This window comes from Camponotus vicinus, unplaced genomic scaffold, assembly GCF_025532165.1.
Source record: "Camponotus vicinus isolate PSW18456_S1 unplaced genomic scaffold, iyCamVici1.0 SCAF_4, whole genome shotgun sequence".
Lineage (NCBI taxonomy): Eukaryota > Metazoa > Arthropoda > Insecta > Hymenoptera > Formicidae > Camponotus > Camponotus vicinus.
This window is the reverse complement of record NW_028141976.1, coordinates 13,024,950-14,003,482: the sequence shown is the minus strand read 5'-3', so window position 1 is coordinate 14,003,482 and position 978,533 is coordinate 13,024,950. Positions and strand designations below refer to the sequence as shown.

Sequence of the window (978,533 nt, the reverse complement as noted above, 5' to 3'; positions counted from 1 at the left end):
CTTACCTCGAGAGCTTTCCAAAACACTATAATAAAGTATTTCTTCATTCAGTACTTTTCGAGTTATGAGGCTTGAAATAATTTCTTAATTTTACATAAACCATATAATATCTAGTAAAATATTTATTTTTCGATTATCTTACCTTAATACTTTTATGTACAAAATAATGAGAAGAATCAATTGGTGTAAAGAAAAAACATAGTTGTTTAAAAAAAAATATGTGAATTGCAAATTACATATTTTTTCTTCGAAACAACTATGTTTTTTCTTTACACCAATTGATTCCAATCATTATTTTGTACATAAAAGTATTAAGGTAAGATAATCGAAAAATGAATATTTTACTATTTTATGGTTATTTTATAGTTTATGTAAAATTAAGAAATTATTTCAAGCCTCGAACTCGAAAAGTGCTGAATGAAGAAATACTTTATTATAGTGTTTTGGGAAGCTCTCGAGATAAGCTACAAGAATATGCAATAAAAAATAGGGGATTCCGTTTAAGAAATTGACGGTGACCTTCACGTGACCTTCAAATGACTCTCCAAGGTCAAATCATTGCCACCATCTGATGGCCCCTTTCAAGCCATACAATTTTTGTTTGAAACTTTTTATTTAACACACCGTTTCGGAGATATTTGAGCGTATTATTTAAAATGGGATACCCTGTATATTTGAATTATTGCTGTTTATATTAGGAGGATATGTGATAGTTTTTTGGTTCTTTCGAGCAGACATCTTACGTGCACTGCCACGCACTATTACGAAGTAGCGCTTTATCGAATTGGTTATAACCGACACGCCCGACATAGAAAATTTTTTTTTACCAAACACTCGTTATACCAATTGCTATGTCAGCTTGAAGTAAACATGTAATCGTAATTTTCATAATGTTTTGTATTTTTGTTACAGGAAATACAAATTTGGAAAAATTGTCTGCCAATACCCTTAGAAAATTAGGATTGTGTGAAGATCATTTCTTTATTACATCATTTACAAACGCAACAAAAGGACGATTAAGAAAGGATGCTGTACCAATTGCGTATGAAAACGCTGGCTCAAATTCTGCAAACGAAAATGTTGAAGTAGGTGAAATGCAAAGAGATATTACAGAAGCACTTTCACCCAACGATGAAAATCTAATAATGAAGGAAAAACAAATATCTGAAGAATGCGCTCTACGGACATACAGGCCTGCAGCTTTAAATTTCGAAATATCTGCGGAAGAGGAAAACGTAATGGAATGGGTACATTTGGAGCCACTACATCAAGATATTGAATGTAAAAGCAGTGAAAGAAATGTTGAATGCGAAGATGATAGCATTCCAAGAAATAATAAAGAAAAAAGTGATCTAAAAGCAAAAAACAAAGCATTGAAAATTGAGAATTTGAATTTGCGGCAAAAAATTAAGCGCTTAGAATTTCGAATTCAAAGGATGACACAAACATGTAAATGTAAAAATTCAAAAAAGGAAGAAAAGAAAAAAGTGCTAAAAAATTTAATAAATGCACAAGAACTGCATCCTGTAGCAAAGACCATGATACATTTACAACTGCATACACCACGTACACAATATACTGAGGAAGAGAAAATACTTTCAAAACAATTATATTATTATTCAGCGTCAGCATTTTGCCGTTTAAAGAAAGCAGGTTGCAATTTCCCTGGACAAAGAACAATTAGAAGATGGGTAGAAGAATATAATATAAAACCAGGATTTTGTGATATTATATTTCAAAAATTGAAAGAAAAAATTGCACAAATTCCTGAGGAAGAAAGAGTGTGTGCCTTGAAATGGGACGAGATGTCTATTAAAAGCTATGAAGAATATTCCTCAAAATTAGACGAAATAGAAGGTCTTGTTGATCTAGGACCTTTGGGCAGACAAACAGAAAGAACGAAGTGCATTTTTGTCTTTTGCCTTGATAGCTTAAATGCACGTCATCCATGGCGACAACCATTGGCATATTTTCTTCCAGGTAAATGTATGAAATCACATGAAATAATTCACTTAGTTGAGATGTGTCTAGATAAATTGAATGACACGGGTGCGAATGTGAAACTTTTGACATGTGATCAAGGTACAAATAATCAAGCCACTTATAATCAACTAGGCGTTGATGTAGAAAATCCATATTTTATATATAATAATAAAAAATATTATACTTTATACGATTTTCCGCATTTAGTAAAAAGATTAGCGAGTTTTCTTAGAACACATGGCAATATATATTGCAAAGGAGAAATAATTGCATCATATTCTGATTTTGTGAAAACCTGGAGCATTGATAATGCGACAAAAGGAGGCTCTAATTTATTGTCCCATATTTCAAGGGCACACATTCATCCAAATTGTTTTGAAGCAATGAATGTAAAAAGAGCGTTTCAATTATTTAGCCATACATTCGCATGTGCAATTAAAATAGCCGGTGACTCAAAAGAATTAATTCAAATACATGGGAAGCGACAGCTGATTTTGCAGAGCATATGAACAGCGTAATTGATGCTTGCAACTCCTACAGTTTTAATGTCACATTCGGCGGAAAACGATCATTATCAAGGAAAAATCCAGATATTGAAGATCTATTGTCAAACTTTGTGCAGTGGTGTTCAGGATGGTCAAAATTTTCGGACAGAATATATCAAGTTCCTTGTTTCAAAGGTTTTATCATTACGACACAAGCAATTCTTGCTCTGTATAAAGAACTTGCAAGTAAAAATGAAGAATTTGAACTTGCAACAGGTTTATGCAACCAGGATTCAGTGGAACATTTATTTTCAAAACTTCGGCAACGAGGAGGATTTAATCCAAATCCAACTGCAAGAATGGTCCGACTATCAATTAGACATATATTATCCACTGGTTACATTCAGACAAGCGATAAAGGCAATGTGCAATGCTCTGAAAGTGAAGCTCTCATTAATAAACCGAATCAAGTTATTAAGACGGTTGAAAATTGTATGAGTGCAAATAATGTTGTTGTTGTTGATGATGTTGAAGACGATGTTGATGATGCCGATTTAGTAACAGAATTACTTGATAAACATTCAGACATTCTCGAGGAATATGATGTGGACATAAATAATGTAAGTATACTTAATAATTATGATGATATAACATATTTTGCAGGGTATGTCGCACGACGATGTATTGAGAAAAATAATTGTGAGAATTGTCGTACAACAATGTTAAAAACGCCAATGGAGGACCCAACGCCAAATGAAAGATACATTGAATACCGTGAATATCCCAACGCAGACGAGGATGCTCCAACAGTTACAAAATTAACTCGACCAACAACCCTCTTTATAAATATAATTAAAACACAGTTGATGAGCTTCAACCGTACGTGGCAACATCATTGGGCATCCACACAGATTCTTGAGAAGATTGCGAATGAAGGTATGTATGCAACGAATAAAATGCATGCCGGATGGTTTGATATAAATGATAAGTGTTACAATCACCGCATGCAAGCGTTAAAATTTTTAATGACAGTTAAAATATATTCCCGTACGCGATACAATAATCACGCTGCAAAGGCAGTGAATACATTTAAAAGAAAAATAAAAAACTTGTCAAATAAGTAAAGTTTTATAAAAAGATTAAAATATTATAAAATAAAGAAAATAAGTAACATAGAACGTACTTTAAATTTATATTGTAACTTACATAAAAGTACGAAAATTCCTTCATTTTTTATATTATTAGTATCTTAAAAATCGTTACATATATCTTAAAGATTGTTGTACTAATTAATTTAAAACTGATTTTTAATTTACTGACATTTTCTGTTCAATAACGGGAAAAAGAAATATGCAATTCCCAATGTCATGGAAGATCGCAATCACAGTTAAAATTATTGCATAAATGTCTGAGACTAGCAAATCTATCACGAAAAGACAAAAAAATAAAACAAAAAGTTATAATGCGAGCATGCCATGAAATTGGGAAATCATATTAAATGTCTTACTATTAATGATATCCTAAGATACGAATAATATAAATATTTTAAGGAAATGCATTTATGTTTGTCTCATTACTCGTTGGCACACGGTATTCATACATGAATATTCATATATAATTAAAGGGAAAGATGTAAATGAATATCGTGCAGATATAACAAATATGTAACAAATCACATAAAAATATATAACAGTGATTTTGAACAAATCACAATCAAAAGAGACGTCTATAAAAATACAATTAGTATAAACATATAATTACAGAAAAAGAGACGTAATATACACACTCATACAAGGAAATCTACATATAGATTTCCCCGTGATAAGATTTGCTAGTCTTTCATTTATGCAATTTTTTTAACTGTGAGTGCAATCTTAACGTCATGCTTAATAATGTCAACGAGAAAAAAATTTTTTTTTCTAAACTTTGAATTTAAATACACGTTCTATGTTACATACAATAAGAAATATGGATAAAATTATTAAATAATCATGGAGACTAAAATTAGTACACAGAAGAGACAGCTTACTATAAGAGATTAGAATCTCAAACTTAGAGTGATATTGCAAAAAAAGTCACTTACATGTGTTATGTACATATATGTTTAATTAAAAATTAAAATTTTTATGTATAAAAGTCTAAATAAAAAACGTTATACATGTTATTTGAAATGAAACTACTACCTGGTTTCGCGAATAACATCTATATGTATACTTCTATTTATTTGTCAATTTGTTTTTCATTTGGGTCGAATTATATTAATATATAATTACTTATTGGCGAAGCCAGATATTAGTATTATTTATTTACAACCTAATCTGTCCTTATTCCAAATATTTGTTCTATATTTTCCTTATTCCCATAATATTTTATCTTAATCGACACATATATTAAATTACCACAAATCTTTTCTCAGTTTAAACATCATATATCTTTTCTCAGTTTAAACATCATATATGACACATTAATATTTTTAACATGGATGTATCACATATATGACTGTCTTCGTATCTCAATCAGATAATTATAATATATTAAAATATTTGTGAAACATTAGTTTTCGTTAAACAATATAATTTATGTTCTAAAAGTAATAGAAAAATTAAAAAATTTATTAAATAAAGAAAAAGAAAAAATTAACACACTCTTTATATAATAACGTAGACTGTTGTTAAAAAAACGAGATATACTACATGCTCCTTACATTTAATATACATATAATACATTTATAACTGTGCACACAAATATGAGTTGGAAGACTGTCTCACTCGTTGCAAGACTCACGCAAGATGTAAGTAGAATTGTTTCTTTTTATATACTAAAATCTTGTATACTTAAAATATATATATATATTAAAATATAAAATATATATATATCTAATGGGCCACCCTATATATATATATATATATATATATATATATATATATATATATACATATATATACACAGGGTGGCCCATTTTAATCCATCCAGTCGAATATCTCGAAAACCAAGCCCGGGAGAGAAAAATGTTTCAGACAAAAGTTGTTTGGTTTCAAGGGGGCCTTAAGATGGTACCATTGGTTTGACCTTGCAGAGTCATTTGAAGGTCACGTGAAAGTCACCTCAATTTTTTTAAATAGCACCCCCTATTTTTTATTACATATTCTTGTAGCTGACCTCGAGAGCTTTCCAAAACACTATAATTAAGTACCTTTTCGTTAAGTACTTTTTGAGTTATGAGGCTTGAAATAATTTCTTAATTTTACATAAACCGTAAAATATCTTGTAAAATATTCATTTTTCGATTATCTTACCTTAATACTTTTACGTACAAAATAATGAGAGGAATCAATTGGTGTAAAGAAAACACATAGTTGTTTCGAAGAAAAAATATGTAATTTGCAATTAACAATTCCATATTTTTTCTTAAAAACAACTATGTGTTTTCTTTACACCAATTGATTCCTCTCATTATTTTGTACATAAAAGTATTAAGGTAAGATAATCGAAAAATGAATATTTTACAAAATATTTTACGGTTCATGTAAAATTAAGAAATTATTTCAAGCCTCATAACTCAAAAAGTACTTAACGAAAAGGTACTTAATTATAGTGTTTTGGAAAGCTCTCGAAATAAGCTACAAGAATGTGCAAAAATATATAGGGTGTTCCATTTAAAAAAATTGAAATGACTTTCACGTGACCTTCAAATGACTCTTCAAGGTCAAACCATTGGTACCATATTATGGCCCCCTCGAAACCATACAACCTTTGTCTGAAACATTTTTCTCTAAAATGCTTTGTTTCCGAAATAATTGCGTGCGTTAATTAAAATGGCTCACCCTGTATATACAGGGTGTCCTAGACCACCCGTACACCCCTTTTCTTTCAAAAACTAAGCATTTTAGAGAAAAAGAGCCCTCCTTTTTAGAGAATAAGCTACAAGAATATATATATATATATATATATATATATATATATATATATATATGTATATACATATAAAGTATGTAATCTTTGACCATAGAGAGGCAAGCGTTTGGCATTATACTTACACACCATTATATGAGCACTATATACAGGGTGACCCATTTTAACTTAGGCAGCCAAATAACTCGAAAAATAAGCAAGATAGAGAAAAATGTTTTAGACAAAAGTTGTATGGTTTCGAGGGGGCCATAAGATGGTATCATTGGTTTGACCTTGAAGAGTCATTTGAAGGTCACGTGAAGGTCACTTTAATTTTTTTAAATGGAACATCCTATATATTTTTGTACATTCTTGTAGCTCATCTCTAGAGCTTTCCAAAACACTATAATTAAGTACATTTTCGTTAAGTACTTTTTGAGTTATGAGGCTTGAAATAATTTCTTAATTTTACATAAACCGTAAAATATCTTGTAAAATATTCATTTTTCGATTACCTTACCTTAATAGTTTTATGTACAAAATAATGAGAGGAATCAATTGGTGTAAAGAAAACACATAGTTGTTTCGAAGAAAAAATATGTAATTTGCAATTAACAATTCCATATTTTTTCTTAAAAACAACTATGTGTTTTCTTTACACCAATTGATTCCTCTCATTATTTTGTACATAAAAGTATTAAGGTAAGATAATCGAAAAATGAATATTTTACAAGATATTTTACGGTTTATGTAAAATTAAGAAATTATTTCAAGCATCATAACTCAAAAAGTACTTAACGGAAAGGTACTTAATTATAGTGTTTTGGAAAGCTCTCGAAATAAGCTACAAGAATGTACAAAAATATATAGGGTATTCCATTTAAAAAAATTGAAGTGACCTTCACGTGACCTTCAAATGACTCTTCAAGGTCAAACCAATGATACCATCTTATGGCCCCCTCGAAACCATACAACTTTTGTCTAAAACATTTTTCTCTATCTTGCTTATTTTTCGAGTTATTTGGCTGCCTAAGTTAAAATGGGTCACCCTGTATAAAGTAAATAAATATGCACTATATATATTTTACTTTCATTACTATAATAATCGACACGTTCTAACGCGTTGTAACTTGTAACGGTCGTCACGGTCGACTGTTCTTACGCTGTTTTCTTGTTACGTATACATACATAAGCACCGGCAGCGCGACAGCTAGTATCTGTTCGCGCAACAAATATATAATAAAATAATTTTAAATATTACTCGATTTATGTCGTATTTAGTGTCATTTTAATCACAAAAATCTCATTAATTAATTAAAATTACATTAAAAATACAAATACGACATAAATTGGATAATTTTTAATAAAATATGTTGTCAAAAATTTGATTATTTATTTAATTAAAATTGACCGATTTATGTCGTGTTTGGTGTCATTTTAATCGTAAAAATTTCATTAATTCATTGCAATTATTTTCAAATCGAAAAAGTGCGAAATAAAAATTTTAATTTTTACGATATTTAAATCCCTAACAGTTGTTATAGATAAGGAAAGGTATCCGATCGAAGCGAGAAGGAGTAAGGAGCAAGCGAGATAACGAGACATGAAAGAGTTCCGAAGTCAGGCTCACTTTTTCTTATCTTCATATGTATACATTAGGGTGTCCTTTATTTCTACATGATAAAAAAAATTGATTTTTTTCGGTCTCACCCTCTAAAAAGTTTACAATTGGTATAAGAATCACACACAAAAAATTTCAGCCTTCTAGATTAATTACTTTCCGTGCCGACAAAGGCTTTAAGTCTGATAAAAAAAAACGTAATTAAAAAAAACATTAAAATTGAATTTTTTAATTTCTGTAGGCAAATAATGTTTTACAACCCCAAATAATTATTATATAATATATAATATACATATAATATATATATTTATAATATATAGAATAGATATTTAATAGAATAATAAGGCAAAAGAATTTGAGCTCTGTTTTAAAAAACAAAAATGCCAAAATAGCTAATAAATTTATATAACAGGTAGTAGGGTTATAAATTAATGATAAATAATTATCTAAATAGCAAAAAATATTTTTTAATAAACCAGAAACATAAATATAACTTTTAAAATTAGTAAGGTTCTTTTAAAGTATCCTTGTTTCAATTAAATTTGGATATAAACGTCTGTATTGTTGTACACAACGCAGAAGAAATTCCTGTTGCTCTGCATCTCTTACAACACGTCCATTATAATCTTGAATTAATTTCACTGCCCTTTCAGCGATATCATTTATTACTTTTAAGGATTTTATAACTTCTTTTCCATTTAGATAACTAACATTTGTGTTCCATGTAATTGGATCTTGGTTCAAAAAATCTGTATTGATTTTGAATTGTGAAAACAATTTTAAACTATTATGTGAAATGAACACATCTATAGTTTTCTCTAAAAGATAAAATAAAATTATTAGCTAAACATAAATTATATTTTAAATAGTTAGATTAGTTAGTTATTGGTGAGAATTTAATGTGACAATAAATTCAAAACCGAAACTGAAACATACCTGTAGAATTATGGTCAATATCTTTGGCAGGATTATGAAACGTTTTGTAGGATTAATAGTACCTTCATTTTGAAGCGATTTTACCATAAGTTTTTTGGTTTCAATTGATATATTATAGTATCATCAAAAAACGCTAAAGCTGCTGTTTCTTCGGATAAGTACTAAAGGTGACCGCATAATTTTTTTATTGCTGCCTTTGAAGTGTCTGGGTCGATTTTTTCATAGAATTTTAAGTTTTTTATAAAATTTAAATCTTGACATGGAGCTTTTTGTGGTAATGGGCAATGAAACCATGCTTGCACATAAAATCGGGTGATGAAAATACAAATATCACGCAGCAAATTTCTTTCGGCAGAAGAAATCGTATACTCTTTACGAAATAAATAAATTTTTAAACAATAAATTGCTCGACTCATCCATCGAGCTTGATGCATTGCACCAGGAGGATGAATTTTTAAATTGCTTTCTGAATCGCCATTAAGAAATATAATTACCAATTCAAGTAATTCATTATAATCATGTCTAAAATGTTTATTTTGCAACTTGCACTGAGTAAAATTGAGAATTCCTTCTTTTACATCTTTCAAAGCAGTATAACACTCACCGTCTTCTATGCCTGACACATAGTTAGTCTTATTAATCTTATTCCAGTTTTTCTGAAATTTCTTGAATAGTGGAATATCAGGGCTTGATGTTACCTGTGGAAGTTTACATTCGAAAACACTTCGGAGAATAAGTTCATAAATATGATGTCGACAAGGTAGATAAAGTAGATCTTTCTTAAATTTCTGTTCTATCAAAATCATTGCTCCATTTAATCGTCCTGTGTTAGAAGCTGTAGTGTCACAACATAAAGCTTCGAGAGTGTCTGAAAAGTCCCAATCTTCCAAAACATTACACACGGCCGTCGCTATTTCTTCACCTGTGGATCTTTCTAATTTTGGTACACCAAAGAGTTGTTCCATATTTTGACTACTTACAACTATTGGCAAACAGGCGAGTCTCTAACATTTAATGATGATAAAAGCTTTCCATCCCAATGAGCAACAACATAATTAGGTGATATTTCTTAAAATCTAGATTTAATGATTTCAGCACGCTCAGCTCTTAAAATCTGTCGACATCGATGGATTGAAGATCGATTTATTATTAAATCATCTGAATTATGCCCTAAAGCCTCCGCCACTGCATGCAGGACATACACCGAATCTCTCACACTTAATCGATATCTGTCTAAACTTCCAACGAGCTTAGGCGTAATAAAATTGATGCGACCTCTCTTTTTTTTAACTGCAGGTGGTGATAAAGATTCTGACTGTTCTGCATTGTTCAAATCTTGTTCGAAAACATTTGATTCTGACTGCTCTGCACTATTCGAATCTTGTTCGGAAATATTTGATTCTGTATCAAACTTATCAGATAATGACATTGACGCTGTTGTTGACTGAAGTGCTATCTGTTTTTCATACTGAATTTTTCTTTCTATTTCCTTGTTCTTACGTTCTTGTGATCTTTTTTCTACCATTGTTACTTTTTTATCAATCGATCCAAGACAGCCTATCCTTTCTCGCTGTCTTTGATTTATTAAAAATTGTTTATCTTCTTCAATTTTAATAATATTTAAAGCATCTAAATGTGCAATGTCAAATAAGTTATCCAAATTTTCCGTAAATTCTATTTCCTTTTGCCTATAAATTTCTCCATTTTTTTTGAATTTTTTTGTAAAGAACGCTATTTTTCATACAAGTTTATTAATTTAGACACGCAGTGTTGAAGAGCCCTGATAGGAATTCTTGCTTTTTCCCAAAAACTGACACATTCACGAACAGCTAAGTTTGCACTTTTACGTACATTTAATTTTACGCATCTTATATTATAAAATAATACTGAAAGCACTTGTCTATTTGATGGTAGTTTTGAACTAAGAATTTGAGTATTTATACTACCAACTAAAAATATGTTAGTATCACGTCGAAGAATTACAGCCATATTAATAAATTTAGTAAAAAATTTAACTTTGTTTATATGCACAACGTCCGTCAAGGAGTTGAACTTGTGCTTGACTGATTTAACACAAGTTTCAACATGTCAGCGCACGATCAACAAAAACACATCAAAAACAAAAAACTTGCGAAACAGTGCCTTCATCCAAATAAATTTTCATAACTATCACGACGTCAGAGACAAATTAATGATGAAAACTTTACAATTCTTTTTATGAAGTACATACATTTATGAAGTAAATACACTAACGTGGTGTGTTTATTGTGTATTGAATTAATTATTAAATTTACATCATACAACAATATAGAACGTCATACAATAATGTTGTTGTATTGATGCGGCAACAAATTCACTAAAAGTTACATTTCGATTTTCATATTATACTTGCCATTTGACATATTGTTTGGCGTAAATTGTGATTATTTTTTTTCACATTTTTTGTCATTCTAAATATGAGAAATATAAATTAAGTCTGATCAATCATTAGAAATTCAACGTTGATAAATTTCGTGAATTAATAATGTTTACGTACCTATAAAGTTTACGTACAGGTCTATACTATATATCACACTATTAGATCATATATATATATATATATATATATATATATATATACAGGGTGTTCAAAAAGTCCCGGACCGGTTGAATATTTCATAAACTATGCACTTTAGAAAGAAATGTTTCAGACAAAAGTTGTATGGCTTGAAGGGGGCCATAAGATGGCGTCATTGGTTTGACCTTGAAAAGTCATTTGAAGGTCACGTGAAGGTCACCTTCAATTTCTTAAATGGAACCCCCTATTTTTTGTTACTTATTCTTGTAGCTTATCTCGAGAGCTTTCCAAAACACTATAATAAAGTATTTCTTCATTGAGTACTTTTCGAGTTATGAGGCTTGAAATAATTTCTTAATTTTACATAAACCATAAAATATCTAGTAAAATATTCATTTTTCGATTATCTTACCTTAATACTTTTATGTACAAAATAATGAGAGGAATCAATTGGTGTAAAGAAAAAACATAGTTGTTTTTAAGAAAAAATATGGAATTGTTAATTACCAATTACATATTTTTTCTTTAAAACAACTATGTTTTTTCTTTACACCAAATGATTCCTCTCATTATTTTGTACATAAAAGTATTAAGGTGAGATAATCGAAAAATGAATATTTTACAAGATATTTTACGGTTTATGTAAAATTAAGAAATTATTTCAAGCCTCATAACTCAAAAAGTACTTAACGAAAAGGTACTTAATTATAGTGTTTTGGAAAGATCTCGAGATAAGCTACAAGAGTGTGCAAAAATATATAGGGTGTTCCATTTAAAAAAATTGAAGTGACCTTCACGTGACCTTCAAATGACTCTTCAGTGTCAAACCAATGATACCATCTTATGGCCCCCTCGAAACCATAAAACTTTTGTCTGAAACATTTTTCTCTAAAATGCTTTGTTTCCGAAATAATTGCGTGCGTTAATTAAAATGGCTCACCCTGTATATACATTTTAAACAGAGGGAGAGAGAAAGAGATACAATTTTATATATAGTTTTATGTACATGAGTGAATTATAGGAAAAAAATAAAAAGATTCTCGATAAGGAATACAAAATACTTTCATATTGATTTCATCAAGTGAAAAAGTTGTTAATTCGGACCATTCATTTCCAACAAAAATATTAAATAATTTAGACTCTACTGGATAATGAGGAAGATTACTTGGATTTATTAATATTCTTCCTTGCATAAAGGATTTTTCATTACATTTATAAATATTTGTAATCTGAAAAATATCATTATTTTTTAAGCAACAAAAACTATCGACCTCTTTTTTTAATGAAAGTTTGAATGTTTTATAAAAAATAGAATCATATACTAATTTCTTTTTATCTGACTTCATAGAATTATACTGAGCAAGTTGAGGTTTTGAAAAGTTATGTTGATCAAAGGATTTTTTATATTTAGCACGTTCCACTATTCTGTTATGTAACTGTTCCAGAGGCTTTTCTTCTTTTTTTAATTGTCTCTTAATTTGATATAAAAAGCTTTCAAAAGAGAAACTACTAAATGAATCTAAATGTCCGAATTTAACAACATCATCAGCTAAATGAATTAAATTGTGAACATTTGAAACACAAAAACTTTTCCATATAATATTTTTGAAGTTGAAACAAAATAAATTAACAAATTCTTAGCATATTCATTGTTGGTAATACAATCATTTTCATGACACAATATTCTAATAGCGCAATGTAAAGAATTGAAATGTAATACATAATTTTCCGGTATATAATTTTGAAGAATAACTGGTCCTACATATATATAATAGAAATAATCTTAGTTCCGTTGCTTTCCAACGTTCCAGTTCTTCTAAACTACGTGTCTTTCGTGCAAAGTCACTTGGTACCCATGCAGATATATTACATAAAACTTCTGAAATTTCAATAATATCTGTAGAACTAAATTTAATTGCTTTATTATTTCCATGCATAAAATAATGAAACATTCTTTTAACAACTCCCAGGCAAACTAAATGCATATAATCTAATGGAAATTGACTTACCATTCTTACATTTGCTCTTTCAAAAATTGATCTTCCTATATGATGTTCTTCATTTTCTTGATTAACAAAATTCTCATCTGTCCTCAGATTTGCAGATGCCATTTCCAGAAAAAGCATTCGATGATTAATATAATCACCTTCTTGCATACACTTTGAACAACCAAAATATGCATTGAATCTTTTAGTACACTTTACAAATGATCGAGCTGGAGAATCACAAATCACACATCGAATTGTCACTGTAAAATGTTTTTCATTAAACTTAAGTCCTTTTTCGTGTAAAGAAATGTACTCTTCAATCAAATCTTTTAGAAATTCATTAGGACAATCAGGTTTACTGTAGATACGTTCCAATAACAAATGGTTGAGCAATTCTAGGATATATTTCTCCTAACATTGGATAAAATTGGCTTTTTGAACTTTTTGTTAAAGGTAAACCATCTATGTTTATATTTATTTCTATATCCTTAGGTACTGTATTTAAGTGTACAGTTTTTAAAATATCTATTAAAGCATTTTCTAAGCCGTAATGAAAATATTTCCCAGGAGAAACTTCACGAGTAACAGTGTGCTTAGGCGTACTGAGCAATGTCCTGGGATCAAGTGGAAGATTTTCTAATTCATTTACGTCTTTAATATTTTTCAATAACTTCAATAATGCTTCAGTAGCTCGATGAGTAATATTATAATCGCATATCCATTGCTTTAATTGTTCTTTAAAATTAAAATCACTTCTATTTATTACATTCATACTATTGTTATCTATTATATCATTTATTATTAACTCATCATCATTTTCAATACAATAGTTTTCTTCATCACTGCTAATGTCACTATTACTGAAATCAATATTTTCATCAACATTTTCATTATTAGGAACTATATGCACTATTTCACTTAAACACATCACTTTATTATCATCTTCTTCCACATTATTATCACTTATTTGTCTATTATGCAAACATTTATAAGCTTTAAGAAGCCTTCTATTTTTCTGACTCACGGATAAATTTTTAAAATTTTTGCGTAATGACATTTTTTTATTATATATTATTAAAATATTAAAAAAATATTAATACTTCAAAAATATAAAAATTTATTAAAAAATAATATTAAAATCAAAAATGAGATTATATATACATATACCTCTATAATTTTTCAAATGTATAATGTTATTATATTTAATATTTGAAAAAATTTTTAAACTATTTAATACTTAACTTTACCCCTCTCTTCTATTTTTGTCAATTTCTTGACTCACACAAATCTCTTTTCTCCACAATATAATAAATAATCTCTCTGGTCCATTCACATGCGGTAGATTGATTATAGGTTATGTGGTTTTTGAGAAACATCTTGCGAAATGATTATTTACTGATAACATTTTCAAGAGAAATTAATGAGATATTTGAAGACCTCTTAAAGAGCTCTTCCTTCTAAGACTCTAGAGCCATCTATAAATAGATATAAAGAGCTTTTAAAAGACAGTTTGCAAATAGATACATTTATTGATATCATTTCCAAGAGAAATAAATGAGATTTTGAAAAATTCCTCTTAAAGACGTCTTTTCAAAGATATCTTGCAAAAAAGATAACTTATTGATATCATTTTCGAGAGAAATTAATGAAGTCTTCAGAAAGTCCTCTTAAAGACTTCTTCCTCTCAATAATGCTCACTGGGATGAAAGTTAAAAAAATAAATAATATTTATACGATTTTAATAGAAGTCGTATAAAATTATACATAATTATATATAACTTCTACATAATTGTATATATTTCTACATAATTTTATATTGTTATACAATATGATATTATACATAATAAATTATTTACCGGGTCATTAATCATAGTGGCTCTATTAATGTGAAATCACTTTACACAGAAAACATGACTGGTTGTTGTGTGTTGGGATGCAACAACAGTAGCGAAAAAGGCTTTTCGCTAAGACGATTTCCATCGGATGCAGAACGAAGGACATTATGGACAATAAAAATAGACCGGAAGAATTGGAAACCTTCTCCATACTCACACATTTGTGAAGTAACTATAAAATGTCAATTCATAAATTAAATGATAGATATTTATACAATTAATGTTATACGATGTTCTCTTTAGGTTCATTTTGCAGAAGATATGTGGGAAAAACCACGAATTGATGGGAAGAGGAAGTTAAAATATAATGCTGTGCCAACTATTTTTCCCACTATTCAAAAAGAAAAGTGCAAGATAAACTTTTATACAGTACGTTTACTTATTCTTTAAATTATATTGAATATAGAATGTATAAAAAAAATTGTTTTGTAATAGGTGAATCATTCCCAAGAACTTCACAAGACATCTATTGTGTCCAATACAGAAAGTTCAACAATACAGAGGTACAATGTGGAGGATACTCAAGAAATTGAAATTGGTATTCAAAATAATCCTAATGAATTAGGAGTGATGAATGATTCAAATTCTAATGTTACTGCAATAACATCCGAAATTAGTACAGATAAATCAATATCGGAGTCTGCTGTATTGCAAATAGAAGATTTAAAGAAAAAACTGAAAGCAGCAAATGAAAAACTTCAAATCGCAAACGTGGTCATTCGCAAAGTTGAAAAAACAAAGAAAAATTTACTGCAACAAGTAAGAAAATTAAAAAGCCAACGGAGACTATGTATTGAAAAGAATTTAGTAAAATCATCTGAAATACTACATAAAGTTTTTAATCATGATCAAATCGAATGGCTTCAAAAAGATTCTTCCACACGGAAAGTGTATAAATGGTCTGAAGACACTATTAAAAAAGCACAGAGACTTAAATTTAGTTGTACTAATAACGGTTACAAAGAACTTATAAAACAAAACATTCCTCTGCCCTCAACACGTACACTCAGAAGAAGCATTGAAACACTTAATTTTCAACCGGGGATATTTGATGACATATTTGTAGCTTTAAAAGATAAAGTATCACAATTTCAGGATGAAAGAGAAAAGGATTGCATGTTAGCCCTTGATGAAATCAGTCTTACTCCTGGTGAACAAATCGATACATCAACAAATTTTCCTATTGGATATGCTACCATTCCTAATAGTCGTGGTAAATCTATAACTGCATTTAGCGGACTCAATAGTTAATTATTATCTGTCATTGGAATATGCCATTAAATAGATAAGAGATCTAATAGAATAGCCCAATGGCAATAAGTACTTAACTATTGAGTCCACTGAATGCGGCCTATGTTTATGTGCATGAAATTTAATTTTTCTTTTTCTTAACTTAGGGTCAGTGTCACGTATATTGCCGTAGCGTCTTACGTCGTCTTACGTCATTTTACGTGAGAATAATGTTACGCGATACGTAAGCCACTATTACGGTAACGCAGAAAGAAAAACGTAACGAAACATAAGAATAGCACTTTCTTATATTTCGTTACGTTACATTTTTCTTTCTGCGTTGCCGTAATAGTAGCTTACATATCACGTAAAGACGCTACGGCAATGTACGTGTGCTGGCCCTTATCTTTAATACGACTTTTGCTTATTTCTTGCCTATTGTTTGCCTTTATTTCTTATTATAGGAGAAAAACCTTTAGCTATGCATGGTTTGGTGTTCATGCTTGGAGGTATTTTTACTCGATGGAAGCAAATAGTAGCTTTTCATTATACTCCTGATGGTTTTAATGGTGCATCTTTAAAACCTATTACCCAGACAGCACAGGACATCCTATGGACATTCATTTTATGTCCATTTTACGTCCGCACGTCCATGAACATGAAATGAACGTCCATCGTACATCCGATTTGAGACATCCGTTAACGGCCAATATTTGGACGTCCACAAGATATCCGGTCTTGGAGGTCAAAGTTTCGCGTGAGCACGCAAGGATGTGTTAGTTCATTCGTTTACCGCTACGCGATGTGCGATGCGCTATCTTTCTCGTATTTAAGTTTTAGTTATGAGAATTATATAAAGTTTGCAAAAGGTAACAAATAAGATTAAAAATATACTGTTCAATTTAATTTCTGATCTAAATGCACGAGTTTCAGATATTAAATTGATTTTATAAGTCGGACAAGTAAATGTCCGGCGAATAAACGAAAATAATCCGTTCATTATCTATTTAAGATGTAAAGTGCAATATGCAAGTATGTTATAAATAAAATTTTTATATGAAATTTTTATATAAAATTTTATATATACAGGGTGTTGAAAAAAAGGGTCACATATTTTGATAGCAGGTAGTATTGATCAAAACAAGAAGAAAATGTCTAATTAACATGGGTCCTAAGACTAATATCTTCAAAGATACAAGCTATTTTGTTATTTGAGCTCTTTGTCATTTTCTTATTAGTTTTCTCATTTTCTTATTCTAATGCTGAGTCAGCATTAAAATTTTTTGTTTGTAAAAAAAGAGATTTTATTTTGTTATCATACATTCAGTTTCTTTACTTCAGTTTTTTTATGGAAGATAAATGATTACATTTCATATTAAAATAAAAATTGTTTCTTTATCTCTCTTTGTTTATTTTTTATTTTTTAAGGCACCTAGAAAAATGACATCCCCATTGTACCCCACTCTCCCCTACTCCTTTGTTCATTACATTCTAAAGATGACACGACTAATAAGAAAATGACAAAGAGCTCAAATAACAAAATAGCTTGTATCTTTGAAGATATTAGTCTTAGGACCCATGTTAATTAGACCTTTTCTTCTTGTTTTGATCAATACTACCTGCTATCAAAAAATGTGACCCTTTTTTTTCAACACCCTGTATATGCAATCAAAATGTTTCGCAAAACATTACAGAGACGTTTGCAAAATCTCTAGGAAATGTTTAAGCAACCTTTCATAAACGTATTTGTGACAAAATAGCGGACATTTACACGTATCTAAGACGTATATGAGACATTTTTGAGATCTTTTTTGTAACACTTTGCGAAGGTCTCTGAAAGGTATTTGTTGAATTTTGTGCTGTGTGGGTCTGTATCAAATATAAAACAGTTGAACAAAGCATCTGTATAAATTATTAAATAAAAATATTTATTTATGTTATTTACGATTATAGTTAGTTTTATTTATAATAAATAACATTACAAAATGCATTCGTACAAAAATATAAATTTTGAATTTGCCGCGTAGTCGTGGAGCGAAAATGGTAGAATTTTGTTACTAATTGCGGCACAGACTTTTATATAATATACTAGACTGCGAGCTCCTTATATACTAAGGTCCGAATTCATAGTCGTTTCTCAAATTTTAAGACTAGAGAATTTCTTAAATCTATCCTAATGCGACCATTTCATTGGTTGAATAGGATAGCTCAACGTAACGGACATAAATGTACCCAATTTTTATGTACAAAACTAGCGCATGCGCCAAATAAGCTGACATGGAATGTGGTTTTCTACTAGCATGACGTAATTTATGACGTCATAAGGTTTACTACAGCATCTCGTAGCGCTAAGTGAACCAACCGTAATGCTGTTACAAATGCTCTGCAGTACTTGTAGTGCTTACTGAACCGCAGCCTGTATATAAAGCCCCTTGCACAATGCTAGGCAACAGGCAATAGAAATAAGGAATAGAAACTATTCACCAATAAATACGCGGAACAGAAAATATTTGCCAATAGGAGCAAAGAATAGATACTATTTCTGTTCTTATTGCCTGTTGCCTAGCATTGTGCAAGAGGCTTAATATTCTTCATCAGCTTATTTGACGCATGCGCAGTATAGTACTTTTAGTACATACTTTTTCGGGACACGAATATAAGGCTAGTATATAAAGAGCTCGCAGTCTAGTATATTATATAGAAGTGTGAATTGCGGCCGTACTTTGGCCGTATTCCGAAATTGCTGCCAGTTTACTGCCAGCACTGAAAATATATAATATACGTAACGTACACTATAGAATTTGCAGTACTGGTAGTAATTTCGGAACACAGCCTTTGTATATCTAGTGACTTTAGATGTGACGGCGCTAGTGCGCTACCTAGTGTGACGTCGCACAAAGCGATTGGCTGCATGGTTTTGGCGCGATCCGAGGTGAGCGACAACGACCATCGGCAAGCAAGCAGTCACCATTCTTCCGTCGTGTTGTTAATGTAAGTACCTCGCAAGCTGTTCACGGTTATATACACGTGGTGGCTTATTTCGCATTGAGTCCTGTACCTTATGGTTGTGACTGTTTTCGTCGGGCGGTATTGTAATTATCTGCTACGAGTTTGACTTGAGGCTAGCGGTTTGATCTCGCGTGTCCGGCATTTGTTCCGGTGTTGCTGTGTACTTGAACAATATACGGTTCTCGTCTTGGTATTTTCTGAATCATTTATTTGTAAACCTGATATCTCGATTCCCAGGCATTCCGCTCCCGGCTTGTCCATTTCTTGACGGCGTGCATTTTAATTTGATCTTTAAGAGAGGATAGCATAAGAGCGTTTCGATTTGCTCTGAGAGAAAAATAAGAAGAAAAAGCATAAAAATTTCTCAACTGGTCAATTTCAAAAATTACGACGACACAAAATCGCGTTACTATCATGTCGATGTCATCGAAAAAGTTCTGTTCCCCGGAAGATGTAAAGAAGAGAAATTCAACTATTAACAAAGAGGAGTAAGTTTGACAGTCTTGCTTTTCCTTCCTTTTCATATAAATTGCTAGTTGATAGCGATGTCAAAATAATCGCATTTGATAAGAAGATAGATGAAAACGAGAAACTTGCGATAACATAAAATCATCGACTTATAGGCCGGTATTTATAGTCCGGTCTTATATTTAAGATCGTCTTTAGTTCATCTTCAGATAATCCATAGCCAATGAAATGATACATACAATATCTAAAGATGAACTTAGACGATCTTAAATATAAGAACGGACTATGAATACCGGCCATAAAATGGACTGAGTATTGCGATAGACAGATGAGTGCTAGCTATAGAGAGAGAGGTACTACATAGGAGGCCTATGTCTGTCTCTTTTGCTAGCATCTCATTGGTAATTTTCATCGATATATCGAAAAATCTACCAACGAGATGCTAGCAAGAGAGACAAAATAGGCCTCCTATATGGTAGTACCTCTCTCTTTATAGCTGGCGCTCACCTGTCTATCGCAATGCTCAGTCCATTTTATATGTCGATGCGTAAAATACAACTAATACAAATCAAAGTGAATGAGTGACACCCGATTGACCACGTCGCCAATTGACCAATTCAAAGTAGGACACTCTGATTGGTCAATCGTTACCCTAGGCACAGGTCGATATAATTTGCTGTGGTCAATCGCAACGTGGTCAAACGAGACGCTCCCGAATGAGTAGGTATAACTAAACTGAAAGTGATCAACTATTTGTAGCGAGATGCAGGAATATGAGAAGAGAATCTTGCAATGCGTTCTAACAGAGAAGATAACTCCAATCGACCTTAAAAATTGGCTGCATTTCCATTTGTTAAAGCCGGAATTTATTTCAAAAATTCACATGGTTATAGTATATAGTAAGATTTATCATTTTTTTTTCTTCCATATTGTTTTTTATTTGCTATGGTCCATATTCTGAATCCTTTTTTATTGATAAAAGTGCTTCTAAAAGTGGCTGATAAGTCTTCTGATTGGCTGTAAGCCACTTTTAGAGACACTTTTATCGATAAAAGAGGATTCAGAATATGGACCTATGTAATATTGTTACTTACACCATGGCATTTTGAAATAGGTGTCGATGAGGCTATAATTGTGATGAAGAACAAGAATGTCTATAGCTTTGGTTATTCAGATTCTGCTGCCGTACATACTGCAATTTACCCCAAAAAAATAAAAGAATTATGTGGGAAAAACATAAAAACCTTTGCTCACGGCGATTTTTTCATCCTGGCACTTACAGAAGAGGGAGAGGTATATCAAAAAGTTTAGATTCCTTGAATGTGCCTTGATAATATACATCTGAGTTTCTGGAAACACAAATTTTAACTTGCTTGAATGATAAGATTTAGGCCCTGCGCACAATAGGAAAAAAATTAAATATTAAATATTAAACATTAAATGTATAGAAAGAGAAAAACAGAAGAGAAGATTTCCTTTCTCTTTCTCTCGTTCTATAAATTTAATATTTAATATTTAATATTTTTCCTATTGTGCGTAGGGCCTTATATTAGGAAGTTTTATATCCTTCCTAAATCATGAATATTTCTTAGGGGATAATGGAAATTTTTACATATATGAAAGTATAGTTTCATGATATTTTAAAAGCATGTAAAAATCAAGCATAAAATAACATCAGACTTCATCATTAATCTCTTGTTAAATCTTTAGATGCTTTTATGTAACATTCTAAATATAAAGTAAGATTAAAAAAAATGAGATCAAAAATGTATTATAGCTATACTATCTTTGAAAGGTTTATTACTGGGAGTTCAGGAAACGTAATTTGGACGCTGGGAAACCGCACATACATATCATGTCGCCTACTCGAGTCGCTGGTTTAAGCAAGAAACGTGTCGTGGACATCGCATGTGGCAAAGGTCATTCTCTCGCTCTGACTAGCGATGGAAAGGTAAGCAAAAGATTATATAAACTGTGACAATGATAACGATGATGATCATTCTTATAGACTAAACGATTGTAATTTAGATATATGCTTGGGGAGAAAATAATTATGGGCAAGTTGGTAATGAAAACACAGCAATTTTTATTAGTGTGCCGTGGCAGGTCAAACATGAATTGGAGAATAAGAATGTTGTCCATATTGCGTGTGGTGCAACATTCAACATAGTTATAACTGACGAAAACAAAATATATGGTTGGGGCAATAAGGATAAAGACCAGATTTCAACCGTTCAGACACAAAAATATTACGTATATCCACGCGAAATTACCAATATCCCGAATAAAATAGGTGATTTCTTTTTGTCTGAAATTTTATTTCTAAGAATGTTGTATTATCGAACATTCTCATGGTTGAGATGGAAATCGATTTCAGTTAAGGTGACCTGTGGATATCATCATACGTTGGCACTCACCAATAAAGGAGAGATCTATGCCTGGGGCAATAACAACAGAGGACAAATCGGCGTTAGTACATGGCTAATTTATGGGACATACAATTTGTCTGATCCGATTATGGTAACTCATATGGATTATTGATGAAAAACTCTTAAATAATTGCCATGATGAGTAGGACGAGAAACAAATCAATAAGGAAAAACATGATCGACAGGTGAACGTGCCCGAGATGGGAAAGGTTTTGGATATCGCTGCTTTTGATAAGACGAGCGTTGCCGTCGGCTATGATGGAACAATCTATGTATGGGGTAAATATTTTTATGCGCACTATTCTTACACCCCGCTTTCCATGAAGTTTTCGAGGATTCATGACTTGTTTGCGTACAATGGCTTGAGAATCACGCACAAACCATTGACTGTGTTTACGAATAATTACAAATATGTTGAAGAAATATTGAATATATTGGAATCTGTAGGAGCAGCATTTGATGATCCGGTATGTTTTCTATTATTGCACTTTTTTACATTATAGAGCATAAAACTAAATATAAATAATACATATTTTCTTATATTAGTTTGATTGGTATAAAAGAATATATATATATATATATATATATATATATATATATATATATATCCAGTAAGTAAAATGTTAGCAGGTTGGCAGCAGATTGGCAGCAAATTCGATCAGAATCCCACACCAGAACCGTAGCCATCTGTGTCCGCATTAAGCTTTTGTTTTGGCGACAGAGTCTGTAAAACATAACCTGTCAACAAACTGTCGGCAGAAACCGAGCAGGATCTGCGCGATGCAATTTGATGTTAGATTGCCAGCAGAAACCGAGCAGAATCTGCGCATGCAACCTGATGGCAAATTGACAGCAGAAACTGCACAAGATTTGCGCTTACTTTTATTAATATTATATAAATGCAACAAAATTGATTATTACAAGTGCTAAATAAGAATATTATCGGCAAGTTAATTACAATTTTCTTCTAAAATGACATATATGTCATATGTTATATCGTAATATATGTTAATGTAATATATGTTATATCGTAGTTATCTCATATAGCGAAGGACTAATTTAATTTAATTAAATTAATAATAAAGTAAATGATAAAAGTAAATGTAACTTGTAAAACTGGAGATGTAATTTATTTAGAATTAAATTCTTGCTTTATGCCTCAAATAGGCAGTACATGAATAATTTTCCATTTATCATATTGATTCCAATCAGTTTAATATTCTGAATCTCATCTGCTTGTATCAGATATCAGAAATTAAAGTGATAGAAATAGTTACTATATTTTTGATCTTTTATTAATAATCGCGACTTTATATATATTTCCGACAGAAATTAGATTACGAGAAAGTACAGCTCACGTAGCGGTAAGTGAAGGAACTATCGAATCGTGCAAACTCTGTTCCGTTTCTGCCGTCAATCTGCTATCAGAGATTGTGTGCGCAGATCCTGCTCGGTTTCTGCCGACAATCTGTTGTCAAATTGCGTCGCACAGATCCTGTTCAATTTCTGCCATCAATCTGCCGTCAGTTATATCAGCAGGCTCTACTCGATTTCTGCCGATAATTTGACATCAAATTTCATTGCGCAGATCCTGCTCGGTTTCTGCAACCAATCTGATATCAAACTGCGTTGCGCAGATCTTGCTCTATTTCTGCCACCAATCTGCTATGATAATTTTAAACAAATCCTGTTCAGTTTCTGCTATCAAATTATGTCAGCAGGTTTTGTAACATTTCTGCTGACATTCTGTTATCATTATTTGATATAACAAATTTTTTATACAATCTGCAATCTTACTGTCGACAAAAATTTGTAGCAGAAATTGACAAAATCTGTTTGAACAGACTTTGTTGACTGGGATATATATGAGATTTGTAGATTTTTGTAGAAAAAGATTTGAAAATTTTTTTCTAGAAAAAATGTATTGCAATCGTTACTGATGGTTTTGGTTGAGACTTGCACTCACTCCAATCATATATTGAATTATAACATTAAGAGTGAAAAAATACGTAATTTCTATGATAATTTTTATATTAATCTGATATTATTAAATTATTTAATAATTCTTGTTCTTCAGTTGACAAGCGATTTTACCATACAAATCGAAGGACAACCTATTTACGTTCACAAGGCTATTCTTAAAATTCGTTGCGAATATTTCAAAAAGATGTTTCAACATGATTGGGCTGAAAATATTCAAAGGTAAATTTAGAAAAGAAAACTGGTACTTTTATAGAGAATTTCTCACAAGTTTAGTTATTTCATAATGTCGACGCATTATTATTCTGACAGTACATCGGATTCATCATCAGTGTTCACCGTATCGGATGAATTTTCTTACATCGTTTATAAAGCCTTTTTAAAATACTTATATACAGGCACAATCGATTTACCTTCGGAGAACGCATTAGGTAATTGAAGCTGCAAACGTAAACGTAACCTATCATGAACTTACAATTCAAACACTGCAATGACATTTTTTACAGAACTTATGGAATTGGCCGACATGTACTGGGAAACCAATCTTATAAATGATTTTATAAAAGATCGCAGTCAAATAATAAAAAAAGCCATCACTGTGTCAAATGTATCATTCTTCTACAATAAAGCGATCAAATACAATGCTGAGGTACGTATTACAGTTCAAGGTTAATCATTATTAATGTTGAAATTCATTAATCGCAATTTATTTTATACGTATATCATGTGAATTTTAGGAACTCGAGGAGTTCTGCTTCCAGTTTGCTTTGTGTCATATGACAGCTGACACATTATTGGAAGATATTAAGTTAGACATGAATATGCAGGCTAAGTTTATCCACAAAGCAGCGACACAAAGTCGCGATACTATCATGTCGATGTCGTCGAAAAAGTTCTGTTCTCCGGAAGATGTAGAGAAGAGAAACTCAACAATTAATAAAGAAGAGTAAGTTCGGCAGTTTTTTTTCCTTTTTATACATAAATAGCTACTGAATGATAGTGAGATCGAATCGCATATGCCGGTAAAAAAATAGGTGAAAACAAGAAGCTTGCACTGACATAAAATACAACTAATACTAATACTAGTAAATCACAGTGTATGAGTAGGTAACTAAACTGAAAGTGATCAACTATTTGCAGCGAGATGCAGAAATATAAGAAAAGAACCTTGCAGTGCTTTCTAGCAGAGAGAATAATTTCAATGGATCTTAAATATTGGCCGTTTTTCCAAATGCTAAAGCCGGAATTTATCCTACAGATTCACATGGTTATGATATTTGGTAAGATTTATCTTTTTTTTTCTCATATTGACTTTTTTGCTAAGTGATATTGCTACTTATATTATGACGTTTTGAAACAGATCAGCAGGGTGGCAATGCTATAATTGTGACAAAGGATAAGAATGTCTACAGTTTGGATTATTATTCAAAGATTGAAGGCAGACGTGCTATCTATCCCAAAAAAATAAAAGAATTATGTGAAAAAAACATAAAAACCTTTGTTCCCTTTGTTGAAAGGTACTTGAATTCTTCCATCCTGGCACTTACAGAAGAGGGAGAGGTATATCAAAAATATTATATTCCTTGAATGTGCCTTGATGGCATATCTGAATTTCTGGAAATAAATTTTAACTTGCTTTGAAAGATGAGATTGATGTTAGGAGGTTTTATATCCTCCTTAAATCGTAAACTTTTCTTCCTTCTTAGGCAACAAGTGGAAATGAAAATGTTTATATACATGTGTGGGAAATCATAATAAAATATGAGTAGATTAATTAATTAAGAATATATATTAAATAAATAAATTGTTTTGATTAATAGAAGTACAGATATTTGACCATAATATTTATTTCAACATGCAAATATTTTTAAAATTAAGACTATAGGATGTGAAAGATTGCAATGAGGTAATTTTTATTTTCTTAATTAGAGAAACAAAAGGAAAAAAACTTGAAAATATCCCTGATAAACAAGGAAAAACAGAGATTGCATCATTTTTAATTCTTTATATATTCAATATGGTATATTTGTAAAAATTAAAGCAATATACACACACATACTTATAGTTTCATAATATTTTAAAAATGTGAGAAAACGTTCATTTTTTTACTTCTATCAATATGGACAGTGGGTTTATATAATTTTATCCAATTGAAAAGCACTTAGGGTGGAATAGTATCAAACTTCATCATTAATCTTTTAAGTTTTTTCTACTAGTGCTTTCATAAACATGCTTTTTTAAACATTCTAAATTAGATTCTAAAAATCAAGTGAAAAATGTATTACTACTATGTTACTTTTGAAAGGTATATTACTGCGATTTCGGAGATGAAGAGATTATACCTGAAAAATCCACAATTACTCAAGTTGCCGGTTTAAGCGAGAAACGTGTCGTCGACATCGCGCGTGGATATTGTCATTGTCTTGCTTTGACTAGCGATGGAAAGGTAAAGCAAAATATTATTATAAACTGTCACAATGATAACGATAATGATTCTTATGAATTAAACGATTGTAATTTAGGTATATGCTTGGGGAGAGAATGATTTGGGGCAAGTTGGTATCAAAAACACAGCAATTTTTCTTAGTGTGCCGCGGCAGGTGAAACATGAATTGGAGAATAAGAATGTTGTCCATATTGCGTGTGGTTTATATTTTAACATAGTTATAACTGACGAAAACAAAATATATGGTTGGGGCGACAACGATAGGGGCCAGATTTCAACAGTTCGGTCGCAAAAGTATTATGCATATCCGCAAGAAATTACATTATCAGATGAAATAGGTAACTTTTTTTGTCTAAGATTTGATTTCTAAGAATGTCGCATTATCGAACATCCTTATAGTTGAGATGGAAATCGATGTTTCAGTTAAGGTGACCTGCGGATATTTTCATACGTTGGTGCTCACGAATAAAGGTGAGATCTATGCCTGGGGCAATAACATAGACGGACAAATCGGCGTTAATAAAGATTATAGCGAATTGCAACGTCCTGGTCCGATTATGGTAACTCATGGATTATTGATGAAATCTTTTTAATAATTACCATGATGAGTGGGACAAGAAACAAAATAATAAGGAAAGATATGATCAACAGGTAAACGTGCCCGAGATGGGAAAGGTTTTGGATATCGCAGCTTTTGGTAATTTGAGCGTTGCTGTCGGGTATGATAGGATTATCTATATATGGGGTAACTTTTACGATCATACTTGCGGAATTAAGAACCCGTTTCCCACGAAGTTTTCGACAATTCAGGAAGTATTTGCGTACAGTTACTTGAAAGTCACGCACAAGCCATTGATTATGTTTATGAATATTGAAGAAGTATTGAATATATTGGAATCTGTAGGAGCAGCATTTGATAATCCGGTATGTTTCCTGTTATCGTTCTGCATATGTACTTTTTTGCATTATACAGAGTACGTAATAAATACCGGTAAAATATCGCGAAAACGAAACATTTTAGAAAAAAATGTTTCATACAACAGTTGTTGGGTTTTAATAAATGCATTAAATAGCAAAACTTATTTGACCTTGAGCGTAACCATGGAGGAACTCTCAAGGTCAACCTTAAAATTTTTAATGGAAACCTCCAATTTTTATTCAATATTCTTATAGCTTATCTCGAAAGCTTTCCAAAATACTATAATTAAGTTATTTTTCATTGAATACTTTTCGAGTTATGCGGCTTGAAGTAATTTCTTAATTTTACATAAATCATAAAATATCTAGTAAAATATTCATTTTTCAATTAGTTTACCTTAATACTTTTATGCACAAAATAATGTGAGGAATCAATTGGTGTAAAGAAAAAACAATTGTTTTGATGAAAAAATATGTAATTGTTAATTACAAATTACATATTTTTTCTTAGAAACAATTGTGTTTTCTTTACGCCAATTAATTCCTCACATTATTTTGTGTATAAAAGTATTAAGGTAAAATAATCGAAAAATGAATATTTTACTAGATATTTTATGATTTATGTAAAATTAAGAAATTATTTCAAGCTTTATAATTCGAAAAGTACTCAATGAAAATAACTTAATTATTGTGTTTTGGAAAGCTCTCGCAATAAGTTACAAAAATATTGAATAAAAATTGGAAGTTTCCACTTAAAATTTTAAAGTTGACCTTGAGAGCTCCTCCATGGTTACGCTCAAGGTCAAATAAGTTTTGCTATTTGATGCATTTGAAATGCTTCAAATAGCAAAACTTATTTGACCTTATTATTTGATGCTATTTGATGCCTTTGAAACCCAACAATTCTTGTATGAAACTTTTTCTCTAAAATGTCTTGTTTTCGAGATATTTTGCAGGTGCAGTATTTTTTGAGTACCCTGTATAACATAAAACTAAATATATATAATACATATTTTCTCATATTAGTTTGGTTGGTATAAAAGAATATAAAAATTTATATTGAGATTTGTAGATTTTGTAAAAAAATGTTGAAAAGAGAAAAATTACGTATTTTTTATGATAATTTTTAATATTAGTCTGATATTATTAAATTATTTAATAATTTTTGTTCTTCAGTTGACGAGCGACTTTACCATACAAGTCGAAGGACGACCTATTTACGTTCACAAGGCTATTCTTAAAATTCGTTGCGAATATTTCAAAAAGATGTTTCAACATGATAGGGCTGAAAATATTCAAAGGTAAATTTAGAAAAGAAAACTGGTACTTTTATAGAGAATTTCTCACAAGTTTAGTTATTACATAATGTCGACGCATTATTATTCTGACAGTACATCGGATTCATCATCAGTGTTCACCGTATCGGATGAATTTTCTTACATCGTTTATAAAGCCTTTTTAAAATACTTATATACAGGCACAATCGATTTACCTTCGGAGAACGCATTAGGTAATTGAAGCTGTAAACGTAAACGTAACTTATCATGTTCTTACAATTCAAAAACTGCAATGACATTTTTTACAGAACTTATGGAATTGGCCGACATGTATTGTGAAACCAATCTTATAAAAGATTGCAGTCAAATAATAAAGAAAGCCATCATTGTGTCAAATGTACTTTTCTTCTACATTAAAGCGATCGAATGCAATGCTAAGGTAAGCTCGAGATTAATCGCTGTTAATATTGCAATTCATAAATCACAATGTATTTATTTACGTGTGTACAATATATCATCGAATATCATGTGAATTTTAGGAACTTGAGGAGTTTTGTTTCCAGTTTGCTTTGCGTCACATGACAGATGTAGTACTATCGGAAGATTATATTAAATTAGATATAAATACAAAGGATAATTTTATGCGCAGAGCAGCTAAAGAAAATGCTTTCAGAATGTAATGCTTTTAAGAGCGCAAATCTTTCGACATAAGATTTGAACCAAATCATCGATTGTTTCTTTATTTTTTTACGGGCACCAACACCATACGCATTCAATAATAAAGTAAACCATTTGTTCCAGTTACCATTTCATAGTGTAATATTATGTATAAGAATCTCTTGTCTGGTTCCGCGCGCCTCGCTGTTGTCTCTTGATTCGGTTGCTTTGGTATATAGCCGACGATTATATCTAAAATAATTGCTACAACGTGGATGTAAAATATTAAGTAATTTTTAATATATGCTCATCAACAATTATCTCACCATATGTGATATCATAAACAAGACATGACTGACTTCAATGTTTGAGATATAATATAAAGGAATATAATAAATTCTTGATTACAATACTTTTTGCTGTTAGATAAAAATACATAAAGTAACGTAAAAAATAACACTCGTATTTTAAGATAAATTATATAAAAGAATAGTAATTTAAAACAAGAATCAATACTCTGTATAAAACCATAAGATTAATAACGTGTGATGCTATATCCTCTAACAAATCAAAAGAATATCAGAATTGAGATCTATTATTACTAAAAATATTGACATTAATAAAATAAGATCACAAATATAAAGTAGTCATAATGCACAGAGTAAATAAGTAAAAAACGAGTTTCGTTATATACTAAAGAACGTAAAATAAAGTAGGAACTATCGTTCTTTGTACTTGTAAATTATCAGTCATATAATAATCTATAGTATCTGCTTATTGCACTAAAATCTTAATCTTTGGTAACTAAAAAATGCTGCAAGTTATTAATTAGAATTAAGCTAGAGTGAGTCTTCCGACTCTTTCTTCCCATTCCACTGAAGAGGCGGGGGGAAGATTCGTCACACCAAATGGCGTCGGATGTGAGAGAACTCGGACGTTACTCACGCAGATAATAATGAGAGAATCGAACTGGGATTCTGTTACCTCGTTGTTGAAATGCGGATGAGTCGAACTGGGACTCGTACACCTCGCCCCACAACGGGGGTCGTCGGCAAGGCTCAGTGAGAGAGAGAGTCGAGCGAGGACTCTGTCACCTTACGGCAGGGCTCAGTGAGAGAGAGAGAGTCGAGCGAAGACTCTGTCACCTTACGGCATGGCTCACTGAGAGAGAGAGAGAGAGTCGAGCGAGGACTCTGTCACCTTACGGCATGGGTGGGCGAGAGAAAACCTTACGAGAATCGACAAGATTCTCTATCACCTTTCGGCTTGCCCTTCGGAGGTGTCTGACTAGAGACGGTAATCTCCGAGCTTTTGTCCCCAATTGGACGAAGGTCGACCTTCCCGATTCGGCGTAGCACAATAATTATACAATGTTAGAGCGCAGTATCTACGGACGCGAAACGGACAAAGCGCACAGGCACACGCCGTCCCCTCCATCTCGAACAAAGGGGCACGCGCCACGCACGCCCTCCGACCTCTTAGGAAAAAAAAGGAAAGTAAAAGCGCTGTTTTATCACGAGTAGCGCGTACGTCCCATACGGGCCTCTCGCGGCCTTCAGATCCCTCTAACTGGGACTCATATCGGTAACACAGTTTCCTTAACATTTCCGCCCGCCTTCGACAGGAGTTCTGTCGAACGAACAGCTTCAGGATCTGTGGGCAAAATACATAACTTGGTTATGGGTCGTTTATAAGTAGATGTGGCCGTCTTCACGGTAACAACTCTTGTCAACCCGTCAGGTCCTGGATGGAGATGCGTTACTCGAGCGAGGGGCCATTTTCCTGGCGGATAGCGTTCATCGGTGATGAGGACCATAGTTCCTTCCTTGATATCGTTTGAAGGATGATGCCACTTTGACACTGCTTGGTAGCGCTGTAGACACTCCGAGGACCATCTTGTCCAAAAATGGTCTACCTTTTGTCTAAGCAACTGCCATCTTGAAAGTCTTGAAGTTTTCTCATCTGATAGAGCAGGTTCTGGAATCGCAGTGGGCGCTTCCCCAATTAGAAAATGCCCAGGAGTCAGAGCGCTATAGTCAGATGCGTCGTCTGATAGTGGGCATAATGGTCTGGAGTTTAAGACCGCTTCTATCTGAACTGTGATGGTCGTCATTTCCTCGTATGTCAATACGGTCTCCTTAAGCACTCGTTGCAAGTGATATTTGGTGGACTTTACGGCCGCCTCCCACTTTCCTCCGAAGTGAGGGGCCGAGGGAGGATTGAATCTCCATGTGGTGTGGTCGTTAGCGAGCAGGGAAGCAAGATGTCGTAGCTCCTTGGAGGATGTTTGAAATTGTCGTCTTAACTCCGCATCAGCTCCCACAAAATTCGTTCCACAGTCACTTTGCAATGAGGCGCATATTCCTCTTCTGCCCGTGAATCTTTTGTAGGCGGCAATGAAGGCATCAGTCGTGTAGTCCGTGACTACTTCTATGTGAACGGCTGATGTAGCGAGGCATACGAATATAGCCAGATAGCCTTTGTATGTTCGTGCCGCCCGCCCTTTCCAAGTCTTCAAGGTGACTGGACCTGCATAATCAAGGCCTGAGTTGTAAAAGGGCCGAGCCGGGGCCACTCGCGCTGTTGGTAGCTGGCCCATTAACTGTTGCGCTCGGATCCCTCGATAGCGAGCACACCGCCCGCATTTCAGAATCTGAGATCTCACCGGCGCCCTTCCGCCGACGATCCAGAACGAACTTCGTATGAAGGCTAAAGTGACTTGTGTACCCCCATGGAGCATTCTCCTGTGAGCATCATCTATAACCAGCTTGCTGAGGGGCGATCTTCTTGGCAAGATATACGGATGCTTGGCCTCCGAATCGATTCGGGCATTATGAAGACGCCCTCCGACTCGAAGCAGTCCTTCTCGATCCAGGAATGGGGTGAGTCGTACTATAGGGTTTGATTTCGGTAGCTGCTCTCCCTTAGAGATGATTCCGATCTCATAGCCAAACCAAGCTCGTTGTACTATTTGTATCCAGAAATTGCGACTTTGCTCGAGCTCCTTTGGTGTTAGTGGATGTTCGATTGGCGATGAATGCGGCACTCTACGTAGGCACGAGATGAACCTGCGGCAGAGTGTAGTGACTCGTATCAGCTTCGTGAGAGTGGAATACTTGTCCAGCAATTCCCAGTAGGCACTTGGTCGAATGACAGCAACGAAGACATTTCCTGGTCGTTGTTCCAAATTAAAGTCTTGAGCCAGTGCAGGTTCAGACCTGAGTGAAGGCCAGGATGATTTTGAGTGTGACAGCCAGCTAGGTCCGTTCCACCACAATTCATGTTGAGCTAAGTTTTCTGGCGTTAATCCTCGAGAGGCGCAGTCCGCCGGATTCTCTTTCCCAGGTACGTAGCGCCATGTCGCATTTGGCAGAAGGTCGTGTACTGCAGAAACGCGGTTATGGACAAAGTCTTTCCAGCGAGCTGGATGGGCGGTAAGCCAAGTGAGAGTGACAGAGGAGTCCGTCCAACAAGTCACCGGCGCCTCTGCTAGATCAAGAGCTTTAAGAGTCTTTGTTAGTAAACGTGCCAACAGAAGAGCGGCAGTAAGTTCAAGACGGGGGATGGAGAGTCGCTTGATTGGCGCAATCTTTGTCTTAGAACATATTAGTCGCGTTGAAAACTTGCCGTAGTCGTCAGGAACTCTCACGTAAGTCACCGCTGCCATCGCCAGTTGTGATGCGTCCGAAAATCCGTGTATCTCAATCGGAATATTGGTACGAACGCTGCCGAGCCACCGTGGTATTGATACTTGGTTGAGCTGCTGCAACTGCTGTCGAAAGTTCGTCCATCGTAGTTGTATCTCTGGTGGTAGAGGATCGTCCCAACCCGTTTTAGTCAACCAGAGTTCCTGCAAAATCATCTTTGCTCGTATTAGAATCGGCGCAATTAATCCTAGCGGATCAAACAATCTCGCTATCTCAGACGATACTACCCTTTTCGATAGCACAAGGGCGTTGGATGAAGGTGTGGCTAAAAAGTGAAAGGTATCGGTTTCTGGTTTCCAAACTAGACCTAAGATCTTACATAGAGTAGGCTCGATTTCGACAGTGGATAGCGATGTTTCACCATTCTTAGGCAAAACTTCTAAACAATTACTGTTCCATTTTTGTAACGGAAACCTGCCTGCTTCACAGAGTAGTATGAGCTGTTGAACAATTTCCTTCGCCTCTGGAATCGTTTCTGCTCCGCCGAAAATGTCGTCGACATATCTTCCTTTGGTCAAGGGAACTATGGCCTTTGGAAAACGGCGACCCTCGTCTGTTACCAATTGTTGAACCGTGCGTAACGCGAGAAATGGAGCGCAGTTGAGACCATAGGTTACAGTCGTAAGTCGATAGGCAGAAGGGTGGCCATCTTGTCCCCACCACAATATCCTTTGCAAATCCCAGTCTTGTTGGTGAACTGCAATCTGTCGAAACATTTTTTCTATGTCGGTTGAAAAGAGAATCCGGTGTGTCCTTGTCCACAGGAGAATCTCTGATATATCCGTCTGAAGCTTAGCGCCTGCGTGCAGAATGTCGTTGAGAGATACACCATTACTAGTGCGACTGGATGCATTAAAGACTACTCTCAGCTTGGTGGTGCGGCTGCTTTCCCGAAGCACTCCAAGATGAGGCAGATAGTATACGGGAGATGTTTGGTGATCGAATGTATCAGCTGCTACCATGTGACCCAGGTTTTTGTATTCCTCAATGAAATCACTGTATAGTTGCTGTAATCTATTGTTGGATTTGAATTTTTGTAACAATCTGTTGAGGCTGTTGAGTGCTCTCGCTCTAGAATCCCCCAAGAGCGCAGGCTCTGACTTCAGCGGAAGGCGAACTACGTATCTTCCCGTCGTATCTCTCGAATATGTAGACAAAAAATGTCGCTCGCATTCTTCTTCTTCTTTGTTCAGTTTAGAAGTTTTGGCAGCTGGAAGCTCCTCTTGTGTCCAGAATCTGGCAATGAGCTCTTGTAGCTCATGATCCAGTATGCAATGATGGGCTGGAGCTGGTGAAACTATTTCGTCCGTTGAGATCGTTCCGGAGAGGACCCATCCGAAGATGGTTTGTTGCGCGATAGGTGTTAATGCCTCACCACGTATTAAACCTGGCAGAATCACCGAGCCGTAGTTGTCTGATCCAATAATAATATGGATGAGTCCGGAGCAGGCAAAGTCGGGGTCGGCAAGTTGCAGTCCTGTTATGTGAGGCCATGTATGAGATACAGTGTCATAAGGCGGCAACTTCGTCGTCAGTCGCGGTAATACGTATGCATCAATAATGCAGCTAGTAGTTGTATCGTGTATGGAGTGTAAATGAATCGAGACAATTCCTCTCGTACGGCCTGAGTATGTGCCACCAATGCCGAGAAGCGGTATGGTTGCTGCGGTTCGCTTGAGCTGTGCACGTTGCACTAGTTCTTCCGATATGAAGGATAGTTCCGACCCTTGGTCAATTAATAGACGCACCGCATGGAGCTCACCGTTCCTTTTCTGTAATAAAGCTCTACTTGTTGCAAGCAATGTGAGCCCTCGAGATGGAAATACTTGCCCGGTCTGATGCGCACATACTCCTGGTAGTCACTTTGAGGAAGGTTGCAATTGTTCAGCTGATTGTGCAGCTTCATTCGTCGTTTGTGCATTTGTGGAATGTTTTGAGGATGTTTTGTTAGCGTCGTGTATCGAAGTATGATGCTTCTTCCCGCACTTTAAGCATCGTTTGGTGGAGATGCATTTACTGGCCGCATGAAAACCGAGACAGTTGAAACATCGTCGTTGCTTTAAGATGATGTCTCTCCGTTGCTGAACGGATTTAGTCTGATAGCGCTCGCATTTTGCAAGGTGATGCGAGGATCCACACAGCGGGCACGTTGGAGTGCTTGAAATAGAGGAGGAGGTAGCGACGTGAGCAGCTATCTTAGAACGCAGCTTACCTGAGGAGCTGGCTGAATAATCTTTATTCGACCCAGAGGTTGAGGCATGTAAATTAAGGTTTTCCATTGCCCTTGTTCTTGCAACAAGAAACTCCTCGAATTGGGCGTACGTCGGATAAATCGTGGATGATCCGAGTTTTACTTCCCATGCCTCTCGAGTATCGGGATCAAGCAATCTCACCAGCAAATGCAGCAGTAGCGGGTCCCAATGGTGTACGGCGCATCCTAGGGCACGGATCGCGCCCATGGCCTCCGATATCGTCGTCAGAAGTGCTCTTAATCCTTGTGCAGACTTTGTTTTGAGCGGTTTCAGATTAGTGAGTCTGTCTAGCTGGGCGGATACCAGAAATCGCTTATTCTCATACCTCGACAGCAATAAGGTCCACGCGATTTCGAAGTTATCACCTGAAACAGGCAAATTGCAAACTAGACGTGCTGCCTCTCCAGTAATGCACGTCTTCAAATAGTGCATTTTTTCCACAGCTGACAGATCCGTGTTGTCTCGTATCAGGGCTGTGAATAAATCGTGGAACGACCTCCAAGATTGGTAGTCTCCAGTGAAATTCGGAAGTTTGATCCGAGGTAAGGCACTGCGAGGCATCAACGATGTGGACGCTCCGTGCTCTGACAGTGTGGGTCTTGAATGCCGATCTAGAGTGTCGAACTCGTCTCGTTGAGTGAGGAGCTTGGCGCGAGAGTAGACATAAAAGGCATGACATCGCTCGTAAACTCGTTCTCTGAGGTACGGCCGTTCGCTCAAGGCATCGCTCTCCGAGAGACAAATGTTTTCATGCTCTTCTTGAAACTTTGCCCAGTTTTGTTCGAGCATATCTAATCGTGTGATAATCAACTGGCGAGTCACGCGTGAGACATCGGTATCATCGGACTCAGCTGACTCTTGAATAAGGGTGAATCGGCTCCGTTGCAGAGCGATCCTTGCGTCTAAGCTAGACATCTTTAATGGCGCGCAAATCCGGCTCGAAGGACCAAAAATAATGTATAAGAATCTCTTGTCTGGTTCCGCGCGCCTCGCTGTTGTCTCTTGATTCGGTTGCTTTGGTATATAGCCGACGATTATATCTAAAATAATTGCTACAACGTGGATGTAAAATATTAAGTAATTTTTAATATATGCTCATCAACAATTATCTCACCATATGTGATATCATAAACAAGACATGACTGACTTCAATGTTTGAGATATAATATAAAGGAATATAATAAATTCTTGATTACAATACTTTTTGCTGTTAGATAAAAATACATAAAGTAACGTAAAAAATAACACTCGTATTTTAAGATAAATTATATAAAAGAATAGTAATTTAAAACAAGAATCAATACTCTGTATAAAACCATAAGATTAATAACGTGTGATGCTATATCCTCTAACAAATCAAAAGAATATCAGAATTGAGATCTATTATTACTAAAAATATTGACATTAATAAAATAAGATCACAAATATAAAGTAGTCATAATGCACAGAGTAAATAAGTAAAAAACGAGTTTCGTTATATACTAAAGAACGTAAAATAAAGTAGGAACTATCGTTCTTTGTACTTGTAAATTATCAGTCATATAATAATCTATAGTATCTGCTTATTGCACTAAAATCTTAATCTTTGGTAACTAAAAAATGCTGCAAGTTATTAATTAGAATTAAGCTAGAGTGAGTCTTCCGACTCTTTCTTCCCATTCCACTGAAGAGGCGGGGGGAAGATTCGTCACACCAAATGGCGTCGGATGTGAGAGAACTCGGACGTTACTCACGCAGATAATAATGAGAGAATCGAACTGGGATTCTGTTACCTCGTTGTTGAAATGCGGATGAGTCGAACTGGGACTCGTACACCTCGCCCCACAACGGGGGTCGTCGGCAAGGCTCAGTGAGAGAGAGAGTCGAGCGAGGACTCTGTCACCTTACGGCAGGGCTCAGTGAGAGAGAGAGAGTCGAGCGAAGACTCTGTCACCTTACGGCATGGCTCACTGAGAGAGAGAGAGAGAGTCGAGCGAGGACTCTGTCACCTTACGGCATGGGTGGGCGAGAGAAAACCTTACGAGAATCGACAAGATTCTCTATCACCTTTCGGCTTGCCCTTCGGAGGTGTCTGACTAGAGACGGTAATCTCCGAGCTTTTGTCCCCAATTGGACGAAGGTCGACCTTCCCGATTCGGCGTAGCACAATAATTATACAATGTTAGAGCGCAGTATCTACGGACGCGAAACGGACAAAGCGCACAGGCACACGCCGTCCCCTCCATCTCGAACAAAGGGGCACGCGCCACGCACGCCCTCCGACCTCTTAGGAAAAAAAAGGAAAGTAAAAGCGCTGTTTTATCACGAGTAGCGCGTACGTCCCATACGGGCCTCTCGCGGCCTTCAGATCCCTCTAACTGGGACTCATATCGGTAACACAGTTTCCTTAACATATTACATAATTTAAATATGCAATATGTAATTTTATGTAATAAATTTATTTAATTTTATTTACCCTGGCGAAAATAATTATCGGAGCGTAAGTCGAATGTAAGGAAAGAGTAACAGAAGTGTAAACGAAGCTTCTAGGAGGCGTAAGTTGAAACAACGAAACATAAATGAAGCGTTAACACTTCGTTGTTTCAATTTACGCCTCCTAGAAGCTTCGTTTACACTTCCCAATAAGCAAAATGTAAGCAGTATGTCGACAGACTGGCAACAGATTTGATCAAACCATGTTAGCAGAATGACATCTACTGCGTCCTCATCCAGCTTATATTCTGCTGACAGAGCCTGCTCACAGAATCTGACAGCAGATTGATAGCAGAAATCCAGCAGGATCTGTTAACATGACTTGACGCTCGATTGGCGGCAAAAACCGAGCAGAATCTGTAAACATAATCTGATAACAGATTGTCGGCAGAAATCGAGCAGGATCTGCGCACGCAATCTGATGGCAAATTGACAGCAGAAACCGAACAAGATTTGGGCTTACTTATATTAATGTTGTATAAATGCAGTAAAATTGATTATTACAGGTGCTAAATAAAAGTATTTTCGGTGAGTTATCGGTTAATTACAATTTTTTCTGATATGACATAATGTATAATAATATATGTTATATCGTAATTATTCTCACATAACGAAGGACTAGTTCAATTTAATTAAATTAATAATAAAGTAAAAGTAATTTAATTTATAAAACGAAATATAATTTATTTAGAATTAAATTCTTGCTTTATGCTTCAAATAGGCAGTAAATGAATAATTTACCATTTATCCTATTGATTCCAATCAGTTAATATTCTAAATCTCATCTGCTTGTATCAGATGTCAGAAATTAAAGTGATAGAAATAGTTACTATATTTTTGATCTTTTATTAATAATCGCGACTTTATACATATATACTTTTGACAGAGATTTGATTGCGAGAAAGTATATCACATAGCGGTAAACGAAGGAACTATCGAATCATGCAAACTCTGTTCTGCTTCTGCCGTCAATCTGCTATCAGATATTGTGTGCGCAAATCCTGCTCGGTTTCTACAGGTAATCTGACATCAAATTTCGCCGCACAGATCCTGTTCAATTTCTGCCATCAATGTGCCGTCAATTATATCAACAAGTTCTGCTAGTTTTCTGTTGATAATCTGTTGTCCAGTTATGTGAACAGATTTTGTTATATTTCTGTTGACATTCTGCCGACATTATATGATATATCAGAACCTGCATCAATTCTGTAATCTTTCTGTCGAAACAAAAATTTGTAACAGATTACCTGACAAGATCTGCTTTAGCAGACTTGGCTATTGGGGTAACCTTGAAAATTGCACATACGATAATAAAATGTTAACACGCATCAGGATACATATTACAAATAATACAGTTTATATGTAATTATGAATATTCACCTGGATTATTTTTCTTCAATAATACAAAGCAATTATATAACAACCCACACAGAAAATAATATCTATTAGATATCTATTAGATATTCTCAATGGGCATTAGGGATATCCACGAATATATAGGAAACATTTATTAGACGTGCTTTAGATATCCAGATGTCCGCCATTCGAGATCTCATAAATATTTATAGGATATCTACATAAATATGCACTAGATATTCATACAATATTTAGTGGATATTTCTGTAGATATCCATTGCATGTATATTGGATATTCATCAGATTTCTGCGTGGATATTTATTCAATGTTCCATAAATATCTACAGGATATGTAAACCAATATCCTGTAAATATCTATACAATATTCAGTGGATATTTATTATATATAGATATATTTATTACGTATATATTGATATTTATTTTTGAATGGATATTGATTTAATGTTCTGTATATAGATACCATATATAACGGAATTTAAAAAAAATTAACCGTCTGAGGGTTAATTATATGGAGCTCTGGAGCTCCTCGCAAAAGCTAGAGAACATGCGGCTATAATAGTCTGCGCTCTTTGACCGATAAGCCGTGACTCGTGGGACCTGTGCTGCGGCCTTATATACTGTCTTAGATGGATCCCACTTTCGGGTTAGGCGTTTTTCTTTTCGCCACCTAGCGGCGAGGCGTGAAGCTCGTGGAAGTATATGAATATCCATTGGTTATCTTTGGTAGATTTTCAGTAGATATGGATATGTGGATTTTATATGGATGTCCAATGGATATCCTTGATCGATTTTCAGTGGACATGGATATGTAGACATTATATGGATGTCTAATGGATATCCTTGGTAGATGTTCAGTGGACATGGATATGTGGACAATATATGGATGTTCAATGGATATCTTTGGTAGATTTTCAGTAGATATAGATATGTGGATTTTATATGGATGTCCAGTGGATATCTTTGATAGATTTTCAGTAGATATGGATATAGGGATTTTATATGGATATTCAATGGATATCATCATTGGTTATTCAGGAGATATAAACATTTTAGACATCTTTTAGATATCTATTGGTTATCCATAGTGGATATGGACATTAAATGGATATGTAGATATCCAGTAGATATCCATTAGATATTTTCTTCTGTGTGGGAATATAAAAAGAAATGACCACAATAATTGTGTTACGTCCGGCGGACTCCACGATTCTTTTCTTTCCTCGAAATTATACGATAAACATTGGTCAATTCTTACTCGTAGATATCTGAGATAGAGAATAATAAATGGAATCTGACATTAAGCGGATGACCAGTCGCTGTCAACTCAAATTTTTTACTATAAAATCAAATAGTCGTATATGGTTATAGTTGGTACGTCCGGTGAAATGTAAAACCACTTGCGCTCAAACGATCCTTATCAAGTACCACGTCAACAATAGGCATATGATACTTGTCTCTTAGAGTAAGAAACAATAAATAAAAGTAATACTAAGGGTAACCAGTAGCTATAACCTAAGATTTTTTAAAACAAAATTGTAGTTACAGCTGTCACGTAAAAATCCAAGTGCTTCGCATGTTTATAATGGTCCATATGAAACTTTTCTATTTGACAATTTAGACAAAAAGCATACTGGATCTTGGAAAAATTATCAAAAAGAAAACTAAACAATCTTTGAGACGACACATACATATGTTTGACTCACGAGCAAATTCTCATGAACAGTAAATTAGTCATCCTACTCCCATTCTACTAGATAAATCTAAGTCTCGAGCCAAAGAGCTCAACCAATTAAAAATCTCAAGAAACCCCTCTCCTTCCAAAAACTTCCTTGTCCCTAAGAAGGGAGTAATTGAAATTGTCTCATTCGTTCAAAAAGATCCCTACTATCCAGTAAGGAGGAGGAGCAATGATTTTAAAATACGCGAGCACAAGTTGCAGCGGGGGGATTCATTCATTCATTCATTAGCACTCTTTTTCTTAGTCACAGTCGAGATTCAGTTATAGTTAAATATAGAATTTTGAGAATTCAGTCTTAATCTGATTCAAATTATATAGCCTCGGGGATCCTTTCTTGTGTCACGCAATTGAATTATTAATCCGCTTTATGTCTTAGCGAAAATGTCTTATTAAGATTTAATTGTGCATTATGTGTAAGTGGATATTTATTAAAAATCTTCTGGTGGACATCTCCATTAGCCAGCTCTTCATGCTATAATGGCGAAGACTTCAGCCATTGCAATTTTATCAAAGCATTCACTCATGTGATGTCAACGAGTAGTGAGTAAAATTGAGTAATTTTTATTTCCTCTCTTTCACATATCTTATTATTTCACCATTTAAATTGAAACATTTCATCTTTTATTTATTAACTTCTTGTTTTTCTCTCTGAAAGATGGTTCTCGATTAACTCCTTGATTCTTATTTCCCTTTAATTGTTCTTTATGATTTATTCAGCGCGAATTAGTATCGTTTTCTAACTTTATACCTCGTTTCAGCCTTTCCTTGTATATATTTAACTCTCCCTATTTCTATTTTTCCCATTCACTTTTCTTTAATTTCTCATCTCCTTTATATTATTATTGTTATTATTATTATTATTATTATTTTCTTTACGTTATTTTTCTTTATATTATCATTACTTTTTGAAGAAACCGTTAAAGTAGATGAATGATTTTTGAGCTCAGACTTGGCGAATCTCTTATCTTAATTTTATTACTGTATTTTAATTTAGACCTGTGTTTCAGCGAATTTAGAAAATTTTAATTCTAATTACAACACATATGCGCAAGCGACGAATACTATACTTCCTTTAATGAGTAAGCGTTATTCATATTCTTATTACACATTCGGTTTTTATTTTTGTTTTATTTCTTATATTATATTAAATATATATATATTGTAATAACCAGTCAGAACTTGATTCTTAACGTAAATTCCTCCCTGTATATTCTGACTGATGACCTCCGAACGATTGTAACACCCGCTGGAATATATACATACACACAGATACCCACACACACCTAGTTATAAGCGCTACCATGTATTTTTCATTCTTTCTTTATCTTTTTAAATATTATATTGTATTTTTAATTTAATATATAATTTAATTATTTAACCCGTTCTCTTCCCTAAATCCTGAGATCGCACTAGGTCCCATCCCGCGTAACATGGATTAAATTCCTTTACCGAAAAGGGACCACCGAACGAATAGGCTTAAAAACGCAGCGTTATAGAGACCTTCGGTCGCTGACCTGTGTCAGGCCCTTCACATTACGGCCCATCCATTCCAGGGTCTGGACGTAACAATTGGATAATCACTATAATACACACGTGAATAAATAAAGAGCAGCACTCATACATATATACTCTCTATATAAGTGGCGCTGAAATAAAAACATATGAATTATAAACACAAAGCATATAGCGCGCATATTTAATTTGAAATTTTGTTATTAATCAATTTTCCTTAAAAAACGACTTATTAGTAATGTTTTAAAATAATTAAAATTATTAAAAATAAAATAAAAGTAATGAATAAAATAATTAGTAAAAGAAAAAAGTTATATTTTATATATATATATATATATTATTATGTTTTATATATATTATTTTATATATTTATATATATTATAGTATATTAAATTGCGAATAAGAGAAATAAAAAATATAGTAATAAAAGTTAGTATAATATTAAAAAAAAGAATAATTAAAATTGTCATTTATTAAAAAAATGAAATTAAACAATTTATATAACTAATTTTTATTATGTATTATACAGGGTGAGCCATTTTAATTAACGCACGCAATTATTTCGGAAACAAAGCATTTTAGAGAAAAATGTTTCAGACAAAAGTTTTATGGTTTCGAGGGGGCCATAAGATGGTATCATTGGTTTGACACTGAAGAGTCATTTGAAGGTCACGTGAAGGTCACTTCAATTTTTTTAAATGGAACACCCTATATATTTTTGCACACTCTTGTAGCTTATCTCGAGAGCTTTCCAAAAGAATTGGAAATTGCAAATTACATATTTTTTCTTCAAAACAACTATGTGTTTTCTTTACACCAGTTGATTCCTCTCATTATTTTGTACGTAAAAGTATTAAGGTAAGATAATCGAAAAATGAATATTTTACAAGATATTTTACGGTTTATGTAAAATTAAGAAATTATTTCAAGCCTCATAACTCAAAAAGTACTTAACGAAAAGGTACTTAATTATAGTGTTTTGGAAAGCTCTCGAGATAAGCTACAAGAGTGTGCAAAAATATATAGGGTGTTCCATTTAAAAAAATTGAAGTGACCTTCACGTGACCTTCAAATGACTCTTCAGTGTCAAACCAATGATACCATCTTATGGCCCCCTCGAAACCATAAAACTTTTGTCTGAAACATTTTTCTCTAAAATGCTTTGTTTCCGAAATAATTGCGTGCGTTAATTAAAATGGCTTACCCTGTATATACATTTTAAACAGAGGGAGAGAGAAAGAGATACAATTTTATATATAGTTTTATGTACATGAGTGAATTATAGGAAAAAAATAAAAAGATTCTCGATAAGGAATACAAAATACTTTCATATTGATTTCATCAAGTGAAAAAGTTGTTAATTCGGACCATTCATTTCCAACAAAAATATTAAATAATTTAGACTCTACTGGATAATGAGGAAGATTACTTGGATTTATTAATATTCTTCCTTGCATAAAGGATTTTTCATTACATTTATAAATATTTGTAATCTGAAAAATATCATTATTTTTTAAGCAACAAAAACTATCGACCTCTTTTTTTGATGAAAGTTTGAATGTTTTATAAAAAATAGAATCATATACTAATTTCTTTTTATCTGACTTCATAGAATTATACTGAGCAAGTTGAGGTTTTGAAAAGTTATGTTGATCAAACGATTTTTTATATTTAGCACGTTCCACTATTCTGTTATGTAACTGTTCCAGAGGCTTTTCTCCTTTTTTTAATTGTCTCTTAATTTGATATAAAAAGCTTTCAAAAGAGAAACTACTAAATGAATCTAAATGTCCGAATTTAACAACATCATCAGCTAAATGAATTAAATTGTGAACATTTGAAACACAAAAATCTTTTCCATATAATATTTTTGAAGTTGAAACAAAATAAATTAACAAATTCTTAGCATATTCATTGTTGGTAATACAATCATTTTCATGACACAATATTCTAATAGCGCAATGTAAAGAATTGAAATGTAATACATAATTTTCCGGTATATAATTTTGAAGAATAACTGGTCCTACATATATATAATAGAAATAATCTTAGTTCCGTTGCTTTCCAACGTTCCAGTTCTTCTAAACTACGTGTCTTTCGTGCAAAGTCACTTGGTACCCATGCAGATATATTACATAAAACTTCTGAAATTTCAATAATATCTGTAGAACTAAATTTAATTGCTTTATTATTTCCATGCATAAAATAATGAAACATTCTTTTAACAACTCCCAGGCAAACTAAATGCATATAATCTAATGGAAATTGACTTACCATTCTTACATTTGCTCTTTCAAAAATTGATCTTCCTATATGATGTTCTTCATTTTCTTGATTAACAAAATTCTCATCTGTCCTCAGATTTGCAGATGCCATTTCCAGAAAAAGCATTCGATGATTAATATAATCACCTTCTTGCATACACTTTGAACAACCAAAATATGCATTGAATCCTTTAGTACACTTTACAAATGATCGAGCTGGAGAATCACAAATCACACATCGAATTGTCACTGTAAAATGTTTTTCATTAAACTTAAGTCCTTTTTCGTGTAAAGAAATGTACTCTTCAATCAAATCTTTTAGAAATTCATTAGGACAATCAGGTTTACTGTAGATACGTTCCAATAACAAATGGTTGAGCAATTCTAGGATATATTTCTCCTAATATTGGATAAAATTGGCTTTTTGAACTTTTTGTTAAAGGTAAACCATCTATGTTTATATTTATTTCTATATCCTTAGGTACTGTATTTAAGTGTACAGTTTTTAAAATATCTATTAAAGCATTTTCTAAGCCGTAATGAAAATATTTCCCAGGAGAAACTTCACGAGTAACAGTCCCAGACAGCACAAAAAGGCCAAAAGATGTCTTAAAGACGTCTAGAGGACTTTAAGACATCTTTAAGTTGTCTTTTAGATGTCTTTTGGACATGTGTGCTGTCTGGGGTGTGCTTAGGCGTACTGAGCAATGTCCTGGGATCAAGTGGAAGATCTTCTAATTCATTTACGTCTTTAATATTTTTAATAACTTCAATAATGCTTCAGTAGCTCGATGAGTAATATTATAATCGCATATCCATTGCTTTAGCCTCGATCACTAACTTATGTGAAATTGTGGAAAGCAACAGAATATCGAGAACTGCTTTTATATACAGGACCTGTAGTTTTTAAAAATTTTCTTCGTAGAGATATATATGATCATTTTGTAACTTTACATGTAGCTATTAGAGTATTATGTTCCAATAAATTACAGGATTTATTTAATTATTGTCAAGAATTATTAGAACATTTCGTTACAGCATTTGCATTAATTTATGGTACACATAACGTTTCTTACAATGTACATGGTCTTATTCATCTTGTAAAGGATGTAAAAAAATTTGGTCCACTAGATAATTTTAGTGCGTTTAAATATGAAAATTATTTACAAACGTTAAAGAAACTATTAAAAAAATATGATAAACCTTTACAACAAATTGTAAGAAGATATTTTGAACATGAAAAAAATAAAGTAGCAGAAAAACTTATGACAAAAGAAACTAATCATTTTACAGTAGATTTGAAATCTATTCATACATTTGGTCCATTAATACATGGCTGTTGCAATCCACAATATAAAATAATAAGAAAAGAAAATATGACTTTACGTATAGATGTACAAGCTGATAGTTGTTGCGCATTAACTGATGGAACTATTGTGTTAATAGAAAACATAGCACATAATAAAGATCTAAATGTAGATGTAATTATAGGTCGAAAATTTTTATACAAGGAAGATTTTTACAACATTCCATGTTCCTCATCGTTATTACAAATATTTAGTGTACATAGTTTAGGTCAATTACAAATGTGGCCAATAAAAAATATTGATACAAAATATGTTAAATTACCACTATTAGAAAATAAATATGTAGTACTTCCATTGTTACATTAATAAATTGAATTAAAAAAAAAAATATATATATATATATATATATATATATATATATATATATATATAGATTTTAGTTATTGTAATTAGATAATGTATATTTAATATTTTAATATACTAATTTAACACTTATATATATTTTGTATGTTTAAACGGTATATTGTATATTAAATATATTTCTAAAATATATTTAATATATCTATTACTGCTAGTTTGGAGCTATGGAACAGTATGCCATAGTAGAGTTCATCGATGGACTGCAAATGATACCCTCTTCTTGGATAACCAAAAATAATAAATATGCATATTGGCCTACTTTTACATCAAACGAAAAATTTAGAAAAGCTGTGCAAAAATGTATTTCAAAGATGGACGATTGGCCGCAACATGAAATAAAAAGGATTTTAGCAACTGCAAGTAAGTACATACAAAAAGTAAATTAAATAATTATATTAATATACATAAATAATACGTTAATATAGATAATTAATTGTATTCTTATTTTGTTGCTCATTCAATATTCTTCAATATTAAAATAGTATTAAATATAGTATATGTTTGTAGCATAACTTATAGACAATTTTTCAAAAAATATTTTTACAAACTTATAATACTTACACTTTAGAGTATAATTGTTAAAGTAAAATATATAATTAACAAGCATTTTTTTTATTTAAAAATATAAAAATTTTTAATTTTATATTTACTATTTGTTATATATAATTTTATTTTTTTAAGGTACATATGAAAAAGGAATTAAAAAATTAAAAAAAGCAGAATTTATATCAGATTTAAATTCTGAAAGTGAAGATAATGATACTTTAAAAAGGAGTAGAAAATATAGAGCCAAGACTGTTATAAGTAGTGAAGAAAGTTTGAGTGAAGAGGAAAAACGTGTTCGTGTACCATCGTATCCAAAGGTTCCACACAAAAAAAATCTTGATAAACAGTCGTATGAAAATTCAACAATTAAAATGCCATTGAAAAGTTAGTAAAAAGATTTATAGCGTATATTAATATAGTAAAAATATTTATAATATATATACATTACAATAATAATTTTACTTATCATTTATATAGATAAAAATGTATCAAAACTGACCGAATATGAAGATAACAATTCAAATATTAACCTAAACAAAACAAATGTAGAAACATTTTCTTCAATAAATAAAAATACAGGTAATCGATAAAAATATGTATAATAATTTTTACAACAATAATTTTTATAATAATTTTATTTTTAGTATCGCGCTTTCAGTAATTTTATATTTTTAGTATATTCAGTAAATTATTATATTTCAGTATTATTAAAATAGTTATAAACTAATTTCATTTTAATATTTCACATTTTTTGTTTTTTTATTCTTATAGGACGTGATTTTAATCAGAATTATGTCAAAGAAAAAGAGTTCAGCTCTGAAACTTATGAAACTGATTCTACAATTTGTAAGTATTAATTTGTATTATTTTGTAATGTAAATTTCCATGTATTCTATATCACATTTGTATGTATTATATATATTTTGTTTTAAAACATATTTTTTATTATTTTATAATATATTATATACTATTTACAGCAACAACAGATTTTCAACGATATGTTGTACGAAAATTATTGGATATAGACTTCAAAATATCAACAGTACATGAGGAAGAGAAAAATATAAACACTAAATTAGATAGTATACAAAATCAAATCCAAACTTTTGTATTAGATGATGGAGTGAAAAACAAAGATGTTGAAGTAGATTACATGGAATTCTTTCCGTTACAAACATTAGAAGAGCTAGAAAAATTTGAACAACAATTAGTTGAGAATAAAATAAATCGTAAAGCATTGGTATGCGTATTTTGAAAAATAATCTTTAAAAATAATTGAATCGAAAAAATTACTTATTTATATTTTTAATTTCATTTATAATTATAATTATTTTATTTATTTATAAAAAAATTTATTATTTATTTCATTTTTAGATTACACAAGTGGCACGAATAGGTGGAACGGATGTTAAATCACTTACATTTAACATCTTACGTAGACTTCTGAGTGATTCAGTTGGAAGTTTATATAGCTACATTGGCGGAAAGAAAAAACGTTCATTTTTCGATTTATATTTACGAAAAATTATATTTGGTAAATACAATTTCTATTTATTATTTATAATATTTAAACTACTAAAATAAGTACTTGAGATATTTTTCTGCACATAAAAAATATTGTTAACAAATTCAATTATTTTTTAAAGATTATTTAATTACATCAAATTGGATTTTTCAAAATTATTAAATATTTATTTATATACATATTTATGTATTACTGTATTTATTAATGTTTTATCATGTTTTTTACTCATTCTTATAATCTTACTTTGCTTTTTCAGTTTAGAGAATATTTTATTTTTTGTTAATATCTATTTTTAAATATTTTACTAAATATTTTTTAATACTATTACCTTTTAACATATATTATAGGTGCTGTACGAATCTATTTTCCTGAGACTACCGAACAGAAGATATCAGAACCAATTAAATCCTGGTTAAGGCATGCAAGTGAGCGTAGCATGAAGAAAAAAAAGTATGCATGATATTTTTTATTTATTTTATTGAATAATAAAATAATATTATATATTATTTAAAGTTTTAAATTTGCTAAAAAGTTTTGCTTAAAAATTCTAGCATGGATAAGAGAGCAGATACAGTTTCTACACAAGAAGATGAGGACCAAGCAGAAGAGATGACTTTAAATGAATTAACTGGTCCAAATATCTAAGAATAACGTCTATGGTCCAGATATTTGAGTCGTTGAAGAAACGATTGCTGGCTTTGAAAAAATTTGATATTTAATACACGAAGGCTTGATGACCGAGGTTATGTCCAACATTTCGTCCATCGATGGTGTCGATTATATCTTGACAAAAAAGCAAAAAGCAGTAGCTAAACTCGCGCTAGTAGTAAGCTTACTAGGCAGTAAACTTGGGCTGCGATCCGAAATGCGCTCACAGTGCTGAAAGCATCGCTCTGTCCTCGTTTGATATTCGTTATGAAACAAAGACAGATGATGCTTACAGCGCTGTGAGTGCATTTTGGACCGCAGCCTTGGTGGTAGTAAATTTATTAACCAACGCAAGTTCTGCTTATCTGCTTTCTGCGTTTCTGCCAAAATGTGAATTCATCTTTATTCTTTTATATTCTATAAGAATATAAAAAACTAATGTAAAATGAGATTTCCTATTACTTTAAAATGCAAGTATTTTTATTTTATTTTATAGATATAGGTTCAGTTATTTTATAATAGCTATCGATTCAGTTATTTTATAATAGATATAGGTTCAGTTATTTTTCAATATTTTCTCAAATTAAAATAATATCTAATGCGAACAAATTTATAAGTTTTACATAATGCTTCATTATCAGTGCAAATGTTTGTTAGTTACTCAAAATTATTATATTTTGAAATATTATATTTTGTTATATTTAACATTCATTATATATTCTATATATATTAATATGTTATAATATATATAACATATCTTATATAAATTATATTTATAGTGTATCAAAATTTAATTTTAATTATTCATTAAATTGCAGAATGTTTATTTCATTAAAAAGAATTTTGTTTTTATATGTTTCAACAAATTATATATGTGCATACGGAAAATATGCTCTTATATATACGTATATATGTGCGAAAATAAAATTAAAATTAGTTAAACAGAATTCATGTATGTGTAAGTCTAAATTTATCCTTAAATTATCCTATAAAGTACCTCAATAACATATTCAGGATGTATTATGGACGTTTAAAAAATTACAACGTCTTATGGATATCTTATGGACATTCTTAGGACTTTGAAGTAGGATGTCCTGAGGATATTTTTAGGCATAGCATGAGGCGCTCATTTGCTATTCCTCAGGACATCCTGAAAAAGTATGAGGAATATAACAGGATATCCTCTGCACATCCCGCAAAGAAAAGAGGATGTCCTTAGGATATCCAGAAGATATCCATGTGCTGTCTGGGTATTTATTTATCATAAAATTTTGCGAGCCATCTTTATATATATATGTGTGTCGTCACGCACATATAAAGACGTCTCGCAAAATTTTATGATAAACATTTTCAGTGTGAAATAATTTTTTTTCTCATATGATCAATTATTCGAATTCATAACCTCAATATAGTTAGCAGACAAATTCAATATTTCGCATTTTCTATTATTGCATTCGTTTGGGAATCATTTGGGCAAGTTTAGGAAAGCATTTTCATAGTTTGGGAAATAATAGTTTATTTATAATTAATAAAAATAAGTTCGGCGTATAGTTAGCAGAAATAATTTAAAAAAAATTTTTTTTTTTTTTAATCAACGTAGAATTATTTGGGAAACACTTCTGTAACGGTCCCATAGTTTGGGAAATAATAATTTCAATGTAATGAATAAATAAAAATTTCACGATCATATAGTTAGCAGTCAAATTTGATATTATCTATTATCTATTAAACCAATCGCTTGGGAATCGTTTGGGCACATTTAGGAATAGATTCTCATAGTTTAGGAAATAATAGTTTATTTATAATTAATTAAAATAAATTGAGTGTATAGTTAGCAGACATAAATATTTAAAAAAAAATTTTTTTTTTAATTAACACGAAATTATTTGGGAAATATGTCTGTAATGTTTTTAACGTTTGGGAAATAATTATTTCATCTGAAAATCGGTAAATATGTCGATAAAAGGAGCCCGCCTCGACCTCCGGGAACATAGCCGGGCAACTTCGACTTTTTTAATTTTTTTTTTTTTTAATTGTTTGTTGGTTAATTTCTTACAAGCATGGAGCTGACACACACACACACACACACACACACACGGCCGGGGGGTGCAAGGGAGGCCTTCGGCCCCCCTCCCGCACCCACCCGTCCCCCTCGCTTCCTGTGAAAAGTTGCAAAATGGAACCTCGCTTCGCGTGGAAAGTTGCATCCTACCGTAGGCACCCCTACCGGCGGGGTGGGTGCAGGAGGGTGCAACTTTCCACGCGAGGCAAGGTTTCACTTTGCAACTTTCCACGCGAAGCGAGGTTCCACTTTGCAACTTTTCACGCGAAGCGAGAGGGACGGGGTGGGCGCGGGAAGGGGGCCGAAAGCCCCCCTTGCACCCCCCCCGTGTGTATGTGTGTGTGTCAGCTCCATGCTTGTAAGAAATTAACCAACAAACAATTAAAAAAAAAAAAATTAAAAAAGTCGAAGTTGCCCGGCTATGTTCCCGGAGCCCTGGCGAAAATAAGAAACTTTATAAAGCGTTAACAACCGTTGAGTGAGGGTTTTCTGAGAGTTTATATGCTTTTCAAACTTTGTGAGAGCACTTACATAACGCTGTTGGGTTTTGAATGCTTATCAAACGCTGCAGTGTTGCAATTTTTGTTCTACAAACTCTTTATATAATGTTACATGAAAGTTTTGCAATGCTGAGGTAACATTTTTCAGAGTACGTTCAGTAAACGTTGATACATCTTCGTGTACAGAGTTTACTCAGACTTTTCAAACGTTTACGTTTACGCTATAACGTACAAACGTCTTTTAAACGCTGCAGTGTTGCAATTTTTGTTCTACAAACTCTTTACTAATCGTTTTTAAACTCTCGACGAACTTCCACAAACGTTCATGTAAACGCCAAACAAACGTCTCATTTTTGCCAGGGAGATCGAGGCGGGCTCCTTTCATCGACATATTTACCGATTTTCAGATGAAATAATTATTTCCCAAACGTTAAAAACATTACAGACATATTTCTCAAATAATTTCACGTTAATTAAAAAAAAATTTTTTTTTTTAATATTTATGTCTGCTAATTATAGTTAGCAGAAATAAATATTTAAAAAAATTTTTTTTTTATGTCTTATATTATATTTATGTCTGTATTATATTTATGTCTGCTAACTATAGTTAGCAGTTAATTTAAAAAAAAAATTTTTTTTTAATTATCGTGAAATTATTTGAGAAATATGTCTGTAATTTTTTAACGTTTGGGAAATAATTATTTCATCTGAAAATCGGTAAATATGTCGATGAAAGGAGCCCGCCTCGACCTCCCTGGCAAAAATGAGACGTTTGTTTGGCGTTTACATGAACGTTTGTGGAAGTTCGTCGAGAGTTTAAAAACGATTAGTAAAGAGTTTGTAGAACAAAAATTGCAACACTGCAGCGTTTAAAAGACGTTTGTACGTTATAGCATAAACGTAAACGTTTGAAAAGTCTGAGTAAACTCTGTACACGAAGATGTATCAACGTTTACTGAACGTACTCTGAAAAATGTTACCTCAGCATCGCAAAACTTTCATGTAACGTTATATAAAGAGTTTGTAGAACAAAAATTGCAACACTGCAGCGTTTGATAAGCATTCAAAACCCAACAGCGTTATGTAAGTGCTCTCACAAAGTTTGAAAAGCATATAAACTCTCAGAAAACCCTCACTCAACGGTTGTTAACGCTTTATAAAGTTTCTTATTTTCGCCAGGGCTACACCAGATGATATATTTATAGAATTTATTAAAGCACATTGCAGCTTAACAATATTCCAGAACATGAAAAAAATTTAAGAAGGAAAATGATCATGGATGCTATATCTACATCATTACCAAAAATGTAATTTTTAGGGTTCAAGTACAATGAAAAATATAAGGAATAGGAACAGGGAATAACCTAAGAAAGAAAGAGAAAAAGAAATATCTTTTTCTCTCTTTCTTTTCTACATTATTCCCTGTTCCTATTCCTTATATTTTTCATTGTGCTTAATCCCTTACAAATTTTATTATTTGTTAAATGTTCTAATGTCGTACTAATTGTGTAATAAATATTCTCATATCAATTATATCAAATGCGTGTTCAATATATCTTTCCATACTTCTAATTATATATTTTTTTTAAATAACCTGTAAACATTTCAATATTTCAGATTGGCAGGCATTATTGCAGGATATCCTGGACATTTTGTGGCGTATTGTAAACGATTTTCTGGATTATGGGAACAACACACTTAAAGTCAGTACACATGAGAAATTTTAGTATTTACCATAAGCAAATCGACCAATCACAGGACGGCGTCCATTTTATATAGCTACCGGCTAACTTCACAATATAAAAAATTTAATTAAATTCGTTTAATTTTAATTTAAAAAATTTAATTAAAATTAAACGAATGACTCACAAACCTTTTTAATTATACTTCAAAACTCTTCATACGAAATACAAACGATTCATAAGGAGAATTTTTAATATTTAGTTATGTTGGCTAACTACATACTGTAAAAATGATTAATTTTTTATAATTATTCTAATTACTCACAAACGTTTTTAATCACACTTCAAACATCTTCATACGAAATACAAACGATTCCATAAGGAGATTTTTGGTTGGCTGAAAAATTTCCGGCTAACTTAATACGAATGTATGTAAGACCGTGGTATAGACTTATTTTGAGGTTATATTTGCTGCACATCGAGTTCGTGCATGTGATCAGTTGCTAACAGAAGTTTAACTAAGGTTTAATTAATCTATCCTCATTGTACAATGGAAAAACGAATAGTATATAAAACTAAGTTTAAGGATCAAGAAACGTTTCATTAAACTTTAATAAAACTATGTTTACGGATCAAGGATCGTTTTATTAAACTTTAGTTTAAGCTGTTATTGAAAAACCGGCCCTTATTAGTCTTCTTAAAATTTCATTGTAGACGCCGCATAACTGACTATATGGGCGGAACCTTAGGCCAGGTCTACAATAGGCAATTTAAGCCTTAAGAGATTGACCAATCACAGTCAAGTATGAAGAGAATACTCGACTGTGATTGGTCAATTTCTTAAGGCTTAAATTACCCGTTATAGATTGGGACTTAGCATTTAACGGAGGCTTTTAATGTATATTAAATTCATAATTCTCTGCACCATCTTTGATAAAATTATTTTTTTTTACTTTTATATATTATTATATCTTTAAAAAAATTTATTTGAAAGCTAGGCAACTCAATGAAAAGCTGTAAACTGCACTCTCATTTGACCTCATCAGTACAGCACATTTCATTGGTCGTCTAATATATATTATTACAATGATTATACATATATATAAGGTGCTTTCCATTTACATCAAAACTCAGATAAATCTCACTTCTGTCTTTCTTTAACATGAATGTTGAAGAAAGACAAAAGTGAGATTTATCTGAGTTTTGATGTAAATGGAAAGCACCTATTATTTACAACGATTTATTTTGTTTTAATGCCGCAGCAATTACTTCTTATGAGACCTTATTTTCAATTTTTTAGCAAAATATTTTATTATTAATAAAAATATACAAAGACCTCTTTATTTTATCAACTAACTGTAATGAAATATAACTGAGAAATTACAAGAAAAAAATAAAAACTTATTTGTTTACACGTGACACTGTCAGAGAAGAATGCGATAATACTTATTTGTTACTTATTAAACACAAACAAAGCCAATGCACGATATCATTTGACAACAGTAGCGGTATTAGCTTTAGTAGCCTCTGTAGAAGTACTTTCGAGAAATTTTGCTTCATTTACATCAGTAGTGTTCACTAAGTATCGCATAGTCACATTTGACTTTATTTTAAAACACAAACCAACATAAATTTTTGTTTTAACATGTTTATACTCCTCCTTGTCAAAAACCTTGAAATACTGTTTATCAATAATTTGTTTAAGAGCATCTTGTGATCTTTCTGTTTCATTTTCTTTGCAATATTTCCATTCAAATATGGCTCCAACTGTTCTAAGAATTATAAGCATGTCAAATTCATGTTTTCTTCCTCGCTTTTCCTTGGAGATCTTTTGACAGACTGCTCTGTTAGCTTGTGCACTGAAAATTGTACTATTATATGCCAAATAAAAAAGAATATGATGTAACTCTGACTCATTATATGGAATTGTCGCACCGTCTGAAAAGAGGGCTGAAACTGCATTAACGAGTTCACGAAATGGTCTTTCTTTACTTTTCTCAGTTTCCTCTTCATCATTTGCCATTAATAGCAAATTCCCCAGTGCTTGTATGTATTTTTCTATATTTTTAGGCTCGAGTTTATACTTTGTACTAAACATCGATTCACTGTAACATTTACGTTCGATTACGCTCTTTATCTCCCAATTTGGTATCTTCAGACTTACAATGTGCGCATTCTTTTCAACTGCATTCAACAAACCATTATCCCACAGAAGCTGTAAGAAGTAATTCACTTGCGAGGTTTCTAATTCATTCTGTGAATCACAGATTGTCTTTTTCAGTTCCAAAATATTATCAACTGTTGGCTCAGCTAGTTCTATTTGAATGTTCTCATCTTCAAGAAGTTTCTCGATTGGCTTTTGTATCTGAGATTTCACAAACAAGTTTCCTAAAATATCCACAAAGCCTGACCTGGCCCAATAGCTATCAAACATTTTTCTTTTTTCTCTAACACTATTTTGCAAATAATTTATGACAGACCAGCTATTGTAAATTCTTGTTTCTTCACTATTTAATATTTGGTATCCATCGTACCACTTTTCGACACCATCAGAATCCTTCACTGCTTGAAATTCACTTTTCTCAAATAGACTATCTACTTCCTGTACTGTAAATCCATATACTCCAGAAAAATCATCTTCTTGCAAGAATAGAACATTACCATGATTGCGTAATTCCCAGGAAAATGCTCCAGATAAACGAACAGAGGAATTAAGTAATGCATGCGCCACAATTGTTTGATCCTTTAAGCTTGCTGACATCAGATGGCTAATAGAATTTAACAGGTATCGCAGGAGTTTATCATCCATGTTCTCTGTAACAGCTTTCATAATGGGCGCGTCGGTCTCGTCTATGAGAATAACAACTTTTTTGTTGAAGTGAGAATACAATATTTCAGACAAGAATCGCAATCCGTATTGTACATTAGTTTGGGACAGTTCTTTCAGTCTATTATGGTTATAATAGTTCAGAAATATTTCGATATCTTCTATTTTCTTATCTTTAAAACTGCAAGAACCATCAGCAGCTTTTTCAAGAAGGTAAGAATGCTGCTGGAATGCTTGACAAAGAGCTTCCTTCAGTGATTCTAAAATGTCTCCCTTTGTTTCACCTCCTACATCTTTAAGACTCATAAATATCACGGGGTACTGACCACAATGTTCCTTAACGAACTCTGGATGCTCAAAACCTAGCTGCAAATTCATAAACAGCTTGTAATTATCACCATCTTCTGGATTTGAAATTGGCTTTGCATCTTCATTTACTGTTATCTTCAAAAAGTTCTCGAGCATATTCATAAATGTAGTTTTTCCGAAACGGCTCGGGGCTGTTATCCGAATCACAGATGCTCCATATTCAAAGAAACTTTTTATATACTTGCTCTTATCCACAAATGTAAGTTTTGTTTTGACGATCTTAAAATCCGTTGTAGAGAGATCAGCTATATCTGATTCCTTTGGTATCTGTAAACAAAATCAGATAGGCCCCATTAATTTTGCTAATCACACTCAAGATATGCATGAAATATATACCAGCAGTAAAGAGAAGAAGGTCGCAATACCAACAGAACGTGCGAAAGCGCAAGCGAGTACAGATGCAGCCATAGCAGAAAACATGCAAAGAAGGCGAAAAAGAAATTACTTTAGCATATGTCGATCAATAAATTTAACTAATTCTTACCTTGTGGAAGTTGCCTGGCTTATTCTTTGTTCCGTATTTTGTATGATCGACATCACAATTGATAGAGAATTCAGGTACAGTAACACTTCCAATTTTAGCATCGTTAGTTTTAGGTTTGTCATCATCCCTGTTGACAGATCCATCCTCCGTATTCATTCTTCGTCTTTGTCTTTTTTTGTCTGGTTCACCCATAAATTGTCTATAACAGAGATATTACCAATGAATAAATAAATTAATAAACATTAATGGCATTATAGCGAATTTTATTGAATTAATACATATAATAAGTATATTGTAAGGGGATGAAAGATAGCTGCGGTTTCCGAGATAGAAACCACGCCGTCAGGTAATGGGCGAGCCGGGAGGGGAATGCCTGATGATAGAGATTTCGGGATAAATAAATACAATAAATGACCCGGAGAATACCGAGATAGAGAACGCTCGGCCAGTTTACCGATGGCTACAGGCCAAACTCGCGACGAGAACAACAATACTGTCCGAGGAACGACCACAATCATAAGGCTTAGATCGGGAAAAATGCGCAATAGCCACCACGTGCAAAGTAACGGCCTCGTGCTCACTGTACGACGGCCGGAAAAAGACTCTCGCCGGTAGTCGTGGTCGCTCATCTCGGGTCGCGCCAAAAACTCTCACAGCCAATCGTCTTGCGCCACGTCAATCACCGTGGCGCACTAGCGCCATCGCAACCGCACGTCAGGGCATCGATCATGTAATTTTGAGCGAAATTTTTCACTTTTCACTTTTTACTCAATGATTTCACGTGAATTTTTCACGAATCACTTTCGATTATATAGCTAAATGAAAAGTGAAATAGCGTATATATACGCTCAATTTATTAATTAATTATAAATAAACTATTATTTCCTAAACTATGAGAATCTATTCCTAAATGTGCCCAAACGATTCCCAAGCGATTGGTTTAATAGATAATAGGGAATATCAAATTTGTCTGCTAACTATGTATGATCGTTTCAGAGAGAGCATCTTTTTTTTTACATAACCAATTTTTCTTCAACTAATTTAAAGTGTCATATATAAGTGCAATTATGGATTGCGAATAAAAAAATGTTCATTATACGGAAACGGAACGGACGCTCCTTGCTCAATTAATTTCAGAAGAAAAAGTAATTGAAAATAAAAAAACAGGAGCAGCAGATTTGAAACAATATTTACATACATATATTTACATATTTACACTAGTAATATTAGTAATTTTGTAATCTATAGGTTTTAGTCTCCCCCTTTGGTAATTTCACTTTTCATTTAGCTATATAATCGCAAAGTGATTCGTGAAAAATTCACGTGAAATCATTGAGTAAAAAGTGAAAAGTGAAAAATTTCGCTCAAAATTACATGATCGATGCCCTGACGTGCGGTTGCGATGGCGCTAGTGCGCCACGGTCAGTGACGTGGCGCAAGACGATTGGCTGTGAGAGTTTTTGGCGCGACCCGAGATGAGCGACCACGACTACCGGCGAGAGTCTTTTTCCGGCCGTCGTACAGTGAGCACGAGGCCGTTACTTTGCACGTGGTGGCTATTGCGCATTTTTCCCGATCTAAGCCTTATGATTGTGGTCGTTCCTCGGACAGTATTGTTGTTCTCGTCGCGAGTTTGGCCTGTAGCCATCGGTAAACTGGCCGAGCGTTCTCTATCTCGGTATTCTCCGGGTCATTTATTGTATTTATTTATCCCGAAATCTCTATCATCAGGCATTCCCCTCCTGGCTCGCCCATTACCTAACGGCGTGGTTTCTATCTCGGAAACCGCAGCTATCTTTCATCCCCTTACAATATACTTATTATATGTATTAATTCAATAAAATTCGCTATAATGCCATTAATGTTTATTAATTTATTTATTCATTGGTAATATCTCTGTTATAGACAATTTATGGATGAACCAGACAAAAAAAGACAAAGACGAAGAATGAATACGGAGGATGGATCTGTCAACAGGGATGATGACAAACCTAAAACTAACGATGCTAAAATTGGAAGTGTTACTGTACCTGAATTCTCTATCAATTGTGATGTCGATCATACGGAAACAAAATACGGAACAAAGAATAAGCCAGGCAACTTCCACAAGGTAAGAATTAGTTAAATTTATTGATCGACATATGCTAAAGTAATTTCTTTTTCGCCTTCTTTGCATGTTTTCTGCTATGGCTGCATCTGTACTCGCTTGCGCTTTCGCACGTTCTGTTGGTATTGCGACCTTCTTCTCTTTACTGCTGGTATATATTTCATGCATATCTTGAGTGTGATTAGCAAAATTAATGGGGCCTATCTGATTTTGTTTACAGATACCAAAGGAATCAGATATAGCTGATCTCTCTACAACGGATTTTAAGATCGTCAAAACAAAACTTACATTTGTGGATAAGAGCAAGTATATAAAAAGTTTCTTTGAATATGGAGCATCTGTGATTCGGATAACAGCCCCGAGCCGTTTCGGAAAAACTACATTTATGAATATGCTCGAGAACTTTTTGAAGATAACAGTAAATGAAGATGCAAAGCCAATTTCAAATCCAGAAGATGGTGATAATTACAAGCTGTTTATGAATTTGCAGCTAGGTTTTGAGCATCCAGAGTTCGTTAAGGAACATTGTGGTCAGTACCCCGTGATATTTATGAGTCTTAAAGATGTAGGAGGTGAAACAAAGGGAGACATTTTAGAATCGCTGAAGATAGCTCTTTGTCGGGCATTCCAGCGGCATTCTTACCTTCTTGATATAGTTGCTGATGGTTCTTGCAGTTTTAAAGATAAGAAAATACAAGATATCGAAATATTTCTGAACTATTATAACCGTAATAGGCTGAAAGAACTATCCCAATCTGATGTAGAGGACGGATTGCGATTCTTGTCTGAAATCTTGTATTCTCACTTCAACAAAAAAGTTGTTATTCTCATAGACGAGACCGACGCGCCCATTATGACAGCTATTAGGGAGAACATGGATGATAAACTCCTGCGATACCTGATAAATTGTATTAGCAATCTGATGTCGGCAAGCTTAAAGGATCAAAAAATTGTGGCGCGTGCATTACTTAATTCCTGTGTTCGTTTATCTGGAGTATTTTCCTGGAAATTACGCAATCATTGTAATGTTCTATTCTTGCAAAAACATAATTTTTCTGGATTATATGGATTTACAGCACAGGAAGTAGATAGTCTATTTGAGAAAAGTGAATTTCAAGCAGTGAAGGATTCTGATGGTGTCGAAAAGTGGTACGATGGATACCAAATATTAAATAGTGAAGAAACAAGAATTTACAATAGCTGGTCTGTCATAAATTATTTGCAAAATAGTGTTACAGAAAAGAGAAAAATGTTCGATAGCTATTGGGTCAGGAAAGGCTTTGTGGATATTTTGGGAAACTTGTTTGTGAAATCTGAGATACAAAAGCCAATCGAGAAACTTCTTGAAGATGAGAACATTCAAATAGAACTAGCTGAGCCAACAGTTGATAATATTTTGGAACTGAAAAAGACAATCTCTGATTCACCGAATAAATTAGATACCTCGCAAGTGAATTTCTTCTTACAGCTTTTGTGGGATGATGGTTTGTTGAATGCAGTTGAAAAGAATGCGAACATTGTAAGTCTGAAGATACCAAATTGGGAGATAAAGAGCGTAATCGAACGTAAATGTTACAGTCAAAGGATGTTTTGTAAGAAGTATAAACTCGAGCCTGAAAATATAGAAAAATACATACAATCACTGAGGAATTTGCTATTAATGGCAAATGATGAAGAGGAAACTGAAAAAAGTAAAGAAAAACCATTTCGTAAACTCGTTAATGCAGTTTCAGGCCTCTTTTCAGACAGTGCGGCAATTCCATGTAATGAGTCAGAGTTACATCGCATTCTTTTTTATTTGGCATATAATAGTACAATTTTCAGTGCACAAGCTAACAGAGCGGTCTGTCAAAAAATCTCCAAGGAAAAGCGAGGAAGAAAACACGAATTTGACATGCTTGTAATTCTTAAAACAGTTGGAGCCATATTTGAATGGAAATATTGCAAAGAAAATGAAACAGAAAGATCACAAGATGCTCTTAAACAAATTATTGATAAACAGTATTTCAAGGTTTTTGACAAGGAGGAGTATAAACATGTTAAAACAAAAATTTATGTTGGTTTGTGTTTTAAGATAAAGTCAAATGTGACTATGCGATACTTAGTGAACACTACTGATGTAAATGAAGCAAAATTTCTCGAAAGTACTTCTACAGAGGCTACTAAAGCTAATACCGCTACTGTTGTCAAATGATATCGTGCATTGGCTTTGTTTGTGTTTAATAAGTAACAAATAAGTATTGTCGCATTCTTCTCTGACAGAGTCACGTGTAAACAAATAAGTTTTTATTTTTTTCTTGTAATTTCTTAGTTATATTTCATTACAGTTAGTTGATAAAATAAAGAGGACTTTGTATATTTTTATTGATAATAAAATATTTTGCTAGAAAATTGAAAATAAGGTCTCATAAGAAGTAATTGCTGCGGCATTAAAAGAAAATAAATCGTTGTAAGTAATACATATGTACAATCGTTGTAATAATATATATTAGACAACCAATGAAATGTGCTGATGAGGTCAAATGAGGGTGCAGTTTACAGCTTTTAATTGAGTTGCCTAGCTTTCAAATAAATTTTTTCAAAGTTATATAATAATATATAAAAGTAAAAAAAAATAATCTGTGGTTAAATCAAATCTACATATCTTTAACCTACACGTGTCAAATAATATCTATATGCTTAATCATTTTTACGAAGACTTAAAATTACGAAGACATTAAAAAAAAAGGTTTTTATTATCTTTATAAATAATATTTTTTATGTAAAATAAATCGAAACATGAATTTTGATGATTTTTCTTATGTATAACTAAAAATAAATATTAGTTTCTTTTATAATAATCACTAACAAGGGAACCTCGCGAACCCGAAAATTCTGATCATAATGAAACTTTTCACATATGTAGAGGGGGTAAACAGATGAATTTAGAAATTTTCAGTTGGGGCCCAAAAACGATTCTAAGGGGTGAAACCACCCCTCAGATAGAGCGGTTTATCGGTTTTTTCTATATATCACGAAAATTACTGGAGATATCAAAAAATGTTTAATACAAAAGTTTTATGGCAAAAATGGCTCTATTCAATGACATTAATAAAATTTAAAAAAAAAATTTTTTTTCTAAAATTTTATTAATCTAGTTAAATAGAGGTGTTTTTACTATAAAACTTTTGTATTAAACATTTTTTGATATCTCCGAAGGCCCCCCTTGCACCCCCCTGTGAGTGAGTGTGTGTGTGTGTGTGTGTGTGTGTGTGTGTGTGTGTGTGTCAGCTCCATGCTTGTCGTAAGAAATTAACCAATCATATTCGATTACTATTTCACATTCAACTGTGATTGATCAATTCCTTAAGGCTTATTCCTATTGTAGATTCGGCCTTAATGTAAAAGTTTATTTTTCGTTTTTTAAGCAAATAATGAACCAACAAACGTTATAATTAGGCCAACAATCATCTCCAAACGATTCCGCATCGATTGAACCGCTTTTTAAACGAAAATGAGATTTCGCCGGCTAACTTCACGTTGATTTTTATTTTTTTGTTTAAAAAAAAATATAAACCAACAAACGTTGAAATTAGGCCAACAATCACCGACAAACGACCAACAAAGGATAAAAAAAAAAAATTAAAAAAGTCGAAGTTGCCCGGCTAAGTTCCCGGAGGTGGTCTATGCGTATATTATAGGTCTGTTCTTTATAGCTGAACTGGCTGCATTAGACTGCACTAGTTCAGAGGTTATCTTTTTCCTCCCAATGTGATTGAAAAAGGATAATTTCTGAACTAGTGCAGCCCAGTGCAGCCAGTTCAGCTATAAAGAACAGACCATGGACCTAAGAAGATATGGATGCCCACACAACATTATGTCGTCTTAAAGAAGTCTTAAAGACGTCATGAAATTTCTAAAGACGTCTTAAGAAGTTATCAGAATTACATCTTTATGACGTCTTTAAGACGTCTTATGTCCCGATTTAAGATATCTGTCGGGCATTGTTTTAAGACGTCTCACTCAAGACGTCCCAATCAAGACATAATTAAATGTCTCACTCAGGATGTTATAAAGACGTCTCAGACATTTCAATTAAGACGACTTTTAGACGTGCGTAATTCGGTCGGTAAAATAGCTGCATTGATTTATTGATTTATTCTATAATAAATAATAAAACTCATCTTAAGTTCATTTCTTTATTATATTTTGAATATTTATACATATTTTTATGAACACTATATGCTCCTAATAAATAATTTACGATTACTTTTTAAATTATATCTTATATGATATAGAGAGAGGAGAATATTACAAGAGAATTATGTATTAAATAAAATACGAATTTAAATGAAGTAATAAAGAATAGAATATGAATGTAAATATATCATAATAAAGAAATACATAAAAATATACTTTAATTTCTAATAGAAATAAACTACTTTAATATTTTTCAAAATGTTTGTGATAAATAAAAAATGATTTTTACTCTATTCATTTATGTGTATAGCATATATATGCTGTGTATATACATACATACTATAATACAAGATTGAAATCTTATGATCTGTACAATCTAAATCATATTATTTTAGTCATTTTTATCAAGGACCTATAGCTTACTATTCTGCTGAATTTACTTCCAAAATTGAATAATTGCTAGCTTAAATCTAATTAAGTTAAACTCTAGTCTAGCTAAAATGATTTAGCTTAAAAGAAAATGGATAGAATTTTTTCTTACAGGATTTCTCTGAGAGCAAAAATTGCAGATCCATAATTTTGCACGATAGTCTACTTGATATAATGGATTTAAAATAGCTCTGCATGTTAAGCCGACGGCACACGGTACGATTTTTCGTACTGGATTTGATAAGATTTAGTAAAATACTAAAAATGCACCAATCAGAATGCAGCATTTCTAATATTTTACTAAATCTTATCAAATCCAGTACGAAAAATTGTACCGTGTGCCGTAGGCTTAAATCTTGTACATAAAACTGGATCATATTGAATTGGCGGAAGATCTACTCGTTCCTTAATTGGTTGATACAAAGTTTTCAATGGTACAACTAGTCTAGTAGCATCAATACGCGATGATGACCATCAAGCATTCCATTGCGCACATCGTCACAATCTTCATTTTGTTGAATAAAATCTTCATATGTCATAGTGCTGTAAAAAAATATACAAAAGATAATTGAAATAGATAAGTGAAATATGATTTAAGATATACATTTACATATATTAAAAAACATATTAATTTCAATGTTTTCTCATTTTCAACACTAAAAATGTTATGCAGCAACATTATACAGCCCTATTGTTTTTTAAATAATATCGTATGGAATTTTCAATAATTTACCAACCTTTTTCTTCTTGTTTCTTAAATAGTTGAGGCGATCTCCCGCATGTCGTAACCATTCTTGGATGGTCTTTTTAATATCGTGCATATTACTTTTTTCGTCGTCCGAAACGTATGCTGAAAAACGATTTGTTACATAATTATTAAAATATTTTGTGCTTTAATTCCAATAGTTAGAATAGGGTAGTCATGAAGTAAAGTATAGCTATAAACGTTTGCAACTTTTGGAAAGAATATAAAAATTTTGATCCGTAAAAAATTGGAAAGAGTATAAAGTGTAGAAGAATATTTGAACGAAATTTGAAGTAAGATCTTATTAATAATTCTGAAGAAAAATTTAAAGTTAAAAGTGCACGTTACATCTAAGCATATATTAGATACTATCTCGAATACTGATGTTCGAATACATTAAAGGTGCAACTATTTTTAAACAATATTACATAAAAAGGAGAAATAAAAATATATCTTAAAGAAATAATAATTACCCATAATAACTGTGACAAAACTTGTGTCCTTAATTGCCGTTGATCCTTTTTGGCCTGTCCATGATAATTTGCGGCACAATTCATCCGATAATGTGTATTTTATAATATTCCTTGTCTTGTGAACGAAAGTGTTTCCTCCAATTTTTGCAATTTTCCTTTTCTATAACAGAATGTTACAAAAATGTTTAATAATATTTTCAATTTAAGCCGCTTGAAGAAAAAGGAAACATGAATTTAATATATTTTAAGAGCTTCTTTCAAAATTACTAAGCGACAAAAGGCAGCAAAAATTGTAATAAAATTTAAAAGAATGTTATATATTACGCTTTAAGTAAATTTAAGTAAATATTTTATACTATATATCTAAATTTGCGCACTAATAACCGCGTGTCTTTTGATATTTATTTGCCTTTTTACCCCTTAGTAATTTATTATTATGTTGAGCCTATTATTTTCATTATTTTATTTTTCAAAATTGTTTTTATTATATGATTAAATAAATAAATAAATAAATAAATAAATAAATATATATATATATATATATATATATATATATATATACGGGGTGTGTCAGACCACCCGTATCAGCCGAATATCTCGAAAACCGAGAACGGCAGACAAAAATGTTTCCTATAAAAGTTATAGGGTTTCAAATAATGCACAGTAATATTAGCACGACCTTGAATAGCGTTGTCAAAATCATGTGAAGGTCACCTTCAATTTCTTAAATGGAACCATTTATTTTTCATTGCGTTATTATTCTTGTAGCTTATCTCGAGAGCTTTCCAAAACACTATAATTAAGTACCTTTTCGTTAAGTACTTTTTGAGTTATGAGGCTTGAAATAATTTCTTAATTTTACATAAACCGTAAAATATCTTGTAAAATATTCATTTTTCGATTATCTTACCTTAATACTTTTACGTACAAAATAATGAGAGGAATCAACTGGTGTAAAAAAAGACACATAGTTGTTTTTAAGAAAAAATATGGAATTGTTAATTGCAAATTACATATTTTTTCTTCAAAACAACTATGTGTCTTTTTTTACACCAGTTGATTCCTCTCATTATTTTGTACGTAAAAGTATTAAGGTAAGATAATCGAAAAATGAATATTTTACAAGATATTTTACGGTTTATGTAAAATTAAGAAATTATTTCAAGCCTCATAACTCAAAAAGTACTTAACGAAAAGGTACTTAATTATAGTGTTTTGGAAAGCTCTCGAGATAAGCTACAAGAATAATAACGCAATGAAAAATAAATGGTTCCATTTAAGAAATTGAAGGTGACCTTCACATGATTTTGACAACGCTATTCAAGGTCGTGCTAATATTACTGTGCATTATTTGAAACCCTATAACTTTTATAGGAAACATTTTTGTCTGCCGTTCTCGGTTTTCGAGATATTCGGCTGATACGGGTGGTCTGACACACCCCGTATATATATATATATATATATATATATATATATATATATTTATTTATTTATTTATTTATTTATTTATTTAATCATATAATAAAAACAATTTTGAAAAATAAAATAATGAAAATAATAGGCTCAACATAATAATAAATTACTAAGGGGTAAAAAGGCAAATAAATATCAAAAGACACGCGGTTATTAGTGCGCAAATTTAGATATATAGTATAAAATATTTACTTAAATTTACTTAAAGCGTAATATATAACATTCTTTTAAATTTTATTACAATTTTTGCTGCCTTTTGTCGCTTAGTAATTTTGAAAGAAGCTCTTAAAATATATTAAATTCATGTTTCCTTTTTCTTCAAGCGGCTTAAATTGAAAATATTATTAAACATTTTTGTAACATTCTGTTATAGAAAAGGAAAATTGCAAAAATTGGAGGAAACACTTTCGTTCACAAGACAAGGAATATTATAAAATACACATTATCGGATGAATTGTGCCGCAAATTATCATGGACAGGCCAAAAAGGATCAACGGCAATTAAGGACACAAGTTTTGTCACAGTTATTATGGGTAATTATTATTTCTTTAAGATATATTTTTATTTCTCCTTTTTATGTAATATTGTTTAAAAATAGTTGCACCTTTAATGTATTCGAACATCAGTATTCGAGATAGTATCTAATATATGCTTAGATGTAACGTGCACTTTTAACTTTAAATTTTTCTTCAGAATTATTAATAAGATCTTACTTCAAATTTCGTTCAAATATTCTTCTACACTTTATACTCTTTCCAATTTTTTACGGATCAAAATTTTTATATTCTTTCCAAAAGTTGCAAACGTTTATAGCTATACTTTACTTCATGACTACCCTATTCTAACTATTGGAATTAAAGCACAAAATATTTTAATAATTATGTAACAAATCGTTTTTCAGCATACGTTTCGGACGACGAAAAAAGTAATATGCACGATATTAAAAAGACCATCCAAGAATGGTTACGACATGCGGGAGATCGCCTCAACTATTTAAGAAACAAGAAGAAAAAGGTTGGTAAATTATTGAAAATTCCATACGATATTATTTAAAAAACAATAGGGCTGTATAATGTTGCTGCATAACATTTTTAGTGTTGAAAATGAGAAAACATTGAAATTAATATGTTTTTTAATATATGTAAATGTATATCTTAAATCATATTTCACTTATCTATTTCAATTATCTTTTGTATATTTTTTTACAGCACTATGACATATGAAGATTTTATTCAACAAAATGAAGATTGTGACGATGTGCGCAATGGAATGCTTGGTCATCATCGCGTATTGATGCTACTAGACTAGTTGTACCATTGAAAACTTTGTATCAACCAATTAAGGAACGAGTAGATCTTCCGCCAATTCAATATGATCCAGTTTTATGTACAAGATTTAAGCCTACGGCACACGGTACAATTTTTCGTACTGGATTTGATAAGATTTAGTAAAATATTAGAAATGCTGCATTCTGATTGGTGCATTTTTAGTATTTTACTAAATCTTATCAAATCCAGTACGAAAAATCGTACCGTGTGCCGTCGGCTTAACATGCAGAGCTATTTTAAATCCATTATATCAAGTAGACTATCGTGCAAAATTATGGATCTGCAATTTTTGCTCTCAGAGAAATCCTGTAAGAAAAAATTCTATCCATTTTCTTTTAAGCTAAATCATTTTAGCTAGACTAGAGTTTAACTTAATTAGATTTAAGCTAGCAATTATTCAATTTTGGAAGTAAATTCAGCAGAATAGTAAGCTATAGGTCCTTGATAAAAATGACTAAAATAATATGATTTAGATTGTACAGATCATAAGATTTCAATCTTGTATTATAGTATGTATGTATATACACAGCATATATATGCTATACACATAAATGAATAGAGTAAAAATCATTTTTTATTTATCACAAACATTTTGAAAAATATTAAAGTAGTTTATTTCTATTAGAAATTAAAGTATATTTTTATGTATTTCTTTATTATGATATATTTACATTCATATTCTATTCTTTATTACTTCATTTAAATTCGTATTTTATTTAATACATAATTCTCTTGTAATATTCTCCTCTCTCTATATCATATAAGATATAATTTAAAAAGTAATCGTAAATTATTTATTAGGAGCATATAGTGTTCATAAAAATATGTATAAATATTCAAAATATAATAAAGAAATGAACTTAAGATGAGTTTTATTATTTATTATAGAATAAATCAATAAATCAATGCAGCTATTTTACCGACCGAATTACGCACGTCTAAAAGTCGTCTTAATTGAAATGTCTGAGACGTCTTTATAACATCCTGAGTGAGACATTTAATTATGTCTTGATTGGGACGTCTTGAGTGAGACGTCTTAAAACAATGCCCGACAGATATCTTAAATCGGGACATAAGACGTCTTAAAGACGTCATAAAGATGTAATTCTGATAACTTCTTAAGACGTCTTTAGAAATTTCATGACGTCTTTAAGACTTCTTTAAGACGACATAATGTTGTGTGGGATGATATTATTAATAATTCTCTGTCGAAATATTTTATGTATTACTACATATACACGTAGAATTTTAAATTATAGAGGGATCACCTAAAAGCGGGCCACCTCTCAGTCTTTTCTCTGTAGCTACCCACACAACATTATGTCGTCTTAAAGATGTCTTAAAGACGTCATGAAATTTCTAAAGACGTCTTAAGAAGTTATCAGAATTACATCTTTATGACGTCTTTAAGACGTCTTATGTCCCGATTTAAGATATCTATCGGGCATTGTTTTAAGACGTCTCACTCAAGACGTCCCAATCAAGATATAATTAAATGTCTCACTCAGGATGTTATAAAGACGTCTCAGACATTTCAATTAAGACGACTTTTAGACGTGTGTAATTCGGTCGGTAAAATAGCTGCATTGATTTATTGATTTATTCTATAATAAATAACAAAACTCATCTTAAGTTCATTTCTTTATTATATTTTGAATATTTATACATATTTTTATGAACACTATATGCTCCTAATAAATAATTTACGATTACTTTTTAAATTATATCTTATATGATATAGAGAGGAGAATATTACAAGAGAATTATGTATTAAATAAAATACGAATTTAAATGAAGTAATAAAGAATAGAATATGAATGTAAATATATCATAATAAAGAAATACATAAAAATATACTTTAATTTCTAATAGAAATAAACTACTTTAATATTTTTCAAAATGTTTGTGATAAATAAAAAATGATTTTTACTCTATTCATTTATGTGTATAGCATATATATGCTGTGTATATACATACATACTATAATACAAGATTGAAATCTTATGATCTGTACAATCTAAATCATATTATTTTAGTCATTTTTATCAAGGACCTATAGCTTACTATTCTGCTGAATTTACTTCCAAAATTGAACAATTGCTAGCTTAAATCTAATTAAGTTAAACTCTAGTCTAGCTAAAATGATTTAGTTTAAAAGAAAATGGATAGAATTTTTTCTTACAGGATTTCTCTGAGAGCAAAAATTGCAGATCCATAATTTTGCACGATAGTCTACTTGATATAATGGATTTAAAATAGCTCTGCATGTAAATCTTGTACATAAAACTGGATCATATTGAATTGGCGGAAGATCTACTCGTTCCTTAATTGGTTGATACAAAGTTTTCAATGGTACAACTAGTCTAGTAGCATCAATACGCGATGATGACCAAGCATTCCATTGCGCACATCGTCACAATCTTCATTTTGTTGAATAAAATCTTCATATGTCATAGTGCTGTAAAAAAATATACAAAAGATAATTAATATTTTTTTTTACAATATAGAATTTAATTTTTTACACACACACACACACACAAAATTAAATATATAAGTGAAATATGATTTAAGATATACATTTACATATATTAAAAAACATATATTAATTTCAATGTTTTCTCATTTTCAACACTAAAAATGTTATGCAGCAACATTATACAGCCCTATTGTTTTTTAAATAATATCGTATGGAATTTTCAATAATTTACCAACCTTTTTCTTCTTGTTTCTTAAATAGTTGAGGCGATCTCCCGCATGTCGTAACCATTCTTGGATGGTATTTTTAATATCGTGCATATTACTTTTTTCGTCGTCCGAAACGTATGCTGAAAAACGATTTGTTACATAATTATTAAAATATTTTGTGCTTTAATTCCAATAGTTAGAATAGGGTAGTCATGAAGTAAAGTATAGCTATAAACGTTTGCAACTTTTGGAAAGAATATAAAAATTTTGATCCGTAAAAAATTGGAAAGAGTATAAAGTGTAGAAGAATATTTGAACGAAATTTGAAGTAAGATCTTATTAATAATTCTGAAGAAAAATTTAAAGTTAAAAGTGCACGTTACATCTAAGCATATGTTAGATACTATCTCGAATAATACTGATGTTCGAATACATTAAAGGTGCAACTATTTTTAAACAATATTACATAAAAAGGAGAAATAAAAATATATCTTAAAGAAATAATAATTACCCATAATAACTGTGACAAAACTTGTGTCCTTAATTGCCGTTGATCCTTTTTGGCCTGTCCATGATAATTTGCGGCACAATTCATCCGATAATGTGTATTTTATAATATTCCTTGTCTTGTGAACGAAAGTGTTTCCTCCAATTTTTGCAATTTTCCTTTTCTATAACAGAATGTTACAAAAATGTTTAATAATATTTTCAATTTAAGCCGCTTGAAGAAAAAGGAAACATGAATTTAATATATTTTAAGAGCTTCTTTCAAAATTACTAAGCGACAAAAGGCAGCAAAAATTGTAATAAAATTTAAAAGAATGTTATATATTACGCTTTAAGTAAATTTAAGTAAATATTTTATACTATATATCTAAATTTGCGCACTAATAACCGCGTGTCTTTTGATTTTTATTTGCCTTTTTACCCCTTAGTAATTTATTATTATGTTGAGCCTATTATTTTCATTATTTTATTTTTCACAATTGTTTTTATTATATGAATAAATAAATAAAAAAATAAATAAATAAATAAATATATATATATATATATATATATATATATATACGGGGTGTGTCAGACCACCCGTATCAGCCGAATATCTCGAAAACCGAGAACGGCAGACAAAAATGTTTCCTATAAAAGTTATAGGGTTTCAAATAATGCACAGTAATATTAGTACGACCTTGAATAGTGTTGTCAAGATCATGTGAAGGTTGTCCTTCAATTTCTTAAATGGAACCATTTATTTTTCATTGCGTTATTATTCTTGTAGCTTATCTCGAGAGCTTTCCAAAACACTATAATTAAGTTAGTTTTCATTAAGTACTTGTAGAGTTATGAGGCTTAAAACCGTTTCTTAATTTTATATAAACCGTAAAATATCTTATTTTGTACATAAAAGTATTAAGGTGAGGTAATCGTAAAATATTCATTTTTCGATTACCTCACCTTAATACTTTTATGTACAAAATAATGAGAGGAATTAATTAGTGTGACACCCAGTATATTCAATATCTAGATTTTGTCTTCTACTTTTATCTCTACAAAAGAATTTTTGTTGTTGATTGAATTATAGAAATATACATTTATTTCACATTTAAAAATAGAGAGAAGAAGAAAAAAGAAATGGACGCAAAAACAGAAAAGTACTCACTAATTGTTTCCGAATCTCTCTGTCCTTTTGGAGATCCGTGTCAAATTTGAAAAATTTGTCAACTGTTGATAGCGGAAATTCCGGCAATAATTGGACTTCGTCATTATTATATATTGTATTAGCTGGTCCTGCGTTATTTATTAAATTTATTATTATCTCCAACTGTCTCGTATTCTTTTGTATGAGATTTTTAATAATTTTTTGTTCGATACGACACGCATCTGTATAAGATAAAAAAGAAAAATATTTATTTCTCTTTATAAGTATCATTAAAATTATCTGTTTAGTTATTTTACACAAGTACATACATACGAAATTAAGTACATATAACATATTGCTATTATAAGTACAATATAACGATATAATTAAGAAGGAAGAATAAAGAATAAAGTTTAATACATACCATAGCATTTTTCCAACTGATTGCCGTTGGCATTGAAAGTTGTCATGTCATCACCGTCAAGCACATTATCGGGGCTAATCATATTGTCACCAATATCATCATCATTATTATTATCATCAGGCACATTGTCATTATTAAGCCTATTACCATCATCACGCACATTAGCATTACCGCAAGACACGTAATCACCTACTAAACTTTCGTTCAACCATTCCTCATCAGTAATGTCAACATCTGTAAATATAAAGTCTGTGAGTTCATTTTGTTAGTTATACTGTTCATCACAGTGTTATTAAATTTCATTCATTGTAAACTATTTTATATAATTTTCACTTAACGCACAACCACAATCACAATCGCACTCGATGAAAGATGAGAAGAAAGGAGCATCTCAGATAAAGTTTTCATTTATCTTATGATAGCAGTCATTTGTCATAAGTTGCTAGTGTATTCGCTAGCTGTAATACACTAGCAACTTATGACAAATGACTGCTATCATAAGATAAATGAAAACTTTATCTGAGATGCTCCTTTCTTCTTTCAGTTAAAAAGAATGTCAAAAAATATATATTGATATATGAAATATGAGACCTAAAAGTATCAATAAGTTTTAAATATATCATGTGTTTTATACAAATAACAACTTACCTATAAAAACTAGTTTTATTTGGGGTATTATTGAATACTTGAAGAATTGTGATCTGCGTAAATGATACATAAATTGTGGACACAAGGAAAAATTTTCTGCCAATCTAAAGCTAGTTGGATCATCTTTTGCATATTCTCCGAATTTTTGATACTGCAATAATAAGATTTTACACCTCAAAATAGATAAAATATATATTTATGTGTAAATCTATATGTATAAATATATTAAGTTTAAGCTTTATATTAAGTGTAATTGGGCACAATTTTAATGATAGAAACTACTAACAAGTCTAATCAGAATATGATCAACCCATCTTCAAACATTTGGACCATCATCACTTTCTGCTCGAAATACAGTTAAACGTGACATAAAAACAGCTGTTGCTTCCTCAAATTCTATGCTTACATGATGCAAAGATGATGATTCATCTGCCCAACTAATAATTAAAGATATCCCTATAACATCATAAATATTTATGATATATTATTATTTATGATATTATAAATATTTATGATATACATATAATGTATAATAAAAAATATATTTACTTTCTTGCAATAGTAGTAACTCTAATTCGCCTTTGTCCATTACTATGTTAATATTGGATAATGAATTGAATACAGCCTCTTCCACTTTGCGGAATTGGGGCTGTATGTTAATTTGCAACTTCAAAGAATAATGCTGTTGTTGTAGATGGTGTCAATGAACAAAATTTCCACTGACAAGTAAGCCTACTTCTTGTAGTACTCCAACACTTGATCCTTTCTCCCACTGACATACAAAAGATCCAATTGCTCCAGGAACTTTAATTTTCTGAGATGTTTTTTCTTCTAAGATTGCATTGAATGCTATTTTCAAATCACCCTTGGCATCTGTAGCAAATATTCGTTGAAAAGTTTGTTTGAATAATGAAGAATTAAATGAATCCCCCATCATCATATGACCACCAGTAGAGTTGCAATATTGTCGCCTTTCTAATAAACCAGTTTGGTGTCAAGAGCACAAAAATAAATATCTATTATAAATATCTATTATGGCCATTAGTTGCAGCACGTGATGCAAGGGTATCATAATGCTTAATTGCCTTTTTATGCTTAGCATTATCTTTTTGAATATTATGATGTGATCTGATTGGTTGTCATAAATCATCAGTTACAACTTGGCCAGGTCCTTGAGAACATGGTCCGCCAACAAATAGCATAATCCTTAAATACATTGATAGCATTATATGTAGGATTACAATGAAAAACATAACATATATACATCATATTACAACATATAAATACCTAGCATCAGTATTTGCATAACTAGCTTCTAAGAGATCCGTGGCGACTGCTAATGCCACAATTGTAGATCGCAATGAACGTTTCTCTGGCCCAACAGACCATGGATCACGTTGCAGTTCTCCTAAAAGATCTGTCGAACTGTCTCATATCACACTTATGTACTGGTTACAAAAAGCGATTAGCAGCTGGCAATAGTTACGCACCAGGTCCTCTTGGTTGATTTGGATTTTGTCCAGGAATTAGTCTACCTATACCTATCAAAATGTAATGTGAATAAAATGCAATAAAGTAATCATGAAGAACAATGACTAATATAGTAAATATAACTTGGGACTTATTCTATTCGTACCTAACATATCTTGAACTTGTTTTGGTTGAAGATCCTTTGTGCTTCTAATTCATGAACTTGAATCATTTTGCCAAATGTGATAAGACCAATAAGAGCATTGAGTGAAAGCAGAGACAATGACATTTGTAATGAATCTTTAAGTGCCTCTAATTCTTCATCATCCAGACATATGTATCCGCAAAAAGTAAAAATATTGATGGCAAACATTGGGCACGCTAAATAATACATATAAATACATACAATTGGACTGAGATACAATAATATTTAAAGTAATATATAAGTAACATATATGTATATATATATATATATATATATATATATATATATCATAAATTTATATATAATAAAAACTATAATAAATCATGTAATGTCAATAAATGATAATAAAAAAAATGTTCGAAAAGAATCAAATCTTAAAAAAAGTAAAATCAAAAATATTTGTTTCATAATATAACTATTCAACATATATAACACATATATAACACTATTATTCAAATAAATGCATACATTTTGATCATTTAAATATATTTCCTTTTTGTTTCTTATTTCGAAGAATTTCCTCATAAATTCTTTTTGCAAAGTTTTTTTCTCATAATTATTAATATAACTCACAATATGTGTATTATAATGTAACTTAAAAAAAATAATATATAATGATAACACAAATTTAGAATTTATTGAAATATAAAAATATCTTTACAATATTTTTATGAATACTATATGCTCCTAATAAATAATTTGATTTTTTAAATTATCTTATATGATATAGACAGAAAATTACAAGAGAATTATGCATTAAATAAAATACGAATTTAAATGAAGTATAAAGAATAATAAAGAATATGAATGTAAATACATCGTAATAAAGAAACACATTAAAATATATTTTAATTTCTAATAGAAATAAACTACTTTAATATTTTTCAAAATGTTTCTTGTGATAAATAAAAAATGATTTTTGTTCTATTCATTTATAATACCTTATTACTTACCACGATAGTCTATTTGATATAATGGATTTAAAATAGCTCTGCATGTAGATCTTGTACATAAAACTGGATCATATTGAATTGGCGGAAGATCTACTTGTTCCTTAATTGGTTGATACAAAGTTTTCAATAGTACAACTAGTCTAGTAGTATCAATACGCGATGATGGCCAAGCATTCCATTTATGGAACGCACACCGTCACAATCTTGTTGAATAAAATTTTGTTGAATAAAATCTTCATATGTTGTCATAATGCTGCAAAAAAAATATACAAAAGATAATTAATATATTTTTTTACAATATAGAGTTTAATTTTTTTACACATACATACATATACATATATATATATAACGTAGCATAAAGTTGTAAGCGAAATGAACCAAATCCATTTCCTACTATGGCCATGTTCCAAAATTCACTGCCAGCGCTGAAAATATATAATATACGTAACGTGAACTAAAGATTTTCAGCGCTGGCAGTGAATTTTGGAACACGCCCTAAGCCCATTCTACAATGGCAATAACAAGGCTGTAGGAGTAAAGAATAAACTGTTTCTAATGAAGTAAAGACAAGAAGTAACGAAATAGAAATTCTCATTAGTACTCTAAGGTAATAGTAGTACAAAATGAGAATTGTCTATTTCATTACTTCTTCTTCTTTACTTCACTAAAAACGATTTAATCTCTACTCCTACAGTCTTGTTACTGCCATTGTAGAATGAGCTCTATGTATGTTCTACGGCGGACGCGCAATAAGAATTAAGAACGCAGAATTCTTCCGTGACTGCGTATGCGAGACCACCGTAGAACGCACGAAATCCATAGGAAATGGATTTGGTTATTTCGCTTACATCTTACAACCTTATGCTATGGCCATTGCAGACCCGGCTTTAAATATCATTAATTCTTACCTGTGCAAAGCACTGCTCAACTTTGGTAAATGGAATAATTTATTTTCCAACTCGACCCCGTCTAATGCCTGGCTGGCCTGGCACCGCGGCCATCTTAAAAATGGCGTCTTAAAGTAAATGTTCTTAAAAACATCAGAAAGACGTCTATTGGTCAGGTCTTAAAGACGTCATAAGAAAGGCATGTTTAAGACGTTTAAAAAAATACGTCTTAAATTGAATGTCTTACAGACGTTAGAAAGACGTCTATTGGTCAGGTCTTAAAGGCGTCATAAGAAAGGCATGTTTAAGACGTTTAAAAAAATACGTCTTAAATTGAATGTCTTAAAAACATCAGAAAGACGTCAATTGGTCAAGTCTTAAAGGCGTCATAAGAAAGGCATCTTTAAGACGTTTAAAAAAATACGTCTTAAATTGAATGTCTTAAAAACATCAGAAAGACGTCAATTGGACAAGTCTTAAAGGCGTCATAAGAAAGACATGTTTAAGACGTCTTCAAGACATGCATGTTGTGTGGGTATACTCCTTCTACAACTTATATCTTTATTATTCTCTTTTATATCTTTATTATTCTTATCTTTTTAGAGAAAGCTTGAATACTCATTTTTTGTATTCAATTCATCATACTGATTGAGTTTTATCGAATAAAATTTTAAAAGCTTTAGAAATAGCCAATTAATACATTTGACAAATTGTACGGCATGTGAAATATTTATGTACAATTACTTCATTTTTCTCTGTAAATATACTTTGCAAGAACTCTAATATTCCTTCTTTCCTTCATTAATATGATTATTCACAAGACAATTTTTCAAATAATTCTATATTTATCAAATTATGTTAAATTAATGAAGATTAACTATATTCAAAAATAGGGAAAAATAGAATAAAATGTGCATACATAATAGAATTATTGGTTCAAACACTTTTCATTTTATTTTTCTTACATTTATCATACATAAGATTCGGGAAATTCGAATGTGATATCCCGTCCAGTCAATTGCTTGTACACTGAAGCAAAAGTATCAACCTGTGAAAAGACATTGAAATATAGTTAACCGTTGTACAATAGAATGATATCATATAAATACAGTCGTGTACAAAAAGGAGAATAAATAAACCTTGTGTTCGATGTTTGTCTGCTCATTTTTATCAAGATGAACTTTAATAAGCTGCGATCCATCAAGTTTCACTCTGATACGCTTGCCAACGATTTCTACAGGATACACTAAATCCTCCAATATTGCATCATAGACAGAAGTCAAAGTGCGGCTAAACAAAGATTATATAATGTTAATGCACACATATATAGAAATTTATAGACAATTTTTTATGACATGTTAATTGTTCTCTTTTATTCTCTTACCTTCTGGGACGTTTCTGCTTATTCTTGGTGCGAGTTTTCCTTGTTGGTTTGGGCAAGATTTTACGTTCGCCAATAAACATTACATGTTTTCCAGAAAACTTTTTCTCCAATTCACGTACTAGCCTTGTTTGAATTTTCTGGAATGCTTTTAACTTTGGCATTGGCACATATATAATGATTGACTGTAAAAAAACAAAATTGTTATGGCTTTCTTGAGAAATATATTTATAGCAAGATATGTATATCCAAATATACAAAAAATCACTTTAAGCAAAATACTGAAACTATGTTTGCAAAGTAAAAAAAATTTTTTCTTACATATCTTTGTATACTTGAGCATGAAAAGATCAAGTTTGCAGTTTTGATAGAAAAATAAAAGCATATTGAAAGAGATATTGTATATAATATACAAGCTACATGAATTAATAAAAATTTACCTTCTTGTTGTTCGTTTCAATTTCTTTTGCTTTAGTGATGTAGAGTTCCCTCAATTGCGACTTGAGATCGCTATTCATTTCCAATTCGAGAAGAGCTTGAGAAACGCTAATCTCGAACTGGTCGGGCTCAGCCCCACCGCTTTTAATTATCTTTGCATTCGTTGTTAACATCTGAAAAGATTTTGGGGTTAAGACATTATTGTAACATCTAAAAATCTTGAAGCTTAACAGAGTCTATAATCACAATATGCGATTTAAATTACTATATATTTATATATTACAGTATTTTACACTCAAATATTATATTTTATTCATATTTATGAAAAAACGCGCATACCTTGCTCGTCTCTTCCTCTTTACGGATTTTCGTCTCTACACGTCTTTAGAACCACGAGGTTCAATCTTACTAGGATCAATATTACCAGAGATATTACCATCGGAGAGAAGCATGAGTCCCTGAAAGTGATATGCCCTCTGACATTAAACACGTGGACATGAACTACAAAACCAAAGTCCACGAATATTCTCAGAGAGTAACATATAATGTGTTTCTGGTTCTGTTCTGTGCTATGTGCACGAAATGCCATAAATTTTTATCTCTAAGAGAGAGATTTTTATCTCTGAGAGAGAGAGAGAGAGAGAGAGGTCACAAAATTTATTTATATTAAAAATTTAATTAAATTAAACTAAAAATTTATGGCATTTCGTGCACATAGCACGGAACACAACCAGAAATTGTGCACATTATATGTTACCCACTGAAAACATTCATGGATATTGGCTTCCTAGTTCATGTTCACGTTTTTATGTTTACAGAGATCGTGTCGTCTTCAGAGATCATTTAAATGCGTGCTGTGAGTCTGTCACTTTTTTCCTCTGTTCATATCTGACTCATCAGTTTTTTGACAATACAATCGATATGTCAATTGGTTGACGTATTGGACAAAAATATATCAATTCTATAGACAATTGTTTTTGTTTGCACATTTGTGTATTACAATAGTATGCTGTGTATGACCGTTTATTTCGTAACAAAATTTCCATTATACATCACTGATACAAGATTTGTTGCCAAGCTATTAAAATTTACAAGAGTAATAAATTCATCTTTGTCTTGCAATATTTATGAGTCTCTTGTTCGACCTCTTTCATGCGCATATCTATTATGCAAAGAAACCCATAGATAACTATCTACTAACCCATAGATAATTTTGTGAGTTTTTGGTATTCCAGGTAATAAAAAAAAAAGATTTGATTATAGCATATAAATTATTGCATTATTTGTAGCTTGAAGAGTTTATAAATATTATTTATAATATTATTCTTCGTGTAAGAAGAGCTGAGTTAAGTTTTGCATAATATATGTTTGTATGCTTTAAGAGATATTTTTTTTAACTTTGAAAGATGGTATTTGCTATTTGTAATTTTGTCCGCAGGAGATATCTCAAATTTGCATTAATGTCGACAATGTCTGCATCAACGTCTATGGACGAGCGTATGTTAAAGGGAATAAGAAAAGTGATACCGAACCTGATCAATACCAAGTACAAAGGTCAAGATGGTAGAATTGGAATTTTTGGCGGAAGTACCGAATATACAGGAGCACCATACTTTGCAGCTATGAGTGCGTTGAGAACTGGCGCTGATCTTGTTCACATATTCTGTGCAAAGGATGCCAGCATTCCTATTAAATCATTTAGTCCAGAGCCGATAGTTCATCCTGTGTTGGATCAGTATGATGCAATAAAGCATATAAAACCTTGGCTCGATCGGCTACATGTTGTCCTGATTGGACCTGGGCTTGGCAGAGATGAAAAAATATTCAAAATGATTGTTGAATTGGTATCAATTTGCCGAGAAATGAGAAAACCATTGATTATCGATGCAGATGGGCTGTTTTTAGTTAGTCAAAAGCCAGAAATCATAAAGGATTATCCAGGAGTTATTCTGACACCCAATGCGATGGAGTTTAGTCGTTTAGTTAAAGCAGTACTGGACAGATCCATTCCGCCTACTCCTCTAGTCAAAGTTTCTGATGTCAAGCATGTGGCAGAAGCTCTTGGAAAGAATGTAATAATTCTGCATAAGGGAGCAAAAGATGTGATTGTAGATGGTCATAAAGGTACAGAAACTGTGTCATGTGGATTGGCTGGTTCTGGAAGAAGATGTGGTGGACAGGGAGACCTCTTGGCTGGTTCTTTGACCGTCTTCTGGTGGTGGGCTATCTCTGCAGGAACCAGCGAATGCGCTTTGTCACCCTCGATCGTAGCATGTTATGCTGCATCAAGATTAGTTCGAGAATGCAATGCATCAGCCTTTAAATTACGCCAAAGAGGAATGTTGACATCAGATATGTTGGAACAGATACAGCCAGTTTTTAACAAAATCTTTGAAACTCATTGCAACAAGTAAATTATATTATATTAAATTATATTATTATCTTCTCTTTTAATTATATTGTTTATATAAAATACTGTTTTTGTTGGATAAAGTAATATTTATTTTACATTAAATAAAACAAAGAGATAATTCTGTATGTAAATATATTAATGATTATTGGTGCTACTATAATGGATTTTAGAACTTATTCATTTAATGGAAGAGGTCGAACTCGAAGCACTGATTCCTGAAGCATATATTTTTGTAACACTATGTATATAAGCTTTAAAAAAACTTTGATTATATATTACAAATTGGAATATATACATTTAAAGTACTGGTTTCCCAGAGCGAAATAGATTCAAATATATATGTTAATATGCTATATATGCATTTTTATGTAATTTTGTAATTTGATACTTTTTGAAGGCTTATATAAATAAATATTTTTATCAAATAAAAAATATAGTTTATTAATATTATCAAACGATTTTCTTTAGACGAAATATGTTTACATTATTTCCTAATTACATTGAATCATGATTATAATAATTAATATTTCCTGAAAGAAAGATCTATAAAAGATGTATAGCAAAATAATTGTAAAGATAACAGATAGAATAGAGTGAATAATATGTTTTAATATATCTATTTTAAAATTGTGTTGCATTGTTTTAGTTATATAATATATACTTAAAATGCTTAAATTACGTATCTTGTTATGTTAATGTATTATAAATATACATTTTTGTCTTTTCTATATGATGTAAATAATTAATTTAAAGGGTTATATTTACATATAAAAGCAAAATAATTACAAATAAATAATTAGAGACACGTATCTCTTTACATAAATCCTGAAAAAAAAGAAAGTCTTTGTTATATTTTATCAATAATTTTTCGCTTGTCCATCATAATTTCACATGAGATTGCAGTGAAGAAATTGTGAAAATTTAATTCTCACTTATCAGAATTTCTATACAAATATAGCATTTCCTAACATGACAATGCGATATGCAGGGTAATTTTTATTTTTTTATATTCTCTGCAAATATTTCCTACTTCCTTAAAAAAGAATTATAGGAACATTATTAATTTATTCTTGTTTACGTATATTCAATATTTCTTTTTGCCAAAAATCTTCGATTGATTATCACTATAATGTTTATATCATCTATTTTAAGTTACGATCTCAAATACGGTCTTATTCAAAAATTTTCATTCTCATTTTGTTCAGTCGCTATAATGATATATACAGGGTGTTTCTTAATAAATGCGAAAAGTTTTAGGAGATGATTCTCTGTCGAAAATTAAGGAGGGTTTTTCATATAAACATATACTCCTACATCCCTCCCTGGAGTTACTTCTTCAAAAATAGAGGTAAAAATTAGGTTTTTATTTTTTTCTCAAATTTGGAACAAGTTAAAGAAATGAAATTAGGTGGATAACTCTTTAACTTGTTCCAAATTGGAGAAAAAATAAAAACCTAATTTTTACCCCCATTTTTGGAGGAGTTTAACTCCACAGGGAGGGATGTAGGAGTATATATTTATATAAAAAATCCCCCTTAATTTTCGACAAAAAGAATCATCTCTTAAAATTTTTCGCACTTGTTAAGAAACACCCTGTATATTATAGTGATATACTATATGCTAAGTTGAATAATTAAGAAGCGAAACAGTCGAGAGACATTGTCCTACAGGTACCAGAATCATCTTATTATACTACACTTATATACATATAACAAGAGGATCTTTTTAATTCTAACTTACAAATCGACAGGATGAGATATCATAACGTTGACGTGAAGTACAAGTATAAAAACAAAGACATGTTGAGGTATTGGCATACCTACACGATCTTTTGGCAATAAATATCCCACATGTGTATATATATATATATATATATATATATATATATATATATATATGTATACACATACACACTATGCGTCTCCGAATTGAAAAAAGATCTTTGTAATGGAGACAAATTTTTCCTGGCGTGTCAACAATTTGACGCAAATCACATTAGTTGATTATAGCTAGATTACAATCGATAGACTACGAGTAGAATGTTAATACGGATGTATGATTTCCGCGGACTAAAATCGTCGGTGGCATATCTCTCGTAAGCGTTTCCAACCAGGCCATATATAACGGCGCCGAAACTGCGCCTTTTCTTGGCATTGGTAAAGACCTACCGAGCATAAAGATATTTTTAGAAAATTATCAATAGCGATGTAAAAAGGAATAATAATGCAATAGCTGCACGTAACATGCACATATGAGTTATATGTTTTATAAGCAATCCATTTGTAGCAGAATGTGATCTAAAATATCTGACAGGTAGCTTCAAGAATTTGTATTTAATTTATATATTTTTTCTTAAATATTATTCTTAAATATTATTTTCATATTAATTAAAATTAATTTTTATATAAATAAAATTTACGAAATCACAAAAGTTATTGCGTACAAATATGTACATGTAATTTTGTAGCAAAGATAAAGCTTGATATTTTATTATACTCACATGACTATCAAGGTGGACTCATTCGAGTTCTCCAACAATAATTCTCGCAATCTCAATTGTCGATACGTTTTATCCCGTAGATTCTGAAGCTCGAAATCGGTAACGTAACATTCTGGAAATAATAATAATTAGCAGTTCATCGAACGTTAAAAGTAATTGATTTCATTAAAGCAAAAACTGTGACGATAACTTACCTGAATTGTCAGAAGTATCATTCTTTCGGAAGTCGGATATTAGTTTGTCGAAGAAAGACAAAGTTTCCTGTTTTGGTTCGACGCTAATATCATCTACCATCTTTAAACTGCTGTATTTTATTCGAGCCTTGCACATTATTTCGTCCATTCTACGCAATAATTTCAATAATATAAGTAATAATATATTAATCAGTATAAATAAATACAATCTTAGAATAAGATTTATTTATTTTTTATATCTATTTATTTTTATTTATTTTTTAATTTTTAACTTTTGTCTGTGTGACATTATTTATTCAATTATTATTTCTTCGATAAATTGTTAAAGAAGTTTATACACTTTATTATGGAATATTTTATGTTTTTATTCTTTACTTACTCTTTTTCTTGCGCATTGATATCCTGTTTGTGATTGGCAAGAGCGAATATTCTTATCTTGCAGGTCTCCCAATTAGAGCGAGTACTAATTATGTACGGCAGAAGAATCGTTAGACCTATTAAATGATCATTTCATCATTTATAGATAAATTGAAAATTTCAACGCGAGATCTATATATGAATGATTTTGACACATTTAATTATCATGGACACATATTACAACCGTCTGTTGAAATTTAATTTTTATAAATTACCTCCATCATCGTACAACCACCATACATCAATCGTTCCTTTCTTATGTTTCTTCTGGAAAATTGTTACATTTTCTGGTATAGAAGCCATGCCGTTGCGTTTCTCACTAAAATGATAATAAGTAATTAATTGTATATTAATAGCAAACAAAGACGATCTAATTTTCGATAATTTTGATATTATAAATTTTGTTTTCAGAATACAAGTTTTTGATTGGCAAAAAAATATTTTTTAATTTTGAAAATTAAAGAATTGCGACAAAAATTAAATTTTAACCATATAAATGAACAAATAAATTTTATTTTCTAGTTAATTTTAAGTCATATTATTAGAAACTTGATTTACTGAAAAATTTAATAATGAAAAAATGGGTTTTAATAACGATTTCATCAAATTTTTGTTAGGAAAAATTGATTTTAAATTTGACAAGAAAAGCTTTCACCAACAATTAATGTGATAAAGACCACGTTATACACTGCTATACTTACAATAATTTATCGGTAGCATATTTTTTCTTCAGTTTTAAGTTTTCTCGAATGCAATGTATTGGTGAATCTCTGATCATATGTATTACGTCGGTATGTGAGACAAATGGAGTGCCTGTGGAACAACATTAGTTAAAAAATACACGCTTATCGCAAAATATTGAAAAAATCGTTCGTAAAATCTTTTTAATTACAATTTTGTGATTATGATACATTTTTATCGAATTGAACTAATCTGAGTAGATTTTCACAGGATAAAATGATTATCTGTGTCGATAATAAAATGACGAGATTTTGATTGTAATTAACGATAGATTATAAATATCGAGATCGATGCAATTTTCTTCTGCTTAATATGGTATCGATTTTTACCTATTGTAGGCACGCTCTGTACCCTGGGAATCTGCGTGCTCATCGAGAGATCGCTGTCGGCGTGCATCAGTGTGTTCCCTGCTAAATCGTAGCTACTCTGTGCAAGAACTCCGTGTTCATCGTGTTCACCATTCCCATTCGTCATAGTAGAGCAGTCCAGACCTTCGGCGATTCTCAAAATTGCCACAGCCAATTTGTGATCGAAAGCGTTGCTAGAAAAGGGGAAAAACGTGCGTCAAATTTTCAAACATCAGCAGCTCATTTTCGGCCCGCAATTTTGGAATAATTTTAAAGTAAGCAATATAACACAGTCTTACTGAAGAATGTTGAAGTATTCCTGCAGATCTTTGTAATTGCATGTCGACCAATGAGTCTTGTAACCCATGAGGACCACGTTGGGGGCTAATTTGCCGACCCCAGTGGCCTGCATCAACGCAGCCGCGCCTCGTTCCAGACTTAAATCCTCCACCACATGATAGAACGATTTTATACGTTGTTGATGAAGCCAAGAATAACCGCTCCTTAAACGCGCCGAGCGTAACCGATACGAAAGTCGTGTCTAAAATCACGAATTTCGAAACTTTAGCACATAAGCGACGACAGAAATAATAAGCATAAAATTGTATTGTAACTACCGAATAGACTTCGCCGGAAATTAGCAGAGAATGATTCTTCGTGATGAGATTCGCTAGTTGTAATAATGCGGGTCTCGCACCAGGAGGACCGGTAAGCGCCAGGATCTGAGGAGCGTAATTCTTCACGTGCTCGTCGATGGAGTTCAATCTAGAAATTATCATAAATCATAGAGAAAAGTATCGCTTTAAGTTTCCCAATAAATAAAAAAAAAAAACGATGATAGTAGAGCAAAAAATATTCATAATTCTTATCCGATTAATCTACTAGTTTATTATGATGAGAAATCTGATTCATCTCAAACGGAAAATGTTATGCTTTTTTTCAATGATACCTGTAAACGATGGAAAGTGCAGTTTTATAAGTTTGCGCTTGTGTGCTGCTACCCCAATTCACATCCGGCTTACGATAAACTACTATCAGATACAGCGCAAAGATGACGACAAAAGTAATGAGTGAAGTCACCCAGTCGATAAGGAACATGATTGCCACGCAAAGAATGAATCCGCACAAAGATAACCAGGTATTGTAGTACTGTAAAAAAAGAGATTAATAAAATTGCATATATATACACATACAAATTTCTATCTTATGCCTAATAAATGATTTCTTAATATCTTTTCAAATTTATTTCTAGCAAATATTAATTAATAATAATATATAAAAATTAAAGTTTATGTGAATAGAATATGATGTAAAATTTCTTTTTTCTAATTTAAATGCACATCATACAAGAATATCCAAATATTAATGGTATTAGAATTAAATATCTGGATACTTTTTTATATTGTTTGATTAAGTCAGTTCGATTAAGTTCGATTTCATACTTACTTTAAAAGTAGGTCGCCATCCGAGTGGACGGACTAGTGCTGCGTGAAAAGTGCAGAAATTGATTAAAGCGTAAGATGCTAAGTAAAAGTTCGAGATCAGCGGTGCGACTACGTTGAGATTGGCTGAAAGGAAAAAAATAATTGAAAATTCTTAGGATATAAAATTAACAGCAATAAAAATTTGCGATAACTCTTTCTAATTAAGTTCTTGATGTATATCGAAATAGATTACAAAATACATTACCAATTAAGAGAAAAACAGCCGCGACAACAAATGTGAGAACGTATCCTCGATATGGTTCCCTAGATTTCCCGTATCCTTTACTGAAATAGAACAACCAGGGATAAATTCGATCTTGACCTAGAGCTTGAATGAGTCTTGGCACCGACAATAAATTCGTTAGCGCCGTCGACAGAGTTGCTGCAAAGCATCCTGCATAAATCAGCGGACCCCAAATAGACATTAATTGCATGACCTGAAAAAATACACATGACAAAAACGTGAAAGAATAATAACAGATTTGTTCAATAAAACATTATATATCTAACAGTTATATTAGTATCTTGCAACCTCCTGGCAAAAATTTCAGAATTATTCTCTTTTGTAATAATTTTATAAATAATAAACATTACAAATCTGCCTCGTTTGCAGTTGCAAAATTAAATAATTTTGTTTGATATTAAATTATATATTTTCATAACAATTAAAAAGTATACTAATCAAAGAATGCAGGTCACAAATTATCTGTATTCTTTAAATTAATTTACAAAAAGATTATTAATTTTAATATAATATCCAAACTTTAAAATACATCTAACATTTAATTTTGGATCTCTTAAAACAAGAATTATCAAATTAAATTATTAAATTTGATTTTGGAAAAAAAGAGAGAAAGAGAGTTTTTGCGGTATTTTCTGGTAAAAAAATCTATTAAAGAAAGAGACTATAATAGTTTTGACATACACTATTACTTTTATAAAATCTTACCGAGTAACTATTATGCAATCCATAAGTGCAGTTGTACCCGGCAACGCATTCCACGGTAGTATTGTTAACGAAACCACCTGCATCTCTAGCAGCCGCCGCACCGGCAAAGAAGACGAAAGTTACATAACTAAACATGGAGATCAACAGGGCAAGAAGAGTTCCACTGGGTATACTGCTCGCTGGATCCTTCAGATCGCCGGAAATATTGGCACCCGCTTGAATGCCGGTGACTGATGGAAAGAAAATAGCAAATACCGAAAAGAAGGTATGATTGCTGTTCTCAGAGTATCGATAGTCCGACCACAAATTGTCCATAAATACTTCCGCTAAACATCATATATTCTTTATTATAGATAAATCCGTTTCATCACATAACGTATTATTATTATTGCTTTATCTCTCAATTATATTTGGCTTTATACCTACCTGAAAACCCCATGAAACCTTTCGCTTTTTGCTTTTCATCTTGCGGTCCCATAATGGTTCCAATCAAAAAATCAAAGATCGCACTCAAAATGACAGCTATCAGGAAATTTTGGGCCTAAACGAAAGCGCAAAATCACTTATTAAAACAAGTGTTGTTCTTTATATTCGAATCTTTTACATTTTTGTTTTTTTTTTAATTTTATAAAATTTTAAAAATTCATGATTTATTTTTATATTTTTCAAAAATTTTAATGTAATACCTTTGACTCCCATTCCATGCCGACTGCACAGATAAGAATCATGACAATAAGCGCTATTATACCGACGATTCTAATGTCATTGACGCTGTTATCTATGATTTTCAAATCGTATGACTTCAGTAAATCGTTTAGGGAATCGCAGAAACCGATCGTGTTCATCGAAGCTGCTACAGAATTCGCGCATGCAAATACGATACCAACCGATGCACCAAACTCCGGTCCAAGAGAACGAGATATGATAAAATATATTCCACCTATAAATAAATTGATTTTATTCTTAAAATACACACTTAAACAACGAACATTAAAATTTTTTTTTATAAAAGTATGGAATATTTTTAAAAATTATTTAACCTCTATATATTTTGCATTATATAATTTTCATATATAAAAAGTTTATTATAACATCATCTTATAGGCTACGAATTAAATTTTTTTTAAAGTGGCAAGCATTTGAAATTAATTGAAAACAGGGAATTTTACCAAGATTGTTAGTGTGTTTAAAATAAATAATAATTATTCGTCTAAATATAGAATTTTTTATCTCTGATTTTTTATCTTTTCTATCTGCATTATTCTTCTGTCATATAAAATGAGATTTAACAGTCAAGAAATACAACAAGATTAACATACGAAAGTATAATTATATCTTGTTTATTCAAGACAAAATGCGGGTTAATTTGGAGATAAATAATTCTAAGAACTTCACTTTAAAAGAGAATTTGAAAAAGAAAAGATGTTTAAGGAGGATCAGTTATATCAAAAGTTAATAAATCTAATACAAAATTAATCTGGATTAAAATAAAAAGATATATCCTCTGTAAAATATAATTTAATTTCAAAATCATAAAATATATCAAACAAACCTTTTTATAGTGATGCGAGTTTTAACTGTACGACACAAAAAAATCGGGAAAATAAAAATTTTAATTCTACAGGGCAAATCTTTAACTCACAAATTAATTATTAATTTTATACATTTTAAAATGCTAAAAGTACTTTGCGCAATGAATCTCGAAAATATGGTTATTAGATTTATTAACTTTTAATGACATGATTCGTTGAGTTTCTCCTGAGACCCGTATATAAATCGCGGTGATGTGCGCGATGCCACTCCTAAAAAAGAATTACAGAATACGTTACTGTAACACACCTCCTTTTACTTCCCCATTAGTGCTAATTGCGCTGAGGCTAAGCGTCGTAATGACGCAGACGATCGCCGATATCCCGATAATAACGATGCTATATAGAATACCGGCCTGGGCGACTACCCAGGAAAGTCGCAGAAACAGCATTACGCCCCATATGTTCAGCAGGCACGGTATGAGGACGCCTTGGATCCATCCTAATTTTATTCCGACATGACCCTGCTGACCGGCGACGCTCCCGACCTGCCCGGTCTCGACGGCATTGGCGTCCTGAAAGCGATATTTATTTAGAAACACGATCTGCATCGTGCAATTCGAGTTGCGTAGAAGATCGAATTACACATACAAAATTGTATTAAATAAATTAAACATGATTTATTGTCAGTATTATTCATATGTATGCAACAACATTTCGAAAAGTAATCCAATTAATTTGGATTGTATGTGCTTTAAAGTAATCAGACCTTCCCTCTCTTTTGGGATTACAATGCGTTGATATATTCGAAAAAATATAGCATAGTATATAGACGTATATAGTTATACATGACTGGAAAATGTTAAAAAGAATGTTTTTCGTTCCACTTACGAAATCAACATCCGTATCGGAAAGATAATGCTTTATTACACAAGTTTTTCTTTTCCTTCTTTATTCCACATTTTTTATCTATTATATTATGCTACAATTAGGTTTGCAATTTTGCCGCCGTTCTTCAGTATGCAACAAAATGTGCCATCAAATTTTTAATATTTTTTCTTTATTTTTTTCAGGTCCTTTATCTTTGCACAATAATATTATCAGTAGCATAGTAAATATTATTAGTAGCAATTTCGAGAGAGTTGTGATGAAAAATTTTAATGGATATAAAATGAGGCGATTACATATTTCTATTTTTTCAAATCTCAGATCTGTCGATATCAAGTTATTATTGAGCTATTTATTTTTTTTATTGACAACATGTAAAAAAATTTTATCTCAGATTTGCTGATCTCAAGTAGTATATATTATTTGGCTATCTACTTTTATATCGATAATATGTGGGAAAATTTTATATACAACATAATTGTGTATAAAATACGTAGAAGAAAGGAATGCATGCTTCTTTTAATAAGCTATCATTGAAAAAATTTCATTGAAAAGGATTATAACAATGTACAAAATTGATTAATCTTTCAAATCCTTAGATGCGTATAAGAAACTCTACATCTTCGTGATACTTTTTCTAATCCCCCCTAGACGGATGTTTACTGCTGTGTAAACTTAATAAACTTGTTTCGTCTTGGTTTTGTTATCTCTACGACTTCGATCGTCTTCGAAATGGAGCAGAGAAATTAGAACACGCAACTCTTATCAGCCATGAAAACTTGTGTAATATATTATTAATTCTACGTATAAGTTTTTTAAAAATTATCGTGTGTTATAAATAACTTTACTAAAACTTTGCCTTAATATTTTTATTATATTTTAACATTTCTTCAATAAAACAAAAGTTTTACTTGAAAATTCGATTGTAAATATGATATGAAGTCAAGAAATGTGATATCAATTTTGACGCATACTTTTTTTTTAGATTTAGAAGATAAACAATTTGTAATTTGTACATAATATTGCACATATGATTTAATAATGACGCAACAAAAAAATAAACATTCTAAGTGAATAGCGAAATATATTTTTTAAACCGAGAAAATCGATAAATATTCAAATCTACTTGACTGATAAGTCTTAGCAATGTCGTTTAAATTATGATAGGAGTTTAAAGCTACCTTGAAAAAGTTAATGTAAAAGTTTTCCATTGAAAACTTCTATATTCGTGTTAGAGTATTTTAAATATATGTAAGTTCTCTCACTTTTATGAGGTTTCCTTCATGCAGAGTGCTCAGAGATGGTCTTTTCGCGCGACGACTTAATCTGTAAAAAAGATTGTTGATATATATTTTGACGTATTAAAATTGCATCAATTCAATTTATTCAAAATTGAATAAATCCTTTTTAGATAAATGTATGAAAAACATAAACGTTATTTATTTCTTAATATGCAGAATAGGGATGTACAAAAAGTTAATGGTTTCCCAATATTTCGTTTAAAATAAATAAAATGCTGGAAATCATTACGTTCTCGTGCCAAAACGAATAAACTGAAATTTCCCTAGAGCAAATTAATTAAACATTAAAAGCTTTTCTCTTTCCTTCAATTAAATTTACGTAGCAATAATTAAGAAATATATGTATAGAATATAAACATCATAATAAAGAATTATCGTTTAATTATTATAAAGAATACAACGTTTAATTTTCAAGCTATTGGTTTCGATGTGTACGATCATAATTTAATGATTCAATTTCGAAACTGCTAATTTTTTTATATTAATTTACAAACATAAATTTTAATTTAATTAATTCATACCTATAATGATCCAATCGTGGAACCACGTCCCACAATCCGCTCATGTTTAACGTCATTGTAGATCTCTTATTATTTTGCAATTGTCCAATCATATCCTCTTCCGGTGCCTTGCCCTGAAAGTGGCCTTCCATTTCGCCGTATCTGAAAAGAGCATTTGACAAGCTTGTTTATTTCCCAGTTATTCTCTCTATGTAAGTTATTATCCTCTTGTATGGATAGTTAAAACTAAGAAGGTAATACACAATCCTAATGCAACTGCAAAGTAACGAAGCTTGCAAAGAAAACTGCTACATAGAAATAATTTATTTCGTTTGTGCGAGAGACTTTATGTACACGTAAATATATAAACTGTTCAAAGTATAATTATAATGCTTATATGCATGACGCGTAATTCTGAAAATTAATATTGGACAATATTCAAAGAGCGACGTGTGATTCAATATCGGCTCTCTTGTCGAGCGATAACTGAAATCGGAGACAATTAAGGTCATATATGGAAGTCTTTTTCGCAGAAAATATTAAGAATATTTGCAATCAATCAATCAATCAGATGGCGATCAGATACTCGTGATACATATATGGCTGTTACATTTTAATTAATTAATTTATATTGTTATATTATTCATACTATTGATCGATCATACAACTCATCTTTCACATGACACAACGTTCCCTGAGTTTTACGCAGAATCTATTGAAACAAAACAGGTCATTGTCAGAAAGAAGTTATAATAAATTAATGTTTTAAAGACTGTGACATGTTTATGCAGCGGATGCACAAAGGACACTATTATCATTATTTTCTTACGCTTTTCGTATAAGTTTATAAATGACAGATAATTGTATTTTGCGACATGCAAATTTTCGAGCAAATATTTGGCCACATTCCCAAACTTCAATAAATACGGTTCAACATTTTGTAAGTCCAATGATTTGGAATGTCGCGATATATGCATACTATGCGATTTTCTACGATGACGCACTTGAAAAAGTTATAGCAATGTCTAACAGAATGATTAACATAATATGATAATATATTAGTTCAAAATACTCATTTAAAAATATTAATTTTTTATATCTGAAATTAATATAATATATGGAATAAATTATTATTTAGAATAAAAACTCTAACGCGAGCAATTATGTTTCTAATCTTAGTGCAAATGTACCAAGATTTTTCTAGTAATTAGTACGCAATCAATAAATTACGCATTAGTAAAACAGAACGCAATCAATAAATTACGCGTTTGTCATGTTCTCGATTGCATTGCGATCGATACTTTTTACAAGGTCGAGCACTGGACCGAGTAATTTAATAAAGGGAGGTTTCTAAAAGAATCTATCGAAGAGACGCACCTCATTGTTTGTTGACGTCAAGCACTCGTCTACACGATAAATGTGAAATAATGTAATAGGCTAATCTGGGAAAATATGTCATTCAGAGAAAAAAACTTCACTTTTTGATGAAATTGTTGTAGAAATTGTTTTAGAAATAATTGTTTCAAAAATAATTTACAAAAAAATAGAATTCTATATTTTTGTAAGTTTTTCAAAATTCGATGTCATACTTTAGAGAATTGATAATTTTTTAAAAAATAGCAGAATATACATACATATATATATATATTCTATGAAAAAAACCATGTTATCCTACAAAAAATGTCTTTATAGATTTTAATAAAATTAAAATCGATTTTATCTTAAGGAATTTTTATTTCACATAGTTATATAGAATTTAAAAAAGAAAGAAGAAAATTTGATAGGTTTAAACCATCTTTATGTCATTTACCGGGTTCTTTTTACGAGAAAAAGGGATAAAAGGATATTGTATAAAGAGATGAAAGGAAAAGGCCTAAAAAAGATGGAAAAGCGAATTTCTCTGTAACGGGATAAAACGAATGTAACTATTCTAAAAAAGAATTCGTACAATTTTTGTCCTGTGCGTCGTTTTCGCGATTCGATTGCCAATGTGCATAATTATAAATCGATGAAATGGAAAACATGGTCAACGTGCACCGTAACTCGAAATCGATGAGGAGTGCCTGCGGCGAAGCACGGTTGATTTGCATCGGATTTACCATCGCTTCCGGTCTGTAAAATGCATCAATGTGCGATGCCAAAACAAATAAATCCGCGAAAATCTCGGCTCTTGATGCTGCGCTGCCTAAAACTGCTTCTCTCGCCTTTTCAATCTATTCGCGATTTGATTTTTCACTCATCGATCTATCTCGACAATATTGGGGTGACCGTGAACGTGCCCCTTGACAGTTCTTCCCCTTATCACTCGATTCCAGAAGATAAGACAGCCATCGATTTATCTCATTTGCGCGACAAGCTAGCAGACAATCGATCAAAATGATACGTCAGTCTTGCATCCTTTCTTCACATGATTAGATCAATTCATCGAGAAATAAAGCTGCGATAATACGTTTTCACGTGTACGAGTATGTGTTGATTTTGACATATTTTTTCGGTAATAAATTTTTTGGGATATTATTTCTTTAAATATAGAAAATATTTATATGCTTTGTTCCATTTTTTCTTGGCAAATGACATAAGAAAATGCATCATATTTTATTCAATCTTAGTTTTTTGTTGTTATTAAATTGTTGATTATGTTTGAAAAAATAAAATTATGTTAAAAAAAAATAAATATGTAATAAATAATAAAAATGTATTAAAAATGTGATTTAAAAATTTATAAGTTTAAAGAGATTACATTTGTATTTTACAAAATAATTGTGTGTGCATATGTTTTAAAACATATCGTATCTATAAAATTGTGTCTTACGTAATTATTATAATATGCATTGCATTCGAAAACTTGATATTATTTACGAATCACATATATGTTCATACAATACGTATATGTTCTTTTAATTAATTCAATTATTTTTTAAATATATTCAAAAATCTCTCTCTAGTAAAAAAAGTTATTATTTTATTTCTTCAGAGCTTTCTCTCTTTCTCTCTCTCATTAATCCTTCAGATATGATAAAAATGTATTTATTCAAATAAAATTTGTGCGTGCAACGATTAATGATAAAAGTCAACTTTAAACACATATATACTATAATTACTTATTCTAATAGATAGAATTGTACTTTATATAAGAAAAATATATTGTAAGAAAATCACAATTCATGTTTAAAAATGAATATATAGTCATTGAAAAATTATATAAATTTCAAGCGAATTACAATAAAATATAAATTATTTTTGAACTGTTTGTTCCGATATACATGGCAAATAATCCAAATTTGTATATAAATTATATATATAGTTTAATTAAGCTTAAATTAACGTATACAATGTCATTTAATATCACATGTACAGTATTTAAATAATCATTTAAAATTTGATTACTAAAATCGATTTAAAATTTGATAAAATTTTTTTATTACGATAAATAAAATTGTTGATTCAATAAATTTGTCTCCGAATACGTCCGAGTGGAATAAATGATTTTATCTTTTGCGTGTCAAAAATTTATCTCTATAATTTATAATGAAAAATTTATCAACTTTATCAATCAAAAATTTATATCTCAATTTATATCTATAATTTATTAAATTTCTAATTTACTAAACTTTCTTCTCAATATAAGTATTAAATAATCTATATTTCGTTTTAAAGAAATTCAAATAAAATCTCTCATTAAGAATACTCTGATTTACATGATCTGTTACATCTGGAATAAGATAACATCGAAAGTATACAATTAAGTTTAAACTAACAATGAGTTTACTTTGAAACAAATGATAATAGTGCCGCAAATTATGAACAAGACATATCTCATACTTAAGTCATTAAATAATAAGCAGAAGAAGAGAAAAGAAAAGAGAAGGAGAGTAAAATAGTAGTTATCAAAGTTTAATCAATAAATAAAATTAGATATTAGACCAAAGTCTATTTTTTAAATATTTCTATAGCAATACAAATAATTTGGCTTTTATTTAGATTTACCTATTTAGATAAATAAATCTAAATAGATGAATTTAAATAAAAACTAAATTATTTGTATTGCTATAGAAATATTTAAAAATTAAGGCAAATACAAAAATTGTATAAATAAATTTAATATACTAATATGTTTTGTTTGTGTGACGTATAGATTATTTTAAAATATTATTTTTAAAACGTACATTTTTGAAGTAGAAATAGGTTTAATATTTAACAAAAATCGAAAGCTTATAACTTTCTAAATAATGTATAAATATCTTAATAAAATACATGTAAATTAACTTACAATTACTTAAGAATAAATATAATTCGTAATTTAATAAAATTAATAAGCTCAAGAATTATCTATTAATTAATTGTGTGCTTTCGACGAAAACAAATTGAATAAAGGTATAAATTCCTAAGTAAATGGGCTCGAGAGATCAGCAGAAAATCTACACGATCCACTTGTTGATCACATTTCACGAGACGCCATAATCGAACGATTACGAAATAACTATTGATATAAGGACGAAATAAAAAGTTGATGATGAAATCACAGGAGAAAATTTTTTATCAAAACTCACGACGCAAGATCCGGTTGGAAGATCATGAGATAGAAATTCAGTGATCACACACACGCGATCCGAGATGCGCGAAACGATCCACGAGGATCTAATACGAAGCACTGAGCGTCGCGAAAACTTGAACCCCTCGTGGATCAAAATCCCTCGAGTATAGACATTAAAAGGAAGGAAGCATGCGTCGAATTTCCCTTTCCACGGCCGTTCACGCGCACCCACATACTCGCTCACGCATACACACGCGCAATTCCATACGCGAGTGAATTATGCGATATAATTCCTCTCTAAAAAAGGCGTACAAAGTCGAATCTTGAATATATTGCAGTCATTGTTGTCTCTTTTCCATGATTAATCGTTTCGATTTTTGTTATATTTGGAGCATTGAGAGACTGTCATCGCGAGTCGCAAAGATTAATAGTTTGACAGTTGTTGAGAGGAACGAAAAATTATAATTAAAATTATAATTAAAAATTATAAGTAATTATATATATATACATATGAATATAAATAAATAAAATATAAATAAAAATATAATAAAAATATATAAAAAAATATAAATATAAAATATAAATAAATAAAATAAAAGGCGCGTTTGTAGTGTCTCATGTTTCAAAAGAGAATTGAATTTATATTGAACTCTTGATTATTAAATTTTACCTGGTACAGCTTACTCTTGCCTATTTGTTGATATAACAAGACTGACAGCACGCTCGAAACACTGTGTAGTGTTGCTTCGTGAAGAGTCGAATGTGATTTGACTTGCTTTTGCAAATTTGTGGAAGTTTATTTTTAAAAAAAGGAGGAATTTTTCCCACTCCACACGAAAGTAGTTTTGTAATTATTAGAAAGTTTTGGAAAAGGGAGTTCTATGTTTCATGGCAAAGAAAGACGTTTGATAAATGATCAAACATATGGGTCAAAAAAAGGAGGAATTTGGAAATTTTTGGAAAATCTCATTGAAATATTTATAAAATTTATGGCTCGAAAGTAATAGAATTATATTATTCAAGGAATTGAAGAAAAAGGAGATATTTCCAAAACGAACTTTGTTTTGTCTTCTTTTATCTTTTTGTGAATTAGGTCCATTATTCTAAGTCATAAAAAGAATTATAGAAATATATGGATGTTTATTTTCACGGACAACAATGTCTACAAACTGTCTTTTTGTCAAGGTAGTTCATTAATCTTTAACGTTAAATCTTTTAAGACAAATATATGTAATTAAGTTTTGATGTAAAATTCCATTAAATTAAATGCAAAGTTAAATAAAGGATAATTATTTGTTGACTATTTTCACATAAATAAATAAGAAAATTTATTAATATTTTTATCGATATTTCGAATAAAAATCCTACTCTCGGATTTAAAGAACAAATCAGTCTTAAGATTCAGTTTTAAGATCAGTCCTAAATCAGTCTTCAGAATTTTTCAACATGTCAATATCAAATGAGCCATGTGAGAATTCTTTATTAAAGCTATATGATTTCATGATGTTTGAAGGGTTAATCGTTACGAAGTCGTACGCGCGTTCGCAAGCACGCGAAAACGTGCGGGCGTTTCGGCTTGCGTGGGCGGCTGCGTGCGCGTTTCGTAAACTTCAACCCTCGACGATAGAGAACGAAGAAAGAAGGGGGAAAAAAGAGGGAATAAAAAGAAAAGAATGCGCTTTCGAGAGAAACGAGCGATTTTCATCGCGCTTCGTGGAATGCCGCGAACGGAGTATCCACACGAAATGAAAGACGAGAAAATCATCGCGGTGATTCACTCCACATTTCGAAATCTTTTGCGCGGAGAGAAGCACTTTACGTGCGTACACATGCGCGGATACGCGTATTTATGAAAGACGCGAAGAGGGAAAGAGAGGCAGAAAGCTTGCGAGCACAATGAGACTTAAAAAAAAATTTCGTGGAAGCGATAGGTCGAGAGATCTCTTATACACGCGTTTAATTAAAAAGACGCATCTGCGAGCGTACGAGAGGAAGGATACGTTAAAAATCGGATCGACTCACCTCGGCATGTCACCGTTTTAAATTCACTTAAGAATCACACAAGGAGAGTTTCGATATCAATGACAAGTCACTTGAAATCTTTCCACACTCCAGAGACTTAGCTAATTCTCTCTAATTTCAGAAAAAAGGAAAAAGAAGAAAAACACCAAATTTTATTTTACAGAAAAGTCATTCCCGACGAAGCGAAATCGCGACGAGATCTAGAACTGTCATCGCGCGAGTCGCCGAAAGGATGGCCGTATGATCGAATTCCGCGAGCGACTACCACCTTTTTCAGTGGTTCCGGCATTTATATAGACGGCGCGGAACTGTCAACGTGCGCCGAGTATGACTTCACATTTTACGTTGACGAGCAAGATACGCGTATGCACTTGACTCGAAAATGTCACTACCGGTAGGAAGCACAGATCCGTTGAGAGATTATCCGATCGAGTTATTGTTTGCCATTGTCATTACTAATGAGCGACGCTGCTGGTCGCGGTGATGCGCTCTTTTTTTTTCACGTGTGTAAAATAACAACTCGGTTTTACCGTTGCCACTCTACTGGCGAAGAATTTCAACTAACTTGTTTAAAACCGTAAGCATAGACAGAAAAAACGCATATCACGGATGTAGTGGGGGAACTATATCTAATTCTTTAGAAATTTCTTTATTCACATTTAATGTCTTGACTACTTATCTCGTATTGAGATAACATTCTTATTCATATCGTTTTTATCATCTCGTTATGACAACGTAAATAATTTCTGTTTGCTACACATACGAAGTGTTGTTTATTTTATATACATTTATATTTCTCTAAAATTGCTTTTCGATATTAAATGTAACTTTAGCGGTAAATAACGGATTATTGTATTAAAAAAATTGGATGTGAACTCACATTCATCTTCTAAATTGGCTTTTTGCTTAATTAATTATTGGCTCTCGTCTAATTAATTGACTTAACTAAACTAATTTCAAAATAAAAGATATGTGTGTGTGTGTGTCGCGTGCATGTGTTGCATATGCGTAATGTGTACGCGCGCGCGCGTGTATAAATTTGCATTTGCAATATCTAAAAAAGAATGCATTATGATTCTTAAATTTAGATTTCCAAGATATAAAAAAAAGAATTTATAGTAAATTCTCTTAGTTTCTTTTAAGTAAAGGAGAGTTGTTAGAAGCAATTTATACTCTCATTGTCAGTCGATTTGTGAATATCATTATTTAACGTGCCGCATCACTATAAAAAAGAATGGAATTTATCGGTATACACGTCGTATTCTCTTATCTGGAATTAACATTCATTTTTCTGTTCAACAAGTGGTTAATCGATTAAGAAATGATAAGTAGTTAAATCAATAATCGTCTCGCGGTTTTGCTCTATGGACGATCTTAGATACTTTTAATATATCTACTCTGATTCATGTTTCATTCGTTCAAATTTATTAGTGAAAAAAATGTATAAATTTGTTTATTTACAATATAATTTAAACAATAAATGTAATATCGAGTGCTAGAAAATAAACTTGATTTTGTGCATACGAGCCACACATATCTAATACACTTATCTCTCTCTCTTTTCAAAACCAATAACGGATATACATCTTATTTCAAGAACAAAAAGATGTGATTAAGAAAACAGATGCAGAACATATGCATCACTAATAATGTTGAGTAACACTATTGTTATCCAAAGTAAAATAAATCGCCTATAATAATAAAAAGATGTAGGATTTTTCCAGTTAATCCATTCAACTAACGACTATGTTTAACTTGGTAGTATTTTTAGTCTAAAACACACATGCATATACATTGCTCTTTTTTCATCTCTATAAAATCTCTGTTAAAATAAACTGGTATATAATTATTTTAATAGCAAGCGTGCGAAAACTTATGAGACCCAACACTGAGGAGTTTATTAAAATAGACGAACACATTTGTGTATCCATGTGTATATCTATGCATGACGTGAAAAGTATCAAATAAAACAATGCAAATGGTGTCATGGTACTTGCAGTATTCTGTTACGTTAACGACAAGTTTACTGTAAGGTGTGTGCGACTGATAATCAGATCCACGGCCGTGCGCGATGACGAAATGATATAAACTATAGATGCGCTTTGTTTTAACGTCCTTTTAACGAGTTTAACGTTATAGCGCGAATGCTGCGGAAGTGCTGATTTCTTTAATAGGAACAGGTGAGCTTAGCACGCTAGCTTTTACGTAAATCATTTGCTGTTCGATATGACTTGCGTCATAAAGGAAAAGCAAATTACGAAATGAAAAACTTTTACATCTTTTGCTTCTCTCAAAGAACTTGAGACAATTGTACGGTGAGATTTAAAAGTAATTAAATTGAAAATAATTTAAAGACTTGTTATTTTTTATTTAATTATAATGCATATATATTTATGCATATATATCACACACATATATCGAATATAAATATATCATTTTCCGATAAATTACTTAGAAATTATATTACTTAGAAATAGACAAAAATATATTTGTTAAATTTGCATAAAAAGCATGCAATTTAATTTCCAAATGCTTAGGTTTAATAATGATTTTGTATTCTAAAGTGAGTTAGGAATTTTCGAACAATTTTTTTCGTGTAAATAGAAACAAATTGATTGCGCTCGTCAGCTGTCGGAAGAAGATATTACGTGGATACATGACATAAATCTGTCATGCAAATAATGAAGAGTACAATGGCTGTCGGCATGCAATTGATTCATGCTACTTAATTATTTATGTAATTAATGAATGGAGTTTGTGAAGTGTGTTGCTCAAAATTAAAAATATGATAATGATAAATATAATCAGAAATAATTGGACGAGATTCTGTGATAAGTTCAGCAAAAACAATATATAATGTACACATGATGTTGAAAAAAAGGCAACAAATATTTATTGTTTATATCTTATATATTTATAAGAATATATATTATATATTTATAATATATTTATAAAATTTTGCGTTTTTTAATTAAGTAAGATTGCAATTTAATTAGCAACATTTACTCTCGATTATACAAGTAATGTCAACATTGGAGAAGTCAATTTAAAAATTTTATTATAAAACCGACAATATACGCTTTTGTGCAAATTTTCCTTATCTTAAAAGAAGTATATTTTAATTTTAAAGTTAAACTAATATATGATGCAAGCCATTAGAGTCATTCGTTAGTTACCAGGTAAAAAATGGAAAAATTTAACGGTAGCACAATATTCCTTTATGTAAATATATACATATATATATGCATACACACACACACACATGTGTATGTGTATATATATATGTATATATTTAATAAATATTTATTAAATTTTAAAAAATTACTTAATCGCAAAATTATCTAATCGTGATTTTAATTAATCTTTTTATATTAATCTGTCTTTGTTAATAACACATTTTATCGTAAAAATAAATAAATTATTAAATAAATATGCATATTTAAAATTCTTATGGAAGCTAACACACACGTTAGTGCAAGTTTCATTAGATATCAGAAGAATTTGAAGAATCATAACACGATGTTATTGTTTGTCGATGATAATTCAATCTAAAGTTTTGCCGTGATAGATCAGGGCCAAGGAAAACATGCCGCAGATTTTCTCCTTCTAACAAGAGATTAAATTCGTCATATCTTATGTATATCAACAAAGTTGGCAGAAATTTTTATCCAATAAACAAGAGCATTATTTACCGATGTTTCGCAAAAGTGCGAATTTATCGAAAAAAGAAATAAAAATAAAAATTCTCTCTCTCTAATAAAGATGAAAGATCTAGACATATCAGACTTTTATAAAAGCTAGCAACGAGCATGCAAATTTAATACAAATTATTTTGATAACGAAATTATTTTAAACTTTTCGCATGCTGCTTTTTCGTAAAATTAATTTTTAATACTTTATCCATATATCATTCTCAGATCCTCGCTTTTCTTATTTCTGTATTCCAAATATCGATATCTGTAATCACCTCCGCTAATTGAATTACATTTTGCTTAACTGCGCTTATATGTTCATGCATATAATTACATCGTAGAATTTCGATGCTTATATCGATTGTGTGCCGTTTAATTATCGTATTTATCATCTTACAGTGTTGTCAGATACGATGACGTATGCTCAAATACTTTACCGGATTGAACTGATTCGATAAAATGTTACTGGCTAAAACCATGTCGATTCTGGTCGGGTAAATCCCTTACTGCTGCCTCGACTGATCTTAATTCTATTCATGTATTTTCAGATATTAATCTTAATGCACTAGCCGGCACGACGGTCAATTTCATCATCATACGGTTTCTAATAATTTAATTTAATTGCGCGTAAATGACGCCTAGTGCAATTGTGAGTATATTATACATGTAATTTCCGCGTATTGTAAGAACGCATCAAGTATTATTGTCGTCTTATTATTTTTGTAAGAAAGAAAAAAATATATAAAATACGACGTAGTAAAATAATTGTCCTGCAAGGCTAGCAAAGCTTATTAAAAAAATGCAATTAAATACGCACTTTAAAACTTTTCTATAAGTGCTGGAAAATTGTTGATAATATCGTATAAAAAAAACGAAAAAATGACTATGGAAATATTACACTGGCGAAATAATATGCATAATGAAGATAATATTTAGAACTTAAGAAACGCGCAGAAAGAGAGAGAGAGACACAAGACAGGGGGTGTGCAAGGCATCTTAAAAATATCTCAAATTGGATATGAGATCAGCGTCTTTTCAAGAACAGTTGTAATTACTTGGAAGACCAGTTAATGGAGTTTGAGGAGCATTTCATTTCGCATATTTCATGCGGGTAATGTAATTCCGAAAATACAATTACACGTGTACGGAGGGGTTGAGCTGTGTCAAAGGGAATGAGAAGAATCTGACAAATGGCCAATACTTAAAATTCCAGTACGCAGCTGGCGCGATACAAATATTGGCTGGCGAATAGATGGAAGCTATACATCTCGAAGATATATGATTCATCACGACGTTCCAAAATACAAATGCTTCAAAACCGCGGTCGCGTGGCGAGAATTTGACTTACGTTCGCCGAAAGATACCACGATGATTCACGAGATGTCCATCGAATCTCGGGAGCATTCGGTAAATTCTGTCACTCAAGGATCTTGTTATGAAATATAGATTTTCTGAAGCTTGGATTTATTTTAAACTTATATACATCACGGATGATATATATTTATACCGGGCCTGCCTAATCTTGTTGCCATCAATCGCGACGTGATTCTTAGCTTAAGAATGTGCAGTGAAGTGTTTCACTCCTGTTTTGTATAATTTGTATGAAGCGGTCTTTTGTTATTTAAACAAGGCTAAAACTTTTCAATGCTGCAGCAACAGACAAATATGTGAAAGATTCAATGAGACTAACTCTTATGCATTATTCATTCAATTTTCAACTTTTAACGAATAAGGTGCAAGCGCAGCCATTATATTAATTGGAAAAGAATGTGAAAACATTTTTATAAATTTTAAGAAAATAAATTGTACGGTGCAATATCAGTACTTTGTTTCCGCTGTAATAAGTTCCCGGTTTTTGAACTTGTAAAAGAAAAGGGAAAAAGAAAAAGGGAATGCAGTGGTCGATCGATGTATCGATCTGTCGATCGTAAAAGTCGATCACACTTTAATAAAGGTTGGGCAGGCTTGACTGATACGAAAAGATTTTGGAACTTGAAATATAAGTCGAGAATGATGCAACTAATTCATCTATCATCATCCGTTGAAATTCTTCGCGTCAAAAATGTTGCGAAGCAAACTTTGTAGAAAAGAAATATTATCGCTATTTTCTCCCTCTCTCTTAACTAATTCATCAACCGATTATATCTCTAGCTTTAATAGAATCTTCTAATTCTTCAGTGAAATTTGATCCAAAATTAAAGCATTAAAACATTCTCTGGCTATGTTTTGAGTGACTACACAAATTTCGTGTTAAACTATAAATCCAAAATTTTTCTAAATTTCTGTGTAATTTGTCGTTCATCGCGCAATTGCGGGGGAAAATCGCATAAGATGCTGCTCAAAATCATTTGAGAATTTAAAGTACAAGCGTGCTCTGAGTAGACACGTGATCTACCGGGAAGGCCAGTTATAGCTCGCGTGGCATCGGAAATGCGCGGAAATCCGAATTAACGACACAGTTGCGAAATCGCGTCACACTCCGTTTGTTTCCGTGTGTGTATGTGTATTGAGATCAAAGATTTTTCACCGTGATTAATTGCGCAATAACTATAATTTATATGATAAAATATTACAAGAGTATCAGTTTAACAAGTCATCATCTTATGAGAAAAAATATAAATACAAAAGTGGTTGTAAGATATAAATCAAATGTTAAAAATCAATAGGCAGAAAAAAACCACAGCGCAAAGGTAACAGTACGCAAAAAGCAAAAAATAATGACAACTAATAATGTCACAATCAAAATTATATTAAAGGAAGAACAAACGTTTCGATCCGATTCTGGACCATTTTCAATGTCTCGCAAATTACAATAAAATAAGTATCAAACAAAAAAATCGCACAAAAGGTGATGTCAAAATCAAGAAAGAGCAGATGATCATATCAATGTGTTACAAAAAAGCGGGAAACGCAGAAATCGCAAAAAGAGTGGTAACATTATAAACCGCACGCAATATTATAAATTTACAAATAAAATTCGAAAATAAATCTCGTAATAACGACGGAATGACAAGCCGCTCACCTATGTTATAGAAGCGCAGAGAACGTGGTTGCAAAAAAGGTAAGCAGGCAATCACGTGAAGGAAGCGTGTCCAATGAATCTCCTGCGTGATGTAGAGGAAAGGCCCAAATATGTGGCTCCAAATGTTAAATGGTAAAATCGAAAGTCCAGAAAAGAATAGCAATAATAAATACCCTATGTTATAGAAGCGCAGAGAACATGGTTGCAAAAAAAGGTAAGCAGGCAATCATGTGAAGGAAGCGTGTGGAGTTAACATAGACATGTCGTCGAAGTCAGTTCGCTCTTTTCGAGCTCCTGTATCTTTGCATTTTTCCGACTTTCCTATATATTATTTTCTACCGTTTAGGGTATTTATTATTGCTATTCTTTTCTGGACTTTCGATTTTACCATTTAACATTTGGAGCCACATATTTGGGCCTTTCCTCTACATCATCGCAGGAGGTTCATTGCACACGCTTCCTTCACGTGATTGCCTGCTTTTGGCACCTTTTTTTGCAATCACGTTTTCTGCGCTTCTATAACATAGGTAAGCGGCATGTCATTCCGTCGTTATTGCGAGATTTATTTTCGAATTTTATTTGTAAATTTATATTATTGCGTGCGGTTTATACCGTTACCACTCTTTTTGCGATTTCTGCGTTTCCCGCTTTTTTGTAACACATTGATATGATCTGTTCTTTTTTGATTTTGACATCATCTTTTGTGCGATTTTTTTGTTTGATACTTATTTTATTGTAATTTGCGAGACATTGAAAATGATCCAGAACCGGATCAGAAACGTTTGTCCTTCCTTTAATATAATTTTGATTGTGACATTATTAGTTGTCATTATTTTTTGCTTTTTGCGTACTGTTACCTTTGCGCTGTGGTTTTTTCTGCCTATTGATTTTTATCATCATCTTATGTAGGAAAAATTTCTTAATTTTTAAAGAACAGAATGACTCTATTAACAGATTTACTTCCACTTGCAAAACGTTTGTTAATTATGCTAATTATGTTAAAATTGCTAATATTTGTGTACGTATATTAGTAAAATTCACAAATAGTTTCCATGTCTGTGTAAAATCAAATATGATGAAAAAAATACGAGAATGTTGCATCAATTATATAAAATTTGAAATAATTATGGCATTGTGGCAATTATTAATTCTTTTACACGTACAATTCTGTTAAAAAATATGAGTGTTAAAATATTAGCAAAATTTCTGATTACATCTCAAGGAAAAACACATAATTGAACAAAATTTGTTCACATATCGATCCTACCTCGTGCACTATATTGCCATAATTACGTCGCCTTAATCCAAGCTAAATTGCCTACCCCGCAATTACTAAGTCGATAAGCTGCAAAGCCAACGGGAGAATAAATGAAAATGTAATTAATAATAAAACATTTAAACTATCTGAAGCGATTGAAAAGTTTCGCGGCCAATATGACGATTCAATTATTGCAACAGTATTTTATCGATAATTAGCAAAAAATTATACGTAAAGTATCGCGTTGCACAAGATTGCATGCATATTAAAAATCTGTATTTATAGAAAACATTTCCTATGTATTGTGATTTGCGAGCAGGAAGTCGATGATATAATGAATTCTTGCCTTATCTTTTGTATCGTTGTCACAGCAAGCATGCAGCTCATTCGCTTTACATTACATCACATCTGTAACAATTAACAGCGTTACGTCGTTTCCATGCAATTTGAATTTACCCTTATTTGTGTTGAAGATTATTTTCTTGCGATAATGAAATCATAATCCATTACTATAACAAACGCGATTCTGTGAATAAAAAGTTGATTATTTTACGTAAATTTTAATTACTTCCCGTTCACACAATTTTTCTTAAACATTACTAGCTTTTGTCGCAACGAAAACACGAAACAATAGAAATAATTCTGACGTGTATTCTAAAAAAGTCAAAATTTTACTTTCAGTCTCTCATCTTAATATTGTGAGAAATAATATTTCACAAGATTGTATAGAAGCTATTGTGCAATTATCTTTTTTTTGCATCTTTTTGTACACTTTGATATATCAATCGTGATATGAAAATTTGCAATTATAATTAATGATACATTAAATTAGGGAAATCCCTATCGAAAGGTTAAAAAATTATTATTAAAATTATATTGTTGCATTGCATTAAAAGAATTTGCTTTCAAAAAAGCGAATCTCGTTTATACAGTGTGTATAATTTATACAAAAACTAAAAATATTTATATTTCCTTGAAAACGTCACATATGCACGCATACACATTAACTTTCAATTTGTAAAAGCATAAAGTATTGCTATATGACATGATTGCAATTGGACAGGAAGTGCGAGTAAACGTTCACGAATCTCTTCAAGTTTGTGGCGTACATATGGCCGAGATATACTTATATTTTATACGTTCTCGAGGGGATTCTAAATAAAGCAGGCGGAATTCATCAGGTCAGTTCCTTCGTTCACGGTCTACCAGATAGTAACGTTCCTCATTTACAATAATGTATGAATACTTATGCCCATATAACATACATTCTCTTAAATAACAAGTATTGTACGAAACAAATAAGGCATTTTCTACAATGTAGACTTAGCTAGACATATAATAAAAAAAGAGAAAAACATGGACATTTACGGGCAGTATTTTAATTCTCGCTTGGTAGAAGAAATGCATTTGACATTTAACGCTATTGTTCGTTATATGTTGAAATAAACCTAACATTTTATGTGGGTGTGTATGTGTGTGTGTGTGTATGGGTGTGTCTGCATGATATATATGCGACAATTTTATACATTTTTCAAGAAATTCTAAATAAATAAATATAATATGTAAACAACATTTATCGAATTTTTATAAAATAATATAATACAATAATTAATATACATTAATTAATTAGGAAAAATTATTAATTAATATACATTAAGAGGATTAATTAATATGCTTTATAATTATAGTATTGAGAGGTAGCTCTCTCTCTCAATATTATAATTATAGCTCTGGTACACACTAGTATTATTTTTCAATATTATCCTGGAAATTAAAACACCATTTATAGAGTATAATTTCTAAATGTAAGACTGCTAATCAATATATTTAATTGAAGGCATATGAAGGAGATGAGTAGCAACCGTAAAATAAAATTCAATTAAACGTATAAGTATTAATTAATTCCGGTCGAATAACGAATCGATTATATATGTATCTGGTTTAATCATATTCAATGACTGGTTCAATACTGTTTGACGAAATAATGAATTATATAATGACATTCTCTCTTGCTATATACATACATATATCTCTCTTCATTAGTTTTTGTGTTGATTTGCCTCGTTTCTCGAGGGTAATTATTTATCGCTCATGCAATCGACATGTCATGTATTATTCCAAATGGCGTGCCTGATATTTCTCTGAATGTAACGCGTCTCTCGAGGTTGCAACTCATTAACTAAAATGCGTAGATAATGCGTAGATAAACGAAGATAATGCAGCCTATTAGCACTCAATTTGTCATGCTGCTAATATTAGCAATTTTGCTACTATACATATAGTCTAATTCCAATGACGTAGAACATATTAGGAAAGAATCGTTCGTCTTTTTTTTTTGAAATCTTGTGTCTTTTTTTATTTTTATATTCCGTCGAAAATAAATGTGTGTGATAATAAAATAAAAAATAAATAAAAGTGTCAGAATTTATTCATGCACATATGTTAATATCATATTTTTCTTTAAGAAAAAATGTAGAACACAACTAAAATTTTTTCTCTCTGGTCTCTGTTTACCAGAAATATATGTACTCTGCAATAGCACATGACGAACATTCTTTCAAACTGATAAGTCAAAGCTCTCTGTGTCAATCCCTCGACTTTTATTACGCTAATAGATGTTTTCTTGATTTCGGCAAATGACTTTATTATCCCACTACAATACTATTGACGATGGTTTAACTTAAATGTCGTCAGCTTCGTCGTTACCGGCTTTAATACTCGGATTTGTTTCTTTGTCGCAAATATCGATTGTTATCTCACGAATGTCGAGTCCATTCCTTACCTTTATGGGGAACCATCATGGAAAATAACATACGAAATCTGGCTTTATCTTAATTTGCTTTAAAAGCTCATTTATAAAATAAATAAAATGATATATAGAGATATTAATCTCTAGATTTAGGATTTGTTTCTTTGTCGCAAATATCGATTGTTATCTCACGAATACCGAGTCCATTCCTTACCTTTATGGGGAACCATCATGGAAAATAACATACGAAATCTGGCTTTATCTTAATTTGCTTCAAAAGCTCATTTATAAAATAAATAAAATGATATATAGAGATATTAATCTCTAGATTTAAAGTCCCTACAACGATTTGACAACACTTTGCGTGATCCACGTGTGAACAACTTGCCTGCGATTTCGTCTTAAATGAAATCATAACTATACAATCCACCTAGACATTATCCTGAATTCGCGTATGATTGAGCGGAAATTGGATCCACTGCGTTCTCTAAAGCGCTTATCATCGTTGACCTCGAGCACGTGTATTAATCTAAATTATTATATCTCGAGGAAAATCCGTAATAAACCGTGAGAAGGTAGCAAGACAGTTCCGAGGAGGAGGTACACGTGCTCGAGGTACGGACTCGTGTGAAAAATCGATTGACACACCTACGGTTAAATAACAAAAGGGGTAATCTTTTCAATGAGGCCAAGTGCCATTCCGCCCCTTGCTTAGCTCTTCACCATGGTTGGTGGATGGATATTGCGATCGATTCCACGAACTTCTGTAATTGATGTCCCCAATAGGCAATAAATATTCGTGCTTTTATCGTTGCTGTCTGAAATTCTGTGAAACGATAACGCGACGTTAATTTACTATAGGCTCTTCTTTTTCTCGAAGGACCATATTGACTCTCATATGGACGTGAAATATGCCTAATTAAAATTTTATACAACTGCAATTCATATTCTCAGATAGAAAGGTCGCAATCGCAACATCTCATCTATTTTTTTATTATATTATCTTTATCGATTGTAAATATTTTTACGCTTCACAAAATATGAGAATCCTATACTTATCTATTATATCTAATATATACTTTTTTCTTATCGAAAGATAATATTCTACTTCAGAAAATTCGAAGAAAAAATACGAGAAGAAGCCAATTTAACTCAAACAAAATAAGTAAAAGAATGCTCGTAATTCATTCGAAACTGTCATACCAGACAATGCAGAGGAAAAAAAATAATTTGTCAAAGAGCTGCTACAACTACGGACGCATAGTCATCGGTCAGGTGATCGATTTTGTATTCTGGTTCCGAGAAATTTTCATATGCGACTGGAAAAATCGAGCCTTGACACATAAGTCTTCGTTTCTTATTTTCTGTAAACAATGCTGACATAGGCGCGAACAAGCCCGGACATCTCGAGATACAACAGCCACGATCCAGTTAAAGCCAGTCGGATCCAGCCGATCTGGTAGACCACCTGGAATGTCACACGGTTTCGAATTCTAAAGCATCTCATCCTCGCTTATACGAAATACCAAGGATAACGGACTAAATACGCTTGAAATAAAGAAATAAAGAAAAATTTTAATCTCGAAAAACAATATAAAGAAAAATGCAAACCTTTCCACATCCATGAGAATAATAATAAGAATTATGTTAAATATGTATAATGAATAATATTTTACATATTTTAATTTATAATCAGCCATTTTTCTTTAATCATCTTTTTCGGTCCAATATTTTTGATCGGTTATATTCTAAACATTTCTTTAGTCTTTCCCTTTTAATTATTAAAATAATTATGTATATAATATTTTTGTTATATAGAAATGAAATATTATGAAATAATGTCTAAAAGACTAAAATTAAGATCATCATTCTCACATTTTTTATAATTCATTAAAAAATATTCTTAGAAGATATCTAATAAGATATATAATATTCCTAATAAAAAGATCAATTAAAGACTATAATATAAATGCGGAAACAAAATTTTTAATTAATTTAATTCACACACATTTAATGTAAATGTCCTGATACAATCAATGCTTCGATATTGATCTATTTCAATTTACTTCGAGTGCTTCATGGGATATTCTTTTCGTATCTCTTGCATGCGTCATATCCTTGATTTCTTTTACACACTTTAAGAAAAGAGGCGTGGAAGGTTTTCAACGTCACAAGAAGTACACCGAATGGGGCCAAACTCTGCTACGAAGAAAGAATTATAGCCGATCGATAGCAACACGTGGTTCAGGCGTGTGTAGTAATGTTTACCATAGGAATAAAAAAGACGAAACCTAATCCCGTATAAGACTTTGGCAATTGTCAGAAATACTGCTTGCAAACATTTGCGCATTGCGCCACGTTATGTTACACGTGTAAAAATTATATTATTACTCTATATGTATAATGTTATAATTCGATATTTTTCTCCGCAACTTTTTACGCTCTAAAATATTTCATTCGGAATTAAGAGAGAGAGTCTTAACAATAATCGTAACAAATGATTCAAAATTTATGATTAAAAAATTTTAAAAATTTGTAATATGTTATACATATTTATTGTTTCTTGTCATAGAATCTTAATTGATTTAATATCAATTTATAATTTGGTGTCTGAAGACCGAATATTATTTTAGCTTTTCGAAAAATATAAATTACATTATTCGCGAAAAACTGAGATATATATTTTAACAATGAAAAGGAGTTATTTTGCCACTTTAACAAAGTTAAATAATGCTACACTAATTTCATCTCTCGCATTAGCGATTCTATATATAAACGCCGAATGTACACCACGTATTATCATCTTCTTCTACGTTTTTATGCCCTTTCTCGTATCTGCAATAAATGCCAACTCGTATTTAGAATGTATATTATCGCAGTTAAAAATAATATGTTAACTGCACACGTTTTATTGACAAACATTAAAGTACGGAAGTATATATACGTTAGATTCTCTCTCTTTCTCTCTCGCTCTCTCTCCTTCCAGATATATAACAGTCAATTCTACAATATATAAAAAATAAGAAAAATAAGATAATATTTTGATAAACATATGATAAATTGATATACTTTTTATGCAACACATATACATATAAGAATATAAATACACACACACACACAATAAAAAAATATTGATAGATGAACTGGAATAATAAAGTGGATGAAAAAAATACCGATATTAATAAAAATATATTGATCAAAACATATACCGTAAACAAAACATGTTTACATATTATATGTTCTTTGAGGAAATACATTCTGAAATAAAAATAATCTTTCAATAAGAAGAGTGCCAAAAAATAGCTCGCATGTTCATATTTGCGATATTTATTTTTTCCAATATGTACAATGATTGAATTGCATTTTCTAATCTAGTAATTATAAACTTTATATTAAACTGTTTATCTTATTTCATTTTGATATATTAATTATATATATATATGATATAATTTAAATATATATGTTGCATAAATTAAAATACTTATCTAAAAGCTACGCAGAGTTATTAAAAAATATACTATAAAAAAATATAAATTTAATATAATTATAAATTTTTGGTTAATAGCATAATTGCAAATGTTTCTGCGATTTATATGTGAAAATAAATCGTAGAAATATTGAAGAAATACTTTTCTTGCTTTTTCTCATGCATTTCAATATTTTTTATCCAAACATAATATTTCAATAATAGTTTTCTTCTCTAGAAAGAAGAAATAATGAGACTTTCATGTTTGAAAAATCTTTTCGACATTTTTCTTTTCAAATATAATCAATGAGCTGTAACGTAATCTTCATTATCTGCAACATATGCAATTTTTTATCAAATCATATAAAAACTTCATAGTTATTAATAGTAAAATATTAATCCATAGTTAAAGTAATCTTTCAATATCAAATTTAATAGTAAAAAATGATTGTCAAGGAACCATCTTTGTTTAATAATCTGACATTCTGATTTAATAAATAAGATACATTTTATCTAAATATTATCATTATATATAATAATATGCAATAAATTGCACAAGCACATATTAATATTCCAGATTATAAATGAAATTATTTATTATACATGGCTATTACGGATTGATATTATTTACAAAAATTAAAAATTTATAGTACTCTTTAGGATAATTCACAAGAATTTTGATTAAAAAAAATAGAAATGTAGAATCTTTCCTCTTATTATAAATTAATATAGATGATTTAATTCTCGATTAGATAACCTTTGTATAAAATAATTTATTCGTGTTACCTCAAGTCTGACGTATTCGATATATTATATCCAATGTATACATGATGAAATCATAATAAATGCTTATAATTTGAATCTACTACTTGATTACTTAATGTTTGTAACTTTCGTAAAGTTTGTATTAAATCTAAATGAAAAATCATAATAATAATAATATTTTCTTATACATTTTCACTGTTAAATCACAATCATACAACAGATTAAATTTATTCACTTAAAAAGTTGTCGCTTTCATCAAAAAACTCTTTTATAAACTTCATAAAATGATCTGTATAATATTTTTCAGAAGTTTGCATTATATACGTACGTGAAAATCTCAAGACTTTATATATTCATGTATTTTTATATATATATGTATATGTGTGTACGCGTGTGTATACATGTATAAAATAAAACGTTTCCTAGTTAGACATTTTATTATTAAGATGTAAGAATTAAACCAACATATATAACAAATTTATCGATTGATTATATTTTGTATATATTCGAAGACATAAGCTTATATAGCTTCCAAAGTTTTTGACTTAGCTTGGTAAATATTTCTCTTATACACAAAATTGATATAATTCTGACATTTTTTCTACATAATATTATATTTATTATTATATATATTTTATGTATATATAATCGTGGTCCAAGATATGTATATTCTCAAAGATCGGCTATAAGATAATAAATATTACTTTTAAGATCCTTTTGTAATATGTCCTTTGATTTTAGATATAACATGATGTTAGCTATAATTTTTTTTTCATATTTCTATAATTCTAAAAACCCATCAATGTTATATTGGAACTATTTACTATTTTCTACTTTGACATCGTTAAAATTGCAGTTGCATATAACATCATAGATACAGCCGTCATAAACATAATTAACAATAATAGCTATTATTATTCCGCTATAATTATCATTATATTATTCATACATAATTCGTCATTTAATGTAAAAGACATAAAATACACCTCTGTAAATTTGACATTCGACATTCCATCATGCTAGACATTATCTGTGATGTGTGTTCTTATAATATTAAAAAATTGTATCATCGTGTTCCTTTTGAAGACATACACAGTGATTGATCATGATTGATCAGTGATTGAAAAAACGTACGATATGGATACGTATAGACCTAAATACGCTATCCATAAAAGATATCCATAAAGGATACCCATCTAATAAATCAAATATTTGTATAATAAAATTATAACTGTCTTTATAAAGAATTTTCAGCATCTTTTACGTAAAATTAATATAAATAAATCTAATTAATAGAACAAATCGATAAATAAAATTCATAGATCATCAAAATTCGTTGCTTAATAATTTACTTATATTCAGAAAACACATCAAAATCGATTCTACTGTTTACTTCAATTACTACGAAGGATCATAATCCAAGTAAAGGACTTCTCTTATAAAGATATAGTGACTAATGTATAATTATGTACTAACTACTTTAAATACACACTTGGTACATTGCACTTGTGGACGGACATTTGTTTCCAGTCCGTACAATTAGGCTTACAAAAAAACACTGGTATTTCTTGGCCTAAAAATTAATGTGATTAACGATTATTTATATGTATAAATAAAATCTCTCAAGTAGATCAATTAACACAATTGTCGAAATAATCGTTGACACTCTACATATTTACAATTATAGAGAGCAACATATACATACATACAAATCACGAATTGAAACATACTCTGTACATTAACAACAATAATAACAATAATAACAAAACATATCTATTCGTATAACGAAAATCAAAATCAAATCAGCGCTTGCGATGTCTGAATATTATTATGGTAAGAAATAATTGTTGTGTTATCGAGAATGATTATTATATAAGCAATCATGTCATATATATACGCGCACGATTTTTCGCGCTTGTATTATTTTAAAATATTTCCAAATTTTCTATCAATATGTTTGATCGTAACTATTATTAGAAAATAAGAAAAATAATTAATCTCAATATTAAAGTTTCAATCAAACTTATTTTTCCTTTAGTTTTTGGTTTTCAATATTCCACAAACATTGTGAATCACATACAATTTTAATATTAACATAAAACTTTATCATCGTCTTAGGAATATCCAAAAAATATAGCCATTACTTAAGAAACCTGAAAAAGGTTTCTCTTTGAACATTGAATAGTCAAATCAAAGATTCTTTGTTTTTACAATAGTTTGATAAAACGTATACAATCCACAAGTTCAATACTAAATACATTTATATTACTTCACATAAATTCACACGAATGACTATAAAAATCTCTGTTTGTTGACAAAAACAGAGATATTTTTGAATGTTCCTAAAATTTGCGGAATTTTCGACAAAATCAATGAAACGCGAATTCCACTGATGTTAATAAACTTACAAGTAATCCATACATATCACAAATTAATTTCACTTCGCTACTTTAATTTATTCGTAACATTTAGCTCTTCGTAAGTTCAGTTTGTCGCTACACACATAACAGTCAGTATTCTAATAAAATACACATCCACCCTGTTTTATATATTCTATATATGTCGTCACTATTTCGTTTTATAGCTTACGCGCATTTGACAAAGTCCTCTTTTCTTCCTTTCTCGAGAGCCTTCGAGATGTCTCTGACCTTAGGATGTCTTTGACCTTAAATTAGGCGACATTTGGCATATCTTGATACTTATTTCAATTAGCGGTAAATTCGTGCATTTTCTTTAACTAGCGCGAGTTTTTTCACACAGTAGAACCTTTCGACTTCGCATATGTGCACACATTACCCGCTAATGAGACATTTTAACTGAAATCCAGTTTCACGGGTATCCTCGTGTATATTTCACGTTGATTCCAGCACGCCGCCGGCGAGTTTTGTCGCGTACAGATTTAGTGCCTTTGAAAAAGAAAATTCTATTTCAGATTACAGCGCGACAACGTAATGAGAATTCTGTAGTCATACATATAGATTAACTCATTTTCTGGCAACTAATGTATATATGCTAAAGGTAACGAGAGAATACTTAATTTTAAGTAAACTGTGCACCTATCGATTATTCAGAGTTTTTAATTAACATCATTTTTGCGCTTATGTCAATTTTTCAAAGGTATAATAGTAGAGGTGATTATATTTTTCTTTCTATAAAATTCCTGTACAGAATTTTTTATCCAATTAGATATATAATCTATCCAATTTTTTTAATAGAAACATTTTTCTTTTCTTTTTTATTATATATTTTTATAAAATGGAGTATTAAATAATATTTTTTATACTTATTTTTAAGAGGAACAATTTTTAAAAACAATAACTTTATGATTTTTATTTTAAAAAATTTCTAATTTTAGAGATGTAAATGGAAAAAAAATAATTTTTTTTTATAAAATATGATTTTTTGTGGAAAAAAGCAAGTTTTTTTTTCAAAATTTTGTTTTTTTCCAGATATTCATTATCTTTATATTTTGACTATATTACAAGTTAATTTTTTAATTATTTTTTAGATAGAACTAATCATCATTATTATAAATGTAAATTAAACTTCAATTGGTTATATATAATTACGTAATTACGTTATATATAATTACGTATAATTGGTTATACGTAATTACTCTACTTTTAATAAACTCTCTAAAAACAAATTAATCTTGATTGAATTTATTATATAGACACATAACTTGTAATTTTTAAAAATGTACTTTGATCACTATTTTAATATAATAAAAGAAACTGAAGTTCTTATAATTTAAAATTAATCTTTTTCGAGAGTAAATTTAATAAATTAATGAGATTTTTGCCATTAAAATATACCAAACACAACATAATTAGGATGATTGAATGCATAATGAAAATGTTTCTTATGCATCTAATTGAGAATTATTTAAAACACATCATGTTTGATGTAATTTGCCGCAAAAGTTTCATTAATTTGTTAAAATTATTTTCGAGAAAAGATAAATTAAAAATATAAGAATTTTATTTTTTTATTATATTAACAAAAAAATATGAAGAAAAATAATATTATATTAAACAAAATAATAAAAAAAACCTAAATGATTTATTTTCAATTAAGAAAAAATGTAAAATGTTTCTTCATTGTTTGTTTTCTAAAAGATTTTAACAAAAAACGGAAAAAATGGTTTTTTACATCTCTATTTGCATTCTAAGTTGGAGCTATTGTAAATAGACTCGAACATGAACAATCACCTTGTATATAAAAGCGTATTGCTCCTTGGTTTGAACTGCACCGGCACGATCTCTCCTGATGGTGTAAACGACCCTCGGAACATCCACGGTCCTCGTAATCTCGTATTGTCTAATTCCTAGGTCGAGGGCTATTAGCGTGCCGGTACGTCCCGTACCGGGACTGCAATGGACCACGATGGGTCCGGGGCCGCCACGCTGGAGTGCTCTCGCTTCGAGGAGTACCGCTATTAGGCCTGCGCCGTCAGATTGGACGCCACTCACTGGCCATAGGTACCAAATATGAAATACCTCTCGGAACGTATTGTTCTCCAGATTCTGCAATTTCATTAATTTCTTTATAAAAGTAGCCGTTGAATATTTGCAGCCATGTTACCATTAAAGTTACTTGGATTACTATCATTTATATATAAATCTCTTACGATATTATATCCTAAACTTTTCTCGAAAAATGCTATCTATGATATTTAATCAATTGAATATGAAATAATTAAGGCGATATCGATTTTATTGGTATTATCGAGACACATCAAAGAATGATCGAGCTTCAAACAATAGTTCTATTCGTACAGTTAAGAATAAATTTTTACCTTTAGGTGAAGCGTGGAGATGGCATATTTCTCTTTGGTTTCCCGCTTCTTTAGGGTAACTTGGTAGTCACCGTAAAGTCGGTGACAGTCGGTCACCTCTGACGGTGGAATGTATTCCGTACATTTTTCCACTCCGTTCTCAATGAGATCAGTCAACATGATGATTACCTTGCACTGCTGCTCCCAGATCATTCGCCAAAAGTCGGTAACCGTCGACTCTATTGGCGCTTGGCACGCGATATAATACTTTGTGGCGTTTTTAGGTCCCTGAAACACCGATGCGTCTTTAATTCGCATTCCACATTGAAATTTACAGATATCTCGGACACTTTCTAATCTTGAAATAAACGCTCATTTTGTACACCATGTTTGGAGATAGAAAGTGGATTCACTAATTTATTAATTTCAATTGATTCATTTAATTTTACTCATATTATTAATATACACTAGATTACTCATAAAAATGCCCAATAAAAATTTGTGCGTATTAAATCTGAAAATAAATAAATAATGCAATTCAATTTGCATTTTTTAGCTTGACGCTTTTAGAGACTAATATTTATTATTAATTACTATCGCAATTAATTCAATCGTGTGAAATGCACGCACGCATTCGTGTATTTTTGCTCTCTCCTTCGTGTCTTAATTAATAAGCTCTCTAAGAATGTGAATCTGTATCTTATTTCAATTTCCCTGGCATAATTTATCTTAACGCATCTTCTACTTTTCATCTGTTTACGGATAATTGTCGAGTCGCTCGCGACATGTTTCATTTAGATGCGCAATCGTGTTTTCGGGAGAGGTATTACACAATCTTATTAAATGTCGAGCGAAATTAATTGCACGTCAGACGGCATTCCATTTGGTGCTCACGCTGCGTAATTACGTACACAATACACGTTACGTGCATATACAAAGTGGAAGCATTGCGAATACCGGGTCGATTGTACCCGCGATATGAAGCAACCACGGGTGGTAGCGATTCCGATAAATGTATTTATCGATCAGTCAATTTGTTCCTAATGGAAGTCTCGTCTATTTCCGTCGAGTTTCACGTGAGGAAGAGAATCTTAAAAAAATATCGTCGACGCAATATAAGCGAGCTTATTGTTTAGCTTTGGAACGTTAGACACATTAAAAAGAAAATACGTTTTTTTATATATATTTTGAATTTATTTTTCGAATTTCTGTATTTCTTTTGGAAATGAAAATATTTATTATCTCTCCATTAAATCAAAGTTACAACAATTGCTGTGTGTTTGCGAATGTATTCGATAATTATTATATAAACTGCGTTACGAGACAATATATATACATGTAACGCATTCGCAATATCTCTTCACTATTTATGCAACTCCGAATGAAATTCCAAATACAGGTATTTATTCTGATTACTACTGATTGTTACAGATTGCTATTGTTCGCATTTTATGCCTTATGCAATTTTATGAATTATGTAATCGTAATACTCTCTTTCATTGATTCTCTGAAAACTTTGAAATAAAGATAAAACATTATTGAAAAAATAAAAAATAAAAAACAAAAATAAAAATAAAAAATAAAAAAATAAAACAAAAGACCTAAAAAGAATAGTCTTTTACATATTATAATTAAAAAATTTTTAAATTTGTTTATTTTTTATTTTTAGGCACTAATGTAAATTATTTTAAATTATTCTAAAGTTTAGCATATTAAGTTTAGTATCTTATTTTAAATTATTCTGAAGTTTAGCGATATTAATGTCACTTTAAACGAAACATCATTCATAATTTTGTACAAAATTGTGTCGCAATTTATTACTTAATTTGAAAAAATTTCTTTGTGTATATTGTCATTATTTTTTAATTTGTTGTATATATTATATATTTTCACTAATATATGTATTATTTTCAATAATGAAAGAGATTAATAAACATGTTAAAAAAATTTCATTTTTTTAATCTCTCGCAAAACCTACTTCTAAATACACTTGTTATCTTTTCGCTGTTCAGAGATTTCTGATTCCCTTAAAATGCACGAACGGCACACACATTCCCGAACAAATGCATTCTAACATATGCAAACGATTAACCTTTGTGCCTCTTTGACCCCGTTTTATAGAACTGTTGCGATTAAAAGGCGAACTAGTTATTTCGCGAACAATTCCTGACGCTTCCGCGTCTGGGTTCCCAGTAGTTTACACGCGATACAATGCACTCACTTTCCCGGCGCGACGTGTTACGCAACATTCCTTTCCCACGCGCTGCGCAAAAACACTTTGCTAGTTTTTAACATGTTGGCATTCACTGTATCGTGGCTGACATAATCCAATCTCGCGTACAAATGCTATTAATGACATCGAAAAAATAATTACGTATAAAGTTCTCTTCTGGCGCGCGTGTTTTATAAAAACGTGTTTTATCTCTCGCTTGCCGTCGCTGTCGCTGTCGATTAAAAAATTAACTCACGTTACGTGAAAATAACGGAAATTCACAAATGAAATCTTTAACAGCCGTGTGCGCAACGGCAAGAGGATTTTTTTATGAACCGCGCGATGGGACTTTGTCGAGTTGGAGTTTCGCTTCTATTTTCAATCTCCATTTTTTCATATTTACGGATTCAAAGAGATGTCGATAGATTTAATTTATATAGGAATTAAACTTTTAATTTTCTGTGTCTCAAATATAGACAGTATAATAATTTTTTATTTAGAGATTTAAAGGAAGGGCTTTTGGTAAAAAATTAATCGATTAGTTTAAGAAAAAGTAATTTGAGATTGTTTAAAGTAGATGTTAGACTGAAAATTGAGGAAAGTAGAAGAAAAATCTCGACTCTGGAGCATACTCGGAAAATCAGTTTCAATCAAGAGATCTTACCCGCACGTAACTGGCGTTGATGTACTCAGTCGAGGCATCATTGTTTAGCTTCTGTAACTGCACCCTCGTCTCCGGAAGTGGTATCACGTTCGCGTATCTATTCTTCACTTCCGCTCCCGGGGGCAACTCGTCTATCTTTCCTGAAACTTGGGGTATACCCGCGAACTCCTCGTTGATTGCATTAACGTCGTTACAGAAAGATGAAAGCCCGGCGAAGTTCAGGGGATGAGAGGGAATGGCGCTCTGAAATAAGGAGATATCTTTTGTAGAGACTTTGCTCGCTCCTCTTTCCAAAGAGGAAAAAACGTAGCCACGCTTCCTTGATCAAACGCTACGAGGAGAGATCACTCGATATCGATCATGAAAAATATTTACAATTCATTTTATTCTGTAGAAAAATATTTAGAGTTCATTTTGTGTTTCCATTCAATTAAAATTTAATTGAATGGAAAAATACGTATAACAAAAATTGTGAGGCAACTTTAATAAATTGTGATAAATCTGCGATCACAAATTTAAAGCCAGAATAATTTTAGAATAATTTTAGACAGAATTATTTTAGATATTGATAATCAAAATATATGTATCATAATTATTGTATTTTATATATAACTTTGTACTTATAATGTTAATAAATATTAATAAAATAATATTAATAAAAATTATAAACACTTTCTATGCTAAATAATTTTTTGCATAATTAAAAGACAGATGTAATTATTATTATATGCCATTAAATTAATGAATCTTTCAGGGGTCCTCCGCGATTTTAGAGCGATATTGGAATTTTGCCGCAGAAGGACCTTTGAAAGGAGGGGTGTGTCGATAAATTAATGATTTCAAGATAATAATTTATCGATACATATCATTTTATAGTATGAATATTAACTACATGTAAATCTAGCTATGTTTGTTGAGGACAGAGTTTAAAGTTTGCTAGCAGATAGAATTTGCGCAGAATCTGTTACGAATTCAATAATGTTGGCAGAAATTCAAATCAAGCAATCATGTCTTGGCAATGGAAAACTAATGATAATTTACTGTGACAGAAACTAGAATTAGTTATCTTAATCTCCTCTATAAGATAATCGAATCTATCAGTAAATATTTCTATTATATAGCTATTTAGATATGAGCAGTATATTATTCCTTAACAATTCTTTTACCTGAAAGCGTCTTATATAGATCTATACTTTCGTAACACGTAATAGCTATAAAAAAGAAAATTAATATTGTAGTTTAATGAAAAATATGTAATCATGCATTAAAAAAAATTATCTGTTTAAAAAAAATATGTATATATGTATATTATATTCGATTAATATAATAAAATATATTCTATCAATTTTTTTCTTTATCATATATCAGTATATTTTTTAAATAAAAAATTGACATATCTTTTGTATATTTTTTAATCAAATATATTCCATAGAAATAAATATTCCATAGAAATATCTTTAAATAATCTCTAAAAAATATCTCTGACAAACCCCATAGCATATTATAATCAATAAATATAGAATTGTATTCCTATGAATGGCACGATGCAAAAAGTTGTCGTGAATTTTTTCTCAAACTCACCGAATCCTCGAAGGTCGGGTTGCCGTAGCTTCTCTTGGAGGATCTTACCGCACCCTTGCGTCTTACACTGTTGTACGCCGAAACGCTGTCGAGACTGTAAGCGTCCAAGGATACCGGTCGACACCGTTCTCCGTAGTTGAACCTCGTTTGCCTCTTTCTCATTATGAACTGGAAATGATTACAGTTAAGATTAGCGATCGTTACATTCCAGCTAAACGAATGCTTGAAGCCCATCTAGCAATTTTACTGCGCTCGCAACTTCGTACTTCTCCGTAATAGTTCTAACCGAATTCTACGAATACTCACGATATCTCGAAACGCGATGGCGGTCAACTTAGTGGCCATGCATTGAGCCGAAAACTGAAATTTGCGCCAGCGTGCAAAATATATTTAAACAAACGATAAAAGTGTGTCGCGAATTTTTATTAATCCTCGAATTTAATGAATATATTGTACAAGATATATCTATGTCTTTCTTTTTTATTCTAATTGTAATTTATACTTACTTATTTGATATTCAATCTCTTATAAAATATAATTAAATCATAAAAGAATCAATCATTTTAAATAAGCGATCTTGTATGTAATTCGTATTTTTCTTATTAATTTATAGAAGAAAAAATAATATGATTTGTGTATAGACAAGTGCAAATCATAATGTCGTTGTGATCAATTGTAACAATTGAATAAGCGATCTTGCATATAATTCGTATATTTTTTATTAACTATAGAAGAAAAAATAATATGATTTATGCATAGACAAGTGCAAATCATAATGTCGTTGTGATCAATTGTAACAATTGATCACAATTGTAGCTGTAAATCATGCTTGTTACGATTGACACCATCGGTATTATCAATTATGTCATATCTGAAGAGAAACGGTGAAAATCTGACGGTCAGCGAAATAATAAGTTTCGTGAAATACATGACAGGTGGGGGAGGACTATTTCAACATCGTCATTCGCATGCAAAACAAACACGCTCGTAAGAAACGACACGACGTAGTAGCGCTGATGAAGCGTGGAACGTCGATTACTGGCCAATCTAATCAGTCATTCAAGGCTGGATAACCACATGCGCGAACAACATTTTATTCCTTCTGGAAAAAAGTCATGTCAGCCAATCCTTTTATCGTTAATTATGTATTATCACGATGCCATAAATATATTTTATGTTTCACGGTAATCCCCTCTTGTACGATCCCGCATTCAAAGAGTTCTCTTCGTAATAAATCGCGAATTACAATATTCTTTGTCGTTATTGGAAATCATCATTTTATTTTGCATATTTTTATTTCTAATTTCTATTCCAGATCGATTCCATTGTTATAAATATGAATTTGTAAAAAAATATAATTCCTTATATATTTTTTATTTTTAGTGTAACAAATTTTTTTAACGCTAAATTACTTAACGAAGTTAGCTAGTTGATTCATTACGAAAGATTGTTTTTCCAACAACGAGAATTTTTATTTCTAATATTCCAGATATCGCATCGATTCGATTGTTATAAATATAAATTTGTAAAAAAAATATATAATTCCCTACATATTTTTCATTTTTAGTGTAACAAATTTTTTTTACGCTAAATTACTAGCTTAAACGAAATTAGCTGGTCGATTCATTACGAAAGATTGTTTTTCCAACAACGAGAATATACAGTTTTGAAAATGAAACGATACCGTTAGATTGCCTGGCACGACGTAGTAATTTTCTTTCGCTTCCTTATTAATTGATTCGTTAAGTTTCGTTAGTTTAGATTCTGCTCGACGTTCTATGACTATATTACACGTTCATTAAAATTAATTGTTATACGCTATGCGAGCACTGTATTAATATTACTGATGAAAATGTTACGCAAAGCGGTTGATCTCGCGGTAACGTTATCACAGAAATAATAATGAAAAATGATGTCATTAAAGTATAAAAATATGCTGTAGCAGTGTAAAGTGTATGTAACACGAGCAAGCGTGTATTACAAGTGTTATTTTTCGCGATCAATTTTTGCAAAAATCCGTAAAGTTCTCCCAGTGTTTACGTAAATAAAATATCAATTACAGGAATACAATTTATATAAGTTTTTTGCTTTCTCGTGAAATGATTAACTTGGATTCAATGTAAATGGTGTATATATACAATATAAATAGAAATGAGGTGTCAACATAAACGTGATAAAAAAAAACGAAAAAAATTGTATAATAAGCCGCAATTATCTCGTAAAAATAGAAAAAAAAAACAGTCTCTCGTGTAAAACATTATGCATGCATCGAGTACTATCATATCATTCGCGTGACGAAGAAAAGAACATTATCTTTCACCTTCCAGACAATACACACATAGACATATTAACATAAATTATTACGTACGTTAAAAGAAAATTATGGACAGGTGGACGGAGACATCGACATGTAATCTCGCGAATAGAGATTTATCGCCATGTAAGCGCGACGCAGCAGGCTACGTCAACGAGCATAGATTTTCGCGGACCTGCGCAGCTGTATCTTGAAACATTAGTATTTCCTATTTCGATCCTTCGGTAACATGCTACGTGACGCGTAAACACGGCACAAAAAACACGCATGCATTCACATTCAGAATTCTAAGATGAGACAGAGAAAGTCGCCCATATACCAACGATTTAAGCTTTCGAGATTTCTCTCGCAATTATGCCTCGCAGAAATGTCAATCAAAAATTGAATCGCTCTTTTCTACGTTACATGCAAATGTAAAGTATGAAGTATCCTTATTTTATGAAAGATAATAATTCGATCGTCACGTCAATTCGATAGAAACGTCAATCAATATATTCGTGGAAAGTTAACAATACAATAGATATCTCTATTTTCGAGGCTTTTAAAAATGAATGAGTGAAATGCTCTTACCAAGAGTCCGGCTAGAAGCACGAGACAAATGAAGGCCACAGAAGAGACTACGACGACAGCTATTGCGTTTCCGGAATCCGCTTCCGGTACCAGAAGAAACTTGTGTATCTGAAAGGAATCAATGATCTGAGGAAATTTAATAAAGCAGCTCCATCGATTATACATTATGTCCGACTAAATATGATTTCCATAACTTTTATACATGACGCAACATCGATCAATCATGATGTAACAGAGAAGGAGCGCTTCGTAGAGAAACATATTGAACGATGACCGAGAATTACTCCCGAGTTGATGAAAGATTCTCTCGCTTGATTAACGGGAATGTTAAATTTTAACGAGCATAAAAGTTATAATAGACTTTCGCTGATGTTCGATGGGATTAACACAGTTACTGTGCATCTTCTAATCCGCGCTCGTCCTCCGCCGTTTTCAACTTACTCTCATTGGGAAGGGCGACACCTTGTATAAACTTGGTAGAATCTTCGTCATGGCCGCGTCAAATTTGCCATTCTCATCAACGACGTAAACCAGAATCGAAGTTAGGGAACTCTCTATGGGTATTACAGACGAATTTGCCAGCTCGGAACAAGGATTTTGATGAATGATGATTTGCTTCGCCAATACAGGTCTGCAAAACGAAATATTGCATATGTAACAAATGTTAAATATATTGGTTGAACTTTTCATTTTTTCAGATATAATTTTTTTTAAATATAATATTTAAATATAATATTTATTAAATATATTTTTTATATATTTTTATATTTTTTAAATATAATATTTAAATATAATATTTTATTTCTTTTAAATATAATAATAAATTTTAAATATAATATTTCATTTAAAATTTTCAGCTTTGATATAAATAAAATAACATTGTTTATCTGCAAAAATATGTGTCATTTTATTAAAATCAATTTCCATATTCTTTATAAATTTGAAATGTAAATTTGTAATTTTGAATGTACAATTTATCATTGCTTTAATTGATTGCCAGATGTTTACATTTATAAAATAATACTGGCATTATAATGCATATATTATTTATATAAGCAAAAGAGAGATTTATCTATCATTAACAAATGACGATAACAAATTATCGATTACGCGGACATTCGATTCAAATCATCGATATCTAAATATGATGCAAATTAAAATTTTTAATAATCAAGGTATCCTATAAATCATAAGTAAATACACATTCAATTACGCGGTATAAGGATTATTTAATAATAGATTTGAAAAGAAAAATCGCGATGCTTGGAATAAGAGAAATTCCTCGAAACACTTACTTCGTTAAGTCCATGCCTTTTGTGAGAAGATCCGCGAGCGCCTGCCTCAAGTCCGGCAGGCGAGGACAGACTTCGCGCAGAGTACCCTCGATGACAATTTTAACCAGCGACGTGATCTCGTCCGACGATAGGATCTGGATATTTTCCGTCGTCTCTTCGTCAGGCACGTTTTCCGTGGAAGATGTACTCCAGGGAACTCTGCCTCTTGTTTCCACGGTGCTGGCGGCAAACAGAATTGAAGGGCCCTTCGTGGCGTTCGTCGTGACACCTGAATTCGATGGAAGTTCCACTGCGCCTGGAGCCGACGTTTCAGTGACGTTCGTGTCGAAACTTGAGTCCTTGGACTCTGAAGGATCCTCGGTAACGCCGGAGGTTCCTGCGATATCAGCGCCTGCGGTGGCGCTCATGAGATCGATAACGCTTACAGTAATTTCGGGGTACTTCGTAGACTCCGTGCGATTGCCTTGGTCCTCAAAAGCGCTCTGAGTAACTGGAGTAACTGGAGAATCTCTGGCTTTGACAGTTTCGTTGTTACTCTGGACGATTGATACTTGATCCGTCGTTGACGTATCTTCGGTGGTCATCGGCAGTTCAGAGGATTCTTCAGACTTCGTCGTGGTGATCGTCTCATCCGTCGAATTATTGGATAAATCTTGAATCGTCGTGGTATTCGAAGGCATTGTATGTTCTTCAAAGGTCCGTCCTTCGAGGCTTCTCTCGATTGTGTTATTCGCCAAAGAAACTGGCTCCGTAAGACTAACGAATTCGAGTTCGACGGGCGTAGTCGTCGGAATTCGTAACTCGTCGGGGTTTAACGTGGTAGATTCGGTGGTTTGATTAACGTTCGAGGAAGACTGCGGAGGAAGGAAGGTAATGTTTGCCTTCGTTGTCGATTCTGTGAAATTTTCAGGAACCGTCGTGACGACTGTTGTGCTAATCTCCACTTCTGATGCCATCGAAGATGTAGACTTGTTCACTTCTGTCGCGACGTCTTTATCTAAAGGAACCATTGTGGATTCGGTAACGACGAAGGTTGACCGTATCATCATAGCTTCCTCCGGTTCCATCTGAATATCTGTGTTCAGAGGAATCGTTTTTGATGTATTCGACATTTTCGTGGAACCCAAAGTTGATGACTCCGTCGTTTCGCCGGAATGTGTCTTCACTTCTTTGCTGTCCGGAGTCAAGCTAACTTCCGTTATTCCGTTTCCGGTTACATCATAACCCTCGCCTCTAATTGCAGTCGCTTTCTCTTTTACATCTGACACATCATTGTCGTTTGGTCCCGAACTTGTCACCTTCTCGTCTTTACTTATACTGTTGTTAAATCCTTCTGAAAAAGTTTCGTTCGTTGGTCCAACAATCGCTGAAACAATTGGAATCACTGTCACTGAGGACAGAGTTTCCGTGGAATTTGCAGACTTGTTAATATTTTTCTTATCCAGTTTCTGTTGCTGAAGAATGCTATTTTCGATCACAACCGAAGGTTCCGTGACGACAAACTTCTTTTCGGATTCACCTCTCCCAATCGTGTTTTCATAAGCCGATGTTTCCTCGGTAACGCCTTCATTTTCCAATTTCAAATTTACTTCTGTTGTCATCTGTAACGATTCTCTACTGGATTTCAGGTAAGGATAGGGTTTCTGATCTATTCTTTCCGTGCTGGAACTATTATGCAAACTCTGAGTGACCGATGATACTTCGACTGTTTCGTCGATTTTTGTCGGGTCTGTAGATTTTACTTCTATGCTGGAGAATTCGTTAACTCTGGAAAAACCAATAGTTCGACCCTGTGGAACAGGACTAGAAACGGTTTCACCAATGAATGAAACATGCCCTGTAAGTTGGATGCTCTGAGTCGTTGTTTCGGATAATTTTACTTGACTCTCAGGTTTCCCTATCAATTTCCGTTCTTCCGTACCATCTGTACTCTCGATGGTCGTATTGATAGCGGGGGAGTTTTGTTCGTGGTGGTTTTCATTTCCAGCGCCAGTCTCTTCTTCTCTCTTGATATAAACGGCTGCTTCCTGATTGTCCAATCCATTAAAGTGCGAATCGTTTTGTGCGGTATCGTTTGTGGATACGATCCTCAATGTCGGTTGACGACTCACATTTTTAACGACTTCTACCTCTTCTTTCAGACCATTTTTGCCGCGCGATTCAGTAGCGTCGATGGAATGATTGTCTGAGCTGGCTTTAAGGTCCTTCTCTGATAAAGTTTTGTAAACATGATTGTAATTAACGTCCGTATCGTTAATTAGTGATACGGCTTCTTCGTGTTCCTTTTCATCGATTTTTTCCAAATCAAGTACCTCGGATGCCGTTGTCCCTAAATCGTTCGCATTTTTTTTGGATCCTGAAAAATCTTTATACTGAATATCGCTTATCGTAGTCAATTCTCGATCATGACTATCTAGTTCATGATCCTCTATCTTCAAATCAGCCGAGATTATATCTTTGTTCTTCCTCGATTCATCTTTCGAAACAATCTCTTTGTCAGACTTTATAACTTTATCCTTTTTTTCGTCGAATCTGATACCTTCGGTTGATTTTAAATACATCGAGGAGAGATCTTCTCCAGTAGATTTAACAGTTGTTATTTCTTGTTTATTTGCAGTTACATTTCTTTTCTCTTCCGAAGTTTTCGTAAGATTCGTGCTTAATTTCTCGTCGATAATTTTTCCTTCCGTGCTTGGAGAGATGGTTGCATCGGGTATTCCTTTATGATTTGAAAATTCTTGAAGTGTGACGTTCTCAGAGTTCTCCTTACTATCTTGCTTTGAATCGTTGAAAGCCAACTTCGTGGTCGTTACAATCAGTTCGTTCGTGCTGGAGAGCTTAAGAGCATCTTCAGAGATAACTTTCGTGCTGGTGCTCTTCCCGGAGCTATCAGCGGCGACTTCTTCATATCTCGACTTTTTGTTCCCATCTGACGATGACGAATCCTCGGACTCGTCGTTTGATTTTATCGAATTGCGCGACACATTGCTTTTTTCTATGTCCTTACTCACATCGTTACCGTTGTCATGTGGCCCAGCTTCCTCAGTTTTTCGATTCGCCAAATTGATATTACGTCCATCGTTTTCCGCGATCGATTGATTCTGGTAGATCGAAGAGGTTCTTGTTAAGATCGTCGTGGCTTCTTGGGGAGTCGATGCTTTTTGGGAGAGATCAGATTTCTCTGACACAGCGGACGCTTCCGTAACTTCCGCGACCACATTGCCAAAGAGCAGCAGAAAGGTTCCTGAATAACATAGTTATTTTAATATAAAAATTATATTTCGTTTCGCTTTAATTTCCCAATTAAAAAAACGATTACTTTAAATTTGTAATCATTTTTTTACTCTAATTGTATATCTATACTCCTGGACAAAATTAACGCATAATTTTTTCTTCACTTTTTCTTTAAAATTTAAATATTAACTTTTAAAGAAAAAGTGAAAAAAAAATTATGCGTTTTTTTCGTCCAGGGGAGTATATTATATTAATTATTTTACTTTATCACGATTATATAATTATATTAGAACTTTACAAAACATTTATACTTTGAAAATATTTACAGGAAAATTCCATTAACAAATTGCCTCCGACGCTTGTCTATCTTTCCTTACCTCGCGTAATTCTTAATGATACATTTGACAACACAAAATGGTGTTTTATGGTAATGACCCCCGCAATAAGCGCGTTCGCTGACGCACGAAAACAGAAGTCAACAACAACGACAACTGGTTTCGAGCGAGACGTGCAAATAAAAATGTGACGAGCGTAGATGAGGCGTTTAATGGATCGAAAAACCGGTTGTCCGTGGAATTGCCGGTGGGTTCTTTCGTAGTTATTCACACGGGTCCCTACGATACAATTTTACGAGAAATTGAAAGCTCGAGTGGCAAGGATGCGTTTGAATATTAAGTAGACCTCGGAATTATTCAGGCTTCCAACGTGTCCTCGTCTTTTGCTGATCTACGTCGATACGATGACTATTCTTCGAAGGAGAGCGTCGAGATAAATATTTGTTTTATTAAAGCGCAAAGCGAGAATTTTCCACCTGACTTCGATACTTTCGATGCATTTGCGTTTGCGATTAAAGACGGGCGTTAAGGATTTACAGCGAAATATCGATTTTCTATAAAAACTGTATTGTTTCGCACAGGTAAATCTCCATTTTATTTGTTATTTTTTAGACTCGCATTTTTTATATTTAAAATCTTTGTCTTTCCATTTTTTACATTCTACTGTATATCGCAGAAAAATTATATTAAAGAAACAAAAATAAAATAATTTGATATATTTGCGGCCTCTTTCACATAAAAGCGTGTAATAAAGTTAAAGCAGAAATTTAATTAATTAATTACGAACTTATTTGTTAAGTTTTTTAATAGTAGATGTTTCCTAACTCTTCCATTTTACACACACAACACTTTTAACATAATTACTGAGAACTTTTCACATTCTTGTCTATATAATTACAACGAGTCTTGCTCAATGATATATCTAAGTGAGAAGTTAGTTAACTAGGTTTTAATGTCTATAAAATGACACGTATGCGTATATGATTGTTGATCTTTCCATTATTATAATGCAACATTTTCATTATTATAATGCAGTAAAAAAAGAACAATATATTTAAAAAGAATAATATATGTTATTTAAATTCTTTGACTCACACAGTTGACAAATACTTATATTCACATTTAATTACTTGGAGGCATTAAAATAATTGCTCACATTATTATTTGTTGCGTCAGCAACTGCTAAGACATTCTTATCTCACAAATATTCTAGCTAATTAACTTAAATTTATGACGTTTCTTTCATCATCAAACTTAATTCATCGACTAAAACTCACGAAGATTCTTTTAGAAAGATAAGTCAATATTTTTTTCATATAAATAAATATGTGAGGGATTTTTATTCTATATCTGTGGATGTTTATTTTAGATTTCTCTAGACTAGTCGATATATTTGAAGGATTAAATTTAGATCGAGACATGTTTATCGGCAACATTTGCTATTAATGAAAGGAGGACGAACCGATGGATTGTGCGATAGCACAAGCCGGGTTAGCAGATTTTGTTGTTAAGCTGCGAGTTACAGTTAACTTGCAGGCGGGCACGCTGCAGTAAAGCTAACAGTACTTGGTGCAGTCACCTCGATTGGCAGGCTTTACATCACGAGTTCACAATGCAACAGGATGCAGCCGAGAGATGCTCGTCCATTCTCTTTGACGACGGCAAAATGCCGCCGTAATGCGCCCGCGCAATACGACACGAAATAAAAAATTGCGCGCATAATTCGCTTAGTACTCTGCTTCTTTTTTCCGGAATAATATACGTTACTCCGGATGCGACCTGTATTTCTCTTGCGCATTCATGAAAAATAAAGGAGAAGGTTTGCGGAAGGAAATGGCGTCTTTTGACGACTAAAACTCACCTATGCATCCCAATATGAAGATAGACGTTCTTCCGCGAGTCATCTCTGGCTGTCAGACCTCCTCGCTCGTTCTGCAACAAATATTATTGCAATATTATTTTACATTGCATTTGCGTATTATTCGTTCCATATAAATAGAAATATATGTATAATATAACGGACGTTATAAATATGCTCCTGGGCAAAATTAACGCATAATTTTTTTTCACTTTTTCTTTAAAAGCTGATATTTAAATTTTTAAAATTTAGAAAAAAATTTTAAAGAAAAAGTGAAAAAAAATTATGCGTTAATTTTGATCAGGAGTATATTTATTCAAAACATTATAATTATATATTTTCTTGCAATTGTCAAATATTACTCTCATGATGTAAATCGTTGAATGCAATATGTGTGTGTATAAGATTGAACATAAACAAAATTTTCCAAAATTTTATATATTTATAAAACCATAAATTGTAATAATATTTTTGGGCAAAGATTGATAATGATATTTGCTTTTTATACATATATAGCTATTACATTTATAAAAATAGTTTTATTAAGATATAAAATTATGAGAAACATATTTAAAAATTCTTAGCAATGATACACGCAATCAAAATTATAATAAAAAAGATTCTATTAATTATAATAAAAAATATTCTTATATAGATATTTTATTTTGTGAAATGGAATGTTATAAAGTAGTATCAGTATGCGCATGATGTATGCGCTGTTGATTAAAATTCAAGAGAAAGATGTCGATCAAGAGCTTGGAAATGGATACAATTCGCTGTATAATCAGGCGCAATTTTCAACATTGTAAGGATGACCTCGTTTACGAGTCTGCTTACCTTAGGGAGTACAACATAAAACTCCAGACCGCAATGCAGCGCGCAAGCTTTATTAAAAGTTTTCATCTCGCGTTTGCAACGATGTTGTATGAAGATATAGTATTTCGGTCAAGGATATAGATCTTTCAATATTCTTCTGGGTTTACGTTCAAACAGTTAAATATCAATTCAAATTCAATTTCTCGTGAAAGAAGTAATAGAAGTTGAAAAATAAGTTTATATACAATATATGTGTACAATATATGTTATCCACATAACGTATTAATTATACAATATAAATTATATACAATTTATGCAATGTAAGAGAGGCAAGTATATTTATCGAAAAAATTTCACAATAATAAAATTTGGATATTTAATCGATAATAAAATATTGCGCTAAAATCTAAAATTGTAATTATCTAATTTTTATAATATATAGGTTGAGATATATTCCGCTATTCAACGCCTCGTTTGCTGCACGAACGCATTCGTTGTAACAGTATGCAGGTATTGAACACATATCTGACTTTAATTGTAGAAAGTAATCGTAGAAAGTACAATTATATATCTCTATTATATATCTCTGTTCTCTGCAAATATATTGAAGGAGTACGCATCAATTATAAAAGAAATTACTAAAAGAAAATTAATATTACATCGAATTAATCGTACAAATCTGTGAGATTATATTAAAGCTGTAAAGAAGTTGGTCAACAATTTATACGATAAAATGATTAATAATCAAGAAAACGAAAAAATCTTTAATTTAAATATACTTGAAAAGTCTCGATTACTTTATCAAATATTTTAAAATAAATATTTTATGTAAAATCCTTTCTTTATCTAGAATTCTATTTTACATCGTAACCTGCAATGTTATGTCGTGTTAATTTAAAATTGTAAGAAAACTGCGTAAAATGTATATAAAAATTTTGCTTCTACTTATTTTATTATCCACTGTGAATCGTGTAAAATATATCATTATTTCGTTCAACGAGCGAAAATTGCTCTAATAAACTGGGCTATATCTTTGCCTCATGAAACCATATTCCATTTTATCTTGTTTCAGGGTACCTCGTGTGGTGAGAGAGCTTGTACCGCATTTCCTTATTAATTCAGGAGCGAAGCACCTGGGAAAGTGTGTCCAAAGCATTCATTAAATCTCATAGGTAACTTTGTGGCGGGTGTGTCAAGAATATTTCACATAAGCGACGCATCGTAAAACGGTGCTGAAAGTTGTAATATCACTGCATGAATGAAGGCGTAATATATACGAGACCCGATGTTTCATGATAGAATCTGTCTACTCGAGCAATTAACGATGCGTGCAATTAACTAGCGTATCGCATCTTACGCGTCTCGAGAAAATGCATGTCTTAATTATATGTCTTTAATTACACCGTACGCACGTTGCATGGGAAAATAGTTGCATGATGCGTCAGCACGCATTATCTTAGCTAGAGCAGACAAGCGTGTGTCTGTAATGTAATTACATTCCGATCAAATTAATTATATCGTTTAACTAATCAGCAGAAATGTGAAATTTGGTTGCTTTTATCATTATTTAAATCACTTTACGTATCTTGAATATGATGTTTACTTCGGAAGCTTCAACTTTAGATTTCTTTCTTTTATACTTGCTTTTACAAAAATAACAGTTTAACGGAAAAATTTCCTTGTGTTCTTTAATAAATAGCTAAATATACAGACTAGCATAAATTATTATCGTTTAAGACCGAAAAGAACGTTGTAAAAGGACGTAGAGGAGATTGAAATTTAAAAAAAGAAAAACTAACAAAAACCGCTGTCGTGTTCCTCTCTCAAAGAAAATTATATTGCGTAGAAGAAAATGTGGAAAAAGAAAATCGTGTCGCTCTTATGCAGGGGAAAAAACCAATATTCTACACTTTATATTTTGTAAAATAAACGAGATAATATGAGATAAATATTCTATAAAGTACACGTAAATATAGAGAATAAATTTGACGCGCATGAGAGATGAGGTTAATGAAGAATTTCGAAAGTTTCCGCGCAATTAATTAACGCATGAAAGGATCACATCATCAAATGCGAACGACATCAAAGTACGACACGTACTTTGCGCTCTTAGTCATGCGAACGCAACATACGTGTATGTATGAGATTCGTACGCTACATCATCCTATCTACGATGTAGCCTGCAGGGATCATCGTTCAGCCGCAGCAGCGGTACCAAAGGAGGTCGACCTCAAGGCTCGTCAATTAGATTAGTACAAGTTAGGCTGTCGCCCCGAGGAGCACGAGGTTCTCTCTTCGCAGTTTCTCTCTTCGTGCAATAATTTCGTACATAATCACTCGTATATCGAATATTTCTGTGTGTATTGGAAAATAGGGGTATCGGTTTTGTCAAATGCTAATTCTGGATGTTTGTCTGGACCTTCGGATCCTACTGTTTATCGTGACCCAAATAGATCAAATATCGAACGTTGAGTTTGTACGATTATTGTAACCCAACGAACCCTGTTATATATGCGCGTTTGAATATCGGTAAATGGATATCTGTTCATATTTTGTGTTGTACATAGGGAATTGTAAAATCAGACTATTAGCTTTAAAAATCCAGCAAATATATTTGTTTTCAGAAAAATTATTTATGATATTTTTGTATCTAAGAAATATCGATTACATATTGTTGAAAAATTGTTAAATGAATGAATTGTCATGATTGTGGCTTAAAGGGAATGATAATATTTCATATAATTTATAACAAGATAAATTATTATAACAAAATTATTATAACAAGATTTTTATTTCATTTCATGTAATAAAAATCTTGTTATAATAATATATATAATGAAAAAAGCAGTATATGTATATTTAAAGCAATAAATAATGCAACGAGATAATGACTTGTGTGCAAAAAGTACTGATATCAATCAATATTACTAAATTAAAAAAATTTTTTAAACTTTAAATTAAAACTATTTTAAATTATAAATAGTAGCAACTTTTGTTTTCTATTAATTGCATTATGATGAATACCGTCACTCTTTCGGCTTACGTTGCTGCTAGATTAGCCCGTCGTAAGCGTACAATGGATGATGGTTCAGTAGCAGTCCCTGGGCAAAAAGCGGGATACATAAAGGATGCATTTTCCAGCGCCGATCTTGCATCCTTTGTCTCCGTTGATTGAAGCGCTTTTCCGTTTTTCGTCACGAAAAATCTTTTTTCGTCGCGAATTGGGCCACGCTATTCACGTTTCTCCGGAACGTGAAACGTATCGGGAGGTAGTAGAAAGTTTGCTATAATTCTTTTAAATGCCGAGCTGTATGAATCACGGTAGCGATTTATTCTCCGTATCGCACAAAACGCATCTATCGCAATATTTTTTTCAAATTGAATAAATCTGTTGATGTAATAAATATACATATAAGTTGTGTTTTTAAATTTCAAATTGTTTTTATATTTTTTATACATTCATAAAATGGTAAAAAAACTAGAAAAAATACGCTCAGAAAAATGATTCAGATACAGGGAATTTCTTCGATATAATTAACGCGATTTTTATTTATTATTATATTTATCTATTTATTTCTTAATTTAGAAAATGGAAATTTAATTATTAAGATACATAACGCAGGATTTAATATTTGCCTCAGGTTTTATATGCAATATATGTACATGCATATAAGATTAAATCGCGAACGAAGGTTAAACCCTTCGGCTTAGATGTGGAGGTTTCCATAGGTGAAAAGAGCGACGGAGAAAAACGCTGTACTTTCTCTCAGCTGCACGATATGTTGCGAAAAGCAGCGAAAATGCCAAGAGCTATGTATATCGGCGTTGAACTGATCTATCGTCATCGCTGAAACACATTTCTCGACGATCTAACGTATAAACTACTTCCCGTCTCGTCTTCCTGTTCTTCCAGATGCAATGTCTCCCAGGTGTATACACATACATGAGTCTGCGGATTCGCGTTGCTCAACTTCCTTCATTTACATGCTAACAGAACTACTAGTGACTCGCGGCTAGTTAAGGATTCATCGTTGCATAAAGGAATACTCGGATGTAATTTGTCCGTGTAAATTTTTCCAGCGTGTACTTTCTCTCGGAAACTCGTGGATGTCGATCGTAAATTTGCGTAAGGATCGTGTTTTAATTTCGCGAAACTCTGACGTAACATCGATTGTCACAAGGTTTGACACGGACCAAGTTTTTCAATCATTTTCATCAATTTTTCTATCCGCAAACACTCTGCATTCTGCATTTATTTAATAAAGAAATATGATTTTCGCAAGGAAAAACAGGAGAAACTCGTATCTCGAGTATGTTTCTTCATATGCCATTGCGGCATCCTTATAAACGCATATTTTTCTTGAGAGCCATAACGAAACTCATAAACATCGTCCTAGATAGTAAAATTCAAAGATTTTCAAATCTACCAGTAATCTTTCGTAAAGTACGAAAAGTCCACGACGAGAAGTTCCGCTTTTAACGACATTCGATGTAACTTCAAGAAACATTAAATTTTCTTCCTCTTATCCGTGACACTCGTAAGTTTAAATAAGAGATTCCCTTTATAAAAGGAACTTCAGTTTCGAGACGAATATACGATTTGCATTTCGATTGTTATTGCTTCATTAAAATATAATCATTTATATAAACATAAAATATACAATCATAAACAATTATATAAAAAAGAAATTATAAAATTATATAAAATAATTATATAAAATATATATAATTATATAAAATATATATAATTATATAAAATATTCAGCAAAGTTCTGCGAAAGATATTAACGCAACAAATGATATGTACAAACTTAAATTGCGTGCTGATGCTCAGATACACACATTCCTTTCCTCTTACGATTTTTTACGACGAAAACAATTTGTTTTGCTTCTAATATGCTTGTTTTTCTCACGAGGGAAAAGTGTTAGAAATCATTCCTTTCTTTCTCTCTCTCTCTTTTGCGCAGTTTTACCTCGGTAAATTTGCATTCCCGCACCGAGGGTGCTTGACCGGGCGCATCTCTGAGAAAAAACCATCGGTCTCAAGCATGGCGAGTTAGCGATGCGTGACCACCTGTTCCTCCCCCTTGGTGCTTCATTGTCGGCCGCGGTTGTTCGCTTCGTGATGTTTCGCCGGATACAACGTACGGCTGTATGCTCCACTAACTTCAACGTCCGTCGCGATGCCTTCGCGCTCTGTGACCCGCGGAGCGGGTGCTAGGACGAAGGAAAACCTGTTTGGTCCAACGGTGTTAGCGGTTTTTTTTGTTGCAACTAATATTTGCGAGATGTGGCGTAAGATAAAGAGATGCCCGGATGTCTAGAGAGAAGAACGCACGACAATTGCCTTCCTGATGTGTTCTTGTATTGCCAAGTTTTTTTTTAAATATAAGTACACAGAGAAAAATATCACTCTACTGCCAAGAAAAGCAATTGCTCAGTTCATTTTTCTTTTTTCAAGTAATAGTTTTCTTCAACGAAGAATATATTCTTGATAATAGTCTTAAAATATACTCATCACAAGTGTTAGAAAATCTCATTATTACGTACTCGAAAGAAGAATTAAATATCGATCGTAAATTTGACGATCGACATTTAATTCTTGAAGAATTAAATGTCGATCGTCAAATTTACGATCGACATTTCTCTTCAAGAATATTGTAAAGTTGTATCAAAGAAAAATCAAACTTGCTTTACGCCAACTAATATTCTCGATTAAAATACTACACTTATTAAAATTCAGAATATATTTAATTAATTCAGAATATATTTAATTAATTCAGAATATATTTAATTAAATTTAATGTTTTTGGTGAACTTGTGATATTATTTTGATTTGCGGATATACAAACTTCTGATATACTTAAAATAAATAATATTTACTCGAATACAGTATACATTTTTCTCTGCGTACTTTCAAGAATATAATCCGATATACGCAAATTGTGTTATTTAAATTCTGCAAAAAAAATATTTAAAAAACATTTCTATTTGAATAGATATAAATATATGTATATTTTAACGAGTGATATGAAATGTGAGATAAATCAGAGCGAGTACGCAACTAAAGCTTTATTAATAATACACCCGCGGAGCGGGTGCTAGGACGAAGGAAAACCTGTTTGGTCCAACGGTGTTAGCGGTTTTTTTGTTGCAACTAATATTTGCAAGATGTGGCGTAAGATAAAGAGATGCCCGGATGTCTAGAGAGAAGAACGCACGACAATTGCCTTCCTGATGTGTTCTTGTATTGCCAAGTTTTTTTTTAAATATAAGTACACAGAGAAAAATATCACTCTACTGCCAAGAAAAGCAATTGCTCAGTTCATTTTTCTTTTTTCAAGTAATAGTTTTCTTCAACAAAGAATATATTCTTGATAATAGTCTTAAAATATACTCATCACAAGTGTTAGAAAATCTCATTATTACGTACTCGAAAGAAGAATTAAATGTCGATCGTCAAATTTATGATCGACATTTCTCTTTAAGAATATTGTAAAGTTGTATCAAAGAAAAATCAAACTTACTTTACGCCAACTAATATTCTCGATTAAAATACTACACTTATTAAAATTTAGAATATATTTAATTAATTCAGAATATATTTAATTAAATTTAATGTTTTTGGTGAACTTGTGATATATTTACGGATATACAAACTTCTGACATACTTAAAATAAATAATATTTACTCGAATACAGTATACATTTTTCTCTGCGTACTTTCAAGAATATAATCCGATATACGCAAATTGTGTTATTTAAATTCTGCAAAAAAAATATTTAAAAAACATATTTCTATTTGAATAGAAATAAATATATGTATATTTTAACGAGTGATATGAAATGTGAGATAAATCAGAGCGAGTACGCAACTAAAGCTTTATTAATTTTAATTTCAATCGATGCGCCATGTAATCCAATTAGAAGAAATCTCGAGGGAGAATATTTCCCGCGTAATTCAATTATGAAAAAAAACATGAAATTAATAAAAATATAGCTTGCAGAATCCGTGTGCTCGAGCACCGATATATAAATTCATTGAATGTAATTAGACTCTATTATTAATCGGTGCGGATCGTATATCGATTGACGATACGACATCGAGCAAGAATCGATGCAGAATCATTTTCGTAACGACGATGTGCTACGCATTGCAAAACACGCGTTGCAAAATACGGTAAAATAAAACCACACGGCGTACGCAGGAGTGGCCTGCGAGTGCTGTCAATTGAATTCTCAACAACGAGATGCTACAACGTGAATGTCAACCGATGACGGAGCGATACTCGGATATCGATTCATTCGTTCACGGCCGGCTTCCATTGTTTGTCCCCGCATTTCCACTCGCGTTTGTGCCGCCAGTCGCGACGAATTTGCATTGATGAGCAATTATGCGCCACATTTTACGGATATGGTTACGCGGAAACATCGCGGTGCAAATTAATCTGCAAGTGCGTTTTAAAATTGTAAATCATTATGCGAATTAGAAAAACTGAACGCAGATATCGAGTCTAGTAGATTGCTTTATAATAGTCAGTGATATTAAGGAAAACGAAATTCTAACAAGTTTGTATAGTAATTTTTATCTGTGTTTATTAATTTTTCTTTATTAATTTCTCTGCGTTAGATAATTAGTACTGAACACATGTATTATTTTCGTTCGAGAGATCTTTAAACTTGTAAGATAATTTATAATTTAATTTACGTGACATTATTTAAATAATAACGATTGACAACAAAAAAGAAATATTTATCATTACACTTTTAAGAGAAATTTGTAGAAATTATCTTTACATGCTTTTTTATAATTGTTTTCTGTTTTGTAAGCAACATTTTTTATAAAGAAATTTCACTTAAAAAATGGATAAAATTTAAGTTTTATCACAATTTTGCAAAAATTATCATATTTTTCATACTTTTCATTCTCCTTTAAATCTTCTTTTTTAAATGAATCAAGTTTATGGAAGCGGAAAAAACTTTCATTAAACACTCAAAGAATCCTTTTTTTGTGGAGGCAATAGCGAGTGTTTTCCCTTGATCATAGGCGAGGAAACGGCAATCGTTCTATTTTCTGGTTCGTCTGGCAACACCAGTTGAGGAACACATTGCATCACTCTCTAAAACGTTGTAATGATTTATTTTTCTCTCTCTCTTTATTGGCTGAAATGTCGAAGAAGCGTCTACCGTCTACCGTCGTGTTTGCTCGACCGACGTATTTCCGTTCGATCGCTAAATCCACGTTAAAGTTAGTTCAACTGCAATGCTCGATTGCAAGTATAAACGATCGGCTAACTGCTCCGAAAGTTCCCGGTCGAATGCCGCGTTTAAACAGGTGCTCTAAGTTTATGAAAGTCTATCGTATTGCCCCTTTTGCTTTCCTCATTAAGTAGAATCCAACTGCACATGTTAAAAAAACACATTTCCGTTAAATAAAATTCGTAACTTGAGAAACTGGTACATGCATTAATATATCACATCTTGTTATAAATTTAGATAACGCGAGTAATAATAGATATATAAGCGGATATGAATAAAAAGAATGTGTGTCTCTCCGAGGTAAATCGTATAATTTATCTCTTTCTCTCTCATTTTCGCGCAATTTTCACAAATCATATCTCTTTGAATTTAATTAATCTTTTATAATTATAAATATTTTTAATTAATTTTTTTAAATTAATCTTTTATGATTATATGAGATAATAATTTCATAGCATATTTATAATCAATTGCAAATAATCATTTAAATTGTAACCTTATCTACAGTATATTTTGTATATCTAAAAATATCTTTAGCTAATCGCAATCAAAAATATGTTTTTTTTATCCTTGCAATGGAATGACGTCACGTTATCAGATAATTACTGATATCGCAAAGATACGCTATCGCACAATCATCTGAATGACATCTCGGCCGTTCCATTTTTTAAAATTACTCTCCTATTTGTTCAATGTTTTTATTGTTGAGCATTCCGCGAGGATTGAATTGTTCCGTAGAGCCATCGTGTCACGATGATCCTTGCATCGGTAGCACCAATGCGCAAATACGGGTACGAGTATACGAATACGAGTGTCCAATTATCCAATGACGAGTCACGGCCTTGTCTTGCGTTGCTGAACAATGACGTCCCATTATGCTCCTTTAGTTTATTTGCTGCCTGTTAGGTCACGCCGTGTCGCGCGAGAATGTTTGCCTCCGCTGTGAGAAAGTATATCAGATTTTATATGCAAATCAGACGCATCTAAATTCTATATACGTACTATCTTATTCATACGTCCCTGAGATGACTCGGGAATTGAAATTGACACAATTTCGGTGAGACGAGAATTTTCAATATACACACGCGAAATATTTACATATTTATATATTAATAAATATTTATATTAATGAATTTATAATAATGACTTTATATTAATGAATTTGTAATAATGAATATGAATATGAGAATACTTATATTTATATTTACATATTTATATTAATATTTATATTTATTTATGGTAATAGAAATACTTGTATCGCGATCGGCGCGCGCGTAAACACACACACACATTGTTTTTCACATTTACAATATTACTTCTCTTTCAATACTATAAAGGTCTCTTTAAGAGATATATAAAATTATTAATTAACAGAAAATGTTTTCAAACGTATCACATATCATGTACATATATATTATATATATTTATAATATGTATATTTTATATGTATATTAATGCACTCAGATAATATAAAAAAACTTGAATATTAAAAGTCTAAAGTTTTGAAATTATATAAAAAATAAAACATACACATCCTTTTCTATCTTTTTAGAGAAGAATAAACTTTATCAAACTGTAATTTTATGTTTGCTTTTTAATAACAGATATAAAAATCTCTGTATCTAATATTTATATATCTTTAAAATATGATTTACATGGATCAGTCCAAATTTCACCTCTTTGTATAAAGAGTTAAATTATACTTGTTATTCCTATAAAACGTTATGGGATATGAAAAAAATGAAAAATCCATCACGTCTCATTATTCAATCCCTAAAATGCAAAATTTTAATTTGACTAATTTATTAATATTGAATATACATCCTGGTGCACGTACCCTATCTCTTTCTCTCTCTCTGCCAGCGTTCCTTTCGCTTCTCGCGCTGCTGTTAATTAGAAGCAACACTGTAATACGATCTTCCATAAGGCCGACGTGTTCATTGTGTCACAGGCGAGTAACGTCACTCACGTTGCGCGAAAGCAAATTGCAAAATAGCAATGGGGACCGCGAATTACCGGTACAGAGAGAGAGCATTGTTCGCGCGAAGCCGTCACGTCGACAGTCGCTCCGTGGAAAATGTTCCCAGGATGTTTCCGCGGAGCTGAATCGCGCGATTAATCGTGGCGTGCCTCGTTATTATCGCTAGATACCCTTTGCTCTATAATGCTAGACATTCATGTTTATTGCTACACCGGCGTATCCGCCCACTGGATATTTAAAGAACAACCGACAATTAGAATTCGTGCTGAGCAAGAGTGTTGAATGTCAGCATCATAAATCATGCTTATATCTGCTCTTATAGAGAGCATTTGAATACTCAGAGAAATTTTCTCACAACTTTAAATTATAATATTAGTTACTATTAATTCATATTATTGTTATGTATGTATATTATATATATATATATATATATATATATATATATATATATATATGTATATAAATCAGACATATTTATTAATCTAATTGTGATAATAATTATTTATTTAATATAATTATTTAATATAATTATTTATTTAATATAATAATTATTTATTTAATATAATTATTTTTCTTATATAAAAGCCAAGATACCCAGACAGCACAAAAAGGCCAAAAGATGTCTTAAAGACGTCTAGAGGACTTTAAGACATCTTTAAGTCATCTTTTAGATGTCTTTTGGACATGTGTGCTGTCTGGGTATATTATTGATTAAAGAATTAAAAAATATATCATTAAAAATAAAAAAGATTAATATAAAATTTATTCGATCTCCAGATTTTTAATTATCTCTTCTAAATTTCAGAAATTGTGTTATACTTTTATTGTAAACAAAAAGTTAATATAGCAATCTTCTTTAATCAATTTTTAATTTGTTTTCTAGTATAACATTAATAAAAAATTATTTTGATTGTGCTATTATTGATAAAGGAAAGCATTGATTAAGGAAAGCGCATAATGCGCAATATCCATCCGGAAGTGCGGTTTCGTTTTTTGCGAAGCAGTGAAAGTCGAATTAATCGTAACACACAGCGGCCACGATGCAATCAAGATCTATAGTACATGATTTCATTGAAATTTAATAAATAGTTTCCAGATGTTATGCTGACCGCGATATTAATTTTATGTCAATTAATTAATGCGCAAGCGCATCTATTGTTTTTTTCGTAATTATAAATTATTAAAATTAAATTATTTGCATGCTATCTCCATTAGTAGTTTTTTTGCAACACATGCATGCATAAATATAGTAAATAATATATTGTAGGATATTATAGATAAACATAATTAAAAAGATATAATAAAATATAATGTAATATAATATATAATATATAAATAATAATAATCTTCAAACATATATATTTGCGTAGCAACGAATAAACTGTGTGTAAAGCATTCTTTAAATTAAATATTAATTTAACACGAAAAAAAATATCGTTGAACAAAGTTTTGCGATAATGATTATATGTCCATGCTTAATTATTTTTCAAGAGTTTAGCCATCGTGTAGGTAAATATTATAGGATGTAATATTATCGCACGCATAATGAATATGCTGTTACTAAAATATTATGCTTATAATTTAAGACAACAGCATTTAAATTGATAGAATCCATAATATTTTTCGAAAAGCAAAGCTTGGTTTCCAAAGCTTGATTCTCGAATACGACTCTCGCGTCATGATTCATAAAAGCGCATATATATTTGTTGAAATGTCGTTATTAATTGAAAAAAATGGCACATAAATTCGTAGCTTTTTGGTCACCAAAGAAAAAATTTTTATTTTAATATGACGTGATTACACATCTGTGCCAGATGTATCTAAATGAAAAAATTTAAACATTTCGAATTTCTCTCCCACGTTTGCGAGCAAATGAAAATAAAAAGCGAAAAGAATTTAATTATAAAAAGTTAGGTCAGTGCGAGTACAATTATTTCAAAAGCAATTACGAGTAGTAGCTGCAATAGTAATTATACCCGCACATATTTTTTTCATATCAGCTCGCTGCAATCGTGCACTATTTTTTAGAGATGTTAAATATCAATTTTATGTGTTATAACCTTCTTATATATTATTTATAGTTACGTATAATACGAAGAGATGAAGCTTTCAAAAAAATTCACGTCAATTTTTCTACGTACAATAAAGAGAATATGTTAGTACACACTGAATATTGCAATATTATTTCTAATTTAATTTAAATATTTAAACGTTTTATCATTTATGTAATACTTGCTTTTGCAAAAAAACGTCCGTACTTAATGTGCACTGAAAAAAAAAATTCTGGGTAAATCTATGAGATGCATTTAGTAATGCATTTTTTGAAATATTTAGTTTCTATCATCAAGTATGATAATAATAACAAAATATTTAGTAATAGTTATAAACATTTTCCAAAAATAGTTATAAATATTTTACGTTTAATTGAGTTCACTAAGTATTAAAAATAATTAAATAATTTCGTCTTAATCACCTATACGTTTAATTGAAACTATTTCACCACAGCGGTGGGTAACATTTATCAAGTTTGGATTATTATAACCAAGCCTTTTTTTCAGTGTGCGAAAATAATATACCTCGTATAACGCGTATTCCATTACACATGCTATTCGGTAAAAATATATGTATAATAATTTATTATAAATAAAAATTTATTATTTTTTTATAATAAATAAAAATTTATTATAAAAAAAATATTCAACTTATAGCATAATATATAAATCTATATTGAATATGCTATAAAAGTATCGCTTTAAAATTTAGTATCAAAAATTGCGGTTAATCATATAATAAGAAATTCGCAAAAAAGGTGGAACATATTTTCTCGTCTGAAATACGAATTCTTTCACTTTGCCAAACAAAAAACCTTGCTTTAAGAATTTATTTCAATGGTATTAATAGAGATTTTTTGAACGAAATGATAATACCTAGTTATGATTGCGCCTCTGCGGCAATATACTCCGACAAATTGCAAAACATTTCGTTGTGACGACATATTGAATTGTACAAGTGCTCAACTGCGGTTGACCAAGCCGATCTCGTCGTGCGATTTCATTTCTCCACGTTGCAATTAAACCGAACAATCATAATATGACAAAGGCAATAATAACGGCCAGTGATACCGATGACGTAATTAGTAACGGGATCTTGTCAATTGCAACTTCTTTTTACAGAGAAACGTGAGACGCGCAGTCAGTGGTGCTTGATATGATGGAAATTAGCTATTTCTTTGACCTACTCGCTAAAGTGAATGCTTAGTTCCTTTCTTTGATTCAACAATATATCGAACATTTGAAGACTGTAATATATGTATAATATTTCGATTATAAAACAATAAATATATAATTCTTAAAAATCTAGAGCAATTTTTATATTAAATTGAAATGCTGTAAAATACATGCTTTCTGATGATATATTTAAAATACTTCAATATTTTTTTCTTATTGCAATTATTATATTAATATAACAAGAAACTAATGTAGGTAAAATATTTTAATAATTTTAGGCTGTATTTTATTGTTAATAATTCTTATAAAACTCCATGTAATTTTAATTCGTAATATTGTGTGTTATATTAATTAATAATATTTGTATTAGTACAAAAAATAATGTTTAATGCCATTTAAATATATCTTTCTTTCTCTTGTTAAATAAAATATATTAATATTATAAATTACATTATTATATAATATTAAGTTGTACCAGTAATTGAATGCTTGTTACGTTTTAATACTTTTGATCTAACGACAACCATCGCCTCATGGTAGCGAGTACCAAATTGGCGCCCTAATAAGAGGATTATCTAGCGACGTTATTGTGTTAATCTGCGAGGGAGATAACCGTCCACTTCAATGTGTTTGATTTAATAGGGCGCGCGCGCGCGTATATATATTCACGTGACAAATCACGACGGAATCTTTCAAATAGTATAGACTAATATAGAGAATTGCCGGACGTGGTTGACGCGCGATTGAAAATAGACGCTTCCGGCTTCTCCTTAACACGTACGGCCATAACACGTAATGTGTGCCACGGCGACTTGCCAGTCGCTTTCAAACCGATCAACAACGCAAAAATCGAACACGGATGATAAACATGAATAACTAGTCGTTCATCTTGCACAATATGCATTTATATAAAAAAAAAACATAATAAAATCCATATATATTAAAAATCGAAAATTAAGGATAGAAAAATATTTCTAGTACGATAATTTGTAACAATATATATTGTACGTATGTATTAATAAAGAATCAGATTGCTTGAATTATATTGTAATGTTTTGAAAAAGAATTACACGCTAATTAATATTCAATGAAATCTGATATTATTTATAATGCAATCAGATACGATATTAATTAAAGTTGACTGAGTCGTTGCAGTTTGTAAAGTAATCCAATCGTCAGAAACATAAAAGCAGTTTATTACATTGCCTTATCATAGCAGTTCTGACATTTGTGCTCCCGAGTAGCGAAATCTCACAAAGTAAAGTCAGGTAAGTGCAATGACTTTCTAGATGACTCAGACTTCTCAATAAATTGGCAACAGTGAAAATAAGATTTTAAGCGGATAATCCTGTTTACAACTCTTCTATGTATTTGACATATTAAATAACAGCAATATTCACGCGATCGAAAAAATTACAAAACTAAAAAAAGTCACGCAAACTAAACATTTTCTCGAGAAAATTCAAAGATATCATGTGACAATAATTTTACAGAATAAAAATCGTTTCTACTTTCTCTTTAGTTACTTATAATTTTACACAGGTACATGTATTACACCGGAAATTTGGTATTGATTCATACCAAAGCTTCTAAAAGAACTAATGTCAGTTTGTAAAAATTTCAAGAAAACCGGAAATGGGAACACTACCAGGAAAGAAAGGATTCTCTCTCGCATGACCCATATGTACATATCTATAATTAACTCAAGAAAGGATTCATGTGTAGAAAAGAATGCGCTATATTCTCAAGATTTTTTTCGCAATATGATAAAAAAATATTGATATTGTATAAAATTATCCATTTTTATAAACTAAAACTTTTCGAAGTAAATGTTATTTACTTATTAAAAAGCAACATTATTTAAGATAATCATATAAAGTAATTTATAATACACTCTTTAAAAATATAATTTTATTTAATATTTTTTGTAAAATTATTATTATTAGCAATATTAAAAATGAAATTTTAGATAATGCAATAAATAATATAAAAAAATACTGAGAATTATTTTTATAAATTTCTAAAATTAATATTCCTTGAGTAAAAACATTTGCAGTCTTTTCTCAAAAACGGAGCATATATCAGTCTAGCTTTAAATAAAATATATGTGCTTCGCAATTTTCAAGAAAAGGACGTTCCTAACCGTTCTCGATACTCCCAAAGGCGCTGCAACTCCCATCTGCATCAATATTGAAGTCGAGAAGAGGAAGAATTTCATTTGAAAATTGAGAAAATTCTCGCTTTAGTTAAGTGCAATTATAATTTTACATAAAATGTTTTTAATTAACCGGCATCACAAGACGAGGAAAATGCATGAAAAGCAAGAATTTCTAATGGCGAGAAATAATTCTAAAGACATTCCGAGCTCGCCGTTTTGTTATTATGCAGAGAGAATTTTTATTAAATTAAAAGTGACGTTCTCAAGTGAAGAAATCCGGGAAACAACTTGCGTAACCTTATTGCTCCAGCTGTTTTGCGAATGGGATTATGTGTATGAGAAAATTTAATTAATACTAACAAACTAATATTACGTTATAACATAAACCTGCTTAGGTAAATATCGTAACAACGAGAGAGCTCGTTTTACGTGTATCGCGTGTATCTTTATTAATAAATCTTCGATATACATTATTGGTAATTTTATATAAAATCAATGAGATAAAATATAGGATGAAAAGAGAGAGAAAGACGCATCGTAATCTATGTATTTATAGATGTATGTAACTTATTATGATTCTCTTATTGTGTATATATTTGTATAACTTGAGTTAATAGTGATAATACTTACGTATATACGAGATAGCATGTAAATGATTCCCTTTGTTCACGAAAGAAAAGTTAAAATTTATGTGACGTAAAAGAAAGAAATTGCATATAAGAAATAAGATATGCAATCGTTTCTCATGCAATCTTCCATGGAAACTGCATCCTATAGAAAATTCCTCTTTTGAACGTATATCAAGCAAAAATATAACGAAAATATGGGTTTACGGTGATGTAAAATCTAAGCTTGCATTCTCCGTATACATGTTGCACCGCAAGGAATCCTTTTAACTTTTACGTCTTTTAAGTCTTTACATCTATTAAATTCTTTAGGAGCCTTTTAATAAAAAAAAAATAGAGATTTGATAAAGAAAATTAAAAAAGATATTATTTTATTATTAATAATCTTACATTGAAAATAATTAGATATAATATAGTTTTAGACTTTCAAGTTTTCTGTTTAACAATATACATTTTTTGTAAAACTACATATATGCAAAAATGTTGCGCAGTATTTTCGATAAATTAAAAGTCACATAAAATATTTGTTATATTTTATCCATAAAATTATTTTTACATACATGATAGAAATATTTACTGCGCTCTGAACAATAAGCTATAGAGTTAAAGGTTGAAAGGATAACATATTGCTAATGGAATATGTATTGTGATATCTCTGTATAATTGTAGTTAACATCACAATTTACCTCCTACATTTTGTCCGATATCTCAATTAGCTTTTCGACTGTTTTGCGCGCAGTAAAAAATATCAGTTATATACAAGAGTGCTTTAATTATCTTTGTTTTTCTTTGGAGAGAAAATCAATTACGTTTGTTTCTATGTGCATAAAATGCTCGCACACTAAACAAAGTTAAAATTAATTGTTTTTACGAAAACATATTTCAAAAAAAATTTCACATATATTACATAAATATTCAGTATAACCTGTTATTTTTCGTGGACAATAAAACTATATCACTTGTTATAACATTGAATTAATATTTTTAAAAAAAGGCAAGTAAATTTAATTTTAACTTTTATTGATTTTTAAAATTCAGTTCATCTAATCCTGCAAGTGACATAAAACAAAAAACAAATTAATTATAAGCTATAAATCATACTTGTTAAAGATATTTTTAAAGTTAATTTTAATTTGTTTCTATTTTTAATTAGATATGTTCTTTTATATATTAAATATTTCCTAAAGATGATAAAAAAATTATATGGATCAGCTACATCAAAACTTATTAAATATAACATTTCAAGATTCATGAATTTGATATTGCGCAAAGCACTTTTATTTTTTAAAATATAAGTTTAATAATTAATTTATGAGTTAAAGTAAAAGATTTGCTTTATAGAATATAATTTGATTTTAAAATTGTAAATATTATGTGTTATATTAAATTTCTTATAATAATTCTATCATGATTTTAATTGTATGATACAAAAAATCATGAAAAATTATTGGAAAAAAAATGATTACTAAAAAAATGTAGCCAAGAGCAATTTCAATCTCAGCAGCTTAATCGAAATAATAAAAAAAAACGTTAACCTGCATCGAGTGATATACATTCTAACTGTATGCAATGTTTACCGTTATAATAAATTTCAATAATTTATATCTTTTATATAAATAGATAGTTGAATTGAAATTTTTTGTCAACTTTTATAATAAAAAAATCTATTATTTTTAAAATTTTCTATTATTTTTAAGAATTTCCTGCGGCTTAAATAAATATCCGTCGAATTCCTCTTTAAGTTGATTCCTAATTAATTTAATTAATTTAAATTTCTACTCCTCTCGTAATATCTCTGTATGCTGTGGATAAACGAGAAACTGAACAAAGATTCCCACGGCATATTTCGCAAAATTTTTTTTGACCGCGCGATAAAAGCTCCCCCAGATGAACATAATTCGAATTGTACCGATCAGGTGCAGGTGCTCTCATGGAGAATGATGGCGAATAGGTGCGCCACGTTCGCACAGGTATGCTAAATTAGAAATAAAGCAGACGGAGAGGCTGCACTCGCATAGGCTCGACCGGCTCTCCTCGCCAGTCTCTTGACCTGACATTTAATGCCATTACACAAGTCGCGACTACTACTCGTTACTCTTTGTCCGCGTGGTGCAGATGTTATTTACTGGAATGACGATGATGCAAACGGAGAGAAACACACAAGGTTCGATACATATCATTATGCGAGAGGGCATGACAATGATCTCGCGCCACCTTATTCCAACGTGAAAGGTTGCGGCCTTCTCGCTATGTAAAGGCGATATATTTAATCACGTATGCACGTATATTGATTCATCGCTTCGATTAACATCGCATGTATGAAAGAGAAAAAAAGAGAGACAAAGAGAGAGAAAATAATAAAGAACGTTCATGCACACATGAATCAATATATGCACATTGATGACGAATATCTTTGAAATGAATAGACTTTCGCAAGTGCATTTACTATGAAAGGGATATTTCTCTTATAATTCTCAATCCAATTGATTTAAAATAAAAAGAGAAAATAAATCATTTATTGAAATTTCCCATGAAAATCTTGATTTATTCTCTCTTCTTATATTAAATCAATTGAATTAGAGAATTATAAGAAATATCTCTTTTATAATGCACTTGCGAAAGTCTATATGTAATTTACATAGAAAAGCCAAGTTAGAAAGTGTTTTAAGTATTTACAGAAGAAAGATAGAAATGGGGATAAATCGAGAAATTTTAAAAACACAGAAGTACACAAAACCACAGAAATACAAGCAAATTATACAAAAACACAAGCAAATTATAATTATAAGCACGTTATAAAGAGCATGCAAGAAAAAGTAGAAATCTCTCTGTAGATCTCTCTCTCTCTCTCTCTCTCTCTCTGTACAACATTAAGTAAATAAGCAGGTGCAGTAAATAAAGCTGCAAGTATTTATACATTAACATCAATAACAAACACATTGTTCTTATTATCTCTCCTACAATCACAGCCTGTAGGACTTTTTGCGGATCACGATTTTACACCCAGCTGTGCCCTTGCAAGAATAGCTTAATGTTACGAATGACGCATTATGTCGCAAGGGAAAAAGCGCGACAAAATTACATTTAACGCTAATGTCTCGCTATAAATGATCATTTTCCGTAGCCCGTTATAAATGTAAATTTCGTCCGCCAAGTCTGTTATCATTTTAAGACGATCATTAAACTTGTCAAATGAGTAACTAGTGTATTAAGTGCCAGCCATTAAGCGGATGCCTGAATATTTAAGCGATTATTGGTGTTTGCGAGATAAAAATTAGTGATCTTGAAATTTACGAATTTCATTTAAATCTTTATTTGAACTCATTATGCATTCCGTTGAAATATTTCGACCGCTCTCTCTTTTCTTCCACTGCATCATTCATGTGAATAATCGTCGCCTACTGAATCGAAAATTTGAATTAATCGATTCTAGATCACCGATTTGTTAGCTGCGTCTCTTTTTTCTTTCCTACTCTAAAGTTTGATCTATATTATATTATAGATAGGCAATATTGTGAATATTGAGTCAACGCGGAATTAGTATAAATCCAAGTTCCCGCAATCTCCAGTCTATAACGTCAGTTCAACAGGCAGAATTTGTTCCGTCAATATTTCACGACCCGTTATATGTATATCTATATCTTCGCTGCTTCGATGAAATTATTTATAAGCTCACCCGCCCACATAAAGTGTTTAATGCATTATAGATTAGCGCTCCGATCGATCTTCCGACCAATATGTTTTACTCAAATTGCAATAATTGATACTAGATGATTGATAAGAGAGAGCCATTAAACAATCGTAATGTATAAAGATCGTAATGTAATAATTAAATATTAAAATATATATTTTTACAAAGCGCATTATATTTATTTTGTAAAACGAGATCGATTATTACGTCGTATATTGACTGTCGACTTCTTACAATGACGATCCATGACACATTAACTCGAATGTCATTGATTATCAGACGGCAATATCGTTGTATGTGACTTTGCCATACAAGGCTAGATAACTGTCAATGTCAAAGAATTATTGTTCATTATATTTTTCAACGTTTCAGGCAAGCGAGAACAACCGCAAAATTATTTATCGAAATATACGTCTTCGATCGTTCGCTTCGATATTTCGCTCGTTAATAATTCATATCCGCCCTTGGTCCGCAGCCAGGAAGCAGAATTTTTCTTTTGAATATTTTGTACAGTCGCACGTGAAAGCTACACTCTATAAAACTATAATGTTTGCACATGTGTGTGCTTTAAAATATATGTATAAAATGCTAAAATCGATGGAGCAAATCGGCCTCTTTCGAGCACTAAACTTCTCATCTACTCATTTAAAATAAAAACTTTATCAAATATATATCCAGAATTTTCAAACTTAACGAATATAATTCAGTTTTACAAAAATTTTAAATAATAAAAATAATCCATTTTAAATAATAAAAATAATTATTCTAAAATCTAATATATCTATTAATATCCTAAAATCCAATTTCTATTTTTGCAAATATTATTGCTCATCGTCAAACATATAAGATATGTTTATAGAGTGGTTTTTACAACTAATAATTTTTCTAATTGATAAAATAATTAATTAATTATGATTAAACAATTAATATCATTGTTATAATCTCTTTGGAAAAATTAAATTTGGAAGGGTTTGCCGCTGTTTAAGCTTGCCCGGATTATCAGTGTTATATGGGAAACAGGAACGATCGAAGACGTAGCTGCTCCATATAATAGCAAAAGTTGCTCCAATTTGCAAGGCTTCCATTCCCGGATGCGATCAAGTCGGCGCGCTGTAACCACAATTGGCCGTATTTCCATGTCCCTTACGTACCGTAAATACAACATACATACGTCGTCAACGACCTCACAAACTTTGATTGGTTCGAAATTGGTTTCGAGCTCAATCAGACATACGGCGTATACTGTGTATGCCTGTATGTGTACGTATCGTCGCAATAAGCATTAATTCCGACGCCCGCTCCCTCCCCTCACGTCATCTCTTCAACGAGACAGCCTCCGTCTGTATGATTGTAAAATGAAATGACTCATTGTGCCCGGCATTACAAACAATGACATCGAGAAAGCACACGTTGGAACAACAGACGTAAAAATAATATCACTCGGATGAAAACACATAACAAATGCCTTCGAGAGAATTTTAGATAGCGATTCATGATTGTCGATACTCCCAACTACATATTACGCACACATATTCAATACATCAAAGATTCTTAAAAATAAATTTTCATAATATTTTTATAATTTTCATAAATAAATAAATAATTTTTCATAATTTTCTTAAGATAAATTATCATAAATTTTTGCAAATTTTTTCTCGTATATACTTATATACGAAGATGCAACGATGTCGATAGATATAATTTAATGACATTTTAATATCCGGCTTAGAAAAGCTGACTACACCAAGAGCAATAAAGGAATATTCATAAAGTTAAGGATTCATGCATTAATCATCGTTATCAACGATCATTATTATCTTATGAACGTTGTCTTCCTCATAATTTCATTTGCATAAATTGCAAACAAACTCCCACGATCCGCGAATTATTACATTTTCGTTTCACATGATGCGCACCAAGCATCGGGAGATTCGATTTTACAAGAGAACACGAATTAAAAATCATAATAGCGCTTGCGTTGCGTGTGCTTGCGTAGAGTGTCACGCGTGACGTGGAAGTACGCGAAGGCACTCAAGAGAAAATAGGCTGAGAACATCGCGACAAGGTGTGAAAGAGACAGAGAGAAAGAGGAAGAAAGCGACAAGGAAACATCTTTAGATGAATTTTTTGATTTATTGAGTTATCAGAGTCTTACCTTTAGGCGAGACCTTAAAAATAGGTTAATATCTATGATCGGCGCACTATTTTACTTCGTGAAGCGATTAAAGTAGAGATCCCGGGCGTAAATTGATTTTGAGATCAGCGGCTTGATATAAAGATAAAAACTTAAAACCGAAGAAAGCGTTAAAAATTACACGAAATTAATAATAAATATTGCAATTAATTAATAAAAAATAATAAAAATATTATAACCAATAAATAATAATAAAAATAATAAAAATCAAAATAATAAAAATATTATAATCAATTAATAAAAATATTATATTTTTATTATAAGTAGGCGAGCGTTAAAGACCATTTATTTTTTAGCGCATTTTCTATTTTCTATTTTCATTTTAGACATTTATAAATAAATCCGTAATATACCGGATAGCAGTTATTTTTCTAAGAGAAAACAGATCACGACGAGCATGTCGTGAAATAAACGTCGCATGCTTGTGCTTCTCAACAACGCAGAAGAAACAGTTTCGTGAAAGACGACGTACATTCCACGCATTGCATCGTACTGACGAGTCATCTGCTATACGAGGTGTTTCGTTTTTACAATTGTTGTGAGCAGCATCTCTTATCACTGTTCACGTCTCACAAGAAATATCGCTCATAAAGTATTTGCGATTGTAAATGAATGAGTTTATAATTAATTTCTGTAGAAAGGTTAAATCTATTCCTGAGATCTATTCCTATTCTTTATTGTAAACAGGATATTTAAAAAGTCATCGGGTAACGTAAGAATTAAAAAAAGATTTTTTTTTTTTAAATATCTAGAATTGTGAAATTATCTATTCTCTACGGGATATTTTTAAAATGAGATTTAATTATCTGATGTACAAGTCTAACGAGACTTGGCAAAATAAAATACATAAAGAAAACTGATTTTTTATAATTTTAAACATATTTTCTTACGCTTCAATATGCACAATTTTTGCAGACAATATTCTTTATTATATAATAATGTTAAAATTGGAAATCTAAAAAGTAGCGGAAAATGAGAACATCTAATAAATTTAACAAGGATCAACTCTGTATCAACCGAGAAACTTTGGGTCAGCATCGTATCATAAAACATTCTACAATTCCAGTGTTCGAGTTTCTCGACGATAGCGGTTTCGATTTTCTACGCGATGCTGGACATTTTCAATAAATTCACATCGCGGTAATATCAACATGACCATGTAGCAGGGCCATGTTCGTTTCGTTTCGCAAAAACAGCACCGGGCTAGACGATATAAAAATCATGAACGAAAAAAAGCAAACAAAAATTCAACCGCGTAATATCCTCTCGGAATCGACCAAAATATACAGGCGATGTCCCGACATACTACAAGAGAGAGATATTCATCAACGGGAGATTAAAACGGGACATTCTCGCGTGTGCTCGCACATACGAACGCACACGCACGCATTCGGATACCGTAAGATTTCGGTCCTTTCGGCCATTTCGACTGGAATATCTCTCGATGTACAGAATAATTCGACAAAAAGTAAACCGTGCAAAAAAGATCGTTTCCCTCGCATTGATGCAATATGCAAATCGATTGGCAATCAATCCAGCTGAGAACGTGGATTTTCCTACGACGCTCATTGTAAATTCAAATCGTAGAAACGCAAATTACTACGATCATGCGTTGATATATTATGATTACCGTGTGATCGACAATCTTGGAATGTTGATGTTGAAATACAGATAATTATCTTCTGGTTCACAATGTTGATAATTTTTTATTATTTTTTCGAAATTATATTTGAAGATGACCGTAACACTTATGTATTATCGTGTTTAATGATAAGCAATATTTTAAAATTGAATCTATCGGCTAAATATATTGAGAGAAATGTTTTAGATTTATCTTATTAAATTACAGTTTTTATAAATTTATTATAAATCAAAGTTTATCATAAATTATTAAAAGTTTATTATAAGTTTATTATAAATCAAATTTATTGCAACTTAATTACAATTAATTAAAAAATAAGATTTCATATTTGTATTTCTATCTTATTTATAGATATGAAGCTTATTTATAAAGTTATTTATAAAATAAAATGATGGAATTCCTTAAATATATTCAATCGCTTAAAACTCAATACTGCTGTCTCCCAGCATTCGTTATTCAGACAAAACTGCCTTTTACTTTAAATGAAGACAGTGTGAAAAAAAATGGGACAGCCTGTACACATTGTGCTAATCTGAAAATTCAGTTACAGAGATTATTCTCTTAAAGAGAATAAAACGAGAGAAAAGATAAAAATCTGCCGCGCCGGAAGTGCTTAGCATGCAGCGTGGATGCATTTCCTCCGTTAACGCAATTTTGCATGCTCGCGTTGCTTCGGATCTACAGTTCCATTCCGCCACTGTCGTGACTCAGAATAAAAAGTCAACGTTATCTCGCATATTATTTTTTCCGTTGGCTCATTGTTATCGCGAGAACGCTGGATTGCAGGTGTCTCCTTTTGCTCGTATCGACCGGGAGCTCGTATCGTGAGTGCTATCTAGACGCTTTGTACGTTTAACAGTCCACGTATCTGCACGCTGTTGCTTTAAAATGAATAATCAGCAGCAATAACAGGTCAAGCGTTTGAAAAAATAAAAAGCAAGGTAAATCTGACGGCCACAATCTTCAAGCAGAAGCGCGAATCATAAATCATGACTCAAGCTTCCTCTAAAATTGTCTGAGTCATTCTTATAGGTTCGTTTGGCACATCGAATATATTTCAAGACTTTTATATTCGCACTGCGATTTTCACATTATAAAAATTCACTATTGAAAAGAGAATTGTCTAGGACAAAATGTGAGGAGAAACTTAAATATATAATGCAATTATATTCCTGTATTCTTTTATCAATTTTTGTGTTTTTCATATAAACATAACTGATTAATATCGATTAATAAAAATCGACAAATTTTGAATATATTTTTTTATCGTAATTTATCTTGATCACACTCTTGTCACTTCTCTGCCTTCAATTTCGGTTAGATATGTTATATAATTTTTAAAGCAGTCGCATTATTTTTTAGGTGTAACAAAAAAAATTAAAATAATTTGAAAATGTATATTAAAGGGAATTTTTAACGAAATGTAATATTAAATTAATTTTAAATACAAATATGTTGGTTTCTATCCTACTTTGTATATTCATATATTAATTTCTTTTTTAATTTAATTATGAGCGCCAAATTATATCAGTAAAGAATGTTTTTTAAAAACAAAAACTTCCTCAGAAATAAGCTATAAAATTTGTTCTAAGGGTTTAGTGTTTTGTAATTATTGTTTGGAATACATGAAACTCACTTGACACAGATCTCATTTTAGGGATGTAATTTCAGTAGTACTTTAGTATTAAATAACAAAGTGAAATTACATTGTAAATTCTGCAGCTCTGGAATTTATTATTCGATTAATCGCTACAAAGCTTTGAACCGTTTCAAGCAACGAGAATGCTCGCGGCAGAAATAATTTGTCCTCCAGAGTAAGGATGTTTCGAATGTCTTTCTCTCTATCTTTTAGCCAGCGTTTAGACATTTCGTTCCGAGATAAGTAAGAAGAGAACGCGGGCACAGATGAGTCAGACGTTTCTCCTTAAACTTTCTAATATCGTTTAAGAACTCGCAAAAGATGCGCTTCCTGCTTGCAATTCTCGACCGACAATAATCGACCGAAGCAGTATTTGGCGACTTGAAAAAACGGCAAATAATCGTGGAAACACTTTACATTTTGATGCCCGAAGGTTAATCGCATGTCAAGCATTTTCTCATTCGTTAATCGTTTGTGCGGAAAGTACGGGTGATAAATGAGTACGTCAGGGAAAAGTTACAGGCATAATTGCTTGATGGGAACCATGCAGTCACGTGCGCCACTTTATTTATGAGATGTGGAAGAATGAATTCACGTGAGGCTCGCGCGTGTATCATTACTATGAAATATTCGAATAATTATAGTATGCAATTAAAGCTGAGAGCAAAACGATTCAACAGTATTGTGAATAATATTATATGTATAGATATTAACTATTAACAGATAATTAATGGATATTAATGGATATTATTCTATATTTGACTTTAAATTCAAAGTTTCTCTGAAATTATATTCTCTAATATATCTCTCTATATGAGATAAATGTTGCACTACAATTTAATATCATAAATTATATCTTCTGGATCAGCTATTAATATGTAGATATTAATAAACGAGAATTACTAAAACTAATAATTCCGTTGAAACATATATTAGTATGTATATGTATTATTGTACTACAAATCTATTGATTTATACAGAATGAATAATTTATATTTAGTTTATACAATAACACATATTGAATTTTTAAATCGTAAAATTATTTTATGCAAATTTTGAATCAAATGTAAGTCATCTGCACAAAATGTAAGTCAAATTTATTTAATAATTTATATATTATCGTTTTTTATTATCGTTTTTTTATAAAAAATTTTATCTATGAAAAAACATTATAAAGGTTACAAGCGAAATACTGATGTAGTATGCGATAATAGAAATTCCTTTAATTTAACTATCATCGCGTCAAGGGTTATTACATAATGTAATATGCAATTCTAAGTTTTCGTCGAGCTTTTAAGGATTCTCGAAGTGCGATCTCTTTTAAATAATAAAATGCATTACTATAATTAGAATTGTTACGTTACTAGTAAGAATTAGAATTGTTACGTCAAATATTAAAATTGTAGAATAAATTTTTCGCAGAAAAACAATATCGGCTATTTTATTCCAATTATCTTACTACTTCCTTACATAACATTATAATTATATCAACGAAAATTAGAAAATAAAAAAATTTATTTGATGAGAGATAAATTAGTGAAAAATGAAAAAATTGAATTATCTCAGTTCTCGTGAAAAATTTCCATCAATAAAACCATCTTTATTGAAATCGCGCTGCGATTCCAATGGAAAATTTTTACCTACAAAATACTCCATTAAATCTCCATTTATCTCTCCGACAAATCAAATCCCGAAACGAAGAAAAAATCAAATTGATTTTATTTCGCACCTTCAAGAGCGAACAGTCAACAGCACTCATTAGAGTTTGCAGAATCGAATGCGCGCAAATTCGCCATCGTAATATCTCATGCATTTCAATGAACGACATTTTGGAAATAGATTTATTCTTGTGGCAAGAAGGAATAGAGAAATTAATTGCACTCGAAAACTATAAACTGAATTAACATCACCAAACACGTTTCTCTTTCTCTCCCTTTTTCTCCCTTTCTCTCTCTTTCTCATTCTACGTAAATATATTGCTGTTGATTGCGAAATTGACCAATTAACAATGGATATGTTGCAAAAATCAATATCTCGACTGCGTATCAAATGTTGTTCTAAAACTCATCTTGTATTTCCACTATTATATGTTTCACAATATAATTAGTCTTTAATTTATATGAATAATAATTTACATGTAATTTTATAATTATGATATATTATGTGAATATTAGAAAGATATATTTTTATATATTAGAAGATATGTTATAAAATATAAAACAATATTATATTTAAAAATAAAAATTAAAAATGCTTCGTCATACACATTATATAACATATTGATGTCGCAAAATATTGATGTCGCAAAAATTTCTATCGATAAAAATCAATTTACATTTAAATCTCACTTTTACAATGAATAAAATTTCCATTTACAAATTGTTGAAATTTATAGAAAAAATCATATTATTTTATCTTTTCTTTGATCAATCATAAAATATACAATAAATTCGAAGATATATGTATAATTAAAAGTATCATTAAAACATAATACATAATTAAACTAGTAATACCTCTGTCTAATGTTAATGTGTTAATATTCAATCTGATATAAATTCGCATACATTATGCAGTTTTCAGCCGAAGTATTTTTTTTATGTCATGATATAATGATACCTAAACAACAATCAGGAATCATATGTATATCAGTGATCTCTGACGTGACTGTTCCCACACGTGTGCAATTTAGAAATCTCGTTTTACATATATCTATACTAATGTTACTAACCAACGAATAGAATTTCATCAGAACGAATGAAACAATTTCAATAATTGGCGGACGAACGAATAAAAAACCTAATTGATGGAAAATGTGTTAATCGATATATCAAATACCATTTTACTGGTATAACAAATTGCTGTCTTTCTCAGCAAATAATTATACAAACAATAAAAAACTATTTTTGTTGATATTTTTATTTAATCCATGAATATATTTATTTCTTTTTGCATAAATTACAAATGATTTTTTCCGCATCGTAAATCATTGATGATACAAGTTGTCGTTGCTAAGAGGTCAACATTTAAAAAACATTTTACATATATGTATATATTTCGAGAGAATTCTCTTTCATGAATACATATGCATACATATGCGTTGTTTAGTTTACAGTTGATCGCCTTAAGCTACTCTATGCCTTATTTTTAGCTCTTTAAAGCAACGTCAACGGAACTGGCGCATGTTCGTTCTTACATGAATATCCAGGGCAATAAATCTGTACTTAGCTACTCAACAATCGCTCTAATTGACATAGACGAACCAATACTCGAGTAAAATAAAAATTGCGTCGCGATAATACACGATAAAACTAAATCAATCAAAATTAACTATTATATTAATTATTCTATTATAAGGAACTATTCTGTTATAACCATCTTCAAAAGAAAATACAAAATAATCTACGTAGAGCGGAGTTAAGAAAGTCAAGATCCATCTCGTCTAACTTTGGATAATGAGATGTTAATTTCAAAGATGTTCAATACAGTTAATTACAGATTTGTTTTTCTTTGAAAAAAATTTTTATTAAAAGCTGAGAAAGATAAATTTGCCATCTTCCCTTTGCAATAATTTTTTTCAGAATATTTTTTGTAGATATGTAAAAAAAGAGAAAAGGAGACAGAAAGAAAATGGATGATTTCGAGTCATCTTTTGAAATAATTTATCAATGTATTTTTTAGTATATTTATATGTATGTATATACAACTCTTGCAGAATTACTGCAGAATTCATTAATTAAATTTGATTATATCGTATTAATATATATTTATAAAATTCAATAATTTTATTCTATTATTTTTTTAAATATTTTTCTTTATCTATGGATGAAAAATGTTTGCTCCAAAAAACATTAATATTTTCATGGGTTTTATGTTATTATAACAGATAATGTTTATTGTTATTATTGAAAATATGAAATATAATTCATAAAAAATATATCATATTTGATCATAAAACTAACCTCTTCGCGCTTTTAATTTAATTTTGCATTTTTTAATTCAAAGGAAAAAATAATGAAGATTTAATGAAAAACTAATTTTTCAGAAAAGCAAAATTGATAATTATTTTCTATTCGATAGATATATGGTAACCAAATAGCCATTATTACAGAATGTAAATCTAAAAACGATTTGCACACAGCGGATGATCACAAACGTAAATGTAAACAAAATTTGCAATTCAAAGTTTGTGAAGGGTATGCAACGATACCGTTATCAATTCGACGCAACTAATATTTCCATGAATAATATCTACAAATATCTATTTTACTTACTACGAGCAGATCTGGACGTTCTGTTGTCGAAGACGGCAGCAACGGCTCCGCATTATCGGCTTCGCGTACCTCTACTTCTGTCTCCGTTTCTCTATCGCACTCCTCCACGACGAGATGCTTGAAGTTAGCGGCCGGCGCGGTCACTCGCGCGTTCTAACCTTCGTCCTTTTCTCGCGCACCGTTTCTCTATTCCCTCTCCTTCTTGCACGTTCGCGCGATTTGCACTACACCTGCGGGGCACAACACACGGTACCCATGACGACGTTCTCTCTTACATTAGCACTTATGATTATGTGCGGTAATTTTCAGCTCGCCCGACACCAGGGTTCCCCGAGTGAGTTTGCTTGTACAACCGACGGAATTAAATACGCGTGATATGTTAAAAGTGCGACGAGGAAGCACGCGGTTTTGGCTACGATTTGGCGCCAAGTATTTGGCGCGCGGACGAAAACCAACTTCACTCGATGACGGTTGGCGCGCTACTGACTCTCCGCGCAGGTATAGCGACGGCGCACACTTTTCAAGCTCTCGAGACAGTCGCGCGCATGCGCCGCGTGCATGCGCCGCGCGCATGCGCCGTCACAGTAAAAGGCGAAAACGCGCGATCCGCGTTCCTGCGGTTTACGAACGGAAGATTTAGTCAGAAAATAATGCCGTCTGTTTGTCAAGCCATTCATCTCTCATCGGTAAGTGGTATTTATTTTCTTTGTCGCACAAGTTGTGTGCGAATAAGGAATAATATTAAGATAAACCTGCGCAGATCGTCAGTGATGCACGATCGAAAATGTCTGATAAAAATGTGACGTTTCAGACGCGCGTTATTCTGTAAAATATGTCTTCTTATTTATATCGATGATAATTTTTGTGAGGATCGACAGAGTGATTAATTATGCATAAAGGTAATCATATCCAAACTTCTTTAAGTAAGTTTTATAAAATTTATAATGATTGACGATCAACGCAGGTTTCGAAGTATGTAGGTTAATATAATAATGCATATGATATATTTTATAAACGTTTTTAATGGATGCTTTTCGTTTGAAAATTTTATATCTAACGCTTACAAAATTTTTGCATTTTAAATTCCCAATTGATTTTTGCAGTAATCTTGAAGAAGATTACAATTTTTTTATCATAACCTATAAGAAAATAAACACGCTCGGAACATGATTTCTACGACTTGCTAGAGATAATCGACTTGGAAAAAATTTATTATTAGCTATTCGTGGATTACGTATTCGCGCATACGATCTATGCCGTGAATGGAATTCTGGTAGTAAAAGGCGGAAATTCACGGCAGGATAATGTCATGAATATACAGCGCATAACGCAATATCTATTGTTCTTCGGATTTTCCTGAATAACTGCCTTTGAATGTGCCAACGCTATAGATTACGTTTAAGCACAGAAAGAAAAAGAGAGAAAAAGAAATAATCGAAAAAGATATTCACAAAGTCTGAAAATCTGATAAAGTCTCAAAGTGATTAATTAAAATTTAATACGGTAACCAATTTATTATTATAATAAAATTTATTATTTATTTAAATTTACTATTATTTAGTATTAAAATATGTTAATATATTTAAAAATATTTTATTGATGAATATTTTAGTAATATAAATTAATTGAAGAAAAAACAAGGAAATAAATTGTTTTTATAGCAAATTCATATGTTGAGAACAGTAATATAGTATACGTAACATAATATTTATTTTGAATTAAAATACTGTCATAGAATATGATCGATGCGCTACACAAACATGTTTTATAATTTGCGCACATTTTTTTCTTGAATTATTTGAGAACACAAATTAATATGAGACGGAATCGTAATTTGTTATCTTTAAATAAAATTTTGACGTTGAAGAGACATGGTGAAACTTAGTCTCATATATTACACAGTATTTTTCTGCAGGCGCAGATGGTAATTATCTGCGAATGTATATATACTTATATGTATATGTGAATATACTAGGAAAAAATACTAAGTTATCGGTGTGATGCATACTGTTATGCTCGTCTTTTCGTTACGTGCTTCGCCTTTGAAAATTGTATATACAGCACCGGAAATCAAGCACGTGACAGCAGTAATCGTTCTTTGTATTGCTGTTTGTATTGTTTTTGAGTTAGATAATTGCTAGGATAAAAGTCACCAGTCAATTATTATGATAATTTTAATGAATGAATTACTTTAATAAAGAATACTTTTCACAAAAGTGTATCATAAAACGTGAATAAATTTCAAAATCTTTAATTCTTGAAATTCCTGATATTTAACAACAACAAAATGCGTGGAATAATATTTTTTGAATATTCTATAAAATTTGATTAATAAATTTAAAGATATATTGTATTAAATTCCGAGCAATTATCTAAAAACAAAAATTTACAGATTCAAAAGAGTCAGAATAAATTTTTCTAAATTTTTGCTTAACTTATGCTTTCAATTTTCCACAAAATTTCGCACAGATTTGTGTCGGTTGCGTTTCACGTGACGGTGATATGCGAGACCGTTGTGATTTTTATTTTTTGCGTAAATCACTTCACTCTGACATCCACATGACGGCAGGAGAATGCACTTTTTTTTCTCGCGTCTGTTACATACATAAGGCTTTATCGCGCGTACACGCGATAAAATGCGAAAATTCGCTGTATATTCGCTGTATATTCGTTTTGGCGCATGACTTCCCTAAGTTAGGTATTCGAAAATTATATTTGCTGTTTACGATAATTTATTGACGAATGCTCATTTATTTAGAACTTTATGTAAAGCTTTTTTATTATCCTACGTCACAATTTTAATAGTTTACCGTCATTATTATATATTGTATATTGTATATGTCGAGAAACTTTTCATATATGATCGTATACTGAATATCATTACAATTGAAAAACGTAGCGCGGATGTTGCGAAAAAATTTACGAGCGACCTTAGTTCTTTCTACAGATATGATTACACTCTAAAACTTCCGTCTTAAAGTTATTGCGCAGTAACGAAAAGTCTAATGACTCTCTTCTGCGCGAATTGATTAGTTTTACGGAGAAAATTCTCGCTATATTTATTATGCAATATGTTTCAAAAATTGAATCAAATATCCTGTTCGCGTATAGTTTCGAAAAAATTAGAAATCACTAAAAAAATGTAAGATATTTACACAAGAATGCTTATTATTTCATTTCGTATTGTTATCTACGTATATATTTAACGAATATTATATGAGCGATTTAAAATTGCTAACTTTCTATGAACAAAACTGGCAACTATAACGCAATCGATTTCTACAGTGTCAGTGAGCATGAAAAATATAACTTGACCGATTACATTTCTCAGTGCACGAGTCACACGTTTAGATTGCTGTAATCATAATTGTTGCAAGATAATGCTAAAATAAGAATTTCGCAGCACATTTTTTTTTTAATAGACTCGAAAAAACAAGCCATTGCTCAAAAATTTGTATTTGCCAATAAAAGAATAGAAGCGTTTAAGCATGACGGATAACAAAAAATTAATTCCTTTATGTAATGATCCACGGATGTGCGGTTCGAGTCCTTGCGCGCATAATTCGATCCATAGATCATGTTAAGTGAATCGTAAAGCGAGTTGTTTGATGAACATGCTTGACAAGCATCGACGAATTGTCAGTTCATTACGCAATCTCGTTACTTGATTTATATAGGTAAAATCGATAACTCATATGAGTCAGTGCTTATACTCTGCAGGTGTGTATTTAGGGGATTCCACAAATCAATCAAAACAAAAAATGATATATGTCTGTTCACACTCACATTGCATAATATATAATTATCTTGCGCGTGTTATTTTTTTTAATTACTCATTATTAGAAAGGAATTTTATAAACGCTAAAAACTAAAATCTAAACTAAAGTTTTCAGTATTTAATAATTTTATAAAAAAGAAAATCTCTTTTATAGTAGTAAGAAATATAAAAAAAAAGAAATATTTTTTTGTGTAGCATGCAAATATATATAAAATTTAAATTTCAAAATCATCATTGAATATTTTAAAAGTAAGATATATTGCGATTTTTTAAATTAATAGAATTTATTCGAAAAAACTGAAAGTTTTTCTTTTATTTTGTTACTAATATTTACATTTATTTTTTGTACGAATTTAAATTTCTTATAAATTCCAAGGATTTATAATCATTTATGCTTTATAATCAATTATGTAATGAAACTACTAACATTTCAAAATTAAATATTTAATAAGACTAATCTTTCTTTTCACGTATTTATTTTCCAAGGTAATGTGTGGATCTATATTATATTTATATAAAACATTCTTATATTATTTTAATTTAAATTGTTATAAATTTTTTTTAAATATAAGAATTATATAAATGATTTAAATTGTTAGGAATAAATACAATAATAACTAAATTACCGAGCTCAACGAGCAATTAATTTCGCAAATAATAAGTAATAAAATAAATTATATATCTCTAACCTTATAGTTGTTCTACCGTCGCTCTCACTTGCCTTGTTTCTTCTTCTATCTTATTAATCCTTTGCTGGGTCTTGATGGTATTTGCACAACATTCACTCGCGAAAAACATGATGGTTATTCGCATATTAATCGCTAGAATACAATAGTTGCGTGTCGTTTCACAGTATGTTTAGCACTTTCAACGTTAATCGCATAAACGATGCGAATCTTATTATATTATAATGAAAGAATAACACGAAAATTACGATCGCACACGAAGCTACAATCCGTTCAATATTCGAAAATTGTGCGAACAAATGTATATGTTGTAATATGGCACTGATATCACACACGAAACAAAATATTTAGCTCGAAATATTGTTAAAGAAACAATTATTGCCCGAAAAAGAAAAACTTCGTAATTAAACTAATTTATAATTCCTGTCTTTTCGATTTTTAAATGTATAATCCTTACGAGTCATCAATTGCGAGAAATAATTAATTATGTAGATGGATAATCTAATTGCTCACAGTGAATGATCGCATTTGATATCTCGTAATACTTGTCGCGTTTGCATTCAGAGAGATACTAACAATGAGAGGAGATATACGGAACGTCTCATGAATGACAACAAAGCAACTGAGAATGACAATAAAGCGACCGCGCATGAATAATAACAATGTTATACGTCATAAAAGGTGAAAATCAAATATAATATAACACTTAAATAACACAAATTCTTAACGTTTATTTTTGCGACGTATTATATTTTTATGTGATAGTTTTTTTTGTCATTCGTGCGACGAGATTTGTTGCTTCGTATGTGTGTCATTATCCTTTGAAACGCGATCGGAAGATACTCTAATTTGCAATTATATTCGCTACAATCATTATAATTAGTTATTATTAACGAATAATTAGTTTCCGCGTAATCGTATTTACATCATTTACATCTTTTTACGTCATATTTACGTCTATTTATCAAAGCAAATATTTCGCATAATTGATTTAAATAAAAAGTAATAAAAAATGACAATATTTTATCATTTTATTCAATATTGACAATAATAATTGAGTGATTCAGATTGCCAAATGGTACTAATCTATTTAAACTCGATTTCGAATTATTAGCAGATTTGAGATACGGACAATGCATTCTATCACATTAATCAGAATAATTACATTAAATTCGTTTGTTTTCAAGGTCAATCAAATTGTACAGTTTAATCATTTTTATGTATACTTATGGTAAAAGTGAACGCCAAAGTCTTTATTTCTTAAATTTTTGTTTTTCAGATTTGTGCCTTAGTATCTGAGTCACTCAATTATTTCTGTATAAGAAATTTAATATAATTTTTGTGTTGTTCGTTGCAATATGATAAAGTAAATGTCACGTGCGAATAATATCAAGGGTGAAAGTCGTAAAATATAGTGTGATCGTGTTTTCGCGAATGAGTATTACGTGCGGTCCATAGCAGAAGAAATAGCAAAGAATAAAAAAAAAGACGTCAAAAGACAGGTAAAAATTTTATTTATTATTTATAAAATTAATTTCGCATTAGTTTTTATCACAATTTTAAATTATTTTGTAAAATAATGTATATATATATATATATATATATATATATATATATATATATGTGTGTAATTTAAAATCTCTTTATAAAATATATTTAATAAAATATTTATACACAATAATTAATATATATAATATTTCAAAATTATTTAAGATTTATAATTATTATATAATTATTTGAAATTTATACATATTACTTTTATGTATATAAAAATTAAATTTTTTTTTATTATGTTTTATAAAAATTTATATCTAAAGAGACTTTTTCTTTGCACATTGTATAACTTTTTTTATTACATATTAATATTGTTAGAATTATTAACTTTATTGTTAAATTACTTTTTTAAACTTTTATGTGTATTAATTTTGGACGCTGTTTTATAATAGATATATTTCTTCTTTATAGATTAATATTGTATATTACAATTCTCCATTGTTCCATTGTATGCATCGGTGAGTATTAAATTATTTTTCATTTTTTAATCTTGTGATTTTTTAATATGATATAATAATTTTGCAAAAATTGTTGAATATATATAGATGATGTATAAAAGAAATAAAGAGAAAAAGCTTTTTAACAATGGACATTTGCGCATACAAAAATTTTCTGATGGTTGTTTTTATATTGCACAAAAAGGCAAGTTCTGTGGTATTTAAGATTCTGGCATATTGAAAAAATAATTTGTTAAAAGCTTTAAAAGCTTTTATTTAATTCGAAATACTCGCCCACATTTAAAAGTCTGTAAAGTTCGTGACTATTCTCTTTGCCTTTCATGCAAAAATATTCGTTAAAGAATTTTATTTCGCATTTATCATAAAAAACGAACATTAAATTAATTAAATAACTGTTATATATATATATATATATATATATATATATATATATATAGAATAATTACTAAAAAATATACTAAATAATGCAATAATAATTTTCGCACGAAACGCTGATTTTTCGTAAAAATTTTAATATCTCGTTATTTTTTAGTGTTTTGTTATTTATTTGCCTTGAGCTTTTTTATCCTAATTTATACACATTTAACATGCATGTGTGTGACGATTTCAACAGGCCCTTACTTTTTAATTATTAGCGGTTTTAAAATTTTTGCCTCAAGCTTCAATAAAGTATGAAACTTGCAAATCCAATTTCCTGGATTACAACGAGTTAGGAATTTCCACTGTTGGGAAGCTGGATTGGTCGAGTTCGATATAACTCCAGCAAAGCGTATTTCAGACAAAACGTATTTCGTTCTAGTCTCGAGGGATCTTTAAAGTTAATATCAGGATATCACATATACACGAGGATTACAAGTAGTATCGATGCAGGCACGTTAAACGCAGAATTATTAACTAGACTTCTCTCACACAATTTAATTAATTAACTAGACTTCTCTCACAATTTAATTAATTAACTATCGTTCGCATTAAAACATAATTAAATATGTCAATAAAAGACAAAAAAATACGCATAAAGAAAGTAAGAATTTATTGTATATTAATCTAATAATTTTACTACTAATTTAAATGTGCGCGAGACGTGAAATAATTATTTATTAATTATTGCATTAAAATTTTCACAGACTTTTGTTGTATTCTTTTATTAATATTAACAAACATATTAGAAAGATACATTATTTATAAGAATGAGACCAATTGATGTTATAAATATAAATAAAATAGATCACACGCCCCTCGCTGAATTATCGCTGACACTGACCGATGGAACTTTCCTCGATATGTTGCAGCTTAATGTACACGTGTTCGATGTCATATCGACATATATATAAAATAGTAATTTTACAGAAAATTTATGCGCGCATTTTGAAACTCGAAGAAGAATAAAAAATATTAAATCAATCATATTTTTAAAGTAACGTGTAAAATATAAATAAGTTATACAAAATGTATAATATATATGTTTACAATTAATACAACAAATTATTACCTTTTTTTTTATTAAAATTGAAATTGCTACACGTTCAATTTTAGAAACTAGAAAGCAAGCGAAAGTTGCATTAAAACAGGACTTGCTCTAAATCAAAAGTGTTACAACTTTTTGTGTTAATCGACTGCATTTATATGTATTTATCATGCATGTAATTATGTATTTAAAACTATACCATATGTGTATGCATCATTCTCTCGTCACAAAAATCACGTTCTATTTAATCGCTGGCGACGAACGAGACCAAGGTTTTTGAAGAAATCGCAAGGCTTAGTCGGTTCTCGACAAAAGGACGGAGGTTAAAATGAGAGGATTTCCTTGATATACGAGTCAATTAAAAGTAATTGCTGTTCGAAATACTTGTGCTAATCTACAATTATCTTAATTGTTTTAAGTAAAATGAATGAGATTGAGTTTCAAATAAGCTATAACGTTGACTTAAAAAATTATTTCTGTTTTGCATAATATAAGAAAAATTTGATTAATTATAAACTATTTTTAAATCTGATAGAAGATTAATTAGTTAAATATAAATTTATTTCTCTCTTTTTATCTTCTTTACAAATTTAAGGTAATGAGAAATTAATTTTATTATCATAATTAATTCTGCATCACTATTGTTAATCTTACAAAAGTATTGACTCATTTTAATTTTGCATAAGATTTTTCGCAAAATTTGTATCTTGTAAATTATTTCTTAATCTGCATTTATACTATCCAGTTTTATTCTATTCTGGAAACTCCTTATTAGAAACAAATACAAATACATCTCCATTTAAGTACATTTTACAAAGACGTGCATGACTTTTATTTGCCTGTTTTGATGCTAAAGTGTTCAAGATTGGGTCAAAGCCACTAATTTCGCGACGAAGGAGCAACTGGCACGAATCAAGTTGCAATATAGAGTTACGGAATTACAAGGCAAGGTTGCCTGGTTCGTCCTTAATAAGGTTAATAGAGGACGCCGAGGCGGCTGGAAGTTTTCCTTGACACGAGCGGTCCACGTTTTAATCGAATTACTGTTTTTAACGACAGCGAGAAAATCTATTTACCTTTCCGGTATATAGCTTCGGATACTTTGATAGAAAAAAAATACTACATAAAATGTCGTACACTTGCCTTTTAAATGCTTCGAAAGTTCACCGATTGCTACTTATAATTACTTCAAGGATTAATTTGATTTTTTATTCCGATTTATCAAGGGAATGACATCTAAACATAACAAGGATAATTAATGCAGATTTTTTGTTGAAAGAAAAGATATAAAAAATACGAATTTTTATCAATTATGTAGCGTTTTAGATCATAAAGATATTTGCACTACTTTATTTTTGGCAGATATTAAGAACAAAGTTATAAGACGCAAAAATAATAAAAGAAATAAATTTCAAGTGCATATATATGTATATTACCTGGAAAAATATAAAATAAATATAAAATAAATTATAATAAATAAATATAATAAATAATAAAATAAATAAATATAAAATAAATTATAAAATGGAAATTATTGAAAATTTGATTGTGCTTTTGAAATACAACAGAACATACAAGGAATTATTAAAAAATTATATTATAAATATTAGATATTATTATTAATGCACACTCGCTGAAGAGAAAAGCATGAAATATATTAAAATATTCATTGCTAGTTAGATTTACGTCATTATCGCATGAACTGTTGTATCTGCTGTCCGATAAACGGCATGACACAGACATGGACTGTGTAGAGAAATTCGATATTTCCAGTCCAGACATGGTGTTTATTTTCGCTAAACTTGTAATTTATCCCGGGGGCGTATTGTCCTGCTCGAAATGTCAAGCATACCCGTCACACAATTGGAAAAATATGGTGGCTAACATGCACGTCACGAATGTCACATTCAAATTGTGATAAATTGACATCATTGTTATCAAGTAGATATAAATAAATTAATTACGCGAAAAAATGTAAAAAAATCGATGCATAGAAATCAATGAACAAAGAAAATTCAATTATCACATAGCCCGTACACACATTTGACAATAATTAAATCTTTTCTAAAAACGAGATATATAAAAGAATTGACATTATTGTTATCAAGTAGATATAAATAAATTAGTTACGCGAGAAAATGTGAAAAAATCGATGCGCAGAAATCAATGAATAAAGAAAATTCAATTATCACATAGCACGTACACACATTTGGCAATAATTAAATCCTTTCTAAAAACGAGATATATATAAAAGAATTTAATAATATTATCGTAAAAAAAGAGCAGAATGATTTTAGAATATTCGCTAATAATAAAGAGATGGCACAATATTGTCGAATTTTAAAACTCGCGAAAGATAGAAAAAATGCGTTCCGATTTTCTCTTTTTACAAATGCATGAGCAATTTTCATCAACATGTACAATGGGCAACCGAATATGAATGCACTCGGAATGAACAAACGAATGCACTTCACTCGCAGTGCGCACATATACTCGTTATAGAAATTTTTCCGAATTTTTCGGAAGAGCAATCTTTTTTTACACGATCAAATATTTGTCGATTGCGCTGAAGCATTTTTTTCTCTAATCAATCTGGAAAGAAACGCTTAATTTTGATTACGCATGAGATATGACATTTCAATTTCGTATAATTATTTTTTTTCTATTATCTTTAGCTTATATTTAAGATTGTCATTAAAATAAATGTTAATGAAATATGAACAATTATATTCTTTTAGAGTAACTTTTGATGAGAGTTTGTTGAATGCAACAATATAATTAATAGTTTATAATTAATTTTTTTAAATTATATTGTCATTCTTATAACTATTTAATATAATATTTGCTTTTTATTCTGTGAATTCTATAAAATGTGGAAGATAATTTTCTAAGCCTGAAAAAATATTAAGGAATAAATGCGGACAGGGAAAGTGAAATGCATTGTAATGCGAGATGGTGATTCATGCACGATTTCCGCAATGTCTACTTTAGAGACTAGAAGAATTGCGCCATTTAGCATTCAAAAGCAAGCGGAACGAAATATCAAAAAACCGTATATAAGAATCTTACAATTAGTGCGAATATACAAAAACCACTTTTATGTCATTCATTACAAAATTTCAATCAGATATAAATTTATTAATATCGTTACCAGGCAATTTAAAAAAAAATAGTTTAATAAATTATTTCTTCAATTTATGTAAAATTGTAAACAGAAAATTTTAACAGTCAAATTTTGTTTTTTAAACTGTTGTACTATCTGACTTAAAATGGCAGGTAAAACGTTTAAAACATTGAGCAATCTACTATAGTTCCCTTGACGGAAATCGATTGAGGTTGTTCACCTCTCCTAGTTATACTAGCGTGCACGTATCTAGTGTTCGTTGGAAATACATCCGACTAAATATTTTATTCTTATATCGCCATTGTCAACTACACAAATGTGTCATGCGAATCGATTGACACTAGACGCATGTGCAAAATTTGTTCGTTGAGAGAGAAATATATCAAATTAAAATAATTTAAATTTTAAACATAGTTTAAATATAATAATTTAGATTTAAATATATAACACTTCGCTAAAAAGTAAATAACATTGTATAAATTAATGTCATATTATTTGTTTTTTGCTTACGCGTAATCTAATATTACATATTTCGGTATTTTATTTCGTGAAACGTAAAATCACTGTTAATTAATATTTAATTAATATACATTTAATTAATGGTTAAAATGTTAATAAGTTGGGGAATTAAAATAAAAATTAGATTAAATTTTAATTTTGCTGTATTCAATCTAAAAAAATATATAATTATAATATATATTACATATTACAGAGAAAAAAACTTTCTTTTAATGTATTAAAATGTATTTACTTCATAATGCCTAATAAAATGATTATTTATATTATTCTTATAACTGATTATATTTTATATAGAGAGGTTTCAATAAATTAATCATAATTGTATTAATTGATATATAATTAAGTATCTTTCTTAAAAATAATCCTTAAATATCTTAAAATTACTTAATATAGTATAAAAATTAGATCTTTATATTAAATTAAAATATTTTATAATAAATTTAATTTATTTTAATTCTTAAAACATAATAAAATTTTTTATTTCAACAATCGTTATTTATCAAAATAAACGCAATCGACATATAAACAATATAATAATATTTATATTTATAAATTATTCTTATATTCTGAGTATTGAGCTATTAATAATAATTAATAATAATTAAAAATAGTCAATTATATATATATATATGCAAACGACGCATGTTTCCCTTAATAAAACTACTCGATAATAATTTCTTGAATTTTACAAAATACCGTACAATAAGAGAATGCATAATAAATATTCGTATTATACTGAAAATTAATCGATTTATCGTAAATACGATTGCGACTAAAAAAAACACGCGTGATTCCATAACAAGATTTAATCTGTTTGATATACGCAGGATGCGCTTAGGTTTACTTCCTCTACACTTGTAAATCTTTCGTGCAAATTCCAAACATTTGCTCTGACGATTCTGGAACGAATCGCAATTCCTATCGTAGGATCTCTTCTCGCACACCGGCAATGCTACGAATTCTAATGCACTATTTATTGAGCACTTTAGACGATAAATATTGCAATGGGTTTATCTAACGTTGTTCCTTGACATACACGTGCGCGAATGTGTAACTTCTCGCAATGTGAATTTTACGTCCTGTAATACGGTCTATAAGTTGACATCGGGATATTATTCTTCGACAGATGATGAACATCACCCTGATCGTACTCCACATCGTTATAAATTCCGCTTTGATTCTGAAATATAAATTAACTTATATTTATAACTAATAGTTAATTAGCTTCTACAATTATAATAATCAAAATTACAGAATGAATTAATATTGAGATGAAAATGTTCAATTATATTGAAAGCAAAAGATAAGAATAAAACGTTTCAGTGCAAAAAGATTACGATTTAAAAGGAATTGATGAAAATTCATTTTGCGGAACTATTAGTTCCTAATCTCGGGAATTGGCTTTATAATTATTGAATTTTTTCTCTCTACTTTCTTATCTTTATTCTTATCTTATTACATTCTACTTAATATAAGCGGATCAAAAATAAATTCTTCAAAACTCAGAATTTATACATGTACATATATTTCTTTATATTCTATTTAGTTACATATGTACCGCTCGAATATTAAATTTTTAAAAAAATTCTTGATCTCCCCAAAATCAGACATTTTATTTTACAAAGATGAATTCTTTTTTTCGATCCATTTTAATTCGTTTATTTTTTATCGCGATATACGCTTCGCGATTTAATGAATATTTACCGCTAATGAGGATCTCGACTTCGGCCTCGGCACGTGGAAACCGCTACTCTGAGGAATTAGATCGGCTCTGTCCTTATCCTGCGGCTCGGAATCCGAACTATCTGGATCTGGTTGAGGTCTCAGTCTTTGCCGCGGCGGGGCTTGAAGTCGTGGTAATGGAACTGGTGGCAGTGTTCCGTGAATGTTCATAGGTGGATAACCGAACATTGCCGAACTCGGTCGTGTCGGGCCCATGGGTTCGGTCTTGTAATAATAAGATTTGCAAACATTATACTTTGTGATTATCGATCAAAGTTAAGACGATTTGACGAAAAATTTTATTATGTTTTGAATTTAAGGAATTTATAAAAAACTGCAAAAATTAATTTAATGTCATGATATTCATATAATGTGCATACATTATTCTTACACGAAGAAATTTGCCTACTATCGGTTTATATTTAAAAAGTACATTGAAATTGATTCCAGATGATTAGTTCTTCCTTCCTTTTAATTTTTCTGTTTTATATATATATATATATTATTTATAATAGAAATATTTTTTTCTTTAACGATAAAATATTTTTAGTGTATTTTAATAATTATTTTAATTATTAAATATAATTTATTGATACACACCGCATAAAGATTCGCTGTTGCCATGTGATCCCCAAAATGAGCCCACATGTAAGGCGGTAAATTCGTCGGCGGGCCTTGTTTTACGGATGCTAAAGTGCCTACGGAACCGACCCTCGCTAAAGTTCCTGTAGATTATATGTATCTTTAGATCTATGCTATTAACGAAAAAAGATCAAGATTTATATTTAATTATTCATTATTTTTACCAGGAAGAGTACCGGGTATTCCACCTTGAATATAACCGTATACCGGGGAACCTGCAGACTTTTGTTCGCGAGACCATTTCCGACTGTAAAATATTCGCATTTTTTGTATATTAATACAGATATATGTAATATTATAAAATATTATTTTTCTTAATTGAGAAAAATTCTACCTCCACATAACGAGGCAGACTAGCGTCAGCACGATTATTATTAATGCAGCCACAGATGCGCCTATAGCAACGCCCAAGACTTCACCATCAACCTCGCATTGCGCGCCATAATAATTGCCGGTGCATCTAGAGATTGCAAAAATTTTCAGTATACTTAACAAAAGCAAAATGTTACATTCTGTTATTTACTTACGCGCATTGCATTTGATCCCCTTGATAAGAACAAGTGCCACGATTATTGCAGTGAGTCGACGGACATGTTAGGCAAATTCTACCGGATCTTTCGGGATTGTCTCTATGGGGATCTTTTAATCCCGGATTGCAAGAGCATGTGAAACCGCCGAATGTATTAGTGCAACTAGCGGAGGGGTGACAATCGTTCAATTCCGATGAAACGCATTCATCCAAATCTGTAAATTCAGACGTTTTATGTTACAGATTTTTATTTTTAATTATTTTGTAAATTATATATTTATTCACACATTGTGATATTATAAGCAAAGTTTTCTTTTCAATTACTTTATGTAATTTATTTTTTTTGTGTATTTTATTTTAGGTACATAATATTCCACTTTTAAAATAAATTGTATGCACTTAAAGTACATGCAATTTATTTGAAAAGTAGAATATTGCTTTAATTAGATTTTATTTCATAATTAAAATATTACCAATTATTACTGCTAATTATGTTTAACAATCTATAATTACCTTGCAAGTTTGATATGGATCCAGGTGGGCTGTCCACATATAAGGCACTGTTTCCAATGTTGTTATTCCTCCTATGAATAACGCCTAGCAGATGTCTTTGCAGCTCACCAGCTAAACTTGGCCTAATTGTTCTCGTTTCGTAAATGAGCTTTAGAGTTGCATTCATAAAAACTCCGCCTTGTCCTTGGCTCACGTCTCCTTGATAAACATTATTTATCAGTGATCCCATGTATTCATCCGAAAACGGTGTCATAGACATGGCAGATTCAATCTATACAACAAATTTTATAAAGATTAAATAATACAATTAAAACTTGCAATTTTATAAAGATTAAATAATACAATTAAAACTTGCTTACGTAACAAATAGAAAAAATTATTAAATGTGTCATTAAATTATTAAATAAAATAAGAAGAAAATCCATAATATATTAGAAAACGTGTATGAAAAATTTAACTAGCTAGAATACAATTTATTCAGAAAAAAAAATTTGAATAATTAGATAAACTTACGGCTCTATTGGCCTCGTAAGCAAGAGTCTGGTAAGATTCTGAATCCTTATCAGCTAATCCTCGATCCCACACAATTTTCTTGTCATAGAATTTATCCACTCTAATTGACACAACAATGCTAACAATTCCTGAAAAGAAATAAATATTGGAGTTAAGTCGTGTCAATCATAATATGTTGATCTCGTGATCTTCGGTCATTTACTAACTTTTGCACGGTAGCGAATGCTGCAATCTCGCGTATCCTGGCTTACAATGACAAGCTGATACTCCTTGAACAGTCGCACAAGCCTCGTGTTGATTCGCGTCGCACGTGCTCGTGTCGCCCACGATACAAGTGTCTATTCTGACAGGTGGCTGCGTCGGTCTTCGATATAACGGTGGTTGCCTTCGATTCGGTCCATTCGGGCGTAAAGATGCCACAGGAACGTCTGGTTGCGGAATGGCGAGACTGGCGAAGGTTTTGACATTAAGGATATAATTTTTTTCTCTTTTTTCTTAATATTTGTCTTCTTATATTTAAATTTTTTTATTACATAGAAAACTAAATTGTTAGCAAATCGGTTTCGTATACGTTGAAAAAATTAAATTGCCAAAAAAAGAAACTGACGTATATTTTTTAGCTAAATAAAAATGATAACATTTTTTATTTATAAAAGAACTCTTCATTTTTACTGCTATTGAAATCGGACTTACCCGGTACCGATGATGGGCGGTGGTTGGGTTCTAGTCGGTTGCGGTTGCACATGGGTAGCTGCGGGTGTCCGCTCCGAATTATCGAACAAATTTAGATACGTTCTTTTACCATCGATGCTTACGAAACCTTGTCCGCCCACAGCAGAAGTTAATATGACATCAGCATTACCCGAATTCAGAGATACCCTGACGCTCTCTCCTGAAAAATAATCAAACATGAGAATCTAATTGGTAAAGAAAAATTATTTCTCAAAATATTTGTGTTAGTAAAAAAAAATTATATAAAAAAATGTATATTTGAAATTATATATTGCACGCAAATCTCTATATATTGCAAGCGCGATTTAAAATACACATGTAACTAAAAAGAAATAACGTGAGCAATTGAGAAAATTACCGGAGCTTCCTCCGGGACCCTGAATTGCCGAGACAGTTACATCAAACACGTCACCGGGAGATGGATGTCTCGATGGCGAGATGTAAGGCCTCTGACTTGGCAATCCTTGTGCGCCAGTATAATCCAGAGTGTCGTCCAAAACGATTCCAGGTCGTGGACGATAACGTTCTGTAGATCCTGTAATTAGTTAATTATAATAATTATCCTATCTTTAATTAATTATAATAATTATTATTAGTAATTATAATTATTTTACAGATTATTATTTCGGATTTTCTGTCAATAAGCGCATATATTTTTTTACATGCCTGTATTTTTCGTAAAGATCGAGGTCGTAGGGCGAACGACACTTTTCTCCATCGTGGATGAGCTCTTTGAATAACTCGTAGGAAGACCGTCAGTCGGCGTCGAGACGCTAGACATCGGTTCTGTGTATTCGATATCTAATACGCTGCTAGGTTCCAGATTCACGCTGGATTTAATATCGGTATTTGATTCCGAATCATCGGAAGTCGGCCGAAGAATAATTTTTGTCGGTATAGATTCGATCACTTGAACCGACGAACTGGTCTCTATGTTTAAAGTACTGGTCGAGAAAGTCTTCGTAGTAGTTTTCTCGATCGGTTTTTCCACCTTGGAAGTTGCAAACGATGCTTTCTCGTCGTTCTTCGAGAGTTTCGTAACTTTAACTTGATTGTTTAAAGACGTTATCGTCTTCGAAGGTTCCGGATGTTGTGTCGTCGGAGTGACGTAATCCGTAGCGACGCCAAGGATCAATGTTTCCTCGCCATTAATTTTGTTTTCCTTTAAGGATGTATGATACTTGTGGTTTATATGATGCTTCTTTATAGACTCTTCGGTTTCAGATTTTTTCGTGTCTTGAATAACTGAGTCATTGTTCGTTGCCATAAGTTCAACTTGATCTTTATCAACGCCAAAATTATTCGTATGATTCTTAGTGTCTTCGATACGTGTTTCTTGATGACTGGCGTCTTTCTTAATTGTGGAGCTTTCTTGGGATATTTCGGATTCCGGTTTCAAATTATGCTGCGAATTCTCCGTCGTCGAAAGGTTCTTATCGCGATGAAAACTGGAATCTAGCGGCGGTGACGAGGGTTTGTAGGATGATATCGGTCGTCTGTTGCCATCTTGAAAAAACAAATAATTTTATTACGATGAAATTATATTATAAAATTTTCTATGAGCTTTCTCTCTCTCTCTACATATACAGGGTGTTTCTTAATAAATGCGAAAAATTTCAGGAGATGATTCTTTGTCGAAAATTAAGAGAGGTTTTTCATATAAACATATACTTCTACCTGTGGAATTACACTCCTCCAAAAATGGGGATAAAAATTAGGTCTTTATTTTTTTCTCAAATTTGGAACGAGTTAAAGAAATGAAATTAGGTGGATATTTTCTACTAATAAAAAGGTTATTTATTAATATTTTTTCCAGCTTCCCGTATTGTTATAAGGGAATGAAACTAGCAACCCCTAATTTTTTATTAGAACTTTTTAATATTTATATGAAAAACCCCCCTTAATTTTCAACAAAGAATCATCTCCTAAAATTTTTCGCACTTATTAAGAAACACCCTAAATATATATAAATATTCATGTTCCGTTACGTTAAAGCATCCATGCAAAATAAATGATTAATTATATGTGCAATTATTTATGGAATATATATGACGTACTATGAGAAGAATCCCAAGTCCAAGGTACGACTTGTTCTGGTAATGGCACTCCGTTAATGAAGGGCCTAACGGGTCTCTCTGGTGGTAACTGATTTAACAATGGTTTGTCGGGCGCAGGGGGCTTTTCGAATGGATAAGGATGGGATGACGACGGAGGTGGGGGTGGCGGTGGATTCATACCAGGAGTGTCAAAATCCGGCGGTAATGGCGGCACATCCGAAATTCTAGGCGGTCCTCTATTGTTGATCCTATAAGTGCAACATAATTGTTAATTATGCTATTCATACTTAAGTATAATTGCCATCTTATGCATCTTTCTTTCAGAAAATGATAGAATAATGAAATGAAAAATAAAAAATAAATTAAATAAAAAATAATAAAATAAAATAAAAAAATAATATACACAATTATGTAACATTAATTTTATAGAAAATTTAATGTTGAAAAGAAATCAATCTTTATACATTGCAATGATATTATTTGTCGATTAATGCTCTTCATAGTATCACGTGTGTTAGTATAACATTTTTTTCAATTACCTCGTGGCTTGTATCGGCCTTAATGGCCTCACGGTGTTGGCGGCTACGTTTACATTGCCATTGAGTAGCTTGACGATGCCGGTGATTATGTCCTGTATATCGGGATTCGCTTGTCTTTGACCTGGCGCGGCAGTTTGCAAGATCGGCGGTGGCGCATGATTGCTATAGATCCTCGGGATCTCTTGACGGCCTCGCCGCTGAAGATCCGTAACTGGTTGCGAATGCGGTGCTCGTTGCCTCGGCGCGCCATCCAGCTGATGGGGCTCCGACAGGAGATCTACTCTCAGCGGAGCCCCTTGTCCTTCCCCCGACATCGATTCGATGGTAGTGGGTGCTATCCTAATGATGATAATAAATTATTCCGCAAAATGTATTTCTAATCATAATTAAAATTAATATTAAATTAATATTTTAACTATTAATATTTTAACTTATTTATGTGAATATTTTATTATTATATATATGATAATTTATCATGTAGTAAATTATATTATATTTAATCTTTTGAATGTAATCAAGAAATAAATAATAAAAATAAATGAATGAATAAATGAATAAATAAAAATTAAAATGACTCCACTTTAGTTTAGAGTCGGCTTCGTGCAATTCGCCCTTTTATCTGTATTCATAAAAACAGAATGGCTTACTTGTAATATTCTCCGGCTTTCACTTCAATGTTATTACCATCGATATGGGCTACATGTTTCGACGACGTTAATTCGTCGATGAACTCGTTGCGATTCGCATCTTTGAATATCAATCTGGATTGTTCCCCGTCGTAATCGTGAACGCTCTTCGAGCTTTCCAGCTGAAATGCTGGGACGGTCCTCTGAAACGTCAAGGACTCGTCCGATTGACCATCACTGGATGTTTTTTCAGGACCAGTGTAAGCGCTGGCACTCAACACGATATTTTCTCGAGAGGTACGAGAGGATGTTTTATCGTTTTGTATAGCCAATACTCCTGCAAATAGATAAAAATCGATATCAATATTTACGAAAATTCAGAAGATGAAAATAGTGGAATGTTTCTCGTAAAATATATTGTAATTCGTTGCAAAAACAATATCACATAATTAATATAGTGTGTAATGATGCAAATTCAAGTTGGAATTTTTTACTCCCAAGATTTTATCAGTTTCAAGAAGCCAACTTTATGCTCGACTATTGCAAACCTCGCACGTGAGGGCGATAAACCCAAATAAGCTATATACCAGTGCTTAACGCGAATATTAAAACGGTAAACCACTGAAGTGAAGACTATTAGAACTACGGTCATATAAGGAATATTCTCCATGCTCGACGAACTCGCGGTATAATGCCTGCATAAAAGGTAAATGAACCCTTTTCGTGATATTTGCATAAACATCGCAGAATTTTATTTGCAGAAGACTGATTGGGGTAACGTGCGAGAATTAAAAGGGCCGTGCAAAACGCAACAGCAGCAACATAAAGGGTCGCTCGGAAATTGTTGCAGCCAGCAAAAAGGAAAAAAGCGTGTTAATTGCCACTTCCTTATTTCGATGCGCAAAAATGTATAATTATATCGTCGTTAGGGCGTAATTAGCCCTGCTGCGCTCGCGTGAGAAAGATCTCGTGCGCTTGGTCGAGACGCAGATGAAATAATTTCGCGCCCAAACGGTACTTTGAAAAGGTACTTTACGGTATCGCCAATTCGCGGCCCTACTAAGGGAAACGTGCGCGCGTGCAAGCTTCTTTATTCAGGAAGAAACTGTTAAATTCGCACGATGCTGAAGATACGCGAAATAGCCCCTTGTGTCGAGATAATGAAAAATATCGTTGTAATCATTGCCTGTTTAGCCTGTCGTGTAGTAAATAATCATCTCATTTCCGCGTCAAATTAAATTAGGATTGCATCTATAAAGATTTTTTCTCTACGCAAAGATTACTCTCTTATTCTTATAAAATTTATGTAAAATCATACATGATATAAAGTAATTAAATAAAATGATGCGTGAAGTTGGAGAGAGTTGTATCAAATACAGGATAGAAAATTTAATGATATGCTGCTAGTGAGAAACTTGAAGACAAACGAGAACCCGCAACGTGACCCTGTCCTCGACTCTAGTCAGGTGATCTCGGCAGTGTTCTTCTCGCGAAAGGGCGGATCAGTCGGCACTGCGATTCGCCAAGGTGAAAGAAGACTTGAACCACAGTCGATCCATCGAGACAACGAACGGTACTCGAACGGTTGACATTCTCGAGGCCGGTATCGAGCGGTTTGACCAATCATGGACGTGACGGGTATGAAATTACGATTGCGCTCGGTTCACCTCTTCAGGCTCTCTTGTCGGCCTCTCTTTCCGCTTCGGCGACACCTCACGCCTTTCGATCGAAGGTAAAAAGGTTCATTGACATCAAAACTCAAACAGAAATACGCACTAACTATAATTATTCATGATTTTTTTTTGCTGCTAAGATGACAGAAAACAAATTAGTTTCATTCATAAATGAAGCAGATACTTGTGATTGTCAAGCGCTTTTAATAATTATTAAAATATTGGTTAATATTGTTTTTATAATCATGTAAACAATTTACACTTTTTTTATTTTACTTTTATGATGTCAATTTAATGCGAGAAAATGAGGAGTATATAAAGATAATTTATGGCCGATTGGATATTTAAAATAAATTCGATATTTACAATAAATTTGAAATAATGCAATAAATTTACAGTAAATTTGAAATATGCAATCTATATAAAATATTGCATCGTACGGGCTTCAATTTGATCATATTATAATAAATGCAGCAGAAAATTTATGTAACAGTTAAAGAAGATGGTCTGAATATTCGCATCACCGGTGCAAAATTTCTGAAAATATGTATGTTAAATATTCGAAAAAGAATAAAAGGATGAAAAACTATCATATATAACTAATAAGTAATTTTATTTTGAAAGCACAAAGTGTGTGCTTTTAAAAATTAAACTCTTATCTTATGTTCAAGAACAAATAGAATGATCTAATATAATTAAAATTGCATATGTATAATTAAATTAAAAATTGTATATGTATAATTAAATATTGTATAAATAAATATAATATGTATAAATAAATATGTATAAATAAAGATAATTAAAATGTAAAATAAATATGTATAAATAAATATAATTAAAAATTGCATATGTATAATTTATTACACATGTGTAAATAAATCAAAATCCAAAAAAGGAAAATTTAGAAATTTCCGAAGGTATGCAATCAAAGGGATGAATAAACGACGTCCATATAAATACATGAAAAACTTGTTACATAAAAGGATAATGTATCTGTGATGAATTGTTCACGTGAGATCCTTCTCATATGATTGATGATAACACATTTCGCATAACACGCTGTTATCTATTCACATGTAGGATTATAGTGCAAATGAAACATCTGTCTATCTCGCAATTTTCTTGACTTTACTTCCTTAATATCATAATTAAAGAGTCATAAGCAGCGAAGAAGGTGAAAATGGAACATTCAACCTTTTTCATTCTTTAATTATTCTCATTTTCTTATAGGAAAATTGCACAGGATTTCCGTTGCGTACAACGAAGCTTTTTTATGCATATTATGCGAAAAAAAAATATTCCTAACAAAACAAAAATTAATCAAAATACAATATAATTATAAGCGAGAAGCTCCAAAAGAACCGTAACCGAAAAGTACCGTAAATTAAACGGTTCCGGTTTTCTTGTTTGGCCACGGAATCGAAACCGAAACCAGAACAGGCTATTAACAAGCTGTTTTATTGGACTTTAACCGTGAGCGAACTGACATTCGTTTCAATCCGAAAGTCTACGCGAAAGTTATAAGTGCAATTTATTTATTGGGATATGTAATTTTTTAAATTTTTGCAGACACCTTCTCTAGAAATACTAGTCGACACTCGGTTCTGGAATTAACAAATTTTCTCTCTGAAAAGATACTGATCGGATTGAATTTTTCAAAGACCGCGTCGGACAATGGCAGGGATGCAACGAGGCGCGAAGCAATTTAAGTGAAACTAACAGAAGACAACGCGTCGCAGCTCTTAGATCACAACGTCTCGATAATAGTCGACCTGAATATCGTCTATAAATGCGAAATATCGGCCAAGACGATCAATTGCATCTATCTCGCGGAACATCATCGTGTCCGCGTGAATATCGCCGCATCCGGTAGGATGTTCGCCGATCGTGAAGATGACTCCAGTCCTTGTGTAGAAAGTTTGCAAACATGAAAGAACTATTTTTTCATGAGGTTTTCCCTCTTGCAGCATTGCAGCTTTCACCGTCGACGACAATAGCACGGTACGGATCGACAATATCAAATCAAGATCAGCTATTTGTATGTTATCATATTTCTCTAGCGTATCCTTCACCATTCAATTATTTTAATAAGAGAAATGATAATTATAAGATATAGTTGAAGCTAGACAAAGAAGGCGCTACTAAGAAGATTCATGTCATTCATGATGAGATTATAGCCACTGCGACTACAATCGTTAACTTACAACGAAAGCAAGAGTTGTTGAATACTAATAGGACAATTAGTAGACATTCAAATTACTCAGAAAATACTGAGAAATCGCAGACAATTTTATGCATTATTATATTCCATTAAATCATTATTTTAATTGGACAAATTATAAATCGTGTTGTATGCGGTTGAAAAAAACGCATTAGGAAAATTGTATATATTTCATATCATTATTATGATCCCGCGAAGAAAATCATTACGTCACAAAAGTGGAAATTAATAAAGCGAAGAAGTAATCAGTGATCATTATCCGGACGATGCTAGAAAATAATAGAAAACGAAGTTTCATCCCGAGATCTTGCGTGGAACAAAAACTTCAATGTTCTTCTACGGTCGCACGTGATCTAGATTATCAGTTGGGCGGACGCGTGGAGCCTCTCACTGATTTCGCATCGCTGCCGCGTCACCATTAATTATTCATTAGCGAAGGTGCCGATCGTTCAGGTAAAAAGCACATTTGTGCCTTCGCGAATCACTTTGCCGCTATTAGAGTCCCTCGTTGAATCTCGCTTCCGCGCGCATTATCTATCTCTAATTGCTCATTAAGCGACGTGGCGCGACAGGCCGTGATTTTGAACGCGATGCCCCTTTACAAGTATACGATTAGAATTGCAGTTCGCAGCGTAATTTCTCGATGTAGGTTTTTCCGCTGTGATACGCCGTTTCAATGCGTACAATGCTCTGCTATCGTCATTAAATCGCAACCACGGAGGCTAATATAAAAGAATGATGAAACGAATGGCAGCACCGTGATATATGATGCATCTTGATTGAGATGCGCTAAATTAACTCTTATTAGAGCAGCCTGTCTTCCGAACATAAATGGGCGTCTCGTTACATTAAAGAAAAAATTGCATAAAATTATCATGCATAATAATTTTATTTTCGCATTGTTTAAGACTCGGCCAAATTTTCACTTAATAATAATTTTAATTATATTATAATAATAATTTATATAATATAATAATTTTAATTATAATAATAATTAATATAATAATTTTAATGTAATAAATTAATTATATTATAATAATTAAAATATAATAATTTTAATTACATTATTACGAATGGCTGCCGAATTTCTGGATAAAGATTAATAATGCATCGTTCATGACATAAGAGATAAGTCGACGTTTCCTTTTCCGATTTACATTAATCTACATTAATTTGATATAAACAATTTACACGATTATTTCTGTACATTATTACAATTTTAAACATCTTTTTTTGAGAGGAAAATAATGCAACGATTAAATTCTTTACCGCTTCTTCTGTTTGTAGCTAACCACGTGTCGACAGGAATTCACGAACAAAGTTAAGTCTGTTTTCTGCACAATGATAAAAGTTATCAGACTTTACGGGATGCTCTCGCGAGATAGCGACAGCTATATACAATTTACCTACATTCTCACGGTGTCCTCTCAATGGCATCCAGCGTAATATATATATGCGTTACGAACTACATAGGTTGCGCGCCGTAACTCTAGATACGGCTAAAACCACAAGCGCCTAACTAATGCTCGCAATAGTAGGACATTCCGTGTGTAACAGGATAATACACCGTAATTGCGAGCGAACTGTATTGTACGGGAGCTGACAATTGATAATGCATGCGCGGGGGAGCGTAATTTTAATTTCTGATTAAAATACAATAGTATCTCGAACGCGTGCGCGTTTGCATATAAATTTCTTAACTGCTCTGCACAGTTATTTTCCCGAAAGTATGTTAAACCATAAAAATATCAGGCATAAACATTTACAAAATGAAAATATATTGTTTCGATTTATTAATTATTATTGATAACAATATTAAATGATAAAATAAACTTGTAGCTCTTTTTTATATTATTAGTAACATGAAGAAGATAAAGTGTCATTCCTTTTAATATAAGAGAAGAAAAATGGCATATTTTTAAATTATTTTTAATTATTTTAAATTAGATTTCTTTACTAAATTTCTCAATTATAATACTTTAATACTAATTTTGTCGTAAATATTTTTGTATGAAATATTAAAAAACATAGTATTAAAAATTAATTTAAAATATAAAAAACCTAGGATTATAAATAATGTAGAAATTATTTAGAAAGAAATATAATCAAGGTAGATGATCAAGGGAGCACTGATAAAGATGACTTTGGGTCGACGAAATGTTTATTAAAAATTGCAACCAATTTGGCGCGTATCAATAGAAGACTTATTTTTTGAATTTAAGCAAAAGTAAACGGAGTTTGCGGATATTATGACCTTTCTAATACAAGCGAGGTGGCCAGATAGTCCCGAGAATGTAGGTGAATCGCATAGCATCGGCTGTGCCGTCGTAACGAATGGAATGCAGTCTCGCCGAGTTCTCGCGAAAAGATCAGAATATTCTACATCTTGGAGCCATGATCTTGGCAGATAAAACGTCGCGGTCGTACTCGAAATAATTAGCCTACGCGAGAGTACCTACGCATTGCACCGTGCACTGATGTTTTGATGCCGGTACTTTTACTTTACTAATCAATTTCTTCTGGAACATTTCTTGATGAATCACTCGAATTGAAAATATTACGACTGCAAAAACTGGAATCTCTATCGAGAAGAGGACTATTTCTAATAAAAGACCACGTTTAATCTTGCATTTAATATGAGATACATGATGATTAAATTTTTATTTTACATTAAATTATGTTGCTCCCATTTATAATCAGATAGAAAGATTTCTACTTTTTAGCATATATTCTATTAGTTGTCATAAATTTTATTGGATGCAATAAAAGGGCGATGTTGTTTAAAAATATTTCGCAATTGCTGCAGGAGTTTCGTACATATATATTAAGTTTCTCACAATAATAGATTCTTAGTTGAAAATAAAATTCCATATAATATACTTGAGTGTCAGTAGTTTGTTAACAACAGTTACAAGAAGGCGGATGTTGCTAATAATGTAGAAGGCAAGATATAAGCAGAACCGTAAAGATAAGATTCTTACGGTCACTTGCAGAAATCGCAGATTACCAGAGTTAGCGCGACGAATGGCTGTTTGGCAAAAGACTGAATGTTAGAGAACAAGGTGGTCGTTTGCAGTGGCACATATTTCCACGAGACATGAGAACGTGAAGTTCTTGCAGCAAGGTGGAAACATGTTTCGAGCCGACCAGCTGGTATCGTATTCGCGAGAGAGGCCACTGTAAAAATATTACCGGTCTCTCAAGTCCCGGTATCGGCAATATTGATTGTAAATCGGCAATTACATATATCACAGGTGACCTCGAGAAGCCTGACCGATTAAGCTTGGGAGTCTGTCGCAGGAGACTCGTTCTATCTAATTCAGAGGCTTGATCCAATTCACACAGCCTCGGCAAATTTCCCACAAAATGCGCGCATCAAAATAATTGTGTTAAATCTCGCGAGTAATCGTTCTTATTGTTCCCTTCATATGAAGTTGACAAATTCGAGTGTTTCATTCTTTCTGCCTGTGTATTATTAGTTTTCAATTTTTTAATACATGCATCAAATAATCGCAAGCAATAAACTCGTATAAGTGATAATCTCACTTTTTATATATTTGTATCATATATATCTTGTTTTTCTTTTTATTTTTTTTATTAACTAATCGCTCGCAGACGAGAATCGTCTACAACCTTAAAAGAACAGGAAAGAAACCTGACAGAGGTTAACCATGAACATGTACATCGAGCTATGTGCTGTCTCTCGAGGCGGTAACGGCAGACTTAACGGTATCCCATTCCAGCCCAATATTTACATTCTTTTCGCCGGTAAGCGCGACACATTGTATCTACGTAATGCAATTCGGCAATGCAGTGCTTATAAAATTGATGTTACACGAATGGATTGATATCGCGAGTGAAAGTGACATCATTTCAAAAGAGCATGACTTGTTTTATGGCAGCTAGTAATCGCGACATAATAAGAGCGCACGCGATTTCATGAAGCCATTTTTTTAAAGAGCTATTAGTTTATAAATTTTAACTATGTGAAATACTGTATAATGGATACTAGTTTAAGTTAATAATATGAAATGATTCTCATTTTACGCAGGAATGTTTGAACATATGTGAATATAATCGACAAACGTTCAAATTGCATTTTGGAGCAACTTTTGGAAGTTTATTAATATTTTTCAAATTTCATATATTATGATTAATCAAATTATCCTTTCAATATTAAATTTAATTTATATTATATTAAATTTAATTTAATAAAATCGCCATTTCTATATCAGATTTGTAAGAAATTCATCCACATAAGGCAATTTTCCGAAACCAAAAGTCCAAAGAAGAATTTTGATTTAAAAAATTCAAATTTAATATTAAAATTGTTTTTTTTAATTCTTAATATTAATATTAAAAATTAAATTTTTATTTAAAAAATTCAAATTTAATATTAAAATTTAATACTAAAATTGTTTTTTTTTTTAATTTTTAATATTAATATTAAAAATTAAAAAAAACAATTTTAATATTAAATTTTAATATTAAATTTGAATTTTTTCATCAAAATTCTTCTTTGGACGTTTGTTTTCGAAAAATTGCTTTATGGTGGATGAATTTCTTATAAATCTGATGTAGAAATGACGATTTTCTGGAAAGGTAGGTCCAATCTCATTTCTGTTCTACAATATAGGCAGCAATTCCGTGACACTTTCACGGTTAATGCGGTTGGGCGAAAGTCAGGGAGTGATGAAACTCTATGCCGGATACGCATCGCGGTGTCGTTGCTCCTGCGCGCGGGTTAGCGATGACGTTAGTGGCTTCATGCAAATATCTCTTCTTGCGCAAACGGGAAGCCCGATAGAGCGACGGTAAAACTCATGAAAGCTGTACGAATGACGCGTCAGTCGATGACTCTTTCATGACACCAGGAAGAAATGTTGCTTACAGCATCGAGTTTTGTAAGTATAAATGTGCGCACACGAATATTCTCTCTATTAACTTTATATCTCTGTTACTATCTCAATAAATATCAATAACGATAATGATTTAACGATAATGTTTTAACATTTCTACAGAATTCTATATTATATTATATATAAATCGCGTTATAATAATTACATTAACGTGGAATAAATTATAATCAGTCATTAATATTTATACAAATATATAAAATCTGATAATAATAATTCAAAATATATTATAGATGCTAATAAATGAAAATATCTGAGGCTCAATAATGATCGTATAATTTTAATGGCTCACAAATCGTAACGGATCCCAAAATTAAACCCATGAAATTTTAACGAGAGCAATGACTAGATTTTTTCGTAGAAAAAAGAATATTTTTTTGTATAAACTTTTGCACTTTGTTAATTATATAATTTATTATAATATGAAGAATATACACGTATGTATATTTATGATGTAATAAGAAAAGACAATAATTGCATTTGTATCAATATATTTTAAAACTTAAAATAATCTAGATAATTGAACTCATTTCATGTAGACAGCCTTCATATTACAATTAACAGAATATTTGCTTTGTTTTGTTCGTTTTGAAAGCAAGTGATTAATATGTAAATAAGAAAAATATAGGTTACTTTCATTAAATTATTTGTTGAATCTTTTTATGCGGGTCTTAAAAATACTATTAACAAATCATGTGTGCACATGTCGTATGTCGTAACCATTGTCAGTTTTAATTTGAAACGTGAAAATCTTCTAGTGTTTAAACGTAAGTGCGTGCCATCGCAGCTTTCTCCTAACAATAGCTGGATGCATTAGTGTTTCAATAATATACTCGTAAAACAAATTATTTATATATATATATATATATATATATATATATATATATTATTTTGTAATAGTATACATACTTATCCTTTCAGATAGCACATATTTCTGATATATCAGAATCAGATATATTTTTATTTACGCTTCAAATAAATTTTTTATGAAATTTTTTTGAAAAAATAAACATTAAGATTAATTAATAATTATAAATATTGTAATAAAATACCAATAATATTGTAATTAAAAATTCAATCCTTATTATTTTGATTAGTTTTCTAACAAATTTATTTAACAAAAGAAGTAATTAAATGTTTCTCAGTTACTTAATATAACATAACATGATGTAATTTGATGAATTGTTCACGAAAAAAATATAATAAAAATTTCAATATAATTTTTGTCATGGAATACATTAACATAGAAGAGAAATAACGACATTTTTATGCATTGAATAATATTTAAATTATATATTTAAATTGAATAATATTTAAATTATATATTTAAATTATATTATTATATTTATATTATTATTATTATTATATTATTACATTTTATATTTTATTGTATTATTATATTTTATAACGATTATTGTAATTATTTTATAAACATTTTGATGCACAAACAAATGCATAATTTATAATTTTTATAGTAATAAAAATACTTTATATTCCAACTTTATTATAATAAATGTTGTAAAAAAGAATGTATTTTTCATTTATACTGTAAAATATTTTTTCTGAATCGATATAAGATTTTTATGAATTCTCTGAAATTTTCGGAGATTAAGATACCGGTTTCGAGCATGCCGCCATCGCTGATTTAAAAACATATCAGACAATTTCAAAGTACTTGCATTCTTCCGCAAATTACGTTTATTATCTCGTGATTAAATTGCGACGCCGACATACGGGGATCTTAAACTTGGCATTAATATCACCGCGACGATATCACACTGCCATCGTTGATATCTCCATTGAATCTCTTATCTGTATGTTTATATATTTTTCATAAATTGTATCCATACAATATTACGCAGAATAAACAAATTTTTGCAATATATTAATAATTAAACAAATATGATTAATTTTATTCAAATATCTTTACAATTTTACTTTATTATTTTTGAATATTTATAATTGCAGCAATCTGTTTAATAGCTATGATTAAAAAATATATTTTATTAAATGTAACTTTATTATCTCATACATTTCCATTAATAAAATTATAATTTAAAAAAATTTTAAAACTTTGTATTAAGTTAAAAAATGAGATATATTTAATTTTACATAAATTATATTCTTTTTTAACATAAATTTTAATCTATTTTAGATATCCATTACTAAGCACGTGACATAAATACTTTACATCTAATCATTTTTCCTCTCTCTGTCCTATGATGGCTCACTACCCTATCCCTTTCTCGGACTTACCGGATAGTGCAAGGATCGTCAAGGTCACGAGGACCCTGGACATCGAGCCTGCCATGATCATCGACTGCTCTCGCAATCCCCTCAAGTAAGATCAAGGATACGAATGTCAAGGCGCGATATCGCGTGAAGCTTTCCTTCAGGATTCCATGCACTCGGATCGGTCGTCGTTGATTTGAAGCGAGCCGTAGTGCCTACCAATGTCCGCCATTTTGGATTATCAGTCTACAGTGAGCTGCTGGACATCAGAAGAGCTGGACTTCACGGGTATGCGCCATTCTTTCTTCTTTCCCTTCTTTTCTTTCTTTCTGTCTCTTTCTTGCTTTCTCCTCTCTCTCTCTCTCTCCCTCTATCTTATCCTTCCACTTGTCCTTTTTTCTCTCTTACTCAGTCTCGCGCTTTCGCACACGGTTGACCTACTTGGCGGCGGATCACACCGGTGTACACGTCAGGTTTTCGGCCAATACGTCGCACCGGATTTTAACTGAATACCTAAAGACCCTCAGTCAGCTTGTTTCACGTGTCACTCTATTTTCTTGTCGCACAAAACTTTCATTTTATTTTTTATTTTAAATTGTTTTAAATGATTCTGTATTCTTATTTTATTGTTTATTTTTTATTCCTAGATAATTTTTGCCTGATTAAAAAAAAATTATCTTTTAAAAAGGATAAAAATTTTCTTAACGTTAATATTGACGATTAAAGATATAGATTGTATTTTTCAAAATAATTCAACAATATTAGCATCCTATAATCTTTAAGAAACGTTGATTCATTAATTGTCCACTTCCATGATGGAGCGGTATTAAAATTTAAATTTGATTTTTCAGATAAAAATGCAAATATCGAAAAGCATAAAGCTTTGTAATAATAATAAGTATAAATTAATCATCACAGTTTTGATAATTTATTCCATGTAAAATAACACGAATTAGTTAATTACTGTTTAAGCAATAAATGTTTAATTCCGCATCTCACATCTTAATGAAACTTTTTCACACTCGATTCACACTGCGAAAATGCACATTGTAGAACAAAATTCACGAGGAATCTGAATCAGTGAACTTTCTCTCGAGAAAAATAAATTCAATGATCTCAGAAAAAGTCAATCGCGGTTTCTTCTGCCAAAATCCAGCGACCGCAGAAGAGAACAACACCGAGGATTGTTTGCTTTCTTCAGTAATCAACGCCGCCTTGTTTCGAAGACTATCAGAGGAGTCCCAGTGCACGAAAACGAGGGACTTGAAGCGTGCACCATCCGAGGTTCACTTCACGGTCGTTCACACGGCACTGGCTGAGGCTGAGGACGGTCATACACACACGGTCTCTCCCACTTTAGCTATGCCATAGCTACACCATGGTGCACTGTACACTGATGCCGAGCATGTACGTCACGTCTTGGTGGTTGACTTCCACCATGCTCGGCTGTCTCTCTTCACCATTCCTGCTTTACAGAACAATCTTTCCCCACTCCTAGGAATTCTTCTCTCTTTCTCCTGGCACATTCTGTGGCGAAACGTGTCTATACCTGCGACTGAATATTATACAGGTTTCGTCTACCTAGTCCGTCTCTCATTAGGTTTCTAAATCGAAGCAGGTAAACTTTCGGTGACGACAGAGAGAAACGAAGAATCAAGCCGGAACTGAACTTTCAACTCTCGAAAGTATTCTTGATATTTTAAAATGCAAACTTATTAATTTATCAAAAGATAAATTATACAGGAGACAATAATTAATGATATCGAGCATCTATTATTCTCGCAATTTTAATAAAAGTGGAATAAGAATAATAGTCAAATAGAATTATATAATATTACCAATCATTTTTGTCGTGTACTGTTTTATCTGTCAACACTGAATCATTCTTCTTGCAGTACAGATATTTAATTACTGTCATTAAAAATTGCTAAGTATCAGCTTTGAATATAACTACTGCTACATTGTTCCATGTACATGCTACATTGCACGCTTTAAAGTTGGTCATTTCATTGAGGTCTGTAATTGTCAAGAAAATAGAGTAGACATGATGTCGCATGTGACATTTGATAATTTACTCTGATATACAGGGAGTTAATTATACTATCAGCAATAATTATCGTGCAATTTTACTGTTTCTCTGTTAATACTGTTTCTCGTGACATCTAATAATTTTCCATGTGTTATTTATTCTTCTTTTATTTCTAAGAAATATTTCGAAGTATTGAAAAAAGTTACGCAATTTTCGTAAGATTAGCTTCACGATATATTGCGATTTAAATATATGCTTTTAGAGATTAGTAAAATTCTACTTTACATTTAACTGGATAATTAAGTAAACTATTTAACGTATGTAAAGTCACATACATGTGCAGTTAACGGGACTCCTTAGTTGCATCGTGAGCATGACAATCTCATGCTTGCACTAAACTATCGCTAGCTTTTGTTCTTTCCTACAATGTATTATTATGAAAACTGAAATTCTAAATAAGTGCTTTTTTTATTTCTTTGATTTTATCAAAATAATTACCATAATATAAACTGAAAAGTAATGCAACAATTTCTACAATTTATATAATTTAAAATCCTAAATAAAAAAATTTTCAATAAAACAAGAAACTTAAAAAATAAGGAAATGTATGATACATATTGAATTTTAGAGAAGATCCTGAGGAAATTATGCAGCACTGTATTTTTACGAATAATAATAAAAATGTACAATTAATATAATAGGTATAATTATTAATTAATATTTTAGTCACATACATTTCCATTTCTTCTAATTTCATTACTTCATAAAACTTAGCTAATGCGTGCGTAATCTCTCTTTCTTTGTTTTCTTTTTCTTTGTGCGTTGTTGTATTAATGAATATAACATAACTGAAAGAATTGGTCAGTGCGGTCTAACTGAATCTCGGAACTGCATTGTGCACGCACAAGCATATTTTTCTGTATTCAGAAAATGCAAGATGTACCGATGCCTTACTATTTTTTCCGTTATTATGATAAATTGCGTATCCATATCCATTACTGCGTTTTTATACGCTTTAGAACAAATATCCATATTTCATTCGTACGATTATTGTCACAATAAGCTAGAGAATCGTTTATATATATGTATACACACATACACAATTTAATAAAATTATTAATTTTAACTAATAAATTCATAATTATGTAAATAATTGTTTACATCATATTTACAGCATGTTAATTAAAACTTTTTTATATAAATAATTACGTCAAATTAATGTGCATGCTTTTTCATGTTTACATATTTAATATTATTTAAATTTTTTATTTAATTTGTCTCCAGAATACAATTTAAATTTTAATACATTTAAACATTTTAATTGGTCATTATTTGGATATGTAATAATTCAAAATAAATAGAAAATGAAATATAAAAAATAATGCTATTTGAAAATATAAAATAAATCAGAGCAAAATTTTATGAGATTTTTAGAACAAATATTCATATTTCATTCGTATGATTATTGTCACAATAAGAGAATCACGTTTATATATATATACATTATTATAATAAAACTATTAATTTTAATAAATTCACAATAAAGATGTCATATTAACATCTGTAAGGGAGCTCATAAAAATAACTGCGGAATGCATCGTCGCATTCCTCGTAAGATTGTAACAACCTGATGATTCTCAACCTTCTGGCTTCTTGCGAGTCATTTCGAACAAGTATTGTTTTATCTTTGTTACACTTTGGTCAAAAATATTTGTTAAAAATTTGGATAGACATATCAAATGTAATATTTAAACAATTTTTATTTTTATAATGATAAAAATGTTTAATGCCATTTAATAGTTTATATAATTATATTTTTAGGAAGAAAAAATGTATATGTGTGCGTATGGAATATTACTTTCATATGCAGAATTAGCTAGCCTACTTTTCTAACTCGTTGCTAATTTGTGAAAGCTTGACAGCTGCAAGACGTGTGCGCCACGTATGTACGTACGTCTCATGCTTTCTGGCAATTCTGCAACATTCACTGACAGATGATATGGATGTATATGTATTACTATGCATTTCTTTTTTTTCTCTTCTCCTTTCTCAATGCAGCAAAAATGTAACACAATCTTTCAAAAAATGTAAATGTGATGTAATAATTTTATATAAAAAAATTATCAATAATAGCAATAATTATACAACACAAAGTCTATAATGCAATTAAACAGATATATGAGATGAAATTTTAAACAATTTAAAAATATTTATTTTTATAACAAAAAATATTCTTTCTCTATCAATCAGGATTCATTTATCGATTGGTCTCGCACATCGGCACACCTGTTTTACACCTGAGCCACTTATATATATATATATATAAATGACCTTAGTAGAATTGTTCGCATTGCAATACGGCACATGAAAAATTAAAACTGCATTCTACGTAACGGGTAGTCTCCTAGTAACCAAGTATGCATGAAATTATACTCGGTCAGTAACTGATTCTCATCTGAAAAGAAAAAAATAAAATAGATAGAATTATCTTTTTGCGTAAGTAAGAATATAATTTTGCCGATGCATATTAAATATTTATTCATATTATTGTTTTTATATAAATTATAAATATTCGTTATTACTTTCGTATTATTACTGTTGGGAAATATATTTACATACTATTCTAGTTAATTTGACAAAATGTGATAGTCTTCTCAAACTTATGTGATAATCTCTTTCTTATAATTTAATTATTTTTAGTTATATAATAATTATTATCTATTAATATTTTACGCACATACACACATACGTATACTATAATTAAGTAATAAATATATTATTTAATCATATGCAATTATGTGCGCAAAACTTTATTATTTTTATTACAATATAAGTTAAAATAACTATATATACAATATACATATTTTAATATTTACAGGTATATTTTAATTTAAATGCAGATTTTATTATTACTGACTGCTGGTAATAAGATTATTCTTGCTTGATCATTAGTTGATAGTATCGAAAAAAATGTGATATCTCATTATTTGTTTTAAATTAAGCAAATAAATACAAATTAAGACGGTTTATATTTTCTAAATTAATATAATTATTATGTAATATAATATGTCACATATTACAATATATATTCCATATATTAGAACACATCTCAAACGATAACTTCTCATCTACTACCGATGGATATATTTTAATATATTTATATTAGTTGCATGTATATTGATATAAATATATTTATAAAAGTATTTATTTTTTCCTAATTATGCCATAAAAATATCCTACAAAAACTAAACAAAATATGTGATTTTTATATTTAATAATATTCAAATAATGGATATTTAGGCAAAAATTTCTTGCAAATAAACTTCTCTATATTTTATTAAATCAAAAGTTATAAAAATATGATAACTATCCCATATATATATATTTATGGGATAAATCGTATATATATAATTTTACTTTATAAATTTTCGCTGTAAAATAATCACTAGGAAAACTATCTTGCAAAAACAATGCAGTAAATCATAAAAGATTGGTCGGGCATCCAAAAACTTATTAAGTGCGCCAATCGAGGCGGGAAGAGCATAAACGATGTTGTCGTCTGCATCAGGCGCACAATTACTGTCGTCGTTTTAAGCGTGTCGTCGATGATAGCCAAAACGAGCATCCGGACGTGGTGTTGGGAGACGAAAACAAGAAAACAAGACAACTGCAAGAGGAGCAACCAGACGAAGCTGTCGTGTTAAAAAAAAAAAGAAAAAAAAGATACGACAGGAGGGAGAAAGTAACTGTGGAAGAGCGCGATCTTGTTGGACGTTGATAATTGACTTCTAAGATGAAGCCAAGTTTAAAAGAAAAAAATATATATTATAAATTAAATGATAAAATTGAGACAAATTAATCAAAAAGTATGTCTTTTATCATTGTCTTTATTTTATAAAATATATTGCATAAAATATATATATAAATATATATATATATATATATATATATATATATATATATATATATTTTGTGATTATAATATTATTTTTTTAAATTTGCATTAATTCTCTTCGTAATTAGAATTAAAAATATCTTTGCAAAATTACGTTATAAAACTGTCAAATATATTGTAAAATAAAAATCTTATAATTTTCGCTACTTATTTCTTCGATAATGTGTACGATATGTTTTCTCTTAATCATAATGTATAAAAATTTTTATTTTAATACTACATTCCAAAGTAACTCATCAATCTTAAATGAACATTTAATATCATTTCGTGTATTTATCAGCTGTCATCTTGAGTAACATATCAATTTTATAAATTAGTACTTATCTTTCTCTTGATATATAATAAAATTGAAACAATCATTGACGAATAATCTCGCCAAGATATGTTGTGATGTTTCCGACACACATAGCTCGACTAGCACTTTTCTCCTTCCGAAAAGCCACATTCCGACACGTCCAACCCTAAACGATCAACCCCGATTCCCTTCCAGGAACAACTGCGTGGAACGCAAACTACGAGCCGAAAAATGACGCCGTAAACGGAAGAAAAAAATCGTGCTGGTCCAAAAAAAAATATTAGAAATTCGTGTGTGTCATAACCGTCCGCGAGGGTGCAACGAACTAACCGGGCATCGAAACGACATGGGTATGGGACATTCCTTCACCGTCCCCGTTAATTGGCACTTTCATCCGCAAAGCCGGTCGTTCGTGGATCCCGGGGACATCAAGAATAGTCCCCGGCATTCGATCGATCGCAGATCCCTCTCCTTGGTCGCTTTTGTACAATCCGGCTGCATTGTGGCATATCGACGTGCCTCCTTCTCTCCTTGCTCTTCTCACCTCTCTTGCTACTTTCCTGGCGCTCTGCTTCTGGTCCTAGAACTGTGCACCAGAATGCCTCCGACCTCACCAAACTAGACGCCAGACTGGTTTTTGTCCAATTTAGGTCCCCCATTGTTCGCCTCGCGTTGGAATGAAAATAGAGGAACCACTAACAGCGTCCTATTCGCGTACGTTGCATAGAAAAACACTGGCAGTATCAACGAACACGCTCGATTCTCCTGTCAAATTGGTATATATAAGCGAAATGAATTTTAAAAGTGAATAATGAAGGCATAATAAGACCTTTCTCGATTTCGCGAGATGATTTCCTCTCTCTATTGCATTAATAAAATACGAATATTTCTATTTTATAGTGCTTCAACTTTATCAATATTTCTATATGTGTGGCTCATATTTTTCAAATTAATATAAACAATTAAATAAAGCTTACATTTTTATATAAAATTTTACGATGATATTATTACATATTTTACGAATGATATTATTACATATTTTAGAATTGCGTTAATGTTTCAATTTAACTGCAATGTGCAAACAGAAGTGTTAGTGCGACATCACACGCATCGATAAGAAGCGACGTGTTCCCAGGACTGCATACAGTCAATTCATTGTACTTTCTCTGTCTCTCTCGAAGAATACCACACCGAAATGCCATGAAAGAAGCTCTATAAGCAACCAGGTGTAGACGGCTTCCAGGTGTTCTTAACGCAACATCGAGACTCTTCCAACATTATCGTTGTGTGTATATGTGTGATATTTTTTCATTTATATTATCTTTTTTATTATATATATTTCAAGCAAAGATTGTCTACACGTACACAATTCTCGACTAATGTAACTGTATAATAATTAATTCCTTTGATTTTTCAATGAGGCTATCAAAATTGGAGAAGTTATGTGATAAGATCGTCCGAGGATTAAATCGAAAATTAATTCTTTGCAAAAACGAGAAATACATATATGTAGATCCACATTCCATACATTATGCGATATTCCCAGGATCGATCCGCAAATAAAATGTGTGTCCCGACTGTGACTTTCGAGCAGTTTGAATAACTTGATGAGAGAACTTATAATTAGCGTTCGTGACTGACTGAGAACGAAAAAAATTGTTACTTTGTCGGTGCATCGGATTCTCGTTAAATAGCACATAACGGAACTCGCACGATCTCTTTCTATTTTTAATATCATCATATTTTCCCCATGGAATATTCCGACATTGACTTTTAAAAAAATTTATCATAATTCACGTTGCTCTAATTATAATTATCTTATAACTATAGTAACGAATAACGATACTTTTATTAATGCAACGGTAAACCTAAAATGAGAAGAGATAGAATTCTAAAATTGATTGGTTGATTTGAATAAAAAGTTTAAAAATTTTATTTATATTAATTGAAAGAGTATTTTGATATATATTAAAAATTTATGGGATAAACTATAAATTTAGATTAAAATAAATTTTAATTTAAAAATATTCTTAAAATTTGAATTTTTTACAAATAATTTAATAATTTATAAATTTTATTATTCAAAAAAGTTTAGAATAAATTTAATTAAATAAAAAAATATTTAAATTAATAAAAGTTTTAGAGTAATAATGATTAAATTAGTATTAATGTAATATTAAAATATTAAATTAAATTAAAATAAAAATAAGTAGTATATCTTATGAAAGATATATCGCGATACTAAGAAAAAAAAAGAGATGACAATAATCTTTAACGATAATGCGATTTGTGAAGATAAATCGTATATGACAAGGAAATGTTTTTCACGCGTTCCTATCTGATTCTACTTTCAATTGAAACGAATTATCAATCGTCTCTCTAGATTTACATCTACGGAATCGCATGAAGCACAGAGTAACTCGTTAAGCGGCAATAGTGGTCATTGATTCGTATGTCATCTGGCTGCAGTATGCGTCACTGCGTTGCTGCACTTATATAGAAAACGAGCGGCGTTAAATGCATGCATCACTGGTTCGTCACGCAGGATAATTCCGCGCAAGCTGCTCGAACAACTAGTGACGAGCATAAAAAATTCTTCTAATCATCAGTGTACATATATGTATGATGTTAGTCACAGAACGGAAATATAATTTTCCCTATTATTTATACCGCTTTTTTATTATAAAGTATTATTTAAGTATGTCATATAAATAAGTATTTTATAAAATCGTATGTGTATGTATAATTTATATATATTATATATATAAATTTTTATAATAATTTTAAAATAATATCAAAACATTGTTTTGATTATATTTTTTAATTAATTATATTTTTTATATTTTTAATCAATTATAATTTTTATAATAATTTTAAAATAACATCAAAACATTGAAGTAAAATATTAGATATTAGTATAAATTATTTTTTTATTATCCACACTAGAAATTATTTTCAAAAAGGGTACACAATTTTTTGTATAAGGCTTTAGATATTTTTATGTATAAAAAAAACAAATTGAATAAAAATATATTACTATAATCATAATACTTTTAAATGATTACTGGCGCGTATATTTGCAGAATGAAAGAAAAGTAAAATCATATTCGGCAATTGAGCGAGATTACAAGAAGTCAGATGTATATTTAGGTCAATCAATAATACGACGCATATCAAATTCCTTAACCCTATACCTTCGACGAGGGACGCCCTGCCCTTACTATACTACAAATTCTGATCACGTATTGATAGTGCACATACCGACATACTTTTCTACGCCGGAAATTCAAACGCAAGTGAGAAGCCAGTAGAAATACACACAGATCTCCAATTAAATATTGTGTACCTTATACGCACACTTTACGCAGCAGTTTCCCCATAATCATATCGTAAAATGCATACTTTAGTACAGAAGAGACGATTATAATGCTTCGAAATTCCAGGCTGAAGGAGTCTCTGCCACAAGATTGTCAATAATTCTAATAATTAATTTCATAGAGATATTTGTATTGTTAAATATTTTAAAAGAAAATTACAAGAAAACAATTTTATACGAGCAGCGTTTTATTCTACATGCGTTCCTATTATTTTATCATCGTGCGTGTTATATACACATACAATATAAAATAACACACTTCTATTTTCAGGACTACCGAGCTCAATACTCGAGCCGTGCATTCGAGAGCGTAATTGGGCGCAGGAAATAGCTACAGTCCTGACGTTACACCATGCCCTGTAAAGGGCCCGGCGAGCGTCGGGCCCACTCCTGGGCCAGCCGCAGAGCCTCCCGGCCCATTCCATTCCGGACCCGTAGTCGTCTCTCGCGTGCATCGCCCGTCGAAGGAAGCATTCCATTCATGTTTCGGGACGCGCGACGCGCTCGTCGTCGCGAGTGAGAGAAGAGAGACCGACCCGGGCCTCTTCCCCGCGAGGAGAAGGACACAGGACCCGCGAGCAACGGCGCCGTTTCCCGCGACGACGACGACGACGACGACGACGACGAGCCGCTGTGATGACGATCGACGGATCCGCCAGGAACATCGTCCTGCGAGCGCGTCCAGCACCAAGCACGTGGTCCTGCGTTATTGTCCGGGCCGCTACTCCGAGCGCATCCGGAGATGCAGTGAGGCTGCACTGGTGCGTTCTTTTGTTTATCTCTCTCTCTTGCCTTCTCTCTTTTTTTTTTCTTTTCCTCGTCTTTCCTTTACCGTTGTTTCGTCTGGAAATTTGTCTCCCGCGGCACATCGTCGCTCGTAGGTCGCTCGATTCGTGAAGAGTTTATCGAACTCGGGGATTGATCCAGAATTTCGCGGTTTGTTTTTATATCGATTGAAAAAATTCCTCGCGAGCATCGCGAAGATGTAGAGATAATAGACGCTCGGCGCGTTATCTCGGGTTTTAGTTTGAGATAGAATTGGATGTCTGTAAATATAACGGGTTGATTAAGACGTTTATCTTGTGTTTTTGTGCTACTGATAAAGACGAGTGATTAGAATGGTAAAACATGTAGTGAGATGTCTGCCCTATCGTGACGGCGCCAACTGTGCTTCAAGAATTCTTATATTTTTTAACTTTATAATGACGTTTTATCTGCAGGTAGTTTTGCAATAAGATTGAGAGCGAATATTAAATTTTGCATCGTTATCAAATTTATAATCTGGGCGATATAAATATTATTAGCGATACAAAAATTTAATTCGGCTTAAAAATCATTTATCAAGATCTTCATATCGATGTAATCGCATCAAAGGAAGGAGATATGATTTAGCAGTTATAAATTATATCTTTAGATTATGACATTAGGCTATCTGTACTAATTTCTTTAAATATTTTCATCTTTCTCTCTCTCTCTCTCTGTATACGCGATTAAAGATTATGCCCCAGTCTTTCGTGTAGCGCAGCATCACGTGTGTAAAGGATCTTTATTACTTTATCAGCAAAGTAGATTGCGGGGTTCGTAACCGACCGTCATCTCAACTGTCTTCATTTCCAAAGCGCATAACCACCGCGCATCCTCCGCATGCTAACGCGGCTGTTGAACTCCCCGGTCTTACTTTGTATATACGTGTATAAGATATCGCCTTTAAATCGTCCAGCAGTTAGCGTGTATCGTCATACGCACATACACACACACACACACACAGACACACACACACATTATATATATATATATATAATGTAGAAAATATCCCCCTAATTTCATTTTTTTAACTTGTTTCAAATTTGAGAAAAAATTTTTTAATTTTCGACAAAGAATCATCTAAAATTTTTCGCACTTATTAAAAAACATCCCATATATATATATATATATATATTCACTTGAACTCCCCGGTCTTACTTTGTATATATATATATATATATATATATGGGATGTTTTCTAATAAGTGCGAAAAATTTTAGATGATTCTTTGTCGAAAATTAAAAAATTTTTTCTCAAATTTGAAACAAGTTAAAAAAAATGAAATTAGGGGGATATTTTCTACTGGTAAAAAGGTTATTTATTAATATTTTTTTAATCTCTCGTATTATAAGGGGATGAAACTAGCAACCATATTCAATTTTTTATTAGAACTTTTTAATGAGTTGGAATATGATCATCTAAAAATATGCACTAAAAAGTTTAATTTATTGAGAAATTTTTTTCATAAAATCAGTAGTTTTCAAGAAAAAAAATAAAATACGTTATCGTGCACAGCACGATGCTAAATACCTTAGATTTCGAATTACGAGAAGTTAAATTTTAAAATAAAAATAAAATTAGAATAAATGTTGGGGAAATTGGAACAAAAACAAAATTATAATAAAAACCTAATTTTTACCCCCATTTTTGGAGGAGTATAACTCCACAGAGATGTAGGAGTGTATGTTTATATGAGAAACCCCCCTAATTATCGGCAAAGAATCATCTAAAATTTTTCGCACTTATTAAAAAACACCCTGTATATATATTTCATAAGAAATTATTTATAAGAAACAGATTGCTCTGAAGGAGCTCCCTACTACAAGATTTCTCGCAGAGCGAGATTTTCTCCTTTGACAGGATTCTCATTTTCCGAAAACGTGACAGGCTCATGCATTCGCGAGGCGCCATTTTTACGACATGTATATAGATGTTGAAATAACGGAGGATCCTTGGCGATCATCGTGAGACCGCCGTGTTTCCTTTACTCATGGGTGATAGTGTCAAGCCGCGGATGACGAATGTGTAATGTTAATTTTTCCGGGAATATGTGTATGCGGCATGGCCGATACTAACGTTACGTTTTCCGACAAACAGGTCATTTTCCAATTATTTGATACGTAATTGTATCACGCGAGGGAAGATAAACGATTTTCTATTTATTACAATGAAGAGTTTTTAAAAAAATATCAAAGGAAATTAATAAAACGATATTCTCGTTAAAAAGTGATTATTATTTCAACATTATTTCTTCTTTTTAAATATCAAGCAATAAATAATTGTCGAATGAATAATTACTTACCGTTATATGATGACAGTACAATAAATAGAGTTACTCCGATCAATTAATGATGGAAATATTGCGATATATTTTTTTTCTTTTATTAGAATTAGAAATCTATGAAAGTTTTAATACTAAATATTTAATCTAATCATAGCATCCTATTGTATTCATGACTTTCTAACTAATGACAACTTCCATGTTTATCTTGGTTTTCTGCTTCTTATCGGCAGTAAAATCTCTCTTTCTATCGTTTTGAAACATATAATACAATTTTAATTAACAAAAAAAGAAAAAGAGAGTTCACCTTTCAAATTATAAATTATTAATGACGGATGTATCATCGTCGTCATGATAATTCATGAGTCGATATGATGATACATTAGATACAATCACTGGTAAGTCCCCGTTAAGCATTTCAAATCATTATGTAACTATAGAAGCTAATATTTGCATGTACGTGGAATTTTACCGTCATTCGCGGAACAATGAGATATTCATGATCCTTGCGATAAATATATATATGTAAATTCTTACAGTAATAATTTTATCGATAATTATTATGTTAGTAACAGTAAATAACTATTTCCTGATACATTCCCGATGATATATATATACATGTATGTGGAGGAAACACAAGTTCCATATTAAATATGACCAACAATATCAGTTGATCTGTATAATAATGTTGCCTGAATGCATAATGACCGTAAAGCCCAAAGTGGCATAATGATGTAACGTTACGCGCTGGAAAATATAGATCAATTAAATCGTTGTTTTTGCTTCGTGTTATCTATAAACAGATTGATAAATGATACTTAATTGCAATATAAATATTGACATTTTATATGCAGTTTGCTAAATATATTAGCTTTTAGTAAACAATTTCTTAAACAAATTATTAATCATTAAATTATTAATTTATTTAATATTATTAAATTATTTAATTAAGTTATTTAATTAATTATTACATTATTTAATCAATTATTATTTAATTTTGTTATTAAATTATTTAATTGATTATTATTTAATTTAATTATGAAATAATTTTTTATTTCTTAGTATACATATAACTGGAGTCTAACTATTTTATCTATTTCCTGATTTCAACATATTTTATTTGATAAGAGCATATTTATATCTGTGTAACGATTATTTAATTAACTTATTCGTTTAATTTATTTACTTGATATTCCCGCGACAAGAAAATGATATCGAAAACATTTGGAGGAATGTGCAATTTCCCTTTAGAATCGAAAATTCCGGGTGCAGTTTCTCGGAAGAAAATTGAATAGCGTCTGCTTGGACGCCGTCCAGAATCGACTATTAAGTTCAGCCGAGTGACGTGTTACTCCAGAATTTAGCTGATTGAGCGCCATGAATCACATTCCTCTATCGAAGGCAGGTAGTACACGCGAAGCGTCATGCGCTTCCGCGAACGTATCTGTGGGAAATCGTAATCTCACTCACGGCGCGTTCGTTCATATAAACTCCGGGTGTGTATCGCGTGCGGCCATTCAGTAACTCGAACGAGCCACCGTATACATCTTCGGGCTCCGGAACGCGCGTCTCGTCCGTCCAAGCACGAGACACTGGAGATCTTCGGAGCGTCGCGTCGCGTCGGCGCGCCTTCCCTTTCTCTCCCACGGCCAGCGCTCTTCCCAAACTAGGGTTACGCGCGATGACGAAAAATTACACGCTCTCCGCCGCCTATTTAAACGGCTCGCCCCGCGTCCGCTCTTAGAGATCACTACTGCAACACGTAAACATGTAAGTACACACGCGTGGGCGAATGTTGATTTTCTTCGCTCTCCAGTATCGCGAGTTTGCTCTCTGTCTCTGTTGGTTTATTTCTACTCATTTGGAATAATAATACGCGCAAAAAAAACATTTTTCAATTATAAGTTTAGTAGGAAAAGTAATTTATAAGCGGAAAAGTAATTTATAGGCGGAAAAGTAATTTATAAGCGGAAAAGTCTCCTATGAATCTCACATACGGGTTTGAAAAACTTATTAATATTAATAATTTCGCTGGGAGATATTTTTCCTGAAATAAAGCTAATGATTAATTTTTTTTAGCGTGTGCGAGCATTCATATATCATAGCAGATAAACTGTTAAAAACACACGAATTCTTTTCGCATAGCTTATCTATTTACATCCTATTTTTTATCTCTCTCTTTCTCTCTCTCTCGTTATATCTCGCATATCTTAATATATCTTTTTATTGCTTATCTTATATATATATTTATTATATATAATGTGACGTACGTTAAACGGATGTAGACTATGGATCGATAATGTGCAGACGATTTCGTATATCGTGTATATATTTGTAGAAAATTACGATGTGTCATCAATGTAAGAAACACGTAACAGTTTCAAAAAATTTTCGATTAAACTCGGCGTCTTTATTATTTACTCACCGCGAAAGATTCAAGCATCATCTCCACTTATCGATTACATGAATCCTCGTGTTCGCGAAAGACGTGTATCTATAAATAGCATCATGTGTCAACATAATTCCTCCTATATAAGCAATTCACATAGTATTTTCTACAACCATTCGGTTACATTCATTCTAATCGCTGGATTAAAATTACTTGGACTGCTTAAACAGAAATGTACTAATGTACGCAAACCGACATCTTTCACCTTCCAACATTCTAACGAGCTTTAGCAGCTTGGAAAAATATAACTAATACGCTAATATACAATATATCGCAAATATTGTTTAAACTTGAGAAAAAATCCAGATGTATATATCGACTAGAAAATGAAACCCACTCCAAGTGCGAGGATCTTGAAAGCGACCCCTCTTTCCGGGGTGCGTTTACTCTTGAATAATCCCATCGTGGCTCGAGCTGGGAAATGAGACGGCAGCTGCAGAGAGGTACAAGTAGAAGCAGAAGCTCCGTGGCGTACATACATAATACATAATACACTCGGCGCGAACAATCCCTTCGGGAAACCGGCCAGCCCGCTCGAGGGCCCGCCGTCAACTGATCGGATCCGTTGAAGCCTCGGCGGCGCGGCTCGGTCGCGTTCTACGGCCTGACCCACAGCTCGCTCCGTCTCGGATCTCATGCCGCCTATCGCCGGATACAGCCTGACGATTCGTCGGCCGCGGTTGCGAGCGGCGAACGGTCCGGTGTGTGTGCGTGACGTGTCGTCGCCTCCTATGTGCGGCTCATAATCCCCGTTGTGTCTCGCGCGAGTGCTTACGAGCGAGTGCGTATACACGCCGGGGGAATTGGTTAATACCGTTTCCGGCGCGCGCGGAGCCGTGCACACAGTTTCGGTTGTGTTGCGTGTCTCGCGCGTCGTCCGTCCGCTCTCTCGCCTCGTCTCGTCGCTCGTCGCCTTCGGCCTGCGCTCGTCATCTTCATCCTCGTCATCTTCATCATCTTCATCATCATCATCATCATCATCATCATTATCGTCATCGTCGGCTTTTTCCTCTTCTTCCTCCTCCTCTTCAGCGTCGCGGGTTCCCGCTGTTTCGCTCCTCTCGTGGGAGGTCAGCACCTTAGCATCGGTAGGTAGGTAGGTAGGTAGATAAATGCGGAATGTGGGATTTGGGGTTGCTTGGACGATGCGGACTCGTCGGGAGGAAGAGAGAGAGAGAGAGAGGCCGCGGGCCTCCCATTACATTTTACCTTTCGAAAGGAGAGCTCGCGGTGAAATATGAGCGGCCGGTTTCGGTACAGTTTTTCTTTTCTTTGTGTTGCCGGCCAACGCGGGGGATCCACCGTGTGAAACCGCCAGCTCGAAATCTGCACGACGATTCAACCGGGACACATTTCGTGGCGGATGCTGCTGCTCGATCGTTTCTCCCCGGGGATTCGGTGAAAAGTCGCGCGTAAGAGTGTCGGAGCGATTTTGTTTGGGTTCTCTTGCCGACGAGACTCGCGACGTGTTGGCTGTTCAATTATTCGTAGATTCTCAGCTAATAAAAATTATAATTTTAATAAATATAATATTAATTAAAATTATAATTTTAATAAATATAAAATTACGTATTCCTCTTTCTCTCTCTCTCTCTCTCTCTCTTTCCTCTTGAGCAATGAGGACTTTAACGCATGGATAATCTCCAGTAGTTTCTTTTATGAGTGAAGGAAAATTTTCTATAAATCTCAAAGTATTTTTCGAGTGTATTTTTTCGCGTAAATTACATGTGTTATATGAAAATATTATTTATATTTGAAAATTCCTATATAATTATTTTTTACAGCGACTTGTGTGGCTTTAAAAAAATATCATATTTTGATAATAATATATTTGAGTCTTATATCGATTCGTTTTTTATACTTTCTAAAATACAATTCATTCAAATTGAAATATCCTCTTATTTATATCGAATATTCTCAGTCTGCACTTTGTCACAAGTGTCTGTATCACATTCGCAATTTTTAAAATTCGGTAATTTTTTGATAGAGGAAATATCCAAAACTTAAAGAGTAATTCGAACTTGACGAATTAAGATTAACGCAGCCGTTTTCATCTATCGCCGAATATATTTAAATGCTTATCGTGAGAATGTGCATTTTGACGGGATAGCGTATCTTTGAAGATGTATGTAAAATATTTCAGCGTGTGTAAAGATAAGACAAGAAACGATGACAGGGGTGGTATTCCAATCAGCATTACGCGTCTCTCTTGTTTACGAACGATGTGCATAGACAGTACGAAAAGCCACGTGACTTAGAATATGGGATTTCCAAAGAGCAGAACATCTGTCGCGTAGATAAAAATTTCGAAATAATGCATAACGCATTTTTAATACTCGTATTTTTTAAGCACTATTTTACACGTTTTGGAAATTAATTCATTACTTAATGTTTGTAGAAAAAGGATAATGCATTGGCAAATTAATAAAGAAATTTATCACAAATATTATACATCATATAATTAATCGGCTAATTCGATGTCTCATTTTTTTTACGACTTAACATATTAGCGGTTTTAACAATAGAGGATAATCCTGTTAGTCAGCTTATTGTATCATCTAAGCTGCACAGTATATTCTAAGAATCGTAACATATCGCATTCATTCAAATCTACAGTTCTAATTGCATTGCCTGCAGTTCCGTATCTTCTAAGAAATGCGATGATTCTCCCACGACTGACAAGCTGTCATGAACTTGCACATTTGCAGATAACTTGTATGCTTATATGAACTTTTGTTTTTTTTACACAGACATTAGAGTCAATGATTATAAAAATATTTATAACCAAAGTAATTATTTAACAAATTTCATTTATGAATTTCAACAAACAATTTCGATAAAGATAGGCCTTGCTTATTTTGAAAAGGATTCGATGTAAGCTCGATTCTTAAAAATTGTGGATTTCAAGAAGATGATACATTTAAACTTTATATAAAAAATCATAAATATATATAATTGGTATAAAAAGTATTGACTTTATAAAATAATTTTATTAAATTGATTTTTTATAAAATAGAAAAATTATTTCTCTATCAAAGAAATACATTAATATTATTTTTGTATTTGAAAAAAAATAATCTTTCATGACAGGGACGTGTTTTTCGTAGGGAAATCGATACCCAAAATACTCAGGCGCTATTGAAACGATATACGACACTGGATATGCGTATACTTTTCTAGTATACTCACGTTCGACTTTTCGTTCTAGAAATAGAAGTGAATGAGAGCGTTGAGCAAGTGTTTGTTGTGTGAAAGACTTGAGTACATAGTAGTGTCAATCCCGTGGATAATCTGGAAGCAGTGACGTCCTGTTTACTCTGTTTGGTAGTCTAGCGTGGCGCAAACGAGTGCCCGGAAATATCGCCGTCAGATTCGGCGTATTTTCGGCGTCTTTAATTGGATAGGGCCCCCGACGCGGTATTCGAGTAAATTATTCGAGTTCCTAATTAGACCGTCACCGCGTTCCACGGGACGAAGAACGGCGTTCTTTGTCGTTTATTTCATCGGATTCCAATTATTGAAATTTCTAAAGAAAATTTCAACATTGCTTTTCGACAAGCAAGTGATAAATAATCTGAAAATCTCAATAATAATTGTAAAATCTTTCTTCTGCGATATACTTGCTCTTCGTCAACAATTGAATACCATTTAATTGATAACTACACGTTGCAAAATTCTTAGTGCAATTTGGAACAAATGCAATAATCTGTTAATTATTCACCGAAAAATGGCGAAAAATTTTTCAACACGGCGAATGAATATTTTCAAAGGGACACGATATATTTTCGCATACACAAATACATAACACTGTGAGATTTAAATTTAAAAGTTTATTTAAATGCTCACGATATTTTTTGGGTTTTATTTTTCTGACTACTAGATTTATTTAAATTGTATCATTTGTCGAAATCACAATTTTACTCGTAATTTTATTTGTAACACAAGAAAATGATCTTATATACTTTTTCTCATTTTTATGGAAAGTTACAGCTGATGCATGGATGCAATTTAGATAAGATAATCGGAGAATTTGTGTATTTAAAATAACAGTGTTAAATTGTATTGTTTGTCGAAATCACAATTTTACTCGTAATTTTATTTGTAAAAACACAAAAAAAATGATCTTATACACTTCTTATCAAACTTTTCTCATTTTTACGAAAAGTTACAGATGCAATTTAGATAAGATAATCGATGGGGAATTTGTGTACTTAAAGTAACAGTGTTAAATTAATCTATTTTATACATTCTTGGTAATGTAGCAATTCTATCGAGAATAGCGAGATAAAGCGTCATTCATAATAAAGCGAGTCCCATGACTCCCAGCGTGGCGTCGACGAGATTTAAGAGAGGATTCGAACTTATAGTAGTTATATCTGAAGGGGGAAGAGTGGGAGGTCATAACGAATTAAATGGCGCACAAGTGCGTTTTACGTTCGCGCGTAGCCGTTCATTCATGCCTTCCCCGCGTACTCTCTGCAAACAATGGGCCGTAAATGTGGCTTCAATTCCGTTGCAATTAAGGCGACGCATGATTTACGCGATACGCCGCACAGCTTACGCTACATAGTGTTACATAGTGCGTAAACATCGTAACACGTGTAACTTTACGGAAGCCACGAAGGCGCAACTCGTGCGACCTAAAATTTCAATGACTCTGTCGGCGAGGAATTTGATAAGCTGCGTATCAAGAGACTCCGATGAGTAATCCTCTCTTCTCGTAGAAAGAAAGAGAGAGAGAAACGTAACAATAATTTATTGAAGATATAAGGAGATACAAATCGTGCTCATATATTTTGCTCATTATATTTTTTTTCGAGGTATGTAGAAATAGAAGTGAAATTTTAATGTAAGAAAAGATTTTTAGAGAGACACGTGCTTATTTTTGTAGAAATTTAAGTTTTGACGTTTTTTGGCTATTTTTCCATCTTTAATATTTTACGTCCCAAAGAAAAATATATCGATTTATAAATTATTTTTTTAAAATAATGTTGGTATGCATGTCGGGACGTTATTGCTTGCCTTCGCATTTATTTTAAATTTCCACTTTATTAATAGATTGAAATTATGCTGAGTTTATGTATATATATATATCGTCGAGTAGCTCTTGATAAGAAGATTGAGTAACTCGACATTCCGATGTTCGAAGTTTCTTACGTTATCTAATTTCCTGACGGAAGTCGTGTTTTTTTACACGAACACAGCGCAGTTTCGTGTCTCGAAGCCACAAGATATGTAAAGCATATTTTGAGATATATTATAAATCAAAATTTTATTAAAATCTCTTCGTATCCTCTTATATACTTGAAAATCTCTTCATTCATATGACTATTTATCTAACACAACACATTATCAGTTTTCCGGGGTCTTTCCATGGTGCGCATTCTGACCGTTTATCTGCTACGTCAACTTCTTGAGCCACGTTCTCGTCCTTTTTATGTGGCCCCATAACAATGTAGAAGAATATCGTACCTCTTCTTAAGTCTCTCTTGCAACGACAACGGAACAGAAAAAAAAAACTGGATAATAAAACGGTCTCTCGAAAAGGAGAAACGTCTATTGTCCTTCTTTCAGACGTTGAAGATGATGAAAGAAAACCGCAGTCTTTCGTAGCATTTTGCAACATAAATTTTATATTTAAAAAAACGAGAATTTAATTGGCTTATCAAAAGCCACGCGTCAAAATATTTTGACAGATGAAATCGCCTGTTATAAAATAAGATTGAAAATGCGACAAAACATTAGCTATAAATTGTCAAATATATTTTTTCATAGTTTTAGAGAAACAAATACATTTATTTATAATTTGAATTATTTATTATTTTTTTGTTAATGAAATATTAATTGGTAGAATAATTTGCAATGTGTCTTCTTTATGTTTTTTAATAACATATTACGAAGTTACTTGCAAATGCATGTTATATTATCAGCGAAAATAAATTGTCGACGTTATTGCGCTCGCTAATGGAAGTAAATACGAGGCAATTAAGAATACACAAAGTACATTCTTCCATTTTTGTGTCTCACGGAAAGAAAAAAAAAATTCCTACGTTGCACTTCGTTGTCTTCGCTTCTCTTTCTCGACATCCAACGAAACCATAGAAACATCTGCCTCTTCCAGGAAGGTGGTCTTGAGATAATGCCGCGTGGAAACGCGTTCTGTACATACAAAGTTGCTGGTTTCTCCTAGAGAGCAAAGACATGTTTTTCTCCAGTTTCGTGAAACGTACGCTCGTCCATATATTTTCCCTTCGTCCCTCTCACTTCACGATCGACCGATCTCGATCGGAGATTTTCTCCAAATTTATGTCCAAAATGCTTCCTTTTGTCTAGAAAATAATTGTTACAATGTAAAAAAAAACTTTGTCCTTCCTTCATTTCCTTGCTCCTTTTCTTCCTTTTTTCCTTCCTTCCGTCCCAGTTTTCTAGTTAATAATTTCTTATCGCAAGAGGAAATTGATAGAGAAATTTAATCAAAATCACACGAGAGTACATCCGTCTGCGGAGCGTTCGTTTATAAAAACCTACTAGTGTAAATTATTTGATATATTATATTTATATAACATATATATTATACTTATTAATATATGATATATAAAAAATGCGCTTTAATGACACTATCATTTGATCAAACAACGTACGTAAAAAATTCAAATTTCTCACGAAATGTAAAGGAATGTATCAATGAATCATATCAATGAATGATATTGGATTATCTGAAACTTGAGGATTTTTCTCGCAATCAGTATTTAATAACGATCATATGTTAACTGACAATGAGTAAGAAACGGAGAGTGAATTACGAAGTGATAACAGCGCGTGGTTTATTATTTCCTCTGGATGTAAAGTCGCGGGTATCTTTTTCGGCATCCGGCCGAATTTAAAACCGTTTGAATTATATGCCACGGATCTCCCCTATCGCATAGCGCATATAACTCGGTATCTCTTCGTGCAACGAGAAGAGATGTATCTTCCCGACCTCCTTTTTTTTCTCTCGACGCATCGTTACAGTTTTCATATAACGGATGTCGTAAAATGTCTCTCTCGTGCTTCCTCGTTTCGACTCACGACTGATGATAATTCATAATTCGTGCCTCGTAATCCCCGAATCTACATACTTATTCATCGATCGCGCTTCCGGTGAAACGCGAGCGACCGACGATTATCGCTCGATCCGAGCGCAGAAAATAAAGGGGCAGGCAGCCCGGGTGGGGGGGGGGTTTATAGGGCTTCCCTCTTGCATTTACAAGATGTTCTGGAAAGCCGGCATGAGCGGGCTATTATACGAACGCAGGTGTCGGTGCAGATGTCGCGTAGCAGACGGCCCGGCCGCGATCGCTTGCGGTACCGTCTCGAAATTTTAATAAAACGTTGACGGCGGCGAGAGCGGGAACGGGAGGAGAGGGGGGGGGAGAGGGAGAGCCGTACTTATTTGCCTTATGCCCGCGAACCCCGCGCGGGTGTCGCAAGTGTCGCTGTACAAACACACATGCATCACATGATACGTACACGCGAAACACACATACGAGATCCCGAGACATCCCGCGTATCTCCCCACAGATCTCGATATGAATCTATAATCGGATATAGCTCTATCTATCGGATACTGAGCAGAGATTCGGGTCTCATGCAAGAGTTTCACATTTATTTATTTTCGATACATATATGTATTGAAAAAATATAAAAAAGAATATAAAAAATCTATAGATTTTTTTATTTGTCCTGCTGGAAAATAAATTAAAAAATTAAGCTCCTATAAAGATTTTTTTTTTTTATTAATAAAAGACGATTGGGATCAAATCACTCTTGGCTGAATTGAAATTTTTTAGGAGACAATGTTATAGTTATATAACTGTTATATAACATCAAGTAACAGTTATATAACTCTTAGTTATAATTTCCTACTCGACAATATAACTGTTACATGTCATATAACTGTTATGTGTTAGATAACAATTATATTGTTGAGTGGGAAATTATAACAATTATATAACTGTTACTTGGTGTTTGCTGGGATACATTTAGAAAAAAATTGTGAAAAATCATTAAAGTCTCTTAAATTTGTTATTCTTAAAAAATACACCAAAAATATATATCATATTGAGAAAAGAAAAAGTAGTACTTAAGTTTAAGTTTATTTACATTGTTTCTTTCAGGCCTAATTACCAACATTATTTTAGTTTTAAGCGAAACTTAAATATATGTCTCGCTTAAAGCTAAAATAACGTTGGTACAACCGGGCCTCAGTTTCATAAATATAGGTTTGAAAATATTTATATACGTTTATTTATCTCTTTAATATATTAATTCTTACAATTTCCTAGACTTATTAAATTATTGAAAACTTCTGCTTTGTATCAAGAATAATTTCGATAATAAAACAAGCAAAGAAACTTCAGTTTGATTACTTCTATTACTGATAAGAAAATTTATTATTGTTTCAGGTAGAAGTCGAGATGTTGTGATGGCTGGTAGATCACGACGTTCGAGCACAGAGCTCGAACCAGATCTATCGACGCCAACGGCTCCAAAAAAATCCAAACAATCTGAGAAGTCATCCGACAAACCGTCCGCCGAGCACTTGACAGAGGTAGAAAGTACCGAGACACCGTCCACGAGTGAGGTATCTTTGCAGGCGGAAGTTGTGCTCGTCGAGGAAGCCGAAGAGGAGGAAAAGCAGCTCTCGGACGTCGCGAAACAAGCGGGAACGTCCGAGCGAAGGGTGTCGACCGATGAAACGAAATCGACCGAGCAAAAGGATCCAAAGACCTCCGAGCGAAAAGAAGACATCGCGACGACCTCGATCGAAGCGATCCCAGGTACTTCGAAAGAGGAACAGCTTGGTACGCTGAAATCCATTGTAATGAAGTACAGCGAACAGAGCGAACATGAGCTTTCCAGACCAAAATCCGAGACAACTGTACAGAGCTTTACTCTGCGCGAACATGCTTCCTACGAAGATTTGTCACTCATCGGAAACGGTGCATACGGTACGGTGTACAAGGCAAAGGACAAGTCCAGTGGTCAAATTGTAGCGCTTAAGAAAGTTAGGGTACCCTTGACAGATGATGGTTTACCTATGTCCACGCTAAGGGAGATTGCTGCCTTGAAATCACTCGAACGATATGAACATCCAAATATTGTGAGTTTAATATGATATTAATCTCTCGCAATATAAAAATGTCTTACTTAAAAAACAATCTATTTTGCTTTAAAGTTTTTCTATTAAAGACTTGTATTTGATCTCCTTTATTTTCTAGGTCCGATTACTTGATGTCTGTCAAGGAGATTATCTTCACCTACCATCGGGTGATGGTGAACAATCCGAGAGGCTAGATCGTGGTCTCACCCTCTGGTTGGTGTTCGAACACGTGGAAAGAGATCTCGCTTCCTACATAGCCAATTACCGAGATAGCTCTCCGCAATCGAGAATCCCATCAAATATCGTGAGGCAAATGTCAAGAGAAATATTGTGTGGAGTGGAGTTCCTACATAGCCATAGAATAATACACAGAGACTTGAAACCGCAAAATCTCTTGGTAACGCGGGAAAGAAGAATCAAAATTGCGGATTTTGGTTTAGCCAAAACCTACGATTTTGAGATGAGATTAACTTCCGTGGTATGTTAACAACAAAGTATCATATATACGATGTATTATAAATTACGTTTTCTTTTTTACCATAAATATCTCGATGGGTTTAATTTTATATTTTACAATAATTTTGCTACATATTATTTATAATAAAAAAATTATACTATTTATCACAATTTTTGTTAGCACAACTATAAAACGATTTAAAATTGATCAAAAAATATAAAAATATCGTTACTCTGTTTTTTTTTGTTATTTTTTTATTTATATATATTTATTAATTCATTTATGGTTCCATTTTTCATAATTCATTAATATTCAATATTAAATCTGTAAGTAAAAATATATATCAATATTAAAACTATTAATGTTTTTGTTTTAGACCCCAACATGCAAGTCAATTATATGATATATTTCTCTCTCCTATACAACATTGTTTGACATTGGCATTGATAAAGCTTTGTAATGTTATTATAGGTTGTGACTCAATGGTATCGAGCACCTGAAGTACTTTTAGGATGTTCCTATGCTACTCCTGTAGATGTCTGGTCTGTCGGATGTATATTGGCAGAACTTTGCAAATTGGAACCATTATTCCCAGGTACTAGTGAGGGTGATCAACTCGACAGGATTTTCCAGTAAGTTAATGCAATTCTTGTTCTTCCTTTTTTAGAAAATTCTCTTTTTGCAATTTTTCTACGTCATGTCTTTTTCTTTCCCATACTAGAGTTTTAGGTACTCCGTCGCAACAAGCATGGCCAGAGAATGTATCACTCAGTTGGACAGCTTTCCCATACAGACAACCCAAACCTCTTGGTGCAATAATACCAGATCTCAATGAACATGGACTAGACTTAATAAGAAGTATGCTCATGTTTGATCCTCATAGTCGTATAACCGCAGCTCAAGCAGTAAGACACCGATATATTACTGAAGAAGACGTACAATGACTGTTTTGTAAGTTATCTAGATTTATTAGTAAACTCAGACTGATATAACTGTATTCAGGAATAGAAATATTTCTAACATACGTAATCACACTATAATAGTTTATAAGATTATTATTAACAGGTTGATTATTAAATATCTAATATGAGTATTATACGTAAGAATCATACTTGTGCATTACAATACTATCAATTCAATTAATAATTAAAATTAGCTTTTCTATTGTATTAAATAGTCGATAGTAGTCACCATGTACCCTCTATAGTTTATTTTTATACATTTGGCCCCTGTAGTTAAGTTATTAAGAATAAGCATAACACATATAATAATTTTACAAAACAGGATTTAAGTTAATTTAAAGGATTTCGATATAGGTGTACCTTAATATACAATACGAAAATCAGACAGTTATTATTATTTTTGATATGTTATTTATTTACACATAATGATGTCTTAATATTTCAGTCAATGACACTTTTTATAATGACGTTAAGAATTATACTTTCCATTAACTTCTTTTATTTCACGTTATTGTGTTTAACAGCTTAGTTGTATTTGTATGTGTATGACATTAATTGATTATGTAAAATGCGTATAATTACAACAAATTCTATTAAAAGTACGAAAGCGAATGTATGTATGCTGCGAATATCTAATTTAATTTTAGTTTGACATAAAATTGAGGTAACAAATATGTATATGTATATTTTTTGAGTAGAATTATTTTTTTTTTCTAAGACTGGGATTTTTACATAACCCATTAGAAATATGTGAAAGATGTAGAATCTTTCAGAGAAAACCAGAAAGCGCACTGCCATATCTTGTATGTACCATGAGCCATTATACAATCATTCATATATTATTTTTTAATGTATAATATCAATGACATGTATAAAGCAATAAGTGACAATATTTATATATCAGGGCTTCTATTCTGTAACTTTTATTAATGCTTGTGTTAGATATGTTGCGCAATTATTTTATATAAAAATCCTGCACAGTGATATATAACGCAAACGTTAGAAGTTACAGAATAAGGCTGCAGTTCGTTTAATGAAATGTGCATTATTGCATATTAAGATATGAAATATAGATTCATAAGTGCATTGTTAAGAAGACTGTATCATAAAATAAAAGTTTTATAGTTTTATATGTAGGAATCTGTCAAAATTCCATAATAGTATACCTTCTTTAAAGATTTAACAATTCTCTTAAATTTTTATACAATTAAAATTATTATAAAAAATAAACATTTGAATTTAATGAAAAGTAACAAAACATCGATTTTTAAATTTCAGATAATTTTTAAAATGTAATTTAAAATTCGCGCGTTTTAAAACATGTTCTACTTGACGTTTCCAACGCTTGTAGAATCATTCCATCCTTGCAAAATCAAAAGTATCTTTATACTTTGTGAGAGTAACCTTTAAGCCATAAAGAAACGTAATAAAACAAACAAAAATATAATAAGATAGTGGAACACATAACGTGATATGGATAATACACTCACATATTATTAATTATGCATCTGCGACAACGTTGTTGCTTCTCGACATGAAGTTATTATCGACCTTTGCCGTAAGTGCGTACAGACATTTAGGTTACCTCGGTGCTAACCGACCTAACTGTTCCGTCAGTTGGAGAAAAATGGCGACCGAGGTGGAGAAGGCACAATCAGCAGTGCCAGAAAGTGATACGATATTTGGAAAAATATTACGTAAGGAGATCCCGTGCAACTTTATTTACGAAGATGACCAGGTAAATTATGTTGCGACATAAAAATCTCGAAAATTATAGGTCGTTTTGTTGAATTTTTTAAATAAATTGTTTAACCGGCTTTGTATACGTTGCCTCCAATTCATTATTGAATATTATATGTTATTTTATGTATAATTCATATATGGATTATAATATAGAAAATATATAGTGCACTAGTAATGTAAATTTGTAGATATTTTTTAATATTAAAATATATTTTAAAAGATACATCTCTTTATCCACTTCTCTGAGAATAATTGTTACTACGTTGCACATTATTTAAATTTGCTGTTACCGCCAATAAAATACTTGCAATAACAACCACATTTATATAACCATATTTTTTGCTGAGTTATTATGGTAAACAACTGTTGACTTCAATTATCTTTAACCTCAAAGGAATTGCATATTAATATTAATACAAAATATTGTATATAAATATTCCTCATTATTAGAAATAACTTAATATACTTACAATTTTCGTTCTTAGAGAGAGAAAAATTTGTAAATAGAAATAAGCTTTGATTAAATGTAAGACATTTTTACATCATATATGAATAAAACATTAATATATACAAAAATATAACTTAAATATATTTTACAGTGCGTTGCATTTAATGATGTAAATCCTCAAGCACCTGTACACTTTTTGGTAATTCCACGGAAACCAATTCCACAACTTTCCAAAGCTCAAGATGAAGACGAACCTTTACTTGGCCACTTGATGAATGTTGCTCATAAAGTTGCAAAGGAGAAAGGCTTAACAAATGGATTTCGCCTGGTTATCAATGATGGAAAACATGGTGCACAATCTGTGTATCATTTGCATTTGCATGTTCTTGGCGGTCGACAGTTGCAATGGCCACCTGGCTAATATGCTCATGTGTTTAAATATACAGACACAACTTTAATTATGAAACATAAGGTAGTGTAAAATTAGTAGCAAAGGTATGGGTTTTGTCAAATTTTTCTATCCTAAATATGTTTAAAATGTATGCTTGAAAAATATTACGTAAAAAAAATATAGCATAACAATTAATAATATTGTGTTTGTATATTATAATTATATGAATGATTAATAATATTATTAATGTGTTTGTCACAATGTCTTATGTTTTTATTACATACCATAGATACATAGCAAAGAAAATATTTTATAAAAATAGTGTCTCTGTCGTAAATAGTTTCAGTAATTAAAATATTGAAATATCTGGTAATTATCTTTTTTCATATACTTCATATATAAATTTTATTCCTTTTTCTTCTTGGATATGTTGTGGTACAGTTGGATCCCTGGAATTTTATAGACATTATAAAGCAGAGCATCATTGATATAAAATAACAAACGCAATATAGAGAAATATTAATGTTTACTTTATCAGTACAAAGTCACTTGGAATAGGGGGAAAGAATGTATCACATTTAAATTCTTTCTTTATACGTGTCAAATATAATCGTCCAAAATATGGGGATCCCATGGCATCCTGTGCAGTGGAAATGCAAGCGTTATCTAATTTAAGTTTAAATTATCAATATTTATATCTTATGTTATTAAATCTGTTGTTAGTCACATTTTCTGTAATTTTTGCTTTCCTCTTTTCTAAATTATGAATATATACTTTTTATTCTTTTCATATATACATTTCATTTTGAGTACAGAAAATGTGTGAGTAAAAAATAATTATATTGAAAATTTCACATTATTTGACATTAATTTATATATATTTATTATACACATTTTATGCAAAATACCTTATACACTTTACTTCCTCCTATTACCCATACTCTTTCTACTTGATTTTGCATTTCCGCAATCACTTCAATAGCATGTGGTATACTTTTACATGTTATTGCTTTATCTCCATAATTCCTAAAGTTGATACAATTAATTTTTTTCTAAAAAAAATTAGATTTCTTATCTCACCGATGATTTCCATAATTACAATGATTGTGATGTTAACACCATATTTATACGGTTCTCTAAAGGTCGGTATTTTTCAGGTATGCAGTCCCATGTACGCCGTCCCATAAGCACGATATTCTTTTTATCTTTATCCTTTGTATCGGTTGTCATACGTGTAAAGAATGCCATTTCAGTCCTGCATAAATTCAAGTTCATTCATAGACAAATGGTCTGATTCTCAGTGACAATTGCGTTCACTTGAGTAAGCAATTTATCGAAGATCTTACTTCAAACGCCAAGGTAAATCACCATTTATTCCGATACCCATATTTTCGCATGCTGCGGCAATTAATTCCAATTTAGGTGGCATTTTGATACGCGAATAACAACGGTACAATCCTATAGTATATATAAAAAAAAAATGTAAAATTACGTACAATGATATACCCAATCGAGAAGAAAAACAACTAGTTAGTAATGATAGAGTTGAGTTAAATTATTCGAATATCTTTTCTCCCCACCATTTTATTTTAGAGATAAGAGGAAAGCCATGTATACTTTCTCTTTTAGGAAAGAATTTAAAACTTTATTCTCTTTTAATTTTGTATTTATTATTCCCTGAAAAATGTAAAAAGAACACAAAAATTCTGTTTTGTTACAATTGTTGAGAGAATAATTGTGGGAGAAAACTTTGAAACTAGTGAAATTATATTTGTCCAAGTAACTAAATCGATGCTACCAACATTTGAATTCTTGGCCTATGTTCCAAAATTCACTGCCAGCGCTGAAAATATATAATATACGTAACGTGAACTATAGATTTTCAGCGCTGGCAGTGAATTTTGGAACACGCCCTTGGACAAAACGAACGAATGCATGAAAAAATATTGATTTCTATGAATACTCACTGTGATGCGCCATCTTACGTCCAGCTCTTTCGGATGTTCCTTCTCACAATTCACATGGATACATTTTTCAAGCCGAATATTGATAAAAAAAATAAACTCGTTCAAACTGCTTTAAATGAATACAGTATTAGTTATCGAAAATGGCTATTGAATAATTTATATGCATATTTTCCGCTATGATTGGACAACAATGCATCGAATTCTCAGACTTGAGGTTCTAGATAAAGTCTCTTTGTTGATAAAAACTGCAAATATACACATTTGTCATATTCGTTCGACCTTATTATATTATCTGTCGTAATCAAAAACATTATCGTCCTTTATATACATTTTCAATAAATCTATACAAGGCAAAAAAGAGGGAGAAAAAATATACCACACATCCAAGTCTTTAGATTTCACAACTTGTGGCAGCACGATCCGTATGATCGAATCTAGAAATTTACGCATAAACATTAATTTTTACGAATTTTTTGAACGTACAGTTTATATCTTAATCGCATTTGGAAATTTAATACTGTCGCAAGTAAGTGTAAATATTGATTTTCAAGATGTTTTAAAAATTGTATTTGTAAGACAGCATAAAACGTTATTCCTGATTTGGTAAATATGTTATATGTATTTTCAAGAGACATGTCCTATCTATTTGTATATACAAATTGTTCGTTTAATATTAATTACATGTCTAAATGTCCATTACATATTATTTAAATAATTATTTAAAATTATCTACCATTTTTCTGATTGTGTTTCACTGGAGGTTATATTGATTTAATTTAACGTTATTAAAGCTATGTAATTTTTCCAATCAATAATTAATTAATTATAATATATGATCATTTATGCTTTAGAATGTCTGGTCGAGATGGAGGTAAGAAAAAGCCATTGAAGGCGCCAAAGAAGGATACAAAAGTTTTAGACGATGAGGACGTAGCATTTAAGCAAAAGCAAAAGGAACAACAAAAAGCATTAGCTGAGGCAGCGAAAAAAGCCAGTCAAAAAGGTCCTCTAGTAACTGGTGGTATAAAGAAATCTGGAAAGAAGTGATCGTAGTATAAATATACAAGATGAAGTACATGATTGATGACTGTGCACATAAATGTCTAATTACAACTATAATTTTGAACTGACCCATTGTTATACGATTTTTCTGCGATATCTTTTTTTTTTACGATTCTTACATTTCGAGAGATGTTTAAAACTTGTAAATAAAGCAATGTTATGTATGTATTTGTTGACTTCAATTTTTACAAGTTATAAATCACTAAGTGTCGCTGTACATGAAAGACTTGTGAACTATATTCGTGTTTTTCAATTAACAAGCTACATATATATGTACATTTTATATAAAATACTTATTTAAAATTTATTTTAACTAAAACAAAATAATATATAAAGACTATATAAATAGTATCTGATAGTATCGATTTTTAATTAACAGCAACAGTATGTGACTTGATTATATATTTGACATTAAAATTTCTCTAATATTCTAAAAAAAATATATGCTAATTAATAAAAATGTTAAATTTGTGATTTTGAAGGATAAATGCTGTAAAGATTGAAAAAAATGATTAGAAGGAAATCCAAATTTTTCATTATATGCGATTCTTCGCCAGAGGGCTACAGATTTAAAGTTGCAATATTGGCAACACTGGTTGTTAGTGTTCATTGTTTCGATTAGATTGTGTGTGCAAATTGAAATATAAATTCTGCTTCAAATTATGTACAATTGAATTTTACACTTGTATCCGAACGTGAGAATTTCATTATAAGCAATGTGGATGTGGAGGACATCAATTGTCACCGCATCGGATCGTATATTTCCCGGTTTAGCTTATTACGATCGAAAAAAGGAATTTTATGATGTAGGTACGCATTTCGTTTCTATCAGCGACGATGGGAACAGTTGCCATGACAAACAATAATAGTAAACATTTGAGATCGATCCATTAATCGATTGCTATAATTAACATGTTTATTCGTTAATTTTGACAATTATAAAAGATTCAAGATGCAACGAAATATTTAATATTAATTGATAAATTTTTTTTCATTTGTTACAATTAATTATTGAATATTTTAATTATTTAATGTTATATATAAAAAAACTTAATAATTAAATTTTATTAATTCAACAATCTAATTTGAAATCATGATTCTTGTAATTCATTATTTGTTTTTTGCAGGAAATCAAATACAATCCAATTTACCACTCCAAATGGCATTATACTTTAACGTAGGGATATTTCCATTGTGGTTTGTTGTAATAATTGTTAACTTGGATGCTAAAGTAAATACAATAAAATATAAAATTTCCTTTAAAATTAGTGTTTAAAAATAGTAATACAAATAGTTATATTATTTCTTATTTTACAGTATTATTACTTGACAGATGTATACAAAGTTATAACTATAGCAGTATTTATTGTTATATCAACATTGGAAAGTTTACGACTATATTTGGGATATCTTGGAAACTTAGCTGAAAAGGTAATGTATTTTAATGAGATAGGATAAATTTTGGAGACAAATAAATGTTAAAAATATTACTTTTATACAGATACCAGAACTGGCAAGTTTTTGGCTAATATCCACTCTTATACATTTCCCTTTAGAGCTGTTCCTCCTTTTTGATAATAAAACTATACCTCATCTTAGCGAAACAATTGCTAATGGTGTCATGAGTCTTTTGCTTGTTATTGAAATTATAACAGCTACGATAGCTTTAAAACAGTTGGCAAATCATCATGCTAAAAGATTTTACATTGCACAATTATATGGAATTGATAATATAGAGTACATTAATGTGTATTGACTTTATTGCTCCTGAGATTTTACAATGTTATAATATTGCTACATTAATATCATAATATTTAATATAATGTGATATTTGAATGATGTTAGATTTGAGTCAAACCATTTTTGTATTTTGATACTTGTAGATATTTGAGTAATATAAACATTTTGTGTGAACTCATAATTTCATACATAATAGTTCTTACACGCGAAATTTTTCTCTTAGCTTAATTTAATTTTTTTAATTTGTTAGTTTTTTTCTAAATATTTTTCTATGGTATAAAGAGATAACATTAAATGCTAAATCTATAGTGTCGCTACTCTAGTCACTTCTAAATTCTGGTCATTATAAAACCTCTCTAAAGCTAATACATTTTTCCTTAAATTTATTAAGGACAACTCCATATTATGTAAGGTAATTTCTTCTTTACCCGATTGTCCGTCTGCTAAAGCCAATAAGAGTTGCGAACGAGTAGGTGCCATACGTGATAGGAGCTGTAATATTTCAGTATTAAGACATGATATTATAATATCTTTTTATTTATTCTTATTATTATGATATTTTAAATATATAGTTTAAATAATAATTAATATGTAGGAAAATTTATTCTCTTACATTAAATAATTGTTGTGCCATCCAACCATGATATGGCTCTAGGGTTTCTTTGTACGCCTCTTTTAAAAATGCAACTAAATCTTCCGTTGCTTTTCCAGCCTTATGATCCTCTACAATCCTTTCGAAGAATAATAAAATCATGTGTAAGGCCCTAAAAGCATAACTGAATAGAAATGTCACATAATTATGCATAGATATGTATGTTTAAAGAATTTGTACAGACATATGTTTAAATACCTTCTCAACCACATTAAAGCATCAACCGCAATAAGATTTTTCTTGTTCTCAGTAGACCTTTCGAGCAAAATCATGTCTTGTAGAGTTGAGTTGCTCTCTTTATCCATAGAATATCTGGTTGTAAGTTTCTGTAATTGAAAGATTATATTTTTTAAAAGATCTATAAAGCGGTTTAGAAGGTTCCTTACATCAATGTTTACACTTACATCGATATTGCCTTGCATGTCATATCGTACAGGAGAAAACAATTTGCCTAATTTATCTGAAACACGGATTTGTTTCTAGTGCTCGCGTATCATGTCATGTTAAAGTAAAATTTTTCATTCACCAATAATTGATCTTGGTATTTTGAGGTTAAAGCTAGAAATTGACACATACCGACTGTTCGCACGACATCACGAGCGGTTTGTAAAAATTCTTCCGTGTTTATCTTATCATCGATGATTTCAGGAAATTGTACTACGTTATCAAATTTTATTGCAGTATCGGTTTCTTCCTGGATGATTGGATCGGTGGACGACATTTTCTATAATCTCGAAATGTACGCATTTGACATATCTACTGTGAAATAAAACGAAATACGCTATATATATATATATGGGTGTTTTTCAGCAAGCGACACAAAGAGCAAGTGTATCACTTCATCCTCGTTCATTGCTGAATGTAAACAAGGATGAAATGATTCGCTGTGTTTTCTGTGTCGCTTGCTAAAAAACACCCTATATATTGTTATCATTGGTTTAAAAAAGTTTTATGACATATGACACATTTAAGGAAATGTGTTGAATATTACTCTTATCTGACAGAATATTTATTTCGTGATAGAGATATTTTTCACATATGTAATATGTATATAATATATATCGTGACATTATTTTGCAAGATGAGAATTTTTTCCATTTGTTATCTTATATTTATACAAATTTTTATGGTTTGTATATTATTAAAAAAGATATAAATAGTATATTCCTGCAATTTAAGATATCTTTTCAAATAACTTTATAAATTTTCAGAATACTTAATTTTTTAATTTCATACAATTATTATATGTCTTAAATATAATTATCATGTAAAATATTGTATTGTGATCTTTGTTTTCTTTTTTTTAAATTTTTAATTATTTTTTCCCATGTCTTTATATATAAGCATATTGTATATGCTTATATATATAATGAGGTATAATACAAATAATATATGAAAATAAGTCATTCACTATTATAAATTATAATAAATTATAACAACATTGAGGGAAAATTGATTAAATAATTTTCATGTTTTTGGCTAATTTTATATTTCTAGTTTAAAATACATGGATTCTTTTCGCTAGTTTGCAAAGTCAATAGTATAATATTGTCTTTTAATTTTTGATCCACTATCCTAATTTATTAATAATTATTTAATAATTTAAGATACTGTACATATATTTATAATAGTATACATGTATTGTTTTATCTTATTATTAGTGCAGTTTTGTTAGTAACTTATATCACTCATCTTTTTCTATCCTATTCATATAAGTATATATAATTGCATATTCTATGAAATCTTCTGCAATGTGATTACACACATACACACACAAGCTTTTCCATATCTTTTATAAATGTATTACTCAATATATTTATCAATGCATTTATGCACTCATTACCAGCGTCGTGAATTATTATTTTTAAAACTAATAAAGCTCGTAAAACACATTGGAAATCATCTTTACAAAATTAATTATTATAAAGTAATTCCCTTCACTTATATATATTCGGCAATAAATATTATATATGAGCAGAATGTATATGTCATATGGTTAGCAAATATTTATTATTTAGTTATGCAATCATACGTTATTATAAAATTCATATCACCTATACATACCAGTCACATACATACAGAGCAACGGAAAAAAATTTTTTAGCTATACAATCGTATATGTATGTAAATCATACAAAAATAAATTAAATTATATAATGTGGAAAAATTTTTTTTAAATCTCATGTAGAAATTGTCTTATGTCTCTTAACTGAAGTCGTACTTGCAATTTCAAAAGCCAAAAATATATAATGGCAGTATATAATACTTTGATTAACGATCTCAAATGAAAACCATGTGTAATGCTGCTGAGGCCTTTTTTGGACAATTTTTATATGAATTTTATACGTTTATTTATAAATAGAAACTAGAAATTTATTTTGACATATTATTATATATATGTTCATAGAATAAAAAATTAATATTATGTTCACAGAATAAAAAAAACAAGAATTTAAAAAAAATTTATTATCTCTATAAATATCATTTTTAAAATTTTTATTCTAATTCAGTATTATGTATATTATAATACAAACATATATCTAAAAATATCTCAATTTATCTATATCAATCTATGCCGATTTCTTTCTCTTGCGCTTTCTCTCTCTCTCTCTCTCTTGTTTTCTTTCTCCCTCTCGCTTCCTCTCTCTCTTTCTCTGTCTATGTAGATTTATCATCAAATATATATAATTAATGTGTAAGGGATATCAGAACAGAGAAAAGATTTGTTTCTATATATCTTTAATTAAAATGCTCCTAATATAAACTTTTATATAAACTAAAGAAGGAACAAAAATGTCATTGAATAATTTACAGTATATATTAAGCCGATATTGCTTATGGACTGTGTGTAATGATCCACGCCGGAGACTAGAAGGTAAAATTACGCATCATTGTTTCTGCTGACCTTTAAAAGGCAGTAGGAAGAGGATGTTTGAGCACATTCCCGGTGGAATCTTCGGCAACTAGGGTAAGGGTGGTGAGGCAGTAGGGTGGAGGTGATGGAACTAAAGCCTCCAAAGGTGGTCGCGAGCCAGGAAATTGACGAGAACTCACAACCATCCCTCCCGAACTCTCTCTAAGTTCTATTACTCGTATTCCATATCGTGATCTCACTGCGTTCCTGGTGAATAGAAAACAAAAATCATAATCATTAAAGATAATCATGCTTATTTGACCATAAATAACTAAATATATATAAATCAATAGTTTAAATTAATTAAATAATAAATACTTAATTATTTATAAATAGTTTAAGAAGAGATTAGATATGAATAAAAACTTGAACATTTTAATCTTTTATTTTAGGAAAATAACTTGCTATTTTTAATAGCAAACTTACCTTTTTCCGTCGTATTCTATTTCATAATGATGTCTATTGGAAATATTGTCCATTTCGCTGTTGAACCAGCGATGATACGAAAGTAATGCCGCGCATGATGGACCCCAGAATGTCCGATCAGGCTGCGTTAGAGGCTCCGAAGTGATCAAGCTTTTAGAGAGAGATCTGTTAAGCTCGGGACTAGCCGGTGCTGAAAGTCTTCCAGACAACTGCCTCGAAGTAGGCGACGGCGTAGGTCTAGATGTCTCGGAAAGCAATCTACCTCTTCGCGGACTTGATAATATAGATTCTTGCACGGTTACCGTAACGCTGAGAGGTCTACTAAGAGCGACAGTCGTATGTTGAGGATCCCTTCTGATGGGATTACGATTGAAGTCAATTCCAGCCGCACCTACGAAAACTCTATCAACGTAGTCGAATCCTCGACCCATTATTCCCTCTCGAGTATGACCGAGATCAAAAGTGTGACCAAGCTCGTGTAGAACGGAACCTAATGTCGTCGCCAAGCAGCCCCCGTGCGTACCACGATAATTGCTGTCGTCCATGAGTTGCTCGGTATCGATGATAGTGGCGTCCAGAAACCTCGGTAATATCTGTATACAATACATAATATATCTCTTTTAAAAATGTCATTCTTTCGACAATATTTTATTTGAAATAAGAAACAAATGGATTTCTTTTTCTCACACGAAATTATTTTTATTTACAGGCAGAATGTCAACTAACCTGAGCCATACGTGTAGGCCAAGTATGAAGACATGCCGAACCGAAGAGCGCTAAACCACCTCCACCAAGAGCTGCATGACCTTGCGTTCTCGCTAAAGTATCCTCATGCGTTCGAGGACTAGGTGCACCACGATATCTCGTACACGATAGAAACGCCAGGTATTTGCGATCCTTGGACGCCAAGGGACCGGTCATCAACTCACGTGCGATTAACTCCCAAAGTTCTCTTTGCTTCATTGCTCGTGCCTGATCCACGTGAAGCATACTATGCATTACCAGGCATTCCGGACCGTCTAAATCTCTTTCTAGCTGAAAGGTTTTTCTGCCGTAACCGGCTTCCAAGAGCTTTTCGGCTGTCAAAGTTTGAAGAAGCCTGGCACCAAGTCCTATCCTCGTTGCCGCGCTCTCAGGTGATCGATCCTCGTTACGTGGACCCTGAAAACGCAGATTATGTTTCGTAATTTATGATTATAAATTCTATAATTTTTAATAAATAGCGAGATCATAATTATTTTACAAAATTGAGTAATAAAGAAAGAAAGAAAGAGAGAAATAGGGAGAATCGAATTAATGCGCCGGCAAAGCACGTAAGCAAAGTTACTGTGAGTTATTATAGCTATTCATGTAGCAGAACGATAATCGATAGTTGGAAAAAATACATGCTACGTTCCAAGTAAATTATGAGTCACAATCATTTACTTGTATTTTTCTTAAATGTCAATTATCAATCGAAACAACATTTTTGCATACGATGGAGAAGTTTTAATAATACTGATTAAAATATAATTAGCAAAACAATTGATTGATTGAACAATGCACATCATATAATCAAATCTAAAATTTCAAAAAATCATGCAAAATAATTTATTAAAAATAATAATAACTTATATATGTATATATATTTTTAGAAAAAAGAAATAACTACTTTTGATATAATTTATTGTTGTAGTTATACCTGAAAATAACCATCGTGACCTGCACAGATTACATAGACCGGTGTTACCCGTAGCCTGGTGGTTCTCGGCTCGTATACAAGCATCAATCTTCTTTTATGTCCGCCTGCCTCGAGTTCTAATTTGTTTGGACCACGTGCCAAATCCACCAGGACGCGGAATTGTCCGGCGATGATCGGCCACTCCGAAGTCACATTTTTGTGACCCCGAACAGTAATGTAGCTGCATAGCGCGGGTGCTCGACCTCTTATCAAGGCTAAGCTGTAAGTCAAGGTCTCGCCATCCACTAGATTGCATATCGTGATACCGTCCGGATTACCGTTTGCCGTGAAAGTACGATGACGGCGGTGATTGTCCGCTAATGTCGCGTCCGCAAGTACCTGGATATATGCGTAATGTCTTATTTATGTACTATTCGTACTTTAGTGCCTTCTTTCTTATGTAACACAGGAAAATATCAAACAATCGAACATGATATTTCCCAAGGTATTTTATACAGAAAAAAGAAAAAATATATATACACATCTTTTATATAATATAATATATCAAAATATATATAATATAAAACAAGATATATATAAAAATATCTTTCTTTATATAATATCTTGTTTTATATAATATATATAAAAATAATCTCGGGAATATCATTTAGTTTACGACTCACTTTATAAGAAAATTAAAAGTCAATTATATTTTAATATACAGCATCAATTTTGTAAATAATTTTACGAGGAATAGTCAGTTATGTTAATTATGTAATGTCAGTTTTGCTTGGTCAGTTTGAAACATTTTCCACGAAAGCGGCAATTTTAACTCTCGTGGGTAAAGAAAAACAGATCGATACAATCACTTCTCGATCGTTCTACAAATACTCGAGCGCGAAAGGCATATCGTTCCATTTCCTGGTTTTAATAACTGCGGATGTGAGTATTCACGCGCAAACATGAGGATGTATGTATGTTTCACCAAGTGATCAATATCCGCATAAGACAGTACGTGTTAATGATCTGTTGATTGAATATATACTGCATAGCGCAGTGCAAGTGTGTTATAAATCACACATGTACAATTTCGTTTACAGCTTTGAATTCTTTTCTATTATAATTCGAGAATAATTAAATGTTATTAAAAAATCAAGAGACGTCATGTTCTCATAAAAAATATGATGCAGAGTATTATTTTAATTAGGAAAATTGTAATACATTTAATATATGAATTTGTTACAGTTTTTTAAAAATACTTTTGAAAATTTATTTTTTATTAGTCGCAATATTTTCATATATATTTTTATACCAATAGATCACACAACAAATGCAGTACAAATACAGCAAAAACAAAATATTGACACGGATTAAATGTTGCAATATACTGCAATATGTAAGAGATAACACAAATAAGATTCTAACGCTTCGCGAAAATTAGTCAATGTCTGCACATGGAATATAAATTGATATATAAATAATTTCGAAAAGAAATTGTGCATGTAATATTTAAAAAAATTCAAAGATATCGCTCGTAAAAGATCTTTCCCGTCACGTGCTGCGATCGCGCGGTAAATTGTGTAACTGAAGACGCACTCCAATCACGATCCTTCTCGTCTTTCCTGTCATTAGATCACGTCGCATAAAGCATCGGAACGGAAATGGTATTTTCACTTTGTGTCAGTCGTCCCGCTACGACTCAGCTCTGCTAACAGCCTATCCAGCTTTTCTCCATTTTCAAGAGATTTCCGTTACACGCGACTAACCAGTCGCGAGTAAAGCAGATGACAGCAGCAGACGACGCACTGCAGCTGCAGCATGTCTGTCAGTCATGCGACCTCCTTCCGCGCGCGACACGCGAACGTAAATGTGATCGAAAAATTCGACTGATTAACTTCGAAAAAAAATCCACGTTTTTTTTTAGACTAGGAGAAAATTTCCTTCGATGAAAAAGAACGAAAATCTCGAAGAGCGAACGCGTTCACGGCTACTTTCAGCGAATATCCCGGCCCGAGATATCCCGCAACGTTTTACGAAACAGGACGAGACTTCCCCGCGATCCTCGACTTACCATTTTGCAGGAGGCGAGTAGAGGTGGACGAACGCTGTCGGACAGGAGGTGCCGAGGACGGCTCGCAGCCGGCTCCGGACATGCGGAGTGAGGGACTGTGGCGCCGAGGCGGCGGCGAGTGGCGGGTTGCGGTACTACGGCGTCGCCGCGTCGTCGCGGCGCATGCAGACGCGCACCCGCACTCTCGCCGCGTCCTTGTCCGTCTCGTCCTCGGGTCCTCGCTCCGCGCCTCGTCGCTCCATCGCTCCTCGTCGTCGTCCCCGTCGGGCGTCCCTCTCTCGCCGCGATCTCCACCCACGTTGTTACACATACGCTGCGTCATGCGAAATGCGAGGCGAGCCCGCGAAACGGCTGCGTCGCCGATATGCTTGGCGTTTCTCACCCTGGGCGGTGAAAACGAGAAGGAATCTACCCAGCAAACACCAAGTAACAGTTATATCATTGTTAGTTATGATTTCCCGCTCAACAATATAATTGTTATTTAATACGTAACAGTTATATTGTTGAGTGGGAAATTATAACTAACAGTTATATAACTGTTACTTGGCGTTGGCTGGGTACTTATGTCAAATTACCCCGCTCCTACTGCACTGCTCTTCGTTCTCCCAAGTAAAGTTTCACTTACTCTAACTTATTAATTATACATTTTTTTCTGAATTATCTTGAATTAAGTAATATAGGTATATTTTTTCCCTCTACGAGATTGCTATTTGTGCTTAATAAAAGTGTCACGTTGTGTTTTTTGCTATCAATACGTGCTCTGTAAACGCAAACGACTTGAAATCATTTTTTACAGGGATCTGCCAGAAAGGACACGCCAGCGCGACCGCATGAATCCTACGAGATATATCGCAGTTTACAACCACAGCGGGACGCTTTTATTTTTCAAACTTGACGGCGAGAGCACGATCCCTTTTTTATAAATTGCGAGACAAGTATGTATGCGAGAGCATTGTTTCCTTTTTTTTCTGTCAGGATAAAAACTTTTTCACGCGCTTGACGGCGTCTTTTTTATCTTTTTTGCTACAATTTGTGACATTCATAGAAATGTAAATCTTCTTCGCGGCTAAATGCATTTACGACGATAAATAGAAGATAGATACTTCCATTTCCTGTCGCGTCAAATTGTTTATTCGGGCGGCTCGAAGATTGGATCCCTATCAATTTCCGGGATGCACGAAATTGCCTCGTATGTTGGAACGTTTTTGGGATATCTACATTTATCTGTTAAAGGTAAAGCATTTATCTTCTGTAAAAAATTAACGAAGTTTACGGAACTTTCTCACAGACCCTCTTCTTTGTCAAATTTTTATCGAAAAATTATCGAAATGTTTCCTTGATTATTTTTTACAATAATGTAAATAATATTTTTATATTTCCTCAAATTTTTATTATCGAAATGTTTCCTTGTTATTTTTTACAATAATGTAAATAATATTTTTATATATCTGTTTTTCGTTTTTAATTAAAATAGATAACAGTTATTTGGAAATATAATGATAAATACTGTCGACATATAAACGTGTATATATGCTGCGAAGATGATTAAAAGACAATTAATTTATTAAAAGATAATTAAAAGACTTTAGAATACTTTTATCTCTACAGTTATTAAAATATGATTATAGATTATCCGGATATATCCTAAATTTTACTTTAAATTCATTAATTAATTTTCTCTCTCGTTCATATTTATATTACGTGTAGCGAGAACTGCGGCAAAATTTTAGACATGCTTTGAAGTTTCCAAAGTACATCGCGCTTAATTTCATTTTTTAGTGGCTTGCATTACTTCCAAAAGGGATTAATTAAAATAGTAATGGATCTTTGGGGAGTAATAAACGCGAGTATCATGTGTCTGCGCAGAGAGCGAAATTAACGCGAAGGACGGGCGAAAACTAGCTCGTTTGCAAGTCGACGTCACACGGATCTTCTCTTGGCGTAACCAAAAGGATCGATAAGATGTGCGTAGGTAGGTAGAATATTTGCCAAGCTTCGCTCGAAAGGGTTCAACTCTTCGTGGACTTCCGACAGGAATTTGATTTAGAACGTTAAGGAATTCTAGAGAAGAAATTTCTGATCGTCTTATCAGCATTTTGCATAGAGAATACCTACATACGTATTAGCTGCATCCGAGATAGTTTGTGCGCTTTAAAACTGCTCCCTAAACAAGACGATACTTCTAAAGTAAGAATATAATAATACAAGTTATATATTTGTGTATCTATCTAATAATTTGCGCGAGGCGATTATGACAACGAGTAAATATTATTTGCGAGTATTCCGAGAGATGATAACGATCGAGAGACTCGTAGCACAAATGGAACGTTTGCACGCGAGAAATCGTTAATAGTCTCTTAAAAAAATTTTTTTATCTGAATCAAGTAGATTTTTTAATCCATAATTATGATACATAAAAAGTATCTAGATATACAGATATGCCATGTATCTACAATCTTTATGATAATTATATTATGTACGACCAACAATATTATGTACCAATTACATAGATTGACAGTAAAACAGCTGATAATACCTTCTTATATCAAAATTCATAATTCTTTAAATTCAAAGACACATTTCAACTTTGACTTAATCTTGCATTTTAAAAAGTTGCTAATATAAATAAAAAATTATAAATTGACAATATTAGTGCGCGATACACGATATTATATTCATGATAAATTATCATTGATAATGTTTTGATCGTTCCAGTGTTAATGAGCGACCTTTGGATATCAAGTTGCAGTCTAGTAGGAATGTATGGGCCGTCTGAGGATTGAAGACGTCGCTGATTCAAGCGTGTCAAGGTCGTGCGGGAAGACAACACGATCGTGCTCGTTCAGAAAATGCGGCAGGTGCCACATGGCACGACCTGCACGCATTTGCATCCGTTTGTTTCGTCGACGCGATCGCGAGGAGGAGACGACGTAGAACAGCTCCGAGGTCAGCTCAGAATATATATCTGGTAATTTTCATGTTACATTACCGTTCGATCATTGACACAACGTTGCGCAATAAATTTTTTCGCTCGCAATTTTTCAGTAAATACGCTAACAATAAGCTAAACAGATTTTTCTTCCTTAAAAGCTATAATATGTTATTTCTACTTTTAAATTTAATATTATAAATATCATCTTCTTTTATTATTTCTTTATCATTACATTTACTTATCAACGAGTTTAAGTGGTTTATTTTGAAATTTCAACTAAATGTGAAGTTTTTTCCAATTTGTGAGAAGCAGCTAGAAGATGTTGCGTATATCTTTAAGAAACACGCAATGCGTAAAGTGCGCGCTATCGATTTTGTCTTTAACTTCCATTTTTTCTTATACTTCCTAGAGATAACATAAGATAAAGTTAAAAGGGGGAAAGAGAGAGAAATTATTTACGGAGGATAATACAATTATTATAGAATTATTCCAGTTTGGCAGTTAGAATTATTTTCATGATATTTAAATGAATATATGCATTTAAGTGAGTGTATAAATCACGAGTTTAAGTGGTTTATTTTGAAATTTCAACTAAATATGAAGTTTTTTCCAATTTGTGAGAAGCAGCTAGAAAATGTTGCGAGCTAGAAGATGTTGCGTATATCTTTAAAAAACACGCAATGCGTAAAGTGCGCGCTATCGATCTTGTCTTCAACTTCCATTTTTTCTTATACTTCTTAGAACATAAGATAAGATAACATAAGATAAAGTTAAAAGGGAGAAAGAGAGAGAAATTATTTACGGAGGATAATACAATTATTATAGAATTATTCCAATTTGGCAGTTAGAATTATTTTCATGATATTTAAATGAATATATGCATTTAAGTGAGTGTATAAATGTATAAATGTATTATGTACAAAAAAGAGCTAAAGTTCTATTATTGATCTAAAAGTTTAATGATAACTTTAGACTATTATATATATTTATATACAGCATATATATAAGTATATATATGTATATTGAGACCGCTCAATATACTAATGCTCTGCTATCCGCATAAAAAAAGATAGTTGATTATATCGTGACGATATTTTTATTCATTTAAAATTATTTTATTTATTCTTTTACAATTTTTCATCCAGCAAAATATGTAACTTTTATTCTCCTGATTTAATGGGTTGGAAATTCTTGAGAATATTAGATTAAATATTATATATATGTACATACATTACTAATTTTTATTTCAAAATATAATATAATAGTTGAAACATATACATATTTTTGACTGCGTATAAAAAGATTTATGTTAAAAAAATTTTTCATCAGAGCAACTATTATTAACATCTCTCATTTTTACGATGTAGGGAAATCATTTTTCTGAGTGTATGGTTCCCATAATCCTGAAATATTGAGATTCCTGCGATGCGCATCTCTCGCTTTGCTATTGGCTGATCGAGTGTCGCATAAATGCTAGGGCTGCGGAATGTGCTGAATGAGTGCCGGGGAAACTGCTTTCAAGATAAATTACTCTTGGCTATATTGTGAAAGAGAAATATCATGCGTGCTGCCTACTCTTATCTATCCTATCAATGAAAATGTCTCTACTCAACGACGTAATATGGAAGAAATCGCGAGTCTTAATAAAACTATAATAATATGAAATTGATATGTTGACATTAGTTTTCAATGAATTTTAATCTTCTATGAACGTAGAGAAAATAAGACAAATATTAATTTATGAAGTTGATGCGACACATCTCTCTTATCAGGATAATCTGACACTTTGATTAATCCGATTCCTGTATTTTATAGTCTCTATTTTATTGTTTATCTCGCATAAATCTTATTCTTCACTTCACATAGAATTCACAATATAATGTCTCTAATAAAAACTTTTCTGAATAATATAAATGTTTTCGCATATGGATCATTCGACATATATCTTCAATTTTACATAATCTTTCGCGTTTTTGACTGTACAAATTGTATAATTTTCTCGACAGTTTCATCAATATAACAGAACTTATTCAAATATCGATTGTAGAATAAAAAGAGAAGCAAAATAGATAAAAATTTTCCTTGTTAGATAACAAATGTCCTCCAAAGTTACGCTTGTTATCACGTTCCTGTAACACCCGTGTCTGTATTTTTTTAAATTTTATCTCACTATCTGTTTTTCTCATATACTTGCCTGGAGAGAAAAGGAGAGCGGGCGCAAAAGATACGAAGACCTACGGCAGAGAGTTTCGTTTTTCCACGGAGCATTAGGAGACTGACGTCGTCGAAGAGAGAAGGAAGACGCCTCTCGCGACTGCGGGGCTATTATCGCGATCGGGGAGATAGTAGGCCAACTTTCGAGATGACAGTTTTATTCTCCGTGCACGGTGCGCGGACTGTGCAAAAGCGATCCTCCCGAGAACCGAGAGGCGCAGCGGAAGGGAAGGGAAAGAGATGCTCGAGCACGTTTTCGCTACTTTCCGAGCACGATATCGTGAGAATTTACGGTGAAAAGTGGGCCCCGTGGACGATGATCCGCTGAAGATAAAAGTTGAGAAACCGAGGGAAATCCTCGTGACGCGACCTAGGACGAAAAATCGTTGCTCTCGTTGAGATAAATCGAGGGAAAGAGAGAGAGAGAGAGAGAGAGAGAGAGAGAGAGAGAAAGAGAGCAGAAAACGACACAATCAAGAACCTTGTTCAAGATTCACGATATGCTCGAATGAATCAGATTTTGAACAGACAAGTGGATCCCATTTTAACTTGCAAAATATATATATATTTTTTTTAAATTAAAAATTTATAGATTTATAAAACGCAATACCACCTGCGCTCTTCTTAAACAAACCTTCTTTATTATTATTGATTTATCATTTTTTTTAACCAATTATACGTATATTTTGTTAATTTAATTAATTTTTTTGATTCTTGGAAAAATATATAATTATCTTATTTTATATATAGACATCCAAAATGAGGAAATACTTCTACATTTTCTTTGCTAATTTTCGAATATAATTTATTAAAGCTTATCTTTTTATAAACCTTTTCTTTTAAATAGGAAGATTTTCTCCTGTCGCTCTTAATAATTGTCACTGTCAATAATTGTTTTAAATTATTATCTTTATGTTGATTTGTTACTTGTTCATATATAAATTGTTCTACTCTATTAATTTTCTCTATTTCTTTTTTTAACCAGATTCAGCGATGCTTGTTCGACTCACTGGTTCACATAAGTCGACCTCCCCTGGAACGTCGCTCTTTCCCTGTGTGTTGTTGATATTGACCGGCGGGATCACGCGCAGTTTACGACAAGAGTGGTCTTTTCCATTTAGAGAGCCCGTGAACCCGGGCAATTTTACGGCGTAAAAGCGCGGGTAGCTGGCGTCGTGTCGAGAGGCAGTACACGAGATTCTCTCATCGTCAGTCGCAGGGTTAGCGACCGTGAAAGTACTCCCTTGCAAAAGTGGGACGGGCATTTTTCAAAATCGTTGCGACGATTGCGTGCGCCCACAACCGACACACTTCGCGGCGGGTCGTTGCACCGGAGGTCGGTTTCCTTGTTCTTCTCACCTTCGGCCGTCCTCGGCGCGCCAACCGTGAAAGAAAGTGCAATTCCCTAATAAGTGCGTCGGTTAACGCGTTGCGCTAGTTAGCTCCTCTTGATCTTCCTTTCGATCCCGCCGCTTTTCTCTTTACCAGAAGATGAAGACTCTCGACACGACGCTTCTGCGAGTCATTCGAGGCATTATTATGATGACTCTTTCGAGTTTTCGACTAGCGGTAAATTGTGAATCAATCGGGTCACAAAAATTTCGATTTGATACTTTGATTCGACACTTTTACATTTGAAATTGTTTTACATTTAATCAGATACATAACATCATTAAAAATCCTTTTTCAAAGATCTATTATTTTATTTATCTTTTAGTGAAAAAAGTAGAAGTCTAAAAAAAGATTCTGAGTTTGCTGAAATATTTTACATTTTAAATTTATGAGAAAAAAGACAAAATTCTGGCCGCAAGGATACTAATATACGTCGAAAATTTAATTTTGAAGATATTACAAGGCACGTTAAGAATAGTACAGAAAATTTTTTATTGAAAATTTCAAAATTTAATAAATAAAATTGATCGATGAATGGATAATTTAATGCTAGTACATTAAGGCTATTAATTGATATCGCTAATTTTAAATTATCACAACTGCGATATACTTCCTTACTTCGCTAAACTATTTAATTAAAGGTGTTGAATCGTTTCCGAGATAAATTAATCAGCGCGAGATGAATCGATTTATGATGGCACTGGTTTCGCGATGCAGCTCAGTAGAGAAACTCAACTTCCTATCCTTCCGTTATCGGATTTGGATTCATCATTTCGCAACAAATTATCCAACTTTTATTGGAAAGTCCGCGCCAAAGATCTAGGGTGGAGTACTCTTCTTCAGGCTCTCTCATGTCCCCCTCGTATCGATCTCGTTCGGCAAAAGGAAAACGAATTCTTCCGACCGGTGCAGCAGGCAGCTCTCTCGCAGAGGGAGATTGTCATCGTCCGTCGAGATTTTTCTTGCGCGCCCCTTTCGCACTCTCTCGGCGCGCTTCCATTTTCCACTCTCTCATCCACGTGAGGCCTCGCGTGACGCGATCTGTAACCATCCCTTGTCTATTGGCGGGCCATCGACTCGTACGTATATGTGTGTACTCGTGTATGTGTATATAAGTCGGCCAGTTATAAATAAAAGTATAGCTTTATTGTCGCGCACAGCCGGCGCGCGCTCCACTTGCAGCACTTTCATGACAGAACGAGGGAGAGAGCCGTGAGCGAGCGAGAGAGGCTGTGGCTGGGGGAGAAGAGAGATGCTTTTCACTGTGTCCAGAATCGGGAAGAGCGTCGTCCTGCCATTCGTAACAGCACGGTCTCTTCTTCGATCTCGAGCGCGCAAGAAGCGAACGACTTTTCTCGCTGGAAACCAGGTCGAGCCGGACGACCGTCGTGTAGCGTGCACCAGGCTTCGTCTTTCTCTCTTTCGATTGATTTATATGTGTCGATCTATTTACTATCACTACCATCATAACATCTATAACGTGAAGAGCGAGCATATTAATGAGATTTATATCAACAGCAATAAAGCGTCAAATGTTTAGTACGGTTTTCGATATATTCTTGTTTTGCAATTTTATTCTTTAATTTTGATACATAAGCTTCTGTTTGGTAAAAAAAAAAATCTTATGATTTTTGCCAACTGGAAAAAGATCGTCAGAACAGAATAAACTGGTCTGATCTAATATTTGTGGAGTAAAATTTATGTAAAGTACACACTACACATTTGACGCCAAACAAATATATATGTTTGGTTTCTTTCATATTTCATTTATAAATTATTTAGCGTATTACTTATGCAACTACATCTTTGCTCGTATATAATATTATCCAGCGAATTATTTAACTCGAGCAACTCAGTCAGGTATTTTTATTTTTTCATGTATCATTGATGAGCAAAAATTCTTTCTTAATTTTTTCAAGTATCTCGTGATTGCTTCCTCCTCTAAATATTTTTTTTTCAGTGGAATAAAATGATATTTTTTTTTCAGTGGAATAAAATGATATTGCAAATATCGAAGCAATTTAATTATCGAGCAGTAGGGAAAGCGCGAGTCCGGAAGAGGAGAGCGAAGGAGAAAAGTGCGACGAGTGGAAAATGGAGACGCAGTCGTGTTTTATCTTGGAGCATGAAACGAAAGAGAGTGAGAACACGAGCGCGAAGCAGGAGAGTGAACGACGTTGTGGAGAGAGAGTAGGCCAATGCCAGTGTCAGCGACTCGGCTAGTCAGCCAGCCCCTCTCGGTCAGGCAAACTTGATCGTGAAAACAGAAAAACAACGAGAACCGCGCTCGCCGATTACGTTCTCGTCATCTCGCGGGATTTATTTATAGACCCTTGCGGCGATCGCGCGATTTTCGACAACATGCTTCGGAAATGAGTGATCCCGTCTGGACGATCGTGAACGTTTTCTTGCGAAACTTGTCGAACTTCGATGCTCGGTTTCGTACTTTGATTTCACTATCCAAGACGGCCTGCATGAAATTTGCCCGCGAATCTACAATCGAAGATGCGACTTTTACCGACACTTTCTTTTCTTCGAGAGACGCAATAATATTTTCTCTAACACTGTTAATTTATATATCGTACGATCCTTTTGATAGAACGCTATGTATTTCAATGCTTTTATCCATCGATTCTTCGTGGGTGTCCGGCCTCGTCCTTTGCGAACGAAGCCGGTCAGCTGTGCAATTTCAATTCTCTCATCGCCCTGCTTAATGATGGTTGAATGACGATTATGTGGATCATTGCCACGTATCGCTGATGATAAATATGCAACATTGGAAATAGGACGTCGTTCATCGATGTGCAACAACAGCATGTTGCATTTCGTATCTGTCACGCGTATCAGGAAAATACAAAGATTTTCAACAAAATACGTGAAACTTATTAAATAATAACGAGATTAAATAATAATGAGAGTCGAACATTCTCTCTTCTGTATCCTATCTGCTGTTATTTTTTTCTCAAATATTCGGTTTCCAATTAAGAGATGAAGGTATTAATAAAGCTGAGAGAATGTTATAATACATTCTGTGCAGAGTTTTCATTTAAATATTTTCAATGCATTTTTAAATGCAATAAACAAAAATCTAATAAAAATCAAAATTAATCCTTTTCACTTGTATCTATATTTGAAATTGAAACTTTAATTTGAAGGAAGAATACTATATTAGTAATAAAATTAAAAAAAGAAATATATCTGACGTAACACATCTAACATAATCTGAGTCAGCCTCGTAATCTTTTGAGGAGCGAGAAACTCTGTCACAATGTAATTTCATGTATCAAAGAATGAATCTGTAAAGTTGTCACTGCTAACCTAGACATACACGTGCACATTGCAGCTCGTCGTTATTTAGTTCATTGTCAAGAGTTCGCGATTAGCAAGACGGCACGATCGCGCGTCTTCGCGAGGCGATTCACAGATCGCGAGATCTGCATAATAGCGTCGATTATAATGATAATTATTATTATTACCCACCGCGCACAGGAAAGGCCGGGAAAAAGTAGCGGATTTACGGAAATTACATTATAATGAGGCATACTGATGACTGCTGGAAGTGGAGCAAACGACGCAAATCGAGACACACTTTTGATTTCTCCGGAAAAGCCGCTATCCACGAGATTGGAAAAAGCGTACAAATATAAAAGAAAAGCGAAGAGATGAGTGGATGAGAGTATAAGAAAGGAGGGCTGTTATTATGCATAATTGCTAACTGCGATAGCTTTCATTTTAAGAATATATTATTCCATGGTGAGTCTATATGTATTCGAATTATGTTTTATGTTATACTTATATATTTATAGCGATGCATAAAGCTACAAGTTTCTTCGTAGAAATGAAAACTAAAATTAAATAATATACCTTCCCCCCTATGACTTTATCTAAAAGTTATTCAACAATTACGTATTTCTAGTTATAGTTCCACGATTGATTAATCAGTAAAGTCATATAAGCGTGCAAAAATTTAGCGTCGAGCTTGGGCGAGGAAGAACGTCATATGGGAATAAAATTAGTGTTCGAGACCGAAAAGCGCGTTACGACACGACGGAACGATTTGGAAATAATTTTGGCATTGGGTGACGACACGCTGATACGATGAAGAAACACATCATCGAGAAGACCGCCGACGATTGATTTGCGGACAAGAATCCAGAAATTGAAGGATATCTAGATAAAGAGTTGAATGAACTCCGTGGAACATGAAGCAAACATGGCAAAGAAATATGAATGAACTGCCAGTCTCTTCATTAAATATTTAAAAAAGTTTCAACTGGACGAATAATGTGCACAGTAAAAAAATCACGCACTGATCAATGATGAAATTTGAATAATAGGTCCAGTATTTTTCTATCCTGTAACAGAATAATTTAAGGAAACTTTAATAAAGGAAGATTTTCTCTTTATCGAATATAGGATAGTTTTGACATCAAATTGAATGATGTTGTTTAAGAACATCATGTCGATTTCTATAGCACTTTTCCATCTATTATCTTGTCGCATAATCATTCATGATGTATTGAAGTCTTGCCAACGTATTCAGAGACGAGCGTTTAACCGAGAACATCACTTTTTCCAGTGGTTGTTTTAGAGAGAGTTGCCAAAGACTTTGTGTGTGTCTAATATTTAACTTTATCGATTACGTAGACAAAACGCAGCGACTAAATTTCAAGAGAGATTCCGAAAACATTTGTCAAGACAGTACGATACGTGTGAAACGTGAAACGTTAGAATCGAATAATATTATGTAAGCCATAAATCTTAACTGCTCGTGCAACTGAATATCTCGATATGAGTACACAAGTACTTAAAGAAAGTTTTCAGAAAATTTCCTCTACGATTATTAGCAATATTTAATTTTCATGCAAAATTATAGACATCCTTATAACATATTATTTAAAAAAAATTTAAATTAAACGGATTTATTATAATCAAATTTAAAGTGAAATCTTTTTGTTCAATAATTGCACATTAATCTATCAATTTTCATTGTTCCTAAATTTCTCGTGTTTCTTGTAATCTTATTTTATTTTTTATAATTATATTCATTTCCATATCTTATACTTTTAGAAAGTATTTAATTAATTAATACAATTGAGAAAACTATTCGATCAAATACTCATACGTTGAAGAATCTACAACTATCGTATAAAATAAATATTTTCATAGATTTTGCTTATAGACAAAACCTGTTCTTTTTCTCTCTCTGTATTTCTCTCTTTCTTTCTACGATATATGATATTGCGCAACATGTGCGACTAGTGCGAAAGCGTGCCCAGCATAACTGGCAATTATGCGTGAGTCTGTGTCACAGGATAATTATGCATAACTTAGTGTAAATTTATCGCATGATAAAGAGATTCTTGTCTCTCTCTCTTCGTTAAAGAGAGAAAAAACTAATAAATCATATTAATCGTTTCTGATCGCACAGCATCAACGACATAAAACATAGACATAAGAAGCATAGAAACGAAAAGAATCAAAAAGATAGTCTTTAGATAACAAGAATAAATAAAGGGAGAAAGTCTTATCTTGAATTTCGAATTTTAAATCTTGATATTTTAACTTTTAAATGACGAATTTATATTTCAAATTCAATATTTAAATTACTTACGCCGGATATATTTAATCACTGGAAAGAAATGTACAAACTATTCGAGAGAGAGAAAAGTTTTAAATTATTCTATTACAGGATAAAAAGAACGAATTATGTAAGCTTCCCCTTTGATCAGTTCATAATTATTTCAATCCTCGTGCGATAACGATCTGTTACACTCGGTAGTCGTTTCGAACTTTATATAACCAACAGCTTTTTCGGGACACATGAAATATATTAGAAAACACAATCGCTTAGATGTAGATAGTCGGTATTCTACAAAAGAGTCATCCATAAGTATAGAGCTACTTCGTATTTCTACAATGTTGTAATTTGAAATTTAACAATGAAACAAATTCTATTTCGGTGTTTTATTCTATTTTTTGAACTTTTGCAAAGTCATCAGTTATAAAAGTAAATAAAATCAGTGAATTTATAGATTATGTTAAACATAGAATATTATATTTAATACAAAATATATTTATATTTAATATAAAATTATTATAAAAAAATTATTAAAATTATTAAAACAATTAAATATAAAATTCGCTGATAAAAATGCTTTTTATTCTCATGTTATTTTTAAGATAAAATTTATATTTTCCATCCTTCTTTATCTTCGAAAAATCGCCCGATGAAGACAATATGAGGCAGCAAATCGACATGCGCCGGAATAATCGAAGAATTTCGAGTCACGTCGACATCGATAGGCCAATCGGTCTGTGTATTTCACTTTCGGCGCCTGAAGTACTAAATTCTTTGGACGAATCGGGCCCGACGCGCCCGCGCCGTGTCAAGGACAACGCGTCTATTCTCGCGTGCTTTTCTGAGAGGCACGAAAATCGGGCCCCTCTTTTCGTCGGCAAACGTTGTGCAAGTTGACGTCACGATGGATGAAAGAAATATGACTTCAGGTATTGTGTGCGCAGGGCGAAGTTGAAGTTTTTTTTTTCTTTGAGTCTTAGGCAGATTATCTACATATGTATTAATATCTGTTTAACCTTTTGATGTATATTAATATCTATTTAAGTCATCCATAAGTATAGAGCCACTTTGTATTTCCACAATGTTGTAATGTGAAATTTAACAATGAAACAAATTCTATTTCGATGCTTTATTCCATTTTTTGAACTCGTATTCTTGAACTTTTGCAAAGTCATCAGTTATAAAATTAATATAAAATAAAACATATAAAATTATAGTGGACATATAAAATTAAAGTGAATTTATAGATTACGTTAAGCATAGAATATTATATTTAAATATATAAAATATATATTTATATTTAATATAAAATTCTGATATTAAAAATATTTTTCATTCTCATGTTATTTTTAATATTTTTTTTGAAAATGGACAAACTATAGAACTTGACACGATTTACGTATTAATAGATTTATTTCAAATTATTAGCAACTAAACTGAGATCAGATTCTGTGATATTGATTCTTAACTTGATTTAGTTTTTATTTACATTACTTGTTTCTTTTAAGTTTCCATTTCTCTAACAAATAATCTGATAATAGAAGTACACGCAAAGTTTCATCGCTATAAGTCAAATATATCAGTGATTTGATAAATTGCAAGAAAAGAACGATTTCAATTTCGAGTAAACCTTAATCAAGGAAATTTAACGAACTTGATGAGAATCTTTAAAAATCATAAGAAATCGTGCGAAAAAAATATCATAATAATAATCCCCATAATATACCTCGATAATTGATTAAAAAATTCAATTTGAGGTATTATTACATTGCAAGACCAACTTGATACAGTTAATAATTTAATAAAAAAAATAACAGTGCAATCTTCTATGATATTGTACGATCATTAAGAAGAACACAGATTGTAGATTGTGCTCGCGATTTGATGGAATAAATGTCACGTATTAGCGGAGATTTAATGCGGCCGCTCATCGCGAGAAATTAGGCCGAGAGGATCCGTCGACGCGTGTCCTTGACACGCTGAAAGCGAGCCTGGTCCCGTGCGTACTAACTTTAAGGACTTACGCAATCGGACGGTGTAGGTGTAGGATACGCTGCGTTCGACGTCGAGGACCACGTGCCGTCAAAGCGGTATAATGTGACTACTATAATATCGGACGCGAGCGACTGCGGATTATGCAAATTCGCGAACTGCATCTCCCGCCCTTCTGCGTAACCGGAGCTTCGAACTTGGAATCGACGTGACCAGGTGTATACAGCGTAGAATTTCGTATGCAAAGTTGGTGAAAAACTCGAGACGAAATATCCGAAGATCCGTGTCTTAAAAATAATCTCTGCACTATGGAAATTCTACGGCGTTCAATGGTGTCATTTTTCACACTATGTGAATGTCCATTTTTTTGCATAAGTTACAAGTACCATTTTATCAAGATATTCAATTAATGAATTAAACATTTATTCAAATGATTCTCTACCTATTAACATAATCTAACTTAGATGAGACATAATAAAATAGAAATAGTTTGTTTCAATTTATCAAAGATATTTACTATTTATTTTCTTTATTTGTCAAAAAATATAAAATAAATATAAATATAAAATATAAATATAAATATAAAATATTGCATTTCGTAATTAATATTTTTATAATTTGTCTAGACAATTTTTACGCCGTTTATATCCAAATTGATGATTAAAATTGACTTAATAAATTTAATTCCACGCAATATCGTGTGAAATGCTATTATAATGAATGCAAGGGTATCGGAGCCCTATTAACTCGAATATTGCGGAACCTGCGAATGTCTGTGCATACGTTCTCCTTTGCTTCTCACACACGTAGTGCACACGTCGCATTTGTCTCTTCGAAACCTTCTATCACGTCCTCGATAGGTGCCGAGCACGTGCCAAGTGCGAGCTTTTCACATGTGGTAGTCTGCCGAAAATTCGAATCGGTCACTCGAGGGGAGGAGATATAAGGTGGTGTCGCGTCAGGCACATGAATGAAAGTGAGATCTGATTTATGAATAAACCTTAGCGGCCTTGAATACATTACATGACGCCGATGGCGCAAGAAGAACGAAGAAAACGGCACGCACCTGTTCTCCGACTGGCTTCAAAGTTATTAAAGCCGATCATTACGAGCGACCGAATTTGTTAACGCGTCGCCGCTTCCTGCCGTGTGTTCCCCTCGAAATTACGAGAATTTCTCCGTAATCCCTCAACGAAACGATCCCCGACCCACTTTACCACGACTCTCTGCTCTGGGATAACCAGTTTCAATTTTACTTTACGATGCATTTCCGCCAGGCGCCTAATTATTCCATGTAATCAAAGTAATCGGACGTAACGTTTGGAGTCTTTTTGCACGCTTTGAGGTAGTTGAATCATGAGTATAAACTTTATCACTGTGAGATTTTTTAAAAATTTTTACTCGTGATATATAAGCGTTACTTAATTTTATCATTCCGATTTATATACATGTACGGAATTGTAATTTATATATGCAGGGTGTCAGGGCAATCTCTTCCCCAAAAAAAGCTCTTGTAGCTTGCCTCGAGAGCTTTTCAAAACACTATAATAAAGTATTTTTTCATCGAGTACTTTTCGAGTTATGAGGCTTGAAATAATTTCTTAATTTTTACATAAACCATAAAATATCTAGTAAAATATTCATTTTTCGATCATCTTACCTTAATACTTTTGTGTACAAAATAATGAGAGGAATTAATTGGTGTAAAGAAAACACATAATTGTTTCGAAAAAAAAAATATGTAATTGTTAATTGCAAATTACATATTTTTTCTTCGAAACAATTATGTGTTTTCTTTACACCAATTGATTCCTCTCATTATTTTGTACATAAAAGTATTAAGGTAAGATAATCAAAAAATGAATATTTTAGTTTCATTTTCAGCGTCATCAACAGCATCGTCTTGATAATAACAATTGGTCGTCTTAAAGCTCCAACAGCATACAATTATCAAAATTTCAAAACTCCTAAAGGCGCCTACAGCAGTGAAAAGATTAATGATGTAATGATTGTTGTTTACTCGTCAAATTATTTATTTTGATGATACATCTTGAGGATAAGATTATCAGATTAATTCAAATATTATTTTTGTTACTTCAGAGTGCAGAGTGCAACCTATGTGAGATTTCTCTCGTTTTTAGATATCTCACAGAATTTCAATCAAAACACTATAAAAACACCGATAAAAAATTTCACAATTTATAAAAAAAGGACGGAGAGATTCCTCTTTTACAATGTTTTATAATTTGTTTTTTATATGTCAATATATAAGATTGCTTGTTTTATATGTGACTTTTAAAAGTAGTGCATATAATAACAAATATGTAGTGTGGTAATATGCACTCTCTTGTATATATTTCTATAGTAAAACTATTGATATATATAAATTAAATTTATAACATAATATTTTATTACATTATGTTATAAACATATAACATATATTATATATATAAATATTTATGTTATAAACATTATAAATTTATAACATAATATTTTATTACATTATGTTATATATTAAATATATAACATAATGTAATAAAATTGTAGCTTGTTTGTTTCAACTTGAGAAATGGAGAGGAAAGAAGAAGGAAAAATGCAACAAATGGAACTGCTGATAATAAAAAAAAAATACTTTTTATTTGCATCGTACCAGCATGTTTTATGTAATAATGTAGCTCGCGTAACGTATGCATTATGAAGGCGTAAGTTAGCGGTATACTGAATAATAATTCTGAAATATTCTGAAGGGAATATGAAAAGCGCACGAAACACGTACGTATTACCTTAATTCACAATGACTTCGATCGTATTTCATCAGTTATATCTCTGTTACTCGAAGAGAACAGCCTTGACCGAGATGCTATCTATCCTGCTGCACGTGTGAGCGGAAATGAAGAGAGCTTTCGATAAGTAGGATTGCGCTTTTAATAGAAAAGTAGTAATTAAAAAGACATATATCATGAACAGGAAAGCATATATCTTGTGTACAGTCTGCGAAGAAAAGCGTACAAGTATCAGAAGATAACAATGCACATAGAATATCAGAAGATAACAATGCGCAATAGAATGAGATTGTGAAGACAAGAAATCCGTTATACCGATTAATTTTTGTTTTTTAGTCTTATTGCATAAATATATTTTTATAAAATACAAAATATAAAAAAAATTAAAATCTTAAATGAAAAATAAAACTAATTAAAATTCTAATTTTTATAAAATATTATCTCGAATTTTTAATGAATAGCTTAAAATAATTTCATCCTTTGTCCTTTCTCATTTTTCTATGAGAAAGAGAGAGAGAACACTTGCGCAGTTTTTATGTATGTGACGATATAAAAAAAATGTGATCGATTATATATAATTTGTTCTATTATTACAAGGAGATATTTGAAATTTTAGGCGAATTTTGCAAGGTCATTCTAAAAGATGACCTTATGTAATTGCGTTTTATGACGAAATCAAGACGCACCTCCTTTACATCGCCGATAATGTCAAAGTGCATCGCTAATGTGCTCTCTTCAAGTTCAGAGATTGAATATGTAGTTGACGTAATTGATGATAAGCACTCTTTGATATTTTTGCGTTAAACACGATCGTCTGATGAACGAAATACGAATTATTGTCGATAATACTGTGGCGATGCTTTGCATACGTTACATTCTATAGTGGTTATTATAATCTAAATTTGTACTGTTTTTTTTTTTAATTTCTTCCATCATTTACATTTTCATATCAAATTGATTCTATGGTCAATAGACGCGATTCGATTCATCTTGTATGTGAATAATATATCTTTAATATATATATATGCAACATATATATATATATCTTTGCATATATATTTTTGAAGTAAACAAAACCTATATATATTCATCCTTTTTTATTTTATTTTTATAACTGCTTATTTAAAATGTAGTATAAATTTAAATGATAAATTTGATAGAGTAAACCTATCACCCTATTAATTTAAGTTTGTGTGTCATAAAAAAATTCATGGTGCTTCAAATATGTATTTGGTTTATTTATATATAGTTATAGCGCCGCTTTTGAAGCGATCAGCTGATTTATTATCATATCTCTTCTTCTGAAGAGATATGAAAATATCTTGACATTTCTGCAAAATTCTCTCGAAGGGACACACAGTTTACTACTCACTGTCTGCAAAACAATCGAATCCGAGAGAATGTCACGGCGCAAGATTGTTCGGACTATAAATTGTGTATCGGAAAATTTTTTCTTGGCACGGCCGATATCTATATATCGCTGACATGTCAAATGCAATCGAATGTGCGCGAGTGTGCGCGAAGGAGGAGCGATCCCTACGTCTGTTCTTTCTCTTGCAAGCGGACGACCCTCAAAATTGGAGAAAAAGGAAAGAGGCCTCTGTCGAAAAATTGTCGCACGTGCCATCAGCGTAAAATGAGCTAAGCGACGTGGAAAAGCCCGCAGTGTAGGCGTCAGGATGCCTGGCGCCTACGTATCGACCGACCCTCTCAATACAGTCTCAGATCCCTCAGCTGTCTATGACACCCGCCAATTCGAGAGCTTTCGTTTATCGATATAATAAATATTTGTGAAAATCTTTACGTTTCGTGGAATATTTTATCGATGCCTTTCCTGTTTATTCGATACAAGATTAATGTATTTGCATCAGAAAGAGGGAGAGAAAGAGCGAAAGTCGCATTATGGAATGACGTAACAAAGTGCGGTGGAAAAAATTATCGCAATTGTGTTTGAAATAGCTGGGATATGTTTTGTCATACTTATAACAGGATGATATCATCCATCAAGATGTATAAAAGTTTTAAATTGTCAATGATTGTCCATACATTCAAATGTTTTTATAATAAATTCAGGATAGACGATCCTGATATCAAATTAAAAAGTCAGTGAACGTTGTTACGTTATAAATCTATATATATCTAATATAAAATAAATTTATAATGCAATAAATAATAAATCTATAATACCATCTACACAAAAGGAAAATTCATATTACATAATATATTATTCAAATACTAAGTCTAAGAGATTTATGATAATTTTATGCGAACACAAGTCTCGCTAAGCTTTTTATTAATATTATTTTATTTTAAAATAATTTTTTATCGATTAAAATATATATTTTTCTAATACATTCGATAATATTGAATAATATTGTAATCTAAGAGTCTTAATACAAACTTAAGGAAGACATTCGTAAAATATTTATCCGTATATTTGTTTTTTCTGCTCACTGATATCAAACTGTCACGAAATGTCAAGAGTGAGGGGGTACTTGAGCATACATCCGGTACGTCGATATGTCGATAGCTGTCGATTCGCATGCATGTCGGACGAATAATACGACGAAAGAAACCTAGTTGGTGTGCATAGCATTCTTGCAACCGGCCAAGGTTATGGCCAATATCGATTTAACGGATGTTTATAATGAGATCCCTTTCGTGCGCGATTTTGCGAGTGTAGAACTTTACTAATCCGTTTAAAATACAAACTCTTTGGATAAACAGAATAATAAAAGAGAAGAAGTTTTTAAGATTGCAAGAGTTTTTTAATATATATTTTATGTATTATATAAATTAAGTAGAAAGGATACATGTATTTTACATGTATTGCAAAGTAAATTTTTATTTTAATTAAGATTTTATTTATGATTATTTTAAATTTAAAGAGACTTATATTAGTAATCTTATAAAATATAAACTTTTACATCTACAATTGCTGGTATCTCTTTCGCTTAAATTTATCTCCTTTAAGCGTCGGTTTAGATTTTCATTTGTATGATATATTAAGCTAATATGTCATATCGAAAAGTAAATTTGTTGCAAATTATATTTTTCAAAACAAAATTAAACTTTATTCGCAGAATTAATGTAAAGATTAGAAATTATACCTTGTTGATTGGCGCTAGTTAATAAATAAATTCTTAAAAACAGTATAAAAATTGCGAATGAATAAAAAAATTTCTACAATTTTTCTTGCTTAGCATATTGAAAAGAAATTAATGGAATGTTACTATTTATTTCACCGGAATCACATATTTGCTATTAAGCTTTGTATTCAATTACGTTTGGATCGCTCAAAATGTTTTTTGTGCACAGTTTTGTAGAAACGTAAGAAAGAATGGCTGAATGTGCATTCGTGCAGGAAGTGTTCCTGACAAACAGCTTGAGAAACTCGCGCAGACCACAGAACCTTCTCTCGAAGGTTCGTTATTTGTTGCCATTCGACATACAATACAGGGCCGTAACGCGCGAAATCATTCGGAAAATGGGTCAAGAAATACTTAAAAAATCACATTGAATGGAATTCTACTAAACCTATTAAGAGATTAGAATTAGACTAGAATTAGATTAGATTAGAATTAGAATTTTAATCTAAAAGATTCATAGCTAATAAATTATTACGATAGTAAAGTATTGCAATATCATTATCATTAGTGAAGTTAAGCAACATTTAATTATGAATATTATAAGCAGACTTAAAAAATGGCAAATAAGATGGCCAGCACGATAGAGTACATATTTTTATCAATTTATTTAATCAGTAAATTCAATCAATCAAAAATAATAACGAACATTTTGTTCTATTTTTTATCTTTAGCGCAAACTTGAGCAATCTCGAAGATAATAAAATCGTATAAATATAAAATAAATTAGGTGAATTAATTAACGGTAAAATATAAAATTATCGAGTATATTAAAAGTATATTAAAATAATATCTTTCGTATCCAATCGAAAATAAAGGTTCAACGACTTTCAAGGACTAATATTAATTATTTGTTGAATCTTCAGTTTTGTAATTGGACGACGTGAGAGATATTGCTTTATCTTTATCATATTCACTACTAAGTATGTATATAAACATCTATTTATTTCGGATTTCATATCTCACTTTTACTCATCATTTGTTCCTATTATTGTTTGCTTGTCGACGTATTTATCTGATAATTTAAACATGTGCCTTAATGTCCAATATCTCACGTTATTTTGTGATATATAATTTCGTAATTAAATTACATGTATTATTTTTTAACTTTCTTTTATTCAGCTTTTTTTATGCATTCACTCGATTATTTTAATTTGCGAACTACTAATTCTAGAATTTCTATTTGATTATATTTATATACACGATTCTTTACATATATGTATATATGATGTTTTACACGTATATTTCAAATCTTCTGGTCTATCAACTAGAGAGAAATTTCAAGGATACCCAAAATAATGTTATTTGCGATTGGACCATGTGAAAAATATTACTTTATTAGTTTACATTTGATAATTTTATATTTTATCGTGCTCGACTCCATTACTTTACTCCATTTTATTTTATTTTATTTTTATGCGATCTCATCATCTCTCTTCAATATTAGTTAAATTTGCGCTGAAGATGGTCTGAAAAATGGATCGAAATATTATTCGAGATGGATTAAATTTGTTAGTTAAAAAATATACGCTCCATCTATAGGACTAAATTTTATTTGCTTTTTTAAAATTTATTTTTATGATTATATTCCAAATGCCTTAATTTTGTAATTAATTATTATAAATAGAATAATAAAATGATAAATTTTATGTCTATTGTGATAACTCAAACAAATTTTTATGGATTTGTTTATCATCATTAATTTTAAATGATATTGCTATTAAAACTATTTATTTAGGCGAACTTACATTACATGCAAAAATTTAATTTTCGATATGTTATTTTGACGACATTTGAGACGATCTTCTTCAAATTCTTGATTTATTGAAGAAACATCTGTTTGATAGCTGAAAAAGTAGCGATCTGTGTAGCAATTTCCTAATGTACTTTGAAACGTAATCCGATAGAATGATAAATGGCGCACTCTTTACACACATTTCTCCTCTTAAATATTACATTCGCACACTGATATTTCAGATTTAGAGGAATTGGCACTCGCACAATTTACGTGTTTTTTCTTAATAAAAAATTCTTCCCCTTTCTTTTCGTTCATCTTATATCTTCAAATTTCCAATGTTCCGCATCAACAAATATTTATTATAAGTTTCAAGTTTTATCATATGTTATTTTATCATATGTTATCATATATATTTATCAATAATTGGAGAGCGTAGAGATCAAGTAATTTTTAAATATGTTTTTTGTGATGAAAAATACATTAAATTTGTAACAAATTGAATACGTTACAAAATTAGATCGTAGCGGATATTTTACGACAAACATAACTTTATTTTGGAAGAATTGCTTTTGAAATTTAAAAATCATCCATTTTCTTTTTAATTTTTTTTAAACATATAGTATATATCCTATGTGAGATTATTTGCAATGCCATTGCATTTTTCGTAAGACGTAGAAGCAATGAACTCATCTCGTCCATGACAGTGAAGTGAATCCCTCTAACAGGAAAAAAAATAGAATCCGTCGAAGAAGCTTTCTCTGGTTTCTCGGATTCAAGAATCTTTGAAGTTTGCCGTAGATTTAGGACCCCCTCTGCTCTAAGGATATGCTGGAATGCAACGCAGGCGTGTGAACTTCATTGGACATTACAACCACCGGGGTGGCTCGGCCCTTGAAAAAAGATCCCACGCATTTTGATTAACGAGGGTGCAAGAGACTCGATGCGGAGGATTTTGAGAACGAATTTTGAATAGTACGTTCTATATCATATATACCACAGCGTTTGGCCTTGGATTATTCCTCGTCCCTTCCTCCTGTTCATCCCCGCTCTCCTGAGCTTCCCTTTCATTCTGCCCGCCCGTCGCTTTCGGTCGATGAACCTGTGCAGGACTGTGACGTATTCTACGTCATCCCTGACGTGGCAGGTCGACACCCTTGAAAATTCTATGCTGTACATATGGATAAGATAAAACAACACAAAAGGATCGACAAGGGGAAAGAGCAGATGGACAAATCACAAAAATAATATTTACTCTCACCATTTTGAAAAAGGTGGACGTCCGCTAGAGATAAAAATTTATGTGATTGTATTTACTTTCAGATAAATTTTATATTTAAATTTAAATATTAATTTTTTATTTTTTTAACATCTTTAATATCGTCAAAAATACAATGTTGTTTTAGATATTAATAAATATTTACGAGTCGCTTTTCATGTAGAAAAAAATATGTAAAAAGAAATATAACAAAGCAAAATTCTTTTTTCTTCTACTTTTTTTAATCTTTAATGATCTGTGTTGAATTTCATAGAAGTAATGAAATTATTATCTGTAGCGAATCTAACGCGATTAACGGCGTTAGAATGATGACATTCCAGTGGTAACACATTAGCGGTTGCGAGAACACGTAATACAAAGTGGGTCGTCGATTTCAGGAGTGGAAACTATATAAGAGTTGAAAGAAAAAAAAATGATTACGAAAGAAAGGATTCGCATAAAAAAAGAATGATCGGAGAAAAGGAAAGTGGTCTGTCAAGGTTGACAACGTCTCCGACCCTCCGTTTCGCATAAGGTTCAGGACCACCTTGAGGATTTTCTAAAAACGACTTCGAATTGAAAAATCTTTTCATGTATTTTGCGTGAGACTAATTGATAAATACGTGAATTACCTGCTTCACATCGTGAATCATTGAATTTGACCGCCAGAGTGATCGTTATTGGACAAATGATGGTCGCGGGAAAGAATTCTACCTGCAAATAACTTTCTTATTGTTAGAAGAGAATTATTGTAATCTTATTGTTAGAAGAGAAATAGTAAGAAGGGATTTCAGAGCGCAGACCTGAATGGGAAGTGGCGCCGTACACGTGGCGGTTTTTTTCTCGCGTGGACACAAGTCTCACGAGCGAGGGAAAACATTCGAACCAATCGTAGAAACGAATACAGATTTAAGCGTTTAGTCCGAAGGACTAGGGGGTCAGGAGATGGGCCTTTGAAAAAACTTAAAAAGGATATTCCGGTAAATGAACCCTATTATGTATCGCATGTTTTGGGAATGCGGCTTGAGAGAAGACGCAGTTGTAGTTTCTTTCTCCTTAAGGTCAGGTTTCTTTTTCAAGCGATATGACCGGACACTTTAAAAAAAGTCCGCTTAAAATTTTTCTTAAAATACACACATGTCTTGCATTAAAGATACACTTAGTGTTAAAATCCTAATCGTATGTAATTTGTAGTTTTTTTTTATCAGTGTGTTATCATAACGATCCATCCAATATTTTATTATAAATTCGTCAACTTGATTGAACAACCGTACGTGTATTTCACATTACATTAAATTAATAAATAAATTCATTAAGATAAACTAATCTTTTTATATAGGAAAATATTCATATTAATTTTATCAAAATAATTAAAAGTTTATTTGCAATTTATAATTATATATGTTTCTTTTATTCGCGATATTTATTATTTACTTTAATAAAACATTGTATAAAATAATACATATATAAAATGCAACTATATTAATAGCAATACATAGGAATATATTTTATAGGAATATAAAATATTTTTCTCTTCTGAAAATAAAAAATTTGCATTTCTTTAAAACTGCGCAATTTTTTCACAGATATATCTGTAATGCATGTCTGCTTTTAATTATTTCGATAAGAATAATTAATATTCTATGTAAAATATTTATTTAAATCTTAATGGATTTAATTTAATATAATGCCAAACATATACGCGTCATTCAATCAAGTTGATGAGTTTGATAATGAAATGTCGGATGGATCGTACAATAATCCGAATAATTAATTTTGCACATATTTTTCGGCATACATATACCTTAAACATATATTCCTTCTCGAAACTAACGATCTCCGTCGAGACGTTCGCAATTTTGCCAGATGCTGACGACCTCGCGCAAGGCCGCACGCGCGCGCGCTTACCTGCGTGTCGATGCACGCACGTGCGTAACCGTGGCCGTACCTGCGTGCGGTCGCGCGAGAGGAAAGGCTTCGCATTTCGATTCGAACATGATTCCTCGGGACGAATTTTTTTTAAGATAAACCTCCTATCAGCAGTTTCCGTTTCCTCTCGTCACCGTCTGCCACGCATCGCTTACGCACGTTTTTCACCTCCCCGGATGCAGCCGACGCACGAATCGCGGATACTTTTGTGTCTGGCTAGACGACACGTCTGTCCAGTAAGCGACGTATTTCGTCAACTTTGCGCGAAAGATAAGGAGAAAAATGAATGAGAGTAGCGTCGCGGCGTTTTGCGTTTCAAGAACTGATGGCGGTTTTGGTTTTCGCTACTTCGTTGATAGAAAATTTGTGAAGCTGCTTATATTTCGATAGATGACACTTGTTTTGCTTCTTTTATAATAATAACTTTTAGATTTGTAAACAATATACATACAAACATACGCATTTTTTAGAAACTTGACGAAATATCACACTATAAATACATTATTTAATGTGGATATTTATAAATTCTTTTAATTATTATTAAAATTATTATTAAAATTAATTTAATTATTATTAAAATTCTTTTAATTATTATAAATTATTAATAATAATATTAACAATTAAAATAAAATTTAATCAATAATTCTTTTATATTAGGATTAAAAAAATAATATATTATTTATTACAATGTAATATTTAAATTTCTTCGTTTTTATTCATGAATTCTCGATATTACAGAGCATGAGTATTGCAACTGTCAATTATATTTTAATATTTTAGAAGACAACTTTTATCTGTCATTGGAAATTCACAAAGATCAGGAATCCCCTGCCGCTGATTATTAACGCGACACGCAGCAATATTTCCAAAAGCAATAAAATGTTACGTGCTACAACGCTCGTCATGATTCGTCATCGGGCTTTCAATATTGAGACATCAAGTCATAGTAATCGGAGTGCAAAATTCTTCGCGGATGAGCATGAGCAGTGCAGAAAAAGCCGTATTTGCGAATGCAACAAGGTTTCCATTGTGGTCTTTGACGAATTGGCGGTACGATGCAGATGCGACGTGGCGAGTTACTGGGACAGACGAATCTGGGAGGGCGTGACTCTTCCGGTGGACGAGGTCGCGTTTGACATCCGGAACAGGGTCGACGAGACTGGTAACATTAAAAATTGATTCGATTGATGCCTTTCGCGTACGTGCGCGAAATGTAGAATACTCTTCTTCAACGATACTCCGGCTAATTTGACGAAGTTAAGTTATCAAAAATCAAGTGTGTTTTAAAATTATCAAGATTAGATTGGAAAAATTCGAAAAACATTGTAAAATTGATTTAATAATAAGATATATTATTTTATGATTATAATAATATCACGATTCGGATAATATATCTTACACAACGAAATGCAATCATTTCAATTAATTATCGTTGTAAATATTGTAATTGTAAATACTTCATTATGCGTGAAATTAATATACGTGCTTACCATGATCCGAGCGGGAGATGCAGAAAATATGTTTGATGTACAAGAATTTTTTTTTTTAATATTAGAGGGTTAATTCGAAAGACAGGAGACACAAGTCATTGTGTCATCTCTCTTCTCTCTTCTCTAGATTGATTATCGATACCCGCGATTCTTTTTTTCTTCTTGCATATTTCAAAACTATCGCTTGCATTGTGACCTTGGGTGATTGCAGTGGACCTGTAAAACCCGACCTGCATTAACGTACAACGCGTTACGCGGCAATATTTCGGCAGATCCGCAACGAGAGAGACCTTGGCTCCGAAACACCGAAACACAGATTCCGCGACGCGTTCGACTTTCCCTCTCCCTTTCTATTTTCGTTTTTTTCCCCCTCTTATTGCAGTCATCTCTCCTATCAAAGTTTTCTCACTCATAGGATACTCACATTAATTAGTTGTATTAATTACGTTCTTGAAGTGGATTGAAGTAAACTCGTCGAGCACTACAATATATCAAGATATCGTTATTATCACGAAAAAAATTATTATCATGCATTTGTTTTAATCATGATAAATTGCATTATTAACTAAATGATAATATTGATAGCATTTATTTTTTGCGATAAAGGAAACAACAAGCACAATAAATTAGAAATTTTTTCGCGCGTTTTTTCTCCTTGAAAACTTTATATGACGTAGAGATCTAGGCGGTCATGTTTACTTTAGCATAGTATCTAAAAATTAAATAATTTTTTTCTCTCTTTCTTTCAAAATATGAAGTGATGCGTGTAATCTTGAAAAATTTACATAAAATATTCAGTTTATCATAACCGTTTTATACGATTAAAGCGTAAACGGATCCATGATGAGAGAAATTATGTGTATGTACATGATTGAGAATCTATTATAATATTTGATTTGAATCTATTATAATATTTGATTTGAAAAATTTGTTACAGAGATAAAAACATAAGAGGTAAAAAAGTGAAATACATCAGGAATGTATGTGTTATATTACGTATATATGCATATTTATCGAAAAATTATATAATTCAAACTTTGTTATTTAGATATTTTAAATTTTATTTATTATGTTTTATTATTTTATAGGTGATTATCTGTATCAATAACATAGATAAAATCTCGATAGAGAAAATATAAAATATAATATAAGTAAAGTAGTATAAACGATAAATCTTTTATCAAAAATAATAATGATTTTAATATTTTATCGAAAATAATATCGTAGAAATGAAAAAGATAAGAAGATAATAAAGCAGAAGATTAAAATCAATATCGAGATTGTGTAAGATGTTCAAAAAGATTAGAACATCATCGAACGAGAGAAAGAGGGGAGTAGAAACTTGTAAAAGTATAGAAGACAGGGCAAAGATCGTCGGTAATACATATAAATGGGCTCAAGGTTAGCGCACGAACATTGCCCTAATACCCAGATACATACAATTAAGAAGCCTAAATGGTCACGAGTTATGACTAACGAGTGAAACAGCTTCTCTCTCTCTTTCTCCTCAACAAAATGCTTGCGTAAGACCTACGAATTTTCACACATGTATGTGAAACGCAATTCAAGAAGCGCCATCAATCACTTCGAAATGCATCATATCAATCAATATTTGTTTTTATTTCCTCTTTTTGTAATTAAAATTAGTATAAATTATATATTCCTAGACAAAATTAACGCATAATTTTTTTTCACTTTTTTTTTTAATTTTTCGTTAAAATTTAAATATCAGCTTTTAAAGAAAAAGTGAAAAAAAATTATGCATTAATTTTGTAATGTAAAAATGAACTCTATTACATTTCCTCCCCGTATTTTTCAACGTAACGTAATTCTAAATTCGCTTCCAGAGTTTAGAGTTAAATACGATGCCTGTAATTGAAGTCCGCGTGACTTCCGCGCGAGATTATCGTGCGGGGTGGCCGACGCGCGTTGTCTTATCGGAAGAGAGAAACGCAGGTGTCCTCTCCTCGTCTACTCAGCGAGAACACTCAGCAGCGCGAAGGGTTAACGATCTTCCCCTAACGATAACCCCTCTTCAATGCATACGCATACGGGAGGGAGATTGCGCGTCTATCGTCGTAGGCGTTCCAGGATGACGAGCTTCTTGCTAATCGCCGGTGTCGGTGGCCGCGCTCGAGGTCTTCCGTTGGATTCCTATGTGCGTCACGCGATTCCACGACTCTAATTGTATGCCAACGTGTTCGAATAATTTTGCGTTAGAGATCGACGAGGACGACGAGAAGGGCAGCCAGACGTAGACGGCGGATAGCTGAAAGGGAATGGGATGCGAGGGCATATTAAAAAATTCCTTCGGCGTGAATGGACTTCCGATCTCGCGATCCCGCGAAGAGCGAAGGAATTGCCTCTGCCCTAGAATGATGCTGCGGTTCTCGATTATACGAGGAACTTACGCTCAAGAAGCACAAGAATGAAGCTGAAAGATTCTGTCCATGATACTCTTGAAATGTAAAAAAAGGCGAAGTATCTTTAGTTAAGGCAATCTTAGTGATTTTTTTTTGACAAAAGAGAGAGAAAAAAATTCAAATATTTCTCCTCGAACAAATTTATATACATCGATTAATCATTGCACGGATTGTTGAGGAAATTTAATAGATATTTAGTACGTGGAAAATATATGCAACTTGAATGCATTAATGAAATCGAGAAATGTAGGTGCCAGGTATGATTTATTCTTAAATGTACTCTTAAATAGGAACAAGGTATACACACGTGTGCATTCAAGAAGGGGCTGGGTCCCCTATTCGGTATATTTGCTATCTGCTAATAATAAGTATAGATTTGATATATATATATACGGATTAATAAATATAATAAGTATCAGGTACCTATGTGTACATAGAAAGATAACATCCCTTTAGAGAGTAACACTCTATTTGTTTTCTGTTCATACCATATCTCGAGATTGAGATATCTATGTAAAGAAAATTACATTCATTTTAAAAATAGCCTATATAATATTCTTTCTTTTCCCATACAGCAAGCTCACACAAAGATCGCATACACATTGCAGCAATCTTTCACCGCAATATTGCAACATTGCAAATTCACTGCAAAATGTTGCTGCACCATTGCTGTGGGGTTGCAGCAACGTTAAAATGTCCGCTTTTAGGAATATTGCAATGTAAGATTGTAGTAATGTTTTGGTGCAATGTATTTGTAATATTAAAACGCGTTTTGCTACAAATGCAGACCGTTTTAAATTTAATAAATAAACTTTTAAAATATTAAAAAAATGTTTAAGAAAGATAGGAAAAAAACATTTTCCTTTAAAAAAATTTCACGCCTTTAAAAAAATATCTATTAGTGTTTTTTATTAATAAATTTATTAATAATTAATTTTTTATCTATAAATATTTCTTATTAAATATTTATCTCAATAATATACATACAATTATTTTACATACCCTCGACACCAGAATATTTTAATACGTGCAATAAATGAACTATTTCTCATTTATCCATTCATTGAAGAAAAATCTGTTTAATATTCTGAATCCCAACGAGGGATCCAGATTATTAAATAAATTATTTGTTTAATAATCTAGATTCCTTATTAGAATTCAGAATATTAAATAAATCAAGTCAATTTATCAGAAATTAAACTGACTCAAGACGAGAAATATAATTACTGCATTAGTCCTTTGTAGACCTTATATCCACTTTAGACGAAAATTCGAATACGAGTTAGTTAAGTTTGGCCACGTAGCGGCAAGTAAAGAAACACATGTTATACATTTTCGTTTTGTTAAAATGTTGCTGCAATATTGCCAAAGTAATATTACAAAATAATATCTCTGCAATATTTCTGCAGCATTACACTGCAATGTGCAATGTTGTAACATTGCAGCAATGTTGATGCAAACTTCTGTGCTGTATGGGATTTAATACCGTCGATACACATATAACATATAGAATATATTAGTAAAAGTTCAAAAATTAATTGTAAATTCGTAATATCGACACACTGGATTAAATATATATATTTACAAAATTAACACGATTTTTAATATCGACTATTATGTAATTGCTCTAATTATTGGGCGATTTTGCAAACTCTTCAATATAAAATTTACCTCAATATAAATTTACATAATAATATGCATATATAAGTGATTCTCCCAGTCATCAATTAAATACACATACGCTTACACAAGTATCGAATTCCCGGGCGTCGTATTTTTATTGCGCTTCTCGTGCATTCAGAAGAGTATAAATATGGTGAACTTGATCGGTGCAACGAATATCTCTTGAAACGTCCTTGCAGAACGCGACGATGCGTCATCGCGTACGCATTACCTGAATCCTGCCTGCGTCCCGAAACTGCACTCTTAGGTAGGCGAATGTGATTGGTTGCGTCATCCAAAGAGACCGATGCAAGAGTCTTGATTCTCCGACTTTTCCAATTTCACGTGCGTAGGCAGCAAATAAAATTGCAAAACGAGCGAAAAATAATTTGCGCGTTAAAAGGATCCCCGACTTACGTCTTTGCTGCAAAAGTGTGGGAAAATTTTAGGATCCCCGACTTATGTTTTTGCTGCAAAAGTGTGGGAAAATTTTACCTGACGATGACGTTGTTTCTAAGAAATTCTCTTTTAATCTTTTTAACAAACACTCGAATGACGAGGGTAGGTAGTAGCCATGAGATATATCTGTGGCAACGCTACGTGTGTAAAAGAGTCTACGTAGTCCCGATTGTTTCGCATTTACATATAACATGTTTTTTATGTAAGCTGGCAAATGCGTTCAAACTATAAATAGCATTACTTTCACATGATTACATTTTTTTCCATTTGGCTCCTTGAAGATTACAGCTATTTTCAATATCAAAACACACGAGTATTTTTACATTTAAGTTTAAGGAACTGTTTATAATGTAGAGATTTTTTAAAAGTGAAGGGTAATTATCTAGAAGAACGGCAATCTCACCGATGACTTTGACCTTGACATATGTGGTCAAAGTCATGATCCTGAGTAACCTCGAAAAAGTTTTATTTGGTGGTCTTTGTTTGTTAAAAAGTTGTGAGCAATTGAAGTTCACGCAAAGCAGGGTCCATTTCCAAGCAAAATTTAGTTTTAAATTAATTTAAAATTATTTTAAATACATTTAATACAATTAAAAAATATCACAAATGTATGTGTACCATACACACACACACACACACACACACACACACACACACACACACACAAAGCAGGCATGTAGGCAGATTTAGATAGTCTACCAATATTTGTATTTATACAATCATATCATATGTCTACGCGACCTTTCCTTTTTTTTTCTAGACACTAGTTTCTACATACTTCTCCTTAAATTCTCATTTTGTATTTAGTAATACACGATCTGTGATACATAGCGGATATCATGTCGATGGAACAAGAAGATAGTCTCCAAAGTTGGATGTGGGATTATTTTTCGATAAAAGATAAAGCTATAGGTATGTCGGTATGCGATATTTGTGGTGAAGAGCAGAGACATAGAATGCATCCTGACGATTTAGATGATATGAGGAGACATTTATCTACTAAGCATACGGCTATTTATAACGACATTAGATACACAGCAATAATACATTGGGAATCGCACTTTGAAAGGGTGCAATGCTCAACTGATAGTATAAATGATAATATAAAGTGCAAACATTGTAATGAATATAACGATATATTACTTCAAGTATGGAAAGGGAGGACTATGGAAAGTCATTTAAAAGTAAATCATAACGTTACGAAAAGTGATTGGGATTATCTTCAAGACTGGCGAGACGAGAAAACTAAAGACTATTATGATCTGACTCAGGAAGATACAGAATCAATCAAAAGAACAAGATTGTGTAAGAAATGTGGCCATCATTTTCGACGTAGTAATCTGATCATCATGGTAAAGCATTTGATCCAAGTTCATGGCGTTCTACCCAATGTATCTTTGGAAAAACTACCAAAAGGGTAAGAAAAACGGCAAAAATCGAATTTTATTAATTTACCTATTTTGAATTATTTATATATACTATTGCATAATAATAAGAAAAGAGAATCATGGATATAAAACTATAAAATTCAGATATTTAACACGTATAGTATGTATTTACGATAAATATTTGGTATATATATTTGAGTCAATTTAACTTATTGTTAGGTTACCGCATAAAAATATCATTACATATATATATAAATTTAAAATTTATTAGTTTAGTATTTTGATAATTGAGAGAGAGAGAGAGAGAGAGAGAGAGAGAGAGAGAGAGAGAGAGAGAGAATTTGTGAAACTTTATGTAATATAAACTTTATGTAAATATAAATTGTGAATATAAATATGAAGAATTTTTTTTTTAATAATCGAGCGAGAATTTTGGTTTTTTGATATAAAATTTTTAAGAATATTCAAGTTTTTGATAATATTTTAATAATAAAAGTATTTTTTGACATTAAAAAATAATAGTTGGAAAATTTGATGATATATATTATGCACATAATTGAAGCTATATTTTATAGTGTTAATTAATACAATTTTTTTTATATTTTGACAGATTACTTCAGTTGAATTATCCTATAATTGATGCATCGAACAATGAAGAGCCATCAACATCTGGCAGCAATTCTGAGCCTGCAGCCTTCCAAAACCTGCAGGGCCGAATTTAAAGGTGTGGAGGCTCTGGGGCAACGAAGACCCCTAACCATTTTTGAACCAAAATCAAATAGAAATTTTTACGTTGTTTAAATAATTTATTGCGAAATAACAAGGCCAAGCAATATACATAGACCTTGTAAGTTGTACACCATTCGATAGGAAATTTTACCCAAAAATTTGTGTTGTGGATGCCCCCCTCTTGTGGAGGCCCCTGGGCTTCAGCCCCTGTTGCCCCACCCTAAATCCGGCCCTGAAAACCTGCCAGTAAACGCTGTAAAATCAGTCATAATGCAAGCAGTGACGAAGATGATTAGTGATATTGCACCAAGCAACACCATAACATCGCTTCAACAGCTACACACACAAGTTCGGTCTCTAGATTTGATTTCTGATACTTTAGTACCATTATATTGTAATCGAGACACTCGATGTTCTCTTGTTAATATCATTGAAAGTATTGATAAAAAACAATGAAAAGAATTTTTAACATAATTCAAACAGACTTATAAATCTTGAAGGAGATGTTCAATATCGTAATATCGCTACACATCAATTAACCAGTTAATTTCAGCAGTTAATTTAAGCAAAATTCTGATTTTGATTAGATCATTGTTTTTGATAGCTTTCATGAGTTTGATGGTTTGTTAAAACATTACCCGAAAAAATAAGTGAGAGAATTAAGTCCCTTGCACAATGCTAGGCAACAGGCAATAGAAATAAGGAATAGGAACTATTCACCAATAAATACGCGAACAGAAAATATTTGCCAATAGGAGCAGAGAATAAATACTATTTCTGTTCTTATTGCCTGTTGCCTAGCATTGTAAAAGGGGCTTTAATGTGTGCTTGATGAATAATCATTTTTTTATGCCGTTTTTGTTTTTTCAATATAACAAATTTATAATTGCATCCATTGTTGTTTACGAATATATAATTTATTAATCATCTATTTATCAAGCAAAGATTTCAAGTTTTTATATTGTTTTATATTGTTTATATCATTTATATTTATAATTTATTAGATATAGATACAAACACAAACACACACACACACACACACGCACGCACGCACGCACGCACGCACGCACGCACGCATATATACACGTGCGCGTGTGCGCTATAAACATCATTATATATTATGATCTATTATTAATTCTAGAAGAATAGTTTTTTAAACGTATTGTATGAACAAATATATTTATAAACCGGTAGATTTTTGTATTCAATTCGTAGAAAATTGTATTGAAAGTGTAGTGAAAGTAATGTAAAATTTATATTAAAAAATATTAAATATTTAAATTAAATGGCATTTTTGATAAGCATAATATTGTATCTTTTTAATTTATAATTATTCCAATACGCACTTAAAAGTTTATTATATATAATATTCGATTAATATATTTATCTCTTCTTATCAATATAATGTTTTATGCTTTGACCGAACTTATTTTGCTAATTTCAAAATATTTTGCGGTTTTTAGTCATGTCTATTGTAATACTTGCGATTGTGAAAATTTTTATGTAATATCCTTTTAATTGATGATTATTATCGGCACAAAATTAGTAAGCAATGTTAGTAATATATATATATATATATATAATATAATATAATATATATATATATATATATATATATAGAGAGAGAGAGAGAGAGAGGGGGGGGGGGGAAGAGGGAGAGGGAGAGGGTGAGAGCGGGGTGGGGAGAGAGACATTTAAGAATAAACTTTTATACGTGAGTGAATTAACTTTTTTAAGATACGATATTAAACTTGCTAATATTTTTCACTTAACCAATAAATATGAACATGATAGAGATATTGCAACAAATTTTTGTAGATATGGGTAAATTGATATTATAGAAAGTAAATATACACAATAATACCCAATGTAAAATTTACGATAAAACATTCTCCAAGGAAATAATTCTTTCAACATAATGAAGCATTTGATTGATGTACTCTTATTAAATCGATGCACTTTTTAATTCAAATCAAATCAACAGCGATAAAATAATAGGAAAGGCAATAGTACATTTTATAAAAATATTATTAATTTATTTCTTTGAATTGTTCTTTGATATATACTTCATGTACATACATATATAAAAATGCACCCCGTAGATAAAAATGACTTAACACATATATAAATTTAGATATCAATATTTATAGGGAAAGCAACATATTACAATACATGCATAAATTAATGGGTTAAGGCTTTTCTATCTTCTTGTGTATATAAATCCATATAAAATTTAACCGTTATTTGCCTCACAAATATTATTCAAAAGACAGACATGTCGCATTTGGCAAATATTGTAAATATTGGAACCAAGTTCGTTTAGCTAATGCTTTATCTAGATACAACGATTCAAAAATTTGTCATTTAATTATAATTTGAATGTAACTCCCCCTCCCAATAATTTCTAAAATTAAAAAAATATAGAAATGTACATATAAGTAATCGAGTAAAAATTTTTTAATCCAAATAATAATTAAAGACTTGAATTGTTATGAATACTTTAATTAAAAATTCTAACAAAGTAATAATTTTTATTTATTAATGAAATGATTATAGAAAAATTGTTAAATTGAGAATTTATTATTAAATTGAGAGTATTGAATCACAAATTTAATATTAATTATTATATTTCTATTGTTTTATTCTTTATTAAATATACTTGAAAGGCAAGTTATCGAAAAATTCAAGCTGAAAATTTAATAACAGGTTCAAAAATTCAATAACAGATATATAAATTTAAGAGCAAATTTTAAAAATGTTACATTATCGATTTTAAGGGCGTTTATATTATAATTTTATTTTTTAACGGCTTTAATTATCCACAGTATAAATAAAAATATTATGTATTTGATGAGAATTTCTCCACCTATTATAAAGTAATATTATTAAATCAATACACACACACACACACACACACACACACACAAAGCAGGCATGATAGACAGATTCATATAGTCTAGCAATATTTGTATTTATACAATCATATCATATGTCTTTATGCGACCTTTCCTTTTTTCTTCTAGACACCAGTCTCTATATTCTTCGTACTTTTCCTTAAATTCTCATTTTGTATTTAGTAATACACGATCTGTGATACATAGCGGATATCATGTCGAAGGAACGAAGGAACGATGGAAGTGGTAGTCCCCAAAGTTGGATGTGGGATTATTTTTCGATAAAAGATGACGCTATATATATGTCGGTATGCGATGTTTGTGGTGAAGAGCATAGACATATAATATGTCATGACGATTTATATAATATGAAGAGACATTTATTTAATAAGCATATTTATAAGGAAACAAAAACAACAGTAATACATTGGGAATCGCACTTTGAAAGGGTGCAATGCTCAACTGATAGTATGAATGGTAATATAAAGTGCAAACATTGTACTGAATATAACGATATATTACTTCGAGTAAGCAAAGGGATCACTATGGGAAGTCATTTAAAAAAAGAACATTATGTTACGAAATATCATTGGAAATATCTTGAAAAGTGGCGAGACGAGAAAACTAAAGACTATTATGATCTGACTCAGGAAGATACAGAATCAATCAAAAGAACAAGATTGTGTAAGAAATGTGGCCATCATTTTCGACGTAGTAATCTGATCATCATGGTAAAGCATTTGATGCAAGTTCATAACCTTATACCCGATGTACCTTCGGATAAAATACCAAAAGGGTAAGAAAAACGGCAAAAATCGAATTTTATTATTTTACCTATTTTGAATCATTTATATATACTATTGTATAATAATAAAAAGAAACAATAATGGATATAAAACTATAAAATTCAGATATTTAGTACGTATAGCATGTATTTACGATAAATATTTGGTATATAAATTTGAGTCAATTTAACTTATTGTTAGGTTACTGCATAAAAATATCATTATATATATAAATTTAAAATTTATTAATTTAGTATTTTGAGAGAGAAAGAGAGAGAGAGAGAGAAAGAGAGAGAGAGAGGAGATTTGTGAAACTTTCTGTAAATATAAATTGTGAATATAAATATGAAGAATTTTTTTTTAAATAATCGATCGAGAATTTTGGTTTTTTGATATAAAATTTTTAAGAATATTCAAGTTTTTGATAATATTTTAATAATAAAAGTATTTTTTGACATTAAAAAATAATTGTTGAAAAATTTGATGATATATATTATGCACATAATTGAAGTTATATTTTATAGTATTAATTAATACAATTTTTTTTTATGTTCTGACAGATTACTTCAGTTAAATGTTGATGCATCGAGCAGTCAAAACCCATCAATATCTAGCCGTTCTGATAGCAGCCTTCAAGAATCTGCCAATCTTCTGATGGCAGAACTTACCAATTTCATGGATAAATACGAGCAGTGACGAAGATGATTAGTGATATTGCACCAAGCAACACCATAACATCGCTTCAACAGCTATACACACAAGTTCGGTCTCTAGATTTGATTTCTGATACTTTAGTACCATTATATTGTAATCGAGACACTCGATGTTCTCTTGTCAATATCATTGAAAGTATTGATAAAAACAATAAAAACAATGAAAGGAATTTTTAACATAATTCAAACAGACTTATAAATCTTGAAGAAGATGTTCATAATATCGCTACACAACAATTAACCATCAGCAGTTAATTTAAGCAAAATTCTGATTTTATTTAGATCATTGTTTTTGATAGCTTTCATGAGTTTGACGGGTTGTTAAAACATTACCCGAAAAAATAAGTGAGAGAATTAATGTGTTCTTGATGAATAATCATTTTTTTGTGACGTTTTTTGTTTTTTAAATATAACAAATTTATAATTGCATCCATTGTTGTTTACGAATATATAATTTATTAATCATCTATTTATCAAGCAAAGATTTCAAGTTTTTATATTGTTTTATATTGTTTATATCATTTATAATTTATTAGATATAGATACAAACACAAACACACACACACACACGCACGCACGCACGCACGCACGCACGCATATATACACGCGCGCGTGCGCGCTGTGCACCGCATCATATATTATGATCTATTATTAATTCTAGAAGAATAATTTTTTAAACGTATTGTATGAACAAATATATTTATAAACCGGTAGATTTTTGTATTCAATTCGTAGAAAATTGTATTGAAAGTGTAGTGAAAGTAATGTAAAATTGATGTAAATATTTAAATTAAATGGCATTTTTGATAAGCATAATATTGTATCTTTTTAATTTATAATTATTCCAATACGCACTTAAAAGTTTATTATATATAATATTCGATTAATATATTTATCTCTTCTTATCAATATAATGTTTTATGCTTTGACCAAATTAATTTCGCTAATTAAACAGAATTAAATTGTTAATAACTTCTTAATAAACAATGACCGCCAACTAAAACTTTTTGGAGGTTACTCAGGATCATGATCACATATGTCAAGGTCAAAGTCATCGGTGAGGTTGCCGTTCTTCTAGATAATTACCTATTTATAGATTAGTTGCATAGAAATATTTAAAATAAATGTTTAAAGCTACAAGGACTTTTTCAAAAGAAAGAACCTAGTTTCTAATCAAAGAATCTAACGATGATGGAGCAACAATAATTTTTTGAAACGCCCTGTACATCAGTGGTGAAGATAATTACGAACCAGTAAAAAAATTGATATATGTAGATCGACACTTTGATCTCTCGCCCATCAGAATTTTTCCATTTGCGATCCTTGACGCACATTCTGCGTCATTGACCAGCCCTCGCTGGAATTTTGCGGCGATCCTTGCGATCCACTCGTAAATAAGCCGCGGGTATATTGCGTCATTTCTCCAAGGAGGAAGAGGAGGAGGAGGAGGAGGAGGAGGAGGAGGAGGAGAAGGAGGAGGGGAAGCCGGTCTTAGAACTCCTAACGTTCTCTCTTTGGAATTCCGCGACGGCCCCAGACGGTGTCTGGGACCGATCCATCGCCGTGCATGAAATACGCAGACACTTCGACCACGTGCCTAAAGTATTGCGTCTTGTTTGCTAAGACGTCCTTCGGATCGCGATCCATTTGTCGGACACGGATATCATCTGACCTTAACCCCTGTTTACGTAGCGCCGGTACCTTCCTTTCGACAGAGCGTGTGACGCGTCGCACGATGTGACGTAAAAAAATTAAGAAGTAATTAAGATAACGTAAAGAGTAACGATAACGCAAGGAGTAACGATAAGAGTAATTAAGATAACGTATTACGATCGCGAGGCGTTAATTAATATTTTATGATATGTCTTTAATTTTGCAATTACTTGTGATAAATGTGAAACATGTTTGGCTTTAACATTCTTGGATGAGAAAAATCAGTTTTAAATCAGTTGAAAAATTGGTATAAATGAAATATAGATTTTATTAAGATAACAAAGATTTTGATCAGAATCGATAGAGAAAGAAATTCTCGCGATAAGAAAAATAAAGATTTCGTACAATTTATTTAATTATTAAAATATGCGTTCTTTCAAGGAATAAGACATTTTTTTACATTGATTACTAATCATATACTCGTCTTTTAACATTTACAATCATTCGATTAGTTTGTCAAAAAGTGGAATTAATTTTCATATTAGCTATTTTAAATATCGATTAAATTAATGCAAGAAAAGGATGAGAATAAAGGTGATTAAAATAATTATGCATTGCTAGTATAATTTATTTACATTATATATTTATTCATATTATGTATTTATTCACATTATATATTTATATAAAATTATTTATATTATATATTTATACAAAATTATCGTTTTATCGAATTTAAATTATTTCCGTATGTATTTTAAACTCATTTGTGTTTTAATATACTTGCTAAAAGGCATACATTAAGAGATTATTAACTATTCATAAATATTATCGAATTAAATTGAAAAAGATTACAAAATGTTTTCAAACCCGGAAAATCTTATTTGTTTATTGATCCAATCTTGTTGCATTGGCTGGCCAATAATAATTATTTTATAATAATTTTCTAGGAAATTTCGTTTTTTCACTCTCATTGTCAGTTGAAGAAAAATAGGTAATATACGCGACATTCATATACGCACACCTTTTATTGTGAACTACTTGGAACTAACGGATGTGAGAGGGCTGAGACATTCGTTGCATCGCCTCGGGAGCTCCATGCGCGATTGCAACGTGAGTTTTGGCATTTCTAATTCTTGTTTACTTTCTACATCGCAATTATGGTAGATCGGATCGGATTTAGCACCGTTTCTCACACAATCTCAGTGCCGAATTGCTTATGCTAGGTCGACTGTGGCGGGCCTGCTCGGTGCGCGGCCTCGGCCGACACTCGACTCGTTTTCCGCGTTCACTGCCCTCGCGAGAGTCTCACGCGTGAGTTAACGTCCATTAAGCGGCACGGAAAACGTGAGCGTGCCCCGCAGATCGGGTCGGAAAAGGGGGATTTTCTCTTGCGGCTCGCAAAGACTCGCGCGCGCGCACGGAATATCTCACGGGGTCCATTCTATTTGCCCACGTGAGGCGCAAACAGCACGGGTAAGTCCTCGTGACCGTCTCGGAAGTGTCAATTGCCTGTACAATTGCCCACAGGTGTTATGATATCGATGCGCTGTATCTCACGTATCAGTAACGCAAATATGGTTATCATATCGTCCAATAGTCCCGTGCGTGTATGGAGTAACATTTGTGCCGCGGGCAATGACTGCTAGTAGCAACCAATCTCTTCTTTCCATTTTTTGATGGATGCCATTTTGAATGGTATTGTACATGGGCTAGATTAATGCTAGACTAGCACTGCTAGTGCAGTAGTTGACCTACCTTGTGAATGTCAATATTTAATATTTATATGTAAGAATATTTAATTAATTATTGATATATACAATTAATTAAGTACATTAATTTTTATTTAATTATCTTATATATCTTATATATTTAATATTTATATATAAGAATATTTAATTAATTATTGATATATAAATTAATTAAATTATATTTATAAATTAATTAAAATAATTTATATTTAATTATCTATTTAATATTTATATATAAAAAATTTTGATAATTAATTATTAATGTATATTAGATTATTAATATATATATTTTGATGAAACTTTACTGCCATCGACATGACATATAATAAAAAAATAATAAAAAATATATATAATAATAAAATAATGATTAATAATTATATTACATAACAATACAATCTCTGTTGACAATCTCGTTGCAATCAATTAGCGAATGTTTATGGCGTAATAAAAATGTAATTTTTCCATTGAGAAATATAAATAAAGATGTAAGAGACACTGTAGATACCGAAAAAAATAACGACACGTGTTGCAAATATCATTTTGCAATCTAACCGCATTATTGCTGGTATCTGTTAGAGACAATTCTAATGGCATGTGACATATGCAGCATTATCAGCATACGTACAAAGGGGAAACCAAGTAAGCAAATACTATGTTGCGTGTGCACGTGTGTTGTCCCTGTCCCTATTATACAACGTCATAAACAATTTTCCATTCATTCCATTCCGTTTCGTTTGCTTCATTCCGAGAGGCATGCACGTAAACGTACGTATATGCGAAAATCACGCAATGATCGGAAGAAAAATCTCGTAACGCATAAATATGTAAAATGTCCTGCACATTTGCTACACGTGGACGAAAAAAAATAGCCTCTCCGCTCACTTTTACCCCTTCTCGTCACATTAACAATCGCTAATCTTCATAACGCGTTGTGCATGTCATTTACCTATATAGAATAAAATATTGTATACATGTCGTTATTATGTATCGCGATAATCTTTCGCATCTGATTCGCTCGCGGGCGAATGCGATTTTCCGTTTGGAAAAATTCATATCGCAAATTATTACGTTAGATTTAATTGCGGCGATTATCATTCAAACTGTAAACATTGCGATAATTTAAACGATGATTTTCGCGATGGAGAAAGATACGACGCTGTTTTCGACGTCGCTTACTCGGAAGACTCCCTCCCTCGATCGAATTGAAGAGAATTAGATTTATTCTCGTGGGAAACAGCTGTAACAATAAGTACTTGTCAAACTTGTCAATCTCAGGATTGTATTCCGCTTCGATAATTTAAATCGATGAAAGTTTCCATGCATTCGAATCATTGTTTTCGATAATTATTTGCATCGTGCGCATCTTCACTTTGAAACGATTTGCAAAAATTCGCTCTTGTTGACGCCGTTCAAAATTCAAGGATCGAGATAATTGCGTTGCGACCTCTACGTCAGCGGTCAGGAAGCTGATAAGCCGGCATAATGGAGTTTGTTTTTGTGTTCGATTCCCCAACGAAAGTGATCCCAGACGGAAAGGGAAGAGAAACGCCGTGGGAAACGGAGAGAGACGGAAATAGAGGGGAGGGAGGTGTTAAGAGAGAGGAAGAGGGCTACGACCTGTGTGTGTTTACTACCGTGTATACCGAGAGTGACAGTGATTCTATATCTGCGGCTGCGGTGACGTAACTAGGATCATGGTTGCTCGTCTCGTATTTCGTAGATGGAACTCGATGGCGAACTACCCGCGAAACACATTCGACGCTTCGTCAAGTTACAATAGAATACGCAATTACACGATCAGTCAGTAGACAAACGAGATCGATGATTCATTACGAACACCATTACTCATACAAATTATAACATGATTCGCTTCACGATCGAATTTGATGCCAAGAGAAAAGAATACATCGTATTTGTCATATTTATTATTATTATATAATTATTATATTATTATTATATAATTATTATATTATTATTATATAGTTATTATATAATTATTATATTATTATTATTATATTATTATTATATTATTATTAGATAATTATTATATTTTATTATGTAATAATATTGTCATAATTATATAATTGTGTTCGTAGCTTCTCTTTCATTTCAATCTTTATTCTTACATAAGCACGTTCGACTCTCGAATAATTCGCTTTTTCTTGGCAATTTTCTGACATTACTTCAATAAATTATTTTTTTATATAAATGATAAATAATTTGCATATATTTTTCACCGTTTTTCTCAGCGCACAATCGATAAATGCCAGAAAAGAGAATTAAAACATTGCAAAGTTAAAACTACTTTAGTATTTTTGGGACGTTTTATTTCATCACTTACGACGCAATCGAGCATTGTTGAACCTACACATTGATCACTCATCGAGTTCACGGTCGTGTTGTTTACAGTGAGGCAATTTCAACAAAAAGAAGAAGAAGAAAAAGAGTAGCCGAAAATAAAATCCTTAAAAGTAAACCGAGAGAAACGCGCGCGGAGAATAAACAATAATTGAACCGCGTTCCAGTTCCCTCGTTGAAGTGACGAAAATTAATTTTGTTTCCATCCAAACCGCATACGTGATGGCATACGCGTATGGAAGCCTAACTTCCCTCAGCGTGAAAAATTGCGGAAATTGGATTCATTGTCAGCGCGGAGTCTACTGTTTCGTCAGATCGTGTTCGAAGGTTTAAAGCAGCTGACGTACACACGCGACGTCTTTTTTTGCGCATGGAAATTGCGCGTGAAACCCATTCAGCGAATCCGCGAAGCTGAATCGAACGACGAAGCTCGTGTTAAGCTGAGCGTATGTGTGGAAACGCAGTCATCCAGGTGCGATTCTCTTCCTATTCGTCTCATGTTTCCGCGATGGCGATTCTTTTTGCGTATAACGCGCTGTCATACGATCGCTCGACACGATCGAAAGGTGAGCGCCGAAAGATCGATGGACGAGGAAGGATAGAACGAGACGCTCATTATGCGAACGAACAGACGATATGGAAGATGATGACGATGAAGTCAGCCGATGGGGGAGACGACCTGTGTTTTGCGCTAATACGCGACAACTGCGTAAAATGATCGAGGTCGGAGACCCTGATCGACGGTCTTCTACAAGCATCGCCCGATATTAGCATATCATCTAATAGCGATCGCATTTCTCGGGCCAATCACCGCGACGTCGATTAATTAACGACGCACCTGTTTATCGATTCGCGATAAATACGCGCGAGATTACAATGCGCGTATTACACAGGCAAGAGTGCGGAAATTTCCTCTTGAACGTTCCTCTTAGAGATGCATATCGACTCGCAATTTTTCGATCCTCTTAATTTTTTTCACTCTACATAAAAACTTACTCGCATATACATTTATCGCACGTGTAACGGGTATCGCATGCATAATAAATACGGTCGAATGGAATGAATAATACAATGTATAAAAGTCACGGTTGAGCTGAAGATTCTCCTCCTCGAGTGTTATTTTATTAATAACTGTGCTGATGACAACATCATTCGTGTTATCGTCTATCAGTAAAAAAATTCGATACTCGACTCCTCAACGACAATACCAAGTGGATACAATAATTGATACACAGTACCTGCACAGGTCAATGCACTTTCGAAGGTTCGGATCATGCGATCGTAAGAGCCGGTGCGCAGTACGTTGCATACCGATCGATCGGTGTAACGACTGGTCACAGGAGCGGATCGACCCTCCGAGACCACCAGGAATCAATCTCCAATCCGATCGGAGAAACCTGCGAATTCTCCGAGACACGTCGCCAATTTTATCCGACGTCAAGGCAAACGGGTCGTCCTCTCGTTAAATTACACAAAAATTCAATATTTATATAAAGATTCTCAACAAGTACAACGCAAGTTGCTACAAAATACACGTTTCTCCTCCTTCGGTTCATTTACTCTTACGCAATTTGCGGAAGCCGGGAGGGTTGATCAACGTTCGCGATGTTCATCAAGTACAGGTGAATAAATAGGAGACGATAAGGCGCTACGACGACTGATCGGCGAGAGGGCATCAATACGCCCCTGACATATGAAAGAGAGACACGAGCATTTCCTCGGGAGATACGTATGAGGTTTCCTGTTCGCGGACCTCTCGTTGACATTTCGATCTCGTTGCACGCGCCTGCCAATCCCTGCCAATCAGTCCGCGCGTTTCCAATCCTTCGCTTCGCCGTTGCTTGCCATTAAGCGTTGCATCCCATTCCCGTTGTCGCTCTTACGACAATTTTCCTCGTTGGATTTTCCTGCTCCAGTTGTGCAACGTGGCCTCGTCGTCGCGCCCGTTTCTTCTACTGGCTGAATATTTATTCCCTCGGAGACCGCCGATGCAATCGCGATCATTTTCCAGTCCCGTGGAATAATAACGCAGAGCTCGATCGAATGACAGAATAGTATTATAGGAATAGTTGCAAGATACATTTTATCATAATGTTTCAATTAATAGAGTATTAATGATACGTCTAGCTTCAGGAAAATGATTATGAAATTACTTCGTCGATAAGCTACACATGATTGATACGTGACATGAGATCGATATGTGTCATTTCCACGAAACAAAAGCGAGATTGATAACTTCTGATACCTCTAAGGGAGATTTCTAATTATCACGATAAGACTCGATTTTTTTAACTAGAACGTTTAATAGACTTTATTATAAGGATTGTTAGTATTTTCTAATTGGATCTATAAAACTTTCTGTTATATTAATTAAACATGGATACAGGGATTTTTAAATTTAGTATTATTACCAAGAAAATTTGGCAAATTTAACAGAAAGAAATTAAACATACTGGTAATTCCTAAAGGATTCATCCTTTTTCCAACAGACATATTATTGAATCCACCAGATTTCTAATTAATGTAACCAGACTTTTTTCTCAGAGTATGAAGAGATACATCAATTTTGTTATGAATATGGAAAGGCCATGTATTTTCCCATTATTGTTAATTCAAAGTTAATAATATGAGAGTCATTAATTATTAATAAATATAAATCGAGCTTTCAATAATATGATATATAAATTAATAATAATTAATAATTGGATAATAAGAGCCAAAACACGACAATAGAAAACAAGAAAACAAGAAAATCATTTAGAGAATTCAAAAATTAATTTTATTTTAAATTAATATCACATTTTCTATCTTCTTCGGGCCTTTTCTATTAACATAAGACATAAACAATAGAAAAAACAAGTGTAACATTACAATATGCATAAATTGAACGGACAAAGAGAAATAAAAAGAATTAAAAATTACAAATATCAATACCTAGCTTCCTCTTAAGTATAGTTTTCCGCAGAAAAAAAGCAATCCACTTCTTCATACATGTAATTACCTCTACTCCAAAATTATATAGCATAATGGAAAAAATAGCATAATGGAAAAAATCGATTAAATATTCGACTTTTTTCTCGCTTCGAAAATTATTAATTGTCGAGACGATTTCGCGCGCCAAAGCTAAGAAGCGAAATGAATGAAAAGTCGTAAGGCGGCGCACGGTGCATGTGATGCATCGCGTTGCCGTTCGATACGCGATGTATAAGTCGAGGATAAGCGGAGGGGATGGAATCGAGGAATCGAGTTCCCGGCTGGCTTCGACGAACGGACTCAGGCGTTTGTCACTTTTACTGTTGTTGGGGTCAGTCGAGCATTGACCGCTCGCCGATTCAACTCGCCTTACTACGGCGGAACGAACGATCCTTTTTTATCTTTTTCTCATGCTCGCCACACCCGCACCGAGGAAGTTTACATTGCGCGTTAAAAATGTCTCTTTGGGGATAAAAATAAAATCGAGACGCTCTCTCGGTCGCCTACGATCTTCTACGTATTTTTTATCGATCTATATATGATTTTAAGGTTTCAGGCACAAAATGATTATTTATAATTATTTTATATTAATTATGATTTTATTTATGAATTTTTATGATGCAATTTGAATAATTTTACGGTATAAATATCTTAATTACATAAAAAAATATAAATTAAAATTATATAAATTAAAATTATATAAATTAATATTAAATTAAATTATATAATATTAATTTATATTTTAATTTATATAATTTAATTATATAAATTAAAATTAAAATATAAATTAATATTATATAAATTAAAATATAAATATAAATTATAGGATATATAAATAAAAATGCATATATTACATGCATGCTTTTGTTAATAAAATATTGGTAAAACATTTGTATGATTGGCCTTTGAATTTTACTCGTCAGTGTAGGCGTGCTTTAAATTGTAGTTGTTGTTTACAAACGCTGCTGGCATGATGATTGACTCGAAATTGTGGCCAAGGATTACGGGGAATGTCAAGAGTCGGTGCATTGCCGCATATAACGGATATTACGGTACCTCTCTTGATCATTACGTGTGGCAACGAGTATATGAGCTGTATAGACAGAAATAATGCGCGCGCGCTAACTTCAACGTTCGCTAATAAATCGATGCTCATATTAGTCATTTGCACCCGTTAACCTACTCTATATTACGGAGAGATGAAGCAACCAGAATCGAAAGATCAAGCAATTAATCAATTTTATAACAAGAAATAGCCTTGAAGCCTGACTAACTAAGAAACGGCATTGACATATCGAATGGGAAAAAAAAAGACATACTCTCATATTTTTTTTTTTCACGATTTAACATAATTATATCGCTTATCATATTAAATAATGACATATTCCACGAGGTGTATTTTTCGCGTTACATAATATTCGAAAATAGGTTTGCGGCGCAAAGGATGACAAGTCGAGTCATGCTTTGTAAGTGTGGCTCGTCTCAATCATCATCAGAGTTCGATGCACTCTTTACAAAGGAAAGCGACGTTCTGGCTTTCATTAGGAATCCTAGAATGATGCAAATGATCCATCGGGAATTCCAGGAGGCTTTATATGGCGGAGAGGAGGGAGGGAGGGGGAGGGGGGAAGGCGATCGCGATCTGAATAGCATAAGCGATCGCGGCAAAGGTAAGCGAGGCCCCCCCCCCCCTCGCCCCCCGCGTTACTGTTGTTGTTGTTATTGTCGTAGGTGCATTGCCCCCTGCCTTACTAGTTTAACCGCATCGAGAGACGCCGGTCTTTCCTGCTCGCGCGAGCCTTTCGCTCGAGCGACATTTCGCACGCGCGAGTACGCGCGTTCCTAAGGTGCGTTTTTCGCGCGCGCACGTGACTCGGGCGCGTGCTCTCGTCCCCCTCCTCCTCCCCCTTACTCGCGTCTACTCGGTCCCCCGTTTCCGGGGCCCTCTCGTGTTGCCCTTTCGCGATTTACTCGCAAATTTCAAAAAGCACAGATATTTTTTTATTAGATATGCACTTTCGCGAATGAAAATAACGGCTTAAATTATTTATTCGCTTGTAAGTGGAAGAAAATTATTGGATATTAAAGTCTTTTATGTAAGTTGTAATCGTTGTGTCAAAACAGAAATTAAACATTGAACATCTCTTCAAACATCAATTAATTCAAGACTTGATCCCTACATTGAGAAAAAAAAGTTGTCAATTTGACCAAACCGTTTAACTAAATTATTATTTTTTTAATTGAAATATTGAAATATTTAAGTTAGATGTCATGTTAAATTTAATATGTATTATTTAAGTTAAAGAGATGTCATGTTAAATTTAATATGTATTATTTAATTTAAATTTATTTAATTTAAATAGTTTTTATTTAATTTAAATTTATTTATTTTTATTTAATTTAAATAGTTGAATATTTCAATTAAAAAATAATAATTTAATTCAATGGTTTAGTCAAGTTAACAACTTTTTTTTCTCAGTGTATGTACGTGTAATCCAATCTTACATGTGTTGTCTAAAATTATATATTATGTAATTTGCGTAAATAATTAGACGCTTATGTGAGCGTAAAAGAATATCTTCAAAATGTATATAATAAGAGGAAAAAATAAAGCCTATACAATTAATAACATGCATTAGTAAGTAGGAAGTAGTATTGATAAAATAAAGTCTATACAATCGGTAAGATGTTAACTCCCTTTGCATTCTCTCAAAGAAACGTAATACTACCTAGGTAGATTAGGTCATGCCCATATTTTTTTAATGCCTTGATCCGCATAACACAGCGCGTAAACATGTTGCTCAGTCGCACTCGATCGAGTGCCACCGATTCCCTCGAACGAGTACGAACTGCGTAGTATAGCTATATTAGACGGATCAAGATCACAAGCACCGCTGTCTCGAGAAGAGGCTGTGAAGAGTGACGAAAACCAAGAAATCGGGTCATGACATAAATTACAAGAGGGCGAGATGTGCCCTTCTCTAGTTGATGTCTCTCTTGAGAGTTTTCTACTACAGAATCGTATCACTTGTGCATTTCTCGACTAATCATCTTTAAACTTGTCACTGTGGGATTCAGAATAGAAAGCAAAAAATATTGTTAAAATATCGAAGAATAAAAAGTTAGATTATATATTAGTTTATAAATCATATCAAATCGATAAAAAATATTTCCTTATTGTGATGGAATTTTATTTTCTTAAAATTAGCAATTTTTTTTATATTCTTGCATTTGTTTTAAGTACAGAGCTTATAAGATTGATTTATTTTTAAACGAATTTGTAACAAATTAAAGAAAAAAAAAATAAAAAATAAAATATTGCTTTTAAAAGAATGCGATACGGTTGATTCAATCAATCATCAATTAATGATTTTTGACTTTATTAATTCGCCGCTCGTTGATCCCATTTATTACATATTTGAACTAGCAATTATCATTTCGCAAGCTTCTTTTAAAGTCTTTGAACTCGATTTAGGGAATTGATCGATTAGTTAATATCGCGATCCCCACGTCCATCTTCCTCTTTGTCTCTTTTTTTTATCTCTCCCTCTCTTTTTCTTTCTCTTTAATTCATTTCATTTCGTCCAATTTAGGTCGTTCACCTCGTCAGGTCATAAACCTATCACTGTAAGAGCGAAATAATAATAATATTACAGATAAGCTAGACTGAATTGTTCCCATAGTAATATTACATCGATAAAATATTTGAGTATCAGACTATCGTGACGTTCTCTAAATTTTTCACACGCCAAAGAAGTCTTTGAACTCTTGAAGTGGTAAATTCAATCGATTATCAATGTATCTATCTTTTTTGTATACACTTTCTAACGTAATCTTTGATATTATTCGAGGTCTGAACCGAAATCTGAACTGGTTGCAACTGGTTTAGAATTTGTTTCTTATATTTTATAATTTTTATATTTATTTCTTAATATTTTTCTTTTTCCTTTTCGATATGAAGTAAAGAAAGATCAACTTTGAATTAATGCAGCCAGTTCAGTTAAAAAAAAATCACTTTTCTTCTCTATCAATTTAAACACATAACTAATAATTTCATTTCAACTCTTAGTTATAAATAAACTATCGTAAATATAGTAGTAGATAAACAGAATAATAATTTTATTTTAAATAATTTTATTTTAAAATAACTTTATTTTAGCGTGTTTTAGGACGAGAGAGAGATTGAATTAGGAGTAATTCCAGTATCTAGTGATAAGAACTGACTTTTCAGATACATTCCATACCGAGCGTACAAACGTTGTGCAACATTGCACGTAATCTTGGGACGAATGCCCTAAGGTGGACTTTGCGAGATGGTGAGTTCGTTGATCCCGCCGAATTAAAGACGCCTCGTCGGCGCATCCTCTTCGCCAGGCCGTCGAATTCGGAGCTTTCGGTCAGTCGGCTACGAGAGGCGCTCATAAATGAAGGACGAAGCACCTTCCTCCGTCAATGACTCCTAGCCGAGTTGTATGCGGCATTTATGCCACTTTGCCGGTCGTTCACCCCATGGTAGTCGGCCGTGAGCGCCACGTATTTCGCCATTTCGCGAAGCAAACTCGTTCGAAGTGTCTCTTCCGAAATTGATAAAGCTCGCGACGATGTTTGCTCGGAGAGGATGATACCTTTCGGCAAGAGAATCATCCAGAGGGAAAGTTTGCATAGCGAAATGCGGCCGTCGTAAACTATGATGAGCTATAAATTGCGATAAGCTCCCTCATTAATATCCGTCATGTATAACTCATTAGCAGAATCAACAGAAATAAATTCTTTTGTACAAATAATGATTTTCGGGGACAATGAAACAAAATTATATCTTGCTTTATCAATAATCATCAATGTTACGAATATTGTGCGCACGGGAAGCGCTATGAAAGCAAAGATAAAAGCCATAAAAGCAGATTATAGCTAATATACAATTGACAGACTCGTTGCGAGCGAGATCGTTGCAGTGCCGTTATTTTACCTGAATATCGTGTATAATGTTCGTCGGTTTTCGGCGTGCTGCCTGTTTCCCAGGCCGAATGTATGTTTAATAAAATTTTTTATTTTACCTCAGAATATTTTACTTTTTCGACTCGATTTAGCATGCAAATGAACTTTTCCAATCGTTTAAATGTTTCCACTGCTGGTAATCGATGCTCGTTAATTGCGATTGTTCGTTCGATATAAATTTCAGTTTTGATCGGATTAAAATTAAGGATTGAAAATAAAAATAAGGATATCATTTTTTAGGATTTTCGTTAATATTTTTCATTATTCATTTTGATCATATAATATTTGATTTTATTCAGGAAAAGTCAAAAATATCATAAAATATTAATATTTACAAATTGCCAAAATTTAAATTTAATTTTCAGAATTTAATCGCCACAATTTAAATTAAATTAAATTTTCGAAAATTTACTAAGTGTCACGACCAATTTGCAACGATTTCATCATATTTTGTTGAATGATTGTTGCAATAATATATCGTTTACTGAGTTTTGATCGTTAAAACAATTTTATGCTTCATTGGGGAAAGATTGTAGGAATGCAGATAATGCGATTTGAATACTGCCGATCGATGCGATTTCAATGTGCAATGTCAGCAGTCGCAAATAAGTTTGACAATTTGCAATAGCCATCGATAATGCGAATCGAAATACGTTTACTTATATCTTACATAACTTGACCCATTATTAACAGGTATAATGCGCCACGTGCGGCAAACAAGGAAATGATTGTCGACGCAAGCATATTTCCTTGCATAAATATAATGACGTAGGCAACAGCTGTTTAACAATTTTATATAAAAAAAGGATAATGCTTGTGTGTTTTTAAATTTTCAAAGATCTGAAAATTACGATCGTGGGAAGCGAGTTAATGCGTCTCATGATATGATAGACTAATCAACAATATCAATATAATTATCAATAATATTAATATTATTAGAGAATATATTATATAATATATATTATATAATATATTATATAATTTTATTTATTAATATTGTTAAAGATTATATTAATATTATATTAAAAAAGAATAATGCTTGTGTGTCTTTAAATTTTCAAAGATCTGAAAGTTACGATCGTGGGAAGCGAGTTAATGCGTCTCGTGATATGATAGACTAATCAACAATATCAATATAATTATCAATAATATTATTAGAGAATATATTACATAATATATATTATATATAATAATAATAATATTAATATTATAATAATAATATTAATATTATTAAAGAATATATTATATAATTTTATTTATGTATTAATATTGTTAGAGAATATATTAATATTATATTGAAGAAGAATATAAAATCAATAAAGAAAAAGGAATCTGGTAATTTCATAATCTTGGGACGTTTATCTCGTAATTTTTATCGTATATTTTTATTATATTGCTGATAAAATTTTATTTTTTATTTCTTCTCTCTCTTCCATAAGTCTATTTGGATTTTATTCGATGACTTATTTCAATTCTATACGTCATTCAATATTCATAAACATGTACTTCAATACAGTGCAAAATATGTTTACAAGTGCTTTCATTTCATTATGATTTATTAAAAGTCATTAATGAGCGATGGAAAATCCAACATATATAATGTACTTTGCACTTTAAATATTTCTTACAATCAAAAAGCGAAGAAATGAATTTAATCAAGGGGACCGTTTATAAAATTTTATATGTATAGAGCATTTATTGATATTAATTATAGATACGTATGTATATTTTATACAACACGCGATGAGAATTAACCAGAAAAGTTTTTCTTAACACAAACAACTTGAAAATATCTTTCCAAGAAGAACTCTTCTTTGGTCTTAAAAATAATCACGTCTATCCGTATCGATCATCAATCTCCTCCTATCACCCGCATATGTCAAAAGTCTCGGAAAAGATCCGTGTGCAAAAGATGCATCGGACTTCGACACCCGAGTTGAGAACTTGGTGTCATCGTGTCGGGAGAAGATTTAAAGGGGCGTAAACCGGAGGATCCGGTAGCGGCGATACATCGCGTTGAAAATTTTGGCTACACACGAGACCTCGGGTCATTGACCCGTTGGCGGTGGTCAGTGACGGTAACGGGCGACCGACCAGCCCATCCGTCCGACGCATCGCTCGGTCCTTCACCCGCTATTATCCCGACGGTTACATGCGTACGCGCACGTATTACACGTGCCCGCAATATATCGTCTCTCCCGGTCTCTCCTCCCTCGCGAAAAACGCCGCGGCGAGTCACGAGGAAAATATGCTTCCTTTACGGAGGAAAACTGTACGTACGTGAACTCGCTACGGGATGCACCGTGCGCGATCGAAATTCTGCGATCGCGCCGTGATTCGTATGCGTGACGTTAACCAGAGAACACTAAGAGAGAAAGAAAAAAGGGGGGGGGGCGGAGAGATTTCGGAGCAACTAATGAACAATTTCAAAAAATTTAAGAATGCGAGTGACTATATGTCGCTATATCTTGGAGAGTTTGCGCAACAAGAGATGGAGGCAACTGTCCGTCAATGGATTTTGAGGACATTGCTGAGTATGATGGACCTTGCGAACTCTCGGATATATCCAAGAATGTTGATAATATTGTAGCTAAATATGGTGGCCCTTCCCAAGCTCGAAGATATATGTAAAAATTGGAAAATGAGAAATTTAATACTCTTTTGATGTAATCATTTACATTTACAACTTTTTTTAACTACATTTTTACTTTTTAATATAACTTTAACTAATATAACATAATGAATTATCATCATAAAATTTTAAATTTGTTTAGCTAGAATGTAAGTAATCAATACGATGAAATTTGCTTGAGAAGATTTTCGATAAGAAACTTTGCAAATCTCATCTGAATGGAATAAAAACTCCAAAGAATTTTACATCACATTATCTTTTAACGATAACTTCAATACACCCTTAATTCTACTCAACGAAGCCGACTCATTAAGGGGTTATGCCTAGTCAGCAGACCCCTCTCAAAAGGTCGGAGAGATTTCGGAGCAACTAATGAACAATTTCAAGAAATTTAAAAATGCGAGCGACTATATGTCGCTATATCTTGGAGAGTTTGCGCAACAAGAGATGGAGGCAACTGTCCGTCAATGGATTTTGAGGACATTGCTGAGTATGATGGACCTTGCGAACTCTCGGATATATCCAAGAATATTGATAATATTGTAGCTAAATATGGTGGCCCTTCCCAAGCTCGAAGACATATGTAAAAATTGGAAAATGAGAAACTTAATACTCTTTCGATGTAATCATTTACATTTACAACTTTTTTTAACTACATTTTTACTTTTTAATATAACTTTAACTAATATAACATAATGAATTATCATCATAAAATTTTAAATTTGTTTAGCTAGAATGTAAGTAATCAATACGATGAAATTTGCTTGAGAAGATTTTCGATAAGAAACTTTGCAAATCTCATCTGAATGGAATAAAAACTCCAAAGAATTTTACATCACATTATCTTTTAACAATAACTTCAATACACCCTTAATTCTACTCAACGAAGCCGACTCATTAAGGGGTTATGCCTAGTCAGCAGACCCCTCTCAAAAGGTCGGAGAGATTTCGGAGCAACTAATGAACAATTTCAAGAAATTTAAAAATGCGAGCGACTATATGTCGCTATATCTTGGAGAGTTTGCGCAACAAGAGATGGAGGCAACTGTCCGTCAATGGATTTTGAGGACATTGCTGAGTATGATGGACCTTGCGAACTCTCGGATATATCCAAGAATATTGATAATATTGTAGCTAAATATGGTGGCCCTTCCCAAGCTCGAAGACATATGTAAAAATTGGAAAATGAGAAACTTAATACTCTTTCGATGTAATCATTTACATTTACAACTTTTTTTAACTACATTTTTACTTTTTAATATAACTTTAACTAATATAACATAATGAATTATCATCATAAAATTTTAAATTTGTTTAGCTAGAATGTAAGTAATCAATACGATGAAATTTGCTTGAGAAGATTTTCGATAAGAAACTTTGCAAATCTCATCTGAATGGAATAAAAACTCCAAAGAATTTTACATCACATTATCTTTTAACGATAACTTCAATACACCCTTAATTCTACTCAACGAAGCCGACTCATTAAGGGGTTATGCCTAGTCAGCAGACCCCTCTCAAAAGGTCGGAGAGATTTCGGAGCAACTAATGAACAATTTCAAGAAATTTAAAAATGCGAGCGACTATATGTCGCTATATCTTGGAGAGTTTGCGCAACAAGAGATGGAGGCAACTGTCCGTCAATGGATTTTGAGGACATTGCTGAGTATGATGGACCTTGCGAACTCTCGGATATATCCAAGAATATTGATAATATTGTAGCTAAATATGGTGGCCCTTCCCAAGCTCGAAGACATATGTAAAAATTGAAAAATGAGAAACTTAATACTCTTTCGATGTAATCATTTACATTTACAACTTTTTTTAACTACATTTTTACTTTTTAATATAACTTTAACTAATATAACATAATGAATTATCATCATAAAATTTTAAATTTGTTTAGATAGAATGTAAGTAATCAATACGATGAAATTTGCTTGAGAAGATTTTCGATAAGAAACTTTGCAAATCTCATCTGAATGGAATAAAAACTCCAAAGAATTTTACATCACATTATCTTTTAACGATAACTTCAATACACCCTTAATTCTACTCAACGAAGCCGACTCATTAAGGGGTTATGCCTAGTCAGCAGACCCCTCTCAAAAGGTCGGAGAGATTTCGGAGCAACTAATGAACAATTTCAAGAAATTTAAAAATGCGAGCGACTATATGTCGCTATATCTTGGAGAGTTTGCGCAACAAGAGATGGAGGCAACTGTCCGTCAATGGATTTTGAGGACATTGCTGAGTATGATGGACCTTGCGAACTCTCGGATATATCCAAGAATATTGATAATATTGTAGCTAAATATGGTGGCCCTTCCCAAGCTCGAAGACATATGTAAAAATTGGAAAATGAGAAACTTAATACTCTTTCGATGTAATCATTTACATTTACAACTTTTTTTAACTACATTTTTACTTTTTAATATAACTTTAACTAATATAACATAATGAATTATCATCATAAAATTTTAAATTTGTTTAGCTAGAATGTAAGTAATCAATACGATGAAATTTGCTTGAGAAGATTTTCGATAAGAAACTTTGCAAATCTCATCTGAATGGAATAAAAACTCCAAAGAATTTTACATCACATTATCTTTTAACGATAACTTCAATACACCCTTAATTCTACTCAACGAAGCCGACTCATTAAGGGGTTATGCCTAGTCAGCAGACCCCTCTCAAAAGGTCGGAGAGATTTCGGAGCAACTAATGAACAATTTCAAGAAATTTAAAAATGCGAGCGACTATATGTCGCTATATCTTGGAGAGTTTGCGCAACAAGAGATGGAGGCAACTGTCCGTCAATGGATTTTGAGGACATTGCTGAGTATGATGGACCTTGCGAACTCTCGGATATATCCAAGAATATTGATAATATTGTAGCTAAATATGGTGGCCCTTCCCAAGCTCGAAGACATATGTAAAAATTGGAAAATGAGAAACTTAATACTCTTTCGATGTAATCATTTACATTTACAACTTTTTTTAACTACATTTTTACTTTTTAATATAACTTTAACTAATATAACATAATGAATTATCATCATAAAATTTTAAATTTGTTTAGCTAGAATGTAAGTAATCAATACGATGAAATTTGCTTGAGAAGATTTTCGATAAGAAACTTTGCAAATCTCATCTGAATGGAATAAAAACTCCAAAGAATTTTACATCACATTATCTTTTAACGATAACTTCAATACACCCTTAATTCTACTCAACGAAGCCGACTCATTAAGGGGTTATGCCTAGTCAGCAGACCCCTCTCAAAAGGTCGGAGAGATTTCGGAGCAACTAATGAACAATTTCAAGAAATTTAAAAATGCGAGCGACTATATGTCGCTATATCTTGGAGAGTTTGCGCAACAAGAGATGGAGGCAACTGTCCGTCAATGGATTTTGAGGACATTGCTGAGTATGATGGACCTTGCGAACTCTCGGATATATCCAAGAATATTGATAATATTGTAGCTAAATATGGTGGCCCTTCCCAAGCTCGAAGACATATGTAAAAATTGAAAAATGAGAAACTTAATACTCTTTCGATGTAATCATTTACATTTACAACTTTTTTTAACTACATTTTTACTTTTTAATATAACTTTAACTAATATAACATAATGAATTATCATCATAAAATTTTAAATTTGTTTAGATAGAATGTAAGTAATCAATACGATGAAATTTGCTTGAGAAAATTTTCGATAAGAAACTTTGCAAATCTCATCTGAATGGAATAAAAACTCCAAAGAATTTTACATCACATTATCTTTTAACGATAACTTCAATACACCCTTAATTCTACTCAACGAAGCCGACTCATTAAGGGGTTATGCCTAGTCAGCAGACCCCTCTCAAAAGGTCGGAGAGATTTCGGAGCAACTAATGAACAATTTCAAGAAATTTAAAAATGCGAGCGACTATATGTCGCTATATCTTGGAGAGTTTGCGCAACAAGAGATGGAGGCAACTGTCCGTCAATGGATTTTGAGGACATTGCTGAGTATGATGGACCTTGCGAACTCTCGGATATATCCAAGAATATTGATAATATTGTAGCTAAATATGGTGGCCCTTCCCAAGCTCGAAGACATATGTAAAAATTGGAAAATGAGAAACTTAATACTCTTTCGATGTAATCATTTACATTTACAACTTTTTTTAACTACATTTTTACTTTTTAATATAACTTTAACTAATATAACATAATGAATTATCATCATAAAATTTTAAATTTGTTTAGCTAGAATGTAAGTAATCAATACGATGAAATTTGCTTGAGAAGATTTTCGATAAGAAACTTTGCAAATCTCATCTGAATGGAATAAAAACTCCAAAGAATTTTACATCACATTATCTTTTAACGATAACTTCAATACACCCTTAATTCTACTCAACGAAGCCGACTCATTAAGGGGTTATGCCTAGTCAGCAGACCCCTCTCAAAAGGTCGGAGAGATTTCGGAGCAACTAATGAACAATTTCAAGAAATTTAAAAATGCGAGCGACTATATGTCGCTATATCTTGGAGAGTTTGCGCAACAAGAGATGGAGGCAACTGTCCGTCAATGGATTTTGAGGACATTGCTGAGTATGATGGACCTTGCGAACTCTCGGATATATCCAAGAATATTGATAATATTGTAGCTAAATATGGTGGCCCTTCCCAAGCTCGAAGACATATGTAAAAATTGAAAAATGAGAAACTTAATACTCTTTCGATGTAATCATTTACATTTACAACTTTTTTTAACTACATTTTTACTTTTTAATATAACTTTAACTAATATAACATAATGAATTATCATCATAAAATTTTAAATTTGTTTAGATAGAATGTAAGTAATCAATACGATGAAATTTGCTTGAGAAGATTTTCGATAAGAAACTTTGCAAATCTCATCTGAATGGAATAAAAACTCCAAAGAATTTTACATCACATTATCTTTTAACGATAACTTCAATACACCCTTAATTCTACTCAACGAAGCCGACTCATTAAGGGGTTATGCCTAGTCAGCAGACCCCTCTCAAAAGGTCGGAGAGATTTCGGAGCAACTAATGAACAATTTCAAGAAATTTAAAAATGCGAGCGACTATATGTCGCTATATCTTGGAGAGTTTGCGCAACAAGAGATGGAGGCAACTGTCCGTCAATGGATTTTGAGGACATTGCTGAGTATGATGGACCTTGCGAACTCTCGGATATATCCAAGAATATTGATAATATTGTAGCTAAATATGGTGGCCCTTCCCAAGCTCGAAGACATATGTAAAAATTGGAAAATGAGAAACTTAATACTCTTTCGATGTAATCATTTACATTTACAACTTTTTTTAACTACATTTTTACTTTTTAATATAACTTTAACTAATATAACATAATGAATTATCATCATAAAATTTTAAATTTGTTTAGCTAGAATGTAAGTAATCAATACGATGAAATTTGCTTGAGAAGATTTTCGATAAGAAACTTTGCAAATCTCATCTGAATGGAATAAAAACTCCAAAGAATTTTACATCACATTATCTTTTAACGATAACTTCAATACACCCTTAATTCTACTCAACGAAGCCGACTCATTAAGGGGTTATGCCTAGTCAGCAGACCCCTCTCAAAAGGTCGGAGAGATTTCGGAGCAACTAATGAACAATTTCAAGAAATTTAAAAATGCGAGCGACTATATGTCGCTATATCTTGGAGAGTTTGCGCAACAAGAGATGGAGGCAACTGTCCGTCAATGGATTTTGAGGACATTGCTGAGTATGATGGACCTTGCGAACTCTCGGATATATCCAAGAATATTGATAATATTGTAGCTAAATATGGTGGCCCTTCCCAAGCTCGAAGACATATGTAAAAATTGAAAAATGAGAAACTTAATACTCTTTCGATGTAATCATTTACATTTACAACTTTTTTTAACTACATTTTTACTTTTTAATATAACTTTAACTAATATAACATAATGAATTATCATCATAAAATTTTAAATTTGTTTAGATAGAATGTAAGTAATCAATACGATGAAATTTGCTTGAGAAGATTTTCGATAAGAAACTTTGCAAATCTCATCTGAATGGAATAAAAACTCCAAAGAATTTTACATCACATTATCTTTTAACGATAACTTCAATACACCCTTAATTCTACTCAACGAAGCCGACTCATTAAGGGGTTATGCCTAGTCAGCAGACCCCTCTCAAAAGGTCGGAGAGATTTCGGAGCAACTAATGAACAATTTCAAGAAATTTAAAAATGCGAGCGACTATATGTCGCTATATCTTGGAGAGTTTGCGCAACAAGAGATGGAGGCAACTGTCCGTCAATGGATTTTGAGGACATTGCTGAGTATGATGGACCTTGCGAACTCTCGGATATATCCAAGAATATTGATAATATTGTAGCTAAATATGGTGGCTCTTCCCAAGCTCGAAGATATATGTAAAAATTGGAAAATGAGAAACTTAATACTCTTTCGATGTAATCATTTACATTTACAACTTTTTTTAACTACATTTTTACTTTTTAATATAACTTTAACTAATATAACATAATGAATTATCATCATAAAATTTTAAATTTGTTTAACTAGAATGTAAGTAATCAATACGATGAAATTTGCTTGAGAAGATTTTCGATAAGAAACTTTGCAAATCTCATCTGAATGGAATAAAAACTCCAAAGAATTTTGCATCACATTATCTTTTAACGATAACTTCAATACACTTTTAATTCTACTCAACGAAGCCGACTCATTAAGGGGTTATGCCTAGTCAGCAAACCGAAAAAAGTTTGATGTTTGGGAATTTTGTTTTGAAAAGTGTAATAATTTCTTTTTTACAAATAAATTTTTATTCAAAAGTACAAATATTAAGGATGTTATTATATTTTTTTAAAAATAAAATATTAAAAAATGTGAAAGTTATAACTATTCTCCCGGATATTGTTTTGTAAAAAGCGCTGCGCGGTGAGCAGTGCTATTCGAAGCTGATTCATCTGATATCAAAAATTCGATAAACTGTAGTTAATGTATGAAATTTTCTAGTAGATGAACAAAGGATTAATCGAAAAATTGTTTTGGGACAAAATAGCCCCCATTTAACACTAAGATATTCTTTTTTGACTTAAAAATTGCTCGTTTTTTATTAAGTAAAAAAAGTATTCATTAGAAAACAAAATCCTTCGTTCATTTACTAGGTTTTTATATGTAAAAGAAGCCTGTAAAATTTCAAGCAAATCGGTGTAACTGTTTTCGAAATATCTTGCTCACCGACTTTGAAAATGTGATTTTGATAAAAATGCGTTTAAGATTTATGTCAAGTTTACGTTAAATAAAATGCAGATTTTTTTAATTTACACAGAATCATCTATTCTGGGCATATAATTTTAGTTTATTTAAATCTTCATATGTTGGCTTGATAGCCCTCAAAACATCAGAGCTGAAGCTTTATAGTCGTGTTTAAACGAAGTTATACATTCTGGCTCTTCATGAAACATACACTTATAACTTCGTCAATTTGCATCCGATTAATTTGAAACTTTTAGGAAATATTTTCAATATGATATACTTCAAGGAAATGTAAAAACATAAAAATCGGTTTTTTTTGCTTTTATGACTAGGCATAACCCCTTAATGTTATTTGCTAAATTAATTTCAACTTCTGGATTCGTAGCGTCGTCAACGCAACGTGTTCCTACGTTTTCCTTCGAGAAATTATTCGAAGCATTGTTTGTGTGATCCACGTGCGATTTTGAGTTTTCATTTCGCTCTCCAGTACTAACTTCATCTTGCGGGCGAACTTAATATTGCCGGTTTTAATCCCTCTGCAGAAGAGGCTGATTTCACCCTTAATTCTACTCAATAACATAGCTTTCCAAGTGACTAATATAACTTAATAAGAACTTAATAAAAACTTTCGAAGAGAAAGAAAGAATTCATTATAAAATTTTATCAAAATATAATCGAATTGCGTCCAATGCGTCAGACTAATCGGACTATTAGAGTCACGTAGACAGACGATAGATAAACAGCCGAAGATAAACAAAGTTGTTTCAGAATATAAAATTGTAAATGGTCAACACACGTGTATCAAGACACAAAAGCAAGACGCTATGATTTTCGACGAGTCGATGATCGAGACGCTCGCTATTTCATTTCGCAAAAAGATCATTGATTGCAATGGCCTTCATCGTAACCTTGCTCGATAATATAACATATATTACTTTAATCATGTTATAAAGATACTTAAAAAGTTTAATTCAGAAAGACGGTGAAAATGACTTATATTTTTTCTATCAAAATTATAAACACATGCAAAATAATAGGCGGCAAACAGGCGAGATTTAAAACTTAATCGTTCGGCTTGTGAGAAAAAAATCAAATAAATCAAATGCACACGCAAGATTGTTGCAATGAAGGTCATTAATATAATATATATTACTTTAAAAATAGCACTGATATAAAATATTTTCTGTTATTATAATAAACGCTTTAATTATTAGACTTATTATATATACTAATGATTTGTTTCGCACATAAAGTAGAATTTATGATTGATATAATAATTTATGATTGGGGAATAATAATTATATATTAAAGAATAGTGACCAATATGACTTGCACTATTTTTACAGCTGAAAAAAACATAACAATGATCTTAAATACGAGTCGCCAGTTCGGATCGGATATAACTTATACTGGCATTTCTTACTTAAAATTATATTTTTAAATCTTAAAATCATTAATAAAAATATATCGCATTTATTTCTGGGACGTTTCGTATGTTGTCACTTATCGCTTCCGTGTGCACAGGATGTGGCAAATAGCAATCCAGCGAGAGCCGCAAATCCTTGCCGAAGTGTCGCTACCACGAGACTCACTCTGGTGATCAAGATGCACGCACCGGCATGTAAGGCGACGTTTGTGGCGTGATATCACATGGGACTCAAGCCTGCCATCAAGTAATTCAACCTGAAATCAATTAAAACAGAATTCGTCTGAAAATATCTAAAAATATTTCGACTTAATATAAGAAAATTGAGCTGTGTTAGCTACGATAAAGATGAATGACCGATCAAAAAGTGGATAATTAAGATTAGAATTAGATAAAAGCAATGAACAATCGGAAATAATATCGTATATTTTAAACAGGAAATAATTATCAAGAGAGCCTAATCATGTAGGAAGGAATCAGATAAATGACGATACACTTTGTAGCCAAGTTTTACGTTCGTCAATACTATCTTAATACGTGACATATCGAAATATATCTTTTTCAAAACTGGTGACGAGATCATCTTATCATGAATGTATATCACTTTTCGTTTTTTAACGTGATTAAAGTGTCATTCAACTTCTCCACGCATACCTGTGTTTATCACATAGGTATGCACTTTATCAAACATTTATTAACAATATTTTTCTGCCAGTACAATATTTTCATCATTATATGTTATATTTTATATATCTTTACATCAAGAGTAACGAATGATAAATTGAAATATTGAGTTGATGATCTCGTCACCAGTTTTGAAAAAGATATATTACTGTGTTTATACATATGTGTATTTGTCTCTCTCTGCAATATATAATAAGATAGCTTATTCGTTGTATTTGTAAACGAAGAATTTCTAGCCTACATAATATTTAAGTTACCTCTCTTGATAATAATAATTACATTTATCTCACGTCGTTTCTGACCTTCATCATTTTTGAACGGATTAAGTCTTCGATTAAATCTGTTTCAATTTTGTTTACCAGTAAATCACATATTTGACTTGTTGCTTATCAACCAAAAGTTATATCCTTCACGTCGCATGTTTCTCTTTTAAATACAATGATAAAAGCAATCCGGATGATAACAAAACGCTAAAAAATTAAAAATTAAAATTAAAAAAATTAAATTTAAAATAAAAATAACAGAGCGCGATAGGAAACGGATAGATCTTGTGTACAATTCCAACGGACGTAAAATTTAAAAACGAAAACAATTGATATGAAAAATGATTTAGAGCAGAAAGCGCAAATTATATACAGTTAAAAACGAAAAACTAATAATGCCTGGCCATAAGCTAAGTTTCTGAAAAAAGGCTAACGCTTACGTGAAAATTTAAACAAAATTGTATTGCGTGCCAATCCCCCGATAAAAAAGGTTCCCAAATTCGTAAATTAGTCAGCGTCGTAGAGATAAAATTGAGTTGCTTTGAACTGGTCAAAAATTTGTAGAAAAATTTTTGGGAGTCTCTTTGAATTGAAGATCCTCAGGAGAGTCGGCAGAAACAAATTGACTCCTTTAATCGATGGAACGAGATGCAAGCATGTAAAAAAATACAAAAGAAAGAAAGCAATACATATCAAGAACAAAGAAACTCATGCCAAGCATAAAAGTAATAAATAGCTAGTAATTCCATATCACAAAAATCCGTTAAAAAAAATGAAAACTGTTAGTTATAAAAGAGAATAATGTACATAGTATTATATGAAAGCCATGGGAAAATATAGAGCGGAATCGAGAATCTAAGCTTGATACTTACAAAGATGGAAAACAGAGAATCGAGATAAACCGAGTTTAAATCATGCCTAAAGGTGAAAGATTGCGATCGTGAAAAGACTGAACGATAACTGACAAAAGGCGAAGTAGGAATAGGAAGAAGGGGGGGAGAGGGAAAGTAAGGGTGAGGGGAAGGGAACTTAGGAAGTGGAAGACAAAGCAGCGAGAGACTTTGAAAAAGCAAGGCATTTTTTAATGATAAATTTTGCATCCGTTGGAATTGTACACAAGGTCTATCCGTTTCTAATCGCGCTCTGTTATTTTTATTTTAAATTTAATTTTATTTTCTAACGACATCCCGAACATTGAAAAGGATCTTGAAAAGATCGAAACGTACATATGTATTAATTTTTTTTTCAATCAAATTAATTTTTGCAGATATATTTTTGTACTTTTATACCTAACTGATTATTAATATATTATGTTTCTTACTTAGAGTTTTTATTATCATTTTTATTTTCTTTGCTAACATCGCCACGGTCTTTTAGCCTTCCTTTTTATTCCGTTTTGTTTCTCTTTTAAATTTCACCACTCAATTGCAATCTTAATTGGCGATTATCAGAATGCATCTGCTCTTGGCTGGCAAAGTGCAATGTACGATACGCACCTTATCAACAGGGATATAATTTTGGCGATAAATTTTGCAATGCATCTTCCACAAAATATGTAAAGAAAACATGATTTAATGACAAAAATCGGTTGTGCTTAATATTTTTAATACATTAAATTATTCTTACAAACAACGTATAAATTAATTTTAAATTAATTTTTGTTACAGCAGAGACTCAGTACAAGCTCATACTTATTAGTTTTTAATTTTTTAATATTAAATATCTCAATGAGATTAATTATTAAATTAAAAAATCCAGAAGTTCTGCATACAAGATATTATTTAAAACTTGAAATTATTTGTAATATTTAATAAAATATGTTAGTGATTTGAATAATTATATTGTGCTTTGGTTGAATGAAAATTATGAAAAATATTCTCTTTTTTCATAGCGTAAATTTTAAAGTCATCTTTCTTTATTTTATCGGTAAGCGTCCAGCTCAATATTGTGTAACATGGTCCAATTCATATCATCGAGCCATACATCCTTAAACTGATAAATTGTTATTGCATTATATCTCGTTATAAAACGCGAAAAAGTGATCTCGGTCATCGGATTATCGTATATTGCGCTCTCACTTAAACAGCATTGCATGTCGATCGAGAAGGTGCGATAACCTCAAGAAATTTGTTTGATAAACAAACCTGTTTGAATGCGTCAATGCTTGCATTCGTGCTCGAAAAGATATCGCGAATGATCCAACTGTAAACAACAATGATATGATTTGTCAATATGATTTGTTAATATGATTTGTCAATACAGATTAAGTAATAGTTTGGAATTAGATGTGACCGATAAATTACTATATGCAATTGATAACGCAATTGATAAGTAATTATACATGTAATTGGTAAGTTATACATGTAATTGATAAGTTGTACACATTTGATTATACAATCTAATTGATATAAAGTTATACAATCTGATTGATATAAAAATTTTAATCATTTCATGCCCGATAGGAAAAGCTCTTTACATTGAACCTGCAATGCCCGATAAACTTTTCTGTTATGTAGATTAATTGCGCGAACAATCAAAAAATATCGCATACGCGAATAAATAATAACAAACAAATAAATTTATTGATACATAACATGATATATAATTTTCTTCTTTTAAAGCTTTATGCATAATAAAATCTTTAAAATAATAAACAATTGTATTTTTATTCAACTATTGAAAATTTCGGACTTTTATGAATAAGGTTTGATTTAAATTTTTAATAATCTAATAACAAGCAACAACTTTAAAAAAAACGAGATGAAAGATCGAGGATTCGCGATTATCATTAGCTCTAAATGCAAATCTGAAATCTGCTAAATGCGGGTCATTGTCAATGCGCGAGCGCTTCAAGTACAATAATAGCGTGCAACGAGGTTATCAGCGGGGACCGACCCGATTTCTAACGGACGAACGTCCGAATCCGACTTGTGAGAGGAATAACGGACTCCCCAAAACCACCTTGGCCCGTTATTAGCCGTTAGAAACGAAACCTGTTGGATTGGCACGGTGTGGATCCTCACGAAACATCCATTACGTTTCTTTTATATCATCCACTATCTCTGTTCGATAAGTCTTATTTACAGATTAGAACTTGTTACACAATAGACCCTATCACTTAACACAAATAAAAACTGATGAGTCTGTGGATTTTTTTAAATGTCAAAACAGGAACGAATTTATACAGACAAGAAAAATGTTTTTCCTTGGACCCTTTAAATTTTGTGTTTTTGTAAATTTAATTTTTAATTATTTTTGTTAATTTATATAAGCTTTAGTTTTATTTTAATATCATGTAATTTAACGAATATATTGGAGAAACTAATATCTATCTGTCTATCTATCGAAAATTATTTGGAAAATGTCTCAGTGCTTACTTTATGATTCAATATTTGTACATCGAGTAATCGGATTACGAAAGGAGGAATGCAAGTTTCATAGAGAAAATTTGTGTATCTTTCTTTAGACAAATTTATTATATACATGTATGTATGACATATGTATCGAAAGACATCTAAAGACTTGTAGATTTTTCCTCTTATAATATCCGAGACTGCAACAGGGAATGATAATATATCTCAGAGTCGATGACTCTGCAGCGGCAATCTCGATAACCGACCAATCAATTTTTAATATGAAGATTTAATATTCGATTTAATTTTGAAACTTTAACTATTATTCAGATGTAAGAAAATACGTGGCTGTTACAATTTGGATTTGCAATAATTTGCATATGTGTAATTTGAACATGTGTAATTCGTATTAAGTTGTGAAACATTTCGATTGTGCAACGAGACGCGCAATAAACTTTTCCATTTATCGTCAAACGAGCGTCAATGACCGAAGGTCCTTAGTACATAAAGCGCATTATAAAACGCTATTTATTTTTCTCGCTTTTCTTCCCACGGAAGTCCTTTCTAACGGAAGTCCTCTCCAAACACAGATGGCGCAGATCGCTCTCGATATAAATGTAGCTTTAAAAAATATTATATATATTCTTGGACAAATTTAACGCATAATTTTTTTTCACTGTTTCTTTAAAATTTTTCGTTAAAATTTACATATCAGCTTTTAAAGAAAAAGTGAAAAAAAAATTACGCGTTAATTTTGTTCAGGAGTATATATGTATGCGTAACAATGACAAATCTCTCTCGCGCGCGCGCGCGCAAAGGGCGTGTCGCGCGTGGGCAGATTTAAGTCGACAATGTCAACTGTTTAAGAATACGGTACGACATTATTGTGTATACTATAGCGGGTACCGGTACATTTACCGGGTCCCACTCTGACCCACATACGCGGTCCAGTGCCGGAAGAGATGCAGCCTGCAACTTTATGCGAGATGAAGCACAGAAGTGAATTAAGACGAGACAGCCTCATCTGGTAGCTTTTTAATTTGATAACGATAATTGAAGGGAAACGAATCCAAAAAATTACACCACAACCGAAAAGAAATTATCGCGTTTCGTAAACTACATAACGAGAAAGCAATCTTCATCGGTGCAATTTCTCGAGATCGTATCGTTTATGGAACAGAAAATAATTGTGAAAATAATTACGATGAAAATTTATTAGGTACATGTATGTAACATATGTATCGAAAGACATCTAAAGACTCGTAGACATTTTTTTTCGTAATATCGGAGACTTCAACATGGATAATATATCTCAGAGTCGATGACTCTGCAGCGGCAATCAAGATAACCGACCGATGTATTTTTAATATGAAGCTTCGATTGATTTTTGAAAGTTTAACTATTATTTAGGTGTAAAAAAATACGTGGCTGTTACAATTCGGATGCAATAATTTGCACATGTGTAATTCGTATTAAGTTGTGAAACATATCGATCGTGTAACGAGACGCGCAATAAGCTTTTCCATTTATCGTCAATCGAGCGTTCGAGTTCGATGACCGAAGGTCCTTAGTACATGAGAACTAGAGCTCTCGCGAGTGAGAGGTAGTAAATCTTTTGGCTCTAGGTTAAATGCCCGTCTAAGCATAACCGCGCTTAGTATGCAAGCATCTCTCTCTCTCTCTCTCTCTTTCTCTCTCTCTCTCCTCGCACGCTATATTTTTTTGCGATAAATTTTTTTGCTCCCTCTCCAAGTTGATGCACTTCATTGGCAAGCGTTCCACACGGGCGGGTTCTCGTACATTGCTTTTTCTCTTAATCATTACAAAGTTAAATATTATTTTGAAAAAAATGTAAGAAATATGCATATGTTCACTACACATTTGTTATTCATGAACGAAACTAGCTACTCAATTAATATTAAATTCCGTACTGTAACAGATAATTGATTACTAAATTGTATGCTATTATCAATTATTAATCATTTTTTTTTTAAATACGCGATTCTTAATAGCACGAATAATTTTTGTTCATTATTAATAAACGAATACCTGTCATAATTAAAAAGCTCAAACGCAAATGTAAACAGCGGAACAGACTTTATTCACAAATATAGCAGGAATGCCGCATTGTATGTCGCTTTGCTTGACAAATGATGTTTGCATAACAGTTTTTCAAGAAGCGAGTGTAAGCGCAAAGGCCATTGAACGATTTTTTTAAATTAAAGATATTGGATTGAGAAACATTCAAAGATATTACATGTATATAATTCATTCTTTCTGTATTGAAAATTGAATTAAAGGTACAAAATCAAATTGTGTCAATGAAATTTCTTAAAAAAAAAATATTTAGCATTCCAATTTAATTACATATAATTATCATATCGAAGAAGTCAAACTCTAATCTCGTTCCAAATTTCTCGAATGTCAAGACTATTATAGAGGAAACTATCGCTAAAAACTCGCGGGTTTTTTTCCGGGAATAGGGAGCGTTTGAAATAAAACGATATCGCGTCCACCTTTTGGTAATTGTTCGTCGCAACGCTTCAATTAGAAGCTCGCGTGATCGGGCAACAGTATACGATCGGACGAGAGGTAGCTGCAGGGTAACGAGCGCAACGCGCGATAAATGAGCGGTCTGGTATGCGAGTCATACATATGTACACGCGCGTATATAGTCGCCGATCGATCGTAAAATGCGTAAACGTAAACGCGAACACACGTGCGAGCGGCTGCCGCTTACTCGCTGAGAAACCGGGGCTGTAATTTCTGATTGTTTACATGCGAGGGCATTGCCCGGGATGCCGCTTACACACATTCCAGATGTATGTCCCACCTCCTCCTACTTGGGCTGCCACCTTCTCTATTGCACGCAATGCGTAGTGCCGAGTGCACGCACAGTGCCGTTCTAGTGTCCCGCTGCCTCTCCTTTTGCTAGATGTTGCTGCTGCGAAATCGATCGACATCGCGTACAAGGAAATCAGGAAATACCAGTAGAATTTCTATTTATATGAATATGTAATTGACATTTCGTTTCATTAAATTTCATCCAATCGATATATAAAGAGCTTTATTTGATGCGTTAAATCTCTCGTATCGATATTCTATGATCGGCTATTATTTAACCCAACTGTTGTATAAAAAGTTTTTGTAAAAGGATTTTTATGTGAGTGGAATTTTTTCTTTAATAAAATATGTATGAAACAAATAAGGAAGAAGCTTCTTGAAATTTGATTCAAGATAATCTTGTGTATTTATGACACATCTGTTTGTTATTGATAACGATGCTCACCTGATTGCTTATTAATCGAACGCTATCGAGAGGCCACTCTAGATTCGAGGGATTTGAGAGATTTGAGAGATTAGGACCAGTTCCACGACTCGAGTTCCAAATTCGCGTTAATCCGAGTTTAATACGTTAAACTAGGTCCTTTCGCCACTTAAACTCGGGTTAACTGGATTGTGGAGCTGGGCCTTAGAGGATTAATTAGTATCTATATTAATCGACAGGTCGACGACCCGCGCTGTCGTAAGGCGCATACGTGATCAGAAAGCCCGGTTGCTTCTCTACGTGCATCTCTCGTAAATTCTATTGGTACATAGAGCGCCGGTTAAGCCGATCGCCGCGAATTCATTAAGGAAGAAGAATGTTGGATGCACTTATTGGTACGTGCGAGGAATTGTGGACCCGACGCGCGTTTGCAATAGCGAAGGCGTGCGATAGAATGCCATTGTTGCGAGGAGCCATCGGGCGACTTATGTAAATCTTGGTTGGCGGATTATTAGCTCCGCATCAGGTATGCATCCGGGGAGGATGCCCCTAGGATGATTAACCTACTCGTCCCGACACTTTTTGTCCCGGGTATGCGTAACAAGTCGCGGGACAATTGCAGTCAACGACAATTGCGATCTTCCCGTTTGATTCGTCTCCCCACTTGGAATTTTCGTAGGCCCAATAATTAGTTACACGTGGCCCGGATTCTCGTGATCCCCCTGCTACAATTGTCATTTCCATCATCAATTGTTACAATTTGAATCGCGTCTGATTCGCGAGGAGGGCAATGACCGAGCGTGGAGCATCGGGCGAAGAAGATGCTGGACAACGTGTCTAAAAATTTTTTCACTCGAAACCTGAGATAAAGATATGGAAAGATTTAAAAAATATATTTCAAAATCTCTCCCTTCCCCACATTTTCCCGAACAAAATTAAGATTTGAAAAGCAACGTTAAGCGTAGTGTTTCTACTAGATAAGCCGTCAATTCCCTCCACGTTGAAACTGCTGGCGAGGCCTCTGGATAGAGTCGCGGCGGCCAAGTTTCAGGTCGCTCGCGCGAGAAATCCGAGGAAAATCCGAGGTGCGCACTTTCCGCCAAACTCTCCCCGATTTCCATCGCGCGAAATCCTCGTTCGCATACCGCCGCATCGGTCATCGGCGATTTAGCATGCCGCGAATCGCGCCCGTGACGCGATTGTGATCGGCAGCGCCCCGCTCTTTCGATGGGAAGGGAGCAGCAGCGGCGGCAGCAGCAGCGACACGTCCTCCACATGGACGGTCGTTCACCCTTGCCGATCACAGACAGAGCGTAGACCGCGTTTCTTCGCTCTGTCCCTTTCCTCGTCCTCTCGTCGTCGGATGCCGTTGCGTCCTCTCTTCACCCCAGCTCTTCGCTTCCTCTTCTTCGTCTATATCGAGACGGATCGTTCCCCTGTCATTTCCGTCTCCCCTCCCTTTTCTTCGCCAAGCAATGATCACACCACGGCACATTTCTAATTTTCCAGGATGTCGTTTCCAGCGTCCTCAAGTCCATTCGCGTTCGACGTAAGGCAAAATAGAAGGACGGGGGAGGGGATTCGAGAAGAGGGTGGAGAAAGGGGGGGACATGACGATTTTCTCCCGAGAAGTCTGTTTCGCGGTCGTTCACCTCTTATGAACGGTCACATAAAGGGTATGGACGTGATGCGTTATACTTATGCATTGTCTTTTTTTTTCTTTTCTCGTCGACGAAGTGGATTGATTTTCGTCTCCATCTCGTTGCGTTCCATTACACAATCGTCATCGCAACGAGATAAAAAGTATCACTTCGTTGTCATATCAGTGACATCTTTTTCCTCGATGACTAATAACGATATTGAATGATTTTTTGGATGTTGCGTGACAAATGCTTTAATTTTCATACGTCAACACGAAATCGAAGAAATTTTCTCAAGAATTATTTTGCAGGAATTATATACAAATATTACAATTTATATTAATTTATTAACTTAACATTAATATGCAATTTAACATTAATATTTTAACGTCTCGCTTAGTTTTACTAAGAAGAGATTATAAATTTTAACTCTCCTCGATTTCCTTCGAAAACGGGTTTTTCCAGAAAGATGAATCGGCGGTGTATGAACGATGATGAATTAGCATGTGTCATCTCGCGATTGATTAAAGATACGCATATATATTCGCACTGATTGAATCTTCGTACTCTGCACCCCGTCGAGCTATCGCGCGAAAGATGACGTAAGCTCGTTCATGTGTGCGATCGATGATATGTCCCGAAGATCGCGAAGGTCGCACGTGCGGTTATCTAGAGGTGCGCGTGGAATCCTTCATCACGACAGTCACGAGGATAATCGAGGCGTGGTTCATCGCGGTATCGATATCCCCTTACATTGACCTGCGCTGAATCGAGCGAATGAAAAGAGAGAGAGAGAGAGAGAGAATCGGTTGCGTTCTCCATATTCTGGATCAATGACCGAAGAAGTGCAATCTCCGACACTCGCACACATTTCAAGTACATTCGCGTGAACATGATGTTGCACTATGAACAGCTTCGATAGAAACTTATCAAAGTGCGAAAAATTTAGATAGTCTCGAGTGCGTCGCGATTATTACCGCCTTGAGCGAATTCAACGAACCTGTCTTAACACATACTTAATTACACAATTATATCGACGAAGCGGAAAGTTTTAAGAGAATTATGAGTCATGTTTTAATTTTCGACGGAATGCTTCCTCGCGAAACAATACACGTTGAGAAAAAGTTGCTGGTGTTGGGGGTAAAAATATAATTTTTTTTAAATTCTAATTGAGAGATAGAATAAGATTTGATGACGTAGAAATGTTTTCGATGAAAGAGAAAATTTGAAAGATGATGAATGCGAATTTACTTCGGGAAAAGGAAAGATCGTGTAGAGATAATCATTTTGTACATTGAAATTCGACAGTATCTTTTACGAGGCTCTTACGCTGACATCGCTTCAGCGCAAAATGCTAATAACGTGAAAATTCCATTTGTAGACAACGACTCGGGTTTTGGCGAGCCTAAGCGACTTGCCACTCGCTGGAGACGAACAGCGTTGTAAACTGAAACGAACGCGTTACATTCGTTCAAATGCGTAACGAAACCGATTCCGTCTGCTGCGCGCATAAGGTGATCCGAGACTAGGAGTAATATCGTATAAATCAATTTCTGTCAGATAATCCAATTCCTAAAATTGTTTTCGTGAACTTGGACGCGTAAAACACTTGATAAAGCATGACTAAGCATGGTTATAACTGATACGATGTTTTCTCATACATTCTAACTTTTATCGAGTTGAAAAGAAAAGAGAGGAGAATAAAGTATAGAACTCCTTAAAAGGATATTTCTCTATCGCTTTTGTTGATATCCGATTATCAAAAGACATACATATTTTGTCTTTCTATCCGCACCGTGTTCTATTAAACACTTATTCTACTAATGAATTTTAAATACATTCCTTTATTGTCTACTAAAGTAATTCCGTAAGAAATAGAAAAAAAGAGTGCTGTTTCCGCGAGGGATACTGTGAGGGGGGGAGGGAAGATACATGCATTATTTGCGCAGATCACAATCAGAAAATAAACACTTAGATATCGTTTGTCTGAATGTGGGTCCCTTTTATTTGAAGGTCCTTATCGAACGGATAAAAATGCCCAAATGGATTAGATTTTGATTTTATTCCATATTGCGTGTATACGCAAAAGAAATACAAAAATAAATAGATGAAAAATATGAAGTACTGTACAGGAAGTACTGTATCGAATGATAAAATTGTTTGTGACAGGGAAGAATCTCTTTATATCTGTTTCTTAGGTATGATAAAATTTATTACAAACACAATTTCACTTTGATAATCTTACGTTTCGTTTTTTTTCTTATCACACTCCACGCGCATCGATATGTAACCTCAATCGTTAATTAACGGCTAATTATTGCACATATCGAATATCAATTACATCGACACGATTGTCATATAGTATGTATAGTGTTCTTAATAATTTTATAATACTTCGTTAGCAGTTCGTGAATCACTAGTCATTTAAGAATTCGTGACTCTCCGCTTCACAAACTGCCAATTACGGGCTTCATTAAGTTCGCGAATATATTGTCGTGCGCGATGAATGCATTCGCGATTGAGATTAATTAGGTTTACACGTGTCGGCCGTCGCAAATTATGACTGTCCGAAATCTTGGAGCGACGCGCCAAATGACCAAATGACCCCAAAGATTTGATAAGAGAAGCAACGTCGATGAAGCAAAGTCATCGATCGGCACAATTCGCAAATTATGATGCAAGCGGCCGATTATAAGGCCGTTATTTCTTCGTGCGGCACGTAGATAGGTATTCATTGCGACGTTATAATCTGCGCGAGCCGACCGACAAAATGTATTCGCGTCAGCGTATCCGTGTGCTAAGTAATGTTTTCAATCGCTATAAATTACTCTCAACGAGACACTTGTCAATATTGAATGTGCATTTCATTGTTAATCGATTTTTCATCCTCGTATGGCGCAAGTAGCGCACGGACATTGAATTTGGTTGAATTACATTTATATATTAAATTTTATAGGTGTCTAACATTCCTATTTATTTTAACAATTAATTTTATTAATTAACTTCTTTCTTTATAGGTATCATTGCGACGTTATAATCTGCGCAAGCCGATTTTTTATTTTAGATTTGTTGTTCTTTATTAAACTTTTTTTCTTTTTACTTTTTATTTTATTACTTGCATAAATAAAAATGTGATCGTATTGTTGCATTAAGACATTATCTAAGTAAATAAAAAAATTCTCTAAGAGTATGCAATAACTTCTCGTAAAATATAAATAATTGTATCAGTTTATCTCTAATTTAAGCTTTAACCTAAATAAATTTGTTATCGATTATAGTTTATTATTTTGATCGAGAGTAGATTATCGAGTACTTTTTCATTTAGTTTGAACAAACTTACTGATAAACTGAAAAAACAGTCGAGATCGATAATACAGCGAAGCATCATATACATCTGCACAATTGTCGATTTTTTTATTTTAGATTTGTATGTTTTATATGAAAAATATTTAAATGCTTTATATATTATAAAGAATGCATAATGTGTGTGTGTGTGTGTGTGTGTGTGTGTGTATGTGTGTGTGTGTGTGTGTGTGTGTGTGTGTGTGTGTGTGTGTGTGTGTGTGTGTGTGTGTGTGTGTGTGTGTGTGTGTGTGTGTGTGTGTGTGTGTGTGTGTGTGTGTGTGTGTGTGTGTGTGTGTGTGTGTGTGTGTGTGTGTGTGTGTGTGTGTGTGTGTGTGTGTGTGTGTGTGTGTGTGTGTGTGTGTGTGTGTGTGTGTGTGTGTGTGTGTGTGTGCGCAGCTTCTGACTAGTTAAATTGGCCAAAAATTGCATTTCTACTCAGGTTTCCAGATCCATCTGCGCAATCGAAATGACACTCCCAACCTAGAAATAGAAGCAGCAAAACGATTTTCATAGATTCGCATACAATTGTCCAAATAGTAGGAATGGGCGATGTATGGAAAAAAATCGATGCTAAATTAATCGATGTTTGAATACATCGATGATTTACAAAAAGTATCGATAAATCGATTATTTTTAAAAAAGATTTTTTAAAAGTAGGAATAGTTGAAAAGTCGATAATTTTATAGAAAAAGAAGGGAATAACGCAAATTAATGAATATAATTTATTTTATTTATTTCTTTGTTAAAAAAAGTTTCCCATCAAAGTCAGATCTCCGAAATGCTGCAGTGCATTTTCCAGGTTGCTGTCGCTATAAATAATTTTCAAAAATTTCGGTTTCGAATAGAACGCATTATCTTCTGAAGAATATAATGATTACATTCTTCAGAGGAATGGCTGATTGGTCAATGACGTCTAATAAACTACCTCGGAGCGATTAATCCGTATCATTCGCAATCGCTATTAGATAGAAAATAATTAAAAAAAAACATCGATGTCTTACATAAATAATCAAACACCGATGTATCGGATGAGAAAAACATCAAACAGATTAGTTAATTGATTGGTTATTAGGAAAAAAACTATCGACCATCTCGATTAATCGGCAAACATCGCCCATCCCTACCAAATAGCATCACGACACAACTCGGCACTCGACACGATCTGTGACGTCGCGTCGCGGCGTCTGCGCGACGAGCGGACTCGCTCGCTAGCCGCATCCCCCACCGGGGTGGCCGAAGCTGGACACCTGCGGGGGGCCCATGGTCCCCACCAACAATCCTAAGGCGAGAGGCCTCGTGGTCTTCGACCAACGGGGCCCGTGAGCGTGGAGTCCGCCCTCACATCCCCCAAAGAGGAAATAACCACCACCCTTGGAACACGACCTACGTTCTACGCGTCCCCACCTGTTGCACTCCGAATCGCCCCCACCCTCCGACGTCCTCGGTGTGTTTCCTCTCTCTCTCTGTCTGTTCGGCCACCCCTCCATTGTGCAAGGGACCGCCGGGGGACCGCAGCCTGATGAGTCACTATATAAGACAGGCAAGGACAAGAAGGTGTATGTTAGTACATACTCAATCCTTCCGTAGCTCGCATGGTTCACTTCGTGACGAGTGGCGGAGAATTCGGCTGCGGTGTGACCGACTTTTTTTTCTCTCTCTCTCTTCTTCTTTTCCTCCTACTTCTTTTCCTTCTCTTCGTTCCTTCCTCTATTATCGCTCCCTTCTCTCTGTCCCGAAAATTGTTCGTTATCACCTTGCGTCTTTCGGGACCTCCCTCTTCCTAGTACATGCCTTTAATCGAGTAAAATAGTTAATCTTACCGCGCGCGGACGTATTGTTTATTTCTCTCGCGACAACGGTGATCGCAGCATCGAAGACGTAGAGTCGGAGGAACATAGTCCGCGGGAAACGGGAGACCATATTTCAGAAAAGAAGACGAAATTGTGCTTTATCTTTCTTTTATCGAGAGAGACTTTAAGAGAGATATACAGACAGAGATATAAAGACAGAGACTTTGTACGGTATATACAGTAAGTGGTAACCACTCGTTACGACACGTTACGAGTGCTTCGAATTTTGATCGATCGCTCGAATTCAACATGCTAGTGAAATATATTATTCATCCATTGATGGCGATATGGCGCGTGATGAGCAACATCAAGATCGGGCACGAGATTGTTTATACTCTTTTCGTATTCGTCAGTGTTCTCCTGATTGTGCGGTTTATTCAGTGGATCAGGTACATCCGCACTTTACCGCCCGGTCCTTGGGGGGTGCCGATTTTCGGCTACCTGCCCTTCATGAAGGGCGACATGCATCTGCAGTACAGCGAGCTGGCCCAAAAGTACGGCTCGATATTCAGCCTTAGCATGGGTGATCAGCTGGTCGTCGTCCTCAGTGATTATCGAATCATACGCGATACGTTTCGACGCGAGGAATTCACCGGCAGGCCGCACACCGAGTTCACCAACATCCTCGACGGATATGGTAAGTGTCGAGCGCAGCAGATTCCGATAATACGCTTTATCTCGCGACTTTCGCATGCTTTCGTATCATCTGAGGCAGGGGGAAGGAGGTTAAAGCACTCTGCGCGCGGCTCGCTTGTCTTTCGCGCGAATTCACGTTCTGTCGGATTTATCAAAAATTATAATTTATTCCTCGCCGCCGATATTCGCCGAAATATTTTCCTCGATTTACGCTCGGCGAAATATTTGCGATAACAAACTTGTGAAATCTTTCGAGCGATCGTTTCTCCTATTCTTCGATTTACTTTTTCGATCCATCGCGGATTTCTTTTCGATCAAACTTGTGCTTTAAGATGATGAAATCGTATACTGTTTGCGGACAGATCGGTACCGCATTGCGATAACGAACCGAGTTAATCGTGAATAGTCGAGAGTTGCGATTCAGCATCGTTCATGTTGCTGTTGCAGGCATCGTCAATACGGAGGGTGCCTTGTGGAAGGATCAGAGGAAATTTCTTCACAACAAGCTTAGATGCTTCGGAATGACGAACATCTGCGCTAAAAATAAAAGTATGGAATCGAAAATTATGGTGAGTACCAAAAAATTCGTATTAATTAACGCGCAATCTGTCAATTTGTCTCATTCGACGAATATTGCATAAAACACGCGAAATTTTTATTCCGTTATTTTTTGTAGATTTTCGTATAATTACTTAAGATAATATTCATTTTTACGTATCTGTAATTAAAAAAGCATTATACACGCTCTTTAGCGATACTATGATCAATGAATCGACGATCAATGGATCTTATGCCTAATATTAATAATATAATAATGTAAGGTTTTTTTAATTTACGCGATGTCGAGAAATTTTTTTAAACCGCACAAGATAAAAAGTCTACAAAATTTAAAACTCGAAATAAACGATTGTAATATTTTGATTTAGAGCGAAGTTTATACGTTTATGTGGGGGTTGGCGATACGACGTGAGGCGCCCACAAACATCTCGCTTCCCCTCGGTACGGCAATCAGTAACGTGATCTGCATGCTCCTAATGAGAATGCGTTTCCCTCACGGCGACTTGCGATTCAAAAGATACATGGGTCAAATCGATGAAGGATTCAAGCTCTTCGCCAGGGTATCATCCATCAACTATGTACCGATGTTGCGTTTCTTACCTTGCATGCAGGGCACCGTAAACAAGCTCTCGCAGAATCGGGCGGAAATGGCAAATTTCTTTCAAGAGATTATCGATGAGCACAGAGCAACGTTCAACAAGAACAACGTGCGCGATATCGTGGACACTTATTTGCTCGAGATTGAGCAAGCTAAGGAGGAAGGACGGGAGAAACAGCTTTTCGAAGGAAAAAATCATGGTAAGTAGAAAGCGATATTTCTCTTTACCGCTATTTCTCTTTTTATTATATTAAATTTATTATATTAAATTTATATTATTTATTATATTAAATTTATCATATTAAATTTATATATTTATATTTATATATTTATATATTTATATATTTATAATTTATATATTTATATATTTATTATATTAAATTTATATTAAATTTATTATATTGGTTCATCTGTTTATAATGCTAGCGCTTCTTTAAAAGACTGTTTTTTTTTCTCTTATATAGATCGTCAGATGCAGCAGATTCTGGGCGATCTCTTCTCCGCTGGTATGGAAACGGTGAAAACTTCTCTGGAGTGGGCGGTGCTTTTAATGTTGCACTATCCGAAGGCGGCAAAAGCGGTGCAAGATGAATTGGACGAGGTCGTAGGAAGATCTAGAATGCCCACATTAGAGGATCTCCCCTTCCTTCCGATCACCGACGCAACGATTCAAGAGGTTCTTCGCAAATCCAGTGTCGTCCCGCTTGGAACCACGCACGCCACCACACGGTAAAATTAATCCCGCATAATTGACTTTTATTTCTTTGCAATGCGTCTTGTAATTCTTCGTTTCTCGTCATCTATTTTTTTATCTGATTTATCTTACGCGCGGACGCCCTTTCCCTTTCTCTCTACTTATATGAGCTAAGAGCGGATTTCACAACGAGTCCTCGCCTTCTTCCTCAGACGGCTTTCCGTGTCTGGCATATCAGAATCTCGCGATCATTTTGGACGATTATATTCGGCAAGCAAAAGTGAAAGCAAAGGTGCGTGGCCCCTCTGTCTGCTTTTCGGCCGGGCCGCCCCGCCTTCGGTTCGAAGCGGCTTCGAGAGGTCGACGACACCGTTAATCGTACGGACAAAGAACCTATTCCGTAGCTAGCAAGTGTATTCGACTCGCGATATATCGAGAATAACTCGTTAGGAATGATCGCGCATGAAAGCAATGGCCGCCATTAGAAACTGTGCGGGCGGCACAATTTCACTTCTTCGCGGAGAACGCGGCCAGAAAGAGCGTGACGAGCGCACGTGCGTGCGCGTAAAAAGTCAAGCTGGCGCTTGACATCACCGGCAGATTAATATCCCGTATAGTTGAACACTGAAATATTAGATACGGCAATTGTAACCTTTTTTTATCGCGAGAAACTTGATTATATGTTCTCCAGAAAATTATTATTATATTAGTTAATTATTTATTATATTGGTTAATTATTATTATATTAGTTAATTATTATTATATTATAATCATATTATTATTATATTACTAGTCAATTATTATTATATTAGCAACGAAACACACATTCATTTTATCGCTGGTTATCGACCTGGTTATTTCAACACTCTTTCCCCCCTCCGAAATCCGTTTCCTCACTCAAATGTTGATTTAATCGATCAATTATTAACATGGAACATTCCGTCTCTTCGTGTTACAGAGACATGACAGTGAACGGCTACACGATTCCAGCTGGTTCCCAAATAGTGCCGCTGTTGCACGCAGTGCACATGGACCCGAAACTCTGGGATGAGCCTGAGGCCTTTCGACCGTCCCGTTTCCTCTCCAACGAGGGTAAGATTTGCAAGCCGGAATACTTCATGCCGTTCGGAGTCGGTAGACGAATGTGTCTGGGCGAAATACTGGCGCGCATGGAGCTCTTCCTGTTCTTCAGCTCGCTGATGCACACCTTCGATCTGAGACTGCCCGAAGGCGCCTCGTTGCCGAGCCTGCGGGGCAACGCCGGTATCACGATATCCCCGGACCCCTTCAAAGTTTGCTTCCTGCAGAGGGATTTCAATGTGGAATGCGGCAGTAACGAGGTCACCACCGGCGGTCCTTTGCGTAACGTCGGCAGCCATTAAGCTTGTTCAGTGGGCTCCAGAACCACGGGCACGGTAGTTGTTCCTATTGCCGCAGAAAGATCGAACAAAGAGAGATTTTGCGCCACGGGATCATCCATGCACGCGCGCATCGGCCGAGGTGGACTCCCGTAAGGTTGTCTGATTGTATGTTAATTATTGGAGAACGATCGAAAGTTTTTATGCTAAATTTTATAATCGCGATTTAGTATCATTTTAAATAAGAATAAAATTTTGTGGACTTATTCCATTTACAAGAATACCTAGGAAAACATTTTTAGCTTCATCAAAATACTTATATATATAATATATTATATCTATTCTAGTTTTTAAAAACTGGGAATTCTCCCCAGAAATAACCGTTATATAATCGATCGTCTTCCGATGTCTAAAGTAGTCTCCCTACTATATAATTTGAAGCGAATTGATGATCCTCCGAAAAAAATTGGATTAGATTGAGGAAAGTTACTAATAATTTTATTAGTAGATAAGAGAAAATTAGTAAGTTAGATATAAAGAGGAAAAGTTAGGTTCTCGAGCGTATTTCGTTGCTCGATATGCTCATGTCATTTAATTTGGTACGGCGAGATCTTATATATGACTCCAGTTCTAATTATTAAATTTATCCATCACTATTAACAAATAAATTTTTTTATCATTTTTATTATTTTTATAAAATCCAGGTCTTTTAGAAAGTTTTACCAATCATTTTTACTTGAATTTTTAATTCCATGGACACACATGACCTCGCCATACTAGAAGCGTGGCTTCTTTTCATTACGCAAAATTTAAAAAATTTTAATCCAAAGAAAGTTTCTAAAGAAAACAAATTGTCAATCATGGTATCGCGAGCATCATCGAGATATTACAAATTGAATTGTGATAAATTATCACAATCGTGTTAAAAATTTCAAATAATCATCTTATCGACGCCGAGACCATAAGAATAATGAATAACATGTTTGGCTGCAAAAATTCTGCTTAACTTCTTTGGAAAGTAGTATAAACAGAAATCGATCGGATAATCGAAGGGAAACGAGAATCCTCCTCGGGTAAGGCTTAGAGTACAAAAGGAGTTTACAGTTCGAATCATCTCTCCCTACCTCCTCTCCTACGTCTGGCCACTTTTCACCCGCTCCGATTTTTCGATAGTCTCTATGAGTATTTATTGTTTTGCGAATGTTACTCTGCCCCGTTTTCCCTTCCACCCCAGGCCTCGTATTTATTAGCGCTTAGTGTAAATCGGCGAGATCGACGCGTGTTCGATTTATCAAACAATTTTGTGTCTCGTGAATAAACGAGCGTTAATTCCGTTACAATACAATCGTTTCTAATCAGAAATATCTCCGAGAGATATCTCAGTTATCGCGCTTTGTTATTCATTTTAAGTATTCCGATCTTAACACCGTCGATTTGCCGTAGATCTCCGATGTGGATGAACGAGGATGACGGTTTAATGTCCCTCTTTCATTTACGATAACGATAACAATCCGCTATTAAGATAGAAAAAAGTAGTGACGAAAGAAAGAGTGTGAGAGTAAGAGAGAGAGAGAGAGCAACACACACACACACACACACACACACACACACACACACACACACCCACCCACCCACCCACCCACACACACACACACACACAGACCGACATGTATGTAAATAGATTATTCACAATTGAGCGTAAGCGCGTTAAGCGTGCATTTAGCGTGTGTGCGTATATTTAATGATATATATAGCTGGTCGACGTGCCGTTTGACGAGAATGCGAGACTGCCCTTGTATCCGAGACGACTCGCGCCAAAATATCGCGATTTCGTCGACTTTTCTAGCGATTAACGAGCGGGCTGTGCGTTGGCGCCGATGTGAATCGGCCGAGAGCGATTTTCGTGAAAGTCGCCAAAGATTCCGCCGTTGCGACATCCACCGCGACGTGGCGATCGTTTGGAAATAGACTGAACGGAACATCGATCGATAGAACGATGATCGCCCACTTCATTTTTCTGTTCGAGCGCGAGCGCGGGCTGAGGCTGTGAGTCCAAGAGATCCGGGATGTACGGTCGACGATTCATTGTGACGTCGTCTCAGTCCGATTTCCCAAAGGTATCCCAGGCTGTGCATCCTAGAAACGGCAAAGAGCGCGCGGCGGTTCGCTGTATCCAGTCGTTTCTCTCCCAAAGTCTAGAGGAACTCGAGTCCGAGAAACCCCCGAGATGCTACCCTTTTGTAGTCGATGACTGACGGATTCGCTCCCAGCATACGGGATCCAATATGCCGCGCGCAGAGTAATTTTCTTCGCCCGAGTTATCCGGTAGGGCGTTAATTAATCTTAGCACGTAGCACGCATGAATTGCAGAATGCCGCATTGTGTTCACCCGTCGACCTGTGTTATTTATATATTAATGTTTCTTTTTTTTTCTATGAAATAAAGATGTTTTGTAGTTGAGATTATCGATCTAATGCCTGATTTATCCCTGACGATCCAATCGCATCGCTCCCTATGTAAGAAAACTCATTTTAGAGATTCCGAAGAGAAAGAAAAGGAGAGAGAGAGAGGGAAAAATATTTCAAAGTTGATATATTTCAAGAAGTCGAATTTTTCATCGATCGCTCTCGCGAAAAATTTCAACTGAAAACTGCAGCCTCGAGAACCGGATTCTTAAAGATGAGTAAAAAAAACTTCTCTGGTTCCTCAGCTGCACCAGCGGCCTTCGACTCTGATCTCTGTGATCTCATCCCTTCCTGCCGCTCAATATTTCGAGGACTCTTGGCTTGGGGTCTACGAAAGAAGACTGAGCTGAGCCTAGCTTTCTCTTCCACTGGTCCGTTCGGTATTCTCGCATTTGGTAGTACATTTTTTTTCAATTTATACAACCAGGCAGTCCACGATGCTGTAGCTAAAAATAGTCACGAATGGATACAATCCTGCTGATTGGCGAGTTTGACCGGGTGATTAAGAGAAGGCTAGTGTTCAATTAGAAAAAGAAATGTTGTCAAGAAATTGTCAGATTATTTACGAAACTTTTTGGAAATTTCTAATTAATAATTTTAAATCAAAGATATTTATAGAATATTATACAATATCAATTGGCTGACTTTTCGATCAAATCTAATATTTTTACTGATAAAATTTTTCACTCCAAAAATAGTAAAAATTTCAGAAATTCTTCAAATTTACACGCAAGTCAGTTTACATGTAAATTAATTTATAGATCTCCTGTGTAACTTCGAGTTTACTCGCGCAGATATACGAACGGGATAATAAAATTCGCGGAGCATCGCGGCTGGCAAAAGCAAGAGACGAACGCTTCGCGCGCTTACATAAGAGAAACTCGCGCGCTCTGAGTTTCTAACGAAATATCGTCGCCGGGTACACATTACGCCCGTAAAGTAAGGTTAATGACACGAAAGTCAAGTGGCCCCAAACCGCACACAAGTTACGTAAGGTCAGCTCAGCCGGCTGTCAGCACGTCCCGGGACGCACATTGTAATAATGGCGCGTTTCCTGCAGTATACGTGCACGCGAGAACGCAGATAGGTATCCCAGATGCGTTGGTGCGCCATGTGCAACCGTAACTGTTGTTGCTGGCCCACTAATAGGGCCTTTATACTTTATGTTTTCGTATATATGTCACTTTTCGTGGTCTTCTCGTCGCCCAAAAGTCGGTCGAGTAGCCAACCGGCTGCCGCATATAATGAAGACGGAAAGTTTGAAGAACCTTTGCTTCAAGGCTTGGCTCAATGAAGCAGGAAGAGGCGTTTTGTGGCTTTTTTTTTACTGCCCAGCACAAAGTTGAAAGTGTCTTGATAGAGCAACTTCTTTTTATAGCTCGATTCGCTTGAGTTTCCTCATCTCTCTTTTGATTAAAGTGGCATTGGGCCATCGCGATGTATTAAGAAGCACTAAGTCGGCTGTGATTGTTCTCGGAATATAAATTGATTGCCATTTATCGTTTATTATCATTCATCAGATTTTTGCGTATATTATTCAACCTATAAAACACTTGCTCAAATTATAAACTTTTTATCTATTATACTACTGTTAATTATCTATTCAATTATAATATTTATGTTGTGGATTATTATAAACAATTGACTCACCACATTTTTCACTGAAAGTGATTAATTTTTTTAATCACTTCGGAATTCCTTGTCGAAACTAAAGCAAAAAATTTAATTCCCTCTTTGTATATACATATGATAAGAATAGAATCAATTTAAATCAGAAGAATATATCTCCCTATCACAGGCAAGGTGTAAGATTAATTTTTTATAAGATCTTTTACAAGTAAATTTTGCATCGATTGCATAATTTTACATGTTGTTCATCTCGTCAAGCATTTTACTGACATTTAAAATGCATGAATATGTTAACATGGCAAGAAACAGGATAAGACCTTCGAATGCACTCGTCGTCCATTTCGAGAGCCTCGACCTTTTCTCTTCTCCTTGATTAAAAAAAGTCGAAATTCTTAGTTTCTTGTTTTGTATTTCTCTATATTCTGCAGCGGTTTTGCGTGCCCCGACAATTAATAGAAGGAAACGCAGCGATTTCGGTACCTTGTGGTGAACGGTGCGCTCTTATAATTTATCCAAGGCCACTACATTGAGAAGAAAAAAATGCGCGTTGCATAACGATGACGGAATTTCACGAATCCGATGCGAGATGTGCGAGAAAAAAGAGAGAGAGAGAGAAGGAGCGAAGCGAAGGGGCGCGCGTGCGATTTATGTAAAATCATCTCCCAATAATCCGTGATCGCGGTTGACATTTTAATTTTAACAGCATATGATTCCATAGTAATATACGCACATATTGGTAGTAAACATGAGCAGATGTAAAATAACAATCGCGAGATGCGTGCGAATAAATTCCTCTCCATTTTCACAGGGTGGAATATTTTTTCGCGACTCGCCTTATGCCTTGTTGCAAGCTTTAATAAAAACACTTGTTTTTTCTTACATCGATATGCCGAAATATTTGGCGATGGCGAAATATTTAACTGCCGAGGTTATCGCAATCAGGTTATAAACCGGCACGCGAATATCTGACATCTTGCGCGACGTTAGCTACCGATCTTATTAATATCTGCCTTGTGAAAAACGTTGATATAAAAGTTTGGCATGCAACTTGTTGCAAGTAAACAGGCAAAATAGCAGATAATCAGAGAGTGATATATAAAATTAATTAAAATCATGAATTTCAGCAATCTTTGTCGCAGTTTGTTATGATTTGATAAAAAGCTTTAATTTTCAGGAAAGAGGAAGATAAAATGAGAAACCCTGATTTTTAATAAATTTTACTGACGTAATATGAAGCGATTGTATGCATAATAATATTTAAATTATTGATATAATTAACATAAATATGATCCAATCGAATATATTTTACGTAAGACTCATATTATCAGAACCATAAATAAATATATAAATTTATAGAAAAAAAGCATAATAATAAATAAACGTATAACAATTTATATTAATAGCAGAATCTCTCTGAGAAAAAAAGTATTATTTATTTTAATCGTATTTTTGTATGAATGCTACATTATATATATAAAATGCGTATATATATATTTATATGAAATAAAGATATATTTAAAAGTATTTTTAAACATATACTTCATTTTACATATGTATAATTTGTATAATATTAATAAGTACAACAAAATATTATCATATGTAAATTTATTTCCGCAGCGTGAAAACCAACCGATGCGGTCTTGGAACCAGAGTAATTCCGCATTCGCCTTCCAGATCGATGTGCGTACCGGGTGGTACAGATATAACAAATGTGCGAAGAATTCTCGCAGCAAAGAGAAATAATATCATCTTGGCGAATTCGTCACCGATGCACATACGCTTACCTTAAAATTGTGAATGAAACGCAAACGTACATGTATTACTTTATATTTTTAAACGAAACACTGTGTTTTCGATCTTGCATTTCGCATTCAAGTTCTTACCTGCTTGAAAAGGCAAAAAAGCTTTCGGTTTGGTAAGACTTCCATCTTCGGCGATAAATCTTTCGGGTTTGAAAGAGAGCGGATCGTGCCAATATGAAGGATCCGTATGAATAGCCCACTGCAGCGGAACAATCATGGTACCTTTCGGTATGTCATAATCGCCTATTTGCGTGTCCTGAATGTAAATTGTCTCCTTGCATCAATTTATTTCAATTTTTATATGCAAATTTCACAAAATGAACTGCGATTTTGTTATCGATATTAGACGATAACAAAGATATATTTTTGATTTGCAAATAATATAATTATAAATAAATAAACAAATATATTTTTGATTTTACAAAATAAATAAATGATGTACAAAAAATTACGTTAATTTTTACCTCGATTGTCCCATGAGGAATGCCAAGAGGTGTAACGCTTCGCAATCTTTGTGTCTCCGCAATTGCAGCTTCCAGTCGAATTAAAACAAGTCTGTCCTCCAAACTGGGCGGCTTTTGTCCCAATAGTTCGTTCATTTCATCGTAAATTTTTTTCTACGTAAATAAAGACATAAAATTTGAAAAAATCGTACAACGATCAAGATCAAGATTCTGCATCAGAAATAACATTTATATTTAAAAATATCTTTTTGAGAAACTTTTGAGAAGAAATAAGCATACTTGCTCGACTGGATGTGTCGCCATGAAGAGCAGAAACCAACGAAGAGTCGTAAGGGTCGTATCGGTGCCTGCGCCGTAAAGATCGGCCAAGAAATGATGACATTGAGTTTGCGTGAAGTATCCAGGATCGTCCGCATTGTTTCTCATTACATCGTCGAAAGCCGCAAGAAAATTATCCGTCTTTTCAAGCCGAGCACGATGCTCATCGATAAACGTTTGATATATTTGATGCGTTTTCCGTTTGCCATCGATAAGGGACGTCTTCAATTTTCCATATCGTGGTAAAAATCTGTACGACCCAGAAAGCCCAACAAAGAAATTCTTTATTTATTCCTGAAAAAGTCTCTCATATATATTAATTTAAATTAACATCTATATTTTTAAACGCAAATATAACTTTTTTTCATCATTAATTTTAATCAGCTGAATATCTTTAAATATATTTTACACAAACATATATAACTATAAAAATTATTTGTTTCTACAATATAATGAATTTATATTCCTTTTTAAATGAAATAAATAATATGTATGAGAATATTGAAAATAACGAATATATTAAGAATACAATCGTTGTAATATCGATAGCGTAATTATATGAAGCCTTTACAATTCGCATATCAATCTTTGTTAGAATAAGCTAATTTGATTTTATAATTATAACCTTTTATTGAAAACGTACTTTAACAATCTTTCTGATTTAGCTTATGTAAATTTAACTAGCACGAGTAAAATTGTTCTTTGCGCTATCTTTCTTTACAAAGATTTGTATTTACTCTTCTAGATGGATATTTAGTTCAATTTATCATATCGTTTGCATAAAAAAAATTGTCTATCTTTCCATGTTTATCGCTCGAGAGTCACCGCCTTCGATAAAAAAACATGACATTTGCATGATAGACGTTGAATGAATCATAGTCGCATCATCGACGTGTTAATTGATCGTGCGGATCAATTCGCTTGATTTTTTCTGCGCGATAATGCGGTTTACCTTTCGTTAGCGAGGTGTAAAACATATCGCGCGTTATGAAAATATGCAGTCGCGTCGATCGGAAGGATCTTTATCAGGGATAGCGTCGTACCTGAGGAACGGCAAAAAGTTGAGCGGCCCTGCGACACCGATATGCTTGACTCCTTCCTCCTGCATGTGTCTCAACCACTTCCACACCTCGTCGTCCTCCTCGTAAACTTTGCCGAATACGAGATCGTTCATCATATTGCCCACGCAGTGATGAAGTGTCTCCAGCGGATCGATACCATCCTCCGTAGCGCGATCTCTTAGTTTCTGAAGGATCGAGATGAGAAATTTCTATCTGTTTCGTTCTCCGTGTTAATCAGGATTTAATATAAAACACTTTTAAGCCACGCGCTCTCGCGTATTTTATAAAGTATTACACTTGTGCCTAACGCAATGAATGATCGAGTAGTTTTTTTTAATGTTATAGCAACGGTTTTTACATTTAAATTCTTAATTGCCATCATTGATAGCGTGCCGAAATGTCACAGAAATTAATAGCTTCATTAAATGCAATGACATTTCCAGATAAATAAATGGTAACTTGCATAAGAATTTGTGTTATTCCGCTTTTCAATATTCCTTCTGGAATAAAATGTTTAGTCATCGATATAGTACCCGTTTAGGGACAGATTTACACGACACAATGGTTTCGCATGAAACGTCTATGAATAATATAGTTTAGCTAGACTTGGCAACGCCGTTGGGCGCTAAATTACCGATATGCATTCGTTCACGGCCGTGAGAATTCTCGTCTCCATCCTGTCCCTTTTGAAGCCGGGTAATTTCATAATACCGAAATTCTTCAGACATCCAGCTACGAATCTTCGCTGATCCCTCCAGAGATCACCCTCAGCACAAATGATGCCTGCGGAGCGCATAAAGAAACGGAGAGGTGAGACTTTTGTTCAAATGTTCTTTCTTTTTCTTTCTTTAGTTCTCTTTTGTTTTCTTTGTACAAGGATGAGGTCCTCGTCGCACCTTGATCTTAGGATCGTAAATAATGCTACCCGAACGTATCTCCGTCCCGTTTCCCGCCTTTCTGCGTGGAAACAAGCCGCGCTCTTGGCGGGAAGATGCAAAAAATAGCGGGAGAGGATTATCGTCATTCCGTAAGTAGGCGCAGCCACTGAACTCACCGAAGGATAATCCTCGAATGAATAAACAATAATCTCTCACCGCACCCACTCGACGTCCCTCCCTTCGGTGTATTCATAGTATAAAGACAGCTACGGCGATGATCGATTAATAGCGATCGCGATTGCTGATTAAGCATGACGGCCAGATAAAGTGTTCATTAACTGTTCATTAGCTGTTTATCATTCGATTTCTTTTGCATTTTTCTGACATCTATTACATCTGTTTTTCTTCCACCTGCACATTTCTTTTTCCTATTGATATTATATTATTAATAAATATATTAACTTTTTTCTGTTTCTTTTTCATCAACTTACATTCTTTCTTCAAAATGTATTCATTTTTATTACATATCTATGTCTCTTTTAGTAAGTATAGAAAGTGTAAAATTAAGCAATAATTCGATCACTTGATATGAATAGATAAAATCACGACTATCGATTATACTTAATTAATCTGAATATTACATGATTTTTTTTCTTATTGCAACGTTGAACAAGATTGAAGTGAGCTACATTACGCTCTTTAAAGAGGTAATAGGAAACTTTGTGTTGCAAAATTTATGCATTTGCGCCGCGACAGTAAAGGTGTGTCGCTTATGTACATCCGATTTCGCAGCCAGATCACACGCGCGAGAATGATCTCGGAATCTTGATCATCGCTCAATGAGATTATCGAGGTTTACGGTCGAGGCGTCATGAGAATACAGATCGAGATCTTTGGCGTGCGATTTATCAGACGATATATATTGGATCGTAGTTTTTTTTTTATGTTGGGCGCGAATTGATATTTTTATCAATTATGTGGGAAAAGAGGAATAGAGGACTATAAAGAAATGTTTAATCGCAGCTGCCAATGCGTGATTTTTGGAGAAACGAAAGCGAATCTTGAAGGAAAGACAACCATTTTCGCAAATTTACAATTCGTCATCGCACGCTTGAGCGTCAAGAGAAGAAGTAATGAAAGTATACGTCGGCGCGGGGTACAAATAGGTTATCGCATGATGAGTGTTTGCGATACTATTTATCATTCGCAGCTTGTTCTAAAAGGCAGCGCTGTCGATAGGTCAGTGTCGTATTTAAATGACGCCAAGAAAACTTTCCGGGATCGCGAGTACGCATTAATCTCTCTTCACTCTGGCCGATAGATCTCAAATCATCGAATAATGAAATCAAGAGAATTAAAAAATCTTATTTAAATTTTTTAATGAATAAATCTTATATTTTTTTAATCTCGTATAAATTTTATGTTTAAATTTTACACTATATTTCTTTTAAAAGTTAAAAGTCAAATGTCATATATATTATAGTTATCTATTCATTATTCGTTCATTTTTTATCATTTATAATTGTGATAGTTTTATACTTGTTTATTGTAGAACGCACGACAAAAAATTTAATTTTATATTCAATTTTTGTTTTTAATATTTTAATCTTTTGAGATATCAACTTTAAATCAGAGCAGTTCAGAGAAGATTTAAATATATTCATTAATTACATATTTTAATTATAAAAAAAACATATATAAAGTCAAAAAAGAAATATTCTATTAGTGTAGAGCTTGCATTTCCTTGCCTTTTCAAGAATAATGTTGAATATTTTAGTAGCAATTTTTAGAAAGAGGGAAAGAGCACTAGGATAATAGCCTTCAAGGAAGAACTAGTAAAAGAAAAAGTTTGCTTCAACTTTGTAGCTCGCATGCTACTTTTCATCTCTACGATGCATCCGCGAAGCTACGAACAATGAAGCTCTCCTTGCCAGTCGAGCTTCTTACGCAACTAAACACCCCGCCGCGGATGATTTCAAGGGATGACATCACTCGGTCTCTCGGGCACGGCACTCGTGGAGAGGAGCGCTTACCACGAATTCGCGAACCGCCAGAAATAAACCGGACGGCGGACGGATAATGCATACATGCGTCCGAACGTTTCAGGGCCGGTCATTCCACCTCGGCTGGCAAAAAGTCCGACGAATGCAGCGCGAGAAGGCGACGCGCGATAGTCGTCCTGTCCAAATACAGCCGACCGATCGATCGATCGCCGTTTTATGGCACGATCATTAAAATACCGGGATATGGCGCTGTCGATGGCATACTCCAAGTGCTTCGACTGTTCGATAATAATTCGTAGTGAATCCTCGAATTATGCGCAAGATTTCTGAGGACGATCTATGAGAGAGAAGAGAGATTAAAAAGATATCTTATGCTAAATAAATGTTGTGTTTTGCCTTTCATTAAAGCATGCATTTCGCAATACATGTTATATTCATCTATACCGCTCGCGAAGACTTAATAACGTCTTTACAGTTGATTACAAATGATTTTCCGATTGCAAAATTTGACAGATAAATCAATACAACGAAGCGCGCGATAATTGTGAAAGATTGTAATGGCTCCTCGATAAATATTGAATAGCAATAGCTTGAAAATTGCTCTTTAAAAATCAGAAAATTACTGAGGAATAATTTTTCTTCTATTATTGTTGAAATAAAGCCAATCGTGCAATGTTATTAAATAAATAGATTAAGTAAATAGATGTGTCAATTCGTTTAAACACATTTCCGAAAATCATTCTGTTTCAACGAGGGTGTCTATTAATCGACTCTGTACTTTGCTTATTAATCAATCTTCCTCATCAGTAGCAATCGTCAACTATCAAATATCGCTCTTTTGACACTGGAAAATTGTTGCTGCAATTTTCTTTTGTGAAATATTATACACATTTCAATTAATATTGTAAGTTGAAAAATTTCGAATGATCATCGAGACAATCTATCGGGAACGCGGGTCGTAACAAGTCGATGATGATGATGCGAACGGTCTTCGTTCATACAATCCGTCGCTCTTAACGGGAGAGGCCGTCGGCCCGTCCTTGCGAAGCTAACTGTAATTCCCCACGGATGCAGAGCAAAACTGTCGACGACCGGGAGAACTTCCTTCAAGGAGACCGATATAAAAGTGAGAGTCCTTCGCATCTGTGCGACGCGGCCGGTCCCGAGTTTGCTCGGACGTGCCTAACCTACCCAATCGCGAATAAGCCGCTCGTTACGAAAACAGGAAAAAAGATTGATGTATCCTGAGCCAGCAATGTGTAACCATTCAAAGAAATTCATCTTGCAATTGCAGCAACAATTTTCTAGAGAAATTAATCGAAATAAATAAATGCTTAGCAAATACAGCAATGTCGCGTATATTTTAAACTTAATTGATCTAAATGACAAGATAAAATTTGGTATGATAGAAAAATCATTTTTTCAAGATCGTTCTAGTTATGGAAATTCATATTTATCCAATGGAATGATTAATATTGATATAATTTGAATGGGACCTAAATTTTTGCCAAAAGATATAAACTAGAATTTGCTGCTATAAATTCTACATGTTACAAACTATGTTTTATATTCTACAAAATATAGCGGTAAATTTTTATTGTGACATTTAGAAATCTACCTACATCAACAAAACATTTTTTTGACTATCTTCCTTGAAAATATTTTTGCCTTTTTTGAAAAACAATTTTAAAACACTAACAAATAAATTTCTTTCAATCTTCTGAAAACTATTTGCAAGTTATTACAGTTGAATACAACATATTGTAGTTTTGCAACGATAAAAGATGTATAAACGGTAGATGCGTGAATAATTATGTAGAATGAAAAAAAAAACGATACAAGGATACTGCGTACTAGGAGCAGAATCAGCGTGTGAGGGGAAAAATTGAATTCCACCTACACCCACTCTCCCGCGCTCGAAAGAGGAAAACAAGTCGTTGGGAAAATCGCGGACATCTTACGTCAGTGTTACGCGTTTGTAATAAGCTAAACGGAATACGAATAGTCGCTCGTGTGTATGGAAGTAACGCTTATTTTACACGCGCGCTTCTGACCGCATCGTTGAGTCAGTGCTGAGGTATGCCAAGTGCGATTGAAACTGCGACTTTTCTATAACTGATTGTAAATGAGATTGTTAATCATCGTGTATTACGTGAATATTCGCGTCTGCTTGCTCAATTGATTTTTTTCTCGAATTTGTATAAAAATTATCTACACGTGTGTGCAATTGAATGAAAAATCTATCAGCTTTTTGCACACATCAATTTAATAATTTAACTTAATTGAGAAATTTATAATGAGATAGAAAAGAAATCCTTGATGATTAATATTCTTCTTAATAAATAATGAACAGAAAAATGATTGATATTTGAAGATGTCAATCAGACTGTCGTCATTTTCCAATATAATGTGTTTGTATATTTTAATAATGATTAACTCTTGTATCTTTGATAACATCACAAGAGATAAGTCAAATAATATTAAATAATTAAATATATATCTTACTACGTTTTAAGGATGGCCTTGTTCATCAACGAAGAATCAACAATGGTACTTGAATACTTTTGGTAAAGATGGCGAAAATTTAATCGTCCTCATCGAATCCTATCGAACGATTCTGAAATAAATCGCGGTATCATAAAAGTGAATCGTGACAGAATGGTCTCTTTTTTCTATCAGCTGAAATTCGCAATATACTGCCGCTCGCGTGTGGCAGCAGCAACATCAAGGACGTCGAGAATTTCAGGTTTCGTCGACCCGCTTAAAGGCCAACGCCGTTGCATCGTCCAGACACTTTTGACGATCACCGCGATGCAGGTCGATGCACCGATGGTAACGAGAGTGTCCAATGGTCTATCGTTTTCCAAGATCAAGTCTCCCTCCCGCTGTTTACCACCTGCTGTTGCACACCTTGCCCTGACTTTACAAAGTGTAACGCGACACCTTAAATTTCTCACACTCGATCGGTCTTTAGACTTAGGCTGTAATCGCAATAGCCGACTTCCAAGTGATTTCAAGCTATGACAATATCTTTGAGTTTACGCTTTTTTTATATTTAATATTATTGATAGTCTCTCTGAATCATCGCGGAATTCCTCGAATTTATATCGATAAATGAATACTCGTTCCAATTAATATAATTTAAAGAATATTTTTATTAATCTTTTTAAAAAATTATTCATATAAATATTAAAATTTTTTTATAAATTATATTTATTGCGCGATATATTATTTTATTCCAAAGTAATATTAATGATTTACTGGAAATTAATTTTATCTATATTATAAAATTAAATTATTTTTGCCAAAAATTGTGCATGTGTAATTTTATAAGTCTTTTTTTAGTACTTAATCTAAACGCGAGACTCAGATTATATCCTGGGGGTACCCCTAATCTTATAAGGATTAACTTACTTTTACTTTCGATTCGTTTCTCAGAAGCCTATTAATACTTTGCTTCGCACCATCGGAATTTTGCGTTTCTCCGTTACCTGACACTACCGACGATATTTGTGGCATTTCCGATCCATCCTATCCTTTTCACAATCTCTAATGCAATTACTTGTTATAATAGGTTTCGCTAAGATGACTTCCTAGAATAATCAAAGAATCTATTCTAGGAACTGCCGTCTTTATGAAATATTTCATAAGCCCGCAACTTATATATGCCAATCATATTTCGGCTTTCAATAGAAAATTGTTAAGTGTGAAGAAATATATTTTTTTACTACTCGTATTTAATTATATGTATCATTGTAAATCAAAGATTATATTAGTGTTATACGTGTACATTCATATGTAAAATAAGTTGTTGCATATGAACATAAAATAAATTATAGTTCTTTATCAAATCAAAATTGAAGGAAGAGTGTGAAAATCCAGAAATTTAGAAATCGCAAAATATATCTATGCTAAAAATTTAATGAAACAATGAGATGGGATTCCTAAAATCCTAATAAAATTAGCTACAAATAAAGAAGACAACAATTAAAAGAAAATAAGCCGAAAAATACATGAAATATGATAATTTGCGACATTCGTGCGATGCGTGCGGAACAATCAAATTGTATAAAACGGAATTGATCGATCTGGCAGTGCGACACGTGACGAGCAATGCAGAAAATTTGCGTAATATGTTTACAGACGGCGCGTTATCTCGCCATCGGCGCGCTCTATAATAAATTAACGCTATTACGTACGACATTATCCGTCGTGGCGGGGCAACCAGTTTGCATAAGAAATGTGAGCGCGCCCATAAAGGCGCGTGTAAACGCGCTGTCGGATAATCACGGGTTGCGCTGGAAGGCACGCGCCTCCCGAGTCGATATTCTTCCCCGTGTTCATCTCTCATGTAGACAGCGGCCGCATCGTCATCGTCGATTTATGTGTATAGCTTTTCTCTCGTGATATTTCACATTGGATAACAGACAAGCGTTTTGAAGAGATTATCCGACGTAATACTGAAAAATAGCACGCGCTGACAATCAAGGAAATAGGCAATCCAAAGCACATTTTTTTTAGCGAATAAAAATTGTTATATAACTATAATTTATTGCTGACATAATTATGGGAATATTTAGCGATAAAAAATTAAAGAAATTAAAGAATTCTGCAAATGGAAATTTTAAAATGCAAAAGTAAACTCGTAAATTTTTATTAATGTTTAATAAGTCATATTTTTTAGTTCATTCTAAGCAGCTATTGTTTCAGTAAATTTTCGAGGTGCAATAACGAATATTAGATATTTATAAATTAAATGGATAGATAAAAAGTTATATATTTTCTCGCTGACTATAAATATTCTAATTATTTTATGGATATGGTAAATGTATTTTTATCCATCGAAAATATAATAACGGGAGGAATATTTTGCTGCATTAGTCGCATTTCATCGGAATACCGTAAAAGACAACGCATCCTTGGACGCTCCGATTTAGAGACTTTAATGCGCCGTGATGCGCACTTTCATGAGCCCAAGTAGTAACGGTCTACAGCGACGGTTGCTCGTCTGACTAATCCCCGGTCCTCACTACTTGAAACGAACGTTAGACGCCTCAGAGAGCCTCCCTTTCCTTCGAAACCGAACGCTCGCGATTGATCTAAGTTTAACGAAACTTCACGTGTATCACGAGATATGTACCTGGGGATCTGTACCTGTTGATGGAGGCGTGGCTAGGATTTCCCCACCAAACCTATTCCGGTGGAGAGAAAGAAAGGAGACTCACGCGGCGGGAGGATCTTTCCTGAATGCTCTGGAGGGGCATCTACAAGGAGTGGAGGAAGGCTCTCCGGACGCAAGAGTCTCTCGTGAAAGGTGTCAGAAGCGCTTCAATGTCGCGAGGGTGCGCGTGCAAAGGATGTGGCTACGCTAAATTTATCATGCATTATAAATTGGCCGCACAATTTCAATTCATATTTATTTTACATTAATTTCTTTCTGGATTTGAATTTACATTCTCCTTAGCATGCAGCTTTCTCTGTAATTTATCTAATTTATTTTGTAAAACTTTTAACCTGAAAGGCGACACACATCTCATAAGAAAAATGCAATCTCTTCGCATCGTGAAAATTAGGATAAATAAATTTTTTAAATTGAAAATATTCAGTTTCTAAAAGTTATCATTTTCTTTAAGAGATATACATTATGATGCATCATAGAGAGAGATTTTTTATCGAGTTTATATTCTTTTAACATCACTATTTTAATATTATTCGCGAACATTATTTATTCAAACCTATGCTAAAATTTCTAATTTCTCACATCATTTCATATTTATTTAAATTGTATCACTAAATTGGGTTTACAAGCCTAAATATATTGGCTCATTTAATTGCATAAAGCCAATATAAAAGATTGCATTTAAAATTCGAATCGGATAAGCAAATTCCTCTAATTATAAATTGCAGCCCAATTGTACATGAAATAACAGTTGAAATGTTCAATAAACGATTAGATTATTCGATTCGTAATACATACGCGCATTTATCGACTCGCTAAATCGGCGCGCTTGTAAAAGAGATCGGCGATGATAGCACGGAGGAAATGAATGGAGAAATCACGGGGCCGTTGACTTTGGAGACATGGCGCCTCGTAAACATCGTCGAAGGCTCACGCACACGTGCGTGCATGCACTGGGAATCGAAAAAAAAAAAAAGAAATAAGGAGGAAAGGAGACGCGCGGGGAGGAGGAAAGGGGGAGGGAAGGCGGGGAGGAAGAGAGGGAAGCGCGCCGAAGACGACGGTGGATCGCGAACGAGAGGATGGGAGCTTTCGAAACGAGGTGTAAGGTGTACCACCGGGTGCCGTGGTACACTTTGTCGTGAAATTATCGTCCCGCACGGATCGGCCCGGGCTCCGCCGTCGCCGACGACGGAATTTGTGGCCTTGCCGGCGAATTTTCAGTCGACGGGCGAAACTTACGACCGTTCGAGTAACCCTGTTTTCATCTGGAAACAAAAGCCGCGTAGCGTTAAATCAGGGACTAGCGATAGCCGCACGGCCCATCGTCAATCGCGGCATCCTACGTACGCAAACTTTGAGTTAAAAAAATGTCCTTAATCGCAAATCTTTCCGTTTCTATGATATATGGAGCACCGAGCATGTTCGACGCTTATCTATCGCATATATTATGTTCGGTACACACTCTATATACGTCAAATAACGGGGTACGAACGAAACTCTCTCGTATGCAGAGGAGCCGCTATCAAATGTCGGCGCCGCAATCGGTAACGTTGATCGTAAATCGAAAATCGTAACGGCACTTGGATCTAGAGAGTCCTCGTTATCGCGAGAACGGGACATCCGTGTGGCAGGCTGACTAGCTCTATTCTATTCTCCTTGACGGTCCACACCTCGCGCTTTTATCTCGACACATCGTCACGATAATCGAATACATGTATTTTGTGAGCCTAGTTCATATCGCTCTTACACGTTGAGTGATATTAAAGTCACACATTTCGTAAATTCTTACCATAATTTTTCAACATCCATTTTTAATATTCATGTCGTTGTATAAAATTAAAATTTTTAATATAATAATCTGTGGTTTTAAATTAATCGTAGGAGTTTTGTCACCATTTATATTCATTTCAAGCGTTCTATGCAATAAATATATCATGCGTAAAAAATCATCGTAAAAAATCATCGTAAAAAAGAGGAGGAGAGGATTCGGTGAAGATGAAATACGCGGTTCTTACGACACGACTTTCGAGCGTATATTCTAAAGATTTTTCGGAAACATCTCAAGAGCTATTGGAATGACATTGCGAGTAAATACGTGTCGTCAAAAGAAATCCATTTCTCATTTACACTCGAGGGCGAGGTCTCTTCAAAGAGACTTTCACTGCGCGTACACGTCTTATTAACGCGGAAGAATGCTTGTAGGTCGGCGGTTTTACGTCACCCGGAAGCTCTCTAAATCCTCCGACCCACGCCGGGCCGACCTCGTTTCCTATCTACGGCACGGCCGAGAGACGTCAGCTTTTTTTTTGTGGATCCTAAGGCACCACCGGATGGTAGGTAGACTTTTTAGCTGTTTAGTAGGTTAGTCGGCCCACGGCGAAACTTCGTTCGTTAGAGGAACCGTTACGTCCTACAACAACCGATGGTGCCCTTCCATTGTGCGACTGGTCGCTCCATTGTTACCACTTCTCCCGGCAAGTCGTCATCGCGCGCACGTGAGTTTCCCGACTCGCACTCGCCATGTGTCATACAATATGGTACTGTATGACAGAATGGTGTACTTTCAAGGATTATTCAAATTATCAGTTAGATGCCCGCGGATCAAACGCGGTTAACAGCCGTCTGAAGAATATTTTAGATTCTTAAGCGCGTCTACTATCATTAAATTATACTTGAATTTCATTCATCCTCGTAGACTAACGAATTGCAATTGAAATGCCATATAAAAAAATCACATAAATATTTAATAAGTAAAGTAGTAAGTTTTTTTTCTCTCCCTCCTTCTCACCCTTCAATTGAATTATTTCTTTTATTTTAAAGTGACAGTTTATATTTTACTATTTATTTAATACTATTTATTTAATATTATTTATTAAATTTATTATATTATAAATTTATTATTTATTATATTAATTATATAATTATATTATAAAGATCTATTTTTTTATTTAAACTACAGAAAATATATATGCCTATCCTAGACATCACAAAAAGATATCTAAAGGACGTTAAAACTTCTTGAAATCGTTTTTCAGACATCTTTTAAGGACATGTGCTGTCTGGGATTAGATTTAATTTTATTTAATAACAGGATAAAGAAAGGATTACTCACCGTGTCCCTGCATTATTCCATGCGTTAAATAGAGCGGGGCCCTACCGGCAAATACATCCTTCGCAAAGGCCTGTCTTACCAGCTGAGGATCCGACAGCAAGATCGTATAAACCGAGCCCATCCGTAGTCCACAGATCGGTCCATACTTCCTCGCCAGATTTGTCAGCGAAACGTGAGGACGTTCAGAATCTATCCACGGCAAATAGCCGAGTACCGGGATGCCGGATGGTCCCGGCGGAAGTCGAAGGGTTTTGCGATAAAAAATATAATAAACGAAAAATACAAAAGAAATGCCGAGGATGATATATACGGGGGATATCATTGTTTAAGGTGGAAAGGGAAGCGATACCGCGGTACCTGCAAATTAAAGAGGATACCGTTGAATAACAGTAATTTGGCGAAAGCGAGATATTGTAATTATCGTGTTGCAAGATTTTTATGTAAATGTGTAGCTGTTATACGAGACGGCGGCGTAGATAGACACGTTGATAAAAGGTACTTTATAATCAAACTGTTTAGAAACTTGGGCGAGAAACGTGCTGTTACACGGACGTAATAAATCACGTAAGTGTTTTCGCGCGTATGTAACAGACGATCCTCCTCGGTGATCGTAAACGCTTCTAATTGAGGGAACGCGATTGCAGCTTCCAGGAATGGCGAACGACAGAAATGAATGATAAACACCTTTCTCTGCGCCTACGGCGCACCGTGCATGTGTAAACTCATCTCATTATCAAGCTCGCGCGCGCATGTGCAATCGCGGAGGAGGACAAGGAACGATTCCGTGCTGCGACTACGCGATATAGGCCGACACGTGGTCAAACACGTGCCGGTGATGAATCGAGGAAGCTTACTTTCGACGGCGTATCGCCGGCAGGATTTTTTTTTTCACAATCATCATCACTTTGACTCGCAAATGTTTAGCGGCTATGACATTTCGTATTTTTATTCAATTTGTTGCGGTATTTTAATCGACTAATGTAAAATAAATTTTTCGCGCATAACGCTAGAGATCTTTAATCATGAACAGTAACAGCGGCATTTTGTTTCTAATTTTGATATAAAAATTGATTATTAAATATTTATTAAAATGCTCCAAAAATGTTCGTTTAATCTGATATAAAATCATCTGATATTTCTTTTATCTTAATTAATTAGTTAATATCAATATCTGATATTTCTTTTATCTTAATCTTAAACTTAATTTTATCTAAAGTTTTACAAAATAACCTTACATATTTGTTAAATCGCATGCATGAAGTTCGCTCTAAACTATCTTGGATACAACTATTATTATAAAAGTTTTGATAATAATTTTCGAGATTCTAATTAAAATTCATCTTATATTTCGCGAAAATTACGTTCTCGAATAAAATATACGATTTAAAGAACAAAGATATTCTTTTATGTATTAGTTACATAAGACATTAGTTGTGTAAAGATACAGAAAATAGTGTTGAACAAAACTTACCAAATCTGCAAACACAGAACTTTTACTACAGAAACTATAGCAGCCGCAATGTGCCTTTCTTGAATAATATTATAACTGGTTTCGCAGGAATTATAAACTTCAACTAAAAACAAAAGTTATACGATTTTAAATAAATAAATATATAAAACAAATGATTTCTTATATTTATATTTACATGTGAAAAATAAAATAAAAGCAGAGATTCGAACTATGAAAGAAAAATACTGTAAAGGAAAAATATACGATGTAACTTCGACGCTAGTATTGAGCTAAGTGTCGCCGCGAGACTTGACGAAAGTGATACCGAGTCGTTTGACTACCAAATGACAACTGCTGCGACAGCAAAGATTTGATCTGTGATATTCGATAACATTAGAGTAGACCATTACGTTTTCAAACAAATATTAAATCTTGCTCGAGAGAATATAAATGTATATATATAAAGCGTTTTAATTCTAATTAAAGAGCTATAAAATATTTTGTAAAATATATAAATTGAAATACTTTTTTACATGTGTGTGCGTACAATATATGTTTGATTATAATATTTTTGATATAATATAATAAGAAAAAAAGAGAGAATTTCTATCGAATTATTTAAAAAAAAATAAAGATTGTTTTGTTAAATTATTAAATGCATGATGCAGCGGGAATAAAGATTAATTTATGTGATACATAAAATATCAGCCAAATATCTGTATGCGGCGCCTATGTGTAAAAGGAATTTCTGCGCAGAAGGACCCTTTTCGACGGACTAGCCGGATAAAAAGTTACGTGTCTACCTGACTTAACAGGTCTTCTGGTTTGGCTTTTATGAACTAAGCCGTCCACTTTATAATTTACCGAGATGTTCGCGCACGCACACATACACAATTTACGACTAATTAAAGAACATCTTGAAAATAATTCGCGAATAAGAATGAATGAATCTAGATTCAATTAAAAATCGCATTCTTTGTACATTTATTATATTTGTAATGAATAAATAAACAAGTCATATATATATATATATATATATATATATATATATATATATATATATATATATATAATAACTAACCAGTTCCTTGTGAGTGGCGTTTATGAGATCACGAGAGAATATTATAAATGTATATTCCTATAATATATCTCTGTGCATAAACACATGCACGCCTCAGAATACCAACGACCCGTTGCCCTTACACACACGACTGACCTTCTTGGCTCACCTTACGAGTATCCTGTGTGCACTCACCTCCGCTCACGTGCGAGCTATCGCTCGCCTTCGCCAATCACGTGCGAGTTTATACATCGATCGCGTCTCTCTGGGCCGAATTCAATTTATATGGTACGTGCCCGAGCGCTCGAGTTAAACCGAAAAAATGAAAACAAGGAGAGCTCAACATTTTTTTCTTTATCGTGACCTACTGCCCGCTTGAAGAAGTTTCGGTAGAGAAGTTTCAATTGCCAAAGTGCCCTTTGACCTCTTGGAAAGCTACTTTGAAAGACGTTTCGTCGGCGAGAAATATTTCTACTTTTTGTACCGACACCTGGAGATTGTATAAGAGAGAAGGAATAAGAGAAATTCTACATTATATCAAATTAGTAATCGAAATGTGTAATTATCGATTTATTTTATTCTCAAAATCATAATTGTTAAAAAGTATTTAAAGGAACAAAAGTATGTAATATAAAATTTTCTATCTTTAAATAATATATTTAATTAATATATTTAAATAATATATTTAAATAATATATTTAATTAATAATATATTTAAATAATTTTCTATTTGAGAGATACTCAATTCTGGAAAAATATTATAATTAAATTTCAATATAATATAACGTGAATGACATTTCTTACGTGTAAATTTAATTTACACTTTATCGCAATCAGTTCTTTTCAATTGTAGTTAATGTAATTCATATATCTTTTCAATTATAATTAATGTAATTTATATATCTTTTCAATTATAATTAATGTAATTTATATATAATATTTATATGTGCGTGTATGTATTTTTTTATTGTATACATTTATATGTATTTTATTTGTATATTTTATATTTATTATTATCCAAATTTTTTGTTAGTTGTCAAAGTGTTTTTTCCATAACTGTTAACGTGGTCAAAACGACTTAAAAGAACGCTGCATCAGAGCAGGAATCTGATTTTCTCTTCGCGCGCGCAATCATAAAATCGGGTCGTCGGTTTGTATTCATTCGCGATCGCGATAATGTCGAATCTTTTTTTCGTATTACGTTTATCAGGAGACAGAAGATATTTACCTATTTTTGATTGAGGAACAAGTCGATTATTATTGCGAGAACAAAACCTTAAAAATATAATTTCGATATACCAGCAATAAATTCTCTTACAAAACAGTAATATGGAAATATATATAAATATAGTTTACTTTCTAAACAAAATTCGTATAATGACATTTAATAAAAATTGAATTGTCATGTGCAAAAATAAATAAAATTCCTTCATCTCTCTTTTAATCTCTGTTTGGGAAAAATTGGAAACTTACATTTAATAGTGACTCTTCCATTTCATGCGCAATGTTATAGCTCATTTTTAAATCAAATTTTGAGGAAGATCGATAAATGTTCAAATGAACTCGCGTGATGGTTTTACGCGTGGCGCGTGTAGAATTCGTGCGCTAAATTACGCATTTGCGAGCATATCGCGCGTCTCGCCGCATCTCGTTTCGCGAGGATATTGCGAGAGGAATGGACCGCATGATAGGCGCGCCACTTTCCCTCCGCCATAAAATGGATTGCGGAGGAAGAGGAGTCGAAGGGAAGAGCCGCGGGAGAAGGTGACGAAGAAGAAGAGGACAGACACACACGCATAAAGGAACAGGCCGAAACGTGATCGGCCGTGCACGTTGCCGGTGATCAAGTGCACGGCTTCGGCTACGATTCGCACGTTTTGGGAAACGTAAGGCTGATACTGATGATCTTCAATCCTAGCGATTGCCTCTTCCGCACCGCCACAATTATCCGAATCTGTCGACGATTTTCGTCATTTTGGAGACACGCACTTACGCATCGACAAGTCCTCTTAAGCTTATTCTTATAATTATTTTTGCGCGAGAATCAAACTGAATAATAATCACCTCATTTCACTTTTTTGAGCGATGATAAATTGGATGTAGCAAAAATATCACCCAAATAAGGAAAAAGGAATTTATAATTTATTCCTGATGAAAAGAAGAGATCGTCTTCCCCTGAAAAATTAATTCTTAAGATGCTCTAGCGAAAGGACTCTCATGTCAGACATTTCTTAGGTTAATAAGGATCCAAAATTCACGATCGATAACTCCATTCTACAGTTAAATGCGATCGGAGAGAGGAAGCGAATGAAGGGCGGGCGTCGGCTTTTTAATCGGCTCCTGCTCGGACCTCGGATAAAGCAAACGATCACGTTAATGAGAGATCGGTAGCCCCCGCGATGGACCCCGCGCAACTTTTCTCGCCGCTCTCCCGAAGCCCCCCTTGCGTTGCGCCGGTTCTGGTATGCATCGCCGATCGCGGAACCGAGTACAAACGTATCCGAGTACAAACGTATCCGAGTACAAACGTACCCGAGTCATCTGACGGGACGTGCAACGACCGACAAAGGTCACTCGCGACGTTAAATCTGCATATTTGCATATTGCTTCTTTCCCCGCCTCTTGTTCATTTTCCTTTGGCGTGCCGAATCGGTCAAAAATGCCAGTAGGATTATCCGGACCAGAAGGATTATTCGGGGACACGATCTATTCAGTGTCGAAATACAGGAAATTCCATGTCAAAACGTTAGAAAAATAATCACGATGTTCAAGCTCAATTTGACAAAGTAGACAAAGTAGTACGATGTTCAACTACCATGAAATCAATTTGATTTTTGGTATAAAATCTAATTTTAATTTAATTAATTTAAAAAAATATATACATGAGAAACTTGAAAATTTGTAAACATCAGTCTTGTAAAATTTTCATCGATATTTTTTTTAATCTTGCTTGTAATTATTTTCTAATGTGATGGAATCGATTTTCGGATATTTCGTGTTATACGAACAAGGAAAGAGAAACGAGGGTACCTATTCGCGCTTAAACAAGTAGTCTGATTTGACGCGGCAGAAAAGAGGAAGAACAGAGCATGAGAGTTCGTCGTCTCGTCTAATGCGGCTGATAACCTTGCCTAAACCCGGTCGTCCTATCGAGTAGAGACGAGGAGAGGGATGACGAGTAAAAAAAGCGTTGCAGAGCGAAATAGAGAAGAGAGGTGGGGAGGAGACAACCGATCGTTTCGAAATTCCAACGCAGACCGCCACTACCGATCACCTGCAGGTAAGATTGTAGTGCTCAATAGAATTAATCGCGGTGATCGATGTGCTCCAGATAATGGCTGCCCACGTTAAGAGATCGTTAGGACGCACCGTGCCGAGTCGTTGAACCACTTTGAGTAATCGAGGGTTTCGTTCTCGGACGCATCCAATCTGGTTTACGCGAATTTGAAAAATAAAGCGTTGCTTTATTACACATTTTATTCTACTTGTCTCTATATATTTATTTATATATATTTATATTTATCTCTTTCGTTATATTTATTTATTTAGGAAAAAGTATCACTATATTTAAGGATTTTTATTAATTATATTTAGGGATTCTTATTAATTATATTTAAGGATTTTTATTAATTATTATAAAATTTCAATAAATTCCTTATTTATTCATAACAAAATTCAATATAATATTTGAATATAATAATTAATTTGAATTTAAATAATTTGAATATATTGATTTAAATAATTTGAATATAATATTGAGAATTTTAATATTTTTAAAACCATTTTGCAAAATTAATTTGATAGAGTGAGATGCAAATTACATGCAAATTGTTAGAAATTTAATTTTTCTTTTTTTCTTCATTCATGTGAATCCCCCATATAAAAAACCAAGAAAAAATTAAGTTTTTTATATCACAATTTCAATAATCTAGTCATTCACAAAATATGCTATTAATAATGCAATCTTTGATCGATTCTCTTTCATCATTCTGTCATCGATCTTCTATCACTCTTCCTCTGTTTTTCTATCTCGACATATACAGATTGCCGTTCCTATCGCGAAAAGCGGCTGGTGCTCTTTCCAAGGATTCTGAAAAGAATCACACCCAGCGCTCTTGCAAAAGGGTTAACGCCAAAGATAGCTTTTCAACGAGGAGACCCAACCCTCCCCTTCGAGAACTATAGACCGTTATTTACGGCCTCCACCTTCTCTCGATCTCCACTGGCCCCCGAAGCGCACCGGCATAGCACATAACTACCACCATCTACCGTATAAGCGTAAGCCGGATTCTTCTCTCTGAGGCGGCGGCGGCGGCGGCGGTGGCGGCAGACATCGAGCAGCCATCTAGATATCGTCTGCAGCGTGCATTGAACGCAGGGGGAATGCACTGAATGCAGAATGCAGGAGCGAGGGTACCAACCCCGGAGTTCTCTTGGGGGCTCCAGGGCTGCAATCGCCACGCTGATCGATCGTACGTGACCAAAGATCCGGGCAAGGACCTTTCTCCGTCCTTCGTCGCGATCTCATCGCGACCCACGAATCAAAGTGTCCCCTCCGTATCAAAAATCTAAAGGCGAAGTGGGCGATCGTTCCGTTCCGCGGGTAATACGAATGTCACGGAGAGAGAGCGGAGAGAACGTTCGCTAAATCCGTACCTGTGAGACCGTACACTCGCTCCTGGGATAATGAAATTATTTTTCTTTCGACTTAAGGACGACTACTCTGGGTTCGATGAAACGGATTTTTCCGCCAGGATCCCTGCTGCCCGGAGACGCGAGACGGCGGGCGGCAGGCGAAGGAGGTGCCGGGTTGCTAGTGATGGCTTTTTGTCGAGCCTGCTCGAGAGAATAATGAACTCTGGGGTGCGTCGATCTCTCGGGAATCGTGCTCCCCCGACGCGCTATCCTTCGCGCGTTCTTCTCTTTTCTCCTTCCATCCCCTCCTCTACCTTCAATGACCTCAAAATTGAATGCGTCCCATTTTTGCACTCTCCTTTGTGTCCCTGTGCGTTAGATGCGCGCGTCATGGTCCTAAGGCAAGAATCTTCCCTCGACGAATTCTACGTCATTTATCTATATGAAAATAGCCAACGTCTCATTATGTACAGGTGGTCATGGCGTGTGTCGTTCAACTCAAAGCATTTCGTCGGTAAAAAGTTAGGTGCTCCATTAATCATAACATAACCATGGGCGAATGATTTCGCGAGCGGAATATGCCATAAAATTAATTTTCGAATAGTAAGATTATTTTCAAATTATTTTTTAGCACATGTACATTCAATAAAAATAATTAACTTTGCACTAAACTCTTCTCATAAAATTACATAATTATTAAATGATGTATTAGAAGAAAAAAAATTTGATTATAAAAGAAGAATGTTTATATAAATAAATTAAATATAATTCATATCAATTTATTTTATTTGAGTCAAATTCCTAAATATTAATTTTAAATATAATTTTTCTAAATATTACATCAATACAAAATATATGTCAAATTTATGATGTCAATGATAAAAGCGATTATTCTTGACATGCACAAACGCCAATTGTAATGCTATTTTGCGAATAACGAGAAGAAAGTACCGGATGTAGGCTCGGTCGCAAAGAGAATTCGATTACCTTGCCATTGTTTCTCCTTTCGCTCGGTACAGCTGCACGAAGGTATCTATTTATATCTTGGGGAGATCTTGCATCTTTTTTACAAGACTCTGAGGTAGATGCTCGAGGCTCCACCTAAGGATCCCGGCAATGGGTACAAGGATCGTATATATCTCTACCTACCTGTTCCCTCTAAACTCCTGCACCGGGTAGGTAGGTAGGTAGGTATCGACCTACGGAGCAACGAACGACCGGGGTCATTGGCTGGATCCAGTTATCAAGGTTGGGGTCCTTTTCCTTCGGTAGTGAGGAGATCGCCGTTTCTCCTCGACACGAATCGACGAACACACACACTTTCCAGGCTTTGCCATCACATTTACATTATCGCACAACCCTTCTCTTGAAATTGCGCTAGATTGCCAGCTTAGTTCTCCAGGATTGCGAGTTTAAATAATTATTGTCTTATACGATAATTATTAATTTAATAATTAATTTTTGTAATGTTATCCTTTGTAATGTTGTCCTTTTACCAGACATGCAACTTACGATCACATATCACATCTAAATAAATAAGTTTTGGAATTTTGTATAATAGCGTATTCATGATACACGTTCCGGCGACCTTCAAAAATGCATTTCTCGACACGTCGTTGAATGGCCGACTGCCCCACAGCTCAAGGGTCATATAAGTTCGAGACTGCATTATCGTTTTTCTTGGAAACCATGGAGAGCCGTTCCGGCGACATAAAACGGGCGCCCTTTGCTAAATATATCCAAACCGAGGTCGATGCATGTTCTACTCACATTTCGGACATAGGGGAAGAATGTCGACACCATCCGAGTTCATGAACCTGTTCTTTCCCTCGCCGAAACTCTCCAGGTCTCTTTGAAACAAGGATCCGTCGTGTCCTTGTAAGATAGAGGAGATGGTGGCAATACAACCAGATGGCAACAAACGCAGTTAACTGCACGTATCGAGATCGGTTATTTAAATATTGTAAAAAATTAAGCCATTACAATTTTAATACAGAATTTAATGCAATTATATTTATAATTAAATAATAAATAAATAAATAATGAATATTTAAATAATATTTATAAATAATTTTTAATAATAAATAATATTTAAATTAATATTTAAAACAATTTGTAACATAATGTATTATTAAGCGATATTCCAAAATCTAATCGGTAAATAGATTTATATATATGAGTGATATATTTTCCTTTTTTAGAAACTCAAGAGCATATACTATTATTATTTAATGTAACAATTGTTGTTATCTATGATAATCTCTATAACTTTACAATTTTGTAAATCTTTAAAACTGCATATCTTTTACCGTCAAAATCCAAATTGGAACAATACCATACAACGCACTTCTAATCAGACGAAAATGCGAAACGCTGATCTTCGTAGAGACGAGTGCAGAAGATAACAAAAGGAAGAAAACGTGGAAAAGAAGAAGGAGAATCGAGCGTAACCGGTCCAAGGGGAGCTGCGTTCTGATAACCCAGTTTTATGTGCTATCGGTCAGATCTACCTCCCCCGCCTTTGTCGAAGCGGAACGATCCTAGGTCTACCACCTCCGTAACACGACCGGCTCGATCATTCAGTCGCGGATAGTCAGTGACTAGCTTGTGCGATTAGCAGACTAGCTCGGACTAGAATCGCGGGCTGCGTCCTTATCGTTCATCTCGCACAGCCATTCAGGAAAATATCCGCGACTCATCCTACATTAGCAGATTACATGGATTTATATATTTTTATCTCGTAGCGTCTTTCTTGCATGTAGTTTGCACTCTAATCTTTGTATGCCGAAACGATTTATGCATCTTTTCATGTTTTTTGAGAAATTTTTGTAGAAAATGTAAGATCAAAATATGAGATCTATTTTCGTTTACTGATCATTTTATTATAAATATATTATCGTGTATTATTTGCTTCTTTTTTTATTCAGAAATTATAGAAGCTGCATTGCATTTATCAAATCTTAATTGATAATGACAACACCTTACGTACAAAAAAATTCATAAAATATATTTATATTTAGAATACGATATTTAATTTTGATTTTAAAAGAGATTTCGAGGTCTTTAATTCTAATTAAATTTATTCCATTTTCTTATACATGCTGTATATTTCTCAAATAACTTTTGATGACAATTATTACTTATTAACATTGAAAGAACTATTATGTAGTCATCCGTTCTCAAAACGATGCAAAATTGCATGTAACAATGTGAAAATTATAAAAATGCATAAACATAATTTCCATTCGAAATTACTGACATCTACAGTATTGATAATTTTATTGTCAAATTGCAATTTTTTCACAAAATATAAATCTGATGTATTTTTCTATCATTTTACACTATAACGAGACCGGCGGCTATAGGTATAATATATCGCTCAACGTAATTGGCATCGATGTACTCGTGACGAAACGCGCGATGCACGGGGAAGTATAAAGTAAATTAGCGAGCCGTCGTCCATGTAGATGACTGTAACGCGAGTGCGTGATTTGAAAGTGCGATAGGTAGGTTCACCCTTTCCTCCCCTCCTCCCTCCCCCGTTCGTCCCGCTCCCCCGCGTGACAGTCAGGAAATTGGGTCGTCGAAAACCATCGATCTTCGCGATGTGTGCACACGTAGCCACGGTGACCAGCTGATCGACGCTCCCCCCCTCCCCTCCCGCCACCCCTCCTCCTCCTCCTCTTCCCCCCCTCGGGTTCAACGACCTCTCTGTTCGCCAGCTAGATATTTGTGCCTACTTAAAGTGTTTGCACGACAGTGGACACCTCGCTGCAAAATAAACGCCGCCGCGTCTCCGCCGCCGCTGCACTTATGCAAGTGCGTCTTTGCACATCACTCCAACGCGACGTTACGTTTTAACGTCGCTCGCTCATCGACGACTCCTTGTGGACAAACTTCGCCTTAATTTGAGTGCGCAAATATTTTGCCGCGACGGCGTTTTTACGTCGGCTCCGTTCTCTCGCTCGAACGCGAGATTTCGGTGCGCAAATTATTATTTAAAAAAAGAAAAATCCCATGTTGCCTATCGACCTAATATTCCATTGTTTTCATGGGCTTTCTTAAAATATTATAACGCATCAATAATTACTTAGAAAAACAATTAGAATTAGGATTATAAAAAAATAATTAGAATTAAAATTATATCTTAGAATCTCATACAGCTTTTAAATTTAAATTTTTAAGAGTCTAGGACACACGGTACAAACATGATAATTAAATAATAATAGGCAGACTAGGAATTGCGTATTAATCTAATAAGAACGAAAGCAATAACAGAAATCGTCACAATGTCTTTTAGGAATTTTGCAATCCATCAAATTTCTCACGCGGATTAAAATGAATGTGAAATGGTCCAGATGGATTTCTTTGGGCGTGCGTCGAAGGGACCGCGATAATTACGAGAGTCCGGGGATATCGCACGAGTTACACGCACCAGCTTTTTATCTTTTTCTCTCGAAAGTCATTCGCATGGGAATTCGCAGATTCGGCACTCGCGCGAACGGTCGTGCGGCCGACGACCGCGACTTTCTCCTCTTATGCTAATTTCGTTAATATGCTATTTTCACGACTCCGGCCCACGCCATTGTACCGTCCGGTATTTTGCGTACACGCTTAAGAGCAAGAGAGAGAGAGAGAGAGAGAAAGACAGAAAGCGAGAGAGAGAAAGAAGGAAAAAGGAGAACATTCCCCAAAGCTACGATAATTAGAGACAACCAGCTGGCAACTTATTACGTAAAATTATATCGACCGTCAAGACGGGGGCAAATTTAAAAGCCTGAGAACTTATTTCCGGCTTATATTTTAATTATGCGTAAAAGATGAAATTGGCTAAAAATTATTATGTATTGTTATTTGTATATTATCTATATTATCCGTCGTAAGTCACGATTTAAAATTAGCAATATTTATATTTACTACTTTAGATGATATACATATCTTGATTCAGCTTCCGTATAATTATACAAGAATATAAATTACGATTTATCGATGCAGAAGAATGTGATATCGAATAGCGATAAGTTGCTAATTAATAAGCTGTTTATAAATTGCTTTTAATCATCAATAAATATACTTTTGTAAATAAAAAGAAATTATTTTGCTCATCAAATACTCAATCTGATGTTTCTTAACGGGGTTTTGGATATCTTTTATTTTATCCTTCACTTTATATTTTTCGTCGCCTATTTATATCTAGTGCTCGCGAATCGACAAACAGATGCAAAGTGTTTTAAAAATATCTATCGCATTTTCGAACAATTATATTTAAATATTATATTTTAAAAATACGTATTATAATTGCGAGATGTATTGTCGATTCGTGTGATAAATACGCAACAAAATAATGTTAAAAGTTTGAAATACGCACGACACATTTACATTCATCGTATCTTTGGGTCTCTTAAACGAAATATCATAACGTATAAAGATTCTGACTGCAGAATCGCGTCTTGTCAGCGATATTAAAACCGTCTATCTGTCTAGAGTTCTTGCCTATCGGACTCAGATAGAATGAATATGATATCCCTTCTTATAGCGTGGAATGTGCAGAGTGGATTATTTCTGTCATATAAAGCTTTCCCCTCGTAAAACAATCGTTCTCGAGTTGCGTGTTGCCCTCGGATCATTGACATCAAAACAGGATGTAAGTGTGCAAACATTTAAACTATATAATTCCAAATATATATACATATTATAAATACATGTTTCTGATTGAAAAGCGCACGTTGGCACCAAATGCAACGCTAAATTCTATACTGTATTAAAATATATATTCTCTCTTGTTATATTTGTGTCTACTAAGTGCAAAATGATAGATCTTTATTCGCTGGCAATTATCCAAAATTAATTTAATTGTAAGCTTATACGGAGCCAATTGGCTAACAACTGTACGGTTCTTCTTACAATGGGATAGATGGTGGCGAGACGGCGCCGATCGCAAAAAGAAACGCTCGTCCTTCTGGCCCGTGCGAGAAGAAAAAAATGGATCGTACTCTCGATCGGTTTCTCCGAGTGGTTCGGCCAGTGCCGTAGCAAGTGACATCCGCGATGCCGCGAGAGCGGAGTTCGTTGCCCTATGAAAGAAGACAGGCGCACCGGCCCCGTGGTCGCGCGTTTCTGGGTTTACTGTTTCTGCCCGCGCTTCTCGCGAGTGCCGGCATCGCACCTCGTGTATATGCGTTTCGTAAGTTGCACGCGAGGACCCGTCTGGTACCATATCGTATCGAAAGCACGAAACCTCGTAAAGGTGCGACGTATACATATACACATACGTACATGAGCGCGGAGAGAAAACCGGTAAAAATTAGTTTCGGCGAGACGGCCTGACAAGGGGTTACAAAACACCTGTTGGATAATTGATTAAAGGTAAAAATAAAATGTGTAATGTTTAAGTAAGCTATTTTTGTGCTCAGAGGATTCAGGATTTATATTTGTTTGCATCACACATGTGTTGAAGAATATTTTTTTTAATAAATATATATATATATATATATATACATGTGTTTGAAACTCTCTATGTATATATCAATAAAGGTTTGTTAATTTTTTATATTAGTGGTAGTAATAATATAAATATTAATTAATAATATTGATTAATAATTAAAATATTGGTATAATATTGATTAATAATATAAATATTGATAAACAATGATTAAAATATAGATCAATAATTGGTTAATAATTATTTAAAAAACATATATGTATGTAAAATAAAAAAACGGAATTTGCAAATCTATTATCTCTCAAACAAAGAGCTGAATTTTGATAGAAAATATCTGCAAGACCAATAATGGGATACATTGTTAGCTTTTCTAGCAGCTATTTTGCACATTATTCGCGCCTGTTAGTACGCAAAATGCATACTAACTAAGTTATGAATAGTGTCACGCGTGAAGCCGATTGCATCTGTGACAAGTCAATATGTCGCGGACTGAAAATGCGTGTCGTTGCACGCGTGTGCAAAGTGAGCTGTAATACGCGAACATCGTAAGTAAGATCGCAAATAAGAGTTGTCGCGTGATAGCGCTTAGAAATGGGTGAAAAAAACGTGCGTTACACGCACAAATACGCACTGGTGCCAACGATTGTCCTCGCGAGCGATTATGATCAAGACGGATTATGCCGACGATTTTCTTGCGATAAATGAATAAAAACAGTCTTTTTCCATGTCAACGTCTCTCCTCGAGGCCGACGCCAACAATTTCGTTTCATCTGTCATTAAAGGGACGATGTTATAATTACGACATTATAGATTCAGACTAGGCCGCATTACAAGCTCCGTCGCCGTGAGAACTGAAATGAGCCTGCGACTCAACGTCGTAATACGATGCATAATTAAAGTTTAACGAGGCGGTTTGAAGCGAGTTTGAAACCACGACGTGTACGAGACTGTGACTCACTCTTTATCAATATCTTTGCAGCACTATTGAGGGCGAGATTGAATCGGTGTTATTATTTAATCGGAATGTTAGGAAATTGCGTAAGGTCCTGAAACTTTGTCCCGAAAACATCTAACAATATTGTTTCAGCTATATTAAATTATATTAAATAATATTTAATTGATTTATCAATTCGTTGAATATATCCTGGAGATAAATAAAAATAATTTCCATATTTTAGATTATAAATTTTTTTTCGTATACGAATAATAAATGTCAATTTTAATTCTCGAAACCGCCAAAATGACATATCTTCAATCAAAAGAAAAAAAATGTAATATTGAAATATCTCAAAAGCACTCCTAAATTTTGATAATTAATTACAATGCTCTTAATAATACAGAATCAATCGAAACTCGGATTACAGTGGAGCCTAGATACAAGAGCAGAGAGTTTGTTTAACATTACACAAAGGGATTATGGAAGAAGTTGCAGTGCATAGGATTAAAACTTCGCGAAAAAAATAGAAAAGTTGTCGAGCTCGTTTTTCTCTTTCCTTTTTCCTTCGCGGACGATTACTATTTCCTCTTTCCTTCTTCTACGCGTGACCGTCTCTTTCACCCGGTCGGTTTTAGAGAGAGAGTAGACCAGGGCCTATCCCACCAAACCACCGATTTGTCCATCTTGCTATTCAAGGGGGTCCTAGTCTACGAATCTTAGCTCCGTACTCTTTATTGCGCTCACGCTCTCTTATCTCACGATTGAGAGAGTCGGCCGAGTAGAGAGACGCGATCGGTCGATCGTATGTACGTACGACCGCGTTTGTACCCCGTTTGAAACACACGGCAGGTCGGTCGACGACCTGGCCCCGCGGTAGGCAAAGCAGCGCGGCGGAATTATAAAATTGTGTTACGACACCCAAAACGCACGCACGACTCTCCCGCTCGGCCTCCGTCGTGACACGATGCGATTCCAAGCATCGTAACTGCAACCGTTTGCGCGCACCCCGTTTGCATGTTGGTTCCTTGGGGCTCTGTCAAGGTACCAAAGCCTAATTTTGAGTTTTCCATAACTTGAGAATTTTTTGAACATTTTATCATTCTTAGAATTCTATTTGGTTTTACGTTATTTTTTCTTCTTTTCGTTAAATGTGTGAGGATTTAATTGTATTGATTAATTTGAAAACAATAATTCGCAATCTCTGCAACAAATCGAGATAAGTTATAAATACATTCACAGAATTGCACAATCTGTAGTATGAATGTGAAATAAATTTTCATTAAAGAAAATTTCATTCTACATTGCAATTACGAGGATAAAAAAAGCATTTTAGAGTGATACAGTTTATTGATTTATAGAGATAAAATCGTTCGCAAAGAAATATAATCCATAATTAATAAAGCCACAATTACATAAAATTATATAAAAGGTGGAAACCATGGAATGCATCGTGTAAAAAGGATGCAATCCAATAATTTCAGAAATATTTTTATGCATTGCACTGTGAATGTCGACCACAGAAAAAAAGTTCCTCTTTTGTGGCATCTGGAATCTTGAATCTCGAATCGAGAGGTGCGACGAATGCGAGAAATCGACCGTGAAAGAACATCATCGAAAGCAGCGATACTCAAAGTTGCAAATTAAGCGCTATTTTTAGCGAAAAAGTAAATGATAAAATTCGAAATAATGATAAAATAAGAAAAAATAAATTTTATTTAAAGATGGTAAAAGAGGAACTTTTTTTCTGTGGTCGGCATTCACACAGTGCAATGTATAAAAATATTCCTGAAATTATTGGATTGCATCTTTTTCACACGATGCATTCCACCTTTTATATACTTTTATGTAATTATAGCTTTCAGAATGCAGAAAGAAAAGATCGTATAGAAAATTTAAATTACACTCGAGCATAAATATATATAATCTCAACATGTTTTTAAATTTATTTAGTAACATTATATATTATACTGCAATATTTTACTTATTGTGCTTACTGTAGAAATAAATCCTGATATTAATTTTTAAAATTTGAAATGTCAACTCTCTCTCTCTCTCTTTCTTTCTTTCTAATTTATAATCAATAATTGTGCACTTTAGTTTAATGTTCGAAAATGTCCAGAAGATAGGGGTTTGCACGACTTTGTAAAATCAAGATTCGGATCTTACAATCAGTAGAAAGGATGAGCGAGACGTTTGGTCGATTGCTCCGGGTCATCAGGGGTCGACGTACTCGAAAGTCGAAGCTTTCCCGGCTCATCGGCATGCGAGTCTCGCGATATTGTCTATTAACGAAATTTCTAATGCGAATTTATGATAATGAACGACCGGTCAAGAAGATTATCCATTGCCCCGTGGCCATTCGATCTATCGCGGGGCAGAGGTTCTCAATGTCTAAAACATTTATTTTTTTCGCATTTTATTGTAATCGTACATCTTCCTTTATATCTTCGCAAAAACCTTTATATGATTATATCGATATTATAAAATAACAAATAATATGTGACAATAATCAAAAATATTGGATATTACTTGTTAAGAAATATATTTTGGACATTTTTTCAATGTTCTGAATTCTTTATATGTTTAAATGTATAAAATGTATTTATATTCGTTGAAGATAACCGTTTAAAAAATATATAAATATATAATAAAAAAATATATAAATAATTTGTTCCTCAATTCGTTCTATGATAATTTGTTTCTAATAAATTTTTTATTTTTTTAATATCTGATTCTAACAAAACGATATTTTCGGGAACAAACACGGAATTTTTGCGAAGATATGATCATCTTCTGATATAATCCGTTAAAGAATGATTCTATCAAAAATTAAAAAAAAACAATTTTCAAAAAGTCGCATATCGAAATAAGCTTTACAATTACTGAAGGAAGAAGAGATTCTTTTTATTCAAAAAATTTCTTCATTTAAGTGTTTTACGCTCATGAAATTACTTCTCAAACAACGGATCCAGAGAAAAATATTGTGCCAAAATAAGTCCATCGAAAACTGCCCTTTTTTCATGATGTCTTATAGACAAAGAATCTGTCAAGTCTATAATGACAATTTCTAGTTTTCTAATTAATACGCTAACTCGGAACTTACAATCGCAATTTATTGTATGCTTGAGTTTTTTAAAAAAATCTAATGAAATATCTTAATTTTTAAAGATCAATATTAGTTAATTAAATTAATTTATTATTCCATTCTATTATTTTTCAAATAAACTCACACAAATTTCGCGATTTTTAATATATCTTTCTTTATTTAAAATCTCCCTTAAAAATTTTAATATACTATAAAAATTCTCTAGTTTTGTATATTTATTATGTTAAAAAATTGAGACATGTCTCAATTAGAAGATACATACTTAATAATTTTCGGAGCTTATGTTACATTTTCTGACATGGAGCAATCATTAGAATTAACCGATCACAATCGGAAAAGTTTGCCGCGGGCGAGGCCATCCCGCGTCTTGCAAAAAGAAGAATCCACAGAAAGAAGAAATCGTCTCGCTGGAGGACAGACGCGATACGACGGGACGAGTCGAGGAACTTGGCAGTCGTGGAGGATGGGCAGCTTGTGTCGTTGGAAATGTCGCGGAAGGTGGTGGTTGCCGAAGGTGGCGGTTTGATAAATAGCGGGAAGGGGGGAGGAATGCGGGGCAGGACGGAGGACACTTTCACTCTCACAGGTGTATGACCGACTGGAGAACGCGAAGCTCGTTGCTCGAGCAAACGAGAGAGGACAAAGCGGTAAAGAGGGTGGGTAAGAGAGAAAGAGAGAGAGAGAGAAAGAGAGGAGGGAGGAGGGAGAAAGATAGGGCCAGAAGGAAAAGGACCAGAAAGATGAAGAGAAAAAGAGCGAAGAGCAAAGGGGGAAGGAAAGAAGGAAGATTCAACACCGCAATGATCTCAGACTCCCCGTTCCATAAAGTGGAGGGCCCGCTAGATAACGGCCCATCGGTCACGTGCTCGCACGTACTAACGTTCACCTCCTTTATCGCGATAATACGAAATGTGTCGTATTTGGAAGTTGAATCGCCCCCTTGTTGCGCATTGCAATTGTTGACTATTGTTGAAAATTGTTGACTACATCTCTAATTGACACATATCGCAATATGACTTAAGAAATATACAAAAGAAATAGAATATAGAGAACTTTATCCCATATTAAATTTTTAATTAAAATATAATAATAAAAAGCAGTTTTTGATAAGAGTATATATCCTAGATTGACAAAATAACTACTAAAATAATTACTAAAAGATTTACTAAAAGATAACATTAAATACTTAAAAATACACTTATACAACAAACACACATACACTATCATTAGTTTGATGAAAGTTGTATATATTAAATTTTCTACTATTTAATTGTTAGCGAAAACAGAAACGAAATTATGTACCGTAGTTTCACGCTGACATGTGATTTGATCAAGATGATCATAAAGACTGACCTCTCTCAAATAGTTGTCTCTTGATCCTATTCGTTTCACCCTTTTTCGTATATTTCATTCTTTTCAAGAAAGTAGATATAAACCTCTATTTATATGTCTTTTAATTAAGACTGAATGTAAAATATAGATATAAATTGTAATATTTATAATAAAATAGTGTAATATTTACGATAAAATCAATTTATACGAATAAATTCTATCGATTTGTTTCGCGTTCTTTTACGATAGCGAAGTAGGTGAAAAACGATGAATACAGTGGTCCATCGCGATAGCGGATATGATCGCATTAAAAGCCGCGGGCAGCATTGGCGACGATGAGAGGAGGGATAGAAAGAACTCTGCAGGGGGGCAAGAGAAAAAAAGAGAGAAAGAGAAAGAGGGAGGTAAAGAGTGAACGAGGGCGAAACGGAGAGAGAAAGAGAGAGAGAAAAGGATGGTGATGAGGGTCGATGAACCGAGGACGTCCGCGTTGTTCGCCGAGTTTACTCACTACCAAAATACATTGTTGGTCCCGATGGTCCGGAGTGGTCCCAGTGGGTTAGTGGTTCACGGGGGACCGAGCCTGCCCGGAGAGAGATACGCAGTGCGGAAACATCCTTTACGATTTCGGCTTTCATCGGCGCCTGCGATCTTCGAGAATATCGGCGCACGAGACGGTGCCACTTGCCAACATCGGCAACAATAATTACAGGAAACGCAAAGTTAGACGCTGGCATCATTCGCGCTCGCGAAACACCGTAGAAAGTAGATGATTAAATTATAAATGTCGGCACACATATCAAAATTCGTTCGCAGATTAATAAGCAATTATATATGATATGCACGCATAATGTATATACATATTGTTAGACAATCTATGATGGTTAGAGTCATATTAAGTGATATGCACAATATATTGATTACTGATTAATATATAATAATTAAATTCTTGCGAGAATAAATTATATCTATTTCTTATTACAAGAAAGCTACACTTCAAAATTGCTCCAACACCTTTTAAAATTTTATTTCAATTTTTTTTATTTTTATTTCATGTTAACAAGAAACAAAGAATACTTTTATTACTTAAAAAAAATCCTCAATATGTATTTTAATTGTTTTGGAAATTTCATCTAAGATTTGGTTTTTTTTGCGAGCAAAATTAAATCCGTTTTGAAGCTTACTCTTCTCATTTTGTTATATCTTTCTATTTTATAGATATATCTGTGCATTTCATATCGTTCGATGGATCATTTATTCGTTTAAAAAAAAATTCGACTTGCCTGATTTTGGAGAACTTTAATTCTGCAAATTTGCTTCGCCAAGTAGCGTCGTTTGGTAGAAGCGTGTCGAGTATGTCGACAAGGCGCGAGTGATCGACAAGGCACCTCATTCAGAGCCATCGGTCGATTTTATTTGGCGATCAGGCCCGAAGGGAAGAAAGGAAATCGCGTTGCAGAAATGACGCGAGGCTCGTAAAGCAGGATAAAGAGGTTAACTGTTGTGCTGCTAAAAATATCTCCATCCCGCCTTCGCATCTCGTCTTCCATCCACTGCATATATCAGATCCATTTCTCTCGTATCCAACATTCTGCAAGCTCGCAAGACTCTGGATGTAATAGAGCGAAAATAGAGATGATTAGAATAATTGGAGAAGACGTTGAAGGATTGTAGGTGTAGAATTCTAAGCACCTAGTTCTGCACCCTATAACAATTTTAATTTTTTGTTAATTAAAATTAAATTTTTTATCGATAAATGTTATGTTTATTTATATATACTTTATCATATTTTTATTTGTAATTTTATAATAATATTAAAAAGAAAATTAATTCTTTTAATTTTCCAGCCAGACATAATTAAAATACAGAATGTGTTTTAATTATCATGTATATCATCAATATTATATCCTTTATCTCTATTTATTATTTATGACATTTACTTAGAGTATCTTTTAAACACGCTCTTGAAAAAGTTGTTTTTATACATCTGACAAAAATGAAACATATATTTATGTGGTAAAACCGGCATAATTTGAGCAGGTTGGGACTTTCGTAAAAAAGAAAAGAGAAGAAAAGAAAAAAGAAAAAAGAAACTAAATGAATGTTGTGCAAGTGAAACTTCACGGGGAGACTTCCCCTGACGAAGACCGGTTACGTACATGATATTGAGCGACTTCAATGAGTGACAACACTCTGCAGAAAAAGTCAAATATGGTCTTCAAAATATTACCACGAAATAACCCGCATGTTTGGCTTATTGCGCAATGTTAATGACTACGATCTCCTATCTCGCAAAAGGTATATTTGTGATGAAGTAAAATATATCGTCATGAAGTATTAATAGCCATATAAATTATAAAGATTCATTCATCTTCCATTCTTCATTTTTCTTAAAGCAATAATTCTGCTTTAACAATCTATAAATTAATATTTTAATATCGGAAATTGTATATATTTATCTATTTATAATTTATCAATTAATATAAAATATAGTTCAATATAAATATTATTGTATATGTAATCATCAATACATACATAGGTACACATACCATTTGTTACATTGCGTTAATATACAGGAATATATGTATAAAATATATATTGAAGGCTAATTTGAAATTAGCCCTTAAATGCGCTAATAAAATTAATATTGTTGGGAAAATACAATTTCCACCACTTTAACTTCTCGTATAGGCCAGGATCGATCTTCAGGCTTTGCGTGCGTCAAAATTTGATAGCATTATATTGCACTCATCTCTCCTTCTCCCCCAGAAACTGTTTCGTGTTGCATTGCATTTGCGTTTCGAATATTAAAAACAACGGGGTAAAAGCACGCTATAAGTGCCCCCACGACGGAAAAGAGATCTCGGTTCATTGACCCACACATGTGGCTACACGTGGAGTAGCATGTGCATTCGCAAAAGATTTCGCGTTAGGAGAATGATCGTTAGCGACTATCGCCTCGACTCTGTTCGCGCGCCGGGAGCAAGGAACTGCTAATGCGACCACGGCAATCATTAGAAATCTCTCACGTTTCTTGCGCCACGGCCGGCATTCGCCTGGCCTAATCGCTCGTTAGACAAGTCACGTGCCACAGCACCACGCTGAATTCGCGCCCTGTACACAATGACTCCGACGAGCCGGCCGAGAGTCCAATAAGGACGATGACGTTCCTCTCGAGGCGATACGTTCGCTCGCACTTGCGCGAATGTCTCGATCTTTGCTCTTTCGGCTCTCGTAGAATTAGAATTCCTTCGCTCGCCATTCCCTGATAAAATTCTTTATCTTTCTCTACATAATCACCAAAAATTAGTGCATATAAAATTTAATATTAAATTATATAATATAATATTATTTTGTTATTATAATGTGTTTTTTAATAAACTAATACTGAAAAAAGAAAGAAGTGTTGTTGCTTCTCTGCGCTCCAACTACCGCGCCTTGGCTCTTATGCCATTTTCTTTTTAATTTTTTGATTACTTGAGCCAAATCTCTAATTATTAAATTTAATATTAAAATTTAATTAATTTATTAAGAAACTAGATGTGTGATTTATTAACATATCTAGACGTGTTGAAATCTGAAACAAGCGTAAAACGAGTTTCTTCTTCCAATGAGAATTTTTAATGAGAGAAAAAAACTGCTGAGAAGGCAAAATTTAAATATCTTCTTTTTTTATTTTTGATAAAAAGATGGGCGGTTTTTAGTAGAGTCCATTTTGATTCTAACGGATTATTTACCAGTTGATTTTTGTATTCATAATGTATAGTAATTAATATATTATGTACAAGTATTATGTAATCGTGCATATTAATTTTATCCCATGTGCTTCACAGATATTTCATGACACGCGATTTACTGATTCTTTTCGTTTCATATTTTTGCAAGAATATTACAGGTAAATCACGCAATCAACTATATAAAGAAAATAAGGTACTTATTTTAAGTATTACAGAGAAATTCAACCACTCTGAGTGCAGATACATCAGATATTATTAATGTATGCATGTAGGAAATTAATATAGACATCTATTTATTATCTCTCAGCAGTATAACAGACAAAATAGAAAGTATAATATATAGCAAATCGTAAGCAGTTCTGCATAAAGCTATAAAATTTAAAAGAATCATCTGCATTTTAACAACCGTTAGGCTATCGATCGGCCACTGTATAAATTTTATCACTGTCAAGAATTAATGACTCGTCAAAGATCGTAATCTGGTCTTTATGGAAGGTATCTTGCAAAAGAAATTTCTTAATAAAATAAAAGATTTTTAAAAGAAAAGGAAGGAGAGAGAAAGAGAGAAAATAAGCCAGATAATAAAAAGACAGTGGGCAGACATCCGACAGGATCGCGACGAGATGATCCAATTTGTGAAAAGAAGTGGAGAAGAAACCGAGACGAAAAGCCATAAACCATCGTTAGACGCTCATAAAACGCGAGTTCCCCGTAACGAACGTGTAAGAATCATTCTTGTTCGCTTGCGGTTCCAAGAAGTCCGGTTAGAATTTAGGCTACGAGGAGCTCCTACCCGAATCTGGAACGCCTCGGTCGTTGGCCTTGCCTTCGATTCCCTGCCTTCGAGATTTTCGGGCGCGACTCTGTCGTATACCGGCGTGATTGTACATCCATATGTTAAAACGGAGCTTTTATCTAACGAACGTCTAGACCGATTCGAGCCAAACGTACTGCTGCTTGCGAATCACGCGACGTCGCCGACAATTTTGCCCCAAACCCGTAGAACGTACGAAAGGGAGAAGACGAAATCTAGACGGCGTCCGCTTAAGAGATGGAGTAGGAAATTTTAGTAATTTCGATAATTTGAAGTTTTAGCGATATTGTAGTCTTATTTTCGCTCGATTATTATATAAAGATAAATAAAATCGATATAAAATGACAATCCGTCAATGTGACATTAATTGCACATTAAGTACAAATATATACAGATACAATTTATATTAAATAATAATAGGATAATATATACATACGAAGATTTTTAAGTGACAAGAATAATAAAAGATAAAAATATAATATTCTATATTTCTATTTTTTCTATTCAATAGATCTCTGTCTGTCACTCTAGATCTTATTTATTTAATTGCACATTAAATACAAATATATACAGATACAATTTATATTAAATAATAATAGGATAATATATACATACGAAGATTTTTAAGTGACAAAAAGAATAATAAAAGATAAAAATATAATATTCTATATTTCTATTTTTGTATTCAATAGATCTCTGTCTGTCACTCTGGATCTTATTTATCTAATTTGAAGATTACGTTCAACATTTTCAACAAACAAATATCAAATAGCAATTTTTAATTAAATATAAAAAATATCACAACCATAACAAAAATTATTCAACTTGAAAATTTGCAATTGTTAAGCAAAATTAATATTTTCGACATCGATCCTTTAAACGTCAAATAATTTTGCAAATTAAACCTAGCTATTGATTTATGCCAAAATTATTTATAAAAGACAAGATTAATTCATTTCTAGATTGTTTTTTTGTTCCAAAATTGAATTTCTTATAATCATCCGTAAATTAGTGACTATAGTTGTATCTTGAATCAATTTTCGATTCATTTTTTTATTTGCAATATGTCACTCTAATTCTCGTTATTCAAACTAATAATGAAATAGTTATTAAAATGCATTAATGTTATCAACACTGTTTGTGCATCGAGCACTTGATGCGGTGTGCGAAGTCGCTACCGTTAATTTCGCGCGATTATAATTGCACGCCTTTTTTTCTCGCCTCGTACATGCCCGGGCCCGAGTGAAGACGGAGGCTGAGGACTGAGGACGAAGCTCGGGCGCGGCGGAGACGGAGGTCCGGAGGGAAAGGCACGAAACGCACGATTCGAAGATAATATACCGATGTACTGAATTACGCGGCCGGCTACCGAATCATTTTGACCCACATCCATGGATCGTCGTCGCCTCGAGGCGACAGGATGCCGGAGATCCGATCAGGCGCCTTCTTCTTGGCGCTCCTTTATCGAATCTACCGTGTCGCTCATTTTCGGAACAGCGATAAATAATGCGCTGTGAGAGATGAAAAAAAAGAGACATGCTATATTTTTTACTGGTAACTGGCCGACAACGGAGAATATTCTATGATAGATGTATGAGTAAAGAGTAAAAGTTTTAAAAGTTTGCGTGTAAAAGACACGCAACTTGAAATGTCAAAAGTTTGTTATTCTATATGTCGGGATCTGTATTTTACTCTCAAATTTCTTAATATGTTTAAAATCTTTAGTGATAAATTAGACAAAATTTAGATATATTCCACGTAAATTTAATTATGTCCAAAAAAGAAATTTAATTGTTAATTAAAAGATTTTAATAAATTAAGCAAATGCGAAATATATTTTGCATATTTTGCAATATAATTTATTTTGCAAATATATTTTTATTTAAGGTATTTTTGTCAAATTTACTGTAAAAGAAATTGTTTCTGTAAAAAGAAATATTTTAAATTTAATCATACAACGAGATAAAACGCGACAAAACTTAATTTGTATTTATTTCGTGTACACGTAACTTCCTTTATGTAAATGTATGTGTCTTGATGTACATCACAATAACGTGCGGTGATAATTCTACTTGTCACCGGAACCTATTTTCTGGATACTATTAGGTCGCAAAAGATAAGCCGTGCAATTTATATTCAGGCTGTGTCCGAGATTATAATTTTCGACCTAAATAGTTTTCAAAATGAGAGAGTATGAATGAAACATAGCGATAATTAATGTTACTAATTAGCCCCCGAAGGCAACACTAATTTGGTGCAAATTGAATTAAACAAGTATCGATGAAAGATGTGTCACATTTTAAAAAACATTTATGAAATATCTTTTCCTTCGCTCAAATCCGCGAGATAAAAACTATGTATTTGCATATCTAGTATCTAAAAAATTCTGCAAGTGAGTGTACTCTATGGTGGATAAGAGTTACATATATAAGGTAAGGAACAATACCTTGTAATGTTAGATTGAGTGGTGTTCTCCTTCAAGACAAAGGAACAGTAATGATCCTAATACGAATAATTTTACCGTTTGTAGCCATCGGTATCGGTTCAGGATTGCCAGCTAAGAGTCATCGCGGATCTCATGGTCGTCCTATACCGCCTAAGCCACGATTCAATGGAGTTTTCGACAATGACTACAATCATGAACAAATTGGTAATTAAAATAATTCAATTAAAATAATTCAATTAATTGTATTTCTAAGTTCGCGACAAATATATGTAAACATACGTAAATATAAATATATGAAATTTAAAATAAAAATAAATTTTATTTGAATTACATTTTGATATACGGGTGTAATTGTTGAACAACACTTCATCAAAATTATGTTGTTATACTCATCTTTTCTCCCATAGCCAATGATGTAAAATCTTGGAGTCCGAATGATCCACAAAATGTTTGGGAGCTGAGTGGCTTACACGAGGGTGATATAATGCTCCATCCGGATAGTCCATCGGAAAAAAATGGCGTCCTAGACGCTACAGCACGATGGCCCGGCGGTGTTGTGCCTTTTTTTATACAAGAAAATGATTTTGGTAATTTTTCATATTTTTTTACATAATATATAGTAAATAGAATAGTATATCAAATAGATATTTTTAATTAATTATACATATTATTATATATTATATATTTGTATTTTTATTGATCAATCTTGCTCAAAATCGCTTAAGATTGAAATTAAGCGTGTCACAAAATTGATTACATAGCAATGATTCATTTTACATACATGTACTGAAAATTCAATTTTATATGTAAGAATTATAAACTCATAGATCGAGATCAAATCGAACTGATCAAAGGAGCTATGCAGGAATATCATGAGAAAACTTGCTTGCGTTTTCGACCTTACAAAGATACCGACGAGGATTATGTGACGATGCAAGCGAAAAATTCGGGATGCTGGTCCTTGGTAGGTCGTCACGGTCAGGGGCAGGTGTTGAATCTACAAAATCCGGGATGCGTTCATCACGGTGTTGTCGTGCACGAGCTCATGCACGCCTTAGGCTTTTACCATCAACAGAGTGCCGCGGACCGAGACGAGTGGGTCACCATACATTGGGAGAACATCAAATTGGGTATTTGCCAATAATACTAATTTCTAAAATATTTTATCTTCTGTAATAATTTTTCATATTTGAAAGCTGACGTTTTTTAATGCGTCATATGCTATTTATTCATTTATTCACATATCAAAATCAAAATGGTGACACATTTCATAATATCTTAAGGCGGATAATCTCACGTAATGCGTGAACCGAATTTTAATGAACTGTTGCAGGTAAAGAGCATAATTTCAAAAAGTATGACAATCGTACTGTCACCGATTACGGCATAAGCTATGATTACAAAAGTGTCATGCATTATAGTTCCCATGCATTTTCCAAGAATGGAGAACCTACTATTACGCCCAAGGTAATAACCGTATATCACATTCGCTATATTTTTATTGATTTTGGTTTGCTCTCAATGTTCATGCCATTTCACAGAAAGAGAAGGTAAAACTTGGTCAACGAGACGGACTCAGCGAAAAGGATGTAGCTAAAGTGCAAGCAATGTATAAAGAGCAATGTGGCGATCGTAAACCGGAAAAAAATGATTCTTCTGAAGAGATTTCTATAGAGTGGCTATTTAACTAAAAGTTTATGTTTTATAGAACAAATTGCCCAGAATATAATATCAAAATATATAAATATATATAAATAAGAAAAGCAAAAAGAAAAAATAAACTAAAATACACAAGTACATTAAATGTACATTATACATATATGCAAGCACGTTTTAAGTTTTAAGGTATAATACATATTTATTATATAGCAATTTATGAAAATATCACAAATATGTTTTATTTCTGAAATATAACTATTCTATTTATGGATAATAAAATATGTATTTGATTCTGAAATATTATAAAGCTTACGTATCAAATAAAAATAGCATTAAAATTGATCCCTAAAAATATTTTTATTTGCTCTTAAGGCACTTAACTGGCAGGACTTTTTTGATTGTAATATGTTAGTTGTTTCAATTCATTTACAGCATCCTCTGCAGCCTAGAATAATATTATATTTGTGTGATTATTATATAAAATTCAAATTTTAAAGAACATACTGCATTAATAATTTACTTACATGTCGTACTTGTTCATCCTCATCCTCGGTTAAACTTTCAATGAGATTTCTTAATGACTTATCCCACACTTGCTGTAGTGCTCGACAGCAAAATCTACCCAACAATCTGATCATAATACATGTTCTTGCCCGTAAAATAGCTTGTCGATGACTGAGAAGTTTGTTGAGCTGTTCCACCAAAACTCCTTCATCAAAATATAAATTGACATATATATAATTTATACAATTATAATATATTGTAAGAAAATATAATCTGCATAAATGGCTCACCAGAAGATTTTGTACGTAGTACAACTTGTTCCACAAGTTCAGCATTCTCAGGTTGAGAACGTAAAACATTATTTAAAATCGCAATGAGATCTGCAACAACTCTTGCCTTCCTTTTTTCCAAAGCTAGCAATTGCTGTAGAAGTGACATTCCATTCACAATGTAAATAGCATCGCAAAACTGCATGAGGAATTGATCCTCGATGTAGACCAATCTACAAAGAACCAGCATAGCACATTCAAGCGCTTCAAGCTCATCCGCAGATAAAGAAGACGCCGATCTCGTTCCCGCGTTGGCTAAATCTGCTGTGTTCGATTCGCTGTCGGAACGTTTTGACATTAACAGTTTTATAGCATAAACGAGATTCGGTACCACTCTTACATCTAAATAAACTTGTTCAATTTTTTTCAAATTTTCCTTGCTCACTGATACAGTAAATGGCAAAGATAATAAGCAAGCTACATATTCGACGACTCGACAACCGGCTGCTGGATTTCTCAGAGGGGAAACAAACACCGAAACACAGTTTTGTTGCAATAATGAATCGATCTCGCCTTCCATAACTTCTTCCATTGATCTTTGTAAAAATGCAACCCACTCTTCGTTTTCGATAGGTCTCTCTACTGCCCTCAGATCCCAATCTGGCAATCTTGTATGCTTTTCTGTCAATTTTTTTCCGCCGAATTCCTGTTCATAATCAATGCTCAAGCAGCTCTGTTTGCAATCACCATCACCATGTACAATTTGATTCACGTGTGAAGATACTTCGATTTGTTGTCCTACATTAATTCCATCACCCTGAGCATTAGTGTGATGCATTTCCGTATTCAACTGTGATATATTATCATCCGTTTGTGTTTGAACAGGTTTTGAGTGATCTTCTAGTATTGGAAAGTTATGATGTACATTTGCACTATGCGGACAATCATTTTGACATACAGAATGATCTGCAGCTAATAGATCGCTTCTCAGAGACGCCCTAAGACTAAGATTTCCTAAGAGTACATCAATGCTAGCACTAGAATCAGTGCCACTTGGTTCGCTACGACGTAATGCTTGACATTGAGTTATCCCATGCTGACAGTAAGTAAAAGATATTGGATAACCTGGTTGTGAAAAACATGTTCGTTGACGATATTCCTGATGTTTCCTTTCTTGCTCTTGCATTTTTTGGATTGCTTTTTCCACAACTCTAAAAGAAGTATGATTAAATATAAATAATATATATAAATATTATGTACATAATTCCTTTTAAATAAATACTAAATTTACAATACAATACTTGGATTGATTTGCAGAACGCATTGCCAAATTATGTAATTGCTGCTGCTTTGCTATCGCTTGGCTTGCAGACAATGGAGTTGTAAATGGAGTAGGTGCAGTACCACTTACTATTATAATTCGATCTTTGACAAATGGGTGTTTGAGAAGATCAGGCCAGGTTAATCGTTGAGAAGGATCTTTTTGGAGTAAACCCTAAAATTGAAATTATAGTAAAAGTTATGTTATATGTTAATGTATATATATATTACATAAAATAAATATCCTTACTTGTAAGAAGCTTTTGCAATTTGGAGAAATGAAATCTGGCCACTTTATTGCTTCAAATCTGATCAACTTAACTAAATGCAATATCGAATTGGTTTGAAAAGGAGGAGAACCCACTACCAATTCATAAACTATACAGCCTAAAGACCTAGAAATTATACAATTTGTTATATAAATAAATTGTATCTAATAGTTATGTGTGGAATAGTATATATTTACCATAAATCAGCATTGTGATCATAGGGATATTCCTCTATAAGTTCTGGTGCCATATATAACGGTGTCCCTTTGATTGAAGTGAGTACATGTGTCCCAGTGCTCATGCTACGAGCAAATCCAAAATCACATAGCTTAGCCACACCATTTGCTTCCAAGAGAACATTTTGAGGCTTCAGATCCCTAATAATATTAATATAATAATATAATTTCATATATATTACATTGCTGTTGTTTCTGTCTAAAATTAATTAAATACAAACCTATGCATCACTCGATTTGAATGCAGGTAATAGAGCGCAGATACTAAATCACATGCTATTACTTGTGTTCTTTCCTCAGATAATCTGCCTTCCTTGTCCAATATGTCATAGAGCTCCTTATCTGCGTATTCTGTTACAACCACGATCTAGATCAGATATTCCACAAAATATCTAGAAATATGTGTAAAATATAAGCTCAATTCTGATCTGACATACCTCATTCTCTGTTTCAAACGAGTCTATCATCTGTACAATATTGGGATGATGCAAATGGCGTTGAATCTCACATTCTTGGCGCAAACTCTTCAGTTCTTTGAATGATCTACCGCACTGTGGAGTAAATATATTGGTGTATTAGTCACGAGACAGAAGTTATTTATGTCTCTCTTGATTCATGTACACAGTCGACATACCTTTCTTATCATTTTGAAAGCTACGATTTCACCATCCGAGCGCTTCTTTGCCTTATAAACCTGTCCGAAAGATCCCTCCCCGATGTGCTTCAAAATCTCGTATTTTTTCATTTTGAAACTTTCGTATTTCTTCATCTTGACAGCTTTTAAGTCAAAAGATACACTCTTTATATTATAATATGTGCATGCGACAAAATAAAAACCGCTCGACGTTGAAATGTATTAAATATTAATATAGATAACTAAATATAAAAGCATTAACTATAAATTAAATATAAGCAAATACATTTTTTCTAATTTGGATCACTTTAAATTTAAGAAAGTTTTCACAATATCGTGATATACGTTCTTTCTCTTTTTTTAATAAGTGCTTCCAATTTGAAAAAGTTATTCAACACATATGAATTTAGATTTTTTTACTTTCAATACTTGTTCATATTATTTTTCACGTTTTTACAATAAAAAATTAAGCAATCTTATATTTTAATTACTCTCTCTCAATCAACAAACTTGTAAACAAAGATTATTTGTTATGACAGAGACAGAGAGAAGACTGAGAGATGTCATGGTCTGTTTTTAGGTGATCCCTGAAAGCGATACTCCCTCTATGGACATTGAAAACGTGGACATGAACTACAAAGCCAAAGTCCATGAATGTTCTCAGAGGGTAATATATAATGTGCACAATTTCTGGTTTTGTTCCGTGCTATGTGCACGAAATGCCGGTAGCACCAGAGTATAACAATCATTATTTTGAAACTAATATATAAATATGATAAATAATAATTTTTATAAAAATAATTTTTATAAATTACTTACCTGTATGTATGTGTGCCCATACGTTGTCCAAATGATTTTAAATATAAGAATAAACTATATGAATATCGGCGTATGTTACCGCCGGCATAGCTCTCAGGTTCATGAGAAACCTCCTCACCTGGCAAATGCCTTCGTTAAGGTAGAGATACAGGGGAGGAAAAATGGAGGAAAAATTTTTTTATTTATTTTTATTTTTTTTAATAGAGTTTTTAAACAGAGAATATAATACATATAAAAAATATATATTACATAATTATAATATATACAACGTAAATTATAATTAATTTGCAATTACATAAAAAACACATTAAAAAATATTAAATTATGTAATATAAAAATAATTACATTACAAATATATATATTACAAAATTTAATGCAGAATATATAAAATACAATGCATTAGAAATATGTATTATAAAATATAATATAAATACAAATAATACAAATTTAATATAAACTATAATTTTAAACTTAATACAAAATAAAATTTATTACACGAAAGTGTCCAAAGTATACGTATAATATAAAATTTACTAAAAATTTTTACATAGACCAGACAAGACTGATTAGTGATGATTAATTACGCGATATTTATTATTAATAATCGACATAGAATAATAGAATTTAAATAGTTTTATATAAATAACGTATAAATGTAAATAATCATGATCAAAAGAGTCATTAATAAAATTATTAATCATTTCTTCGATTGTAGAACAAAGTATTTGCATTATTGACGCATTTCGTGCAGACCATGAAAAGAAATATTTAAAACGTGTAAAGATAGAATAAGCTTTGATGTAAATCAAAGGTTAAATTACAAAATAAATTGCGATTTAAAATTCGCGAGAAAACGCGACGAATAAATAAATCGACAATAATCGAATATTCAATTGCGAGATACGCATAATTTTTATAATATAATAATCGAATCAATAGACACGCGTGCGATATAATTATTATCACACAAATGTTGACAGACGAAGATATTTTAACAAACATTTGTGATCCGTATTGTTTATAAACATAAAATTCACTATCCGATTTATTTGCGATTAATATATACGCGACTTTATACGAATTTCACGATTGAGAATAAAATACATATCCTATTTCTCGCATGATTAGCTGAATAAGAAGAAATGAGCTCTATAAGCTTTAAAATATAATTAAAAATCACATTGTGGCCACGTTTAATAGAAAATAACGGAATGAATGATTTTCATTAATATAGATATCGATCGTCTTTTAAATTATAGAAGAAAATATTTGTACTATCAGCATTTTGCACGAACTATTAAAAACAATATTCAAAGACGTGGAAAGATAAACAAAGCTTCAATGTATAAGTCAACGATTAAATTAAAAGATAAATCGCGATATAAAATTCACGAGAAAACGCGACGAATAAATAAGTCGATAATATGCGAAATATTTGATCGCGATACGTATAATTTTTATAATATAATAATCGAAGCTCTCAATAGATCTCTCAATAGAACGTGCGCGATATAATTATTATCACGTAAATATAGAAAATCGAAAATATTTCAACAATCATTTGAGGTCTGTAATGTTTGTGAATATGCAATTCAGCGACCGAATAACCAGTAATCCGATAAAAAGAGGAGCGACTTTAAAAATGGAGAATGATTAACATCTTGTTTCTACATCAGATTTCGCAAGCTCAATCTGCGAAGAAAAGTTAAGTGATCCATTGAACGTCGAGAATTCCACTGTAAGAGGGAACGAATCCTGGATCTTCCGGACTATTCCCGATAGCAATGATTTCAGTATTAAATCGAAAACAATTATCCCTCGTCATTATTTTCAATTCAAATTGATATTCACGTCAGAAAACATGTTCTTCCATTACTAAGAAATATATTTCTTTATTGAAAATTAAATGGATATAACCTTTGTTATTGAAATGTGATTACGAACGATTATATTTATAAATAATAAAATACATGCATTATTGGAGTTTGTGTTAAATGTGCGAACACATAATTTGGGGTACCGTCTGCGCGCGCGAGACGAATCGAACCCGATAACAGCAAGATTTAAAAAATTTCAATTCGAATAGTGTTCAAAATAAAATAAATGAAATAATTTTAAATATATAATTAATTCTAGATTAATTATCTAGATTCTTATTCTTGTAACGTTTAAATTAATAATTTTTTTTTCTTTTAATCAATATCTTACTGATATAAGGGTACCCATTCGATTCGTCTCTAAATTTTTAAGTATTCGCACATTTTATGTAACATTCATGTATAATTTCGCGTATATATAATATATCATAATAATAATAATTATAAAAATATTTTGGATACGTTGATTTGTTCATGTATTTTATTATACATATATATAAAATGATATATATATCTGAAAACTAATATTCTAAATTAGCGATGGATGTCCAATACTTGCAAATAGTTTCTTAAAAGAAACTAACAACTACTATTAATATCTCCAGTACATAGAAATAATTTTTCAAATGAGATAATTAATTAATAATTAATAAAATATATTCGTTCGTAAGCATTTTTATCAAAAAATTAATAAAAATTAATTACAATATGAAATTTCTTGAAAAATTAAAGTTTATACACCACGCTATATCCATATTTAATCTACTATTAAATCTTTCTGGCATTATATAGACAATAATAATACCAATCCTAATAATGAAGAACATTTTTTAACGAAGAAAAGAAAAGATACATTTCTCTCATCTAAATATATATTATTTAAATTAATTCGACGTTAAAGAAGCGTATCGTCGTTGAATTACTACCGAAATCATTGCTTTCGGAAATTGCCAGGAAAACCTGGGATTAGTTCCAATCTTACAGTAAAAATTCCCAATTTTTAACAGGGCACCGAACTAGACGTCGCGAATGGATCTCACAAGAACCGGTGAGAAATAATTCTCCATGATGAAAATCGTTTCGACTCCTCGGCGGTACGAGCCACGCAACTTTTATTAACGTTTATTTAACAGAAGGAACAACGATAACTCTTTTATTAAAACGATAATTTCGTCTAAGAATGCGAAAAAAACGCGGGAAAAACACGGTAATTTCGCAACCGTAATTTATTAATTTATTTATGAATATTTTCCGATACGAAATTCGTAAATACAAATATAACTGAAAAAACAAATTAATAAATTCATAATAATTAACTCGCAATTCTATAATATCGAAGGTGATCGTTAAATTTTGTGAAGCTAATATTTAATCGTTGACTTATCACATCGAATCTTCACACTCTTATTCGATAATTCTGTATATGTAATTAGCAATATTTAGGAATATTATCTGACGAGAGGGACAGCGATAAAAATCTTTTGTTAAAACGATAATTTTGTATAAGAACTTATATTAAAAATTTTATATTTGATCGCGCGATGTATATACTTAATATGTATACCTATACATTAGACGGCACTCCCGGTTTCGGTACGAGCGAAAATCCCATTTCACTTACGAGAATCAACTTCGAGTCAACCGGTCGGGATTGCAACGATACAATGAGCAAGGACTAAGCCCAAACCGGAAAAAAGACGAAACGATTGACGGAAATAGAGGAAAATGAAGTTCACCAACTCTTTTTCGCGCATAATTATTCTATCTCGTATCGAACCTGGACCCGCTAAGCACGATTTCAGGTGCTCCGCCCGGACATATTATGCCTCTCGCGGTTGCTATATGCTACACCAGGCTAGTAGACGGCAAAAGAAGAGGATACCCACATTTTTTAAATGCTAACATTCAGCAATTTAGAAAATGGGGAGGCAACCCCTTTTACCGAGCGAAAATCGTGCCTAGGGGAATCCACTCGACTCCTCGACAGGGTTAACACACGCAGTGCGTGTGGCTGTAGACGAGCAAAGAGAAGGGACCCATTGACGACCATTCCGAGCAATCGATCGAGTTCTAACTAATTCGGGCCGAATCACTTGACGAAGCACGAAGCAAGAGTGTACGTTGCATAGCAACGTGTGCAAACTCGAAACATCCCAGTTAGTTGGCATCGGAAGTAGAGAAATTGGGATTTTTATACGAAAAGTCCAACGCGGAAGCGCGAAAACGCGACGACGCGAGAATACTACAACGCGGAAATGCGGTAACGAAATGCCGCCGTCCGCGACACGTTGACGGCACCGACGATGGAAAGTCGATGACGCAATGTAACTCTTTTATTAAAACGACAATCTCGTCTAAGAACGTCAAAAAGAACGCGAGAAAAACATGGTGTTTTCGCAACCGTAATTTATTAATTTATTTATGAATATTTTCCGATACAAAATTCGTAAATACAAATATAACTGAAAAGCAAATTATTAAATTCATAATAATTAACTCGCGATCCTATAATAGCGAAGGTGACGCGAAGAGAACGCGGAAAGAACACAGTAATTTCGCAATCATAATTTAATAATTTATTTTAAGAATATTCAGTTCCGCGCGATATGGAATTCATAAATAGATAAATCTAGTGGAAAGCATATCATTAAATTTATAATAATTGACTCGCGATTCTACATTTTATATAAAAATTTTTTGAATTTATTAATGACTCTTTGATATGAAAATATAAACAGTTATTCTTTTACGAATATTTCAAAAATATATACTATAGAAACAAATATGTTAATTTAACGAATTAATATTATACGTATACTTACGTATAATCATATATATATATATATATATATATATATATATATATATATATATATATATATATATATAATATATACGTATAATCATTATACGTATACTTTCGATAATTTTTCGTGTAATTTACATAAGAATGTATTCACGTAATTTACAATCGTAAATACAATTTCATGTAATATAATTATAGTTATAATTGTATTTTATACAACTATGTCAATAATTAAAAATATCAATATTAGATTATAATTAATATACAATTATAACTATTTACAATTTACATCTTAAATAGACACAATACGATTTACAATCGTAAATACAATTTCATGTAATATAATTATAGTTATAATTGTATTTTATACAACTATGTCAATAATTAAAAATATCAATATTAGATTATAATTAATATACAATTATAACTATTTACAATTTACAAAACACAATTTATTAATTACAAAGTACAATTTACAAAATATAATTTATGATGTTATCAATATCAAATAAATGTACTCGATTTATTCAAATGTTTAATAACATAAATAATTTGATATTGATAACATTAACATTTGGACTTAATATTATAGCTATATATTAATTTACACATTTATATGATATATTTTTAATTTTTAAAATCAAATATAACATGCTAAAATATATCTTGAACATTTATAATTATGCAATTTGTTTAATCTTCTTGAAAATAATTTTGATAATTTAAATTTCATTTTTAAAACATTTTTAAAAATAAATTCAATTTAATTTTTTAAGAATAATTTTAAATTATTACAAAGAATTACAAAAGTATCCAAAATATACGTATAATATAAAATTTATTAAAAATTTCTACATAGTCCAAACAAGGCTGATTAGCGATGATGAATTACGCGATATTTATTATTAATAATCGACATATTAGAATAGAATATAAGAATAATGGAATAATACAATAATAGAATTTAAGAATAGATATTAGTTTTATATAAATAACGCTTAAACATAAATAATAGTGATCAAAAGAGTCATTAATAAAATTATTGATAGTTTTTCCGATTGTAAAAGAAAGTGTTTGCATTACTGGCGCATTTTATGTAGATTATTAATATTCAAAACGCGAAAAGATAGATCAAGCTTCGATGTAAATCAATGATTAAAGTACAAGATAAATAACAATTTAAAATTTGCGAGAGAGCGATAAGGAATAAATAAATCGATTATTAGGAATAGTTGATTATGATATGCATAATTTTTGTAATATGATAATCGAAACCGCTAATAGACAGCGCGCGACATAATTATTATCAAACAAATGCGAAGATATTTCGAGACATTTGAGATTTATAATATTTGCGAATATAGAATTTATTACAAATTTTTAGAAGATAAATCGTGATTTACAATTCGCGAGAAGACGCGACAAATAAATAAATCGACAATATTCGGAATATTTGATTGCGATATGTATAATTTTTATAATATAATCGGAGCCCCTAACAGACACGCGTGATATAATTAATAGAGAATAACGGGTTTAATAGAGAATAACGGAACGAATAATTTTATCAAAGTCTCTCTCTAATAATTTAACTATCTAACTATATCTCTAACTATCGATGTATTAGTAAAGTTTAATAAGATTTATATAATGATTTAAATAATCGCGATTTTAATCATTAATAAAATTATCGATCATCTTCTTAAATAGTAAAAAAAATATTTGCACTATTAGCGCAGACTATAAAAGACAATATTCAAAGACGTGGAAAGGTAGACAAAGTTTCGATGTATAAGTCAACGATTAAATTATAAGATAATATTAAGTTATAAGATAAATCGCGATTTACAATTCGCGAGAAGACGCGACAAATAAATAAATCGACAATATTCGGAATATTTGATTGCGATATGTATAATTTTAATAATATAATCGGAACACCTAATAGACACGAGCGATATACATACTATCACGCACAAGTGCAAAGATATTTCGACAGATGTTTAAGGTCTGTCATATTTGCGAATTTATTTGCGATTAATACGCTATTTTATAGAAATATCGCGATTGAAAAATACATATTGAAAATACATACATCTCGCGCATGATTAGTTAAATGAAATAAAATAAATCTTAAGACTTTACAATTTTAAATGTAATTAACATATAATTAAAAAATCGCGTTGTTCGCCACATTTAATAGAGAATAACGAAACAAATAATTTTATCAAAATCCCTCTCTAATAATTTAACTATCTAACTATATCTCTATCGATGTATTAGTAAAGTTTAATGAGATTTATATAATGATTTAAATAATCGCGATGAATCATTAATAAAATTATCGGTCATCTTCTTAAATAATAAAAAAAAATATTTGCACTACTAGCGAAGACTATAAAAGACAATATTCAAAGATGTGGAAAGATAGACAAAGTTTCGACGTATAAGTCAACGATTAAATTATAAGATAAATCGCGATTTAAAATTCCCGAGAAAACGCGACAAATAAATATAATAATCGAAGCTCTCAATAGACACGTGCGCGATATAATCACGTAAATATAGAAAATCGAAAATATTTCAACAATCATTTGAGGTCTGTAATGTTTGTGAATATGCAATTCAGCGACCTAATTACTGCGAATTTTTATAAGATATATCGCGATTTAAAATTCGTGATAAAACGCGATGATAAATAAATCGATAATATTCAAAATATTCAATTGCAGATACGCGAGTGACATACCGATAATCCGATAAAAAGAAGAGCGACCTTAAAAATGGAGAACGATTAACATCTTGTTTCTACATCAGATTTTGCAAGATCAATCTGCGAAGAAAAGTTAAGTGATCCATTGAACGTCGGGAATTCCACTGTAGGAGGGAACGAATCCTGGATCTTCCGGACTATTCCCGATAGCAATGATTTCAGTATTAAATCAGACAATTATCTCTCGTCATTATTTTCAATTCACGAAATTGATATTCACGTCAGAAAACATGTTCTTCCATTACTAAGAAATATATTTCTTTATTGAAAATTAAATGGATATAACCTTTGTTATTGAAATGTGATTACGAACGATTATATTTATAAATAATAAAATACATGCATTATTGGAGTTTGTGTTAAATGTGCGAACACATAATTTGGGGTACCGTCTGCGCGCGCGAGACGAATCGAACCCGATAACAGCAAGATTTAAAAAATTTCAATTCGAATAGTGTTCAAAATAAAATAAATGAAATAATTTTAAATATATAATTAATTCTAGATTAATTATCTAGATTCTTATTCTTGTAACGTTTAAATTAATAATTTTTTTTTCTTTTAATCAATATCTTACTGATATAAGGGTACCCATTCGATTCGTCTCTAAATTTTTAAGTATTCGCACATTTTATGTAACATTCATGTATAATTTCGCGTATATATAATATATCATATTAATAAAAATTATAAAAATATTTTGGATACGTTAATTTGTTCATGTATTTTATTATACATATATATAAAATGATATATATATCTGAAAACTAATATTCTAAATTGGCGATGGATGTCCAATACTTGCAAATAGTTTCTTAAAAGAAACTAACAAGTACTATTAATATCCCCAGTACATAGAAATAATTTTTCAAATGTGATAATTAATTAATAATTAATAAAATATATTCGTTCGTAAGCATTTTTATCAAAAAATTAATAAAAATTAATTACAATATGAAATTTCTTGAAAAATTAAAGTTTATACACCACGCTATATCCATATTTAATATACTATTAAATCTTTCTGGCATTATATAGACAATAATAATACCAATCCTAATAATGAAGAACATTTTTTAACGAAGAAAAGAAAAGATACATTTCTCTCATCTAAATATATATTATTTAAATTAATTCGACGTTAAAGAAGCGTATCGTCGTTGAATTACTACCGAAATCATTGCTTTCGGAAATTGCCAGGAAAACCTGGGATTAGTTCCAATCTTACAGTAAAAATTCCCAATTTTTAACAGGGCACCGAACTAGACGTCGCGAATGGATCTCACAAGAACCGGTGAGAAATAATTCTCCATGATGAAAATCGTTTCGACTCCTCGGCGGTACGAGCCACGCAACTTTTATTAACGTTTATTTAACAGAAGGAACAACGATAACTCTTTTATTAAAACGATAATTTCGTCTAAGAATGCGAAAAAAACGCGGGAAAAACACGGTAATTTCGCAACCGTAATTTATTAATTTATTTATGAATATTTTCCGATACGAAATTCGTAAAATAAATATAACTGAAAAAACAAATTAATAAATTCATAATAATTAACTCGCGATTCTATAATATCAAAGGTGATCGTTAAATTTTGTGAAGCTAATATTTAATCGTTGACTTATCACATCGAATCTTCACACTCTTATTCGATAATTCTGTATATTTAATTAGCAATATTTAGGAATATTATCTGACGAGAGGGACAGCGATAAAAATCTTTTGTTAAAACGATAATTTTGTATAAGACCTTGTATTAAAAATTTTATATTTGATCGCGCGATGTATATACTTAATATGTATACCTATACATTAGACGGCACTCCCAGTTTCGGTACGAGCAAAAATCCCATTTCCCTTACGAGAATCAACTTCGAGTCAACCGGTCGGGATTGCAACGATACAACGAGCAAGGACTAAGCCCAAACCGGAAAGAAGACGAAACGATTGACGGAAATAGAGGAAAATGAAGTTCACCAACTCTTTTTCGCGCATAATTATCCTATCTCGTATCGAACCTGGACCCGCTAAGCACGATTTCAGGTGCTCCGCCCGGACATATTATGCCTCTCGCGGTTGCTATATGCTACACCAGGCTAGTAGACGGCAAAAGAAGAGGATACCCACATTTTTTAAATGCTAACATTCAGCAATTTAGAAAATGGGGAGGCAACCCCTTTTACCGAGCGAAAATCGTGCCTAGGGGAATCCACTCGACTCCTCGACAGGGTTAACACACGCAGTGCGTGTGGCTGTAGACGAGCAAAGAGAAGGGACCCATTGACGACCATTCCGAGCAATCGATCGAGTTCTAACTAATTCGGACCGAATCACTTGACGAAGCACGAAGCAAGAGTGTACGTTGCATAGCAACGTGTGCAAACTCGAAACATCCCAGTTAGTTGGCATCGGAAGTAGAGAAATTGGGATTTTTATACGAAAAGTCCAACGCGGAAGCGCGAAAACGCGACGACGCGAGAATACTACAACGCGGAAATGCGGTAACGAAATGCCGCCGTCCGCGACACGTTGACGGCACCGACGATGGAAAGTCGATGACGCAATGTAACTCTTTTATTAAAACGACAATCTCGTCTAAGAACGTCAAAAAGAACGCGAGAAAAACATGGTGTTTTCGCAACCGTAATTTATTAATTTATTTATGAATATTTTCTGATACGAAATTCGTAAATACAAATATAACTGAAAAGCAAATTATTAAATTCATAATAATTAACTCGCGATTCTATAATGTCGAAGGTGATTGTTAAATTTTGTGAAGTTATTATTTAATCGTTGACTTATTATATCGAATCTTCACACTTTTATTCGATATTTCTTTATATTTAATTAGAAATATTTAGGAATATTATCTGACGAGAGGGACAGCGATAAAATTCTTTTGTTAAAACGGTAATCTTTTATAAGGACGCGAAAAGAACGCGAAAAGAATGCGGAAAGAATGCGAAAAGAATGCGGAAAGAACGCGGAAAGAACACGGAAAGAACACGGTATTTTCGCAATCATAATTTAATAATTTATTTTAAGAATATTCAGCTCCGCGCGATATGGAATTCATAAATAGATAAATCTAACGGAAAGCGTATCATAAAATTTATAATAATTGACTCGCGATTCTATAACAAAAGCGTTCGTCAAATTTTATAACGCTTATATTTAATCATTAATTTAGCATCGAATTTTTACATTTTATATAAAAATTTTTCGAATTTATTAATGACTCTTTGATATGAAAATATAAATAGTTACTCTTCTATGAATATTTAAAGAATATATACTATAAAAATAAATATGTTAATTTAATGAATTACTATTATATAATCATTATACGTATATTTTGGATAATTTTTCGTGTAATTTACATAAGAATGTATTTACGCAATTTACAATCTTCTTAAACATTAATAATTTTGCAATTTCTTTTATTCCTGAAAATAATTTTAATAATTTAAATTAATAATTTAAATATTTTCATTTTTTTAGCATTTTTAAAAATAAATTCAATTTAATTTTTTAAACTGAAATAAAGCCAAATTTCTCTATATTATATTAGACTGCTAACACGGCCATATCTCATATGATAAAATGTATAACAAAGGCAACCATTTATAACTGGACAGAATTTATACCGGGTATCACAGAATTTAACATAACATAACTACCGCTCTCGAAAGATGCAATTGTAATTTATATGAGTATCGATTGTATATTTATTTTAATAATTGCTGGTTATTGCTTATATTTATTTAAATACTATATTTTAATATTTTGCAACTATTTATGTTCATTTTAATCACTATCTCGTAGAAGTTTATATTTATTTTAATAAATGCCGGCAAAAATTGACAGTACGACATAATATGTATATTAATCTAATCTGTATATGTATATCCTGCCCAAATGTAAATGGCTATCCTGGCTTCAGCTGTTAGCAGCCTGGTATAATATATAAAATTCTTATAATATAAAAGTCTCTGTGCAGATTACCAATAAAAATTGATTGATATTATAATGATATATGTAATTAATACATTTTTTTAGTAATGCATAATTTATAATAAAATATAAAATTAATATGTGTATAACATTTATCATATTGAATTTATCACATTACAAGTTATTTCATTAATTAATCATTTGGCTTTACATTAAGTTTAAAAACAATATCTACAACAAATGTTGTAATGGATGAGCTAATAAGAAATTAGAGTAACATAAGTGAATAAGATAAATGCGCGTTATAAGCGAATAAATTAGCATTAGATATAATTGATACAATTTTTAGTGTTCTTTATTTTTAATAAATTAGGTAAAATCTATACAAAAATAATCTTTTCTCTATCTTTTTTCTTTATAATTAAAATACTACAATATATTTTCGCAATGGATGCAATATATTTCGAATGAATTTATTAAAAGTTATTTAATTTAATCCATTCTAGCTCATCCATTTTAAGACAACGGATTTATCTACAATCTCTATGAATCCGTTACTTTAAAATTAAATAAAAGTTTTTATCACTTACCGGAGCATTGATGTGCCACAGCGGAGTTGTCGAAGCTACGTTGTCTGTAACATACAAATATAAAATTCATTTATAACAAAACTCAAAATACAATCAATATTTCAAAAAATTATTATTGTGCGGAATTTCATATCCAGTTTGTAAAATAATAAGCAGATATAAACACGTGGGAAGATTTTATAAATTTTAAAATTACTTTTTAGAAATTTTTATATATGATTTTTATAAAAATCTTTCTCTCTAATTTTCTCTTTAATTCCTTTAAATTATAAGAACGAATTATTGTGCGTACGATTTATAACAATTGATATACAAATAATAAATATTCACCATCAGGTTGCTTCGCCGATGCAAGATGCCTCTCCCAGGCCTCCTCCTCCTCTCACAATAGTTTGTTGATCTGTAACATACAAAGAAGATTCAAATTGTAGTCACGGTCAAAAAATTATTATTATATGCATTTAATTTTATATCCAACGCACATAAATAATAAGCAAATAAACAATTTTATAAATTTTGAAAAAAATTCTACTAATACGTAATAATTTAATAATTCTATTAAAAGTTATTCGAACGTAGAAACTTTTAAATTACAGTTTTTATGTAAAAATTTCTCTCTTTTTCTCTTGTTTAAGTCATGTACATAAAAAATCAAATTACGCGATTAATTACTTAATTTAAATCGCGCGTACGCAATTAATAAATAATTATATATAAGCGATAATTTATTTACCATAGAATTGCTTCACAGGTGCCTGATGCCTCTCCCAGGCCTCCTCCTCCTCTCATGTTGTTGACGCGCGATACTTTCAACGGCACTCCCGCACTCACGAGCGATATTTTTATATCGCTATTTTCGCTATTTTACGCGTGATACTTAACGATTTCCGCACTATTTCGATGCGATTAAAAATTTTATATTTGATCGCGCGATGTATATACTTAATATGTATACCTATACATTAGACGGCACTCCCGGTTTCGGTACGAGCGAAAATCCCATTTCACTTACGAGAATCAACTTCGAGTCAACCGGTCGGGATTGCAACGATACAACGAGCAAGGACTAAGCCCAAACCGGAAAGAAGACGAAACGATTGACGGAAATAGAGGAAAATGAAGTTCACCAACTCTTTTTCGCGCATAATTATCCTATCTCGTACCGAACCTGGACCCGCTAAGCACGATTTCAGGTGCTCCGCCCGGACATATTATGCCTCCCGCGGTTGCTATATGCTACACCAGGCTAGTAGACGGCAAAAGAAGAGGATACCCACATTTTTTAAATGCTTACATTCAGCAATTTAGAAAATGGGGAGGCAACCCCTTTTACCGAGCGAAAATCGTGCCTAGGGGAATCCACTCGACTCCTCGACAGGGTTAACACACGCAGTGCGTGTGGCTGTAGACGAGCAAAGAGAAGGGACCCATTGACGACCATTCCGAGCAATCGATCGAGTTCTAACTAATTCGGGCCGAATCACTTGACGAAGCACGAAGCAAGAGTGTACGTTGCATAGCAACGTGTGCAAACTCGAAACATCCCAGTTAGTTGACATCAGAAGTAGAGACTCGTGACAATAAATGAAATTGGGATTTTATATGAAAAGTCCAAAAGTTCCGCGAAAACGCGACAACGCGAGAATACTACAACGCGAAAACGCGGTAACGAAGCGCTTGCCATCCGCGGCACGTTGACGGCACCGACAACGCGAAAGGGTACTTAGCTTCCCATTCAGGCACCTTAAGATTTATCATAAATAGAAAATTTTAAGATAAACCTCAAGGCACCATCCAAGTACTAAGCCCTCCCACCGCGACAAGGTGTACCCCATGGGAGGGTTATATTATATATAATTTTATATATAATATAATACATAATTTGAAATTTATTTTGTAATATAGTACATAAATTTAAATTCGCAAATATAAACGATAAATAAAAATATAAAGGATAAGAGAACATCTATTATACAAAGCAATGTTCAAAATAATTGATTGTAAACCTAATTATTGCGCGCAATTAATTTTTACATTTTTACTTTTAAATAGATATATTTTAATATTATAAACTGCGTAATTACAAAATAATTTATATTTCTTAGATATAAACTTTTAAAAATATGATAAATAAAAAAATTTCTATTTTTTATATATGAAATATTTAAATAAATATATTAATTTGAAATGTTTTATAAAACATAAAAGTATCTGAAAATATTAATTAATAAAAAATTTTATAAATGTTTTAATTATTTTAAAATAAAATGGAATATTTTTTATAAGTATATGTATTATATATGTTACAATTTAAAATCACTATTAAATCACAATCAAAGAAATAAAACGAAACGAGAAATATGTATATTTTGAATATATATATTATTGATAAATAATTTATATATTGTTGCGTCCGGGGAACGCGGTATACATCGAACGCGATATATATCGAACGCGCGCGACACAATCGGCATACGCTGACGCTCGTGCACTCGTAAATAATAAAGCGATTTAAGATGCACAAGAATTTTAATAAATCGCGAGTAACATACAAGAATTCAGAATAATCCAGAATGTCCGCACAACTTGACAGCTGGGCTTAGACTCTCTGACAGTCGTTGTTTATAACAATATCTTGACGCGCGAAAACGCGATACGAATACATTCAGCAGGACGGGACGCGGGAACGCAATAATATAATAAATAATGAATGTGATAAATAATTTATATTAATGACTTACATCATATCTTATTGATCCATCCACTTCCAAAACCTCCTTTTTTCTTTTGCTTCCTTCGCTCTTTCCTCGTGGCACTTTAATCCTCGTTGCACTTACACTTATTCACGAAAAGTTCCTCGTTGCACTTGCAATTGTGTTTAGAGAAAGAATTTGATAATATATGAAACGTCTCACATCACTACTTCACTGCTCAAGAGCTACTGAGCGACTGATCGTAAGTCAAGAACATTACCACGGTACTGTTTATATCGCCAGGGTCGACTATGTATAGAAAGAATTTGATAATATATGAAACGTCACTACTTTATTGCTCAAGAGCCACTGAGCGAATGATCGTAAGTCAAGAACATTATCGCGGCACTGTTTATATCGTCAGAGTCGACTATGTAAAGAAAGAATTTGATAATATATGAAACGTCACTACTTTATTGCTCAAAGTTACTGTGCGAATGATAATAAAGCCGTGTAACAATAGCCGTATTAACAATAGCGCGATACTGTTTATCAAGGTCGAACACGATGTTATTGATAATTCTCTCGTTGCCGAAATATTTTCTGTAATATAAAATATTCGCGCGCGGAATATTAAATTATAGAAGTATTTTAATTTATTGATTTAAATTGATTATTTTTTAACAATTTACCATGGAGCCTTTCGTTATGCTATTTATTTGCATCTATAATTCGATTGTTTTACTTTGTATTCTCTCATAATCTAAATTATTTTTAGATTTTCAAGTAGAACGATAAAGTAACACGGATGAAATATATTTGTGACTCTAGGTATTGAAATAATAATTATTGTCCGTAAAGATCGCAACGATCGAAGCAATTATTTAACATTTTGGATTCCTATCATTTAATCGATTCTCGATTAAATTGTACATTGTTTAATTAACAAGGATTGTTAAAATTTAAGGTATTGGTCGAAATATAATTAATTCTAATATTGTTAATGAAATATAATAAGCATCAATGATCGAAAGTTCATAACATAATTAAGTCCCCTTTTATGTATATTTTGTTTCAATTTTTAATCACGGTAATGAATGATTGCGATTCGATAAAGATTTATAGTTGCGATACAGTTTCATGTCGTGAATTAATTTTTAATTAATTAATTTATATTAATATTTAAAGCAAATTATGTTTCGATACTAATCATAATCGTGTTTAGTAAAAAAATTACAATACAATACGAAACGTTTCGCACCACTATCTTATTATTCGAGAGTCACCGTGCGAATGATGACAAAGCCGAAACATAGCGCGCTACTGTTTATATTTTATATTGCCAAAGTCGAACACCGTGTTATCAATAATTCGTTGCCAAAATATTTTATATATTATAAAATATACATTAACGCGGAATATTAAATTAATGAAGTATTTTAATTTATTGATTAAAATTTGATTTATTGATTATTTATTAAACAATTTATCCTTTCATTATGCTAATTATTTGCATCTATAATTCGATTGATTTACTTCGTGTTCTCTCACAATCCAAATTACATTTAGATTGTCAAGTAGAACGATAAAGTAACACGGATGAAATATATTTGTGACTCTAAATATTATAATAATTATTATTGTCCGTAAAAATCGCAACGATCGAAGTAATTATTTAATATTTTGGATTTCTATCATTTAATCGATTTTCGATTAAATTGTATATTGTTTAATAACAAGGATTGAGAAAATTTAAAGCATTGGTCGAAATATAGTTAATTTTAATATTAAAGCTTTAACATAGCGCGCTACTGTTTATTTTTTGTATTGCCAAAGTCGAATACCGTGTTATCGATAATTCGTTGCCGAAATATTTTATATATTATAAAATATACGCTAACGCGGAATATTAAATTATAGAAGTATTTTCATTAATTAATTAAAATTATTTTTATTAATAATTAGCATAACGAAAAGTTCCGTGATAAGTTATTTATTAAATAACTTATCACGGAACTTTTCGTTATGCTAATTATTTGAATTTATTCGATTATTTTATTTTCAAAGTCAAATTCTATAATATTTAGTTTTGCATTTTAGAAGACTGACTTAGAGCGAGCTAAATAAATAAATAAATAAATAAATAAAAAATAAATAAATGATGTTGAGAAGAAAAAAAACACACATAAATAAATAAATAAATAATAGCGTGGAAAGAGAGAACATACTAATATTTTTATATAATAAATTATTATTAATTAAATTATTTATATTTTTATTTATATTATTTATATTATCAGAGACATATATGTTACTCTCTGAGAACATTCGTGGACATTGGCTTTGTAGTTCATGTTCACGTTTTTAATGTCCACAGAGGGAGTATCGCTTCCAGGGATCACCTAAAAGCGGGCCATGACATCTTTCAGTCTTCTTTCTGCCTAAAAGCGGGCCATGACATCTCTCAGTCTTCTCTCTGATTATGAGTACGCACTAACGCCCACTTTATACTGTTGGAGCAGGGAGAAATAGTAAGTCAAGTATGGTCGGTAAGAAGCCTTTGATGATAACAGAGAAAAGACAATTCGCGAGAAAAAAATCAATATGCATTTTGTAAACTAAATACAATAAGTTATATATGATGAATTATATATGAATTAATTCTTTACTATATACAATTGCAGATAAACAAAATAAATGTTAAAAACTAATAATTACATCGTATATGCATGTTTATTAATTTATATAAATATTCTTTTAATTATGTATTTTTTTCTCATTTTAAATCACACTTTACGATTAATCAAGCAATTATAATCATTAAACAATGTAAGAATGCTATTATATGTCCGAATCTTCCTACTTCTCAGTACATATTGAGAATTATATCTTTCAGTACATAATAATATTAAATTTATAAAAGTATATCTGTAGAATTTTTTGTGTTTTTTGTTATATTTAATTTATAAGATTCAAGATGTGATTTTACATAGAAATTTCGTTTTAATTTTTTGCTTCAAGTAGACAATAAATTATTTTCCATTTACTCGCTTAATTTCAAATAATCGATGTTTAATATTTTGAATCTCTTGTCGGAATCATATTAGAAATTAAATTAGAAACTGACAAAAAAGAGATATATTTTTGATTTTATGTTAGTATTTTATAAACTTTATATCTATTTTATGATGAAAAATAGAATAAGAATTAGCTAAGTCTAGTTTCCCCACGTAATAGTAAGCGAGAGTTTTATAACAACATTATATTAAATTAATATATTCTTTTCGCTTTTTGTTATTATAATGTGTTTTTTAATAAACTAATATTGAAAAAAGAAAGAAGTGTTGTTGCTTCTCTGCGCTCCAACTACCGCGCGTTGGCTCTTATGCTATTTTCTTTTTAATTTTTTAATATATTCTGTCACATTACTACTGTTGTAATATCGCAAAATAATATATATTACAGTTTTTTACCACACAGATAATTTGCATTATATTATTTATTAGTTCCACGTTATATTGTTGCAACAGTGTTTATTGGGCCATGTGCTCTCTGATTGAACATAGTGTCTAAATCTTTAATAAATCTTTTGTAATTGATTTGTGTCAGAATAATTCCTTCGATAAAACATTTGCTATTGCATGATAATTTCTATCACTGTAACAAATATTAATTGTACGGTGTTAAAATCTTATTGTAAAATTATACGGTGTTAATGTTTATGAGAGTAAAAGAAATTACGATAGAAGAACACTTTTGTTACGCGCAGTCTGTTATAACTTTTTCATTAAAATATACTTATATTTGTAAGAAAATTAAAATTGCTATGACGAAAACATAATTTTTGAAATGAAAATCTCTCTAAAATGCACAGAAAATATTACTTTTTGATGAAAATGAAAAAATTATTTTTTACAAGCACAAATCTCACAATATCAAATATTCACAGTACATAAAAACGAACTATCATCATAGAATGATAACATATTCGAAAACAGATCATCCATATTATAAAATTCGCCTATTAAGTGTTTTGCTTGAAAATTAATATGATAATATATTGGTAATAAAAGATTGATAATATATATATTTATATGAGAGCAAAAGTTTATAAGAGAGCATTTGTTTTAATCGCGGATTTTGCTGAGTTTCTGCTGTTAACTCTACGTTAAACTATTGTAGATCTACTTGATTTTTATCAACTTGCCCACACTTTGACAAATTTTATATGTATTTTTTAAAATTTTCAAACATTTTGCAAAATGTGTTTTCGACAGACTTTGTTGTTTGGACTATTTGAATATAATTCTGATGAACTGCTGTAATAAAAATTATATGAGCGATATAAAAATTAATTGGTCAAAATTTCATTGGCAATTATTGTGAATTCATAATGCTCCATTTCTTAACAATGGTTTCCCAATTTAATTTGCTAACAATGACATTTCGAATCATTGAGGATTATCGGTGAAAATAATTCTAATAACATTTTGATTGTTGTTATTCTAAGACTTTGATTGATAAAACATGTCGAATCAATATTAATTTCACTACAATGCGAGCCAGCAAACTCATCGCCAGTCTATGTTTATAATTTATCCGAAAGGATGCAGAAAACTCGATGGTTGTGTAGTTGTTTGTTTTCATTAACATTAGTAATTTTATTAGGAAACTGGCTTGTCACAGATGTTAACGCACATTTGATGCAGTTTCTCAATCCGTGGAGAAGATCGGAGCCATCAAGATTGATGCAAACAAGGAGAACCACTTCCGGGACTGTCATTAGTTATAGACGTAAGTGAAGAAGTTTATTCATTAATTTGTTACTTGTCTAGATAATGTGCAAGCGCGTGTAAAAGATACGACAAAAATAAAGTCTGAAAAAAATGTCACAATGTCTTATGACAATAATATTTTATACACAGTGGATAAGTGGTCTCAATACGATAATCCTGAAGAAGGTGCAGAACAAGCAGAAGGAGATATACATGTTTCGCGGAAATCGAGAAAAACTATTACTACGGATAAAGCTTTATTATGGACCAATGGTGTCGTCAACTATTACGTTCATTCTTCCATAGGTGAAAATTCTCATTTCTTTGATAATTTTAAATCGTACAGAAATAATAATAAAAAAAACATACATATAATAATTATACATATGACAATTCTTTTTACGCCATTCCAACTTAAAATCAAGTAACATGTTGAAAAACTATCTCTAAACATGGGGTTTACATTATCTGCTTCAGTTAATGAACCGACGAAACTTGTTATGCTGGAGAGCGCATTGCAAACTGTGATGTCGAAGACTTGTATTAAATTCGTACGCATTCAAGAATATGAGAAACTTCCGGCGAACAATTGGATCAACATTACGGGTCATCGAAAGGGTTGTTTCTCCAATTTAGGACGTAACGCATATAGACCTACAAACCTGAATTTAAACGTGGATGGCTGTTTCTATTTAATTGGACACCCGATACACGAAATACTACATGCCTTAGGTGTAAATCACGAACACATGAGACCAGATCGCGACAAATACGTCACTATAATATGGGAAAACATAGAAAAGGGTAATCAATACTGACTTCCTCCCCTAACATGCAATTAACGCTGAATTGAAGGTAGAAATAATAAATCAATTTTCAGGGCAGGAATACAATTTCCACAATCTGAATAAAAATATCGTAACAGCTTATGGATTCCCGTATGATTACGATAGCGTAATGCATTATTCGATGACTGCATTCTCTATAAATAGATCAATTCCAACAATAATACCTACGGTAACTATGCGATAAATTCTCACAAATAAAAACCTGAAAGATATTTTAAAGATAAAATTGTGTTAATATTTATGTCTAATTTATTATATTAAACAATATATTGTTGGTTCAAGATTTTTATTGAAAGAATAAAATTTTATCTTTTAGGCTTCTCCTGTGGAAATTGGCCAAAGAGATCACATATCTTATTATGATATACAGAAATTGTTAATTGCTTACAATTGCAGTTCCATGGATACTAAAAATAAATCTATACTTGAAACAGAAGTGAAACCGCAAATTTCGCAACGAATGTTTACCACATATAATTCGAAATCAAACAAATTAGAAAAAAATAGAAAGTACCCTAAATCAGAGAAATCAATGAATAGATATAATCAAGTAACTATTCCTAGATCTATACATCTTAATCAGCCTTATAATTATCCTGTACCCTTGTGTGTGAATCCAATATATTTATATGTAGATTTTCATTTTTATTTTAAGAAATAAAAAAAATATTTGATGAAATAAACTAAATGGAATTTTCAAATGTGATTATAATTAAAAAATATATTTAATCGATAATAACAGAGAATGACATTTCATTAAGTACATATTATTCATGTTAGATTTATTTTAAGATTATTTAACAAATTCATTAAGTACATAATATTCATGCTAGATTTACTTCAAGATTATTTACAAATTTACTCGCTTTGCATATATGAGACACAAATTCAAATATTATCTTTTTATTCTTAAAATTGGCTTATCAATAATCTTTATTTTTCTTTTTTCGTTTATGATCTCTATGTTTCGAATGTCTTTCTTCTGTTTTTTCTGATGATTTGTCACGATTCTGAGATTTATGTTTCTTTTCATGATGTCTATCTTTATATCTATCTTTACTTCGATGTTTACTTTTTTTATGTGATTTTCGATCTTTTGAATGGGATTTTCTATGTTCGCTACGCCTATGTTTTTTATATGTTTCGTCTGAATATCTTTCCTGTCTGTTTTGATCTCTTGATCGATGATAATCTTTTTCCTCTGAATGTTCTCTTTTTATCTCATCCCTCTTGCTACTGTAATGATCATTTCTTCCTCTAGAATACAAATCATCATAATTTCGCGAAGAAGTATGAAATACTTTATATAAACATTCGGTTTTGTCTTGTGTTGCTTCATGATTTGAATCATTTGATTCAATAGTCTGAACATGATCTGAATTATTTTGCTCCAACATGTAATCTGTATATATCTCCATTTGTTGATTAATCAATTCTCTGAGTATTTCAACATGAGATTTCTTATTTGTATGAACACCTCTATGTTTTGCTCTACGTCTTTTCAAATTACGTTCTTGAACTAACAATTCCAGAAAAGATAATTCCTTGTCTTGTTTCTCTTGGTGTTTCCTGAAAATAAATTTATATTTTTATATATATATATATATATATATATATATATAATATATATATATATTTTTTTTTATAGTATTGATATTATAGACATTATTATTGACTTACAAATTGCCAATGTCTGCAATATCCTGTCCAATGTCTGGTTTTGTAGTATTAGAGATGACATAATCATATAATGCTTTTCTCTCATCGCTGGTAAAATCTGTGAGAAGTCTATCAGATGTACGTGGTATTAACCGCTCACTTATACCTATTATCAAGTGTCAAGAATTCATATTTTTTGAAATTATAACAATTATAAAACAATTAAAACATTTGAGCTAAAATAAGCTACTTTCTTGCAATTTTAAAATTATTGGTATAGTTCTTATTAATCTTATTGATAGAAAAATGACAAATATCTTAAATTATCACAATATATCCATTTTAATTGTTTTATATGATTAAATATTGAGTAAAGGATATGTAAAAGGATATATTGATTCCACACCAAGTATAACACTCATAACTTGCTGCAAAAAATTCTCCATTATCACTTAAAATTTATAAAAATGCATATACTTTCTATATATATTTTACTAACCAATTTGCATTGCTGGATTTTGATCCTTGGCCTTTTTTAGAACTTCATTTTGTAATTTTTCATCTACAACAAATATTTTATAGTGTAATATAAGATATTACTTCTAAAAAATAAAGAATTTATTTTGTATGTTTTACAGTATGAAATTTGCTTACCAAATTTTATACTGTACGGTGAATCTGTTGGTAAATTTGGCTCCGATAATGGGATATCCAATTTTCCATAACCTTCAGTTTTCCATTGACAAGAAATAAGATGATCACTAAGAGATCCTTCGGTTAATTGGTGGGATGGATCATATGGACATGTGAAATACTCCTTGTCCTATATAAATATCATAGTTAAGTTATAATAATGATATCTTTATGATAACAATCTAATAATACTTACAATATTTGCCATTGTACTCTCCATTGTCCAGCCTAAGGCTCCAACAATATTGGTGATTTCTTTATTAACTTCATCAGTGAAATTCTTTAGCTCCTCTAATTGTTGTTTACGAGAATCACTTATAATTTTTGACATATTAATTTTGTTTTCGATCAACTATTTCGTACAGTAATTTAAATTTATGTCAAGTATTTTGAATTCTTTCATTGAATACGATGCATTTGTTGGCTTATGTCGGATTTGAATCAATTTGAATGCCAAATTACAGCCAGAAATAGTCAAGGAAAATTAGGTTATGCTAGGTTATGGTTAAAATATATTTACCACATGTTTATTTGTGCGCAGACGTAAATACGTAATATGTACATAGTGACATCTATTGGTGGGAATAGATGATGATGTTGGTAAGATGATACGAGGATTTTTCTCGATTGGTACACTAGAAATTAATTAGAATCAATATTTTATTATCGACATCCTGATGTTAACATTATTAGACATGTTTCTTTTGTAGTCGATTTTGTAGTCAATAAAATTAAATTAATTATATATCACATGCAATTATATATTACATGATAATGCAAATTATATATTACACGTAAATTATATATATATCATTAAAACTATTTCCTATGAACCTAATTAAACAAATATACATAAATATTATATAAGTAAGAAAAGACAAGATACGATATATATTTAAAGATTTTTCTATTTTTTATTTTTCAATAGAGAGATATAGTTACGTATGATGTGTGAGAAATAAAGAAACTTGTTTTTTTTTCTCTTTCAAAATATTTAAAGACAAGTTACGTATTTATTGTCTTTGTCTATATATGTAATGAAAATAATAACCGATTCAAATTGATGAACTTCCCTTTTCTTCTTGATCTTATCTCTTTTATCTCTTATATAAAGACCCATCTTACACATTCGCAGTTATAAATATTCCTTGTTATAAATATTTTTTATCGCGTCTCTCTCAAAATATAAATATACAAGCATTCTTTTTATTTTTTATGCTTATTAGTTTATATTTTTTAATAATATATTAATAATAATTATATTATTTCTCATTCATCTTCTATAAATACTAATGGCTACAATTTTAAATGTTAATTTCTCTCCATGAATGTCTTAATATTGTTTCGCACATCAGGTAACTGATAATAAGCATCGCTATAACGAATACTAATAAATGAAATTACAATAGCTTCAACGTAACTGTACCTGCTGTTTTCCTTCACCTGTGTAATGATCTTTTCGAAATGTCCAAAGAAGGTTGTTTGCATCCCAACAAATGGCGCAGCAAAAAAAGTCAATGCAAAAACGTGGAAATGTTGAGCGAATAACGTGCAAACATTGCATTTTCTACGAATTCACGCTGCTTCGAGTCAATAGGGGTGGCCTTAATTAAAGTCAAATTATGCAAAGAAACGTATCTCTGCAAACGAATACTGTCATTTCGAATGCATATTATCGAAAGAATTAAAAAAAGATTCGACTTTAACATGGCCTCTTGGAAATATATAGTTCATTAAAACCGTCACTATATAAATGCATAAAGCTCTCCTTTGATTTATTTTTTGATGAGTAAATATTTGATACATATTTATCATTTATATGCAGTGAATTAATCAACTCATTAGGAAAATCATAATTTAAAGTTATCATCCATCTGACAATATTTGTGACTCTTTTTAGAAGATTAATAGGGAAACCGTCAATTATTGACATATTAATTAGAAGCAGTCATTGAAGCGCGACAATTTTCGCGAAAATAAATCGAGCGCAGTCGCGGGGTATTCCCGACTTCTCTTCGAAGAGAGAGAAGAAAAGAAGAATCACTAGCTGCCGTGAATCAAAACGACAGCTACAAAAGGCAAGACAAAGTGCCTTTTCGCCGTGAGAGAACCAAATTCGCGTGCGAATCGCGTGGATGTTTCCGTCGGCGTCTCCGATGAGGGCAGAGGGGAAAGGGACAAGGGTGAGAGCGGGCAAGAGGAAGACGGAATGAGTGAAAGAGCGAGATGGAGCGAGTCGCGGAAGAGAGCCGCGGGGAAACGAGAGAGGGAGAGAGAGCGAGAGAGAGAGACGAGAGAGCGAAATGGCTCTCGACTGCCGCTACCAGACAAAGAAGCCCGTCAAGCACGATGATGGACGCCTTCATGAACGACCCTACGGAGCCCCGTACATCACTTTTATTACCGCCGTCCTCATTTTCATATTTCATATTTACATTTCTAGACCGCCGTAAATCAGCGAATTTATGGGTAATTAGGCCTTTGTGCCGTGTGGACCCACACCGCGCCGAGGGCTCGGGGCTTATCGAACGATACGGAGAGCCGCCGGCGGCTTATACCGCATAGAGAGGGTGGACTTTTCCCTTTCTCGCCTCCGCCTCCCGCCTCCCCCCCTCCCCCCTTCAGCATCGCCGACAGTGCGACTCACCGCGTCGTTCCTTTACCCCGCGGAGAAGCGAACAGAATGACTTTTCCCGACGAATTCTCTCTCATTGTCAGCGCGAGAGGCCCCCCCCTCTCGCCTCATCCCCGGCGAGGGAATCCCAAAGTTCGTGCGCGACGAGAAGGAGGTTGCGCCAAGTTTCCGCGAGTAATAAAAATCTAAGGCAGATTGGAAGGATTGTTCAATTTTATTTACCGCGATGTCCGCCGCGGAACGTGTGTTAAAACTTTTACATCCTCTTCGTTAAGGTGCGCTTCCGTATAGTTACCTATCGTACGTCGCGCGCGATGCACTTGGAAGTACTCGCTCGCGGCCAATTCGTGCTTCGAGCCTGAGATTGATTGCGGGTTAAACAAGTTCGCTTTACGCTTCATTTAGCGAATTCATGAAACAAAACAACGTTTATGTTTAAATAGAAAATCTATATATGACCCAACTTGAGACACAATAATTAAAAAAAATTTATACACTTTATACGCAAATCTTTGATTATTTTCAAATTTTTAGAATGACTTCGTTTTTTTTTTAAATATTTAAAATATCTCTCGAAAAGTTATTGCACGTATAATACTGCTATTCTGAATAATACACGGTCGTGATTGAAAGATTAATTTTCCATTCTCATCTTGCGTATTTGCAGCGGCAGACCGGATCTTATGACGGCTTCAGGGAAGGCATCGGAAGTTGACGTCGATGAACGGGAGCTATTTCGAGTTCCTCAGCGTTGCTCGAGAAGGAGGCACTGACGTTGTTAGCAGCGAGCTACGAGCCGTTGAGCGTATTACGGCCTCATAAAGGTCTCCGTTAATATTTAATAGTGCGTTTTAATGGTGCACGCAGGTGCGAGTACATCGTGTCATCTACTTTCCGCCCTTCGCGTGCATCCTAAGTATCTGTTAATGACGGCTTACAACGAAATGGCAAAGTTCCTCCCTCCTTCGACTGTTCTTTCTCGCTACATTGATGCACAAGTTTGCCGTCGCGATTCGGTTGTTGTAGCATTACGATCCTTCTTAAATTATAACTTTATGGTTTTGGCGAGAATCGTTGCGGAAATGGCAGATTTTCACTCTCTCTCTCTCTCTCTCTCTTATATTTCACCTATTTTCATTATTTAATGTGACTAGCACTATTGTATTTAAATGACAGTGAGATAGTTGAGAGTTTTAAAATTAATTATTAAACATTCAAATAATATTACTAACAAAATTTAGACAAGGAGCATTTTTAGAATATCTTGTCAAGTCTCTCTCTGTCAAACATTTGATAAAAAGTAAGCCCAAAATTCAAGAGCATAATTTAGATCTAAGATCGATACGCTTCAATTAATATCGATAAAATATTAGTCGTTGAATGTCTTGATTTTTACGATGATCATTTGTATGTTTATTTATGAATTGTGCATGAAATCTTCATAACATATTTATTACATCCAAACAATGCGTTCAATTGTGCCAAGTATTGATCAATATTGATAACTGTATGTAACGATACATCAGCATCAGAACATCCGCATTTATCGCATGCAAATTATTTGATTCGTATTGCAATATTCGGCAAACCGTCTCTAAACATTTGTTGAATGTTTATCTGGTGCATTAGCAGCTTACAGTGCATATCTAAATGCAACCACTCGCCCAGTACTTGTCAAGCCGAGATAGGTAATGCATTGTATAGATCATGTGACGCGTATGACAATGTAATAATTCATATCAACGTGATAATTCCACGACTGAATATGACAAAAACAAAATTTATTAAATAAATATGATGCATTTGTATATTTGTCCCTCGTATTTTTGACAAATAAATACGTTTCCGGTTGCACGGAAAAAGCCTTTCGAGACATATAACTTTACGCGGAAAAAAATTTGTTCAATTTTATTAATGTGTAATTTTTTATTACCGTGCAGTGTAATACCTACGTTAGTCGTCGTCGCATCTATTGTAGCACGATGTGAAGCAAAGCTTACACTAATAAATTTAAAGATAATTTTACTTTGACACCAAAAAAATTCTGCATCACGAATGTGACATGTGTCATGCGCGATCAGACAAGATAATCTCATCCCATTGTACTATAAGAGATTAAATGTCGATCATTCGATGGAATATTTGATGAATGGCCGTGTCCGGAGCCTAAGTCAAGTGTATCAACGTCTCGTAGCCGTCAATGCCTTGGATAAGCTATCGGGCGCGAACAAATGCGTTGTCGCGACATAATTTCGCGCGAAGCCCGAGTGAATTATGCGCACGATTGTCGTGCGATATAACACGCAACGAAAGCGTGATGAACAATCGGCGATTGACGGAGGTAGGGCTGCTTCGTGTTCCGATAGATTTGATACGCGCGACTTTTTGATTAGTCCGACGTACTCGCTGCTCACGAGGAATAACAATCAATTGTTCCCCGATGTGTTTATCACCGTCTTGTATTTATAGCATCCCAGCATCTCTCGCGCTGCGTATTTCATCGATCAGCGCATTCGCTTGTACACGAACGTGCGTAATAAGCCAGTCGACTAATTCAAAATCACTCGTCCCCGGCGCCCGTTTAATCCCCACGAGCGAATTAATCTTGTCGTTTGTGCCAATCATTCTTTCGGTAATTTACGATCAATATTCTGCGATGACGCGACCGCGATCGGCCGAGTCCTATAACAATCGATTCGATACGATTAATGCTTGATTCCTCCTTCCCATTTTCTATGATTGCGCACGTGTTTCTATTTTCGCGTGCACGAGATGTGTACGTGCACGATACGAGACCGATTCGTAGAAGCTGTTAGTCCGCTTTTCATATCTTAATGAGACCCGTTTGTCGTTTAAAGTTTCCACGCGCCGTAGGGTGGTAGAAGCGTGCAAATCGGAACGGCGATTCTCTCCCTAAACCCTTTAATTAGTAGTCATAAATTGTGGCAATACAGGTTGATAATGCTTCGCGCTCGGTTAATTTATGCCTTCGAATTACACTCGCTGAACCGATCCCAAAGTTTTGCATAATCGTCGTTATTCCATCGCGATAATGTCTTTCTATTAAACAACTTTTCGCGCGGGAGACGACTCCTAACTCTTTACGCGTGATGGCTTCGATGTAATCAGTGATATATTGCGCATTTATATAATTTATGCGGTATGATACAAGTCGCAAAATGTTGTAGATTTATTGGATTTTCCTCCATTTACGCGGCAATTGTTTCTCGCCCAAGATTAACGCGCACACGGATCTAAGTTTTATCTTTTTTATTTAATAGCTTCTCAATCTTTAATGGTTTAACCTTTCTGATTATTTAAATTAAAACTGTCAAATATATAAAAATAGAGATTAAAAATTCGTTATTTATTTGCACTCCAACCTGCATTTGAAGTTTAATTTATGAATAACTTTTTATTTTCAATTGTTTTTAATTTTTAATTATTATCGACTCGATTTTCTGTTGAGACAAAATTAGTTGTGAATGAATTTATTATAGAGAAAGTGAGCGCGCTTTTACATATTTAAAAAGAATATTTATATTTTAAAAAGGCATCAATAAAGAATTATAGAGAGCAAATCTAGTAAATTAAAGAAAAATGTAATAATATAAACAAAAAGAGAAACAAATTTGGTGAATTTCGAGAATTTATTTGCGTCTGTCAATTCGAAAAGTTTGTCCTCATAACATGTGTTGCTTGTTATAGCTTGTTATAAATTAAACATTGATCATCAAAAGAATCAAATTGTGTAAGGATGCATTCCTAAAGAGTGGACGTAATGTGCGTATATTTACTTTAGTACCCACCTGTTGCAGCAACCCAGTTTCTTACATACACCCAACGGAAACTTTTTAAACTTACCAAGGAGCCTTTTAAATTCCTGACCTTGCATGACGTTTAAGAATGCGCAATTAACTAGGTACGCAGTCACAAAAATAAGTGCACATGCAACTTTCTTTTTTCTAACTCGCAACGATTAAAAATTCCGGCAAACAAAACTCTCAACAACAAACTATTTTCTATTCACATTTTTGAATTAGATCGAGTCAGAGTTTTCAAGAGTGCAAAAATCAATAATCCTATGCAATCATTTGCTCTTTTGTGTTTCAATAATTAAATTCAATCTCTTGCATTCAGTTACCAAACGATTTATTCTTGCTATGTTACACGTGGTTTTCGGGTAATGTTTCAAGATGTCGCGACGATGCAGATGACGCGCACGAAATCGCGCGCCAAAAAGCGCGCCATTTCCTAAGTATCCTTTGATAGATCGAGGTCGTAAAATTCCAAGTTGTTTGTGTTTATTATCGTACAAGTGGATCGTTGATTTAATCGGTTTAGGCACAGATATTGTGATCATGTATACAAGTACGTGAGTGTGTGTGTGAGTTTCTCGCGATACCGGCTTCAGGAATAATCGAGCAAGCAGTTCTTTCCGCAAGATTCCGATTTTTAGGTATGTATAAGGTTAGGTTAGGTATAAGATTAAAACAGTAATTGCTTTTTAAGACTTGTCAAGCGGTTTTCTGATAAATATAATAAATATAAAGAATCGTAGAATCTAAGAATAATCCAAAAAATTTGCGCAATTTGAAGAAAATAGAAATTCGCTATTTATTATGGCGCGCCATCGCGTTCATCAACGGTATCCGGTTCGATAATTTTGCTCCCTCGGATAGTAACGAGATGCGAGGCGATTCCGCGGGAGAGAAGCGGGACGAAAATATCAAAGACGCTAAAGGGAGACGCGGTTTTTCCATCCGCGATCCGCCAATTAACTGCGTTACACATAATCTATTACCCGGTCGCGCACACGAACTAGTCCCTTCTCGCGTTTGCACGGTTGGCATGGTTGGAATAACCCGGCGAGCTCGCGCGCATAAACAAGCAACGAGGCGGGAGGTGCCCGGGCGCGGGGGTGCACGCGTACCCCCTATCCAAGTGGAAACGTCGGGCCCCGATCGAACTCACGGCCCGCATTTGCATACAATCGCCGTTGCATTCGATCTCGCGCGCGCTCCGGCCGCGTGCATATACATCCTCCTCCTCCTCCTCCTCCTTTCCCTCTTAATGGTAGGCAACGCGCACACGGCTAATTCATTGTATATTTAATATCCAGGCATCTGCGCGCCAGTACGGCCGTTTTTGCTCGACGAAAAGGAGAAAATGCGTCGAGCCAGACGCGTACGCGAGGGTTGTAAGAGAGAAAGAGAGAGAGAGAGAGAAGGAGGGAGAGAAGGGTTGAATAGGGAGGGACGATAAAGAGAGAAAGAGAGACAGTCGCGGACATGGCGCGACGCGTCATTGCACGTGCACGTGCATTGATACCGATATTTATGCCCGCCAGTTAATCATGTCAAAGTCGTTTGATTTGTCGTTGGCTTTTATGGAGGGGAATTAAAACGTTCATTTCGCCACAGACATTCGCCAACAGTGACCGTCCTGCTGGTGCCGCTGCTACCGGCCCTATGAGTTATTCTGTCGGCAGCCTTCGGCCGAATGGCGGGGATGAGCTTTTTGTAAAATTAGCGTGTCTCGTTATACGCCGGAGAATCTGCATTTTTAACGCGTCGATCGAACCTTTTTTTTTTTTCCCCTCCGCTCCGGGCTAAAATTGGACGTGTTGTTTATGGACACGTATGATGAACAAATTTGTACACTCCTCGTAGATTTCAATTGACCCTTCGATTTTTAATTTCGCAAATCTCCGCCTGCAAAATTTACAATAGAGCGCGGATATTTCGGAACGTACGCTCGAAAATAAAGCGCGAATAATGTCCCATATACTTAAAATGAGAATCTAAATTAAAAATTCGCTTGTCATCTCGTCAACATCGGCAAACAGTTTATCGATTCGCGAGAGAAATGTGTCAGAGAGAAAGAGAGAGGTTTCTTTTCTTTTTTTTTTTTTTCAAGCGTCCACGAGAGAGAAACACACACGTCGTAGCTTTATTCAATCCATTTTGCTCGGCAAAGTTCTTTCTCCTTGTCTGAAAAAAGATCGAGCGACGAGAAACGCTTTGATGAAAGGCTCACGTACGAGCAGTATCGTTGCATGGACCTTGTAATATACATAAAGCTTTATCGCCTGCCATCCGTGGAAACTTCGCTGATTGTATTGCAGGACGATAACCGTATCTGTCGCTCCCCGCAATTCTCGAAGCGTACTTGATCCATCCCCGTCTTTGACTCTTCTACTTTTATCCTCCTTTCGCCCGCTTCTCTATTCCGCTAGCATGCCGTGAGACCGCGATTTGTAATTTGATGTTACGATAAAAATAGCATGCTCGCTCCGTCTGAAATTTATACGCATTCGTCTCGTATAGCGTATATTTTTATTTTATTTCTACAAAACGTGCACGGCTTTTAGATAAGAATTTCAAAATTGTTAGTTTGCAAGTTTGCAAGATTCTTTTTTTCCACGCTCGCCTCTAAAAAGGAGCTGAAAATGTAAAAAATAAACGCGATAATCAGAAATAAAATCGGCAAGGATGTTTCGATTGCAAAGATCTCGTTAATAAGTCGAAGGTACAGAGAGTTTGCGAGACCCGAAGCTTCTTATTCCCTTCAGTTTGCACAACAGGAGTTGAAGTTACCCAACTAATTAATTGACGTCCCTAGTCTTTGTAGACAAGATGTCAGGTATTAAAGACGGATGCCGCAAGGCTCGCGTTTGCGTCTGCTTTCATCTGCTGCCTTTGTCATATAGCTTAGATTATACTCTCGCTGTAAGAGCATCTGGAATTTAGCTAAGAGCAGAGAAACTAAAGATTAACTTCGCCGATTCTCCTCTTTCGGTATTCTTGATATTATGATAATTTAACCATCACGCATAACAAATTAATTAGTTTCGGTAAATTATATTTTCAATATTATAGATACAAAAAAATATTTTATTTAATTGATTGGTTTATTACGGCTACATCATCGATAAACAAAAAGTTACTTTCGCTTGTACATAATCCAGAAATTTAATTTCATTAAAGTGAGGTTGGTTTCTGTCTCTCACGGTTTGCATTAAAGTTAAATGTGTAATTAAAAAAAATAATTTTAAAATAATTTTACGCAGTTATATATGCGCTAGAGAAAATTTCGAGAAATTATATAAAGCCACACATATGCATATACGATAAAGTGACGTAACTCAATTATACGGGCAATTTGGTGATACATAATTGCATTTATCTCTATGAACGCATGGTCTGTAATCTATTTATTATTGTCGTTTCAAAACTCATCCCTCAACGTGCCCCGGAACATCGACATTTCGATGTTCGACGCAGCCACTTTATTTGCGCGTTAGCAAAGTTAAAATTCCACCTTTTTCTTTCGCATCGTTTCACCTACGTTTACAGTCTACGAAATATCGTGTTTGTAGCAAAAAGAACCGGAAAATAATATTTTATATCTGCTCAATATATTCATTTTTTGCCTTATTTGTTAAATTTTCGAGGCTTATCGATTCCCCTCTCGATCGTTTTGCGAAACGTTAAAAATTCTCTTGGCAAATGAGTTTCCCTCGAGGCACGATCACACGCGCCAGGTCGTCGAGTGATTGATTTCGCGAACACTGCGGCTCGAGGAAAATCACGCAGCGTGCGAAAACAGCACGGTCGCGAAGAAAAAAGGAATCGGAAGGAAACTGACGATCCTCCGTCGACGAAACGGTGCACCTGCCAGGCGAGTATCCGGCAAAAGAAGAAGATCGACGCCGCGCGAATTCTCACGACGTGGACAAAGTCGGTCGGTGGGCAGCGAGGTGAGTCCCTGGTGGGTCGACAGGCGTCCATCAAGGTGGTCGGCGGTACGTAACGTCGAAAGAAGGGGGCGGAGGAAGGAGGTGAAATAACGAGGAAAGAGGGAAAGAGAGGAAACCTGACGAGCTACCTCGGTCTCTGTTCTCGCTCCTGGGGGACCGGTCCACGAGCGAAGGTGGAAAGAGGGAGAGAGAGAGAGAGAGAGAGAGAAGGAGAGAAAGCGAGTGAGAGGATCAATCGGACGTAGCCCAAAGTAGGAGAAAGTGAGCGAGACGGACGGAAGGAAGCAAAGCGAGACACGGAGACGGAGACGGAGAAGGAACGGCATAGCAGCTTCTATCACGTCGGGCGAACGGGCGGACAGCTCGGAGGCGATTTGTCTTTCATTTCGGGCTAATTTATTGCGCCCAGGCAGTTCTCTTTCTCTCTTCCCCCGCTCGCCCTCTTTCTTCCACGGTCGAAAGTCCCCCTCCCTCTTCGCCTCTCTCGTGTGCCCCTCTGCGCCTCTTCGTCTCTCTAGCGCTATTCTCGACTCCGCACCATTCAGCCACGCCCCACCCAACTAATGTCCCACATAAAACTTGGTATCAGCGATCCTCAAACGGGGATTTACAATCCCTTCAAGCGCCGCTGTCACGATAAATCCTCCGGGGCGACGTCGATATATCTCGCGCGCGAATACTTCTGTCCCTAATGGATACCCCCTTGGTACATACAACTCGGAGTCGAAACCAGTCCGGAACCTCTCCGTATATCCGAGCGACTGCAACCACCCCCGGGCCGCTCCGGTCATTCCCCGCTGCCATTCTCCGTCCTATCCGTCGAGATTCGACGGATGGATAGCGATCTAACGATTCCACCTTTTCTCTCCTTCTCCTCGCTGCCGTGACGCGATAATCGCGAAACGTCGCGTTTATGCGAATGTATCGCGTAAACGACCTACTTTACCGTTATTTACACTTATCGTGATGTAGGAATCTTAACACGCGATTCTACTTTCGAGCGCTTAAATTTGCGCCGATGCTATTATTAGTAAAAGATCGAGATAAATGTCGTCTCACAGAGAACTCTTTGGTATAAGACAAGGTAAAAATTAATTTCTACAGAATGATGAAACGTCTTTGTTTCTCCCCACTTGTTATTTATTAATAAAAAGAAAAAGATAAAAAGTTGCCGAAATAATTTTTATATAAATGTAAATATAATTAATGCAACTTGCGAGGGATATAATTCTTTTCTTCAAAAAATATTATAGAGTTGAAGACATTTTTCTATATCATTATCAGAGAATGTACACGTATAAAAATTTTTTTGCATAATTTTTAGGTATGAATATCCAATGAATTTCCAATGAAATAGGAATTTCTTTTGAAATATAAACGAATAGTTGAAGAAACTTTTATGCGTTAACAAATATATCGCTCATTTATATTAAATATATTTCAGTCGTTATACGTATTAAAATCAAACTACTCGCGCTTATCACGAATAAGAGGCCGTTTGCTTCAATTAAAGACCGGGCAATTAAATCCACCTTGCATCCGACTTGAATACGTGGGTGGTGCGCGGGCTACGCACACGATGCACTCGAGCGGTCTCATCCTGAAAGTGGTAACGCGCGAGCAAGGAAGATATCGTACGTTATCGCCATTTGCGCGATAGGATATCGCGCGTAAGGGACCAAAAAAAAAAGAGAAGCACGCGCGCACGCGCGCGGAAAGACCTACGTGGAAAACGCATTATCTCCGGTTATAATGCCGCCCTATTAGGATGCCCGTCGCCGACAGTTAATAAGGGTAAAAGCGCGCGTTCGCGCAATTAAGAGCAGTAATAAGCGCCTTAAGGCCAATAAGATGTTTCCTAATGGAACTAGCTAGCAATGCGTTGGACCAATTATCCGCGCGCGCATTAAAATGCGTGTTAAAAGGAGCCGGGGCGGCTCGACGCGACGCGTACGCGACGAGGCGAGTCTTAGCGCCGTTCCCCGCATATGACTGGATACGATTGCGATCGCAGCCGGTCTGGATCTTGATTATTATTAAGGTCGCGGGTCACGGGACGATACCCCGCCACCCCTCGCTTCCGGTACGTACCGTTGGCGCGACCCTCAAAGTATATCCAAAGCGTGTGTAAGCACCTCTAATCCCCGCGATAACGTTCGTTTATGGATTCCCGATTCTCTTAACGAGCGCAACATCTTCGTCGACCGGACCGGAAGGTCGTAGAATCTAGAGTCTAGAATCGGCTAGAGTTCGCCGCGGGTTTCATTTTCTCCCTCCCCCTCCTTTGCCATTCCGACAAAACGACTCGCCTTCTTTTCTTCTTACTTTGTCGTCGTCGAACGACGGTGGTATGAATATGGAGCAGCGTCGCTTCGTAATGCCACCCCGTTGTTTCGCCGCGTTCTTAACCGATGCAGGTAGTGGCGGCGAGACGACGAGGGTAGACGCTGTCGGGGTGCGCGGAGCGAAGGGTGCTCGAGCAGCGAAGGGTGCCCGGCGGTGGCAAACGTATAGAGAGAGAGAGAGAGAAAGGGGGGAGGAAGGAGAAGGAGAGAGAGAGCGAGACGAGAGAGAGCCCGCGGCTTCTTGTCGGAGGCTTTCGGCATAAGTCCTCGTTATGATTCAACACGCCTTAAGCCGGTCTTCACGGGCCGCGGCTACCCTCTGCTCGCCGCTGCTTCCTCGTTCTCTCTCTCTCTCTCTCTCTTTCTCCTGCGTTGCTCCGCTAATTCCCCCGCAAGTTCCGCATCCTCCTCGCGTCTATTCCCAAAGCACGACGTCAAGGAATATTACGCGCTTTACCGTTTATACTAGCGGCAATGCGCCTCGTGTACATTCCGCCCGCGACGTTGCGAGGATCACCGAGTTAGCGGGGAACATTTGGCGAATGCCGCCGGCATTAACTTATCGCGCGGATTGCGGTATCGCGATGGACCAGCCGTGATTTTTGGTGCCTGCCATCGAGAACGTCGGGTTATCGATGCGCGTTTACATCCTAATAATGCCTGGAGGATCTGCGAAATGCGCGCCCATTTAAGTGTGCCTGTATACGATCGTTTAAAACTTGAAAAAGATGAAGAAGCGAAGGATTTTTAATTAAATGTTTCAAAGATGTATCGCTTATGTATTTTCTATTTTTTTTTAAATAATTAAAAAATTTCTCAAATTTCAAAAATCAACCACCAAAAATATATCTTTTACGTAAATAAATAAATAATTCCAGAAAGATACATTTAGGATGAATGAATAGATGTGTATAATGATGAATGTAACGTGTATCCTCGCGAATGTGGGATTTTGAGAACAAAATGTTAACGTTTCTGATATTACATAATATTTTACGGTAAACGAGAATCGCAATTTTCGACATATAATATGTTTGGAAATATTTTATTTTACGAATCTCTATGCCACGTACGAGTAACTGATAGTACTTTAATGAAGAAGAGAAGGGTGAGAGAGAGAGAGAAAAAAAGAGAGAAGGGAAAAACACGAGATTTATACGTTGAAGAATATACAAGTGCAATGGTTTAACCGTATATACATTTATATTCAGCCAGAACTTTATAAAAATCACACGTGTGGACGTATCGCTGGAAAAGTTTGGACAGCCGGAACGTTTGCGGATGCATAAGTTTTGGAGCGTGTAATATTTTTTTACGCGTCCGTTTGAATAACGTTTCAATAAGGCGCATTTTAATCTCGCAATGTTAAAAATTAAAGTCAAGTTTCCATCTCGTGCGCTTTACATGATAATTTCATTACTCTCTATTACCGTTATATTTTATCAAAGATTAAGGCATTTCGCATTACGATGGCAGACATCTTATGTAATTTCCTTACCTTTACTACTATTTTCCGCATAAACTGATCGTTCTAAACTTATTTTTATTATATCGAGAGTAACTACTGTTTTTAATCGTATCGTAGCAAAAATGTATCAATAAAACCGAATTGGATCTCTCAACGGCTTCTCAGCAAATTTCCGAGAAGAACGATTTTCACGCTTTAGTGCACGATTCTAGCGAAACCACTTATCTGATTGAGTCTCGCTTTTGTGAGAGTCTTTACCTCGTTAGATGCCATTGGTCGAGCCGTTTGGACGTTTTATAGAAATTTTGATACGTATTATATACGGCGGCTCGTATGCAGCTCGAGCAATTTTATACGCCGTATGGAAAATATAAATGCGCGTATAATATTATCTTTCATTTTTACATTTTATTACTGATGATTAAAAGCGCTATAATACCGTCATTATTCCCCCGCATCATTATTTTACTCTGTGATATTTTTTAACAAGGGCTTTTTATTATATAAAAACGTCAAGAATTTATTTTATTTTATACATCACTAAAACCATTATAAAAGTGAAAAAACATATAATTCGGAACGGAACGATTTTTCAATCGTTTGAGCGCGCGGGCACGCATACGCGCACACACGCACGGCTAAGTTTTATTGTCGTACAAAAGCCCGAATATTAATTTAATCGATCGTGAAATCATGCGCGGCATAATCGCTGTGACCAAAAATATCGATATCCCGAGTTGCAAACGTATGGTAGGCAATGTCCGCCCTTCTTCCGTCCTTTGGCAGAGCGTAATAGGTGCAGGGCACCTAACGAAGCGTGCGGCGTTGGTCACCCGGCCACCCCTTCGCACACAGAACGGTCGTAACAATTATTAACCTGATTGTAATTGCACCTGATCATATACGCGGAATAACGCACGGGGTGGTGTGCGTCGCGGGGGGGGAAAGCGAACGCGCCGATAGGGAATGCACCGATGAATTTGGGACTTGCGTTAGGCGAAAAGAGATGGATTATGCAAAATACAGAGAGAGAGAGAGAGAGGGACAAGGAGAGATATAGAGTTAGGCCGATGGATCGAAGAATAGGGCAAGGGGGATAGAAACAGCGAGAGAGAGAGAGAAAGAGAGAGAAATGGAGGGAAAGAGAGAGAGAGAGAGAGAGACAATCGTTGTATTGAAGGGTTGGCATTTGTGAGGCGGGTTGCGTTTAATCCTGTCGCGGATTCGGGTCTCGGGATTTGGACGCTGGAATGTGTATTAAAGAGAGAAGGAGATAGAGAGGGCACGAAGGACAAAGAGGGAGAAAGAGAAGGAGAGAGAGAGAGAGAGCGCGCCATAGAAAGGAAGAGAAGGAGAGAGAATAGGACAGTTTATAGATAGAGGGAACGAGAGACGAATAGCGGGACGAATAGGAACTCTCGTGCAACAAATCAATTCACTCTCTCGCTCGCGTGCGAGTAGGCCCGAGCGGCGCGTGTTGGGACGCGATGCGGTCGCAGTATGTGTTGCACCACACGACCCGCTCGCAGTTGCACTCGCGCCCCGAACGGTTTGGCGCGAGCGAGCTAGCGTTGTTTTACCGTAAGGGGTTAATTGCATTGCCAATAACAGATAATGCAACAATCAATGATTTAGGGGAGGGAAAGGGGAAGAGTAGGGGGGCCGCCGTGCGCAAAGGGGCTGTCGGGGGTAAGAGGGGGAGAGGGGGAGGGCACCCCCCCGTCGCCCTCCCACTTCATCGGTTTACAAGCAGTCCGGCCTATATACGCGCAATGATGTTTGCAACGGCGCCTCCACCCTCTAATTTAAACAGTCCCAGCAGGCTCGCGGCAGATTATCCTAACAATAATTGGTCGCGCTTCCTAAACCGGTCCGGGTGTCGAGCACGCAGCTGGAGAACGCGCGATTAGGCGGCGAGAAAATTGGCCGCGGAACAGCTATACAACGATTCGAAATGTGAGCGCCGAAGAAGCGGCCGATTTGCTGCGGGAGAAACGTTTGTACCGAATACTTTGTACATAATTGTGCAACTACTATACCGTTAATACGATTCGTCTATATGATTTTGACCGTCAATAATAAAATAATTATTAAATCATATGGAAATATAAAAAAGTCTTCATTTAATATGTAATATAATACTATTCTTACAATTGTAACATTGTTGTCACAATAATTATATAATAATGCTTTTTTAGGAATGTTTTCAGATGATGAAAAATAGAAAAAATAGAAGTCATTTTATGAATAAATTTCTAAAGTCACGTAAATTTGTTTATAAGCAAAAATTTGATGCTATTTAAATATTTATCCATAAAAATTTAAAATTTTTTTACTTTTAGCTGTTGGGGAAAGACACGTGTTTGAGCAGTTGTGTCGGCAGTGGAGATGGCGCAAACAAAAAGGTAACTTTTCAAGAATATTTGTATAAAACAACATGCAAAATAATTGTTTCGTGAAAAGTGTTATAAATAATATATATATTTTAAATATACATATATAATATGAGAAACCAATATCGCCTTCCATGCAAACATCGGAAGGTTAATGTCTACTGGCGTCGCGGCGACATTTTCCCCAGTATAGCGGGAGACGGTGCGCGGGGGTGGCAAACGCGCGACGGGGTGACTGGTTGTTCTAAGTGCGTGCGTAATACGAGACCCCGTATTTCGTCGGGGCGACGTTTTCATCGCGCAATTTTTCCCGAGTTACCGTCCATATACCGAGAGTTATGTCCGTCAGGGAATTAATATAGGCAAGATTTGTTGTTATTACTGGGTGGTGAGCCGGGGGTGGCGCGAAAGGGCGATGGTACGGCGGCGGAGGCTTTCTCAGGGCACAGAGTGAAGCCATTACTTACTATAACTGCCTCTAGGGTAGGACGTTGGCGTTCCTGTCAGGCATCCATCATTGCGACTAATGGCTCCACTCTCCTGCCAATAACATCCGGCCATGCGTCCGGAAACCTCAGGCTTTTACTCTCTTTCGCGATCTTACTTGCGCATTTCTAAGAAGTTTACCGATGTGATGCTAAATTTACTCCTATTTATCTCAATTCCGCGACCAACCCAACGATGACTGTTTGTGTAATCGATTAAAAATATTATTAGCCAGGTATAATTTTGCAATAAGGTGTTGCAGTCTTAATTAAAATTTACATTTACCCATCTGAAATTTAATCGCACTTAACAAAGTAGGCAGTTGTTTTAAAACTAGTCTCCCGTTGCAATATACGACTGCAAATCTCATTGTCAACGTAAACGACGACAAGATATATTTTACGATTTTCTCGAGTTTCAGCTAACATTGCAAAAAAAAAATAGTAACGCATCGCTGCAAACCCCTTTTTTCAGGAGACCAGGAAACGTTCATCGAGACGTTTTTACGGTTGTTTCAGTTCGTTTTCAAGTGCGGCTGCACAGTTACCGCGCTACCGGTATTAATTTTCCGCGTCTCTACTGGTTCGTGGAAACGTACCGGCCGCACACAGTCGTTAATTTATGTACTTACGAAATATATAAAACGGCGCGGAATTTACTGAGGCTCGAATAGCAGAATGAAAAAAGGACTGTTTCTACATAATCTTATTTTGAAGCTTTTCTCTTATTCGCACGATTAACGGATACGCGAAAGAAACGTTCGAACGCTCGACCCGCTAATCGAGCAATCAAGAAGAGCGCGTCGAGTTATTAAACGTTGGCTGGTAAAATGAACGAAGCCAAACGGACGATCGCACATTATTAATCCGACAGAAATTAATCAGGCATTAGTATCGTGCCACATTTTCGTTCGAGCGGATCAATGGATATGGAATTTCGGTGATCAGCCTTGAACAGTGGTTGCCAACGCAGTCATCCAGTAGCGGTTCAGAAATGGAGACGCTTTGATTGCTGGTAAGCCAGGCTCATGGCGAGAGGGAGGGGGAGCGGGGAGAGGCAGACAGGGGGGAGCAGGATCGGCGGTGCAGAGAGACCGGGATGCTATGTAACAGCAATGGTCAGATAGTTATTGCTGAGCGATTTGATAGGTGGATAATGACGAGTAATGACACACCGCGGTGGGAATCGAAGCCACCCTCCTCCCTTCCCTCCCCCTTTCGCTCTTGCTGCGTGCCCGATGCAACCCCGCTCCCCCGCTCCTCGGCTTGTCCCCCTATCCCCCTCGTCCCTTTTCTACCTCTCGCGCGTCTCTTCACCATGTGCTGCCTCTCTACCACACGGGGGTGCGGATGTGGATATGAGATTGCGTCATGCATATGCAGCTGCATTTGGCATCGGGCTACGCGCGGCCAATCACCGCCGTGAAACTTGATTGTCGCCGATTATCCCCGGCCGATCGACCTAATAAAACGCGGATATTTTCCGGCATTACTGCAGTAACACCACCTTCTCGTGCGCGCGGTATGATTTCGATCTTGTATTTTATGGGGTACGCCGGTCGATATCTATGCCCGCGCTGTTCGCGGATAACGTCGGACAAGGGGACGTCCTCGTACCCCCTTTTGCGGATAATATATTTGGAATATGTGTGACGTAGGGCAGAATTAACTCCCTATGTCTCTGTTAAATTCAAAGCTAGATTAGTTTTGTGTTTTCATACACAGTGTTCTAAAACGTGTCCGCATCTCTATTTAATTATAAATTAACAATTTGTTTTCTTAGTAAAAAGTAGAGAAAGATGTTATATTATTATCTATCGAATTCATCAATTACACCCAATTTTTCGTCGCTCTTTTTGTAACATCTTGATACAAATTCTTTTGCAGCGATAAAATGATATTATTTTCAAGAAATAAGTCAAGGAACTATTTATAGTAAAAGAAAGAAATATATTAAAGATTGATATTTTTTCAAATATATAGTTATCGTTTTAAAAAAATTGAAAAGAAAATTTAGAAATGTGACAATGAAAAAATGAGAAAAAAAATTGGAAATCTCTCTTGTATCAAGTATATTATTCGATATTTATGTATTTATTACATATACATAAATTATGTACATATTTTAAAATACCATTAAATTAAACGGATATCATATATATTTTAATTAGTTTTATACCTTCATATCTATTCTCATTATATATGCGAATGATTTATTATGCGTCAAGTAAAAATTAATTTTTTTATATAAATCGAATTTATATAAAAATACCCCATATTTATCAAAGATATAAATCATATTTCAATTATACAATGTGTGTTCTGCATATATATATATATATTAAAAAATTAATTAATTCTATCGTTTTAGCAAATGATGTTCTCTCGAGACTATCGATATTACTAATCACGTTCTTGATACTTATACATTCGTAAAGATTTGCTACGTCGTTCGAGACAACGATACCTGGCATCACGTACCATAGAATTTGGAAAAGCGAAACTTTATCAACTTTCCGAGTGTGCATTAACTTTTATGAATGATTAGTAGAACCGTGGTATCTGTTGACATAAGGCTACATCACGTCGAGCTGAATCAGGGCTGCTCAGGGCAAACTCGTCCGTCCTGAGAAGAGTCGGTTAGTTTGTTTTATATACGCTGAGTCGTACTGTCTGCCAGCCACGTAGCAACATTTACATGCTACGAACGACCGTAAGTACGCGAAGGAGCGTGCAACGTACACTTTCGCAACGTGTATGCTAATCGTTGAAATTTACTATCGTCATTTATGAGATAGGAGCTGTAGTTTAAGTACAAAAGCATGAAACTAATTAAAAATGTGTGTGATATCGGTTTAATTTAATGATATTTTAGAACATGCTATGCAATGAATAAAAATGTCGGTTGACATGCTTGATATGAAAGGAACCTTTTTTTTTCAATTGAAACTGTTAATAAAAAAAAGATATTAATTTTACATTATCATCGTCAAGAGAGAGAGATTTTTCAATTTTTTGACATTAAAAATGATTATATTTGAAAATGATGAATATAACTGATTTGCAATATACTTTTTATTTTTGTTGTGAATTCTGATTTCTTGAATATAAAATTTATAATTTTATCGCTGCGAGGAAAACTCGCAGTGAGACGCTACGAAATTTGAAAAGGAGGACGGAAGGTAGGGTGAAACTGGTGAGATCGCGAATCTTTCGCGATGATGGCACTCAGACTTGTCGTGAAGAGTCAGCAGTCGTTATCGAGGCGCAAAAGAGGAAGCAATACCTGTTGCATACGTCAGTGATTCCTCTTCTGGCACGAAAACTTTGAATATTGAAGAACGCCTCGTTACTTGGCGAAGCTATTTTTTCCTCCTTTCGAAGAAACCACTTTTTTTTTACTAGAAAGATTTATTCTCTTCGAATTCTGTCGGACGAAAGATTACCTAAATGTTTTTTCGATTGCTGTCGTAAATTTTGCATCATCTTAAAAATATTTTTCTCTTCTTTTTATCAGACACGCAGCGTTTGAAAATTATATATTATATATTTACATATATTATTCTCTCCTCTTGTACATGTTATACTTGTATCTTGAGCTAAAAATCTTTATTTGCATTTCCTAATCAACATGTTTTTTTATTGCTGCACAAAGCAATGTTTATGTTAATCACGAATATGAAAAATAAGTTTAATAATAGTTTAATTTAGAAATAAAAAAATGTAAATCAAATTCTAAATGATTGAAAATAATATATATAGATATGATATACTATCAGCAATTTCTCTTTCTCTCTCTCTCTCTTTTATATTATAATATCATTTCTCTCTCTCTCATAAATGATATAAATTTTTTGGTACATCTTATCTTCTGATAAAATTGCCTATACAATATATAATTAAAATTTGAAATTGCAATAAAAATTCTCCGACACTATGTATAATTTGAATATAATACATTTATTACGGGACTCGACATGAAAATACACACGAGAAAATCTGGCGTGTATGTCTCGAGATGTGAGTAGGCAGGAAAGGGGCAGCAAGAGGGGGTTAAGAGCGGTGGGCGCCGTCGAAGCAGCGGTTATCTCGGCAATTAATATGATTGAGGAGACATCTCTCACGTCTACGTAATATCTAGCAATGGCCCAAGTTCTGATTGCTTTCCCCGTTCCACCTACGCTTTGCCTTGCTATCTCGAGTGCCATAACCCTTGCGCGCTTCCTCGCTCCTTCCACGGTGTCCCGAGTTAACGAAGCTGAGTTACGACGGCGGGTGCTCTAGTCACGAGGTCGTGGCTTTTTAACCTAGTTTCCCTGGTGCCATCCATCCCGAAAGAATATCTTATTTTCATCTCCCTTCTGATTTTTAACAACTTTGAATATCGTTAATGTCTAAAGTTGCATGAAGAATAGCATTTTTTTTTTAAATAATCATCCATCCGGTCCATGTGTAATAATCTTTAATGTCGTCGAGCTTTCTATGAATATCATACGGCAGATATCGGATAAAATGAAGACTGTATAAATGGAGTAGTTATGTGATAACTGGTTTATCGGTTGGCCAATTCAATCTCAATTTTAACGAATACTTAATGGATCTCGTAAAATAGATCTTAGAGTTAAAAAAACCTTTGATTGTCTTTAAATAGAAAATACTCGCGAGGTTCAGGATGATGCGATGTGTTTCGCGACATCTCATGAAAAGAACTTTTGCGAGGAACGATTGGGCAGATGGGTACTTAACAGAAACTTTTGGCGCAAATGTTCTCGAGATATAGAAACTGATCGCAAACAATGGTACATTTCAAAGCGAAACGCGGGATTTTCTTCAACAATCCTTCGGGGACCTTACCACTCGCTAAGCCGCGCAATCGAAAGAAACGATTTCCGTGTCGCTGACTTTGTTCAGAATTTCAAGAGGAGTAGCGTGAAATTTTCGAATGAAAGACTTGTCGAAATGGAAAGGATTCTTCATAAGAAAACGTCCAAGTCTTTGGTCATTCGCAAAAACAAAATGTCTCTGATAATCTCCAAATTGCAAGAGGGAGAGACTGAATTTGAAAGCGATAAAGTTCAAAGAATACTGCAAGCCTCAAACATTGGTGAAGGCAATACCAAGATATCGTCCCCGAGAAAGGACTAAGCGCCGCGTGGCGGGAATTGAACTCACGCTAAGGCGGATACTTAACGGAGGTCTTGAAGTTTGCGTGGATCAGGTCGTCGGTGATGGGGTTTGTATATTGCGCGCACGAGAGAGATTCGGCGCGCGAGAGAGGAACGAGAAAACCCAAGAGATCGAGACAAGCGAGAGGGTGGAGACGAGTAAGGGCGCGAGTACGCGGTAGAGAGTCGGGAACCGGGGTAGAGCGAGGAGCAGGGGGACGGGAGGAGAACGACGACCATCACACTCAAAGCGGTACGTGACACACCGGCTATGGTTCTTATCTAGCCGGTCCCGTTTTCCGTCCCCGCGGTGCCACGGATTCCACGGGGTTCTCGTGATAATCCGAACATTCCGTCCTCCCTCCACGTTTGCGAGTCGACCTCCACCTCCGCCGCCTGTCTCCCTTTTCCTACGTCGGCATCTCTTTCCTCCGCCGCGCTTCCACCTCCGTCGCTACCTAGCCAGCCAGCCTCCGGGCGTCGGCTTGTATACCTTATAACCGGTATGTGACGTTATAATCGCGGGCGTGTGCTTCCTCTACGGACGCACAGGTATCGAATGTGTGCGCGTGTATCACCCTCTACGGAGGCGAGGCGAGGCGCGACCCTTCGGTCTCTTTGGTTGCACGTATCCGCGCTTCTCTGTCGCGAGAGCGACAACGTTTACGCAGCTCCCGAGAAAGCGCGCATACGTGTGCGTTTGCGACGGAACACGGTGGCGCAGTTTGCGCGACTACGTCACGGTCGTCTCGTAAACTCGGCAGCTCGGAATCAAACGCCTCGTACACCCTCGACGCGCTCGTGCATTCCTATATCGCCCGTGGCATCGACAACCCCACGGGCGATAAGTTTGCTCGAGATCGCGGGATGGAGGATACGTGCGCGTCGTTTCTCTCGCGATTCGTCCCTACAATTTCTTTCTTTTGCTTCGCCGATAACTTTAAACGTTCCAGTTGATGCCCGATTCACAAGAGTAGAAATTATGACCGTCTTGTTTCTTGGGTAACTGATGAAATTTTGGTCACGCGGTTTGCACTATCGTAAATAATGCGATCTAACTTTGATGTTACTCGCAAACAGCAACTCTCTCATGTTTTTCTAAGGCTTTCGTGGCGTCGCAAGCTAGTCCTTGGTCGAGCTTCCAAAGTTACCCTCTTGCAATTAATTATTAATTACCTCGAAATTAGAATGACCGATATTATTCTTAGAAGGACAATCGTTGCTATATATGTCCGAGTCGAAATTTTTCTTCCACTTTCGACCTCGATGTTTAATTTAACGTTTACTTTGATTCTTTAAACAGTCCAATCACCCTTGAAACCATTTAATTTATAATTTTATCGAAAGCTCCTTTTTCAAATATTTAAGGAGAAACTACTCGTTTATTATCTATTTGAGGAATAAAATAGAAGCTCAAATACAATACAATTTCTATATAAGTGAAATTTATCAAAATTTTCCAAAATTTATAAATGTAAAAAAATACAGACTAAAAATAGAAGCAAAATTTCGACTTGGATAAACACATGTATTATTTTCTCTCTATTTTTCACATTATGTTTCTTTCAATTTCAAAATACTGCGCTTATTATTAAGTTGGAAATATTTAGATATCAATGCAGAAAATTGAACTAAAATTAAACTAAAGACATATGAATCTTATATGACTGTAAACGCTTATCTACTTTATTTCTATGCAGCGCATTATTATTTAAATGATAGAAGACAGTATAAAGAGTAAATTTTTGATGCGCTGTATATTTTAAACAACAGCTTTTATTGAGGTCAGTTTTAAATGCAATACAGTGATTTTTCGAATAAACATTATGTTATTGGTGAAAATGAATAATGTGTCAAAAAAATATATCGTTTATCCGAAAAAATAGCAGTTTTTCATTTCAATGGTATGTATATCAGAAAAATCAGAGAAGATTATCATTCAAAAAGCTGCTCCATCATAAAAACTACCTTCTCTCAATACACATTCAAACACTGCTCATATTGGACATGCGGTCTTTAAAATTTAATTCCTATTACTAGTCAACAACAGTGATTTTCACGTTCAGCTTCGCAATCATCTGAATACATAAAATTTTCACATTTTCACCAGCTCAGATATGGTTCTGTCTGCCGCATTAAAGCGAGGCCGCCGATAAATTTCGCCCGGTTTTCTTCAGCGTCCAAGAGAACGCGGTCGCGTACGGCATCGAAAGAAGAATCGATTGTATACGAGAATGGGAGCGAATGTGGGTCGGCGACGTGCATATCTCTTTTCGCGACCGCAACGTCTCTTAGCCCGTTCAATTCCGTTCTCTCCCGTCAGAGAAAGAGAGGAGGACTCGGAAACGTTACGCGGTTTTGTCCGATTTGGTAGGGTGCCCTAGAGAAGCGCCCGCGAGTCGTTTCGCGGGGAGATCGAATAACGCAAAGTCGTTGTCGTTAAAGACGCCGTGGATAACGACGAGCCCTTAACGGCAATTGAAGAAACGGCTTGAATCCCCGCGACAGAAACTTGGCGGCGGGGGCGTCCGGTCGAAGGGTGTCGAGGGATTTCCGTCGTCTTTGGGAGAAGTAATTTCTCGTCTACAAAGCCGCAGCATCGACTCGAGATTTTCGACGCTCTCCTAATAATTGATACACAATCGATTGCTCCGATTTGAATTTTTCATTCGGATATCGGTTCGCCCTGAAATGACGCGTTCTCTGGCGGAAAACGTGACTGCACGTTTGGTGACAAAAGGATGTCAGTACACTAACTGTGTGTAAATTGTTAACATTGCCGCGTAACGATGTGGGACTTTTGATAGATCGGCACTATGTGTTTTCCAGAATTGCCGGTTAACGAACAATTTATTGCGGATATATTGTTTTATGTAGACGATAAACCTTTGTTGTTCTAACTAAATTAAACTTTCCAGAACTCTCAGCGCATGAAGATTATAGATATTTTACGTGGTTAAAAATGGCTAGCGACACTTTATCATTTTTATCGCACTCTTCTACCCATGTGTGATTTTTGTGCATTCTATACTTATGAAATTATGACCAAGTATGATGTAAAAATTTATCTACAAAAAAAATGTTTAATTGTAATATATCACGTGTATTATTTAAGAATCTTTTTACGCGACATTATTTTCAATGTAATTACATCTTGTAGCGACATAAATATTACGATACTTGTTATGATGTACCGTTAATATATAAGCGATTCTTTCCTATTCTCTCCGCGGAGAGAGAAAATAACATCTGTGCCGGTAAAATGGCGGGAGAAATAATTCCCGCAAAAATATTTCTCGATTGTCTCGCACATCGGACAAAATATTTTTGCCGCGTTCATTACTCTTTTGGATGAAGTACTCAAAGATCCAAACGCGAGACCCTTTGTGGTCGCGTCTCGAGACTGGTTTCTCGTTGGTTCTCGCGCGTAGTATCTTGGATTGCAAATTTCGCCGCGGGTGCAAGTACAAGAAGCGGACGAAGGGACGATCGCTAAGGAGCTCCTTACCTTCGGAAGTCGTTGGTTTTTAATTATCAGAGATGCACGCGGGGGGAAATAGCGAAAGGGAGAATGAGAGAACGAGAAATAAACGACTGATGGAAACGCGAGCCCGCATTCGTCCTAATTAGCGAAGAAAAAAGTCCGCATCGACGCGCGGACGAGATAATCGCGGACGGTGCGCGCGTGTAATGGCAGCAAAACTTGCCCGTCGGGTGTATAAAACGATAAATAGCCGTGCGTCACGAGTGCGATGGAGAAAAAAGGGAGAGGGTGGCGGAGAAGAGAGAGGGAGAAAGAGAGAGGGAGGGAGAAAAAGAGAGGGCGAGAAAGAGAGAACGAGAGGACGAACACATGTCCGTGTCACCGGCGTCTCTCCTGGCTGGATCCCGGAATTTATGCCGGCCAGTGAATCACGTCAAAATTTGATTTGTCGATGGCTTTTATAGCGGCAAGTTATTGCGCGCGTTATGTACAAATTCGGCGCTGTGTACGCCGCCGGCGGCGCTATCCCGAACATTTCCACTTTGTCGGTCTCGTAATGTTTCCGAATACAGAAAAACACATCGGGGGCCGCGGATATGGCGATGTGATTTGGAAATGCGCAAACCCATTAACGGGGCTATGTAAGCTACGCTAGCGTAAATAAACATTTTAATGCTGTAACAGTCGCGTTATAAAGCCATACGCGTATAAAAGCCTAGTAATTCTGTACCAACGGGGACAATGCGTCAAAGCACTTAACATAATTCTTGAAAGCCCGCCTCCAGCGAGGTATTTAAAAGGGATTATAAATCCCTCCCCTCTCTTTCTTTTTTTCTGTCTTTCTGTCACTCTCTCAAGAATCGTAAATAATATTTTTAATTCGTACATCGACGTAGAAATCTTTGGATCTAAGATAAAATTACGATTTAAAGAAGATTACGAAAGTTTAAAAATAGGAATGTATATAATCTGGTAGTATGTAAAAACATTCTTACACAAAAATCTAATCTTATATATTTAGACTATTGCTTTCACCTGCAAGGAATTTAATTTATTACGTGAAACATGGACGATTAAAATTATGAAAAAATTTGAATATAAAATATTACCAATAATTAATTTTTTAATATTATTTCTGCAAAACATTACAATATATCACATGACTTTAATGAAAAATCAAAAATAATATTAAAACATATAGATAACAATACGAGTAAATTATAATTATTTCCATGTGATTTCAGTTATCTCGTCTTTATATCATTTTCACTCTCAAGAATATATTTCACGTAAAGATATCTTGTTGCGAGAAGAAAAAAGAATATTAAATAAAGTTTAAAATTCTACATGATTAAATTCGAGACATAACGATGTGTCTGAAAAAAAAACCGTGTTCCTCCCTCTGTCTTTCTCTCTCTCTCCGGGTGATTTTGCGTGAAAAACATTTTTTTCCGTACACGCAGCGGGACGATCAAGCGCAATAAATCAAGCGCACTTTTCAGTCGGTTACTCTTCTTCGTTGAAACAATACGCGGCGAATCTGCGAGAGCGAGCGATGAAAGAATAACGAAGCACATCGGGAACCGCGAACCCAACTAAACGTCCGTGCCGGTCGATATATACATATATACGTATGTATATGTATGTATCGGCGATCGAGCGCCGCTGATTTTCGCGATGAAACACGTCGGGGTCGGACGCGTCGAGAAGGCGCTTATTCAGGGGTATGGTTTTTTAATGCGCGCGGGGACGCGTTTGTATGCAAAGTACGGTCGCGGATTTTCCGAAGCTGCAGCGCTGCCACCGCGGCTTGGAGGCACCGACGGGAGATATGCATATATCAAGCGGGCGCAACGAATATATCATTCATAATTTGTTCAGAACGGTTGATTTGTAGCCCGCGACGTGCGGCGTCGACCTGTCCTCCCCCGGTGGTACCTCCGTCCTCCCCGCGGACCACCGCGTTATCCTCTTTCACCCTCTCCGTCCGCCTCTGTCGAGCCGCGTCACGCGCCATTCTATCCCTCGCGCGCGCGTAGATTGAAATTAATACCCAATAATGCTTGTAAATCATTAGGGAAATGCACGAGCCGTGTTAAAACCGCGCCTCCATCCGCCGGTAACGGCGGTCACTCCATATTTGTTCAGCGGTGCTTTCGCCGATGGAGAGGTCACGCAGTCGCCAAAGTTCGCGTTGTCCGCGCCCGCGTTAACTATCCCGGATTATCAGGCCGGATCATTTCGTCGACCGCTTCGCGCGCTTTTGCAATGCGCGCATTGTCTCCGCGAGATGGATGTTTGCGTATATTTTTTTCCCCGCCGTCGAATGCTCTCTGTATTTAGCTGCCGTATTTTACATTTTGCCCTAGGTATGAATATCACACGAGTGTGCTCCATCGTATACCCGCGCTCTAGTTTACATGGTTCGTGTCAATAATAAATTGATTCGCGAGATTTACAATAATCGGCTTATAAGAACTATTAACTCTGTCTCTGTATTGATCGTTAAATAATTGTCGATTAAAATTAATGTGGTTTCATGTGAATGATAAAGAATTATACGAGACGGCGAGTGAAAGCATATATAAATCGCAATGTAATATTGTTGGTTAGCAATTTGTATCAAATTTAGTTTCTTTAGCTTATATTTCTCCAACATTCTCATAAACAGAACTTTGACTTGGAAATATCTAATAAAATGCGTTTTAAAGCAAAAATTTTCTATTTATATAGTAACAGTAAAGTCACATTTATATTGTATATATCTAGCTTATAGATTTAATCATTCGATTAATATTTTATTTATATTTTATCTATATTTTATTTATATATTTTATCTATATTGTATCTATACTTTATTTATATATTTTTCTGTGTGTTTTCTTAAGAACGGGATATTCTATTTATACTCTTATATAGTCAACTCTACATTTTTGCTTGTAAACATCATATAAATGATAATTTCACATAAGCACAAAATGATACTCGACCAAAGATAATCGTCAAAAAATAAAGTCCTCTACCTCGATACCGTCCAAAAACATTTCCAACGCGTCATAATAGCAGAAGTTTCGAATCCTGTCGTTCAGAAATCCCGAGTGTAGGATATCGAGGCGTGTGTGGGCGACGGGCTTTATTCGGGATTTCCCAAAGTCACGCTCAGAGGTGTCGCGGCTTCAACCTTGCATGTAGAGCAACTCGAACGTCTATAAATGTGTGTGTCCATTTATATACATACACATGTGTGTGCGTGTATGTATGTGTGCGTATGCGATAGTATCGGTACTCCAGCGGCGCTTGGGAGTACCTAATCTCACGCTTCCTAATGGTAAACCGGGGGTGCTTGCAGGGTTGCTTAGGCGCCCGGTTCTCGCGCTCTCAAACCGAGTATATTACACTTACTCTACTGCAGAAGTGATACCGAGCCAATGGGCAAACACAAGTAAATCAAGATTGCCAGTGATTTGTAGCGGCCAGAGTGCCCCGGTGAGTTCGGGCCGTGAGTTTCGTCGGCACCCTGATACCGGAAACGGCTATTTCGACCACCAGATAAAGGTGTTTCCACCGAGCGCACGGGGGTGGCGACGACGACGACGACGACGACGGCGGCGGCGGCGGCAACGACTCCGACGATGTTACCTGGTTAGTAGCCGCAATATCTGCCGTGTCGTCGTTCTCTCCTGGGGTACTTCCGGATGCACGCTTAATCGTATCACAATGGCACCTGTGCTAATATGTATATAGATCAAATATGTTATGTCCATGTATTGATTGCGTTGCTGTAATGATCTTTATTGCACTTTGGATTTTCGATTATAATGATGCAATAATAAAAGAGAATCTTTATTACAAAATGATAATGATTCGAGATAAATTGTTTTACTTTGTTATATTTGATATTATTTTTTCGATTTAGTAAAAAATGAACTGTTCAATTTTATCAATTGTGTCAGGACGAGTATAATTTTCTCTCAATCATAAATGTATCATGGACGATAAAGGAAAATATTTTAGAATCTCATGATTAAAATCTCACATTATTTTAAACTTAATTTTTTTTTAATTTAAGCAAAAGTAAAATATATTCAATCTAAAGATAATCAATATTATTAAATATACCTCTGTTATATACGTCCTTTTAAATTTAAATACTTTCGAGATAAGCGACCTCGCCGCTCTGATTAATCTCTGACGAATAAAAAGATTCATCTAAGAACGATTTAGCCGGCGATAGTTGATGCGCGCTTTCTTTCATCTGGATGCAAGTCTAAAAGTTCGACGAGGAGACGCGCGTACGTGCAACAGGTGGCCCATAAAGCGTGCACGTCCGTTTATCAAGGACGAACGAGTGCATTCGTATTGACTGATGGGTGTTAAGGTCCATTGTAACGGTGATGTGATCTGTACGTATCAGACCTAAACTTGAGCGACAGGAGAGGCGATTACTCGCTCGCGTTGCTTCTCGCATGATGAAATCTTATAAAGTATAGTGAACTCAGAACGACACGCGCATACGTTACTCGAGTTTCATCAACATCTTTTTCAGCATGTGCCGTGAAAACTATTCTGCAAAATATTCGATACGATTTTAAATTATTAAATATGGAATAATAAATTGTTTCGGGGTTAGTCATAAAATCTTTACATTAAAGACTGGCACAACATATCGAATTTAATAACTACAGTTTATCGATTATTATAATTACAAGTATTATATAATGGATATTTATATCTACAAACGATTAACATCTATATAAATGTATTTATCCGACTTGATTATAAGCTTCTTCGAGGAATAATCTTGCGCACGCGAATGGTTAGAAAGAACTAAAATACTATAACGGAACAAAGTGTCACAAAGAGCTATTGTCATCGAAATATCTCATGGCGATAGAGTTGCAAAGATTGCAGATCGGACTGTCGCGCGCGGCGTACACTCGGGAGGGTGGGAAACTTTTATTAGCAAAGTGTCTCATTAGGTAGGTTTCATACCGGCGTTTGGGGGAAAGGTAGATGCGCCTTAAAGACAAGAGAAAGAGAGAGCAGAAGACGCGGAACCAAGAGGATACACCTCGGCGAATTCACAGACAAGGTGGGCCCACTGAGGCTCTGCATCATGGCCCCTCGCGGCGTGCCCCACGACGATAGTAAAAACTTTTACAGTCCTTATAATTATGGGTAATTCGCGGTAATTAACGAGGCTGGACGGAGTCACGCCGGCAATTTTCTGAGTAATATTTCTGCGACGATAATATCGCGCTCTCCTACACCGAACCAACACCACCCTCGCGGTTGCCCTGGTTCCTGGCGTCGCTCTCCGCCGCGAGTATCAGGATTAAGAGTCTTGCCGTCCTACGTCCTTCGGGGATTTCCCGATCGAAGAGGACATTGTTTGCAAGTTTCCCTTTGTGTCGATGAAAACTGCGAGCGGCGACGCGCGCTAAATTTCCAGAAGGAAAATTATCCTTCTAATGATTTTGGTGCGAAATTATATTCCTTGTTGTGAGAGAGGTATAAATGTCAAAAAATTAAATTAGTCGCTTAATCGATATTTACATAGATGAAATTATATACAATATACATATAATTGTATCAAGATTAAATTTCTTTCTTATATTTTTTATCTTGTTTATGATGTGTATATTTCAAATTAATTTATAACTATTCTATTGTATTTCTGTAAAAAAAATTTACAATTTTCATTTCGTGTGAAATAATTTACGTGATTCGTACAGATGGAAGAAGTAACTGCTAAAAACAGATTGCGATTAAAAGGCAATGTTGAAAATCCTCCCTTGTCTTTTCTGTTCTTCGTAATTAAATCCAATTACCTAATAATATAGATTAATACGAAAATTATTCGACTTTGCCGATTTTGTGGCCACTTACGCGCCTAACTTAACGATCCGAGCCGTCTTCGGCGACGCTCGTATAAAGGAAAGCGAAGGAGATTTCGTCATGCTCTCTTTGCTCCTGGCATCGCGCGGTAAAAATCGCCCGAAACATATCCCCGGTAAACCAAAGTATAAGCGCAGTATATTCGCGGTATATTCGCAGCCGCGCAATGAATGCAAGTACCAGGCTAATTTCTAATAAATATAAAGAGAGAATCTCCCCTCTCCCCTTCCGTCTTTCCCGCGTACCTCGCCGCATCTCCGCGTTGCACGAGGACTAGATATCACTCCGGTAGTGCATGCTTCGTACCGAGATTACCCAAGATATTCAAATAAATTCTCTCTCCTTCCAGTCTCCGTTCTCCTCATCCCGCCCTTCCGTCGCGCGTCTACTCTCTATATTCCTCTCTACCCTCCTCCGTGGAACAACTCGAATACGCGAGGTACGCTCGGCAGATTTGCGAGGGACTTCGGCGAACTCGGCGGACGCACGAGCGGCAATCTGCAAGGATCTCCTCTTCGAATTTATTTTATCGTTTCTGCTGGGAATGACGTTCCGTAACGAGACATAAATTCGCAAAGTCGGGGTAAACAGGGCCGTACGTAATGCGGCCGCGCCGGTTCTTCCGACGAGCACAACGTCCGCGCGAGTTTACAGTCTCGACGACAAATCGGTAAGAGGCGTACACGTATACACGTATATACCTTCAATTTATGCCTTTACTTTGCATTTACGATCGTTATTAGAGTGCTCTGAGCACGCTTAATACCCGCTTAATGACAACATCTTTTAATTAATTGCGCCGCATCTCGTTATCTTTATTTTCCAATCTTTTGTTTTTTGGTTTTGTATTTTAGTTGACTCAAAATTGCAGTCAAAAAGATGGGTTAGTCTTCCACAATTTTTGACGCTTAAAGAAAAGCACCCTTTTTTTCTATGTTATGATAATCTTGCAAAACGGCGAATAAAATTGATATAAAAATTTTAATATAAAAACGTAAATGTGTGTGTATATGTTATATTAAAATATATTATTAGGCAAAGATCATATATTAGAGGGCCTTTTTCTTAAAAGATAAATTTTTGATCAAATTAGTTAATGTACGTAATTAGCTTGAGAGATTCGTGACTGTAACAAAGCAGATAAAATATTGAACTTTCATTTGGACCATCCCAGATAGAGCGTTGTAGAGGATTTTCCTTGCCTTTTCATGAGATGCGAGTCTCGGTCTGATAATTCGATCATTTCTATTCCTTGGCCAACCCCGGGTCTTCTCAACATTGGGCGATTGCGATTTCGTAACAGTTGCGACAACGATTCACCATGATGTCGTATGGACGGAAAAGATTTCAGTAAAACATTTTTACCGAGAAGAGTTTGATAAGCAATTTAAGTAACGCATTAATATCGTAATTGTTGTTATAAATTTCCGAAATTGATTCAAAATACTCGATTATGTTGTTAAAAAATTGAGTTGCAGCGTGTTTAATTTTTAAAATATCAAAAAGTAGGATGGTTTATAGAGAAAGATCGAAACTATCGGCTTTGGATTTAACGGCGCTTCGAAACAAAAGTCCAAATATGGTAAAGTGGTCCTTCCCGAAACTCTAGACAGAATAGAAAGGACGGAAGAGTCATCCCTTTCTTCTAAAACAGCTTCAAGGGTACTCGAGTATATCCGGTAATATGGCAGTTTGTATTCTTTGATCGAACTGTGCATCGAGTGACAGCTCTTTGCACGCTGCGCATTACTTCGATATATCTAATCATCGTGAAAAGAATCGAATTTTTTATTCCCTATATTTAATTTACAAAATTTAAGACATATTTTTATTTCGTAAAATAAGCTTAAGAATAAAATATAATTTAATAATACGAAAATAGGCGTTTATCTAATTAAAGAATAGATAATTTTTTTTATTAGAAGATCCAACGAAATAATTAATAATTGGTAATCTATTGATTTATCCCATCCTTCGATCAAATCTATTTCAACATGGACGAGTCAAAAAGCGCAAAAACATTGACCTTTTCATCTTGAAAAGGCGAGATGGGTGGGTTTTACCTGAGATCGCAAGATGGAAACGAGGACGCTGCGATGGTAATTCGATCGTTCGTATTCCTAGAGATCGGTTAGCGTGCGCCCTCGCGCAACAACAGTTTCTATCGGACAGTTGACGATGTGTCGCGGCGGTTCGCCACCCACGTCCCCGTTTCCACCCCCGCCGCCACCACAAAGTGGACGCATACACTGACGGTTGGTCTCTTGCACGGTGAGCTGAACTCAGTCCCCATGGGGGTTGGTTGCCCCCTTTCTCTCTCTTTCTCGCTTTCTCTCTCCCTCTCTCTTTCTCCCTCCCTCTCTCTCTCTCTCTTTCTCTCTTTCTCTCTCTCTCTCTCTCTCTCTCTCTCTCTATCTCTCTCTCCCGCGCGCGGTTCGTCTAGATACGGGGTGGTCGGAGGGGATTGGAGAGACGAGGGGGATGGTGCTGCCGCTGCTGCTCGGTATAAGCCAGTGCGCGTCAATAACCGTCCATCAGATGTAATAGCTCCCCGAGACACATCGGTTGCATTTAAATGGCTGCTTAGCCGACTCTGTCTCGACGCCGACGTGGATCTATGGAATTCCATCAAGCTCCACAGGATCCCTTATCGTCCTAACCGGGTCGTCGCGTCTCGGTCCAAGCACCCTCCAGACCCAAGTCTCACCCCCCCGTCTGTTTCTCCCTCGTCCCCACGGTTGCTACTGCGATTTTCTTTGCGCTGTTCCTAAGGAGCGCGCGCGTTCGCAGTTACTTTTTTTTCCCCGGAGAAAACGGAGACGAGAAGAGAGGAGAGCTGTTTTGTCACTATGCTCCTCTTGCGCCCGTTTCTTTCAAACTAAAAATTCCTTTGTCGAAATTGGACATTTCGAGAAAAGAAAATTTGAACGATAACCTATCTCCGATCGATTTATTTCGAATTATCCGTTGCTTGAAGAAAGAAAAAAATGTGTTAGTAATCTGAGTCCATATACTCGTTATTTTTCTTATTATAATGTATTAAATTTTTGCAAGTATATATACTTGCAAAAATATATATAATATATGTATTAAAAATTCAGATCACTATTAAAAAATGATGAAACAAGTATATATAATAAATATGTACTTAAATTTTACTAATATTTTTTCTTTCTCAAGCAGCAGGATCTTGGCCCTAATAACTAATTAAAGATAAAGAGATAATATTCTTCAAATCAATCCTTTTCTATTATTTTTTAAATATAAATTAAAATAAGTAATTAAATGTATTGATTAAATATATTAATTCGTTAATTCGCCTTTCAAAAAAATATTTTTTTAAATCTTTTTATTTTTAAATGATCATCGAATTCGAAAAAGTTGATGCGGTTCTAAGTTAGTTTCTTAGCTTGCAAAAGTTACTAAAGCATTTTACATATTAGTTTCGCAAATCTACGGGATAATTTTGATAAAGTTGATATAATAAAGTGTATTAATTGTTCTCATATTTTCTTCATAAATACAATTAAGAACTCGAGAGAAACCAACTGAGGAATTGCACCATCTTGCAGCAGCTTACTTTTAATTCTTCGCATCCTGGCGAAGCGTGACAACGAGCGTCCTTGAGTTTCAATGGTCGCTTTTTCCCCGAGATCGAAGAGTCACGAAGCAGACTGCTGGAGTCAGGGTAACAACCGACGGCACGGGTTAAACCCGCTGACTGCGAGGTTTCTTGATTGGCTCCATCCGCAGACCTACGTGCTCGTCACAACAGTTCATTCCGGGCGCAGTTCTGCACCCCAGCTTTCCGCGTCACCCTCATATCCCGAAATATCGGAATTTCCAAGTGAAACGTTCCCTCCTCTTTCCGTCGCTCGCGCGCCGTGAGCGCTTAAACTATTAAATGGCTTCCTAATGCGAAAATGATTGGTGTTGTTGAGTTCATTATCGTCCGTTGAGCCTGAATACGCGATCGGAGGCTCTACGCATGATTATTTATCGCGTTTCCCTTTACATGGCATTTTTTTTTTATTTAGCACAATGAATCAAAATTATAAAATTTTGTAATGAAATCAAACGTTGAAATTATTCGTAACGTTTATTTAAAAGTGTAATTTAATTTTAAATTTTTGTGGGTGCAAGAACAATTTTAAAATATTGACTTTTATAATATATCGGTTTATATTCATATACATATATTAAATATCGATAGTGATAAATTTTGCGCTAATTTTTATCTTGACAAATATTCATATTCTTTGTAGAGTAAAATAAAATAGGCGTTGGTGAAAATATGATTTTTTAAAATCGTATTAATGTACGTTTATCTCTTTTCAATTAATTTAAATTCGAGCCTTCAAGAACAATACCCTTTACAAGGATCCATGCGATAACTCACGCAGATATATTCGTAAAAAATAAAAATGGATTATTTTGAGAAATTTGCATATTTGAAATAAAAGCGAATATACGTTATCATAGTCGAATACAGGGGGATTAAGCGTAAAAGTGATCTTTGTATGAGCGATACGAGATTACCCTGGCGAGATTCGCGCGACAATTTACAGCGGCATCGTTACGCGGCAAGCGAGCAAGGGGACGTTACATCCAATCCTGTTCGAATTCACGGGGGAGACTCTCGCAAGGATGGGCCGGGCAATCCGCGAAACTTGGTGGTCGCATCGGGCGAGAACTCGTTCATCCGGACGACGCGACGGCCGCGGCGACTACTTTCGCGTTATTGCTCAATGTATAATAATTTGGGGGCAGCCCACAGCGACGGACATGGTCCGCCTCCCCTCGTGCTCTCCGTCGGCAACTTAATCCCTCTCGCGGCGGCGGCGGCGGCGGCGGGCGGAAAAGAGAAAAGGGGGAAGGTTAGCCGTGCCCGTTTTACCCGCGGCATCGCTCTCTGCGGAGGGTCGTCGAGGTGGCGGCGTCCGGGGGACAGAAAACGCGCGAGCGGGGAGGGAGGGGGTGGTTACAGGCAAAAGGATCTGCATGGCGGCTCCACCGCGTCGCAAATCACTTAAACTGCGGCTGAAGCTACGCGAGGGCGAGCTCGACTCCGGGAGGGGTAGGCGGGAGGCGGCTGGATGGCCGAGGATGCACGGGAGGGCGGAAGAGGCGGAGGAGGAGGGTGATTATAAGACCGCTCGGGGTTGCTGGCTAGCGAGGTAGTACCATCCGTTATGACTATAAATCTAAGATAACAATAACGTCCCTCCCCCGCGCCTCTCCACGCATCCCCTTCGCTCTTTCTCGCTCGCGCCCGGCCCGGCGGTCTATCTTTCTTCTCTTTACGTCCACCGCCTCCGCGCAAACTGTACCTACCTACCTACCCTCGCTCGCTCTGACCCCTTTGCCTCTCCTCTCTCGTTTGTCCGGCGGGCATTAATGCCCGCCTGCGCCGAGCTCTGTTCACCGGCCATTCGACGCACGTGTCCCGACCGGCTCGCTCGTGTAGCGCACACGCTCGTCATCGTATCGACATTAACGCCACGACATGTTCACCGAACGTGGCGACAGAGACGAGAGTTCGTAGACGGAGTCGGACCTGGCCGTGATTAGGAGAGTTCCTTTTGCAAAGTGTCGAAACCGTCGAGATGAGAGCGAACACGGAGCTCCGGGACCGTAACGTCAACTTGTAGACGACATGCGACATATGATTTTGCCGTACATGAACAAACGATTCTCTCAAATGTTTCTCTCGTACGGTATTTTTCTGATTTATAGAACGTTTCTTTGGTAATCGGATCGGAAAAAAACGGCAATCATTTTCACGTAATTTCACATTATACCCAAAGTTTCTGCATTTTGTCGAGATATTAAAGATTTTTCGTAGCATCCTATACGAATAAATTATTTTACAAGAATAAAAGAATATGTTTAATGGAAAATCTCCATAGCGGAGCTTTTAAGCCGTTTCGTTCTTTGACAAATATCAGTGATACAACATGTCACAACTTGTTTAATAAATTATAAACGCTAACGAAACAGCATGACAACAATTCTCTGAGTGACATAAATAATAATAATAATAATAATAATAATAATAATAATGATAACATTGATATTATATCTCTCAACTCAAAGAGATATCAATGTATTTGGATCGACGTCGAAACGAAAGCAAAACAAAATAATGCTTTAGATGACGCATTAATTTTACGGTTATCACAAGGTTTATTAGTCGACTCTTGTGAGTTTCGAGCCAATCATGGACCGGACTCGATTCGCATTTTCATGGCGACTATTAGGAAGCCAATCTTTATCACATTAAGAGATACCGTATCGTATCGGGCATATGTTTTCGGGTGAATTAAACTCGTTTGAACTGATGCACGCAGTGTGCCTAGCCATTTGCGCACAACGCACCTGTAAATTTATTGATATTAGAGGCAATGAGCGCTACAGCTGGTGCTGACCGAATCGAACGCAAGCCGGAGCATTATTTCGATAAACACCGGGAAGAAGCGCTTGTGCCCATATTGTATCACTGATGCAATAAATAAAAGATAATATAAACTTCCTAGCGCGACTCTTTTTCTCTCTCTCGAATGTAAGTATAGGCGATAGCTGCGGCTAACACAGTTGTGTTTGAGAAACTATTTATCCAAAAGTTACTTTATATCGGAGTACAAAAACTATCGGAGAAATAGAATAAGTTATTTTAAATTTATATACATAGCTTTTAAAATATATAATGCTTTTATGCATATCTTATACATATAATTTGGATAATATATTTTTTAAACGCACATGTATATGTTTCCTCTTTGTATCATTGAACAAGTAAATTTTTATTATAGTGTTTTTATTATTTTTATTATATATTTTTATTAGACAGTTTAAACATTTTGGAGGGAATTGCTACGGCATTTGGAAGAGTTGACTCGCACATTTGTCGAATTAACGCAATTGGCGCGCAAAACTTGATGTCTATTTCCATAGAATTTCGCGCATTCCCGTTACTCGGCAAATCGAATCTTTCCGCGATGGCAAAGGAAAGCGCGGAATGAAATATTCGACCGCCTGAGTTGGCGATAACGCTACCGATTTAACGTTTACGTCGACAACGCTTTTAATTGGGCTTATTGCCGTAAACAGCGTGCGCGTTAATGAAAAGTACCACGGCGCGGCATTACTATTCGGTACATTAAGTCGCCAAATGAAATTCACAATCGATGACCGCGCTGGACCGTCGGCGAAAGAGTAATAATGCATCGCGATAAATATGTATACGAGTTTATCGTAATAATGAGTTCACTGATTCCTGGCACAGAGGGAGAGAAACAACACAGAGAGGTAGGCGGGATTGGCCGTAGCTGGACTGCATCGGGGCGAGGCGCGGCGCGGGGTGACCCGGTGCGTCGGGTGGCCCGAGGGGAGGGTGCGCGGTGGTCGAAGTTGGGTTATTTTATTGGGAATTTTGGCGAGTCGTCGCTCGAATTTGCGAATCGCGCCTGTTCGATAGCTTTCAAAGGTAAATTAATATCGCGCCATGAACACGTGCCCATCCGATGCACTGATGAGCTTAATGAGAACGGAAGTAAAGAGCCGTGGATAAATGTTACTTTGATCAGGCACTAATTGGGCTTGCGGGCTAAACTCTAATTGTCTGTGAGCTCAAAAGGCAACGGGCGCGGAGGATATTTCGACGAATTGATTTTGGCAGAAATAATTTCGCGCTATTCTCGCGCACAGGCCGTTTGTGCGCCGCTTGCGCCGTTTGCGAGACACAGGGGTTAATCCGGGGGATGAGGTCGGTTGGACAGAACAGTGGGTGCAACGTGTCCGTCCAGCAATAAGGAAAATGTAGGAATGAAGAGCCGTTTGGGTACATCTGCCGCTGCGTCGTCCATCACGTCCGCTACCGGGGCCAGCTAATACACGTATAATTACTCCTTTCTAAGATTTATTTTAATTAGCCTCTATATCTTCTCTAACGACCGGCGCTCTGATTTAGCACAAACTGTTTCATCCCTACCTAACGGCGCGGTGTAACGTCTCCGACGGCCTGAAACCCTTTTACGACTCCAATCCCCCTCTAGTCCGCTAAACCGACCATCTTGTTGTGTATCGAGGGATATATTAAAAACTGGGGCGCGCGATATGCTCGGGCAAGGTTGAGATAAGTCCGAGTATCGTTGCGATAAAACGTGACGTTAACGTAAAAATGCTATCGCGACGACAATTGCCATCCGACTCTACGTTAATTACACGGCGCGTTCAAATGAGCGATATATCACGAGCACCAAGTCGCGCGAGAATCAACGTGTTAAATGTTAAGCTCTCTCTTTCTATTCCATCTAATATAGAAGACTATAATCCAATTATATTTCGCCATTTAAAACATTTATTTTTAATGGTAAGCATTTCAGATAAGTACAAAAAATTTGCGCGCAATTTTTTATGTAATAATTAATATTTGCCACGTATTAATCTTTTTTCCCAAGAAAAAAACTGAGACTGGCATACACTGCATGATATAAATTTTTTAATTAATTCCTTTTCGTATATATATATTTTTACAATTTTTTCTTTATTGAAAAATAATTTAATTTTTCTAAATTATAAGAAAAGTAAAAATGCTTTTTAAAGATTCTAGAGTCAAATTGAAGGCACATGTAAAATATTTAGTTTGTACGTAAATTTCATTCTAAACTTAATCTTTCTTAATAAAACGTCATTAAAATGATTACATGTGTGCGTTTAATTGCAATTTGCACGTACACTAATAAATGAACGTACACTATAAATATTGCATTGCGTTTTTATAAATTTACTTAGGTTCTTTTTTTAGATTTAAGGCAATTGATTTTTTTTTTCAAATACGTTTCCTTTAATGATGATTGTAACAGAGTTAACGGATTGGCAGATTTTATCCGCACCGATAAACTCGGCCGATTAACGGCGTCGGTTATTCGCGACGGTGTGCGACGCGATTAAGTCGCGGCTCGGAGCGCGATCGCGGTGTTCCTAAGGGTCGCACTAAATCAGCCTCTGACGTACCGGCTCGGTCTTAGCTCGGTTTTCGCCGGTAATATTGTTATCATTAGTGATTAGGAGCGGCCGTCGGCGGTGAGGGTGCGAGTTAACCAAGAAGACGGAGAAGCCGGGTCGGGTGAGATGGGGGTGGGGTTGAGGAGAGGAGGCTCTCTTCGTTAGCCGTGCTCGTTGGATGGCGCGGCCCGCTCGCTCCATTAACCCGTTCATAGGCGATCCAGCGTCGTGGCGTCGTCTCACACCCCCGTAAGCCGGCGGTAAATCACCTCCGGCGCCCGCTGCCACCTCCCGCGTCCCACTTGCTTCCTGTTCCTCGGAAACCGTGGCGGTGCACAAACCCGAAACTCAAGCCAAACATACGAACAACCAACGTCGAGTCGTGCGCGGGGTTGTAAGATCGCCTGCGAATCCGTAATCGCCGTAAACCTGAGGACTTAGGCGGTCGGAACCGCGGATTCGCTATCTGTACGCATACACGTACATGGAAAGATGCGAGGCGCGTGTATGCGAGTTCCTCGCACGTATAAATGGAGAACGTACGAGCGCGGGACGAGAGAGTCAAAGAGAGAGAGAGGGAATGACTAAGAGATGGGAGACGAGCGAGGGGAGAACATCGGCGGCGGTCGCCTCTAGCCTAAATCTATATTTCCACCACCCATATTCCGTATCTGTTCATCTGCTACCGGCGACCTAACCGTGGCAGAAGCGTTTCGCGCCACCTTACCCCTCTCGTCCCGTCCTGTTCCGTTCCGTCCCGCTGCACCGCGAGAGCGAGAAAGAGAGAACAGTGCCTCTCTGTGTTTCCGAACAACCACCGACGCCTCCAACTCGCACCCCTTTTGCCACCCACCTCCTCCGCTAAGCGACAAATCCTCGTGGTGCTCCTACGGACCGGTACAGCACGACGGCACGAGCACATTTCCCTGAAATACGACGTCCCCGGGAGCATAAACGCCGTTACTATTCCCACAAGTTGTAACTGGTGTTAATTATTGACTTGATATATATATATATATATATATATATATATATGTGTGTGTATGTGTGCCAGAGCTAGCGGAGCGACTGTGGACGCGAGGGGATGGGCGGGCACCCATGGCTCGGGATGAGTTTGCGCGCAAGCGGAGTTATTTGCGCGCGACGCTCCCTGCCGATATCTGATTATCGTCCGTCTTTGGCGTGATAGCGCAAATAATTAAACGTCCCGCAGCTTCCTCTCTCTGCGTTTATACTCGTGGAGAGATTGAACGTTCCCGTGTGAAAGGGAAACGAGCGGATTTTGAGACTTTACTGGGGCTCTTACTTTCGGCCACCGTCATCAAAATCCGCCCGAGCTTTGAATATGAAGATTTCGTACGTAAGGGAAATCTAAAGTTGTTGTTTAAAAGCATTTTTTAATTATTTTTCGTGATATTTAAATATTTTTTTCGGATAAATGTAATGCAAACTTTTTCTTTTTAAATGTTAAAAGTTATAATAGTTAACTTTTTAGAGAATGTTAAACAATAATTCTTCAAATTAATTAAAGGAAAAAATAACCCTAATTTTAAATTATAAATTAATTAAATTATGCTTATAAATTCAATTGAATAATAAAATATTTAAGAGACTATTCTTCTTTTTCATCTTGGCAACAAAATATCTTATTTGCTTTTAACTGCTTTCTTAGGATGTATTTCGTAAGATGTTATATAATTTTTCCCTTTTTACGCACGGTAAATTTTTCAGTCGCGTGAATGGTTGCCCAAGTTTACCCCATAATGACGTCGCGAGAAGCCACGCATTCCACATGACTGTTTCGAGTGTCGTCGCGAGCTGAGGAGAACATTAAACGAGGATTTACGAAAACAGGCAGCTGGAAAAAAGCTCCGTGTCGACCATCACGCGCGCACCCATGTCTGTATTTGCGAATATTTCGCCGACATGCTTGATTTTCATTTTTCATGAAAGGAGAGCTCGCGTCTGGAAGCGAAGAAATTGTAAAGAGTGCTGCAAGCAGCAATATATTGTCAAAAAATCTTCACGTTATATAAAAAGAAAAATACAAATAAAAATCTGCGATATATGTATAGTTCATAACTGCGATTAGTTTGGTATTTAAAAAAATTTTGACGCCAAAGAACGTGCAAATTTTCTGTTTCAAATTTTGAAATCCTTATTTGTCGACTTATTATTTTATGCTATTTAGCTATCATCTTTTTTAGAAGATTAGTTGGATTTATATTTTCTGATTTCAACATTTTAATTTTTTTTATGTGTAAAAATGTGGCGACATTTCACGTCAGATTCGCGACGGCGATGCAGAACGCAGGCACCTAGTATCGCGAAAATGGCGAGACAGGAATGGGTTAATGCAAAGAAAGGGTCGATGTGAGCTGAAAGTGTCCGGGAAGGTGTACAGGCGGCAGGGGGCAAATAGGGCATAGGGGGTTGGTTGGTACCGCGGTAGTCAAAACGGCCTGCAGACGCTCAGCTGTTAAGCAGTAAGCATGAAAGATGGTGATGCCGCCCGAGGGAACTCCTTCCGTTGCTTTCATTATTAAAGGTCGCTTCATAATTGACGGACTTGCCACGTAGTTTTCAACGAAACTCGGCGCCGGTCTCTCGTAAAACTCTCTCGTCCGCGAACTTTTTTCGCGGCGTCTCTCGAAGGCGTACATTGGGTGAATCAGATAGCGAACTTGGTCGAAACGCAAGTATGCATTCATAAACTTTGTCCATTCGATTTATCGCGCTTCCTTAATGCACGGTTTGCTTTAAAGCCGTTATTTTTACAAGGAAAATCTGAAACTACGTTTGTGCGCGTGGTCAAAGTTTGCCAAGTTATATTCTTGTATAGCTATAAAGATATAAATTTCTCTAAAATGTAGAGCAATAGAATAAGATGGATTAAATTTTCATTTGTTTAAAAATTTTATTATACGAATGCGGTAACCGTATTTTATTAATTGCGATTATGAAATAATCAACAAATATTACAATCCCTTTTATGACGAGCATTTTTAAGTCTGTCACAAACTTTTAATTTTTCTAACCTTCATATATCTTGTGACGAGTGTTGCGTAAAAATATTCATGAAACAACCCGATAAAATTTTCCATATCAAAGTATTTCGTACACACATTATTGCCTGACCACAACTGAATCTACTCGTAATCGTAATACGCGAGACGGCTGATCGCGGAAAGCAATTCGTCTGTCGTTTCGATTTGTTTTTGGAAAGGGAATGCTTCTACCTTCTAAGCAGAGATGAATCGCGTGTATGGAAGGGCCCCCGGTTACGCATTCCCTGCCATCGCAGGAAGCATCCGGCTAAATTGAAAGTTTCGTCTGAGAGGGAAATACATTTGTAAATGAAACAGTCGCGAACGTATGCCCGTGGAAGCCTGCGGCTATTCAATCTAACCAGGGCACAAAGCTAATAGAAATCCTACGTCTTTCGCATAAAGGAAACTGTGAAATAAAATCGAATGTGAATCCTCTTGCGCGGATTACCAATAACTTGAGCGCTCGCTCGCGAGTTTCGCGAAATCAACTCGACCGACGCGGCCGTATGTTCGAAACATCGCCGACCATACGAAAACAGATTTTGGAATGTTAACCTTTGTACGATACTTGAAGGTTCTTTGCAGAAGAGAACCAGGAATTTTATCAAGCTCCAATAGTATGTGCGTAAGCTACTTGTAATATATCGATAGCCCCGTTATTGACTCTTAATTTTATTGTTTATAAAAGTAAAATCATGCAAGGAAATATTCACAAGAGTCGACGTGGAATTTATAACATTCTCTAAAGAATTTAGAAAATATTAAACTAAATAATTAAAGTCTCTAAGATTTTAATAATTTCTTGTGAATGCTATCAAATTAAATTAAATTGAAGTGTTGCGCAAAAAAAATAGAGAACGCGTAATACAAATTCAGAAGAAGATTGAAACAGGCGCGTAAGAATTGAATTTATACAATGGATATTGAGACTGTATTAATTTAAAACAATTAAAATTCATAAAATATATGTATATAGATTTATTGCGCTGGTAACTACTATTATTATACATTTTTTTCATATCTTGATTCGATGAAAACTCAAAGTCGCAAAGTGTCTCAAGTCTAGGTTTGCGCGGAGAAATTTCAAGAGAAGAGAAAACCGTTTCGCGATCCTCGTGGTTCTGGACGAGATCGATCGAGAATTCTTTTAGCATGAGCTCGCCCGTTTCAGGAGGAATTAAGGTTAAGATTTAATTTCTGATTAGGCGGCATCGTGCTCTCCTGGGGGGAGCAATCTCGCTCGGCCATTGTGACTGACAGAAACGCGCGATTCCACGAGATGGAAGGACCGACTGGCATACGAATCGCCTGCTTTAACCACCTCTAGCTAGCATTTCGACTAATAACGACTAACCCGCTAGCAGCATTCTACCTATAATGGTATGCGCTAGCGCGAATCTCCCATCTTCTGTATATACATATACATATAAGTATGTAACGAAGGCACGGATTTCCTATCCCTTGAAAAAGCGCCTTCTTATCGTACAGCCGTCTGCACCTTTTCGTCGAAGCGCTTTTGCGGCGCGAATGACGACAACGTGAAGCTTATAGTACTTTTAGTGTACAATAAAATTATTTTATTCAAGTTTGGAGCGTTGTTGAAGTAAACATTTGAGTAAGAATTTGCTACTACTAAACAGGTCACTAGAAATGGCCAAACAATTACATATGCGTGTGTATTTTTATAAATCTTATTATTTGAAGATTAAAATAAAAAATAGAAACTCACTGATACACACGGCAGAGTTGTAATATATAAAATTTGCAAAATGTAAAAATATTTGTAAGATATGAAACAAAATTGTGTGATCTGTACGATATAAAAATACTTGTAAGATATAAAATATAAACTTTGTTACAAAAAATATATGATAAGGAAAAATATAATTTTATTTAAATTAATTTATGGAAATATTATTTTTATGAAAATAATCTAATTAATTATAAACCTTCTTAAACAATCTTAGAATATTTTATATTTTACATGTAAACATAAATCTATATATATAGAAGCATATATATATAATGATATAATATAGTAAAATAAATTACTATTACACAAAGAGCAATTAATATTATGATTAATAAATAATAAAATGAATTATGATTTACTCACCTCACGAGTGCTTCGCCGTCGCCTGCTGCCTCCTAGGACCTGCTTCTTTTCTCTTGTTCATCCTCTTTACTCCTCTTTTGTAGCACTCACACAAGAACACTGTTTATTACGACTACGTGCGCATTAATTACCAAAATTTAACGCTCGCGACACTTTACACTTTCGATGCGAATCACACACGATGCTTTACATATATTGCGACGAAAGAATAATATTAAACTAAATAATAAAAGCTATAATCACACTACATAACAATTATGATCTGCACTTCGAAAAGTATATAATGATAATAGAACATGTACAGAGTAACACGCGTCCACTACTTGCTCGTTCGTACGAATGATAACGAGATAATCCAAGTGTTGACAAAAACGCGTTGTAATACGTCGTAAAATTCGACACAATAGAAAGGAATTTGTAGCGTACAGCGCGCTACTGTTGACATGACCTTGTTCCTGTGTCAGTCACGCGGTGACAGAGAGCGAGTACGGAGCAACATTCCAAATGTGTCGTATTATCGTAGTAAATTTCTTAAAGTGTGGATCGCGAGTTTCGTACAACTATAGCTTTCGTATTATTCTCTTACTGCGATATAAAGTATGCACCTCGCATTGGGAATATCGTGAAAGCTCAATTAATTAATTCATCGTGATTATTATAATCTTTGTGTTATTTTCCTATCGCGATGTAAAGTGCGCGTCATGTATGTTTAACATCGAGTGCCATGTAAAGTGTCGTGTAATCGCTGCGTTTTCTGGTAATTAAAGTGCGTGAAATCGTAATTAACAACGCGAGTGAGTATCGTGCGAGTGCTGCAGAACAACAGCAACAGAGAACGAGAGAGGAGTAGGCCCGGGATGGCATCAGATGAAGCAACCATAAGGTGAGAAATTTATAACTTATGATTGTATTATTTGTTACTTGTGAAAGTAATTGCATTTATCTTACATTATTATAATATATGGCAGACATATATATATAAAATATATATTTTAGATTTTATTTTATTTTAAAAAGCTTTTAAAATATTTATAATAATTATACGAATTTGTTACAATAAAAAAAAATATATATATATAAAAATATATAAATCTATAAATATTTCAACATTGCTTAAGATTTATAATTTTTTTATTTGAGTTATATATAAGAGAAAATTAGAGAAAAAATAAAGATAGAATTAGAGATGTCTTATTTACACATTTCAAAAAGTATTTTACACATTTAAAAAGGATTTTTTCGGGGAAATTGTATAATTTCTGTTAGTAAAATGCCTGATAAATGTCTGTTTAAAGAAACAAATAAATTATTTAATTGCATGTTTTAATTATTTTTAAAAATATTACTTTGGACTCTATTTTATAATTTAAATACATTTGTATTTTGCAGGTACTACAACTCTGCTGTTGCGCATCGTACCGGTGAGTCTTAAATAAATTTTTATTGTATACGATGTATAAAATTTTCATATTAAGGGAGCAAACTCAAAATTACACTCTAAAATTTAAAAGAAATATGTATATAAATAACAAAACAGGGATTTAAGTCGAGCGTAATTACGTAATTTATTATTACGCATTATGTTGAAAATATTAGATACGTATCGATTAAATCTATTTGTATCCAAGCGTATCATTTTTTATGCAAACACAATTTGAAATGAAGAGCATAACTTTTTTTACAAGTCGTTTTAAATATAATATATGTTAAAAAAGCAAGTTTAATCTTTGAATTTATATTATAATTATTATACTATAATTATTAATTATTATAACTTATACACGTTATACCTTCTTATTGAAAGTACTTTTTCGCACTTTCTCTTCGTTTCTTTCCATCACAAAATTTATAATAAACATTGATATCGTGAGATCTTTGACGGCAAATGTATAAATGCACGAAAATGAGCCCCGAAAGACCAAGCAAGGCGCGAATAATATTGCAACGTGCGGTCGAGGAAGCGCGGTACGGAATTAAGATTCCGAGGAGGACGAGTCGCCGGGATCTCGGTATTAGACTAACGCGGGCTTAAGTCCTCAAGATAATTTACCGTTCAAACGTTAACCGGGCACGGGTTGGCTCCTTCGGTCGGGTGCGCGAGCGGATGAGAGAGGATAGGGAAAGAGAAACGGAAAGAGAGAGAGAGGGTAAGGAGAATGAGTGAGGAGAGGAAGGGGAGGAAGAAAGGAGAGTAACGTTCTCCTGGGCCTGACAACGCCACGACGGCTCCCGGCTCCCGGAGCTTTTTACCCTCGCTGCCGGTGACACATTTCTTGATTTTCAGAACAATGGCGCCATGCGGCAAGGAGGGTGTGTAAGACCGCGTGGTAAACAAGGTAGTACACGTACCTGGCAAGTAAGTACACGAGGCCGAGCGTCTCGCGGCGCGTCGCGTAGCGTCGCGGCGATTCGAAATGCGCATCGCGTACCGTCACGCCGCTCCCCCGGCGCTCGTAGAATCGAACACGGTGGCCTCGCGAAAATCCGCGGAGAAAAGCACAGGCGGAGGGATGCCTCGTGCAGGGACTGCCACGGTCTTTTTAAGAAAAAGACCGTGCGCGAGCGAAAGAATCTCCGGGGCGACTCCGATATTCCCTTTACGTTTCTCGTATCTAGATCGACCCTTCTCTTTTTGAATACGAGTCGGCGAAATGACGTTCGGGGAGTATCGAAGTGATCGAGAAAACGAAAAAGAGAGGGAGAAAGGCGAGGAATATTTATCGATGTTATTTGGATTCGGACGATTCGATAGCCCGCGATGGTATATTGAACGTGTGCGAGGCGTATTTGCGCGAGCGCTCCCTTTGACTCGCTTTGGGAGTCGGGATGTCTTTCTCATTGGCAATTTTCGGCGTCAGTGAAGTGGAATTCTAATAGCGCGAATTTTAATTAGATTAGAGTTAATTAGATTGTTGCGTTATATTCAACGCTCATGTAAGCGCAATTAAATTTCGCGTAATTAATTGTTTAGGTATGAATCGAATCAAAATGTCTTTTTGAGGAAGTCAGTGAGTTCATATTGTTAATAGCCAACCAATTATACATTTCGCTTCTAATTTCCCAAATACAACAATTAATCCACTCGCGGCGAAATTAGAAATTAAAGAATCTTAACGTCGGAAAATTCGTGCATGCGATATCGAGGATGAAGAGCCACGTCCTTCGCGCAAGATCCAGGACGGAGTCGACAATGCGATCTGTGCGCTCGATATCACCGTTTTATCTCAGAATTGACGAGTCCTACGCGGATAATAAGAGAAAGGCGAGCGAAGAAGAGAGAGGAGAGAAAGAGAGAGAGAGAGAGGTGCTAGGGGATGTAGTGGAGAAGAAAGGGAAGAAAGAGCGACAGACGTCTCGTTCTGGCCAGACGTTCTGGACGGAACCATCCGCAAGAGACTTCTGCAAGCGAAGGGATGAACTAGCGCTGGATGATTATTTCGTGGATCTCCGGGATTGAATCCGCGTTGGAGGGTGCTTGAGGGTGCGTCCAGGCCCGTCCTTCGAGAATGAGAGTCCGTCGGCTCGGCTTTTCATCCGATACGACCTTCTAGCACCGACTGCGACCGCCACTCCCGGTACACGGTGTCACGAGCCAGTCCGATGCCGCCGCCAACGTTCCCTCGTTCCCTTCGTTCCCGCCTACCCCCCTCGCAAGTTTACCGCCACCCCCGAAGAAGCTCTTTATCTAACCGCGAATAATCGGACAATTTTCCACGTCACCGCGTTCGCTCGTCTTGCGACGAGCATTCGTCGCGTCTGCCCCCAGCTTTTGCGGAAAGTAAAAGGGAATCGAGGATGCCGACAAGTTATCATGGCATTTGCCGTGAATCACGAATGCCATAGGATCGCTCGAAAAGATATCGGTCATGTTGCTCGTCATTGAAGAAAAATACATGAAAAATGCGTAAAATGTTTCAGCATCGGACATTTGTATAGATGACAGATGTTGAGAATTACAAAGATGTTTGGTAAATTAATCTTTAAGACTGTAAAAAGAGAAATCTTGATAAATAACAAATTTGAACAAATTTTACTTTTTTACATAATTTTAATTTTAATCTTAATTTTGAGAAATTTCTTATCGATTTGGTAATGATGTGGAATTTCTTTTTAATTTTAACATTTTTTAAGTTTTATTTTATGATTTTTTTGCTCTACTTCAATAAGTTACATAGATACAAGTAATAAAAATTGTTTATGCTGTATGATTATTAGATTCATACATATAAAATCAGATATTTATAAGAAATTGCAAATGTTTTAAAACGTATTAGATAAATTATTCTTAAAAACTAAATTTGCGATTAGGTAGATACAAGTGAGGAAGGCATACACATACACATTTTTACGTTCAATTACTTGCTATACGAGTCGAGAATATTTTGCGTTCACATTCCTTGAATAAACGGCTGTTAAAGAAACGAGGAATATATCTGAGTAGGCGTCCAAGAAAGTTTTCTGTGCCCTTATAATGTAAATTCGGCGTCGGGTGGAACGCGATCAAAATTTTAATCAGCCAGCGAGAGTATCTTCGTGACTCTCTGCTCCAGTTTCGGATTCGCGTTCCGGAATGTCAGGGTGAATCAGTCAAGGGGTCGAAAGACGCGGCGCGATTCTATTTAGCGGCACGTCGTTTGACGGGGTTTATTGGGGGTGCAACAGGTCGGGTTAGACTGGAGTGTGTTCTCTCACCACCATCATTAGTCAACGTCACCACCCGGCTCTCTCTCTGTGTACCTACCTCCACGCTCGGCTCCGTGCTCTCTCTTCCACCCTCCCGTCCTCTTCGCCTCTGTCTCCCTCTGTATCTATTACCGGTATAACGTCGACTACTAAATCGCCCGGCGCCTCCACCAGCCGCTCGGTCATGCGTGCGGCTTCACCTCGAAATCGCGGAAACGTTTCGTAACGGTTCGTTCAACTAACTGTTTTACTGACGCGATCCCGACTATAAAACAAGATCGCGTTGATGTGCTGCAACTTGCATTTCTTATCTTTAATTAAAAGTTGAAAAGTTGGATTTGTAAAAAGTACAGTCCACTTATAAAAAGCAATGTTTAAACGGAAAAAAGTTATCATTATGTTTCTACAATTGATAACATTTAATGCAAACAGGGAATAAAAATCAAATAACGCTATTCTAAATATAAAATTAAAACATGAGATAAAATGTATAAATTTTTTAAAAAGATAATTTATTATCTCTTTCTTGGTAATCTTGATTATCATACAAACATCTCGCGTTAACGCTGATTACATTTTGCATCGAGATGACTTTGGAGCGCTTATTCAAATTTTCGTAAGCGGAAATCCTTAATGCCCGAAATAGTAGCCTGCAGCTTTCCAACGCGATCGCCACCGAAACGTCTCGCTAGACGCACGATTGTTAAACCACGCGCCGGGTATCGTAACACCGGAAAAGCAGTAACAACGATACCTCTACAGGCCTCCCCCTCGTGTCGGATCGCGTAATCCCGGCAGGATCATCCCATTGTTGTTAGTCCATGTGTGGATACGAGCTTTGGAGTTTCACGAGCAGAAGCCACACACTCGCCACCTACTCTCTCCGGGCCATATTTTCCGCGCGTTCTCTCTGTGTCCCCGGTAAGTATAAGCTCTTTCCAACAAATCCACCACCTCATTTAGTGCCATACCGGAGATTAGCGCGAAAGCCTTCTTCTTGTGTCGCGCAACACGTCTGACCACGTATACGCGAGCGCTCCTATATGCTAATTCTTCGCGGCCGCTCGTAATAACCGGGACACATTCTAATTTCGCTACCCGCAAAACCAGTCGACTGTGCGAGCGCGACTCCTTAAACTTTGCGCAAATACGTCCTCCTCTTCCTCCCGCATCTCAATTCTTTAGCGTCATGCGTTTAGCAACTTCAACTGTCGCCGCATATCATTACTTTGACAAGTAATATTTATTTCATAAAGTAAATGTTTTAATTGCTATAATCAATATTTTTATTAAAACAGAAGAATTAGCTTAAATCTTTCAATTTTAGAATGACTAAGCTCAATTTTAGAATAATTAATTTCGTCACTATTTAAGCGATGCAAATATCATGATCAGTTTAATGTGTAATAAATAAACATATTTGAATGATATTTATAAAAGTTTTGTACTCGGAAAAGAATGCAAGAAACATTATAACCATATTAAAGAAGAAGGGTACAGATAAGAAGACTGATCAAAGATTTTAAAAATAAATTAAATTAACTCTTGACTTTCTTTCCAATAGCCTTCGCGCGAGATAAAAATAGACTAGAAAAATTTATTAAACCAGTTGCAGTTGTAGTATTTCGTTTAAAAGATTTGAATATAAGCCGACCATCTCATTAATCCGATCATCGCTGCGCATGTATGTATATATTCCAATTATTACTCATTTTCCCTAAAATGCAAGGTCGTAATTTGTACGACTATCGAGAGAATTATAATCAATATCTGAAAACGTCATCACGTGTGTACCATGCAAATATTAATTCTATTTCATTGAATTTTTCATGAATTATAAAACAAATGTTTTTAACAAGCTTGTTAATTGGATTATCGACAGATTATTGGGCAAATTTAATTAAAATTTTAAAAAATGTTTAGCATTAAAAAGTATAACAAAGTACTTGATTATATAATATTAATACGTATTTGAAGTTGTCATTTAATATCAGTTTTAAAATGCTATTATTTATATTATTTGTATTCAAAATGGCGCAATGTTAACTAATTAATTATATATGATGTACGTATAACGAATGACACATACAATAAAATGGAGACTATAGAATCTTTTCACACGTGAAATACGTGTAAAAAGTGCTTATTCTATAGCGGGAAAATTTGTGCCAATTATCGAAGCTGATACCTTTGATTCCATGGACCGACGTGCGGACTTGCACGTGTAGGCTTTGTAAAGTCAAGTAATTTCAGCGCGTTCCTCGTGATCGGATCGGAGCTAGCCTTAGTGCCAGGAAGGTTGAAAGCCGCTGTCAACATCTCTCAGTGGACAGCGCTGTCTGGCCCGTAAACCTTGTTATCAACCACCGGCCATTAGGGGTCCAAGGCGACAAAATGCCGAGCAAAGTGCCATCTTTCCCGAATAATTACGCTCCACATTGTCGATGCTACCGCGGCCCACGTACCTTCCTTATCCGCTTGCTTGAATTAGGAACGCGGGGAGCTTAACGATTTCAATTGAGGACGTTACCAACGCTTTCTCAAAGCATGAGCGTGAATTAAAACGCGCGCTTAAAAGCGCGCGTCCTTAAAAGCGTGCATAAACAGGACGGCGATAATGTAATATATTTCAGAGACATCCGGCGCGCGCCGCGACGGATAAACGTTCTCGAAAGCGCGCACTTTATACGCAAGGAAAACTTGTATCGTATCTTTCGACTTTATTCTGCCGCACTGTATCCTTAACGCGGAACTTTTGTCTTGAAATTGTACGTCAAGCACTTTTGGCAACAATCGCAAAAAATGCTATTTCTTGAACAATTTTTATATATATCTCTCTCTCTCGTAATCAAAGTATCACAACAATTTCTTTAAGAGAAATTATATTTAATTCGCCAAAAATCTTTATCTTTTATCGATATATCGCAGATTATTGTCGAAAGTTGATTAAAATAATCCACATATTTTCACCCAAAAACAAAATTATTTATGTCAAAGTAACTCAATATTTGCGAATCTATTTTCCAGAAATACTGCTTGCATGTATCTTTATCTTGATATCATATGATAAATATTATAATCAAAGCGCCATAGTAATTTTCTCAATGATCTCTTTGTAAAGCAATATAGGCTAATTTTAGTAATTGTATCGGCTCATTGAAGAAAGATAAGCTAGTGCATTTGGAAAGGCATACGCGTCAAATTTGATCCATATTGCATACACAAATTTTTGAACACAGTAGTGTAATAATTCGGTAATGAGGTTGTGCAGATATAGAAATGGGGGTTGTTTGAGGATGGCTCGCGCCGCTGGCGGCGATTGCCGCGTTGTTTGAGGGCGGCTCACGCTGCCGGCGGCGGCGGCTGCAACGCCAGGGGGTGGGCGGATAAGGGGTAGGGGATGCAAACGCCTGTCGACCCATCGCTCATACCACGTTTCTCGTACACACGCTGATCTAGTTGTATTTATGCCGGCAGTGAATCACGTCGAAGGTTTGATTTGTCGATGGCTTTTATGGACGGGAATTAACGCGTGCAGCGCTTCGCATTTTGTTACTGCAAATGCTCACCACCCTCCTCCTCCCCCCCTCCCCTCGTCGATCCCACTCGCCCGGCCCCATCCTCTTTCGGCCACTCCAACATTTCCGAATGACCGGTAGTCGCTCGATGATTTGTACTTCCACTTTGCCAATTTTTTTAATGCGGAAACAGCGGTCGAACGAGCGTTGCTATTGCGTTGCTTTTTTCAACGCTCAGTATTCGATCAATAATGATTTAAATTATTTTTCGCGGCTATACGCGAAGATGACGAATTGCGAGAATGCATATCGGGTTAATTAATATTTATTTTTGCAAAAAAATTGTTGGCTACAAACTATAATGATGCACCTGTTGAAAGATTGACTTGTTAATTGAACTCGAATATTAAAAACGGAACATGTATATTTCTCATTATTTTTATTATATATTCGAACGTACAAGACATTTACACTTTACGCATTCTACTCATATATCGAGATGCCACCTATGTTTTTTTACGTGATATCACAACGATGGATACGCCTTAATTTAAAACTTGGGTTAATTAAAAAGATTTATGGCATTTTCCCTTCCGAATTACTCTTATCGGTATCAGTTGGAGATTTTCCGGCCCTTTTTGCTCGAGTGAGCGGTTGTTTCCTCATCCCTATCTCACCGTGACTGGCATTGAGGTCATAGAGGGGAGGATCGCGTTTAAGCTTCGAGAAGAAAAGCCCCGAAAGAAACAAGACTGTTGGACGATGCTCGTCCCTTGGTCCATCGTGCATCAGAGTATTTTCCGCTCCGCACTCTTACTCCTTGCGCATCGCAAAGACCCATAAAACCAAGTGGGGTGGAATAACAATAAACTATCCTTATAAATCTTGTCCGTGGACACCGGGCGGTTTCGATAGCGCAGCCGATTATCTCGGGAAATGCGTTTTCTTTCGCGAAACAGAAACTCGCTACAAGGTTACGGCCGATGAAGGGGAGAAAAGGGCTTAAATGAATATCGGTAGGCTTGATTTGCTTAATATTTACGAGTCTTTAGAGTGCCTTTTAAATTTTTCACATAGCTTTCTCTCTTTGTTGCGAATAAAAGGGGGATGAGCAGTATTGCAGTGCTAAAATTAATCGGTACTTTCAAAAGTGTTTTGTTTGCCATTTGTTTTGCATAAATTTTATTTCAATATAAAGAGTACAAATACATGATTATATAAAAGATTTAATTTTTTTAATATTAAAAGCTTATTATATTTCTTGCATTAAATGTATCGTTTCTCTTTCGAAATTGGAAAATTAATCTTGTTAAAAATTATACTTTTTAGGGATATTGAAGTATACGTGATTCATTAATTTCATATAAAAAAAGAACACGATATAAAAATAGTGTCGAAAGAAAAAAAAATTTGCTCGCTTGGAATCCCGGTGCCTCATCGCGGGTTATGGAATGTGAGCGGCGAATCGCGCGACAGAGCTGCGTGCTTGATTTCCATCTGTTGGCCGAAGCCGGTGGAGGGAAATAAAATAATCGACGTCGCGTCAGTTTCGATCGAACCGGTCGCCCCACCATCCGCCACCGCCGCCGCCGCCGCCGCCACCCCTCGCGAATAGTTCGGAGGTATAATATGCGGTGCTCACGGTGATTTATAGGCACGTGATATTTCGATACAATGGCAGCAGTGGTGGCAACGATGGTGGGACCCGCGGGTGGAAGGAGAGAGGACCGCGGTAGGAATGGGGAACAGAGAGGACGGAGGAGGGTAACTTCGGGCTGAGAGGTTACCAATGTGTGTCGAGCTTGCAAAATGAATGCCCGCGTTTCTTGCCCCGTGGACTCTATCATGTTGCTACCATACACGCCCCGACTGCTGCTTGGCTGCTAGCAGAGAGAACGGGGGTGCCGGGGGTTGGCGCGGGAGGAGGAGGCTCTCTCACTTATCTCGCGGTCCGTAAATAATAAAAATATAGACATTACGCGCGTATATCAATGCGCGGCCGCGTTCGAGGTTCACTTTGCGTTTTAAGATAAATTCGTCGGCCGCGTACCCGCGATCCTACCTCGAAAAGCCGAGAAGTGAATTAGATGAGGGGTAAAAGGAGACGAAGGTCGAAGGAGAGAAAAAATGGTAAATCGCCGCAGGGGTAAACTCGCGCAACATCGATTCTCCTCTCGTCTCGCTTCCCCGGCGCGATAATGCTCTGCCTCGTTTGCGCGCGCGGTCGATCGAATCGAAACTTGGCGAGTTAATTTGCACGACGAGTCGGACGAATTGACGGGGTCGACGGCGATGCCGTCGATATTACTTGGCCGTTCGTTTTATCGGCCTAACAATAACCCGTTAATCTGTCCTTCTGTGTCTTGCAGTCGGACAGTTTCTATAACCTAGATGCAACAACTCGCGCGAGACGTAGCTACAAAGAACTCAATTATTGGGCCGAGCGACGCGGATCCGATGAAATTGTCAAGATCAGGAAAAAAGGACAAGTCGGTAGCGCGCGCGCGGTATCTATATATCGAGCCTTGAAGAATCGCCATGGACTTTTTTTTTTAACGTTACGTCAACCAGAAGACCGACGTCGTATCTGATACAAATAATTCTTTATCGACTTCCGTGAGGGGTGCGGCCTACATCCGAAGGACATGACCGCGCGGATATCGCACAAGTTGCGACTTTCTATAGAGATAAACCATCGCTTTTATATCTTGCTTTTACAACTTTTTCTAAATTTAGATTGTAATTTATTTTAGATATTTAAATTATTGATAACATATATTTATGACAATCTTTATGATTATTGATAACATTATATTTATGACAATCTCTCGACGAATAACAAACATAGTACCGCGAAATGTAGCAATTGTCATTAAAAATATTTTAATTCGGAATCTATGATGGGCTAGAAAAACGAATAAAAATTTAACGAGTAATAATATATCAAGCAAAGATGTAATTTGTGTATATCAGCAGAGATAAATACAAACGTAAAGATCGTCATTAATTATATAGCATGTTGCGTTATATGTTTGCTATCCGAGGGCAGACGCTAAGATAAATAGAGAGATTAAATATCCCGGGCGAATCTAATCTAAGCTAGATAAAGACGGACAGTACCTTCTGTTTCGGAAAGAGGGAAAGACCGCCAGGCGCCGCGACCCTTCTTATTTTACGTCCGGGTGGAGGTCAATCGGGGAGACATCGGCGTTCGCGTCGCGTCGCGACGTGCGAGCGGCAAAGGCATCGGCAGTCCGCAGCCGCTTTATAAACTATTCCTGTTGTCTCCTTGGGTATTATTCCGGTGCTGATTTATCGGCGCCATTAATTAACGGGCGCGCCTTTATTCGTACGAAAGGGACGCACCTATTGCTCACCGGTTAGACGCCAATTCAGTGCCATTGTTCTTGCGTCGTTCGCACACATACAGATACACATCCGTGGACGCGCATACAGACTCGCGAAAGCGCGTAGGATACGCAGTCGCACATAGCGAAGCGGGCGAGGTGGCGCGCGCGAGCGCGACGATAATTTTTCCGAGTGAAATAAAGTCAGGAAAAGCGCAAGCACATCGGTGGAGAACGTCCCCCGAAAGGGTGGAAGAGAACGAAGGGAAGAATGGGACAAGTCCGAAGTGGGCGGGCTCGTAAACGCCGTGAGAAATATTTTTCCACCCGCGAAACAGCCTTCGCCTCCATCCTTCCCCCTCCCCCTCCCCCTCCTTCTTCGGTTCGCCTAGGCGAGTGTGGACACTTCTTTTGAAATAATGCTTCGGATATGGCGACGATACGAATAAATCGCCGAGCCAAGACTAATGTGGAAAGGGCAGGGGAGGCGAGAGAGGACGGGACGTGGCGAAATAAAGAGGGGACGAAGGAATCGCTTTCAAATCGATAATCGCGCGGGAACACATGTACCCCGGGTGCAATCTCACCTACGCACGGAGCCTCGCGCGCGCGTTTAACCGCACACTTGAGGAATCCCGCGGGCGTATCAGCGTTTTGTATTTTCGAGCGTAATAAAATTGTTGTCCGGGTCGCGCGCGTCCCCCCCCCCGCGAAGGGGATGAAAAAGTTACAGTTTCCGACTTTTGCGCGAAAATGCCACGGTTGACCTCGGACTAAACCGTAATGATTTTTCCGTTCCCCTCTTGCCCCTTCCCACGTGGGCGTTTCGCCGGGGAAGAAGAACACTCGCAGCCGGCTAATTAAATATGGATGGCGATATCCAGCTGGAGAGAGCCGACGGCGGGGAGCGAACGGCGTTAACCCTTTTCGCGGCAATTAGCACGGGAGCCTCGTTTACTCCTGTTCACGAGGCGGAAGCCGGCTGGATTATTTCATCCCACGTAATATCGCGTTGTAATGTTCGTTGCCGGGTGTTTGAAATTGTTTGCCCCGCGCCTTCTTCAGTGCCGTTTGCCGTGTCTTACAGCGCGCAAACGTTAGTCATTTCTTCTTTCTTTCCGCTGCCGACCGCGCGTCTTTTGCACGGATTTTGTATAGTTGGGAATAACCACAAGAGAGGTATATTTATATATTTAATCTACGTTGAAGAATGTTACAATTATAATTGGAGAGAAATTGTAATTAAAGAGAAAGTAAAACAGACATTGAATCAAACTTTTATTCGAATAAATTTAAATTTTTGTTCCTTGAATCTTCATTTTTATTTCATTCAAAAGAATTTTACATTTTGACACTAATGTTTACAATTAATCTTTGACTTAACAAAAATTTATTGCAAAAGAATCAATTTTAAATTGGAAACATGTACTTTAGAAAAGTTTGATTCAAGTAATATCACGATATTTATCATTTCTTTATTCATCGCATCGATAATTTTTATTCATAAATTTGTAATAAAAATGATAGTAAACGTCAATTAATTGGACGTCTATAAATTATGGGGCAATTTATAAAACGGGCGAATGAGTTAGCGAACTTGTCTTGATGGAATTTATTTTTTCGCATATTAACACACGGATTCTAAATACAATCGGTAATATACAATCGGCGCTCTCGCGTGTATTCGTCGCGAGAAAGTATCACCGGCGTGCGCCAACGTTTTATAGAAAATTATTGGTGGGCGCCGACGAGCAATATATATATTTTTATTGTTTTATCTCTTTCCCTCTCGCGCGCGCGCGCCGAGTCACACGTAAACTTTGGCCGATGGAACTGTATTCTGTCTCTCCGCTTGTCCATCAGCTTTCTGTCAAAGGTACGTACACGGGCGCGCGGTATCGGCCGATATAATGATAGTTCGCTGAAATTTTCCGCGCATTATTCGAGACGTAACACATGCTCGTTGTAGCGCGTAATTCGTCCGGACCGGTGGTTGACAGGTGACAGGCCTGACGCGGGCCAGCACGTGACATCTGTCAACTGTGAATGTTTCGAGCGCTGACGGGCGCGTGCTGAACGCTGGGTGACGTTGTTATCGCGTCGACAGTGCCGAACGATCTAATGAGGTTCGATGGAGAGCGGGAAAAAGGAGGAAACAAATAAATCCACAGTGATAAGGCAAAATCGAGCGACGCGACCCGAGAGCTAGACCGATCCGGATTTTCAGAGTGATATTTCTACCATGTGTTGCGTCGTATTCGAGTGTGACCCAATCAGTTCTAAACAAATAAATTTTGCGACCGCAAGGCAAAACGAATATATTTCACGATCCGCGACGTTGAATATCATGGAGCATATTTTATTTTATTCGATCCTTAAAAGCTCCATGAAAAAATTTGCGTTCGAATTATTTTAAAATGAATAAATGCTCTTTTTAGATTTTATAATATAAATTTCACAATAATTTTTTCGCGAAAGAAACTTTACGGGAGATTATTCGTTGCAAATTTTAATGTTTTAAACAGTAATTATTTTAGTAAAGGTTATTAAAGACCAAAAATTAAGTTTTAATTGAAATTAATTGAAATTACGAAAATACAAACTTTTATAAAAGAAGGATAATTTAATTGCAATATTTTCGTTCGACGAATAAAATAGCGTAGAGAAATACAGGATACACGTTTGTCACGATATATTCCGAATAGATAACTGTACCAATTTAAACAAAGTATAGTACCTACAACAATAGCCTGATTCTTCTTCTCTGGCACATTCATTGATTCGAGTGCTGGAACTGACCAGCTGCGTTTACGCATCTCGAGTGCGTGCACATGGAGGGTCGCGGAAAAATGCATGGGGAATGTAAACGGTTCGCGGAACAGGGGTGTGAATGGAGAAGGGATAGGGGGTGTACGCCACACAAGGGGCAACAAAGGGGTGAAGGCGCGGGCGGAGAATATACAGGAAAGAGAAGAGAAGGAAGAAGAGAGAAAGAGAGAGACGGCCGTTATTTGTCACGGTAAGCGGCCTTTCTCGCAGTATTATTTCCCGCAAAGTGTTATTAACTGCGCTCATATTTTGCCTTTTTCTACCGTTTCCTTGTTGCTCCTTTTTCCCTTTCGTTCTGTCGCTGTTCCTTTTTTGTTTTTAATCGTTAATAGCGCCCGTTCATTTCGGCGCTTAAGCGCCCGGCGTCACGCGTAGTTATTTAGCTGAAATTTTAGTGCGACTACGTTACGCTTTTCCACGACTCCGTTGTGCGCAGGCCGTCCCAGAATCGGTACCAGACCAGAAAGGACGATTCCTCGCGAAGAAAATAGAACAAGAACGCGTAACGTATTTTCGGCTCTTGGCGTGATGGAACATTCTCTTTTTTTTTCTCCTCTACGAGCCATTTTTTGAGAGATCAGCGGTTAACCTGTCAACGATGGACCGCTTAAATGCCGCAATGAGAATGCGACGTGAAAGTTAAGGGGAAAGGGCGAAAGAAAAAGAGCGGTCTCCACGGAATCCTCGCCGGAGATGATAAATGATCCGCACATCAGCCGGAAAATGCGGGCGTGCTCGCGGACTCCGTTGACTGAATCAAACCACTATCAATCACGTCGACTCGCTCCTACGTGGAACGTAACGCCGACGATTCGTAGGCGCTCTTAACGCATGGCACTAAAAACGTAGTTTTCCGCATTAAGGCTTCTTTCATTTGTCACCTCGTTTTACGGAAGCTCGTTTATTCGTCGGCAAAAAAACTAATGGCTGTACTCGATTGGTCCCTTGTAATCTAGTAGATTGCTGCATAATGGCAAGTAAGATTAGAATGGTAAGTTGACAGAGATGAGACGTAAAAGATTTGGTATAAGAAAAAACTATATACCTATATACCTTGTTTGAATTAAATGATAAATCATACCATAGTATTTAGCGAAGCAATATAATGCCTCCAATTAAAATAAAATTTTATAAAATACACATTTTTAATCCGATTTTTAATCCGATTAATCTTAAAATGTTTTTGAATTATATATTCAGAATGTCAAACATTGATACATGAAGTGAAAAAATAACTCGATCCTTTCTAATTGTCAAAGTATTTTATAAATATTAATATTATTTGTAAGAATCGGCGACAAACGAGTTATACATGTGTCGGCCATCGTTTATCCATTTTGTACGCTACACGAATAATTATGACCGATGATATTTGTCCTTTGGTCATCACTCTGATCACAGTCACGCTAGCCGAGCGACCACTATCGCGACACCCAGACGACAACCGCCGTCCACATCGTCAAATTTCGGATAATTGGTTGGCACGATGATAACGAACGAAACGGGAGACGGCCGTCCGGTTAACTGGCGGCCGATGCTCATTAATCATAATCGCCAATTTGTCAAATTAAACTACATAATTTTACGAGAGCCAGCGTAATAAACATACACTTATGCCTGTTCCAATTATGTCGACCGATCGAGTAGGTCGGCCCTCGAGCGCCGAAACGTTTGCGCTGAAACAACGCCAGCGAAAAATCGATCGAGGGCGAGCGAATAATCCGGGCTCGCGATCGAGCGTTATCGAATGGCGAATCTCTCGGTTCTGTCGGCCGGAGGAGCCGAATTCCAGGGAGGTTCGAGGCGAAATGACGTCGCGGTTGGCCATCTTTCCGTCCGACTATTCGCGGGAATAATCCCCTTTAACCGGCACAGAAGTAATAGGCGGAGCGCGCGAGAGAGGAACGTCGCCGTCGCGCAATTGCCGCCTTTTTTGTCGTAATAAACGTTTGTTTCTTTAGCACGTGGCGTCGTGACGAGAGAGGTGGCGAGAAGCTGGAAGGGAGAAGGGAGGTAATCGAGGAAGGGTTCTCTTTCGCCGAGAGAGGGTGGGCGTTCTCGCGGACGCGGTGTAAGTAATTAACGACACGTTTATACGATATCGTTTGCGAGAGGGCTGCGGCGGCCAATGAAGAACCCCGCTAATAGGAAGTGCTAACGGTGATATTCCCGAATGCGTTTCCGCGCGCCCGGAGAGTCGTTCCGACCCTCTCCCCTCGGTTTCTCCCGACCGCTCGCGGTCCGCTGTAATTCTTCCATTAATTTTTGCTGAGCTCGAGACTAGTTAATATGCATTAAAAAGGGTTAATAAAAGTGGCGATGGAGCAGGTCGCGGGAATATCGTCGGATCAGAACGGAGAAGAGATCGCGATACCGCGACTCGTAAAGGGTATCGTTCTCCCTCGCGTCGCGATTTCGATCAGCGGCAACAAAGAACGAGCCGTATTTCAACGGTATAATGGACTAGGAACGCATGATGGCGGTTTCTCTCGTTGAGAATCTTTCGTTTGCGTTTCTGAGAGATATCGCTCCCGCGGCCGCGCGCGGATTCTCGACGTCGCGCGCGCATATTTATCGCCGAAAAATGCAAAGGGGCAGACGCGGCGCGGCGTCGCGCGGACAAAGCGCCCCGGCGAAAGAGCGAACCGATATTTCGAGGCGGAAGCGTCGTTTTCGAGTCGTCGTGCCATTGTTCGCCGTGGGAATAATAATTGGTCTCCCCGGTAATCCTGGAGGGCGGCGAGGTGGCTGGTGCGGTTCAGGGTTCGTCGTCGGCTTCTCCCCGACGACGGTGCAGAAGGAAGAGCGACGAGCGGGGTCGTCGGTGGCAAAAGGGAGAGAGCGTGGGCGAGGCGAGGGGCAGGGGGTGGAGAGCTGGTTTCTGGCTACGGATAGTCGCAAATCACTTTAACTGCGCGAGGAGCAGTTTGGAGCCGCTAATGGCGTCAAGTGTCTCAGATACCGCGGCTCCGGGGTCGTCCGGCCGGTCGTCGACGAGCCGATGTTCTCCACCGAAAACAAAGACGCCGAGAAAGCTCATTCGAGGGATGGCTTGGGAATCGCGCGAAATGCCCTTTTATTATCACCGATGATCAAATTTGAGATGCCGAAAGAGTCCATGTATCTTCCATTTTCTAAAAACTATTCGATTCAAATACTTGAGCCCGATTCGATCAAACGATATTATCATTTAACGACTATAAAAAAAGCAATAGCGTATATAATTATTATCATGTTTATGTGATGCATAAAAGTCGGCAAAGTGATACACTTTTCAAGATTAGATTGATTCAATGGTATTGGATCCGCGCTTTTGCGGAAAACTGATAGAGGAAGAGTCTGAATTTGTCTTTTTCAATCATGTCGGCAACTCACGCGACGGTTTTCTACGAAGAAGGTCGATTTTCAAAGGATGGTAAAAGGGCTACTATGACGGTACCGCGTTTAATGTTCGGACGAACGGCCGATCCTCACACACAGCGGGCAGTGTCCGCCATCCGTTACATCTATAAATCTAAGATAACAATATTGCCACCATCACCACTACCACCGCCGCCACCATCGCTATCGTCGACATCGTCGCCATCGCTTCTACCCCGTGCTAGGAGGGTCTGTAATGAATGTTTGTTCAGCGACCATTAGCGTTGCGCTCGGGATAGTAACATCGTGTCGGGCCCCGCAAAACCATTTCACGCACATGGGGACAACTCCGCGGTGTCGCTCGTCTCGATGCCAAGGACCATTCGCGCTCGCGAATTTTACGATTCTTGATATTATATTTTTAATCTCTTTACACGCGCAAGATGCGATATTTCTATCCCGAATTTTTTCAATTCAAGACAAACGATTTCTCCTTCAATTCTGCTATTTCGACTCATTTTTATTTTTCAAATACGATAACACATTTTGAAACTGTCGTGCCTATTTAAATTTCAGACTATAAACATGTATGATACGAATGGAAGAGCGGATAAAATTGAAAATTTTTAATTTATAGTAAATTTAACCACATTTTCGATTAGTACGATAACTCAATGCGCAGTTAAAATTTAATGACAATTTCTATTATGAGAAATTGCAACGCGCAAGCGCTATTTGATATTATAGGTCACATTCGGAATGTAATTCTAACGTTTATAATTCATCGAACCAGACGTGCAAATTGCGATTTCTCGTTAATTAAAGCAGACATCCCGTCGAACGTGTTCGGAAAATCGGACAATCTGGGAAGCAGCTCTTTTAATGCCAATCCAAAATCCACGCTCGTCGGTTTCCTTTATGACGCGAAAAAAAATGCGACCGGTTTGTTCGGAATCGAGTTTATTTGGCAAACCCCGTGATTTCGCGTTTTACACGACATAGCGTGCTTTCCCGAGCTTGCTATTGTATGTACGGAGAATGTATTAGCAACTTGCGTATCCGTGTAATCGACACTGACCGGGCCGCCGGTATCCTACGGGTATTTTTGGTAATAAAAAAAGGCAGGTATATAAAAATGCTCTGTGATCGGTGCGCACAGGTGTGAGTGAGCGGCGGGGGCCGCGAAAGGGGAACGGTGGGCGCGGCGGTAGCGGGCTGAAATCGACATCAGCGGCCGGTGCAAAATTTATTTATTATTTTTGTCGTGCAATTTTGTATCGTGCCCAACTGCGGTGAAATTAAATTATTATTTTACCGGTATAAATCATCGGTCGTTCGAGAGAGGGATGATCAGTGAGTGAGAGCGGGATGGAAGAGGGGGCAGCGGGGGGGGGAGGAGAGAGAGCAGGATCGGAATGGTCAGCGGAGAGTGGATGAACGGGGAGAGAAAGAGAGCGCGGGGCGAGGGGGATGAGAGAGGGAAGGAAGAGACAGAGCGAAATGGTTCGCTTTAAATCCCCGCAAATGAATATTTATATTTTCCATTGAATTACTCTTTCGGGGCGGCATAATACGCGTGAAATTGAAATATATTCGATAAATTATTTTATCGAGCGACGGCACGGCTAATCGGCGTTATATTCCGCAGAAAATCCGGCGCTGCTGTGGCGGCCGAATTTTACGATGGCTGGGTCACGTCCGACCTTCGCAGCGAGAGAAACGGCTACATCCGTGCGAACGTCGTGTTGTGATACGCGAATCCGGAAACGAGAATTGCGAAGCGTAAAACGAGAGATTATCTTTGCGCGAATCTGCTACGCGTCATTTTGAAAGGTTTCGCTAGAATTTTTGCCATTTACACGCTCGTAAACTTGATATTCACGATAATAGCCTTTTATAGTTGCGCTCCCATTATTAATCTGGTCCGGCATCTTTTCACATTTACATATCCGTTGTCCATTTTCGCGGTTTCGCGGTGGATTTTTTTTCCACCCGTGTGTCCCTTAACTATATGTTACTCTTGTAAACTTTTTGATCCGAAAAACGCGACAAAATGCGCCCATCTCGCTGCTCTAATTTGTCGATTTGTTTCTCGCTTCTCATCTCCCGTACGCGGCCAAACGCGCGTTTTAATTAGTCATATTTTTCTCATCGTTCGACCGCAATAAGATTCTTTTCCATGCGTGTACATTAACGGACTCCATTGTAATGAAAGGTGCGATTTTGTTTCCCCATTAGCGGCCGGCGCGATGAATCGGCCGGGGCAAAATAATCGGAACGCGGCCATCCCGCGATCGACACTCGCATGCACGCGAGAATGATTGCGCTCTCCGTAATTCCATGTAAAAGCCCATTCCGCGATTTCGTAATTCGAAATAATTATCGGTACGCATTGCGACGGCCATTATCGTGAACAAACAGTTTTATATCGTAAACAGACGCCATTAACAAAGAAGAATTGTTTGGGTGTGTTTCGATGCGCTCGGCAACAAAACGCGCGTAGCCGATGTAACTGCCGTAATAACGAGCCGCGCGGATTAATTTCGCAACGCGGGTATTGCGGTTCCCGCAACTAGCCGCACCTCTCGATCCGCAGTCGCCCGACGAAAGAACCTTGTCCACCTTTCCGTCATCTTATCCTCGATCCTCCTCCTCCTCCTCCTCGCTTTTCGCGAGGAGCAGAGGAGTCTTGGGCGTCTCGCACGGAGCGAGCGCTGAAAATTGAGATTCACCATATTAGGGACGTAACCGCACTTTATTGGCCACGGAGTCTGCACGGCTGATACAGCCGCGTAATATTCCGTAATAACAATGATTTGGGGTGCAGGGCTGCTGGCAGTCTTGCCTCTCCCTCGATCTCCTCGCCGACCCGGATCCTCCTCTCCTCCCAGTTTCTATCATCCTTGCGCCCATCGCTTCTCCTTCTCCACTCCACTGTTCCCTCTTTTCTCTCTCTCTCTCTCTCTCTTGTGCGTCCGCTCGATTGCCAGACTGCAAAACGATGGCAACGGACGGTGAGATGAAGGGAGATAGAGAGATGGCACGAGGGAGAGCTTGCGATGCAAGCGCTGGAGCAAACGAAACGCGGAACAAGGGGGGTGAGACAGAGAGCAGAACCAGCCCACCGTGAGTTAAGCGTTTAATAAGCTTAATCACGCGACAGATCTGTGAGATACAACTTGCTTCGCCTCGCCACCGAGCCAACCCTTCCCGCGTGACCCTCCACCCCTTTGCACCTTCCCCCTTCTCTTCCTCTCCTCCGCTATTTCATCTCTGCTGTACCATCTGCTGTTACTATTTTACCGGCGCGGCGACACTATGATTGTGCGAGTCTCACCCCCACGCAACAGCCTGGGTGCTATTAACGGCATATCTGTTTATTGCGACGCGAATAACTCAGATCCGCGACTGTCGAGAAGAACTGCACGTCCGCTCGTCGATCGTTCGGTGTATCAGAAGCAAATTTATCGCTTTCGTTTGCATATTTGATGAACATTCGAAAACTGATAAAACTTTTTATGCGGATATAATTATTCGTAGCAAGCGCTTTTCATCCAATCGTATCTAAATATTCATAAATTGATGTTCTAGTTTGGAGCATTTTCTTAAACGAGTGAAGAAATAAATGCGCAATTTTGTGCATGGACATGGAAGAAAGCGTGCACTTTCTTCCTTTCACATCCTCTTGTTACATGTTATATTTATATTTAATATTTACGAGCTTGGACAATCGCGCATGAATATCTCAGGTGGCTCGACGAGATGCAGGTTTGATGGCAAATAATGACGATTGCGAGACAATGCGCGAGTTAGTAAGACCGGAACAGGGATCAGAAACTCGTCGAAGTTCGACAGGCGCCAAACTTTCGATTCACATGCCGCACTCGATAATGGGGGATTCGGCTCGTAATTCGGTATAAATTAACGGCCATTCCGCGTGGGGCATAGAATCTTAGAGCGATTGTTCGAGGAGTGGTGCTTCCACGGCCGCGTCTGCACCGGAGAACGAACGGTCGACATCAGCATAAGTCCTCCAACGTGCAGATCGCGCCGAATAGTTCACCAACATTGATCATGCGCCGGTTGCCGATACGTGGAACAATGGATAGACTCGTCGTAGATTCCACTTGAAACTGTGCCCCAAGTTGGCGACTTTTAGTTGGATCGAACGTGCATCCAAATCGCTTTATAATTTTCTCAAAACAATAAAAACACGCGTAAATTTTTAATTTGGGAAATAACGTCGCTTGATTTTACGTAGATTCAAAACTTGTCAATTCACAATTCTTATAAAACGTGATTGAATAATTAATATTACAAGTCCTTTTTGATAATAATATTTCTAAATTTCGCTATATATGCAATAATTGTATATAAAATTGCAAAAATACACAACAGACATAGATGATGCTGCGTAAAGATATAAAAAAAGTTTTTGAGATTATTAAAAATTGCTCTTAATATATAATTTACAAAGAAATCAATGTAAAAATTTTAAATCTCAAAATTCTGTACAATAGAAAAGGTATTACTCAAATATCAATTAAATCGCAATTTCCTTGAAATAAACACGCTAATAAGGATGGAGAATCAAAAGTGAGTGCGGTTAGATGAATATCGCATAGAGCCAAAGTTCCGCAAGTTTTTTTACAGCGATAAAGTAAGCTCGACAGGTCGACCTGACAAATAGGGAGTGCAGATAGCATTGCAGCTGCACGGCAATTAGCAGTCACTTCCTAGTTCCTTCAATGTTTTCTGCGCTGTCGCGTTTTTGCCGCTCGCTTTACGGCCGCTTCTTGCGGACGGAAGCTTCACTGTCAGTTCCGTTATACGATCGCACATATTTATGACTCTTGGAAGAACCTATACTATTTTGTCCATTTGCACGAGCTGCCCTAATTAAAATTATCGAAAGAAACGAGATTCACTCGTTTACGAAAAAATTTATCTTTTTTTCGGCCGAAATAATCGAGCCAACATTTATATAAGAAATTAATTTCTCAACTTGTCATATGATATTCAATATAATTTTGAGCGTTTATTAATTTTATTCTAAAAAATATCGTTTACATTTACACTAGAATGATATTTTCTTGCGACGCAATGTTATATTTAAATTTCAAAAATTATTTGATGCGAATTTTCGAGTCGAAGGAACATGTGTTGTCGCGCTGAAAGTGATTCACGGAAAATCCAAAAGGATGGAGCAATTATTTCTAGCAGCGTGTATAAACGTCTCGCAAATTTTCACTTCGGGTTTCCAGCGCTTCCGAGGAAGCCCGGTCTCCTCGCAGCTGAAGAGAGGTTACGGATAGCTGCTGCTTATCTGCCTTAAACGGCGATGAAGTGGTTTCATCCTGGTGTGGGTGTCTACCTACCTACCTACCGGCTGGGATGCGAACAAGCTGGCGTCTCTCTTTCCTTCTACGGGCGATCTCGCTCTCGCCCTCTCTCGTTCAAGGGAGCAACGTAACGTGGGGTTCTGGTGAACGATGACGCCCTTGAGGCAAATGCGTGGTTTCACGAAGCACGCGCTGACAAATGCATTCGTCGCCGCAGTCGAAACAAATAATCATCGTTTGCGCGATGACGCGCGACTATGTCGATAACAGAACGCTTTTACTCGCCTGATGCGGAAAGGGCTTAATCGCTGTTATAGGGTATAGTTAATAATTGCTTATCGCGCACCACTTTTGATCCTATTCCCATCTGGTATTGATATACCGCTATAATTGCAGCCAGTTTTGTTTGCGATACGTTATAAACGACCGCTTTGCTTTTTGTATACGTTAGACTTACATTTACATTTGCACAATTGAATATTTTCAACAAATAATCTTAAGATTTATTTTATTATAAATGAGAGAAAATATTATATTAAAACATAAGGGAAACAAGATAAAAATATATAAATAATAACAGTGTTTTTCGTGAATTTTTCAAATTTTATTTTACAATTTGAAATATATTTTTGGACGCAAAAAATTATTGGAATAATTTGTATCGACTAATGTTTTACACATACAAAGCAAAGTTGCATAATTCCTATCGATAGCAGGTTCCAACCGTATTATTTCTTAATTCGCAATCTCAAACGTAACATGACCGATTGATCTCTCGTGCCCGCGAGCTTTTCTCCCTCTTTGAACTTTTCGTTGGCGCGAGTCGCACAAAGCGAGGCGTTCCGTAACGAGACGCGGTAGTTTGATTTTAGTCGTCCGGGCCGCTTCTCGGACGACCGCAGTCGCGCCGTTCTTTCCGTCTCCTTCTACAACTCTCGGGTGTGAGAAACTTGAGTAATTTCCGGACGGAGGGAGCAGTCCGGTGTGCCACGAGAGCTAAAGGAAGAAGAGCGTCTTCCACGCCCGCGGCCTCGCCAACTCATTAAATATGCATGCGACCGGAGCGGCGCTGCGAGGGCGAGAAGGGGATTTTCGTCCGACCGTCTTCCTTAATTATCCCGCAGTTGACGATCTAATCGCGCGTACTGGACCACCGAGAAACGGAAGGGAAACCTTTGAGCCGTCCACGCCGGGCTCTCTCCGCGCCTTAACACCCGACTTAATACCGTCGAGTACGCTTATGACAGCGGTCGACGCACGAGGGTACGCCAAATTATGCTTGTCAGGTCCATTATCCCTAGGCAAACGCTGCTAGATAAGCAACAGCCAGTCGGAGGTACGCGTAGTTCAATTTGTATTCAATCGTAGATTGTTATGATCAACAGATATACGTAAAATATTCAGATTACCAGAAATATATCCCTCTCTTATTTTCCACGAAGAAAATAATTATAGAGTGTAAGAAAATTTATAGTTGTCTAGAAAATTGTTATCCAGTTGAGATTATTGTCAAAAAGATTGCAAATAATGTTGCTAATACATTATACATATGTCCAATTAATTATATGAATAATGCTTAAGACGAGGCTTTCCGCTTGAACGCTTAAATGTTAATGATAAATTAATAATTTCTTAGACACTTGGAGGAATGGCTAAAACATAAATATTTCACGAATTAATCGCCCCATCAAAGCAACCTGACCCAAGATTGGAGAATCGGTTGGATCACGCATTCGGTCGCCTCACGAAAGCTTTCTCGCGCGTTTCTTTACGCGTCTCGGGCGGAACGCGTGCGGAAAAATGGAAACACGTTTCAGCGACCCGGGGAAAAAGTAGGAAGAACGATGTTAGCCGCGTCCCGTTAATGATTGCATTAAAGTAAACGAACGAGGCTACGGTGGCCGCGGGATGACGTTGGGGGGAGGAGGGGGCGAGCGTGGGACTCATTCGGTCTGAGCCGAGTAGCAATCATCATTAATTCACCATTCCTGACAAACGACAGGGTATTCGCGCTGCCACGGATAAAGGGGCCTGGATTTGCCGGGAGAAGAATGCGATTAATTTTTCTTACCGGCGCGGGCGGACGCGCTCAGTCAGCCGCACGTTTTCCCCTGCGGTGTCTTAACGGTGATCCCGCGAATCGAGTCCCGGACGTTTCGATGGATGGTGCCAACCACCCTCGTTCTTTAGCCCGTCCGCATTATGTTCGCACGTACCGCAGCGAGCCGTCATATCGTTGTCACTGTGAGCTTCCGCATGAACAGCTGGAACGTGATCCGATAATTTCATTCGTCTCTCGTAGTATCGCGACACATTTCTCATTAATAGAAAAAACCCTGTAGCTGATATGTATAAAAGTTTCGATTTTTCCAAAATCGTAGATTAATTAAAAGCGAGAAGAGAAATTATTAAATGACAAAGATGTAAAAAAAGTAATTAAATATTACTATTTCAACAGCGATAATATATTTATAATACTATTAATGACTGATGATACATATGACGACTTTAATCATTTAATTGCACGTACGATATAACAGTTTATTATTAGGAAATACGAGCGAGATAGAGAGATACCGTATACATCTCTGCGATACTTTGTATTTTTATTTGACGATACTGCTTTTATCACGCTTCACCTTTTCCGCTGAGAGCAGCTTTGATGGAAAGAATCAAATATATACGTCGGGGAGGCCAACCACGGTTAGTATCGCGCGTGAATCACATTGCGATCGCTAATAAAATTGACAATTCCTCGTAACCCCCGCAGTTATCTCCCTTTCTCCTCTCTCTGCCACTACCCTCTATCTTGCTCTAGAGATGGCACGCCGATACATCACAAAGTGACACGCCGTATAACGCGGTCGTATTGAGGCATCGCAGGGCCGTAGGGTGGATGGCCCGAAAGAGGGTGGCGACGGTGAACGGGAGAGATCGGAGGGGCGCGGGTGGATAGGACCGTTGGAGGGTGGCGGGTCACACATAACGGCCGAGCAGCATTGATACGGCCGGATCACAGCCACCGGACCAATGTATTTTACTGCCCCGAGGCTTAGCGCTATCGAGGCACGCAGTCACCCGCCATCACTCTGTGCTCGGGTATGTAGTGACGGTAATAGTCACTATATCATTGGCTCTTGGTAATACCCTGCTGCTGTGCCGGTGCTGTCTCCCCCGCCTCGGCCCCTCTACCCCTCTACCCCTCTCACCCCCGTGCCGATCACTCTCCCCGCGCTCCGGTCGCCCTCTCCTCCACCTGCGCGTAATGTTCGAAATGAAAATGAATGTATTTCGGATAGCGATAAATACCCCAACGATCCCCGACCGCGTCGCACGGCTCCCCGCGCGCCCGCTGTACGCCCCGAAATGAACAGGTGATCGCGATGGGCCGGATCTTTATTATTATGCTGGCGTGCCTTCGACTACTCTCGTTGCTCATATAACTCGCGACTGTTTCAAACTCGTCCCGAGCATTAAATATGGATTTTTTTTTTGTTTCGTTTATATTCGGGGACGGATGGAGAAGGGACGAATGAATGGCAGATTATCGATTTCAGACACGGTTTTGATAGCGGGAATAATCAACGATAATGTCATTCGTGACTGGTATAATACGGAATAGGATTTGAAGAATTTTATTTCGAGTGATCGATTCATCCCCTCGTAGAATCTCTTACATTTCCAATCATTTAGAACGTAGATGAAATATCTATCGTTTTCAAATTCTCAAAAACAGCGTTGCCCAAGTGAATCGGCACGACTCTTTCGCGTATCATTGAACATTGTTAAACGCGCGTTATCCGCTATTTCTTTTCTATCATATCCAATGTATTTATGTCTTCTCTCCTTCTTTTGCCATCACTCGTACTCTGTCCTTCCGTAGCGCTCTCGAGATGTCGTCCTTCTAATTTATGTGAACAGGCTACTTCCCGTTTGCGGGAACGAAGGAGAGAGAGAGAGAGAGTCGGCGCGAGCGAGAGAATCGCGAAACGAAAGGGGCGAGAAGGAGAAGAGAGAAAGAGAGCGGCGTTCTCGTCGCGGCAGACAGCGCCTGGACGGTGCAAGGGTGAAGGTGTACGCTCCTGGAAGATATCTATGTATCCGTCGTGGCGTCACGACGTCTCACTAAATCTGGCGCTACGTGTCTGGAGCGCCGCGCCACCGCCGGGGTAAATCAACCTGAGTTAACTCCGTCTCATCCGACACGCCGTTTCCGGCTCCGTCGTCGCTGACAAGCGCACGTACACGCGCGCGGGCGTCCGTGTGCGTGCGCGCATGTACAACGAGGAGAGCGAGGATAGAGGGAGGGAGAAAATTCCGCGAGCGAGGAATTCACACTTAGAATAAAAGAATCCAGCGCCGGCAGCTATCCCCGACAGGCGAAATCTTTCTAATCTGCTTGCAGCTTGCCTATCTCTTCCCTTTTCCTCTCTTTCTTTCCTCGTTGATGTAGGGATGGCGAAATTCTAAGTTGTGATCCAAATACTCATGGAATGTGATTTGCATTTAATCAGACTCTCAAATTGATACTTTTCATATAATCTATTTCGCAATCGATGCATTAGAAAGGTAAAGTTAACGTTAAGGTAACGTTGAGAAGACTGCATAAGATTAAACAAGCGAAAATTTATAATCTCTACGAGACACGTCGAAAATGATTTATTACATGAATGTGACTGAAAAAATAGAGGGGAGAATTGCGAAACGGGAGCAAGATTCAGATGTTGGGGCGTTAATAAGATACGTTTTCTACGCAGAAATCGGGATTCGTTGAGACGTGGGAGATCCAACTTGTCCGCAGGGATAGGTTTTAGCCCCGGCTTTGGATTCCGGTCCAGGGAGATTGATCCGAGGTAGCATTACTTCTGGTTAGCCTCCGAGCGACGCGCTGTTAGTCTTCATTCCTCTCCACCTCTCGTAACCGGCCGCAAACTCCGGCTCCTCGCTTGATTGCGTCTAGTTAGAACCACGCCAGACCCATCAGTCGCCTGCCGCACTCGTTCCACCGCGATTATTTGTCTTCTCATTTTAAGAGTCTGGAAGAGGGCGGGGGGAGGGGAAGGTTCAGTGCAAGCAAAGGATTACTTAGTTCTTGGAAATGGAGTCGCAAATGCTGTCGATTGATTTGACAATGATCTGAAAAAACTTTCATGAGAATTTGACACATGATGCTTTATACATGTAAATGTGCCACGTATATCTCATCATTATTAAAAATTTTGAATATTATGTATACATTCTTAATGAGATTAATTTGTTTGCCTAGAGTTTTTAATTGTTTAAAAGGACAGCGTTAATTTTTTTAAATAAAAGATTTTTTTAAAAACAATTATGTAATAAAACTATCGTTGTTGGATGTAACGGTGGCCGCGGACGAAGAGAAATCTTTATAACTTTCTGACTGATTGAACGCGTCGCGATGAGAGAGGGTCGAAGCACGAACGGATAGAGAGGATATCGGGCCTCGATCGTAACGAGGGGAGGTCACACGATCGGTCGGTTATATCGCGCAACGTTTAATAAGCCCCAGCCGGAAATGAAAACACTCTGGCCCTTCTCTTTTTTTTCGTATCTCACCTCCAGGACGTTCGTACGTACGCGGTCTAGGTGTACGGTACGTGAAATCCGATCGTAATTTCAGCCGCACCGCACCCGCCGTAGCTGCTAATCCATTCATACGCTCTCCGCGGATCCTCTCCCTGCCTCTCTCACCTCCCCACCTCCTCTCATTCTCTTTCCCCGTCTCTCTCTCTCTCTCTCTCTCTCTCTCTCTCTCTCTTTCTCTTGCTCTCTTTCTCTCACCCATCGGTGTGGCGATGTACACACCAGGTCGGATATATCGGCCGGTATTTCAGCCGCCATGCGGAGGTAATGGATTCAGAAACGCGGCGGACACCGCGCGCCCCGTGTTAATAACAATCCATACTTATTGCCCGCATATTTTACCGATCCCCCGCGCCCTGCCGCTTGCTACCGACTATATTACAACATATGGAGAGCATAAACTTTTATGGCTACCCTTCTACCGCCGCCCTCCGGCCGCTTCCTCCGGCCGCCTAACAACCGGCCACCTCGACCCCCTCTCGCCGCCCCCGCTGCCGTGCTGCCTTTTTTCTAGTTTTTTTCTCTCTTCCCTACCTACTTTCACTAATTACAGAACGAGAGGACGAAAAGGGGGACGGTTAAACGATCGCGCGCCCGAGGATCTACGGCCGGCCGGCCGATGCTTCGACCCGGTCTACGTCCACCGAGGCGAACGGAAATGGCGCTAGCGCGTGCTCCACGGAAATTCGATGAATCGAGTCCCTCGAGTAAATATTCTTAGGCCCGCCTGACGTACAATGTTTTTGCAAATGTACGCCGGTATACTGCTAATGGAGGCTTGTGGCTACTACATTTTGTTTCGATATCGATAGATATTTTATTACAAGAAGGAACGAACCTTTCGCCTATACCCTGGAAATGAAGTAAAAGTCGACACAAGGGTGTAGCAAAAATAATTGACAGACAAAGTGCCTTGCATAAAATATAATAACAGATTGACCAAAAATAGGTTTTCTCTATAAAAGTTAAAAAAAATTTCGGATGACAATATATTTTCTTCTTACTTTATCTTGATTATAATATATTAATACTTTATCTGGATTATATAATATATTTATTTATATATTCTAAATAAAATTGTAAAAGAAATAAATGATATCGTTATTCAAAGTTCAATTTCAAGTGGAGATTAAGACCACGGGTATCAACTTTGCGCTTATAATTCTTCGAAGGAAGAAGCAAGAGCGAGTTGTCTTCAAACTGGGACTCGTAGATCATCGCAAGAAAGCCCGTTTATCGGACGGTGGCGCCATTTCGGGGGTTGTGGGAGACGTTGGAGCTCAGGACGAGGACAGACGGCGGGGAAAACGGGCTCTCTCTTTCACGGCTACCGGGCAATGAAGCCTGTCAACCGGATGATGAACGTCAGGGACGTAAACCTGACGGGTGATTCCGGTCGTCTTCGGCGAACGGCCGACGCGGCGAACACGGAACCGTACATCACTTTTATTGCTGCCCAGGCTCTCGTGATCCCTTGCACTGTACGCTCACTGCGGATTGGACGGTGAAGATTTTGCCGCCTATCTCTGCTCGCCGTAGCCCCGATCGACATTCGACGAAGTAATCACAAGCGGTCAGTGGTATAGGAACGTGTTACGACCGTATCGGAAATCCCGACTAGGATTCGACATTCTCTGAATATTTCAAACTGTTAGCATTTTGCGCGAGTCCCATTTCACTGATAAAATAAGAAAAAAATATGGCAATCTAACAATTTAGATTTATGTTAAATTTACAGAAAACTAAGAGAAGGAAATTTAGATAAACTAATCCTGTGTCTCTTTATGAGAGAAAAAAAAAGTCACAATACCGTGATACATATATTTTATATCAAAATGTATTTCTACTTAACATTATTTTAATATCATCTTCAATCAATTTCCCTTGGGATTTTCTACAAGCTAAAAAAACACAAAACACACTTTCTTAACGAAAGTTAACGTCAATCAAACTTGTTGCCAAACAGTTAAAATTTGATACACGATGATTAATCTGTTTGACGATTTCTTACGTCGCGAGAGGACGATGCTTGAAACGAAGCGAATCGAGTGTGAGAATAAACAGGGCTATTCAATTTCTGCTGCGCGCTATCAAGCAAATTCTCGCGTCTCTCGTTTCCCCCTTTCACGACATCAACGAGCGACGCTCGAGCAGTAACGGCGAATAATAAATTACCAACGTATCCCGCTTCCACCCCCGTCATCGTCTCGCCGTCCTCCCTCACTCCACGTCGAAGTTCCACGTGCACCACTATGCGCATCAACGTAATTGCTCGCATATTATAATTTATATCGGGCCCTGAATGAGGACTATTTGGATGTGAACAATCGGCACGCCGACAATGCGAGACCTTAAATCATAATTTGGTTAATGTGGAATGTAATGTCGATGTTGGCGCGAGCGTATCTCCACCTGCGGATGGGAGAGAGAGAAAGAGAAAGAGAACGAGAGAAAGAGAGAATGAGAGGAAGCTCTCTTTCTCTTTCTCTCTCTCTCGTACTCTTATCCGACCGCTCATTCGTTCATGCACGCAAGCACATACACGCGTACTCTATGCGAGGGATTATAAATCGCGGGCCAATGAGTGGCTTCCATTCGTTATCACTGCCGTTGGCACGCTAGTTAGGTGGGCACCTACGTAACGTCATCGTGTTTGCCGATGTTTTACGCTCGAAATATCGCGCTTTCGGTACCAACAACAACGACAACGTTCTTCGTCGACAAGGATAAACTAAACTGGGGAAGAGACGTACGAATAGAGAATAGAAAACAGACTTTTGATTGAGGAAACAAATTATAATCAATTTTAATTCAATGCGTGTACAATCCAAGTAATTATTAACGTTGCTTTCATGTTCAAATTGAATGTTGACTTGAATAAGACAAAAAGTATAAATGAGACTTGTGTTAACAAGGTGCCAAGTAAATTTAAGAATATATTATTCGAAAATATATATGAGAAAAAATTACATATATCTGATGAAAAGTATTATATTATAAAAGTATATTGTGTTCACACATGTATCATTTAATTCAAAGTTGAAGAACAATTGTGAATTTTTTAGTTTAAGCTTATTTCATATAATTGCATGAGACAAAAATGCTGCTTTTTTTGAATTTTAGAAAGGTAGACTCGACCGAAAAATAATGGTGTTAAGCAGGCAGATAAAAGACATGGCAATTCTTTCTTATCGCTTGATTACCATATTATCGGCAATGTTGCTTAAAATAAAAAAATTTGACAATGAGATTAGGTTTTGCATGAATTTTAAATATTTCGAAGAATCCATTTTTTTGGGATACTTTGAAGAGTAAAAGTGGGAAAAGAGGGTTGTAGAGGGAAAATTAAATTAAACCCGATGATTTGCCATTATGGAATTTCTCGATTGTACGTTCCTTAGACTCGTTTTCACCCGAAGACGCGATCGATAAAGTAACAACGTTAGCTCGATGCTACCTCGTCAGGCTCCGATGTCGAGACGAGTGAAAGGGCTGAGTGACGGCCTTGTCGGATTCGATGTAACAACCCTTCGACGTCGATACGACGGTCCCGATAAGGTGGGGAAACGAAGCCGTGCGGAAAGAGAAAAAATAATTATTTCCCGAACACACACACACACAGGAGCGGTACGGTTCACGCTGCCAGTAGTAAAGTCGCGTATATAGTCAGCCTCCTTTACGTACAATATCGATACAAGAGTGAACGCGGCTTCTTATCTTTACGAGTCTATCTAAAACAATTTTCTAAATTAGAAGCAGCGTTTATTTCTTATATTAATTCCAATACGCGGACAATATATGGCAACAAAATGTACAACGCGCTTTTTTATCTCCATTATACGTTATATAATTATAAAAAGATTCGAGATTAGAGATTTTAGTTGCATTTTTAAAAAAGAATTAAATATTTTTAAATGGATACGACAGACTGTTTGCACAATTACGGGACACCCGGTTTTACAGTTACATTCCCCAAGTTGCGTCGTGTAACGTATGTTTTCCACGATGTGCCGTCGTAACGACGGCAAAATAGAAGCTGTAAGAGTCGCAGAAACGTACGATAACTATGCGCGTCCCGAAAATTAAATTCGTATTGCGGCACGACTCCTCCCTCCCTCTTGTTCAAACGAGTCTGCGCAGTCGACTATCCGCTAGATAGCCGGGCGTCTTTAAGTCTCCTTCTACTTTATACGACCGTTATCGTGGCAGCCTATCTCCTGGATGGACCTTTCGCACCCCTGAACGACTTGGCCGCACATATGCGATGAACTCCCTTTTACTTCTCGTGAATTTGTTGGGGTTGGCGATAATGGTGACCCTCTTCCACCCGGGCGGGGGTAGTAGGGTGGCCAACGGAGAATGAAAGAGAGAAAAAGATGGAGATGGGCGCGAGAATCTGACTACGTTCACATGCACGAGGGGACCGAGATTCGATGTTGCGTGAAATATAATACCTACTTTACGACGGAAATACCAATCCCATCGACGCGATCGGAAATCCACCATGGAGCGATTAAGTTTAACGAGCTTCCCGCTAGGAGAAACTTTCTTTCGCCGAAACGATCCTTTTCGGACTATCTGCCGCATACGTAGAGCGCCAAAAAGAAGAAGGCGACTTTAATCGAATTATCTTTATCGTATTAATATTTCCCATCGACCAATTAACAAAATTTAAACACTTTTGAAACGATACGTGTCTCGACGCGTTTTTATATTTATAGTTAAATTAATACTCGTCACGCTAACCGCAAGCCGCGGTCCGTGATTCGTTCCGGAAGGCGGGCTCTTATCGATGGCGACGTAGCCGGGATAGTAGCGAGGAGCACGGAAGTATCGTATTCGTCTCCCGTTGGATGATGTCATAGTTGAGCACAAGGCTGTGTATAGCCAGATAATAATTACAAGTTACAAACTTGCCGGGGTCGGCGTTTCGTGGGGTATAGCGCGGACGGGGGATGAGAGGGAGAAGGGGTGACGCGCGAGGCTAGAGCGAGCGGAGATGGTGTGAGTCCTGGTTGCGGCTCGGCGAGCGGACACTATCGCGTTACGATGTTGCATTAATCTGCAGCGAGCAAGTATCGGCAGCCGCCGGCCCCTGGGTGGGTTGCGAGGTCGTTTCTGGGGGTACGGAAGAGGACGATACCGCGCCAGAGGATGGCCCGGCAGACGGGATAGCTAACCTACATGCTTCCTAAATATATTGTCGGTATAACACGCCAGGGTAGGAGGGACGTGGGTCCAAGAGTAGCGGAGGCAGCAGCTCTTGGGCGAGAGAGCGGTGTGTATCGTCTCCCTACACTCGTTTCGCTCGTGTATCCTGCAACGGCACGAGGCGAGGGAAACGAAGCGAGCGAGCGAGCCGGAGGAAAGTACGAGGCGCGACGGGCGAGAGAGGGACGGACGATGGTCTGTCCAGGATATGGGTGTGTAATGGCATGTGTAGTGGTCGAGGGCGAGACAGGGTTGCTGGGACAGCAGGACGTCCCCGAGGCCCGAGCACATCGCACGGAGGGCGCACACGTGTATACGCGCGGGGGAATGTATGGTGTGTGTACTATATATGATTCTCATCCACACATATATTCCCATGTCGCACTTAATGCTGCCTGCGAAATGAGTAGAGCTATAGAGAAGGAGGGAAAGGGAGAGAGAAAAGGAGAAAAGACGAGAGAGGAATGCTCGATTGTGTGTGCATTCGTAGGGGAAAAGAGACGCTGCACGGGCTCTCAGACAACTGATATACGTACGTGTATCGTTATTCGAAGAGCTAGGAAAGAAACGCGTCCGTGTATCGAGCTACGACTGTCAATTCGCGAGGCGAAGCTAATCGCGCGATTGTTCGCTTTGTCGTTTGCGTTGATGCGTCGATACGAAAAGTACCGCAAAGCCGCTTGATTGCACTCGTTTTGTATTCGCGCGCTGGATTCTGTAATGAACGTGCGTCATCACTCTCCGTATTAAAACCGCTAAGTAATAAAAGATGTAAATGTGCATCTGTGATAATATATATATATGTATATATATAATTTGTTTATTTTCGAAATATATAGATCCGGTATCGGCTGCGATTGTTAAATATTTCTGACACACATTAAAAGTAATATTTCCAAACTAGACTTGTCCCATTTTCCAGATTAATGAATGAAAAGCAGGATGATATAATTTGGATGAATATTTAAGAGACATTTTTTGATGACGATTAATGCATTTTTTGCAAAACTTGCTGTTGTCAAAAAAAATTGTTTAAACAAGGTAAAAGTATCTATATCCAACTTTTTATTTAATTCAAGGAGAAAAAATATGTACAAAGAATTTTAAGAAACGTGTTTTATTTTTTATATCAACTTTAAAACATTTCTTGATTGCCTCGAGATTTCAATAGTATGTATTACAATAATTTTGAAAACATTATACATAAATACATTTATTTCATCACTCAAGATATAGTCTCTATGCAAAAATATAATTTTACAAAGTTGGCCATTTGATGCACAATGTTTATATAAATGTCGATTTTTATTTTGAGATACTCAAGCGCGTGTATTTCTCATGTATCATGATGAAAATGAACAAGAAACAAAGAAATCCGAATGACACGAAGAGAGGAGAAGGCGAAAAAGGAAGAGAAGCGTAAAGAGGAAAAGGGCCGCTCGACTGTCTCGTGGTTATTCCGGCTTTTTGATATCGGCCGGGTTTCGCCGCGGCAGTATCGAGCTAACAATTAATTATTGGCGGCGCTTCAGAGGGCTGCCGGCAGCCGTAGTTAAACATTACGCGTTCCATATCTTACTGTGCTATCTAATCCCCCCGGGGGCTCGAGCGCTACTGCAGTAATCTCGTTTAATTGCCGGCTGTAGACGCGAGAGTCCCGTTCAATTAGTTTTTCAAATAAACATTAGTTTCCTTAACACGCGGCGCCATAACGTTGCAGGAGGATGAGGAGGAAGGTGGTGGAGGAGATGGCGCGAAGAGGGAAGAAGCGCGATCGAGGGATGACGCGGGAGAAAGAGAAAGAGAAAGGGAGAGGGAGAGAGAAACAGGGGCGTAGGTGGTGCAGTCGGAAGGCAGTCGGTGGAGGTGACGGGTCTGTGGAGCAGAAGGGATGCGGTGAAAAGGAGGGGTGGAGGGGGAGGAACGGCGATGGAGGAGAACGGCGGTGTCGCGGGGTAAGTAATTAACGACACATTTATACGATATCGCCCCACGGACGAGGCGAGGCGAGGCGGTGCGAGAGCCAGGATCCCGTCCGTATGAAGTGCCCCGCTAATAGGAAGCTATGCGCTCGTCGATAGATACCCAGCCCCGACCGGTAACCGGCTACTCCGATCGCTAATACGGACTCTGCGGAGGAAAAGAACCGCGACTCGATTCCATCGCGTAAACTTTTCGACAATTTTCGCGCCGATGGTATTAGCACGACGAAAGCTTTTTCGTTAGACGTTCCGTGTAAACATTCTCATCCATTTATTCTTCATTCAAGACAAACCTGTAGATTTATCTTTTCGATATTTAATCGAAATCTTTACAAATTTATAAAAGATGTTTCACATTTCGGACAAGATTTTGCGTTGGAAATTTTATTACATCGCAGTTTTGGACATCATCATCAAAGCCAATCGAAGCAAAAACTTTACAATATATGATTGACGTATACTTATCTGACTGTGTAAAAAACATTTCGCTATAAAATTTGGGGAAAGAAATTGACATTCCATTTTCATAATAAATATGAATAAATACAATTTCTCGATCGTTACAAAGGTGTTGATGCCAAAAGAGATTACGTTCTTAGATTTGCCGTGGCATCATTTCGGCAATTATCGCAATGATTACGAGGATGCGGAGAATGTTAACGACAAGCGAGCGGTTAATACCACTTTTGTCATCGCGCAAAACGCAACGGCTGCCCGTGCGGCTGGTTATGGTGATGCGGATTATTCACTAATATGATTTACGACGTATTACCCCGACGAGCTAGCGCGCGACTCACAATGCGCACATAATGTGTGGCATAATTTATTAATTTTACTAATGGCTCCTGCCCATTATTATTGATTTCGGGCCGCGCCTCGTTCGGACGGGCGCTGATTTATCCCGGTCGTTATCGCCCCCATGTTAAATCGTCCGCGAACCAGGAGCCGCGAGAGCACAATGCGACGGTGCGCGAGCTTTTTCTTTTCCAGAACACGCAGCACCGCGATGCAAACACCGCCGTGCGTTTCATATAGTTATGTATGTGTCTCGCTGCGCGAGAGCGCGAGAATCTTCCCTCGTCGCGAGATTTACAGTTTACGCGCTATATTAACGGATTCGTAGCGAAGGGGGAATGACACTTGTATTCTCGAAAACGTGTTCTCGATTCTTTATTCAACGCGATTTATATTTGACTTTTTTTCGACACGTGGATTCTTTTCATAGTCGTTTTAAATAAAATTTCGCACTTGATTGCGTATCGCATTTCTTATGCCAAATATCTCATCCGTTACAGCTTTCTACTTTAATTAATACTTTTGCACTCGATTTCTTGAATTTTTAATTTTTGGCTCTTTCTTTGCATTTCTGTGCCGACCTTTTCTACCTAAATTAATCATTATACTATTTCATTTTAATATATTTAAAGATTTACAACAATATTTACAAAAGTCTCAAGTCTTTATAAATGTACCATTTGTTGTGACACGGAAAAAGGGTGAAATAGAATCCCCTTCGACACTTGTTAGCTCGTGAAAAAATGTCGAGGACCGCGGGAAGCAGACGCGAGGGAGAAATGTGGCTCCGATATTATCGGTTCCGAATCGGATCGGTGACGACGAGTGGAGCGCATGGACATCCTAAACGCGGACACCGCGTTGTCCGAACGACCACACCGACACGATATTAAAACATTAAAATAATATATTGTCCCGCTCAAGAGAATCACGTTACAGCTGCGGTGGAGACCGCGCGCGCGGAGCGAGGGGAGGCCGCGCTTGACGCTCCTCTCTCGGAGGACTGCTCTCTCCGCGCCAATATAACGTCGTTCCCCCGTCCTTCTCGTCTATCCAAACACAATGTCTCTTCTGGTCGTATAGCTTTCGCCCACGGGGGAGGTACACCCCCGTCGCATCATCGTACGTCGGTGATTTTCAACGGCTTTCGCGTGCAATGGGCACTGCTGCCATCTGGAGCCACGAGCAGGGCGGGTGGATACAGATAATTCCGCTTGCGCATACACACACACACACACACACACACATATACACACACGAGGGATCGGGACGAAACGAAAGAATGGAAGGACAAGGATCCTTCGGAGGGCGCAGAAGGAGACGAACTCAATATCTGCGTCCGTCTGTTTGTCCTGCTCTTGGCCGGATTCGACGCCAATCTTACTCTGCGACGCTGTTATTGCACGATCCGTGTCTCCTCGCTCACCACAATAACGTTTTTATTAAATAATAAACATGTATATATGGCCGTCCCCCTGGCGGTTATCCTTGGACAGCCGGGGAAGAATCTCCAATTGCACCGGGAAAGTTTCAGGATTTGCCGAATAAAAATAACGGACAATATTCCGTGAAAATGGACGAGGATCATGATTATTTCGTCTTGAATCATGCACGTCAAAAAGTGTCTTGCTCGTAATGTAACGATTTTCGGTCTCTGTGTCTAACACATTGTTTCTCGAATTATTACCGCATTCAAAATTATAAATAATGCTCGAAAAACGATTAAGCCATAATTTTGAGCATTTCCGCGAATAAGAAATTAAAATTCTGCAGAATAATTAAAACTACAATTACAATATTATAATTATTTCGCAAGTGAGAAAAAAGTATATTTATCACGATACACGCTTCATTACTGAAATTAGCGAGATCCGGTCGTCGGGACAATAGTCGTTTACCTTAACCAATACACAGAAACGCGCGCGTGAAAGCTTCGTCGAATCTGCGGCGATGTTACGCGATGCGACAAAGAAAGAGCAGCGTAATTCAATGCTGTCGCATGGAGACGGGAAGCATGCGGTTTGAGACAATGCTGTTGTTGCTGCTCAGAAGCGGATACCGTGCAATAGACTGGGCGCCGTGGATCGGATATACGGTAACAAGGGAATTACATTACTCTTACTCGATGAAGCTTTGACGATTCCGTTTGAAGTGCCGCGAAGGTACACCCGCCCTTGCTATACTCGCTGTCACCCCTCCCGACTTGGTGGCATAGGAGGGTGAGCTTTCACAGAGGGATTACACGAACCTCTTGACTACGGGGACTATTCCAGCTACGTAAACCGCAAGCCGGACAGCTATTATTAGCGAGATACGCCTTGTGTGCGCGCACGACCATATGTTGTTGAATAATTAGAATCTTGTACAACTCGCGCAGTTTCCAAACAAACGTCACACTCTACGAGGTAGCTCCACTTAATTGTTACAACACGGGGAAGGAAGACGAGGGTGATTCGTCGTCGACCGAGAGACGGTTGGAAAAACTAGCCCTCTCGCGTCGTCGAGCGTTTCTCCGATTTCTTTCGCCGCGATTCGCCGCATGATTGCGCGTAACGTGGCGTAATTGGCGAACACGTACGCGTAATGACTTCTTGCTCGCGGTACGCGAGTCGGCGATACGCGGAGGATAAAAGGAAGAAAGAAAGGAAACAGAGAAAGAGAGAGAGAGAGAGGGGGGGAAGGAAACCGAAGCGCGCGCTTTGATCTCCGATTTCGATTATACGGAGCGCGACGATACCGATAAGATCCGCGTATGTGCGCGCGGAGACTGTCTGCTCTTTAATTCCCATGTCACGCTCGTTGAATTAATAATACGGTAATGCGAGATCAAAAGTATTTTGAGCCCTCAAGGCGAATAGTCTCGACCTTTGATTTTCCCGTAATACGTGAGCGCGCTCGCGAGAGCGGTGAAATCCTGCGGAACGTTCTTCGACGTGCTTTGACGTCAAAAAGTATTCTTTCCCGCCGGTCCCGCGTCCGTTTTTCTTTTGGTCGCCATTTCCTCCGCGCAAAAATTTCATCAGACTGCCAATAACCGCCGCTCGCTAGCGCCATTCGAAGACTGACGATTAATTATCACAAAGCGACGCGTGTTTGATGTCGGAGGAAATGTTGGTGTGGCCCGATTGATCGGTTAATTTAAAGGGACGGCAAGGAGAGATGGGAGGGAAGGAGAGGAAGGCGCGGAGAGGGTAGGCCCTCGGGGTTTGAGGTGGAAAGGGGGAAGACCACGGTTCGAGGCAAAGCACAGAGTGGCTCTGTTGTGCTGCCTTTCGTTCGCCTCGACACTCCGACAGCTCTTTCATCTGCGGATGATTACGTACTACTCCTCGTCGGTCTAAACAAACCCCTCGCGTCCCCTCGCGACCCCTCTATGCCCGCTCTTCGTTCCACGACGCTTGGAAATTACTTATCCCGTTGGAAAATAATTAATGCGTTCCTATACGTCCGACACCGTATCGAACGCGACTGTATTAATGCCAACTATCTCCCCGACCCGATAAACTCTCAGTGTCGGAATTTCATTTTAGAAAGATGGTTGAAAAGCATCGCGTTTCGTTACATGGAGACGTAACGAGATTCGAGATTCGAGACAACGCGTCTGGCGATTTGCGTTCGTTACCGGGACAAATGCGAGTCTGCGAACGATTAATTACGCGCGACACCATCATCCGTGTACAACTCGCTGTTTCGCGCAGCCCGTTTTTCACCACTCGTCGTCGTCGACGGCGGCAGGGTAGGCGTCGTCGTCGGCGAAACAGCGTCTTCCGTCTCGTGCCAGAGCTCCCCGTCGTCCTTAACATTAACGTCACGGCGTTTCTCGACGGAGTCACAATTATGCACCGGCGGAAATAACATTTACTTAGTCGAGTCCCCGCCCGAGTATTGTGGACCTGACACATATCACCTCAGCCGCGTAACTTCTCTCGGTTGCGTCGTCTTGCGCGACGGCAGCTTAAACTTGACTTCAACTTGCCGCGTGGAGAAACGCGCAACGTGTTGCATGATGTATCGGGGAACGGTGCGGGAAACAATCTCGGAAATGAGGATCTGATTCATTGCACGTGAGTGAGAAAACGTGTCGTCGGCCACGCGCGCGGCAGCGGTGTCGCGAGAGATTCTTTCGCCTCGCGACGCGACGCGACGCGAAGCGTCGTGCGTGAGAGACGCCCGCATCCACCCGCGTCTGTCCGCGTTAACCGTGTTTCGTCGCGCGCGAGTATAAATTCTCGCCGCCCTCGCCTCTCGGTAACGGGGACGTTAGCGCATCGAGAATCGGAACGGAGCTGCAATATGTAGGAGTACCAATGTTTCAGCTGTCACTCATTATTCTATCGCGACTGTAGCGATTTTTAGAAGCGTATAAATATAACGCGCGACCCGTTTTCCGTCGCGACCCCTATTCGTCGCGAAAACGATCGGACCGAGTCGCTTCAATTCATAATACGACCTACTTTGCGCGTCTTGAGATTTATTCCACACGTTACGCATCGATCGCGTTTATTACATTTGTCTGACACAACTCATTTCAAAAGTAACCAACCACGTATCGAGCAATTACACGTGGTTAATATCCGTTGGAATTTTTTTTCCATCTTCCAATTGGATTAATTATTGAGCTTGTCACTTTTCGTTTTCAAGCAGTTGTTCTAACATTTAGCTTATCCAATTTTATACGTTTCATGATTTATATAAACTCTCTTTTTCCCTTCACTTTTATCGAATGCTTTACATCTTTTAAGTTTGCGATGACAGATTATTGTTGAGACAAACAGTATCGTATGCATCATTTTTACTAAATATTATTTCTTACATATATGCATATTGTGGAATATTTACTCGAGTTTTTTCATGTAGTTACTTTGATTCACTTGCAAACTCATATTTGCAAACATTTTTATTTACATATAAAAGAACGCTTACTCGAAGAATGAGATAACGTTGAATTTTTTTCTTATTGTGCGAAAGAGATGCAAAGGCAACATATTATACATCACTCAACTTTGACTACAGTGTCGATCCTCGACACGCATCTCGCCGTCCAGATGACAAACAGATGCGGGGGATTTAAAAAGCGTCGACTTGCGAAACCGAGCCGTCACTCTCGCGACCGCGAAACGCGTGTATCGAGACACGGAGAGCGTTGAAACGCGGTATCGGCTTAATTTACGATCGTCTGGGACCTAAGTCTCCGGGCGCCGCGTCTTCTGGTCCTCTTACATAAAAATCAGGAAACTGCTCGCGGCCGAGACCGGCCACAAATCATCGTCTGTCATCCCGCGGAACGAATGGCGGCGCGGTTGCCTCCGCCGCGCGACGTGTGCGGAACGTGTGCACGGCGACGAATCTACATCATTCTGTCGGGCCAATGGACCGAAAGATGCCGCCGGAGTCTTCCTCGTCGCCGGAATATCCTCACGGACTGGCGTACGCGCGGGAATTCCGCGTCAAAGCCCGACGAGGTAAAGAGAGAAAAACACGAGAGAGAATCACGTCAAACCGGGAAGCAACGATCGGTAGATCAAGGGGCCGGGGGATGGGACAGGACCAATGTTCCGGGGATGGCCGATTTGAAATTCCAAAACTTTCCTGATAACGTTGCTCGCGGAGGAGACGAGGATCTCTATCCGAGTCGAGATGCGCGCGCTGTATCGCCGATCGTTGCCGATCTTCCATCCCTGGCTGGTGCGCGAGATCGTTACTCGTCAAGAGCTCGGCCAAGCGTAACGACTCTCGTGCTGAAATATTCATCGCGGCAAGTTCTTCCGTGGATAGGGAGAGACTGCGTCTTCTTTCTTTGTTCGCGACCAAGTTGTCGCGATGGCTGGAGTTTCGGGAGAAACGCACAAATGCATACATCGATCGAGACTCGTGTTTGTCGTAGTGTCGTTAAGACGACTTGCCGATCAAAGTAATGCGACGAATGATGATGAAACGTATGCCATTTATATATATATATATATATATATATATATATATATATGTATAAGAATTATAACCATTTACATTTGTTTCCGTAAGTAATTTGACTTGGACGTAGGACGCGTGAATGGCTGTCAACAAATTATGTCGGAATATATTTTTGTAGCTTTGTATCGTGGGAGTTTATTAAAATAAATCGCCGGAATGAAATATGACAATAGATATAAAGCGGAAATAAATGATTGACGATGACCGAATCGCGAAAAATGGAACAGACTTTGCGGAAATAAAATAATACGTGATTGAAAGCGCAAATGGATGAGATAAATCAGAAAATAAATAGCCGTGATAAAAGTAGAATGAACGGTAATACGCATTAAGGCAGCGAACGATCGATGAACGTGATAAAACCGCGTAAAAATGAAATAATGTATACAATAATCGCGAATATGAAATAAAATAAGCGCTCGTTGTAAACCTCGCGCGCGCGCTCGCGGCTGCGGTTATTATTATTATTATTAAAGTACCTCGGTCTCTCTAAAAGCTTGAAGCGCCAAATTTGATAAAACGTGCGAAAATACGATCGAATGCACGCCGTATAATCGGATAAAAATCGGTCCTCCTGCGAAAATACGATACAACGACTACGAATAATTTGGACGGGACGCGAAGCGCGGCCGAAGAAAACGGATGGATTTTGTGTCTCGATGCTGCTCAAACTTTGCATGTACTTTTCATTCCACGGGAACGGGCACGCGCCGTGTCAGCGGGAGAATAGACAACGAGTTACTAATTTATTTATCCTCCTCTCGCTCGAATTCTCGTCGGCAAGACGGGAAAAGAAGTCGCCCACCCCCTCATCCCCCTTTTCGCTTTCCGTTCGGAACGAAATTGCAGCCGCGCCTACCGCGCGCGCGTTTCCTTTGACAGGAAAAACGGATTGAAAGTACTCGCAAGTTTATTTGCGCAGTTATTGTCGGCGCTACGACTACGCCGCGGGTTCAATTAGCGAATTAAACTTTTAAGCGGCGCTTCCTTTGACACCGACGGCTCTCATCCTTCCCGTGGCCATTGTTTACGCGTCTTTTGTTTGACTCCACGGAAATTATGAGGGCGCTCATGATTTAAAGGCGAGGGGAGAGATCTCGTCGAAAATCCTCGTGAAAGACGACTCTCGAGGAACTGTCCTCGTGAAGAGCGACGAATTCTCTTCCCTTGCTTTCCCTTCCCTTCCCTTTCTTCTCTTATCCCCGGCCCTCACCGACCCGGCTTTGTGCTTAATCGCAATTCTTTTACGGTTAAGTGAAATGCCTTCTCCTCGTCTTGGCAGTCATTAAAGTAGATTCAATCGATGGACGCTCGTAACAAATAATCAGAGTGAATTAAATGGACTCTGTCGACGAGAAAGCAGATGCGAAGTAGAGCGGAGAATTTTAGAAGAGAAGACGCAAGAATCGTCCCAACGTGACAATTTATTCTTTCTATCCAGTTGAGAATACACCATACTCAATTTGATTAATCGTGGACAACTTTCAACATCTTTCCCGGTAAAAATTTTCAACGTGCTCTCATTTATTTTTATCGAATTTGCCTAATGATTGAAGTGAATGTAGTCAATGTAGTCAAAAATTGATGAGTATATACACGTGGGATGTGCAGCCAAGTTGTTTTGTCAGTCGAAAAAAAGGGCAATTCTTAGGAACATACCTCGAGTCACTTGGCGTGGCACTTTTACGGTCTGATTCGGGCAATCACGAATTTTGCGAGTTTACGGGAGATTAAGGCGATTCTAGCCATGGATCAGCTTAGGTGTAAGAGCGACGGGGAGCGAGGATGAGAAAGAGGTCAGAGGGGAAGGCAGAGAGGGAGGGAGATGGAAGAGCATGGAAGAGCAGACGCGAGACTCGCGGATTCTACGGACGGAAGTTTCCTCCTCAAATTAACCAGCTCGAGAGACGCTACGTAAACCGAGATTATTATAATCTCTCCGAGGCCTGACTGCGGTAGCATTAAACGAAGAGACGCGCCCTTTGTTTCTCGGTGTACGCACGTACATGTGTATGTGGTCGCGGGTGGAAGAAGGAGGCGGCGAGCAAAGGACAGGGAGTTAAAGAGCCCCGGTATGCCGGTGCTCTTGGTTGCTGCCTCGCTCTCAGCCGAGTTTGCTGGCGACTTTCCGATGAGTTCGCCCTCGGTAATAAAACCTAGAAACGGATTAGCTTCAAGGTTTGCGATAATGGCGCAAAGAAAGAATCGCCGTTTGCCAAGATCTTACGCAAATCCGGTCATGAACGAGGGGTCGTATGCGAAAACTCCCGTCCTTCTTTCGCCCGCAGTTATTGGCTCGCGAATAAATTCGCTTGCAACCGCATCCCGGATGCATAACGGAGGCAAAAACATGCACGGAAAAGAGGTCGCGTCGACGGTATCAATCCATTAGCCAAACTGACAATATCGAGTGCCGTGTAATAAGCTGACGCTAACGCGAACATTATTGGGTACTGCGATAACCACCGGCTATTTCTGAGTCAAAGTCCAAGTGCAAATTTGCCGAAACGGATCAGCAATTACCCTCGACATTGGATCGGACAATCGCGCTGCTCCCCCGATCTTTCCCTCGATGAGGGGATTTCGCGGTTGCGTGTCGTCGATAAACGTTTCTTCTCACGCAAATTATTTCTTCATTTTAATCGAAGATCCTACCGCGCCGCATGCGGCCGCGCTCGTTAATCGTCAGCAACACCGAACCTGAGCTACAACTATAAATCGCGCACGGCAACTACTTTACGTTTGTTTCCATAAAATGCAACGGCCGCACAAACGCCCCCGGCGTTTCCCCATCGCACTTAATCCCGGGGTATTTATTCGCATAATAATAATAGTAACGCCGTTGGAGCGTTTTCAAGAATTATAGCTGTCCTTGCCTCCTACGATAAATGAGTCCGGAGGATTAGCTAAACAGTGGCTCAAAAATGTTATTATATAGCGGCATGAATATTCATCAACCGGCGAACTCAGCGGCTCGCTTTTAAAACGTTTCACAACCCCGTTTCTCCTCTTGTTCCGCGGCGGAATCGCTTTGACACAGCTGAGTCAGTTTAAGTACTTGAATGGAAGTGATTATCTCCCGAGAGAGTCACCTTATTCGTATGCTTAATTTTGATTACCCGCTGAATGATATGGATAAAAAAGGCGCTCTCCTTTATCTCGAGCTTTCTAATCAAATATATCTACCGCGTGTTCTACAATGACATCGATTTTCAAGATTTAAATATCTCTTTTTCGGGCGCTCTCAAACATGCATTATCAATCCAATATTAATATCGACATAGTTTTTAATTATATTACTATTCATTAAATCGATATTGAGAACATTTTACGTTTAAAAATAATTGCTTTTCCCACTTGTCTTTACATTGAAACTGATAGAAATAGAAACAGATTATCCAGTTTTCCATGTCGCAACATTCGAGACGTGCATTATTTGTGCAAATGGCAAAATATTTGCGTTAAAATTTCAGAAGAGATAAATGAAATTTATGTTCTCTCAGAGAAATGTCGTTAAACGGATTAAATTTTAAAAATTTGGAACATATTCTCAATCGAAAAAGAGCGAAATAAGCGTTTTGAAGTTGGCTGCAGCCAGGGTTGTATGTCCGAGAGATTGATTTCTTCATGTAGAACAGGACCGCGGTAATTGCTAGAATGAATCTCGAGGTAAGAAGGATGGCCAATAAGGAAGGGCACGTAGAAGGCGTGCCTCGCGTTCGAGGATTGCGCTATGAATTGATATCTTACTTTGATAAAAGTTTAATCGCCCCGTGCATGTGTGTGTGTCGCAAAAATTTGAAATTGCGATTAAATCCGCAAATGCGATATTTATGACCTCGGCGTTTCAGTTATCAGATGTAAAATAAACGTGTGTGCGCGTTGATTTCTTACTTCCTTATTAGTGTACGATGGAAACAAGATATACATATACATATCGGGGAGTGACGCTCTTAACCCTATAATAATTTCTTGAAGAGTAAACAAGAGATTATGCGCGCTTATTTTATATCTCGTAATACTTGTAGCACTTTACCGAATAATTTATGCGATGGCATAAATTTGTTAATAACGAGAGTCTCTTTTCGCAGACGGATCAAAGAGAGAACAAAGAGAAATATACCGCGCAAATATAATAGCGCGATATTACGCAAACGTGCCAGTGTTGCATTTTTTAAGACCCGTATCAATCTACACGACGTATAAATCATTGGCCAAAGAGCCAACGATAATCGCACGTCGCCGCGTGTGTGGACTAGATCTCGTTAAAGTTTTCGCATAAATTGTACATCGGGGGGAGGGGAGAAGGAGGACAAATTGAATCTCTCGTTGCGCAGATAAGCGCGGCTTAAGAGTCACGTGTGTAGCCGTGATATTTACGCAGCTCGCAACGCATATATGTACCCGGCCATTCAATCACGAAGTGCGTGCTCGCGATAATATACGCATAATGCCACGGCGATATTTCGCGCCGCTCAGGAAGAGAATGCATATAGCGGGGACTGCCGGCGTTAAATCACACGTATGTTCGCGTATGCGTACGCACATGCGTGAACGCGTGCGTGAACCAACACGCTCGCTCGCGGCGACGGTGAAATATTGAAAATGGTGATTAATTAAAAGGTACACTCGTTAAGCGGGATTACATGTGCGATTGATATTTTTGCCGGGATCTCTCCGGGTTCGTGTAATCGCGTTAACGTGGCCGCCGAATTTAATTTGCTTTTCGTTCGATGCGCGCCCACCCGTTCGTTCGCGGTCGTCGCGCGCGGATTGATTCGGACTGAATAATAAGCGGGGTACAGGTCCGAGGAAAGTGCAGTAATTAGCGGCTCCATCAGCTTCGTCCCTCTCCTCTCGTGCGTGTCGACTCGGAGCTCGCCCTGTCGCTGTCGAGCGAGAGGGCGATCTCGCCGAACGTGTTTGCAGCAAATTGATTTAGACGGGCGGTATCGGGAGAAAAAGCCAACCTATGGAAGGAAGCACCGATAATCTTGCCATTTTCTTTGGATAAATTGATCGGACAATAATCCGATAGAGAAATTTGTATGCGTACTGGATGACAGCACGCATAAAGTCCAAGATGTAATTGAATGCGATGTATTATCGCTTAAAAAATATAATTTTGATAGATTTAATTTTTAATACTACAAAAGGAGAGTGTCTATTTTTTATCGCTTTCTCATGAAGAAAGATCGAGACATTAATTTTGTATACGACATGGAAATCTGAATAGACGCACGTTGAGAAATAATTCAGGAGATTTCAAGTTTCTAACGATAAGTAATGCGGGAAAAAAGTCGATTGACAACCGGCGCAAAGGTAGAGAAAGAAAGTAAACATGGACTGGCAAGCGCGGCCGGTCCGAGCACTTCGATAACGCGATAAGGCGAGGTTAAACCCATGTTTGGCGGGCAGGTTATAGGTTAAACGGTGAGCTAGGGGGTGCAACAGGTCGCGTGAACTTGGGTGAATTTTCTGTTCCAGGGCGCGCTGTCTGGCCCTCCGGCACCCCCTTCGCCCCCTTCGCCACGCCATCATTAGTCAATGTCGACGCTTGTAGCACGTGGAGCTCCGCAGAATGCAGCATCTGCCTGATATCCCTCTGTATCTCTCGTACAAATCCGTGCTGCGAACCACAAAGTCAGCGAGGCCTCCTTCCCCTCTTTTCTCGTTTGCTTCCGCATCGAGTACATTACTGCCGTTTTTCAACAATGTCCATGTGAACTGTACGGTGAGTTAATTTTTTCAAATGATTCAACGACGTGAATCACGAATATTGCACGTTACTGATACAATGTCAGTGATATTTTTTACTTGTGAAAGTTGATTGTTTCTCGATCTGAATTTCAGTACTAAATTTTTCATACTAAAACAGCTGAACCAATCATTTAAATTGCCAAGTACTTTTTCGATATATGTAATTTCTTTTACTCTCTTTTTCACAAGATTTTATTTCTATAAATTTTTAATTATTATTATTGATAAAGGGAAAAAGAGAAGAAAAAGTGACAGGAAAGAGAAAAACCCAAGTTTTTAAATTAATATATAATAATAATTGAAATTATATATAATTCTTTTTCTACTTGACATAAAAATTTATTTTTCCAATTTCAATGTACGTTTACTAGTGTATTATTAAAGTCAAAAATATTCTTCTTCGTATAAACTACGAGTGTGGAGCTCGTTATAACGTATCATTTAAATCATAGATAGTATACCTATCCTTTATAGACGAAAGCAAAAGAGAGATAATTACAAACAAACTCATATTAACAATGATAATTTAAATGAGCTATACACGCTCTGAGAAATGATTAGAATTTTTAATATATATGTAATCCCTTTTCCATGGAGATGATGAATAGATCGAGCCACTTATCGCGTTACAATAATCGTTATTCACAATCCCCGTAAAGTATGATAAATACGACCGTTATATACGCCGTGACTCTAAGAAACAAACGTGCGCGGACGCCAAAAGTCAAGTAACAGACGAGTGCGGAGCACAGACGACACGGAGATGAAGGTAGGTTGGGCAGAAGGGTTAGCACCCGCAGAATTTAGCCAGCCCTCGCTTGGTCGAAGAACAAAGCTTGATTTATTGTAATGAGTTTGCAGGAGTTAAGAGGTCTGCCCCCGCCCCCGGCGTCGCCTCGATATTCAGACTCGTGCGGTTTGATGGGGATCCTCGGATCAACCCCCGTCATAAACCCTTCTTAGCGGCGACCACCCTCGTAACCCCCTCTGAAATATGCATGAACCCCCTGCATACTGATTGCGTTATTTGTATCACCTACGAGAAATCGCCGCGAAATCGCGTCTGCACTTGGCTCGCATGATCCCGCATGAAAGCCGCGAAGTTGCCTCTCCTTCGATCATCGATCGGCGCACAAAGGCGAAGATCCTTTCCGCAGACATTGAAGCTCTCGCATCATAATCGTATTACTCGAGAAACGTTTTTGACGCCGCACGATTTTTCTTAAAGACTTTCTGAAAAATATTTTGAAAAGCCAGACATTCTTTGCGATATAATACTTGCGATTAAGGATTGAATATAATAGCGATAGAAGACACCTGAATGATGAAACATTTTTTCGACACAATAGAAAATTTGGTTTCTAAATTTATACACGACCAAATTTAAGAATCTAATAAAATTACAATTTCGCTGCGGTATCAGCTTCGCTATCGCATCGTATCGTCAACATGTAATTATAACGATCAAATAATCGGGCGTTCGCTCGTGTCAAGAAACGATGTCGCGTTCCATCACTGTCGAAAGGTGAACATCAATCGGTCTTTTCGTCGTTTCACAAACACAAGATACGTCTTCGGGTACCACATCGATACGACGACACGATGATCGATGATCGCCATCGACAACTCGCGTGCAAAAACAGAAAATTTAAGTTGCTCTCGTATTTCCGATCGTTCTACTTACATCGTCCATCCTCGTAACAATAAGTATAACGATGTAAGCCGAATGTATAATATTAATAATTTCTATCTCTTAATCTTTTTCATAATTAATGAAAAAACTACTTCTTTCTCCGTCCGTGAGAGAGTAACTTTACTGTTACATGTAATTTTGAATAAATAATAATTTTCTCTTGTATCAAAATAATGTACGAGAAATGGGTGAAAATTATTTTTTACTTAAAAATCAAAACGTGATTCATCAATTATTCTGTGATAAATTTCTCCTCTCTCTCGACAGTATATAAAAATGTAAATGGCATTCGAATAATATTCCAAGAAGATACAATATGTTATTACCAGTTATTATACATATATAGAAAAAAAAAACTCTATATGCGTTATCGCGCCATATTTCTCTCCCGAGCGTAGCATAAAAATGTATCATCTACCTAATACAGTTCCTACCGTTGTCAAAACAGCGGGCTTTTCACAGGCTAGAATCGATCATTCGACAACAGAGGGTGGCAACGCGCCGCGCATTTTACAAACGACGAAAACCGTAAAAAATGGCGTGCGATTTGGCGGGCGAGCTCGTTCGTCGGAACGCATCGATTCCCTGCCGAAAACGCTGAATTCATTGGGAATTGACGGGGGAGCCATAACTCGCGTCTCGGTTTGACATTAATGCCTCCCCTACTTCGTGCCTCGCAGATAGGCAAGGGGGTTAAGCTCACTGCGACATATTTATGGAGAGGGCGAGATGCTATCAGGCACGAGGAACTTGCCCGGGTTTGCCCGATCGCTCCGCGGCTGCGGAGCCCGCCCTTCCTACAATCTACTTCGCAATTATCGGGCCCGACGTTAATATTTGACCCGAGCCATCGCCCCGGCGCGCCACCTCGATTTTGGAAGTAACATCCCCCACACACGCACACTCGCAACTTCACCTACCGTCACGCTCGTCTCTATGGATCGCATCTGGTCGAGTCTGGTCGAGTGTGCTTAGGAAAGTTCAATATTTGTGGCCGGCCGAATGACATCAAGTTAAGGGTTGTTGTAAAATATTTCGAGCAATCGAAAGTGGCAACGTACTACGTGTCAATTAATTATCTTTATTATAATTTTATTTTTAATCGAGCTTTCTCTGTCATTTTATTAACTTTTATTTATTATTCTCGCAACAGGAGTTTAAGAAATATTTTAATTCTTAAGCGAAATTTAAATTTACTATAGGAATCACAAATAAGAGAGTAGTTATTTTAAATATGTTTGCACAATATTACGTAGATGCATAAGTGTGATACAAGTACTTTATCATTTTCTACCTATTTTTATTTTATTCAAAATAATTATACAACTATCGGCAATTTTTAAAGCATTTTTAAGATATTTTTTAAAGTAGCTTTTCTCTTTCATCGAAACGATTATTATGGCGAGTCGGTCAAGGACGAGCCTGCCCGAGAGAAAAAAAAGAGAGAGAGTGTTCGTTAGCCTTCGACACACCGCATAAGGAGGATTGGTCGGAATCTCTCTCAGTCGCGACTCGAGGGAGAGAGCAAAGGCGGCGAGAGAGGGTGGAGGTGTGGTGCGTGTAAATTAAAGGCGTCATAGATTTTCGCGGTAGCCCGCAGGATCAGGGCCTTAGATTTGCGTCCGGCAGATTACCTCGGGGGTGAAATGGGACAATGGGCGTTAGTCTGGGCCGACGGCGTATAAATAAGGATCCCCAGGAAGCTTCTAGAGACCAGGGGGCAGCAGGCGGAGGAGACGCTCGCTTGCTAGCGACGTGGTAGCGGAGCGGAGAGAGTCCGGCTAGTGCTGAGACCGGTCGGCCGTCCATCTTGGCCGTCGCCGTAGCGGTCCTTATCTGCGCTCACAGCTCCGCTGCTAGACGTCCGGTGATCTAGAGCACTTCTCTCTCTTTCTCCCTCTCTCTTTCTTCCCTTAGACCTTTGCCACTCGCTCGGATCTCTTCTACCTTAATTATACCGGCTCATGACGCCGTTTCTACTATCGTCCTCCTCCTCCTTCCCTCCTCCTCATCCTCCTTTTCCATCTCGCGGGAGGAAGCATCCCACCTTTCCAGGGAAACTCGGGTGATTCGTGTGACGCGTTGCGAGGTCGACGAAGCAACGTTCAAGTGGCGTGTCGATCATTGCGCTCTTTGTGACGCGCTCGAGGATGAAATAACTTTGCACAATGTCTTTTGATGGGCGGCAAGGAAAATAACTTGGATAATGCAAAGTGATATTTAATCGCTTTCGAGTGCGAATTATTTTTCTGGAGAGTTTTAAATCTAGCTTGTGACCTCTCCATTTTTAATTTTATATATTTTTATTTTTCTGAATATTTATGAAAACGTTATAAAACATTTATCGCAATACGAGTATTGTGTGTCTTGCTTTCCATCTTACTGCACATCTGAAATTAAATATAGGTTTTAAATTCTTGCGATAAAGCAGACGCGTTCCAAAACTGCTAAAATTATATCGATTTATCTTGAAAGGGGCATCATCGCATTGACAGGCGAAAAATAATCCAAGCGGGATTACAGTCGTTACGAGAACACGGCTTTTGTTCAATATACCTCGTATATATACAAATTGGCAACAGGCAAGACGAAGGCACATCTGTGTATTCGGATTAGCATCGAGCGTATCGGTAGATATTTACGAGCCTGACAAAACACGCCGAGTACTACGCAGATGCCAGACGTCCCTCCCTTCTCAGAACTTGAAGAGCTTTTGCCGCGCAGACTAAACGCGATAGTCCTACGACGGCCACTTGGTCGCTCGACCGTCCATGTTTTCACATATAAAACTGCCCTTGACCCTTCACCCGTATAATGAGCCACCGACGATCCATTATTCATAGGATGCGTCCTGTCTTTCTGCTCCGAATCTACGCTCGTAAGTTCCCCGTTACATCGCCCGCCGGCACGATTTATTTTGCGGCTGGAGGGAAAGGAAGGTAGAGCGGAAAAGACGGCAGAGAGATCGGCAGAACGCGAAAAGGACAACCGGTCGCGGATGGTAACGCATGGAAGGAGCGATCGAGTCCGCGGTACGTCGACCTTCCTCGCTACCTGTTGGGAGACGGTACCGGTATCCATTGTATGTACAAGATGGTTTCTTTTTTGTACGCAATGTCTGATATTTATTGCCGTTTTAAAGCGTGCACCGGATGTAATGCTCGCATGTAAAAATTTCGCGTGCTTATATTATACTTGTGAAATTTATATGACAAATACTGACATCTTGGCAATATCTTGGATGTCAATATGAATTTTTCACGTCAATTATAAACAAAATAGAGGAAAATATGAAATAGGAAAATAGGATGAATATAGGAAAATATGAAATTAATGTCTTATAATTTCTAGAAAAATATCAGAGTATTAATTGAAGGGATTATCAAAGATATCAAAATGAAAAAGACTAGTATCTTAATTGCAATTGCAAAATTAGATATTATTGCAAAAATATAAATATTATATATATAGAGAGAGAAAGAGGGAGAACCGAAAAGTTGCAAAATTTTCAAATGATGCAAAGACTGAGCACGCGGAATAATCGTGGCAATTTCTTAATTTCTCCGCACGGTTTAGTTCTCGCCGTTTGATTTGCCGCTTGGCACTGGTTTGAGGCTATTATCCAGCAGCGGGACGTGAGGTAGTTGATGATCATGAAGGAAAGGGTGACCGCGAAGAGAAGAGACAATGAACGTGTCTCGCGAGCCAAGCACGATCTCTCGCACCCTCTCTCGCACCCTCTCTCGCAATCCTCCGTGTCAGTTCACATACTCGAGAGGACCATCTTTTCCGCTCTTTTCCCCCGTGAACGGACAATCTCGGGAATCAATATTGCACCGAGCGAGTATTCGCGAGCATTCCATTCCAAGCTGCCGCCGCTATTGCTGCCACCACTTTGGCCTTGTAATTAAACCTGCTGCTAATGTACTGGCCAGACTATCGCCGTTATGCCATTCTGCCATCTTCGCGGCGCAGACTAAAAAGCGAACCGCGCGTACAAAAACAGCGAGAGGATACGTCGACCGGCAAACGCTGATTTCTTTTTGCGCTTCTCGCGTGTGCGAGAGAAGGGACTTTGCGTTACGTATATTTGTTACGGTGTTATTAATCCTAGAAAAATGTGGGGAAATTTTTGCGCGATTATGTATGTGTATATAAATTAAAATTATAAATTAAAATTATTTGCATTTTATAAAAAAATTAATCGAGTAAAATTTCAATCGCATTATTTGCAAAATTATCCATTTGAATTTATTTTCATCAGGTTTATTTTTTGTTCCCCACATTTTTTTTCTATTCTAAATCTATCATTCGCAACGTGAAATTCTAAAGAATGAGGAAATTCTGTGTGTGTGTGTGTGTGTGTGTGTGTATGGGTGTGTGTGTGTGTGTGTGTGCAGGCAGTTTTTTCATTTCGTCCGCGAAATGTGTTAATTCGGTCGTTAACTCGTCGCGTGTAACCGTGACATTCGTTCTTTTATTAAACTCACATTTTCGTACATCGTCTGTGTTTCAAGCGCCGTATTGCGCACGTCGCGCGGCACATACACCTCGACCAGGCCATAAAACCGTACGTTGCTTCGTTATTTGATTATACACTGCGTTCGTCACGGCTTCCCTCGCTTTTTGACGCCAACGTGTTTCATCGTCCAACTGTTTCTACTCACCGTAACGATATTGCATCTCATTTCAATGCAAGTTTATTTCAATATCTTTCCAATAATTAACGCCATTATATTTCCTTAGGAGTCAATGTTCCGGGAGTTCCGGGAGTTTACATAACAATTTCATATCTTTTTTACGTTTCGTTAAAATCATAACTGATATGAAAAATTAATGTATGTATGTCCGTAGTGTAAGATACCGGCGCTTTTTATTAATCTCATAAATTTACGTGCGTGACGCGGCATATATAACACAATCAAGATGTACCAGCCGTTCTTTTCTATCGAAACGACATATCTCGGCGGAAAAAGCGTCGACTTTATCAGCAACGAGGATAACGCGCCCGCTCTCGCTCGCGTTCATAAAAATCCAATCGGCGGAGGAGGAATGTTGCCGAGGAAATAATATATTCCCACGAGCGATAATTTATTTTCGATAGAGAGTCCACGTCGACGTGGTGGTCGAGTCTGCGGTCGTCTAACGCATAGCAAGACGGCGTTTCTCGGCGTGAAGCTGCGGCGGGTCTTTGGGGTCCCGTAACGGAGTCTCGCGTCACACAGTTGTCTGTGCATATCGGATGAATGGCACTTTCCACGATCTCGGCCGGCACTCGTGAAAGCTTAATCGCGGTAGCGCGTACTTATCGAACGTCGCCAGGGCCTCGGGGTTCATTCTGCGTTCTTTGCCGGTCGTTTCCTTCTCCCTGCCCTCCTCGCTCCCCGGAGCTATCCTCCCTATCGAGGTGTTTCGCGGTAAAGGAAGAAACCGGGCACTAAATATTGGAGCTCGTATCGGAATTATAGAGAAGGTTTGTGTGAGAACGCTGAAAAGTCGAAGGAGAAGGAGAGAAGGAGGAGGAGGAAAGGAGTGAGAATGAACGCGAGAAGAACGAGGGAGTCGGAAAGCGTATAGGCAGAAAAGGAGAAGCGCCAAGGTGGTCTTACGATGGTAATGGTGTAAGGCACCTTACGGAGGATGGCAAAGGGTGGATCGTGAGGAAGGTCGGCGGAGAAGCCGGATAGTATTCGTTCTAGACGGGTGAAACGACTCGGGAACGGTGAGGTTGTACGGATACACCGGGCAATTGAACTCCTTCCGTTTATTGCTTCTAATTAAACGACCGAGATATTTCTGCTACGTTTCATTAGCGTAGAGCCAAACTCACGGCACGACGGTTTGGTTAATGCATTGTCGTCGCGCGCTGCTCCTTTCTTCTTCGCAGCGCAAGAAAATTTCGGCGGCGCGCGCATTTGCGCTGTACTCGACTACTCGCTGCTGCCTCTTTTTTCACTTATGTATCTAATCCAAACGACTTGTCCAACTCGTTGCAGCATGATCGACTCAGTCGATTACGATTCAATTAAAAGTTTCAATTATTCTGTATACGTGGAAACGTCAAAATGATGTTTCATCGATAGTAATGCAATTATAGAATAAAAGAGGAGAAAGTACAGTGGAATGATATTTTTTAAGTTGAGAGATAATTGACTAGAAGCTGGAATTTGCGAAAAGAGTCAAGAGAAATGATGAAATTTTTAAATTTAAATTATTAATTATTATACATTTTTTATCTATATATTTACATCTTACTTGTTTTTATTGAATTATGTATTACACGTCAATTTTAGATTCATGTATTTTTTCAAACATATGCGCGACCTAACATCAAATTTTTTAAAAACGTGTATTTCTTCTGCTGAATCATACTGCATTTTAATATGAGTTACAAGATAAAATTTTAATCATCTCAATATTTTAATCATTGAGATTATATTTTTTTCAGCAAAAGAATGTAGGAATCTCTAACATATTTCACAAATATTTGGCGCGTATCGCAGAATTGATTCGGGCTAATCGCGGCCGTGAATCTTCCGATGAATATTCGGCGAGTGTAACGAAGACGTCGCCGCGAAGACGAGAGCGAGAGAGCAGCGACGTGACTCGCTTGCGCCAATTCTAATTTTGCGCTGGCTCGCTTAATATCTCGTCGTAGCGAGAAGCCGGCGATAAATCTCCAGATTCATTATCATAAATTGGCCCGACGGAGCCTGCACGGTTGATGCTGACGGGCGGCGAGCTCGTCTCATCGCGCGACGACGAGGATGACAGATCAAAGCGGAGACGAGGAAGGAGTTCGATTCGCTCGTTTACGCAGGCAAGCTCGTCGTAAAAACGTCGTTTTACTCGTCCCCTCCTCTTTTTCCTTCGCTCTCTTCTCGCCCGCCCAACACGTACGAGCTCACGATTCGATTTATGGATCCGAGAACTGGTCCGTCTATAAATTAGAAAGACCGCGAAGAGATCGAAAGATATACGAATCTTTTCTTTTTACTGCGAATGATTATAAGCCGGAACTTTTGACCGTGCTACTTTGCTTTGGGAATAACTGGAATTTACGTTGTTCAAAAAATAATTATAAATTTCGTTGTTTCAATTGCACGCTATATCATCAAATAAATATATATTATATATATAAATTTTTCCAGAATAATCAAATAGAAGTTGTCTAAAATAGTTAATATAAATTATACTAATTAGCTTAGCGCATGTAATTTTTTATGCTTATTTTTTGTTTGACATTTTTTACTTAATTTCGATTTTTTTTCTTTATCAATTAGGTCTGTTTAGGCCTGAGAAAATGCTATTAATGTCTGGAATCAACTTTTTCATATGCTGATGAGATGTCACAATCATAGAAATAATTTGTAAAGATAATAGAAAGAGATGTTACAAAGATGTAACTGCATTCTTCTTACGTGAGAATTTTGTGGTGTTTACTTGGTTATCTCGCATTAGCGCGCGACATGTGTCTTGCTTCGCGATGTCGTAGCGACTGATTTATGCGTCTTGATCTCGGTATCTGCAACTTGTAGAAATATTTTTCAGTGATAATTTCCTCCAATGAATGTAAATTGCATTTTCTATTTTCCTAATAAACAATATTAAAAGAGATTTCCTGTCGCAAATATAAATTCGTCTTTATCAGTTTCATATTGATCAGCGATCAATGATCGGAAATTAATACAATTTGATGAATATAATGCACGTACTGTCAGTTTTAAAATTTATTTATAACCGAATAAGATTATTATTTAAAGATATTAAATTCACAACTTATATACCTGCATATCCAGAATGAATACAGATGGAATATTTTTGGAAAGAATAAAATTTATATCATTTTATGCAATATTTCTATTGAGTAATCTAAATAGATTTTTTTTTTTTAGCAGAAAAGCAAGTAAAACAATCTCGTTAAACACTAAATTTATTTGATTTACAAATCATGCACAAATTCAATTGGTACATAAATTTTTATTCGAGTTTTCCCATCTTATTTTCATCGGTTACAACACGTGTTTCATTATTAGGATCAGACGGTCACTCATTTTTTGTGCCATGAATATAGTTCAACGCGGTACAAAGTGATGTCAAACACCTGAAGATTTATCGGACAGGTGCCGCATAATATAAATTACGTATCTACTATAAATGCAGTAATTAACGGCAAATGTGATTCGGTTGGAAGGGTGCATTCGCTCAATGAGATGTTCTCGAATGTGAATCGCGAAACGGTATACATTCTGGACAGAGCATTTACATTGTAACTATAGCCGCGGGCAGTGTAAACACATTGACACGGAACATTCAGTTAACATCGTGCATGCGGTAGGAATAATGTAACATGCAGAATTACATAATGGAATTATATGTCCCGCTCGCGAACCGTTCCGGAAAATGTTCATATTTTCTATATATTGCGCGTATATATTTTTTAACATTAAATACTGTAGCAAATTTGATTAAGGGATGCAGAGTTATCTCATTGTCCTATGATAAACTGAAATTTTATTACATAGACATTGCGTACAGAATGTATTATTTTATTTTTTTACGATAATTTATGACGGTGCTATTTTCTATTACATGTATATTTTATGAATACATTATACATATACATCTATATATTTCCTTTGCGATTAATTTATTATTTTAAAAATAAATTAATTTTATATAATAAATAGTTTTGTTTAAAAAAATTACGAGATGTATACAAACGAGATAAAATCAATGATGTAATTGTGAATAAATTTTCAATTGCTCTAGTGCAGCGAGATGCTCGTTTACACGCGTGTTTGCGAGACACAGATCGTGCGTACGCTTTCCACTCTTTTCCCTGAAATGCCCGGATAATCGCACGCCGACCAAGTGTCGAGAGCCGGAAGTCCAGTTCCGAAGCAGGCGTCGGTTGCGCTCACCTAATCTCGAAACGCTTGTCCCGGCTTAAACGAACCTTGGCCGCTAATACGCGAGTGATTAATTATTGTTACGCGTTGGTGTTACGATCCCTGCATCGGGCCCTTAATGGAAATAACTAAGTATTGTGTTCGGGTACATGCCTTCCGTACGGAAGCGATCCATCATGACCCGGATAATTAGTACAGCCGTGGTTGCGCGTATAATCATCACTCGGAATAATAATGGCGATGCGTCTCTCTTCCTGCTTGATGCGCCGAGAGGTGCGAAACGACGCGGCGGGCACCATAAGCGACCCTCGTCGTCTAGTAAGTTCGTGTAAACATGTGTGTCTATGTGGACCACTCATCATACAATGGTTAATAATTATCAGCGGCTTGCATTTTATTTATCCGTTAAATGATTATTAACTTTATTATGATTAATTTTATTGCCGCACAGATTGCTTCGTGCTTTGGTATCATTACATTATTTAATTTTGAAAAAAGAAATATGTATTTCATTTTTGATATTATTTGATATTATGTGCAAATGTTTGAGAAACATGAAACTTATTAGAAATCACGAGGATTTTCTTCTTTATTTAATTAAGATCAGACTTCTTCATAATGGAATTGTTAAACATCACGTTGCATTATGAATTTATGTCGTTAATTAGACATTTCACGTTCCTTGTGCGATAGGATCCAGATAGCTTTCGCATTTACACATATGATGTTGCGTACATGAGATACGATCGCTCATTAATAGGGATAAATCGTGCACGTTTCCAGAGATCAAGTTTAAAGATATTTACGAACCTTGTCAGAGATATTGATTATCCGGAAATTACCATAAACAATCATGCTATTGCTCAAATAATGAAGAGGATGCGACATAGGTTGGAGCAAGTTTCTTGCATCCGCTGAGAAAAATCCTGTTTAGAGATTTTGGATTCAAATAATGTTGTTGGATATATTTAATTGAATAGTTTTTTTCAAATGAGTTATTAATTATGATTAATTTATAATTCATATGCAAGATTGACTCTACATTTTCTTCACTCATATTTACTAAAATATTTCTATATATTTATTAATAAATACATGTTTAGCCATTTAATCTGTACATTTTACATAATCACTTACGTTATTAATTATATTATTTCTAAACATTAAAAAAATTTTAAAGTTGAGATATTTTTTCAACTATTAAAAAATATAATATTTATTTATATTAATCAAGATTTTTACATAGATTTTTATTTTTCTGCAAACATTAAGTATAGTAAATAATTCAATTATTTAAAAAATGGTATTCTTTGCATCATTATTGTTAATTGAAATAATTATATTAAAATATATATATTTTGCAAGATCTTACAATGAGACATTTAAAAAAAACGAATCGGTAAAATTTCTTGCCATATTTTCAAATTTTCATGAAATATGTAAGAAATTGTATATGAAAAAAAAAGACTCGATTATTCGACATGATTTGGTCATCTGTGCGAGTAATGCATCAGTTTCTAGTCTAGCAAAATCTTATTTACCAGACTAGGTTCACGACGCAGTGCCACGAAACTTTGGAAAAATCAATCCCTTTCGCTGCGCAGAGCCAGTGTCGGTGCAATTCATTTGCATGGGAATTGCACCCCACGGAGACGGCTGCACTCCGGTATCGATTTTAAGTGGACCGCCTGTCCCGTCAGCCTCCTGTCTCGTCTTCTCTTGGACAGAAGCTACTCGAAGTCGCGCAAGCGCCACCGTGAAAACTTCTTCCATGGATTTCGCGAAAGCGCTCCGAATCCGATTCGACCAACATCATTGCTTCTCGTGAAATAACATAAACTTCTTTCGAGAAGGATAAGACAATGACAATGTAATTTTCTTCCAAAGTCATATTTATTTCAAGAGTTTTTTCGAAATAAATGTGGAAAAATTTTGTTTATATTGCAACGTAATAAATAGTTGGAAAATTAAATTAAACTCTGCCATTGATTAAATGTATATAATAATTGAATCGCGCGAGATAAATATGATCGTTTTCTTCGGAGTAAGAATGAAAAGAGATGTGTATTTATAAAATCAGATTAAAAGAGATTTGTAGACAAACGTGAGGTCATGAATGTATGCTTCTTTGAAGTAGAATATAAGATAGCGATGAATTTAAAATTAGTCAAGAGAGAGTCCACTGCGAATTTCGCTACCTCGGTGCGGGATTAGCGAAGGAAAAAGGTCTCGTCGTGTGCGAATTACGAATTATACACGAGGCGGAAAGTAGCTAGCCGAACAAAAGTCGCTGGTTTAGGATCGCGCTTTTCGTTGGAAGATGTGTACTCGGGAGCGGGAAAGTGTGAGTAGATTAGATATCCCTCGTGGCCAGTACGTAAGGACAATAAGCCAAAAAGTTGGTAAGGCAGACATGGCGGGAGCCGTTACCCGTTATGAAGCTCAGGGGTGAAGTCAAGATTGTAATTAGCCGGCGCTAAGTTTCGAGGTTTCCCCGGTATATTTGCATGCGATCCCGTCCTCCCCTCACGCTGAACCACCCTCCAGCTACCAACTGCGTCTACACTAACCGCCTACAGACAGCACGCGTTTACGCGATTTCGTCGACGCGAGGGCGTATGAGATAGAGGCAGAATGCACAGCACGTATCAAAATTTCGTATCGCGTGCCTCGGTATACCTCCTCTAACAACTCGCCTTCCCTTAGCGAGTCTTAATGAGCGAACGCGCATCGCACACGCGCGCGCTTTTATATTTTTCTATATTAATCCGAAGAAAAACACAAGCCCAAAGATATTTGCCAAGTTTTCGCCATTATGATTATGCAAGTCGGAATACATATGTTTAATACGAGCCTTACAGAATAAATATGCAAGTGTTATCAGCACGTTAAATTCTTTTTTTTTCTTCTTCTACGAGCATTGTTGGAATAATAAATTAATCAAGTTTAGTAGATTACACATTTTATCTGTACCAATTTGTCAATCGTATTTTTCGATAATATACATATAGTATTATTATACGTGAAAAGTTATTTAAAAAAATTATAATTGAAAGGTTTGTAATAATTATAAATTAATATCGAGTATGTGATTGAAATAAAAATATAGCTTTTCGTTTATGATTCTCACTACTCAATATCAGTGCAGTCTTTCAAAACTTCAATCTTGCTAGTCGAAACGTCAATCGTATCTCTGTGAATTTAGATTTAATCCCTGGGTATACCGGTATATATGTAGCGAGCGCGTTACAAGCCAAGCGTGTCGATGAATAAATAACGATTCAGCAAACCTCCTCGACAATCGAAACAGCCGTACGCCAGGATGGAAGTTTTATTGTCAACGATCGCGGGTATCGAAGTGAATGAGGCCGGAATAAAAGGAGTCATTCGACTCGTGGAGGGATGGCGCGACGAGGAAAGGAAGACGCGGGGGAGGAAGGTAGCGCGCCCTCTCTGTTAATGCATCGCCTCCGGAATGGCCGATTAATTCCAACTACGGGAAGGAAGCGACTATAACTCGTCTCCGAGGAAGCATTCTTAATCCGCGCACTCTTTATTCCCGGGCTTCGCTCTTGTTCCCTCCGACCTACCTACCCCCGCGATCCCCATCGGGGAAGAAATCTCTTACCCTCGTCGGTAGAGACCGCGCGCACGTTTCTCGATGTTCCACGAACAGCCACTGGCGATACACGGTGTTTCTTTGTTGAAGAAGGCCCGTTATTTTATGGTAGCCCGCTGTATTTCTTATTAGGATTCCAGAAGTCGGTTTATCGAGGACGAAAAGATGCCGTTTTCGCTTTATCTTCGTCCACGTTTATCCGATCGTTCCGAAGAAACGTTTCTTCCTGGCCATTCGCGTAATTTATCTCCCATTATTTCACGGCTACATTATTAGAAGCGAAAAATAAATAAGATGAATATCGGTGAAAGGGAAAATGTCATCCATGATGATTTAAGGACGTAAAATTGGATGGAGTCATCGATGTAATCTTACTTTCGTGCCAAGTTTATCACTCGCGCATAACTTTATAAAGCAAAATTATATCGTGCGAAAAAATTATTACAAGTAAAGAAGAAAGTTAAACAATTTTTTTCATCACTACTATTTTAAACGTCACTTGGGAGCAGACAAATTGCCAATTCGAGATATGCGCTTTTCGAGATATTCGTACGTCTGGTTTCGCGCAAACCGGAAAGCATGGACCAAGTGAAGCTTGCCGAAACACGTACGGCAATTACAGTGGCCATCCCGGAAAATAGAGGGTTTCTATCCTACGATTGTTATCTACACGTGTTGTTTATTGATTGTCTCGTTGTCTCGAGGCAACCGGCAGCGTACGTCGTAGGACCAAAAGCACGGCTGGCGGTAATTGCCACCGAGAGAAGAGGCGTAACAGAATGTACGCTGCGCGCGTGTTTTCGAAGAATTAAATTTCGCAGAAGGGATTTAAATTTAAATGTATAGATTAAGAGAGGTGGGGCACAAAAGATAAAAGGATTCCCGTCATAAATATCGCGAATCCGAAAGTATAACTCGTATTTGCGCGCACGTACCCAGTTCTCACGGATATCTCTCATCGGATATATTAACATATCATTAAACATAATCCTGTACAAATGTACGCGGATAATTTAAAGGATCTATTAAAATCATCTACAATAAATGTTGTCTCAAGTATAAATTTATTTTTACATACTACTGGAGGGTTGGGATATCTGTGATTTTCCTCGTCCATAAAAATGATTTGGCTGTCAAGAAGCTATCGCGAAGAAGCAATCGTTCATTTCGCAGCATATCATATATCGTATATGCTTAATTCATCGATATAAAAGATAATATAAAGATCTCTAAAACCGTTAAGTATTTCCATCACGCGTCTGCATCCTCGATTTGTTATTTGCCATATTTTCTAGAGCACCGACAGAGTTTCCATTAGCTTATCGAGTTAAACTTCCGATAAAAAGCATGAGCTACGGGGATCTTCCTGTATAGCCGATGAAATTCCGGAGTAAGGTTCGAACCGATCTCGACGGGAGTTCCACATCCAATTTTCCTTGCATGATCCCGCGATGAACGGCGCGTATCGGGAGACTTCCGCCGGTGTGTGTGGAGAGACTTCTTCTCTCTCCCCATCCGAATCGACGAATGCAAGCATTGCTACGAATTCCTTAGAGAAATCTTCGCGGCGTTACATCATCCGGCGTGCTGGCAACAAATTTGTTTCGCATTGTGCCATCTATCGCGCGAAAAATGCTCGAGATACATTCGCGTCCCTGCGCGTGCTTGCCAAGGGAAGAATAGGATATACTGCCGGAGAGAATGACTACCGAGCGGTTCGACAGATTCTTACGGTTCCCTTGTTCAAGAATTTTCTTCGAGCGATAACGGGATGATCGCGGATGCAAAATCTCGCAGGTATATGTAGGTAGATGCTTGTAGTACGTAGCTAGATGGAGAGAAAAGGGAGGAATTAAATGAGAATTTTCCCTTTTTACAGCTACGACGTGTCACTTTATTACAATAGCTTAGCGTACGCGTCTCGGTAAATCGTTTCTTTATTCGTATCTTCTCGTTGGATCGATCAGGGAGAATCGACAGCTGTTCTCGGAGGCGACTCGTCGACGCATTTCGCGCGTTAATCGCCGTTCCATCGTCGTACTACATACATCCTCACGACGACGCGTTGTCACGAGGAAGCAATGTCTTAGTCGGCACCTATGCACACGTGGGTGCGCGAGAGAGCGCGAGGCATCCGACTGCGCTGTTAACGGGCTGCCATTCTCGATAAGAGGCGTAGCAAGGACGACACTGATCGCGCGCGACGTGTAGGCAAGCTGCTCGTAAAGTGTTTAGTTGAGGGCAGGTAGGGAGGCAGGGCTCGTCGGAATGGGGTGGATGAGTTAAACTACACGAGGTCTGACGGTAATAATTGAGTGCCGCTCTGTCTAGTTAGCACCTTGTACCGCCGGCTGACTCTCGTCACTTTATCGACTAAACGACAGCGATGCGTGACAAATCCATCTTGTCTTAACCGCCGACGCCGACGTCGATTATCGACGGAATCTCAAAACGGCGCAGCCGACACGTGAGATTAACACGTCGGATGCGATTGTGTCGATGCATGTCAAAAGATAATTTTACAAGTTAAAGGAATATCAAAAGCGCGCGAAAGCTTTTCCTTTTCTCTCTCAAAAATTGTTTCAACGGAAATAGTTGTAGATGTGTTTGAGTTTGCAAAAATCATAAGTTTATTGTTTTTTTTTGCAACATTCTTAAAATTTTAATTGATACGTAAGAAAAAGAATTGATAATATACCCAGAGAGAGAGAGAGAGAGAGAGACAAAACAAATTTGTCACATTTATCATCAGTGAGACAGCAATGTAAATAATCTCTGAATTTTGGATAAAATTGAAGAAATTGATTTCAAAAGTAAAACTTGATTTTTTAAACATCAAGATACATCGATGAAATCTCGACGGTGAAATTTGACTGTGTGACTCCGGAGCAACTTAATCCTTTGCAAACTACACGCTATTCTCTCCCTAAAGTCGTATGTTGAATGTCTGAATAATAAAGGCACGCAAGTTCGATCGTTAACACGATCTAAAATTCTCCTAAAGGGAGTTGCCAAAGTTGGCGAATTTACAACATTTCTATGGAAAGTGGCCAATGTAAAAGATATTTGCGGGAGTCCCCCTCGCGACTCGCCTCCTTCACGTATCTCTCTCCGGGCGATATCTCCCGCGCTCTACCCTCGTCACATTCTTTTCCCATAAAAGTGTAGGAATCTCACGCCGCTCGCGCCGATTCGACGGGAATTTCGGCGTCACGGCGCGCTCGAGCAAGCTTGCTAATTACCGTCGGTATAACAACGCGACTCCGATAAAAAGTAATGATTCATTTCGCACGAGCAGCGCTCGTCGGTTTATCTGTTTCTGGCGTTGGCGGAGAAATCGTTCTTGCAACTAAACAGCAGCAGCGGCAGAAGCAGCGGTAGCAGCAGCAGCTCGCGGCGAGGAAGATTTACGTGACGCAGTGCCGGGAGAGAAGATATCAGACGCGCAAGGAGGGAAATGTCTGGCTCGTTTCTCCGGTACACTTTTTCGGTATCCCTTCCTTCCCTTCGTCCTCGCCCTCGCCACCCTCATTTTCCCCCTTGCCCCCTGGCCAGCTCGCGCGGGATTCTGCAGACGAGTTAACGCCGCTGAATGCAAGAAAACGCCGGCGAACGAACGGTAGTCGGCCAAGATCCGCCGAATTCGGCTCTCGAGTGAATAATTAAATTACGCGAGCGAGGAGATCGCGCGACTGCCTGCGGGGTCGGCCTGGGGCCAGGTGGCGAGGGGGAGGGCGCAGGCTCAAAGTTGAAATTTCACGCGCCATTGTTCGATCCCGCCGAAGGAATAGGAGTTAGAAGCATTTAGGGAGCGGCAAGCAGGCACGGGGCTGTGAATTACGGTCCAAGATACGGCGAGACGAGTCGAAGGGATGCCATGGATCGGCGGAGGCGGAGGCGGAGGCGACGGCGGCCCCGGCCCCGGCCCCGGCCCCGGGACTGAGACTTTAATTCCAGGCTACATCCACGGAGCCACGCTTCTTCGGCCTAAACGACTTCGATTTCGACTCTGCGCGGCGAAACGAGATTAATCGCGTCCCTTTTGTTCTTCTCACGGTCGTACGACCAACAGCTCGATGCCGCGCGTCATTGACTTCGATCCGAATCGCGAGAGAGCTTTTAGGAATTGTCTAGCGATTATACCGATCGTCTAATCGCGTACCAACGCTTGCGCGTATATACATACGTCTTTGAGAGCGGATCCGTTATTATCGGAACGTCGTGCGTGGACACGCGTGGACTCGAGCTGCGCGAGCCTTTTGGCAATGCAAATGCAATCGTGGTACACGGTAGTGCGTATGGGACGAAGAAACGTCCAAAGTGAAAGACTGCGCAGAGTACAGTCGGTGGCGTTGCGAGGGAGCAAAGAGTGAACGGAGAGAGAAGGAGAAGGAAGAAAGAGAAAGAAAGAGAGAGAGAGAGAAGAAGGAGGAAAGGAAGAAGAAGAGGGACCCGCATTCTCGGAGATTATCGTGCTCGCCATCAGCGTATCACGGCGTCAGAGGACAAGATTTATATGTAGAGTTTATTGTCGCTGAGTCCGCCCTACTGCGTTTTATGGATGTTTTTCGAAGGAGCGCTGCCGCCCGCGTGATCTATCGCGGCACCCTCGCTCTTCCACCCTCTCCTTCTCGCTCGGAGGCTCCTCTCTCTCCTTCTCTCCGTTCCTCCTGTTCCCTCCCCCGCTCTGATTCGGTACACGAGGGTGGCGCTGAGGGAGACGGAGGGATTCCTAATGAACGCTACGACGGAATCTCTTTTCCTTTCTTTCTCTCTCTTTTATCCTCCTTCTCCCTTCAGTCTCTCTCGTCTCGGCTCTCGCGTTATCTCTCCCTCTCTCTCACTTTTTACCGCGTTACCTCTCTCTCTCTCTTTCTCTCTCTTCGACTCGTTTCTGTAGTCAGCGCCACGTCGTTCGCCCCACACATTAACGCGAGATTTATACCGCAGAATCCTGGACGATATCGCATTTACATTTTTGTCGCATCACTATAAACCACCTACCTACCGACGTTAAACTACCCCGCCTCTCTACCCTCTCTCTGCCACCGTGCGCTCCGGACGCGACCGGGGCACGAGCAGTATTTCATGATCGAGCGAGCTTTGTTTCGTAACGCGCGCGATTTCGCGGAGGTCGCGCGGGTTGATTCGTCGTTTCGCTCGCTTCGACGATCCAACGATTTCCATTGCGAAAAAATGTGACTGCGCGCGCCATGTTTCGCGGGGTGATTACTTTGCGGCTCGACGGGAGGGGAGGTTTATTACCAAGTTTTAAATTATCGACAAATCGTGCAAAAATCATCGTCGACGCTCGTTCCTTTTATCGTCGTCTATTTAAAGAATCGTTGATTGATGCAACAAATTATAAATATAAAATGTGTGAAAATTGCGACAAGTTGCACATCAAAAGCTTGACGGTCGATCTAAAAAATACATAATTATCGCGATATTATTTTCGCAACAATTTACATTCTTACAAAGGTGCTCGACAATAATCGAAATGACTCTTGCAACGAGTCGACGTCGACATTGCAAGTCGCATGCGTTGCAATTTCACTTTTGTCCTACCTGCAATAGCACTCGGTGACGATTTGTGGAGGACAAAAATGCGGCTCGTCTTTCGGATGTGCCAACGCGCCGCGATGGCGACCGACCCCGATTCCACATAAACACGTGAACGGTAGAGGGAGATACATGGCGGCAGTATGTTACACGTGTTACCGGCCGGCACGTACGGGTTACGTCCGGCAGTCAATCGCTCTAATACTCGCACTCTGTGCGGCACACACCGAGGGTGTATCGGTGGTCGTGTGCACTGCGGTGCCGCTCGTATACCCTATTCCGTTCCACCCCCTCGGTCCACCGTCCCCACGTTCGCCCTCTCGTCGCGACCCTCTCCACCTCTCTTCGCAGGAACTACATCACCAAGTGATTACCTCCACCTCGTACCCCCTCGCTGGTGTTACCGGCGTCGCATCCTGATGCATTCATCGGCCCGCGATCGTTTCCTAAACCCTCTGCGGCTTGTCAGCCGCGCATCATCGCGAAAACCGAGTTTCCGAAAAACTCGTGAGATTGATGTTTCGAAGCGTCGCACTTCGACGAGGTCGTCCGTTATTTCAGTTTTTGGCTCGTCGTTACTCGCGTCGTTTGTCCTATATCGCCGCGCAATATCCGCTGAGTTTCAGTCTTGCTTGAAAAGCCATAAATCGTTTACGGTACTATCTAATAATTTTGAGCTTTGCATAGAAAATACGGATGTAGTAATGTAGCGTTTAAAGCATTAAGTTTTATCACATAAATTAAATATATATACGTAACACATTTTTAATTCATTTAAATATTCTTAAAATAGATGATGATTATCGATTAACATTAACACACTCTTATATAATATAATAGAATCAAATAAAGCTTGTTGCAGGTTCAGAATTTTGTAGATTTAGAATTTTTAAGTGATGTTGATTTGTAACGTCATTTTTCTTGTAAATCCTCTCCTTCCCCCCCCTCCCTCTTTTTCTCTATACACACTATAATCTTACGATATTTACATTTTAAATATCGAAAATTATTCTTTTATCAAAAAATTCATTTATTATTTACACATATTGAATCTTACAATAATGCAATAACAATAATAGATTATTTTGATATTTGAGGCTTTCGTGTACATGAATATTAGGGTTGCAACGTTTTGTTTCCAAACATTTCAGTTGACTTCATCAGAGAAAAACAACTTGATGTTGAGTTGTTTCTTGACAAGTATCCCCCTTTATATGATGACCAAGGAGAGAGATAAGTGAAGGTGGATGAGGGAAGAAAGGAAAAGGAGGGGGGATTAAAATGTTGACGAAACGTTGGAATCGGATAAAGAATTTACGCGGCTCAAACCCGGGGAAGCCAATCCTAAGAGTAGATTATCCTAGCGAAAACGCCCCTCGGCTTGACGGCACAAATTTACCACTTATATTACGAAATCGAGTGGCATACTTGGCGGTGCGGAAAATCGCAAGCTCCAGATCCATCGGATGCAAACTGTGCGACACGGCGCCGAGTATCGTTAGCGCAAACCGAGCGTAATTGGCGTGGTGTTTAATTCAAGTTAAAAGCAAAAGCCGCCGTCGCGGACGCCGCCGTTGTCCCTGCGGATCTCGCGCTTACGTTAGACGAAGCTCCGCGTGACGCGCGCGTTCGTAGACCAATTAAGATTACTTTCATCGGCGACGCCGGATTATTCACGCCACCCCTGGCAGCCTTATTATGCGTGTTTAACAAAGCTGAGCTGATTATATCAATAAATTAAGGAAAGCTGCAACCTCCCCTTCTCCCCCGATAAGCAAGCCCTCTCCCCCTTGCCACGAGCTCTGGCTGCGAGAGTCCGGTGCGCCGTAGACCCGGAGCCGCTTTACCGAGGCGTACATCACCGACGTCCAGGTCGCTCCGCCCTGAGTTATGCTCGACAATTATACCTATCTACCCGCGTGGTGGGCGTTATTATCATATTATACCGCGTTACCCCTCGCGTCCGCACACATGTACGCGCGTTTGTACGTGTGCGAATCTAACTCTGGTTGACGTCGTGGAATACCGGAGGTCGACGTCCCGATCCATAACGTCGTCTCGGTAGTTATGTTTTATTAGAGGCGTCTCTTATTTTCGTTGCGCAACCGTGTTCCCGTTTCTCCGACACGCTCCTGCCCCTGGCTTTGTTCTTTATCTGATTTTCCCGAAAAAGATATCCTTTCTTATCGGATTTCATTTTTCATTTACAGAGCTTATCGTAACGATGCCACGGTCGATTGCCGGACAATCGCGATAAAAGGAAAAGGTAAGGGAAAATTCTCAACGTTTCAATCGTCTATTTTTTATTTTTTATATATTTCCATCTTCTCCTCTTTACACAACTGTACAAGTTTTATAATCGATTTTTCTATAAAGCCGTCTTAAGGTACAAAAATTCAAAGAATGTCGATTCGACGCGTCCGATCGATCGACATGCGTTTCTCTCCATCTCTCTCTCTGCGGGCAATCGGGCTTCGAGCCAAAGCCCGTGCTCTGCAGGATGACCGTGAAAAATCCCTAAATTATGATAATGGCGCCGACATAATGCGATCCAATGAGGCAATCAAGGGATGGCGGCAGGGTGGTGGCGGCGGGCATCGGTTGACGGTATCGATGGTCGATGTCGGTGTTGCGGGGTGGCGCGAGTTACGCGTCCCAGGGTCGTATTAGTGTTACTGGCCACCGAGCCGAACGAGCACGGACGATCTATGTGTCGGGGACGATACAGTGCTTGCGTGTAGCGGGTATAATTGCCGTTGGTGGGCAGCAGTTGCTCTAGGAGGACCAGTTTCCATCAATCAGCCCGCGCTAAACACCCGCGCGCGCGCGGCCGGAATCGCCGACCGATCGCAATTGCCCCGAATGCGGTTCGCGCGCGCAATCTATGTCTCGCGGCGGATTGCCGAGAGCTTTCGAGGACGAGCTTTACTCGTAGGGCGTCAAAATAATGTTTTTTTTACAATCCACCATTGAGCGAATCGTCGCTTTTGTAAACGTATACGATGCGCGCGATCTACTCTCTCGCGATAAATTGCTGAAAATGCTTCTTTCGTATTAGCATCCACGAAACGTGGTCGTGGTTGCTCTGTAAAACACATCTATGTATTGAGACGCGCAATCCATATGTTGGGAAATAAATTCTTTCTCTCTCTCGTAAAATTCATCTTTTCATTATTGAATTTATCAAATCTATCATTTGTATATGTGACAAATTCATCTCATTTCTTAATAAAGTTTTCAAAAACATGTTTAATGAAATTTTTTTAATAGATGGAAAAAGAACTTAAAATTTTTAATATGGCTATTTCTCAATTGACATTTATACTTTTATTAATTTAGAAAGTTTCAATTGTATTCTTTAATATTGGAACATAATTATCTTTTCATCTAAAGATTAATAAGTAAAAGATATATATATATATATATATTGGAAGGCTTGTATTCAAATTACTTTAGACATTGATCTATATTCTCACTCTCTCTCTCTCTCTCTCTCTCTCTCTCATGTATATATGCACGTGCCGATGTACAGACTGCATCCGACGTACCTGCGAACACATATACGTAAGCATATAGTCTAGCACGTACGGTGGGGCCTACTGATGGGATGGGACGCCATGCGGGGTAGTTATGGGACCACGAGGATGTTAATGACCATAAACAAGCAATCACTGTAATCCGCCATGAGTCACTCCAGCTGTCTGCCCGGCTACATAGATACGACCTGCCATATGCCCAGCCTAACTGACCGGCGGTGGATGTGCGTTGCTGGATCATCCTTGTTCCAATGATTTCTCCCAAACAATGCATAATATATGTATATGCATAATATATTACTTCATTGAATCGACGTCAAGTATCTCTAATATATTTGAGAAGATTAATCACATTGAGTTTATAAATACCAAATAAAATTATCTGACTCTTGATTTTTTTGCTGAAAATATGTATAGACATTTTAAAAGTTAGCCATTCTAAATAATTAAGTGTAACAAATCTCTCATTGTTTTTATTACAAAGTTAGAAAAATACTACAATAATAAGGTAATTAAAATCTATATCACACACAAGTACTATTAAAAGTTTATTCCTACTCTTGAATATAATAAAATTAAGATATACAATTGTTTCAGATTCACCAAATATTACAGTTTTTCAGCAATTTTCGTTTAAAGTATGAAACATGACACTTTGCATTTTCGTGAGAGCGGGTAAGACTTTGTATTAAAATGAAGTAATATATAATAAAAATGCAGGTATGCGCGATTGAAGAAGCAATCGTGACGAATATCGAGAATCGAGGAATTACTGCGCGGCTTTAGATTCTCTCTGCGCGCAACGATCAGAAACGACCGCGATAGGATAGATGAAAAGAAAGGAGAGAGGCGGGGGGGAAGAGGGTTTACGAAGAAAGGAGATAGGAAGAGAGCACAGGCTCGATATCGACATCCATGGCGAACCTTACGATCGAGGCTTACGACGATCGTAAATACGTCGGCGATACGGCCCTCTCTCGTTGAAGATACCGAAAGGATAGGAAAAGGGGAAGGCAGATGAATAGATAGAGACAGTGAAGCGGAGAAAAGGAGAAGGTGGATCGGCCGGGAAGGAAGGGCGGGGAGGGCAGAAGGAGCACCTAACCGTGCCGAAACATTTTATGAGTATCGATCTCTGACATAAAGCGACTTCCTATACTACGTGGCGTATAATACATATGTACGCAATGGCGCACACGGATACGCGCGCGCGTGCTCGGGATAAAGGTATTACTTTACGTGTTAGGTATACCTTCGCTCATAACACTCGATACCTACATTACTTGGCGAAGCGCCGAAGGCCAGTATTCGTTACGTATCATAGACGATTCGCGCGATAGCCATTGGTCGTTTAAACCATCGATTACGGAGCAAGATCGTGCGCTCGTGTCGCTCCTACCCTCTTAATCATGATCGTCCCTTGAATTATTTCTCCGAAGCAAACATGTAGCCAACATATTGTTTCCAGGATGCATGCTCGCGTCGTTCCTTTTGCCATCGTCGTTTCTTTCAAGGTTTCGTAATCGAGTGTGCATTATGTAATTGACGTTTCATCTCTCTTGCAAAAAATTGTATAATTCTTTAAGTGGCTTTTATTTCTACGAAATTTGATATTTCAATTTCTGATTTTAATCGCACATTTACAATTTGAAAAAAATGAATTTTTTCGAATTTCTGCTAAATCCGAATTGAATGAAATTACAAAGTTAGATCGATAGCTCTTTCAAATCACTAAAGCCGCGTAAATCAACGCGAATGATATTCGCGGAATGAAGACATTTCATTCGTGTCGCGACGAATTAATATCGAGCACAGCAGCTTTTCTATTAAGAAACCTCGCGGAAATAATCGGAGATGGTTGTTCGACTTTCGCTTCGCGTCGCAATGACAAGAGTCCGCTCGCTCGTGGTTACTTCCGCGGAGGAAATTAATACAAACAAGTAGCGCGGCGGTGCAGACGACGGCGATCGTGAGGAGGGTAGAGGCGGCGGATTGGGGGAGGCGGAGTGGAGCGCGAGGCAAGCAGCAGGCAAGGCCGCGAAAAGTTGGCGATGACGGCGGATGTTATTGGCAGCGAGGCCATTCGTCGCGATGATGGATGCCTGACAGGCGCTCCTCGCTCGCTTCGCTCGCTCGCCAGGCAGTTATAATAAGTAATGGGCTCACTTCCGCCGCCATCGCGCTGCCCGAATGCCTCACTGCCTTGCCCGGTCATGCCTCCGATGCCCTGCGAAACCTTGGTGCGCCTCCGTCGCCCTCTTCGTTGGTCTCTTTCCTTCTCTTTCTCTCCCTCTGCATTTCCTCCCGCCTCCCCCTCTGCTCGCGCCCTCGCTACTATCCCTTATCGTCGTCCTTCTCCATCTTGGGCTCCTTGTTTCTCCATCTCGCTTACCGCCGCTTGTTCCCTCGGGCTGAGTGAGGCCAGGCCACTCGTCTTCCTACTCTTTCCATCCCGCCTCCGCCTCCTCCTCGTAATAACTACAAATCTGTCACGCATTAATTCTCCGTCCGGCATAAATTCGAGCACGGTACAAGCGGAGAAGGAAAAAGTTATCGCGAGGGTTGGGGCGGGCAACTCATCCCCTTGCCGCGCGCCCCGTATTCGACTCGCCGCTCTGTGCCCCCTACGGAGAAAGAGAAAGGAGATATAGGGGTGGAATGCCGGGCGAACAGCGTGATGTTGCGCGAGAGAGGGTGGAAACCCGGAGAGCGAAAACTGTTAATGTCGTAACGTCGCGGAATGAAGAGCGGCCCAGGGTTAATAATTCTTCCGGCGCCTGATGATACTTGTGAGATTCATCGGCGTCGCATAGGAAACAATATACATATATATTGGGAATGTCACAAGTTGAATCTGTATTAAAATTATTACAGGTATGCGCTGGACTTTTTAATCTTTTGTCTCGAATCAAATTTTATTTTAGATTTGCACGCATAATATATATAATTTAGATGTAATAACAATTGTGAAATAAATGTAGAAAGTAAAAGAAGATGAATTTGCTCCACGTTCAAAAATAAACATTTCAAACTTTGTTCGAGCCCAAATCTTTTCTTTTATCGATGCATAAATTTTTATGACGAAATAAATCAAAATATTTAATTTTAGTCATCTGCAATTTTATGATATAATATTCAATAGAATTTTTGTAAAAGAAAATTTAGTTGTATACTAGTTGAGAGATACGCCTCTCAATTTTAATTCAATTTAGATACATCTTGTACGGAATACATTACGCGAAAGCAGTAAATAAAGTGCAAATAATACGTAATGAAATTAACACGCATTAACTCGAAACTGAGCACTGCCAATAAAAGCCCACTCGGTGTCTGGTCATGCGAACGTAGAACGGAAAGAGGAAAAGATAACGCTTGCTCGGAGGGATCGTCGCGTCGATCCTGCAACGCGCGGCAGTTATTTGCAAGTGTTGTGAATTTATATTCGCGGCAGAGATAGAGAGGGGAGTGGGCAAGAGAGGAGAGAGTTGTATACCCTCACTCGATGCAACGTTGTTTATCGGAGTGGCGGTGTGCTGCCACGTCGAGCGCTCCACTTTTGCGCATCCACAGCTGCCTTTCTCGATCGTCACCCACGACATCCACATTATCGTAAAACTGCGCTTGATTCCACGTTCGTTTCGCACAATTTTTATCGTCCAATTTTTTCCAACGTGCGTCGCATTAAATCATCAAATTATCGCTCTTGGAAAATATTGCGGAAACCCTCAAAGATTCGGCCATAAAAGGAAATTTTTAACACATGTTAATCTTTCGTCCTTATGTAATTAATAATTGCGTTGTTGAAAATAAATTTTTTTCTTTTCGTCCCTGTATACATATACATATACAAGTATGGGATTTTATTTAAATGGCGTGTAAACTTTTTATCAAAAAATTTTTTAAAATTATTTTTTAGAAATCTTTAAATAATTAAAATTTTTATCTTTGCTCTAAAATATTCTACGCTCTGAAATTGAAAATCGATCGCATAAACAGTCGGTTTATTACGTTGATATGAGTTTAAAACGGTAAAAAATTAATATTTTCATTTCTTTACCATATTGTTTAGAATAATCTCAATATGACGTACGACTCAACGACTCTACTTATGAATAATTGGCGATTTAATAGCATTACAATCCTTAAGACGAGATTGAAACGCGAGAAATTAATTCTCTATTAAAGTACGCTTCCCGACGCGAGCGTAGACGGCAAATAAAAGACTCACCCCGACTTTGTTCGATAACTCGGCGACGAATTCCGGTCAAAGTTCGCGCTCTCGTTTCGTATTCAATGTAATAGACTCGTTACAAATAGCGGTTCGGTTAGGTTAAACAGCGGGATTCTCAGCAGCGTAGGAAAAGGGGCGAGTGAGCGCTGAGGTGGAGATGGAACTACTTCCACCCTCTGGCTGGCAGGAGGAAGCGGGAGGACTCCCTCAACGACCGTGACAAATAACTCTCCTTCAACGGGGGTCTGCATCATTTAATTTTCCTTAGCCCCGCTACCGGAATCGATGATCTCCTCTGCCGAGTATCTTACCGAAGACGAATGGGATGACTTAGACGCCGTTTCGCCACCTTCTCGGCAGGGGGTTTTAGATCGATCAACCAGATCCCAATTATTCGCGGAAAATTAACCTTCCGCGTTCGACGCAATCCATCGACGGCGATTAATGATCGAAATTGCGCAATGTGCGCGACCCACCTCGATAACATAACTCTGCTTGACATTGAATATCATCTAAGCGTACGTCTACAATTTATTTTGCAATTTCTACAATTGTATACAAAATTGCATTACACCTGTTAATGCTGCTTTGTAATGTATATCAAAAAGATGAAAGAGCAAAATTTTTTTCAGATGTGTAATGTTTTGAGTTTTCATGACAATTGCCCGTGAAATGTGTGTCGCCTTAATTATATTAATAATAATAAATAGTATACGATAAAGTCTCAAATTGCGATAAAAATGTATCGTTTAAATATTCTTCACTCGAGATTATTTTGACAAATAAAAGTGTAAGAAATTGAAGATCTCTTCATTTTTATGTACACTGAAATTACTGCGTAATAAAAGTATTGTGAACTCAATTTGAAACAATTCTAAAGACAATGCGATATCTCGAAAGTTTGGTGAAAAAGATCTGCCTTTTTCTCTTTTCCAGTTTTACTATCAAACGAAAAATTAGAGCTCGCTCAAATCCGGGGACGGAAAGTCTAATTTCGGGGTGAGCGCGTAGGGTATGGAGGGCCATTGCCTCGGTTCGAGCGATTCTCCCGACATTTACAGCCTTCAATTTGCCCTTCCGAGAAGGTGGCGGCGGTGAGCGAGCCAGGAATGTTAATTAAAGCCGTTCACTCCTCGATCTCGCGCTTCGACTAATTAGTCGCGTACAATGCCATCGTGAACGGTGCTAGAAGAGCGTCTGAGCGAGACGAAAGAGAGATAGGTGGAAAAGAGAGGAGGAAGAAAACAGAGGGTTCCAGGCGAGGGATAGGAGGAGAGACGAGCAGAAAAGAGCCGAGATCACTGGCAGCCGGAGATCACTTCACTCGGATACCGACGATCTCGCGCTCAAAGGAACTGGCGAACGTCAAACCCGCTCGTTCGCATCCACGATCGTCCCGGTCGAAAGAAGAATGCCAATTTGCCGAAAGCCCTCTTCGCGGTGGCGAACGTCACGGAACGGAAATCCGTGAAACGGAAAGCCGGAATTCCTGAAAGATCAGCGCCGGTCCGTCCGACCAACTAGCGTGTGCGCGCCTGTCAAGAAGGAGACATCTCGTTCTGTCGAATGCTTTTAATCCGACTTAACACTCCCTGGACTACGAATGCGAATATCTTTTTAAATCGTAAGATTTATGGTTTTCTCGCATGTTGCATTGAAATTTGTACTCGTTTAAAATAGGAGATAATAAAACACGACGCAAACAAAGACATGGACTAATATTTAAAATCTTTGTTAAATATGGATTTCAGAATGTTAAAAATATTATAAAAGTAAATTTATTATAGTAAATATTATTAAAAGAGAGAAAGAGGTAGAAAGTATTACTAAAATAAAATTTAGAAAATATTACATTTTCGTTAATCCACGCGAAAAATATAAATATTTGATAGTCAAAGTCGGGCCATTTTAAACATGTCCTCCGCGAAATACCTGTACAATTCAGTATCGATTCAAGATGCATTGTATGCAAATCGTCTATACAATCGTCAGGAGGCCACGCTCCCGTACTCTAGAAGTTTATGTAGCTCTTTTTTCCCCGTATATATTCTCTCCGCATTTGTCCATGGACTATGAACCCGTTAGACGGCGGAGGAGATCGAGGAGTTAAGACGATCGTAACCGGGAGAGATCCCGAAGGACTTTCCGTCGAAATCCGGCGGAAGGAACGCTCGTAGGAAAATTCCTGTACCTTAGGATAGCACGGCGATACGGAAGGAGCGGGGTAATACAATCGAAGAGGAGGACGGGAGGAAGGAAGGCGGCCGGTGGCGGGGGACCTCATCTAAAGTTACAAATCGCAATTCTTCCATGGCCGTGGTTCCGATTCTGTAAAGTTATGTTATGGCGCAAAGTAAGCGGGATTTATCAAGAAAGTTGGTATAACTTCGCTACGACTATTGATGCAATGAAACGATTGGCTCCGCCTCATTTACTACCCCTTTTCTCCGCCCGAGCTCTCACCCCTTTCTCCGAGATCTCGCTAACGCGAAGGTATTCTTCGTTGTCGACTTGGCCTCCCATCAATTGAAAACAGTCGTCTGTGCTTTCTCGATGATACCGATCTTCAAAGTTATCATATTAGATTAGCTTTGACGATCTTACAGTTTTCCATGCTTTCCTCGACATGTAAACGTTGAACATTTATTTTTAATTTTTCACTTTGTACTTTGAAATAAAATTCTTTCGTACTTTTCATTAAGATTTTTTTCTGCAATTACATTTTCTTTTTTTTTCTGTGTTTAGAATTTTAATCTCTGAAGAAAAACATTTTAAAAAATGTTAATTTTTAACCACAATGGTTAAGTAAAGAAAATTATAATTTCACACATACAAGGAAACAGATTACGCCAAACATGTTAAATTTCCATCTACATCAATGTTTATTTGGCACAACTTTTATTTCCGTTTGCAATATTATGTCGGATATAAATAGCGCGGTCGGTCGTTTCTTCCTGTTTATATTGGAAGGCAAGGCGATATGAGACGGAACAAGAAATTCCCGGGAAGAAGCTTGAAGCAGTGCTCAATCAATTTGCTCGGAAGGCATTACGCGTCGTCCAGGAGCAAAACGCAGCCGTGTGTATTGGAGCCGGCCGTGGACGGCCACGAAACGAGAAGGATAGGAAAGAGACGGAATCGTAGGTTTATCTGAAAATATTATGATGGCGTCGTCGCGTCCGTGCTACCGTTGCAAGGTGGCCGCCGGTTTTGATATGTCCCCAGCGTGGTGTAGAGTCGCGCGCGGCCGTATAGCTGAAGATATATGAACGGGATTGCAATCATGTCCGTGTTACCCGAGAGTGTCCTGTTGGGATAATATAAATATTGTAGAGTCGTTGCGCGGTGTGTGTGTCGGCGTTGGCGGTCGATCCGAGCGGCGGGGGTGGAGAAGCGAAATGTAAGGAGAGGGGAGGGGAGGGTAGTCCAGCGATAGGGGCGAACGTCGACGATAGGACGTCTCTTAGAATATTAGCCGATATCCCCGGGTATCGGCTCGAGTATTTACGAGGACAGTGTTCTCGTGGAAAGATCGGCGAAATACTCGGGGAAGCGTAGGCGGGAATCCGAAAGAGTTGGCGAGAGCGACCAAGAGGGTAGTTGACGCGAGGGGAGCTAGACAGAGAGAAAACGCACGTGTAAAGGGTGGCGCGAGGAGCTACCCTATATCTGTTCTAGACGGTGTACACACCGGAGGATAACGGAACGCGGTACCGGCCGGATAAGATTGCGAAACTGGTGTCCCGGTCCCTGGTGCCCTTTACCTCCTGGCCTCTGGACGGAGAGAGGGGAGGGTGGGCAGAGAAGATAGCGCCGGCCGGCTGCGGAAGCATTCGTATTTCGAGAAAACCGGAATTACGTATCGACAACGCTCGTAGTTTCTGATTTTTCGTCGGCGATCCGCGGACGATGGTCCGCCTCGTTTCGCTCGAGTAACACGGTTGCGAGGCGGAGCGGAGTACACAGTGAGCACGCGTAAGCCGGCTAAGCAAGCGTTGTGATGTAGTAGCGGGAAAAACTTTTCTAATACCGTCGCCCGTCCGGGATTACGCCGGAGATTGAAACGTATATATGTATTTACGAACGCGCGCGAGCGCACCATCGGAGGGTACGACAAGATCCTCAGAATCATTCCCTTCCTCTCTCTCTCTCTCTCTCTCTTTCTCTCGCCGCTTCCTTTCATCTCTCTTGGTTACCCTGTTACTTAAACGGACCTACCCTTATTGCTTCTTTGGAAAGTACCGCGGAACCTGGGTCGTTATTACTTTGCAACGAGTCCGAGATAACAGCGCGCCGAGAATTATCGAAGTTTATACGTCCCATGAGAAGTCGACGTTACGAGTCGCCTCTCGATCGACCTATCTACTCGAAATTTCATTCGAAACATCTCCAGCCGAAGGCGAACGCTTCGAGATATCTCTCGGCAACGCGCGCGCACTGACGAGCATAACCACAGGCTGTCCCCTCGGAGTGAGGAACTGCGACACCGCATAGTTGTTGCACGAGTCTCCGCCGCGACCTCAACTCTCCCCTAAACCGTCCCTCCGGCAACCACCCCTGGCATCAACTCTCCCCCTCTCCGTCCGCTCCGGCTATCCACCCGCAGAGACCACGTTACAAGGGGCCAGTATTTATGCACATTGTTGACTGGCACGTGGATTTATGCACGTCCGTTATATTATGCGTCCTGTCGTCCCCCGTGTAAAGCCGGTATGCCTGGTACCGTCTCGACTCTGCACGCAACATGTATTTCGAGTGAGAACGTCTCGCCTAATACCGCATAAAGTCAGCTTTAAACGATGGACGATTTTAAACCGTATCAAGATGTAGGGAATAATGTAAACGCCTCGGAATCTGCGGTCGCGCGTGACGAGATGATTTTAAGTAAAGCACGCCACGCCGATTAATCTTTATAAAAATGTAACGCTGCATTTTTTCTTTGTACCTTTTTTTTCAATATTACGATATATTTGGATTAATTAATTTTCACAAAATTTGATAAAGAGTCAGCCAAACGTCAGAGTTGTATAACAAAGACCGTGCACATGTACGCGAGGAAGAAGCTCGACGAGATGACGGTTGTTTGCGAGTCCTTCTTAGAACATCTTCGGGTACAAAGCCAGGTCCTGGTCGGTGCTCTCGAGCTGACGTGGCCCCCGGCAGGGTGGGCATTGTGTCGGCCCTCTCGACCACCGCCGCACAACCTACACTTCCTTACTTCGCCACTCGACGGTGAACTGAATCGAGCATGTGGACGGGACAGCAAGGAAATCTCCTTCTTGCCCGAGACCCGTCACTCCTCCCCGTCTCTGCCCTCCACGACCTTCCGCTCGCCGTATCTGCCGGCCAAGTCTCATGCCAGGTCCAAATGTCCGTCCAGTGTCCGCCGCCGCTACTGGCCAAGTAAGTTTCGACCTCGAGGCGATCAAGACGCTCAGAAACACGTATCCACGACGGATCCACGGATCAGGGGAGCGAGATTTAAGGGTCGCTCTTTGAAATGTGACCGCTGGATCGGTATCGAGCGCCAACAATCACGGAAAGAGCTCGCTCGTTCTCCACTTATGTACATAGTATACCGCCGCGCATGGCGGTTCTCCATAAATTCGCCGGCGCAATTTCTCTCAAGTTTGCCCGGTCATTCGACGCGGTGAGCGCGGGAGCGAATCTACGAGGTAGTCGGATTCGGGTCCTCGGCAATTAGCCTCACGGGACTTTGAGAGTGGCTCGAAGGTGGCGGTCGGGACCAAGGTGGCCGGAAGGAGCCAGCAGCTTCGGTCCTTCGACAGCGAACGAGGCTCGCCGGTGGCGGTGTTACCTCCCTCTCCCTCTCCCTCTCGCTACCATCGACGGGGTTTTAGTGTCTCGGGGAGTAATAACGTCTCGGGGTGTAGATTATACGGTGTCCGGCTAGGAACGGGCGAGTGCCCAGTTGGGTCCTCCGATGATGCAAGGTCCCCCGGTGCCACCGCCGTCCGGACATATATTAGCATTCTAACCGACCATTATTATATGCCTGGTGAGCCGCGTTGGGCCGAGAGAGCACCACCAACGCCCGTGTTGCGTACTTGGACCAAGTTTACCAACAATTCACCGGGGCTCGCGCTCTATAATGGCCCCACGGCTGCTTAATTTATCGCGGTCATAATTAATAGCTTTGTAATTTTCATACAGCCGTACACGGGCCGCGTCGCGGAATTTATGGATACGTTTTCGCTCGCGATTATCGATTTCGCGCGAGCTCGACGACGGGTCGCTGACTCAGTCGCCGATCGCCGAATGACAGCGAGGCCTGTCGCGCCGTTCAATTTCTCCGCGATAGAGGAGTTTGAGTACGAATAGTCGCAACGCTCCCATTTGCCGGCGTAACCGTTTGAGCGTTGAAATATTTATATTGTTATTGTTGCGCGCAACCGCTCGCTCGCCTCGAAAAAAATTGAATCGCATCGAGCGCAACGAGACCACTTTTATTCACGCGCGTCGTGTGATTATCCGCGCTCGATTACGCAGCATTTATACGATAAGAAAAATTAGGATCAAGATCGTCGCTCGTCGCCGATAAACGCTCGACGTCGGCGCTCGTGATGGCCAGAGTCGGCGCGCGAAAATTTATTATTAAATATCCCTTTCGTCCGGTAAGTAGCTCCTTCTTTACGGCGCTTAAATATAAAATAAGTAGACGGGTGCAGCGGCAAGGTGCTCGCCACGATAACCGGCTGACTTGTGGCTCCATTAGCGCCCCCGCCCGGTAACGTATAGCATAATAAGAGTTTATGTGTCAGGTTGATGCGCCAGAAGGCTGCCAGACGAACTCCGCGGCATAGGAACTGTTATATTTTCATTACACCACCGTGGTCGTAACGAAGGGTGCCTTCGATGAATCCCGGGGAATAGCGCCTCGCCGCGGTTATGGAGCTCGCTCGGTATTTAGATTCTTCTTCGCGCGCGCTCACCATTTTTCTGGGTGTAAAACTTTAGTACGACTTTACTTTTATTTAAGACTCCGATTAAACTTTTTTACATATCGCGTGCATTATTATTTTTCGTAAAAAATCGTACAATTCTATAACGACACTTTTGGCAAAAATGATGCACGTATTCTAAATGCAATAATAATGTACGAAATCAATTTGCGAATAATAATTGTTAAGTAATAAGCGATTGATATATTTATATTTTATATCACGCGTCGTGTAATCGCATTAGATTCTCTGAAGGAAATGTTGCGAGATGGTTTTTTTAACTGAAATTTCGTCCCCGGTTCACCATTACTACTTTCCACACATCCTACTTGTCAAAGTAAGAAACTTGCGTTCCACGGGGAGTTGGCCGCTATCAATAATGATCCATCATTTTGCAGCGTATCATTTTGACGTGCGGGCCTATCAAATAGACTACAAAATGCATGCAACAAAAGTGACGCGTTTACCCGCGTACACGCGCACACGTCTATAATCGAACGTTTCCTCGTTCACGGATATCGCCGACACGCTCGTCTACACGCAGGCTAGGCATTATGCAATCTTGGGGTAAACTTAGCACTTAGAGAGGACGGGGAGTTAATGCAACATCGTCAGACAACGACGCCAGTGGAAGGACGCGATGGGCGGCGGTCCATAGCTCGAACTCTCTCCGGGCTCTCGGTGGGTGGATGGGTGACCAGGATGTATCCGTCCACCTAGCCCCTGTAAGCCAAGCGACTCTTCCCCCCTTCCCATCCCACCCCCGCATTTTGCTCCTCGTTCGGCCCGGCCTCGCACCTATACCCACGCGAGAGCACCACGCGATGGCCCCTTCACTATAGACACCATAGTTGCGGCTAGTTGGCCGTCACCTCTGCGTCGACGCTCCCTTGTCTCTTCGACTGATTCAATTTGCCCGCCTCGTGGCTGTTTAATTACTGGCCGGAGAGTGGACCGTGGCCGAGCAAGACAGAAAGGCCGGTCGGCGCTTGGATGGCAGGAATGAGAGCGGGGGGAGGGTGAGCGACAAAGAGGAAGAGGAGGACGAGTAGCGGGCGAGCGCCCTCGGGAAAAAGAGGGACGGATAGACGACGGGCGGACAACGAAGAAGGAGGAGAGAGTCCACTCGAACTCGGCGCACACCACTGACAACCCCATCTACCAGTGTATTGGTGCCGCCGGTTCCGCTGCCACTAAGACACTAACGGAATAACGGCGCTGGCCGGTGGAGATTGTTGTTGATGCTAAAGTAACGGGCAGCCCTGAGGGGTCGCCGTTGCAGAGAGGACGAAAGAGAGACGGAGAGAGAGGGAGAGAGAAAGAGGGATTAGAAAGAGAACTGCGCGACAAGAGCGAGCTGACCGGCGGGGATGCGGAAGGGGTTGGGTCAACCCTGCGACGTGTCTTGCAAACCGAGTATATGTCTATCCCTCTTCCGCGTACCACCCGCTCGCCGCTCCCGCATTCTCGAGCTCGACGATGTCCTCCAGCTTTACGGTCGGTTTGGAATACGATTTTACTGCTATCGGATAAAGAGGCCGCCGCAGGAGCGTCCTCTAAATATCGATAGCCCGGCGCGAACGATACGAAAGAGAGTCGCCTTTTATAGCAGTAGCGTCGTCGGCGTTGATCACGTAGAGGAAATGTCTGGGCAACGCTTGAACGTGGACCGCTGGCGAATTTTTTCGACCGAACCAGACGTGCTGTCGTTTAGAATTAATGATTTGTTTAGGCATTATTAACACTTGTATCTCTATCGCTATCGCATATCGCGCGAAAACTTGACGGAAAAATTTTACAGATGTGAAAGATGAAATTTTAGAAATATAAAGCTATTAGTAAGCTCTTCCTTCAAATAAAAATTGATTTATTTACTCTATAAAACATTTATCGCTGGAGCGTTTAAGTTTGTAAAATCACGGTAAGCCTTTTTAGACGTACAATGCTGGGACGCATTGAGGATAATTTACATGAAATTATTTTTGCGCGTGCGTCACTTAATCTAAATGAAATTTCTCATTTTAACGATATCATTATGCAAAGTTATTTCATTAAATCGCATTATAATTGCAGGGTTAAATCAACAGACAAATAACGTTTCAACAGATACAAGAATGTAAACTCTTTGCGGGCGCTCTACGCGAATCTGCTGCCACGAGCGATATTTAATAATAATTTCTCGATAATAAAATACATCACGCCATCAGACGATAGTTTTTATAGTTTACAAGTTATCGTTTTGCATGATTCGCGCGACCTTGCACGGCGGAATGCGAGACGCAAATTTGTCGAGCGAATGTATTCTGACAGTCGTGGCGTTGCACTCATCCATCGAAGGAAAGGAACGGACTTAATGGACGCACAGATGGACGGATGGACCGTAGGCACGCGGAGGCAAACTCTAAATTTACACGAGCACCATCTCGCACCATCTCGCGTATCTCTATTATAAGACGGCCGTAAATTCACGGATTCATTATCATAAATTGGATCGCCATCGGGTCGTGCACGTCAGCGATGAAATGCCTCGCAAACGGAGAATAACGTGTACTATCATAAAAAGCTTCGAGCTCTTTGCAATAGCCATCTGCCTGCAGATACCGGTATCCAGGGTCATTGGTCCCGACATAGACTGCGAATCGATATACTCTTGAAGAAAATTAAGTCTTCTCTTTATCTCGCCGATACGTTTCTCGCTAGCTTGCTCGAGAATTGTTTTTCGATTCGTTTCATCTCGTCCGTCTAGTTTAGAATATTTAATCCTTTAATATCACTAGTAAAATATTTTATAATGAAAAGTACACATTTCATAATATTTTATGCCTCATCTGTCAAAATCAACTTACACATGTCTTATTTATAATCTGTAGATGCAACAAAGTGTCTTTTCAATATATTTACATATCTAAGTGTTAATATATAACATTTGTTATGAATTTAAAAACATTAAGGATAAAGATGTTTATACATTATATGACTCGAATGAAAATAACTGTGTAACTAGGAATTGCATTTCGGACAGGAGATCGCAAATTAATTTACGAGCAATAGTTCGGTCAAAGGCGAAGGGAATCAAGAGCGTTTGAGAGAGGCGGTATTCATCTTTCCCCGAAAGGTTTGCGTATCAAAGTGAAAATTAATCTGCCCGCGGCGCGCGAAAACTCGTGACAACTGCGCTCGCGATTGATTTACGTCGTTCGCGATGTTTGCAAATGACTTCTGAGCAGATGCAGCCACGGACAGTTATTGCCACTTGGCCCGCATTTCCCACTCTCTCTCGCCCTCGTATCCTGTTGCGTTTTTTTTATCTTTTTCGCATACTCGCGAACGCGTCTTGTTCCGAGACGTTTATGACGTTTCACAACAGTAATTCTGTCGTTGTCAAGGTACGGCAAAGGGATCAGAAACTCGAGCGGAGATGAGGCCGCCAGTGCTCGTATTCGCGTTGACAGAGGTACGAGTGGTAATCGAGAAGTCTTTATTTATCGCAATGTTGAAATTAGAATGACGACGTGTCGTAAAAGCGTGCTTTTCATCTAGACGTATACTTGTGCCTCTTTTTTTATTTTCGACAGTGTCAAAGATTGGCCAAAAATAACTAATTTCTATTATTACAATTTTAATATTCACATTATATATATTCGTCAATTTTCGCAGATAATAATTTTAAACGCAAAATTTATAATGCAATATCTTTATGCGAATAATATTCCATAATTTAAAAAAAAAGATAACATAAAGATAAGCAGTTTATAATTATTGCTATATAAACTTGGCTAAACTCGGAAATTCTCTCTCTCTTCTTCTCGAGTATTTTCAATATTCCATTAAATGCATGCGAACGCTTTCAAGATTGAAGGTCATAGATATTGGATATTCGCCACGTTATACTCGTCGACGTAGATCAAAACAAAGCGGGTACGTGGGTGCAGATGCAGGTGCATCCGACACACAAGGCAGGGCGCACGTGGTGGACGTGCGCGAAAGGGCACGTATACGCCCTGAACCTTACAATGGCACTCGAGTAACGAGGATCCCGCCTCGTCAGTCAGCCTGAAAAATTCCTCGGCCCGTTTGCCTCCGCGCATTTGCACGCGCGAGAAAAGGATGTCGAGACCGAGCGTGTGTTGGTCTATGCTGGTAAAACGCATATACGCGCGTATTTTATGTATCGCGTACATATGCAGCGGACGACGATGCGGCGATGGTGGTTGTGGTGTCGGTGGTTGTTCGCGGGGACGGAAGGAGGAGGAGTAGCTTTGGTCGCCTCGGCAATAAAGTGTGTCCCGACGAGAAAGCTCACGTGTTCGCGTTTAGCATTTATCGAAACCCCGCGCGCGCGAGATCGTAACTCGAAAGTGCAGGCCTGCCTGCGTGTCATGCAGATAGGTTTAAAAGCCGAACGTGCCGCATTTACAAATGCGCCTCTCGCTCTCTCGCTTCCTTCTCCTGCGCTTTCTTCCGTTCTCCGCGTCTCCTCTTCCGCTCGCGGCGAAACGCTCGCGCCGACCTTAAGGCGGTTTTATCGTTGTCGGAGTCGTGCTCTCGTCTTCGTCGCGTGACATGAGCTGAAAAAGGTTCACGTGGAACGCGACCGTGAAAATGGCGCGTGTACGTTTGAAAAACACGAGTAATAAATGAGATGATTTGTTCTTTTTCGAAGCACATGCTAAGTGAAATTGCGAGCAATAAATATGACACGTGAATTAATGGATTTTTTATAAAAATATAAATTATAATTTTATAAAAGGAGCTTCGGAACTTGATGGATTTGATACGTGTGGCACGAATAAATATTTGAATTTTTCATTTCTTAAAACGTCGAGAAAAATGCCATACACGCAAAAGTATTTTAATTTGTAAATTATTTGTCCGTCAGGATGTAAAAGCTTCCGGGCATACCGAGAAGTCGTAATGCTCAATCGTCCGTCCAAGAGCGCCCGCGCGTAAATCTCTTGCACGCGATACGGAAGTCACGAGTCTATAAATGCCGTCAAAGGAAGAAAAGGAGGGAGCGGGAGGGAGGAGGGTGACGGAACCGCTGAAAAGAAGTTTCGAAAGAAGCCGAGGCGAGGGGACAAGGAGGCCATCGACTGCGTGACGAGCGGGGACAGACAATCGTGTGCGCGGGAGATCCGTGCTCGCGCGTGAAACGAAACGGGGCCGCGAGGGGGAGAGATGCGCGGGAGGAAGACGCTACCGCACACGTACACATCCGACAACAAAAAGGGATCAATCCGCCGCTGGGTCGGAGGAAACATAAATCGTGGCGGCGAGACAGTTTTGGAGGACGAACGGCAAGCGGGCCTGGAGAAGTAGCGGTGTGATACAAACAAGATCCACTCGGCGACACGAGGCGGTAAATATATCGGGCGCGGCGAGGAAAAGACGGAATAAGTCCGTAAAGAGAGAGAGAGAGAGAGAGAGAGAAGGAGAGGCGGAGGGAATATATCGGGCCAACAAGGAGGGAAAGACCGAAGGAACAGACTCCGCGATACGATGAAGCGGGAAAGAGTCAATGCGAGAGAGCATCCGCGGCATCTCACTGCGTGGAGTCTTCCTCTTCGCTCTCCTCTTCCCGCACCTTCTCGTCATTCCCCTGCTCTCCCTACGGAGAACGTTTTATTTCGCGACGAGACACGACTGAGAGACAAGTGACCACATCGAACTGTCGTATTTCAGGCTGTCACCTGTCGAGGAGCGACGGGTTTCTCGCGTAGAAGTAACGCGATAGCAACGAGAGACGAGTGAGAAAGAGAGAGAGAGAAAGAGATGGCTTCTTAGCGCCCGTGCAAAAATAGCGCAACCATCTCTCTTCGCGCCTGTTCCTTCTCCTTCTCCTTCTCCTTCGTGTCCTCAGCGGTGAACGTCTCCGAGCGGAGACTTTACGGCCACCGTGAAGACGCGAGACTGGGCGGCCCATTAACAATAAGTATGCCACATTTTCATGATGATGCCATCACGGCTCTCTCTCGTTGTCGTTATCGTCCGTAGGCGCATGATGAAAACTTTGTCGAGCCTAATTGCTACCGTTCGCACGATACTTACCTTGTATAAGCTATAACCGTGTAGCAGCCTCGGGATATACGGAAACGAAATTTACAACTTGATGAAGCAATCGGATATTCGTTGAAATATCTTACGCACGAAAAGTGATAAAAATATTATTTTTCGAAAATAAATTTTACTTTTGCGATAAACAAGATTGGATATTTTTAAAATGATATATTTTTTAATGACTTATATATTGTATCGTATAAATTGTAATGTCAAGTGAAATTAAAAGTTCTACTTTAACGGAAAATAGAGTGCCAAACTAAAAATAAATGATACTAATAGGAGAGTGATACAAATACATTTATCTATATATTAAAACAAAATTAAAATAGCGAAAGGATGAAAATGGATTTCAAAATTTGTTGGGGCATGGCACGTGACTATATTAAAATTTAAACAAATTTCATTTGAAATCCATCGTTTGGTATATTTAAAGCAGTCACAGTTAACACAGGATACGCGGTGAAATTGTAGAAAGAGGAAGGGCAGAGTATGAAGTTAAAGAGAGAGAGGAACAAGAACTTGCTCGGGGTCAGTGCCTCGGCTGTCTGTCAAGCGGTCACCTCGCGCGCGTCCACTCCTGCGAATAGTTTTGCTCTCTTTCTCTCCTACCACCTCGCTTCCTAAAGCTTCGTCCACACTATACCTCGCGGGACAGAAGGCTCGCGAAAACGAGCTCTCGTCGAGATCAAGGCGAGTTCTGCCTGCCTTAATGGAGACACGTTCGCACGAGCTGCCTCTCACGGCGGCAAAACCGATTTATCTGCGCCCACGTTTCTTCCCAGCCTCCCTTCTGCTTCCTTCTACCCGCAGCCGAGATCCTCTTCGTAACCGAGTTTGTCCCCAACACACACACACACACTTTCTCTTTCTTTCTTTCTTTCTCTCTCTCTCTCTCTCTCTCTCGTTTCGCTAGCGACTCTTTTGCCATCGCACTCCCGCGCGAACCCTCGTATTCGCGTACATCGAGGATCGTGTCTTACACGGGAATATTTCACTTTTCCGTGTTGCTGCGCGGCGAGAAAAACGAAGGGTCGTCCCGTACCAGCTTTGAGGATGGAAGGGATGTCAACGAGACGTGGAAAAATTTGATTCGTAAGAATCGAATGCGCTGTTCATAGAAACGGCACACTCCATCATTTGGATTTAACAAAAAATGATACAAGTTCATCATTAAATATAGTAACACGTGATGGCGAATATATGCTATGTCAAGTATTTGTGGATTAGACAATTCATATTTGAGGAAAAATAACTAAAGTGAGTAGAATTAATCAGAGTGATTATAACATCAAAATAGATTATATATCCAGAAATAATTTTGAAAAATAAATTTGAATGTGGATTAGACAATTCATGTTTGAGGAAAAATAACTAAAGTGAGTAGAATTAATCAGAGTGATTATAACATCAAAATAGATTATATACCCAGAAATAATTTTGAAAAATAAATTTGAATGTTTGAAATTGTTGTGCAATTTGTCAAATTACATACGATGATAATTACTTGATTAATGAGCATCATGAAGTCATGAAGAGAAATGGTATAAACCAATTATACTGTTAGCAAATTTTACAATGTATTTATCTTTGCAAAATTCATAGAGTTTCGAAGCAAGCGCTAATCCAATGAACAAGTTTTTAATTTAAAGTCTAATTTATCCTCAATTTTTCTACTTGTCAAATCCCGTTATTCTAATAGCTGTAATTAATTAATGAGTCTAGGGTGTATTCTTCTGTCAAATATATCTCATGTCGGAAAATTCTATCTTTTCGAAAGGTTTAATAATATTTGTTCTTTTAAATTATACTTGGGATGAAAGATGTATGATAAATTTACAATCGAGCAAAATGAAATACGGATCGCGAGTGAGTTTTTCGCTTCCGCTTATCTATTTTTACGTCTGAATTTTGAGCATCTGACAATCAATGTCGAAAAATTGCGACAATTTATTTAACGCTCCGATATTTATTCGCGAGTCGTAAATGCTAATTTTGCGCTAGTCGAATTTCAAGATCGCGTCGCGCCGATTTCTCCACACGATACCGTGCGTATTCAAATTATCGGTTTCCGGGATTATAAAAAAGACGAACCGCTCGCTGGAATCTTTGATACATGTTACAGCGTGGCAAGGACATAGATCAGTCAGAATTATAGTCGTCAGTCGACAAAGTCACGGCTGATGGTGTCGATCCCGTGTATCCGTGAACGCGCGATCCATAAAGAACGGTGACCTCGCTCTGGCGCGGATTCCTCGAGTCGTCGTCGCTGTCGCGAATAAAGTCGTAACTTAGTGAACGGACACGACAAACAGTCGCCGGCCTATCGATGCAGATTTGCAAAATGTCACAGTTCGATGCTGAATTACGATCGTCGAATCGCCTCGGTTAGTTTCGAGGCGACATTTCTCCGAACGTGGTTACAAGGGGAACTCGTAAAAATACATTCACCACCTACGCCCTGGAGAGAGAAACGGTCCGATTGCGCGCCGTCAAACGCTCGTAAGTCGCGCGAATTTACGATTAATACGCCCGGAGCCGCTAAGCCCGCGTAATAATTATGATCAACCATGAGTCATTCGGGGATCTCGCGAATCAACGTTGAGGCGGCCCGTTAATTTGTTGCCCCGGACTCGTTTTACTTTAGTTTATCGATATAACGCGATCGTACGTAACCCGTCGCTCCGGAGCCCCCTTTTTTGCGGCCGAAGATACGTTCATAACCCGTCGCCGATAACACGTATTTACGACTCTCGACTCGCAGCGGATACCGTCGAGATCCTGTCGTTCAAGGTGGCCTGGACCGCTGGCGTAAAAAAGGCTTCCATCTTAAGATAAGACCGAATGGTATATCGGCGAATAAAATCGTAGATCACTGGGGATTCGGCTCCGGGCTTCATCGAGGGTGGACGTCGCGATGGAGCGATTCGAGAATATGGCTTCGACTTGCGTATGTATTTCGTGACGCTGGGAAAAAAACCAAGGATCCATATTCAGATTATTTATTTAATTCCATACATTTTGCTCCGGAATGTATTCTCGCGTTCCACATTTACGTTTTCTTCGGATATCATCGGTGTGAACGACTGCAATTTGGATTGGCTCGAAATCATGCAAATTATCGAGAGATATCTTTCCGCGAATACCATGTTGTTCTCTTGAAAAAAATCCGCGTGACGTGAAAGAAGTCTTCTCTGAGCTAACTCCATGTAACTGTGCGCGTAATGCAGAAATGTTGAAGCGCGAACATTGCGACGAGTACTTTTTAGCGCGAGTAAATTTCGCAAAAGAGAAAAAGTCAGCAGGGCGAGAAAAAGAGCTCGTATAAAACGAAACTAGAATCTATCAAAAAGAGAAAAGTCGAGGATCCGAGAGAGGGCGAGATCGTGCGAGACCGTGTTGAAGAAGTGGGACGGAGGGGGAGAAGGGAAAGGGGGATGCGGCAAGTCGGAGAGCCCGAGTTTGCCCAGGAGGCAATGAAGTACGTCACGGGGATGATGGACGTCTCCGCATAAACCTGACGAGTGACTCGTGGCGCCTTCAGGAACGACTCTGAGGAGCCTCCTACATCACTTTTATTACGGCCGTCCTCATTTTCATATCTCATAAAACCTCGAGGGCTGTTCGTTCGTGGACGCGAGCTTGATATACGTATAATCCGCGATCTAACTTACGTGGCGAAATTATCAGGATCTTTCCCTTTGCCGCCCCTTCGCCGCGCCAACGGCTCCATCGCTATCCTTTCGATTGAACTTTTCTTTTCGTGTCATTTGCTGATTGAATATTCCTTCTACAAAGTTTAGGCGTTTTAATTTTGAATCTTAAATATAAGAATTGTAAGAGTTTATCTTGTATAATGATTTGCGATATAATTTAAATACACATGTAATAGGAAAGTGCATATAAAATTATTTAGTTGTCTGGCGATAATCTCCAACTGATAACGTGCAAATAATCACTACCTGTTATGCTAATTTGAAGGAAATGTTGTGTAAATTGTCATTTACAGATACAATGAATTACGCTTCTACCAATTTTGACTTAAATGATGTTTCCATGAGAACTGTAATATTACTAATAAATCGCACATTATACTATATATATATATATAAAACTAGATTAAACGATTACGTATGTCTGTCAACCAGTTAAACTAGATTCAATACAAATTTATCGCTACCTGCAATTCGTACTACATTCTTAACTCATTATACACATTGCATTAAAATATAGCTTTGCTCGAGGAAAACTTCAATTGCTCAAGGTAACGCGGATTACTTTTAAGTGCCACAACTCGTATTTTTTAACATTAAATTTTTTATTCAATTTGTTCGGTTAAAAAATAGACACCCATTTGCGCATTCTTAAAGTTAAAACTTTCCGACTCGCGGTCTCGTTCGAACTTGGTCGGAATTTCTAGGAACACGCTTCTTACGGCACTCTTATTTATCAGGTAAGGGGCGAGGAGGGTTCGCGCTCTCAACCGCCGGCAGCAGGACGGTCGTGAGTGCCGGTACGCTGCCGGCGACAGTGAATGACTGCGCTGCACGTGACACGAGACTGACAGGTTTATGCGAGCGCGCGTGTGGGAACATAAAAGGGAACACGTAGCTAGCTGCCTGCCTGCCCGTGATGTACGTCTGTTTGTGTAAGTGACACGGAGTGAGTGAGTGACACGTCTCTCTCCCTGGCAAGTCGCTTCCCCCTCCTCATCCCCCTTCACCCGCGCCCCCATCTCCCGCGCCCCTCGCACCCCTGACCATCCCGCTCTCCCTCTCGGAGAACGTTCGTATGCGCGCTCGTAGGAACGCGGACTTCGACGGGGGTCCCTCTCTTCTACCCCTCTCTTCAGCCAACATCCACGCTAGTTCTCGCGTCTCTCGGTCTTTGTTGACTGTCGCGCGCTGACGTCATACCGCCGCCTGCACTTGACGCCGCCACGAGACTGCAAAGAGGACCGGTGTAGCGCGAGCGATCTCGCTGCTTCCGATTCCGAAATCGAAATGCTGCCCAGCAATTCGAATAGTCCGCGGTGACGCAAAGATATTTAGATCTTGACTATATAAGTCTATCTTGGTCGTTCCGCGTAATCTTGAATTGTTAATTTGGCCAGATAATTTAATCATTGAGAGAGTTGGATAAAGTTGGATTATTTTATTAGAGAAATATATCGAGAGGGAGTTGGAATCTAGTTATACCATTATACAAGATTTACTTCATATTGTCATCATATCGTAAGCTGCAACGCCAATATTCAGTCGATACAATTTTTATTATTGATTGAACAACAAAGTATTTAAAATATCGTTACTTTAGTAATTTTTATACCAAAGCTGTAATTTTTTGTTTGTTTCTTTAATTCCCAAATAGTCAATTTGCATCATTAAAAGGAGACTATCGACGTAGCATGAGCTTGCATTTAACGGGCACCCATCGGAGCATCGCCAAGTTACAGGCAAGCGACGACCCAGAAGACTCGTATTAACGGATGCTGAGATTGCTTATACGATGACAGGATATTATCCTCGTTGAAATCCATCGAGAGGAAAGGTGAGCGTCCCGCACCGCCCTAAGAGAGCGCGTAATTTCGACGATGCGTTTACGACTCCGCGGGAACGCAACGTCCGCGTAACTCGCGCGGCATGCGTCCCTGATGTCAATCCGCATTACCCTTTCTCACGTTAATGAACGGCCGACGAAACACTCGTCTCGACAGTGTACACGCTTTCCTGGAATGTCCTCTCACGTCTTGACGACCAATTAGCGTTTCGTAAAAGTGCAACACAGACGACGAGAGACGCGAGCTCTCTTCACCAGGTGGTTCACCCTTGCTAGCATTAAGATCTCGCTCGAGTATCACGTTCGGTCGGCCAATTATCGGCGCGCAAAATTGCTAATTATAGCTTAGTAGCTAGTCGGTCGATCCGCGAATATGATTTTTTTCTAGTATGATATAAAGATGCGACAATTGTCGATCAGTATCGATAAAAATAAACGGTAAGCCGTGCATTTATAGTAGCGCGACATATAATAATCCTTGACGCTCGCCCGTTAATGAGCTAATCGATATATAATTAATTAATTAATTAATTTTTTATTGATATAATTAATTTTTATTACGCCAAGAGTTATCGTAAATGAATAGTATCGCGATGTAATAAATTTGTAATAGAACAATGTAATACTGTGTCAAATGCTGTGCACGTCGCGTGCCGCTGAAATGCTCTTATTGCATATTTATCCATGTAAATACTTTTATGGAGTTTTATTTTGCGCTTTTTATTTATTCAAATTTTATATATACATACGTAATAGTAAAAAATATGTAAATTCAATTCTTGTCGTAATTAAGAACGCGCAAAATCATATATTGCACATTTGCAACAAGAGATAACATTATAAGCTTTTGTTTTTAATTTATAACCGATTCATATAAATTTCAATTACCTTCTTCATTATACATTTTTAATGACTCTACTCAATATCCGATATCCTTTTGATTAAAATTGCCAACGAAAATAAAACATGTTTGACACAAAATTTGATACATCGTTATTTGTTCGAGAAGAAAGAAAATTTGATACATCGAAGGTCCAAATAGCTGAGAAATCTTAAGTCTTCAAAGTCGACGACGTCGTCGCTAATCTCGATACTACGACACATTCGTCCACTGTAAATACTCGTCTACCGTCGAGATAAAGAAGGTGGAAGTCGGCGGTGACAACTTGTTTTCCTACATCGCTACACTTGGAGCAGATTTACCTTACCTTTATTTCTCGGTGCGGTCGCTGTCGGCGGAAACGGGCCGCGGAACGTCCGCTACACTGTATTCTTCCTACGTTTCATAATTATGTTTTTATCTAAGCTGCATCTGCAAAATTGCGCTTGGCGCGAACGGAATTTTAACGTGGCAGACGTGCGGGCTCGCGCGATACGCGTGATTAAACACATTCGCGAGATAATGGCCGGATTTTAATTAAGCGAAGACAATTAGCTTTTTCAATTGTCGCGCGAATTCGTGCGGCGGATCGAAAGCGCGGAAACCAGAAGCGTGGAAGGGGGAGAGGGGGGGATGAAATTGGGAAAAAAGGAGAGAGAGAGGGGGAAAGAGAGAGAGACGAGAGGTCGAAAGCTCGGCGTTGCTGAAATTTACGCAACGGCAACCAGCGACCTTTCCTTTACTTCCATCTAATTCAAAACTATAAATCGAGGGCGTCTGTTGTATGTATGACGGCGGGCTGGCGTGAACCTACGAGAGCTCGGAGAACGAACGAGCGGCGGAGAGAGAAAGAAAGCCGGCGGCGGAAGGGGAGAAGAAAGAGTGGCGGCGAGAGGGAGAAAGAGAGAGAAAATAGGGCCGGGGAGAGCGCGCGAGGAGAGGGCCTGCAGAGCCAGAGTAACGTAACAGATGCTGCACAATAAACACCTCCCGTCACTTCGCTCCATAAATCGCGCGGCGGGCTCCTAGAAGAAACATTCAACCTCCATCTACTCCTCATCCTCCTTCCGAACCCAGCCACCATCCCAGACATCCCCGTCTTTCGTGCCAACACGTCGCAGCGTGTTCATCCATGGATAGCACGAATCGCGTTAAAGCCCCAGAGGACGGAGGTAAATCGCCAACTAGCGATTTTCCGTATCTTCGTATCTTCTTATGAGATGTGCGTATCCAGAACGGCCACGCGTTTGCGCGTTCCTTTTTTCGTTTTTATGTAAATAATAATACCAATTTTCCTCTTTTAAATATAATCGAATCGATTGTCACGCTTGCGATAATTTGTCATTTAATTACGTACGTCGAAAAAGAGCAGATTTATATTTTTCGCGCCAATATGTTGCATATATTCTTTTCGTTCAAGTCGGAGCTTCAAAATTTAATTTTATGACAGTTGATAAATTCTTAATAAAGCTTTTACAATATGACAATTAATAGATTTTTGATAAAGCTTTTAGACTCCTGCGTGATACTAAAATAAAGGAAAATTATTTTCTTCGCTTACATAAGGCACAATTATGTAACAAGACTTTGAAATTGATATGAAAAGACATCTCTCTCTTTTTCTCAACACATTAGGCATTAGTATTTCTTTCGTTTAATCCTATATACTTTGTATAAAAATAAATTTGCATCTGTTATTTTTGTCTCTAGTCCCATTAAGGTTGGATTAAGAATAAATAATGCAAGCGACACGCGCGCGAGTATTTGATGTTTAAAAACTTCAACACGTCGCATATACATAAAGGAACGGAGAGAATGGAACAACCATTTTGATTAGGAGTTCATTAATTTATTTTCTCGCTTTCAACGAGCTTGCTAACTTCCTCCTTTACGCTTTTTTGCTCGAGTTCTTTTACGATTCCTTTCCTCTTCTCTGTCTCTCTTTCTCTCTCTCTCTTTCGCTCGCCAATCTTCAACTTCGTCTTCCCACCTTCTTCGTGGATCTCAAAGTAGGGCGCTTGAGGTGAGGGCTGGCGAGCACAAGCAGGGTTGTCGGCCACAAGATTTACAAGAGCGGGGGCCTCGAGGGTTACGACTCGTTATTATATGCTTTAATTACAGCTCGCGGTAATGAACTATGTTTAACCGTAACGTGGTAGGCTTGGCAATAAATTAACGGCGTGGAAAATACTAAATCACAACTTTGCCGATGCTGCCGAGTAGATAATCGGATGCCAAAACAACTGTATACGAGTATGACGCCCACAATGAATGTATCTATATTATGCGAATGCGCAAAGCACGTTTGTTGCGTTATTTCGTAATCAAAACTATCCCGACGCGAATGGAAAATAATGCGACTGGGAAATTGGTGGGAGATAAAAATAAACCGTCTTATTCTTAGCTCGCAATCTAATCGGTTAACTGACTGGACACTCTTGTGTCTTGAGAGAGAGAGAGAGAGAGAGAGACCGTAAAAAAAATAAGATAGAGAAAGAGGGAGAGAGAGACGGAGAATCTGACATCCCGAAGAAAGGGGAGGTTACCGAGTCAGAATTTATCGGTCTCTAATTAAAGACCGCGTTACCATCGGAAGGAGGGCGCGATTCCGTGCAGCGATTCGAATTAAACCCTCAATTCCGGATAAGGAATATAGTCTCCGACCTGCGCCATCACCTATATAGACGCCTCTTGTTTTCCTGAGTCTTCATCAGCCATTTGTCTCTCTACGCAACCCGCCTTAAGCCGTTCGACCTTCGTAATGCTACGTAGCAATTAGAGATATCTGTGCATCTCGCGAGTTGCGCAAAAATAGAGTCATATCGCGAGAATATATACGCGTAATAAAATTTTATCCTCAAAATGTAACATTACGAGAGATAAGCGTCGTAACGAGATGTACAAAGGTGTGTAAACCGAAACTAAAAATGCGTAAAGTTAATATTTCCAAAAGGAGTTATTTATAATTCATAATTTATCGCAATTCAATGCACTTGCTTTTTGTAATTCATAGCGTATCAACTTACGGCATATCGCAGATATAAGAAACAAGTTGACGCCGTGAGACTAAACTTTTGCGTCGTTTATAAGACTGAACGTCTTTCAGAGGACATCATACATTATATCCTCGTTAGCGAGGCACGCGTCAATTGGGATTTATGCGTTTGGAATTGCGCAGCTCGCTCGCGACGAGCGTTCCGACTCTCGCATTCGTTTGCTCGTTGTCGCGAGGACTGAATTCCTCCGTTATGCTACTTCGGAAACGAGACTTTAAAGCTCCGGAGAGAGGAACGCGTCTCCCCCGACATTGCTCTCGAAACAATTTCGACATCGCCCATTACTTTGAGTTTAATGCGATACGGTAATCGCGATACGCGGTACGTAATGCGAAAGAATGTCGTTGCGCGGAACAGCTTCCCCCCTCCCCCCTCTTGGATAAGAGCCCCTAGTGCCCCTAGTCCGGCCGCAGCATCTTGGAATAAAGCGAGCGTTAGGAGAGGCAGAATCCCGCGGCGCGCTCACGCGATGGCCGGCGATTATTTCCTATTATTTACCTTATTATTTAGGTCCGTGAGACTGGACGACCGGAGCAAGGGGGGATGCCGAGGGATGAGGAAGGGATCCCGCGGAGGTTAGGGGCAACCGTGGCCGCGCGCGGCCGTATTGATCTTATCCCCCGACATGAGAAATGCCCGCCGGTTTAATAAACTCCCGGGACTTATGAAGCACGTCAGGGTGATTCACGGCCGCCTCATTGAGTCGTATTTATACAACCGCGGCTGATAGATTTATGGAGGACAGCGCAGCGTGGTCCCTCCTGCCCCCTCCCCCTTCCTCCCCCCGGCGTCCTCCCCCACTAACCACTTCTCCCTTCGGTATCCCACCTCTTTCGTTCCGTACCTCCTCCATCTCCTTTTTCCGCCACGCTCTCTTTCGTATTATTGCACACGTACACGTGTTCGGAAGCACGCGCGAGTATATTCCATTTCACATGGACACTGATTGTCCATCTATGTGCGCATCGGCGCGCGGAGAGACGGCAACGGATGCAGAATCGGAGGATGAGATGGAAGAAACGAAGAAGGGAGAGAGGCGAGACACACGCGCGGACAAACCGTAGCGTGGATCGCAGGCTGGAAAGGAGAGTAAGAAGAAATGGCAGGGGAAGAGGATAGGAGGGCGGAAGAGAGGGCGGATGGCCGTTCGCCGAACATGGTGGACCGTCTATGGATGTCAGGAGGAGCCCATGGCGTCACACATGCACCTCGCCTCGCTGTACGAGCGAGAGCGAGCAGCCTTATAAAGTAGCCGGGCTACGATTTAATCCGAAATTTATTTCCTCCATTAGTAAGGGCTTGTCTCGGGCTCCGAGCCCGAGTGAGTGAGAGGCTGACGAGGACGACGCTTCGCCTTCTCCGACACTATCCCCCGTCTTGTCTCGCTTCTCTCCTCTCTTTTTCTCCTCCTCCCAGGAACGTCGGAATGCGCGCCGGTGCACCGGTGCATCGCAAGCACACCACTACATTATGACTCCTATATCGCCATCTTTATTATATCCGCGGTGCACCGGTGTCCGCAGTCGCGTTTGACAAGCGTCGTTTCTTCCTCTCGTCTCCTTCCCTCTTTCCCCGTCCTCTCTCGCGCGCCGAGCCTCTTCTCTTTTTTGGCAAATCACTGCCGGTGAATTCAAGGCCTCTCGAGGCGCGAATCCCCGAGCTGCACCGAGCCAGGATCGCTCAATGGAGAACTCACTCGAGGAGATCCCTCCGGGTGTCCGTTCTGTCGTGACGAGGATAGTCGAGGATTAACACGATGCTACGAAGAACGGCGCTTAACCTCTGCTTGAAATAGTCGCTGCCATTGGTAACAGCATTTCGCAATCTCGGCTCATCGGCTTTGCGTTATCCTTTTGTAATCTTCCTTGGTTAGTCAAAGGCTGTCTCCTTTAATTACGACAAATTAACTATTTTTAAATATTTCGGTACCATATTTAATCCTTTGAATAGTCGTTTGAATTTACCGATAATAAGAAAGACTTTGCAAACTTTGTAAAATTGGTTACATATATTTTTATAAATATATTAATAATTTCTATTAATACAACTCTATATGTTTATTTGTCTCTTTTCACAGTACATTAAAAATAATAAAAATACGAGACCCTAAGTGCGAGCAACATTTCATTTGCAAGATGTTTATTATTACATAGTTTAAATTTCACTCTCAAAATGTGTTTCTTTTCAATGATTTTGAATTTGTCAAGATTCCATATTATTTTAAAAAGGACAAATTTAATCTTTTCTGCATCCTCATAGATGTTTGATGCCATAAAATGACATTCAAATATTCTCTTGTAATTGTAGAATTTCGACAATAAAAGTGTGCGCATCGCGACACTCGATTATCATTCACAGATCGATTGAAAAGACGTACGAGGATGAAAGATGAGAGCACATTACGTAGATATCATAGATGGAGGTGCTGCGTAAGATACGCATCGCCTGGACCGACAAATTGCCTTCCCTCTTCTTTCTGGAGGATCAGTAGTTTGGTAGGTAGGTAGATGCAGTAGGTAGGAAGGTTATATGCCGAGAGGTTGAAGGGTGGGGGTTGACGTCTCAGTCAGCGAGAAAGAAAGAGAAAGAGCGAAAGGGCAAGCAGGAAAGGCTGACGTAAGAAGAGAGCGGGCAAAAGACTCGGGTACATGGTCTGGCACGATCTTCCTCGATCTTCTTCCACGGTGGTCGTTTCATCCCTCGGGGGATCGAGGAGGATAGATCACTTTATTACGTCTCAAGCAGATTGACACTGCATTACATTAACAGAAGAAAAAATTCTTTACAGGTGTAACAAAGTTGTGCATAGAAGACATAAATAAAAACTTTTATATAAACAGAACATAAGAGAAAATCTACAACTAAATATAAAATAACAAAGAGATAATTAAGTTGCTAATTAAACAAAATTGTGTACGGAAAATAAATCATTAAAGACATCTGAAAGGTGTCTAATAGAAAAAAAATCTTAATAGAAAGAAAGGCGTTTAAAAAATAAACTAGTATATATGTGGTAAGAAAAATAATGATATATTTATGGAAATAATTTAAGAGTATTTTTAAAAGTATTTTTTTTATTTGTATATATGTGTTGTCCTTATTTATTCTTTCTTTAGTCATGACGGATCAACAGGGGCAAGGTATTGTAATAAAATCAGCAAAATGCGGCGCACCAATTGCACGCGATTAAGGATCCGTGTCGGGATAAATTGTAAGAGAGCACGAAATCAGTCGGAGTAGAAACGTTCTAGTTTTATCACGAGTGGGAGAAAAAAAATTAAGGGCAACAAGTGGGTGATCGTTGACCCTAATTCTGCGAGGAACCTGCAGGATAATAATGCGCAGGCAGCAAGCACCGACGATCCCGACTATATACATTTGTGCATTACAATAAGATCATAAGTGAATAGGTCATAATCTCTCTTGTGTGGACCGCAGCGTAACAGAAAATGAATACAAACAATCGCCAACTAAACGGCGAATTGTAGAAGTCTGTCGATTCGGTACGACCAGCAAAACCAGTTTGGTCGTGTAATATTGGAACGGATTCGCGATTGTCGTATCAATGATCTAATCCGCGAGCGCGATCTAGGAATACGAGACACACGCGGCATGGCATTTGGGGGTGGCGGGGAAAAGAGGAGCATGACATTACGTAGGCGAATTAATCATTCGTTAAGCAACGCCGCCTTGTCGAATGCTAATTTTATCGCTCGCGGTTTGTATGCATTAAATATCATTGTAACGAGATATGGCCTGCACGCGCATTATCGGTGGATCGGCCATGAGAATGTGCCGTTTCCAGAGATGTGACAGTTAACGATGAAATACAACGCGGGATATAAATAAATCATCCGCAGGTCTTGAGAAACGAGCGAAATAATGCGCAGTTCTTTTTTATTTGCTTCCTGTATCAGGAGCGCTTCATTGCCGTCAATGCGCGTGTGACACGGTTCGCTCGTCCTTCAAATCTTAATGAAAATAATCATATCGCGACCCACAAACATTAGACGCGACACAGATTCCCCCTCATATTACATTTCTTTATATTAGTATATTATAAGAATCCCCTTAGTTTACTGCTGGGCTAAGAGATGGCGTGAGTAGGAAGAGCTGATAGAATGAGGAAAAATGGAAAAAAGTATCAAAACTTCAAATTTTTATATTTGATTTACGTCAAACGATAATATATAAAAATGCAAGTATTATTAAAAGATTATCGTTTGTGAATTATCATTATTATATTGTTTGTTGCATCGAATTTTAGATGCAAAATTTTAATTAGTCACGAGATTATTAATTTTATAGATAATTTTTAATAAAATAGATTTTTAAACTTATAATATACACATGTGAATTACGATATATTAATATTATTTGATCGTTTCTTTCTCGATTGACGTGATAATTTTTTTGGTCGCAAACAGAAACGAGACAATCGCTGCAATAATTTTCTTCGATCCTTACGACACGCTATAACGATTTAGTTCAGAAACGTAATCGCGAAGAAAGTTGGAGCTATTGTTGCGATACATAACGGCGAGACGTCGCGGCTAATAAATGATGGACTGGCGATCAAGATTACTTATTTCTGAAAGGCTCTTTATCCGTGCGGACGTCGCCGCGCAATCATTCTTTCAACGAGAGCTACGCCGTCAATGTGCGCTCACGAATGGCCTCGATCATGGCGAGCCTCGGTTTGCCTTTCTTTATCGATCGTCCTCTTATTATCCATCCCGCGAACTCATGACGTTCCAACTGTAGCGATGCTTTGTCGGCCGAGGGAGCGAACGCGGAATACGTCGAGCCCGAGGATGAGTCTTGCCGTAGGAAAGGTGACGCGGACAAGGTGACAGGTCAGCGACCCGGGGCCTCACCTGTTCCCCCTTGAATCTCCAGCCGCACCCCTCGATGCTCTAACCGAGGGAATACGTCTATCCCTCTTGCTCTCTGTCATCGAATCCCCAAACTCCATTCCTCGCTCGGGATATTTGTATGCTCTAATGATCCCCTCCCTCGCTGCACACGTACGACGACGCCGACATTCGCTTCGTTGTCACGTCCACGTAGATACAAGCGTGCATACGCGCAGCGCGTTTGCGTGTGCGCGATGGTCACTCGCTATAAATCAGATTCCCGTGAGATAGCTGCTTCTCTCCGTTGAGTTTTATCAGGCGTACCGGCGCCGCGTGCTAATTAAACCGACGTGAAATAATCGCGGCCGCTTCACGATTGATTGTTGATCGAGTACGCGTCTTCCATCGTCGTCCACCCAGGAAAGGATGCGGGATTCTGCATCATCTCCTGCGATTTTTAAAGACTGGCGCCGCAACGTCGCCGTTAATCCTGGAAACAGAGAGAGAGTCCAACACGCTTGCCAATGTATCTGATGAAATGATAACGACACGTTGCTCTATGTTGTTGGGAAATTAACGGTGACAATCATCAGGAAAATCCGTGATTGCTGGAATTAGCGCAGCTTTGCGTGCCGTGATACAACAAACATATCCTCGATGAGATGACTGAAGTGATCGAATGGATGCAAATTGCTCCGACATCAGAGAGCACTGATTATTCTCTCTCTATATGATGCATATTGTTTTAATAAAATTTTCTAATTGATAGAATAACTTTATTACTTTTTATTGTAGCTAATATATCAATCTGTTAAAAAAGTATCTAGGGTCTATTTATTTTTTCCACATTTAATTAATGTTGTATAATAACAGAAAAAATTACAAATTGATAAACCTTTTTAGCTTATATTTTAGCAGAGATTTTAATCTATCTTTTTAAAATTCCTATCACTCTGGAGTAAAAAGAAATTTAAAATAATAAAGACATATATTAATTGAAATTTTTTCAAATAATTTATTTTATATAAATTTGAAAATATAATTACATATTTGTTCAGCTCCTTAAAATGCAGTCATTAATTTTCTCATATAATTAAGTAAATTATGTAGAGATTTTCAATTTTACATAATTTCTATTTTCCATTTAAAAAATAAAATTCATTCATGCCTATTCGAGTCTATTAAAAAATTACGCAAGAACGGAATCTTAATATCTCTAAAAGAAAGAGCACACATGGAGCCGATGGTTAAGTAAAGTGTTTCCAAGGTAAGGGTAATAGGAAAAGATCGAAGCAAGGGGGAAGGCTACCGTCTCTGGATTTATGCGATCTTCCACCGCGTAGGGAGGATCATAGCAAGCACCTTCGTCCCGTCGCGCCTCCATACTCGAGGTATAAGACTTTGTGGCTATGGTGCAATTCCCGTACGTATAACGTCCGCCCGCCCTCCCTCTTTCTCACACTCGTATATTATTTCGCCTGAACATGGATAATTACAGACCATGGCGAGATGGATGTGTGTCGGGCGGTACCGCGTTATCTCGCGTCCGTCCGCCTACGGAGCGTCTTTCTCTCTCGCTCTCTTTTGGATTTATCCCTCTATTGTCTATAGGGGTTATCATGTCTGGCACCGAAAATATGTACTCGCGTACACCTCATCAAACGCGAAGACTCTGCGGAAACAGTAATCCAGGCTTATCACAGTCTCCTTGAAGTAGAGGAAGAAATCAATGATGCGTCATGACAATAAATTACAATCTGTATGCATAGATTTAAATTTTATAAGCAAATAATTTTGTAATTATTAAGTAATTTACCATTTCACACAGTACACATTATTGGAGCAAAAATTAAATAGTGCATGTTACATAGATGTAAAATATGTACGAGAATTATTTATTTTCGCGATGTCTAAATTCAAGCAAAAGTACTTGGTTCAATCACTCGAAGGACCCGGCAACGAATCTAATACCTATCGTTGTCTCGAAAATTCGTAGCATCGCTTTTCTCAAGCCCATTGCATTCGTAGATCCGGTCCATCTTGCACGGTTGTCTTAAATGATTCAGTCCCAGATTAAAGATAACTGCGCGTGTAAGTTGTAATCGTGGCATTACCGTGTACCCTTAATGCGAACGATAAAGTAGATTTTATCACAATTATCGCTGTTGTTTATTACTCGGTTTGTAGTCTGAGAATAACAAACTACTTAGCTTGCGGCGATCGTAAAGCGACTGTACTACTTAACGACATGCATTGTAACAGCTGTTTCCTGTAAGTTCTATTACAATCACTTTCGTACCTGGTCGATTTATCGCAATGCTACGACTGTGTTACATTTAGTCCGGCTGCTGCAACGGCACAGCGACAAGTAGCTTTTGCAAAAGCCATTGTCTCTCTCTCTCTACCTGTTTCTTTTTGCATTTTTTCGCATATAACACGATAACACAATTCGTTACGCGCTTCAAGTCAGGTGAGAACGTCAGTTTTACTCGTATACGTCGAATGAAGATCTGCCAACCAATATTACAGCTTTTTCGCGATGCTATATACTTATACATTTGCTATTATATGAGTCCTTTGGAAATATGTAATAAGTGACAAGTTTGTTTTTTCAATAGATTATTGAATATCATTTCAAGTACCACTCTTTTAAGAGTCATCTTGGTGTAGTCGGTATAGACACCTCGCGCCATAAACATATCGTTTTAATCGATCGCTTCGAAATCCATTGCCGTCGTTCAGGATACTCGTCGTCTCTTTCTGCTTCGGGAATAGTTAATTCACGACCCGCGTGGTAAAAGGGCTGAACAGGTTCCGAGGGATACCGGTAGCAATAAACACTAATACCATAGTGCGGTATCTAGCGTGCAAAATATATTCAATATCAATGCACGCGCTATCTCTCGTTCTACGATGGGCGAATCTCGTATCTAAACAGCGCGCGAACATCCCGTGGCTCTAAAATATGAAGTGTCTCGGTGGTCCTTAGTTCGTAATCAAGGACGTTTCATGTCGCGTTGCTTCACAGTACGCTGTAATCACGGATAAGTCGTACTTATCGCGACCAATATCTTACATTGTCAAAAGTAACTCCGCAGTCTTGCGAGAAATTTATGCAAAGTACTCGACCGTGTAATTTCCATTATTGTAAATTCACGGACCAAGACTCGAGGCGGATATCGGCATGTTACGCGTTCGTATGGGCGGCGATTATTTAACGTCGGCTCTGAAATTGGTAAACTATCAATGTGGAATTTTGTCGTTAACTATCTGTGGGCAGAAACTCGCGTTTATCGTGTATCAAAACTTTTATTCCCAGTCTTACATGATTGCGTGATATATTTACAAGAAAGCGAAATTTGCAATACTGATTTTATATCAGATTAATTTTTTCATAATCTGATATAGCCATATGATATGTAATATTATGAATCAAGAAATTAAAATAATAAAAGATATTTTTATCAAGGAAATATTTAAAAAATATCTTTTATTTATTTAAATGTTATTTTATGTTTAAAAGTAATGAATATTTACTCGATTAATGATGCAATATCACTATGTGAGTTTTATATATCAGTTACAACAAAAACATGTAATTAAAAAATGTATCAAATTTTTAATGAGGGAATATATAATAAACATTTACAATATAAAAATTAATTCTTACAAGAATATATATATGAATATTCTCGTGATATGGCGAATATGTTATACAAGGGGATCCGTGATTATTTCAATTTGTGTCCATCGCCAAAGAATTTATGCAAAGATTATAAACCTAGTATAAGAATGGAAGCCGCTGTTCGTCAACCGTATCGTTTTTGATGTCGTAGAAATAGGCACATACACAGTACCACGAAGGCATTCTCGGTCTATCGGGCTCTATTTAAATATACATCAGCCCAGTGAGTTATAGGACGGGCTATGTGATTTGTGACAAACTGGCTCCGCCATTAATTACCGTGCAGCATCTTTCCTCGCCTTTCCTCTTCTGTAGACGCACAACACACACACGCACATACACATATACATTATCGCTATGTGCGGGATGCGACTATCCAGGCGTCGTGTTACTCGGCTTTCTTGACTTTTTAATCTCTCCATTAATTGCTCTTCTGTCGCTTGCTACCCTCTTTCACTTGTTTCCTCTATTCTCCCTTTATTGCGAAAGATTTATTTTATATCTAAGGACTTTGAACGGTTGATAAGTCAAAAGTTTATCGCTTTCTACATCGTTATCATTTGATTAGAGAAAATGTAGAAATTGTGCAAGCTATTGTTGCAGGTAGTAATCTCCTAGTCTAAATTGAGAGAAAATATTACCAAAATTTAATGTAAAATAAAATAAATGTAATGTAAAAGACCTATATAAAAGTGATTTAAAAATTTTGCGAAACTTGTAATAATGGAAAATTAATATCCGGATTTGTATCGAAAGTCTGCATGCGCGTGATATTGCGAATAAATGAAGAGAAGAGCGCGGGAAGGAGATCGATGAGAAGAAGAGCGATTGCGAGAAAGAAGGGGTGGTGATTATGCAGGTCGTTTATTCGATAAAGGCTCGAATACCGCCACCGCGTGAGGGTGAGGATGACACAGGGTGAGATCTATGGCCCCGTAATATTCTATGAGCAATATTTACGGCCGCTGAGATAAGTGCAAAATGTTTGCGCTTGACGAGGCAGCCGAGCTTCGCTTGCAGGATCTTTTCAAATGGGTGTGAACGCCATTTACGATAAAAAATGTTCTATCGAATTACGACTGGTTTATTTTGCCAACGTTATTGATTAGTTTTTTTCTAAAAATTATGTAATTATTATCATTTCAATTTTTCACATTTTAAATATTGTGCGTATCACATTATGATTAAATTAGACGTTAATCATGAAAAGATGTGTCAACTTGAATATTTAAATTTGATAAAATATTTTCCCCATTCATTACTTGTATATATCCAAGACAAATGAATTATACAAGAATTAAGAAATGTAGTCGCATAATTTAAATTGAAGATTAGAATAAGTATGCAACGATTTTACATGTACGCTATGTAGATGGTCGATCGAATAATAAACACGCAAAGAAATATACAACACAGGTCCTCTCGTGAAATAGATAATTGTTCGCGAATTTCGAGGTTACCGCTGGGCTACTTCCTAATCTGCGAAGTAACCGCGACGCAAAATCCAAACCTACGGTCCTGCCGAGTATCGTACAGGACGGGACCCGGTATCCTCATCCTCCGCGCGCTATCGAAAAGCTAGTATTTATAGCTCCATTAAGGCCGGGACTAAATCATCGCTGCAGCCACAACTTTGTTGTATCCAGCCCGGGCACTGCCCATCCGATACCTTCCCAGCCGCGGACCTCTTGTCTAATATTTCGTACCTATGGCGTGGTCTACTACACACGCCTGTATATTTCAAGTATCGATATCGAGGTTGGAGAATGAAAATTTTACCGCGTCTCCTTCCGATAGCGGGGAGACTCGATGCGCGGAGGAAACTAGAAAAGTCTCGTGTCCTTCGATCGAGCTGTTCGGGGTCCTCTTTTTTTTTTATCTTTCCCGATACGATTGCTTATTTATAAATGCGAATTCCGCCGGCAAAATTACTACAATTCTTAGATTAGTTCGTGAAAGCAGCTCGAATTTCTCCTCGACATTATTCCGCCTCTCTCGTCTTTATCTCGAATTGTCTATTCAACGGCTGTCAAATGCGAGAACCTGTTTTATATCCGTTCATTAAATTTCTACTTAATCGCGAACTGTCAACTGGATTCTAGAATGCCCGACACACGCGCTAATCTATGAACACGGCCGTGTTCTCTTAAGAGGACAATTTCCGAGTATTCGTCGAACTCCGCGTCTCGGACGTAGATTCATCCTGATGACGCGTCGGTGGCAGGATATCGCGGTCCATCAGGTTGTTTAGTGTCGGCGCGGGCGTCCAACAGGGCGGCCCCGTCAACGGCATACATTACGACCCACATTTACTCGGAGTTACACCGGACCAAACCTCCGTCCGAGGTACACTCGGCCGGAGCGTGAACGTGTACGCGAGCGTCCGCGCTCGAAGGGCCGGCAAACTTCTTTTTGGTGGCTGCGATCGGCGCGGCGCGTCAGCATTCATTAGCCCGGGCCTTATCGCGGTCCATCCTCCTTCTCTCATCTGGCAGAGGGGACTGAGAGAAGGAGAGAGAGGAAGAGACGAGTGAGATAAAGGAAAGAGCGAGAGAGCGAAACGTCTCTCGTTCCGTCCTTACGGTCCTTGACGATGACCTTTTTCGTTCGACTTGATTTATAATTGTGTTTTCGTCTATTCGAGAGGGCCCTTCTAAATCAGGACCATTGATTTCTCTAGTAAATGTAAATACCATTAGACCAACGCACAGGAATCATTATCGTTATCATTATAAGCGCGTCGTTCGACATTGGATAGATGGACGGTTGTTGCGGCTAGTGTATTATCCTGTGTATGCGGTCGTGCACCGCCTCGATCGAAGAACGGCCCTCGTAACATAAAATACTGATTTTATTTAAACGCCAGCCTCCTCGTCGCTCGGCAGCCACCGTTGTATTTATCGCGGGGCATTCCGAGCGGACGTAAGTATGTCGGTCCACGGTACGCCCGTTAATAATGTCCTTAATCCTCGCGAGCCCGAGCTCAGCGGCGATCCTGCAGCCCTCGACCGGCTTTTTTGCATACACCGCGTGTGTGCAAAAGCATACACCGAGTTGGGCGGCGGGGCCGAATTCTCGCTTTCGGATACGGTTTTTCGGCGGTTCGCGATATCTACTTTACGACCATTCTGATTGCGAGTGTAGGCAGGGAAGACGATTGCGGCGGCCTGGACGTTCCATCGGGTTCGACGATATACAGCACGTTGACATATGAACGAAAAAGAGAACCATTCAAAACACGCTGGTATATACAAGGACCAGATAGCGGACCGAGTTGGTTCTCTGTGGCAGACAGGCAGGCAGGCGTGGATTGTCGTATTTGTCGTACTTGGAACGATGCTAGATTACGGAGGCGGATGGAATGATCGCTGTTTGGCCTGGCATAAAACTGCGGGTTGTAAATAGAAGCGAAAAAAAACCGGAGAAATGCCAAATAAGCGCGCGAATGATATTCAAATTCAGATGCTACGACTTGTGCCATAAACTTTAATGCGCGTTAATAATGCTTTAAATTCTCTACTTTATGGATGTTTATATGATAAATTATTTTTATTCTCCATCAATGTTATTATATTGAACATAATATTGAACAAGTATCATGTCCGTAATAGGTGGTTTGAAATTGATTATCAAACTTGTCGCTCTTTTGACAAAAATTTAAATTTCAATAAAAATTATATGTTTATGTTTTCTGGATTTTCAGATATTTATAATAGTTTCTTATTGCGTCAATCATATAATATAAAATAAAATTGAATTCCTCCATTTGTTATTTTTATATTGATAAATATGTCACATTAGTTTTATACATTAATGAGAGTATTTATATAATCTTATTACTTTATTTTTTGTTTCAGCGATTGAACAGAAATTGTAGCTCGTCTCTCCTCTTCTTCATACATCCCGCGAAACTAAAACAAAATGTTGTACATTCGGTCGACGTCAAAGAGAAACTTTTGACGAGAAAGCGGATAAGTCATAGCGCAGAACGGCATCTACTTGAGAATTTATACAAATTAATTAAAAGACGCAAGGTAAAATGATACCGGACTGTCTAATTACTCGGGTGTGCTCGGGCAGCTTTGTCTACAAAAGATGGAGGTTGAGAAGTGGCGACGACGTTGGATCTTACGGGGCTGTACAACAGTCGAGACTAGACTGAGAGCGGCAAGGGGTTGCGGGGGAGGAGATTTCAGGCCACACCGAGACAACCGGGGCTAAACAGCCATCTAAATGCATCCGAGGTGGCGCTCACTGCCATTACGGCTGATGGACGCTTATTGACGCACGCCCTGCCAGCTAAGGCAGAGCCTCCAGCAAGCCCTCCAGCATCCCTCGATGGAGCGCCCTTCTCTGTCTCTCAGTCTTGTTTCCTTTCTCCTCCTTACCTGTTTCCTTCCCATTTGCTCGCTGTCTTTGCCCCAACGTCCGACTTGCCTTTTATTGTGGCGATATCAAGAAAGCGCCGCGAAAGCTTAAAGCACGGTCGACTCTCTCCCCGATGTCGAATCGCGAATTTCGTCACCGTAATTATTCTAACGAATGAAAGCACTTTGGATACTTTTAATTATTTTTATACCGATAAACACTGGATCGGTTACAACGTGCATTTGTTATCAATTATACCGTGTATTTTTTACTCTGTTTATAACATTTGTTTCGAAAAAAAATTTAATTTTTAATCTTGGGATCTTTAAATCGCTGAAATTTAATTATCGAAATATTTAGCATCGCAAAAGAATTAACGCTATAAATTTCGATAAGGAAAGAGCTTATAATTAGCAAAGAAGATAATGGTTGTGCTGCTTTCGCATTACATGTATCTTACCCATATAGACTATAACTGTGTTGAAAGTGCGTGTTTAACGCATATACGCACATTGGTAAAGATCATAGCACGTAATACCAAAGTTCGTTAAGCTAGTCAGCCTCTCTCAGAGAGAGCCGAGTATCATTCTGCAAAATCCTTCGTTCCTACTGGCTGGTTCGCTACCGTCGACAGGGGGTTGCCACGAAGGCAGCTTCCGCGTGGCAGCTTCAGCCGAACCCTCGTACTTCCATCGCCACGGCAGGATTATCGCGTTATTTATGCGGCAATAATAACGAGTTAGTATATGCGCGGGATGTGCTTTATATCCACGCGAGCCATTAGGGTTAATATAGCGCTAGGGTCTCTTTCGCGCTCTCTCATTTCTATCACTCTCTTTCTTTCTCTCTCCTTCAAGTCACAAACTCTTGTTCAACTTTAACCATGTATGTCACTTGTACAAATCTTACTCTTAACATGTATCAAAGACTGACGCAAGGAATACAGAGTATCTTTGAATTAAATAGACAAGTCGAGATTACATGTAAAAAAATTAATTTTGTCTTAACTAAAATTCAATTTGACATTATTTATATTTTATGGTGTCACATTAGTAGATTCAAATATTTTAAAACAAAATATTTAAAATATGAATGTGTGCAATACAAGAAGAGAAACGAATTATTAATGAGGTCCCTATCTAAAAAGGCATATTATATTCGATACTCAAAAATCTCAAAATTGATGCTGACTGGCTATTGCAACTACTAAAGCATATGAATTTTGAGAGTTTGTGAAAAAAATAAAGGTAAAGAAAGTTAAAGAAAGAAAACTGAAAAATAAAATTCTCACCGTGTTTATACTTCGTAAGAAGCTGTCATTGCGGAGATCACACATAGCTTGGTAATTCAATAATAATAAAAAGATTAAATGTAAAAGTAATAAAAAAATTAAATTAAAAAATTAAAGTAAATTTGTTTAGAATTAACTTTCTTTTTGTTACGTTATACATTGTATAGCAAAAGGAACTAAATATAGTACGCGGTTTGTAATGATCTAGTTATGATAAAAATTACAACCCTCTCTCTCTCTTACGCATTACATAATTCTTTTATCTTAATCCATATTGGCATCAAATACAAATGGATTTATAATCTCCTATCTAGAGCTTTTATGCGTTTCTCTTTGCAGGGAACGACCCCTGCAAACTCGCTTTTTCAGAATCGTCGAACCGTCGACGAAGGTCGGCCAGTTCGACCCGCGCGACCGTACTTCTCCTCAGTACAGTCGTTACTTGCGACAACATCGTATCTCACATGGCACCTGCTAAGTATCGTCGGTATGTCATACGAAAGAGGGGGCGCGAACGAATAATCTCGCTACGCGTATGACTCAAGTTTCCCCATGGTGAAAAGAAAACTCGGAATTACTGCGACAGAATTGTTTATCGTCTTGGCGATCAGTGACGTCGATCATGCACCACCTTTTCTACGGGCTGCTCATTTAAACCATTCAACAATATTCGCAACGTATTAAAATACATATTATATTTCTGTTATTGGATTCATGCAAAAAAAAATCTTATTTATGACATTAATTATATTTGCAACGTTCCTCGCACGAATATAAAAGCGGTTGGTAGTCGTTTAAATAAGGATCGTATTTCTTGTTCCCGACCCTAAAGTGCTATAACGATTTTGATCGCGACAACGTACCAAAGTGTACATCTCAATTAGTTTTGAAACAATCTCCATTACTTATATTATTAACTTTGGCGAAACGTATCCCTGACTATGTAGCAAATCTTATGCAGTAAGATTAAACGCTAAAACAAATGGAAGGAGTACATATGTTTGAATGTGTTTTATTGCAATAATGGAAATCAAGGATAGTTTAATATTCGAAACGATAAATTTGACATTCTTTGTAATCGATGCAATATATTATAAATATTTTGATTGGTGGATCCTGGTGGAGTAAGAAACAGTCGATTAAACGATTTTCTGAGAATTTTATAAAGAGGGAGAGAGAGAGAGAGTCGTTTCACGAAAGAAAATTCATGACATGATACACCGCGAGTTAAAGGCATCGCTCGAAAGACATAAAGTATTCCGTTGCTGTATCGAATTCCAAACAGGTTTTCCGCCGACGAAAACAAAGAAACTTCTTAAGTACGGCTGACATTTCAAACACATACATCCTCGAAACTACAAACTCTTATTGCATGCTGCTCTTAATCCTTTTCTGTTATCTTCCGTATCGATGAAAGGAGAATACAAAGAAAAAGTCAGATCACGAAATATAGACGGTGGCGTAAATCATCCAACTTCAGTCATAAAACGTGAAACAAGTTGCGTCCACAAGCGTCAAATGTGAAAGGACTGGAAGACAAACCTGCTGAATTCGGAGAACCGAAGAGGCGTTTCTTCTTCCGGTCACATCGAGGACGACATGGTCGACTTGTGGCAGTTGATTGGCCCGTATCGATCCGGTATACACGGAGCAATAGATCAGCAGAGACAGTGAGAGAAGGAGCCAGTCTTCGGTTTTCCTACTTCATTGCTTTTCCTTGTCGATTGCGCGAACGAATTGGAAGGAAGAAGAAAGATATCCGCGTCATAGATATACAACTGTATATCAAAATGAAGGCTTACAACATTGCAACATCGACGTATGGGAGAAACTAGGTTTGCGAACTTGGAAAGGGGAAAGACGGTTTGGAAGGAAGATGTCGCATCGATATGAGGCCATATACCGAGAAGCGGTGTTATAGCCTCTGGCTATAACACTCGCAGGGAGACCGAGGACAATTGCAGTGATAGCGAGGGAGAGAGGAAAGGAATTCAGGTAAAGATAGGAGAAATGTAGAACAGTCGATGGAAATGCGCGCGGGAAAAAGGACAAAGAGCGAAAAAGAAGAAAGAGAAGAAGAAGGAAAGTGTTGCATCAAGACGACACTAGATAACGACAAGGAGACTCATGGGTGCCGCAGGAGAGAGGATAGGCAGTCAACCAAAGAGAGGCGAAGATCTGAAAAGGTGGAGGCAAAGAGTGGAGGTAAACGAGAAGAAGGGAGAAGAAGAGCAGGAGGAAAACTGGCGAGGAAAGTGAGAGAGAGAGAGAGAGAGAGAGACTTTGAGAACGAGAAGAAGCGTTCTCGCGGCGGAGGCCGCACGCTGTTGTTCGATTCGAGCCGCGCGGCCGCGGAGAATACGAACGGCCGAATTATGAAAATGACCCTGTGTGACGCGGCAGCCACCCTCGCCAGAAGAGATAGCTTCGAGCAATAAACATACCGCCCCGTGCGGCCCCGCAGTGCCCCTCGTCTTCCGACGCGCCGCAGATCCTGGGGTAGTCGGGAAATACGAAAGGGTCGCGGAAGGGGTGGATGGATCCTTCGCTGTCGCTCGTTGTGCACACGCACGGGTAAACACGTATGCGGAACGTGAATGTGCCGTTTCTTAGAACAAGCCTTTGCGAGGTATCGTTCCTTATGATTCTTCGAAAGGGCTTGCAACGTGTGAGAGACTATTGCGGAGCAATGACAATTGTAAACCACAAATCAAATGTCAGCGAGTATAAAAAAATGACATTTTAAATTTTAATAACATATATTTCAAATCTCTCATGTTTGCGGGGATGTTTATCGATTTTGCATTTTAAGAAATTTTAAACGCTAATTAGCATGAAATGTATCTTTGATGTAATCTGAATATTATTTATTTAGCTGATATTTGATTTCGTGCGGATGCTTTTTCTATTCATTTGCTATAAATTTTACGTTATACATTTTGCAACATATTTCGAGGGGAAAATATTTTGAATATATTATAGATATGTCGAGAGAGAAAGAGAGAATAAAAATATGAAATATTAAGTTTAAGAAATATATAGAAGAAAATTTAATTTAATCTCTAATTAATTTTGCGAGATTTATGAAAATGTAAAATTTACCTCTACGGAATATTTACCGCATATTTCCATACGAAATGAATTAAATGATACAGCAGATTCCGCATCTCGGTTACTGATTTAGATCAAGCATTCATCTTACGATATGTAACGGTGCGCTGGTTTAACTGGTTTAACTGGAAAACAACGAAAGTTATGACGCGCGATCGAAATGAAATACGGAAGCTTCTATATTCTCGAATGTGATGAAATAATACGGTTAAACGGTCGCGTCCATCGCTCACGGACGACACTTGACCTTTGCGCACTAGTATCCTCCCATTGTGCAACGGAGGAAAAATATAGCGACGGATACATATGTATGTACCCTTAGTTTGTGCGATACGTATTGGCAGTCCACTAGCTACTGTAGAGTCCGAGAAAGGAACGCATCTCAAAGGAGTCGAAAGAATACCCCGTTAATCGTAAAATGCGGACACGACCGATTCCCTCTCCGAAAGAACGCACGACCCATTGCCCTAAAAGCTGTTCGATACGCTGCAGCATTTATCCTGGAATCTGCCTCGTAAATTTCCATTTTCGACCTCCGTTCTTGGCGAATCGCCGTCGAGGCTGCGAACGTACGACGATTGGTTCTCTCACGTTACTCGCCGAATAGATATTCGTATGTCGAAGACCATTCGACCGAAAGATCGATATTACGTAATTCCGGAACATATAATCATTTTGAATATCATTCGTAAAGTAGGAACTGTATTGCTGCATAAAAGCTGCTGCCATATATCGTGAGGGATTTCGAGGAATAGGATTTCAACTTTATACCATCTCCTTTTCCTAATTAAATTGATAATTATATGTAATATCCTGCCAAATGTCTTTAATTCTGCTTACGATATTTTACTATATCAATTTAAAAAATTAAAATAGTTGGAATAATTGAATATTTTTAACCGTGTCTCATTGTTTTTTCACCATTGTATTTATATTCAAAGAGACAATCGCACGCATATATTTATCGCGGTTCCAAGATTGAATAAAAATTTTTTCAAAAGATAACGTTTAGATATCTTTACTTAAAAACAAAGCATTTAGTTCGTTCGATGGATCGTTTTATTGCGTCGCGTTTTGCGGTTACTATACAATCGGTAAATAAAATAAATACACGGGACACAAGTATCGCGCGTTTCTGTATCTGCACATTTGTGGGTAAACGCGAAATGGTTGGGAATTGGGTGATCCAGCGTGGACACTTGCGATAAACAGATAACGACACGGCCGGTGTGTACAATGGGAGATCGACGTGCACCTGACGCGGATCGTGATGCATTTCCTGCGGATCGTTGGACCGAGCTGCGGCTAGAAAGCTCGCTTAGCCACCGAGGACCATTCGTCAACCCTTTGGGTCGCGTCTGCCCGTCAGTCAATCCTGTCAACCGTCAATCACCGTCAGCTTTTCCCTTCCACTCGCTCTTACGCAACAACCGAATGCATAATCAGACTGCAGTGTCCCTTATGCAGATAGCGGTGTCTATAGATCGGCGCCAAATTGCGGACGCTCGCGAATTTACTGCTCGTCGAATATATCGCGTCGTTGTAGCTTCGCAAACTGCCGGCTATTATTTCTCTCGAATGAACTTCCCGTTTAACACCGCGATTTATAAACCCTTATACCACCTAAAAATATTTTATATTTTGCCTATAGTTTATACGTGATGTAATCTTTCTTACATGACATTTATATTACTGGTATCATTTTTTATGCTACTCGTGTTATTTTCAATGATATTGTTTTAGCGCAATTTGTTATTCAACTGATTTTGTTTTATTTCCTTCACGCATCGATTATTATTCGTTTTTTTATGTCGTTTTATGCACTGGAGGTACTATGTCAAGGTATTCATTGCGAAAGACCATACCGTAAGGATTACAGTGGGTCATGACGAATTATCAAGCCCATAATGTGTCATTTTTCATTCGCGCATAAACGGATAGCAGGTAAATATTGCGCGAAACAAATTTATACGTACGCTCTTCCTCGCTGGCAGTCAAATATTTTTTGACTTATGGGACACGCGTCGACATGAACGAGCGATCGGATCCCGATGAACGGCTTTCAGTCTCGCGCTTCGTCCTTTCGACGCACTTTCCTCTTTCGCTCTCGTCCTCGTTCACTCTATCCTGCCTCTTTTTTTCTTTGTCATCGTAACTCTTTTTCAGCCGACCTTGATGGACAGGCTTCATACGCTAATTGCCGATTTTTTTTGGCTGGAAAACCAGCTCTGGCCAATGGTTCAACAGGTGTCGTGGTGGTGGGTCACGGCAAACTTTTATTTGAGCGTGAGAGCGAGGGAGGTAGAAAAGGAGAGAAGGAAAGAGAGGTAGAGAAAGAGAGAGAGAGAGAGAGAGAGAGAGAAAAGGAGAGGAAGAGGAAGAGTGGGTGAGAGAGGGTGAACGCGGAGTTCAGCGAGCGGGCGGGAGTCTATTAGTTCACCCCGGAAAAACGCGACCCCACCGACGGCCTCTCTACGTAGACTCGACCCGTTGTTTGGTATCGCCGATTTTTTTTTTCTTTCTCTCTCCCTCTTTTTTCCATTCGAACACGTCGACCACTGTAATCGCTCTGTCGAAGCAATCCCTCAGCCCGTCCTCACGGCAGACGCTCTAATAGCCCCGCGATTCGTCTATTCGATCCAGTTGCCGTACTTTGCTAAAATACGAAGTGGCTGACTAATGAATTAACCCCTTTTCGTTTGTTTGTCCACATAAAGATTTAGATTGAACACGTTTCTATAATTTCTCTTTTATAATTTTAATTATCAATTGCTTGTAATTTATCAATTATTGATATTTTAATTGTTTGAAATAACTGATGTTCCTCTTAATTTTTTTTCTGAAAAGAAAATTTATTCGTCACACAATATCTATTTATCTATTATTAAAGTAAAGCTTGATGCAAAATATGGCCCTCTTGCTCAAAATACTCCGCATTATTTTTCATAACTTGGCGCAATTATCACGAGTAGATGGTAGAGCAGCGATAGCGTGATGTTTATGACGTATATCTACGGTATCATAATTAAGAATCTTTTGTCGACCTTTCTGAAATCGATAATGCGGACATAAACGAGTTGTGATCGAGTCGGGTCGACGCCTCATTGTCATCGGAGGCATTCAGGATCATCGGTGCATGATTATTCCCCGTCGATCGTTTCGTTCATCGCGGCGACATCAAGGGCGGACGGGTTATTCGAGACGAGGATATCATTCTCCCTTCCTCCCTTCTCCTTTCCTTTTTTTTTCTGTCAAAAGATGACGAGTCATCGTCGTCATCGAAGGAAGAAAGAAACCAAGTGAAGCAGATGCGTCGGTCGATACGAGAGCCCACTGCTCATTGAGCGCGGGTAATCAATACGTTTCATTTCGGAGAACAATTCGAGGATCATAGATAATCCATCGTTCACCGGTAATAACATGCAGGGCTGGCAAATTAGTTTTTTCCCTTGCAAACAATGTCGAGATATCAATGATATTTACCAGAAACAATTTTCAATATCTGAGGATTTACTCTTTGCTTATAATAACAAATTTATTTTTACCCGTACAATTGCTAATCAATCATCTAATGCGATTCTTTTGACTCAATTTGCATTAATTATATAAATATAATATTATGCTAATTATCATATATTATGTTATTTATTATATAATTATATTGAATGATTTATTTCAATATAAATTATATAATAACCTGACTTATATAATGAAAAAATACAATGACTGCAGAGTTTATTAGGAAGCTTTCAAATATAGATAATATGGTACGTGTTATTGCGTATGCCTGTATATGTGTGCGTGTGTTTGGTTAGTCTCTATAATAAAAATTAAACAAATACAATAAAAAGTACATAATGAAATTAGCAGATATAAACGCGGGCATAATATATACGGAGCTTACAAAGTGGAACCAATTATAATTGGTTCTCGGAAGTCATTGCTTTCTCCCCGTGTTTTCTTCCATCGATTAGGTTAAATACAACTCTACAACAAATACTTGGAATCTTCCGTTGCAAACTATTCGCGTACGCCCATCATGTAAAGGTTCCGCGAGTCGCGGAAGACCTGCCACGGCATGTCGCGGTGGTTCGTGTCGCTTCCGGAAGCGACGTGCATCTTTTCTGACGTGCTCGCGTGGCCCGTGCGACGTTGGGGCTGAACGTCAACGAAACGATAACTTGTTTTCGCATTCGTCATATATCCGTGTGCCGAGATCCGAGTCTGGGCTCTCCGCCGTCAGGGCAAAGTCACGAAATACAGGAGACACGGAAGAGACGCAGGAGAGACGGACAGTTGTGCGCGACCCGCGATACCATTGGAGAACTAATGCTCGTGGTCACGCACGAGCGATTCTCGCGGAGAATGACGGGACGTATTCCACCTTGTATTGTTGCGCACCCGTCCCACCGCGTGTGCGATACCGTAAGTGCCTACATAATACTTTTTGTATATCCCGGCCAGGCCAGGACGTGGAGCGATGAAAACGAGCGGAGATAATAGCAAAGAGATAAGGGCAGCGCCTCGTTACATTACATTCGGCGTGCCAGCTGCGCGACCTCCTTGCTCGTATTCTCCCTATTCTTCGTCACTCGATCCTTCCGCCTGTCCTTCTCCGGTTCTAACCCTCTCTTCGGTCCTCGAGAATCTCTCATCGTGATCGCATTTGCGTCTTGGTTACTCGGATCTTACTCTAGCTATCGCAACCGCGCGGTTGATGTTGCAGAAATAACAACGCGAGGGTTTCAAAGTGACGACTCTTGATTTACCCCCGCTGGATCTTATTCCTTCCCCTCTCATTTCTGGTGATAAATCTTTGTCCTTTTGATCGCCAAGAATGCTATCGTAATATATTCTTACAGTTATCGATTAGAAATTATGTCTTTTGAAAAAATGATGGAGAAATTTCGAAACAATGTGTTAGGAAATTCTAATATTTTACAATTTATTTTCATCATTAATTATTACCACAATTTTTATTTAAGCTACTTTTCGTACCTTTAATAGTATGTAATTTGTGTAATTTAAATGAGAAAATAAAAAAAAATATCGATCTCATAGCTTTGCCAAATAGTATGGTAAAACGGTTAATGAATATTGTAAAAGAATCATCAAATATACAACGTAGCTACACAAATACGCGTATAAAATTATTATAAAATTCTGATACAGATTAAAAAATGATTTCTGCCGGACTCGTGCAGAGCGCCAACACAAAAACATAATATTTGCAGAAATTACGGTTCCATGTTCAAATCCACTTTAGTCTATCTTTATGCGTCTATGTCGAATCAATATTACACATACATATTTACGAGCAAATTCACCTCGAAACCACCAATAAGCCGCCGGCCTCATATACATATCCCGGCGCAATCGTTACCTGTGTCCCAGGTTTTGATTTTCGTTCTTTGTTCATTTATTTGTTTTTCCCTTTTTACTGAAAAATCTGTCGATTTACGAGGGCCGGCGCGTTTCCATCGCATCGACATTACCGCGCGCGCGTATCTGGTTACGCGCTTTCATTCGTTTATTTATCGCATGGAAATTTTGCTGATTAGTATCGTGCGGACTGCACTAATGCGTTGTCTCGTAATTCATCGATTTTAACGGAGCTGCCGGTCCATTGAATCCGCTGCTCGCCTGCTTACATTTGCGCATCGTGACGAGCTTACAAAAACTTGCGCAAAAAACCAAATATTCGGCTCTCGCACGATATATTATATTGTGGATTTATTATTTGAAATCATTATATCATGTCATATCTCGTACATATCAACAATAACGAGAGTAACGTTAAAATAATGGATAAATGGTGCTTTTTAATGTGTTAAATTGAATAAAATTACACAATTATCGTTGATGGATTTTTATATTATCGAGGTTTTTTCAATTAAATTTTCTCTGTCAATTTATATAATTTTACAACCATTTCGTTACAATCATTTCGTTATTATATACGTATAATTGTTTAAGTCTCATTCGCGATTTTCAAATCAAGTACGACAAACGTTAACGTTAGCTGCCAACTGGAATAATGGTCGGCCAATCTTCATTTTTCAAGCTCTCTATTCCCTCTCATAATCTCAGACTTGGTCTCGAAAAATCTATTATCCTGATACTTTCTCGAGATTCTACGCTCGCCCTCTTTCGTCTACTTGGCCGGCGCGTTCATTATTTCAAAGGCTTTCTCGCGACGACGGCGCCAGGCGTCGGTACCGCGGTACTTTACGATGCGGAATTATCCTTCGACGTCGTTGTCTTCGTCACGATCGCGCGCAAAATTCTCCAGTGCCGGCGAAGATAGCGCCGGTGGACGGATCCCCACGGGATGAAAATGGACAAAGTTTCCCTCGCGCGACAACCGGGATGAAGCCCCGACTCGACTCGAGTCGACTTGGATCGACTCGACTCACTCTGTCTCCTTCCTTCCCGCTCTCCTCCTCACGGCTTCTCCGTGCTTCGCACGGAACCCAACTCGACCATCGTTGCAGTTCGGCTCGCATAAACTCGCGGCGATACACTTGGCGCTCGTCCTGAAACGCGAGAGTCGCCTTGTTGGGCGCCACGAGAGATAAAGTCACCTCTCTCTCCCTCTCCCACGCTGCTGCCTCATTCAACGTCTCGACGGCGTTCCTCCTCCTCTCATCCAGTCCGATTCCAGCGCGCACATTAGGCTTGGGTAAAGGATAGAACGTATCTCGAACAGAGAGAAAGAGAGAGGGTTAGGGAGCAGTTCTAAAGTGCTGTTGGGTGGCGGGGTGGCGGCGTGCCGGCAGCCCCCCGGTCGCTACCGAAGGGAAAGGGGTCGGCGGTGGAGGCGGAGGCCGAGACGGCAGGGGGTAGAATTGTACGAACGAGCGGTTCGTGGATAGCGAGGCTGTAGGTTGGCCCGGCATCGAGCCGAGAGATTGGATCCCGGAAATGAGACAAACCGATGGAACCTCTTCCCCCGCCGGCTCTTCCCTTCGGATGGAGAGGAAAGGGGAGGGAGGGATGGTGGAAATACGCTATGCTCTCCTCGATAGTCGCCGTTATCCCGCGATGTATCTACCCTATCAGCGCTGCCGCCGCCGCGTGCTTCCTTGTGTATCTCCTCCGCGTACCCGGATGACTTTGTCGCCGAAATTATGAGATTGATCCGGAGTCGCGCGACGCGCCTCGTCTGGGCGGAATGTCGCGGACGGGGACCGCGATCGACTGTTTGTTCCATTTCCGGTGTTCCGTAAAATACAGTTCCATAAAACCCGATTCTCTCGCGAGCCCGTAATGCATTTTCATACGGCGATACATTTCCTGACGGTGTACGTAACGTCCTTCTCCTTAATTTATTTTTATTTACACGTTCGACGAGCTAATATTATCGGCCAATCGTTACCGATGTGTTTATTTTAATAGCTTCCCAACTCTGAAAGTAGAATCGATCATTGCAGTCTACGCCGGTAAAGGTGTAATATATTGCCAAAGCGGAGCTGCGAATTCGCTAGTAGATCCTGAGAGGATGCCTATTGCCGGTTTACCGATTCTGGAACGCTTCCAATTCGGGAAATCATTTTCAGGATATCGTGCGCTGGCCAGGAAAGAGCATTTATGTCTTAACAAGAGTCCAACTTCGCGGCCAAAACTATTCGCATGCATGTAATTCGAAAGTACAGTAAGAGGCGGTATTCTTTAAAGTTTTTCGAAAAAGACAAGCGTGCCGGGGGATGTAACAGGTGTTGCGTTACACGAGCGTAAATCGAGATTACCGAATGATTTTTTAACATTTTAAAGATGTTCTTCTCGTAGATAATCATTCTTCGACATTCGATTATCGACTCTAAAATGATACAGTAATTGATTTGAACACATAATAATTGTACCTTTGACGAGACCGGTTATAGCGTCATTATGGTTCCCTGATTCAGTCAGAGCACTACTGGAATTGATTAGTTAATTAAATAACGATGAACAATCATTCCTCCTAATTAATTAGATTAATTAGCAAATTCAATATTTCGCATAAAGTGCATCGAACCTGTGTACTACTCTCTATAATTCAGAAACTTGCGTTCTCTCTATCTTCCAAATAAATTTACATGTGATATATAAATTTTTTTATTACAAAATGTAGCTTTGAAAAATATTATCGATATGATAAAATAAATGTGTAAACAAGTTATATCTATATTTATTAGTAACCATATTTATTGCAAATTTATTTACATTCTTTTATTCAATTTCAGCCTGTATGTATTATATTTATATATGGAATCTAATCATTTTATCGGCAATCGGAGAAAATTAAAAATTCAAAAAGAATTTAATTTTTTAAAACAACATTTTTTTATCGCATCAAATGATTAAAAGTCTAATATTTGTTCGACCACAGAAAATGTACAATAAATGCGATCCTGAATAAATATTACCGTTTAACTCCATAAAATCAATTTCTACATGGCTGCAAGTAAGAGCAGGACGTATATACTCGCTAAAAGTGTAATTTTTGCAAAAGATTCGGGATTTGTAGTACTAGTGGCAACGCGCGGAGGCAGCTGGCTCGATCGCGACAGTAGACAAGGAAGGGTAGATGAACGGGTGGGATGTGGAAAATATGATGGATCCGGACGCGTCGTCGTCGTCGTCGTCGTCGTCTTTCTGTCCCGTGGCGATCATCCGTCAAGCCTTTGAAACTTGACGGAAGTCCCCTGCCCATGCGGGGCAGCGGCGTGTACGTGTACGTACACGGGGGTAGGTGTAGGTGTGGGGACGCGCACACCCCCGACCCGCTCGAGTGGCTGGAAATGCGCTCTCGCGCGCTCGCTCTTATTCGCGCTCGTTGTGTGCGGCACGACCGCGTTATATGCACTGACTGCACGCGCGGGCGACAACGGCGCGCTCGCTCTCACGGGGTGATAAATGGTTCGATCGGGCGTCGATGAAAGCGCAGCCGGAGCTATCCTACCGAGCCCGCTGCAAACTGTGAACCGTCACCGGACGATAGTGACGTGGCCAACTTCCGAGGGGCGAGTGTCCATCTTCGTCCCGCACTTTCGTGGCGTTATGGAATACTTTTTTTTTATCGTTTTAATTTTCTCGCTGCCGCTCTCGGTGGCGATGATCGTTTTGGCGAAACGTATCGCGTCATATGGAAATCCCAATTTTTTTGTTATTGGTTTTTTCTTATCCTTTTTGTAGGATACGTTTCTCGCATCGCTGGTTTCTCGGTTCGTCGATCCCTCGTCCAAATTTCGCCGCTTTACGACTGTCGATGGGACTTTTTCTTTTTCACTTGTCGTTTTTTTCTTCGTTCGGCCGCGCTTTATTCGCGGATGTTCATTTGGCGCATTTGCATAATGTATGCATGTTGCGGAACGCCACTCGGTTCGGCGTTATAAATATGTAAACGTCCTCGTCGTAACGCGGAATGTTCCGCTGCACTTCGCGATTCGTCGTTTGCCCACGGTAACGTGGTATTTGTCTCGATCCGCAGACAGCGTATTCCCTCCGCGGGCGACTAACCGAGAAGCGCAACGAATGGTCCTTGGCAATCTACGTCGAGAGTAACTGAGTTTTTAAAATCGAATTTCCGCGACGATATATACGGCCGTGATCCTGTTCCGCACGGGCGAGAGACATTAATGTAAACTTGTGTGTCTCGACTTTTATATATAGTATATATACATATATATATATATATATATATATGTCTCCTCTTTCTCGCTGGCCGAGGAGGAGGCGAGGAGGGTGGCTCGTGGTTAGTAGGGACGCGTTTAATGCAGTTTCGGGCGTTCGAGCGGCAAATCCATCAGGCGGATACCTCGGGCATCGCCGTACCCCACGGGGCGGATAAATACTTATTTAACGCGCTTATGCATGCAGCCGCGGTAGCGATACGACCCGTAAATCTGTCCGAGGAAGCACAATGCTGCTAATTATATACATTCCCGTGACGCGCGCGCGAGAGAGGGAGATCGCGTTTGTCGGTGGAGGGTTGGAAGAGAGAAGAGAGAGAGAGAAAGAGAGAGAGAGAACAAGAGGGCGACCTCTGGTACCTCAGGAGCGGCAAGCCGCGCTCTGGAAACCATCCCCGTTCTCCCCTTCCTCCCTCGCATCTCTCTCTCTCTCTCTCTCTCTCTCACTCCGGACCGTCGGCTCAAAAGACTCGCAGATTTATTGCCAAAGAGAGGAGGGAAAATGTCGACCTAAGCTCATACGTACCGGCTTGGCAGTTTGTATGCCCGCGCACTCTCCGTCGAGAGAGGCTAGCGAGGGAGTCGCGGAGGGTAAGAGAAAATGAGAGAGAAAGAAGGACAACGGGAGACGAGAGTAGTGTATAGGGGGTGGAAAGGGAGTATCGGAAGGGGTAGTTCGTAGAATGAGCGGAGGTTGAAGGAGGCAAAGAGGGTAGGTCGCTAGTCAAGAGGGGCAGAAACTGGCAGTGGAGGAAAGAGAACGAAGCTATAAATTCCATCCCTCCACGTCTCCACTCGTCGTGCTATATCGCTGATTTATAAATATGACTGTAGCGAAGTATAATAATACGTACGTATACTCACCGAGCCGCGTCGGCGCTCTCTCTCTCTCTCTCTTTTTCTCTTTCTCTCTCTGTGTCTTTTTCTTCTCTTTCTCTCGCTCCTTTTCTTTTTATCTCGTCTTCTCTCGCTCTCTTCCTTCCACCTTCTCTCTTCCAGTTTCATTTCTCCCTTTCTAACCCCTGCTTCTTCGTACCGTCTCCCTCTCTCCCCGCGGTACGTGCTTTGTACAGAGAGACGGCAGACTCCCTCCTCGTCCGTCGACTTTCCTCTTCCTCGGTCGACTGCACGGGCACCTACCCAACCGACCACCAACCTGCCTTGCCTTGCTTGCCCGCCTGCCTCCTATACGTATACCAGAGCCGTAATTGAAAATTGATTTACGCGGTCCAGGCTGTCAGTCGCCCGGGTAAAGATGAGAGGAGCCTCCATCCGGTTTCGTGAGGGTAGTTGCTGCCGCTGCAGCGGATAGAGAGGAGAGAAAAGAGAGACGAGGATGAAAATGTCGAAGCTAGAGGTAAAATTGGGAGAAGGAGAAGGAGGTGAACGCGGACGAGGAGAGACGCTGCTGGAAGAGCAACGCTACCTTCGGAGGGATGAAGAGGAGGTCGGTTGCGGTTGACGTGGAAGGGCGAAGAGGCAACTAGGCGGCGGGAGAGGAAAGGCGTGGGTAGGGAACGACACGGAGGGAAACAAAAACCAGACTTCAACACGCCATCGCACCCTTACGGTATAACGTCACTTGCAGAATATAATCAGGATTTGTAGCGAAGCGTAGAGTCGTGCCGCGCGGTCGGTGCCGTCTCGCAGGCGGGAGAAGAGGCGCTCGGTTTCGAGAGAAGGACGAAAGGTAACGTTCCGACGACGAGAGGACGGGCGGAGGAGAATCGCTGCGGAGGAGGCGCGGGTGAGCGTTATTAAGGCGCGACAAGAACTTCGGCGTGATGAGCGAACCGCCGCGCCAGAAGATACCGCCCGTGATTTATGCGACAGCGACATCCAACCAGCGAACATCCAGCCGAACCCCAGAAACGATTCTCCGCGTATCGTCTTGTGACCAGTCGCCCGCCGACCGATATCGCGAGCCCGATCTGCAAATATCATTGCGGCGTCGAAATCGGCAAATTTACGTTCTCTTACGTCGAAAATTTTCGCCGCGCGAAAGAAATTAATACGACAGCTTCTATTTTTCTCTCATCGATGTATAAATAAACCAAGCACGTCTACAGATGTACTTTTTATTTCACGATTTCATTTTAAGATTAATTTATTTTTTAGATCTTATATCGAAAAAAGTTTATATATATTTATGTATCTTTATTTATGAAAATAATAAAGCACGTGATTTTAAATAACATTCGATCTAAAAATTGATTCTAATAAAAAAGTAGAATATATAAATAATTTTACCAGCGCGGATCAAAGCCTCGGTATAAAAGCAGCACGCCGTGTCAACGTTGTACCGTTTCAAATGTGTTATAACGTGCGTTAGTCTCGAAGGAAAGCCATTGCACACGGCGCGTAATCCCGCGGCACGATTCACACGCGCGGCGCGCTATGACGCGTGAAAAATCACTAGCTGATTTGGCCGCACGATGGATGATTAGTTGCCGGCCGTATGTCAATGTACGGCATTATTTATTGGCAACAGCTGACATTCAGACGTGCGCTACCCTCTGCGATATCCTCCCCTCTCTCACTTTGCTTCCACCCCCGGGGGATCGTTTCTCTCGACACCTCTCCACATCGTTGCTCTCTCCCTCTCTTGTTCTTTGTTGCTGTCTATCTTCCTTTCATCCCGCACGCGTCTTTTTTTCCGTTAGACTGCCAGTATACTAGGTCTTTCATCCTTTCACCTCTCGCTCGCGCCCAACTTTCTCATTCCGTCTCTCTTTCTCGTTGTCACCAATAAGTCAAAGTTATCCCCGGCAGAGAAAAATGCCAGGCGTTTCCCAGAGCAGAGAAAGGCCGGCTTTCTCGATGTGATTTGTGGCAACCGTTCGCTCAACTCGCAGCACCAATGAGTCGGTCAGTCGTAAATATCCTAGCGGGACCCACGGACCGATGGATGGACAGGACCAAGAAGGTACTGCCTTTCGTACGATCGCTCCGGTATCACTCTAGTAGAAATCCATAGAAATCCGTGCAAAAGATGATATTTCATTCTATTTATTATTCGTACCAAAGACGCCTGCGAAATCCGCAAAGTTGCTAAATAGACAATGCGTATGATAATACGGGGTACAAATGATTACTTTTCGTACTTTATAAATTTATCGAAAGAAAAATTGTACAAGTACATCTACAGGCAAGATAATTGCACCTATATAATTAAGTTTGCATTGGAAAAGTACTTGCATAATTGATAGTATGCGCGATGGGAACACTTTGTGGAGAGACAAAATTTGCCAATTATTATATTGAAAAGAAATACGGAATAAAATCGAAAGATTATTATTGCGATAGCAACAAATACAGGGATAATCAAATATTTTATATTATCAAATATTTAATATTATGATAAAAACATGAAAATAATCATATTTTATTACATATATTTGAAAATATTTTTGTATTATAATATACAATGTAAATCAAAATTCCACTTTTGCAAAAAAAAAAATTTAGAAACCTTTGCTTTTTCTCTGCACACGATTGAAACATTTTATCATTTTACAATAATCAGCCAGCAAGTTATAACAGTAATGCGCCATCGCGAAAAATATCCAAAGATCGATATTAAGATCGATAAGACTCTTGCAGCTTGCTGTTCTACGTGCCTACGACGTTCTGGAATTACTGTCGGGCGAGGGTACGTAGTTTCCGGTACTATCTTACCAAAGACAGATAAGATACTTCTCTGGTAACTGGGAATTATAGGTTGGAGCGGTTTCGAACGGTCGTCGTTCCAACAGGCACGATCCAACTTCCGCAAAGCTGAAGGAGTACCTGAGTGGTATTTAACGAAGAATAATTAGATGGCGATAAATATAAAACAATCAACTCCTATTTAACAGCACCATCAGATATCCGCGGAAAAAGATGTGCAATTTAATAAACTAGATATAGAAAAAACACGTATATATTTTTTACAACCAGTACGAGAATAATGGGAATAAAATACATATTAAATTCCTTTTTACTTTAAATTAAAAATCATTATTACTAAAATATGACGTTAAAAATTACCAATTTATATCAATGATATATATGCAAGTACATGAGCGAGATAATTTTATCAAAATAATTGCGACAGTGAGATAGAGATAATCCTGCAGAGTATTTTCATTCAGAGTAACAGTCACAATTATTTTCGTTAATCTTGTATGAGAATATTTTTATTTATACGACATTGTACACGAAATATATACGATAATCAAGTAGTAAGAGTCGAAACATGTTGGTAACGAAGCATCAAAGAAGAAGAAAGATAGACGTTTGAATTGCCGATCAAATTCACGATCTACTCGCTACCCACCCACTTCGGCAGTGCAGCTTAGTCGAGCTCCACCCCTCCCTTAAATCACTCATTCTTTAATAATAGACAGATCCCATTATAATACCTGAGATTTATATCCGTGGCCCCTTTTTCTTTTGAGCGATAAATTTCATAGGTTTTTTTATCTTTTTTTTTCACTGCAGATTAGCCGATTACTCAGGTATGATCAGTTCTTCTAATAAAGGCATTGCAAACTGAAAATACATCTGCATTGTTGTATATTTGCAGCAGTAAAAAGTTATATCACTTGTGTAACCGATGTGTTGATAAAGTTTTATGAATAATGCATTAAATACTCATTGTTAAATTCAAAATATTTATCTCCCTGAACGTAGATCCAGATAGAATGCTTCATCTTTACTTTATCTCTTGCAGTTGTAATCCATTAGTAGTGGTTGCGAAAATTAAAAAGAGATTATGGCGCCTTATTGTGAAACGAGACTCGATGCAGAAACATAACTGGGTTACCGCAGACGACTCTTGAACCATATCCTCGTGGCAGATTCCATCGCATAGAAGGAGAGAGAGGAAGCGAGAAAGAGGCGGAAAGACTATGATGGAGTACAACGGAAAGAACGAAAGCGAGGAGAAATTGAGAAAGAGAGGGACAGAGTAGAAAAGAGAGGTTTCGTTAAGTCGCGCCGACGTCGCATGTGCACGGTCAGGGCGAACCGGACCTATAAATATTGTCGAAATGCGTCAAATAAATCTGAAGCTTTCCCATGTTGCAAGACAAAAAAGGAACGGGGTAAGCGATGGCCCGATGGCCGCTGCAAGGGTGACCCCTATTTATTGCCGAATTAAAGCGCGTCACCATTAATTTGCATACCGTGAACGCGAGCGCGGCGGAGGAGCGTCAACATGCGTCTGGCATTCCTCGTCGTTTGACGAATCTTGCGATCTCGGCGTCGCGCTTCATAATTACGCGCCCGTTAATCCGTCGTGGCTCAGTCGTCTCGTTGCACGCTAGCACGCCAGCAAACGTTTTGTTACTCCTGACCACTCTCAATCATCTTTTATTAAATGGCTCTGAATCTAATTTTATATCGCGACAAGGCACGAAACTCGGCAACGATCAAATATCTATTTTGCGTCTTGTTGTTATCACAGATAGTCGCGGATGAAAACGTAATCTTTGCGCAAAGTGACATTTTCCGCTCGAGAATTTCCATATAAAATATTAAAAATTTTCAATTAAAGTAATTTTTTTAAAAGCGTAAAATATATTATTTCCAATAACTCTTGTAAAATTTGAAAGAATAAACAGTTGTTGCACGATTCGTTGCAATTTCTCAAAATTCCACAAGAGTTTTGACCATCTTTGACATCATAAACAAAACTTTTTTCAACATTATCAAGTCTAATTGCGGAAGAGAGCCGCGTACTCGTCTTATAGCTCGTCGACTAATTGCTCGAAATAATTAAATCCGAAGATCCGAAGCTCTTCTTGTTCGTTCCTCCTGTTTGCAAAGCGTGTCCCTTCCGCGTTGTTTTCTAAAGACCGTTACGCAACGAATCGTGCGCCGTTGAACGCGCGGGACGAGCCGGTGTCTCGGGGTGTGAGCAGCTCGATCCACGCCATAAATTAGCAATTATTTAATTTTCGTAGGGCCTGGGGTCCTTAGACGGCTCTAAATCAGTCTCCGTTGCAAAAAGCATAGATAACTATGACGCATGGCTCTCAGGAAGAGACAGGGGTGCGCTCACCGGATTGTGGCGGTGGTGACTTGGTCCGGGCGGGGGGAGGTGAGTAGGGTGGATGAGTCGGACGGGGGTAAGCGAAGAGGACTCAGAAACGACGCGCTACCACACTCGGGTGGTGCAGCAGGAAGAGGGAGGGAAGCGACAGAATCGTCGAGGATCTCGTCGGTGGGGGTCTGCTTCGGGATAACTGTTAGTCTCGCGGTGCCATCGTGACAGCAAGCGATGCCACCATTCCTGCTTCTGTTCCTCGTGACGACCAAGGACCAACGTTGCTGGTTCGCTGCTGTCGCTGGTCTGGCTGGCTGGCTGGCTGGCTGGTTGCATGATAGCTGGTGGTGGGCGCACACTGCCACCGTTGCTCCCGGTTCGCCGCTGTGTATGTAAATGTGGACGAGAGCGAGATAGATAGGTAGATAGAGATAGAGAGAGAGAGAGAGAGAGAGAGAGAGTCGGGCGAACGAGCACACGGAGCTGGGCACAATGGCAACTAGTTTTAATTACAAAGTAAGGTGAAGCGATCAATCATAATGATGTACGTGAGGCAGGCGCGGCCTCTAGGGTGTCGAGGGTGGGAAGCGGCGAGGAGGAGGTGGAGAAGGAGGAAAAGGATGGAGACTGTCGAGACCAGGGGGAGGGAGGAAGGGGTCGATGCCGCGGCGGGGTGGAGAGGGCCCTCGCGTACACTTTGCGTATAATTTACTGGCACTGGATATACCTGAAGTTATGCTATACCGAAGCTGCCATCGTCCTTCTTCGTCCCGCGCGTCTCTTTCTCTCCTTTCCGCCATCGCTCTTACCGTCGTACTACGATAGAGTAGATCTCTCACTCGTTCCCTTTTTCTCTCTGTCTCTCTCTCTCTCTCTCTCTCTTTCTTCTCTCGCGATCTCTCTCTCTGCTCATTCCCACCGTATCTTTCTCTTTCCTTCAACTCTGTGCGCTTCGTCTGGCCGACTGGCCGCCATAACTCTCGGTCGCTCCCTCCGAAATATCTGATGCGCCACGCGATATTTACGATCAGCACGCCCTGGCGAAGCTCGGCGCTGAAAGCCTGACGGCGATCCTTCTCCTTCGTCGTCTTCTTCTGTCCTACGTCTGATTCTTACTCTTGCGTCTATTACCTTCTTCTTTCCCGTCTTCTCTCCTTCCTGCGACCGATTGGCAAGCTCGGGACCGTAAACGAGGTCAGAGCGCGCAAAAGGCCGCCGCGATTACTACTTTAGATTATAGACGTAACACGCCAATACGCGTCTTCCAACTCCAAAGACCAACAACTCTGGCTTCGATTAATTTATCATCATTTACAGCCATTGAATTTATCGATACTGATTAAAACTGCAATCAGGCAAGCTTGCTCGCGCGCGAAATCGCGCGTTTTACAAAAAGTAAAAAGTAGAAAATATATAAACACGTTTCGTTTTGTCGCACATGTTGCAGGAACGAGATTTGCGCGGTCGAGATCCCGCGCGCGGCCACCTTGTCCGTGGACGATACGGTCATGAATATTGCGTGCGCCGGTATTTTGAGCCGGCGTGACGAGCGTTGATGGGGATTCACCTCGGCCTCTCTCCTTGTGTGGCGCGCCGCAAGAACTCGGGGAGCGAGTGCCTTTTTCAGCTTCCTCGGTCGTTCCTTCACCAAGGAGCCTCCGCGCTCACGCACACGATATCCCAATGTCCTCCCTGCTCTGCCCTTTTTGCGCGTTCCCTTGCTCCATCTTTCTCGTTCGCTCGTGGCGTTCGCCTTTTCTTCCTTTACCATTCTTCGATTCGTTGCTCCAACGAGCGCCTTAACGCGCGCGTGAGCACAGACATCGCTCGCGTGACGGGCTGATGTCCATCAGCCACCGCAGCCACCATTGCAACCGCGGCCGCCGCCGCCGCCGCCGCCTCCGAAACAAAACGTAATTATTTCACGTGATTAGTTGACCGACCGACTTGGCCGCGCTCTTGCTCGCGCGGCATCCTTCTTCTTCGCAGAGTACGTAATGCACCGCTACGTGAAACGACGCCTCGTAACCCTTTCGCTTTTGCTCCTACCTGTCGGATGAATCATTAATGTAAATCACCAGCCGTGTCGTGCCGCGGCTAACGATCCAGCGCCGCGATTTTCTCTTTGACGGCGCGCCCGATGGATATGCGGATCCGTTAATTTAGAGACCCGGCCGATCTCTTTGGCGCCCGATCTCTTAAGCACCTGATGCGAGTAATACATCAATTTGTCTATGTCGAACTGAGGGTAGCGCACTCGCGGGAAAAAAGAGATATTATAAAGTACGTTTTATTCTCCCGTGGAATACAAATTACTAATTAAATAAATTATACAAGGGAGATTGAAGATTTTTATAGAGAATATTATATAAAACAGCTTCCGTTGGAGAAGGAACGTGCTCGGTCGCGATAACGCTTTGAGCGTATAACGATCTTTACGCGTGCAATTAATATTTTCAATTTATTCCTCCAGGAACATATCCTTCTAATGTGTCGAGCGTAATATTGAAATACGAATGTGCAAGATGTTTTTAACGGAAAATAATTCTCCGATAATTTCAGTATCGCAATGTCGGGGCATATTACGATGAAACGTAGACGCATTGTGCGCTGCGCGTAATTTCCTAATCGGTAATCCGCGCGAAGAGGAAGATGCTCGAGACGGGAACTCTAGTCTACGGGCGGAATGTAGAAAACGAGCTGCCGGAATCTGCGCAATCCAATTCGTTCGACGACCATTTGCCCGGTCGATCCAGCGGAGCTAAAGGCTAGACATTATTGGCCAGCTCGCGTGCTGCATGCGCAATGAAATAATAATAACGCCGCGAAATCTATTAGACACGTGAGCATTGCTTCCTTCTCCTTTAACGACCGGCGGAGGGTCCCGCGGTACCCGGGAGGCTTTATAGCGTCTTCGTGCACGCCCGTGAGTCACTCACGCGTGCGCGCGGCAATGGTCGTTCAGGGGCCGCAGCGGGATACAGCACGCGTGACCCTACTTTGGAGAGTACGAGCCTCGTAACCTTGAGATTTCCTCGCGTGAAATCGACAGTGAGCCATAAAATTCGCCACCGTGCACGCAGCCGGCTTTTTTTCCGCGTCGGTGTAAAGGCAGAAATGAAAGATGTATTAATTTAAACATTATTAATTTTGCAAAAATATACGTGCGAAAGAATATATATATTTTACGCGAAATTTCAACTTTTTATCATGGTTGTTATATTTTGGAAAAGTTGCAGAAAAATGTATTCCTTAATTTGTACGATAAAGACTGCCATTCCATGAAAAAGTATTCGCACGAGAAGAATAGTCGAAATGAAACGACTTGTAACGTTTATGCGTTTTTAATTACCATCAGTTGGAGCATAAACGGATAACGCGTCTGATAACGTTCTTAATAATTCGCTTTATCATATACGTATCAGCGAATCGTACGAGACAGTAATTATCCACCTTAATCGCCTTTTTTTCACCCCCTCTTTCGTACTTTACCGTTTTATGCGCGCCGAGTTCGTTCTTCAGATAAAGGTTCAGCCTTGGTACCAGTCGCAGAGCATCAGCTATTAATTAAATATAAAGTAACTGCGTTGTCAACAACGCGCTCGACTCTTCCGCGCCGACAACGGGGAATAACAATAAAAATGATAATCGTGCCCGAAGTAGCTTCTCGTGCCCGATCGAAAGGGACGAAAAGGGAGGGAAAAGGAAACGGGACGAGAAACGTAAAGGAAACGATACGCTATTTTCAGCGGGCCGCACGATCGCGCATACACGCTTGGCGCTTATCGGTGGCCGTGAATGCGAGTAATTTCACACGACTAATTAGCCTCTCGTTAGCCGAGAGCTCGGCCCGTTCCAGGAGCGAGGGACGAAAGGGAGAAAAAAAATCGGGAAAAGAACAACGAGATGATAATTTTGCAATACAAATCCACGACTTATCGGACTCGTCTCTCCTCCGCGCTCTCCTCGCGCTCTTGTCGCGTCGGAGTAGGTCCGCGAGGCGATTAATTAAATTCTCGGGTAATCAAATATGTCACTCAGCCGTCCGGTTTTAATTAAAGTTCGGACATTATCTATTTGCTTTATCATCGTAGAGTTGACTAGCGCAGACTCCACGGGACCCGAGGGACGGGATCCGCGGCGAGACGAGACGGAGGGTGCGGGGGAGAGAGGACGAGCAGATGAGCGTCAAAGTGATGGGAGAGAAGTTGGCTGACACCCGATCGAAAGTGTCACTAGCCCCTTCTGATAGATTGCGATTGGACGCTTGTGCTCTTTTTGGCGAAGCCGCCGCCGCCGCCCTCTCTCTCTCTCTCTCTTTCCCTCTTCTTCCGCATTTTATTCCCTTCTTATCATTATCGTTGCGAGATGAAGTCGCCGCGCGCGTTGTAGCCAACGATATTAATTGATCCAATTCTATCTCTGAAGCTTACAGATATTGATATGTGATTTGTATTAGTGAATGTAAAATTTCTCAGAGATAAGAATTCGTATCTAAAAGTCTACCGTGGCACTTGACGTTAAATGCGACTATAGGTGCCGCAAACTTTTTATTTTCCTAAGAAAAACAAGAATAATTATTCAATGTTATATCGTGCGTTGAAAGCTAAATGGTTCCATTTAACGTTGAATGTGCGAATATAGGCCAAAGAAATCGCGTAGAAAGATTCCATTAAACGTTGTCTTTTAGTTATATGTATACGTGGAGATGCGACATAATCAGTAATAGTAAGTTATCAGGAAAAAGTAACGTGCACATATAAATATATATATTAATATATATATTAATTATATATAATTGGATGCGTAAAATAAAGAGATGTCATAGTCTACTTTGAATACAGCAGAGTAAATAATTACCCATTCGTATATACATGTATAAATTATGAATGCCGATAAATTAATAATGAAGGGAAAACTTGTTTGTCTAGAGCTCGCGGCAAATAAACAAACGTCGGTAGATTCACTACAGCAAGGTGATAATTTCCGCGATTCGCGTGGATATTTTGTGGATGCGGCAGTCGTCACCGGCGACGACGACGACGCTCTCTTCGTTCTTCCTCTCTCTTTTTTCCTCCCTCCTCGAGAAGCTGCTGACGTTCCTTCGCAGCCGCCGCTGTTGTCGTCTCCTTCGTCGGTAAGGCGGTTTTACGTCTTATGAGTTCGCAACTGCGGCACCTCTTCTATTCCTCGCAATGATTTCGTCGCAATCACCCTCATCCTACCCCGTGCCAAGGGCCTCGACGGAGCGGTAATATCGGAGAATGGCGCGACGAAACTACGAGAGGCGGAGAGGCCGACCGACACTTTTGTCAATACACGAGGAAAGAAAGAGGACGCCGACAGGGCGGAGGCGTCTCTCTCAGCCGGCGTTGCCGCTATAAAGACCACTCGTGTCATTTCGCAATGACGAAACTTTGTCCTGAATTCTCCGTTTCTCTCGTTCACTCCGTGCTCCCCCCCGCCTCGCCGATCCCCGTCGTCTCGTCATCTCGCGTTTTCGCTCCCTCGAGTTCGAGGGTAAGCTCGAGTTTGTTAGTTTGAGCAGCTTGGTAGCTAGCTCGGCCTGTATCGGTACATTCGCCATTCTTTTCATTCTTCCTCTCTTCCTTCCCGCGTCCTCTTTCCACCCCCTAATCTTCCTCATCATTCTCTCTCGTTCCTCGTTGTCGCTGCTTATTCGCTCCCATCCCGTCTGTTTCGCACACGTACCTAGTCTACATCGGGCAATAACAAACTGCTCGACGAAAGTATTGAGAAACAAAAGATATATGAGGTGGCGGAAGGGGATGTGCGGAGAGCCCGGTGGTGGAGAATGGCGCGGGATGGACGACACTGAGTGAGTCGACGATGGGAACGATATTACGTCTTGTCGGACGCCATCTTCCTCTTACGACCACCCGTCACCTACAGAAACTTACGAGGACGAGTGGCCAAGAAGTTGTCGCTGCGACTGAGTACTCGACAGATTTCAGGATTTTTCGAGAAGACGCGAGGAATGGACAAAATGTCACCGATCGATTGGTCTTATGTATATATGTATATATATATATCGGTATATAATATATACAGCTATATATAAACTACGTATCTCGATTTAATGAGTTTAGTTTAGTATTTCAGATTTACAAACAATCGTCATATTATTATCGTCAATAATAATGATAAAAGCTTGAAGAAAATTGAAACAATACTTAGAGCACTCGAAAATCGATTTCAAATAAAATCATTGGCCTCTCTCGACAACGTAAAACCTACACTAAAGAAAAATAAAATTGTATTGCTTTGTGATTGAGAAAACAAATACAGAAATAATCAATTGCCATTTTAAATGTATTTTTACCGTCAGACGCAAAAGTATGATTCATAAGTTAATGCAAGCTGACACATTAATAATTGTTTGAATTTAACATCCGAGCAAGTATTTGTCACGCTGTGTCGACTTTCGAAGAGCTCAGTAATGACACGTATGTCAATGAATCGAGAATCGAGCATTACATATTTATCATTGAATTCGAAGATGAGAGAAGAGACAGGCGGGCCACGCGACGCACGTTGACGCATGGAGGACTTCCTCGTGCTCATCGTCGCCGTGTGTCACAGCTCACTCTCTGTGCATACTGATTGTAATGCACACGTTCACGGATACATGCGAATCATAATGCGGCCCACCCACTCGCTTAGAAAGACCACCGACGCCTACCAACCTGTCGACTTTGAATCGTAGATAGCGGCATTTCGATTTTGATGTCGCGCGTGTAAACATCCTTTGTATTTATACCGAAGAAAGGAAGGATGTATTCTTTCTCTTACAAATACGTTTAAGTTTTATATTATCTTTTATGAATCATCAATAATGAAATGATGTTAAAATGCATCACCTGCGTTTGAAAAGTAAAAAAATTATCATATTTAATAGCTAAAAAACATGAACGACAAAAGTGAAATAAAAATCAATCTTGTCACCTTTATTAATAAAAAAATTTGAATTTTCAAGATACTTTATTTTAAGGAAGATATTTGTGCATGATTTCTTTTTATACCGACAGTATAATATTAAATACAAAACTCTTTCCAGAAAAAAATAAAATGTCACAACAAACAAATCTTCTTGTTCGTGTCGTTTCTCATGATCAGGTCTTTCGTATGTTCGCATAATAATTTTCCTGGTCGCGCTAGAGTATCGATTGAAGAGAACTGCTTAGTACATCATGTGTGAGATAGTTGTACAATAGAAAATGAAAAAAATATTTGCCCTTATTGCAAAACTAAGAAATAAGGGTAGTGAGAAGAATCTTAAAGCACAATAGAAGGAGCAGAGTACTACATGTAGCAAAGTGGAAGGAACTATGGTCATATTTGATATGGACCGCAGATAACTGGTAAGGTACATGCGGGCTCTCTGTCATACAGATACGTCTTGCTCCTCCTGCCCCCGTCTTTCTCCTGGTCATAACTGTCCAAGGTGTATATGGCCCGGTTTTCTTTCGTTCTACAAGAGATACGCGTTCATACATAAGTGCGCGCCTTCGCGATCGACGTTGGCTGTGCCAACGTTTGTTCATACCTACAGATCGCGAGCCTAATCCTGAGAATTCGACCGCGGGATATTATTTATATAAACAGAATAGAGATGAAGGGGGAGAGAGGGGAATGCGAGTGGAGAGGTCGGGACGGAGTTTGAGGACGACGACGATGGTGGTGGTGTCGGTGCCGCAGGTGATGGTGGAGGCTACCGCTCCTCGCTGCGGTTACTCCCGGTCACGATTCGCGAGCTCCCGTATTTGAATACAATGCGTTATATTGTCCGCGTCATATCATATATCTCCCCGTTAAATAAACACTGTCTCAATATTTAGACCTCGCGAACAGGCCTCACATTTGCGCGCATATATCGGCGAGATCCCAGGGTCGAAAGTACAGCGAACGAAACGGAGAGGAGAAACAACGAAAACCTAACTCATCTTGTAGCCGAACTTTCTCTACATAAAACCGCAATATTATGTTACATTCAATTCGTGCTATTACAAGCAGAAATTAAAACTGCTGTTATATCGATGATTTCAATTTTCTATATCCCATGGGAACAAAAATATATCTTATATATATCGATTGTCTTTATTGTAAAATAATTTGATAATACATCGATATGATGTTTAATAGATAAGTCTTAAACAAGAGAATCTAATATTTATATTAAATTTTAAAATTTATTTCTATAAAAAATAAAAGATGAAATATTAAAATCGATGAAAAAAGAAATCATTCGCTTGCTTAATTAATTAAAAGTTTTATTTTATTCATTATCATATCGCCACGTCTCGTAATCAAGATTCGGCCGATGTATAAAGGTAGCGAAAGATTTATTAGTCTAGCAGATGGAACCTCGAAAGAAATATTGATTCGGTATTATTAAATATCGGTGTCCACGTCATTAATACATCGACGAGTCTTTTTCCTCAACAAGGCTCCTCCACCATGCTACGACTTGGTTAAACAACGTAATCGCCCGCCGCGTACATTTGTCACGCTTAATCTCGGCACTTTTCTCCAATCTTTACGATGGGATTTCGCAAGGAGATCTTAAGAGATGATCGCGGCACGGCATCGTAATTTTCGGAATCCCAATCAGCGGGGAATGAGCGATCGCTCGTTTCACTCGAGAGACGGAGGAGCCCTTGTCCGCGCGTGTACATACATATACATACATATATATATATACGAGAGATATCGAGGCGCTCGTAAAACGACCGCGCGCGCGGTACGGTGTTAACTCGTGATCGAGATGATCTACAGTTATTGAATTCCCTGGAGGCTGCGCGATCGCCACATGTTCCCGCGCGGATACAAGCCTCGAACCTGGCGAAAGATGACGAGAAGGAGGGAAAGGGCGAAAGGCGAAGGGGAGAGAGAAAGCGCGAGGATCGGTGGGTGTGGGTTTGACCTATAAGGTGCGATCTTATCGGTAAACGGGGAAGTGACGTGAGCAATCATCGCTTGGTCATCGAAGGCGAACCCGGACGACCCCATCAAGACTCGATCGCGGGGGACTCGACCGCGGTCGAGGAAGCCGACGAGAGCCACCTCCGCCAATGGCGACCGATAGCGGAGGTATCCTCGGGTCTGGGACCACGTAGAGAAGCCCTCATTTTCTGCTACGCTGCCTGTAATTGGGCCAATCATCTTCCATTGAGCGACCGACGTAATACACGGGAGTTATTTATCTGCATCGCTTCGCGTCGAGTAAGATCTCTCTCGCCTCTCTCGCCTCTCTCGCTCGGCGCTACGTACGTAGCGCGCTGCGCGTATCGGCGTTTTTTTTACGATAATAACAGCCAACCGAGTTTGCCGATGGTAAGATGCGAGCCCGGCGAATGGAAGATGACGGTGCATTAGGTGAAATATAAGGACGCGTGATGAGCGGTTAGCGTCGGTGTTGAGATACTCTGGCAAACGACATGCGAGATCGTTATTTCGTCGCTCGTATACGATGCACGTGGCGAAAGAGAAAAATTATTTAATGAATAGAATTTTGTTAAACGCACCGTTTACGTTTTATATCCGCGAAACCGTAGGCATCTTGCGCGAGAAAAAAAAAAGTATCTGCTTTGAGAGCGTTTTAAAGCGCCCACGCGATGACGAAGACACAGTTTTAGAAACGTCAGCGCCGAATTCGCGACTGTTCATCTCGCGTCATCTCGCAGCAGCATTTGCAGTAATCCGATACGTCAGGCCGACATCAATTGACATTTAACATGCAGCCCTGCACTTGGCGTTATATGGATCTGTTGGCGTACTGTATCGCCCCGGGTTTATGATCTCATCGGGCGATTGATTTATGTCGGCAATTATAGCATAGCTAGGAGTGACGCACGACTCCGTGTCCCGAATGAGTTATGAGTGTTAATCTCGGGCGGACCAATGAAGGGGAGACTCTCGCCGCGTTCGCTTCGCCGCCGCGATCTCTTCGTCCTTTTTCGACTCTTCCTCCATCGCGATTCGTCTTCTCTCGCGCTGTCCTTCGGCGGCAGAGACGGCGACATCGACAGTCGACGCACGGATGATTGCGTCGTCGTAATCCGCCACCACCTGATCAGGCGCCGCGCCGGGACATTTGGGCAGTCGCCAATGTGCTTCATCGGCCAAAATATTAATGTTCCTTAATGTCCTGTCTCGCGACGACGCGCGTGCGGATATTTCCGAGGGCAGCCTCCGTATCTCGAGTCTCGAATCCGCAATATTTCAACACGGACGTCACTTTACAATCGTACTTACACGTATTGCAGAGTATACATCCGAATCGGACAGAGTTTGAAAGAAATTGATTATGCTTTTCAAAAATTATTCAATAAATTCCACGTGTTGAAACGATTCATTATTATGATTATAATCGACTATTACATTGCAGTTTAATTGAAAGACTCTTCTCTCTGTACAGCTTTTAACTTGTTAATTTTAAAATGTACTTGTCCATCGTAATTATCTAATTTATAATTGGATGTGCGAGTTTATGATATTTTCTCTCTTTCTCTCGTATACAATTTTGTTTGCGCGTTCAACGTACAGTTTATTATAATATCAAAGGATATTTCAAGAAAATAGATGAATTTTACGATGACAAAGATTATTTATTTCGCGTGTAATTATGCGCTGCTTATATTTATTCATAATGCATCATTCTGACTCTAATGAGATGAATTTAATATTGATGAATTTAATAATTTTACGAAGATAAACGAGATATATCGAAATGTGTATATTTTTGAAGAAGCAAATATATCGAATTGCAACTCCAAGAACCAGTTTCCAGGCGCAGGAAACCGCTTTCGACATAAGGATCCCGAGATATTCCCGCTTTAGGGGATAGGAAGGGTGTTTAGCATAATTGGTGGATGCTGCAGCGCGACGTGTCCCGTCACAACAGCTAACATGTTCACGCTTCGTATGCTGTTAGCTTTTTTCCAAATTATCCTCGCATGTTTAATCGCGCTTACCCAAGTACAAACTCGCTTTTGCGGCTGTAACGTACGCTTAATGCTGACAAAGTTTACATATATGTAAAGACTTTTGTCATCTCTTTTCTTCTCGTATCTTTAATCTATGATAATCTTATGTGAAACGTTATTTTTTGAATAATTTATGTACATATGTAGTATATATAATACGTTGTTAATGAATATATTGTTTACAAATTTTAACAAATCTTGATGTTGTTGCAAAAAAAAAGGATTCGAAGCCTTAAGACATTGAGATATATTTCTAATGCATCAATTGAGACATCTATAGAGCTTCAAAAAGAAAACAATCGTTGGATTAAAAGGAAAGCTTTCAAGCGTCCAGCCTTAATTATGCCGGATACTTTCTTCAGAATGAGACACTGGAAAAAGAAAATTGGTCACTGTGGACGTTACCGTTGTTCTTTGAGAATAGACGCTTTTACAAAAACTTGCTCGCTACCGAAGGCTACACCGCGGCATTTCGCTTCGCCCTTGAATCGCGTGCATGAGCCTGCTGTGCTGACCGACAAGAAACGCTAGCGGAGGCAGCCTTGAAAGTTATTACACTATCCTGCGTAAAACATAATTAGATGATGCTCGGCCAGAGTGTGATGCCGCTACTTCTTCCGTGCATCCGTGACCCCGTGGCTCTCAACTTGACGGCAACTTAAGTTCGAACCTAGCTAATAGCCTCCATTATCTGACTAATTAATAAATTTTCTATTTTTCTATAGGCGGGAACTCTGGAGAAACTAATTACATTTTGCGACTTGAGAAAGAGTAAAAAGATGAGTGTTAAAATGTGCAACATCCATCTTCTTGTTGTTGATCATAAAATGAAATCAATCAGTCAATTTATAGATGTTATAATAAAGTTTGAGATTCAAGAAGATTTCAAATGATTAAAAACGTTTGATTAAACAGTTTGAAAATATTGCATGGAATACATGTATATAAAAGATTGAGAAGAATTTTATTACATATAAAGTTAATTGATTTATTTATGATAAAACTAAAATATTTATAGTTCTCTAAAGTTTCGACGCTCTCAAAAATTAAGCGAATATTCTTATCGATTGTTTGCCCTCGCGATACACCGTATCGATGGTTTATCGTTACAAGGCTATCGTACGATACGGTATCCAAGTTTCTAGCGCGCTCGAGTTTGGATCCTCCAGAGCCTTCGATTGCCGACTGCGCTTTGGCACGTACGACGTTACACAAACGAGAAGGCCAGCGCTAACATGTACGCTTATACACTTAAACTCGAACCGGACATACACCTACACACGTACGGGACCAGTGTCGGGGAGCCGTCGTTCGCAACAAACTTTGAATTTATATCACTAAGACGATATAAACGTCATAAATCATTATTATAATAACGGTTTCGTACGTAGCTACGCCATTCGCGACTGCGCCCGTTGCGCTCGACACATGTACATACACCAACATGCGCGCAATCAACGTAGAGCGGAGTCAAAACAGAAACGTTAAATCATAGGGTGTCCCCGGCAGCGGACGAAACGCCGACTCGCCCTTGCGAGGGGGTGGCGAGATTGCCGGCTCGACAAAGAAGGAGATTGGCGGACTAGGTGAGGGCAAGACGGGGGAAGATGGGATAGAAGGAGGCCAAGGGGGGTATTTACATTGCTAATGTATCGCCGGCCTAACTTCTAATTAAACAAATTCGCACAACTCAGCGCGCCGCGCGGTTGCCGCGCGGAATTACTCGGGGAGGCGGGAAGGACATCTTACTCCCTTTATCGCTCCTTTTCCCTTCATTCTTCTCGCTCCCTCTCGTTGCCTCTTTCTTTCTCCGCTGCGGCGACGAGGACTGAAGAGAGCGAGAAACTCTCCCCCTCCGCGCGCCTGGAAGGGTCGCTCGTTAGCGCTCTTAACGCAACTTACCGCTCGGAGCGCAAGCCCCCTGATTCATCGGCAAGGGGGAATGAATATTTATAAGAAACTGCGAAATAGTAGCCTCCCTCGTTCTTTCTCCTTCTTACTCTCTACTCGTATAGAGTCACCCCTGTTGTATCCAGTCGTTGCTGACTCGCTGGGATGCCCCTTCTACATTTCTCTTGCCTCTCTCATTTCCTTGATGTGGTAAGGTCATTTTCCGGGCATTACGAAATCATACTGCTATTCATTGTAGGTGCAGATACGATTACCGGATTTATTGCTAAAACGTGGAATTTTGCCGTAATGCGCAATTTTACGTAGTTTTACATTATAGCGACACCTTAATCTTGCAACAATTGTTGGGACGAGAGAGAGAATATTTTAATTTTTTAAGAAATATTATAATATTTAAACCTCATTTTAAAATATAAATTATTCAGTCTTCTTGCGGATTATTTAAAGCACCTTTTGCGAATATACTAATACATCTTATAATCTTATTATTTGAGAGACGAAATGCAAGTACATTAATTAGATGTGTAAAATTTTGAAAAGCAGAAAATTTAACAAACCGTAGCAGATGTATAAAGATTCTAAAGACCATTTCCCGAAAGGTATCCTCTCGGTCTCTCATCGAGCGAAACATAAAGATATCATATGTTTATTAGTCTGTACTAATGTTAATTATATTTTGCGCTAAGCGCTCGCAGGCACACACAGCGAAGTTCGCCAGGATGTTCGCGAATTATTTATGCGGCGCACAAAGTCGTAACGTTACGGAGAACGCGTACTTTATCATCTGGAACTTGTAGAAGAGGATATTGTCGATATTATTTATACGCCTACAGAGCTAACGGTCCAACGGTTATATCCAGTTAATTTATTCGAGCAACTCGTCCCGCGTCGGGCGTTCGATTTAGCGCTAAATCCAGTGGCGTTTCTCGTAATTGATTTAATCGATCGGATTAATATCGAGCGTGTATATCGATTAAAGTAAGCGCGGTACTCGTACGTTCGTTTGCCTCGCATCGGTATACGTCGGTATAAACAAGTTATCGAGTAATAACTTAGGCACGTCTGATGGATGTCCGTTTTCCCTGACTTGATTCTCCGAGAATCGTTACCGGCCATGCGTAAGAAAGATAAACCGTATAAACGCCGTCTTCATAGATTTTATACAAGGATAACTTATAGCCATAAATATCAAGAGTCATTTTATTTATTCCTGGCACACATGGCGCGCAATATCTGTTATATCTTCTTGGACACTCGAATCAAGAATTATTTCTCCAATCCCGCAAAGCTTCATTTCCGTAGATTAAATGTTATTAAACGCATTTTTGCATTCTTTTGTTTAAATATTACCCGACGTGTGTGCGATAATTTCGTTTATCGGAGATAAATGATAAATTAGTCATTAAAGCTGACTGCGTATTCGAAAGACGAAACGTGATATTCGAGATTTTATGTGGCGTAAGGCTGTCAACTTGATAGAAAACCACGTTAGACATTCGACAGTCGCGTCGTGTGAGGTCCCACGACTGCTTCCTGTGCCGTTGACTATCTGCGACCATTTCCGGCGTGTCTCCGTCGGCTCGATTACACCGCAATAAAACACCGTCCTGACACCTGCGGGCTCGACAGGGACCTCTGTCTCCTTTTCTTGATAACGAATCCACAAAGCCAGCTCTATATTCCTTCGAGGGCCGAGGTGACGGTGCGTGCAAAAATCGCGGCGCGCCTCCAGAGAATTGATAACTTCTGACCGTGTGAACGTAACTCGTCGGGAAATACGACTCGAGGTAAACAAAACAAGAGATAGACACTTGCCGGAAGTAATTTACATTTATAATTTGCAATTTTCCATTTTTATCTCAATATCCACTTGTCATCGGATACGTTCGTTAAGCGTTACTCGCGAGAACGCGTAAATTCCGTGAATCGAGCGCATCGAGATGTCCATCTGAACGAGCCTTAATCTCGTTTCGGCTTAAGCGCGAGCAAAGGCCTTCAAACAAGTATTTATCTCATTAATAAAGAGATCTTATTTATTGCGCAAGCGCGAGTAACACACTTATCTCGGTGATTAATTTTTTATACAAATTCAAATGTAAGGAAAAAACGAACTGGATATTAATTACCGGCTTTACATGGCAAATTTGATTCGTAATTTTAAGGAGAATTATTCGATACGTTTAAACGATCTTTTTTTTTTTCTAGACTCGACATTAGCTTATCGCCTAAGTTTGTAAGTAGGGAACTCGATAAAACCTGCTCGGTAATCAAGAGCTGCTTTCGAGATGTTATTTCAGATGACTACAAAGATTGCCGCTGTACTCCCAGGCCGTAAATCATGCGGCTCTTTCGCGATCAACCGCTGTACTCATCGTGTTATTTGTCACGATGAGCACAACGGAAGATAATTCGTGAAAAATTTGACGTCAAAGGCGAGCCAGCTAACGGGCTCATTATAATGGATGTTCGGCTTATCATTTAGTTTTGCGTCCATATAATAAAATAAATTTGCCAATTCGCGCAACGGACGTACGAATTTGCGAATAATCGCAAAATATGTCGCGTTTAAACGCCCGCGATTTATTACGGCCGGACCGTAACTTGCATTTCACAAACAGTGCGTCATGAAATCTATTTTCGCAAAATATAAATTACCGTTTACAACAAATGCGTAATTCGCTCCCGTGATTAATTCAAACGCGCATTCGAGTATGACACCGTCTGTCAAGAATTTCAATTACAACAAGAAACGTTCTATAGATTTTTCTCCTCGCGCGATCCGAGAGACGCTACAAATCAGAAAGAAAGTATCTCTCGTACAAAGATTAATTTATTCGTAGAAGCGACTCCGAGACATTTTGTTTGGCGCCAGCCAAGTCAAAGGGAAAAAAAGTCGATGCAAATCATCCGACAAAATCTCGTAATTCTCGGCCGGATCTATTAAATGTGATGCAGCGGCATTATAAAGTTTTGAATAATAGGGTTGGCGAGGCGATAGAATGTATGACGTGTTTATAAGCCTGCACTCGTACAAATACGCGGTCGTGCTCTTCGCGGTATGTTTGCGCTCGCGTATGCGTGCGCGTGTACACCAAATGTACGTGCATGTACGATGCGCGTGTGGCTGTGTGCTCGGCGAACGAGCGGCACTTTGCGGGGTCGTAAAACAGCGGCAGCCTTGTAAATCTGTGCTCGAGTGCGGCAGTCCTGACAGATTCTCGCCCCTCCCCCTCCCCTTCAACCCCTTCACTGCGACACCCGCTGTTCCGCCATCAACCTCCGTCGACGAACAGTCTCTTATAATGAGGTCGTCGCGAACGCGGTGACCTTCGTGGTTAAGATTGCACCAGTTTCGAGATACCGCGCAACCTCAACGTCACGCATTTATCGACGATATCGCGGAAGTCGCGGTGGAAAAGACGCGACTCTCCGCATTTTGCGGATCAAATTTGTCATAAACTCGGAAACCATGAGTCAGATGATGTACGCTTGCCAGACAAACTCGGAGCGTCCATAACGAATGGCGATTTGCATCTTGCTTTATCTATACTATAACGATGACGTCTTTGTTTAAGCTCTGCTCCATTTTCATTTGGATCTCTTGTTTGCGCGTTGGACGCTCTTGGATGTTTATTAGAGATTGTTGATACGACTCATCGAATGTTACATTTTCCACATTACGCGCGAGTAATGTAGCGGAATTTGAAAAAAAAAATCGAAACGTATTTATCGCCTATCTTTGCACGCGTTGTATTTAGATCCAGTTCTGTGTGTCCTTGGCTAAGATTTAATGTACTACTTTAATAATTTCAGATTAGGTTTAAGGAGCTTCTTAATCGCACATGTGAAACAAGTTTACGTATGAATAATCGAGTATTCGAGCATAGATTATATCTTGGCAATTAATATCGGTAAACTTTATCGCAGCGGATTTTCCTATAAATACCGCAAAAGATAACTCTACAACCTTTTGACAAAGTTTTAACCGCTTGGTAATCTTATACTACTGGCACGTACGGTACATACATTACTGTTTCTTGTGATTATTTTATTCGTGTCGTCGATTTTTACTCATGTTGCAATATTTATTTAAAAATACCGCTGGCAATAAAAAGCATTTCCAACAATTAAGATTTTTCGTTTCTTTCCATTATTCGAAATATATATATGTATAAATTTGAATCACAATTTTCTGTTCTGTCGCAATTCATACATATCAAAATTGTTTAATAATTAAAAATAAAAAAATAGAAATAAATACACAAATGATTAATACGCAATAGTAAACATTAACTTAAGGGTTTTGCAATATATTTCCGTTGTGCATCGCCTGTTATACGCATCGTTTATTTTATCACGTTTCTTATAAGTTCGACGAGGCATCCGCGATGAATTCTGCGCCAGTGCCAACGCAAATGTTTAACGAAGAGAAGTTGCGAGGTCGTCAGCCAGCTATTTATTTACAGCGATCCCGCCGCGATTTTCGATCTCACGGTTGATGTAGAAAGCGCGTAGCTCACGCGGATATCGCGCAAAGTGCTCATCGTGCGGTATAGCTGTGCTTACGTCCAAGTATTTTACGATGTTATGCTAACCCGAATATCTGACGAGACGACGCACCGACAGACGTAAAGCGTCGTTAATCACTGCCCACGAAATCTTTTTTCTCTCGGCACAATCATTCAAAGACAATTTTATCGCTTGCCCCAAACAAAGAGCTTTCCATCCCTTAAGCAATATATTATATATATTTATGCTCTCAAACAGAAAGAAAGAGATGGAGAGAATAATATTATACTATATTTTTTATTTTATTCATTTAATCATTATTTTCTTTCAATATCTAATTACACGTGTTTATATATCTTGATCAATTTTAACAAATCAAGGATCATCGCATTTTTTCTTGCTGAAAAAATAAAAAAGTAATCTTGGACCAAATTTTGGACCAGATCGCCAATCGATCGCTATTCTATATGACGAAGAGATGCGTAGCGGCCGAAAGATAAAATTTACTAATCTGAAATGCAAATGCCACGCACGATTCCACGGCGTATGCGTCGTTGCAGAATTTTTATTATTGCGACGTGAACTTAAGCCTGTTGTTCACGGTACGCAGGGCCTGTGTAAAGTGAAGAACAAATGTAACGAGGCAGTCGCGTCTTACTCAGATAGTAGCTTACCTGATCAGGCGCGCCTTACCCTTAAACGCAACTTCTTTTTGCGGGGGCCCTCTTAGTATGCACGTGCGACCGTCGTAAAGTAGATGTACAGATCGCGCGTATCTTACGAAACTAAATTGGAACGAGACGAGAAGGGAACGAGAAGCAAAAAAAAGCAGAGAGCCGAGAGATAGAAACGGCAGAAATGGGATGGAGAGAAAGAGAGAGAAGGTGAGACAGGCAGGAAGAAAGAAGGAGAAGACGGGCAGAAACTTGGTGCACGGAACGCACGACGAGAGTGCGAACACCCACCGGCCAGGCGCGGCATATCCAGCTGGCTCTCCCACGCGTTCTCGGCCAACTGACATCTTCATCATCCACCGGTGGAGTCACGTAGTAACAGGATTAAAATCCTTGCGCGAGCAGCCACCTCGAAGGACGTACCCGTCGAAAAAAACACCTGGGTCTTCCTCTCTCCGCCATCCTTGAAATCGGATCGGCAACCAGCGCTTTCCGTAAATTTTGTCGCCAAGAATAAGACGCGAAGAACTTTGATATCGCTCTAATATCAATGTATATGTAGAAGATATATGTGAGATTTATGTCAAGTCTTTATCAATTTCATGGTATCTAACATGTGATGTTTATATTTGAAAAATATTACACTTACTTCTCTATCTTTCCTTCTTGTGAAAATATTAAAAGTAATTAAACTTTCTATCTCGGATATTTTTGTTTTCATATTATTATACATGATGATATAAATAGCAATCTTAATAAAAGCTACTATTTAAAACCAAGTTGGAATAATTATAAATAGCTCAATTAAATAAATGTGCAGTTTTTATAAACCATCATTATAATATTTGTATTTTAGATAATAAAAAAATAGTATTAATTAAAGTTAAATGCACACAAATAAATGTCTTCTTTTGCAATTTTTCCTCTAGCTTTCTTTCTTGGATTTTTTTTCTAATATTTTCATCAACACATAATGTACCATCAATGACATTCGCAAGGGCCGGAGATCCAAGCTGGGCGCATGAGCGGGTGCGGATAGTTGTCGATTCCCCTGCGACATAACTACGTATTATAGGACGACCACTAGGCGAGGATTAAGCCTCGATGTCATCGACGTGGTCGGGCATGAAGTGGGTATGGAATGAACGGTCCTTCGCACACGGACAACCAGCGCGCTGGTTATCGGCCGGCCACGACCGCTACAAATCTTGGGCTATCGTCGAATCTCTCCTGGTTTTTGGTGGCTCTCTAATGCCTCTGCTCTCGCTTTCGAACATTGCGAATGCTCAGAGAGGGACCGTGGTAAAGAGAAAGAGGCAAGGGGAAAGGGAGAGCGAGAGAAAGGGAGTACGTGTGTGTACATGTATGCGGAGTAGCGAGAGATTTGAGGGAAGGAGGAGGGGGAGAGGGGAGGGGTCGTTGGACTCCGATGGATATCCGGTACCCATATATACCCATCGGCGGCGGAAAGGGACACGGCGATCGACGATGGTACTTGTGAACACGGGGAAAGAGTGAGGAAAAGAGAAGTCACCGATGGTATAGATAGTAACTAGGGATCTCCCCATAGCTCTTGGCGTGGCGCACATAAAGAACAGAAACGTCGGGACGTGTTCAAGACGAACTGCGCTTACGCGGATGCGGATCGCGCTACGAGAGGAGCGGCGAGGGGAAACCGCCCAGGAGAAGACGGTCGAGTGGCAGGATATCGGTAAAAGGAACAAGAGCGACCAGGGCGAATTCATTGGCGAGCCAATCGTCGAAAAATTACCGATTTCGATATTATCAATATTATCAATAATGCTCTGAGGAATTTCTGCGACAGTGGTTCTCATACAAGATAATTTTATACAAGAGACTTACACACACACGCACGATACAGAAAAGAAATTATTCTCTATATTTATGAGGACTCATTTAATAAGCTACTTGTGCTAAAGAAAAATTCATTATAAAAGCACAAGTACATATTATACCAATAATCCGGAATGCATAATCGAAGCGACATTCGTGTTTTTTTATATATTTATCTACATGTACGTATACTCGTTCGCGTTTTGATGTTTTCCTTTAAGATTGCCACTTGTAAACGATGAACGTAAACAATTTCTCTTACATTACGCTAGTCCTCATCGAGACGCGGTGTGTAACGACGGTAGCGTTTAAATACCGTGGGGAGAAATGAGGGCTCGTTTCTTTAAGGCGAGGGTTAGTTTAAGGGCCGTTCGAGAATCGGTAGCCTCTCGAGCGATGTTTTATTTTATCCTCTTCGCTCCATAAGATCGTATTCTTTACGACCCATTAGACGAATTCATTTACCAGCCCCGGGCAATAGGTAGGTGAGGTCCGTAAGCCCTCTTTTCTCCTTTTCTTTCCTTCTCTCTCTCTCTCTCTCTCTCTTCATCATTTATCCTCCTTCTCCTTGCTTTTCTCCTCTCTCCTTCTGTCTTTCCGTCTCTTACGTATTCTTACTCCGTCTCTTTTCTCCCTTTTTCTTCGGCGTTTGCCTTATGCGGCACTTCTTCATCGTTCTCGTCTCGAATCGGCGACTTATCCCCCTCTGCTCCATCACTGCTACAGAGGATTGGGACCGAAGAGATCGGTCGCTCCGTAATTATTATTCGAATGGCCGATCGAGCCCGATCAGGCGTATATATACGTTCTATGTTTACGATAACGTCGCCCAATTGATGCGCTGGCTGATGCACCCGGCGATTTAGATAGGAAAATCAGAGGCGACGCATCGATTCGAATTGAATGCACCGGCGATTACCAAGAGCGTGTACGCTCGATCGACCGTTTTTGTTACAGTATATATCGCGGCTATCCTCGCGCACAATTGCGCACACGACGATAACCGTCGTTCTTTCCTCTGCGAGCGCATTATCGGACGCGCGCGACGTTTTAGTGCCCGCGAAATCATTCAATTGCCTTCTTTCGAATCGACGATTCGCGATCATTATGCTTGAGTAATTATGCGCCATTGACCCTCCGAGTAACGGACGACTTCCGGCGATCGAGCGTTTGCGCGGCTGCGCTTAATAGCCCGACTCGTAAAATCAAGTCTTATCGAGGATTTATTGGGCGCTCGCTAAGATAGAGCAAGATTTAAATTCTTTATCGTTACCGTTAGCCATCCGTCTTGCCCCACTCGGTCTCTTCTCGGGTTTCATTGGCCCCCATCGTGCGACTCCCTTTTCTCACACAAATCCTCCTTTACTACAAATCCACCAGCGGTGGGTTCACTTTCAAATTTGGACGTTTCTTTTCTTCCAACTTGATTTTCGATCATGAATTTCTTATCTAATGTCATAAATGTCGATGATTCACAGTGATATATTTTGTATCCCGGAGAAAAAAAGGAGATACGAGAGAGAATATATAATTTCACATATATCTCCATTCCAACTTATAAAATTAAAATGTTCAAGTTTATGAGTTATTCCTGTCGCGTGTATCTTTCAAATTTCATGTGACTTTTCTACGTAATTTTACGCGTATAAATTATATACACTATTTTATAATTAAAAAATTTTACTTTAGAAAAAGGTTATAAAAAATTACACATCCCTCGAATATTTTTATCTCTCACATATTCCTACCTTCTCATTTCTATACATTATTAGATACATTTTTGATATTATATATATATTATTTTACCATGTATATTAAATTATATATAATTAAAATTTATCTCTCGCGATATATCAGAAAAAAGAGATATCAAACGGCACTCAACTCGAGTATATTCACAAAACATGCAGAGAATGTTTGCCACTGTTATAAAGTCTTTTTATTGCAAATTAATCGTAATTTGGTGGGTTGGCGATTTAGAATAGGTCGCTCGAGAAGATCGTTCCCGCGAAGACATCATAGCCGCCGATCCGCCCTTGCGGAATAAGCAAACGAAATAAAATAAGGAATATAGAGGCGGCGGGGCGAGAGGAAGCTACTCGACGCTGTATCAATTCATTAGCGCATTACGGTTAAAATAAAAGTATCCGCGTATCTGCGGCATGCGGCGTATCTCTTATGAAGAGGACGAGTGGTGGCCGACCGGTTTCTGCGACTCCTACCCATCTCTCCTCCCCCGCTTTTCCCCCCCTAACTCTCTTTCGCCATGTCCCTCCCCCCCCCCGACTGTTCTTTCTTCGGCTCCTTCAACGGATCGACCTTCACCGTGATTTGCTGGCTAGCGACCGCCATCCGGCGACTCCAAGTCGTCATTATGCACCGCAAATGGCGAAAAAAAAAGTAGGAAAAGACGACGCGCGAATCCAGTCGACGTGGGTAAGGTAAGGATGGAAAGCGAGGGGCGGATGGTACGATCGGGGAATTCGTTGGATTCAACGGAGGGTCCGCAGACCAGCGGCGTCCTTGAAGGAGATGATATCTCGCGTAACGTCTCCCGGCTGATAAGCGAAATCGTGCGCTCGTAATGTAGCATACAGACTCGCCCGGTTTATCTAGTTTATCCGTCGACCGTGTCTATTCTTTGCGGTTAACATACGCGGGGGTGAGTTTGATACCGATGCCCGGTACATTCGATGCGGTATTGTATGGCACCGAATTAGCGAGCGCGCGCTCCGGACTCCGGACTGCTCGCTATATTAAGGATCCCTCTTCCCTCTCTTTGGCGTTCACGGGCGTAAATTTCGAGCGCCGTCCCCTCGAGAAGGCGAGGAGATAAGCCGCGCGCGGAGAGAACGCGGACGGATACCGGTATTTCTAATTAATGCAGGTATCCGTCGAAAGAAAGCGAAAAGTGGTTTCGCGTTTAACGATCGCGCATCGATAGCGAAAATCCGCGCTATTAGTTGGACATTTAACGATCGCATCAGTTAGGCTATAATAAAAATACGCCGCGGTGACAAATTGTTTCAAATAGGCACTTACCGTTAATACGCGCGACGATGTGACGAACGCTTGACGCTCCTTCTCTTTTTTTTCTCGATCCATTAGCTCGTATACATTACTCGGATGAAGAAAAATTAATCGAGAATATGACGCTCTTAATGACGGCCCCGGTTTCTTGAAATATGTAAAACTTTTAGCAGTCTCAGACGAGGTCGGTTGTAAATTGTTCGAATCGCTTCTCGATAATCGATCCTTCGATTTCTCTCCCGTGAAAAATCTTGTGCAATTTAATCGCACGACTTTTATACATGCTTCATAAAGCTCACATGAACAAATTTTTTAAATAAAGATTTAATAAAGAAATGTGTAACAAAATTTTAGATCAAGTTTGCAGTGAATGAAATCATTGCTCGCAACATGTTTAAAAAAATGTTATATCATTATACTTGTTAGGAACCTATCATTATTCGATTCGTGTTTTCGTAAATGATGGACGAAAACAAAGATTTGTAGGAAGCAGGCAGAGATAAACCGAGAGACACATGTTCTTAGTTTATAACATATATATTTATTTGAGCTTTTAATTGCATTTTAAAATACAACGGAAATAATTAAATAATGACAAATCTGGTAAAATGGTTTCAAGAGTCGCGTATACATGATGCATATCTTTGTGGTTGCGTGTTTGTAAGTAGGTAGGTACGTTTCGAGCGTATCATTCGCACGGCTGGCTGTTTCTTTTCTCGAGTGTCCCTGCGACAGTGTGAGCTTGTGTGTGTACGTATGTGCGTGCGTGTGTGTGTGTACGTGTAATGTGTATGCACGCGCGCGCGGATGCGTGTGACGTGTTAGTCGCAGCCACGTAATGGTATCTCGTCTTACGTTCATCACACTCTCAGCAGTCGTATATAATTACAATAATAATATTAATATTATTATGTCGATAAATACTTTTTTTAAAGTCCGCGATGGAAGAATTAGAGTTTACAAGAAATACGTATACAAGTATGTTCCATTCTTTTCCGGCCTTCGTTGTTGAGGGCCGCACGCACAGCTGCTCTATCTTTTCCCGTCTGTTTCTACTGTCTCAATCTCTCTCGGAAGCATTCTTTCCTTTCTCCAAACTGTCATTCTATTTTTTTTATCTCTCTCTCTCTCTCTCTCTCTCGCTCACGCGCATTTTCTCGTTCTCTCTTATTCTCGTCATTCAGGTAACATTCATATTCTCATCTGATTCCACTTGCGCCCTATGCTCCGCATTTGTTACACCACACGCATATATGTATATCACTGTAATATAATAATTATAATTATAATCAATATACACAGTATTCGCGATAATTCGAGTGATAATAATGACAATATTTTACACGTAAAATGACACGTTGGCTCGTTCTCGTCGCAATAAATATTATTTGAACAAAGAAAATTTACAATAGTCTACACGTACGTTATACGTCGAGAAAATTTGCGTTCTTCGACGATGCATCACGCTCTCTCGCACGCATTCTTTTACTTGCGCTCTCTTTCCCTCTCTCTCTCTCTCCCTCTCTTTTTCTCTTTCACACTTTGCTCTTTCACACACGCATTCGTCTCTCGCGCGTACTTATTCGATTAACTTATTCGAATCTCGCTATTGCACCGCGTCTCTGCACCCTTCGGTTCTTGTCGCTCTTACATTCGCTTCAAGGTATCTCCGCACCTTCTATTCGCAGCAGTCGTAACGCTCTCCGAGGCGGTTCTCGACCGTCCCCGCGAGCAAAACTTACTTGGATTTTTCGTAGTAATAAGTATCAACAAAGAGATTCCTATACAGGGTCGAGAACCCTAGCCTAGCCTATGCTCTACTAAACTACGGCCTTACAATCTAGAGGTATACATGCTGACGATCTTACGACAGGTGATAGATAAGCTTTCTTTCCTTCTCGCCGTCTCTCGTTTCCTCTTTCTCTATCTCTTCGACTCTCTTTCTTTCTCTAATCTAACCGATCTTTTGCAGTTTTCTTCATCTCACGCAATCTTCCTCATCTCACGTCGTAAACGTCCTTAAGTATTTATAAAATCACAAACTTGGCCGCGTGCCGAGCCCCGTGACTCAGCAATGCCGCGAGATATGGTGGCATCACAATTTAATTAACGCTCGTTCAACACCCACAATATCATCGTCACACCCTCTCGTGTACTGTCTTGGGCACGAAAAAAATAAGAGTCACTGGTACAATTTGTTTAATTGTTAATTTTCTTATACCGATGGAAGGAAAGTGATACCGAGTAAACGGAAGGCGAAATGTGCTCAGGAAAAATGTGTCAACGATACGAAATGTCAATTGTACAAAGTTGCACGCGCGCGTTCTTAGACTCTTATTCCCATAGCGATCGCGATCGAGGAAAAATTCTAAAGCGAAAAACCCTCTCGCGAGGTTTTTCATGTTGCACGCGATCTATAGAGAAAGGAAAACGTTCTAAATAATTACGCGCGCGTCTATTCTTCATAATCTCGACATAATCTTTTCGTAATAATTAAAATGTAGTAAAAGAGAAGAGGGAGATTAGTATAAAAGAAATAATAAGAGAGATGTATATAAAATGGAATTTGAAACTTCTCTCACCAATGTAGAGATTTTTAATTTTCAAAGGGTCTTGGGCGACGCACACGTTAATCGCGCCGTCAACAACCCAGGAATGATAAGACATGTTCTCGATGACAGACTAAGACGATCGCCAAAAACGGAAACGGAGTCGCGTTGCGTCATATTGCATTTGCATTTATTCTGTGACTGAACGAAATTTCTCACTATAATATCGTCGCAACGGCAAAGTTTCTTTCGACGGAGATATCCACATTTAGGCTAAAAGAGCGCGGTGACGAGGCTTAGCTTTTAAGAAATCTCAGATTTTCAAATTATGCAAAATATTACTTTCCTTCTTTGCGTATACGTAAAATGAAGAAATAATTAAGAGTAATATTTTAAATTTAATAATTAAAAAATTTTTTTTCTCAATTTTTTATATTCCTAAATATATTACATAAAAATTTAAAAAAATGAAAGAGTCTCTTTGTAAGAGATCTCTTATCACCAATTGTGTCGGCTTTTTCCACATTATCAAAAATGAAGAGTCAACGCTCTCGTGTAGTGATAATTATAATGTTTATCGTATAATAACATTTCTATAATTTCTACTTTATCGAACAGATAAATGTAGAATAGAGACATGTAAGAATAATTAAAAATCAGTATAATTATAATTTCAATTTTCAATACTACAAGTTCAGGAAGAAAGATTTTGCGCCATTTGTTGCATTTTCATTGTCATAAACAGAAATTATTTTTGCATGCTTGTGCCATCGAAATCTAAAATTTGTAAATTTATACTGCTTTCAATTTCTGATCTTTAATATGTACTTCCTACCATATAATCTCAAGACAATTGGTGATGAGAATACAAATATTATGTAAATATTAAATTAAATTAAATATTATGTAAAATTAATCCCATTTTACGAATAACAATGATAGGCCGATAGAATTATCTCAAATGTAGAAAGAGAGAGAGAGAGAGAGAGACAAGTGATAATGGGAAATTATTTTATACATTTACCATTGTTTGTGTATACAATCTCTCTCATATAATTTCTTTTTCGTTTATCGGTATAGCCACGACACAGCCTCTTTAAGCATAAACCCGAAGACGCCGGATGCGCGACGACGTCGTTCGGCGCGGCGGTGTTCGCGGGGAAAGAGGGGGGAGGGAGAAGAGGATGAAAATTTTCAACCATCGCTAGTTACAGTCGTTACAATATAGATACACTTATGTACAAATGGCACCGCTACTTACGGGGCTCGGACTATACGTACTTACTGGACAATTGCTTTGCCAGCTCCGTATACTTGAGAAATTTGGAGTGCGGGCTCTCCTCGAGGGGAGAGGCCGCTGACTGCGACGGGCTACCGTTTGCTTGTGGAAGCGGCGGCGACTTGTTGCGTTGCGACGTCGGCGGTGACGAGGAGTTGCGACTCGGCCCACCGGAAGTGCCCTGGGAGACCGCCGCGGCGGCCGCAGCCGCTGCGGCCGACCTGCCGATGGTCAATGGATCCGGGATGACGCCATCTTTGACAAAGTGCATCTTGGAGAGATGATGCCTGTATGCGCCCTTCGAAATGAAGGGCGTATCGCAGAATGCGCATTTCATTATCGAGTCTGCGGTAACTACCGCATCGTTGCAGGCCCAGCTGAATGCCAAAATAGCACCAGGCGTTGGTCCGGGACCCGGACCGGTCACTCCTCCTACCGTGCTACCGCTGCCTGGTCCGATGGTAGTCGAGGAACTACCCCCGGATCTTGAAGCGCCGCTGGCACTCGGACCTCGCGTCTCTGTCTTGTCGCACAATTTTTGCAACGCGGCGAGAGGGTGGCTGCTCGTTTTACGACCTTGCGAATCGACGGTGCTCCCACCGGCACCTCCGCCGCCACCACCGGACAAACTGTCGAACATGGAGGAAAGCGCTCCAAGACTACTCGATGCTTTAGTGTCGGGTGTACCACGTGGCGTGACCGATCGATCGCTGCTGGTAGGACTACTCGTGCTGTTTCTACAAGGACTACGCGCAATCTGTTCCACCTGATTGGTCGGTCGTGGCGTAGGTGGATTCATGCGAGGTGACAAAACTTCTCGTCCGTCCTCCGGCGTCTCATGGAGGCTGCTTCGTCGGTGATTGTAGGAACTCTGATCCTCCTCGTCTCTGCAGTCGTCCACTATCTCCTTCTTCACAAACACTTCCCTCGTTGATTGCTGCGATTGTTGTTGTTCTTCCTCGTTCGCGCCTCGTTCCTCTGTCTCTTCGTCCCTCGGCTCTTTCTTTACCACCACGGTAGACGATTCCTCATCTCCGGATTCTTCTGTAATTTGATGATGGCGATTAGGTAACGGCGCAGTCTGTTTCTCTGGAGTAACACGATGATGATGAGACAGAGAGCTCGAATGTCTTTCGTGACTCGTGGTAGACAAATCTAGGCGTCTTTCTGGTGTCATGGTATCCGTTCTACCGCTTCCTCGCTCTGATATTGAACTGGACTCGCTACCGCTTCGCTCCCTTCTAGCTGCGGCATTCGCATTGTAATGTTGTTGCTGATGCTGCTGTTGATAAGTTCGGAGTAGATTCATCGTTTGCGGATCCACCAGAGGTTTTGTGTAATCCACGCTCTCGTCGATGCCCAAGCGTTTGAGAATACTTGTACCCATAGGTGCGCCGGGTTGAGCGTGATGCATACCGGGTGTGCCGTGTCTTACGCGAGAATCGAAACTCTTTTCGATGAGCTTCTCTATCGCGTTCAAAACCGATGGCGAGGTACCTATTGGAGCGGTGCTTTCATTGGTGTTCGGTGTAGGAGTATCTTTTCCAGGCGTGGTCGCGTCGCTGGCAGAGGATGGAGATCGGTGATGCCTTGACGATATCGAAGACGTTTCCTCATTGACGCTCTTACGTCCGCTCTCGGTTGGCGGTAACGTCGCAGGTAAATGATTAGACATGAGGGCGTTCTTCAAAAAGTTTCGCTGATTGACGCCCACCGTGCCTGCGCCGATGCATTGACGTATATGCTCTACAAAGAGCGGAGTTTCGATCTTCTCTCCGCATTTCTCGCACGTAATTCTGCTAGCTTGCTTGCCGAGATGAGTCAGATTGGCGGCAGCATCACCGTTTTTGAATTCATTCTGCGCGCGTTCCAATTCCAACAGTTTCCTCACCGGCAGTGACTTTTTTCGCTTCTCTCGCGTTTGCCGTCGACGTCCTCCGCTTTCGGTAATCGAGCGCATTATGTGTTCCTTGTAATGCGAATTCTTCACCATATGGTTGCTCAACTCTTTCAAAGAACTGAATGCTTGATCGCAAACCTTGCAAGTTAGCACAGCACTAACATGACTGCTCGTCGCGCCAGCACCAGGACCGCCGTTGTTTCCGCCGTGAGGTCCGGATCCACCACTCGGTTGTACTCCCGCATTGCTTCCTCCACCGCTATTTCCGCCACTTCCAGCAGAACCAGTAGTATTGCCGCCCTTGCTCTCGTCGGATGACTTCCAGGATATTATTTGCTCCTGAGAAATAATGTTTGTGTAATGCTGCGTTTGTTGCATATGCGAGGTCATTTCGGCCAGCGAACGGAAGCTCTGCCCGCACCACATGCATTTGAGAATCTGCCGCGTTTGTTCGGCACCTTTACCTAACCAGACATCTTGACCTCGCACGAGTTTTCGCGGCAGTGGCATTGTTTCTTTGATTAAAAGATTCAAATCGGATGGACTTTGCTTGTTACTAGGTGTAGCCGAGTTGTTGCTACCAGTGTTACTGCTGGAAGTTTGCGGTTGGTGTGGTTGCTGAGGAGGCGGGATGGTTGGCATGCTCGTCTGCTGCGAGTGAATTCCTGGCGCCGGAGGTGGTACTGGCATATTGACGCCACAATGCTTGGCTTCTTTCATGTGCGTTGTCATCGCTGCTAGAGTTGGAAAACTCTGTTTGCACCACACGCATTTTAGAACATCCTTGGCTTGATCAGCTCCTTTGTTCAACCAATGAGATTGCCAGGCGCTGTGACGACTGCTGGACGTTGTGGCCGGCGCGCTGGCACCCGTTACGGCAGCACTGCCTCCGGAAGACGATCTGAAGAGATCCTCGCCGCCAAGTTTACTCAACTCGCTCATTTTCTCGAGAGCCTTTGTAGCTTCGCTAGGTTGATACGGTTTTTCCAGCGCCGTTGGTGGTTTCATCTTTCCGTTCCAAAGCTGATGATGATCCACTACACCGCTAGTGCTTTTCGGTGAAAGCTGCTGCTGACTAGTAACTGCTGCTACCGCTGCAGCAAAGTACGGAAAATGTGAGGCCACCACCGGAGATGTCCAGGGAGATACTATAGGTGGTCGGCCAAAGCCAGATGGCGCGACTCCCGGTGCCGTTTCTTGATGGCTCGTGGAACTCGTCGAAGAGGCCAATCTCGATGATTTGCGGGGTGGTGGAGGCGACAAATTTTCCGTCTCGGGTCGTTTTCTGCTGGATACCGAAAGATCCAAGGGACCATTGTTCGTCTCTGTCGAGGAAGACGGCGTAGGTGGTTTGCTGAGATTTAATATCTGTTCCTCTTCATCTTCCTCGGTCAAGGATGCTTTCCTCGTGCTAAAGTCCAGCACAGCCGGTAAGGGTGTCGCTGACGGCGACATCTCCCCAACGCTCGTAGGCGATACCAAGAGACCGGGGGTAGCAGCTGGTGGCGAACACGATGAGGAAACTAGAGGTGACACCGAGCCGCGCGATAAAGGCGAGTGGCCGAGAAGGAGGCGCTGATGAGTCTGTTGCAGATACGCCGCCATGACTGCTGCAGAATGGGGTGGTAGCAGGGGGTGAGTTCCAAGGGGTAGAGGCACGATACTACTTGGACTGACTGGGCTCGCGCTGCTCCTGGTAGCAGGTGGTGGGGGACTTCCGGTCGCCGGACCGGATGATTCCCGAGAATCTCTCGAGGGACAGCGCGGACTCATTGGCTCCCTGAAATTGCAAATGATACCGAGTGCTGTAATGTTAGAATACGGACGCGCGTCCCTTCTTTGAGATCTTTCCACGATTTCAAGAGATTGTACGATGAATAAAACAAATCTTATCAGAGCTTTGCGAAATGTTTGGCGAAACTCGCAATCGAATAGCAGCCATTAATCGTGATAATTGTGCGATAATTTTCTTGTAACCGATCCGCGAGCATCGGTATAACATAGTTAACGCTATTAATATTTCATAACCGTCCGCCATGGGAATTACTACGCAAATAGCTTTTGCCGCACTGTATGATGGAAACGACGGATACCCGGATAACTCATCGATAAAATTAAGCGGAAAAAAAGGCTCGCGTGATAGATAAAGCCTAGAGACGTTGGCGTGTTGCGCGATGGTAACAGCGATGGATAATTCACGTTTGAGAAACGTTGTCGTTTCTAATGTGTATACGCACAAGTACCGCGTAAAATGCAAAATGCGCGCGATAGATTTGAACAAGATACAACAGACTATTACCGCGCGTTATCGACATCGAAAACACACTTTACAATAAATTACTTGTTGGCTTTATGTAAAACAAAACAAAAAAAAAGAAATACGCGCGCGCAATTCACATTGGCTGCGAACGTTTCTCGGCCCGCGAGAATAATACTCGCGAAGTAGCGGACCTCTGTCGTGCGACAAATTACGATTAATTATACGCTCTGACGATGAACGTTAGTCATCTGGCTCGCGACAAAAACCGCGAGGGTTTAGTCGAAGCTGTGCGTAGAGGCGATCGATACCTGTCGCAACGTCATCAACGCGCGCGAGGTACAACTACTACTATCGAAAGGGAGCACGTGGCGCGGGGACGATTAGGGCCAGCGCGAGGCTATTGTAATGGCAAGCTCTCGGCTTTCGATGCGCGGCGCGGTGCGGCGCGGCGCAACAACGTTCCAGGCCTGTCGACGGCTCGCTCGTAACTGACTGTTCCTGACTGAATGCCGAATGCGTACCGCGAGATGAAAGGGGACCACTGCCACGCATGCAGGGGAAGTTTTTGGGGGCTGGCGGGACAGGGCGGCACAACGCGCGGGTGTAGGGAGGCGGGAGCGCCACCGCCGCCCCTGGTTAGGAGGTAGCGCTGCTAGTGGGGTCGTCGGTGTGGGAAGATGTGTAACACGTGCCTATCTCTATTAGCCGTGTGACGTTGCGCGCGGCACAGCCACCGATATCAACTCTGACAGCGACTTATTTATCCCTATCCGGGCCTCGCTCCGCTTAACCCTGCCGCCGACGCTTACCTCGCGCATACAAGCTTATACGCGCGTTTACGGGAGAGGCCCGCGACGATTTGTTGCTCTCAAAACAACGACGAGCCGTGTACACATGAGGGGCGCCCGACAACGGCGAACATCAAAGCTCGCGACGTCGCGTCGGCGCGGCTAGCGATCACTTAAACTTAAGCTTTATTATAAGAAGCTTCTCCCTGCTCCGATAAAAGCAGCGGCTAGCGAGTCTTCGGCAAACAACGTTGATTAAAATTTAGATACACATCTCTTACGTTACATCCGCTATTACGTGTCGCTTTTACGACTGGGGCGTGATTTGTACCGAGAAATCATTTGCGCCACAGTTGATTTGCATACACGTTGTCGATACATTGTTTTACTACGAGTTAGAAAAGTGTTTCACGTTGAGCGTTTTCGTTCTTCATAAGTAAAAGTAACATACGTGTATATATACATTGACTGACGAAAAAATTTCTAAATTGTCAGTATTTTTTATTAAATTTTTATGAAAGAATGATATTATTAATTAGTCAGTAGAAAAAATTTTTTAGCAGAAATTGATTTTTATATTTCTACACAATAATTATATCGACTATTGTTAATCTCTTAAAAGAAACAGCTTCTTTAAAATAATATTAAATATTAAATAATATTAAATAAATAATATTAAATAATTTGATATTTGCTTCTCTTTCAGCAGGTGTAAAAACTATTATTATTAAAATTGTTAAACAAACACGTATATTGAATGTTTACCTGTCCGGAGGTCCCGTGTCTCTCAAGATTGTTGGGTTTAATCTCGAGGTGGTGGAAGGCGGTGGCGTAGGCGGCGATGCCTCCTCATCGTCCTCTTCGTCCGTTCCATCGGCATCCTCGTCCTCCTTCGCAGCGGGCATACAGCCCCTTTCGCTGGGACTAATAGGGCCATCCTCGTCGACGCAATCGCCCTCCTCGCCTTGGAGGTCCGTACCGGGCGCAGAGCCTTCGACGCCGTCCTCCCCTGAAACGAATCATGAAACGAACAAATTAGTCGTCGTTACGCACTACGCACATTTATGCGCAAAAGCAGTTTTAAAAAAAAAGTTTATCCTATAAAAACATGCCACACATAAAAAAATAATGGCATGCTATACGTTTCTATTAAATATGTGTATATACGTGTGTATATTGCTATTTATATGAAAAAATTAAGTTTGTCGCACTGCAACCTGTCGCCTTGACAACCAAGATTTACTCCCTCTACGTATAATGAGAAAATAAATAAATAAAACGCGATAGATATCAGTTGATGACACCGTGCAGCGTCTTCTGCGTCTTCTACATCGTTGATGTAGGACGCGAATCAAATCCTTCTGTCACCCGCCGTATCTTGATAGAATAGCAGAGAAGAACGTACGACCCAAGAGTGGAGATACTGAGAAATGACGAAGCTAAGTACCTAGGAGTGATATAAAGGTTTAGATGGCGAGTAACACAATGGCACTATCGGTTCATTTATCAGCCTTTCGCGACGGCAGCGTCGGCGACGACGATGGCGACGACGACGACGACAACGACGACGACGAATACGACGATCAAGAGGAAGAGGAAGAAAGAGAAAATGCGATCCATGTCGGATACGTCGTCGTCGCCGTCGACGACGAGGTATTGTGTGGTGAGACAAGGAGTTCCATCATCTGCATTATGAGTTTTAATCAAATCGTTTCCATTTGATCTCTTGGTAATGAATGGCGGTGTCACCGTTGCATCAGAGAAAACAACTCGATCTAAGATCAAGTCAAGATATTTTAAGAGAAGTTATGTTGCGTAAATATTGTATGTGTAAATTTAAAAAAAAAATTTCTTATAGCCATCCAATCAATTAAAATTTTTTTTTATGACTTAAATACGCATACGTTAAAAGATTTCATTAATCGTATAGCTTATTCATAAGCAAGGAAAAATAAGATAAGGCTACATTTGACAGATCCGGATGCGAATAATAACGCGAAACTCCTCGGGTCGCCATCTTGCTCCCGGCATATCCTCTTTGAAGAAGGGAGTGCCGCATCCTCGATCGCGAGCAATCGCCAAGGCAAACGCGAGCGGGACGAGAAGCAGAAAATGGTCAGCATACCTCCCTTCGTAGAGGGTGGGAACAACCAGGAGCACCGTCCTACTTTGCCGAGTGACCAACCAAACGATCGTTTGTTCGCAGACAGGCTACGGAAGAGGGAGAGAAAGGAGATCGCACATTGATCCGCGGGAGCATCAGCAACTAATTACGCAGATTTATGTCCCCATTGTCCATTGTCTCTCGGAACGATTCTCCAGGACCCTGGCGCGGACCATTCGATGGAAGCGACTGGCTGGCCGATCCGGTCGGGACCAGCCGTAGGACGGTTACGTGCACAGAGAGAAGAGAACGACGGGGCGACGACGAGAGGAGATAAAAGGAGGACCTTCGAGGATCGCTTCGATCCAGTCGCGTATCGAAGAGGAGAATGCGAGAAGTCGAGGAACCGAGCGGGCGGACCACCGGCGGACAGCTCCGCCCGCTACAAATATAGTCCATCTTTTACTCTCGCGTCCTTTTCGCTTGTCGCAGAATCCTAGAGTCTCGCACGAATTTGCGTATCGTTCGTTTTCTATCTTTCCCTCTCTATTTGCGCTCTCCTCGCCCGCTCATTCGCGAAAGAACTGCACCCGTAGTAGCGTTGCGAAATTTCAATCGTGATCGTAGCATTGTGCCACCTTCGTCTCCAGTCAGAGATTTCAACGAGCGCTGCTTAGTTTCCGGAAGCGGTACGGTGTCCTGAGAAAGAGAGAGAAAGATGTATATATGCTATTTTCATGAATGTACAATAGTACACCGCAGAAATTATTCGTTATAAGGATTCGTTTGAAAGACAAAACATTTTATGAACAATCAATATTACCAATATTAATCGTAAGAACAATATTGAGGTAGTTTATTCTATTCTAAAGGCACAGAAGATCGATAAATTTCTCATTCTTAGTGGTAACAAGTATCGTTATTACACCTTTTAAAAATTACACGACGCTACCGTAACGACAAAGGTCATCGGGGGTTCCGCGGTTCGAAAGTATTCCACCGGTGATCAAGATCGATCGTAGGATAGCGACGTCGAGCTCGGTAGAATGTAAATGCTCGCACGAGCCGAGTTCGTGCGGACCTATTGGCAGGCCGCTAACAAGGACCGCACCGGATTGCATATCCTGGACCGGTAGCCGCCGGTAAGATACGCCGGGAACGAGGAGCGTAGCGTACTGAACTTAAAAGCGGCCCGAGTCTTGACACTCGGGAAGATGCTACCGGCCGATATCTGTTTCTTGCCGCTGTCCTTGACTCACCCGCTGCACGTTAGAAAGAAGCGCGGTGTATTAGTGGATCGCGCTATCTTGGCGATGGTTCTGCGCCAATACCCGCCTACACGACTTGCTCCACAACAATAATTAGTCTTATCGGCAAAGCATCCGCTTTCTCTAGCCCGTTACGATCTTTGCCCAATATTTTTTTCCGTCTTCTCTCCCTCTCTCTTTCACAAATGTGCATTCTTTCTCTCTCTTTCTCTTCACGACGAACCTGCGCACGAGCTTCGGATATAGATAGCAAACACCTGCATACATTGGCATACACATGTTGGTAATGTACCAATGGCTAACTGATGGTATTAGCTATTCTGTGAGCTATAGTCGTAAGACTGAACGACCGAACCAGTCACGCTCGCTATTCCATGTGTGGACGATCGGCCGCTGCTAATTGCTGCTAATCCAGATCTTTTATGCGATTGTCGAGTTTCGAGAGTGTTTTGTGAAAAAAAACTACGACGATTTTATTTATCTAAATTTGTATTATAAATCAATCGAGAAAAATTAGTAATTTTTTATGATAAATATATACAAGTTTCAATAATTGCAAGTTACAACAATTATTATAATTAAGAAATTCAGATTAGACAGAAAAAAAATTTATTTTTCATTATTTTTAAATATTTTTATTTTTATGAAATAATCTGTTTAATCTACTTGACTACAAATTAATGATGTATGAAATATACACAATGATAATTAACAGAAATAATTTTTAATTTCAATTTTTATCTTTAAATTTATTATAATCTTAGAGTACTTATTCTTAATCTTTTAAAATATAACGTACGTAATGTGTAATATATGTATGTTTTTTAAAACTGAGAATATAAATCTAATTATTTTTGTCTATTTTTGAACGTATTTTTTTAAGACTATTCTTCTAGAAAACGATTTGTCACTCTTAGACATGCGAAGGCGGAACGAGTCGCCAAGATGAAACGCGGTAAGCCTTACAAATGGCAGAACGAAAAATAAGGTGTTAAGACAAGAATCCTTTAGTGCATGTTCATAAATTGCGGCGAGTAAGGCGTAAATTTTAACGCGCATAAGCATCCGCACTAGTGTCAGCTTGTGTACTTTAGTGATTTACGCGCAATCAACGCGTTAAATCAGTTAAGTTTGCTTGTAATTAACATCTACGCCGAATATTCACCTACTAAGAAAATTTATGACGCGAGATGTCTGTTTAATTGTTTGTAAGAAACGTAATACGCACAGCGGCAATTTTAAAAGCGATAAAAGAGAGCCTAGTACTCTTTATCTAAATATGATTTACATAACTCGGCGCGCGCAATTAAACGTAATTAAAAACATTGTTATTAAGATGAATCGAGAATAACTAATCTAACGTATCGCTTCATAGAACAGAATCGATCTCTCTGAGACAAAGACGTGGCGTATCAAAAGGAAGCTCTTCCCTCGAGAATTATTTTACATTCACCGATGTGTGCAATAGGTTAGACGTTTGTGAGAATTATTATGTACGTACAAACATCCGTTGCCTTTACCTCTATTCCTCATTGTTAGACAGGCCTCGTCGGTGGATACCGGTAATTACATAACCACCGTGTTAGAATGTAGAGCTGCGTACATAAGAAAAGATCTTTGCGAGGCACGAAGTTAATTTCTCGTCTCTTTCACGTCGGGATAGCCGAGCGAGGAGATGTCGGGACGCCTCTCTTCCGAGACGGATCTCTGATAAGTAGTACTAACTCGCGCTCGATTATCTCTTTCTCTCTCTCTCTCTCTCTTTATTTTAGCGAATATCCCGGGGAGGCGCGGATCGCTCGATGGCAATGACGTCACGCGGCTCGCCGGGGCAAGTAACCGGGTCGAACTTTAGCAACGTCCTGGCAATAAAACAGTACATAATAACAAGCCGGCGGCTGCGGCGGCAGGGAGGGAACAAAAGGAGAACCTGGAGGAGGACAGGAGAGGAGATGAATTTCTGATGCGGGAGAACCGTCGGAAGGCTGGCGGGGAGAGTGACAGGAGGCAGACGAAGAGACGAACGGATGGACAGGCAGACAGACGGACGAACGGACGGGCGGACAGAAGGACGAAGAGGGACGGCGAGAAGAGGGAAGCCTCGCATTGTGATTCTCTCGCGGTCTGCCAGAGAGTGACTGACGGGTGAATCCGTTTTCTCCTTCCTCCGCGCCTCTTCCACTCTCCCTTCGCGCGTGCCTTCTGTCCTTCTTTCCGTGTCTCTTTTGCTCCCCTCCTTTCCCCTCCCCCCTCATTTTCCCCGCGATTCCTCCTCCTGGAGCAACCGGCTTTCAAAGCCTCATACTCGATCCGTATTCGAAAGATACAAGACGTTGATTTACGACTTCCTCAAGTGATGATCCAGATTTTTCAGATCGGAAGGGTCGTGGGCTCCGAACTCGGAAAAATATCATTCTTGTTTCGAGAGTTTGAACAAAGACGCGATTATAATCCCCGACGAATGAAATATCGATGTTTAAAGTATCCGTGTAAATACATAAAATTGATAACGATTGTACTGATGGAAAGAAATTTCGATCAATCACACGTTATAATTTCTTCTAGTTTAACATTTGTGCGAAAGATGATAAAAAGCTTTTGAGCTTTAATATTTTAAATCGGTACTAACAAACACACACATATCTGAATGCACGACAAGTAAGGAGATAATAAAATGGAAACTATCACATTTAAATTAAAAATTGTCATTTGATGCGCAAGTTTAATTGAATGACAATGTTTATGATTTGAATATAAAGAGGAAAAATTTACATTCTTATATAAAACGAAAACTAAGCCTGCTAACTATACGCTCTGTCAATATCGTTTTAAAAGAGAGATGTGCATTATAAGCAACGCGCAAAGAATTAGATCGATGTACTCTTGGTATGGGGACTATAAACAGACTTCTTCGATCCCGTCGATTCGTGTATACGATGTGTGTTCTACCATCTTTTTATTTTTTTCATTTTAGTCCTCGATCTCGAGTCCCTTGAATGTCAGGTGGTCAGATTCGTGACTCACTTAGGTGTTCTTTAGGACGACGTGAACAGAACAAGACGACAGGCTCCAACCGAAGACGAAGTACCTTCCTACCGTTGTCTACCTGACTGATTGACTGATGAGGCGACTGTTATCCTAAGTCAACACTCACTCCATCAGTCTGTCGAATTTCTCCTTCCACTACGAACCATTACTACGTTCCACCGCTGTTACTCTCGCGTCATCGTGTATTCTTGATCAGATCCTACATCTATAATATGTAAAATTCCCAATATAACTCGTCGAATGGAATTGCTAATGATGGCGCGTATCTACTAAAAATGTAAATGAAAAAGTGTAATTATAATTAATACGAACGAAAAGAACATTAGTGTCTGTTAAAATTGCAAAAGTTATTTGTTATCGAGCATCTATTTTAACAAGTTTAATTTTGAAAAATACCGATTCCTTTAATACTTGTGAAAAAAAAAAAAATTTATCTCGCATAGAGATATTCGCAAGTTTTAATTCGAGCTACATATTCGGACACGCATGATATATTTCTAATATGGAAAGACTCGAAGTCAATCTCTCTTCCTCTCGTAAATATGCATTAAATGTACACATGCTTGCGTTATCGGTTAACCGTTTAAAAAGCGATCGACGGAAGCAATGCCACGCTGCGTGGTTCGTTGGAGGCGGAATCCGCATATAGAGCGTTGCTCTCCTTCAATTTTCCACGGATATTCCGAAGTCGCGGCACTTGGACACGCCTCGTTCAATCTCGCGCGATCGACAAGGGCTGTGAAAACCCCGAATCCGCGTCGCCCGATTGCTTTTCCCTGCTGCCGTCGCCTTCTCTACGTGTACTCGAAATCTTTCCCAGTCTTCTCTTTCTCTCTTTCGCGCGTCCGCCTCTCCATCCCTCCTCCCTTTCGAGCTACCCTTTCAAGTTTGCCTCCCCCCCGCCTCCCCGCCCCCTCGCCCGCCACGAAATACCGAGCTCGGAGATCTTGGATTTCTGGGGCCGGTGTTTCTGCTGCGAGAAATTGTCGTGGCGCGCCTCGTAACAAAATCGCGCGAGCTGCCGCGAATATTACGCGCCGCAATCCACGGAGCTTCGTTCGCGCTTTTCATTTCGTTCGACCGAGCGCTACCAAATCTGACGTCTATAGGACGCCTGCCTATGCGCGATTTCGGTTGATATCCATTGTGATTCGACTGCTACTCGTCATGAACTAAAGCAAGTCTCAGACAATAGATTCTACGATAGAAACTCTTGGTAGCTTTGACTGTTGCTTTTCGAGATGATTAATAATCGTTCGGCTTACTTGCTGCACTGATTAAAGTATATTTCGATTTCCATGATGCTTGTAAATATTTTAACGAAAGCAATTCATATTCAGATTGTCGCTCGTTATATCTGAGAAAATATATTTATTCAAAATGCTGGTTTAATAATAGTATCCGCGTAATGGATAAGGAGCAACGTTGAGAAGATATTCGCGGTGATGGTCCGTTTAACTGCGCTTGCTTCGCGCATGAGGCGATAAATTACCGTGGCGGGGGTAAAGGTATATCACACACAACCGAGTGATTATTTATCGTAGAGGCCGATCGTGAGGACTTTATCACCCCGCTGGCAATCATTCGCGCGCTACACGCGCGCGCTCTTACCGAATGATAACAGGTTACTGTATCGTGCGTATGTGCATCGCGCACATAGATTGTTAAATCAAAGTCAATCCTTTCATTGATCCAAGCCGTCGATCATAATCGCCATTAATAATTCATAATTTATTATTAACGATCGTGGTGTAACTAACTAACATTTGCATGATTAACACTCTCGCATATAATTTTATCCATGACGTCAATATAACTCGAGCAAAAGCATTCGTTAAAGACTGCAACAGAAATGCGGACGTAGACGAAAAATTTTGTGCTCAAGTAGTGCAGCATATAAAAAAGAAATTATCTATTATTTTTTTAAGATTCTAATACAACTAGATAATTAAAGATATTTTTTCATCGTAGCGATATTGTACAATTTACTGTTGATGATAAAGATAAGAAATGATGCATGGTTGAAAATTAATACAACGATTAATTTATTTTAATTAATTTCTTTCACCATGTTATGAATTTTTTTTAATCGTATTTTAATTATATCGATAAATGCAATCTATCGCATAAAAAGATATCTGTTCTTCACAAACCATATCAATTTTCAGAGATAATTTTGTACTCTCTGAGATCAAAAAAATTAAAGATCACTGGACTACACATTTTATTAGCATCTCGCAACGAAATTCTACGGAATAAAATAAAATAAAGATTCACTCTGTCAACATGTTACTCCAATTTGCGCAAGCATGCAACAAGGATGAACGGCTTGATTCGTATATTAATTCGGTCTGGCGTGAACGCGGATTGTCCGCGCGCGATTAGACGTCGCGCCAACATCGCAGTAGCGCGATAGAAACACACAGTAGAAATCTAGGATGACGAGTGATCCAGAGAAGAGGAGAGATGCGGAGTGGGGGATAACGGAGCAAAGACATTTGGGTCTTGACGGTGAGTGATGGACAAGTGGTCCGGCGACGCAAAAGCTGCGTCCCGTGAAAAAAAAAGTTGGCATTTTGGCAAGGAACACCGTTCGCTGCTCGAACGTATGTACGAGTTATTAACGTTCATATTTTAGTGACAGTCCTTGCACAATGTATATTATGCGCGAAGAGTCCTCGACATACGGCGGATAACCTGCCGGTAGAAGATATTTTTCGACGTTGTCAGTCTACGTTTCTTCCTCCCCGTCTCTTCACAGACGTTAATCTTCGTCGAGAGTCTCTCGAATGTAGCGATTAAAAGCCCAAAATTGCAAACGCAATCCAAACTCGCATTTGTCAGCTATACTCGAGAGTGCGGCGTGACAATGAGGAAGATGTGTTATTATATTCATTATTTATCTCGCAAACAACTTGAAAATATATTTGTTAATCCTTAATATTAGATTGTCTTTTGAGCGCAACAGTTATGTGAATGCTATTGCTTTGGAAAATAACGAAACGACTTGTGAAAATATTTAATGTAAAATTGAGTCAAGCGCACTTGTTAAAATTTTAAAAGAGCCAGAAATTTTGTCATATGAAAAATTGAACATTTTATACATTTAAACATGTACGACTTGTAGAGTCACTATTTCTTTCAATGAATCAAATGCAATAGAGAGATCATTACCCTCTTGTATGAAAAATATATGACGAAATTGAAATGGCATCAAAACTGTAATACGCACCACGATTGGCCTGATGTGAGGAAAAAAATTGACAAACAATTCCCGTCTCATGTCAATCGCATCAAGATTGCGAATGAGGGTCGTCGGTTAAGTGGCACTCGTTCGTCTCGAAACTGGTCCCGAGCCGCGATAAATTTAATGCGGCCGCGCGAAATAATTTACGACGCGCCCGAAATATAGCAGACCGATCGGGCTAATCGTCTCGCGCGTTCTTCGTGGAACGGTATTAATGCTCGCGCGCACACGGAGGCGCCGAAGATGCGTCCGCTGATGCAGGTACGACGACTGAATGATGGATGGACGATGCGTACGTCCGGTAAGACCGACCGACCGTCCGTCCGTCCGTCCGTTCGATCGCGCAACAGGCGACAGTGATGATCGATGCATCGCTGCTCCCGCTGCTCAGGAAGGCGAAATCCGCGAACTCGTTTCGCTCTTCGTTAGTAGCATCCGTCCCCACGGCGTTTTACATTAGGCGAAAGTCGAGATCGGTGAGGAGCGCGATTAATATTCCGAACTGGAGGATTGCGACGCATTTATTTCTCTCTTTAACCCTTGACGGCGATGCACGACGTCGCTCGACGTCGCTCGACGTCGCGCGGCTTATCGTGATATATTACCACCGGGAACGGAAATTAACGGATTTTTCCAAGCCCGAAATATCGCCCGTTAAGAGAACGGAAGATGATCTCGTTGAGAATTAATTCTTACGTCTCTCGCTTATTATGCGCAAAAGTTTGTATCGCCGTTATATATAGTAGGCTCAAGAATGAAATTAAAAAAAGCGTATAATTTTATTCCGTTCAAAAACCATCGCAGAAAAAATGTAAAAAGAATTATAAAAATAATAAATTACGTTCGGATAAATAAGAAAAGAAATGCGAAGGATTGAATAAAAATTATTAAAATTATTATCTTTTTTTTTCAGATAACGTTAATTCCATCGGAGCATCATCTTTAGATTTCGATCAATGATAAGCAATGTGATTAAACTGCCCTCGCAGCAGTCGCGAATAAGATCAGCGCAGCTGTCTCGGACGATGCTGTGGGAGATGAGATCTCATATGGATTCGATTCTTTCTTTTCGCCTGCTGGCCCTTCGCGCGCAATTCTGGCAGCGTCTTGAACCGGACGTGGCCCGAAGAGAGAAGCCGTGCAAAGCGTGGCGCGCCGAAGAACGGGGGTGGAAGGGAGATGACAGGAGGACGCCTTCATCACGATATCCGTCACTCTTCTCCTCCCCCCTCGTTCGTCACCCTGCCACCTTCCTTCCTTCCTTCTCTCTCTCTTTCTTTCTTTCTCTTTCTCTGTCACGCTGCTCGGTGTCTTCTCTCGCTCTCTGCCGCTCTTTCTTGCGCTTTCCGTCACGCTGCCTTTCGAAGTGTCAGTCCTGTTACCGACTGCCGGAGCGGAGACCGTGACAACAATAATTGTCAGCGAAGTAACATCTCTCAAGCATCGCGAGGAAGAGAAAGAGCATGAAGGTGGTGGCGGGGTGGTGGGTGTAGAGCGCGCGAACGCGAAGAGGAGAAAGGGCCGACTGGCCTATTTATAGAACCGGCAACAAACATAGAGCAGCTGGTGTCGATCCGTCCGGTTATCGCCGCGTTTACACAGTCCCTGTCATATCCTCTCGCGAAGTGGCGTTGCGGCCGCGCGAATATCCACTTCTTTCCAGGTACTATGAAGGTACAAACAACAAATTGCAATTGTATGCAATTTTTTCATCTTTACTAAAAAGAACCGATATTCGCAAGAGTAAGAAATTAACTGTTGATTGATAACTAGTATCGTTTGAAATCAATACACAATTGTGCGTATATAGAAAACATGTGCCATGTGTATATAGAGTGTAGAAAATTGTAAAGAAAAGAATTTACGATATTTTAGTTTTTCTCTCTTAAATATTAATCAATATAGACACGCAATATAGACATTATAATAGACATTATAAATATTTTTAGCAGTAAAAAAATATATTGTTTGTATATATTATTTGTTTAGGTACATTATACATTGTATTATATTTCCCAATTAGAAAAGATCATAAAAATATTCATTTTTTTCTCTAGGCATGTGAATTAAAATATTGCAGATGAAAGATATACGTGGATAAAAATAATAACCTTCAATTAACGACATTCTAAAGCAAAAGAGAAAAATATCGCGCATATTATTTTCGCAAGAATATTGAAATGTGCCCATCGTGTAAAGTTAGAAAATGTAACACAAGACGGAGAAGGAGAGGGAGGGATAGATGAACGATGTTATGCCTGACCGATCGCCGTCATAGCCCGAAATAAAAACTTCCGTAACGAACGCTCGACGTGAGATGCAATTGGCGAAGGGAGCGGCGACGCATCCGGCGCGTCTTGACGGGCAAGAAGAAAATAAGGCGCGTGACCAGTTCGCGTCTTAATCCCAAAGAAGAGTGGATGTCTCTCTCGTGGGTACGACTAGGTAGTCGTCGTCGCGAGCGACAAAGAGGGAAGAGAGCGTTCCCGAAATAGGCTGGCGGGCCGCGCGAATGAGCGAACGGCCGAGTCACCGATCCGTCCTAATAAATATTGTGTCAACGTAAATAAGTGCGATGCCACGTGGTGCGCGCGCTCGAGCGCTCGACTAGCGCGCGTTGAGAGCGGCGGCGACGCACCGACAGAGTCGATCTGTCGTCCGGATGACGGACGGCTGATGTACAGAAGGACAGGTGCGCCTCTCGATCTTTTCTTCCCTCGAGCGTCTGCTTGCCGTTCGTCTTCGCATCTCCTTCTTTCCGCCGGAATCGTTCTTGCCCCACGAATCGCTCTCGCGATTTCGCTTCGCCTCGACGGCTCGAGAGCGCAGCGAGCGATTTCGTTGCGCGACATTGTACGTCGTGCAAGACACGGCACAAGTGGATGCCGGGCTTCCTCGCGATCGAGAATCAAAGGAATACACGCTTCAAAGTCTTGGCGTTTACTGCCAACAGTGAGATTTTACCATTGCTATCCGAGTTATCTGATTATTGCGCGCTTCCATCAGTCAGCCGTTTCCATCAGATAGGCAAAGACGACCGTTAATTAACGCGCATGCTCGTTATCTAATTTATATGCATCAATTCCTAAAATTCCTCTCGTATAGCTCCGTTACGGATTAGTGTGAATGGAAATTAGAGAAGCGTTCTTGTCGTTGGAGTAACGGATGGGTGATGCGAGCGGCAGGTGCATCTCTCAATCTTCCTCTCTCACACGGCGACCTCAGTTAATTCACGTCCAACGACAAGCTTCGATTCTCCGATGCAAATAACTCGCGCCTTAACTTGCACTTAGTATCTTGTAACATTCTAACAATATTTATGATGTACGCGTTTCCATAATAGCGACGGCTCTCGATTAAATTATTTTCCAAGTGTTGGTCTAATTATCGCTACATAAAGAGCACATTGTATCTTTTGTTTTTCTCTTGAAAATGAGCACTCGTCTTTGAATAATCAAAGAACGGTTATCGCTTATATCTAAACTTGTAATATTTTAAAGTTTTGCGCTCGTTTAATTTTCGATATTACATCCACTTGGTCCGCTCCTCGTAACCAAGAGTGTGTGGCAAGAGTTATTTACATCGTATTCCTTGTAACCGCGTACCCTGAACTCTATAAGTCACCTCTTTACGCGGAGGATTTAGGGTAATGCTGCTTCATCGGTGGACAGTCGCCTAAATATAGTCCTACTAATATGTCGCGGTCCGCGATTTACGAAGCGATTTACGCGCTACCAACTATCATCCGATGGCCCGTCTGATGAATCACGGTTCAACTCGTGACAGAGAAAGCGGCTAAAATTTGCTACAATGGCAGTTAGTTTCGCAAAGCTTGTCATCGGCTCTTTGTCCGAAAGTTTAATTGTGTTGAATTAGTTTTTAATTATTTTTGAACTCTTCTTTTTAATAGTAAAAATAAAACTTTAATATTACAAATTTGATTTGATGTATTTGATGTCATCCACACATTCACTATAAAAGTGATTAAAAAATTTCTTAAAGATTACATTATAAGATGACATGCGTACATACACGCATATATATTGCGTTTGCGCATTCCAAGCTCGAAATGCTTTATCCGCCGTTTATTAATAGTACTTTTACACATGATAATCTAAAAGTTTCTCCGTTCGAATACAGTTAAATGTGAAAAATACGGAAAGTACACATCGCCACATTTTTCCTGTTACCCAAATACCGTCGGTGCACCAAGTAACACGTATTTTAAACTAAACGAACGCGAGCTACGTGCACCCTTGCTTTCAGGCATTCGGCAGTATGTGTAGTTGGAAATGTCGGGGAAAGTTAGAGGAGTAGAGTTCGCTGAGGGAAATACGCGGCAGGGCGGAAGGAGGTGATGGCCAGGAGGGGTGAAGAGGTGGCAGTCAGTCAGTCACTCAGTTCTCCGTCGCTCGAAGCCAGAGCAGTTCCAGCGTAGTCGTAAGGGGGCCGGGATCGAGGTTGGAACAGATTTATGCGACACACATGCGGCAAGGCGTATAACTCACTCGCTCGCCCATAATATCCACCCCCCGAATCCCGCTCTGCCCCTTTTCCTTCCAAAGGCATCCAGATGAGAGACAGACGCACCAATACTGTCGAACGTGAGACCGACGTGGCGATATTTATTACGTATTGGGATTATGTTATCCCGATGGTTTCCATCGCGACGAGGCCCGAGTGTTCTGGAAATGCGCGAAAAACAATTCTCTTCTAGGTAGATCTCTTTCTCTCTAAGAGCGTTTCATCGTATATATGTATACTTGTATATTTATATTAAAATCCGAATTTATCTTTTCGAGTGCGTTAAATTATAGATAGGTTATTAAGATTCTTAGTTGGGTCATTTAAATATAACAGAAATATTAATACGTGCGACGATTAATCTTGAGCAAAGAAATCGATTGTTTAATCGGAGAAAAAGATGACATTGATAATTAGACCGATCGATCCGATCAATTGCCTCAATGAAAGAGTTATTACCGAACAAACATATATATTTTTCGACACTCGTTGGAGATTTGGAATATTGCTATATGTTTAAATAACGGTGCGCACCGTTATTTTCGTTTGTTTCCTTTGCAACGAATCGTTTCGTCCACGATCATCAATATCGCGGAAAAAGCTTTTTGCGCGAGAACGCTCTCGTAAATCCTGTAGACTTCTCGCTTTCGTCGGCTTAGCGTATATTCCCATAACGCGAATAAAAACGTCGGTGCAGCAGGATATGGTGGTCAGAAACGTTCGTAAATCGAGGAGCCCGTTTTGCGCGCATACCGCATGAAAGGGAGAGAGGGGGGGAGAGAGAGAGAGGGGCAGAAAGAGACGGAGCAAAAGAGAGCATCGAGGGGGGAAAGAAAGAAAGTTCTGTATATGGGGTTATGCCCATACCGAGCCTAGTTAGTCTGGCATCGTACCACCTTTGTTTGCTCGCCCCACCAGCGGATATCGTCCGTATGACCGTACGTACACAGAGGACCGGCACGCAAATCCACATAACGCGCACGCACACACATACGCGTACGACATCCTACGCACACAGCGACGACCCGCCGCAGTAGCCGTAGCATTATATCGTGAGCACAGAAGTAATTTATAGTTGCAATAATTTATTGGGTACCATGGGGTTTATACTTGCCTGACGTGTAGCCATCCGTCACCGTCAGTGACGTCACCTCCCTCCACATAATGACTACCTACACCCTTGACTCTTTCCCCCTCTGTACGATCCTACCTTCCTCCCCCCGCACCTCGGCCTCCTCGATCCCCCCGCCGTGTGTCTCAGCGCTGAGAACCGTGCACCCTTCTCCGCAACTTACTTCGCTCCTCGCGCGGCCAACTAGCGTATTCGTTTAATTATACTTCCTGGTTTACCGGGATATCACTTGCTCTTATGATTTTACAATATTACTTGCTTGTATCGCGGGTAATATAATAAGTAATGCGGGTGCGAGTCTAACGATAGTGGCGCACCAACACTTGCAACTTTTATTACGCGATTAGCGTTCACTGACATGTCTGTGAGAAATTTACTCGTGAGAAGATGTAAGGAATATTAAATTTTATTTTCAGTCATACTAATCGCGATCACGGCAGATTTGCTTTCATTTTCTTTAAAAGTAAATCTTGCCCCCGATTTTCCCTAAAATAATTTTCACAATTTTCATTTATTTATGGCTGTACATGTATAATTCGCCCTTTCCATCTCGTAGGTAGATTTAAATTTACATTTGAAAAGTACAAAAGGTACAAATTGAAATAATTATTGTAATCAATCTTGTAGATGAATAAAAAAATGCGACATTAGTTTTCATAATCGGCAAAATTTATAAGTATGACTCGGCTGTAGGCTCGTACATTACTGCAGCGAGAAAGAATGGATGAACGATTGGACGGTCGAACAGAAAGAGCGAGCACAAATCATTTGATAAAGCGGTAAGTAGAAAAAATTGTCCGAAAATTCGAGCGGAAGACGCGCGAAAGGGAGAACGTCATCTCGGAGGACTCGGGCAATAACGATTTTTCACGGGAGCAAAATCGTGGAGAAGCCCTCGTATATTCTCCGTGCGGCAGAAGTTCGTTCGTCTGACGGACAGCGTCGAGTAAGACGGGATGACGTGAGGCCGCGATACGTCAAGCCTCTTCCTCCCACTCGACCTTCTACCCGCGTGCCACATTGCCTCTCTCACCTTCTTCGATTTCACGTACACATAGCGCGAGCGCGCTGCGAGAGATACGCGACGATGTAGCAGTGTTGGTAACGCGGCGGTGGCGATAGTAGTGGTACCATCGCAGTCACCAGAGGCGCCTTCTGATGGCTGGCAGAGATGACGAGTTGGTCCAGAGCTAGATATGCTCGTCACGTTCCTGGCTCCTGAGAGGCACGACGACGACGAAGGTGGGAGAAGGAGGAGACAGCGGTGGAGAGCGCGACGGAGCGGTAGTGGTAGCAGCGGCGATGATGGTAGTGGTGGAAGCTGAGGGTGCGAGTGGAAGTGACGTTGACGGGCGTTTGTCACTGTCCTCGGCAAATAATATCCAGCGTAGCCCGCTATACTCACCCCATCACCTCCGCAAACCTCCGCAAACCTCCGCAAACCTTCCTCAGGACGAGAGGCTCGTAGTGAAAGTCGCGTATGTGTTATTCGCGAGTGCGAGCGCGCTGGTGTTTGTGCCGGCTTCGTATTATGCATTTCTATAGATACGTACTCTCCTCATACCACTGTTATGTGAGGGATGGTCGTTCGCTGTACATTTTCTCGTTCAACGCACTCACCCCGCTGCGCGGACTTGCTTTATACCCTCGGCGCTACTTTGCGCGACTACCTTCCCATCTTCGCCACCCTCGTCATCGAGCTTCGCGCTTCGATGGCTGCGACGGGAGTACGGGAGGAGCTACAATTTATCGGTGGCCATTGGCAACTCCTTAATTAAATTCAGGATCGCAGATAGAACGAGGGAAATGGATTGTATTGATACTCGCCGCGACACAGAGGAAAAAGAATCTTTCGCGCGGCACATCTTTTCAACGGACTATAAATATTCACAATGATTACGTTTCATCACATGGCCCAAAAACTCGTCCATCATGACAACCAGATACGCGTTGTTATCTCGCGAAACATTTTCTCTCGTAGCACTATTACTATAATAATATTAAAGATGATGGATACATATTAATAATCAGCTGAACATCAGCTGCTTACCATATGTCACGTCGGTACACGCTCTTAAGCCATGTGGCACAAAATCAATAGCGTAGAACGACTAAAAATGGTAATGAATTAAAAATTAGCATCATGAAAAATGAAACTTGGCTAATTGTCGGAAGGCTCGATTTCCTATTCCCATGGAGAAGGATAATTAGTGGAACTTATTCGACCTGTCGGAACAGACAGGTTCTGCGCGAAGGAGGGTGACGGGTTCAACACAGTGAAGGGGTCGTCGAAACAGAAAGAGGCAAGGGTGGAGGTCTTGGCGACAGCCGTCAATCGATTGTCAACCGGATCAACCGACCAACCTAACTTTAGAAGCTCTTCTTCGTATACGCAACCAGTTATCTCTTGCTTGTTTTTTCCTTCTTATTCTTTTCTTTGATGTAGATGATATTTTCAAAAATGGCGAATAATTACTAAAAGCGGATATATTGAATGATGGTGATAATGTATTTTTTTTATAGATAATCAACGTATTCAAAATTTTATTCGTTAAAGAATCAATCTACTTGAAGCTGCTCGACAAGCAATGTATTCGATTCTATTTATATTCGAAATCTTATTCTATTTTATTTTTCTTTCTTTAACTTTATAATGTCAAAAGAAATTGTATAGACAAGAAAACTAACAGAAATCGTTAATGTCCAACAAATTGTAAATGAATCAATTCATTATATATATACCATTTATGTATATTGCTCCATATATTTTCTTATATAATATCTATATACAATAAAACAAAATCATAATTATATTATTTAAAGCTCTTTTCTTCCTCTCTTAATTAATTTTGCATATACAAGCTTGTACGCGAAACAAACGACTCCAATTACAATTTATCGAATAATAACGATTGAATAATTTCATCTGACATGACATTATAAAATCTCTTTCTGTCATAAAGAACTACAGTCCATCAGCTTTTTTCTTTTACAAAATATATTTGAGAACAAGATTTTTTTGAATTTATATCGAAAAAATATACATGTTTATATAAATATATGTATTTATCTTTAGTCGTGAAATTTTCAAATTACGTACAGAGTTCACGTGCCATTGTATGTTGTAATGAACTACAATGACGCATAGAATGCGCGTATAGTTCACATTGCAAAGGGGTGGAAACATGAAGGGGAAATTTAATTGAGCGTTCAAAACCGCGGTGTGTTCAATTTGCTTCGATTAACGTCTCTTCTCTCGCGCTGTGGGAGCATCGCGGGTTTAGAACGGAAACGGCAAAGGGGAAAGACGAGTGTCCTGGACGGACAAAAGGAAGGATAGAGGAAGAAGAAGAGAGGGAAGCCGGAGGGAATGCAATCAGTCTCGAACGCCAAGTGACGAGCTGTCCTTCGGAATGACGACTGGACATGGAGCGTCCCTATCTTCTCTTCCTGATCCATCCTTTTCAAGGCTCACCTTTGCCCACCTCCGCTTCAACAACTCTAGACATCCCCCTTTTCTCTCCCTCGCGCCGATCGAGCTTGATAGGTATGGAAGCGAGAGCCAATACGTACAATATACACCAACACTTGCGTCGCGATCGAGGGGGGAGAGAGAGTTGTAGGAGTAGGCACCCTCCTAGCAGCCTTTCCGGACTCTCCCCACCGTCGATATCAAGACTGCCGTCCGACAGATCAATGCTGTGAGCGGCGACGACGCCTGGGCGTCCACCGTCGTCTCCTCAAACGGACGGATGGACATGGACGGACCCTCGAAAATCGGCTGACGGTTTTGCAGGACCTAACATAGATTGCTTCCAAAGAACCATTGTGCGTACTCGAAGCTGCTCGAGAATCAAGCTGTATTGTAGCAACTGATTAAGGGCCAAAGCTAGTTTATCGAAACAAACTTGTTACTTGTTGTAAAATAAAACGTGTTAAATTAATTACTATTTGCGACTGTCAATCGCATTGGTAATCGACAGTATAATTTATAAACGTTATAATTTTATAGTATTGCCAGATAAGATTATTTTGTACTTAATTTCAACAAACGTTTTTTTCATTATTGGAAAATGATTACAATATTGGCCTCTAATGAATAAAGTAACAAATTTCATTCATACAGACATTAAAATTATGATTTATAAATTACTTTCTAGTCAAGCTTTTAATGTAATTAGATTTTTTAATTCTTTCTACGATAATATATGCAAGAGACTAGTAGCGACGAAATATTCTATAGTTGTAAAATTATGTAAAAATATGTAAAGGCAAGTCGAGAAAGCGACGGTAAAGTTTATACCAGCGTCAAACGCAAGTTTGAGAGAAAAACATAATGTTTTAAAAGAATCGATAAACAGCAATATCTGTTGCTCCCAAAAACGTTCTTCGAAAGAGTAGTGGATCGCGGGAGCGAGTTGACGGACGAATGAAACCACACCCGTAAGCTTCATTGCATATTCAGCGAGCGGAACCTTCCGGGCAAGAGGATTTTGTCTTGAACTTCGCACGGAGCAAGATCCGGATGTGGGAAGGACGGTAAGGTGTCAACGCGGCGAGAGAAGAAGGGGCGACACGAGCCATTGGACTTCGGAAGGAGTCAGTCCTTTCACGGGACTTTAGAATATCGTTCTGCGGCGGTTTATTGGTTTTGTTTCCGGTGAATCCCTAGGGTCTGCCGCGTGGCGGAAAGGGAAGAAGGAGGAGAAGGCGAGACGTTGAAGCGCGGCGAGCGTGATTACAAGGGTGGTGATGCGGTGACGCCGAGTTATTCGAGAGTAAAGCGGAAAAGCTGGAAGAGGGAATTCGGCCTGGAAAGACGTACGTATGTAACTACACCGTCCCTCCTTCACCGGGCGGACGAGACACGCATTCCTCGCGTTTTCCGGAGTGTCCACTCGAGCGGATCGTCCGGGTGAAGAGTGAAACGCGATAAAACTAATCTCGGCCGAGTGCAAAGAGAGTCTCTCTCCTTATATCTGCGCACGGTCCTCCATCTTCTCTCCCGTTCTTCGTACGTTTCTCTAGATTCGACCAAACGACGACGCCAACGACGGCGTAAATAGATGCCAACGGGATCGAGAGAGGAATACGGGGACTCGGTGGCGGCAAATTGACACGCGCGACCGACTATCCCGATCGTATAAATGCGACAACAAAACGCAAACTAACTTGAAGCTCTCGCGGTTGCGAGGACGTACGTCGAGCCAATACGTGATTTCCGACTGGCGTCTCAATGGACGTCAGAATCACTTCTCTGCCAGTCATTCGTAACGAAGGACGTACATTCGCAGATACTGAATATCCTACACGTGTAATGCAACAGAGTTCGCGCTAATCTCCATAACGCACAATCGAGAGCTCCGTAATATAGACGCAAACCTCGAATGGATGAACGGGGCCGGCTTTGAACGCTTGGCACCGGTTTATCCTAAGATCGTGCTTGTCGATGAAAGGCTCGTCGTACGTAAAGCGAATCGCGAATTATCTTTACCGGTAAGTTGATAACGAGATTCTGTTACGCGCTCTTATTCAATCGAGATAATCCGTTTGTCTTTCATAAACACCGCGCGTTTGATTAATACACGTCTCTCAACAATGGCGTTAAACGTCACGCGTTTTAATAAACTTTAGAAACGTTAAAAAACGTTTGTTAATAGTTTCCAACTGCAGATGCGCGAGAATTTTTCAGTATAAAGGCGCAACAAAAATGGCGCATTGTCTCAGCCAAGAGAAAAGAAGGAATGAAAAAGCAATAGAGAGGAAAAAAGGTAAGGAAAAAGGAAGAGGAAAAGAGGAAGAAAGAGTTCAAAGCGATCGCTTAAAGGATCGATTAAAGCATCCGCTGAAGACAGTGTCGAAACGCTTCGGTCCGACAATTTGAAGGAAGCTCGACGGCGACGATCCAAAGGTCCGAGGTAGGGGCCAGGGGTGTGGTACGCGAAGGGTAAACGTGAGTTTGCAGTAACGAAAGAGAGAAAGCCCCGGACGTCTCGATATGCGTGCACGCGAGAAGCGTGTACGTGTGTGCGCGCGCGCGCGAGCGCGAGTATATTCGACGGAGGCGAAGAGAGAACGAGCGAGATCTAAAGCGGGAGAGAGCGAGAGGTCGGCTGTTTCATCTGTCACCTGCAGACGCCGCCTTCCTTTCCGTCATCGTCCCTCTCACCCGACCGGCAGCCATCCCCTCCCCCTCCCCCTCCCCCGCCGACCCCCTTTAATAATAACAACAATAGAGCCGGGCTAGCGGCGGTCGGTCGCCGTCGTGGCATGTGGACCGGGGGTGGACGTCAGCGAGAAGGGGTCAGGAGGAGACGGGGAAGGAGTGGTGTCGGTGGTAGGGTATGGGTCACAAGACGGCCGTGTCACGTCCGCTTCCAGCCTCAATCCTCCTCCCCGACAGGTCCACCCCGCGTGTCAACCTCATCCAGGGGCGTAGAGTCCTCTCTTCCGTCTCAGGTACATCTCGCGCGTTAGCAAATGCGCGTATTCCAAGATTCGATATCTCTTCCTCATCTGGCTCTGTATGCGCGTGTCTGTTGTCGTATATTTTTCTCTTTCTCGTCGCATTAATATACATCATTTATTAGAAAACAATCTAGGTATGCAGATAGAAGAGAAAGAGAAAGAGAAAGAGAGGGAGACAATGTGTAAAATAAATGTTTATATATAATCCAACGAATAAATTTATGGAGAATAGATGGAAAAAAATGGGAATATCGAGCGAAAACGGCACAATTTTTCCGGAAGCAGTCGCAAAGACCGATCCGTCCCTGACTTCATCTAGCCCCACCTTTTACTAACGTCCGTCCGTCGGCTCGTCTCCCCACCCCGCCTTTCGCGACCCTTATTACACGTCGCGGCTCAACTTCATCAGAGGGATGTCGCACCACTCTCACGAGTACGAGCATTAACTTACACACGCAAGTTCCGTCACGTGTACGTGCACGCTACGTGGCAATGCTAATGTCCAGGAATGCAACCGTGTATGTAGATGCATCTGCAGTATTTCGCGATAATGGCGCACCACGAGTACGAAATGCCTCGTGCAACGTAATTATAATTTTACAATAAATAAGTACATAAATAAATATATAAATAAACAAGTAAATAAATAATTAAATAAATAAATAAATATACATATATATATATATATATATATATATATATATATATATATAATATATATATATATATACATATATAAATATATATGTGTGTGTGTGTGTATTTAGTTTGCAATGTGTACACGTAATTTATTGCAAAAATATAATAGAATAATAAAACTATGTTGGAAAACTCTTGTAAAAAATATAGAATATTAAGAGAATTATATAAAACAACAAATAACGTTTCTCTCAAGTCACATAATAATAATAGATATGATTCGTCGTATACAATAATATAATAATATCTACGTGCAAAATTGTAAGGATAAAATACGTGTTGAACAAGTACGATGCATGCGATGAATAGGAATTTTTTACTTAATTACGAGTGATTATGCGCTTATAGACAATCAAACGGCGTCGCACGAAATACTTTTTGTCAGGAACTTGGTAATTTCGCGCATGAGTCACGGGAGCGTGTCCGGACCATTAATCGTTCGTAATTTCATTCAATTTAATTACCTGGTCGACGCGCTCAAACCGAACGAGGCATTAAACCGTCCATACCGAACGTAGTGTTTGCATTTTAATACGCGGGACTGATGTCCTCGGTTCGCGTAACACTTTCGCGTTATCTGATAATAGGCGCGTAACGAACGCGTCTCTATATCGGTTAACGGCTAATAATTAGAATCTACGGTATAAATAGATATCTACGGTACAGGGCATTTTTTGCACGTTACTCGTGAATTAGCTCGGTTATCGCAAATTATTTACATCTCACAAAATTGTTTTATCCTAAATAAAAAGATCGAGTAAATCAAATACGATCGGATTACTTTGGACAAGACTTCATCTCTCGTAATGAAGCCCGAATACGAAGATGAAGAGAATAAAAATCATAATAAAAAAGAAAAAATAAAATCCCATGGAAATCTCACGATAAATCTTGTTAATTACAATTATATAAAATTTCGCTCGAAACAGATCGCCTGTATTCAACTGGTACATTATGCAATCTTGCTGTATTGAATGATTCAAAGGCTTTGACGGACAATAGATTCCGTATTACCGATGCGTCGTGAAAATCCGGAATTTCACCGTCGATAATTTTTTTTCCCGATCGATAGGTCGATACAAAACCGAAATAATTTGATAAATGCACGGGCCATTGCGCGTAATGACAGCCTCTCGCTGCGTTTCGCCGCGGGCGTCGCACTCCGCGCTCTTTCCCCCTCTCGACGTTTTTTTATTTTTTTTCGCCCAAAAGGTAATCCAATCGAGAACGATGATTGAATTATTAATTGAATGACGCGCGTGGCTGGGGTCACACGCGTGCTGCCGCGCCGTCGACCTCTCTCTCGCAACGATGAGACGATTGCTCATCGCGAATAATTCGTCGGGCTTGTGCAGGTAGTGCCTTTTAATGCGTCTCGAAAAATGTATCGACAACCGATAAACCGACAGAATTAAATTTCTCCTCTTTCCCGTGCTTTTACTGCAGCAACCAGCAGTAGCAACAGCAACAGCAATAGCAACGGTAGCGGTGGCAGCGCGCCAAAAGGCGGGGATGCGCGCGTACGCGAAAATAGATTTCGTTTTAAATTCCCGGCCGTACGCACGATTTTCAATTAAAAATTTATCAGCACACCCGACGAACGTATCCGATATTTCTTTCGCATTGTTATAATAATTATGACAATATGCGTCCGCGCATCGGACGGATCGGGTAACACGCGTATCGGACAAGCCGAACAAAGTGCCCCCTCCCTTCCACGCCCGGTGTATCTGCCCGTCAACGTGAAATTCGCTGTAATCCCCGCAAGCTCCCGGTTCGCGTCGCTCAAGCGGATTCTCTTTTGGATCGACTTTGGAATTAACGTTCCTGGGACGAAAGAGAGAGAGAGAGAGAGAGAAATAGCGAGAAGGAAAAAAAGATGGTCATCTAGAGATGGTAGGCCGCGACGGGGGCTTTGTCTCGATCTCGACTCGTCGACGACGGCCTTGAATGATCTCGCCCTCGGAAATTTGATCGACACCGGTCAAACGGGTAGACCGGACTTCAAACGCGAGCGCCCCTGCCGCCCTCCTCCCCCTCTCGCTCCTTCCTCCTCTCTTCCGAGTTTTGTTCGAGTGGTCGGACGTTGGTTGGAAGTCCGTTTCACGCGACGGACAGAGACAAGACGAGGTTGAAGAAGTGGCAGCGATCCCGTCTACCAGGGAATAGTCGGGAGACGGGCGCGGCGCACGGCCGGAGTAACTCGGAAAGTGTCAGAACGATAATCTGACGCTGGCAACGTGATGGACAGAACGAACGGTCCACTTCGTCCTCGGCTCTCTCGCGTCTTCTCCCGTCATTCTTTTCCTTCTTCGTCTCCTTCTGTCTCCGCGTCTCGATTAATGCGAGACACATCGGGCTGTATTAAATGCTACCCGCGTTCTCACCAACCAAACGTGCGCATCTCCCTCGCGTTGCGTAAATAGACGTCAAATTTTTTAAACCTTGTATATATAAAAATATACATATCATTTTGTAACATAAAATTATATTTTATTAAAATTTCAGTTATATATGGGAAAATAATATTATAAAAATGATACATTTTTAGATGAAGGAAATATTTGATATTAAAGTCATAGAACTTGCGCTCTCTTTTTCTCGAGATTGCAATATCGTTGTAATTTTCGTAAAAATTAACGTTATAATCGCCACGATAAAAAATAAAAATTCGATAAGAATCGCTTCTCGGGGAGGCGCTAATTTTAAAGTTCTTTATATCACGCCGCTCAAGCGAGAAACGAGGATTAAGTAGTAAGTTTATAGTCCAATCCGCGAGATAGAGTGTGCATACGCGAAATGTAAATAGGAGCGACAGGATAATAATGAATGCTCGTAGAATAGTAATGAGGCAGATGCAGTGATAAAGAGAAGATAAGAAACGGAGAAAGTACGTACGCACGTATCTCAGGACGACGTGTACATGAGTTACAAAGCAGAGGCGATCAATAATGCTCTTTTATAAAACGTACAGCGTGTGACTTAAAAGAGAATTTAGACGTTGATTTAAGCACGCGGCTAACGTGATTTATCGCCGGCGCTGGTTCCGCAATGCACGACCCGTAACATTTATTGTTCTTCTCCGAGCGTACGTACGTACGTACGTACCGCCTTTTTTCCTCCTTTCCAGAAATTGAAAAAGAATGCGCGACTGGGGAGAAGACATGGGAGAAACAAAATCGGAGACCATCGCAATCCTGAGAGAAACCTTTCGTTCCGACGTCGTTCCGGCTTGACGCGACTGTCGCGAGAGAGATCAGGATTTATCCGCAAAGAGAAGACAGTTTTGCTCGCATGCGTAACGTATAATTCAAACATAAGCGAATGCTATGAGAGAAAAACCTGAGAGACGTAATACGAATCGCGCGTGCAATATTCAATAATTGCGACAACTGTTTGTTGACAACATTAACGCGAACACATATTTCGCTTCGATATCAACGATTCGATGATCTCGCGTTCGATGGACGCTCCCATTCGACGTTGCGAAACGATTTTATGCATCGGTGCACCATTTCACCCTGAGCAGGTCACGTATAAACGAAAAGCTACGGAGAGAAGAAGCAGAAGGAAATTTGTCGAGAATTATATATATACGAGAAGTCGAGAGCACTATGCGACCTCGACCAATGGTCCTATTTCCGAATATTAATTCCAATCTCGTCACTTGGAGTCATCGTCTGCCGCTCCGGTGTGAGACGAAAGCCAGGTGCATCGAGACGGATCGAGGCCGTCGCGACGAGGATGTTAATTGCGACACGGCAGGAGCGAGGTCTCATCTTCGATGGCGTCTTCTTCTTCTCGTTCCCCGCTTCGATTCGCCGATTGATTCCGACAGACGCAATTAGACTGCATGTATAATCGAAATAATTTACACCGGTTGGCTCGCGCTTGACGCTTGTCTGTCTCGTAGTTGAGGAAATTGCGCGTCTGATAGATCAAGGTGATACTGCTGTGCAATTTTTCTAATTACAGTGAAGCAACGAGGGAAAGAAATATACCGTCGCATCGCGTGGTAAGTGCAATTAATTCACGTTACATTCGCGCAAGATGATTCATGGCTGACAACAAAGCTAGATGGTAATCCTTCAGGAATCGTGTCACGAGTAATAGTAAGTTTGACATTCGTGCACGTATCAAAAACGCTAGATACCATTATAAGCTTAACTTTATAATAACGATCGACACGATCGTAAAGGATCTTTCTACTTTCACGGACGCGTTAGTCTGACACGTATATGACATAAGTCTCTCATTTGTAATATTAATGCGAATCTCTAGCTTGGTATAAGCTTATTATTTATAGAATCAGAAGCGAGTACAATGACCCGCGGTGCACATTGTACCAACGTCAAGGTTTCAAAATGATGGTTTACGACAAAGAAAGCAAGGAACTCGCGGTGACTCGCGTCATCTTCCAACATTAGCGTAGATTCGATAACTCTTTCCATTTTACAAGGATAAATGTCTACGGCGCGAGGGAACCACCTGCACACTTTCGGCGGCAAGTACGGAGACCCCATTGTGCCTCCTTTTCAAGTGGGCTCACCTGGAATCACCAACAGCGATAAGATCTAACGAAATCGGTTGTCCCGCGGGGAATTAAAAATGAGCGTGGAACGCCCGCTGGCAGGTGGAGGAGGACCGTATTATCCGGCTCATCCTTATCACGGGACCTCGCATAAATCGCAGTTGGGACACGCGAGCGTCGTGGCCGAGGATTGCGATTGCGAGTCTTGCTCGATCTGACTCGAAAGGTCTAGCATCTCCAAGGGCGGATTCACACGAAAAGTAATGAAATATAAGCTTCGGACTTGCAACGAAAAAATCGATATATTGAATAATTTCGTTTGGCACTGCTTTAGTCAATCATACATGACTTTCAAGGCATATGTATTCCGCGTAATAGAAATATGTGTTTTTGCTAACGTTATCGATATATAAAATTCTAATCCCCGCTCCTGACTTTCTACACTTTCGTTTCGGAGAATCTTTACTATGCACGGACTTGAAAGACCGATGAATTTTTCCCCTGCCCGGAGAAGAGAGTGCAGTCCGTTATTAACCCGGGCGCCCGCCGGAACGACCCGGCATCGCTCAATCGCCCGAGCCGCCTTCGCGTCTTTCTCGACTCGTCGCCGATCGTTTCTCTTCTCTCTAAATATCCCCTCTTTCAAAACGATATAGCGATTCCCGGTAACGAGTTTATAAAGGTAGTCGTCGGATTTCTTTGAAAATAAACTCTACCCGCCATCATCCGCATATTCGCTGAATAAAAATTGACAATTGTCAATTGCAATTGCACAAGTAACGGTTAAGAATATTTAATGAATCATCTTTGATTCCATTTGAAGACTGGATTAAAGATAATGATATTTATGCGAGAATTTTTGTAAAGTTAATTTCTGTTCTTTTGCATGAAGAGATTGTCAAATTCGCTACCGCCAAGAGGTGCAAATTGTGTTACAATCATGCGAAATTATAATGTGAAATAACACAAGTAAATACACAACTTTTGGTATAATATACAATATACAAAAAATTATACAATAATAAAAATATATGATATACTTTTTATATATTGTGATAAGATATTCTATACAATTCGCGATACGAAGAAGTATATAAATAAGCTTCCCACACTTAAAAAGATGTATTCTCTTTCCTGTTATGGAGAATGAACGAAATGTGTAAACCATGTGTAAACACACAGATACATGTAATAAATGCATGTACATAGATATATACGGAAATCACATCGCTAATGTAATGAGCTAACCATACACAATTTAAGATCCCCAAGAACATTACCATGTGTATATCATATAAACCCATCACCGCGAAGAACATAATTCTGCTTTTATTCCAATTAACGTCACGCTTAACTGCCTGCTACGAAAGAGAATCTCACTCTAGCTCCTTCGATCTTTGCAAACAAATTATTATGATATTTATTTTGTAACTGTTTTTCTTAAAACACGACAGAGTTTTATCTTGTATAATTGACGAGCCTGTGACTGCGCGAGCAGGAATTAAACTCGTAGACAATGCAAATGTAAATACAATTGTCTATGCACGTGTTATTCATATAAATAAAAATTGTGACATAAATGTCTCAATTTATAAGAAAATTGCAAGTTATTTTCAAAAAAGACTGCATCACTTGAGTTTTATTTTATCCTAGCGTACAGGAATCTCGAAGTTGTCTTAAATCAGGAGAAAGAGAATTTCCTACATCTCAAAAAGTTAAAAAAAATTATCAAAACTGTTAATTATACCGAGTCCGAATGCACTTATGACGTATCGATACGAGAGGACGACCTTTAAGAAACAAGCATATCGTGAACACAAGGATAAGGCTCATTGGTTGATCCACGAAGCTCATGCCGCGGCTTTCACGCGATCGCCATATTCACCCGGTCCTCCTACGACTGTCGACAGAAATAAACGATACGTCTGGCAATAAATATCATGGTATTATAATTAAGCTAGCGGCAAGAGAATATAGTATATAGGCAACGTGCACGGGACACGCGAGAGTTGGAAAGCAAATAGTTAAGTCTCTCGTTCAGTGATCTCTGATTCAACGTCACCAAGACACGAAACACGGAAAATATATGCATGTATCGATAACCTTGAGAAACTTGATAATTTACTTCTTTGGCGGAAAATAAAGAGAATTTATCTATTCAAAACTAATCTGAAACATGCAATAATAAATATCATTTACATATCTATAATTTACAAATAATCTAAAATTAAAGCTTGGTTATTTATTTTTACATAAAAAATAGAGAAGTGTATAAAATTATACTTTCTCTCTTATTGATTAGACAAGATTTAGAAAATGTGCTAGGATTTATAAAAAAGTCTATTTACAAGTTTTAATCTGCTAAATCTAACGCATAATATAATACAATCATTTCATGTATCGCATTAATTTACAAAAGATCGAGTCGCATAATTATTGGATATAAAACGGTTTGATTTGTTTAGTCTACTGTGCGAGGAGATGGAATAACGGAATGCATCAACGTCACTCAAGGAAGGCATTGATTCATTGTGCAGCGACGAAGAAACGCGGTCTGGACGCAGGCCGAGGAATTTAAATCGGTCCGTGTATTTACCATCGCGCGCTAATTTAGAGGCAAACGCGCAAAGTCGTGTTTTGTCAAGCCCGAAATTCATCGACGACACGAAGCGATCGTAGCGTCTCACGCATCGCGTCTCACGCACACCGACATATACTAGTCACATATCGCACGTGCATTCACTCCCGGTGCGTTCACATCGCCTGTCATGCCGCGGTGAAGAGCGGAGCGAGCGGTATAAGAGAGCGGAATGAATCGCTGCCACTCAAGGAGCAGCCGTCGGATGCGGCGGATGGACTGACAAGGCCGAGTTGGAACGTCGTGACGTTGAAGACGCGATGCTGATATACGCGTCCACTACCGAGATGCGCGCAGCCAGCCGCGCTCGACAAGCATCCCGTCATTCCCGCGAGCCCATCGCGAAGGAACCTTCTCTCGCTCTCTCTCTCTCTCTCTTCTCCGCTTCTTCTTTTATCTATATAGAGCGCGCACACACGTACACTCTTCCTGGTCCTTGCGCGGGCAACACGAGGATACACATATTTATTCTACATGTACGTGTACGTGCACGGATAATCTTGCGGCATTTAAAAATATATCTTTAGAATCCTATTTATAAGGGAATTTACGTAAACGATTTTTTGCGCAGACACTAAAATTAAAGTTTATAAATTACTTTTTGCGAATTGCTAGTTCTTTTCTATTATGATAAGTCACACGCAAAATCAAACTAATTTGGTATGTGAAAAGAATGTTTGTTTCGTGCTTGATTCGTTGCAAGCAAAATCAAAGATATAATCGAGATTGAACGCAAATTACAAAATTACATTAATAAGTATGTCGTCTACTTTTGAGATTATCCATATTATCAATAGTCTTAATACTAGTAGAAATGTAATACGCGGCGAATAATCGTCGTAATCGTCTCGTGTCTCTTTTATATAAATCATCCCGATGAGGATCTTGCTTTCTCTCGTGTTAAAGAAAACGACGTAATGAAAGTGTCCTCGATAAATTTCCCAATCTACAGCGTGCGCGACACACGAATGTGACCTTGTCAGTCCGTCAGAGTGCAACATTGGCTTTTCGAGTGGCAGCAACCGATTCTGCTCGACTATGTTGCTCGCCTGAGCGCTTACATCGTGTCAGATGAAACGACGATAAGTGAATGTTCTGTCGATGCGTATGCACATGAGTTGTCGGCACTTACAATCGTACATACTTATTCGACGAGAAGCTTAAAGTATGCGTGCGCGATATTAACGAGCGTCCCGTGAGATCATTGCGATATTTGTTCGTCATCGCATTACATATTCAAGTTTTCCTTTTCTTGAATTTTGTTGTGTTCGCATATTTCTTGGCCGATTTTTTTACTTTATTATTGTACTCTTGCACTTGGACTTATCGTGTTAATTTCAAACTTGTTATTCCGTGTATAAACATATATATTATAATAAATAATATATATAATTCATTAAATATCAAGTTAATGCATGCGAATTTATAATATTAAACGTCTTCTTGTAATAGTGTTGATGTTATAAAATTGTAATACGATAATAATCGCATTACATATACATTTCCCCTTTTCTGAATTTTATATTCATATATTTTTTAATTATAATAGTTTATTATTGTGCGCACTTGGATTTATCATGTTTGTTTCAAATTTGTTACATATGTTTATATGTATATATTTTTTTTGAAAAAAATATAACAATTCAAGTATCAAGTTATTGCACGAGAGTTCGTAATATTAAACTCTTTCTTGCAATAGTGTTTGGTGTTATAAAATTGTAATACGATAATAATCGTATTACATATTCAAGTTTTTCTTTTTTTGAATTTTGTATATTTTTGAATCAGTTTTTACTTCATTATTGTATGCACTTGAATTCTTATATATTTGCTTTAAATTTATTATTCTATGAATAAACGTACTCTCTAAAAGTGAATCAGTGAAAATATCACTAATTTAAACAGTAAAATAAGATTTCACTGAGAATCAGTGAGTATTTTACTGATCTTCAGTGGAAACGCTTACTTTTTTGTTATTTTATCTTATATCTCACTGATTATGGTCAGTTAAAATAAAATTCACTGTAAAACCAGTAAATTTTACTGTAAAACCAGTAATCGCTAGTTCGTTCGTTTACCGCTACGATCGCTATCTCTCTCGTATTTAATTTTAGTCATAAGAATTATATAAAGTTTGCAAAGAGTGACATTTAAAATTAGAAGTATTACTTCGATTTAATTTCTGATACAATCTCAATAGAGAGGCTTCAGATATTAAATCGATCTTTATAAGTCGGACAAATAAATGTCTGGCGACTTAATGAAAATTATTCGTTCGTTATCTATTTAAAATAACAAGTTCAATATGCACGTAATATATATAAATAAAATAAAATTTTTAATATAATAAATATTTAGTAAATATAAATAAAATTTTTAAGTTTATATGAAACAGATAGAGAGATGAATTGTAGTTTAATATTACTGACAATAACGAAAGAAATATTACTAATATTGAGAAATATTACTGATTGAAACAGTCAAAATTATTAACTGATTCTTTCAATAAAATATCACTGATTTACAGTGCTGTACTTATAACTGCTGTAATAAGTGACTATTTACTGTTTTTCAGTGATAATACACTGATTCACTTTTAGAGAGTACATAAAATAATTTATTCAATATCAAGTTATTGCATGCGAATTTGTAATATTAACTGCTTTCTTGTTGATGTTATAAGACTGTAATACGATAATTGTCCTGAACTTTCGACCAAAGATTTTCCGATAATGCATTACAACGTTTAATTGTAGTCGCGGGATGAGAAAATCAATCGTGCGTGAAAAGTCGCACGCGTTTAGCCGATTTTTACGCTTACCGATATAAATGGCGATTTTCCCGCTTGCGCGCTCACTCGAGCGTGGTGGCGCGGCACTTCGCCTCGGGTTAATATCGTTACGATATTTAGTTTTTCTCGCATTATTAACCGAGCAGTTCTCCGTCTTATGTAACTCCGCAATATGGCAGATTCCTCCCGGAGAGAACCCGTCTCCGGTCTCCATTAAGGTCGACGAGGTAACACGGACAGCACGAGGCGCGCGGGCCAGCCAGCCAGCAATTGCGATAGCTCTCAAAGTTTCAATTCCGACAGCCGGGAATGCAAACGCTCGGCAAACGTCTCGTGTAAATAAGTGCACGCGAACGGACACTCGGCAATGAATTATCCGGCGCGCCCTGGCGATTACTTACAAATCGTTCGCACATTAATTTCCACCAATGACTAATTCTCGATGTGCATATTAAGCAATATATAGGAGCGTGTCGCTCACGGACATTGTGTGATTTCGCATTAAACACAAGATCATTATGCTCGAATAAATGAACGATATATCACTGTCGTCCCGAGACATACGTCGGGCGCGCTCGTCGGGAGATGACGTTGTTAATCAATCAACCGCCGCGAGAGATCGCGATCTAAGCGATCGCCGGTACTAAAAGACGAGGACAGCCAGTTCCTTGGACGCGCGGCCTAATTACCCGCTCAAGCCGAGCGCGAAGCGAGCGAGGAGAGGAGACCGAGAAATCCGCGCTACTCTTGTCAGCCTCGTCGTCCCGCGACTCCATCGAACCACCCCCGCCGCCAACCGCTTCGTCGACCGACTAATATTTCGTTCTTTTGTTACGTTTTGCGGCAATTCGCCTGCCCGCCACCCGCTTGTGCAACGAATTTCGGGCTGATTATTCGGGGCGGCAGAGTGACGTTGGTCGGCTGGATTAAAATGTTCGCTGGCTGGAACGAGGGTGGAGATGCAGCGGATATCACCCTCGGGGGTTCTATTTTGCTTCTTCCTTTGCTCCTTCCTGCTTTCTTTCCGAAATCGTGTTGGATGTTGCATTTTGTTTCATCTATTGCGATTCTACCGATGCATCAGGCCTGTTGTAAATATGGCGTGCTTATCGTTATTAAATAAAAAATTTAATAAATGTCGAAAGGTTGAAACGATTCAATGAATCTTGAAAAATTTAATAAAAGAGACCGCAATATTGCGCGTTATAAATATATCTAGATTCTAAATAAAAAAATATGTAGAGAAACGCATCTTTTTTTCGCGACAACAATATCGTGAGCAACAGCTAATGAGATTTGATTCTCTGTGTTATAATCAAAGATGTCACGCGGCGTGCAACAAATGTCGCTACGCAAAAGGAGAGTCGTTTCTTGTTCCATAATAATAATAAAAATTCATGCGACGCTTTATGATCATCATAAAATATAGAAAGCCAATGGTAGAAAGAAAACGGATATACGCAAATTACAAGACAGTCAATTGATCACCTTTTCGCAATCGTTAATCATATTACGATAATTATGTAAAATAATACTTGAGTATTGCGGTAGAAATCTAAACGTTCGCGTATATTGGATGTTACAATAGAAATTCAATTATGTGGATATAAGTGCGCAAATTGCATGATGTAAATCGTTTTATAATCTTGTTTCGTTCCTCAAAGATTGTATCACAAAGAATGAAATAAATATTATTATACATTGGCGATTGTCGATAAGAACAAGTTCTTGATCAGCTATACATATTTAATTAAAATAAATAAATGGATGATTGTAAAAACTCTGTATGCAAAATATGTTGACATATTCCATTACAGCAAAAGACTTTGACTCGGAATGTATAAATAAATATTTATTCATTTTCGCTCATTCATTGTGCAAAATTTCCGCATGTCCATTTTTTGCACAAACTTCATTCGCCAACGTCAAACTTGTACAAAGGTACGCGAATGATACGTATAACGTTAACTCGATGACTATCGCTTCTCTAAAGATCTCTTAGCGCATCTTTCGACCGAGCAAGAGCGACTAGCGCGATAAAGAGGCGATCGCGAGCGGAAGAAGTATATCCCGCTCCTGAAAGACGGCGGGACGACGAGAGTAGGCCGTTAGCGCGTTTTACGGCGGCATTAAGCTTCTCTTAAATGACGCACGCAAAGTGTTCCTGCCCCATCTACCTCTGGTCCGGGATGCTAACCATTCTGGTCCACCCACCTACCCGCCAAGAAGCTGCTTCCTGTCGTGCAAAATCACCTTTTCACCCAGTCACTTCACACCCGTCCTCGCCGCCTCCTTCTTCTCCCGTGTTCCTCCTTCTTGCGACTTTTAATATCTATCTGTCCACGCGCATAGATTTAAACCGACCATCTTTTCAGCGAGATAATGCATATTTTTATCATTAAAACTGTTATATGTTAAAATATAATTGTCATTTCATAGATAGCAAAAACATAAGACAATTTCTTTAAGAAATTTATAAATTTTTATAATTTTTGAATGATTGGTATTTAATTGATATTTAATCATCTTTGAATCTTTGGCCTCAATAATTATAATTTTGAATTGTAAAACATGATGCAAACACATAATATGATTTATGTGTACAACATACTAATTTAATACCTCTATAGCAGGCTTACTATAAGATAATAATAGTTCACATGTAGAAAATGGTATTATCTATGCCTTTAGTATAATTACATATTCGGTACAATTACAATCGCTTGAAATAAAAAAAGATCAATTAAGTAGAGGGTATAATACCTCTATTAAATAATACTAATTGACTACTTACAATTTTAAAAATAATAGAATTATACCGCTCAATAATTATTGATTATATATGCACGAGACAATACTAATCGACATATCGAGAATAAATTAAGAAAATACAAAAACAAATTGACACATTTTCTATTAAGCCTATATGAAATCTATAAATCTAATTGATGTAAATCTTGTTTATTGTCAAATGTCTTGTATTCCCGTTTGTTTTCTTTCTACGAGATACATGTTATTAGGCGGTCAATAACGTATACTTTGCGAATCCAATTGGAAGCTTGCCACCTGTAGACGAAAAAAAACTTTCCGGAAAAGTCGAGTGACGTAGACGCCGAGGGGTGCTCGAACGGTCAGATTGTAAAAGTGGATCGAGAATACCTGCGACAGAGATCAGACATTGGCGTCGCGCGCGCTTGTATGTGTACGTACAGAAAAGGATACGCGCGCACGGAGTACACGAAGAGCCGCGGCAGGGCACATAAGTCCATCCCCAGGGTAGGCGGCCGCGTCGAGCTCGAGTATTGACAGATATTTAAATGAATATTCCTCGGCTGTTGGAGGTCCTCTTTGAAATCAAAGCAGAAGGTACAACGGTTCATTTAGACGTGCGCCGATATCCCCCGCCGACCCATGGATACAGAATTTCACTTGTCACGTCGTCCACGGGTTATCGCCCAGCGAGACGATCGCAGGCCGAGGGTGGTACGGGAAGGGTAGTCTTTCGACGGGGCTGTGTGTTGGTCGCACGCGCGCACGCACGCGGTCTCGTACCTTCTCCCGTTTCCGCTCACGATGCACGTTTTTCGCCATCTTATTGCGAGCTTGTATATGCCATTTAAAATTTGTAACGAAATTTAAAATTGACTTGAAATATCTTATTCTTTGGAATCATACTCGGTGAAATGTCTTTTATAAATAAACGAGACAAAAAGAATAATACATATATAATTAAGTGTTATTGCCGAATAAGTTCTAGTGAATCACGACAAATGTCAAGAAAGCAATTCATTTAATACAGTTTAAATTATACAGAATTAAATACATTATGACTTGTAATAGGTAGAAGCAATTATAAATTCGTAGAAAATAATCATATATGCGTGCAGCAAAATTTATCGAACGAGGTAAATCGTTAAACTTATGATAAGTTAATAGTAAAATGCGGGCTGGTTGACATTTGAAAAAAAATATAAAATAGCGAAAAGTAAAATCACCATCAATGACGCGAAATTAGAATTAATGGGCCTCCTGTAAAGTGAAAGCGCGGTTGCACCATTCGGATATGTTTAAGTTGGGCCTGCAGCTGTCAAGTAGAAAGATTTACATCAACGGAAATATAAATTATTATGCGAGATTGACAACGATTTCCCAGGAAAAACCTCTACTGCGGGTCTATTAATTTATCTTCGCTTTAATGTGAAAGAGTAAAAATATATTTCCCTTGCTACACACCAAAGCGCAAAGATATGACATTAAACGATGGTGTGTTTTACTATCGTTATTGTTGTTCAATATTATTAAAATAATTATTAAAATAATAATACGTATTATTATCAATATATTATTTATAGAAAAATGATAATTATTATTTTATTCAAAGGTATTGCGTGCGCTAAAATAAATATCAAACTGCAAATGAAACGATCTTTTTCAAGCAAAGCAGAGCTCGCATGTTTTTTTTCTGCCCAAAATCACGGGAAAAAGATTCATACTCCAGTACCAACTGATGACTGATAACCCCAATCGGTTGCGGTGCGATAGCAAAGAGGAATTTCCGTGCTCGGTAAATGTACCATAATCGAGCGATGAACACGGCTGCCATATATTTTTTTTCCAGGCGATGAGAGCCTGGGGCGAGCACGTGGCAATAAATCCCGACTTGCGTCGCTAATTTTCACGGAGTTGTCGCATGTACGTACACAAAGTGTACCTATACGCGTATGCGTATGTGTGGATTAGGCAGGTGCATCGTTACCCGCTAGAATACATGGACGAGGATATACGCGATGGAATCGTAGTATACCTGGAACGACACCGGTACTATTTCCGAACCGGCCGATCGTGTCCTTGTAACTTTTATCGGAGCGACTACGATGACACGTTTCGCGCAAAATTTATTGCCGCCGCCGACGACGGTTGTATCTCGATTGTGGGACGCGGAGCCAGGTACGAGTGGCCTTTTCAAGTACCTTCTGATGTATTTCGCTGATTAAAGCACGTTAATTTTCTGCCGCGAGACGCGTTTTTACGACAACACGGTGCGGGCCTCCGTAAAATTATTAACCATTAAATGCGTGCGCGCCGGGAGATCTCTCAAGAAAGTTGATACGCCTCGTAAATTCCTCGGCGCCCGTTTCATTTTAATATGTTTCGCTCGATGATTATTATTATTCTAAATACATCGTGCGCGCATTCGACGTATTTCTTAAAAAGAATTGCTCGGAATTGCAAAGTAATTAATATCAAGCGGACCGAGGACGAGAGAATAAGAAGGAAGGAAAACACATTGCGGCAAAAACAATTTCACAAGTTGCAATTTGATCGGAGAAAGTTAAAAGAAGCTGCTCTTAAAAGCAGATATATATTCGCGCAGAAATAATTTTGCGGATGATATTTTGGTCGTTAAAAAAACGCACTTTATTTCGAAAATTAAGTATCGTAATGCCGCAAATCGCGAAATATATTGCGCAATAACACAAGTGTTATAAAGCTGCGTAATTATTCCCGTCTCTCGAATTTGTGAATTTCAATTAAAACGAATCTCCACCGCGGAGATTCCAGTAAAGGTGTGATTTATTCTTAATTGCCTTTCAATGTAAATGTTCCTTCATTTCCATCGCTCCATCGATCGATCGATCGTCATTACGAGCCAAAGACAATGATATTTTCGTTAAGCGTGTTTGCAACGAATACTTTTCAAAAGCGACTGCGAAGAAAATCTCTTTACAAAGTTCATCTGCAGAGAATTTCTTCGTGAGCTGCATTTACAAAGAGTTCAACTGCGAGGTACATTAGTCGAGATTATATCCGGCAAAGGAAGTCGACCAACTTTCGAAGACACTGTTGCAACTAAATCTCTTCGAATCTGACGACATCCAAAGATGTCGAACTTGCGCGGAGTCAGCAACAAATGTACCAAATGCAACATGGTGGATCGTAAAGCGAAAAATATAATAGCACGGTCGAATGTTTTATCGCGAATAAAATATAAGATTTGCATCTCGTATAAATACATATGTAGATTGGAAACAACTGAGCCAGAGTTAACCAAAATTCTTTTCATTCGGAATACAAGAGATTTCGACGAAAATCTGATATGTTCCATCATGCCACTGTGCATACGTAATACACAACGTGCTTAAACTTTTAGAAGAAATATTTTTATTATAAATAAATTTATTATGGACACAAGATTATAAATAAATTTATTATGGACACAAGATTATAAATAAATTTATTATGGACACAAGATTATTTATCACGGAATATCGTATTATATATAATTAATTGAATGATGAAGAAATGAAAGACATACAAACTATCTCGGTAATAAATTTAAAATTAACACAGGCATTCCTGTTTTTTACATTCTATACATGTAACAAAATATAATAACGAATATAAAAAAACTTGAATCTTATCTTTATAATACATTTCATAAAAATAACCTGAAGATGAAGATAATCATATGTGTACGCATGTGTAATGTGTATATGTGTATATGTCAAGATAGTCTCAAAATTTTAATACTGATATATTCCCCAAATTTATTCTACTCTCGCAATCGTTTTAAATTAATTCATGATAATTGGTGGATTTTCGACAAGGATTTTCGTTCGCGATTTGAGAAATCGGAGCTGATTACTCCCATTTCAAGATAAATGGATCAAGAAAAGTCAGCCGGTTATCACTTTGCGGCTCCATTTCGAGACAACGCTCAGGCGACGTAATGAGTTACGGCGTCACGTTGGATTTGCAAGTGAGACACGTCAACCAGTTGCTTAGTTTGGATTGTCGTTGCCTTTGAACGGCCGAATAACGCTTTCGATTTATAATGTTATTAATTTTCTTTTGTCTTACTAATTACTTTCTTATTGCAGGAATTCAAACAGGAAGTAAAAATTCTTTTTAAAGCCATTAACTTTTATATAGGCATGTATACGCGCGCGTATGTCGAATTTACAAGTAAAATGACTTGTATCCAATTGCTATTTATTTGTTCTATTCTTTTCAATTTACACAAATATCTCAAATTCATCTTATTCAATTGTTGTTATATTTATTCTTTTCTGCTTTTCTGCTTGATTAATATATTCTTTTATATTATTATCAATAAAATTATATATATTTAAATATATATAAATGTGTATAGATGTGTATATGTGTATATATATATATATATATATATATATATATATATATAAAATAGATTTAAGTGAATTGTAAAAAAATTAAAGCAAGAGAGAGTTTAATTGATATTTATTATTGATACGTAAATCAATATTCGAATAATCAATACGAATTGATTGATACGTCGATACTTGTAAGAAATAAAATATCTTGTGTTATAGATACACGAATTTAATACAAAGAGGCAAGATACGTTGAGAGCAGATATCTATCAAACGATCGAATGACGCAGCAATATGTTTTTTTTTAGAGATACTGCCAACACGTTATATGTATAATTCTATAAACTTGTCTGCCAAAGTAAAGAGATAATGACAAGCTGAAAGTATATTATCTAATAATCGTTGTAAACTTATGGCGTATCCATGTCATACAATAGAATCGACAAAAAGATGCAAATCATTATCTTAATTAGGCTTTGGAGAATAAATCGTAAATGTAAATTTGTAAATCCCGTAACAAAGCTTATCCGATGGCATTCGTAATGAAATGTAATGTTTGTTGTACCATGAGATGTCGTTTGTACAATGCGAGCCCGAGTTGAAAGCCATGTAAACAATTTTTGAGAATATTACATTCTACAATATCTAATACTTGTATATTATGATTTTTATATTTTTCTCGACTTAATCGCAACATTAATTAATCATATACTCGTTGATTAGGAATACGAAAATAAATGTCTCGCATCGATTCCAAGAAACGACGCCATTCTAATATAGACGTATATGAAAAGGAAAATGAGACAGAAATCATGATTTACCGAGTTTTTTCAAGGTAATAGATTGAACGTTACTTAAGAACATCATAATCGTGAAGGATAGTCCGATCGAAGGACATGTGAGCAAATCTCAATGATACCTGTTCGTCCAGAATGCTGTTTATAATACTTGGCCGCGTTTACCGATCTCCATAACACGTTACCGATCGCTTTTACTCGCTTTATTACTCGCTTATACCTGTGCGCTTATATCGTAAATAACCGATTTACAGCTAGACCAAACTGATCCGTTGATGATAATCGGTTAACGAATCGTTATAATCGCGACATGCAAATGTTTCTCAATATTTCCAGCATTACACGAATCGATCCATCAACAGAGATTATTATCGGGATTTACCTTCCCTCTTATATTATTCTATACTTTTGATTTTCATAAAACTCGTGTTTTAACAATCTACTAATAATATGTCTACATATGTTAAGACAATATACGTAAACATATACCAATTGAGAGTTGGATACTTGCATGTTTGGCTTAACATTGCAGCGCACTAAAAAAATAATTTAAAAAAATCTGAATTTATTTTATACGAAATATTTCTACAAATAATACGAAAGCACGTTGCAAACAGTAAATAAACTTTCTAAACTAATAATATATAACTGTTTTTACAAGTGCAATTAATCATTCATCGATCTCTCGTTTCCTTTTCGCGAATAGAATACCGCTATCCGGTGCACGAAGAGACGGCGATATCTTGTCAGAGACATGAGAACGCAAGATGCAAAATGAAGAACAAAGTACGTGCGTGCGTGCGTGCGTGCGTGCGTGAAATGTTACATATGAATATTTACCGGTAAGATTATCACCGCGTTGCTGTGGCCATCGGAAAGAAGGCCTGGGCTGCTGCTTGCTGCGCATATCTCCCGTCCGGTGCGGCGGCTCCGAGCCGCTCGCTTTTCAAACGATCGGAGACCACTACTTACCTGAAAGAGAACGAGATAGAAATTAGGTTGAGATTTTGCTTTTATTCAGACAAATTTTTTACTTAATAAAATATGTATGAGATCAATGACATGTAATCGAACAAGCAGATCGTGCAACAAGATGTATCAGAATTTGTAACTGATATAAAAATATCGTCCATAGACACGATAATTCTTTAGAAATATGGTATTATACCTAAAAATCTATTGTAAAAGTCATACGTTTCCTCGATTTGTGACGGCTATAAAACCAATATAAAGAAAAAAAAGATACAAAAATAGAACGAACAATACTAAACTGAGGCAAAAGTTGGTCATCGCTTGATGACCATGTTACCTGAAATTTACAAAAAAGTACGGTAAATGGATTTCATAGATCAATATAGAATTTTCACAGTTTAGACAAGAGAGAAAATATAAAAAAATATAAGGCGATAGAAATCAAGAAAAATATTCCAGTATATTTACATAGTGCATAGTATAAAGTATTATTTATTATGCAATTATTAATTCTACAAGAGTTTTTTCTTCTTATAATAGCCAGTATATTTTAAAATACCTTCAAACTTTATCGATCTTTATATAGTTTTATTTGATATTGTCATAATTTATCTCAATCTCAATTAAATATATGTATCATGATGTATGCTAACTACATATTAAATGAATTATGCTTTGGTGATATAAGATAAAGTTTGAATTCGAAACATAACTTTCTAAAACTTTCAAACAGTCATTACTAAAATGCAATCAACGTAATATAAAAAAAAAATTAATATTATATATAAAACTAATTTTCTTTTCTTGTCAGTCAGTTCCTCATAATCAATTTAATTTCTAATATATATAATTTTAAAGATAGCTTAAATTAAATGCGAATAATATATTGGCAGTGTCAAACACCGATCGTTGCTAAGAAAATCCTCGCTTTTTCACAATGTCAAATTATCCAATCGACGCAACGTTCTCGTGATTCTCGGAAAGAAGAGAAAGTCAACCTTCCCGACGGATTTTTACAAAGGGTGCCAAGCCTAGGATCGCGCCCCGCATCGCAGTTCATACTCCCCCCTCCTCCCACTCATCCCTTAACCACCCCGGTGCCGACCATCGTAACCAGCCGTATATCTTTCCGGCGTACGCCCTCGAAAGCGGCCGCCTTTGTTTCAGATATTTATGAGGCGTTTTAATTCGCACGCCGCGTCACCCAGCCGGCAGGGGGGTTGCCACCGTACGAGGGCCGGACGAAGATGGGCGCGGGGGTGCTGTACGGCGCGACGGAGCGGGGCGCGAAGGCATAATAGGCATAAGGGTGCCCCGATAAAACGTCAACTTCCCCCCCCCCCCTCTCTCTCTCCTACCTTCCCTTTTCCAGACGTAGGCCATAAGCGCAAACAAACTCTCGCTCGTATATCTCGCCTCAATGGTTTCTACGTCGGTGCGCCAGGGGCGTACTGTATCGTGCCTCCGTCGCTCTCCTTTTCTGCCCCCACCCTTCTCCTCTGAAACCCCTCGCCACTTTCTACGTCCACCTTCACGCAAGCCGAGAAAATTCCTTAACCCATATTCGGACAATATATCGCTCACATGTGTATACTGATTTACTATAATACTCTTCGAAAGCGGAATCCGAGAGAGGATTACTTTTTTCTTTGGATTATTCATTTGTTGTATAACGCGAATGATTGAGTTTTTTTGTCTGTCGTGAATGTTTTTGTATCATGTTATATTAATTAGTCTGATCTGATTATAAGATTGATGTTTGAAAACGTTGCATGATTATCATCTTTCGTACAATTGCTTTTTAGCAGACGAAAATAGAAAATAGAAAGTTCTATTACGTATCCGATTACAATCATTTATTTGTAATCTATTATTTACATTTTCTCCCTTTTTTCTCATTATAATATAAATATATTACATCTTGAAAATATTTAGCAAAAACAAAAAGCACGATTTTATTAAATATTGAATGTTAAAATTATTTTATCTTTTTCATACATTTTGAGATAGCGTCTTAAATCAGTGCGAGACTTTTCAACATTTTTCTCCGCTACATCAGAGTGATCAATTTAACTACAATCGCCAGTACGATTGCGTTAATGAGTTCCGACTAAGTGCACGTTTTTAGAAACACGTTACATTCGTCTCCCTGATCCACGATCCTAGTCTGTACGTTCCTTTACAACACCGACGTCTCCGTCCACCTTCCATGGTCTTCCACTAGCAACTACTTCCACCTCATCCCTCTCGTTCTCTCACCCCCTCACTAGGACACACGCTGGAGAGGCAGCCGCACTCCTGCTCATGCTCTTCTTTACGTACAGGCGAGTTTAACAGTAACAGTACGTCACCCTGTCACTCTTTCTCTCCCTCTTCCTCCTTCAATCTCACTCTCGCCTTCTCTTTCTTCTCTCCTCGTAGCGTCTCGCCCTATCTTCTTCCCTAGGTCGCTTTCTCTCTCTCGCACTCTCCTTAACAGCCTTCACTCTCTAAAAGCCTGGGTGTGATCTATGGCGGGACGTTGCGTCACTCGGGGAACAGATGCAGGGCTCGTATATTACTCGGCCATATCTACAAGCAAGACGGCGAAGAGGAGAAGGGACGAGAGAGAGGGGGTGTAGAAAGGGCGAACCTTGCCGTACGGTCAAAAGAATGGCGAACGTCACAAATCACTCGGCTTTTGTGTGACATCCAACCCTCGCTCGAATTTTTTACTTTCCCGGGATAAAGAAAATTTACTTGTTGACGAAGAGAGATTTCTACTAAACGTTAAAGCACGCGAAGGATTGTTCTAAAAATTGGATTTGTCGCGGAATTTCGTCTCGTTTAGCGACTGATGTCATTGAAGGCAAGTTTAATCTCTTTTGCTGCGAAAAGTTCATTTGGACTCGACGTAGCTTTAATTGCGTCAAAACTAACATTGGTCGCCCAAGTTTATTCTCAAAAATGTGTGAATATTTTTACGAGTGAAATTGATTATGTGCATTGAATTTGAGAGCCAACGCGAATATTTTTCCAACAATGCTTGCAATTTGAATTATATTAACATCGCAGTATTGTAAAAATATTTTATAAATATTTTGCAAGTAATAATGTTTCGAAATAATCGAGAACGAGCGACAATCGTTCCGATCGAAAGACAATTATATCTCTGGTACATTTTGACTTGCGCAAATTGATAAGATGCCAAAGCAATTGTATCTGGTTCGCGTAAATCGAGCCTGTCGTTCGACTAATTAGGACGCTGTTCTCGATACATATCGCAAGATGTCGATGTTCTACCGAAATAAGTTCTCGCTTTTCGCGAGTGCGCGGACAAAAGGACGGAAATGAACGAAACGCAGCGAGAATTCCACTTGCTCCACGTGCGGGAGCATCTCCGTGTACATGCGCTCGTGGAAACACTAGCCAGCTGCCTAAGTAGAGGCGGAAGGGAGGACGAGGGGCGAGAGAAAGAGGGAGACCGAAAACGCGCGTCGGTAGAGTAGACGCTTCGAGAATCTCATAAATCAGGTCAGGGTTGGCGACGGGGGTGGCTGCCGCGGTGGTTGCAGCGAGAGGAAGCGAGGTGGCTACAATGCGGGAGGGTTGTTAGGTAAAGGTCGACGCACAACAGTCCCATGCTGACTACGCGCGGTGACGTACGCGCATGCTCGTAAAATGCTTGGCGCCAATTCCATTCAACGAAATGGATTCGTATGACGAGAAGGGATGTCTCGAGTGGATCTTTTCGAGAGACGATCCCGTTGTTGCGTTTAAAAATTGCGTGGAAAAATATATTACGACGAGCAAGTAGATCAAAGCGAGCTTTGAATAAGATCCATCTAGCTGCTGCAAATTAAGCTTATTATAATTAAATTAATTTAGTTTATTATAATTAAATAAATACGCAGATTTAGAACAGAATAAATCAACTTGATACTATTTATATAAAAATATATAAAAAAATTGACAAAAATACAGACAGAGAGACAGAGAAAAAGAAAGATATAATAGAGAGAATCTATGATTTCACTATGACTACAAGTCTACAAGGGATATTTTATTACTTGGCGATAGATAAATCAAACATTGATTTATGAGCATCTTAATAAAAGACTAAAAGAGTTATCAAATATATTACTACTCTATATCTTGCAATATATATCCAGAAATATATATCATCATATTACTTATCATTGTCAGCTACGCAACATTCATTAGTGCCAACAACATAAAGTAAGATAAGCATAAAAAGAATTCACATGTACATTTTTCTTTCTCTTTTTCTGTCGATCGATACATGAGACTCGACGAAGTAGTATAGAGGGAGAAGAGGGAAAACAGCTATGTCGGAGAAGATTCGGAGGGACCCCAGATGGAATCAGTGCAGCAGTTCGGAATATTGGAAAACGTCGGTTTGTGCGAGAAAGAAGAGAAAGACCGGGAAACGGCAGAATGCGAGTAGGGCAGTATTTATGACGCGTACGTGAATTCTAAGAACATTGGGGATAGCCGTGTTCGTGTCACAGCATCGCTGAAGAAAAAGAACAAAGGGACGAGATACGTGAACAACTGGTCCAAGCTTCTACATAAGACTCAGAGGCATCAACCGGATTTAGCGAACATGAACGCTCAACGTACATGTTCCAAGTTACATGGCTAACGACGATAATAAAGTGAGAGCGTGCTTTAATGGGAAGTGATAATCAGTCGTCGCTAATCTAAATCTCTCTTCAAAATTTTCGACATTTTCTTCCGGATCATAAAATTTGATTGTACGCGTTAATTCAGTAAAAAAAAAATTAAAATTGATTACACTTTATCTAAAATCATTAAAACAAGTATATTCAAACAAAAACAATAAACAGACATTCACTCAATGTGATATATAATTTTAAAAATAATTAACAATAAAAACCGGAAAAAAGGGGAAGGATCCGAAATAGCGAAACATTTAAATCCACGTCTCGTAAAGTAATCGAGCACAGATCTCAAAAATAATAAAAAAGAAAAAGTGACAAAGTTGGTGAATCTAGAATAGTGTCGCGAGCTCCGAAAAGCCATCGTCGAGGATAAGGGTGATCCAACAGATCAAAGATGCACGAAAAGGGCGAGGAATCGGTGCAGCATCCAATTGATTCATTGGGCGCGCGTGCCTGGTTTTAATTCACCAGAATAGAACTCGTTTCCTCGGCATGCCAGACCCGCGACTAATCCATCGAGCGTCTTTATTGCTGCACGACATTTATAAAACGTCAGAGAAGAGACGAAAACTGCCGCGATCGCGTCCATTCGTCACCGATTATAAATCGTCAGCTTCTCTCTCTTTCTCTCTTCTTGTTAGACGTTATTAGAACTGTCCTCGTTCACTTCATCGCAAAGAACGACACGCCATCATCGCGATGAGCGACGACGAACAACGACGATGCGTAAGTATCAAACGTCGTATATCATGTTTCAGTTGACGTTTAGTGCATGCAAAAGATAGTCTTGGACCGAGTCGATGGAGAGAAATAGGTATTCGTTTCCGACAACAACGCTGACAAGTTATATTAACTGTACAAATCTTTGGTAAACATAATTTCCATCGTGAGTTGGACGAGTTTGTTGTCGGTGAAATCAAAGTAATTGCAACAACAAAAAAAACATTGATCGTGATTTAAAAATATTTCATTTTGTTTATCAATGCTAATCGTATTTTTTTTATGATAAAATTCAAATTTTAAAATAATATTTAATAGGTAATATTTATATAAATGTACATTTTTAGAAAATTTGATATACTTTATAAAAGTGTTTAGCAATCAAATTGTTTGTCCCATAAAAGCATTGCAATTTAGACTGGCTTGCATCATATCAGAGAATAAGAAAGAAAGCTATAATGAAGAAAAAAAATAAACGATTTTCGAAGACAAAAAAAGTTTGCATTATTCTCGAAATAAAGACGCGATTCACACTTAATATTTTGTCTACAATTATATTTTAATCGCATATATTTTTAATTTAATCATATTTTTCTTTCTCCATAGTGGAAAAAATTGATTTTTCAGAAAAAACGGAGGTACATCCGTTGGTTAATAATTATATTCGTGCGAATAGTTTATTTAGTTGGCGGGTATCCCGAGCCATTGCGTACAAGGATGAGATGAGGGCAGGAATGGAGGAGAGGGAAGGAGAGCGGGAGGATGAACTCGTAGTAACCGGGCCAGATAGATCCGCCGCATTTTGCTGGCGAAGGTGTAGCGACGATAAGGTGCTCGTTGCGCTGAAGCGTCCCTAGGTGGCCCGAACGTCGTCCCGACGCTCTATCCCGTACACGTCTCACCGCCCCGTGTAACGACCGTCGGCGGTACCAACCCTGGAGCATCGTCGACTCCCGTGTAATATCGTGCTCGCGCTTCCTGCCGTCGTTATCCCGATTTCTCGATGTCTATGAACGAAACTTTACGTCGGTGCCGAGTGCACGTATACGCGCGTGCACGTGTGAAAAGCTCGCATCGAACGAGAAATCTTCGAGGTACCGCTCAGGGTCTTCGCAAAGAGAAAGAGATAAGAAGAGATGGAGAGAAGAAGAAGCGAGAGAGATAAAGAAAAAGATATAGGGGAAGGGAAACGAAGCCCCTTTAATACTCGCGCCGATAGCTGAGTGTTTCGAGTAATTGGGAAGGTAAAACAGCCTTCCGACATGCACCGGGTCCCTCTTCGTCCTCTTATTCCCGTGACGCGATCCTTTTCTTCTATGTATTTCTCCCGATGGCGAGCGGAAGAACGTGCCAGCCAAGAAGAAGGCCTTCCACTTTCTGAGTTTTCTCGTTTCTAAGATGCGCTCGGGAGGAAGACTCTCGGTATCAGCCCCGGGAGAGCGAGAGCGCTAATTAAAGAAGCCGAATCTACCTCTTTGGAGGATCCCGCCATGGCGCGGATCGAGTACCTGAAAGATCCTTTCATGATTTCGAGAGTAAGGTACGTATCTTCTTGGGTCAAGGAGCTTCTACGGGGTAAGAGCACCGAGGGTTAAGACCATTATCGTCCCTCTTCTTCTCTCAAGAGTCAAGCGCTCCTCGAGCGGCGAGAGTCACGAGTAACGAATAGTTGCCTTCGTCTACCACGAATGGAATCAAACCACGATTTTTACTTGCTGCGAGCCGAAAAGAAACGGAAAAAATATATGCAATTAATTTTCTATACCTTTAATTATTTTGAGAATAAATTATAACAGAATATGATTGATTCTTAAATATAATATTACTATTTAATATGATATAGTAATATTATAATTTTTTTAAATCTCTCTCTCTCACAATATTATACACTATAAACAACGATAATATTTATCGAAAATGTCAAGTTAATGTATCACTCTTTATCTTTACTTTAGAAATAGATGCAATATCGAGTTTTATAACCCAATAATATTTATACAATCATATCTGCAATTCAATAAGCATCAGTGCCAGTGTATTATTTATGTATTTACGGCAATCTCTTATATTTTCTTCATTTTGGAAAGAAACGTTATAGCGTAAAATTTCAGCCATAGCCTTTCGTAATAATTAGTCCCAAAGTCACGTATGCTGGATCGAGTATAATTTACAATTCCTCGATCATTATTCGAGAATGGAATCGATCGAAAGTGCTGCTAATAATACGTGCGAGTAGATCACTTTTTACGATCACTGATCAAAACGATACCTAATCGTCGCGCGTATAGTCGACGAAGTTGGGGAAAGAGGAGGAGGGATGAGATGCCTGGCGCGCCCCGGTGATTGCAGACTCTCGTGGTACGTTCTAATCGCCATAGATGAGCCTGGATAGGCCGCCCTCGACCTTATTATTACCGCTTGGCTCTCTCGATTCTGTGCGCGTGTCCCATTACGTGGACGATTATTTGACTGGTCGGTTGCGGCCGAGCCTTCGGACGAAAGATCAGACAAGGCGAAGAAATCGAGATGGAGGGAACGGAATGAGAGAAAGGGGAAAACGAGAGGAGACGGGTAGTCCGCGAAGGGGCAATTGGTATGAGAGAAGGAAGAGTGAGAGTCGGAAAGAGAGGAAGAGAGAGAGAGAGAGAGAGAGAGAGAGAGAGAGAGAGAGAGAAAGAGAGAGAAGGACAGAGGAGAGCAAGGTAAGTAGGTATAAAGGAGCGTAACTGGACGTGAGTTCAATACATGGCTCTCGAGCACAGCTGTCACTGACATCGCCGCAATTCGAAACTGACCGCGACAGCTAACCTCGGTACCGCCGAACCACAACGGCGGAAACTTATACCGGCCTTTCGATTGATCCGTCTAGGCCACTCACCATACGCCGAAGGGGATGGATTAGTCGGCCGATCCGCCTCGTCGCGCCGAAATCTTCCTCGGATACCTTACGCAAGCTTCTTGAAACGAATGTCGGTGACGTTTAGGGTACTCTAAAGCGAACACAAAACTTAATGAAAGAAATGAGCGGCATCAAAAATATCAAAAATCAAAAATATGAAAAATTCCCTTAACTTGAAATTGATAGCCGAGTTTGATCGAAAACATGGCTGAGATTGGATGATGTGACGATAATCGTGATTAAACTTATATATGTATAAATAATATAATTGTATAATTAAATACGCGTATAATTTAAAGAAAAATTTATTTAATATTGCTCGATCGACATTCGCGGATATTGCAGGATATCGCGATGATCTGATTCATATCAGCGGCAGGTAGGTATTGGCAGGTAAAATCACGGCGAGAATCGAGAATAATAAAAATGGATCCACCTAGAACGCCCGGGAATTAGGAACTATAACGTTGGCGCCCTTCGGAGGTTCCTCTAATAGATGTACGCCAAATAAGAGGATTCGGAAATGGCGTAGTCATCGTAGCTCGAACCGGAGAAAAGTTAAAATCGCGGTAGGTAGTCCTCCTTGGACGAGCTAAGAGCAGGGACAGCCTGGGTAATAAGAACGAACGCGATAATAGCGAGGTAGAGCGGCGCGTCGAAGAAGAGATCGGAGAAAGAAGAAAGAAAGAAAGAAAGAAGCGAGGAGACGAAGGGGAGAGCGGCAGAGGTACCCGGTCAATCCTTCGTGAGGAGAGCGAAGAGGTGATGGATGGAACGTCAGTCATGGTGCAGCCATCAATCTCCCGTACCTATACCTTTATTATTTATTATTCTTGCCGTTGTGCGGATACTCCTCCTCGGACGCTCTCTTTCTTTCCCTCGCGAGCATCGGCGCAGCCCAAAGGCCGCCAGTGACGAAGCAACGCTTCAGGTATATGGTACACATGCAACGCTATGCGCAAACTACATCTCGTCAAGCGATGGGGAAGATCTTCGTCGCGACTTGTTTGTTACGACAGAGCGATTCCGGAAAATTAAATTTTCAAAGTTCGAGTTAAATCTTGTAAAGCTGAATATCTCGTGCGGTTAATTGTATGACACGAGGCCAAAAGACATTCAGATTCTTATTTTGGCATCAAAAATTTTTATAAAGAATAGTAAAATATAATTTAATATCTAAACTTGCTAAACATGCGTTCTTCTGAAATAATATACAATGCATAATATGACGTTCTAACAAGCTGTAAGTGAATAAAAAAATACACGCGTCATATTTTCGCAAAAAATTCTACACACGTCATTGAAATCTTTAAGATACATTGCAGCAAATTAAAATTCATTAAAGATAGATGGTCTATAATTTTCTTCAACATCTTTATACATTTTATAAGTAATTTTTTTTCGCGAAAAACGAAGTAGAGGAATCTTAATCGAACGAATGTGTCTCGATGAAACTTTGAAAGAAGATTATTTATAGTTCTTTGCTCTCCGAGTTAGATACGACAAAGGGAGACGGTGGTTGATGCATAGTGCCGCCCCTATCGGTCCTTTACAAATACAGTCACGCATACAGGCGTTCGTATGACTGCGCGAACCTTGCGATCGCCCCTGCTGCGTCACGGAACAAATGCGCGTTCGGCCAATCATCGTCGTATCCACGATGACGATGACGACGTAGAGGATGACTCTCTGCAGCTGTCAATCCTGTAGAACCGCGGGGACGTCAAGACCTTCGGCTGGTCACTGAGCCGTCAGGGTGAGACTCTTTGGATGGAAATCATGTTCATAAATCAAGAAACTTTTACTTCATCAAAGACAACGAGCTTACGTCGATGACGATCTTTTTTCAAGCAACAGATCTTCATTTATCTACGTTGAAGATCGCGACTTGCAATTTACAGATGCGCCTTTAGAATATATAACTCGCGGTAAGATAATTTGCGATAATATTAAACTAAACTAAAATAAATCACAAAAATAAATATTATTTTTACTAATAAATAAAACCGCAAGTACTAAAAATCTATTAATCATTGAATTAATTTGAAAGAAGCATAACTAAAATATAAAGTTTTGTTATATATTTTGCGCAAAAGAGACAATTCTTGAAATTCTTAATTTGTCAAAAAAATTTCTCCAGTTGCTTGTAGGGATCATTTTTATTCCAATGAAACAACTATTTCCGACACTACTGTTGCGGATGTATATAGAATATATTAGAGTATCAGAGTTAATTTACATTAGTATTTTAAATGATGGTTATCAATGAATAGTACGACACGATAAATGTGAGAAGCCTATAATTATGCGCAAATACTTTGCGGAGAATACGCATTTACCGTTAACCGCATTTATAGCTGTCCAGCACTGTCTGTACACACGTGGTTTGTGCAACCGTTTATTCAAACACAATAGCAGATTCTTACGAGTGGGCAGTTCAAAAGGCCCTCGGGATTTTTTTTTCAAGCGACATTTTATGTTTCGACACTTGGGCGATCGCTCGCTCGACAGCTTCCATCGATAGACTATTGACTACTTGGTTCCAAACGCCAAAGTATCGACGAGGTCGAATGCACTATCGCTGCAATTTCGTATTTCTATTCTCGCGTTCGCCAACAAAAAAGAAAAATAACATTCTTAGATCGACGCGACAGCGTGATAGTAATTCGCAACTGCGCCGCATGTTTAACAAGTAATGAAATCTGTTGGGCATTAACGGCAAATGCTACTGTTCGTATATATCAGTCAATCGTTATGAAGTACGTGTACTAATCAGCAAGGTACTCTAATTTGGAAAGAAATTGCTCATAGAAAATTAGAACTTATTATAAGATGGGAACGTTTATACAGCAAATGGCGCAAGTTAACTTTTTTCCTAGAAAAGTTACGGGACTTATATTATGGCAACATATATAGAAAGAGCATAGTCACATATGCAGTAAATTTGTTTTCTTTTTCTTCAAATTATACAATTATCATTATTTATGTCTTGAAGACATTTTTATATTAAATTACTTTTAATTATTCAAACAGTCTTTTACATGAGTTCTCAGCTTGCTTTATCGCATTTTTTTGCAATTTCTGATGGAAGAAAAAGATCGCATATTAAATAATTTCATGTAATAAGTATCTAATTTCCATTACTAGTTTCTTTCATCTTAAAACATAACTTTATATAATTTTTATATTTGATTACAAATATTGAAATTATATTTATTTAAACAAGCTTCTTAATTATAATGTATAAAACTGTAAATTTAGTATCAAAAGGTCAGTTAAATTAGCACAAAAGAAAACAAAAAAGGAAAAGTCCAATTTGCTCTTGACCTTCCATAGATCAAGTTTCTCATCGTCTTATTGCAAAGTCACACTACAGTGATTCATCTGTATAGCAAGATCGATCGTATCTCTGATTCCGTTCCTTCGATGAATCGCTTTCGAGAAATTTTTCGCGATGCAAAAATAACATGGTAATAACATATGTCAATCAAATCAAATAAAATCGCTTGTGCGCAAACACAAAGTTTATTAATTGCCTAAGCGCGCTAATAATTAAGGCCTTTATCTTTTTTTACTTTAAAAGAAATAAAAGAAGAATTTCCATGTGTATATTAATTTGTTACGATTGTTTAGAAATTGTATAAAAATATTATCAATATTCATTATCAATATTCATAATTGAAACGAAATCCGGATGTAAAGAGTCATTATCTGCAAATTAAAAGGAAACAAGATTGGTGTACGCGGCGCGAGGGGTGATAACATTAGGGTACAGAAGCGCAAAAGTCGGCAGCTTAGTCGTTTTAAGTTTCTCTAGTTATTTAAGAAGACATCAGGCAACTCGATCTTCCAAGCCGGATGCCATACCGTAGGATACCTGCACCTGAGCCTCTTAAGCGTTTTTTTCGCAAGCTAAACAGGTCGCTTATACCCGTTGAAAAAAAAGCGCACAGTGACAGAATTTCACGTTACAATTTTGATCAAAGCCCGGACGTTTAAGTTTAAACCTGGAAAACCTATACTTTCAGAATCAATATTTTATTTACGATACTTAAGATTTTAAGTAATTAATATTAATATTTTTAATAGTTAAGAGAGAGAGAAATTGTATTTTATATATATTATAATAAATATTATAGATAAAAGAATTGGTAAAAGTAAGGGTGTTGGCACAAAATTGTATTGAAAAAAAGATGTAATTCGTTATATTACTAAAATATAAAAGGGAAGATTCTAATAGAAAGCGCGTTTTTAATTCGAAATATATTATATATATCCATTGTTCTATTCAAGTTATCAAACTTAAAATGATGGCATAAATAATGCGCCAGATATACGATGTAACATTTATGCAGCGTACGTACGCGCGATAGTAAATTCAAACCTGAATTCAGACAAAAATCAAACTTGCGCGAGGCTCGATGCGGGATTATTGGTGCCGGATGAATTTTTCATGAGGTCCGCGCGCAAATAAATTGTTTTCCCGGTTGTACATCGTTAATTGTTAACGTGAAGTAATACGCGGATCGGCTATCAATAATTAACTAGCAGCCAGGTGCAGCACGATCGTGTATACATGTGCACCCGCGCACGTATGCGTGTGTGTTACTCATTAATATTTTAATTATTGAAAATGTGCGCGCGTCCGAATGAGCACAATGTACGTGTGTACGTGTATAGGCGGATTAGGATTTACATGATTTGAGGCAGGTCAAGATCGGCGGTCGGTTACGCCGGCGTATAACCGATATATATGGTAGTAGGCGAGCGCGGGCATAGGCTTCTCCTCCATTCATACTTAAGCGGCGACGGTTATGAACGGGCGCGCACATTATGTAATGCATCGTCGGCAAGAGGTCTTTTTATATCCTCGGCGTAGCTAAACGCAAAAGACCGTGCTCTCTTAGCTCTTGAAACTTTCATAATAATGCATATCGACAGGTACTCGATGATGCACGGATCGCTCCTTCTCCTCTCTCTCTCTCTCTCTCTCTCGTTTCCGACGCGCATCCGTCGGATTTGCGCAAACCGCATCACCTTACATCCGTTTACGCGCGCGTGCTTCGACGAATTTATGCATTCCGTTATAAAATATATGCGCCGCGTATTTTGGAAATGACACGAGCGCAGCTTTCAAACGTCGGGCGAATTTTAATGAGACGTCGATATTAATGTGATAGAATTATTATATAGTTTACCGACTCGTTGAAAGAAGCGATTCCATCGTACGTATCATCAGTGATACATATAGAATTTCCCAGATGCCCCAGGACCTAAAAGTTGGAAATGCTATCGTAGTAAAACCATGTATCGATTATACCAGTTTTAACCGACTCGCACATAGACCCGACAATTTAAAAAATTACTAGAATCGAAATTATCAATGTCCGATACATTTCCATTTCTCTGGGAAGCTAAAGAGCGTGCGAGAGAAGAAGAGCGCAAAAAAGAAGTATCTCCCAAAGTTTGGCGGGCAACACCTGCTCACCCATAGATTCGCTGTTGCGTTAAATCAGAAATAATGAACCGTGAGGTATCGGCATCTTCTCGAGCACGACTGACGCACCAACTGTCGTTCTTGGTTCGCACCAAGTCGCATCAATCCGGCTCTTACATGCAGATGCACGATTATTGCGCAGCCACACTTCATCAGCTGCCATCGATGGAGTGCGACGCAATATACGTTCTCCCGGGCCAGAGCCCGGTGATCGCGTTATTAATGAATTCTGCGGTTCAAATCGACTGCGGCCAAAGCGAGCGAGAAAGAGCGAAAGAGCGAGACGCGAGGAACCGATCGCCTCGATGCAATCGGTTGCCCCGAACGAGTTTTGAACGGGATGGAAGAATAGGTGGCGTGTAATATACGACGACGTTTATATTAATGAGAAATGTGCCTCCGGGAGGAGACACGTCGCCCTCTCCTTCCTCCGAGGCCGCCAATCATCGAGGTCGCCAACCGACGACCAACGTCTTTTATTGTTGTTATTATCAATGCGTCGGTCTTTCCGTCCGCGACCCGTTATATCAATGTCGAGCAATCGTCGATCGTTAGAAACGGCCGGTAGTTAACGGTCTCGCCGGCGGGATCGGCGAGCACGAGAATGATTTAGACCCTCCGATTGCCCTCGCGGCGACGCGATCTAAATTACGACAAAGGAGAGAGAATTCTTGCGCCTGGCGATTCGATTGTTTAACAGACGCGATTACGCGCGTTCCGACAAATATTTCTCCTTGAATGCGCCCCGTTCGCCAAAATGTCAACCGACGACAGTTTATTATATGATAAATTGCATTATACGAGTAATTTACACCGGCAGAAGTGTATAATGAAATAATAAATCATTCGCGTTCGATGACAACTGCAAATCTGCATAGAAAATGAGGCCCTCGCTGAAAAGTAATAACTATGCAGTTTCAGAGACTTGTTGTCATTGTATATAACTGCGTTGCGTCGTAGAATTCGCGGACTCGCGCGCGCGCGCGCGCGAACGCGAGTTTCCTCCTACGCTATTTTATCTCGAGAAAATTGCGTGGAAAATTTGCAACCGCCTCTGAATATGTTAAAATAGCCGCGAGATCAATTACAATTATTGATAGTCGTACGTCGGTTACACGCGAAATTATGAAATCCGCGGATCGTATCTGATCGCCGATGCGTGGAAGCGGGTTAATTGGAATCGCACTCGCAAAGTCGACGCGGAATCGATCATACCGGTCCGATGCATAGACCGGTCGGTCGCCGATCGCCGGTCGCCGGCTCTGTCCGCCGCTAATCGATAAAATTATGACGAATGGCACCTCGTGACGAAGCTTCAAGACGTCGGCGGGGTCTCTCGTCGTCGAGGAATTGGGTTACACGGTCGATGAGTCGATCGTCGGAGCCAGGGAACGATCGATCGTCGCGTCGTAAACTCGAGTGATCGCTCTCCCAACGACTCATCGATCGGAACAAAAATTCGAGACAAAAGCACCGCAAAGTGCCGCAACACAATAAAGATTTATAGACGCGCCACATGTGTCGGATTTTTAAATATTTCAACGGATTGTACGGCGATCATCTCGATTGTGAGTGATTAATTTATACAAGACTGACGTTACATACATATATACATGTATACGCCGACTATATGTCGCAATATGCTACTTGGTTTGCGCTTGTACTTATCACTGAATAAAAACCTATTTCTGTCTACGAAGCAAGGGAGATCGATATCGTCATTTTGCATTAATATACAATATCAATGTCTCATTATATTTAACAAAATGTCTGCGCTCTATATTATCTTTCCTGCTAAATTATTTTATATTCCTTTTTTCAATATTAAAAAATTCAATTCTTTTTGATATCAAGTTGCATGAAACTTTGAAGAACTTTGCAAGAGAGAAAGAAAGAGAGATTGTCGCGCGAAAATAAGCAATTTAGCTAATATCTATGTGAAAAATAATATAAAAATATGGCAAATGTCGAAAATGTGTTGACGATAAAAACAAAGAGAGCGAATAATCCGTCGAATTAAGACACGCGGTAATTATCTGACGAAACACTTTGATAACGATGGAGCGGAATCAAATGATCTTATTATACAGATATACAATTGCATTGTGTTGCACGGCTGCACCAAGTTACTTGTTATTTCATGTAGGAAAGGCGAGCTGAAGGTGACAATAATATCACCTGGAATTATTATCGGCGCCGCAGTAACGGGGGCGAGGTCCGCGCGGTACAATGTTCGTCAATCGATCGATTCTGCCTGCCTATCAATCAACCTTGTCAAAAATAATCGATCGACGTGACAATTCGAAGCTGACTCGCCTGGTGCCGGCGAACCAGAGCAAACACCAAAGTAACCAATCAATCAAGCCAGACCGGTCACGCGTTTTCGTTCGACTACGTAATAGAACGAGTCACAAATATACAGGGTGACACGTTTGTATTTAATATACTGTACGAGCCAAGCGCACGATACGTCAAGTGATTTTTTTTTAATTATATCTGAAACTGTCGATTCATTGCTGCATATTATATATATTAGTATATGTACAGTTGTGACATTATGTATATACAATTTATTCTTGTACGTTTTATTGAAATGTATAGTATCTCTTTGTTACTTTGTTAAAATATTGATCTCTTCAGAAACGATAGATGTTATTTTTGTCAGTACTAAATATGGTCAAATTATAGTGCATATTAATCTATATGAATTTGAAACTCGTTAAATTTTCCAAATGCATGTTTTATTCTAAAACCTTATACTATTTCTATAAGGATATTAATAGTTGTATGGAAAGCTAGCTGCGCGAGAGAGTGTCTAATTATATAATAAACTTTACAATTACATATACATACAATTGTAAGAAATGAAATAATTTAATCAATGTAAGAGAAACATCCTAAATATATTTCTATTTAAAATAAAAATATATCTATATGATAATATTAACTGCATTATTACATAATGTAAAATTAATTCCATTATAAGAGAAATGTTAAAAAAACAGAGCATAAAATATCACCAAATTTATTGATAGAAAGAGAGTAATAATTTCTCAATCAATTATCTTCCAAATAAAATACTTATTTTTCGAAAATATTTAATGAAAGAGCCAGAATATCGTGTCCCATTTCTCTCACATGTATTAAAATAGTGAGAGAAAATCAATAGTGAAATCAATGGGAAGATTAAACAATGCGTCTCAAACAACTTACAACTTTGACGATATACTGGAAAAATTTTCACACTAACGAATAACTACTTTACGCCAAAGCGAAAATGACATCATCAATTGGATTCATTGTCAGTTTGCGATATAATATACGATACAAATACGCGCAATCGATTGGAATAGAGGAGCACGAAGAAAGACGTAACTCAATGTTTATAGAGAGATGCGACGACAGCCTACGATCACGCGTACTTGGCGCGTTTCCCTAAACCCACGAGCTCATTACAACCTGTCTTGCGGAAAGGACAATCGCTTCTCGTGGTGTCGTCGGCTCCACCCAGACGACGTCGTCTGCGTCGTTGTCGTCCTTGTTATCGGCGTCGCGCTCAGGTGAGACACGCGTCCTCGGAAGGCAATGCTCGCCAGTTCCCGCCACCAAACTTCCCACACGTGCACGTCGCGTCGCCGTGTAGTGATTCACCGGCTTACACGCGACTCCGGTACCGTTACACGTGTGTAGGCACACCGGACTACACGTGTGCGCTTCGCTAGAAGGCATGATCCGGTCGAGGCGGTAGCGTTGGCGTTGCCGCAACGTGTACGTACGTTCTACAGTGTCGGCCGAAAGTCTGACAATGAGATTGGTACATGAGCAATCGCGGAAGGTGAAATCAAATATTCGATGTAGGATCTATCATGTTGTGTTTCTTGTTGCGATGTAGATGCATTTTTCTATAGCTCTTCTTTTATACTTTAAATTGTTTCGCTCATGTATAACGTGGTTGGTGTACAGACATTTCTTTTGCTTTCTCGATGCAATAATTTTTAAATTTTAAACGATTCCAAGACAAACGCGAAATCTTAATTCTCTACTTTAACTCATTCCACAAATATGACCCCCAATTTAATATATCTCTCAAAATATTTGTCTCTGTAATATTATATGTTTCTCGCGAGTGATCTCTAATTTTTGACTGATATTGTACATAGTAGCTCGAGACATTTCGCCACATTGTTGTGAGATCCTAGATTCTCTCAGAATACTGCCCGTCATATGGAGTGAGAGGAAGCGAGAGAGCGAGAAAGGCAGAGGGAGAGAGAGAGAGAGACTAGTGTGTGCATGTGTGTGAGATCTATGCGTTATGGGCTACACTCGCAGCATTGTATATACTGTTGCTGACATAATGCGCGTAATTATTATCCAATGTTATCAGCGCGCTTCCTTGTTCGCGCCTGTAAAAGTGCAAGATGCAAGATGCTGTCGCGTACAATCACCGCAGGGAAAAGAGTGAATGAATAAGCCGCATCGTCTCTACGACGTTTTATGAGCGCAATTATCATATCGATGTTGCATGGGATAATCACGTGTACTTGGAGCCGGTTGATCTTTCAGTAATCGTTAACACTGCCGTCAATAGCCGATCGATAAATCCGCGGTAACCGCACATGAGGATCGCCAAGTATCGAACGTTATTTCATGATGTCTCGACATTTCTAAGATGAAGTGAATTATCATTAAATATACATGTAGAAAGGGAAAATTTATCAAATATTAATTAAATATATTTTTAGGATTATTAACCCTTGCTCTTCAATGTTCTGAAAAACTATTTATACTTTGTAGAGTATTATGCAAATGCTTGCGTGTCCAAGTATTTCACCACAACAATATATAACGATATGAAAGAACAACCTCTCTAATTTTGTTTCCATGTTATAATTCCTCGTCTCGCGTAACATTCCACTTATATACCAAAGAATCATTTATCGTGTTTAATACGCAATGAGCGCATACACCGTGTCATATCTAGTCATTCCATATAAGGAACAAGTGGATATAATTCCACGTGCAAAGATTGAGTCATCAATGTATAGACATATTAAACAAGCAGAAAAGCATTGTGATAAACGAGATATGAAATACAAGTTGTGCATAAAATATTTGACATTTTATAGTCGTGTTATCGGAATATTTAAAACATATGATACATATTAAAATTTATAAAGATATATATATATTCTTTTTCTTCTTCAAACGTATATATGTCTATTTCAAATGTTTTCGAAATTATTTATTTCTATAAATACGTACAAGTATATATTTTTAATGTTTAATTATTTATGTATAATTATGCATAATTTTTTTCTATTAAACTTTGATCGCTCAGATCTGTCTTTCTGAAAATTCAACATCTTCTTTGTTTAAAAAATGTAACACGTGTACATAACATGTGAAATTAAACTAGAACTCACGCGCATAATTCATCGATTGTTACGTTCTCACATGTCACTCTCTCACGCGTACCGTTCATTCATTTCTCGATAAATATAACGGTGCGATTTTTAAGTAACTGAACACACGTCGTGTGCTTTCAGTATAGCTGTCGACCAAAATTAAGGAAAATAACGATGGAAGAGAGTATATAAGCGCGCGCGTTCAACACAGGGATGATTTATAACAGAGTCAGCGTAAAAGACACGAGCAGCGTTGCATTGGCAACGTAATTCCCCACTCTCGCATAGCGAAACACTTCTGTCATGCGAAATCTGGAAGGCAGTGATGTGAGTAATCTAGTGAGTGATTCACGAAGGAATTTTTCCTACTGCGACTCTGGTATCATCCATCGTAAAGATACGCGCAAAGTATAGCTACGTCAAGGTTTTTATTTTTTGAAAATTAAAAGCAGAGAGAGAAAGAGAATGTATTTTTTTTCAGTTTACAATTTTAAACAATTTTTAAATTTTAACTTACCGCGAAAGAGCGAGTTCTTATGTATCATAATACGAATAATAATTCGAGAAGGGATGGAGAGAATAGACTGGACCGGTTGGACACTCAACTCCTAATATTCATATTTCATTTAATAAGTTCATTCTACTTACTTAATAAAACATCGCTGTCACGACGGTATCAGTATACTGTGTTCACGCGAATGTACACGATGCAGAGCTGCTAATTTCGTTTTAAAATATTCATGTCTTTTATGCAATTTTTCCTTTGCAGATAGTCGAGAAAGCTATAAAGAAGAAAATAATGTTATCTGCACGCATGCTTAAGCGAGCGTGAAAATGTGGGACCCAAATGACGATAGAGTTACTGTAATATTGTAAAAATGTATTCTATCCAATCGAAATAAAAGTAATTAATAATATAATAAAAAGTAAAAACAATAACTTTGAATAACAATGTCTTCAACAAATAGCGCCATGTGCACTATGATTGTCACGCTTCGAAAAATCTCGTATTTCTAGTAATTTTAAATCCTGACATTTCGGAGTTAGCTAGAACGACTAGCAAATAATTTTACTAACTCGGCAGGACGTCAAAAAGTAGCGCGTCGAAATAAAATACAAGAGAAAGACCTGTCAAATAAAGCGGTTACGGACAAGCGATTACAAAAGCGTGACGGATATACGAAAGAAATGCATATAGGCTCTCGATTGAAAAAGAAATAGTAATTTTTAACCAGCGAAAAACGCAATAAAGAGACAAAAGAGAGAAAATCGTCGGAAACACGTCTATTAAGCTTATGCAACCAGAATCTGGAACAATAAAACTGGAGCTTGGGCAACAAAAGAGCATTATAAATTTATGTATAAATTTTGCTCGATTGTGCTAAAGTGGCCATGTAGACGTGGAAACGCGACCAGTAGTAGGCAGTTTTATGTAAATACCTGTGTAGCATATAAGTTACGACGAGAGCCCGTCAACTTGGCGGCTTCTTTGATCAATGTGGCGCCTTGTATACTACAGCCATCCTACTATATCAAGTGTTTCTGCATGTAAGGTGCGCCGATTTTCCCCGAAACTTACTCCAGAATTTGCTAAACGTATAAAAAAGAATATAAACACCATTACTTCAAATATTAATTTACAAATATTCTTTATTTTGTTGTTTATCTCACGTTTCATCAGTCGCATCTCTCTCTCTCGCTGCTTTTAATTTATAAAAATTAAAGAATCGTATAACGAATTTAACTGGAAACTTGCATTTGTGGAAAAATTTAAAACATGTTATTGTATTGTTAAAACTTGTAGTATATATATATATATATATATATATATATATATATATATATATATATATACAGGGTGGCCCATTTTAATCCATCCAGTCGAATATCTCGGAAACCAAGCCCGGGAGAGAAAAATGTTTCAGACAAAAGTTGTATGGTTTCGAGGGGGCCATAAGATGGTACCATTGGTTTGACCTTGAAGAGTCATTTGAAGGTCACGTGAAGGTCACTTCAATTTTTTTAAACGGAACACCCTATATATTTTTGCACATTCTTGTAGCTTATCTCGAGAGCTTTCCAAAACACTATAATTAAGTACCTTTTCGTTAAGTACTTTTTGAGTTATGAGGCTTGAAATAATTTCTTAATTTTACATAAACCGTAAAATATCTAGTAAAATATTCATTTTTCGATTATCTTACCTTAATACTTTTATGTACAAAATAATGAGAGGAATCAATTGGTGTAAAGAAAACACATAGTTGTTTTTAAGAAAAAATATGGAATTGTTAATTGCAAATTACATATTTTTTCTTAAAAACAACTATGTGTTTTCTTTACATCAATTAATTCCTCTCATTATTTTGTACGTAAAACTATTAAGGTAAGATAATCGAAAAATGAATATTTTACAAGATATTTTACAGTTTATGTAAAATTAAGAAATTATTTCAAGTCTCATAACTCAAAAAGTACTTAACGAAAAGGTACTTAATTATAGTGTTTTGGAAAGCTCTCGAGATAAGCTACAAGAATGTGCAAAAATATATAGGGTGTTCCATTTAAAAAAATTGAAGTGACCTTCACGTGACCTTCAAATGACTCTTCAAGGTCAAACCAATGGTACCATCTTATGGCCCCCTCGAAACCATACAACTTTTGTCTGAAACATTTTTCTCTCCCAGGCTTGGTTTTCGAGATATTCGACTGGATGGATTAAAATGGGCCACCCTGTATATATATATATATATATATATATATATATATATATATATATATATATATATATATATATATATATATATATGTCTTTCTATATATTTTAATTTTCTCATTTAAGCACACCTAGAGTAATAGAAATAGAAAATATGAAAAAATGTAATGTCGAAAAATATAATGTTCTTTGCAGGAGAATACAAAGTTGGATGCGTCAGCTTTTATTTTCGTCTGCCAATTTAAGTGTCAGCTAATTTTGGAATCGCTCTAGTATAATTTCAGATAAGAGATATTAATTTATATAATCTAGATATCTTTAATTATGGGCTATCATATATATATATATATATATATATATATATATATATATATATATATATATATATGTGTGTGTGTGTGTTGAATTACGCGTGTTTGGACGGAACCTCAAGTAATCTGTCAAAGAATCATTTATCATTTATTAATATCACGAGAAGCAATATCAGACTGAATCATTCTCGGATATCATCACAACTGGGAACTATCAAGATGTCACAATGTGTTTTAATACGTTTGAAATAAATGACATCATAGCCTACTAATTTATCTGCAAGAAAACTGTAATAAAATAGATATACATACGTATCTAAAACATAAAATTCTGATATGCATATACTGCATTATGTCACAACATATGCCTACTTTTTATTCAGTCGTAAAGCACTTGTTTCTACAACTGCTTGACTTATTATATGCGATGGAAGAAACAATTAAAATGGTTTTAACATAGTTATGTGTTAAACCAAAAAACAAAATGCATTTTCACTATCATTTTCATCTTATTGATATCACAAAATTATTAAGATTATTATTTATTAATATATATATACACACACATTAAATAAATGTGTAAAAAATATTTTACATCTACAGTTTACAAAAAAATTGCACAAGTCAGTAAGAATTGTTAATTATTAGAAAAATTTGTTTATATATATATATATACATTATATATATTTCTATATAAAATTTGTTCATATACACATTAGAATATAACAAAACATTTCTAAGAGGGGAAAGGATTCTCCGCACAGTCTCTTTTCGCATTTCGCAGAAATATTATGTGTCGCGAGTACGTATGCGATACAGAAACACGATGATGCGCCACGTTTCCATCCGGGTTAAACGGTGGATCACGAGGGACGAATAAAAATTAAACACTGTTAAGTTACACGGAAAATTCGCGCGTTCATCGACAAGTAATAAAATTAATATTGAATTATCGGGAGGGGCGGGAGAGAGCCCGAAAGGGAAGAAGAGGAGCGGGAGGGGAAAGGGAGAGGGGCTTTTCAGTTTGCCGTCGACGCATTGTTTTTCAACGAATGTACCATCGTGCGGTTGGGCTCGTTATCGATAATTAAAAATTGTCAAATGCACTTTGGCCGCGCAGGGCGGCGCGGCGCGGCTCGGCGCATCACGACCGGTGCGGAGCTCAGTTGGAAGTAGCCTGGGGGTCATCGCGGGGTACTCACCGGAGGGCGAGGGGGATGAGGTCGATTCTGGCCTGGTGTGTACAGTTGCGCAATCATTAGCTAGTGTATTATTACTCGCACGGATATTAATTGATTTCGAAAATACAATTTTCTGTGCGAATGATCAAAACGCGGTGCGCTGCCGCCTGCTACTTCGACCCCGTCCTGACCGCGTTATGCCTCGCTCGCCGTGTGTCTACATCATCAGCATGCCTCTAGCGTTTGCTTTTCCGTTTAGATCGGCCTCGCGTGCGATCCTCTGAATCGCCCCGATCGAGGGTGCTCTAACGAACGGGCCGTATGAAATGGAAAACAAACCTTCGATATTCTCGATGGCAATGGAAAAAGGCAAAATGTTGCGCATAAAAACAATGATACTTGCAATGAAACTTGCAATCGTCATATTATTTATCGCGATTGCAAGAGGGAAAAAAAAATTATTAATTAAATTAAATTAAATAAATTATTAAAATTATTAATTAATTAAATTAAAAATTAAAAATTTTTTTCACATTTAATAATTATAATTCTTCGGTAAAATCGCAAGCGCGTAAAACATCCGAGACGACTGGCTTCATCGTAAAACGAAAGCTAATTGACCTGAATCAAATACTAATTTTTTTTTTAAACGCATACGCGATAATCACACATATTCACGTAAGAAGAAAATTAATTGTAAGTAGTGTTAAATCAACTAAATAATTATTATTTTTCTAATACGGATAATGGAAAGATCTCATTAAAAATGAGAGCAGAGTCAATATATGAAATTCGATTATCTCGGGTGAGCGGAAAATCCACGAACGAGGAGTAAGAGGTAACATTGTGAAAAACCTGACAGCGGTGAAGGTGAGAACCGCGTGTAAATCAAAAGCGTTTTATTAGACCCCTCCCATTTTATTCGGATTATCACGGCGAGAGTCGAGCCGACTGCACTTTTCATTCGATGCCGGAGTACGCGGCAAAAACAGAGTCGTCAGATCGAAAGGTACACATTGATTGTAATTCGAAGTGCAGCGATAACCTTTTGCGGCCATTCGTCGTGTGGCGCGATTGCACACACGCGCAATCGGTGCGTGAAAATGGAAATCGAGCGAAATGGATTCGTTCGCTCAGAAAAAACGCGTGGGAGGAAGGGATGAAAGAGGGAGAACGGTGGTGTGTTTGCGCGAGCGACAGAGACGCAATGTTATCGGAGCATCGAATTAGCGCCAGCACGATTAGCTAATATTTTTTATCGCGTCCGCCAAGAGTGGCGCATTTTGAATTCATTTTCTCCATGACGTATGCATGCGACGAAACAGATATCTCGTTTGTATTGAAGCAAGTTTTAATTATGCTTGTGCTACAAACGCCTCGACTTAAATTCCGTTTTAAAAATTCATAACCAAATGGTGTTAATTTAAGATGTCTGAATCAAGACACGCGTTAAGTTGGGAAATCCTTTTGGAAATTTTAGTCGAGCGCATCTTTTTGATTAAATGCAACTGACGTTATCAAACGCATGCAATCATCAAAATATCAAACAAGACCCGTATCATCGTCAAGATGACTCGAGCTTTCATTATGCTTATATTAGCAAATACCGAAAGGAGATGTACTTTGAAGGTTCATATGCGCGCACGCTGCTTTACAGCTAGCAATCTCGTTTGGCAATAATCTTATCGTTCTTCCCAGAACTCCTTTCGACGGATATTCCTTACGATGAGATCTTTACGATTGGCAAACGCACGCATAAAGTATATCTGCGCCGTGTCGGCGCTTTGAACCGCACGCACAAACTGGACGAATGCGAATATCTACTAATTAACTTTATCGATAAACCTGATCTTTCCTTCTCTTTCTTCTCATTTTCACCTTCATATCTTTCCATATCTATCCAAAGTATTGCGAGCTTCCTTCGAAATAGCGATAATTGAAGAGAAACTACTCCAAAGTTACTCATTATTAGTTGTCGCTTCATCATTCTGTTCGAAGACAGAGGAAACGAGGGGCAGGGGATGCAGGACGAACAAATCTATCGTATTTCAGGAAATCGTAATTTCTGATAAACTTTATAAAGTCTGCTTAAATATAATAACGAACAAACTACAACTCGAATTTCTTCGAGCCGATATAAAAGTAAACGAGGCTTTTTTGCATTAACGATAGAATTTAAATTGATCGCAATCAAACAATAATATTTATTATCCAATTTTTGAAATGCAGACTTATTATATAAAATAAAGTCAAAACGCACCGACAAATTCTCCTCGACGCATCTTTGTAAAATACAAATACTCTCCTCTTTCATTCTTCATAGGCATTCATAATAAAGTCATAAAGTTATAGATTTGGCAGAGTAACGAGTTGAGAAGCAAAGATGAGGAAAGCGGACGAAAAGCGGAAAGGAGAGATCGCGAGAGTCGAGTGGAAGAGAGAAGCGACTAGCCCCCGAAGGCCCGAATATCGATCTCATACATAATTAAATACCAACCCGGCAAAGCATCACAAAGAGAGCTTACTTCAGCTTTGATCTGCTGACAGACGGGCCCCGTCATCGCGGACTTCAATAGACGGTACTGGATCGCGGGGGTGTGCTATTGACATGTATGTGTGTGTGTTTTTCTCGCGCGTGTGTATCCAGCAGCCTGTGTTTCGCACACATTCAAACATGACGAAGCCTGTTTACGGATCCGCGTCCTCGTTAGGCGCGCATCTACACGTGTCGGTGCACACTTGTATGTACACGAGAAAACTACTCTCCTTTTGCATTTCGCATTAGCTATCTGAAAGCTGTACGCTTACTAACGAATAGCGCTGGAGAATTCATCGATATGGTAAGGAGAAACGGAAAAAGAAACGATTGGAAACTGCTCCGATGCGAGCAACGTGTAGCTTCGAGATCCGCAGAATTAAATGCAAGCTGTAACACACGACAGAAATTACAAGTATAATATTTGCGCATGAATTAGGCTCAATTCGAAATATTCGAAATTTGACATTTTCGTTAAAACATTATTTTACACATTTTTATAACAAATATTTTTGCATAGACATTAAATGTAACAAGAACGTTGCAAAATTTCAAAGCTATAGCATAAAAACAAAATATTTTTTGCATCCAAATTTTTAGAGCCAACTTTTATTTATAGAGATAAAATATTACATTTATAAACTTACACTTACTGAGATATGTAAATGTTATTTAATGCGACTTTAATGATTATAAGCGAAGCGATACTCGATAATCGATCTGCAATGTAAATGAAACGTACACATTTTTTTCACACTCTTGTGAGCAGTTTTAATGATATGTATTAATTGATCATTTGCATACACGTGTGTCTCATTAACGTTCCATAATACCGCGTCAATCCCGCGCGGGGAGCTTCTTCTATTTGCATTCAAAATCTTGCAGATGTACTTCAAAGAGATCTCTTAACCCGGCAACATTGGCAGGTGAGCTTACAACGGTTTTATTATTAATCCGTTCACGAGAAATAAGGGGAACAAGCTGGGTACAACTCGACGAATATCCTGACGAGTCTTCATAGATAGACGAGTTGACAAGCAAATAACTACGGGGGAAAGGAACGAGAAGGTACGCGCGTGCTTTGATCCTTTTATATATATATATATATATATATTCTTCATCTTTCTTACGCTTCTTTTCTCTGATGCGAGTCGCGTCCTTAAAAATCGGAAAGTATCTTTTTATACCTAAAGGACAGGACAGAATCATTACGTTAGGCGTAAATGGATCTGTCAATCTAGATATTGATCAAATCATAGTTTTAATAGATTACCCATCAATTTACATGTCAAGATTAACATAAATCAGGATAAATTAGTAATTATCACTTAATTATTACATTAAAAATATCCATTATCTATCTCCTCTTCTCCTTCACTGTTTACACAGCGTATTGTAATATTTATAAAATTAATTTAAAATAATTTATATAATTTTGCTTCGGAAAAAATTGAAAAATTATACGTAAACTTTGTTTGTAAAAATTCATAGAGCGATTCTTAATAAAATAAAACCGATGCACATGTATTGTAAGCGTGAAAAAAGATATTTATTCGCAATAGAGTGTGTCTCAATTACCTCCTTTGCGGCACGCTTGCGATTCGAGTGCGAACAAAATAGGAGCGATGACAGAAACAGATATTTCTTTAGCCGCGATATTATTACCGGCCGTTCCCGGCCGTGTTAAATTATAACGATGGCATCTCGATGGAGTCTGTCTCACGGTAAAAAGAAAACATATACGATAATTACCTTCGATCCGCGCTGTTATCCGCCGACACATAAAAGCGGAATCTTAATCCTCTCATCATTACGCTTACGAAACTGACTCATAAATCAACAGAGTAGCATTCCCTATCGCGAATGCGGACGAACGTGATGCAACGCGATTCTTGGTGGAAGAAGAACAACTACGCGCAGACGTGAATTTACGACGACGACGACAAATTTTCACTGTGCATTCTCGCGCGAATCGATTGCTGTGTCGCGATTAAACAACAATTTGTCGAAATTCACGAGGGCCGAACCAAGTGAGCAAGTCGACTCATGTAATGTAAATTAAAAACGATACCGGTGCCAAGAAAGCAGCTGTGAAAAAACTTGGTTCCGTGTTCGACAATCATGTAATTAAAACTGAAAAACCTGATTTTACTTGTTATAGTTTCACAATTTCAATACCGCTATCTATGTTAAATTCAACCATTTATTTATCCTTTCGGACGGCTGTCAATCGCAATTGTCGAAAAAGTCGCAAACACATTTAAATAAATAACAATAAATTAATAATTTTATGCGTTAAGAGATGAATTGAATTTACAAGAGATGAAATAAACAATTATTTATGGTAAAGTCTCTTCGTTTCCCATGAATTCGCAATGACTCGTCATACGTGCACTCGGAGGCGTCTCATGATGACATGATTTAATCGCTGTCCGATGATGTCATGTCCGCTTCATTTCAAGTCTACGAATTTTAAGTTGTATGACCAGTGTGGAGAATAGATTTATGTTTATATACATGTATATATATATGAAATTCACACATGCATATATTTATAAATTTATAAACTATATATTCGCAAAATTTCTGTATGCACAGAGAGAAATATTTCTTTGAATTTAACAAATTTTGCTGAAGTCAAATAAATTTAATTATTGGAATAGTCCAACCAAATTAATATTCGATTTAACAAATACGATTGTTTGACTTTCAAATAACGTATATATTTATTTTAAATAAAATTTTATCTTGAAGAATCTTACTTTTTCTTTGACTTTAACCTTTAACAATTATATTAACCCACACAGCATCATGCCGTCTAAAAGTTTTTTTCTGTCTGATTTCAAATAATCTGTTTAATATTCCAAATCCCAACAAGGAATCCAGATTATTAAATAAATTATTTTAAATTCAGTTTAAAATTAAACTGATAAACAGTGATACGTCAGAAAGAGGATGCTCAACACGATCAGAGAATGCCTGCATGTGAGTAGCATCCTCTTTCTCGCACTAGTGCTAAGAGGGAAAAAATATACTTTAGATTTTACTGTTTAATACTAGTCCTTTATATACATTTCATGATAAATATTGAATACGAGAAAAGTTAAGACTGGTGCGCCGCGTAACGGCAAGCGAAGAAACATGTGCCACATATTATTGGCTATTCCAAATAATAAATTAATTGAAACAAACTCTTATTTGAATCAGTATTATTTCAAATAATTGTCATTTTTCTGTTAAACAATATAAATTAATACAACGAAGCAATCAAATTTTTATTCAAACAAATAATATTTGTATAAAATAATTTTTTCTTTAGCGAGATAAATATAAGTCAAACAAATAGATATACTAAATGTAAAGAAATACTTTTCTCTGTGTGTGTATGTGTATGTGTGAATTTCATATCTTTTCATTCTAATTCATCGAGTCAATTCTAAATATCCATTTGCGAGAAAGTCGGCTAATTGTTTAAGTGTACGTCTGTTAAAAACTTATTTAATTAATGACGACAGACACGCGAGAGAATTTATCGTCCTGATGTTTGTCACATTGAATTGTCTCGTAAATATCTAGCAATTGCCACCAAGTGCGTGTGACGCACAATAAAACGGCAGATTACAGCAGATTAGTATAAAAAATCAATAAAAAAAAAAAGAAAAACAAGCGTTAAATGTATAATACACGTGCATCAAGTATCCCTATAATTTCTTACAACTTTTACTAAATAAAAAGGAAGGTTTAAAAGACACTACTTTTTATAGGAAAATTACCATTTTTTTATCAATGTGATTCATCGTTGTAAAATTTTAAATTAATTTATTTATATGTCAAGAATGATCATGTAAAAAAATATTCGACATTCGCCGTGTAAAAAAAATTATTATGCGATATTTTAATTGAAATTTTATTCGAATAAATGCAAATTAAAATTAAAAATTTAGTAAACACCTGGCAACAAATTTACAGACGAGCTTTTGAAGCAATTTCTATGAATTGCTCAATGTAATAAGTGTGGAAGCACAGCCTGTCTCACTTTATGTGGATGCGCATTATGTATGCAATAAACGTCTATATTAACGCAAACGCGGTGTGCGAACATACTTTGCTCAATCCACGCAACTCTAAAGACTTATATATCTCCCTTCAGGTGTCTAAGACTAAAATAATAAACTAATTCACGTCAACGCTTACATACGAACGTCAAGCATAAGTGTAAGCATAGCGGTTAAAATAATACGTATGCAAATGAAAGATGTTCTCTTTGTACTTAAAATTTTTTTAGATTGTTCCGAATAAATAATAATATCGGAAGAAAATGATGTAACACGAAGCAAAATCGTAATCAAATTTTTGCAATTTATAAAACTGTATTAATCACTCTAACTAAGAAGTATATTTTTATATCGATTATTTAATCATGGAATAATGCAGTAATTAAAAATGAAGCGTCCGACTATTCGAATTGACTTCGAGATTACTATCGACAAAAAGAAAAAGCACAACATTGCATACCCGCGCGAATAATTACGACTCATCGTATGGTAGAACGCACACATGACCGACTCGCAGCGCGTTAATGCACCACTTTTGCAAGGATGAAGCAAGAAGATTGACAGGCCAGCTCTCTCCGATCATGCTGCTCGCGCCTTATTCGACTCGTTGCATCTCGTTAATTGCATCGTGAACTCTCTCGATTCGAAATAAGGTTAACGATAAAGATGCGGCGTCGGGTTCCTTTTGCCGCTCAAACTTCCGCGCGCGCGATTCGTTATGCGTTCGTAAAATAAATACTCTCGGTAAAAAAACCAGGCCGAACTGTCGCTTCGGAATCGAAGGCCGCGGCCTGACGTCACGATGGATCGCGATCGAAGTGATCCATCGTTGTACCGCGACGAAAAATCTCTCGTCGATGACGCGGCTTTCAATCCCGTCACCGAGCCGGGACCCACTTCGGATAGCTTCAGTAACGCGGACCTCGCAATTAAAACGCACTGTCAACGCCAGCGTTTACCACATCCATCAGACCGAAGATGGAAAGCGTGTCAAGAAGCGGCTCACCTCCCCTCTTCCCCGGCGGGTGGCAAAAGGGTGGAGGTGTCCACTCGAGTGCTCGCCCCCGGAGTGCGCTCGCTCAAAAATGCATTTTTTTCAGGCGTGATATTGATGAACTGACAATTAGCGCGGATATGGGGTAAACCACACGCAGGGATGCATAGACACGCATATTTTTTCTCTCTCTCTCTCTGATGTGCGCTGCGTCATTCGTGATGCAAGTAGGGAGCAAGAACAATTTTCAAGATGGAAAGTTTTGTACGTGATATATAATTAAAGATAAATTATCATCGATAAGTGTACTAATTATAATTATTTATTGTTTCTTTATTTCTACAGCTGTCTTTACTTCAGTTAATACTTGGTTTTGAAAGAGATTTGAAAGTTAGAATCAAGTATAGTTGATAAAATCAATCACTATAATTGTGTTATAAAACTTGAAATAAAACTTTATAAATAAACCTCACAATTTCAATTTCACACAAAATACATTCAAACAAATGTAAATGTTACCTATCACTCTATGACAGATTAAACAAGGATTGCAGGTAATGTGGATCTATTTGAAGAAATTTCTGTTTCGTCCATTGTTACGTCAACTTATCTATGATATAAAGTTTATGACACATAATCTATGATCCCCACGATATATCTCAAATAAAATGACATCCATATAAGAGACGACATCCGAATAAAAAATTAGATTAGGTACAGATATTTTTTTTAATGTCACAATAAATTACTCAAGTGTGTGATGTATAATATTTCTTAATCTCCATTTTACTTATCTGACAGGAATAGTGAATCGAAAATTTGACAGCAAACGTGACATTTGCGATACTTCTTTTAATCGGCACATATTATTACGTAGCTATATGTGTGTGACGTTTATAATTATATATACTGACATTTTACTAATCAAAATTCGAGCCAAATCGAAATTATCCCGTCTAGAACATGTCGATAATCTCACATATCGCATCTCACATCGTATCATATCCAAGGAATATCTTTACAAGATCAAACACACGCGTTTTAATACACGTCATTTGCGCTTTAGAAAATCAAAGCGGTTTTATCTTAAAAACTCCTAACGTATTCTCAGAGATAGCGATAGAACATGCGTACGTGTGTGTGTGGACGAAGCGAGGGAAGGGCACGCGACAGAGAAAATCCGAACCGCGGCACGAGGACACGGCGAAAATAGAATCGCGCGGTGCAATTTAATCCGCGACTCCACTTTGACGCGGCCAGCCGCATACGCATGATCGAGGTTAATACGGCGCGGCGTTAATTTTCCAAGGGGTAGAAACAATGCGTCCGTTTCGCAGATTAGACGATCCTACGTGCCCCAGGATTACACGCGATTCCGCCACCTGCTGCGCGCACTGCACTTTTGTTTATGCAAGCCACGCGCTCGCGCGACCATCTCACCGTGCTAAGGTGATTTTGTAAAAGTCGTCCAGTCGAGAGTCGAATACTTTCCGCTTCCTTGCTCGCGACTCTTTGCGAAATCTTTCCTCGGCGAAGAGAAATGACGCGGGACTTCCAGAATTCATTATACTTTCCTAACAACTATTTACGCGCGAAAATTCGCCAGGCGAATTCAAGATTGTCGGCGAAGCTTAGTCTGCTGTTACGATTGATAATTTACTACCGTGTTTATATAATTAAAATGGAAAAAAGGAATTATTAAAAAATTATTATAAATGTTTTAATAATTATAATATTATAAATTATTATAAAATGAAAAAAGGAATTTATTAAAAATAAATTTTTTTACTTGAGATTTTAGTGGCATATTAGTGACTTTCATTAAATTCAGTGCAAACTTGAATCGCGCATTTAAATCAAACTGTTTATTCCTGATGCAAAATTTAGAAACTCTTTTTCCTTTTTCTTGAGATATCGCAAAAAATTTATCAAGTATCGTGGCAAAACACTCTATGTATATTTTTAAAACATCATTTGCGGTATTTTGGCATCTTAGTTTCTACGATTCGGAATGAACTTTTAAATATCTGCCGCCTTTTATCATTCACTTGGCAACGATTGAACAGAGCCTATATAAATATTTTCATCCCGATTCTTACAAATACACTCAGAAAAACGTAGCCGCACGATTCACAACAGAGTAAAAACTTTGAAACGAGAAATGCGACACTAGCCACGCCAGGGCAGCGGAAATATATGAATCACGTAGCGCACTCACCACGAAGTAGTGATTCTACCGAGCAGGATACGTCGGTCCCGATGTGCCGTCACTGCCGACACTTCAGACGCGCCGATCCTGGACCAGCAGTCGCGATAGGGATAACGCGGTGTTGAAACGACGAGCATCTGGGCGCGCTTCGGTTACGAAATCCTCGATACTATTTCACCACATCGTCATCCCACGACGAGCCGCGCATTATAACACGATAGGTATTTAACAGCGCGCACCATTCACTAAACTTGATTTTTCTTACGTGGTCCTCTCCGAATCACTTCTCCTCGGCTCGGAACGTCGACTCTCTTTCTCGGCTCATTCGTCACCGTGCGAAGATGCGCATCGTCGCGACGCACTTATTCGTCAAATCGCTCCTCGAATCTGGCCACTAGAAAAAAGTCACGATTTCGCGTACGTGATTCATTGACAGAACGGAGCGAAAGTAAAGATCCAATCGCGACGGCAGCACGTGGCGCACTGACGACTCCGCGATCATCTTCCCCACCTCTGCCCCCTCCATCGTAGCATCGTTTGCCCCTACTCGCTCGCTTTCCCCGCGGCACCCCGCGCCTCCCTTACCCGCGGCCCTGAACTATCCCTACTACCCGGCGGGGCGCCGCGCTTCTCTCGTCCCCACCAGCATCTATCCCACCCACGCCCCCATCCCACTCTTCAGAGTTCGAGAGTCTTTCTTCCTCGCGGAGTCGCCCTTCTCGTCTTCCGCGGCGATGTGTCTCACGCGACTGATTCCTTTTTTTTTCCTCTTTCTCTCTCTCTCCCAAACGAGTTTCCTACCTCCTCCTCCCCTCCCGATCCTTTTTTCGCGTTCTCTCCCCTTCGTCCTACGTCCAGCCGTCCGCGATTTCTTCACACGCGCCGTCCAATTGTTTGGAAAATTTCTATATTTTGGCAAACATGTGTTTTAGGGATTGCGCGTCCATAAAGTATAATGTAAAGATAAAAATGGTATGTAAATAATGCGATGTTGAATCGAAAAGATTTCAGTGAAAGACTTGAAAAAGTCCTCAGCAAGAATAATTATAAAGTAGAGGCGCGATGAAAATGTGATAAAAGTTTTTTAGACTATATACATCTCACTTGCGATAGCAATTTGAATAATAATTACATCAATTATAATATTTCTAAATTTACAATAAATTATATATTTGTAACATATAGATAGAGAGAGAGAATTTTATTTTAAAAAAATGTTATCTCAAAACTATCTATTTCTTTCCTCATAAATTGGTTCTGTTAAAGTTTTACTTGGTTTGTTTTCCCTATAAATATTCCTACAAACATTCCAACACCACTAAACACATAAACAAATTTCTACGTTTACATAACAAATATATATTTTTCTCTTTTCATTTTACCGATGCTTTATGAGAAAGATATCCTACATGTAAAATGATTCAGTAGGAACGTTCCCCTGTCTGACAGTGATGCAGCGGCTTCTACTTAACCAGCTTTCCGCTTCCCATAACATTTAGCTGCACAAAGTGCAGCCTCGTGTTTCTCCGCTCGAATTTTTATCTCCGATCGAACGTTGATCGAATATCTCTCGAGCCTCAACTTTGCAATCGGCACTTGGGTTTCGACGCGTAAACGCGCCATGTTACGATTATATAACCCTTTTATAATGATCTCATTAAAGTTGGATCGGTTAAGAGTAGAAATTACAAATAGTAGCACGATTTACTTAATAATGATTTATTTCGCGCTTGATCACCTGGTCGTTTATAGCTGTAAATTTCTTAGCAAAGATATTTATTTTATTCCGACACAGCTCGAAGAGCTACGTGCAACCTCTTTGCCATTTCCGAGATCCTAGCAACATTGCTTTCGCATTTTTGAGCGAGGAATTAGAGATTCAAAAATTCTAACGAGAATGACTAATTTATTTCGAGAGATTAAACTTTCACACGAACGCATCGGCAGCAATTAAGTCTCACGTCAGTCGTAGCTATATAGTCGAATTTTCTGAAAAATTAACTCGATACAAGTCTACCGAGTCGATGCGTTATCTCGTCCGAGACGCCGACAGTCCGGTCCGCGTATCGAGGATCCATCGAGAAGGCCACCGAATCCTCCGGGCCCTATCCCAACCCTTGTTAGCGCGAGAATGTAAATCAACTCGTAATAGCATGGCAGCCGGGGATTAAGCGACGCGCGGAGACTCGGCAGAGGCACGGCGAGAAGGTACTGTCGACACGGCGACGACGACGTCGTCGGCGGCAGCGGTGGCGGCAGCGGCAGCGGCGGCGGCGGCGGCGGCGACGGCGACGGCAGGCGACGGAGGAGTAGGCGGAGGTGGGGAAGGGACTCCCGGCCTCTTCCCCTTGTCCCGGAGCATTAGGAGTTCGGTAATAAATCTCGTTGAAAAAACGCTCGCGCGCACACTTAGACACGTATACACGCGTGTATGCACGCACGTACACGCGCGCCCACATAGCGGAGCTGTGTCGGTCTCACGAGCACTTCTGCTCTCTTCTTCGCGTCTATCTCGTTCGGCTCGTACATTTGTGCTCTCCCGCCACAGTCGCGACAGGAAAGAGAAATACGGAAGGGTGATCGAAGGGATGGAAAGGAACGGAGAAAGAGCCGACCGTCTCGCTCCCTCTCCCGTTCCCTCTCTTTATCTTCGCGGCTTAGATCGCCTCCCCGCCTCCCCAACCTCGTCGCGCACAGACGAGAGAGAGGTCGGCATGATCTATGCACGCCATGCGGAGGCGAGTGTCACGGTTTGCTTGATGCATCGGTCCTCACTTGACCCCTTACTCCCTCCCTTCCATCCTGCCACCCTCCGCTCCACGCCATTCTTCCTCCTGTCGTTCCGCGGCTGCTTCCCCCCTCCCTCCTTTTCTCTCTATCCACTATCCAACCCTCTCGTCGTCATCGACCGCGGTGAAAGCGGCACGTTCTCGTGGAAACCCACCGTACACCCACGTGCACATAAGTCGGACGCGAGATGAGAGACCCGTTGAAGGGTGACGGAAGAAGGAGGACGACTGTGTAAGAATGCATCCGCGCGGACGTCGCGGTTCGAAAAGAGGGCGATATCAATTTTCCGCTTTAGAAAAAAACATGATTTATGAAACTGTTAATTTCAAACGATGCAACACTCGACACGATAAGCAACTTAATTAATGAGAGATCTCGCATCGTGCGAAACATATTATTTTCAATTAAAATAATACAAATTTATGTCCGTGTTTTTAAATAAAACTGATGCAATTGTACATTTATTTATACGTATATATAAAGTTTGTTGCATTATTATCGTGTAACTATTGTATATAAGAGAAAAAAAAATTTTTTTAATATTACTTGTAATTTGAGATTTTGCGATATATTCTCCGAAACAACCGTCACTCGTTCTCTCTTTAAAATACGCTTGCCTTTTATTTAAATACAAATAAATGACGACGACAGTGATTATCACATTCTTCGCGTTCACATTTTCGCAAGTCTTGGCGATAAAGATTAGAGATTTTTAAATATAGCGAGCGCTTTCCGCGACATTAAAGTCGAAAGAGCTTCGGGAGGCGGTTTTCGACTTTCGGCAGACGAAAAGGCAGAGGGCGAGGGCGAGGGCAGGAGAGGCCGGCAAGACCCGGAGGGAGCGATCGGAGGGAGGATCCGACGCGAATAGTACGACGATGGTTACATTCTATGGATCAGAGAGCTCGATAGCGTGCCGAAGTCGAGGCGAACGGCAATAAATCCATTTTTCGTGAAGGGTCGGTCGAGGGGCGAGAGCGCGCCGGGGTCTGATTAGCAGCCTGACTCGGCCGTACAGGATGACAGCCGGTGAGTTATAATATTGCCCATCCATCTATTTATCTACTCCATCGCTCCTCTCTTTTCCCCGCCCTGCATCGTTGTCTCGCCCCTTTTCGCGACCGCTTTCCCCCCTTCCTCCTTCTCCCAACGCGTAAACGCTCTTCTTCTGTGCTGCTCGAATATCGGAAACGGCCTGCAGGATCCTGCGTATATACCGAAGAAGAGGATAAATATAAATTAACCGTCGTCGTGCGCTACGCAAGAGGGGACAAAGGGGTCGATTCCTGGCCGCTCCGATCCTGTAGAGATTCGCTGATCCTCGACGAAGGGAGACGATTGGCCGCGCGATTTGTCGTACGCGAGGTTACACGAGAATGATGATTGAACTGCATTGTGTTTATATTAGTCTCTCGATCGCGAAATACATTTCTTCTAGGTTAAACATTGTCGCAAAATTGTGGAAATTACTCTTAATTAAAAAAGTATTACTAGGACAGAGAGATAGAGATTTTGATGTACACTTTGTTTAACAAATAATGTATAAAATGCGCATAAATATGCATATATTTTTCCACATTTTTAATTAAGAACATATTGCTATCCCTGTTTCTATCATTGAATAAGATAGTCTTTAATATTCGACAACAGTTTTTACAATAAAACCTTTTGTCAAATCTTTGCTAAGAAACTGGCTCCAAATTCATTCAGATATCTCTTTTAGGATGTATTTCTCTTTCGAATATAACATAACATATTTATATAAATATATCATATTCAAAGAGCATTCAAGGTGTCACGATATCCTTGCGTGGCAATGAAAAATTGCGGTGCAACAATAACGCTTCGAGTAACGCTTCTTAAATCATCGCGGTCACTTCCGTTCATGGACGAAGCACGGGGTTACGGCAATCAAATATTCACGTGTCAGCCGACCCATCGTTTGGCTATAAAACCGGTAGTGGCTCGACGCGCCGAGAACCGAGCGTTCATCTCGTACAACAGTAGGAAGATGGAATTAAGCTCGTATGATAGCGCGCGCGAAGGGTGAGCTCTCGCAAATCTTGTCGTTGAAGGCGAGCGGCGGGACACCTCTCTATACATTTCGAACTGGAAAGACGCGGCGTCCCGAACTTTCGACGGGAACCAGTTCATATATCTGAAGTATGGTCGCCATAAATAAGCGACCTGTCCGTTTGCTCTGTTCGCTCAGCCCTCCTCGCGAATATCACTCGCTCTTTTTTCCTCGGCCTTTTTCCTCCTCGCGCACAGATCACCTCTCTCCTTCTCTTCCACCTCTTTTCTTTTCCTCCTCCCTCCCTCCCTCCCTTGAATTTCCTGCAGTCGTAATATCGGAGCCACGCGAAGGAAAAGCCAGTCGTCGTAGGAAGTATTTCACCAGCGCGGAAGAAGGAAAAATCACAGATTGTTCTCCTTCTCCTCCCCTTCCATCTCGTTGTCGTCCAACTCCTTCGAGTGATCGTGCGTGTCAACGGCATTGCAGAATGCAAGGGGGAATAGAACGGACCATCGGGAAGGGAGAGAGGAGAAGAATGGAGAACCACGACGGACTGTGCACGTTCTACGAAATCAATTCTTACGTCCGACATATTTCAGGTTGGCTGATCGTGACTGCACTTGCCACCGAGATCAATTCCCGTGATTGATTGACCGACTGGTTTGTTCGCTTTTTTTATCTCGCTCTTTCTCTCTTTCCGTCGTATTTATCCCCTCTTTCTCTGTCTCTCTCTCTCTCTTTAATGTTACGTCGATATTTGCGCAATCGTAATCGCCGATTATTACACAAATGATATCCTACCATCACTGTGAATAACGTTGTATTATTGATACGTGCGCCGTTGAAACGGATTTGAGGAAATCGATAATATAAATTGCTATAAAGTTTATTAAACTGCTTTAAAAATTGTATCGATGTGTATGGAAAATCGATAGAAGGAAAATCTGTAATTTTATAAAAGCGATAAATCAATTTTATCACATTTTAATTAATATTTGAAAATTGTCTTCTTTATCGTACTAATTTTTGGACGAGAATAATAAATAATCGAATGATTGATCATGATTTATATGAGAAATAGAAAATGAGCGATATTATAATTTCATGAGCGCGCTCATCTTCAGTTAAGAAATAATCCATCCTACAAAAGTAATGACCCAATGACAAAAATTTAATTAATGTTATCAGAGTTAGTTGCGCCGTAAGAAGTGGCAGGGCCATAGTTCGAAACGCAGGATTGTGAGCCATCGTGACCGCAACGAGCCGCAAAATGTGATCGTAATCGTGGAATGAGCCACGTAAACGCAAAGACAAACCCGTATTTGCGGTGCGGTCGCATTTCTGTAGACTGTTAGCGAGAGAATAAGCGCGAGCGCGAGCGGGAGAGCGAGCAAAGCGAAACGGAGCGGGAGTGATTTATGCCAAGTCGCTGATGCTGGTGAAACAGGGGCCCCGCTGCCGGGCGGCCATCTTGGGCTCCCCTCGTTTCTCCGGGCCCTCGAACCGATTGACAGACTCGTGGTCGATCGCCGCTTAACGAACTAACTCCCCCCTTTCTTCCGCCGCGCTCTTGACGCTTTCTTACTCGCCACTACCGGTGTCCTTTCCTCCTCCTTCTCTCTTTTCTCCCCCTCTAGTCCCTTTCGTATTCTACCCCTAATAATAAAACACCTTCAGTCTCTTTCGCCTCTATCATTCCTACTCTATTCTCCCCATTACTACCGAGTTTCTGTTAGTCATCGTCCACCTCTCAGCAGGAGGAAATTGATATTCGACTTTTTTACAGAGGCGCTGGCAATTGATGTTAACCTTTCGATTTGAAAGCTTGGGAATGATTTGTAAAAGTTAATTTCTCGACTAGAGTAATATCTCTCGCCTTCTCGTCATTTATACTTGTTTACATTGTAGATCATTCGAATACGCGGATTTGAAAATGGACAACGTTGCAAATACCCTTAATTTATGACCAAAACTTGAAAGTACTCCCGATATTATACCGATGAAATAGAGTCTAATTTTAAATGGATTACATGCGTGAAACAAATGTAAACATTAAAATTTAAATTCATTTAGTACAATGTCGATATTTACTAACGATTAGAGCAATATCTTTCGATACATTACAAATTCTGTCAACGCCCCTCAAAGGACTCTTACGATATCTTTTAGACATCTTTCCGGTCTTCTTTTAAGCGCTCGGATGGTATCTGGGTTATATCGCTAGCATAATTTCACCCAAGTGTTGCGATTGAAAATGTTATATCGACATAAACTTATAACTTGGACAAATTTTACGGTAAAATTTTTACAATTGTTATGCAACATTGCATCCAAATTCCAGAGCGCGAATCTTCCAATTGCATCCAGCTCGTAAATATTTGGTCGGTGTCGGTGTAACTCTAGTCGGTGCTCGTTCCTCGCCAGCAGCCTCTGACGCCAGCGGCTGTTCCTTTCGCTCGCTTCAACCGTGAAATCCGCGCGGCCGTCCGTTCTGATTTCTGTCCGTCAGCGTTGGTCAGATTTACGATGTCGCGCGAAGGGCCCTGGTTGCCGAGCGGGCCCGGGGGTCCTGGCGCAACAATGAAACCACGCCATTTGTCACAGAGACGCTTCCTCCGTTTCTAATAAAATGTCCTACCGTCCTACCGTCGTCGTGGTCGTGGTCGTCGTCGTCGTCGTCCTCGTCGTCCTCCTCGTCGTCGCCGGAGCGCGATGTCGTGCTGCACCATGCAGCACGGATCGACCTTTGCTTTTGCTCCACAGATCGTGATCTCTCGAAGAACCTTTCCGTTGCGACCCTACTTCTCTCTCTCCCTCTTTGTCTCTCTTTCTCTCTCCCCTCGTCTCGCTCCAATGCCTCGTTCGGCGGCTCTCTTTATCCTACTCATAGTCCCCGATGACCGAGAGAGAAAGAATCGCCGGAGGAGAGTAGGAACCGCCGCAATGGGATACGAAGTGCCTACGTCCATACTTTCACATGCCGGCACAATGCACTAAACCATCGAGGAATTGTCATACAAATTGTCGCTTATTCAGCGACGATAGCGAAGCGACAATGCATCCGCGTGCAAGCCTACCGACCTAGGGTCACTGTGCGAGACCACGGACACTGTGACCATCATCATCTACGTCTTGGGTACTCGATATCCACATAAAAAACCCATAGAATGGGTGTCTTGTATGGATATCGAGTATCCAGGATATAGAACCCGGGCAGAGAAGAGAATATTATTTCTCGGGTGATTCAATTATTATTTATAAATAAAAAAGTGGAATATTATTTAGATAATTTAATTATTATTTATAAATGAAAAGAGGAATATTATCTAGATAATTTGATTATTATTTATTTAAATTATTAGATATAAATGTATACAGATACTTAATTATTGGACTATTTAATTATTGGAAATTATTTTTATTTGAACTTTTATAATAATTATTCATTCTTTACGTAATATATGTTATTATGTATAATAAAATAATACGATATTATTTATTCAAGTAACTTGACGCGCTAATATCTCAATACTAGCCGATTATTAAAAAGTATAAAAACCATTTTTGTCTTTACAAGATTACGTTGCTCGGACATCGACAAAGTTGAAACGTCAATACGTGCGTCACTCGATAATCAGAACGTTGTAATTTATAATACAACGCGACCTTATCACGCCGTAGAAGGAATCTGTCTCTTTAGCGACGATCAGAGGAAAAGTCTAATTAGGACAGTATGAATTATGATCTTAAATGCAACACGATAAAAACAAGCGTCGCATTTACCAGGATTTATGCGGTATAGAATTTATGTCATATTAAAATGATCCAAGGACAATTCTTATTCATCGTGTATGACGAATTTATTACCGTATTTAACAATATAAAAACACTTTATATCGAGAAAGAAAAAGACAACGAGAGAGAGAAATGATTGTTCATATCAGAGTAGAATCGAAAATATCAGATATCGTAATTATCTAAGACTGCGGTATATGAAAATTGATTTAAACATGCACGTTCAATCTAATTTTTCAATAATTCAATATACGTATAATATTATAAATTTTTTAAACATCTTTATAATCAATCTTGTTCTGTATATGATAATTTCTAAGGGTATAATATGTTAAAATTAATTTATATAATATATTACATAATTTATATATATATTATTTATATATTAATATTTTTAATATTTTTTTACATTTATTTTATATATATAAAAATTTATATATAAAAATTATTTCTTTTTTATTATTTTTACAAAACTTTGTTCGAATTGATAATGTGAGTTTTAAATCGCGATCTTGACAGATAGTCAAATTGGTATTGCATCGGTTGGTCTAAAACAATTTTATATTGCTATTTGTGGATAATTGTACAGTTACGGGATACTAAATTGGCATCTTGCATTTATCGAAGCGCGTATATAATGCATTGATGTATGTATATGACAAAGTGCACGGTCGCGTCACGCTGATTCTTCGAATCATTAAGACGCGACCTCGGTCGTGTAACCCTCGTCGTCATCGTCATCGTCGCGTACTTTTTCTGTTATCGATCACAGCATCGTTCGCAACGACGCCGCTTATCGTTTATCTCATCACCATGGATGCATCGGCAAATAGCAAGGAACATTAAGCCTGGCCGACGCTTAACCTTTTGAGCATTTTAATGTTCTCACGCAAAATGTCATAAATGCTACAGAATCTTTTCCGATAACGTGTCAAAGTTATATTTCAATTGGAATAAAATAAATAAAAGCTCAGAGACATATTCCTTGCATTATCAAAAGTTGTACGTATATGAACAAAACTCTCTTAAAAAATCATTTTCAATTTTTAATAACATTAACCGATAATACAAATAAAAAACATTTATTTTTCTTTAATTTTGTTAAACTTTACATTAACAAGATGCTTAATAATTATGCTTAATATTCGTAAATTTTGAAACTAAGAAAAGAAGGATATTTGATGGAAATCTTATTGGGAGAGAAAATTAGGATGTTTTGTAATTATAAAAGGGTGGACCATAATGTCGGTATAGCGCAATAAACATTGCCCAAGACATAGCATTAGGCTATAAAGGACAAAAAGAAAATCGTTCTTGGTAACATTATTGCTAAATAAATTAATCCAGTCGCTACGAACCTCTGCCACGTGTAATAAATGAGGCTAGTTTCGGCTATAGAAAGAATGAACGGTAGTTAGACCGCCATGGCTGACTGCCGCTTCATAGACGGGGATCATCTACAGTTCCCAGTCACCAGGTTTTTTTTCTCCCCGAAACGTCACCGTCGATATTTATGGCGAGCCATAGAGAGCCGAGGGGTTCTGTTCGCTACGTGGTGAAGAGCAGAAGCAGGGCCCAAGTATAATTCTATCAACATCAGAAACTGAGCCTTGCCACGCTCGGCCGAAAAGAGTCAGCGAGAAAGATGCAAAAGGAAGAAGGAGCTCGCGGAAAGAGGTGAAATGTCCAAAAGAAAGCAAGAGATGTAAATAGTGTATGTGAGAGAGAGAAAGAGTCGCTGGAGCATTTCCAGCAATGTTGTGATATTAGCGAAGAAAAGAAAGAGAATATGTAAGAGAGTATGTATGTTATGATGGGGCGACCATTCTGATATCACCAGTCAAGGTTATTGTCAATTGAACACAGCATTACCCTTGTAAATAATATAGCATTAATCTTGTAAATTTGCTATTTTTTTCTCTCTCTCACACTCTTTCTTTCTTCTAGTTCCTTCTTTCGATTGCTCAGCACTGTTTAGTCTTCTTTATAGCCAACCGCTATTATCTAGCACGCTTATATTAGTGAATGGAGCTCTGTCAATGAATGGCATTGTCAATTCATCTGGCAACAATTATAAAATATGAGAAAATATGAGAAAAATGTCGTGTACTGCGAATAGCTGGACTTTAAGTTCAACTTTTACTATAATTTTGTACAATACTAAATAATTTTGCTCCAAATTACTTAAATATTAATAAAAATAAAAACTAATTAAACAATTTATTTTGCGATTACATCTTACGTAATTATTTAAAGCAAGTATAAAAAAAATATATCTTGTTTTTTCTTTTATTAACGTAAATTATATTATTATTTGTTATTTGAAGAGTATTAACGCTTTATTAAAAATTTCTTCTGCATTCGTCTTCTGGCTAACAACTTGATAACAACTGTGCATAAAAGTACCTGCGCGGATAAAGTAGATGTATAAGATTACTTTTGGCGATTCGAGACTGGGTTCACGCAACCCTTTTAAATTACGAGGCTGGAAAAGCCTGTTGGACAGGTGGAACGAGATCAACCGAAGACGCGATACGCATTATTTCAAGTTCATTGATCTTCAAAACATTGAAGCTTCCTGCTTCGTGCGTCGACAATCATGTTACATTCCGAAACACGCAATCCAGTTTATCGCGTTGATATTCATCGTGAGAAGACACGACTTTTTCGAGACGACCCTGGAGAGGCTTCCGATAGTTTTTACAGAAATCTTTTACGATGATTTCTAAATATGCGCACTTTGAGGAGGTCTAAAGAATTGAGAGATTTATCGTCCGTCATTTATTATAAATATGAGAAACGAGTAACACATCGTGGGTGGCTTAACTGACAAGACAAATGTCGCAATGATGGAATTCTTATTGTATAGTATTTCTCCATACGAAAGATATCTAAATTTTAAAAATATGCCGCTTTTGCAGGAGGAGGAGGAAGAGGGGGAATGGTATAATATTATCAAATTGTCCTCCTGCTGTATGTTTTGTTGCGAATACTAAAAAGCATATGTGTGTTTGCTAATCTTTAGTGTAAAAAGGAGGGAATCGTTGATATAATAATTTTATAAATTATATAATATGGAAAGGGAATTATATTCACTATATAAATATTAAATTAAAAATTATATTTATATTTATTTTCACATTACACATATATTTATTTTTAATCAAATATTAAAAAGCACGATATTATATTTATTGCTGTTGTATAGATACTGTACTTGGATAGACAAATTAATTGAAAATTTATTCATCTTATCCTTTTTCCATATTATCAATTTATAAAATATTCTCTCAAACAGATATTGTAATAGAGCACATTATTTCAATTTTTAGAAACTGAATTATATCACGATGACGTATGCTATTCTACGTTTTCAAAATTCTCGAGGTCTGCTTTAATTATTAAGTAGGTGACATGAGAAGGCGCCATATTTACGCTGGAGAAAGTATCGAAGATAGGAAGAGGATATCCCGATGAAAATATCGTAAAACGTTTTATAACCGACATAAATAGTGAACGAGAGTAAGAGCGACTTTCGACGCTATGTATTGGTGCCGTTCACAAGCTTAAATGTATCTAAGAACTGGAAGCAGATACATATCGAATAACAATTGTAATGTAAAAATGTCTCATTATTAATTCACAGAAAAGCTTCTCAAATTGATTATCATGTTCAAGTTTAATTTTGCAATAAACAAATTTTAAATTGTATTTTTGCATCATTCTATATAATTGTAACAATTAAAAGATACGGTAATTGTAACAATTTTAATTTACAACAATTTAATCATTGAGATTATTTGAGATGGAAAATAAAATCTTATTTTTAGAAGGAATTTTCTAAAAAGAGAAAATTGAACAGAAAAATTAAATTTTTGCATATCATAGTTTTATAGACAATAGTGATAAAAATTCCATTAAAAATATAACACATTCTTTTAAGATTTATTCGGAAAAATCTCAAATATGTTTTTTAAAATTTGTACGTTTCATTGATTTAAAAAACTATATAAACCATGGAAAAATTATAGCTACGTGGTAAACCAATGCGATAAAATTATATTAGATTTCAAAAAAGACATTAATGCGCATTACACGATCTTTCAAGCGCGAAAATACTTTATATATATGTCATTGCCAGCTAAAAATCTCGTGTATCAGCCCGCTCCCTGCTGCCGGTGAAATATTATTTTTAATATTTCCCGTGTATCGCTGCGAGAATTCAGGCCATTAATTAATTTCGAGCCACTGTGTACCGTTTTGAATGGGAACTGTCAGACGAGCGCCATCGCGCGCGAAAAATTATCGCGCACAGTCGCAATGTCGATTTCCGCGAAAACAAACAGAAATCCGGCAATCTATCCCGATGCGCCGCTTATTTGGCGGAATTGCCCGTCCCGTCGAATTATTCGAAACTAATTCCGTCACGCCGCTACGAGTAATGGTAAACATCTTTCATAGTCCAACCAACTAGTCGTAAATGCACGAGGCAAGGTGCGTGAACCACCAAAGATTGTCTCCGAGTCTAATCGAGGACGCGAGAGAGGACCGCTCCGGTCCGGCCAGTTATACGATATCATAAAAGAAATCACGTGAGAAAGAGAGAGAGAAAGACGGACGGACGGACGGACGGACAGACGGATGAACGTGCGTACGGACCGATCAGGTTTAGGCAGCTGTCTGCAACCACGTCACTCAAGCTCACCGTCGGCCTCGCAGTGGAATGAATGCCTTTCATTATGAACATTATCGCCTGCCCAATCTCCACAACCCTTTCTGCCTCTTTCGAGCTGCTCTCTTTTCTCCGATTCTCCGTAGACTCTTCTCTGCGGCCTACCTCCTCATTTTGGTCCAAAGACTCTCTCCTCCCGCGATAGGCATAAACGAACAGGCGCGAGTGTATGTGATAAAGCGAATGTGAAAAGAAGAAAGCGACGCCTATATACGCGAGTAGAAAAGAGAACGGTGGAAGGAACGTAGCGGTTGTTATCGTTTAATGTACCGGAATACTCTCTTATACCTGCTCGCGAGATTTATTGTGGATAAGCCTGCCGGGTCTTTTTTTTTGTCGCCGAGACATTGCACTATATAACCCGATTGTTCGACGAGGTTGAGAAAAACAAAAATTGACAGAATAATCGAGGAAAAAAAATATTCGCTGCAATCGTTAACCGGTGGAAAGTGCAAAAGAGAAATAAAAAAATCATATAATTCTATTTAAATAATTTAAAGTTCATCTTCATCTTTTTTGCGCTTTATTAGAGACGTTTTATCAAAAATACATGTCAATATTAATATCGTAATTTTTCATGTACAGAAATAGTAAGAAATTAACATGTCAAATTGTATGCTATGGCAATCGTATATATTATAATAAACTCTTGCTCATACATCACATTCGATATTCTCTCGTTTCGACCAATATTGAAAAAAAATATTCCGCTACATTATTCACGGGGCATCTCGGTACCACTTTAATTATTCCCGACGAAACAGCCGCGAGATAAAAACCGCCTCTCGCAAATTAACAGACTCAACGGCGCATGACTACCACTACTGTCAGCGACTCATTATCGTCGAATGAATAATTGAGTTATAATATGCCTATCCCAGATTACACCGACCTCTTATACTACCTCCGTTGATTGTCGGTTACCGGTTCGTTAGCGATGCGTCGGCAGCCTCGCTGCTCGATCGCGGCTCATTCGCGTAAACACACGACAAGGTGTCGAGTAATTTTTCTCGTGTCAATCGTGTCGAGATTAGCAAGGCGAAACGAGACGCGACGCAATTTTAACCGTAATGGCTATTCTATCCTATCCGTCTTTCACCGCAATATTGATAGTTTGTCCGACGAATCGGCAATTCTCAATGTTCGCAATATCGGCGAAGAAGATTAATTCCGGCCAACTCGTACGTTTCTGAGCGCGCTCGTATGTTGCATAAAATTTGCGTAAAACGTTAATGTGAATGTTAATTAATTTCTTCCGCGCCGCATATTTCAGTCTCTTATTTCATTCGTTTTCCTCTTCTCTCGCTCTAGTCCCGCCTCGCTCTCCTTTTCGTAAAGATTCAAGAGCATTGACCACACCGTTAGACGCAGCGCAACGTTTTCGTGAGAACGGAAACCGATCGAGCGGCGCGCGGAAATATCAGTTGCGGCCTCGTTATCCGGAAACGGTTTAACAGACGTGGGTGGCGGGTTGATTTCTCAAGCTGCTACGTATCGAGCACCTTTGGCCGTCTCGACGCAATTTAACTCTCCATAAACCAAGACATTTCAAAGTACGCGATCAATTTCAAACGACACGTCATATATTGGCGCGTGCAATCTTTCGGATAGCACGTGAATAATTTCGAATCGTACCTATTCGATAAAAGCGATTTTTGCGCGGGTACACGTGTGTGTTTCCTTGATTAAAATAATTTTCCATTTATTTCAGAGACAATTGCGCTACAATATCATTTATGTATTAAACAGCGACGCCACATACACTTCACTCTATAAATCCCTTTTTTGCATTTTTCCAACAATCATTCTGTAAAAGTGGAAAAATGTGATCATACTTTTAGCCTTTGAATATTGAAATACTTTGCGTGCTGCTGATGACAATTAAAATCGCCTTGTACTGTTCACGTCAGTTTTTAATTTCTGCGGATATTCGTAGCGCGTGTTGCGTTTCGTCGTCGGTAAACAGCCAATAGGCTTCACGCGCAGATAGATACCAATTTTAAAACCGTCAAAAGAATTGCGCGTCCACTTCCCACACTTCCAAAATGTGATACGGTCGGCGCAACAATCGATTAATAATCGAGAAGGGTTATATTTCAGCTCGCGGCCATCAAAGCGAATATACGCCCTTCCCACCGGCGCAATATTACCGATAATTAGTCGATCCGCTATCTTTCGCAGTCAAGTGTTCCCACTCACGAAAACCAGTTCCTTCGGAGTCTTTGCTGTCGGGTCTGTGCCGCGGTAACACGCTATCGTCGACCGAGTTTATCCTCTCCGCGTCGCTGGCGCGCTGCAAATCTCACCTTCGCTTTACGAGCAATGTAAATGCGACGATATTGAGTCTGGACAAGCCGGACACTTTGACACTCCGGCTTCCTAATGATCGGTAAGCTGCCTACCGGAGAAAAAGACAGTTTTCAATGCCGATACGATAGACCGTTTGATCGACGCATCATCTCGCATCGGACATTCGACGTTCATTCTATTCTATATGCATTCGTCTCAACTATATTCCACGCGATTCAACTTGTTTCATGGATTATCTTTCGCCGACATTTGACTCGTGTTAGTGTCCCGTCATTTTCGTGACGAGAAATGGTTTCGTTTGAAATCAACGACTGCGGATTATTACCGGATAAGAATCTCGAGAGTTTTATATATCATGTACATATGTTAGAAAAAGATTTTTTTTTCCACCTTGGTAATAATTTAGCAATCAATGAATAATATTCCAGCAATTAAAGCAACGATATAACGCATGAAACGAATTAATCAGCATTCAAATTGACGTACTTTATCGATAATCAATCGATGAAATTTCATATTTTTTTAAATTTGTAAAACAAGTAAAAATTTATGTATTTGCTTTCTTACGCTAAATATCTTATACAAGTATATCGATTTTAAATAAAATTCGAATCATTACGTAATTGCAATAATAACTAATGAAGCGGCAAATTAATAAAAATATATACATATCCTTATATTAAATTTTATCACTGTAAATTCGAATAGAGAGAGAGAGAGAGCGAGTATATACAATATATACATAATATTGCACATATATAAAATAATGATGAAAAATACCTTATCGAAAGGACCTTTTAATAATCCATTTGTCATTTGAAAAGAGCCGAGGGAACAATCACACGCACATAATTTAGCAACGTGCGTACCAAAACATGAAATATCACAAAGATTAAATCAACGGGACGAGCGGCAATTTTTCCTCATTGTAAACTTATTTCCTTCACGGTATGCGCGAGTGGTCGTACATCTTTCGCGATGATCGCACGAGTGCGCAAAGCCAATTGCTGCGTTTTCTTGCGGTACACCGTCGCTCCGAGCAATTGACTTTGATCCGTCCGTGTGCGCGCGTAACATTGAACGCAATTACGGTCAATTTACAATACTCCCCCTCCCCCTCCGCGCTGTCCGCCGACCGCGGACCGGTAATCGCCCGTAGGTGGACAGGGCTGCGTATCGATTGCTTTGGGATTCTATCCGATATTTCGAACGTAACCAATTAACGCGCCGGCACGCGAGCGCGGCGCGTGGACGTGCATTCCGCGACCCGCGAATGACGTTACCGCGATCGCTATGATTTTTCATAGAAAGCGACCCGTTCAACGCTGCGTGTACCGAATCACCCGTCTAACATGAATCAATCAACGCTTTAAACGATCGTAACTAAACTTTCCGAGACAATCGTTTCGCGCAAGTGCGACCAAGAATTCGCATGTGTTTTATAAATGTTTTTTTTTTTTACATGTTGACTCATAAATGTATATTTATTACATGACGCACGCGCAAGATGCCCTATGCATAATATTCTATAATTTAGATGTTGCAGCTATTACAGTTAGCGTTCCAATCTTATCGATTGTTTAATTTCGTTCAAATTTCAGTTCAATGATGCTTGGATAATGTACACATTTCTTCGCGTTTATATGTACACGAATCATCCGTACTTGCGCCATGGTATAAAAGCCAACGAAGAAATAGCCAGAGACGCGACACCTGCCATCTCATCTTGGACGCAACCCCGCAATCATCCACGCACGACCATCACGAGCCGCAAAAATTTATCGGTCGCGCCGACGCAGCGATTCGTAATTTTCATCTTGACTCCTTTCAGTCACGGTATCGACGGACCCAAGGAGAGCTCTCAGAAAGCGCTCCGAGACGTTGCACGAGAGGCTCCCCAGCCCCCCTCCCTCCCTCTCTCTCTTTCTCTCTCTCTCTCTTTCTCTCTCTCTCTCTTTCTCCCTTTTTCTCGCGATTCTCGGTACGAGCGTGATGATGCGGCGGGGCAGCGCCAAGAGCGTATAGGCCGTTTCGTGCCCAGTCACCGTTAAAGTCCGCGGATTCGAGTGGACGTGACTCTTCGTATAATATTACATCCTATTAGGGACTGGAGTAACTGCCGGGCGAAACGTGACAGCGGACGATAAACGGAAGGGGCAGTGCCTCAAGATGCGTGCTACCCAGCCGTCGCACGTGAAATAATATGACATTTCGCGGCTAAACCGTACGGTCCCGCTATCCGCCTATTTAGCGTGCATTACGGTTCGGATACCCGCATTATGCGTATGTCGGAACATTGGTGTATTCGAGTACTCGCGTCCCGCGCCCCGCGTCCCACCAATGTCCAACTTTTATTCTCGCGTCCCTATTATTATCGTATTATGCCGATCGCGCCGACAGATTAGTTTTCTTGGCCTGTGTGCTATCGGACTATAAGCCTGCCGTTCTAAGACTTGGATGCACGCGAACGCGTGAAAGGGAAAGAATAGAGGAAAAAAAGATTGTGTCGCTAGACATATAAATTTAGAAAAATTTTCTTATAGAAATTGTAGAGATCAGTAGAATTTAAAAATTATGATGTAGAATAATTCCCCATTCTTTGTTCATTAGTTATAGATTCTTTGACTAATTTGTGTGTATATGTGTGCTTGATATATGTGCGTGGATACAATCTTATAAAAGTTTAATTGATTCCTTAAAAAAAAAAAAAAAAAATAAAAATTGTTATTTATATTTGCTTGAAGAATATTGTAAAGATAACTAAATTTTCCCTCCTTCCCTTTACTTCTTTCTAAGAAAAAGGAGCTGCAATTTTTATATATTTTTATATATTTGGAATTTGCAAAATATTCATCGATTATACTCATTTTCATCTTGTCGCTCTCGTTTTTATGCAGAGATGATCGCGATATTTTGTATCAGGGTAAATTTTCGGGTATATCCAGGAAGTTAAATATTAATTCACAACGAGAGCGAAAATGTTACATAACGATTAAACGGCTGCACTTATTTAATCATTAATTAGTTTATTGTGTAAATAATTGACAATGTAAAATTTTACAATTAATTATTATATTTAATATTGCTTAAACCAGTCATAATTAATTTTATGATTTATTATTATTTATTATCTGTCAGATTTTATTTGGATAAAGCATATGCTTTTCGAAAATGTTTTACATATATATATTATAAATAATAAAACATACTAAACATATTCTTTCTTTACACAAACTCGGACAAATAGTAAATAATAATAAATCACAAAATTATATAATTATAGCTTATTTTAAACGTGTCCATTTTTTTCGCAGCACAGTTTTGGTCAATGAAGCGCGCATTGTCGTCTGTTTGAGAAAATCTTGAGGAAAAGGCGGAAGAAAGAGTACTAAGCAAGACGGCATCGCGCTCCCTCGAGGGGATGGACGGGCGGAGCGGATCGCACCGAAGGAAAATTTCGACTATAAATAGCAGTGTATTCTAAACGAGGTACAGAAAGCGCATTGGATCTAAATTATGAATTTCATCAGCGGCAGTCTGCCGTTTCATTCCGCGTTTTAGCCTCTCCCCTGACGGCTCCGCCGTCTTGTCTCTCCTACACCCTCCTCTTCATCTTCCATGAACTGGCTGGCCGCGTCGCCCCCTCGCCTCTTCGTAGCCTCTTCCGCCACTGTCCTCCCCCCCTCTCCCCTCCATGCGATACCTTTTAGCGCGCGGGCACGGGAGATGAAAAGTTCTGGCGAAGACATAAAAATGCGGCGCTGCATTTCCCTTTTAAAATAACGCCCTTTGCTCCTTTTTCAGTTTATTATTATCAAGTCGTGCAGCTTGCATTCTTCGCTCTCCGCTCTCGGCCTTCGCCACTCGTCCCTCGTCCACCCTCTCGCCCTTGCGCCAAAGATACCAACGGCGCCTTAAGCACATATAACACGCTAAAACTACCCTCTTGCTCCCATCCCGCGCTCGCCTTTCTACCGCTCCTGCGCGAACCGTAGAACTGTATTCGTATATAACTTTGTATTTAGGAAGTTTCCGTTATGAGAATTAACGCCTCGTGTTTATCCAAATACGAACGAAAGGCTGTCGTTGAGGCGCATCCACGCGATCGCTTTTCAAAGCATTCCAAAGACGATTGATATCGATCGATGTTGCGATAATCTTTGTTTCACAATGATTTCACAATATAATTGCAATAATTTACGCGTTCAAGCTATTTCATTTATTTTAAGAATATTTGCTTTTAAAAATATCTCGATGACAAGATTTAACAAATATTAATAGCATATTTTTTTAAAATTAATAATAATTAATTCTGGAAAATAGGATATTAAAGAAGCATCTAATTGGTATGGAATAAGCAAACATAATTATATAATAATTAGAAAAATGTTAGATTTGAATCATTCGATGATATACTTTAATTTTTTGATTATCGGATCGTTTCTACAAATATTAAATTTCTCGAAACTCTTGACGCGCTCATAAATGTTTTACGTCCTAATAACGCTACTGAAATTTATGTACGAAAATAATTATAACAAATTAGAACGAGCACTGTGGCAGGAAAATTTCTCTGCTGACCGAATGTGAAAGCCGCCGTGGCGGCTTTACTTACAGCACTGCGTCATCGTGAATCATCCGTGATCGGCTTCTACCTGTCGCTAGGTATACGCATTTGATATAAATAAGAGAGTCGGGAGAGAACGGATGAAGAGGAGGTGAAAGAAGAAAACGATGAAGAGGAGATTTTTCGGGCAGCCGCAGACATCGTGTCCACCTTCCCAATAAATAACGAGATAATCTTCAGTGAAATCAGGCGAGTTATGTCCGCCATAAAGATTGACCCGCGTTGTGGATACGCACAGGTAAGATCGCACGTGGAAGGAACGCACGCACACAAACTCGAATGATTTACCGATGATTATCGAGCATTCCTGATTTTCTGAAACAGCGAGGGAAAGAAAGGGGAAGGAGTCTCCATATCTCTCGTGGAAGGATTTTGAATGAAACAGAGGCAGCATTACATGTTCCCGTTTCATGACAGGTTTAAAAACGACATCGCAGCATTGAGGTAGATGTCATCGAAGGATAGAAACGTGTCGTTTCGTCGAAAATTTAGGAAAATGAATTCTTAATAACCGACGTTTAAACATCGCTCCACAAATTGCGCTATTTTCTCGTCGGACATACTTTTTACGATTCGCGATACTGTCCAGAAACGTATTACTCGTGTAAAAATAAATCACTCGTACATTTTGTCCTACTTTTAAGCTTTCAAACATGTTTTATCACGCTTAACGACATAATCATGTTATGCCTGATAATAAATATTATACAATATATACTAGGCATTTATATTAAAATAATAATAAATTTCAGGAACGCGCGTATTTCGACATGACAAAGTAGAAAATTGATAATAATTGGCATTAGATTTGACAAGTGGAATGTACTCTCTTGCAATCTATTGTTGTGCAAGATTTGCAATGTATTATATGTTTATGACTATAGCAACTACATAAATAGAACAAAAAAAAGGCGTAAAGAAAACTCATTAAAAATACATTCTAACTCGATATGTCAACTCGATAGATTTAAATATCAAATATTATAATAAAGCGTAATAAATTATTAATAATAATTATTAATTAATTTATATTTTGTAAATAATTTATATTTTGTAATATTTTATTGACAATAATGAAACAAATTATAATGCATAGTCGTATATTAGACGACGCAAAATTGATTTCCAAATATTTCAGCAAAATATCAGATTTTATATTTATAAATAAAAGAAAATCTCTTCATGAAGAAAATGTGAGTGCATATATACGTGTATTTCTTCTTATAAATTCAAAAAATATAGCCATCGAGATGCAATACTTACTATTCTTCAATCTCAGCAAAATTCAAGTATACTTTTTCAGTTCCAAATACCAACCCATAGAAACTTTACAAATTTTATTTACAAGCCACATTAATACAACGCAGCTAAAATCAGAAACACATCTCTCAACTAGTGTTTAATAAAAAAAAGTCAAATTTTGAATCGCAATGTCGGGAATCAAAGAGTTCTACGAGAGGAGAAAAATTCGCTAAATTTAAATTATTCACAAAAGACTCGCTCAATCAAGTCCAAAAACTGCGTTAACATCATCCAGGTCTTTCGAGCGGCCTGCGAGATTCGAGACAAAGGGCGATCTCGAGTCCGTCAGTGACGCGACCTTGAATTTTATGACCGTGTGACGCGAGGAAGCTGGCCCCCGGCTGGTCCAGAGGCGCTGCGCGGTAAATCTATTTATAGGCGCCCCAACAAAAACACGAATGACGACGACGGGGCGCGAAGTGCCTCCTTCGGATTTCGGAAGAGACTGGAGATTGTGCGAGAGAAAGAGACGCAAAGTTGCTGGAAGGGGGAAAATAAGGAGGATGAAAAGTGGGACGAGTGGGAAGAGAGAGAAAGAGAGAAAGCAGAGAACTCGATCGGGCGCAACGCATGCGAAAAGAGGAAAGAAACTGTCGATCAAACGTCGCAAACGTCCAAGGCGTCTGTCTGGAACGAAGACGTCTCCATCAGCCGTCAGATCGAGCAACGCGCTCTTTTCGCTCTTTTCATTTTTATTATTACCTCAGGACCGTATCGATCCTCGGCGCTTGTCGATTTTAGTACGATTGCATATTAAATAAGAAATAGTATAAAGTCGTCGCATCGCGCGACTCTCGCATTTTAAAGATTTAATTCGTTGAAGATGCGCATTTTGTAACTCGATACTCGCGATGCAATTTTTGAATTTGAATGCTATCGATAAAAATTATCATTTAAGACTTTAAAAGACAAATCATTTTTATACATGTATACATATGTAATGAGAGAACAAATTTATTATAAAATAATGTAATAAACATATCAAGCTCTTTATATTATTTATATTAATTTATATTTATATATACATTTATTTTTTAATATATTCGGAAACAGTAAAATAATAAGCTCAGATATTCAACAATCTATCAACAAAAGAATATTTTGCTAGTTTACAATCTTTGTAAATTTTTGATATAATGAGCTTTTATAAGCAATTATTTTCATTCATATTTTGAATTTTTTCGCCCTCTGAGAAACATTCGAGACTCTCCATTTGCCTGTACTCGAAGCGTTGAATATCTCTCAATGTGTATTATATAGAATAGATGCGAGAACAGACGCCCACGTTTTCATATATATTTGAAAGGAGCAATTATAATTAATCGACGTAGATGAGCTCGTGCGACAAAAAACGATGTGCCGATAACGATGCACGCGCGCTGACTTCCGCTTCATTCATTTTATATGAGCTTATTCGTTTCTAACATAGACACTCGGTGTCTTGTTCGATCCATGACCCATTTAAGTCAATAATTTATAGATTTATACGATCGCGATATCTATCGCGTGCTGCGTCGCAGTACTAGTGCTTTTGCAGTACGCGCGGCTTGCAAACTATCTCATCGGCAAAATAAAATTGTTCTTTCAAGATTAAGATTCAAACGATCTAATTATACATTAGAATGCGTGTTTCTTTGCATAGGTACTATCGCGATAAAAGATATGTCATTGGAAATAGTTATCACACCCAATGGTTGAATTAGAGATATAATAAAGAACTTTTGCGTGTGTGAGACACTCGTGAAATTTTCACAGAATGTTTTCACGAATCTACTTTTGAGCTACACGCGTGTGAATTGCAAATTGATTGTTGCACATGAAGTGCGTTTTTTATGCATAAAGTTAATTACGAGCGAGTACAACATCACCGAGAAAAGAAATGGCAGTAAAATGCCGGCATAGTCGGTGACAGGAGTCGCAAACATCGCGTAACATCGCGTAATATCGCGAAGCAAGTTGGGCGCGACGCGTTTCAACGTATGATTATCCGTTCCCTCGGGAGTTTGCGTGAACCGAAAAGAGGGAAAAGATGAAGGGGACGGAGGAGATGGGACGCGGGGTCGGTTATTAGCTCGCCTCTCTTGTCGTTTTATTTTCGTGCTCAATTAGCAAATATCATTCCGTAATGCAACGTGACGCGGAGGACCCTCCTTTGTGCAGCTGCATCGGCAGCGAAAAAAACGGAGAGAAGTCGGCGGACGAGGGAGGGTGGAAGAGAGAAGAAGTAACGACTACGTCCGAAATTTTTATCGATCCTTTAATCGAGTCGCGCCGGATAATGCTGGCCGTTATACGTAATAATTATTGTCACGGCATCGCCACCGATCACGAGTAGCGATGCATGTGTACGCGCTGCCATATCCGATCGTCGAAAAGCGGCATCGATCCGAAGCGGCATCTTCCGAAGCGTCGTGTACGCTCGCGATACCGCGCATTGTAAATTACACATGTAACGATCATTATTTAACCGCGTCGCGCACGATGCAGTTCCCGATACAGGGTGCAGCGCGAATGGCGCCAAAGATGCTAATGGGACCTCTCGCGCGAATCAAGCTTATTTATATCCATTGTGCGCCATCTCCTTTTATTCGCGTTGCAAAGACACGGTTGCGAATCGCGTAAATACCTCACGTGCAACGTAACGAGGAAACAATTATCGCGAGAGTAGGCGCCGTGAACCCTCGCAAAACCAGAGGTCGTTAATATTCATAAGTGACTCCCGCTCAGAGAGAAGTGGATCGAATTGATTGGACGAATGTACAGTCGATTCTATCTTCTCGATTAACATTTTTATCGGCCAAGATGTCGCGCTTTCGTCGAGATACCTGTCGGGCAGCGATCGTCGTCTACCGATATCCCGGATCTTACTTAGCCAGAGGATACGCCGCGCTGCGCGCCGGAAACAATTTATTAAACGCGCGATCGCCTTCTTATTACATTTTCAGGCATCGCAATGCGCGCCAAACACGGCTCATAATTACGTACGACGCTCATTATTCGACCCGACCAATCAGTTCTTTCATTGATTCGGGAGTGAAGGAAAGGATAACTTTTAATTAAATTCTTTTCGTATAAGCCTTACCGCGCATTGTAATTTATTCAAGCAAACAACCCGAGATTTGCATTCTGCGCACATTTAAGAGAAAATATTTAAAGATGTGTAATATTTTATCCTAAATTTCTAAATTACAAGTACCACTTGTATCTCAACATCTTGCAGCTTTGGACTGTATTAATTGGCTTTAACGGATGCGTATGTAATATTGGAGAAATGTAATGAGAGCTTGAAAAGTATAAAAATCAAATGTAAATTACAGGATATCACAAAGTTTGCAATATTACAGATTCTGTATCAAAAATATGCAGCAATGAATTAAAAATGAAAGAAATATATAAAAATTTCCAGATATTCCATTATCCTGCAATATATATAAATTCATACAAGTTGAGGCTACTATTTGCACGCTACGACACTTGAAAATGTAGCAAGAAAGGCGGCACCTATTGTAGGCACACACATTATTCTAATAGTTGACACATTTAGGTTTATTTAGAACCAATGGCCAAAAGTTTAGATTCGACTCTGTACGTCAAAGCTGCGCACGTTCCATGACACGCATATCAAAGACCTCGACCGTAACACTTTGACGATCATATACACGTCGGCACGGTAGTGAAAGTAGAAAATGGTATAAAGACAGAAAAACTGTGAAAAACTGTGAAAAAGATCCCAAAACGGCTACAAAGGATGCACACCGGGCGTCAGTGATAAAACAGAAAGAGTAGGAAAAAGGAGAAAGAAGAGTAAGAGAAAGAGGTGGAAAAGAGATGATGGCAGGACATGAAGCATCGAAAAGGTAGCCGAAGAAACGACTGGTCGACAGTGCACGGTGGTCAGTCAGGTCAGTCCGCTAATTGGCAGTCGTGTCGCATAGAGGTAGCCCGGAGCCGGTTTGTGTATTAGCTGGCTGGCTCATCGCGTAATTCGTAAGCGGTTCTTGCCCCCTCTTTCTCTTCCCCCGTCTCGATTCTCTTTAGTTATCATCAACTTTGCATCTCTTCTCATCTTGTCTTTTTGCCTCGATTCCATTTTTATTAGCGTGATTCCAGCGAGATAGAAATTAGATGCGAAAACTTAAAAACTATATAGTTTATAAAAAGGAGAAACAAGAGTACTTTCACCTTTTTATCAATTATATTTTTAAATATAATTAATAAAAATTATATATATACAATAAACATGTACATATGTATATACAATATATAATGTATATATACAGTATTTATCTAATTTCTATATATTTTGTACAAGATGAAATTGTGCTATTGTAAACAATATCAAAAGGTATATTTTAAAGTAGCTATTAAATTAATTCGCAATAAACAAAGTGTAATTCGAATTTACGAAGCAAATTCGAATTACATTTTGTTTATTGCGAATTAATTTAATAGCACAATATTACATCTACAATACCATTTCGAGATAATTATAATTTTTATAACACTAGTTGCGTTAATTTTAAAGTTCAATAGTCGCGATACACAATTGATGGTATCAATTAAAATTAAGACCGTCATATTAGAAGTGTAAGAAAGAGAATTAGATAATAATAATCATTATAGTTATATATAAAATACCTCAATTAAACATTTTATAACAATATATAGGAATATATATAGAAAAATATGAGTAATTTAAAAATGTCGCTTGTGCGGCAGTAATAGTAGCAATTTAATATAAGCCTGTGTCTTTCGAATATCCGGGATATAGAAAATTTATTATCATCGATTTATACCATCATTGTCGTGACTAACAGCTTTCAATGATGAATGATACGGGAAAATGTTGTTAATACAGCAAAACGTATTGCAATTGTGATGCGATTAATTCAAATATGTGCCTTATGCAAAATTATATATAATAAAATTGAAAAAAAATCGCTTTATATTATTTATATCTTTAAAGCCATAAGTATGATAAAAAAATGGATCTCGATTAAAATTAGATTTAATGCGTTAAACTTATTCCAATATTTATCTACGTCTACACTAAATATCTCGAAATAGAGCGTAATGAACCGCAGATACGCGTCCACCTTACTATTGCGTTTCTCTCTATGCGTTTATGCGTTACGCGTGGGCGACTCCAACGAAACGGATGACAAGACGGAGAGGACGAACGGGAGAAATGGACACGAGCTGACGTATTCTCACTCGCATACCTACTCCGTTAGTTTGTGTAGGACACCGGGACACACTGGGTGGTCCTTTCGCGTCTGTTCACATATGTACATGCGCGAGTGTGTTTCTTATTCGAGATACTCTGTCTATCAATCGTAACTCGAGATTGACGTGGAATGTTTTAAATACCTTTTCTTGGATAGGGCAGATGCAGAGTAATAAATGCTTGAATAATATCACTATGAATCCAAAATTTTCATTTTCTTTATATTCCTATATTATATATTATTTTCTGTTATATAAAAATATTATTTTTATCATATTCTCTATTTATATTTTGATATAAGATTTAAACTTTTTTAAATATTAAATGTACGTAAAAATATTTTATTATTAATATTATTATTATTATTATTATTATTATTTGATTTTAATAAGTAAAACATGAAAAGTATAAATGTCATAATTAGATTAATTTTTTTTAAATGAAATGAAATTATTAATTCAAAAATATTTGAAAAGATATGATTGCATGTTTTGTTACACACAAGTACATATATTGATTTTGCTCATGGAAAATGTTTGAAAACATTGAAAAGAACGTGTTTATAGGAAGAGACAGCAACTGACACGTTCTAAAGTCGTTTTTGCAGCGTGTGTCTGAAGGCTGATGGATGTTCGCGACTCGAGATTGACGAGCGCCTTTAAGTGCCTTTTGTTAATGTCGCTTGCCGTATCGAGTATTAGACGAGTCATTAATGAAAGAGTAATTTGTCCGTCATCTTTGGCATGTCGAAGCGCGATGAAAAGGATTAGAGTTGGACATTTTTTTTACCTCGAAACTTTGACGGCGCTTTCATACATTTCAGTGCCACAATATGCGTCTAGCAGAGCTCGCTTGAAGAACTTTAAACGTCACCGGCAGAGACGAAAGATGACGTTTGTGCACGGTTTAGAGAACAATAAAGGCGGAGATGGCTACTTTAGTGCGCTGTTTAGTTGCTGATTTTGAACGGATCGTCTGTCGTCGGCAATTCAAGATTGATAGAAAGCTTTCACATTCCCCGGCATACACTTATTCTCGCATTAATTTCACGTCGATGCAATTTCTATAAAGTGTTTGTCTCAGACTTTTAAAATTTCGATATAATTAATATAGTTCTGGTAAACCTCTTCCAAAGATTTATAAGAGGTATTTATATTTCATATTATTTCAGCGCGGCTTTACATACATATATGTAAAAGACATATGCAATAGTGTATATATAATTGCGAACACAGACAATTAACTCCGCTATCGATGAAGAATATTTTCACACTTGTCGCAGTGTCGTCACGTCGTTCTTCACGCGGGTGTTCGTTAAGAGAATGTCCGTCCGTCAGTAACAAGCGCGGAAGATGACGTTAGAGTATGGTACAGGGAGACGGAGAGCAGTAGGTGGAGGCGACTGCTATCTGCACCGTGGCTGACACCTGACGGATAGCCTGGCGTCGGCAACGCGGGATATTAATTTGGTAATTTATGAGGCCCGATTAGGCACCGCTATCTGTCGAGCTAATGCGCGAGCCGTTGGCAGGTCATCGCCAAAGGGCCCTGAGCTTCCTGCCACTAGAGGCCCTTCCGCGTCAGGGACAACGCCGGGAACTAAGGTCGAATATGCGATCCCGTTAACGCAGCGCGATGCTACGCGGTTTGTTATGCTCGCAAAGACGATTAAACATGAATGCTGAACGCGTGAAAATTGTAATTGTAATCGTACTGGAGTTCACGAAATCTTACAAGTATATTCTTATTAATTGCACATAAGATCATGTTAGTCTATTAATTATCAGATTCTCCTTTAAAAATTTTACTAAAAATATATTTTAAAAATATATTTTTTTTAAATATATTTTATACTGCATATCTATATATCTATGTATTGCACAATTTATGTATATTGTTAAAATAAAATTATTAAATCATTTAATTTCCCAAAGTAATAATATATTTGAATGAGCAATAATATATTTGCACATTAACCGTACGATTACAAATAATTATAAATAATTAACATTGCCCACAATTATTTCCTCAAACTTAACGTTTGATTTTTTCCAATCCTTCCCATTTATAACAGATTTTCCGTTGTGAATAAAAATAATAGCCTCGCCAACGTGATAAAAGTTGTCAAAAGACCAATCTAATCGCGAAATCGTGCTTCGGCAGCTGTCATAAATCCACCGTTGTTTACTCGCATTTGCTTACTCGCGAGTGTTTCCCCGCGCATTTAGCGACAGGTCTGATCGACGAGTTTGCCAGTGCGACTTCGCTTCGAGGATATATACAGGGCCTCTACCTTCGGCCTCGATCGACCCACCTAAGCCGCGTTACTTCTGACATGTGATAGATGGATGCACAATGGAAGAACACGCGTGCGCGCGTGCGTGTTACCGCCGTCCGGATGTGTGGGTATCAACGTAGGTGGATGAGGATGAATGGCTCTCGTCAAACGGAAGGGACCGCCCGCCGTTTCGCGCCATAATACTCGTCTGCGTAAGAGGCACATAGTAGGTCGGCTTATTGATGACCACGGCTACTTACTTACGAGAGAACAAGATATCTACCAAGAGGGGGAGGAAAAAAAGAGCTCGGCAGACTCGACAAGAGTGGCCTGTTAATCGAACTTTTTGGGACTTGTATTTCGCAAGTTGCGTTTAAGGAGAATGCATTTTGGAGAACAAGGGGAGGGAATTTAAAATATGTCGGTTATTGCTTAGAATAATAATTATAATTCACTTTCAAATTTTTTTATGAGATTTAAAAATATTGAAAAGTATTTTCTTTGATTACACCTTACACGAGAGATTCAATGAGATATAAAACTTAATATCTGCGGAAAACGAATTAATACCTTCTATATATTTTCATAAATAAAATTCATTAACGACTTGGTCGAAAACGTTATTAGATACTAAACCTTTTTCACACACGGACATTTATGTGCGAGATTTAACATTTTCAGCCTCGTAAAAAGAAGCGTACGAGTGGCTCAATATACAGTGATAAATACGCGATGATTATATATCTTTCGTGCAATAAATTGTTTGATGCTACGCCTACATTTGCCGCGTTTATTGACTCCCCCTCGCGTCATCGTGAAACTGGACACGTTATCTTTATAAAACTTCCCGACTTCCTCAGCCGTGAAAGCGTTAATCGCGGGCGATCTTTCTCGCATATTATTTTCCGCCTGCCAGTCGCATTCCTGCGTGCGAAAAGAAAAAAAGAGCGCACAAAGAAAATCGTCGCGGTAAAAACGCGATGATTGAAAGCGCGCGACAGCGAGCGAGAGACTTTTTAATTGCGAATCGATTTCGACATGCATCATAAACGCATCGCGGGGACGCGCTACGCGCTACGTGCGTACACGACCTACGCATTTATCGGAGAGAACTCTCGGAAGAGATTCCGCGATGATAATGTCTGACATCTATCATCGAGAAATTATGGCTTATTTCCTTTTATTCGCAATGTCACTCTATCATTATCGCGTTATCTCGACAATTTATCAGTACGCGAATGCCAATTGGGAAATTAAGCAACACCCGGCCGTGGCACCGAGAATGCTGACAAAAAGAAATCCAAGGAAAACAGAAAGCGGTAAGAAAAGTCTATCGATAAGAAAACATTCTCACCGATTTAGCATCGTAAAACACGGGAATCGTATTCCACGCATGATCCTTTTATTTCGTATTTATTATCGTGCTGCCAATTTGTCGCGTTTTCAAGTAGACCTTTATCTTTTATTCGATGAAAATCAATGGAAATTAAATGTCTTAGAATAGAGAAAGAGATATAGTCTTACTGCTTGTATCAAATATTTTATATTACAGAAACAAAATATAATACTTTTTTACGTACACGGTTTAACAAACATATATCAGTTGTATTAATTTTTGTTCAAAATTCCTTTTTCTCTAAATTGTCAGATATACTTATACAACCTCTGTACATGCATATACTTAGCGGAGAGAAACTTAGTGCGGTTATATAAAATTTAATTGCAATCAATTTAATGCGACTTTTAAACGCGTCTCGTGAACGATATGCAAAAAGCGGAAATTGTCGAAACGACACGAGAGAGAGAGAAAGAGAGAGAGGGGGAGAAAGAGAGAGACAATAACCTGAAATAAAGCGAGATGGACAAAAAAAACTTTCAGCGGAGTGCCGATGCGAACAATGGTCGCCACAAATCAACGGGATTATGCCACTATTTCACACATGGATATGACCGACTCACCTGATAAATCAAGCTGTCGTTCGGCCACAATAAACAATAACATTTGGACGCCGGCTGGTGCGACTCTTCTTCACTTAACTCGGTCATTCGCGTCGCGTCGCGTCGCGTCGAGCAACGATCGCGCACGTGTTATGTATCTCGTCGTCCTCGGCCCTTTCGAATGCGTGCCGTTTCACGCGATAATAAATCGATCGACGAGCGATACCGCTATGGACGCGTGCAAGAATGCATAGAGAAAGACTTTGCTAGTGTACGAAATTTACAGATGTACGAGAATCGGTCTCCCACATGCGTTACTCCTTGCAACGGATCGAATTTCGTTAATTATTTCTTCTCCTTCATTATATCGACAATATTCTTTTTTAACGATACTTTTATAACAGATACATATATATATTTCTTAAATTATCTTTAAACATCAAATTAAATAAAAATTAAAACATTTATATGCGAAGCACTCGGACTGTTATAATTGCCAATTATCTAATATTTAAGAAAATTTTAAAAAATATTTAAAAAATGCAAATTAACGCACTGAAAATTTAGATAAAAGTAATCAAATCAAATCTTGTTTTCCGCTTATATAAGGTGCTTTCCATTTACATCAAAACTCAGATAAATCTCACTTCTGTCTTTCTTTAACATGAATGTTGAAGAAAGACAGAAGTGACATTTATCTGAGTTTTGATGTAAATGGAAAGCACCTATAATTTCATATAATATTCAAATGAAAATTTTTAATATATAGATCTTTATTTATATGCTTATATGATAACTTTTAATATATAGATCTTTATTTATATGCTCATTTGTTATGTCTACAATAATCGAAATAAGCATAAATATTAATTTAAAATTGCAGTTAAAGATTCTAAAATAAATTTAAAATGTAACAGAGACAAGAGTAATAATTTTTTGAAATACAGATTCAATTTTTACGCGTCGAAATATTAAACAGGACATATAAAACAGAGAAAGAGAGAGAGAGAGCTTTGTATTGAATATATTTGGCATTTTTTAAATATGGTTAACAATTATTGTGATAATTAATTTGACGAAACTAATAATTTATCGAAAGAGAAAGTATTTACGTTTTCGCGTTATTGACATGATATTGCATCTGCGTCATACTACATGCTTGCTTGCAAGCAATATTCATTTGAAACTTAACTTTTCAATAAATACTTACTTGAATAAAAAATGCCCGGGTCCTGGCAGAGGGTTGGGTCCTACAGAGCTTGATGAAACTGTCTTATATTCTCACTATCCATACGGTATACTATATTCACGCACAATACAATCGCTCGATACTTTTTTCGGCACTCCCGATATTTTTCCTGGCATTTTCGGTACGTTTTCCGGCAATTCTGACACACACACACGCTCCTGATAACGTTTTCTTACGCGCGCGAACGATATTTAACCTCACTTAACCTCAACTTAACCGTAACGTGAATATGATACGAGATTGTTAACATTGTAATATTGTAATATAATTATGCTTGTAGCGTTCATAGTATTAGCGACGAACTGATTCCGTTTCTTTGACATTCACAATATTCATACGACTTTGATCGCGATCACGAGCGTCCTGTGACAACACTACGCGTGAAATACGACGAGCGCTAAAACGCGACTAACATGTCGACTTTCGATTCCGAATTTTTGATATCCGACACTAATAGTGCCTGTTGACACTCGATCGATTAAATCTACACCACAAATAATCACGCGCGACGAGACGAGACCGGACGAAATGTATTCCGATTCCGTTAAAACACCATAGTCCGATTCCTACGTCACACTACTTACTACGTGAGTCAACATACCGCTGTAGCGTCAACTTTACACTTACTACGCGAGTCAAATATATCGTTGCAGCGTCAACTTGTTACCCGACAACTGATTTTTATTAAACGCGATATCGATATATCGAATATAAAATGCAATTCTACGTATACGATAAAATATTTATTTTATTTTAGTCAATAAACGCGTTGCAACATAATCATTAGATAATTGTTTTCTTTTGTAGTATTATAGATTGATCGTGTGAATAATTCCAACACATCGAGTATAATACGCATAATAAAAATCATGAAATTTTGCGCCTAATCTTCACGATAATCGACGTAGCACGCAGTACGTACTTATAAGTAAGAAATTGTTTTGAAAATACGTGTAAAAAAGTTATGCGCGAGGGGAAAGGGAAGGAGAACGTTTCGCGCAGCTCGGCCGCTTTGTTTACTATGAAGATATAACAGTATGAATACAGAGCTAATCCGGTTAGACGTGTGACGCGTGTGTGACGACATATAATATATCAAGTGCAACGATTTCTGCAAAACGAGATAAGTGAGTGTTCGAAAAGGATAGAAGATCCAGATGAATCAAGTAGAATCAAGATGGAAGAACCAAGTGATAGCGATTAGAATTTGCGTTTCTCAGATTTTCATCCTGCGACCCAAGATTTTCATCTAGCGATCCTGTAAGTTTATATTTTTTATACACGTTAAATACAATAAAATTTGTAAAAAGTTTTGCACGATACAACTGTAAATTATTACGACAGTTTTATCTAGAAATTTTATTATTTCTTGCATATACAAATTGACATAATATTAATATTACATTTTTCAAAAATATTCTTATCATTAGCATCGTTTTGATTATTTGTCTCGATAATCTGTCGAAACAATTTGTCTCGATTATCGCGAAGGTTAAAACCTAACCTCTTACGATTTTCATTGTCATACTTGGACATGTTATGCATGATGTCAATCTATAATACGTACTCTATTAAGAGTGATAATCATCTAATGAATATATAACGCATTGGTTAATAACTAATGATATAAAAATTATGTTGTTCGCGTTCTAAATTAATGCGATATATACATATATGTATATTAATTAATAATAAATATATTATAATAATTATATGTATAATAATTAATTAATACTGATAATCATTTGATTAGTGTAGTGTAAATTTCGAATTTTGAAATCGGACCGGATATAATACAACGGAATCGAAACACACGTTTAATCGCTTTCGTGTTCATCTTGTCTCGTCACAGTTGATGGTTATTTATGGGATCAACAAGTATTTGAATTTTAGACTATCATCTAGAGATTTTAAATTAAATTTTTTTACAATTTCTTATAAATTTTTTACAAATTTACAACATCATATTTTAGACGTACTTATTACGATAATTTATTTACGATAACTTTAAAACTTATCACGATGATGCGTAGTAAAATTCTTTTTATATTATTGAATTGTCAAAATCGTACAAATTAAGACATTTTGTCGCACGCGTTACACTATCTTTTTTTTGGGACGCACTTTATATAAATTTTTTAAAAGTTTTTATAATTATTCACTATGCTTTATAAAAAATCTTACAAAAAAATAAAAAATAGCATTTTACAAAGGATATTAATGTAATATTATGCACTATATACTTTATTAAAGATATTGAAGAATAAATATAAGTAAAAATAGATAAAATGACATTAATTTATAAATATTAATACTGTGTATATATACAATATATATGTTAGTTATATATTAATTATATATAAATTAACTTTTGTTGAAATACAATAATAAATATAAACATAGCATTACTTATTAAAATTAGTAATAAAATGTGTTCGTTTAAGAGCCAACGCAAGATCGAGAGCATACGATAAAAGCAATTTCCGATAAAAAAGAAAACATTCTTTATCTATATATTTCAATTCTATGAAATGTGTAAATGAAAACAAAAATTGTGGATTGATTCTTTACTAATTTTATACTAATTGTAAATAAGTCATTTTTTTATGAAATGATTTTGTTGTAATCAGTTTTTATAATATTTAAAATTGATTCTCAATCATATCTAAACAGTGTAGCAAGTTTATAAATTTTGTTATTTTTGCATCCTTCGATTTCCTTGATCAATTATTGTAGAGATTTTGTTATGTAGAGAGATCTTATGTCTTTTACGTTTAAGAAAAAGAACGGATGGACAATCTACCGGATACAAACGATGGGATTTGAATTCTTGATTCCGCAGATCGAGTATCAGGCATGTCGATGTTCTCGTTCGCCAGTTCGAATTTTCTGAGGATCGGCGTAAAACGAGTCGAGGAATTTGTTTGTCGAACTTAACCAAGCCCACAAAACCGGTCGTGTATACCGATCGCAACGGAGTGGCCGGTACCCGCCAACTAATTATAGCCTCCTATTTATTTTATTTACACGTATGCGCGCGGACGCACCCTTCGCTCTCATATATACGCAAACCGGAGCGTCAGGGAGGAAGGGGGGAAGAAAGGGGAGAAAACGAGAGAGAGAGAGAGAGAGAGAGAGAGAGAAAGATAGAGCGATATAGCCATAAATCAAAATTCCATTTCAACGTTCTAACGAAGGATCAAATAAAACACTTTAATTGACATTTTTACGGCGGCCGGCAGCCGAAGTCGAACTCCTACCTACACCCAGTCTGACCCTGCTGTCTTTTTCGCTCGCGGGAATACGCGTAGAGGAACGCGCGTACACGCACGACGTATCCTCCTTGTTTCTCTATCGTGGTGTCCATCATTTTTTTCTGTATTTTATTTTCCTTGAGCTGCTCCCTTACGATCGAGCAAAAAATACCCTCTCTCGTAATAATACAATGCGCGTCGACCGCGATGTCATGTTGCTCCATACTCAAACACGTATTACGAAATGGCGAAAATTTTTTTCGATCAAAAATTCAAATTAATATAATGCAATAACTTGTTCCGTGTCGAAATAAAAGTAGGTTTTATTTTTTTGGCGAATTAAATTTTCAAGACAGGGAAAAAAATATCTAATCCTCGTATTTGAGTTCCTATGTATGAATAAAAATTCAGTCTTTTTTATATTATGAATATTGATTCTATTAATCAATGGTCGACACGATTTCCCGAATTTTATTATTATAGATGTAAAAAAATCCCTTCTAAAGGGAGATTCAGATTTATTTTCGCATCTCGATAAAGATTTCAAATAAAGTTTCATAAGAGTCAAAATGTGAATATAAATCTATGAATTTTCCTGTAAAGAGAATTTCTTTCATATCTGCAATAACAAAATTTGAAATCATGTTAATGTCGATCATTGATTGATAAAATCAATATTTCAAATCTTTTAAAAAGAAATTAAGAAAAAATATTTTATACAAATGTAAAAATAAATTCTTAATTAAGAAATTAAAAAACCTTTCGTACAAGTACAAAAATAAATATCTCGATGTGTCTAGGATTGATAGTCTAGGAAAAAAAAAAACAGAAAACGTGCAGAGAGAAATATGCTGAAGGAGAATATCAGAGGAGAGGGAGTGATTATATATAGCGCTAGAAGTTAAAAGTGCGTCGCCGCCGCGTGGCGGGCGCTTACGCCGATTATCAGTAATTTCATGGTTTTTCGGATGAACCGGCGTAAACATAGAGAGTGGCCGCTCGACCACTTTAATATCGGTCCGAGCCGATCAATAATAATAACGAAATATACGCGATTCTCTTGTCCCGACGCCGATACGATGTAGGGATGTATTATAGTAATTTGGTGGCGCGCGATTTCCTTGTCCCAACGCGATGATGCTCTTGAACCATTGCTTAGAGGTCATCAGCGGAGACTTTCCGAAAATGTTGGCAGTCATTTTTCTTTTTACGTCGAAACTATTTACTTAAATATCGACAAAAATCTAACGATGCCATCATGCGTATTGTGACAAATAAGTCAGGATACAAATATAAGATACATGTAAAAATAGAAGAAGTTAAGAACAAAATCTCTATAGCGCAGCATTAATCTCTCTTTATATTTTTACAATTAAATTTCTATTTACACATATATCTAAAGAGTGAGTATTTAAGATACGAGATATATGTAATCGACAAATTTCTCGCATTTATCCGCAAAAGATTAGTTAAAATTCATAGTCACGATATTGTACATTTAACGATCATATTCATCGCCACGATCGATATGCTGGAAATTGAGAGTTCACAACGCGTAGACAGTCTTCTCGCACTACATTATGGGGAAAAAATAAAGAGAAGAATTTATTACATATACATGTATTTTGAGTCTAAATATCTACTCAATATCTCTTTTGGCACATAAAAAAATTTGAAAAAATATAAATTAATGCTGTGACATGAGGGTTTAGAAAATGAAAACAATGTTGGGAATAAAAATAGAAAGATGTGATGATATAAACATCATAAACTATAGAAAAAATACAAGGATTAAGGGAAATTGCGCAATATGAGTAATAAATGTGGACATTTTACTTTTTTTATATTTACTTGAAAAATTTAGTCAGTATTTTTATAAAATTGATTAAAATATTTTTTATTATTTTTTATTATCTTTTTACGATAAATTTTTATTTTTATAAGAAATTAATGATCATCTATCGCGTTTGAAAATCGAAAAGTCAGTATCAATTTTGTCGAACGAATAAACGAGTCTGTGTAAGGAAAATATATACTTAATTATTAATAGCGATTTAAATAAACAAAATGATGGATGTTTATGCGAAGAAATTTTATACGAGTTGAAAATAGAATTGAGAAATATAGCAGGAAACAACACAGAGAGAGAGATAGGTAGATAGAGGAATAAATAAATGGTTTATTGTACGTGTTGAAAAGGAAAAGGGATCGATGGAAAAAAATACACGCGCGTCATTTGTAAACCTCACTGTCTCTCAAGCCGTGTAATTATAATTTATACGTTGCTCGCGAGATCGAATCTATTCGCATATCGAACAGATCTGTGATGAGTTGCGGCTTGATTGGCGGGAGAACTTTACGATTGGCGGCGCCAAGTGGTCACGTTTGACGGCTATCGAAGGGACCGCGATACGTCAATACGATGATCCGAGGGAAGAGGGCGAACAAGTCAAGATGGAGAAGCGGACGAAAAAAAACCCTGCATTCTCCTCTCATTTTCGAGATAATAATACTACTCGTCTCCACCAACCCTTTAAATATAAACACAGAATCCCCTTATTCTCTCCGCTGCCGCTGCCGCCGCCGCCGCCGCCGCCGACACCGCCGTCGCTGTCCGGCAGCATTTCTTTTTTCTCTCTTCTCTACACCCTCTTTCGATTCTCGTTGTTTTGCGGTTTACGACGGTTCGCGTTACAACTGATTATTAGCCCCCTTTCCTATCTCCCTCCCCTCCTTCCTTACCCGCTCCTCCATATCTCCCGCATCGTCGTCATCATCTCTCTTTTTCTCCGTTTCTCTCTCTCTCTCTCTCTCTCTCTCTTCTATCCGCTCGCATATTCCCTGTCCCCGTCTACCCTCTCTCGCTCTCTCTTTCACCATTATTATACGCGGCCATATACGGCCATTATGCCCAGGCCCCGATATACAACACAATCCGCTGTAATGCTGGCCATAAAATTAAATTAGGGTTATAACACGATTTTTCACAAAGGTTCCGTGAACCGCACGTTTCAAACTATTCTCCCACCCTCGGAACGTCTTCCAATCCTCCTCCTTCTCCCGCATTTCTTTCCAGGACCGCCATGCGGACTACCTGCCTCGATGATACCTGCCCGATCTGATCGTTTCATCGCGTCTCGAGTGGCCGGCGTCGTCGCGCGGTATAGCACGACAATTTGCACGATGTTACGGCCGATTACTCGGCAGATTTTCGCGGGCATAAAGTCGCGCCAGGAACAGCACCGTGACTCGTACAAAGTCATCCGGCATGGGCTGCGCGCCCACTTCCGATCCTTGACTTCTCGGTGCGACATATTCATCGATACGCGTCCTTTTGCGTACATGTTGCAAACGTAAAACAGATTTCCAATATGATATATATAAATTGTGCAAAATATTATGATAAAAATATACTTGACATTTTAAATTCCTTGTTAGTTTTTCTTTTTTTTTTTAACAAATTGTTTAAATTTGACGACTTTGAAACGTTAAATTAATTTCTTGTAAATATTAGAATATCTCAATATTTCAATATGAATAAACAGTAAATTGTATAAGATTGTCTTTAGTTCAAACTAAATCTATGGCAATTTATTGCTAACCGTTATATCTTATTGCCGCGTCTGGCTTCGATTTTTCCCAAATTGGCTCCACGTTAGCTGTTAATCGAGAACGAGTATTATTGGCGGTCTGTCTCGAGTATTATTGGCAGTCAGCAATGATTGTTTGCGAAATAATTCATGCAACCTTTCACAATAATAGGACGCTGTACGATCTCGTTTGCTGATGTATGTGGGGCTTTAGCTATACTAACTATAAATTTATATTCTTTTTACAGACATTCAATTTTGAAAAGTGCCAAAAAGACGAGTATAATCAATAACCGAAAGAAATATTCATTTGTATTTTTACATTACATATACATGTACACACGACATTATTGTAACATAATTATTTACTTTACGTAAATTTTAAAAGTTAATAAAATAGTGTTATTAAAATACATCGCATGTGTATGTATCAAAGTGTATATTTATTGCAAACTTTTACTTTGTGTATGGCCATTTACCACTGCATGTATCGTTTTAAATTGTTGTATAAATATTTTGTGTTAGGTATATTATATTGATATTTTTAAATTTTAAAAATTTGTAATTTTATCCTTTGTTACTCTTTTAAAATTGCAATATCATATATACGGATGATTTAATATTCGGTTAAAATTCCTAATAAACGAAGAGAAACGATTAACTTTATTAGAAAATAAAGTATAAAAAAAGAGAATTGTGTTTTTTATTGCGCGATCTCTTGCTAATCATTGATACATAAGATGTAACAGTAGTTGATCACAGGTCAATTGTGATGGACATTCACAATGATACATCGGTATATCTAGACGCGGGTATTAAGGTCATATTCAACAAATATATCCCGTTTTGCGCGTCAGCAAGAAATTAAGGTGAAAATATGTCGCGACGTCTGATGCTTACTGAAAAAGTTCCATTTTTGAAAAATGGAAGCTTTTCTTCGATAAAAAATATCTTGCACCAAATACTTTTTTTTTATTCTTGTCATAAATATTGACAATTCGTTGCAAGTGCTTGATCATTCTATCCACTTTTAAAGAAAATTTAGTTAAATTTATAATGCCTATATAATCAGATATTTAATATATTACAGAGAATGAGAATGATATCATATAATTGCATTCAGAATGCAAAGAGAAACGAAATAAATGGTATGGGCATAAATATAAATTTTTAGGTGCTTTCAGATATAATACAAATTTTAATAATAACAAATAATGAATAATAATAAAAATTATTTTATGAATTTTTCATTTATTATGTTATAAATTTTTAAAAAATTTGTTACATCTACAAATCACAGTGAAATGCTTAGAAAATATTTTGCGCATACAATTGTGATAGGTTTCGCATTAAATTTGAAGGTTAATATGCTACCGTATTATTCATGTGTTTTATTTTCGTGTAATTATTTATCTCTCACGAGATTAATATATTTTATTTACACAAATTACAGAGATAAATTCTTCTTTAAAGTGTCATCACGTATGATTATTTTACACATTAATCGAATCAAATGGCCATCTCTAAAAGAAAATATATGGTATCATTTATACGAGGGAAAAAGAATTTACTCGGTCACTGGAAAAAATGGAGCGAGTCCGAGCGATGTCTATGGTCGATGGACATTCGGCTATAAACGTTGACGGAGAAAGGCGGATGGAAGAGGCGAGAAATGGAGAAAGAGAAAATTCAAGTTTCGCGAAGGAGAAGAGCTCGCGAGGAGAATTCGAGAGGCCACAAATCACGGGTTGGGGGGTGTCGGTCGGTTGGACGGAGGGTTCGCTTCGAAGGTGGAAGAGAGGCTGTAGGGGCCTAGGAAAGCGGGGGAGAGGGGTAAACTCGGGAGTCGCAGCGATAACAGGGATGGTTGAGAGCGAGTAGCTGGAGGGGAGGGCGAATGGCAGGCTGCAGACGCGGAGCGCGACATGCTTTATGACGTCTGTTCATCACATCGCCCCAGTCTCATAAATTAGAAATCACCCCTTAGATAGCTCTGGCACCCATCTCTACGATGGCGTCAGTGCCGTATCGCGGGAGGCCGGCATCGCCTCCGACAGGACGCAAGAAGATTGGAGGAGAGAGGGGAAGGATTGACGGGGTCGGGTAGGAGGGATAGCGCGGACGGCGGCAATAATTTTCAACGTATGTCATGGCGGGGAAAGAAGAAAAAAGAACTGGATATGAGCTACGGAAGATCACACGAGCGTTCTGGCTAAACCCTCCCGTTCGGACCGCGCTTCGACCTGTACGGCCTGTATCGGTGGCTTTTGTGCGCGAATGCGAACATAGGTTATTAATTACCGCAGGCGAGTGATAGATATTTATTGCTGTACCGCATTGGCGGTACTTTTAAACAATATTAGATTTAAACGCATGTGCGTCGGCGTGGAACACAAATTGATTGGTTATATATCTCAAGACTAGGAGTGCTATTAATCTCGGTGATACTTTGTTGCTCAACTTTTGAAATGTCGCTAGAGACCGATCGTTACAAATTTAAGAATAAAATGCACGGTACAAGAGTCCACCTTTCTTTTTTTTTTCACGCGTGCTCTCTTTTTCTCTGCATACATACTTTACACGTCTTTGCAAATATGTGCATTGTTATCTTGAGATTAAAATAATGTCAAATATAATAATATTGATGAAATTTGATATATTTAAAAACCAAATGTAATTAGCAATGAATCTTTTTATTCAAAGTAAACTCGTATCTTTATAAAAAAAATACCTGTAAAATGAATATTATATACAGGGTGTCCCGAAACTAACGCTTGATATTTTAAAGGCAGATTCTCTGGCCAATTTAAAAACGATTTTTCCTCAGCGAAAATGTCGCGGCACTAATAGTTTTCGAGTTATAAACGATTGAAAATAAAGGGTTTTTCGCAAATTAAAGCTTATGGGAATAAAATATTAATAAAGTCACATTCTTTAGTTAATTTTAGGTAGAGTTTACTTTAATAGAATTTTAATTTAAGGCTTAGTTAGAAAGATACATGATGACAAAAATTAGGAATATGCAAAAAATAATGATCTCCCTCGACATTTTCGCTGAGGAAAAATCGTTTTTAAATTGGCCAGAGAATCTGCCTTTAAAATATCAAGCGTTAGGGACACCCCGTATATGTATATGTACACGTTATCAAGGACTACAAACTATGCGCACGAGTAATTCGTGAAATCTTTGAAACGCGCGAGGTAACACAATTGGACGACAAATTTAACCTGAAAAGCAACGTGAGAAATCCAGGAGTCGGAGAAGAGGCAAGTGCGACGATTATCGAGCGGTCGGTCGACGTCAGGGTCGGCCGACGTCGATTGAATTGGTGTAATGAGCTGATTGATTGGCGGTGTCTGCGCGATCGTCATCGTTACACGCTCGAGACACGCTTACACGTGCGCTGGCTAAGCGCGCAACGTCGCTTCGCGTCACTGTCAATCGCCAGCCGTGTCCGCCACCCTGCCACCAGTCTTGCTCTTCAACAGGAAAAGCGACAAGTGCGCCGAACTGTCAACGTGCCAAATATATTCCACTCTTCATACCGCCTCTCTCTTTTCACGCTTCTCTTCCGTTCTTTCTCCATTATTTCGCTTCGTCGCATCGTGCTCCTCTAAATTCGCAGCCAGAACTCATTGTCGGTTGAATTTGCTGTCGTGTAATATTTTTTAATCGTTAGTTATATTTTGTATGCCTAAAAAGCATGCGGCAAGCCGGTATTAATTTTGCGCGATTATTCCCTTCCATGAGAATGTAGGACGAGTTTGGCGAGATGGAATGCTCGTTATTTCTTATGTTTTTGGCCAATTTTGGTATATTGTGCGACATGATCGACATACCGCTGATGATTAAAAAAGTAGTCGCGAAGAAGATACACACGTCGCGTATTAAAAAATTATTAATTTGTTCGTTTATATCGTAGTTATAATTGATTTAATAAAATCCAGCGTAATATTGTATCGCGATAGAATATTAAATCAATAGCAAAGAGCATTTTGCATGGATGCATAGATCATAAACGCAAATCTTGGCCAAAGATGTTTGGAGTTTGAGATCGAAGGATCTTAATTGCCGGTATTAAGCTCGGCGTCATTATAAATTCGCGCGAACGCGAACCGGAAACGAAGGAATAAAGTGAGAAACACAAGCGAGAATCTATACGGGGGCACATTATACCGTCCAGTAGCTGCGACCGGCTTGGGTTTGTTGTCGAGGAAACTTTAATTGGCTCTCGAATCCGAACGATTAATTAATCTTCGATTGACTCTCGACTACTAATGATTCATTATCGGGGATCTTTGTCTTTACACAGAGGAGGTGCTCGACAGGAAAGAAATCGAAGATAGGAAATGGTGCTTTCTAACGATGTGGTTTCAATATTACAAGAATAAAAAAGAAAGTTGGAATAATTTTAATTACTTTTGGCGAAGAGCTCGCATCCATTGTCGCATACATTGTCTCGAGAAGCACGAGCGATTATAAGCCCGCGGCAATAATCACGTTTGCTTAACGCACGACAGATTTCTATTTGCTTATACATTTTCACAAATATTTTCCATCCATTCGCTTTGAAATCGCGCAACACTGGAATAAACTTTACTTATATTTTATTTATCTTTTCTACCAAGAGTATATCGAGCCATCAATCGTCCAGTTTGTCTATATAAAGAGACGATTATTTCCAGCATTTACCTATATTTTGTGCATATGTATGTATAATTTAGTCTCTCATCGTATATTCTCAGAGCAGAGTTAAAGATCTACATCTTAAAACTAAGTGAAGAATCGAAGGCTCTCGTATTAAATACATGTATGTATTTAATGAAGAATTATAACATCTCGGCGTATATATCAAAAGAGTTAGTTGCAAATGTGAATTTAATATTTCCATTACCAACTACGCTTTATAAAATCTGCATATATACCCGGCATTGAAAAAGAAGAAAAAAGCTCAGAAAATTCATGATCGTTAAATATTGCTTTAATAAATATCGAAAATATCGATCGAAAATAAAGACTTGAGATTTTAATATATACAACTAGTTTAATTTAATTACATGTATATAGCTTTTAATTATTACAATATAATATAACGAGAAAATTTATCAATTTACTAAATTTTGGACATTTGTTAAATAAATAATTATGCACACACATTTACCATACATATATACGTAATGTACCGTAGATTTTCATATTCTCGTGACATATATGATGGTATTCGGTCTCTCTATCGCGACCTAGTAGATGTAGTAAAAGTGAAATAAGGCGATATAAGAAAGAAACGAACCAAATGCTCTCGATCGATCGCGTTCGTGCAGTCGCGAATAGACGGCAATTCCTAAAATACGCATTTACGCGAGCTCTGAAAAGACAACGCTGCGGAAGAAGGTTGACGGAGCGTCAACGACGTTTCGGTCCACGAAAAGTAGACGACCGTCCGTTGAACCCATTGTCCATCCGAGCCGCGGCACCGATGACGCGGCGATGGTTTCCGGCAGCGTTGCGAGAGAAGAGAGAGAGAGAGAGAGAGAGAGAGAGCCCGCTCGATACCGAGGGAATACTCGCTACTCGCGAAAAGTGCGGACTCGAGATACGCGCGTTCGTAGGAAGGAAAACGAGAAGGGGTAGACGGGAGGGACGGTCGTAGAGAACGTCGGTAGCGGTTCGACCAACATCGAGACGCGATACACGCGATACGCGTATATACGTGAGAATACGTCCGTGTATACGTGTATAGTGCGGATTCGACGTGGAGGCGAGGCTGTCCATCTCGCGGCACGTCGCGGTAGAATGGAGTCGTGGAGGACGGCCGGGGGGGTCGCGGGGTAAGAGCGGGGGTGCTTGGTCGAAGGTGGACGAGGAGAGGGTGGTAAAATGGGGGTGTTTGGGTGGCCGAACCCGGGGCGGGGGGAGGAAGGGAGGGGTCCCCGGGGGTGGGACAGGGGGGTAGCTGTCGCTCGCCCGGGCAGCAGACGTCTTCTGACCCGGCCGGTGGCTCAACTCGACTCAACTAGACTCAGCGCGCGCTGGCAGGAGGCAGCAGCCAAAGCGAGAGGAGGAAGCGGCGAGGGAGAGAAGGCTCGCGCGGAGGAGGTGAGAGAGCGTCGGGGCGAACGGAGGAGGACGGGAGGCCGCGGGGGCGGTAGGTGCATTGCTTTTCGCAGTAGAAGGTGGAGGAAGTTGGGGTCGTAAGGGTGGCAGGCGTATCGATCCGGACGGAGCTTGGCTGACGGCTGACGAGGCCGTCACGCGAGACGAGTCGAGACGAGACGGACGGAGAAGCCCTCCCTCCTTGCCCCGCATCCCGCGGCGCCCCTCTTTCGTCCACCGGCTTCTGGAGGAGCGAGCTGGCGGGGTGGGTCGCCCCCTAAGAGGGTGGCGGAGATACCGCTTACTTCCCCTTCGGGGCCTCCTCGCCTCCTCGCCTCCTCGCCTCCTCGCCTTCGCGCGCGAAACAGTATCTAGATTGTACGTGTACACGGCCGAGGCTGTTCGGCCCCTGCCGTCACGTCGATGTGTGATGTTGCCGCGACACGCGTGTCGTATAAGGTGTGCGAGGCGTGTAAGGTGTTGAACGAGTCGCGTCCAGTTTGCGCGGCGAAAATCATATACGACCGAACGCATCTATAGCGGTCGCGTTTTGCTTATTTATTCGATTCCACTCTCGCGTAATTTCTCGCGGGGCGTATTAATAAAAGATGCATCCGATCCCAGATTTATTTTGCGATATTTTTTTGCCAAGATTCAATTAAATAAATGTTTCCACTTGTTTAATATTACATACATTGCAAATTTCTTATATTTATATATACGAGATTTTCAAAATATATATAGTAGAATTATATTCATTCATTATGATTTCCTTTAATTTACTTCTTACAATTGATATAAAATTACACATCTCTTTTAGTATAAAAAAAATTATGCACGCTATAAAAATTAATATTTTTTCAGGTTCATTTTATCACAAACATTAAAATAAAAAATAAAAAAATGTTAATAAAGTTTTACTATTGTTTCGTTTAACCCATTATTCTGAAAATTCTCAAATACACCTTGTATGCGATAACGTGGCTGTGTATGCGTGCAATGTGTGCGAAGCATACTTTGCGCGCGAGACGTTTCACCCTTCGGACTACCCGTAGGGGTTCACATTTACGGGTTTTGACTTGCGTGGCTCTCTTTCCCTCCTTCGCTGTCTCCCACTCTCGGTGAATGTCGTCCTGACAGAGATGAGTGGATCTTTCTCTAGCGAGAAAGAGAGTAAGAGCTTTCGATAAACATTTTTAATGTCGCGCTTTCTTATCAATTTTTAATTATTTAACAATTTTGCGAATTTGCATTGCTAGCGAAAATATTGCTACGAGACAAAATGACGAGACATAAAGTATCGTTGTTTTGTGACCAATTCAATAGAGAAATCAAGCGAGCCAGTTTTATATTTGAAACAACTGTTACAATTAAAAAAAATTATTAGCGCGCGTAATAATTATCATGTATCAAAAAGATAGCTCCTCTATTAAAAAGTATAATATCAAGAAATCTGAATCGTCATTATTCAGTCGTACACTTTATCATTGTCGTGATAAAGTGTAAAGCTTTTACAAATTTTCACGATTCGTTACATTAAATCACATAAAACGATATAAAAATTAAATATATCGCAACAAAACATTGCACAAAAAGAAGATATAAAACACAGAGTTTCCTTTAAAATTATTTTTCCGTTTTTATCTTATACGAAAAAACAAATTGCGCGATAGAAGAATTTGGAGTTTTATCGAGCCGACATCGCGTCCGATAGACAATGAGTCCTTAGACACGTGGGTTCCGGTGGGAATGTCAAATGCAATTACTCTCAAAAGCCGCTCACCTCCAGATGTAGGATACCTAGAACGCGCTTTGTCGGACGCGGCGACTTATCGTTAGAGGTGGGTTGGTGCGTGCGTGCTGATCGTGCGTCTGCTCGTCTGTGAAGTTTATCTCGAGGAAACCACCGACGTGCGGCGGCTCGCTTCCCACCTCCGTCGCTCCAACCAACTCCTCCGCTCTTCTCTCCAACGTACTCCTATTCGTACTCTCTCGCTACTCCCCTACCTCACCCCACATCGCGAGCCACACGTTTCGCGCATCGCTCCGACAGGGTATCCAAATGTTTTAACCATAAACTTGACAACATCTTCTATACGACATTTCTCTTTTTTCACTTAAATATTAAATAAATAATTTCAAATTTTTTACATTTAAAATATATTATTTAGATTTATATTAATAAATTATATATATTTTTATACACATTGCACGCGACGCTTTTTAATGCTATTTATATGATTATTGTGAAAAGTTTGAAATTTTGCAATTTTGTATCATATTTACGAATTCTATCATATATTAGAGGCCGACAGAAATGACAAATCGTCTCGTTTAGTTCGTTTAACAGTTTAGTAGAATTTAAAGGTGCTTTAATGGATAGAAAAATACGGGACAATTTGCGACTATGCGTATGTCGGGTATTTTACACGCGACTGCCTTTGACGGACCGGACCTCCTTCCACTCGCGAGAATTTCTAACGACTAGATGGTACTAGTCTTCGCTAGTTTCACGCGTATTTCTCGCGTACCGTAATACGATTTTAGACCCAATTTTTGAATTTTTGAATTTTTTAATTTTGCCCAAACTCTGAGAGAGTGACAAAAAAAATATGAAACACGGTCGCTCTCTAGTTTGTAGCGTATCGCTCGTCTTGCGGGCAGCTCGTCTCGTTTCGCGCATTTACCGGCGGTTTGTCGTTGTGATTTAGCTATCTGCTGGTAGCGTTGAATTACGGTGCGCGGCGCACGGTGGGCGCGGGGTGGCACACGAGCCGCGAGGAAGGGAGCAGCGGAGCGAGGAGAAAGAAGGAGAAAGAACCAACGCGGCACTGTCGCCTTCCATCTATGTACTTCTTCCGTGGCCGGCTGCGCCGCGGGACTTGTCGCGAAGGCAAAAGCCTCTCGCCGCGTGCAAAGGCCAAACACCGAAAGTCACTTAAGCGTGCGCTTGCCGGCGCGCTCGAACGGTGGGTCGTTTCGGAGTAGCGCGGCCTGTCGACTCTTACGCCAGAATACCGGCGCATTCTCGTCCAGTGATCAACGCATTCGTTCGCGGCCTGGGGCCTGGAGGAATGGCCGCTGATAACGTTTGCTTTCAACGTATCGGGCGGCACGGCTTACGTGAACCTTTAGTCATCGTTACGAGGATAGGGTGGAAAATCTTTTAATTATTTTAATTATTTCTCATATTAGATGGAAATGAAAGGAAAAATCATTTGTAGGAAAAAAGTTTTTGGATCGATAAAAATAGACTATTCTATAAAATGATGTACACGTTTAGCTCCTGATTGCGTGAAAGTCGAAATTCTGTATTTTCCTTGGGTCTATACTGTAAGAGGGAAGCATTTATTTCGACGTTCTCTTTTGACAAGTAGCGTACTTCTCGAGACGGAGACTCGTCAATCGAATGGCGAAAAGCAACAAATCACTGGGTAAATATAAAACTATGGGTCGGTACGGATCGGCATGAGGTCGCATGGATGCGCTTTGATGTGCGCTCACCATCATCCGTGAGCGTCGCCAGCAGTTCCTTTATGGCAGCCATCGGACATCTGTCACGAGGTCGTCTTTTTCTCTGGCTAATTTATTAGTGCCGCTTAGAAAGAGAGAAAGATGGTACGGCAGTGTCGTCTACGACAGTGTAAATCGGGAGACGGATCGGTCGAATACGAAAACGGCGTATTTTACGAGAGTCTCAAAAATAGGGTGCGCATGCGAGACGACGAAAAGTGTCGCGCCGTTAAATGACTCATCTCGAACAGAGATATTGACGACGAGCATCCGCGCTCTTCGAGTTGACGTTGAAGTTTATAACGCTAACGTCGCGTGAGGCCATTCACTTGGCGACTATACTTTTAACCCGAAATTTTAGAAAACTTGTAGAATAGTAACGATTTGGTTTCTTCATCGGAATTAAATAATCGGGATTAAATGAAACAGTATCTTAACAGTATCTTATTTTATATATATATATCTCGGATAATTTGTATAAAAGAAATTATATAATTTTGCAATCTTTTCATTGTATATAGTTTATCGTTATAATGTAGTATTTCTAAATTATTAAGATTTTTTTATATGACTTACAATTCATAATTTCCCATTTCATATAAATACATTTCAAAATAGAATTACACTAAAACAATAAACAGTTTGCATAAATAATTTATCAAATGTGTAAATTGCATCGTGTTTAATTTCTACATTTTTATTTTAAGCTTGTTTAGTTTATTTTTTATAAAAAGTCGATTGAATAAAAATTTGATATGTTTCTATCGTTATTAAAAATATGAAATGATATAACGTACAATGTTAAAATATTTAAAATTATGTAATCTAATTTTTTTTGAAATAAGAATTAAATCCCCGTCTAGCGTTCAAAATCTGCATACTGTATATAAATAAGATTTAAGAGATACATTAGTCTGTCAATTACTCTTCAGAGATTCTATCAATAAACATGGTAAACGACATGTGGTTTAAATAAACATGTACCAGATGACCCGATTCTGTATAAAGACGTAATGAAAATTGTAAAGTATCTGTTTTTGTTGCATGAATTCTTGAATGGTCATTATCGATCATACTTACCATTTGCATAAGAGCAAATTCAAATGTTAGTCGCGAGATATCGTCGTGGCCAAAGATTGCAAAACGAAAAACACAAAATTCTTGAGCGAAGTCTCATTTATCTCGAGATATACTGCATTCGGTGTATTTGCTCGTCGATGCAGCATTGCGTGTAAATCATGATCACCGGAAATAATGGGAGCCGATTAGAAAGCTGACTCCACGCTTGATGTATGCGCATAACGCGGAAATCTAAGCATCGAATCGTTTCGCACGCGGATATGTCTTTAATATCTGCCGAAGATAGCTCTTCCATTCGTCATCATTTCTTTCGTGTTCGTTCGCGCAAAAATCTCAAGAACCAGCTTCTGCCAGCGCGCGTATAAAAGTATATGATTGCAGCGGTAACTGAACGTATCTAACGGCACATTCGTCTCTCGCAAAAAATTATTTCATTCCTCGATCCATTGCCATCTTATTTGTGTTATTATATGATATGATATAATATCATTGCACACAAAAGTATTATTTTCACACATTTATTGCGCATACATAAAATGCTTTTACATAAAAACATTTTCACGTTATATTAAAAAATATAATCATTATATATACATATGTTCGTTGCAATATTTTAGTAAATTTCATTAGAATTTTTAAATGCTAATATTTTGAATTATTATGTAAGAATTAAGACTACTTTAAAAAATAACAAATATACATAAACTTTATGTTGATCTTAATTATCAAGCTACAGTGCATAACATTTATATAAAATTATATAAATTGTAATATTCTAAAAGAGGAAAATTTTTAGAAATTATATATAATATTCTTGATTCATATTCTATATAAGAATTCAAAATATCATGGTTTAAAATATATTTAATATTTAAGATATTGTGCATATTATTTTTATCGATGCACTTTTAATTATTTTATTTGCTGGATTGTGAAATTGCAAGTATCAGGGAGTAATAAAATATTATAGCCATAATTAAATCACGCGAGATTGCTTTATTAAGATTATACTAGACATGTCCATCGACTTTCAAATGATTAATATCAATATCTACCAGTTATAAAGAATATTATAAAATTGATCATATCTCTTGAACATGGAAATTGTCTATTTAGATTTCATCCGTTGCGAAAAGAAAACATTTTAAGCTAAAATATAATCAATTCTTTTTAGATCGTGTCCAAAATTCCTACCATCGAAAGATATAGTGTTCTTTCATTGGATTGAAGGATTTATGGCTGCGGGTATCCTATAGAGCAAAAATGCATTGTTTGAGATGAAAGTTACGGAATAGGTATCTCTCGTTATAGATAGCCGGTGATTTCTATCAGAATCGCTAGTAAAATTTCTTTTTTCGAAAACGAAAGCGCATAGATACATGTACACACACGATTCAATGTTTTCACGACTGGGCTTTGCTATGAAACTTTAATGGCACATTTCATAGCGTTTTACTTCAGGTAAACGTAAATGGAATGCAATACAGGAAAACTTTTTCTCAAAAACTTTTTCGTGAGTGGACCTCACGCATCTGTAACTTTTTAACGCAGAAATTTTCGGGAACATTGCCATGCGTTAACGCTAAAGACGTTTATTTTTATCATATACAAACATACACCATACGTAATTATATTATATTTGAATAATAATAATTACATGTCATATAAATCATTTGATTGTAAAATGAAAATTCTGTCATGTTTACTTTTGTTACAATTTTTTGTAAAAGTTTATTTTATTATTAGAAATTCTTTACTGTTACTGTGTGAAATTTTATACTATGACATATGTTCTTTTATAAACATTTTTATATAAAAAATCAATATATAGGATCTCGATGAGGAATTAATAAAAGGTTTTAGAAAATACTAAGAATATATTTCGTTCAATAAATATTCCGTTAGAATAATCGGCTATTTAGAGGTACTTGCTAATTTTATTGTTTTAGCGCGTCCATTAGCTACACTATTAGAAACTATTGTGAAATATGATACCGAATAATTTGTGCTCGCGTGAAATAAATTTATACGGATTCCGATAGAATTAATTTTTCTGATGCACTTGGATTAGCAATATCCGTTTGAAAAACAAACATGTAATATTATAATACTTTCTCTTTATATTTATATAATTTTATAATGATCAAAATGTAAAATATTTATATAATTTTATAGTGGTCAAAATATAAAATATACAAATCTAGGAAATAAGTGCTTAAAAATAGATTTCTTTTCTATCTCTTAAGATTAAAAATAATTATTTTAATATTAAATAAATCTGAAAGAGAAAATTTGTAAAAGATCCATTAATTTAAGACACGTCAGCGACATTTACCTCGTAGTATTTTTAGATTTTTTTAAATGCGAGAATAATAACAAAAAGATATCAGCCAGATATATCCAATCAAGAACGTGACAGATATAATATTTATTCGGAAATACCTAATTTATTCGCATCGGGTGAGCCGGAGTGCGTCTCATTAAAATTGCAAAAAAAAAAGACACGAACTTTGAGTGTAGACCACTGACAAGATTTCAGACTAGTTTGCCCGCGGTTATATACAGAAGATCGATACGTCTCGTAGGTCTTTTAAATCCGATGTAATGTTGCTTTTTCAGGAATAGTCGAAAATCAATTGTTTTGCTGAGAAAAAGAGAGAGAAAAAGAAGAGGACGAAAATATAATAAATAATAGTGGCGACGAGACGCTTTAAATATAATTGAAATCCAAGGACTTTAGTATATTTAATAAATACGGCGTGTCGGCAAATCAATCATCTTTATTTTATCTCCATTTTGCTGTACATTGTAAGCAATTTTCGTTGCTGTATCGTACCATGTAGTCGCTGTCTTCAACTTTGTAATTTCATATACGTTGAAATTGTCCGAGAACAACGCAAGTGCGTGGATATGCAAGCATATACTTCATTTTTTTATGAATAAGGATGAGACGAAGAGATCGCAAAAGAAGGCCACTTACAATTAGTATCTTCCAATGACTTTTTTTTTCGGAATTTAGCGTGAAATTGATAATTTTAATGTCGCATTCGACAGAGACATGGAATGAAAAAAAAATAAAATAAAATCTTAACAAACGTTTTTCACATTTTTCATATATTATATTATTTTCGAGAATCGGCAAGATACGATATTTTTTACGCAGCAATCAATAAAAGCATGACTAATAATGTAAATTTCGATTATGGCCCGAAGGATGCATCGAAGCTACACCTGTTGCATTGAATAGGAATGTTAGTAAATGTTGTATATCTCTATCACTATAAGACTTGGCAGACACAAAACGTAGAAAATGTTAAAAATTTCTAAGGCTGATATTAGTTTCGAGGAATCGCAAAAAAGCCATAGCTGTAGATTATATATATAACTGTAATATACTAAACCGAATAAGTGTAGATTAATGATAGCTTAATTACTAACAATATTAATGTTAAGTAATTAATATTATGATATATACAAATTTGCAGTAATATAAAAATTGCCATTTTTTATAAATTAAATTTTATTAAAACGGCTCAAGACATTTTATTTAAGAAATTTTATAGTGATTTGATTAAAATAGCTATTATATCTATCGGAAAATCATTGATAAAAAGTATCTCCAATCTTATATAAAATAATATAATAGTTGCAAGGAGGAAATTAGAAAAAATAATAAAAAGTAATAAATAGCCTTTAAAGTGAAAAAATAGCCTTTTTTCATCACTTATTATTAGCAAACTGTGTTTTTGCAAATAATATTTGCATCACTGATAATATACTTCTGGACAAAATTAACGCATAATTTTTTTTTTCACTTTTTCTTTAAAATTTTTCGTTAAAATTTAAATGTCAGCTTTTAAAGAAAAAGTGAAAAAAAATTATGCGTTAATTTTGTCCAGGAGTATATTTTGCGATCCAAAAGGATCGGTATTCACGGAATTCATAAATCTATAGACGAAAATTTACCTGTAGCTTCTCGGATTTTCTCCGAGAATGCTTAATTTTTTCCTATGGCCTTTAGTTTTCTAAAAAGGGAAAGAAAAGGAAAGGAAAGAAACTACAGTTATTCTTCCGGATAAATCCACTATAAAAGATAAATACAAAAATGTGCTTATATTGAATTGTAAATTTTTACCGTTACAGTGCATTACTATATTATAATAACAATGCTACACTACTACTACACTATAATAACAATATATCACGGTCGTAATATATATTTATTGTTAGTTTTATTTAAATGAAATAATAGGAAATTTTACCATGTTATTTTTGGTCACACAAGTTAAAACAACAGTAAGAGTACGATGATCGTTCCTCCATAATATACTGCTAATTAAATTGCAGGCTTAAGCTTATTGACAGCACAATGTGATCATACGATTGATAGTCGATGGATCGAGTCATAGAAATCATGGTATTTTATAGATCCTTTCACTAGAATATCATAAATTAAGCGGAGAAATTAGTCGCGTCCGACCCTGCAGGCTATATTTTGTTGTTTCTTATCCCTCACACGTTTACTTTCGCTGATGGCTTCATCGTGTTTCGCATGGTTAGAAACTTTCGTTTCCGGTTCCAGATAATATGTTGATTAGCAACTCGTAGAATTTTAAAATATGATAGTTTAATATATAAATACGTGAAAATGAATCTTTGTTGTAATTACATACTTATATTGGAAAATAATTACTAAATAATGATGAAAATCCATTTGATTTTGAAGGAGATGTATTTGTCAAAACCAATGTACCGTGTAATAATCAGCACATTATAGTTATATTTAAAAAAGATAATATAATGCATTAATGCATATAGATTATATACATAAAATATACTGATTTATAGATAAATATCATAAGTTTTCATTAGTGGTTCTTACAATTTTGAAACGTATATATATCTTTTAATTATTTACAGATACATGCGTTTATAATAGTTATATACATATTATTTCGTCTGAACAAAATAATTTTAACAGTTTTATTTTTCTACATTTAAAAAAATTAATATTCTTATATTTTTCGATATAATATAACAGTAATGAGAGAAAAGGAAAAGGTAGAGAGAAAGAGAAAGAGAGAATCAATGCGCATGTATATAAAACTTAATAGAAAAATTCTCAAAGTGATTATGAAGAAAGAGTATAGGAAGAAGAAATATAAATACAACATATACATATATTGTAGTACATTTTATTTTATAGTTATATATATTTTAGTCGGGCTAAAGAAATTCAAAATAACTACCCCAAATGAGCAACAGATTTCCTTTGAAATCAACTTTCAGTAATTAATTATAACATTCATGCTTTGACGAGAAATTACTCGATGCTATTAAAGGAGTCGAAATCAGCGAAAAATCGTAGCACACGCGGCAATGAAAATCCGTGTACCGCCGCAAATTTATACGGGATATCGCACCGAGGTACGTGCGCGAGATATCCGCGTCTCGCGCGCACCAGATTTATCGGCGCTTGGCCGAGTTTCGGTAAGGTAAGTTGAGTGAATTGTAAATGTTTCCGGCAGAGAACTTCACCAAGATGGCTTCCCTTCACTACCGGGGGCGAGTTTGTTTACGCCTCATGACTCCCCACGTGGGAAAGGCAGCATGGCGCGCGTCACGGCCTCAAACGCACAAATCGCCTCGGCCTGAACGCGGCCTCTCGACTGTTCTGCCCATCTGTCGGGAGATTCAACGTAATGGCGTGCTCGCCTTCGGTTCATCTTCGATCTTACCCAACGCAGATGCAGATAGATCAATTTCAGCCTTTTCTTTAAAAATGGTTAAACGTATTAAAGTAAAGAAGCTCTATTAATCTGCGAACGCGTTGCATGACTTTTTATTCATTTACAATTTTCAAACGGAGTATAAGAACGGATTTTATACATATATGTGATTGCCGATAGCTAGTAAAACTTGAGAAAATTGAGGCGTGCTAAAAAAATCTTAATATTCTTTAAATGTTACGTTTTTTAAGAAAGTAATACATAGAATATTTGCAAAAAGAAAAATACATTCTTTAATATATCGCGAAAAATTAGTGCAAATATTTTATGTACTATTTTCTTAAAGAATGTAAAAATCAAAGAACATTCGAGCTATTTTAGCACGTTTTTCTTCAGTTTTATTAACTGTAAGTAATTTTATTAGAATAATCAATGTGTTAGAGAGAGAAAGAGAAAGAAAGAGAAATGAGAAAAAAAATGTTATAAAATGTTATATTATAAAGTAATAGAGAAACTTATTCAACTATTTATTTTCTAATAAAATAGCAGCTTTATTTAACACATTAAAATTTACAAATCTTATGAAAAAAGATTATAATTAGAAACGATAATATATATATATATAATTAAAATAAATACTTTTTGTCTAAAAATATATATGATAATAAATATATATTAATAACTCTCTCTCTCTTTTTTTGTTATTTGATTCTCTGTGAAAAATTAGTACATTTAATATAAAAAAAATAATATGATTATTATATTAATCTCGTCAAGCAATATATAATTTTATTTTTCTGAAATTGTATATTTTTTTACATGTGTTGCATAAGATTATAAAATCTGCAAAAATAATGTCTAAGAAATTTTGTTAATAATTCAATATAATTTCTATTTTAAATATTTCTAAAAATCTAGTTTTATGAACTCGCATATTAATGCGTCACATATATGTATACATATCTATATCATATACTTCAATTATTCAACTGTTATACACATACGATTATGTCATGTTGACATATTTTTATAAAAATATTTAGGTAAACTATATCGAAGAGAGAGAAAGAAAAATAGTTTAGAAAAGTAAAATCAATTATTTCAAACTTTTTACATTGAATGCGTATTGACAAGATGTAAATTTTGCTTCATCAAAAAAAGCATTCTCTGTGTTTGTTTAAATCTCATATTAAAAGTTTTCTACGTAATAATCCACAGTATACGACAGTGATATAATAATGTAACTTGGGAATTCCGGTAGCAAAGAACGCGTGAACGTTAAAAGACTGATAGTAAAAGACACTACAACTTTACTAAAACTCTCTTACGATCGCCTAGACATTTTCTATATTTTAATTAATCCATAAATACGCGCTACAGAAATGCAGTAAATCGTTGCGGTATTAATCGAGGTTTATCCCGGCTCCTGGTGACGATTGTTGAGTAATAGTCGAATCAAACTTGCCGTTTCATTGATCGATTAAATTTGCATACGCGTCAACTATTCTCTCAAGCATAGCATAGATCGTGTCGGGAGAAAATAAACGAATAATCCCGTATATAAAATTCAGCACGATTACCACCGAAATCAGGCCGCATTCCACGTGGCATTCCACGTGGCTCCGCGAGTTTGTTGACGAATCAGCGACGGTGGAATGCCGGCCTCTCGATCGAAGTCACAACATTAACTTGTTTCAGTTACTTTTCCGTAAAAAAATGTGAAAAGTACATATATATATATAAATGCCATTAAAAATTTAGATGATTAATGAGTCTTTCGGTTTGCAAAAAGTGTAGTTTTTCGATCAACTCGAGGAGAAAAATTCAGGGAAACTTTGCCGCTTGTTCGATCGCTTCTCATCAATCGACAAACTTTCGCGTTTCACCGTCGCCGCTAAACTTGCGTTAATTTTTGTCGACTCACATTTCATACGTTGCGGTGCGTGCTGTTTCCTTCGGGGCATCTGCGTCCTTCGGAAATGTTCGGATATCCGTGCGGCCTCCAGTTCTCTTTGCCTTGACTGCAATTAGTTGGTCCCCGAAAAGTCAAGCGGTCGAAAACACCGAACAGTATCCTTGAAATATCTTCCCCCAGGACTATCTGGGATAGTGTCTACTTTCTTTTCCGTTACAACACTTGCAGTTATCCAATCGGCACGTGTCCCGATAATCACTACCTCATCGTGCTCGCCAACAACCCGCTTGTCATCAGCAATGCATTTGTCACGATCGTCGTCATTCTATTCGGAGTTCATGACATCTATGCATTTATGGAATCGATGGCAAAATGAAATAATAACACATTCGTCACATAAATCTTTGAGAGTACGACTGAGAACGTAAGATTGTCTCATTTATGCAAGCACATTCATATTCGTCATTGCAAAACAATTGAAACTGATGATTTGCGGCGACGTATTGGCGGTGAATATTAATACTTTTGTATTATTGTCTACATCCTTTGCCGGTGTTATTACACTGAATTCGAATAGATAATCCTCAATCTTGATGATACTGAACCGACCTACACCGAAACCTCGTATCGTGCATCAACCCCTGGTTCACCACTTTTCCCTGCAAGTAATCATTAGTCTCACTCTTGTCACTTTCCCGAGCGGTTGCCGTTCACACCGATATAAATACACGATGCTCGTCTTCGATGACGGCTATCGGGATCGCGCCAACTACTATCTTATGGATGGATCGGCGGATCCCGATAATATTGCGCGATAAATCTCTTTCCACGACGTGTGATTTGCGACGCGCGCACGATGCCTCGCGACATATGTGAATATCAAAAGATCTTCAATGAAAAACAAAAAAGAGAAAGATAATAAGAGATGACCAAATAGACAACGATAAAACAAGCAAGAGAGAACGCTCGCGATAGATATGTAGAATGCAAACGAAAACGTGATGGCAAAAAGCAGATGGATGAAAAAGAACGAAAGAAAGAAACGTGTTGGAAAGAAAGATAAAGTGTAAGAGTGAGAGAGTAAGTGTGAGAGAGAGAGAGAGAGAGAGAGAGAGAGAGAGAGAGAGAAGGAGAGGGAGAGGGGAGAGACAGTAAGATTGGGAGATAGACGGAAAAGAAACGGAGAGGAGATGGAGGTAATGGCTACCGTCGTTCGTGGATCGCGAAATCGAGCGGGCGGCGGTCCAGCGCTGACTGACTACGGACTGGCGTCGCGGCGGCAGGTCGTGTGGTGGGGGGACCCCAGGAGTAGTACTAGTCCTCTTTCCCTCCTCTCTCCATCGCCTCCTCCACCGACCGTTCTCGTTTCCTCGCTCGTCCGTTCTTCTTTGCTGGTCTCACTTGCGCTCGTTCGATCTCTCCTTCTCGCCACCCTCGTTCTTTCTCTCCTCCGCGGCCGCGATCGCGTCCACAGCGCGCGGCCCGCGAACGATGAGGCTGCGAGGCCACGAGAAAGTGGGGAAGGGAAGGGAAGGGAAGGTAGGGAAGGGATCGCGAAGTGTACCGAGTGAATGAGCGAGATCGTAGGAGAGGAGGGATCGTGCGCCTCCTTGTTCTCTATCGTTCTCAGTTTACCCACACACGCGCATCGCAATGTGAGCCGACACGACGCGATGCGACGCAACGCGACGCGACGCGACGCGACGCGATGCGATGCGATGCGATGCGATGCGAAGCGATGCGATGCGATGTAACGCGACGTGAGGGGTTCGCCGCACCAGCGACGGCGCAAAGGCCAGCCACTCTCGTCTGCGAATGCACCAAATGCTGGTGGATGCGCTGCTCGACGCAACGTGGCCGCGACGTGGCACCCACGCGTTCTCCGTCGTGACAAATTCTTTTCATTTTTCTTGCTTTTTCTACAACTACAAGTTTTTAGAGTTTTTAATAGGCCTATGCAAAATATACCGAATAAAAAAGAAGCCGACTAGATCGAGAGGTTCGTCACAGATCTATGAGAGCTATAGATGCATTCGCGCGCACTGGGGGAGGTCGGAAAAGGAGGCGGGGTCCTCAACTCTGTCGGCCCGCTAGGGAGGTGCACGGGGAGATGTCGCTCTGTAGTGGTAACTCTGTCGCTGTATAGTGGTAGTTCTGACTATTGCCGCGGGAGGCGCTGTTACGCACGAGCTACGGTACTACGGCGACGCGGAGCCACACCTAGGAATTTCTCGGGGTTTTCGCTAAGAGAATCGAGTCCAAGGCTACTGCTAGTCGGGGTGAGTACTTGATCAGTATCGTTTGTTGGCAAACTAACATTGTGTTTGATAGGTAAGCTGAGAAATTGATTTGTCGAGCGTATTCTGAGTATTTTGAAACTTAACCTCAAAACTGCACAGTGGCTATATAAAGCTATAAAGTTGATTGTATTGAAGTTGCTCGCGCTCTTTCTTAGATTATATTTACGTACGTAAATTATATTTCACAACACGTTGTTTTTTCTTTCTCTCCCTCTCTATCTTTTTCCTTCCCTGTTTTCTTCTCTTTTTCGCTTACTCATTTTCATACTCTCATTCTCTCTTTGTCCTTCTCTCTTTCTTATCGAGCATATTTAAATATTAATATAGTAGACAATATAATGTGTTAACTTAGTTGATACAAAGTGGCGGACTGCGCGTTAAGATATACGCGCGTACAGTAAGAAACTAAGTAGTTGAGAGAGAAAGATATAGAGAACTATTTTTACATTGTATGCAAAACATTGAAAATTAAGTTAGTACCCGCTATTACATTGTCAACGACATTAAGTTTTCTGAACGCTTTTTTTTATAAATTATGCACATATACTTCACAATGAATGCATTAATGTACTTTTAATATCCTGAATAAAATTATATTTCCTTATGTTAGACAAAATATCGATAGTTGATTATTAACAAATAAATCAGTAAATCGCAAAATTGTCCTATCAACAGCACACATGTCCACAAAATGTCCAGGAGTCATCCATAGGACATAAAATATCCTCTCTGGCTGTCCTCTGGAAGTCTTCTGAATGCCCTCTGGACGTCTTTTGGACATGTGTGCTGTTAGGATATAATTTTCACGGAAAATGTTTTATATAATTTTACAAAACTTTCATATTTATAATTTATAACTTATTAAATAATTTAAATATCATCATGTCACATATATAATAGGTGTTATCATTATCGACAAGTTATCATAAAGTTTACAACAAAATCACACAAAACGATACAAATATGCAATTATTCTCAATATCTTTTCATGAGATATATATTTATTAATACTTTTTAAGGAATTTTTAAAGGAAGAATCTTTGTTATTTACTCTTGAATTATATCACTTTCTTCTTTCTTATCGCTTACTTTCTCAGACTCGTTTTTTTCTCCAAATCTTTCCGAATCTCAGTTTTCTAAGAGATGTTTTCCCGAAAATATAATTCCAAAGAACTCGATGATCATCCCGCGTTCTCTGAACTCAACGAAGCTCGTTTAAGCAAGCACCGGTGGAGGCGCTGGCAACATTGGCAGCTCTGCGGGATAAACTGTACCAACTGGCGGACACATCCCGCCCATCGGGCGGAGCCCGCATGATCTATAGCGTCATAGAACATCCTTGCCGCCGTGGTAGGAACAGAATGGCTACGCCCACGGTGCAGAACGTGCGCGCTGCACCCCCGCCGTTGCTGCCGCTGTTGCTGCCGCCACCGCTGTCGTCCTCGCGGCCACCACCGGGGGCCGAGGATGTTTATGCTCCTGCTGCCGCGTCTCTATCTAGTCGTGGCTCTGGCGCTGCGCTGTTTCTCTCCTGTTGTCGTTGTCGTTGTTATCGTCGTTGTCGTCGTCGTCGAAGCCACTACTGTCGGCATACGCTCTCGACTTATCCCTGGCTCCTACCAATCGGCGCGCGTTCATTATCGCTAAACATTTCTGTCAATTAAAAGTGCACCAACGCCCAATTTACCAGCGACCGTCTGTCGTTCTGGCGAACTCGCCCCGTGGATCAAATATTAACGAGGGACTAGCCGCGAGTTTTTTTTGTACATTTTCTTTCTTCTTTTTGTTTTTTTGACGCGCTTCTCCTACTGGATGGAAGGACATAGCCGTACTTATGGGCTTTTCGTTAGCGCGTATGCATGTACTTTGGTTTACGATTATGGCGCCGACTCTCATTTTCACCAAGACTGAGGCATTCCAAAGTAAGACAGCAGTCTCCCAACGATGCAATGCTGGTTTTTGTTGAATTACATTTGCGTGGAAATTTATACGACATGAATTACTTTTACTTCATAATCTTGATGTTATCATGACATTCATAATCATTAGATAAATGGATTATACAATATATATATATATATATATATATATATATATATATGTATGTATATATGGTATATATGTATGTATGTATGTATTGATGATGTACGCGTGCATGCATGCGTGCGTATATGTGTGCGCGTGTGAGTCGGTATGCGTGCAGTTTGTGTCTGTGTGTGTGAAATTTTTAAAGTATCTTTAATCCACATATAGCCATCTAAATTGAGATTAATTATGTATTATTATATGTAAATTTCAAATATTCTTCTTATTAAGTGACGTAATTGCACTTTTTATACGTGAGAAATGAAAGTAGTTCCTAGAGAAAATTAATAACTGATTATTTATATATTAATATAAATCAATAATTTATATATATAAGATTTATTGAATATTCTTTTAGTTTTAATATATTATACATATGGGAGTTTCTATATTTTAGAAAAACATGGTCTAAACAAAAAGAATTTGTTTTGATTTCGAATTTTCTTTGATTAAGCTTTATTCATATAAATTTAATTTATAATTTCGTAATATGCGTTAGAAAGACAAATATTTTCCAGTAATTTAGCTATTAATACAGCTATTTTTAAGATTTTTTAAATTTTATGTTTGTAAATAAAAAAATGGTCTCTGCGATCATTTGAAATTCAGCGCAAATAGGATATTACAAAAAGCACTTTATCTATTTCGGCGACAGTCGCATCGTTTTCGCAGACAGGTTGAAGAGGTTGTACCGTTTCTGCGCGTATCAAGCCAATTCGACGCCAGCGATGTTCGCGATGCGACGTTTACGAGATCGTTTATTAGGTGACATTCTCATCGGGCAACTTGGCTACAGACTGAATTCGCTAGCTCTTTCCAGGGATCGTATCCCGACTAAAATTTATGCTATATTTAAATACAAAACTTGACCAAATGCCGACAAAGTTTGCGACATGAGATAAACAAAATAGTATGCAATCAGAGAAAATAAATACAGAAGCATAAATCGGACAAATGTAAAAAAAATTTTGCCAGTCCATACAAATTCGCATGAATTTTCCAAAAACGGTCCAATATAACCGGCGGATTGATTAATAAATAAGCAAATATGTACATTATTAGCGCACGTATCATTTAATGGAAAGAGAATTTGTACATTTTCAGCGCACATATCATTCAATGGAAAGAGAATTTCTATCTTTTTAATTTAAATTTTATATTTACACATGATATATAATTGATATGATATTCATGTATGATTATTCATTCGCATGATCTGGATTTGGTTTTAAATGTGTCGGTGTCTTCTCCCACTATCCGCGGGATATTCTTTTTACGAGCACTACCGACATCGATACACTCGTAGGCATTAAAACTGGCGAATATTTTGAAAAGCGTTCCGTTATACAATGACAATGTGGATCAGTGTTCGTTACGTATAAATTTATGTGTATGCGTGTTTATCCGTTTACAGTCAGTTCCCTGTAGAATCAAAATAAGTGCATCTCGTAAAATAAAACATCTCTTTTTGAAGTTATCTGATAGCTATATCGCATAGCGAATGTCCATTTTAGAATATCGCGATAATTCTCTGAGATTCTTTTCGATCCAGCGCGTGTCGAAACCCGCGTGGATGGGCTAGCGTGGTGTGACTGTCAATCCGAGTCGTCAGTCTGTCAAATGGCGACAAGAAACATTCTACATTTTCGCGACACTACTGATATATTTTGTTTAATTATTGTATATTGACAAGACTTATTCTGTCGATCGATCAATCTTGTATTTTTGGAAACTCGAATGATTGCATTTTATTTTTTTTTCCGTGAAGACATATATTTTTTATTTATTATATTTGCATTCAGAAAAAATTTTAGAGATATAGATAAAATTTTAGAATATTTATTTAATTTAATATAATGTATGGAGATGAGAGAATTCATTGCATTAATAGTAAAATATAAAAATAATCGCGTAAAATAGAAAGCTGTGTCTGCAGAAGCAAGTACAGATTCTATCTTGCGATATTTATACCAATGCTATACGAAATTTTAACATATCTAACAAAAAGAATTAATCGTTGATCTGTTTAAAAAATTCTAACACAGCAATAAGAATCATTCAGCGAATAGCAAACTGATATTTGCGTGGGCAGTTTGTATGTGTATATATCTATATGGGTGATGGCGCATAACACTGTACAGTGCAAGTGGACACACGCATATCGCATGTACATGCTTGAAAATAGATCTACTATCGACATTTCGTTTCTCGTGGTCATAAATTCGGCTGAAAAAATTGCGTACACGAAATAGTTTACAGACGTCGATTGCCGTCGGTTAAATACTTCGTGTTTGTTGCCGAATTGAATTGCATCTGCGCGAGTTATAGGCTTTTATATTTATTTTTTTTAACACGCCTCGCACATACTCTTTCTTTCTCTACTCACTCATTCACCCCCCCCCCCTTCCTCTCTCTCTTTCTCTCTCTTTCATATACTATCACTCTCTTCTATCCTTCTATTTTTCTTGATCTTATCAAAAGAATTGCGAAGCATGTTTTATAAGAAGAAAACGCTCCAATTGCAATAGCTGATAAAAGGAATTTATTAAAATCACAACGAAGAACAATTGATAGCGAAAGCGTAGTGCACATAATACACATCAATTGGACAAGAAGGTGATAGACGAGGATTTTTTTCTTTCGCTTGAAGGAAATATCGGGGACGATTTTCTTTTTTCTCCATTTTCTTCTCCTTTCTTTCGAATTTGTTCCTTTTCCTTGAGACCTCCATGAATCATTCGCACTCTTTTTTTGAATGGCGAAAAGGAAAGTCAGTAAGCGAGAAAGGTGAAGAGAATAGAAAGGTTCATCGGGTTCGAAATGGAGGGGATGGATGGTATGAGACGAGGAAATCACATTTTCAAGAAACATTCGCATATTTTCGAAAATAACTTAAGCGATCAAGTCGGCGATTAGAATACCTTCGAGTACCAGATGAGAAGACTGACCGACCAGATGCGGCCTGTTTGAAAATAATTGCTGTGATGTTTCGACATGGAGAAGTCGCAGATGAACCCCCTACAGTCTTGTTAGAACTCGTCTTTTTTTTAAATTTGTTGATAGAGAATTCATCTATTACGTGATTTAAATAGAGGTCTATAAAAATTCATGAATTATAGCAAGCATATGAGCATTGTATACATACATAATTAGAAATTTATGTACGTTTTGAAGAGAGAGAGAGAGAGAGAGAGAGAGAGAGATTGAATAATAAAATATCAAGAAGAAAGATGAATTATAAATTTAATATAAAATTCTTATCGAACTTATCAAAAGTTAAGATTTACACTTGAATTTATTTCTTTATTTTGCTTATATATATATATATATATATATATATATATATATATATATATAATTATATGTATAAATATAATTACATTTTTGACTATATATACGTATATGTATATATAATTAACAAGTATTAAAAAAGTCTTCGAAAAAAAAAAACTGATTATGATATTTAATAATGCGATTATGATTATGATATAATGTATTACGCTTATCTTAATATGTTATTCTTAATCTTATGAGAAGCAAAGCCAATTATATTACTGACAAAACTGACAAAATATTGCTTTTTAGATAGAAATTTTAAGAATAAATATTAATTTTAATAGATATTAATTTTAATTAATCCATATCTTGTCACAATTTAGTATATTATTTCTACATTTTATATGCTTTTTTAAATGAAAATCTGTTTAAAGAAAAACAATTTCGTAAGATACAATTTTTTAAGATGTGTATAATATACAACATATATGTATTTATAATACATGTTGGATTGAAAATAGATTTCAAAAAATAATACTTATAATTAATTAAAATAATACTTATAAATGCATATTGAATTCTCTTTTCTTATAAATATTATTTCTCATATTTTATTATTTTTTCTAAATTATTTTATTTACAATGTTTAAATGTTATGGTTATAATGGACTCTATCTGAGCTTGTATGCGATATGGTACAATTTTTTATAGTGATGCGAGCGATAATATTGCGAACTTGGCAAGTATAAAGCACCAGGAAACGCAAGTGTAGTATTGGTGTAGATGGAAGGCGTTAATTTATCTCTCCACTTTTTTAAGGAACGTTATCGCGCTGTAATTCGTTCATGCACGTCGACATTCTCTTAATGCAATTAATCCTACTACTTGTGTAAAGAACATTTCGATATCAAAGAAAAATTATTTTACATTTAATACTACTTAATTATGATATTCAAGTGGCAATATTTTAATGAAATATAAAAACTAATTTATGTAATAAAGATTAGAAATTTTATATATGTATGTGTGTGTGTGTCTGTATATACACACACACATATATATATATATATATATATATATATATATATATATAATTATTATTGCATTAGTTTTTTCTTAATTAACAGTAATTTATTATTTACAATGTAAAATTTTGTTTTATTTAATATTTAGAATTTGAAATAAATTAATCGATTCCTTAAAATATAATATTGAATTTGTAATTACGTTATTTATACGCAAAACCGATATACTTATTGTTAATATAATCATAAACAACAATATTGTTTTCAAATATTAGAAAGATTGTTTGAATGATTGAAATAATTACTAGTATATCTTTTCTTTTCTTTCATTCTTATTTTTCTCATTCTTTTTTTATTAATAGGCATTAATTAAAGAGAGATGGAATTCTTAAATTGCAAGAGTAATTTATATTGCACTGCCAATTTTTTCATGAGAATCATAAACCAAAGATCTAGTCATTATTATTCGCAATGTTGATTGTAATCAGTAGATTGTATAATTTCTAATTTAATAACAATTTTTACTTAATTTTAAAAACCATTAAAAAAATTCTTCATACATAAATAATAAAGTGATAAAATAATATTGAGGATATATATCATGTGATATATCTCTCTCAAAATTTTATATATATATATATATATATATATATATATATATATATATATAGTCTTGTACGAAAGGTAAATAAAGAAAGAATAAATCACATATATCACATATTGCATAAAATTTTATTTTATTTAGTATTTTGTAAAATACACCAAATGTAATGTATTTATCTTTATTATTTTTCAAAATATTTTACGATATATGAAAATCTTTTGTCTTCTGAGTAGCTTTTTTTCTCTCTGTATTTTATATAATATATTTATCAGACACACACACACACACACACACACACGTACGTGATATGAATTATTTTAAAATTCTTAAATGTGATTTAATCATTTAATTATGAAATAAAAATTATTTAATTAAAAATATTTAATTATGAAATAAAATACACAAATTGTCACAGAAATGCACGCATTTCAAGATACACACAGTTCTTTTCTTTCAGAGCTATTATGAATAAACGTGCATTTTACGAAAAAGTTTTGATCACTCAGTAAAGTTTGTTCCATAAAGTTACCGATTGCCTAACATCCTTTCTACTTAAAATCTGATATCCTTCGGATAACTATAATAAATCTATCAGCAAATGTTACAATCCTAGCCAATATTAAATGTTTCTCAAATTGAATGTTTTAAACGACATCAATCTAATAGTAGTAATGCCTCAACTTCATTTCACTTAGCCACAAAATACAGTGGCAAATTCAAATCTTAAGCGACATAGTTTTAGACGACCAAGATCTTGTACCGATTGATCAGACTCGAAAACATTTGAACTGGATTCGAAGCTTCTTCCATGTCCGAATAGAGACGATCTTGATAGAGACAGCAAGTCAGACGTCGAGTACTAGCCTAGCGTACGGTATTCGTAGAAGGTTCGTTGCAGGGTGCTCCGTGGCTAGCGAGGGGTAAAGGGTGAAAGGTGGAGTGAGGAGGGTGACGGTGAGGGGGAGGGGGAGGGTGGCAGTTGTCGGCAATAGGGCGAAGGAAGAAGCGGAGGAGCGTCGAGAGAGAAGCCGAGGTCCGTCGGTATCGATCGGGCGTCTGCGGTAGATTGACACGTGTCATGGCCGCCTCTCTCGGTGCCAGAGAGAACGAAAGGAAGGCAAGCGAGAGAAGGACGGCGGCCGTCGTGAGAAACCGCGGAATAAGGGAGAGGAAGTGAGAAGGAACAGCGACGGTGACGGCAACGACGGCGGGTAGCGCGCGGAACAGCGAAGGTGGAGGAGGACGACGCGGGGGCCGTCGAGTGGGTGGCTGGCCGGACGGGTACGGGACGGGACGGGGGCGACGGGAGGGAGAGGAGGGGGCGAGGGAAAAGGACATTAAGGTGCGTAATAGCCAGCGGGGCGAGCGCGCACCGCCGCGGCATCGATTAGACAGAGGCTCCCTCATCCCATTCCTAGAATGCAGCCCACTCCCTCCTCCGCCACCTTCAACCACCCACCCACCCCCTGTCTCCTCCGCCACCCTCCCCCCCTTACACAGGGGTCCTCACGACCACCCATCTCCACCCACTCCGTCGAACTGGAGAGCCCCCGAGTACGTGCTCTACATACACACTCGCGCGCTTATGTCAGTTCCTGTCCTGCTGCCGGCACTGCCACTGCCTCCGCCACCGTTGCAAGAATGGAAAAGGAGAGAGAAAGCGTTGGGCTTGGGGAGAAAAAGGGACGGCGGCTATACGGCACGGAGGGTGACCGAAGCCACCTCTCTATCTCGTAGCACCTACACACGCGCCGCTGGGAACACCAACGTCTAACGTCGTTATAAACATTAACGGAGCGGCTCAATATTCCCCGGACCTTGCATCTCTTCCCTCCTCCTCCCGCTTCGTCCACCTCCGGTCCATCTCCCTTCTCGGGCAAACCGTCCCCATCCCGTCTCCGCTCGCTGGACGCTCGCATGCGGCGAGCTTACCTTGCTATGGTTTCCGGATCCTTCGTTGACCCTACGAAGGGTTACCTAGTTGGTATGCCCCGAATGACCAAAGTCGAAAGGGTGTGCTCGCCAATTCTTAGCGAACGTACGAAACATTGAATGGTATACCTAAGAGCGTAACCAGCTTTCGGACATTGTCCGTCTACCCGATAATGCGAGCCTTTATTGGAGGTCGCTTATTCTTTGAGCTACTTTTATATTTAAACTTTAAAAAAATCCAACTAATACGTTTCTCTCTCTCTCTCTCTCTCATTTATGTATGTATGATGATAGTAAATTTATATTCAAATTTTATAGAGCTTATTAGCACGACAATAAATAAATAAATAAATATATATATATGTGTGTGTATATATATATATATATATATATATATATATATATATATATATATATATATATATATATATATACACACACATGTAATAGATCGTTCTTTGTATAATATTGTAAAATCATATAAAACATTTGCTACAATAGTGGAAATAATTTGTAATCTATTTTCATGTGTATTACTAATCAAACTTCATTTTTAACAAGATTCAATGATAAGTGACTCATTAAAAATTGTAATTAAAAACAGAAGGAACGAATGCTACTCTTACAATTAAAAATATGAACAAGTGAGAGCAGAATTATGTTAGGGAGATTTGGTCGATTTCATACGATCACTCGGTAGATCTCATCGTTCCTAGACGGAAAAGAGAAGAACGATGAAGAGGAGGTTAAAAGAGTCTGCGGGAATGGAGTCGTGGCCGCTTACGGCTTCGGATCGAGATCGTCTAATTTCGTTCGACGAGTCCCGTAAGGATCCTTCTCCTCGTCGCCTTTTTCTTCATCTTCTACTTGCTCTACAGACTTCGATTTCGGTGACGAGGTCGTACGAGACCGGCGCATTCTTGTCCGAGGGATCGCGCTGATTATTGTTAATTATAGCGGGCATTAAAGCGAGAAGGGATGCGGAACCCTCGATCATTCCAATCAGATTAGTGATGATGATCGAAAGCACGGTAGATGTTGTGTGCTATTCCTCGTGGAAATTGCGTTTTAGCCTCTTCAGTATAACGTAAATTCTGCGTATATTATAATTAAAATACACGACATTATCTCTCTCTCTTTCTCTCTGTATCAAATAATTTTGCGTTATATGCAATAATTTATTACATCTTATATAATTTTATACATAATATAAGTTCACACATACACACACACCATCCATATTTTTCATATAAAAAAAATAATTTACAATTTTACCTTTTTACATATATGCATATGTGTCAAGAATAAATAATATTTAAGAAATGAAAATTACAGATTAATATAATATTATTAAAATACGTATTTACATATATAACATATGTTATATATGTTATATATGTATCGACGCAATTAATTTTGCAATATTCATGCCATGGCAAATTATAGAAAATTTGTTCGTAGTGATAATTGGACGTGTATTTATTTCTCATGTTTTCCTGTCTCTCTTTGCGATTAAATCGTAAGATTATTTCGAGGAGCAATCTCGCGTTTACGCGAAACTTATTGGTAACAGGTGCGCGTCCTTTTTCCACACACTACGATCCGTAATTAGGGATTAGTTACCAACGATCCTCGATCAACGAGGAGTTAGCTGAAAGTGCCATGTGATGCGTCAACCATGGATATTATATTGACGTATCGATGTCTCAACGATGTTCACGAGTATCGTCCAATTAACAGCCGTCCGTGTTTTTTTTGACAAATACTCGTAAATCTCGACAAATCTGTCTATCTGGTTTATCTATTCTCCACAATACTCGCGCCACTTCTTATTAATGTCGTATCATATACGTGTTACATACATGATACGATGGATTTATATAGAGTTGTTTGGATTTCGAGAAATTTAATTTATCACACTAACCTTTTATTAAAATCTATTCATTTTAATTTCTCGAGCTTCATGTTTTGTCAGTAGTCAATGTTACAATTGTGTTTCAGCTATTCGTTCTGCAATTAATGCGAACATATAGAATATTTATCGCCATCTCTGTTCAAAGTAGGCTATTTGATGGTGAAGATTGTTGATCTTTCCTCATCGAACTCGCGACGAGTATTTTAATTAATCACACACACATACATTCAAAGAAGTAATTTTTAAAATAATTCGTTTTTTTTACATTTATTAGCCAGTAACATATAAGATATATCTTGATACATACATACATACATACATATATATATATATATATATATATATATATATGTGTATATACAAGTATTTTAATATTTTTTATTACATTTTATCAGCGTGTCGTATCGATAAAACATGTCATACAAAAATAGGTTTACAAATGAAGTTATTTTGACCACGGTACGTTACATGTATTGCATGTGCAGCTATAATCATATGAGTATATTTTGAAAAATGTATGGAAAAATTCATTATTGAGTATTATGGTAGTTGTGCATATGATGCGCGTGCGTGTATGATAAAATTACAATATGTTGCCTTACTTTAACAGTTTCTATTGCATAGTTTGTGATATCGAAAGAACAAATTACAAAAAATTCTCCGTAAAATTTTATTCCAAGTTTCCTCTTCAGAGGTATATTGGCAACGAGGGAATAATCCGCAAAGGGCTCGTTCGATCTCTTCTATATATGCGAGCACGCATGATACGCGGCATCCGATCGAGGACGGTTAACCCGGGTGCCAAGTTGGTCGTGTCGTAAGAAAAACATTTTTGCAACTTCTCAACTATACGCAAATCGAATTTCAGTCACGTCAAAGGTAAACTACAAACGACAACGAAACCAGGAACCGGGATATTAGCCGATCGGCGGGAAGAATAGGGGTAGGGTGAGACGACACCGATGAGCGTGTTTCGGATGGAAATTTCATTCGCTAGTTTTCTCCGCTTAATAAGACGAGAGACGGAGATCGTCGCCGGTAGACTTCGGAAAGGGGAAACAGAAAGGGCGCAACAAGGGCGGGGGTGATGCAGAGGACGCGCACGGGCTGCCGGTTGAAAGGGGAACGCGATAGGTGGGGGCGAGGGGCAAGGGGGGAAGGGAGAGCTGCAGAGGGGCGGCCAGGACTGGGAGGCGAAGTGTCGTCGTCCGAATAACGGCCAAGCGGCATCGACCGATCTTCCTGTCCCCCGGCCCGCACGAAGCGTCAACTTGTTTCCCTTCTGCTGCGCGAATATCGGACCTTCAATTTGCCCACTGCGGTTCGCTAACGCGATTGTCCTCAGCGAGCTGTCCATGACGCGGTTGTAGCATGACGCGTGATCGGGGTATGACAGCTAAACGATTCCCGAATTCACTGCGCAGTGTTGCATATGCTCGAAACCGTGAACAAATGAATTCCTGATATCGAATCAACGAATAAAACGAAATTAAGCGCTTTCTTTTTTTTTTTTATACATTAAAAAAATTTTTTTTCTACAATCTTGTCAAAATAAAAAAATTTTCAAGTGCGTATTTTTTTCCAATTTTGTGCTTTTAAATTTGAATGCGCATGCTTTTATTTAAATTTGATTGTCGTTATCATACATGTGTATACATATATTCAGAAATTCAGAAAGTTTCAAAATATCAGGAAATATACATGTATATAAATTAAGATGCAAATATACAGCATAAGCATTTATATTTTTATACATTGTTATAGATTGTTACGGGTATCTCTCTTAAAGTTAAAATTTTACATATTTTCGATAATTGGAAGATGAATAAAATTGAATTTAAAATAATGTTGTAATTTAATAATTAGAACGTTAAAAAGCACGCGTTATACGCGCATGCCATTTATTTTTCTTACATAATAAATTATTCAATAAATTCCAATTTAATAAAATATATCCTTGTCCTTTCAATGCATAGTAATATCACTTATTGATAAACATAAATACATGTCGTTTAATCTATATATGGAATTATATAGTACAAGAAGCAATCATTCAAAGGAAAATAAGCGTTTAAACAATTTTTAACAACAAATTAAACAATTTTTTTTATCCTTTGCAAAGACACATTTAATATAAAATTTACATAATTTGATATATAAAATCTAACGAATAAAATTATAAAATTGTTCAACTTCTGAATAATTTTAAATTGTTGAAATATGCAATCTTTGCAATAACAATTATTCCACATGTTGCTATAAATTAAAAAAGAATGTATTATAATTTTTTTGTTTCCAAAAACAAATGGGTCATTCACATTGTTATTATTTCTCTTAGAATTGTCAAAATACGCGATGTTGATAGTTGCGTATAGCGAAAAAATCAAAAGGAGGCAACAATAAACTTCAAGATTTTTAGGATTTTGATACATTCAAGCATCGATTTAATATTCCTTTTTTAAAAGTGGATAATAATAATGTGTAATATAAGAAATAAAAATGATATTATGTATATGTTTGTATATGTGTATGTGTATAAAATACTTTTTAATACTTTTTTATGTTGATGAAGGAAAAAGAAAAATAAAATTGAGAAAACTTATTCTACTAAGAATAGTATTTATTACATGTTGCACATATCGGTTATGACTGATTTTTTTTAAATAAAATAATAATGCATACAGAATACTATAAATTCAACTCGTGCTGCCATGTCACGAGACACTTTTATCGAAATTTATAATAATAAATATTGAAAAAAAATAATTGTCGCTTTCTCTCTCTCTCTCTTTCTTTCTTTTTCTCTTTCTCTTTTTCAAGTTAATGTAATGAAATGCCACTAATAACAATTGTCACTTTTATTATTTCAGGTTTACTTAACATTAATCAATGGAAGGTTACGAAGACGACGATGACACACATTTTTGCATCAAGTGTAATTTGACAGTACATGGTCTGGACAATTATGTACGGCATCGTCGATCGGGTTGTCGACCTCCTGATGATAAAAATGTTCATGGGTCTCCTTCGACACCGACGACGGTGTCTTATCCCGAAATTTTAAACGCGGATGCATTTTTTAGTTCGCTGGAGTTACAGAGTAGCGCAAAATCAAATCCTCGACGAGCGCCGACTTTACTGGATAATAATAGAAAATTCAAGAAAGAGGACAGAAGAAAGAAGGACCAAAAAAATCTTGTGGATGTTGGCGCGAAGGAAAAGCTTCACAGTATGTCACCTGCTATTAGCGATCTCGATGACCCAACCGATCATCTATGCATCCAATCCCTCAAACAGACCGATCAAAAGAGACAGGAGAATCCTCAGCGAATAGTGTCAGATCAACAAAACTGGTTGGAAGACACCATTCTCGCTGATCTCGCTTTGGGAAATAGCGAGAGCAAAGAGCTGGCGAGATATGATTTCGAGTACCAACAGGACGACGAGGAATCCGAAGACGACATGCTGGACGACGATTTGGGGGAAGATGACTCCTATTCAGATTCTGACGACGGCGAAAATCAGGAGCGTCCACCGCGAGATCATACCGGTGGGAAGTGGAAGCCTGGGCTCGGCGATTTGCCGCAGGACATGCCACATATGCATGAAGAGGATGTGGATCCCGACGATGATCATCAAGAACATCCACCGCCGACGTATACTGGCGGCAAATGGAAACCCACGGAGACATCGCAGGTAAGAAAAAAAAAATTATTTCAGGATCATAAGTAATTTTATGTCATAAATTATTAGAGATCTAAAAAAACATTGCTTTACTTAAGAAAAAGTATACGATAATTAGATATGACGATGAGTAATAATTTTTCTTCAGCAAAATGAGAATACAATAGACGAAAGAATAAAACTAATTCAAATGAAATTAAATTAATACGCGAGTCTTATTCATCCTTCTTTTCATTCTTTCCCTAATATCACCCAGCATATCTGATTTTCTCTCTCTCTCTCTCTCTCATCAGTATAAATATAATATATAGTTTGAGGATTGCCCGAGCAATCTTTGTGCGAGCAATAATGATTTGTTGGATAAAGAGACATCGATCGTTACGTTTTAGAAGATCGAGGAATACGAGAGCAAGAATGCATCCGGACAGCCGCCGCCAGGACATACGCGAGGGAAATGGGTACCCGGTGCACGAACGGATATCGAATCGGGATATTGGTGCATTCCTTGCGGCAGGAAGCTTGCCTCACGATTGGTCTACAACAGGCATATGCTCTCTGCTTTGCACGCCAAAAGGAGCATTAAAGAGATTGACGGCGATCTTCATTTACCGCGCAGAATAAAGTTGCGCACGAGCAAAAGAATGTCCACTCGTAGGCAGGCTTCGTTTACAGCGGTATATATATGTATATATATATATATATAATAACATGTTATAACACACAGCACGATTAAAACTAGCACATACACACACACACATACATACATACATTTATACATATATATATTTTTCTTCGTTCCTTTTAGTTTACATACTTTTGTTTATTTCTTATTGTCCTATCTATTGTTATTTTTTTAAGTATTTTTTATATCTAATCTTTATATGCATGAGAAGTTTAAGAAAATTTTGTCCGTTTTTTTTATGAGATTGTCATAACATTATTTTTTGAATTTATTAAAATCACATACAAGAGCGGAGAAATATGTTTCAAAAATTAATTAATATGTACATATATCAATGTTTTTTGATATAGGTAAAAGATAGGTAGATTGACAGGTAGATTGACGGATAATTTTTTTAAACTCTTAATATAAACTATACGATCTGATTAATTTATATTGTATTATTAGAAGACGAAAGAAGTGCCCGAGCAAAAGGAAGTTAAGAAAGGTCTACGTCGAAGAGACAAGGAGGTTCTCTCGTGTGAGATGTGCCACGCGCGTGTGAAGAGGCTTCAGATGGGTAAACATTTGCTTTCCCATTACCATTGCCGTGTGGCAGGAGTGAATCCTTGCAGTCCAAACGCACGTCGCTTCCTGCTGGATAATATAGCGAATGTGGTACGACAGTGCCCTTTCCAATGTGCTCCTTGTCGTTTTTATTGCAACACCGAGGAAACGTTCCTACTTCATTGGCGTTCTGATCTTCACATCAAGACTTTAGAACGTGTAAGTTATCGATCGCCAATTGTAGCAAGCGTGAAAAATTTGTACATTTATTTTTGTTTTTTTCGGGATCATGCACATAATCTTGATACCTTGAATGTATTTTTCACTACAACTACTAAATATAAAATAAAAAAGTAAATTAGATTTGATTGACATTTGTATACTCAAAGGATTTTTATAATTCTTCTTCTTTCTTTCTTTCTTCTCAGAGTGGTGGTAGATGTAGATGCACTCCATGTGATTTTTGGTGCGAAGACAGCGAGACGATGGAGTCTCATCTTTTGAGTACGAGTCATCGTGACGTGGTATCGATGATGAATGGCTCGGTGCCGATAGTAATTAGTCGTCAGCGAGCATTATTTTGCGGTAGTTGCAATCGACAATTTCGATACAATTTCCAACTACGATTGCACGTCAAAGAGACCGGTCACGATGAAAGTTATACCGCATCTGATGAATATCAGCAACGTATCAAATGTGATTTGTGTCCCCAAATTGTCCGGTCCTTGGTTGCGCTTCAACGTCATCAATTAACCTGTCATATCACTAAGGATAAAGAAGAGGATGAAGTCGCAGAGACCTCGCAACCGGCGCCATATTTCTGCTCGTTCTGCTCGGTGAATTTCATCACCGCCCAAGAAGCAGTAATGCATCGGAGAACTCCTAGTCATAAAGAGGTTGTAAGAGCACGCAAGATTCAGGAAGGACTATTGGAAACCGTGACGCGAAAATGTCCTCACTGCGGCGAAAAGCAGTCAAGTCTTACAGCGCACAAAAGTCATCTTCTCCAGAATCATCCGGAACTTTGTCACAAGTAATTTAACAAATTATTGCATACATTCCTATAGTTATCCCGTGTAAAATAAAGTAACAATTATTGTTTTTAACTCTTTACAATATTTTTAAATACGCTAAACTGTTAAAAAAGTTCATAATTATGGCATTAGATATAATGTGTATATATTTGCATATATCCTATAATTTCTTTTGAACAGATGTCCTCGATGTGGCATGCAATTTGCTCTTTCTCAAGACGTCACTAGACATACGCGAGAAAATAATTGTACCACAGATAATAAATCAAATATGATTGAAAGAATAGATGTGAAAAAAGAATGGAAATGCAATGATTGCAACTTCTCGACGGATTCTCAAGGTGAATTCATCTTTCATGAAGCTCTCCATGCTGGTGCAATTTCAACTGACAAAGGAATATCTAGTTCGAGCAAGTTATCACCGAAATATCAATGCCCGATTTGTAAGAAGCCTTTTGCGAAAGTTACGCTACGGAATCACATCAGACAGCATACTGGAGAGAAGCCTTTTCCCTGCGTCAAGTGTTCAATCTCATTCTCGAGAAGAGGGGATCTCGTCGCGCATCAGAAGATATGCGCTTCCTCGTCATCGGGATCCCTGGACGAAACTGGCCGTCGGCGAAGTTTCATCTGTTCAGAGTGCAAAGAAGGTTTTTACACAAAGTAAGTAGCAGATTTTAATCCAATATAATTGTTATTATTAAAATTACCATGTTTCTTGTTTCATAAGTAACATACTTGTTACCTCTTTCGTTTATTAACTTTAATGCCATTATGTTACATATAATGCTATTCTAAATTCTAAATTTGTCTATTATTGTTATTCTAAATTCTAAAATTGTCCGTATAAATTTCTATCTTGTATGATATTTATATAATTTTTCTCTCTCCTTTTTTATTAAAAAGTTTAATAAGACAAATATTGATGTGCAACTTTAAAATAGAAATGAAAAAAAACAATAACAATAATCTGCATTATTAATCAAACATAATTGTATTATGTTAATCTTAAATATATATTCGTGAGATTCGAAAACGATGCAAATGTGCAAGAATTACATTTTATGCAAAATAATCTTTTTATGTAGGATGGAATCTTTTATTGTTTAGATTGATTTTTGAATTCGATCAAAATAGATTTAAATATTACTTATTTTGACTTTCTCATTAAATAGATTTAAATATTACTTAATTTGACTTTCTCATCGATTTATTCTTATTTGATCCGTTGCACGCACGTTCTTTCTGCAACGTGACCGCTTTGTAATAAATAAAGGATCGTATTCTGGAGGGTGGGAGGGAAGGGAGAAGATGCAAAAACGTTCTCGGCAATAAAAGCATTCGCTGCGAGCTGGAACCGCGAAATGTTCGCGTGGTCGTAGTAAAAGTGTCCTCGCTGCATAACTATAAAATAAAGGAGCGTGGCCCAATGGAGGAGACTAGGTAGAGCGGATCGAAAACACGCTAGAGAAAAGAAGCGATGCGAACATAAGACGTCGCAAACTAGAAAGAGAGAAAAAGAGAAACGGGAAAAAGGAAGAGGCATACATGCTCTAGCCCAATAACAGGCATCATATTAACATCTCATAACAATATGTGTGTGTGTGTATATATACACCAATCATTTCACTATTTAATACAGGCTTCGATTATATAACACGTGAAAATATATATTTCTATGGTTCAACATTTGGTCAACATTTGAATAATTAAAATATATACATAAATTGGCAGAGAGATTTTGACAATCTTATATTTTATTGTGTGTATGTGTTATATATATTTTTGCAAAAAGCATGTATAAAAACAAAAATACATTTCTCAAATATAGCTCAAGTTATTGATATGAAGTTTCGATATGAAAACTCTATTCTAAAAAAAATAATTTTGCTTATTCTTAAATTATTTATTGATCATCTTCGATGAATACGATAAATATCACATTCACATAACAGTAAAAAATTTATTGATATTAATTGATTATCGAATAGAAAATTTCTAGAACTCCTATAATCAATTGATATATTCGTCAATTGATATGTCAATTGATATTCATTATATTCATATGATAATCATAAAACATTTCTCTCATATAACATTTCAGAACATTTCATATTTATCATACATGAATGTAATATTAATCTATTATGAGTTTACGATGAATCGAGATGTATTTTTCTCATACAAAATTATAATGTAATTTTTTTATCAATGACATATGTTTTCTGATTACGAAAAATGCACATGTATCCACGGTATTGCCAACGTATTATATTTAACAAGCATTACGACGGATATATACCACATGTTCCTTTATTAACGTATGCAGATGAGCGCCTCTATGGCTGCTGCAATGGTGTTTGTGTATAAGTCGGACGACGCGCGCGCGGTGCGCGTCGACATAAGTATTAAACCATTGCTCGTAGAACAGTTGCTATAAAGCAAATGTTAACACCTCGGTCTTCTCTCTTCTTGTCTTTTCCCCGCCTTTGCTATCTCTTTGGAGTTCTCACTATATACGCATTATCTTCTGTTACACAGTCACCGTCTTATTCTCCTATCCGAACGACTTCGAAGCCGAACGACCGGGCAAAAGTCTCAACATGCACTTCGAGTCATGAGGGTTTCGTTTAATGCCACGATTCCGACCATTTCGAGGGGTTACGTTCGATCGTTTGGTCATTCTTTAATTTTATATTTCGACGTGCTAACATCTTTTTCCTTTTCCAATGCTTTGTTCTCTAATAAAGATTCCCGCTCGTTTCATATTCGTTTCATTTAGGAAAATTGATAAATTCTCAAATTTGTTATATTATTTCGAAAATTTTTTTGTTTTTTGATCGACATCGCTCCAGAGTTACTACTATATAATAATTTTATATTACTACACGAAAAAGTTATAAAAAAATATAAATAATCTTATCACAGAAAATTTTCTTTCCTTTATATAACACAGGCAGCTTATATATGGCGCGCAGTGTTTCAAGAAAATCAAAACTAGTTTTATAAAGTTTCAACAAGTCTTCAAATTATTTAATCGACTAATTTTACGATCTCGCTCAGCTTATCCTCGAAAATCACTCTCCATCCTCATCTCGACAAGACTCTCGGTATCACTTCCGTGCAAACTCGGACCATCTCTATGCAGACATCCTATAATCTTCCTTAGGGCTTAGCTTACTGTAGCTTGGAACGCGAGATCGACGTACCTGGAACTCGACATCCTGTTCCACGCGAAAGGAGTTAGAAGTTCTAGCAAGCTACCTTGATTAGAACTCTCACTACCTCCACTTGTTGTTTCCACTTTGCCTTGTAATAGAAAAGGGAAGAGCAGCAAAGGGGGAGTATATGCGTCATCTTTTACAAGGGCCAGTTGGCAAGTTCGTCCGATAACTTCAAGATGAAGCCTGTCCATGAAAGAGTAACGTCCTGCGTAATAAGTTATAAGAAATGTAATGATGACAAAAGAAAAATTTGTATAGGCATAGAAGTTCTATCTAAGAAGTTTTGCACTTTGACCTTACTGCCGACTTTAATTTTTATCTTTATGGACAAGTTCGAAAATTTTAATATTTCTCTTTTCGTATTTTTATTTTAGATTTTTTTTCTAATTATTGAAGTATAGCTTCTCTTTTTCTATTCTAAAGATTTTTTGAAATTTGAATATTCGAAAATATGCAGCAAGATTTTATTGCAGAAGATTCTTTTTTGTGTAGAACATCCATATAAAGACGAAAGTATGCAAATCATATTAGCTAGGTCAATCCTGCTGGAGATAAAAAAATTATAATGAATCGAAAGTGAAGGCTTAGAGAATTATATACAACCGATATATTATATACTGATTATATTATTTAAGTAAACTTTAATCAAATTTATTATGTGTCAAGAGAGGAGCAAATAAAATAAAGATAATTTTATTGGAAAAAAATAAAATAAAGATAATTTTATTGGATGAAAATATTTAGATTAGAGCTATCGATAAAGTATTTTTTTGGCAATTTATCGCACAAGTTGCCTAGCAGAGAAAATTGATGATGCCGCATTTCTCTCTTTCTTTTTCTTTCAGTTTACTTACATAAAATAATAAAATGAAGCCAAACTCTTTTTATGTACAATAATAATATTTTAGATGATCATATCTTCAGATTTTTCTCTCTTATATAACATGTTAAACTTAAAATAATTTTTAAATTTTATCTAAATTTTGTTAAATGTTTATCCACACGTAATAATTTATCTCTTTTCAGAAATGTTATATTTCAGCAGTATAATCTCTTTAACATAAGCATTTGAATTGTCATGCTATTAACAGATCTTGCCATTTTATGTGATTTGACAGTGATAATTAATGAATTAATTCACAATCCAGCATCCAGTATCTTACGATCGATCGTTCGGTATTTTTGCTTTGGAACGCTAGCATAGTATTCTCTTTCTCCTCGCGAGGTTCGTTACCTGTAAAACAAGACGCGTGCTCGCGTAGTCGCGTATGCAAGGTCGACGCAGCGCGGGAATAAAAGATGTCGGGGTGAACGTGACGATGGCGGCGAGCGTGTGGGGCAGAAAAGGAGCACGACGCCGAGTCGCGCTCCGGATGGCGAACGTGGGGAATTCAGAAAGAAAGAAAGAAGGAAAGAAGGAAGGTAATTACGCGGAGAGACGGGCAGCTCCCGCGCACTCGATCGCCTCCTAACCGATTCTCAGAAAAAAAAAATAAGCCGTGGCCGGCTCGCGATGTATGCGCATATTCAAGATAGTATGTTACATACTGCTACTGACCATACGTTTCGCTCCTTCGTCCACCCCTGCATCCTTCGTCCTCCTTCCCCTGTTCGCTCTCGGTCCTATCCAACCTCCGGCAACCCTCTCTTCCACGGACTCACGATGTATACGCGAGAGATCCCCAGAGGTATTTATATATATGGACCGCGGCCTGGCGCGCGCGTATCTTTTATCTTCTGTAGCAGTAATGGCACGTCCACCTCCTCCGTATCTGCTCAGGTAAACAACGCATAGATAGGCATGCTGAGTGAGATCGGCGTAACCTCACCATTCGTTGATATCCTGTCGGACGACAGGATTCCGAGGAAAAATATGATGGCAAGGTACAATGCTCATTCCTTCGATTTGAAAAGTCAAATTACAATTACTGAAATCCATAATATTTATAAGGTGTTTTATGCTCTTTTTCACCTACGTATTATTTTAGTCAATAGAAAACAATCTTTCTTTAATCAAAATTTGATATTATGTTTCATATTTATTTACTATTCGATTTTAATTGTATTTAGAATCTAAACACAATGTCACAGTTTATATTAACTGTATTCAACTTTTACATTTGCAATTATGACGTGTGATTTATTCCCTCTGCTTTAATTGACTTGACTATATTCGACAAAAATTTGATAATTAATTACATTTTTTTTATTTTTAATTATTTTATATTAATAATTTCATTAATATCCATTATTTCATTATTTTATAAATTAAATAATTTCATGTTTACAACTCTGAAGTCATTCTTTATATTAATCGATTGCAGCTCTATTTTTATCTACAGTGATATTTTAGTGAAAGATTAGCGAGGAGGTGACGTTCATCTAAGATATATTCATACGTGCTAGCTTTTGATGATTTTTTTTTCGCCGAGCATCACTAACGCGCGATGTGAATTATCCCGTAGGCATAATTTAACATATCCCATAGAACTGTTCGTGCAAGAGTGTTTCGACGAGAGAAGGTTTATTCGAAGATTCACATGTGTGGAAAAAGGAAGAGAAAACAATTTAAGATTTTCGTTTCTTTTCCGTATCAAAACAATGCGACAATATGTCGCATTTGTGGCAGTTAGAGGCATCGGTGAAACGTTTCTCTCTTGTATATTGTGGATTGTGCACTACATCCATCGCAGTACATCCAGAGACTCAAGCCGTGATCAAAACTGTACCAATTTGAATAATCTGCATTTTATAAAATAAATTAAATAATATTTGCGTATGTATTATATAAATATTTTGTACAAGTTCTTATCGTCGAAATTTAATTTTCAACTCTCTCGATCTCTCTCTTTCTCTCTAATACTTAAATTTTTATAAATTTTATAAATTATTTATGAAAAAATAGACGGTTGACACTGGATATGTGTATACGTAATTATATATTACATGTATATATATATATATATACGTAAAAATAATCTAAAAAGAAGAAGAAATATTAAAAATTATATTCCAATTTCTCAGCCATTGTTTGGACATTTTTTAGGCTTTTATGTTGTACGAATAGAGAGTATGTCGCACACATGTACGCCGCTCTCGCCGTTCACGTGGTGGCGACGGCGACGGCGACGGCAGTGGTGGTTGCGACGCGATGGTGGTGCAGTAGGGTGGTGATGCGTCGTACGTATGGTGTAGCACGCGGTAAGCACGCGGCCCCGTATATGCAGACAGTTTAGTGGTGGCCGCCCCGCGAGTACAGTTGTCGCGTGAAATATTGCGATTCATAAAATAAAACAGGCCTGCGGTCGAGGACGCGTACATATAGCCGCCGGCCGCTAACTATCCTAACCCTCACCCTTCTTCCCCCTCCCCTCCCCCTCTCCCTTCCCCTCTCCCTCTTCTTCCTTCCTCCTATCCCGCGTGCTACGCCACCTCTCATTCTCTTTTCATTCTCTCTACCTTTCTCCGCAGTGTCCTCTCTCTTCTAACGTGGCCCTTCTCCTCTCTGCCCGTCTGCGTCTGGTGCGATACCCCGCATCTCCCGTCGCCCTTTCTCTTTTTCTCTTTCTTTTTCTCTACTCGCTTCCCTTCTTTCCCGGCCCTCTGACTGCATCGCTGTACCCAGCTCTTTATCTTTCTTTCCGTCGCTGGATTATCCATTGGACACAATGGGTACGGAGGCTCCTGGGAATCGTAAAAAGAGTGCGCAATCGAAAATATTTCGGGATAGTGGGATAAAATAGCAAGCGACACACGTGAATTCAGACTGTCGTTTTCTACTCGCTCGGCGGTTCTAACGATGTTAATTGAAGAATTTACATCGTGTATTATTGATAATAACGGATAGCGTATGCTATGTAGTATCAATGAAAATTCTTAACTATATACGCAATTGTCTTACCTTATATCGCCGCATTTATCTCATTACGATATAATATAAACCGATAATATTACTTTATCATCTTCTTTATTATTAGTTTAATTTTTAAATTTTTGATTATTTTTTCTTATACATGTCTCTTGCGAAATTTTTTCGAAAATATATTTTTAATTTATATATACATAAATGTTTAATTTACATGTATATAAATTTGTAAAAAATGACATCTTGCGTATTTTATTATTATATCACGCTTAATTAAATTAGAGTTATAGATGTTGAGCAACAATTACACTCACAGTTTCGAAAACAATAATTCGGACCTTTTTATGCGCACGCGTGCACTCTATATTATTTTAACTCTCTACGTTTTCTACTCTTTTTTTTTCATCTTTTCCTCTTCAGCCTTCTTCTCGTACATTTACCCATGGTTGGCTGAAACGCCGCCAAGCCACAAGCGCCGGCTTTCCTCGCGCGTCCAAATTTTTCGGCTACCACTGCGAGACATTTCGTCGTGGAATCCGCACGCGGGAATGGTTACAAAACGTAGTTTACTGTTGGAAAGTCCTTCATAAGAATGCCACATTGTAAGGACCGACATACGATATATTACATAATTAAAATGCGAAAGAAAAATAAAAACAAAAATATAAACAAAATGTAATGTATATAATTAATATACACGATCAAATTTTACTTTATAATTTGTAATAGCACTTGCAGTCATATGGGCTTCTTGTACATAAGATATAATATGATACTGATTTTTTTTTTATATTTATTCTTTCGACAAAAGGTATCTTTATCATTATGCAATATTAAGACAACTTAGACTATAATAACTTAACAATTATGTATATTATTATATATCAAAATTATCATATTTTTTTCCTGCAATAATTTGTAGCCAATTGGAAGCATATTGTTGCGTGTAATAAGCATAAAGTTTTCAAAAATTTTCAAACAAATCTCAAATTGTAATTTGTTAACTATCGATGTAGACTGTTCTCTTTTCTTTCTCATCGTTGTTATTGAATCATTGGGAAAACGTATCGAAATGATTGAACAAATTGAAGCGTTAATTAACGATTTTTCTGAATCGCCAAATAGAGGGACAACAATTAACCGCGAGTATATCGATAAATGAGAATGGCGTATGATAATCGGGTGTAAATTGATAACCATCATCGATAGCTTTGACGACGAAAATTCTGGACTGGATTGGGATTCAGTCAGGATTCTTATAAAGACGATTGTCTTTTCGAAACAAGACGGCGAAAAACGTCAACGTATATCGTACTTAAGACGCTCTTCTCTTCCGGAGGTATCTCCTTTTCCGCCAACGAAATTAGCGGGGGACATGTTTATTGTAAATGAATCCTACTCCGAAGACGGCTCGTGGAGGACTGTTACGTGTCCCTGGAACACGGCAGCGGGGTGCAGGCGGTTGTGCGGCAACAGATAGAGAGACGGCAACGGAAAGAGAATGAGAGAAAGAGAGAGAGAGAGAAGCATCGAGGAAAAAGGAGAGAGATAGGATAAGGGTAGTTGGTGCGCGGGCGCGCGCTCACTACTCCGATTTATGCGCCCGTTACCGAGCCCTCCGGCGCAATTAAGCTCGCGTTATAATATTGTTGTTTATTCTGAGCCCCGACTGCGAAGCGTTAACCACCCTTCCGTTTTGCCTTCCCACCCCTTTCCATTCCCGGTCTGTCTCTATCCCCGCTACACACACCGCTCGCACAAACCCCTAATCTTCCTGACGCGGCGAGACTGGAGAGACGCTCTTGCCTCGACTTTCAGCATCAGCGCGCCAATGCCGGCTTGCTAACCAACCGCTTTCCCGAGGGATTGCCGAGAACGAAGTCCCGTTTTGTTTGTTCCGGCGGGGCCGTCTTTGATTGGGAGACTCGCGTTAATTCCGAGTTATTCCGACGCGCGGTCACGTGTGCGCTAATGAAACCTACTTTCGGTGGGAATAGCATGCGCCCGTGAACGACACAACTTATTGTGATTTGCGATTGGGGGTATCGTATTTTCTAAGACACGAATTTTTGCAATTAGTTGCGATTATAATTGCACGGCAGGCATGTTCTCTATTCTGTCAAATAATAAGAATTTAGAATTGTGCTATTATCCAGACATCGTTACGGAATCGATACTTATTTCTTATTCGTATCATCTATTTTTACACGGTTAGGTTGCACAATACTTATGTATAATAAAATAGGAAAATATAAAAAAATTATTTTATAAAGTAATTTTTTCACTCTTTTTTATTTTGTTATAAGTATTGTAATATATATAAAGAGTTAATAATATATAATATAAATTATTACAATTAGTAATTGAGATTATTTTATGAAATAATTTATTACATATTTCATTTTTAATTCAAAATGATTGAGCATTTTGCTAGTTTACTTAATCGCCTATGTGACAGAGATTTAGCTTCCTGTTTTTATAAATTCCAGAAATCGATAATCTCGATCGATCAATCTATGTTTCTCAGTTTTACTTTTACGTAAAGTCAACATACAATAACACCTATGAATCATTGAACAAACCGGTTTTGCGGCGAGATGGTAGCGAAAGTGACGAAATCAATGTGCGCTTGATAACTCTCGGTAAAAAAATTATTAATTGAAAGTAAAATTATGATATATATTGGCAATCCTTTCGATATACCCAAATATACCGAAATGAATCGTAGCGATATAATTGCAAATAAGAAAAGTATTAAGATAAATGTAATTGTTTTCAAAAAATTTTAATTAAAATTTACAAAAATCCAATTTGAAAATAAAGTAAAGGTTAAAAAATAGATAATATATAAAGTCCTACATTATATATTTTCAAAATTATTTATATTATATGGCAATTATATAGAATATATAAAATTATGTAGTCGACATTTCTAATATGCGAAAAGAGTGTACAGATAATGTTTTTATACTTTTATTTCAAATAAACGCGTGCATAAATCTTTTATGAAAAATTTTACACTCATTACAACATTTGGCACTCTTTCGGAATTTTTTTTCAATCAAATATCTTGAAATATTATTATAGTCCAGTCGCTAAATCTCGAAAGAAAGAAATGTCAAAGATTAAAGCTTCGCAGGACATTATTGAGATACAATTAATGCAGAGAGTCGTCTAGATCATTTTATTCGATTATAAAGAATGACAAAGAGAAAAAGAAGAAGAGAGAAAGGGAAAAGAAGGAGAAGGAGATGGAGGAGGAGGAGGAGGAGGAGGAGACGAGATGCGGACGATGCATGAAACGTAAATACTCGAAGCTGGCTGAACACTCTCGACCTGCTGAGGTGGGTGGAATCGACGATTCCAGCCAGGACGATGGCTGAGGTGGGATCGTGATGGACCGTGATGGCGGTGTGGTCGTGCAACGATGCCGAAGAGGAGGCCGGACCGGAGTGAACCGAAGGTGATGCATGGCCGACGGTTCCTACGGCGGGGCCGCAGACGAAGAAATAAAGAATAAGAAGAATATCCGCTTCGCCGGGTCCAGAGCCGGCCCCCTGGAGCAAACGCTGTCATAACTCAATCCCACCTTCGTCCGCTCGTACGTCCGTACGTCCGTCCTGCACCGGTGCAGGTTGCACCTGCATTTGTCTTTCTCCTTCGCCGATATCTCCGCTCTTTTCTTCTCCTTCTCGTTCCCCTGTCGTATCTTTCTTCTCGTCGAGAGCTGATCTTGATCATGGCGAAGTACGAGCTCGATGTAGAGCCATCGGGATCTACCTTCTCGCTCATTAGATTCCATCGATACTCTTTTTTTCCTGACTTTCTCGTTACGGAAAATAGAGGGAGATTATAATACATTGCACGCAAACGCGTAATTGCGAGTATACGCGTGACTTTTATCTCGTTTTTTATCACATATTATGTTTTTATTATATTTTTACGGTTTTCTCGTAATGAATATTAACAATGGTGTCATTAATTTAAATTCTCCGCGTAATAATGATACTCGCTTTTATATTGTTTTTACTATTTTTATATATTTATTTGCAGGGCATTCTTCTACCTCTCACAAAATTCCAGAATACAAATAATATTACGGAATATTTTAAACTTTTATTTTTTTACATTTACACTAAAGTTTACAATTTTTCCACCGTGACGGTAAAGAATATTAAAAACTAATCAGTTTTTCATTTTTTACACTTTATCATCAATAAAAGGACAATATTCTTAAAAAAATTTGTATAACGTGTAAAAAGTTGAAATTATAACAAAAAGATGACAATAATTTAATTATGTTAGCTGTCCTTTGAACCGATATTTGTAAAATATTGAAGTGCAACAGCAAAAGTGTTTTATGTATAAGAAAATGTATCCTCGAGAATACAGTTGAGAGGACTTGGCATTAATTATTTAATTTTATCTATTTGCAACATCTGATTTTATACCTCGTCATTCGAGTTTTGTCCAGTTCACCGAAATTGTGCGGACAAAGCTAAAAGTAAAGTATAAAACGATGACACGGCGTGGTTCTAAACGCGAGAATATGTCAGTGACACACGAGTTGAAGTCGAACAATACGGCGAAGTCATGCATAAATCATTCGCAGTAATAAAGATCCACTTGTCGCGGCCGGATATTTATGAATCGCCCTCGGTTCTCCGCGCGCCAGAAGAGAATCACCTTTTAGCTCTCGTGTCGGTCCGGATGAACGATCGTCCGATTTCGAGATAATCGAAGAGGTCAGGGGCGGAGGGGACTAGAGCGCGGACTTAAAGGCCAGGGAGACGTAGAGAGACGAAAAGGGAGGGAAAGAGGGCCGCAAGGGGCCGGGTGAGGGAAAAGGGGCCGGAGGATGAAGAGGAGGAGGAGGAGAAGAAGAAGAAGAAGAAGAAGTAGGAAAAGAAGAAGAAGAAGAAGAAGACGCGGGGTCGTTCGTTGTAGAGGCCGCAGACCGACAGATCGAGCGAAGGACCGCGAGGCCATAAATACCTCAGCGCGTTCAGCCAATTAAAACAAATCATTTTAATGCGCAACCTTTTTAATTAATGCCCGTGCTCGCTCGCTCCCATCCGCATCTCTCCTCTCGCATAGTACACGATCGCTTCGGAACCGTGGCTCTCTGCCATTCCCATCCCAGAGCGATCGAAGAGAAGAGCTGTATTAACCTATACGTCACTATATACATATCCTGTCTGACTCTCCTCGCGCTGTATATGCCCGCGATTACTATAAACCGACGAGCAATCCCGATTGAGCCAATCTTTCTAGCGGAGCTACTATATACTTAGCTACCTGATATTAATTTCAGGCGAATTTTCGCTTCACGTTACGAACAACTTTCGCCATTTTCGTTTTTTTCCGTATTTCCGTTTACATTTTTTTCAGAATCTTTCTCTTCGCATATATGTATGTTGTGTACGTGTGCATAGGAAGAGGGAAACGGAGAATGTGCGCGCGTGATCGAATGCATCGAGGTATTTTTCAATTAATTAAAAATAAGCGAAATTATATATATTCTATTGTATAATTTATACTTTCAAGTTTCTATTTTCAATTGCCAAGAGGTAAAGAATAATTTTCAGAAATATTTATAAATTTTTCAATACAATATACTCTGCGTTAAAAAGAAACTTTTATTCTTTTTAACATGTGCTTCATTATTAATTGTATAGATACGGATATCAGCGAGCGAAACTCTTAATCGTCTTATAAAGTTTCGCAGCAAGTAAAGTTAAATTATATGTGTACCAACACATAGACACGGGAAAAATTATAAAATTATCGCCGTGTCTTTATTCGAAACCGTAAATATACTCATTTTTTTTCATTGCATCATAGTTACATAGCTTTGAAGCATTCCTGCAACGAACATATATTAGATTTGTCCAAGCTAATTTGATATGATATATATGAGATGAAAAACTAGTTACACGACTTGGTAATTAAGAAGACTTCATTAGATTCTTATAATGATATTTCGATATGCGAAATATCGAAATAACAAATAAGATGAATGTATTAATTTGGTGAAATAATATATATATTAACGTGCGAGACTAATATTCTGCAAGTTATAACGCAATATATTTAAAAATTAATAATATTTGTGGTCCATTGTAATTTAAAATTACGTATTAGTAATCATTATTACTAATACGTAATTTTAACATTGTTGCGTTCAAAAATTTAACTTTATTTGTTGCCAAAAAATAAATATGTGTAACAAAAATATTGTTTATTAGATCCTCTTTTTATCGTTTGAAAATAATATTTATCATTCATAAGTTAAATTATTCCTATTTATCCGAATATTAGTTAATACGTTTATTCCATAAATCGAACAAAGCTACTAGTCCGAATTTGAGAACGACACGAAGCACAATCTACACGCGTTTATATCTGTTCGCTCCGTGTAGCTACACGTGCCCAATCAACGAGCACGTGAGATAAAGTGAAACCTTATCTTGGCCCGTCGTGGCTTTTACTGCAATGGGATCCAGATAGAATAAAAAGCGTTAAAAATTGGCGCGAGACGCTATAAAGTCGTCAAAACGTTTAATGGCAGCAACGAAGACGCGCTCGATCCTCCGAAGGGATTGCGTGACCCTGAGGAGGCGGTGGTCGGCCGCGAGGCCGCCCGGAAATCGCGGTTGTCTCCCGCAAGACGAGTTTCTCCCTCCGCGAAGGAACGTTCTCGTGTCACCGCGCGCGGCCGTTTATCGACGTGGATATAACGGCGATCACGCGGCGACGCGAATTAGACTTTTAAATAGCGGTCGGCTCTCTAAGAGCCGCCGCGGTGACGTTCGGGACGTATTTCACGAGATGACGGTGGATGTCGCGCGCTAAATCATCCTCGGTGACCGCATCCGCTTGCCCAATTGGGCAACTGAAGCTCCTCTTAACGACCTCTTGTCACGCCTGCGACATTCCACCGAAAAACGCGGACCGAGAGACCTTCGTTGGTCGCCTCCTCCTCCTCCTCCTTCTCCTTTCTTCCTCTTCCTTTCCTCTCTCTGGTCCCTCGCTCTCGCATCAACTTGTCTCGTCGCTTCCGACCGGCCCCGATATTAATACTGTTCTATCAGAATTCCAGCGGGGTCTCATGCGCTCGCCTAGCCTCGCGCGCGAGATTTCTCAATGTCATAATTCAAGCGCCGGGTGTACCGAGCGATCGATATGGATGGCGGTCACGGTACACTTTCCGGTTGATCTGAGCTTTCGCGTGAGATTGACGCGTCTTGAGCTCGCTCGCGGCAGATTATTATTACGTCTTTTGCTTGTGCGGGGCTTTTCTACAATATTACATTCGTAAAATTATAAATGTGTGGGCTAATAATACATCGTCGCGGAGATAAATCCATCATTGTATGAATTTTTAATACAAGATTTTATACTAATAAGATTTTGTAATGCTAAAATGCACCTATGGTATATTATAGGCATACTTTTTTTTAAATGCTTGGAGAAAGATATTCTATGGATCTTTGATGTATTAACATGTATTAAACATGTAATCCATATCCTCTCGAGCGACAGCCAATAATTATAATCATTTTATTCTCATAGTCCAATAGAAAAGTCGTCGCTTGAGAAATTTATGATTATTCGATTGACACATCTTACGATTTATCGATGATGTCCGCCACGAATCCGCGTGGATTATTCAAGTCAGATTCTGACCTTAATAATCCGCGTGGAATAGTCAATAATCATAGTCGCTCGATTTTAGCGATCGAATAAAAAGATCGATTCATAAGATTGATCGACTCGCGCAATATCTTGCATTTTATTGGCATCTCGGATTAACTATCCTTTTTGCATTTTACTCACATTCTTCTTCTTGTATTATCTTTAATTCTCCCTCAGCATGGTTCGCCATTCGCGAATTTGATGCATCGCGATAAAAATTAAATCAAAATATACAACACTTTAACAGCTTTTAATTGTTAAAGCGTCACCGATTAGGATTGTTAAATAATCATTTATTTACATGTCCATCTGTGTCATCGACTTTCTCATCGCGTATGTCTCAATTTAATTATTCACACAAACTTATTTCATACGATTATATACATAATTACTCACGCTCGCAATTGTATCATCGGGGTTCCGAGTGTTTTCTTAAAATTTCACTCAATTTGTTGAAGACGCTATCATATATATATGTATTATACAGGGTGTCCCGAAACTAACGCTTGATATTTTAAAGGCAGATTCTCTGGCCAATTTAAAAACGATTTTTCCTCAGCGAAAATGTCGCGGCACTAATAGTTTTCGAGTTATAAACGATTGAAAATAAAGGGTTTTTCGCAAACTAAGGCTTATGGGAATAAAATATTAATAAAGTCACATTTTTTAGTTAATTTTAGGTAGAGTTTACTTTAATAGAATTTTAATTTAAGGCTTAGTTAGAAAGATACATGATGACAAAAATTGGGAATATGCAAAAAATAATGATCTCCCTCGACATTTTCGCTGAGGAAAAGTCGTTTTTAAATTGGCCAGAGAATCTGCCTTTAAAATATCAAGCGTTAGTTTCGGGACACCCTGTATATACATTTGAAATAGTCACTGCTACATTTGATGAAATCTTGTGTCATTGTTTTAATCAATGACATTTTCATTTAGTTTAAGAGAGCATTCTCTCTTTTATTTCATAGAGTATTCTTGGATATCACAAATTAAATTTTTCTAACTTGCTAGGCGATTATAAACTTAGACTTACTCGAGAGAATCGATAGTATGTATAATACATAGAAATTGACGTTCTCTCGGCATTATATTCGTATGCCAAGTAAGATTCCATGTATTTCGCCTTCTCCTTTGCGAGAATGCGTTATTATGAGAGAAATATTTCTCTCAAGGCGTCGCAAAACACGATGTGAGAAAATATGACTTTACATGTATACGGCGTTATACTGTCACTTTTATCGTCGATTTCAATCCGCCGGAAAAGTCTTGTCTTCGGATACTTCGACCATCATAATTCAGCGTAATTACGTTCATGAAACGAATCGTGAATCGCGGCCACCATTATAGCAACTTTGATACAATCACACTTATCATTAATTTCTTTCAAAGACACGGTCCACGAGTAATTTCTCTGATTTTATTATAACGAGGATTTTATCATTTCCGTGGTGTATGAAATATGCCGTGAACATACACGAGAAACAATCGTTTCCACGGCTAACTAAATTATGCTTCTTCCTCGTGAGTCTCGCGATTGTCGCACGAAATAAAAATGCGCACGTATGTGTGTATCAACATTCTCGTTTCAAGTTTTTGCTTTATATAGTTCAAGTGTTATTGTATGATCGGATATACTAATTGGTGATTTGGAATTGTAATTAAACTCTTGGTTCTTAACTTATATTTCTCATTTTTTAGATATTTCCAATGTGTACACTAGATATGTATGGATCTACTATTTATTATTTTACGTTTAACATTTTTAAACTTATATTCGTAAAAAATTATCGTTGATATAAATATACCTTATAATCCAAAAATTAAAATAAATTGTTGCAATTTTTAATATTTATAGATTCTAGTTTTTTTTTTAATTTTAATTTGCTGCCAATATTATAAACGGAGATCAAGGTTCCTATGTAAGATTTCTTCCTCCCCCGTCACTAAAAAAAAAAGAAATATTATACATGTAGTCAGCGCACACACAATAAAATACATAAGGTCAGAGATATGCCGAGTTCATATATATAAAAAAGTAAAAGATGCAATCAAAATACCCGTATAATCAAAGGAGCCGAAAAAACGTTTAATCCATCGGACATAAACTCTCAAACATTACGGTGCCAAACAGCTTAGCGTTGAGCAGGGTTTAACATTTCCGCAGAGCGTATTTTAAGGAATCTTCAACGAAAAATATGGGATTTTATAATATACTCACATTTTTATCGCAAATTTGTTTATTTCTACAAACATTTAACGTTTTTATACCACATTGTTGTAGAATTTATTTAATAAAACTATAGCAACAAGATAGAAAATGAGTCGCCAAAGAAATGTTTTATTTATACGTTGTAAAGTAAGTAGCTTGGATTTGCAGATTTGCATGATCATTTCTTAAACATTAAATATTAAAAAAGCCCTCATAAACAAAGCATCTTAGACATGAATTTCCGATCTAGCTGAACAATTCAAATGCCTAAATGACATTTTCCGTATCCTTTAGATGCCTTTTTCTGAATTTTGGGCTGTCGAAAAATGTCGCACAGTTTGTTAACCATATTCTACATCTTTGCCATACATTTACGTAAAGAGTTTCGCTATGACACGTTGCGACGCGATTAAAATTCGGTTGCTTCCTACTATAACTTCTGCGAAAAAAAGGTTGAGGCGAAATACGGTAAAAGATAAAACGCGTCACAACGAACAGAAGCCACGATACATTCCTGGATTAGCCAATCGCGACATCTCTGCCGGGGAAACCCGAAATCCGATATGACGAAGTAAGATCGCACGTCTCTGACTCTTATCTTTATCCGGCTCTCACCTCTGCGCCTCTCTATTCATCGCTTCGCACGCAAGCAAAACGCGAAAGCACGCGAGAGTGTACCTGTTTCCATACAGGGGCACCGCAGGTATCCACCGCGAATCCAGACACGCAGCGACTACCTGGCTCGCAGGTGCAAACCCATGTCCCTAGGCTCGTGCGAGGGCGTATATATTCTGATTATTATAAAATTCGATGTTATATACATATGTACTCGCTTAGTCAATTGGATAGGCAGTGTCGGTGCTATCTCTAAAACGGCCCAAATCTTCAAGGCTTCATCTTCTTTTCTCCTCCTTCAATTATTCGTCTCGTCTTTCTCATTCCCTCAGAAAGCTCCGGGTTATCCCCGATATATATTGTCGAGCTAACATCTCGAAAAATCCGTGTCCTTCGTTCTGTTGCCGCGAGCACTTTCTTCCGGCCGTGTCCGGATTCTCGTCGACAGGAATATGTACCGCGGACAAGATTACTAAAGATATATGTATACAGGAAATTCTCTCGCCTATGTAATTGCGATAACATTAGAAATGAAAGTATTTGGATTAGATTGCTGCAATATTATCGATCGTTCTATATTTTTTTCTTGCTCGGTTCTTTGTAAAACATGCGTATATTGTCACAGTGACAGCTTCTCAAGAAATATGCTCTTGATTATTATATATATAAGTGTGTGTATGTGTGTGTGCTTAACTTGATTTATATATGAAATATCGAATCTTTTATAATAAAGCTTAAATGTTTTGTAAAAAAGTATTCACGAAAAGTCTACGACATACTAATAGCAAATATTCAAAATGTCTCTGTGTATTAAAACAATAAAATTATTTTGTTCAGTAATTATTTTGCCTTTAGATCAGAAAATATATATGAAAATATATATGAAACACGGTTTTTTTTTTTTTTTATTTAACTAAAATAGATAAAAAATAGATTTATTTCTTTATTTTCGCGCGATAGGAAAGATTGGCATAATTTGCATTAATAATGCATCACATTTAAGATGTGTCAAGTGGTTAAGCAGATTGATGCACATTTATCGTGCTTGCGATCGCGAGTCGGCGGCCGTTAATTAAAAGTGCCGCCACGTGTTTATCGCATTTACGAGTTTCTCGGCTTGGCTTCTGCTAATTCAAGTTGCTTCGAAACGATGCGGAGAACGGAATGTTCGTTTCCATCTAATTATAAAGCAGCCGTATTGCACTCGCGTATTTCACTTGCGCTTAAAGGATGGGAAATTCCGCGCGGCACGAAGCACGCGGCAACGTGCAGGACTAGATCCGGCCTCAATACGTCTTGTTGACTCACTTAACGCAACGCGGCAAGTTCACTAACCGTATAGATCGTCACTCCCTGACAGAAACTATTTAAAGTGCGGTGCCTGTGTTAAAGTGCGGCGCACCCCACTAGCGGCGAGTTGATATAAGATGCAACAGCTGAGATCGGATCGTGCGGCGTGTAAACGAGCCGATGGTCACACGCGTACCAAGCATACGCGAGGCCATTGTGCTGTCTTATTACAGCTTGAATTTAACGAAAGCGCTAAAGGGCTCTCTCGCCACCGCGGAATCATTATTCGCAACACGCCGTGCTGCCCGATAGCGGTCGCGAACATTTCAAAAATCGCGCGAAAACGCCGATGCATTTTCAAGATGCATCGCAAGATTCATTAGCAAAACTGTTGCATTATATTTTAAGTATATATATATTTTTTACAGAAGAAAAAAGACAAAGTAAAAACGTAGGCCAGATGAAGTACTAAGATGTGCATTTTGAGGCAATATTTTGTCTTGTTTTGTCAATTTTTTTTAAACACATCTACATTTCCCCAGCTGCAAAGACATTTAGTTTTAGGGACTATATTAATTTATTTGATAATTATATATCTATTTTCTTGCTGCTCCTCATTTACATCTATTGCTTGCATAAAATGTACAAGTTTTTAGCGATTAAAGTATATATTTTTGGAAACATAGCCTACGTGTATTTTAAAAGTTAATGTTGAAAATGGAAGAATATCTTTCGGTAATGTGTGTTTCTTTTTATTTAGACATGCTCTTCGACAGCATATACTGCGACACGCTGGTAAAAAGTACAAGTGTGGACTTCCCGGATGTCCCACGATTCTTCGCACTGCATCTGAATTGAAAAATCACCGAAGATTGGTCCATGATAATATCGAGAAACAATATCAATGTCCAGATTGTTCTTATGCTGCAAAAACAAGTACGCAGTTGCGCAGGTAAGCAAAGTGTTACATTGTAATTTATTGAGTGTTCTACAGTTTAGTATTAAATTATATTAGATTGATTGTCTGTCAAGAATTTCAAAATACAACTTTAGACAGTTTTAAAAATAAAGCTATACTTTTTTTATGGAATAAGTTATCTCAAGTCTAGAAATTACGAAATCTCTTAAATTTTATATAAATTGTAAGCTATATTTTAATTTTACGAGAGAAATTTCCAATGCGCGCGTAAACAATCTTACGATCTCTCGTTGAGAGAAGAGGGGAGATTCGCGAATGCAACGTTATCAAAAGTGATTATTAACATCCGAATATTACGAACGTTCGAATCGTTTAGTTATCGCTGAAGCGGATGTCGACTTAAGGTGACACGCGTTTCGATGCGAGAGGTATCTTTTTAACAATTCAGCTCGCGTACGATCCACGACTCCATCTCGTAAGGGCTGACTTCTCGGACTGCCGATATTATTGACATTAATTTTAATCGAGGTCCTCGCCGGGGGACGCATTCCAGTGCCATTAATCGCGCGGCTCACGGCTCGCGCATGTATGATCGATGTCTTCGAAGAAGCGGAAAATTAATTGCGAGGACGCAAGTACTCGCGTCGCGCGCCGTTACGCATACGTAATTACGAGGACGCGAACAGTGAAAGAATCAATCTTCGTGGATTATTGATAGAGACAACGGGGAGGATATAATTTGAAGAGTAATTTATCGAAAATCCGATTATACATCTCTGCGCGCTCAGCGAATGGCCTACTCGATACTCGGTAATTTTCGTACCGTCTTTTATCTTCTAGATTTATTCTCTCCAGTTATTTTAAGATTCACAATTGGACGCTCACGCGACGCTCTGTGTATTTGAATTAATTCACGGCTCGATGATTTATTCAGACATGAGATATTTTCATTTTACTCACCTTTTGTCATCTTATATAGAATGTGCAGAAATTTCTAAAAAGTGGAATGTAGAAAAAATGAAATGGAATATAAAACAATATGTAAATGTTTTATAATCTTAACGTCTTTGCATTGATTTTTTGACATTAATCTTGTTAGATTGTAAGTTTCTTGGATGACAGCTTGGTCATTAAGAAAAGCAAGATGTGCGATTAAAATTTATATTTCTGTTACTATTTTGTTTTGTTATTTTTTCATTCAAAATACAAAATGTTAATAGCACAATTTACATTCTATATTATAGAAAAATAAGAGTTCTCCATAAATGAAGTCTATTTAATTAAAAGTTAAATATAGTATCGTGAATTTATTATATCAAAATGCAAATAAAATAGAAATTTTGCCTTGATCAATCTGTAAATCTTTTTCGATCAATATTCAATCTTGCAACAACAGTGCAACCGATTATATCGTAGTTGACAAGACATTCGCGCGAGATGTAATTTTAGGTCAAATCTTATCAAGACTGCTGTAGCGGACGAAATCTCTGATAAATTTGATCTCCTTTGATGCTACGCTTTTTTTCCACTACTTTCAAAAAATGGAGAAAAAATGCGAATGTCGCGAGAGAGAGAGAGAGAGGGAGAGAGGTGAGAACAAACGAGAGGAATGGCGCCGCCGTGATGGTGAGAGAAAGATGGAGATGAAGAACCACGAAAGCGGAAGTTGCGTGCAGCAACCGGCTAAGTGCGGGCAACCCGTTATGATCGTCCGCGCATGGCGATGGTCGCCGCGATATTTCATCGCGAATTGAGTACTTACTACGTGAGTCGAACTCAACGCAACCGCAGAGTATATATCGCGTGGACTCGCTCTCTCTCTCTCTCTCTCTCTCTCTCTCTCTCTCTCTCTCTCTCTCTTTCTCTCTCCTCCACCGACGCTTCTCTTCCGCATATGTTCAATTCGTCGCTCTTTCTCTCTTTCCCTTTCTCTTTTCTTTTTCAGTCTTTTCCTCCCTGCCGCGATCTCGCTGCGAGAGTAAATCACGCAGGATTTTAATTAAACGTGTCACGCATCTCGAACCTGATATACACGTAGCTCGACCAACGGCTGCCCCGTAATATCGCGCACGCATATCGCATCGTTCATAATCACCGAGCCGCGATTGCGACAATAAACTTCGCGAAATACGCAAGACGAGAAAATGTTTATGTGAGAAAAGGACACATCTCTGATGCGATCTCGCCTTCGAAAAAATGTGTACATATTTTAAGTGTTGCATATCCTGGGGATAATAACGATATTTCTGGTCTAGAACGAGGAGGAAGACATAAAAAGCCATAAATTATTTTATTAAAATTTTAACAAGTAAATTAATTCTAAATTTCTTATTTTTATTAGAAATTAGTAAATTACATTATTTTATATAAATTTCACAATACATTCTTTTGTAATTGAATCGAAAAACATTTATGTATGAACTTTATTGAGGATTCTATTTTAACGTGCAAACAGTTGTAGAAAATTATAAGATATAGGATATCGTGTAAATCGAATCGTCTAGAAGGCAACAGATTTGTTTAATACCAAGTTTTTGTCGTTGATTTGTTGAAAAGTCTTATTTGGAATGCGTAGTACTAGGAAATGATTGGTACCCATATAAAATATGGGTCATAAACAGGTCAAAATAGGTTTTCGCGGATCGCGTGATGATCATCTTAATAGGTCATATTTTCTTTATTATCGTTATTACGCGAACTTGGATAGTCAGATTTGCTTGGTGAATAGATCAGAAAATTATTAGCTTGTAATGAAAGTACCTTGTTTACGCGAAAATAAAATTTGCACTTTAGATTTACGAGTTTAATTTATTCGTGTCTCCCGATCTGCAACGACGAGTGGACGAGCGAGCAACGGCAATTAAAGTGTTAATAAATTCTATATAACGCATGTTATCTTGTTTTATTACTTACTATAAAATTTTCTTATTTTATTACTCCATTCTTTTAACTTCGATTAAAAAAGTCGTTGTCATTATATATATTATGGGTCGGACATGAATCATCTTGATGCAGATTAGCCACTAGTTAGTCATTAATTAGTCTCATTAGTCTTAGAATTAATTAGTCAATAATTGCAGTTGTAGACGTTGAAAAACTGACTGATTTGTTTTTATCAGTCGGTGAACATGTTGAAAATGTTCCCGCTACTGGAAATATTTCAGAAAATATCCTGGAATAGTTTCTTCATTTGCTTCACTCATAAAGTTTTTTACTCGATGACAAACTCATACTTACTTCTTTCTGCTGAGACTATCGCGGCGACGATTACTTTATGCATGACACCGCTATGATGCCTCGACAACACTATATTTTCAAGATTAGATAGTCGGTATATCGACTTTACCTCGGTATAGAAAGTTTATCTGGCGCTAATAGCTGCGTTGACCGGTATTAACGCTTGGGCGTTAATCAGACTTTCATAAAATGCTTCGATTGGCTCCAATAAATTTCGCATCCGCTCAATTCCAATGGGAATTTTCATTTAATGGTAATAATCGTGCATATCGGATACGTAAATCCTTATCATTATGCTTTAATTGCCTGCGTCAGTGGATTCAACACCGAAAGGGTCTAATTAACGGAAAGAACGTGTAACGATCGCTTCCATAAAATTGCGCGAATTTGCAAGAAGATTTTATGATTGCCGATTATCATTGATTATTATTTTAATTTAAAGTGATTATATTAATTCCAGACATAGAAGGAGGCACGAAGATTCTACAAACATCGACAAGAAACAAATCCATTCGTGCACTTACGACGGTTGCGATTTTAAGACGAAAATCAGTTCTCACTTACGGCGACATGTGCGATTGCATACAGGCTCCAAACCGTACAAATGTCGACATTGTTCTTATGCGAGTAATACTTTGGTAAGTACTTACATCTCGTTGTGTCGTATATAAATATACATTTTCTCAAATATAAAGAAGGAAATTTTTCTTGGTGCAGAATAACACAACTTTCTTTCATCATTTGCCACCTTTGCGATCAGTAAGAGAAATCTGATTTCTTCAATCTAATTTCGATTGACGAAACAAAAAATCTAAAATAATATTTCTCTATTTCATTATTTATTAAAAAAAACGTAAAATCAACTATTGTTGTAACAAATGTGTATGATAGAGTTTTGCAAAATTCATACGCATCCTTTATCCGCGCATGTACAATACGTTCCCGCGTACGTGATGTCGATCGAAACTTAATTTTACTTTGATGTTGATTTCTTCTTCGCTGTATCGCTGTAGTCCAATTTTTGTCCTGCCAGTGACTCTCCATAAATTAAGCAAAGTACACCTTAACGTTTGGACTGCGCCGCCGCCGCTGCTGCCGCCGAGACGCGATAAGATAACGAGTTAATTGTGCTCACTAGATGCCCACACACGCACAGACTAGTCATATCGAGCGGTCGGTATGCTAATGTTCTTTGAAGCTTTAGTTGGGATGCGACTCGCATACGAGGTCTTCGTGTCTCTCTTTGATAGCGACATAAACTCATTCCAGTGATTCTCAGTCGTGTTCCTGTGAAAGCAGATAGATATTTTTCATTTTCAGTCTAATATCAAAAACGAAGAAAAATCTTGGATGTCTCTCGATATAAAAGTAGAAAAGAATGAAGATAATTTTTTTTATTAAGATATCCAACAAATATACATCTCTGTCAGATGTCAACAACGTACATATTTCCTCTCTATTAGATATTAATAATCTTAATTAAAATTTAAACTATTTTTAAGTCAAGAGAAAGACATTTTGACTTGCTTTTCTTTCTTTTTCCTCTAACGTTATATGATTTATCTCATTAGTTACATTTCTGTTTTGTCGATTGATACTTTCACTCTCACTTCACATATCAATATATTTTTCTGTTCTTCATCTCTAATTCCTGTCTTATGATCAGTGCTTGAAAGATTTTCAAGAGTTCTCTCAAATTAACACTGGGTAAACACTAATGTTAAATCTAATATTTGTACACCTTGTATTAATATCGCCCAATATCATGGGAAAAAATCGCTTTCCAATAGATTATAAAGCACAGTAAATACTTATTAAGATAAGTAATGCATTATAAATGATAAAAGTTGCAAAGTAATTTATCATTTGTGCGAATTAAAAATGATATGTGAAGATTTGAGTCGATTCATATTACATGCATTATATGCACTAAAGTTTTTTATTATTTAGTGTCTAACATTATTCATACATTTCCAATTTGTAGAAATTTTACTTTTTTGCATCCTTTATCAAATACTATGTTTATGATTTATAAATTATTATTCATGATTCGGCTATTAGTATTTTATCTTTGGAATATATAATATGAAATAATAAATTTTAGTTTTAATATATATATATGATATACATATAATAGGAGTTAAGCTTTAAATATCTAACTGAAATTTTGCAGAATGATTTTATTTAGATATATTATATATTTATGTAATATATATTAAAAAAGAACAGATATTTTAACATTTTCTTCCATTATGTTGTGTATTTTCAAAAATATTATTAAATTTTCTCACTATCTGTATCTGATCGTAAAAACGGGTCATGCGTCTCTTCAGTTTGAACAACTTAGTTTATTGTGAAAAAGAATTTAATTTTTTTCATGAAAATCCAAATCGATCCTCAAAATCTGCCTAATAAAATATGCTAATTTTTTATGACAACGCACACACTCTTCGTGTCGCAGGACCACCCATAGCGGTGTGAACGAGGCTTAATTTGCACACGTCATGGTGCGTTACTCGCGAAAAGATTTACTTATGGGAAATTAAATTTGATGTTGCCGTTGCCATCAGCGGCTCGTATAAGCTCGCCTGGTAGGAAGATGTTTACGACTACGACTGGCTACTTAGACTGAGAGAATAAAGCGCCTTTAAATGCGCCAACGGCGTAGCCAATAAACGCGAGCGTCCGGTTCTGCGGTGAACAGATTCTTTAGTCATCATTGGATATCCACTGTTGAACGGATGCAAACGGAAGGTCGATTCAATTCGAAATTTAATTCGACGCGAAACGTGGCGCGGCAACTTTGTTCTTTATGCCAAATCGTTATAAAAGATTCCTTTATATAAGTTTTTAGCTTAAATGAAATTTTAATAGTGACTTCCGAACGGCAATATGGTATAGTTGTGGAGATCTCAATGAGGAGGAAGAAATATGAAAATTAATCGAAAATTAATCGAATGAAATATTTTTGATTATTGATCGATTAGACTGCTAAGATTTTTATTTTGCCGCCAATTGTCACAGCAGTCGCTATTACAAATTCTAATAATATTATTAATTAAGATAATTTCTGTTTATTATGTATATCATTGTGATAATATTTATGTCTGCAGGAAAATCTCCGGAAGCACATACTATCAACGAATTTACATCCAGATAAGACAATTTATGCATGTGATTTTTGCAAGGGGAAGCCATTCGACACGAATTTTGCCAAAGAGCTTCGTGCTCACTTATTGGAAGTTCATGCAAAGGTCTTTTCGACACCAAATGATGCAAATAACTACGTCCTCGGAATTTTTTCCACCAATTCCGACGCCAACACTTCTACATCCAACTAATCAAAAAAGAATGTCAGAAATATTACTTGATTACATAACCAATTATTATTAATTTACATAATTTTATCAAATCGATCTTATCTCTTTTAATAATATATATTAAATATAATACAAATTCTGGATCTTGATGTCGTCTTCCCTATTTCAAGTGCATGTTAGCGCTGTGAGAAGCAGTATCGTCTACGCCGCATCGGTGTAGTGATCCAATATAGCAAAGAGGGCATCATCGCGTAGATACATATGTATATACAAGTACATATATACAAATATATATATATATATATATATATATATATATTTGTATTCTACGCCATGGTGCGCCCTCTTTGCTACGAGGAAAATGGCACTAACATAAGATCCGGACTCCGATAATATATATTAAATGATTGATAATATATATTAAATGATTTTAATATTCCTTGCTATTATAAATAGTTTTCTTATTCAGAAATTTTGCTATCAATGATAAGATATGTTTTATTATGCGACAATAATATGTTTTATTATACGAAAAGAAAATCGCATTATTATTTTATAAACATTTTTTTCTTTTAATTATTGTACAAGATTTCATTGTATCACAATAAAATAAATTGACATAATTTTAGATATGTGAATATTTTATTTTTTCCAAATTGTCATCGATGTCGCTGCGATATACAGTTGGCATCAGTTCTTTACGTCAATTTCTTAAAAGACGAGTATCGTCTTTTGCGGTTGCACGACCTAGTAGAATTGTACCGAGTCAGGAAGTAGTTAAAGTGATGTACGATCACGTGGCACGGTATATAACTTGAATACATATAGAATCGAATCTTTATGCTCGATGCACGGTGTGACGCGAGACATTGCGAGAAGATCACCGTTGTCCACCTGCGTGATGCAGCACGTGCATGTTTTTATTATGGGGAGAAGTAGAGAGAGGGAGAAGCAAACGCGCACTTACAACAGTTGGCACATAGGAATTCAAAGGTAATTACATCCCATTCGTGGATATTTCTTGGCAATATTCTTTATATGCACCACACGAATCTGGATAGAAATGTGGTTACTTTAGTTCGATATTGTAAAGGGTAATAAAATTAACCGCGCGTACTCTTTATACTCTGCATTCAATTTTCACAGTTAAACGTTTTAGTTAGAAGTTTTCTCGTGGAGTTATAGTTGCGTGGTTACCTTGAACCTGTTTCTGTCAAAATTGCGCGAATTTTTCATCTCGAGAAATCACTTTTGTCGCGATTGATCGTTACCTTGTTATGAGAGAGGCTACATCGGTGAGACGACAATAGGAAGTTTTTCGAGAAATCACCGCGCGACTCGATAAAGATTCGAACAACGCGGTGGACCACCTCGTAGATCGTGGTACGAGACGCGTTTTCCGTCTTCGGGACTGCTGATTGTGAGAAATGCATCGTGCTGTCGCGCCAGATAGGTGTCGTAAAGTATGCGGCCCTCTCGAGCGCTCTTGGACGAGAGAACGGACGCGAAGGCGAGCGAACGAAAAGGCCAACCACGGGCGTCGTGAGCGTGAAGGATAATTTATTGACTAATTAACGAGGATGTCCTTCATTACGGGTCGAGCGGCAGTCGTGGTCGCTTGCTCTCGCTCGGAACCGGCATTATTTGGCGCCCGAATATTTACGACCGCGTCCTCCTTCTGGACCGGCTCCTCCGCCCCGATACCGCCCGGGAGCGAGGCCCGAAGGAGCGCGGACCTATAACGAATGTATCCCGATCTTACGGCGATTCGAGGACCTGGAATTTCCTCTGTATCGGGGAGGAGAAGGAGGACCCTATCCCTCGGTGTCGACACGGCCCTGAGTCTCGCGGATAAAGGGTCGCGGTTAAATGCTAAGGAGGCTTCTCTCGCGCGCTGCCGATTCCTACCAAGAAAGGTTGTTAAGGCTGTCCGGTTTAATAAGAGTCGGAGACTGAGTGACTAGATCTAGACTCTCTCTCTTGATCATATGGGATATCTCTTTCTATAACCTTCGTACGTGGAAAGTTTTCTTATACATCGAGTCTCACCATGAAAATTGAAAAGAATAGTTGAGCATATCCTTGTGTGTTTAATATAGATTACAGATTGATGGGTTATCAAATAAATTATTACAACAAAATTATTACGACAAAAATTTTTGAATAGTCAAAAATTATGATTTGCATTTTAATTGTATAACGGTATATTTTTAAAAATTTTAAAGGAATATATGTACAATAAATTGTTCAAGATATGGCTAATATATCGTGATAAAAGAAAATATATATTCACAAATGGTTTTCAAAGATGGAGAAATATGCACTAGCTTGCTCTCAAAACTGTTATCTTTCGTAGAATTGATGTAATATAAAAGCAGAATTATTAATATGATATAAGGAAAAAGTTATTATAAATGTAAGAAAGAGATATCTCTTTGTAAAAGGCAGTCTCATCGTTGCGATTAATATAAAAAAGATCGACGAATCGCGCGATATCCTTTGAATGCAACCGTAATTTAGAGAACCGATAAACCAATATGTAGAAAGACGAAGTAATGCGAATTAGCGCGAGCTACGAAGTGCTAAGAAGTCGCGACAGAACGGTTAGGTATACTGTTAATGAAGATATAACGGGCCGGCTCTCTGTGGGGTTGGTGGAACGTCGCCGGCACCGGGACGCCCCTCGTTTTCATTTCCCGACGTGTCCTCGTCGCGTTTCTGCAGCCCCTTTGTAGCCTCGGGTTACGCCAAGACATGCTCATCCTCTTTACGATCTTCACTAGCGTCTTGGTGCGTTCGCGAAATTTCACGGACTTTATTTCTCAATTACACTTGAAAAGTTATATCGATAGGGTAAAAGCCACGCATTCGCAATAATGTTCATTCAAGTTTTCGCTCAAATAGTTAATTCCGTTCTTTTGATCGCATAAATAAATCTTTTTTTAATCTTTTGTCGTTTAATTTTAAAAAAAAGCAAAAATTTAGGCGTTATTGCATATTTTACTTATAAAAAAACATTAAAAAGTTACAATAATGTATGTGTATTTAATAAATAAGTAATAGGCTTAATTATAAGAATCTTAAAAATCTTATAATGACGTGCCCTCGCGGGCACGTACTCGCCGTGTAGAATCGGACTCGATGATGTTTCAAATTTCTCAAGAAGTATACCAACGGGATAATCATTCTCGGATAATCAAGTCCTTTTGAGATAGATCCCAGAAAATATTATTCGACGCTTGGTTTTGTAGAATAAAAAGCATATGTAGTAAATTATTATTAATCGTATTTGCGTACGCGCAATCGCAATACACGTGAGAAACGTTTAAGATCTTGACAAATATATATAATATATAGTATAAAAAAACAATTTTGTATTAGTTTTAAGAAAGTACAAAAAATTTATTAAATAGTTGTGTAATGATTATAATGATTATAAATATATTTATTTATGTTTGCATGTATTATTATTACGACGTATTTTATATATATTTAATATGTTTGCACATTCAAAATTTATGTCGACTATGCTGACTTTTACGCTTGTATAAAATACTACAATTTTTTACAATTATATGTTATCATAGTTTTTAATAAAATTCTATAATTACAAATCTCGAGATAATTATTTATTAGAATTTATTGTAGCGATTGGATTGAATTGAGGCTCGTGAATATGTATTCATATATTCTCGGTTTTATCTTGGCGGCTCAAGAGGAAACGAGAGACATACAGAGAAGTGTCCCTTCCAAGGTAAAACGGAGCAGACGAAGGGGCCTACCGGGGATTGATGACCGCCACCTTTAATGCCGTTTGTATGTAGCCGCGCGAGTAAGCGCCTCGCCTTACAGTAATTAGCTCAACAAACGCGCCACCCTGTCCCATCAATTGCTACCCTATACCCTCTCTCTCCTTCTCTCTCTCTCTCTCTTGCTTTCTCCCCTTTCGTCTCTTTCTTGCGCTCACGCACGCACGCACGTACGCACAAACGACTCTTTTCTCTCATTCTAACATATCGGTTCTCTCTCACATTTCTTGAATTAAACATTCGACGCCTGCTGTCTACTTGTGGTGCGTAAGCGAGCGAGCGCGAACCTCTTATGTCAAGAAAACAGAAAGAAAAAAAAGATTGCAACTGCGTGTACAAAAGCGCGTCGCGCAATCGTGCGCGTATGTATATACACTTGTTGTGTTGCATGTGTATGGGAGGGATGAGGCCTTATCCTCGACGAATTAAAGAAAGCACCGAAACCCGATTGAAAAACCACGATGCGCGTGTCCGTGCGTATACATCCGTCTTTTTTTTTCTCATCGTACACCTTTTTCAGTTTTCTGCTCGTTTTGCTGCTCTCGCATCTCGCCACGTCGTTCCTCCGAGAGGATTTAAGAGCGTATTCACGCCGAAACAGCTAGACTTTTTGCTTCGCGCTCCCATGCGCGACGACGATATCTTGTTCAGAGCATGTTACGCTAATCGTGAGTTATCGAATGCCCGGGAATGTCGTCAGAATAAATGTTGCGTGTCTTTAGGCAGATTGCGAAAAATCAGTCGATGATTTCGCTCGAGGACTGTCCACTGATCTTCACTAATATAACAGTAGACACTTGAGGAATCGCGTACAATATTTTTTACTTTCCCAAGATAATATTCTAATTAGTATATCGAATTTTTTTACGGCTCAAATGCGACGTAGAAAAAGTTTATTTTAATTTATCGCACTTTTTAATCCTCGGGGAACAATAAAATATTTAAATAAATATTTTGCAGCATCATAAAGCACTCCTTTCGGTTCCATTCGAAGAGGTCCATAGTAAACGACAGCAATATACGGCAAACAAAAATGCGCAAATACAATAAATAATAAATTAACAGCAAAGTTTTATATTGCAATATTATTGTATAATTATATAATTCGAATCCTCATGTTCTTTTATAATAAATCGCTTTATTTTATTACAAATTAATTTATATTACAAAAACACCTTGTATGAAATATACGCGTGTAACTGGTGTCGACATAAAGTGAGTAATAATACTCGTATATTTTTAAAAGATGTAATAACATATTTATCATCATTGGCGTGATAATATAATCATCAAAAGCATAATGCGCCGCAAATATGATGTGGGTTAACGCACGAAATGCCACCGAGAAGAATTTTCCAATGGTGTCGCCTTCTGAAAGTCTCAAATACCTTTGCGTTCCTTCTGTATTCTTTATCGCCGGTCCGGAATGCTTGATAATGTTTGATTTGTTTCAATCGTAAATATCTCCCATAATATGGGGATCTGCAAAGTTACGGAATATACGTGCAGGCATGTACGCAACATGCAAAATATATATTCTGCCGACTTGCGTCTCGATGATGAAGATGATTAGTAAATTGGTTGAATAATATAGTCTGTTGAAACAATCAACATTATGTCAGAGATACTTTATTTATATAGGAAATTTATATAATAAATTTTTTCGTAAGTTTGACATCCTGCATCAATTGACTTATAGATGGGATCTAAAATTGCGCGTAATTCTTGGATCAATAGAACAATCTCAGAGAGAAAGAGAAAGAGAGAGGAAGGGGAGACAGATGTAAAGCGCAATTTCAAAGCGATACGTTTCCGAATCACAGATGAGAAGAATCCCCGAAATGGTAGAATGTGCTCGCAATCCCTAATAAATCCATTTTTTATTCCTTCTCTGAAAATCGGGAAGTAGGGGATAAGAACAGAGAGAACAGAGAGAAAATCTCGATCCATAGTGATTTAAGGGCGTCGTATTATGTATACCACATCGTGTCCATTTGCGAGAGACTACAAAGATTCGATGTTGTTTCTACGATAGATTTTTAAGTAACATGTAAGCTTTTCCTGCTTTCTTTCCTTGGTTTTTTCTTATATCCGCGTCTTGGCACGGTAACTAATTGTAAGACTCATAGATACATTCTGCTGATATGGTTTTTCCTGCTGCATCCTTTCCTGCAGAACGCTGACATTAAATTGTCCAAATGATCCAGTGAAACGATTTAGTTGAATTGATTTGTGACTACCAGAAAATCGCGACCTGACTGCTTTGTAAACCGATCAACTCACTCGGAGCAACCGCTGCCGCGCCGTACAAGTTCATAAACGTCATCGCACTCGGATAAGCGACATGCCGAGTGCCGAATGTGGTTTGCGCGTGATAGATGCAATTGTTGGAGTCACCAAGATTCGACAAGCATAGATAATAAAGATTAAATTATCACTTTTAAAAATAGCATTTGTGTTTCTAAAATAAATTGTGAAATTTATATTTAACAGTGTTTTGAACGCACGATTCGTTATATCGAGTACTCTACAGATCTACTTTTAAAGATTGACATGATTATGATCCATTAAACGTTCAGTCAAAATATGTTTATATGTTTGTTAGCATCATTATTTTATGCTAATCGACGTTTACACCTGTCGCGCGTGCGTATTTGAATATTTAAATGATTTTGTCGTTTAAATTATTGGCTACCAAAAATGTCATCGTCGGATATCTTTTTCTCTTAGGTCGTTTTCTTCCTTTTTCTCTCTTCTCTTTCATAATTCATATTTCATTAAATAAAAAATATAAGACACGTTTCGATTTAACCTCTTAATTGAAAAAATATTATCATATGTATCAACTGTTTGATAAATTTATTACAAAACAAAAATTATTTAATGCCTATTGCGAATATAATCAAAATTGGCAGGAAGTGCGTAGACAAACAACAATAAGTTACATAGATGTAAATGTTTCTCCAAAAATATAAAAGAAAAGATATATACACATTCTACTAGTAATTTTGCAGAATAGTATGTAATTAATTGAAAATACATTTTATATTGTATTTGTACATATGAGTGTTTATGTTATTGTAAATATGATTATTATGCATAATTACTAATATAAATGAGTAGCGTCATAAATTTCATTAAAATAACTATCTTTACTGATACTTCTACAATTATGCATCATTGCCAAATTAATCAAATTTTATTTATATAGTATTGTGCCCTTTAAAAGAAAAGCTATGCTTCTCTAGAAGAAAAAAAAATTCATATTTATGAATATATAGCTAAAGTATATATCAACTTTAAATGACCAATATCACAAAAGGTATGTATATATTATCTATCGGTACAATTTTTCTCCTGTAAAATAAAAATGATTAAAACGAGAGGTGTATGAAAATACTTCTTTAACATTTCAGCAAATTTCATACTTCTACTATTAATCGTATAATTATACGATCGGATTTATTCGGTTATTGAATCGTGAAATCAACTTATTAAATCGCTAATCAATGTACCAGCATTGATATTCAAACAAATCTCTGAGAGCATATTTTTTGAGAATCCAGGGAAAACTTTTTGATACTCGTTAGCTCGATAATGATTTTTTTGTAAATAATCAATATTGCGGCGAACGTGCATGTGGCGGATGAAGCTAGTCCATTCAAGGGAAGGACATAGCACATGAAACAGTGGTTGGATACATTATATGCAGAACAGGGTGCACCATATTGTGCTCGAGAGTCCTGCGGTAAGGACATGAGACGAGAACATAAGAAGAAGAAGAAGAAGAAGAAGAAGGAGAAAGAGAAGGAGACATAAAGAGAGAAAGAAAGAGACAGGAGAGATAGAGAGAGTGAGATTAGGAAAGAACACCGAAGCGAGACGAAGAAGGGTGAAGGAGAAACGGAACGAGGAGGAGGACGTAGCCACTGGGCAGTCTCCTCGCCCCAGGATTTATCACAATGCCTGCACTCACACACGGCTACACCTGACTTATGCAAAGCGCAGACCCCGATGTCCCCCAGCGCCCAAATAAATGTCACCAGGAAACAAAAACGCTTCTACTTGCTCCTGTCTCTCTTCTGACTTGTAGGCCCATGCGCAGACTCGTATGGCTCGACGCACGGGCCCCGTGCGATTCTTTCTTTTCCACGTCTCTCTTTCCTCCTTTTACTTTCTTACCTATATGCTCACCAAGAAGGAGCCAACGATATTTCAATGACGTCATCGGTACAAAAGCGTACGTGTAGAAGGCTGTGAGGCCGCGCGACTCGCAAAGTGTTATGTAGAGGCGCATCAGACTGGCCGGATTTACTCGCGCGGTGTGACAAAGCACCTGTGCTGTCCCGTCGTGCTTCGCTCTTGCCTTCCTCAAGCTCGCCTGCTTCTCATCTGCCTATTCTTCCATCGTTTTCTTTCCTCTTCTTCTTCGATGCTCTTGCGGGACACTACTCTAGCGTTTTGTTTGTTCTGCTATCGCGTCGTTTCCATATGGAAGCTCTTCTCCATTGTTCGAAGAACCGATTTTCTGCCTGTCGCATTTACTTGTCGCGAATTATTGCGCTTATTCGTCAAGAAATATAGTAGATATCCGTCTCGTTATAGATCAAAATTTCTTGATGTCGAGAGATTTGAGATATTATTTAATCCATATATATATCTATATTTTGTACACATTTTGATTCAAGTCATAAGTAAAGAGATTAGAAATTTTTGTATTAATTTCACACAATGCACGATATAATGACACAAAATAAAGTTTTCATATCTTGCATTTTATAAAAACCTAAAAAAAGTTATATCTTTTTATATTAATTATTCTCATGTATAAAATGTTCTCATGAATTCTTTGAGTCTCAAATAATTTTACATTATTGTTTGAAATTTTGTTTATATCCAAAATGTGCAAATTTAAACATAAGATACAAGCAATTTATTTAATTTTTTTGCTATGCATTTTCTTGATTTATTGATATAATGCGATCTTTTAATTTCTTTAAATAAAGTATCGTGTCTTTGTACTTGTAGTTTATTTGCACGCCTGCGCTTTTTTCTTTAAAAAATATTTTAAGCTTTAAGTGCTTTGGATAATTCTCACAGTAGCTGTTTTCGTTTTTCAATTTCTTGTCTTACAATTTGCAAATTTTTCACCGTAAAATGTTTTTCGAGATAAGTGAAAGATTATGAAAAATCCAGAATTCTCTGAAAATTCAAATAAGATTGCAAATTGAATATGATATTAAAAAAGTGTGACATAAGGATAAAGTATTTCTTAGATTTGGAATAGAAATTTGTTTAGATCCGGAAGTACTCTTGGCGCCATCTCAACGAAAGTCTACGAACCTGTGGCTTGATCACTTGCTGTGTATCTATCTCTCTTGTACTGTGGATAACTTTCGCGTCAGTTTGCCTTCCGCTGCTCTTATTTTCAACTGGTCTTACCTGTTCTTGACGGCCGATCGAATGGCGACGTAAATATTGAGCATTTCTGCGAAGCGGCTGCCAAATCCACTTGCATCTGTTCTGCTTATCGACAGATTCCGAATACCTGTGGAAAAGCATCTCTCGACATATCAAGAATCAGATATATAAAACGCTTTAATAATTTAACGCTGCGCACTTTGCAATTTTCATTTTGCGTGTTTGTAACTGTTGCTATTTAAGAGAAAAAGAGAGAGGGAGAGAGAAAACTCGTATCGTTCAAATTGATTTATATAAATAATTTATATTTTAAATATGTGTACAGTTATCAAATTTTAATGAGTAGAGCCGAAGAAGGTAATTTCGAATACATAAGACAGTCTCAAGTAAAAAAATATTATTTTTTGGAAAGTAATTTCAAGTAAAAATCTCAAGTAAAGAAATATTATTTTGCGGACTTCAAAGAGTATGTATTCGCCTTCTCATCGACAATATAGATTCCTGGCAAGAGATAAAAATATAATGGCAGTTTTTATTTATATTCGAAATATATATATAATATATATATACATATAAATTTATCGTAAATACGATAACACGTGTTTGCTCGTGCCCGCAAAACAGACTTTGGTGAAATCTATCAAAGTTTTGGCCGCATAGTAAGAGAGAATCCGCATCGAAGAATATTACTGGACTATAGTGGACGGACACGCATCAGCCGCAGATATATGCGAACGCTTACGCAGACTAATGTCTGCACACGTGGGGATTCGCACGAACGTATTCCTAATACGAATGTGCGATGCTGAGCATCGCAAGGGCTCACGCGGCGCTCAGGTCGGTGTGCGGCTTCTGATGAAGATAACGCCAGCCTCCTTTGAATTACGAGCCAAGCTCGGCAATAATAAATTCCAGCAAACATTCATTTTCGTACACGCAACTTTATGTTGTCCTTAACCCGACTAAGCGCTCTCCACCGATGTCATTTAGCAGCCGGTGATGATCCTAATAGCTGGATCCTCTCAATGGACGTACCTTTGGGATTTACGGTATACCACCAAACACCTACGATATATCTTGTCGATAACGTGCTTGCGTTTCTTTTTTTCGAAACGATTTCCGTTATAAAATCTACAAAGATCCGAGTGTGCTCGCATGATTATCATCTTGTTCTCAAGTTTTCATCTTGTTTTAGAAGCACGCACACATGACGCTTCAATTTATTAAGACTTTTCGTGATTGAAACTTTGTTTATGATAATTATAGATGATCTTCAATGTATAAGAAAAGATTTATTAGCATTGTTATTTTTAAATTTAATACAATTTAGAGAATTTTTCTTTTACGATCAAAGAATTCTTCAAAATTTTTATGCAGATTACTTGTTCAAAGTTAATAAACCCGTAATCGCAATAGAACTATCGTATCAACTGATTTTAGCAGATACATCAATAGAGTTATGCATTTAACTATTTATTTATCTATCCACTGCCATCAGAGACAAGGTAAGAGATTCATGAAAGAAAGTTAGTTAAAGTTATGAAACCCTCATCCCTAAGGTCGTTATTTCTTCTGCCATTGCGTTACCGCACTTGTGCAATCATGAAGAAAAATAGTAAAAAATGTTTTTTGCATTAATTGGAGAGTACTTAACAAAGTCACAAAATCGTGGATCTAGTGCGGACAAGTTTCTCACCGAGAACATATGTTTTATCGGCAGAATGTATAAAAAGTGCAATGATATTTTCGAGATAATACCGATAACTGTAGTCAAAAATTCGTGCGCGGAGAAACAGAAAAAAAAACGAAAAAATTATGATGAGCGGAAGCTGGAAGGAGGAAGAGAAAAAGGAGGCGAGAAAAGGGCAAATTAGAGCGAAAGAGCCGACTTTGCTTTAATCAAGTGGCTAAAAATTAAAAGATCGATCTCGGAAAGCGATAGAATAAGAGATCGAAGAAACGATTAGCAGAGAGGGGCAATGTTGTTGCGAGAGAAGGAGGGAAAAAGATCCAGAGAGAAAGGAAGAGCAGCGGGGAATCCGCGACTACAGCCAATCGCCTCCGAGCGTCGATGGACGGATCAAAAATATGAGCTTCTCGCATGAGAATTGCACGTACACAAAACTCTCTCATAAAGTTTCACGCGCCAATGAGAGATGTAAATTTATGCCCATCGACTGATATTTCTGCGGGGATTGACTGATGGGACATTCCGGCAAAAGCGCGGCAAACCACGATGGCGCGGCGGCAGCGCGATGGAGGAAGATCCCGCGAGATAATGGCTGAGTTATATCCCCGACATTCGGATGGAACATTTCGCGAGAGGATTCGTTACCAGCGCTGGACGATCATTTTTGTAATCATATGTACGTGAAATGCATAAAGAGAATATTAACTGATCGAGCGGCACAGACTAGGCTATATAATATTGTCAAGAACATTGTAATTATTTAAAAAAAATTTTTTTTTACACATGATATTTTTAATGTGAAAAAGATCGCGCGAATAAGATTGTTATGCAGATAGTTCTTCTAAGAAGATGAATTATTACCATTTTAATTTAAACATGTAGGAAAAAATAAACAATTAAAAAATCCAGCAAGAAAGCAAGAGAAAGAGAAAATATATAATTTATTGCATAAATAAAAAAATAGTGATTAAAACGCTGTAAATTCTAAGATGACAATTATGTAATTATGATTTTTTTGTCACTAGAGATATACCAAAATAACTTATTTTGGAAATAAAATAAATTAAATTTTGTACATGTGATATTTTAATTGTATTTGAATTGTGTTTATATTCCTTTATACTTTTCACATTTAAAATGAAAAAAAAAACATATGACTTGCAGGAAGAGAGAGAGAGAAACATCAATAAACAAGAATAAGTTATAGTTAAAAACCGATCTAATTATTTGTACCGACACATAATACAAAATATGACGATAAAATTCAAGGATATGACGAGTCACTTTCTCCCCAAAGGCGTCTGAAAATGAAAATGCGCATATCAAAGAGATACATGAATAGCAGCGAGAGACAAGCGCAAAGTCACGGGAATAGTAATAAAAGAGATCGCAGCTAGGCAATCTCACCGAAACAAACGTTTTAATCCAGAAAACGCAACGCTACTCTTCTCTCTCACTTTCATTCCACTCGAGGGTCTTTTCGCGCGTGAATATATATACCGAATAGGGTGGCGGGTAACGCGCGTGGGTGTTGGCGACGACGTATAATTTAAGGCTGCGAACGCAACGATTCAATTTCACAAGACCACGGAGCAGCCCGCTCGGGATACAAGCAAAATCAACTTGATTCGAAACCAGAAGAAAATAATCTCCTGATTTGTGCCGCGAATAAAATCGCAGATTCATATTTGCCCGTGACCGCGACTCACCGCCTTATCTGCGCACACGCTGGGCTGAAAACGATCGGAAGTTTGACGTCTCGTGCGATTCTCGCTCGCAATGTTGTCAAAAATATTCACCCGGCTACGGACGCCTACAGGAAGCTTTAACTTTGGAATGGGCGATGCTGGATTAGTCTGAAATAGCCGATATTACGTATATCAAGAGAGAATTTCGAGGCGATTCTCTCTGTCTCGTAGAGACATCAAGCAATTCTCGTGATTCTTCCAGTTTTTATCGCGATTTTGCCAACTTTGATATTTCTTTTTTCCAATGTCACATGAAAATTAAGCATTTTAAAAATTTATAAAAATATATAAAAGAATAAGATATGAAAGAATATCGGAATTCAATAGAATTCAATTATCTATATTAGACAAAAACACGAGAAAAAAATTAAGTGAGCAATTGGCAATAATATTTTAACAAAATATGTTTTCTGAAATTTGTGTAATATTAAGTTATTATTATGTTATTATTCCTACATATAATTCAATAAAAAGTTTAACACATTTATTTTATTTTGGGAAAAAGAGTGTGAATTTATTCTTTCAAATTATAAGTTAAAGATAAACATAATCTTGGGGGGGGGGGCGTATTGAGTTTTATATATTTTATACTGATAATAATCTCGTATAATTTAACGCGAATCTTCACGCGAGAGCGTTTATTTTATTCTAAAAGAAGACACAAATCCGTCGGTCAGATAATAAATTAAAGGAAATACGCCAACGCGGCAATCATTTATTAAACTTGTAAATTACCTTTTATGAAATCATCTAACGAATGTAAAAATAACATTATTCTTTCTCTCTCTCTCTCTCTCTCTCTCTCTCTCTCTCTCTCTCTCTCTCTTTCTGTTTGTCCGTATGTGTGTATACTTGTCATTAAATTTACCATTACGAAAAATTGCAAATTATACATGAGATCGAGTATGAGCAATTGAAAGAAAGTAATGCGATCGCGAATTCGGCCTAACGTGAGAACTGAACAAGTTGCGACCAAACAAGGTGAAGCCGAGATATCCGAGGCCGAAGAATCATGTCATACATACATGCACACGCCAAAGCACACGCACGTCTTGATTCATACATTTCTATATACCGACATATATATATATATATATATATATATATATATATATATATATATATATATACAGATTTCTATATAAATACATTTGTATACATATACATGCACACGCGCACACACGTATATACATATGTATACACATCGAGGCGCTCCATCTCACCGGGGCTCATATAATTGCTGGCATCCATAACGCTGATGTATTTATGGCATTAACTCGCCTCTTTCTCGTACGCTGCCGCCCCCGACCCATCCCGCTACGACCATGCCCGTACCCGTCATGCAACCACAAGTAGAAATAATTGGTTGAAAACAGCGCGCTCTCAGGCGGCAATATATCCAGCTTACTCCCCGCTGTCGCATCGCTTAGATCACTTCCCCGCCACCAAAACTCCCTGCCATTCCTGCCTCTTTCATTCTCCACCTTCCTCTTCTTCGAGGCCGATCTCTCTTGTCCCGCAATCCCCTAGTAACCTTTCTTCGCACAGCCGTTTCTTCGATATATCCCTCCCTCACTACCGCGTCATCGTTTTTCACTTTTATTTCTTCTTCTTCCTCTTCTTCTTCTCCTTCTTCGCCTTCGTCTTCTTCGCCTTCGTCTTCTTCTTCTTCCTTCCACTGGAGTCCTCCCATCGTCTCACCTCGTCCCGCTCATTTGAATAGCTCTTATTTATGAAAATTGAATTGAATGCTTCTCATTTATGAAGGTAATTGGTGCCTGTCACGAGGCCTGCTGTAGGATATCCTACTTTATACGCGGATAAGCGACGATAATTATTCTTGCAATTGAATTTATTTCTATAAGTCTCGTTCTCTTCGGTCGTGCTCGCGCGGCCACCGATACGCCAATCGTTCAACCCCTGTAGCGATGCTCGCTGTCGCGTGCTAGAGATGATGCGTGATAAAGATGCTAAGATCCATTCGATGGAGAATCTACATCGATTTTTGTACGGTCATCGAGAGATCTTCTCGGGGCAGATAGCAACAAACGGGATCCTAAACCGAATACCGCGAACAGAACCAAATTAGCGGCAGAGCAGAAGGACTATTGATCTTTGACAATCGCTGTTCGACCGGTATTTATTGATGTTTCAATAATTAACAGTGTGTTATGTAATCAATTGCCGATTGTTGCGAATATGCGATATTGTTGTTAATTTATTGTCACCAGTTGAAATTAGCGGAATATGCAATAATCGACGAGTGCGTATTTTCATATAATCATGCTTTTATAACTCTCCTTATGCTAACAAATTTTACGATAATAAAAAATTTTGCTCAGCATAAAACACATGCATTTTTTAATCGTGTTTTATCCGTCGTGTATATTATACATATATACATGCATATAACCGTTATATATATGTATAATACATTTTTTCAATTAATTGAAATCATTTATTCTACTTCTATTAATTATTTATTCTTGAAACACGATAAAAGTTTATAAACATGTTTCCTTATATATGCCCAAATTTCTATATTGTAATTACATTATTGTTAATCGGACAGAGGTTACCGAATCATAGTGTATCGAATTCTTAATATTTGAGAGAAATGAATGAGAGCAAGAGAGAAATGAACAAGAGACTGAAGATTAAAGAGAATCAAGATACAAAATATGTATATCAAGATAGAAATTTGTTTTCTCGATATTTTTTATTTATTCAAATGAAATAGTAATATTATATCTGTAAAGCAAAATATTAATCAATAAATAATAATATAAGCTTGGAATTAAAAATAATAAATAAATAAATGTTAACAATTTGAAAAATAATCTCGTTTATTTACAAAAAAATAAAATATATTAATAAATTTTATTTTCTATGACTGCCCGTTTAAATTTAAGTTTATGTTTTTATTTTCTATAATTCTCCACTATAAGTGCATGTGCAGTCCACATGGTGTACGTATGTGCAATGTGCTTATAAATAATAAGAAATACAAATATATGATATGATTTAAAGTTCAAGAAATGCAATTTTTTAACTTTACGATTGTAACAAAATATCACAAGAATAATCGCAAGAATCGGCACAGCGCATATATGCGCGTTCAATAATTTTAATATCGCTGCTGTCGTCTCTGATTACCGGTATAGGCTGTCGTTCTTCGGATGAGAGCACTTCCCCTAACAGAGAGGATTCCTCCGGAATCGCTGGCCAAAGCGTCACGTAACGCGAAAATTATCGTTCCCCGATTGTCGCGTAATGCGTTTCGATGATTTCAACGAGACGACGAAAGGCTTTATTATCTTGTCTTATTAAAATTGCGCGCCCAGTAGCGCGGATACACACGAGATTATTTCATCGTTGGCTGTAAAACTATTGTCCGACATCGTAATTGAAAAGCTTATTCTTGTCTCCGCACTAGCGAAGAGACAATCGCGATACTTTAAAAAATTGCGCGGATTTATTTCAATCAGCAGTTAACAATTCGATATTTACAAGCGAGATCACGGCGATCTTATGAAAGATGTTTCTTTAAGTATATTAATTATATTTGGTTGATTTTGAGATATTTATATTCTACAAGTACTTGGATTAGGCTATAGACATAGTGTTATAAAGATTTTCGGAGATATTTTAAAATTCGTGACAATTAGTTCATTGCGAATTAAAAATAAAAGCTATTTAGCAAATAGCTAGGAAAAGTTCAATTTTGTGTACAACTTAAACGTTCTCTATATCCAGAGAATATCGAATGAATAAGCGAATGACGTTTCACGAATTAGTCTAAAAAACGATGACGAGGTTTAACATTTAAAAAATTGACGTTTAAAACACGATGACAGCAAAGATTTGATATCATTCTAGAATTAAGAAAACGTGACAGTGAGTTTAATTAGCGATTTTATTTCTTTCGGTAGTATATAAATAATTTTAAAAATTCAATAATTTTAGAAACTCCTCTAGACATTTTCGCTTCAATCGTACACGATTGATTTTATCATGCTCACCAAAATAAAATTGAATAAAAGCATGTCTTTTTCCGTTAGCCAGTTCTCACTTCAATTTGCGATATTTTACAAGCAATTTATATTATTTTTCTGTCAATTTTTTAGCGTATCGTAAAACTGTTGAGAACATACGATTACGAGTTGGTGCGATCCTTTATTGCATTCCCACGGAGATTACACAGCAGAAATATCTATGTGGTTAAACTAGTTCTGAAGTGAATCAATATGCATAAATAGATTGAATGTTTTAACGTGCGAACATTTAATATAACTTTCTTAACATAAATTTTCTAATCAATTCTTACATTATGCTAAAATTAACAGTACTCTGTTTCTAGGTCTACATTAAATAAATAAAATGCATTGATGCATTAACAGTTCTGCAGTTTCTTAGCAATACATAACTTTTCTCTTTAGTCAAAATTTATTTGGAAAAATTTGATCTGTTAGAATTTTCTTTCTTTCTTTCAATTAGCTTCCTTACTTTTATTTTCTTTCAATATCGTTCATTTTTAAATCTATTTAGTTTTAGTCTTGAGAGATAAGAAATTATTTAAACTAAAATTAAAGTTGAGAGAGAGAGAGAGAGAGAGAGAGAGAGAGAGCAATGAACAGATTATTACATATTTTGCAAACCAAACCGTTACGAACAATATTTCTCGAACATGAAAACTACGACCACCAGTTTCTCGAGCGTTTGTCGGGGAAGTCACGATCGCCCCGGCGTCACCCAGAACTCCTCTACGTCATTAAGCACCCCGATGCGGCCGGTGTCTAATTAAGCGAGACGTTAAGTGGGGGCGTTCGATAAAGCGGGACCGTCCGATAAATTCAATTCGTTGGACAGCCAGTTAATACCCGCAGGACAGAAGGGAAGAAAGAGAAGGAGAGGGAGGGGAGACAGAATATATCGCGCGTTTTTCAGAAAGGTCTCATTTTGCAGACAAGAGAGGCGAAGGATGACGGACCGAGCCGAGAAATCGACGACGATCCATGGACAACGACAGACGAGAGAGATGGCAGCGAACGAAGCCGAGGGGAGGGGGTGGCTTTTCTGCGCTTCCCTCGCCTTCTCTCGTATAGAGAAGCGGAGATATGCAAACGTCTTGCCGCACGACGGTTCAACATAACTCAGACACACATATGCGAGGGATACGACGCACACGGTCGCGGCAAACTGAGGACACTATAAACCTCGATACCGGGCAAATAAAATCCCGGATTTACAGTCCTGATACCGAACGAGACAGTCCTGTTCTGTCCCGATGCTGTCCTGTTTGTCGCTGTCACGCGGTGTGGGTTGGCTCATCAGTGATGGCCATGCGTCCCGCAGTATCTTTTCCCTCGACGCACCAGCTCGACGACCAGCCAATCTCAGACCTAAAGCGCAACATGCACACCAAGATGCGTGCATTCATCGTGCTCGGTTTACACACGCAATAAAGTGACTCGCCGATTTCTATGCACGAAAATCGACACGTTGGGAGTTGTCGCGCCGTTCTCCTTCTTGATAATAATTTTTACCACGCGATAGGCATTCAAACAGTACGTTACATTTCATGAACTGCTGAAAAAATTGCATGATATAATCTAATGTGATAAAAAAAACATATAGTGAGATTGTATAGATTCATTTCGGGACTTTCAATTGATGACTTTTTGCTAAGGGTTTCCTGTTCGATGATAACGGTATTGCAGAAAGCGTGTCCCACAGACAGTATCTGAAAAAAATGCAATCTGAGAAAGAACTGTTAGATTTTCTACAAATAATGAACTCTGATATAATTGAGTACTTAACGATCTGCGTAGATACAACCAGTCTGATTGTCATTGAAGCAGGAACACGATCCGTTGTAATCATCCGCATTTAATTGCATAGCGACCTCCGTGCTTTGATCGCCGTGCTGTGATACGCCGACCCTTCAACTCAATCCTCTAATGTAAAAGCCTCTGTTCCTGATATTGTGTTATTGCATATTTTACATAGTTTATATATCTGCAACAAAGTGCACTTCTATCGACTTGACTCGGCGGGATTAAGGACGAATATGTTGATAAGCTTGACAAAAACCTTAAAAAATTGTACAGATAAAAATTTTTTATATTGTATACATTTTATTTATATCAAATATATGTATAGTGTATATAAAAGATATATACACAAATTTTTTAATTGACAGCGATAGTTTAAAATTCTCTTTATTTTTTTACTCTTAACACACACGCATATATATACATGCATATATATGTATATACATATAAAATTTATATATTTATAAAAGCAATCTGGTTTTAATTTATATTCAAACAATATTATAATGTTATTTACAATTAAAAATAGAAAGAAAGAAATAAGAAAGATATACGAAAAAAAAAATATTTTAAATTTAATTTGCGTAGAGATAAGTTGTAGAAAATTATGATTATAAATTAATAAAAATAGTTATAACTTTAAATTAGAGAGAGATAAATCGTAAGTTGTGTTGTCGCCATTGTATATGAAATGAATACATTTTTGACGGAAAATTAAATGAATAGACTTTATTAACTCATCGAAAAAGATAGTAAATATTATATCACGTTACAAATCTATACGCTTCGAGGTCAGTGATCCTCTTCAAGGATATAGCGGGCAGTCAGATTCCTTCCCACGGGAACACCAGTTACAATCGATCCTGATGGTTGGAGGATGGTACTCGGCCAGGTTCTGCCGCGCGCGTCTCTTCTTCCGATTTTCGAATGTACGTTGATTTGTCTGCGTCTTGGGAGTAGCGTGAGCGCTACCGAGCGAGGTGATGAATCAGGCATCGTTCGTCGTCCACGTCGTGGCCTGTACTCACCCTCGCTCGACATTAGCCGCGAGACTACTCCATCAAGCGAGCCAGACGATACGACTGTGTGCCCATTGGAAGCTTATTCCTCTACCTCTTCGTTCTCGTCCCCACGGGAATGCCAATGGTCATTTTCACCTATCCTGGATTTGCAAAAATGCCGTCTCTCACTTTGTCCGTGGTTGCGCGAAAAGTTATAATTTTACAAATAATTAATCGGATATTCGATGAAAAACTAGAGTATTGATTCATCCCTCGAAGGGAACTCGTTAAAACTAACGATTAGAACCAATAAAATTTCAATGACTTAGATTTTGATTCTGTGAAAATAATCTCTGTTTGTACAATGTAAATGGAAGATAAGCTTATAATGTAAATTATATTTTTTTGTAAAATTATGAATATTATTTTTATTTTTTGTTTATATATTTATACAATATATATTTGCATCAAAGATACTTTAATATTAGTCTCTAATAAAATTTCCTTTTATTCTTGTGTAAATAATTTTTTATCTTTGAAATTTGTAAAATACTATGGAGATCATAATTAATTTGCGTTTTCGAAAGAATACAAATAAAGGAAAAGATTTATATTCTTATAAATTATCTTATGTGATTAGGGGCTATAAATAAGCGTTCTATATTTTCTTTTCTTTTTCATATATAATACATAAATACGAGCATTGTATACGAATCTTAGATAAAGCATATTGGTATAGATTTCGAAAATACATATAATTAAAACGCGGTGTATCTTATTATATGTATAAAATTTATGTAATGTATAAATCATCTGCCGTATATGTATAAAGAAATGCGCGTAATATGTCACATATAATATATGCCTAATTTTCTCAACTAGGCTCATATGCGCCAATTCTTAATTGTCTATTTTTTACTAAGTTAATAAATATCAATGTGTTTTGAGTTTCGTTTTCAACATTTTTCAACATTTGATAAAAAAAATAAACATTTTATTAAACATATTACTAAATTTTTATTAAATATTAAATTTTAAGTAATAACACATTTTTTATTAATAAACGTATATATAAAATTTCGTTATGCTTTTTTTGTAAAACATTTGCCTGTTGTTATTAAAACAATTTTCAATTAACGAATTATACGCACATCTTCATCTTTGTATTTAAATTATTGAAAAAACCATTATTATCGAAACTTAAATGAAAATTTATGCAGACGTAAACGCTCGTGTCAGCAATGCGTAGGTGAAGAGATATACTGTTGAGCAAACATCTACCCGGTAATGCCAACTTGGTTAGTTTGTCGCATCGCATCTTTGTTGCGGAGAATACTATAGCATTAAAGAAAAATATGGTGGAGAATATCTCAGTTGGAAAAAAAGGCTCGAAGGATTGATTTTACATCAAGCTTAAACGCTTGTTGCCACATCAATATGATTGATGATTTGCATTGCATTAATTTAATTTGGATATTCTCTCTTTCTCTTTCTCTCTCTCTCTCATTATTCCTAATTTAATAAATAGATAATTGATTCTCCATATTTTTAATTTTATCTTTAATCGCTTCATATTTCATATGCATAAATATATCATTATGTGACAGATTGTTAATCAATTTGAAATAATTTATTCTCCTTTACAAAATTTCATTGCACAAGTTATTGCATTATGTAATAATTTATTAGAACTTTATTTATAAGCATGTATTACTTGCAAGTTTTGTTCGTCCAATATTAATTTCTAAAATTTGGAATAAATTGGAATAAAATGAAATTGCATTATCGTGTGAATTATACAATTGCAAAATATTATACAAAATGATATATAAGTACTTTAGTTATCATATCTTTTCGATAATTATTATCAAGATGTTCTCGAAAAATGCAAAAATGCACAAAATGCACAGTAACAAACGATGATTTTGCTTTGTGTCATATTGAATCATATCGAATCATATCATCATATTGAATTTAAAATAAGCCAAAGGTATAATTTTATCAATCTGAATGAAAGAAAAGAGTACAATACGAAGAAGCGTGAAATAGATCGTTCTCTCTTCCTTCCTCTTAGGCTCATAAGTAAATAAAGCCCACGAGAAAATACCGCAGTAGAGTAGTGTGCATATAAATAGGTGCATATATATAGATCGTTCGTATAAAAATGCTTTCTCTTTTTGTGTGTGTATACACGCGTGTGAGATAGAGATAGTATATAGTAGAGAGTAATAATTAAATTAAATTGGGGATGCAATTTCCGAATCGTATTGATATGGCAGTAGACGTTTACAAATCTATGCTTCCTCTTTCTGTGTGTGTGTGCGTGCGTGCATGCGCGTATGTGTATAAGAGAGAGAATTATCATAAAAAAGAGTATTTATCTATACAATATATTGTATTTATACAAAATTTTGCGAGATCAAAGCGAAATTTTTGTTGCATTTGATATTTTATATAATTATTTCTTTTATATTTCAAATTTTATTGGATATGTTATCTAGCAGAATAAATAAATAAATATATATATATATATATATTTCAATAATGTATTTGCACATTTTCGTGAAGAAAATTTTTATTCTTTTTTTATTCGCGTATTAAACCCAATGAAATTTTTTTATCGTATAAAGAATAAGATTGTTCTTAGATGTAATGATGTTTTATTTTTATATGTAATATGCGCTGTTTCATATTTATTAACGGGTTATATGGTGACATACAAAAATAATTAATCTACAATAAAAATACAAATATTTAGGAAAAACAACAAAACGGATAAAAAGTATAATACACGAAAGAAAAAAATTAGTAAATAAGCAAATATAAAAGAAAATAGAGAAATGTAAAAAAACTGAAGATAATATAATGTACATAATGTATGTATGCAAGTTGTGAAAGGATTCACTTTCGTAAAGTTTAAGATACACGGATCGTACATCGATGATTAACGATCTATTCCAATTTCGCATGTCGTGTTTCGTATTTTTTGCCGACAATTAAAACTGAAGTTCCCAGTCACCATCAAATCATTAGCATATTATTGACATTTATCAGGGCGTCGCATCAGATTTTATTCTCTCAAATAAGACCCTGTTCATAAGTTAGAAAATGCCTTTCCCTGACTTGGTGATACTTCATTCGTTATTAACTATGTAATTTTGTATTCGCTATGAAAAATCTTTTCGATCAATTATTTTTTCATTGGGATGAGGAAAGGAAAGGATTTGCGTGCGATAAGCGCTCATAAATTCGCTGATTTATCATTGATCGAAGGAACATTTTTATAAATATCTTGATAAATATTTTGTTTTATTATTTGAAGTTGAAGTTGAATTATTTACCGTTTTATGGATTACCGTTACTTCTCATAATTATAAGTCTATTTTACGAAGCAAACCAACCTGAGCATTCGAATCGTTGCTCCAATTCAATCAAAGATAAAATTCAAATCTACTATCTTCTCTTTGCATTTGACGAATTGTTGGAATAAAATGTTAGTTTTACAATATTTTATAAGCTTTGAAAACAATACGATACATATTTTACCGCAAAAGCGACAAAAACAGAATCGTATATAAAACACTGATACGCATCGATCATCGATGTCTGTGTAATAATTAAAAATGCCACATTTCATCCAACACATTTCAAGCAAATTTGTTTATAAAAAAAATTTAATCGATGATATTTATCATTAATTACGGCGACGAATCCGCGCGGATTTATCGCACGTTTCGCGGCTGTATTTCACTGGCTGGTTGCCGTATATTTCAAAGGAAAATTTTCCACTTTTTTCAGTTATCCGCTCAATATCAGCACAGACATAAAATGTATCATCACCGTTCGAAACGGAAGGAACGCTACCGCCATCACGCATCCGAAAATTAATCGGCGTGGGCGCAGCCGATAACGAATGGTGGTCCCGCCAAACGGCCAGTATATTTTACTTTGCTCTCCAATGTCTGTTATTTTGTGCGCATTCTGGCCATCCGCCCGGCACGATTTACTCGCCGAGTTCGATCAGGAATTTTCGAGTCGCGCGCACGACCGGACAAATACTCGCGAATCCATTAAAAAATTGCTGTCGATCGAACTGCGATTGCTTTCGAGTTGCGCGCGTGATGATTGTTTCTCGATGGAACGGCAAACGTTAATATCTGTTTTGCATGTGAAAGAGGTGTCGTTGCGTATCTGACAAATCTGCGTGTCCTCTCTCGCTTGTTGCCTTCTTGCATCTCACGTTCTACTCCCGCACCTGATTCCTCTTATCCGACACGCCGCTTGTTTATTGGGTTGCGAGCTATAGGCGCGTCATGTGGTCTAAAATAAACACGTGTATGTACATACATACAACATCATACACGTACGCATTGAGTCGCCACTTACACGATTTCATGATGAAGAAAATGCGTCTATGTTCTTGTAACTTGTATTTTTTGATAAAATAGTTTTTGGCTTTCTTGTTTTCCTGTATGACATTTCTTCAAAGTAATGCGATAAAGTAATAACACAATCGTCACTAACGTCAGTAAAGAAAGTTAATACGATTTTGCATATTTTATATTATTACGTTTTGCCATTTGAAGATGTAATTGTGAAATGTATTGAGAATGTTATAATACGTTATTGAATGTTTATGCAAAAAATAATTAATACTTATACGCACGCAAAATTTAAAGAAAAATTAAAAATTATAAACTTCCAATTGTAATTTAATTAAAGCAGAAACATTAACGATTGTTATATATTTACCATCATAAAAAAGATTTAAGATCAGAAAATAACTTTGTTATAAATTAATAAAAGAATGATTTTGTTTCTATAAAAATACCTTAATCAGTTAACTTCTTAAATGTAAGTATTTTAAAATTCATAATTGTTTGATACGAGATCTATCACCTTAAAGAATTTTTTCACTATACACATGTTATTTATTTTACACGTTAATTTTATCTCATTATTTTTTCTAAAAAAATATAATAATGTCATGTACTGTGAGAAAAACTATATCAATCATATATATATATATATATATATATATATATATATATATATATATATATATATATAAAGATTTATAATATATATATTTATATAACATAATTACATATATTAAATATATATATATATATAAATTTGAAATTTAAATTTTTAAATTTAAATTTGAAATTTAAATATTTAAATTTTTAAATTTAAATTTTTAAATTTGAAATTTAAATTTATAAATTTAAGATTAAAAAATTTTAATTTAAATTTTTAAATTTCAAATTTAAATTTTTAAATTTTTAATTTAATTTTAAATTTAAAATTTGAAATTAAAAATATTTAAATTTAAATTTCAAATTTAAATATTTAATATTTAAATTTCAAATTTAAATTTTTAAATTTGAATTTGAAATTTAAATATTTAAATTTTAAATTTAAATTTTTAAATTTAAATTTGAAATTTAAATATTTAAATTTTGAAATTCAAATTTTAAATTTAAATATTTAAATTTCAAATTTAAATTTAAAAATTTAAATTTAAAATTTAAATATTTAAATTTCAAACTCAAATTTGAAAATTTAAATTTGAAATTTAAATTTTTAAATTTGAATTTGAAATTTAAATATTTAAATTTTTATATTTTGAATTTCAAATTTTAAATTTAAAAATTTAAATTTTTAAATTTTGAAATTCAAATATTTAAATTTTAAATTTAAATTTTTGAATTTAAAAAAAATTAAAAGACGGGGTGCTAAGCGGATTATAAATTACGATTTTTTTAACATAAAAGTGGCTACATCTCGGAAACGACTTATTTTCTATGTTTATACAGCTTTTTTTCCTTCTTTTTGAGTTCCGAATTACTTTCCGAAGTACTGCGGGCGATTTTCCGGACATCCTGTATGAAGAAAATTGAATAAAATGTATGTATAATCTAAATGTTATCATCACAAAAGTGATTTATCGTTAAACAATTCATTGCATTTAATTTATCTCAATAAATATATTTTATACATCTTATTTTTTGAATTAATGAAAAATTCAATTTTGCAATTTATACTAATAAAAAGAACTTATTTTGATAAACTTTTTATTGATATTTCAAAGTAATGCATATTGTGCATGTCAATTTGTTTAAATCAAATAAATTTCTTCTCAGTGTATATTAAATGTATAAATTTTTATTAAAAAGTACGACTTTAATATTTATTTCCCTCTCTCTCTCTCTCTCTCTCCTCTCTCTCTCTCTCTCTCCAATTAGAAAATATTAATCTGTTTGATAGACATGTTAAAAAAAGTATTATTTATATATAATTTCTTTCGAGAATCTTTTCTTTGTTCTGTGATGGAATCAAAGTTGAACGTACAAAGAAGTACAAAGAAATGGCGGTTGAATATCCCAGCAGGTCAAGATGAGAAAAAAATTGAGAGAAAGAGAGGAGGAGAGAGAGGAATCCATTTCTCGCTTCATTCACCTACCGTCTACACATACTCCGTTCTTTCAGTTTGTGTAACTCTGGATCGACGCAAATGACAGATGGCGTCTGCGTCGCTCGATTGCGCGTCGTTTTCCGCCATCTTTAAATATAGTAAAACCATTATCGGAGTAAAGCGTGTGGTGGCGTGGTTTCGTGGCTGACTGATAATCAGCAGGTTCCGGTTTTGTGATTACGCGTTTGATTCTTATATATCTGTCAAGAAGTGGATAGTGTCGAATTTTTAAGTTTAATGAAAGATTAGATGTGTGTGTGTGTGCGCCTAAAAGTTAACAAGACTAAACTTTAAAAAAAGTCAAGAGAGATCGCAAGCAAATAGAAAAATTGCTAAATACGTTGGAAATCGTAATATTGTGTGCCTAAATAAGACGGAATAAAGAAGAAAACCTTTGTCGGAGCTTAGAGCATTGGTGGGTCATTTCAGCGTACCGTGGTACTGTATTCCTTAGCTCGAGTTTAATAAAGAAAAGAAAAAAACTCGCTCTCTCTTTCTCTCTTGAGTTATTGCTGCAAATCGAGTACTAATCAAAATGCCGAGTTATTGTTGCTTGCACTGAAAGATTTGCAAATAATCTGAGGTAACAAGCCCAAGGTGCACAAACTCTGGTTTAGCATAATTCAGTTATTAGTAACTTATTATTAATTACATTATTTTTTTTAAGTAAATATATATTTTCAATAGCAGGATATAAATGATTCTTTACCTATTAGTCATCTTTTCTGCATATTTTCCTTCTCTCTTTACTTGCTTATTTATGTGGGAAAAGAACCATATGACACAATCTTCTAAACGAAAGCTTGGAATTTAATCTCAGAAACTGCTGATTAGAATTCGTCCATTCAAACATTTCAACAAAGTTATTTGTCACTTGTGTTATTTCTAAATTTGAAATATGATTAACAATTTTTTTCACAAGCAGATAGAAAATTCTCCTATTCCATCTATATATTCATTCTATATTAACCTTTCTATTAACTACGTTGCTATCGTTGTAATATATAATTATATTGTAAAAGTAAAATAGGTATATGTGGACAATTTAGAGAATCCTATCTCATTTGCAAAACTCTGGTCACATATTTTGTTATACACTTTGTCACGCAACATTTTTACGCATTTTATTAAACAAACGACACATCCCCCATCACATTCACTCAGTTATACTATTATGAAATTAATTGTGTGGATGACAGATATAAAAATATATACCTTCTCTCATGTATATATATATGTGTGTATATAGTTTATACATGCGCGCATACATAGCTTCAATGGCGTCAACTTCTTGTCACATGACCGATTTTAGTTTGTTCATATCCGAGGACAGATGGCGCTGACACTGCCTCCCACTTTCAACGTTGTTTTCAGAGACGCTTTCCTTCACACATGCGCGTTGAATGTGACCTCATTGAAGTAGCAACTCGTAAGAAAAAGGGCGCTTTTGGATCCTCTATTTCTAGAAACAATTTGAAAATAACCAAAGGAAATATATATTTCCCTCGATATACATATGAGATAATTGCAAAATTTTTCTTAGATTTGTAAAATATATATATATATTGATGTCTGTATTAAATTATATCAATATTAAAAATATTAAGATTTTTGCGCCTATATGCCGCATACATACATCCCTGAATTTCCTTGCCACTGTGCTGCGCTTGCGCGAGGGAGAGCGTCTCCGAGAACAACACTGCCCACTTTTTCAAGAGAGAATTTGTGCATCTTGGACGAGCCGCGGAATCGTGTCGTGATACAGTAAGTCATTGCACGAAATTGAAACTCGTTCGGAAATATAGCGCGTTGCGCTTGTTTATGTATTGAATGTATCTGTTTTCGCATAGAGAGATAATTCGTGCTAGAGACGCAAGAGTGGCATGTCCAAAGAATTATCGGTTCGAACTTGGTTCCGAGTCGATCACTAGATACGAACATGCGCATCGATATCGAGTAAAACTCTACGAGGTGCATTCTTTTCATTTGACGAAACATTTGACATTTTTCTGCTTCATATTCTGTGAATTTGTCAGCCTTCTTTCTTTTCGTGCCGTGATGTATCCCTTTCGGCCACTTTCTCTCTCTGTCTCTCTCTCTCTCTCACACACACACACACGCACACATCAATCGCCTTTCCCTTCGCCGCCGCGCTCTCCTCTCAATCTTGTCGATTGTCAGAAAGTGATGACACATTGCATTTTCATAGTCCTCGTATAGGCGCATGCATCATCCTCTCTGCATTCCATCGCGCTCCCATATTTTGCGGCTACACCCGACGAGTGCAACGGCACGACGCATATTCGATCATAGTCGGCAGCACCCACGAGTCTTTTGAAGCTGTGGACGCAAGAGTGCGAGAGCGAGAACGAGTCAACGAGTGAGCATGATAGAGAGAGGGTAGGAGGGAGGATACAGAAAGAGAGGGAGAGAGAGAGAGGAAGAAAGAGAGAGAGAGAGAGAGAGATAGATTCTTCGATCGCGCCCACATTCCGCGCTGGAACATCTCGCCGGAACGGGATTCACTGACCCAGCGTAGTGTCGCGCATCTTATTGCAGATTCTCACGAACGTTATCGACACGCGCAAGTAGATATTTGACAAAGGTATGCGAATTTAACGCGACTTTTCAGGCATTTTTTGCTTTCAACTCTCAAAGATCTCGAGTGACGCATTAATATCGAAATCGACAATTCTATGCGACTCGGTCTCACCTCGACTGATGGAAGCGTTTCTTCGCGCTAGTCTCTCTTTGCATTCTTACGAGCATTTCTTATTGCATAATTCAATGCAAATATCTATCCAAATCTTGAGATCAATGATTTACATCATAAAATAGTATTTAGAAACTTGTAGATTTCTATTTTATTCATTGCAGACGCAGAGATAACTATTCCTCGGAGACATGAGTTATCCAATGTCGTCGAATCAGTCTAGACCAAGTAAGTCAATTGTTTATGCGATTCAATCTGATTAGATGTGCCAAATTTGTTATTTATGTATTTACACTTGTCTGAATTTCAGTGTCCCAAGGAAATTATCAGGGCCCAGGCGATTTGCCTATGGGTTCTGCAAAAGAACAGACATTGATGTGGCAGCAAAATTCCTATATGAATGATTCAGGCATCCATTCTGGCGCCGTTACTCAAGCACCATCTTTGTCCGGCAAGGAAGATGAAGAAATGGAAGGGGATCAATTAATGTTTGATCTAGATCAAGGGTTTGCACAGGGTTTTACACAGGATCAAGTTGATGGTGAAAGAGAGATTACATTATTTTTTTAAATTAAATTATTACTACACAAAATGAAAGATTGTACATTACGATTATGATTGATCTTTCAGAAATGAACCAACAATTGAGTCATACTCGGTCGCAACGTGTACGTGCTGCTATGTTTCCTGAAACACTAGAGGAAGGTGTAGAGATACCTTCTACACAATTTGATCCAGCACAGCCTACCGCTGTACAAAGATTGGCTGAACCAAGTCAAATGCTGAAGCATGCTGTTGTCAATTTGATTAATTATCAGGATGATGCTGATCTCGCTACGCGCGCTATTCCCGAATTAATCAAGCTTTTAAATGATGAGGATCAGGTGGTTGTTTCTCAAGCAGCTATGATGGTACATCAGTTATCTAAAAAAGAAGCTTCCCGCCATGCTATCATGAATAGTTCGCAAATGGTAGCTGCTTTAGTGCGCGCCATTTCTAATAGCGACGATTTAGAATCGACAAAGGCTGCGGTCGGTACCTTGCACAATTTATCACACCATAGACAGGGCTTACTAGCAATTTTTAAGAGCGGTGGGATTCCCGCGCTTGTGAAACTGCTGAGTTCTCCAGTAGAATCTGTTCTTTTTTATGCAATAACAACTCTTCATAACTTATTGCTTCATCAAGATGGCTCCAAGATGGCTGTACGTCTTGCTGGCGGTTTGCAAAAAATGGTTGCTTTATTGCAACGAAACAATGTCAAATTTTTGGCCATTGTTACCGATTGTTTGCAAATTCTAGCATATGGAAATCAAGAGAGCAAATTAATAATTCTTGCTTCGCAAGGTCCGATAGAACTTGTGCGTATCATGCGCTCTTATGAATATGAGAAACTGTTATGGACTACTTCGAGGGTGTTGAAAGGTAAATTATCAATATATTATAATATTTTTGTTGAATTATAATTAAATTACATTCTCTTTTATTAATCAATGATTCACTTTGTCTGTAGTATTATCAGTATGTCCGAGTAACAAGCCCGCGATCGTAGAAGCAGGTGGCATGCAGGCACTTGCTATGCATCTCGCAAATCCGAGTCAAAGATTAGTGCAGAATTGTTTATGGACATTACGTAATCTATCGGATGCTGGGACAAAAGTTGATGGACTTGATAACTTGTTACAGAGTCTCGTTCTTGTACTCGGATCAACAGATGTGAACGTCGTTACTTGTGCGGCTGGCATTTTATCAAACTTGACTTGTAACAATCAACGTAATAAAGTATGTCGAAATAAAGAAAAGTACTTTTTCGAGTATCTCTTATAATATCTAGTATATAAATAAAGATTTCTAAATCTTTTCAGGTTGCGGTGTGTAATTACGGTGGTGTGGACGCTCTCGTTCGTACAATTATCAATGCCGGCGATCGAGAAGAGATAACTGAACCGGCAGTATGTGCTTTACGTCATTTGACATCGCGTCACAATGAAGCAGAAATGGCACAAAACTCGGTTCGATTGAATTACGGTATTCAAGTTATAGTTAAATTACTTCACCCACCGTCGCGATGGCCATTGGTGAAGGCGGTTATTGGACTAATCCGCAATTTGGCTCTTTGTCCTGCAAATCACAGTCCATTACGCGATCACGGTGCAATACATCATCTCATAAGACTTTTAATGCGTGCATTTAATGACACACAGAGAGTAAGTTATGAATTACATGAAATTTATTATATATAAAATAAGAAATATTTTTTTTATATACATGGTATTTTTTATAATATTATAAATTGTGCAGTTTTTACTGAGATAAAATACACTTGTGTATGCTTATAAGTATTAATTATATAGTTTTTCTATCATTTAATTTATATTATCTTTCTTTTATTTTTTGTACTATTACGTGAAGATACTCTTTTTTAAATATTTTTCTAATAATTAATAATTACATATTATTATAATTTAACATATATAACTTTTTTAATGTTTTTTATTTGCAGCAACGTTCATCAGTTGCTAGTACTGGTAGCCAACAGACATCAGGTGCATATGCAGATGGAGTACGTATGGAGGAAATAGTGGAAGGTTCAGTGGGAGCACTTCATATTCTAGCAAGGGAATCCCATAATAGAGCGATAATTCGCTCACAAAACGTGATTCCAATTTTCGTACAAGTATGTATCGTTATTTTTAAAACGATTCTTTTTCTAAGTGCAGAATCAAATTTCTCTATTCTTGGATTGTTCCTTAGTTCTCAATCTATTTTAATTAGAGGCGTGCAAATCTGCTCTCACTCCCGCTCGTTCTCGACAGCGAGACTGGATTCTCGAGACTCAGATTATCGGGAGCGCTGTTATCGAGAATAGAGGCTCGAGAACGAGCGAGTCCCGAGTCTCGATGCCCTATTAGACGGAGTGGGAATAGAAATCTACCCCCACTCCGTCTAATAGAGCATCGAGACTCGGGACTCGCTCGTTCTCGAGCCTCTATTCTCGATAACAGCGCTCCCGATAATCTGAGTCTCGAGAATCCAGTCTCGCTGTCGGGAACGAGCGGGAGTGAGAGCAGATTTGCACGCCTCTAATTTTAATATCATATATACAGAATGGAAATATCGCGATGTGTTTTATATCTTTCACTCGCTTCTGTAATCTACATATAATTATGGTCACATAGTAAATGTATATCTAAAGAAGCGATTTCCAGCTAATCCAAGATAATACGAGATCAAGAATAATGAAAGAAAATAGAAGGATTCTGTATCTATCATCTTTTCTATTTTTTGAAAAATCTTAATGCAGCTTTTTTTCATGCAGTTATTATTTAATGAGATTGAAAACATTCAACGCGTGGCAGCTGGTGTACTTTGCGAACTAGCAGCTGACAAAGAAGGTGCCGAGATAATAGAACAAGAGGGTGCTACTGCTCCTCTGACGGAACTACTTCACTCTAGAAATGAAGGTGTTGCCACTTATGCAGCAGCAGTATTGTTTCGCATGAGCGAAGATAAGCCCCAAGAGTACAAAAAACGACTTTCCATGGAGCTGACGAATTCCTTATTCCGCGAAGACACAAATTTATGGAACAATACTGACTTCAGCATGGCCCCAGATCTCCAGGTATCGTAGAAAATAGATACAGTAATGCACATAAAATTATGTCTGCCGTGGCGAAATAGATTTACTTGCAAACACTATGTAACATAGCAAGCTTTAATTTTATATATGTATATATATGTATATGTATATATAGAAGCAGATTTTATCTTTTATAAGTAGTTATTTTCAAGTACTTGCCAGGAGTCAGGTTTGTAATGTCATATAAACAGAAATACATCATAGCATGAAGATATATTACATACAGTTAGGTGGTTACATTGTGTTTAGTAAATTGTGCCACGTTATGATAATAAAGTTTTTATTGCTCATAGAGAGACACCCTCTATCTCTTTCGTTATAACATTCAGGTATTTACATAAAAGTTTCCCTTGTAAAAGTTTTTCTCTTGCAAAATTAATTTTGAGCACAGCTGTTTATAAATCATGTTTACAATCTCATTATCTATGAATTCAAATTTGCATCATTAGTGTACTCGCAAGTGCATTCATTCATGTACTATATAATATTTAGTTCAGACTCTCTCAATTTTTTCGCTTTAAATTTTTATTATTATTATATTTACAAAAATGGTAGATATGTAATATGTCGAAACTAATTTCATGCAATTTTATATTGCTTGACAAGTTATAAATCTATTTTATGAACACTTTTGAAATGTATATTTCTCTTAAGCAAAAAAAAAGCATGTACTTTAATATGTATTAATATTAGCTACATCTTAAATTTTATGCTTAAGCTTTATATATAATTAATATCAAGATTTAACGTTATTTCCGCGTATCTTTATATCAATATTTATTCAAAAGTTGAAGGAAAGAGGCGAGACGATCGTGTGTCTAATAGAGCAATAAATCGCGAGATGCATTTAGACACTTTAAAATCTTAATTTATAGTTTGTACGATTATTAAGTGCATGGGAATGCATTTTGTCCCTTCTGCAGATGTTTTATTTAAAATTTGTTTTTTTTTTGTATCGTTATATTATTCACATAAGCTCTTTTAGTCCTTATTATTACCATACGAAACTTGCCTATAATATAGCGCATATCTGTCCGTATTTCGAGGTGTCATGACACGCCTTCCTTAGAAAATGTGCTTTGTGTTGATCTAAGCTACCTAATCTTCAGGACATGCTTGGCCCTGATCAAGGCTATGATGGTATGTATGGCCAAGGACCTCCTAGTGTACACAGCAGCCATGGTGGTCGGGGTTATCAACCGCAAGGTAATTTATAAATATTATCATCTCATTTTTATATCGAATGTGCTGTTTCCAAATATTCGATTTATTACTCAATCGAATGCAGAGAAAACGGAATTTGAAATGTGTATATATAAAAACAAGTCATTTTGCTTTCATAAAATGTATTTATTTATATATTGTTGCGCCTACGAGTCGATCTTGATCAATCTCGCAATTCATCGCTTATTCACAAATACTTGCGCCGAAAACAACAATGTTGTCTTATAAAAGGAACTTAATACAACTTTAATAGAGAAATAAGACTACAGAATACAGAACAGAAAAATATTGTGCAATAATTATAGAAAACATACGAAACATCGGAAAGATACATCCATATGACAGCAGTCGCGAAACTTGATAAGATGGAGACTCTTCACAAGATGTCCATCCTTTTTGATCAACAACTTAGTAACGTGCTCGGAAATTATCGCCTTCGAAGAGGTACAGATGAGCGGATATCAAATACCGTTAAAAAGAACTGCCAGACCGAAACCATTGACATCTGAATATTCAGATGTCAATGGACAAAACATAAGAGGTGCAACGATATATATATAAATATAATTGTAATAATAAATTGCATATGGGCGGCGTATGATACATAAAGCGGAATAATTTTGTATGTAATAATGCTATCTTATACGTCAATTCTCTGTGTCTTATATTTTAAAAATATATAAAGGAGATTATTAAATGGTTTACTATTCTTTTTAGTGTTCTTCTAATATAAAATAATGCATTTAATTGTATGTTATTTTAACAGCAGCTTAACCCATGGACTCTTAAATTAAAATACAGGCTATCAGCAGTATCTCACAGTAACATAGGTTTGATATTTGGTCTTTATGTATCGTTCTTGTTTTTGTTATCTGGTTGTTTGACATCTTCGATAATCGATTTTGACTGCATGTTTAATGTTACATTGCAAATTATCTTTTCTCACTCATAATTAAAAATGTGTCATTCAATGTATGCGTAGAGTGCTGTAATATTGTTTCAGGCATCTTTGTTTTTTTTGCATATACACATATATATTTACTCTTTTATTATTTTTCTTTTACTGTAATATGCACTTTATGATAGAGGAGTCACACATGTAGGAGAATAATATTTGTAAGTAATTAGTTAGTGATTAAATAAGAATTTTTTTAATTACTAGTGTTTGTTTTCCAAAAGGAACCATTATATAAATATTTATCATTAATTTTTTGAAAAAAAAATTGATAATGTAATTCTTTCTTTTTCTTGTTTTTAAAAAAAATATTAATAGTCATACTTTTCGTTTGTCTTATTATTGCAATGAAATATAATATAAAACTTTAATATTAATTATTATATCACTCGTTTCATTGTTATGTAATTGAAACTAAAGAGAGTTTAAGGTTTTTTTGAAATATATTAAAAAAGAATACATATGTATATATGTGTATATATATATATATATATATATATATATATATATATATATATGTGTGTGTGTATATATTCCACATGTATCTGTTTGATTAATTTAATATTATTAATAAGTGATTACTTTGATTATTAAATAATTTTTGTCTTACAGCTTGGCATAAGGTAGATTTATGATATAAGAACATGTTGTATAAATTAATTAGTAATCATCAAGTGTGATATATAATTATATGTAAATTATAATCATATAAATTATATATATATAATTTATATGATTATAATTCACAGAGAGAAGGGAAGATATAAAGTCATTTTTAGGACGCATAGCAAACTACATATCTTGTAACATTAAAAAATTGTAAAGCACTTTTCAAGTTATTGTGCTTCACTGATTAATAAAGTTCTGCACTTTGTGTGCAGTGTAATTATTGCATGAACAATAAATAATAGAATGTTTACAAAAGATATTTTTTTCATATAACAGGTTATGACCAGATACCAATAGACTCAATGCAAGGGTTGGAGATTGGTGGTGGATCGACGTATGGTGCGATGGACACTATGGACGTGGCGCACGAGGGTGATTTGAGCTTCGATCATTTGGAAGAGCTCCCTGCACCGCCGCAAGATAATAATCAGGTCGCGGCCTGGTATGATACCGATCTTTAAATCCATGCCATTCTGATGCAGTCGCCTTCGGATCCACATCCACGTAGTTCACGATCGTATCGTCGAACGGAAAGTGAAATATTCGCTAATCCATATCCGTATCGCCTGTATGTAATCGCCTAATATGATCATTCACCCGAGTATATAAACATTATATCGATGTATTAGAATTAAGGAAAACTCATGTAGTTCGTACACAACACATGTATCGTTTAATTGTCCGTACAAATAAACTGAATGATTAAACAAAATGCGTTTCTTATTGTGATGATTGAATATATAAGAATAAGGATCAATTCACACACATATAACAATCATTTTTGGTAATAATAATTACAACCTCTTGTATTCTGGAAATTAGAAGAATCATTACTTTTTAAATGATTTCAATTTAGATACTAATAGTACATTAAAATAAAATCGCGTTGTATAAAATTTCTTATGTTTTTAACGTTTAAACAGGAAAAAATTGTATGGATTTTAAATAATAATTCATCTTAAAAAAACAATTTATGAAGGAAATCATTAAGTATTAATTTTTGCAAGTAAGATACACGAATATTATTGATCCATTAAATATGAAGATTAAGGATCTTTTGTTTTAATATTAATATTCATACAATGAAAAGAATTTTGTAGGGAAAGACTTTTACTTGTCAAGTTTGACAAGCGCTAGTTGTGTTAGTTCTCAAAATAAAGTATTACATGTGATCACATGTGATGTTAGATACGCACAATTTGTCATTATTCCTTGTTTTCTGTTATGTTGATTGGACAAGGATGTGTATGGGGTACGGTCAGGTCATCAATCGTTGATCGACTCGCATGATATGTACTTGTGTGTAGATTACATGCTCCGAAGATTTATATTTTACATTAACGGTTGTTTCTTAACGCGACATGAGGAAAAGAATCCATACAATATTAGTTGGTTAATCAATATATATGTAGTATTAGTAATTTCAACTCTTGAATATATTCTAACATTAGGATACAGTGAAGATTATTGTATAAAATATATACATAAGTAGAGATGAACATTATTTTATATACTATATAGATAATATATTCTTATATACAGATATAATTATGTAATATATAGATAAATTTATTTGCAATTTTCGTCAATTATTTGGAGATTTTTTAGATAATGCATTATTTGAACAATAAAGTTGTATGAGTTGTATTAAAATGTAATTTTTACGAATACATTTCTATCTAAATAAGATTTATTGTATTTCTATTTGCGAGTATATTTACATTCTTGTATTTGTATTTCATTAGGAACGACGGATCACCGTTGTAATCGAGTCAGAATAATCGACAAATATGTATGTGGATATGAAGACGAAATATCAAGTATTAGAGAAAGACAAAAAGAAAGAGATTTTATACGTGTTATTCTATATATATATATTATTTTTAAGATACTAATATTAATATTGTGAATTTATATTTAATAAGACAAGTATCATATATCCATTTGAAGAAACCAGAAAATTACACTGAGATTTTTCAATATTTTTATATCAAAAATTAATTTACGTTAATTTGCTTTATACTTTTTAGATGTGTGTGTGTGTGTGTGTGTGTGTGTGTGTTGTGTATGTATTAGGTGGTAAATTTAATTCCTGCCGGTTTTTCGTCTCCAAAATTAATTTGTTTCGAAGAGAAGATGAATAAAATTAATCAAAGTAATTTCCTCCATTTTCTACTACTTTTTCCCATCTCTCCGTCAACAGGGCAATCCCACGACGATAGAACGCGGTGTCTTTCGAGGTGATCCATTCATCCATCCATTTTTGGACTTCTTCGTAAGTGGAGAAGTGTGTGTCCGTAAGTGCGTGTTGCATCGACCGGAAGAGATGGTAATCCGACGGTGCCAAGTCTGGAGAGTATGCTGGATGCGGGAGGACTTCCCATTCAAGCTCTAGAAGTGTCTGCTTCATGTTTTTCGCAATATGCGGTCGAGTGTTATCATGCAAAAGAATGACTTTGCGTCGATTGTTGGCTACGGATGGTCTTTTTTGCATCAATTCGTCACTCAATCGGCATAATTGCTGTTGATAGCGATCAGCTGTAACGGTTTCATTTGGACGCAAGAGCTCGTAATACAGCACACCCTCCTGGTCCCACCAAATGCAGAGCAAGGTCTTATGCCCGTGAATATTCGTCTTCGGCGTTGAAGTGGATGGTTGGCCAGGGTCCACACATGATTTCCTCCGCTTGGGATTATCAAAATAAATCCATTTTTCATCGCCAGTCACGATACGCCACAAAAAACTCTTTTTTCTTTGCCTGAGAAGCAAAGAAGTCGCGATAGACAAACGATTCAAAATGGCATTTTCTGACAACTCATGTGGTAGCCATATCCCTTCCTTATGAATTTTTCCCATGGCATGCAAGCGTTTTGAGACGGCCATTGGAGTAACGTTTAACGCTTTCGACAACTCTAAAAGCGTTTGAGCTGGATTCTCATCGAGCAATTCTTGCAGCTCAACATCTTCAAATTTTTTCGGTTGTCCGGGACGTTCTTTGTCTCTCACGTCAAAATCACCGTTTCGAAAGCGTTCAAACCAAACTCTACATGTTCTTTCCGATGGAGTTTCACCACCATATACTTCGGATAATAAGCGATGCGTTTCAGCTGCGGTTTTCTTGAGGTCGAAGTAGTGAAGAAGCACATGTCGAAAAAACATCTTATCGCGGTTCATTTTCAATCGATTGGAAAATCTTTTTGGCGTCGAGAAATCTAACCTGTGAGGACTGAATCACTTTTAACAATGTCTAAACTACAAAAGACATGCGACTTCACTGTCGAAACTCGCCAGCGTTAGAGCCGGCCTCATCCTCACCCTCTAGTAGCGAGCGGCAGAAATTAAGTTTACCTAATATATTGAATAATGTAACAATAATATGAAACAAATAATTTGTTTTATTATATATTTTAGGAATATATATAAGTTTTGCCTAATTTAACATATCTTATTATATTGAATAATTTAAAAGAGAACATATGCATATTTCAATGTATTGAAATTAAAATTAGCCTCATTACCTTTAAAATATAACAACTTGCGCTAACAAAAAAAATATTGTTTAAAGTATTATATCAGAAATGCTTTCATTAATAAGAGTTGTTTTTCTAAGCAAAGTAGATATTATTTGTCTAGAATCTAATTCATATGTTAAACATTTATTTCAAAAAACATATTAAAATATACATAAGTAAAGTTTTGTATAGAAATAAAGAATTTTTACTTATATATATTTATATTTAATAAATTGATTTTATGTGTTGCATGAAAAGATAAAAAAATTTATCTATCAAGATTTATTTATCAAAATATTTCGAAAAAGAATTCGACATACAGCTTTGCATATGATAAAGCTTTTAATATTAATGATGGAGTTCGTCGTTTGTAGAACCCATTAGGAAATCTGAAAAACGGTACTTTAAATACATATCCATATTTACACATGTATGTCGGAACATTCTGACGATAATTCATGGACATGGAAGTGCATCCATAACACCGTTCCAGAACAATTACACGTCGCACCTAGTTTAAGATCGTGGGAGTAAATTGCCGCAAACTCTTCGGCTGATTTTATTACGACATCGTACAACATAGTTGTCTCTTTAAATACCTTAGCGAGATATTTGTGTACCCAATATTTGCGTACTTCCGACATATCACTACAAACATTATAAATGTCATCTGTAATATATGTAGCGTAATTAGAAAAGATTGCGGAATATTTTATAGACAAGATAACGAGAAACAAATAGATTAATGAAAAAAAGCAGCAGATAAAGGAAAAATATAAATAAGAATGTTAAGAAACAAGATTGTGCACAGAAAAAAAACAAGCACTAATTAATAATATTGAGATATGTAGCTGTAAATAAAAAATAGAAATGAAAAAATATGTGAGCCCGAGTATGTTAAAATAAACAGAAAAATAACAAAGTTTTAGAAAAAGTGAGAAAGAAAGAAATATAAAGATAAAAAAATTAGAGCTATAAATAGGAAAAGGAAGAGATAAACAAAAATGCAGCAAACAGCCAAAAAAGTACAAAATAAGAAAAAATAATAAAAAATCAAAAAAAGGCAAGCAAAATCATCAGTTGAAAAAAAAGTCTGGGCGAAAACAAAAAGACATGAATAAGCACAGGAAGATTCTTAGGATAGAGAGGAGTAATCAGGGAGAGATGAGGGATAGGCGTCCTTGCTCCGAACTAGTCCATAACTGTACGCATGGACGTCGTGGAGAACCGGTAATGACGTGAAAGTGCATCCACGAGTAAGAAGGTAGGTAGGCAGGCAGGCAGACAGGCCACCGCTCTCCTAGCAGTATCGCCACGTTCAGAACAATTCTCTGAATCGTGGCCGCAGTACCGCTGGAGAAATTCTCTGCCTTTCGACGATCAAAGTGCTCGCCTGACTGAAGTGGCAAACATTTCGTTCATCGCGCGATCGTTCAATCATTTCCTTTCTTCGAGTACGTTTTCACCGTTGTTTCGATTTACGATTCGGGTCATTCGCACTTTGTTTTACCAATACGCATCAAGGCGAAAAATTCTGAATAAATTTCAGTGAGGTGATTTTGATGAAATTTTGTGAGAAACGTAGTATTGAGTGAAAAAGTTGGAATTTATTTGCATAGCACGCTTGATAAGGAATATCGAAATACACACACAACAAATTTATTATATTCTAAATGTTATATGATAAAGCAAAATTAAAACTGAGATTATATGATTTAATGTGTAAAAAGTTACAAAAATTATTGATAACTGTAAATTTTATCTCTTGTTTATAATACATTTAAAATTTTTTTATTTATAAAAGCGATAAACATACACATATATATTTGATTCGTGAAATATGCATATCACACAAAAAATATTAAAATTACATATAAAATCTTGGCTACTTTTTGAAATAGAAATGAATAGTTGAAAATAACGAATAAAATTATGAAAGAAATTGGTATTTCTCCCAAGGGTGTTAAAGATTTTATAAAATAAATCTTATTTTTATATATATTCTTATATATACAAATTATATATGTGTTATATAGAAAATTAGTTGTGTGCGTATATATATGTGCGCGCGCGTGCGTATGTGTGTGTGTATAAAACTCTTTTATATTCTAGATGCATTTCTTCGCAGACTTCTCAATTTCTTGTTTTATTATTTAATGGATTATTATTTAATTTGTATATCTCGAAATATGATTCTTATTTTGAACTACTCATTAAGCTAGATGTTTGATGTATTTTACAATTGAAATGATATCAGTAGCTTTTGCTTGCCTTTTCTAACTTTTGTAATCAAAAGATTACATAAGTAAATATTCAGAAATTATATATATATATATATAACTTTAATATTATAACATTGTCATATGTAATTTCTGAAATTTTGAACATCATAAACATTTATATTACTGTTTATTGCAAAACTAAACTATTAAATTGCTCGATGCTTTTTTACATATAACAGTAATATGCAAGAATATATTATTTTTATAACATGTGTAGACTATTTGAATTTCTAAAACATGATTAACATGAAATAAGAGTATATAAGAGAAATTTTTTGTGTTAAAATAATTAAGATAATTTTGCTTTTTGATCTAAAACTCTTCATGCCAAAAGATAACGGAAGTTTTAATGATATATAGTGTTATTTACTTGCTTTTCTTCACGCGGTTTCGACACATATATATTTAATATGAGAAGTAGATTTATAAATTTGATACAAAATAATTTTACAAAATAATTTTTTTAATCTTTTCGCTTTAAATATTTTTTTTGCAGCGATCGAGATGCTAATATCTTTGGTCGTAATAGACAAGTGAGAAACATACAAGAAATGCATCTTGTCAATATATAATCTTACAATTTCTAAAAACAAAAACAGAGAGACGAGAAGAAGATAATTGTTTCCGTGTAGCTATCCAATACCGTTAAGACACAGAGAAAAGAGAATCCACAATGATCCTCATGACTCTTCGAGTTAATCAAGTTCTGGAGAAGTGCTGACAAAGCTCGTGAGCGATCATAGAAAAATGACCGTCGCGATGGAGCATAAGCGGAAGAGTTCGTGGGACTCGAAGGTGAGATTCGAATATGTAGCACACTTTCCCCTTTCGTAGTATATGCTCTCTTCATTATCCTGTCGCATCATTAATTAGGGAGTGGGCCCTCATGCAAAAACATTGTGACTCGAGCAATGAACCGGGTGGAAAACGCAAAGTATTGGAATATGAATTATACGGAAGAATACATCATTATAACGAAGATATTTAATGAAGTAATGGAATAAACATTGTGTTTACTCGAGATATTTACTAGGTTTTTCAAAGAATAAGTCTCAAAACTTCCAATTTTAAAAATAGATATAATTCAAACCAAACGCAAATATATATGTTCAATTCTAAATTTGTATACATTTTCTCTCTCAAATTAGTCATTAAATAAAATCTTGACAAATGTCTCGTGCATTTCCATTGTTTGAATTTAAAGTCCATTTTGGCAATTTTATTAATTTTGATACTCGAGTAGAGAACGGTGTAATATTGCTTTGTTACTTAATACACATTGTGCTTTCGTCTCATTGTTAACGTTTTATAAATTTTGCAAAAAATTATTTTAAAATAGAAAATGGTATACTCTCCTTCTCTCCCTCCCTCTCTCTCTCTCTCTCTCTCTCTCTGCCTCTTCAATTATTATCTAGAAATAATTGCGGATTTTGCAGGATGAAACATGGAATAATAGCTTTCATAAGTTGCTTCAGGCTGACACTTGATCTCATATTTTGCTCGACAAATTAGTGAGTGACTGAAAGAGGAGAGAGAGAGAGAGAAAGCGCAAGTCTGATTAATTTAATTAACTTTCACGGTGTACATTAATATTATATTTTTTTACTTGCGAGTAAAATGCACGGAATTAATTCTATTTTTAAAGATCGCGTCACAATAATTTTTCAATTGTAAGAAACAGCATTTTTTCATGAATGAATGAATTGCATAATAATTTAGATAAAAATTGCACATCAATATGTACATTGATGTTCGTCTTCGTTCTTTGATTAATTTCTCCGATTAATTTTTTTACACTATGATATGAATACATAAAGGCTTTCGAAAGATCAGCGGGATTGTGTCGTAAAGGTTTAATTGAAGCGATAATTTTTAATTTGAAATTTATTTTGTCAATGATACTGATTATGAATATAAACATATTTATATGCGAGTAATTGTGTCATGCTATTTAGTTTACTTTTTTCTCATTCTCGCGATAGCAGAAGTCTTGACTCATATATTCGTTCGGTTTTCATCTCCACAGACCACTTGATCTTGTGTGTGTGCGTGTGTGTGTGTGCGGCGCGTGTGTGTTCTCCCTAAGTCATGAATAAATACATACGCACTCGGCAGCAAGTTTACGAAGAACTAGGCTGGCCGGAATGAAGTGCGTTGGGTTGGGTCGTCTGGGTTTGGCCATCTGCTCTATCCTCGATACCGTTACTTTACAAGAGCACCCGACCGCACTTGGTATTCTTTAAGATCGCACGTGACGCTTGTCACCGTCTCATCGGTCAACTTTAGATGACGTGGAATGACTAGTGTAATCAGTCATTGCATTTAGCGTAACTTGATTATCGAGAAGCATCGATCTCATATCTTCCTATATCGGGATTGTTTATTTAACTATATTAAATAATCTATTTATTAATTTATTTAACTATAAAAATTCAATATAAATGAGAGACATACATCATTTAAACATCAAAGGATGTTAAAAACTACTTTACTTAACGTTGAAGACATACTATTTTTCAATGTTTTTTTCTTCCCTCCTTCTTAGTTATGCGAAATAATTGAGATACAACAGTTTGCTGCATAGAATACGCATAGATATGCCAAAAATTATATTGAATAAAGTTAATGTATCAGAAATAAACTATTATCATTTTTACAATTTCATTGCTTTTCATTGAATGATAGTGTGTTTAGTATGATTATGTTTCAGTAGTTAATACCACTTAAAAATGTGTATGTTGTGTGTATGAGCGTGCGCGCGTGTATGTGTGTGTGTGTGACTGTGAACGGATTGTAATTTAAAATGGCCAGAAACTCGTTCCTAGATTCTTGCTCTTTTGGAAAGGTGTCTTGGTGTTTGGTATAACGGTTATAACGGTCAAGAAAGTCACGAAAGAACAGTAGCTTCGATGACGCTTTATAGATTCTTCCCGTCAGATTGCTGACATTATCTCTTTTAGCAAATTGATAATTGGTAAACATATTTCCTAATGCAACAAAAAGTTATGCCAGTCTTGCATTATTGTTATTATTATATATTTGTATAATCAATTTGATTTGCATTCATTAATTAGAGTATATATATATATATATATATATATATATATATATATATATATATATATATGTATTTAGGCAGTTATTAATTAAGTACGGTTGACAGTTATTTTATTGTACTTTTGTGTATATTTTTTACTGTACTTTTCTCGCATCTTATTTTTCATACATATATACGAGAACGCTATAGAATGTTATAGAGATATGAAGAAAATACAAATAACTATCAAAGTGTTCTATATTTTTTCGATGTGAATGGTATTATTAAATATTTTCATATGATATATTTATTGTACTTTTATTGTTCCTTCTTCATTTTTTAATCAAGGGACTATCTTTTAATAAAAAAAATCGATTAGAACTGAAAACTATGGATTGGCATAATTAAAATATTGTTGCGAGATATCTTCATTATATCTTAATATAACCAATCAATTTAAATTATTTTCCTAATATAAACGCTTTTCCCTCGCTCTTATTAATTTATACTTAAATATAAATTTTTCTACATGTATGAATCCTTCTACATTTTTTTATATGTGTCTTCATACAGAAGTAGTACATTTGATTCATCTTTTCATTATCGAAAATGGAAGTAATCTTTATTCATTGGAAAAGCACTTTAATAGAATCTCATTGACAACATTTACACAACGTTCATTTATAATAAATCGGTTAATTATTACCTAAGCTTATTGTACTGGAACTAGAAACGAGTCCGCATAAACTTTCATGAAACTTTCTGGAAAGTGCTTTTCTATCAGCGAGATCTAATTTTTCTCGGTCTTCGAAGTCGTTGACCGCACCTATTAACGGAAGAGTTCGAAACACTGTCCAGTCCAAGCGTGTCTTAATCTCTTCCTATAATCGCTACCGAAGCACTACGTTTATCCACACTGAATTCTACTTTCCAATCTAGTGCGTCTAGATCGAATCAGCTCATCTCAAGCGCGAAACGGCCCATTATCAAGATTGACACGAAACTCACAACTACAGTCAATCACATCGATTTACTTGGTATTTACATTTTTCTCCTTTATGGACTTTCTTTCTTTTAGAAATACACTGATTTGCTTGTTTATATTGTTTACAAATAAAAAACACTAACCTTGCGTTCAATGATCAATCGGAAAACTAGGGTCACTAGAAAAACGCACGCAAATTTATAAGTAGCCCAAGTCGGAGACTTTTGTATTTTTGTTCTATGTAAACTGCATGAGAGAAATAAATATCCGATTTTAAGTTATATTTTCTAGAAATATTATTGTATATATTATTATGTTCGTACAGAGAAAATTCTTAATTATTATGTATAATATATATGTAGGTATGTATATTATACATTTGCTATTATACAATTGCTAGAAAAATTAAAATTAAAATATGTACATAAAAATTTTTAATTAAAATTAGAAATAAGAAGTATATTAAAAAAACAAATATTTTTTTTAAGGGAATAAGTCTTTATAGAAAATGAAGGAAATTTCTTTTAAATATTAGAATATATGTGTCTTCAATCATTATCCTTAATGCATTATTTTCTTTTCACGCTAATAAGCGAACTCTAGATTTCTTTCTCATAGAAAAATTAACTTATTTTTATTTTTCTGTTTTAATATAGTCGCGTAAATAATTATCAAATACTTTTACTTTGTAAAAGTCAAGCGATGTTTTTTTATGAGAGGAACATTTTTTATAGCTGTTCTGATTCGATTTATTGTTTTAACAAGCTTCATAGGGTGCATGTACAATAAATATATTATGGCTGTGTTACAAAATTCACTGTCAGTATCTATAGTGTACGTCACGTAAACTATAGATTTTCAGTACTGGCAGTGAATTTTGGAATACAGCCTAATATGTATAAAAAAACAAAAGATGATTTCCAAAATATTAATGCTAAATTAAAACAGCGCAAATTCTCGTAATCTTTGGCTTTAATATTCGCTAAAATTAATCTTTCTACGACTATTGCAATTTTTAAATAATGATTAAACGAAATTTGTGTGAGTATACTAGTAGCATTGAATACTTACAGATTATTTTTATATTTAGACAAGCTTGCTAATAGTATGTGAAAATATTTTTGCGTATCATCTTTTTTCTAATTGTTTTTCTTTTAAGAATAATTCTTAGATCACACTTGAGCATAAGTTTTTTATGTTTCTTTTAATATATATACAATGATATAATATATATATATATATATATATATATATATATAATTATTTTATACTATAATTATTTGGTAAAATGTAATCAATTACATAATATTAATTACATAATTTAATTTGTTTTACCATGAATTATGTAAACAAAATTAGAATAAAAAATTAAATATTTGGTCATTTACAATAGTGTTTTTAATATCAAAATTGATGTAAAGCAAATAGAACTTACAAAATCTCAGCATTGTTCGCGAAGCTGATATCCACGAACGAAAGGCAACTTCTCGCATTCAATTCTTCTGCTATTGCCAGTTTCATAACAGCATAGTGCACATTTTTCTAAGTTATCCTTATATAACTCTATAGACTAGAAGAAAGTTTCCTCCCAACGTGGTTTTGCGGTTTCGTGAGGAAATATTTTATATACATAGATGATATTATATTTTGCGAATATATATTTTATGTCGTGAAACGTAATATATATATATATATATATATATATATATATATGTTAACTGTACATATAATAAAATGTGTATACAGGCAATACACAAATACATACACAAATACATGTATAAACATATTAAATCATACAAATAGAAATTCTTTTAATCTAATTTGAAAAAAGTTATTTTAAGATACAGAATTTGTATTTTATACACATATACACAAATATTTATACATATATAAATATTTTACACAATATAAATATTTTATACACGTATACACAAATATTTGATAAATATTTATTTTTACATAATTATACAGATCTAAAAAAGATTTGCGATTGGTACATGTTGTCAAGATCACTGCATAATCTTTAAAAGTTCTTACATAAATGCTCATATTGTTTATTAAAAAGGTATTTGCAAAATGACATTTGTTTCGTACATTCGTTTATTCATCATTCGAGATTTGCAATACAAAGTGAGATCTAATCGTGCAGTTCCAAATGAGTTTCTAACTTTGATAAATTTCGCTTTGTGTATATAATTGTAATCCTATTTAGAATCGTATAATTATAAATCTCATTTTTATTTTTTAATTCATTAAAGAATAAATATTTAAATAGCCGAGAATTTTTATTAATAATTTTTTAATCAATAATAAGAGCGAAACGATTAAATATATTGAACGTTACTTAGAATCGTGATCTTGACAACATATATCAATTGATAATTTCTTGATTTGAATCTTTTTTTTTAATTTAATTGTATGAAAAAGTATATACATATATTTATTAAATACTTTTTCAGTACCTCTTTTTTGCTGTATATATAGCTTATTGTCACAATTTAACTGTATACATACTTTTTATTCAATATTCTTTTCGTTTCAATATTTTATTCTATTCGTTATAATGTACGAATTCTCAAATTATTAGATTTATAAATCTAAGGAAGTTAATAAAAATGCATTAAGTTTTTATTAAATCGCAAATTCTTCTGCTATATTTTAATAAATTTACATATATTCTGTAATTATGGAAAAGTATCCGAATCTCTTTAATTCTCATAATTAGATAATAATTATTATAGCGTTACATTGCACTCCGAAAGTGATTGAAAACAGAATGATAGCTATGTAATATGCGTATTATTATGCTTAAGCACAATTCCCATATGTGTACGAATCGCATGCGAAAATCGATTGACTTTCACGAACGTCGTTTGAATATTCACTATTACTCAATATTTAGATCGCCGCTAGCACTTTAGCCGACAGTCATTTAAAGATGAATTTTTTAGTGCATACAGAATGTTATACTTGATCTCAATTTTAATATATATTGATATGAATACAATCCATACTTGTTATATTTCTGTGTGTGTATGGGAATAGGATATTTTGCACTATTTAGGTGAGTTTTGACCTTTAGTTTTATGTGACCTTTGTAACAGCTACACTATCCAGATATTCTCGGTTGTAATCCTTCTCGTCGGAGCGTGTGCCAGGCGTAGCATTTGAACGAATGAAGGAAGGCGTAGGCATATCGCGGTGCCTATGCGATTATCGTGTTGCGCGCGTTACATGCAAAAAAGATGCAACAAGGAATGATTACACGAGCAGTTACACATATTCTTAAATGCACTCGTTGACCAAGTCATGTGGATTTATTGATAAAGCATACGCAATAATGCATGCTCGTCTTACACGCCACAATCATAACGTGTGTCACTCGTATGCACACATATGCGCGCGTACTTATAAAGTTTAGTTGCATAATACAATTGCAATTAAAATAACACATAAGATGTTAAGGCTATGGATATTTTCATTTTATTCATTTTTACCTAATGCGCACACGCACACGCACTAACAAAGTTACTAAAATTTTTTTATTCTTTCTGGAAAATATTTATATAAATATTTTTCTTTCTGAATACTTCTATTTTTGTATGTCATTGAAAGCAACAAAGACATTTTAAGTTGTATCTTTACTTAAAAATGATTCATCCTACATAATTTGTTCAAATTTGCAGCTATATTGTAACCGATTCGGATCTTATAGTGTCTTAATTCTGAGGCGGAAGCAATGCGATTGTTAATGCAAGTTGCGTTACAATCATAGTAATCCCTATTTTTTCGAAGTGATAAAAATATATTAGTGGAAGGAACGGAATGTTTCATCAGCGGAGAAATACCGCCCACTATTTACTAGATATTATTTACTAGGTATTATTTTATAGTTTGAGCGCGCACAATACTCTTTGCTTTCGTAACACTCTCTCTCTTTCTCTCTTCCTCTATATATATATATATATATATATATATATATATATATATATATACCATTAAGACTATTTTATTATAGAAAATATTGTCATAAATGTATAAGAAACGTGTCAAATGTAATATTTATAATATAAATGACTCGAGTTACATTGTATAATTGGTATAAAGACTAAAGACAATTGTTACATGAATAATGTAAATGAGAAAAAATAATTATCATAATTAATATTTACCTTATTTTTATAACTTTTTGATTACATTTGATATACAGTTGATTATTTCCCTAATAATCGATATATTATATAATAATTATATAATAATTATTATATAATAATTTTACTTTAGTCTCCACATTTATTACATTATATACCTATATGTTCAATTATTTTTGAGAGAATTTTTTCAGAGAATATTATAAGCTAATAGAAATACAAAGTTTTGAAAAAAATTCTAGGTAATTAATTACATTAACGGACATTTCGCCGATGACCTTGACCTTTACATATGTGTTGTAGGAGTGTGGATGCTAATTAATTTTTCTTTTTGTTTTATTTGACGGTCTGTTATAGTTTTTGAGATATTTAACAAAAAAGATTTTTAACAACAATCAATAAGAAGGAACTATTATTTCTTCCCCTGCGTCCCAACTATCGCGTTGTGGCTCTTATGCCAATTTTGATTTAATTTTTATTTATTTATTTGAGTCAAATTCCTAATTATTAATTAATAATTTATAAATTACTTACCGCATATTGTTGCTCCGTATGTTGTCCAGTGCTTTTTCAGACTTGCTTTTCTTCTCCTTTGCTATTTCTTCGTTGCACTCACATTCACTCCCGAAAACAAGATTAATTAACGTTAATTATATGCGCAACAATCGTGAGACACTTTGCACGGCACTCCCGATCGCGTAATAATTACAATTAAAAGTTTAGCAAATATTAATTATAATTATCATAGCGAATTATGTTTCAATACTAGTCGCGATTGCGTTTTATTGTTAGAGAGAAAATTTGATAATATACGAAGTATTTCGCACTTTACTCCTTGAATGTTGTCGTGCGAATGATATCAAGGCCGTGACATGTAAACACAGCGCGTCATACGCCGAGGCCGAACGTATTATTGTCTATTCATTGCTGAAATATTTTACGTACTTTAACATATACACGGAATATTAAAGTGTATAGGAGTGTTTTAGATTATATAGATTAATTAAATAATATTTGTTAAAGGATTGATGTATCACGAAGCTTTTCATTATGTTAATTATTTCGATTTATGATTCGATTGCTTTGCTTTTGAATCTAAATTATATTTAAATAATTGAAAAATAGAACGAGATAAAGCGTCGCGATCGAATTATATTTGATTCTATAAATATCATTAAAGTAATAATTTCTGTTTGTAAAAATCGATTTCACATCGAAACTATAATTTATTATTTTAGATTTCTGTTTCTATACGATTCTTACTATATGTATATATGTATATCACATATGCATTAACATTATTGATATTGAAAACACGAATATATCTTCATTCGTAGATTTCAGTGAGTACAGTGAGCACCAGAAGGTTCAGCCGTGCAGGAACACCAAGCTCGATCCTATCATCCGACAGCGACATCCGTTTCACAAGAAAACTCGGCAGTCAGTATCGGTGCGGATGCTGCGTCCTTGCTGCTTTCTTATTCTTCCTCCTCTTCTCGGGTGTCTCTATATATCTTGGCTGTAAGTACATCGTTGCAAACATTGCAACAAATAAATCTAAAAGTCTATATAAGATATATAAGATCTATATAAGATCTATATAAGATCTATATAAGATACATATAGAAAATAACACATAATTATTTAAAAACATTCTAAAAAAATTATCCCGCTTTTTCTAACTTTTTTCACAATAAATTGACATTTAAATTTACGTACTGATGTTGACATTATTTTTTGATATAAAATCATTTTTGACCAATTGAATAATATTTGATTCGTGCTAACAAATCTTTTTGACAATAATATATTTGAATTGAAAAATATTTTTATAAATACAAAATCTAAATCTTAAGTTTTTTTAAGATTTTATATTAAAAAAGAATATTATATATATATATAAGAATATTATATTAAAAAAGAATTTATATTAAAAGAATTTATATTAAAAAAGAATATTATATATATATATATATATATATATATATATATATATATATAATATTCTTTTTTAATATAAAATCTTAAAAAAACTTAAGATTTAGATTTTGTATTTATAAAAATATTTTTCAATTAACGAGAGAAAGAGAGAGAGAGAGAGAAAGAGATTTGCCTTTATAATTTCTCGAAGAGAAATGCAAGTATAGAAATAAAGAAATGCAGGTATAAGGAATAAAATAAAATGAAATCTCGTTTTTTTTGCAATCTTAAACGTTATCCTATAAAGAAGTTGTTTGCGCGATGCATTCGAGATTCAAGATGCACTCACATGATGATTTTTCTTAGAAAATAAGTATTTCACTAAAGAATTTAATCGTTTCATAGTGGATACATGTACGCATTTATTAGTGTAATGATAAATCATATACCCAGCAAACACCAAATAACAGTTATATAACTGTTAGTTATAATTTCCCACTCAACAATATAACTGCTACATAACAGATATGTTATGTAACTGTTATATTGTTGAGTGGAAAATTACAACTAACAATTATATAAATGTTACTTGGTGTTTGCTGGGATATGATTTAATATATACACACATACATTGTATATATATACACAATACCATCGCCGTTGATTTCACGTTAATCCTGGAATGTGTTGGAACATTATTTTATTTATTATTTTAATATCATATACTCACCTAGAGTATCATATACTATCATATAGTTTCATATACTCACACATATATACATATTGAACATTTACCGAACTGTGAGACATTTTCATCACATGAGCGTTCGCCCCACTTTCACTTGCCATTCTTATATGTGTATGTATAAGCGTAAAGGGCACTGATGCAAATAAAATTATTCTACAGTTAACCGGCAATCGGCAGCCTAGCGAGCATGAAATTATCTTGGCACATCATGATCGTTTGCCAAGACGACGGATATGTTTACGATGTATGAATCGCAGACTATAAAGTGCGATTGGCATCGATTCACCTTGTTTAAATGATTGACGTTTTCTTGTTGATGCACTTCACCTTGATTAGATGCATAACCATACACGCGATATATATTACAACAAGCAAAATGCGATGAAGAGAATTTTAACTGTTATTAACTGTTGTCTCGCGTAATATGTCACATCTTTAAAATTATTAAATGCAAATTGATTATAAAAAGAAAATAAAAATAAAATAAATTCCCAAACTTTCTCATTACATAACAAATTTTGTAAATTTATACTCATATGTTTGTTTTATATATATTATGTATATATATTTTCTAGTTATACAAAAACATATGTGTGTGTGTGTGTGTGTGTAACTAGGAAAATAATGCGATTATAACAATAATAGCTTTTATATGACTAAAATTTTCTTTTTGGCGATAATATTTTTTTTTAACTTTTTAATAGAACAATATCAATTTTTTAAAGTTAATTTTTATTATTGCAAAAATGCTGATTAAATTTTTGATTAAAAGTATATACTAACATTTTCTTCGAATACTCGGTTACTCGGTCAGACCGTTATACGTACGAGCAAAAGACCTCAATGGGCTTTGGCCGCATCACCTTCTTCCTGCTTTCCATTCTCTATTCTCCAATCGTATGATTTTGATTAAACGTGTATATTTTATATTCATCTCTCGTGCTATAAATTTTACTGTAGTGCAATTGTCTTATAAATACATTGTCAAAAAAATTGTTGCAAATTAGTTAAAAATACATCGTGCTTAATCTCAATTAGTTAATTAATAAATGAGTAATATACATATACATATTATTACAATGAGCAGTACGAGCTAAGTAATTTCTATCGCCGTTTAAGTTATGCTTACGAGCTAAAGGAATAAGAGGTCATGAAAGATATTGCGCGCGTGCCGGTCCATTGAGGCTTTCCAGTTGGTAAACGTTATAACGGTCTGACCGAGTTGTTTAGTTGATAGATATATGCTTAATCCAGCGCTCGACCTTAAAGGTGGGGATCCGTGTCCTTGAAGTATTTTGATCCCGCGACACTAACCTATTCTGGATTTAACATTATAATGCCGGACAATATATAATATATATGTAATGATAACTTCATTTTAAAAAATTAATTCTTCGACCTCTTATGTATTAAAAAGATGAAAAATCCACTTATTCCAATTAATGAAAAAGCATTTGTCTTTTCGACAAATAATATTTTATATTTTTTACATGTAGTAGAAAAACTTTTACATATATATACGTTATAATAAATCTTTTAACATTTCTATATATATTTTAAATGATTAATAGCTAAAATAATAAAACACAACTGAAATATATGAATAATGCGTGATATACAGTGTAATTTAAAATATAAAAGCTATAAAAAGGAAAAGAAACACATTAATTTAATATTACTAAAAGATTGCAAGAAAGCAATTAAAATAAGAATTATTAAAGAAAGCTTTACGATTATCTTTCTTATTATTTTCACAAATATTTAACTTAACAAAAAAATAAATAAAAAAATAAATATTACATTAAAAAATTATTTTGCCACTAATCAAGCTACTATGGGAAAAAAATTTCCTTTCCGTGTCAAATGGAAAGGTCTCTATGGGCAATTGCGTGCTCCCGATTTGTCTCATTTTACTTAAACGCACGGAAAATTAATCGCATTGATGCTGCAATTAGCGTTCGAAAAGAAATTCTTCTTAATATTTTTGACACGATTTACGCGCTTAACTATATCATTTATCGATTGCACATATATTAGAAAGTTAATTTGTGATATATTGCAAGTTATAGTAAGATAAACTACGCACAATTATAACGTTCTAAATTTTTTCTTGTTTACTTTGATCGATTAAGACGGCAAAACTTTTAATGAATCTATTACAACGTAGTTTCCGTATTATTATTATTATTTTGTCTACTATTATTAGTTATTTTTTTAACAGATTGTAATTAACAATAATTAATATTAATTTTTTTGTTTCTATCTTAGACACGTTTCTTACTTCGGATCCACCAGATGATCAAATATTTCTCGCAACATTCCGAGTTATCAAGGGTGATTCTTTCACCGCGGAACTGGCAGATCCTTCTACTGAGACTTTCCGGATACGATCGCGAGAATATCGTGATCGCTTTAATCTTATCTTTCGCCGCAGCTGGCTAAAATTATCATTTCTTACAGCAGATGTTTTAGCGCTTGATGGGTAACACAATTTTATTATTACAATTGATAGGGCAGCCAATTATTTGACTCTTACATTCGCTTGTAATTATTTCGCATTGGCTAATAAGACTTAAAGATATTAGAAAAGATTAGCAAAAAGTTACATACGTAAAATAAATTATGCAATAATATTTAATATGGAGCATATCGCGTAAGGGCAGAAAATTGCTGATTATGAAACCTTATATACCATAAATTTGATTGGTCTTTCTATTCGTTTCAAAAAATTGGTTCTTATATAGAAGGAAAAAGCTAGCCGATATAATAGAAACTGATGAAAATAGCTGAGGGCTGTATACAGGAGAGAAATCGGACGATATCGCTTAACTTTCTAGTGCGCGTGATTTCACGACATTTATTGCTTTGAGTACGCAACGAAATGTTATTGTAGCTATATTTATTAATAATGTATTATTTATCAATAATATCGTGCTTAAATTTGTAAATTACATTGATTTATTACGAATTAACGACTGTTTACAAATTGAGTTGCACTACTAGAATCGCATTGTGTTTGGAATTTTAAAGAAAATTATAAAGAAATTATAAATTTAATCTCTATTTCGACAAACTCCTAAAAAAATTACAAATGCTTAAATTTTTGAACAAATTAATACAATTTCTTATATAAAAGAAATATTGGATATTTTACAAGTACAATCATGCTATCATATGTTCTTTTAATATTAAGAAGATTAAAATAATTATTTTGACTGCTAATGATAATAAATCTTAAAATATTATTTATTTTCTAATATATGTACATATATATTTTATACTTTTATATTTTACATTTATAGGGTGGAAGGGCGCGATTTGGTGGTGCATTTCGATATTAGGTTCGATCCACGATATCAGACTATAACTACTGGAAATATCGTAGACATACTGTCTCGGGAATTAAATCCCGAAACCTCACGTTATCTGGCGAATCTGACAATAGAAACGAAAAGTCTCGATGTACAAGAAAGTCTGAAAGCTCTGAATGCGCAAATTAGTCCACAATCAACCGTCTCGACATTACCGCCCACAACGGAAGCGCCTCCGCCAAGAAAGTGTAACAAATTGGACTTGCCTTATTGTAAACATCTTCCTTATAATATCAGTTCGTATCCGAATGTACTGGGTCATAGATCGCTGGCAGATGTCGAGGAGGATGTTATTGCTTTTAGGTATATTCTTCTGGACTAAATAAGTTTATAATGACTCAAATAAATTGCGAAGGCGAATTTATAATTACTTAATTTTATGTAGTTTAATTCTTCAAGGAATGATGTAGAAGTAATAGAAGTAATAGAAATCATGAATTTCATTAAGCTTTTGGAAAAATAACTTCATAAGAAAACCTATTAAAATTAAAATAAGAAAATTTATTAACAGATGAGAAAAAATAATTTTTAATTATATTATTTTATATGTAAAAAAAGAGTTTTATTCTTTTCACTGTTAATTATAGAGACACTTTTTATAAGGCACAAAAGAATTTGTGTAATATTTGCCAAGAGAATTAATAATAAATCCGTCTTTTTATTACATGTTTAAATTGATATAACGATAATCTTACGCATTTTATAATCTAATCATACATTGTGAAATTAGAGAACTAGTGGACGCGGAATGCTATCCATTGGCCTACGACTTTATCTGTCAGGTGCTGCAGCCTGCATGTCAATTGAGTCATCCAGAAGATCTGCTACAATTGCCTTGTAGAAGTTTTTGTAGGGAGTTTTGGAATGGATGCGGCAATCGTCTTTCTGAAAAGATAAAACACGCCTTGGATTGTTCCAACTTTCCAGAATATGTAGGTCCTGGCAGTTGCAGACCAAAACCAGGTATGATTAATTGTTAGAAGCATCGTGATAATATCGTTATTATTATAAGCAAAATCTTTCTTTATCTCTTATAAGATAAAGCAGTATTAAAAGCAGTATTTTATGAATTAATTAATACGAATGAATCAATATGTAGGATGTGTGCAAGCACTTCAATCCAAAGCTTTATCTCCGAGAATTTGCGATGGCGTGATCGATTGTCCGGATTTATCGGATGAAAAGAATTGTGCCTATTGTCGAGATGGTTACATGCATTGCGGAGTGGGAAGAAGCTGTATACCGCATACAAAACGATGCGATGGCAAAGTGGACTGTCCGAATGGTAGCGATGAGAAAGATTGCCGTAAGTAGTATAAGACAAAAAATATGTATTAAACTTATTTTCAATACAAAGATAATGTTGAATAAATTATTGAAAATAAATAAATCTGTTTCAGTACTTTTGGCGCCGAGCGTTCACGTATTAAAATCACAATCTTGGAGCACACCTCATGTCGCAAAATACAACAAAGAGGGTTACGTTGTATTTAATGAAAAAGGCACTATTGGCAAACTCTGTACAGCAAATTTAAATGCTACCCTACCAGAAACGGAAATGGATAATGTTCTTCAAACGGCAGCGAGTTCATTGTGCACTTTGCTTACATATACGTAAGTATTCTGTACTTTAATACTATAAATACCTTTTCCATCATTTCATAATTTTCAAGATATAAAAAATGGAATAGAAAAAGCTCCGTTTTTACAGTTTTTTAAGTTCAAATAAGTTCATTAAGTTTTACAGTTCAAATTTTTACTTTTATCGCCTTTTTTACTTTACGTAACTTTTATTGCGCAAAATTCATTTAGTGTGACTTTTTTCCTTTACAGTTATTATTTTGTAATTATCAAAATATTTTTTGTTTCTATCTTGTTCTATTGATTAGCAACTTGAAAACAGATAGTAATTATTGTTAAATACATTTGCTTCTCTTTTGCAATTTTATTCACTAGTATTACTTTTAGAGTTATAATTTTGATTTGTGTAGTATAATCATAATTTAAAATTTACTTATTTTTTTACATTTATTTTACGTATACTTGAAAAAGAATTTTATGATTTAGAAATAATTATGTCCTGTAATTGTTTTCAATATAGTGGCGTGGCTCTTGTTGAAATAAGAATTGATGATGAAGAAGATGTCCCGTATGTGTATATGGAAGATCCATCAGCACCGGAAATCACTTTCGTCAGAGCTCCTTGTCCTAGCAAGGAAGTTTTGTACGTTCGCTGTTCCGATCTTGGTACGATTTCTCTATTTTTCTAATATATTACATAAAATAAGTGTATTATCTTAAATAGAGTGCACACAATTATGCACATTACTATATATGTATACATATGTATAACTGTATAATTTGTTATATTGTAAATTTTTACCAACTTTATTTTTTTCTTTTCATTGGAAAAGTAGAATGCGGAATACAACCTTTACGTGCAAACAGCGATACTCAAAGTCTTAATAAGATGGCAGAACCGGGCGATTGGCCGTGGCATGTTGCACTTTTCAAAGAAGGTGTTCATGTTTGCGATGCTACTCTCGTAGCAGATAATTGGTTGCTCACAACTGCGTATTGCTTTCAAGGGTGAGTTTAATATATTTATAAAAAAGATAATTTTTTGTATTAAAAATATTTTCTTACTTTATATTAATATCGTTACACAAATACACATAAAATATATTTTTTAAAATTTTAAACAAATTTATTGGTTTTTTTTATAGCCAACCCAAAGCAGAATGGCTGGCCAAACTTGGTGTTGTACGACTTTCGAGTACATCACCATGGCAACAAGAACGTAGAATTGTTGGTATGATTAAATCACCGGTGGAAGGTACGACTGTTTTGGTAAAATTGGATAGACCTGTAACGACCTTCTCGGATTTCGTGAGACCGGTTTGTCTGCCCTCGAGCGAAGACTTACCGAACAATACATCGCAATGCAACACTCTGGGTTGGGCGAGAAATCGTACGTTTCCTAATCGTTACTTGCCTATAATTGTTTAAAATTTAGAGAATTTAAAATACTTGACATTCTTCTTGAAACATTAACAATAAACTTTAAAGAATAAACTTGATATTATCACGATATATTTTGATAATGTATTTATTAACGTATTTTGATAACTTAAAATAAATATGTACTATTGCATATCATTCCGACAATCTGAATAAAGAATTCGATTAAAATTTTTTCCTGTCAAATTATAGATAATTTTGCAAAAATATATTTATTTTAAATTATAAATATATATATATATATATATATATATATATATATATATATATACATGTATATATTTCCATTATTTCTTTAATTATGTGAAAGATACAAAAAATTCTTGAAATAAATATGTATAAACAAATATACAACAACAAATAAATTCTGTTCCTTTTTTTGACAGGTGATTTACTGCAAAGAGTACAATTGAAACATAGTGCAATGGAAAAATGTGAAAATATTAGTATTCCATCGGTGAATAGTGTTTGCACTGAACAGGCATATTCTATGGATGATTGCAATGTAAGCCAAAAATTATTTACATAGACATGTACTTTTAAATACTTTCTATTCTCCTTTTCAACTATTTAAAAAGAAACTATTTTACATTGTAGATTCTAAATATCAATAAATTTTAAACAACAGACGAAATTTTGATAAATATATAGTATAAGTAGCATTTTATATCATTAAATTTTAATAGGAAGAAGAACTTGCTGGCAGTCCAATGTTGTGTCTTCAAGTGGATAGTCGAAGATGGGCGCTGACTGGTATTGGTAACTGGAGAATAGCTTGCTCAAAAGATGGCATCGAAAGACCTCGATTATACGATAAAATTTCATCACATATCGACTGGATTAAATCTACCATTAATTGAGAGCTCTAATCGAATTACTTAGATAAGACACTTATCTGATAAATATTCATTCGCAAACAAAATATATTCTTGATTAAAAGTTGAACGGAAAAGAAAGTCTATCGCAGTCCAAAATTATGACCTATATCGAAATTTTAGAAATTGTTATTAAATGATGTTATTAATATGCTGATATATTTAATCGTATCTGTTTTATACGAGTACATGTTACTATTATTAATATATGTATAATTTTACCAGATAAAAATTTATCTTTCATTAATCACTGAAACGTGTAATTTCGTTTCTGTTCTTTTATAAATGTAAATATCTTCTTTCTTAATTTAAAACAAAAATTCTTTGTGTTACTGTGGCATAATTTTAATTTATTCTTTTGTTCACATTTATTTTACTATATGTATACATAGCTGTTTTATACTTTACTCTATTCTAATTAAGTATTATATTTTTAGTTTATTATTAGTACTTACGATGCAATTATATGTATATTTGTAAGATTGTTTGGATATTAAACTCTCTCAAGATAATAATCCGATTTTTTATTACAATATAGATACATGAAGATAAATTTGAGAGCCAAATGCATAAATGTAAAGCATAAAATTAAAAATTCATTTAATATTTATTAACAAAGGGGGGGGGCATATAATAATGGTAATATAATAATAATAAATTAAAATTAGAAAAAAATTAGAAATAAATATGTAATAATACATGTTTTGACTATCTAAAAGTGGACTGCGACATGAAAAATCGTGCGACCAAAATCAAATTAATAAGATACAATTAATTAAATGATGAGAATAATTAAATGTGATAAGAATGAATGAAAACAATGTGCTATTAGTTATATTCATTGTTAGACTGAAAGACTTTTTAAACACCTCGGCAGTTCTGTCTTTAAGCAGTAGATTCTTAACATATTTCTTATTTTATATTAATAATATATGAACTGTATCAAATTATATTTCGAGCTATGTTAATGTTACTTTTATATGTAATAATAAAACTTATTAATTATGCAGAAGAATTTAAACAAGTAAATTTGCTAAAAAAATTTATATTTATGCAACACACAACATATGCACAATAAAAAAACATAGTAATAAACAAATACATAACAAAAATGTGGATAATAAATTTGATGTATTTAATAATCATTAATAATAATAATTTTTTTTAATTTGTAATATTTGCATTACATACATTTTATTCTTTTACTACTGCATCATTCCTACATACGTGATATGTCTCCTTTATAGCAAATATAAAGATATATTATTACGTGAAATTGATTTCGCTGTGTATACAAATTTTTAAGAAAATATTTTAAAATTATAAATTAAAATTAAAACTAAATTAGTACAAAATAAAATGTTGATTGAAGAAAAATGTACGTATTGATAAATAAAATTAATTTTCCCGCCAATGTAACAACGTCTGTGACGTTATGCTACTTGACGCGAAGCAACCAATAATTGTGCAGAGATTCACCTCACATGATTTGCGCTGTAACTTGTGCGCAGCAAAGCGGGAACGTTGCTCTCCAATTGGTCGTATACACGCATTTTGGTTCTTTAACGGCGCGCATATCGCTTGTAGGAGCAGCCATTGAGCTTTTAATATGTTAAAAGCATGCTCCCGGCTCGCGACGCACGCAATGTGTCGGCAGCACGTGCGTAGGAAACACGCGACAAAAATTAAAAATGCCCGGTTATTCATCCATTGGGCTCAATGGCGCGAGCGATAGTTATCTTCTTTTAGAAGATGGTAGTATATTTTTGGGGAAACACTTTGGTGCCGATGTATCCGTTGATGGTGAAATTGGTGAGTTCATACCGAACATGTGCTTCTTTTTTACAAGTCGGAGCAAGTACGCGTACACGTGCACGCTGCTTTCTGAGCAAGCCAACTTGCTGCGTGCTCCGTAAAGTATTATGCACAATTCTTATGAGATAAGCTCTTTCGTTGTGAAACGAGAGAAACTTAACGATATTCATATTGTGAATAGCAATAAATACAGTGGCATCATTGCTATTTCTATTGTATAACTCTCACAACTGAGAAATTTTTATATACTTTAAGCATATTTATGAGCAGTGTCATTGCTTAATATAAATATGCAAAAATTAGATTTTAAAAAAAGTGTTGTAACTTGGAAATAATACTTGTAATAGTTAAATACTAATTAAGACTAGGTTAAATATTGATTTATGCAATAGAAGATTGTTTTTGATGATGATTTGTCAAATTATCACAAAAATCTGTAATTATAATGAAACAACAGATTAATTTAACAATGTAATATAGATTGTATTTAAAGGCAAATTAAATCAATAATCGTCGGAATGAATAAATTAGAATATAGAAATATTTAAAATTGTAGGTGAATTTTTTTATAGTCATTTATTAAATACTATAAATAATTTGATGCTGGTCATTAATGTAAATTAAAAAAAAATTTAGCAAAAATTATTCAATTCAAACAAATCTAAATAATTAATGCAGAAAATAATGCATTAAATAATTAATTAATAATTTTATCCATATCACAAAAGATTTTTATTTGTTAATTAAATCTTTGTCAGACATATATTATACATATAATCATCTTTTCACAACGTAAATATAATTTTTTTGACATTTAAGATGTAAAAACGTTTTCGAGATTGTCAATATTATATATATATATATATATATATATATATATATATATATATATATATATATACACACACACATATATATACAGGGTATCCCAAAAGTCCCGGAACGGTAGAATATTTCATAAACTATGCACTTTAGAAAGAAATGTTTCAGACAAAAGTTATATGGCTTGAAGGGGGCCATAAGATGGTGTTATTGGTTTGACCTTGAAAAGTCGTTTGAAGGTCACGTGAAGATCACCTTTAATTTTTTAAATGGGACATCCTACATACTTTTACATATTCTTGTAGCTTGTCTCAAGAGCTTTCCAAAACACTATAATAAAGTATTTTTTCATTGAGTACTTTCCGAGTTATGAAGCTTGAAATCATTTCTTAATTTTAAACTGTAAAATATCTTGTAAAATATTCATTTTTCGATTATCTTACCTTAATACTTTTATGTACAAAATAATGAGAGGAATCAATTGGTGTAAAGAAAACACATAATTGTTTCGAAAAAAAAAATGTAATTTGCAATTAACAATTACATTTTTTTTCTTAAAAATAACTATGTGTTTTCTTTACACCAATTGATTCCTCTCATTATTTTATACATAAAAGTATTAAGGTAAGATAATCGAAAAATGAATATTTTACAAGATATTTTACAGTTTATGTAAAATTAAGAAATTATTTCAAGCCTCATAACTCGGAAAGTATTCAATGAAAAAATACTTTATTATAGTGTTTTGGAAAGCTCTTGAGGCAAGCTACGAGAATATGTAAACGTATGTAGGGTGTCCCATTTAAAAAATTGAAGATGACCTTCACGTGACCTTCAAACGACTTCAAAGTCAAACCAATGACACCATCTTATGGCTCCCTTTAAACCATACAACTTTTGTCTGAAACATTTCTTTCTAAAGTGCATAGTTTATGAAATATTCGACCGTTCCGGGACTTTTGGGACACCCTGTATATATATATATATATATATATATATATATATATATATATATATATATAAATTTTTTTTCTACTATTGTTCTAACAAACAAAAAAGAAAAAAACAAAAAGTGTTTCTATCTTAAATTGGGAGATTATAACGAGTGAAAATAAATTTATATATATATATATATTTTCTTTTTAATAAAAAAAAACTTATTTAAATACTATACACGCATGATTACAATATTGTTATGATGAAAATGGATGAAAAAATCAATGTATCTGTGTTATAAAATATATTAATTAAAAATACTTTAGTTTTATTAACAATTGATCTGTTTACGAACAATATTGCAATATTGTCTATTAGTCTTTTTGTTAAATTGTAAATTGTAATTCTGAGAAATAAAAAAAGAATAATAATACAGTTTTTGAATATACATTTAGATAATAATTGGACTTTGCGATTTCTTGTTTACATTTTATTAACTTTCAATTTAACGTTTTAGAATGTATATTACATGATGTAATCGTCGTTAACAAGTGCTGACATTAAAACTGATCGAATTCAAAGTCCTCGATATCCGCGAGTACATTTCCTTGCGAGATATAATTACGATCAATAAAATACTACTAATAACATATATTATTTTACTATTGTTAAATTTTTACTTGTCCTCGTAACAATACAAAATAAAACAATACAAAACAGGAATTATATAAATTTACTTTTAAAAATAAATTTATTTTTATTAATTATGACAGTATTTGAGAAATATATTTCTTTTAAATATATTAGATTTAAACATAAATATATTGTACAAGTGAGATAATAAAGCGTATATATTATGTATACATATTTATATATTTCGTGCATATATAAGAATGTGATTATTATTTTTTTACAGTCTTCCAGACTGGTATGGTCGGTTATTCAGAATCACTCACGGATCCTTCTTATCATGCTCAAATTCTGGTGCTAACATATCCGCTTATAGGAAATTATGGTGTTTTTGGTAACGAAAAGGATGAGAATGATATACCATAGTAAGTGATCGCAACAAAATTTAATTTAGCTCCCGTTAACGAATTCATGCATGAACAATGTTAATTTGTTATATATTGCATGTAAATCGAACGAATCAAAATTGTCATACAGCGTAAGAGTTTTCTCTTTATGCTATATATATAATAATATAAAAAAATATTTTTTATTATATTCAAAGTACAATAGACGAAATATGATAATAGTAAATTAATATATTACTTAGCGCGTTTGCAAGAAAAGGCAAAACTGTTACAGCGTTGATGTAACGCTCAACTTTAACAATAACAAAGATATTTTTTAGATGCATGCAGAAATTAGTAAAAAGAATTAAGACATATATACATATATGTACGTATATAAAGCAACACATTAGATATAAATACATAGCACATTTTAATAATATTTTAATCATTTAGTTTGCGCATTAATAGAAAATAATAATAAAAAATGTTTATGGATTACAGTAAAAGTAATATACATATATAGAGATTATAAATATGGTATTTGAGAGGAGAATATTGAAAATAATAATTGAGAGAAAAAATACTAATGTTTAAAATATTAATTTTGACATAGCTGGTTCGAGTCTCACCGCATTTGGGCTGCTGGTCTAGTAGTCGGAGAAATTTGTGAAAAGCCTAGTCATTGGCGACAAACTAAGACGCTATCCACATGGATGAAAGAACAAAATGTACCTGGGATATATGAGATTGACACACGAGCATTGACAAAAGTTATTCGCGAGAAAGGTACTATATTGGGCAGAATAATTTTTGGTCAACCACCTTTAATGACTCTGCCAATAATGCCTCCAATAGAAGATCCCAATAAGAGAAATCTTGTTGCGGAAGTTTCTTGGGTAATATATAACATTTCTTTGTATAAAGTTCACTTAAACATTCGAGTGTTTCTTGTCTATATTGAATAATTTTAAACTTTCAATTTTTGGCATTGTCATGCTTGTTATAACTTATTAAATAGGACAATAAATAATTTACGAACAAATAATTTAGTGTTAAAATGCCAAATTTCTCTCGCACATTAATAAAGCTGCAAAAACATTAATGCAATTTAATTCATGTTTTTATATGGCATTACACAGGCAATACTTTTCTTTCATGCACTCTTTATATATTTGTGATTTTCAGCCGACCTCAAATGTATATCCAATATATAATCCGAATGGATATCCTCGTATATGCGTGGTTGATTGTGGATTAAAATATAATCAACTGAGATGTCTACTAAGACGTGGTGCTCGTGTGGACGTTGTACCATGGAACTATGATTTGGGTGTTGCCGAATATGACGGTTTATTTCTTAGCAATGGTCCGGGTGATCCCAGCATGTGTCAAGTAACAATAAAAAATATCCGAGTAGTTCTCACGCAAAAGAAGAGAACACCTATTTTTGGCATATGTCTTGGACATCAATTACTATCCATAGCCGCTGGTTGTATTACATATAAAATGAAGTACGTGACGATATAAATCATGTCAATACTACTTTCATCAGATTAACAAATGTTATTTGGAGGACAGATTCTCGAGGCTGTGATAAATTATAGTTTTTACTCCAAACATTCAGATCTTGATATTTCCTTCCTCTATCATCATTCGAAATATTATTGTTTTCTCATCAAAGTTCAAATATTTTCCTGTCATATAATACAAAGTATAATAGATTACTGTTATGTAAGCAATGCCATTCATTTCCAGCTATGGCAATCGAGGTCACAATCAACCGGCGACGCATCATAGTACCGGACGTTGTTACATGACTTCGCAAAATCACGGATTTTGCGTCGATGCGGCCCAATTACCATCCGATTGGGAGGTGCTCTTTACTAACACTAACGACAATAGCAATGAGGGTATAGTTCATTCAAATCTGCCATATTTCTCCGTTCAATTTCATCCGGAACATACAGCAGGACCTGAGGATCTCGAATGTCTCTTCGATGTATTTTTGGAAAGCGTGAAGGATGAAATTGAGGGTCATCCTTGGATCTCTATAAAAGATAGGCTCACTCAAAAGCTAATTTACGAATCTCCGGCTCTAATTACATTCGAACCTCGACCTAAGAAAGTGTTAATTTTGGGCTCGGGAGGACTCAGCATTGGTCAAGCTGGAGAATTCGATTATTCAGGCTCGCAGGCAATAAAAGCATTAAAGGAAGAATCGATACAAACTCTTTTGATAAATCCTAATATCGCCACAGTACAAACATCAAAAGGCATGGCCGATAAAGTGTATTTCTTGCCAATTATACCAGAATACGTCGAGCAGGTACGTTGAAGTACATTTAAAAAATGCATTTTGCAAAGGCTGTTTTTATTTTATTAGCGACACAACATCGCTAATATTATATGCAGAGAAAGTCTTATTGGGTGCAAATTTTCTATTTGATACTTATTATCAAAGATATATGCGCACGGATATTTACTTAATGTATATTTCTTAATATTATATATATGTATATATTATATACATACACATATGTGTGTGTTTGTGTATTACATTAAATATATATGTATGTGTTATTTTAAAAAATGGTTTTTTAATAATCTGTTTTAGGTAATACGATCGGAGAGACCGGATGGCGTATTATTAACATTTGGTGGACAAACCGCCCTCAACTGTGGCGTAGAACTTGAGAGAAATGGTGTGTTTGCAAAGTACAATGTTAAAATTCTAGGGACGCCAATCGAATCCATCATACAAACTGAAGATAGAAAGATATTTGCAGATCGTATCAGTGAGATAAATGAAAGAGTTGCACCAAGTGCTGCCGTATATTCTGTTCAAGAGGTATATAAATGACTTAGTAATATTTTTTTATACATTAAAATGTATCTCTTACAATTTTGTAGAATTACAATTTGATAAAATTGACATGCTCAGATTGTCTTATAATAATTTTGCACAAAGATATCGTTTTGGTATATTTAATAAAATTTTTTATTATTGAAGATCTTTTTGTATTTGAATGAATTAAATGATTTTTTCACAATTTTGTAAAATCAAAATATTATATTTGACAAATCAACATGTTTGTTTTCAATATATATATAATTTCTTTCTAAACAGGCATTAGAAGCCGCTGAAAAACTGGGTTATCCCGTAATGGCGCGCGCTGCGTTCTCGCTCGGTGGTCTCGGATCAGGTTTTGCTAATACAAAAGAAGAGCTGAAAATGCTAGCGCAACAAGCTTTAGCTCACTCCAGTCAATTAATAATTGATAAATCATTACAAGGCTGGAAGGAGGTAGAATATGAGGTTGTGCGCGATGCATATGATAATTGTATTACGGTATGCAATATGGAAAACGTTGATCCTCTCGGCATTCATACTGGTGAATCAATTGTCGTTGCGCCAAGTCAGACATTGTCTAATAAAGAATATAATATGCTACGAACAACCGCTATTAAGGTCATTAGGCATTTCGGCATTGTCGGAGAATGTAATATTCAATATGCGCTTAATCCTTTTTCCAAAGAATATTATATTATCGAAGTGAACGCTAGATTGTCTAGAAGCTCGGCTTTAGCTAGTAAAGCTACCGGCTATCCTTTGGCTTATGTCGCTGCCAAATTAGCTCTTGGAATACGTTTGTCGGATATTCGCAACTCTGTAACTGGAGAAACGACAGCTTGTTTTGAACCGAGTCTTGATTATTGTGTAGTAAAAATACCCAGATGGGATCTAAGCAAATTTCATCGTGTCAGCACCAAGGTATTGGATAATTCTTTAATTTTGATTTTATGTCAAACAATATTAGATAATTATACAATGTATATTATCATCTGTATTATTTAAATATAATTGAGAAAAAAAAAAGAGACTATATATATATATATATATATATATATATATATATATATATATATATATATATACTTCTTTAATCCATATGTATACAATATAGCATTCTGAAAACATTATGATGAAGTAAAAACTAATTAAATAAAAAAAATTATATATTTTTCTTCATCTATACAATGTGTAAATTTACAATGTATCCGACTATTATATGACTTAATTGACAATATATATGACTATTTCTATATAATTAATTTGAATATTGTTTCTTTATAATTGTGATATCGAATACTTTTTAGATTGGCAGTTCCATGAAGAGCGTAGGTGAAGTAATGGCGATCGGACGTAAATTTGAGGAAGCTTTTCAGAAGGCATTGAGAATGGTTAATGAAAATGTGAATGGGTTCGATCCTTATGTGAAGACTATCAACGATGAAGAATTAGAGAAACCGACCGATAAAAGAATGTTCGTTCTCGCTGCTTCGATCAAAGCCGGTTACACGATCGATCGATTATACGAACTCACCAAAATAGATCGCTGGTTTCTTGAAAAAATGAAGAACATTATCGATTATTATGTACTCTTGGAAAACATCGATCGTACGAAACTTTCGCATGACTTGCTGCTGGGTGCAAAGCAGAATGGCTTCTCCGATAAACAGATTGCTGCCCTGGTGAAGAGCTCCGAATTAGCTGTCAGAATACAAAGACAGGAGAATAATATTCGACCAATGGTCAAGCAAATTGATACAGTCGCCGCTGAATGGCCGGCCACTACAAACTATCTTTATCTAACGTATAATGGCACTAGTCACGATGTAGAATTTCCTGGTGGATACACAATGGTGATAGGTACAACATTACATGCATATAATCATTGTTCAATCATTAAGAGTAATCACAACAAACAAAACTTTTTTTAACAAAAAAGACACAAGCTTGCTAATTTAGCATCGTGTATGAATTCAATTAAATTAAAAATAATTCTCTTATTATTATTCTCTCATGGATTTCCTTTATAATTATTTATATATAGAAAAGATATGTGATCGATAGTTATCGATATAAATATAATTAAGAGATACATACATTTAATATTAAATAAATAGAGAAATATTTTAAAAATGAGATATTACTACAAAAGATAGAAAATGTAATATGTCTTTTTTAGGTTCCGGAGTGTACAGAATCGGTAGTTCAGTAGAATTTGATTGGTGTGCCGTGAGTTGTCTACGCGAATTGCGAAATCTTGAACGTAAAACGATAATGGTCAATTATAATCCAGAGACGGTCAGTACAGACTATGATATGAGTGATAGATTGTACTTTGAGGAGATCTCCTTCGAAGTGGTAATGGACATTTACGATTGTGAATGTCCAGAAGGTATAATATTGTCAATGGGTGGACAGTTACCAAACAATATTGCTATGGATTTGCACAGACAGCAAGCTCGAATACTTGGAACATCGCCAGAATCCGTCGATGGCGCCGAAAATCGTTTTAAATTTTCTCGCATGCTCGATAGCATCGGTATATCGCAACCAAGGTACGTATGCAATTTTGATTAAATGTGTTATATATGAAAATACATGTTTATTGGGCAATTCTATCTTTTCACAACTGTTTTAGATGGAAAGAATTAACAAATTTGAAATCCGCTATTGAATTTTGCGACGAAGTTGGCTATCCATGTCTCGTTCGACCTTCGTATGTGTTAAGTGGAGCCGCAATGAATGTTGCCTATTCAAATCAGGATCTCGAGTCTTATTTGAAAAGCGCGAGCGAAGTTAGCAAAGAACATCCCGTAGTGATATCGAAATTTATTCTCGAAGCAAAAGAAATCGACGTCGACGCCGTCGCTTATGAAGGAATTATATTATGCATGGCAGTATCTGAACATGTCGAAAATGCAGGTGTTCATTCAGGAGATGCCACATTAGTAACGCCACCACAAGATATCAATGAGCAAACTCTGGCGAAAATAAAAAGTATCTCAAAAGCAGTGGCGGCATCCCTGGGAGTCACTGGTCCTTTCAATATGCAATTAATTGCAAAGGTGGATATCGTTTATATTTTTATGTGTTTAAAGATTGATCAATTAAGTTTAAAAAAGACAAATATGATTTTAATACTAATTATATATTTTTAAAATAATAACATTTTCATAAAGATCTATTTTATTTTCCTTTTTTATGATTTTGATTATATATTGATTTCGTATTTTTATCGTATAAACATAAAAATTATATTTAAAAAAAAGAATTGTGGAAAAGAGAGCACAGGGGAGATTTTTAAATTTTATTATATATTTTATTTTTAACACACAAAAACTAATAAATTAATAATATCTTTATGTAGGATAACGAATTAAAAGTGATCGAGTGTAACGTAAGAGTATCTAGATCTTTTCCTTTCGTCTCGAAAACCTTAGATCATGACTTCGTTGCGACGGCAACCCGTTTAATCGTCGGCGAAACAATTGAGCCTGTGGACGTTTTAGCTGGCTGTGGAAGAGTTGGAGTAAAAGTGCCGCAATTTTCTTTTTCCCGTCTTGCTGGTAAGAATCTCGGCCATTATATATGCAATTTTTACAGAATAATTCATGTTAAACAACAGTAATATATATATATATATATATATATATATGTGTGTGTGTGTGTGTGTGTGTGTGTGTGTGTATTTAATGCTATATTATTTTATATATATCTCATATTATTTCTTTATATTTTTGTCAGATTAAAATATTTACTTTCTCTTATTTAATTAATTTCTCTTTTACATAATCTTTTATTAGTTTAAACTCAAATTTTCCGAGTTATTTAAATTTATTTGTTAAATAAAATATTGTTCAACTTTATTACAATTAATCTATAATGTATAAGAATAAATAATGTATAAGAAATGATATCAAGCGGGAAATTATCGTAATAATTTGTTATCCTACTTTTTTAAATGGACTAGTGTAATTGTTAATTTTTCTCATAAATCTTTTATATCATACAACATGTGCACGTGCATTTTCTCTCTTTGCTTCTCTAATTATCATATAATATATGTATAACGAACTGTTATTATTTATGCGGCTCAACTAAAGGTGCTGATGTGATGCTGGGTGTCGAAATGGTATCCACTGGAGAAGTAGGCTGTTTCGGTGAAAATCGCTACGAAGCTTATTTGAAAGGCATGATAAGCACTGGTTTTCACATTCCTCAAAGAGGTATTTTGCTCTCTATAGGAAGTTTTAAGGTAATTAGCTTAAATATGAGAAAAATTGTCTTTTATATATTACAATAAAATATAAATAAATTTTATAAGTATACTATATTATATATATTTGATGCATTATATATACATATATATATATACATATATATATATATATATATATATATATATATATATATATATATATATATACATAACAAGTAAAATATATTTTTGCTTTGGAAATATATGCACCTTAATTCTTTGAAAATTTGCAATATCGATAACATTTGCAATGAAAATCTCTTACTATTATTATGATAAAATAGTAAATTGTTATATCCAAAGTCTTTAAAATGTATATATATATGAGCTTGTGAACGGTTTATATATATTTAAAAAAATATGTCTTTTAATAAAAATAAAAAGAATCCATTTCGTACACATTTCAGCACAAAATGGAAATGCTTGGGTCTATTAGGAATTTGAAAAACATGGGATACAAATTATATGCTAGCATGGGTACCGCCGATTTCTACACTGAACATGGAGTCGAAGTAAGTGAAAAAAATATTTATAATAATTAAAATTTAAAAAGGTATTTAATTAAAACTACATCGACATATTAATTAAAACTATATCTTTTTGAATATTCAGTCATTTTTGCGTACAAACACATATATGAAAAAATAATTATATTTAAAAAATAATTATGTTATATTATAAGAATAATTTAAAAAAATGAGATATTTATGAGAAAAATGATTGATTATTTTTTTCACAAATAATTTTCTATAATTTGAAACTTATATAAAATAATAAAATATACATAATGTATGTTAGATTTACTCTTCTCGCGATTTTAACATAAATATTTTATTTAATAGATATCATACATATTTAATTGCAATAATATATCTTAAGTGACAAAAATAATGAGATTAATAATAATGAAATAATAATGAATATTGAAAATGATGATATTGCTAGAAATTTGTCGATTTTTATTCGTAATAAATTTAAAATATCTTAAAAGAAAGATGGAAAAAATGGAAAGTGCGTATTACGAGATATAAAGTTTCTTTTAAATTAGAATATTTCTTAATAAAAAATTTGATTGAAATGTCTAATTTATAATAGTGCAATCTACTTTACAAGTTATATTCTATATTATAATAATAGTATTACTTTGCTCAAATCTAACTGTGTTGCACAGTAATTGGCTATTTTTATAAATTATTTTAATTGTCAATAATCACTTTGTTCGCTCATGCATAATGCAATCGAATATCAATAATTTGCAGTCTTGCTCGAATACTTACTAAATTGATTATCGACTATTTTCGAAATATATATGATAATATTTTCGAAATATATATAATAATATTTTGATTAGAAAATTCGTCTTATATATAAATATTGAATATAAATATTTGTTTTTCCAGTAGATTATTTACATCCTAATCTTAATAAATATTTGTGTCATATATATGTCGTTTCGCTTAAGTGGTCTGCTAGGGAGATTACTTTTTGAATTGTACCGGAGGCCGACTCGTCACTTTGATTTTTCGATACGTTTCTTGTGTAAGAATCTTCGTCATTCGATATCGCATTCACTTTTTTCACACTTTTCTCCGCATGTTTCTCATCTTTAAATCGTATTTCATGAGTGATTGCTTTTGTGATCTTACTCATATATTCATGGCTAGACTGCGATTGCTTGCTCTTTGACTGCATCGGCACAATTTGCTCAGCAAATTGTTGCGTGTAGCGATTTTGCAAAGTACTGACGAATATAGATTCTCCATTCCTCTTGGGTGTCTCCGGCGGCTCGTTCGGTAATCTCGTTGAATTTGTCGCCGCTCTCATTTTTAGGGCGTGGATTTTGTCTTGATAAGCCTTAGCGTCGTCCTTGTATCTAGTTTGGTCCGATAGGATAATCGACAGTCGATCCGCTTGATCGAGATAAACTTTCTTCTGCTGATAAGACCTGTACCTATGACAGCATTCGGCCATTTTTATAAAATGTCTAACAAAGAAGTCCAACAGAGCAGCCAGCCTTAAACCTTCCAATTTGGCACAGCATTCCTAGAAAGAGAAAGAAGAAAAAAAAGATGAGAGATGCGAATGTGAATTGGCCGTGACTGTTGATCCTTGTGACTAATCACAAAGAAGAATGGAGATAAGATTAGATTTGCGGGAAGTCGTCCCAGCAAACACCAAGTAACAGTTATATAATTGTTAGTTATAATTTCCTACTCAACAATATAATTGTTATCTAACACATAACAGTTATATAACATGTAACAGTTATATTGTTGAGTAGGAAATTATAACTAACAGTTATATAACTGTTCCTTGGTGTTTGCTGGGGTGTAATATCATGGATTGACTTGGTGCTGTTTGTCTGGCACATTGGTTTACAATAGCGATATATTACGTTGGATTGCTCATTATGAACGCCGATTGATAATCTTATCGCTTGAGGAACTTACCTCGATCTCGACGATAAAATCCGTGGCCTTGCGTGGGGTAATGAGCGTTCTATTCGTAATTACTCGCGTGCTATAGTTTTGCTGATCATTCATTCGAGCGGTGTCCCATAATCCACCAGATCTATTGTAGATCTCTTCCCTATGAGACTCTTCGGCCGTTCTCGGCATGTCTAAGGTCGGATTTACCACGGCTAACCATGGCTGAACTGTCAGTATCTTGAACAACATTGCAAAGTCCAATCGCGGAAAGAATTTGTTACTATGCTTGATGTTCTCCATTGCGTGGAACACGAACATAATAGGGTTATCAATTATTCTCTTTAGCTGTTTCTGGCTGCGTAGCAGATAATCGTCCGGCACTTTACTAAACATATTTCTGTCACGGACAAAATAATCAGGCAGAATCGGCTCATTTTGGCTGATGCAGCGATAAAGACTGTTTAGCAGCTTGATTAGACATTCACCGGTCCGATTGTCAGGCCATTTTGAGGGTCGATCGTCTTCTTCGATTAACCAGAACAGCTTATTTCTAATATGAGAGGTCGTCAGGCCGTGCATGCTATCCAAGACTGGCCTTAAGAATGTTTTATGAAGCATCAATGCGATCAAATATACTTGTACTTGCGAACGAGTCATGCAGGTTTCCAGATAACGTTCTGCGGCTGGAAACGTCAGTTTCCATTCGATTTCCTGCTGAATGTTTCTTTTTACATTTTGATGTCTCAATTCTCTCAATAGAAGATCTCTCTGTTTCAGTAGAAAACCTTCGGGTATCACATAACAACCAAAGTCCTTCACCTTGCCGATATCGTTGTAATCAGGCCACGTGCTTCTCGGTCGATCTAACCACTCCTGAGCGTATGTCGGCCACTGAAGCCATATTGTTGGCGTGATCTCATAGGATTCGATCCTACGCAGTCTGAGACTGTGCGATTCTATTATTTTGTCGCAGTGGATAGCTGAATTTTCTACGTAATTTAAATCTTCTGGTTTAAAACCTAACGGCTCGGCCAACTGATTTATGAAGAGATTGACAAAATGCCTCATAAACATCTCATTGTTAATATAGAAGACTTCGCAGTCATGCTGCCTATCGGCCATCTTGAGGCGAATCTGCTTGTTATTTTGTAATTGTTTCCTTTCTGCTCGCATTGCGTAAATTTTGCCTTCGTTATTTATCCTGACTTTCTTGAAGCACTGCGTCGGGATCATTGCGTTCGAATATATCTTGCTTGACGCATCCATCTTATCATTTTTATGTATGTTACTGGTCTGTGCACTAGGGGTCACAGTGTAATAGCTCCAGTCGCTATCACTGTCATAAGCTCCGGATCTGTAACCGGAACTCGAAATGCTCGGTGGTCTATGGTGATGTCGCCGGTCTACTTTTGGTTTTGTTGACTTCACAGTGTCAGGTCGAGGTAACTGTCGTCGATAACTTTCATTTCTGATATCTAATTCGCTCTTCGAAGTTTTCTTATCACGGTTCTCCACCGAAAACGTATGCTCGCAATCAGACTTGGTTTTAATATCATAATTGGATTGAGTCTTGTAGATATTTTTGCGCGAGAGGGATACTTGATCTCCATATATTTCGTCGTCATGTATATTGGATAAAGATCCAATATTAACGATTGTAGATTGTAACTGAAGAGATCTTATTTTCTTCCTTTGATGAGGAAGTATCATGTTTGAATTACGACCATAAATGCTTTCGCCATCATTATCATATATTTCATCATCATCCTCCATTAATGAAAGATCAATATCTTCTTGTTTGCTAAGATTCCTCGGATATGGAGTTTCATCGAGACGTTGTAATCGTACATATCCTATTGAAAAAATATTTATAATTTTAAAGTTAAGAGAATGTTATTAAAATTATTAATAAATTTTCTTTTAGCAACGTCATTTGAGTTGTGTGTTATCAACTTTTATAGTAATTCAAAATGTTCAATCTTAGTACTCAACAAGAATAAAGGAAGAGGATTACTTAATTTTTTGGCCTCCACAGGATTTTAAAAAAATAATTTCTTTTGTATTATATGATCATTAGGAAAGTTAAAAATAATCATTAAATAAGAAAAAAATTCGATCTATAAAACCAAAATTAATTAATTAGTCTAGATATATCATTACATGAGCTCTTTTCATGATTAATAAGTGAATTAATAAAATGTTTTCGCTCATTATACTTTGCTATCATATTAACATCATTTTAAATTATAACCTCTATCATTTTCAAAGTAAAGGTAAAGATAAATACAAAAATAAAAGTAAATACAGCTCATAATGAGAAAATTATTAAATTAAATTAATTAATGAAATAATTATTCTTGACATATAAGTGATAAATAGGTGAGTATACATATATATATACATATATATATGTATATATAGATATATATATGTATATTTTCACCTATTTATTATGGTCACTTATATGTCAAGAATAATAAAAAATTAATTCTTTTATTATGAGTTGTATTTATCTTTACCTTGAAAATGATATAAATTATAATCTAAAATGATGTTAATATGATGGCAAAGCAGTATAATGAGCGAAAATATTTTATTAGTTCTTATTAGTCATGAAAAGGGCTCATGTATCATAATATACAGGGTGAGCCATTTTAATTAACGCACGCAATTATTTCGGAAACAAAGCATTTTAGAGAAAAATGTTTCAGACAAAAGTTTTATGGTTTCGAGGGGGCCATAAGATGGTATCATTGGTTTGACACTGAAGAGTCATTTGAAGGTCACGTGAAGGTCACTTCAATTTTTTTAAATGGAACACCCTATATATTTTTGCACACTCTTGTAGCTTATCTCGAGAGCTTTCCAAAACACTATAATTAAGTACCTTTTCGTTAAGTACTTTTTGAGTTATGAGGCTTGAAATAATTTCTTAATTTTACATAAACCGTAAAATATCTTGTAAAATATTCATTTTTCGATTATCTTACCTTAATACTTTTACGTACAAAATAATGAGAGGAATCAATTGGTGTAAAGAAAACACATAGTTGTTTTTAAGAAAAAATATGGAATTTGCAATTAACAATTCCATATTTTTTCTTAAAAACAACTATGTGTTTTCTTTACACCAATTGATTCCTCTCATTATTTTGTACTTAAAAGTATTAAGGTAAGATAATCGAAAAATGAATATTTTACAAGATATTTTACGGTTTATGTAAAATTAAGAAATTATTTCAAGCCTCATAACTCAAAAAGTACTTAACGAAAAGGTACTTAATTATAGTGTTTTGGAAAGCTCTCGAGATAAGCTACAAGAGTGTGTAAAAATATATAGGGTGTTCCATTTAAAAAAATTGAAGTGACCTTCACGTGACCTTCAAATGACTCTTCAGTGTCAAACCAATGATACCATCTTATGGCCCCCTCGAAACCATAAAACTTTTGTCTGAAACATTTTTCTCTAAAATGCTTTGTTTCCGAAATAATTGCGTGCGTTAATTAAAATGGCTCACCCTGTATATCATAATATAAATATCATAATATATATATCATAATATAAATTTTATATATCTATAAAAATTAATTTTGGCTTTAATGATTGAGTTTTTTTTTACTTAATGATTATTTTTAACATTCCTAATGATCATATAATACATAAAAAATTATTTTTTTAAAATCCTGTGGAGAAACGCGTTAAGTGACCCTCCTCCTTTTATTAAATTTTTATTAATATATGTCTATCATAAGAGAAATAAATGATTAAAATTCATTTAGAAGAATTCATATAGAAATAATTTTAATTTATTCACTCATTCTCTTTTCTCTTCCTCTATTTCTCTTTCTTTCTATATTTATTTTTTTTTATTTCATATACTGTGATTGTGCTTTTTACCGTAGTTGTGACGTGATGTCTTTCTGGGCTGTCCATCACAATACATATATAGTATTTTTCTTGTATAAGATTTTATCTTTCTTATGTGTACTATATTATACTTTTTTATTACACTATATATTAATTAGAAAGTTTTTCTATAAAAAATCCCATGCTATTGTAAAAATTAAGTATCTTTTATATTCTTTTATATTCACTTAATCAAATGTTCAAATCTAAAAATTCTATTAATATGAAATTCTGTTGTTTGAATTTTTATTCAAATGGAGTAATATATATATATATATATATATATATATATATATATATATATATATATATATAGAGAGAGAGAGAGAGAGAGAGAGAGAGAGAAATTTTTAGTTTATCTATTTTTCATTTCAAGTTTATTTTTCTGTTAAAAGTTCGAAAAAATGTTTAGTTATTTAAACATTTTTAACTTAAAAATTATTAAATATTATTAATATTATTAATATCAGATATTCTTGTTAAAAATAAATTTAGTTTTATGAACCTTTTGTACAAAAAAAGTACGGAGAATCTCAAATAATCTGTACAAACTTTATGATTCGGAGTTAATTTAATACCTGGATGTTCACTCGGTTGCACCATCAGATTATACGTAATCCCATTGTTTAAACTACTGTACTCTGGTTGATAATGATGTTCTGTAATTTCGATATTATTATACACAACATAAATGCGGATGGGTTGCAGCGGTTCGATAATAGGATCGCCAGTTTGCCTCTTCGAAGTGAAGATGATATTATGCGCGATATATTCTTGAAGAATGTCTGGTAATAAAACATGTTTTTGAGATGGCAGTATCTTATTTAGTTTAGCTTCGTAGGATGATGCTAGAGTTTCCTTAATTTGGATTCTATCTCTGCAAAAAGATTCAATAGTTAGTTATAGTGTAATCTATTATTATTATTGGTAATTACAAAAGTTTACTTAAATTTACGTATGTCTGAAATTTGTGTGGATTGGGCATTTATTTTATTATAATTTATTAAAACATTAACACAAAAATAGAAATAAATATTTAAAACATTTGTTTCATAAATAATTTTCTACATATTGAAGAAGAGAAATATAATGACAGTACAACATTAAGACATGTAATAAGCTTATTGAACAATTTATTCAGTTAAGTATTGTAAATAAAATATTTAATTTAATTATAATTATATATATTTAATATATATAATATATTTATACATATTTAATTTAAATATTTAATTTAATTATGTAATAATATAATTAGTAACTTTTTAATTTTTATAATTGAAAAGACGATTCCTTATTTTGCGGAAATACGTGATTGCGTGATTATCAATATTGACAAGAGTTTATATAATTTTGACAGGCGATTAATTATTCAACGATTAATATTTCAACAAATTAAAAATCAAGAAAAATGTAAAGAATAGGTATACATTTTTTTGGCTATACTTGATATCATGTCAAAGAATATTTTTTTATATGTAGTTAAATTTGTAGATTAGATTAAATCAAGATGAATGATATCGATATTCCTTGATCAATATGAATTATCAACGACGTAATTCCAAATATTCTAAAAAAATCTCTCTACATGATATGAATGATACGCGTATGAATACTACAGTCATTTTTTATAAATAAATTAACATTAGTTTTATTGAAATAAATTATATTCCTTAAAATAAATTTGCTTCTATAAATAAATTAACATTTAGTTTTCTATAAATAAATGAACATCAGTTTCACTGTTACGCTTAGTTTATTAATAATATAACTATTGTATGGATGTATGTATTTTTTCAATTCCATTATTAACAATAAAATTAACAATAAATTTACTACATATATCAAACAAATTACGTTATATGAAAATTGTTTTAATTTGTTAATAAACTAACAATAATTGAATATTGTGTCTCATTATGAATTCTCTATGCATTCTGATCACGAATGTTATAAATTATCACTATTCCGCGATTGCAACAAATCACCATTAAAAATATTAAGTGCTTACTCTTCGTAATTCTCAAAGAACTGGATACACATCATGAGATTGTTTAAAATAAAACTCTTAGGATCTCTTGCAATGGTTCTCCTCAATAGCCATAATTCCACATCTTCATATTCGTCCACCTGTTGGGGACGAATAGGTGGTTTAACAGATGGTTTTGACTTCCAGTTTCCCATTTTTTTCTTTCATTCAATGGTATAACAAAGTGCACTCTGAAGACGGCCACGTGGCGAGTGTCTCCACGTAAAAAGCACGTCCTCAGCAATTATAATTGAGACGCACCGTATATCACTTAGATTCACTATAGATCACTTAGGTTCACCATATTATATGTTATCAACATTTTATCATTTCAAATTCAAGGTCAGCGAGGAAACAGCATTATATATGCACGCATAAGAACACGTCGATGACCAATGAGACAGTAGTTTTCTTTCGGGTGATGTCGATAAATAGCTATCTCGTTATCGAGTCAGGGCGTTTTTAATCGCCCGCTTACTATCGGATATCGACAAACAAGCTCTGCATAAAATACTTGTAAAAAATTGCGTCAATGTTGATACGATAAAGCTCTGATATTTCACCGGCCTTGCCAGTGTCCAGTTTCTTATCATCATGGGCTGGTTCATATATAATTATAATTATAATATTTAATATAACATAATAATTATAAAGACAATATGTTTAAGCCATAAGTTACTTTTATTAATAATTCTGTTTTTTTTATTTTCATATTAGTACTTATTAAAACATCGCATAAAATTTATATTATATAAATAAAATAGAAAAATATATATGTATATATATAATATAAATATTTCTTATTATATTATATAAATATAATATGAAATTATGTATTTTAAATAAAGTATAATGTGATATATATATATATATATATATATATAGTTTGAGAGAGATAGGGGGAGGGGGAGGGATTATTATAGGAGGAAATTAAAATAAATGTAGGCCAGTTGTATATAACAATAGATTCATTATTTTGCTATGAAAATTGGTTGATTTTCATGATATTATTATAATTTCATTTTATTTATAATAATGTTATAATAATAATAATATACTATAGTTTTGCATATATTATTATACAATATATATATTATAAATACAAATAACATGTTTGCAGAAAGCATTGCCACAATAGCGTTAAATAAGAAAAATCCCCTACCAATATTATCATAAAATCTCATAACATCAAAATAAAGCTATTACCATACTGAAGTAATAATTACAAGTTACATGCGCAGAACTATACATACGCGCACATCCACTCACTCACACATATACTCACAAAACACATTCAAATTATGTGATATTATTTCTTAGAATTATAGTAATGCACAATAAAGATATAGTAAGTAAGTTTAATTCGTCTTTTGTGACATCACACATAATAATACGTGGATAAAAATGTGATCATGTGTTATCTAATCTATGCGTCAAACTCTTACCAGAATAACTCGACGAATTGCAGATTAATTTTGGAATAATGCATAATTACAAATAGGTATTTCTCAAATAGGATGTCTCAATGTTCTCTTAATTATTTTCAATGGGAAAAATAAGTTTGCTGTTTTTAGAAGATGGAAAACACGTAAAAAGTGGCGACATATATATATATATATATATATATATATATATATATATATATATATAATCTCATACATTTGTCTCTCGTACATCTCATACATTTATAATTTATGAGTATTCATAATTATAAGCGATTATCTCAATTTTTTGGTTATATCTTATAATAAGATTTTACAATACAGGTAGAACCAGTACAATGGACGTTTGAAAATATCGCCGTGAACGAAGATTCTAGTCCGAGTGAGCTTCGACATCTAGCTGACTTTTTGTCAAAAAAGCAATTTGATCTTGTTATTAATCTGCCAATGAGAAATGGTGGTGCTCGACGCGTTTCCAATTTTATGACACATGGTTATCGGACAAGAAGACTAGCAGTTGATTATTCCGTACCTTTAATTACGGATGTTAAATGTGCGAAGCTTCTAGTCGAGGTAAGTATTTAAATTCAAATCTGCAGAAGTATTAAATGATATATTGTAAGTATTTTAAATAAATATGTATAAACATTAAAAATTTAAGTTACTAAATATATTTCAAAAAATCAAATTGGAAATATAACGAGCAAAAAAATTAATGTAGATAACCATTACTGTCTCATTTAAAACTACATTCTATATCACTCTTACGTCAGTGATCAAAGATCAGTTTTGATAAATAATTATATTACTCATTCTCTTACTTGTATAATTTGGCTCACATTAGATAAGATACTTTAAGTGTAAAATTTACATCCAGAAATTACATATTTTAAGATTATATTTAAATTTATAGAACATCTATCACAATTTTTATTTATACCTAAAACGCAAAATGTGATCATTTATACAAAACAGAAAGAAATATTTTACGACTAAAAATTAAATATTCCAAATCTATATTTGATATTTATGTATTTGTTAATGTTTCAAAAACAGCTATTAGCTTTTTTTTTAATAAAAATGCATAACATATGCGCGCGCGCACGCACGCACGTACGCACGCACGTACGCACGCACGTACGCACGCACGCGCGCACGCACGTACGCACACATAAATTCTAATCATATCGTAATAAAATTATGAGGTATAGAAAATATATTTTTACTTAAGTTTTATATAAAATAGTAAAAATAATTGTTTCAAGATTATTAATTCTTTTAATTATAATTGATAATATTCTTTTCAAAGTTAGCTTAAAGAAATAACTAATTTTCTAGATGTAGCACATCCACGTTGAAAAAAAAACAGATAAATTATAGATATACAGATTAATTACAGAATATATAGATTAATCATATGCCTATTTAAGTTTTTGGTAAAAATATTGGGAAAAATAAGTTTTATATAAAAAAATCATTATTTTTATTAAAATTTATTTTAAATTTTGTACAAAATAATGATACATTTAATCATGTTAAAATTATATAATTAGAAAATATAAATCAATTTTTACTCATTCTCACATAAATAATTTTGTATCAAGAGAAACAATATTTCTAATTATTCAAATACATCATTTATATGACGATTGCTATATACAGTCATTTATTATTCATTACTTGCAAATAGATTATGTAATTGTGTAATATAAATACATATCTGCAGGTATGCATAAATGACAACGTACGATTTTTTATGTACTCTTTTATTTTCTATATAGGCGATGAGAATGATTGGTGGAAAAGCACCGCAGATGAAAACCTATATCGATTGTGTGTCGTCGCGCAGGATGATCAGACTGCCCGGCCTCATTGATGTGCATGTACATACTCGTGATCCTGGAGCGATCCATAAAGAGGATTTTGCTTCTTGTACCGCGGCAGCGCTCGCCGGAGGCATCACAATGATCTTTGCAATGCCCAATACCAATCCAGCGGTAGTGGATCATCAGACTTTTGCCATTGCCAAAGAAGTAAGAATTTATACATTTTCCAGCAAAATTTATTTTTACAAATAATATGAAAAATAATTTTTTACATTAGTGCAAAAATATTACAAATGCATCGTTTTCTTTATCAAGCAAGAAAAATATCGTATATATATATATATATATATATATATATATATATATGTATATATATATATATATGTATACGTATATATTATTTACCAATTATATATGTACACGCGGGCGTTCATAATGAAGATATGCAATGCAAATGACCAAAGCAATTTTCATAATTAGAATTAAATAGATAAATCTGTATGCTATATGTACGCAATTATAAACATTTCGGATGTATAATGTTAAGCACAATAAAGAAACGTCAAAACGTTTAATATATTTGCTGATGCCAAAGAGAACATGTACATGCCAAATTCTAAAACTTTTGAAACTATTGTTGTTATTTATCTCATTATGACATAATAAGACGAATAACAGGATAATATAATTAGACCATTAAGAAAAATATTTTACTTACAAGTATTCAGGAAACTCATTATTAAACTAATAAAATGGTTTGGAGGAAATAACTATAATATAAAAAGTATTTCAAAAGTACAGTCGCTGAAGCAAGCGAATCGAATTTTAACATCATGGTATCATAAAATAACAATAACTTAAGAAGTGACACATTTTTATCGTTATGCAAACATTATTAACTTGTTTATATTTAAAAAAGAACATTTAGATATGTATATGTTTATTTATTAATGAGCACGCAAAATAGATATCTTAAATATTTTAGCTTTTAGCTTCATTACGTATATTTTTCATTTATCTAAGGAAAAAGCTTTATTTTCTTATCTAAAATTATAAATAGTTTCACAATATGAGAAAAATTTCGATTAAGTCATATTTAAAATAATTTGTTATAATAAAAAAGATATTGATTATTTATATTATTCATGCTGAAATAGCGAGCTGCAGCTGGTTCACATTGCGATTACGCGCTCTTTATCGGCGCCTCATCAGACAATTATAATATCATACGAGAAATAGCACCACACGCTGCTGCTCTGAAAATGTACCTAAACGAAACGTTTACGACACTTCGTCTCATGGATCTCACTGTTTGGATCAAGGTATGAAAATCATCAAACAGATTATCAATATATGTGTATCTATATGTGCGTTAGCAAGTCTAGTTTATTTAACATGTTTATTAAATTAAACATATATATTTATTTATATATTTTTCACGTACATAAAATAATTATCCTAAAATTTATATTAATATTTGCATAATGTAAAATTATTTTTTTGCAGCATTTCGAAAGCTGGCCTAAAAAATATCCTTTGTGCGTGCACGCGGAAGGACAAACTACAGCTGCGGTCCTTTTGCTGGCAAGTTTACATAATAGACCGATTCATATATGTCATGTAGCACGAAAGGAGGAAATAGAAATTATACGCGCTGCCAAGGAACATGTGAGTATATTAACAACGTCTATTAACAAAAGAAATCAAATTAAATTATGAAACCAAGTATTTATATAAAAAATACTTAGCAAACAGCGTAATTGTAATAATATATTATAATAAAAATGAGCGCTAGATTAAAGTTGATTTTTTGAGGTAATTATAAATTTTATGTTTGATATTGAAAAAAATGTTAAAAAATTTATATTTTTAAAATTATTGTTGGATTTTAAATTAAGAAGTATTTCTCTAGAGAGATATCAACCCTCACCTATATATTGTATATATTCTTGAAGGGATTGGCAGTTACGTGTGAGGTATGTCCACATCACTTATTTCTTTGCCAAGATGACTTGGATCGGATAGGCAGCAAAAGAGGTCAGGTAAGACCCACTCTGGGGACAAAAGAGGACCAACAGGCTCTTTGGGATAATTTGAATGTTATTGATTGTTTCGCAACCGACCATGGTATGTGAATATTTTATTATTATTTCTCTAATTTGGATTGTAACTATAATTACGTGATTTAAATTGTATTTTTTAAATTCAAATTTGCGCTGTATAATTAAAAAGTAAAATAAATACAACAATATCTTGAAATGATAGCAATCAACATTATTCTATAATTCTATAAAGATAAAAAGATGAATGTTCCATGTTCATATAACATCTACTTTATTTTGCTTTTAAGACATACAAGAGTATTTCTTTTGTTCTGAGATATTGATATTAGATCGAATATTTGCACTTATTTAGAAATAAAATGCAATTAGTGTTCTGATAAAAATGAATCTTTTGATAATTTACAAAATTATACTGTTTGTATGTATGTGTATAATTTATTCAAATAAAAACAAATAAATCATTTTTAGCGAGAAATGACATTAATAATCCCCATCTTATTTCTCGCTATCTTAGTTTTGAAATGTCAATTTGTATTTAAGCTCCACACACTGCGCAAGAAAAGACTTCTGAGAAACCACCGCCAGGATTTCCTGGATTAGAAACTATGCTACCACTGTTACTTAACAGTGTGCATGAAGGAAGATTGACTATGGAGGTATTTTATTTTTCAATTATTTATTGTATTATTACTTTTAATGTTGTTTAGCTGACGTAACGGGTAAAGAATGCCGATAAGCATTTCACTCTTGATAACGAATGCGACTGTTATATCTGTACGTCATTCTCTGATTCGAAGATAAATGTTCATACTTAACATGATGTAACAAATCAAGATATCTAAAAAAAAATTTGTTGTAAAGAAAATTTCCTCAATTAAATTGTATGTACACAGATATATTATTGTCACAATTTTTTTATTCGGAGATAATTTATATTCTAATTTGCGTAATAAATCGGAGCCTAAAGTAATTTGTCAGAAATTTATTTTATTTTTGATAAGATATTGAGAATAATTAATTAGAAAAAACTTTATAATTAAAATAATATGATATTTCAAATTTAATATACGTATGATTTTAATAACATTTAAAATTTCTATTTCTTTTTTATGCGCTATGTGATATACATACATTAAATTGATACAAAAAAAGGAATTTTCTAAAATTTTCTTTTAAATATAATTATGTATTTTTACGTCCAAATTATTACAAATGAGCATAATTTTCTTATGTAAATGATAAATCTTTGATAAATATCGCACAGATTTATTTGTACTACTAACGTAAAAATGGGAAACACGCTCTTTTATCTCAATCACTTTTTATATATTAAATTTATAGTTTCAATATTGTAAATTTTTTATTTGATTAAAGTAATATTTTTGTAATTTATATAAAAAATAAGATAAAAATGTATGAACGTTCTTTCTTTCCTTCTCTCTCTCTCTCTCTCTCTCTCTCTCTCTCTCTCTCTCTAATAGAAAAATTATGTAATAAGTTAAAATATATAAAAGTATATACAAAATATTGAATTATTACGAAAATCGTTGTATTTGTTTATTACGCAGGACATTATTGACAGATTATACCGAAATCCTAAAAGAATTTTCGGTATTCCTGATCAGCGTAACACATATGTCGAAATCGATTTAGATGACAAATGGACCATTCCGGAAGCAATGCCATTTAGCAAATCAAAGTGGACGCCTTTTGCTGGTATAAAGGTTCACGGTTCCGTGCATAGAGTAGTTTTGAGAGGTGAGGTTGCTTACGTCGAGGGAAAAGTTTTGGTAAATCCTGGATTCGGTCAAAATATTAGGGATATACAATACAAGACAAAAATTCCACCAACGCATCATATACCGATGACATCCAGCCAGTCCACAGATGCCATCTATAAACCATTGTCACTATTGGACGGTCTTTTATCGCCAAATTATGAAAAATCTAACATACATGCTGATCATGTCGCTGATTTGTATGAGGAGGAACGAATTGGTATGATAATGCTAAGAGAATTGCTAATTTTGTTCTAATGAATAATATAAAAAAATTTTTGGAAAAAATTTTAATATTATTACATTTCTAAAATTCTATTAATAAAAATTTATCTTGTCTAGTTACATACCACATAATGAAAGATTTCCATTTTGCATGAATAATTTCTTTCAATTGATATTTTGTATATTTATTTTTTGTAAGAACATAAATGCACACATTATACATATGTATTTAATTGTCTGTGTGTATAATAACATTAAGATATATTGTAGCAACATTTTTAAATCGAGTAAAATTTATATGAATAAGAAACCAAATGCAATACGAATATTACTTTTCGCATTGCATTTTTTGCCATTGTAAAAATCAAACAATTTATAGACAATGAAATATAATGCTATACTATAAATTAATTTTTCCATATTATTATTATTATTAGAGTCATTTACGCATCCTCTACAACTGGCATCGCACAAGTCGAGTGTACATTTCGTGCTAGATAGTGAAACAAGAGAACATTCTAAAATATTACCTTCTCAAAGGACTGTCTCACCATTGCCAATTAGCAATGTCACCAGATACAAAAGCGATAGTAATTCGAATCTTCTTACTTCTGCTGTCGCATCTGTTCCAACCGTCCATGCAAGCAGCAGTCTAATTGGACATCATATACTTACTGTAGATATATTTAACAAAGAAATACTAAAAGATATATTTCATCTTGCGGAGACTTTCCGAAATGCTATTAGGAAAGAGCGACCATTAGACCATATTTTAAAGGTAAATGTTAAAGGCATTTAAAGATTATAAACTTATATAAATACTGTGATGTTGTTATGAAATTTTATCAATATTTTAAATATATTAAATAGTATATATATATATATATATATATATATATGTATGTATGTATGTATATTGTTAATATTGATTTTACATTTGTCTTGTATGCATATATTGCTACATTGATATATGTAACAAACTTATTTATGAATAATTTTGAAAATATATATCAAGTCTCTCTCTCTATTAGAAAATTTATTACAATACCGTCTTGGTTCTAAATAATATACAAATCTGTTTATTTTCTCATTAAAAAAAGTTATATAAGTATTATTTATGATTAGGGAAAAATTATGGCTTCAATCTTTTATGAAGTTAGCACGAGAACATCATGCAGTTTTGCTGCTGCCATGGAACGTCTTGGTGGTCGCGTGATATATATGGATGGTTCTACATCATCAGTAAAAAAAGGAGAAACCTTAGAAGGTCTGTAAACAGAAATTTTGCAACAAAAACACAATTCGATGTAAAGAACGGAAGAATGCCTCTATTATAATTTTCTGAAAAATGCCTCTATTATAATTTTCTCAATGTGTAAAACAATGAGGATAATGTATAATTAATTAAGCTTTTATAATTCATCACATATTCAATGAGAGTTTTATTGAATTGTTACTTTTGCAGATTCTATAGCAGTCATGGCAGGATACGCGGATGTGGTTGTACTCAGACATTCGGAGCCAGGCGCAGTAGCTGTAAGTATTAAAATTACACATAAATATGTGTATGTGTTTAAAGTTAACTTTTCAATATATTATAATTATATTATAATTATAATATATATACATATGTATACATATAATTATATTATAATTATATGTATACATGATAATCTTATTTCTAAAATTTTTAATATTCAATTCTAATTATTTTTCCTAATAATCTAAAACTAAACAATTTCTGCGTATGTGTGTGAGTGATAATAATATAGATTTATTTATATTTTTTAATATTTCTTTTGTAAATGTATATAAATTACAATTTACAAATATAAGAAATACATACACACACACACACACACACACACACACACACACACACACACACACATACACACACATATATATATATACACACTTTTTCAATATTTTGCCATATACTAATAATAATTTACAGAGAGCAGCTCTACATTGTAGAAAACCATTGTTAAACGCTGGTGACGGAGTTGGCGAACATCCAACTCAAGCGTTGCTCGATATTTTTACAATTAGAGACGAATTCGGAACTGTGAATGGCCTTACAATTACGATGGTAGGAGATTTGAAACACGGCAGGACCGTTCATTCTCTTGCAAGGTTGGTGCGACCAAAGCAATTTGTTCGATTTCCGATTATAAGATAGTTAATAAGAAATGATAAAAAATGAAATATTATATATTATTATGCAGTGCTAATCAAATGTTTCTCTAACTAAAAAATAAATATTTTCTATAACTATGAATATTGTAACCTATAAGAGTGTATTATGCATTTTAATACATATTATAAACAATATCATACAGGCACGTATATATATATATATATATATATATATATATATATATATATATATATATATATGTATATATATATATAAAATATATATATTATATATAAATATATATAAATTTATTATTGTACAAATTTATTTTCATGTACTATCATTAACATATATTGATGATGAAATATTTACAATAATACATAAAAATAAATTTTTGGGTACTTTTAAAGGAAAATCAATTTTAAATTTACTAGAGAATCTCTGATAAAAAAAATTAAAATTGTGTGTTATAAAATAGTGTAAAAATAAAATTACTACATGCACAATTGTAACGAATCCAAGCATGATTAATATTTATAATAAATAATAAAAATTTTTTAAATATTGAACACATGTACATATAATAACAAAATTTAAATTTAAAATATAAATTTTGTCAAATCGTAGAGAAATGTAATATCTTAAAAAATAAATTTTATTGTTTTATAAATACATTATAGAGAAATATACTAATAATAATTCAGTGTTAATAAAAGTTAAATAATATATATAATTCCAATTAATGGAATAAATAGGATTTTGAAAAAATGTTAAATTTATTCACGAACATAAATTTAAAAATTATAATTTTAGATAAATTATAATTTAGATAGATGTATTACGTGTATCCCAATTATCTTTCCGTGCAATTATTTATTTAAAAATATTCTCTTTTCACACGCATCATTTACTAAATCCTAATGTTGATGCAGATTGCTGACTCTGTACAACGTGGAGCTTCGCTACGTGAGTCCACCTGGCCTAGGTATGCCAGATCATATTATTAATTATGTAGCCGAACGTCAAATTTCCCAAGAAAAGTTTTCGACCTTGGGAGATGCCTTACCCGATACAGATGTTCTTTACATGACACGAATACAACGTGAACGTTTTACTACACAAGAGGAATACCATCAGGTGGGTCTTTAAAACATTTTATTCGAGTTTTATTAAATCTATAATAAAAGATCCACTATTTTATTCATTATATATTCATTCTTTTGTGTAAAATATCTTCTGTAAGTACAATTGGTATGTATGTATGTATAATCCCAGTCAGCCAATTTGCTCGAACAGATTTTGCCAAGGCTTGCTACAAATTCTTGTCAGCAAAAAGGCCACAATTTGTGTATAAGAGTTGCTATTACAGATTTTGATGGCAGATTGACAGCAAAAACCGAACAAAGTTTATTGGCAAAACCTGATAGCAAATTGACAGCAAAAAGCGAGCAAAGCTTGCTAATATGCTTGACATCAAATTGTCGGTAAAAATCGAGCAAGATCTGCGCAGGGAAGTTTGACGGCAAATTGTCAACAAATTGTGAGCAAATTTTGATATTCTGAAGCAACTCAAATTCGCTTTGCGGCGACATCAAGTTTAACTAACTCATATTCAATTTTTCATGAAATGGATATGAAGGACTGATACTAACATAAGATCCAAAGTATATTTTTTTGGTCAGTTTAATTTCTGATAAACTGACTTAACTTAAAATAATTTGTTTAATAATCTCCATTCCTTGTTGGAATTCAGAATATTATCCAGATAGCCAAGCTTGATATGACATATTCAGCAAACAAATGCATTGCATATATTATTATATATTTGCAGTATGCTTGCTGACATCGAAATAGAATGCGTTACGAATGCAGCTATATGTCTGCTTCTACATGCAATCAATTAACGAAGCAAATGGTCTGCAATATTGGTATATTACGTTGTCTACAACATGTCAGCATTATGCTGACACGTTGCAATCAATTTGCTGTTATTAGCACATGAATTCATGTGAGTTCAACGTAACAGACATAACGCTGTCTCACCTCGTCTCTAGTTTGTTAAAATTAGTTGCTTCAACAATTATTGGCAACATGACAGCAACCTCATTGCATTTGGCTATCTGGGGGTAATAAACAAATTATATGAAATTAAACGGATAAATGGGAAATAGTCAATTTATTGTGTGTTATTGAAATATTCCTATTGCCGAATATAAATAAGTTAATTGTATATAGATTTTATCGAGGACATCTTAATAAGAAACATTTAATAGACATTTTTTAAATGTAGTAAGCGGTTAATGGAGCTTTAAATAAACGTCTTATAGAGACGTATATAATTAGAAAGACACACAAATGTCTAATTGACTAAATTTTATATATTTTTATAAGTAAAATATTATCTATCTAATATTCATTTATCAGAAACAAAAATTTTAATATAACTTATATATTATATATATTACAATATATATCATATTTATAAAATAAAATTTTTGTACACATATAAATAATGTCAGTTATTTAAAAAGAAAAGAATAGAAACTGGAAATTAAATATCCATGAACATCAAATTTAAATGGCTTTGGAATGTCAAGGTTTGCTCACAATTTCCTGATAATTTGTCATTAAACTTTCCTGCGCAGATCTTGATCGGTTTTTGCCGACAATTTGACATTAAGTATATTAGCAAGCTTTTATCGGATCGCTGTCAGGTTTTGTCAGCAAGGTTTGCTAGCAAAACATGAACTTATTATGGACACAAATGCTATAATATTTGGCATCAAATTTTGAACGCATTTGATGTTAATTTGGCGACAAATTGTTTTCTGGGATATTACATACTATTGTATATGTAATATGCATAGCCTTAATAAGTAATATGTGCAGTGTTTCTTTTCAAAAGTAATCATTCTTTTAGTAAAAAATGTAGACGAAAGATATATATATAAATTGTTAGAAATTATTAACAATACATAATTAACACAATACATGATTAGCATAATTATAATTTTATCTCAAGTTAAACTTTACGTACTTTATAATAACTTTTAAACTAGCTTATATAATATTATATCTCTACAAAATTATCACATGCAGATGTGCGGACATTTCATTGTCACCCCGCAACTAATGTCTCGTGCAAAGAGAAGAATGGCGGTAATGCATCCTCTGCCACGTGTCTTTGAAATAAATACGGAGTTTGATACCGATCCACGAGCTGCTTACTTTCGACAAGCTGAAAATGGAGTCTACGTGCGTATGGCATTGCTGGCAATGGTTCTCGGACGCGCTTGATCTAATCATTGTCTCTTCTGTGTCTCTTGTGAATTAAAAAACCTATTATCGAGATCAATAATGTTCAGAAAATATTTAAATTCAAAAATTTCAAACTGTGATGCGCTGAAAGCCAAAAGCTAAATTCCGACATTCCACTATCACGATAATGATTTAATAACAAGATTTATAAAGAAGTTAACTAAAAACATACTGATATAACTCTAACGACATATTATGTTAATAACATATTACGTAAATTGTAATTTTATATAAATTTTCTTTATAAAATTTTCTTTATAAAACGATAAACTTTTTTTCTTAAAATAATTTCTGTTTTCTATATTATTTTTGATTAAATATTATATACAATGTAATTTACAATAATTATTTCAGTAATAATTTACTTATGCATGTAATTATATTTTTTAATATGATATAAAGCAATGAAGAAAGTATTTTAATAAATATATTGTAATAAAAATTTTATAGAAAATTTTATTGATAAAAAATTGAAAGAATATTATATTAACTTTTAAAATTTTTTAACTTATTGCGTGCGTGTATGTATAATGTTTGAATATCTAACTCGAGTTTCAGATGAAATAAGCAGTAGGTTCAAATCTCGTCTGAGGTAAGTAATTAAAATATAATGAAACGTAAATAATAAGTTGATAATAAAAAAATATTTCAATAGTAATAAAAAATTGTAATAATGTATTTCAATGAAAAGTATTAATTTTTTAATAAATAATAAATAAATATTTTAATAAATAATAAATAATAAAGATAATGTGTGCTCATACAAATCTCAAAATTTATTATGCTGTATATTATTCAGTTTTAAAAATTGTAAAATCTTTGGTATTTATATAAAGATAGAAAATAACAGAGGAGATGTGTACATAAATATATACTTTTATTGAACACCTTTTAATGCTTATTGCTATATTTATGCGAGTTCTGTTGCGATATATTACGTAAATTACATAAATTTTTAAAGATTAATGCTAAATAAATATATTATATCAAATAATATATTAAGCAATAAAGCTTATAATAATATTTATACAATTACAAAATATACACATAACATATATACCTTAATAATATAATACACTTTATAAATTTTCGTAAATTTCAGAAATAATTTTGTAATTTATTTTGATTATTCTATTACACAAATATTATAATCATTACCTTAGCCCTTCTTATATACAAAAAAAGTCAGAATTTCTCAATCATTGATTTTACAAGCTGACGATGTAAAATTAAATAAAGAAAATAAGTAAATGAAACTATAATTGTATATAATTAATTTATAATTACTGATACAATTTGTTGCGATTCGAATTACTGCCATAAATTATTCCTTTATGTTATATTTTTATTACATTTTATTGCATTATGTTGATACTATATGTTGATACCGATTGTCCTATACATATATTGATTATTATGATAATATATTATAAATATCATTGTAACAATATGTAATTTTTGATATAATCACGAAGTAATATATATATATATATATATATATATATATATATATATATATATATATGTATGTATGTATATATATGTATACGTAAATATGTATAAAATCATATACATTTTATTTACAATATATACATTTAATTCTACATTATCAATATAATGATAAATATCAAATATTTTTATATTACAATGAATTGTGCTTAAAAGCTATTGCATTTAATCTTTACAAAAAAGACTATAGTTAACAAAATTTTTATTACTATAGATATAATACCATTTGTATTATATTATGCAATTAAAACAATAAAATAATTCAAAAAATGCATCTTATATATCTATATTATTCATATATTATGATATTTGGATCTATATGTACAGTGTCGCTATTACAATTATTATATTATTATCATTTTTATTTTTTTATTGTTTAACCATAAAATATTTCTCTATAATTATATATTGCTAATGGAAACGTAATAATTTACATGTACATTCTTTGGCAAATGCTATTTACTTATTGCTACATATTTATGTTGACATATTTCTTAATAAGTGTTATAGAACAATAACTTGATATTAAATAAAACTTATATTGAATGATTTTTTTAATAATTATATTGATTGATTTTCTACAATTTATTATAGATATAATAATTATAAATAAAAGTATTTTTTATATATAGTTATTATTAATAATATAGATCTTTTACAAATTATAAAGTGTCAATAAATATAACCATAAATTCATTCATCACAAATTCAAATATAACAAAATCGCGATTGCGGCAGTCTAGTGCAAATTCAACTAGATAAATAATAATTTTTAAATCATAGTAACACTCACGTGCGATATAATATTATTAATCCGCATAATATCTTGTAATTTGACGTAATCAAAGTTGCTCGTTGCAAACAAGCAATATATATATGTAGTTTCTTTTAAGTTTATTTATTCCTACAAAATTTATTCCTACTAAATATCTTTAAAAATATATAAATAGTATTTTAATGACGGGGATTGAATGCTTCTCAACATTTCAATATTGAATACTTAGTTACTTGTCATCGTATAAAGTATATAATTTTTAAAGTTTTATTGAAGTCTTTATGAAGTAATGATTGTCCTAAATACATCAGACTATAACATCTCTTGTTCTGAACTCCATATCGCTAGCGTTCGGACACATATCCGAAGCTAAAGCTTTCACTTCGTCTTTTCGACTTCTTCGTGTTAATGGAGGCATTTTCAATCTCAGTTTTCTTCTTTTCATAGAATCTGTCTTCCTGTAATATTGTTCATTATGTAATTATTATTAATTTTATTATCGTTTTGCAGAATTTGATAGCACATATATAAATATATTATATTATATTGACCAGTTTACAATCTTACTTAAATAGAAGAAAACATTCTGCGTAATGTAAATAATAATTTTTTGCTATTGTTCGCTGAAAATTGGCTGTTTAACGAAATGCAGATGTTTTGAAAATGAAATACTAGTGCAAAGGTAAATGATTATTTTTACGTACTGATGTTTACAATCTATAAAGATACCCATCGAGAATAACACCATTATAGCGATGATGATACCGATCACAACTACTATCAAAACAATCGCATCTTCTTCTTCGGCAGTGAAAGATACCTCCGATGTGAGCATATACGCTAAAAGAATTTTAAAAAATGCAATGTTTTTCGAGTTATGTATGAAAAAGTGTTGATTTTTTACTAATAAATAAGTTGTTGCGTGTTGTGTTTTATAGTCGTTCGAAATTTTTTTATCATCGACAGAAACAAATATTTCCAGCTTAATTTTAATTTTTTAGTAACATTTAATTGTTATTATAAAGTTATTAAAGAATGATAGAGAGAAAAAAATATATGTTACTTGGCATAGTAAAATAAATGTATGGTGAAAAATGAGCAACTCATCTGTGTGTGCGTGCGCGGGCATACGCTATTATATATTACAGTTATTAATAATATTAAGGAAGATACTATAATATGAAAAATATTATTTTGTAGATATTTTTAACTATGGCCAATGTGTGCACCGTTTTTTTATAATCATTATAAAGTATATAAAAAAATGCAATATCCGAAGATGGGAAGAAATGGTAATGACCGAAAATTAAGAATCATTTAATAATAATATTCAATAAAGGAAAACCGATGTTTTTTATATAATTATGGATGTAAACATTATTCATAATTTTTAAATCATAGTAACACTCACGTGCGATATAATATGTACATAATATAAACATTATTCATAATATTATGTATCTACCAATCATGATGTCAATACTTTAATCACATATGGTAGCCAGTGTTTTCTGCTACAAAATTTTTAATATCAATCAATGTGTTTTAAATGAGGAATATTATATGAATATAATAGTGTAAAATATTTAAATATAAATCAAGTTATATACAATAGAAAAAAATTTTATCAATAATACAACAAAACATTACTCTTTGTTATATTTTAGTATAACACAAATATAATGTTTCAATATACTATTGAGAGAATATATTATTGAGGATATCCAAGTATCACATATTCGTTTCAAAACCGTTTCAAAAATGTTTCTTCAAAGTGTTTCATAATCGATTCTTGAAAACATTAAAATGTCCACTTGAAAAACATTAAGAGATATGTTTCTTTTCTGATAAAAAAAACGTTTAAAATATGTTTTTTTAATGTTAAACGTTTGTTTTCTTATGGAATTAATAAAATAATGCATTTATACACACTCTCTAAAAGTGAATCAATATATTATCAGTGAAAACAGTAAATAGAATCACTGATACAGCAGTTATTATTATAGCACTGTAAATCAATAATATTTCACTGAAAGAATTAGTAATATTGATTGTTTTAATCAGTAATATTAGATTATAATTTATCTACCTCGTATAAAATTAAAAATTTTATTTATATTTACATGCATATTGGACATGCATCTTAAATAGATGACGATTTATTTTACTTAAATAGATAATGAACGGATTTCGTTTATTTGCCAGACAGTTAATTGTCCAGACATTTACTTGTATATATATTTATATTTATATGTATGTATGTATGTGTATATGTATGTATATATGTATATATAATTTGAAATATAGTTTGAAAATAATTAAAAATTATTTTATTTTGCCTATAGAAACGTGAAAAATACGTTTCCTTAATTATTTTAAACGTTTTAAAAACGTTTCTATAGAAACGTTTCTTATTAATGCTTTACGGTTAAAAAAACATTGGATACGTTTAAGAAACGCATATAAAACGAACGTGTGCATATATTAGGGCAAATAAATGTTTTTTTTTGTTTAACGATTTAAAGATGGTAGAATGAAAATTAGAAATTACTGCGCGAAAGAACATTAATTACAAGCTCCATCATGTTTACACAATTTTCAGTTCTACAGTGTTCATTATAGTTTCTTTCATTAGTTATAATCATTTTATTCTCTAGAGAAAGGCCTTTACCACACACACACACACACACATGCTAAGATAATCAGAGACGAGCAACTTGAGATGGGAGGCGTTTCTCCTATATGTTGCACACATGCCTATATTTAATACAAATTAAAGTGACGCTGCTGTAGTCTCTATAAGTTTAATGTGCTTATTTAATTTTTTATACTATTTTGTTATTTAATATAATTAATAATTTATTAATATTGTCAATAAAATATAAATATATTTAAAATGAATTATTTTAAAACGATGGGAATGGTGGGAAGGGTATTATTATTTACCCGTATTTAATACTAATAAAATATATATTGTATAGTCAGATATAAATTAATTACAATTAAATTAAAAATTATAATTATTGAATATTTTATTTGAATTACCTTCAATTATTTTCAAACTGTATTAATTATAATATATATTATTGTTGTTTTTATATCATATACATTAAAACATATTTAATTCAAAAATTGAACTCCAAAAAACATGAAAAGCTTACATCTTTTTACGCTTACATATTTTTTATGTAGTAATATATCCGATAAATATATTGCTGTAGTTTTGCACACACTAATTAATTGATATTTTTATATCAATCTGATTACATTCGATGATCGGTACATCCATATGTATGTTCATATATTGTTACAAGCGTAGTTAAATCCTTATATGATAAGCAATTTTATTTTTACAGTCTGCGATATTTAGAAAAGCATAACCGTAAAAAAATTTTCCTTATTGACGGTATGAACAATATTTTGTTACTTATGTTACTACGAAATAATAAAGTAAGAGTCAAGGTATGGGAAGCACAAGAAAAAAGAGAAATAAAATTTGTTTTCCCTTATTATAATAATTGTTATTACTTTAAGTCAATCTATTAATTTTTATTTTATGTTACATTAATTAAAAAATAATAATGCTTTGACTATTATAATTTAATTATTTATATCTAGAAAATTTATACACACAAATGCACTCATACATGTATATATATGTGTGTATATATATGTATATGTATGTATATATACGTGTATACATAAACACACACACACACACACACACACACACACACACACACACACACACACATATAAACATACACATACATATATAGGTGAGTAGTTATCTCTTTTTTTGTTTCTTAAATAGAAAAGCTAAGTTTATTTCAGTATCTAAATAAGTGTAAAAAAATTAATTGGTGCTTTTATATTTCGTTTATGTATGTATATATTTAACTAAATTGTATTGCAATTTAAGAAAAATTGCAAGTACAACTTTTTATATAAAATTATGTTAAAAAACAAATCAATAAAAGATGCAAATTTATTTTGAAATTTATTTATTTTTCTTATTGGAAATTTAATTTAAAACTTTATTTTAAATTTAAAAAAGAAAACAAAATAATGTAATATGTTTTATTAAAAAATATAAAATTTTAACAAAAGTTTAAAATAGGTGGAAAATTTTTCGGCCAATTGCACAAATATACTTCTGGACAAAATTAACGTATAATTTTTTTTCACTTTTTCTTTAAAATTTTTTGTAAAAATTTAAATATCAGCTTTTAAAAAAAAGTGATAAAAAATTATGCGTTAATTTTGTCTAGAAGTATAGATCTAAAAAAAACAAAAGAATTTATTTGCTTATATATTAAATTATTAAAAGATATATTGCGTGCTAAATATACACGAGAACTAAAAAAACTGTATTCTACTTCAAAAAGATATATTATGAATTTAAATAATTTCACAAATTTGCACATTTATAGTTATACATATAGCATTAAGTGTGGCGCTCGAAAATTCGATTACAATCTTCTTTTGACCTAAATACATTTCACTATGACTTATGACAATTATCAGTTATATATGGAGCTTCTAAAGCACATGTTATCGGTAAAATGTCCGCTTTTTATGGAATAATGTTTCTCCAAAATTGTTTCTTCAAAAAGATCACAAGATTTTGTATTAAGATTTTCAATTGTGCCTCTTCGGGTCATATATCTTCTTATCAAATTATCACTTTAATTCGAATTGATACATTCGCGTTATAGTTGCATGCCAGTTCACTTAGCTCGAATCATCGTATCAACATAAGACTCACGTGATGCAATTCTGAATGTGCAATCAACAGATTTATAGATCGGAATGTTCGTATGCTTTAACCTTTTTCTACTGGCAATGTGTTTGATATGTATGATGCTAGTCAAGGTTCTTGCCAAAGAATTAATTATTAAAAAATCTTGAGACTTAATATATAATCTTATAATAGTTTAATAAAATAGAGATCAATTGAAAATTCTAAAATATTGTAAAATGATGATTTAAAAAACTGATAAGATAAGTCTCTTGCTTAAAATAGAACATTGAATATTATACTATTTTATTTTGAATTTTATTTTGTTATCAAGATTATTTTTATAAGATATAGTGAAAAAAGAGAGAGAGAGAGAGAGAGAGAGAGAGAGAGAGAGAGGAAGGGAGAGACAGAGAATACAATTTTGGAACAAAAAAATGTTTCGTTTTTTCACCAAAGTATTGACAACTAATATTGTAAACTAAGCGTGCCTTATTTATTTATTTTAATATAATTAATTAATTATATTGAGATATAATTAATTAATATTATAATTAATTAATTATATTGAAATCAACAAATAATGGAACTGTTGATAAAACAACATAAAATGTTTTCTTATTCTTTTTTTAAGAAACAGATGTTTTATTTTATTTTTCCTTTCCCAGGAATCCAAGTTTATTGAAAATATTGATTAACAAGAAACTAAAACTTATTAATCTTAAAACACACAATGATTGTAAAACATGAATCATAAGCTATTATAAAAATCTATATTTATATTTTTTCTGAGTTATAACATATTTTCATTCACCTTGCATATTTTAATTTAATAAGATTTTTTTAAACAACAATGATATAAAATACATTTTATATATCATTCTGTATATTGCACATATTAGCAAAATTTAAATTTTTATTTTACTCCAAATTGATCGAATAAATTAACACAATCAAGTACGATAATAATTGAATATGTATTCAAATATCTACTCACGTTACAGAGAATAATAAGTATTATAATTATAAGTTTGCAATATTTATTTGCATTTTAAAGAAATATACTCATTACATCTTTATTTCCATTACTATAACAGTCATAACTTTTAAATCTTTTCAATATATAAAATTATTTTATGTTATTTCTAATTATTTAATAAAAAGTAAATTTAAATTTCTTTTTAAAAAAGAAATTAGTTTTTTCAAGATTCTAAACATTATTAATATTATTATCTTTATTTTTTAATAATTACATTATTTATTATCGTGTATGTACATAATTATCGCAATAGTATTGAATAAATCTATTGTATATTTAAAATAATTTCTAGATTTTTTTAGTTAAAATAATAATTATATTTATTAGTAATTCATTATTAGCATTTTATTTGCAAACTTTCTGCATTTATAATGTATATATATATTTTATATATATATATATATATATATATATATATATATATGTAATGGAGAGAATATATTAAAACTTCTCAAATTATATACAAATTTTAATAGATAAGTCCTATCAAGATTATATAACGTATTAAATAGTAATTTTATATTAAATAGTATATTAAATAGTAATATTTTTATACTACTATCTCCTCATTTATATATCACATTTATATTACGTTTCTTATCATACTAGAATATTACCTTCTGTCGTTGTAGTCTTTACGCTGCCATTTATGTTTCTAACGTACTTTCCCATTTTTATATTACTTTTCTTTCCTCGTTTTTCGTTGTGGATTTGATCGGAGAACAAAAAATTAGTTAGGAAGCAAGCAAGCACAGTTTTAGAATTTCCAATCCTTCGCGTCCCGAACGGATCGAGATCCTGGGATAAACTGTCGGCCACATACCTACGTCGTTGTATAATATGCTTGGCGAGGCGTCAACGAGAGCGACAAAAAGGCAGAACGAACGATGTTGGAGGAATGGAAAAAAGAATACGGCGACGAGTATGAGAGAGGGAAAACATTTAAAAAAGTAAGACAGAGTACTCGTTCGTGATTCTTGAAGAAGAGCGAGGGAGAAAGTGAAAGAGAAACCTCATAGAAGCATCACGGTGTAAGATCCGCGAGAGAGGATCGTGCAATTTCTGATTCCATTTAACATTCCACGATCGAGACATACATATCTTGATATGACATTGACATGACAGCGCAATGTCTAATGGTTTTTATATAAGAAAATTTCTGATAAAAAAGAAAAAATTATGTTATTGCAAACAAATATCTGGTGGATTTGTATTTACAGATGAAATAAATAAAGTATGTATATATATATACCTAGTTATTTTTTTTAAATGCGTTGCAAATTATTATTAATTAGTAACATCTAAAAAATAAACTCTATATGTCTATATATAATGCTGTTATATAATTTATTGATATTATATTATAAAATAAATATGTGAAAATAATGGATATTACAAATAAAATGTTACTTGGTATGTAATAAAGTACTTTAAATTAAATGTTTTAACGGTCAGTATCTTTGAATATTTTTTAAAATAGTGCTCATCGACATAAAATTATTACGTAAAGCAGCAATTTTAAATAAATATTTTTATCGTGTTTTTTTCTTATTGTTGTTTATTTCTATATTTTATATATATATATATATATACGTATGTATGTATACATATTAATCTAACGATTAAATTCACATAAATTACAATGATTATTTTTTATGCAGTAATCATTATGCCATGCACAGAATATGGCAATATTATGATGCAACAAATTTCACGAAATGTTGATATAGTAAGTATGTTATACGCATCACATATTTGTCATGAACAAAAGTAATATTGCAAGTAACTTCAATTACATTTAAACTATCAAGCAAGAGAGAGAGAGAGAGAGAGAATTGGATTCTATCACAAAATCATCATATTTAAAAAAATTAATATAGAAATAATGAGGTAGAAAAAATATGCAATTATAAAAATTGCGGTGTTAATTTTTGTGATGTTAATTTACAATGTACATATAACTTATTTGTGTGTATTACCAATTGTAAAGTATTATATTAAATATTGTTCTCCATATTTTCCGTTAATATAAATAAAAAATAATTATTATTAGTAGATATATATTTCTATATAATAAGAAAAAATTTTCCTATATAATTCAATCTAAATGTCAACATTTCATTTAATGATTAATATTGATAATGAAATAATATAATTATATCATGATAAAAAAATCAAAGTCCTTTTGATTATTACTTCATTCTTTTTCGAGATTTATATTTGTATAACAAGAATTTTTCCCTCCTCTCTCTCTCTCTCTCTGCGTGTGCGTGCGTGCGTGCGTGCGTGTGCGTGTGTGCGTGTGCGTGTGTGTGTGTGTGTGTATGATGGTCGAATATTTATATAATTGTTACTTTGTCTCGCAAAATTATATATTTAACATATTATCATGATTTATCTTCCAGTTTTGTAATGCACAAAAGATAAATATGCATCTGCTCCATGTAATATTCCCACAATGCCACTTAAGATCTGTAATATGGATTGGTCACTTTTAATATTTATTAGAATAAAATGCTACCAAAAAATTTAAAATGTTTTTCTTTTTCATATAATCAATATTAATTCTTCTTTATTAATATAATTTTTACTTTATTGTTCAGCACAGAGATATGCTATATATATTAGATATTTAGGATTATTTAACAAAAATTGTAATTTTTTATAATATGCGAAAACAAATAATGACGTAAACCAGTGAAAGCGTTAAGTTCATGATTTGTTAGTGCAATAATTAACTTACATAAGCGGCTGTCATAGCAGGATAAACGTCGAAACCGGGTTTCACATAATACTCAGTCATTAGAAATAACTTTGTAGCAAATGCTAAATAGGATGCTGAACTTAAATACAGGAAGCAGGCTAAAGAGTTGAACATTATCTCCTATTTAAAAAAAATAAATAATATACATCATCTTTAGTAAATTAAAAAATTAATAAAGTTAATTCATTACTTATTATTATAATATTCCTTCTATAAATATAAGCAATAGATACAGGAGAGAATTGATATAAAGAGAATGAAATATAATGAAATATAATGCGAATTTATAATAATTTTTTTCTGATATAACTTAGTTTTATCGCTTATATGGATATATATATATATATATATGGATTATATGTATATATATATATATATATATATATGTATATATATATATATATATCTTTTTTTTAATAGATAAATATACATACAAATAATGATGAACGAATTAATCTGTAAGTTTTTTCAGAAATTGTATAACAAGCAAGTAACAGAGCGGAAGTTAAAAAACAGGCAGATGCAGCGGTCAATGATCCTTCAAAAGCCGAACCAATAGATGAGCTATATTTCAGACCATAATTGATGAGCAAGCTCTGTATTAATCCACTAATCATCTGAAATTAAATTTGTTAAATTTTGTATATACAATGTATATATATCATAGACATATTACTATAGGCATATATCTATGATATATACATATATGCATAGACAAACATATTACATATTGTGTTAGTGCACAGATTATCAATCAATACTTATCTATATATGAAAATAGATTATATTTTAATAACTGCTGACAAATTGAATCACTCTGTGTTATAAATATCAGTCAGTATATTAATTCAACCTATATAGTCTGTTCAATTGTAAATGGCTATCACACACACATGCACGCACGCACATACACATACTCACGCACGAATGTACACACGCACATACACATCACAAAATATATATCACAAAATTTGCTATATACGTGTGTGTGTGCGCGCGCGCGCGCGCGTATATGTATGTATATGAGTGTGTGTGTGTATAAAACATCTTTTTCTTACATACATACATCAAATTTTACATATTTTATTAAATAATATATGTGCCATTGTAATTACTTACCGTTTCGAAAATTTTTACAATTCCCGGTTGTGTTTTCAAAAATTCTATATGTAAGCACGTGCAACATCTAAAACAGCAGCAATTAAAACCGCCTGTGCCATACGTATTACAAGATGACACCCTGAGAGGAGAAATAACTGGTCCAACATTATTTATACCCATGATTATATATCGCAAATAATAATTTCTATGATTGTTTCTGTTTTTTAAATCGCGATGTTTACTAAATCCTCTCGTTCATATAAATATAATTGACGATTTTTATTAATCCTTTCACTCAGTATTTATATGTTTTCTCTCTCTCCTTCTTTCTGTCTACAAAAAAATTAAATTTTATCACTAGAAATTGTATATTTTGAAATTGTCTATTTTCATAAAAATATAATTTTTTTAGATAATATTTTTACTGATATATTTTTTTTATTAAATACAAAAACAACTTTTTAAAATTAAATTTGAAATTCAATCAAATTTAAAAGAATATTATACGTACTTAAAGAGACTTAAACGTTTTTAAAATTTAATTGTAGACTTTGTGTTTTTCCTACGAGAAATTTTTACAAAAACAACCGGAGAACAACCGCAACCAACGATAGTTTTAAAGAGACTGAGGATATAGGCATATGTATGTACATAGTTTGGATGTGTTGCAACCCCCCATATAGCATTCGACACAAGGGAAATTGCTATTTCTGGCACATGCTACAAAATCAGAATGTTCTGACAGTTGACTATCCAGCAAGAGGAAACACAGAAAATTAAAAAAAAATAAGATGATAATATCAGATATTTCTTGTACTTGTCTTATAATTTTACAATTTCATTTTATTTAATTATTTTTCTTTCACAACAGGAATAAGCTCGCATTTCTCAAAATTTTACATATAATTACATGTTTATAATTTTTGTTTATAATTTTTATATTTTACAATTTTATTATAAATATCAGGACAATAATTAACATTTAGTGTAATTTAGATATAAAAAATTAAAATAAATGCAACATAAATCGAGTATTGAAAATTTTAGTATAATTTTAATTATACAAGAAGAAAGATATATACAGAAATGTGTGTATATATTATTCTAAAATTATCGAATATAATTACCGAATCATACAATTGCAGTATCTTTTAATAATAAATTTTAGCCAATTTGGAATTAATTTTTTCTTTAGCAAAAATGTCGACAAAGATTTAAATTTTTTCATAAGACTAAACTGTTATCAAACTTTAATTAAAATAAATTTTATTTAAAAATTTATTAAAATAAATTAATTAAAGAATATATAATTTTGTTAATACATTAAGACTCTATAAAATTTATATATATTTGTGAGGTCTTTCTTTTTCAATCGTTTAATTCTAATCCAATCGTTAAATAACTCGGAAATTATTAATGTCGTAAAAATATCATATAATTATTAAGTTTTATTTTATTTTTGAAATAATAACGCGACCTGAGAAGAAAAGCAAAAATAATAATTATTTAAAAATTAACATTAATACGGATAAATTAAATTATTAATAATATTAATCTTAAATCTATTCATTCAGGCGACTCTATAAATTTTATAAATATATAAATAGAATCCATAAAGTTATTTATAATAATTTTAAATATTTGCGAATAATTGTAAAAATTTTAATGACGTATGATAAAGCATGCTTGCATAGCCATCAATCGTTCCAAAATATTTTTTATTTCCTATTATATGTATCTAGATATGTATGGAAAACTACTAGCACACAACTTGGAAAATTTACTATAATATTTAAATTTTCTATGAGAATTCGAAAAATTTTATTTATTATTACTTTGATAATGTTTTCGATATATAGAGAAAGAATAAAAATAATACAATAATCTATATATACAATAATACAATAATCTCAACGTAAAATTTTGATTAATCAATTTATCATTTATCAATCACATCTCGTATTTGTTCAATTCTCTGTTTAAATTTTAGCAAAAATTAAATTATACATATTTACATATTCCATTATTAATAAATATTATATATATATATATATATATATATATATATATATATATATATATATACACGTATAAAATAAATATACTTATTATTCATTAAGTATGTATTCCATAAAGATATTATTTTTTTTAATAATCACAATCAGGTATAATAAATGTATGCCACATATATAAATCAAGAATGTAATATAAGTACGCATTTCGATAGATAACATACAATAAGAAATTCAGACAATTTTAAGATAATATAAATAGAGGTTAGGTATGCATCTTGCTATTTATGTCATGAGAAAGAGAAAAACAATTTTCCAAGTATAACAATTCCTTTATATACTTAAAATTAAAATAAATAATTAGATGACATTTCTAATGAGCATTGCAATTTTAGAATTTTGTCTAGATCAATGATTATCATACCAAAGTAAAAAGTGTAAGAATCTTATCTCAAAGATTTATGAATTATACAAAAAAATTATTATTCTTCACCACTTTTTCAAAATCGATTAAATATTCAACATTAAACAATCAAAATTTATTACCTGTAGCTTATGCATATTAAATTAAATAAAATTTTTAAACAATATACAAATTTAGCTTATAAAAATATAATATACGAGTACGAGTCATTCATTTCTACTTTTTAAGAAATTGTATAATTAAATCGCTTAGAATCCTTTATAAGTGCGAAAGGCAAAAATTGTGCTGAAGAGATACAGGCAGGTATTTATTAGACCACAAATCTAAATAAAAATCAATAAATTATTTTCAGAATACAATCTAATATAAGTTATATATAATTATTATATATATAATTATAAAGTAATAATATAAATAATATAAATAATTATATATATATATATATATATATATATATATATGTATATATTATTAAATTTATATTAAACATAAATTTAATATATATAATTAATCTATAGCGCAGATTTAACTTAATGCGGATTCATCTTTCGTAATTTTGCAATAAAAAATTCACATATGAAAGAAGTTGTTTACAGCTTATTGAATTCGTGACATCTTGTAATGTACAAATTCACAATTCAAATATAAATTATTATTTTATTGCTTTATGATATTACATTATTATTATATTATAATTTTAATTCTTTAAATTAATTAAGAATTTGATTTTTTATGAATATTATATTTTGTACTTACAGATGCGCCTAATAACAATTCGTAGTTATAAAGCGAACGCTTATAATTAGTAACGTGTACCAATAGCGTCAATGAGGCCGCAAATAATAATCCAAATGCAATGGAATGATAAAGGGGTTCCTAAAAATTCACAACTTTTCAATATGACAATAAACATAATGTTGCATAATAAATTTTGATCAAAACAATTGTTTTCTTAATCTTCTCGTTTTTTAATATTATTTAAACCAATTTTAATGTAATTTAACAATGGTTAATTAATGGATTTATTTAAATATATATTATAAATGATTTATTTAAATATATATTATACAGGGTAGTCCTGAAATAGTTGGTCAAAATCAGGGATTGGATTAGGCTTGTCATAAAGATGAAAAAACTTTCCATAAACGTTAGTTCAAAAACGCATCCCGCAGAATTTATGATTCATTTAATTAATACTTGATTCAGAAAAATGGAAGGTCATGAAATGAATTTATTTTTATTTACGGAAGTTGTTGCAAATGTCCACCATAACTAAAATACACGCTTTCATCCGTCTAACCATTGACTGTCTAACACGCTCAAAGATTCCTGGCGTATTTTTTACAATTTCGCAACTGTTGATAATGCGATCTCGTAACTCCTCTACATTATTGATTGGAGTTACATAAACAAGAGTCTTTAGGTGCCCCCATAGGAAGAAATCTAGAAAGTTACAATCCGGGGAACTCGAAGACCATGGAATTGGTCTACCTCGTCCAATCCACCGATCGGGATATCGTGCATTTAGATATTCTCTAGCAGTTCTGCTGAAATGCGCGGGCAGACATTAATTAAAAAAGCACAAATCATAGTAAGTATGATCAAAACTTTGAAAGTATTTATTCTTCGAAATTCATAATTAAATGAGTAACTCCTGAAGGATGCGTTTTTGGACTAACGTTTATGGGAACTTTTTTTATCCTTATGACGATCCCCAATCCAATCCCTGATTTTGACAAACTATTTCAGGATCACCCTGTATGTGTGCATGCGTGCGTACGTGTGTGTGTGTAGGATATATACAAAGTACATTGTGAATTGTGATATAAGTGAAATGAAAATGATTCTTCATGGAAATGTAATGTAAATCAAAAATATATAATGAAATTTTTTCATACACATACACGCACGCACGCACACATACATATGTGTGTGTGTGTGTGTGTGTGTGTGTGTGTGTGTGTGTGTGTGTGTGTGTGTGTGTGTGTGTGTGTGTGTGTGTGTGTGTGTGTGTGTGTGTGTGTGTGTGTGTGTGTGTGTGTGTGTGTGTGTGTGTGTGTGTGTGTGTGTACTTACGTAGATCGTTTTAGATATAATAGATGCAGTAGAAAGAGACATCACACAACTGAGAAGAAGAATGAAAGTACTAATCATAAAGGTAACTGTTATGACAAGAAAGAAGCACTGTGGCGCAATCCGACCATAATAATTAAATTCGTTACCAATAATCCCTACGCAGACTATGCCTAGTGCCTGTTAATAAGAAATAAAAATATCAATTATATATAGGTGTAGAATATATAAATATAGAAAAATTGTATATAGATGCATAATATATAAATATTATATAGATATATAATATTTATTTCTATAAAAATGTTCATAAATTACACACGGCTTGTACTAATAATTATATTTATATACTAATAAAAAAATATAAAATATATTAACTTAAATATAATGAAATATTTATAGAATTCAGATTATTATGCCATTAACATAAATAAAGATAAATGATTATGGCCAAAAGCGAGTTTTAGCGCGCGCGATAATGTGAATACTATATAAAGATTATAAGATCCCCTTATTGTTAGATATAGAATACCGTCCGTAAATTATATACACTAAACTAACAATAATATCGATTTTATTATTTAAACGACAAATATTCATCTTAATTAAATATGCGCGTTGTAAAAATTGTTAAATTCTAAAATCATTTGTGTGTAGAATTATGCTATACTGTTGCGGTTAAAAAATTGTTAAAAAATTTATCACATTACTAATTAATTAAAACAACTCCTTTCAAATTCCTTGTTTATATAATATTTTATATATATAATGAAATATATTAATAGAGATACTTTACTTGATATCATAAGAGAATAATAATGAAACAAATGAATAATTGAATGTAATAATAAAAGTGCATACCAATTGCAAAAACTTTAAAATGCCATTCCAACTTTTTAAATAGCCAGTATTGATGACAATCATTGACGAACTGGTCGTTGTCTGTGTTCTAATTGTCACGGAATGAGACATTGTTGCCTTATTTCTCCAATTCTGAAAAAATCAAAGATAATTTTCCTATCAACATGTTTCTATATATGTTTATCGTAATATATCAAGAGATGTTATTCAACATATACACACACACACACACACACACACACACACACACACACACACACACACACACACACACACACACACACAGACACATACGTGCAAGCTCGCACGCACGCACATAAATGGAGATGTTGGCAAGTGTAAGAGATAAATATTATAGATAATATAAGTAATATATTATACGAAAAAGATAATAATTCCTGGAAGAATTTCTCACAAATAAGATTAATTGTGCACTTTTTTTCAAATAATATTTAATTGGGCATTTCTTTAAAATCCACAAGCATCATGAATAAATAAAACATTCTATTATAAAATATCCTTCGGTGGTTTTGGAATATCTTGACACGCCCTGTAAATTCATCTACAGTCGGTAATATGTGTAGAGACCTTTGAATTTACTTTTATTGAAAAAATCATGAGACCAAAGTGAAAATATTTTAATGTATATTCTAATAAATATATTAAAATAAAAGAGATATAGAGAGAGATTATAAAGAGAAAATATTCTAATTCTATATTTTTTATAAATTTTTATTAAATTTTATCGATTTAACATTTAACACATTTTAGTTAAATATTAGATAAAATCGACATTAATAATTTTATAAATTGTATTAAGTTTTTTATGCATAACAACTATAATATTATATACAGAAATTTTATAAACGAAATAAAAAATTAATTAAATATAATTTTATAACTACAATATATTATAGTTATTTCTTGTGGAAAAAAATTAGTCAATGTATTTGCGCGTATATATATATTTGCTGTAATCAAATTATTAAAGAATTAATGATTTCGCGATAAGAATTAGATACATAATATTTTGCATATTATTTCTATCAGTTACAATAATTTTTTAATTCGTTAGCACTTATTAATAAATTTTATATACATACGTATAAAATACACATAGAGTATGAGAAATTCATAAATGAAAAATAAGAAGAATAATAATTATGATCTATTTTTTTTAAATTAATAATAATAGTACATGTATGTATGTATATATGCAACAACAAATGTTTTGCAAAAATAAACATGATAGTAATATTATATAAATAAGTATTCAAATTTTTAATAAGATTAAACTTCTAATCGTAAATATATTCTTATTTTGAATTATTTTTGTAGAATTAAGAGGAATATTTAATTTATTCCTGTCTTGAAACTAATTGTAAATATAATTTCGCAAGATTTATACATGTACATTTTGAGGAAGAAATTTTACAAATTTCATAAAAGTAAAACAGAAATAGAGATAGATATATGCAACATACATATATGCATAAGAGATAATGATTATATTATTGAAAAATATTAAAATAACAATAATGATTAAGGAAAATTTGACATTACGAAAGTATAATGAAACATCGATAGATAGCGCACCGCTACTATTGAGCTGAGCATCATTTGTAGAGAGAGAGTCACAGGTTATTTTTAAATATGCAGAACAAACATACGTACATGTACATATATATATATATATATATATATATATATATATATATAAGAATTATGTATAAGTCAAATTCGAAATTAAATAAAACGATTTCGATTAAGATTGAATCTTATCTCCAGCTCGACAAATTTTCGTTTAATGTTCATTTCCATAGAAAAATTATAGAAATTATTTTCTACAGATTCTATACAATTGTCGTTGATTATATTTTATCATATTAATTTATTTTGTTTACATATAATCTTTTATTATTGTCTTTATACTTTTACATTTTTATTTTATTATATTATATAAATTGTTAATTCTTTTATGTTTCTCAAATTATTCAATCTACTATACTAATAGTAAATTAAATTTAAACTAATTTTTGCCATTAATTTTGCAGAATTAGAGAAATATTAAATAAAGTAAAATTGAGAGTATGTATTGGGCAATATCTAACGTATATTATATTGTATATTGTTTATTAATTATAACGTCAATAAACCTGATTACTATGTCAGTTTTACTCATACTATCAAAAATTATAAATAGAAAATATTAGTGATTGACAATAATGAGCTTTTTAAACTTCTTTCATAATATAAATTCATCATTTCACAATATCATACAAGATTAGAAAAATTGTTATAAAAATAATAAAATTTCTCTTTCTCTCAAAATGAATAATTAATCAAGATGCATGAGATTATTATAAATGAGATAAAAATGGTGATATGCACCATCCGAAATAACTGCACTAACCTGAAAAGAGTACGTTGTTGTACGTTGGCGAACGATTGACTGAAGCGCTACTCTCTTTCAGCGTAATATCAAGAATGACGTCACTGATGATATCATACATTCACGCACATTTTTAGATACCTACATACATATATAGTGCGCTACGCGCGCCATATATATTACATATATATATATATATATATATATATATATATATATATATAAACTAATTTTTCGTTTTAACAACTCTCAGCGTGCAACATAAATACACATATACATGCATTAAAGATCATCTATTTAATGAAAAATAATAAAATAAGAAATGTGAAAAACATATTTGTACATAATATATTTATACATACTTACCTACACATGCATGAAGTCGTAAAATATTAAATATAGAGTAATAAAAATAAAATATTTTTAAAAATGTTAGAAACATTAATGTTAACAATAAAACACAAATATGATGATAAAATATGATGATATCTTTGTACTTTATTTAGCGTTATAATGAAAAATAAATAAAATTTAAGAAACGTAAAAAAAAATGCAAATATATTATAAAAATAAATACATATATATATATGTATATATATATATATATATATATATATATATATATATATATACATACAGGGTGTTTTCGGACATTTTTGACAAACTTAAAGGGGTGATAGATCTCGGTAAGTGGAACAATTTTTGTTAAGCAACCCGTGTCCGGCGATACCTCCTTAAGGCGCCAGACTGCGATGAATATTTACGCAGTTTACGAAAGTTTAGTGTATACAACTCCTGTTAATACCCGAAATGAGCTCATTGACAGGATTATGAACGCATGCGATATAATTTGCAATTATCCTGGAATTTTTCAGAGGGTGCGTCAGTCAATGCACCATAGATGCAATGTTTGTATTGAGGTTGCAGGTCGCCATTTTGAACATTTATTGTAATAAAATAAACAAAATATAATTTAAAAAACGTATGATTTTTAAAATTTTTATCTAACCATATAGAAATTAAATAGCATTCATCGCAGCTTGGCGCCTTAAGCAGGCATCGCCGGACACGGATTGCTTAACAAAAATTGTGCCATTTATCGAGATCTATCACCCCTTTAAGTTTGTCGCAAATCTCCCGAAACACCCATATATATATATATATATATATATATATATATATATATATATATATAACATATACACTTCATATGTGTAAAAATCGATTCCAATATCTATATTATGATTCTGTAATGATAATGTCGCTGTTGTTAATGTCGTTGCGCATGTACTTTGACCATTTAAAGATGTATGTACAACAAAATGTAACGATAGCGACATCGTCATTAAAATTTATAGAACTACAGTACTGAAAAGTGATATTCTATATAACAATGAAATACATAACAATATTGAAATACACAATTTCTCTCTCTCTCTCGACAATAAAATACACACACACACACACACACACACACATATATATATATATATATATATATAGGGTGTTTCAGAATTCGCGGATACGGACTCCACAGTGTGATTGTTCGTATCAAAACAAACAACTTTTTTCTCTGGCAAAATTGCATCATTTACATCAGATTCGTCATCAGCGACTGACATGAATGACATTTTCCATCCAAAATGCAACAAAATTAATTGATTTATGAAGATTTTTGCATTGAAAACTCAAATTTTTTTGACCGTTCATTGATATAGTCGTCATATTAAGTCCGCCATATTGAATTTTGAAAAACGCTATTTGGCATCAGAAAGTAAATATAATTAGCTAAATTTTAAGTTCATGCACGACTGTTTAAAGTTAAACCAATTTTGGAGCCTCGGATATCCACTTGAGAAAGAACGCCTCATATATATATATATATATATATATATATATATATATATATATATATATATATATAAAGTATCTTATATATAAAGTAGTTTTAAACATAATATCCACTTTAATTAATCAGTGCTATAACAAATTACACGGCATAATTCGGGATTATCGCGCAGATCCTCTTGAGAGATATGTAAAGACATTTAACATGCATTTTGTTTCATAAAATATATAATATAAAAAAAGATTATAGAGCAATATATATCCATAGTTCTACAATTAATTTTACCAAAATAAATTAAGAATCTAGTGAATTGAAAAATAGAATATTTTTTAATATGAAAGAGAGAGAGGAATTTTTTTTAAATATTTATTTTTTGCAAAACCAGAGATAAATCTGAACTTCGGAATTGAGTTTTTATAAGAATAATTAATTTTTTTATAAGTTGAAAGAAATTAAAAAGTCGAAAAAAGGTACTGTGAACTTAAAATCACAAATGTAAAGATGAAAAGATAATGATAAAAATGCCTATTTCTTTATTTTTGATAATTTATAGAGATTAAATCTTGACTACTATGCAAGCGTGCATGACTATTTGAAATACTATTATTTTTCTATTTTGATATATTTTGATATTTTGCAATCTTTCGTCTTAATTTTATTATTAAAAACATTTGTTTATTTATTTGTTTATTTAATTTGTTTATTTGTTTAAATAAAAGTTTTACACAATGTCAAAAAGTGTCCTATTTTTCGACTCGCTAAATTCTTATAATATATTTAAAATTTATGATTTACAGAGAATAGCAAAGAATATAAAAAAAATTTATGCTGCATCCAATCTAGAGGATGTGTATATATAATATTGTATGTGTGTGTATGTCATATGTATGTGTGTTTGTATGCTTATCTACATATATATTATGTATAAAGAAATATATGTATATATAAATAAGATCTTTTTTGTAATATAGTACGTAAAAATACAAAAAAATGATGTTTTAGGAATTAATATCAAAAATTTCACGCACTTTTGTATCAGATGCCAAAAAATTAATACATTGGGATCATCAAACGTTTATAAATTCATACTCAAAATTGTCATTGAAAATAGATATCATAGGACATATGGACATCTTAATTGTCTAAATAGTTTCAGATCATAAAATTAAGCATTAATTAAGTTTGATAATTTATATTGATTGAAAGCAACTGATAAACACATCGCACATTGAGATATAGGAGGTTTTAAGATTTTTCTTAAAACTATTTATTTCAACATTCTTCGAAGGATCATATGACCAAAGTAATGCAAGCAAAATGATGCTTCTCAAAAATTTTGCTTAAAAAATGTTTAACAAGAAATTAAATTCATCTGTAATATATTAGGTATTATAAATTCTAGTGTTATATAATAAAATAATAATTAAAATTTCTTAATTACAAATTTCAAATAAATATTAATAAGAACGAAAGTATAGTAGTGTTTGTATAGAAGATTGGATGATGGATATTATCTGTCATAAAATATAATTTATTATTTGTAACACACACTACCACATATTATGTATCTTATCTAAAATGTATATTTATATTTTTAGTAATAAACACACATACATATACAAGTTAAATATAATATTTAATTAACCACGTTATATAAAAATATTAAAATTTTATGAATTTTATGAATTTTATATAAAAATGAATTTTTATATAAAAACCATTTTTTTAACATTCTATTCATTCTAAATAAACTGATTTTAAAAAAAGTAAATATCACTTATTTATATTACATGTATAAGTTTAGATAAAATTACAGATATATTCAATGATTTCATACAAGATTTTGTGAGTGCAACATAATCATCTTCGAATATACAATACTTGAATGTAGCATACCTCATTCATTTCTGCGATTTCATTGACCCTTCTCAAAACGGTATCGATCGGATTTTGTCCTAATGATAACGATCATGATACTCACATGTAACTAATCTTAAAAGGCACAAAATCTTTCTTTAAATTACACACGATTTGAAAAGGATCACGCCGGACTAGTTTTAAACCGCCTCTCCCAGCGCTGACATTCTTGTCGAGCACAATCTTAATATGACAAAATTTTTACAAAACGGACGAAAAGTCACGATTCTAGTCATAGCAATTATTAATGTTGCATGCTCTTCAAGTAGTTCAGTTCTGGCTTCTAGGCCGATGATGTTTATTGCGTATTAGTGTTCTTCCATTCGATGTATAGAAAATAAGCCCCAGCAGCGTATGCAATGGTATTAAAGATTCCAAATATCTAAATAAATAATGTTAAATATATGTATTTTAAAAACATTTTAAATAAAAATTATTCTTTTCAACTATTGATATTTTAATAATGGGCCTCACTCCAGCAGCGATATTCGATGATGAAGTTCTGTAAGCTGTCCAAGCCGACAGCTGAGCGATGAATGCAATCATGTAAAGTACGGCTTTTATAGATGTATTTAGAAGTTCCTGAAAAAAAAATAAATATACAAAATATAATTATTTTGTACAATTAAACGTATACACATATTATCATCGAATTTAAAATCGATTTTATTAATTAATTATTTATTAATTATTAAGTATTTATATATTGATAAAAAATAGAAGACATAATATTATATTAAATGTTAGACTTTTTCACACTAGAAAAGAAAATTAATTTAAGATATAATATAAATAATATTGTGTACACACACATCTTTAAAAAATACATCAATATTCTCAAAAACTCTTAAAAGATTAAATTATTTATTTTTAGTAGAAGAGTTAAATAAATTAATTAAACATAAGATTAAATATTTTGGAAGTAAATAAAATATAACATACAATAGAGAGAGAGACAAAAAAGTGAAAAAAATTTCGGTGGCGCACATTGTGCACACACACGCACAATTTTACTTCAACTTTTTAATAACTTTCACTTACAGTTAAGATCCAGTTGATGGGCACTTTAAGTACTTCCCGGAGGGATAAAAAATACACGGCGCACCATATGAGTGTAGATATGAAGGATATTACCGCAACAAATAGAAACCAGTGTGTTGCACCTATATATGCAGGAGATGCACATGCCATACATATTATACCTAGACCCTGGAAAATGTATAAATATGTGTGAATATCGCGCATATTTTCCATTGCGCACATTGTACAGTTAACTTCATGAAACAAAAATTTTTAATAATCGTAATAACAACAAGATAATTTTTTACTTAAATAATGAAGACAGCATTTGTACTAATAATAAGTTAATGGCATTCAACTTTCATATTTAAATTTCAATTAACACTTTATGTGTATATATATATATATATATATATATATATATATATATATATATACATAAGATTAAATTATTTATTTTTAGTAGAAGAGTTAAATAAATTAATTAAACATAAGATTAAATATTTTGGAAGTAAATAAAATATAACATACAATAGGAGAAAAAAGTGAAAAAATTTCGATGGCGCACATTGTGCACACACACACGCACAATTATATATATATATATATATATATATATATATATATATATAATTGTGCGTGTTATATATTATATAACTATATAATTATATATATATATATATATATATATATATATATATATATATATATACACACATACACACACACACACACACACACACACACACACACACACACACACACACACATATATATATATATATATATATATATATATGTATGTATATAATTATACAGTGATTTCCTGTAATATTAGAATTTTTCGATAAGTAAAATATTTTTTAAAAATAATAGAATTAAAGTAAAATATGAAAAAAATTGAAACTTAAAATTTATTTTATATTTATTTATTGTATATACACATTTGTTTGTATAACAAGAAAACTATCTTTTATTACAAGACTGTTTTTATTGTTATTTATGAATGTTTTATCTTGCATTGAGTAGATAAATCGATTTAATTAGATTAAATTATCATAACAAATCTGAAGTAAATCTATTTTACAATAATATAGAATAATTTATTTTTTAAATTTAGGAAATTAAATTTATTTCTTTTTGTAAATACATTAATAATCTATTTTTTTTTTGTAAATACATTAATAATTTATACTTTTTCTTTATTCTATACTATATAATGTTACTTTCTAAAATATTAATCTAAAATTTTAATATGTTGTATCGATAAAAATTATATTAATTTAATCACAATTTTAATACAACATACATGTAAGATAATTTATATTCATATTGCACATTATATATATATATATATATATATATATATATATATATATATATATATACATATATATATACAAAATTAGTTGCTTATAGTAAGTTATATAAAATTTGCAATCCCGAAATATTTTCCTGCTATTTGTCGAATTGTCTTATTTTATCAATTCATACAACTTAAATTATTATCAGGCATATTTAAAATCACTTTTCTCAAGAGAATTTCTCAAGCTTTCTATTCTTGCGTTTACAATTTTTTTGTAACCTTTTTTCCCTTTATGCATGCGTCCCAATCGAATTTTGAAATTGGTTTCTCCGCCATTATCTTTCGTGTCTCGTTCCTAATTTTATAAAATTTTTGCAAATATATATCAATTATCTTTTCGTCCTCTACCATATTATATCTTTGTTTTGAGTTTTGGTTCTTTTTTTCCGAATCGTGATCATAGTCGGAGAATTCGAGAGAAACAAAATCATCAAAATACTTGTCTCGAAGCGCAATTTCGTTTCTTCCTTTGTTCATTTTTAGATTTCTCTCTTCAGTTAAACGAATCAGCGGTAATCTTTTTTCTTCCAATTCTTGTGGCACAAATTTCTTCTTCTCTAAAAGAACTTTTTTCATCGTATCTTGCTGGTGCAATTTCCATATAATATCTTTAGATTTTGACATTTTACGTATTTTCTCTTCAGCTTCTAATTTTAATCGTTCCTCGTGCTCTCTGTGAAGTTTTATCCTTGTCATTTCGAGTTTTAACCTATGTTCCTCGTCCACTCTTGTTTGTCTTCTAGTAATAATAGTCGCGTCATTTTGAAGAAAATTTTTCTGCCACGAAGAAAAAATTTTTTTTCTTCTTATTTCCCTCCATACATACTCTTCAAACCAATCTCCCTTTTCAAGTATATCATCCTTAATCTCTGCTGGTTCTTCAAAAATACGAAACGCGCTATTGCAATCACCAGCACCAATCAATTTAAAGTCTTGTTTACACAATACCTGAAGTGACAAGAGAGTTATCGGCTTTTTCGAGATAGTCTGTGTGAGCACCGGTTTGTTTGCTCTCCTTTCAATATCCCAAATCTCCAAATCGCCTAAACTAGTACCCATTAGAAAAGTTCCCGGACGATTACTCCAGCAACATGCGGTATACGTGCAATCGGATTTTCGTCTGAACACTGGAAAGTTTAAATAGTCATCTTTCCAAATAGCAAAAACGTGACCGCCCATCGTCAGCAGAATGTCCGAAAAATGCGGTGATCGTAAAATCACTGCAATGGGACCGTCATGCGCGGAAATGCAATCTAGAAGTTTGCATTCGTCTACACCGGACGTTTCCACGTCGAACATCTGGCTTTTCCAGGTGCAGCAAGCGAAGTGTCCTTGCGCCGTACCAATCCACAATCTCTTCGTGTCATTTTTATCCATAAAATCCAATTCATCATGACGCTTATCGCCTTCTTGAAAAACGCTGACTGATGAAAGACACAGATAAAGAGGTGTGAAAAATGGGTCGTTATGAGGTCGAACATTCAATCGATACGTCGGTCGAAAAAGTTCATTAAGATTTTTGCAATCACTTGGCTTCAACTGGGAGATAATGGAGTATCTTAAAAGATCCCATATAGCAACGGTACCGTCTTCGGAAATTGTCATAAACTGACAGCTCGAACAAGTGGATAATTTCGTTAATTTTCCGGATGGTTCTATCCTGTAATTACCAGGAAGCCATTGTATTTGACGAATTGGCAGCTCGTGCGAATGATCTCGATCAGACATTCCCGCTACTGGTACGATAACATCTTGAATAAAAAACTCGAGTTTGACGTTTGCTTGATTTTCTATTTGTTCATGAATATTCCAAATGATTACTTGTCCGGACGCGGAACCGCCGATTACAAAATCACCGTTCGTTGGACAAAAGGAGATGCAATAAATTTCCTGGTCGCATCGCAATAACAATCATGGTCAAAGAGAATCGGTGAGAGACCACAATAATACTGTCGGCTCCGTTTTTGACACAAAGTTATACTCGATGTCTGACGAAAATTGGGTAACTTTGCGTAATGGTACGGTAACATAAGAAATAGCCACATAATCAATGAAACACGGATGCCAAGAAACATCGGAGATAACCTTGCCTATCGTCAAATTCAAATAAACAAGGGAGAATCGTTCCACATAAGTAATCTCATCTCGCAGCCTAATTATTTCAAATTCTTGCCGTGCAAGCGTCTCAATATCGTCTATGTGTACATTTATAACTGTATTATAGCATACCGCATCAATCATTACTTTCGCGTGATCTTCCAAAAAGAGTGCTAATAAACTTTGGTTCTCTACTGGTTTCTTTTCCACCTTGATATCAAACATCTCTTTAGTCTCTTCGTTTTCTCTCTTCTCTTCAAACTCCTCCGACTTTTCTTCGACTGATTCTTTTTCCTTCTCTCCAAATTCACTATTATCAACATCCAGCTTTAGAGTATCTTCATAGATATATTGAGTCCAGGCGTTCTTGGGATAACCGGGGTAAGTTTGCACTTGGATTTCACGAGGCCTAAAGTGTGTTTGGATCATCCTAGAAATACATTTCTTGTCGACATTCTCGAATCTCTCATATGGAATTAATTCTATGTAACTATCCCAAGATTTCTCCGAAAATCTGTCATGGAGGTTTCGATTTAAACCTAAAGACTTGATTGGAAAGCATACTTGCATCTCAAAGAATTCTCTCGTATTTTTTATCACATTCCCATCTAATTCCGTTTCACTTCCGAGAGACTTCCAGGATCTACCAGTCCTTCTGATCTTCCGGATAATTTCATTCCGAATTCTTTTGCTAATGTCAGTGTTTCTTTTTGCTATCGCTGACTTTGCATCTTCCGTCAAGCAGATGACAAAATCGGAAGCAATCAATCGAGTTGATGAATAACCTATGAGGAAAGTATCGCCACTATAAACTTCAATCTTATCTCGATATGGTTCCAGCGATGAGCCCGTTACATTGGCAAATCTTAAAACAGCTTCTCGTGACACATAAGCCCAAGGATATTCGAGAAATACATGCTCGCCCACTAAACAACCCAGTTCTCGTTGAACTTCAGGAGGGAGGCTAATGTGTTGCACATTTTCAATATTTTCGTCGTATAGAATCCAACTCGATCGGCATTTTACCACTTTCCTCAACATCATTCTTGCGGTTCGTAACGACAACACATAATAATGAGAACAGTTTAGTCACAAACGGTTCTTCATATCGATTAAACAACACCATTTGCTGTGGTTTCCAAGAAGATTTCATATATATATATATATATATATATATATATATATAATCTTCCATTAGTTGTCATAAAAATTGAAAAAAAAAGAATATATATATATATATATATATATATATATATGTAAGCAAATATCTGTAGCGCAATATCTATTCTAATCATAGCTATAATATTTTATACAATAAATAAATGTATTTGCGTAAGTTATTTAAATTGTTTACATTATTTTACATATGTTTTAAAGATAATAATATATATTAATGATAAAAATTATATAACTCATAAAATAAAGTGCTAAAATAAAGAACGTTATTGTAACAACTGAAAAAAGAACTAATAAGAAAGAAAATTATGCATTCGTTATGTAAAATCTAAAATGATGCTTTTGTACAATGACAAAAAGATATATATATTTTTACGAAGATCTGTTCTCAGAACAAGCGATATTATAATATGCGAAGCCAACATAGAGACATCGCAATGTTAATGAGAAATCTCAGTAACCTATATCTATCGACTTGTATGCGCAGTTACAGTTAAACGTCCTACTAGTCCTATTAGTAACAGTCTACTACGATATACTTTGCACCTTCATCTATTGTTGTTGTGTAATCATACATTACTAATTAATTGAAATTATAAATAACTGCGCATAGAGGAAATAATGTTGCATACTTTGTGAAAATTATGCAATTTATTTTAATTATTTATTATTAGAATATTTGTTAATATTTATTTGTTGATATAATAACAGAAATTTAAAAAAATTTTGTTTATTTTTTCCTTTTTTCCTTTCCTTTTTTTGTCACTTTTCTTTTCTTTGTGTTTTCGATAACATTTTATAATATGGAATTTTTTTAAAATCTTCGTTGTTGTCTTATGACAAAAGAAAGCTCCTAAAATGAAATTCACTTACCAAAAGAATTCAACTTAGGAAAAAATTATACTCGTAAACTTCCATATAGATATTATATTTAGACTGCTAATATCGAAGAGCAGTCATTTACAATTATATAGAGTAATCTATATATATATATATATATATATATATATATATATATATATATATATGTATATGTTACTATATATAAGTGTAAATGACTGCTTTTCGATATTAGAGGTATAATATATGGAAGTTTGAGAGTATAATTTTTCCCTAAGTTTATATATATTATAGGTTGCTACATATTTTATATATCATATTTCAATTTACTGGCAATTATTAAAATATAAACTATTTTTATGTATAGACAAGTATTAATTGATAGTTATAGATAAGTATCGATTAATATTCTGGATTAACATTCTGTCCATTAATGCAGTAATTATATTCTGTCCAATTATAAATGGTTGCTCTATTTTCATCTAAAATCACTGTTAGCAGTCTAGGGATAATATATAAAAGTTTCTCTGTGATTTTATACTTTATTGAGATTTCTTGTCATTTATTTCGTAGACTTTTTCTTGATTTTTATTATCATGCTTATCAGGTATTAAAATTTTATATAATTTAGTAATAAAATATATATATATATATATATATATATATATATATAAAGATATATTTTGTTATCTAAAAAGTAAAATAACAATAAATTTCCTGCCACTTAAAACTTTTCTATTAAAATTTATTAATTGTATAAGCTATATTCTATTTAAAAAATTTAATTATTTCTAGTAAAATATATTTATAAAAATATCAATAAAATAAAATTTTGACATTATATATATATATATATATATATATATATATATATATATATATATATATATATACATTTATTACCTATATGATTTAATTTTAGTTTCAACTTAATTTCCTTTATTTAAAAAAAATAAGAAATTTTTCAATTCCTAATACAATTAAATGTATATACAGATATCTTTGCAAATTTTTGATATAAAAATTGTTTCCTTATAATTTGCAATTAAAATTTCTTCCGATTGTTCCGATATATAACGTCGTGTGTTCAAGAGTAATATAAATATGTTGTCTTTGACTATTGAAAGAATATATAAATGTTTGTTCTTTCTCTCTCTCTCTCTCTCTCTCTCTCTCTCTCTCTCTCTTTGTCACCTATCATATAAGAAAAGACAAGGCCAAAAATGATAAAAAAAGCTGATAAGGCGTGAGTGCTTTTCTGTTAAATGTTTTTCTTAAAATGTAACTCTACACACACACACACACACAATATATATATATATATATATATATATATATATATATATATATATGTTTATATACTCTATCATATATCATCTTGTACATACACACAATAAAATGGAAATAACACTGGAAGCATAAAAATAGATTAAAAAAATTAGATATGAAAGATATAAATGGGAGAATTAAATGAATTACTGATGATGTAAATTATGATACCGATGAATATTTTTTACTTTTACCAAAACAGTTTATTCACATTAAATAAAGATTATTACATTGACTTCGATAACGAGTTATAATAAATGTTTAAATTTATGCAAACTTATCGCGAAATTAATTATATTTAGTTTTTTAGAAGAAATAATATACACTATTTATACAACTAAGCGCACATATATACAGGGTGACCCATTTTAACTTAGGCAGCCAAATAACTCGAAAAATAAGCAAGATAGAGAAAAATGTTTTAGACAAAAGTTGTATGGTTTCGAGGGGGCCATAAGATGGTATCATTGGTTTGACCTTGAAGAGTCATTTGAAGGTCACGTGAAGGTCACTTCAATTTTTTTAAATGGAATACCCTATATATTTTTGTACATTCTTGTAGCTTATTTCGAGAGCTTTCCAAAACACTATAATTAAGTACCTTTCCGTTAAGTACTTTTTGAGTTATGATGCTTGAAATAATTTCTTAATTTTACATAAACCGTAAAATATCTTGTAAAATATTCATTTTTCGATTACCTTACCTTAATAGTTTTATGTACAAAATAATGAGAGGAATCAATTGGTGTAAAGAAAACACGTGTGTTTTCTTTACACCAATTGATTCCTCTCATTATTTTGTACATAAAACTATTAAGGTAAGGTAATCGAAAAATGAATATTTTACAAGATATTTTACGGTTTATGTAAAATTAAGAAATTATTTCAAGCCTCATAACTCAAAAAGTACTTAACGAAAATGTACTTAATTATAGTGTTTTGGAAAGCTCTCGAGATGAGCTACAAGAATGTACAAAAATATATAGGATGTTCCATTTAAAAAAATTGAAGTGACCTTCACGTGACCTTCAAATGACTCTTCAAGGTCAAACCAATGATACCATCTTATGGCCCCCTCGAAACCATACAACTTTTGTCTAAAACATTTTTCTCTATCTTGCTTATTTTTCGAGTTATTTGGCTGCCTAAGTTAAAATGGGTCACCCTGTATATATATATATATATATATATATATATATATATATATATATAATTTTATTTTATTAAATATTATTAAATAATTCAAGTTTAAAATAAATATTTCGCTAAACTAAATCTTAGCTCGCATTATTTTTGACACATTACATAAAAAATAATTTAGAATCTCTAAAAATGTTCAAAAGTTGCAATTTTTTAATATATAATGATGCCTATGTTAATTATAATAGTTCGTATTACTTGTATCACATTGACAATGAAAAAAAGTCATTCATTTTTATTGCAGGCATAATTTGCAACCTATATTTCCACGTATACGCACAGATACATAAATAGTTATGACATAAGTATATCGATGATGCATTATACAGCATTGTTATGTCAGCAAAGTTAGTATATGAATTTGCTTTTACTTTGCACGCAATTCCCAATGATGATCCTAGGTATTAATTATTATAGTACAAGAATTCGGCGATCAATTTGTGAGCAATAATCATATAGCTCATAATAACTACATAAACTCTATAGCAATTAAGTTTGATGAATATTTTATCAATGATGATATTGCAATCTAACATTGTTTATCACAAGTTATGTTAGAAATATAAAAATTTCCTCTTTTTATCTATAAAAAATATGTACGGAAATTAAAAAAGAAACAAAAATAAAAAAAAAAGCTTAAAAGTGCAAAATACTGTGTTTTGATTTTTATAAATTTTTTATATGATATATAGTTTTATATATGTACATAGTTTTTTATACATTTGCCAATTAAATTAAAAAATTTTTTTTAATTTTCAGTGATAAACTAGCGATTGTAAGCAATACAGCACAATTCATATTTAAATAATAATAAAGAAACCACACCAATATCAAAATTTAAATAAACTTTGAGGATTATTTACACCGATTCTTGCATTCGAGCATAGATAAAAATATGTTTCCTTCTGTGATATTATGTAACTACAATACAACTCTATAATATATATACAACTTCATAATAAATTGGAGTGTTTATGAATAGATTATGCAAAATTGCACACATATACCAAAACAAACTATATAATTTTATGTAAGACATTGCATATTTTAACAATGGATTTTATTTAAAAAAATAAAAAGTTCTGTATTTTAGTATCGTATTTTAATTAGTATATGTATTTTAGTATTAATAAATACTTTACAAACTTTATTACATGCATCTAAATGTTTTAAGACTATTTAAAAATGTATAGATGGATTTTTTCATGTAAAAATATAATTATTTAAATATAGATAAGCCTAGATAAATTTTCTTATGTAAAATTATATTTCTAAATGTTTAATTTTGACTATTATTTGCTTGCAATAGGGAAAATCATCAAGTGTAAACATTAGGAAGATTAAATCAATCTACAAATCGACAGTTGGAATCAAATTTGATAAGCAATAATAATATGATCTTCTCTCTCTAACAATGTAAGTTAATTATCACAATTCGATGAATAAAATTGGGTAAATGTGTCGATGAAGGGAGCCTGCCTCGATTACCTTGACCTTGACATATGTTGTCAAGGTTACTGCCCTGAGTAACATCCAAAAGGTTTTAGCCGTCGCTCGTTGTTTATTAAAAAGTTATTAACAAAAGAATTTTACAATTTTAATGCTTTTTATCTCCGAAAATATTGATTTGAAAAAAAAAATTTTAAGCAGAAAATAAAGCCGCTGAAAAACTCTACAAAAAAAGTTACATGCATTTTTTTCATAAACCTACTATTTTAGCTGTTATATGAAAAAATAATAATTTTAAATACATTTAATACAATTTAAATTTATATAGAATTTAATACAATTAAAAAATATCACAAATGTATGTGTACACACATACACACACACACACACACGCGGGAGGTGCAAGGGGGGGCCTTCGGCCCTCCCTCCCGCAACCACCTCGCCGGTAGGCAAAGTGGACCTCGTTTTACAACTTACAGCATATATCCATTGTGATTGAACTCTTCGCAATGCGTCCCCTACCGGCGGGGTGGTTGCGGGAGGGAGGGGGCCGAAGCCCCCCCTTGCACCTCCCGCGTGTGTGTGTGTGTGTGTGTGTATGTGTGTACACATACATTTGTGATATTTTTTAATTGTATTAAATTCTATATAAATTTAAATTGTATTAAATGTATTTAAAATTATTATTTTTTCATATAACAGCTAAAATAGTAGGTTTATGAAAAAAATGCATGTAACTTTTTTTGTAGAGTTTTTCAGCGGCTTTATTTTCTGCTTAAAAATTTTTTTTTTCAAAGCAATATTTTCGGAGATAAATAGCATTAAAATTGTGAAATTTTTTTACTAATAACTTTTTAACGAACACCGAGCGACGGCTAAAACCTTTTGGATGTTACTCAGGGCAGTGACCTTGACAACATATGTCAAGATCAAGGTAATCGAGGCGGGCTCCCTTCATCGACATATTTACCCTTGCGGGTAAAAAATCAACAATTATCTAACAACTAACTATGCATTAGCAGCTATTCATCTCATATTAATATTACATACATCTTTTTCGCATTCTTTCGCTCTAAATTTAACTATTCGAGCACTTATCAATGATACTTTTTGATCAGATGTTATATGATTTAATATAACACGCAAACATCCAGTAGTGACGTGTTTGTCAAATTCGCGTGGCAAGATGGTCGAAGAGTTAAAGGTCACATTCTCAATGAGACATTCCGATATCGTTGTCGCAGCAATATCGGCGCGGCGCTGATGGTACTGATTGTGAGTATGAGACACTCTCCGTATGGTACCGGTTGTCTGGATGAACATGTATGGTCATCGCGTGCGATCTAGCATAGTGAGATGCGTAATCGATCGAATTCATCTCTGTCCAAGTTCTCGTTCGTTATACACTCAATCGTCTATTATCGAAAACCGGTTCTTTCTCGCCAAACACTCCACTGTTTTTCTCGAGGCAAAAAATTCGAAAATTCGATATTATAATGTTGGTTTTTTGCAATCCTGCGATTGCATGCCTAGCTCTTCCGTATCTTTCACGCTTCATTTTCTGCTTCAATTTTTGGAATAACTCTTCAAAGTTTTGTTTCTCTTGGTTAACTCTCGTTATATATCTATATTCTTAATTATTATAAAATAATTAAAATAATCGTTAGATGTAGTTTGAATTCAATAGGAGCCTATATATAATATTTTTAGCATGTACTTTATGTAAAGATTTATTATAAGGAAATATCAAAGATTTTCAAAAATATTTTGTTGTATGTAGCTCTCAATTTCAAATATTTCTTATTGTTAGATCTCTAGATCTCTAGAATTTATATAGAGTATCTGTCTTTGATCAATTAAAAAGACGAATATTAAAAAATATTTGATTAGAAAACACTATATGCTGTGATTCCTTTTTTATATTCAAAATTAAATACTACGCTAAACACTAAATTTTTATTAAAATAAAATTAACTGAAGAATATAAGGCTTATATTCTCTTAAAGCTCTCTTAAAAAAGTGCATTACATTAAACAATTACATTAAACACTATAAATATTTTTCAATCATGACTATATCAAATTTTCTTTATTTATAAACAGGAAACAGATAAAAATTTCTTTTATAAATATTGTACATATAATAGTATAAAGCAAAATTAAGAAAAAGGATATTCCATTATAGTTATCTATAATAATTCATAACCGAATTCAATAATCGGATGATATGCTGTAAAAATAATTCACATAAGTGTTTTCTACATTCGCACTGCAGAAGAACGATAAAATTGAATTTCCCACACGATAAATCACTAAATTGCCCGATAACTACTTCAACTTGATAATCAGCTTCTCATATAGAAACCCCACTATTTCATACATCTCACATTTTATTTCCATCATCAGCACACATACATATATACATATATACATATATACATACATACATATATACATACATACATAAACACATACATACATACATACGTGTGCGCGCGCGCGCGTGTGTTTGAGAGTGTGTGAGTGTGAGTGAGTGAGTGAGTGTGTGTAATCATAATTTCTATATCATTAATATCTATTTTTAATTCCTGCACCTTGTTTTTTTTACAATTTTTAATTATTTTGAAATAATGCATTTGCTAATCACCTAATATTTAACGATCTTCTTATGCATGTGCGATATGTACGTACACACGAAGAATGCTTTAATACATATTCATATACATATCAATTTTACCAATTTTATGTTAAGACATTTCCTTTCCTCTCCCCGTATATAATATTTGACGAATGTAAGTGCATCAGTTATGGCATATTAATCCGTCAATTGAAAATATCAACAACTTTAGAACAAATCAATAAAGTATTATCTCAATTAATTATTGATAAATCAGAGAATTTAAATCATTGTGTTAATATATTTTATTACACGGCGCCAAAGTTTACGTATGCGACGTATACTTATTATACTATTAATTAGACATCCTACACTCTCAAACATTAAATTGTAAACATTGATTGTAATACATTTCAATGTGAAATAGCAACGATGAGTATCGGTGATTAAATAAAAATTAATATGGATTTTTTGTTTAAAACAAGTGATTAGTAAGAAAAAAATTAAGGAAAAGATATTAAAAAAAATTAATCAAGTTGATAATATTATACATTTTCATTACCGATTAGAATATTTTCGTTGAATAATCGGTTCACTAATGAAAAAAAGCAATTGTTATAAGTTACTTTAATTATAATACAATAACATATAATGTTTAAATAACGTAAATGACAAATTAAAATTAACGTAATATTTTATATTAAATACGATATACATATATACAATATGTGATATTTTGACCAATTACAAAATAAAATGAAGTTTTATATTGTTTCTAATTTCAAAAGTTATTTAAAAATTTAATTGATTAAATATTAAAAATTCGTTACTAACTGCATCTAATATTAAAGTCAATAAGAAATAAAATTTCATTATATACAACACGTATATACAATACGTTATAATTTTAGTTCGATAGCAAAAGAATTTGCAAAACTTTCGAATGCATTCATTACTATTTCTTTCACTGTTTGCGGCATAAGTGTCACTGGCTATGTAAAGTCACATATGCTCATAAGAATAATTTCGTGTTAGATCAATATACATTCCTTTCTACTTTTATCGATCATAAATAATATGCAACCTTGTACTTAAGGCAAAGAAGAATATAAAGATACATAATCTGAAAGTTAAATCAAAATAACGCTTGCCGACTTGATTGTCTTTAATATCAGAGATAATAATAAGACGATACATCTTTGATGATAAAAGATGATATTCGAATAAAAATTTGCAAATATTTTGTAACATGATATATGTGATATAAACACATCGCATACACATATCAGTCACATTGTGTTGCATTAATAATTTTTTCTATAAGCACTGCTTCATGTTTTTTTTTTCATAAATTAATATAGATTGAGAAAGACAGAACAATTTATAAAAAAGAATATTCCTTACAAACATAATTTGTATACTTTTATAAAAATTAAAGATTTATTCGTTTTCTTTTCAGTCTATTATTATGAAATAAGTAATTAAAACATATGAATATATATATATATATATATTTTTTATATACAGTAAATTACGTTTGAGCCTTTTCTAAAAAGTTACAATCAAAATTGTGCTAATTTGTGCATTCAAGTTAATAGCGGATTTTTTAAACATTTTCTGTAATTCTATTGATGACTTCCAATTTTAGAATATTATAAAACATACATGTTTCCTTATGTTTATACAAATTAATGTTACGGTTTTTAACTTATTGTCAAAACAATTATAACCATTTAATTCAAATTAAAAATAATAACGTCACAATCATTATTTAAATTCGATTTCGGATAAATGAACTAATATAATATTGTGATATCAGAAACTCTTTTGTGATATTAGAATATTTTCTACCTGGTAAAGGTAAAATGTTTTGTTAACTGCTCCGTAAGAAATACCGTTACGCGGTTTTGCCACTGCAGGTATTCAACGTATAAGTTAGCTGGTCGCATGACGTTATGATGATGTATACGTAGTGCATATGTACTTTCAGATTTATTGGAAAAATGTCACAAAATATTATCTATTTTTACTCTTTTTTTGTCTTCCTTTTTTTACTTGATACTCTTAATAAATATAGTATATAAGCTTGAAGAGATAAATAGATAGAGATAGATAGATAGAGATAGGGAGAGAGAGAAAATGAGAAGAGAATGTGAGTATCATAGTAATATATTAATTTTGTGTCCATACGGAAGTAAATTTTCTATATTTTTTATTACATTTTTATAAACAACGAGAAATAAATCAATTTTTTTCCTATATACCGTGTTACTTAAAAGTATTTATCTGAACGAAGAAGGTGCCTCATCTTAGAGACTTAATCGTCATCTCTAAAATAATCCCGTTAGGAATATACATGATTTCATTAAGTTTCTATCATGATCGGAAACCGTCCTAGAAATCCTCTCGTATCAATGTGTTTTTTTAGTTTAAATCTCCTTTACAATATCAATAAATCTTCTTCTTTTAATTTGAGATTTTTGTCTTACAATTAGAGAAGGGAAAAAAGTCACAACAGTCTAAATCAGGCAAATAAGAAGACATGAAAGATGTTTTTAAAAATTAAAAATACATATGACGCGGTAATAGATAAAAGAAGTCTAAAGAATCGATTTTTCTCAATGGCAAAAAATAATGAATACACTGATGAAGACTCAAAACAATTTTTACTACGACTTTCAATAATGGAAGAAACATTAGGGTTTCTTTCATTATTGTTTATTTCTTATTATTATATATTAGTCCCTTCTTATGCTCTCAAAAAAGTTACTTTGAAGATTTCAATTAGGACTATTTGAGTAAATTTTTTCTGAAGCATTTGAAAAACTTTAGGATAACATTTTGTAAATTATTGTGCACAAATTATATATATATATATATATATATATATATATATATATATATATATATAATGTGGGTGTATGTGTGTATTTTACGTTTACCTTATAAACATGTAGAATATCTCCTCAGAAATTTAAAATAAAACTAATTGGTTTGGGGAGGAAATTGTACTTCATAAATTCAATTGTATTTCATAAATTTTAGTAAAATGCAATAAGAATGCTGCGCAGAGGAAATGTAAATTCTATGAAGTTAATGATTAATGAACATTACACACGCGCGTACACATACACACACACACACACACACACACACACAGAAAGAGAGAGAGAGAGAGAGTGAATCAAGATTTTTAGTCGAAGATTATTAATAATAATAGTGTATACATTTCAGTTTAAAAAATATTCTGAATATGTGGACATTGTGTGAAGAATATTTATAACATCAATAAATGATTAATTGTAAATTAAAATAAAAAAAAAGCACAACAAAAACATAAAGCAAAAAAATAGAGTTAAACACATCTTTTCTCTTAAACAGATATTCAAGCGATAGTTTGGAGATTGCATGCAAACATTTTGTTAAAGCAATTAAAAGGATATTAAACTTTATTCTCTCTATCAAAAACTATAACATATAAGGTTTTATTTAAAAAAGCAAAAATAATTGTTATAAGTATTTTATAGATTCTTCAAATTGAATTTCACATTGGGTGATAATTATTTTCTATAATCATCGCGGTTGAAGACAAATATTTAGAGATTACTGGAAGTTTTTCACATAGAGTACCGTGGTTTAAATCGAATAAATCAATGAAATTTTTTTCTAATTCAATTGTGCAAAAGATAAGAACATAAAACGTTATCAAAGTCACAACAGTTCTGACTATATACTTCATGTATGTTCGTAAGGTAAGTAGGCGGTGTGCGATCAGTCCTTGGCATATTTCTGCTATGAAGTGACGCTTAAGTGTAAACGATATTATTTTGATATTATATTGTCAAAACGAGTGAAAGCATCAAATATTGTTAACCTTTTAATAGATATCATAGATAACAAGACTAAAGAAATTGGACTCATAGAAAACAGTCAATAATCTGCGCGAATAATTAAGTGATATAATTGAATCTCTCTCTCTCTCTCATTGAATTAGTTGCAAAAAATACACACACACACACACAATCATAAAAACATTAACTTTTAGATTTTTCCTTGTCGGCAATAAACAATTTTGTGTATTTAATAATTCTATTTCATTTTTATTATACAATACAAATTTTATTTTAGTAAAGTGCATCAAGTGCATTACATAGAAAAAAAGATTTTCTCTACAGAAAATTGAGAATATTAAAACTATTTAACACGTACAAAGAAGAAAAACATAGAATTAAATATTTAAAAAAATCAAGAGGAATATCGTTTATCGAATTATGTGAATATTTTGTATATTGTGATATAGTAATCAGTCAAATTTTAATTTGACCGAATTTTTAAATTTGATTTTTGATTGAATACGATCACTACAAAAGTATAAAATTGCGATTGAAATAAACAATAATGATGTAGATGTAGCATTATGTAACATTACTTCGTCTATATGAAAGATGAAATCTCTTTGAATGTATAAATGAAAGAAAATCATTTCTAAAAATCACTTCTCTTTTTCCTCGTTTGTTTGAATTATTGTCGATCGGTGACTGCGAAATGCTACAAAAAAGAACATGAAAATTTTTATGATGATTTAATACTTAATAATATATTCTAAAACGTAATAATGAAGAGAGAAAATCTGTGAAAACAAAAGCGAGAAACTCTCGTGTCGAGCACTCTAATCTTGAATTTCATATGTTTAATAATGAAGTATTGCCAATTGGCAACATTAAATGTAAAGTATAATAGTTATATATATATATATATATATATATAGATATTTATATAATCTCATCAAAATACATATAAAAAGATATATATATATATATATATATATATATATATATGTATATACATTTTTAATTATATATGTTTTACATTTATTTAAAAGTGAAAAAAAAAGTAGAAAAACAGGATCACAATTAATTATGAGATCGTTAATTTTCTGATTCTTTGAGATCAGTTTATGATATATCTATTATATAACAAAGATTGTTACAAAAATATACACCAAGTGACCTTAAAATCTTCTATTATTAACTATTACGTGATAAGTATCAAATCTGTTGTAAACTAGATGTAAGCTAAAAATAGAAAATCTACTTGAATTAAAAAATTATGAATTAAGAAATACGTAGAAACAGTAAACACAATGTGGTAACATACTGTTATATAGAGAAATAATTCTACTCTCTATATCTAGATTACATTATTCTCAAATGATTAATAAATATTATATTTTTTAGATAATTATTCTCTCTCTCATAATAATTCCTTATAATATACATCTTGAAAAGATTGTTGAATATTTTTAATATTAGTTTTATAATTTGTGGTTACGCATGCATAATTTTATCAAGAAATTTTAAGATTTGTTTAATTGACTAAAAATCAAATCCAAAAAAAAGATTTCATTAAAAATAATCTTTTAAATTTCTTTGAAAATTATATATATATATATATATATATATATATATAATTTTAAAATTATATTTATTATGTATGTATGTATGTATGTATGTATGTGTGTGTGTGTGTGTGTGTGTGTGTGTGTGTGTGTGTGTATATAATTTTTAAAGAATGTTGTATATATATAATTTAATTTTTATTCTATATAATTCTATGATATTTGTGTACTCAAATGTATGAAATAATATATTAGTATCACACTACTTTTTCTATATTCGAGATAATATTCTAAAGCTCAATAATATCGCAACAAATATTATCAAATTTAACTTCCATTATAGCTTTTTATTATGTTTTTAAGTAATGTAAAATAAAAATTATTAAAAAAATTATTACCATTTATTCACTATATTTATATATTATTTGTAACTTACATTATTTTATTCCGAAAGTAAGTAATACGGCAGCAAAGGTTATGCTACAGTATGATTTTTTTCAATAATTTTTTCCGAAAACATTACTTTTTTCACTTTACTTTTTTTTATTTCGAAAACAACGTTCAAATTTGTTATCGAATTGTAAATTATTATCAAACTAGATATATGCTAGTTTGGTATGTAAATTAGCACGGGAACATATTTAGCTCTCTCATCTCTTGACATTTATACACGACGGATCAAATAGGTAGCGAAAAATAAAACGTGTGCTTACCAGCTGCGCTAGCTTAAGGATACCGGGTATGGTCTTGAAATAAGCCGCATTCAGCCTGATGCTGGCTAGGGGATTCGGCTGACCTGGTTCCGTCTTCACCGTCGGTACTTGCCGCTGATTATTGCTGGCGTTGTTGCTGGAACCATCCATCGTCACTACGGTCTCCGACATCATATTACGCCGATCCGGACACTTAGGTTCAGCACGCTCGCGTCCAGGCTCGGCTGTACTTCTGTTCACTCGTCGCGGAGTGAAAGGCGAAGAGGAGTAAACAGATGGGGGAGCAAAATGGAGAACCGAACCGGTATCGCAGTAAAGCCGATTGCCAGACACCTGTTGTATGTTCACCACGGCCCGTGCGCACAGAGGCTTTTACTACTGCGCACTACCTACAGTATAAACAGTTTGAAGTCGCTCTCTATTCTTTCTCTCCCACTATGTTACATTGCTGCTACACAGCACAGTGCTGGGTCAATCGACGTTATTTCGATATAAGATAGATTCGTATCAAACTTACCACATCTTAGATTTGGTTGCATAGTTATTATGGAATAAGATAAATAAAATTAATTGATAATTTATGAAAATATATATAGATGAAAGTACTATTGTTTCATTCTCTCTCTCTCTCTCTCTCTCTCTCTCTCTCTCTCTCTCTCTCTCTCTCTCTCTCTCTCTCTCTCTCTCTCTCTCTCTCTCTCTCTCTCTCTCTCTCTCTCTCTCTCTCTCTTTCTATATATATATATATATATATATATATATATATATATATATATATATATATATATATATATATATAGAGAGAGAGAGAGAGAGAGAGAGAGAGAGAGAGAGAATGAAACAATAGTACTTTCATCTATATATATTTTCATAAATTATCAAATAATTTTATTTATCTTATTCCATAATAACTATGCAACCAAATCTAAGATATAAAATCTATAAAATCTTAATATTATATATATGTATATATATATATATATATATATATATATATATATATATACATATATATAATATTAAGATTTTATAGATTTTATAGATTATGTGACTTAATACTAATACAGGTAAAGCAACAATTATACAGCAATCAATATTGATAATTTATGAAAAATAAAATGACATCATAGTAATTATAATATCATGTAATATTACAAAATTTCATGATTATGATGATATAAATCTTCAATAAATATTTCTAAATGTTCAAACTTAGGTTATATGTTACAAATTCTATATGTACATAAAATAATATTTCGAATTTTCAGGAAATATTAATCCGTCACTGATTTACCCTACTTTTCATTTCTGCTTGTGTAATAGCAGCGTACATATATCGTCATGTTACATGCACATATTAATTTTTCTTCTAGCCGCTTCCATCAATTGGTATTAAGTTGTGCTTTTTATCCACTGTTGATAGTCTTCTTTTTGTTATCATTTTACAATCTTTTTATATAAACAATTATATATACATGCGCTCGCTTGCTCGCGCGCACGCGCGCGCGCGCGTGACACACACGCACACCTGATAAAAATAAATTTATAAAGTTTAAAATAAAAATGGAGAAATTAAAATCACTTATTCTTTCTTTTTCTTTTCTCGTTAAAATTTTCCGTTCACTAATGAAACAAAAATATATAAATATATATATACGCATATATATATTACACTATAATTAAATCACTTGAGAAAATGTAATATTTATGACTTAAAATCATGCTTTTATATTGAAATAATAATTATCAGATGTTTTTATATAGTTTATTTTTACTTCTAGAGAAAGAAAGAGAGAGAAAAAAGAAACGTGAGATATAACTATAAAAGAAATTAGCAAAAAGTATTGTATATTTCTTTTTTCAAACATATATATATATATATATATATATATATATATATATATATATACAAACATATATATATATATATACAAACATATATATATATATATATATATATATATATATATATATATATATATATATATACACACACACAAACATATATATATATATACAAACATATATATATATATATATATATATATATATATATATATATATATATATATGTTTGTGTATATATATATATATGTTTGTATGTATATATATATATATATATATATATATATATATATATATATATATGTTTGTATATATATATATATACATACACATGTATATATATATATATATATATATATATATATATATATATATATATATACATACACATACATACATACATACATGTATCTGAAAAAAGAAATATACAATATTATTTTTACACGGAGATTAGAAAAAAATGTTATGTTTAGTTTAAATTATTGCTATCGTCGAAACGAATCCATTCGAGTCACGTGACAGTTAAAACGTCAATGTCATCACGTCACAATGTGACGTACAACTATCAGCCATCAGCTGATAAATATTACACTCGTCAACGTCAGTCACGTTCGCAGATATACACGTAGAGATGCATCACAAATGATACAAGAAACGCAGTATCTTTTGAGTGAATTTAAAAGGCAACCTTATATACTATATATTATAAACCGCTCACCGCTGACGAGATTAATGTTATTGATGTTACAAGACAAAGGTTTTTGTTCTTTATATAAACAAAACATCGTGCACATGTTTTTCGTTATATTTGACGACAGAAAGAAATGAAGGTGGAAAAATCAATTGGACTGGTTTTGATTATCTAGGTACTAATCGGGTACCCTTGAACAAATCAATGGGATAAATGCGCTCCGCCATCAGCGTTATTTTGTCGAGCCCGGTGCCCGACAACAAAATGTCTCATCCCGATTACGAGCAAACCGCTCATGATCACGCTGCTTTGCTGTTGCTATTGAGACCCATCGGTATACAAATCAAGCCAAAGACAGTCAGTAGGTTATGTGAAAGGATCATTAAAGCTGGTAGCAGATTCTCCGTATCTGATTCCAGTGGCGGCACCCGGGAGATCCTAGCTAGATTCGTCAGGGAACATCCCGTGGAGAACAACGACTGGGGGGATTTTCAAACTCATAGAAGATTGCTAGGTCTGATCACATTTGGCAAGTACGATAATCAAGCAGAATTGAACGAGCTGTGTAGAGTGCACGAGACCTTGAAAGTAAAATACAGCAACACTTTATATGATTCGCGAGCTATCCTCTTTGGCCTAATCGAGTCGAATGGTCGCCATGAGCCACCACCAGGCTTCACTACGCCCAGCAATTTTAAAACGCGGGCAATTTTCTATGCAGACGAAACATGTACAGATCTGGAAACGCAAATAGCTGAATATCTTAATTTTCTATTTTGGATCTTAGAATCAAAAAGATTGGAGCGTTCTAGGGAAAAGATAGATCGTGTTTCTCTTCTATTGGCTCCATTTGAAAAGAAAGATTTTATAGGACTGGATCTCGAATCTAGAAATAATAAGAAAAGATGTGTGGGCCGTATGACGAAGCATTTAGGAGATTTGTGTCTTCAAGCTGGATTACCAGCCGATGCATTGAATAATTATAATTCTGCAGCCAATATTTTGCAAGCAGTCAATGATTGGCTGTGGTTGGGAGCAGCATACGAAGGTCTTTGTGCTGCTTCGGTATTAGTTCTTTATCCTAATATGTGCCGAAGTCTTCCATTGCAAAGAAATTCCTCTCTACAGGAAGGAAGTCCAAGTAAACAGAGGTATGACTAATCTTTCGAAGCAAAAAATTTTACATAATCTTTTTGAAAAATAAAACTTTCTTTTTCTTTGCCTTTGTCAATTGTTATTAAAAGGCAATATTTTATTAAATTATTAAAATAAGTAAATAAAATAATTTTGATAAATAATTAAAATACATATATCATTTCCTGCTTTTATCGCTTTTATTATTTGATTTTGGAATGTAAGCTGATGAATCTAATAATAATGATAATAATAATAATAATAATTTGTAGACGAGGATCACAAGCTATTGCTACAGTTTTGCCATCTCCCCCTAGTATAGAAATAGTAAAGGCTAGCATGCCACATATTTTATTACCAGAGGAGATATCCAAGAAATATCGTGAAGCCATTGTACATTATAGTAAATATCAATATGCAGGTATAATTGAAACTGAAGCTAGTTTCAAAGCTACAAGAATCTCAATAGAGCAAAACTGTACCTTACAAGCTGCATCCTATCTAAATAATGTTGTATTGATTAATCTGCCTCTTAGCGAGCAAGAAAAAGTATGTAATGATAATACTATGCAATTTGTAGACACTTGCAAGATATAAAGGGGGCATAAAGTTATTATATAAATAAAACATTTCATTTCAGATTGATCGATTCACTACATTGTCAGATCTATATACAAGCTTCGGTTTTGATAGAAAAGCTTCATTTTGTTTACGATTAGCTGCCACTCGACATGTATCACAAAATAATCCTAATCCAGATTGGCAGCAATGTTACAACTTGATGTTACAAGCTACAACCGGATTTAAATTATCTTTGGATCCTATTGATATGTCACCAGGTTATTAGGCTATAATTATTATACACATATTAGTTGTGAAATTTCATAAAACTTTTTTATTTAAAAAAAATTCTGCTTACACACTAGTTTTATCATATTTTTTATTTTAAATGCAAAAAAATGTATATACTGTTTTTAATATTAATAAAATACTGGGTTCACACACACACACACACACACACATATATATATATATATATATATATACACACACATGTATATATAAATATTTGCATTGATAAAAAAATTTTGTAATATTATTTTTATGGATCTTAATAACGTTTTCTAATAATGTTCTCTCACAGATGGACAAAGAGGATGGCCGGCTATACAGATTCAAATAATAAATGAACTTGTTGCTGCTGCAAATCGAATGGGTAATCCAGCACTTGCTACAAGGCATCTAACATTTCTACTTCAAACAATGTACAATCACTTGACATCTATTGAACGAAAAGATATTGCATTACAACTTCAAAATGTATCTCAACAGTGTGAGGGTGCACCAGTCCCTCTTGTATGTTAAAGATTATAATAGAGAAAAAGATGTCACATATATAATTAATTGTATAAAATCAACAATTTATAACAGGTTTTAGATTCTGGTACTGTCATACCACCAGCTAACTTATTAAATATACCAAAGACAAAATCGTTTATTCTGAGAAACATGCAACCGCATTTACAGCCCCAAAAAATAGAAAGAATAAAAGAAGATCATGGTCCATTTTTATTTACACCAATTAATTTTGGATCGTTGGAGCGGAAAAATATTTCGAAAAGTAAAGTTGGTATGTGAAGTACACATTAATAATTTAATATGATATTAACATTAGTAATTTAATATGATATGCTTTCATTTCTCTTTCTCTCTGTCTCTTTTTACATAAAGTTTTTTGTTATAGATTATTTGTGGGTAGAAGGAGATGTTTGTGAGATATCAATGCAGCTTATAAATCCTTTACCGTTTGAATTGCATGTATCTAATATGAGACTCTTGACAAGCGGTGTGGTATTTGAATCAATACCAGAAAGTATTAGTCTACCTGCTGAATCTGGGCCAATTGCAGTTACATTAGCAGGCAGGCCCAAGGAAATTGGTGATTTGGAGATACTTGGTTTTAGTACACATACATTAGGAGTTAAATCCAACTGTAGATTGAGACATATGGAGGGCATGTTACATCCTCAATATACGGTCGAAGTCATCCCGGCCTTACCAAGAATTGATGTTGCAACTAGTTTACCTCAGACTGCCAGTTTCAGCTCGGGCGACAATATAGTTACCAGCGCGAGTATCTCACTTTATGGTGGTGAAAGGTTCGCATTTATTATAATAAAAAATTCTTCCATTGATATTATTATTTTCATGCAAGATTGATAAACATAGTTTGCTTGTGATAGTGCTGAGTGTACTATAACAATATCGAATATTGGGCAAGTTCCCATTGAGATGGTCGAAGTGTCGGTACAATCTACTTTAGATGCTGTAACTGAAAGTAAAATCTTCAAATGGAGCGAAGAGAACTTAATGACACAACTGCCTTTACAATCTGGCAATAGTGCAAGTCTTACTTTATATCTCTTTGCAGCGACAGATTTTGTAGCATCTCCTATTAGAAATGGTAACATTTTTAATAATTTTCAGATTTTAGAGCTTACTCCTTTATTTTTTGTTTTATTGATAACTTATTTTTCAGATATTACTAGCAGTACATGTCTTAGTCAACCAAACAGCTTAATGTCGCATTCAGGCCACAGTTCTCTACCATCTAGATTAAGTTCTCCATCTCATCATATAAAAAGACAATCCGAACTGACTTCCTCCTTCAGATCAGGAATAAGTTCACATTCTGGTCATTCTTCCTTAACAAGTTCACGTTTATCAAAACTTGCAGTACCTTTGCATACATCTAATGTTATTGAGGGTCAATTGAGAATAAAATATTCAGGAGGTGCAGGCTTAACAGCTGGTTATTGCAGAACTTCGTCCGTGTTTATAACCATTGAGATGCTAGCTAGTGTGCAAATTACTAACTGGGATGTATTACCGGCTGAAACGTAAGTAAAAACTCAAACATATCTCTTAAAATTTTGTAATATTTTTTTATTCATATAGTTTCTTACAAAAAATCCATGGGCATTTTTTATTAATAAAAAAAATCTTTTTGTAACAATTTTTAGACCATTACAATTTTATCTCGTATTGGATGTGACAAATATGACAAATCACGAAATGGAATTATATTATACACAAAATAAATGTATATACATGGAAGGTAAAGAACCATGTAGGATTCCTGTCCCAGTTGATCGATGTCCTCTCAATAAATTATCTATGGTAAAATAAAATATACAATACTTATTTAAAAGTATGACATTTCAAAAAATATTGTGATATAACGTTACTATATTATAGTATTTTCTTTGTTTATAGTTAAATGGTGCTGGTGATACTAATGAACTTCAAAGAATATGTGCCGAACATATAGCCTCATTGGTTGATTTGCGTTGGCAATTACTAGGTACAGAGTCAATAGGGAAAGCAACCCTATCTGGTATTACTCTAACTCAAGATATGTTAGATTTAGTTAGAATGAGTCCTTTACAGTGGGGTATGTATATATATTGTTAACACATACATGCACACAATCTATAAATAAAATTAAGATGTAATTAGAATTAATAAATGAGAAAAAATGTACCTTTTCTTTTTTTTTTTTTTTTAGAAATAACTATAAATGATACTATTGTAAAAGCGCAAGATGAACTATCGTGCGCCTTAGGTGAATGCATCAGTGTTGGTGTAGGGGTGTGCAACGCTCTGGAACATCCGCTAAGTGATCTTACATTGTCTATTAATTTCTATCAGGATCATCATAATGGAGTTAATAATTATCAATTAGAAACTCGGCTATCCATAGCTGGGACAAATAAGGTCATGTTACCTGCTGTAAGTTACAACTTTTATAAATGCAACTCCTCTCGTGCGCGTTTTGTTCTTTATTATCATAAATAAATAATAGTTACAGGAATATGGCAGAGCTTACCACGAATGTCGAGTGGTATTTTTCACTGCTGGACAATATAAAATAGATATTCAATGCAGTAGTAAAGAATCTGTTCCCACCTCTCCAATACTTTATTCAGAGCTTGCAAATGCCGGACATACCTGGCGATATATACCACCCATCGAAATAACCGTCGACGATTATTAACATCATCCGCTTAAATATCAATACTTAAAAAAAAAAGGATAGGAAAAGAAAAACTTGACACGTATCATTTATTGTTGTATGTATAAAAATAAAACTTTTACTTTCTATAATGAAATTAATTGTCACATAATTCTTCTTGCATGTATCAAAAATTATTTCCACACATGAATTGTACATAGAAAGAAAGAAAAAAATTTATTATCATTTTTTATTAATCTCCAATTTTATTTTACTTTTTTTGCCTAAAGGAATTGTCTCCATCTCTTGCAAATTTCTCCTGAACTTTTTATAAAATTCAAGCACAGTTGTATTAGCCCACACTTGTTGACTATTAAAATCTAAAACGCGTAAACTCTGTAAACTCTGAGCTCTTGATAATGCTACATAAGATTGGCCTGCGTCAAATACCCTTGATAGGCACATTTCTACACAGTCTAAAGTTAAACCTTGACTTTTATGAATTGAAAAAGCCCATGCTAATTTTAATGGGATTTGTTTTCTGTGTACAAGAACACCAGAACTGGTTTTAATAGTCCATTTCTCCATTTTTGCCTCGTAATGAGCTCCAGAGCACAATTGAATTATTGGTATATCATTTTTAAAGTCAATAACAACACCTCGAGCTCCATTTACCAATCCGCTATTAATATTTATATTTTTTAGCAGCATGACTTGAGCGCCAATTTTCAATACTAATTTGCCCGGTACAGGCAACTGTTGATCCAACATATATGTCATAGAACTATCAGAATCTAACGCTGTATATACTTTAGTTTCACTTTTAAGTTCATTCAATTGGAATTCATTAATTTCATCAGCTTCCTTAACATGCGAACATAATCTAGTTGCTAATACTCCATTACTTTCAATATGTTGTTTTGCTGTTTCTTTCAAAGTATTTACAATATCATCTGTAACTCTACCTATCCTGATACTATTTAATACTTTTACAAAGGCTTCATCTTTTTGTCTATGGACTGTTTGTAATTCAAAGTTAAAGTGAATACATCGTTGCCAAGCTTCACTTTGAAAACAAAATTTTGCTCTGTCATTGATTTTAGATACAGGAGGTAATTGAAAAAAGTCACCGCATAAAATTAACTGTATTCCTCCGAAAGGTCTTTCTGTCCTACGTACGTGCCTTGCTACTGCCTCAATCTTATCAAAAAATTCAGCATCTACCATAGAAATTTCATCTATAACTAAATGTTTGGTTTTTCTCCATATTGAAATTACAGATGGACGAGAAGCTAACTGAAAACATCTCTCCTTGGTACCAGTACCTAAACCAATACCAGCAAATTGATGTAACGTGATTCCACCTATGTGACAAGCTGCTACTCCAGTACTCGCTGTAGCCATTGTTACATCTGGAGGAAGAGTTGATATTATCTTCTTTAAGAGAAACGACTTGCCAGTGCCTGCGCTTCCGGTGAAAAATACATTCTTCCCATCAAGTACTGCATTCAAAATTTTAATTTGTTCCTCAGTTAATTCTCCAGTGGTAAAATTATCATATAGCTTTTTCGCCGATGATATTTTAGAAGTGTCATCGCTCAAATATTTTCGCTTCCTGACAGTGCTTGGTGAAGGAGTAGTGATTGTTGCACGCGATATAGCCATAGCTTTCTCCTTTGCTCTGTTGATCTCTGTGCTAGTAGATGGACTAACATCGTCGACACCACCATGTTGTACATTTGCAAAGAGCTTCTCTTTCAAAGGATCCGCCTTTTCTTCTTGATTCGTCATCTTGATGAATATGGTCTTCAAAAAGTTTATTAATTGAGAGGAAGGTGCATTCGACAAGAACAATGTGCAATTTTGTTCCTTGAATTTTATAGATGCCTTTCCCTCAGTCATAAATTTATTAAAAACAGATATATTTTTTAAGGGTAATTTCGTGGATATATTCGCCTTTTCTGCTTGTATTTCGATGAGTATCTCGCGCTGATTGTTTCGAATCAGTCGCAGTAATGCCGTTCTGTGCGTTGCCTTCCTTAAGATAGATCCTTGAGGATTTAACCATTCCATTGTAACAGTACACGTTAACGAACAACCGTTTAAATCCATATCCTTCGATCGAGTCTGTCGTGAAAATATTATTCGATAAAAATGTAATAATCTTTTTTCTTTTATGAACTTAAAATACATAGATACATGTATATTTATGGGTTAATGACACATGTTAACAGACGCAGTGCAATGAGAAAATATACAATTTTACTAATAAATGCAACTATAGAGTCATTTTAAATTGTGCGTAAGATAACATCTGAGAAAGTACTTTTTCTTCTTCCTTTTTGTGGCGAAGCGCAAGTGTTGTGATAAATCAAACGAAACAAAACTAAACAACGAACTGGAAAACGCGCGCTTTATTTCTACGCAGGCTGTACAACTTTAAAACTGGAATCACGTCGACCAACCTCATGTTAAGCTGACGGCACACGGTACGATTTTTCGTACTGGATTTGATAAGATTTAGTAAAATACTAAAAATGCACTAATCAGAATGCAGCATTTCTAACATTTTACTAAATCTTATCAAATCCAGTATGAAAAATTGTACCGTGTGCCGTAGGCTTTAGGGTGCGTCTCGATGGAGAAAGAAATAGCGGAACGGAATAGTAACGGAAAAGTAATTATATGATGGCTAACCAATCAGAATGATTCCGTTCCGCCTTTACATCGCCGGGTTCCCCATGGCAAACATTTTACGGAACGGAATGAAAACGGAAATTATGTACTACCGAACTAGGGGTGCGTTCCGATTTAAGGTGGAAGCACATAAAATTACATAGGCGCATAACCATAAGCATGAAGAAATTGATTGGTCCACAAATATATGCATAAGAAAATGAACCAATCAATTTTCTTATGCTTATGGTTATGCGCCTATGCAATTTTATGTGCTTCCACCTTTACGCATGTAACGCATAGACTGCATTACTAAAGTCACTAGACATACAAAGTACCGCAGTCCATAAAGCCGGGTCTACATTGATCGTATCGTAAGGTTGTAAGATTGTAGTCGTAAAAAATTGACCAATCCCAGTTGAAGTTCAGGAGAATAATCAACTGTGATTGGTCAATTTCTTACGACTACGGCCTTACAACCTTACGATACGACCAATGTAGACCCGGCTTAAGACTCAATGGTCCATATTCTGAATCCTCTTTTATTGATAAAAGTGCCTCTAAAAGTGGCATATAAGCCTTCTGATTGGCTACAGGCCGCTTTTAGGAGCACTTTTATCGATAAAAGAGGATTCAGAATATGGGCAAATGTATAAGGATTTGGAGCCAAAATGGCCTCCTAAAAGTACAAGTGCACACTTTTGTTACGTATGTATGTACACTTTAAGTGCAATTTTCTAACCTGTATGTGAAATCTGAGAAGCATTCGTGACTAGGTTGTTGCGTAAAAGGCTATAGAAATCAAAGCGAAAAAGATTTTCGTTTATTTCGCATCCCAAAAAGCGAAAATAACAACAAGAAATGCAAAAAATGGCTGAAATTAATTGCCAAAAATACATTATCATTAAGGGGTCATGTAAATATACAGGATGTCCCATTTTAACTTGGACAGTAAAATATCTCAAAAACTAAGCCCAGCAAACAAAAATGTTTCAGACAAAAGTTGTATGGTTTCGAGGGTACCATAAGATGGTACCATTGGTTTGACCTTGAAGAGTCATTTGAAGGTCACGTGAAGGTCACTTCAATTTTTTTAAATAGAACACCCTATATATTTTTGCACATTCTTGTAGCTCATCTCAAGAGCTTTCCAAAACACTATAATTAAGTACCTTTTCGTTAAGTACTTTTTGAATTATGAGGCTTGAAATAATTTCTTAATTTTACATAAACCGTAAAATATCTTGTAAAATATTCATTTTTCGATTATCTTACCTTAATACTTTTATGTATAAAATAATGAGAGGAATCAATTGGTGTAAAGAAAACACATAGTTGTTTTTAAAAAAAAATATGGAATTGTTAATTGCAAATTACATATTTTTTCTTCAAAACAACTATGTGTTTTCTTTACACCAATTGATTCCTCTCATTATTTTGTACGTAAAAGTATCAAGGTAAGATAATCGAAAAATGAATATTTTACAAGATATTTTACGGTTTATGTAAAATTAAAAAATTATTTCAAGCCTCATAACTCAAAAAGTACTTAACGAAAAGGTACTTAATTATAGTGTTTTGGAAAGCTCTCGAGATAAGCTACAAGAATATGCAATGACAAATAGTAGGTTCCATTTAAGAAATTGAAGGTGACCTTCATGTGACCTTCAAATAACTCTTCAAGGTCAAACCAATGGTACCATCTTATGGCCCCCTCGAAACATACAACTTTTGTCTGAGACATTTTTGTTTGCTGGGCTTAGTTTTTGAGATATTTTACTGTCCAAGTTAAAATGAGACACCCTGTAATAATTTGAATGAACCGCTTATTGGAGCCAAAATGGCGAATGATTGCGGTACTTTGTATATCTAGTGACTTTATGCATTACTGTTGCGCAGCGCTTCAAAATCGTTCCGTTTTATCAATGTGCATGAAGCGCTTTAATTATTCGGAACGATGTCTGCGCATTCTATGCGCTAATACGATTTGAAAATGGTAAAATAGTAAAAAAAATAAATAAAAATATAATAAAATAATAAATACAAATAAAATAAAAAAATAAATAAATATAAATAAATAATAATAAATATAAACATAAATAAATATTAATAATAATAAATATAAATATAAATAATTAATAAATATAAATAAAATAAAATAATAAATCAAGGTAAAATAATATATTAATATTAGCTTGGCTTGTTTTCTCCATATCATTTTTATTTAAAAACAAAGTTATTATTTCATTAGTTTCTTCAATTAAAACTGGAAATTTATATAATTGTTGTTTTTCCATCGTCACAAAGAATCTCTTATCTGTTATTGCATTCCGAATTACGCATAAAACGCATAGATCGCATAAACGCATCAACGCATCAACTGCCTCAAGTCGAGAGTAGAGGCAATCAATGCGCTGGAAAGGTGCTAAGAATTTAGTACGGTTAGTACAATCTAGAGAATTCTCAGCGCTACTAAAGCGCTACCAATGCGCGCATTGGTTAAATCAGAACGATTTTCTATGCAGTCTACGCGCTTCATGCATAATTCGGAACGCACCCTAGGCTTGATAGAGTGAGGGTGCGGTCCCATGGAGCGTATTACGATACGCGCGTATCGAGCGTATTGAAAATCTGACCAATCGCAGACGTTCCGCTGTTTGTGATACGCGAAAGTTATGTCTGCGATTGGACAGATTTTCAATACGCCCGATACGCGCGTATCGTAATACGCTCCATGGGACCGCACCCTGAAGCCGAAATCCGTACATCTATTAGTACCAAACGCGGCGCTGGCGACAATTAAGTACCGGAAATATAATCTAACTCTTGATACAGTCGTAAACCAAGGTCCAAAACTCGCATGTCTATACAACATCTTTTAGACGTGTAAAGACATTGTACGTATTACCTCAGTTATAATGAGATAACTATTATTTTTCTAAAATGCTGCTACTTACAAAGTACATTTTAAAGTCTTCTTTGAAGTCATATTTTGAAGTTATTATAAACCAATTACTTCAAGACTCGCGTATTGTTTCCGGTACCTTAAAGTAACCAGCGCTACAAGTGGGCAAATTTGGAAATGATAACGTGTAAAGCCGACGGCACACGGTACGATTTTTCGTACTGGATTTGATAAGATTTAGTAAAATACTAAAAATGCACCAATCAGAATGCAGCATTTCTAATATTTTACTAAATCTTATCAAATCCAGTACGAAAAATTGTACCGTGTGCCGTAGGCTTAACTTTTCCAGCACAGTTTAGTGGCTCTAATCAGGCATAGTTCGTAGAGATCCTCTAAGGGTGCCGTCACATGCGGCGTAACTTGCGTAAGCGTAACTTGCGCCGACCAATCACATCGTTTTATTTAAGTATCAGCTTTCGCCTAGTTATTTTACGCTCTTTATGCTATTATCGTTACGCCGAATCCAATTTTTGGCGGAAGAAACGCTGATGTATGTGTATTAGTAAGCGTATCGTACAGTGTTGTTCAAGATATAGGGGCTAAAGCCCCTTGCACAATGCTAGGCAACAGGCAATAAGAATAGAAATAGTATCTATTCTCTGCTCCTATTAGCGAATATTTTCTGTTCTGCGTAATTATTGGTGAATAGTTTCTATTCCTTATTTCTATTGCCTGTTGCCTAGCATTGTGCAAGGGGCTTAAGAGTCGCGAAATGACACGGTAAAGTTAGGTCGACAATGCCATTTTTCAGCAAAAACCGGAACCATGGCTAATATAATACAACTGTGAACACCATTACATCATTATTATGTGTCATGTTCGACATGACACATTAACCTAGAAACACATGTGCATCTAAACAGTTGTCTGTACAGGAAGATTATATTATTAACGTACTTCAAAATTTATAAAATGACTGATTGTTTTGCGTCAGACTGTAACAATTCAATACAATACTTTAGAAATTAAATTTTGCGCCATGGCTACTTCCGGTTTTTGCTGAAAAATGTCGCCACCAATCAAAATTGGATTCCTTATTTCGCGATTCTTATTCGAGGGTCTCTAAAGCGTCGTCTACAATGAGATTTTAAGGAGACTTAAGGCGTAAGACTTAAAAAATTGACCAATCACAGTCAAGAATTAAGAGAATACTCGACTGTGATTGGTCAATTTCTTAAGTCTTACGCCTTAAGTCTCCTTAAAATCTCATTGTAGACGCCGCTTAATAGTTCGGTCTCCTGATTCTAGTCTTCATAGACCGATATTACATTTGTCGTATGACAAATTTTTTAAAAACATTGATTGGCTGCGGGATAGTAATTTTTTGAGTTTTTAGAAACTTTTTATTCTACAGCCAATCAATATGTTTAAAAAAATTTGTCGTACGACAAATGTAATATCGGTCACTTATAAATCATAAAATTGTTTTAATTTTTTTATCGACACATCAATCATATCAATGAAATTGAGGTTGTGTTACAAACTTGGCTTGTATCCCATCAGGTGTTACTAGTGGAACGACACAACGTAAATAGAGTACTTTCAAGATTTATATAGATTTTAAAGATGTTTCTTTCATAATGATTTATAAAATACATCAAGTATACCTTTTAAAATATGTTCTATATAGATAGTAATAAAATTTATTAATTTTCTATATGATTCCCTTATATTATTTTTTCCCAGAAAGAGACTGAGCAAGAGAGAGAGAGAGAGAGAGAGAGAGAGAGAGAGAGAGAGAGAGAGAGAGAGAGAGAGAGAGAATAGAAAAATGATATTTGATCAAATATATATATGTACACAGTAGGCGCCTTAACATATGAAATTGTGTTACATTCGGGGCTAGTAATTAATTAGACATCAAATCAAGTTATTTATGCATCATGACTGTTAAAGAAGGAATCAACAACATTTGTTTTGACATTAATGTCTACAACCTTTTACAAATTGCATTTAGAGCTGTTAAACAGATGTGTGTTCACATAATTCTAAAATAATGTTGCCGATTCCTTTCCAAACTAACAGTCATGATGCATGAATTGTTTGACGTGATGTGCTTAGTTATTACCGATTCCGAATGCGACCAATTTTATATGGGCATTATTGGCGCCATACATACATTACTCTCTTGACTCTACGCATGCGCAAAAAATTCCTTGTGTCTCTCGTAATTCTGTCACGGACGGATTTTTATTATAACTAATATGAAGGCCATCCCACGAAAGATTAGCACAAATGATTGTAATAGATTTCGTTGGAATATCTTACCCAATTATGACGATTATCTCATCGAAGAAAACGATACTAAAAGTGAGATGACAGATACAAAATATAGTATGTCTCAAATATTTAAATTTCAAGAAATAATTTTAATAGTATAAAAAAGAAAAATATCCTGTATTATTATTATTATTATTATTATTATTATATGATATATATATATATATATATATATATAATATTATATATATATTATATTATATATATATAATATATTATTACTATATGTATACTATATGTATATATTATATTATGCCCCGTTTCAACTTCTATATACAAAATTTTTATCATGTAACGTATTTATGTATTATACAATATATTATATATTTATTAGGCTTACATGTATTACATATAAAAAATATTGTATAGAAGTTGAAATACGGGGAATATAATTACGGCTGTGGTTACAACGGAAAGGACTCAATAATGATGAGGTCACGCATAGAATGTAAATATAGCGTATTGTGTTATTGAACGATAACCGCAAGTTATTAGGGTCGATTGACGAGAAACTCGATGTAAAGAGCGCGTAAAACTTCTCGCCGTGTGCGTGAGCGTATAAAGCCATGTCTCCGGCTTAATTGTTGTATTCTTGCTATTGGTGTTGCACGGACGATCTTATGTATGTAAATTGCTCTTATACAAACGACTACTTGACAGAATCATTCTCATACACAAGCGCTCATGTACTCGACGTTCCATTAATATTCGTGCTTTGATCGAGTGTGCGTAATAATCTATCTAGTCTCTTCGACTTTGGCGCGTATTTACATCTCATGTTCGTTTTCGAGATATAGATTTCGTGTGACGTTATTAAAAGTACAGTGCACATACATCAAGTTCGTTAAAGTGTGGATAAATAATTGTTCCTGACAATAAGTTATATATCTTCATTGTAAGAATTTGGTAAGAGTTCGCTTTTTCTGTGTTAGATTATAAATCATATTTTCTTATACTATCTGATTAGGAGAAGTAGCCAATTTAATCTGGTAAAAAGATTAAAAATCTCGAATCGAAAGTATATGTGTATAAAGTAAACCCTTTACTTTTTTTTCAAATTTGAGATTTGTTTTAAAATATCCCTGGCAAAAATGAGACGTTTGTTTGGCGTTTACATGAACGTTTGTGGAAGTTCGTCGAGAGTTTAAAAACGATTAGTAAAGAGTTTATAGAACAAAAATTGCAACACTGCAGCGTTGAAAAGACGTTTGTACGTTATAGCGTAAACGTAAACGTTTGAAAAGTCTGAGTAAACTCTGTACACGAAGATGTATCAACGTTTACTGAACGTACTCTGAAAAATGTTACCTCAGCATTGCAAAACTTTCATGTAACATTATATAAAGAGTTTGTAGAACAAAAATTGCAACACTGCAGCGTTTGATAAGCATTCAAAACCCAACAGCGTTATGTAAGTGCTCTTACAAAGTTCGAAAAGCATATAAACTCTCAGAAAACCCTCACTCAACGGTTGTTAACGCTTTATAAAGTTTCTTATTTTCGCCAGGGATACCCTTAAAAGCACACATGAAAGACGTCCAAAAGGCATAAAATATTCTCTGGATGTCCTCTTCTTTACATATTTTTACACACATGTTTGCATCAGAATTTATTATTATGTTCTTTAATTAAAAATTTTTAATTATATATTAAAAGTTAAATTTTTTAATTACTTATGTATTAATCTTTAATTACTTATGCACTTATATCACAGTCAATAAATAATATATGTTAGCAATATACTGTAAGATTATATAAGAAATAATGTAAGATTATAAAATAATTGAGTATATAGAGCTTTTCCTATTATTTTAGTATAGTTGATTTTTTTAATTTTTAAATTCACGAAACGTAGTCTAATAATTTTTTCAATTTTCTAGTATTTTTACTTTTTATAGGAAAGTATTTATTTTACTGTATGTTCGCAGGTCGCAAGCACTCGTCATTTTGACGTTTCAAATTGGTCATTCACTGACTATTCTTGACGTCACGAGTTGACGTTTTTATGACGTAAAAGTGACGGTCTAATGTCACAGATTCTTGACGTCATGACATGTACCGCATTTTGACGTCATAAAATGTACCATATTTTCTTTGTGTGGACGCCTTTTTCTTAGCATAATAATGTATTTAATTATGTATTTAATAATGTATTTAATGTATTTAGCGTTGTCGAATAAAGTAGATTAACCGATTCGAGAGCATCATTGAATAATTACAGCTATTCTATTCTTCAGAAGAATCTCGGATCGATTAAACTGCTTTATTCGAAAACGCTGGAAAACACAAATATGGTAAGAAAATAGATCATATGTTATACCAAGACGTCAATATAAAAATATCAATATAAAATATCAATATAAAATATCAATATAAAATATCAATATAAAATATAAAGTGTATGTAACAAATCAGTCATTTTGACGACATATGAAAAATGATCAGTTTGGAACGTTAAAATGACGTGTGCTTCCTACCTGGGTCATGTTACTTAACCACTCAAGTGTTCATTAAATTAGTGTACAGTGAAAGTATTAGTTATATCAATCGAGTGTAATTAAAGTACCAAAAAATATACACTTTTTTTTTATAATACAGTTGATTGGTAAAATATATTTTTATAAAACGCAAGCAACGGAAAAGACATTATTTGTTGAAATTTTATGATATTAGAAGTAAGTTTATTTATGTTTAAATAAAAATAATAATAATAAATATAAAATTTGTGATCTATTTTCTTACCGACGTGTGTTTGCTACCTGGGATGTTTATGTTTATATGACTTGTCGATGCTTGAATGTTATATACAATAACTCATTTCTCTCTCGTCTCTTATTCATTTCGCTCAGCGCGATTTTTCGGCTAGCATAATTTTTATGAGATGTTTTAAAATACAATATCATTTATATGCTCCAGATTTCTATATAAACGCAATTTATTGTATATTAATTTTTATTTTCGTGTATATGATTATTTTCAGGAAGAATGCAAAGTGGTAGTAGTTTGAATCAATTTAACGATGATGACTCTTTTAGTGGTGGACCGTGTCCGTCATGTAGATTAGCTATCAACAAGGAAACTGGTAGACTCAAGTTTGTGTCAAGTTTTGCATTGTTCGTTTTTCACAAATTTCAAATTAAATTTCCCGTATTTGTACTGTGTATGAATTTTTCAAAAAATGCAGATGGTGTACTGGCGAAAGTAAAGCATGGCGCTTTCGTGTCAAACTAATGCTCCTGATACCCGCCGTATTATTGCCAATTACTATAGCGTGTATTGCTCTATCGCGTTTTCAAGCTACAACCAAAGTATCCAAGTCGCAAACTTTTCCCACTTATGGAATACAGAACGAATCAAAGATCGAAGATGATATCTCTTGGTGTAAGTTTTATAATTACAAGTATATAATAATTGTAATAAATGCCGAAATAAAATTAAGAGTTTCCGTTATTACATACATGCAAAAATTTACAATTTTTACTTAACAATTATATGATAACATCAAATCTATTCTAATAATTAAATATTCTGTCTCATATTAATAGAGATATTTAACATATACAAGCGCAACATACATACAGGCAGACATAATGCAACACAAAGTTAAAAAGTTAATTAATCCTGTTATTATTTGCCATAATGATAAATAAAATATGTGAAATAGCATATACAAAAATATAAATTTATCAATATTATATTAAATTATATCAAATTGCATTATTATAATAAATTGCATAAAAAAAATTATAGAGATTTGTCTTCATATTGAATAATTCCATAATAAGTATGCATTATATGGGATTAAAGATCTTATATATAAACTATAGGTTCTTGAAGAATGTCTGTGAATGATTAATTTTACGTTATCAGCTACCAGTCACAATGACGTACAGCATGGAACTGAAGAAATCGAGGACGAGGATCGGATTAACTTCCTGAATAAACTTCCTGATATAAACAGTTACGTACCTGTAGACATGCATCCTCGGCTTCGATCCACATCCCAGCGACGCAAGAGAGACATCGATGGGGTACTTTATCTCCAAGCAAATTCAAAACAGTCCCAAACTTTAATCTTTAATTAAAATATTTGAAATCTTCCTTTTTCCTTTTTTTCCCTCTTCTACCATCTGTCCATCACTCATTCTTTCTTCTCTCCCTGTTCTGTTTCCTTGAATATCCTTGAATCTGCATTTATCCATACACAGTACGAGCAAGAAAATATTCCGAAGACGATCCTTTTTAGGAGACTCGCACGAGGGATGGCATCGAATCGGACAATCGAGTAATGTCCTCGTTACATGCACATTTAATTAATAGGAAATTGACAGATTCTTTTTTGAAGGGAAAATTAGATAGGAAATATATGGCGGAAAGATTATGTGAATTATATTTTCAGATAATGCGAATTATATCGAAAGAATAAGGGTATATGAGTATGGATCTTGCACTTAAGAAATTTAGTAATCTCACAATTATTAATAATTCTTATAATTATCAAAAACATATTTACTTGAAATTTAAAAAAATATTTTTAATATTTTTTTAGCTATATTAAGAAACTCTACTTTCCATATTTTCTTACAATATTAATCCATAAAATCCATCAGAGATAACTGGCTATTTTTAATCTGCAACAACTCTTCCTTTTTATACATTTTATATATGAAAGGGTAATTTGAGGTTTGTGATTACTTTGATTGAAATATTATTTCAATTGTTATCAATGTCATATAGGTAAAGCTTGGCGAGATAATCGGAACGAGCAACGCGCAGAATGTTGATGAAAAGCTGGATAATTTCTTAAGCGATTATCTAGAAGTAGAGGTTGATGATATATATGAAAGTAGCGGAACAAACGACCATCATTATTCCGAATCAATGTAATACTTTAATCATACTGATCCGTTATTCTGATTGTCTTTCTTTTTAACTTTAATTGGTTTTTTTATCATGATAAATTTTTTAATATTTCAGAAGAAATGGAGAGTCATATTATATTAATAAATACGAACGCATAGATGTCGAAGAACAATTGAAAGAGGAATCAGTTTTGAGAAACGAAGATAGATTTTCTATCTTTACCAATGACACCGAAACATGGTTGTCGATGGCTGACGGACATGATGCTATCGAAGATGATAAAATGTCTAATTTTCATACATTCTGGAAAGGCGAAGGAAATGCTAAAAATATCAGAGAAACTCGAGGTATATTTCAAAAATATCTTTTCTATAATTCCGCACTATTATAATATATTCATCGATAAAATATTGGCAACGTAACGAAAGATAAAAAGAGTTTATTGAATGCGCAGCACAAACAATGTTGAAATATATGGATAAAAGTGTAGATCCGTGTGAGGATTTCTATCAATATGCTTGTGGTAATTGGGCGAAATTTAATCCTATCCCGAAGGACAAGGCTGGCTATGATACCTTTGAGATACTGAGAGAATCGCTGGATTTCGTACTCAAAGAATTATTAGAAGATCCGATATTGTATAATGTCAATGAATTAGATGCCGACGATGCTACGGTAAAGGCGAAATATTTGTTTCAAAGCTGCATGAACTACGGTAGGTAGGCACAGATATTGCACAAATATTTGCGCGAATCATTTAATATGACAAGAATGTGGCTAGAGATTTTGGAGCAACGTAAGGAAAGGCCACTTATCCGACTTCTGGATGAACTTGGTGGTTGGCCAATTCTAAGGCCAGATTGGAACCCCGATAAATTTGACTGGCTTCTGTTGACTGCCAAACTTCGATTGTACAATAATGATGTATTAATTTCAGAATGGGTGGGTCCAGATATTAAAAATAGCGATAAATACGTAATACAGGTAACAAGCAACTTGTCTTTTTTTCGTCACAAATATCGAAAGATTTCTTTTACAAAACACTAATTAAGAATTGGCAAGTAACAGCCAGTAAAGCCCGGTAATTGAAGCGTAAAGAAAAATAAAACACCTTTCTCTTTCTTTTAATTATTAGTATATTTCAGATTACTCGTTACAATACATGCATTAAACACGAACGTTTTGGATCTTATTGAATCTCAAGTCGCCAGAGATGTATGTACACAACAGCAGTATTATCATCGAATGTGCGAAAAGAAGCGCGGGATCTGAGCGATTCTCCTCTGACTCATTACATCCTCTTTTACTCATTATATAATATTATTTAAAATATTAAAATTTGATTTCTGTGCAATAATTTTCTGCATTTTTACTTTTCCCTCAAGATTCAAAATTTGTGAATTTATTATTAGTACTATAATATGATGAGTGAAATTGCTCGGGAGAATGTGCTTGTCAGATTACTGCGAGATACAGCATAGTTGCATTTGCATATCGATTGTATAATGATTTATATAATTAGAAATGTTATTGTTTACTCTTTAATGCATAATATTAATGTCACGTTAAAGATGGATCAAAAGCTGATTCAAAACGCTCGTGTTTAATGCATGTAGTGTAATGAGTAATCTGAAATATATTAGTAATTAAAAGAAAGAGAAAAGTATTTTATTCTTCTTTGAACTCCAATTACCGCGTTTCATTGGCTCTTAACTTAATTCTTAATTAGGTTTTTGATTGTTATTATTATATTAGTTGTTTAATTATTATTATTTGAGTCAATTTTATTTTAATTTCTCTTACAGTTTGATCAAACGTCGCTCGGACTTCCTACCAGGGATTATTTCCTTCAACCATCTAACGCAGTTTATCTAGAAGCTTACAAGGATTATTTAATAAAGATTGCAACTTTGCTTGGTGCATCTTTAGATAATGCGACCATGCATGCTGAAGAATTGGTTGAATTTGAAACGCAGCTTGCGACAGTATATACTATTTGTACAATATATACATCGTGCGAGATATATGTGTATAATTTTGCTCAAATTTTTGACGTTATAATTACTAGTCTTCAATCTTGTAGATTACATCGTCACCTGACGAAAGACGAAATTTTTCGGAGCTCTATCAACGAATGAGTATAGGTGAACTCAAGATACTCGTGCCACAAATTGATTGGCATCGTTATCTATCGATCGTCTTGACTCGAGAAGTAAATTTTTCTGAGCCAGTCATCATCTTCGCATTACAATATATTCAAAATTTAATTGTTTTACTTTCAAAGACACAACCTAGGTAGTATGATATATTTTATACTTCTTCATTTCTCTATATATACATACTATTTTCAATATATAAAACATTTTTAACAATTTACTTTTGTAGAACAGTGGCCAATTATCTTTTATGGAGATTTGTGCGGCACAGAGTGAACAATCTGGACGATCGTTTCCAGGAGGTTAAACAAAAATTCTACTACATTCTATTCGGTAGAGAGCAAGCGCCATTAAGATGGAAAAACTGTGTAACTCAAGTCAATTCTAATATGGGTATGGCAGTTGGTTCAATGTTCGTCAAAAAATATTTCGACGAAAATAGTAAAAACGATGTAAGTATTTCTTGATAAAGTATCCATAAAATTAAAGAAAAAAAAGAAAAAAAAAATATATATATATATAGGATGTCTGAGACCATCCGTACACCACTTTTCTTTCAAAAATTAAGCATTTTTGAGAAAAACGTTTTAGACAAAAATTGTATGGTTTTGAGGAGAATATAGTAAGATAGTGTCATTGGTTGCACCCTCAATAGCCGTTAAAGATTACGTAAAGGTCACTTTCAATTTCTTAAATGGGACTCTCTACTTTTCATTGCATATTCTTGTAGCTTATCTCAAGAGCTTTCCAAAACACTATAATTAAATATTTTTTCATTAAGTACTTTTCGAGTTGTAAGGCTTGAAAGTGACAGTATTTTGACATAATATTTTGTTAAATATTTATTTTTCAAATTCTTTACTTTTGATTGTTGCAAACAATGCGAATCAATTAATGTAAAGAAAACACATAATTGTTTTAATGAAAAACTTGTTGTGTAACTGCTTATTGCGTATTCATTTTCTTTGCCTCTCACGGTTCGGGGTTAATATACATACACACATACATACATACATATTATATCACACATACATTACTATAATAAATACAAATTGAGAGGACACCTTTATTCCTTTTCCTTTATTAATAGACATTATCGATGACTCGAGAGATACAGCGATCATTTAGAGAATTACTTAATAAAACCAATTGGATCGACATCGATACAAAGCGTTTGGCAACTGAGAAAGTAAATGCTATGTCGCTAAGGATCGGTTATCCAGATTTTATTCTACAGCCACATCTACTGAATGAACGTTATAAGGATGTAATATATTTCTATATCAAATTTATAAATATATGTATATATAACATTCAATCAAAAAGGAGAAAAATCAATATATTAATATATTTGATGCAGGTTGTAATACGACCAGATAAGTATTTTGAAAACACTTTAAATATTTTGCAACATTTGACTCGAGTTGAACAAAATCGTCTTGGCAACACTGTCAATAAAACTTTATGGAATACTGCTCCAGCGATCGTGAACGCTTATTACAGTCGCAACAAGAATCAAATAAGTCAGTTTAACTTCATTTAGAAAATATTTGCATATTTTTTACTTTTCTCGCAAATTCATGTACTAAGAAAGAAAAAAATTAATCTTAAAAATTATTTAAACTTTTATTCTTTCTCTCTGTCCTTTTTCCTAGTGTTTCCAGCGGGCATACTGCAGCCTCCTTTTTATCATAGATTTTTTCCACGAAGTTTAAATTATGGCGGAATTGGCGTCGTGATTGGACATGAAATTACTCATGGATTTGATGATAAAGGTAGATTGTTCGACAAGGATGGGAATCTTCATAGATGGTGGAAAGACGAAGCAATCGATGGTTTTCACCGAAGAGCACAATGTCTTATCGGTAGAGAAAAAAACTTTTTTAAAATAAAATTTTCTTCGATAACATGCGAATAGGATGGCGATTATATATGTTTTTGATTTTGTAATCAATCTTCTTTCTCGCAGATCAATATGCACGTTACACCATAACGGAAGTTGATATGCAGATTGACGGTGTTAATACACAAGGGGAAAATATTGCCGATAATGGCGGTATTAAGCAAGCATTTAGGGTAATTTTATAGGTTTTTGCATTTGAAAATTTTTAATAAAAAAATGATTTAAATTTTTCAAATAAAAAACATATTTCTTTGCAGGCATATGAAAGATGGTTACGTTTGAACAAAGAGGAGGACGAGACACTACCCGGAATAAGTGCGACAGGTAAACAATTATTCTTTTTAAATTTTGCTCAAGTTTGGTGCGGTTCAATGCGTCCCGAGGCAACTAGAAATAAACTAAAAACAGCTGTACATTCGCCTGGTAAGTTTCGAGTAATCGGAACACTTTGCAATTCCAAGGAGTTTGCTCAAGTATTTAATTGCCCTCTTGGTTCTCCAATGAATCCTATGAATAAGTGTTCGGTATGGTAAAACACACACACACACACACACACACACACACACACACACACACACACACACACACACACACACACATATATATATATATAATTTGCGCGTTGGATCTACATTAACATAATTTATCCCGACTATAATCCAAATATAATGAAATGCAGCTTATTTAAGTGGACTTTTAATTCATCTGAAAAAGACTCTAACAATTTCCAAATGTTTAAAACAGAAAATAATATCAATTTAATGCGTTTAACATATTTTGTACATTATTCATTATTCTATGATTCTATATTAACTAAGAGAGACTATAAACTCTAAAATAAACTTATATGAAAAAGAATGAAAAAGATGTATCATTTTTATATATAATTTTTGCATAATATTGCATAAAGTAAATTACAAAATATGAAAAGCAGCCTCAATCATAAAAATCATTATATAAATTATTTTTCAACTTATGTATAATTTTGTATGATCTTGATGATTTTGCGAGAGTTCCTTTATCCTTTAAACTCTGATATTTAATTTTATAAATCTATTTTAAAAACTGTACTTGTTATATAAATCCGGTTAGATGGCGATAAAAATTGTTTAATATTTGACAAACATTTGAAATTTTTAATCTCAGCTCATATTATACATATATCGTGCGCGTGTACGTCAATTTACAAATAGGAAACGCTTTCATTAATCACACAATTCTATTTTTACAATTTGTTTACGTATTATCGACAATATATTAATAATGTATGAATTAAAATTGAAAAGAAAAAAAAATGACATCAAAACCGATATAATAAAATTGATACAATAAAATGGTACGCGAATAACTTTTTAATATCATGTATAAATATTCTTCTTATTAAGTATGTGCGCGAGAGCTTTTTATTATATTCTATTACTCTTTTCCCTTTTTTTAGAAAAATGTAAATGTTTTAATAGAAAAAAATTAAAATATAGGTTGTACTAATAGGTTGTAATATTCTTAAACAAACTTTAATTACCACGACGATATCTTTATGGTCTTAATTTTATTATGTATAGCCGTTATATATATATATATATGTATATATATATATATACATATACATATATATATATATATATATATATATATATATATATATATATATGTATATATATATGTATATATATATATATATATATATATATATATATATATATATATATATATATATATATATATATATATATATATAAATCATAATTAATTTTAATTTTTTACTTTCTATGATATCAAAATTGGCCTATTAAATATATAAATATATGCTTCGCGTATGTACTACTTCCATCCAACTGATAAAAAGTCAATGGAAATATATCTTGATCATTTGTTTGACTCATGTTACCATTATACGTGTATACATTAAAAAAGATCTTCTCACTTATGCAGAAATTGGTATTCCAAAATGTCTTCCTCATCTGTAAAGAATAAAAAAAAAACATTTCATATTCTAATATGAAATAAATATAAGTAAATATAAAGTATGATTAAGCAAACAAAAACGACATTTAGAAATTATATAGCTTACAAAATGAAAGTTACATAATTGCTAAATTTATATATAACAAATATAAAAACATTCCAAATTAAAACTATGTCACACACACACACATATATACTATATATATACATATATATACATATATACACATATATACTATATATATATATGTCTGACATAGTTTTAATTCGAGATGTTTTTTATATTTGTTATATATAAATTTAGCATATGTATATATATATATATATATATATATATATATATATATATATATATATACAATATATATATATATATTTTGCCTACTATTTTTAACTAATTTAGCAAGTAAATATATTGTAATAAAATACATATATAAAAAGAAGTGTTATGGAATCATTATCTTTAGTTGTAACTACAATGATCAAATTTAATGATATCCCAGCAAACACCAAGTAACAGTTATATAATTGTTAATTATAATTTCCTACTCAACAATATAATTGTTATCTAACACATAACAGTTATATAACATGTAACAGTTATATTGTTGAGTAGGAAATTATAACTAACAGTTATATAACTGTTACTTGGTGTTTGCTGGGATAAATAGAGCGGAAAATGGATTGTAAAAAACATAGCAAATGTTATATTGCTATATTGTCTTGGTGAAATAAACTTGAACTTACAGATATCGTCTCTGCTATTGTTATCCAAATCACTAGTTTGTGTATGAGTCTCCTCGTGCATACGTCGCCCTGTATCAACCATCAGCGTGCAGCACAAAGCACAAAAATGTCTCGATTATATATCTAAGATGCAATATATATACTAGCGATATAATGTTCAAAAGCATGAAAACAAATTTTTAACAGATCTTTTTCAAAATAGGAAGGCGATACAAGTATAAAAAATAATCTAAAAAATTTTTCATTAATGAATAAATATGATGTTGAAAAAATCTATGATTCTTCACCTATTTGCAGTATTAAATTAATATGCAACAAATGGCAAAAGTAGAATCTTAAGATTTGTCAAATGTATTCCACAACCTGTCTGTAACACAAGTATATATGTAATTTACATTAAACAATAAAATTATTAATATCGTGATATGTAACATAAATTGAATAAAGGTTTTGTACATCTGCTTGCTATAAATATTCAAATGTATTATAGTTAAGTGTATTAAGTGTATATAACTCATCATTACAGTATAATATACAATTTTCCATAAAATATTGATATAGTGAGAAATAATACACATCAATGTCTTTTTTAATAAAAAAATAGCAACTTTTTAAAATACAATTTTATTAAATTGCGTCTCGTCACGAAGAGAAGAAAATAACGAGTTGTATAATCATTTATATAAATAAAAGATATAATTATATTAATTAGGAAAATTGCATAATGTTTACAATGCACAAATATAGCTTCATAAAATATCAAATAAAATTTATAACAAACAATAAAAAACAAATCTTTTTGTCAAAATACTTAATTTTTTCGTATATTAAAATATTTATATTTCTAATCGATAAAAGATGTTTTATACAGGCTTTTAGAATACTTGTTGAAATATACACAAGTACAAACATATACCTACATACATATATATACATACATATATACATATATATGTGTGTATATATTTATACATACATGCATACACGACATATATGCAGATATATATACATATATACACACACACACACATATGTATATATACGCTTACACATATACACACATGAAGCTATATTTGGCTATTACTATACCAAAGTACTGTCAAGTGAAGCACTGTACATATATATCAACTATTATTTACTTTCCTCTATACGAATATGCAATAAATAAAATTAAAAATATTTCTTGCTATTATTATATTCAAATATTTAAAAAAAGAGCGGCATTTTAATGTGTAAAATTAAGTTATAAATTTAAAGTTCTCTCCTGCTCGACACTGTATATACATACATACATACATATGTACGTACACACACACACACACGTGTGTGTGTGTGTGTCTATATATATATATATATATATATATACATATAAATCGAGCATAAAAGACATCATTTTACTGTAATAATGTAGTAAATAAAATTGGTATCATGATAAGACATAAGTAGAAGAGATTTGCATATCGGCAATGTTAAAATAAAGTAATATTTAAAAACTTAAAACATACATGAAGTTGTATTATTAATTGTAAAATACGTGTAACAATGACAATAAAATAATCTAAGGACGTACACACCTGCAAGCATCAATATAAATTAAATCTCGCAGCTTTCTATATTTCTAACACTGATAAGATGGCACATTTAGCATGAGCATAATTTGCATGTATATACATTTCATTGAATTTGATACAATGTCGCATATTGCAAGGAGTACGATTTATATTTTCGATTTAAAAATTTAATATATAATAACTTAAATCAAATGAATACACGTACTATGTATAAAAATCCGCATGTGGATATCGTAAGTTTTTCTTAACCAGTTAACAATTTAATCAGGATAAACAATTTCTATACATGGATGATTTTTTCAAATATAAAAGTTTTTTAAAATGTACCAAATATTTTCAAAATAAAAATTAACGAATTAGTGATGAAAGGGGGGAGGGGGATATTTTGAAACAATATCCTCTCGATTTTAAAGAAATAGCTGCCCCATTGTTGTAGATAATCCTAAAACGCAATCAATTAAAAAATATTAATAGATATATGCACATACCTTCCTATATATATAACATAAATTACATGCATGTGCAGAAAGATTATTGCAAATCTTAATAACATTTGAACCAGTCATTGAGGTAAACCATGTTATTTACATGATCATTTATGTGCTTTATCTTGTGCGATTGTGCTGCTAAAAAAGTAACAATTACCACATCATAGTTATATAACATTACACTTGCGATGAAGCGTGCACATTATGTGTAAATATATAATAAATTGTTATAGTGAACAAACATTTGTAATTATGTTTTTGTAATACTATGAGATACAGGAAATAAATTATTAAACAAGTTTTAGAATAGAAGATGCATCATGCAGAAAGATAACATTTTGTCGTTATCAGGACGAAATTTATGTCTTGATGTTCATTCTAGACACTCTTGTACAAGTTTTATACTCTTATTATATGTAATTATTAGTATTACAGTATTATATCAAAGATTTCTTTAATGATATAACACGTTAACAAAACTGCCTATCATTGTTATGGATGATATATGACGAACAAAAAAAAGACGAAAAAAAAAAGACGTCAATTTTACACACTAAATATTACACGAGAAAATGAATAAGTAACTTGTAAGAATTCTATAACTTACTGTGTATATAAAATAAAACACTTTTTCTTTCTTTTTATCTCTTTTTGCTTACTCGGATGTCATATTATAACACTTCCAAATATATTTCTCTGTTACATGCAAAATATATCTCAAAACAATCTTAATAAATGCAACTTTTTAAAATACTATTATGCAAGATGCACAATCGGAATAAAATATAAATGATAATGTATAAAGATGTGTATGAATTAATTAAATTTTTCAGACCCTCTTCAAATTTATTAAATCAAATTAGTGAATAAATACTTTGAACGTGAGAAAAGCAATAGCAATCATGCATAAATTCTGAGGGCATGATAGATTTGTAATAACTCAATTTATTAAGATGGAAAAATATACGAAAATACAAAAAATTGTGGAAAAAGAATTCTAATAGTTATTTATTAATTTTGTGATTTTGCAAGTATAGAATAAGGATATAACACATGCTTATACAAATAAAACAATTCAAAGTATTTGTCCACGATAGTTAGCTATATCCTATATTATATATTTCTCCTATTTACAACATCTACATAACATCGACAAAGAATTCACAAGGATTCCCCATCGCAATGCGAAATGACTGTCTACTACCAGATAAATCTTGCTGATTCTGCTGATTCCCTGATCCTGTTCCCGTTTGAACAGATTGCTCGGAACCACTAGAACGACTGCGACTTCCGTTAGATCTCTTTCCATTCGATCCATTACCATTGCCGGAATTTTTACTTGGCATTGACGGCATTGATGGATTATGTAATTCTGATTCTGATGCCGAAGAGCATGATTTTAAATCGTGAATAGGTTCTTTGCATATACGTTCACTACCTGCACTGCTACCACCTATTTATATTAATATACACACATAAAATATATCTTTTAAGGAAATTGATTTTTTTTTAAATGTAAAACAAATAAAAGAAATGCTCAATTTTACCCGAACCACTATGCACGCTCTCTTCTCGATGGTAACCATAAACAGTGGGCTCATTTGTGAAATTAAATGGCATGGGACTGTAACCAGTTGCTGAATGTGGTGCATATGTTCCCGAATAAGGCATGTCCCAAGCATTTGGTGGTGGCAAGGGACCAACTGTATCACAATCTAGTTTCATGCTACTCATGGCTGAACATAGATCACCAAAAATGTAATAACATTGCTCAGAAAATGTGATTTTGTTCACTGTATGTCGAATGAAGCCAGCTTTCAGCATGAGTGATGCATATTTCCTAGCATCACGCCGATCAATAAATCCTTCCACGTGCGTATTCAACCAGTCCACAACATCCGCACCGATAAATGCATTTGGAATGGTAATTTTAAGCCACATTCGATCGCGTATCTCTAAGCCTGAATCAGATCGAGCCATTGCTCGTACTACTGTCGGCATGTCGGTGTTGACTGTTAAATGAAGCTCTTCCAATGGTCCTGAGTCAAATATGTTAATTCAGTATATATAGGATCTATCCAGTCACTCCTTCCCTATTCTCTTGTCTATTCTATTTCTATTTCTCAATCAATTGTGAAATTTTCTTTTTTTATGAAAAAATCTTGATGGAACACTATGTTTCTAAAGTTTAAAACAATTAAAAATAATAAAAATTTTTCTTATTTAATTTAAAATTCAAATTTTTATTTAAAAAACAAATCTAATTTTTTTATTAAAAAATTGTTCAAAACTTTGATTTTATTTAATTTAAGAATTAATAGTTTATTGTGTAAGCGTGTTATGTAAGAGTTTTAATATTGAAAATTTTCATTTCGTTAATTTAACCAAGAAAATTTAGCATTTATTAAATACAATTTCTTATAACTTACGTTCGGTATCTGGCAAAGTGCTCGCAAGACTGCTCGATGTTGAAGTTAACGTTGTGGCACTTGGTGGACGAGGTGGAAAACCTTCACCTCGTATAGCGGCCGTGTGCGCTACCCATGCACCAGGATCTATGGGACGTACCGGTTCTGTGCGAGGTATCGTAAAATAACCTTTAGGATTTGGATCCCAACATTTTGCAACTACAAGTTTTATTGGTCTAGAAAGAAACAAGTATAATATAATAACTTTTATATTCTATCTAAACAATTATATAATTACACAGATATGTATCATAATTGATACATACCCTGGTTTTTGCACTACTTCGCGTAATACCCTCACTGCCTCGTCATTAGACATATTTTCGAAATTAATATCGTTGACTTGAAGAATCATGTCACCGGGTTCTATTCGACCATCTAAAGCAACTGCTCCTCTATTTCAGACCAGTATATTAAACAGAAAAATATAAGAAATAGAAAATTTATAATATTAATTATAAATACCATTTGTACAATCAGTCTTATACACAAATACTATAATGTAAAGTACAGAAATGCAAAAGTACAGAAGTACAAAATCTTTGCTCTGTTTTCACATGATTTACAGAGATCATTAATAAACATCTTAAATTATATAGATTTCATATTAAATTATGTGATAATTAACAGAGATATTTTACTTTATACAACCTATTGTTGGTGAGAAATAAATTTGAATTTCAATTTAGTAGTTGTTTAAGGTATAGTTGTCCCTGCTAAAATGTAAATAAAATTTTAAGGAAATATGCATACTAACCCTTTCATTATTGAACCAACGTATATTCCTCCATCTCCACCTTTGTTACTCTGCCCGACAATACTAATACCAAGGAAATTAACAGTGTCCATGTTCAGTGAAACAGTTATAATATTTAAGGACATTGTACTGTCAGTAATACTACTAAACGATGATGTTCGTGACATGGGTGGTAATCTATGTCGTCGTTTCCTTTGCGGTCGACGTCGATCTATAAGAGAAGAAAATTTTATAGATTCACATTTCGCGTATATCGAAATAAAACAAGAAATTTATTCGCTACATGGTTTTGTATCCAAGGTTTAAACATAATATAAGATGTTATAAGGAGTCTTAATATCTTTTCATATTATTTCGATTTATTCATACCCAAAGTGCCTCTATCAACTGTGCTACTCATATTAGTGTGACGACCAGTCGTCGATGTGATACGACTGCTCGCATCGTCATCAGATTCCAAAAAAGTTGTTGTTTCTAAATCTGAACTTAAGATGGAAGCAGTTTCATATCCATGACCAGAGCGATGTTTCGAATGACCATTTATACGAAGTCCTGTGGAATTTCTCGTAATTTAAAATATGAAAAAAAAATATTTCATGTTAAATATCTTTTATTGTTATTTTATATTGTTATTTCCCAAAATGTGAGAGTTTATATACACAAGCTTTACTTTTTCTTTTATAAATATATAAAATAACAATTATATTTTATAATTAATTATATACAATATATTAATAAACTATCATATTTTTCTACCAGTAGCATACCATTATATTTGTTGTACTTTTCATATTTTTCCGAATGATGTCTCGAGCTTTTATGTAAATGATGTCCTTGTCGACTGCTTATAATACTCTCTGTCTCTGTCAATGTATCGTCGTGTGAAAGTGGAGCTGTTCCTCTATTACCATGTCCAGGAGTTACATGATCTACACGATCATGTTTTGCTTCACTGTGTGCCATGGAATCTGTACATTGGGATGCACCATCCGAGACATTGCTACCTTCAGCGGATACCAGCTGTCATAAAATATTACTTCATTAAATAACATATTTATTAAATTATATTTTGATAAAAAATACTTTCTATGAGAATAAAAATACACACGTGTCATATTTAATATCTGATTCATAGAAAGGTTAAACATGGAAATAACATGGTATTCTTTATTTTGTCAGTTTCTGTTTAGAAATTTAAATAATATCTATTGAAAAAAGACATTATTCTAAATCTTACCCAAGAGACAACTCGACCATTGAAACATGGTAGATGAGCATCATCATCTATAATTTCTTCTTTTACCACGCTAATATAAAGAATAAACAAATTAATTTAGTACAAAAGCATGTATTATCAATATCAAACTTAATAATTCCTGATTTGCTATTATGAATTTATAAATATATAACAAAAGTGTTAATAATCCTTATTTCTCTGTGTACTATTTTACTTTGTACTATTTTAAGTATATAATTTAATAAAGTTAACTTTTAAATACGTGTCATGATTATGTTTCACTTATCACTGTAAAAATTTGTGTTACATCGCTATCATAAGACAAAGTTCCGTCAACTTTTTTAAAATAGTATAAGAATTATATTGTACAAGCAAATAGCAAAGATAATACAAGAATAATATGCCACAAATAAAAAAAGTCATTCAGTCGTTTATGTAATGAAAAAAATTATACATCGATATTGCTAATAATCGTAAGATCTTCAGAATAGATAGCTAGATAGGTAGATGTATGATGCATGAATGCACACGCGAATTGCAATACCGATTGTCGGAGCAATGATTCGCAAATTACATTTTGTTACAATGTGCATAACAAATATAAGATTTAATATAACATAATATGTTACATTACATGATATATAGACACAACAAATTAGTAATATGAGAATAAAACGCATCGTATTGCCACTTACCCGAAGTCATCGTCCATTGACTTAAAGAAATACTTGTAATTCGGCCGATTTAAAACATTCTTGAAATCGGCAAGGGTTACCCTTTCTGGCGATATATTGAGCTTTACTAGGTACGGTGTCTCCTCATCGTCCATGTGATAGATAATCTTCGTCTCTTCCATCGTCTGGAATGCGTATCACACTGGGTTCATTCGCGATATGCAGAAACGATACGCTCGCCACACGGATTCTATCAACTCGGAAGATATTCTTTTAAACCAACATGGCGTGTCGTGTATCGAGCCAAAGCCCTGATGTGTACAAAAATCGCATGTTCATGGCTCGTGAAATCTCACGACTCACAAATATCGTTACACGAAAATGCAATCACGTTGTACCGCTAACTAGGAAGAGGTTATTGGCATTATCCGTTGAATTCACATAATATCCGTTGCAATCGTGACGATAAATTTAACGTCAACATCATCAGCGTTGCGTACACTTGTACATGTATACGCATCCATACCACTGGCAGTTGGCGGTCAGTGTTACCAACTTGTTTGCGAGCTCTGACTCCGGAAACTTGGCATTACCACTTTGACTTTTCGCATAATTGTTTGTGATTCGTTTGTAAGCGATTGTGAGATTAATTAAAACAATTGTGAGACCAGTCTTTCACTATAAAATAGAAAATAAAAAGGACCGTTAAGTTAACGCCCATGTTTTTAATTGCAATCCTGTTTAAGGGTCGGCTAAAGTGACGAGTAAACTCTGAATTGATATTGGAGACCTCAGGGTGCTGTCACATGGGCAGTCGGAATTTCGGAAAACGGAATCTCGGAAAAGTACTAGAGTGGTGATCAACCAATCAGAATTATCTAGTAAAGTTTGAATGTCGGTTTTTCGATAGCCTCGCTCCCCATGTAGTGATTTCTACGGAAAACGGAATGCTATTTTAACTTCAAATTGTCTTTCAATTTAGAAAATTTCTTTATTATTTTCTATTATAATAAACAATAAATACAAATGTCACTTTTTTATATATTTTTCTATTGTATTAATTATTTTTTTTGTCGGAAAACTATCAAAATAAATTTCTATTTTTACTAATTTCCGAAATGCTCCGAAATATTAGTCCATGGGGAGCCCAGCCACAAAAAAACCGGACCGACAAACACGCAACTTTTATTATTGACAATATGATAACCATTTTATGTGATAAAATATTTTGATTAAATATTTATATGTATATTAATAAATACTTACCAAACAATTATTTATTAACAATAAAATTCTTCTTATAAAAATAAAAATTTAATCCCGGTTAATTTTCATTAAACGTTAAGGGCTCGTTCCCACTGAGCGCGTCACGCGTCGCGTCAACCAGCGTGAGCCAATCAAAACATCCCATTGTAATAACACGGAAAACATGTTATTACAATGGGATGTTTTGATTGGCTCACGCTGGTGACGCGACGCGTGACGCGCTCATGCGGCGTCTACAATGAGATTTTAAGGAGACTTAAGGCGTAAGACTTAAGTCTCCTTAAAATCTCATTGTAGACGACGCTTCAGTGGGAACGAGCCCTAAGTTAAAATGTCTCCAAATAATTCTGATTGGTTGATCCTAGTACTAGTATTCTGGTACTTTTCCGAGATTCCGTTTTCCGAAATTCCGACTGCTAAAGTCACTAGATATACAAAGTACCGCAATCCATAAAGCCTACGGCACACGGTACAATTTTTCGTACTGGATTTGATAAGATTTAGGGCCTGAGCAGAATGGCTGCCTCATAATTTTAAGACTGTTTTATGCCTTAGGTCTTTGTCTTAGGTAACGCACAATACTGTGTGTTATGTCCCGAGTCTTATGTATACCCGAACGTTTGTAAGAAAATATGGAATTGTTAATTGTAAATTACATATTTTTTCTTAAAAACAACTATGTGTTTTCTTTACACCAATTGATTCCTCTCATTATTTTGTACATAAAAGTATTAAGGTAAGATAATCGAAAAATGAATATTTTACAAGATATTTTACGGTTTATGTAAAATTAAGAAATTATTTCAAGCCTCATAACTCAAAAAGTACTTAACGAAAAGGTACTTAATTATAGTGTTTTGGAAAGCTCTCGAGATAAGCTACAAGAATCTGCAAAAATATATAGGGTGTTCCATTTAAAAAAATTGAAGTGACCTTCACGTGACCTTCAAATGACTCTTCAAGGTCAAACCAATAGTACCATCTTATGGCCCCCTTGAAACCATACAACTTTTGTCTGAAACATTTTTCTCTCCCGGGCTTCGTTTTCGAGATATTCGACTGGATGGATTAAAATGGGCCACCCTGTATATGTATATAATATTCATAATTATAATTAAAATTTTATTGTTATAACAATAAATAATATATATATATATATAGATTATTATTAAAATTTCACTATTTATCTGTAATATTTATTATTAATAAATGCCATTTATATCCAAAATAGGATAATTAAAATTTGAATATGAGCAGAGTTGCCTAAAAATGGCGGACCAATCAAAAGAGGCCCCTTGATGGCCAGTTACTTATTAGAGGCTCTCTACAAAATAGGACTCTTTGATTGGTTAATCGTTGCTGGTTACCCTAGGCAGTTCGATATAATTGGCTAAGATCAATCGCGACGTAAACAAACGAGGCACTCACATGGCAAAATGTAGCTTCCGCATGAGTTGGCGCATGCGCAAACATCTGCTCATGCGCGCATGTGCTTGAATCTGCTAATGCGCGTGCGTATTCGAATGGGCGCCAGACTGCATATGCGCGAATGACTGCGCATGCGTGTGCGTTTGCTGGTGCGAATGCGTATGTGCAAAAATTGTGGGGCATGCGCCGAAGTTCGCGCATGCGCAAAAAACTCGCGCATGCGCCGAAGTACGAATATGCGGAAAAACTTGCGCATGCGCCGAAGATCGCAAATGCGCAGACTCGCGCATGCGTAGTAGATGGCGCCTTCACAGAAGCTCTCACGCATGCGCACACGCACGCGCAGACTTACGCGTATGCGTACAGGTACGCGCAGTCCTTCGCTTATGCGTAAACATACGAGCACGCGCAGTTGCTTTAGTTATTAGGGTTAGATACAGAATAATATTCTGCACTTCAAATATTGCAAAATGTAATGTAATTAATACTGAACTGTTCCTAGATAATTAATATTACACCTCGCTAGCAAATATCTCAAAATATAGCAATAAATTAAACCAAAACTACCCCCCTCAAAAATAATTGCATCTATAAATAACACAATATAACTGAACATAACCAACCACTAGATAGAAAATATAACACTGATGCCATAATATAGCAAAATAACGCATCATAATTAAACATAAATTATTCCTCCTAAATTTAAATTACTCCTTTAATTATATTACGATATTTTGTAATATTTTGATCCGTAGAATATTATTCTGATTAGAATAATACTATTCAGAATAATACTATGCAACTCAAAAATATCGTAATATAAATCTAAACCACTAAATCTAAACCACTTTTAGATACAAATTAATAATAATATGCATCCCTCAAATATCACAAAACAAAACTTAAACCTAAACTATCCGTAGAAACAAAATAATACGTTGCATTTCTTAATATCGCAAAATATCGCAATAAATAAGCATAACGTAAACTAGCCATAGGTAGAGAATATTACATTGTGCCCTATAAAATGGCAAAATAGCTTCCGCGTGAGTAGGCGCATGCGCAGATATCTACTCATGCGCAAATTTGCGTGCCTGCTCATGTGTGTGTGTGTATTCGAATGAGCGCCCATATGTGCACACGCGTCAATCTCTGAGCACGCGCGAACTTCTGCGCACGCGCGAAAGTCCCTTCGCGCATGCGCGACCTCTTGCGCACGCGCGGGAGTCCTTTCGCACCTACCTGAACTTCTGTGCACGCGCGCGTCTTTCGCGCATGCGCGACCTTCTGTGCAAGCGCGGGAGTCCTTTCACGCCTAACCGAACTTTTGTGCACGCGCGGGAGTCTTTTCGCGCCTCCGAGACCTTCTGTGCAGGTGCGGAAGTCTTCGCGCATGCGCGACGTTCTGCGCAGGCGCGGGTCTTTTCGCGCATGCGCGGCAGTCTTTTCGCGTCTCTGCGATCTTTTGCTCACACGCGGGAGTCTTCGCACATGCGCGACCTTTTGCGCAGACGCGGGAATCTATTCGCGCATGCGCGACCTTCTGAGCACGCGCAGATCTTTTCGCGCATGTGCGAACATCTGAGGACGCGCGGAAGTCTTTTTCCGCATGCGCGAGGATCTGGGCGCGCGCGTGAATCTTTTCGCGAATGAACGACCCTCTGCGCAGAAGCGGGTCATTTCGCGCATGCGCGAATTTCTACGCACGTGCGGGAGTTTTTTCGCGCCTCCCCAAACTTCTGCGCACCAACGGGAATCTTCTCGCGCATGCGCGAATTTCTGCGCACGCGCGGAGTCTCCGCGCATGAACGACCTGCTGCGCAACCGCGGGTCTTTTCGCGCATGAACGACCTTCTGCGCACGAGCGGGAGACTTGCCGCGCATGCGCGACCTTCGACGCACGCGCAGGAGTCTTTTGGCGCATGCGCGACCTTCTGCGCACGCGCGCGAGTCATTTCGTGCCAACGCGAACTTCTGCGCACGCGCGAAAGTCTTTTCGAACATGCGCGAACTACTGCGCACGCGCGGGAGACTTGCCGCGCATGCGCGACCTTCGACGCACGCGCATGAATCGTTTGGCGCATGCGCGACCTTCGGCGCACGCGCGGGAGTCTTTTCGAACATACGCGAGCTACTGCGCACGCGCGGGAGACTTCCCGCGCATGCGCGACCTTCTGCGCAAGCGCCCGTGTCATTTCGTGCCAACGCGAACTTCTGCGCAGGCGCGAAAGTCTTTTCGAACATGCGCGAGCTACTGCGCACGGGCAGGAGACTTGCCGCGCATGCGCGACCTTCTGCGCAAACGCGCGAGTCATTTCGTGCCAACGCGAACTTCTGCGCACGCGCGAAAGTCTTTTCGATCATGCGCGACCTTCGTCGCACGCGCATGAATCTTTTGGCGCATGCGCGACATACGGCGCACGCGCGGGAGACTTTTCGAACATACGCGAGCTACTGCGCACGCGCGGGAGTCATTTCGTGCCAACGTGAACTTCTGCGCAGGCGCGAAAGTCTTTTCGAACATGCGCGAGCTACTGCGCACGCGCGGGAGACTTGCCGCGCATGCGCGACCTTCGACGTTCGCGCATGAATCTTTTGGCGCATGCGCGACCTTCGGCGCACGCGCGGGAGTCTTTTCGAACATACGCGAGCTACTGCGCACGCGCGGGATACTTGCCGCGCATGCGCGACCTTCTGCGCAAGCGCGCGAGTCATTTCGAACATGCGCAAGCTACTGCGCACGCGCGGCAGTCTTGCCGCGCATGCGCGACCATCAACGCACGCGCAGGAATCTTTTGGCGCATGCGCGACCTTCTTCGCAAACGCGCGAGTCATTTCGTGCCAACGCGACTTCTGCGCACCCGCGAAAGTCTTTCCGAACATGCGCGAACTACTGCGTACGCACGGGAGACTTGCCGCGCATGCGCGACCATCGACGCACCCGCAGGGTCATTTGGCGCATGCGCGACCTTCGGCGCACGCGCGGGAGTCTTTTCGAACATGCGCGAGCTACTGCGCACGCGCGGGAGACTTGCCGCGATGCGCGACCATCGACGAACGCGCAGCAGTCTTTTGACGCATGCGCGACCTTCTTCGCAAACGCGCGAGTCATTTCGTGCCAACGCGACTTCTGCGCACCCGCGAAAGTCTTTCCGAACATGCGCGAACTACTGCGTACGCACGGGAGACTTGCCGCGCATGCGCGACCATCGACGCACCCGCAGGGTCATTTGGCGCATGCGCGACCTTCGGCGCACGCGCGGGAGTCTTTTCGAACATACGCGAGCTACTGCGCACGCGCGGGAGACTTGCCGCGCATGCGCGACCTTCTGCGCAAGCGCGCGAGTCATTTCGTTCCAACGCGAACTTCTGCGCACGCGCGAAAGTCTTTTCGAACATGCACGAGCTACTGCGCACGCGCGGGAGACTTGCCGCGATGCGCGACCATCGACGAACGCGCAGCAGTCTTTTGGCGCATGCGCGACCTTCTGCGCAAGCGCGCGAGTCATTTCGTACCAACGCGACTTCTGCGCACGCGCGAAAGTCTTTTCGAACATGCGCGAGCTACTGCGAACGCGCGGGAGACTTGCGGCTCATGCGCGACCTTCGACGCACGCGCATGAATATTTTGGCGCATGCGCGACCTTCGGCGCACGCGCGGCAGTCTTTTCGAACATACGCGAGCTACTGCGCACGCGCGGGAGACTTGCCGCGCATGCGCGACCTTCTGCGCAAGCGCACGAGTCATTTCGTGCCAACGCGAACTTCTGCGCACGCGCGAAAGTCTTTTCGAACATGCGCGAGCTACTGCGCACGCGCGGGAGTCTTTTCGAACATACGCGAGCTACTGCGCACGCGCGGGAGACTTGCCGCGCATGCGCGACCTTCTGCGCAAGCGCGCGAGTCATTTCGTTCCAACGCGAACTTCTGCGCACGCGCGAAAGTCTTTTCGAACATGCGCGAGCTACTGCGCACGCGCGGGAGACTTGCCGCGAAGCGCGACCATCGACGAACGCGCAGCAGTCTTTTGGCGCATGCGCGACCTTCTGCGCAAGCGCGCGAGTCATTTCGTGCCAACGCGACTTCTGCGCACGCGCGAAAGTCTTCTCGAACATGCGCGAGCTACTGCGAACGCGCGGGAGACTTGCCGCTCATGCGCGACCTTCGACGCACGCGCATGATTCTTTTGGCGCATGCGCGACCTTCGGCGCACGCGCGGGAGTCTTTTCGAACATACGCGAGCTACTGCGCACGCGCGACAGACTTGCCGCGCATGCGCGACCTTCTGCGCAAGCGCCCGTGTCATTTCGTGCCAACGCGAACTTCTGCGCACGCGCGAAAGTCTTTTCGATCATGCGCGATCTTCGGCGCACGCGCATGAATCTTTTGGCGCATGCGCGACCTTCGGCACGCGCGCGGGAGACTTTTCGAACATACGCGAGCTACTGCGCACGCGCGGGAGTCATTTCGTGCCAACGCGAACTTCTGCGCAGGCGCGAAAGTCTTTTCGAACATGCGCGAGCTACTGCGCACTCGCGGGAGACTTGCCGCGCATGCGCGACCTTCGACGCATGCGCATGAATCTTTTGGCGCATGCGAGACCTTCGGCGCACGCGCGGGAGTCTTTTCGAACATATGCGAGCTACTGCGCACGCGCGGGAGACTTGCCGCGCATGCGCGACCTTCTGCGCAAGCGCACGAGTCATTTCGTGCCAACGCGAACTTCTGCGCACGCGCGAAAGTCGTTTCGAACATGCCCGAGCTACTGCACACGCGCGGGAGACTTGCCGCGCATGCGCGACCTTCGACGCTCGCGCATGAATCTTTTGGCGCATGCGCGACCTTCGGCAGACGCGCGGGAGTCTTTTCGAACATACGCGATCTATTGCGCACGCGCGGGAGTCATTTCGTGCCATCGCGAACTTCTGCGCAGGCGCGAAAGTCTTTTCGAACATGCGCGTGCTACTGCGCACGCGCGGGAGTCTTGCCGCGCATGCGCGACCATCAACGCACGCGCAGGAGTCTTTTGGCGCATGCGCGACCTTCTGCGCAAGCGCGCGAGTCATTTCGTGCCAACGCGACATCTGCGCACCCGCGAAAGTCTTTCCGAACATGCGCGAACTACTGCGCACGCGCGGGAGACTTGCCGCGCATGCGCGACCATCGACGCACCCGCAGGAGTCATTTGGCGCATGCGCGACCTTCGGCGCACGCGCGGGAGTCTTTTCGAACATACGCGAGCTACTGCGCACGCGCGGGAGACTTGCCGCGCATGCGCGACCTTCTGCGCAAGCGCGCGAGTCATTTCGTTCCAACGCGAACTTCTGCGCACGCGCGAAAGTCTTTTCGAACATGCGCGAGCTACTGCGCACGCGCGGGAGTCTTTTCGAACATGCGCGAGCTACTGCGCACGCGCGGGAGACTTGCCGCGATGCGCGACCATCGACGAACGCGCAGCAGTCTTTTGGCGCATGCGCGACCTTCTGTGCAAGCGAGCGAGTCATTTCGTGCCAACGCGACTTCTGCGCACGCGCGAAAGTCTTTTCGAACATGCGCGAGCTACTGCGCACGCGCGGGAGACTTGCCGCGCATGCGCGACATTCGACGCACGCGCATGAATCTTTTGGCGCATGCGCGACCTTCGGCGCACGCGCGTGAGTCTTTTCGAACATACGCGAGCTACTGCGCACGCGCGGGAGACTTGCCGCGCATGCGCGACCTTCTGCGCAAGCGCTCGTGTCATTTCGTGCCAACGCGAACTTCTGCGCACGCGCGAAAGTCTTTTTGAACATGCGCGAGCTACTGCGCACGCGCGGGAGTCATTTCGTGCCAACGCGAACTTCTGCGCAGGCGCGAAAGTCTTTTTGAACATGCGCGAGCTACTGCTCACGCGCGGGAGACTTGCCGCGCATGCGCGACCTTCGACGCACGCGCATGAATCTTCTGGCGCATGCGCGACCTTCGGCGCACGCGCGGGAGTCTTTTCGAACATACGCGAGCTACGGCGCACGCGAGGGAGTCTTGCCGCGCATGCGCGACCTTCGACGCACGCGCATGAATCTTTTGGCGCATGCGCGACCTTCGGCGCACGCGCGGGAGTCTTTTCGAACATACGCGAACTACTGCGCACGCGCGGGAGTCATTTCGTGCAAACGCGAATTTCTGCGCAGGCGCGAAAGTCTTTTCGAACATGCGCGAGCTACTGCGAACGCGCGGGAGACTTGCCGCGCATGCGCGACCTTCGACGCACGCGCATGAATTTTCTGGCGCATGCGCGACCTTCGGCGCACGCGCGGGAGTCTTTTCGAACATACGCGAGCTACTGCGCACGCGCGGGAGACTTGCCGCGCATGCGCGACCTTCGACGCACGCGCATGAATCTTTTGGCGCATGCGCGACCTTCGGCGCACGCGCGGGAGTCTTTTCGAACATACGCGAGCTACTGCGCACGCGCGGGAGTCATTTCGTGCCATCGCGAACTTCTGCGCAGGCGCGAAAGTCTTTTCGAACATGCGCGAGCTACTGCGCACGCGCGGGAGTCTTGCCGCCCATGCGCTACCATCAACGCACGTGCAGGAGTCTTTTGGCGCATGCGCGACCTTCTGCGCAAGCGCGCGAGTCATTTCGTGCCAACGCGACTTCTGCGCACCCGCGAAAGTCTTTCCGAAAATGCGCGAACTACTGCGCACGCGCGGGAGACTTGCCGCGCATGCGCGACCATCGACGCACCCGCAGGAGTCATTTGGCGCATGCGCGACCTTCGGCGCACGCGCGGGAGTCTTTTCGAACATACGCGAGCTACTGCGCACGCGCGGGAGACTTGCCGCGCATGCGCGACCTTCTGCACAAGCGCGCGAGTCATTTCGTTCCAACGCGAACTTCTGCGCACGCGCGAAAGTCTTTTCGAACATGCGCGAGCTACTGCGCACGCGCGGGAGTCTTTTCGAACATACGCGAGCTACTGCGCACGCGCGGGAGACTTGCCGCGCATGCGCGACGTTCGACGCACGTGCATGAATCTTTTGGCGCATGCGCGACCTTCGGCGCACGCGCGGGAGTCTTTTCGAACATACGCGAGCTACTGCGCACGCGCGGGAGACTTGACGCGCATGCGCGACTTTCGACGCACGTGCATGAATCTTCTGGCGCATGCGCGACCTTCGGCGCACGCGCGGGAGTATTTTCGAACATACGCGAGCTACTGCGCACGCGCGGGAGACTTGCCGCGCATGCGCGACCTTCTGCGCAAGCGCGCGAGTCATTTCGTTCCAACGCGAACTTCTGCGCACGCGCGAAAGCCTTTTCGAACATGCGCGAGCTACTGCGCACGCGCGGGAGACTTGCCGCGATGCGCGACCATCGACGAACGCGCAGCAGTCTTTTCGATCATGCGCGACCTGCGGCGCACGCGCATGAATCTTTTGGCGCATGCGCGACCTTCGGCGCACGCGCGGGTGACTTTTCGAACATACGCGAGCTACTGCGCACGCGCGGGAGACTTTCCGCGAATGCGCGACCTTCTGCGCAAGCGCGCGAGTCATTTCGTTCCAACGCGAACTTCTGCGCACGCGCGAAAGTCTTTTCGAACATGCGCGAGCTACTGCGCACGCGCTGGAGTCTTTTCGAACATACGCGAGCTACTGCGCACGCGCGGGAGACTTGCCGCGCATGCGCGACTTTCGACGCACGTGCATGAATCTTTTGGCGCATGCGCGACCTTCGGCGCACGCGCGGGAGTCTTTTCGAACATACGCGAGCTACTGCGCACGCGCGGGAGAGTTGCCGCACATGCGCGACCTTCTGCGCAAGCGCGCGAGTCATTTCGTTCCAACGCGAACTTCTGCGCACGCGCGAAAGTCTTTTCGAACATGCGCGAGCTACTGCGCACGCGCGGGATACTTGCCGCGCATGCGCGACCTTCGACGCACGCGCATGAATCTTTTGGCGCATGCGCGACCTTCGGCGCACGCGCATGAATCTTTTGGCCCATGCGCGATATTCGGCGCACGTGCGGGAGTCTTTTCGAACATACGCGAGCTACTGCGCACGCGCGGGAGTCATTTCGTGCCAACGCGAACTTCTGCGCACGCGCGAAAGTCTTTTCGAACATGCGCGAGCTACTGCGCACGCGCGGGAGTCATTTCGTGCCAACGCGACCTTCGACGCACGCGCATGAATCTTTTGGCGCATGCGCGACCTTCGGCGCACGCGCGGGAGTCTTTTCGAACATACGCGAGCTACTGCGCACGCGCGGGAGTCATTTCGTGCCAACGCGAACTTCTGCGCACGCGCGAAAGTCTTTTCGAACATGCGCGAGCTACTGCGCACTCGCGGGCGACTTGCGGCGCATGCGCGACCTTCGACGCACGCGCATGAATCTTTTGGCGCATGCGCGATCTTCGGCGCACGCGCGGGAGTCTTTTCGAACATACGCGAGCTACTGCGCACGCGCGGGAGTCATGTCGTGCCAGCACGAACTTCTGCGCAGGCGCGAAAGTCTTTTCGAACATGCGCGAGCTACTGCGCACGCGCGGGAGACTTGCCGCGCATGCGCGACCTTCTGCGCAAGCGCGCGAGTCATTTCGTGCCAACGCGAACTTCTGCGCACGCGCGAAAGTCTTTTCGAACATGCGCGAGCTACTGCGCACGCGCGGGAGTCATTTCGTGTCAACGCGAACTTCTGCGCAGGCGCGAAAGTCTTTTCGAACATGCGCGAGCTACTGCGCACGCGCGGGAGTCATTTCATGCCAACGCGAACTTCTGCGCAGGCGCGAAAGCCTTTTCGAACATACGCGAGCTACTGCGCACGCGCGGGAGACTTGCCGCGCATGCGCGACCTTCGACGCACGCGCATCAATCTTTTGGCGCATGCGCGACCTTCGGCGCACGCGCATGAATCTTTTGGCCCATGCGCGATATTCGGCGCACGTGCGGGAGTCTTTTCGAACATACGCGAGCTACTGCGCACGCGCGGGAGTCATTTCGTGCCAACGCGAACTTCTGCGCACGCGCGAAAGTCTTTTCGAACATGCGCGAGCTACTGCGCACGCGCGGGAGTCATTTCGTGCCAACGCGACCTTCGACGCACGCGCATGAATCTTTTGGCGCATGCGCGATCTTCGGCGCACGCGCATGAATCTTTTGGCGCATGCGCGATATTCGGCGCACGCCCGGGAGTCTTTTCGAACATACGCGAGCTACTGCGCACGCGCGCGAGTCATTTCGTGACAACGCGAACTTCTGCGCACGCGCGAAAGTCTTTTCGAACATGCGCGAGCTACTGCGCACGCGCGGGAGTCATTTCATGCCAACGCGAACTTCTGCGCAGGCGCGAAAGCCTTTTCGAACATACGCGAGCTACTGCGCACGCGCGGGATACTTGCCGCGCATGCGCGACCTTCGACGCACGCGCATGAATCTTTTGGCGCATGCGCGACCTTCGGCGCACGCGCGTGAGTTTTTTCGAACATACGCGAGCTACTGCGCACGCGCGGGAGACTTGCCGCGCATGCGCGACCTTCTGCGCAAGCGCGCGAGTCATTTCGTGCTAACGCGAACTTCTGCGCACGCGCGAAAGTCTTTTCGAATATGCGCGAGCTACTGCGCATGCGCGACCTTCGACGCACGCGCATGAATCTTTTGGCGCATGCGCGAGCTTCGGCGCACGCGCGGGAGTCTTTTCGAACATACGCGAGCTACTGCGCACGCGCGGGAGACTAGCCGCGCATGTGCGACCTTCGACGCTCGCGCAGGAGTCTTTTCGAACATGCGCGACCTTCGACGCACGCGCAGGAATATTTTGGAGCATTCGCAAACTTCGACGCACGCGCAGGAGTATTGTGGCGCATGCGCGACCTACTGTGCACGCGCGCATGAGCGGACGAGATCCAAACAATAAAATCACCGTAACTCCGAAACTGTAAGTCCTATCGCGATTAGGTATAGGACCTTTCTTGCCGTTCCTCAATGCCGTCTGCGAGGTCCAATACCCATTCCCTCTAGCACACACCGTTCGCCAGGGAAACGAGATTTAAAGTTTCGAATCGCCGTATCTCCGAAACTATAAGTCCTATCGCGACGAGGTATACGACCTTTCTTGTTGCCGTTCCTCAGTGCCGTCTATGAGGTCCTATACCCATTCCCTCTAGCACCCACCGTTCGCCAGGGAAACGAGATTTAAAGCTTCGAATCGCCGTATCTCCGAAACTATAAGTCCTATCGCGACGAGGTATAGGACCTTTCCTGTTGCCGTTCCTCAATGCCGTCTATGAGTTCCTATACCCTTTCCCTCTAGCACCTACCGTTCGCCAGGGAAACGAGATTAAAACGTTCGAATCGCCATATCTCCGAAACTGTAAGTCCTATCGCGACGAGGTATAGGACCTTTCTTGTTGCCGTTCCTCAATGCCGTCTATGAGTTCCTATACCCTTTCCCTGTAGCACCCACCGTTCGCCAGGGAAACGAGATTTAAACTTTGGAATCGCCGTATCTCCGAAACTATAAGTCCAATCGCGACGATGTATAGGACCTTTCTTGTTGCTGTTCCTCAATGCCGTCTATGAGTTCCTATACCCTTTCTATCTAGAACCCACCGTTCGCCAAGGAAACGAGATTTAAACTTTCGAATCGCCATTTCTCCGAAACTATAAGTCCTATCGCGACTATGTATAGGACCTTTCTTGTTGCGGTTCCTCAGTGCCGTCTATGAGGTCCTATACCCTTTCCCTCTAGCACCTACCGTTCGCCAGGGAAACGAGATTTAAACTATCAAATCGTCGTATCTCCGAAACTATAAGTCCTATCGCGACGAGGTATAGGACCTTTCCTGTTGCCGTTCCTCAATGCCGTCTATGAGGTTCTATACCCTTTCCCTCTAGCACCTACCGTTCGCCAGGGAAACGAGATTAAAACATTCGAATCGCCGTATCTCCGAAACTGTAAGTCCAATCGCGACGAGGTATAGGACCTTTCTTGTTGCCGTTCCTCAATGCCGTCTATGAGTTCCTATACCCTTCCTATCTAGCACCCACCGTTCGCCAGGGAAACGAGATTTAAACTTTCGAATCGACATATCTCCGAAACTATAAGTCCTATCGCGATGAGGTATAGGACCTTTCTTGTCGCCATTCTTCAATGCCGTCTATGAGGTCCTATATACTTTCTCTCTAGCACCCACCGTTCATCAGGGAAACGAGATTAAACTTTCGAATCGCCGTATCTCCGAAACTATAAGTCCTATCGCGACTATGTATAGGACCTTTCTTGTTGCCGTTCCTCAATGCCGTCATTGAGGTCCTATACCCTTTCCCTCTAGCACCCACCGTTCGCCAGGAAAACAAGATTTAAACTTTGGAATCGCCGTATCTCCGAAACTATAAGTCCTATCGCGACGACGTATAGGACCTTTCTTGTTGCCGTTCCTCAGTGCCGTCTATGAGGTCCTATACCCTTTCCCTCTAGCATTTACCGTTCGCCAGGGAAACGAGATTTAAACTTTGGAATCGCCGTATCTCCGAAACTATAAGTCCTATCCCGACTATGTATAGGAGCTTTCTTGTTGCAGTTCGTCAGTGCCGTCTATGAGATCCTATACCCTTTCCGTCTAGCACCCACCGTTCGCCAGGGAAATGAGATTTAAACTTTGGAATCGCCGTATCTCCGAAACTATAATTTCCATCGCGACGATGTATAGGACCTTTCTTGTTGCTGTTCCTTAGTGCCGTCTATGAGGTCCTATACCCTTTCCCTCTAGCACCTACCGTTCGCCAGGGAAACGAGATTTAAGCTTTCGAATCGTCGTATCTCCGAAACTATAAGTCCTATTGCGACGACGTATAGGACCTTTCCTGTTGCCGCTTCTCATTGCCGTCTATGAGGTCCTATATCCTTTCCATCTAGCACCCACTGTTTCCCCGAAAAACGAAGATAACGCGTCACGCCAAGACGCTATTTCCGAAACGATGTGACTTACGGCCTCTTGTCACAGGACCTGTTTTGCAGGGCTCCTAGAGTACTATAAACCCGCTTCGAAACTCGAAGTCGTATCTCCAACCGTTCGAGAGATAATCGAAAATTTCGATTTTCACGGGAATCGAGTCCTACTTCGACCTCGGATCTCCATTAGATTCCGCATTGCGAACTTTCGTACAAGATAGAATGATTAATTAAAAAATGAAAAATTCGCCCCATCCGTATACCTATCCGCAAGAATCGACTAGTTTACCGTAAGAACCCGCTAGTTGTCCAGTCCTGAACGCGAAATTTCCAATATTTCACACTCCTGACCGCGGTAGAATAATGAAAATAAAAATTTCCAGTCCTGACCGAGAGATTTGAATAGTTTGATGCAAGAGCATGCTAGATCACCATTCCTGACGACGAAATTCCCAAAATTTCCAACTCCTGACCTCGGTAGAAGAATGCAAATAAAAATTTCCATTCTTGACTGGGATATTCGAGTAGAATACAACAAGTTCCCGCTAGTTTACCAGACCTGACCGAGAAATTCTCAAAATTTCCGACTCCTGACCTCGTTAGAAGAATGAAAATAAAAATTTTCAGTCCTGACCGCGAGATTCAAATATTATATCACGAGTGCCCGATAGTTTACCAGTCCTGACGGCGAAATTCCCAAAATTTCCAACTCCTGACCTCGGTAGAAGAATGAAAATAAAAATTTCCAGTCCTGACCGGGAGATTCGAGTAGAATACAACAAGTACCCGCTAGTTTACCAGTCCTGACCGCGTAATTCACAAAATTTCCAACTCCTGACCTCGGTAGAAGAATGAAAATAAAAATTTCCAGTCCTGACCGGGAGATTCGAGTAGATTACAACAAGTACCCGCTAGTTTACCAGTCCTGACCGCGAAATTCACAAAATTTCCCACTCCTGAACGCGGTAGAAGAATGAAAATAAAAATTTCCAGTCCTGACCGGGAGATTCGAGTAGCATGCAACAAGTACCCGCTAGTTTACCAGTCCTGACCGCGAAATTCCCAAAATTTCCAACTCCTGAACTCGGTAGAAGAATGAAAATAAAAATTTCCAGTCCTGACCGGGAGATTCGAGTAGATTACAACAAGTACCCGCTAGTTTACCAGTCCTGACCGCGAAATTCACAAAATTTCCCACTCCTGAACGCGGTAGAAGAATGAAAATAAAAATTTCCAGTCCTGACCCGGAGATTCGAGTAGCATGCAACAAGTACCCGCTAGTTTACCAGTCCTGACCGCGAAATTCACAAAATTTCCCATTCCTGACCTCGGTAGAAGAATGAAAATAAAAAGTTCCAGTCCTGACCGTGAGATTCGAGTAGACTACAACAAGTACCCGCTAGATTACCAGTCCTGACCGCGAAATTCACAAAATTTCCCATTCCTGACCTCGGTAGAAGAATGAAAATAAAAAGTTCCAGTCCTGACCGTGAGATTCGAGTAGACTACAACAAGTACCCGCTAGATTACCAGTCCTGACCGCGAAATTCACAAAATTTCTCACTCCTGACCGCGGTAGAATAATGAAAATTAAAATTTCCAGTCCTGACCGCGAGAATCGAGTAGACTACAACAAGTACCCGCTAGTTTACCAGTCCTGACCGCGAAATTCTCAAAATTTCCAACTTCTGACCGCGGTAGAATAACTAAAATTACAATTTCCAGTCCTGACCGGGAGAATCGAATAGAAAGCCGCGAGTGCCCGCTAGTTTACCAGTCCTGACCGCGAAATTCCCAAAATTCCCAACTCCTGAACTCGGTAGAAGAATGAAAATAAAAATTTTCAATCCTACCCCGAAGATTCAAACAGCTTACCGCGAGTGCCCGCCAGATTTCCAGTCCTGACCGCGATATTCCCAAAATTTCTTAGTCCTGACCCCGAGAGAATAATGAAAGAAGAAATTTGAACCAAAACTTATAATCAAGAAATACGTTTCGAACGATTCTCTATCGATTGGTATATACCAATTTTGGTCTATTCTTTAACTTTCTTAATGAGGGACAGAAAATTTCCGCGTAAAATCCCTATCTCTGAAACTATCGGTCCTAGAGCTAAAGTCCATAGGAACGACTTTATAGGACATCGAATGGGCATTAAAAAACATGGTATACCCTTTCCCTCTAGCACCCATCGTTCGCCAGGGAAACGAGATTTAAACTTTCGAATCGCCGTATCTCCGAAACTATAAGTTCAATCGCGACGAGGTATAGGACCTTTCTTGTTGCCATTCCTCAACGAAGTCTATGAGGTCCTATACACTTTCCCTCTAGCACCCACCGTTCGCCAGGGAAACGAGATTTAAACATTCGAATCGCCGTATCTCCGAAACTATAAGTCCTATCGCGACTATGTATAGGACCTTTCTTGTTGCCGTTTCTCAATGCCGTCATTGAGTTCCTATACCCTTTCCCTCTAGCACCCACCGATCGCCAGGGAAACGAGATTTAAACTTTGGAATCGCCGTATCTCCGAAACTATAAGTCCTATCGCGACGATGTATATGACCTTTCTTGTTGCTGTTCCTCAGTGCCGTCTATGAGATCCTATATCCTTTCCCTCTAGCACCTACCGTTCGCCAGGTAAACGAGATTTAAACTTTCGAATCTTCGTATCTCCGAAACTGTAAGTCCTATCGCGACGAGGTATAGGACCTTTCTTGTTGCCATTCCTCAACGAAGTCTATGAGGTCCTATACACTTTCCCTCTAGCACCCACCGTTCGCCAGGGAAACGAGATTTAAACATTCGAATCGTTGTATCTCCGAAACTATAAGTCCTATCGCGACTATGTATAGGACCTTTCTTGTTGCCCTTTCTCAATGCCGTCATTGAGTTCCTATACCCTTTCCATCTAGCACCCACCGTTCGCCAGGAAAACGAGATTTAAGCTTTGGAATCGCCGTATCTCCGAAACTATAAGTCCTATCGCGACGATGTATAGGACCTTTCTTGTTGCTGTTCCTCAGAGCCGTCTATGAGTTCCTATACCCTTTCTATCTAGCACCCACCGTTCGCCAGGGAAACGAGATTTAAACATTTGAATCGCCATTTCTCCGAAACTATATGTCCTATCGCGACGAGGTATAGGACCTTTCTTGTCGCCATTCCTCAATGCCGTCTATGACGTCCTATACACTTTCCCTCTAGCACCCACCGTTCGCCAGGGAAACGAGATTTAATCATTCGAATCGCCGTATCTCCGAAACTGTAAATCCTATCGCGACGAGGTATAGGACCTTTCTTGTTGCCGTTCCTCAATGCCGTCTATGAGTTCCTATACCCTTTCTATCTAGCACCCACCGTTCGCCAGGGAAACGAGATTTAAACATTTGAATCGCCATATCTCCGAAACTATATGTCCTATCGCGACGATGTATAGGACCTTTCTTGTTGCTGTTCCTCAGAGCCGTCTATGAGTTCCTATACCCTTTCTATCTAGCACCCACCGTTCGCCAGGGAAACGAGATTTAAACATTTGAATCGCCATTTCTCCGAAACTATATGTCCTATCGCGACGAGGTATAGGACCTTTCTTGTCGCCATTCCTCAATGCCGTCTATGACGTCCTATACACTTTCCCTCTAGCACCCACCGTTCGCCAGGGAAACGAGATTTAATCATTCGAATCGCTGTATCTCCGAAACTGTAAATCCTATCGCGACGAGGTATAGGACCTTTCTTGTTGCCGTTCCTCAATGCCGTCTATGAGTTCCTATACCCTTTCTATCTAGCACCCACCGTTCGCCAGGGAAACGAGATTTAAACATTTGAATCGCCATATCTCCGAAACTATATGTCCTATCGCGACGATGTATAGGACCTTCCTTGTTGCCGTTCCTCAATGCCGTCATTGAGTTCCTATACCCTTTCCCTCTAGCACCCACCGTTCGCCAGGAAAACAAGATTTAAACTTTCGAATCGCCGTATCTCCGAAACTATAAGTCCAATCGCGACGATGTATAGGACCTTTCTTGTTGCTGTTCCTCAATGCCGTCTATGAGGTCATATACCCTTTCCCTCTAGCACCTACCGTTCGCCAGGGAAACGAGATTAAATCATTCGCGACCTTCTGCGCAAGCGCGCGAGTCATTTCGTGCCAACGCGAACTTCTGCGCACGCGCGAAAGTCTTTTCGAACATGCGCGAGCTACTGCACACGCGCGGGAGACATTTCGTGCCAACGCGAACTTCTGCGCAAGCGCGAAAGTCATTTCGAACATGCGCGAGCTACTGCGCACTCGCGGGCGACTTGCCGCGCATGCGCGACCTTCGACGCACGCGCATGAAACTTTTGGCGCATGCGCGAACTTCGGCGCACGCGCGGGTGTCTTTTCGAACATGCGCGAGCTACTGCGCACGCGCGGGAGTCATTTCGTGCCAACGCGACCTTCGACGCACGCGCATGAATCTTTTGGCGCATGCGCGACCTTCGGCGCACGCGCATGAATCTTTTGGCGCATGCGCGATATTCGGCGCACGCGCGGGAGACTTACCGCCCATGCGCGACCTTCTGCGCAAGCGCGCGAGTCATTTCGTGCCAACGCGAACTTCTGCGCACGCGCGAAAGTCTTTTCGAACATGCGCGAGCTACTGCGCACGCGCGGGAGTCATTTCGTGCCAACGCGAACTTCTGCGCAGGCGCGAAAGTCTTTTCGAACATGCGCGAGCTACTGCGCACTCGCGGGCGACTTGCGGCGCATGCGCGACCTTCGACATACGCGCATGAATCTTTTGGCGCATGCGCGACCTTCGGCGCACGCGCGGGAGCCTTTTCGAACATGCGCGAGCTACTGCGCACGCGCGGGAGACTTGCCGCGTATGCGCGACCTCCGACGCACACGCATGAATCTTTTGGCGCATGCGCGACCTTCGGCGATCGCGCGGGAGTCTTTTCGAACATACGCGAGCTACTGCGCACGCGCGGGAGACTTGCCGCGCATGCGCGACCTTTTACGCACGCGCATGTATCTTTTGGCGCATGCGCGACCTTCGGCGCACGCGCGGGAGTCTTTTCGAACATGCGCGAGCTACTGCGCACGCGCGGGAGACTTGCCGCGTATGCGCGACCTCCGACGCACACGCATGAATCTTTTGGCGCATGCGCGACCTTCGGCGATCGTGCGGGAGTCTTTTCGAACATACGCGAGCTACTGCGCACGCGCGGGAGTCATATCGTGCCAGCACGAACTTCTGCGCAGGCGCGAAAGTCTTTTCGAACATGCGCGAGCTACTGCGCACGCGCGGGAAACTTGCCGCGCATGCGCGACCTTTGACGCACGCGCATGAATCTTTTGGCGCATGCGCGACCTTCGGCGCACGCGCGTGAGTTTTTTCGAACATACGCGAGCTACTGCGCACGCGCGGGAGACTTGCCGCGCATGCGCGACCTTCTGCGCAAGCGCGCGAGTCATTTCGTGCCAACGCGCACTTCTGCGCACGCGCGAAAGTCTTTTCGAACATGCGCGAGCTACTGCGCACGCGCGGGAGACTTGCCGCGCATGCGCGACCTTCTGCGCAAGCGCGCGAGTCATTTCGTGCCAACGCGAACTTCTGCGCACGCGCGAAAGTCTTTTCGAACATACGCGAGCTACTGCGCACGCGCGGGAGTCTTGCCGCGCATGCGCGACCTTCTGCGTAAGCGCGCGAGTCATTTCGTGCCAACGCGACTTTTGCGCACGCGCGAAAGTCTTTTCGAACATGCGCGAGCTACTGCGCACGCGCGGGAGACTTACCGCGCATGCGCGACCTTCGACGCACACGCATGAATCTTTTGGCGCATGCGCGACCATCGGCGCACGCGCGGGAGTCTTTTCGAACATACGCGAGCTATTGCGCACGCGCGGGAGACATGCCACGCATGCGCGACCTTCTGCGCAAGCGCGCGAGTCATTTCGTGCCAACGCGCACTTCTGCGCACGCGCGAAAGTCTTTTCGAACATGCGCGAGCTACTGCGCACGCGCGGGAGTCATTTCGTGCCAACGCGACCTTCGACGCACGCGCATGAATCTTTTGGCGCATGCGCGACCTTCGTCGCACGCGCATGAATCTTTTGGCGCATGCGCGATATTCGGCGCACGCCCGGGAGTCTTTTCGAACATACGCGAGCTACTGCGCACGCGCGGGAGTCATTTCGTGCCAACGCGACCTTCGACGCACGCGCATGAATCTTTTGGCGCATGCGCGACCTTCGGCGATCGCGCGGGAGTCTTTTCGAACATACGCGAGCTACTGCGCACGCGCGGGAGTCATTTCGTGCCAGCACTAACTTCTGCGCAGGCGCGAATGTCCTTTCGAACATGCGCGAGCTACTGCGCACGCGCGCGAGTCATTTCGTGCCAACGCGAACTTCTGCGAACGCGCGAAAGTCTTTTAGAACATGCGCGGGCTACTGCGCACGCGCGGGAGTCTTGCCGCGCATGCGCGACCTTCGACGCACGCGCGGGAGTCTTTTCGAACATACGCGAGCTACTGCGCACGCGCGGGAGACATTTCGTGCCAACGCGACTTCTGCGCAGGCGCGAAAGTCTTTTCGAACATGCGCGAGCTACTGCGCACGCGCGGGTGGCTTACCGCGCATGCGCGACCTTCGACGCACGCGCATGAATCTTTTGGCGCATGCGCGACCTTCGGCGCACGCGCATGAATCTTTTGGCGCATGCGCAATCTTCGGCGCACGCGAGGGAGTCTTTTCGAACATACGCGAGCTACTGCGCACGCGCGGGAGACTTGCCGCGCATGCGCGACCTTCTGCGCAAGCGCGCGAGTCATTTCGTGCCAACGCCAACTTCTGCGCAGGCGCGAAAGTTTTTTCGAACATACGCGAGGTACTGCGCACGCGCGGGAGACTTGCCGCGCATGCGCGACCTTCGACGCACGCGCATGAATCTTTTGGCGCATGCGCGACCATCGGCGCACGCGCGGGAGTCTTTTCGAACATACGCGAGCTATTGCGCACGCGCGGGAGACATGCCACGCATGCGCGACCTTCTGCGCAAGCGCGCGAGTCACTTCGTGCCAACGCGCACTTCTGCGCACGCGCGAAAGTCTTTTCGAACATGCGCGAGCTACTGCGCACGCGCGGGAGTCATTTCGTGCCAACGCGACCTTCGACGCACGCGCATGAATCTTTTGGCGCATGCGCGACCTTCGGCGCACGCGCATGAATCTTTTGGCGCATGCGCGATCTTCGGCGCACGCGCGGGAGTCTTTTCGAACATGCGCGAGCTACTGCGCACGCGCGGGAGACTTGCCGCGCATGCGCGACCTCCGACGCACACGCATGAATCTTTTGGCGCATGCGCGACCTTCGGCGATCGCGCGGGAGTCTTTTCGAACATACGCGAGCTACTGCGCACGCGCGGGAGTCATGTCGTGCCAGCACGAACTTCTGCGCAGGCGCGAAAGTCTTTTCGAACATGCGCGAGCTACTGCGCACGCGCGGGAGACTTGCCGCGCATGCGCGACCTTCTGCGCAAGCGCGCGAGTCATTTCGTGCCAACGCGAACTTCTGCGCACGCGCGAAATCTTTTCGAACATGCGCGAGCTACTGCGCACGCGCGGGAGTCATTTCGTGTCAACGCGAACTTCTGCGCAGGCGCGAAAGTCTTTTCGAACATGCGCGAGCTACTGCGCACGCGCGGGAGTCATTTCGTGCCAACGCGAACTTCTGCGCAGGCGCGAAAGCCTTTTCGAACATACGCGAGCTACTGCGCACGCGCGGGAGACTTGCCGCGCATGCGCGACCTTCGACGCACGCTCATGAATCTTTTGGCGCATGCGCGACCTTCGGCGCACGCGCGGGAGTCTTTTCGAACGTACGCGAGCTACTGCGCACGCGCGGGAGACTTGCCGCGCATGCGCGACCTTTTGCGCAAGCGCGCGAGTCATTTCGTGACAACGCGAACTTCTGCGCACGCGCGAAAGTCTTTTCGAACATGCGCGAGCTACTGCGCACGCGCGGGAGACTTGCCGCCCATGCGCGACCTGCGACGCACGCGCATGAAACTTTTGGCTAATGCGCGACCTTCGGCGCACGCGCGGAGTCTTTTCGAACATACGCGAGCTACTGCGCACGCGCGGGAGTCATTTCGTGCAAACGCGACTTCTGCGCAGGCGCGAAAGTCTTTTCGAACATGCGCGAGCTACTGCGCACGCGCGGGAGACTTACCGCGCATGCGCGACCTTCGACGCACGCGCATGAATCTTTTGGCGCATGCGCGATTTTCGGCGCACGCGCATGAATCTTTTGGGGCATGCGCAAACTTCGGCGCACGCGCGGGAGTCTTTTCGAACATACGCGAGCTACTGCGCACGCGCGGGAGTAATTTCGTGCCAACGCGAACTTCTGCGCAGGCGCGAAAGTCTTTTCGAACATGCGCGAACTTCGGCGCACGCGCATGAATCTTTTGGCGCATGCGCGATCTTCAGCGCACGCGCGGGAGTCTTTTCGAACATACGCGTGCTACTGCGCACGCGCGGGAGTCATTTCGTGCCAACGCGACTTCTGCGCAGGCGCGAAAGACTTTTCGAACATGCGCGAGCTACTGCGCACGCGCGGGAGACTTACCGCGCATGCGCGACATTCGACGCACGCGCATGAATCTTTTGGCGCATGCGCGACCTTCGGCGCACGCGCATGAATCTATTGGCGCATGCGCAATCTTCGGCGCACGCGAGGGAGTCTTTTCGAACATACGCGAGCTACTGCGCACGCGCGGGAGACTTGCCGCGCATGCGCGACCTTCTGCGCAAGCGCGCGAGTCATTTCGTGCCAACGCGAACTTCTGCGCACGCGCGAAAGTCTTTTCGAATATGCGCGAGCTACTGCGCATGCGCGACCTTCGACGCACGCGCGGGAGACTTGCCGCTCATGCGCGACCTTCTTCGCAAGCGCGCGAGTCATTTCGTGCCAACGCGAACTTCTGCGCACACGCGAAAGTCTTTTCGAACATGCGCGACCTTCGACGCACGCGCAGGAATATTTTGGCACATGCGCAAACTTCGACGCACGCGCAGGAGTATTTTGGCGCATGCGCGACCTTCTGTGCACGCGCGCATGAGCGGACGAGATCCAAACAATAAAATCACCGTAACTCCGAAACTGTATGTCCTATCGCGATTAGGTATAGGACCTTTCTTGCCGTTCCTCAATGCCGTCTACGAGGTCCAATACCCATTCCCTCTAGCACACACCGTTCGCCAGGGAAACGAGATTTAAAGTTTCGAATCGCCGTATCTCCGAAACTATAAGTCCTATCGCGACGAGGTATAGGACCTTTCTTGTTGCCGTTCCTCAGTGCCGTCTATGAGGTCCTATACCCATTCCCTCTAGCACCCACCGTTCGCCAGGGAAACGAGATTTAAAGCTTCGAATCGCCGTATCTCCGAAACTATAAGTCCTATCGCGACGAGGTATAGGACCTTTCCTGTTGCCGTTCCTCAATGCCGTCTATGAGGTCCTACACCCTTTCCCTCTAGCACCTACCGTTCGCCAGGGAAACGAGATTAAAACTTTCAAATCGTCGTATCTCCGAAACTATAAGTCCTATCGCGACGAGGTATAGGACCTATCCTGTTGCCGCTTCTCAATGCCGTCTATGAGGTCCTATACACTTTCCCTCTATCACCCTCCGTTCGTCAGGGATACGAGATTTCAACTTTCGAATCGTCGTATCTCCGAAACTGTAAGTCCCATAGCGACTATGTATAGGACCTTTCTTGTTGCCGTTCCTCAATGCCGTCATTGAGGTCCTATACCCTTTCCCTGTAGCACCCACCGTTCGCCAGGGAAACGAGATTTAAACTTTGGAATCGCCGTATCTCCGAAACTATAAGTCCTATCGCGATTATGTATAGGAGCTTTCTTGTTGCAGTTCGTCAGTGCCGTCTATGAGATCCTATACCCTTTCCGTCTAGCACCCACCGTTCGCCAGGGAAATGAGATTTAAACTTTGGAATCGCCGTATCTCCGAAACTATAAGTCCCATCGCGACGATGTATAGGACCTTTCTTGTTGCAGTTCCTCAGTGCCGTCTATGAGGTCCTATACCCTTTTTCTCTAGCACCTACCGTTCGCCAGGGAAACGAGATTTAAGCTTTCGAATCGTCGTATCTCCGAAACTATAAGTCCTATTGCGACGACGTATAGGACCTTTCCTGTTGCCGCTTCTCATTGCCGTCTATGAGGTTCTATATCCTTTCCCTCTAGCACCTACTGTTTCCCCGAAAAACGAAGATAACGCGTCACGCCAAGACGCTATTTCCGAAACGATGTGACTTACGGCCTCTGGTCACAGGACCTGTTTTGCAGGGCTTCTAGAGTACTATAAACCCGCTTCGAAACTCGAAGTCGTATCTCCAACCGTTCGCGAGATAATCGAAAATTTCGATTTTCACGGGAATCGAGTCCTACTTCGACCTCGGATCTCCATTAGATTCCGAACTTTCGTACAAGATAGAATGATTAATTAAAAAATGAAAAATTCGCCCCATCCGTATACCTATCCGCGAGAATCGACTAGTTTACCGTAAGAACCCGCTAGTTGTCCAGTCCTGAACGCGAAATTTCCAATATTTCACACTCCTGACCGCGGTAGAATAATGAAAATAAAAATTTCCAGTCCTGACCGAGAGATTTGAATAGCTTGATGCAAGAGCATGCTAGATCACCATTCCTGACGACGAAATTTCCAAAATTTCCAACTCCTGACCTCGGTAGAAGAATGCAAATAAAAATTTCCATTCCTGACTGGGATATTCGAGTAGAATAGAACAAGTTCCCGCTAGTTTACCAGACCTGACCGAGAAATTCTCAAAATTTCCGACTCCTGACATCGTTAGAAGAATGAAAATAAAAATTTTCAGTCCTGACCGCGAGATTCAAATATTATATCACGAGTGCCCGCTAGTTTACCAGTCCTGAAGTCGAAATTCCCAAAATTTCCAACTCATGACCTCGGTAGAAGAATGAAAAAAAAAAAAAAAAAAAAAAAAAAAAATCCAGTCCTGACCGGGAGATTCGAGTAGATTACAACAAGTACCCGCTAGTTTACCAGTCCTGACCGCGAAATTCACAAAATTTCCCACTCCTGAACGCGGTAGAAGAATGAAAATAAAAATTTCCATTCCTGACCGGGATATTCGAGTAGCATGCAACAAGTACCCGCTAGTTTACCAGTCCTGACCGCGAAATTCACAAAATTTCCCATTCCTGACCTCGGTAGAAGAATGAAAATAAAAAGTTCCAGTCCTGACCGTGAGATTCGAGTAGACTACAACACGTACCCGCTAGATTACCAGTCCTGACCGCGAAATTCACAAAATTTCTCACTCCTGACCGCGGTAGAAGAAATGAAAATTACAATTTCCAGTCCTGACCGGGAGAATCGAATAGAATGCCGCGAGTGCCCGCTAGTTTAGCAGTCCTGACCGCGAAATTCTCAAAATTCCCAACTCAGGTTAGGTTAGGTTAGGTTAGGTTAGGTTAGGTTAGGTTAGGTTAGGTTAGGTTAGGTTAGGTTAGGTTAGGTTAGGTTAGGTTAGGTTAGGTTAGGTTAGGTTAGGTTAGGTTAGGTTAGGTTAGGTTGAGTCGGCCAGAAACTATCTCCTGCTAAATGTCTGTTTAGTGGGGGAGTTTTTGAAAACGAGTATTTTCGGCGTTTCAAGCCATACTGAGTCGTTTAGACATATGTATAAGAAAAGTGGAGTTTAGTGCAGAGTATATTGTGTGGGCACCTCTCGGGGAGGCTGTTAATAATAATTATTAACATTGAAAGGTGTTGCCGCTCCATCCTTCCTTGAGAAATTTGCCACGTGTCATGTGTCGCTTATTACGAAGACGATTTAAGTGAAATCCATACTTTAAATATGCCAATGACTGCTTGTGAGTGTTAATTATGGTTAATTGTACAGTCCTTGTGACTGTCAACCTTGTAAATACTCTATAATTGTTAATTTTCGCGAGTTAACATGTGGTGTTCTCCTTCTCTCTCACTCCTAGGTAGGAGTTGATTGAGGCAGTGTAGATTGAGTGAGACATTTATAAACTAATTTAAACTCTAAGATTGTGTCGTATGGCTCTGTATAGATTGTTTTATGTGTCAGACATTATTACGCAGTGGCTTATTGAATATTTTAATAATTATTAAGGATTTTTCCTCCTGAGTGCAGAAGATTGCATGGCTGCGCACAAACCATTTTGGTTTGTTGTGCGCAACGCGCGCGTGCTCAACCTTAGGGTGGTACACCTTGATCGTCGTGACGTAGACTGTGACGCTGTGCGCAGACCCTTACTTTCGCTGACGGCGCAGTGCGCGCGTGTTCAACAAAAGGTTGGCAATATTGTCTATCAGTGTTCTGTACTTTAGTGTACTGTATGTACTCTCGAAATTAACAATTCTGACAATTCATTATTTAACTCTGCTGAGGAAATAATCATAAGGCGGATTGTTGATTTGGATTAGTTATCTTATATTTCATTTACGAGCGGAGTTAATTATGCTCCTATAACTTTATTGACTCTATTATAGTGGTTATAATTATAATCCTATGCCTATTATTATTAACATTGTCAGTTGTTGTGGCATATGGATGCGTGGAATAAACTTGCATTGTGTTATATATTTTAGTATTATCCCTCTTTAATAAGGCGGAGTAATTAATATAATTTTGTAATTCGATACATAGTGTTGATCTACTTAAAGTTTAACATTAGTTAATATTGATTACTATTCATTATAGACTATACATAAATGCTACTAATTGATTATTCGCGAGATACATTATTGTGAATTGTACTGAGTTTGGCGAGTTAAATTTATCTCAACAGGGATCATCTCATGCATTTATTCATTAAATGGTTATGAGTGATGTTTCCCTTACGCCATTAATCGGGCACAGAATATATTATATTATATTATAAATTAATGTGTTATAATTATGGTGTATAGTCTGGCTGTGGCTGTGAGTTTGTTGTTGTTGGATGGCATATAGTTTATATATGCTTTCACCATCGTGAACAGCATCTCTCAATGTTATTAGGCCACAGAACTGCAAAGACTCTGTTACATTGATGTCTCTTATTATTATTTGAAGAGGTGTCATGTCAAATTATGTTAAGAACATTTTCTGTACATAAGGATAGTGCGAAGTGTAAATGGAAGCTTATGATAACAGTAGACTATAGTGAACGTACACTGATAAATCTATTTTATTAATTTGAGTGTTTAGTACGTATACTTATAAAATTTTTTAGGAATATATGCATAATGGTCGTTGGTATATAATATAAAGTCTAAGCTTGACAATAATAGACTAAGAATTATGAGATAATTCTATAATCATATATAAATCAAAGCATGGACATCATGTACATTATATAAATTGCATATATAATGAGTCTAGGTGTATGTAAATATAAACTACTCTGCATATGTATGAAAGTGTGTGTATTGATTATAATGATCATTAATAATACATTAGTGACAGTTAATTTTGATAGCAAAACTTTTTGCGGTATACAATTATAAGCAAAGCGTAGTGGAATGTTAGTTATATCACTTCTTGATTATAAAGCAAAACGTAGATTGAGATACTTTACATAACTTGCATATATCAAGTGAATTATGAGTATATGAACATATATATGCATGAAATTACTATTTGAAGAGCGTGAAGTGTAAATGAAAAGTGCACACATGGTAGTCGTCGGTATGTAACATGAAGTCTAAGCTGTGATAATAATAGATTGAGAATTACAAGACAATTCCATAATCATATATAAATTTAAGCATGGATATCGAGTTACATTATATAAGTTGCATATTTAATGAGTCTAGGTATATATAAATATAAATAACTCTGCATATGTAGGAAAGTGTGTGCACTGACTATGACTATAATATATTATTCATTAATAATACATTAGTGATAGTTAATTTTGATAACGAGATGTTCTGCATATATAATTATAAGTTAGCGTAGTGGAAGTTAGTTATATTACTTCCTGATTATAAAGTGTAACGTAGATTTTGAGATACTTCATATAATTTGCATATATCAAACGAATTATGAGTATATGAATAAATATAATATTATATATGCGTAAAAGTGTGCGCACTGATCATAGTGTCTTATTGATAATACATCAATGATAGCTAAATTCTTGATAATGAGATATTGCTTGTGGCATACAATTATAAGCTAAGGTAGTGGAAATTAGACATATCACTCTCTGATTATTCATCGTTTGACTTCGATTGACTAAACTTATTTAATCTAATATTGCTAAATCTATTTTTGCTTATATAATACATTATATTAAAGATTGCTAGTGGTTTACTTCCACTTATATAGTAATTTTCTCAAATGATGGTAAATTTAAATACTATTATTATCATTAGTATTGATATTGATTTTGTAGTCATATGTTACACTTATACTTATTGATTATTGCATTAAGTTTTTATAAATAGCATATATGATATATAAAGTAGCTACTTTACGCATTTAGCTAAGAATCTAGCCTTATAGCAATTCTGTATTGAATTAAAATTATATTTTTAGTAATATCTGGCTATTCGTATTGCTGGCTTGATTATATTGCGTGATCCGTGTGTAATACATTATATATAGAGATGGAAGTATAAACCATATACTAATGATGCCCGATTTTGTTGCGGAATCCAGGTAGCAATGCTATATTATGTAGAGTCACGTATGAATCCTAGTGGAATGTATTAATCTGCAAAATATTATAAAAATATTAAAATATGGTATTGACTGATGCGGACAATATAGCAATACTTTATATAAGTGGTATATACTACCTAGGGGATTGATAATGCATTGTGAATGTTACTTTCGGCCCGAACGTGTATCAGAATACGCGATTGAACGTGCATTACTTAAGTCTGTTATTACCTGGACATTGTTAGAGCTAACTATATATATTAGACATTTATATGAAAGGAGAAAGGTTGTTTTCTGCATCTATTAATATTATTAATAATAACATATATATACTTATAGAATAGCTGAGAGCGATCTGTGTTGGCCTTGATATAGAACTGTTTTCAGAATTCTTATTAGTTGCACGCATATTGTCTTACGGTATCGAACTTTGTATATTTCCTTGGATTATGCATGCGTGTGAGCATCGTAATATCCTGGAAGCATAAATAGTTTATTGAAAGAGCGTGATTGATTATCAGATTTAATGGATCTTAATTTGATACCGTTAATGGCATTAATCATTGTATCGCATCTAGCTATTCATTGTTTATAGTTTGCATATGCACCGCATGGTGCGAATTCTTCCAGTTGATGTCATTGTTACAATGGAATATATTTCAGTGACGCGTTTATTCTAGTTAACATCGATACCTGCTTGTTTTCGATATTATAACTTATTCTTAACCTCTTAGTTGTAATTATACTATAAGCGATAATATTACCGGAAGATAGGTATGGACAATGATTATGAGACTATTTTCAGAGGCTAGTTGAGAATTTATTATTAATTCTTTACCTAGTCATAACCTTCGTATAGCAATTAGCCTTATTTGAGGATTCTTCCGGCGTCGATGATCATTATGACAGCAGGTATTGTCGTCGATTGCGGAAATTTGATCGATATTTATCGCATTCAAGAGCCGAAATCCAGGCCTATTTCTTGGAGGCCGGGTGTGGAGACGAGGTTGTTTCATAGGTTAACCTATGGAAATATAAAATATTAAATATTGATATGAGAGTCAATATGTAAGATATAGCTAACGAACTGAGTATTCGATGTTGATTTGCTTTATGGTGAAAATTGCATGGTGTACCTGCTATTTGCATTGCGTTGCTGTTAATAAATATTGAGAGGAATATGAGGAGAGGTTAGCATTATTTCTCTTCCTGACACAGTTGTTATCACTGTGACCACTGTTGCTGTGATTGTTGCTTACTTGTTGTTAGTCTTGCATTTTGTATGTTAGTATCGATATATCGACTGGTCTTCTGAGGTACTGCCGTAAATCCGTTGTACTCCGCGGTTAGCATTCCGGCGGTTCCTGACAACATAAAGAATTAACAATTATTGAATTATAAGTAATTGTTGCTAATTATAACCGGCTGGAGAGCTGTCTTTGTACGGGCGACGAATTTCTCTGACAGGTGGTCTAGGACTAGATTTATATAGAGTGGAGAGTCGCTTGCTTAAATGTTAAGCCGCGTTCTCAAGAGTAGTGTTCGTAAAGACGGCTGACGTTGGCAGGATGTCTTCCTTATAGTTTTAAAGGAACTTCGGTGTATGGCTGGTATTTTGCGATATGTCGAGTATATTATAAGGTAGTATAGTATGAATATTATTAGTTAAACATTAGTAATTGTTGAAATTAGAGTCTAATTATTGAATCGTTGCAACTTGGTTGTTCCTTTGCTTTTAAGCGGAAACAATTGTACAGGTGTGTTCACCTGTTGGAGTAGGTATCTAATTTGAAGACCGGAAGTGCAAACTTCCTTGGCTGCGCAGTAGGTATATGTACTCTTAGGGGGATGCGCACGGGGTGAATATGCACTTACTCGGCCCCCCCTCTTAGTGCATTATGTCAGGATCATAATCGACCTGCGCAGTAGATATACACCGCTTGATTTGTGTGCGCATTGCATGGAAAGGCTTCTTAGTGACCTGAGCTGTCTTTCTACTATAATTGAATTAGTCTATTGCTGAAATTAGAGTCTAAATATTGAATTGTTGTAATTGGGTTGTCCCTCTGTTATTGAGCGGAAACAGTTGTGCGGGTGTGTTTACCTGCTGGAGTAGGTATCAAATCTGAAGACCGGAAGTGCAAACTTCCTTGGCTGCGCAGTAGGTGAGTGTACCTGCAGAGCGATGCGCACGGGGTGAATTTGCACCTACTTGGCCCTTCCTTTTAGGGCATAACGTTAGGTTTATAATTGACCTGCGCAGTAAATATACATTACGCGATTTGTATGCGCATTGCATGGATAGGCTTCCTAGTGATCTGAACTATCCTTTTTACTATACTCGAGTTCGTCTATACTAATTAATTTTTATAGTTACTAATAAAGTGCTATAATCTGATTCCGACTTTTGCGGTATTAAACTTAGAGAGTAAATTTCACTTATTTGATTTGTCGGAATCTTTAAGATGGGTGAAATTTTAGACATTGAAGCCTATATCGGGAGGTTAATGCGAGTTGGCATTACCTCTGATGAGTTGTTTAGTAAAATAACACGTAATTTATACCAACTCGAGGATTTATTCTTACACAATGATAAAATAAACATTCGAAACACGGTGCGTATATGCATTGCTCTGTCTCGTATGCTGTTTGACCATGAGCAATTAATGACATCTGCTCGGAAGTATCTTATAAGTAGAATTAAGATACTTACGCTGCGAGAAGGGGATTTAAATCATGAGATAAGTATCCTTAGAGCGGGTTCCTCCCCTGAAGTACAGGGGAATGGTGCAGATCGAGATAGGTTACACGATCTTTCTACCATCCCAACTGATAGAGAAGCTATACTTCGCGAAATAGATAAATCGGAGTTAAATTTAAGCAAGTTAAGCGAGGAAGTTCAATACAAAAAGGCAATTTTGCACGACATAGACGCGCGTATTGAAGATGCCTCACGTAAATCGTTGTGCCACGAACATCCTGGTTGCAAACAGAGGTCCTCGCCATCTTCCTGCGTGCACGAGCCTGCAAACATCGCGGGAGCGGATAGGGTTGGACGGACCCTCAGTCGTCTCGAATTCTGTCCTAGGGGAGGGGCACCCCAAATTAAAACCCACTTACATTCTTATATGGATATGTCACATATAAATGAATTAACTTCCGGGGAGTTCGGAACCTCGGACCGGCATGGTGACGCGGTACCCGGCGTTGCCAGGTCGTCATCCGGCGAGGGGAACTCATGCATGGGTGCAGCGTGCGTGCATGAGGATGATACTACTGCTGCAGTTAAAGAAATGGCTCCTGACCAACAGCAATTGGAAGCCATGCCTAGTCGGAGGCAAGAGGAAGCTGCCTCATACTGCGCAAAGGGAAAGAGGAAGGCAACTGCCTCTCCTGATTCCAACGAAGATAATGTAGAGATAATGAATACCCCTAGTAGACCCAATAAGACTAGAGTGGTCGCCGCGTATGTGCCTCCAAACACTGCGCTGACAGAGGTGGGAGAGCAAGCTCCTGACATGATAAGTTCGGATAAAGAAATAGAGGTTGAATACAAACAATTAGCTGAAGGTAGGTTTCATTCTTCTTCCCCTGAAAAAGAAAGCAGGATTACCAGAAGTCAAAAGAAGATAGAAGAGAAAAGTAAGATTAAAACGGGGTTCGATAAGTTATTGACTGTTAGGATGGACAGAATGATGACTAAAATAGATAACTTAAACAAAAGTATTAATCAGAGCAAAACGGATATAATCTGTAAATCCACAGACACGAATAAAGAAATTGAGGATGTGGCGGAAGATAGCGTCGTATCTATCTCGGATGAAATAAGCATATCAAGCGGGACGTATACTTCATCCTCTAAAAATAAAAAATCCTCAAAGAAAAGAAAGAATAAAACAAATAAAAGCTATTATGAGTCGTCTGAAGAAGACTTTAATATCAGTGGAGAAGTTAATAAAAAGAGTATTAAAAATAAGAGTAAAGTTAAGTCTAAAGATACTACTTTGAAAAATCCGATTCGTACATCCAAAGGCAAAAGGCGTGTCCCTGAAATAGTATCCAGAGACAAAGTGGATCTAGAGATAGGTTACACCAGAGAAAAATGGTTAAGGATGAGCGGTGCCGAACTTGGTGCCGCATGTTTAGATCATCTCGCGGAGATGGAGAGGCAGAGATATCTCTGTAGTAATATCTCCGGTAGAATAGCTGGAATGCTGAAAGATTGCAGGTCTACGGCAGTTAATATTGTCGGTGCTATGGTTGAAAAATTGGAAGCTACTGGTGATGTCGTACATCTTAAAACGCAAAATCTCCAACTTAGAGAGGACCTCGCTGTGGCAAGGAGAAAAACAGATAGGCAGGAAAAAGAAATCAATGATCTTCGTAGGGCTATTATTAGGCTCGAGGGCGAGGTCAACGCTCTGAAAGAAGGTTGCGGCCCCTATGTTCAGTCCCAGGTGGTCTCAAAAGACAAAAGGGAAGACAATATAGTAAATAAGGAGAAAAAACAACAAATACAGCAAACAAAGCAATCGAAGCACGCAAATGCAGACTATAACTTATATAGTACTCCGGGTTGCTCGACTGATATGGATTATGTGCATAGAAAGGAAATTGAAGATGATCAATGGCCCTATGGGTCTGATACAATGGACTGGGCTGAAACGGTTGCCCCCAACGAAGATGAAATAGCGGGAATTAATAATACTAAGGACGTCACAAATAAGAAATTTAATACTAAGACTAGCGCGAATTACGACAATAACAACAGTAATAATAAATATGTACATAAGACAAGTAGAGACGATATTAAGGTAACTGGTAATCAACAGTTAGTTCCACCCCGTAAGGAATGGAAGATGGTCGCGAATAAGCGTAATAGGAGGTCAGCTGTACAAAATAGAATAATTCCGAATTTGAATCAATATTATGATACACCGGATTCTGGTTCGAGTGTAGTACGTAACAGATTGGATGATAAGGACAGAGGACAAAGGTCTATAGCTACTAAACCTAAGGCAAGGAAACTAAATAGTAAACCAGCGGTGGTTACCATCACCGGAAAGAAGGATGGAGCTACATATGCTCAAATTTTGAGCAAAGCCAAGCAAAATGTGTCCTTGGGTAGCCTT

The 978,533-nt window shown here is 35.9% G+C and overlaps 44 protein-coding genes, 9 long non-coding RNA genes and 1 pseudogene across 131 annotated transcripts; 22 read left to right on the top strand and 32 right to left on the bottom strand.

Moving 5' to 3' along the window:
* Nucleotides 1-8,496: 8,496 nt before the first annotated feature.
* On the bottom strand, nt 8,497-10,905 carry LOC145970629 (uncharacterized; annotated as a pseudogene).
* Nucleotides 10,906-19,722: 8,817 nt separating this feature from the next.
* Nucleotides 19,723-30,090, top strand: LOC145971040 (RCC1 and BTB domain-containing protein 1-like). 3 transcript variants are annotated; one of them, XM_083098265.1, is made up of 21 exons: nt 19,723-20,083; nt 20,823-20,962; nt 21,178-21,356; nt 21,859-22,014; nt 22,092-22,356; nt 22,441-22,583; nt 22,678-22,959; nt 24,570-24,694; nt 24,785-24,903; nt 24,979-25,121; nt 25,210-25,418; nt 25,613-25,752; nt 25,833-26,032; nt 26,778-26,918; nt 26,995-27,256; nt 27,342-27,478; nt 27,570-27,842; nt 29,013-29,137; nt 29,228-29,346; nt 29,422-29,552; nt 29,653-30,090. In XM_083098265.1, the coding sequence occupies exons 1-21, from the start codon at nt 20,010-20,012 to the stop codon at nt 29,791-29,793; spliced, it is 3,504 nt and encodes a 1,167-aa protein (XP_082954391.1). In that variant the 5' UTR covers nt 19,723-20,009; the 3' UTR covers nt 29,794-30,090. The 3 variants fall into 3 exon arrangements, with proteins under 3 accessions (XP_082954391.1, XP_082954392.1, XP_082954393.1); XM_083098266.1 differs by lacking the exons at nt 19,723-20,083; nt 20,823-20,962 and adding an exon at nt 20,633-20,783; XM_083098267.1 differs by lacking the exons at nt 19,723-20,083; nt 20,823-20,962; nt 21,178-21,356 and having other exon boundaries at nt 21,874-22,014; nt 22,157-22,356.
* Nucleotides 30,091-31,346: 1,256 nt separating this feature from the next.
* On the bottom strand, nt 31,347-36,644 carry LOC145970628 (uncharacterized). The gene is made up of 2 exons (XM_083097501.1): nt 35,341-36,644; nt 31,347-35,244 (listed from the first exon to the last, which is right to left on the bottom strand). Exons 1-2 carry the CDS (start codon nt 36,642-36,644, stop codon nt 31,347-31,349), a joined length of 5,202 nt encoding a protein of 1,733 aa, XP_082953627.1.
* Nucleotides 36,645-44,619: 7,975 nt separating this feature from the next.
* On the bottom strand, nt 44,620-54,440 carry LOC145969772 (uncharacterized). The gene is made up of 3 exons (XR_014438241.1): nt 54,108-54,440; nt 45,103-45,252; nt 44,620-44,972 (listed from the first exon to the last, which is right to left on the bottom strand). It is a non-coding gene; the product is annotated as an uncharacterized LOC145969772 (long non-coding RNA).
* LOC145969771 (uncharacterized) lies at nt 46,870-50,217 on the top strand. Its single transcript, XM_083096001.1, has 8 exons — nt 46,870-47,179; nt 47,501-47,749; nt 47,843-47,944; nt 48,137-48,211; nt 48,343-48,605; nt 48,740-48,899; nt 49,238-49,340; nt 49,442-50,217. Exons 1-8 carry the CDS (start codon nt 46,984-46,986, stop codon nt 49,533-49,535), a joined length of 1,242 nt encoding a protein of 413 aa, XP_082952127.1. The 5' UTR covers nt 46,870-46,983; the 3' UTR covers nt 49,536-50,217.
* Nucleotides 54,441-55,008: 568 nt separating the features above from the next.
* Nucleotides 55,009-58,106, bottom strand: LOC145969770 (uncharacterized). 3 transcript variants are annotated; one of them, XM_083095998.1, is made up of 3 exons: nt 57,889-58,106; nt 57,463-57,661; nt 55,009-57,245 (listed from the first exon to the last, which is right to left on the bottom strand). In XM_083095998.1, the coding sequence occupies exons 1-3, from the start codon at nt 58,089-58,091 to the stop codon at nt 55,272-55,274; spliced, it is 2,376 nt and encodes a 791-aa protein (XP_082952124.1). In that variant the 5' UTR covers nt 58,092-58,106; the 3' UTR covers nt 55,009-55,271. The 3 variants fall into 3 exon arrangements, with proteins under 3 accessions (XP_082952124.1, XP_082952125.1, XP_082952126.1); XM_083095999.1 differs by having other exon boundaries at nt 55,009-57,236; XM_083096000.1 differs by having other exon boundaries at nt 57,741-58,028.
* A 758-nt stretch (nt 58,107-58,864) lies between these two features.
* LOC145970627 (uncharacterized) lies at nt 58,865-62,356 on the top strand. Its single transcript, XM_083097500.1, has 4 exons — nt 58,865-58,883; nt 58,938-59,112; nt 59,368-59,572; nt 59,790-62,356. Exons 1-4 carry the CDS (start codon nt 58,865-58,867, stop codon nt 61,761-61,763), a joined length of 2,373 nt encoding a protein of 790 aa, XP_082953626.1. The 3' UTR covers nt 61,764-62,356.
* Nucleotides 62,357-63,914: 1,558 nt separating this feature from the next.
* LOC145970703 (uncharacterized) lies at nt 63,915-66,193 on the bottom strand. The gene is made up of 4 exons (XM_083097586.1): nt 66,075-66,193; nt 65,396-65,555; nt 64,915-65,027; nt 63,915-64,720 (listed from the first exon to the last, which is right to left on the bottom strand). Exons 1-4 carry the CDS (start codon nt 66,096-66,098, stop codon nt 64,706-64,708), a joined length of 312 nt encoding a protein of 103 aa, XP_082953712.1. The 5' UTR covers nt 66,099-66,193; the 3' UTR covers nt 63,915-64,705.
* A 408-nt stretch (nt 66,194-66,601) lies between these two features.
* Nucleotides 66,602-69,060, top strand: LOC145969804 (uncharacterized). The gene is made up of 4 exons (XM_083096070.1): nt 66,602-66,720; nt 67,242-67,401; nt 67,770-67,882; nt 68,077-69,060. Exons 1-4 carry the CDS (start codon nt 66,697-66,699, stop codon nt 68,089-68,091), a joined length of 312 nt encoding a protein of 103 aa, XP_082952196.1. The 5' UTR covers nt 66,602-66,696; the 3' UTR covers nt 68,092-69,060.
* A 764-nt stretch (nt 69,061-69,824) lies between these two features.
* On the bottom strand, nt 69,825-77,406 carry LOC145969803 (uncharacterized). 7 transcript variants are annotated; one of them, XM_083096063.1, is made up of 13 exons: nt 77,126-77,406; nt 76,547-76,642; nt 76,218-76,470; nt 75,226-75,440; nt 74,877-75,130; nt 74,139-74,795; nt 73,996-74,045; nt 73,590-73,740; nt 72,942-73,175; nt 72,539-72,759; nt 71,393-71,552; nt 70,909-71,021; nt 69,825-70,654 (listed from the first exon to the last, which is right to left on the bottom strand). In XM_083096063.1, exons 6-13 carry the CDS (start codon nt 74,176-74,178, stop codon nt 70,640-70,642), a joined length of 984 nt encoding a protein of 327 aa, XP_082952189.1. In that variant the 5' UTR covers nt 74,179-74,795; nt 74,877-75,130; nt 75,226-75,440; nt 76,218-76,470; nt 76,547-76,642; nt 77,126-77,406; the 3' UTR covers nt 69,825-70,639. The 7 variants fall into 7 exon arrangements, with proteins under 7 accessions (XP_082952189.1, XP_082952191.1, XP_082952188.1 ...); XM_083096065.1 differs by lacking the exon at nt 76,547-76,642 and having other exon boundaries at nt 75,204-75,440; XM_083096062.1 differs by lacking the exon at nt 76,547-76,642.
* Nucleotides 77,407-78,032: 626 nt separating this feature from the next.
* LOC145969779 (small ribosomal subunit protein eS7) lies at nt 78,033-79,396 on the bottom strand. The gene is made up of 5 exons (XM_083096029.1): nt 79,263-79,396; nt 78,926-79,096; nt 78,489-78,670; nt 78,244-78,394; nt 78,033-78,152 (listed from the first exon to the last, which is right to left on the bottom strand). The coding sequence occupies exons 2-5, from the start codon at nt 79,094-79,096 to the stop codon at nt 78,075-78,077; spliced, it is 582 nt and encodes a 193-aa protein (XP_082952155.1). The 5' UTR covers nt 79,263-79,396; the 3' UTR covers nt 78,033-78,074.
* A 321-nt stretch (nt 79,397-79,717) lies between these two features.
* Nucleotides 79,718-81,774, top strand: Naxd (NAD(P)HX dehydratase). 5 transcript variants are annotated; one of them, XM_083096024.1, is made up of 3 exons: nt 79,718-79,779; nt 80,362-81,333; nt 81,507-81,774. In XM_083096024.1, exons 1-3 carry the CDS (start codon nt 79,718-79,720, stop codon nt 81,553-81,555), a joined length of 1,083 nt encoding a protein of 360 aa, XP_082952150.1. In that variant the 3' UTR covers nt 81,556-81,774. The 5 variants fall into 5 exon arrangements, with proteins under 5 accessions (XP_082952150.1, XP_082952152.1, XP_082952151.1 ...); XM_083096026.1 differs by lacking the exon at nt 79,718-79,779 and adding an exon at nt 79,786-80,019 and having other exon boundaries at nt 81,507-81,773; XM_083096025.1 differs by lacking the exon at nt 79,718-79,779 and adding an exon at nt 79,786-80,158 and having other exon boundaries at nt 81,507-81,773.
* A 41-nt stretch (nt 81,775-81,815) lies between these two features.
* Nucleotides 81,816-99,254, bottom strand: Nkcc (sodium potassium chloride cotransporter). 2 transcript variants are annotated; one of them, XM_083096023.1, is made up of 19 exons: nt 98,743-99,254; nt 92,208-92,348; nt 91,651-91,711; nt 89,808-90,072; nt 88,655-88,908; nt 88,395-88,509; nt 87,969-88,294; nt 87,225-87,456; nt 86,982-87,103; nt 86,485-86,684; nt 86,153-86,300; nt 85,835-86,076; nt 85,518-85,729; nt 85,149-85,260; nt 84,663-84,766; nt 84,410-84,524; nt 84,031-84,179; nt 83,837-83,948; nt 81,816-83,500 (listed from the first exon to the last, which is right to left on the bottom strand). In XM_083096023.1, exons 1-19 carry the CDS (start codon nt 98,748-98,750, stop codon nt 83,365-83,367), a joined length of 3,054 nt encoding a protein of 1,017 aa, XP_082952149.1. In that variant the 5' UTR covers nt 98,751-99,254; the 3' UTR covers nt 81,816-83,364. The 2 variants fall into 2 exon arrangements, with proteins under 2 accessions (XP_082952149.1, XP_082952147.1); XM_083096021.1 differs by lacking the exon at nt 98,743-99,254 and adding an exon at nt 96,737-96,869.
* A 14,910-nt stretch (nt 99,255-114,164) lies between these two features.
* LOC145969687 (uncharacterized) lies at nt 114,165-163,518 on the bottom strand. Of its 2 annotated transcripts, none has more exons than XM_083095842.1 (10): nt 163,038-163,518; nt 132,538-132,617; nt 127,108-130,351; nt 126,254-126,443; nt 125,813-125,920; nt 122,929-123,096; nt 121,348-121,590; nt 118,493-118,759; nt 117,906-118,220; nt 114,165-116,600 (listed from the first exon to the last, which is right to left on the bottom strand). In XM_083095842.1, the coding sequence occupies exons 2-10, from the start codon at nt 132,578-132,580 to the stop codon at nt 116,547-116,549; spliced, it is 4,632 nt and encodes a 1,543-aa protein (XP_082951968.1). In that variant the 5' UTR covers nt 132,581-132,617; nt 163,038-163,518; the 3' UTR covers nt 114,165-116,546. The 2 variants fall into 2 exon arrangements, with proteins under 2 accessions (XP_082951968.1, XP_082951967.1); XM_083095841.1 differs by having other exon boundaries at nt 132,538-132,608.
* Nucleotides 163,519-175,095: 11,577 nt separating this feature from the next.
* Pwn (calcium-binding EGF-like domain-containing protein pawn) lies at nt 175,096-194,897 on the bottom strand. Of its 3 annotated transcripts, none has more exons than XM_083096737.1 (17): nt 194,501-194,897; nt 193,561-194,194; nt 182,516-182,831; nt 181,869-182,207; nt 181,330-181,577; nt 179,939-180,778; nt 179,631-179,807; nt 179,234-179,432; nt 178,747-178,988; nt 178,541-178,668; nt 178,028-178,298; nt 177,513-177,729; nt 177,320-177,445; nt 177,150-177,232; nt 176,944-177,068; nt 176,326-176,568; nt 175,096-175,801 (listed from the first exon to the last, which is right to left on the bottom strand). In XM_083096737.1, exons 2-17 carry the CDS (start codon nt 193,619-193,621, stop codon nt 175,694-175,696), a joined length of 3,723 nt encoding a protein of 1,240 aa, XP_082952863.1. In that variant the 5' UTR covers nt 193,622-194,194; nt 194,501-194,897; the 3' UTR covers nt 175,096-175,693. The 3 variants fall into 3 exon arrangements, with proteins under 3 accessions (XP_082952863.1, XP_082952864.1, XP_082952862.1); XM_083096738.1 differs by having other exon boundaries at nt 193,561-194,092; XM_083096736.1 differs by having other exon boundaries at nt 193,561-194,897.
* An 8,769-nt stretch (nt 194,898-203,666) lies between these two features.
* On the top strand, nt 203,667-220,416 carry LOC145970989 (cyclin-dependent kinase 4). 3 transcript variants are annotated; one of them, XM_083098131.1, is made up of 5 exons: nt 203,667-203,952; nt 217,170-217,867; nt 217,986-218,345; nt 218,796-218,956; nt 219,046-220,416. In XM_083098131.1, exons 2-5 carry the CDS (start codon nt 217,190-217,192, stop codon nt 219,266-219,268), a joined length of 1,422 nt encoding a protein of 473 aa, XP_082954257.1. In that variant the 5' UTR covers nt 203,667-203,952; nt 217,170-217,189; the 3' UTR covers nt 219,269-220,416. The 3 variants fall into 3 exon arrangements, with proteins under 3 accessions (XP_082954257.1, XP_082954256.1, XP_082954258.1); XM_083098130.1 differs by lacking the exon at nt 203,667-203,952 and adding an exon at nt 207,778-208,046; XM_083098132.1 differs by lacking the exon at nt 203,667-203,952 and adding an exon at nt 216,843-216,986.
* On the bottom strand, nt 207,356-214,174 carry LOC145970626 (uncharacterized). The gene is made up of 3 exons (XM_083097499.1): nt 214,067-214,174; nt 209,063-209,917; nt 207,356-208,770 (listed from the first exon to the last, which is right to left on the bottom strand). The coding sequence occupies exons 1-3, from the start codon at nt 214,172-214,174 to the stop codon at nt 208,729-208,731; spliced, it is 1,005 nt and encodes a 334-aa protein (XP_082953625.1). The 3' UTR covers nt 207,356-208,728.
* LOC145970996 (uncharacterized) lies at nt 219,987-221,021 on the bottom strand. Its single transcript, XR_014438716.1, has 2 exons — nt 220,777-221,021; nt 219,987-220,690 (listed from the first exon to the last, which is right to left on the bottom strand). It is a non-coding gene; the product is annotated as an uncharacterized LOC145970996 (long non-coding RNA).
* Hint1 (histidine triad nucleotide binding protein 1) lies at nt 220,675-222,129 on the top strand. The gene is made up of 2 exons (XM_083098142.1): nt 220,675-221,024; nt 221,629-222,129. The coding sequence occupies exons 1-2, from the start codon at nt 220,821-220,823 to the stop codon at nt 221,896-221,898; spliced, it is 474 nt and encodes a 157-aa protein (XP_082954268.1). The 5' UTR covers nt 220,675-220,820; the 3' UTR covers nt 221,899-222,129.
* On the bottom strand, nt 221,631-224,267 carry Dhfr (dihydrofolate reductase). 4 transcript variants are annotated; one of them, XM_083098135.1, is made up of 7 exons: nt 224,212-224,267; nt 223,836-223,941; nt 223,215-223,326; nt 222,968-223,123; nt 222,777-222,894; nt 222,399-222,508; nt 221,631-222,317 (listed from the first exon to the last, which is right to left on the bottom strand). In XM_083098135.1, the coding sequence occupies exons 2-7, from the start codon at nt 223,846-223,848 to the stop codon at nt 222,242-222,244; spliced, it is 585 nt and encodes a 194-aa protein (XP_082954261.1). In that variant the 5' UTR covers nt 223,849-223,941; nt 224,212-224,267; the 3' UTR covers nt 221,631-222,241. The 4 variants fall into 4 exon arrangements, with proteins under 4 accessions (XP_082954261.1, XP_082954263.1, XP_082954264.1 ...); XM_083098137.1 differs by adding an exon at nt 223,449-223,545 and having other exon boundaries at nt 223,836-224,236; XM_083098138.1 differs by having other exon boundaries at nt 223,215-223,266; nt 223,836-224,238.
* LOC145970994 (translation machinery-associated protein 7 homolog) lies at nt 222,833-225,065 on the top strand. 2 transcript variants are annotated; one of them, XM_083098144.1, is made up of 2 exons: nt 222,833-223,227; nt 224,687-225,065. In XM_083098144.1, the coding sequence occupies exon 2, from the start codon at nt 224,688-224,690 to the stop codon at nt 224,880-224,882; it is 195 nt and encodes a 64-aa protein (XP_082954270.1). In that variant the 5' UTR covers nt 222,833-223,227; nt 224,687; the 3' UTR covers nt 224,883-225,065. The 2 variants fall into 2 exon arrangements, with proteins under 2 accessions (XP_082954270.1, XP_082954269.1); XM_083098143.1 differs by lacking the exon at nt 222,833-223,227 and adding an exon at nt 223,834-224,361.
* Nucleotides 225,066-225,178: 113 nt separating this feature from the next.
* On the top strand, nt 225,179-227,275 carry LOC145970992 (transmembrane protein 17B). Of its 2 annotated transcripts, none has more exons than XM_083098141.1 (4): nt 225,179-225,765; nt 226,025-226,128; nt 226,215-226,328; nt 226,399-227,275. In XM_083098141.1, exons 1-4 carry the CDS (start codon nt 225,735-225,737, stop codon nt 226,651-226,653), a joined length of 504 nt encoding a protein of 167 aa, XP_082954267.1. In that variant the 5' UTR covers nt 225,179-225,734; the 3' UTR covers nt 226,654-227,275. The 2 variants fall into 2 exon arrangements, with proteins under 2 accessions (XP_082954267.1, XP_082954266.1); XM_083098140.1 differs by having other exon boundaries at nt 225,210-225,707.
* On the bottom strand, nt 226,640-228,166 carry LOC145970990 (glycolipid transfer protein). Of its 2 annotated transcripts, none has more exons than XM_083098133.1 (5): nt 227,866-228,166; nt 227,694-227,749; nt 227,488-227,615; nt 227,251-227,413; nt 226,640-227,129 (listed from the first exon to the last, which is right to left on the bottom strand). In XM_083098133.1, exons 1-5 carry the CDS (start codon nt 228,008-228,010, stop codon nt 226,941-226,943), a joined length of 681 nt encoding a protein of 226 aa, XP_082954259.1. In that variant the 5' UTR covers nt 228,011-228,166; the 3' UTR covers nt 226,640-226,940. The 2 variants fall into 2 exon arrangements, with proteins under 2 accessions (XP_082954259.1, XP_082954260.1); XM_083098134.1 differs by having other exon boundaries at nt 227,251-227,401; nt 227,866-228,158.
* A 587-nt stretch (nt 228,167-228,753) lies between these two features.
* LOC145970988 (uncharacterized) lies at nt 228,754-234,617 on the bottom strand. The gene is given in 6 exon segments (XM_083098129.1): nt 228,754-230,410; nt 230,630-231,222; nt 231,356-231,790; nt 232,311-232,688; nt 234,361-234,513; nt 234,516-234,617. Coding segments are annotated over 6 exon segments (1,860 nt in total). The 5' UTR covers nt 234,603-234,617; the 3' UTR covers nt 228,754-230,196.
* Nucleotides 234,618-234,842: 225 nt separating this feature from the next.
* LOC145970995 (uncharacterized) lies at nt 234,843-246,887 on the top strand. Of its 3 annotated transcripts, none has more exons than XR_014438714.1 (8): nt 234,843-234,969; nt 235,157-235,295; nt 235,406-235,593; nt 236,227-236,332; nt 236,395-236,547; nt 237,076-237,328; nt 240,492-244,651; nt 244,815-246,887. It is a non-coding gene; the product is annotated as an uncharacterized LOC145970995 (long non-coding RNA). The 3 variants fall into 3 exon arrangements; XR_014438713.1 differs by having other exon boundaries at nt 236,140-236,332; XR_014438715.1 differs by lacking the exon at nt 236,395-236,547 and having other exon boundaries at nt 236,140-236,332.
* Nucleotides 246,888-260,012: 13,125 nt separating this feature from the next.
* Nucleotides 260,013-260,951, bottom strand: LOC145970314 (uncharacterized). The gene is made up of 2 exons (XR_014438388.1): nt 260,813-260,951; nt 260,013-260,481 (listed from the first exon to the last, which is right to left on the bottom strand). It is a non-coding gene; the product is annotated as an uncharacterized LOC145970314 (long non-coding RNA).
* A 5,174-nt stretch (nt 260,952-266,125) lies between these two features.
* LOC145970243 (uncharacterized) lies at nt 266,126-268,722 on the top strand. The gene is made up of 2 exons (XM_083096817.1): nt 266,126-266,773; nt 267,355-268,722. Exons 1-2 carry the CDS (start codon nt 266,196-266,198, stop codon nt 267,464-267,466), a joined length of 690 nt encoding a protein of 229 aa, XP_082952943.1. The 5' UTR covers nt 266,126-266,195; the 3' UTR covers nt 267,467-268,722.
* A 1,813-nt stretch (nt 268,723-270,535) lies between these two features.
* LOC145970298 (uncharacterized) lies at nt 270,536-272,683 on the top strand. Its single transcript, XM_083096916.1, has 2 exons — nt 270,536-271,163; nt 271,713-272,683. Exons 1-2 carry the CDS (start codon nt 270,583-270,585, stop codon nt 271,846-271,848), a joined length of 717 nt encoding a protein of 238 aa, XP_082953042.1. The 5' UTR covers nt 270,536-270,582; the 3' UTR covers nt 271,849-272,683.
* Nucleotides 272,684-294,740: 22,057 nt separating this feature from the next.
* LOC145970228 (uncharacterized) lies at nt 294,741-298,862 on the bottom strand. Its single transcript, XR_014438354.1, has 4 exons — nt 298,780-298,862; nt 298,348-298,536; nt 297,924-298,114; nt 294,741-297,217 (listed from the first exon to the last, which is right to left on the bottom strand). It is a non-coding gene; the product is annotated as an uncharacterized LOC145970228 (long non-coding RNA).
* Nucleotides 298,863-311,090: 12,228 nt separating this feature from the next.
* On the top strand, nt 311,091-317,667 carry Cyp18a1 (Cytochrome P450 18a1). Its single transcript, XM_083096627.1, has 5 exons — nt 311,091-312,000; nt 312,447-312,568; nt 312,926-313,355; nt 313,620-313,884; nt 314,808-317,667. The coding sequence occupies exons 1-5, from the start codon at nt 311,613-311,615 to the stop codon at nt 315,229-315,231; spliced, it is 1,629 nt and encodes a 542-aa protein (XP_082952753.1). The 5' UTR covers nt 311,091-311,612; the 3' UTR covers nt 315,232-317,667.
* Nucleotides 317,668-320,713: 3,046 nt separating this feature from the next.
* Phtm (cytochrome P450 enzyme phantom) lies at nt 320,714-352,792 on the bottom strand. 4 transcript variants are annotated; one of them, XM_083095848.1, is made up of 9 exons: nt 352,014-352,792; nt 335,593-335,695; nt 334,122-334,478; nt 323,581-323,729; nt 322,929-323,131; nt 321,847-322,135; nt 321,568-321,720; nt 321,185-321,359; nt 320,714-321,085 (listed from the first exon to the last, which is right to left on the bottom strand). In XM_083095848.1, the coding sequence occupies exons 3-9, from the start codon at nt 334,441-334,443 to the stop codon at nt 320,907-320,909; spliced, it is 1,470 nt and encodes a 489-aa protein (XP_082951974.1). In that variant the 5' UTR covers nt 334,444-334,478; nt 335,593-335,695; nt 352,014-352,792; the 3' UTR covers nt 320,714-320,906. The 4 variants fall into 4 exon arrangements, with proteins under 4 accessions (XP_082951974.1, XP_082951973.1, XP_082951975.1 ...); XM_083095847.1 differs by lacking the exon at nt 352,014-352,792 and adding an exon at nt 335,768-335,891; XM_083095849.1 differs by lacking the exon at nt 352,014-352,792 and adding an exon at nt 335,768-335,889 and having other exon boundaries at nt 334,122-334,310.
* A 5,422-nt stretch (nt 352,793-358,214) lies between these two features.
* Fu (STKc_STK36 domain-containing protein fused) lies at nt 358,215-365,479 on the bottom strand. 4 transcript variants are annotated; one of them, XR_014438223.1, is made up of 12 exons: nt 364,972-365,243; nt 364,775-364,888; nt 364,559-364,704; nt 364,299-364,478; nt 364,083-364,227; nt 363,814-364,007; nt 362,534-363,723; nt 362,264-362,448; nt 362,053-362,184; nt 360,412-360,640; nt 360,081-360,264; nt 358,215-359,145 (listed from the first exon to the last, which is right to left on the bottom strand). XR_014438223.1 is itself a non-coding variant. In XM_083095846.1 (10 exons), the coding sequence occupies exons 2-10, from the start codon at nt 365,104-365,106 to the stop codon at nt 362,116-362,118; spliced, it is 2,358 nt and encodes a 785-aa protein (XP_082951972.1). In that variant the 5' UTR covers nt 365,107-365,114; nt 365,463-365,479; the 3' UTR covers nt 361,953-362,115. The 4 variants fall into 4 exon arrangements, 3 of the variants coding, with proteins under 3 accessions (XP_082951972.1, XP_082951970.1, XP_082951971.1); XM_083095846.1 differs by lacking the exons at nt 358,215-359,145; nt 360,081-360,264; nt 360,412-360,640 and adding an exon at nt 365,463-365,479 and having other exon boundaries at nt 361,953-362,184; nt 364,972-365,114; XM_083095844.1 differs by lacking the exons at nt 358,215-359,145; nt 360,081-360,264; nt 360,412-360,640 and adding an exon at nt 365,392-365,478 and having other exon boundaries at nt 361,953-362,184; nt 364,972-365,114.
* LOC145969690 (seminal metalloprotease 1-like) lies at nt 359,612-362,025 on the top strand. The gene is made up of 5 exons (XM_083095851.1): nt 359,612-360,284; nt 360,488-360,667; nt 360,908-361,210; nt 361,414-361,547; nt 361,622-362,025. Exons 1-5 carry the CDS (start codon nt 360,131-360,133, stop codon nt 361,769-361,771), a joined length of 921 nt encoding a protein of 306 aa, XP_082951977.1. The 5' UTR covers nt 359,612-360,130; the 3' UTR covers nt 361,772-362,025.
* Nucleotides 365,480-385,171: 19,692 nt separating the features above from the next.
* Nucleotides 385,172-386,840, top strand: LOC145970575 (high choriolytic enzyme 1-like). Its single transcript, XM_083097442.1, has 5 exons — nt 385,172-385,284; nt 385,416-385,571; nt 385,743-386,069; nt 386,146-386,282; nt 386,430-386,840. The coding sequence occupies exons 1-5, from the start codon at nt 385,194-385,196 to the stop codon at nt 386,772-386,774; spliced, it is 1,056 nt and encodes a 351-aa protein (XP_082953568.1). The 5' UTR covers nt 385,172-385,193; the 3' UTR covers nt 386,775-386,840.
* LOC145970574 (U11/U12 small nuclear ribonucleoprotein 48 kDa protein) lies at nt 386,383-388,992 on the bottom strand. The gene is made up of 5 exons (XM_083097440.1): nt 388,662-388,992; nt 388,427-388,595; nt 388,272-388,334; nt 387,794-387,938; nt 386,383-387,682 (listed from the first exon to the last, which is right to left on the bottom strand). Exons 1-5 carry the CDS (start codon nt 388,794-388,796, stop codon nt 387,037-387,039), a joined length of 1,158 nt encoding a protein of 385 aa, XP_082953566.1. The 5' UTR covers nt 388,797-388,992; the 3' UTR covers nt 386,383-387,036.
* Nucleotides 388,993-434,965: 45,973 nt separating this feature from the next.
* Nucleotides 434,966-561,806, top strand: LOC145971333 (uncharacterized). Its single transcript, XR_014438851.1, has 6 exons — nt 434,966-435,155; nt 435,662-435,693; nt 482,401-482,647; nt 504,670-504,725; nt 545,139-545,525; nt 560,959-561,806. It is a non-coding gene; the product is annotated as an uncharacterized LOC145971333 (long non-coding RNA).
* Nucleotides 501,175-810,873, top strand: Arm (armadillo). Of its 10 annotated transcripts, none has more exons than XM_083098877.1 (10): nt 501,175-501,184; nt 803,838-803,901; nt 803,984-804,214; nt 804,304-805,098; nt 805,187-805,455; nt 805,539-805,880; nt 806,177-806,350; nt 806,993-807,295; nt 808,408-808,519; nt 810,438-810,873. In XM_083098877.1, exons 2-10 carry the CDS (start codon nt 803,865-803,867, stop codon nt 810,620-810,622), a joined length of 2,448 nt encoding a protein of 815 aa, XP_082955003.1. In that variant the 5' UTR covers nt 501,175-501,184; nt 803,838-803,864; the 3' UTR covers nt 810,623-810,873. The 10 variants fall into 10 exon arrangements, with proteins under 10 accessions (XP_082955003.1, XP_082955000.1, XP_082955001.1 ...); XM_083098874.1 differs by lacking the exon at nt 501,175-501,184 and adding an exon at nt 801,058-801,375; XM_083098875.1 differs by lacking the exon at nt 501,175-501,184 and adding an exon at nt 801,058-801,398.
* Nucleotides 591,698-730,911, bottom strand: Tio (zinc finger domain-containing protein tiptop). Of its 9 annotated transcripts, none has more exons than XM_083096010.1 (5): nt 730,724-730,911; nt 729,526-730,175; nt 638,737-638,868; nt 598,282-598,525; nt 591,698-596,248 (listed from the first exon to the last, which is right to left on the bottom strand). In XM_083096010.1, exons 3-5 carry the CDS (start codon nt 638,801-638,803, stop codon nt 592,561-592,563), a joined length of 3,999 nt encoding a protein of 1,332 aa, XP_082952136.1. In that variant the 5' UTR covers nt 638,804-638,868; nt 729,526-730,175; nt 730,724-730,911; the 3' UTR covers nt 591,698-592,560. The 9 variants fall into 9 exon arrangements, with proteins under 9 accessions (XP_082952136.1, XP_082952135.1, XP_082952138.1 ...); XM_083096009.1 differs by having other exon boundaries at nt 729,526-730,404; nt 730,724-730,750; XM_083096012.1 differs by lacking the exons at nt 729,526-730,175; nt 730,724-730,911 and adding exons at nt 659,515-659,664; nt 704,303-704,910.
* LOC145969776 (uncharacterized) lies at nt 705,411-775,481 on the top strand. 2 transcript variants are annotated; one of them, XM_083096020.1, is made up of 9 exons: nt 705,411-705,601; nt 745,524-746,349; nt 746,727-747,011; nt 747,467-747,784; nt 747,994-748,598; nt 748,780-749,262; nt 768,264-768,455; nt 772,120-772,297; nt 774,773-775,481. In XM_083096020.1, the coding sequence occupies exons 2-9, from the start codon at nt 745,543-745,545 to the stop codon at nt 774,998-775,000; spliced, it is 3,096 nt and encodes a 1,031-aa protein (XP_082952146.1). In that variant the 5' UTR covers nt 705,411-705,601; nt 745,524-745,542; the 3' UTR covers nt 775,001-775,481. The 2 variants fall into 2 exon arrangements, with proteins under 2 accessions (XP_082952146.1, XP_082952145.1); XM_083096019.1 differs by lacking the exon at nt 705,411-705,601 and adding an exon at nt 731,428-731,795.
* Nucleotides 800,217-803,582, bottom strand: LOC145971334 (uncharacterized). 5 transcript variants are annotated; one of them, XR_014438852.1, is made up of 6 exons: nt 802,597-803,582; nt 802,176-802,422; nt 801,670-801,845; nt 801,353-801,568; nt 800,949-801,160; nt 800,217-800,367 (listed from the first exon to the last, which is right to left on the bottom strand). It is a non-coding gene; the product is annotated as an uncharacterized LOC145971334 (long non-coding RNA). The 5 variants fall into 5 exon arrangements; XR_014438855.1 differs by having other exon boundaries at nt 801,353-801,518; XR_014438853.1 differs by having other exon boundaries at nt 800,949-801,047; nt 802,597-803,581.
* Nucleotides 810,874-814,956: 4,083 nt separating the features above from the next.
* On the top strand, nt 814,957-834,469 carry LOC145971332 (atrial natriuretic peptide-converting enzyme). 7 transcript variants are annotated; one of them, XM_083098888.1, is made up of 13 exons: nt 814,957-815,128; nt 816,556-816,751; nt 825,467-825,650; nt 829,066-829,279; nt 830,100-830,471; nt 830,899-831,131; nt 831,268-831,474; nt 831,569-831,782; nt 832,270-832,415; nt 832,583-832,757; nt 832,895-833,139; nt 833,576-833,694; nt 833,876-834,469. In XM_083098888.1, the coding sequence occupies exons 2-13, from the start codon at nt 816,704-816,706 to the stop codon at nt 834,047-834,049; spliced, it is 2,331 nt and encodes a 776-aa protein (XP_082955014.1). In that variant the 5' UTR covers nt 814,957-815,128; nt 816,556-816,703; the 3' UTR covers nt 834,050-834,469. The 7 variants fall into 7 exon arrangements, with proteins under 7 accessions (XP_082955014.1, XP_082955012.1, XP_082955013.1 ...); XM_083098886.1 differs by having other exon boundaries at nt 816,453-816,751; XM_083098887.1 differs by having other exon boundaries at nt 814,957-815,222.
* Nucleotides 834,470-835,677: 1,208 nt separating this feature from the next.
* On the top strand, nt 835,678-867,364 carry Rudimentary (carbamoyl-phosphate synthetase 2, aspartate transcarbamylase, and dihydroorotase rudimentary). The gene is made up of 26 exons (XM_083096282.1): nt 835,678-835,876; nt 838,554-838,692; nt 839,270-839,552; nt 839,842-840,167; nt 840,412-840,982; nt 841,271-841,504; nt 841,784-842,428; nt 842,815-843,367; nt 843,687-844,062; nt 844,146-844,572; nt 844,875-845,073; nt 845,611-845,762; nt 846,173-846,277; nt 855,897-856,145; nt 857,354-857,605; nt 858,556-858,720; nt 858,905-859,066; nt 859,354-859,525; nt 860,002-860,117; nt 861,030-861,459; nt 861,902-862,242; nt 862,590-862,731; nt 862,930-863,000; nt 863,422-863,600; nt 864,537-864,741; nt 866,704-867,364. Exons 1-26 carry the CDS (start codon nt 835,756-835,758, stop codon nt 866,899-866,901), a joined length of 6,813 nt encoding a protein of 2,270 aa, XP_082952408.1. The 5' UTR covers nt 835,678-835,755; the 3' UTR covers nt 866,902-867,364.
* Nucleotides 846,655-854,536, bottom strand: LOC145970745 (uncharacterized). Its single transcript, XM_083097669.1, has 4 exons — nt 854,113-854,536; nt 852,680-852,978; nt 848,216-850,047; nt 846,655-847,808 (listed from the first exon to the last, which is right to left on the bottom strand). Exons 1-4 carry the CDS (start codon nt 854,283-854,285, stop codon nt 847,203-847,205), a joined length of 2,910 nt encoding a protein of 969 aa, XP_082953795.1. The 5' UTR covers nt 854,286-854,536; the 3' UTR covers nt 846,655-847,202.
* Nucleotides 867,365-868,753: 1,389 nt separating the features above from the next.
* LOC145969693 (uncharacterized) lies at nt 868,754-876,212 on the bottom strand. The gene is made up of 3 exons (XM_083095856.1): nt 875,604-876,212; nt 869,911-870,046; nt 868,754-869,664 (listed from the first exon to the last, which is right to left on the bottom strand). The coding sequence occupies exons 1-3, from the start codon at nt 875,656-875,658 to the stop codon at nt 869,514-869,516; spliced, it is 342 nt and encodes a 113-aa protein (XP_082951982.1). The 5' UTR covers nt 875,659-876,212; the 3' UTR covers nt 868,754-869,513.
* Nucleotides 876,213-876,481: 269 nt separating this feature from the next.
* On the bottom strand, nt 876,482-880,878 carry Sing (MARVEL domain-containing protein sing). Its single transcript, XM_083095855.1, has 5 exons — nt 879,363-880,878; nt 878,870-879,184; nt 878,185-878,367; nt 877,730-877,870; nt 876,482-877,458 (listed from the first exon to the last, which is right to left on the bottom strand). The coding sequence occupies exons 2-5, from the start codon at nt 879,029-879,031 to the stop codon at nt 877,381-877,383; spliced, it is 564 nt and encodes a 187-aa protein (XP_082951981.1). The 5' UTR covers nt 879,032-879,184; nt 879,363-880,878; the 3' UTR covers nt 876,482-877,380.
* Nucleotides 880,879-881,039: 161 nt separating this feature from the next.
* Nucleotides 881,040-911,014, bottom strand: LOC145969691 (uncharacterized). 2 transcript variants are annotated; one of them, XM_083095854.1, is made up of 6 exons: nt 910,878-911,014; nt 909,584-909,972; nt 884,222-884,353; nt 883,364-883,540; nt 882,044-882,163; nt 881,040-881,610 (listed from the first exon to the last, which is right to left on the bottom strand). In XM_083095854.1, the coding sequence occupies exons 2-6, from the start codon at nt 909,755-909,757 to the stop codon at nt 881,536-881,538; spliced, it is 678 nt and encodes a 225-aa protein (XP_082951980.1). In that variant the 5' UTR covers nt 909,758-909,972; nt 910,878-911,014; the 3' UTR covers nt 881,040-881,535. The 2 variants fall into 2 exon arrangements, with proteins under 2 accessions (XP_082951980.1, XP_082951979.1); XM_083095853.1 differs by having other exon boundaries at nt 910,883-911,013.
* On the bottom strand, nt 892,967-894,493 carry LOC145970541 (dynein axonemal intermediate chain 3-like). Its single transcript, XM_083097392.1, has one exon. It carries the CDS (start codon nt 894,491-894,493, stop codon nt 892,967-892,969), a length of 1,527 nt encoding a protein of 508 aa, XP_082953518.1.
* Nucleotides 894,681-896,024, bottom strand: LOC145970542 (dynein axonemal intermediate chain 3-like). The gene has a single exon (XM_083097393.1). The coding sequence runs from the start codon at nt 895,904-895,906 to the stop codon at nt 894,683-894,685; it is 1,224 nt and encodes a 407-aa protein (XP_082953519.1). The 5' UTR covers nt 895,907-896,024; the 3' UTR covers nt 894,681-894,682.
* A 952-nt stretch (nt 911,015-911,966) lies between the features above and the next one.
* Brun (trafficking protein particle complex subunit brun) lies at nt 911,967-919,564 on the top strand. Of its 3 annotated transcripts, none has more exons than XR_014438318.1 (13): nt 911,968-913,270; nt 913,526-913,802; nt 913,894-914,092; nt 914,398-914,609; nt 914,685-914,883; nt 914,998-915,412; nt 915,497-915,717; nt 915,793-916,153; nt 916,277-916,433; nt 916,530-916,707; nt 916,822-917,045; nt 917,119-917,386; nt 918,549-919,564. XR_014438318.1 is itself a non-coding variant. In XM_083096552.1 (13 exons), exons 2-13 carry the CDS (start codon nt 912,333-912,335, stop codon nt 917,308-917,310), a joined length of 3,573 nt encoding a protein of 1,190 aa, XP_082952678.1. In that variant the 5' UTR covers nt 911,968-912,185; nt 912,295-912,332; the 3' UTR covers nt 917,311-917,425. The 3 variants fall into 3 exon arrangements, 2 of the variants coding, with proteins under 2 accessions (XP_082952679.1, XP_082952678.1); XM_083096552.1 differs by lacking the exon at nt 918,549-919,564 and having other exon boundaries at nt 911,968-912,185; nt 912,295-913,270; nt 917,119-917,425; XM_083096553.1 differs by lacking the exon at nt 918,549-919,564 and having other exon boundaries at nt 911,967-913,270; nt 916,879-917,045; nt 917,119-917,425.
* Nucleotides 916,546-919,984, bottom strand: Pif1 (Pif1 DNA helicase). 2 transcript variants are annotated; one of them, XM_083096556.1, is made up of 2 exons: nt 919,966-919,984; nt 916,546-919,395 (listed from the first exon to the last, which is right to left on the bottom strand). In XM_083096556.1, exon 2 carries the CDS (start codon nt 919,378-919,380, stop codon nt 917,512-917,514), a length of 1,869 nt encoding a protein of 622 aa, XP_082952682.1. In that variant the 5' UTR covers nt 919,381-919,395; nt 919,966-919,984; the 3' UTR covers nt 916,546-917,511. The 2 variants fall into 2 exon arrangements, with proteins under 2 accessions (XP_082952682.1, XP_082952680.1); XM_083096554.1 differs by lacking the exon at nt 919,966-919,984 and adding an exon at nt 919,595-919,758.
* Nucleotides 919,985-924,847: 4,863 nt separating this feature from the next.
* LOC145969696 (neprilysin-4) lies at nt 924,848-935,412 on the top strand. Of its 11 annotated transcripts, none has more exons than XM_083095878.1 (17): nt 925,677-926,098; nt 927,121-927,318; nt 928,173-928,305; nt 928,377-928,573; nt 929,063-929,223; nt 929,930-930,075; nt 930,170-930,402; nt 930,510-930,770; nt 930,837-931,039; nt 931,861-932,040; nt 932,139-932,350; nt 932,441-932,663; nt 933,302-933,478; nt 933,572-933,734; nt 933,867-934,076; nt 934,181-934,287; nt 934,372-935,412. In XM_083095878.1, the coding sequence occupies exons 3-17, from the start codon at nt 928,178-928,180 to the stop codon at nt 934,645-934,647; spliced, it is 2,877 nt and encodes a 958-aa protein (XP_082952004.1). In that variant the 5' UTR covers nt 925,677-926,098; nt 927,121-927,318; nt 928,173-928,177; the 3' UTR covers nt 934,648-935,412. The 11 variants fall into 11 exon arrangements, with proteins under 11 accessions (XP_082951999.1, XP_082952009.1, XP_082952007.1 ...); XM_083095880.1 differs by having other exon boundaries at nt 925,679-926,098; nt 928,173-928,284; XM_083095873.1 differs by lacking the exons at nt 925,677-926,098; nt 927,121-927,318 and adding an exon at nt 924,848-925,246 and having other exon boundaries at nt 930,173-930,402.
* Nucleotides 928,847-930,133, bottom strand: LOC145969699 (uncharacterized). The gene is made up of 3 exons (XR_014438225.1): nt 929,778-930,133; nt 929,162-929,485; nt 928,847-929,092 (listed from the first exon to the last, which is right to left on the bottom strand). It is a non-coding gene; the product is annotated as an uncharacterized LOC145969699 (long non-coding RNA).
* A 447-nt stretch (nt 935,413-935,859) lies between the features above and the next one.
* Dsh (Segment polarity protein dishevelled) lies at nt 935,860-944,572 on the bottom strand. Of its 3 annotated transcripts, XM_083095884.1 has the most exons (11): nt 944,043-944,572; nt 943,348-943,417; nt 942,878-943,130; nt 942,480-942,662; nt 942,111-942,321; nt 941,620-941,748; nt 941,315-941,529; nt 940,433-940,924; nt 940,090-940,338; nt 936,827-936,895; nt 935,860-936,075 (listed from the first exon to the last, which is right to left on the bottom strand). In XM_083095884.1, exons 1-11 carry the CDS (start codon nt 944,201-944,203, stop codon nt 936,035-936,037), a joined length of 2,073 nt encoding a protein of 690 aa, XP_082952010.1. In that variant the 5' UTR covers nt 944,204-944,572; the 3' UTR covers nt 935,860-936,034. The 3 variants fall into 3 exon arrangements, 2 of the variants coding, with proteins under 2 accessions (XP_082952010.1, XP_082952011.1); XR_014438224.1 differs by lacking the exons at nt 935,860-936,075; nt 936,827-936,895 and adding an exon at nt 938,287-938,839 and having other exon boundaries at nt 939,493-940,338; nt 944,043-944,571; XM_083095885.1 differs by lacking the exons at nt 935,860-936,075; nt 936,827-936,895 and adding an exon at nt 938,287-938,839 and having other exon boundaries at nt 944,043-944,571.
* Nucleotides 944,573-973,293: 28,721 nt separating this feature from the next.
* Nucleotides 973,294-974,365, bottom strand: LOC145970492 (uncharacterized). Its single transcript, XR_014438506.1, has 3 exons — nt 974,240-974,365; nt 973,735-973,877; nt 973,294-973,453 (listed from the first exon to the last, which is right to left on the bottom strand). It is a non-coding gene; the product is annotated as an uncharacterized LOC145970492 (long non-coding RNA).
* Between the last annotated feature and the right edge of the window lie 4,168 nt (nt 974,366-978,533).

Excerpts from the sequence above, each read along its gene's own strand:
- LOC145971040 (XM_083098265.1), top strand. The coding sequence starts at position 20,010 with ATGTCGATGTCATCGAAAAAGTTCTGTTCCCCGGAAGATGTAAAGAAG. Across the intron at positions 22,960-24,569 it reads GAGCAGCATTTGATGATCCG|TTGACAAGCGATTTTACCAT; the intron begins GTATGTTTTCTA and ends CTTGTTCTTCAG. Across the intron at positions 27,843-29,012 it reads GAGCAGCATTTGATAATCCG|TTGACGAGCGACTTTACCAT; the intron begins GTATGTTTCCTG and ends TTTGTTCTTCAG.
- LOC145970628 (XM_083097501.1), bottom strand. The coding sequence starts at position 36,644 with ATGTCTAGCTTAGACGCAAGGATCGCTCTGCAACGGAGCCGATTCACC. Across the intron at positions 35,245-35,340 it reads CAATTGCAACCTTCCTCAAA|GAACGGTGAGCTCCATGCGG; the intron begins GTGACTACCAGG and ends ATTACAGAAAAG.
- LOC145969771 (XM_083096001.1), top strand. The coding sequence starts at position 46,984 with ATGGAACAGTATGCCATAGTAGAGTTCATCGATGGACTGCAAATGATA. Across the intron at positions 47,180-47,500 it reads AAGGATTTTAGCAACTGCAA|GTACATATGAAAAAGGAATT; the intron begins GTAAGTACATAC and ends TATTTTTTTAAG. Across the intron at positions 47,750-47,842 it reads AATTAAAATGCCATTGAAAA|ATAAAAATGTATCAAAACTG; the intron begins GTTAGTAAAAAG and ends TCATTTATATAG.
- LOC145969770 (XM_083095998.1), bottom strand. The coding sequence starts at position 58,091 with ATGAGCGACCACGACTACCGGCGAGAGTCTTTTTCCGGCCGTCGTACA. Across the intron at positions 57,662-57,888 it reads GCCGAGCGTTCTCTATCTCG|ACAATTTATGGGTGAACCAG; the intron begins GTATTCTCCGGG and ends TCTCTGTTATAG. Across the intron at positions 57,246-57,462 it reads AGCCAGGCAACTTCCACAAG|ATACCAAAGGAATCAGATAT; the intron begins GTAAGAATTAGT and ends TTTTGTTTACAG.
- LOC145970627 (XM_083097500.1), top strand. Across the intron at positions 59,113-59,367 it reads AGTTTGGCCTGTAGCCATCG|ACAATTTATGGATGAACCAG; the intron begins GTAAACTGGCCG and ends TCTCTGTTATAG. Across the intron at positions 59,573-59,789 it reads AGCCAGGCAACTTCCACAAG|ATACCAAAGGAATCAGATAT; the intron begins GTAAGAATTAGT and ends TTTTGTTTACAG.
- LOC145970703 (XM_083097586.1), bottom strand. The coding sequence starts at position 66,098 with ATGATTTTGACAACGCTATTCAAG. Across the intron at positions 65,556-66,074 it reads TTTTGACAACGCTATTCAAG|AAAAGGAAAATTGCAAAAAT; the intron begins GTCGTGCTAATA and ends ATTCTGTTATAG. Across the intron at positions 65,028-65,395 it reads TTTTGTCACAGTTATTATGG|CATACGTTTCGGACGACGAA; the intron begins GTAATTATTATT and ends ATCGTTTTTCAG.
- LOC145969804 (XM_083096070.1), top strand. The coding sequence starts at position 66,697 with ATGATTTTGACAACGCTATTCAAG. Across the intron at positions 66,721-67,241 it reads TTTTGACAACGCTATTCAAG|AAAAGGAAAATTGCAAAAAT; the intron begins GTCGTGCTAATA and ends ATTCTGTTATAG. Across the intron at positions 67,402-67,769 it reads TTTTGTCACAGTTATTATGG|CATACGTTTCGGACGACGAA; the intron begins GTAATTATTATT and ends ATCGTTTTTCAG.
- LOC145969803 (XM_083096063.1), bottom strand. The coding sequence starts at position 74,178 with ATGGACAAAGGCGAATTAGAGTTACTACTATTGCAAGAAA. Across the intron at positions 73,176-73,589 it reads AATAAAACTAGTTTTTATAG|ATGTTGACATTACTGATGAG; the intron begins GTAAGTTGTTAT and ends TTATATTTACAG. Across the intron at positions 71,022-71,392 it reads TTTTGTCACAGTTATTATGG|CATACGTTTCGGACGACGAA; the intron begins GTAATTATTATT and ends ATCGTTTTTCAG.
- LOC145969779 (XM_083096029.1), bottom strand. The coding sequence starts at position 79,096 with ATGTTAACAACGAATGCAAAGATAATTAAAAGCGGTGGGGCTGAGCCC. Across the intron at positions 78,671-78,925 it reads TTGAAACGAACAACAAGAAG|TCAATCATTATATATGTGCC; the intron begins GTAAATTTTTAT and ends GTTTTTTTACAG. Across the intron at positions 78,395-78,488 it reads AAGCAGAAACGTCCCAGAAG|CCGCACTTTGACTTCTGTCT; the intron begins GTAAGAGAATAA and ends ATCTTTGTTTAG.
- Naxd (XM_083096024.1), top strand. The coding sequence starts at position 79,718 with ATGTTCACGTTTTTATGTTTACAGAGATCGTGTCGTCTTCAGAGATCA. Across the intron at positions 79,780-80,361 it reads AGATCATTTAAATGCGTGCT|GAGATATCTCAAATTTGCAT; the intron begins GTGAGTCTGTCA and ends TTTTGTCCGCAG. Across the intron at positions 81,334-81,506 it reads TTTGAAACTCATTGCAACAA|AACTTATTCATTTAATGGAA; the intron begins GTAAATTATATT and ends AATGGATTTTAG.
- Nkcc (XM_083096021.1), bottom strand. The coding sequence starts at position 96,762 with ATGATCTTCCAACCGGATCTTGCGTC. Across the intron at positions 87,104-87,224 it reads GGCTGTTTTTCTCTTAATTG|CCAATCTCAACGTAGTCGCA; the intron begins GTAATGTATTTT and ends TTTTCCTTTCAG. Across the intron at positions 85,261-85,517 it reads ACAGAGCGTGCCTACAATAG|GCACTCCATTTGTCTCACAT; the intron begins GTAAAAATCGAT and ends GTTGTTCCACAG.
- LOC145969687 (XM_083095842.1), bottom strand. The coding sequence starts at position 132,580 with ATGACTCGCGGAAGAACGTCTATCTTCATATTGGGATGCATAG. Across the intron at positions 121,591-122,928 it reads ACCCGACCTTCGAGGATTCG|AGCGCCATTCCCTCTCATCC; the intron begins GTGAGTTTGAGA and ends TCCTTATTTCAG. Across the intron at positions 118,221-118,492 it reads TCTCCACGCTTCACCTAAAG|AATCTGGAGAACAATACGTT; the intron begins GTAAAAATTTAT and ends ATGAAATTGCAG.
- Pwn (XM_083096736.1), bottom strand. The coding sequence starts at position 193,621 with ATGATCATGGCAGGCTCGATGTCCAGGGTCCTCGTGACCTTGACGATC. Across the intron at positions 179,808-179,938 it reads GATCTTTACGAAAAATACAG|GATCTACAGAACGTTATCGT; the intron begins GCATGTAAAAAA and ends AACTAATTACAG. Across the intron at positions 177,233-177,319 it reads GTCTGCCTCGTTATGTGGAG|TCGGAAATGGTCTCGCGAAC; the intron begins GTAGAATTTTTC and ends AATATTTTACAG.
- LOC145970626 (XM_083097499.1), bottom strand. The coding sequence starts at position 214,174 with ATGGGGCCACATAAAAAGGACGAGAACGTGGCTCAAGAAGTTGACGTA. Across the intron at positions 209,918-214,066 it reads GAAAACTGATAATGTGTTGT|GCCCGCGGCCTCTCTCTCTC; the intron begins GTTAGATAAATA and ends ATGTAATGGGAG. Across the intron at positions 208,771-209,062 it reads TCAAGATCCTCGCACTTGGA|ATACACGTCTTTCGCGAACA; the intron begins GTGGGTTTCATT and ends TGCTATTTATAG.
- LOC145970989 (XM_083098131.1), top strand. The coding sequence starts at position 217,190 with ATGGCTGGTAGATCACGACGTTCGAGCACAGAGCTCGAACCAGATCTA. Across the intron at positions 218,346-218,795 it reads AGATGAGATTAACTTCCGTG|GTTGTGACTCAATGGTATCG; the intron begins GTATGTTAACAA and ends ATGTTATTATAG. Across the intron at positions 218,957-219,045 it reads CAACTCGACAGGATTTTCCA|AGTTTTAGGTACTCCGTCGC; the intron begins GTAAGTTAATGC and ends TTCCCATACTAG.
- Hint1 (XM_083098142.1), top strand. The coding sequence starts at position 220,821 with ATGAAGTTATTATCGACCTTTGCCGTAAGTGCGTACAGACATTTAGGT. Across the intron at positions 221,025-221,628 it reads TTATTTACGAAGATGACCAG|TGCGTTGCATTTAATGATGT; the intron begins GTAAATTATGTT and ends TATATTTTACAG.
- Dhfr (XM_083098135.1), bottom strand. Across the intron at positions 222,509-222,776 it reads GAGGAAGTAAAGTGTATAAG|GATGCCATGGGATCCCCATA; the intron begins GTATTTTGCATA and ends TCCACTGCACAG. Across the intron at positions 222,318-222,398 it reads AGTGACTTTGTACTGATAAA|GGATCCAACTGTACCACAAC; the intron begins GTAAACATTAAT and ends ATAAAATTCCAG.
- LOC145970994 (XM_083098144.1), top strand. The coding sequence starts at position 224,688 with ATGTCTGGTCGAGATGGAGGTAAGAAAAAGCCATTGAAGGCGCCAAAG.
- LOC145970992 (XM_083098140.1), top strand. The coding sequence starts at position 225,614 with ATGTGGATGTGGAGGACATCAATTGTCACCGCATCGGATCGTATATTT. Across the intron at positions 225,708-226,024 it reads AAAGGAATTTTATGATGTAG|GAAATCAAATACAATCCAAT; the intron begins GTACGCATTTCG and ends TGTTTTTTGCAG. Across the intron at positions 226,129-226,214 it reads TTGTTAACTTGGATGCTAAA|TATTATTACTTGACAGATGT; the intron begins GTAAATACAATA and ends CTTATTTTACAG.
- LOC145970990 (XM_083098133.1), bottom strand. The coding sequence starts at position 228,010 with ATGTCGTCCACCGATCCAATCATCCAGGAAGAAACCGATACTGCAATA. Across the intron at positions 227,616-227,693 it reads ACATGCAAGGCAATATCGAT|AAACTTACAACCAGATATTC; the intron begins GTAAGTGTAAAC and ends TTTCAATTACAG. Across the intron at positions 227,130-227,250 it reads TGGCACAACAATTATTTAAT|CTCCTATCACGTATGGCACC; the intron begins GTAAGAGAATAA and ends GAAATATTACAG.
- LOC145970243 (XM_083096817.1), top strand. The coding sequence starts at position 266,196 with ATGTCGATGGAACAAGAAGATAGTCTCCAAAGTTGGATGTGGGATTAT. Across the intron at positions 266,774-267,354 it reads TTGGAAAAACTACCAAAAGG|ATTACTTCAGTTGAATTATC; the intron begins GTAAGAAAAACG and ends ATATTTTGACAG.
- LOC145970298 (XM_083096916.1), top strand. The coding sequence starts at position 270,583 with ATGTCGAAGGAACGAAGGAACGATGGAAGTGGTAGTCCCCAAAGTTGG. Across the intron at positions 271,164-271,712 it reads TCGGATAAAATACCAAAAGG|ATTACTTCAGTTAAATGTTG; the intron begins GTAAGAAAAACG and ends ATGTTCTGACAG.
- Cyp18a1 (XM_083096627.1), top strand. The coding sequence starts at position 311,613 with ATGCTAGTGAAATATATTATTCATCCATTGATGGCGATATGGCGCGTG. Across the intron at positions 313,356-313,619 it reads TTTCGAAGGAAAAAATCATG|ATCGTCAGATGCAGCAGATT; the intron begins GTAAGTAGAAAG and ends TCTCTTATATAG. Across the intron at positions 313,885-314,807 it reads ACCACGCACGCCACCACACG|AGACATGACAGTGAACGGCT; the intron begins GTAAAATTAATC and ends TTCGTGTTACAG.
- Phtm (XM_083095848.1), bottom strand. The coding sequence starts at position 334,443 with ATGATATCCCCCGTATATATCATCCTCGGCATTTCTTTTGTATTTTTC. Across the intron at positions 323,132-323,580 it reads CCGTGAACGAATGCATATCG|AAACTAAGAGATCGCGCTAC; the intron begins GTAATTTAGCGC and ends TCGATCCTTCAG. Across the intron at positions 321,360-321,567 it reads TTCCTCATGGGACAATCGAG|GACACGCAAATAGGCGATTA; the intron begins GTAAAAATTAAC and ends ATTTACATTCAG.
- LOC145969690 (XM_083095851.1), top strand. The coding sequence starts at position 360,131 with ATGATCCTAATACGAATAATTTTACCGTTTGTAGCCATCGGTATCGGT. Across the intron at positions 361,211-361,413 it reads TTGGGAGAACATCAAATTGG|GTAAAGAGCATAATTTCAAA; the intron begins GTATTTGCCAAT and ends GAACTGTTGCAG. Across the intron at positions 361,548-361,621 it reads AACCTACTATTACGCCCAAG|AAAGAGAAGGTAAAACTTGG; the intron begins GTAATAACCGTA and ends GCCATTTCACAG.
- Fu (XM_083095846.1), bottom strand. The coding sequence starts at position 365,106 with ATGAAGAAATACGAAAGTTTCAAAATGAAAAAATACGAGATTTTGAAG. Across the intron at positions 364,705-364,774 it reads CGTTTGAAACAGAGAATGAG|ATCGTGGTTGTAACAGAATA; the intron begins GTATGTCAGATC and ends TATCTGATCTAG. Across the intron at positions 364,008-364,082 it reads ATTGCAAAAGCTTCTTACAA|GGTTTACTCCAAAAAGATCC; the intron begins GTAAGGATATTT and ends TTTCAATTTTAG.
- LOC145970575 (XM_083097442.1), top strand. The coding sequence starts at position 385,194 with ATGCAGTTTCTCAATCCGTGGAGAAGATCGGAGCCATCAAGATTGATG. Across the intron at positions 385,285-385,415 it reads GACTGTCATTAGTTATAGAC|TGGATAAGTGGTCTCAATAC; the intron begins GTAAGTGAAGAA and ends TTTTATACACAG. Across the intron at positions 386,283-386,429 it reads TTCCAACAATAATACCTACG|GCTTCTCCTGTGGAAATTGG; the intron begins GTAACTATGCGA and ends TTTATCTTTTAG.
- LOC145970574 (XM_083097440.1), bottom strand. The coding sequence starts at position 388,796 with ATGTCAAAAATTATAAGTGATTCTCGTAAACAACAATTAGAGGAGCTA. Across the intron at positions 388,335-388,426 it reads ACCGTACAGTATAAAATTTG|ATGAAAAATTACAAAATGAA; the intron begins GTAAGCAAATTT and ends TATTTGTTGTAG. Across the intron at positions 387,939-388,271 it reads AAATCCAGCAATGCAAATTG|GTATAAGTGAGCGGTTAATA; the intron begins GTTAGTAAAATA and ends ACTTGATAATAG.
- Tio (XM_083096010.1), bottom strand. The coding sequence starts at position 638,803 with ATGCGCAGCAAGCAGCAGCCCAGGCCTTCTTTCCGATGGCCACAGCAA. Across the intron at positions 598,526-638,736 it reads ACGCGGTGATAATCTTACCG|GGGAGGACGGCGTCGAAGGC; the intron begins GTAAATATTCAT and ends GATTCGTTTCAG. Across the intron at positions 596,249-598,281 it reads GACACGGGACCTCCGGACAG|GGAGCCAATGAGTCCGCGCT; the intron begins GTAAACATTCAA and ends TTGCAATTTCAG.
- LOC145969776 (XM_083096020.1), top strand. The coding sequence starts at position 745,543 with ATGGAAGGTTACGAAGACGACGATGACACACATTTTTGCATCAAGTGT. Across the intron at positions 746,350-746,726 it reads AACCCACGGAGACATCGCAG|AAGATCGAGGAATACGAGAG; the intron begins GTAAGAAAAAAA and ends GTTACGTTTTAG. Across the intron at positions 747,012-747,466 it reads GGCAGGCTTCGTTTACAGCG|AAGACGAAAGAAGTGCCCGA; the intron begins GTATATATATGT and ends TTGTATTATTAG.
- Arm (XM_083098877.1), top strand. The coding sequence starts at position 803,865 with ATGAGTTATCCAATGTCGTCGAATCAGTCTAGACCAA. Across the intron at positions 805,881-806,176 it reads CATTTAATGACACACAGAGA|CAACGTTCATCAGTTGCTAG; the intron begins GTAAGTTATGAA and ends TTTTATTTGCAG. Across the intron at positions 808,520-810,437 it reads TCGGGGTTATCAACCGCAAG|GTTATGACCAGATACCAATA; the intron begins GTAATTTATAAA and ends TTCATATAACAG.
- LOC145971332 (XM_083098888.1), top strand. The coding sequence starts at position 816,704 with ATGACCGTCGCGATGGAGCATAAGCGGAAGAGTTCGTGGGACTCGAAG. Across the intron at positions 825,651-829,065 it reads TGTCTCTATATATCTTGGCT|ACACGTTTCTTACTTCGGAT; the intron begins GTAAGTACATCG and ends TTTCTATCTTAG. Across the intron at positions 831,132-831,267 it reads CAGTTGCAGACCAAAACCAG|GATGTGTGCAAGCACTTCAA; the intron begins GTATGATTAATT and ends ATCAATATGTAG.
- Rudimentary (XM_083096282.1), top strand. The coding sequence starts at position 835,756 with ATGCCCGGTTATTCATCCATTGGGCTCAATGGCGCGAGCGATAGTTAT. Across the intron at positions 841,505-841,783 it reads CCGTATATTCTGTTCAAGAG|GCATTAGAAGCCGCTGAAAA; the intron begins GTATATAAATGA and ends CTTTCTAAACAG. Across the intron at positions 863,601-864,536 it reads ACCGTTCATTCTCTTGCAAG|ATTGCTGACTCTGTACAACG; the intron begins GTTGGTGCGACC and ends ATGTTGATGCAG.
- LOC145970745 (XM_083097669.1), bottom strand. The coding sequence starts at position 854,285 with ATGGGAAACTGGAAGTCAAAACCATCTGTTAAACCACCTATTCGTCCC. Across the intron at positions 852,979-854,112 it reads TTCTTTGAGAATTACGAAGA|AGATAGAATCCAAATTAAGG; the intron begins GTAAGCACTTAA and ends ATCTTTTTGCAG. Across the intron at positions 847,809-848,215 it reads ATTTTATCGTCGAGATCGAG|GAATGCTGTGCCAAATTGGA; the intron begins GTAAGTTCCTCA and ends TTCTCTTTCTAG.
- LOC145969693 (XM_083095856.1), bottom strand. The coding sequence starts at position 875,658 with ATGGGAAAGTACGTTAGAAACATAAATGGCAGCGTAAAGACTACAACG. Across the intron at positions 870,047-875,603 it reads AAAGACTACAACGACAGAAG|CGTATATGCTCACATCGGAG; the intron begins GTAATATTCTAG and ends AAATTCTTTTAG. Across the intron at positions 869,665-869,910 it reads TTTATAGATTGTAAACATCA|GAAGACAGATTCTATGAAAA; the intron begins GTACGTAAAAAT and ends ACAATATTACAG.
- Sing (XM_083095855.1), bottom strand. The coding sequence starts at position 879,031 with ATGGGTATAAATAATGTTGGACCAGTTATTTCTCCTCTCAGGGTGTCA. Across the intron at positions 878,368-878,869 it reads TTGTAAAAATTTTCGAAACG|ATGATTAGTGGATTAATACA; the intron begins GTAAGTAATTAC and ends ATTTAATTTCAG. Across the intron at positions 877,871-878,184 it reads TAATTCGTTCATCATTATTT|GAGATAATGTTCAACTCTTT; the intron begins GTATGTATATTT and ends TTTTTTAAATAG.
- LOC145970541 (XM_083097392.1), bottom strand. The coding sequence starts at position 894,493 with ATGTCTGATCGAGATCATTCGCACGAGCTGCCAATTCGTCAAATACAA.
- LOC145970542 (XM_083097393.1), bottom strand. The coding sequence starts at position 895,906 with ATGATGTTGAGGAAAGTGGTAAAATGCCGATCGAGTTGGATTCTATAC.
- LOC145969691 (XM_083095854.1), bottom strand. The coding sequence starts at position 909,757 with ATGATGTCGGAGACCGTAGTGACGATGGATGGTTCCAGCAACAACGCC. Across the intron at positions 884,354-909,583 it reads TCCTTAAGCTAGCGCAGCTG|AATTGGAGAAATAAGGCAAC; the intron begins GTAAGCACACGT and ends TGATTTTTTCAG. Across the intron at positions 881,611-882,043 it reads AATTGTTATTAGGCGCATCT|ATTTGTGGTCTAATAAATAC; the intron begins GTAAGTACAAAA and ends ATTTTTATTTAG.
- Brun (XM_083096552.1), top strand. The coding sequence starts at position 912,333 with ATGCGCTCCGCCATCAGCGTTATTTTGTCGAGCCCGGTGCCCGACAAC. Across the intron at positions 914,610-914,684 it reads AGGGTGCACCAGTCCCTCTT|GTTTTAGATTCTGGTACTGT; the intron begins GTATGTTAAAGA and ends AATTTATAACAG. Across the intron at positions 916,434-916,529 it reads CTCTCAATAAATTATCTATG|TTAAATGGTGCTGGTGATAC; the intron begins GTAAAATAAAAT and ends CTTTGTTTATAG.
- Pif1 (XM_083096556.1), bottom strand. The coding sequence starts at position 919,380 with ATGGATTTAAACGGTTGTTCGTTAACGTGTACTGTTACAATGGAATGG.
- LOC145969696 (XM_083095872.1), top strand. The coding sequence starts at position 925,117 with ATGAAGGCCATCCCACGAAAGATTAGCACAAATGATTGTAATAGATTT. Across the intron at positions 930,771-930,836 it reads TCAAAGCTGCATGAACTACG|AGATTTTGGAGCAACGTAAG; the intron begins GTAGGTAGGCAC and ends GAATGTGGCTAG. Across the intron at positions 933,479-933,571 it reads TGAATGAACGTTATAAGGAT|GTTGTAATACGACCAGATAA; the intron begins GTAATATATTTC and ends TATTTGATGCAG.
- Dsh (XM_083095884.1), bottom strand. The coding sequence starts at position 944,203 with ATGGAAGAGACGAAGATTATCTATCACATGGACGATGAGGAGACACCG. Across the intron at positions 942,322-942,479 it reads AGTTGATAGAGGCACTTTGG|ATCGACGTCGACCGCAAAGG; the intron begins GTATGAATAAAT and ends CTTCTCTTATAG. Across the intron at positions 940,339-940,432 it reads GAGCGTGCATAGTGGTTCGG|GTGGTAGCAGTGCAGGTAGT; the intron begins GTAAAATTGAGC and ends TAATATAAATAG.